Below are 967,618 nucleotides of genomic sequence, written 5' to 3'. Positions count from 1 at the left end.
TGTGTATATGTTGAATCATTGTGTTGTATACTTGAAACCAATATAATATTGTATATCAACTATACATCAATTAAAAAATTTTTTTAATATAAAATAAGGAAAAAAGCCTCAGGAATGTTGAAATCAGGGCATCTACTCTTGTGCCTGGCTTATTGACTCATCATTATGAACTAGATCTATATGTATCAACGTGGATACATCTTTGAAACATTGTTATATAACAATTTTAAAATGTTAAAAAAAAAAAGCAGATGATACACTAAACCAAAAAGAAAAAAAAAGAGCCTACTAAAAACCAAAAACTATTCTAGAAACTAGGCATACAAAAGTAAACAAAACTGAAAAGGTCCCTGCCCTCATAAGGCTTATGTCTGGAGAGAGGAAATGTGTAAAATGAACTAAAAATAAATATATAACAATATACATTTCCATATATAACAATAGTCCCTCATAACTTTATTAGAAACCTTAGGGCTTTCTGGGGCACAGTTGGAAAATGTGCCCTCTCTCCAAGTACACAGGCTATGGAAACATGGGAGTTACCAAAACTCACAAAGCAAGAACCTGCCAAGGGGGCTACTGCAAACAACCCCCTGGTTCTTGTCTATAGATCCTTCTTAACATAGGGGTTTGTCTGTTCACCTAATGTGAGTTTTCACAAGTTAACAATGCTGAGGACTGGAGGATCCCTATTGAGGGTTACCAAACTGCATCAGTGTTTGGCCCCTAAAGGGCCTTGTCAAATGACTCCTAGAATTTTGTCCTATTCTCATTCAGTAGGATGGGAGTGAGACCTGGGTGCTTGTGTATTTATGAATCTCTTTATCAGAGGGTTATTTCTGGTGCAAGCAACAAAAACTAACTCTCACTTACCTATGGCAAAAATAAATATTTTGGAAGATGATGGTGTGGTTCACAGAATCAAAGGAAAGACTGAAAACACAGGTTTTTAAGATAATAAGAACTGGGATGGCTCCAGGGACCTGGTAGTGATGAATGAAGAGTAGTTTCTCCACAGGCACTAGTCAGAATGAATTGGCCCCTATTGTTGTCCACATGTGTGTCACTCAAGATTAAGTTCCAGTGGGAAGGAGTGTAACTAACCTAACTTGGGTCACATTCCTACTCATGGGCTGGGGAACCTGGTGCAGTGAACACAAACAAAATAAAAGCTGCTTGTTGTCTTGCTGCCTTTCCAGGGAAAAAAGAAAAGGAACCCTTGACCTCAGCATCATCATTATATGCCAGGGATCAGCAAACATTTTCTGTAAAAGTCCAACTAATAAGTATTTGAGGCTTTATGGGCCATACAGTCTCCGCCATGACTATTCAATTCTGTGTTTGTGCACAAAAGCAGCATATGGGCAAAGCTATAATCCAATAAAACTTTATTTACAAAAACAGGCAGCAGGCCCATGGCTATAACTTGCCACCCCTATAATACACTATCATATGCCATATATACTATTATGTATGAGGCAATAAACCATCCTGTTCATACTTTTTATGCGATTCTTCCTGTAATTTTGCAACTTCTGGTCACCTAACTTTGATCTTCCAAAGCACTGTTAATATCCTGATTATGCATAAATTGCTCAGAGCAATAGGCTTCAAGATATCACCTTACTCCAATGAGCAAATTCACCCTATTTGTTTAACTGCTGTAACAAAAAAACTGTGAAGTTAATACTATTATTGTAGAGACTAAAAACTAAAGCTTAAAGAGGCTAAACAGACTGTTGAAATTCATACAAATAATAAATTTTGGAGCCAAGGTTCAAATTGGTTTTTCTGGCACCAAAGCTCAGACCTTTAGCCAATACCAGGTAGTTCCACCCTATGCTCTCAAAAGCCAGTATGTTCTTAGCACCTACACCGAAACTGAGTTCTGGCTGCAAAGGCAACATTTATGCTTGATTGGCTATTTCTTTCTTGACTCTGTTCTATGAATGGGAAGTCTGTTTCAGGTCGATTAATATCCTTGAGTCTCAGGACAATCACTCATATGTTATAGGTGTGGGCCATACCCAAAACTCTAAGCATAACACTAGTTAAGCAATTTTAGAATAGTAAACATTCTTTAACAGCTCAATAACTAACACACTATCCTGCGCAACATGGTTTTTCAGTCATTTATCCAGGTCAAACTCTGTATGTGACTACAGGCAGATCTTTCCCCCACTTGGATGTTAATTTTCTCATCAGAAACTAAGGATCTTAGTTTATATATTAATAAGAAGGGTACCACTGAATTCAAAACTCTAATTCTATAACAATATGCCATTGTTTCTCCAAGTTTTACACTATTATGGAGACAATCCCATGTGTTTTTCCATGGTTACAGCGTGAACAGTTCTTCTGTTGCTACAAATGTTAAGCCAGTTGCCCAACTTTGTTGGATTTACAACCTAAATAAATAAGGAAAGAATCATTGTAAAATATGGAGGAGGAATGAATAACTGTGGTTACCATGAGTTCTAAAGAAATGTAAATAAAGCCAAAAGTGATAAAATTTTCAGGGAGTTCACCTGTGAACTTCTGAAAATAGAAAGGAAAAATAAAGGTTGATAAAATAAAGTATGGTATATCTGAGAATACAGCAAAACATCAGTACAGATGGGAACATCAGTGACAATTACCCTTATGCATGTTTTCAGATCAAATGAGAGCCACTGAAAATAGATCAGAAAACACCAAAGCCTGGCAGGGTTGCATGTGAAAGAGCATTTAATTGAAACTCAACCTCAGTGGGGAAAAAAAAAGTCAAAAAGGCTCACTATCATGTTATTTCCCTAATAAGACATAGCTCTGGCACACTGATTGTTCTGAAAATAAGAGGAGCCCAGCCAAAAGAGAGAAATAAGGTTTAGGACAAACATATCAACAAAGAAACAGTTCCAGGCTTTCCTAAGGATTCATCTGTTCAAACCATGCCTGCTTCTGATGAATTTTTTTAGCATTCGTAGTGAAATGAAAAAAGTAAGAACTTTTTCCACAAAGTTGCATTTATTTCATTTGAAGGATGATATTATTTTCTTAGGTTACACTCTTCCTTCATTTGTTGAAAAATTCCTTTCTTTTTGACAAAATGACAAGAATAATGATGGTTTGGCTTTCTTCTTTGTTGTCTTCAATTAACAAGATAAAATTTACATAAAAATTTTTAAAATTATTTTAGTTCATGAAATCCAAAAGCCTATGGGATTTTGTGTAACACTTAGATGTTGTTACTTTGTGGATCCTTACAATAGCATCATTGTTGTGGACCTGTTTGAGTTAGTTTACATTATTTAGAGCTGCCTCCGAATTCTGTAAGGCATGTGTGTCATTCATAGTTTACAAATGAGGATTCTGAAATTCACAGAAGCCCCAGGTCAGTTATTAAAATGTCTCTCTCACATCTCACATCATTTGTCATCATAGGTACACAGATTAAAACGAGTTACCACTACACACCTATTAGAACAGCCAAAATCCAAAACACTGACAATACTAAATGCTGCTGAGAATGTGGAGCCAAAGGAATTCTCATTCACTGTTGGTGAGAGTGCAAAATGGTACAGCCAATTGTGGAGACAGTTTGGTGATTTATCACAAAAGTACACATACTCTTACACTATGATCCAGCAATTATGCTCCCTGGTATTTATCCAAAGGAATGGAAAACTATGTCTATACAAAAACCTGCACATGGTTATCTATAGCAGCTTTCTTCATAACTGGTAAAATCTGGAAGAAATCTAGATACCTTTCAGTAGGTGAGTGGATAAGTAAACTGTGGAACATTCAGATAATGCATTATTATTCAGCACAACAAAGAAATTAGCTACCAAGCCATGAAAAGAAATGGAGGAAATGTAAATTTATTTCACTTAGTGCAAGGCTGTAAAGGCTACATACTGCATGATTCTAACTATATGACATTCTTGAAAAGGCAAAACTATAGAGACAGTAAAAAGATCAGTGGTTACCAGGGTCTGGGGAAAGAAGTGAACGAATAGGCAAAACACAGGATTTTTAGGGCAGTGAAACTTCTCTGTATGATACTATAATGATGTATGTATATCATTATACATTTGTCCAAACCCACAGAGTGTACAACACCAAAAGTGAACCTTAATGTACACTATGGACTTCGGGTGATCATAACATGTCAACGTAGTTTCACCTATAATAAAAAATGCACCACTCTTTTGATAATGGGGGAGGCTAGGCATGTGTGGGAATAGGGGTATAAGGGAAATCTCTGCACCCTCCTCTCCATTCTTCTGTGAATAAATTTTTCTTAAACAATTAATTTCTTTTTAAAGGCTATCCAAACAGGATAATGCAGCATCAGGTAGCTGATCACAAAAGACAGAAATCTCAGTGGTAGACAACTAAAAATTGACAAATCTCATCCTTACCTTTAAAGGAACACAAACAGCAATCAACATATATACAATCATCCTCACCGACAAACTCCATGACTCCAATGTTAACATTTTCCCCAAACAGCAAAGAAGATGTAAGTGATTTTAAGTGCCTATGCCTCTTAATGTGGCTAAATCTATCAGAAAGCTCCATGGCATTTTGGGTATATTCCATTTTGGAAGGGTTGGAGAAACAGTTAGCAGCACTCTGTGCATTTCATTTTAATATGGAAGGGGGACATTTGAGATGTACAATTAAAAAGTGGTTTGGCTGTGATGAACTGATATAATTCACAACTTAAACTCATTTTAGGAAAATAATAGCAGTCACATTTGCCCAGGGGGAGAACAAGATGAACAACAAGCAGGTGTGAGGGGTCAGGGACTGGCTCCTTGATATTACTATAGATTAGGAATTTAAAGGTCAGGGAAAAACATCCACAGACAATCATTTGACATTTTATGAAACAGAATAGAGACTTTGCTTAGTAATATTTTCAAAGGGATTCAAACAAGTAGCTTTGATAACGATAGCCTGTGTGCAGCTACAACCAAATGATAGGTGGATTTTTAAAAGAAAGAACTACTTCACAATGAATTGATTTTGCTATTATTTGCTTGCTTGCTTGTTTTAAAAAAATTTCATAAATTTGTAGCTCCTTCACCCATTTCTCCCATCACCCACCACTTGCCTTTGAGTTATCAGTCTGTTCTCTGTATCTATGAGCTGGGCTTAGTTTTGTTTGTTTTTTTTTTAGATCCACATAGAAGAGAGATCATATGATTTTTGTCTTAGAATAAGCCATGTTGCTGCAAATGGCAGAATTTCATTCTTTTTATGGCTCAGTAATATTCCACTGTGTATATGTACCACATATTCTTTATCCATTTATCTATCGGGAGACACAGGTTATTTCCATATCTTAACTATTATAAATAATGCTGTAATGAACATGCACTTGGTTGAAGTTTTTCTTTCAGTACTTTGCATATACCATGCAACTCCCTTCTGGCCTGTAGAGTTTCTGCTGACATATCAAGTGATAGCCTTACCACATTCAATTGTTAAACTAAGAATGTCAGTTAGATGGAGAAGACAATTAATGGCTCCATAACATCTTACTAAGTTGATAGACAGTGACTGCAATGAAGGGGGTGAGGACTTGATAACATGGGTGACCATTGATAACACTGTGTTGTTTATGTGAAACCATCATAAGATTGTATATTAATGATACCTTAATTTAAAAAAAAAGAATGTGAGCTGGAACCTTGAGTGACATGAAATATATGGAACCAGTAATTCTGAAAGAAATCCCTCCATTCTATCCTTTCACAGGAGAAAACTCAGAATTCTCACAGGTTGAGATTTTAAACTTGAGAAAATTATAAATAACTGGGCTTACTGGGTGGGTCACTCTGGATCCACAAAACTGGTATTTACCCACTGAGTGGTTTTCAAGAAAGCCAATGTCCTTATGAGGCTTATGGCAACATTCTCTAAAAAATTCTTTAGCTTTTCAAATGAAAGAGACAATAAAAAAAGTGGTTTCCATCCATGCTTTTGGGCCACAAAAAAGAGAATAAAGTTAAATTTCATCTCCCAAGAGGTGAATTCCAAGTATGGCTCAATGTTTTGAATTTTTCATACAATCAATAAACAAGTATGGAGGGAACAATAGTTTCAAATATTTTGCCTCTTGGGAAGAAGTTGTTTTCCCATCTGTGGCCCTTTTGCCATTAAGATCAGATCAAGAAGCTCAGGGAAGGAGATAGATATGATGTAAAACCAGATATTTCCAAGAGGAAACTGGGAAGCCCATGCAGAGCTGACATGGTGGTTGAATTTGTTTTTAGAGAACAACTGATCTTCATGTAGTAGCATGGAATACTCTCGTCCAAAGATCTTCACATCCTGGGAGGTGAACATTTTAGGCATATTCAGTCAATGATATTTGATCTTATGAGGCAGGAGTGTAGGTGGGGACAGAAGATGAAATGATAAAGGTAGATTAGGGCCAGATGGTGAAAGTGTGGAAGGCTTTTAAGGAATTATTTGTAGAATTAGTCTATTCTAGCCACCTGCTGACAGCACTACAGAGTGGTAAAAATTCCTGCAATGCTAAAACAGACTTTTGCAGCATATTGATCTCCTGTTTTTAGAGCTTTCAAAAAGCAATCAACCATCAGACAGCTAAATGGTAGTGAGTGACAGTATACATTCTTTAGAAGCTACTGTACATTGCTATTGAATTTTCCCCATCTCAGTTAACATTTTTTTCCCTTCTGAAAAAAGTTACTGACAGAACAATATAAGCAGGGAATAAAATGAAAATGTGCTGGGTTACATTTCACCCCAAAATAATGGGATGAGGTTTTATTAAATGGGGAAAGGAGTGGCAATCTTTGCTTATGTTATCATCAAGCCTCCCTTCAAGGATTCCTTATCTACTGAAATAATATCAAATACATCACCCAACTGATGATACTAATGCATAAATCTCAGGAACACATCTGGAAATGTTTGTGCTATGAAAGAGTAGAATGTTCCGGACTAATATGGTACTTTATAAATTCAATGTGCATATAGCAATAGCAGGTTTAGAGAATGGCAATAAAACAAAAAAAAGAAGGGGAGGAGGATGGTTTATGGAGCTTATAAAGGCATTTATTCCAGCATTTGGGTAATAGGAAATTTGATTATAGCCAACACAATTTTGGTCCATGTTAAAATTGAGATGGAGTTGTGTAATCATTAATAAAATGAACATCAGAGGCAGATAAGCAAGGGTTCCAGTACTGACTTCTTTCCTTGCCAGAAAGTGACTTACCTCTCTGGTTCCAATATTTTCATATGTAAAATGAAAGGATAAAAATAGTACCTAACTGTGGGTTGTTATGAATATTAAGTGAGATATTAAAAAAGTACTTGACACAGAGTAAGAGCTCAAAAAATGATAGCCAGAGTTTTATCTTTCATTCATTGAGCAATTATTGAACATCTGTTGTGTGCTAAGTTCTAGAAATTCGGAGGTAAAAAATACCTGCCTTGAAAAGTTCACTGTCTAACCTAACAAATATTTTCTATAAAAGTGTGCATCATTATGTAGAATATATGCCCTATATAGTGATGCTAATGTTTTTCTCATGCTGTTTCACAGGGCCCAGGGTTTTTCAGCCTTGGCATGGTTGACATTTAGGCTGGATAATTCTTTGTGTTGGGCTGCTATCTTGTTCACTGCAAGATATTTACCCACGTCTTTGGCCTCTGTGTTGAAGATGCCAGCAGCATTCCCCTGTTATGATTACCGACAATGTCCCCAGACACTGCCAAATGTCCCCGGGAGGCAAAATCATTCCTGGTTGAAAACCAATGACAAAACCTGATGGCAAATGTGTTCCCACATGTTCATAAATTGGTAGATGTAAATTGACAGAACTGCAAATAGAAATTATTTCATCACCTAAGTTAGGGTTTTTAATTTATATTTGTTAAAGAGCCTAAATTAGCCAGCACAGTTAAGGTTTTATTTAATCATCAAAACTTGACTCTATATCTCCCCATTTGGTGGTCTGGCCAATTTACCACCACAGTGGCATCTGAGTATTTTGTCTGCTCTGTACTCCAATGGTCAGTTTCCTAATTCAAGCCCCCTCCATCACTTATAGGAGAGGAATTGTACCATTGAGCTGGTCTCAGGGTAAACTTCTCTCTAACTGCTCATCCAACACACAGTAAGAAAACTGATCTGAAAACACAGCTCTAATTGTATACTCTCCTCTTCAAAAACCTACCCTTGCTATAGGCAGTAATTTGTAACAGTTTCATCTGCAGCAACAAAGTGACCAATTTGTTCCCTTTGGCTTAGGCTTTCCCCAGTTTTAGTATTTTAGCACTGAAAAACTGAGGAAAACCTGTTTCCCTGGAAAGCTAGGGTGATGGGTCACCCACAGCAATGCACCCAGTTTATTTCCAGACAGTTATTATGGATATACATAACAGATATGAACTTGAACCTTGGGCTCAGACTCAGGTGGCACAATTTGTTAACTATTTTTATTGTTTTTATAATTTAGCTTAATTTCTGACTATCCCTCCTTGTTCTCAGAGAACATTAAACTTCAGTCTAACCTGTGACCTTCCCCACATTTCTGGAGTTGAGCCACAGTGCTGGGATGCTAAGCAGAGCCCACACCTTGAGGAGTAGGTTCCCTAGTCTTTGGTCATGCCTGGGTCCCAGGAAGTTCCCACTGTCCCTGTCCACCTGGCCCCTCCCAGTACAAAGTCTTGCTGCTGCTGCCAGGTCATGCTTGCCCATCGACAGCCGTTGCTCTGAGGACTTGCTGCGGCCCGGGCAGCCTGGAGGGGAGGAATTCAGGGCCTTCTAAATCTTCCCTTTGGTCCCTTGACTCCCAAATCTGGAGGAATCCCCCATCATATTAGGGTTTATGGAAGGGGAAGTTATAATACCCCCCTTGCTTCTTTAGCACATTTTAGTATACCTGTAAATTTTGTACCTTTTAATTTTTGCCACCTTCTGCACTTGATTCATCCAAAGTTTAGACCAGAGATCATAAACAGGTAATGTTTGGGCTGACTATAGCCTACACACAAGCTTTATGTGTTTAAATTTAAATCTGAGTATTTTGAAACAGAGAAGTGCTCTCCAGTTTACCAGATTCTTCATTTCTTGGTTCTGTTGCACCCAGTTAGTTCACTTACACTGTTGACATTACCTGCCTGACCCTTCTAGGAAATTTAAATTTGCAACCTCTGGCTGGCCCCCAAGATGGAAAACAAAACAGGCAATGAGCACAAGGGAGCCTCTGTTTGAATGGAGGGAAATATGGAGAGGAAAAAGTAACACAGATTTTTATCTCAAAATACTGTCTTAGTTCCACATTTGAAAAGAAAAAGCAGAGATGTTATAGTGGAAGTGTAGACAGGATGTCCAGAGCCCTCACACTCAGCCTCCCAAGTTTAAAACCCACGTATTGGCTGACTGACCTCAGATCTTGACAATGACATTCTAGCCTGCTCACCAGATGACAACCATCTCCTTCTGTGCTTGTGCATCCCTCTCAGGCTCAACCAACTGTGTAATTTGCTCTTCCGTACATGTGCCCTGCTCACTTCGTCCTGAATGATTTAGCTCGTTATGTTTCCTCCATCCCTGAATGTCCTTCCTACTGATTTCTAGTCAGAAGCTTAATTATCCTTCAAGTAGGAGCTCAAACTCTGTTGTCTCATGCTTTTGCAAAAGGTTCTTGTCACCTTTGCAGCTTTGTCCTCCAGCCCTTTGGCCGTAGGAATTCCTCAAGAGTCTCAGACCCTCTCCTTGAATCCCCTTCCATGGCTAATCTCATCCATGATCACAGTTTCATCTATGGCTTTTATGCAGATGGTCCACGTTTGTAAATTTCTAATCCAGCAGAGACCACATATTTTATTTTCTTTTTCCATTTCCTTTTTAGATATCTCAAAGGCATCTCAAGATTGACATGACTTAGCTAATGATTTTTTTCTACTAAACCAGAGTTCCTTCTTCAGCAATGGCCACTGCCGACCAGCCATGCTGTTTGCAACCAGGAACCTAGGAGTCATCTAGTATGTGCCCTTCTCTCTTACACTCCATATGTATACCATCACCAATGTGACTTTTTTTGTAAGAGGTGGATGTCTTGCTCAGACTCATTAAAAATGGTCTTTCTGACTCCTGCATTTGGCATTGTAAATTATTGGCATTTTGATTTCCTTCTTTGGTGTTCTTGGAAAGCATTACTCATCAACTCTAGGACATCGATAGTATAAATATCAGAATCAGTCAGGCTGAGAAGGGAAGTGTTTCAGACGATAATGATTTCCCAAAGTAAACATCGTCATGCCAAGAACTGTCTAAACAGCCCATCCGTTATTTTAGGCGCCCAGCAATCTCTGTTAGTATGAACCCGGCTGTATCAGTCTAGGTTCTTCAGAGAAACAGAGCCAACAGGGTATATATATTTTTATGGTTAATTTATCAAAATTTATATATGTTGTATGAATGTATTTTAAGGAATTGGGTTACATGATTATGGAGGCTGAGAAATCCAAGATCTACAGTGGGCCTGTTGGAGACCCAGGAGAGGTGATGGTATAGTTCCATTCCAAATCCAAGGCCCTGGGAATCATGAGAGTTGACGGTGTAAGTTCCAGTTAGAGTCTGAGTCCAAGTCCAAAGACAGGAGAAGACTGATCTTTCAGTTTGAAGACAGGCAGAGAGAGACAATTCATTTTTACTCAACTTTCGTTAGATTAAGGCCTTCAGTGTATAGGAAGAGACCCATTCCCACTGGGGAGGGCAATATGCTTTACTCAGTCTACATCCAAATGCTAATTTCACCCAGAAACACCCTTACAGACACACCGAGAAATAACACCTACCCAAATTCTGTGTACCTCATGTCCCAGTCGACACATAAAATTAATCATCACACAAGCTAAACTTTGCCATATTCCTTCCTACCTATCCTGGCCTTGCTAATTTATTATCTTTAACCCTCATCCTATACTAAGTCCAGGTCCCCTAAAGGAGCGTTCATCCCTTCTTCCCCTAATCAGAATAAGGTCTGTCTATTCCTAGAGGCAAATGTTGTGTTGTGACCATTACCCTTTCTCCAAAGGAGAAAATAATGTGTTTTTTTTTTAATGCAGTATTTCCAGAAGTTAATTTTATGAAACACCACTCCCATTACATATACTGGGGGAAAAAGGAAAAGATTTCTTGACAATCAAGTGTGATATCCCTGTTATTAGCTTTCCATGCTATATGACATATCACCACAAACTTAACACATTCAAACACCCATTTATTATCTCATAGTTTCTGTGGGTCAGGAGTCCAAGCCTGGCCTAGCTGGATTCTCTGCTCAGATTCTCACAGGGGTGAAACCATGGTGTTAGCTGAACCATGCTCTTTTCTGGAACTCTTCCAAGCTCACGTGATTGTTGCCAGGATTTGGTTCCTTGTGGAGATTGGACTGAGGCCTTCAGCAACTAGGCACAGCAATACATAGGCAACCTCCGTAGGCAATCACACATGTCTCCTTGTTCTGGGCTCTCACCTGATTATGTCAGGCCCACCCAGGATAATCCCCTTTTTAGTAACTCAAAGTCAAGTGATCTGGAACACTTCATAATAGCCATATAATGTAGCCTAATAACAGGAGTGATATCTCATTGGTGTTGCAAATCCCAACGGGATTCAAGAGGGAGAGATTATATAGGAACCAGAGGTGGGAATCTTAGGGGCTATCTTAAAATTCTGCCTGCCACAGTCAGATTCTGTTTGTGAATTAGCATATTATAAGACCTGAAAAATTTTAGAGTAAAGAGATTTTGTTAACTTTGTTCTGCCTATAGCTCTCCAAATTAATTTTGCCTACATGGAAGCCTTATATTCATCATCATTGAAATTAATGTCATCCAAGTTTTCAGATACACTGGAACAGAAAAATCCTGGATTGTGAAGTTAGGCAGTTCAGGATTCAAATCCACTCCCTGCCTCTTCTGAGTGGCTTTGGCTGGGGCAAGTTCCCTGACCTTGCTGAGCCTTGGTAAAATGGCTATGGGATATCAGTACCTGCTTTTCATGGCTGTTATGGCAACAGAGAGTATATAACACCTTGGAAGATGCCTGGTACAGGTCAGAGATCCAACAAAGTACATATTCACATTGGCTTTCTCCTCCTTTTTCATATGAAATTTTATAAGCAAATACAAAAGTGATACTCTTGATATTATAATCATATAAAGCTTTCAGATATTAGACTCAAAACTTTGTAACATCCTTAAGCTAAAAAACCTAAAATTTAAATTTAAAAGGAAGAATATTTACTTAGTCTGTCCATGATAACTAATGTTTTAAACAGTCTTTCACCAATACTATCAGACCACAATAAATCTCGGAATGAGTCATTACTATATATGGATGCAGTTTATATGTATGCAGTTTCTGTGCTTTTCTTAATGACCAAAACAACAAAAATATTAAAAAATTGACATTATTTTTTAAATTGAATAGGTTAAAATTGATTAAGATGTCACAAAAATGTTAACCACAACTCTTTTCATCAAGTGAAGTAATATGGAAAGTCTTCAACCACATAATGTAAAGCATAAACTACTTAATGCCTCTGGAACAAGTACCAAGTATTAGAGACAAAGTATCTGACATTTATGCTAACATGCAGGGCAGTGTCTATAGGTCAAATCTAAATAGAACTGATCATAAAAGTAAAAAATGATAAAACTTGTGGGTAACACTTAAAGAGTATAATTGTGTGACCTTCAGTATTTACCCTTTCTAAGCCTCAGTTTGCATATCTAAAAAATCAGTCTAATTTCACAATCCAGGATTTTTCTGTATCACAGGCATTTTGTAAAGATAAAGTAGATAAAAACTAAGTGTGCTGTGTTACTTATTAAGTGTGAAGTTAATTATTGTACAAGTTTAAGCTTTCATTTGATCTTAACTGTTATGTTAAGTCCTTAGAGAAAGGCTGGTGCTGAACTCTAAAAAACTCAGAAAACTTTAGACTGAAGTTCACATTGGACCTCTTACTAAAAGGAAAAGAAAAACAGTATGTTTGTATGATTTGATGTCATTAGCCATTAACAGAGGGAAGAAAAATGCAGAGAATATATTACTCATAAAATTCTTTCTAAATGGAATCCTTTGCAATGTATCCCAAGAGGCATCTGTAGGTCTTCAGGGACACAAAACCATTTATTGAAACTTCTGTGCAAACTGAAACTCATATTTGGAGTAATGCATTAAGAATCTATAGAACATTTATCCATGCTCTTCACTGAAGGAATTGCAGAGATCACTTTTATTATACAAATGCTCTTTCAGTGATTAAAATTCCTTCTCTCTGGCATATGCATGGAAAATAAATAAAAGAAAGTAAATGAGAAATGTAACCTGCTCTGATAGATAAATTGCATATATTCAAGGACAAGTAAAAGAGAGTGTGTGTGTTATCACATTAAAAAAATCTCGTGGGAACTCCTTGAGTCTCCTTCCTTAATAATGAGAGGCAAAGAATGACAATGTTGACCTATAGTAATTGCATCAGCTCCCCATCAGTGAGGCCAGAATGAACAGTAGACAGAAACATAAATAGGGTATCATTTTGATATTACTTCTGCAAACATAGCTAGGAGCATTAATGCTTATTTAAATGTATGTCATGGTTTCAAAAGAGTCAGAACATATAAAGAAAAAAACCCTTGCAGTTTAACTATTTTTTGCATGGAGCTACAATGTACCCAGATGTTGACATTTCCCTGGGCCATTAAGTGATCTTGTATTAATTGTGCACCACACAACTCCAAGGGGGCTGACCTGAAAGTTTTGACGGTGTATGAAACAGAGTTGGGAGTCACTCAGAGCTGGTGGGGGTGGGGAGCCTGACTCTGACACTTTTTGCACGGACTTGGCTAAGCTTCTTAACTTTTCAAAGACTCATCTGTTCATCAGTCAAATGGGAATAACACCTACTATTTACCTTCATTATGGGGATTGAATGGGTTAATGCATATGATGCACTTCACCCAATAGGCTGTACATGTGCTACAGTGGTTACTGTTACTACTTTTCTAGTTAATGTCTGACTTTGTTTTGGCTTTAACCAACAGCAGTGTCTTAGACAAGGATTTTGTTTCAAAAAGTTTGTTAGGAAAGTGATTCAGAAAGCACAGGCAGAGGAGTTGGGAAGAGAGGTAGAGAAGGCAAAGAAGACAATAACTGGTAAAGTATCAAGCAGGTGATGTTGCAGGTTACTGGGGCTCAATCCCACTGTGGAATTCCAGGAGACAAAGTAGAACCGCTTTAGAATTATCCCACCTAAGGGGCAAGGGAGCTGGAGTATTTATTCACCAACTCTGTTACCAGTTGAGGAGTCCTTCTGGGGGCATTAACTTTCCTGCACTTCTGGCCCATCTTACATGCTGGCAGAGCCTGATGCCAAAGGCAAAGAGGTGACCTCAGGCAGAGAGATTTGAAGAGATTTCAGGAGGTGCCCTTCTAAACATGGAGGTGAGAACTTAGAGGAAATGGGCAGAGTTCCAACAGGATCTTGGGTTATAAAGAATACAGACTTTACCCATTTCACACCTGGTTCTTTGGCTCCCCAGCTCCTCAGCTCTCACTACTTTTCAAAGTGAATTATATTATAATTACTGTACTATACTATAATATAGGTGAGATCTTTCAAACTGTATTCTTAGTCATCTTATTTCTTTAGATTGGCAACCCTCTGGGTTGAGTGAAATTTAGAACTTTGAGCTTGGATGCGCAGATTTCATACAGGGTTATTTGGTAAATGCTCTCAAAGAGTTTATAATTGAAGTGGGAAGATTGGACATGCATAAGAAAAAAATATTAATTTAGAGATTTAATGTACCAAAGTAGGTGCAGTTGTGTTTTCTGATCATTAAGATGAGGTTTTGCCATTGAGAAATATGTTTAAATTCCCAGTGCTTGTATGTGGTATCATTTCCCATTATACTCTGAAACTTCAAGGCATCTGAATAGGGCATCCCTCAGTCCTGACTTCTTAAACCCTTAGCTGCTTAGTCCAATAGTGAAATGGACAAATTATTTGATATGGTAGAGTAAAAATGACCAAAAATTGGACACATGCTAGGAAACATCCTACACTGAATTATTCTGTTTTATTATTTTTAAGAGAAAGTGAGGAAGAAATGTGTTATTTCCCAGTTGTGGCATGAAGAAAGCATCAAAGCTGAGGCTTTTAAGTAAGAGTATAAAATTTGAATACTTCTTCTGAATATGTAAATTTTTCTAATTAGAATGGATAGCAATCAATTAGTGAGTGTCTATATGTGTTCTTAGAAAGGTGGGAAGAATATCTAAAAGAAAAGGCTTTGCTGAAGTAAAAACCTAAGATATAAATTAAGCTCCACTACTTATGAGCTGAGTAATCAGGTAACTTAGCTCCTTTCTGTGAGCCTAAATGCCTCTTTTGTAAAACAGGAATAGGACCTATGTTACAGCACTGTGGAAAGACTATGGCATATAAATGTAATATATATGAAAGTGCTAGAGTTTATCAACAGATGAATGGATTAACAAATTCTGGTGCATCTTTACCATGAGATGCTCTTCAGTAATTAAAAGGAATGAACAACTGATGCACAAAACATTGACTAATCTCAAAATAATTATGCCAGACCAAAAACAAAGAGTACATTCTATAGGATTGCTTTTATATAGTTTATATAAAATTCTAGAGAATACAAATTAATCTATAGTGACAGAAAGCCCGTGAATGATGGCTTGAGGATGGAAGATTGGGGAAGGGTGGGAGTGATAGACTAGAAATGGAAACTCCTGGGGTGATGGAGATGCTTATTATTTTGATGGCTATGATGTTAACATATCAGGAGGGTATACATATGTTAAATTTTATCAAATCTATGCTTTAAATATGTACCATTTACTATATGCCAATGATACCTCAATAAAGCTGTAAACAAAAACAGTGTTAATGACACTGTAGAGTCTCAAAAAATGTAATTTTCTTTCTCTAGATGTGTTTATCTGACCTTGGCTCAGTTTGCCTGGGGTCAGTCCAAATCTGTTGAAGTCACATAGAATTGACATTCATTATTCGGTCTACCCATCACCTCTCTCTTTCATGTAACAGGATCTTTGCTCCTTTAATAAATTGTTCTTCCTAGGCTCAAAAATGTGGTTTTGATTTGGGTTGCCAATTGTAGAAAACCAACACTGGCCACTTGGGAATGGACGTGTGCAGCGGACACCAGTGCTGTGTGCCCAGCCCCCCAGCTGCCTGGGCTCTGCTGCCATGGGCTAGTACCTGCAGCCTTCTGCAGAGGTTTGCCCCGGGGCTATTAGAGCTGCCTCGCCTGCCTCTAGAGAGCCAGAGCTGAAAGTACCTAGGAGACTGTAACCCCTCAGGGCAACCTGTAGGCAGTGACTGGGGCACAGGTGGAAAAGCCCAGCTCTCTTGTTTTGAGAGGGGGACAAACTCTGATGTGCCAATATGCTCCAGAGCTCCCCATGCGATCAGGCAGAGGTGGGCACTTCATCTGAAATCCCAGCGTCTATGGAGCCTTTTCCCTTTTTATTTTGTCTCCCATATTCTCTTACCATTTTCCACCAAGAAGACTTCCTTAATAAAACCACTTGCACTTGAACCCAACCTAAAACAGCATGACAGGTGTCTTTAGCCAGGGATGGAACTGGGAACCCAACTGGCCTCATGAATCTTTTACATGTTTTTAGATCTGGAGCTAGGGGATAAGGGCTCTCTTTCATCTCTAATCAAGAAGATGTAAGGATGTGACACCGAAGCCCCTGTAAAAAAACAAAAACAAAAACAAAAACAAAAAAACCTATTTTGAAAGAAGAAAGTCAAACTGAGAGAAACTCAGACCAGAGATGAAGAGAGAGATTCCTCATGATGTTTGGATCCATGCTGCCAGTTATCTTTAGGAACAGGCGCTCTTCTCCTTCTGGGGTCTTCCTTGTCAGCCAATAAATACCCTGGTTTGATTTCAGTTTCTGTCACTTGTAACAGGAGTCATGGCTAAAATCCCTGGTAAGAAGTGGAACCAGGACTTTCTGCCCTTGCAATTAGCAAGTGAAACTAGGTACATGGACAGGTTAGAACAAATTGGATCAAACAAAATGAATTTCTCTTTTCCAGTTAGGCCACAGAATAGCCAATGTTGAACTTCCAAAATTTTGTCTTTCAGAATTAGAACTCATAGATTTTACTTTTTGTTTCCTGGTTTAGAAATACAACTTGTATTTTGAGTTATAATCAAATACTTTAATAACAATATTTCATTACTCATTGTTTTTAATAATTTGAACTGACTTTCTTTAGCATAGCAAACTCTTCCTTTGCATAGACTGATAATATAAAATCACACAGGGGTAAGTTGGAGGCCAATCTTAGGTTTCTTCCATTAAAAATTATACTTTTCCAAAAAAACAAAACTGTACTTTTCCCTGAGACACAGAACAATAACATAAAAACTCATTTATCAGGGAAAAAATTGATCTTAATGGCACAGACCAACATTCATAATGTAAAAATCACTTTCTGAGAAAGTTCTGCTCACAAATTCTCTGAACCCTTACTAAATCAGATGAATTGCAGGACTGTTAAAGGCTTAGAGAATTTTCAAATTGAAATATGCTATTTCATGCCTTTGTTTTGCCTGGCTTTAAAAATGAATTTATTTTTTCTTTAGACTGCCTTCAGATGGAACACAAACTTGTTGCCGTGTTCCCCACGACTCCTCATTCCCTTGTACTGTCAATAGTTTTTATGAAGCCAAGTTACCAGAAACCTATACGTGTTAAAAAATCTTTTCTGTGAATCTTCTCACCGATCAACTGTTTTTGTAAAACCATTAAAGTGAAACAGTAACTGTTTATGAATAATAGGTTTAAAAGACATAGTTAAAGATCTGGTTACAAGGTGACTGACAAAGAAACTTAACCAAGTTGCTGTGACATATAATATTTTAAGATAATAACCAGAATTATGACTAATAAAATCATACTAGGACATATTCAAATTTTAGGAATTTTGTATAATTTCTAGAAGATTTACATTGATAATGTATTTCTACACAAATACAATTGAAGAAGGTTCCGCATCACTTATTTGACAATGCTTTCTAGGTAATTAACATATCAAGTAATTAGGCCTAATTAATTAAATATTTCTCCTATCTGAGGAAAAAATCCTCTGACATATTCCAGGGGCCATCTGGAAAACCTAAGAGTTAACTAGAAGTGAAAAGGAGTTTATTTAGGATTTGATTTGGGGAAGTTTGTCAAAAGTATTAAATGTTTGAACTCTTCACAATTTCTTAATATCAAAAGCAGACTAATAGTTTAGGAAAACTTTGTCCTTTTAGCAGATAAAAGAGAATTAAGTTCCAGTTTCATGTAAGATCATTATTGATATTAAAGTTTACCTTTGACACCCTTACAACCAGTTCATCTTAATTTTAGTCACCTCGATTACACATTAACAATTTCTTTTTAAATTCAGATTGTCTTAAGTTTTCCCTCTTTAAATAGCCAGCTTTCCTTTAAGACAAAGTTACTTTCTTTTCCCTCAATAAAATCCATTCTTAAAACTTTCTTCTATCAAAAGTACACATCCTACTTTTCATACAGAGATGTTTTCTTACAGAAAATGTCTTGGTGTGACATCAAATGTATTTATTAATAGGCCTCAATATTTTGTTTTCTCTGTAAGAGGAAGCCACTGCTCAATAATTAATGCTTTAGTATCTTATTTTATTTAGAAATGTTTTAGGTAGTTAGTAGACCCCCCATCATACAACCCAGGAAATTTCTAAACCGAGTAAAATAACTGAAGTCCACCCAAACACCCAAAATTTTAAGCTACTAAGTATCTGAAAGAATCATATGCAATTGTTTCTAAAGAGTCTAACTGAAACCTTTTATCCCATTTATCTCTTTTATTTTTTATGACAATTTCATCATACCAAGTTAATTTTTCTAACAAATTTTACAGCAGAAACAACATGAGCTTATTTCACTCTCAGTAAACCCAAGTGTAACCAAAGTATTATACTTAATATTGATAACCCCAAAGACATACTGTGATTTAATCAATACTGACATGTCTTTCAAATCATCAACACCAAGCACATAAGATACGGACTCAACATATACCCCAGGTCATGTGAACCTCAAACTTATTTGGACCATCTCAACAGTTGCCCTCCAGAACCAACGTTTGATTCTCCACACTCTAGAATTTTTTCTTTTTTTAAATCTAAAACCTCCTCCAAAGGTTCTTGGGGACACAGATTCTGCAGGAATGTGTCCAGAAAAGTCAGTGTTCATGGAACCTGAGCCACCCAGATAAAGGCAGATCAGAGATGGCGTCATTCCGGAGGATATGCCGCAAGTGGTCCTCAGCGTGTAGTGCCCTGTGTGTTCTCTCACGGGGAGAAAGGAACACATAGGGCACAATGTGGTTTTTTTTGTTTGTTTAATGCCTAAATAATTTAATACAGAAGCACAAAAGATGAACAGCCAGAACCCTCCCGGGCGGCCCCTGTCCCAGGACCAACAGCCACCTCACCTGCTCCATCTGCCCGGGCGCCCCGTGTGCCAGGAAACCCGGCAGCTCTGGAGCGCGAAGCAAGAACCCAGATGAGGGACATGGACAAAAACCTGGGGCGGTCCTCTTCCACTAGGAAGACACTGATGCCTTTCGAGGGGACAGAGGGGAGCAGGAATTCCAGGGAAGGACGCAACAGGGGCTGCTCCCGCCTCCCAGCGGCCGGAACACCTCCCCGGGGCTGGGCCGAGGGCGCCGACCGAGCTGCTCTCCGCCGGCTGATAAGCCGTCGCGGGGGAGGGCCCGGCCCGGCCCCGGGGGCAGCCTCCTCTCCGGGGTGGGGCGGGGGGCGACCGAGGCCGCTTGCTCGCGGGGCTGCCGCCACGCCGGGTGCAAAGGCGGCGCTTCCGAGAAGGGAAAACAGCCTCCTCCGGTGCAGGAGGCGCCTCGACGGGCCCGAGGAGGGAGACGGACTCGGGGGAGGCCGCGCGCCGCAGGCTCCCCGCAGGTGTCCCGGCCCCGCGGCCCCGGACCGTCGCCCTGCCGCTGCCCCCTCGCCTCCCCAAGGACCCCGCAGGGAGCCTCCACCCGGGACGGAGCCGCGACCTGGCGCCCGGGTCCCCTCGCGGCCCGGGTCCCCCCCGAGCGCCCCTCACGGGCGCCGCTTCTGCTCCTGGGGAAACCGGCCCCCGAGAGACCAGGTCCCTCCCGGGGCCAAGACGCGAACCCAGGAGTTCGGAGCGGTGGGGGCGACAGGCGGTGGCCGCGAATGGAGGAGGGGAGCGGCGCCCGCAGACCGCCTCCTCGGCCCGTGAGGGCTGCGGCGTCGGGGGGACGAGGGAGGTCGGGCCCTGAAAGTCAGGGGAGGTATCTGCATGTGGCCTATAGTATATACACACTGGCAAATTTGCCTCTAGAAGGATGTCCCAGTTCACACTTCCACTAACAAGATAGAAGAATACTCATTTTTCCACACTGTACACACATCGTCATTTTTATTAAAAAAAAAAAAAAAAACACAGAGGGGATAGATGAAAGAAAAAGAGGGGATGCGAACTCAACAGTCCAAGCAGGTTTATTGCTGAACCTGAGAGGGACCCCTCTGTTCTGGCCAGCAGAACAAAGGAAAAGGGTCTCTAGCAGGTCAAGAGGCTTTTTATGGGCAGGTTTTTGGCCCGTTCTTTGAGGGAACGAGGGGTCAGGGGGACAGGTGGGCTTGTGGCTTGCTGACGTGTCCTCTGGAGGGTGCTTGTAGTCTAGCTAAGATGACACCCAGGTCTCTCTGAGATGGGCTTATTCAAACGGCGGTCCTCAGATATGCATTCTATCATAAACAACTTTTATAGGTAATATTTATTATCTTCTACTTTGCATTTTTTTCAGTGCAACCAATAAAGGTACCCCTTCTTTCCATGGTTTATTGGCCACTCCTGCCTCTTCTTTTCTGAACTTTTTATTCACATCATTTGCTAATCATTGTGGTTTTATTTTCATAATAGCTTCTAGATACTTGAAATACTTGAATGTAAAATTTTTACTTTGCTCTACCACTATTCTTTTCCCCTGTGGTATTATGGGCTTCATTCTTGTTGAAACTCCTGCCCTAACTCTCAAGTAAGGTTATTCCTTTATTTTTAAAAAAAACAGAATTAATGAAAATAAATTTACAGAGGTTTGTGGTATGAAGAAATCTCTCTAGGCAGGTTCTTTGAAGTAGCTAAGCTCTCCTTAGCCTCCAAGGCTGGCCATGGTTTTTACAAACAGTATGTGGTGTTCTCTGCATTCTTTCAGCCCAAGGCCATAGGGACCAGCAGACAATCTAGGTGGAGAGACTAGGACTCTTTGCCCAGCTTTCTCTGCAGAGTACTGTGCCCTCTTCAGAAGCTGATCTGCCTTTTTTGACTTGGCTTTCAGTTAATTTTTTTCCATCATAATCACATGTTTGCTTTTTTGGGAGCTCAACAAAGCCTGTTATTAGGGAAGAAGAAATCATTACTTATACCACTTCTATCTACTTCTGCTGTAAAATGTATTTTTTACTTCTTAAAAAAAAACCCCACAAAACACGTGTAGGTTCCCTCTGATTCTCTTCTCTTGTGGGAATACTTGAGTGTCTTCACGTCTCTGCTGAGAAAGTCCAGGGTAGGCTTTTTTATGGCTACATTGCAGGGTCCAGGCTGCAGTGGTGGTTAGAGCATCCATGCTGAGCTAGAAATGATACAGAACAGGGTAAAATTCAGTAATTGGGGTGCTCAGGAAAATGGGCAGGAGCGCAGTATAGATATGTAGTTTGGAAGCTTTTCTCTTTGTCTTTTCTTTTTTTTTAAATGGCAGAACCTTTCTTACCAACATAATCTCAAGTGCCCTTTTCTCCCACAAAGTACTAACATAAGCTAATCTTCCCAGTTTAGAGGGAGAGGCAATATAGTTTTACCTGACCCCACTTTGCCCTTGATTTCCCTTGAGCCCCCTGCAGCTTTGCAGTGCAGTGCCTGCCTCTGGCACTTGTGTCTCTGCCCTGAGGTTTTTATCTAGCCAAGGGGTGTGACTGTCCCACAGGAGAGGCAGGCTGGAAGTATGGGGGGTGCAGGGAGGTATGCACGTGCCCCCAGGAACAGCCCTCAAGAAACCAGGTGAGGGAGTATGGACAAACAGGATCACTTCTTCAGCCCTCAATGGGATTATGAGGGGTGTGTTGTCTCATAGTCTTTCTGAGTGTTCCCTAAGAAAATGAACCTTAATTGCCTACAACCAATTAACACAGCCTTTATTAGTTTCCCACCTTTTCTGACTCACTTTCCCACTCCTTCACCTGCTGCCTAGGATCATCCCTTTAATAAGCTATTGGTACCCAAATTCTTGTGTTTGGAACTCATGGGAGGGTACCCTTAAAGAAATAGTGTGATGGTGCAAAGTTTGTACATCATCTAGACAACCTAGACTCATGCTGGCTAATATGGTAGCCACTAGCCATGTGTGGCTATTCAAAAATTAAACACAGATTAATATTAAATAAAATTAAAACTTGATTTTCTTAGTTTCACTAGCCAGCTTCAAGTGCTCAATAGTCATAAATGGATGATGACTGTGGTACTGGACAGCACAGATATGCCCATTCCATCACTGCAAAACATTGTGTTGGATATTATGGGTCTAGAATCTAACCCAGATTGATTTAGATTGGCCTCCTCTTATTCATTACCTCAAGCAACACCGTCCACTGGAAAACTCAGTTTGCATGTCTGTAAAATAGGGCAGTGGTGAGGATAACACAAGATAGTAAGAAATCTTTGAGGAAGCACATAATTGTTCAATGCGTGTGGGAGTGTGGGGGAGAGAGAGAGGAGAGAGGACAGGGGAATCTCTAAGGCATCTAAGAACCCAGGAACATTGTATAAAAACCACTAGTGTCAGGTTGACAATTGGCAGGTTATTTCCCTTTAGGGGCCTCAACTTCCTTTCTTGTTCGGGGTTACTCACAGATTTATAGACATTAGTGAATCTTTGAATTTTCTTATTAGGGTGATTTTTGTACCAGTTTCATTTCCATTTATCTGTCATTCAGTTCTAGGTGTTATACTGTGAGCAAGATAAGAACATTGAAGAAGACAGTGCCTGTCATTGCAGATTGTAAAATCCTCAAGAAAGAGGCAGACAAGAGTGCAGTAACTGTCTGGTGGTAACCCCTGAGCTGACCCCCAGTCTTTCCTTCAGGGAAGCCCCCTGGAGGGGGTGACTGCAACAGGAGGGATGAGAGAGCCTGAGCCTGGTGAGTAACAGGGAAGGGTGTTCAGGCAGAGGGAAGAGCATGGAGACTTCATTGGGAGCCTAATTCCATACCCCTTGCCCTCGTGTAGGAAATTAATTTTGGAGGGATAGAACAGTAGAAGTTGCATAAGAAATATAAAAGGAAATGAGAGACATGAGGAGAACTGGGCGATTTCTGTCCTTTCCCTCTAGCCTTGTCAGAGTCCCACCTCTGGGTCAGTGCTTACCCAACCATGAGCTACAGACCACCTACAAAAAAGACAAGTGTGTAGGAGAGTTTCTTATAAAAATGCAGATCCCTGAGCCCCAAGACATACTTATTGAATCAGAACTTCTGGAGGATACGGCTCCAAGAGGCATTTTTTAAAAACCTCCTAAAAGGATTCTGTTAAGACCACTGATGTCACGGCTTCCTTCTTAATGATGTAGGATGTTCGAAATGGAATGCTCCTTTAATTTTTAGTTTAGTATTTAAAAGAAGGATGTCTTAATATTGAAAGTGCTAAATTCCATGACTTCTGATTGCAATGGGAATGCTGGTTTTATTTCTGAAGGGTACTTCTTTCCCAAAGTCTGGTGTCATTTTTCTCTTTCAGTCCATGTCCTTCCACTGTCCTTTGTGTAAATATTCCTCATCTGTTTTACCATCTTCTTCATCCATCTGCAAACTCCCTGCCAACAGAATGTCATTGCCCTTGTTTCTATCCTTACATCTTGTTCTCCACATTTAATCTTTTCAGCTGACGTTGCCCCTGACTGCTCATTCTCTAGGTTTATGGTGTTCCTTACTCTTCTTTCTTTTTCGTCTTGACTTTGACTGTTACCATTGCTCTAAACTTGCCTCCCCTGAATTCTCTTCAGGATATAGATAGAATTTCTCTAGAGCCACTGCAGTTTTGTCAGAGGAGATATTTGAATTTTACATTTTTTTTCTTCTGGACACCTTATAATTCAAATAAGCTACTGAGAAATGCCATCACAATCAATAATTTTAATGCATTATCAAAGAGGGGAAAAATAACTTTAGCACAGTGGAAGTTATTTCTGTGCCATTGGAAAATAATACAACTGAAGCATTGGTTCAAATGGCTGTCACAAACAGAAACAGACTATTACCTATGTACACAATGAAAGACCAAAGTTTTCTTCATCTGTAAATTCAAGAAATTCATTGTCCATTAAAAAAAATAATAACCAAACTAAATCCACAAATGCCCTTTGTTTCATCATTGTAATACTGATCTTTTATTTCTGACATGAAGCAGCATGAACTCAAATACATTATTCATGAAAATTAGGGTTGTTTCTTTAAAAATTCTATTCAGTTCAGCTGGTTATAATGAGTTTGTATTTGTCAAGTGGTTTTTATGCTTAAATGAAAAGGTAATGATAAACAACCATTGGAACTGCTAGATGTACTAATTCTGTGCTAGGCTTTATATGACATGCTGCTTTGCAAACCAGGGCCCCTGGAGTAATCAATGTGGATATGAAAATGAGCACATTATTTCACTGCTAACATGTACTGCCAGATGAAAGAGAAGGTGTGGGGCCTACTGTTGTTTTTATTTTTCTTCCTGGAATGATTAACTGAGTAAGAAACAGTGTAGGCAGGGTGTTCTAAATCCAAAGTTTCATCATGGAATTTTAGGACTTCTTCCAATGTATGTGAACTTCATAAGAAAAGGCTACATTGCCAACTCCCAGTTCAAATAAGATGTTGTCATACTTGGCCTTCATTTTACTGATGGGGAAACTGAGGTTCACAGATGTAAATATTAAAGAAACAAACATGAAAAAGGATTTCTTAGTTAAATTAAGACAGCTTGGAGGATAACAGCCACTGGAATCTCAAGCACTTCGCACTGCATCTCATTGGCAAAGGAGGCACTATTATAATGCCCTTTAGACACATAAAATAATTGATGCTGCATAACTTGCCCAAGGTCATGGAACTTTTAAATCAGAGTCAAGGCTTAAACTCCCTCTGTCTGATGTCTATCTCTGTGCTTCAATCTGATACTACCAGTACAAAATACTTTCTATAGTGCTATTGTCTTTGGCCACATAGTTACTGTTCAAGCAATCCATAATTGCAGTTTTGATAAAGAAAAAGCATAGAACAGATGTTTATTCACCCTTAGTCAACACTTCTACCTGTTGCAGCTGACCTAGATCCCTGGTAGAAGATAGGTTTTTGTATCAGTGTGTCAAGGAAGGCTTTCTGAAAGCAGTGTTCAGTTCTTACCTACATCTACAATTTATCAGATTTTCATTCTACATTTAGGAACCTCGTGGAGGAAAGTGGAGTGTCTTGATTTACCAGGAAACTTCTTGAGAGTTTGACACTATGGTTTGGTTTGCTTTTTTAGTTCTCAAGTGAAGGAAGCTCTGGAGAAGATAATTTAAAATGTAGATCCCAGACCCCAGCCTATGTGATTTGATTCACTAGGTCTACAGGAGTCTAGGAATCTGTATTTTTGAAGCTTTAAAAATATAATGTTTCCCTGGTCACTGACCTTTACTCTCTTCCTAGGGGAAACTGCTTTAGACACTTTTGGTACTTTCATGTAGCATTTATATATCTTCATAGTTTTGGAGTGCTACTGAGATAAGTTACAAAGTGTTGTGGCCTTCTAAGCCCCATCTCAGACTGGTTCTGGTGTTTCACATTAGATATTAAATAAATATTTATTAAGAACCTATTAAAAGAAGAAAAATAAGACTTATTAGGGCCCTACTCTGTGCAAGGTTTTTACAAACATCTCATAGAGTACTTACTACCACCCTATGAAGTAGGTATGTACTTACCCAGGTCACAGGTTTGTAAGGGGTAGAGGTGGGCTGTGAATCTAATCCCAGTTGACTGAAAATCCAGTGCTTGTCTCAGTAAACCACAGTGCAGAACTCTGGCAGAATGCCCGATCTCAAAGAGCTTTCTATTTGCAAAAAAGAAAGAGAAAGAAAATAGGGAGAAGTCTTAGGAGCAACTCAGTAAGTGTGACTCATCCTATGTGTTTTTATTGTATATATACCTCCTCTAATCCTGGCCCAGCATGAGGCACTGGATGGAGATCCTGTATCAGTGCCCCTCTGCTCCATCTCTCCTAACCCCATGTCCACAAAGAAGGCAGAATGAGACTGTGGGTAAAGACATTGAGGAATTGCTGACACAGACTTGGGCCCCAAAGTTGAATACCAGCCAGTCTTCCAAGTGAAACAGGAAAACTCATACAATGCTACCTAACCTGGAATGTCTCCAGTTATGTAATAGCAGATAGTGAGTCAAAGACTGTCATATGTACTTGAATGGCAATCAGAAAGTCTCTCCCAACTCCACTTCCAAAAATCTTCCCTAATAGAACATCTCATCAAAGACAGTCTTAAGAAGCCTTTTATAGAATGTATTCTCCTTTCAAACCCCTTCCAGCATCTGTTGAAAGAAAAGTGATAGTAGCTGACTCCCTTACCATACATAGAAATATCTGAACAAACAGCCTTTGATTGAATTCTACAGGTGGTTGGCTTTCTCCTGAGACCATCAAAGCTCCCACCAAATCTAAACATTCAGCCTACAAACATTGAAAAGAGTCTTTGTTTCATCATGGCTACGTAGGAGACCCAGTAAGAGTAATGATGGCTGAAGTAGGCTTTCAGATGCACTCATGTCAAGGGAACAATGTGGAGCAGAGTGGTTAGCCTCCAGCTCTGGGGTCTGATCCCAAGCTGTGTTACTCTGGGAAGTTACATAACCTCTCTGCAGCCTGGGTCTCTCTCTGGCAAAATGAGAAGAGCAGTAGGACCTCCTTGAAGGATTCCTGTGGTCCGTGACCATTCAGAGTCAATGATGCACATTCAGAGGCAGCAGAGCATATGTAATAGGGAAGAGCATAGATTTGCCTCTGAATAAAATGGAACCCATGAGTCCATATGGCTCCAAGTGCAAACAAGAGTAAAGAAAGAAATGTGGGAAAAAATAAAACTCTTCTCAGAGAAGAATGTAAACAAAAAAATGTAGAAAAAGATGGACTTAGACAATTAACCATTTGTGATGGTCATTATAATACCTGATTGAAGCAATAATCAATGGATGTTAAATCTAACAGGTAAAATTGTGATGAGAAGTGGGTTATCAATCTGTGCATCTATATATCTACTAAGGATGGGAAACGGGGTGAAATGTAAGTGATTAATCTGGGTAAAAGATATTTTGGCATTTTGGGGTAATATTCTTGCAACTTTTCTGTCATTGATTTGTCAAAATAAGAAAAAAAAGGAGGGAAGGAGGGAAGGAAGGAAACTAGCAGCTATAGTTCTATTACATTGAATCTTTCCTCATGATCACAGGCTGAAGAATAAGTGGAAAAAAAGAACAACTCTAAAATGGTGTTGAATAGGGTGAAGAGAAAGCATGAATCCATTGTACTGGATCTCATTTCCACTCCTTATCAGATCTCTGACCTCGAACAAATTACTTAACCTCGCTGTGCCTCAGTTTCCTCTTCTGCCAAATTGTGATTTTACACTTGTACCTACTGGAAAGGTTGCTATGAAGACTGAGTTCGTATTTGTAAAGTGCTTGGCAAATATTAGGCATATGTGCTATAGTCATTTTTATCACATGTACTATGCTTAGAGTCAGTAAACTCCTATGTCTGTTCTTCTAACGGTGATTACTGGGCTTAAAATCCTTCAATAGCTTTGCAATGATCTTCAGTTAAGGATAAGAAAAAAAAATCTTCCTAAGTTTTGGAGGGCCTCCCGTTATTCCTCCAACCCTCTGCTCAAACACTGCGTCCCTAGGCAAGGCGTCTGCGACCCCCGGACCAGCCCTGCGGTCTCCGTTCGACGGCGCCGGCTCCGTGGGCCGGTCCCTTGAGCCCTCAGGTAACGGCTAGCGTGCGCTTGTCTGTCTGTCCCCAGGTACAGTTTCAACCCCACGACCGCTTTTCTCTCACTGTTGTAGCCCGGGGCGACATAGTGACAGGCCACCGGGCCTCTGAATGCTAACAGCGACTTGAGGCCGGAGAGGGAGAACAGAGTGCTTCGCCGCCCGGCACCGCTGGGACCGGGCGGCCAGGTGCGCGCGCGCGCGCGCGCGCGGCGGCCGCGGGTCGCGGACCCGGGGGCGCGGCCAGCGTCCCCCTCGGCCGGGCCCCGCCCCGCCCCCGCCTCCCTCCGCCCCCGCCGGCGCTCAGGCCGCTCCCCGGCGCCCGGTTTCCTGTTTAAGATGGCGTCCCCTGTGGCGGCGCGGGCCGGGCAACTTCTGAGAGAGCTGGCGCTCCGGCCCCCGCTCCTGGCCTCCAGGTCCCAGGTGAGCGGGCCCCGGGGCAGGAAGGGCGCTGGCGGGGGCCGCCTGTCCCCGCCCTCCTGGCCCCCTCGTCCTCCGGGCCCCCTCCCGGCCCGGGTGCGCGGCCGCTCCGGAGCCACACCTGTGGAGGCGACGCGCGGAGCTGCGCCCGCGGCGCCCGAGGGAGCCCCGCGCCCCCTCTTGGGTGTGGGGCCGGACCAAGGGCGGACGGCAGCCCGGGCCGCCCCGGCGTGTGAGCCCCCCGGCTCTCAGGAGTCGCTGCCGCCGGTTCCCTCTCGCAGAAGGCGCCTGGCACCGTGCTCGGCGCTGCCTGCAAGTTTGGGAAAAGTTCCTCCGACCGGGTTTTGGAAGCCTGAGGTTTTTAAGTTGTGCTTCTGAAACGTCGCTGTCCCTGAGCGCATTTGTTAGGCCGTATGGTGAGCAAGCCTAGGAAGCCATCCCAGCCTCGCTGGTGTTAGTGACCCGCCTCCCGGAGTGAACTTTGTGCAGGTTGCCTGATTTTGAACACTCCAGGGACGCCTGAGTTGGTGAAATGCTTGGGCCATGGAGAAAAGTGCAAAACCCTCTCTCCCTTCTTTCAGTGAGAAATTAGTCACTAAAACACATCATCAGAGCATTGGCTCTGTCCACTTTTTTCCTTGTTTAGAGAGAATAAAATCCTGTGGGCCAGTGGTGAATGCTGAATAGCTATTGGGATTTTACCTTATGCAGTTGGCAAGAGTGCAGTAGGCAGAAGGCTTTTGGGGAGTTGTGAATTGGTGATGACCCTTGGAGAACTTACTCAGCCCCTCGACTTGCTCTCCAAAGATAATCTCTCTCCCTTTTAAAGAAAGGATGGTGTGGGGGCACAGTCACAGCAGAGCATTGCCCATGTCCATTTTCCCATTTTTAATTGATGAGAGGCAAATTATCACTAATGCAATTTTAATCAGGATATGCATAGTATAGTTTAAAAGGAAATTTAAAAGATAGCTACTAATTTTTTGAGTTACTCTAAGTTTTGGTTAATTATGACATCTGCAAGTTTTTAAAAAATTCTCCCCTGCTTTCATTTCCTGACTTCTCATTTCTCTGTTTTTGTAAATGTAAATTTAAAAGGTGTTAATACTTATTACTGTAATATCCTCAATAGGCACTTGACAGCATGGTGGGATAGCAAAAGGAATGGTGGATTTGCCTAGTTAAAATCACTAATAACTCTTGTAATAGAGTAAAGAGAATACCTCCAGGTGATGAAGTCCTATTCATTATTTAAGTGTTAGAAAAAACAAGAATTGTGGTGCTGTGTGTAGACTTGAATTGATGAGAAACACGGGGCCCAGGGCAGTGAAAACTCAAGCAGAGGAAATAATTGTTGTGCAGGGAAATCCAAGTGTTTAACTAAAGTAGGACAGGGCTTCTTACCTAACCAAGAATTGAAAGCCTGAATATGACACTCTAGAAAATCTGGTTCAGGATAGATACCCTTGGTTTGGCTGGGTAGAAGGATCCTCACTCCATTTGGTAGCTTGGTTTACATACTTGTAGATGATGTGGTTTCCTATAAATGCCAGGCTTAAATGATGAAAATAGTTTTTTTAAATTTGGAAATAGTGCATAGTGTCCAGGTCCAACTCTTTTCATGTAGAAAAAGTGAGCCCTAAAGAAGTTTAAAGACTTGTTCAAGGTTGTAAAGAGAGTTTGTGACAGAGCTGATTATAGAATAAAGGTTTATGTTTAAATCTGCATTACACTAGGCTGTTGCTTGATGAGTGTAGAGCTCTTCGTGAAAATACCTCAGAATGTAAGCCTGCATACCAGTCGTAACTATATAACATCCAGCTAGCACCACTGACCCATTGTGATTTTTTTCTTTATAAACATCTTACAATTGGCAATACAAATAGGTGAGTATTGCTTGGGAATTGTAAAGAATTCTTCTGAAGTTCTGGGATGCTTCTTAGCCTGTGGTCCATCTAATTCACTTTGCTGTGCCTTCCTACTCCCTTGCCCATTGCACACAGTAGTTGTACATGACCCACTTTTTCAACAAAACTTAAGATCCTCACCGAGTATCTCAGAAATCTGTTGCCGCTTTTGGCTCAGACCTATTTTATACCAGGCCTTTTGCAAAACTGTTGGGTGTACAGATATAAAAGACCCAGTTTCTGCTTTGAGAAGTAACTTGAACCATTCTCACCAAGGTACTCATAGGATGACACCTTATCTACTCCCTATCCATTGTTAAATTTAACATTGGCACATATTCCTAACCCTTAATGTCATTGAAATATTTTACTTGCTCTACTTTTGGCTTCGCTGTTTTGACTTTGAATTGATGGTATATTCTTAAAGGGCCCCCTTTATCCCTTTTTTATTTTACATAAATTTAAAATTCAGTATTGTTCTGGGCACTGTTATTTCAGAGTAGTGATTAAGGCAGGTAGAGTCCTTGGTCACAATATCTTAATGGGGGTGGGGAAGGCCTAGATTGTATATACATAAACAATAATGAAGATGATCTCAGCTAGTGACAAATGCTGTGAGGAAATGAAACAGTTGTCAAGAGGCTGGGTATAGATTGGATGATCAAGGAAAACCAATTTGACAAGTTGGTTGTTTCGTTTTGGCTTAGTTTTCCTATTACAATATAACACATGTACTAACAGTGTAGTTAATGTAAGTGAACACCTTGATGAGCTTGCAGACTGAACATGCCCAGGTAACCAGATCCAGATCAAGAAACTAATCATTTAGCAGCAACCTAGAGGGACCCCTGGTGCTCCTTCCTGTCACTACCTCCACCCCTAAAAAGGGTAACTAGTCCCCTTACTTACACCACCATATGTTGGTTTTGTTCCTTTTTGTTCTTTATGTAAATGGAATTACACAATATGCACTTACATACTCAATATTATGTTTATGGGATCCTGGAGGTGACTTTTTGACATTTGAACTCATATCTGAGTAATGAAAAGTAGCCAGCCAGGTGAAACTTTGGGGAAGAGTGTATTAGGCAGAGAGGACAGCTGGTGCAAAGGCCCTGAGGTGGGAATGAGCTCCGTTAAAGTGGGGGAAGGAGGTAGTACAAGTAGTAATCTGATAAGAGGTCTGATAGGAGTTTTAAAGAGCTTAAAGGTGGTTAGGTGACTTGCCCCAAGTTACTCAGCTAGTACAAAACAACGGTCTGAATCCCAGTTCTGGCTGCTGAAAACCAGGTATTTAATTACTGCACTGTATACTCCCTATTATCGATAGAGGCTGGCCTTGAAACTTTAGAGGGAATGTTTTTCAATGAACTCAGCACTCCAGGAAAGACAACCATTGTTAGGTGCCTTTTTCACAGACCCATGGGCCCTGTTGCCATGTCCAAATAGCTGGGAGAACAGTTAGCTGTGGTGCACGGCAGCATGTTACAGCAAGACACAGCATGAGCAGGGTGGGGACAGAAATGAGTCCATTCTGTCGGTCTTACGGGAAATCTTGGCTGAGGGCACTGAGTTTAAAACTTTGATAGTAATTCTAAGCTTGGTATTATTGTCTTTTAGTACATTTCCCTTCTCATAATGGCTGTGGGTGAAGTTCCCTGAGCTCTTCTGTTGTAAGAGAAGCACAGACATTGTTGGAAACGCTGCTTCCCAGGCTCCTGGCTTTAGCATTATTCTGTGGTTCTCTACAAAGCCCAGAGCTTCTATCCAGGAGCTCAGTGAGGAATGTATATTGTTGAAGAAAACTGCTTAAACCCGTGCCCCTGCAGTTCAAAATGGATGGCTCCACCTTCATTTTCTGCTTTTCTGGAAGTGGGTGGAGAAAGATGGATACCTGGCTTTCAGAAGCAAAGGACCAAAGGTCATGTGCAAGTTCTTATCAGCTAAATGAAGCTGTGGAGGCTGCTTTGGAAGTTGTGACGTAACCTATATCTGCCTTCTTGCCTAGAATAATAATTTTTTTTTAAATGAAGTACAACTGCAATTTCTGCTGTTAGAAAAGGAAATCCATCTAAAATAAATTAGGTGCTAAACTATTGACCCTCTGTGTGGGAAAGACCTTTCAGTGATAGCTCGTGTCCCAAATTGGTTTTGTTTTCTGTAAATAAAACATTTCTCTTATAGCTGAGTAATAGAATGCATGGACCCATAGGAGTGAGAATTTGTATCCCAGCCCCATTCTGCCCAGAAAGTCATTGAAATATTGCACATTTTTGGGAGGGAAAAAAATTACATAAATAGCAGATCATTTGTCCTTCAGCTCTCTCTACCTCAGTTTGGAATAGCACCTGATACATCATGTTCTGTTACTTGATGGAAACATTTTGCCTGAAGAAGTTGAGAGATTTGTACACATTTGAGCAAATGGTAAAATCAATACACTAATGAAATTTTGGAAAATAACACCAGAGTTAGTCTGGTGAAGAAGCTGGAGGTGGTGAGGGCATTCCAGGTGGAGTGGGCTCCGTACAAAGGCCGAGGGGAGAGAGATCATGGGGAGATTGTTGGTGACCTTCTTAATTTGGTGTGGAGAAGAGAGAGGCAGGTACATAACAGAAGTTGAGGGCTGATGGTGATCTTTTAGAAAAATGAGAAAGAAAGGATGGGGTGTAGAAAGCCCAGAACTTGGCATGACATAGAACTGTACAACTACAAATCAAGCAAATATTGTTCATTTAGTAGATCTTTTCTGAGCACTTAATTTTTGCCCAATGTTATTTGTTTTAAGCTCCCTGAAGGCAAAGGCTGTCCTGATTTAGTTCTTCATTGTAAACCTAGTATTTAAGAGAGTGCTAGGCATGTAGTTGCACTTAATAAATATGTATTGTATGAATGATGGTATTCTGAAAGAAGGTATATACTCCTATGCTCAGAGGACTTATAGTTTAGGTGCAAAATTGGTAAGTAAACCAGTAGTTCTACTACAGCATTGTAAGGGCTACAGTAGAACTATGTTCTTCACCTTGTAAGATACTGTGCTTCTTTACCCATCAGAGTGCTTGCTGTTCCCCATGTCTAAAACACTGTTCCCTCTGATCTCATGCCTTGTTTTCTCCTTCATTCAGCTGTGTGCTTCAATATTAAGTCCAGACAGGGCTTTCCCAGATTATTTTATCTGGCACCTCTCCCCAGGGATTATTCTCTACCCCTTACCTACTTAATTGTACTTTGTAACACTTTACCTGGTGGTTTAGTGTGCATTTTTTGTTTATTCATTGCCCGTCTTCCTCTTTCTCTTACAAATGTAAGACTATAAACTCTGAGGGCAAAGATTTTTCTTATATACTGTTTCCCCAGCTGGCCTGACTATGTATTCATTAAGTTTCTGTGGTCTAAATAAGTGAGTTGGGTATGCAGACTTGGGAGAGGCAGGTAAGTAACAGGAGAAGTTGAGGTATGATGCAGATAATTTAGGCAAGCAAGGAAGGAAGGGTTTGTAGCAAATCTAGTTGTGAAAGGGCTTTCATAATAGTAGGACTGTTTGTTTTGTATGTGACAGGCCCTGTGCAAAGTGATTGCTGCACATTATTTCTTTAACCCTTACAACATTACTCCAAGGGAGATTGTTCTCTCTTTGTGTTGCTTATGAGTGAACACAGGCATGGAGGGTCTGCATAGTAACTTGCTTAAAGTCACAGTACCAGGGTCACCCGCCTCCTGCTAACAAGCCACTTCTGCTGTTTAAACATCAAACTATATTGTGAAGGGTCCTGTTTGGGCTGAACCATTGAGTTATGCCAATTGTTTACCTTTCCCCGCCTCTTTGCTTCGGAATGACAGGCACCTTTGGTCATTTGGGCTTGAGCTGACTTGTGTGCACCAGTCAGCACTGCACTTGAGGCTCTTATCCAGTGCCCTCCTTTCTTGTCTTCTGAGTCTGGGAAATGGTAATAAGAGAAAAGGGTATGAGTTCTGTGTTCAAATAAAACTAAGTTCAAGCTCTTGGTCTGCCAGGTTCTTGCTCTGCAGATTATTGAACTTGACTAAACCTCAATTTAGTGTTCACTGAAAGGGGGTAATTCTCACAGATGGTTACCAGGATTAAATAAGATGCTGTGTATGATCCTTGGCTGTATGATTAGATGGTGGCCTCACAATGATTATTTCTCTCGCAGTGAATTCAAAGATCAATTTACTCTCATTTTTGAAGGCTTAACAGAACTACAATAGTTTTCCTTTCCCAGATTTCATACATATTTATTGTTTGCTGCTGTCTCAGGATTAGGCATTGGCTTGGTGTTTCGATGTTTTATTTCACTTAATTTTTGCAACAACTATGCAAGACATAGGTGCTTATTCTAAGTTTACATCTGAGAACTTGAGGCTCAGATAGTCTGCCTCCCAGGCCCTGGTTATCTTCATTGTTCCACAGATGGGGAAAAGGTCTGGTGATGTCCAGGGTGGCAGTGGGGAGGGTCTCATGGGGAGCTCAGTTGCACCATGCTTCATGTTGCTCATTCCAGAAACTTTTGCACATCTTGGCATTGACTTAATAGCAATAGTTTCTGAACCTCATTTGTGTCAAAGATTTGAGGTGTGGGGACACTTAAAGAATAGACTATAGTCACAGCATGTACCAAAAGGCAACCAGCACATGCCCTTCACTGACTACTCAGTGTAGAGCATACCCTTAGCGTTTTAGGAATGCTGGAGAAACTGTGAAGTTGCATTGTCTTTGCAGGGTGGACTTTGAGGGGTGGCAGTGGAGGATGGAGCTTCCTCGTAGTCTGATTTCAGACTTTGATCAGTGTGCTGATAATGTGGCCAGCTTTTGCCCCTTTCTAGAAATCATTCCAAAAGAATAGCACTTAGGCAGTAGTCATGAAGGATTAGATTTCTAACATTTCCTTCTAAAGTTTACTTTTATTTTAAAATTGAAGGGAATTGATGTAATATGTGAATTGATATTGGAGAAATGGCAAAGTAGAAGGAATAGGTCTGTGTAAATTTGGGTCCTTTGAGTTGGGATGGGATGGAGGTCTGGCATATCTTTGTCTTGAATGCAGTGAAGAGTTTTCCTAAGTCCCATGCCTACCTTGTCTGACATTGATGGCCTTCTGGGCCCTATTGGAATGATGCAGTCTGGATTAGTTATTTTCTTCTGTGTTCCCAGTCTTACGTGGATCATGCAGTTGCTTCCTAAGGCTTCTTTGGTTGAAAGAAAGACCTACTCGGACTTTTTCAAGGCAAAAAGGGTTTATTGAAGGGAATGTGTACTAAAACTCAAGACTAATCTTCCTTGTTGCTGGCTTCTCTATGCCTTTTCTGTAACTGTACTCATGGTAACACTTCTTTATAACTTTTATCTATACATAACTTTGTTCCTACGTCTGATGCAGACCCCTGACACCTATCCATCGTCCAGCTTCTGTCTCCCAGGATGTTATTTTAGTTCTAATAGTCACAAGGACATCTCAGTGGTCTAGCTCATCCTTTGGCATTCAGGTTTAGGTCACTGGGCAGCTGAAAGATGCATGGGTCTGGATAGGGTGTCTCCCTCTGTTCTGCCACCTGTGGCCTGTGTGGGGAGGCCTTGGAGAGAGGAGCAGCATCGTGGTCCCTTCGAGTAGCAGGGCTCTGGGTATGGTTTGCCGGGGTGACCTGACCCATTTAAAATATGGTTACATTTTCTATGCTTCAGGAACTGCTGCCAAGCTATCTATCTTCTTTTCTCCAAGTTCTCCTGTCTATGGTTGCTTTGTTTCCTTTCTCACATTTCCAGATTTCTGAAGATTCTGTTATTATACACTTTTCTTGTCTGAGCTGGACTAATTTACCAGAGTTTAAGGTGATGGTAGTGGGCCTTGTTTTAATCATTTTCTTGTGTTCACAATGAAAAGTAATTATCAGGCAAGAATTATGAAGTGGGGAAAGAGGATGTCATGGGAAATCAGTTCATCAATGCAAATAGCCAAGTAAGTGCTTCTGAGACAAATGTAGGCAATAGGCTTCATTCAGGTCTGGAACACTTCCTCAGCTTTGCAACAATATTCTGAGTTGAAATAACCCAGTTTCTCTAGGTTCACTTCCACTCTATGCTTCCCGTAGAGGATTTGTGTAGGTCTTTTTGCCACCGCTCTTGGGCAGGGCTTCCTCCAGGCTGCCTGCAGAGGCTGCTTACTCCATCAACCCCTGGTGCAGTCAGCTGGGACCGCAAGGCTGGGTTCATTTCACTCCGACCATGAGCAGGAAGACCGTATATTTTATCCTTAAAACTGCAGCATGTTTGAGGGCCAAAGGGGACTCTTAATAATTATATCAGGATAATAGGCATCAACCAGGACTGGAACCAGACTGTGTGAGTTCAAGTCTTGATTTCAACATAGTAATTTTGTGATCTTGTGAAAATAACATGTTATGATAAGAGTCACATGTTTTCTTTTTCATATTTCAGCATCTTTGAAAGCCTGGTATATTATACACTTGTGTTATAGGTTGATTGGCTGGTTTTTCCCAATAGTTCATAGAAGTGCAAAAGTTGCTAATTCTTAAATTTGATGAAATTACCTGTGCCTCAATTTCCTCATCTGCAAAATGGGAAGTTTCAGTATTTACCTCCCAGACTTATACTGAGGATCAACTGAACTTATTCATGCCTACCATCTTAGCACTGTGTCCTAAATGAATAATACATATTAGTTCATTGGTTTTGGTGTTATTTTCATTAACTATAATCAGAAAGGCTTTATTTCCATAAAGAGCCTTCAGTGTTTTCTCTGCCTTCCTCCTGAGTCCTCTCAACACCATGACTTGCTGCAAGGGTGACAAGCCATGTAAGTGCAAAGTGGGAAATCACAGGAGTCAAGGTGGGCAGGACAGAGAAGGAGAGAGAGAGGCCTCGTACGGCACCTTGTATATGCTCAGGAGTGGAAGAATAAAATGAAGTCTCCTAGGAAAAGGACTTTCTTGTATTCAGTACTAACTGGAAGAAGAGACCAGCATTTTAGCTTTACCAGAAAATATTACAGGTTTCCCCTTATGATAAACATCTCCATATTTTTATAAGGAAACTGTATCTTTTGCTTGATGTCACAGTCTTCTGCTTGTGCTCTCATAGTTGCTGTTGAGATGCTGTGTTACAACAGCTGGACTTACTTGGGTTAACTTACCTTAGAAAACAAGGAAAGGTAAGCCATATTTAATATACACTCTCATTCCATCCTTAGGGCTTTGTAAGTCTTTAATAAATAATGTAAAGAAAGCTGAGAGTTATTAATTATTTTCGATTAAGGGAATGAGCTACTAATGGTGAATGATTCTTTGTTAAGATTCAGAACTTTTTACAAGTGATATATCATTAAAATTGAAAACCAGTAACACAGGGAAAAGAAAAATGAATTTTTCAGTTTTTAACTTTCTCATAATTAGTATGAAGAAATCAATGTACTATTTGACTAATTAGGAAAACTAGATAAATTTTGAGATGGTGAAGTTGTAAACAGAGTATCCTCACTAATTTAAAATGATAAAGAAGGATTGAAAGGCTGGCTGTTGAGTAGGTAGGTTTGAAATGGAGGCTGAAGTCCTGTGACTGCTCCTTCCAGAGTCGGAGCCTAAGGCTGTAGATTCTGACATCCATTCATATGTCTGAGTCTTCCAGCATCATCAAGCAGTTCTCACTGCTGGGTGTTCTATTATTCAACTCAATCCTGAATTCTGACACTGTTTACCTGGGAGATACTGTCAGATTCTTTAGGTTAGGGGCTCAGCCCTACAAGACTGTGCCTTTTTTGGATGCCAGTCTCAAGGCCAGGTTGTCACCTGTGCTTCTGGCCAACTGACTATAGCTTGGAGATTCACATGACTCCCCTCCTTGGGTTCAGTTAATTTGCAAGAGCTGTTCACAGAATTTAGAGAGACATTTTACTAACTAGATTACTAGTTCATTATAGAAGAATATAACTCAGGAATAGCCAGATGTAAGAGAGGACTAGGGCAGGGTACGTGGAAGGGCCGTAGATTGTCCATGCTCATCGAGCTTGCCGCTTTCCCACATTCGTAGCTCCGGGATTTTTATGGAGGACTCACTGCATAGCCATGGTTGATTAAATCAATGGCCCTGTGATTGAACTTTTGATATGAATTTCCAGTCACTCTCCCCTCCCTGGAGGTGGATGGGTGGGACTTGAAAATTCCAACTCTCTAAACTTGGGTAATTCCCCCTGGCAACCAGCCCCCATCTTTGGGTTTCCTAGGGATTTTCCAAAAGTTGCATCATTAACGTAATAAAGACAGCATTATCACTATATTTTAGGACATTCCAAGGATTTTAGGAGTTCTGTACTAGGACCTGGGATGACAATCAAATATATATGTCTTATTATAAATTGCTATATCACAGAGTGCTTTTAGGATTCAAAACCTTTTGCAAGACAACTCTAAAACTCCTAGCAGGACATGTTGTGAGTTAATAGATGCTTTCTTTTTTGTTTGGTGTAGATTTATGGTGAGGCTTTATGAGTGGTATAAAATTGATTTTATAACTATATTTTACATAAAATATAATTTTAATGTGGGGGGGAAACTTACAGAGTTAACCTTTAGATAAAGATGAGAGCAAATTATTAAATTTTCTTTTCCATTAAAGGGCCCCAAGTGAGTATGGCCTTTCATTTCTCTTAAAATTGGCAGTATATCAATAATGGTATATTTGCTGTAATCCATGAATTACAATATTTATTTCTTGAAGTTATTTTGTTCTGTGCTCCAGGATGAATCTGTTTTACTCCAACATACTTCAAAGTCTTTTTTAATAGGTCAGAGAGAATCCTTTTCCTGGAACTTTTAAGTTTTAAATAAGCAACATTATCATAATTTAAGGAAAAATTAATTATGAATGCAAAGCAGTGTCTTTGTAATTACATTTTGGGGTGTTCAGGGAAGTAGCAAAAGAACTTTTTTGATTCAAAGTTTGGACCACCAAATTTCTTTTATGTCTCTCTGAAACCTTGTTTTTACTTCCCAAGTTTCTAAAGGTACTACAGATATGAATGTGTATACTTTGTATTTAAAAATTTTTAATTGTTTACTTTTTTACTGTAGAAGAATATACAGAACATACAGTTTACCATTTTAATCATTTTTAAGTGAACCTTTTTGTGGCATTAAGTGCATTCACATTGTGCAACCATCAGCGCCATGCATTTCCAGAGCTTTCTTATGTTCCCTAACTGAAACCTTGTACCCATTAAACACTAACTTCACATTTTTCCCTCTCTTTATTCTCTGGAAACTACCATTCTGCTTTTTGTCTCTGAATTTGACTACTCTAGGTACCTCACATAAGAGGACTCATTAAATATTTGTCCTTTGTGAATGGTTTATTTCACTTAGCATAATGCCCTTAAGTTTCATCCATGTTGTAGCATGTGTCATAATTTCTCTCTCTTTTAAGACTGGATAATACTCCTTTGTATGTGTATATAACATTTTGTTTATCCTCTCTTTGGTCCTCTCATAGCCAGAAGATGGGTTTCTTCCATCTTCTGGCTGTTGTGAATAATGCTGCTATGAACATGGGGTACAATGAACTTTATTTTATGTTAATGTTCACTTGAGTAGAAATGTTGTCTGGTGTATAATTTGGGTACATTTTCTGTTTTTCCTGTATGGCTAAAATGCTTGTTAAAGAAATACCTTTACTGTTAATATTTCTATTAAATATTAATATTCTTTTATTCTTCCAGTGGTTTTTGTCAAATGCACAGTAGGTGCACCATTCAGCCCAGAAGATGGTGGTTTGGTAGGAAGCTTGGATCTGTGAGACAGTTCCTGCCTTTAGGGAATGTACAGTCTAGTCTAGTGGAGACCAGTATGAAGCGGGCAATTATAGTGAGAGGGGTTTGGTGTTCCAGAGGGCTTCCCAGTGCCCTCTGGAATAGAGCTGTACTGTTTCTCTTGGGCCCGCCTACCCAGTGGCTGTTAGCAGTGTCTGTTTGGATGACTTGAAGTTGGACACATGCAGAAGTAGACACCTGACCTTCATCAAGCACATTCTGTGCCCAAGCCTGATGCTGTTCCCGTGAAATGGATGATCTTGTTGAGTCCTCATGGCAACCCTAGGAGGTAGGCTTTCTTACTGCCAGCACCAAGCCCATTTTAAAGAGGACCAAACTGTGGTTCAGAGACTTTAAACAACTTCCCTCCTCTCACAGCCATTGTCCTGTACAACTCCTTGGCATGGATGCCTCTCACGTTGGCCTCTTTACTTGTGCCTGTTAGGGGTTGAAGAATGTCCCCTCCAAAGTACGTACCTTGAGGGCCTAACCCCGCAGTACCTCAGGATATGACCTTATTTGGAGATTGTGTCTTCACAGAGGTAATCAAATTAAAATGAGGTGATTAGTGTGGGCTGTAATCCAGTATGACTGTTGTCCTTATAAAAAGGGGAAATTTAGACTCAGAGATGCAGGTAAAGAACATGTTCATCGGAACATGAAGAGATCACAATGATGGTTCCACAAGCTGTGGAGTGCCAAAGGTTGCCAGCAAATGACCAGAAGCCAAGAGAGAGGCATGGGACATTCTCCCTCACAGCTCAGAAAGAACCAACCCTGTGGACACCTTGCTTTAGGCTTACAGCTTGCAGAACTGTGAGACGATACATTTCTGTTGTTTAAGCTGACCAGTCTGTGGTACTTTGTTCTGGCAGCCCTAGGAAGTGAATGCTCTGCCTTTTGCCATTGTGTGGATTGCAAGCTGCTTGGCTCATCTTGACCTTTTCCACCTCGACACTGTTGGGAGTCCCTAAGAGTTTCCTAGAGATGTATCTTCTTGCATAGCTGCTTGGAAAGCTAGCTCATAAACTGTGATCATGAGTTGTCTTACTTTATGCTTCAGATACTTGTTTTGTATTCAACCATTGTTTTCCATTACCTTATTCATCAGTGCTGGATTTGAGAAGCTTTGGCCATTTCTGGAAGTGAAATCAATTTAAAGCAAGAAGAGTTGAGAAGAATATTCCAAGGAATAGAGCACAGTATTTGATACCACTTTCCAAATAGGAATTCTAGAAATATTTTGAGAAGTAGAAAGAAACTGGAATAAATACAGAGACTTACTTATTGAGATGTGTCAATTCTGGCATTTTTATTTTGCTTAAATGAAAAAAAAAAAAACAGGAAGCCTCATTATTTTTTGATTTCACCCAATTCTTAACTGTTCTCTTTATTCAGACAGCTCATCCAAGGTTAAACAAAAAAAACTACATTTTAAAACTTGTAATACAGGTCTTTTAAAAAACAGTTACATAACTTAATCTAGCTGATTTGGTAATCAGATGCATAACACCAAACACTGTTTTTCTTCAGTAGTATAATGTTGAAGTTTAAGAATAATCAGCATGCAATCAAAAGCTGAACAATAATGAATATAAAAGTGAAATCAATTCTGAGGGTTATAATGAAAGAAAAAAGGTGTAATAGCAGTAGTTGAAAAAAGAGAGTAATAACAAGAGGGTATAGTTATGCTAATATTCAAGCAGTGGATGCAACTCAGTCAGCAGTGATGTTCCATGAGATTCTGAGAGTTTAGGGAGAATGAGGGAAACAAACATTCTAAGAGTAAAACGTAGATACTTGCATTGATTTACTGCCATAGGTGAAGTTATCGAGGTAAAGTTACTGTGGGTTTTTAGGAATTAATCACATCTTGGTTCTAGATGGTGGCAGATGGTACTGAGAGAAAAGGTTCAGTGTGTCTGTTTTGCCACTGATAACTGTGTAGCTTTAGTTAAGACATTTGACTTCTCTGAAACTCAGTTTCCTCATTAAACTGTTTTAAATTTATCGTACATTCAGTATGTATCACAAATTGTGGGCTAGCTTTGCAAAATGGCTACTGAAGCAATGCTTCCCAGAATGTAGGGTGTATTCCATTGGCACTATACAGGACTCTAGATAATACAGGGGTGCAGCATTAAAAGCACATAGTGAGAAAGTTACTCCTTTTAAAATATCTTTGAATCTTAAAATTTTTGTCAAGGAAAATCGTTCAGTTTAGTGCCAGTATGCTTTTATGATCTTCAGCTCAGGACTTTTTACCTGGACTAGCCAGGATTGAATCCCTTTTATTTTAAAATTATATTGATATTACCTTCTACTTACACAAACAGCATAGGTAGTGATATAAAGTATCTTGTAAAATAAAGTTTTTTTAAGTTAAAACCAGCCACATGAAGAAATTCGTAATAGTATTAGTGTTCTGTGGATATTGCAAAAACTGTGTGTGAGTGATTGTCATTTGGGGAACTTTTGAACCAGAGTAACTCTGAGATTTCTTAGTTTGTGCTCCTTGGTAGCAGATCCTGAGAAAGGATTCATGTGAAAGTCATTTATTTGTGTGATATTCCCAGGAAAGACTGGAAAGAGATTGGGGAAATTCAACCAGTAGGAGAAGGAGGCTGAGAAGGGTGTGTTAGTAAGCTGAGTCTTAAGGAGAATAACTTTGCTTTAATTGCACAGGGAAGTTTTGGAGACAGAATCAAATGTTACAACTCAAGTTTTCCCCATTAGGGCAAGGGAGTTGGCAGGGAAGTTATATTCTCTCACCCTTCTCTTTGGGCTATGAATTTCTGGGTAACTCTGGTTCTTCATGCTCAAGGGCAGGTTGGCACCTGCAGCCCATGACAGAGGGCCACGGGGCTGGCTGTTGAGAGTGGGAGTCCATGGGGGGGCCTGTGTGCAAAAGTAGTGGAGGGATCTGAGGCCATGTGGGTGAGGCTGTGACAACAACTCTTGCAAGTCTCTTCCATATTTCAGAGACATGCAAGCCACTTAACTAGTTTTGCATCTTGGATGTTTAATTTAATTCTTGGGTCTTGATTTCCTTATCACCCAAGATTTGTCTCTGGGGTTTTGTGATGTATTAGTATTATGCACGTAATATTTTTCTTTTAAATCTCACTATTAAAAAAAAATTAAATCCATGTTTAAGCCTCACCTTGATGACATCCATGAAATTATGGGCTTAGCAGGTAATTGGCATATATTTTTCCCCTTACAGACCTTAATAAAAAGACATAGAAGATACTCCTAACACAGAGAAAACACTCATGTTAGAGCTGTTACCTAACTGAAGCATTCTTGCCTTTTCTCTGGAGGCAAGGCCATACTACATTTCCCAGCCTGCCTTGTAGCTGCACATGGTCATGTGACTGAGCTCTAGAACAGTGAAATATGACAAGAAATGCTGTGGGCCAGTCTAGTTTATGAAGAGCTACCAAATATATCCTTTTTGCTCTTTTGCCTTCCTGTTGTCTGAGATGGTAATGACCAAGGTAAATTGGAAGACTTGTAGTCAAAATGGCGAAAGTTCTGTCACCTGGGTCACTGGGCAACCCCTGTGGAGAAGAACTACCTAACATACTTAATCTGTTTGCCCTCTCAGGATTACGACTTTAGCGAGAAGGACACTCTTGTTGTTTGAGCCATTGACACAGAACTCAAAAAATGTTGGTTAATTCACACATATGACCTTAGGCAGTTTACCTCATTTGTGAAATAGGGATAATTAGCATGACTGGAAGGGTAGATGTGAGAGTCAAATAGAGATGAGTAGTATTTGATGGACAGTGAGAGCTCCACACAGACCAGGGGTTATTAAGGTGTTCACTTTGTGGCTTCAAAGAGAAAGGATCTGGGGATTCTGTGTCTTTCCAGCTGGCATTGGAGGGCAGTGTTACTTGGCTGCCATTCTCACCTCAGAGCCCTCTCAAACTTAATTATGTTAACAGGTCTCCTGCTTTCTTGTGATCCCCCATTACACTGTGTGTGGTGAATTGGAGGGCAGAGGGCGGCCAGCATTTTCCTCAGTATAGACGGGCGTGGCACCAAGACTGATTTTAGGGATGCCCAGGTGAACATTTTAAATGCTAATAGTTAAGCATTATGTAATAGAAAAAAATGTAACTAGCATTTTAAACCTGTAATTTCATAAATGTTGCTTAGGGTGAGGCTCAAGTGAGTAAGTAAAACATAATACTTAAAAACCTTAAGTAATTGTACTTTTAGTATGGAACCCTAGCAAAAATTAAGGAAGTAGTTATGTGCATGGCCTGAAGTTTGGGGAGTGCTATAATAGGCAGGGCCCCACATATATCATCTTTAGTTCATTTGTCTTCATTTTAGCAAGTTATATTCTATACATACTATCCTTTGGGAACATCTTTAGGCACCATGGGTTTAAAGAAACAAAACAGACAAATATCTCTGCCACCTTTCTTGGGTGGGGAGGAAAGAGAGACAATGAACAATGAACATGCATGGTGTCACAAATGACAATATCGAGAGAAGCAGGGAGGAGAGAAAGGGAGTGTGGGTAATGGAGTTGCATCTTTAATTAGGGCTGTTGGGGGAGTAGTCATTGATAGCTGACATTTGAGTAAATATATGAAGAAGGTGAGAGAGGGAGCCATGGAGAAGTTTTGGGGGGAAGTGTTTTAGGCATGAGCAGTGACAAATGCAGGGGCCCTGAGATGGGGACATGTGCCTGACATGTTTAAGTAACAAGCAGCCATGTATCTGGGAGGGAATGAGTTGAGGGGAGAGAGGAGCTTGGCGAGATGGGCAGTGCATTATTTTCCTAGAGATGCCATAAATTCCCACCACCTAGGGGGTTTATGAAAGCAGTGCTTTTGTTCTCAAGAGTTCTGGAGTTCAGAAGTCCGGAATCAAGGTCCTGGCCGTGCTGCTCCCTCAGAAGGCACTAGGGAATCCTTCCTCATTTCTTCCAGCTCCTGGGGACTCCAGGTTCCTTGGCTTGTAGCTGAATCGTTCCAGTCTCTGCCTCCATCTTCATAGGGCTTTTTCCTCTTCTATGTGTCTTGTCTTTTTTTCTCTTATAAGGACACTTGTCATTGGAATTAGGGCCCACCTGGATGATCCAGGATTATCTCACCTGCAGGTACTTATTTTAATTACATCTGCCAAGATCCTTTTTCCAATTAAGGTCACAGTCAGAGGCTCTTGGAGGTTGATGTCACAGATGGGGACCACTGATTACAGGCAAACTTGAGAGTGTTGTACAACTTGTAGGAGCTTTGGGGCATTGAAGGATTTTAGTTTTTACTCTGATAAGTGAAGTCATTGAAAGATTTAACCTAGCTTTTAAAGAGATCTAAAGAATAGGTCCTTTTCTGTGAGAAGAATAGCCTGTGTGGAGAGCAGGGGGACCACACTATAATCCAGAGAGATGAAGATGGCTGGGACCAGAGTGTTGGGTAATGATGATAAGAAGTAGTTGGATTCTGAAACATTTTGAAAAGAGACTTAGAGAATTTCCTTTTGTCAGGAATGAGGAGAGAGAAGATTCAAGGATGACTAAATCCTGTGTATTTGGGAAGATGTAATTTACTTATGAATTTTACTCAACACCACATGCTTCCTAGCAGGCTTTATAAAAACAAAAACAAACAAAAAATGTTTTATTTAAAAATAAGTATAGATTCATAGGAAGATGCAAAGAAAGTACAGAGAGATCCCCTAGTAGTTATATAATTTAAAGCATGCTACCAAGTCAGGAATTTGATACTGATGCAAAGTATATGTATAGTCTGTGCCATTTTATCACGTGTAGAATTTTTCTAACTACCATAGTGAACATACACGGTTGCTCTCTCACCACGAAGATCTCCACGGTGCTAACCGTTTACAGTCGTACCACTCCCTGGTCCTACCATCCCTAATCCATTAGTCCCCTGGCACCCACTAGTGCACTAGTCTAATCCTCATCTCTCTGTACTTTCTTTGCACCTTCCTGTGAATCTATATGTATTTTTAAATAAAATGTTTCTTTTTAAAAAAGCCTTCTAGGAAGTTTTTTGGTGTTAAATAAAATTGACTCATTTATCATTCATATTATATAAATGAAATTGGACATTATCTGACCTTCTGAGATGGCTTATTTCACTCAGAAAGCCCTTGCCATCCCTCCAAGTTGAATGTATTGTTTATTCCTTTTTATTACTGAATAGTATTCCATGTTATGAATGGACCATGGTTTGTTTAGTCACTCATTGAGAGGTATTTTGGTTGTTTCCAGTGTTTGTCTGTTATAGATAAAACTGCTGTGAACAGTCATATATAGGTTTTGTGTGGATAAAACTTTTCATTTTTCTGGCTTAAATGCCCAGGAGTACAATTGCTAGGTTGTATTTTGAGTGTGTGGTCAGTTTTTAAAGAAATTGCTGAACTGTTTCAAAGTGGCTGTTTCATTTTTATTCCCACCAGCAATGTGTGATGGATACAGTTCCTCTGCATCTTTGTCAGCATTAGATAATCTCACTATTTAAAAATTTTAGCTGTTCAAATTGATATGTAGTGATATCTCGTTGTGGTCTTAATTTGCATTTCCTTAGTGACTAGTGATGCTGAGTTTCTTTCTATCTGCTTATTTACCATCTGCATATCCTCTTTACTGAAATATCTCTTTATCTCTTGCCCATTTTCTAATTGGATTGCTTTACTTTTAATGTTGTTTTTGGATGTTCTTTGTATATTCTACGTACTAGTCTTTTGTAAGTAATGTGGTTTGCAGATGTTTTCTCCTGGTGTATAGCTTGTCTTTTTTTGTTGTTGTTTTAAATGCTTATTTATATGGCTTTTTATTCTTTTTTTTTTGAGAGGGCATCTCTCATATTTATTGATCAAATGGTTGTTAACAACAATAAAATTCTGTATAGGGGACTCAATGCACAATCATTAATCCACCCCAAGCCTAATTCTCATCAGTCTCCGATCTTCTGAAGCATAACAAACAAGTTCTTACATGGTGAACAAATTCTTACATAGTGAATAAGTTCTTACATGGTGAACAGTACAGGGCAGTCATCACATAAACTTTCGGTTTTGATCACGCATTATGAACTATAAACAATCAGGTCAAATATGAATATTCGTTTGATTTTTATACTTGATTTATATGTGAATCCCACATTTCTCCCTTATTATTATTATTATTATTATTATTTTTAATAAAATGCTGAAGTGGTAGGTAGATACAAGATAAAGGTAGAAAACATAGTTTAGTGCTGTAAGAAAGCAAATGTAGATGATCAGGTGTGTGCCTGTAGACTAAGTGTTAATCCAAGCTAGACAAGGGCAACAAAACATCCATGGATAGCTTGTCTTTTTTATCCTTAAACAGAATTTTTCACAGAGCAAAAGTTTTACATTTTGGTAAAATCCAATTTATCCATCTTTTCCTCTGGTAGATTGTGCTATTGGTGTCATGTCTAAAAAGTCTTCACCAAGCCCTGGATCCATAAGATTTTTCCTATGTGATCTTTTAAAAGTTGTTACAGTTTTACCTTTAAATGTATGATCTATTTTGAGTAATTTTACGTAAGGTGTGAGTATTAGGTTGAAGTTTGTTTTTTTTTTGACTGGATATTTAGGTACTCCAGCTCCACTTGTTGAAAGGGCTATCCTTCCTCCATTGAATTGATTTTGCTTGGAAAACTTTTAATTCTTATGATGAAATTTAGCAATTTTAGAACTGTTAGGTGTCTCTGACATCATCTCTTACAAGATAAAGTAACTGAATTTCTGAGAAGTTAACCATAGGAGGCCAGTTGTGCTGCCTTGGTCAACGTGGGCACTTGAACCCTTGTATTCTTACTCCCATTCCAGGGTGCTTACAGCTTCTAATTCCAGTGAGGGAAATGCATTTGGGACTTCAGATATAATTTGTTTTTGATGTAAACTCAGTAGTTTCTGTCCTTAGGTGGCATCAGTTAGTTTTTAAGCTTTTCTGAATTAATGACCATTTGAGATTCTGAAAAGAGATATTGAAAATTTGACTGAATATTCCCGTGGACCCTGGCTAATAAACCCTAGCCATCTTCTATCCATCTGCATTGAAAGAATAGTACTCTTAAAACTTAGTATTTTGATGGCTTCTCTCTCACTTACCAACTTTACATTACCTTGTATGGCCCCGGAAGATGACTGGTTAGCCAGAGACGGGTAAGATTCCTCAAGGGAGGAACAACCTAAGACAGGCACAGTCGCAGGGGGCCCATCAGGTGAGAAATTGGGGATCAACAGAGGTGAGGCTCAGAACCTCATCCCCCCTGCTTTGAGAGAAATCTTCTGCATCCGTGGATGGTTTATTGCCCTTGTCTAGCTTGGATTAACACATAGTCTACAGGCACACACCTGATCATCTACAATTGCTCTCCTACAACACTAAACTATGTTATCTACCTTTATCTTGCATCTACCTACCACTTCAGCATTTTATTAAAAATAAAAATAATAATAATAATAAAGGGAGAAATGTGGGATCAACATATAAATCAAGTATAAAAATCAAATGAATATTCATATTTGACCTGATTGTTTATAGTTCATAATGTGTGATCAAAACCGAAAGTTTCTGTGATGACTGCCCTTGTACTGTTCACCATGTAAGAATTTATTCACTATGTAAGAATTCGTTCACCATGTAAGAACTTGTTCGTTATGCTTCAGAAGATTGGAGACTGATGAGAGTTAGGCTTGAGATGGATTAATGATTGTACATTGAGCATTGACCCCCCTATACTGAATTTTATTGTTGTTAACAACCATTTGACAAATAAATATGAGAGATGCCCTCTCAAAAAAAAAACAAAAAAAAAACTTGGTATTTTGGTGAAATCAGCTTATATATTTTCTTTTTAGAAGGATCCTTCCTATAGTTTTGAAGTGTAATGCCCTACAGGAACCTAGAGAATGTACCTATCAGTGACAGTCTTGGTAACATCAGTAGCATGTTTATGAAATAAAAATTGCTGAAATGAGCTCGGCTGGTTGATGATAACAGATTTATTTCTTTCAGTTTCCATCATGTGGTTCTCTTAGGAAAAAAAACTGGTAAAAGCTTAAGTTTTCCTTAACTCTTTAAAGATTGTACTTCTACTTCACTGATGGTTTACAGAATCTTAGGACTGTAGGACACTTTGGAAATTATTCAGTCCTAACATAGAAGCCAGGGTCATTTTATATGGGCAATGAAAACTTGTTTATGGTCACCAGTAATAGACATCTGTGTTTTTTTTCTTTCATCCTGGGGTATAGTTATTATACAAAATCAAATTGGTGTCTTAAAGGGCATTGTGTGGACTTACAGAGGTAAACTCTGCTGAACATGTAAGTGCTTAATAAATGGTGGTGATGGTATCAGTAGTACTAGTGCTTTTGTTAGTAATGATAATAATACATTCTGTCTTTGTAGTAAGTTGAACATTTCCTTAATCTATCATTTTACATATGGGTGTGCTGTAAGGTTGGATTATATGGTATATATTCTTAAAATAGCAACCCTAAATAACTTGTGATAAATACCACACAACTTAGCAGTTTGAAAAGTAAGAATCTATTCTGCTGTTATTCTCTCTGTATCATCAGAAGCGTGTCTTAGAGAATAGTCTTGGTACCGAAATGTACATGGACAACCTTCAATTCACATTCCCTTTTCCAACCCACTATAGTCCTCATTCTCTTTGGACTTACTGCATGTAGAGTCACATGCAAACACAAACTCCCATGTTTGCACCACACTGAACTGTGAGGTCCTTTCCAACATTGGACTTGTTGTCCTAATGCTTTTGCACATTTCTGTTTCATCTGCTGGAAATGCCTTTTCTTAGCATCTCTCTCTGTTGTCTGAGATTTAGCCCAAATGCTACTTCTCACAGTGTTTGCTGTGTGTCCCGCTATTATCTGTCTCCCCCTCCAGAGGCTGACTCTTTTTCATCTTTGTATCTCCAGCAGATAGTACATAGAGGCTTTACAGAATGAACATATCCAATTGCTGGTTAACAGAGGCTTATGGTTAAATGAAGGCAAGGAATTTTCTGCTTTTGATGAATAATTAGTAACTTTAAATTACCCAGGAGAAAGTTTTGGTATCTGGGTAGCATCATCAGAACCTGAAAAGTTGAGATAATAATTTTGTTTTTCATTTAGTAAGTAAAGGGCCCATAAATGACTCATGAAGATTAACTGAGAGAATAATTGGATATTGCTTCCAGCCATCCCTCTGCACATGTGAAAACCAAGTATTTTACCCTTTTACCAGAGGAGTTTGTTATTCAGTGTGATTTGGAATAGATTGGGAGAGGTTAGGAGTTGATGGTAATAATATCTGTTCTTAATTTTCAGGGCTGGAGAGTTTTGTGCTGTACCTCTAGTTGGTGCTTCTTTTCTTTTATTTAAAATTATTAACATGCTTTTTAGTTCATTGGAATTTATTGTACTAAAAAGCTATTTTTCAAATAAACATGGGCGTAGTAGGAAAAGCTTTTGGTTTAAATGTGAGGTCAGCTACATAGAGGATAGAATACTTGAACCCTTTTTTTTGTCCTAAATCCTAGCTTTGTATACAGTTTTCAGAGTTTACCTCGTGGCTAGTGATGTTTTCATTTATTTTGTGATTTGAAATGAAGTAGTGAATGACTCCATAAGATAAGGAACTATTTGAGGGGGATAGCAGAGCCAAAATCTGGTCTTTTCTAAAACACTTCATTTGTTTGGGTATGGAAACTATCTCAGGGAAACTCTTTTGATTAAAAAAAAATTCTAATTTTGTCATTGTCTAGGTATTTTATGTCTCTTTGCCCTACAATTCTGGCTTTTTCTATTTCTAGTCTATTCAGATTTTTATTAACCATCTCAAAATATGATGTCCTCTGGCTTGATAGTTAGAAGTAGGCTTTAAACCGAGACTTCGGTTATGCTAGGAATTTGAGAAAAATTTTTAAAAACTTGAATGATCAACTTTTCAAAGATACGAAGTTACTGACATAAAATGATTGATAAAAGCACAATCTTGAAGAAAACGTGTGGGTTTCAGATATTTTAGATGTAGAGTCTAAACGGGTAATAATATGTCATTTCAAATTATATTTCTGAATAAGAAAATTTACCTTGTACTTTTTGTAAAAAACTTTGAAACTACAGAGAAATATTAAAAGGCCACAAAGATCCTCTGCAATGTCCTGCGTCCTAGAGAAAGCCATTGTGAATAATAGCACAGACTTTTTCAGTTTTTTGCAAGCATTTGCATTATGTGTATGTATGCATCTTCTTTAAAAAAATAGGATTACACTAATTAGATAATTTTGTTTGTTATTCCCTCACTTGACATCAAATTAGGAGTACTAACCTATGCATTAAGAAGTTCTGTAGTTATTTCTGATGCCAAAAAATTTGGAGGAAAAGGAGGCTGCACTCACATAGATGTCCTTATTTATTTTGTCATTTGCTTATTAGTGGGTGTTTGTGTAATTACTTATGTTCCACTGTTTTAAAGTTGTGATGAATATTCTTGAATTTAAATTGCTATTTACTAATCACATAAATTCTTGAGCTGTTTTGTCAGATTGCCCTCCAGAAAGGCTGTACAAATTTATACTCCTATCCATGGTGATGAATAACCACAACATTAACTGTGGCTCTTCTTTATTGACAGTTTATTATATATCATATGCCACATCTTATTTAAGCATTTTGTGTGGATTAACTCCTTTTTCCTCACAAAATGATCGTCTCCTTTAAGAGATGAGGAGATCAACATAAAATGTATGAGAATGTGTGTTTTGTAATACCCCAACCAACATCATTTACAATAACTAAAAAAGGTTTTCCTGTATATTTGTGGGGGAATAGCTTCTCATAGTTTAGATTGCATTGCCTTGATACTACAAAGATTATACATTTATTTTTAATCTGGCAAAAAGCAAGCATTTATCTCCCTCTGGTTTAGAAGAAATTTGTTCCTGAAATTCTCCTAAGACAAAATCTAAATTTTGATGAGTCAAAAATTAGTTTCAACAGGAAATTTATGAATGCCTGCCTGAACTCCAAAATTACCACCAGTATATGCTAAATAATACTAAATCCTGCTAAAATGGACCCAGTTTGTTCAGTTATAGTCAGTCATCATCATGTGACATAACAGGACAGTTTCCTTTCATTATTTTCTATTATATCTGTTATCCATGTTCATTCAATTCTTTTTAGCCTTACATGCAGTGCACTTGTTATTCTACTTACCAAGTTTTCATTGATATTCAATGGTTGTGTAGTTGAAAGTGTAATGCAGACCCCTTTCAAGAAAACTATAAAGTGTACAGAAAAATATAAAGAAAAATAAAGCAAATGATACATAGAATAATCAGTATTGTGAATTAGCAAACCATGAGCCCAGATACTTCAAATGTACAAATATAAGGCTGCTTGCCTCACATTTCTTGTTTCCCAGTTTAAGCTGCTCGCAAGGCATAGGTCATCAAAAATAATCCTTGTAAATGTCAATAAAAGCCTTGTAAGTCAAACAAGTTTATTAAATGAAACTCGTTAACTTGAATTCTTGTAACCTGATGAATGTATCTCAGGCTCTTGCTCTATTATAAATAATTGGGATTGGGGAGGGGGATGAAGGTTATTTCATGCCGTGTTGCTCAGTTAAGCATTTTATTTATTACAATTTTTTTATTAAAGTATAGTTGATATACATGATCATATTGGTTTCAAGTATATAATGTAGTGATTCCATAGTTTTATACTATATTAAGTATTCACCCTAAATATCTGTAGTTACTCTCTGTCAACAGAGATGCTACAGAACTATTGACTATATTCTCTACGCTGTACTTTCATCCCCATGACTAATTTATATTATGATTGAGATGTTGTATCTCTTTATCCCCTTCACCTATTTTACCCACCCATTCCCAACTCAGCCGAGACCCCATGTTAACCACCAATCACTTCTGAGCATCTGTGAGTCTGTTCCTGTTTTGTTCATTTTGCTTTGTTTTGTTTTCAGATTCCACATGTTAAGTGAAGTCATGTGGTATTTGTCTTTCTCCACATGGCTTATTTCATTTAGCACAATATACTCTAAGTCCATCCAGGTTGTCGCTAATGGCACAATTTCTTTTTATGGCTGAATAGTATTCTGTTGTATAAATGTAACATATCTTTATCCATTCATCTATTTCTTCATCTTAGGTTGCTTCCATAGCTTGGCTATTGTAAATAATGGAGCAGTAAACATAGGGGTGCACATATTTTTTCAAATCAGAATTTTGTTTTCTTTGGGTAAATTCCCAGAAGTGGAATTAACTGAGTTGTATGGTATTTCTATTTTAGTTTTTTGAGGAACCTCCATACCGTTTTCCACAGTGGCTGCACCAATTTACATTTCTACCAACAGTGTAGAATTGTTCCCTTTTCTCCACATACTCTCCAACACTTGTTATTTCTTGTCCTTTGGATAGTGGCCATTCTGACAGGTATGAGGTGATACCTCATTGTGATTTTGATTTGCATTTCCCTGATGATTAGTGATGTGGAGCATCTTTTCATGTGCCTGTTGGCTACTTGTATGTCTTCTTTGGAAAAATGTCTATTCAGGTCCTCTGCCCATTTTTTAATCAGGTTGTTTGTTTTTTTGGTGTTAAGTCATATGAGTTCTTTTATGTATTTTGGATGTTAAACTGTTAAATCATTTGGGAATATATTCTCCCATACTGTAGGACGCCTTTTTGTTCTGCTGAGAGTGTCCTTTGCTCTATGTGAGATTTTAGTTTGATGTAGTCCCACTTATCTTTGCTTTTGCTTCCTTTGCCCAGGGAGACATGTCCAGAAAAAAATTACTCATGCATGTTAATTAAGTTTCACCAATGGAGGGTTTGCAACAAAGAGGCCATGTGATTAAATTTCAATTTTTAAAAGACCTCTTTGACTATTGGACAAAGAATAGGCTGTAGCCACAAAAGTGGAGGTAGTGAAACCAGAGTTAGGAGGGTATTTGGAGACTCAGGTGGAAAGATCCAAGCTGATTCCTAGACCACCTGCATCAGGATCACTTGGGGGTACTTGTTAAAAATGCAGATTCCTTGGTCCCCTTGGGTATAATCTGTGGTTAAACCCTGGAATCTGCATTCTAACCAAAATCTTCCACATTAATGTTTGAGAACCTCTGATCTAGTGTTCCCTAGGGTTCATTTTAGCTCTCACATAGGGGGGAAAAAAAAACATTTGGGTCTGTTTTATGAATTTTTGAATAAAGGAAAATAAATATTTTAATATCTTTTCATGGGAGCTCATTTTGAGAGTGTGTTTTGAAAATATAGGCACCATGTATTAGATACTTAATAGGTACTAGGCATTGTCCTAATTGCATTTGAGAATTTTTTTTTTTGCTTTAATCTTCTATCACTGGGCAAGCTCAGCATTAATAACCCATAAGGAAATGGAATCCCATAGAATCTGAAGTCATTTTTAGTTACAATGGTTTTGGCTACAAATAAAATACTGACTCAAACTGGCCTAAGTAATAAAGCATTCATTGCCCCATATATCAGAAACTCCAGAAGTAGAGTATGTCCTAGGTTAGGAAACTCAGTGCCTCATGTATGTTACTCAAATTCTAGAATCTTTGCTTTTCTCTGTTAAAGGCTTTGACATTGGTTTTGCCTTTTTGGAGCTGGACGACTTTAGCATTTCTGGGAGAGAGACCAAGTCCAGAGGAAGAGGAGAGATGATCTCTTTATGTTATTCTCCAGGGGGAGGAAGTTCTTCCCATAACCCTCCCAATCAGGTCTCTGCTCACTTGACACTGTGGAAGATCAGGTCATGTACCTACCTACTGCTGAAACAGTCCTTGTCAAAGAGCGGAATTCCATCACTGGCTGAGACTGCTGAATGGTTCATGAAAGATACTGGGAGTCACTTAGCGTCTCCTACAGCTATATTGCTGGTGAGTGGCAGAACTAGGACTTGAACCCTCTGTATGTCAGACTCTAAGTCTACATGATTTTTCCTGTGCCATATGCTTCCCTGAATACCTGTATGCTTGCTCTCAAGGTTTCCAGTTGTACATTCCCTTGCTGATTTCTTGTTGGGATTAGATTGATGGCCAATAATCCCTTTTTGCCTTTTTGGAGCTGGACGACTTTAGCATTTCTGGGAGAGAGACCAAGTCCAGAGGAAGAGGAGAGATGATCTCTTTTTGTTATTCTCTGGGGGGTGGAGAATGTTCAAATGTCCTCATGCTGGCTTTCTTTATGGACCAAACCTGGCTAACCTTGGCAGTAAGGGCACTCCCCCGATCTGTGGAGCTCCAAGGTAAAAGAATTCCATCTGCCTTCACCATTCTGCCGAGTGCTGCTGCACGGCGATTTGAACAGCAGCGTGCTGTCAACAAAGAGGTGAAACATCAAGTGTAACTATGAACTGGAATGTGTTGGTGTATGTCAGCTTGGAAATGGTGCCAGGGGGCAGTTTCTGAGCCTTTGCAGGGGCAGCTGTGCCCAGACGGGACCTTCTAAGCACCAGCTTAAGCACTGTGACTGCATTTTCTTTCTCCCCATGAAGTATATACCCTCATTGTCATTATCTATCATTATCCTTATTTTACAAAAGAGGAAACTGAATCTTAAGGATGTTCAGTAGTTTGCCTTCTGAATTCACCCAACTTGTAAATGATAAAGTCTGGATTTCAATTCAGGGCCATGGGACTTCAAAGCTTACACTTCTATTTCAAGCTTTTTAAAACTGAAATATAGCATAAAATACTGAAAAAAATCCATACTACATATATGATGTAGTTTAATACGTAATTGTAAAGTGAAATCACTCTCCAGGACCAAAATAGAAAGTTCCCAGTACCCCAGAAAAAAATCCCATGCTCACTCTTTTTACTGATGGTTACCATACTGCTAATTTTTGTGGTAGTCATTCAGTTGTGAAACTCACACTCTTAATTACTCTGCCTAATTATCCTTCTCAGCAAGCCCTAATATGGGGTAGGGGAAAACTATACGAGCCAGAAGTTAGATGCATAGAGACTTCCTTTCTATAATTGTTTCACTTTGGGGAAGTTAACATCTCGCTGAAAAAGACTGGCATAAGGCCAAATAAATTCTAAAAACCTTAACTACCATTATCCAGATGAGGAGTTGGTTAACTGTAGTATAAAGATCAGGGGAGATGGCAGCTTTTGCTTGCTTTTTTCTTTTTTAACTTAATACTATGGTTATAGAAACCCGCAACGATTTCAGTGACAGACTTCACTCATTTAAAATAGCAAGTATTTTGTTCATTTATGTAAGTCAGTAAATTGACCTTACACCTTATTGATTAAAATGTCCTAGCTCTTGAAGGACTCACAAGTACAATTTCAGACTGTACTTTCATTTTTAAAAATCTGTTGAGGTCTGTGCATGATAAAGTGGAACCAAGTGGTTATTAATTTTTCATTGAGATCTTCTGAATAAGTTTTTTCTCTTGGTTGGTTTCAAAAGGAGCCATATTCCTGAATCTAATTAGAGGTAGCTTATGTGCTGTGGGCTTATTAAAATTCAAGGCACTTTTTTATTTTAGCCTGTCTGATATCCCTTTTTAATTTCACTTAACTTTGAATTACTCTAAACATCATCCTGGCATATTGAAGGTACTCAGTGTTGTTAGTAATGATGATGTTGACGAATTTGTCCCATCTTATTCTTTTCAAATTCCATAACCATATTCTTGATTCTGGCTTGTGAATATGTGGGACTGCGCCCTCCACTCTTTTCCAGTAGCAGATGTCAGTAATCAATCATGACACCATTCTGGTGAGCCCAAAGCATCTGGGACTTGCTTCATGTAGCATGCCAGTCAGCCAGTCCTAGCTGATCAGCGCTAGTGGACTCTTTACCATCCCTGATCCTGATTTGGTTCTCTTAGGTCTAGAATTGTATATACCTCTTCACAACCTCTTGAGGAAGTTATATTGTCAGCTGGTTGCTTTTTCTGAATTTCTGTCTTGGACTCCCATTTTACCTGTTTGGATGAAGGTCTTTCCCTTTATTGGCCTCTTTGTATTACTTTACTTCCCATGGGTACTCAGTTCTTTAAAGCTGCCTACATACATAATGCTGGCACCCCAGAACACTTGACTTAGTCCATGACCAGTCTGCCCATTCCTTTGGAGTTTGTGCTTGGAACTGACTTCCTGTCTTAAGGTGAGAATTCTCTCTTCATTTAATAATATGAACTCTCAAAGTAGTATCTCTGCCAATGAGTTCATGTTCCCTGGCTGCTTGGAATAGAAAAGAACACCTCTGCTTGAATCCCTCCTGAATATGTGTCAGACAAGTTGCATTTTCAGTATGTGGCCATGCAAGCTCTTAACAGACTGACCTTGCCATAGCTAGTGACTATATACTCTGCACAAAATACAAACACCAGCTACTTGAGGGCTCTGGAGAGTGAAAAAAAGTGGGGAGATCCTGGAGGGGACTCAAAATGGGAAGGGACAGGCATACTGAATTTCCTGTTTTTACTTTTTTTTTTTTCTTGAGAGCAGGCCACAGTGGTGTTTTAAGATTCCAGTTGAAAACCTTAGTCCTTTTGCCCTGAAGAAGCAGAGGACAGAGCTTGGGATTAACCATAACAACAGGATAATGTGTGGTTATCTCAGGAAGGAGAGAGACACAGAGGGTGAGTCCCAGGTTTGGTGTGTAAACTGCCCAAATCAGAAAGTATTTCTTGAAAGAGACACGTAGGAGGAGGCTGACTGCAAGCTGCCCAGCTGAAGTGAAAAGAAACTGAAATAAGATTTGAGCTGCTGCCCAAGAGACAGTTTGCAGTGTAAGTCTGAATATGTGTCACCTGTGAATCACCCTTGTCCTGTGAATTCAGCTATTTTCACTTATGTCTGATACACAAATGTAAATATACTCTTCCCCAGTCTTCAGTTTCCTGAGTTTCACAGGCTTTCACTGTTGTTGGGCTTAGAAGGCAGGCAAGAGGGCTAAAATATTTACAAACAAACTAGTGCAAAGCTTCATCCAAGGCAAAAGTTTGATAAGATACTTTAAGGTGATGGTTCTGCCACAATATCTAGTGTTTTTTTGCGCAATTACTGGTGTGTTACGAAGATTCCCCTCATGCATTCCAATGTTGTGGGTACTGCATTTCCTTCTTGCTTGCTCACAGCATGGTGTTTGAAGCAGTGGTGAATATTGTAAATATCACAGTAATAATAAATGACAGTAGTTAATATTTTCTGAGCTCTCATTACATCACAGGCACTGATCTAAGCACTTTACTTGTGGTAACTCTTTTTATTCTCATAGTAACCCTGTTTTATTATTCCTGTTTTATGGTTGAGGAGATAAAGGCCCAGAGAGGTTGAATACGCAGCTATAAAATGGTAAATCTAGAAGCCAAGAGGAAGAGCAAGATAGGCTAGTATGGTGTATACTCATGTGTACTCTCGGAAGCGTGATTTGAACTGGGAAATAGATCTCGTCTGAATTCCAGTAGATTTCTGAGTGAAGTAGGCGTGAAAAATACAATTTGCTGCTACTGTGTCCTATAAAGTTTACTGTCATGAACTTGGGAGGGAAAAGGTTAAGAAATACTAGTGCAGGCCCAGAAATTGAATCCTAAGTGAGCAGTTAGGTTATCTCAGATGAGTTAGATTCTGTCTAGGCAAATGTGGCTAAAATAATCACTGGAATGTTTGTTTATGCTGAGGAGCAAATTTTTTAGTAGAATGAAAAAGATGGAAATACACTTTCCTCATAAGAGAATTAGTAGTTTCCATTGTTGGATTGGAATTCTTGAAATCTCCTGAAAGTTCTATAGGCTCTTGACTGGAACCTTGATTATGGTAGTGGTCTTAGTCAGAATTGGCAAAGGAAAGAGAAATCCTGACATGGGATCCATGTGGATACAAAATGAAGCTCTTACAGGATTAGGTTTAGCTAAGAGATAAAGGGTATCCAGGATGGGGATGTGATGTTTCATATAGTTCAGACCACATCTATAAATTTGTCCTCTTCTTAACATCATGGTAATAAAATTGATATTTTATTCCTTGTTCGGACATACAACACTAAATGCAGTGATAACCCTTGGGCAAAATATGCAACATATGAGAGAAGTCCAAAAATACTGAAATATTGGAAGGTGCTAGAGATTAACCAAAATTAGGCAGAAACTGGAGAGGAGTTTGTCCTCTAAGGAAAGGAGATTTACTGAATGAGATCCACATTTACACATCTTTACTTCTGAGGGCCCTTCCCAGCCTGCACAATGCATTAAACAACTGTCCACTGAAAAAAATTTTTTTTTCCCTAATTTGCCTAATGAAGTTTAGGCTTTATCATTGCCAGGAAAACTTTTACTAATAGGAAATACTGTTCTTTAATTGACATTTACTACAGCTAGATATTTTCCTGGAATTTTATTATGGGACATTTGTTTAATTTCATGTAGACTTGGGGACTTAAATTATTTTATAGGTTGTAGGACATGAGGGAATCAAATATAGAATGAAGAGTCAGGGTATATTAACCACATGGATTTTGATGTAGAACTTGGTTTTTGAAATGTGCAAAATTCATTTTTGCTTTTTGTTTTTTAAAGGTTTGACCTTTGTGTAAATGACTTTACTATAGAAACTGATTGCAGTGTATTACAATGTTTTTGAATATTGATATAATAAATATTTAATGGACACATTTTGCTAGTAAGTACTTCATGTAGCATGGAATTAGAGAAGTTTTACCTGAATCAGCCTGTGAACAGCCAGAAAAACATAATCATGTCCTTTTGAGTAATTTAAAAACATTTTCTTTTCATTATTAATTTGCTCTTGCTTTTGGTTTCTGGCTTAAGCATATTAATGAAAAAAGGCAGTAACTGTACAGTTGTCCTACACTTGTGGGTTCTAGTGATGAGGATGGTGGGAAAGCAAAATTGTGCAAGTTCAGATTTGTATTTCAATATGAAGGATTATGAAATGTTTTTGTACACACATGTGAAATCTGTGAAAAACCAAATGGGTTTTTTGCTTGAATGTCTTGATGATTGTGGTGGTGTAATAGTTATAATAATGAAAGCATTTATTGAGGGTCTGTTTTGTGTTAGGTACTGTGATACTTGCTTCAAAGGGAGGATCTCTTTGGTGATAAATGATAACCTGACAGTAGTGATTAACGAAGGTCATGGGCTCCACCAGTTTGATGTGAATTCTTGAGGCATTGGAAAAATTTCTTAGTTTCCTTGTCTTTCAGTTTTCCATCTGTAATTCGGTATAATTTTTTTCCTACCTTGCTATTTCCAAAGTAATGCACTGAGATGGAGCTGCCTCCGTGGCCACTTCTCATTAATCACCATGGCCATTATCATGGTGGTGCCAGGGCTCAAAAGCAGGTCTCCCATCTCCAGAACCCTTCATTACAACCACATTAGTGTATGTCTAACCGTGCTGCCTGATGCAAAATAGATGCTCAATACTTGTGCTCTGAGGTGCGTCTTCTTTGTAGAGGTTGTGTTTGAACTGGCTTGTTTGGTTATTTGTAGATAATATATGGCAGAATGGAGAGAGAAACTTCTCAGTTAAGTAATGGGTAGATGGGCTAAAATCTGTATCATTCTGGAAGCATAACTACTGAACTGCTAGTCTAGGGAAGTGCCTGGCCTTGTCTAATATAAGTTATTGTAACAAGAACTATTACGATTTGTTTGTCATGAAAGCAGGTCACTGGCCTCAGTTTTAGATTGAGGGCTGTTTTATCAGTGGTCTTTATGTCTGTTAATTATCATTCAGCAAATACTTACAAAGCATCTTGTACACGTCAGGACTGTCCAGGCATGGGGAATGTGCTGCTGAATGCAACAGGTGTGGGTGTGCCTTTGAGACCATGGTAGTCACTAGGATGCACCAGACATTGACAAATTACACAGACAAGTAATTAAACTTTGACAAATGCTATGAGGTTAAATGATGGACTGTAGTGAGAAAGTTTAACTTGGAAGTGGAGTGCTGATGTGGATTTTGGTGGGAGTCAGCAAACTTTTTCTGTAAAGCACAGTGTAGTAATTATTTTAGGCTTCTAGGCCTTATATTCTTTGTTGCAACCACTCAAATCTGTCACTTCAGTGTGAAAAGCAGCCCTGGACAGTATGTAAATGGATAGGTATGGTAAGTGTCCCAATGGAAAAAGAAAACAACTTTATTTATAAAAATAAGCATGTGGGCAGATAGGTCCAGTTGACTATAGTTTGCTGACCCCTAATTTAGGGAATCAAGAGAGGTTTTCTGGAGAAAATTATTTATTTGAAAAGGTGATTTATGCCCTTGCTACAGAATTCAAAAGATACATAGTATACTTTAGTAAAAATGAAATCTTTCACAGCCTTGTGTCCTTCCTCAAAGGAAAACACTCCTGCCAATTTTGGGTGTAGAGTTGTATTTATTTAGTTTATAGGCCACTCCTACTAAGTTTGTATCAACTTTTAAAATGCCATTTAATCAGTAAATTGAGTTAGGCAAGTTTTTTATGGGAAAGAAGCTGGTGATTGAAGCTGCTGCTTCTGATCTGTTGCCACTCAGTGGTGAGATGAGGCTGGGGACGTCAACTCTTATAGTCTTCCTCAATAAATAGAGCACAGGTTTTTGGTGTTTAATATATATGAGGATTTGTGAAAAATTAGTATGTGTTCCTGAGACATTCTGATAATGAAAATGATACCAGTCTGAGGAGAAGCAGCATCTCTGGAATTGTCATAGAGTGGCTGAGAAGAATGAAATTTACAGTCTGGAGCTTCTTATGCTATGTTCAGTTTTGTAATTTTAGAGAAGGAACTGTTCTTAAGTAAACCAAGTGTGTGTGGCTGTCTGCTGAAAATGTGCTTAAAACCTGGATTTGATAGCCCCTGGGTGAAATTTTCTATCTTTATTGCCTATCATGGAATCACATGCTGATTTAATACATGGGCTGTTTTGCATTTATTTTCTCAGTTGGGAAATAAAATAGCATTGTGAAAATCTTCCCCTCCCTTCCCTCTTGCCCTGTACCTCTAGAAGTAGACCAGCTCTTCATCTTCTTCTCCCATGATCTGGACTGGTGAAAACAGGCATTCAATCTAGCAGAGTACTTCTGATGACAGTCAAAGAAACTCAGCAAAATCCGTGGGTTGTTTTCATTTAATAAAGCAGTGACTTAGCATATCTGCCCTGGGAGGCTACGTGGGTGTTTTCACGTAGCTAGTGAGGTAGAAAGCTCTCTTGTGGGACTCTCAGTGCTGATGTGGGAGGGCACCAGGTTGCAGTTTTCTCCTCTTAACTCCAAGGAGTATATACCCGTCTCTCTTAAACATAGGGAAGATTTCAACAAACTTTTTCTTAAAAGACCAGATAGTACATAAGGCTTTGCAGCCGTGCAATCTCTGTTGTGACTACTCACCTCCGCAGGTAGTGCTAAGGCAGCTACAGACAACACATAAGTGGGTTAGCCTTGCTGTGCCATGATAAAACTTGCTGTTAAAAAGCCTGTGTGTTATATGTGAGCTTAGAAGAGTTGTTTTAGACTTAGCATTCTGGGTGCTAAGGACTGAGTGTGTATGTACCCCTAAAATTCTTAGGTTGAATTGCTCATCCCCAATGTGATGGTATTTAGAAGTAGAGCCTTTCACAGCCAATTAATCCATGAAAGTACAGCAGTCATGAATGGGATTGGTGCCCTTATAAGAGGAGATATGATCCTTCTCTCAACCACATGCGGATACAGAGAAGACAGCTGTCTGTAAGCCAGGAAGAGTCCTCACCATGCTGGCAGCCTGATCTGGGACTTCCCAGCCTCCAGAACTGTGGGAATAAGTTGTTTCAGCTGCCCCATCTGTGGTGTTTGTTATAGCAGCATAAATTGACTAGGACATAGGCATGTAGATTTTACCTTGTACTTCCAACTTTTGTTGATGGCATCCATGTGAAGCACTGTCTGATGAAGACACTGAGGCTTAGGACGTTTTTTGATGGAAAAGAGGCTATTAGTGATAATCTGTTGTAAATTGAGATTGGGAGAGGACTGACACAAGTGCTGAGCATCTTTCATCCTTGCCATTAGGAATGCCTTGAGAACAAAGATTTTTCCATTTATATTTATGTATCACATACTTAGAATACAACATGTAAAAGGTCAAGGAAGGCTTATCAAATGAATGGATATTTAGCTTGATACCCTCCTGCAAAATCCCATTCAAAACATTTATATGGCACAGTAAGTGCTTACTGAATGCTTGTAGCATGAATGTAAATATATTTTTATTCTAATGGTTTTCTGAAGTAAGGAAATGCATTGTAGTCTATGTTTAATGTCCTTGGCCATCAGTATTATATCTTTCTATATAACAGAACCACCAAAATCTACAGTATAACTGCTTTTCTTTAGTTCTAGTCTTAATACATTTGTGACTGAGGCCTTTACATTTCTTACGAATAATGTAAACAGTGTACAGTGTAGTTAAACTAGAATTTGTGTTAACATTACTTTTGAAATATGTAGAATGGATAATTAGGAATGATTTTTCATGTGTGCTTAATGAAATTGGTCTCATTCTTTTATATCAAATAGAGTGTAGTACCTACATTCTTATAGTATTCTGAGTCCTTTTTTTTTACAAGCACAATATACATCTCATGGCTGATCACAAAATTTATCTTTTGTGTTAGGATTGCAGGTTGAGGAGGAAGCAAAAACAGGAAAAGAGACTGCTGTAATCCCCATAAAGTTAATTTTTCTACCACGTGGTGTGTGACATAATAATGAAAAAAAATACGTATTTGATTTTTGTTTCAGGCACAGAACTCCTAAAACCTTTGGAATTTCCTGACTGGCAGGAGTGTATTTTGTTATCATAAAAGTCCCTTTCAACCACACCTGCATTTATGCTAAAGAGATAGCTCCTGGTGGGCTCTCGGATAATTTCAAGGGAGAGGCTGGCCAAGCTTAGAAGGTTGGAACTTTGATTTCCATCCCCACCTCTGGGTAGAGGTGTGGGCCTGGAGACTGAGTTCCCTCCACTAGGGCCAGTCACTTAATGAATCATTCCTATGTAATGAAACCTCTATTAAAGCTCTGGAACAAGGAAATTCGGGGCGCTTCCAGGTTGGTGAACACACCTAATGCTGCTCGGGAGGATGGTGTGTCCCTCGAGCTCTGCACCACACCCCATACTTGGCCCTGTGCATCTTCGATTTGGCTGTTGCTGAGTTGTATCCTATTAGTAAATTGTTAACTGAGAAAGTTAAGAGCTTTTCTTAGTTCTGTGAGTTGTTCTAGCAAATCCTGAGGAGAGAGATTTATAGGAGTTCCTGAATTTGTAGTTGGCCAGGTAGAATTGCAGGTAGCCTGGGAAACCCATTTGCAGCTGGTGTCTGAAGTGGGGGTGGTCTTGTGGGACTGAGCTTTTAATTGTGTGGGGTCTGCACTAACTCAAGGAGTTAGTGACAGAGTTGAATTGAATTGTTGGACATCTAGTTAGTGTAACAGAACTGGAGAATTGGAGTGGAAAAACAGCATGTATTTGGTGTTAGAAAACATGCATAATGTCTATTCTTGCGAATGCTTAATTTGATATGGAGCTCAGCCTCTGTTCATATATGGCAGAAAGGATGTTATTACACCAAAGCCTCAGTGAGCCAGAGTATGCTGAAGGTTTCAGAGGGGAATGTGAAGGCATGGCTTACCCACAACAGCCCACCTTGAGCACTCTCCCAAGGTGTGTCTCTTCTCCTTTGTCCTCTCTGTCTCTCTCAGTCTCCTCCCCTTGCATGGAGAATCTTTTGTTATGTGACACAGTTTAATTTTATCCCCAAACTTGCATATCCACTCATCAAAAAGCTCTATAGTTAACTAGAGTCCCTTCTCTTGGATGGGAGTTTGGTGACCATCTATGACTGCTTAAACATGTCCTCCTGGGCATTGCATCCTCTCACCCCAAATAACATCAAAATATTCCTTCCAGCTGCATATGGGAGTCTTCTTGAGAAGGAATGTAGGGAGGAGATCTACCTTTATCTATCTTATATATTAACCTATGTATTCATTCAGTAAAAAAACTGAATTGTACCTGCTATGTATCTTGCAGTGTTCTAGGCACTGGGAATTCATTCATGGATGAAACAGGTGTTTGCCTGACAGAGGTAACTTTCTAGTTCTATTAAGTATGTACTATTAGTTACAGGTAAGAAAGTATGAAATAGGGAGAAGCATTGACTAAATTTCTCTGTATTCATACTTTCCTTTCCATTCTTTTATCATTTGTGGTCCAGTCAAAAATATAGAAGCTATCCTAGCTATTTTAACATGGATAACTTAAAATAGAGACTTGATTACAGAAATATTGGAGGATTAAAGAAGTACTGGATGAACAAAAGAAAACTCTGACCCAAGCAGAAATTGTAATAGCCGGAAGCAGCTACCATGTCGAATGAAAGGCAGCCATTGCGGCTCTCCAAGAACTTGAAAATGTAGAGAGTTCCTGCAGAGCTGGGACCCCGAGCACTAAGGTAGAGGTACCCCCTGGCTGTTTCTCATGGCTCTGAGGCAGGTGTGGGAATGCTGGCAGAACCTGTAAACTGAAACCAACTGGTCTTGGAAACAATTCCTGCTGCCATGGTACAGAGCCACGGCTGGGGGGCTCTGATGGTAGAACATCAAATGCACCAAAATGAGGAGATACTTTATCCTCCAGCCTTTTATCTCCCAGTGGTGCCCTGTATTTGTGGAAGCTAATGGGAAGCCAGCTGGCAAAGGTGAAAGTAATTTGCTGAGTTTTAGCCCATGGAGCGGTGAGCACCTAGAAAAGAAGTTTTGGAGCTGATTGAAAGGAGCTAGGTAGCGGGCACATTGCTGATGTGGCCCAAGTGTGAGCCCTCATTCTCTTTAAGTTCTGCTGCTCTGAGTCCCAGAGAGGTTGCACAGTACAAAACAATGAGAAGATAAGTGGAAATAACCAAATAAACAAAAATATTGCATATAATGGTGAAACAGCTCTAATTTCCTTCTGTCTGGTGTTAGGATTAGTTATGAACTTGCCTTTTTTGCAATCTGGCATTTCCCAAGAGAGTAACTAGTCCAATGGAATCTAAAGCACATATCAATGAAAGTTGTGTAAAATATAGTCATAAATAGATTTTTTTTAATGATTGTATTTCCAGAACCTTTAATTAAGATGCATAGTAAGAAACTCTAAGTAGAGAAAAAAATTATATATTTCCCAAGTGTTTGAACATGAACCTCCCTCCTCCAACTGTTAGCTCACTAACTTCTTTCCGGATTGTGTTCACTTTACTTTCAAACTATGTGTTCTTGCCTTTTTTTCAATGATCAATTTAAAATTTTCATGCTTTGAGTTAATTTTTTTGATGAATATAATGTCCTATCTCATTTTGTTATGTTATACTTTTTAAAGTACAGTTTTGTGCTGTGTACTCCATGAACTTTTTTCTTCAGGTTTTCGTTCCCTCTTTCATGATGTTGGTGGGGGCTCCATGGTTTAATCATTCTTGGTATTGTGCTTACAGCATCTTACCGTCGGTGACCATGGCAGAGGTGCAGGTGTGTGGTTGGCAGATGGTATTTGCTAGGAACTGGTCTTTTCTCTAGGTACCAGGGTTCTCCTTGGAAACTGTGTCATCTCTCAGGCCCGTGAGCCCCACAGTTACTGTTTTTGTCCAGGAGCATACCTCTGCCACCTGAGATCAGTCATCTTAATGGTTGCTCTGGCCCCTTCTCTGCTCCCTGTGTATCCAGCCTTTAAGTTTAAAATATAATCAGAGCTGCTCCCACTTTTGGTACAGTCCTGGCCTGGGCTCTTGTAGCTATGAGACTCTATTCTACGTCAATCTAGTTCTTATTTGGCTGCCATTCTTCAGGGATTCCTTTCAATTTCTGGTCTACCAGGTACATTCCTTTCTTCTGTATTATTTCTCCCAGTGCTGCTATGAATATTTTGTTTAGACTTCTTGGTCTGATTTTGTGTTCTTTCTTTCTGTATCCCTCCTCTGCTTAGCACTATGCCTAACCCTGTAGAATGGTGATTCTTACTGTTCAAGGGATTGCTTCTGGGAGGGAGCGTGTTCTCAAGGCCACAGGACGTCTCTAGCCATCAGTGTGGCAGTACTTCCTTTGGATGCTTCCTCTGTCCTGGGAAAGTCTGGGGCATTGAACATTGCAGGATCTGTAGAAATCAATTTTGAGATGACTGTTGCCTTCTAGAAACAAATGAGGAAGTCCTCAAGAGAAGACAGCAAAGGCCCGTGGGAGCAGTTATTAGACTCTTTAGCCTCATATAGTCATTTGGATGCTAGCTGGATCTGGCTTAGATGGAAAATAATCAAACACCATATTTACACTGGAGAACTTACTGCCTCTCTAGGATCGTTTCTTGATCCCATACCAGACTGAAAAGGGAATTCACAGAAATCTTTCACTTTCTAACAACTTTGTAAGGTGGTGGTGGTTGATACTCTCATTTAACATAAGAAAACAAGGTTAAAAGGTCACCTGCCAATGAGTGGCAGGGCAAAGATGGCCTACCAAGTTATCACTCTCTTCAGCTTATTTTTCTCTATCATCTCCTGAACCTGTCATAATGACATTAATAAGTAATACATCAAGTTTTGCTCTTTTGTGTCTTCTTTTTCTTTTTATTAGGGTTTCACTGATATACAATTTTATGAAGGTTTCACATGAGCAACATTGTGGTTACTACATTCACCCATATTATCAAGTGCCCCCAACATACCCCATTCCAGTCACTGTCCATCAGTGTAGTAAGGTGTTATAGAGTCACTACTTGTCTTCTCTGTGCAATATTGTCTTCCCTATTCCCCCCCCCCCCATATTATTTATATGTGCTAATCATAATACCCCTTAATCCCCTTCTGTCTCCCTTTTGGCCTGCCCTCCCCACCCCCTTTCTCTCTGGTAACTGCTAGTCCCTTCTTGGAGTTTGTGAGTCTGCTGCTGTTTTGTTCCTTCAGTTTTGCTTTGTTCTTACACTCCACAAATGAGTGAAATCACTGGTACTTGTCTTTTTCCACCTGGCTTATTTCACTGAGCATAATACCCTCTAGCTCTATCCATGTTGTTGCAAATGGTAGGATTTGTTTTCTTCATATGGATGAAAAATATTCCATTGTGTATATGTACCACATCTGTATCTGCTGATTCATTTACTGATAGACATGTTGCTTCCATGTCTTGGCTATTGTAAATAGTACTGCGATAAGCATAGGGTTGCATATGTCTTTTTGAATATGTGATCTTGTTTTCTTCGGGTAAATTCTTACAAGTGGAATTCCTGGGTCAAATGGTATTTCTATTCTTAGTTTTTTAAGGAACCTCCATATTGCTTTCCACAATGGTTGAACTAATTTACATTCTCACCAGCCGTGTAGGAGAGTTCCCTCTCTCTGCATCCTTGCTAGCATTTGTTGTTCCCTGTCTTTTGGATGTTGCCCATCCTAACTGGTATGAAGGTGATACCTCATTGTCATTTTAATTTGCATTTCCCTGATGATTAGTGATGCAGAGAATCTTTTTATGTGCCTGTTGGCCATCTGCATTTCTTCTTTGGAGTAGTGTCTGTTCAGGTCCTCTTCCCATTTTTGAATCATGTTATTTGCTTTTCGGATGTTGAAGCATGTGAGTTCTTTATATATTTTGGATGTTAACCCCTTATTGGATGTGTCATTTATGAACATATTCTCCCATACTGTAGGATGCCTTTTTTTCTACTGATGGTGTCTGTTGCTGTATGGAAGCTTTTTAGTTTGATGTAGTCCCATTTGCTCATTTTTGCTTTTGTTTCCCTTGCCCAAGGAGACGTGTTCATAAAGAAGTTGCTCATGTTTATATTCAAGAGATTTTTGCCTATGTTTTCTTCTAAGAGTTTTATGGTTTCATGACTTGCATTCAGGTCTTTGATCTATTTCAAGTTTACTTTTATGTATGGAGTTAGACAAAAATCCAGTTTCATTCTCTTATGTGTAGCTTTCCAGCTTTGCCAACACCAGTTGTTGAAGAGGCTGTCATTTCCCTATTGTATATCCATGGCTCCTTTATTGTATATTAATTGGCCATATATGTTTGGGTTTATATCTTGACTCTCTATTCTATTCCATTGATTTATGTATAGGTCTGTTCTTGTGCCAGTACCAAATTGTCTTGATTACTGTGGCTTTGTAGTAGAGCTTGAAGTCAGGGAGCATAATTCCCCAACTTTATTCTTCCTTCTCGGGATTGCTTTGGCTATTCAGGGTCTTTAAAACTATTTGTTTTAGTTTGTTGAAGAATGCCATTGGTATATAAATAGGGATTGCATTGAATCTGTAGATTGCTTTATGCAGGGTGCCCATTTTGACAAAAGTATCTTCCTATCCATGAGCATGGGATGTATTTCCATTTATTGGTGCCTTCTTTAATTTCTCTGATGAGTGTCTTGTAGTTTTCAGGGTATAGGTCTTTCACCTCTTTGGTAAGGTTTATTCCTAGGTATTTTATTCTTTTAAATGCAATTGTAAATGGAATTGTTTTCCTGATTTGTCTTTCTGCTAGTTCATCATTAGTATATAGGACTGCAACATATTTCTGCATATTAATTTTGTATCCTGCAACTTTGCTGGATTCAGTTTTTAGTTCTAGTAGTTTTGGAGTGGATTCTTTAGGGTTTTTTACGTACAATATCATGTCATCTGTGAACAGTGACAGTATAACTTTTTCCTTACCAATATGGATGCCTTTTATATCTCTTTCTGGTGTCTGTCATGGCTACGACCTCCAGTACTAAATAAAAGTGGTTAGAGTGAGCATCCTTGTCTTGTTCTTGATCCTAGAGGAAAAGCCTTCAGCTTTTTGCTGTTAAGTATGATGTTGGCTGTGGGTTTGTTGTTTATGGCCTTTATTATGTTGAAGTACTTGCCCTCTATACCCATTTTGTTGAGAGTTTTTATCATGAATGGATGTTGAATTTTGTCAAATGCCTTTTCATCATCTATAGAAATTATCATGTGATTTTTGTCCTTCTTTTTGTTAATGTGGTGGATGATGTTGATGGATTTTTGAATATTGTATCATTCTTGCATCCCTGGAATAAATCCCATTTTATCATGATGGATGGTCTTTTTAATGTATTTTTGAATTCAGTTTGCTAGGATTTTGTTGAGTATTTTTGCTTCTCTGTTCATCAGGGATATTGGTCTGTCATTTTCTTTTTTTGTGGTGTCTTTGCCTGGTTTGGTATTAGAGTGATGCTGGCCTGATAGAATGAGTTTGGAAGTATTCCCTCCTCTTCTACTTTTTGGAAAACTTTAAGGAGGATGAGAATCAGGTCTTCTCTTAATGTCTGATAAAATTCAGCAGTGAAGCCATCTGGTCCAGGAGTTTTGTTCTTGGGTAGTGTTTTGATTATAAATTCAGTTTCATTGTGATCTGTTCAGTTTTTTTGTTTCTTCCTGGGTCAGTTGTAGAAGGTTGTATTTTTCTAGAAAGTTTTCCATTTCTTCTAGGTTATCTAATTTGTTAGCATATAATTTGTCATAGTGTTTTCTCATAACTCTTTGTGTGTCTATGGTGTCCATAGTGATTTTTCCTTTCTGATTCTGATTATGTGTGTAGACTCTCTTTTTTTCTTGGTGAGTCTGGTTAGGGGTTTATCTATTTTTTTTTTCTCTAAGAACCAGCTTTTGGTTTCATTTTTGTCTCATTTTTTTATTTTAACTTTTAGTTTGGACCAGATGGTAAATTGTAGGAATACCATATAACATTTCACTATCAGTTCCTGAAAGAGAAACCACTAAACTTTCCTTGGATTTCTTTGGTTTTATTCAATCTCTCAATTTTAAGAGGGTATACTATGACTAGAATATTTTCTTTGCTGCTTAGATACTAAGTGTCAGATTGTGTATTTTGCAAGGGTCCTTTTGTTTATATGTGCTTTTTGTTTTTTTCTGCCATTACAGAGGAGTTTTCAAATGAATGACAGTAGTTCTTTCAAATGTTTTTGGAGGAAAGTGAATAATATCACATATCCTGCACTGTGGTACAAAGTCTCTTTTTAGGTATTATTTTGAAGTGTTATTTTTATGTTATGTAGTTTTCTGAAACTTTGTCTTGAATTTAACTTTTATAGGTTGTTCATACAGGTATAGGTAGATTGAAGATTTAACCATCTCCCCCTCCCACCAGCTAAAGAAACTCAAACCATTGTCAGAAGAGAAATGACTAATATGAATTGAAAGACTTGACATGTGCTTTTCCTTCACAACTAGGACACTGTATGAGGAATATTGGGAGGACAATGGAATTTAATACCTGAGATTTTAATTTCTTCTATAAATAGGGATCTGACAATGGAAATGTGAAAAATGCAGCCCTCTATACTGTTGACATCTTTCTTAATAGAAAATTCTAATATCTAGTTTTCCATAGTAGTAATATTTTATTCATCAACAGGAATAAGGTCTCTTCCTAAACATAAATAATAGACTTGGAATCTTGTAGACACCAATTATCATTCTGTACAGCATATCTTTAAAATGTCAAAGAGACGATTTCAGGGATTTCCCCAGCAAAGGTCACTCATTTACTACCCTCCGAGTCATTTATTTGGCATTCCAGGGTGACAGGCAATCCTGTGATATTGAGTTAGCTAGTTCTCTCAAAACTGCCTCTATATAAAGAAGCCGTGAGAGGTCTATCAGGAAAATCCCATTAAATTCAAATGTATCTTAAACTATTAAGCTTAGAAGAAAGTATGAGTGAGTTGATTGAAATAAAGTCTGTCCCTTGCATGCTTTCACTCAGTTTATTTGAAGGTACTTGTGGGGTAATTTAAGGAGGGCTAAGAAATCAGGAACTGACAGGGATGGAGGGAGAAATGTGACAGGGCTTTGGAGGTGCTGTATCTTATGTATGGAGTTGACACATTTGACCCATTGTAATAGCTTTGCTTAGTACACATGGAACAAAGCACCTTCAGACCTTACCTGTTTGCATCCTTCCAGCAACCCTGGAAGGTTGAGTGTTCTGTTTTACTAACATCTTTGCTTTACTTGCTCACTGACATAGCTCATTCAAGGTGGAGATCTTGAAAACACCCCTGTAGGTCTCTCATACTGGTGATGTGTTCGTGTAATACAGTAGATGAAAAATATATAGTATTTTCCCTTCTCTATCATAAATAATGTGCTCTCATAGCATGTGTAAATGTCGAATAGGTGGCTGGGATTAGCTGAGCAATTAATGGCCCCAGAACAAGATTGACCTCCTTGCTGTTGCATTTTTGCATCTTTTTGAATTTTTCAAGTGAGCACTTCACATGAAGACTATTCTTGAAACTGCCCATCCCTTGTGCTGCCACAGAGACTCACTTGAGTAGAGGAAAACACACACACACACACACACACACACACACACACACACACACACACACACACACACACACACACACACTTTTATGAGCCCACACAGTGACCAAATTTTTAGGATATAACTTCCAGAGTTATTCACTCATGCCAGAAGTGAGTGAGCTGAAATCCTATTTTTATGAATATGATAAGACCAAGCCACCTGGTTCAAGAGTTAGGCAGTCCATGGGTGAAAACCAGTATCCTCCCCTCCTTCTCTGAGCTCACCTGTTCTACAGAGAAGTAGTTTTGGCATTGGCATGCTGGAAGGGCAGCACCTAAACTCACAATGGCCACTCACTGCTAAGTGTCAGCTCAGCAGCAGGTATAGTGACACCTCAGACCTCAGTTACTCTTGTATAAGATGAGTTGTTGATTCAGCATGATCTCAGGTTTCTTCTGGATCTTATTTTTTTTTTTCTGATTGTGATTATATTTTCTAGCTTGTTGTCTTTCATTTTATTTATAAGTCCATCTTCATGGAATTAAGTAGTTGTTAAATTAATTACATTAAGTATGCAACTTTATTTAGAAAAAATGCAGAATATTGAGGTTAATATCACAGTCATGTTTGTGTCCAGTATGAAGAAGTTTCCGTTGTTGCTATTTTCTCATATTTGTTCGGCTCATTTTTAAGTAAAATACTGGGCATAACTGGTAAAGGTGAAGTGTTTTGGTGCCCTTTCCCAAAGCCCATGCGCCCTCTGATTTTCTAAAACAGTCACATTCTAAAATTGACATGCTATCTTCCAAACTATTTTGACATGTCAACTTAAGCTTAGAAGAAAGTATGAGTGGGGAGGGGAACTTTTTTTCCTCTACTCATCTTAGGTTCATTGTGTTGCAACCTGCAGATTAGACTGAAAAGAAACAGATTAACAAGAGAAAAACAAAGAAGTTCATTAAGAAGTGCAGCGCACATGCACGTGGGAGAACTCAGTGATGAGGGACTCAAAGGGGTGGTTGGAACTTGGGCTTATGTAGCATCTTAAGAAAAGGAACAGTATGTAGTACAGAGAAGTAACAGGACAAAGGAAAAGGACTTTGCTCTTCTAGGGGCAGCAAAAAAAGGTAATTCAGGAGACACTAACTGGAGATAAGGACTAGTTAGTAAGGTTTATTCTGTTGTTTCCGGTAGTGCTAGCTTTGGGCTAAGAGTGTAGATTTGTTTCCCATGATTAAGAATCATCCTGCTTTTCCTCGTGGAGGGAGGAGGGGAGCAGAGTTTGTCTTATGTCTGCTCACCTTTGGGTATTTTCAGCTCAAAATAATCCGTATTCCAGAATGGTATATTTTGGGGGTAATATGCTCTGAACCCTTTGTTCATCTCTTACTATAAAATTGTTTAATATTTTTCTCCTGTTGATGTGTACTGTTTCTGCCCTTCTATCACTTGCTTGTTTTTCCCTGTGTTTTGATTTGGAAATATCTGCATTGATGTATTTTAAGAGCTGGCTCATTCCTTTGAACTATTTTACAGTATTCCATTAGATATGCTACAGCATATTACACCTTAGTTTCTACTTCTTTGTTATTATTCCTAAATGATGTCTCTTTAATCAAAGGAGACCTCATGGTTTCTTCTTGGAGAGAAGCTGCAGATGGGTCCCTGTAGCAGGGAGGGGCCATGGCAGGGCAGTTGGCCTGGCACCTCCTGGGATTAATATTAAATAATGGAAGAAGTTTATAAGATCAAAGACCCAGAGGCTCTCATGTGGTGGAATGGCGTATGGGAGTTTCAATAATTAAGTGTGATGCAAAGGCCAGTTTGGGAAAACAATCCAAGGTTAAGCTTGTTTGTAAAAGAAATGTATTTTTAAGACTAGCAGGTACATGAGATTCACCAGGTTTATATGAACTGTGTAAAGTATGTGTGTGTGTGTGGCATGCACGTGTATATGTATGTGTCTATTTCATACTAGATTTCACCTTGAACCCTACATCTTATCCATGAGTAAGCTTTGTTCTGTCACCAAACAACATCCAGAATCCCTTCATTTCTGTTTCTACCTCCAGCCAAATCCTATTTTTGTAAATAAAGTTTGACTGGAACATAGCCATGCCCATTCTCTTATTTATGATCTGTTCTATGATACAAAGGCAGAGTTAACAGTTGTGACAGACTCTCTGGCCTCAAAGCCTGAAAGATTTACCATTTGGCTGTTTACAGAAAGGTGGCTGGTTCTGGTCTGGCTGAGTGTATGTACCCCTCGTAACTGGTTTCATTCACTAAACAGAAGACAGTGATTTTTCTAAAATGTGAATTTGATCTTACTCCTGCTTAAAACTCTTGAGTGAATAAAATCTAAGCTTGTGGCTTCCAAGCACCGCATGGTCTGTTTCACCATCTCTCACTGCATTACTCCTAGTTCCTGCCTCAGACCCTTGGACCATTTTTGGTAGATTTCTCCTCACAGTTTCTTTATGATCGTTATGATCACAGTTCCTTTTGATCTTCAGGTGTCTGTGCAGATGTCATTTTCTCAGAGGTCACTACTCAGTCTACACTTGGCTTCTGTAATTGATCATGTCTTATTTTATTTCCTTCATAGCACTCCTCACTCTCTAATTACATTCTTCATTTATGTGTTCATATCCTTCTTCCTTGCCTCCTCTTCTAGGATGGAAGTTCTGCGACAGCAAAAAACCTTTTCTGTGCTGTGGACCGGTAATCTTGGATGCCAAGCACAGTACCTTCCACATTACAAATGCCCAGTGGACAATTATTAGACAAATGAATAAAGTACAGGTTCTGCCAATTACTTTGGTAGTTGCTGAATGCAAATAAAGTGTTTGTGCTACCTTAATGTTTTCTTTTTTTATATAAATAAATTTTGTTCACTTCTGTTCACAATATAAAATTAGGGTTATTTTCCTCTGCAGCGTAATTGAGCTGGCACACTACTAGGGGAAGGACAGGCATTTTGAAAGGATGTTGCTCAGTACTTTCAGTGCCTTTTATATATTTGTTTCTGCTTGTGTTAATATGCTAATGTCTATCAAGGTTGCATTTTCTTCCCTCCCTTTCTCTCTCACTGCTGGCAGAGCAGCAGTGTTGAGTTACACAGTGAACTCTCCTTCGGGCATTTGTCCTTACTACAAAGAGTTTTACATTTCTGCTCCTTAAAAAATATGCTGCTTTTCTGCTGCACCTAGGATAAAAAGGATGAGGCAGTATCTTTGAGAATCTTAATTTTTTGACTTAGTGAAACCCATCCAAGAACCTGTCTCTTACTCAGAGCTTCCCATTTTTTCCCTGAACCTCACATTCAGGACAGCTCTATACCTTCCCTAGTGAAACCTATGAACCACCTCCTGCTTCTCCTCGTGCCTCAGGTAATTTCTCTGCTCAGGACTCACTTTTATGAGCTGGAACATGATTCATCACTACTGTCTCCTTGAGGAGCACAGACCCTGGTGTCAGGAACAGCTGGATTTGAAATATGGCTCTGCCTCTCACCAGCTCTGTTGTTCTCAGCAAGCATGTAGCTTCTCTATGCCTTAACTTGCTCATCTGTAAAATGGGCTTCTGCCTCTTTCTTCCTCATAGGGTTGTTATGAGAATTAAATGAGGTAATGTCAAGTATATAGTATAGATTCTGTAACTTCATATCAATCCTACATGTTAGCTAGTATTCAGTTTGTTTTAAAAATAGGAGTTTCTCAAAGGAACCCCACGAAGAATTAATCCTAAAATAGGAACCTGATATGACCCAATTTCTGGATAATCTGAAAGTTCAACTTTCAATTCTTTCTTGGTAAGACAGATTATTTTTCTATGTTTTTTAAACAGATGCTTCCCCCTTACTGTGGAGGCCTTAGACAGAGAGGCATTACTATTAGGTATGCATTGTAAGTGGAGCAAAAATGGCCTTGGGCTCCTACTCTGATTTCTTGTAAAGAGCCCAAATATTTCTTCTCTTGATCAGTAAACTTTAAATTACTTTCTCTTCTAGCCATCTCCTCTAATTAAATTCCACATACACTCAACACTGTTTTTAGGTACCATACCGTCTTTATTGGTGTTCTCAATTTGTCAGCTGCTTTATTTTCCCTTCTTTTAAATGGAAAACTGTATTTTGAGGTCACAAATGGCAGTATAGTTTTGTCTATGGTGGTTCCAAATCCTTTTTATTGACACAGGATTCACAGACTAACCAAAAAAAAAAGTCGGTTGGAATACCAAAGCTCATGGGATTTTTAGGCAGTGACTTGGATTCAAATTTTGACTGTCACTTAACCAGCTGAATGGCCTTTTCTAAGACAAATCCAGAGATTTGTCTGGTCCTTTCTTTTATACGTTACTGTTCTCTCTTTTTCTGTGATTGTTAGGTGATTTAAGTATAGAGATTCTAGTATTAGAGTTTAATAATACCTCCCCAAATGCATTTGGAATAAACAGCAGGACACCCTGGGCACTTATCACTAATGATTGGTAAGTGTCTCCTTGTTATACTTTTTCTCCCTTTTGTATTTCTGCATTAAATAATCATAGCAAACATTTTTTTGAGTACTTATCATTTGCTGGGCACTATTCCAATTGATTTTCATATATTAACTCATTTAATCCTCAAAACAACCTAGGAGGATGGGTCTGGTGGTTTCTTCCATTTTATAAATGAGGAAACTCATTTCCGCTGTCATTTCTCTTCTCCATAGGTAAGTATGGTCCCTCTGTACCCTTGCTAGAGTGTCAGAACCCAGCCACACGGGACTCATTAAATTGTTCATTAATTTTCTTACACTGTACAAACTGGGGATAACCTAAATGGAAAGGGGTCAGGAACATTCTAGTTTTAGACAAAGGGTATGATATATTCCGACTCCAAATGAAATGTAGCAAAGTGTCAAATACCCACAGTCCTGTTTTTTTCTTCCATGTCTGACATATTTTTTCTTTTCCATAGGCTTAGTCTTCTTCTAATCCTGATGTTGCTTTTCTTTATCTGTTTCTTTAGCATGTTTTCTTTCTGATGGATGAATTGATATCCTGGCATCATATTAGGGACTAAACAAAAAAGTAATTTTATTATTATTTTTCTCTTACAAACAGGATTCCACTTAATCTCTTTTACAGGGCAAGAATGAAACGGCTTCTTCATCAGAGCCTGTTTTAAGCAAGCAGTCCTTTGATTTTATGATACTCATATTGAGAAATATTGAGTCATATCTATATCTGTTTTTTTCATTTGCACCAACAGGTTTATTTGAAGCCTAGTATTTCCTAGGTAACATGATTAAGGTAGATTTCTGGAGGCTAACGTACATACAGAATAACAGTGGCAAAAATGAAAATATAACAAATACATACCAACTTTTGGCCTGCCACAGCCCACTGAGCATCTGCCTTCTGTGCCATGCCTGTAATGAGAGTGAAGTACATTTTTCTCTGAGTTTACAGCTAATTCCTTGTTTGTATTCTGCTGTCATCATTGCTGTTGAGAGCTTGAAATGAGGTTTAAGAGCCTCTTCTAATAGGAGGAGTTTATATTAGAGGTGGTGGTTCTTTGTAATAGAGAATGTAAGCTTTTGCTCCCCCTCCTCTATTTCATACTGCGTTTGAAGGACCTGCTACATTTAAATAAGGGTACAAGCTCTTCGTTTTCCAGAAAAGTTAATAGAGATTTGAGGCTATGCAGTTGGGTTAAGGCATAAGTTTTATTACTTCCTTTCAATATTGTTTTTAAGTAGATTGATTAACATTACACAAATAATAATTTTTTAATATAAAAATTAAAAAAATACATAGATTAGGTTAAATCTTCCTTTGATCACCATCTTTCTGGTCTGTGCCCCTCAAATTTCCTGGCATTAAGCTTGGTGAACTTCATCTGGACCTTTTCCTATATGCTTGCTAATACAAGTGTCTATCCTTAAAAGATAAAGAATGCTGCTTTGTGTGGATATGTGTGTCTGAAACATACATGTTATTCTATGTTATATATTGAAAGAAATGTGCTGTTTTCTTTCAGGTTATGTGCCTTGGAGAACAATGTTAGTACATTAATACTTACCCGCTAGACTAGTCAGTGAGTCTATTAGAATTATTCCCAAGGTCACTGGTGAACACGTTAAAGGTTTATTTCTCATTCATATAAATGGGGGTCAGGTGACTCCAAGGCAACAGTCTTATATGCAGTAACACAATAATCCAGGCTGCTTCCTCCCTGCGACTCCATCTTCTCCACATGTGGCTTCCAGGACCTTGTAGCTAGTGTAAAGGGTGCTGGAGCACTGCATGTGTTTGCTTGAAAGTTCTGCTCTACTAGCTACATGAGAACTGAGAATGTAGGGAACACATGGATGCGGGGTGCTTTTGTGTCATCACAGATATTTTAATTGCTTCTTACTTTTTAAATATATTGTGATTTATTTAGCCAGGCTCCTATTTGATGGACATGTAGATCTCCTCTAACTTGACCTTTGATTATGTACAGTCCTACACAGATGATCTCTGCATGTATCCCTAGTACATGAGGGTTTTGCTAGGGCAGACACCCAAGAAGTGGGCTTTCCAGTTCAGAGGGTGTGGGTGTTTTAGTTTTTATAGATGCTGTCAAATTGTTTTTGAAGGTAGTATTTTATTGACGTGGTTGGTGATGAGAATGCTCACTTCAGCATACCTTCCCAATTGTATTATCAAGCCTTTATTTTTTTCTTTCTCATACTCACTGTGCTGCGTTCCTGAGTGAAGCAGAGCTGTGGAAAGTCAGACTGAAGAAAGACAAGGGAGTACAAGGAGCCAGTGGACAGATGGGGCTCACACATTCTCCCTTTGGGAGGAGCCCAGCTCAGTGACATTGCTTTCTGTTCTCCTTTCACTGATTTTTTTTTCTTTTCCTCCAGTGCTGCTGTTCCAGTCGTTTGTATGCCTCAAATTTTAAAACCTTGGGCAAAGGATGATTTCTTGGCTGTGTCATTTTTTTCTATAGCTGTCTAATTTTGAGCTTTGAGTTTTCTTGTGAAATTTTGCTCACTTAGTCATTGTCTTTTCATCTCCTGGTTCTCTCTGTCCTTTCCCTCATTTTTCATTCTTTTTCTTCTGCCTTTGCTCTGTTGTTCCCATAGGCCCTAAAATCTTTATGTGCTGCTTTTCTTTTAAGTTTTATTTTTCCTTTCCCCTCCAAGCTTGGAAATGCTTGCTCTGTCAAAGAAGCATCGAAGGGAGGGGAGCAATGGAAAGGTCAGCTCACAAGTCCGGAAGGAACTAAACCCAGGCTCCCACCCACTGCAGCTGTTTTGAGAAAGTGATGCTGTTCCTTATATGGTCGCTTTGCCAAAATCCACGTGAAAGGAGGAGGGAAGAGTGAGATGAGTCCAGTTTCCATCCTGCCCATGGCTCACTGTAGAATCTCTAGGCATGTTACTTTCTCTCTTTGGGTCTAAAGGATCCTGACTGTACAAAGACGAGGTTGGACCCTGGTAGTCCTTTCCTACCTTAGAACCCCAATTTATGAAACATGTGACTGCCTGTGAAGCTGCTGCAGAATAGGGTCCAAAGTTGCCTTTAGAACTGGCCAATGCCTTTCTGCTTCTTCTCCTATGCCTTAGAAGGGTACCTTCAGGCTCTGTCATTTAATGAGCACCAGGTCATTTAATAGAATTTAACAAGGGAGGGCAGTTAGTTACAAAGGTTTTGAAACCACTGGAAGGCAACAGGGGCTGGGAAGGTAACCCATGGATTGGCGATAGCAGGAATCTTCTTCCAGCCCAGGGAGTGGAAGGAGATGGTGTTATCAGAGTCCAGATCTAGCCACTGGGTGCAGGAATCATGGTGGGGGGATAGTAGGAGCTGGAATTATGGTAGGAAGGGCTGTTCGGAGCTTCAGAGTTGATGTGATCACTGCCGCCTTTGTTGCCTGAATCAGAAAGAGTAAGACTAAAACCTGGTGCCTTTCTCTCACAGTCCAGTCTCTGAACAGTCTGAAATACAGGCAGAAGCTGGCTGGAAAAGACTTGGGGTGTGATCTGAAGGCAAGCAGGCAAGTAACTGGAAGAAGCATTTGAAAAACACTGGGCTACATGATCTTTAAACTCACTTCCTGTACCCACATGGATTCCCTGGGAGATATCTGATTTCTCTTGCAATGAGATAACTAGTTCAGGGTATTTCTTCCTAGGAATTGAAATAAACTACCTCCACCATTCTAGCATCTTAGGATAGCACTTGCTCACATCTCCATCTCCCTCTCTCCCAAAATCTGAATAGTAGTTTTATTTTTCCTTATGTGTGCTGAGCCAACATTTCATGAGAGTCATTCCTGGTAGACATCTGGTCTTCTGAAGACAGAATACAGGAACATGATCTTACTTATCCCATTCTCAATCTTTATCCAAGGGGTCTCTGGGAATGTGGAGTCAGAGTACAAACACACGAAAGCAGTAGGATTATGCAGTCAGTCAATACTGTTGATCAGAGAAGCTTTTCTGTTTGACAACTGCCTGTCATCTTAGGTCAGTGACTTAGCCTTCAGCCTGGGTTTCTAATTTGTAAAATGGTTTTGTTAATCTGGGTGCTATAGTTAGGCTAGGTTCTGCAGCAGTAACAAATAATCCCCAGAATCTCAGGGTCTAAAAATCCACGAAGGTTTATTTGTTATTACAAGTTCATTGAGAGTGACCTGGGAATGTGTCTGTCTTCACTGTGTCCCCGAGCTGATAGATTATCTGCAGTATTGAATATGCCCATTCTCCACGTCAGAGAGAGAACCTGGATGAGTAGCAGGATTGGCAATCAAATGTTGGCCCAGATATATCACATACCATATGTATTCACAGTTTATTGGCCAGAACTAGTTGCATGGCCTCACCTAACCTCAGTTCAGGCAAGGAAGAGATTGGAAGAGGAAGGTCAGGAGTACGTGTTGATTTGCATTAGTGATAACTACAGAAAGAGATAATAATAAGTGACTGTTCATGATTGTTTAGACACCTCTAGATGACATTAGTACTTAGTATAATGCCAAGTATGTGGTGAATGCTCAGTAATAGTAGATGAAACTATAATTATTATTGTTATGATTATTCAGCAGTTGATTACATTTCCAGCATACTTTATATCATCTCTTTGCTTAGCAAGTTTCTCTTCTCCTTCAAAAATAGACCGAAGTTGTTCCTCTCTAGATGTATCACACATTCTTTTTTTTAATTTTTTTTTTTTGAAGGATAGTTGACACACAGTATTACATTAGTTGCAGGTGTACAAGTTGTTACAATATTTTGACTATATTCCTTATGCTATACATTACATCCTGGTTACTTATTTATTTTCCAATTGGAAGTCTGTACTTTTTTTTGTTTGTTTTTTGAGAGGGCATCTCTCATATTCATTGATCAAATGGTTGTTAACAACAATAAAATTCTGTATAGGGGAGTCAGTGCTCAATGCACGATCATTAATCCACCCAAAGCCTAATTTTCGTCAGTCTCCAATCTTCTGAAGCATAACGAACAAGTTCTTACATGGAGAACAAATTCTTACATAGGGAATAAGTTACATGGTGAACAGTACAAGGGCATTCATCACAGAAACTTTCGGTTTTGCTCATGCATTATGAACTATAAACAATCAGTTAAAATATGAATATTCATTTGATTTTTATACTTGATTTATATGTGGATACCACATTTCTCTCTTTATTATTATTATTTTTAATAAAATGCTGAAGAGGTAGGTAGATGCAAGATAAAGGTAGAAAACATAGTTTAGTGTTGTAAGAGAGCAAATGTAGATGATCAGGTGTGTGCCTGTAGACTAAGTGTTAATCCAAGCTAGACAAGGGCAATAAAACATCCACGGATGCAGAAGATTTCTCTCAAAACATGGGGGGTGAGGTTTTAAGCCTCACCTCTGTTGATCCCCAATTTCTGACCTGATGGCCCCCTTGCGACTGTGTCTGTCTTAGGTTGTTCCTCCCTTGAGGAACCTTACCCGTCTCTGGCTAACCAGTCATCTTCCGGGGCCATACAGGGAAATGTAAAGTTGGTAAGTGAGATAGAAGCCTTATTGTTTGAAAAGGTTAGCTTTTTACTTCTTTGCATATTTATGCCCTGTGGCTTCTGTGCCCAGCATTTGTCTTGAGGTATCTTTACGAAAGAATTGTGATACTCGGTAAATTCGATATGAGGCATGAATTCTATTTAGGGGTTGTAATTAGGAAGGAAGAAGAAAAGCTATAGAAGTAGCAGGTGGAAGAAAACATGGGAAGATTGATTATTTCTTTGACATATCTTCTTGTAGAGTAACTTCAGCATGTATAGGTTTTAAACTACTAATTAAATTGTGCACACACATTAACATAATAGGAGTACAGTTACATAATCAAAGCAGACTTATAATTACCAGCCATCTCCAGTGAAACCAGGAAAACCAGTTAGGCACCTTAGGCATTTGTGAAAACTTATCTATGATATGGTGGATATTGTTCAACTGAACTTGAACAGTCTGAGAGAAGTCAGACAAATTAAAACAACCCATTCCTGGGGACTGTTCACATCCCATATGTTCTTTTAACAGTAGATAGTCTGTAGTTGTAAGATTTTGGAGCGCTACAATTTGCACTTCTCCTAATTCTTGGTTGAGATCCAACAGTATAGATCCAGTCAAATTTGTTGTTTTACTGTATGCACAAGCCAGCTTAGATATCTCCTTCTTCATTCCCATGGCAAGTCCAGGAACCAGTGGGATGAGTGCATCTACAGCTGTAGCAGCGCGTGGATCTTTGTTGGGGTTTTTTGATGATCATCTTCTGGTATGAGTCTTCCAGAGAGTGCTGATGTTGGAAGATCTTTTTCATATCGTATCTTAGTTCATTTCCTGAGTAGCCAAATTAGGCTTTGATCCTCTGTATAAACACAAACAGACCCTTTGCGTACACTTTTATATGTCCTTTATACCACTGTGTAGAACTCATTGGAGGTCACCACACAGGAACTGCTTTTTTTTTTTTTTTTAAGAGAAAGGAATATTATCCGAAAAATATACCTCCATAGCTGATCATCTGACACCCTTTAAGTGGTCAAAATTAAGGATATTTAAAGCATGCATTAATTATTGATTTACAGTTTGTTTTATCCTATCAGGGAGTAATCCCCCTTTTCTTTCTTTTTTTTTTTTTTGTCATTAATCTACACTTACATGACAGATATTATGTTTACTAGGCTCTCCCCTATACCAGGTCCCCCCTATAAACCCCTTTACAGTCACTGTCCATCAGCATAGCAAAATGTTGTAGAATCACTACTTGTCTTCTCTGTGTTGTACAGCCCTCCCCTTTCTCCTACCCCTCCATGCATGCTAATCTTAATAACACCCCTACTTCTTCCCCCCCCTTATCCCTCCCTACCCACCCATCCTCCCAAGTCCCTTTCCCTTTGGTACCTGTTAGTCCATTCTTGGGTTCTGTGATTCTGCTGCTGTTTTGTTCCTTCAGTTTTTCCTTTGTTCTTATACTCTTCAGATGAGTGAAATCATTTTGTATTTCTCTTCCTCCACTTGGTTTATTTCACTGAGCATAATACCCTCCAGCTCCATCCATGTTACTGCAAATGGTAGGATTTGCCCTTTTCTTATGGCTGACTAGTATTCCATTGTGTAAATGTACCACATCTTCTTTATCCATTCATCTATTGATGGACATTTAGGTTGCTTCCAATTCTTGGCTATTGTAAATAGTGCTGCGATAAACAGGGGTGCATCTGTCTTTCTCATACTTGATTGCTGCATTCTTAGGGTAAATTCCTAGGAGTGGAATTCCTGGGTCAAATGGTGAGTCTGTTTTGAGCATTTTGAGGAACCTCCATACTGCTTTCCACAATGGTTGAACTAATTTACATTCCCACCAGCAGTGTAGGAGGGTTCCCCTTTCTCCACAGCATTGCCAACATTTGTTGTTGTTTGTCTTTTGGATGGCAGCCATCCTTACTGGTGTGAGGTGATACCTCATTGTAGTTTTAATTTGCATTTCTCTGATAATTAGCGATGTGGAGCATCTTTTTATGTGTCTCTTGGCCATCTGTATTTCTTTTTTGGAGAACTATCTGTTCAGTTCCTCTGCCCATTTTTTAATTGGGTTATTTGTTTTTTGTTTGTTGAGGTGTGTGAGCTCTTTATATATTCTGGACGTCAAGCCTCAATCGGGATTGTCATTTTCAAATATATTTACACATACTGTAGGGTTCCTTTTTGTTCTATTGATGGTGTCTTTTGCTGTACAGAAACTTTTCAGCTTAATATAGTCCCACTTGTTCATTTTTGCTGTTGTTTTCCTTGCCCGGGGAGATATGTTCAAGAAGAGGTCACTCATGTTTATGTCTAAGAGGTTTTTGCCTGTTTTTTTCCAAGAGTTTAATGTTTTCATGACTTACATTCAGGTCTTTGATCCATTTTGAGTTTACCTTTGTATATGGGGTTAGACAATGGTCCAGTTTCATTCTCCTACATGTAGCTGTCTAGTTTTTTTCAGCACCATCTCTTGAAGAGACTGTCATTTTACCATTGTATGTCCATGGTCAATATTAATTGACTATATATGTCTGGGTTAATGTCTGGATTCTCTAGTCTGTTCCATTGGTCTGTGGCTCTGTTCTTGTGCCAGTACCAAATTGTCTTGATTACTATGGCTTTATAGTAGAGCTTAAAGTTGGGCAGTGAGATCCCCCGTACTTTATTCTTCTTTCTCAGGATTGCTTTGGCTCTTCAGGGTCTTTGGTGTTTCCATATGAATTTTTGAATTATTTGTTCCAGTTCATTGAAGAATGTTGCTGGTAGTTTCATCGGGATTACATCAAATCTGTATATTGCTTTGGGCAGGATGGTCATTTTGACAATATTAATTGTTCCTAGCCACGAGCACGTAATGAGTTTCCATCTGATAGTGTCCCCTTTAATTTCTCTTAAGAGTGATTTGTAGTTTTCAGAGTATAAGTCTTTCACTTCTTTGGTTAGGTTTATTCCTAGGTACTTTATTTTTTTTGATGCAATTGTGAATGGAGTTGTTTTCCTGATTTCTCTTTCTGTTGGTTCATTGTTAGTGTATAGGAAAGCCACAGATTTCTGTGTGTTAATTTTGTATCCTGCAACTTTGCTGTATTGCGATGTCAGTTCTAGTAGTTTTGGGGTGGAGTCTTTAGGGTTTTTTATGTACAGTATCATGTCATCTGCAAACAGTGACAGTTTAACTTCTTCTTTACCAATCTGGATTCTTTGTATTTCTTTGTTTTTTCTGATTGCCGTGGCTAGAACCTCCAGTACTATGTTAAATAACAGTGGGCAGAGTGGGCATCCCTGTCTAGTTCCCGATCTCAGAGGAAAAGCTTTCAGCTTCTCGCTGTTCAGTATAATGTTGGCTGTGGGTTTATCATAAATGGCCTTTTATTATGTTGATGTACTTGCCCTCTATTCCCATTTTGTTGAGAGTTTTTAATCATGAATGGATGTTGAACTTTGTCAAATGCTTTTTCAGCATCTATGGAGATGATCATGTGGTTTTTGTCTTTCTTTTTGTTGATGTGGTGGATGATGTTGATGGACTTTCAAATGTTGTACCATCCTTGCATCCCTGGGATGAATCCCACTTGGTCATTGTGTATGATCCTTTTGATGTATTTTTGAACTCAATTTGCTAATATTTTGTTGAGTATTTTTGCATCTATGTTCATCAGGGATATTGGTCTGTAGTTTTCTTTTTTGGTGGAGTCTTTGCCTGGTTTTGGTATTAGGGTGATGTTAGCTTCATAGAATGAGTTTGGGAGTATCCCCTCCTCTTCTATTTTTTGGAAAACTTTAAGGAGAATGGGTATTATGTCTTCCCTGTATGTCTGATAAAATTCCGAGGTGAATCCATCTGGCCCGGGGGTTTTGTTCTTTGGTAGTTTTTTGATTACCGCTTCAATTTTGTTGCTGGTAATTGGTCTGTTTAGATTTTCTATTTCTTTCTGGGTCAGTCTTGGAAGGTTGTATTTTTCTAGGAAGTTGTCCATTTCTCCTAGGTTTCCCAGCTTGTTAGCATATAGGTTTTCATTAGTACTCTCTAATAATTCTTTGTATTTCTGTGGGGTCCGTCATGATTTTTCCTTTCTCGTTTCTGATACTGTTGATTTGTGTTGACTCTCTTTTCCTCTTAATAAGTCTGGCTATTGGCTTATCTATTTTGTTTATTTTCTTGAAGAACCAGCTCTTGGTTTTGTTGATTTTTGCTATTGTTTTATTCTTGTCAATTTTATTTATTTCTTCTCTGATCTTTATTATGTCCCTCCTTATGCTGACCTTAGGCCTCATTTGTTCTTCTTTTTCCAATTTCGATAATTGTGACATTTGACCATTCATTTGGGATTGTTCTTCCTTTTTTAAATATGCCTGGATTGCTATATACTTTCCTCTTAAGACTGCTTTTTCTGTGTCCCACAGTAGTTGGGGCTTTGTGTTGTTGTTGTCGTTTGTTTCCATATATTGCTGGATCTCCATTTTGATTTGGTCATTGATCCATTGATTATTTAGGAGTGTGTTTTAAGCCTCCATGTGTTTGTGAGCCTTTTTGCTTTCTTTGTACAGCTCATTTCTAGTTTTATGCCTTTGTTGTCTGAAATGTTGGTTGGTAGGATTTCCCTCTTTTGGAATTTACTGAGGCTCTTTTTGTGGCCTAGTATGTGGTCTGTTCTGCAGAATGTTCCATGTGCACTTGAGAAGAATGTGTATCATGTTGCTTTTGGATGTAGAGTTCTGTAGATGTCTATTAGGTCCATCTGTTCTAGTGTGTTGTTCAGTGCCTCTGTGTCCTTACTTATTTTCTGTCTGGTGGATCTGTCCTTTGGAGTGAATGGTGTGTTGAAGTCTCCTAGAATGAATGCATTGCATTCTATTTCCTCCTTTAGTTCTGTTAGTATTTGTTTCACATATGCTGGTTCTCCTGTATTGGGTGCATATATATTTAGAATGGTTATATCCTCTTGTTGGTCTGAGCCCTTTATCATTATGTAATGTCCTTCTTTATCTGTTGTTACTTTCTTTATTTTGAAGTCTGTTTTGTCTGATACCAGAATTGCAACACCTGCTTTCTTCTCTCTGTTGTTTGTATGAAATATCTTTTTCCATCCCTTGACTTTTAGTCTGTGTATGTCTTTGGGTTTGAGGTGAGTCTCTTGTAAGCATCATATGGATGGATCTTGCTTTTTTATCCATTCTATTACTCAGTGTCTTTTGATTGGTGCATTCAGTCCATTTACATTTAGGGTGATTATTGAAAGGTATGTACTTATTGCCATTGCAGGCTTTAAGTTTGTGGTTATCAAAAGTTCAGGGTTAGCTTCTTTACTATCTTACTGTCTAACTTAACTCGCTTGTTGAGCTATTATACATGCGATCTGATGATTCTTTATTTCTCTCCTTTCTTATTCCCCCTCCTCCCTTCTTCATATGTTGGGTGTTTTGTTCTGTGCTCTTTTTAGGAGTGCTCCCATGTAGAGCAGTCCCTGTAAGATGCCCTGAAGAGGTGGTTTGTGGGAGGCAAATTCCCTCAACTTTTGCTTGTCTTGGAATTGTTTAATCCCTCCTTCATATTTAAATGATATTCGTGCTGGATACAGCAGTCTTGGTTCGAGGCCCTTCTGTTTCATTGCATTAAGTATATCATGCCATTCTCTTCTGGCCTGTAGGGTTTCTGTTGAGAAGTCTGATGATAGCCTGATGGGTTTTCCTTTGTAGTTAACCTTTGTTTTCTCTCTGGCTGCCTTCAATACTTTGTCCTTGTCTTTGATCTTTGCCATTTTAATTATTATGTGTCTTGGTGTTACCCTCCTTGGATTCCTTGTCATGGGAGTTCTGTGTACCTCTCTTGTCTGAGAGGTCATTTCCTCCCCTAGTTTGGGGAAGTTTTTGGCAATTATTTCTTCAAAGACACTTTCTATCCCTTGTTCTCTCTCTTCTTCTTCTGGTACCCCTATAATGTGGATATTGTTCCATTTCTATTGGTCACTCAGCTTTCTTAGAATTCTTTCATTCCTGGAGATCCTTTTATCTCTCTCTGCATCAGCCTCTCTGCGTTCCTGTTCTGTTGTCTAGTCCATTAATGGTCTCTTGCATCTCGTCCATTCTGTTTTGAAGTCCTTCCAGAGTTTTATTTCTGTATTCTCCTTCCTTAGTTCTTGCATATTTCTCTGCAAGTCCATCAGCATGGTTATGACTTTTGTTTTGAATTCTTTTTCAGGAAGACTGGTTGAATCTATTTCCCCAGGTTCCTTCTCAGGGGAAGATGTAGCAGATGCCGAAGCTGTCTGGGTTAGTGTTGTCTGGATCATATTTTTTTCCCTTTTCATGTTGACAGGTGCTATTGATGGCTGGGAGGGCCAAACTTTTCACTTGCTACTGGCCTTTCTTTACTGGGACAACTGCGACCCCTAGTGGCTTGTCTTGGGTAATTGCGTGTAGACTGGGTCTTTGTGTCTTGCCCGGCTGATATGCAGGAAGCTCCCTTTCTGTGGCTGTGGTCTTCCTTAGGCTGTTTCTCTGCTTTTGCAGCGCTTGGAGGGGTAGTGGACAGGTGGACTGTTTGGTTGTTTACCTCCGTGAGGGGTCTCAGAGCTGTTGCCTAGGGGGTTAGTGTGCCCGGTTTTCCCTGTAATTTCCAGCCACTGGGCTGTGAGCTGTGTTGTTTCTGTCCAGCTGTTAGTTCCCTGTCCCTTTAAGGCTTTCAAAAAGTACTCGCTTTTCTTTGTCACAGGGGCATCAGCTTCTGAACCCGCTCAGAGGTCTTGCTGCCCTGTTTCCCAGTTTCCAGCCCTCCACGCATGCACTGTGTCTGCGCTCTGGTGCAGGTGCCTGGGGCTGGGTGTTTAGCAGTCCTGGGCTTCCTCTCCCTCCCGCTGGGAGCTGGGGTGAGGGGTGCTCGGGTCCCGCCAGGCTGGGGCTTGTATCTTACCCCTTTCACCAGGCGCTGGGCTCTCGCACGTGTGGATGTAGTCTGGCTGTTGTCCTGTGTCTTCTGGTCTCTGTTTTAGGATTAGTTGTATTTGTTGTATTTTCAAAAATATATATGTTTTTGGGAGGAGATTCCCACTGTCCTACTCACGCCGCCATGTTGGCTCCGCCTTCACACATTCTTAATACGTGAAATTGAGTTAATGAAGTTTTAGACCCTCTCAGGGACCCTAGTCTTCCAAATTTAGGTTTGAGAAAGATAGGTGATTATTCTGTAAGGTGACTGCTTTGTGGGTGATAGCATGGGTGTCAGCAGTGGCTTAGAAACTATGTTCACTGTGTTGGTTTTCAATTTAAGAGCAACGAATTTTAAGTAAGCTTTCATTTGAGTCAATGCAGAAACAGTCAATATGTATTATATGTCTATGAAGCTGGTCTCTGGATCAATTGTAATTAGTTTGCAGCAGATTGCATTAACATATCTAAAATTAATACAATGAGTGTTCTGATGAAAAGGAATTGACCACCACCGCACTGTGGGTATTTTTAGTCTGTCTGAGATGCACCTTTTAAAACATTTTTTTTCCTTCTTCTGTTAATGGCTTTATGTTGGTATGTTAACATAGACTTAATCTATTGATCCTTCCCCATTTATCTTTTAAAGGTGGTCCTAGAATATGGCACATATCTAACATTTAATCTTTTCTTTCATTAGGGGGCTTTTACTCAATGCCTAAACTTGAATTTTTCTTTGTACATTGTGTGACATGCTGTTAAAACTATTCAGTCGATGAGTATTTTTATTTTTGGAACTGTGTTTTTCAAATTACTAATGTTTCATCAAGACTTAAAAATCCAGAAGTAAGATTAATAAATCATATATAGTAAGTGATGTGAGCATTGCCTGGCAATTTATTTTTATCCTGGTATTATTTCTTTCTAAAGATGAAGTACAGGAGACTTCAACATTAAAAACATCATTACCAATAATGGTAAAAGTGGAACAGAGAAATATCTTTAGGCTTCGTCATACTGAAATTTGAATTTTTTACTAGTGTGTGTAAATTGCATTGTGTTTATTTTAGATCTGAAGGACTTCTACTTTTCTATTTTTAGGGAAAGTCAATTTCTGGGAATGAAAAATCATCTATATGAGGGAAGAAAAGGACAAAGGAAGGGTTTTTTCCTTTGGCATAACTGGTATTTTTTGAGTATCTTCCATATGCCAAGCACTGTCACTCTTCATAAAGGTAGAAAGAATTTGAAGATGTACTGTTCATGTCTTTCTGCCCTCTGATTATTTTCTTTCAGCACAGATAAAAAGTAATTGATGGTGTATATTGGAAAACCACTTCTACATGATACTTAAGCAAGATTACTTTAATATACCAGTTGCAGTTTTTAGGAAGTTAGTTTAATTAATAGTGACTTTTTCATGTTACTGCAGTCAAATTTGGAGTGTGAAAGAGATAATCTCATTAAATGAATAATGGTTGTATCTAGACTAAGTTAAAACTATGTTAAAGAAATGGGCTAGCTTGTGGCCCATTGATCTCAAATTGTTAAAAAATTTTTCTATAAATACCTTGTAATGGTTAGCTATGTGTATTCAGTTACTTAAATAATGTTATGAGCTTGATTTCGGGTGGCCATGGGGGAGACATATATTATATAATAGAGTCCTTTACATTTTAAATAGTTATAGACTCACAGGGAGCTGCAAAAATGGTACAGCATCTCATGCACCCTTCACCCAACTTCCCCTAATGTTGCCATATTAGTTTTAGTACAATATTAAAACTAGAACATTGACATTTGGTACATTCTTAACTGGACTATAGACCTTATTCAATCCTTACCAGATTTTTAAACCTGCATTCATTTGTGTGTGTGTGTGTGTGTGTGTGTGTGTGTGTGTGTGTGTGTGTGTGTGTAGTTGTCCCTAACATTTTTGATTACCAAAACAATTAAGCATAAAGAATTTATACAGATTTTTTTCTTGTGCCTTTTAAAAATCTGTGCTGCCGTTTGCTACTTAAGAGTACATATAAGAAGGTACACATAGATTGACTTATTTTTCTCCTTATTTATTAGTGTTCTTATCTCTCTCCCCCAATTCCCCCAGACAGTTCAGGTAACCCCCAGGAGATGGCTGAATCTGCAGGAATACCAGAGCAAGAAACTCATGTCTGACAACGGAGTGAAGGTTCAAAGATTCTTTGTGGCAGACACAGCAAATGAAGCTCTGGAAGCGGCTGAGAGACTAAGTGAGCTAATTCCTAACAAGTGAAGTAATCTTGTCCAAATCAGTGAATTCACAGGTATCAGTTTCCCACTAGTCTTTCTTGCAGGTTAAGTTATACTAACAGTGACAGAGTGGAGAACTTGAATTGCTAAGGCAAAAAAGCCCCATTAGGAAAACTTATTTTCTTTTACATGAGATAGCAGCAAAGGGGATGCTACTTTATGGCATTTTTCTGAGTTTTTCAGTCACCCTTTCACCTAGTTCTCTTGCCTGTGATTTAGTGGCTAGAAGAAATATGGTTGAAGGGTGTAGAGTGTCAAACGAGAAGTCCATCCATAGCCGGGTAAGTCAGGAAAGATAGTTGGCACCCCTTCTCAAGCCTCTTAAACATGGGGGAAGTTCCCTCTGAGTGACTGGAGGAGAGCAAGGGGAAGAATGTGCATTTTGAAGGCAAGCTGACTTTGGTTTGTTTTGCCCTCCGAGTACCAGCTTTGTTGCTTTGCACTAGTGCCTTCATCTAAAGCCAGTGGGTTTATCTCCCGAGGCAGTTGTAAGCCTTTGAGGGAGACTGTACATTGATGCCAGGTAGAAAATCTGATTTTCCTAGTTAAACATTGCAATATTAGGAATCACATTCTGCTGTCTGTTTTTCAGTGAGCATTCCTTCTGGTGGCAAAGAGACTTATTGTCAGTCTGGATTAGCACTACCCAATAGAAGTATAATGTGAGCCACAGAAGTATTTTAATATTTTAGAGAAGAAAAAGGAAAAGGGTGAAATTAATTTTAATAATATATTTTCTTTACCCCAATACATATAAAATACTTCAATAGGTAACTAATATAAACAATCATCAGTGGGATGGTTTATATTCTTTTTTTGTCCTAATCTTTACAAATCTGGTTTGTATTTCATACCTCCAGCACTTCTCATTACATACTAGCCACATTTCAAGTGCCTGATAGACACATGTGGCAGGTGGCTATCACACTGGATAGCGCAGATATAGATGCTAGAAAGGTGCATGTGCATTCTTTGCCTGAAACCTGGGAGAGCAATTGTTTCCTACTAGAAATAAAGAATAGCGCACCTGCTAACTGACCTTGCCCAGGCAACTGTAGCAAAGTTTGAAGGTCAAGATAGAGGCAGATTCTATATTTCAGTTTTCTAGTTTTGTGTGATCTTTTAAGAGTAAGCAAGCTCTTTCAGCTAGTAGTTGTTCTTCTTTTAAGTCCTTTTCAGAGTTCTCCCACATACTTACATGCCAGATCCTGTCTATGTTTTGTTAGTTTAAATGCATGATTAGTCTTTCCCTCAACAAGTACTTATTATCAGCCATATGTGTTAGGCACTGCATGGATACAACTGCGGAAGAATCAGTGAACCCTCTTTCTTATAAGAACTGATATCCTACAAGGAAATTAATTTGTAATTTTCAGATGAAAAATGTGGAAATTGAGAATGACTTACAGTTTAAGAAATGGAAATTGGTTTCATTTAAAAAAACTATCAAAATTGGTTTATTTGGTAGGAAAAACAACAATAAACTAGCCTAAACTTGGGTAATGAAAGCAAAAATGTGAAGTTCAGATTGGTCTTTGGTCTTCATTTTCCCCTTGTTTCCTTAAATGTCCTGAAATACTAGTATTCCTGGTCTAAGGGTCCTTCTTAAGGGAATTCTGAAAGTCACCTGATTACTGCCATGCACTGCTTAGGCAAAGCCCAGCAGAGAGGACTTCTCTTTCAGGTTTTCATGGAGATTGAACTTGCTAAACTAATTGACCTCTTAGAAATGGGTTTATTTTATAAGCATTATTTAACCATTACTTTGTGGTTGGAGATTGTATACTGAGCTTGTAAGACAGAAAGAATATTTGCTCTTGAGGAATTGCAAGGTGGCATTTACATGCTGGGATAGGGTGAAGGGAGGAGAAAAGACAAGCAAAAAAAGCAGGTGTAAGTGAAAGAAATTAAAATTATAAAATGAAAGTAAACCTTTAAGAAAACATTTTGGTTCTTGACCAACTTAAAAAATAAAAGGATTGAGAATGATGTGACTGAGTATGTACCTTGGCCTGTGCAGAGCCATAATAGATAATCCTGCAGATGGTATGACCATGGAGGGCCTCTCTCTGATCCTGCTTAGAGCTAAAAGGGAATTCTGAGATCTAACCCATGCACCTCACTGGCTGAATGACTAATCCTATTTCACTCAGTGAGAAGTTGTGGAAGAAGGGACTTCTTTGGACTTCGTTGTTGAATAGACAGTTTGATCAGAGGGGAAATTTATTGAATTAGAAGAAGAGATGGTACCAGATCTAGGTGATTAAAAATGAAATTAATTGATAGTAAATATGAAAGGAAGTATGCAAGTCACTGAGATTCTGGAGAAGTAAAAACAAGAAAAATCTGGCAAAATTTCACAGTGTTCACATACTTGTCACTACAAGATGGACAAGAACCAGGAGCTCAACTGTAGTTCTACCAAACAGATTTGAGGTTAAGGTTAAAGCTGTATCACACTAACATGTTTCTAATTGTCCTAAAAATGGGACCTCCACCTTATAATTATGATACTTGGAAAGGTGAATTGCCTAACATGCAGTACATGCAATAAAAGGTTTTGGTGTGGCCATCATCATAAATTCCCAGGGGCGGGCTCACTGCTGTCACGATTCAAATCTATGGACAAATCTGAGATGTGATGATCAGTATTCTGTCCACCATATGTTAGGAGACTTCATATTTTAATTTGAAAAGTTTATAAATGATTGAAATATATGTACCTACCTTCCAACTTTATTCATATTTGGATGTGTTTTGAAATAAAATGATATTCATAAAACATTTTGAAAATAAATGTTTGTATTAGTCATGCCTATGATTTCCAGTAATCTCTGTGTAGATTACCTCACAAATCTCTTTTTTTTGAGTCTGAACCCACATTCCTAGTTGTTTCTTTGGCCATCCATTTATGCTCGTCTCTGTCTTCTGGCCCAGATAGAACTTGTCATCTTTTGGTTGCTCCCCACCTTCTCTTCCTCTTATCTCCTACTTACCCAGCTGAGATACTGCCACATCCTCTCTGATGCCTCTCATGTCTGTTATATTCAGTCAGTCACTAAATCCTGCCATTTCAATGCAACACTGTTACGTTGCTAAGCAAGGAAACAGGCATGATAAGGTTAAAAGCTTGCTAAGGGTGTACAGCTAATAACTGACAAAGATGGGATTTCTACCCAGCCAGATTAGATTTAATCTCCTGTGAGCATTTTTCCTCTTTGCTAACTTAATGATGATATTTTAGGAAGTTTTTATGTGTGAGTCAGCATTTTTAAGATGGAAAATGCATATTAATAAAATTAGAAGATTGAATTAAAATGAGATGTGGCAGGTTCTAAGGCACAATTTATAGAAATTCTAATCTGCAGATGATTTTTTCCTAATGATTCATTTTGTTGTATCTCTTTGGGCAATGGGAAGTTTTGCTGTATAGCTGTGGAAAGTTTAATTTAAACATTTGTTTGAACTAGATAATGCAAACCTTTGGTTTCTGAAACAGTTCATAGTGATACTATATTGAGTAAGGGCCTCATTTTATTGCCCAGAAATGGACTTATGTCTGACTGAGACAGTAAATTTGATTTGGTGAATTAAATTTTTAGTATGTAGATAATACTCATTTCTGCAGCAGTTTATATGAGCTACCTTTTGCAATCATGCTTTAAGAAAGGGTTTCCCTTGCCTATCATTTTTTCAGGAGGTTTATCAGTTACATACTTTTCTCCTCTGTGGTTTGAATTTAATGCACACAAACAACAGGTAATAACAGAATGCCTACTATGTGCATGACTGGTCTTTGTTGCTTTTCTTTAAAGATGAATGAAGTAAAATGTCTCTCACATAATTCAAAAGCCTATGTTAAAGGAGTAATTGCATATAAGCATAAGTTAAACTTATCTCGGGCCACTCACTACCTTTTAGTTTTGGGAATATACACACCTTATTAATTATTCCATTCATGTTGCTGTGGGACTCAGCATATGGTTAAGCAAGAAGATTGTATTTAAAAAACTCATAGTTTTATATTTTGCCAGGAAAGAAATTGAAATATGAATGAAAGAATTAATCTTTTCTGAGGTAATGACATGCTTCCTAAAATGGAGATAAGGAGCTTTTATTGAATTTGGCTGGCTTTGGATTGCTTTCAGCTACAACATGTTTGCTTTCATCAATATGATAACTTATTCTTTTCATTTTATAAAATCACATTCTAAAGCCTAGTGAATTACTTAAAGCATTAAGAAATTGTATTTTATATAAAAATGGAACTGCTGCCAATTGACTATTGATTGACATGTACTTTTAATCCTTTAAGCAATTAAACATTTCGCAAGCCTCCTTAACGCTTGTGGCTTTGTCATACCATATTATGTGGTTAAGATTTTCCAAAGAGATCCTGTGTCCTTAGATGATGGGCATTATTGTCTTACAATGGCAGGTGAGGATCACATTGAGTTCTTTGGAGAAAATTTTCATTTTACCACTGTATCAGCTGCCCATTATTTTGAATCTGGAGTCAGGAATACAAAGAAGCAAAAGTAATGGCAAATGTGGCCTATCAGGGGTGAAGCAGCATCTGATTTCCAGGTGTAATGGTGGTGTCCTCATGAGATAGATGGTTCATATGGGGTGTTTTGACTGTGTTGGCTGCTCACCCTCTTGGGTTCTTCCCATTTATTAATCCTGATTCATCCAACCTCCTTGGTGAGCCTTCCCATATCTTTTCTGTAATTCACTTCATGCTTATTTCCGCTATAGTTATTTTTCTGTTGCTTGCTGCTAAGAACCCTGACTCATCTAGACAGAGGTGCTTATCATTGGTCCTGGGACATAGTAAATGCGTGGTAATTATTGTAACTCAGAAAATTTTCACTTGCTCATGTATACTTACAAATGCTCCTTACAAAGAACACCTGGATTGACACTATAGACTTTTCCTAACTGTGTTTATAAAGAGGATCCTGTCCAACAATTTGTAGGCTTTAATAACATTTCCCATTGTATATGTTTTTACAGAGATCCCCCATTTTATAAGATATTCTTTTCTCTTCTTCCTGAGTCTGCAAATACAAATGGGCTTTCCTGCCTGTCTCCTTAGAATTTCTCTGTGCTAGAGTATCTTTTCCATAATTGTTTTATGGTGTTCACTGAATAGAAATAGCAGGAGACCTGCAGAAGGAAGGGCAAGATCAAGGCCATTGTGGGCAGGCAGGCTATATAAGTACCCATGTAGCTCGCTCTCAGTTTCCTTAGAAACCAATGAGAAGAACGCTTTGAAAGTCAGTGCCTCAACTTGAATTTTGGCAGTATAATAAAGCAAGGATTGATTCTTCTACTTGCATTTTAACCAATAAACATAATAGTGCCTGCATTTACCCTTTGACCTCTTGCCCTGCACCTGGTATCATACTGAGCATTTGAAAGTGTGCTCTCCTGTAATTCTCATTTAAACCAAAGGGAAAGGCTTTCCTTTAGGGACTGGGTCTGAATATCACCAGATCTCTGGGTGCTCATGACTATGTACCTGCGGTAGCTGACATCATTTCATTTTCTGTATTTTCAGTGTGCCATTAATGAAATTATTTCTTAACTTATTTTTTTTAAAGCTACTTCATTGTGAATGAACAAGAAGTTCTGTTGGAACATAGTCTCGTTTTCCAAGACTTCCCTGTGAATTGTTTCTTCCCAGGGCCTTTGACTTACGCAGTGTACAGTTCAGTAGTTCTGAATATCAGAGGGTACCTTATGGGGTCACAAATGTAGAGAAGCTGTCTGGGGTAAGTGGGCATATAGCTAGCTGCATATTTTCTGTCTGTCTGGATATATTGGCCTTTTAAAATAAGGCTTAAATATAAGCAAATCTTTTTGATTCAGAAAGGAATCGCTCACTATTTTGATTTTGGAAAATACAGAAGATATAAAAAAGTAAAAACCTCCTCTAATCCCATTATCCAGAGGGAACTTGCCTTAGTGTTAACATAGTTCCCTTCATTTTTCTTAGCCATTTATTTACTCATTCAGCAACATTAATTTCTGAGTATATATTTGCATAAATATAATCGAGAGAGAACTTTTTTTAAATTTGAGAAAATACTGTGCATACAGTTTGATATCTTACTTTTAAAATTCCCAAATACTAAATTTTTTTTTTCAAAAATGCTGCTTTAGTATTTGTATGGTAGTTCCTAGATTGACTATGTTATTTTCTATTATGACTTACTTAGATAATATTTTTTCTATTTTGTTTCATTAGGTAATGATAGCTTTTGTGACCCATAAACTGCCTAATTCTCAACAGCTTAATACAATAAAGAGGAATTTCTTAGTCATATCAAAGACCACTGTGGTATTCCTGGTCTGCCTTAAAGTGGAGACTCACAAATCCAGGCTTTCATTATTTCATTCTGCCCTCTTTAACATGTGGCTCCCAAAGATGACCTAGGGATTGTGTTCATTCCAGCTAGCTTAAAGGGGAAAAGAGCGCAGAGGATTGCATGTGGAGATTTTGCAGGGACTACATCACTTTAGCTCCCATTTTATTAGTTAAAATTCACTTGGTGATCACAGTGAACTGCAAGGGAGACTGGGAAATATAGTCTCAATGCACACATAGGAAGAAGAGAAAATGGGTTTGGTGATCATGTAGCAATCTCTGTAGTGTTTAGAAACTGGGGGAAATTTGTCTCCTTGCTTCTTGGTATAGAGTGAATATGGACTATACAGTCAGAACAGAGCTCTCATCCCAGCTTTACTTCGATTACTTAAGCCACAATTTACTTGACTATAAAATTGAGGATAATGATACATACTTCAAGGAATGACTCAGATTAAAAAAAGACAAATACAGCACATGCCTCATACAAATTAGGCACTCACCAATTTACCTTCTTTTCTTCTTTCTTTTTTGGTCTGAACTGAGCAAGTATTTCAAACCAATCCAGAAGGAATACAATAATAGCTATTAAAAATAGCAGCAGCAGATAAAAATTAAAAATGCTTAATGCTTTTGCAATAACACCCGAGTGTTAAACTGTATTTAGTGCACAACGCATCAGATGCTTTAATAATGAATATATTACGCGTATGCTTTTGGTTGATATTTTCCAGGGAGATGCCAGTATGTGAAGTCAAAAATTGCATCATTTTGAAAGAAAATGAAAATCGTTCTTTCTTTACATTGCAACAGAATAAATATAACCTGAGGAATTATGCTTTTAAGATGCTGCACTATTCCCTAAGGTGGTTATTACAGGAATTGGCAACATTTAACAGATGTTCATAAATAGTACTAAGGTTCCATCTGAGTTTTTTAGGTTTTCTGCAAAATCAGGAAATGAATTGAAAAAGTTAAAAAGAAATTACTTGATCTACTTTTAAGATGAAAACCAGATGAGTAAACAAACTACCTAAGTTATGTTTTTTTTTCCCTTTCTTTCATTTGACACAGAATAAGCTAAGGGATTTGTGTATCTCTTATTTCTCTCAAATTAAATGTGGGCCAAGTATTAGAATACTTTTTGTCTTCAGGCTTTTATTTGAATGAATATACCAATCATTTCAGTATGGGGAAAGAAGCAGATGGAATGTGTATAACAGGGGAAAAATATCAGTGCTAAAAGTATTTGATGTGCAAAACTCAAACTGTTCCCAGTCTTCAGGTGCTAGATGTAGCACTGAAAAACTTCATATAAATATAATTTTCTTTATAAATAACCTTCTCATGAGCATCATAAACATGAGAAAATCTAGATTCCTTCATGACTTTCCTCTTGCTCAAAATTCTTACTGCTCTTCCTTGTTTAGCAGATTCAGTTTAATCTCACATGACCAGTTGTGTGTGATGTATTCACGGTCTGTCCTTCACACTTTGAGCTTATTTCCCAGTGTATGGCCATAGCAGATTCCTTCCTGCCTTTGTGCATATTCTTTCCTCTGTAGAGTGCCTTTTCACTCAGTGGATGTCACTCTGGAGTTGGCCTTAAATTTGAATCCTGCATCTGCCACATGTTAGCTGTGTGACCCCAGGCAAGTGACTTAACTTCTAGAATCCTCAGTTTCCCTATCTGTAAAATAGCTTTACTAATAATACTTCCTCAGGGAGCCGTAAGTGTGAAATGAAGTCATGTATGTATTAGGGGTTGCAGATTTGTATATCAGTGTCTCCATAATGGGTAACTGGGATCATTATCATTGTTATTATCACCTATACATCTTGGTCCAGCTTAATTGTCACTAGTCAGTGATACCTTTTGGGAGGCACTGGTGCTGTTTAAGAAGGTAGACCCTGGAGGAGACTGACTTGATTTCAAGTCTAGCTTCACCACCTTATTCTGTTTTAACTTCTCTAGGACTCCATTTTAAGATCTGTAAAATATGGGATGTCAAGTACATGGGTTTGGTAGGAGGAGTGCCCTAGGTTTTCATACAGTGTTTGGCTCATAGGAGACATGGGTAAATACTGTAATTATATATGCATATATATTTAATTGAAGTATAATTAACATATAACATTAATTTCAGATATATATCCTAATGATTCCATATGTGCACATGCTGCAAAATGATCGCCATAGTAAGTCTAATTAACATACATCATCACATATAGCCACAATTTTTTTTTTTTGGTGAGGATAACTTTTAAGTTTTACTCTCTTCCCAATTTTCAAATATAAAATACAGCATGATTAATGATAGTCATCATGCTGTATATTAACATCACCATAACTTAACTATCATAACTGGAAGTTTGTATCTTTTGACCTCCTTCACCCATTTGCCTTCATCCCTACCTCTGGCAACCACCAGTCTGTTATGTTTCAGTAAGTTAATTTTTTAGATTCCATAAAGAAGTGAGATCATACAGTATTTATCTTTGACTTATTTCACTTAACTAATATGAAATATTAAGTGAAATATTTCATTGTATATATGTACCACATCTTCTTTATACATTCTTTCATCAGTGGACGTTTAGGTTATTTCCATGTCTTGACTATTGTGAATAGTGCTGCAGTGAACATGAGGGTGCAGATACCTTTTTGAGTTAGTGTTTTTGATTCCTTTAGATAAATACCCAGAAATTGAAATACTGGATCATATGGTCATTCTATTTATTTTTTAATTGAAGTATCATTGATACACAATCTCATGAAAGTTTCAGATTAACAACATTGTGGTATCAACATGAACACCTATTATCAGGTCCTCACTGCCCCCATTGCAGTCACTGTCTTTCAGCATAGTAAAATGCTATAGAGTCATTACTTGTCTTCTCCATGCTGTACTGCCTTCCCTGTGCCCTACATGTATTGTGAGTGCTAATTATAGTGCCCCTTAATCCCCATCTCCCTCCCATCCTCTCTAATCCCTTCCTTTTAGTAACCATTAGACCCTTCTCCAGCTCTGAGTCTGTTGCTCTTTTGTTTCTTCAGTTTTGCTTTTTTGTTACACTGAGTGGAATCATTTGGTACTTGTCTTTCTCTGCCGGGCTTGTATCACTGAGCATAATACACTCTAGCTCCATCCATGTTGTTGCAAATGGTAGATTTGTTTTCTTTTTATGGCTGAATGATATTCCATTGTGTATATGTACCACATCTTTTATCCATTGATCTACTGATGGACACTTAGATTGCTTCCATATCTTGGCTATTGTAAATAGTGCTGTAATAAACATAGGGGTGTATATGTCTTTTTGAATCAGGGATCTTGTTTTCTTTGGGTAAATTCCTAGGAGTGGAATTCCTGGGTCAAATGGTATTTCTTTTTTAGTTTTTTGAGAACCTCCATATTGCTTTCCACAATGGTTGAACTCATTTACTTCCCTACTAACATTGTAGGAGTTGGTAGGAGGGTTTCCCTTTTTCCGCATCCTCACCAGCATTTGTTGTTCCTTGTCTCTTGGATATTGACTGTCCTAACTGGTGTGAGGTGGTATCTTATGTGGTTTTAATTTGCATTTCCCTAATGATTAGTGATGTGGAGCATCTTTTCACATGCCTGTTGGCCGTCTGAATTTCTTCTTTGGAGAAGTGTCTGTTCACATACTCTGCCCATTTTTTAATTGGGTTGTTTGTTTTTTGGGTGTTGCTACATGTGAGTTCTTTATGTATTTTATATGTTAACCCCTTAACAGATGAGTCATTTACAAATATATTCTACCGTAGGATGCCTTTTTGTTCTGCTGATGGTGTCCTTTGCTGTACAGAAGCTTTTTAGTTTGGTATAGTCCCATTTGTTCATTTTTTATTTTGTTTCCCCTGCCCAAGGAGAAGTGTTCAGGAAAAAGTTGTTGATGTTTATACTCAAGAGATTTTTGCCTATGTTTTCTTCTTAGAGTTTTATGGTTTCATGACTTACAATCAGGTCTTTGATCCATTTCAAGTTTACTTTTGCGTATGGTGTTAGAAAGTAATCCAGTTTCATTCTCTTACATGTAGCTGTCCTGTTTTGCCAACACCAGTTGTTGAAGAGATTGTCATTTATCCATTGTATATGCATGGCTCCTTTATTGTATATTAACTGACCATATATGCTTGGCTTTATATCTGGGCTCTCTATTCTGTTCCATTGATCTATGGGTCTGTTCTTATGCCAGTACCAAATTGTCTTGATTACTATGGCTTTGTAGTAGAGCTTGAGTCAGGGAGCATAATCCCCAGAGCTTTATTCTTCCTTTTCAGGATTGTTTTGGCTATTTGGGGTCTTTTGTGGTTCCATATGAATTTTAGAACTATTTGCTCTAATTCATTGAAAATGCTGTTTGTATTTTGATAGGGATTGCATTGAATCTGTAGATTGCTTTTTGCAGGGTGGCCATTTTGCCAATACCAATTCTTCCTATTCATGAGTACAGGATGTATTTCCATTTATTGGTGTCTTCTTTAATTTCTCTGATGAGTGTTTTGTAGTTTTCAGGGTACAGGTCTTTCACCTCCTTGGTTAGGTTTATTCCTAGGTATTTTATTCTTTTGGATGTACTTGCAAATGGAATTGTTTTCATGAGTTCTCTTTCTGCTCATTTATTGTTAGTATGTAGGCTTGCAACAAATTTCTGTGTATTAATTTTGTATCCTGAAACTTTACTGAATTCAATGATTAGTTCTAGTAGTTTTTTGATGGATTCTTTATGGTTTTTTATGTACAATATCAAGTCATCTTTGAACAGTGACAGTTTAACTTCTTCCCTACCAATATGGATGCCTTTTATTTCTTTCTGGTGTCTGATTGTTGTGGCTAGGACCTCCAGTACTATGTTGAATAAAAGTGGTTAGTGTGAGCATCCTTGTCTTGTTCCTGATCCTAGAGGAATAGCTTTCAGTTTCTTGATGTTAAATATGATGTTGGCTGAGGGTTTGTTGCATTTGGAATGTATTATGTTGAGGTACTTACCCTCTGTACCCATTTTGTTGACAGTTTTTATCATGAATGGGTGTGGAAGTTTGTCAAATGCTCTCTCAACATCTATAGAAATGATCATGTGATTTTTGTCCTTTTTGTTGATGCGGTGTGTGATGTTGACACCTTTTCAAATATTGTACCTTTCTTGCATCCCTTGAATAAATCACACTTAATCATGATGGATGATCTTTTTGATGTATTTTTGAATTTGGTTTGCTAATATTTTGTTGAAGATTTTTACATTTATGTTCATCAGCAGTGTTGTGTAATTATCTGTTTTTGTGGTGTCTGTCTGGTTTTGGTATTAGAGGGATGCTGGCCTCATAGAATGAGTTTGTAAGTATTCCCTCCTCTTCTACTTTTTGGAAAACTATAAGGAATGTGGATATTGGGTATTCTTTAAATGTTTGATAAAATTCATTCATGAAGTCATCTGGGAAGGGATTTTGTAGTAGGTAGTTTTTTGATCACGAGTTGAATTTCATTGCTGGTAGTAGGTCTGTTCAGATTTTTTGTTTCTTCCTGGGTCAGTCTTGGAAGGTTGTATTTTTCTAGAAAGTTGTCCATTTCTTCTAGGTTATCCAATTTGTTAGCATATTTTTTTTTTCATAGTGTTCTCTAAAAATTCTTTGTATGTCTGTCGAGGGATAAATCTATTTTGTTTATTTTCTCGAAAAACGAGCTCCTGGTTTCATTGATTGTATTGCTTTATTCTTCTCAATTTTATTTATTTGTGCTGTGATCTTTATTATCTTTATTATGTCCCTCCTTCTATTTACTTTGGGCCTCATTTTTTCTTATCTTCCTAGTTTCATTAATCATCAGTTTAGACTGTTCATTTGGGATTGTTCTTCTTTCTTGAAGTAAGCCTATATTGCTATAGACTTTCTTATGAGAACTGCCTTTGCTGTATTCCACAGATTTTGGGCTGTTGAGTTGTTGTTTTCATTTGTCTTCATGTATTGCTTGATTTGTGTTTAATTTGGTTATTGATCCACTGATTATTTAGGATTATGTGTTAAACCTCCATGTGTTTGTGGGCTTTTTTGTTTTCTTTGCATAATTTATTCCTATTTTTGTACCTTTGTGGTCTGAGATGCTGGTTGGCACAATTTCAATCTTTTTGAATTGCTGAGGCTGTTTTTGTGGCCTAGTATGTGATTTGTTCTGGAAAACATTCCAGGTACACTGAAGAAGAATGTGTATCCTTATGCTTTGGATGGAGTGTTCTGTAGATGTCTGTTAGGTCCGTCTGTTCTAATGCATTGTTCAATGCCTCTGTCTCCTTTCTTACTTTCTGCCTGGTTGATCTGTCTTTTGGTGTGAACGGTGTGTTTAAGTCTCCAAAAATGAGTGCATTGCATTCTGTTTCCCTCTTTAATTCTGTTCATATTTTTTTGTACATATTTGGGTGCTCCTATTTTGCATACATAGATATTTATAATGGTTATATATCCTCTTGTTGGACTGACCTCTTTATCATTATGTGATGTCCTTCTTTGTCTCTTGTTACTTTCTTTATTTTGAAATCTGTTTTGTCTGATACAAGTACTGCAACTCCTGCGCTTTTCTCCAGATATCTTTTTCCATTCCTTCACTCTTAGTCTGTGTATGTCTTTGTGTTTGAAGTGAGTCTCTTGTTGGCAGCATATAGATTGGTCTTGTTTTTTTATCCATTGTGTAACTCTGTGTCTTTTGATTGGTGCATTCAGTCCATTTACACAAAGGGTGATTATTAATAGATATGTACTTGACTGTCATTGCTGTCTTCTGACTTGTGGTTACCAAAAGTTCAAGGGAAGGCTTTCTTACAATCTAGCAGTCTAACTTAACTTGCTTATTACTCTATTTCAAACACAACTGAGTTTTTTTTCCTCCCTTCTTTTTCTTCCTCCTCCACTCTTTATATATTAGGCGTCATATTTTGTACTCTTTGTAAATCTCTTGACTTTGTGGGTAGTTGATTTAATTTTGCATTTGCTTAGTAAATAATTGGTCTATTTCCTTTACTGTGGTTTCATTTTCTCTTGTGGCAGCTATTTAGCCTTAGGAGCACTTCCATCTATAGTAGTCCCTTTAAAATACCCTGTAGAGATGGTTTGTGGGAGGTAAAGTCCCTCAACTTTTGCTTATCTGGAAATTGTTTAATCCCGGCTTCTAATTCAAATGATAATCTTACTGGGTAGAGTATTCTGTTTGAGGCCCTTCTGTTTTACTGCATTAACTATATCATGCCACTCCCTTCTGGGCTATAATGTTTTTGCTGAGAAGTGTGCTGATACCCTGATGGGGTTTCCTTTATAAGTGATCTTTTTTTTTCTCTCTCTGGCTACTTTCATTACTCTCTCTTTGTGCTTGGTCTTTGCCATTTTAATTATTGTATGTTTTGGTGTTGTCTTCCTAGGTTCTCTTATGTTGGGATATCTCTACACTTTCATGACTTGAGAGACTATTTCCTTCCCCAGATTCTATCCATTTTTCTCCCTCTTCTTCTTATACCCCTATAACACAAATATTGTTCTGTTTTGGTTGGTTGCAAAGCTCTTTTATTATTCTTTCATTATTAGAGATCATTTTTCTCTCTCTGCCTCAATTTTTTTGTATTCTTTTTGTCCAGTTTCTATTTCACTTACTGTCTCCTTTGCTTCATCTACTTTAATCTCATCATTGTATTTTTCATTTCAGATACTGTATTTTTCAAAGTTTCTATCTTTGTTGAAGTCCTCTCTGAGATCTTGAATATTTTTCTGTAGCTCTGTGAGCATTTTTATGACTTTTATTTTAAGATCTTTATCAAGAAGATTGGTAATTTCAGTTTCATTAAGCCCTCTTTCTGGCATTTTTTCTTGAATTTTTTTTTTTTTTGATGAATGTCTTCTGCCTCTTCATTTTTTTTAATGTCTCTTTTGGGATAGTAGATCTGTTTAGGCAGCACCCTCTAGTGCCCAGATGCTCTACTTTCTGGAGCTGCCCATAACCTGCAGCAATGGTGGGGTTCACAGGTGAGTAGAACTGGTACCTGCTGGGAGGAAATAGCCCTTTCCTGCCTTCCTGGCTGCAAGGCCTGCCTACACTGCCAGATCCAGTGGGCTGAGCATGCAGGGAGGAGTCTCTGTGCTGTGCCCCTATAGCTGTTGTAGGCGGGTCCACCCTCAGGCTGGCCTGGTGCAGTGTTGGGGGCAGCTGGTGGGTAGGATTGGTGCTGCTTGGAGGAAGTAGCAGCAGGCTGCATGCTGCAGGGGGGCCTTGGGGCTGTATTACCATCCAGGGGGATGGAGTGTCTGAAGCTACTGAGAATACCCAGCCTGCTGGGCTGAGTGTGCTGGGATGATTTTGTCCATCTTCCCTTTCTCCTGAGCAGCAAACTCTTTGTAATTTTTGCCTCTTTAGGCCCCTCTAACTGTTAGGAAGTCTTTCAAACTGCCCACCTTTCTTTTGTTCCAGGGGTCTGGTTGTGCATACCTGTTCTCCACAAGCGGCTGGAATCTCAGTCTCTCTGAGTATTCCACCTGTCTTTACTTTCCAGACCTACTAATCACCAGAGCACCATGTAATGTCGGTTCGTGATGCTGGAGCAGATCTCCAGGTCTGGGTGTTCAGCAGTCCTTGGCTTCTACTCCCTTCCCACTCTGCTCCTATTCCTCCCACCTGTGGATTGGGGTGGGGGCAGTTCTTGGTCCTGCTGGATTGTGGCTTTGCTACTTTACCCTTTTCTGTGTCGTCTTCTCTTTTCCCCAGATGTAGGTAGTCTGTTCTGCAGTCCTCAGGTCGGTTTTTCAAGATTAGTTGTATTTACTGTATTTTTGTGATTTATGTGATTTTGGAAGGAGGTTTCTGCTTCACCTCTCACACCGCCATCTTTTTCTGACTCCCATGGTCGTTCTAATTTTAATTTTTTGAGGAACCTCATAGTGACTCTACCAATTTGCCTTCGCACCAACAGTGCAGATTTTGCCATTATATTATGGTGGGGTTTGCTATTCTGGTAAGTGATGTGCTTCACATGTCAGTGTGCATGTTGTGTGGGGTGGAGGCTATAATTTAACCTGTGGGATCTTTATTCAGGAAAGAAGCAGGATATTACTTATGTGGTAGTTTTGGCTGGCTTCTCACATAATACTTTTCATATAAGAAATAGATTTTATGTATTCTCATATACTGGGACAGGAGATTTTAAGTTTCGTGGGGCACTTAGAGTTTTACTAACTATCTCTAAATGTAGGTGACCATCCCTATTGGTTTGCCTGGGACAGACTTAGATATATCTGTCATTCCAGAACTATTATCAATAGTAAACTGTTCACTCCCGAAACTGCCTTCATTTAAACAATAAAGTATGTGGTCACCTTATTTGAAGAGTAATTTTAAGGATGACTCCTTGATAGCAGTTGACCTTATAACATGAAGACTGTTTAGTAGGACATAATATTAATATCATTAAGTATTAACCCATTAATTCATGCAGCTTTTAAATGAAGAATGAAAAGGAGACTATAGGGCTTTCCTGATACAATTAAGGATGAATGCAGTGAGTGGGGTATAAAAACAGTTGAATTATCCTTTCCAGGCCCATGGCTGTTTCCCATTCATCTTTGCATTCTTTTTACCTCAAACATGGTATGGTTCTGTAAGTGGTTACAGAATGGAAAAATAAGTAATAGAATAATCACCCCAAGGGAACTTCTATCTTGGTTAACATTTGCCAAGAAGTACTTCTCTGATATACACCTGCAGTGGGTTTCCATTTAATATCCTAGGCCATGTCCAGAAGCTTGGTTTAGGGAGAAGGCCAGACTAAGGGAGCAGCAGCCCCGTGGGCCATGGCAATAAGGTGGGAAGTCGTAAAGGGAGACATCAGCTTGGCAGTTCGCCGGCTGCTGGCTTTGTGGTAGCAATTGGTCCAGGGTTCTCTTCAGGTTGGTTCTCCTGTCCAATGTCACAAACCAGCCTTGGTCAAAATACAGGATGGTCACGTGTTCTGGTATTGACAGGAATGATTCATCTTGACAAAGACAGCTTCACCTTCTGCCAGGTTTTCTTTCAGTTCTAGCAGTATTGTTAATGATGGTCCCCAAAGTAGTAGCTTTTTATTCTATTTATATTAACCAACTGTACTTTCAGTTACAGGAGTTTGGGTGTGTACTCATTTCCTTTGAAAGGTACCAAAGTGTGCTCATTTCAGTACCACTTTTATCAGTATCTCCCCTACTCCTAGAAAAAATTGTGCTCTACAGTATCCAACAGTAGCTTTCCAGCCTTGCCAGAGTGTTGTGTTTGCTATGGTTTGATAAAGTAGGAAAGAAGACTAAAGGAAACCAGTGTAGGGCTCAGCAACACTGGTGATATAAGTAATCCTTTCTGTAAGGGTGGCGTTATTTCCCTTAACAGTTATTGGATACGTGAAATGAATCAGACATTGAGTTTGGTTGGTCATAGGATGACAGATGATTGGTGCTTCCAGGATGTTCACTGCCTAGCTGAGAGACTGATGTGTAAGACCATAGGAATACAGAGTTGTTATTCTGATGACAGATGCATGGGCACACAGAGGGGAAAGGAGCATCTAATTGTGGATGGTGGGTGGTCAGAGAGGGCTTCCTGGAAGAGGTGAAAATTATATCAGCGTTATTACTCATTAAATCCAATACATTTAATAACTAGTCTTCATCCTGACTCTAGGATACAAACTGTGGCCTGCCTGCCTGCCTTCCTTCCTTCCTTCCTCCCTCCCTCCCTCCCTCCCTTTCCTTCCCTCCTTCCCTCCTTCCTCTCTCTCTCTCTCTCTCTCTCTCGTTCTATCTCCCTCTCTCCCTTTCTCCATCTCTCCCTCTCTCCCTTTGAGTCTCATGGAAATGATCTCTCAACATGATTGGTGGAATATTGGCAATTTTCCATAGAAAGCTTTGAAGAGAGAAGTCCTAACTTAGATCATTTTGCTAGTTGTGTGTCAAGGTAGTTAATGGTAGGGAATAGAATTATGCTGCCTGAGAGAAGTGTAGCTGGTCACCTTCCTAGATAGGGTTCTGTGGACAACACCTCAAAGGGTTTTACTACTTTGAGTAAACCTCAGGCCAGTCCTTGCCTTTGTAAGTTAGGAAACTTTGGGTACGCGATCAGAATTCATCAGAGTAAGAAGGTTAGATACTCACTAACCAAACCAGGAGAATAATGTATGAACCACAATTCTGCTGGCACAAAATGAAATGTTTTTCTTATGACTGGGATGTGCCTATCCTGATTGATGTCATGAAAGATACATTTGTTTGACCTTTATACAGTTTTTTTTCTTTTTGCCTTTTCAGGCAAAAGAGCATACTTCAACAGAAATGGAGTCTTTCATTTACTCATGTACTCAGCAAATATTTACTCTGTGTGTGTGTGTGTGTGTGTGTGCTATGTAGTGGAAAATACCATGGCTTATTTTGTCTTGAAAACTCTGTGTGTGTCTAATAAGTGCTCTTAAATGCTTTGCCTTCTTTTTCTAATAGAAACCTTCTAAGATTCTTCTGAGATAAGTCATCATATCTCATTCCTAGTTTATAGAAGAATCCTCTAAGAGGCCCAGGCAAGCTGGATTCTGAGGTTACAGCTTCCATGGCTTTGCTAGTGGGCTTTGCAAATTCCAGACAAGATGGAGCTCTTCTGAATGACAGAAAAGCAAAGTCGAAGTCCTTTACTTCTGAGCACAAAGTGAAGGGCCCAGGGCCTCTAGCATGCAGAGCACACTCACAAGGCAACTTGCCTCCACCCAGGGGCTCTGATCCATCTCAGCACACCTTGCTTTCCAAAGCTTAGTCCCAAATACCTTAGACTTGGCAGGCTCCCACCAAAGCCCTCCCTTTCGGCTTCAGGCCTGCCTCATATCCTAGCTCTTCTTTTCTTGGATTGATTTTATTAGTCAAAATTCTCAAGAGTCCTGTTCTTTCCCTGTTCCCTGCTGTGAATACTACAAGCAGCACCCATAGCTGAACAAGGAACTGGGTCTGTTGTGTGTTTGATGTTACAAAGATATTCTCAATATAGAAACACATCCACTGTCATGATTCAGTACCTTTTAACTTCACAGTGGTTGGGAGATTAAAGGGGTCTTTTTTGAATATTGAAGTCCCTGAAGAAGGCGGATAGCTAAAATTTTCCACTTGACCAATAGCATGGAACTATAACTAATGATAGAGAATGATACTTTCGTTATTTCTGTTTTAACTTCTGTAGCCAAAAGGCTTGCAGTTTCATACCAGGCCAAATAATTCTTTATTTGTTAAGCTTCCTTTGATTTAAATAAAGTGGTTGTAGTTTGGGGTAGGGAGGGCTCTTACAAGATGTTGATATTGAGGTACTGTTTCATTTTGAAAGAATTATTCAACTAAAAGTCTGGTGTCATTCTCTCGGGTTTTTCTAAGCTTACCTCCAGCCATCTTTTTCTTCCCCCATTAAATCCCTTTTGATCTTTTAATTTAAAACTCTATCAATGATTGATAAATATCTATAGCTCTTCTATCTTAACCAATTTTCACTTTCTGTTTTCAAAATAAAAATACTTTACACTTCAAACCAGGATAGTATCAGATTAACAGATTTTCTGGACCATTGGGCACCATTCAACTGATACCTTGTAAAATACTAAGAAAATACTTTGAATATTTAAGCATGATAGAGATACAGAGAATCATATCAAATTAACAGATAAACAAATTAACAAATAATTTACAGATTATGAGAAGTGTGGTGATAAAAAAAATATGCAAGTGATAAAATCATAGAGGACTTAAGATGCTCAAGGAAGTCTCTGAGATGGTGTTTTAAGCTGACATGTAAGGAGTCAGTCCTGAGAAGACCCAGGAGTAAGGTGTTCTAGGTACAGGCGACAGGTGAGACTAAGATCCAAAATTGGAAACAACTTTGTCAATCTGAAAAACAGGAAGAGACCAGTGAGACTGAAGTTTAGAGAAGGGCAGTGGTGTGAGATCTGAAAGCAGGGCTTTGTAGGCCCAGGTAAGTATTTTGGATTGTACTCCAAGTGAAATGGTGAGCTACTGAAAGATTTTGATAAAGTCCATATCACTTAGGCATCTCAACAATGTTAGAGGCCAAACCATTCCCAGAGTCAGTCATTTGTTTTTGCTCAAATGCCTGCATATTGGCTCATCCAGGGGTTTACTGGGTGTGACTGCAAACTGCTTGTTGTGTCCCAGTCTATTGCATGTGTCTCTCATCCTCCTTGGACCAGTGGGCTAGGTGGGGCTTATCTTCACAGGGAAATGGCCTAGATGCAAGAGAGGAAACCTAACCACAAGCATGTTTCAGGCTTCTGCTAACATCGCACTGATTGAACCCAAAAGTCAAAGGACCAGGGCCTCTAGTGGAAGGAACTACAGGGCATATGGCGAAGGGTGTGGGTTCAGGGAGGTGTGAATAAAGGGGGCCATGAGTTATTCCACCACACAATATGACTTGATCTTACCTATTATATAGAAAGTTCGCCATAGATTAGGATGACCAACCTTCCTGGATTGCCCAGGAATGAGGGGGTTTCTGGGATATTAGACTTTTAGTGCTACAACCAAGGACGTCCTAGGCAAACTGGGACAAGTTGTTGGCTATTAGGGATTGTCCTGTGGTGCACGGATTAACAGGTCTTCAGGAAGAAGTAGGCTGCTGTTGTGATCATCCAAGTGGGAGAAGATGGTGGTTTAGATTGGATGGCAGAGAAGTAGATGTCTTTGGGATGTATTTTGGAAGTAGACTCATGGGACTTGCTGATGTATGTGATTTGGCAGATGAAGAAAGAGTTGACCATATTAGACCAACTGATATGCTATTCGCTGAAGTATGATAGACCTGAATAACCTATGGAGTGGAATAGCACATTTAAATAATTACTGTCAGAACATTATAATAAATCAGTACTTGCAAATACTTTCTCTTGTAGCGTCATAATATGGTACTTCTCTTTGAAACCGTATCAGATAACTCAGTGGAATAAATGTGGAGGTTACTGTACATAACTAGTCCTGTAATTTTTTAAAATATTAAGGTACATAAAATGAATAAATTTTAGTGTTCAGCTTGATGAATTTTGACGTATGTGTACATTCATGCACCCATTGCCCAGATCAAGCTCTCGTACATTCTTACTAATTTTTTCCTCTTTCATCTGTAACTTAGTCCTATAGTATTGTAAACAGATTATATCAGAAAAATGATTGCTGCTAACAAAATGAATCTTTCTAATAGCCTGCATTGGCTACCCCAGCTCACCATAACACATAATTTTTATAGGGAGCAAGAAAGCCATGGAAATTGGGAAATGGGTCCAGTTCTCTTCATTTTGACTTGCCAAGGGCTGAGCCCGTCATGATGTATGTCTCACACATATATCATGAGTTTCCTAAATAGTATTTTGGGTGACCATACCTGGCGTGGTGAAAAATAATATTTAAGTAAGATTCAGAAAGTCTGAATTTGAGCTGTGGATTTCATATTCAACCATTTTTTTCCTTTTGCTTTCTTGGGGAGAACTTCATATGATTGTGATTGGATATTGCCCATTCCTTTTCCCAACCTGTGTAGCTTACTATATCGAATGACAAGGAGGACCTGTTGCCCAGACCATTTGGGGAAGCTGGTTGAATTAACACTGAATTAATGCCAGGTTACATGGGGGCAGTGCCACGGAATACTTTTGTGACCCTGAATAACTTGTTATATTATGGGCTCAGTTTCTTCCTATAGGAACTGGGAATTTCTAACAATTTAGGAATGTTGTGAGGATCACAGGAGAGATTCTATATAAAGGTGCTCTGTGAGACATTATCAAAAAGATCTTCCTTCTCTGCCAGGACAATGAGTTTCCAGGCCTGGATTCATATTGGTATCTTCTTTTTCATCTACTGTGCTTTGTACCTTTGTATGTGCTGGTGATAAATGCATATTTGTGGAAATCAGGCAAATAAAGTGTCAGGTTTCTAAATAATTCACCACTTACCACTTTGGGACTCTTGGCTGTCTCTATAAAGCCAGACATCCTGGGCTTTTCTTCTAATTTTCTGACATGAGAGCTTGGGCAAGTTAAAGGATACTTTGATACATATTTACATTATTCATTTTTTTGAATTTTGTAATTTTTCTGTAATGGTTAGTGTACCCCATTTGATGAGCCAATGCATTGTTTAAAAGAGTTTTGGTCATCTAAAATGCAGCATTTTTTGAATCACACTGTACTGAAATCTTATTTCATTTTACTGTGTCTTGTGTTAGCAAGAGTCCATTTTAACTTTTACTGGGCTCTGACCAGTTTACCTCTCTGCTATGTTTAAGTTTTTGACTTACTCTTTATTTGTACTATCTTCTTTATATGTTCTGTTTGTGCTGTTGATTTATTAAATCTCTGAGATCATCTTTCTCTGGGATGGGAGAAAAGGCTTAAGGACAGATAGCCTGGGAAATCTAAAACATCCCCAGGGGTATACTTCATGTTTGCTTCATTCCAGCATCTGATTAGAGATCAATAAATACACAGCTCTAGTGTATTTTATGTGTGTTTTCTGGCAAACAGGTCTGTATTCAATAGGCTAAATAGTAGAAGAGGAATTTTTCAGTTGGCAATCTTCTCTAACTATAATAACTATAAATAATTAGGGGAGTTTTTTTTTTTTAAGTCTTTCTTTCAATGTCTAAGCTCTTGGGTACTGTGGTATCTTTTTTCCTTCTGGAAGGATCTGAAATTTTGTAGGATAGAGAAATAATTTTATGAATATTTAACATCGAAAAAAATGAAACAAAAAGCAAAACTCCACGTAGCTCAAAAGTTTCTCCAAAGCCACAGTAGCTTTGAGATTGGCAGTGGGGTCCTCCCTTGGTGGAATACAGGAAGCATGTGGGAAAGAATATGATACAAATATTTTTGAGGTAAGCTTTTATTGATTTTTATGTATGATCTCATTTGTTCTTCATATACTATGGGATAGTGGCAGGAAAGAAGTTATTTCTCTTTCTCCAGTGAAGAAACAGGCTCAGATTACTCAAGGGACTCAATCACGGACTCACAGTGGCAGATAGGCCCACCCCCAACATTTGTTAGGACTGAGGGCAAGAGTACAAATAGAGTGCAAACATCCCATATGTTCAAAATACAAAGTTATAAATCAAGCTAACAGTATATCAAGTTTACTAAAATATATAAAAAATAGAATGAAATGTCTCCTTGACAACCATACCTTCATAATGACCTGGAAGACCTGGTTTGGATTTCACACTTATGAACTCTGCAGTTCTCTGTAGGAGCATGTAACGGGGATTACCAACTCCTGGCCTGCAGTTCCTCTTTTCACCCCAGCTCCATCCAGTATTGTGAGGTGCCTGTGTGCATTCACGTTCCGATTCATCTGCCTCTCCTACTAATAGCCACCCCTTGGCGAGCCCTTCAGCCTATGCACACAGTGGGCACCATGTTCTTCTCTGGGGAGGGCAGGTCCTGCTAAGAGGCTCACACTAGTGGGCCATTTGGGCAGAAACTTCAAAGGGATAGGCTCTTGGCACATTTCTCCCCTTAGTCTCAAGGATTCCTCATACTGTCTTCTGATTAATCTGTTTATGAGGCCAGTAGTGGAGTATCCAGGATACAAGTTGGATTCAAATGGATTGTTTGGTCACTTCAATTACTAGTCAGTTTAATGAAAAACCAAGTTTGTAACTTCATTTAGTATATTTTTGTTATGTGCAGGTACTTGTGCTGGAGATGTCGCTGTGAATTACACATCTCTTGGGGGGGGGCTTTAAATTCTAGTGGGAGGAGACAGAAACCAAGATGTAAACAATGAACAAAATAATGTCTGATAGTTACCAATATTATGAAGATAATAAAAGAGGGTAGTGGGCTTGTGATCGAAGGGGAGGGGCCAGTAGTCAAGGAAGACTTCTCTGGGGAAGCAATTTTTGTGGTATGGATGCTGAACAACTGCAAAGATGATCTAAGGGAGGAGAGTTCCAAGCCAGTGGAACACAGAGGTAATATCTATGGTGATCATGGAGGCTTGGGTGGGCTTAGTTGTGAGTGGAGGGGCTGGGAGCTCCCTGGACATTGCTGGTCCTGTGAGGGGTTTGGATTTTGCTCCACTAGGAGCCTTTGGGAGATAATAAACAGGGAAGTACTAGTAAAGCTCCCTGATGCAATTCACCACCTTACAGTTAACTCAGAATTTTAATTATTTTGCCAATATTATATGAATCCCCCTGCCATACAAATTCCCCTTCTCTTCAATAGTTGAATGACACAGATACATTTTGTGGACATTTTGAAGACTTAAACATTCGTGCTCCTGGCCAGTAATGTGAAGAAAGTGGCCATATATTTAGCTATCAAGTTTCATGTCCTTTGCTAAAAATACAGAACCAAGAGAGCTCTGAGCATAAATACAGGCATGGTCTTGGTGTTGGTTATTTCATAACTATTCTTAGGTGCCAAATGTCTTCATCTTCACACGATTTATAGTAATGTAAGTAATGTGTTGGAGACTAACAAATCAAAATCTCATTTCAGATGTGTGACATTAATGTTGTGTTGACTTATTGTTTCACATGTTACATTTCTGATAAAATTCCTAAAACACCTTCTTGAATGGAGTGATGAGGAGAAACAATCAGATGTTCAGCTGTGTGCACTTTCTCATTGATAAAAGATTGATAATAAATTCTTAATTGTGGTACATAGCATGTTAGACTACTTCAGTTGAGGAACACTCAGCAATATAAAATCTTTTGATAGCAAATCACTATGAAGTAGCTTGATACTTGTTAAGAGAAAACAAAGACCAATGTTAGTTTTTGCTTATTATGATTTCTTTTTTACTGTTAAGGATGTTTCCTCAATGATAAGCAGATGTGTAACATAGAAGCAGCTGCATGAGATTTTCATTTTTATTCATAATATCGGAAATCTTAGACAAAGTTTATTGTATGTTATGGAAAATGAAATTATCTTTTCCTAGTCTGAACAGCTGTGTAAAACAGAATGATAACATCTCCTGTTTCCAAGTGACCATCTGTTTTTATGGGATTTGACAGGTAATTTATTAATTTTAAGAGGTTTGTTTTAGTGAAATGTTGGCAAATATGCTTGCAGCAGACTTTTAGGTAAATACTAAAAAGCTCTGGAAAATTTTAGAGCCTTCCTAAAGGCCTGGTGGAATCTTGGAGCTTCTTTTTTCCTTGTACGTTTTGAATAGTTAGATAAAAATATTTGCCAGTGAATGATAGAATAGGGGCTGCAGTCACCAGCAGCACATTTGACAGTCATTCATTTTGGTTTTGGCTAACTTTAGGAATAGTAACTGTTCAGTTAAGAAAAGGTTTATTTAATGTTTTTTCTTCCAGTGTCATTTCATGCTGTTTATGTTCTCTTTTTAATATAAAAATCAAACCTTGAAAATTAGCAGCAAATTGCTTTTTAGAACTCTGTCATCCTCCATTCCAACCGTCACCATGCTTTGTTAGGGTCCTCTTGGCATCTTCTCAAATCTTGCAAGACATGTCAGCTCTTTTTCATGTACATCTGTCACTTTTAAGGTGTCATTGAATTACCCAGGCTGAATACAAAACGATAAGAAATGTGAGTTATTACGCTGACTGTAGACATAATGTGGGAATTCTTTATGAGAGACTTTTTACTCATGTCTTAATACTTTATTTATTCCAATATGCTTAGGAAGGCAGCCTGGCCTTATTTTTTCTCCAGGTAGGTCAGACGGCTGGAAACAGTCTTAGCTGTTTTCATTTGGGAAGCTTAAATATTTTTAAGATGACTGATAATGCTGGGTGAATACAGTCGAGCTTCGTTGGTTCTCTCTCTGCCTCTCAGGCACCAAGTGATGCTAAAAGACTTAATCATTTTTTGCTCAGTTCCCCAATCTGCAAAATGAAGTTTATGACATGTTCTTCCTTAGTTCACTGGAATAGCATCAGAAAAATGGATGAATGTGGTGACTGTTCATTGGATGCCATGTACTGAGTGTGGCTTTTCAGAGTTTTGAGATTTGATTAATTAAAGAAACAGTATTAATTATGGTCTGCAGTATGGCCCTCTGTAGTGATGAGGAGGATGAGGTTATTGGTGCTGGGGAAGAACAGTAGCTACAATAATAAATGGGAGGCAGCTTGGAATAGTCACTAAGCCTATAGACCCTGGAGCCAGATTGTCTGGACTCAAATCTCTCTTCTGTCATTTGCTAGTTGTGTGACTTTGGGCAAGTTACTTAAATCTGAACCTAGTAAATGTCAGATTTGGGATTTGAACCTGTGCCTGTCTTGGCTTGTGTTCCTAATCACTGTACTGTGTTGCCTTCAAAACAAAAACAAGAAAAACCTAGAACATGTTCTAGAGCATTTGAAAAGGTTATCTATCAGAACATATAAAAATAGGAGAAGCCAGTGTCATTTCTGTCTTTAAAATGCTCTTAAAACTTTTTTAATATACCTCATTGGGGCAGGGGGGCACGGGGAAGGCAGTATAGAGCAGAGAAGACAAGTAGTGACTCTCTAGCATCTTACGTTGCTGATGGACAGTGACTTTAATGGGGTGAGGTGGGCATCTTGATAATATGGGTGAATGTTGTAACTACAATGTTGCTCATGTGAAACCTTCATCAGATTGTATGTCAATGATACTTCAATAAAAAATACCTCATTGGGTCATGGATATCAAACCAATTGAGGAAGGTCAATTAATTGACTGAGGACTAAGCTTTGATTCTAATCTCTCAAGATCAGTTAATCTCAATATTACTAATAGCTAACTTTTTTTTTCCCATAAAGTACTTTGTTCACAAAAAATTTTGCCACATGCAGTGTAGGTTGTTTAGGGGCCTGATGAGAAACTGTACAACGGCTTTCTCTGAGATTCGCTGGTACTGTTACTGTACTGAACTCTGAAGTTTCCATCTTGTTCATCTGGGTGGGGATAGGAGACTTGGCTGTGGTAAGGAAAGGGCCTCTCCTGAAGGAAATCACTGAGAGTTACAAGTAGGATGCTCTATTCTTGTTGCAAAAATAAAAAAAAAGGCAATGCCTGTTTAAAAGTGGAAATAATGGTTTCTTTTAGAATTACATTGCAATTTATTTCACTGCACAAGTGGATCTGATAAAGTGAGGTTTATTTTTGTTGTTGTTTGGGATCTAAGTTAGTTGATGTTTCATTAATATTGAGGAACATCTATCATGGAAATAATTGAAATAATTAGGGGAGTGAGAGTGGCAGCAGGGAGGAAGCATTTCAGCATGGTGCTGATTTGGGCATCCCTGGAGTAGTCAGCCATTGTGTTGCAGCAGCTTATTGGCATCCAGTGGTGGCTGGAGACAGATGATGGTGTAGCTCCATTCCAAAGAATGTCCTTTGCATGCTCTCAAGTATCAGAATACTCAACTTGTACTGATTTTCCCAGTGTGATCATTTTCACTATACATTCCTTTACACTGCAAGAGAACAAAAGCATGAAATGTCCTCTTTATGTTTCTTCCACGGTCAAGACCTTTTTAAGAGGGCTGGATCCAAGATGGTGACATCCAGGACACATAGTACCGTGGATTGACTTGATGGACCCAGTGTGATCGCATGAGCCCTTAAAAGCAGAAGAGGAAGGTAGAAGAGGAATTCAGAGAGATTTGAAGCATGAGAAGGATTTGATATACTCGTATTGGCTTGAGAAGAGCTGTGTGTCAAAGGAGGTGGGAACCTCAAACCAGCAATGTCAGGAACTGGATTCCGCCAGTGAACAGTGAGCTTGGAAGATGAATCTGACCCCCAAATGAGTATCATAGCCCAGGCCAATACCTTGATTTTAGCCTGGTGAGATCCTAAGCAGAGAACCCAGGCACATTGTGCCAGAGCTCATACTTACAAATGCTTTGAGATAATAAGTGAGTGTTGTTTTAAACCATTACATTTGTTGTAATCTGTTACAACAGCAAAAGAAAATAAATAGAATAAATATGTAGGATGGACTTCCTAGGTTATATGGTAAGTTTCCATTTAAAGAAATTCTGCAGTAGTTTTGAGCAGAGGAGTGATGTGGCATTTTGAAAGGATCCTCTGGCTATGCTGAAACTAGCCTGGAGAGGGGAGGCAGGACAAGTGATGGTGGTATCTCGGACAAGTCATTCTGCCCTAGTTGGAATCAGGACAGAGCTGTGGATGACAGGAGCATCAGGAGCTGGTTGGCATTCTTCTGCAGTTGCCCTGGCAGAAGATGACGGTAGCATCCAAGGGTCCTCAGTGATTGAACAACCCCAGAACGCTCACTTGTCAGTCTCCAGTGAAGTCTGAGTCCTCAGTTGGCTGAGTGGAAATAAAAAGACTCTGTAAGGCATTTTTCTTTTTATCATTGCATGTAAATAAACATCCCCCACTCACCACTCTGCTGGTAGAGGTGATGGAAGTTTGACAGAGGAAAATGAACATCAAATGAATGGACTAAGAGAATTGTCTTGTGGGAAAAACATAATGTGGCATGTAACAAAGGGTGGTTTTGAAGGTGAGGAATGTCATTCCATATAAATACGTGTGTGCTGTGTTGATATGTCTTGAACATTGCAAAATATCTCTTACACTCACTATCAAGTGTTGAGTACAAAACTTTCCAAGGACATATTTCATGTGATTTGATCTGAGTGATAAGCAGAGTTCCTAATTTGGCTGTTGTAAGTTAATGTTTAGTTTTCCAAGCTTTTTGAAGAGAATTGATGACACCCATTCACCATTTCAACATCTTAAATGCATGTCTGACAATTATTCATATTGGGAGAAGTCATCCTTATTTGACTGAATCTCATAAGCTTCTTGAATGCCTTTGGGTCTTTGTGCACACACACTATTCTCTCTTTTTTGGTACCTTAGTGTTCACCTTTACTTCTTAGGCTAATACTCCAAGAAACTTCTCTGACCCTCATGTTCAAGTTAGGTGTCCCTCTGAGATGCTGTCATCTCAGTACTTACTCATCACTGTGCTATTTTGTTTTGTCTGCTTCTCATCTGTCTCCCTAACTTGATGTTGGGCTCTAAAAGTTCAGGACTCAGTGTTCACCCTTAAATCCCTATTGCAAAGAACTTTACACAGGGAAGCACTCAGTAAATACTGGTTGAAATAAAACAAAAGAATCACAATTGTCACTTTATTGCATGCCCTCATCTTTAAACAAAAAACAAAACAAAACAAAACATTTAATCTCTTAGAGAAAGAACAAGTATCGAGGAAAAGTCAGTTGTGATTGACAAATTTTTCAATCCTGACAAACAAATGTAGCAGAAGAGAATACAGTATGTTGACCACAGACATGTGCGTACTACATGTGGTTGCCAAGATCTTTTCAGCTTAAAGAAAACAGCCTTATACTAAGTACTTTTTGCTTGGGCTTAATTAGTTTGGCTCCATCTTTGGAGTTTGCTCCTGAGAAAAGACTGTCTTGGGGAATTCTCAAAAATGTGTTAAGCAGCATTGGTTGCATGACGTATCTCCCTCTGAATCGCTGCACAGGGATATATGTGTGAGAAATGTGTTTTTCAGAAAAGTGACAGGACAGCTAAGTACTTAAAGGATATGGTACTCTTCAGAGAAAGTTAGCATGGTTTACTGTGCAGTGTACCATGGAGGGGAAAAAATCCCTTGATTTCAGGAACACATACTTAACCAAATACATGGGATCTCATTTTCAGAGGGTCTTGCCCAGGTTTCCCCATAAATTCCCACAAACAATTCAATTTTATTTGACATCTATTGGGTTGCACTTGACATTTCCAAGTGCAGTAGATATTTTTTTCTTCCTGACATCTCAGTTGTGAAATTATGATTGACAGTCTATAATGCTCAACTCAGTTGTGTTCAAAATTGACCAATGGTCAGTTTTAGAAGAGGAGCCAGTTCCAAGTTTTGTGACCCCTGGATAACATTGTCACCCAGGAAGGTGAGATAATATTAATAGTTAATCAAGGGAATGTCTCTGCTGATGGTCCTGGGTCTCAGGCCCTATTTCCAGACTCAGAGCTTTGGCTAGCCTATTATATATATATCTCCCCCATAGTGCTCTGAGGAGGCACTCAGCAACTACTGGGTAAGTGAATAAATATAGCCACTTTGATGATGTGCCTTTCATTATCTTTTAATTGACTTATTTAGCACTCGTCCTCACACACACACAAAAAATCACTTGGAATCATCCCACCCAGATATTTCCACTGTTGTCAGTGTGATTCATGGCCTTCCAGACTTATGTGCAAACGTGTAAGTGCATACACAGAGCCACAAAATGTGGCTTATGTTGTACCTACCTATTTTGTGTAAGGCATCTTTATTTGTCAAGGAACAGAGCTCTATACCATAAATATATACAAAGCCATTATTTGCTCCACTTTATCTTATTTAACCAAATATGTTTTCTTAGACATTAGGATGACTGCATTTCTCCTGTATTATAAGTAACCTACCATGAACATCCTTAGTCCATATATCCTTGTTCACTCAAGTGATTAGTGTTATACAAGTAGAATTGCTGGTTGCTGAGTATATGACTTTAAGTCTTTGGAGGCTTAATTGCCCTTGAAAGGTTGTATCACCAATGTATACTCTTAGTCAAGTGACGATTGAGTCACTCTTCCTCAGTGTGAATTTGTGTGCTTGTTTCCCCAAGTCTTCTCCAAAGTTGTATATTGCCATTCATTATTGAGTTTTACGAGGATGCCCACTATCTTTTGGAGACCAGCACTGATTCTGATAGAAACCCAATATAGCAAGCAGTTTCATGTTATAGAGTGTATTATGTTATTATTATATATGAGACTTAGCCATATACTGCATATTGTAATTCTTTGTACCTATGACTCTAGGTTGTAAGCTCTTTGAGGATGTTGATAGCCTGTTGTATATTGTAGCCAGCACACAAAACAGCATATGTAAAGGTGTGCATATCTTTAATGGCTTCTTCTTTAGTGAAAGGAATTTCACAATTTGGTCTTGTTAATGACCATGATCCGGTCCCCCCATTTACCCAATCTATAGACATTTTTCCAAAGTCTGTTCTCAAAAATAAGGAGTTGCTGTTTCCCTGTATGAGTCTGCTTGCTTCCTTGTGCTGTTCTGCTGGACTTTTTTTTAACCCAAATCTCTTTTGTGTATTGATGTCTGCTTTGTCTATGTGCCATTTCTCCTCTTTGTCCAGCATATTTTATAATGTTCTGGAGAACTAGTTTTTTCTAATTTTTTTCATCTTTAAGGGGCCACATAATTTTTTTGCATTAGACATTTATTGGATTTTATTTTAGCAAATGCTGTGTCTGTATAACAGTTGAATACAAAATAAAACATGGATTTAGGAGTGATAATCTCAATTTTTGTTGCATTTCTGCTTCTTTTGGTGCTTCTGACTTGACAAAGTCCTGTTATTAGTTAAAGAATCTGTCTCCTTTGCATGGTGTAGTGAAAATGAAGGGAAATTTAATGAATATAAAACTCTAAAAAAAATCTATAAAGTAATGGAAAAATTAAATATTTTATTATCTTCCAGGGAAAAAACAGGGTCCAACCAAGCTGTGGGCCAAATACAGGAATGCAGACAACCAGAAGGCTGAAAATGTAGATGGTGAGTCAAGTGGGGAGGCCGCAGGTTTAGACAGTGGTTAATGAAGAAGCACTGTAGGGAAATAAAGGACTAAGAATGAGTAGGAAAAGATGGCATAGTGGTCTTATGGTTAGGGAAAGGGCTTAATCTATATTGCGGTGGCCATGGATAATTTACTTATTTCCCTCTTTGAAAATAGTTGGTCTTCTATGCAACAGATGTTTTGGGAGCCCTGACTTAAAGTGTGGCCCGGACTGAGAGCGCGTGGAAGAAGGACAGCTAACTTTTATTGAGGGTCTTCCATGTGCATCTATCATGATCATACTAGATACCTTCTTGAATATCATTTGCGTCCATGCAATCTGATGAGGACACATTTTGGAAAAAAATGCACCGGGGCCTTTATTGGTTTCCTAAGGCTTTCATAACAAATTATCCCAAAATGTGGGCAGCTTAAAACAACCACAATTGATTTTTTTCTCAATTCTGGAGGCCAGGAGTTCAGAGTCAAGGTGTTGACAGGGTTGGTTCTTTCTGAAGGGACTGAGGGAAATTCTGTTCTGTGCTGCTCTCCTAGCTTCTTGTGGCTGCCAGCAGTCCTTGGTGTTCCTTGGATTATAGATACGTCACTTCTGAGGCAATCTGTGCCTCTGTCTTGCTTTCACTTCTGTTCCTTTGTGCCTTAAATCTCTCTCTGCCTTTCTCTTGTAAGAACACATGTCATTGGATTTAGGGCCCACTTGCATAATCCAGGATGGACTCATTTGGAGATCCTTACCTTAGTACAAAGACCCTTTTCCAAAGTAAGGTCAAATTCACAGGTTAACTGGGTGTATCTTTTGGGGAGCCACCGAATGAGTCAACCAGACAGTGACTGCAAATAAATTTTACGGATTTGACATTCAAATCTTGGTCTTTAAATTGTAAAAATAGTGCTCTTTCCTGGTTAGCCTAGGGGGGAAGCTTCTGTTCCAGACGGAGTCACCTCCTGGTGAAAGTAGCTACAGTACTTCCCACTTGCCAGATACTGTGCTGTTCTTACTTTCATTGTTTCATTTAACCCTTGTCCCAGCCCTGTGAAGTGAGATTTCTAAACAGATTTCTACAACACCCATTTTGCAATGAGGAAATTAAGAGCTTAGCCAAGACCAGCACCTAATAATTGAAATTAAAGTTCTGATGACTATCAAGCTTGTGCTCTTAACTAGTGTACTATCCAGAACAAAGACATGGTGATCCTGCTAGAAAAGTCAGGCACCTGGTTCAGGTGTAGGTTTACTGTTTCTGTCTGTGATACGAAAATGAATAAAGTAGAAATGGCAACAGATCCTGATGCATGCTTTCTCTGTGCTCTCATCCTGAGTATGCTGAAACAAATCAACATAATAAGGAGTGTTTACTTGGTGGGCTTTATTCTGTGAAGTTTGATTTTTTAAAAACTCTTAGAAGATACTAGTATAGTAGCATTGAAATTAAATAAGGATTAAATAAAATAGGTTGTGCAAAATTATAAAACATCCAATATATTGCAGTTTGTATATTCTTGTTAGATGATTTGTCATTTCTCTCTTTCTTTTTTTTCTTTATGCTGACTCTTTCATGAACCTGAATTTTTAAAGTCTTATGGTGTTATATTGACTGACACCTGTTACTTAAATATTTGTAATATGTCTGTTTATCTCAGAGTAATAAGTACTGCTTTACTTGCTACTCACTGTCATGTCTTCTCTTATGAACAAGTTTTTTTTTAAGTACTAACTTAATTTTTTTTTAAGTACTAAGAATTTTTCAAGGATGATATTTTTATCTGGTGAACAATTCACATGGATTCCATTTCCCAGTACTGCATGTGTTTGAAACCTTTAAGTGCTGTATCTAGGGGAATTAATATCCAGCTTAGAATAGCATTGTACTCCCAGAACATTTTCCTATCAGGTAGGAAGAGAAGCCAGGCCAAAGAGCCCTATTTGGAGGTATCTTGGTTTGTGATTTAGGTGCCATAAGCTCATTAAAATCTGTTTGGATTTACCTCCCCCCCTCCACCTTGATTTTATACTGCACACAGTGTGAGTGATAAGTGATGAGAAATAAAACCTGTAGTTCTGAAGGGCAGGTTATTAGACTATTATTACTATACGAGTCTCATCCAATTTCAGGTTTATTTGCAGAAAAACAAAGATCTACAAGAAGTTGGCATTAATTAAATTAGGTGTAGAGAACTTATTCTTCACTTAAATTAATGCCACTTGACATTCTAAATTCTCCTACTCTTAATCTCGTAATTGCCTCATTTTGCCATGATTTATAAATTGTGAACTTGAACCCTTTGTCCTACTAGAAACTCAATTGTAAAAAGATTTATTAATGAGGAAATGAAACAACTTTATTTTAAGCTTTATTTTAAAATAAATTCTGATATGGCATATAATATACTGAAATTTCTAATTCTGAGGGGGAAATTAGGATTTCATGATATAAATGTTGGTCTTTGGAAAATATAAAATCCTAGAAATTACTTGGGATGAACCCCAGTTTAGCCAGGTGCTCCAGAACCCCCACACAGTGCTGTAGTCTCCCCTTTGTGTCCCCCACATTGTGGCTCTGGGTGGTCACCCTTCATGTCCTATGAGGCTCAGGATCCTCCCATCAATTTGTGGCAAACTCTGATCTGGGAGGAAGAGGAAACAAGACAAAAAGTCTGCAGGTAAATTCTGTACCTTGTCTTTCCTCCCTGTATTTTCCCCTCTTCTATGTCTCCCGTGAAGACATTCTGTCCTCCATAACCAACCAACCAGCTGAAGCTCTGGCCGCCCTAGCGACGTGCCACTTTGTATGCCTTTCCTTCCTGCCTGCCTTGCTGTCCTGCTCCCCGATCCTGGCTTCTCTGAGACTCCATCCTCAAATACAGAGTACACTTGGCATATGCTTTTGAGAAATATGCTCTTGTTTTTTACAGATAAGCCAATCTAAAACACTTTGAAAACATACATTTTTATCAGTATTTTGTCAAAATATTTACTAGGTAATTTCAGCAGGCACAGCCCTTTGTTATTAATTGGGTTCCATAATTTCTTTACCTCTTGGATATAAAAATAGCTTTTTAAATTACTACATACATATGTATATAAATTTTCCTTTATTTTACTGTATATATATATGTTAAACTTTTATACAAAGTATATATTCAATATGTAAGTATAATATATAAGCATAAATAGAAATATTTCATCTATTAATATATGAAATATATATTAGTATATATTGATTATATTATTGAATTTATACTATTCTTTATGCAATGTGTAGTTAATGAAAAGTGGACTTATGATTTTTGAAGTAATAGGATTTTAATATGGTATTTTATGACCAAATTGAGAGAAAAGCCCACAGAGAAAGGAAGACACCTAATAACCTCCTCACCTTCCCCCATCCTGTCCTCACCAAGCTTTCTTCATTTTGCTCCTGATGTATAATAAGCCTTTCCCTTCCTTCCTCCTATTGTTAAGATTAAGAACTAAAGAGACTACCCTTCATTCTTCTTGGCATTTAGTTCTTTGGGCAAATGGAGACTTGATTCTGTTACTCAGTAAGATAAAACTAAAAGAGAAAGTGCAGGTACAGTATCTAGCATAATGGCTGGCTAAACTATAATGTGGTTGCCCCTCTGGAATAGAGATGCACTTAGCTGCCCTAGTTGTAATACACTTTATGAAACTTTCAAGGGCTTCTGTCCCCTCGCTTCCAATTCCTGCCATTACTTGAAGAGTAAGATCCAGTCAAGACAGAGGCTCTGATATAGTTTCTTTGGCTGTCAGATTTTTGCCCTGAGCATTTAAAAAAAACATTGTTAGGTCTCCACTAGTTGATATGCTACCAGTTTTAAGTCTCTGCTTCATAACAATGACAGGGCTTTTACTTAGCTTTTAGTTGCTATGAAAACTTAGTGTTTAAACTAAATGTTCTTCTCACTTGTCATTTATTATTTTTTTCACTTAGTCTAATTCTTTCAGTAAGTCCAGTTCTTTTTTTCTATCTCATGATTCTACTTAAACTTATTAACCAATACATTATATTCTTAAAGATCACTTTATTTATGACTTCACCATGACTTTGGACATCTCAGGGAAGTACTACTTCTTTGGCTTATTTTATGCTCAGCATGGGGTCTTTTATGATTCTTCTGTAAAGTTCTCCTGTATGAATATGTAATTCCCCTTGCGTTAGCTTATTTTTATTGCAAAGTGAACTTTACTCTTAACTGCCCTAGTTTAACTTAATTCTTTACTTAGGTCATTAAGGTTGGTCAGGTTAACCTGTAGAGTTGTTTACACTCAGGTGGCTGATCCATTTTGAACTTTGTCTTTAAATCACTGTTTTGGTATTGACAGTAAAAGTTCATTTCAACAATTCGGTTATCCATCCTTAGTGAGAATTGGAAGTGTTCAAACTGTGAATGAAATAAGCCTGTAGTGTTTTCTCTTTTCAGTGTACTTGCTTTTCCCTCCAACCTATTTGATCTGAGATATTTATGTTTAGTTGGCAGAGTGGAAGTAACACTGAAGTGAAATTCTCTAAAATCAACAGTTGGGAAAAATGTGGTGCTCAGTAAGTTTCTTTGAGGAAGTTTCTATTTTTTCCTTGAGATGATCTCCATCCTACATACCAGAGCAGTTTTCTCAAGCAGAGGGTGTTTCTTGACATTTTCCTAAACTGTTGCAACTTCTCAAGATTGCTCTGGGAATTTAAATATATTTATCTAAATTCATCTATTTGCTATTTAAAGCAGAGAATGTTTCAACACATTTGTGAATAGGAAATACTTATTAAAACTGTTCAATTCTGAACCAGGAAAATTCCATTAAGTCCACCTTTTTTTCTGCCAATAATTACAGATTACTAGCCCACGTGAAATGTTTTGTGTTTTGCTTTTTCTAAACAATATGACAGCATAATTCGTCTCTTCCTTCAGAGAGAGTCTCTGGGTATGTACAAACAACATTCTGCAAACTCAGTGAAACTGTCAGGCAGATAGAATTTGATCTGTGACTTCTTGAGGAGCCCTATGGTGAGAAGGTCTGTTCTCTGTCACCACTCTGTTGATTGGTGGATAATTATGTTTACATAGAGTCACATCCACACAAATTTTGGTATCAAAATAGCAAGGGAACATATTTCTTCCAGTATATCCAGTCTGTGTAATTATCCAGAAAGCCAGGACAAAAAGGACTTGGATATCTGTGGAGGTGGAGACCCTTTAAGCCCTCTCTGTGGAGGTTCCTGTGTTCTGTGTGAAGAGAGTGTGCTCTGATGGGAAATGCCCGTTACTCTAGCTCCGTTCATCATAGACCTGGAGAACAGATGCCCAGATTCCACTTGGCAGCTCACTTTATGTCATTCATTTTCTTCAGATCTGTTCGGGGTGAAATTAAGTTCTTTTATTCTTAAGGTCAGTGTTAGTGGCATAATTTAGATAGTTTTCCCAGATCAGATGCTCCTTGTGGATATTTTGGCTGCTCTTTTTTATAAATTACTTTTTAAGCAACTCTTTGGAAAAACATCTTACCTATCACAGTTTACCCATTTCAAGTATACAGTGTGATGCCTTTTAGTAACTTTGTTCAGTTGTGCAACCCTCATGATCAATTAATTTTAGAACATTATGCCCCCCAGTAGGACTCCTCATGCCCCCTTATGGTTAATCCTCCCTCATTCCCACTCCCAGCCTTAGGCAACCCCAATCTACTTTCTTTCTCTTAAGTTTTCTCTTTTTGGACATGTCATTATAAATGTGATCATGTGCCATCTGGCCTTTTGTGTCTGGTTTCTTTTTCTTAGCATAATGTTTTTGAGGTTTGTCCTTGACAGCAGTTCTCAGTAGTTGTTTCCTATGTATTGCTCAATAGTGTTTCATTGTATGGATAATGGTACATTTGTTTGTCCATTCACTAATTGATAGACATTTAGATCATTCCCAATTTGAGGTTATTATTGATAATGCTCGTGTAAGTCCTTGGGTGGACATATATTTTCATTTCTCTTGGTAGATAACTGGTATTGAATTCATGAGTCATATGGTAATTCTATGTTTAGCTTTCTGATAAACTATCAAACTCTTTTTCAAATAAGTGCACTATTTTACATCCTATAAGCGATGTAGGAAGTTTTCTGTTTTTAAATATCTATCTGATACTTGTTACTTTCTGTTTCTTACATCATAATTATTCTAGTAAGTATGGAATGTTAGTTTTCTGATTTTAATTTGCATATTCCTACTGACATGATATTGAGCATATTTTCATATATTAGCCATTGATCTAAATTCTTTGGTAAATTGGTCATATCTTGCCCATTTTTTATTGGATTTTATCTTCTTATTGAGTCATAACTGTTATTCATAAATTCTGGAGACAAATTATTTGTTGGATAGTTTTTTGCAAATTATTTTCTCCCAGACTGTTGATGGTTATTTCTTTTTTCTAATGGTCCTGTTGTAAGTGCCAAGGCTTAGAATTGTAATGAGGTCTAACTTATCAGCTTTTTCTTTTTTGGACTGTGTTTTGGGTCATATCTAAGACCATAACTAGGTCTCAAAGATTTTCTCCTCCATTTTCTTCTAAAGGTTTTATAATTTTTAGCTCTTCCACTTAAATTTGTGATCCATTTTGAGTCCACTTTTATATATGTTGTAAGGTGAGTGTCTAAGCTCATCTTTTTGCAATTGTCTCAGCATTAATTTTTGAATAAACTGTATTTTCCCCAATGAGTTGGCTTGACACCATTGCCAAAAATCAGTTGAATGTTAAGTATAAAGATTTGTTTCTGAACTCTCAGTTGTGTTGCATTTATTTATATCTCTCTCCTTATACCATGTGGTAGGCATAAAATAATCCCCCAAAGATATCCATACCCTAATTCCCAGAACCTATGACACGAGGAACTTTGCAGATGTGATTGCTGTATTAATGTTGAAATGGAGAGTATACTGGAACACAGGGTGGGCTCTGTCTAGTCTTCTTACATGTACTTGAAAGGGAAGAACCTTTCCATGCCAGGTCAGAGATATGAGATGAAAGCAGGATGAAATACTTGAGTGTAATAGGACTTGACCCACTGTTACTAGCTTTGAAGATGGAGAAAGGCAGCTGCCAGCCAAGGCGTGTCTCTAGAACCCAGGAACATCTCTCAGCGGACAGTCAACAAGTAAACAGGGATGTCATTAGTTCAACCCCAGGAACTGAGTTCTGTTAATAGCCTAAATGAAGAAGGACACTAATCCTCCCCTAGAGCCTCCAAAAAGGAGCACAGCCCTAGCACCTTGATTATAGCCCAGTGAGACTGATTAAGTAGGGTTTCCATAAAGTAGGATATTTGCTGTGTTCCTGATATTTTATGCAAGTTCAAGCACACATTGGTAGTACTGCTGCTTATAAGCTAAAGAAAGAACTATTTAAATTATTCATTTGTTCATCCTTTCACTTGTTCCTCCATTTGCTCCTGTACTTCTTTATCCATGTGGCCATCTGCCTCTCTGTTCTCCCATCCATTCAAGAGGTATGTATGACCACATGCAGCATGCCCGGTGGCATGATAAGTTTTGGGACATAGGGAAAAGTTACATCTCTTGCTTGAGGAATTCACTTTAACATGGAAGGTCATGGAAGACACAGACACAGAAGGTACAAATTAAACCTTTTCAATTCTCAGGTATAACATGCATAGGTGTATGACCTGAGTGATTTCAAATGTGGGCCAATTTGTAATTTTTTGGGTGATGGTGCTATATGAGGAATTTGCTTGCCCATTGGTTAAGTTTAACAGGTGGTTATGTTCAGCTGACTGCCCAGCAATGTCATCTCTGGGTTGTTTGGTTTATATTCTTTTGTCATTGCCTCTATAGTAACTCTCATGTGTGATATAAACTTTGTGTCTTTGTAGAAAATGAAAACACAGAAAGGCCACCATTTGTGGTGATGACAAAAGCAAAGAGGGGAAAAAAAGGGGATAGGTAGAAAAAACATTTTGCCTAGAAAGAAATTTAATTTGTTGGCAGTTCAGATTTAAGACATCAAGGAATTATCTGTTTGCAGCAAATCAAGAAAAACTGATTTGTGAACCTGGCTTTTACCAGTATTGCAGTCAGTGCAAAACTTGTTTTTTAAAAAACGGTTTTCATTACACAAGGAAGAGTAAGCGGCACAGAGTGAACATTCAGCCATTGCTTGCTTTGGTCCAAATCCTTGGCTAATTCATTTTAATAGATGGTTTATTTATTCCATAAATAATCTTGTGGAGTAAATCCTATTATTAGTTTTGTTTTAGAAGTGAGGAAATTGAGGGCCAAAGGCTTAGAGGTGTGCTCACTGTCAGACAACAGTGACTTTTGTGCATATGGCTTTTGAACACTGGCCTTTGGAATTCAGGGTGCTGTCTCCTCACTATTTCTACAGTTGCTTTCTCAGATCTGGGTGTTCATCCAGCAACTCTCAGGGGTCTAATACAAAGTTTCTTAAATTTGACACTATTGACACTTTGGTTTGGGTAAGTTGTAGTCGTGGGCAGCTGCCCTGTGCATTCTAGGATGTTTAGTAGCATCCTTGGCTAGTGCTTGTTAGATGCCAAGGAACAGTCCTCATTTGAGACCAGCAAACATGTACCCATACCTTGCCAGGTGTCTCACGAGGAACAAAATCACGCTGAGTTTAGAACTACTGTAATTATCAGGCAAATTAGGATTATGTGCCATGGTGCACTAAGAAGGAACTTGCAGTTATATGTTTTAAATAGAAGAAATATTACTGAGATGGTGATAACTGAGATGTGGGGGTTTCTAAAAATCACTTTCAGATACCCTAGTCTGTTAAAAGGACTCAAAACTCATTGAAAGCTGTCATACTCATGGTTATGGTTTATTATAAGGAAAAGATACAGATTAAAATTGGTGAAAGAAAGCGATGTGTAGGGCAGACTTTGGGAGGGCTTCATACATGAAGTTCTTTTGTCCTTTTCCTATGGAGTCAGGACATTAGCTTCCCAGCATTGATGTGTGTCATTACAACTTAAACTTAAATGGAGGAGGAAACTCAAATGCATGTTAATTGAAAGAAGTCAATCTGAAAAGGCTACATGCATACTGTATGATTCCAACTATATGACATTATGGAAAAGGTAAAACAATGGAGACAATAAAATGGTCAGTGGTTACCAGGAGTTAGTGGGTAGGATGGCTGAATAGCTGGAGCACAGAGAATTTTTAGGACAGTGAAACCACTATGTAGGATACTGTAATGATGGATACATGCCATTATGCACTTGCTCGAACCAATAGAATGTATAACACCAAGAGTGAATCTTAATGTAAATTATGGACTTTGGATGATTATGATGGATCAGTGTGGGTTCATAGGTTATAACAGAGATACCCTGTGTGTGGGGGGGATGGTGATAATGGGGGAAGTTGTACATGTGTCAGGGCAAGGGTATATGGAAAATTTCTGTACCTTTTCCTCACTTCTGCTGTGAACCTAAAACTGGTCAAAAATAAAATATAATAAGATTTAAAAAAAGAAATCACTAAAGTTTTCTTTAAGATCGGAATGGAAAGTACTCATTTTCTCACATATTTTCTCTCATTTGTCTTTTAACTCTGTTGCTGTGGAATCTCAGGATTACATAGAATCAAATAATCATGTTCCTTTTTAGTCTTTTGTTTATTTTTCATCTTTACCTTACTTGGCTACTTTAAAATTGATGCTTTTCCTTCAGAATTGCAGCTGGCTGGGTCTCACTATCTGATTGAAAATCACACCTCTCACTTTTTTCTCATTTGAGGAGGGATCATTTTGAATTCTCCATATTCTGTTGCCTTTTGTGGAACATGAATACCCTTTTTCTTCAGCACATTTAATCCCAGCAGTGACTTTTCTTAAACTGAAAAATGTTCAGTGACTCTATTACCACAATTCTTGTACTGTGATGGTCTCCCTCTCAGGCACAACAAAAGTCATGCAAGACCAGTCTCCAGGGTGTCCCTGTCTTACATTTTTATGGAGTTCCATTTGTGCCAGCTAATCTTGAGCGAGCTAATCACCAAACATCTTTACTCTTTGCTGAAGTCACTGAAAGTTTCGTCATCATCATCTTTTCTTTTCTCTTTCTCTCTTCTGTGTTACTTACAATTTAATTAACTTTCCAGAGTGTTAGTTTCTGAAAACATTTTCTCAAGAACAAAGGACAGATTTTCTTTGTATATAAATAAAGAAGATGGTTTATGCTGGGGGAATGAAGATTCTCTTAATAAGACATTGCCCCTCCTCTACCTTGGTTCAACTGGGAAAAAAATCAATTTTAGATATTTCAAGTGCAAAAAAGAGATCAAAAGGAAAAGCTGATAGTCTTAATATAAGACAAGGTGGGATTCTTGACTTGGGCTCTGTTGCTCTGATGGACTTTAAGCAGCCTCTTTCCAAATAGAATCAATTAAAGAGAGACTACAGTTTTCTTCTCTGGGAGTGGGAATAAAGAGCAGCTTGAATAAAAAGGTTGCCAAAATGTTTTCAGATTACAGGCACACTTTGTTTTACTGTGCTCTGCAGATACTGTGTTCTTTAAAAATTGGTTTAGGGCAACCCTACATCAAGCAAGTATATTGGTGCCTTTTTCCCAGCAGCATTTGCTTATTATGGGTCTCTGTATCACATTTTGGTAATTTTTGAAATATTCCAGACTTTTTCACTATTATTATATTTGTTAAGGTGATCTGTGATCAGTGATCTTTGATGTTACTATTGTAATTATTTTGGGGTACCAGAAACCATGGCCATATAAGACACTCAACTTAATCGATAAATGCTATTTGTGTTCTCACTGCTCCACTGACTGACTATTGCCATCTTTCTTCCTCTCCTCAGGCCTCCCTATTCTCAGATACAACCATATTGATATTAGGCCAGTTAATAAACCCTACAATGGCCTTTATATGCTCACGTGAAAGGAAGAGTTGCTTATCTTTCACTTTCAATCAAAAATTAGAAACGATTAAACTTAAATGAGGAAGACATGCTGAACACTGAGCTGTGCCTCTTAAGCCAACTAGTTAGCCAAGTTGTGAATGCAAAGGAAAAGTTCTTAAATTAAAAGTGCTACTCTGAAGAACACATAGATAATAAGAAAGCAAACCAGCCTTATTGCTCATATGGAGAAAGTTTAGTGGTGTGGATAGAAGAATAGGTCAGCCACAATATTCCCTTAAGCCAAAGCCTAATCCAGAGCAAGGACCTAGCTCTCTTCAGTTGTGTAAAGGTAGAGAGAGGTGAGGTAGCTACAGAAGAAAAGTATGAATCTAGCAGAAGTTGGGTCACAAGGTTTAAGGAAAGAAACTATTTTCATAACATGAAAGTGTGAGGTGAAGCAGCAGCGTTGATGTAGAAGCTGTGGCAAGTTACTCAGGAAATGTAGCTAAGATAATTCATAAAGGTGCCTACACTAAACAATAGGTTCTCAGTGTAGATGTAACAGACTTCTATTAAAAGAAGATGTCATCTAGGGTTTTCATAGCTAGAGAGGAGAAGTCAGTGCCTGGCTTCAAACCTTCAAAGAACAGGCTGACTCTTTTGTTAGGGACTAATGCAGCTGGTGACTTTAAGTTGAAGCCAGTGCTTATTTACTAATCCTAGGGCCCTTAAGAATTGTGCTATATCTATTCTGCCTGTGCTGTATAAATGGAACAACAAAACCTGGATTATAGAACATCTGTTTATGACATTCATAACATGGTTTACTGAGTCACTTTAACCCACTACTGAGACTTACTGAAGCAAAAAAAAAAAAAAGATGCCTTTCAGAGTATTACTGGTCATTGACATAAGAGCTCTGATGGAGATGTACAACAAGAGGAATGTTGTTTTTATGCCTAGTAACAGCATCCATTCTGCAGCCCAGGGGTCAAGGAGTTATTTCAGTTTTCAAGTCTTATTGTGAAGAAGCACATTTTGTAAGCCTATAGTTACCATATGTTCCTCTAATGGATCTGGGAAAAGCACACTGAAAATCTTTGGAAAGGATCCATCATTCCAGATACCATTAAGAACATTTGTAATTTATGGGAGGTCAAAATAGCAATATTAATAGAAGTTTGGAAAATTTGATTTCAACCCTCATGGATGACTTTGAAAGATTTAAGACGTCAATGGAGGAAAGTCACTGCAGATATAGTAGAAATAGCAAGAGAACTAGAATTAGAAGTAGAGCCTGAAGACATGACTGAATTTCTGCACACTCATGATAAAACTTTAATGGATGAGGAGCTGATTTCTTGTGGATGAGTAGAGAAAGTGGATTCTTAAAATGAAATTTGCTCCTGGGGAAGGTGCTGTAAAGATTGTTGAATAGGCAACAAAGGATTTCAAATTATTATGTAAACTTAGTTGATAAAGCAATAGCATAGTTTGAGAGAATTGATTCCAGTTTATAAAGAAGTTTTGCTTTGGGTAAAATGCTATCAAACAGCATCACATGCTACAAAGAAATAATTCATGAAAGGAAAAATCCATCTATGTGGCAAACTTCACTGTTGCCTTATTTTAAGAAATTGCCACAGCTATCCCCACCTTCAGCCAACCCTACCCCACCCCACCTTGCTTACCACTCCGATCAGTCAGCGCCAACCAATATCGATGCTAGACCCTCCACCCAGCAAAAAGAGTCATTGAAAGCTCAGATCATGGTTAGTATTTTTTGTAATATTTTAAATTAAGATATATACATTGTATTAAGGCATAGTGCTGCTGCATTGCACACTTTAAAGATTACAGAAGAGTGTAAACATAACTTCTATAAGTACTGGAAAACCAAAAGATTCATTTGCCTGACTTCATTATTGTAATACTTACTTTATTGTGGTTGTCTGGAAATGAATTCAAAATATCTCCAAGATACGCCTATAGTATATTCTTTTAACCTTGAAACTCTGCTGAAGAAGTATAGTTGTGTCATACTAAAATGCATTACCTTACATTTGAAAGTGTTTTGTTAATTTTCCATTGATAATTGTTTCCTCCCTTCCAAAGGAGGTTAAACATACTGTAGTTATGAGGCATTAAAAACATAAAACCGTAGAAGGGGCAGAGCCAAGATGGCGGCATGAGTACGACAGTGGGAATCTCCTCCCAAAAACATATATTTTTGAAAATACAACAAATACAACTATCCCTAAAAGAGACACCAGAAGGTACAGGACAACAGCCAGACCACCTCCACACCCGCGAGAACCCAGCGCCTCGTGAAGGGAGTAAGATACAAGCCCTGGCCCAGTGGGACCCGAGCGCCCCTCACCCCAGCTCCCAGCGGGAGGAGAGTCAGAATGGGGCGGGAGAGGGAGCCCAGGAGTGCTAAATAGCCAGCCCTAGCCATCCGCACCCAGGTGTGGGGTGCTGGATAGTAGGGGAAACAGGACAGTAAGACCTGTGAGCAGGTCCCCGCAGTCCGTGCCCCTGGGACAAAGAAAAGCAAGTGCTTTTTGAAAGTCTTAAAGGGACAGGGACCCCACAGCTGGATGGTAGCATCCCAGGATGCTTAGCCCAGCAGCTGGAAATCCTGGGGAACTCTGGGCACCCTAACCCCCAGGGCAGCAGCTGTGAGACACCTCATGGCGATGAACAGCCCCCCCATCTGTTCCCACTCAGGCATCCTGCCATAGCAGAGCAGCAGCCTGAGGCTGGCCACGCCCACAGCAAGGGAGCTTCCTATCGTGGCCGGGCAAGAAACAGACTCAGTTTATGCGCAATTGCCCAACACAAGCCACTAGGGGTCGCAGTTGTCCCAGTAAAGAAAGGCCAGGAACAAGTGGAAAAGGTCTTGGCTCTCCCAGCTGACAGATGAGTCACTAACATACCACTGCATCTATCAACATGAAAAGGCAAAAAAATTTGATCCAGACCAGGCTAACCCAGACACCTTTGACATCCTCTCCTGAGAAGGAATCTGGGGAGGTAGATCTAACCAATCTTCCTGAAAAATAATTTAAAACAAAAGTCATAACCATGTTGATGGACTTGCAGAGAAATATGCAAGAACTAAGGAGGGAGAATACAGAAATAAAACAATCTCTGGAAGGACTTCAAAGCAGAATGGATGAGATGCAAGAGACCATTAATGGACTAGAAAACAGAGAACAGGAACGCAGAGAAGGTGATGCAGAGAGAGATAAAAGGATCTACAGGAATGAAAGAATATTAAGAGAACTGTGTGACCAACCCAAAAGGAACAATATTTGCATCATAGGAGTACCAGAAGAAGAAGAGAGAGAAAAAGGGATAGAAAGTGTCTTTGAAGAAATAATTGCTGAAAACTTCCCCAAACTAGGGGAGGAAATGTCCTCTCAGACCACAGAAACACACAGAACTCCCATGACAAGGGACCCAAGGAGGGCAACACCAAGACACATAATAATTAAAATGGCAAAGATCAAAGACAAGGACAGAGTATTAATGGCAGCCAGAGAGAAAACAAAGGTCACCTACAAAGGAAAACCCATCAGGCTATCATCAGACTTCTCAACAGAAACCTTACAGGCCAGAAGAGAATGGCATAATATATTTAATGCAATGAAACAGAAGGGCCTTGAACCAAGAATACTGTATCCAGCATGATTATCATTTAAATATGAAGGAGGAATTAAACAATTCCCAGACAAGCAAAAACATAAAACCATAGAACAGAAGAAATCCATAATTACAAAGGTAACCATTAGTCTTTAAAATCCTGGATAATTATTCTTAAATTTCTTAGGAGTTCATTTTATTCTCTATTGAGAGAAACATAATGGCTCATCTTTACTTCTGATATTTGTGTTTTTAATGATACAATTCAATTAGAAAACAGGAAAAGTATATTAGTGGAAGACAGTGGAGGAATTGCTTTGTATAATCTACTATATAGTCTTAAAATATGCTTTTTACTTTTATATATAAACATAGATTATTTTCATAATTTCTGTAAGTAATATGTGGTACTAGTAGAAAAAGTTAAAACCAGAAAGAATTATAAAGAGGTAAGTAAGACTCCTCTATTTAAATTGTCCCCAGAGAAATTTAGTTCATCTCCTTTATTTTTCTCTGTGTTTATATGTATATTAACTATTTTCATATAACCTTATTCCACAAAATTGGCATCATGTTTGTATACATTTGTAGTCTGCTTTTTTACATAAATATGGTAGATGAGAATTTTCTTATGTAGTTAAATACTCACCCCCAAATGTAATTGTAATGATTACATATTAAAGTCCATCACATGATTAATATAGAGTTATTTAACCATTTCTCTGCTGTATGATTTTTAGGGTGATTTCACTAAATTTGCTTTAAATTTACAGCCTGAGAAGCAAAAACTTAACTCTATCAGTTATATATAAGAATATTCTAAATCAGTTTATATTTATACATATACATACATATATATATGCACATATACATATGTATATATAAAGTTACATATAACTATGTAAGTTATGTATGAGAGTACTTGTCATCTTCAGAGAACCTAATGGTTCATACAAAAGGCTCATCAGCTGCCTAAGGCTTGATCATCGTCCTGGTTGTCTTTGAGTACTGTATTTTGTCTTCAGTGGACAGGTGTGTGAGTCTTTCCTCTAGCCTGTGCTCTCTGTCTGTATTTGAGGCAGGGTTGCCACCATAGTAACTGAAATAGTGTGCACCTCAGTAAATCAAAAATAAGAGGAGGAAGGAAGGATTTTGAAATATGGTAGACAGCTGAGATGGACAAGAATTTTCAGCCATTTCCAATTTAAGCAGTGAATACACTTGGTGGAACTATGAGTGACAGCTGGCTCATAGTGTTTCATTTACCCTCTGTGACAGGTACATTCAGCAGACCAGTATTGAGTGGCTGTGGTGTGCCAGGCATCAGGGAGGGTGGTGCAGATACCTATGAATGAGACATCGTTCTTGTACATGAGGTGCTCACAGGATAGGGGGGCTCTTAGATAACTCTAGTACAATGTGATAAACACAGTCATAGAAATACAGATGACTTACTGTGGGGATATGGGAGTTAAGAGAACTTACTTGAGGAATCACGAAGACTTCTCAGGGACAGTGGCATTTCTTACACTGGTGGATTACGGAGGATATTTGTTTGTATGCTAGTGTTAAGTGGTTTGGACCCAGTAGTGACCAGTAAACTGTGTCACATTTTAAAATGCATGGTATGTTTGTATTTTAATAGCTAATACTGGATTACAGAGTTGGGGTAAGACTGAAATAATAAAATAACTGGTTTTACACAGATAGCTCCAAGGCATGCTATAATGCTACTGTGCATCTATAAAAAAAACCTGAAGTACATTCAATAGAGTTGTTATTGCTAGCTTTTCTTAAATCAGGAGTTTTTATAGGGTATACATGACTATATCAAATAGTTTATGAAATTATTTTTGGAATGACATTCTCCCCTCCACTAGATATAAGCCCAGTGAAAGCAAAGATCTAGCTTTTTTTAATTGCTTCTGTATCCCCAGCACCTGGCATAGTGCATGGTGTCTGTCATCAAACACAGTTTGATAATTCATGTGAAAATTTTATGTAAGATAAAGTTTGAATGATTGATAACAGAGTTATCTATTAATTTGATTTTTGAAATGCCGCAGTTTGAGATTCTAATACATGTTTCATTTATTGAAAAAAAATCCAGTGGAAAGAATAGAAGTACTATTATACAAAGCACATTTCACTTTCAGTGACAAGGAAAGGTGTTGCTCTTAAGATTACAAGTAGCAGTATATGCTCATTTTAAAAGAAATTATGACACTTTTCTACTACAGTACCAGGATTTCAAGCCCTAACTATTCTACATAGATCCTAAAACAGATAGTTATCTCCTTATTTCTGTAGACCACTTCATAATTTGTTGAAAACCTAAATCAAATTCAAATATGAAATGAAGATGGAGTGAATACTAGAAGAAAAAAAAAAACACCACAAAACGTCCAGTGCGCCTTACAAAGCAGCTTAATAAAGTGTCTATGTTGGGATTTAACACTTCAGGTACAATGTCCCGAGGGGAAGAATGCTGTCCAGAAAAATGGAAACTGTCTGCCTCCAGTGCAGGCAGCCTGCTCAGTGTACTTAGAGAGCATGTGAGGGTGGTCAGATCGCTATTGCTAGATACACTAATTTTTTCTTGAAGAAAAAATTAAAATAATCCTGAAGTTTTTCTGGCTTTTTCCTTCTACTTTATTTCTTTACACACATTGCTTAATTGACAGAAGAGGACTTCAGGGTCAACTAGTACTCTTCTTTTCTAGCGCCTGCTAATAGTTCAACTGCAGGTCCTTTAACTTCAGTGGACTTTCTTAACAGGTAGTGTATTGTACATTCTGTTTGGTAGCTTGCCATTTTTCACTGAACAGAATCATAGAGATCATTATACAGGTAATTTTTTCATTCTTTTCTCGCAGTTCATAGTATCCCTGTTTATGGATATATTGTATTTACTTAAGCATCTCTTCTTGTCGTCTCTTCCCCATTGTTCTTGGTGAAGACCTGAAAATATTATTTTGAGGTGGCTGAGACCTCGAAACTCAGTGAAATAGGAACAGTAGAGCATTTTACAGATGACAGGTCTTGCTCAAAATGAGAAGGAAAGTAAGAGGCTTGGTTCTCCCTATGATGTCACACTATTCTTCACAATTCACAACAGAATTTCAAAGACTACCCTGAGACAGTGATTTCTAACCCTGACTTTGCAAATAGCCAGGATGCTTGCAGTCAGTTTTTATGGTATTCTGAGACTTTCAGGGAATACTTGTAAAATTAATTTTATATATTGTAAATTATAAATAATAAACTAAAATAAAAGTAAATTAACATATTAAGCATGAATTATATGCATTATTATGTATCAGTTATAATTATATTGAACATGAAGTCAGTACAGTTTAATTTTAATTACAATAAAATATAAATTATGTCATTTTACAGTTCAGGAATTATAGTTTTAATATATAGAAACATATTTTTGGTATGTCTGTGTACATATAAAGCCCACTACTGTTAGCATGAATCAAACTTTCTAGCCTTAGGAAGAATAATATTAATAGCAGTAATGTAGCATTTACTTTGTGCCAGGTATTACATTAGGGCAGTTTACAAAAATCAGCTCATTTTAGTTCTTTAGTAACCTTATGAGATGAAAGATGCTGAGAAAGTCTATGCGATTTGCCATGCTAATATCACACTACTCCCTTATTTCATAAAATTGGAGGATCTAAATTGTAGAGCTTGGGCTCTTGGGTACATTTTCAAGGGCAAGCATGAAGAAAACCACTGTGACTACAGGTTACACAGGGAAGAGTTCACAGGGAAGCTGTGCCCTGCTCATTTGCCCTAGGGGAGGGGTGCGTAAAGTGAGTTGGTGGCTTTAAGTGAGGAGTGGCTCCTCATCCTCTTACTGACCTGTTCCCATTCCCCTATAAAATTGCAAAAGGCAGCAGAAGCAGGGATATAGGAAGAGGGGCCAAAACCTTGGTGGAAAAAAAATGTTGGTCTGTCCCAGGCTTTGGGTCAAATTTTGTGATCTGCAGGCCTTATGGATGACTGAGTACCAAATAAAGGAGCAACCTTCAAAAAGGATAGATTGGGTTTTGGAGACCTCTATAATGTAATGTGATAGCTGACTAGTGTTTTTGCACAAGTGTTTATCATCTGTGTATTTGTTTTAAACTGAGGAAGACAGGAGCACAGAAACCTAGGATACATTTGACAGTCACAGCTATTTAATTTCATCTGAATTTTGAATATGCATCATTGAAAAGTGGAACTGGTTGAGAATTTTTTTCATCTATTTCATGGAGAGAATAGTAATTGAGTAGAAAAAAATGAGAAAATGAAGGGCAAGATTGAATGATGACTGAATGTTCAGGGGGGGATTGTTTATCAAACGTTAGTTTTTCCTTATATTTTCCCTTGCACATGAAGATGTACATAATATTCTAGCTCATTTTGTTTATACAGTTTGTCAGCATAACAGGTAGGATGCTGCAGCTGCTAAGTTTTGTGATGTTTAGTCAGGATTTTTTTATAGTTATTGAGAGCTTTAATATTTGCTTAGCATGAAATGCCAATATAATATTCTATTAATACTGGCAATATTTAGTCAAAAATTAATGCAAGAAAGCAAAAGATGCAAAATAACCCACTTTATTTTCTTGTTGTTCGTCAGTGTCCATAGCATGGGAATAAATAACTGCTCTGTTTAGTGGTTATTAACTCCTTACTACAAAAAGATAACAGGCACAGTGCTTATTTGAGTGAGTTTTGCTCTGTGAGTTTATAGGAATCATTAAAACAAGATGCAAGTAGCCTTTGGGAATAAGACAAACTGAATATAATGCTAAATAACTGAGAGGGTTGTGTTGCTTCTTACAGAAAAAAAATTAGCTATCAAAGAGGAATTTTTTATGTTCTTCTTGAGTATGGCAGGGTCAGAAGCCTAACATTCTAGATGAGCAAAGTATATACCACATTAATATTAATTTTCTGATTTTCTGATTGTTGTGCTGTTTTTGTATTCACTTTTTGAGTGGACGTGAGGCAGGAAAGAGAAAAATGGGGGCTGGTTGAGGGTAAGGGTGGCTTGTCTGTTTAATATTGATAGAAATCACTCCCAATTGTGACATCTCAAGGCTGGACAGAAAGATCGGATTATGGAGGTTTTGCTATTTAGTAACTTGAAGGAAGGGAGAAGTTTGTCTTTCTAGGGTTGTGAAAAGGGGAGACCCTGTGTGATGGTCCAGGTATGTTGGGGTTATGGAAGGAGGCACTAGAAAAATCACCTGAGGTTCCCCACACTCCCAAAGGCTGAGCTTGCCTTGCAGGACATGTTGGCGTGTGGGAACAGGGCTCTTGCCCGCATACCTGGTGCTGCACGCTAATCTCATCTCTGTGAGGGGGATACGGTCATCACAAGGTTGTTTAGGAGGAAATCCAGCCCTGAGAGACTTCTTCCCTAAGGTCACAGAGCTCAGGAGTAGTGGAGTGAAGGCCTGAGCCCAGGTCTTCTCTCTTGTACTGCACCACACTGACTGTTAGTTCTACTGCCATTGTAGCAAATACAGACTGGATGGCCTAACCACACAGTTACTGTCTCCGGGCCCTGGAGGCGAGAAGTGTGAGATTAAGTTGCAGCAGGGTCGGATGCTTCTAAGGCTGTTGGAGAGAATCTCTCCAGTACCTCTCTCAGCTTCTGGGGGCTTGCTGGCAATCTTTGGCCTCCCTTGACTTGTGAACCATCATCTGATCTCTGCCTTCTCTGGACATGGTGTGCTTCTATTTGTGTGTCTGTCTTGAAATTTTCCCTTTTTATAAGCATACCAGTCATGTTGGATCAGGCCCATCATAAAGACTTTGCCTTAGTCATTTGCACCTGCAATGACCCTCTCTCCAAATAAGGTCAGTTTCTGAGTTACTGGGGATTGGGATGTCAACATACGGATTTTGAGAGTACACAATTCAACCCATAACAGTTTTTCTTTTTTGTAGCCATTGTAATTTTTAATGATGAAATTTTTCATATCAACTTCATTAAGTTTTGCCTCTGATACTTTTTTTTTCCTAACAAAGGGACATGTAGATTATTTCCTCACTCCTTAATAGATAGAATCTGAAGAGCCCACTGACCTCTTGCCTCTCCTCACAGTTTCTTCTGCCACTCCTTGCGTATAACAGCTACAGACAGGATTCATCGTAAAATCTGAAACAATGAGATTTAGCCATGTTTTCAGGAAATCAGTTAAGGTATTCTTTACAGTAAATCTACACTGTGATATTACTTGCTCTCACATAAAACTTGTCAAGTTTAGAGTTAAAATGTGAAAGATTGATCAAGAATTCTTATTTTCCAACATACTACTTATCTTAAATAGTCTCAATATGTTTTGCTTTATTTTTTTTAACCTCCCAGCTGATGAATCTGCCAAAATAGGACCCTAGGGAATCGACAAAATCATACCCTATTTAAGTATAAAAGAGCTGTCCCTCGAGCTAACCCACGCGTCTGAATTTCCAGAGGGAGTAGTTCTTCCCCCACCCTCCCTAGCCTAGAGCAGTTACATTTACTGCTTGAGAAACATCACTTGCTTTCAGTGGGGTTGCTTATTTTTCCCCTTCACTTGGGCAGATTGCAGCATTGTTTCAGGCATCACCTTTCGGAAATGGGTCAGTAGAAAAATTCTATTATCAGAAATTATCTGTTTCGAAAGGTAACTATTTCAACACAGCTCACTGGTATGAAATACAAGGCCCAGCACTTTCTCAGAGCTGCTTTAAGAGTGTTGAGGAGACAAATGTGGTAAAAGCCAGGTGGGACCCTCAGTCTTCACCCAACCACTGCCAAGCTAGAAGCTGGGCTATCAGGCCTACTACACATGTGGAAAGTGGGGCATCTTCTTTCTAGAGAGCTACAGATGCTGTTGAAGTTTCAATTTTCTCCATGGCATTTCGACCGTATTCTTTTTGGTTTTTTTTTTCAGTGTCAAAGAATAGAAAATTAGTTTTAATTGTTACTTATGAGGCACCATATGGCTACTCTATAATTCTGGCTTCCCATGGAGCTGCATGTGCATATGGAAAATGAAATTAATTGGAAATCACACCCTGAAATCTATTATTAAGTTAATATAGCTAACAGCTTGTGGGGTGTCCTCATCCTCAGCACGATGTAATTGCACATAACAAGTAACTATAAACTCACAGAGGAGATCAGGAGGGATAAACAGAGGTCAAAGGGACAAGCGTTGGGAAGGAATAACATCAATAATGGATGCCGCAGCAAAAATTTCCATTCCTTGTTGTCCATAAACTCAGGGTGGATTAAAGAAGCTTAATCATATTCAAGTGAATTAATCAGCAGTTGTGAATTTTACAACCAAGGGACTGATTTTTGTGTTGCCAACTAGCATTATAGTGAGCTAAAGTCACTCATGCTAGAATTAGTGACAGTTACTTAAATCAGAAGTTTCCAAACTTGGCTATGTGTCAAAATCTACTGTGGAACTCTTAAAATCACTAAACTCTGACTCTTAATTTCTGAGATTTTGACTCAATACTTCCTGGATTTCTGGATTACTAAAGGGCACTATAGGTGACTATGATACAGCTCTGCCACGGACCATGGGAGCCATTGCTTGAAGTGATTTATCACACACACCTTGGTATATTTAAATGATAAAGTCCACAGCTAGTATACATTTCCCTAATTTGGTCCCCAACTTTACAATAGAATAAAATAAATTAAAATAAAGATATCTGATACCTCACTTACTAAGCCTAGAAATAGTGAGCAATATATATTGTTCTTGAAATTAGTTATATTACATGTTGGTTTCCTTCCTAAGACTGTGGACTCACTGAGGACCCTGGCTGTTTTGTTCATCTTGGTTTTCAAGCTATAGAGTGATAGGGATTCAGTAAAGGTTATGGACTATTTAATTTGAATGTGAAAACAGACAAAAGTATTGATTTTTAAATTAATAACTATTTTCTTCATTATAGGTATTAGACATAATCGCTATTCATTGTGTATTGACATTAAGAGTAGTGTTAGAAATGGCTACACAGTTTGTAATCTTAGTATTTCTTAAAGTGTCCAAGTTTCTATTAGGTCATTGAGGACAGAATCCATGGATTTGAAACTATGAAGGAGATTTGACCCAGTCTTCATTCCTTTTCCCATTGTGATACATCTGCAGATCTGATTTATACTTGTAAGAGCTGTGTCTAGAATTCTAGTTTATAGACTCATTGCTCAGGCCTTTGGATAAGTACCATCCAGGTAGGTCTTTCTGCCAGTGGTGGGGGCTCTTTGTGCAAGGTATCAAGGTGCCCTAAGGCTGTGTCTTGGAAACTTGCTCTCAGTTTTGTTTTACCTTCTACAGTTGTGCTGTCTCGTGCTCCCACATTGACTGGCTATTACATTTGTTCTCCAGTTTGCTTGGGTGTGTTACTCTTATTCTTTTATTCCTGTTCAGTTTCTGCCTCAGGGCAGAATTGTGTCAAGAAGCTCTTAAATGGTGTGCACATACTGTGATGTGGAGAACACTTTGTTGTCTGACCCAAAATGTGTTGGCTGTGGTAACTGACTGGTTTGAACGTAAGGCAGGTTGGGATCTCCTTGATGGACCAGAGGACAAGGAAAGGAAATAATGTTAAGGCAAATAACCAAGGCAGAGAAAAATGGAAAGAAAGATTATGACTGTAGAGCTGAACAGAGCCGAGAAAGATACACAGATGTGGTAGCATGTTTTGTGGCCTGACCTTCAGGGACCACTAGCTGACTCTTCAAATCAAGGCTCCCCTTTTTCCTGAACAATGGAACCCTGGTTTTTAAAAAATATAATACTTCTTTTGAACTAGTTTCAGATTTATGGAGCATACAAACAACTCCCTATCACTTTCACTCAGATTCCTCAACTGCTAACATTTGAGAGCAAGCCACAGACATGATGCCTCGTCACCCTAAATCTGGTGTCTGTTTCCCCAAAACCAAGGAAACTCTCAACATCATCAGCATTCAACTCCCTGAGTTAGAACTGTTGATACACCACTGCCATACAGTTTACAAAGCCATTCACATTTCACCTACCATCCCAGTACTGTGCCTTTTTTTTTCTGTATGAGGATCCAAGTCAGGAACTCATGTTGCACTTAGTTGCCATGTCCATTCAATTTCCCCTACTCAGGAATACTTCTTAGTCTTTCCCTGTCTTTCAAGTCCTTGATTAAAAACATCCAGGCCTTTCCTTCTGTAGAATATCTCTTAGTCTGCATCCATTGAGTGTCTCCTCATGACCAGTTTCAGGTCCTGCATTCTTGGTAAAAATGCCATAACAATGATGTTCACACTTGGTCACATCAGGAAGTATGTAACCTCTCCCACCACTGTTCAAGTTGGTGTCTGCCAGGTTTCTTCTCCTTATGTTTGATATTTTCCCTTACTAATTGATTAGGATTTTGTGGGGAGATATTATGAGATTACACCAATATCATGTTCTTCATATAACTTCCATCCACTACCCTTGTTCTTCATGGATGACTCCTGACTGAATCAGTCAACTCTCTGATGGTTGCCAGTTGGTGATCCTCATTTCTATCATGTGTCCTACATTTAGCAGTTGGTAATCTACTGTAGGAGGAGCTATTCCTTCTGCATTAAGACTTATTTATTTGTTTCAGCCAAGCTCTATGAATTCCTGTTTTTTTCAATGGATTGTCATCCATCTGTAAGTCCTTTTGACATTTAATAATTTCTTTGAGTACTTTCTCATTTTCTTGCACAAAATATCCCCGCATCAACTTGTACGTCCCTTGTTCCAGCCTTCATATCAGCCAGTTCTCTAAGAAGCCCTGATTCTTTTTATTAGAGGTGGTATTTATAAACCAATATCTGAGTATGTGGTTGTGCTTGTTATTGTTGACATGTCATTGCTTTTAGGCCATCTGAGGAGGCACTTGGGTGTGTATATATATACATACACACAAAAACATGTATGTACATGCATACACATGTCAGATACATATGTAAATATATAAAATAAATTTATTCATTCTACTGTACATATATACCTTTATATACTCATATATCAATAATCATTTTTTTGTCTGCACATGTTAACAAAAAAATGTTTATATCAATACCTCCAATTCCAGTTCTAAGTCTCAGAGTTCTTTCTAGTCTCCTACCTTCCATGTTTGGATATACTTCCCCAACAGTGAGTAACCTGACTTTCATTACCCTCTGTGTGGACTTATCTCCTGAATCAATCTAATGTAGCCTATCCATGTGACCATTTTCCCAACTGTGTTGTCTTCCCAGCACCCCCACAACCCCCAACATACTCAATTTTGGGGTGCTGTCAGATGATACATTGCTGTGTGTCTCTGAGATGTCTTTCTCGCTCCTTCAGTGACTGCATTGGGATCCAACAAGCATGCCGCCGGTACCTTGGTGACACTTCCTCCTCCTCCCCTCCCTAGCCTTTGTACTCAGATACGATGGGACTCCTCATTATTTCACTAGATGTGTAGCTGTCCATATGTTGGACCATGAAGTGGCAGTGATGGTGTTGGGGGACTGTGATGTTGTGGAATTGTGACATCAGTTCTTAACAGCTTGCCTCAAGGACTTTATGTGAGAGAAAAGTAAACTTCTATCTTATTGGTCCCTCAGCAGCTAATTCTCACTAATACTAATCTTGCTAGACAAGAAAGAATGAGAATGATTCTGAATTCCATGATGCAGTAAAGAAATGCATAAACGAGGCCAGCACCAAATTTCCAGAGATGCAGTAAGTGCTGAATGTAATCTCCCTAAATCAAGCGACAGAATCTATAGAATTTAGAAGGATTACAATAGAATGTAAAGGATCTCATGGGATGGCATTAAAGCTCCCCAGCAGTAAAAGGCCAACTGAAATGCCTAAAAAGCTGGAAAGAAAAACACCCCAAAGCCAAAAACCATGCGTACATTGAGTGAGGATAATAGCTGAAGTCCTGCAGGGGGTTACTGCCTTCTGTCTGCTGGAATCAGATGAAATTCGGCAGAATTAAGTGATGGTATAACTTGAGTGAAGTTAGATTATATACAGTCCTTGCTTGGGTGTCCCCATTTGTCTTGACAACTATTAAATATCGTTCCATCCTATTAGGAGGACAAGAAAATCACTCCTATCCTGGCTGAGTGGGTGACCTCCAGTTCTTGGGAGTTGTCTCTCATTGGTGACATGGGATTTGAAAAATATTTCCTTAGTTGTTATGTTACTTTTAACCCCAGGAAGGTTAGGATTGGAACTGGGGCTATCGATAGGAACACAGTGTTTTTGTAACATATGTAGACAAGGAAGTAGTTATTGATATGTGTGTGTAGGTAAATGTGTATATGTAGAGCAGAATGCATTTATTTTATGTACTTACATATATATATCTGTGTGTGTACCCATGCATATACATATGTGTTTGTGTGTGTGTGTACACGTGCCCAACTGTCCCTCTTGCAGCTAGTTGTGAACTTGTGATTTGGGTATGGTTAATGGCATCCAGCTGGACCATGAAGTGTAAGTGGTATGTTAAAGGACTGTGATGGTCATGGAATTAGCAAATGGGTGGTGAGAACCCCTATGGTGAATCCTAATCAATTATTAATTATCTGCATTCACTTTTTTTAGTTGACGTGTTTATAATGTTCAAGAAAATTTGGCATACTAAAGTAACAGAATAGATACCAATTCTACTTTATATGTTTAATTGTGTAATTGACATTACTGTTGTAATTTTTACATTGAAAGTTAAGGTTTTTGACAAAGATTATAAATGGTATGGCAATGCTTTTAAAATTCACTGAATGTTTTATTTTAATTTGTAGGGAGTTACTGTTGCAATTTAGTACTTGAAAAGGTTTTGCTGTTCAGGTCAGACAATTGAGGTGCTTAAGAAAGAAAATGGATATATTTGATTTGTAAATTCAGTTTAAAATGTGTAAGAAAAATTAAATTTGTAACTAATACTGATTGCTGAAGAGGAGTTTAACGTGTCCAATTTGAGTTGTTTGAACCTAATCAAAACTTTGAAAGTGAATATTAACATTTTAAACTTAAAAGTAGAATGATAAGAATTGCAAGTTGAACTCAAAGCCTTATGAAAAAAAAGGATTTTTAAAAAATTTGCCACTTTACTGAAGCAACTATTTAAAACCACAAGTGGGCTTTTCTTTGCAGCAGAGGGAACTTAAATCTCTCCAACTCAGTGACACAGTGAATGTTCCCTGGCTCAGTGAGCATAAGCAAATAACTATGGTGGACGCGTCGTAGTACTGGCAGGGGTGGTTGCCAGCACTGATTACTGGTGACACTGCCTGGGCCATGGTGAGGTTGAGAGACTGTCATCCCTCGGCAGATAATCTACTGCTCTGGGCAGCAAGATAGCATCCACATTGCCTCTTGGTTGGGATGGAAGATGTAATAGGAAAAATATGGGCTAGAGGTCACGCCCCTCAACAAGTCACTTGTCCTTTGGACTCCAATATTTGCAACTCTAAACTAGGGACAATAATTTGTAAATTATGGGATTATTGGGAAGATTAGAGTTATAGACATGAGGTGTCCAGAGCATTGCTTGTCACCTAGTAAGGGCTCAAATACCACTGGCATTTGTTAGAGGAAGATGTGAAGGCTGATAGGTTCATTTAGGAACTGTTTGGGGCCAAATCAGAGGATGTACACTTAAAACCTGTAGTAGTTCACATTTATTCGTTGCCTGCTGTGTTGCCCCACATTGTGCAAAGTCTTTACATGGGTTGCATCATTGAATTCTCCCAATAACCTGTGACATATTTACTATTATCCTCTCCATTTTACAGATGAAAACACTGAGGTGTAAGAGGTTAAGTGGCTTTTAAAATTTGACACCACTGAGTAAGGGCTCAACCAGAATTTAAACCCAGAAACTCAAATGCCAGTCAGTGGACTCAAGTCCACACTGTTGCATTCCTATGTGGTAGCCATCCCCATCTGCAGTAATAGTACTGCTGAGAAGGGAGGGCCAGTATTGCCTCTAACTTAACAGAATTCCTCTGACTTTGTGCACCCCATCAGTTTGGACTGTGGTGTTTTTTAACATGCAGTGCTGATAAAAGTGCTGAGTGAGTACACTAATGGAGTGGACTTTGTTTTCTTACAAATGATCAGGCATATTAGTCACAGAAACACTGAATTGTAGACAGTAAAAGGACTTGTCCTTGAAGCTGTTAATCTTTGTGAGCCACCTGATGGGTGTAGCCTTTCAGACGACACAGAACAGGAGGCTTTTGTCCTTACTGCTGTTACTGAGCCATCATCTTGTCTCCATTTTAATTGGCAGCCCATTACCTTAGAAGACATCATCAGGAATTCTGCTCTGATTGGAAACTGGGTGGCTTGCCTTCTCTCAGATCCCTGTCTCCTGACCGTCTCCCTCCTTCACCCTCCCAACTTGAATGGATGAGGGCAATGCGGAGTCATGCTCAGGTGTCCTGGTGGAGCTGCAGCAGGCGGGATCCTGTGCTCTGGAATGTACAACTGTTTGATCTTGGACAAGGGGCTTTTTGTTTGAGTTTCAGGGTCTTGAGCTCTAGGAATAGTATATCCTGCAGAAGGCTGATACTAAGATTAAATGAGTTGAGGTATATTTTGAACAGTTCTTGGGACAAAGTCACTGCTGAGTATTTGATGTTTAAAATACATGACAACCCAAACCACCATAGTGACAATAATAGCAACAGCATTAATGACACTGAAGGACAGATAGCCATGTCTCCTAATGCTCATGCTCAAAATGCCAGCCAACCTCAGCATCTAGCTTTCTTCCCAGCTCATTTTCCCTCCCCTGCAGGCTGCCATGTGCTGGTACAAGCCTCAGCCTGCTAATTAGGTCTGAAGTTGAGCAACTCCAGATGGAATTGAGCAGAGTATCATTTCTCTGCCAGAAGCATGGATTGACCAAGGCCTTTGTGCCAGGTGACAGACATGGGATTAGCAAGAGGAAGACAAGCAAAAAGGAAGGAAACATGCAGGTTTTGGAACTAAACAAACTTTTCCAAATGTGAATAAAACATGGTGTGCAGTTGTGGCAGGGGAATGCTAACTGGGATCCAGAGATACTCGTTTTAGTTATAAAAGTGATAGTTCAACTGGCAAGTGGCAGGGCGGTGCTAAACACCACTGCACTGTCGAGTTTGGGCTTCTCTTGAAGGCATCTGACCTCTTTTGGCTTGATATGAACTCATGTTCTCATCAGCCACAGCCCATTTTATTTATCATTTCTGAATGATTGGAAAAAATACAAGACAAAAGTATTTTATGCATTCTTAACACTTGTAAAAGTCAGTAATAGATTTATTATAAAAAGTATTTTGCCCAATGGGCAGCATATTCATCATTATCATCTGCTATTAACTTGATACTTAGGATGTAAGTATAAACCAATAAAAGTATGGCATAGTACATATGTATAGTATAGGTAAGTTTAAGCCAGGCATTGGGTTAAGTACTTTAAATACATTTTTTTCCTTGTTTAATATGCATAGCAACTCTGAAAGGCTACTTTTATCAGCTTCATTTCTTAGATGAAAAAAATGGAGACTCTATTCTCTGGCCAAGATCATTCCACTGCCTAATAAGGGGCAAAGCCTTAGGTCTAATCCAGAGCTGTTGACCAGCGGTTTATGAATTTAATTTATCCACTGCATTCTGATAGTCTCCAGTGTGTTTTCTTCTTTAGGAGAAACTTAAAAAGAGGTCTGGTAAATTTATGTACGTAGAGGGAGGTATTTTCACAGTTCCACATGGACATTTTAGGATGTTGGTGCTGGAGAGAGCCTCAAGAGGGCACTTTGCCCCTTTATGTCATCCCTAAGAGACAGGTGACTTGATGCCTAGTGACTTGTCCTGAGTCTCCCAGGGTCAAATCTCCATGTTACCCACATGAACCAGACAGAGACAGTTTCAGGAAGCACAGATGTACATGTCCCAAGGCCCAAGGAACGTGGCTGGCTTTGAACTGGCCGCTTAGCTTTGAAATTGAGAAGTAGCAGTGTTTTGTCCCTATCCTCCATGCTGAGTCACTCCCACGAAATTAAGTGAAGGTAAACTGAATGGTTGTGTTCTGTGTACATCTCAGGGACCAATCTAAAGCATAACAAGCACATTTTAAAAATAGCTTTTCTTTTCTGTTCATAGAAATAATACATGTTCTTTGCAGAAAATTTACAGTCAAAAAGAAGAAAAAGTTACCTGTCATCCTATCCTCCCTATTCCAAATAATGAATTAATACTTTAGTGTTTCATTCCCAATTTATCCTTAGTATGTTTGTGTGTATATACGGGTATGTATATTATATATGTGTTATATGATATACATCTATTTAATGGTATATATTTTGGGTTACAGCAAGTTTTTTTCCCCCACTTAGCAATAATACCATTACTCTTCTACCAGGTCAAATAAACATATATTTTTATTTGAATCTAAAAATAGATTTTCTATGATTAAAAATGGCAAATAAAGTAATTATTGTAAAAAGTGCAGGTAATATCAAACCTATAAAGAAGGAAGTAAAAATAATTTGAACCTCCATGCCCTATAGATTACCATACCCTATATTGATCCTTTTATATCATATGTATCATTTCAGACTTTTTAGGCATTTGTATCTGTATTTTCTAAAATAACACAGATACTTTTTGACATTTATCTTCTAAATATTTTCTGGTGATTTTCTTTCAAAAACCCAGCAAGCTTATCAAGTCTGGAGTACCATGATGTTAAGCTTCAGGCAGGTGACAGTGACATTGACAGCACAGAGAAGCTTTGGGTTGAAGATGGTCATTTTCATCATTCCATCACTTAAGCATCAGACCAAGGCTCCAGCATCATCCTTGCTTTTCCAAGGGTTGCAGTTCTCCAGGAGAATTCACTTCTTCTTGTGCAGTAGAATGCCAAACCCAAATGCCAGGACAAGCACAGCACAGGAAACATCTTTGGTGTAACTGTTATGGATAGTTTCTCTGAGCTTGCAAAAACCACCACTGCTGTAGAAATCCATGTTTTAAAATAATTAGTTGTTTCCAGAAAGTTAACTATGCTTACAGCAAAGAAAAAAAATCCCTTTTGCAATCAGTACTTAACACATCATGTACTCTGACCTAGGGATGTTCCAAGCAGGATTCTGACTGGATGGGAAGCTGATTCCTTTCTTAGACATCCTAAATAATCGCTGCTGTGTTGGATGCCTTCTGTACACCAGACTTTGATTTTTGTGCTGACGTATATGAATCTTATATTATATTTTGTTTCAGTGCAAACTCAGTAAGAGACTTAAGATCCCCATTGTCAGTGCTGCTCAATTTAGATATTTTGTTCTAAGGCTACCCTTGTAATATGTTCTCAGAATATTTCTTGATTGGGGTTTGAGTCATACAGATATATGCGCTTGTCAGAACTTGACTGGTACACTTCAGATCTGGGCATTTCACTGTATATAGATCTTATATCTCTCCCAAAAGGAACTATAAACAAGTATCAAACTTTAGTTATTGATATGGTTGCTGAAGAGTATAAGGGTCTGTACCGATATCTGCAACTTTGAAATGCATGAAAAAATAAGTGGGCTGTGATGGATGGAGCAAATTTAGTGAAATGTTAGCAGTTGTAGGGGTGGTGAGAATGTGGTTGTTCACTCATTTTTACGTGGTTGGAAATTGTAATAATGAAATGTTGCATGAAAACCCCCCAAAATGAGACTCTGTGTGAATTGATTAAAGCAGTTTCTAGAATTATCCCTCTGGCTTAAAAATTCTGACTGTGTTTCTTGCCAACAGTGTGACTGAAGATAATTCAACCTCAGTTGGATTATTTGTTAACTGTGGATAATGAATATACTTAGCACAAATCTTATTCCACAGTAAGCTCCCAGCAACCACTGTGATTATGAGTTCACTGTGCAGTGGAAGAGATGATTGTAAATGAGTGATCATATGCTGAGGGCCCACAGCGTGCCTGGTGTTCTCATTTGGTCATCTTCAGGGACGGGGTGATCTCCTTCTGTATCACACTGTGTCCCTTTCAGTAAAACTTCCATGCTAGAGAAGGTGCGAGGGGCGTGATTAGTAAAACTGAGAGTGGCTTCATTAAGGTTGACAGAACTCCTGCTTGGCCCCATTGATCCCCTCTGGTGTGGCATTTCCTTTGAATTAGAAAGGCCTTCAGAGGAGAGGTGACATCTGCTTTGTTAGACTTTGTAGCATTCCTGAGTCAGTGTTAATTTAGTTCCTGGTAAAAGTTGTTCCCTTTCCTTAAGGCGAAGCCCACTTTCTATTTCAGGGCTATCCTGTTCTTAGCGTTATGCACAAGTGTCCTAGGAAATTCTTCTAGGAGAACAAGACGTCCCTCCCTCCCCACAGTTGAACCATGTTTGTGTGTCAGGACAGCCTGTTCTCACCTTACACTGGGAGGCAAAAAGCAAGGGATTGGGAACGTGGAAGAGGCTGCAGTTAGGTGTAAGAAACCAGCACTGGGGGATGAAAAGATAGTGTTTCAGGTAATTCTGTGGATGTGCTGTTTACTTCTGATTGTCTGGTATCATGCTGCTAGAAACTAAGGTGGAAAACAGAGTGAAAAAGCTGTGGTGTCAAAAGAGAGTATGGGCTCTAGAGCAAACACTGAAAGAAGAGTAAAGCTGTTAGTAGGTTGGAGAAATAGCCTTAGATACTAGCTTCCAGACGCCTTAATGAAATTTGAATCCTGAGAGTAAATGTCTTGTAATGATTGGGATTTTAAAGGGTGTTCTCATATTGGAGCACTTGGCTGGCCAAGTGAAGAACAGGATTTTGATTCTCTGCCACACTAATACTGTTGGAAAACTGCTTAGCAGCTGCCAGGATTTTCTTAGTTTTATTAGATATGGATGCTAGTTCTTGAATATTTTCCCATGTTGTCTTGGGTGTTATGATTCCATGTCCAACTCAAAAAAATTTATTACTTTTTTTCCCCAAGAAGTGATTTATATACCAGTTTGTTAATTTCTTAATTTCCTGTTTATAACATTTAGTTTGGCTGTCCCTCTGAATTCTTGCTCAAACCAGACCATTTTAAAAAAGGTGCAGAAAGTTCTGGAAGAGACCCTCCTTGCTTGAATGCTTAAGATAATCAGAAAAGTTGTTCTAAAGTTAATTCAAGAAAGTAAGTCCATGTTTTATGGCTTCTGAGGTCAGATATAATCTGAGTAGGTTGACAACAAGTAGTCTAATTCACAGGGATTTAAGCGTGTGAGTCCTTATTTGGGAGTGGTTCTGAGGAAGGTGTTATGGGCGGTGGAATTTGAAGTCAGTGCCTACTCTCTCTGGCTGTTGAAACTGAAGTTAGTTAACCCAGATATAATTAAACACACACTCAAATAATCTGAAAGGAGTACAGGAGGAAGGGAGGGAGGAAACCAAAGAAAACTAACAAAGAGGTAAAAGGAAAAAATAACTTTCTTAGGCCTTCACAACCCCTGAAAGTCAGCCAAATATAAACTCTTCCCAGTTCACTGAAATTACATGATTTCATCCTCCAGGATGCAATCTAAAGTCTTCCCTGTGTTTAACATTCAAGCAATAGACTTAGATTTCAGACACAATGAATGGATCAGGACAGGCAATAAAAGAGCAAGACATTGCAATTTAAAACTCAATGCAATTTTAAAGTGACATAACAAATTGTGCTGGACCTTAGTAGATGTGTGTATCATGGGAAAGTGGTTCTGAGATTTTTCTTCTCTCTTGGGGGAGGTCATTCCTGGCTTCTACTTAACTCCAGTGTGCCATCAAACACTTTAAAATGGAAAACAAAAACCTCCTGGGTTCCTTTTTATTACAGTATCATCAAACCATTGTTTGGAATTCTGTATCACTGGCATTTGTAATTGCATCAGATTTTAAGTCTGGAATATGTGTTTGTTTGCAGGTTGAAAGGGGGTGAACACATACTTCACTGTTGCTGCTATTAAGCAGCTGTTTAGTTTGAATTTCACTGACCCCCCTGGGAGCTTTCATAGAAGCCCTGTTTGACAGGTAGCTAACCTGATTAGGAATTTTTTAAGATCACCATGAAAACATTATAGACCTTAAAAGCACTTAGGGTAAAGTAAATTTAACAAAGACTATAAATGTTTTTCTCTTTATATGCTGTTCTTGAATATAGGGAAATAAATGTTAATATGTAGAGGTTTTCCTGAAGACCTGTAGTAACAAGTTTGAGTGATTTGCCATGCCAAATAGAGCATGCTTTCCTGGTTTACTTGAAGTGGTGCTATAGTAATTTCTAATTTAAATAGATAACTGAGAAAGGCAAAAAAATACAGATAATAAAGCAAAGTAGCCTTTCTTAGTTGTTCACCCCTCCATGTCTTCACTCCCCAGCCCTGTCTAGCTGGAAAACCTCAGCTGTTTTTTGTGATACCATCAAGTATTCTTATTCTCTTTATTCTATCCTCTCTTCTGCCCAGCTTGACTTGATAATGTTTCCTCCCCTCAGAACTGTTTGTTCTTAACATTTATTATAGGATTAATATTTTACAGTAATTATTTGTTTGTATCTCTTTCCTCCAGTAAATTTTAAGTTTCTGAGAGGCAGTGGCCCTATTTTTAATCTTTGACTTGCTACAGACTAGGTGCTCAGTAGATGTTTTAAAGGGGCATAATGTTTTTCTGCTACTCACAGTTTCCTTGCCTAACACTTTAAAAGGTCATGTTGTATGTAAAATGTTGAGCCATGTTTCCTTAAAATGTCTTCTGGAGGCCTCTGCAAATATAGACATCCCTCATCCTGTATGGTGAAGCTATAAAGGTTGATACCGAAAAGAACATTTAAAGAAGTCAGGACAATCTGTTATGGATAATTGCCTGTACTGACCTTACACTTAAAACTCTTATTTAAAAAAAAATTTTATGAAAACACATGATGATTGCCAAAAAAAAAAGTAAATCTGTGCTGAAAGGATGCGGTGTTCCGCCCATAATACCACTCCCTATCTCCTTAAGATACAATTTAGATTTCATTATGACTAAGTATTCACAAATATATTTACTTTTTAAAATATTCATTGTTAAGGTTCTTTTAGTTTTATAGTGTGTGGGGGCATTTCTCCATGTTCATACATAAAGATATATTTAATCATTATTAATGGGTATATAGTATTGCATTATTTCATTATGTATCTATATAAGATTTATTTTTCACTCCCAAGTGTCTACATGCTGATCAGCATTTTGGTTGTTTTTCGTGTTTTGCTATTATAATTACAAACTAGTGACAATCATTATTTCTGTAGTTGATTTTCATAGAAGTGGGATTGTTCTACTGAAGGGTTATTCTGTGATCATCGGGCAAATGGATCTCCTAATTGTCTTAGAACATGTCAGGTGCTTCTTAACCATCGTGATGCTTTCAGGATCATGGAACAAGTGCCCAGTTCTTTTCTTGATGTGCACTGGGCTTAGAGTGTGTGAGGATTTTGAACACACTCTGTGGCTAGGAAATGAGACATACGTGGGCTTGCTGGAGAAAGGGTCTCTAAATAGCAGATCTCGTTGAGAGGTGATGGGTTCCTGGGAGGTGATCATTAGGAGTGAGGAAAGGAGCTCTGGGCGGCAGGGCAGCAGCTCTGAGGTCACGGAGGCCTCAGGTTTAGGGTGTAGTGGTGCCTGATTGAGCCGGTCTGCTCTGGAGAGCGTGAGTCCTCAGTAGAGAGTCTGCTTCAACGGAAAAAGCTGTCACTAGGGCTCAGCCACTCTGCTTGACAAGCTCCTCTGAAAGGACCCACTGATGAGAAGCTGAAGGATCTTCCTTGATTGTGGAGAGGGAGAAGCCCAGGGGAGCTGGTGGTGGTGTGACCATGTATGGCTGAATGAGGACAGACAGCAGAGCAGATTCCATACAGTCATGTATGAAACGCCTCTCACCAAAAGATAGAGGAATTAACCCAACTGAGAAAAATAGGGAAAAGATAAGATTTCTAATCAAGAAGGAGGGATATCTTGGAATACTAGTAATATTGCTGGGAAAGTGAACGAAACATCTTTAAATATGGGTGCATCCAGGAAGTATGTATTACATATATTTTAAATTTCATAGTCTTACTGGTTGGCTCTGAAAATAAAACCGTGAGCTTATCTTTCCATGACAGCTCTGGACATTGCTACCATCCTACCCGCCTCTCCCCTGACCTTTTTTTCCCCCTGTCCAGCACTGTTTAAGATCAACAAGAGATCCTTTTTGTCTCTCTTAACAGGTAGCTTCCAATTGTCTGCTACTTCAGCAGGGATATTCCCTGACCTAGTGGTTCTCAAGCTACTCCAAAAGAATTTCAGAGCTTTAAATCTAAAGCTGCAATAGTTATGGACCCTGCCTTCAGATGTCTTTATTATCATCTGTGAGAATTTATACTTGATTAAGCTGTGACTGTGTTGTCCAGAACCCCTTTCCCTGTATGATTTCAGGGAAGAGTTGGCCAAATGAGGAATTTGCACAGAATTTGGAATGCAGCCATTATGTCTGATCTGGTGATGGTCAGATGTAGAGATGCTAGCAGGAGGTCAGCTTGTCCCTTGCTCTTTTATGCTCCATATCCAGCTATTTTCCCAACTTCTGACCCTGCTGGTCAACACAGAGCCCGTTCCATCATGAGATGCTTGGCAACAAGTCCTGCATCCTGTCCCAGAGCTACTCGGTGGGATGCTTTCTCTGGTTGGCTTGCTGGTGACTCAAGTGATCCTTCAACCACCATTTTCAAACCTTCCCTTTATCAGCATCCCCTGCAATTGCATGGGCTTCAGTTCCTATAATAAAGCCCTTACTCATTACTCATAGACAGTGGTTCTGTTTGCATAATTGAACCCTGACTGAAGACATCTTCGCTTTGAAAATCAAAAAGAAAATGATTTTTTACAGTTAGATTTCCTTTCTCCTTCTTTCCCTTCAAAGGTACAAGATACTGTAGAAATGCTGTTGATGTTCATAAATGCTTTTCATCTTCCATGACTGTTTTAGGAGCTGTTGAAGTTATATTGAAGTTACAAATGTTAGACAGATATTTTTATTATTAATGTGTGTCATTGATCCATCTTGCAATCTTTATGAAACACAGGAGAGATTTCTTCTGGGAATTTCTTTGTCTGATCAAACTTTTTTCCTGAAAAATTGCCCTTTTTTGTTATTATTGTTCAAATGGCTTAATATGCAGATTTGTTTACTGTCCTGTGGTTACAATTTTATTTTATTAGAAATTCTTTATATATATATAGGTGCTTACATAAGAGCATATATCTCTTTTTGCCATCAACATTAGGAGGTTCTATCCTCAAGATTTTTTACAGAAATAAATATTTTAATCTAATAGGCAAAATCTAAGATTGGTTTGCTTGTCTTAAACTACAGAAAGAGTAAGATATTACAACAAAACTGAGTCTTTCTGGAGGTAATTTTTATCTAGCTTTAAAAATTTTATCACCAATGAAGTGTGTATTAATGGTTTTGAAAGCAATAACATCAGTGACAAGATCAGAAGAGTAGACTAATGTGTCATAGATTTTAATGAGGCCTATAATATAGTGATAAGTATACAGTATTTTTTAAAGTATGGCAATATAAAAAACAATGATTTATCTAACTTTAATTTATAAATTTTTATAGGAACTAAAATTAAAATTCTTCCCTTGAAAACAAAAGCATGTTTTGTGTTAAGGTAATATTATTATCTGTTAATCAATGCACTGATTAAAGTGGCATTACCATGTCTACACTGTATCCAAATGAAGAATTAGTTTAGATAATGTAGAATTAGTTGGCTACCATATCCATTAGGAAATTAAAGATTTAAAACGTGCATAAAAGCCTTATCAGTAAAGGATTTCCTAATATGAAGTAATATCTCTCTGGACATCTTCCAGTTTGTATCACAAGACCCCTGTCCTAGAAAGGCTGGAGTTCCATCTTTTACTTATATTTGAAAACTGCTGTTTTAGGTATAAACAGTTTGAGTCTTTGATGGGTAGCAGTCTGGTGGGAAACCCTGTATCTCTGTTCCTAGTTCAGTCAACATATATGCCCAGCGGTGATATGTTTCTGATGTCTTGTATGTTTGAAATTCTCTGTCCCAGTGTTGGTGAGCCCATGTCAGACATGTTGGAAGTTGAAATAATAGTTTTACTCTCAGAGATGCTATTGGGCCTGCAGACAGTCTTTTCCCCATCAACTAGGTTTAACCTGAGGAACTAGAGCTCACTCATAGGAGTTACTACAGTAAGGATTGCAGATGGGTGGTTCTCCAGTTTTAAGTTTGGGTTCTGTGATCCATAATGAAAAGACAGAACTTAGCTAGTTTCTTTGGGAAATTGGCACTTAGGCCTCTAACTCATCACCCTATTATTGTATGGTCTTTATAAAGGTTAATTTTTCCATAATATGACTTTTCTCTTGTCTCTCCTACCCTCTTCTCCTTGCCTTCCAGTAATAAATAGGTCAATCTGAAATGACTTTTTTAACTTTCTCAATTAAGAATTCTGTCAAACCTCATGAAAGGTGATTGTCATGCTAGAAATGACACCATGCAATTATGCTGAAAGGTGGATATTCCAGTTTTGCTCCAAGTCAGTGAACCACAGAAATCACAGTTGCGCCAAAAAGCCCAATGTTACTGACATGAAATAGGTGGTCATCATAGTTGTCCTCTCACTGTGGTATCAGTGAATATAGTACTGCATTTGCACTTGCTTTTAGGGAAGTATATGTTTGAAGAGAGCACTGTGAAATACAAACTGGCTTAGTAATATAAATACCTGATTCATAACTAAGCTCTTTTAAAAAGATAGCTGAAAAATAGAGGAGGAAAAAGATGGCAGTGTGAGTAGGGTGGCAGAAATCTCCTCCCCAAACCATATATATTTTGAAAATACAGCAAATGTAACAATTCCTAAAAGAGTGACCAGAAGATACAGTACATCAGCCAGGCTACATCTGTGAGAACCCAACATCTCATGGAAAAGTGTAAGATACAAAGCCGTGACCTGGTGGGACCTGGGCACTCCGCCAGCCTAGCTCACCAGTGGGAGGGGAAGAATCAGAGTGGGGAGGTAGTAGAAGCACAGGAATGCTAAATGTCCAGCCCTAGTAATCTGCCCCATGAGCACAAACACACATTACATGCTGCTCTGGATATTAGAGTAGTGGAAAAGCAAAGTCTGAGACTAAGACTGTGAACAGGTTCCCATAGCTGGCTGCCCCAGGACAAAAGAAAAACAGACACTTTAAAAGTCTTAAAGGGACAAGGGTTTAACACGTGGACAAAATCGTCCTGGCACACTCAGCCTAGCAGGGTGGGAACTTTAAGGAACTTCAAAGAACTTCAGGCGCGCTATCCCCCTGGCTGGCAATGCACCTCTGAGGCCCCTCACAGTGATAAGCAGCCTGCCATTCCTTCCTCCCCACCAGCACCTGCAAGCAAACTGGCTGTCCCTGCCATTGCTGCAGACCAGCTGGAGAGCAGCCCCACCTAAAGCAACCACACAGCTTAACACAGAGGCTTTTCCCTATGTGCGGCTAATTGGCCCAGACCCAGAGGCTGCTCCCTGCTTGCAATTGATTGGAACATACAGCAGAGAGAGGCACAGAGACTGGGAGGCACAAAGGAGCTTTACTGTTGCGGTAGAACACATGCCCCTTGCCTGCGACCCCTGCCAGCACCCTAGGCTATCCCAGGGGCCAACCCTCCCATGGCAGCTCAGGGGATTAACCCAGAGGCTGTTCCCTTCATGTGGTTGACTGGCAGAGACAGAAGAGACGAGTGCAGAGTCTGGGAGGCATGAAGGGGCTCTGTCTCATGGCAGAACACATGCTGCTGGCCTTCAACCCCACCAGTGCCCTAGATCATCCTGTGGGCTGCCTTGCCCATGGCAGCTTAGGGCACTAAACCAGAGGCTGCTTCTTGCATGTGGTTGATCTGCACAGACCTAGCAGATAGGCAAGGCAACTGGCAAGCAGGAAGGGACATTGTTATTCCAGCTGACACATGCACCACTTGCCGGGGACTACTCCCATCACCATAAAAAGGCAGGAGAACCTTGTTCAAACTGAAATCCCATAAATACCAGTGCCCTAGGTCATCCTGAATCCCAAATCCAATAAACACCAGAAAGAGGGCTTGGTGAAACCGAAATCACCAATCATCCTGAAAAAGTTTTCAAAATAAAACTCATAAGCATGCTGATGGAGCTATAAAGAAATATTCAAGAGCAAAGGGATGAATTCTGGATGGAGATAACAGAAATGAAACACAATGAAAGGATTAAGAGCAGACTGGATGAAGTGGAAGAGACTGTTAGTGGACTAGAAATCAACAGCAATACAGAGAAGCTGAGGCAGAGAGAGAAAAAATAATCTCTAGAAATGAAAGAATATTAAGAGAACTGTGTGACCAATCCAAACGGAACAATATTTGCATTATAGGGGTACCAGAAGAAGAAGAGAGAGAAAAAGGGATAGAAAGTGTCTTTGAAGAAATAATTGCTGAAAACTTCCCCAATCTGGGAAGGAAATAGTCTCTCATACCGGGGAAGCCCACAGATCTCCCAACACAAGGGACCCAAGGAGGACAACACCAAGACATATAATAATTAAAATGGCAAAGATGGAAGACAAGCACAAAGTATTAAAAGCATCCAGAGACAGAAAAAAAGATCACCTACAAAGGAAAACCCATCAGGCTATCATCAGACTTCTTAGCAGAAACCTTACAGGTGAGAAGGGAATGTCATGATATATTCAATGCAATGAAACAGAAGGGCCTCAACCAAGAATACTGTATCCAGCAAGGTTATCATTTAAATTTGAGAGGGATTAAACAAATACCAGATAAGCAAAAGTTGAGGGAATTTACCTCCCACAAAACATCTCTAAGGGTATTTTAAAGGGACTGCTCTAGATGCACATATGCCTAAGGCTATATACCTGTCACCAGAAAAAATAAAATCACAGCAAAGGAAGTACATGAGCTAAATACTAACTAAATGCAAATTAAAATCAGCTATCTACAAAGTCAGACAAGAGAAACACAAAGAGTACAGAACAAAGCACTTAATATATAAAGAGTGGAGGAAGAAGAAAAAGAAGGGAAAGAAATAAAGAATCATCAGACTGTGTTTATAATAGTGTAACAAATGAGTAAAGTTAAATGGTTAGATACTAAATAAGGTGCCCTTGAACCTCTGGTAACCACAAATCCAAAGACTACAATGGCAATCAGTACATATCTATCGATAATCACCCTAAATGTAAATTGATGCACCAATCAAAAGACACAGAGTTACAGAATGTATAAAAACGCAAGACCCATCTATATGTTGCCTACAAGAGACTCATTTCACACCCAAAGACATACACAGACTAAAAGTCAAGGGATGGAAAAAGATATTTCATGCAAACAATAGGGAGAAAAAAGCAGGTGTTGCACTACTTGTATCAGACAAAATAGACTTCAAAACAAAGGAAGTAACAAGAGACAAAGAAGAACATTACATAATGATAAAGGGGTCAGTCCAACAAGAGGATATAACCATTATAAATATCTATGCACCCAAAACAGGAGCACCTACATATGTGAAACAAATACTAACAGAATTAATAGAGGAAATAGAATGCAATGCATTCATTTTAGGAGACTTCAACACACCACTCACTCCAAAGGACAGATCCACCAGACAGAAAATAAGGAAACAGAGGGACTGAACAACACATTAGAACAGATGGACCTAACAGACATCTATAGAACATTCCACCCAAAAGCACCAAGATACACATTCCTCTCAAGTGCACATGGAACATTTTCCAGAATAGACCACATACCAAGCCACAAATAGAGCCTCAGTAAATTCAAAAACATTCAAATTCTACCAACCAACTTCTCAGATCACAAAGGTATAAAACTAGAAATAAATTGTACAAAGAAAACAAAAAGGCTCATAAATACATGGAGGCTTAACAGCATGCTCCTAAATAATCAATGGATCAATGACCAAATTAAAACAGAGATCAAGCAATATATGGAGACAAATGAAAACAACAGCAGAATGCCCCAACTTCTGTGGGATGCAGCGAAGGCAGTTCTAAGTGAAAGCATATAGCAAACCAGACCTATTTAAAGAAGGAAGAACAATCCCAAATGAATAGTCTAAATTCACAATTATGGAAACTGGAAAAGGATGAACAAATGTGAGGTCCAAAGTCAGTAGAAGGAGGAAAAGAATAAAGATCAGAGAAGAAATGAATAAAATTGAGAAGAATAAAGAACAAAAAAATAATGAAAACAAGAGCTGGTTCTTTGAGAAAATAAACAAAATAGATAAACCCCTAGCCAGACTTATTGAGAAAAAAGAGACTCTACACACATGAACAGAATCAGAAATGAGAAAGGAATAATCACTATGAACACCACAGAGATACAAAACATATGAGAATTCTTTGAAAAATTATATGCTAACAAACTGGGTAACATAGAAGAAATGGACACTTTCTAGAAAAACACAACCTTCCAAGATTCACCAAGGAAGAAACAGAAAATCTAAACAGACCAATTATTAGCAATGGAATTGAATCGGTAATCAAAAACCTACCGAAGAACAAAAGTCCTGGACCAGATGGATTCACCACTGAATTTTATTAGACATTTAGAGAAGACATAATACCCATTATCCTTAAAGTTTTCCAAAAAATAAAGGGGAGGGAATACTTCCAAACTCTTTCTATAAAGCCAATATCACTCTAATGCCAAAACCAGGCAAATATATCACAAAAAAAGAAAACTACAGACCATTATCCCTGATGAACATAGACGTAAAAATACTCAACAAAATATTAGCAAACCAAATTCAAAAATACAGCAAAATGATCATACACCATGGTCAAGTGGGATTCATCTCAGGGATGCAAGGATGGTACAACATTCAAAAATCCATCAACATCATCCACCACATCAACAAAAAGAAGGATAGAAACCACATGATCATTTCCATAGGTGCTGAAAAGCATTTGACAAAATTCAACATCCATTCATGATAAAAAAAAATTGGCATTGAAGGCAAGTACCTCAGCAAAATAAAGGCCGTATATGACAAATGCACAGCCCACATCATGCTTAACAGCAATTAGCTGAAAGCTTTTCCTCTAAGATCAGGAACAAGACGAGGATGCTCACTGTCCTCACTTTTATTCAACATAGTACTGGGGATCCTAGCCACCACAATCAGACAACACAAAGAAATAAAAGGCACCCAGATTGCTAAGGAAGAAATCAAACTGTTTGCAGATGACATAATATTGTACATAAAGAGCCCTAAAGAATCCACGCCAATACTACTAGAGCTAATGTTGGAATTCACCAAAGTTGCAGGATACAAAATTAATGCTCAGAAATCTGTGGCATTCCTATACACTCACAATAAACTAGCAGAAAGAGAAATCAGGAAAACAATTCCATTCACAATTGCATCAAAAAGAATAAAATACCTAGGAATAAACCTAAAGAAGGAAGTGAAAGATGTATACCCTGAAAACTATAAGACACTCTTAGGAGATATTAAAGAGGACACTAATAAATGGAAATTCATCCCATGCTCTTGTGTAGGAAGAATTCATATTGTCAAAATGGCCATCCTGCCTAAGGGAATCTACAGATTCAGTGCAATTCCTATCCAAATACTGACAGCATTCTTCAATGGCCTGGAACAAATAGTTCTAAAATCCATATGGAACCACAAAATACTCCAAATTGCTAAAGCAATCCTGAGAAGGAAGAATAAAAGAAAGGGGATCTCACTTCCCAACTTTAAGCTCTAATACAAAGCCACAGTAATCAAAACAATTTGGTACTGGCAGAAGAACAGACCCATAGACCAGTGGAATAGAATAGAGAGTTCAGTTATTAACCAAGCATATATGGTCAATTAGTATACAATAAGAGCCATGGATATATAATGGGGAAATGAGACAGCCTGTTCAGCTGGTGTTGGCAAAACTGGACAGATAAATGTAAGAGAATGAAACTGGATCATTGTCTAACCCCATACAAAAAAGTAAATTCAAAATGGATCAAAGACCTGAATGTAAGTCATGAAATTGTAAAACTCTTAGAAGAAAATATAGGCAAAACTCTTTTGAATATGAAAATGAGCAACTTCTTCATGAACATATCTCCCCATGCCAGGGAAACAAAAGCAAAAATGAACAAGTGGGACTGTATCAAACTATAAAGCTTCTGTACAACAAATGACACCATCAGTAGAAAAAAAGGCATCATACAGAATGGGAGAATATATTCATAAATTATATATCCTATAAGGGGTTTACATCCAAAATATATAAAGAGCTCACATGCCTCACCAAAGAAAAAGCAAATAATCCAATTAAAAAATGGGCAGAGGATCTGAACAGACACTTCTCCAAAAAAGAAATTCCGATGGCCAACAGGCACATTGAAAACATACTCCACATCGCTAATCATCAGAGAAATGCAAATTAAAACCACAATGAGATATCACCTCACACCGGTGAGGATGTCCACCATCAAAGAGACAAGCAACAACAAATGCTGGTGAGGATGTGGAGAAAGTAGAACCCTCCTACACTGCTGGTGGGAATGTAAATTAGTTCAGGTGGGAATGTAAATTAGTTCAACCATTATGGAAAGCAGTATCAAGGTTCCTCTAAAAACTAAAAATAGAAATACCATTTGACCCAGGAATTCCACTTCTAGGAATTTCCCCTAAGAATGCAGGAGCCAGTTTGAAAAAGACATATGCACCCCTATGTTTATCACAGCACTATTTACAATAGCCAAGAAATGGAAGCAACCTAAGTGTCCTTCAGTAGATGAATGGATAATGAAGATGTGGTACATATACACAATGGAGTATTATTCAGCCATAAGAAGAAAACAAATTCTACCATTTGCAACAACATGGATGGAGCTAGAGGGTATTATGCTCAGTGAAATAAGTCAGGCTGAGAAAGACAAGTATCAAATGATTTCACTCATCTGTAGAGTATAAGAACAAAGAAAAAACTGAAGAAACAAAACAGCAGCAGAGTCACAGAACCCAAGAATGGACTAACAGTTACCAAAGGGAAAGGGACAGGGGAGGGTGGGCAGGAATGGAGGAATAAGAGGTATAAGGGCCATTAAGATTAGTACACATAATGTGGAGGGGGGCACGGGGAAGGGAGTATAGCACAGAGAAGACAGGTAATGACTCTATATATTTATCATCTTACTACGCCGATGGACAGTGACTGTGATGGGGTATGTAGTGGGGCTTAATAATTGGGGAAATCTAGTAACCACAATGTTCCTCATATAATTTTATATTAATGATACAAGAAAAAAGATAGCTGAAAATAACTTACTCTAAAATTACTGAGATTCATATTTAGGTATTTTTTCCATTATGGTTTTGAATTACATCTTTTCAACATTATTTTACAGAAATATGTTTTCAGAATATCATGTCTGAAAAACAAAGTGAACCAGTTTTATGGAGTTTGCCTAGTTAAAAGCATTTCTTACCTTCTCTATTTAGGTTATGCCTTTCTTTTTTTTTATTAAAGTATCATTAATATACAATCTTATGTTGGTTTCAAATGTAAATCTCAATGGTGCAACAGTCCCCGTGATGAGCTTATATTGTGACTGTGAATTGTTGTGTCCTTTTATCTCCCTACCCACCCCCTCACCCTACCCTTGTTCCACCCCCTTCCCCTTCATAACCACTAGTCCCTTTTGTGTCTTTAGAGTCTACTGTTGTTTTGTTTCTTCTGTTTTGCTCTGTTTTTATATTCCACAAATAAGTGAAATCATATGGTATTTGTCTTTCTACACCTGGCTTATTTCACTGGACATAATACACTTTAGATCCATCCATGTTGTTGCAAATTGCAGGATTTCTTTTCTTTTTATGGCTGAATAGTATTCTATTGTGTATATGTACCATATCTTCTTTATCCATTCATCTACTGATGAACACTTAGGTTGCTTCCATATCTTGGCCATGGCAAATAGTGCAGCTATAAACATAGAGGTTAATATGTGTTTTTGAATCAGGGACCTTGTTTTCTTCAGGTAAATTCCTAGGAGTGGAATTCCTGGGCCAAATGGTATTTCTATTTTTAGTTTTTTGAGGAACTTTCATACTGCTTTCCACAGCAGTTGTACCAATTTGCCTTCCCACCAGCAGTGTAGGAGAGTCTTATTTCTCTGCATCCTCACCAGCGTTTGTTGTTTCTTGTCTTTAGGATAGTGGCCATTCTAACTGGTGTGAAGTGGTATCTTACTGTTTTTTTCATTTGCATTTCCCAGATGATTAGTGATGTGGAACATCTTTTAATGTCCATGTTGGCCATTTGTATTTCTTCTTTGGAGAGGTGTCTGTTCAGGTTCTCTGACTATTTTTTTAATTGGGTTATGTGTTTTTTGGATATTGAGGTGTATTCTTTATATATTTTTTATTTTAACCCCTTTTCAGATGAATCATTTACAGATATAGTCTCCCATACTGTAAGGTGCCTTTTTGTTCTACTGATGGTGTCCTTGCTGTACAGAAGCTTTTTAGTTTGATGTAGTCACACTTACGCATTTTTTATTTTGTTTCCCTTTCCCATGGATAAGTTTCCAGGAAAAAATTGCTTATGCTTATATTCAAGAAATTTCTGCCTGTGTTTTTTTCTAAGAGTTTTATAGTTTCATGACTTACTTTCAGATCTGTGATCCATTTCAAGTTTACTTTTGTATATGGAATTAGACAATAATCCAGTTTCATCCTCGTAAATGTAGTTGCCTAATTTTGCGAACACCAATTGTTGAAGAGGCTGTCTTTTCCCCATTGTATATTCATGGCTCTTTTATCATATGTTAATTGACAATATATGCATAGATTTATATCTAGACTATTCTGTTCCATTGATGTATGGGTCTTGTGCCAGTACCAGCTGTTTTGATTACTGTGGCTTTGTTGTAAGAGCTTGAAGTCAGGAAGTGTAATCCCCCAAGCTTTGTTCTTCTTAGGAATACTCTGGCTATTTGGGGTCTTTTGTGGTTCCATATGAATTTTAGAGCTATCTGTTCCAGTTCACTGAAGAATGCTGTTGTTATTTTGATAGTGATTACATTGAATCTGCAAATTGCTTTGGGCAGGATGGCCTTTTTGACAATATTTATTCTTCCTATCCATGAGCATGGGATAGATTTCCATTTTTGATGTCTTCTTTAATTTCTCTCAGAAGTGTCTTGTAGTTTTCAGAGTATAGGTCTTTCACCTCATTAGGTAGGTTTATGCCTAGGTGTTTTATTCTTTTTGATGCTATGGTAAATGGGAGTTGTTTTCTTGTTTTTTCTGTCCTCTAGTTCATTGTTAGTATATAGAAATGAGACACATTTCTGCATATTAGTTTTGTATCCTGCCACTTTGATGAATTCAGTTATTAGTTCTACTAGCTTTTTAGTCAGTTCTTTAGGGTTTTCTATGTAAAATATCATGCCTTCTGCAAATAGTGACAGTTTAAGTCCTTCTTACCAGTTTAGATGCCTTTTGTCTTATTTTGTTGTCTGGTTGCTGTGGCTAGCACCTCCAGTACCATGTTGAATAAAAGTGGGGAGAGTGGGCATCCTTGTCTTGTTTCTAATCCTAGAGGAAAAGTTTTTAGGTTTTTGCTGTTAAGTATGGTGTTGGTTGTGGGTTTGTTGTATGTGGTCTTTATTATGTTCAGGTATGTGCCCTCTGCATCAATTTTTTTGAGAGTTTTTATCATGAATGGACATTGAATTTTGTCAAATGCTCTTTCAGCATTTATTGAGATGATCATGTGATTTTTATCCTTTTTGTATGTGCTTTACTATGTTGATTGATCTGCAAATATTGTATCATCCTTGTATCCCTTGTGTAAATCCCACTAAATTATGCTTTTCTTAATGAATTTAAGTTTTTCTTTTTACATTTTTTTTTTGAGAGGGCATCTCTCATATTTATTGATCAAATGGTTGTTAACAAAAATAAAATTCTGTATAGGGGACTCAATGTACAATCATTAATCAACCACAAGCCTAATTCTCAACCGTCTCCAATCTTCTGAAGCATAACGAACAAGTTCTTACATGGTGAACGAATTCTTACATAGTGAATAAGTTCTTACATGGTGAACAGTACAAGGGCAGTCATATCACAGAAACTTTGGTTTTGATCACGCATCATGAACTATAAACAATCAGGTCAAATATGATTATTTGTTTGATTTTTATACTTGATTTATATGTGAATCCCACATTTCTCCCTTATTATTATTATTATTGTTGTTGTTTTTTAAATAAAATGCTGAAGTGGTAGGTAGATGCAAGATAAAGGTAGATAAAGGTAGAAAACATAATTTAGTGCTGTAAGAGGACAAATGTAGATAATCAGGTGTGTGCCCATAGACTAAGTATTAATCCAAGCTAGACAAGGGCAACAAAACATCCACGGATGCAGAAGATTTCTCTCAAAACAGGGGGTGTGAGGTTCTAAGCCTCACCTCTGTTGATCCCCAATTTCTGACCTGATGGCCCGCCTGCAATTGTGCCTGTCTTAGGTTGTTCCTCCCTTGAGGAATCTTACCCGTCTCTGGCTAACCAGTCATCTTCTGGGGCCATACAGGGAGATGTAAAGTTGGTAAGTGAGAGAGAAACAATATTGTTTGAAAACGTTAGCTTTTTACTTCTTTGCATATTTATGCCCTGTGGCTTCTATGCCTAGCATTTGTCTTGAGGTATCTTTACCACTTGGAAGAATTGTGATACATGGTAAATTCGATATGAGGCACAAATTCTATTTAGGGGTTGTAATTAGGAAGGAAGAAGAAAAGCTATAGAAGTAGCAGATGGAAGAAAACATGGCAAGATTGATAATTTCTTTGACATATCTTCTTGTAGAGTAACTTAAGCATGTATAGGTTTTAAACTACTAATTAAATTGTGTACACACATTAACATAATAGGAATACAGTCACATAACCAAAGCAGATCTATAATTACCAGCCATCTCCAGTGAAGCCAAGAAAAACCAGTTAGGCACCCTAGGCATTTGTGAAAATTTGTCTATGATATGATGGATATTGTCCAACTGTACTTGAACAGTCTGAGAGAAATCAGACAAATTAAAACAACCCATTCCTGGAAACTGTTCACATCCCGTATGTTCTTTTAACAGTAGATAGTCTGTAGTTGTAAGATTTTGGAGCGCTACAACTTGTACTTCTCCTAATTCTTGGTTGAGTTCCAACAATATAGATCCAATCAAATTTGTTGTTTTACTGTATGCACAGGCCAGCTTAGATATCTCCTTCTTCATTCCAATGGCAAGTCCAGGAACTGGTGGGATGAATGCAGCTACAACTGCAACAGCGCCAGGACCTTTGTTGAAGTTTTTTGACGATCATCTTCTGGAATGACTCTTCCAGAGGATGTTGATGTTGGAAGTTCCTCTTCATATCGTATCTTAGTTCATTTTCTGGGTAGCCAAATTAGGCTTTGATCCTCTGTATAAACACAAACAAACCCTTTGCTCACACTTCGACATGACCTTTATACCATTGTGAAGAACTTATTGGAGGTCACCACACAGGAACTGCTGTTTTTTTTTTTTTTCTGTGAGAGAAAGGAATATTATCAGAGAAATGTACTTCTATAGCTGATCATCTGACACCTTTAAATGATCAAAATTAAGGATATGTAAAGCATGCTTGATTTGTTGTTGATTTGTAGTTAGTTTTACAAATCGTTGTAAGTTAGTTTTGTAGTTAGTTTTATCCTATCAGGGAATAATCCTCCTTTTCTTTCTCTCTTTTTTTTTTTGTTATCATTAATCTACAATTACATGAAGAATATTTTGTTTACTAGGCTCTCCTCTATACCAGGTCCCCCCCACAAAGCCCATTACAGTCACTATCCATCAGCATAGCAAAATGTTGTAGAATCACTACTTGTCTTATCTGTCTTGTACAGCCCTCCCCTTACTCCCCCCCATTATGCATGCAAATCATAATACTCCCTCCCCCCCCTTATCCCTCCTTACCCACCCATCCTCCCCAGTCCCTTTCCCTTTCGTACCTGTTAGTCCATTCTTGGGTTCTGTGATTCTGCTGCTGTTTTGTTCCTTCAGTTTTTCCGTTGTTCTTATACTCCACAGAAGAGTGACATCATTTGATATTTCTCTTTCTCCACTTGGCTTATTTCACTGAGCATAATACCCTCTAGCTCCATCCATGTTGTTGCAAATGGTAGGATTTGTTTTCTTCTTATGGCTGAGTAGTATTTCATTGTGTATATGTACCACATCTTCTTTATCCATTCATCTACTGATGGACACTTAGGTTGCTTCCAATTCTTGGCTATTGTAAATAGTGCAGCGATAAAAATAGGGGTGCATCTGTCTTTTTCAAACTGGAGTGCTGCATTCTTGGGGTAAATTCCTAGGAGTGGAATTCCTGGGTCAAATGGTATTTCTATTTTGAGCATTTTGAGGAACCTCCATACTGCTTTCCACAATGGTTGAACCACCAGCAGTGTAGGAGGGTTCCCCTTTTTCCACAACCTTGCCAACATTTGCTGTTGTTTGTCTTTTGGATGGTAACCATCCTTACTGGTATGAGGTGATATCTCATTGTGGTTTTAATTTGCATTTCTCTGATGATTAGCGATGTGGAGCATCTTTTTGTGTGTCTGCTGGCCATCTGAATTTCTTTTTTGGAGAACTGTCTGTTCAATTCCTCTGACCATTTTTTAATTGGGTTATTTGTTGTTTGTTTGTTGAGGTGGATGAGCTCTTTGTATATTTTGGATGTCAAGCCTTTATCACAGCAGTCATTTACAAATATATTCTCCCATACTGTAGGGTAACTTTTTGTTCTATTGATGGTGTCCTTTGCTGTACAGAAGCTTTTCAGCTTAATATAGTCCCACTTGTTCATTTTTGCTGTTGTTTTCCTTGCCCGTGGAGATATGTTCAAGAAGAGGTCACTCATGTTATGTCATATTTTGCCTATGTTTTTTTCTAAGAGTTTTATGGTTTCATGACTTACGTTCAGGTCTTTGATCCATTTTGAATTTACTTTTGTGTATGGGTTAGACAATGGTCCAGTTTCATTCTCCTACATGTAGCTGTCCAGTTTTGCCAGCACCATCTGTTGAAGAGACTGTCATTTCGCCATTGTATGTCCATGGCTTCTTTATCAAATATTAATTGACCATATATGTTTGGGTTAATGTCTGGAGTCTCCAATCTGTTCCACTAATCTGTGGCTCTGTTCTTGTGTTAGTACCAAATTGTCTTGATTACTGTGGCTTTGTTGTAGAGCTTGAAGTTGGTGATTGAGATCCCCCCCACTTTATTCTTCCTTCTCAGGGTTGCTTTGGCTATTCGGGTTCCTTGGTGTTTCCATATGAATTTTTGAACTATTTGTTCCAGTTCGCTGAAGAATGTTGCTGGTAATTTGAGAGGGATTGCATCAAATCTGTATATTGCTTTGGGAAGGATGGCCATTTTGATGATATTAATTCTTTCTAGCCAGAAGCATGGGATGAGTTTCCATTTGTTAGTGACCTCTTTAATTTCTCTTAAGAGTGTCTTATAGTTTTCAGGGTATAGGTCTTTCACTTCCTTGGTTAGGTTTATTCCTAGGTATTTTATTCTTCTTGATGCTATTGTGAATGGAATTGTCTTCCTGATTTCTCTTTCTGTAAGTTTATTGTTAGTATATAGGAAAGCCACAGATTTCTGTGTGTTAATTTTGTATCCTGCAACTTTGCTGAATTCTGATATTAGCTCCAGTAGTTTTGGAGTGGAGTCTTTAGGGTTTTTTATGTACAATATCATGTCATCTGCAAATAGTGACAGTTTAACTTCTTCTTTACCAATCTGGATTCCTTGTATTTCTTGTGTTTGTCTAATTGCCATGGCTAGGACCTCCAGTACTATGTTGATTAACAGCGGGGACAAGGGGCATCCGTGTCTTGTTCCCGATCACAGAGTAAAAGCTTTCAGCTTCTTGATGTTCATTATGATGTTGGGTTAGGGTTTATCATATATGGCCTTTATTATGTTGAGGTAGTTGCCCTCTATACCCATTTTGTTGAGAGTTTTTATCATGAATGGATGTTGAATTATATCGAATGCTTTTTCAGCATCTATGGAGATGATCATGTGGTTTTTGTCTTTCTTTTTGTTGATGTGGTGGATGATGTTGATGGATTTTCGAATGTTGTACCATCCTTGCATCCCTGGGATGAATCCCACTTGGTCATGGTGTACAATCCTTTTGATGTATTTTTGAATGTTGTTTGCTAATATTTTGTTGAGTATTTTTGCATCTATGTTCATCAGGGATATTGGTCTGTAGTTTTCTTTTTTGGTGAGGTCTTTGCCTGGTTTTGGTATTAGGGTGATGTTAGCTTCATAGAATGAGTTTGGGAGTATCCCCTCCTCTTCTATTTTTTGGAAAACTTTAAGGAGAATGGTATTATGTCTTCTCTGTATGTCTGATAAAATTCCGAGGTGAATCCATCTGGCCCGGGGATTTTGTTCTTTGCTAGTTTTTTTATTACCTCTTCGATTTCGTTGCTGGTAATTGGTCTGTTTAGATTTTCTGTTTCTTTCTGGGTCAGTCTTGGAAGGTTCTATTTTTCTAGGAAGTTGTCCATTTCTCCTAGGTTTCCCAGCTTTTTAGCATATATTTTTTCATAGTACTCTCTAATAATTCTTGGTATTTCTGTAGGGTCCGTCATGATTTTTCAGTTCTCGTTTCTGATTCTGTTGATTTGTGTTGACTCTCTTTTCCTCTTAATACATCTGGCTAGAGACTTATCTATTCTGTTTATTTTCTCGAAGAACCAGCACTTGGTTTCATTGATTTTTTCTATTGTTTTATTCTTCTCATTCTCTCAATTTTGTTTATTTTTTCTCTAATCTTTATTATGTCCCTCCTTCTGCTGAGTTTAGGCATCATTTTTTCTTCTTTTTCCAGTTTTGATAATTTTGATGTCAGACTATTCATTTGGCATTGTTCTTCCTCCTTTAAGTATGCCTGGATTGCTATATACTTTCCTCTTAAGACTGCTTTCACTCCGTCCCACAGAAGTTGGGGCTTTGTGTTGTTTTTGTCATTTGTTTCCATGTATTCCTTGATCTCTATTTTAATTTGTTTATTGACCCATTGATTATTTAGGAGCATGTTGTTAAGCCTCTATGTGTTTGTGAGCCTTTTTGTTTTCTGTGTAGAATTTATTCCTATTTTTATACCTTTGTGGTCTGAAAAGTTGTTTGGTAGAATTTCAATCTTTTGGAACTTACTGAGGTTCTTTTTGTGGCCTAGTATGTGGTCTATTCTGGAGAATGTTCCATGCGCACTTGAGAAGAATGTGTATCCTGTTTCTTTAGGATGTAGAGTTCTGTAGATGTCTACTAGGTCCGTCTGTTCTAGTGTGTTGTTCAGTGCCTCCCTGTCCTTACTTCTTTTCTGCCCAGTGGATCTATCCTTTGAGGTGAGTGGCATGTTGACGTCTCCTAAAATGAATGCATTGCATTCTATTTCCTCCTTTAGTTCTCTTAGTATTTGTTTCACATATGCTGGTACTTCTGTATTGGGTGCATATATATTTAGAATGGTTATATCCTCTTGTTGGTCTGAGCCCTTTATCATTATGTAATGTCCTTCTTTATCTGTTGTTACTTTCTTTGTTTTGAAGTCTATTTTGTCTGATACTAGTACAGCAACCCCTGCTTTCTTTTCTCTGTTGTTTGCCTGAAATATGTTTTTCCATCCCTTGACTTAAGTCTGTGCATGTCTTTGGGTTTGAGGTGAGTTTCTTGTAAGCAGCATATAAATGGGTCTTGCTTTTTTATCTGCTCCTGTGTGTCTTTTGATTGGTGCATTCAGTCCATTTACATTTAGGGTGACTATTGAGAGATATGTACTTATTGCCATTGCAGGCTTTAGATTCATGGTTACAAAAGGTTCAAGGTTAGCTTCTTTAGTATCTAACTGCCTTACTTAGCTCACTCTTTGAGCTGTTATATACACTGTGTGGAGATTCTTTTCTTCTCTCCCTTCTTATTACTCCTCCTCCATTCTTTATATATTGGTTGTTTTATTCGGTGCTCTTTCATGTTTCCTTTAACTGCTTTTAGTTGGTAGTTGATTTTATTTTTTGCCTTTACTTAGTAATTGGTTGGTCTGCTTTCTTTGCTGTGATTTTATTTTCTCTGGTGACATCTGTTTAGTCTTAGGAGTGCTCCCATCTAGAACAATCTCTCTAAAATACCCTGTAGAGGTGGTTTGTGGGAAGTAAATTCCCTCAGCTTTTGCTTGTCTGGGAATTGTTTAATCCCTCCTTCATATTTAAATGATAATCGTGCTGGATACAATATCCTTGGTTCAAGGCCCTTCTGTTTCATTGCATTAAATATATCATGCGATTCTCTTCTGGCCTGTAAGGTTTCTGTTGAGAAGTGTGGTGATAGCCTGGTGGATTTTCCTTTATAGGTGACCTTTTTCTTCTAGCTCCCTTTAAAACTCTTTCCTTGTCTTTGTTCTTTGCCATTTTAATTATTATTTGTCTTGGTGTTGTCCTCCTTGGTTCCTTTCTGTTGGGAGTTCTGTGTATTTCTGTGGTCTATTCGATTATTTCCTCCCCTAGTTTGGGGAAGTTTTCAGCAATTATTTCTTCAAAGACACTTTCTATCCCTTTTTCTCTCTCTTCTTCTTCTGGTACCCCTATAATACGGATATTGCCCTTTTGGATTGGTCACACAGTTCTTTAATATTGTTTCGTTCCTGGAGATCCTTTTATCTCTCCCTGTGTCAGCTTCTATGCATTCCTTTTCTCTGGTTTCTGTTCCTTCAATGGCCTCTTGCATCTTATCCATTCTGCTTACAAATCCTTCCAGAGTTTGTTTCATTTCTGTAATCTCCTTCCTGGCATCTGTAATCTTCCTCCAGACTTCATCCCTTAGCTCTTGCATATTTCTCTACATCTCCATCAGCATGTTTATGATTTTTATTTTGAATTCTTTTTCAGGAAGACTGGTTAGTTCTGTCTCCTTCTCTGGTGTTGTCGCTGTGATCTTAGTCTGCTTGTAATTTTGCCTTTTCATGGTGATATAAATAGTTTGCAGAGCTGGCATGAGTAACAGCTGGAAGAACTTCCCTTATTATTGGTTTGTTGCCTTCCTCTCCTGGGAGAACAGCGACCTCTAGTGGCTTGTGCTGGGCAGCTGCGTGCAGAAAGGGCTTCTGATTCTTGCCTGGCTGCCATGGAGTTTATCTTCGCTTTTGCTGTGTGCGTGGCCTCCCTCAGGCCTTAGCTCTTATATGGTGGAGCCGTGTTGGAGGGGGAACGGCTGGAAGGGTATTTATCTCCGTGAGCAGCCTCCGTGCTCCCTGCTGCCCATGGGGTTACAGTGCCCAGAGATCCCCAGATTCCCTGCTGGTGGACTAAGTGTCCCAGTACACTTCTGTCCAGTTTTGGGGTCCCTGTCCCTTTAAGACTTCCAGAAAGCACTCACTTTTCTTTGTCCCGGGTGCAACATCTGCAGGGACCTGCTCATAGGTCTTACTGTGCTGTTTCCCTAGTTTCCAGCCCCTCATGCGTGCACTGTGTCTGCGCTCTGGTGTGGATGGCTGGGGCTTGGTATTTAGCAGTGCTAGTCTCACTCTCCCTCCCCGCTCTGACTCCTCTCCTCCCGCCAGGAGCTGGGGTGAGGGGCTCCCTCAGGTCTCGCCGGGCCGCAGCTTGTATCTTACTCCTTTTGTGAGGCGCTGGGTTCTCTCAAGTGTGGATGTGGTCTGGCTATTGTCCTGTGTCTTCTGGTCTCTCTTTTAGGAAGAGTTTTCTTTGTTATATTTTCAAAAATATATGTGGTTTTGGGAGGAGATTTCAGCTGCTCTACTCACGCCACCATCTTGGCTCCACCTCTTTTTATATTTAATAATGCTTCCAGGAATGTTTATCATTCATCATGGGACTATTGGGGAACTGTAAAATTTGGCATAATACTGTTTTGGTTTAATTAGACTAACACTTATTTTGATAAAGAATTGAGTGGAGAACAGGAGAAATACTTAATTTAATGCAGGTAATGCAATAAAACAAGACCTTCACATGGTTGTTGTTTTTTCTTTGTAAATGGCTTTAAATATTTTTCTCTTAAGTGTTATGATATTTGAGAGTCTTACATATTTATAAGTTTATCAAATATATCTCTTACAGTGTTTTTCTCCTAAACAGGTTCCCATGAGGCTGAGTTAAATCCTCGCTTTGAGCAGTGCTCATTATCAGAAATTTTCAGATAAAGAACAAAATAAAGTGAATATGTTGCATATTTAGGCTCCTGCATATAATAATAATATTTGAGAGCAAGGAATTTGGCGTTATAAACACCTCGGTTATAGCAAGAACAATAGTATGATTGTCAATGTGTAACTGCAGTCTAATTCCATACAGAATCTATTAGAGTAGGTGGGTTTTTCCATTCCATTCCTTTTTTTTAAAATTTTCTTTTTATTAAGATATCATTGATATGCAGTCTTATAAAGGTTTTACGTGAGCAACATTGTGGTTATTACATTGAACCGTATTATCTTGTCCCCCCCCAAACACCTCATTGCAGTCAGTGCCTATCAACCTTGTAAGATGCTATAGAGTCCCTACTTGTCTTCTTTCCTATACTGTCTTCCCAGTGATCCCCTGACACCACGTGTGCTAATCATAATGCCTGTTAATCTCTTCCTTCCTCCCTCCCCACCCACCCTCTCCACTCCCTTCCCTTTGGTAACCGCTATTCGTTCTTGGAGTCTGTGAGTCTGCTGCTGTTTTGTTCTTCAGTTTTGCTTCATTGTTATACTCCACCAGTGGGTGAAATCATTTCCTTCCATTTCTTTTTAGTTTGTTATCCTAAACTATGTTTAAACCATTTTATGTATTCAGATAAAAATGGTAGGTACCATATGTAGGACAGTCTTTTGTAATTCTAATTGGGAATAAGGAGATAATATGTAAAATAAAACAAAGAAACAACCAAAAAAAAAAAACCCAGCAGAAATTTGTGTGCGTTTCTGGAGACATCAGACCTTTAAATAAAATTGAAATGATGACATTAAGTGTGAATCAACTTGGTTATTAATGAAAAGATTAGTTACTGTTCAGTAGGATTTGGCCGCTTAATTTTCAGCACTTTAGGGAAATAACCACTGAATTAAATTACTTTGCAGGGGTTTCATTCAAGATGAGAAAAACTTGCTTTACTTTGGGCTCCTGACATGCTATATTGATTTAGCACTGGAGGTGTAACCAGAGAGATGATTTTAGTGAACTTATTTTTGGCCAGGGATATTAGGTTGCAGAAGATGTACATAGCCTGGATACAGTCTTTCCTTTTTCTTTTTCCATTTGCCCCAATATAGTATAGCCTTATAGTCCCCAAGGTCGTTGCTTGGTCTACCAATTAGGTGGCATGACAGTGTATCTTTGACATGTGGTCAAATAGTGACATATAGAATTGATTGTGCTTCATTGAGGCTGCTGCTCTTTCCCTTGATGTTCATGCCTAAAGCTGATATAATCCAGTCTGTGTAGTGCCAATTAACAATGCTCAATTAAGTATTCTGTCTGGCTTTTAAGTTTTGCTGCTGGAAAATTTGGACAGGAAAGCATCTCTTTCTTCTGGATGACAAGTATGAAAATGAGAATGGCCATGGAATGCTGCTTATCCTTTTTAAAGAATTTGAAGTGATCAGATTTAAAAATTTGAGTAGACAGCATAAAGTTTTCTTTTTTCCCCTTGATGTTTTCAGAAGGGAAGTTGAAAATGTCTTCCAGTATTTCACTTTTTGGGGTTAATTTCTGAAAAGAGTTATACTGATGAAGCTATTATATTTTGATTTATTTTTTAGTATGCCAGGCATGAAGATAAGTGCTTTACCTACCATTTCTCATTTATTCTTCACATCATCCCAACGCTGTAGATTATTACGACCATTTTAATGACAGGCATGCCACTTTCACTTTTCTGAATCCCAGTCTCCTTTCCTCTACAAAGAAAATGATAGGCAGAGTTGGAGATTTTAACTCAGGTCTGTTCAACTCCAAGGTCATGGCTCTTATTGCTGTTCTTATATGCAGTGGCCTAAATGTACACTACATTCATTTGACTTGGTTCCTTTCCTGATGAGTTTCTGATACAAGCAGTCATCATAGCTTGTCTTCTACTCAATTTTCTGGGAGCCTGTTTATTATGAGATATGGCAATCTATATTGACTGGTGTGATGATAGTTCATATCCAGGGCAGAAACAATGGATGGAGGCTATAGATGGCAGCAAAGAAGGAACTATGTTTGCTTCTGAGAGAAGATAAACCTTAGTTTTCTGAGTGTAAGCAAATATGGGAGAAGGGAAGACCAACCGCTATAGACAATACCCCTTAATAATCTCACAGCACCAGCTGGAGTGACTGTCTTACCCAGTGCCTTCATAGTGTCAAAGACTTCTTTAGCTCCACTTTGCTGTCATGAAAATACCCTTTGTGCTTCCTTCTGTTTGAACAGTGCCTGCTTACCTGTGAGCAACAACAGTGGCAGTCATAGCTGAAATAGCCATCACTTAGGGAGTTCTCACGTTGCATGGATGGTGGTAAATGCCACAGTTCTTTTTTTTTTTTTATCATCTCTGCCCAAATGAAAATAATCCTTTTGATTCATTACACTGTAGAAAGGTTGTAAGTAAATTAATTAATCATGGCAATAGTTTTTCATTAAACATGTGAATTTTCAGGATCTTGGGATAAAGCATTCACATGTATTATCTCAATTCTTAAACAATCCTCATCATCATTTACAGTGAATAAACTGAGTCTCAAACATAACAAGTAGCTGCCCAGTATCAGACAGCTGGGTCAGTGATGAAGGCTGGTTTGAAACCTGGTCTTGCAAATTCTAAGCCAAGTATGTCAAACCAGAAACTATTTAGAACCTTATACAAGGTTGACTTGTTCTGATTTTAGACAAAGATGAATCACAAACAGGATGCCAGCTGTGGCATGAAGATGTGTACTATTTGGTTTATTAGACATATTTGATGCGAGAGCTGTCTTTTAAAATTTTTATTTATCTTTTTGGTGTTTGGTGAGGCCAGCCCTGAAGGCCCCATCTCTTTCCCTAGGCTGCTTCACATAGCCAAGCTTTCCTGCCAGGCCCATAAAGATATTTGAGTTTATGACCAGTCTCAAAGGTCAGGAATGGATAGTTTACCATTTCCTTGATGTGTTGAGAAAGAAAGATTCCACAGCCATTTTCCCCTGGGATGTTTTGTTATCCTGCCAATAACTTTAAAATATTGCTTACTTTTAGTTTTAATCCATTCCCTCCCTGCTTGCCCAACCATATCAATATGTAGAACAACTGCTTAGGAAACTGTTGGTTTCCAAGAATACAGTTATTAAGTACTCCCTTTGCATCTCATTTTTAAACCTTTCCCCATGTAATCCATTCTTCCCTTTAACATCTCAAAGGTGTGACAGGTAGTTAGTTTCTCTGATTGGCAGATTGGTGCCTCTGCCACATAGGAGTGTCATTACACAGTAAAATTAATACCTCCACCTGAACTTATTTAGCATCTCTGACACTCAAAAGGGCAAAGGAGCACATGCCTTGCTTTCCCTTGGGATGGTGGAGTATTAGATTAAGCTGGTAGGAAATATTTGGATGTCCTCAATAAACGGTCTTTGTATTTAGGTGCACTGATTTTTTTTTTCTTTATTGCCTTCATTTTCAAAGATGTTTTGAGAGAGCTTTTGCCACTTTTTAAGTCATATGTCAATACCATATTCCTTGTTGCTTAAAAAAATATAAAAAGCAGCTGCCAACTCTACATTTTCTTTTTCAGATGCTAAAGAAATTGTTTTAAAAGCCCAGATCTTAGCTGGAGGAAGAGGAAAAGGTGTCTTCAGTAGTGGTTTGAAAGGAGGCGTTCATTTAACGAAAGAGTAAGTCTGGAGTTTTTGATTCCTTGTCCTTGGGCCATGCCGTTAGAGAAGCTCTTGCACATGGTTGAAAGGAGCACTGAGAAAGAGAGTTGGAATTGGGGAGGAGCAGGACAGCAAACAGAGGAAATAAATTATAGGTAGAGGGCTCTGACAATGCCACAGTTTCCCTTCTGCTGCCATAAAAGAATTTTTCTTTACTAATTGGTGAAAACTTGACACTCTTTCTGTCTTAGAGAATCACTGATTCATCATAAATGTTGGAAATGATATCACTTACAATTAAATGCTGTTTTCATAAGGTTACTTCCTTATCAGGAACTTGCAGTGGCTCTCCATTACCGGTGGCCTCAGTTGTCCCTTGTATCTGATAGTCCAAGCCTTGCTTTATGTAAAGGCACCTGTCTTTTCAGCTTTATCTCCCATGTGTCTCAGCACTGAATAGAGTCTTACCTAAATCTGTTATACATTTCAGTATTGTGACTTCACTATGACTGTAACTTAGTTAGGGGAGAGGATAGCAGAGGTAAACAGGTATCCTTTCTTTCTTTCTTTTTTATTCATCATCCATTCTTTCATATATAGTTTTCTCTCATTCTCTGGTACAGTGCTGGGCCCATAATATAAGATATAAGAGCAGGAAGCCCCATGGACTCTGTGAGGGTAAGGGTGGACCCTGTGCTGTGCGGACATGAAGATAAAATATGAACTCTGCTTAAAATGATGTTCATTATAGACAATAATTTTCTTTTTCTCTCTTTCTTAGCCCTAAAGTTGTGGGACAGCTGGCTAAACAGATGATTGGATATAATCTAGCAACAAAACAAACTCCCAAAGAAGGTGTGAAAGTTAACAAGGTAATATGAATGCTTTTAGTCATTTTCTGTGTGATGTATTAAAAAAAAAAGAAAAAGCCATACTTCAGCTTTGACTGAATCTAATGAAGCACTGCACATTGGTAATGCACTGTTTATTTTTTAAACCTCATAAAATCTGTATGTGGTGTGACTTCGAGGAGAACTAAAAAGGGTTCTGTAATAGTAATAGTGTTTATTATTGTCAGCATTTACTTAAAGTGGGTGGGGGTGAGAGATTGAAACAATAGCTTTCCCTTTAGAGCACACACACATTGTCTTTAAAGCTGAGAAGGGCTTGGTATGCCGGCTCTTACACGCAATGACAGGCAGTTTCTGCTCCCCCATAACCCACCCTCATCCTGTGTATCAGAAATATCTGTGAGGGTTGTTTTTCTAAGTGTCCCTCTACATTACTTTGAGATTACTGCCATTTTAAGCCACTGTTATCAGAAGTTTGTTGTATGAGGGAGGTCTTTTGGGGCAGCCAGATGTGTGCAGGGTGTACACACACAAAATAAAGCTGCAGGTAAAGTGGCCTCAGTCCTGACATTGTGAGTAGCAGAGCTGAGGCCAGAACATAACTCTCTTCCTATCTGTTCACCTTTGCTATATCCCTTCCAGTTTCACCGGAACTGGCTGCTTGATTTGTAAGACCCAGTATGAAATACGAATGCAGGGATTTTGTTCAAATTTCAAGTCAGCTACAGAGAACATTACACTGAGGCACCAAGAGTGAGATACTCTTTAGCATAGGCCCTGTGTGGTCACACACCGAGGCTTGGGAGGCCCAGATGGTTAGAAAGCCCTGCCATTACAGTGAGTGGGGCCCAGCGTTTTGGGGAGGCAGCTGTCTGCTATGTTGATATAGCATCACGGATGATGGTCTCCACCACTATGCCATGCTTGGGAAAACTGAGGCAGTGCATTCTGTTTTTACTTTTTAGGGAAAATTGTGGGGAAAGTTCTTGACATGGCCAAAAAAAAAAACCAAACAAAAAAACCCTCACCAGTTGGTTCTTAGTACACCATCTTTGGCCCCGAAAAGGACACTGAGCTGAAGGGAGATTGGGAATGCTGGCAGGTCATTACCCCTTCACTCTAAGAACACAGAGCCTTTCAAAATGTGAAAGAAGCGAACAGACAAAATGGTTATGGTTATATCCCTTTCCCACTGCCTCTCAAGAAGGTACAAGAACTGTTTTTTAAATTTGTTTTTGTTCAGCCTGGCAGAGTACTTTTATTTCCCTTTTAAATCTGGCTATAAGTCTTTACCTGTCTGTACCTTCTTCAAAATTTGTCCATAGAAGACCTGATCAATGTATTTGTTTGTAGGAATTTGTTTTATATAGACACAGGGGGTTTTATTTTTATATTTTTATTTTTTAATTTTAATTTTGTTTTTTAAAATTTGTGTTAAGGTATCATTGATATGCAGTCTTATGAAGGTTTCACATGAGCACCATTGTGGTTACAATATTTACCCATGTTATCAAGTCCCCCTACATACCCCACTGCAGTCACTGTCCATCAGTGTAGTAAGATGCTCTAGAATCACTACTTGTCTTCTCTGTGCTATGCTGCCTTCCCTGTGCCCCCCTACATTATGTGTGCTAATCATAATGCCCCTTAATCCCCTTCTCCCTCCCTTCCCACCCACCCTCCCTATCCCCTTCCCTTTGGTAACTGTTAGTCCCTTCTTGGAAGGACACAGGATTTTAGATTAGAGTTTGTGATACTTTTTAAAAGCCTATAAAAATACCCAAGCAGATTTACACTATATGGTAATGAATAAAATTAGTTTGTAGATAGGTTCCTGAAAGACTGGTGATAGGTGCATTCTTGTAAATTGAGTCATTGCCAAGAAATTTCTCCAGTGATTTATTTTTAAGTTGTTTTTTTCTGATTGGGAAAGTAGTTAACATATGTGTCAAATTCCAATAGTATAGAAATATAAAAATTAGAAAGTAAAAGTTCCTTGTTTTTTCATCACCCAGAAATAATTGTCGTATGTGTTTCTGTGTAAAATGTATGGTGGCATTCTCCAGTTCCTATTCCCATCAGATCTGAGCACTCTTCTTCGTGATCAAAAAAGGAGGAAAAGAAATACTGAGGCTGGCCTCACAGTGTCTATAATCTTATATATATAGCACATGGGCTAGCTGACAAGGTTGCATAAAAAAAATTAATTAAATGTATATTGCCACATTTCTATAACTAACACATACAACTTTAAGAGCATGCATTTTTTACTTATGAAATCAAAGAGATCAGTCAGAAATCCCTATCTATATAAACTTTAGATTTCTAAGTTTATTTGAGAAGCTATTTAAACACATACATACATTTATATACATCAGACATTTTTTTCTAAATGCGTACAGTGTATCAATGGTGTGTTGCTTGGGATAGTAATGGGTAGGCAACCACAGGGCTACTCATTATGCTGTCCATGGTTCACGGCCAATAAGGGGCACTTAGTGGCACGGCCAGTAAGAGTTAAGTGCAGAAACTGAGTATACTTTTAATCTTCTGTAATCACAGTTCTGTTACAAAGAGTTTGTGCACTGGTGCTATCCACAGCCCTTTATTTGAGTAGCATGATATTAAAAGAAAAAAACAGATTCAGTGGTCAAATAGGGTAAATAAGTTAAAAAGCTTTCCTTCCTGGAGGACTCCACAGAAAGGCCGTGTTGACAATATTGTTTGGTTAATCACAGATAAAGTCACATTTTTGAAATGTATCTAATGGAGCTTCTCATTGCATGACGGTTCATCGAGACCATTCAGATTCTCTAACAATTGATAGAATATTCTGATGTCCTGAGTTATATGGAGGGCATTATAATGTCAAGAAGTTTGGTCTTTATATAAAATTTCCTGAATTATCTTTAGACAATCATAATTTTCCTGGGAATGTTTCCTTAAAGAGTAATACATTATTTCTACCGAGCAAAAGCTGTTTGAGATAGCAGCTGCTCTTCACAAATAGAAACTTGAGGGAATGCAGAGCACATCTGTCAACATTTTAGAAGATTAAGAATAGGATTCTTGAATGACACTTATCCTAAAAAATTATGTTTTGCTTGTCAGAATAACTACTGAAAATCATTAAAAATCATTCACTCAACTATTTCTGTATTAGAAAGTGAACTTGAAAACAGAATGGTTCTATGAAAATCCTAACACTGTGTGCCAAGAAATTTTCTTACATACTCAGGAGTTACCCTTTATGATAAAAGAATCAATATGAAGCCCCTTTTTATGTATTTTATTTTTAACTGATTATAAATTCCATATAGGTTTGAAGAAGAAGTTCAACATGTATTAATTACATTATGGCTTTTTAGATCAGCGTATATTAATCCCATTTCATGTGACTTAAAAATTAATGTTTTTGTGGCATTTAAGTAGCTGAAGTCTAATGCTTTTTAATCTGTAACTTTTTTTGGTAAAACCTATTACTGAATTGCTTGTAAGAAAAGCAGTGTAAGCTTTTATCATTTTCACTTCTAGAGCTGATTATTTAAGAGTGTTATGTTTTTTTTAACATCATTTAAGAAATCTTTTGCCATATTAATTAGGAGTGTAAGTTAGTACAGCCTCTTTCCAGGGCAATTTGATAGTGCTTATCAAAATTTTAAATGTGAAAAGTCTAAAACCTAGCCACTTTACTTCTAGGTACCTTATCTAAGGGATACTAAAACAAATGAGCAAAGATATATGTACAAAAATAATCACTGAATTAGCATTTTAGAAAAATTAAACTCCACATAAATGTCAGTAAGGATATGGTTAAATATTGACATGTAAGTATCATACAGTCACAGTGGACCTTGGAAAGATGTCTAAGTTGTAGCATTAGGATCCAAAACAAGAAAGAAAGGCATTCAAAATATATATAATGTGCCTCTAATATAGGATAATTCCATTACATAATGCTTGCAGATACATTGGAAAAAGATAAAAAATGAGTAGTGGTTTATCCTGGTAGGACTGCTGCATGCAGTTGTTGAGGTTCTGCAGAGCAAAAGGGCACCTGGCTGAGGCAGGGAGTGGAGAATGTAATCCTTGCATTCCACTTCTTACCCAGGTAGGTCCTGGCATGTGTCCTCATTCTCTCAGAGGAAGGGGCAACTTTTTCTGATTATCACAAAGTTTCCATAAGGGCTTATGATCACTCTGACTTCTGTGGCCCATGAGATGTGCATGCGCAAGCTGTTTTCAGTGTCTTGTTTATATACTTTTGGTACTGTTCACATTTTTTTTGAACAAGCAGACACTATGTTTGTAATTTCTAAAAAAGTATAAATTAAAATAAAAATACAGTGATCCAAGAGACAAACGTATACAAACATATGAAGCATTAGACATACTGCAAAAAGAATCCTTCTCTGGCAACCAAACTTGGTTTTCTACCAGTGCAGTCTGAGAAAAATCAATGTAGTAATATATATGTACTGTTAATGTCTCAAATTAAAATACCAGCTGCTTCCCTGGAGTTCTCCTTAATTGTCAGGGTTTCTCAAGGAAGAAAAAAAGATTAAAGTGGGACGGTTCCTTGAAGCAAACCAAATACCTATCACTTGAATAAGTTAACAGGATCAATTAAGGAGGTGAAAATGGGCATTGTGCACAATGAGAGCAGAACTCAAATCTCTGGAACGTAACTGACTGGATTTAAAGTGCCCAGAAATGAAGTTGTTTGATTTGCGTAGCAAATTTGTATAGATTTGTAAGTGGAAATCAGCTCAATGCTGAATTAATTTGACTTTCCTACTAATGTGGTAGGTGATGGTTGCCGAAGCCTTGGATATTTCCAGAGAAACATACTTGGCGATTCTGATGGACCGGTCTTGCAATGGCCCTGTACTGGTGGGCAGCCCTCAAGGGGGTGTTGACATTGAAGAAGTGGCAGCTTCAAATCCAGAACTTATTTTTAAGGTATGTTTGGATCTCTTATTCTGCTGTGTTCATTGATTGTTGTTTTACAAGCTGTTGAAGATTTAATGTTGTGCCTGTGGCTGGTAGCAATACATCTATTGCTGAGATTTAAGGCTTGAAGATGTTGAATCCTTTTTTCTTACTGGGCTTCTAGTTGAAGTTTGAGGGGTACCAAGGTATTGATTATTCAAGCAAGTTCTCTTTCCTTCTCTTCCTTTTTTCTTCCTTCCCGCTTTTTCTCCCTATCTTATTGCTTTCAATTCCACCTGCTCTAAGAATTAACCAGTGGGGGAATGTGACACTTCCATTTCCTCTTAGTTAATTCTATTCCATTTAACAGTATGTATGATCCAGAAATTGTCACCTAGGAGAAAAGATGTGAACTGGAGACTGCCTTCATGTTTCTCAATACTGTTGACGTAAAACAGGATCTTTTTGAAGTCCAGATTCTATTTATTTGCCTCAGTCCTTTAAATCTTGTCCTTTTTATTGATATTAAGATTAGTTTCTAGTCAAAAAAGACCTGAGGTCAAATCCTAACTAGCCAGCAAAGTTCTCGGTGTCTCTAACTTTCATTTTTTGAATCAGTGAAATGAAAATGGGGATAATTTCCACCAATTGTAAAAATTAAATGAGGTAATGTGCATGAAGTGTTTTTCAACCTACCTCAATTATAAGAAGAAACAGCTAAGATCCTTACAACTATAATTCCAGCTTTTGATTCTGGGTTCTTAGTATCAAAAATCCCACACACGAAAATTTCTAGCGGAAACCATTATTTCTTTTAGAAAGTGATTTTGTTTCCCTTCAAAAGGGAAGAATTTTATTTCTTGAATGTGTTCATTTAGGTAAGGTACTAATACTTTACTGATTAGTTTTAAAATATTTTCACTAATGTTACGTATTTCAGTTAACTACTCTGGAAGTTACATGAAGACTTTCCATGCTGGTTTACCAGTAAAACCTTTGTATTTTCAAAACTATCATGCTCAGAGTTTACATGAAACAATGTATATGAACAGCATAAGGATCTTGGAGAGAATGGCACTTTGTGGATCTAATTAGTAATTATCATCATCAATAGAGTGTTTAAATCATAAGGTAATATTTAACCTATCTATGACACACTCTAAACTTAACAGCAGTGTTAGGCAGGAAAACGTTAGCTTGGAAGCCTTCCAAAAGATGTCATAAAAATTAACTGACTAAATATTCATCAATGCCATCTGTATAGTAATTAAAAGTGAAAACTGGCATCCAATTGTGTTGTCAGCATGCCACCCTGAAGAATTACATAGTTTTTGGAAAGGCTGTTTATAGATGGTCTGCTAATTAAAATATACCCTATAGGCAGCTGCAGTAGCCCTGCTCAGAGATTTCTGGAAAGGTGCCACACCTTAATTACTCATTTGCAAATAAATACTAAGCATTTTTTTTTTGAGGTTGTAAATCTTCTCATTTGACTGTCTGAATTTTGCTTATTTGATTCATTTTTCGTAGGAGCAAATTGACATTATTGAAGGGATAAAGGACAGCCAAGCTCAGCGGATGGCAGAAAATCTAGGCTTTGTTGGGCCTTTGAAAAACCAGGTAAATGAGTGATTGGAGGCCTGTGTGTCTGTTTCAGAAAATATCTGGTAACTTGTTTGATTGCCTCTAATGGTTATAATTACCAGGAAACATTATTATCTATTGTTTCATAATTTTTTTTCTTCCAGTTGTTTATGATGGAGAAAACACTTCCCTGGTGTCTCTAAAGAGGATGTTTATGACATATATGTTTATATATACAGTTGACCTTTGAACAACATGGGTTTGAACTGCATGGATCCACTTATGCATCAAATTTTTAAAGTAAATATATTGGAGAAAGTCTGGAGATTATACCAATTTGAAAAAACATTTTCTTTTCTCTAGCTTACGTTGTTATAAGAATACAAAATATAATACTTAGACAAAATACGTATTCATATTACTGGTAAGGCTTCAAGTCAACAGTAGGCTATTCATAGTTTTTGGAAGTTAAAAGTTAGGATTTTCAGCTGCCCACTGGGTAGAGGGTGGTCAGTACTCCTAACCCCTGAGTTGTTCAAGGATCAGCTGTATATCAGTTTGTGTGTATGTGTGCAAGTGTGTCACACACAGACACACATACTTTGATATGAACATTAGTTTCTATTTATTCTTTAGAACGGTAGTTCCAGTCCATGAATTATAAGATGCTGCAGAGTAGTTAGAAGCACAGTCTGTAAAGTTAGGTAGACCTGACTTCTAATCTTGTACTGCCACCCAGCATGTATGTGATTCAACCCATGTGAAAGTCAGTTTCATTATCTGCAAAATGGGAATGATTAAATCCTGAGAGTTACTGTGAGGATTGGTACACAGTTAAGTGAAAGTTCTTGTTCAGTACTCCAGTAAGGTCCATTATTATTGATATTAGTAATGTACATTACTCAACTAATTGCTATTCTTTCATAGCTAATGGGCATTTGAAATGAATATTAATGGCATGATAGTGATACCCCACTGAAAACACTTTAAAGTATGCCCATTTAGTAAATATATCACTTGGCATCAAAGACAGAAAAGTTGTCCTCCATGCTGTTAAGGGAGAGAGTCTGTCTTGAGCATCACAGTCCTGCACTGCCTTCAGTCCAGCCCACAGATCCTGACTGTGTCTGTGTAGACAAGTTTTGTTAGAATTTGTTTGTCCAGGGACACCAAGTTATATGTATACAGTAGAAAGAGGAATATATGGCACAGGAGCTCAGAGAAAATCATGTGTTGGAGTTGTAGACTTGGGAATCTCTGCTTTAAGATGCTTCCTTCAGCTATGAGGATTGGACTGGTGTTCCAGAAACCCGGTGTGGAGTGAGCAGAGGAGGCTCCTGAAAAGCGATAACATTTAAACCATCATCAGTTGGTGATCCTTTGGTAAAAAAAAATGATGTCTTAGAGGTGAGGCCCTTTAGAGTCAATGTGACTTTGAAAGTTACTTAATTTTCATGTGGTTTAGGCATTTGGAAGCACCTTACTCATGGTTGAACAGCTTAAAAAATTATTATCCTGTAAGATTATTAATATCATTCCTGTGATTCATGCCTATTGTTTCTAAATGTGACGTGATAATATTAGACTTAACAAAAAATAAGTACCGCCCTGCCCTGCATATAAAGCACCAAGTACATGTTTCTGATGAAAGTCCATTCCAGCATTAATTTGTTGAAAAGAATAAAGCCACAGTAAAGCTGAATATAACTAAAAATTCACAAGTTTCTCAGGTATGTATTAATCATCATCTATACTATTAATTTCTGGAAACACAGGTACTATGAATTTAACATGTGTCTCTAGTAATGGAAAGATTCGATGGACCAAGTTTTAATAACAAGATCACTACCACCTCTGGGAGTGGTTTGTACCTCTGGCTGTCTTTCAGAGCCATATGTGAATGTTGATGACTTAGTTCCTGGAATACAAGAAAATATCACAAATTTTTAACCTGTTAAAAGATTTTTGAAGATATTTGTAAATCTGACAGGGTTTTATGCATACGGACTCAAGGCTATTTGATTTTAAGCATTTAGTTTTTTTTTTTAATTGCTTTTCAAACAATCTTAAAATAATGTTAATTGGTGGCCAAAGGAAAGAAAGATTTTCTGCACAGTGTGGTCAGGAACTGCGGAAGTAGATGATAGCAACAGACTGGTTGACTGCAAGTTAAAAGTAAGAATGTTTTCTTTGACTTGAATTTAATTTATTTTTTAACTAAATTAAAAAATGCTTTTAAAATAACATTTAGAAAGCAAGGGAGCTGACCTCAACTTTGCCACAGGCCCTGCCATTTACAATTACTACACCTGGTCAGACTGACACATTTTGCCTGCCTAACCTTTATAGTCATTCAGTGTATAGCCTCTGGAATAAAGCAGGTTCTGTCTCCAAGCCAGATGGGCTCTCCTTTTTAGATCTTATAAGCCAGAATTTATAACACATATATCTTACAGATCTTGCAAAATGTTTATAGTCTGTTGTACATTAATAAACATTTATAATAGCAAGTACCCCTGAAGTGCTGCATTGATATATAATTACAATGGCATTAGTGTGCAGATAATTCAGGCTTTGCATTAAGCTCGGTGTATATAGGCCTAAGAAATGTTGAAGAGACCCAGGTGTCCATTGACAAATGAATAGATAAACAAAATGTGGAATATACATATAAAAGAAGGTTGTTGAGCCTTGAAAAATGGGGAGATTCTGATGTGAGCTGCAGCATGGATGAGTCTTGAGGATGTAATGCTAAGTAAAGTAAGCCAGTTTGCAAAGACAGGTACATATGATAACATTTATATGAGGTATCTAGATGAGTCAGACTGGGGAGGTAGTAGTCCACCTGGGGAGGAAAGAATGAGGAGTTGTTTAATGGGTACAGTTTCAGTTTTGCAGGATGAAAAAGATGTGGAGCTTGGTTGCACAACAGTGTAAACATACTTGACACTGCTGAGCTGTTCATTTGAAAATGGTTGAGATTATGAATTTTAGGTTATGTGTATTTAAAAAAAGTCTTAAAGTAGGTGGGATAAAATCATATATATGTGTATAAATGCAGCAGAAGTTATTTCTATTATATAGTTTCTCTTTATTATTAAATTAATCACTAATTCAACCAATATTTGTTAAGTGTTGCCTCTGTGCAGAGGCTGTACAGGTGTAGTAGATGCCATGGAGTCCAGGGTGGGCAGTGTGCCTCTCTTGTACAGATCACATTACAAGCCCATTTGGTGAGCTAGAAAACTAAAAATATAAAGAATATTCAACAGTGAGTTACTTATCAGCTTTGCACTATAACCCTAATAAAATCAACTTGGATTACATAAAAAGTAAACATTCAATAAAGGAAATCTTAAAAGTATTTGAAAAAATAATGGGAGAATTGTTTTAATATTATCAGAGTAGGACCTGCATTTTTAAAGTCTGACACAAAGCCAGAAGCCATTAAATAAAAGAATGTCATTACTATTATCACGTTTCCATGTGGCAGAAATTACAAAAACATGAGCAAAAATAAATGTTAAAGGAGAAGCAAATAAGTGAGATGAAGAGTCAGTTTCCTTGATGTAAAATCACCTCTTGTAAATCAATAAGAAAAGACTATAATCTCAACAGAAAAATAATGGGCATAATTCACAGAAAAGGAAATGTAGTGTCTCTTTAAGCTCATAGAAATTCATTCATAATAAGAATAATTTAAATTAAAACTATATATGATATGCCTATTTTCACTTAGCGCCCTGGCAAAGATCCAGATAGCTGGTGGTTTTGAGTAGAGAAACAGACTCTCTGATAATTGGTTTGTGGGAGCTGAAATTATTAACAACTTCTCCTAAGAATAATTTAAGATAATCTTTTGTTATTTAAAATGCCCATACCCCTTTTTGCCCCACTCTGGGGAATTTATCTGACATGTTTAATTACATGTATGATACACTTACAGAGACCGATAAGGCAGCTTTTTAAGTAATGTCAAACTATTGGAAACCAAATTGCCGTTATTTAAGAGGGAGGTTAAATGAATTTTAATACAAAATCAATTTATTTGTGTTGTTCATGAGGCTCTCTAAAATCTATTAAGAAACAAGGTATAGATCCTTATTTTGTTTTTTAAAAAAGATGAATGAAGAATATGCATACTTGTACATGAATACCTCAGTGAAACACCAGTGGGTAAGGTGGCTGCTGCAGGAGGAGAGATGGGGAGATGAGTGGCTGGGGAGTCCAGTGAACATTCACAGGGAGGCCCTTGTGTACTGTGAGAATTTTCTATCATGTATTATCTAGACAGAATAAAAATTAATATTAAGAAATATTCAGTCTTACTCATTATGTATTTATTTATGTCCACAACAAAAATGTGACAAAGGGAAAGCCATGGCTAGGATATCAGATGGAGGGAGGAATGAGACTGATACTCTACATTCAGCCATGACTGCCAGTCTTGATGTATTGGCTCACTGGTTGTGTTCTCTGTATGTCGGTGTGAGCTTTCCAGGGTGATGTCATGCCTCGTGCATGATGTCTTTCTTTCAAGCATAGTGAGAAAAACAAAATTGGGGCATACCAGTAGCAAAACTTTGGATATTCTTGCTCTTTGTGGTTTATGCCTTTGGGACAAACTATTTTCAGTTTAAACTCTGCTCATCAGTAACTGTACTGTTTAGGATTTTCATCTTACTGTTTTGCAACAATTTCCATTAGGTACTCAGTAGTTGTTGTTTCACAGGTTATCAGTTTGGATTGATAAATGTAATAACTTTTGTTCCAGCATAATAATGATAGCCTAGTCATCATAAACTCAAAATCATGTTTACCTTTTATTTAAGTAGAGCTTGTTTGTGTTAACAATTCTAACTCATACTGTAGCATAGCTTGGCTAATAGGGACATGATAATTTATAAAAAGATTAACAATGTTTTTAGGCTGTACTGAAAATACTTTGTTTTCTTGATAATGGTCTTTTCTTGTGTCTGGAGCAAAGTCGAGCAATGCCTTCTAATGAATAGCAGTGCAAATTAAAATAATTATGCTTTTCTCTTTTTCCCTTCAGAAAACCTAACTGAAAATAAAAGACATTACGTGCTATTTTTAAGGTTTTATTAATCCAGCAAAATAAATGTTCTTTTACTGCTTTGGTGTAATTTCGTTTTTACTTGATTCCATTTAGGCTGCAGATCAAATTAAGAAGCTGTATAATCTCTTCCTGAAAATTGATGCTACCCAGGTGGAAGTGAATCCCTTTGGTGAAACTCCACAAGGACAAGGTAACAAAAAAAAAAAAAAAAGAGAGAGAAAGAGAGAAAACAAATGAATATAATTATTTATGCAAACTATAAATTAAATTGTACAAAAGACTGTAGTAAAAGCTTTGCATTAATTTCTTTCAGTAATTTAATTTTTGCCAGAGTTTAAAATACTCCCATGATGCAGTTGAACAAGTCAGCAGTTGAGTTTGTGGGTAGCTAAATGCCAAGCCTCAGAGGAAGCTAGTTCTCATATTATTAGAAACATCCATTCAACCTCACCGTCTTGTTTTCTCAAGCCCAGCACTGCTGCTCCTGTGGTTAAGATTTGGGTGGGAACCACGCCACTGCGCTTGAGTGTACTGAATGTGCCTGCTTTTATTATGCAGCTGGCACTGCTTAAAGCCTTTCAGTGTCCTTAAATCTGTATAAATTCACCTTGCGTCCCCTCTTGGATTTCCATCATCATGGTGAAGCCCTTAAGGCACCACCATTCAGTTCTGTCACCTTACCTGGTTACCAGTTTCTATTTCAGGTGGGAGAAGGAGGCATTTTTGTGGGGATGGTTTCTCCTATACATCAGGTTCTTGCAGAGTATCATTAACTGTTTTGTGTCAGGCACCCACCGCCATTGCACTGTGTCTTAAATACAGCAGGTATTCAGTAACTTCTTATTAACTCAATAGCAAAAGCTTGTGATATGCATGTGTGTTTGGGGGAGGGCCTGTGATATCAGGTGGATAGGATAGTGACACCAGAACCTTGTCTTTTTCAATATGTTTTACTCCCAGTGTCCTGCACACTTTCTAGCAGGTTGTGGGCAGTCAGTAAGTAGGGATTTGCCATTGGATTGATAAGTGAGGTAATCTGTCACATGTAAATACAACCAAGTGGTAGACCAAGGTGGATGGCACAGTGTTCATGGAGGGGCCTGGCTTCAGATTCTGGATCTGCCTTGTTTAGGTCGGAGACCTGTGGTCAGCTTCAGGGGTTTTTTTTTTTTTTTTGGTCTGTTTTTTATCCAAAAATGTGGTGAAAATGAGAACTATCTTTTAGGGTGGTTGTCAAAATGAGGCGACTGGTGTTTAAGTATCCAGGGTCAGAGAGAAAATAGTTCAGTCCCAGCCATTCATAAATATATTTGCTTTCTCCGGTAGTACAAAAGTAGTCCAGTATAGATTTCATCTTTTTGCCTAATTATTTTTAAGGTTTCTGATTAGGATAGGCAGAGAGCTCATGTTTTGGAAGCCATTGAAAATAATGTATTTCATGGATTACACAAGTGATCACCAGGTAAAAATCTGTGGTAGGTCATTTAAAGGGGAACTATTTTGCCTAGTGGCCTGATTTCTTTTCTTTTTCCCACTTAAACTATTTGGTTGCTTTCATCAGTGATCTGAAAATAGTTTCCAGTTTGGGAGTGTCAGTCAAAATTCATGCTGCATCGAGTGGCTGATAATTAAATCCAAGAAATGCAAGAGAGGAAAGTTCAATATAAATTCTTAAAGGTCGTATACTGCTTTTCAAACTAGTATGCACAAGCAACATGGTTATTTCATATTAAAAAAAAAAAGGAAATACAGACCAAAAAAGTGGGATAGAAGTCAGGCTATAATACTATTTTTATTCAACCCTTTGGGATGTTGTCAATTTAAGATTGTGGTCTGGCAGCAGAGAATAGGGGTATAAGAACCTTTTCCTAGAAAGTGCTTGTAAAACTTCATGAAACCCAAAGTTTTTGATTATGAAGAGGAAGGAAAATTTTTTAGCTTTCTGAAGGAATTGTCATAAAATACAGTCTATGTACACAGTTCATTAAAACATGTCTTACGTGATATTTTTAAGAGCAAAATTAGCTTCAGCAATTAATTTGTTCATTGTACCATAAAAGTTCGGCTATTGAATTATAATCACAGTTAAATGAGTGTGTTGGTTTATAACTCTAATGAGCAGTAGTCAAATTAAACCCAATTAGGAAATGGTGATTAATGACCAAATGGACATACTGATCCTTCATCACGGTCATAGTTCCCTAAAGCAATCCTTTGTTTAGGAGCTGTAAAAACAGTCATTTATTTCTTAGACATATTGGTAATCTTAATATTTATAATCTGAATATTAAAATTTTTTCCATTTATATCAGTAACAGAAGAACATATGACCTTTCACATTAAAAGTTTGATTTAATAATGGCTCTTTTAATTTAGATGTTTTAGGGACTTGGTGCCACACCAAACATTTAAAGTTATTCATTTCAGACCCTCTATTTCTTCAGTCCTCCGTCGTTTCATGAGGAAACTTTTTTAAAGATCCAGGTGATTGGTCATCTGTTTGCAAGAGGTGATACCTGGCTGAATGAAGAGCAGGGTCCTTGCCAGCATCTGCGCTGCTATGTCATCCATGGGAATTTTGACATGGAGAAAGAAGTACAGTCCAAGAACTATTTTTTCTAAAGTGATTAATAATTTGATTCAAGGAAGAATTATTTGGCACTAGTGACTGTAGTGTAGTTTAGTGACAGATTTTAATGGCTGTTAGTGACAGAAACCTACATCAGCCTAATTTTTGTTAAAAAAAAAATCACTGGGTAGGGGAAGGGGTACTTATTTTACTCATATAACAGAGAAGTGTAAGGAGTGGACTGGCTTAAGGCAATACAAGAATCAGTATTCTCCGGTCTTCTAGCCCTGCTTGTCTCCCATTCGCCTTCTTTGTCAGCCAGGCTTACTGGAGAGCAGCAGAAATGTATTCTTGTTCTCATCACTCTCCTCCAGCAAGCACAGTGATCTTTGTAATGATTCTGATTGGCCCTGCTTGGGTCACATGTCCATGCCTAGACCAATCGCTCACAGGGTGTAGGAGAGAGGCAGTTTCTCAGGGGCTGAAGGGACACTGAATCAAAAGATTTCTACTAGAATGAATTAACTTCTATTGAAATGAAAGTAAGCTGTTTATTAGTCAAAGAGAAATGAATGAACTATTTTCCTTGCTTTTCCAGTTGCAGGGCCAAAATTAATTCATTAAACCTGTGGTCACATTAAAAGCAACTTGTTATCATTATTTATTTATCAACCTAGCCATTCACTCAGTCATTCATTGATTTTGCAAGCCACTTTGCAATTTTATGCCCTTTCATTTCTTCCTTCTTGTAGATAGATCTGCCTACACACAGACTCCTTCTTTTGGTATCTTTAGTGTTTCTCAATGGGAATGTTGCTGGTTGAGTTTGTTCGCCTCCATTCTTTTCCCCACCAAAACAAAGAATTGAAAGGCAGACACAATAGCGAAGCAGAGCAAAAATTTTATTTGAACTCACTCCAACAGAGGGAGTGGCCAGAGTCAAGGTAGAACAAAGGCCACGAATTTTTAGGGGAGGGTCTATTTATCACTGCTTAGCTGGATGCACTTCCTTTGATTGACAGGATAAAGTCTTTGATTGACAGCTGTAGTTCTATATCCATTCCTTTTGGTGCACGTGTCTTTTGCCAGAATGCACACAGAAAAGCCCACTGGGGATGGGGAGCAAAAACACAGTTTTATTTTATGAGATTATGAGGTTAGTTGGTTTGGGTTGTTCTTAGTTTTGTTCGATTGTGTCCATGTTAGGACCTGGTTAGGACAGGTTGGCCTTGTCCCAGTAGGCAAGAAGTTATCTTCCTGCAAAGCCTTTGTTGTCTTCACATAGGACCCCCTTCCTGGGTAGTTTGGACAGCTCTTTCCTTGAACTTCATTCCCCGCTGCTCATGTCTGTCTTTCTGCTTAACAGGAAGGGTAGGCATTTTGTCCTTCAGAGAATGTTTGGCAATGTTTAAAGACATTTTTTAAAAATTTAGATATAATTGCCATAAAATAACACATTATATGCAACATAATGGTTTAATGTGCTCACCACCATGAGTCTAGTTAACAGCCATTTTTGTTGTCACAAGGGTGCAGGATAGTACATGATTCTAGTAGGTAGAGGCCAGGTATGTCACTCAACACCCTGGCAGTGTGCAACACAGCCCTCCTTCCCCCACAAAATATGATCTTACCCAACATGTCAGTAGCCCCAAGATGAAGAATTCCTGCTCTAAGGCATCTTTCATCAGTTGTAGCACAAAGCCATTCACTGAGCTAAAGGAATAAAACCCAATTTAAAACAGTGACTGTCTGGCCAAGATTCCATGAGAATTAAGGCTGGGTGATCCAAAGTTAACTGACACATCAAATTCCTTTCTTTCTTCAGATTAATTTCCCTAAATAACCACCCTGTGGCTTCGTGTTAGCAAGTGCCCATGTTGTTGGTGGGTGTTTCTCTCCGTTTCTCTCTTTATACACAAGATTCTATTTTCAAGAACATTTTCAGTTCTCTACCAACCCCCTAAACCCCCTCCGCCTCATATCTATTTTCTCTTTTCACAGCAACTAAAGAAAAGTTCTGAAAAGTATATAACTCTTGGAACATCAATATTTAATGGAAAGTGGGACTAATTTAAAAGTATCAGCATTTTAAGACCATCTTGGCAGGGTGTGTTTCAATAACACATTATGGTTATTTATCACAAGTCAAATGAAGTACATTATTTGAAGACAGATTATTTTTCAAACTAATTATGACAATCCTATTTCCTGCTGCTTTTATGTTTCTTTTATATGTGAGTCTCCCCTCTGAAATGTATTTTTCTTTTGTTTAATCCTGTGGCACATTCTTCTGTTAACACTCTAGAGTCAGGGGCTGCTAACTGCCAGGCATGTTCTTCATCAGGTTGTTGAATTAGCAGCTCACAGAATCTCACACCACTAAACAAAAACACAAAAACACTCTGAATATGAATACTTCAGCTTTCTTTGATATTTGTTCAGAAGGAAAATTCATTTGTATAATCTGTCAAGCATGTAACAATGTGCTTTTGATGGTGAAAATTGTTTTATAAATATTAATAGGTGTGTTTTTTCCACCCACTTTGTACACAGAATGGCCTTTGTTTAAGATGAATTTTCCATAGAATTGAGGTTTCATTAATGTGACATTGAAAACCTTAATATCTGAACTAGGTTCAGCACCTAGAAAAAACATTTTACCATAGTGTTTTGTTTTATTAAATGAAAAACCTAAGGTGTGACCAAGCAAGTTTATTTTATTACCCTGCTGTTGACATAGACATCAGTCCATTTTTAAAGTTCTAAAAGTGTATTTGGAGGGGCAGTCCTGGGGGAAATAAGCATGTAAGAATCAATCAGTATTCAGGCATTAATCTCCTTTTGTGCAGGCTGCAAATTATTGTTTATTTTGTTTGTTTTGTTCTTTTGTTTTCATGCCAGCAGGACACAGTTTTCTAAGTTTCTCCTTCCTATAACAAATATACCTTTTGTTGAAACAGGACACAAATGTGAGGGGAACTGTAACTTAGCAGGGATTGGTGTCATTTTTCTATAATGGGCCATATAGCCTCATTTGCAGCTACTCATCTCTGCTGTTGTCTTGGGACAGTGGCCATAGAAATATATGACTACATTCCAGTATAAACAGGCAGTGAACTTGCCTGAGGCCCATATTTTGCCACCTCATGACTTAGATTCTCATTTGGGGCTGTTTTATACCAATCTTGAGCTACCTTGGCTTTATGCAAAGGTGTGGTGTGATTTGAGGGTCATCACCAAAGGCATGTTTTTCACTCTTATCCTTTAGGCAAAAATCTTTCTTATCAATTTCAAAGCCTGAAATACCAACCATTAAAATCCTTCCTGAGGGAAAGTTCTTAAATATTCTGAAGGTAGCATTTTCTTGGTTACCGTAGGTAACTGTTCTTATGTAAACTCCGGTAGGCATTAGTTTAGATTTATTCCAAATGGAAATCTAGGATTATAAGGGAATAGGACAAACTGCTGGTCACTTTTTAGTGATAGGAATTGAGGAGAACCCTACAGCCTGGGCTGCAGTACAGGAAGCTATATGTGCATTTAGGAGCTGCCATTGGTAATGTAAGAACCAGTGAATGCCAGCTGTTTGTGAGGCTGAGTGCTGTGCATACGGCTCTCCTTCCATCACACCACGCAGTGGGAAATACTCTGGGCTCCATTTTATAGACAGTGACACTGAGCTTGGCAGGGGTCATAGCTACCTGAGTAGGAAGTTCCAGAGTTGTCATTCATTACTCAGGTGTGTTGGATGCCAGAGTTTGTTAAATGGTCAAGTTCAAGGAAAAACTTTCAGGTGATGCAACATTACAAACTGAGATAGTAAGGCAGGAAACCACTTTTAATATTTGGGACTACTTTTAAAATAGTAAGCAGATCTAACAAATATATGTCTGTGAGAGTCCTTGTGCCTCTTTAAATTAAAGTGTTTTTTCCCCTTCACACTGCACTCCTCAAAAAGATTAGGCTTTGAGGACAGCTGTTCAGTTTTGGATCTCCTTTCTTGACTCCTGAATCCCCTTACGAACTTCCTATATATGTGGTGTTTTTAACTGCCCAAAGCACTTGGATATCCATGTATCATTTAGCTTTCCCTACAGAGAGGAGCAAATGCAAAGGGGCCATTGTAGATACTCCTTTTCTCCCACATATGTGATACCTGTGGGCACACCTTTATTCCTACTTGTAGGTACTTGTATCCCACAGTTACCATCTTCGAGCTCTGGTTTAATTCCAAAGTTCTCTCAAAGTGGTGCCTAAACAGAGAACTCATTTCTGTACTTGGTGTACATACCATACTGCAAGAAAAAGCATCTTTTGAAAATCTGGCTTTGCATAGATTTAGCTGGGGCTGCCTTCTGAACTTTGCTTACATATCCATTAATTATGCTCTCTCTCAAGTAGCTTGTAACTGTAGCTTTGTAAGGGGCAAAGAACAGCTTAGACCTTTTTGATTTACTAGTTTATTGATCTTGACCAAGAATTCTTTTATTTGAAATTCTTCACTTAGGAAGTCAATTTGATAGCCTTTGCCTATTCATTTTGAAGGTGTCAGTTGTGGTAGTCTTTCCAGTGAGTAATGGAAGAGCTAAAACTGCTAATAAATTAATTAAAATGTGTTTATAAACCCAGTGGAAAGCCAAGAATAAAGTTGCTTTCCTATTGATTATTATACTGGCCAATAACTGCTGAGAAAATGCCATTGTAGCAAGGAGAGAATATTCGGTAATTCTTTTCGTAATTATAGGATTCCATCATTAAGATTTCACTGTTCTGGAAAGTAATTACTCATTTGCTAGATGTATTCACAGTGTGTGGGTAAAGTGTTTGGACATTTTGTGGTAAGGCTAAGGACTCAGATAGACATTAACTTCCACATAAGATTCTCTCTTGTCAAAGCTACTTTAAGTAATTTGTGGTTTATACTTTTGTTAATGCCAAGAATGGGTGTTAACATGCCAGTTCTGCCCAGATTTGTATCATAGTGTTCGATTATCATGGTAGAGACCCTTGGAAAATAAACCTCTACCTAGGGTCTGTAACTCCAGGATATAATGCAACAATATTTTCTTTTCATGGGAAGCAAATGGGGTGAAGGGACTATGGTCATTGCTTTTGAGTGAAATATGTCCAGGTGATTGTTTCCCTTTCAAGAGTTAGGTACCTATCAGTGATGCTAAAGGAGAACGGGTAATATCCCTAAGTCTTGGTCAAATATTCCAACCAATCATTATCCCAAGTAGAGTAAAAAAAAGTTACAATGGAATGTCATCACAGGTAACTAATTTATACCCAAAGCTATATAAAGGATCAGATCCCAGAACCCTGCATGCTTCCTCTTCTCACTGCAGTTTCCCCCTGACTATGCATATAGAAAATGTATCAAGGAAAGTGGTCTGCAGTGCGCCTGTATCACTGAGTGATTTCCACTGTGTCCAGGCTCCTGGCCACCGAGAAAGTTAGGGATTTCCACTTGTACCAAGAGTAGAGACACTAGTGCTGGCAATGCCTGGCAGCCTTCCATTGTATCTTATTACCAGTCTTGGTCTCTCATGTTTTATGTAACTTTAATTAAAAGAGTCATATACTGCACACATCAGAATGATGGTCTTCATTTCATATTTGAGCAGACCTCAAAATAAGTATACCAGCAGTCTAGGGATTGTTATTTCCACTTTCCACATAAGAAAATTGAGGCCTGGAAAGGAAGTTAAGTTTTTTTTAATCCAGTTTACAGAGTTAGTTAGGCAGATAAGAAACTATTTATTCTGCCTAATGTCCTTTTCACTAAATCTTTCAAAAATATTAGGTTACTGATTAAATAAAAATTTCACTTTGCAATATCAGAAGGACAAAGGTGGAGAGTAGAATTAAGCATTATCCCTTAGTCTCTCTTTGCAAGAAGAGAAAAGTGATGGTCAGTGGTTTAATACTAAAAGTAAGTATGATAAAAATGCTGAAAAATGGTGAATCAAAGTTGTATGTAACTGGGTCAGTCTATAGTTTTTAATGGGTGTCAGCAACTTACATTGTTACTGTATTGAACAGAGACTAATAGATATAAATTACTATACTCCTCAGCAGACTGTAAGTCCCTTGAGAACAGGGACCATGTCATGTTTGTCTCTGATTCTGTAAAGCCATAAAGGTCAAGAAAGCCTAATAGCTTCTCTTGCCTGGATCATAAGGAAAAATGATATCTTACTTTTCTCTCTCCTATGCTGCCAGTCTGGAGAACTTAATTTATAGACCTTTAAGAGATGTTCATGTATGGTCCTTTTTTCCTTTATTTAGTTGTCTGTTTTGATGCCAAGATAAACTTTGATGACAATGCAGAATTCCGACAAAAGGACATATTTGCTATGGATGACAAATCAGAGAATGAGCCCATTGAAAATGAAGCTGCCAGATACGATCTGAAATACATAGGACTGGATGGGAACATTGCCTGCTTTGGTAAGAAAGCAGTTATATCCAAAGAATGATCTGTGGATTTTTGCAGAGTTTAGGAACCCCTGATATCTGAAATATTTCCCAATAATGAGCAAACATTTATGTCTTTTATAGCCTAAAAGTCTTAGAAAACAATTCAGTTTCTTCTTAAAGTTCATTTTTGTCATTGATCATGGTTTAAGGCAGAGTTTCTGAACTCTGGTAGTATTGACATTTTGGGTGGGATAATTCTTTGCAGTGGGGTGCTGTTCTGTACAATATAAGACATTTAACAGTATCCCTGGCCTTTATACCTGCTAGCACCCCCCAGTTGTGACAACCAATAGTTTCCAAATATTGCCAAATATCTTGTGGTATAGGCAAAGTCACCCCAGTGGAGAACTACCACCTTAAAGCATCTCTATTAAATTTTGCTTAGTAAAAATTAGAAGCTTTGCTATCCTAGTCAGTGCTAATGTGCTAGGAAGTATTCTGAAATTTGGGTTTGAGATAAAATAACTTTCTCAAAGGAAGTAGAAAAGATCATATACTTTAATCATTATGCTCGTGTTTTAGTTTCTATGATAACCAAATGGTAAAATGTTTAATCCATTATATCATTTTATTAGTAAAACAATTGATTTTATCATACTCATCTAAATTTATTAAAATGGCTTACTCAGCTGTGATAAGAATGAGTCTATAGAGGCAATATAATTTTTGTTATTGCCCACAGCTTATAGTAACTGAGATTTATACACTTCTGGGTTTCTAGTGGAACCAATTCATTGCACTAGAAACTGAGGTCTTAATGGAATTAAAATAAAAGAGATTTGTAGCTCATTAAACCAACAGTATCATTATATTCAGAACTGAGCAGACTTCATCCAGTTGTTGCTGTGCAATACAATATAAAATGATATCCAATTACAAGTGATACCAAAAGCTCTCGCTTTGTATTGGAGCAATAACTGTAATGTACTAGATCACTCACATCACTCCGATCTTGATAAGCTAATATACTCCCAATATTTGTAGGCACTTAGAAAGGAAGAAGATATAATGTTGTATTTAGAACAAATTAAATATAGATTCTTTGTAGCCTCTGTAGAAATGTGTGTGATTTGACCAAGTTAGCAGCTTTATTAGCCACAATTAACACATTTCAAATTGTTTGAAGATCCTGTATAAACCATTTTTATTGAAGTTGCCCCAGATTTAATTAATTAGTCACAGTTCATAAGTCTGTTGGGGGAATTCAAGGGTCAGAAAAAGTGAAGAGTACTTTACCTTGATACTTTCTTCTGTGTTCAAGGTTTTTTTTTCTAATCTGAAGAAATTAATTTCATATAATTAAGCATAAGCAAAAGAAGTACAATTGATCAATAAAACTTAGCTCTGGAAAATAAGAATTTTGATGTTAAAACTCTTTACTTGGTTGCTTAAGAAAAGCTCCTAAGAGGTTAGCACATTTTGGTTCTAGTTTTAATGACCAGAATGCTAGTGAACATTTCTTCTGTGAGTTTGAAAAGGGGACAAGGTTTAGGAATAAAGTTTTGATGGTATCATTTGTTCCTTTGTTTTCTAAGTTTATCTAGATAGCATATAAACATGCATGGTTGCACTAAGGGTAAAAAAGTGTGAAGCTCTATTGAAGTTGGGACCCCTTGTGGTTCAACACCAGAGGGGTGCCACATTCAAAGGAGCATAATTTCAGCAAGCAAAAAATTAAAAGAATTCCATTCTTTACTGGAATTTTTTAAAGGATATTGAAAATAATGCAATCCTTCGACTCTACTGACTTCTCATAGCTTTTTTCTCTTTCCCAGTTTTCTTGAACTCTGTACTTTGCAGAGCCTAAAACTCTCTCCTCTATTACTGGTCCAAATCAATAGCTTACTTAAACTCTTCCCTTCTGTTTCCTAGATTGATTTAACTTCTTAATAAATCTGTCTGTCTGTTTCCATGTCTTTTTTTGTTTATACTTTGTATGCCTATTTCCTGATTCTTTATTCTAGGAGTGTATGAATTTATCTGGTTGAATGGAATTCCAGGAAGGGGAGAAACTGACCTGGTATGACAGGGTTCTCTTTGGGCAGTATGGGGGAGGGAAAAAGCTTATACATCCTTTCATGTTGCTAAATTTATCCTGACTTGTGTGCCGTTTGCATTGCACAGTGAATGGTGCTGGACTTGCCATGGCTACTTGTGACATCATTTTCCTGAATGGTGGGAAGCCAGCCAACTTCTTGGATCTTGGTGGTGGTGTAAAGGAAGCCCAAGTGTATCAAGCCTTCAAACTGCTCACAGCTGATCCTAAGGTAACCTCTGTCTTTGTAGGAAGATTGCGTTATGTTCTGATTTGTCACCACCAAGAACACCACCTGCCTTTTTCTTGCTGCTAAAAGTTAATAAACCAATACATTCACTTCGCAGCCCCAGATACAAATCCTGCCTTACCTTCCATTGGAAAAAACAATGATTTAACTCATCTTGGGTGAAAGACTTGTAAGTGTCCCCAGAATCTTATTTCAGAGGCTTATTACAAATTTCTGAGAGGTAGGAGGAAATAAAAAAAGGTATACTGTATCAAATAGTGAAACATTGGTTGGCATGAAGTATTAATTGGGAAATTGACACAGAAGCAATTAATCCTGTGCTATATGACTTAGAGAGGACTCAGTCTCAGATTTCTTCCCTAAAGATTCTGAACGTATTATCCTAGGATTGAAGACAGAAGAAAGTTACAGGATTGTAAAATCACATATCACTAGAAAATAATGACCCCTCATTTTTCTGTGTGCTTTTTAATTTTCATCTCTAATGTTTCCAGTTTACCACATATGTTCTAAGTAGCATATGCTGCTTCAATGTGAATCTTTTCTTCTTTAGAATATAGCTCTCACAGCTATGCTAAGTGCATAGTAGGTATTCAGTTAATATTTAATCAAGTAAAATCCCAGTATGCTTTGTTTCAACCATAGATACTCAGTTGTCTGTGATAACAGGTTTAGATAGATATTTATTACATGGAAAAGACTAACATTTTTGAATGTCTGATATATATCATCTAATTCTATTTACATTCTATGAGGTAGTGGGTATGCCACAACCATTTGATTTTAAACTTTGAGCATCATTATCTTGGTACTATTGGAGTATCGAATACATTTGGTTGGTTCCTGACATATCTGAAGATGTGATCTGAACCATCACTAAGAAAATGAATGAACATAATAGGAGATTTTTAAAAAAAATATGGTCTGAACTTAATATGAAAGCTTTTCATTATTAAGTATACCATCAATAGCCTTTTTTTTGGTTTACGTGAATAAAATTTTGTCTTAGTAGTAGTATGCTTGTCTATTTGCATTTTGACTCAGTTGGTAACCTTATGTTTTTGTTAACTCTTTCTTTATTCCAATTCACAAAATAACTGATCAGGTATTGTTGGCTACTTATCTTCTGTTAAGCTCTGTTCAGGAACAGCAAAGTTACTATATTTGAAATCCAAAGTCACAAGCCCTGAAGAGAGAGTTTGTTTGCAGTTGATGTGTCTGTTACATAAGTATCTTGTTTGATTGGTTAAGTAGGATCATTATTGGTGGCTTCTTAATCATTAATTCATTTATCCCTTCTTCCTACTCTTCCCTGAGAGAAGAATAATTTTCTTCCCGGAGATTTTCATGCCAACTGAAATCTTAAATAACATGGATAAGACAGACAGCTCCTTAAACTGCTTGCCCCACAAAGTACCCAGAGGATCGGCAACTGTAATAAAATACTGAACTTTTAGCGTCTACTGATCTTCAGTGCCAAGACTAAGAGAGAGCCATTGAGGGAGTAGACCTGCCAGGACAATCGTTGTATTTTCTTTGGGATATCTTTTCTTAGTGACTGATTCTGAATTTTAGTTTTGTAAAAGTACATGAGGGAAATGAAAAAATCACTTGCAGAATCATTTTTTCTAAAAGATAATCTCTTTACAAATTTTGACTTTAGCCTATGGAATGTTTTCAAATGCTTGGAGTATTTAAACTTTTTTTGAAATTGGCTGTCATCTTGGGTAGATAATGTGGGAGTTATTTTATTTTTTTCATGCTATATCAGGAAAATGAATGCATAGCTCATCTCACTGTATATTTTCCAAATCTTGAAATTTCAAAGCCAGCTAAAAAGCATAGAAATGTAATGGGTATTTCAATCCTGGCATTGTTTCACAGATTTCAGAGAACAGAGGCTAAAAAAATAGTATAGAGGCATTGATTTGATTGTGCAAGAAAATTTGTGGTTCTGGCAGTAATTACTTCAAGTAGAACCCCATCCAGCTACCCAAAAGTAAAGATTCCCAAGAGCCCAAAGCTAATTCTTTCAAATGTATTGATTTTCTTGTTAAATGTAAAGATTAGTCAGTTGAATACACTGAAATTCAAAATTAGAAAAGGCCTGTTGTTGTTAAACTTAAACAACTGATGCTAACAACTACTTGTTTGTCATATGTGTGCACTAATCCTATTGATCAAGTAATAAATGCCATCATTCAAGAAAAATATTGCAAATTGACATATATTTCCATTCATAATGTCAGCCGTAAAGCTGAAACTTATATTTATTTTGCTTGACTGTTAGTCCAAATGCTAACTTTTATTGGAACCTAACACAAGTTCTTTTATAACTAATGTGATCCTTATTTGTTTGTAATATATGAAATGGAGCCCCTGTCTGAACTGCCAAACTGTCTGAAACAAGAGTCTTTTCAAGATTACTCACTAAATATGGAGTATATCATTAAATATTTTTTAATTCTATTAATTTCCAACAGGACTTGAGATGAAAGGTAATAGAGTTTGTTCTGCTGGTGGTAGAATAGATCTGATATTCATCATTCTTAATTTACGGAATTCCAGATACTAATGTTCTTAGAATAATAGGGAATAAAAATGATACAAAATAGGAAGAAGTAAGGGTCTCTGGTGGTCTGTAAAGAATTTGAGCATGTTCAAAGGAAAAACATATGCTATTCTTAGTTTTTTTTTTTTTCCTGAATCATGCTTTGGCTTTTATTTCTAATTCTAAATTTAATATTCCAAAGGTGTGGAAATGAGTACAACAATATCTAGAGTATGTAAAATATCTTGATATATGAGTAAAAGGAAAAAGAGTTGATATGAGTCTCCACAGTAGCCCCAGCTCTGTGGGCCAAAGTTAAGCCAATCTCTTGCCCTCTAGAGGCCTGATTTTGAAAAGCAGTAGTATATGTTTGGCATTTCTGAAGTCACCTCACTTGATTTGACTGTACTTTGTGGTTTATATCCAACTACTTAGAGTCATGTTTACAGAGGCTTTTAAATGTCCAAGAGCAAATGCGACATGAGCAACAAGCATTGGTCAAAGAAGGCAGGGATTCTTAGTGGGACATGATGAAGGTGTTTGTTAAGGCTATGGTGGCAATACTACTAAATTATATAAATGTATCAAGTTAATACATTGTACATCTTAAATTTAGACAATGTTATATGTCAATTATATCTCAGATATAGACTACCTGGGTTCCAGTCCTGTCTTTACCACTCATTGGTCATGGGACATTGGCCACGTTATTTAACTTCTGTGTACCTTGGTTTCCTCTTTTATGAAATGGAGATGACTGCAGTGCTTATTGCCTCATAGGGTTGTTTTATTTATTTTTTTAAGTATTTGGAGTTTAACTTTTTCTTATTTTTTATTGAGATAAAGTTGACATATAACATTGGCTAAGTTTAAGATGTACAATGTGTTAAATTGATGCATTTATATATTTCAGTATGATTGCCACCATAGCATTAACTAACACTTCCATCATGACCCATAATTATTTCTTTTTTGTGATAAGAACATTTAATTGGAGGGTTGGCTTATTACATACATTGAGGTACACATACACATTTCCCATTTAGATTGGTAGTAATTTAATAGGAAAGTATTGTTTTAAACATTTAATAAAATTTTACTATGTTGTAACCTCCATATAGAACAATATACAAATCATAAATATATAGCTGATGAGTCATCACACAGTGAACACAGCCATGTAACCTCTGCCCAGATCAAGAAATAGAACATGACCAGTGTCACGGACTGAAAAGTGTTTGTGTCCCCAACAAAATTCTTATGTTGAAGTCCTAACCCCATGTGATTGTATTAGCAGGTGGGAGTCTTTGGCAATTAATTAGATCATAGGGGTGGGGCCTTGATTAATAGAATTAGTGGCCTTATTAAAGAGACCCCAGAGAGAGAGTTCTTGCTCCATCCACAATGTGAGGACACAGCTAGAAGATGGCCATCTATGTACCAGGAAGTGGGGTCTGATCAAACACTGACTCTGCTGGTGCCTTGATCTCGGGCTCCCAGCCTCCAACATTGTCAGAAATAAATGTTGTTTAAGTCACTTAGTCTATGGTAGTTTGTTGAAGCAGCCTGAAGAGAGTGAGGCAGCCACTCTTCCTGAAGCCCCTTCTGTTCCCATCCCCATACTTCTATCTTGTTTTCTCCTCAAATATCATAACTGCTAATATCATAGATTTGTTCTGCCTGGTTTTGAGCTTACTGCAAATGGAATCATAAAGCTTATACTCACTGTGTTTGCCATCTTTCCCTGAACTTTTATTTGTAAGATTCATCCACATTTTGTATAGCAATGACTTACTCATTCTTACTGTCATGTAGTATTGTATTGTATAACTTTATCAGAATTCTTTTTTGTCCTCTTCTGTCAATAGACATTTGTGTTATTCTCAGTTTAAACTATTTTGAATAATATTGCTGTGAACATTGCTATACATATCCTTAGTAACACATTTTGGGATACATACTTGAAACTAGAATTCCTGGGTCATAGGGTATGCATGTATTCAGTTTGAATTGATACTGCCAAACAGTTCTCCAGATGTAACATTTCATACTCTCATAGATGTGTATGGGAAAGTTCCAGTTCCTCCACACCCAAACCAACATTTGGTACAGTGTGTCTTTCCAATTTTAGTCATTTTGGTAGATGTATGGTAGTATTCATTGTGCTTTAATGTCTTTCCCTCATGACTAATGAGGTTGATCACTTTTTCATGTATTTATTAACTATTTGGATATACTCTTTAAACTTCTCCTTACCTTGTCTGTAAAGTAGACATGAAAATAATACCCCAAAGCATTGTTTTAAGTATCAACTGAGATGGTATATGTGGAAGTGCTTGGAAAACAGTTTTAAAGTGGAAGCTTTAGTATGTATTGTTTTTTTGAGTGTTCTGTTCTATTATCATTTCTAAGGCTTAGATTGAGAATTACTGAAACCATAGGGATTAAATGGTCATCTACAGAAATGGGAAGTGTCTGAAACAGGTCGTTTACACTAGTGTTAAGGCATATGTTGTTTTGAAATTGATGAAATGGTAAGCAGTTCAGTAGCTTGCAGTGTTTCTCTGTTCAGACAACCAAGAAAACACAGTTTAATCAAGGGAGGATTAAATTCATTTTTGAAAGAACCACAGAATATCATTTGCTATAAATTTGAGAAGAGTCAAGGTCTTTGGCTCTATGGTATATGTTTTAAAAGTCTTTAGAATTTGAGGCCAGAGAAGTATAACTCCATGCCGTATTTTCAATATCAGGCTTATGTACATGCCTTATGTTTTAGTATATGTTTTGGGATTAATATGTGCTAAATGTCTCACATATTATTATTATTCATCATACATTTAGAGTACATTTAAATACAGAACACAGTACTACCTTTTTCTCTTATATACCTATATCAGAGGCATGAGGCAAATTTCATTTCATCACTTGCCACATATCTTTGCTAAAATACCTTATCTGCAAGGGAATATTTATTTTTGAGGGTAATTGAACTCTTACTGGGATTTGTTTTCATATTTAATGCCCGATACTTTACACAACATGGGCATTATTTTTGAAATGACTACCCTGCATCCCTATTCTTACAGGCCTGTTTGAAAACAAATTTTACTTTCATCCAGAGTTGAAAAGATTAAAAGTACAGGCAGCCATTCATTACAGTGATTCTCTACCTGATAGTCTAGTCTGAGAAGAATAAAAATGATTTTGTACTTATGAATTTGTAACCTGTCATTTGGCTTCCATTTAGAATAGCCCCTTGTTTATGCTAACACTGCATAAAGAGAATGGAAAACTGTCTGCCCTGGACTCATTCCTCTTCCTTACTTTGCAGTGGTTTTCCTACAATCCTGTGTGTGTAAATACAGATTCTGCGTTTCTTTTCTTGATGTTCATTTGGTCTACATTTCCAAGAATGACTCCCCATGCCCAACTTACACTCATTCTATGTTATCTGCTAATGCTTCCCAGAAAGAACTGGGTCCTGGCAAAGGCAGTTGGTTCTATGTCTTAATGCAAGACCAGTGTGTCTAAATGCTGCCACATCCTCCAAGCATCTCTCATAGAACATTCAAATCTGTTTTTTTGCTCCTTGTTTGACATTCTGTCAGAAATAAATTTAAAAAATAAGGTATTTATTCTTTGCTTCTCAAACTTCAAATTTTAATGTGCCTTAATTTGTTTCATGGTAGAATCTTAAACTTAAAGAATCTGTTAAATTTAAGGAATTTAACAGATTTTATAATATTTTCATAAATTTTGTCATTATTGCCAACATGCTCAATAATTGATTATGAATCCTGTATGGAGAGGCCTTTGTAGACTGTTAAAGAGAAATGGGCCACTAATCACTTGTAATGTCATATAGGTTGGAAATAACATATAATTATTACAAGACTATTAGGGATTCTTTTTCCTCTTTTTGTTACTGCATTGAGAAAAGAAGTGGTTGAATTCAACAATTAGAAAGTAGTGTATTTTCTAATAAGGTGATCAAGTAATAGCCAGGATTGTCTTATATCTCTCAATCTTAAGAATTATGATGGTAGAGTGATTAAGGCATCTGAAAGTTTTACTATTACTATTTTGAGGTATCATTTTAGAATCCAAATAATGCCCATTAGAGGAATCACTAGATGTGGGGAGTGAACTTAGGAAAATTTTGCAGGCGAACAGGGCTAAAACCCTTTGAATTGTGAAGTCTCTGATTCCTCTACCTTCAGTGGTCAGCTGTAGTGTGGTGGGATGAGCCCCAGTGGATTCAGGAGGTTGAAGAAATTGTTAATCCTTTGCTTTTTCCCTCCTCATTGCCACCATCCCCCCTCCAGAGAATTAGGAATAAAGCATGATCATCTCTTTCCTAAATGAGCAACATGCTCATATGGGCTTGCCAAAGAAATTGGCATGACTCATAGTGGTTGCTAAATAGTGTTTTTGTCTTTGTTTCAGTGTATTTTATTAAACAGCATCCCTTTTTCCCTAATTGTTAAATAAAGGAAACATAAGACAAAAGTACAAAAATAAATAAAATTACATATACATTTACATTTTAAGTGAATATATAATATAGTATTTTTGACAAAAGTAGTATCAGTATAATTGACACTATCATATAGTCTACTTTTTTCACTCTTTAGGTACCTTTTTTCCTGTTCTTGTACAGTCCACTATACCATCTTCAGTGGCTGAGTACTGTTCACTTGTATGGATATATAAGTTTACTTATCTAATCTGTTACTTGCTTTTCATAGTGTTTCCAAATTAAGGTAATGCTGCTGTGAACCTCTTTGTACTCTTAGCTTCACATATAGCTCAGATTATTCATTTAAAATGAATTCCTACAAGTATGATGGTAAATATGTATGCAGATTTTAAGGTTTTCACATTTATTGCCAAATTACCTCAGTACTAATAGAAGGAATCAAGGCTATCATCATTGAGAAAAGTGCATATTTTTCCACAACCTGGCCCTCATTACTGATACTCTTTACTAACATGAGAAGTAACATTTTTCATTCTTTTTCTTTTATTGAGCATTTTTTATTACTTCTTTTATGACCTGCTTGTTCATATGTTTTGCCCAGTTTTCCACAAAAAAACTCTTATCACTCTTTTTCACAGATATTTACAATACAGGGATGTATGTGTGTGTGTTGCAAATGAAAGAAATGGTCCCCTTGATATTTGTTCACACTCATTTTTCCCATCTTGTCTCTTATATTTTAATTGGTTTACTTCAGTTTTTGTTATCTGATTATATGTATGTACACCAAAAATATTGTTATGTAGAATGTACCAGGACCACTTACTGAGTATTATATTTCTTGCTGTTATTTATTTAGTTTCTCATGGAACTTTTAGCAAGACTTTTGAAGTTTGTTGCTTCATGAATCAATCTAGTGGGGCACAGTTTCAATTCAAAACATGGCATTGCCCACCCCTCCCTCACAGGGAACCATTCCCCAAATCTGATTTAAAGCAAGGTGAATATTGTGATTTGAAGTGGCATGCTCCTCTGGTTATTAATAAGATGCTTAGTTATTTTTTTAAGTACTGTTTTTTGAAGTATTGAAGGAATTTCCTTGTAAACTAATACACATTTTTTCAACCAATATTTTGATCCTCAATATTTGCTGATTTCATATTTGCAAATTTGCTGTGTGCTGACATTTCTTTGTAACCCCAAAATCAATACTCAGAGTACTTTCACAGTCATTTGTGTAAGTATGCAGAGTGAAAAATTTTAGCTATCAGTCTGTGCTGTTCTGCTGTTTCGTTACCACTTTGTGGTGTGCTGTTCCCAGGTAAGGATAAGGATGAGAGATTTAAATACCATCCCTTCTTGTATCAGTTCTCATACTGTAAACATGTCATTTCCATGATATACTTAGTGCCACATTTTTGTCCTTTCTGGTGTGTGATTTTGCTAGTTAAAATGGCCCCATATTTAGCACTAAACTGCTATTTGGTGTTCCTAAGTGTGAAGTGCCTTACAGAGAAAATGAATATTATATGAGCTTCATTCAAGCATGAGTTATAGTGCTATTGGCCAGAAGTTCAATGTTAACGAGTTAACAATACGTATTAAATAAGATGTTCTTAAACAGAAACACACAGAAAATAAGGTTACATATTGATTAGTTGGCAAAGATGTTGTGACTGAAGGTTTGCAGGAACCTAACCCTGTGTTTGCCCTAGGGGCAATGCTTCAGTATCTGCTAATTCAGTGTTCAGTGCAACTGTATTTATTAAACATAACTATTGTGGTTGTAAGAATTGCCTAAATAGTTTTGAATAATTATGGCAGCTCTTCAAAGATTATAGGTTAGAGCCACTCCATTTTATCTTTTTAAGAAAGTATGGTCAGGAACCCCTAGCATGAGTGTAAAGTAAAACATACTTTCTTTTCATAATTTGCTGTTGTGTTTCCTGAAAGGAAGGATTTTGACTATGAAAATCTAGAGAAAGTGTCAGTAATGGCTTTTTAGACATATTGCCTTTATATCTATGGATTAAGTGATATAAATCTTGAAAAAATTTTAATTTAGTTTTTCACTTTTCAGCTAAGCATGAGTTTTTAGACATTTAGGTCCCTTCACCTCGTGCTTTTGGAAGTTTTCTTTACATTTTAAAAAGTCCATCATTGTTTCACTTTTACAAATTTACACTTCCTACTTAAAGTATGAGATAATTTATTCCTTTAACATGGCCACTATTATAGTTTTGTTAAATTTCCTTCCAGCATTATGTTTATCTTCTTTATAACATTAGAATACCCTGGCTTTTAATGCTTTTTTACTTTTAATCCAATACTACATGATGAACATCTTCCACTGTGTTAGCTGGTCTCCCTGACCATCAGTTTTACTAGCAGTATTAATAATGGGCAGTGTTTTAAGGCAGTTTGTTATTTAGAAATTTGTTTAAAGAAGTTCAGTACTTAAAATCTCTTCAAAAAGTATATGAATTTTTTAAATCAGCTTTGCTAAAGCAGCATATAATATAGTTAGCAAACAAATACAATAGTAACAAATATGAAAAGCTGTGTAGTACAAAACAGCCTTTTATAACAGAAGAAAATCGATGTAATCCAGTACCAGGCTAGATACTTCTTGAGTGTTTTATGCATTTACTACCTGCATAAACTACTAGTTTGTTTTAATTATCTCAAGATTAATGGTGGGTCCTTCATTAGCATTTGAAACAGCCATTCTGAATTGCATACACTCTGAAATACCTATAATTCCAGATGTGACCTAGTGGCCCTTCCTAATTGCTCAGTTCAATATCTTCCTATATTTTTCTTATATATGCAGATGAGGTGAGTTGGAATAAAAAATGAGACTTGCCAGAGGTAGGAAAATAAACTTGCCTTTATTTTTCCCTGCTTTTCCTTGCCAAGATTCTTCATAAGAAGCCATTGATATCTCTGTGTATTTTCTGTCTTTTAAAGGGGCAAGACACTCCAGGCAAACTACTAAAGTAGGTGTCTTTTTAATCTCTGTAACCCTTATCAGATGCTACCTTGGTTATAATTTGTCCCCATCTCTCTTTTCTTTCCTATATGATATTTCCAATATTCAGTCCTCCTTAATCATCTCCTTTATTGATTCATTCCTCTTGTTAAATCTTGTAAAATATTCTTTAGTTTTTTTTTGTCCTTTCCACTTCTTGCTGCTTTTTCATTATACTTCCCATTTGCTCATGTTCTTTAAAAATAGCTAAATATAGTCTTCTTTGAGTTGTTTTCCGATACATGGTTTTGTTTTGTTCAACTATTGCATACTTCATATTTCTGTCCATTCTAATGGTGCATGGAGCATAGTAGGTTCTCAGAAAATGTTTTCTCAAAAAACAAACTCATATTGACAGTCCACGTTTCTTTATTTTCACAAAAGTTATTCAGCTCAACGTTCCCACCCAGGAAGAAAAGCATAGTAAGTGAACAATTTATCCTTCTGAAATAGTTTCCCAAGCTAGTGCTAGTGCCATGTAGCTGGCAAGACTCTAATGGGATGGGGCAGCCTCGTAGGGACCATAGTCTAGAACTAGACTTGTACCCAGTGTTAAATAAGCAGTGGAGGAAGAGTTGTCTGTGTAGAGGGTGGAATGAGGTCCAATACAGCAGCCAGACACAGTAGCTGCAGATAATAGTTGGTTATACATAGAGAACTGTGAGCATGGGTGGGGCTCTTATGTGGAAGCAGCATGTTAGTAGATAATAACAAGGCTACAAACATAAGGAGGCAATTCCTAAATAGTATTTAGGGAATTCTGTAACAGGCAGCTAGTGCCATAGTTCCCAGGCCTTAGTGGAGGTGCCCAAATCATACAGAGCATCCCACAATCAGAAGCTTGGTTCTGGGGAGACTGCAATACCAGGCAGGTAAAAGGCAGGAACTCAGCCGTACGTACAAATCAGTGTGTCAACCCTGAGGTCAACAAGGCTCATCCCACAGCAGGAGTGACTTTACAGGGGGGAGCAGGTCCCCAGCCTGTTGTGTGTCTGCTCCTCAAAGACCCCTTTTTGACATCAGGACTAGTTCTTCAGACCAGGAAATGGCTAAGCTGGATAGAAAGCCATTTGGAAACATCAGCTAAATGAGAATATACTGTGTCTATATATGCCAGGCATTCTTCTAGACCCTGAGGATAAAGCAATGAGTGAAATAGAGTCTTGCTGTCTTTGAGCTGCCATTCTATAGGTGAGAATAGACAGTAAAGCCAGTGAGTAAACAAATATATAATATTAAAAAATACATATATCAGGTAGTGATACTAGCTAAATTGAAAAATAAAATTGAAAGGGTGGCCTGAGAATGCCAGGAGATCGTTATTTTGAATAGGGTTGCCCAAGAAGACCTTGCTGATAAGTTTACCTTGGAAAAAAGTGCCATAATTGTTACATGATTATCCAAACTCAGGTTTGGGGACAATAACATAAATACTGCCAATGAGGGAATCTGTCCAACATCCAGTCCTGTTTAGAGTTGCCCTCTTTCCTTTGTCTTACTACTTCTTTACCAAAATGCTCTGAGCATTGTTCTTGCTTTATTAGGACCTAAAAAGCAGGTTTTGTCCATTTGAATATCTTACACTGTGGCTTTACTCTAATTTGGGTGGCAACTCTCTTGCAGTTAGAGGTCCTTTGTGGACATTGATGGATATTTTATCTGCATATCCAGGACACTCTCCTGGGGATGCCTGTTATCACCTTTGAGGTCTTATGAAATGGAGCACTTGGAACACACATATTAGTTAGCAATCCCAAGGGGCAGCTGGCACAAATCCAAGTTAATTATTTTTCTTCTTGCTTATCTCTGAGTTCTTTCATTAATTGTTATCTGTAAGCATTCTGGACACATCGCTTTTTCTCAATTAGAACTCCAGTAGAATATTTTGAGCAAACATGTAGGAGTCTGCTCTAACACTCAGAGGCCCTAGGATTGTAAACAGTGAACAGAAAATCCACTTAGAGCTTTAACCCTTGACTTTCTAGATTTCACTTGCTCATTAATCCCAAGCAGTGCATTTCTCTGAGTCAGAGACCTAGTGATTTAGAATCTTCACTATGTCACTGTGATCCAAGAATGTTGGTTGGCCTTTGGGTACCAGGTGTGGAGGGAAATAACCCAACTGATACTGTATTTAGATGATTTCTGGTATTTTTTTGTTTCATAACCTGTGATTAGTGGTTGCATTTTGTAAGTGGAGCTTCTTATGCATTAAGCTGAACTATAGATAGTTTAGATGCTGAGAGTGCTGACCAGATTCCCAAGGAGAGATGAGTGAAAGAAGCAAAAAGCACAACATAGTAAAGAAACTTGAAAAGGTAACTTTTGCTGAAGTAAATTCTGTGTTTCAGTTTTTCTGTACAAATACAACCTTAAAAGCACTATGTGTTGCAAGTTGCACCAGGTTATCAAATAGTGAAAAATGTCCTAGTTAGGTCAGAAGACAGGACAGAAGTTAGAACTCCACCATCACGCTGACTTCTTCACCCTAGCACACCTGGCTTGTTACACGCTGAGTTCTTCACCCTAGCACACCTGGCTTGTTACTCCTGCATTCAGCCAGAGGTCAGGGACTATCTCTTGATCACTGCCATGTGTCAAGTTCTTGGCTGATGGAGAAAATGGGAAACCATTCAATATTTGATGCCATTGGTTCCAATGAGGCTATCCTTATCAGTTTCTTTCTGATTACAATCATCCCTTTAAAGCAGAGGAAGACACATGCCTAATTGACAATATAATCTTTTCTGAATCAGTGAAGATCTGGTATAAAGCACCTGCTGTACCTGAGGTCACATCCTAGTTTCCGGGTTCACAGAGAGAGAGTCTTTGGAACCTTAGGACTCAGTATGTGGGCCATGGACTGTCAGCGTTGACATCAACTTGCAGGCTGTTAGAAGTGCAGTCTCAGACCCATTTGTGTTTTTACAGGATCCCAGGTGAGTCCTACACACATTTGAGTTTGAGAAGAACCGGTGTAGAGCAGTGGTAGGCAAACAACAGTTCATGACCAAATCTTGCCCAATGCCTGTTTTTATAAATGACGTTTTACTGGAGCACAGCTTTGCTCATTCTTTTAAAAGAATTGAGGAGTCATGACAGAGACCTGGCACACTGTGGGCTAGAGGAGTAATCCTCAGAGTATGGTGTTTGGCCAGTGCCAGTTTATGTAGAAGCTCCACTCTGTGCCCTGTTTGTCTTAGGGCCACGAGAAGTACAGAAGCAGAATGAGCATCTAGAAACTTTTATTGCACATCGCTACTGCCGTGATATGGAAGCAGAAGATCAATTTTCTAGCAATTCATTTGATTGCATTTTACAACAATATCAGTCAGTGACTGTCAGGGAGTGTTTTTAAAAATTGGTCCTTCACAGCAGATAATGTGAGAAGCACTGTTTTATGAGTATAGATAGATAGATGATATGTGTGTAAAAAATAAGATCGTAAGTGAATTTGTTATACATGGTGCGTCTTGATGCTGAAGTGAACTTTATTGAGGGCTGTGGTAATCCTATTCTCATACTGTCTGTGCTCGTTGTTTCTCTTGTTTCCTTGGTGATCCTTCTCCCATTCCCTGTCATCATGGTGATGCTTCTTTCCCTCTCTCTCTGTCCTCAGTTGGGTTCTCTCTTTCCCCTCTGCCTGCAGAGTATGCTTATACCCGGCCCAGGCCAGCTGCTGTGTCCCTGACACAGCATCTTGCTTTCAGGGGTGGTCTTGTGCCACAGGCCCCTCACTCCCTCTCTGTGGCTTTCGTCCTGGAGCTCATGAGGAAGCCCACCTGCCTCTGGGATCAGGAACTAAAACAATGTGGCCCAGGAGGTTATCTTCCCTCCCACCTGGGGACAGCCTTACTAAGATCCAGGGGCACAGCTGTATGGTGCAGACTCCCATAGGCATAAGGCTTCCTTCCTGTAGCCTAGGTTTCTGCAACCTAGTGCTTCTCAAAGTGGTTAGACCAGCAGGAGTGACATCACTTGGAATGTTTATAGAAATGCACATTCTCTGGCCTCCCTTAGACCTACTGAATCAAAAGCTCCAAGATGGGGCCCAGCAATCTTCATTTTAACAGCCCATTTGGTTGAATCTCATGTCTGCTGAAATGCAAGAATGACTACTGTAACTGTAGCTCCTCCTTACTTCTGTGAGCAACTTCAGCATCCTTCCCAGCTCTGGGCTAATTCATTCTCTTTTTCCCCTTAAGTGAGAATTTATTTCCTGTCCCTAACACCCCAGCAAGTCCTGTTTAATACACCACGTGCACCATTCTTACAAAGCTGAGCGTTTGCCCAGCATAACCTTGTTGTGCCATGTAGTAGCCCTGAGCTCTACTCTATTAACACTTCTTTTGATTTCTTTCCCCATACACTTTACATCCCCATGTGTTTTAAGATTTTTATTCTCTTATTTCTGCAGCAAAATCTCTCCCTGAAACTCAAAAGGACTTTATCAATTCTGAAGTGACTTTTCTATCCAAATGAGAATTACAGGTAATCTTGTAGTTAATGGGTGAAGTTCATCATCTGGGTCTGTAAATGCATGTTGCTGAAGATCAGCTTTCTCACAGATAACTTTTATTTCCTTTCTCTCTAAAGGTAGAGTGCAACAAGTTGTGTAATCATCAAGTGCCTTTCTAAAAACTTTATGAAATTACCTCATCTTGAGCTTGGTCACTGAAGTAGATCTAATTCATTTTTGTCCTGATTAAGTTACTATCAGCTGCTACTTTTCACAGAGATTTTCTTCCTATTATTGTTCTGCCTGCATTTAATGTCTCTTGATACTTTTCTTCCCCTCTTGATTTGTAAGTGTTTTGCTGTGATTTAGTTTCCTGTCTATTCTTGTTACAAAGTACAACCTTCATTTGTTATCTGGGTTCTTTGTGCTATTTGGGGAAAAGGAAAGTGGTCAGATCTTTAAGTATTTGGCAAATGTCATGGAAAAGTGGTTTAAGAGAGATGTTGAATCAACTCTTATGTTTGGTCAAGAAAATTGATTCTTAATAATACGTGGCATAAAGTCTTCACAGAATTTTTCTTTGGTATATATGAAGAATGACAAATCACTATTTTTCTTAAAAATGAAATTAATGTTTATTTTGATCTTTCTGTATAAGCTCTTTATATACTGATTTCTCTGTGGTCAGAGAATCAGCATATTAGACCATCTTTATGTCAACTACCATTGGAGAATTGAGATGTGCGTGTTTCTCTTTTAATTTATATTTTCAATGTCAAGCTGAGACCTCATTGCTGTTTCTTCTATTTCTGAGATTATATCCTATTATTGAGTGTTCGTGTCTCCCCTAGAGGGTGGGCCATACAAAACACAGAATAGGAGCTACTTTTCATTCCTATAGTAGGTGGCTGCAAAGGGGAGTCATATTCCACATGAGGGCGAGGCTCTAAAGAGACCTCATAAGGCAAACAATTTTTATAACTGAAATCAGCTTTGAAAATCCTTAGAATTACCCGATTAACCCATACCTTGTAGTATCTTTAAGCACGGGAGTCCCAGTAGTGTGGTGAGATGTGGATCTAATGAATGTTTGGGAATGAGCGATAGGAGCTGATTCCCTCTCTTCTCTTTCAGGGACTCATGACCTTTGAGTGGAATGGCAGTCAGGTCACCCACTAGAATTTACTCATTAATGTTGGCACTTTCTCATTCAACTTGCTTGTTCTGTCCCCAGGCTTGTGTAGTTGGATTTATGTAAATTAAATTAAAAATGTATTTGGTGTGACTTTGATGTATAAGATGAGACTAAATAAGATGGTATGAAAATATAAAGGTATCAGTGAAAACCAGGGCTTAGAAATTGTTGCACAATAGTCTTATTCATATTAGGTTTTTTTTTTTTTTTTTTTTAATATGCAAGCTCTAGCCAGAAGGGTTATTATGTACCTATCAAGAGTTTACACTTCAGTCGCAGAAAGAGCTCAGTAGATTTCCAACTCTGTTAGTTCCCAGCTGTGTGTCCTTGGGCAAGTTGGTTCACCTCTCTATACCTCACTTATTTAATCTGTAAAGTGCAGTTACCTTGTGGTATTAGGTGAAGTGACCCATGAAATGCTTAACAGTACCTGGCACTTGGCAGTCATTGCATAAAAGTGGTGCAGCCATATTGCAAATGAGTGAAGGAGATGGCATTAGCCTGGCAACTTTTCACTGTAGAGCTCTTGAAGTCTTGTTTAAGTTAGCTAGGTTTATATCATTTTATTCTTGCTATTTTGCTTGCTAATATGAAGTACACAGCAAATACTCATATCATGTCAGGGGTTATCAGCTGTGATTTGGGAGCTCAGAGTAATATGCATGGTGATATTTTGGTCGATTACATATGCCATTTACTTATGTAGCACTAATATGAACGGCGTGACTGATAAGACTCCAGTGCTTCTGTTTTTATTCGTCACTTGGTAGCACACATTCTCCTTTTTCTCCTTTCATCTTTTCAGATCAGGAAAGGAAATAGCAGTTGGAGCTAGACACGTATGCCTTGTTGTCATGAGTGACAACTCAGAGGATGGGGAAGGTGCTGGTTATGGGTAGGTTGTGGGTTGCACCTTTTGGATAGCTAGAAAGAGATGAAGCCTCAATCCACACTCCTGGGCCTCTTCCCCTTTCTGGGACTGGAATGGGGCTTTCCTGAGGAAGAAATCTCTGGAGTAGGAAAGGACCAAATATAAGCCCTATTGGAATTGTGAATGACCTGGATGCTTGTAATGGGGCATTAGAAACAAAAGTAGTAAACATAAATTAAAGGAAGGCTACATTAGTCAGTAAAGTATGTGTCTAAATATGATTTTAAGTGAAGCTTCCTTTAAAAATGATTTTAAAACTATATGCAACAGTATCTTGAATTGGGTGACACTTTCCAAATATGAAAGAAATAATATCATAAGGCGAGTTAAATCTGAGCAAATACAGGAAGATTTGGCATATTCTTCTGGAAGGGGGCCAAACCCTTTATAGTCACCAAGCAAATCAAATCTTATTTCATTTCATCTCTGTCAGATACTTGATATATCCATGGAAATCCATAGAATGAGACCAGCAACATAGCTAATAAGCTTCTTTTTGGCGTGTTATTTTTAAGATATTTCAACACAGCACTGTTCCTCTCTTAAATGTCTAGAAAATGTAAATTCTAGAAAATTTGAATATGTTTAACTTTCCTTGAGTCTGTCATAATTTCTGATGGGCAAAGAAGATGACTGTGACTTTCTACTGTTTTCCATCAGTAGGGATGCCACCAGTAGCCCCCTTAAAGAAGAGCAGAGCCGGCTTGTAAGTCAAGGAGCAATTACCAATATGGACTCTTATTTTATTTACCTAAGGTAAATGGTTTTAATTAAAACCATTTTAATCGCAACTTTATTGCTGTGCTTGGCAAGCCTTGAGGAGTTTAGGACTGGTAGTGTTTGATACTCAGAATTATAGAAAACAGTCTTATGTCTTTTCCTAAATGAAATCTCTTTTTAAAATGAAGTTGGGTCAAAACTCACATGAAACTAAACCCAAAATAAAGTGTGTGATGCTTATTATAATAGACTTTTCACTTTGTAGTCAGTACTCTAAATGATTATCTGGGAGATTGGTGCAGAAGGCATTTCTTTTTTAACAATGTCTAAAACATATCCTTTGATACTCAATTCTTTTCAGAATTATTAAATAATTTCTACATTATTAATTTTTCAAAAAATATCCGGAATTAAGTATCACTGAAATACATTTTATTGCCAAAAAATAATTTCATTTCATAATTCAACACATGGTCATTGTAATGGATTTGAAATACAGAAAAACACACAGAATAAAGTAAAGTCACCCATAATTCTTTACCTCATAAATAACTATTATTAAAAATCGGAGTGTTTCCAGTATTTTCTTTTTCTTTCTGTATAAATACACATACATTTTAAATTAAAATTTGTCCTACTGTTTTTTCCACTTAACGATACACTCAAATCATTTTACCACATGAAATGTTTTTCTGCAACAAGATTTTAAGTGGCCATATCGTGTTCCATAATGTGAATACGCCCTTATATTTTAGTCATTTTCCTATTGTTAAGATATTTAGCTGGCTTCATATTTTTTGCTGCCACATAAAATTATCATCTTTGATATGTTTTGTGGTGTAATTTGTAAATGGAATTGGAAATATGATGTGTTTTTGTCCCCCTTGGAGACCTGGAACTATGTTAATTTTTTTTTTTTTTGACCTTACACCTAAACCTAGAAGAATTCTATTTTTTGCTGTTTTTTCCTAAAATGGCATTCTGGTGACTGTTTATTTAATTGAGTTAGGTTGGCTTCTGTCATTCCCTGAACAAAACATTTTGTTAAATGATCCCAAGTGTTAAATAAAAACTGATTAACAAATAGATTCTTAGACATTAACAGATGTCTTCAGAGGGTGTGTATATAATTAAACTAAATAAATCTTACTGTAATAGTGACAGTTGGGTAAAAACAAATTGTTATTACCAAGGCTATTTCATTATAAGATGACCTAATAAATAGGATATGTGATAAAATGTGAAAGTCACATAAAAATCTAGTATATCATAATAAATATGTGGTTATCAGATTTTGGATCTGGCACTAAATACATGACACTTTGTTGTTACTATAGACTTTGCATCCAGCAAATGGAAACATCTTTTAAAATTCTTTTTTCAGTGTAAAAGTCAGTAGTAAAATATGAATATGTGAATTTTCTAGATTTTAACTTTTCTTTGTGTTGAAGAGAGAAATATTCCTGTGTTAAAGCTGTCTCGAATTAGAGTCCCAGAAGGAACTTATTTGCTATGTTCTCCTTGGACTCATTTTATGGATTTTCATGGATGGGTAAATTAGGTGATTGAGGTGAAACTAGACTTGAATTTTTCAGTAATATATAACATTGAATTATTTCAATCACTTTGTATGTCTTAAACTAAGACCATCAGGTATTTTTTTTTTTTTGTGCTTCTTTTTGGGTAGTAATATGGATGATTTTGTGAAGCATCTATGTGTGTGTGCACGCACGTTTAATAAGCTTTATCAATCACATTGGGACCTCTGGGGGCACAAGTTCCTTAAGTCTACTTTTTCCTCACAACTGCTGTAAGGAAGAGGGAAGCCATAGACCTGATTTGTTTGACATGTTTCATTAAAACATATTTGGTTTGGCCAGCATCCTGGCGGGCAGTCACAGTGTCCATTCAAAAGGTGCTGAGCCCAGGCACGTTGTGGTCCCTGTCAGAGATCTTCTCTGAGGGTAACACAGCAAGATTTTCTCCTAAAACTGGTCCAATCAGCTTTCTTTTTTCTCGTCTTCCTCCTCATCATTTCCCACACTCTCCTCTTTTGTATCCAGCCTCGGGGAAGGCAGGACCAGTATATATCAAACCAGTTGTAGACATTTGTGGAATCAATACCATATGCTTCCTGTCTTTCTTTCTGGCTGCTTTTCTTGTAACTGGAGAAGAGTGAGGCTTTCTGGTTTCAGTGGAGTGACAAGTTAAGAAACCGAAACAGGGAGTTGGAGTTGGAGCATGGAATAGGGAGAGCATACTGATGTTCTAAAGCCTTGAACTTAGCGTGGATGAAGCAGCCCTGAGCATAAATTCTGTCTTAACAAGGTTTTGGAATTCTTACCTCGGCTAATATCAGAGGTCACATTGGCTACCTTACTTTGCTGTACATTATTTCTGTCCTTGGCCTTGTGAGACCACCTCAGGGTCAAAGCTGAGAGATTTCAAATTTCCCTGGGTCCTCTGGCCGAGTGTCATTTGAATACCATGCTAACAACACTGGTACTATGATTTTTAATAACTGCTACTTGAGTAATTCTTTATCTTAGAAAATGCACTAAAGCAATCAAACAAAACAGGTGAAGACCCTCTCAGATCTCAACACTGTTAGCAACAAGTATATTCTCCAAGTTTTTCTTGTTACAGTTCCTAGGGTTTCTGGCCCCAGGCAGCAAAGTTCTGGTCTCCCTTTTGGTGCAGCTTGTCACCCTCCATGGCCCTCCTCGTGACAGAGGAGTAGAGTGTTCCAGATGTGCAGCAGCCATGCTTGGAAAGCAGCTCTTCTCTCTTATATGGTCAGTGTGCAGGGTGGACAGGCAGGGGGCATCTGTCTATCTGGATAGTGGCATTGAAAACACTTGGGCATTTTAGAGAAGAGCAGGTAAATGAAATAAGAAAATGCAGTTACTTACTTGGTAGAAGCAGAAAGCTGAAGCAGAAGCTAAAGATTCAGAAGGTCATTATGTGTACATTTTGACTAACTTGGGCCTAAGAAAATCAAGTGAAATGTGAAAAATTCATTTAAGTTTCTTACTTAAACCATGCCATTACTTTTATTTTCTTTGGCATATTTAATTTAGCCACATTCCACTCCCTGAATTAGGTCTGATTGATGTATGGACTGCATACCTGAACTCATTGTATGCGTTGTAAAATTTGAACTGAGAAAGATAATTCTCTGGTTACCACTCATTTTATTTATTTTATTAAAGCTAAGAATCTTCTAGCCTCATGAGGCTTGAGTAGAGGTTACTTATTACTTCAGAGCCTCCTGCACTTGAATCTCCAAGACCTCGTGTCCAGTCAGATCCCCTGTTGACTTCCTCTGAGATCCTGCTGTGACAGCCACAGTGACTGCAAGTCTCTGTCACTCCTTTTACTCAATTCCCGCTGCTCCTGGGGCAGAGTTCCCACTGGCCACCATGTTACAAGACTGCCTTTGAGCCAGCCCCTGTTAGCTCTCCAGTGCACCTCATGCCTGTTTTTATCCATTTGGGTCAGTTTGGTTACTAATCTTCTCTCCCTTCCTGAAATGCATGAGCGCGTCCCTATCCTGAGAACATTGCCTGGGCTGTTCTTTCTGCCTTAAACTCTTCCCTGCTCTTATATTTCTTTCTTCTATTCATTCTCCTGTCTCAGACTAATTGTAATTATGCAGTCTTTCCACAAACCCCTCAAGACCTGGTTTCTGAAGGCAAGGGTATATTCCTTGTTGTGACTTCTCAAATTGTAGTCTACTTCTTGTTTAATTGTGTAGTCTTATGTGCAATTTTGTATTCAGTCCTATTCCTATTATGCATTGCTTCCTAACAAACCAGCCTCAAGCTTACACTGCGGCTTAATGTGTCAGTGTATCCATCCCTCATGGCCCTGTGGTCTGCTGGGCTCTGCTGTGTGGTCCCTACTTGGAGTCTGTCACAAAGTTACAGTCATTCATGGCTACACATCAAGTTACTCCCTTACATGTCTGGCTCCTTATTCCTCCTTAGCCTGTCTCTTTCTGTCCATGTGGCTTGGCCTTTTCATAGCATGGTGGTCTTAAAATGATTATGCAGAGTGACCAGCTTCCAAGAGATAGGAAATGGAGACTGCCAGGTTGGGACTGGCACTGTGTCACTTTCACCAAATTCTTCTAGAGCAATCACAGGCCCTGCCCAGGTTAAGGAGGAAACCAACCCCATCTCTAAATGTGGGAGTGGCAGAATCATGGCACAGAAGAGCCTGTGTGGTGGGAGATACTACGTGACTGTCTTTGAAAGCTGCATAACCTCCCCTGCTAGGCTGACTTTCATGAAGTCAGAGTCCACATTTTACACTCTTTCAGGACATAGTAGGTGCCAAAAAAATATTTTTGAGGAAATAAGTGAATTATTCCAGGGAAAATGCTTTAACAAATGTAAGATCAGGCCAGGAAACAAATATAAGTGAGCTGGATGTCTGACCTTTTCTTCAGTTAAACTCCATCTTTACCTGGCCCATCACTATGCCTTGTAGAATTTCTTGCCTCAAACTTGCTTTTATTCCACACATTTGCCCCTCATGTAGTGCTCGGCTGAGCAAGTGAGTTGTAGTTACTTCCTCTCCTGTCTGCCTTTCCCAATAAATTTTCTTGAGGACATGAATTATATTCTTCAGGATATTTAATATTTAGCTCAATGTTAGATAATATAGTGTAGTCTTAAGAACCTGGACCATTTACAAGTCAACCTGGGATGAAATTCCAGCTCTGTCCTTCTTAGCAATGGGACCTTGACAAGTGACTTACCTCCTCTAAAACTCATTTTTTTCCTGCCAGCAAAATGGATGTATTAATAGAAACAGTTCCCCAGGGTATTATGACTATTAAGTGACCTAATAAGAAACATCACACTTTTAGCACATATACTCTTGCTATTGTTCACTTCCAGTTACTCTTGGTTATTATGTTATGTTCATAGAGTTGTTCCTCAAAATATATTTGTTGAGAGAATAAAGATTTCATGGTTTTTGAATACTCCTTTTGAAGGACATTCTACTCTATACTTGTTCAAGGTAAAATCACAGTTTAAGTTTCCAAAGACATCCATTTACTAAAACTCTATCTGAAAAACCTGGGCCTTTCCGTTTCATCTTTTCTTCATGTTTGTAGGAAGGCAATGGAGATGCTTTCTCCTCACCTCACCTGCAAAGTTGTTCTTTCTAGAGCTTAACCAGGTGTGATATGCACTTTGACCAAACCCTTTGTACTTGGTAAGAAAATCGTGAGAAACTGAAAAATGTCATGCTTCTCATTTTTTGAGATTAGAAAAATACATTAGAGCTATTATTTGACTTACAAGTTTAAAAGATTCTGGCTAGTATAATAAAACTGAAGTTTCAGAGAGTAATTATATAATTAAGTGTATTTCTATCATTGACCTCAAGAAGAGAAAAAACAAAATTGTAGAGAACATTTCAATTCTACAGATGGTTTTGCAGGCCAGAGATCATTCATTAGTACAGAAGGTCTCTAAATTCATCTCTGAATTTGTATCATTGTGGAAGTTCCCTTTCTTGGTCATTAAAAAAAAAATTAAGTATTCCTACTTTTCAGTATCCTGACTTGTATCTAAAGTTATAACTGACTAGTGTACTATCCTTCCCCCCACCCCAGGGAAAGATAGTTGAGGATTTACATTGAAACGGAAACTTTCTGCTGCTGCCCTTTTGTAAGCAATAAAGCATGTTATATCCTTCTATCTAGATAAAAGGATCTGTCCAGGCAGATAATATTTCATACCTAACCGTCCATAAGTTCCCTGATTGAAATCAGTCCATTCTGTCATTACCATACTTGCTTGCCCTGTGGCTGAGCCATCATTGTTCACCAAAACCTTAGCATTTCTTCCTGGAGATCCCAGTACTTGATCTAAAAGGAAGAAAACAAACAAGATACGGGTTTTACCACATAGAAATCGATAGTGACAAACTTCAGTGCCGTTTCATCTTGCCAGACACCATCTTGATAGCTGCCCTTCTGTGTTAGTAATGGCAGAATGTGAGATTAAGATTCCCTCACAGGAGAGCCATATAAATTGAGAAGTTTATTTTTACTGCCTAAAAGCTACAAAGCCAGTTAGATACGTGGAGGCAGTCAGCCATGATCAAATCAATGTGGTAGAAATCCTTCAGCCTAGCTGGTCAGTTAATGCTCATTTATTAAGTATATATTACAAAAAAAAAATAGATGTAAAAACTGACCAGCACTTGATTTGTGAAAGCAGAGTACCTAAACAAAGATATAATCTAAGAGTTGTGTGTGTTATTAAGAGTGCTAGTTGATGAGAAATAAACTGAGAATTGGTAAGACTGAGTCCTGGTTCTTACTCTGACTATAATTAGTATAATATAGGTCATTGTTTCTCAACTTGAGCATGTCCTAGAACCACCTGGAGCGCTTGGTTAACATGCAGATCTGCTGGGTGCCATTCTGGATCATTTTCTCTAGCAGTAGGTGGTAAGAACACAAACCAGAATGAAGTGAGAGCAAGGATGTTTGTCAGGGTCCCAGATACCACCAGTACAGGATTCATATGCACAGGGATTTTCTTGGGGCAAGTATCTTTGAAAGAACATAAAATAGGGGACCAGGAGAGTCTGGGAGAGCCATCACTCTGAGATGCAGGTGTGACCTTGAGTAAAGGAGAGAGGGAAGGAAAGTTGGGTGGGGAAGTGTCCTACACTGATGGGTAGCATGAGGAAGGTTTGGCAGGGCTTTTAGGGAGTCCTAGAGCCATGGTCAGCTGATAGAGGCGTCCCAGGCCTCCCAGGAATTGGCCTGCTATAGTGTCCCTCCACACCTGACAGTTGGCTGGGAGCAGACTAGGGGCAGGGTGGCCTGGGCACCAAAGCAGCTAGTTGTGTTCCCTGCAGTTGCAAGTCTGAGCTGCACTCTCCTAGCCTCACCAGCAAGGAAGCAGTTCACTTTCGATGGGGTGACCAGGGACAGCCTCTCTGAGAAGGTGACACTTGAACTCAAACCTGAATGAACTAAAGTAATTAACTTGTGCCTATCTGGGGCTAAGTGGAAGGAGCAGGGGGAAGCCATTACAAAGGCTCTAAGGGAGGAAACAGCTCCATGTTTGAGCTGCAGAGCCAGGGAGGAGACCTGAGTGGGAGTGGAGAGACAGGCTCTGCCAGCTCAGGAAGGACTTTAGACCGAAGTAGGAAGTTTGAATTTCATTCTCAATAAAATGGCATGTCCCTGAAAGGCTTTTAGCACCAGAAGGATGAAATCGGAGACAAAGATGGAATACACTGTGGAAAGGGAAGAGGGAACAAGAAAGAAGAGTGGTTAGGACTCTTGTTAGTATTGGTCTGCACAACTCAGCCCTATCTGCTTTTCAGTTACCTCCTCTCTCTCCAAGCCTTTGGGATTCTGAAAATGCAGTAAAAATATGAAATATGGTTTCTTTTCACCCATCCTGTGTTTCAAGCAGTCATTTTGTTAAATCCCTCTTCTTAGTCATCCTGGTGGCTGTCACTCATCACATAACCTGTTCCCCTTCTTGATTTTTCACACCATGCTGTGCACGCAGCTCTGGTGTTAAGACAGCTTGTTTAGATCTTCACCATCACATTCAAACCCAATGAAATACTGACCCACCGATTTAATTTCTCTTTCTACACATTGTCTCACAAATTACATGCAGTACCATTCCCAAGGGCAAAATAGAAGCAGAACCTTGGTTAATAGATTGAGGACTTTTGGAGATGAACCAGTGAGTAAAATTTAGCTGAATTTGATTAATAAGAGTAATTTCTCCTGTTGTGAAAGTTCTTGTGCTGCAACCTCCCTCACCCCGCCCCACTTCCCCTGCTTTGAAACCCAGAGTATAAGAAAGGCAGTAAGGTGAGGTTAGATTTGGAGTTGGGGGTGGTCTGTGCATCTCCTGTACCCCTGGGCAGCCTGAAGCTAGAGGTCTTTGACACTGGCTTTTCCCTGTGCCTTTGGATGGCATTTCCAGCAGTCACAGTGAGTGATGAGTAAATTCTAGCCATGGTGGTTGAGATTTGGAAAAAGACCCCTTGGAATGAAGGATGTCCCCAGTTAGAGAAGTGTTCCTTAGAGGGGTGTGTGCACACACTGGTAAAATTTCAGTCCTGCGAGGACTTCTCACCTTCTTGTGAATTTTTCCTTTCTGCCCACATGTAGGGAGCTGTCCCAGGTCCAGAGAACCCCATGCTTACACTTTAAGTAGAGCACTGATTGTCCTGTCAGAGCGCTGAGGAACTGGGAACTTCCAAGATGGATGCTTGACAGAATAATTAGAAAAGTGTCACTTTCAGTAATCATTCGAGCATTCTCTAAAGGAATGGGCCCAGGCAGAACTCTGCTGTCCAAATCTGGAGGTTAAATGTTCAGGAAGACAAAACGTACCGTGTCACGGGAGAAAATTGCCTCATATGTGCAGGAAGGGATGGCCCTCAAACTTCTAAACAGTGACACCCAGTTGTCTAGGCGTTGGCAGATGCATTTCCCTGGCCTCCTGACGACACTGATGGCTATTTGAATATGTGCTTGAGATTATTTCACTCTCTCAGTTGTTGGCCGTGGAGTGATGTATGCAGACATCTGGCAGAGCCCTGTTCTCCTTGACCTTTTCATAGGATGACCCTTCGTCCTCCTCATTTCAAGGTGGCCCCTGGCCCTGGTTTGACCTCAAGGTTCCCAGCTGGGGTTGTTGCATATAGTCCCAGTCAACTTGATCAGGACAGTGTTTTCAATATTTTTAATATCTCAAGTGTAGTGGGACATAAACATGAACTTACAAGAGAGGACAGGAAAAAGGTGGCTTCATAAACAACATAGACATTAATTGCTTTAAAAAAAGATAAAAGAAATAACGTGTCCTTATTGTACAGGAAAATGTAAGTTGGGAAATTTAAGCATTTATAACAAAATAAATAGAGATAAAAAATTTCTCCTATCTTATATTCCTTGTCATAAATGGTTTCCTTTTTAAAAAATAAATTTTGGAAAGAAAACAATTCTCTCTGTGTGCACATCTGTATGTGTATGTAGCTGTTTTTAACAGTTCTGAGGTACCAAAATTTTGGAGACAGATTTGAGAAATGCCAAATGCCATTGGCCATCATTACCCTGTCTTCCTTTAATCAGCATGGAAACACCAATGTTAACAATGAGGAATTAACATTGATGAAAGTGCTGTGTGTGTGAGGCAACATGTAAAATACTTTCTATGTGTGAAAATACTTCTATTTTAAAAGTCGGAAAAATTTCAGTGGCGTTTAGCCACTTGGTTAAGCAGACAGTTTTAGAGAGGTTGTAAATACATCATCCCCCACTTGTCTATAGATGAACCAATAAAAGGGCAGAAGCCAGAGCAGCATACCCTCACCCTCACCTCATAGGACTTGCTTTTTGTGCATTTTGTCTGAGTTGCTGCTCACAAACTTGAGTTGATCTCCAGACTACATTCTAAGCCCCTGAGTCAAAGATTCAGAAGCTCGTATCATCTGGCCCCAAACAACCTTACCTACCACTGCTGGGACAGGTGCTACCATCTGCACCAGGTAGCCTTGTCCCAAAATGTTCTCCCACCCCTGCTCAACTTTGAGTAGCCCAAGTAATCACTACCTCCTTTGAAATTCTTCCCAGATTGTGTGAACTGGGGAAATCTACTAAATCAGTGGTTCTCAAGTTGAGATCATGTTGCTCCCTAGGGACGTTCGGCAACATCTGGAGACAGTGTTGTCATTTTGGAGCGGCATGTGCTACTGGCATCCGGTGGGTAGAGGACAGAGATGCTGCTAACATGCCGCAGTGCACGGGACAGCCCCATAGGGAGTTATCCAGCCCTAAGTGATAGCAGGGCCGAGACTGAGAAACCTTTTGCTAGACGGGAAGTCTCTTTTCTCATTTATGTCTGTCTTCTCAGTGCCTGATACATAGTATGTGATTAAAAACCTGTTGAGAGGGATACACAAACCCATTCCACCTCAGAACGCCACCTTTCTCTGTACACCCTCTGTTGTAGTTCTACGAAAACCTAATTACGTTTTGTTTTTACCTGCTAGAATACCAGAATCACTTAAACATATAATCTACACATACAATTTCAAGTACATTTATAGACTTGGCAAAAGAAAATGAGAAGTAAGTTGACATTGGTGCATTGTTAATATGCAGAATCCCTTCTTATTTGGGGTGTTAAACTCATGTATGGCATGAGTAATTTGTTAATGGTCATCTTTTCATCTTCTTCATTTTGGTCCTTGGAAGAGAACACAAAAAGGCATTTTCTTAAAAGTCCACCGAAGAAAGGTACAGTCTCTGTTATAGAATTTTCTGTCATGCACTTGTATGGAATGTCTTTCAGCAGGAAAGGTGAGCCTCATGGAGGCTGTGTCAGAAGTACTGGCGGCTTGTGTGGAGTGGACCTGAAACCTGCCTCCTCAGCTCAGATACTTTAGGCAAACTTTTAACCTCTCGCCCTTTCCTTCCTCCTCCCCATCTATAAATCTGGATGAGAAAACCCCTGAGAATGTTCACCAAATGGTTCACATTGGCTATATTTTCTCACTGGTGGTATTTTGGAGGTGTTTTTACTTTCTTCTTTTCTGCATTGGTTGAATTTGCCCTTCTCAGTGGTCATGTATTATTTTTCAATCTAATCAGGATCATTATTAACCTACAGAGTCAGGATGAGAACCCAGATTTTCTGATTCCTTCTCTCTAGACAGCTGGAGAGCTAATAGGTAAAAAAATCACTTTACAGACAAAATCCTACCATTGGTTTGAAATTATATTAAATTATAACTATAGTAAATTAAAGCATTCTAATTGTTTGAACTTTAGTTTCCTCAATTGTAAAATGGGAGTATTAATAGCCTTTTCATGGTAATGATTAATACCAGTGCGATCGGGAGGGATTTGGGTGTGGTACGACAGTTCTATCTCTTCCGAGTGAAGTATAACTTAGAAAAGTAATTTTCTGTCTCAGAAGTCAGTGACTTCTCCATAAAGTGGAGTTAATAAAAACTTGTAAAGTTGATATGAAGATTTGTAGCTCAAGGTAAATAAGCTGATATTCAATAAATGATAAATACTACTACTAATTTCTGATATCCTTGTAATTGTTACTCTCATGTGATTATTGTATAAGCCAAATTATAACTTTTGCATAGAAGTTCTTCAGAATTAAGGTATTGTTATTACCACTTCATTGATTTCAGCTATACTTCTTCAACTGGAAATTATAAGACCTCAATCAGAAAATTTATTCCCAAAACAATTACTGTAAGATAGGACTAATGGGATGCCCGCTATCAATTCTCTTTTTTTCCAATCTATTTTTTTATTAAAGTATAGTTAATACACAATATTATATTGGTTTCAAGTGTACAATATAGTGGTTCAACAGCTGTATATATTACTAAGTCTTCACCGCAACTAGTGTAGTTACTGTCTATGGAACTATTGACTATATTCTCTATGCTGTACTTCCATCCCCATGACTAATTTATATTATGATTGAGATTTTGTGCCTCTTTATTCCCTTCATCCATTTCACCTGCTCATCTCCACCCTTCTCCCATGTTAACCACCAGTCACTTCTTAGTGTCCATGGGTCGACTGCTGTTTTGTTTGTTTTGTTTTTAGATTTTACATTTAAGTGAATCATATGGTATATTTGTCTTTGTCCACCTGGCTTATTTCACAAAGCATAATACTGTCTAGGTCCATCCATGTTGTTGCAAATGGCAGGCTTTCTTTTTTATAGCCAAATAATACTCCATTGTGTATATGTGCCACATCTTCTTTATCTGTTCATCTATTTATGGACACTGGTTGCTTCCATAGCTTGGCTATGGTAAATAGTGTGGAGATAAACATAGGGGTGCATATGTCTTTTCAAATCAGAGATTTTGTTTTTTTTGGGTAAATTCCTGTAAGTGGAATTACTGTGTTGTATGGTATTGCTATTTTTAGTTTTTTTGAGGGACTCCCATATTGCTTTCCATAGTGGCTGCACCAATTTACATTCCCACCAACAGTGTAGGATTGTCCCCTTTTCTCTACCACCTTGCCAACAGCTGTTATTTCTTGTCTTTTGGATAGTGGCCATTTTGACTGATGTGAGGTGGCAACTCATTGTGGTTTTGATTTGTACTTCCGAAATTATTAGTGATTTGGAACATCTTTTCATGTGCCTGTAAACCATTTGTATGTGTTCTTTGGAAAACCGTTTATTCAGGTCCTCTACCCATTTTTAAATCAAGTTACTTGTTTTTTGGTGTTGAGTCATATGAGTTCTTTATATAGTTTGGATGTTAACCCATTTTGGATAAATCATTTGTGAATATATTCTCCCATACTGAAGGTTGCCTTTTTGTTTCATTGATGGTGTCATTTGCTGTACAGAGCTTTTTAGTTTGGTGTAGTCCCATTTTTTCAGTTTTGCTTTTGTTTCCTTTGCCTGAAGAGACGTATCCAGAAAAAAATTACTCATGCTTCTGTGTCTTACATTTAGGTCTTCAATCTATTTCAAGTTTATTTTTTGTATGTGGAGTTGGACAGTAATCCACTTTCATTCTCTTGCAGGTAGCTGTCCAGTTTCCCAATGTTATTTATTGAAGAAGCTGTCTTTTCTAATTGCATATTAATGGCTTCTTTGTCATATATTAATTGGACCATATATGTATAGGTTTATTTCTGGGCTTTCTGTTTTATTCCATTGATCTATATATCTGTTCTTGTGCCAGTACCATTACTGTTTTGATTACTGTCTCTTTGTAGTATAGCTTGAACTCAAGGAGCTTTTTTCTCAAAATTGCTTTGGCTATTTGGGGTCTTTTGTGGTTTTATATGAATTTTGGGATTATTCTAGTTCATTGAAAGGGATTTCATTGAATCTGTAAATTGCTTTGGGCAGGATGGCCATTTTGACAATATTAATTCTTCCTATCCATGAACATAGGATAGATTTCCATTTATTTGTGTTTTCTTTCAATGTCTCTCATCAGTGTCTTATAGTTTCTGAGTATAGGTTCTTCACCTCCTTGGTTAGGCTTATTCCTGGGTATTTTTATTCTTTTTAATGGAAGTATTAATGGATTTGTTTTCCTGATTTTGCTTTCTGTTAGTTCATTGTTAGTATAGAGGAATGCAACAGATTTCTGAATATTGATTTTGTATACTGCAATTTTGCTGAATCCAGTTATTCTAATAGTGTTTTGGTGGCTCTTCAGGGTTTTCTATATCTAGTATCATGTCATCTGAAAATAGTGACAGTTTTACTTCTTCATTATTTGGATGCCTAATTTGAATGCCTTTTATCTCTTTTTCTTATCTGATTACTATGGGTAGGGCTTTCAGTACTACGCTGAATGAAAGTGGTGAGAGTGGACATTGTGTATGTTCCTGATCTTAGAGGAAAAGCTTTCCGCTTTTCACCATTGGGTATTATGTTACATATGGGTTTGTCATATATGGCATTTATTATGTTGAGGTATGTTCCCTCTATGCCCATTGTGTTGAGAGTTTTTATCAAGAGTGGATATTGAATTTTGTCATCTGCTTTTTCAGCATTTATTGAGATGACCATATGGTTTTTATTCTTCCTTTTGTTAATGTGGTGTATCATATTGACTGATTTGTGAGTATCGCACCATCCTTGCATCACTGGAATAAGACCCACTTGGTCATAATAGATGATCCCTTTAACGTATTTTTGTATTTGGTTTGCTAATATTTTGTGGAGGTTTTTTGCATGGGTGTTAATCTGGGATTTTGATCTCTAATTTTTTTTTTTTTTTTGCATTGCCTTTGTTTTTGGTGTTAGAGTGTAGCTGGCCTCATAGAATGAGTTTGGAAGTATTCCCTCCTTTTCTATTTTTTGCAATACTTGATGAAGGATTGGGTATTAACTCTTCTTTAAATGTTTGGTAGAATTCAACTGTGAAGTTATCTGGTATTGGACTTTGCAGTTTTTTTGCTTACCAATTCAATTTCGTTACTGGTGATCAATCTGTTCAGATTTTCTCTTTCTTCCTGGGTTAGTCTTGGAATGTTGTAAGTTTCTAGGAACTTGTCTGTTTCTTCTAGGTTGTCCAATTTGTTGGCATATAATTTTTCATTGAATTTTCTTGTAAATCTTTGTACTTCTATGGTATCGCTTGTAACTTATTTTTCATTTCTGATTTTGTTTATTTCTGTTCTTTCTATTTTTTTCTTGATATGTCTGGTCAGGTGGTTGTTTTATCTAACTTCTTGAAGAACCATTTCTTGGTTTCATTGATATTTTTTTTCTGTTTCTTATTCTCTATTTTATTTATTTCTGCTCTGATCTTTATTATACCTCTCCTTCTACTAACTTTAGGTTTCATTTGTTCTCCTTTTTCTAGTTTCTTTAATTGTGAGTTTAGATTGTTTATTTGGGATTGTTCTTGTTTTTGGAGGTAGACCTGTACTGCTTTGGACTTCCCTCTTAGAATCACTTGTGCAGTGTCCCACATACTTTGAACTGTTGTATTTGTTTTCATTTGTCTCCATGTATTTTTTGGTTTTCTCTTTGATTTGTTCATTGATCCATTAATTATTTAGAAGCATGTTGTTTCACCTCCATGTGTTTGTTTTTTCTGTTTTCTTCATGTAATTTATTTCTAGTTTCATACCATTGTGGTCTGAAAATGTGCTTGACACTATTTCAAAATTTTTTATTTATTGAGGCTGTTTTTGTGTCCTAACGTAATCTATTCTGGAGAATGTTCCATGTGCATTGTAGGAAAATGTGTATCTTGCTGCTTCTGGGTGGAATGTTTTTATATATCTGTTAAGTCCATCTGGTCTAATGTGTCATTCAATGTGTCTTTCCTTACTTATTTTCTGTTTGTATAATCTGTCTATTGATGTAAGTGGAGTGTTAAAGTCGCCTTATATAATTATTTTGCTGTCTATCTCCCTTTAGGTCTGTTAGTATTTGTTCTATAAATTTACATGCTCCTATGTTGGGTGCATAGATATTCACCATTTTTATATCCTCTTGTTGGACTGATCCCCTTTCTCATTATGTAATGTTCTTCTTTATCTCTTGTTACTTTCTTTGTTTTGAAGTTTATTTTCTCTGATATAAGTGTTGCTATTCCTATTTTTTTCTCCCTTTCATTTGCATGGTATCTTTTTCCAGGCTTTCACTTTCAATCTATGCATATCTTTAGGTCTGATATGAGTCTTTTGCAGGCAGCATGTAGATGGGTCTTGTTTCTTTATACATTCTGCCACTCTGTGTCTTTTGATTTGTACATTTAATCCATTACACTTAAGGTAATTATTGATAGGTAGGTACTTATTGGCATTTTATTAATTATTTTCTAGTAGTTTTTGTTTTGTTTTGTTTTCTAGTAGTTTTTGTAGTTTCTCTCTGCTACTTTCTCCCTCTGTTATACTCTTCTCCTGTGATTTGATGGTTTTCTTAACTGTTAATCTTGGATTTAAAAAAATGTATTTTTGTGTATCTGTTTTAGGCTTTAGGCTTGTGGTTATCGTAGGTTCATAGATAGTTTCCTAAATATATAGTAGTCTATATTAAGTGGATGGTTGCTTGATTTTGAGCAAAATCTAAAAGTCAATACCAATTATTTATTTCCTTAGTAGCAGAATATCAACTGAACGCCAATTCTGTGATATTTCTCAATCTCCTTGTCAGCTATGTGGAGTCATGTGACTACTTTCTGGCCAGTGAGATATAAACCAAAGTATGGTGTGGGACTTCGGCAAGGTTGTTTTTAAGAAGGTGAAGCAGGTGTTAAAGTAAAACTTCTCCCTGTTCTTTCATGATGCTTGAAATGCCTTTATAATGGCAGGAGTGCTAGCAGCACTTTTGGACTAAGAAATAACCCTATTATGGTAGACTTGCATGTCAGAGGAGAAAGGTCAAAGCAGTCTGAGTCCTTGACTGGCTTTAGGCAGGGACCCCTTGGCTCTGCCTAGTAAGACCAATATGCTTTTATGTGAGAGACTGGACAGTTCTGTGTGCTCATCCCTGTGTTTCTTTGTTATTGAGTGATCCAGTCTTCATCCTAAGAGCTTTGGCCTACTTTTTCTCACTTACAAAGGCATAATTCAGTATTTTTGTTCTTCCTTGATAAATTTCTCTTCTAGGATAACACAAATATATGAGCTGAATCAAATTTAAATGGACCCTTGAGCAAATGAGCAAACAAAGCTTTCATAGTAAGTGTAAGACAAATGCATGTTTTTCTTTGACATTCATTTTAGGCCTATTCTAAAGATGAAGTTTTAGAGAAAGGAGTGGTTGGCCTCTAAAGTACGTCTGCTGCCTGCCTTTATTAGCATGTGGGCTTGTAGTCCAGCTTTGCATCTTGTGGTTGATGCTCCTTTAGTACCAGTGAGGGTACTTGGAGGTCTGTTGTTCAGTGTAATAGGTTTTTTCTAAAGGTGGTACTAATATTTCCTTAAAGCTGTTGCAGTATATTTTTCTTCAAAAAGATGGTTATAGTGTGAATCTGGTGGGTACTCCATATATATTGACTAGAAAAAGGCCATAGAGAATATGTTTTCATTGTAGAATACAGAGTATGTTAGTGTTTTTTCCCTCTACTTAAATATACTTTGTCAGCAGCCCATGTTAGCTTAAATAGTAGAAAAAGAGGAAAATGTAAAAATGCAGCTAATTCATGTTAACCCCTCTACCCCCTACCACACACACAAACCAGCTGCCCTTTGGGTGGTTCACTGGCCACCAAGATCAGGTGCAGGCTGAATTAAGAGCACTTGGATAATTGACCTACTGTGTAAATAAATTAGAATATATTAGATTTGACTGGCCATATCACAATTTAATTCATAAAGTCCCTTTCTCTTTCTAGGCCACTTCGTTGTGTTGGGTCTCAGAGGTGATTAACCATGTGTTTCTCATGTTGGAAGGCCTTCCTAAACACAAATGAGCAGACAACAAAGGAGAAAGTAGTATTTCCATGTTCTATTTCTTTTTTACTTGAAGGCCTGAAAGGATTTTCTGATAGAGCAAGTGGCTTGAAGATATTCTAAAAGGGCAGCGTACTTAGGATGTTCTAATATGCACTGACTGTCCCTTCCAGCCTTGTGGGATTGTTCCTGGGATTCTGATTGCCTGGACAGTTGGGATGTGATATTCTCAGGGTGCTTTTTGCTTTTCTGTCGTTTGTTTAACGGAAGATGCCTGCAAATGAGAAGGGATGTGATGTAGACCATACCATGTAAACAGCACATCCAGGACCAGAGTGATGGGACTCTCCAGCTGAAAAGGGTCTTGGACACCAGTGAAATGGCTCACTTTGCTTTACAGATGGGGCAACACCAGGCCCGTCCTAGGAAATGTTGTGCTCAGATCCGAAGCTGAGCTGCTGGGTCTTGGGTAATATGTAAATTTGTATGCATGGAAGCCCTAGCTGTGTCTCTGTGCTTACTGAGCATGGCCTTATTCAGATTTGTTAAATCCCTGTATAGAAAGAGAATATTGATAATACCTAATTGTTAGGGCTGTTTTGAGATTGAAAACAGACAGATACCTATACAGTGTTATTTCAGTTATTATTGCTGTGTTGCAAACCCCCCTAAAACTTAGTGGCTGTAAGTAGTACATCTGTCTGGGCTGGGATCAGGTGGACGTTTCTCCTGCTCTCCTCGGTGTTCACCCTATGACGTCACTCATCTGGCAGCCTGCCTGGCAATGATGCTGGGGCCATTGGGCTCTTCCCTCATCCCCTTGTTGTTTGAGGGCCTCTCCCTCTCCACATGGTCCCTTCTTATGGTTCATCAGCAGAGCAACTGAACATACCACATGGCATGTCAAGGCTTCCAAAAGGGTAAAACAGAGACTGCTAGGACTTCTCAAAGCGCAGGCCTAGAACTGGTGCAGCATCTGTTCTGCCACTTTCTGGTAGCTAAAGAAGGTCACAGGCTCAGCCAAAATCCAGAGGGGCTGCAGTAGGGCATTCCTAAATGCTGACAGTGGGGTTCAGCGGGGTTCAGCAACACAGCAGCTAAGGCAAGCACCTACCCTTGTGGCTGGTGCATGGTAAAGGCCGAATGAATGTTAGCGGCTCTCTTGATGGAGTAGAACTAAGGGTTTTTATTGTTTTGTCGTTGTTGTAAGCAGGCATAGATGGAAAACATTTCATATAGAAGTTGTGAGAGACTAAGTAATTTTATTTCTAGATCTCTTAGTTTAAATCTGTAAAGTCACTATCCACAGTTTTCTTAGGGTATCTGATGTAAACTTAGAGGTGGAAACTTTTTTTCAACAGGACGTAGAATAAGTCCCCTAATTCAGTAATTATCCAGTAAATACCCCAATTCTCTAATTCATGTAGGTCTGGTTGGGGCCAGAGATTCTGCATTTCTAATCAGAATAAGGATTATAAGATTGAAATTGTTCAAGTTATAAAGTTAATTTCTGTATATTCTCTCTACTAAAATATTTACAGTTCCTGTGTATATCACTTTTGAGCACTACATTTTTACGAGCAGCAAGAAATTTAAAATCTCCTCTTTTCCTCCACTGCAATGCCGCATCTGTTTCCAGGTGGTCTTCATGCTACTGATCCACACTTTGAGAAGCAAGGCTCTAGTCTACAACTCAAAGTCCCTGGTCTAAACCATTACTGGCATCCCAAAATGGGTATTGTTAGGAGGCACTATTCTTTCATTAAGAGCAAGTTAATAGATTGTTTTATGGAGGATATTTGGGAAATGTTTGGACTTGATAAGCTTTCCCTGTCTAATATTCATACAATGTTTTGTATAACAGCTTAAACATTTTCCTTTTTTGCATAAGCATTTTGTCTTTCTAATTACAAAAATTACACATTGACAATTTAAGAATTTTAAAGAATACATGCAGGTATTAGGAAGTAAGGGAAAGTAACCTGTAGTCATTCATGTCAGCATTAATATTTGGTGTATATCATCTCAGACTTTTCATTTTAATAATTCCCTCCCAAACACTTTTTTCTATCTGGCAAATACGTGGATTTGCTTTTAAATATTCATGATCGAAAAGTCTTCAAGAAGCGAATTTCAAGTTTAGCTGTTTAGTTTGAGAAAGAGATACCATGATCTATTTTAGCTAATATGTTTTAAACTTTGCATTATTTATAGTTTCTCCTTAGAGGCTTGAAATTAAATTTTCTTTCCTTACTGATCTTGATTCTTTTCTGTCTGGCTTACATCAATTTCATCTCCCTGTGTTTCTAATGAAGCCTGAAATTACCATGCTCTTGTTTGAGTTGAGGGTGCTTTTTCCTGTGCCCTCCCACACTATGGACAGCACAGCAACACTATTCCTATTATCGGTGGTGTCTTCCCCTACTACTCTATATTCAGTCCAGTGTTTCAGAAAACCTTTGAATGAGAATTTCTACTGAAACTGAGTAGGTACATTCCCTGTTTAGTAACATTTGAGGAAAATTGATTTCTTCCACAGAGGGACAGACCTGTTTTCCTGTGGTTTCTGTTATTCCCTCTTCAAGATTTGCCTGCCATATACTTTTGACACAGTTGATTGTTGATTGATTGGTAATAAGGACAATGAATCCTATGCTCGGATACTGGGGAGGGGTGACACTATGGCCAGACTGGATACTAGAAGTTCTACACCATACTTTGTTTATATCTCACTAGCCAAATAGCAGTCATAGGAGTCCGAGTTGAAAGTGAAGCTGAAAAATATCGTAGCATTGAGATGTTGAGATTCTGTTACTAAGGAAGACAAGAAGAATTAATACTTTGTATCCCAGTAGGTCTGCCCTACACCAATTAATGCCTCAGCAGTGAATCTTCCCTGATTTAGGTCTTATTATTTCCAGTGGTAGAAGTATAGCTAAAAATAGTAAAAGTGATAGTATTACCTTAAATTTGAAGAGCATTGAACCAAACAGTGCCCTGTACCCCAAATATCCCAGGGCTGGTGAGAGAGATATGGTAAGGACCTGGAATGTTGTGATGTTCCTGTGGGATCTGAAGGCTGGGCAGCAGAACAAAAATGAAAAGGTCCACTCTTTCAGGTGCCTGTATTTAAAACCTTTAGTCCTCTTTTTTTTTTTTCCACTTTCTCTGCAGTGTTCTTTAACAAGATCTCTGTCTCATCAGTATTTTTATCCACCTGTACTTGGAGTAGCACATTAGAGTGTATTTTGACTGTAGTGATTATCTTAACAATGAGAATTTTAAATTGAAATTGTTGAGGTTGGAAACAATTTCTTTATAGTCTCTTCACCAAAGTATTTTACATTTCTAATATATACCACCTAAAAGCATTCCATTTTTTAGGAGCAGACAGAAATTAAAAATCTCCTGTTTTCATATAATCTGAATCAGGAAAATAGACTCCCTTTTTAGTTAGAGGATCTAAATTGACTTAGTTAGGTAAACATGCAAGTTGCTTATGGTGATTTATGCCCCAGATCCCAAGTGTATATCAAGAGAATAATGCCTGACCTGCAGGAGGATGGAACAAATGACCTCTACTTAAAGGAGGAGGAGGATGAGCCAGAGATCTGTACAATGTCTGTTTTACCTTAATCCAAAAAAATCAATTTCACGTTGTCTACTGTATTTGCCAGGTAGTCTTCCATGTGCTAAAAGATAAACAAAATGAGTAAGATATCATCATCACTTTACTGCAAAAGCTCATAATTTAGTATGTTTCTTTTGCTATTTTTATTCCATTCTAAGCCAAATTCTAATAAAATCCTAGGAATGAAAAAAAAATGTTCATCTGCTGAAGCCTAAGAATGTTTTAAGTCAGTGTATATTGATCTTGTTGTCAGTTAGCCCTGTGACACCTGATTTTCTTGGTAGGTTTTGTGTAAGAATATTAGGCAGTGATAGATATGTTTAAGGTGTTTGAACATAAAAATCTGACTATGACAAACTTGGGGGTTTTCCCCAAGTACAGCGTGGCGTTCTGGATGTATCTAGATATAGTTCTAACATTTGCTGTTAGAATTGTGTCTGAACTGGATAGTACCATTTGTAACTATGCACATGTGAACACACAAATTTTCAAGAGGCAGAACCTTCTTAAGACATATGTGGCTGATACGGGTCCTCTCTCAAGGAATAGCGTGAGTTTCCCACAACCTGCAAATAGCTGTGTTGAATTTTTTTTCCCCTACTTTGTAATTTGTAGCCAGGTAACTGAAAAGGCAAACAAACAAACAACAACAACAAAAAACAACCCCATTGTCACACTGAACATTTTCTTCACATTATTCCTCAGGAGAAGAAAATACTCATAACTCAAACCTTATAGCACTTGAAATGCAATGTTGCAGTCCCTGCTGATAAGCTACAAGGCAAAGAGAAACATGCTGAAGATGAAGGGCAGTGCAGAGGAAATAAACGATGGATTTGAGGGCTCTAGTAAGTGTAAGGGACTCAAAGGGAATAGGAAGGTCTACTCTAAACTGTAATGTATGCTTTCATTTGAAAAGGAAGTAATACCAGATGCTTCCTTTAAAACACATTAGAATACACAGCGGTGCAGTGCAACTGATTTGGATGGACTCTTCCACGCATCAACAAGATTTGCAAAATTAAAACCGTATGCATGACTTGTAAACAAAGCTACTAATTGAACTACAATTTTAAAATGCAGACCAGAATAGAATTTCAGCTGCAGAATGCCAACTAAATGTATTTATTAGATATTATCTCTGATACACAGGAGGGTTTTGGGTTGGACTTAGTAGTTTGTGTTTGGTAGACACTCAATAAATACTTGAGTGGAGAGAGGGAAAAGGAAGGGAAGAGGGAGAGAGGGAGGAGGAAGAGCCAACTGGGTGTGTGGAATTAGTAAACTTGTGATAATTAATTTAGATGACTAACTGAAAGTTATCTTTTTTACATGTAAGAAAGGGTTTGTTAAAAAGACTAATAAGAAAAAGTATTTTTAATCTGTTCAGAGAACAAATCATTTCTAACCTGTACAGCAACATGGAGGTGCTCATTTATATAAAACCAATGTACTAATTACAAATCAGTCTTATCTTTGTAAAAGCAGGTCCAAAAATTTAGAAAATATTCCTACAGGCGCAATTCATGATAATATACGGAATATGCTTGGAACGTACAATACTGTAAATAAAATATTAACGTAATTTGTTTGATTATGTTTATTAATAGTTATTTTGTTCACTCCCAAGTTAGTATAAAGGAATAGGGGGATCTCCTACTAGGCAACATAAAGTGGGGGAATAGAATTATGGGGGTTCTTGACCATGATTGTGTTAGAAGCACCTGGGGGAGTTTTGTTTTTTTTCCTTTATGGTGGAGAGGGATCTCCAGGGATTCTTTTTTTATTGCTCTGGAGTAAGATAAGACAAAGTATCTTTACAGACTTTCCAGGTGATTCTAGTGGGTTAAGAATAACTGGACTCGATCAAGAGTCAGTTAATCTGGCTTGTAGAGCAGACACTGTTGTTTTTTCCCTGTGACCTTGAATGGCTCCTTTTTCTCCTCCAGAATCATCATCCTTTCAGTAACAGGGTTGGAATATAGCAGTAGCATTAAGTATTTAGGCATTTTGTGAGCAGGTTGTTGAGCTATTGGTAACTTGAAATTGGCTATGGTGGACTTACTTGCACTATAGAAATTGGTAAACACTACAAATCAGGGCTTACTACTGCCCCCTGCTCCTCTTCCAGAGGGCCAGTTTACCAGTACATCATAAATGATACTACCTTTAAAGTCCTTTCAAACTTAAAAGCTCTATGAATCTATGATCTGTTGGTTAAAAAGTAATCTTATATCATAGACATTCTGAGATTCAGCCATTATTTTAAATTAACAGCATGATACAACATTCTCCAGAAATAAAAAGTAAAAGGAAGCATTCTGAGATTCAGCCATTATTTTAAATTAACAGCATGATACAACAGTCTCCAGAAATAAAAAGTAAAAGGAAGAGAATGAAAATTTTATCTATCAGAATAGTCATTTTAATAGGATATCCTTTTGTTGAGGATAATGTCAAGAAGCTGATGAATTCAAGGATAGCTGAGAGATGAAGTCTGCCAGGGAAGCATAATGTGAAGTCACAATACTTAGCTTAGCAGTGTTGAATGTATTCCCTTGTAAGTTTTTCAGAATCTGCTGGGTTTGTGTTTGATCATTCTTTTCTAATAACAGGATGTTAGAAAAAGTTTCATCTTGATTGCCTGAAGATTTGCTCAAATATAGTTTCATCTTGATTGCCTGAAGATTTCTCAAATTTTGACCTTGCAAGGGTTGATTCATTTAACTCTGATTTATTAAAATATTTGAGCAGTTGTTGATGTCTAAGTTGTGTCTAAATGAATGAGTATGGTTTGGATAAAGGAGATATATAAGAAATGAATTCAAGCAGCAGAAACCACAGATTGAAAAGCATGAAATTGTGGATGGTGAATTAGAAGAAACATACGCGAGCTCAGTGAAGGTGGCTACAGAAATGAGATGGCAAGTAGAATGGTGCAGTTATAGAATTTAGAATCAGACAGATGTGGACCAGTTCACAAAAATCATCTGTGCTACCGTTTGCTTACCTATAAACTGAGAGTAATAGGAAGGCCTTCCTCGTAGAGCTGTTTTGAGGGAATATGAGATAAGCAAGTGAAATTCCTAGGACAGGGCTTTGTGTATAGATAGTGCTCAATAAAAACTGATAGAGATACCGTGAGGCCAAATGGGTGAATTAGGTCCAGGCCATGACTAGCCTATTATGACAACATGCTAATGTCTTTAGGCTCAGTGTTATAAGTTATGGAGATTGCAAATAATTTGTTCAGGCAAACTGTATACTTATGTGTTGGGAACTAGTTAGAAATTAAGAGGAAAGAAAAGAATGGGCTAGATAAGTTAATAAGTCTTTTTGGATGGGTGAAGGAGTTAAGAAATGATTGTGTTGTCATTAAGAACAATGTTTCCAAAATTGTGGATTGGTACCTCTGGTGGTTCTTTAGAGGATTCTCTCTAGGTGATTAAAAATCAGTATTGAGTAACCATGTTTCCTGATAGAGGGATGGAGAGGAGAGACATATATGATCAAGGAAAGGTAGCCAGTGCCAATTGATGGTCTCTAGATAATGGGTACATTGTTGTTCTCTGTTCACTTTTTTTCAAGTGTTCTAAATGCTTGAAAATTTCAAAATAAAATACTGGAAAAAATGACAAAGTTTATTTACTCTATAATTTTATTTTAATTCTTGAAAGTCTTTTGTACTAATATGGCCTGAACACTTCACTTTGGTTCAGAGCCACTACAGGATATAACTAAACTAGAATTAAATTTAAAAGATTGTATTTTTTCCCTATTCCTTTTATTATTATGTTGGGGAGGCGCTCTATCCTCAAGGTTCCTCTTGCTAATCAAAGGATCAAATTGACATGTGGCAGATTAATAGGAGAAAAAACCCAAAGGTTAATTACCTGCATATGGGGAAGCATAGACACAGATTCCAAAGACATTCAGGGACAGTGAAGAGTACGTGTCATCCTGAACCAAGGGGATTGGGTAGGGGTCTAAGACTTACAAAGGAAAAGGGAAGTAATTCACAAGAATATGAAGAGAGTAAATGTTTGGTAAACAAAATACTTGATAGGCCACACAGAAACAATGGGTCACAGAGAGGAATTTTAACAGACTGACCACATCTCTCCCTGTCTGCCTCTGCCCAGTTGACATTATAAAATAGCTGTCTGTGGTGATAGCTGGAGTAGTTCTTCCTTCTGAATTCTTTCTGTGCAATTTGGGGCTGTTTTCAAGTCAAAGAATCTTCCTGAGTCTTTTTTGGGCCTTGATGGTTTTCAGCTCAGAATAATCTGCATGCCAAAGTGGTACATGTTGGGGGAACCTGCCCTTGGTCCCTACAGTTCCCTAAATTTATGTAATCAATACAACTTCTTTATTGTTGTGATACTGTTCCCTTTTCACATAGTATCTTTAAAAATACTGGGTAAATAATAGGTGGTGCGGTGGAGCTGCAGAAAATATTATTGTAGGAGTGGTAGGCACATAACTGCTATAGGAAAAGGCTGGTTATTGAAGAATTTCAAGTGTCTTGACTTATTTTCTAGAAATTAAATTATTCATCCTCTTCCCTCTTTATATGACTACAGAATGCATGTAGTTTTTGGCTTCCTCTGGCCACTGTGAAACTTCCCTAAGTGGTGATAGCTACCTTCCTCCATGTTCAGATTTTCTTCAAAAGCCTATGAAAGCTGAATTCCAAGATAAAGTATCTCACCTGAGGGTTTCACCCCCAGGCAAATTCTCTCTGGATTCTATGAAACCAAATAATGACAACAGAACTTTGAGTATAAAAATGGGCTCATACCAAGCTTTATTCTCACAGCATAGGTGGAGTGTTAAGAATCATGTCTTCACCTGGCAGTCTATAAGTAGCAAGCCCAACTCTGCCTCCATCTCTGGCTCTGCCCTCACCTCCAGCCTCTGCTCTCCTCTCTCCTCTCTTGTTCTCTTCTCTAAGCTCTACTGATAGCACTGGGGGAACTATTTTTATAGTAACACAGGCAATAATGGCCTATCACCAAATGGGTATACAAGCATTTGTCTGCATAGTAGGCTACTACATCGTTGCACACAGTGGTTAGATAAAATCAGGTGAGGATTTTGACCATGGAACTTCCATTTTTCCTACATAAAAGTTATTTGTTTTCTAGTGCTTTAAAGGGTATCTCGCCGCAACCCTCCTTACCCAGAATGACTCAGGAGTCACAGGCCCATGCAAGACATTTTATTATCTGGAAGAGAGAGTGGCTGCCTCAGAGGGAAGGGGGGAGAGCAGGGGGAGAGAGAGAGAGAGCAGGGAGAGCAGGGGGACAGAGAGACAGAGACAGAGAGAGGGCAGCAGGGTGGTGCAGAGCGTTGTGCTTTTTATTGTGGTGGATCCGCTTTTGCCTGTTGCCTTGGGGGAGGGTTGGAATGTTTAGAGATAAGGTGGGGTAAGCCCAGACATAATTCTCACCTGCTTATGTGCTTGGGACCATGGGGCAAATGGAGGATAAATTACTGTTTTCTTATAGTGCTAAAGATGTAGCATTCTACTTGCTTTTGGAAAACATTGATACATTTCTAGAGGGGAAAAAAGTATATGTATGTGTATGTGTAATGTGTGTGTACTTAAATAAGGAGGAGTCACTTAATGGAGTGATTTGCCAACCTGGACCTGGCTAAGGATTGGATTTTAATGTCTGTCCCAGTAACTTTTCCTCTTTTGAATTTTCTTTTCTTAATAGAATTTAGAAAACATTATAAAGTATATCACTTCTACAAAGTAAATATACAATAACATGTTCCTGTAAAAAACAAAAAATAAGAAATATGCCACAAGTTTGACAGTTATTACTTCCATTTTCTATCAGTAGGATTTATGTTCATTACTATCTCAGTAGAATTTAAGGTTTTTTTTTTCACTGCCAGAATCAACAGGAAAAAGACAAGCAGTCAGAATTACTGGAGTTTACCCACTAAAAGAGAAAACTATTTAACACATGGTGCAGAAATGTAGTATTGTCATGTACAGTTTAAACAATTTAAAAGTATATTGTTTCTCAGAACAAATTGTAGTCAGAATTTAGGTGTAAGTCTTCTCAGTCCACCCTGGGATGTGCTTATATGCATGTATACACATATCTTAATTCATTCTTTAAATAAATAGAGCCATCGTATATGTATTCTTTTGTGACTTTTGTTTTTGCCTAATCAGAGTTTCCTTAGAGATCCTTTTGTGTTAATATACATGAAACTGCTACAGTCTTTTTTCTGGCTGCATTCTTTTTCATTCCATAAAATGAGTGGCTGACAATTTATTACAAAGTCCTATCTTGATGGATAGTAGGCTGTTCGTAGTTTTTTCCCCAGTTACCATCATTAATGTGTGTCTTTATGAACTTTTGTGTGTATTTCTGATAAACTGCCGGAAGTAAAATGTCTAAATCAATGTATGAATATTTTAGCTTAAGTTACTTTTTAACAGAAATTGTCTCAAGTTTTCCTTTTAAAGCAAATTATCTAAGTATTCCTCTTCAGTTATCTTGCTCATATTTGTCTGTCTGTACTTTGTGTTATAGTCTGTGTTCCTTTCTCCCCCCACACACATTCCTTCTCACTTTACCACTCCAGACTGTGAGCACGTTCAAGCCAGAGGTTTACTGGGTTTTGTAGCTAACCCCATATGCCACACTGCCTGCCATGTAATCATTGCTCAAGGAATATTGAAAGTATTGTGGGACAAGCCCCACTCCTACACTTACAAAATAATATTTTTTATATTCAAACAGTTGCTTTTCTGTAATCCCTTAATAACATTTTCCATCATTGTTGGGCTCCAACTGGTTGGCAAATTTTATATTTAATTGCAGTCCTTCATGGTCCTTCTATTATTATTACATTTGGGAAATGAGATAGAAATCCTAGAAAGAAGGAAGTAAAATGATTTAAAAAAAATTAACTCATCTTTATAGACCTTGAATTTTTAGCATGTTATCCAGTTCAGAGTGATTCCTTTTAACATATGCATCTTGAGAATACACATTAAATAAAACTAGTGAACCAGAGTACAATGTATTTTCATTAGCTAATTTGCTAGTGATGATTTTTTAAAACTTGTTTGAAAAATGAATGTTAATCTTCAGTTTAACCATTTTCTTCCTCAAATATAGATGAATATTTAAATTTTTTCATCTTACTAAAAAAACACTAACAGAAGTCTGCAATAGATAGATAACATGATTTGAAAAACTCACAATTGAAAACAGTGATTTTCTAATACACATATTAAAATGAACAGTGATTTCATTTTCTAAGTTACATGTAAGAAAAAAAATGTGAAATGCCCTTTTCATAACCAACATGTTTTGACTGTCTGGCATTGTTTTGCCTAAAAAGACCTGCACATGTATACATGCCAGATAGATCTAATTATTATTTATGTATGTGACTCTTTTATAATGAGAAAGAGGTACACATTTTGTATTTGTGTTTTTATTTTGTCTGCATTAGGACTGGGAAATGATTAATTACAGGGCAATATTTCTTGTCAAGTTGTGAATAAATATGTTTAGCATAAGTATAGTTGTTTACAAACAAGAAAATCCATATTGCTTGCCAAGTGGTTGATTAAAAAATGCATTCAATCCATCACATAGTCTCTGTAGGAAAGATCTTTACATTTGTATGGGTTGGCATTTAGTAATTAAATCTCTTTAAACATTTTAATTAGGCTGAAGGCCACCCAAAGCCTTTGCTTGCATCTTGAAAGTGCTTTCAGCTATAATAGGCATAAAGCTGTAGGGCTGTCACTGTCATTACCAAGGAGTCTTAACTCTAGAGCAGTGCTTTTCAAACTCCAGCATCTGTAAAAGTCACTTGGAAACCCTGTTAGCTCAGATTCTTGAGCCCCTGCTTCAGAGATTCGGTTTCCATAGCCTGGATGGGGTCTGTCTAAGGAGCTCCTGGCCTGTACAGGTTGCTGGTTCTGGGATCTTGCTTTGGGAACCACTGTACTAGGATTGTGATTTGAAAATAGGCAACCTGATTGATCTTCTCTAATGGTTTTTAAAACCAAGTCTTTAAAAAGGAGACTTCCATTTGACAGGAATTTAGGTATTTCAGAACAAGATGCGATTGAATAATAAAATAGCATAAAGTGTTTTTACATAAGATTTGGGAGAACGAGCAGTTACTGATTACCCCTCTACTTCTCCTCTTTTCGTCAGGAGCTGGGTGAGGGTGGGAGGGCACATAACATTCTGAAAGTTACTCTGAGTTCCTTTCGCGCCCTCTCCAGCTCCTAACAACAGGTATACATAAGTGGTTAAGAGCTTGAGCTCTACCACATCTAGCTGTACCACCTTGGGCAAATCGCTTTTGTGTTATATATTGTTTTGTTACAAAATGCTCCAAAATTTAGCAGCTTGAAACAGCCTGTACTATCACTTATCGTTTCATGGGTTAGAAATATAGGAGCAGATTAATTAGTTTGTTCTGTCTCAGGGTCTCTCATAAGGCTGCAGTCAGGCTGGCTACAGGGTTGCCCCTTCTGAATATTTGGAGTATATTCTTTCAAACTCACTCACATGGGTATTTGTAGGTGGCTTCAATTCCTTGCCTTGTGGTCCTCCCCATTGGGCTGCTTCTGACATGGCAAAAGAGTACATACAAGACAGAACCCACTTTTGTAAACTAATCCCAGAAATGACGATTATGTTCACTAGGAGGAAGCCATCAAGTCCAGCATGCATTCAAGTAGAAAAGGAAATTCCATCTCCAGAAGGAAATATCAAATTTTGGATGTATTCTTGAAACTGCTTTTCATCCATAAAATGGGCAAGTGACATTTGAGAGGAGCTCAATAATGGTAGCTATTAAGTTTTCAGGGAGGGCAGGGACACTGGACAAGCATCATGATTAAGTTTTCCTGCCTATGATCCAAATGCCAAGATATAAATAGTATAATAAGAAGTGGAGGAACTCCATCTTAAAGCTAAGATTCCGTTTTAAAAACTAGGGAGTTAGGAGGTAAGATTCCTAACATATTTTATGGTAATCAGCGAATAACCTACCCTATCTTAAGGCAGGGCAAGCAGTCCTAAATGGTATGTCCCCACTGCCTGAGGGTAATCACTATCTTGGAGAAGAATAGGATCAAAAAATTCCCTGTGTTGTTTATCTTATAGAATATCTAGAGGACAAACAGTCTATGGATGTTGACATAATATCTCTCACTAGAGAAAGACATCGTGAGACCATATGTCAAAACTATGCTGCGCCCTGCAACCTTGCCTCATTCTTGAAGCTTTAAAAATAGAATCCTAAGCTCTTAAGCATGCCTCCTGTCATGAGTGTGTACTGTCTTATATCAAATAAACTTTCTTCTTGCATAAACCAATTGTTCTTGGTCTCTGAACTGTTTTCCGTGATAAAGACAAGAACATTCCAACCTCCACCTCTGGTGGTAAATGTCTTTGTCACTTTGCTGTTTCATTCACATTTCTAGTACACAGTCCTTTTCTCTCTCCCCGTTTTATTTCAGACCAGTAGAGAAGTGCAAGTTCTCAGAACAGAGACTCATTCCATCCAGTGCCCTTGGTTCCCCAAAATCCTGGGATGGTAAGGGCTAAGTTCCCATGCCATGCAGATTCAAGCAGACACTGGACACCAGGTGACCCTTGCTTTAGGAGTTGGCAAGTGATTTGTGCTACGCCGAGCAGGAGTTCAATGAACCTCCCTCCGTTCCTCGCTCTCTACTGCCTTCTTCCCTGCTAATGTTCACTTCTACTCTTGCTTTGATGAATTCCTTCCTTACCTACACTCCTCTGAAATGGTTGAGAATTCTTTGACAATCAAAGTCAAAAACCCTCCCCTGTCCAGGCTGAGGTCTCGCCTAGTGTGCGGGGAGAGAGCGCCCCAGCCGCAGCTGCCTCACCTGTGACCATTTTGATGGTCACAAACTTTCACCATCATTGTCATTCCTTAAGAACTTCACACTCAACCAAAATATCTGATGTAGTAAATTCTCCCCACCCAAATCTGTATTTTATAAACTGTCACATTTTGTAATACCCCCCTTTTTTAATCAAGGAAATATACCCTGATAATAAAACCAAACTCTATGTAACCAAAGAGGTTATAGATCGATACCATTATGAACGTGGGTGAGAGAATCCTTATTACTGAGTAGGATTCAGCAACTGTTAAAAGAGTAAGTTGTCAAGTAGGATGTATACCTGTAATGTATGAGGATGGCGACCTTAAAAATTATCATACTTTTGGCCCAGTAATCATCTATCTCTGCAATTTTGTCCTAAGAAAAAAATGCCAACATTTTTTATGCAAAAAGATGTTTAGCACAGGAAAGGGTTTATGGCTGGCACCCCTGAAGATGGCCCCTAGTGATTAATCCCCATCTCCTAATGTCACTCTTGTGTAATTGCCTCCCATTGCATGTGGGCTGGAGCTGGTAACTCCCACAAAATAGAAATGGAATATTAGGTTATAAAAGACTGCGGCTTCTGTCTTGGGGGTTGCCATTTGTCTTTTATTTAACACAGGGTAAATATGATTTTAACTGTAACTGACATCAGTCTTCTCCTCACCCAGAAATATACTGGGAGGAAATATACAAAGTAATGACAGTCTGCATGTTAGGACTGTGTATGACTTGTTCTACTTTTCTGTGTTTTCTATTCCTTATCAAGATTATCTGTTGTTTTACAATGAAGAAATGCTTAAAAAGAAAAAGAAATACAAAGATAGGAAAAACCGAAGGAAAAGAACAAACTACATGTAGTTGTTTAAACACATACGGCATTTAAGAAGTGCTTGATTGTTTAGGGGAAAAAAGTTCTGAGTCTGTGCATTTGTAATTAAATTCCTATAAGGAAAATGCATAATTTGATTCAATATTATGTAACATTTAAAATTTATATAGTGACATATATCATTATAGTAATAAAACACTAGATAGTATATTTATAGGAAGATACTCCTGGATTTTTACCTAGCACTTGCAGTTAAGAAGTACCATGTAAATCCATATTATTATTAGTGATGATAATTTAGAAACAATTTAGCATGAGTCCTGTAATAATTTAGGCAACAGACCACTTGCACATCTTTGCTAGGTCTTCCACCCCCCAGATCTGAACTTTAACCAATGAAGATTTTTCAGTTATTGGTCTTATTTGGCAATAGGGTTTTTGGAAATGGTACTCAGTGATGCTTTGCAGTCCAGCCTTCTCCCCATGGATTTACCTTCCCTCTTGCAGTTCATTGTGTAGCATGTTGGTACTTCCATGGTGGCTGATTCCATCATGCTGGGCTCTCCTTTGGGGTCTGCTACAGGTCACTGCAGTATAGGTACGTGTCCAGAGAAGCGTGGTGAGCAGAAACACCCACCAGGTTGGTTGTGATCAGACATACCTTTTCTCCTACAAGAACTGAAATAAGCAAGGTCTTGTTTCCTTTCTTCTTCATTTGTTCTTAGCAGTAGCATCGTACTTAGAAAAACAGGGTTTTTTTTTCCTACTTTTGAGCCCTTTGTTCTTAAAATTTCCTGAAGCGCTTTGTTAAGATTTGAGTACATTGTATGTATTTTGGCAATGCTGAAAAGTAAAGTTAATTCTTTGTATTTTATGTCATTTCTGAATTGGTGAAACAAAATGGAGTAGTGTCCAAAGTACCAAGTTACTAGAATTCCAGGTTTTCAAAAATATATCTATACTAAAACATATAAATCTCTTAGACAGCAAAACAATTTTAGAGGCCATTTTGGGGGGATACCATTTTTCATACACTTTTGTTTAGACAGTATAGAACTTCGCTTGTAAAATCCAATAGGAAGAGAACATTTTATTAAGTGGTTAGTGTAAATTCCATTTGGCTATGTGCATATTTGTTCCTAAGTAAGGTTATGTTAAGGGGGAAAAGTCGTTATTGAGAAGAGCATATAATGCCCTCTTTTTTGTACTAAGTTACTTTAAGAAAAAAAAAAAACCTAATTGCTTTTAGAATCCATTTTCCTTTTAAAAAATCATAAAGAATATTTTCTTTATTCTGACTAGTTTTCTAATTCCTACAGCCTTAGAGCTAACATAATGTGTATTCTTTTTAATCTGTATGATGATGCATGTGCATTCTCCCCACTGAGTCTTAACAGCTGCATCAATTTGAACTGTGTAGTAATTTTGCATTTTCATTTTCTCTGATTTAACTGATGTCTATAAATAAAGGCCGAAACTAATTTTAATAATAAAAAACCATTATCGCTGTGTGGTGCAGATAACGTATTATCATTACTACCATTAACAACTGCTGGTGTTAACAGTACATATTTTCTGCATCATCCCAGAGCAACCTGCCTTTGATGCAAAGGACTTTAACCTTACTCTCTCAGTGCTTTGTTCAAAAGGAAAATAATTATTAAAGATCATGAACACACACTGTTTGGCTCTAAATAAATAATACAAGGCAGCAAACTGCACTCAATGCAAGTGCTCTTGTGAGTTGCTGAGAATTAGAACAGGGTCCTCTAACCTTCATCAGCTGTAGCTACACCACCCAGTGGAGAAGAGAGATTCCTGTGGTTTCTCAAGCCAATACAAAGATACACGAGTAAGAGAAAAGCCATTAGAGGGTTCACCTTGAATCTTTTCTAGTTCACTTAGAAACACAAGTAAGTCATTTGTAGATGTATATGTTTAACTATTATTAGCTACTTGTGATGTGGCATGTGACAACAGATGGGACACATGGAGAATACACATTTGAGAATAGTGTGACATGGGAAATTGGGCTTGGCCTGGCTCTTCCTGGGTATAGCTCTGTTGACTGTTTATCTGGAATAGAAAGAGGAAAGAAAGAAGCCTTTGCCTCCCATCCTGTCACATGACATGTGTGTGTACATATATGTAAAAATTTATTAATAAAAATACATTTTTAAATAAACCATGTGCTTTGTATTAACATTTGGCCACTGTCACTCCTCTCCCTGACCACTATAAAATTTAATTTCTGGTTTTCTCCTCCCAACCCTAGTGTTCAAATATAATTTTGATATCTCTTTGTTTGGTACCCTGTATGCAGTCTTCAGTTGAACTTACGTTAGTTGTACCCCATTGCATGATTCTGTAAGACAGCAGTAATGATCATCATCCTTTTCATGCATGTACGTGTATGTGTACTTTTTTGCTTTTCGAAGAGATTTTTAACTGATTATTTCATTTGATCAATTTCCTTATGTAGCAGTTATTCTCACCTTAATGATTTAGGGATACAAAATCAGCACTCCTGAGTGTCAACCTCTATATTTGTAAACCTCTAGATCTTTGGTGGCAGGAGTGGATTTGCTGTTATTGTTCAGTTAGGCAGACTTACCATAGGTATAGAAAGCTTTTTTCTTTCTTTCTTTTTTTTTTTCCTGAATAGGAATTAAACTATCAAACCAGCGAGTAGACAGCTAAAAAGATGTATTTTATAGAGCTAGACTTAACTGAGCATCTCACTGCAGATTAGTTCCCTTTTCAATAAATCCTGCACCTCACAATCCTGGCTAATATGGCTCTGGTTTAGTTTTCAGACCTTAAACTTAATTTACCCAACCTCTGCATTTATCAATTATTTCCTGGGAACTCTCTGTCCCTCTGGGTATTTGAGCAGTTTGCTTAATCAGCTAATGTGTTCTACTCTCTGCCTTACTCCTTGGTCCTCTTTAAGAAGGATTAGCCTTTCTTCCCCACATGGAGGCTAAAAAGAGAAGGGTTTCTCAATCACTCCATCCCAGGCCACTCTCCTCTCTTCTGTAGTGGGGAAAGATTTTCTCCCTTTGATGCATACCCACTCTGCCTCACCAACTTTTCATTATTGACACTGCATATACTTCCCATCTGAAATTTCTTTAACCTGAATAAACTCTGTCATTTTCAGCCCATTTTAACTGCAAATTAGGTTACAACTGGTAAGTCGAATGAGAAAATAAGCTTCCAGTAACATTCCAATTAAGTATTTTTAAGTTCATTAAATGAGAGGTAGGGAAGTCATATGACATGGTTTCTCTTGGAGGCCAATTTTAGGATTTTTATATGGTTATAAAGTGATCTTTTATGTCAGTAGCTCTAGTAGAAGTGCTATTTTGAACTTTTACTAGAGGAAACAGCTAGCAGCATTTCCCCATCCCAGAAATACTGTGAAAAGGACAGACAGTACACAGACAGATTAACTGTCCTCTAACTTGTAGTAGAACTCAACCTGATAAGGTATCACCTCAATTATATGTCTTACCCATTCAAAAGATACAGTAAGGTAAGAAAACTCAGGAGATGTTAGGCATTACTTAACAATGTAATTCAACTCAATGTCTACCAAGCTATTGTTCCTTTTTAAACTCTGGCTTTGGTGTGGGAGAAGCTTCAAGGTAGAAGGGTTACAAAAATAACTGAGGTTCCATTTCTGCTCTCAGACAAATTTGGAATAGATAAATCATGTTGAGTAGCTGGAACATTCACAGCTGACTACAGAAAGTTTCTTTCACAGCTTTTTGTCCAGTTTACCACTCTATATGGGTCCATCTCTAAAGGTCGGCTTTGGTGATCATAAAATAAGTATCATTACCTGTAGCACTGTCCTCAGCACCCTGCGTTCGGTATGTTCTAAGACCAGTTGCTACCTATAAGGAACTCTCAGCCTTGTAGACATGCAGTCAGTTACTTGCTGTTTGTTTAATAAAACAAATTTAATAAACCAGGCAAAAAAATGCCTATAGAAACCCAGGGTTTCCAGATGATAAAGTAAAGATGCTGTTGTCATCTGCCAAGGGTGGAGTTGAATAGGTAGTTAGCCCCCCAAGTGGTCTCACACTGTTAAGTCTGGCTCCTGCTATAGCACCTTTTGACATCTGAAAAAGGCAGTTGGGACCGAGTGAGTCTGAGCAGACCATCCATCATCCCTTCTTGCTATTCTTATTGGTCACTTGCCCTCAATGTACCACCTAGGGATAGCAAACCTAGTTTCCAAAGCCCAACCAAGCCACCAGTTGCTGACCTTCAATGATTATTATTTGTTTATGTTTCATTTCAGTTTGAAGGTTGAACTCATTTTTCCTACCAACTAGGTAGTTTCAGGAATATAATTAGCTCAAAGAAATAGTACTGGCAGTTACTTCCTTGATAACAATGCCCTTCTGAAACCATGCATTTATGTCCATGAACAATAGAGAAAGTCTAGGTCTTGAGTGGGTGACCTCATTTCTATTGTTAACTCTCCCATCAAGGGCCTCTCCTCCTTGAAGTTATTTTAAAACCCTATCTCACAGCAGTAGATTCAGATTCACATGTGAATTGGGGGCTACTTCTAAAGGAAAATAACTTTTGCCAAAAAAGAGAAGAATCTTGAAAACAAAAAACATATATCTCTGATTTAGATGGATATTACTAATTGTCAAAGAAAAACTATCTTATCTCTCTTATAATAGACAAAACCTTTTTGTGCAATCTTATTATAATAAGGTCAATAAGCAGGAAGAGGTCCCATTGTGAATTACATTCCTAAAGTAATTTTATTACTTCTTATGTGTTTAAAATGGGCAAATGACCCTTGCTCAAGTAGACGTCTTTTGTGATCTTATTTTTATTTGCTTATTAAGATAATTTCCCCCCATGTGTTACCCAGGCCAAATACTACCTTCTTTGACTTGCCCAGTCTAAATTAGATCCTTCTGTGACCTGCCCTTTTTCTTAATAACAGTCATAGTACTTCTATTTATGTATTTATTCTTTTAATGTCTTCCCTCCTCTCTCCCCCAAGCTAGACTATAAACTCCAGGAAGACAAGGATCATGTATATACGAGCACCAAACATTTAGTAAATATTCAATAGCTGTTTTTTGACTATGTGATTTAAGCAATCTGGTAGGCCTGGTCTTTCACTAACTATAGAGGTTTTATTTATTTATTTTTTGCCTTTTGACCTCTTTTGCCCATTTCTCCCACCCTATAACTCCCACCTCTGGCAACCACCAGTATGTTCTCTTTATCTGTGAGCTTAGGTTTTTTGTTTTTTTAGATTCCACATATAACCAAGATCATAGGATACTTGTCTTTCTCTTATCTTATTTATTGTATTCAACATAATGTCCTCAGATTCCACCCATGTTGTTATAAATGATAAGATTTCATTTTTTTGTAGCCAAACAATATTCCATTGTTTATATACACCACAGTTTATTTACCCATTCATCCATCAGTGGACACTTGGGTTGCTACCATATCTTAGCTATTATAAATAGTGGTGAAGTGAATATGGAGGTGCCTATATATTTTTTCAAGTTCTTATTTCCATTTTCTTCAGATAACTTGCCTACTTCAGATAATGTTGAGGGCATTATACTGAATGCAGTAAGTCAGATAGAGAAAGCCAATGCACAGAAATGGAGTTGCTAGATCATATGGTAGTTCTATTTTTAAGTTTTTGAAGAACCTCCATACTGTTTTCCATATTGGCTATGCCAATTTACATCTCCAGCAACTGTGCACGAGGCTTCCCTTTTCTCCACATCATCACTAACACTTGTTATTTCTTGACTTTTTTTATAATACCTATTCTAATAAGTGTGAGATAATATCTGTTTGTGGTTTTGATTTGTATCTCCCTGATGATTAGTGATAGTGAGCGTCTTTTCATGTACCTGTTGACCATTTGTTTATCTTTGGAAAAAATACCTATTCAGATCCTTTTGCCTGTTTTCCAGATTTTTTTTTTTTTTTTTTTTGCTGTTGTATGAGTTTCCCATGTATTTTAGGTATTAATCCCTTATCAGATATGATTTGCAAATATTTTCTCCCATTCAGTAGGTTGTGTTATCATTTTGTTGATGGTTTCCTTTGCTGTGCAGGTTTTTATTTTGATGTGGTCCCACTTGTTTATTTTGCTTTTGGTATCAAATTTAAGAAAACATCACCATGATCTATGTTGAGGACTTTACCTTTTGGTTTTCTTCTAGGAATTTTATGGTTTCATGTCTTAGGTTCAAGTCATTAGTCCATTTTGAGTTAATTTCTGTGTACAGTGTAACATAGTGCTCAAGTTTAATTCTTTTGCATGTGATTGTTTTAATTTGCCCAACACCATTTACTGGAGAGACTCTCCTTTTCCCATTGTATATTCTGGCCTCCCGTGTTATAAATTGATTGACCATATATGCATGGGTGTATTTCCGGGCTGTTTTGTTCCATTGATCTGTGTGTCTATTTTTATGCCAGTACCATACTCTTTTAATTACAGTAGTTTTGTAATGTATAAATCATGATTCCTCCCCACACTACTCACACACTGGAGTATTACTCAGCTGTAAAAAAGAAAGGAATCTTGTCATTTGTGACAGCATAGATGTACCTCCTTGGGGGCATTATGCTGAATGCAGTAAGTCAAATAGAGAAAGACAAATACTGTGTGATTGCTCTTTTTATTAATATATAGAATCTAAAACAAACAAATGGTAAAAACACTCCAAGCTCATAGAGAAAAGATTGGTGGTGGCCATGGTTTGGGGGTAGAAGGTAGGCAACATGGGTGAAGGTAAATCAAAAGGTACAAACTAGTTATGAGATTAAGTAAGTCCTGATGATGTAATGTACTGCATTGTGACTATAGTTAATGATATTGTATTGCATATTTGAAAGTTGCTGAGAGTAGATCTTAAAAGTTCTCATCACAAGAAAAAAATGTTTGCTGTATTTGGTGACAGACATTAACTAGACTTATTGTGGTGATAGTGAATCATCATGTAATACATCTGAGACTAATATAATGTTATATATCAATTATATCTCAATGAAAAAGTCCTAATGTTAAAACATTTAATTTCTTTGACAATGTTTCTCAACAATGTCAAATTTAACTACAAATAATTTTTGTAACAAATAATTTCTAATCCTCCTTTTAATAGCCTTTTTTATTTATCTATTGCAGTTAAGTAAACCATCCCAAACAGCAAAAAAGGGAAGGGAAGAGGAAAGGAGGCAAGGAAGATGGGGAGGGAGGAAGGAGGAAGTGAGGAAGGGAGGGAGGGAGATAGGGAGGGAGGGCAGCTTTGTTAGTAAGAAATCAAGTTTTTATAAATGAGACATTTTAATGCTGAAAAAAGTTTTTTTCCTTAAATATGCTAGATATATCTTTTGCAGTTCTTAATTTCAATTATTGTTTTACTGAACAAATCCTTTTTCTAAAGATAATGTAGATTTCAGGTAATTTTGCACCTACATCTGAATAAATGAAGTTTGAAATGAGGATTTTTAGCTGTTGGTGAAGAGAGATTTTATTATTAGATTGTTTTGAGTAATAATCACAGCAATCTTTCAGGCAACAAGTTCTTCCCTGTATGTGCTGTCAAATTTTTTTGTAATTGTACAAACTAACTTTAATGACCCCAGGTGCTGATATGACACTGGGTTTTGTAAGTTGTGAACTAGTAGTGATGCAACAGTAGTTTTGTTTCCTTGCTTGTTTTTTTCTTTTTTTATTAGCTCAGGAAAAAGTACTATAAAATACTAAAATTTGACATTCCTTTGTTCTGGTCTGACCCCCAGTAGACTCCCTTAACATTTTCTACTACTCTGTAGTGTGAAATCTTTCACATAGCAGTTGTGTCTTACTTATTTTAAGTCAGTCAATTAGTAAATGTGTTTTGTTCTGGATAATAGGAAGGTGCGATCTTCCTGATTTAGATTTCTTTGTACATTAAACTAGTTCTGAGCTTATGGTAACATTTTACAGCTCTCAGTTTGAGACTGAATGTCTTTTATTTTAGGCAGCCAGAAACCTCAGGAGCCCTAGTATCAGGCAATACCATGGTGACCAGTGATGGTTTACTTGTCTTTCCAAGGCTCCTGATAGGAATTCTAGGAATAATTCAGACAACTAAAACATAAGTGTAAGTCAGTCCATGACAGTAACTAAATTTTAGAATATTCTTGGTTCCTAGAATGTTGCTCAGTGCAGGATGGCAGTGCTACTTAAGAATAGGACATTCTTCACCCAGTAATTAGAAAGACAAGTTAAATTCATGAGTCAGTTAAGAAGCTATAAATCATAGTAAACTTATATGGCATTGAATTTAAAACTAACAGAGCATTTAATCAGGTATGAAATGATTATCTGACTAAAAGTGAGGAGAAGGGAGAGGTGATTGTTGGTTGAAGGCCTTGGTTAGGCATGATGAGAAGATTCTTGAAAGCAAAGAAGTGTGGTGGAAGAGAAAGAATAAGGCCTTTCAGGTTGGATGATCAGGCAGGAGAAGAAAGTGAAGAGACTCTTCTGATTGGAAAGAAGTGGGATCGTAAGTAAGATACTCAGCTAGGTAAAAAGGGTCCAAATCATGGAGGCTAAGGAAAGCTGTCGCCATTTCCCTCTCCACTGTTGCACTGATGCAGTGTTCATTTGGGGTAATCCATTGAGCAACAAGAGTAGTGAAAATTGTGGTGGTAGTGGTGGCATTATTATTATTATCTGTTTATAGCCAAAGAAAGGAGGCTTAGAGGAGTCTCATAACTCACATAAGACCACAGAACTACTATGTTATAAAGCCAGAATTTGAACTTTGGCAATTCTGCACCATAGTCTGCATTCTGTAAGACTTGCCTGTATCTACTCTGAGCAATAAATACCTGCAGAGAGTGGCAGTTGAGAGGCATCATTCTAGGAGGGACAGTGATAACTGGAGTAAATCCAAAGGCTGATAATTGGGATGATATAGAATTCTTTAATCCCTGTTAACAGAAAAGATATCAAGAGTATAATCAGATTAATGAGAAAAAGTGATAAATTTGACCTCATATCCCTATTTTTTTCTCCTCTTCTCTAGTACCAGTGAACTGAGTTCCCTCACCATTTTATATTATAGAGATTAAGGAATTATATAGAAATATTTTTAGTGGATTACAAGATTATTGCAGGTGGATGAGACTACATTTACCAGTGACAAAAGATATCCTTAGAGATTGTCTTCAGTGGTCTTTCTCAGTGAGGAATTATTTGCTTTTATATTCCACTAAAGCAATTCTTGAAGATTGAGTATAGAGAAAACAAAATCATGGCATCTGTCAATTTCTGAAGTTGACTGGGACCCAAACACATGAGATCATTTAGAGCCTTTAAGAATTAGAGGAAGTGGAGGACAACATGGTTATGGTATATAGTATGGATTAGTATTTGTGTGGGACCTGCTGTTGGTCAGGATCTAAGCAACAGAAATGCAGTGTTTCCTCTGTTCTGGAAGGTATGCCACTGTTTCAATAACAGTATTTCAGGGATAAAATCTCCAGTAAAGGAAGATATTTGTTCTAGCATGAATCCTGATGTCAGAAATGTTAATATGTCTAAAGGCATTTGTCTTTGAGGGAATTAGGGAGTTTTGCCCTGGTCTTTATAAAATCTTGGGGATGGGGGTTAGAAACCCAAGCAAATATTGTCAAAGGCAGCATGTATTGTGGATATTTGTGCTCTAAGAGGTGATGGAGAGATGAGGAAAACAGAATCAAGGGCCAAGCAAAGAGAGGGCTAAGATGAGTTAGTGGGTGGAAGGAAGGAAGAGGGAATTCTAGTGTCTGGACTAGAGTAATCTTCATCCAATAAGACCCAATCAGCTTTGGCAGCCCAGGCCAAGGAAACCTGCCTTCTTCAGTGTAATGAACTGGTCTCCAAAAGCACTGGTTCCTTCATACCTCTCTTTCTCAGTTCTGAAGGCTTCAGCCTGATGTGACAGATACGCTCATGAACTTATGACTGTTGAGCATTCTCTTTGGTGTAGGTGAAGCTTATTTAGTATAAACTTTATAGATGCTAAGTCAGCTGCCCACCCTTTGATAAGATGTGCACACAGTAAAAATTCATGGTCTTCACCTCCTACATATCATCCCAATAAATGGTGAAGTAGGTATTCAATGGGAGTTTTACCATTTATAAGGAGATATTCTTAGTTGAGCTGTGCCTTTGAAATCTCCTTGCTTTCTCTAGATGAACATCACCAATGGATTATAAATCAGCAAAGGTTGATACGACTTTCTTGTCACCAACTTGCTCTGTCCCCACATTTCAAGCCAGTGCTAGACACATTGTAGGGTCTTAGTGAATATCTGTTGAATGTTCTTTCCTTTAGTGCCCCTGTCTTAATTGCTTTCAAGGCTATTTAGGGTAAAAAAACCAAGTTTTGAAATTTAGTTTCTGAGGGTTAGGTAGAGCTGGCAGATGCTCACTCCCATTTTGCATTTATTTGCCTCATTTGAGTAAATTCCCTACTTTGAAAAAATATACATACATTTAGACTGATTAATGTGCAAATCTTCATTGCTTTAACTCTAAGAACAGGAAATGCTTCTCATTGAAATATTTAGATCCTCAACATAACTCCAAATAGGCTTTTAAAGGCCCATTTTAATTATTTTTCCAGTCCAGTTTATGCCAGAGATGTAATTCAGTTCTCCTGACAGTGTCTCTGTACTCTAATTAAACTCTTTCAAATTTGCAATTCTTTTTCTCAATCTTCATTTATTCATAAAAGCCAAATTTGACCTAGATATGTAGCACCCAATGACAAAACATTGAGTTTCTATTCCTCATTCTTCCAATGAATATTGCTTTATCACCTCTCTGTTTTGTAGCACTAAGAAGTTTATGTAAACGTGTCATAGTGGAATAAAAGCAGCAGCCTCGTATTGGTATTGGTGATGGTCACTGCCTGGGCACATACTGCTTGATTATGCCTTTAGTACATTTGTGCAGGAATATTTCTCTGGGATTTCTGAAACAGATGAAGCATGTGAGGTCAGGAAAGATGAAGAGATGTTTCCAAGGTCCCATACCTAACCTAGGCAGAGTGCAGACCAAGTCTCCTAGCTGACTACTAGTGAAATGCTTTGTGTCTTGCTCCTTTGCTTGTTTGTTTTTCACTGAAGGAGGATTGTTTTAAGAAATATAAAAAGGCCTCCTTTTAGCATATGTCTGGAGTTACGTTGTGCCTAGTAGTGAAGTCTGGGGGCCATGAGGTGGCAAGGCACTGGGTCATGAATGTAGTAAGCAGTGTGCTAGGTTGGGTAAGAGTTTGGACTTGTGGTCAGGCAGATCTGGATTGAAGTTTTAGCTGGACATCAAGCAGCTGTAGGATCTTGGGCAAAAACTGACTTCCATGCCCTTTCGTGTCAACACCTGAACTTGTGGGGATGAAAGATTCCTAGTGCCTATGATGTGCATAATACCTGACACAGGCATGCCCTTACAAAAAGTTAACTATGCTTAGATGTTACATGTTTATGTGTGTTACCATTATTGGCAAACCCATATGTGCCTGAACCTGAAACCAGGCTCACTTCATTGGAACAGGAAAAGGTAATATCCTTGCTTCTTATTAATCTCTTGTTGGAACATACAACAAGCATGTGTGTGTACGTGTGCTGTTTATCTAGTTCTTTGCTTGTTTGGTTTTTACTGTATTGTCCTGCCTAAAGGAGAATTATTTTTAGAAATATAAAATAGGACTTGTTAGCATGTATCTAGGCCATGTTGTTGCACAGGAGACTGAGTGACACTTCTGAGGTTCCCCCTTAAAGAAATTAACAGAAAAAGGTTGGTAGTTTTACTTTGTGGTGTGTGGGCCTCTTTAAGTTAGTAGCAAGAAACGATATTTACAGTTTTTCACCCTATCTTGCACTTGTGCTGAATAAATCCCTCCCACTTGCATTATTTACTCTTTCTGTCACCTCTCCTGCAGCCAGAGATAAAATCAAACAAACGAAAATCTTTAGTTAATTTGCCAGTAGACAGCCTAATTCATTTTGGAAAACATTGTTCTATACTATTTTCTTCTTTACTTACTACTAATTATGGTACATTGCACTGTTATAAAAGAAAATCTCACACAATTTTTATGTTGGTACATTTTAGTAAGGTCAGCCCATTGCCTTGCGTGCTTTCTAGGCAAAGTGCCCTAGTTTTGGCCTTACGTTGGATTGCAGGTCTCCTTGGAATAAATCCAATTCTATTTTCCTTTTTCTAACCCAGGGCATTTTCCCTATTTTTCTTCTGACTTTAGGATGGCAAACGGGTACTTTTTGCCTTGGAAACAAATAGGTCTCTGAGGGTTGCAGCCTTTATCAGTGCCCACAGCTTCTACATGAACTCTAATACATGCTAACTGGCTCTCTTTATGAAACACTCAAACCATCCCTGCCTTCCCAATGTCTTTGCTGTCTTCCGCTACCTTTTCTTAATCATCTTAAAGAAGTACATCCCTCTGGAGTGGCTTGCTTGGTTCAGCAGCTTTTGATTTGTTTTCTCCGATCATGCGTCCTTGTATTCTGCATTTACCCACCTCATCAGTTATCTTTTTGTTTCCTGCTGTTGTTTATTCATACAGTGGCTCTTACTGGTAACAGCTTTTAAATCATTGTAAATTAGTTTTAACACTTATTTGGAGAGGCCTTGTTTTTGACAAGGAACAGGAACCTGCAAATCATACTGTCAAAAATTGGGGACCAAATCAACATATATTTCTCTTCTCATTAACTTTTGGGAGAATATTTCCCCATATGATATTTTAAGAAGCAATCACCTAAGATTTGAGTTTAAATTATTTGTTTCTTTTGGCCTTTTTAGCTATACTGAAGCATATCTAGAAGGAAACTATCCCTTTTTAAAGGAACATAATTTTTGTTAAAGTTATAGTTCATGATCTCAGCCACATTTTTCAGAGCAGACAATTGGATGGTCTGATTCACATGTATTTTGGAGGCCAGGTTCTTACATTGCTTCCTAATGAATAAGCATAAATACATCTTCTCAAAGGCAAATTGAAAAGAATAGAAGATCTTTATCAGAAGAGACCAAGATAATCTCTGACCTAGTGTTATAAATTGGGGTGTGACAGGTATTTTTTCAAGAAATTAAAGACATGATTTAGAGCTATTTTAATTAGTTTCTCCAAACTGGCTATAAATAGAAAACAATAGCTGATTTGAACAGAATGCCAGCTTCCTTTTATGGTGGTACCAGGTCAGTAGGCTCTTAAGCCCTGGGCTGGCACAGTGCCTGGGTTGGCATAGTGAGTGTTCAGTGCTGGAGGATAGCTGACCGAATTATGCTTTTGCAATACATGGAAGCAGGAAACCTGGAAGGTGGAGTGGTGTGAAGCAGTATCCTGCCCCTTGCTTTGATGTATAGATTTTTTTAATGTGTATGAAGGGCACATAGCTACTTAAAAGGATGCAAAATCAGGAAGGTTACTATCACTTAAATATATTTCCCATTGCATTCAGCTGTGTGCCATTATTCCCACTAGATAGTTCTCTTTGGAGCCAGAGCTCCCTGTTCTTTGCTCTTTATTTTACCAGGATGGGTCCAGGCCATTTGTACCGATCCTCTCAGGAACTATTGAAGGTGCAGGAATGGCAGAGGTGGCAGTTAGCCCGGCGGATATGGGCTCCAGACAGAGAGGTCTGAACAGCTTGGGAGGCAGTCCACTAGAAACAGGGCTTGGGGGCTTCACATTTCAGAGTCTGCCTCCATCTCCACCTCCAGGACTCCCTGCCTTCTATGGACAGGAAGGGAGAGGTCTTGTGGTTAGCTTTTGACACTAGATTATATTTAGGCCAGAGAAAGGGAAAGTTGGGAACCCAAGAGAGCCCTTGTCAGTGTGTGTCAGCACTGTCACATGAATAGGAATTCACCTTCCTTTTCATCAAAGCAGTTCAGCTTTGTAGCAGCTAAATAAAGCTTTTCTAGTGAGACAAACCTGTGTTGAAACCCTAGTTCGACCACTAACTAGCTGCTCTTCCTTGCAAGCTACTTTACCAGTCTGAGCCCTAGTTCTCCTATCTCTAAAAATAGTGTTAGCAAATCATACCTTACAGGAGTTTCATAAAGGTTGAATGGCTTATTTGTTAAGTAAACTGTGCCTAGCAATAACAGTTAACAGTTAGTGAGTACTTACTATTTTCTAGGTGTGAGGCTTAATGTTTTTCTTGAATTGTCTCATTTAATTCTGGCATCAACCCTGCAAGGCAGATGCTGTTATTACTTCCATTTTAAAGACGAAGAAACTGGGCCCCAAAAAAGTTACCTAATTCACGTAGCTAGGAACAGATAGAACCATTACTTGTAGATCAGAATGAGAATCACATGTATAGATTTTATAGCTCCTCAAAATAAAAATCATGTGTTATTTACCTTTGTATCTTGCCTCTTCTTTTTGACCTCAAGAACCAGAGCAACATTTTATAGTGTGTTAGATGAGGCCCCTCAATATAAGGATTAAAGAATAATTCGGAAACAGTTATAGCCTTACCCTTGGAATGGGCCACCTTGCAAAGGAGGAAACTCCTTATTTTTGAAAAGGTTGAAGCTGCAGCTAGCTGACCTCTTGGTCCTACTCTAAGATTTCATGGTTCATTAATCTCCTCAGCTTGTCTACACGACATAAGGAACCTTACTCTGCTGTGAGAGAGGGGCAAAGAATACACATCTGTGGGTTCTGTGTTAAATTGTTCAGCCTTCACTCCTATAAAAGATCTCCTATTTGGGATCCAACCAACTATTATTGTCTAAGCTTTACTAAAGAATCACATTTTCATTTCTACTCTATTTTTTTAGTTTAGAGAATTTGGTTCAGTTCCTTGTTGAAAGGTATTGTAAGCATCATGTAGCACCATTATTAAGAAATGTGTTATACAATATGAATGCAGTGTTAGATGAATTTATGTGAATTATTCCATGTTTGAGAAGGTACTTGTTCTGAATAAAGTTATTTAAAGGAAAAAAATTGCAAATGTACAGTTTTTCCTCCCCTTTTCTAAACCCTGGCATTGTCTGGCAGCTAGCAATGATGATTGCCTTGAAAATGAGATTACTATGGCACTTTCTAGGCTATCTCAATCTATAATTATTTCTAATGTCATTGCCAAATGAAACATTTATGGAAAAGCTCAAAATTAAACTAAGTATGTTGAAAATTTATGTTTACATTGGTGAAACATCTAACATTTTATGGTAGTACGCTTTTCTTCCTGGAGACAATTCTCTTTGCCTAGATTTTTCATGACTCATCCTTTCTTAACTCATCTTTCTTATCCTTTGAATCTTCCTCTTCAGAGAATCAAAAAAGCTGTTTTAATCATTTTTTTTCCCTCTAGTTCACAAGAGCTCCACTTTTAAGTGGAAGAAATAATACTTTTCCCGCAGGGATTGATTATAAATTCCTTCTCTGTGCTGAATTACAGTGGCCTCTGGTGGATACCTGTCATGGTCAAGTTTCATATTGATCTTGCCTTAACTCACTATTATAACAGTAGGCCACATATTTTAATAATTTTTGAGAGTCTGTATTAAACAGCACAATCAGAACTGTCAGAGGTTTGAGTAGATTTCATCATTAAATTGATTAAAGTATATGGTTAGTCCCATACTTAACAATGTACTTAACAGATTTATTTCCTGGAATTTTTTAAAGATGGAATTGTGATGTTAATTACACAGAACTTATAGTTTAACACATATTGTACTTCAGGTATATGTAGCAGATCTTTTTAGAAAGCAACCTAAATACTCTTTTCAGAGAATAGGATAGTAATGGAATATCAAGTTCTATTATATCAATAAAATAGGTAGCATGTTCCAAAGCAACATCACATTGTGGAATTTTTCTACATATAGAATTTTTAAAAATCATCTTATTACAAAATATAAATCCATGTTAACTTCCCTAGGACTTGCAGTTTAGTATAACGTAATATGACAAGGGATGGCAGTCTTAATTCTAATATGCAGGCACTAAAGAGTAAAACTATAATCCATGTTTATATAGTGACCTACCATCAATTCAAGTGTTAAATAGATTCTGCTGAAAGAGTTTCATCATATTTTTAATAAAGTTCCTTAAACCCTACTGAGGTCTACTTTTGACTACCAATGAGCCAATAATTAAATCTCTAATTATTTGATAAATGACACCTGGATTTTATTTATACGGTGGTTCAACCTCAGAGTCTCTTATGAGGTGTCATCATAAAGTAAGCCAAGTTGACTGTCATCTGGAGACTTGGTTGAGTGGGACTTGAGCCACTTCCAGGATGGCTCACTCACATGACCATTGGCAGGAGTCTCAGTTCCTTACTAGATAAAACCCTTCATTAGACTGCATGAGAGTCCTTAGGAGATAGCAATGGACTTTCCCCAGAGTGAGTGATGTGAGACATGTGAGACAGAGAGAGAGAGAGAGAGAGAGAGAGAGAGAGTAACAAGAGGCCCCAGGGGCAGAGTCAAGATGGCAGCATGAGTAGGACAGTGGGAATCTCCTCCCAAAAACATATACATTTTTGAAAATACAGCAAATAAAACTAATCCTAAAAGAGAGACCAGAAGTCACAGGAAAACAGCCAGACTACATCCACACCTGCGAGAACCCAGCATCTGGTGAAAGGGGTAAGATATAAGCCCCGTCCTGGCAGGACCCGAGCACCCCCTCACCTCAGCTCCCGGCGGGAGGTGAGGAGTCGGAGCGGGGAGGGAGAGGGAGCCCAGGACTGCTAATCACCCAGCCCCAGCCATCCTCACCAGAGTGCAGAAACAGTGCATGCGTGGAGTGCTGGAAACTAGGGAAACAGGACAGCAAGACCTTTAAGCGGGTCCCGAAGCCGGCGCCCCTGTGACAAAAAAAAAAGCAAGTGCTTTTTGAAAGTCTTAAAGGGACAGGGATGCCACAGCGGAACAGAAGCTTTCTGGGTCACAGTCGAGCAGCTGGAAATTCCAGGGAACCCTGGGCACACTAACCCCCTGGTCAACAGCTCTGAGATTCCTCATGGAAGTAAACAGCCAAACAGCCCCCCGTCCATTACCCCACCGGGACCCCACCATAGCAGAGCAGCAGCCTGAGGCTGGCCACGCCCACAGCAAGGGAGCTTCCTCCATAATGGCTGGGCAAGATACAGAGACCCAGTCTACATGCAATTGCCCAACACAAGCCACTAGGGGTCGCAGTTGTCACAGTAAAGAAAGGACAGGAGCTGGTGGAAAGCCTTGGCCCTCCCAGCTGACAGAAAGTCAATAGCTCACCATTGCACCTATCAACATGAAAAGGCAAAAAAATTTGATCAAGACAAGATTAACCCAGACAGCTTCGACATCAGCTACATCTTCCCCTGAGAAGGAACGTGGGGAGATAGATATAACCAGTCTTCCTGACAAAGAATTCAAAACAAAAGTCATAACCATGCTGATGGATTTGCAGAGAAATATGCAAGAACTAAGGAGGGAGAATACAGAAATAAAACAAGCCCTGGAAGGACTTCAAAACAGAATGGACAAGATACAAGAGACCATTAATTGACTAGAAAACAGACAACACGAACGCAGAGAAGCTGATGCAGAGAGAGAGAGAAAAGGATCTCCAGGAATGAAAGAATTTTAAGAGAACTCAGTGACCAATCGAAATGGAACAATATCTGCATTATAGGGGTACCAGAAGAAGAAGAGAGAGAAAAAGGAATAGAAAGTGTCTTTGAAGAAATAATTGCTGTAAACTTTCCCAAACTAGGGGAGGAAATGGGCTGTCAGACCACAGAGGTCCACAGAACTCCCATGACAAGGGATCCAAGGAGGGCAACACCAAGACACATAATAATTAAAATGGCAAAGATCAAAGACAAGGACAAAGTACTAAAGGCAGCCAGAGAGAAAAAAAAGGTCACCTACAAAGGAAAACCCATCAGAATATCATCAGACTTCTCAACAGAAACCCTACAGGCCAGAAGACAATGGCATGATATACTTAATGCAACGAAACAGAAAGGCCTCGAACCACGAATACCGTATCCAGCACGATTATCATTTAAATATGAAGGAGGGATTAAACAATCCCCAGACAAGCAAAAGTTGAGGGAATTTGCCTCCCACAAACCACCTCTACAGGGCATCTTACAGGGACTCCTCTAGATGGGAGCACTCCTAAAAAGAGCACAGAAAAAAACACTCAACATATGAAGAAGGGAGGAGGAGAAATAAGAACGGAGAGAAATAAAGAATCATCAGACCGTGTTTATAATAGCTCAATAAGCAAGTTAAGTTAGGCAGTAAGATAGAAAAGAAGCTAACCTTGAACCTTTGGTAACCACAAACTTAAAGCCTGCAATGGCAATAAGTATATACCTTTCAATAATCACCCTAAATGTAAATGGACTGAATGCACCAGTCAAAAGACACTGAGTAATAGAATGGATAAAAAAGCAAGACCCATCCATATGCTGCTTAGAAAAGACTCACCTCAAACCCAAAGACATGCACAGACTTAATGTCAAGGGATGGAAAAAGATATTTCATGCAAACAACAGAGAGAAAAAAGCAGGTGTTGCAATACTAGTATCAGACAAAATAGACTTCAAAATAAAGAAAGTAACAAAAGATAAAGAGGGACATTATATAATGATAAAGGGCTCAGTCCAACAAGAGGATACAACCATTATAAATATATATGCACCCAATACAGGAGCACCAACATATGTGAAACAAATACTAACAGAATTAAAGGGGAAATAGAATGCAATGCATTCACTCTGGGAGACTTCAACACACCACTCACACCAAAGGACAGATCCACCAGACAGAAAATAAGTAACGACACGGAGGCACTGAACAACACACTAGAACAGATGGACCTAGTAGACATCTACAGAACTCTACATCCAAAAGCAACAGGATACACATTCTTCTCAAGTGCACATGGAACATTCTCCAGAATAGACCATATACTAGGCCACAAAAAGAGCCTCAGTAAATTCCAAAAGATTGAAATCCTACCAACCAACTTTTCAGACCACAAAGGCATAAAACTAGAAATAAACTGTACAAAGAAAGCAAAAAGGCTCACAAACACATGGAGGCTTAACAACACACTCCTAAATAATCAATGGATCAATGACCAGATCAAAATGGAGATCCAGCAATATATAGAAACAAATGACAACAACAACACAAAGCCCCAACTGCTGTGGGATACAGCAAAAGCTGTCTTAAGAGGAAAGTATATAGCAATCCAGGCATATTTAAAGAAGGAAGAACAATCCCCAATGAATGGTCTAATGTCACAATTATCGAAGTTGGAAAAAGAAGAACAAATGAGGCCAAGGTCAGCAGAAGGAGGGAATAATAAAGATCAGAGAAGAAATAAATAAAATTGAGAAGAATAAAACAATAGCAAAAATCAATGAAACCAAGAGCTGGTTCTTCGAGAAAATAAACAAAATAGATAAGCCTCTAGCCAGACTTATTAAGAGGAAAAGAGAGTCAACACAAATCAAAAGAATCAGAAACGAGAAAGGAAAAATCATGACGGACCCCACAGAAATACCAAGAATTATTAGAGAGTACTATGAAAACCTATATGCTAACAAGCTGGGAAACCTAGGAGAAATGGACAACTTCCTACAAAAATACAACATTCCAAGACTGACCCAGAAAGAAACAGAAAATCTAAACAGACCAATTACCAGCAACGAAATCAAAGTGGTAATCAAAAAACTACCAAAGAACAAAACCCCCAGTCCAGATGGATTTACCTTGGAATTTTATCAGACAAACAGAGAAGACATAATACCCATTCTCCTTAAAGTTTTACAAAAAATAGAAGAGCAGGGAATACTCCCAAACTCATTCTATGAAGCCAACATCACCCTAATACCAAAACTAGGCAAATACGCCACCAAAATAGAAGACTACAGACCAATATCCCTGATGAACGTAGATGCAAAAATACTCAACAAAATATTAGCAAACAAAATTCAAAAATACATCAAAAGGATCGTACACCATGACCAAGTGGAATTCATCCCAGGGATGCAAGGATGGTACAACATTTGAAAATCCATCAACATCATCCAGCACATCAACAGAAAGACAAAAACAACATGATCATCTCCATAGATGCTGAAAAAGCATTTGACAAAGTTCAACATCCATTCATGATAAAAACTCTCAGCAAAATGGGAATAGAGGGCAAGTACCTCAGCATAGTAAAGACCATTTATGATAAACCCACAGCCAACATTATACTGAACAGCGAGAAGCTGAATGCTTTTCCTCTGAGATCGGGAACTAGACAGGGATGCCCACTCTGCCCACTGTTATTTAACAGAGTACTAGAGGTCCTAGCCATGGCAATCAGTCAAAACAAAGAAATACAAGGAATCCAGATTGGTAAAGAAGAAGTTAAACTGTCACTATTTGCAGATGATATGATATTGTACATAAAAAAACCTAAAGACTCCACTCCAAAACTACTAGAACTGATATCGGAATACAGCAAAGTTGCAGGATACAAAATTAACACACAGAAATCTTTAGCTTTCTTATACACTAACAATGAACCAATAGAAAGAGAAATCAGGAAAACAATTCCATTCACAATTGCATCAAAAAGAATAAAATACCTAGGAATAACCTAACCAAGGAAGTGAAAGACCTATACCCTGAAAACTACAAGTCACTCTTAAGAGAAATTAAAGGGGACACTAACAAATGGAAACTCATCCCATGCTCCTGGCTAGGAAGAATTAATATTGTCAAAATGGCCATCCTGCCCAAAGCAATATACAGATTTGATGCAATCCCTCTCAAATTACCAGCAACATTCTTCAATGAACTGGAACAAATAATTCAAAAATTCATATGGAAACACCAAAGACCCTGAATAGCCAAAGCAATCCTGAGAAAGAAGAATAAAGTAGGGGGGATCTCACTCCCCAGCTTCAAGCTTTACTACAAAGCCATAGTAATCAAGACAATTTGGTACTGGCACAAGAACAGAGCCACAGACCAGTGGAACAGACTAGAGACTCCAGACATTAACCCAGACATATATGGTCAATTAATATTTGATAAAGGAGGCATGGACATACAATGGCGAAAAGACAGTCTCCTCAACAGATGGTGATGGCAAAACTGGACAGCTACATGTAGGAGAATGAAACTGGACCATTGTCTAACCTCATATACAAAAGTAAATTCAAAATGGATCAGAGACCTGAATGTAAGTCATGAAACCATTGAACTCCTGGAAAAAAACATAGGCAAAAATCTCTTAGACAGAAACATGAGTGACCTCTTCTTGAACATATCTCCCTGGGCAAGGAAAACAACAGTAAAAATGAACAAGTGGGACTATATGAAGCTGAAAAGCTTCTGTACAGCAAAAGACACCATCCATAGAACAAAAAGGAACCCTACAGTATGGGAGAATATATTTGTAAATGACAGATCTGATAAAGGCTTGATGTCCAAAATAAATAAAGAGCTCACATGCCTCAACAAACAAAAAACAAATAATCCAATTAAAAAATGGGCAGAGGAACTGAACAGACAGTTCTCTAAAAAAGAAATACAGATGGCCAACAGACACATGAAAAGATGCTCCACATCGCTAATTATCAGAGTAATGCAAATTAAAACCACAATGAGATATCACCTCACACCAGTAAGGATGGCTGCGATCCAAAAGACAAACAACAACAAATGTTGGTGAGGCTGTGGAGAAAGGGGAACCCTCCTACACTGCTGGTGGGAATGTAAATTAGTTCAACCATTGTGGAAAAGAATACGGAGGTTCATCAAAATGCTCATAACAGACCTACCATTTGACCCTGGAATTCCACTCCTAGGAATTTACCCTAAGATTGCATCAATCAAGTTTGAGAAAGACAGATGCACCCCTATGTTTATCGCAGCACTATTTACAATAGCCAAGAATTGGAAGCAACCTAAATGTCCATCGATAGATGAATGGATAAAGAAGATGTGCTACATATACACAATGGAATACTTCTCAGCCATAAGAAGAGGGCAAATCCTAACATTTGCAGTAACATGGATGGAGCTGGAGGGTATTATGCTCAGTGAAATAAGCCAAGTGGAGAAAGAGAAATACCAAATGATTTTACTCCACAGGAAAAACTGAAGGAACAAAACAGCAGCAGAATTACAGAACCCAAAAATGGACTAACAGGTACCAAAGGGAAAGGGACTGGGGAGGATGGGTGGGTAGGTTGGGATAAGGGGGGTGGGGGGGAAGAAATAAAGGGGTAGTAAGATTAGCATGCATAGGGGTGGAGGGAGAAAGGGGAGGGTTGTACAACACAGAGAAGACAAGTAGTGAGTCTACAACATTTTGCTATGCTGATGGACAGTGACTGTAAAGTGGTTTATAGGGGGGACCTGGTATAGGGGAGAGCCTAGTAAACATAATATTCTTCATGTAAGTGTAGATTAAAGATAAAAAAAACAAAGAAAGAAAAGGGATTACTCCTTCATAGGATAAAACTAACTGTAAATCAATGATTAATGCATGCTTTAAATATGCTTAATTTCGATCACTTAAAGGGTGTCAGATGATCGGGTATGGCGGTACACTTTTCTGATAATATTCCTTTCTCTTAAAAAAAAAAACAGCAGTTCCTGAGTGGTGACCTCTAATGGGTTCTGCCCAATGGTATGAAGGACATATCAAAGTGTGGACAAAGGGTCTGTTTGTTTATACAGAGAATCAAAGCCTAATTTGGCTACCCAGGAAATGAACTAAGATACGATATGAAGAAGAATTTCCAACATCAGCACTCTCTGGAAGACTTATACCAGAAGATGATCATCAAAAAATCTCCACAAAGATCCGCGTGATGCTGCAGTTGTAGCTGCATCCATCCCACCGGTTCCTGGACTTGCCATGGGAATGAAGAAGGAGATATCTAAGCAGGCCTGTGCTTTCAGTAAAACAACAAATTTGACTGGATCTATACTGTTGGATCTCAACCAAGAATTAGGAGAAGTGCAAGTTGTAGCGCTCCAAAATCTTACAACTACAGACTATCTACTATTAAAAGGACTTATGGGATGTGAACAGTTCCCAGAAATGGGTTGTTTTAATTTGTCTGATTTCTCTCAGACTGTTCAAGTACAGTTGGACAATATCCATTATATCATAGACAAATTTTCACAAATGCCTAGGGTGCCTAACTGGTTTTCTTGGCTTCAGTGGAGATGGCTGGTAATTATAGATCTGCTTTGGTTATGTAACTGTATTCCTATTATGTTAATGTGTGTGCACAATTTAATTTGTAGTTTAAAACCTATACATGCTTAAGTTACTCCACAAGAAGATATGTCAAAGAAATAACCAATCCTCCCATGTTTTCTTACGTCTGCTACCTCTATAGCTTTTCTTCTTCCTTCCTAATTACAACCCTTATATAGAATTCGTGCCTCATATCGAATTTACCGAGTATCATAATCCCTCCACGTGGTAAAGATACCTCAAGACAAATGCTGGGCATAGAAGCCACAGGGCATAAATATGCAAAGAAGTAAAAAGCTAACCTTTTCAAACAATATGGCTTCTCTCTCACCTACCAACTTTACATTTCCCTGTATGGCCCTGGAAGATGACTGGTTAGCCAGAGATGGGTAAGATTCCTCAAGGGAGGAACAACCTAAGACAGGCACAGTCGCAGTGGGGTCATCAGTTGAGAAATTGGGGATCAACGGAGGTGAGGTTTAGAACCTCAGTCCCCCTGTTTTGAGGGAAATCTTCTGCATCCGTGGATGTTTTAATGCCCTTGTCTAGTTTGGATTAACACATAGTCTACAGGCACACACCTGATCACCTACATTTGCTCTCTTACAACACTAAACTATGTTTTCTACCTTTGTCTTGCATGTACCTACCACTTCAGCATTTTATTAAAAATAAAAATAATAATAAGGGAGAAATGTGGGATCCACATATAAATCAAGTATAAAAATCAAACAAATATTCACATTTGACCTGATTGTTTATAGTTCATAATGCGTGATCAAAACCAAAAGTTTCTGTGATGACTGCCCTTGTACTGTTCACCATGTAAAAACTTATTCACTATGTAAGAATTTGTTCACGATCTAAGAACTTGTTCGTTATGCTTCAGAAGATTGGAGACTGACGAGAATTAGGCTTGAGATGGATTAATGATTGTGCATTGAGCATTGACTCCCCTATACAGAATTTTATTGTTTTTAACAACCATTTGATCAATAAATATTAGAGATTTCCTCTCAAAAAAAGAAAAAAAAAAACACAGTGAGATAATCATCTCACACCAGTAATGATGGCTACTATCCAAAGGACAAACAACAACAAATGTTGGCAAGGTTGTGGAGAAAGGGGAACCCTCCTACACTGCTGGTGGGAATGTAAATTAGTTCAACCATTGTGGAAAGCAGTATGGAGGTTCCTCAAAATGCTCAAAATAGAAATACCATTTGACGCAGGAATTCCAGTTATAGGAATTTACCCTAAGAATGCAGCACTCCAGTTTGAAAAAGACAGATGCACCCCTATTAGCAACCTAAATGTCCATCACTAGATGATTGGATAAAGAAGATCTGGTACATATACACAATGGAATATTACTCAGCCGTAAGAAAAACAAGTCCTACCATTCGCAACGACATGGATGGAGGTATAGGGTATTATGCTCAGTGAAGTAAGTCAGGCAGAGAAAGACAAGTACCAAATGATTTCCCTCATATGTGGAGTATAAGAACAAAAGAAAACTGAAGGAACAAAACAGCAGCAGAAGCACAGAACCCAAGAATGGACTAATAGTTACCAAAGGGAAAGGGACTGGGGAGGACTGTTGGGAAGGGAGGGATAAGGGTGGGAAGAAAAGAAACGGGGCATTACGATTAGCATGTATAGTGTTGTGGGGCACGGGGAGGGCTGTGCAACGCCGAGAAGGCAAGTAGTGATTTTACAGCATCTTACTATGTTGAAGGACAGTGACTGAGAACTTGTTGACAAGTAGTGATTTTACAACATTTTACTATTTTGATGGACAGTCACTGTGAACAGAGATGCGGGGGGGACTTGGTGAAGGGGGGAGCCTAGTAAACATAATATCCTTCATGTAATTGCAGGTTAATGATACCAAAATAAAAAAAATTAAAAAAGAAGAGGCCCCAGTTTATTTTGTAACCTGTTCTCAAAATCTGCAAATGCTCACTTCTACCATATTCTCTTCATTTAAAGTGAATGTCTAAGTCTAGCCCACACTCAAGAGCTGGAAATTTCAGCTCTCCACATTGATGGGAGGATATTAAAGAATTTGTGGACAGATTTTAAAACCATTGCAGAAGATAATATTCATGAAAGGATTTTTCCCTTCAGGTTGGATTTATGTGTGTATAAAAGATAATTTTGGCTCTGCCAAGGGTGTGTGCTATGTCACTCCAGTGGGGTGACTGAAGGTGTTGACTGGCCAGAGGGTAGGGCAGGCAGTATGGCATAGTAACTCTGCAGCCAGGCTAGAGTCTGTCACTCTCTAGGTGTGTGACCTTGGGGAAACCTCCTAACATCTGAGTTGTGTGTCATCTGTAAAGTAGGGAAAATGATTGCTTTCCTCATAGGGTCGTAGTGAGATATAAGTCAGGCAGCACATCTAAAATACTTAGAAAAGTGCCTGGCATCTAAAAAAGGTTATCAATAAGTGTCAGCGACTGTTTCTGGCTTTAGCAGTGTTGTTGCTTTCTGGGGATTCATACTCTGCAACTCTTCATTCCTTCTTCTTTGGCCTAAGAAATCCTGCTGCTATCTCATCAACTTGCTTAATTTTTACTCTCTCTCTCTCTCTATTGCTTTTTTCTATATCCCTACATTCACACATAGAAGTTTTCCCCCAGAATATTTCATTATATGCAGAGATTTAAAATACTTCGGGAGAGAGGAAAAATCCAAGAACCGTGGAGAGGGTGGCAGCAGGAAAGGAGCATGCTGGTCTAAAAAGCATTTTTCAGGGCGCCGATATGCCTGGGAGGTGAGGCAGCTACCATTGTAAAGCTCCAAGGACAGATGCAGCTCTCAGATACATTTTCTTTAGTAAGCTGGGTGTTGTTAGATATCCAGATTTCTGACTTGGGTAAGTGCAAATGTCTGGGCACACTAGGCTCACATTCCCATGGGAAAAATTGGATGGATTATGTAGCAACTGCCTCTTTAGAAAAAAGCATGTCTTCTCTAGCATGTTTAACTATTTTCTGTTGTCTTATTCCAGGCTGTCTTTACTCCTTTACTCTCTCCTGCCTGGTCCTCAAGGGTGTTAAATTTGCAACCCCTCTCTCCAATTAACGACTAGTAAGCTGTAGTTTAGCAGTCAATATAGTCTCCCATAACAGGTACCTCCAACTTCAAGGCCCCCATGCATCTATAAAGGCAGCCCTTAACGAACACAGCATGAAACGGAGCAGGAATTCTTCATCTCAGACACACCTGGCCCAATATTATCCTTCCAGCTAGCTGATAAGAACTTGACAGTGTAGCTAGATGGCATGGTGTGAAAGGAAACTACAGATCACACTGTGTGGCAGGAATGGGCATTGTGGAAAGTGTCGATCAGTCTGCGTAAACAAGACACATGAGGAATGACCTTAGCTAGACTTGAACAACTCAGAAGACTCTCCCACACTCCCAAGGTTTCTGGAGTGAAAATTTAGGGTATTCAGAATAATCTTAAAAATAAAAAGAAATAAAAAGGAGATACTTCAAGGTATTTATAAAAATGTGTCTGTCAATCCAAGGAGCTTCTACTTTGGTAGGACCTGAACAGGCATTAAGTAGATTCAAGACTGCTTTTTAGATTTAGCACAAAGGAAAATACACATTCATGAAACAATCCCTTGCTGAGGGGCATGGGTAAGGTGGGTTTCTGCAAAGAAGGGAAATTTTGTCTTTATTTCAGAGAATACAGGACGGTTACAGGTGTAGGGAAGATAAAAGGGAGGTCTAGCCTGTCAAGAAAGCAAGTACTTGTGTGTATCAAGTGGACTTCAATATGTCTTTATGCCCAGCCTTACCATGTGCTGCTCAAGCCTGGAAACTTAGGTAATTGGAAAGCTTCTGTTTCCTTCCCCATGTTTTTTCATGGTTGTTAAGCCATCCTATATATATTCCATTGGAGTTTACTTTATTGTTGACTATTAAACAGTTCAATTATATGGTTTATTTACTTGACAAAACGGATGTGACTTTTGAGATAAATGTAAGGCCAGAACTTGTACTTGGGTCATTGAAATTTCAGGGAAATTAAACTCATTTTTTGTCCAAGGCTGCGTACCTACAATTTTTACTTATTAACCATCTTTTCAGGTTTGTCCCCATGTTACTTGTGTTCCTTCTTTAGACAGGTTGGTAGGCCACATGTAGATTTGGACTGATTGAGCCCATCTTTCATTATACTGAAAATGAGGTTTGCAAGTCACCTTCTAGATGGGCCTTCCTCAGTTTTTGTTCACAGCTAATAAACCAGATGAAGCCACATCAGTGCTGAGAAGCTCGTTTTCACCTAACAGGCTATCATTTGTCATTTATAATGGATAGGACCCAAGATAATAAAACATTTGGCTTTTTTTCCTTTTTCTGTCTTTACCTTGGGTGTAGATCCAGACAGTTAATGAACAATAATTTTAGATTCTTAGGTGTTAGCCATCTCCCAAAAAGAACCAAAGAAAGTCTTTGATTATACTCATTAAATGGCTTGAGCTGAGAGTGTTCAATTTTATTTTTTTTTTACTCTTATTTTATTGTTTAACTCTTAAACCATGGACATGTTGTAGAGAGGAGAAAACTAAACAAAATTAATGTTCAAGTTCTAGAAAATTCTAAGGATCGGATTTTCTCAAATTCAAGCTGGGTTTGTTAAAATAAGATGTTGTTATCTGTGCCACCAGGAAATGATGACTCAGTCAACTCCTGGTAAATGGAGGAGAGTTTATTTCCATAGGAATTGATAACGAGGGTGTGGGTAGGGGATACAGGAACCGTAAGACAAAGTACAGCAACCACAGAAAGCAACCTGGGACCTCTTATATTCCTAAACAAAGGAAGAGGAAAGAGGTTGGTTACTTGACCAGAATCAAGTCTGTAATGAAGGCTTTTGTAAGATGATCAGTGACTTTTTTTATATCATTAAGTTATAATTACTTGAACAACATGATGGTTACGAGACTCCCCCTATTATCAAGCCCCCCCCACATACCCCATTGCAGTCACTGTCTATCAGTGTAGTAAGATGCTATAGAATCATTCCTTGCCTTTTCTGTATATACTGCCTTCCCCATGTCCCCAACCTCCTACATTATGTGTGCTAATTGTAAAGCCCCATTTTCCCCCTTATCCCTCCCTTCCAACCCATCCTCCCCAGTTCCTTTCCCTTTGGTAACTGTTAGTCCATTCTTGGATTCTGTGAGTCTGCTGCTGTTTTGTTTCTTCAGTTTTTTCTTTGTTGTTATTCTCCACAGATGAGTGAAATCATTTGATACTTGTCTTTCTCTGCCTGGCTTATTTCACTGAGCATAATACCCTCTAGCTCCATCCATGTTGTTGCAAATGGTAGGATTTGTTTTCTTCTTATGGCTGAATAATATTCCATTGTGTATATGTACCACATCTTCTTTATCCATGATCAGTGACTTTGTGGAGGGACACAGCCATTCAAAACAACCTTGCTGGGAGAGACCTGAAAGAGTATGAACACCCCAACTTCCCTCTCCTCTGGTCAAGGCTTCCCAATGCCAGGTGGGAAAAGAAGGAACCCATTGCTGTAGCCCATAGAGGCAGCCTTCCTTGGCCAAATGGAGGAAGGTGGAGAGGGGGAAAGATCTGGAGAAGCACACAAATCTACAGCACAAACAGGTCCCAAATGACATCCTTTTGATTGTTGATTGAACATGGGGATAGACTATTCCAGAATCCTTTTGAAGGGAGTCTATCAATTTGCAAACTCTGAGGTCTACAGAAGGTTAATGCAGGTGGGAGAGGGTGTGGCCAACTAGTTATTTAGACATTTTGAGGTGAAAAGAGCTTTGTTACATTTCATTCCTAGCAGGCTGTGGGGAGTGCTTTGCCAATTTTTGATTTGCTCCAGACATGGTATTCTGACATTTGCTGAGCAGCTAGACAAATAGATCGGACATCCACACAACAGATTACAGCAAGGTCAGACATTGATATCAGTAATTTTGGAATATTGTCTACAGCTGAAGATGTTTTGGTGACAGGGACATCTGTTGCTGCTTGTAGATGTAAAGTGAATTCTGTAGATTCCTTCCTTCCTGATCTTTAATAGCACCAGGCACCATCCTGCCTGGGGGCTCTAGAGAAACCCTAATTCAAATGGAGTATGGATTTTTAGAATTACAAATGTTGTCATGGGTAACTTTCTTGGAGTTTGTTGTATTTATTTTCTCAATATATGTGAATTTACATTTTGATGCTAAAGAATACTATTATCTTCCATGACCTATTTGGAGTTTAAGAATCTGGGGTTGGAGGTCATTTTTCTGGGATGAACAGAAAGAAAAGTAGGATTATAGGGCAAAATTGGGAGCTTGTTCTCTCAAAGAAATTTGACAGTAAGATCATTTTCACAAATATACTGGTGAGCTCTGTTATGAGAAGACATGCATACTTGTGTCTTTAAAATAGTTTTACTTACAACAATTTTAATATAAATTTTAGTGTATAATAAATAGCTAAAACATATTAAGATCTTAGCAGAAAGCTTATATTTTTACTTTTCCCAGTCAGGTATTTATTCATTAGGGGTTTTGATTTGAGTCTTTGTCTACCTTTTGTTTTTCCAGAAAACTAAATAATCAAATAGGTTTATTTGAACAGATGTGTGAAGTGTCATAGAATCATTATATGCCACCTTCATCTTACATTAGATTTGTTATTTACAGAAACTGTGGGTTTTGCTATTAACTAAATTTATCTTCATTTCTTTGTGGTGTGAAATGTGAATCCGTGTGGTTCTTAGCTCTTTTTTTTTTTTAATTGATGTCAATCATGAGTAAAGTGGAGAATCACCCATAGAAGCAGGTTTTTATCCTCTTCTGCAGGAACAGTTATCCTGTGGAGACTATTATGTTACAACAATAGATGAATAGACATCCCATTTATAGATTAATAAATGGGTCTTCATCAAGTTGCCAATTTTATGAGTATTCTCTATATTAAGTCTCCAACAAATGATGATGGAGTATACATATTCACATTCATCAAGATGACATGTGTCTGAGATGATTGGACAAAATACTGCTCAGAAAGAATGTGCCAATAAATATTCTTAATCTGCACCAATGTAACTCCCATTAGAAATAATGTATAGACATTGCATTATGAACAATGAGTATCTTATCCTGCCTTGAAAGCAATTACCTGTTAAGCTAAGAAGGCAGTTTTGTTACCAAAATATTTCTTACCCGTCAATTCTAGTAGCTCATTTTTTAAGTGGCAATTGTATTTTTTTGTCTTTATCTTTGTTTTTAGCCTTTTCATGCTTCCTGGTGAAAGGGTAAGACCAAAATCTCCTTGCTTTTTTTTTTTTTTTTTTGCCTTTTAGCTTCAGATGGCTTTGCGGCCAAATTACACATCTTAGTAGTTTTGCAAGGGCTCTCTTAAACACACACCACTCGAAAAGAATCTTGCATTTGCCATTCTAAATGTCCAAGTGGTTTTTGTAATCCTGGCAGTGGTTCTGATTCTTAGTTCAAAAGGATATGGGAAATGTTCCTGTAAAAGATAAAAAAAATATGCCTGCATTGGTCTCTCAGATCTCATGTTCTTCAGTCCTTTTAACTTCTTGTGCCCTGAGCATGCTTACAGTGCCAATCAGTATTTCTGTCTTTAGATTTTTCCTTTTACTGTTTCCTGTTATTAGCTAACTTAACCACAACCCCAGTGTTTGCTTGGAGAAGCTTTTGTATCCCATCTTGTGACTGGCTGAGACATTCATAGTTGGTATCCTTAATTATCAAAGTCTTCCAATTTTGCAGGTATTTATAATTATAATCCCAGTAGTGAAATGATTGGTATCTTTGGAGAGAAGGACTTTAGCTCCCTGTGCCACATAGCATCCAAATCACCAGCTCCTGAACACCTTTCTTGTCAGCTCTCTGGGGATCAAATTTCTAATGCTTTGACTCTTTTGTAGAAAATGAGTAAAATAGGGTGCTATAAGTTAGAACACAGATCATCTGCTAAAACTGTCATCACCTAGAATCCATCCTATTTGACCAGATGATATTTTTTTATGAGGCATTACGTAGTCCTAATGCATCATAGAATAAACTTCAAAAAGCTTTAACTTAAGGAGATAGTGCTCATCTTGTGAAAAAGTAGGCTTTATAATTTACATGGTCCAGCATTCATGGAATTTAAGCCTGTTTAAAAAAACCAGTATTCATAATGGAAGGAGGCTTGGTCCTATCTAGTGCTGGAAGTCACTATTCAAATGTTTTTTTTTGGTTTTGATGTACTCAAATATGCATAATTAATGAGATTGTAGTGATTACGCTGGATGTGAATTGGGTTTCCATACCATATGATATTTTCTTTGTAAAAGCCATTAAAGGAGGCACAGGGTTGACAGACTAGATCTTTCAGTTCTAATGATTAAAACGTGTGTTACGTAACTCCAAAGTTAGAGAGACAAATATGTACTGCTTCATTTAATTCTCCTCCACTGGCATGGTGGGCAGTTGATAACCACAGATCTCTCCCACTGAACCAGGGCCTGACCCGTCATCTCTCTCAGCCCAGCAGCCCAGACAGCCTCTCACACAGAGTGACCTACCTTCCAGGCCATTCCATCACCTGGTATTTAAAATCTGTATTAACAGTGATGTTTTAAGTGGCATAATTCTCCATTAGAATTTGTGTTGAGAATTAGAAATAATAATGTGGCAAAAGGATAAACTTCAGTATGTCAGAAAGGGGAAAGGGGGTTTCTTAGTCTGTAGAGAGGGGACTTGTAGGGACATTTACCTCAGTTCAGGACAGACTCTAGGTTTTGAAGACGAGGACCTATGCTTATGCCATGATCACCACTTCAGAGGCCCATCTAAATAGGGATTTCAAACCACAAGCTCTGGACAACTCTTTTATCAGTAAACAGGAAATACACTGTGTTGTGAAGAACTGAACTCATTGGTCCACAAAACTGTATAGATACCTTACCTCTGATCCATTTTAGTGGAACAGTGCGATTTGAAAGCAAGAAATAGTTGGGCACAGAATATGACTCAGAAGCATGCCCTTGAAGCTTAGAAATAGGAGCTAAGTAGAGCTAGGGCTCTTGACTAATCAAGAAAGTCCCTGGTTTTAGAGAGGCAGCCAGAGGTTGTAAAAAGACGATGGGCTTTGAAGTTATACTGACTTGGTCCAAATCTCAGCTCCATCACTTAGTAGCTCTGTGCCTTTGAACAAGTTATTTAAGCTGTCCGAGTCTCAGTTTTATTACCCAGGGTAAGTCGTAGTACGTGATTCCTAGCACCTACGAATATTGACATTCAATAAATGTTCATCCTCTGTATCATTTTACTTATTGAAGGAAGGAGACGATTGCAGGATGTAAGTAGGGTGCAGAATTCAGGCAGAAGAGAATAGATAAATGAAGGACAAATTAGACATTTCCCTTGGTTCACCTTAAGCTGTTCTCAGAGGTCAAGCTTGATGGAAACTTGGCTCTCTGTGCAAATATTGTTCATCCCAACAGATGTCATTTCCATGCAGTTTTAGAAATGGGTTTATCTTGACTTATTAAAAATACCAAAATGTTGTTTGGTATTAAGGGCAATGTTTAAGATATTTCCTTTTGATTATGAGATTTTTTCAGGCTGGATTGTGAGCTCATCAGAGTATCTTTTCCTTGGAAGAAATTATAAGGGCAAGGTGGGAGTGTTTTCCAAGAAATACTGTTATTCTTGTACCAATGTTGGGGGTACATCATTTGCTTTAGTGGAAGGATCCTGGTGTTTAAATTTGTACAAAAGAAAATCATGTCAAATTTCAAGAACAAGCGAAAGGTGGATAAGCAAGCTAGAGCAGCTCATCCCAATTGAACTGATCTGTCTGCTTATTTGTAAGTTTACAACAAAGCCCAAGATTGAATTCCTCACCTGAATCACTTCTTTATTGACTGAATCCATTTAGAGTCCCCTCTAATTTAGCCGAGTATTTTTATTAAAGCCAGGCATACAAACACCAATTATCCAAGCTGCATCTAATTTCCCTCACCATTTATTTTCCTTCGTTGTCTGCCAATGGATTAGAAGGCATGATTAGAATTCAGCAGGAAAATGAAAACAACAACAAAAAAGAGAAAGGTAGTTCCACAAAAACAGATTCTTAAACAAGAACAAGATTCAGAATTAAAATAACTTGTAATGTTTAAAAAGTCCTTATCTTGCCTAATATAAACATGCTTGCTTGATTTTTATCAACAATGCCCACTGCAGTGCAATTAAGTTAGCATGCTGGATTGTAGTAAACAGAGGCCAAACTCAACAGATGAATTTACTGTGTTTAATGTATATGCTACAGTCTGTTTTAAATGCAGTACAGTACTTAGCCATTTGCAATAACTGTTACAAAATGGCTTGCTTATTGGTGAAGTCTTTCTATTAGCTTCCAGCTAATGTCAGGGAGAGAAAAAGAATAAAGTAAAGGCATTCAAGTAATTTCATGAACTTGTTAAAGGTACACATTTTGTTTGAAAGAAATATATTAGAATTGGCATTTATTTAATCAACCACTCACTACAGCTTAGGTATCTTAATGTTGTCAGTGACAGCAAGAAAATGATACAACAAAGGAAGAGACATTAAAATCTGAAAAGTGCTATTAAAGAAATACCAGATGATGCAGAGAAGGAAGGGTGATGGTTCCAGTGAACTGGGCAGCGAACATGAACCACATCGTATATCTGTGGTTCAGGAGTTGGCAAATGCTGGGTTGTGGGCCAAATCTGCCCCACCGCTTGTTCTTGTAAATAAAGTTTTATTGGAAGAGAGCCATTCTTATTCATTTACTTATTGTCTATGGCTACTTCCATGCTTCAATGGCAGAGTTGAGAAGTTGAGGCACAGAATGGCCCACAAATCATAGAATATTTATTGACTGGCCCTTAACAGAAAAAATTTACCTGGTATGTGTCAGTGGCAACCCTAAGATCACCCATCTGTGTCAGGTGGCCCTGCATGTGGTATCATGAAAATGACCTTGATTTGAACTGTGACTGCTTAACAGCTTTGAGACCATAAACTCTCAGAGTCAGTCTGTCCATAAAATGGAGGTCTTGAAACCTCTTTTACAAAGTTAATGTTAACAATTATGGCTGCAGCATAAATCATAGTTCTCTTCCCAGTTTCCCTGAAGTCTGTGTATGTGGTTCGAAACCAGTCTTCTAAAACTCCTCATCACGTTTATAAGAAGACTGTGTGATTTGTCCCCTGCCAGGGTGGTCTGTCTCATTTCCTACCATTGCACTTCTGAAGCTCCAGGTATCTCATACTCTAGGCTCTGTTCAGTCTCTTAAGTGTAGCCAGTTCTCTTCTTGACCTTTGCACATGGTATTCTCTTGACTTGAGGTGCTTGTTTTTCATTCCTCTTACAGTAATCTACATGGCGTCTTCCTGACTGTCCTTCAGATCCTAGGGTAAATGTCACTACCTCAAGATACCCTCCCTGACCACTCAGTGTTACCTGGTTCCCATCCTGTGATCTCAGAAGACTCAGCATTTCCCTCCCTGAACCATTAGGACAGTTTGCAACTTTAGATGTAGATATAGAACATTTTTTTCGTGTTTTTAGAATCTTATTTGCAGTTTAGCAACTGACCACACACAATGGTTAAAGAAGAACCTGGCACAGAGTAGGCCCTCCAGAATGTATTTTGAATAAATGACTAATTTTTTATTGAGCAATCTGGCACTATTTTTCTTTCATTAAAAGGAGTAAGAATAACATTGAGGACAAATAACTGAATTTTTGATCCTAAGGAAATACTGGTCGCATAATTTGGTTCAACTTGTTTACCTCTTTTAGGTTTTCTCATCTGCAAAATAGGATAAGTAATATCTGCCTCACAGAATCAGCTGTGGTAATGACTGAAAAAATACTACACACAGTACATATTGTAGGCTGTAGTTTTGCTGGCTTTGAGAGACATTCGACATTTCTAGATAAAGCTGCAGCTTCAGTGATGCTCCAATTCAGTGCCCTTTTCTTTTCAGTCAAATGGGGATAATTACATCTGCCTAATATACTACTCATGTGTTAAACATGTTAATACATGTAAAATAATTTGAATACTGCCTACCATCTGCTAAATGCCTAGTAAATGTTAGCTGCTGTTGTTCACAATTATTATTAATATCTTGATTCTTAAAGATTATGGGCACTTTTCTCATGAAATACACATTCAAACAAAATTCTGTAAATAATCGCAAAGAATTCATAATTCCCCTGAAGCTAATAGCCCTATGCTATGTGTATGCTGTGTGCTAACCTTTGCCGTTATCTACCATTGAGTCCAAATCCTATAGGAGAAGTTTGGTCACAGGACTTACCTAAAACTATCCAAAATAAAAAATTGTAGAGTGTGTGCACTTGTCTGACTAGGATTCCCAAATGTTCATCAGATACTCAAAAGGATTATGTTTTGCAAAAAGAGGTTTGGTAGTGATTTTTGTTGGGTTATTTGTTTATCTAGGGTTGAAAGGAGCTTGATAAATACCAAAGGCTGTAGCTTTTCTTCTTTTGAAGTCCATTCTTTACTTTTAATTGTGGATTAAAATCTGCAGCCAAAGTGTATTTTGCAAAGCCAAACACACACAGACATTTGGAGAGCCTACATTTGGACTGCCCAACCACCTGCACAGCTGCTGACAGCTGCTGCAGACCTCACCCTGAGAGTCATTGTCTGGGGCCTATGGGCCTATGCAGTGTATCTAGCACTGTTAACTGCCTCACTAGATGATCTTTACTTTTGTGAAACAATAAATTCCAAATTCTCACCTGAGAATTTAGAAAAGCCTTTATTCATAAAAGCACTTAGGAATGTTCCAGGAGAATTTCTGGGTCCTTAAATGGACCTAGCACTGACTTTTATTTTAACATTCTCTTTGCCAGGGAATAAAAAAAGACTGTAAAACAAAGTTGCTCTTGATATTGCCATGGAACAGCAATTAGTGGTTGTAGTAATGAATGAACACCTAAGGCTCACATGGCAAATTTGACATACTTTATAAATGTTAAATAATAATAATGATGTCACAAGGCTTTCATTTTCAAACTGTCTTAATTTCATTCTCAGTTTGAGATTGCAGATTACAGTAGTTAATTATAGAAATTGACCCAGAGTGAAACCTTAAATCAATTTCCATTAAAGTGCATGACTGCAGCAAATTATTTTATAGTGGGAGAGAATGGCATCATCTCTGGCAGAGTGGGGTCTGCCCTGGTGGTGATTTTCCTCCTAATGCTCCATGGTATACCACGTGGCCCAAACAGTCCTCTTCCCTAAAACAGCCTGTGCACTTGTATGTCCTGTTGCTCTTATAAAACTTCTGCTTTGATAGTAATGGTCAAACTCTCTCTTTTTCTGTAACACACTGCTTGTTCTCTCTCCCTTTTGCATTCTCTCCATTCTCTCTCTCTCTCTCTCTCTCTCTCTCTCTCTCTCTCTCTCTCTCTCTCTCTCTCTCTCTCTCTCTCTCTCTCTCTCGTTCTCTCTCTCTCATGGGCATTCTGTATTTTTCATCTCATGTTTGCTCATGCACTACTCCTCTCTGTCCAGCTCTCTGTTTCCTACCATTCCCCCTCTACCCTCAAGGGAAGGTTACTTTCAACACTTGTATTTACTCAGTTCTAGAAAAGGAAACAATAAGCAGAAAGAGCCAAGTTCCCATCCCTGGCCTCTGGCATTTGCTCCTCTCCACCTCAGCTGCAACATCTCAGGTTACTTCCCCATTCAACCTGTAGGTCCTGAATGAACCAACTTGGGTGACACGTCTGCCTACATCCTGGCTGTTCCCTTCTGCTTGAGTTCCTGCTCTTTCCCTCTTTGTTAACTATAACATCGCCTCTTCCAAAAATCATCTGTGGCCATTGCAGTCTGCATCTCTAGCCCTGCCCTCATCTTCCGTCTGTGAGGTATCTGTAGACCTAGGATTGCAATCGTTAGTTTACTAGTCTGGCTCTTAAAACTAGTCTTTGAATTCCTTGAAGACAACGATAGTATCTTATTTATCTCCATAGCTCAAGCACTTAAGTCTGTGCCCAGCACAAGGGAGATGGTCATTAGGTGTCTACTGAAGTTAATTTAATTCATTCACTCTTGAAACTGTTATTTGTTAGATGATTATGCTGTGTCATGCATGGTGCAAGGTGCGGGTGGAAGGACTGCGGAGTCCTTTTGCTGAGGAGCACTAAGGTGACCCACACAAGGGAGTTGCATCCTGGGGAGGGAGATGCAGAGTGAGAGGTGAATAAACTACACTGGAGAACAACGGTCTATTCCTCAGTACACCCTACAAAGCCAGTTACTCCTCCACTGTGGAAAAGAGGGCTTTTCCTTGGGTTCAGCACCAGTTCAAGTGGTTGGCTTACTTTTAAGTACAAGTTGCTGTATGAAGAATATCTACTTTAAATGTTGGATGCTAATTAAACCCAAGATACTGACATGGGAGACTCATGGACACTGATACCAACCAAGGCAACACCAGATCTATAGCTAACATTTGACACTCACTCCAGGTCATACACTCACTGCCTAACCTTGATCACAGGGTCACAGGCATCTTCCCTTCTTGCTTCCTCTACCCCTGCCTGTTTAAATGACTTCACATATTTTTTTTGTCAAATGTAATACAAATACTCTGTAGAACTATCATGCTGTTTAGATTGGTTAAACAGAATAACTCACTCTATCTTGGTGAGGCAAGAAAATTTCTTGGAGAAGTTGTTAATATCTGAGCTCATCTTAAAGAAGGTTCAGGTTGGAACACCATAGACATGTGCAGGTACTTACGTGTCTTTCACTTGAAAGCCTAGTTCTACACACCCAAGTGAGCCTTGCAGTTTCTGAGTATCTATCTCACTTGGACCCTGTGGAGTCATTATTGCTCTTGAGTGTTTTTTCCTCATTGTTTTGGCAAGTTCCTCTCCACCCCACAGCTATTTGGAAACTACTGCTGTACCAAGCCCCCAGTGCTAACGGCATTAAATAGCTGTCTTTAGAAAGCAAACTTCTGCTTACCAGTTGGACTGCTGTGAATGGTAATGTGAGATTTCTTTTTTGGGAGTAGCCCCAAACTCTAATTGGTTTGTAAAATATTGCTCATTTATTTTATTCTTAAGACATTAACTTTTTATTGAACTTCATTAAATTTGTGTTTCTATTATATTCAAATTAAACATAGCTGTAGCCTACTGAAAGAGGTTTTCTTCTTACTGGCTGTTGAGGTAACCTGTCTACATTTATCATTGCTTGTTGCAGTGTAAATATCCATTAAGTACTTTATAGGCATGTACTAAGCATTTCACACATGGTATCTCATTTAGACCTTTCCACAATCTTATGGACAAGGTACTATTATTTCCATTTTCTAGATGAGGAAACCATGTTCAAGAAACAATGTATGTACCTTGCAAATTCAAGATTCCTAGCAGCTGGCATGAATGAAGAGTCATGAAACAATCTAGAGAGCTGACTTTGAGCCTCACCACTGCTTCATGGTAGTTATGTAACCCTGGGAGACATGTTGTGAATTCTCTAAGTGGCTTTATCAGCTACAGAGGGCCAACTCTCATTGTACTTACTAAATAGGGTTCTGGCACAGATTGTAATAAAACATGAGAGTTCATGTATTGGCACTAGTTTCTAAAACAATTAAGTGCTGAACAAATGTACAGCATTCTTTTCTCATGTTTTGTATAGTTAATTTAGCATATTAAAATAACAGGATTTAAAAATGGCATGTAGTACTTAACATATATGCTTTGCAGTTAATGGAGCACAATTAAATTGTGACTCTGTTAGAGTTTTGAGGCCTCCAGCTTGATGAATAGCCATTTTCTGTGGGTGTTATCAATTTATCTAGATAATGAATTCTCTTCATTATCTCATTCTTCATGTTAATTATACAGGATTTTCTTATACTTATTTATCAAGTCAGGACAAGCACAGTGTTTTTTTGGCCAACATGTCTTTGAATATAGAAGATGTACAAACAGGTTAACATGAAAGGTTTAAATTTACATTCGTGAAAAATTCCAGTCAATGGCATAACTCCTTACATTCTTACTTGTGGTATGAGCTTGTATTCATTCTTTTGGAGATCTTTACTTTTTTTAAATCATTGGTATACAATCTTATGAAGGTTTCACATGAGCAACCTTGTGGTTTCAACATTCACCCATATTATCAAGTCCCCCCCACACTGCAATCACTCAAAAAGGTTCTAATCTGAGATAATTAAATTATCCCTAGCTTTTGAGACTATGCCTTTAGCATATCAAAGAGGTGTTAAGGAAGCATGGAAATGTTTGACAAAAAAATAGTTGGTAAGTTCCTAGTTTTGAAATACTCCATGAGGCACCATGACAGATAAAAAATTTAAGTATAAACCCTGGGGAGAGAAGACATACGTGCATGAAATTTTAAATGACACTACTCATAAAAGGACAGTTCCAGATAATAATATAAGAGAAACCAGAAGACAGAATGTAATAAATGAGTGGTGATTGATTCATTTTGAGAGAAGAAATTGATGGGATAATATGAGTTAATATGGTAATGTTATATATTGATATTTGTTAATTCATTACTAAGTTAGAACTTTCTTAACATCAACTAGTCCTTTTGTTTTATATTTTATGTTCTGTGTTAAAACCAAAAAATAAGGATTCTTATTTCAATCATATTTATTGTTTAGCCAATTATTTTTGAAAGTGTTGGAAATCAGCGTGTTGATGGGCACCTTCCTACTTTTGATTACAGGTTGAAGCCATCCTCGTCAATATTTTTGGTGGAATCGTCAACTGTGCCATCATTGCCAATGGGATCACCAAAGCCTGCCGGGAGCTGGAACTCAAGGTACCGCTGGTGGTCCGGCTGGAAGGTGAGTTATGGTAGATTCCCACAATGCCAGTATATCCTTTCTCCAAGATCAGGGGACCTTCGTTCTCTGCAGTCACAAACTGCCTCAGGTGGCATGAGGAAACACCAGATTTAAATAAGATGAAACAGCACAGCCATACTTCTCTGAGCCTCTCTCAGGCTAATGATGGGTTTTAGCTCTCCAAGAATAGCATGTGTTATGGCTCTCCAAATTTTCCAAACTTATTCCAGAGTGGAGCCTTTTTATTATGAGTCATGTTCTGAGATTAGTATTTTGGGAGAAACATTGAGAAATACAGCTCCAAGAATTACTATTCACCATAAGAGAGCAATGGTTCTCAAACTTTTTGGTCGCAGGACTCATTTACTTGTTAAAATTGAAGACCCCCAAAGGACAAAGATTTATTTGGGGCTCTCTATCTGTGGATATGTGTTAATTAATTTAATTATTAAATTACTAAAATGATAATGATTTGGTAAGAGGTGTAACTACTTGGAACTTCTCAAATAGTCTTTTTTTAAGAATAAAATTATTTTATATTTTATACTGTATTTTTTATATTATATATTTTATATATAAACACGTGCAATAGTAAGAATAGCAGCATTCTTTTACATTTTTGCAAGTCCTTTTAAACTAGCTTAAAATGTTCTTCGGCATTATATCTGTTGCAATATGTTGTTTGGTTTAAGTATATGTAGAAAATCTGGCCTCACAGAGCTTTGTGTTTGGAAAAGGGAGGATTTTTTAATAATCATTTCATATAACTTTGAATATTCTTTAGAACTGTGTTAAAGTATAAAGTTATAGTTTCTTTATTAAAATTAATTTTATGTGGAATCTGAAACTATTCCGTGAACTTTTCATACTCTGTTATATTAAAATCCATTGATCTTTCACATTAAATGGTTTTTACACATTATGATTCATAATATGTTCATAATTGGTAGTATGGAAAATTTGGGGTTATGCAGATCTTCCAAAGGTTGACACATTTCAGCATGTAGTATCAAAAAATCACATTTGTTAATACCACACCATTCTCACTGGCAAAATATGGAAGTATTAGGAGTTGTCAAGGTGGTAGATGCAACTTTTCCAGAATTCTGATTTTCATTTTAAAGTAAAATCAGCCACAAAAGGGTCCATTGTTTTCCTCAAAATGATAGACTCACTTCACTAACCTTTGAGAAAATGTCTTCCAGAGATCTAAGTCTGAATAATCATGGTGTGTCTGTCATTCTTCCAAGAAAAAATTGTGTTCCATGGGAAGGTGGGTGCGTCAGCTTGCTGCTCATACTATTCCACAAATGTGTTTGCCTAGAACAGCCCTCATAGTTCAATATAGAGCAAAAGTACTCTCTGTATACTTTGCATTTGGTCAGAGTATTAAAAAGTCCCATACTCAAAGGTAAAGATTTAATGAAATTAGGTTTTTTTCTGTTCATTCAAAAACATTCTTAGTTGAAGTGGCAACTTTCTGCAAGTGTGTGTTGGTGACAGTTACAGTAGCTACCAGTGCAGTTTGGTGTCCCTGCTTTGACTCCATTGTAACATGCCAGCAGTTCTATACCCACCATTACTTTTGTTCATCAGTGCAAATGTTAACAAAGTATTACTATTATTTTTATTTGTTTATTTTATTATTATTACTATAAAAGCAGTATTTATGTCAAAGACCTCCCCCAGGGTTCTGCAGGCCACACTTTGAAGACCAGTGCAGTAGATAAGCAAAAACAGACACTTCACATGAGAACTGTGCACCAGGCCTCTGCACAGTTGTGAAATCTAGATTATGATGACCATGTTGTCCCCTTGATTAGATTTCTACAACATCATTCTTGGGACAGCTCAGTCTCCCCAAGTTCTGTGTGGGTGCCATAATTCCTTAGAGACTTTCTGCTCTTCAAGATAAGTTTGACCCTGCCATGTCTCCCCATCCTTTGAGATCAGGACTCAAGAACAACTGCAGCCTCTTTTTCTCTGTTTGCTTCTTTCTTTGTGTTTCCTTCTCTCACTCTCTGCTATTCTCCTCTTTTTCTCCCCAAGACTCTGTCTCACAAGCTTAGACCTGCATTATATGGATTTGAAAGAAATAGTGACCACAAAAAAAATGTAAATAGCAGGAGTTCCAGGTGACAAAGTTTCATTTGAACATTAAAACATATGAATGAATTAAATCTTAATAGTGTCAATACAACATAATTGACCTCAATAAACGTAATTTCAATAAAAGGAAAATTATTGGAAAGGCTGCAATGAAAAGTGTTGAAGAAATTAATGGATTCATCAGTGTAAGTATAATTTTGATTAAAATGTTGATATCTGACTGTTTCCAGGGTCAAAGTGACCCAGTAACCCTAAGATTTGAAAAAAGTCAGCTTTTCTTGTTATATTAAAGGGGAGCAGATCTCTGTAAGCATATCCCTTGGAAATAACTAGAAAATGAATGTATACATGCAGACTTATTCTTTCTAGGGATTTTGCTTTTCCTGTACTCTCAACAGAGGCCCATAATTATTAGTTATTAGTAGATTCCTAGAAATGAAAGTTATCCCACTTTTTCCCCCCCGAAGATTAAAAGTAACACGAAAGATGGTGGTGTCAGAGGTGAGACAGAGGCCTCCTCCTAAAACCGCATATAATATGAAAATATAATTAATACAACTAATCTTGAAAGAGCAACAGGAAAGAAGGCTGCACTAGACTGCATACACCTGGAGAAAAGAGCAGACCTTGCAGAACAGGGTTGGGAACTTTCATGACCTTCAGGTGCTCCAGCCCGCTGGCTGGCAATGCAGCTCCAAGGCCCCCCACCATGATATGCAGCCTGCTGTGCCTTCCTCCTGGCCAGCCTGCAACTGGCTGGCAAACTAACAAACCCTGCCATGGCATCAAGCCAACCAGAGGGAAGCCCCCCCTACAGCAGCTACAAATGCAAAGCATAGAGGCTTATACCTGTGTGCTTGGCCCACTGGTTCTGGCAGTGGAGAGAGGCATAGCAGCCAGGAAGCAGGAAACAGCTCTTTCTTCCCCCCAGGCACCAACACCATTCCCCTGCAATCCCCGACATTGCTCCAGTGGCTGAGCAGCTCCAGAAAGTAGAGCCTTAGGGCACTAGAGGGTGCCACATACAAATATGAAATGACAAAGGAACCTAGTTCAAAGCAAAATCCTACAAACACCAGAAAAAGAGTCAAATGAAACCAATCTCATGAATCTTCCTGAAAGAGATGTCAAAATAAAAATCATAAACATGCTCATGGAGGTACAGAAAAATATTCAAGAACTCAGAAATGAATTCCAGTAGGAGATCCAATCATTACGGAACACAGTATCAGAAATGAAACATACTGTGGAAGGTTTTAAAAGATTAGATATGGTGGAGGAGATGATAAATGAAATAGAAATTAGAGAAGAGGAATTCAAAGAAACTGAGGCACAGAGAAAAAAGAGGATCTCTAAGAATGAAATAATATTGAGTGAACTGTATGACTAATCCAAATGGAACAATATTTGTATTATAGGGGTACCAGAAGAAGAAGAGAGAGACAAAGGGATAGAAAGTGTCTTTGAGGAGGTAATTGCTAAAAACTTCCCCAATCAGGAGAAAGAGATAGTCTCTCAGGCCCTGGAGTTGCACAGATCTCCCAACACAAGGGACCCAAGGAAGACAACACCAAGACATACACTAATTAAAATGGCAAAGATCAAGAATAAGGACAGACTGTTAAAAGCAGCCAAAGAGAGAAATAAGATCACATACATAGGAAAGCACATCAGGCTATCATCAGACTTCTAAACAGAAACCTTATAGGCCGCAAGGGAGTGGCATGATGTATTTAATGAAATGAAGCAGAAGGGCCTGGAACCAAGAATACTTTATCCAGCAAGATTATCATTTAAATTTGAAGGAGGGATTAAACAATTTCCAGATAAGCAAAAGCTGAGAGAATTTTCCTCCCACAAACTGTCTCTACAGTGTATATCAGAGGGACTGCTATAGATGGAAGTGTTCCTAAGATTTAATAGCTGTTACCAGAGGTAATAAAACCACAGTAAAGAAAGCACAACAGTTAAATACCAAGCAAATGCAAAATTAAATCAACGACCTGCAAAGTCAGTCAAGGGATAAATAAAGAATACAGAATATGATTCCTAAAATATAAAGAATGGAGGAGGAAGAAAAAGGAGGAAAAAAAAGAACCTTTAGATTGTGTTTGTAATAGCATACTAAGTGAGTTAAGTTAGACTCTTAGATAGTAAGGAAGTTACCCTTGAACCTTTGGTAACCGTGAATCTTAAGTCTTCAATGGCAATAAGTACATACCTTTCAATAATCACCCTAAATGTCTGAATGTACCAATCAAAAGACATAGAGTCACTGAATGGATAAAAAAACAAGACCTGTCTATATGCTGCCTACAAGGGACTCACTTTAAACCCAGAGACATACACAGACTAAAAGTGAAGGGATGGAAAAAGATATTTCATGCCAACAGTAGGGAGAAAAAAGCAGGAGTTACAGTACTTGTATCAGACAAAATAGACTTCAAAACAAAGAAAATCACAAGAGACAAAGAAGGACATTTCGCTATGATAAACGGTCAATCCAATAAGAAGGTATAACCATTATAAATCTCTATTCACCCAACACAGGATCACTTACATATGTGAAACAAATACTAAAGAATTAAAAGGGAAATAGAATGCAATGCATTTATTCTAGGCGACTTCAATACTCCACTCACTCTGAAGGACAGATCAACCAGACAGAAAATAAGGAGACAGAGGCACTGAACAACACATTAGAACAGATGGACTTAACAGACATCTACAGAACTCTGCACCCAAAAGAAGCAGAACGCACATTCTTCTCAAGTGCACACAGAACATTTTCAAGAATAGATCCTATACAAGGCCACAAAAAGAGCCTTGGTAAATTTAAAGATATTGAAATCGTACCAACCAGCTTCTCAGACCACAAAGGTATGAAACCAGAAATAAATTACACAAAGAAAATGAGAAATCCCACAAACACATGGAGGCTTAACAACATGCTGCTAAATATCCAATGGATCAATGACCAAATAAAAACAGAGTTCAAGCAATATATGGAGACAAATGACAACAGTATTTCAACACTGCAAAAATGTGTGGGATACAGCAAAGACCATGCTAAGAGGGAAGTATATTGCATGCAATACAGGCCTACATCAGGAAAGAAGAACAATCCCATATGAAGTTTAAACTCACAATTAAGGAAACTAGAAAAAGATGAACAAATGAGGCCCAAAGTCAGTAGAAGGAGTGACATAATAAAGATTACAGCAGAAATAAATAAAATCGAGAAGAATAAAACAATAGAAAGAATCAAAGAAAGAAAGAGCTGGTTGTTCAAGAAAATAAACAACATAGATAAACCCTTAGCCAGACTTATCAAGAAAAAAAGAGAGTCTACACACATAAACAGAATCAGAAGTGAGAAAGGAAAAATTATGATGGACACCACAGAAATACAAAGAATTATGAGAGAATACTATGAAAAATTATATGGTAAAAACTGGATAATCTAGAAGAAATGGACGATTTTCTACAAAAATACAACCTTCCAAGGCTGACCCAGAGAGAAACAGAAAATCTGAACAGACCAATTACGAGCAACAGAATTAAATTGGTAATCAAAAAACTACCTAAGAACAAAACTCCTGGATCAGATGGCTTCAAACTGCTGAATTTTATCAAACATTTAGCGAAGACTTAATACCCATCCTCCTTAAAGTTTTCCAAAGAAGAGGGATACTTCCAAACTCATTCTGTGAGGCCAGCATCACTCTATTACCAAAACCAGGCAAAGACACCACAAAAAAAGAAAATTATAGACCAATATCCCTGACGAACATAGATGCAAAAATACCCAACAAAATATTAGCAAACTGAATTCAAAAATATATCAAAAAGTCATCCACCATGATCAAGTAGGATTTAATCCAGGGATGCAAGGATGATACAGTATTAGAAAATCCATCAACATCATCCACCACATCAACAAAAAGAAGGACAAAAACCACATGATCATCTCCATAGATGCCAAAAAGCATTTGACAAATTCAACATCCATTGATGATAAAAACTCTCAACAAAATGGGTATAGAGGGCAAGGACCTCAACATAATAAAGGCCATATATGACAGCCCCACAGCCAACATCATACTTAACAGCGAGAAGCTGAAAGCTTTTCCTTTAAGGTCAGGAACAAGACAAGGATGCCCACATTCAACGTAGTACTGGAGGTCCTAGCCACGGCAATCAGACAGCACAAAGAAATAAAATGCATCCAGATTAGCAAGGAAGAAGTTAAACTGTCCCTGTTTGCAGATGACATGATATTGTACATAAAAAACCCTGAAGAATCCACTCCAAAACTGTTAGATCTAGTATCTGAATTCAGCAACATTGCAGGATACAAAATTAATACACAGAAATCTGTGGCATTCCTATACACTAACAATGAACTAGCAGAGAGAGAAATCAGGGTAACAATTCCATTCACAGTTGCATCAAAAAGAATAAAATACCTAGGAATAAACCTAACCAAGTGAAAGACCTATACGCTGAAAACTACAAGACGCTCTTAAGAGAAATTAAAGAAGATAACAATAAATGGAAACTTATCCCATGCTCATGGATAAGAAGAATTAATATTGTCAAAGTGGCCATCCTGCCTAAAGCAATCTTTAGATTCAATGCAATTCCTATCAAAATACCAACAGCATTCTTCAACGAACTAGAGAAAATCATTTTAAAATCCATAAGGAACCACAAAAGACCTCGAATAGCCAAAGCAGTTCTGAGAAGGAAGAATAAAGCTGGGGGCATTACCCTCTCCAACTTCAAGCTCTTCTACAAAGCCACAGTAATCAAGACAATTTTGTACTGGCACAAGAACAGACCCATAGACCAATGGAACTGACTAGAGAGCCCTGATATAAACCCAACCATATATGGTCAATTAATATGCAATAAAGGAGCTGTGGATATACAATGAGGAAATGACAGCCTCTTCAACAGCTGGTGTTGGCAAAACTGGACAGCTACATGCAAGAGAATGAAACTGGATTATTGTTTAACCCCATACACAAAAGTAAACTCAAAATGGATAAAAGACTTCAGTGTAAGTCATGAAACCATAAAATTCTTAGAAGACAACATAGGCAAAAATCTCCTGAATATAACCATGAGAAACTTCTTCCTGAACGCATCTCCTCGAGCAAGGGAAACAAGCAAAAATGAACACATGGGACTACATCAAACTAAAAAGCTTTTGTATGGCAAAGGACTTCATCAACCAAACAAAAAGGCATCCTTCTGTATGGGAGATTATATTTGTAAATGACATATCTGACAAGGGGTTAACATCCAAAATATATAAAGAACTCACATGCCTCAACCCCCAAAAAGCAAATAACCTGATTAAAAATTGGGCAGAGGATATGAAGAGACAGTTCTCCAAAGAAGAAATTCAGAAGGCCAACAGACACATGAAAAGATGCTCCACATCACTAATCATCAGGGAAATGCAAATTAAAACTGCAGTGACATATCACCTCATACCAGTTAGATGGCCAGCATAGAAAAGACTAAGAACAACAAATGCTGGTGAGCATGCGGAGAAAGGGGAACCCTCCTACACTGCTGGTGGGAATGTAAGCTAGTTCAACCATTGTGGAAAGCAATATGGAGGTTCCTCAAAAACTAAAAATAGAAATACCATTTGGCCCTGGAATCCCACTCCTGGGAATTTACCTTAAGAATACAACCTCTCAGATTCAAAAAGACATGCACCCTTATGTTTTTTGCAGCACTGTTTACAATAGCCAAGATATGGAAGCAACCTAAGTGTCCATCAGTAGATGAATGGATAAAGATGTGGTACATATGCACAATGGAATACTGTTCAGCCATAAGAAAGAAAGAAATTCTACCATTTGCAACAACATGGATGGAACTGGAGAATATTATGCTTAGTGAAATAAGCCAGGTGGAAAAAGACAAGTGCCAAATGATTTCCCTCATTTGTGGAGTATAACAACGAAGCAAAACTGAAGGAACAAAACAGCAGCAGACTCACAGACTCCAAGAAGAGACTAGCGGTTACCAAAGGGGAGGGGTTGGGAGGGTGGATGGGGAGGGAGGGAGCAGGGGATTGAGTGGTATTATGTTTAGTACACATGGTGTGGGAGTTCACAGGGAAGACAGTGTATCACAGACAATGTAAATAGTGGATCTGTGGCATCTTACTACACTGATGGACAGTGACTGCAGTGAGGTATGGGTGGGGACTTGATAATATGTGTGAATGTAGTAACCACATTGTTTTTCATGTGAAATATTCATAAGAATGTATATCAATAATACCTTAATAAAAAAAAGATTAAAAGTAACACTTACCTTATTTTCACTCTTTGCTTAGTACTAAGTAAGTATTAAATGATCACTCTCATTTTAACAAAGTTGTATAGTGTATGGATAATATGCATGCTGAACTATGCAAAATATCACACTTAGAGCTTTATGAATTAAGAAGGATATATAGAAATATAAGAAACAATATCAGTTACTAGTTAACTGGTGAAATAAAACAAAGAAAAAAGAAGGCAAGTTAGCAATACAAGATAAGGTATACCGAATGTTAACAAGGACTTGTCCCAAATAGGATCTGCTTCTGTCTTAGTAGTAATAGCCATCAGGGTATCCCACAGAGCCACCTTAATGGCATGTGGAATCTTTGGAAATACTGCCACCTCACAGTGACCACTGTATCATGGGGAGTTGAGGGTGAAGATTCAAGATAAACTCAGAGAAGATACTGTCCCCCAAAGTTATGTAAGCTAAAAATGTCCATGGTGATGTTTTTTACCTCTACTCTCCTTTTACCGTAATGTTCCCTATAATAAGTACCCAGGACCTTTATTAAGAGAGAAAAAGCAGGAGAGCTTTTGACATCTCTGGAGTCCTAGCTGGTGTTATTTTCTTCCTCTTGTGTGACATCAAAGACCCTCCCTAGCATTCATACGTGATTTCTGGGAAACTACTACCCTCACACCAAGGTAAGACCTATCCCCAAATTGTATTGCTCCTGCATAATAAGCAAGGGCAAGACGAAGAATTCTCCTCCAACTCTATTCTTGGCACTAACCATTGACAGCCAAATGCAAACAAAACTGGAGGTGCTATTACCATAAAGGCTCTATAGAAGGAACTAAATAGAAACCAAGCCAGTACTCTCTGTACTAAGGGAATGCAGCCTCTTATAAAGTATGCATCCCTTTAGCTGAGCACTTGTAGCTCTGCTCTCTTTCTTAAATTTACTCAGTAGTGACTATGGTAATTGTAGTACATTTTTGAGATACAAGTTAGCAAAGAAATGTCATAAAAGGAGAAGTGTCAAGCTGAGCATGGAACTTAGTAGGATTTGAATCATTGGAAAGGAAGGAGGAGGGAAGGATCAGAAGCCAGACATCAGATCTGTTCCACACATGGGATCTTAACGGTGTTAGACTGAAGCCCAGGGCTTGGGTAGATCAGAAGGCTGTCCTGGAGAAAGTAATGGCTCTGCAGCAACATGTTACAGCCAAAAACTGAGTGGGAAAATCAGGAGTCTACAATATGAGGCAGAATCTAAAACCCAGGCTTGCCACATAGAGATAAAAGTGGAGTAGAGACAAATGCAGAGATAGAAACAGAGATGAGAGAAAAAAAGGGGACTTCATGTTTCAAGGAGAATGAATGACACATAGTTGACAGGCTTGGGAAAGTCAGCAGTGAGAACTAGAGAGAATGGGGTGCAGGTTACATTAGGGTGTAGTCCTCCTCACTTGAGATGAAGCCGTGATATCAGACGGAATCTGTGTGGTGGTAGAGATGCGAGAACCCGGGATGTGTGTGATAGAAAAATGGATGTCACCCTGATTTGAAGGCCTCCAGCAAAGCACACTCAGGACTTACATTAGAAATGGTTTTCCTGCAGGACAACAGTTGTCCTGCACAACTTAAATAAGAAACCAACTGAAACCAAAAGTCTCTTTTCACAAAAGTCTGGTTCTCAGCACTTCCAATGGGAAAAAGTTGCTAACTGTGGGACCTTGAGGAATTTCTCTTGTAGTCAATCTAAAATTTTCATTTGCTTTCCCCTGTGTTGGAACATAAATTCTTCTCTCCCCATAAATTTCTACGTATTCAGTTATGTTTTACTCAATCTTTAAGCATGATTTGGCTCCTTCTGTTTTTCTCAACAGAGCAGCTCTTCACTGTTTGTAGTAATAGAGAAAGACAAAGTGGTACAAAGAGGCAGGGGCATCTTAGACATTTGTCTTGGTAGTTACCATTTAACTTGATGTAACACTGTACTTTGTTTTCTTTGATGAGTTGCTCAGTTATGTTTATTTGTATTAACATTAAAACTGGCTCACATTTTCAGAATGCACAGTTGTCTAGCTAGTAAAAGTGAGATAGGAAAATGCTATCCATGATCCCAGAATCTATGGTAAAGCCAAGTGACACATACAAACTAAGCACAGTAGAAAAATTTTATGAGTGTGAGGTATAGTAATAAAAATTATTATTAAAATAATATTTATGCATAAGCATATTACATGTATAATAAGCATAAGAACTAACATTGCTATTATTAACTGCTATATTTCAGATACTTTGACATATGGCTATATAAGTCTAAAGAAATGTGAGATTTTTAATGACTGAGATAACAGCCATTTCAAAAGCTTGGTAATATGTTTTCTATAAAGAAGGTGGCCTCTCTTGGTATGTGGCCATTTGGAAGATCTAAGACCCTTGCTGTAAGTCTTCTCTATTTGTGGCCTACATTTTAAACTGTTGCCACACACAGTGTATTACAAATGTCCTGATGAGGAAAGTTTAATCAGTCAAGTCAGGCTTGATTTAGTAGGATTTTGTGGACAAATCTTCATTCTCAGCTGTATAATAAGTACAAGCTGTTTTACCAGTGTATGAGGAAAGGATTACTCTTCTCTTTGAAAATAGTAACTTTATAATTACATGTATTTACTTGTCTTATCAGAATAGAACTCACCAGCTGAGACATGGGATTATTTTTATTTCAAAGACTCCTGGGTAAATCGAACAAGCACATTTTTTAGGGGAGTTCAGTTTTTGTAGACAGTTATTTCTGGCATGAAATAAAGAGCAAATAATTTGAATTGAGTTTTTTTCTTTTTGAAATGTATACATACTTGACACAAAAATTACCTTGACGTTTAATTCAGCCCAACCTATGATATTGTTGAGAAATGTACAGACATTTACTGACTGTTTTGTATATTCACAAAGCCATGTGCAAATGTGTTTTGGCCAAAGCTTTGAATTTCGTATGAGTGGCTTTACAGTTCTGGATCAGATCTGCCAATATCTTCAGGGAACTTTCTCTTTTTAGAACTGATTTGTGTTTGTTACTGTCCCATTTAAATCTTCAGCAAACTTCTGGGTCTCAAGTATACCTGAAGAGAAGTTTGTTTTTCTCTCATGTGCTCATCATGATTCCAAGTTAAGCTCATAAAGAAATAATAATTAGCCTAGATAATTTGTAGATTGGATCCCATTTCTCTTAGCCAAATCTTCCCAATTTGATTTTTCCACCCAGTAACAAAAAGTTTGTTTCAGCAACATAAACGTTTTGCTTCTCTTTTGCCAAATATCCTTAGAAATCATAGAACCCTCAGGTCCTTCTCCTTATCTTTATCAGTCTCTCTAATGTTCCCTAAAATCTCTGTGAAGTTGTTGAGAACATAATGTCTATAAGCCAGAATCTGTATTATGGTCCTTTGATTTCCTTAACTGAAGCACCAGCACCTCTTCCTTCTCCTTGCTCCCTGAAATACTGACAACTTGCAGTCACAATCAGAGGAATGCAAATCAAGTGTCCTTCTTAGGGACACAGTAATAGTGCCTCGTGATGCTCAGGTCCCCTAAATGGGGAAAGAAAACTCCAGCATTAAAGCACTGAAAGACAGCCATAGGGCTTCTGGCTGTGTCGTGCCCTTGGCGGCTATCCATTCTGCAGATCTTCAGTTGTGCTGGGGCGTGAGACCAAGACAGGAGTGCAGTCGCTATTCCTTTCACTCCCATTGTAAAGGCAGTCTTGACAGATTGCCTATGGCTGACCAGATTGACAGAGTTTTCTTTCAGAATGTTTGAGCCTGTGTTTGTTGCTCACACCCAGAGTCAGCGGAGACGAAGGGCCCTCAGGGGAGGTCCTGGCATGAGTGCAGATGTCCAGCAGGGCCAGGGACCAGGCTCTGTGCCTGTTAACATCTGCCAGCCACTTCACACATTTATGATTGTGCCCTGTGCCAAGTATTTTTCCATCCTCTCTACCTTTCTCAATCCCTGTTCTCTTGTCAGGCCAGATGGCCCCATTCCCCCCATGCCCCCCACCACCCCCAGCCTCTCCAAGCACATCTTTCCCTTCTCTCCACTTTCCCATTCAGTTGATGATGTCATGAATAATGTGGCTCCTGGGGCAGGCGTCAGGTCCTCTGTGAGGGGCTCCTTTCTTTCCTTTTCTATGTTTGATTCTCACTATTGTTTCTGTCCCCATCTTCTGGTCCCCATTCTCTGCACACCCTGCTCCTTGTCTTGCTTTCTGCCTCACCAGGGCCTTCTCACCGCTCCTCATCCCCGCCCTCCTCCTCTGTCCTCTGAGCTCTCTCCTGACTGGGACCCGTTTTCATGCCACGTTGACATCTGTTGCTCTGCCATTTCACCACTAGCATTTTCTTTCTGGATTTCCTCCCTAGTGTTTAATTTGTCATCACCAGGTTAAACCAGATGTGACATTGGAGACAATCCTGTCTGTCATTAAGCTTTAAATCCTCCTATTGTCTTAATCTAGGAACTCTTCTGAATGCTTAAACTTTGCCACCCTTAAACATCAGACCAAGTCTCACAGGGCTTAACCTAAAGTATTAGGTGGGCTAGTTAAAGCTCTTTTAGAGGTAATATTTAAGTGTCCAGACAAATTATCTATTTAGCACTTTGCATTTTCACTTTACTCCTAGATGGTACATGTGAGTAAATGAAATTTTTACTGTGCTTGATGTCCACTGCTGTACACATAAAGGAGCCGCCTAATGCGCCTTAGGAAAGTAGTAGTTTTAGTTACGGGCCTAGGGCTCCTCTAGGCAGATGGCCTCAGCATTATGCAGCATTCTTTTTTTTTTTTTTTTTTTGATGTAATGACTTGAGACTCCAGTTGTCTTAATAAAAAGGAGGTCTGTTGTAAGGTTTTAATGGAATTGGCTTCTTAAAAGTCCCCTAGTCTGACTCTTAATGTCCTCTCACTCTTCCTTTGTGCCTCTATACCTTGGCCTGTTGCTAAGGCCAGCCTGGTCCCTCTGTGTCCCCTTGAAGTCCACATCCCACAGGTACTCAGTCTGTCAAGCTGACCTGAGAACCCTGACTCCTGCTGTCTGCAGCCCATCCAACCTGGCCATGTAGTTGGGGTCTTTGAAGGGACTCAGCAGGTTCTTCTTCCCAATCTAGTTTCTGATCCTGGTGAGAAATAAGGTAAAATACTAAGGAGCCTAAAGTAACACCTTCATTGATGATAAAAAAGAAAGTGAAGGATTGTTTTTCATGTGAAACCTTCATAAGAGTGTATATCAATGATACCTTAATTAAAAAAAAGAAGAAGAAAGTGAAGGATGAACCTTATTGTGTACTGACACTGGGCTTCCTTCCTAATTCCTCCAGAATTAGGTAGCTGTACACCCAGGCATGGGCACTGCTGGACCGGGGAGGCCTCAAACCCTGGGGCAGAGCCCTGAGGGGCAGTATGGGCTCCTGGTGAGCAGAGGGAAGGGGCACAGCCAACTTTTTCCTTTCAGACATGCCAGTCAGAGAACTCTCTCCTCTGCCAGTGCAGAGCCAGTGATGCTCAGAGAAGAGAGCAGGAGGGTCATGCTAACAACCGCCTGTCTCACGCAAGTCTCAGGTCATCAGCATGCCCTCGGTGTGGGCTGTCTATAGGTCGGGTGCCCACCCCTTTCTAGGCAGTGGACATCCCTTCAAAAACAATAGCCTAAAGGTGTTTCCCTGAGCAGAAGCTGGGGTTGGGCACCTTTAATAAGAAGGGATTTGGCATATTCATATTCAGGGACTGGCATATTTTGAGTTCTGCTTAGAACATCACAGCACTTGCAGCTACTCCTTGCAGATTTTCTGAGTGACTAGTCAGTACATTTTGCCTCAGTCTCCTTATGTAGCACTTGAAAATTATATTTGATCAGCCACCAAAGAGCGAGAGGGCATATTGCTATCAGGAAAGAGAAACGCAGGTAGATTTGGTTAGTGTTATTTTATAGGTGACAGGTGTGCCTTATTAATGAGCCTCTCCTTAGAGCGCCACCTTGAGGCGGTACAGACGCAGTGCAGGAATGTTTTAGAAGAGGGAGGACAAATAGCTTTCATCTCATGCCACCTTCTATTTATTGTCAGCGCTGCCTGCAGGGCTGTGCCAAGAAAGGTTTTGAAGAGTATGGTTTTCCAGCTCAGTGGAAAAGAGTTCTGTGATCATTATTGTCAATCACAGTTGTGAGAAAGGAGAGTGGGCTGCTTGAACTAAGTATTGGCCATTGTTGATTCAAATAATGCAAGAATAGGTGGAATTCTCTCCCCTAGAAATACAATTGCCTGCCACATCACAAGTAGGAAGTGGGAGCAGCAAGCTGGGGAAGCTCCAAACAAAGCTGGGTTCTTATCATTGGCAGCCACAGAGGCAAAAGTTTGGCTTGTATAGGGCAAAGGTCTAAAGACATTTTCTGTAAAGGGCCAGATTTCAGGCTTTGTGGGCAAGGTGTTCCCTGTCACAATAACTCACCTCTGCCATGGTCGTGCAGAAGGAACATAGACAATGGGGAAGAGTGAGCATGGCTGTGCCAAATAAATCTTTTTTCCAAAGACAGACAGTGGGACATAGTTTGCAGCCTGATATAAAGAAGAGGCCAGCAGCAAGACCTAAGATTCTGGGAACTCCCCACCGAATTTGTGTCTAAATTTCCCTCCATCCTCTGCTGTGCTGCTGTGAAATGTTGTCTAAAAGTCAAGAAAGAAATTAGCAGACAACAGTAAGCTCTCAGAATCTAACTTCTTCTCCAGGAAAAGATAAGCAGTGAGATCCACTCAGTCATTCCCCCATGCGAATATAGAAGCAGGCACAATGACACAGTGATGTTATTTCTTTTGTGAAATTCCAGTCAACCTTCCAAGTGGAAGTCTCACACCACCAAAATTACCTTTGGAAACCCCCCAAATCACACATTAATTAGTGAATAAATATTTGTGAATTGAAAGTCTTGAGATCGACTCAAGGAAAGCAGGAAAAGGAAGTCCACATGCAGATGTTTAGGCATATAGAACATTTGCATAGGGACCTCGCAGGGACAGAATTGTGGAGCGTTCTTGCTTGCCAGGGGGTGCATTCCATTCTAGTTTAATATTAAGACTCCCATGCTTTTGGTTTACATCTGTATGTTTGTGAGTGTGTATATATTTTATTATACATATATTATAATATACATTGCTTTTTTGAGGGTTAACATGAAAACAAAAGTGATCAGCTAGCATCAGCCCTAAATGAGCATGTTTCAGGCTCGGTGGTGCACCTTGCTTGCATGATCATCAGCTTACGCACACCATTCTTTGGGATGCTGTAGAGTGGCTTGGCCACCGGTCTCCTGTCACCAGTGTCACTCACTCTTGCTTTCATCATAGGAGTGACTGTCACACTCACACCCTGGGGTGGTTTCTTCTTATTATGGGAGGAGAAATCATTGAGGAAAATAGATGTGCACAGGATATCTTCTATCATGTTTAGTTTTCATAAGGTGTGTGAAGGACAGGAGACATTTTGATAAGATGCTCACCCAACTGCAGTGACTTTCCCAGGTCACTCAGCTAGTCAGTAACAGACCTAGGTTTAAAATTTCAGTTTCCTTATCTGTAAGATGGGTATAAAAATATGGCAGTCTCATGTTGTAAAGAAGAGATGAGTTTTGAAATGCCCTAGAACAGCCCCTGCTCAATAAATGTGAGTTTTTATCTGCGCCCATCTGTAACTCACCTGAGACCCTATGGGTGATCTGGGCTGCCTGCAGTGTGCCTGCTGGATGTTGGACGCCTGTTGTCTCAAACAAGTAAAGCCTGCTGATGCAGGAGTTGTACCTCTGACTCTCAATAAATTATTCAATTTCTAACAATATAGTAACAGACAAAAGAAATGTGATAAGTTACCTAAATTTTACATGTCACCAATAAAATGGGCCTCCTCCATCAGATTGTCACTTGAAAGGAGAATGATGGAGGAGGACCAAGGGCATGAGGACATTGGACATTTTTAAAGGAATCACTGACGTCTCCTTTCCCAGGTGGTAATAAAAAGATTCAGTAACTCAGGGAAGGGATCAAAATATTTTAGGATTTATGGGCCATACCTCCTCTGCCACAACTATTGAGGCATCTGTAGCGCAAAAGCAGCCATTGACGATCTATAAATGAATCACTTTGGCAGTGTTCCACTAAACTTTATTTATGGGTACTGAAATTTGAATTTCATGTAATTTTCATGTCTCACAAAATAATATTCTTCTGATTCTCCCCCCCTAACCCCACATGTTTAAAAATGTGAAAACTATTCTGGGCTCAAAGGTGGTACAAAAAGAGGCAGTGGGCCAGTTTCCAGCCCTGAAGTAGAACAGCAGACTGAGAGTCAGCTCACTGGTGCTTAGACTGGAGCAATCTGTAGCATCTCTGGCCGCAGTTTCCTCGAGTAAACAAGGGACATATCCTGAAAGACACCAGGGATTCCTTCTGCACCAGAAGGTCAGGCTGCGTGGCTGTCATGTGCTGTACAGTCAGACAAACCTGGGTGCTAGTCCTGGCTCAACCCGTGGCTTCTGGAGGATAATGGGCAAAGTCTTAAGCTTCCCATGCCTCAGTTGCCTCATCTCTGAAATAGCGATAAAAATTATGTTGATACAGGGTTTCTTTGAAAGTAATGTAAACTTGTGAACCCCTTAACTCATAAATCAAACAAACACGTTTGTTACCTAGTTACTCATGACTGCTAACCCTGTATTCTTTAAGAAAAAACACACACACACACACAACTGAATTCCTATTAAAATAATAATTTATAGAAAGACTGCTTTATACACTTCCAGGCTGAAAGTGGTTTTCTTCACATCACAGTGCTGCAAGGCTGGCCTGAGGGGCTCCCCTTCCCGAGTTGGGAGGAGCTGCACCTTTAAACAAAACCACTACCATTGTCTTCTCTCTCCTGTAATGGAAGCAAAATACAGATTTTGATGACTTAACCTGTGTCTCTCTGTATAGCTCTTTCACTCCACCCAGTGGCAGAAGTCAGTGGTAAAAAAATGCAGAAGAGATGGACCATTTTCAAGATTTTAATAATAATTATTACTCTTTTTATAATATCCTCTACCGGTAGAGCAAGATTTCATTTTCAGATCAGTCCCCTTCAATTCTGTGTGCATTTTCATATTTAAGGCATACACTGGGTAGATAACCATTTAGCTGAGCAGCTTCCAACAAGCAGAGATTAAGAAGCGCCTGAAATTTGACCCAGGTGAGTTGATCAGTTATTTGTACAGGTGGTTATTAAAACTGTTGTCTCTCAGCTCCATTAAAAAGCAATGCAGCATCAAATTAATATTAGAACGTGTCAGCAGCACTGTTTGAATGTAGGGAGGAAACCAATGTCCCTTGTAATTGGGTACACAGGCCCAGACACTTTCTTTGGAACTGTTAATTCCCTCTCACTGTTTAAAAGCAGCTGTGATAGTTTCTATTTAGAAATAAAGGCAGGAAGGGGGTACAGAGCAGGTGTCAGGCACTTGGTGAGTCAAGCAGAAACTAACCTCAGATAGTCCAAGAAACCCGCACTCATTTGTCCAACGCTTGCTCTGCCCACCTTTCCTTTCCCAACAACCTCCTTTACATGGTTTTCTTTTTAACTCTCTTCTCTGTGTGCTCCCACTTCCCCTTCCAGCTGCTTTCCCTACGGCAGTGAGGAGGCAGGGCAGTGGGCAGCAGGGCTGGCCCTGGCTTCGCATCCCCCTGGCCTGTCCACTCTGACAGGCCAGGGAGCAAGCAGCAGGTGCAGGGAGAGCGCTGCGGACCAGGTCAGGGTCGGGGCTGCTGCAGAGGGGCTTGGCGACTCACACTTTTCCCTCACTCCGGCTCTTCTGTCTCTTATTTCCACGTATCTGTCCCTCTCTGTGTTATTCCTCATGACCCTCTTTGTGTGTGTCCCTGGCCTCTCTTCCCCTCCCTCTGTCTGTCTCTGTCTCTGAATCTGTGCTGCCACCCACCATCCCCTCCCTGTGGCCCCATTCCTCCCCTCTCCTCTCTGCTTTTTCCTCCTCCTCCCTCTCTCATGCTCTCTCTCTCTTCCTCCTTCCTTCTTCTCCTACCCTTCCCTCTTTCATCTCTTTTGCTTCTTGTCTCTTTTTTCTGTATCTTTCCCATTCTCCCTGTCTCTCTCCTTCTGTGTGTGTGTCTCTCCCTCTGTGTGTGTCTGTGTCTCTCCCTGTCTCTGTCTCTCCCTCTGTGTGTGTCTGTCTCCCTCTGTGTCTTACTATCTGTCTCTTCTGCTTGACTCTCCTGCCTGCCTCCCTGTCTTGCCCTGTGCCGCCAACTCTGTCGCTCCCACTCTGTGCTCCTTCTCTCTGTCCTGCCTCTGTTCCTGAACATCCCCACCCACTCCTGTAACATCTGCACAAGGCCCTCTATATGTGCCTCATTTCTCCTTACACTCATGTGCCTGAGCTTTATATTTCAACACAAGGATCTCTTCCAAAACTGCTGGGTTCTGAGCATGCCTAGTCGGTGCTTAATAATTAAGGCTGTAATTACAGTGCAACAGCAAGCATAATTAAAACTCACTTTAGTAGATCCTGGTATTGTGAAGCAATTAGGAATATTGATGTGGCCCTGCAGGAGCAGCTGGAAGGAGAGAAGGGCCAAGTTTTTCTGGGGAGCTGTTTCCCTCTTATCCTGGTCCTGCTCACTGGCTGTTAACCTTGAGCAAGGCCTCACTTGTGTGGAGATACCTGGGGAGAGGAGTGGCAGCAGATTGGTGTCCTTATCAAGGCCCTGAACTCAGCCATCTGCTGCCTGGCCTTTCTTAGAGAAAGAGGCTACAGAAACCCCTAGATGACCTTGAGGAAGCTCAGGAATAGTCACTATTTTCCCTCGGGTCTTTGGGGGTTTCTGTTTCAACTCTGTGAAAAGGGGTTATTTGCAGGTATTTGGGCAGCAGATGTTGACAAGGTTCCCTTCCACACCTCACCTCCTCACGCACACTTTCTGCGTGAGACCCTCCACCAGGTGTTTGGTCCACCGGCAGGTACTCACCATGTGAGGATGCAGTGCCAAGCCCAGAGATACCCTGGTGTGCAAGCCTGACAAAATGTCAGCCGTCATGAAGTTTTGTGGGTGTGAGAGAAGCATCAGTAAGCAATCAATCCCAACAGTACTATGATTCTGGAAGGCCAAGCTCATTTACGTGTCCCTGCTCTAGTTTAGGGATTGAGTCGTGACAAGGAAGGCGTCTCCAAAGAAGTGCTTCTCCAAGAGATAACCTCATGAATGTGTGGGTGTCAGCCAGGCAGAGAGAAGGCAACGCAGTTCAAAGGCCCAGCTTGTCTGCCGGCCATGGATTTCTAAATCAGTCAATTTTCCCCCTTGGGGAATAGCTGGTGCAAAGTTGAGTGCTGAAAAGGGTGTTAATTAAGGAAGTGATTTAGTTAGGCTACTTGGTTACAAGGAAAAGCAGCCCACTTAAATTATCTCAAAAACATTGAATGTCAAGAGCTTCTTTCATCCATACACATGGGAAGTGAACTCAGGTCAAGTGAATGAACCATTCTCAGAATGGATGGGAGCTCAAGCTGGCCCCCAGGAAGAGGCAGCCTTGGGGGCATCACTCCAGCACGTGGCTGTCGGCTGGACTCCTCTCCTCTGCATATTTGCACTGCCTTTCTCTTACCTGCTTACTGATGGCTGGTCAAGTCTTCTCCATGCTGCTGCTTTATATTTTGTGTCCCCTACCCATTCAGATCTTGTTCATGGGAAAGTCCTGCAAATGTTTAATGTCAAGTAGGAATCACCAGGAAATCAAAATACAGAGTGGGAAAAATAAGGGGTTTTGAGACTGAATCCTGCCAGTCACTAAGACTCGGTGTTTTTGGCCAAAAAAAAAAAAAAAAGATAAAGAAAAATTTATAAATGCCAAACTCAAAAGGCCATTTAGAAACACTAAACTTACAAGTCATCGTAAGGGTCAAATAAAGTAATATGGGAGGATTTTGTAAACCAGAGATGTATTATTATTACTATTATTATTATTGTATCATTATTACATATATTGACAAAACCATAGGACAGAGTTATTCAGGGTTCAGAATGGGTATTTCAAAAATTAGTTCCAGGAAGCATTCAAACCAATGAGAGATCACGTTGAATGTCTGTTACTTCCTAGCTCTTAGTAGCCATGCTAGTGAGACTTTAACCTCTAACTTATTTGTGCCTTCGTCCTCTTCTTCTATAAAAGGAAAAATTACTAATAGTAGCTATCCCTGGTTGCTATCAAGGAACAAACAAACCAGCATACTGAGGACCCAGGAACAATTTGTGACATGTGCTTACAGCTCGCTGCTATTATTGCTGTTATTATTATCACTGCTACTAACAAGGCAGATTCCTATAGCGGTTCAGTCAGGCAGAGTGAGCTTGACAGGCCTGGGGAACAACTGGCTCACAGGAGGCCTCACACTGAGGACAGGTAGAATCAGAAGGTGAGGACCATTCAGGTGGATGAGTCTGCCTTTTTGGGTGATGCATGGGGGTCCTAAAGCTGGGTGTGGACCCTGAAGGGTACCCTGAAAAGAAAGGAAAGAAGGAGAAGAGTATATCTTTTATATCTTCACTTAGATTTCTCTTCTGGCAGATTCGAGGGCAGGTAGGGAGAGAATTCCAGTCCGTGTCTCTGTTGAAGGAGAGAGAAATGTACATATTTAACTTGTATTGACCCTCTGGTCCAAAGACAACTTGATTTTGTGTCAGTCAGGACTTCTCCTTCACACTGTGCCCTTATTCCAAGGAAGATTAATGTTGGAATTCCTTAGCCTGGTATTTAACATTTTCCACAGTCTGATCCACTGTCCTACTTTTCAACCTCTGAGACCTTGGCTGGAAATTTACCAAATGAATCAGAATGCACACTGACAGTTGTATTAATGAAACAAATAAATTTTTACATTTTCATTAGTTAAGTATCAATATATAACACACTTCCCCCATATTTAGCAGCTTAGCACAAGGATGTCACAGTGTCTGAGGTGTGGCTGAGCCGGATCCTCTGGTTCAAGGTCTCTCACAAGGCTGCAAAGTGTTGGCCGGGTCATGACAAGGCTTATCTAAGGCTTATCTAAGGAAGGGTGGTTTCGAAGCACGCACACGTGGTTGTTGGCAGGATGCAATTCCTCCTGGGTTGTCAGACTGAAAGCCTCATTTCCTCATTGGCCTCTGGCTGGTGGCTGCCCTGAGTTCCCTTGCCTCATGGTCTTCTCCACAGAGCAGCCCACAGTATGGTGGTTGGTTTATCAGACTGAACAAATGAGTCAGAAGGAGCAAGACAGAAGTCATGGGCTTTTGTAACTTAGTCTCAGAAGTGACATTCCTTCACTTCTGCTATACTCCTACTCACCAGAGGCAAGTCGCTGGCTCCAGCCCACACTCAAGGGGTTACACAAGGGCGTGACCACCAGGAAGTGGGGATCAATCATTTGAGAAACATTTTAGAAGCTGCCTACCTCACTTAGAAGGTAATACATCAGTTAAGTAAAGGTATCTCCTATAACAACAGATAAATGCTGAACTGTCAAAGACTTAACAGAAGGTTCTTTTTCACTCATAAAGTCTGAGAGGGTGAGTGAGGAGAGTGGTGTGCTCTACAGAATTATTCGAGTATCCATGCTGAAGGAGACATTGTCAGCTTCAAAAAGGGGCTTACCAGAGTTGGCAGCATTCCAGAAGAAGACAGGAGAAACAGAGTGACTATGGAGAGTCACACTGAAGGCTTTTATGGGCATGTGTTTTGCATCAGCTCAATCTCCTTTGGCCAGAACTCAGTCACATGACTCTACCGGGCCTAGGAAACGCGGTTCCTGGCTGGGCAGCTACCTCCCTGCACTGTGCTGTGGAAGAGGAGCACAGGTGTTTGGTGGAGAGCCAGCCAGGTCTGCCGTGGATACTTTGACATCTACAAAATACTCTCACATGGATTAGTTCACTTGCTTCTTACCACAAGCAATGCTGTCAGCATTATTACCCTAGTTTTAGACAGAGAAACAGAGCAGCATATCTTGAGGACATACAGTTACATAATAAGAACAGAGTTTTGTTGTCCCATTTCTTCCACTTACAGGCTGTATGACTATGGAAAGGTGATTTGACTTCTCTGGACCTTAGTTATCTCATCTGTGAAATGGGACAGTAAGCCCTAGGCATAGTTATTATAAAGATGTCATATGCTGCATATAAATCACTGAACATTATGTCTGGCAAATATAATTGCTTAATGAATATTAGTTACAAAGAAGATGATCATAATATTATGTCTGGAGATAAAGAAGATGAAACTCAAAGGAGTTAAATGATTTATGCAAATCTACACGTCTAATACAGGGCAGAGCCAGGATGGGAGGCTGGGGAATTTAGGTAACAACTTCGCTACTTTTTGAGTCAGTTGCTTTCCAAAGAGGCCATTCATCAGATTGCTATGTTAATCAGCAGCAAGCCAGCCCTGAGCCCAAGACACAGTGCCAAGTGTCCCCTTCAATACTGCTTTGCTGGACCCAGGGTCCCAGGAAATCAACGCTCCATCACCTTTTCAGTACAGCTGATCCTTTTCCTCTCAGCCTCTGCCTCTTTGTACAAAACATCCTGACTGTATGTCTCCCTTTTACTTGCACTCTTAGGTCCTACCAGGCCTTTATTTCAAAGTCTGTGTTTATAAATAAGCTCTGTCTTGCCAACTAGGTAAAAGCACAGGAAATGATGTAAGATGAGCTATTTCATTAGACTCCTAAATGTACCACATTTCTCCAAAAGCTTGTTCATTCTGAAATAACAGAAAAGTGGCTTGTATATCTTTGGGTTGGGTGGCCTGGCCAATAAATGCCGCAGCATCACCAGAATGACCAAGAGACGTCATCAGAGGCTGCAAACTCATTTTCATTTCTGCCCCCCTTGTTATCTGGAGTGAGGAAAAGCAGGAATGGACAGGCTGAATACTGTCATCGTCTTCAAAGCAGGGGATTCCTGGCCACAGGCGGGCAGGTGCTCTGAGCTTCAGATCTCAGATTAGGTTTCAAGAGGTCTTTAAGACAAATGACTTCTGGTAATGGCCAAAACCACATTAAATCTATGGATTAGCAGCAGGAATTTCACCTTTTTTAGTAAAAAAGACCCATTAGTTTCCTGCAAGTCTTACCTCTCATTCTCTTTTCTAGCTGGACCACCACCTGACATAGACTTTGTCATATAATCTTTCCCATTAACAAAGTTGATTAAAACCTATATTTGATTCATTTCCTAATGAAACCATGCATCCTCATGTGTTGCTTCCAGTATTCCATACCGTCCTAACCCCCTGATTTACCATTTTCTTGCTCATTTTTTACAGAAAGCTTTTTCTTTAGATTCCATATTCAGACTATTCAATCAAGGGATAAAGTCCACTTGAGATTTTCTTCTTTCAAACTATCTGAATACTTTGTTCAAAGTCTTGGAAGAGGCTCATTTTCATTTTTGTATATGTATGCCGGAGAATATAAAGGCAGCATCTTTATAACACCAGACAGTTGAGGTGAAAACAGGAAAAAAACAATTTGTCATCTGGATATGTCTAAATAGCCAGATCTGGATCATGAAAAGCTGCAACTGAGTTGTAATTAAATTACGTTCTCAAGACATGGGCATCCTGTGATTTCAGGTTGTCCAAAACTTCCCAGGGCATCACCTCCAGTTTCATTTCAGTGACTGTCCGTCATCCCCCCCTTCTAGGAACCAATGTCCACGAGGCCCAGAACATTCTCAGTAACAGCGGACTCCCTATTACTTCAGCGGTTGACCTGGAAGATGCGGCCAAGAAGGCTGTGGCCAGCGTGACTAAGAAGTGATGGCTTTGCCTTGACCCCTTGGAGGAAGAAGTCCATTTTCCCATAAAAAAAGAATGGTTCTCTCATCACTATGAAGGAAATGGTTATCCCATTGGGAAGAAACAGGGAGAGGGGATGAGCAAGAATCCCAATGAAGAATCTTGAATCTGTATATTCTTGAGTAAGATATCTAGGTAGCCAAATAATCTGATTTCACTTATGTCTTCACTATATTAATGTTGTATGTTCTCATACTTTTTTCTCACGATAATCCTGCTCAGTAGGCTTTGTTTTGCCGACTTTGCAGAGCAGTCTGTGTGGCCAAAGAGTGTGCATATATATAGAATTTGAGATCAGGCCATGGTTCATTACAACAGTTTTGGTGGACATTTAGCCCTGTATAAAACTTTTTTTTAAATCCACAGGCTGTGTAAATTCATTTAACAGATTAACTGTCAAAGAGCTGCCTCTCAGTCAATCAAGAAAATAGGTGTCACACACTGTAACAGTCTTAACTAGCTTCTAATTCCAACATTTGTTTGGAAATCCGTGAATGTTCTGAAATGTATTTTACAATGAAAGATGCCTTAATATTGAATATACTGTTTACCTCACACTGAAAATAAAGTCAGAGATCTTGTAATCTTGGAGTCAAAGGTGTTCTCTCTTAATGTTAAAACTGAAGAATGCTGATTCTTAGAGAAATCTCTGTGATTATGTCATTTCGAGGTGAGGAACACTAAAGATCAAATTATGTTGTGAGTGTAAGTCTTAGCCCCCACCCCACCCATCACCTCAGAATCTGCCAGCTGGGAAAATGTAATTGAGAGGATGTGGCTTTTTCTCATAATGTCCATTTTTGTGGTTGGAAAGAATTTGAATTAGATTTTTTAAATCTCGGTAAATTTTTATCTGTACACAAATTTAAATAAAACTCTGTTTGGTAAGCTCTAAGATGCGTGTATTTTTCATTATAGTCAATGTTGTTCCTCAAACAACTTTTTGTTCACTAAGACACTAGCCTGTCTAGGCATATCTACAAAACTGGAAAATGTGGGTTGTCCTAGGATTATTTTGGTTCCATTCAACTTTATCAACAGCCATTTCTGTTAGGTGATCATTCTTTGAAAGAATAAAAACTATATACAAACCAGAAGCCCAGGTAAGTGTTACAGATGTCTAACAAGTTAAAATGTGACTTCAGTCAGCATAATGTTAAAGGAAATACATAGATGTAAACTCCTAACATTTAATGAGGCTAAGTTGCCAGCATTAAGTATTTCCCCTCAATATACAAATGTGAAGCCAACCAAATTTTTTTGTTTGTTATTAATTGACATTGTTCTCATAAATTTCACGTATGAACAAAAGTTCAAAAGTCATTATTTTATTGATTCGCATTTGCCATGAAGAAAGAAACCATTTCATAGATCAGTCTTATGTCCTTTCTTAATTGTTATGCAATGAATGAAAAATATTAACCAAGTCTTTTTAGGTGTGTTTTGGTTTTTGATCACTTAATAACTAGTTAATATGGTAAAAGAAATAATGTATATTTATCATTAGACAAAAAGTCAGCAAATTTGAAATGCTTTGCCTTTTGTAAAGGCCTGTGTTCACATTTCTATATATGTTAATTTTTCTAATCACTCCAGTTTGGAGGAGGTGATAAAGGAATTAAATCATTCATCTGATTATGTTGTAAATAGGTTAATAACAAATAGCCCTTTATTTTCAAATAAGTGGTTGTCAGAATTAAGCCTATTTTTCTTGGAGGCTCCATTTGTCTGAGTTTATGTTATTTACATTATATCCCTAGTGCTGAGTACAGCATAGTTTCCCTAAATATTTGTAAAATTAATTACTGGTGTGTGTGTGTGTGTGTGTGTGTGTGTGTGTGTGTGTGTGTGTGTGTGTGTGTGTGTGTGTGTGTGTGTGTGTGTGTGTGTAGACACCTGGCTATGACTGATAGCACAGGGTAGAATCAGGGGTGGTTGGCGATGGTAATAAGTGGGTCTGAAATACTCCACCTGCAGCACATCTTATATTCTGACTTCCCAGCATGCCCTTTGTCTCAGCTGTACTATATGTATGAAAAGTAATTTCCTTTAAATCTCATTAATGTTCTTTAAAATTGGCCCTATTCTAAGCAAGAATATCCATGGAAGGCAGGGACAATCTAAACATGGGACCTGGTATCCAGGAAGCTGACAGAGAAGTATACACTTTTTATCTGAACTGCTTTGCACATAAGATTTTAATGGACTTGCTAGCCTACTATGTCAGTCTCCTAGAATAAGCCTCAGTATAGAGGAGACTGAAGTCCTGACTCTCCCACTTACCAACATTCACTCTTTGAGTTGACTAACCTGTTATTAATTGTCCGGGCTCTTATCATGACTTGTAGTAAGAGCTGAAGTGGGCAGAACTGTTTTGCTCTTGTGATTAAAAAAGACAGGGGTCCTCGTTGCAGTTTAGGCTATATCCTGAGACTCAAAGCCACTGGACTTGGGCTCTGCATCTCAGACCAGCTTGTCTCTGTGCTGATTTTACTTTCAGGCAGGCTGTTTCCACAAGGTGGCAAAATGGCTGCTGGCCATCCCATTTAAACATTCTCAAGCTTAGCATCTCTGAAAGAGTAGGAGAGAGGGAGGGAATGGGAAAGAGAAACTACAAAGAAGAGAGACAGAAGAGGAAGTAAAAAATAGGAAGGAAGCTTCTCTCTCTTGGTAATTCTAAGAAACTTCCCCAATTGAGATGACTAACTTCCTGGAACCTCTACCTGAGCCAGTCCTTCTGGCCAGGAGTTTACAGAGCTCTCATGAGTAAGACTGGGTTAAATGCCCACTTATTGGCTCGAGGACAAGAGCTGCCTCACCCAAACTACTGGAGCTGAGAGTAAGGAGCATGGGGAGGAGCTCCATGAGCAAAATTGGAAATCTAGTAAGCGGTAGTGTATTCTGATAATTATACTTATCAGCCATAAAGCAATGAGTATGTACAAATTATTCTGTAAGGATGGACACTAAAATTTCATGGTTATATTCAATTAATTTCTTCCCAGTTGTTTGGAATCCATTTTTTACCTATGCATATAGTTTCCACGTTTTTGTATATATGCTAGTTCAGTCATCTAAATATTTAACTTCCATTTATTTTTCTTGAACAGTAATATCTGTGTAAGAAATAATGGCATTGAGACACTTAGTTCAATTTTGGTTTTCTATTTAAGTTGTAATTCAGTTCATGAATTAGTAAAATAATGAAGAAACTTTAAGTGACCCAAGTAGATCTTTAAATCATTTTTAATTAGTTCTTTTACAATTTATATGCTGTGTCCATCCCTCTCAATTTGCTTCCTGAAGGAGAAAAAAATAATCCTAAAGAATTACACTATTTTTTATTCAAGGTCTTAATAAAAATTAGAGGAAAAATTATGCTTTTTCATTTCTCAATTAAATATTTAAAAATCTGGGATCATTTGCAGGATATTTGTTCAAAAAATAAAAATAAATGAAAAAACATAATAGTAGCATTGTGCCTGAGGGGATTGCCCCAAGGCAAGTTCACTCTGGATTTGGTGAGACTGAATAACAACAAGAGGGTTAGGGGTAGAAGGGCTTATACCAAGCTTTATTCTCACAGTGGCAGGTCCAGTGCTAGAATTGTCTGCCTCTGGGGGCGTTTGCAATCTTTCTCCATCTCTGCCTCTGGGCAGAGCTCTTTATGTAGTAACGCCAACAATAATGGCTCAGTGCCAATGGGTGTGTAAGCAGTAGCCTGCACAGTAGGCCAGTTATATCAGCAAGTAGTTTAGGGTCAGGGGAGGATCCTGGCTATAAGAACTTTCATTTTCCCTACTCTCCACCCCTCCAGGATTCTCCCCTCACCATCTATGCACCCTGAATATTCTGCGATGGTCCCTGTATGAGAAAGCCAGAAATTTAAAACAACAAAAATTGTAATAACACAGAGTGCACACAACACACTCCTTCTGGACTCCGATGACTTCCTCAAAGGCTAAAGGCAGGCCACACTGATGGACCAAAGCCCCATTGTCTTATGTTCCACATACAGCAAGTCATCCTCAGGCCTGAGGAGATCAATTGCTGCCAAGTGGTCATTCCAACTGTATTCAAACCAGTCCTGAATCACAGTTCATACTTTCCATGGGAGGCCAGTAGTGGGACTGATAGAGAGCACCATGCACACCTAGCAAGTAGCAATTTTTGCTAAGGTGTGTGCCCAATCCACAAAGACATTAGAAGAGATTAACTTTAAGAGCGATAAGACACATCATTTAATTATACCAACATAGGCAAATCTTGCCCATCAGGTAGGATGTATGCAAGAGAGTGGTACTGTGATAGGACTGTGGCAAGAAGGGGATCCCATCTGGGTCTAGTATACCATAATTTTACCCCTCTCCTGTGGGGGTTACTGAGGGATCTATGTATACTGCTTCTGGAAGTGCATGCACTGGCCTTAAGGATAAAACAGAACTCCTCTTAAGATGCTCCTACCTTCTAGCTGTTGAGGGTGCAATATAGTGATCTCTGGGGGACACTCTTCCATTACTCCAAGGGTACATAGGCAGCCAGCCTCCAGGACTTGTCCCCAAGGTAACAGGAGGGCCAGCCATTGCTGCTCCTTGTGTCAAAAATGTCCAAGGCTGTGTCCACTGAATGGAGTCTCTGGGGTTTACTGCAGTCAGTGATGGCAACAAGATTTTATTCTGGTGGCCGAACCTTGGCTTCAACAATTCTTTCTTGGTTTGTACTTGCAGTTTTATAGGTGAGGCAGCAATGTGTGCTAGCTGTTGTCCCAGGTGCTGTGTCACTTGGTGTAAGTCCCTTTTAGAGCAGACAACACACTCTGCTGACATTCTCAAAGGCTAAAGGCAGGCCACACTGATGGACTAAAGCCCAGTTGTCTTATGTTCCACATACAACAAGCGATGTAAACCATTGGACCATATCAGAGGCAGGCTTTTCCAAATAACACAAATAACACAAAATTTATTTAGCAATATCATCCTACTTGAAAACTTTAGGTCCAGAAATCTTGTCTCATATTTTGACATGCAAAAGAGGCCTATTGCAATTCTTAGGCTCCTTATGCCAAACTTCACAGATCCAAAATTAATCAGATTTTATGTGCCAACTATGGAAAAATACTCTTTTCTTGTTCCTCCCTTGTGTTTGAAGACACAGTGTGTGGAGGCATTTTTTTTTTTTTTTAACTGGGATTGCTTCTAACTCTTTTCCTAGCCAGAAGAGAAAGACATAAAGTTAAGTCATTATGTAGCAGTAACTGTGAGATCTATTCTTGAGATCAAACAGAGCCTGGGACAGACTATAAGATTTGAAGTTTCATATTTGGACTTTGTTTTCAATTATCTTTCAATGTTGAATATTCATGTGCTCCAAATCCTTGTAATTATTCATCCTGAGCAAAAATTTTAAAAAAGGTTTTAAAAACTGTATTAAAAGTGCAAACTGCAAACAAAGATAATCTGGACTTCATTAAAATAAAAAAAAATGTTTTGCAGAAAATTTTTTCAGAAAGTGGAGGTAATCCAAATGCCCATCAACTGATGATAAATAAAATGGGGTATATCTGTATAGTAGAATATTAGTCATCCATAAAAAGGAATGATGTATAGGAGTGCTACAGTATGGGTGAATCTTGAAAGTATTATACTAAATGAAAGAATCCTGTCACAAAGGCCACATATTGTATGATTCCTATTACAGGAAGTGTCAAGAATAAATAAATGTAGAAAGACAACATGTAGATTAGTAGTTGCCAGGTCTGGAGGGGAGAATGAGAAATAAGTGTTAATGGGTATAGGATTTTCTTTGGGGATGATGAAAATGTTCTGAAGTTAGATGGTGGTGATGTGCATAACCCTTTGAATATACTAAATCTAGTGAACTGTACACTTTTAAAGGGTGAATTTTATAGCATATGTATTATGTTTCAATAAAGCTGTTTTATATAGATGATGGAGAGATAGATACTTAGAAGACTTTGCATTTGGAGTTGTGGTGTTAATAAAAGCATAGGCTGGGTTTTATTTCCAGCTTTCCATTTATTTTATCATGTGAATACAGTCAGGTGACCTTACCAGTTGTTGCTCATTTTCTGTATTCATGGAAAGAATGGTAGTAACCTTCCTTTCTGGATTCCAGTGAAAATTTGTTATTTTTGAAAGACATTTGGACCTCTCTTTACAAAGTCATTATTTAGCACCTTCAATACTGTGTCTCAATTTATTGTTCTTTTAATAATAATCCCAAGTCTAACTTAGTTGCTTTAAAAGATTGCCTTTGAAAGATGTCTTTCATGGGATTTTTACACATCGATTAAATAAGAACCCTTTAAATGTCTATTAATTGTTTGGAATGTTACATAATTTGTTTGGAAACATTTACATTGTAACCTTTCAGAATATTGAACGTTCATTTAAAAAATATTTGTAAAATATTTTAATGCAATGAATGCATCAAACCTTATTTCCTCATAATTTCAATTTTTACAAAATCCAATTGAATTAACAGTAGTGCGCCAGGATGGCAAGAATAGGCAAATAGATACTCCTCTTCAATGTGCCAGTTGCTGTATAATCAGCTAAATGTCTTTGGGAGGGGAGTTTCTGGTACATATTAACAGCCTTAAAAATGTTCATAGCTGCACCTCTCCAGGGTTTTGAAATGGCTGTTGGGCTGCAACAGATGAAACAGGGAACAGGAACATGCGGTGATCTGTCTGACTGAAGCAAGGCTAGAAGTTCTGTGCTAGAAGCAGGAGTAATCTGGCCAGAGGGTGTCTGTCCTTACTACCATCAAGGACCTGTGAATGGTGACAGCACATACTCTTGACAAAGTGTATGTCCCAGGACATTTAGAAAAGTCACGAGGAGAGGGTATGGCAGAGGTCAAAATCAAGACTATGGACAGGCCCAGCTCAACAGCTTCCATATACTCCCACCTCCATAGACTCAGGAAAGAAGTTGGAATATCATTTCTCAATTTCTCAAGCCTCAGAGAGGTAGACAACTGATCTCAAATAAAGTGGGCAGGAAATCTAAGAGAATTTGGAAATATGCACTACTTCAGAACAAAGAGAAAGCAGATGGACTAATTTGTGTTAATCATGAGCAAGAAAAAAGAAGGAGCATGGTGTCTGTACTATATAGTAAAGGAGAGAGAGAGAGAGAAGTAGCATACAGGACAGACAAATAATCCCTTGGAAAAACGTATAACTTGAGAAAAAAAAAATTTCCCTGAAAGAGCTTTATGGTATAAAAGAACTGAAGAAGAATATTAATTCAGGTAATAGCTAAAAATATGGTCAGACTGACTTACACACAGAGGAAGAAAAGGGAGCTAAAGAAACCAATTGAAGACCAGAACAATATTCAAGAATAAGTAAGTCACAAGGGTCAGTGAATGCTAAATACACTGCAGTGCACAGGAGATCCCCACCCTTGCCGTGAATAATTTTCCAGACCAAAATGTAAATAGTGTCAAGGATGAGAAAACTGATTTAACTGCAGTTACTAATATGCCTTAGTAAATGCTGGTTGTTGGTGTAATTAAAATGAAGATACCAAAAGAGAAAAAAATGAAGTCACCAAATTAAAAAAAAATTGAGACACTGATAGAAAATGAAGGCTTATATGATTAACAGTGAATTTAAGAGTAGGGAATGAAGAAATCACAACAGTAATAAGAAATGAGAAAATGATAAGAACACAAATAATCCAACGTAAGGATAATTGGTGTCCCTGAAGTAGGGAAACCAACAACCAAAAATTAAAGTTATTTTAGAGATAGAAGAAAATGGAAAATAATGTGACTAAATATTGTGACTAAATATTGAAAAGGAATGTGGTATTTCAGGAAATATCAGTAAGAAAAAGTGATATTTTATAGACAGACATTCTTAACTTCAAGGATAATAAGAGAATACTTCAGGTGTCCTGACTAAATATGCAAATGAGAAATATGATAGAGAAGCATACTGAATATATCTCTCCAGCCACTTCTAGTATCAGAAGAAATGAAACAGAATCTGTATAATTCTTAGAAAAAGAAAATGTTACCCAAGAATATCTTAACCAGCCAAATTGAGCACTTTTTTTCACATATTTTTGTGTGAAAAAGATTGTGAATAACCTCAATATCTAAAAGTAGTGAATTGAGCAAATAAACTATATTTTGTTTAAACAGTGCAATGCTATGCAGCCATTAAGAATGAAGTAGAATCAGGTTTATTTGTGAAAAGGTGTTCATAATATACATTACAGAAGAGCAGTAACAAAAGAATATATGTGATCATTTTAAAAAATTTACCCACGTGTTTATAAATGTACACACACAAAATTGATCATAACAATATAAACTAAGTTTGGTAGAAAAATACGTGATTTAGTTTTCTCTTTTATTTAAGTTAGTGGTTCTCATCTCAGGCAGTTTTTATCCTTCAGGGACATGTGGCAATATCTGGAGACATTTTTGTTTGTTATAACTGGGAGAATGCCAATCACTTCCAATAGCACTGAGGGTGTAGCTGAACATCCTCACACACCAAAAAAAAAAATATTTCAACCCAAAATCACTAGTGCCAAGAGTGAAAGACCCTGATTTAACTGTATTTACTAATTTACTATGGTAAATGTGCATTACTAGTATAATACAAATGAAATTACCAAAAGAAAAATATACATAAATTGAAACTGGAGAAGAGTTTGCTTAGTAAATGAATATATTCAACTTAAAAAGATAAAAATTTACTTTTAAAGTCCTTTGTTGGAGTCTTAGATTAGTTTACAAAGCAAATCTGTAAGAGTGAAATCTTATGTAGGTTATACTATTCCTTTAATATTCTATTTGGGGAGAATAAATATTGTTAAAGAAAATAAAATATGGTCACCACAGATTTGTTTTACAAACAAATTTTTGTTTTTAAACTGATCTTAAATAATATTTACATTTTTAAATATAATACTTAAATAACATTTAAAAGTCTTCTCATTTACTTTACATTGTAGTGTCTCAATAAATGCTAATTTTAGCCTTAGGCCTGGGACTGGAATAAATAGTGATTCTCAAATAGTGTATGTTGCATGGATATGCCCCTCTAATTTTACTCAATACATAGAGATTATTTTTTTCTGCAGTGTAAATTGTGATGTGTTACTGGTATGTTTCATGCTGTTAGGGTCCCTTGAACCCTTGAAGTGTGTGTGGTGTCTGAAATTCTAATATTTGAAGTTATGCCATGTTGTGTTCCAATACTGAATGTCAATCAGTATGTGAATCTATGTTGAGGCATTTAGTGGGGGTAAAATTTGCTGTTTAGGATGAGGTGTAATGTAAGGACAGGCCAGAACCTTAGAGACATGACTGGTTAAAGGGACCATGGCAGAATGTTGCTTCCTGCATGTAAAAAAACATGTCAAAGGCACTCAGCAGTGCTTCCCAAAGTGCAGCCGAGTGCCGGAGAGGACTGAGTGTTGCTCCAGTCATCATCGCGGGTGCCCAAGATGCAGGCATGGCTGGCGAGTTTTGGGTTCAGCTGAGTCTTTTCATCCTTTGAAGCATGATATCTAAAAATCTAGTATTTGAAATGGGCCATGAACAGAAAATCTCTCTTCAGGATTACTGTCCCATCATATGCCATTTTAAAATTAAGTCTGAAAAATGTAACCAATTAAGTTTACTTCAAACAAATGTTTATTTAACATCTGCTCTTCCCCAGCAAATTGGGAGCTGCTGGGAGCAGATTAAATACAGACCCTCTACTCAAGGAGTGGGTAGTCCAGATGTTTAATCCAGATTCTTAGAGTTACTCACTGGAACTTGACAGGACTTGGAAAAGTGATGGAAAATGTAACACTGGAAAAACCTGATAAGAATTTCCCATAGATGATAATCCTACCATGTGTTCATGTAACGTTTTTGTCTGTGTGAGGGATTTTATGTCTTTGGGAGCTGGTGTTATGCATTGAAAAGACTTTTCCAGAGATCTAAACCAGTTTAAAAGTTAATAATTGATTAAGTTACAAATTTTAAAGCCTGCTTCCTAAACTTATAGATCCTATTCTACTTATAACATCATCCAATTTTAAAATCACTTTTAAGGGGACTTCGATTCAATTTTTTATCTGTTTTTTAACTTAGTGAAATTCCTTTAAACATTCAGACTGTCTGTACAAATTTAATATATTCCATTTTCTTTTTGAGCGTTCTCAGTTTTATGACAAGCCATCCTAAGCACTTAAGTAATTATCATAAATCTAATAAGTTAAAAATAGTTATCCTTAAATTATCTTAAATGTGCTGATATAGTTGGTATACTTAGTAAGATTTCAGTTTAAAATCCCAAGGCTTTATCAAGTGCAGAGTCACACATGTTAGGTTGGAAACATGAGGCTGACTCACTAATCTAAACATTTCTTACACATGACAGTTGCATGAAATACCATATTTTGCACAGAACTATTGAACATTTGAGTGCCTTAAACATTTCTGTGCTTAACCCTGAATCTTCCTGTGTAGCTGAAGTTAGAATAGCTAGTCCCTTTGGCCTGGGCACAGGAGGGCAAGACACCCCATTACAGTTTAGTGAAGATGGAGGTCTAAGCTCCCCACCTTTGCTGCCTGGGTAGGGGTGGGCAACAGATTATTTCTGTGCTGTTTGGTTGAAGTAGGAAGTGATGGTCTAAGTGTTTTCTGTCTTGCTAGGCTGCTTTTTGTCCTTTGGCTAGGGTGAGCAGGTTTTTGTTTGGGCTCTTCTGTCTATATGCATTGGCATTTCCAGGTTTCCAGATTCTTCAGTGCCAAGTCTGGAATAAGTGGAGCAAAAACAAAACCAGGAAACCCACCAATTCTTTGTTCCTTGTATCCAAAGGCCCCTAGGAGGTCTTCTTCCTACACCTTTCAGAGTTGTCTTCATGCTTGTTTAATACATAACGTGCAAGATTTTTAAGTTGTGCTTATTGGGAGAAAAATGAGGAAAGTGTGTCTACCCCACCTTCCCAGAAGTGGAAGACCTCCTTGGATTTTTGAACTGAGTTCATGTAAGGAAAGAAAAATGCCATTGTTCTCTATGATCTTTTGGTTACTTTTTTCTATCATTTAAAAAATTAGAGTCATGCTTTTCATTAAAATTTTCAAAATTAAAATTGTGTAAGAATTAAAATACTTCTTAATTTCACTGCTACTGTTCACATTTTGGCATGCTAGCATTCATTTTTCAATGTCAAGATAGTGAGCTGGATGGATTTATTTTACTATTTAGGATTCACTATGTGCAGCTTTGTATCATTCTTTTAAGCAACGTACTATGGGCATTTTTTGCAGCACCATCACCTCTTCTTTATCTTCTGAAAGCAGCAACCCACATAGAGCTGAGACAAAAACCCTGGTAGTAGATGTCAAATATGCTCTCCACCTGGACACTTCCGTTGAGAAATGTATTATCGTATAATGATACAATATTGGGAACATACTTCCAGGAAGAAATAAAACTTTGGTATATATGCCTACATTTTATTTACTCACTCAAAATCTTGTATTTGAAGGAGTTAACATGAATGACCATGGAGGCTCTAACCAAACCTGAAGTTATTAAACATCTGTGAATTCCTAGACCCTTTGAGAAAACTGAGCTCTTATCTTTTTCTTCTATTCAAAGATTTATCCGAATTATATTATTCCAGAGTTCTAATTTGGTTTTCCTTCTTAGATGAGCAAGACACTCAAGTTTAACTCAAATGTCTTTGACTGGGTTGGTTGGAAGTAGAACTTGGAATGAATATTCTTAGGTAATAATTTATTGAGGTCATGTTATCTGGAGAAGCATAGGGGGATGAACGAATGGCATACTGCAAGAGAAAAGAGTAGACAATTATGTGATTTCAGGAGAGGTCTAGCCTAAGGCTAGTCTCACGGGAGCTCAAGAACATAAGTTGTACCACAGAAGTTACCACATGCCAAGGGAGGCAGTCTGGGCTATTCATTACCTGCACTGGTCAGTTATTGGTTATGGGCTCCCCCTGGGAGAGAGGGCTCTCAGATATCTCTGAGTGAGGGACTCCTGTCACTCAAGAGCATTCCTCTGGAGAAGGATACAGACATAGTTAATTGTCGTCACCCATAGAAAGTGGAGGATAGATGCATCTGCCTCAACTTCTTTCTTTATTCAATAAAAATGAACTAGTCACTGTATTAAGTATTGCCCCCTGCATTAGGGCACAAGGGAGAATCTGGTAACATTTGTGTCCTTTAAACACTTGTTCTTTGCAATCTAGTGTAGGAGACAATGTCAATATCACAAAAATCAGAGTATAATTATTAGTAGAGATGTCAGTAAAAAGTGCTCTGATGTAAACATAAACATATGGGAAAGAAATTTGATTTACCCTAGGATAGAAGGAAAGGCTTGTCCGAGGAAGCTGCTTTTAAGCTGAGAACTGATGAATAAATATGCCCAACTAAGGAACTAAGTGTACAAAGTAGGGAGAATAGTAGGTTTCAGGTAGAGGGGGGAATCACATGTACAAGGATCCTGTGCTGGGGTACATGGCACATTCTCCTAATTAGGTATGTCTAATGTTGCTGGAGTACAGAGAGCATGGGAAAACATTGGAGAGTGTATCCAAGTGTATCCAAACAATTGCCAAAAGAATGCTTATAACAAATCATCTCAAAACTCAGTGGCTTAAGAAATAAGCATTTATTTTGCTCCTGAATCTGAGTGATTTAGGCTGGACTCTTGTTGATTTGCATCATTCACATATCTGTGAAGCAGCTGGCTGATAGTTGATCTAGGTTGACTGGCTGAGACATCTGAACAACTTGGCTCTGTTCCGCGTGCCTCAACCTTGTTCTCCTCACAGCCACAGAAGAGCACGAGCAAAAACAAAACCATGCAAGAACTTTTTAGGCATCTGTTCGAATCACAGCTACTAACATTCCATTGGCCAAAGTGAATTTACATAACCAGATTCAAAATCGAGATACCATAAATGTACTCTACTTCTTGATGGGAGTTGCTGAAAATCCCATGGTAGACATGGATAAGGAAAGGGTGCAGATGTGACCCATTAATGTAAACAATCTAGTAACAGAGAAGTGGGCAGGAACCAGACCATTTCGGACCTTGTAGGCTGTACCGCAGTTGCCATAACATACACAACTACCCATTTACAAGTCTGGGGTAGGAATCTGCCTCGTCTGTGTCCTCAGCGCTGCTTTAGAAATGAATCCATCCCATCAGTTGCATCATTTTCCTTTTTCAGGTACAGGCTGAAGTTGTATTTCACATCCACCTGATCCTAAGATGTCTATTAGTGCTGCATTCCAGATTCACAGTTTCTGTTTCCCTTCCTGTACTACTAAACTTGGTTTTTAATGTGCATTTTGCATCCCTGTGAGCATCTCAAATCGATTTATACTCCATGCATTAACTACACTGTCATCTCCTTCTTTGAGATAGTTATGTATCACAGTAGATGGTAGAGAGCTCTATAATAGAATATATAATTACCATTTATTTGTGCAGCCCTAAGAGGTACCAAGAGGTTCTTGAGTGATTTTTTTCTCCCCAGTATCTCAGCAGAAGTCTAAGACTGAACAACTGGACCCAAAACCCTGACTTCTAGTCTCAGCTGTATTGTAGTCATTCTTTTCTATGTTTAGTGTGTAGTTTCTATCTGGAGATAAGCAAATTTACCCATTTCATGCTGTCTTATCCAAATGACAGCAATCTGAAGGGACCATGGAGTTGTTTTCCTAAGAGATGAGGGAGAGATAGAAGGAAAAAAACTGTGATCCTTACAGCATACTCCTCCAGTGAGATAAGAACCAGTAATACATTATGTTCTATCAATGAATGGGAGTAACAGGGAATTACAAGTCCTATAATTTCGTATGTCTAAATATGTTGTAAGAAAAAAATCATTACAAGAATCTGTGACTCCAATTTCAAGTACTTTTATGGAGTACCAAGTTCTATGTACTTAAAGCAAGAAACACAAAACTCAAATGGAAATAAACTGGTCTCCAAAAACATGTTACCCACCAAAATCTGACTAAGTGTGCCATTGGCATCTTATATTAAAAATAAATTTTGCTAGGATACGTTTGCTAAAATTTCTTTCACAAATTAATAAATATGGTCAAAAACATTTTATATGTAAGTTTAACTACTTGGTAAGGTATTAGAAAATTGAAAAACAAGGATGACATCTGTTCAATCCCCAAGACTATGTTAGGATTGTTTGTAGGTATTGATTTAGGCATTGAAGAGCATTAGAAAGAGCACAGTGGGTAATCAGGGACTATGATCAGATTTGCCAAGTCTTAGCTGATTAATTAGATGGAGAATGGGCCATTGATCATCTCTCCTTGGACATCTTGAACATCTTGTGTAGCATTACTTCTAAAACCTGTGCATTGTTTAGCACCTTGATGAGAAGGAGGCAGAGTTCTTAAGGTTCTACAAGCTATCATCCTGTAAAAGCCTCTTGGCATTCCTGGCTCCTAGAGCACATTTGCGATTGGAGAAAGAAGGCTATTCAGGTTATTCCACTCTGTTTGGGGAGAAAAGATGTGTATTTTGCATTGAATCTCTATTTTTAAAATAAATAAGAAACTGCTTACAGAATGCTCTTGTCTGTTAGGATGCTTTTGGCTCCAACTCAGAATATTCTTATAAGAGCTGATGAAACAATAAGGAATGTATTATCTCACATAACAGGAATCTGAAGGTAGGGTTGCTCAGAGGCTCAGCAATATCCTTGTTAGGTTTTGCTTTGGTTTTGTCCTCATGGTCCAATATGGTTGCCATGGCACCAAGCATCACTTCTTCAGAAAACATCCAGAAAAAGAAAGGGGAAGTTCCCTGTCTTGTGCCATATCCTAAGAGTGAAGGGGGGGTAAAAAAAAAGAAACTTTCCTAGAAGAATTCTTGCACAATTTCCCCCTTTACTTGTCCTTTTCACAAGAATTGTCATGTCTATTCCTACCTCAGTCACTAGAAAGGGGATAGAATTACCTTGATTCTCAAATTAATACATTTTTAATATCTGCGTTGTATCTGTCTCCTTTTTGTTAGTTATTGTTTATTTATGCCTTTTCTTATTTTTTAATAGTCTTTTTAGAGATTAGTTATCTATATACCTACAACTAATTTTTGGTTTGTTAATCTTTTCTATTATATTTTTGTTTTCTATTTTAATTATTTCTAATAATGCTTTTTATCCTTCTAATTTTTTTGGCTCATTTTCTCTAAAGTATTTTTCTGGATATCAGTTTAAAAACGTATTTATAGTTAGTCTGTCTTGACATCAAACATGCATTTAAACATCTCCATATTTTTTCTAATCTACATCCTGTTAGTTTGTTATGTTGTCTTTTCATTGGTGTTCTCTCCTATATAATTTATAATTCTCTCACAGTAATTGCTCTTTTGGCTCATGAACTATATAGTACTGAATTTTTCAAGGATCTAAATATGCAGTCTTTTTAGCTGTCTTTTAATTCTTGAATTCTAGTTTAATTTCATTGCTATCAGCAAGTATTGTCTTATATAGTGCAATTTTGAAGTATGTTGATATTCATTATGCCATAATTAGTTACTACAAATGACATATTCTTTATGCCATAGTTAATTACTATAAATGTCACATTTGTGTTTGAGAAGAATGTATTGATACAGAATTCAATATATTGCTATTAAATCAAACACAGTAATTCTGTTTTCAGATCTTTTCTACCCTAATTAAATTTTTGTTAGCTTTGTGTATCCATCTTTAATACAGTTGTATTAAAAATTACAAGTTCAATTTGTTTATATATATATTTTAGATAATCTTGTTAGATGTGTATAAGTTAATGATTAATATATCTTTTGGAGAAGTTATTCCTGTGTTGTTACTGTTAGTATTCTTCTTTATCCACAGTAATCCTCTGGACTTAGGTTCTTTTTTATCTGATGTTTTACTATTGCCACAGATTTGTGGGGAGAGGTTACCATGTTACTGGCATATCTCTTTCATTTCCTTACTTTTAATCTCCTATGTTTTGTTCTAGTTTGCACATTGTAAGAAACATATTACTGTACTTCGATTTTTACCAATCTTGAAAATCTCTATTTTTTAACAAATTTAATTTCTATTTATTACAATCATTGGTTTATTTGTATTTCTTTATAAAATTTAATTTTGTGTCTTCTGTTTGTAATTTAAATTTTTGTTCTGTTTTTTATTTCTCCTTTTCAGTTGATGTATTCCTTCTTTTTTTCCCTATTGAATGTGAGCTGATACTGTAATAGGGTAAGATTTGTGGGAAACTTGGGAGCATTCATAAATACTGCATTTGGGAGGGATGTGAATTGTTGGGGAACAGGAGTCAAAATGTGGTAGGCACAAACCCAGTATGGCCCCTGAGATTCCCATCTTCTAGCGTGCACACCCTGTGTAATCTCCCTTGCGTATGGGCAGGACTGGTGAATATGATGTGACAGTGATTACTCACTCCAGTGATTAAGTTACATAATATGGCAAATATGAAGGAATTTTGAAGAAGTAATTAAAATCTGTAACTTTGTGCTAATCGAGAGGGAGGTTATTATGGTTGGGCCTCATCTAATCAGTTGAGTCCTTCAGATGACTGTCTAGGGATTCTCCTGCTGTTCCTGAGGAAGCATGTAGCCATGGTGTGAACTGACAGTGGAGAGGGCTGACCTGAGAACACCCTTTAGGAGCTGAGACCAGTGCTTAGGCAACAACTAGCAACAATTATAATCCAGGGTTTGAGTCATCCAGCTTCAGGAACATGAATTCTGCCAATAACCTGAGGAAAATTGGAAGTGGATCCTTTCCTTTTGAGCTCCAGATGAGATCACAACTCAGTGATACTGTGATTGCAGACTTGTGAGACCCTGAGCAGAGAGGACGTAACCAACCTGTGTCCAGAATCCTGACCCACAAAAGATCTGAGATACAGAATGTATCTGTTTTAAGCAGCTAAATTTGTGGCTATTTTTTATATAGCAGTAAACATATAACAGACGGCATATATTATACTCTTCGGTTTTAGAGCAACTCTTAAATTTTTCCCACATATCTTTTAGCTATAAATATTTTAAACAAATCTAAAGTTTTTTTTTCTTTTGTCCACCTTATCACAGTTTAATTGATCAAACTGCTGTCACCCCCATCTTGTTTTCATCTAACACAATGTTGTTTAATATACACCCAAAATAGTCAATATTTAAATTATTGATACATTTCATCAGTTTCTTTAGCCATCATTGTTACTTGTCTTCTAAGTCTGTATGTCATAACCTATTACTTTAATGGCTTTTGTTCCTAAGAGTAAATTTTGCCAACCCAAAACTGCACTGTTTTAATTTTTGCCTTTGTTTTCTTGTTTCTTCCTGTCTACCTCCCTCTTTGCCTCCATCTCTCCTCTCTTTCAATTGCTAATATTTTGGCAGCTGTACCTGGAGTCTTTATAATGGCATTTTGAGGCTCCTGCTTCACTGTGATGTAAGGGGTATTGGCTCACTTTCCACTCATGGAGCTCTGTCTTTGTCCCCTTGTGTCATGAAACCTATAGCTTATTAAAAGCTTTATTCCAGATAGTGGTGTACAACTTTTTTCCCCAGCAGCACCATCCTTAGCATCTAGCAGTGAACCTGACTCCAACTGCCTGCCTTTTGTGCATCTTTTGGTCCCTGTTAACACATAGGAGACTAACTCTTGCCAGAAACTGCCCATTTTCAGAAACAGGGTCCAACAAGCATGTAGCTTAATCTCCAATTATTATTTTGTATGTCTGTTCTGTTTTTGGTTCAAAATATGTTTATTTTGTTTTTGAGCTATAGCATATCTTATTGCTTGACTTCCATATTCTACCTGTCATTGTTTGCTTAAAGCAGAGGGAGTACACCAAGTTTAAATCTAAGGCACCATCTAGCTCAGTCATTGCCCTGAACATTTTATATGCATTATCTCATTTATCCTTGCTGCTACACTTTGGAGTAGATAATACCATTTCACCTGCAAAGAAACTGAGGCTCAACCATGTTAAGCATTTTCTCAAGCTCACAAAAATAGTACATTTGAAAAGCCAAAACACAAACCTAATTTTTTCTTTCTGGCTCACAAGATCACAACTTTTGAACATTGACAAGATAGAACTATTGACAATGCGTAAAACATGGAAGTGAATGATTGATGGAGGAACAATGAGATGACCAGCCCGTGGAGAGTGTCTCCCATCTTCAAGGCAGGAAGGTGATATGACAGAGAGATCCTGAAGAAGACAAAAGGTTGGCCAAGAAGCCTAAGTTGCTATTAAATAAGGAAGTAAAGTTTACTACTTAGAGAAAGCAGGGCAGAATGGGTATAAGAAATATAAAGATATAAAACAATCACTGTGAGAGATTTGATAAGGAATCTGGAAAGAGAATTGTTAATCTAACTAGATTTTGTAAATTAAGGGAACTCAAAACTGCAAACGTGAACATTAGGATCCAGGAAAAGTTATTTTTTCTATTTCTTCTCTCTAGTGCCTCAGGCAAGTAGATGGGAGATTTTTTTTTTCATATTAGACACTATTTCTATGGCTCTACTGATCTATGCAAGTGCTTTCAAAGAAAAACTATAGTTACATGTTTTCCTGTACTGCCTAATAAGAACAACAAGAGCCAAGAGTGCCTACATATATTGATTTGACTTGGATAGTGTTAGTTTACAGTTTCCTCCTTATGTAATCATTAATGTTATCCCCTATCACAGTCAAAAGCATCCAGATGTTTATGAATTATATGTTCACCCTAATAATAGCTAATTATTAATGTCTATGTTTCAGATCTGTGCTCAACTTTTGCATACTTATGTTTCATTCTCACATCTAACTCATGAGATAAAGTACATTCCCATTATTAAACTTATTATTTGAGTCATTGAATATTTATTAAGTGCCTGCCATGTAGCAGGCAGTGTTAAATGCTAGAGATAAAATTATGAGGTCGGTAGATAATGTCCTTATCCTTATCCTTATCCTTATGCAGCTTGAACTGAAATTTAGAAAACATTGAGTTACTTAATGAAGATCACACCACTTGCAAAATCCCAGGATTTTAAACCAGTTCAGTCTGACACCAAAACTTAAGTTTTAGCCACTCTTGTAGTTTTAGTGATGATAAGTATTTAAAATTACACATTATTGAATGAGCCAAGTAGCTATATAAATACTAAAAAGATCAACACATGTCATATTTCAGTAGCATATTGAAATATCTCACACAGCAGTATTTTATGGTGAAAATATTTGAAGGCAATTTTGTATTTCAGTATACATTACCATTTGGCCTGATCATCATTCTCTTAAACATTGAAAAGATCAAACAAAAATTATCGCCATTAGGAAGACTGCAGCTGGTATGGTGACTACCTGCTACAGGCATTAGAGATCTTTTTGGGGATTATTGTCAACACTGGGATTTGGGTTTGCTTGTTTTTGCTTCTTTTTTTCAGTAAAAACAGGTACATCTGGTTTTCTATAAGATGGACTATGCAAAGGTAGCCTTTTATGGTTTTTTGGTTGTCATTTGAAAGCTGTGAGGTGGAGTAGAAAATGTATATTGTAAAAGAACATCAACTACATATGAAGTGATTAAGGTCTTTGAATTAAAAGGGTTGTACCTGATAATCCATACTGTTTTATTTACAGAGAATAACTGGTAGTCAATAATATGTCTCTGTATTTACTATTGAGGAAATAGTGAAAAAAGAAATATAAATACTATTAAATCATGGCAACTGATTTTAACTCTTTATAGAGTGCTGTACATATGTAGCAGTTTCAAAATGCTACTTTCCCACACTGCTATTAAGGAATAAAATGCTTACATGAACTTTAAAATGAGAGGTAAGATTTCAAAAACACATTTCTTCCATACACTGATGATACCAGTAAAGACTTTTCCTATGACTTCAGGTGGTTTGCTAAGGTGGCAGATTTTAGTGATTTGTTCATAATCTTGAATGCATACCCATTACTTCAGGGAAACATAGTCACTATTTTTTGTTGTTGAAGATAAAACATTAGGATTTCTTTAAAACAAATTGTAGTACAAAAGCCTTCGTCTTTGCAGATTTAATTCTTTAATGCTTGGTGTTTTTCCTGACCCTCTCTCCCCTTTCACTTATCCATGAAGGAACTCATTGGCCTACAACTGGGCATGCTTAAAAACCTATCCAAAAGCTGCAATAGCAAAAGGAAAAATGCTTTCTAGAGCTGCAGATAAGAGTGGATTAGGATTCCATTCACTGTGATCCTTCAAGTTAAACATCAGTCTTCCAACATTTGTGTAGGATATGTGATATGGTTATTATCTTCAGTATCAGACTGTGAACTGGCATGGTCTTCAATGAGAAATTTTCCCATAAACTGGGTTTATAGTTGACCTGGATATCATTTTATAGAAATAAAGAATCTAAAAAAAAACTGAGGGGTGAGGCCCCTATCCTACAGCTAAAGCTACTTATTAGGCAAATAGCTTTACATGTCTTAACAGCCTATATAAGTTGATATTATTACTGTATTACAAAACCATCTCTCTCATTGATGTTTAATTTTTATTATTAAATAGTATGTGTTGCACTCTTACCTACTTAAATTCACTAAATGTGGTGATGTGCATGCCTGGAAATCCGGTAATCTATGAATGCCATCATTTGAGAAACATTCGTCTAAGTCTTACAGGATAGAATGAGTTTAAGTCTGACCAATGTAAAGCAGACAAAAATAAAAGTGAAGCATAAATCAGTGGGAAACTTAGGGGAACACCTAATATGTCAAGTGATGTAAACTAGTGTTTTAAATAGTCAAGTACCCAAATGGTCATTCAGTGAAGTGATTTTTAAATTTTTTGACCTCCATCCTCAGGAGGAAATATATTTTATCTTATTCATTCAGTACACATATACATCTTTATTCATTGTCTTTGGCTAGGTAACAAACTACTGAAAGTCTCTGTGGCTTCAAAACAAAGGTTTCTTCGTCGATATGTTCCGTGAAGGCTGTGTGTGTGCAGTGGCTCAGCTCCTGGCTGTAGCTCTCTCTTCCAGGCTGCAGAGAGGCTGCAACTCTGCTCCAAAGAGCTTGTCGTTCCAGGAATCAGGCTAAGGAGCAGCCTCAGCCTGAAATGTACTCATGGCAGAGGGAACAAGTAAAAAACCTTGAGCCAAATTACTGATTGTCCTGGAAGCTACTTCTCAGGCTTCGTTCACATGCATCACCTGCTTACATTCCACTGACTCTACTATGTCCTGTGGTGCCCCAAACATCAGTGCAGTGTGGAAGCATTCCCTTCTCACAGGCCCTGCATGTCTGCTGGTAATAGGAAGGATGACTACTTCCTCAACAAGGAGAAGTGGTAGGGTAAGGGAAATAATCATGGGAGATAGTCCAGTCTACTACATGTGTATGTGCATGTGAGTACATATGTAGTTGAACCAAAATCTCACAGAATAATTACCCTTTCTATGTTTGATACATTCTATTTCCTATTGTAGGTATGTGTTTTTTTAATGTAGGTTGCAGTTCACCAAATTGAATATTTGAATCACTAGTGGTTACTACTAGTATTTCAGAAATCTCTGTTCTTGTAGCCTAAGATTCTTGCAGTTTCTAGAGTGTCACAATCAGAGCGAATGGGTCCTTAGTCACTGCTTTTCCTATAATTGAATAAGACAAGCCCATCTTTCTTGATTTTGAATTTAAGGGTGTATTATAGAGAGGGTAGAATACTAAAGTAAGAAGTTGGAGAGTTTAGTCCTGGTTCAGCCACTGACTGGCTGTGTGCCTGATTACCTCTTTCTAAGCCTCATTTGTTCCCATCTGTACAATAGGGATAATGCCCTGTCTAGCCTACCTTCAGTGGCAAATGACACTTACATAGTGCCTGGCACTGTTTGAGCACTTTGCATTTACTAACTCATTTAACCCACACAATGACCTTCAAGACAGGTACTACTAATATCCTCATTTTACAGAAGAAGAAACTGCGCACAGGGGTTAATGATTTTTAAGTGATAGATCCAAGACCATAGCCATTCAGTCTGGCTTTACAACCATTATGCTGATTGGACTCCATCATGGAAAATAACATGTTCAGTGTGTAAAACCACTACCTTTAAATTGTGTTGTTACTCTTGTTTGTTTTCTGGGAAACTAATAGTCTGTGTTTGACTTCTCAAAATGCCCCTGGTGAAAACTGCACCTCCACTAACAGTGAAACTGGCAACGCTTCTGATGAGCAGATGTCTTGATCCCAAGTCAGAGATGCAAAGCCAGACGTAGCTTCCTGGTTAGTTCTGGCGCACCTGTTGGTCTCCTGAGTCTTTCTCCTGGGACAGAGAGAATCAATGAATTAGACTCAGAGAGCGTGGCTGTCCCTTTGCTTAATAACATTAATACTGCACATGGACTCCAAATGTTAGATTATTGCAATTCAACCCCATTGCACTTTGCTATATGAATTTTGTAACAGCATACAAGTAAATGAGGGTTATCTTTTGTTCTGTAGATGTGTATCCCTGATCTTTACTAAGTAACAAGTTTCTGGATTGCTTGTTTACAGAGCCACCCAGTCTTGTTATGGTGAGTTCAATTCTCCAGGAAAAACTAGAAAACACTACATCTGTGTTAAATGTTTCTTCCTTTATTTAAAAAAAGAACCAAGTTTTGTCAAGTCTAAAACAAAACACTTGAGAAAATCCTTGTGATGAGAGAACACAAATACTTGAATATAAGGAAGCTCCCTGTTTGTGAGGAACTATTATTCTAAGAAAGAAAACACCTTTACACCCAGAGAAAATTTCCACCTTATAGATTCCATCAGATATATAAAGGGTCTTTATCCAAAAAAAAAAAAATATTTTTTGAAGCCTACTTAGGACTAAATGGGCCAATAACTGTTTGCTTGCCTAATTTAGGAATACTTTGCAATGATATATAAATTTTGCTTTTTAAAAGAAACAGGTAATGTATTTAGCATTTACCAGGGCCATCAACATTTTATGCCATCCCTTGGCATTGATATGCTATCTAGAAAAATTAAGGCCTAACAAATTCTTAAATCACTTGGTATTTCTTTTTTTAACATTATTTTTTAAGAATCAGTTTGTAGTATAGTTTACATACATTAAAATTCTTCAATTTAAAAAGTATTGATGAGTTTTGACAAGTTTATATACTAACGTAACCAACACTGATGCTAAATCGTGATATAGAGCATTGCCGCCTCCTCAGAAATTCCCCAGGCCATTTTGTAGACAGTCCCCTCTCCTCACTCCTGGTCCCTAGTCATGACTGATAATACTGTCACTATAGTTTTTCCTTTTCTAGAATTTCACATAAATGGAAATATACATTATAAAATATTTTAACAGCTTTATTGACCTATAATTCATACATCGTACAATTCACCCATTTAAGGTATACAGTTGATTGTTTTTTTAGTTTATTCAGAGATATATGCACCAATCACCACAGTCAATTTTAGAAAATTTTGACCACCTCAAAAAGGAGCCCATACCCTTTAAATATCACGCTCCTACTTCCCCAGTCTCCCGGTCCCAAGCGACTGTCATTTTCTTTCTGTCTACCTAGAGTTCCCTGATTTGCATGTTTCATAGGAATGGAATCATATCACATGGAGTCTTTTGTGATTAGCTTTTTTCACTTGGCTTAATATAAGGTCCACCTATGTTACCTGTATCAGTACTTTACTCCTTTAATGGCCAATAACATTCTAATATATATATATATATATATTTATTTATTTAATATATATACATATATATTTACACACACACACACATGCACACACACACATACACACCACAATTTGTCCATTCACCACTTGATGGACATTTGGGTTGTATTTTCCTTTTGGCTATTATGAATATATTACTATGAACATTCGTGTACAAGTTTTTGGTGGACATATGCTTTCATTTCTCCTGGGTAGAGTAGAATTGCTAAATCATATGGTAACTCTATGTTTAATCAGTTGAGAAAATGCTAGACTGTTCCCCAAAGCAACTGAACCATTTTTCATTCCAGCCTATAGTATATGAGGATTCTAATTTCTCCACACTGTTTCCAGCAGCTGTTATTATCTGACTTTTTATTTCTAGGCATCCTAGTGAATAGGTATCTCATTGTGGCTTTAATTTGCATTTGCCTGATGACTAATGATGTTCAACACCTTTTCATGTATATACTGGCCATTTGTTTATCTTCTTTGGAGAAATGTCTATGTAGATCCCTTGCCCGTTTTTAAATTGGGTTATTTCTCTTTTTATTATTGAGTTATAAAAGTTCTTTATGTATACGAGACACAGGTTTCTTATGGTAGATTAGATACAAATTCCTAAATACAAATCAGATACAGGATTTACAAAATTTTTATTCCCTTTATGGGCTCTCTTTTCACTTTCTTGATGGTGTCCTTTGAAACGCATTTTAAATTTTGATGAAGTCAATTTACTTACTGTTTCTATTGTTGCTCATGCTTTTGGTGCCAACCATTTGTCAAATCCAAGGTGATAAAAGTTTATACCTAATTTCTTCTAAGGATTTTATAGTTTTAGCTTGTATACATTCAAGACTTTGATCTGTTTTGAGTAAAGCCTTATATATGGAAGGTTTGAAACAAGGTATATGTTACTATATAAACTCATTCTTTTGGATGAGGTTATACAGTTGTCCCAGCACCCTTTGTTGTAAAGACTATTCTTTATTCATTGAATGGCATTGGCACCTTTGCTGAATATCGGTTGACCAGAGATGTACAGGTTTATTTCTTGACTCAAGTCTATTCCATTGATACATGGGTCTGTCCTTATGCCAGTACCATACTGTCTTATCATTGCTTTGTAGTAAGTACCAAAATCAAGAAGTGTGAGTCTTCCTATTTTGTTATTCTTTTATAAGATTGTTTTAGCTTTTCTGATTCTTGTTCAATTCCATATGAATTGAGAATCAACTTGTTGAGTTCTACCAAAAAGTCACCTGAGATTCTAATGGGGATTGAGTTGAATCAGGAGATCAGTTTGGGAAGTATTGCTGTCTTAACAATGTAATCTTCTCATTTATGAACATGTGTTGCTTTTCAACTCTTTTTATCTTTTAAAATTTCTTAGAATAATTTTTTGTAGTTTTCAGAATAAGCATTTTACACTTCTGTTGTTCATTCCTAAGTACTTTTTTATCTTATAGTAAATGAATTATTTTCTTAATTACATTTTTACTTAGTTCATTGCAAGTTTATAGAAATATAATTGATTTTTGTATTTGAGTTTTTATCCTAAAGCTTGATAAACTCATTTATTAGTTGTAATAAGTTTTTTAATGGTTTGTTAGGATTTTCTACCTACAAGACTGTGTCATCTTCAAATAGAGATAGTTTTACTTCTTCCTTTTTAATCCAGATGCCTTTTATTTCTTTTTCTTGCCTAATCGCCCTTGCAAACCCTTCAGTACAATGCTGAATAGAAGTGAATGAGAGCATACATCTTTATCTTGTCCTTCCTCTGAGGGAGAAGTATTCAGTCTTTCACCATTAAGTATGATGTTAGATGTGAGTTTTTCACAGATGTTCTTATCAGGTTGAGGAAGTGTCCTTCTTTCCTAGTTTGTTGAGTATTTTTCTCGTGAAAGGGTGTTGGATTTTGTCAAATGTCCAAATGGATTTTTTCTACATTCACTGAGATAATCATATAATTTTTAAAAATTGTACTGATATGATCTATTACACAAATTGATTTTCATGTTAACCTAATCTTGTATTCTTGGAATAAATCCCATTTGGTTGTGTATAGTATTCTTTTTATACATTGCTGGATTCAGTTTGCTAGTATTTTGTTAAGGATTTTTATATCCATATTCATAATAGTTATTGGACTGTAGCTTTCTTTTCTTGTGATGCTAATCTGCTTTTGGTGTCAGGATAATATTGGCCTCACAAAATGAATTATGTTCCTTCTTTTTCAGTCTTTTTAAAGAGTTCATGAGGAATTAATATTCTATCAATGTTTGGTAGAATTCAGCAGTGAATTTATCCAGGCCTAAATTTTTTTTTTGAGGGGTAGTCTTTTGTTACTAATTTAGTCTCCTCACTGGTATTAAGTCTATTAAAGCAGTCTATTTTGCCTTGAGTCAGCTTTGGTAGTTTGTATCTTTCTAAGACTTGATCCTCTTCATCTAAATTATCTGATTTGTTGGCATACAACTGTTCATAGCATTCCTTTGTAATCCATTTTATTTCTGTAAGGTCAGAGGTAATATCCCCTTTGATTCTAGTAATTTGTATCATTTTTATTCTCTGTTACTCTAGCTGAAGGTTTGTAAATTTTGTTTATCTTTTCAAAGAACCAGGTTTTGGTTTTATTGGTTTTCTCTATTATTTTTCTATTCTCTTTTACCAATTTCTGCTCTACTATATTAAAGAAATAATAATTTCCTTCTTTCTATTTGCCTTAGATTTAGTTCTCTCTTCTTTTTCAAGTATTTTAAGGTGGTAGTTTGGGTCATTGATTAGAGATCATTCTTCTTTCTTAATATAGTAACTTACAACTATAAATTTTCCTCTAAGCACAGCTTTAGCAGCATCTTACAAGTTTTGGTAAGTTGTGCTTTTATTTTCATTCATCTCAAAGTATTTACTGTTTCCTTTGATTTATTCTTTGATCCATTGGCTCTTTAGGAGTGTGTAGTTTAATATTCATACATTTAGAAGTTTTGATTACTGATTTTTCTTCAGTGTGGTTGGAGAACATACTGTGTATTTCTTCTACCCTTTTAAATTTTTTGAGGTTTATTATATGGCTTGGTATATGGTCTATACTGGAAGTTTCTTTTTTGTTTCTGGATTCTTTCATTTAGCATAATGCTTGTGATTTGCCCATGGTGTTGTGGTTATAGGTAGTTTCACTTTTAATGCTGAATAATACACCAATGTATAGGTATGCCACAATATGTGTTAATCAGTTATCTAGTTGATGGATATTTGGTTTGTATCCAGCTATTATAAATCTGATATAAGCATTTGCAGACTTTATATGGAAATATATTTTTATTTCTCTTGGGAAAATATCCAAAAAGGGATTCCTGGATCATAGGATGATTGCATGTTTCACTTTATGAGATGCTGCCAAACTTTTCCCAAAATGTCTGTCTTTTTCATCTCCACTAGTAAACATATGAGATTTTACTTGCTCAACATCCTTACTAACACTGATCGTTAGTCATTTTTTAACTACTCTAGTGAATGTAGAGATATCTAATTGTGTTCTTAATTTGCATTTCCCAAGTGAATAATTATGTTGATTATTGTGCTTATTTGCCTTAGTGTATAATTTTTAGTTGAGTGTTAAAATCCTTTGCCCATTTTCTAAATTCTGTTTTTCATGATCTTATTAATGCAATGTAAGAGTGTTTTGTGTATCCTAGATAAATTATTTTTAATCAGGTATACTTCTTAGAAATATTTTTCCTAGTGTGTGACTTTCTTTTCATTTTCATAACACTGCCCTCTTTTATTCTGATGCTGTCCATTTATCAAAATTCCTTTTATGGTTTTTGCATTTTGTGTCCTAGGAAATCTTTGCCTAACCCAAAGTTACAAGGATTTTTTTATGTTTTCTTCTAGAAGTTTCTCATTGATTTGTTGTAGCACTTTTGTAGATACCTTAGGATTTTCTAAAAGGACAACCAGGTCATCTGCAAATAGAGTTTACTTTTTGCTTTCCAACCTATATGCTTTTATTCTTTATTTTTTCCCTGTTGTGTTAGCTACATGACATATAATGTTAGGAAAAAATTGTTGAGAGGGACATCCTGAATTGTTCCCAATTTTGGAGGAAATAAAGTATATATGAATATTAGTTGAAGACCAGTTTGTAGATGCTGTTTATCAAGTTGAGGAAAATCCTTTCTTCACTGTTCCTAATTTACTGAGAGTTTGTATCCTGACTGGATATTGAATTTTGTAAAATGTTTTCTCTGCATTTAGTGAGAGGACTGTATGACTTCTTTTTTTCAATCTATTAAAGTGATAAGTTACACTGATTTTTTTAATGTTAAAACAACCTTGCCTGCCTATGATGAATCTCATTTGGCCATGAGACATTACCCTTTTTATAACTTGTTAGATTAAATTCAGTAATATTTTGTTAAGGATTTTTACATCTATGCTCAAGGGATGTCTGGAATTATATCCTTGTAATATCTTCAGTTTTTGTATCAGGGTTATGAGGGCCTTATAAAATGAATTGAAATGTACTTCCTTCTTTTCTATTAACCAGAGCTTTCTTTCTGTTGTAGTATTTTTTTTTTAATGTTTGGTAGATTCACTAGTGAAGACTATAGTTTTCTTTGTGAGAAGATTTGTAACTATAAATTCAAATTGGCAATCTTTTTTTCTGATTTTGAAATAGAAAATAATAAAAGTTTTTATAAACTGAAGAAGAAAAGTAGATGTTTCTTAAAAAAAGCAGCACTTGCTTTGTTTCTAAAGTGAGTTTCAAAGCTGCATTTGAATATCAATATAGGACATTACTTTCTCCTCTATGTCTTTTGTTTGCTGCAAGTATTAAGAGGCTCACTTTTTCTTCTAAGAATGCTATTTTAAATCATTCTTTGTATATGAGTGATTATCCCAACTTTGTGGACTACCTATTACTGAAATGTGAGTTCCAGTTTCCATTTACTTGTAATACAGCTTAATTTTCTATTCAGCTAATCTAGGAAATATGTTCAGTATTGTTAGAACAGAGTGTGGCTGTATGGTTAAAGGCTTTTTTTCAGTTTATATATTGAGTCCTGCTAAATACTTGCATATGTTATCTGGAGGATTGTTATATCAGTCATATTCATTTTGTTTTCTCTGGAACAAGATCTTGGCCTTATCATTATAGCTTTTCTACTTTATAAAGAGAATACCTTTAGTACTGCTATTTTTAAAGAACAAACTGGTAACAGAATGGTGTTTTCAGTATATACAAACACACACACGCATTTATATTTTATTGCTATTTATCTCAAGCAAATACTTGCTTCCTGGAAATTACAATCTTAGCTTCTGTGGCTTAGGGGCATTGGCAGTGCAGTCTCTCTGAACACTGTAAAGCTGAATTCATAGGATGAATTTGTTGGTGGTGCATCCATAAGATGCTTACTTATAAGTGTATCACTGTTAAGACTAGTATATATTCTTCTTATGCTTTATTTTTTTCTAGCTTTAGTGAGATGTAATTGACATACAATATTATGCATGTTTATGGTGTACAAAATGTTGATCTGATACACTTGTATATTGTATTATGTCACCTCACACCTATTAGAATGGTTGTCATCAAAAGACAAGAGATAAGTTTGATAAGGATATGGAGAAAAGGGAACCTTTGTACAGTTAGTGGAAATGTGAATTGGTAAAACCACTGTGGAAAACAGTATGGAGTTCTTTTTAGGCTTTAGAAGCTACAGCTAAAAAAGGAGAAGATGCATGGTATATAATAGTTTTGCGTAACCAGATAATCAGAGGAACTGGAATTAAAGGAATGTTTCTGGCTTGTATGTGTTTACTTCTGTCTATAACTATTTCTAATATGTCTTGATTCCTCATGCCAGACTTCTTTTAGACCTGTATTCATTCCTAACTAATGCCATTTCCCCCTTTCTTCATCAGTCATTCTGTATATATTTTTCCTCCTTTTTAATTCACTCCTCTTATAACAATACCTCTGCAGTAAGAAAATCAGGACAATTTACTATTAACTTTCTCAACTTGATATCTTTGTATAACTTATCCTCATATTCACTTCTTTTATTTTTCCATTCAATGAAAATGATGTTTAATTCCTCTCCATTAGATGTGTTTATTGGTGTGATTAACAGTGAACTCTATATCAATAATTCTAGAAGAGAGTACATGTCTATACTATATTTGTCTAGAAAGAATTAACTCTATCTTTGAAGATCAGATAAAATTAAAAACAGACAAAACCCTCATAAATGTTTTTGATGGTGGCTACTTAATCTGTTTATTTAAGGCTGGTTTATTGAATTATAAATTATATAGAATAAAATGAAATCATTTTTAATATAAATTTCAATGGGTTTTACAAATGCAGTGCTGTAGCTACCACTGTATTGAAGATACAGAATAGATATTCATGAGAAATGCACAGAGTAAAGAAATACCTGTTTTCCAGAACAGAGAAAGAGGACCCACTTCTCTTAAAATCAGGTTCCTAAATGTGTGAGCACTTTGAGGATAAAAATTATAACTTATTTTTTATGTTCACCCTATGCACTGAACCTGAAATATAGTTGATGCTCAGAGATTGCATTTTTAATGAATTAATGAGTATTTAGGCCATTCCCAGATCTCTGGAAAGTTCTTCCCCTTTTTTTCTTTTTTTTTGTGAATTAAACTGTGGAGCTAACTATGCTAAAAATGTTTAAATACTCCCAAAAGTTCCTGAAAAGTCATTGAAATTTTCTCATTCTTGCTATCATATGAAGTGAAGACTTTATAAGCAGTCTGCCAATTCATTCACCGCCTTCTGTAAGGCTCTCAAAAAATATCTCTTTTTATATCAGAACAGAATCTATAGCAATCTCTGTGTTGCCTTTGCATTTGAAGTCTGTCTTAGAAACCAATGTTCCCCTCCTTATAATTCAGGCTCTGAGACATTGGTGTTTCTCACCCAGGCCTGTGAACAATGATATATCCACCCAAGTTAGTAGCATTAAGTTAAATTTATGCAGGTAGGGTTTCAGCGTATTTCCCATTTGCACCTGCATTCTTCTTCTACGGCCTGCATATGAACAACAGCTGTAGTTATGAATGCTTCCCAGAGAACCAGCACTCCAGATGATAGATATGAAACTTACTGTGCTTCTCACAAAACTCTGACAGAACTCCCACCAATCACTGTGACGCACGGCTGAGAAACTGCACTTGGCTGTGTGGCTGGTGCTTCATTACTCTGCAGTGAACTGGCGAGGCTTAAACGTCCTCTGATCGGGTCACTTTTTAAGAGGGTGGGTGGGGTATTGTCAGGTGAACAATTGAGTGACAGAGAGGAGAGGACCCAGTTCACTCAGTGAAATGTAGAAATGACCACATTTTACCTTGAATAGTAACAATAATAATTATCAGCAGTCTTTCTAGAAAGGAAAAAGGGGCAGCGGAAAGCATGTCCTGTATTTTAAAATGCCTTTCAACACTGTCGTCTTTCTGATACCCCACTTTTCTCTTCCTAATGGCATATGATCATCTTACTCATGTCAAATGAATTATTTGAAATAGAAATTTTTTTCATATATCCTTGTTGCTCATGGATAAAATGAAAGTGCCAGTTTGCTAGTCTGTCAAATACCAATTCTCTCTCTCTCTTTTTCTCTCAAACAGGCACACACACTCTCAGTCATTCACCCCCACTGATGATCACTGGTAATATCTACGGAACAGCTTACCTTGGAAAGCATGCTGGAGATTAGTGTGGAGGAGTTTTATTGGGGAGTACATTTGGGGTCAACATTTATGAGGGGCATGGAAGCAGGATTGGACAAAGAAAGGATATTGCAGCCAGAGCAGAACTTGAGCCTAAAGCTGGGATGCCCATCCAGAGCTGGCCTCCGTGGGCCTCTGTGTGCCCTCATCTCATCAGTCAGACACTGTACGCAGGTTCTCACTGATGGAAGGCATGTCCTGGATATCAACCCAGCTGAGACCCACCAGTCACCCCACTCCCAGTCACTGAGGATGAGGAATGGGCACAGGCCTGATGAGGGCGTCTCTGCAACACACTGAAGCATCTGCTGTGAAACAGCATCCGCTGCAGTTCCCATCCTGCATCTCTCCCATGCTCGTCTGTTTTTGATGCATTCTTGACCTCATTATAGGAGAGATGGCAGGCAGAATAATACCTCTTGAATGCTTTTGTTTTTTGGACTTGTCATTCTGATTTTATCATTTCTTTTGTCTCTTTATCTTTATTGATACTAGGATTAAAACTTCTAAAAAGGACCCAGGTGGACTTGTTTCTAACTATTGGTCATAATTGGGGTTGAGGCCAAGGATTCTGGCAGGAAACAAATAGCACACTGAAATGGGGGTACCAAGGAGAGTTTAAGGAAGGGACTCTTTAGAATTGTGTGGGCAAAGTTAAGGGAAACTAATGATGAGTGATGAAACCCTTGTCTGGGCAATAGTAGAAAGCCAGCATTGTCCCTAAGCTTGAAGGGCGAGGACACGGAGAGGTTAGGGAAGCAGGAGAGAGTACAGCCTGACAAGAGCCGTGCCTTCTGGGAGAGGAATGCAGCCACTAATAATCCAGCAGGGAGGGAGCTGGGTAGATAAATGCCCTGTCCTACTCTTCTGCCACCCTCTGATCTGCTGGGTACCACCCATTGCTGAACCCAGCCAGCATGCGGCAGGTGTGGAAGCCTGAGGAGGACGTCCGTGTGGGCCACCCTTCTGGGTATGTAGCAGGGAGACTAGGTCTGGAGCAATAAATCGTAGGTCTCCCTTCATAGCCTTGTGCATTTCCAGTGTCCTTCATGCTTTTAACATCCACGGCAGGTTTCAAAACCTCTTTCTGTAGGGTTACCTCTAGTGAATATCATCCTCAGTTTTTTCCATGCTTGCTTCCTACAAAACCCTTTCCACCCAGAAATCAGAATGCTATTTTTAAAACTCAATTTTTCTGCTACGTTCTGGCAGAGAAAGTCCTCAGTGTCTACCCACATCTCTTAAAAGACAAAGGTCAGTCATTTTAACATGACCCACAGGATTTCTGGTCTGCTCCCGCATACACCTGTCCAGCCTCGTTCTGCGTCAGTGTCCCCTTGTGCATATTGTTCAGGTCCTCTCTTCACCTCCCCTCCTACTGTTTCCTCTTCCCAGAACACCCTGAGCCTGCTGACCTCTCCCGGTCCTTCACAGCTCAGCTCCGGGATCTGCTTCCTCAGGAAACCTCTGATCCTCCTCTACCCGCACAACGCTTCAGGACCCCCTGGCAAATGCTCTCATAGTACCCTCTACATTTTCCTTACAGCATGCTTTTAAATTTGCAGTTTTATAGAACTGCTTACTGTCTGTTTCCAATTAAACTGTATGTTCTAGGAGGTCAGACTCTAGCACAATGTTTTCTGGAACATGGCAGGCAGGTAAATGAAATATTTACGAAGTAGATGTGTGAATGAATGAGTGAATTGGACTGGTGGGAAACTTAAACTAGGTAGGTAGCTCACACCAGCTAAAGCGACAGCTCTTAAGAGTCCCTGCAGATCGTAGCTTCAGTGTTGCCAAGGTAGTCGCCAATATTTTCCGTGTTTTAACTGAAATCAACCATGCCTTTGATCTGATGTAAACTCTCTTAATTTTCAAATGTTAGTCAATCATTAATTCCAGTTTATTTTAAAATACTGTGCTGTCCAAAGAAAATGCTGCATGGGCTGAATTCAACCCCGGGGCTACCCGTTTTAATTCCTGGTATATTCAGCTTTAAAGAAAGTAAAATTTCACATAGACTTCCTTGTTTAGCATGTAGACCCAAGACTCTCCTTTTCATTATGTTGTTATTAGTGTCTGATTTAACTCAAATTGATTTGGAATCAATTAATGGTCCACCTTAGCTTTCACTTAATCATAATAAATAAAGATATTCTAAAGAAATAGTTAGGGAGAGGACCTGATCTGTAGAGGTGTCAAATGCCCCTACTAAAAATATGAATTTGTTAACACTGGCTCATTTGGTCTTTTTAATAATTACTTACAGGAAATGCATTAATTAAAATGAGTAGTGTTTTTTTCTTAATGGCAAATTATTTTTTCATGGACATAAAACTGCTCAAAGGCAAGTTGCACCAGGGAAAAATGTTTTTCTGTTTCTGTGGAATTCATCAGTCATTTCAGTCCCTGTTGCTATTATGCCTGCTCAGTATGCAGTTACCAAAAAGCCAGGCAGAGCAAAGACTGAAGATAATAAATGTAAGGGAAATTGGGGAATGGTTTCACCTCAGAACAAGTAAGGCTACCATGGACACTTTCTGAACTGTATTTAGCATAGTTTCAGAAACATTGCACAGAATGTTTTAAATACCCTCGTGCAAGGGAATAGATCTGAGCTCTCTGCTCAATCCAGGGAGTGCTCTCCTGAGAATGAGAAAGTCCTTATCATTCTGGAGCCCAAGTTTCTGAAGAGAGGTGAAGACCTTGGAACCCTTTTGGCTTCTCCTTTTCAAAAGCTATATATTATTTTCTTCCATTCTGCCATTCCTTAGAATGAGAAAACATATGTAAACTACCCATGTCAAATGTTATCCACAGCAGGTATCTTCCACCCAGGGTTAGGTTTCTTGTTGTTTTTCAGGCTCCTCCTTCTTGAAAGCCTGGGTGGCTTGTCACAGATGATATTTTCCAAGTGGCATACCAAGATCCTATGTATGTGACATATTTTTCCAAAGCTTTTTGCTCATACCCAGATTCTAATCATGCAGTTGCCTAGTGATTAGGTCATCACCAAATTGAAGACATCCTGACTCTACTGATCATGGTAAGGAATCATCTACAAACCTTCATTCCAGGCTCCCAAATATGAAGTTTCACTCTGAAGCTGAAAGTGACACTCTCTTTTCAAACTTGGAAGCAAATTTTGGGGAGGCAAATTATTTTTCCCTTGAAATGGAGTGTGTCATTATGAAGAAGACTTTTATTAAGAGACTTGATTTCATAGTGTACTGGTCGGGTTTCATATACCTAAGAGTTCATGCATCTTTTTTGATTAAGTCTATAACGTAGGACCAGTGCTTTCTAGAAATATTCATGTCCAAACATACATAGAATATATGTGTAAGATACTATAGGCTGCTAATGCCTAGGACCTCTTAACCAGCAGCGCTGTGGTTTGTAAGGATTAATATCTCTGCATACTTTTAATGCATTCAGAGTACAAGTTCTGACAAGGTCTACCTACCACTGTTAAAATTACATTAACAAATCAATTTCACATAGCAAAGAGCAATGATGAAAACATTTTTAATATTTTAATTATTTCCAATAAGCATTTTTTCTATAAGCTTAACAAGCATAACATGCTATATTTAAAGACTATTTCATTATCATCCATGATACTGATGATTTTTCTATGTGAGAAGAAATCTTTTTAAGTAGATACTTATCTTTCTCATTGAGTATAGTAGTCTCAGGGACCCCTTGAAGATGCGAAGTACGATTCCAAGGCATTTGGTGTTTGTCACCTCACGTAGATTTCCTGTGGGTAAGTGGCTAAGTTTTCTCTGTTTAGATAAATGGCTCTGTGACATTTTAGGTAAGGTAAATAGGAGGTGCTATGAGTCAGTACTTTTAAATTTTATTTTAATAGCCAGTAGAGTACTCACTGAAGCTGGATGAGCAAGGTGAAAAGAAAAAAGAATAACCTGCATAAAGCTCTTGCATTGACCCTTTTACCCATGTTTCAGTGTTAGGGAAAGTAAGCCTTAGAATGGTTCGTTTACCACTTTACCTGATTCTTCCACCGCCAGGTGTTAGAGGAACCACACACTCATGGGAAACCATACAACCTTCAGGAACTTCCACTGCTTTTTCAAAATGTGTGTATTTTCAACATAAAAACATACAGTAGTACATACTTTTTCTATCTATGAAGAGACAAATTAGACCATACCGAAAACTAGAATAAGTGAACATAAGAGTGAAGCGCCATCTGTCTTGTCTTCCGTAAAACAATTACTGTATTGAGAAAAATCTAACACTAGAAATGAAATAATTTAAACAGGGTTGATCACTGACAAAGTTCATTTGATATGCTCCAGTGTGGTCTCATATTTACCTAAAATGTTAAAAGTTTCTATATCCTCCTCAGTAAAGTACAAAATTGTCTCAAAACCAGTACTTTTTAGTAGTTAACTGACTTTCTCAATAGCTTGTTTAATACTCTTCCAAAGGATTGCTCCTCTTCTCTGCTCCCTCTACATTGTCAACAGATGGGATTGAAAGGCGTTCCCCTGTCTCTCCATCGCTGGAAATTCCCTTTCCTTTGGCATCAGCTCCTGGGCTGCTGTTTCTCCCCATTGTCCTCCCCATTTTCCAGTCTGGAACACATTGTTTCTTGAAGTATGTTGGCTTTGGTGCACCCTCTAGGAAGACAGAAGTTCTATGTTCTATTTCCTCTCTTTGTAATAATCTATCTTCTTTTCACATTTCCTATTTTCTGTGTGTCCTCCGATTCCGTGGGAAGACACTAACTTTAATATCAATCATGGGACATGTGGTTCCTATACGTTGCTTCCTATACCTTGAAGCTTATGGTAATTGCATATACAATACCATTTCAATACTAACAATGTAACCATGCTGCTTTCAAAGGGGATTCCATACTTCTGTGAGCTCAAGGAAGCTGAAAATAAAAAGAATCTCTCAATTATGCACTGTATTAGGGATTAAAAGTAATAGTGTTAATACTGCAGAATGCGTGTACTCAGTTACTCAACTGAGATATGTGACAAAGTTGGCATAGAAAAGCAGTCGTACACCACCTTCTTCACCTACTTTCTCTGCCTTTTCTCTGTAATGAGGTGAGTATGGGACAGGTGTTATGTGCCAGAAACAATGGCCGAATCTAGAGAGGAGAAACCGGAAGATCAATCTTCAGTAATTTCTGCCTGCTATGTTTAACTTGCCAAGTAAATCCAATAGAGAGTAACCTGAAACCCTAAACCCAGATTACCTCATATTTTGGTTATAGGGACACTAGCTTAATCATCTTCACCAGTGTTTCATTTGCATTAATTTTCATGCAAATTGTGACTTTCTGATTATTTAACTTGGTAATATTGGTCTGACTATTTTATAGGAGTTAAGAATTCATTCTCAAACATTCTCTCAGCATCCCACCTAACCAGTCTGCTCTAATTTGTACCTAGATACTGACAAACAAACCACCTAGGCTGAATATCTTCCGTTGTCCCCTCCAAATCCCCTATATACCTTTTTTTAACCTGACTTTCTATTCTAAGAGGCTGACACAAGCTTCCTTATCCTCTGGTTTCATTTTGAGTTCAACCATTGGAAACCCTAAGAGGATATTGGATGGGAGAAGAAGGAAAAGAAGGGATATTTATTCTTCCTCCGTCTGCAGTTGCTTTGGCCTGCATTTTCTCTTAGCTGCTCTCAAAGTAGACTTGTCTGCATGGCTTACCTGCCAGGTGGTAGAACTGCTCTCTCCATCCTTGCAGGCCTGCGTATGGTGGCAGCTGGGCTGCCATTAACACTTTATTTTTGCAATATCATTTTTGTAAACAGTTTTCTATAAATAATTTTTTGGCCAGTAATTTCTATAAAACAAACCCTCATCTAAATATCATAATTTCAATATGCTCTCTGTTTCCTGCTGGAAGCTTTTCATGCACCAACTCACCAGTCAAAGACTTATGCTAATTATTGGATGTTGTATGTAGCTTACATTTAATATTGTTAAATATTGGATTTTGTAAGAGATTAGCATAGTTTTGCCACTCTAAGAATCATTAACTAACGGGCCAGCTATAAAATACTCAAGACTAAACTTAACTGAGAGGTAAGCAAAAGCTTGAAGGAATTGAAGAGCAAAAAAAGATTTTCAAAAAATTTATAATTGCCTCCTAATTTTGGCAAAAATCACTAAACAAGGGCTGGGTTTGAATTTTCACAGAGGATTAACATTTCATATTAAGAGGGGTCGTATGAAATAACTTTAACCAAGGCCAAAGAGGAATATAGAGCAAAGGAAGTGGGTATTCTAATGAGATAATAGAACAATCGTAAATCCCACTCAAACATATCAACGCATCAACCAGTAGGATCTAATCAATAACACAGACCCTTCTTTCCAACTACAGCAGAATGCCCAGTCTCTTTGAGCGTTCACAGAACATATACCAATATAGACCATGATCTGGGTCCTGTAGCAAACCTCAACAATTTTAAATGAATTGAAATCATATAGAATGTAGTCGCAAGCTAGAAATGAACAACAGAAAGATAACAGGGAAAATTTCCATATACTTGAAAACCGAAGATCACAATTCTAAATAATCCATGGGATTAGAAAAGATGAAAAGAGTCAACTCAAAAATCCAGTCTTTCAGTTTCGGAAACTAGAAAAATAAAAACAAATTACACCCAAAGTGACCAAAAGGGCAAAAACAATAAATATAAGCACAAAAATCAATTAAAAATTGAAAATGTAAAATAACAAATAAAATCAATGAAACAACTGAGCTGTCCTTCAGAAGGTGAATGCATAAACAAAATGTTGCATATCCACATCAGGGGACACCATTCAGCAAGAAAAAGGAATGAACTGTTGATAGATACAACATTTTGAATAGAACCCAAGGACATTAAGATGAGTGATAAATGCACATCTCAATAGGTCACATATTGTATGATTCCATTTATGTAAGATTCTTGAAATGAAAAAATTATGTAAATGGAAAATCGTGTTAGCCAGATGTCAGTGATGGTGGAGGGGTGGCTAAGTATGATTATAAAAAGGTAGCTGAGAGAGTTCTTTGTGGTGGTGGATTCATTGTTCCCTGATTGTGACAGTTGTTATGCAGATCTACACTTGCTATAGAGGGGCATAGAACTATGTATACACATTTCACTCATCACTTTTCTTGTTTTCATACTATAATTACATAAGATGTAGCTACTGGAGACACTGGGTGTAGGGATGTCTCTGTCCTATCTTTGCAACTTCCTATAAATCTATTGTTATTTCAAAATTAATAGTTTTAAATAAAATTTACTAGATGAATTTCTTTTTACCCCTCTAGGGCCATGTTTGTCTATTATTTGTAAATACCCACTTATGAATACTTGATTTGAATACTTTTTCACAAACAAAGGAAGCATCAGAAAACCTGCTTTGAAGTTCTGACCTACCCACATTTTACTTTTGTGACTTTAGGAAAGTGAGTTAACTCCTATGACAGCTCTCAATGGCATTTAAAAGGATTGTATTTGGTGGACTTTGTGTTATCTAATTGTTATGCATGAAGATAAGAAGACCCAGCCTGGTTGTACCCACAGAGTGCTTGGAAGACCTAGTGATACATTGCCATGATGTGCACATAGTAAGTGCTCAGCAACTACTTCCTGGGTTAAATTGGATGGAATCATAGATAATGGTGGCATGTATAAAGAGATGAACAAATTAGGCATTACTATTGCTATGTCTGTAGTGTGTAGTGCATCCAAACAGAACATGTCTTGTGAAGGCAGAGTTGGATGAACAAAGCTGCCTTTGTGGAACATCAAAATGTTGAGTGATTTTTGCATTGGGGAAGATGGTCTGTGTAGCCAAATTGGCTACCTACAAGTAGAATGTCTATAGGGGGTGTTGTGTTGATGCCAACATTCTGCTTACCAGGAAGGTTTACTCATCTCCCTGGACATATCCAGCTCTGAATATTATTATTAATGCCTGACATTTACCTTCTTCACCAGAGATTTCTCAGCAAAAAAGGTTAGTCTTAACCTGGAAGATCATTCCCAGTTCTAGAAGCTGCCCACAAAAATGCCTAGTGCAGGTGGCCTTTTGTAAGGCCAGCCCCCCTTCCTTCGAATTGGGACCAACTCACCCTGTGGTGCAGTTCATGCCTCAGAGCTCTTCTTGGGGTTGGGCTAAAGTGAGGTGCCAGCTCAGACTATGGCCTCACTTAGCTTTTCTTCTGTCCTGTTCTGCCCCTCTCCATGGCTCCCTTTCTCCTGGGAGTGTTCTCAGTCAACCTTGCGCTGTTGAATCCCTGTCTCAGGATCTCCTCAATTCAAATTCCTACAGGAGCTGGTGAGGTGAACTGGAATTCAGAAACAGAGTAGGTATGCATGTAGAGTTACCAGAGGAAATACAGGATGCCCAGTTAAGTTTAAATTTCAGAGAAACAACATTTCTTTTGGTACAAGTGTATCCCATATATTGCATAGGACATATTTGTACTTTAAAAAATTACTTTGTATTTCTGAAATGCAAATTTAATTGGACATCCTTTGTTTTCTTTGCAAAGTCTGAGAGCCCCGTATGGGATAGAACTGTGGTTGAATAGACCCTTATACTTGCTTTGTACAGAGTACACACAAGTGGGCATAAGCAGCCTACATATTCTTTGACAATAAATGCAACACTCAGGGATGCATTAACTCTAGCATCTTCTTGTTACTTAAGTGGCCCAGAAGAGATAGCAAAGCTTCCAAAAGAGAAATTCTGACTCACCCACTCACAAATAAAAAATATATGGACATTTTGGGTAAGCTTTATGATTGCAATATGTGAGAATATGTATTCCTTTTACTTTCCTCCTGTGAAAATTAGCTATAATTGAACTTTTATGGCAGGACAGGAAAAAGAAGACCTATGTTCCCTAAACATGAAAACAAATCAAGGACAGTTCTTTTTCCCCTGGAATTTATCTGCTTGTCTGCATTTTTGCAGCCTCTATCTGTGAAAGTAGAGTTGTAGTAAGTCCATATATTCATTCAACAAATGTTGATGGAGGACTTACTATGTGGATATGACAGTAACCAAGACAGACATTGTCCCCCTGCCTTTATGACATAGACATTTTCATTGGAGAGGGACAAAGAAAAATGTCAACAGACAAAATCATTGCAATTTTTGGTAAGTACAACAAAAGAGATTGCTGAGCAGGAAAGATCTGCTCAGATCTAGCGATGAAGAATGGTCTCTCCAAGGAGAGGCTGTTTTTAGCTGAGATATGAGGAACTGAGGAGGATGAAGAGTGATCCTGGCAGAGAAAATAACAGGCCTAGAAATGGAGAAGAACTCCAGGATGGTCAAAGCGTGTGGATATAGTGTTGTTGGCTCTAGAGAAACAAAATTAGATAGAGAAGCAGAAGCTACATTCCAGAGACTCTGGAGTTTTATGCTCTTGGACTTATTCTAAATGCAAAGGGAAGCCATTGAAGATTTTCAGCTAGATCAACACAATCTGATTATTGTCCCTACTTTGGGAAAAGGGGTTAAAGGAGGCCAGGGATAGAGAGGTAACTTTTTTAAAAAGACTTTTTTAGGAGACTAGTTAACCAGGGATGATAGTCTGAGTCAGAATGGAGCTAGAAAGAATTGACACCTTCATGATAAATGTTGGAAAGGAGAATTGACAGAGGTTGTTGATAGCTTGGAAGTGGGAAGATGACTCCTCTGTTTTGGCTTGAGTATGTGAGTGGTCTGTATGCCTTTTACTGACATAAATCAGACTATTTTGCAGTTCATATCTGCATGACGAATATGCCAGTAATTATTCCTCGTTAGGGCTCCTAGTGATCTTAACTATCCAACATGACACACTTGCTGTTTATCTCATGCTTAGCTATTGTTTATTAAATCAAAAGTCTAGATTTCTGCAGTTACATGATAGATTACATGGATAATGTTAATATCGATTGTTAGTTTTTAAAACAAGGAAAAGACTTCTACTCTTAAAAGCAATTTCTTGCATATATACAGAAGATGTGACACAACTGTTATCATGGAAAAATAAGCACAAGAGCTGATGTAAAGCTTTCTTTTCAAGGGCCCATTGTGTGGTCCATAATTCACCCTGAAAAGCTGGTACTATGACAGCAAGAGCCCTCTCAAATATATTCATAACAATATACAACCACAGAATTCTGTTTATACTGGTCAGTGGAGAACCATCACTGCTGAATCAATGTATCTACCTTCTCAAATGTCTAAATTTAAAAAGAACATATTCCTGCTAAGATTCCTATCAACTCTTGCTGATTATGTTTCATAAAAGCAAATTCTCATATGGTGGGTTTTTAAAAGGACCAATTTTCTGCTTCTCTTGACTATATGAGACATTCAGGAATTAATGAAAAAAGCAATACCTGTCTGGTTTATAAGAATCACAGTCTTATTTCTGCATAAATTCTTACAGGTCAACTTCAGAAACAGTTCAGGGTCAAAATCTCATCTAGTCACCTAGATTGAAAACTAATTTCTCTAAAGTATATCCTATATTGAAGCTTTCATGCAAATAAATAGCAAGGGCCTTATCCTCTCTTCCTTTATTAGTTGGGCATGTCATGAATTTGAACAGAACATTTTGTTCTGTACTCTAATTACATGCATTATCAAGAAAAATCTATTCCTTGCGTATATACCATTAGTAGCAGCTCTGAGAGCATGGTCCTATCACAGGGCTCGTCACGGCAGTTCATCGTAATATTGACAGTTTAATCTTTTTGTTTCATACAAGATTAAAAGTCGCTTGCTATCCATTTCTTCATAGCATGGACAGTGAATCCAATTGGACTCAATCCGTTGCTAAGTACCATCTCTATCATGAAGATGGACTCCACTTTCCCAAATGTACTAGGTAATTATCTACCAATACGGGGAAAATACTTCGTTGATGAGAAAACCCAAGAAAACTGATTTGCTAAAAATAGAATGTTTACTCACAACTAAGTGGGCGAACAAGAGGAATCAGCGATATCCTTTCCCTTCAGACCGACTTACAAACCAGAATTGTCGTTCATTCACCACCTCTTCAGCAGTTTGAAGACATGGTTCTGTTTGGTCATTTGGTTTATTGACTGTTGAAATGTGATCGCTATCTTTGAAATGAAATGACTTTTCAAAGGCTTTTATTGGATCTCAGGATGTGTCAGTAAAAAGAAAGAAAAAATAGATGGAATTTGGACACAAAGAAAAACGTCCTTCACTCAAAAACTGTTTATTAAAATGATAGTACAACACTTCATCTGTGAGATGGCAAGTCACAAATAAGAAATATGGGAACCTGTAGAGCTATTGAAATTTAAATTATGTGGCAGTTTTCCACCAGAAATGCAACAGTAATTTAGAGGTAGGTCCTCCTGGCAGATTTATGTTTCACTAAACAAACAAAAGGACTTTCTTAACTACCATGCAAGGCGCAGGGAAAGATCCTTGTGGACTGGAAAGAATATAGGAGAATTGATGCGGTTTATTCTTTTCATTTAATATATTTACATATTTCACATCATTTTTATATTCATATTGTGGGCCAAATTAATATGAATGAAAGTCAGTACATCCCGTTGGAATATACTGAGACACTACATGTTAGAATAGCTGGCAAGGGGGGCCTTGGAAAGAGGAACTACTTTTCAATTCTATATAGTCCTGTGAAATTTCTAGTTTAATTTCTGAATCATGTCATGGATGTTATTTGATGAGATGATTTTCCCACAGGTGCCCAGGACTGTGCAAGTGAACAACAGGTTTTGTTACTCAATAAAAATGAATAGAGTGAGATTGAATAGAAATGTGAGTTTTGAAGAGTGGTTTTGAATGTTTGGGAAAGTGTTTTTCTTACTTTGGAAGGAGCAGCGGAGAGCTTCCGTGTTGTCTGACAGGGGCTTCCCTCTCACCTAGTCTCCTCTAAGATGGGGGTGGGGGTGTCACTTCCTCATTATTATCAACAGTACAGCGGTTGCTCTGGACAGCATGAGATGCTGGGAAGCTTTTCTTGGCGTCCCCAGCCTCTTCACCCAAAGGTTTAGAGGCAGATGATGCAGTTATAGGGTCAGGCCATGGGACGATTGGTCACCCAGTTGCCCTTGCAAGGTAAATCCTTTAGAATTAATGTTCACAGACAATCTCACTAGCCTTTGTCAGAGGAGGTGGTCAAATCGAGCTGCTGGCTGTCATCACTGTCTTTTGGAATGATTTTTTGGGGGGTTCTCTTTTGTTTCCTGTTTTGTTACCCTAAACCTCCATACGCTTGTAGAGTGTATGCATGGCGAAAGAGTCAAACCCAGAGGGTTTCTTAGAGGTTCTTGAGGATGCACACTTTCTGTCTCCTTAGCTTTTCTCTTCTCCAACAGGGGTGGGGTCACATAATAGAGACATTCTATTACAGATACTTTGGGAAAGGGGATGTATGTTGTGCCAGGTTTTGCTGTTATGTGCAGTGATCTTAAAGCCTAGCCTGTTGCAAGCCTTTGTTTGAATTCCAAAGACTTGCATTGGGATGAAATATGTTAGTTCATCAATGGCCACTTTGATCTCTTCTTTCCTACTATGATGTTGGTTATATCTTGCAATAGGGCAATACTGAATACCAAAATGCTCTGTCATATGGACTCCTCAAATCAAAGGCATAAAGCAAATGCCTTGTGATGGAATAATTATCAGACAGTAAGAATACTTTTCAGGAAAGAGTATTTCTTGACCTTTTCTAAATAGAAAGCACCTTTTCAACCTTAGAGGAGATACATACTTTATTTTATAAAGTGTGAAAATACCTGAGGTCATTAAGCAGAAATCAAACACACAAGTAGAGGGAATATGAGAATAGATTAAGATTCCAATTTGAATTGTCCCTTAAAGGATGCAGAGTGCTTTCTCTATGAGTTATAAAATGTCCATTCAATTTAAGCACGTTAACTACCTGCAGGATAACAGACGAATATTTGTAATGTAGTGACTATGTAAGTTACTATAAATGACATGTAATTACACAAACAGTTGCTACTTTGGGCTTTCTTCACTTAATGAATCCAGCAAATTGTTCTTTATATGGAATCATGTACGTGTTTTATAAAAATATAAATAATGTAAATATCATATATTTTGGATAAACATTTTTATATGTAAATAGATAATATATCTTTTATATATAAATACACATGTGTATTTATATATACACATTCTTAATGAAAGTGTATTGTTAGCTTTTTGTTTCTTTCTGTGGGCGCTATTCTTTTGGTAAATATGGTTAAATGGCAATTTCTAAACTGTGAATAATGTATGTGACCAGTTGCCTTTTTCCATAAACATAATTAAGCTGGAGAGTGAGTCAAAAATATGCTCCAGCTTCTAGTTCATTTTTATAGACATTTGGTATTGATGAACTGAGCAATCAAGTGTCTGTGTAAACTGATGTAACTTTTCATATCATGAGCCTAATTATAGCTCTAGTTAAACACAAGCTAAATTGATAGCAAGTATACTTTTAACCTGAAATTGCCTCCATAGTGCTTATAATTGCAGGGCATTTGGGAGGGATAGGTATTACTGCAAATTTTTCTTCTGTTCAGTAACATCATGGAAGACTAATGGAGCCCCTCCATTAGCTGATTTTCGCCAGTTTATGCTGTTAATCTGATTAGTCTCTAGCCCAGTTTTGTAATCCCTCCTACACAAGCCTAGGAAAGCCTTTAGCCATCATTCAGTTCCCATGGAGGCCTGGGAATGTTTCCATAGCCCAAGCACAAGACAAGGAAACATTTTGTAAATTCAGTGCAAACTAGATCACCATTATCCTACTTCTCATGGAGCTTATTTTCAAGTGTGAGAAATTATTTATAAGCAAATAAGCAACATAAGTACTTTTTTTTTTTACATTGCATTTTTACATTTTTAAAAACTCACACAACTAAATAACTATCATAAGTACCAGGAAGGAAATAAAGAGAATCCTGTAATAGAAGATAGCTGTGGACACCTATGGTGGGCATCAAGTTAGGGCTCCTCAGAGGAGATGACCTTTCAATGCAGATTTGAAGGAAGTTAAGAAGCCAGTATGCAGAGAGCCCTAGAAGAAGAAACAACTAACGCAGAGCTCCTGCAGCAGGAAAGTTTGGCTGTGAGACGTATTCTTAGGAGGCCTGTGCTTCTGCAGCTTTGTGAGTAAGCAGGAGAGCAGGATGAATTGACTCTTTGGATTTGGATGGAGCAGAAGGGGAAAGAGAAATGGAATGGAAGGAGCCCCCTCCCTAAACTGACTTTATCCAGTTTAAGTTGTTAATCTGATTACTCTCTAACCCAGCACTTTATTCCCATTGCCTCCAAGTAAAAGTATGATAAAATAAAAATAAGTTTATTATGCTTCATACTCAAAGACCATCAACCCATCACCATTGATGTAGACTCCATCAGAGAATAAACAGCTTATCATTGAAAACTATCCCCACTTATCTAACTGTCTTCTTTGTCTGAATAATATTCAATTGGATATAATACAGATTTTTTTTATCCATTCATTCATCAATGGACACTTAGGCTGCATCCATATCGTCACTATTATAAGTAATGCTTAAGTGAACATGGTGGTGCAGATATCTTTTTTGAGTTAATGTTTTGTTTCCTTTGGGTAAATACCTAGAAGTGGAATTGCTGAATCATATGGTAATTCTATTTTAAATTTTTTGAAAAACTTCCATATTGGTTCCCATAGTGGCTACATTAATTTATATTCCCACCAACAATGCATAAGTGTTCTCTTTACTTCACATCCTTGCTAACACTTTTATTTCTTGTCTTTTTGAAAATAGCTGTTCTAACAGGTGTAAGGTGATGCCTCATTGTGCTTTTGATGTACATTACCCTGGCAATTAGTGATGTCGGTGTATCTTTTGTATCTTTCAGCCATCTTTATGTCTTCTTTGGGAAGATGCTTATTCCTATCCTTTGCCCACTTTTTAATTGAATTGTTTGCTTTTGTTTTATTTCCTTTTGGTATTGAATTCTGTGAGTATTTCTTTATGTATTTCAGATGTTAGCCCTTTATTAAATACATGATTTACGGATATTTTCTCCATTCCATAATGTAGTTTGCCTTTTCATTCTGTTGATGCTTTCCTTTGCTGTGGGATGGTGTGTTTCCATTTCCACTTGTTTCAGGATTTCTGTTTCTGTTTCTTTTTTAACCAGTTGTCTGTTCAGGAGCATTTTATTTAACTTCCATATGACTGTGAGCTTTTCAGTTTTCTTGTTGCAGTAAATTTCTGGTTTCATACCATGGGAGCTGAAACAGATGCTTGATGCTTGATATTATTCCAATCTTCTTAAACTTATTAAGTCTTATTTTTGTAGCCTAACATATGATTTATCCTGGAGAAAGTGTATTTTTCTGCAGTTGGATGTCATGTTCTATATATGCTTTTAGGCCCATCTGGTCTAATGTTTAGTTTAAGTCCAGTGTTTTTCTACCTGGATGATTTATCCATTCTTGAAAGCTGGGCATTAAAGTATTCTACTATTATTGTGTTGTTATTTATCCCTTCAGAAAAATTAGTATTTACTTTATGTAGTTGCTCCAATGTTGGATGCATACATATTTTTTTTTTTTGTAGATAATTATTTTTTACTGCAGGGTAGTTGACAGACAGTATTACATTAGTTTCAGGTATACAACACAGTGATTCAGCATTTATATACATGATAATTCTAGCTACCAGCTATCACCATACAAAGTTGTTACAATATTTTGACTATATTCCTTATGCTATACATTACATCCCGGTTACTTATTTATTTTACAATTGGAAGTCTGTACTTTTTGTTGTTTGTTTGTTTTTTTGTTTTTGAAAGGGCATCTCTCCTATTTATTGATCAAATGGTTGTTAACAACAATAAAATTCTGTATAGGGGAGTCAATGCTTAATGCACAATCATTAATCCACCCCAAGCCTAAGCCTAATTTTCGTCAGTCTCCAATCTTCTGAAGCATAACGAACAAGTTCTTACATGGAGAAAAAATTCTTACATAGTGAATAAGTTACATGGTGAACAGTACAAGGGCAGTCATCACAGAAACTTTCAGTTTTGATCATGCATTATAAACTATAAACAATCAGGTTAAATATGAATATTCATTTGATTCTTATACTTGATTTATATGTGGATACCACATTCCTCTCTTTATTATTATTATTTTTAATAAAATGCTGAAGTGGTTGGTAGATGCAAGATAAAGGTAGAAAACATAGTTTAGTGTTGTAAGAGAGCAAATGTAGATGATCAGGTGTGTGCCTGTAGACTATGTGTTAATCCAAGCTAGACAAGGGCAATAAAACATCCACGGATGCAGAAGATTTCTCTCAGAAAAGGGGGGGTGAGGTTCTAAGCCTCACCACTGTTGATCCCCAATTTCTCAACTGATGACCCCCCTGGGACTGTGCCTGTCTTAGGTTGTTCCTCCCTTGAGGAATCTTACCCATCTCTGGTGAAGCAGTCATCTTCCGGGGCCATACAGGGAAATGTAAAGTTGGTAAGTGAAAGAGAAGCCTTATTGTTTGAAAAGGTTAGCTTTTTACTTCTTTGCATATTTATGCCCTGTGTCTTCCATGCCCAGCATTTGTCTTGAGGTGTCTTTACCACTTGGAGGAATTATGATACTCGGTAAATTCGATATGAGGCACGAATTCTATTTAAGAGTTGTAATTAGGAAGGAAGAAGAAAAGCTATAGAAGTAGCAGACGGAAGACGAACATGGGAGGATTGATTATTTCTTTGACATATCTTCTTGTAGAGTAACTTAAGCATATATAGGTCTTAAACTACTAATTAAATTGCGCACATACATTAACATAACAGGAGTACAGTTACATAACCAAAGCAGACCTATAATTGCCAGCCATCTCCAGTGAGGCCAAGAAAACCAGTTAGGCACCTTAGGCATTTGTGAAAACTTATCTATGATATGGTGGATATTGTCCAACTGAACTTGAACAGTCTGAGAGAAATCAGACAAATTAAAACAACACATTCCTGGGAACTGTTCACATCCCATATGTTCTTCTAACAGTAGATAGTCTGTAGTTGTAAGATTTTGGAGTGCTACAATTTGCACTTCTCCTAATTCTTGGTTGAGATCCAACAGTATAGATCCAGTCAAATTTGTTGTTTTACTGTATGCACAGGCCAGCTTAGATATCTCCTTCTTCATTCCCATGGCAAGTCCAGGAACCGGTGGGATGAGTGCACCTACACCTGTAGCAGCGACTGGATCTTTGTTGAGGTTTGTTGATGATCATCTTCTGGAATGACTCTTCCAGAGAGTGCTGATGTTGGAAGTTCTTCTTCATATTGTATCTTAGTTCATTTTCTGGGTAGCCAAATTAGGCTTTGATCCTCTGTATAAACACAAACAGACCCTTTGCCTACACTTTTATATGCCCTTCATACCATTGTGTAGAACTCATTAGAGGTCACCACACAGGAACTACTTTTTTTTTTTCTTTTTAAGAGAAAGGAATATTATCAGAAAAATGTACCTCCATAGCCACTCATCTGACACCCTTTAAGTGGTCAAAATTAAGGATATTTAAAGCATGCATTAATCGTTGATTTACAGTTAGTTTTATCTTATTAGGGAGTAATCCCCCTTTCCTTTTTTTTTTTTTGTTATCATTAATCTACACTTACATGACGAATATTATATTTACTAGGCTCTCCCCTATACCAGGTTCCCTCTATAAACCCCTTTACAGTCACTGTCCATCAGCATAGCAAAATGTTGTAGAATCACTACTTGTCTTCTCTGTCTTGTACAGCCCTCCCCTTGCTCCCACCCCCCATTGCATGCTAATCTTAATACCCCCCTTTTTCTTCCCCCCTTTATCCCTCCCTGTCCCATCCTGTCCGGTCCCTTTCCCTTTGGTACCTGTTAGTCCATTCTTGGGTTCTGTGATTCTGCTGCTGTTTTGTTCCCTCAGTTTTTCCTTTGTTTTTATACTCCACAGATGAGTGAAATCATTTGGTATTTCTCTTTCTCCACTTGGCTTATTTCACTGAGCATAATACCCTCCAGCTCCATCCATGTTGCTGCAAATGGTAGGATTTGCCCTCTTCTTATTGCTGACTAGTATTCCATTGTGTATATGTACCACATCTTCTTTATCCATTCATATACCAATGGACATTTAGGTTGCTTCCAATTCTTGGCTATTGTAAATAGTGCTGCGATAAGCATAGCGGTGCATCTGTCTTTCTCAAACTTGATTGCTGCGTTCTTGGGGAAAATCCCTAGGAGCGGAATTCCTGGGTCAAATGGTAAGTCTGTTTTGAGCATTTTGATGAACCTCCATACTGCTTTCCACAATGGTTGAACTAATTTACATTCCCACCAGCAGTGTAGGAGGGTTCTCCTTTCTCCACAGCCTTGCCAACATTTGTTGTTGTTTGTCTTTTGGATGAGCCATCCTTACTGGTGTGAGGTGATACCTCATTGTAGTTTTAATTTGCATTTCTCTGATAATTAGCGATGTGTCTCTTGGCCATCTGTATTTCTTTTTTAGAGAACTGTCTGTTCAGTTCCTCTGCCCATTTTTTAATTGGGTTATTTGTTTTTTGTTTGTTGAGGTGTGTGAGCTCTTCATATATTCTGGACGTCAAGCCTTTATCGGTTCTGTCATTTCAAATATATTCTCCCATACTGTAGGGTTCCTTTTTGTTCTATTGATGGTGTCTTTTGCTGTACAGAAACTTTACTGCTTAATATAGTCCCACTTGTTCATTTTTGCTGTTTTCCTTGCCCGGGGAGATATGTTCAAGAAGAGGTCACTCATGTTTATGTCTAAGAGGTTTTTGCCTCTGTTTTTTTCCAAGAGTTTAATGGTTTCATGACTTAAATTCAGGTCTTTGATCCATTTTGAGTTTACTTTTGTATATGGGGTTAGACAATGGTTCAGTTTCATTCTCCTACATGTAGCTGTCCAGTTTTGCCAGCACCATCTGTTGAAGAGACTGTCATTTCGCCATTGTATGTCCATGGCTCCTTTATCAAATATTAATTGACCATATATGTCTGGGTCAATGTCTGGAGTCTCTAGTCTGTTCCACTGGTCTGTGGCTCTGTTCTTGTGCCAGTACAAAATTGTCTTGATTACTATGGCTTTGTAGTAAAGCTTGAAGTTGGGGAGTGAGATCCCCCCTACTTTATTCTTCTTTCTCAGGATTGTTTTGGCTATTCGGGGTCTTTGGTGTTTCCATATGAATTTTTGAATTATTTGTTCCAGTTCATTGAAGAATGTTGCTGGTAGTTTCATAGTGATTGCATCAAATCTGTATATTGCTTTGGGCAGGATGGCCATTTTGACGATATTAATTCTTCCTAGCCATGAGCATGGGATGAATTTCCATCTGTTAGTGTCCTCTTTAATTTCTCTGAAGAGTGACTTGTAGTTTTCAGAGTATAAGCCTTCCACTTCTTTGGTTAGGTTTATTCCTAGGTATTTTATTTTTTTTGATGCAATTGTGAATGGAGTTGTTTTCCTGATTTCTCTTTCTGTCGGTTCATTTTAGTGTATAGGAAAGCCACAGATTACTGTGTGTTAATTTTGTATCCTGCAACTTTGCTGTATTCCGATATCAGTTCTAGTAGTTTTGGAGTGGAGTCTTTAGGGTTTTTTATGTACAATATCATGTCACCTGCAAATAGTGACAGTTAACTTCTTCTTTACCAATCTGGATTCCTTGTATTTTTTTGTTTTGTCTGATTGCTGTGGCTAGGACCTCCAGTACTATGTTAAATAACAGTGGGGAGAGTCTAGTTCCTGATCTCAGAGGAAAAGCTTTCAGCTTCTTGCTGTTCAATATAATGTTGGTTGTGGGTTTATCATAAATGGCCTTTACTATGTTGAGGTACTTGCCCTCTATTCCCATTTTGCTGAGAGTTTTTATCATGAATGGATGTTGAACTTTGTCAAATGCTTTTTCAGCATCTATGGAGATGATCATGTGGTTTTTGTCTTTCTTTTTGTTGATGTGGTGGATGATGTTGATGGACTTTCGAATGTTGTACCATCCTTCCATCCTTGGGATGAATCCCACTTTGTCATGGTGTACGATCCTTTTGATGTATTTTTGAATTCGGGTTGCTAATATTTTGTTGAGTATTTTTGCATCTATGTTCATCAGGGATATTATTCTGTAGTTTTCTTTTTTGGTGGGGTCTTTGCCTGGTTTTGGTATTAGGGTGATGTTAGCTTCATAAAATGAGTTTGGGAGTATCCCCTCCTCTTCTATTTTTTGGAAAACTTTAAGGAGAATGGGTATTATGTCTTCCCTGTATGTCTGATAAAATTCCGAGGTGAATCCATCTGGCCCGGGGATTTTGTTCTTTTGTAGTTTTTTGATTGCCACTTCAATTTCGTTGCTGGTAATTGGTCTGTTTAGATTTTCTGTTTCTTTCTGGGTCAGTCTTGGGAGGTTGTATTTTTCTAGGAAGTTGTCCATTTCTCCTAGGTTTCCCAGCTTGTTAGCATATAGGTTTTCATAGTACTGTAATAATTCTTTGTATTTCTGTGGGGTCCGTCATGATTTTTCCTTTCTTGTTTCTGATTCTGTTGATGTCTGTTGACTCTCTTTTCCTCTTAATAAGTCTGGCTAGAGGCTTATCTATTTTGTTTATTTTCTCGAAGAACCAGCTCTTGGTTTCATTGATTTTTGCTATTGTTTTATTCTTCTCAATTTTATTTATTTCTTCTCTGATCTTTATTATGTCCCTCCTTCTGCTGACCTTAGGCCTCATTTGTTCTTCTTTTTCCAATTTCGATAATTGTGACATTAGACCATTCATTTGCGATTGTTCTTCCTTTTTTAAATATGCCTGGATTGCTATATACTTTCCTATTTAGACTGCTTTTGCTGTGTCGCACAGTAGTTGGGGCTTTGTGTTGTTGTTGTCATTTGTTTCCATTTATTGCTGGATCTCCATTTTGATTTGGTCATTGATCCATTGATTATTTAGGAGTGTGTTGTTAAGCCTCCATGTGTTTGTGAGCCTTTTTGCTTTCTTTGTACAGTTTATTTCTAGTTTTATGCCTTTGTGGTCTGTAAAGTTGGTTGGTAGGATTTCAATCTTTTGCAATTTACTGAGGCTCTTTTTGTGGCCTAGTATGGGTCTATTCTGGAGAATGTTCCATGTGCCCTTGAGAAGAATGTGTATCCTGTTGCTTTTGGATGTAGAGTTCTGTAGATGTCTTTTAGGTCCATCTGTTCTAGTGTGTTGTTCAGTGCCTCTGTGTCCTTACTTATTTTCTGTCTGGTGGATCTGTCCTTTGGAGTTAGTGGTGTGTTGAAGTCTCCTAGAATGAATGCATTGCATTCTATTTCCTCCTTTAGTTCTGTTAGTATTTGTTTCACATATGGTGGTGCTCCTATGTTGGGTACATATATATTTATAATGGTTATATCCTCTTGTTGGACTGAGCCCTTTATCATTATGTAATGTCCTTCTTCATCTTTTGTTACTTTCTTTATTTTTAAGTCTGTTTTGTCTGATACCAGAATTGCAACACCTGCTTTCTTTTCTCTTTTGTTTGCATGAAATATCTTTTTCCATCCCTTGTTTTCAAGTCTGTGCATGTCTTTGGGTTTGAGGTGAGTCTCTTGTAAGCTGCATATGGATGGATCTTGCTTTTTTATCCATTCTATTACTCAGTGTCTTTTGATTGGTGCATTCAGTCCATTTACATTTAGGGTGATTATTGAAAGGTATGTACTTATTGCCATTGCAGGCTTTAAGTTTGTGGTTACCAAAGGTTCAGGGTTAGCTTATTTACTATCTTACTGTCTAACTTAACTCGCTTGTTGAGCTATTATAAACACAGTCTGATGATTCTTTCTCTCCTTTCTTATTCCTCCTCCTCCCTTCTTCGTATGTTGGGTGTTTTGTTCTGTGCTCTTTTTAGGAGTGCTCCCAACTAGAGCAGTCCCTGTAGGATGCCCTGTAGAGATGGTTTGTGGGAGGCAAATTCCCTCAACTTTTGCTTGTCTGGGAATTGTTTAATCCCTCCTTAATAATTAAATGTAATCGTGCTGGATACAGTAGTCTTGGTTTGAGGCCCTTCTGTTTCATTGCATTAAGTATATCATGCCATTCTCTTCTGGCCTGTAGGGTTTCTGTTGAGAAGTCTGATGATAGCCTGATGGGTTTTCCTTTGTAGTTAACCTTTGTTTTCTCTCTGGCTGCCTTTAATACTTTGTCCTTGTCTTTGATCTTTGCCATTTTCATTATTATGTGTCTTGGTGTTACCCTCCTTGGATACCTTATCATGGGAGTTCTGTGTACCTCTCTTGTCTGAGAGGCCATTTCCTTCCCTAGTTTGGGGAAGTTTTCAGCAATTATTTCTTCAAAGACACTTTCTATCCCTTTTTCTCTCTCTTCTTCTTCTGGTACCCCTATAATGCGGATATTGTTCCATATCGATGGGTCACTCAGCTCTCTTAGAATTCTTTCATTCCTGGAGATCCTTTTATCTCTCTCCGCATCAGCTCCTCTGCATTCCTGTTCTCTGTTTTCTAGTCCATTAATAGTTTCTTGCATCTCATCCATTCTGTTTTGAAGTCCTTCCAGATCTTGTTTTATTTCTGTGTTCTCCTTCCTTAGTTCTTGCATATTTCTCTGTAAGTCCATCAGCATGGTTATGACTTTTGTTTTGAATTCTTTTTCAGGAAGACTGTTTAAATCTATTTCCCCAGGTTCCTTCTCAGGGGAAGATATAGCAGATGCTGAAGCTGTCTGGGTCTGTCTTGTCTGGATCATATTTTTTTGCCTTTTCATGTTGATAGATGCTATTGACTGTCAGCTGGGAGGGCCAAACTTTTCACTTGCTAGTGGCCATTCTTTACTGGGACAACTGCGACCCCTAGTGGCTTTTGTTGGGTAACTGCATGTAGACTGGGTCTTTGTGTCTTGCCCAGCTGGTATGGAGGAAGCGCCCTGGCGGGGTAATGGATGGGGGGGTCTTTTTGTCTGTTTACCTCAGTGAGGGGTCTCAGAGCTGTTGCCCTGGGGGTTAGTGTACCCGGTTTTCCCTGTAATTTCCAGCCACTGGGATGTGACCTATGTTGTTTCCGTCCAGCTGTTACGTCCCTGTCCCTTTAAGACTTTCAAAAAGCACTCACTTTTCTTTGTCACAGGGGCATCAGCTTCGGAACCCGCTCAGAGGTCTTGCTGCCCTGTTTCTCTAGTTTCCAGCCCTCCACGCATGCACTGTGTCAGCGCTCTGGTGCAGGTGGTTGGGGCTGGGTGTTTAGCAGTCCTGGGCTCCCTCTCCCTCCCCGCGCTCTGATACCTCTCCTCCCGCTGGGAGCTGGGGGGAGGTGTGCTCGGTTCCCGACGGGCCGGGGGTTGTATCTTACCCCTTTCACCAGGCGCTGGGCTCTCACACGTGTGGATGTAGTCTGGCTGTTGTCCTGTGTCTTCTGGTCTCTCTTTTAGGATTAGTTGTATTTGTTGTATTTTCAAAAATATATATGTTTTTGGGAGGAGATTCCCACTGTCCTACTCACACTGCCATGTTGGCTCTGCCTGGGTGCATACATATTTTTAATTATTACATCCTTTTGATGAATTAACCCATTTACATAATGATATAATAACCTTCTTTGCCCTTTGTTATAGTTTTTAGCTTAAAGTCTATTTTGTCTTATATAAGTACAGCTATTCCTGCTCTTTTCATTTTCATTTACATGAAATATCTATTTGCATTCCTTCACTTTGATCCTATTTGTGTCTTTAAGGCTGAAATATTCTCTTTCAGTTACATATAGTTTAATATTTTTATTTTATTTATCCATTCAGCTACTTTGTGTCTTTTGATTGGACAATTTTATCCATTTACATTTAAAATAATTTTTGATAAATATGGACTTACTATTGCCATTTTGTTAATTATTTTCTGCTTTCTACTTCCTTTGTTCCTCTCTTACACTCTTCCTTTATGATTTGATAATTCTCTGTAATTATATGCTTTGATTCCTTCCTCTCTATCTTTTGTGTATCTACTGTAAATTTTTGCTTCATGTTTATTACTGCAAGGCTTACATGAAACATAGTTACAATAGTCTATTTTCAGGTAATAAAAATTAACTTTGGATGCACAGAAAAACTACATTTTTACACTCCTCCCAGATACATTTTATCTTTTTGATATCACAATTCTTATATATTTACCTTACCTACCCATTAACAAATTATTATAGTTACAGTTATTTTTATTACTATAGTTACCTTTACCAGTGAGTTTTGTGGGGAAGCCCCACCCAACAACACCTTCATTCATCTTATTTGCATAGGTCACTTGGCCACCTCTAGCTGCTAGGAGTCTGAGAATATAAGTATTTCTAGCTTGGAGCATAACGTTCTTGCCTGCATGAAATTAGGATGTTGTTAGCAAAGATAAGAGAATGCACATTGGATAGTTAATGAAGAATGTCTGCCATACTTTCAAATGCTACTTTTATCATTCAAATGGTTCAATCTCAAAGCAAGTCAGGTGGTTGAAGCCCCTATACATACCTTTGTTCTTTCCTTTTCCTTCTCCATTTTAAGCACAGCTAAAGAGAGAATATTTCAGACAAGTTTTCCATTGCTGCCTTCATCTATTCCCTGCCCTAATTTTCCCTCACAAAACTAGTGTAGCTGTTTAGCAGGAAAGGCTGTCCCAGCACCTCGTAACAGAAGATGGCATTGCCAGCCCATGACTGGGTAGGGTTGTGTTAAGATTTCTGTCTTCCAAAGATGGAAGTGGGTTGTCAGTAAACTGCCATACTCTCATTTCTCTGTGACATCTTGGTGATTTTTAGACATCTTGGAGGGCATATCTCTGTGTAAAATACTAAAGAGCAAAGTCAATTGAATTAAGCCCATCTTTATAAGATACATTATCCACAAAGAGACCAGAGTGACTACTGACACCTCCAATCATATCTTTACCAGGTGTCATGGTGGTTTTATGCATCCCATCCCTTCTGATAGGATAAAAGTCTAACTTCTCAGCATGCCATTTAATGGTCTCTATAATTTGATCTCTTCCTACTTTATCACAAATTAGTCCTTAACCCTGCCCTTTAGCCTCAAGGAGCATGAAATCGCTTGCCCTTCCTTGTACCTGTCATGCTGTTTCCCCCTACACGGCCTTTGTTTTTGCTGTGACCTGAGTCAGGGGTACCCTCCCCCCAACTTCCTCACGTAGCTACGACCTCTTACTCCTTCTTCAAGTCATTGGTTCTCAACTGGAGTGATTCCTCCATCCCTAGCCAGGGGACATTAGGAAACGTCTAGAGATCCTTATGGTTATTAACCGAGAAAAGGGTAGCAGCCCAGGATGTTGCTAAACATCTATAATTCACAGAACAGCATCCACAGCAAAGAATCATCCACCCCAAAATGTCAACAGTGCCGAGGATGGGATATGCGGCTTTAAGTTGTCCCCTCCAGAAGAAAACTTTTTCTGAACTTGGCAAGATTGTACAGATACCACCCTTAATGTTGCTGTAATACTATCAGAACTTCCTAAGAACTTTATACTTTGGTGATTTGGTTTTAGAGTCAGAATCTCTAATTTTCAATTCACGTCCACCACTGTGTATCCTTTGGCAAGTTACTGAGCTTTAGTTTCCTCATCAGCAAAAAAATTGGCATCAAATTCATGGAGTTACAGTGAGGACTGAATAAAATAATGCATGCAAACTATTAGCACAATGCTAGGCACTCAGTATACAGTAGCTGCTATTGTGCTGTTATTGTGTTTATCATTACTTATTACTCTACTTCTAGGATCAGAGGTGGATTTAGCAAGAAGCCAGCGAAGCTTAAACTTCAGGGTCCCTCATTTTGCTTGGGCCCTTCCAGTGACCTGTACCTCTGTATTCAAGACTTCATGATGTTGTCTTTCAGACTCTCCCACTCTGCTTCCTTTCTCCATCATATAAGCTCCTGACTCTACAGAACTTTCACTTATCCCCGTCACAGCCTGGTATAAAGGCTTGATATTTAGGACACACAGTAAATACTCACGGATGTTAATAAGCTACCTAGGACTTTTCCTCTTCAGCAAGTTGAGAGAAATGCACTGATCCATTGTTGCCTGGTTTTTAAGAAATCCTTCAGCCTTCTACTCCCATCGCAACCTCTCTTGCTTGTTGCTGGGATCCCCTGGAAGGCATTTCACCTCTCATTCAGAAATCGGAAGTATCCCTTGCTTTCTGTTCTCTCTTTCTAGTTGAGGATTCACCACTGTTACAAGGACAATGAGGAAAGAAAGTTTGTGCCATCACTGATTATTTACTGAAGGGAGTTTTGATGCAACTGCAGAACCCTGTTTCCATGGGGACTGTCTGGGTCTCTGGAATGTTTGTTAGCCCAAACTTGAAGCTATTAACAGTATTTGCTGTACAGTTATCTGCCTTGCATAACTCCTCCATCCCCAACCTCAGCTGCTTCCAGCTTTCCACCCTATGTTCTCAGTAATAAATACTTGTGTATGTCCGAGCAGTGTCAAGGTTGACATGACAGGAAGGAAAGAACTGAACAGGTCAATAAGGAAAAATCCCATGATGATGGAGTAAATCTGGTGTGAACTGTCATTGACGACTACATGAGGCATTGGAATTCTGACCACAGAGAAGCCCAGTGACAGGTACCTAATAAAAATGGAAAGATAATAGAAAAGGGATCATAAGAATATTAGACTCTTGGGCTAGCAAGACCCAAATGTGAATAAGAAATAATACTACACATATCAAACTCTTCTCACTGTATAAGTGATGTTGCAAGGATGGCTTGTAGCTTTTCTTCTCTTGATCTTGATCTCTCATCATTACCTGATGGCATCCATCCACCAGAGGAGAAATCACACAGGTCTTCCCTGAAAAACCATAGGCAAAATCTCCTTGACTGATTTCCACCAGTGACTGCTATTTTATCGGTGCTTATTCAGATTAGAGTAGAGGCTGGAAAGGGGACAGCCACATTTAATCATTTTGACTTAAGCAAAAGTAGAAGATGAAGGAAAAAAGAATTTCTCACTGTGGGAGAATCTCCTGGATGTTTGTTCCTGAGCCTCAATTTCCATATCTATAAATGAGGTTAATGATATTCACCCATGGGACTGTTGCAGGGTAAAAATGAGGTGAGACAGGGGAGAGATCTGTATGAGCCTTTTCCATGGATCCATTGTTTTCATTAACCAGAGGATGTGCCAGTGGCTTCCACATTGATGGCTCCAGCCCAGACCTCTTTCTTTACTAAGTTCTAGATCCATATATTCTATGATCCTAGATGCCTTGGTTTTATGAACCTAAGGTGCCTTGGGATTCTCCAAGGCACCTTAAATGCAAACATACATATCAAATTGATCATCTTCTCCCCCAATCTGCTCCTTTTCTAACATTTTCCAACTTATGAGTGGCATCACCATTTATCTGAGTAAACCAGAAACCTAAATGACAATTTTCTAATCTTTAGTGATCTCATTCTTCTTAATACAGAATTAAAGCATTCTTAATGTAGTTCCACATTTCCTTATGTCTGTGAAGGCAGGAATGTAAAAGTAGACATTATTTTTGTAGAATACAGGTTCCCTAATAAAGTATTTTGTGTCTGAACTAGTTTAGCTGCTGGAGTTAAATAAGTACTATTCCCTGAATTGCTAACCTGCAGGGATGGGGCCACTGTATAAGCAAAGAGTCCTTTTGAAAAGAGGTGCTGTATGAAAACTAGACATGATTTTGTTTATTTTAGCTTCCTTAAAAATGCAAAGGAAAAAACAGACTTTAGAGGAAGGGAAAAGCAAGAAAGAAAGCAGAGTCAAATGCTATATTCTTGCCCCAAACACACTTTTCACTTACAAAAGAAATAATATGACTTCTAAAAATGTTTCATTGCCTTTGAATTTCTATTCAATGACATCTCTTAAGCAATGCTATGCAGGCTGTTGAAGAATATGAAACTAGCTTGAAAGGATGTTCAGTTAGGTTTGCAACTTGATTTTATTTCTCATGAGTATATTTCAATATCCACAATTGCTACTGATCTCTGATTTTGAATTTCTATTTACATTCAAATGCACTAATTTTTTTTTTCCTTTGAGAGGGCATCTCTTATATTTATTGATCATATGGTTGTTAACAACAATAAAATTCTGTATAGGGAACTCAATGCACAATCATTAATCAACCCCATGCCTAATTCTCAACAGTCTCCAATCTTCTGAAGCATAACAAACAAGTTTTTACATGAACAAGTTCTTACATAGTGAATAAGTTCTTAAATGGTAAACAGTGCAAGGGCAGTCATCACAGAAACTTTCAGTTTTGATCACGCATCATGAACTATAAACAGTTAGGTCAATTATGATTATTCATTTGATTTTTATACTTGATTTATATGTGAATCCCACATTTCTCCATTATTATTATTATTATTATTATTATTATTATTATTATTATTAATAAAATGCTGAAGTGGTAGGTAGATGCAAGATAAAGGTAGAAAACATAGTTTAGTGCTGTAAGAGGGCAAATGTAGATGATCAGGTGTGTGCCTGTAGACTAAGTGTTAATCCAAGCTAGACAAGGGCAACAAAAAATCCATGGATGCAGAAGATTTCTCTCAAAACAGGGGGGATGAGGTTCTTAGCCTCACCTCTGTTGATCCCCAATTTCTCACCTGATGGCCCCCCTGCGACTGTGCCTGTTGCACTAATTTTTTTTTAAGTGGTATATAGGAACACAATTTAAGACTCAGTGGGATATTGGGGATTATCCAGTTCATAACCTTCATTTTCTAAAGAAACTGGGATAGAGTGAAGCTAAGACTTGTCGAAAGTTACCTATAAACTGAACTAGAACCTAGACTTTGTGAATCTCTACCTAGTTCCTACCTTTTGGCTACTGGTATTCATTACCTATTCTATTTTACACTTTTTTTTTTAACAAAAAAATATTCTCTTACTGAAAGTTCAGTAAGAAATTTGTTTTGTTAAATTCCTTTTACATGCTTCATGGTACTCTAATCATAATGAAAATAGAATGAAACTTTCACACAAGACCAAGAGAAATACATGTTGTCTGTTGACCATGGTATTCTCTTCCCATTTTTCCTGAATGCCTCTGCATCCACCACTCTGAATCTGCCCTTGACCTTGATTATTTTACCAATTTTGCTGCAAACTTATCAGTAATGGGTCTTCTGAATTCATTACCAAAATAATCTAAACCTATTATTAAAACATGTATATCCTCACTTGTTTACATCTAAACAGTAAACTTTCATTGAAAGTTGAATTCAATAAAGCAACTATTTTTTAAATCTCTTAGTAACTAGCTTCTTAACTATCTTTTTTTAGGAATTGAATTAATTATTAAAGTAACAGATTATTTGCTTTGAGATTAACTGCCTGGGTTTTAAAGCCAATTTGTATGGGTAGACAGTCTGCTGGTCTCCACATATTAAAATTCAGAGTAGATTTCAGCTTTGTTTAGCTTCTTTGCAGATCCCACATGATATGACACTATCCTCAAATGTAGTGTACTCCCATGAAAAATCCTTAGCATCCACATGTGAGGTGTATTTCTCTGCCTATATCATGGAGCAGCACAAGAGCTCACAAATTAGTGATGCCATCTCCGTCAGGAAGTATCACTGATCAAACAGTGGTAAATGTGATGAGGGCAAATGCATAGTTTTTCAGGTTAAGCACCATTTTTACCTCTCCCCTACCCACCTCACCACACAATCAAAAAGAAAAAAAAAGTACAGCAGACCTATATCAAAGCAAGCCTGGGAACACTAGTGCCAGTTCATACTGATATCTCTGGCTTCTAAGTGTCCTGGAAGCACTTAGCCCCTGACCACTGTGGGTGGCTCAGAAGTAGACATTTGTGCCCATCAGAGCTTCTGAGGGTCAATATTTTTGTTAGAACTGTTGAGAAGGGAGATTCTTTCTTGGTATGTCAAGAATGTAATTTTTCCTTAGTATGCATGCATACAATTTGCTTTTGTCTTGATTTACAATTGGAAACTTACAATTAACTTTAAATAAAATAGCCCATTCTGTGGTCAGACATGGAGCTGATAAAATATGATGTTGATTAAGATGTTCCAGTGCTAACACTCATAATTTCTGGGTATCTCTCCTTATTTTTATTTCCTTAGGGAGATCAAGTCTGTAATTGCTCTGGCTTTTATATTGCAAAGATGCAGACCATCCTAAGCTGCCCATTGAATACACAATTATTTCCCAAAACCCCTCTGCTCTTTATGGTATGAAAGAATAAATAGGCTGATGATTACATCTGTGGATTATTTACTGGCTCCTTATATTTGAATTTCTTTTCCAATGTCTCCCAAACTCTATAGTCAAAACATAGGCCAAAAAATAAATTATGTCAGGTAGAGGGGCGGGTATCATAATTTTATATTTTTGGCATAAACTCTTCCCTTCTTTATTTCTTTGTGTGATTTGGCTGGTGTCACATGGCCCAGTCTTGACCAACCACAGTATTGCACTTGAGCCTACCAGAGACTATAAATGTTATGTTCTAGAACTTTTGTCAGAATAATTAGAATTATTAGAAAGGGAGGGTCTTTTTTCATCCACTGGACTTGAAGTTGGGCAAGTGTCAGCCTGGAACAGCTGGCCCCTGAAGCAAATAAGATTAGCCTGCCCCTAACCCTACGCTCTCACCATATCCATGCTAGCAGACCCAACAGCTTCCAACTACAAGCCATTACATCTTTTCACTGAAAAGCCTTTATCTAGTTATGGCAGCCAGCCCACTCAGCTGGCATGTGTATGGAACAGCCTGCAGTGCCAGAGAACTCATAATTCCAGAGCTGCTTTCCACCAGTGACTGGTGGGAGTTGGTGGATCAAAACTCTAGCTCTTCTCTTCTCTTGACTGACAAATCTCTGATGCATGGACTTGAATTTTCAATGTCAAGCTATTATTTATTACTTACCTTTGGATAGATAAATATGTGTGTGTATGCACATGTATATGCATATATTTATGCATGTATGACTATATGTATATATGTATGGGCATATACATAAATATTCACATGAACACATGTATAATTCATTTTATTTTTATATTGTTCATAATGCTTTTAAATCGTTTATGTTGTTATATATCTGACTTAGGTGGGAACAGTATTTTTTAAGTACCTTTCCTGGTTCGATTATAGAATGCAGTTCTAATTACTTCAGTAAAATCAGTCAATATTTGTACAATTTAAGAGCTAATAGTCAGCCAGTGTTTACCAGTACAACCATATTGTATCTATAGCTGACACTCATTTTATGGGTGTCCATTCTGATTGGTCAGTGTACATGCCCAAATCTCTTAAAGCTGCTCTTAAAACATCATGGATGTCCACTCACACCCACTACCAAAACCATGTGCTCATCGCCCCACAGCTCAGAATCTAGTCCCACATACTCAGAGAACACTCCTGCTGCCTCCCCCAGCCAAAGCCTAAGGTAACCAGAATGGACAAGAGGACACTCATTTCCTGGGCAGGAAATGAAAGATGAATGGGACTCTCACTTCCTTCCACTTACAAGAGACTAGGAGACAGGATGCGTTGTTAGAGATACTTCCACATTCGTTCTCTTATGTTCTCCATCCAAGAGATGCTGGTCTCTGCCTTTGGGTTTTTGCAGGACTGAAGATGAAATCTTCGTGGGATCTCTGCTGCTACTGCCTTGTATAAATAACTGAATTTTTCAGTTTATTTTTGCTCGGGAGGGTCAGGGAACAAAGAGAAAGGAATGGGTGCACAGCAGTGCATCTCTCAGCAGACAAGTCAAGGATGTCCAACTTCAAGAGTCCACAGTGGTATGGAACAGGTCAATACGAGCAGGACCTGGCCCTGTTTTCTATCAAATAAATCTCCAGGTGCCACATTGCATACTAGTTTTCTTTAGCAGGAAGAACAAAGGTTTGGGTACATTAATCTGTATTTATTTCAATTTATGTTTTTCAAATAAGGAAACATCCTTAGTTAGGATTTAAATAAATAGGGAGTATTAGGGAATGGATATTTCTTACCCCTGTTTGAAATTTTGGATCAAAGAACCATACCCCTGACAGACAGGCTCATGAAAAAACAGTAGCTGTTTTCCTGTAGTGAGAACATGGTCCCTGGCCCAAAGGTTTGCCATCTTATGAGGAATCCTAGTGCAACCATATGTGGGAAGGGTTACCTTGCATTTCCCTGATGAACCAGCTGAGGAAACTATTCAGGGTTCCATGGGATGCTGAGGTCAAGGTCTGCTGGCTCAGGTGGTGCAATGCTTTCCCTGGTGTTTGGTGGGAGGGGAACCAGGCTCAGCTTTGCACACTCAGGGATTGAATGCTTTCTGTTTTGTCTGTAGATGTCTCAACCAGGATTCTAATCTGTTTGAGAATTTTTTTATCATATGAGCGATGCCCCAAAGGCTTTAAAAGAGGAAATATATGCACACTCCAACATAAAGATTTATGGGTTTCAGTGCAAAATATTCCACTGGGGAGATTTTAAAAATTAATTTGTATTCAAGGCAGCACAATATGGAGTATTTGAGGCATTTAAGAATTTTAAATATGAGGGAGTGTGCTGAATAGGGAAGCTATTCATCTGCAATAGTGTATCAGGGTTTAGAACAGGTGGGGAAACTGAACTTTTTTTTCTTTAATGGAAAAAAATGCTGCAAAATTGCCTTTTGCTTTACCCACACAGGAGTACTAGGAAACCAAAGCACCAGCCTTCATCTCTGCTAAAGAGCTCTGGATATGTAATATTGCTGTCACTTCCACACATTTGGTAGAAGCCACCATGTGTGTTTGTAAACAACTAAAAGACCCAGCTAATCTTGAGCAATACACAAATGAGCCATCTTTGCGAATGCCAGTCGCCTGCTAATAACTTTCTAAAATTGCTCTCCAACACTAATTGAAACCATAAATCCTCATCACATTCAAAGCCCAACTGCTGTACACCATTAGCTCACTTCAGTTCTTAATCTTCTTCTGGGCCACTTTCTTGCTTTATCCTTTTTCCCCTAGGAGCAACCACATTTATTATTACAGTTCAAATACCTTGAGATATCCCTGTTGGAGAGCTATATAACATCTGCTAAACATGTCAATATGAGGGCATGCTTAATAGGAATACCTGTTCTATTCCCACTGGAACAAGGTCAAAAAATGTCAGGGTAATATAATTTCATTCATTTTATCCAGATGCCTGTAGATAACACAGATCAAAAGAATATTTAAATTCTGTTTTGTTAAGACAGGCTACTTCTATTACATAGTGGAACAGGTAGGAGGTTATGGTTGCCTCTAGACAATTTGCAAGACAAGAAAAATGGCTTTGTGGACCATCTGACAGCTTTATTCTTGTGGCTCTGGCAGAAAAACAGGCAAAAAGGATTGCAGAGGCGGCTTAGTGGAATATAACACAAAAGTTCAGAAAAATATTAACTGGTTGTAAAATGAGTGGGAGGATGTAGTAAAGGAGCTGGCATTTCAGTTATATAAAATCACTTATTACAACATTTTTATAGCCAAATTATGCTCCCTTTCTGTGCTGTATCTTTGGGTCTTTTGCCCAGAAAAGATGGTAAGGAATTCTTCCATGAGGCACAAAATGTTTATGTGGAAGAAGAGAGAAGCAGCAGCTATGAATCATTTTATGGTTGATTCGCACTCCTGATCCCAATGAAGACCCCCTGGCAGTTTGGGTCTGATTTATATTAGGTCCTGTGCTTTGGCAGTTCTCTTCTGGCCTCATTTATTTACCTGCACAACCACTTGTGGGCCTTCTAATGGACACTTGTAATTAATGGAATGCTCTGATACTTGTATCAAGTCCATTTGGAGCCTTCAAATAGCTGTAACAACAATGAATGATGCAAGTTTTCTGTTCCTTGAAGCAGAAAAGACTGACTCAATAAAGTATTTTCTTAGATGATGGCCCACTTGGTGGAATCATCTTAATAAGTTCATCCCTGTTAGCCAACTTGCTCATTGAACCGAGAAGAGAAATTGTACTTTCAACCCTCTTGTAAGGAGTAATAAGAATTTGGACATTCCTTTAAGAGAGTTCTTCTTTAGCATAAAAATTGAAAAACACAGACCATGCACCCCTGCAACAATACACCCTATAGCTGCAAAAAATACTAATATGTATTTGTTCAAATTAAAAAATCAGTAATGAAATAGTTGGGGAAACATTGCATGAAACATTTAAGTAGGTTTTCCTATTGCAGGGCATCCCAGTGCTTCTACTATCCTAAGTTCATATCTTCAGAAGAGGAAGATATGCATTTCTGATATTTATTTTACCACAGGACCCTTTATTTTATGGAAAGTTGCATGTGCTCAGTGTTCCTTAGAAGCCTCCAAGAAACATTGCCTTTCTCTATCCAGAGCTCTACTATACAAGGAAAAATAATGTTTCTTTTAATGTCGGGCAATTCTGAATATCTGCATTTTCAATATTTTTAGAACTCCCCATTCTATAGAATAATGATCAAATGTCTATTTTGTTTTATTTTATTTTAGGCATTCAAATTCCTGGATGATCTAGCCCAAGCCTATTTTCTCCCTTTATGATACATTACTTAGCTTTCCTTGCCCCTCACACTCTATTCTAATTTACTTCTTGCTGCTCCATGTTTACTCTTTGTATTTCTCACCTCCATATCCTTGAACACAGTGCTTCCTTTTTCTAGAAGAAACCTTTCTCATTCCTTCTACTTCTTTGGGACTTAACCATATTTTCCAGAATAATGCCAAATATTGCCTTCCACAAATCCTTCTTCAGTATTACTGTTGGGAATCAGTCTTTCCTACTTTAGTGTTCCTGTTGCATTCAATGGACCTCTGCTCAAGCTTACATCAACCTTCCCTTATTCTGGTTGTTTGCTGATTTTTATGAGTCCTTGCACTCTAATATGAATTATTTGAGGGTAGGGACTGTGTTTTGTTCATCTTTGGGCAGAGAGCCTGTTACACTGTCAGAACAAACAGAATCTAGGTCAAGGCAAATTGAGATAATACCTTGGACTCCTTTTCTATCTGGCTGTCTTCCTTCAGCTTTCCTCAGTGTTTTTGAAATAGCCAGGCCATAGGACGGTGGCAGGTTCCACCTTAGAGATGGTCTAAGGCTACCCTAGCAAGTCTGAGTGTACTGTACTATGCTCCGGTGTTAGCATTGTTTTATAACTCACCTTTGACAGGTGCTCCCGGCTGAGAGATGAGTTTCCATGGACATGTTTAGTTTATCTGCAGAATTGCTCTAGACTTACACCCATACGGCTGAGCCTGCCAGGCTGGGAGAGGAGGTTGATCTTACAAAAGTCTAATGTACCTCTCTTTCTCAGATCTAGCAACCACAAATGCACACTTCCCTGTAGATGATGCTATTTCCAAGTTCTTCCCTCCCTCATAATCTTTGAAGTCCCCTTCCTAGAGTCCTCAGGAAGCTACTCCTCTTAGACTGTCTCGTTGGCATAGCTTCTTCACTGAGTACGACCTTAGCTCCACATCCTACAGTTTGAGAGACATCTTTCACCCTTTTTTTAGTTTTTTGCCCAGCTTCAGCTCTAGGAACCGCAGCCTCAGTCAGAGGTCAGGATACAGTTACTCTGCATAATTCCAGGAAGCAGTATAACACAGATTTAAGAGTAAATACAAGCACTCCAGTTCAGCTGTCTGGGTTCATATCCAGGTTCCAATACTAAGGAGCCATACACTGGGGAAATATAACCTTTGTGACCTCAGTTCACTTAGCTATAAAATAAGGTGATAGTAGTACCTATTGCACATGTGCTTTGTGGGAATTAAATAAAATGTCACATATGAAGCATCTGGCACAATGTTGGCATGTTGTTAAATGCTCAAAAATGGTAGCCTGTGTTACTATTTTAGGATACAGTGAAAGGACCAATTTAAAGCTTAGAGAACCCCTGTGCAATGTGCTTGATCCCTACTATCCTCACATATAAAATGGGTGTGTTCATCATCTATTGCTGCATAACAGTGTCTCAAGCTTAGTGGCTTCAAACAATACACATTTATTATCTCACAGTTTCGATGGGTCAGGAGTCCAGGCATGGCTTAACTGGTTCCTCTGCAATGTTACAGTCAAGGTGTTGGCCATGGCTGGGTTCTCATCTGGAGGCTCCACAGGAGAGAGTTCACTCCCAAGCTGCCTGAGATTTTGGCAGAATTCATCTCCTGTGGAACTTAGGGGTCTCACTTGCTCAAAACCAAAAATGGAGAGAGAGACTCCAGAAAGATTGCAGTATCATGTGATCAACACATCCCATCCCCTTTGCCATATCCCACTGGCCAGAAGAAAGACACAGGTCCTGCACACCATTGAGGGGAAGGGCCCCCTCGGTATGGGGGCCATGTGAGTGCCTGTTCTCTGCAGGGAGGTGATATCAACAGAAACCTTGTCATCGGATTTGTGAGGATGAAACAAATCTGCACATATAAAGTATTTGGAATAGTCTCTGGAACATGGCAAGTGCCCAGTAAGAGCTTTCTGTTTATAATGAGGCCTGTGAGTGGAGGAGGAGGCTGGGTTGGACTGAATGAATGAGCTATGTTCAAGATTCATAACTGGGACGATTCTTCCCTAGCAAGCTGTATGCAGGGCTTATTTCCCCAGTGGCTCTCCGTCAGTGGCTGCTAGTTCTGCTGTGGGTGGTGTTGAATGTCACCTGTAGGTGGATATTACTTGTGTTAGTCATGTGTAACTGATTTAAAGTACACTGTATTTTCAGGCAAGTGTCTGTAATTGCTATTTTTGCTAATTGTGAGAATGACTTGTTTGCCATCTCCCTTCACTCCAGTAAGAAAGTGAGTTGGAATCAAGGAGTGGGCTTGAATGAATTGGCTTCCTCTTGTGTGAGGTACTTACCTATTAGTTTGGTGCAACAATTTGAGTTAAGCAAACTAAACTATAAGCAAAGTTCAATCATAGATCTAGGAATCAGCTCAGAAATACTCTGACCAAGCACCGGCTCCCTGGTACACAGAGTACAAAGAATGAGTTTTCTTATTTGACCTGGCACCTGTTCTCTACCACCTTCCATGCTAGATGCTCAGGAGACAAAGGGGAAGAAACTGAGGCAAAAATCATACTTGTGGAATTTTTAATATATGGCATCAAAAATCTTTGATGTTCCTCCCACAGAGGGCAATGGGGAACTTACGTCTCCTCTTCTTGAATCTGTGCTTTTTGGCTATTGACCAAACAGAATATGGCAGAAATGATGTTTTGCCAGTTTCTAATCTCTGATCTTAAAAAATTTTCAGCATCCACTCTCTGGAGTGCTTACTCTTGAAACCCAGTCACCATACCCACAGAGAGGTCCTGTGCAGATGAAATGACAGCCAGCTTCACCTTTCAGCCATGTGAGGGAGCCACTCTGAAGTGTATCCTCCAGTGCCAGTAAGGCTTCCAGTGCCAGTAAGGCTGACGCCATGAGAAACAGAGCTGAGCTGTCCCCCAGATGATAGATTCATCAGCAAAACTATGGTAGTGGTTGTTTTAAGGCACTAAATGTTGGGGTGGTTTGTTATACAGTAATAAATAATGACAGCAATGCCTTTACAGTCTGGAAGATGAGACAGACAGTAATCAAAGACTAACACTGGCAGCTGTATATCTATATGCTAAGATGACTGCTCTGCAGGATAAGAATATAATTCCACGAGGCCATCAAGCAAGGAGCTTCTATCTTAGATCATGTAGCCAGAGAGGGCTTGCTTGAAGAAGTGATGCTTAAGCGGAGATGGAAGGAAGCTAATGAGGTGTAGGAGGGGCAAGCAACAGCCATGCCAAGGCCTCCTGGTGCACAAGAGCAGGAGTTCTTTGAAGAAGTGAAGGTCAGGGTGGGTTGCGGAGGAGACAGGGCAGGAGTGGAGCACGGATCACAGATAAGGCAGGCCCAGTGTCTGAGGGGGCCTGCCCTCGTGCTGGATGAGCCCTGAGAATAATGAGACTGTGGAGCTCACAGGCATGTGTCGGGCAAGTGGGGGAGAAAGGGGTGAAGCTTGACAGGGGAGTCACTGAGACCTGCCCATCTTACGCATGCAGCCCATAGTGAGCAGCCACACTGTCGGGACAGCTGGGGGATCTTGGTTCCCTGAGGAACTAATTGTTTCCTGGTGGAAGAAAGGCTGAAAGACTTTTTCTTAACAGTTCTGACTCCTTTTCCAGACTGCATTTCTCAGTTGACCCAGTTCAGTAGCAATGTTACAGGAGTTTTTAGTAGATTCACAGGGGCCAGTGTTTCACAGACTGTTTTCTATTTTTTACATCTTTACAGGAAAAAATATTCCTTACAGTTAGGCATACTTGCTGGGATTTTGGCCGGCTTTCTCTCCTCTTGCCTCTGCGTAGATGGGAAAACAGAGAGCAGAGAGCTTTACATACATTCTGTCCATGTGTGTGAGGATAGGTGCTTTTACCCTCCTTTGTCTCCCAGCTCTTTTGTTTGTCTCTTATTTTTCAGGCAGGATCTTCTGTCCTTAACCCTCAGATGCACTCCTTCCTTTCCACATCCACAGCATGTCCACGTCACCTCGCACCTTAGTGTCAGCTTTGTGTAAACAACAGGTATTTTTTGAATGCCTCTTGTGCTCCAGGAGCTAAGTGCTGGGTTTCAGGAATGAAGACTAGCATGACCTGACAGCGCAGTGGTTCTCAGCCCTCGCAGCCTATCAGAATCCCTGGCGGGGTGTGGAGGAATGGAGGTGGGGAGGAATTTTAAAATATAGCAGTTCCTTGCCTATTCTGAAAGATTCTGATTTTATTGGTTTTTCATTATTAGAATGAGAGATTACAAATAAATCAGAAAAGTGAACTAGAATGGTCCATGTGGCAACTGATCAGACTGAGAGAAATCAGTGTGAACTCATGTTTGGCTTAGTCTAGGCACAGATGACTACTTGCAAAAATACTTATAGAATCACCCCCCACACACAGACGCAAACACACACATAAATATGTTTCTGTAAACATTTATATATATATAGGTTAGTACGTTCATCTGTATCTCCTTGCTCTGTGAACTGAAAGGACCTAGAGTCGATGTTATCCCAGTAGCAAGGAGCACACTTAAGGCCCAGATCTTGGTTTCTAATACCAATCTGTAATGAAAGGAACCAGAAATCCTTAGAAAAATGGCTGATTTGGGGAATAAGGAAGGTCATATATAAGATAGGCCTGGAGCATCTTACGGTGCCAGAAAGTGAGGAAGTGCACAAAAATAAAACACACAAAATCCCCACAATGTTGGGGTATGTTAGAGTGACACTCAAAGAACTCCTAGGGACCAAAGCTGAGAAAATCTGAGTAAGAAAAAGAAATATAGCAGTATTGGGTTATAACCTAAAGTATAAAATACATTTCTGTTAGTCTATACTGCATAGTAAGTGACTGAATAGATACATAAACAGGGAGAAGAGAGAAACGAGAGAACTCTCCCATGCAGAAGATTTCTGAATAAGTTATGTGTGTACTTTTCCCTCAAGGAGGTGAAACATAACTCTCCACTCCTTAAATGTGGGCTGTACACAGTGACTCCTTTCCAAAGATTATTTATGATATAGACATGGGGAAAAGAGTAACTTCATAGTGGAGAAACCTGACAGACAGCCAGGTGGTCAAGGGTATCATCAACAATGGTAAGTCTTGTGGACAGTGTGTACCCTTGACATAATAAGATGCAAATGGCACTTTACCACTGTGATCTTCTCCTAAAAAACCATTAACTCCAGACTAATCATGAGAAAAATCCCAGTTGTGGACATTCTACAAAATACCTCACTAATACTCCTTGAACTGGTCATCAAAAACAAGGGCAATCTGAGAAACTGTCACAGTCCAGAGGAGCCTAATAAGACATGGCAGCTAAATGTAATGCAGTACCCAGATGGAATCCTGGGACGGAGCAAGGAATATAGGCAAACAAATAAGGAAATTTGAATAAAGTATGAGATTTAGTTAATGACATGTTACTATTAAACATATCAGTATGAGTTCATTTATTGTGGCAAATGTACCAAAATAATTTAAGATGTTAATAGGGGAAAGTGGGTGTGGAGTGTATGGGAAATCTCTGTGCCATGTGCTTAATTTTTCTAAAAAAACAAACAAATGACTAAAAGCCTTCTAAGATAAAAAAAGTTTACTTAAAAAATAAGTCTTTCATAGTATTTGGTCACCTCCACATTGTTCATCTTTAAAGCAACTAAATAGACTCTATGTTCTTTGAAGAGTCTTTCCTTCAGTATTATTTTAGCAGGCACTACAAGGTTGGCAACTCTTCTTGTTGAATTTATTGGGATGGCCTGACAATGTGTAATTTTTAAGTGTCATGTTTCTTTTATAAAATTGAGAAGGATTTAGAGCAAAAAAGAAGTATATTAAAAGTACTCATGATTACATGAAGTCTAAGAAGATCATCGTTAATGTTTTGGTAGTCTTCTAAGTAGTCCATATTTTCCACTGTAAAGTTGGAATCATGCACAATGTACTATTTTGAAACTATTTTTATTAATGGTCTGTCACAAACTTTTTCCTATTCCATAAATAATCTTCTTAAAGCGTAAAATGAAAATTTTAATAGCTGGACAATGTTTAATTCCAGAGTTTGCTCAAGAACATGAGGAAGGAAGGAAAGAGGCAGGATAAAAGGAAAGAATAGAAGCATTTCTAGACGGTAACAGTGGTTATGGCATTGGACGTCAGGAGTGGTCGACTTGCTGGTATGGTGGGAGTTTGGCAGACAGAGAAAAAGCAGCTCCTCATCGCTCTTCCAAGTCTACCTCTATGCAGCCGAAAGGACCTAGAGAGATAATCTCACTGTCTTTCTTTTTCCACTGCAAATGAGGAGGAAGGATGGATATTGGCCAGCAAGAGGAGTAGCGTCTTCAGTGCTATATTATTTATTTGCCTCATTAGATGGATATTCCAAGGCTCAGAAGTTAGTTGGCAGGCATTTAATAGCTCTGCTGTGTTTTTGTAGAACTCTGGCTTTTTCAGTTCAAAACCACTTTCGTCCATGTGTTTAACAGCAGAGTGTTGTCAGGAAAGAACTAATTGAGAGAACGGTGGTTTCCCCGCCTGCCCTCAACATATATTAAAGCACTGGCGGCGTGTCGGCATTGATGCCATGTTGTAAATCCTTCATGTATTTCTGCCCTTCCCAAATCCCCCACCAAAAATTAATTAAACTCCACAGTGCCTAGGCTAATTCTTTCTCTACAGAACAAACTGCACTTGAGATATACTAAGGAATGTGGCCTAGATTTTTAGTTAGGGCAATGTGTATATTTCTTCCTTAACCAATTGTCTGGAAACAGAAAAAGAAATCAGATAAGCTTTATAAAAACCAGCTGCTGGGTTTTCAGTTCTGTGATATCCATTCCCCTTTTGGACATTTGGAAGCAAAATTGAAGGGAAAACTTTATCTGAGTGGGTTGCTGTGAGTGGAGGCTTATTTTTGGCTGGTATAACAAGGACATTTAGAAAACAATGAGTGTTTACATGAGGAGTGAGGGAGGCAGTCACGAAAGTGTGGGACCAGTGTAGATTTAGGGTTTTGAATAGAATGTGGGTGACTGCTGACATTTGAGAGGTTTTATCTGGGGTGGATTACAGATGTAGGAATTAAATATGTGGGCATTTAATTGGCATTTAATAATGCCAAGTTAACAACTGATTCAATTTGGTGGAAATAAATCCATCAGATGATCAGTCCTTTTGAGAAAGATACCGTAGGATCATGCTAATAAGTATTTCTGGAAGTTAGGGAATATATATGGCCACTGAAAACCAACTTTTCTGAAATATTATAACTTCAAAATTAAGGGTTTTGCTTTAGAGAAAATTTCAGAATCATGTGAGTCTATCTTAAACTCCATCCCTGGAAGGTTTGTAGGAGAAATAATTTGAAGCCCCTCTTAAAACTTATTTTAACTTGGAGAAATTGGATGGCACTAGGATATGTACTAGGCTGAAGGAATCAGAAGCTCTGGGTTCCAATCCACATTCTGTTAGTACCTTGCTATGCAAAGACAAACAAATATAGAATTTTAGGCAATTGCATGTGGTGAGTTCTGGTGATGTGAGATCAGAAAGTTTGGGTCCAAATCCTTCTCTGTCAGCTAGCTACATGACAATAAGCAGGTCAGAGAACCTTCCTGAACTTCAATTTCTTCCTCTATAAAATGAGGATACTGATACTAAATAGAAGCCTTAAAATCTCTACCACATCATCCTAGGAATGAGACAATGAAAGTGTAAGGGCCTGATGAATATAATTAAAACATGAAATGCTGACAAAGACCCCAAGTTGGTGTCGCTTTGTGGTTCTAATTATGATCAAGGAAGCTTTAAGACCTTGAAGTGAGTTGTTTTCCTTGTTCACACAAAGCTAGAATAATCCTGTCCCTAAAATGAAAGGAAAGGCTTTGTCTGTAGGCCTTTCCAGTGCTAGAGGAGGGCATAGAGATGATGGACTGCCAGCTGACCGGTGAGCTGGCCCTGGGCAGTCAGGGGCTCCTCACCGCCTCCCCCGTCCTTACAATGTATATTCTGCTCACCATTCCCACAGTGGGAGCTGTTCAAAGGTAAGGTGTTGTTGAGACCATCTGGACTGAATACATGACCGAACCCAGTTAAGGCCTCTGTGTCAACTTTCAAGGCTTGGCAGGTGGGTGCAGACATCCCCTTGTCTTGCAGCTGTCCCAGACAAAACTCACTGAAGTTCTCTTGCTTTGATTTGCCACTGCCGGTCTGGTGTGGTCTGCCTCTTTCTTCCATCTCTTCTTGCCCTCCACATGAGGGAGCCAGCCTGTGAGCCAGCAGCCCACCAGAGTGCCAAGAAACTGTCCAGAAAGGGAAGGGATTTCCAGGGAAGGAGGCCTGACTGGGCCGTTATTTGTGGTCACATAAAATGGATCTTGAATTGCAAGGTAGTACAATGAATAATGCCAGGGCCAGTATTTCAGTTGTCATAAGGGCGACCAAGGGGGACTCTTTGTCATAACTTTCTCTCCATGAAGAACCATGAGGTCCTTGTCAAGAAGGCAGCATGGACTAGGCCAGACCCCACAGCCTTGACATAAAGGGGAGACCAAGGGTTCTCACTGGCAGGGCTCCCAGGATGTGGGTTCTAGCGACCCTTCCACTTGGGATTGTCATTTAAATCTTTTTAGTTTATACACTCTTGCCTTATATGCCCCACTACTAAAGTGTAAGCTCCTTGAAGATAGGCATGCAACAGCAAGAAAGCATGTAGCAAATGAGGATAAATTGATTTGGAGTTTGAAAAACTGAGTTCATATCTCATTTCCAAAGCTCATTAGCTGGAGGAGATAAAACAGGAAGTTCCTACATCCATGTAAGTCTTATTTTCTGCTTCTGAATAATGGGTCTTATTATAGTCTCTAATGGGATAATTTGGTTTTATTTAAATTTACTCAGTATTGACACTGAGTACTAGGATGTGCATGCTTAGTTCTCTGTATGGATTCAGTGATGAAGCCTCAGAACATAGAAAGGTACAATATAATTATGTCCATCTTGAAGATAGAATCATTTGCCGTTTTACAGAAACATTAGAATGCCTGAGACTCTGTCCTTGTTTGTTCTCTGTTCTTTTCTATTTAGACTTACTGCCTGGGTGATGTCATCTGGCCTTGTGGCACAATCTAGGTGCCAAGGACTTCTAACTTAATATATCAAGTCCAGATTACCGCCCTGAGCTTCAGACCCACATACCCAACACCCAGTCAGTGTGGAACAGGCATCTGAACAAAACGTAAGCCAAACTTCTGATCTCCCCCCAGATGTGCTTCTTTTCCACTTCAGTCTTATTGGTGTTTTACCCTGTCTTTCAGTTGCTAAGGCCACAAAACTTGGAGTTATCCTTAAATCCTCTCTTCAGCTGACTTCCCACATCCAACCCATGAAGAAATCCTTTCAGCTCTACCTCTGAAGACTAAGTCCGAGTGTCTCCCGCTGCCCCCTCGTCCACACCACCACATCTCCCACCTAGAGTTTCCAAGAGCCTCTTCACTGGTCTCCCTCCTTCAGACCGGAGAAGTGCTTTTGGAAGGTCAAGTTAGCTGATGTGTCTGCCCTGCTTTAGGCTCTCTGATGGCTGCCCTTGTCATCAGAGCAAAGTCAAGTCCCCACATGACCTGCAAGGACAGATACGGTCTGCGGCCTCCTCCTGGCCCATCTGGCCTCGTATCCTGTCAGCCTTGCCCTCCTTGATGCTTCCCTAGCCTTCCTGCAGCCTGGTTGCTTCCCAAGCCCACCAGCCCATTTCTTTCTTAGAACCTTTGTGCTGCTCGCTCCCTCCACCTGGGATTCTCTGTCATCACAGGTCCACATGGCTCCTCCCTCCCTTCTGCCAGGCTGGTCTCAGACATCCTCAGTGAGGCCTCTCCTGGCCCCTCTTTGAAGAGCCCTAACCCTAAAACACCCCTCACTCCATCCCTTACAATCCCCTGTCCCCATGTATCTTTTGCCCTAGCATGCATCATTGCCTAAAGGACTACACATTTCCTTCATCATCTGCCCCTCCCTCTAGAATGAGAACGCCGCAATGGCAAACACACCTTTTTTGTTCACAGCTGTGTCCCCTGTGTCTGGGACATTGCATGGCACTTAGGTGCTCACTACATGTTTTTGAAATCTTTGAAAAAAGAAACCAAACACCACAGAGATTAAGAAATTGCACACAAAAGGTCTAAAACAGGCAGTAGTATTGGCAATCTGAAACTTAAGTTCTCTCTGAGATGGGGAAATGTGGGATTCACACCTTTCTGGCTTTGGTCCTTATTTTTAAAAGCCCCTGATGTGCTGTTCTTGCCAAAAAGTGTTTTTTAGATCTGTCTTCAAGGGTGCCCAGTGAGGAAGACCTGCCGGGTGCCTGGCGTATAACTAGCTGGCAGTGCTAACTCCTGGAGTTCCATGGGTAACCCACATTCATAGCCCTTGACATGGCCTGTCAGCTTCCACTGCCTTCGCTTCTAAATTTGTGTGATCTTAGCATAATTAGCCCGGTCTTTGTCATTCCACAACTGCTAAGTATGCAGTGGCTGTGTTGTGTTATGGCTCCTCTTGGAAGCAGATGACATATCATGAAATATTTATTTAAAAAAGAAGTGCAGGCTTTCTTAATTATTACCACTGACTGCTTTACCCTCAAAGTCCAGGAGAGGCAAGGCTGTGTACAGCAGACTGCTTGAATATGATAATTTCCTTTTGATCTTTAATTTTCCTCCTAGGCATTTGAGCACATTTTACGGCTTCTTTGAAAAGCTGCACTCAGCCTCTCTGGCTGCTTGTTTGTTTTCCCCAGTCTGCAGTGCCTTTTGTTCCATCATTTACATTTCTTAGGCAGCTTCAGATGAATAAATATTGCCCCAACTGCTCTAGCTTAAAAGAACTATTATTGCTCGTTAACTTTCTGTGCTAGAATTAGCTGGAAAATATGCACTGGGGTTGTTTCCTGGTTTTGTGTATTAATATTTTTAAAAATCGTTTCTTTCTCTGGGACTCTTGAAGTTTATTCTTGAGAATAGACAGATTTGGGGGACAGATTTTGAATAGACAGAGTAGTAACTTCAGGTCATTGTTGCAGAGGACCTCTTTGTCACTTTATGAGATCGCCCAGTTCTTGGGTGGGCAAGTAGAATTAGAATGTGAAGTGTGCACCAGCTTTTCACAAGCCCCCTGGAGCTTATAAGAGGAAACTGCAGTCATTAAAGCTGCTTGGTCTTGTTCTCATCCTGACCCCAAACCTCCCTCTGTCTTCTTCCTTTTTTCTTGTGAATACTAGACACATATTTAATGAGTTGTCACATGTGAGAAACCCCGGGGTCTCCCACTTCCATAGAATGGGACCAGCAGATAGAAAGGCTGTTGCGTGAGGATCATAAGCTCATTAGCTATGTGACCGCATTCAAAAAGGAACATGACATCTCTCAGGTGCCTTTTGCCCTTTCAACTGTCTTATACCTACCTGCCTTTTTTTTTTTTTTTTGAGAAGCCAAGGAAATTGGAATGGATAGAAACTTTCGCATTAAAATCTCAAAATATTCATTTTCTGTTAGACAATACTAACAAGGGAAGTAGAAGCTAATCTTATAATCCCCATTTCATAAATAGAAAAGTTGAGAAATTGAGAAGCTAAGATCCAGAAGTTCAAGTGGAGTGACACATAAATGCAATAGCAAGATGAGTACTGAGAGTGCACGATCCAACTCAAGATCTAGAACAATCCTAATACCACTGAATTCACCTATAGATAGGCCTAGAGCTAACTACTATCCTAAATTTTGTGTTTATTATTCCTTTGCTTTTTACAAAATAGTATTACTACATTTGCTTACATTTCTAAACAACACATTTCATGTTGGTTGTTTTTAAGCCCTGTAAACTAGTAATATACTGTGGCATTTTTCCCACTAATAGAACATAACCCCATTTTAACCAAACCATGCAGTTCAGAAAGTTCAAGCACATGAGACGCAGGGACAAATTACTTCCAGATTAGTGCAATGACTAGAACAAGCCTGAAAGCTAATTGGCTAGAATTCTGGTGTCTGGATGTTTGGTGCAAATCCATCCTTGTTCTGACTGTTCCTGGTGGTAGTTCCCTGCTTTACTGAATATCAGTGGGGACAGTTCTGCAGTCTGTGTCACCATTTGGAGGAGAGTCACTAAGTGGAGCCACTGGCCTGCCCTGGACTATGACTAGAGTGTTTTTGGGTCACTGAAATTGGAGATGGTTTTTGAGTGGCTGGCTTTAGTTCTGCTGATCAGTGTAGCCCCATTTATACCTTCTCTGTCTCTTGATCAGCCTCAGTAGAGGTTTGTTGACTTTACTAGTCTTTTCAAAGAACTGACTTTCGCTTAATGAATTATCTCTATTTAAACATTGTGTTTTTATTTCACTTAGATTTTTTTTCCTTCTGCTTTCCTTGAATCTTTGTGCTTGTTCCCCCTAATTCCTTTAGTTGCTTAGCTCATTAACTTTCAGCCTATTTTCTTACATAAGCATCTAGAGCTATACATTTTCTTGAAGTACAAATTTTGGCCCATGACTCAAGTCTTGATTTGTAGTTTTATCAGCCAGGACAGCCTAAACATGCTGCAGTAATGAACAGCACCAAATTATCATTGAGTTAAAACAACAAAGCATTTCTAACAAGTCCCAGTTGCTGCAGCTGCTGGTTGGTTGACCACACTTTGAGTAGCCTGTTTTAAATTCATACTTTCCTCCTGACTAAATGGTACCTTAAGCTAGTGATAGCCATGAAATCAGCTATGTACCTTAAGCTATGAAATGTATGCATATCCTCTATCCCTGAAGTTACTTATTTTTATTATCTCTTCAGACACCTTCTGTGGGCTTATTTTGATGGTGTTAATCCTCCTTTCCAGGTAGAGAAATTAATGGGCAGAAAGAAGTTTCTTGCCGAGGCAGTAGCAGGATGCTCAGCTCCCGCGCTCTTATCCAGCTGTCTGGACCGCACCTGAGGACAGTTGAGAGAGCTCCTGCAGAATATCACTGCAGCAAGCCCTCACCACTTTTCTCTGACCTGCCTACCTTGAAAGGTAACTCCAAAATTAAAATTCTGTTGTATAGAATAAATCTCATAATACTTTCCATGTCTGCAGCTTAATTAAATGAGGTTCCTTCCATATAAATCAACATTGGAGCATCTTATAACCCTGTCCCACCACTGGTTGTGTCAGGTGTGGGCACCTGACTCAAGGCAACCCCGTGGAAAAGCTTCGTGCCACAGTGAGGGCTAACTAGATTACTCAGATTCTCGTCCCCACAAGCCCAGGTGTAATGGAGCTCTTGTGCTTCCCCTGACATATGACTCTGCATGTTTAAAATGCTGAAATTTCTATTGTAGTAGAAGAGACTCAAGAGAGCTTGTTTTCCAAACTTAGGCTCATAGGGACATACTGTTTGATTGTTCAAAAGACAGTGGTGTTCCAAGGATGAGAAGTGGGGGTGGGCTGTCTCTTGGCAGGGATGAGTGTTTTTAAATTGCCTGCTGGGTGATAATTAAAAAGCAAGCTTGTGGATCTTACCATTGTTTTCACATTTTTTATAAGCAAGGCATCCCTCCTCTTACCTGCCCTGGGGCGGAGCATGTTCAGCAGGTACCCTTGGTATGCCACTGACTTCCAGAGGCTGAGGGCTGGGCTGTGAGCAAGAGCTGGGCTCCTCTTCCCCGAGATGGTAATGGGAGGAGCGGCCCTTCCCACACAGCACTCAGGAGAAGCAGACCTATGCTAATGGCTCGTGTGCATGTCCAGAGAGTAAGTGCTGTATACTGTGGCCTTGGGAGCTAAAGTCCTCAAGGGAGTGGATGCATGATGTGTGAACAGCTGTGAGTGAACTAGCCAATGGAAATCCTAGCTGCTGCCCCCAGTGGACTGTGAGTACCAGAGGCTCTTTCCCAAGTGTATTGGACTTCCATAGAGTCCAGGATTCTTGACTCATTTCCCCAAAAGGATTAAGATTTTCCACCAATGCAGTGGGGGAAGGTGGTACTAGATTTGATTTAGTTAGAAAAATTAAGGAATGTGATGTTTCCTGTATCTGTGTGTTAAGAATCAAAATCATATCTATTAAGCTGCCTTGCTTATTTCTCTATTTATCTTATAGTAACCCCCATGGCTTGAGGAAATCTGTGTGATCCTTTATTCTTTGCAGATAAAAGGGCCAAACTGACTCAGAAACATGTATCAAAATGAGTCTCCCCCAAACAGCTATTTGCTGTTTCAGGTCAAAGGGAGGAATTACCCAGTTTCACGCAGGATTTAGTATCTCAGAAATGAATTACCATCCCTTCTTTCCTTCTGAAGGTATCCAGCAGGCTCCCATTCTTATGTGTGATGAGACATTCTGGCCAGTGCAGAGTGGAAACCTGATCCAAAGAAAGAACAAGCGGGTCCTCAGGAGAATGGTGGAAAATAAGGAAAACAAAAATAGTTTCTCCACAAATAAGGGCTATCTTGCATTCTTCCTCCTGAGAAAATGACTTGTTTGGAAAATCACACATTTTCCTATAGCCTATCTGGACCCTCTAGACTGCATATTACATTCCCCCTTCAGTGATACTCACATGTCTTGATGGTTGCAAGCCCAGCCTGTGTCCCCCCAAGGAAACATCAATGCTTCTCTGACCTTGAAGTCACTACCAGGCTATTGCTGGGCTCTCAGAGTTCATTAACAGTGGGCTTTCAGAAGCCCCTCTTTGCCCAAATGTGGTGGACGTTTTTTTTTCAACATAGCAGGGAAGTCAAAAATATGTGTGTTATGATTCCTGAATGTTAGAATCCATTTAGGGCTCTAATAAGAAAGATTTCAATTCTCACTCCCATAATCAAATGCTCTTCTTCATCCAGAGAATTAGGATTTGGCCACAGCAACTGTATCAATTCAGGAAGACACTTAGACAAGGCTAAGATATAGTCCATTTTCTGAATTCACTCATCTTCTTGGGGTACCTTTCTCTGGTCCCAGTATACCCTGCTTCCTTAGGACAATAAGAGAATCCACCCCCCCATTCTGGAATTAACCTTTTGAAACTCTTCCTTCCCTGAAAGCTATATTAAAATTAGCCTGGATTGACTTGCTCAGTGCTGGGACACATTTAATATTAGGCATTAATGGCTCCTTAATTTATTGCTGCATAGAACCAACCCAAAATTTAGCAACTTAATTAGCAATGTTGATATATTATTTTTTCCCAGTTTCTGTGCTTCAGTTATTTGGAAAGGGATAAGTAGGTAGTCCCCCCACTTGAGTCTCTTGCGCAGTTTTGTATTGTCCAGAGCTAGCATCATCTGAAGGCTTGACTGGGGCAGAAAAACTTGCTTGCAAGATGACTCATTCACATGCCCAGTTATTTGGTGCTGGCTGTTGGTTGGGCCCTTTATTTCCTCTCTGCAATGTTAGTTGAGAATTCTTACTGCATGACACCTGGCTTCTCCAGTGTGAGTCGTTCTAGAGAAAGGTGGGAGTTGCGATGCCTTTTGTGTTCTAGCTTTGGAAGTCACTGCCACTTTCAGTATATTCCATGGCTGGGGCACTGACAAAAGTCTGCCTGACTTCTGTGGGACAGAGCATCAGCACTACCTCCTGATGAGGCATGTCAAAGTAGGATGAGCGTGAGGGGTGGGATAAATATCATTGCAGCCATTTTTTGGAAAACATAGTCTGCCATAATGCTGATTAAAAACTTAATGAGTGTATCCCAAGGTTGTAATTGTTAGAAACTAGAGTTTCCTAAATTGCTGAGTATATACAGCCTTAACGCCAAAGTCTGAATATGTTATATTAGAAAGGAGGGGTTGTCCTTGCAATGTAATCTAGGACAGCAACCAGAAATGGTATATGAGAGATTCTAACATGAGTCAGGTTCAGCACCTGACTTGAGAGATCTTATGAGGTTGAAGAAAGGTAAAATACTAGCATTTATAATTTGAGAATGTTCTACTCTTCTCTCTTCCCTACATTTGGTTAAAATAAAGGGTTCCAAGATAGTGTTTGCTTAGGGAAGCTCTGACTTCATAGAACAGGTTATTTGGGATTTTAGGATGGGGCTGACAGGGTAGGGTTAGAGTGGAGAATGAAATGAGAAGAAAAAGCATTTAGGCTTACAATAGTGAGCTGATCTGTTTGACCAAAGTGAGTGAGAAGAAAGCACTTTGCCCTGGGATGAAGGAAGAGTCAGGAGTGCAGTTTGACAAGTCCTTATAGGTAACTGTTAGCTGTGAGGATAGGAGAAGAATAAAGATTTCATGTGTTGGACTGTACATTTACTATTCTTTAATATTCTCAATAAAGATGAGCAAAGAAGAGGTTCTCTTTAAATTAATTTTGCCTGCTGAATTGTGCTTTTGAATAGATTCATCCCAAAGACTGAAGCACTTGGGTGTCTGGGTTCAAGAACCCAGAAATTAAATGTGTGGTTGAAATTGTGATCTCTGAAGTTACACAGATCTTGGTATAAATCTTGGCTTATCAAGTACTAGCAAGGGGCTTCGGACAAATGATGTACCTTCTTTGGGCCTCAGTTTTATCCCCACTCAAATGAGGCAACACATACCTAAGTCTTATCCATTAAAATGCCAAGTCTTCTCAAACATTTTAAATTCTAAACTGATGCAGCCCTGCATCATATGACTTCCTATAGTTTGGCATCCAGGCAAAATCAGTGCTTTGAAAAATAGAGTAACTGAAACAGAATAATAAGAGGAGATGCTTAAAGTAGAGGTTCTCCAGCAAATCCAGGGCACAAGACACTTCATTTAAGACAATTAAAGCTTTTTAGCCCTTGCCATGGAAACTGGGTCATCCACCCAATTCCATGGCTTCTATTTGGTGTATCATTTTCATCAAGGAGGAAAATAAGTTGTAAAAGAATCAAGTAGAATTCTTTAAAAAAGAAAAACCTGAACTCTGATGTGTCCTGGTTAGATTTTAACTCTTCTTCAGAGATATTTAAAGTGAGAGAAGGTGGAAACTGTAGCAAAATATCAACTCTCCAAAGCTTAGGGTTTTATTTGGGAGAACAGAGATTTTCTTTCTTTTTTACTTAAGGCCTAGTTAGATGGATTTTTTCCCCCATTGTGCTATAAAAAGGAGGCCTTTTAATATGATTCATATACAATATAAAATTATTTTTAAAGAGTCTCCTTGTTTTCTATCATTTCCCTAACCTGTAGTGTTATACTTGAATCTAGAGTCTTGGGTTGTTGATGGTAGTAATGATAGCAATTGATTATGAAAAGCCCACAATATCTTGAAACCCCCTTTGACCCTCCTATACTTCAGTTATTTCTTCCCTCTCTTATTTACCCTCTGCTTTCTCTAGGCATCATCTCTGCCATTTTTTAAGCTAGTCACAATGCTTAGAATTTTTCATATATTCTCTCATTTAATTTTCGTGACAATTCTCTGAGTCTCATATTATTAACTCCAATTTGGAGGCAGGAAATATAAACCCAGCATGATTAATTAACCTGCCCAAGGTTCCACAGCTTGCAAGATGGCAGAGCTAGGATATTCTGATTCCACATTTATTCCATGTTATTTCTCCTATAACATGCAAAATACTTCATTTATTTTTCAGCTCAGTCACCAGCACTAGTAGTTGACTTTTTTCTTCCAAAATACACCTAGTAACACTTTATAAGAATTATCCAAAGTTGTAGGATACAGAATTAATACACAGAAATATGTTGTGTTATATATATTAACAACAAACTAGCAGAAAGAGAAATCAGGAAAGTGAGTCCATTTATAATTGTAGCAAAAATAATAAAATATCTAGGAATAAAGCTAACCAAAGAGGTGAAAGACCTATACTCTGAAAACTGTAAGACACTCATATGAGAAATTAAAGAAGACAGAAATAAATGGAAATCTATTCTTTCTATCCATAAATGGCCATCCTTCCCAAAGCAATTTACAGACTCAACATAATCCCTATCAAAATACCAATAGTATCTTTTAATGAAGTAGAACAAATACTCCTAAAATTCATATGGAACCACAAAAGATCCTGAATAGCCAATGCAATTCTGAAAAAGAAGAACAAAGCTGGGAGTATTACATTCTCTGACTTCAAGCTATACTACAAAGTTACTGTAATCAAAACAGTATCGTACTGGCACAAGAACAGCCCGTAGATCAATGCAACAGAATAGAGAGACCAGATATAAACTTATGCATTTATGGTCAATTAATATATGATAAAAGAGCCATGAGTATACAATGGGGAAAAGACAGCCTCTTCGGTAACTGGTGTTGGGAAAATGACAGCTACATGCAAGAGAGTGAAACTGGATTACTGTCTAACTCCATATACACAAAAGTAAACTTGAAGTGGATCAAAGACCTGCATGTAAGATATGAAACCATGAGACTCTTAGAAGAAAACATAGGCAAAAATCTCTTGAACATAAGCATGAGCAATTTTTGCCTCGATGCATCTCCTCAGGCAAGTAAAACAAAATAAAAAATGAACAAGTGGGACTACCTCAAATTAAAAACTTCTGTACAGAAAAGGACTTCAACAAGCAGAACAAAAAGGCAACCTACAGTGTGGGAGAACATACTTCTAAGTGATTTATCTGATTGCTGGATTGCCTGGTCAGACTATGTGTAGCTTTGTAAGAAACTACGGAACTATTTTCCAGAGTGGCTGTACTATTTTGCATTTCCACCAGCAATGAATGAGACATCTTCTTGATCCACATGCTTGTCAACATTTGGTATTGTCATTTAAAAAAAAATTTTAGCCATTATAATAGGTATGTAGACATACCTTAACATTGTTTTAATTTGCAATTCCTTAATGGCATACAATGTTAAAAATCTTTACTTTGGGGGTCTTGATAATAGGGAGAATCTAGTATCCACAATGTTGCTCATGTAATTGTATATTAATGATACCAAAATTTAAAAAAGATCTTTACTCATGCTTATTTGCTATCCACATATCTTCTTTGGTGAGGTATTGGATCAGACCATTTGCTCATTTTTAAGTTGAGTTGTCTGTTTTCTTATTGTTAGTGTCTTGGATATATTGTAGATACATGTCATTTATCAGATATGTCTTTTGCAAATATTTACTCTATGGTTTGTCTTTTCTTTATCTTAAGCCTTATTTATTTTTAAGAGATTCTTTCTAAATTATTAAAATTTGGAAATGCCAAGGTTCTACAATTTTACCAAATGTTGCCAATTGAAGCAAATGAAATACCAAACCCTTCAGTGAAGAAAGTAAATAGTTTTATTATTCATATCCACTTATACTGATAATGAGTTTTCAGACATGATACTCTCCACCACTGGCTCGCACTCCATCATCACCATAGCATCCGTAGTATGGCACCATATGTGTAGTCTTGCATGTGAATGAGAAGTTTGACCACTGCTACTAAAAGTATTCACTGGGTTTGTTCCTATCCTCTCTAACCAAATGTGATGTGTTCCCGGTTCTCAATTATTCTGAGGTCTTCTAAGATGAGGCAGGTCTGTGACGCCTTGCTTGTTCATTATGCATTCTCTGTGCTGAACTAGCTGGGGGATCTTTGGGAATTTCTCTTTAGCTTTTTGATTCCTACCCGCCCCCTGTATTAGTGAGCCTCAGCGAGCTGATGTTGTAGCACCAATGCAAAGGTCTCAGAGTTTAAAACCTACATGTCATACTTCATGCTCATCAAGGCTCATCCTCAGTGATGCAGGCTGATGAAGTTGGACCACTGGGAATGTTGCTGGTCACTATGGCAAGGGAAACAGGGATGTGGGGATGGCCCCCTGGGTTCTCAAGTTTTCTGCCCAGAACTGAGAGCTTCATGGGCCATATTAATCATATGGCAATAAAAAACTTTAAGGGGCAAAGAAGTGCAATCTTACTATGTACACCAGATAGCCCTAGTGAGTGCCACAGTACCATGTCTGTGGAATTCTGAGACATTCTGGCTATTACTGACAATGATCATCGAAATGGTGATTACCATGCACACAGAGAGCAGCCTGTGTGTGGTGCTGTGATATAAGGACATAAGCAAACATTAGTTTTTCTCCCTCCCTGTCCCAGGGCAGACAAGCAGGGACAGGATTTGGGATGGGATGCACATATCCCCTCCGCTGCAAATTCCTGGTACCATGAGCCTGTGCTGGGGGGTGGCAGGGGAGGAAAAACCTTTTGAGCTGAGTGGAATGTAAGTGTGAAGACAGGAAAGGCTAAGTGTTAACTTAGATATCTGAGTTTGGTTGAATAACCAAAAATGACTAAGAAGTCATGGAGTTGAAAGGAGAGATAAAAGAGGTTGTCTGTAATGAAAAAAGGTAATATTGACAAAGCATGGTCAGGGGCAAATGAAGAAGAAATAAAACTCTTCCGTGTTTATAGCTCAATAAATGGAGAGTATGATCAAACTGGCTCCATATAATAATAACTCCTACTGGTATAGTGCCTTCTAGTTTTAAAATGCTTTTATCCTTTTCTCCATTGATCCTTTTAGCAGCCTGAGAAGTATAGAGGACAAATGTTATTCTCCTACTTTTTAGATGAGGAAACTAAGATTTCAAGTGATGAACTGACTTGTCCAAAGCTACCTAGCCATTAAGTAGCTAAGCTACTGTTAGTGTTCAGTCTGTCTGATTTCCTTTCTGTTCTCCTGATTAGTATGATTATTACAAGAACAAATTTGGAATTTAGATAAACCAGTAATATAAAGGAAATAGTGGAAAGGAAATTTTGCAAATAGAGATTGGAGTAAACATGAGAGTGTCTGGCCCATAAGCATTCACATCTCCTGGGTATGAATCTATTAAACATTCAGATTTTTAGGATTCACCCCCAGCCTTTTGAATCTGTGTTTCAGAGAGTTGAGGCCCAGTGTCCTACATCTGTAGCAAGCCCTCAGTGGTTCTCGCTCACTCAGGTGGGTAAGAGGCACTGGCACTTCATGTTTCTTCATCACTTCTTTCTTAGATGTTGCTGAGAACCAGACATGGTACTTTGATCATAGTTTAGAAAATATACCTCATTTAATCTTCACAGCTATCCAAAGAGGTGCCATTATCCCCATTTTACAGTTAAGAAAAACTGAGGCACAGACAGTTAAGTAACTTGCTCAAGAGTCGCACAGCTGTTCAGCAGAAGAGCTGGGATTCAAACCCAGGCCTGTTGGACTCATGAGCCTGTAAGGTTCACTTTTAGGCTTCACTGCCTCTGGTCATACTCTGCCTTTCATGTTGCCTAAGTGTCCTCAGCCCTTTGATTCTAGCAAAACATGTTGCTCTTTCAAGTCAGAAAGGGAAAAAAAAAAAAATCAAACATCCAAAATCAGGCAACTTAAGTGAGGTTAGGTAAGCTCATTTTTCAGTCCTACAAAAGTCATCAAAAGATAGCTTTTAAAGGATGTTGTTTACACACTGATCTAGCTCTCAATAATTTATTAATCTATTAATGTCTCTCCTTTTTTTTTCAACTTTATATTCAGAGGAATCAGCCAGGTTTTCTCTTAGGGTGTGTTTTAGTGCGAGGATGTGGAGAAACAGACTGTTAATGTGTTTCCCATTATTGCTCGAGACTGCACCCTGATAACATCAAAAGCTGAGGGAGGGGCTCAGTCAGGAGGAGGACAGGGAGCCCCTCCAGTGCCTTTTCTCAGCTTTCTTCTGAAATGTCCATTCAGCAAAGCAGAAGATCCTCTGAAGATCTTCCTTCCCACCATAGCCCGGCCCAGGATCTTGTCACTCTATGCCTCTGTCAGTGATGTAGCCTTGTGGCTCTAGATGTCCCCTGGAAGCTGTCCTCTCCGTGAGAACCCTCATTGGGTTCTCAATAGAAGGAGTAGGAGATCAGGTGTTAATGAACTCCCTGTGGGAATCTTTTCACATCATCACATTGTACCCTTTGCATAATATATTACTGGGTTTTTTTTACATTTATTATAATTTAAGCATATTATGTTGTATTTGCATATATTGCAATTTAATTATATCACAGTTTTATTTTTCATTATGCCTTAGTAAAGCTGAAACAATGCAGAGGGATCTAGTGGCAGGGGTATTAGAACTGCTGAAGTAGACAAGGAAGGCCAAGGCAGCCCAGAGTTAACAAGTGCAAGCAGGTGTTCTTTGCTCTGGACTTGGAGGGCCTAAGGGAGGAGATGGTGTTATCAGAATCCCAGAGTCAGAGAGCGGAAACCCTGGAGGAAGAGCTGGCCTGGGTGACTCTGTGGCTGGGACTGTCAGCTGGAAGCTGGAATTCTGTCGCAGCAGTACTAACAGTGAGGGGGGCTAAAGTAAGGCTTTCCCTAAAGGAGTGAGGAGCACAGAGCAAAGTGTGTCCAGCAGCAGCCGGGAACGTGCAGGAGTCGCAGCCACTGACAAGGTGCTGCCTGAAGCAGAGAGAGGTGGGGAGAAATATCCTGGACTCTCCTTTCTTCCCATCCTCCAATCTTTCAGCATTGCCTCCTGTTGGGTGCACTTAGCTAGAAAACAGTTCACAAAGGACCTGGGAGTTGTAGTTTGAAGCTTTCCACTCCCGTGGATGCAGAGCAGAAATAAGAAAGTATAGATGGTTCTGAGAGAGACCACGCAGATGATCAGCACAGGCCCTAAAAGAAGTGACATCACCATTAGAGCTTTTAAACAGACGCCACAAAGCCTGGAAACACAGAGGAATACACACAATACATAGTTTACTAACGTTGCATTATATACATATATTCAATGACATTGGACAACATGTGCAATGTTTTGACCCTTATTAGGAGTACATAGTTCAGTGCACTATGAAAATTGCAACAATAATGGTACATTAATGCATTTCCATCAATTCCTACACAGGCATCAGAGAGCTGTTGTCCCCCATGATTTGTGCCTCTGATTTTCATTGCCTACATTTTTAGCATATCCTAAAAGAACTGTGTTCAAGCTGGTTTTAAAAAAAATCTTCTGTGTTTCCATCTGCCTCCTATATATTAACTTATTTAATTAGCAACTGTTAAACGCTAACTTCCATCTCCAGTTTATTCCAGAGAGAAAATCTGAGCTAAGCTGCCTCCAAGTAAACTTCCTCCATTTTCACATGTCCCCTTTCAGTGAGAAGCAACAAAGGGCCTAGTAGTCAGTATGGGTTGAAGAAATAAATTAAGCGTGTGCCACAAGTATATGGCTGTGTGCCATAATTCATTTCGAAGTGGTAGCTTTGCATTATAGAAGTCTAGAATGCTGTCTACCTGGTACTTAAGAAATCAAGAAACGTGAGAAGTACTCCTGGTGGATTGTAATTTGAACAGAAGAGAGGATTTGGAGTTTATTTCTTACTGACCCAGAAAGAAAAGTTCAAAAAGAGAGGAATGTAGTCAGGTTATTGGGTAAAAAGTTAATCTCAGGATCTTCAGAGACCATGTATGATGGACAGAACCTGTGAACTACTTTCTTCTCCACTTTCCTATCTAAGTTATTACTCTTAACACTCAGTTAGTTGTCCAAGCTGTAAATATGAAGCTTCCCCACTCCTTATTGCCTCTCACTTTTCTTGGCTAAATGTCCTATAAATCCTTTTTCCTATGTTTTGTTTCAGACTAAGGGTCTTGCTCATTCCCCTGAACAACTCTATTCCCAATCTACATCTGCTCAAACGTTGTCCACTGTAGTACCTTCCTAACTGGTCTCCCATTTTGATTCATTCATTTAATAAATCTTACAGTCTATATTTCCATGTAGTAGCTGGAGTGATATTTCTAAAATCCTGGCCTAATCATGTAACTCCTTGGTTAAAACCAAAATTGGTCCCTTTTCTTATTAACTAAAGTCCAGTTAAAGACTTCCCATTAAACATAGAAAAAAACTATAGACTCAAACATGGCAAATGAGACCTTTCTTAATCCTGCTCCTTCCGAACTTAACAGATGCTCTCTTGCAATTTCTTTATAATCAAGAGTTTTGTTATTTTAAGGAACAAAACTTCATTCAAAGTAGTTAAGGTATGGATATAAAAATGTCCAGCATCTGTTTTAACTTTCAGTTCTGTTTGTCAGACATTGCTTGTCCTCTGCCTTTGTGGTACATGGTGGGACTGCTCTTCCCCTTGTGTTGAGTGAGTCTGAATGACTAGTTGTGACCAGTGTCTTTTGCATGGTTATGGTGTGGGTCACTTCCAGACTGGAGCACTTAATCGCTAGTGCAAGGCTTTCTGGAGCTCTTGCCCTCTGTCACAGTGTTTGACAGTGTTCATCACTGTGTCTGCTCTGTCGGCTTCCTTCCCAGAGTAAGGATGCCTGGAGTGGAGCTCCACGGTGATAGTATGAATGAGAAATGAACTTTTCATGTTAGAAGCTTCCAAGTTTGGGCAGTAATTATTACTATAGTACAAGGGTTGGCAAAATTTTTCTATGAAAGCTTTGTGGGTCACATAGGTAGTTGATCCTTCTCCCCTTTCCCCCTTCTTTATGATCTTTAAAATTGTAAAAGCAGTTCTTAGTTCAGGATGTCCCTAGGTGGGATTGCCCCAAGGACTGTCGTTTGCCATCCCCTGCTGTAGTGTAACGTGCTGTAATTTGACTGAGACAATATCAAAGACAGGAGACAAAACACTGGTCTCTCATCATTGCCTTTTTCTGTGAGTCTCTTCAATTCCTGCTTATCTCTGAACCAGCTTCATCGGTGTCTTGCCCTGTTCTTGGCCTAATCTAGTCACCACAGATGGCTCAATATGGCTGCCCTTGTCTTGGCTTCTCAGCTTAAGTACCTTCAGTCTATTAGTTCAGATTCTCTGAAGACCATCTCGTTAGTTACTCAACAGCTGTTTATTGGATAAGGGATCCAACTTTGCTTTAATCACAGTAGCTGAGCAGGTTGTGGTATGTATTGTCACCTTCCAGGACAGGTTCACTTAGCAGGGACTGTGAACAGCAAATGTTTATAGATTTTCCTAATAGAGTACTCTAACATTTTGTGCAGACTCTTTCCAATCCCTCTTTAATGTATGTGATACATGTTTCTTCCCTGCTCCTCACCTGGCAATCTTCAATCCATATCTCAAGTCAGCCTAAATATCACCTCCTCTCTGAGGTCTTTCATAACTATTAGCATCATCTCATGCCTGCTGTTCAACCAACTAGACAAAGTTACTTCTCCTTTATAGTCCCACAGTACAGTACCTTGTATAATACTAAATTAATACAATCTGATTATTACCTGTATATCTGCCTTAAAGGGAGGTCAACTTGATGGGAAAGACCCATCACTTACTCACTATCATGATAGCTTTTCTTACTGTGAGGATGCTACCTCCCTAATCCTTGAGGAACATTGTCCCATCATAATTTCTGTTATTCCATATTTAGATTTGTCTTTGGCATCCATATCTGAGGTCCTAACTAATATCAATTATATTAAAATAGAGATTCAGTGAATTTACATTTGCCTTTAGAGATATTTATTTTAATTAGAATTTCCTTTTCAGAGGTGCAGTAACTACAGGAACTACAAAATCTGCAGGTAACCATATATAAAACTTAGCCCCCCCAAAATAAAATTAACCTTCTAGCCTGAAGGCTAACAGGAATTAGCTCCTCTCTTGGCCAACATTCACACAGTGGCTATTTTGTCTCCAGTGCATTGCAACATTACAGACTTTTAGTGAATTGGGATATAGCCTCAGATACCAAACTGCCACCAGCTGGTTTAACTTTAATAAAACATCAAGCTGCTAAACATGTCATACCATTTTGGCTCCAGCATTTAGTGTACTGATTGCTTATAGTTTCTGGAATGCAGGCACACAGTAAATAGAGCAAGATGTGTAAAATATTTATTTTATATTATTCTTTGGCAAAATTTGGATCATATACTGTCACTTTTTAAGCATTTAGAAACTCTTTTTAGCATGTAGTATCATTTAACAGTAAGAGTTACCCTCTTAAAAGGTCATATAAAACTTGAAAATGCCGGAGTTTATGACCTGGGAACCCCTTTTAGGCATTTCAGTCAGAGAATGACAAGTAGCTGTCAGAGAATAATCAATTGTTGCTTGATAGCAATTCATTTTATTCATAGATTAGCACATTCTTTGCTCTCAGATGGGCAGTGAAATGTTCTTTCTGGGTGTTCCCTGATATTCTTTAGGAGGGAAGACTCTCGTAGGGTGGTGAGCAACAGCGTGGATGTTAAGTGGTGAGAAAGAGGAAATGATGTGGAGTGGTCGGTAGGTAGTTGAGGGAAAAGCAGTATGAGTTGCAGGGGAATAAGTAGAGAGAAGGGGAAAAGGCTGGTATTTAAAGGCAAAAGAGGGGGAAAAGATCTCCAAAGAGAGAGGACACAGATTGAGAAAAATAAGTTGTATTTTCCTAGGAGCTGACCACCCATCTGTGTGCTGGACCCTCGATGAGTGGATGCTGGAGTCGGAATACAGCTGATGTGCCACAGTGTTCCCATGGCCAAGCACCCAAAAACAGACACATTCTGCCCTGGGCCAGCCGCCTATTTTCCCCATGAGGTCCTCATGACAGATTCATGATCAGGAACAGGTCCCAGTGATGGGGTGACTAGGTGTTATTGAACCTAAACACCAAAGCAGAGTTTCAGTAAGAGAGCTTGACCAAACTGAAGTTTCCTCTCTCCAGAGAGAGTTAGGCCCAGTGAGCCTCAGATAAAGCAGGTGATAAGGTGATAATGCTGCCTACCTGCCTGACCACTCAAAGGCCTCCGACTCCTCTTTTAAGTGACCTCACATCTTTAATTCAAAATGTTGGGACCCTCATGTCCCAGAATGCTCAGTAACTGGTTCAGTCATCATGAGATAAGAACTGTCTGATGACAATGAATAGTGGGCAGTGGAGCCAGACCAAGCTGGCCTAGATTCTCTTCCAAAGCTACCAACAGGAAGGAATGAGAGCATCTAAGGAGGGACACAGAGATGCCAGGCCTGTAGGAGCAGTTCTAGGCTCTTACCATCCCTTTAGCAAGAAAGAGAAGTGAGGCCATGCCATGCCCACGTATGATGTACCCTTTATCACTTCTGTAAGTTTGCCCATCAGTGTCCTTAAGTTTCAGCAACTCTTCCCTTCTTGGGAGGCAAAGTTTCTTGTTACTGATCCTAGGAAGGAAGGAATCAGGTTAGGGCTAAGAAAGGAAGGAAAGAGTCTTGACTTTTCCTAGCCACCAGTAGTCTTCATTTTATTCTGTTATGTTATATAAATATAGTGTGGACAGAATAGAATAGTGTCTACTGAGTGCAATATTCAGGTCATCCCAGACCTTTGTGAATTTCCATTGAACAAAACTGGTTAATTGTTTATAAATCTCTGGCTCTTGGATCCTCATTATTACCAATATTTCATACTTTTACCAAACTCTTGGCCCTGGTATGACCATTCTTCTTATATGTGACCTCTTTACCTTAATAGTCTTCTTTCTGAATGCTGCCTGCCTGCCTGACCACTCAAAGGCCTCCGACTCCTCTTCTAAGTGACCTCACATCTTTAATTCAAAATTCTGATTCTTGATTTTAAAAGAGAGTAGATATTTAGGCAGTAGAAAAGTTTCCAGTAGACATTTTCAGTAGGAAAGCTTTTAATTTTAAAACAACAACAAAAGAGCTATTTACAGGGGCCAATTTAGCAATGTTCATTTCCATAGTCATTTTCTTTTTATAGGCTGTAAATAAATTTGAAAAATCATGTAACTTCATGGTAATAACATGACCTGGAAATTACAAGGTAATTAAGCTCAAAGCATCTAAGTATAGTACTCCAAGAATAATTTACTTCTAGGTGCCAGGAGTCAAGATTTTTGCTGCTAAGCGCTAATGCAAAATGAATTAGTACTGGAAGTTTCAAGCTGCCGCACTACACAGATTAGGGGGGCTGCCTCTGTAGTTGCTGGATGTAATTAATGACTGCATGGAGTGTAAGCAGTTGTGTCATAAGAATGTTTAGAGATGCCTTGTATTGTGATTTCAAAACAAGTGTAGGTGGAAGGTAAATATAAGCATCTGAGTGGCTTGTATAAAGAACCAGTGCCCTAAAAGTCAGGGTTCAATCAAACCTGGATGTACCCAAGGGTTTGAAAATGGAGATGACAGTCTGCTGTGTAGTGTGAGTTATCTGAGAACACTGGAAGGGCCTGGAAGAGATTTTTCCATGGTAAAAATGGAAAGCTCTCAGATCACAGTTTGGACTGTCCAATCTCAGTGGAAAAGAATTTCAAGCCAAGCATTTCCCCTAAATCACAAGGCTAACAGCCTGCCCCAAAGGCAGCCAGTCAACAGGCCTGTGGTGGTCGTCTTGACATGCACAGTGTTCTCATGGGCTGTCCTTATCTGCTGCACCATATGGCTGGCACTGAAGGGGCCTTTCTTTCTACTGAAAAGAAAGAGATAAAATACTTAAGGTCACCTCCCCATTGTCTGCCTGGGCATCCTGAGAAGACAATAAAGAGATATACCATGTTCTAGCCTGCTAAAGAGCTGCCGTTGTCTGTGGGATTTTGTGGCTGCTTGTTGTGGCTGCAAGTGTACTGGGAATAGAGTCAATGTTGCTGCCTCTTTAGGGCCTCAGGATGTTGGTATCCTCAGTCTTAGGTGGTACCCTAAAATCACTTCTGTTCTCGAGGTTGCCCTCTCCCATGACTCTTCTGCGCTCTGCTCATCTTCGCTGCAGCCTGCCTCTTCAGCCCCGCAAAAAGAGCCATTCTGCGCCTGCTAACCCTGGGGCATCCTTGTGTTTTCCCTGCATCTGCCCACATCTTCCAAGCATCTCCTTCACTAACCCTTCTTTGAATTACCCTAATTTGAATAAGCATCTGCTCCCTGTTGGGATGCTGCTGATATGATTAGTGATGTTTGGGGGGGATATTTTAGTTAAATATTTGTCACTGATATCTATTTTAACAGTTTAGAGCTGGTGGTTGGGAGAATACAAATTCTAATCCTTTGTGATTTTCTTTATTTTTGTTTTTGTAACTTGTGAGCTAGAATGTGGCCCATTTTTATAAATGATCCATGAATGTGTAAACATTCATATTCTTTATGTGGAAGACAGGATTCTACATAGATTCATTATATAAACTTAAAAAAAATCAGCTTCACCAACAGTGTACCTTTGAAAAATCTTGAAGTACCACATTTGAAGTACTCCTCGAACATGAATTTTCTCCCCTAAAAATATGGTAACGCACTATTGAAAAATGTAAGCCAACCCCCCAGAATGCTAAAAAGAGAAACATTGCAAACTCAGATGTGTAGATAAGGAGACAAGTGGACAGGTAGCTGCTGGGCTGTCTGCTAAGAAGCTCAGTCCCCCTAGGTCAGATGCTCAGAACTTTAGGCTTCAGGAACAGTCTCACACATGGCTATATGCCAAAGACTTCTGGAGCGCTCACGTGTAACCAGACCTGCAAGTGTTGAATCCACGAATACCAAGTGACCTGTCTTGTGAATCATTGCCTGTCACTAGACAAGGCGCAGAACAGGACACAGGCACAGTCACAGCCATGCTAGGACAGACCACTGGTGAGAGTGCCCATGTAGAGAGCATAGGGATGATGGCAGCATTGGGTGTGCGGCATGCAACGCACATAAGTGCTAGGGCTGCAGGCAGCCTGTATGTGTGTTAGTAGAAACCATAGAGAGAGGAGAAAGGTGAACAATTCAGATATTTCTACATTTCTTTTTCTCCTGGTCTTTGCTTTTAAATCTGATTTTGTAAGACCTAGTGTCTAATAAGAGACATCAACATACTTAAACTTCTAATGAATGTGCATTAACTTTTAATGCTCACATATTGTATATGTTTTTTAATCATTTTGTTTGCTTGATTTACTAGTGACTAAAGAGATGTGATACAGTTTCTTGTTATGACTGTGTTAGTTTCTGCCTGGAATCTCTTTTCTTCACCAATATAACATATCTGTCATGTATCCCATTTGCTGATCTTGGTTCTCAAGGGGACAGTTATCCTTCAGTTAATTTACCCTAAGTCATTATTGATTGGTAATGAATTAATATGTTGTCTGAATCCATAGGCTGTATCTGGAAAGCTCCTCTACTTAAAAAATGTTCAGTTCTGAAAGAGTCTATTCGTAAGTCAAAAAGACCACTAATGCCTTTTGTGGCCATAGTTAAAGTGCTTCTGCTCTGGTGTGTTTGTTTTCTCATATTAATAGGATCTTGGATCAATGAGCATTCTAATGTTAAGAGTGCATATTAGAGTCTCTGCTGTATTAGTTTAAATTGTAGATCTGCCCCACAATGAGGAAGAGATAGAATGCACTTTGGGGGACATAACAGACATGGAATTCATACCCTCCTTCAAGAAAGAACTCTCCCCTCAGCTGCAAGATTTTCTTAGCTGATAGCATCCAGTTGTTCCTCCTCAGTGCACCCTAGGTTTTGAGCCAAGGTCAAGCTCTTTCTGGGGTAGCCCCAGCCTAATGACAGAGCAGCACAGTGGTATGATGGCTTAACCTTTTCCACTCAGTGGAAGACTCCCCTGTGGGGCAGTCTGTGCCCTGCCAGGTCCTGTTGGGCTGCCAGGTCTATCTAGCATCTAAAAACCCTGCCCCATTCAGCTTCCTCCCTTTTCCTTTCTTTCACAGATGTTACTTTCTAATGACCCTTCTGCACGCCTAACTCCGTCTTAGTATCTGCTTCCCCGAGGACCCAGCAGACACCAGGGTTAATCCAAAATGTCCATTCCAGTCCAGTTCTTTTACTTTTTCTCCATGTTGCTTCTATAATCCGCCTGGAAAGATAAAAATCTTATTTCAGTGTTGAAATCAGGTTTTCTTTCTCCCTGTGAAGTGATGTGCCTGAAGATTCATCAGTAACTTCAGGGAGCCGTTCACAGTGCTCCTACAACTCTTGCTTGGTCTCAAGATATTTTTCCTGGGCAAACTCAATAGTGCTGAGACACAAATGTTCTGCTGCAGATGCTACTGACAAGATACTGCAAGGAAACGATTCACAGATTCCATCCAGGGTGCCAGTCTGCATCCATGTGAGGGGAGGCCATGCAGGGAGAAGCGGATTTTTAGGCAGTTTCAATTCTAAATGGGAGGTGTTTGTTTTCAGAGTTTGGTCTCTATCTATACCTTTACCATTCCTAGAAAATTTTAGCATAGGAGAGAAGGGTTGGTAAACTGTGCTTGGGCATGGAGGGGTCAGAGAATGAAGTAAAGTGAACTCCAGACAAGAGATATGTGGCTTGCTAAAGAAATGAGAATAACAAAAGTTAAATCGGTCCTTTAGTTACTCAACTCATTCAGAAAAGTGACAGCATGTGGCCAAAATGCAGATAAGGTGTTCTCACCATCCATTTAATCTGAACTTCCAAACTTTTGAAATTCTAGGCACAACCCAGGAATAATATCCCAACATAACGAGTAGATAATGTGGATTTATCATGAATATTCAGGGTAGGCACACACTGTGGGATGGGGTTGAGTGATGGTCTAGGGCTAGTGCTGATGGCCTGGTGGACCACATCCAGTGTGATGTATAAAGCCTCACAGAGTTCTAACAAGCAGGTGAGATATTTGTTCACCACAACTTTTCCTTTTGTTCACAACTCAATGAGGCTGACCAGATCCATACATCTTTAAGCTAGTTTCTTTTAGTCTGTGTTAAGCTAGTAACAGCTGCACTGTGATTCCTGCCTGTTTGGGAATAGGAGTGCAGGGGTTGGGAGTAATGATAAATTGGTATGAGGAGTAGAAAAATGAAGAATTTAAAAAACAAGGATTCATCTACCTTGGGGAAGGGGGTCTCTATGAAGGTGATTGTAGACTAAGTGATTTGCAACCAATTCGTGCCCCTTTCTCCCCATATGTCCTGGAGGTAATTCCAATGGCAGGTAGAGAAATGCCTGGGAGGGGTCAGGGGTCACCTTGCTGTCATGAATCTCTTGCAGACTGGTTCCTAGAGCTCCCTCAGCCCTGCCTGGCATCACCTACCATATCTCTTAGCAGCAGTGTGTGTGAAAGCTCCGCTCCTCCCTGAGCACCTTTATTCTCCAAATGTCAGCATCAGAGAACCATTCTGGAGAGCAAAAAAATAAAATAAAAGCTCTTGCAGCTCCTTTAAGACAGAAGCACTTTACACATGCATTTTTAAAAGAGGGTTGCCACACTTCCGTTTTTTACTTTGGGTAACCCATTTACTGTGTTTTGCTGGAGATAAAATGGAGAGCATCTATCGGTGGAGTTAGTGTCTACTTGTTTCCCTACCTCAAAGGATTGTTCTGCGGAATGCCATTGCTACGTGTTTATCACTCCTGACACATCAGCATCCGCCCAAATGGGTTCTGTGGAGCAGTGGTCCTTTGAGATGCTCATGGAGAAACAAGTTTGGTTCAATTTAGTCTTGAGAAGTGCTGCCTACTGTACCTCGTTTTTAGAGATTCGTAGTTCAAGTTAAAGAATCTGAGGAGTTGTTAAGCTTTAGTGTTTCCTAAACTGATTTGATGATGGACTTTTTTCGTATGTATATAAAGTTTATTAATTCCCCAATAGAGAATACTTACAGTAGCCGTGTACTGAGGACATGCAGTTAAGCATTAAGTGCCTGTGCACTTAATGCTTGGGTTTGGGTCCCAGCTATGGCATTTACTATGTGACCTTGGACAAGTTTATTATCAATTGTGAAATCAGGCTCCTCACCTGGAAAATGAGAATAATAATAATACCACATTAGGATTGCTCTGAGGTTCAAATGTGCTCAGGTATTTAAAGTGCTCAGTACAATGCCTGACACATAGTGAGTATTCCATGATGTTTCCTGTTGTCATTGTGACTTTCTGTGTTTATCTTCAGAAAACAATGTTAATGTAATAACCATAAGTAAGAAGTAAATATAATTTCATGGTTGACAAACTATCTTATGTATACACACTCAGTCTCATATATACATACTCAAGATAGGAAATGTTGTTGTTATACCCATTTTACAGATTATGAAAAAAAGGCTAAGAAATTTGAAAACATTTCATGAGTGGGCAGTAAAGGGGAGAGCCAGAATCAAATATGGCTCTTTGACATCACATCCTGTGCCTTTTCTTGAATATATTTGGTTTCCCTATGATTCCAAATGAAAAAATGAAAACTGTCTACTTATAGTAGCTGAGAAGATCTGCCTTTCAAAAGATACATGGCTTAAACCTCAAAGTTAGAAGTTAAAGGCATTGTAGTGGATGAAATTAAACTAAGGCAAATAATACAGAGATGTTCTGAGTTATAAAAGTCCCTACACTAGTATTATAGGATAATGAAGAGCACTTAGACGGGATATAAATCCATTCACCAGGTTACAAACTAAAAATCAGTACATATGATGTGGCCAAGGATTGTTACGGTTTTTTGCATGCATGTGAAAAGTCAAGATGTTGAAATACTGAATTTCTATGACAGTTTGAGAGTTATAGGGAAAATAAAACTGAATATTTGATATTTGGATTTGAGCGGAAAATTATTTCTTTGTCCTTATTTTAGCATAATTGATCTCCTTGCATATTCTGATGTTTGGAAATATTGGGCTGTGGCACTTAAAATTTCCTAGAAAATGCAGTTTGGTGCATTAGTCCTATAGATCTTAGACTTATATGTTACTACCATTCCTGACTTCATCTTTGCTTCTCTCACTAATGTTGGAATAATTAGGTGATCTTTGAAGCAGTTTTTTGGGGATAGTGTCAAGGTTAGTATGTTCAGACTATACAAGATATGTGTTTAAAAAAAAAGGTGGCAATAATAAAAGGAGGGTAGGGGTAGGACCATGATATCACTGACTTACCATTAACTACTTCTATAAACAAAGACAGTCTCATCACAAGTTCAGTTTCTGGTCAAAAGAGTTAACAAAATCAAGTAAAAACATCCATGCAGAGGGGTGGGCAGGAGTAGAGGGGAAAAATATTTCATTCTGCTAAAATCACAGTGGTCCAGTGATATGACACCAGATTGGTCCAGTTGACAAACGAAAAATGACATAAACCTTTCCCTTAGATTGCTATTGCTAGACTTTAGAGCCCTATATTTCCCCCAAAGTTTATCTTTCCTTATGAATTATTTTGCTTCTCTTAATTAGAAAGTGGTATCCATTTCTTCCCACTTTGCTTTGCTTACCAGGGAGCTCAGAGCAAAACTGCCAAATCATAGCATGACTGCCTGTATTTGAGACTCGATGCAGTCCCATCGCCTCTGCAATTATGATTGCTGATATTAATTTCTCTACATACAGATTTTCATATTTGTGTGCTGATACTATGTCCTTTTTTATCTGTAGAAATGAGAGTGAAATGGAGGCAACAAGGAAGGAATACATTTAAGAGAGAGATTTTCAACAATTAAGCATTGAAAAAATTTAAAGATTTCTTCACTAGCATTCAGTTAACTGATTTCTCCCCACCTAGATATTTTACTTAATGATCAGATTAGTACAAAAATTATATTTAAATATAAGCATTGTGAGAAGATTGAAGGATATGTTCAGGTAGGGGACAAAGGGAATGATGGAAATGAGCTGATGGGAAGACTTATCCCAGTTAGTACCTGTGACTTTTATTAAAGGTTCAGAGGAAACAGTTGTCAAAATTAAGCATTTTGCAAAATAGAGAAATCCCATTACTTCCATTTATCTGAGAGCAGCCAAGAAGACAAAAGGAATTGGAAAGTGAATTTTGGGGGGAATTACACAGGTTCACACAGAGGGTACTCTCCTAGTTACAGTTTTCTGAGATATTTTACCTGACTCGTGGTATTTCCATGTCCTTTTAAAAAGTTTTTGTTTTCTGCAGGGCATCAGGAAGGAAATCCCTAGGATGCTGCATGTTTCCCAGGCGAAAGTGAATTCATTTCATTGCAATTTGGAGTAGAAGCTGGCCTTGTTGTTTATCTGGGGGCCCCTCCAGAATCCTCCATTCCAACAACTCCTGGATTTGATGGCGAGGATACTTTTGGCAACAGGAAAAGGTAAAAAGGGGAAATGAGCAACCTAGCTGGTGCTCCCCCTCTCCCCAGCTGACACATTTGCTGCTATGACTGTGGGCATCTCCTAATGCCCGTGGTATTGTGACACAGCTATTTTCTTATTGTTTTGTCTCAGTTTGCAGACTTGCAACTTTCTGACGACCAGTGACTATTTATTTATAAGCCCCTAACAGCTATTAAGTGTATATGTGGAGGCAAGCAAATTGCTGCCAAGTGCATAAAGCAAAGTGATTTGTATCTACAATTTACATTTATTCTCCAGGTATATTTGACATTAATGTTGTGACTGAACTGCCATGATGAAGATTAATTATATAAACATTTTTTGCTGACTTTGTGAGCAGTCAAGCTGATTGTTTTATCTGATTTCCTAAGGTTGGTACCTAACAGCATGATGGGAAGCATTTCTTAGCTGTGCTTGGCACCTTCATAGATTAAGTGCCCCAGACCAGTCTTATCTAATAAGCATTTGGGGAAAGGTTTTTGCTAGCTACCGTGTTCCAGCTTACTTGATTATGAAGGAAGAAGTAGAAGAATGATCAGTTCTTGGAATTTTGCAGACATTTGGACTTGGGTAGAATTCCCCAGAATTAAATAAGAATTGTGCTTTGTAAGTGAGTAAAGATGTGCTCCACACACAAGAAAAGACAATTTGTTCAGTTTTTCCTGCTCAACCTGCTCTAGGCCCCAGACACCTTGAGTTGGAGAAAATTAGGCTCTCAGGGGCTTTGTTTTTCTCCTTTGTGAAATGGAGAGAATTACAGAATCTCCCTTGCTCAGTGTATACTACTCACATTGACATACCTGGATGAAAGGGACATGCTATAGATGCCCTTAGGGGGCCCAACTCAAGTCTTACAAAATCAACAAGGTAGAGGCTGTGTATATCCAGTTAGGGTTTAGAAGATCCTTCTACTGTCCCTTCAGATCACAGAGAAACCCTGAGGGGCTTACATATCCCCAAGAACTCCGACTAGTAAGGCCTCTGGCTGTCAGACTCACTGTCCAGGCCTGCGTGTGCCTTCAGCTCAGAGACTTCTGCAGCAGGCCTGGGGTGGGAGCTCTGTGCCCAGGTTCCAAAAGCCTCAAGGCCTAATGTTTCAGGCCTTTGGCATCCACAGCTATTCCACCAGAAATATGATTCTCGGGAGTGGAGGTAAGCCCCTGGGCTCTCTCAGAAACCCCCATCACTACTGTATGCCAGCCAGACTGCTCCCAGCACAGTCTACCTCCCTGGGCTGCACAGCCAGAGAAAGCCCAGGTGTCGAGGTTGGATAGTAACTGCTGTTTTCATCTCTGTAAAAAAAAAAAAGTAAGGTTTAATGAACTCTTGAAGCAAGAAAGCTCAGATCTGGCAAAAAAAAAAAAAAAAGGCTTTTTATGCTGGGCCTAGAGAAAAACACCTCTTGTTTATCCCAGTCCCATAGGTGAGCTAAAAGAAAGCATGATTTACTATTTCAGAAAATTGTCCTGCCTCGCTTATATTTGAATTCAATTCCCTGATATATGGTTGATGCATTAGTCAGAGTCCAGAATAAGAGCACGAAGATGAGGGTACAGAGTGGGGGAAACCACAGAAACCCTCCAGAAGCCAACAGTTACCAGCAGGAGCAGTTACCACCCACTGGCCTGGGGAAGCAGGGGAAGGAGCATCGATGGGGGCTTGTAGCCAAAGCAGCTCTGGGGAGAGGGATGCCCTGCATCCATTCCACTGAGGAATGCTGCTTGGAGGAACCAGGGGTCTGGCTCTCTTTAATGCCTCTAAAACATTATTATGCTGGAAGCCAGAAAAGGCAAGGGAGCCCACTGATGTGACCCCTACTGGCTAAGCTCAGAACGAGGGGCAGAGAAGGATGCAAATGGATGAAGGGGCCAATGAAAGATACCCTGCACACCTTCTTTCCACTCTGGTCTTTTGTCGTATCAGCTGCCGTCCATTGGGTACTAGTCATGGGCATTCACTAATACTGGGCACTGTTCTAGGCACTGTATATATATGATCTAGTTTAACCCCTGCAACAGAGCTGACCAATTGTTTTAGGTGTGAAAAATGGGAAGCCCAGATTCCAAGTCTTCTTGGTTTCAGAGGTCATTTCATAATCAGGACACTAACTTTACCTAAGGAATTGGCAGACCAAACCGCCATGTTTTAACTTGTGTTTGTCAGTAGGAGATAGAGCTGATCTTCTAGGTGTGCCCTCAGAATGGTTCAGAGACACTTTTTTTCATAAGTTTTCATTAAGGAAACTCAAGTATAGCAGGTAGCGATGCTTTGCTTTCTCTCATTAGCCCTTTATTTGTTAATTTATATATTTATTTATTTCTTAGAAACTTTATTTTCAGAGTGTAACATGCATGCATAAAAGTACTCAAATTCAAGTGCATGGCCTTATGGATTTCCACAAAGTAATTTATTGTGTAACCAGCCCCAGGCCAGAAACAGAACAAGCCCCGGGGCCCCTTACTTGAACTTAGCCCTTCCCCACCATCCTGACTTCAGATCAACACATATTACTCTTTAATCTTTGGTAGGATGCAACAAGGAGATGAACATACTTATTTTATACATAATGCAGATTTGTTAATGATTTATTGCACTAGATCAGGGGACAGCAAATGACAGCCCATACAGTCCACCGCATATTTTTTGTAAATGAAGTTGTGCTTTGAAATTGAAGTTGAATTGGAACATAGCCATGCCCATGATCTGTGGCCACTTTTAAGCTGCAATAGCAGAGTTGAATAGTCCTAAAAGAGACACTGTGGTCTGCAGAGCCAAACAGATTTGCTATATGGCTCTTTTAAGGAAAAATTGACCACTCCCTGTGCTACAGTATGAATGTGCATACAGAAAAGAATGAAAAAAAGAACATTCCAACAAGCCACACCACAAAACCCGAGTTAGCCCCTGGCAGTCCTCGAGCTGACACGCCCTGTGGCGCTGGTGTGTACTCGCAGAACCCTCGGGTTTCATTCCAGTGCGGCTGTTGTCGCGCAATCCCAGACCGCGGCAAGGGTGGAAAGTCATCGCGAGGCGCCTCCTCCACAGACAAACCCAAGCGTTCACCCTGTAAACTCCGCAGGGGCAAAAACGAGATAAAACCTTCCCCAACAATATTAAATGTAAGCCTACCTGGCTCGCTTGAGGCTTGCACCTGCCACCCCAGGCTAGGGCTTCTCTTCGCCTTTGCGAGAATCACACATGGCAGCCAAGTTCCAGGGAAGCATTCACAGCCACAGGCTGCACAGCCACAGGCTGCTCCTAGGAGAGGTCGCTGGGTAAGCAAGAGAGGAAGCAGGTTAGAGGTGCGCAGGCACGGTGACATCCGTAGTACAGGAGATGCGTGACATGATGGGGGAGTGACTGTGCAAAGTGGCTCAGACGTGGTCTTGTGCATCAGCTGTCCTCGAACCGGGGAGAGGCTGGGTGTTTGAAAACTACTTTTGCCAGGCTTGTCACCCATGGTTTCCACAGTAGCTGATCCATCCTGTCCCTGTCCAGGTAAAACAAAACTGTTACATCAAGGGAGGGGGACTCTGGAAAATGTGACGTCACAAAGCGGATGGTCCACAGGGCCCTCCTGTCCCTAACGCGGAGCTCTTTTGAAGACTCTTTTAGGGTCTGACATTTACTGTTAATTTGTACAGCTACTTATTTACCATCAGTCCTCCTACCCCACCGATTTATAAGCATTTTGAGGATGCAGACTGGGTCTTTTTTTTTTTAACCACTCTGGCTGCCATGTGTGATTCTCGCAAAGGCGAAGAGAAGCCCTAGCCTGGGGTGGCAGGTGCAAGCCTCAAGCGAGCCAGGTAGGCTTACATTTAATATTGTTGGGGAAGGTTTTATCTCGTTTTTGCCCCTGCGGAGTTTACAGGGTGAACGCTTGGGTTTGTCTGTGGAGGAGGCGCCTCGCAATGACTTTCCACCCTTGCCGCGGTCTGGGATTGCGCGACAACAGCCGCACTGGAATGAAACCCGAGGGTTCTGCGAGTACACACCAGCGCCACAGGGCGTGTCAGTTCCAGGACTGCCAGGGGCTAACTTGGGTTTTGTGGTGTGGCTTGTTGGAATGTTCTTTTTTTCATTCTTTTCTTTTAAATATTTTATTGAAGAGAAATGCTTCCTCACTGAGGAGGCATTTCAGGCCCCTTGAGCTGGGTTTGTAGCTCTGAGAGGGTCATCTTCACAGCTAGTTTTTGCAACAGCCATCTTCAGACTCACCCTAATCGCAGACAGTAGCCTCAGAGCTTTGCATGTCGTCAGCACGTCTTCAACAGCAGGACATGGCCTCGCCCCTTCCAAGCTGCCAGATAAAAAGAAAAATTTAGAGATAATTTTGTCTCTCCCTGAACAAGAGGTCTCAGAAAGACTATCAACACTGATGGGAAAGGCAGAAGTTACAGAAGTTTACATTTACAGAAATTAGGGTTTCTTTCAGCCAGAATGGCAAAACCTCCTGGCAAATTTCCACACACTTAGCTCAGGCCTAACTTAGACATCAATAACCAATCACAGCTCTCCTTTCTGCTGAGCCTGGCCCAGGCCTCAGACTCATTCTTAGCATTGTATTTCTGGTAGCTACTATCAGGAAATAAAATACAAGCTTAAACAGATTTACCATTCCAGAATTAAGTCATCACTTTTGAGTAGACAACATATTGTGAAATATAAGGGTAACAGTAGCTGATGGGTGCTGAGTATTATGTGCTGGACATTGTTCAAAGAGCCTCATCTTGATCCAGTCATGTACTATGAACCACATGAGTACAGATTTTGTTTGGATTATTGTTGTACCACCAGTGCCTGGGAGAGTCTTTGATACATAGTGAGTGCTTAGTAAATCCTTGTTATTTTAATGAATTCTAAGAACAACTATTATTATTCTCATATTCCAGATACAGAAACTGAGGCCCAGAGAACTTAAGTAACTCACCTGAGTAAGGGCTGGGGCCATGATTTGACATTGATTTAGTATTTTATTCATACTTTTAACCACGCTACTTTACTGCTTCTCGTAGTAGCTGTTTGATATCTCTGTTCTTACTTATTAATATCCAGTAAGTTGGTTATTCAGTCTCATTGTTTCTCTTTATTCTTCTTGCATCTGTGCTTTTTGACATTTGACATTCCATCTTTGAAACAGAAAAAGAAGAAGAAGAGCAGGACTTGGCATCCAAATGCCTGTGGGGTTTGGGGTTTGGACAGAAGACATAAGCAAGGGTGGGCAGGCCAGGTGGGGACCTGGGGCAGTGGAAAATACATGCCCTCTGGGCACCTGCTACTCTGCTCCAGCAATTGCAGCTGTAGGAATCCAAGACAATATTGCCAAATCTTCCCATGTTTCACTAGAATAGGAAATCTGAACTTGCATATGAAAATAACAATCTGAAAAATCCCATATATGAAATGTTGATAAGCAAGGCAGTTTAAAAACAAAAACAAACAAAATATTCCAAGTCAAATAAAATATCTCTGTGAGCTCAAAATAGCCCCTGGATTTGTAGTTCACAGCCTATGGGGGAAAGCCAAGTTTAAACAGAAGTAGAAGTCTTTTTGGATAATTAGTTCTGGAAAAAAAATGGTGGGAGATACTTGTTCAGTTTAGAAAAGGGGTTCCTAGGAAATACAACTGCAGTAATGCTGGAAGCTCCATGCTTTTGTATGGTGCTTCATATTTTTCACTTCACTTCTATATATGCATGTGAATCTCCCTGAAATTATCTTGATGGTTCAATTACTTGGTCAATATTAAATAGTAGGATTCAGAATTCAGACCCTGACCTGCCAGTTCTCAGTCTGGTTTTCTTTTATTGACACAAACCCTGCGGGGAGATGACACGCCCCCAACATTCACAATTCTTACTCTGTGCTTTTTCATCTCATATATAATCAAGAGGAAAAGGATCTGATAAGAGGCGGAGCTTATGAGTGTTCATTTAGGAGAAAAACAGGACTGTCATTTGAGGATACATGTACGATTCCTAAAGCGTGTTATCCTTGGCAGATCAAGGTTGTTGGTTTCCATTTGGCCCTCTCCAAATCATCTCTAATTGCAAATATACAAGCCTAGCGATGGCTGGATAAATAATGTAATTGTGTATATTCCTAAATACTCAGCTAATGACTAGTAGATTTGGGGTTTTGCTCCTCCAAATGTAGCTTACTGCCAGCCAGAGCTGAAATGTGACATGTTTTGCATACTCCACAGAAACCACTTTAAATTAAGCAGATTTGCAAATCATCAGTTGGAGGGAGATTTTTCTGATTGCTGAGTCTGCGTGGGCCTCTTGAATCTTAGTTCTGTGCAGGAGGAGCTCTTGGCATTTGATGCCTCCCTGCCAGGTTGTGTATTTGACAGCTGTTCTGGGGTGTCTTTTCCCAGCCACTGGCCTGGCCACTGTCATAAAGCCAATTAGAGTTGCAGACAATTAATGTTATTTTCCTCAAGTGCTCCTAGAAATGCTTATATCATGTGGCCCTTCATCATGAAATCTGTGACCTTTGGAAATACAAGCAGAGGAAAGCATAAAGCTTGGCTATGCATGTACTATGTTCCATTAAGTTATGATAAATATGAAATAGATGGTAGTTGCTACATGCAGAGATGTCCATGGGGCCCTTTAAGAATCTCAGGATTCTTAGAAATGAAGATAGATGCCCACACAAAAATGTAGATAAACCATTAAAGTGTGAGAAGTATACTGAACAGCAAAGCATTTACAAATGTCCACCAAAGTATTTTTAAACTATTGTGAATTGTAGCATGTTCACATTGGGGTTCCATAATTAATACTTTATACTAGTTTTGCCACATTTTAAGAAGGATATTAGCAAACTGGAAATGAAAAGAGAAATTCTGACATTTTAAGAAGTGTTGGAGAAAATGGACTGTTTGAACTAGAAAGAGAAGATTTTGGGATAAGAACAGGGGGATTATCCTCAAAAGGTACAATGAATTCTCCATGAGAACGCTTGTGTTATTAGTCTAGGGGTTGTCCCTAGGGATTCCCAGGGATTGTCTAAAGCATAGTAAGTGCTGTGTAAAAACTTCTTGAATGAGTTCGAAAAAGTGAATGGGATGAGTTGTGCAAGATATTTGTAAAGAGATGAATGCATGAAAGCAGCTGTTATGTGAAGTGGTTGCTCTATGAGGTATGTCCCCAGTCAGCTCCCTGGCTATCTGCTTAAGTCAGGACTATAAACTGGTGGCCTGAGGACCATCATTTGCATATGGATGGATATTGTTTGTCCATTCTGTATTTTCTTAAAGTTTGGTATTTAAAAAAACCTTTTAATTGAGATAATTGCATGCATTCTCACTCTCTCTGTCTTTGTCTCTCTCTACATTTGAATAGTTGACTGGAGATGAGAAACCGCTTCTCCCATTCCATGTAGCCTGTGCGTCCTCAGATTTCCACATTCTTCCTGTTGTTTCAGAGTCAGCTTCATTTCAATCATCGGTCAGGCCATTCTTGTCACTGAAGGTAGCTGACCTTGCCTCCCTTGGTTGAAGCAGAGGCGGGTGCTAACCACCTGTCATGGGTGTGAAGATGTGTGGGTAAAATTGTAATATGTCTGGAATCTCTCGCCTGGCTTTAGTGCATCTCCATGTCAGTAGGTAATTACCTGGGCTACTGAGGGCTTATCTGAACCTGAGAGGTTGGGGGGCACGTTTCGCTTGCTTCTGCCAGAGCAAGAGAGACATGCCCCAGGACTGCCGGGTGTAAGCAATAAATGAGTTTTAAACTTCCTTTCTCCCTCTGACTGATTTCGGCTTCAGCTAAGTGTTTTGCACCGGGATTTCCTCTCCCTGGAGTTACAAGATGGCTCCTTTGTCCTGAAGGAGAACGGGCCAGACTTTTAAGTCTGAGGTGTCTTGGTTCAGTGATGAATAATCATGCCTTGCTCATCAGATAAAACAGCACTGTTCTAGTTTCGGCCAACTCAAAAGGGCTTCCTCTCCACCCAGCCCGTCCATCAGAAGGACCACTGCTTCAGCCACAGAATTCCCAGGCCTGTGTGGGTCCAGCCTGCACTAAGTGTCCTCAGAATCCCGTCTCATATCTGCCAAGATGATTAGCTAGAGCTGCATCTTCATTCCGCCCTATGCCGCTCCCCTTTCTCACACTGGTTTCCCTGCAGAAGCACACTCAGATATCCCTCCAGGATCAAATCAAGCAGTTGCTATAGGAAGGGGAGGGGAGGGAGGAACCTATGGAAATGAGTTGTGTCACCAGTTAGTGGCATCAGTATCACAAAGACCTGGCACGGAGCAAGTTTACAGGGAGCTGAGAGCAGGGGCTTGTCTGAATTTAAAGGTTGCCATGGTTGTGCTAAATGCTAATAACTTTTCATCACACTGGCTAATGGGTACTGAGTATTTGGCCCAAGTCCTTTTCAGCTATTCCAGGCTGGCTTCCGAGAGAGCTGCAGAGTTTTGGCTCCAGCTGTGCCCCTTCCTCTTTGCTTCCTTCAAAGAACATGAATTATTCTTAGATTCAGTCTTCTAAAATTTAGACAGGGATTCACAGGAGAGTTGGAGAGGCAGTGAGAGTGAAAAACAAACCACCTGCTTAGGATCCAGGGTACAATTGTTGACAACATACCTAATCAGGTCAAATGGGTACTAAAATGCTGCATGTAAGTGCCTCCGTTATCTTACAGATGCTGCATAACCATATTGGAAAAGGCTAAATTGTCATATTACTCATTGGAGAATGGGAGCTAGTGAAGCTTTTAGGGTGATCTAATCTACATTCGCCTAGCAAGTGCTGAATAAATACCAGTGAGGCTGAGAGGCCGTTTGCCTGGAGGTCGGGCGTTTGGTGTGGCTGGGTTGAGAGGTCTGTGTTTCCACCATCTCTCAGGTGCATAAGCTGGTGGCAGGATGGTGTCCTTGGGCCACACATGTTTTGGTCCCAGAGTTATTGTCCAATATGTCAGGCCATCAAGGCAGATGGCAGTAGAGCAATGTTTCTGAACTTTTGAAAAAGACACCATTTGAGAGTCCAGCTGGGAAAATGCCTGAAATTGGAAAATAATGTAATAGAATATTTGATTTGCCACCAAAGACCTTAGCTGGGAAAACTGCCACATTGAAATGAGAGGACAGCTTGGCCGACTTCACTCTTTCAGCTTTACTTAGTAACTGCCTGTCAGTAGGCTGGGTCTTCGACTCCCAGGGGGACCCCAAAGTACCTGTTTTACCTCTCTCTTCTCAAACCACAGACATCCACGAGCACACCCAGGTAAGGTTTGGAGCTCTATCTAGTCAGTTGTAATATTAGCCTAAGAACAAAGGTCAGGGCCATTGGCCACTGGGTGTTTCTTCAGAGGGCCTGTAGGTGGCCATCAGAGTGGATGGCAAGGTAAATACAATGTCATCTCATTTAATTCAATTTCCTTTTTCTCCATGGTGCCAGCTACTGACTTGGCTTATCTGAGGCAAAGTTGTTTTTCTGGGATTCACCAGAGCCTTCTGAACCAGAATACCTCAGTCCTCCAACATTAGTCTCATGGAGCCACTAACTTCAAAGTGGGATTGTCCCTGGTCCATTCACATCCTAGCTGTCAGGGTAAAGTGTCTAGTGTCTGTCATTTTTCTCCCAATATTCTCTGAATTTCTCGGAGAATGTTTCCTTGGCATGCACTCTACCTATGAAAAGCTGCTTATTTTAAACACCTGCAAATCTCTGTTCCCCCCCACCGCTGGCTAAGGGAGCATCCTTGGCATGTCTGAAATGCTGGAGAGTTAATGGCTCCAGAAGCAGCCTTCAGCCAGGAACAGATGGGAACGCAGTGAAAAGTACTCCGGCTTCTTTGCGCCTCACTTGGACCGGTTCTCTCAAGCTTGGTTTGTGGTCTCATGGTCCCCTGGAGGCTGAGTCCGGGTCACACACAGTGGCATCAGGCTTGATAGCACATTGCTCCCTGCGCTTTCTTCCTTTCCTGTCTCACTTACCTACTCTTCTCGTGGTGTTTCCTGCTGCTTCCCAAATAAATCATTCACTCTAGAATCCTCCGCTAATCCTGGGCTTTAAGAGAATCCAAACTAGGAGAGTCAGCATCCATGCAGTAAGGAGGGTGTGCAACTCAGATATGAGACTGTGCACTTGGGGGCCTGCATTTGGCCCTAGGTTTTGCTTTACCAGGAAGCATTGGCTTTCGTGAGGACACCCACAAAAAGCTAAGAAAACTGCAGAAAACAAGATTGATGGACAGAAGAAAAAAGGAAGTCAGCATTTAACATGCAGAGGTGGCCAACATTTTTATGCTTGGTTAAGGTTTATTTCCCACAGTGAAGTGTAACTGCCAAAGAGGACAAGGGGCCATAACTGGTTTTGTTCACCAGTTTGTCCCTACAAGGACACAATAATTCTAAGTAAAACTCTCATCATTGTAGAATACTTAATGTATATGTATACATATATAAACTAGTGTATTTGTGTAGAAAAGCTCCAACCCTTTGGATGACACAGCTCCATTGGTTAATTCCTCCATTAATGAATCGGGTAACTCCTTCTAACTGGCATGGCTCCATTAGCTCCATCAGTTAATGATGCCCTTTTAGTGGTGTGGGGGTGGGGAAGCTGAATGCTTTCATTGCTATCCTGGTGTTTGAACAGGGGACCAGTGGGTCACAGATAGGGGGAAACTGACTCTTCCCAGGGGGCTAATGAAGGGCATCTTTCACCTACATCTTAAATAATAGTAGGAGTTCAATAGTTAGAAAAAGGGGGTGAGGTAGAGGCTGATGACTGTCTATTCATTCCACAAAGTGTAATGTAGTACCAGCAATGTGGCAGGGATTCTGCTCAGCACAGAGCATTAAGAGCAACTCAGACAGGAATCCTGCCTCCTCAGAACTTTGAAGCTCTTTTCGCATTGTATTCTGTGTGGAGTTAGACCAACCATCTTGGAAGTAGACAGCAAAGAAGTAAAGAATCATTACACAAGTAATTGAAGATTATGATAAACACACTATAATAGAAGAGTGATTCACAAACTTCAGTGGGCATCTGCATCACGTGGGGATCTAAGTGCAGATTCTGATTCGAGGGGTCTGGGGTGGGCAGCCTGATGTTCTGCCACTCTAACCAGCATCCAGGCGAAGCTGCTGTGGTCCTTCAGTCCAACTTGGAGTGGCGTGATGATAGACCACTGCTCTCAACTCTGTCAGCACATTGGAGTTATTTGAGAAGTTTAAAAATAACTGATGCCTGATTTCACTCCAGCAATTTTCATTTGACTAAGAGGAGTCTGAACATTGGGATTTTTTTTTTAAAGAGAGTAATTTATATATCATAAAATCCATCTATTTTATTCTACATTTTAAGTGTACAATTAAATGGGGCTTAAAATACATACACTCTTACCACCATCACCACAGTCCAATTTTAGAACACTTCCTATCATCCCAAAATATCCCATGTTCATTTGCAGTCAATCCTTATTCCCACCCCCAGGCCCCTACTTTCTTTCTCTAGATTTCCCTTTTCTGAATGTTTCCTATACATAGTATCATGGTCTTTTATGCCTGGCTTTTTTCACTTAGCATGTTTTAGAGGTTCATCCATGTTGTAGCACATATCATTATTTATTTATTTGTTTGTATTGCTTAATTGGTTCTATTGTATGAATATACTATATGTTGTCTATCCATTCACCAGTTGCCTGACATCAAAATTATCTCTACTTTTTGGTCAGTAGTGTTGCTTTAAATGTTCACGTACAAGTCTTTAAATGGACATATATTTTCATTTCCTTTAGGATATCTAAGAGTGTATTTGGCAGGTCATATTGTAACTGTATGTTTAGTTTTTTAAGAAACTGTCATGGGGCAAAAATCCTCCACCATTCTAGGTTATTTTGATGGTCTATTAATTATATGTACAAAAGAGAATATTAACAAGAGAAAAACAAATTTAATCATGTACATACAGGAGCCCCATAAAAGTATGAGACCTGCAGGAAGTCAGGAAATTGTGGCTTATATGCCATCCTGAGCTAAGGGGAAGGGGTTATGGTTGGGACTTCAAAGGAGAAGGAAGACAGGAAGTATTTGTTTAGTTAACAAATGTTTGCCGTGCCATGAAGACACAGAGAAGAATTTGATCTCTAGGCCCTGCTGAGCCTTGCCCCAAGTCTGCAACACCTAGCCCATATTCTTGGTAGCTCTTCATGAACAAGGCCTCTATGTAAATTATTTTAGGCATTTAAGGTGACGTAAAAAGCTCTTCCTGACTCTTTTGGGCCTCGATTGACTTCAGCTCAAAGTAATCCACATGCCACAGTAGAACATTTTGGAGACACTCATTCTGAGCTCCTTCAAAACTGTTTTTCAAAGTGGCTGCATTATTTTACATTCCCACCAGCAATGTATGAAGATTCTACTTTACCTACATCCCACCAACACTCATGATTGTCCCTGTGATTATAGCCATCTCTGTGAGAGTGAAGTGGTATCACATTGTGGTTTTGATTTGCATTTCTCCAATATGTAATGATGTTGAACATCTCTTCATTTGCTCATTAGCCATTTATATATCTTTTTCATGAAACTTTTATTCCTATGATTTGCTCATTTTTAACTGTGTTCTTTGTCTTCTTATTTAGTTGTAAGAGTTCTTTATATATTCTGGATATAAGTCCTTTATTAGTTATATACTTCTGAAATATTATGTTACAGTCTATGGCTAATCTTTCCATTTTCTTAACAGTATCTCTTGAAATTCAAAAGCTTTCAATTTTCAATTTCTTTTCTTTTAGATTGTGCTTTTGGTGTCATATATAAATAACTCTTTGCCTGACCTAAGATTACAAGATTTTCTTCTAAAAGTTCTATAGTTTTTCTTTTTGCATTTAAGTTTGTGATCCAGTCGAGTTAATTTTTCTATATAATGTGAGGTAAGGGTCATAATTCATCTTTTTGTGTACAATGTGGATATCAAATTATCTCATCACCATTTTATTGAAAAAAAATTCTTTTCCATTGGCTTATCTTTGTCTTAAACTGATCATACATGCAACAGATAATATCTGGACTCTAAATTCTGTTCTTTGTATCCACATTATCTTGGGATTTTTTTGTAATTGGGATTCTTAAAAGGTCCCCAGGTGACTCTAATGGGCAGGAAAGTTTGATAAATTATTATGATAATGAAATTGAGGGATGGAGTAAGGAGATCACTTTTGATAAGGTGGTTGAGGCAGGTCTTTCTGGAGCAGTTATTTCTGGTCTGGCCTGAAAAATGAGAATAAACACCTGCGAGAAGAGTTGAGGAAAGTATATCCATGCATCATGGTCCCGGGTATTTGCCAGGCCAGACTGTTGATATTTTCAGTCTGGCCAAGGAAAGTTAAAGTGGCTATTCTAACTCAGTAGTTCCTGGCCCATGAAGCCCCAAGTTCCTAACTCTACACATTAGGTAGCCTTTCATTCCTCCATTGATTTTCATATTGAGGTGCTATCACCTCTTTGAGTTACTCAAAGGTATAGTACCAGATATGCCACAGGATAAACCAAGCATTCATTCACTCATTCATTCAGTAAATATTCATGGAGTATCTCCTGTATGCAGAACAGTAGACTAAGCACTAAGGATTCAGTGATGAATAAAACAGTCTTTGCATTGTGGAATTGACATGGCATCTCCCTAGAGAATCAGCTACACACACACACACACACACACACACACACACACACACACACACACACACACAGATTTTTAGTTCCAACTAAATGCAGTGGTGCCAGAGAAAGAAATTAGCACATACACTGTGTAACTGTAGGGCTCCTTCATTACTTTTAAAGACCCTGAAATAGACAAAGATAACCTCAAAAGGATAAAGTAAATGGTTTGCTAGTGTTAACATCCATGGTCTGACTACTTCATATGTTGAACATGCTTCTTAACCACTTACTTTCTTTTAGCTCCAAATCCCCCTTTTCCCACTGTGAGATGCTGGTGCTGGACCCTGTAAACATTTTCCTGTGCCGTGCAGCGGCATTGGCATTTGTCAAAAGAGGACACTGGTATGAACCCTCAAGACCCTAGAGAAGGGAAGACACTACCCTTCAGCCTTCCAGTCTCCTGCTGTTTATTAATCAGTGTGGAAGCTGAGTGATCTGTATGGACAGATGCCCAAACCTGACACTGGCAGGCCTCCTCGAGAGACCAGTGCAGGTCTGTGCTCTTTGACAAGTTCCTTGGCCAGAGGTTACCCACATGCTCTGGGAGAGCACACACACTTCAGAGAGGCCTGAACCTGGCCTTGGAGGTAGACCTGGGCCCTTTGTCCCTCCTGCCTACTCTCCCTCAGGCTACACACAGGGGTGGCTCTTTCACTCCTGCTGCCTCTGGACCCCTTAACGTCTTTTTTTTTCTTTTTATTGAGGCATAGTTGATGTACAATATTACATTGGTTTCAGGTGTACAACACAGTGATTAAACAATTACATACATTACTAACTGCTCACCATGGTAAGTGTAATGAGCCAAAGAAAGACAAATGCCATATAATTTCATTTGCATGTGGGATCTAAGAAACAAGCAACATGGAAATGGACTCATAAACACAGAGAACAGACAGGTGGTTGCCTTAGGGGAGGAAAGTGGGAGAAATAGGTGAAGAAGATAAAGAGGTTCAAACTTCTCTTAAATTCTCTTTTACCCATTTTTTGTAATTAACCACCTCCTACTTCACAGTTCTTTATATTAAAATTTCCCTGCTGAATTAGTGAGATTTCTGTCTTCTGACCGCTCCCTGACTGAGATAGCCCAGAATTATGAAAACAGTTCACTTTCATTTGGGTACAAGCAGTGAGATACATTAGATGGCTCCTTCAAAATGGATTTTTTTTAAGAAGGGAAGATTGGTTCACTTTCTGAAAGCTCAGACTCATTTCACAGCCCCGTGTCATACAAGAGCCCATGAGCGATCAACATTTCCCCAGGCTTTGCAACTTAAATGCTCAGCGACAGTGCTGGTTAAAAATTGATGCTGCCAATCCAAAGAGCGGATTTCATTTTTCTCCCAGCTCAGGTTTGCAGCAAGGTTGGGGAAATTGTTGGGAATGATAGAAAAGGACCCAAAACAGCATTGTAGCCTCTGGGATTTGTACGCAGGAAAGTGTTCACTCCGAAGTCGGTAATGTGTGGTGCTTCCTTGACCCTGAGCTGTATCTCAGACCTGGTGTGATGTAGAAGGGATAATCCGGGGGTACCCATCCTTTTAAATGTTTGTATTCTTCCTCTTGACTATTTGTGAAAGAATAAATATTGCACAGTGGTTAAGCACCTAGACAGGAGCCTCCCTGGGTGCCTAGGTCAATCCTGGCTCAGCCACTTTTTGTGTGAAGCCACTTGGCCAAATTACTTAACATGCCTCAGTTTCCTCATCTATAAAATGTCTTCTTTGATCCAGTCAATGGTAGTGAAAGGGCTTGGGGCTGGGGGTGCTGGTTAGCACCCACCTGCTGGCAGTGTGTGCCTTTGGGAAGCTAAGAAGAGGGCTGTGGCCTGGGGATGTTGCAAAAGAGTTGGGAGTTACACAAGTACGGAAGCAAAGAAGGATAGGATTTTTTTTTTTTTTTTTTATTAAAAAAACTTGGGTCCTCTGTATTTGGGCATTGCCTGTTTGAACATTTAAAAAATGTTGTACTTCCTAGAGGGCAAGTTTCTGTATATACTGTGCTTTCAAAAATGCCCCTACTCATTAATACCAAGGCAGTGGGCACTCAACTACTCAATGTCTTTACAGCCATTGGGCTGGAAGAAAACAAAATGGTTTCTAAAGGGCTTTCCCCTGGGGAAAGAAGCAAAAACATGGGATTTATTATTGCCTGTCCCTGGACCTCCAACCACCCCATTTCCAACGTACAGCACCCTTGTAGAGAGTGCAGGCGTGCTGCCCCACTTGGGACAACCTTGGGAGTTAAAGGTTCCGTGTGTATTACTTTTTACGTCAAGCAGAACTGGGTTTGAGTGCCAGCTCTGCCTCTTTCTGCTATCAACTTCTGAAAACCTCGGATTCCTAGAAAATGGAGATATGAATTGATAAACTGCCTGACACACTGGGAGGCAAAAGATGAGTACAATACACGTCAACTATCAATGTAGTTATTTTTTAATTTTTTTTCATGATACTGTGTTGTTATTATTAATCCAGTTTCTATGTACCATTTCTCATTAAGATATAATCAAGGGGCAATTGCAAACACAGATGGGAGTAAACTGACATGGTTATAAAATTATAAGTTTCAGAGTCTTTGAACCTCTGGGTCAGAATCCAATTCCAGCATTTATTGGCTGTGTGTTAACTTCTCAGGGTCTCAGTTTTCTGATCTGTAAAATGGGAGCTGATCATCACAGTAACTACCTCTTATAGTTCAGATTAGATGAGATGTAAAGAGCTCCAGGCAATGCCTGGTGCAAGTTAGTATTCACTCCATAAGGACCACTGTTAATTTTAGTATGATTAGTATTCAGTTTGTGAGAAGTGTTCTTGCTGGAAATCTGCTTTCCAGGCTGCAGGTGAGAGGGTGGTTTATGCAGAAATGCATATAGCTTCTTATGATTCACATGTGATACATCACTAATACTATCTCAGTTGAAAGGATATCCCGATAGAATTATTAATATCCCAGTTATTTGTAGTGAAGCTTAGTGTCAAAAAACATACTTATTCCTCAAGGAGAAAATAAGCCTGCTCTGAATATGTGCCCACTGGGCATATGCCAAATTTGCCACTTTTGTATGAAATATTCCAGATGAACAGATTCATGAATATATATTTCAGCCCAAATTTACTGGTAAGATGTAGTGAATAATAAGAGAATTATTCATTTAGATCTTTTTTTGTGCATTAGGCAAGCCACTACTAAAATACTAGCCTGTCTTTTGAATTGAATTCGTGTTTATTTCCTTGAGTCTGATAGACTGCTGTCCTTTGTTGAAAACCCTTAACTTCATTGCCCTCATCACGTTTGCAGCCCTGACCCTGAGTGCAAAGCCCTGGGCTGTCAGTTCAGTTATGTACAGTTATCGGGCATCAGGCATCCACATGATTCTGATACACCCTCAAGTTGGAGGAGCCCGAGGATAAGGGACATGGAGATAGTCCAGTAAGTTTTGAATTCCAACACTATCCTTCATTAGCTGTGGGAACTTAGTAAATCACCTAATCCCCATGCCCTTGTCCTTCATTAATAAAAACAGAAGTGATAATAGTTCCTCTTCATCAATTCTTGTGCCACTTAAATGAGATAAAAAATATAGAACAGTGTGAAACGTGTCTGGCACACAATAAGCACTCAAAAAGTATCCGTTATAATGATTCTAATAATCTCATTTCACAGATGAGAAAACTGAAGATACAAGGATGAATGGGGTGAGAAGATTGTATTGACTAAGGAATGTTTAAATTAGGGTATGTGATTGCAAAGTCCTTCCAGCATTTGCAAATGAGATCGGGTAGTATTTACTGGGCAGGGTTGAGACTGGGGACATACCCCCAAACAGGATTGACCACATTCATTTTTCAAGTGTTTTACAAGTGGTTTAATTTAGTGAAAAATAGCTGTTGGCTTGGTAACCACTCAGAAGATGAGTCTGGCTGAAAATGTTGCTTCTTATGTAATTATTCTTCCTACCAGCCTGTGCTCAGCAAACTCCTTGTAAGAGCCACAGCTCACCCGGGAGCCTGAGAGCAATAAAGAGGCCAAGTGCTCCGCTCACACAAGCAATATAATTTTTAAAGTTTCCTCTATAACCTTTGAAAAAATCTAAGTGAGACAGGTGAGGGGCCCCAAAGTCAGGCAGACGTAGTAATAAGGAAATCTGTCTCTTAGAGCTGTCTTGAGGATTAAATAAGACAATGTAAGAGTGTTTCTAAGTACAGTGTACAGTGTACACAGTGACTGGCATTTAGTGAGTACTTAATAAATGGCAGCTATCCATAAGGAAAGCAGTTCAGATCAGCTAAAGAAAATGTCCTTGTCTCCCTCTTAGAAAATGGTTATTTCATATCACTTGGTCTGAAAGAATTGTCTCAAAGAGTCAAAATCACCACACATTATGTGTCTCTTTAAAACCAAGGCCCTGTAGGGGGCCAACTCCCGCCTTTTGACAAAGGTCACTGCCGTTAACTCAGGTACTGGCCCCTGTATTAAAACTGCCGGACCATCACCTTGGTGGTGGAATTCCTCAGATTTTAGTGGATTTAGTCAAATAGAACAAACAGCCAAGGGGGCTGTAAGCACTGCAGCAGGTCCCATCATTTTCAGTAACTAGAATGATGTGGCATCTCCTCTGGTGTCATTTCTGTGTCTACCCTGTGCTCAGAGGTTTATCTCAAGACCCTTACAGTAAGCCAGCACTTGTTTTTTTTTTAGGTAGGCTCCTTCAGACCTGCATTCAAGTCCTTTCTGCAACTTATTAGCTTATTCAGCATGACAGCCAACCTCCCAAGCTTTTAATTTTCTTGTCTGAAAAATTAAGATAGTGCTAATGATACCTACACGAGGGTTGTCAGGGATAAGGAAGCAATGCAGTGAGAAATAAGAGGCCTCAGAATGCCTTGCTCCTAGCAAGCGCTTCATAAAGGGCAACTGTTGTTGGTATTTTAATTGGATTGTTAGTTCCGCTAGTGCTACTATAATTTTCATTTTCTTACAGACAAGGAAACTGGGGTGAAATGGGGAAAATAGGACAATGTGTCATTTAGAGTCACTGTAAGGAATAATATAGATGGCACTGTGCTGGGACTTCAGTGAACAGTGACCATAGACACTATTAATAGAGCTTCTCACTGTCACCATGTACTTTTTATGCATTTGACCAGAAAGTGAGGAAGAGGCATGCAAAACTTGATTGATCAGGTAGAACACAACCATCAGGTGGAAAACTACCAGTCAGCATACCCGTTAGGAGTGACGACTGTTGGCAGAACCAGACCGTAAAGTTTTTCAGGGCATGAAGCTATGTCTGCCTTCTAGCTTAGTTTGACAGTAGTTTTAAAGGGGCTGGTATTGTCATGCTGAAAAAAAAAATTATCAAATTGTTCTAAGAAAAGGATATTTGGGACAGGTTAGAGCACTAACAACGCTTCCTCCCAAAAACCCCTATTGTGCAGCTAGTTCTTATCAGTCTTGCCAGGAGTGCCATAAATCACCTTTAAATTGACTATTATGTCATCATCCGGCTTTGGAATGACAAATACCCTGGGGCAACCTCATGGATTCCAAGGAGATAGTTTTCTTGCCCATATCAACTCCAACAAAAGTACTTAGAAGCAGTGCTGAATTTATGCTCTACCTTTTAGACTCTCTTCTCTTTCTTTTATGCAGTAAACAGTCAGGGGAAGCTAGTTCCTGCTTCCTGGCGTAATGGTGGTGGATGAAAATGTGGTTGATTCAGAGATGCTCTCATTGCTTTAGACTCTGTTTAAAACTGCATGCAGGGAGGTAAGAACTTTTCCTGCCAGGAAATACATACTTTTACAGATGTCTCATGGGGACAACCAAGGAGAAAAGAGAATGAAGAGATAAGTAGCTAGTGACCATAAAGTATGATAATGACACATTTCAAGAGGATCCTCCTGTGACATGCAGTCAATCCGTCGTATCCTTCTGAGCAGGTAGGGAGTGAGAAGTTACCCAGGGGTGGTGCTGTGTGCCCTCTATGAAGTACACAGCTTAAACAAACTTGCACCAACCCGAGCATGCAAGTGGAAGCCTTTTAGCCAGAGGAGGCCACGGAGGAGCCCTGCTATAGATCTCTGCGATGGTTTTTAAATGTGTGTTTCTGTGCTTGCATCAGGGGGGAGACTGCAGTGCTGGGCTCTGACTCATTCTTAGTTGTGATCCACTCCCATTCTGACATGGATGGCTATCTTACAGCTTTTTTTCATCAGAGAGCTTTCAAAAAGCTGTACTCCTTGAAATGAAAATTTCTAGGGTCACTGGTTTCTTGTTTTAGGGGCTATGAACAGGGCTGAGCAACGCCCCCAAGCTCCTGAGTGCCGGGGGTGCCCCGAGCCATAGATTCCCAAAGACAAATGGAAGGAGAACGGATGGATGGGAAGCCCCACCTTGTTCCAGGAGAGGACGCTGGTAGACAGAGACAGCAGAAAAGAAGAAGCATTTTGGAGAGCCGTAAAAACCACCCAGAGACACATAAAGTATTAACTTTATGAGCTGCTCAGCTCAGCACAGGACTGTGGCTTTCAGCAATGGATCAACGAGAGCCTAATGAACACGCAGGACTAGGAATCAAGGTCCACATGCCTAGAACCCTGCCACCTGCTGGATATCCAGGATCAGTAGGTGAAATAAAAGGATTGGTTGGTACTGCATTGGAATTATTTGACTCTAAACTTACTATCAGCTAATTGTTAGGTGGCAGTACTACTAATATCAGTCATTTATTGAGAAGTCAGAATGTAGTTTATGTTGTAGGTCTGCATATGCGTTGTCACATTTAATCCTCTTGGCCACTCTGTGAGGTAGGCACTGCGGTATCTCCATTTTGTACATAAGGAAACTCAGGCTCAGAAGAGGCTAAGCAGTTTTTCTCGGGATCATATAGCCAGCAAGTAACACAACTGTGAGTTGAACCCAAACAATCTTTTTGCTAACCCTCTTTACGACTGTGCCATGTTGTCTAGCCCACGTTCCTTAATTTGTCAAAGGGTCCCTGTAACCCTTGCCTCACCCACCCTTACAGGGTTGTTTCTGCTTTCAGGAACAGCAAAAACGATAGAGACTTAGAGTAAGCAGGCGAGTCCTGTCAAAATGAAGGGCATCGTTATCATTATTTGTCAAGTCCAGTCTATAATTGTAGTTAAAGAGGATAGGCTTCAGGGGCAGACATCTAGATATGGATTCAAGTTGTAGTTCTGCCACTTCCCAGCCTTGGGTATGTTCATTAACTTCCCCGAGCCTCAGTTGCCCCATTTGTAAACTGGAGATAGTAATGGTCTGTACTTCACAGGGGGTTTCTGAGGCTTAAGTGAGATAATGCCTTCAAAATTTTAAGCACAATGCCTTAGACATGGCCAGTATTCAGGAAGTCTGTTTAGTATTATTTCCCTGTCCCTGTAAGTTAGTTCTTTCCAAGCCCAAGCAAGGCTCTGGTTTAATAAACCAGTAGCTAGAGGTTCCCATGCCTGTGCCCGAGCCACTGATGAGCCTCTGCCACCCTGGTTCCACCTCTGGAACAGGATAGCCTGCCTAGGAGTTAGTGGTGCATGAGCCTCTTAGACCATCTTGGTGACTGGATGACAGGAGCAACGATTGCTCAGCTTATGACCATCACGAGAGCACAGCCTCGGCTTCACCAGAACCGCCCAGTCGGCTGTCTTCAGAGTCTAAATACCTTGGTAGTTTCAGTCTTTGTTGGACTGTCTTTCTCGTCTAAATAAACCCAGCTCCCCATTTCTTTGCTGAAAGAAAAGTGTTGCCTCCTCTCATGCACCATATTTGAGAGACCGTTGCTAACAGCTGTGCTCCATTAAAAAGCAGGAACACTTTTGATTTTCATTTCGGCCCTTATTCTTTCCCTTTTAGAAGTCTAATTTACTGACGAGAATTATTAGGCTTGGGTGGATTAATGATTGTGCATTGAGCATTGAGTCCCCTATACAGAATTTTATTGTTGTTAACAACCATTTGATCAATAAATACGAGAGATGCCCTCTCAAAAAAAAAAAGTCTAATTTATAATTCAAAAAGGTGTCAAAATGTTAATACTGTGTGACCTAATTAAGGAACATGTATTTCTTCTAGGGGACACTGAAATTCCAGTTTTGTGCTCATTCATTTAATGAAATACTTACTGAGCACCTACTGTATGCCAGATATTTGGTATATTGAATATGAGATAAACACTGGCATCGGAGCACATCTAATCTTATTTAAGAGGCAAATCTTAACAAAATAAATATTTAGCTTGATTTTTTTTTTTATGTAGTTGTTCCTGCTTTGTCTTAACTCCTTCCTCTATTCCAGCTTCCAAATGATTGCCAGAATGAGCTTTTTAGGATCATGATATTCTATTCTGTGTCTTCTTTTTGACTACTAAAAAAAAAGTGCCTAATTTTTTGGTGCGCCCCACACGTCAGGACCCTGCACCATCTGCCTCTTCTATTTCCTAAATCCTCTCCCAATCAGTGTGGTCAGGGTGCAATTCCCCAGCAGGAAAGGATGTATCTGCCATGTTCTCCGTGCCTACCTGGTGGGGGTGATCTTAGGCTCTGTACCCTACAGGTGTTCGGGTATCCTCACTTGTCATCAATATCTGCTGGCTGGTTACTGGCCCATGAATCCCTCAAACTACAAATCCTAGCCCTTAGAGACACTGCCTTTTTGGCACCCTCACTAGAGAGCTCTTCTCTGACTTCATTATAATACTTTATTACATATTTGCTTCCTTATCAGGCTTCCCTACTGCGTCCGGTACTAGATGCACAACAGGGGATGAATGACTGAATGAATAAAATACAAAACTCATCTAAAACCACAAGTTAATGCCCCTGGAACTCTGATACGGATGCTAATGATAAGAAAATATACTCCTTTTCCCTTCCTGTTGTTTCTGAGCTAATATTGAAGTGATTCAGACAAGGTCAGGCAGCAACAGCTGTAGAATCTGGACTTGAGATTCTAAAGTCCGTGAATGAAGCTGCAGAGTTTTTTAGCCTTACTCTCTGGGCTCAATTTCGGAGAGTTAGGGTGTGATACAAAATGGATATCCACTGACCAGAAATGAAGGAAACCATTTATTTGCAAATGTGGGCATTATAGAATATTTAACATATAGACATTTGGCACATAAAGTGACATATTCAAATCTGTATCACTGTGAAGTGTAAAGTCGTAGAAGAGCATGGATCTCAGTGGTAGAAAACCTGACTTCAAATTTTACCCAATCTTCTATGTTTGATGTTCCATAAGTTTTTGTGTGTGTGCCCTTAGCTTCTCCTGCTCTCACGTTTGCAAAATATGAGGAACTGGACCAAATTATTTTGATCTTTTTTTCTTTTCTGCTGGGAAGTGTATTTATAAATTTATTATATTAATGTATACAGAAGTATATGAATGTATGGATTTAATGTGAGGACATATTCTATACCAAGCCTTGTGCCAGTTCCTGGGGAGGGCATAACGATCTGGGCAGACTGATTCATGACACTTACATGGAACTTACACCTTTATCTAATGACATCCTATGATTTAAACCTTTTGGAAAGCTAAATGCAGAACATTAAGAGAATTATAGTTTCTGCTCAGCTACACAAATACTTATTTAATTGCCAACATGTTCCCCAAAAAAGTCTAAATTGGGTAATTTTTTTTAAAGTAAAAAGAACAGAGGACTACAGTTTGACCGTTGGAAGCTACCTTTAAACATTCCTTTGATCAGAATTTTCCCAGAGGGTCTCTGTTACCTTCCTGGAATGGCTTCCTTGGCTTGCACTGCCCTTCAGGTGCAGAGAGCAGGAGAGACTGTCAGGTGCTCAGCTTCAGAGGGCATTTAAATATTAAATTAAAAATTATATTATTAAATATCCCTGTGCCAGCCTGCCCTTCCCCAACTCACTGCATTATCCTTCTCAGGGTTTTAACTTTCTCTTCTCTTGGTTTTGGGGGAAGGTATGTTAAGATGGAGAAATATGTGCCCAAGCAGAGCTTACTGCATGCCTACAAACTCAACAACTTGCCTCTGTTTTTCAGCCACCCTGCATTTCAGTTAGTTTAGGTAGGATGAAATTGTTTTTTTTTTTAATTTTTATTAAGGTATGATTGATATACACTCTTATGAAGGTTTCACATGAAAAAACAATGTGGTTACTACATTTACCCATATCAAGTCCCCAGCCACACCCCAATGCAGTCACTGTCCATCAGTGCAGCAAGATGCCACAGATCCACTATGTGCCTTCTCTGTGCTACACTGTTCTCCCCGTGATCCCCCACACCATGTGTACTAAACATAATACCCCTCAGTCCCCTTCTCCCTCCCTCCTCACCGGTCCTCCCACACCCTTCCCCTTTGGTAAAACCACTAGTTCATTCTTGGAGTCTCTGAGTCTGCTGCCATTTTGTTCCTTCAGTTTTGCTTTGTTCTTATACTCCACAAATGAGGGAAATCATTTGGCATTTGTCTTTCTCCGCCTGGCTTATTTCACTGAGCATAATGTGGAAGGATGAAATTGTTAAGAAACTCTTTTTGTCTTGATGGAGAAGGACAGTTGACTCAAGCATATATTTCCCACCCCAGTCCATATTATCTCTGCAGGATGTTCTAATTTTGCTTTTTTTTGGAAACAAGGACATGTTCTGTGTATTTATCATACAGCCTCTGAATAACCAAACACGCATCTCCAATTTAAGCTACTCTCCATGACCTTATCTATAAACCTTACATTTGTGTTCATACTTTTATAATTACTTTCATTTTTATGTATACATTTGTGCAGCACAGAACTCTGTACTAAGGTAAGAAATTGAACAAGTGTGGTGGTTTAGTGTCACACAAAACATCTGAGGTATAAGTTAGACCATAATGTGACTGTGTGGTTCTTTAGAAGGCTTCAGAAAAAAAGCAGAATTAGTAAATAATAAGGTATTTCTGTGTTGGATGAAACCTCTTGTTTTCCAGTTTTTTAATCCATTTTGATGAGGATTAAGATATAGAAACATGGTCAGAAATTCTCTGGTCAGCTCTAAAAGTAAATGAAAACCTAGAAATTGGAATTAATTTTTCCTGATTCAAAAACAATTCCTTTTGGAAAATAAAAATCCTATACCACAATGTTGTGTATACAAATACAGTTTTTTCCCCACCAGATTCACCCAGATGATAGCTCTGAGACCATTGATGAGGGGGAAAATAAAATAGAAAACATTGTGATTATTGTTTAGTGGGAGCCACTGGTCTCAGCACGCTTCTCTTTCCTTGCCCATGCCATTTCCCCTTCACTGCCCATTACTCTTTCTTGAGAGCAACTGTCCTTGTCTAAATTATTTGGTCAGGTTCTTAACAAACTCCACCTGCTTTTTATTTGTAGATTTCAACTTTAAAAAAATTATAATCACAAACTTTTTATAGTATAGTTTCTTTATCTTGAATGATTTTCAGTTGAAAGTGTTCTAATGCTCTATATAATTAAACTGGGTTGGGTTAAGTATTGTTTTTAAATTCTTGTCCCATTTTATCAGTTCTTTTAGTGTAGATTATCTAAATATTCGAGCTTTCATTTGAAATTCTCATTTTGCTGAGATGCATGCATATGTCTCAAACTTTTTTTTTTCTTCAAAATTTAAAATCTTGAGATGGCACTATCACTTAATAAGTGTAAAACTCAACGACATCACTCTTAGGGTTCTCCAGAGAAACAGAAGCAATAAGAGATATACATACAGAGAGGAATATGGATTTATTATAGGAGTTGTGCTTGTGGAGGCCAAGAAATCCCACGATCTCCCGTGGGAAGCTGGAGAACCGAGAAAGGGGTGTATTTCAGTCTGAGTCTGCAACCCCAAGGTGGTTGATGGTATAACTCTTAGTATGAATCTGAAGTCCTGAAAACCCGGGTCTGTGATGTCTGTGGGTAGAAGATGGACATACCAGCCCAGAAGGAGAGAGGGAATGTGTCCTTCCTTCACCTTTTGTTTTATTCAGGATGATGCCTGCCTAAGCTGGGGAGAACAGATCTCTTCACCCAGTCGCCTGAATCAAATGCTAATCTCTTCCAGAAACACCCTCACAGATACACCCAGAAATGTTTTTACCAGTTATCTGGGCATCTGTTAGCCCAATGAAGTTGAAAAATAAATTTAACCATCACAATCACTATGTATTTAAGGTCATTCATAAATGCATAGTGTAAATACCTTTAGAACCACATTGAGTTAGTTGGCCCATTTATCCACTCAGCTCTCTCCCCAACAAATAATTATTGGGAAAATTATTGAGAAAATAAGATGCAGGCAATATGCTAGACCCCAAGAATTCATCTTTGAAAGTGGTTGTGCCTGCCTTCTAGGATTTTAGAGATGAGACATTATCATAAAAAACCGAAGGTCATGCCTATGCTCATTGTAGCATTACTCACAATAGGCAAAATACGGAAACAACCCAAATGTCTATGGACAGATTAATGGATAAAGAAAGAATACACATAATGGTGGAATATTACACAACCTTAAAAGGGAAATCCTACCATTTGCAACAACATGGACAGACCTGGAGGATGATTTACTAAGTGAAATAAGACCATCTCAGAAAGGCAAATACTGTGTGGGTCCACTTATATAAGGTACCTGAAATAGATCTCAAATATTCTTAACACACACACACACACACACACACACACACACACACACTCACAAAGACACTCAAGGAAACTTTTAGAGGTGATGGATGTGTTTAGTACCTTGACTGTAGTGATAAGCATCCCCACAATGATACTGTCATTGCATAGCACCCAGATATTATGCATATATCTAAACCCATCGAATTGTATACATTAAATATGTACATTTTAAAAAATAAAATGTAGCCCCAAAACACAAAGGTGATATCTTTTAAGGAACAAATGACCCATTGTAGGAGTAAATACTCAGGGATTCATAAGAGGAGACAATTTTTTTGGACTGCAGTCATCTGTGAAGATTTCTTAGGGGGAGAATTTGAGTTGGAATGGAAAGATTTGATAAACAAAGGGCAGAGAAGTCAGCAGTGTGTGTCTGGAAAACAATTAGGAGATGCATTACAGAAATGCTCGAAAAGCAGTGATAGAAAGGGAATTCCAACCTGATGATATGTGTTTAAAAACTGTGGGTCCACCGGAAGATGACTGGTTAGCCAGAGACGGGTAAGATTCCTCAAGGGAGGAATAACCTAAGACAGGCACAGTCGCAGGGGGGCCATCAGGTGAGAAATCGTGGAACAGTGGTGAAGCTTAGAACCTCACCCCCCCCTGTTTTGAGAGAAAGCTTCTGCACCCGTGGATGTTTTATTGCCCTTGTCTAGCTCGGATTAGCACATAGTCTACAGGCACACACCTGATCATCTACAATTGCTCTCTTACAACACTAAACTATGTTTTCTACCTTTATCTTGCATCTACCTACCACTTCAGCATTTTATTAAAAATAATAATAATAATAATAATAAAGGGAGAAATGTGGGATCCACATACAAAGCAAGTATAAAAATCAAACGAATATTCATATTTGACCTGATTGTTTATAGTTCATAATGCGTCATCAAAACCTAAAGTTTCTGTGATGACTGCCCTTGTACTGTTCACCATGTAAGAACTTATTCACTATGTAAGAATTCGTTCACCATGTAAGAACTTGTTCGTTATGCTTCAGAAGATTGGAGACTGACGAGAATTAGGCTTGAGATGGATTAATGATTGTGCACTGAGCATTGACCCCCCCCTATACAGAATTTTATTATTGTTAACAACCATTTGATCAATAAATATGAGAGATACCCTCTCAAAAAAAAAAACAAAAAAAAACCTGTGGGTCCACACTTAAGGTTTTAGAAGATTAAAACCTTAAACTTGTTAAAATTTAAAAAGTAAATGGTTCAACATTTTGGGCTAATTTGGCTAAATAGCCAATATTCAATTAATCAATCTAACATTAAAGATACTGGTACGTGTCAACGCAGACTAAAGAGCTTCTCTACAACTCTGTATATATTTTTCCTCTAGGAGTTTATTTCTTTTAATTAATTGAGACAACAATTTTCATTTATTTTTTCCCTGCACAACTGATAAGTAATGATGTTAAAAATAAACATACAGAAAGAGCTGTCCTCCTCCAAATTACTAGTGTGAATTATCAAATGTTCCTAATTTTAATCAGAAAAACAACTTTAATTTGGTTTCATTAGATCTAAATTAGTATACACGTCCCCTTGTACCTCCTCCCCATTTGGTTTTTTTCCCCTCATTTTCTTCATTTTGGAGGCTGGCAGAACAGATGCACATTTATTCCACAGTAACTAAGTAGACTTGCTTAGGGAATCTATCTATGGAGAGGTAAAAAGTACCCAGATCCATGGATCCCAGGTCAAAAACAAGTTCTTGGTGTCTCCCATCAATGAATTGTCTGGGACTGGCAGACTGTAGCCCCTGGGCCAAATCCAGCCCATTGATTGTTTTGTAAATAAAACACAGCCTGGAGAAACCAGCCATACTCACTGATTTATTAGCACATAGAACTACTTTCATGTTACTATGGAAGAGGTAAGTAGTTGTGACAGAGAATGCATATCAATTATATGGCTCTTTTCAGAAAAAAATATACTTACCCCAGGATTAGATGATAGTATATCATTAGTGTTGTCACTGTTATAAAACATTATTTTTACCTCATATTATATACTTCAAGCTTCCAAAGCACTTACAGAAACATTTCATTTGCAACATTTCCTAAGATACCATATGCAATGATGTTGCTTTGGAAATTGAAAGGCCTCACACAAATGGGGCATATATTGTATAAATTAATATATGAAGGTAGGTTAGATGTTCTCATTTTAAAATGTGGAAGCAGAAACTAAAGGAGATTGCTGCTTCACGTGACTACATGAGCTCATATCATGACCTCTGCCCCAGTGTTCTCACTGTGTTGGGATTCCCAAACTGTGTACCAATGAGTCATTAAAGTGTGTGAGAGAGAACAGGTTCCATGCTCAAAAAGCGTTTTTCTCTTGAAACTTTCTCTAACTGTAAGCATCAATATAGATAGGGTTCTGTAAAATTCTGCAGTGAAGAAGCCCATATAAATTTATTTTCCCCAGTTTCTTATAATATTATTTTAATACAAACATCCCCTCCAAAACACACACACACACACACACACACACACACATTTCTCAGTGTATAAGGAACCAGATCCAGTCTGGGAAACCTTGCTATATACCAATTACCTAAAAAAAATAGTTGACATTAGAGCCCATTTTTCCCTTTATTTTTCAAAGCATGGCTTTTCTGTTGTGCTTTCCAATGCTTTTTTATTTAAATGTGTAATTCTGTCACACAGGCTGTTGTGCACTTTATCTAAAATATATAAGGAATAGATCTTTGAAAAATAGAAAATTGAATAAGCAAAGGAGGAGAGAGAATGCAAGAATCACTGTCCCTTGACAACACCTATTGCCATTTAGTGTGACTACTTTAAAAATGTTCCATGTGAAAATATGCCATTTTACATAAAAATGGGATTTTAGTATGCACACTGCTGGTTAACCTGATTTTTTCATTTAAATATATATTGGGCATCATTTAAAGTCAGTAAATATAGTCCTGTATCTTCTTTTTTAATAGTTGCAATGTGATCCATTATATGAATTTAAATAATCATCATTTTGAAGCAAATCCCTTATGGTCGGATACCTGCGCTGTTTCTGTCTTTATTCAACCAGAATGAATCCCTAAGGGGTGGCATTGTGAGGTAAAAGTATTCATAATCAGTGCCATTAAACATAAATGTCTGTCTTTCATTTTCAGTATCTGCAAGACTCCCATGACCATTCTGCCCTCTGCCCCTGGGCTGAGCGGTCGCCTCCTGCTCCTCTCCTCAGGCAACCCCCCCTTCACAGCGATTTCTGCCCCCTGACCCTTGGTCATCTAGTACTTCCATTTAGTACTTTCCACTTAGTGCTTTTGTCCAAGGATGATTATTATCTGAATCAGTTATTTCATTTGGGATTATTTCATTAGAAATTATTTAGTGCTTTTGTCCAAGGATGATTATTATCCAAATCAGTTATTTCATTTGGGGTTGAAAAATAGTATTTTCCTAATTTTACCACTTAGTCTTTAACTGGTTTTTAAAAATAGAGCAAAATACAAGGAAGGGGACGTTTCCCAGAATCAAAAATTCAATAACATAAACATTTCAAGCCTGACCTCTGAGAGAGTGCCCATGCCTTCATGAAGTGAGTCCCACACAAGTCGAAGTCTCTTTACAAAGAAGCAGTGCCTTCCAGTTCTCCCCATTTGGGTGCCTGGGTTTCTTTCAAAATGTAGTTACCATTAAAGAATGATTTAGCCAAACACAGATGAGTACTCAGCTAAATTTCCACTGAATTAAGTGAACAAATGACAAACACAGAATATAAAATACAAATTCAAGTAAAATAACAAAATAAAAAAAATTATAAGGTTGAAGGTTTGTGTGAGAGGTTTAGACATCCATAGACATCCATACACTGAAGCAGGTTTACTCTTCCGCACTCTGAAGAGAACACCTTGACAGGTAAATCATGTAAGAGTAGGATCATTGATTTACGTGGCTGATTTTCCTCATGTCTAATAATTTGAGAAAAATATCACTGTAATCTTTACAAGGACTGTTAGCACCGAAACTTTTTATCGGAAAGTGCAAATATCCATAATGTTTGAATTCCAAGTACTATGACAGGCTGACTGGGGCGAGGGGGGATGTTCTTTGAATAGGGAGTATGACCTGAACAATTCTAGGCTTCCCAAGTCCAAAAGCCCTTTCTTCTCCTATTAAGTTTGTCCTAGAGTTAATGTGATTTTCAAAAAGAGCATTCTGTTTTCTTATATTTGTTTAAAAAAACATCTGCGGGTGTTTGCACAATGATAATGATAAAACTTGTATCACCCTCATTACTTCATTTAACAAAATCTTTATTGAGGGCCTATGTCTTGCTCCCTTCAATCTAAAATACCATCATTTCCCTTGTAGACCACAGGGATGGTTTCTCTATTTATACCCTTGTAGCTTTCTAACTCATTCTCTCATACATGCTAGGTGATCTTTTTAAATTTCAAAATTATCAAGGTTTGACTACACTTGCTTCATGTATCTGCATCCCTATCCCACACCATGTTATTAATGTATTGTATTAAAATACACTTTGGAGTATCTTAATGCAAATCCCAGATATCATAATTTCACATCTGCATATTTTAGCATGAATTTCTAAAAAGTATGGATTTTTTTAACCTAAGTATTATGCTGTTATCCCTCCTATATAATTAACCACCTAATACTTAGGTGATTAATTCATATTTTCCCACTGGTTTAAGAAATGCTACGGTTGGTTTGTTTGAATCAAGAGATATACAAGGACTCCAAATTACCTTGTGTTAGTATTTCCTAGGCCTCTAGCTGTTGAGTACTCTCTCCTTTTATTTATTTTTCCATACTCTTGACTTGTTGATGAAGCTAATCAGTTGTCGCATAGACTTAGAAACAAGGAGGCTTTTTAGATTTGTCTCTCTTTGCTTTCACATGGTTGTATTTAACTCCTTCCTCTACAGTCTGTCTTGGTAAAAATTAAGTTAATTCTGGAAGTTTGAATAATTTATAATTCAATTTTTTAGCAAAAATGCTTCTTTTAGAGTCTCTGTTTACTTCATACTTGTAACATTTCATTATCAGGGTTGATTGTGGGTTTAGGAAGGGGCCACCTTTTTCTCCCTGCATGGTGAAGGCCCCACACAACATTTCGTCTAGCAGTTCTGTCCATTGATGATTGTTATCTAAGTAAGTTATTTCATTTGGGGGTTGTAAAATAGTGTTTTTATGATTCTCCCACTTCATCTGCATTTAATAATGGGAAGTCTTCTATAAAGAACTTTTTTTCATCAAATAGGGTCTGTTTGGTTACCCTGAAATATAAGCCCATACAAGAAAAGCAAGATAAATGCCTGAATATTTCCCCTTAATTGTTGGTTTTCAGAGTAAGGTGTTGGTCAGCATCATCTTTTTTAAAAAATTAAATTGGGTCATGTCTATCCTTTCCTTGCTTAAAGCCCTTCAAAGATCTCCCTTGTCCCTCAGATCACGGTTAAGATGACTACATGGCCCGCACCCGTCCATCCTGCCTCAGCAGGCACCTCCTCTTTCCCTGCATAGTAGCCACGTGGGTTCCCTGCAGTTCTCCAAACCCCTCAAACTCCTGCTGCCTTCAGGTCGCCACATACGCTGTTCCTTCTGGCTGGACCCTCCCCTCTCTACCCAGAGAATTGCTGCTTCCTTTCAACTACCAGGTCCTGGCTTAAGTGCCACTTTACAGAGAGGTCTTTGCTGGTTGCCCAACTAAAGTAAGTTTCTGCCACCAATGTTGTCTAAACCAGACCCTAATCTTTTTTGCCATAGTATGTATCTACTTAAAATTTTTTTGTTTAAGTTTCTATTTTTTGTCTCCCCATCTAGATGGCAGGCTCCAGGAATAATACTACTTTTGTTTACAGCTCACATTCCAATGCCTGCTATATTGCAGGTCAACAGAAGGCTTAGTAACTTGAGTGGTGAAATGGGCATAGTTTATTGCTCCCTGCCTGGGCCTTCAGGTGAATGGGGGATTCTGACAAACAGGTAATTCCAGTACGTTGTGATGAGTACAGTGATAAGGGAGGCACAGGGTAGTAAGTGGCTGCCCATTGGAGGCATACCGTATGTGGGTTTGGGGTATCAGAGAAGGCTCCCTGGGGATGGTGAAGAACAAGCTGCGCTCTGCAGGGTAAGTAGGAGTTACGTAGGTAAAGACTCCAAGAAATAGTAAGTTCAAAGGTGAGCAAGAGAATGGACAGAACCTCTCCTTTGGTTAGGTGCCAGCATCATTCAGTGGGAAGGAGGAAATCCAGCTCCCTGGGAGATGGTATCACTCAGCAAAGTAAGGATCCTCAGAGGAGAAATGGGGTTGAGGGAAGAATAATGAGTCCAGCTTAGGACATTTCAAATTTGAGGTGACCCTGTGACATCCAAGTCAAGGCAGTTGAACATGTAGATCTGAAAGAGTCATGTGAGCTGAAATCTAGATCAAGGAGAAAGAAGTATGCAGATTGTAATAAAAGCAATGGAAGTGGATAGAGTAAGTCAGAGCAGATTTCAAAGCTTGCAATGCATACCCAGGATCCACATGACAGCCTGTGAAGGGGCAAGGACAGATGTTGTCAACCCCTTTTACAGATGGGAAAGTTGAACTTCTGTAACATCAAAAGATGTTATCCTATAAATCATAGCTTGTAACTGATGCAGCTGTTGCCCTTCGTCTTTTTATTCTTCCAATTTATAACATTCACCTTGATGGATACCAACAAGAAATAGTCTTGGATTTTTCTAGCCAGCATTTTTCATTCTTATGTTCCTTACTCTTTTTATTGTAACAAGAAAAATACAAAACATAAAGTACCATCTAAATCATTTTTTAAGTGTACAGTCTCTTTGAGACCCTGCTTTCAATTCTTTTGGATACATAACCAGAAATGAAATTGCTGGATCCTATGGTAATTGTATTTTTAATTTTTTGAGAAACCTCCATACTGTTTTCCATAGTGGCTGAACCATTTTGCATTCCCACGAACAGCTCACAAGGGTTCTCTTTTCTCCACATCCTCACTGACATTTGTTGTTTCCTGGTTTTTTGATGTAGCCATCCTAATGGGTATCAGGTAGTATCTTCAATGTAGTTATTCTTTATTCTTACCTGCTTACTTTGAGTATTTTTCTTGCACACAGAAATACCATAATATAAATTGTGGACAAAGTGTTAGATCACCCAGTTGGAGAATAATTGACCATTGATTTCATAAGCAATTTGGGTTTGCTGAAAACAGTACCATATAATGCAGAGGAATATTATCTTTGTGAACAACTTTGTAACTGTGGACTATTTTTCTCCTGCAGATTGTCAGTAATAATACTTTCTTATAGGTTTCAGAAAATTAAATATGATTTGTATAAAGCATTCCCCATAGCTTCTGGCCCATGAGGAGTCTCCAGAGAAGAACAGTTATCATTACTGATTGCCTTTCATGGCCTCTATGCATTCCTTTCTTTTACCAGACCAGTAATTCTGTCAAGATCAGGAATGTGGCCAGTTTTGGATGACCTTGCTGTTGGCAAATCCCTACCAGCCCCTAGTGATGACTGCATTATTTTGTCAGACGGATTATTTAATAATGTATGCTAGTATTTTGTTTTCCCTTTCCAAAATGAGACATTTGCACATCTCTAATCTTCAGACACATCTTTCCTGGTTGTTGAAGCCAAAGTACATTAGTCAAATATTTACATCCCTGATACAATCTTCCCAAGACATCCTTAAAACTTTTGGCTAGTTCATTCATAAATAAATAAAACTGTGAGGTCACTTTGGTTTTTTTAAGCTGATCCAGTAACTCCTTACCTCATCAGATGAGATATAACATTGCCGTTTTAGAAATGCTTAAGATCTCAGATTCTAACTGGAGTGAACTCTTTCCTTCTTCATATACAAACAACAGTGAACTTAGCTAAAAAAAAAAATAAAAATCTATGAGAAAGATTTAAGGAGCAATTAATGAGATAATGTCTAGAATACAGTTTGAGCCCCTGGGAAGAAATGTTTTTATATCCACAAAGCATTTTGACCACTATGTTTGCTCATGAGTCATAAATACAGTTGAACTGTTCTGTGAAATCTGTGCCTAGAGGTAGGGGAAAAGGGAGAGTCAGTATTTTGTCGTTATATATCATAGAGATGTTTGTTCATATCTATTTCAATATTTATTTACAGTTACTATTAGACTACAAAACCCTTTTTAAAGGCATTTGACTAATCTCGTGTTAAAGGAAAATAATTTCTGGCTATTGCCTTCATTGCTATCCTTTGAACTCAGAACTTTCCTATTGTTTTAAAATTGGACTGTCATATTTAGGTTGGCTTTAAGTTATTTCAGGAATTCTGAAGAGTTTTTTATTTATACCCTCACCTGTCTCTTTATTGAATTTGTGATTTATTGAAAGAATGCTGGGTTTCTTTATACCATCCATTCTCCTATCTAGGGCACTGTCTCTAAGTTACATATAAATCTAGAAAAACTAAACAATATACTTCCTAAATTCAAAATAACCCTTCCTGGTTGTCCTCACATTTGCCGAAAAACAGAGCAAAGACCATAAAGAATATTACAATAGCACTGGTATAATATAAAAGTTCTAATTCTTTATTCTGTTCATATAAATAGAGAAGATGGAAAGGTTAAACAAGTCATTTAATTGTGAGAACCCATATTCTAGAACAGTGCTTCTCAAATTTTAATGAGGATACCAATCACCTGGTTGGGTTTAGGATGAAGTTATAGTGTAGATTAGAGTTAGGATTTGGGTTTAGGCTGAGGGTTAGCGGTTATGGTTCCTTGTGGGCAAGGGTGAGGGTGAGGGTTAGGGGCTAGACTTATTGTTACTTATGGTTAGGGTGAGCATTAGGTGTTGGGTGAGGATATGGTTATGGCAAGAGTTAGGTTTAGGTTCCAGTGTTAGGGCTTGGGTTCGGCTTGGGTTTTGGTTTCTGTTAGGTATGGGTGAAGGTGACCATGACTGTGAGGGTTTAGGTCAAGGCATCCGGGTTAGGATTAGGTATAGGGTTCGGTGTAGGGTGAGGATAGGGTTATGGTGAGAGTTAGGATTCAATTTCAGTTTGAGGGTTAGGATTATGTTTAGGATTTAGGTTATGGTTAGGTGTGGGGGAAAGTGAGTATGAGGATGTGGGGTTAGGGTGAGGGGCCAGGGCTAGGCTTAGGGTTAGGTTTGGGGTTAGATGTACAGGGAGGATAGGGTTACAGTTAGAGTTATGGTTCGGGTTTAATGTTAGGATTATGTTGAGGTGGGGGTGATGATGAGGGTGAGGGTGAGGGCGTGGGGTACAGTAGGGTTAGGGCTAGGTGTTGGGTTAGGTTTAGGATGAAGTTATCGTGTGGGTTAGAGTTAAGATTTGTGTTTAGGGTGAGGGTTAGTGTGAGAATTAGGGTAACAGTTACAGTTCTGTGTTGATGAGGGTGAAGGTTAGGAGCTAGACTTATGGTTAGGATTAGAGTTAGGGTTAGCGTTCGGTGTAGGGTAAGGATGTGCTTACAGCAAGAGTTAGGTTTAGGGCTCAGTATTAGGGTTTGGGTTGGTTTATATTTTGGGGTAGGTACAGTTAGGTGTGGGTCATGATGACAATGAGGTTGAGGTGTTAGGTCGAGGGGCCAGTGTTATGGTTAGGGTTAGGTTTAGGGTTAGGTGTACAGAGATGATAGGGTTATGGGTAGATTTAGGGTTCGGATTTAAAGTTAGGGTGAGGCTGTGATTGAGATTTAGGGTTATGGTGATGTGTGGGCTATGATGAGGGTGAGGGGTTGGGGGTATGGGTAGGGTTAGGGTTAGGTGTAGGTTAGCTTTAGATGAAGTGAAGGTGTGGGTTAGAGTTAGGATTTGTGTTTAGGGTGAGGTTTAGCATGAGAGTTAGGATAATGATACGGTTCTGTGTGGGTGAGGGTTAGGGGCTAGACTTAGGATTAGGGTTTGGGTTTGGGTTAGGGTTAGGATTAGGTGTAGGGTGTGAGGATAGAGTTACAGCGAGAGTTAGGTTTAGGATTTAGTGTTAGGGGTTCTGTTAGGATTTATGTTCTGGGTTATGGTTAGGTGTGGGTGATGGTAACTGTGAGGGTGAGCTCCTAGGTCATGGTGCCAGGCTTAGGATTAGGGTTAGGGTTAGGTGTATGGTTGAATAGGATTATGATTGGGTTAGGATTAGGATTAGGATTAGGTATACAGTTGAACAGGGTTATGGTTGCGGTATGGGTAGGGTAGGATTAGTGTTTGGTGTTGGGTGAGGATAGGGTTACAGTGAGAGTGTTCGGTTTCAGTTTGAGGGTTAGGTTTATGTTTAGGATATGGGTTATGGTTAGTTGTGGGTGTAGGTGATTATGAGGTTGTGGGATTAGGATTAGGGTTAAGGTTAGGGTTAGGTGTACGGGGAGGATAGTGTCACAGTTATAGTTTGGGAAAATGAAGAATAGAGCCCCAATAAAAGGTACCTGCTTCACAATCACTTTTAAGGCTCATGCTTCTAGGAGAGACCCTACAGCAGGAGAGTTACAGGCCCAGTGCTTTAGGTCACAACTGTGGAGGCACCCCTGGATTTAAAGTGTTTTTCATGGCTGCAAGCCTGCTTGCCTGGGTGGCATTGGAGAATAGAGACAGGAGGAATTGAGAACAAATAACCTGTCTGCAAGCTCCAGCTCGCTCTGCCATGAAGCAGTGGGCCTCTGGCTGTTTCTCTGCCTGTGTTGGACATGCTGAAGCCAGAAACTTCCAAAAGTAGATGAAAGGTAAGACCACCCTGGAACTACCTTGTTCCAATTGACCCCATCACTCAAACTAGGCTCCAGCAAGGGAGCCACTTCTTTGCCTGGCCCCTGCCCTTGGCTGCATCTCTCCTGCATTCTGTCCCTATTGTGGGCGGTAGTTAAAGATAGCTTTCAAATATGACTTCAGGCTTCCGGACGCCCCACAGAGTTTTCGGTTGCTCTGTATTTGGCATGTTATCTCACTCATAATTTGTAAGGAAAGGTACCTTCCTTCCACCTTCAAAATTCCTGGAGCTGGGAAGATTTAAGAAGCTGTCTGTCTGCTGTGCCTCCTACCCGAGGTTAGAGGTGAAGAAGTGGCACTTTGATACATGCTTATTGTGGTTCATTGATCCTATTAACATTGTATCAGGAAAATCAATGCTTCAGTCTTGCAGGAGACATGTAAATAAAGCGATAAAAAACAAACCAAGGCCAATTGTTTCCTGACGGAAGAATGAGAGGTGAATTAAGACAATTTATGGTCAGCAGCAGAGGGATATTTCTGAGCTCACCAGGATTTGGAAGGAATAGAAATAGGGTCTGTTTGGCAACAGTGGTGCCAGCTGCTTAGCCTACTTGGAAGTCATCCACATTCCAGAGTGTGTGTGGTCTGCTAGTTCTAACAGTGCTGCTTGGTCATTGTGCTTTGATCTGATTGGAACCAACATTGTTTACTCAATTTTCCCATCAGTTTTATGAAATGAAGTTTTGCCTCAATTGACTTACTTAGCTGATAAGAGGAGGTGCTGCTAATCATAGTAGGGACAGTATCAAAATACTGTTGGAATCTCCTAGATGCCTACCCATTTATACAGCAATACTTTTCTGTGAGTACCTACTTTGCACCAGGTATTATTCTAGGTCCTGTAGTACTGCATGACCAGGACAGACAATTCCCTGCCTTCTTAGAACATGCCAGTTAGTTTGGGGGATAGAAGGTAGACAAATGTAATATGATGTCAAATAATGATGACTACAATGAAGAATAAAGTAGAGTAAAAGGAGAGCAGGTGAATAGGATACAGTTTATGTGGGGAGGTTGGGGTGAGTCTGAGATGGTGTCTAAGCAGAGCCCTGGATCAAGGGAAGGACTGAGTCACAAAACATTCCCAGTTAATGATCTCATTTGAGAGGACACCAGATATATAGGAAAAAGCCTGAACTTTGGAAGCAGGAATCCTGGGATTCTGAACCCGGCTGAGCTTTTGATTAGCCGTATGAGTTTTGGAAGCTAAGCACTCTCTCTGTGTACTCTGATTTCTCCAGGCAGAAAATGGAAATGTTCTGGCGTCTCTTAGGATGGTTTTGAGGCTTGCGTGGATGGGGGAGGCCCTTGGTGAATGTTAGTTTCCTTCTCCTACAATCCTGGGGATGCTGGGAGATAGACTGGCAGATATTCAACCTTGCTCATGTCTTCAGAAGGGCCACTACGCGTTCATTCAGGTGGTCAGCACGTGTTTGAGCATCTAGTGTGAACTTGGCTCTCCCAGGAGCACTGCAGCGAAGAGGGCAAGCACAGTGTCTGACCCTATGCATCTCTTGAATAGCCCACGTTCTGTGGGAGCTCAGTGTTTTAGACTTGTGCGCACTGCCTGGAGATGACTGTGTGCACAGATCTCAGGTCCTTCCACTGAACAGCAGTGTGAGCCTGGCAAGTAACTGACCTTCTCTAGGCTTCTGTTTCCTCATCTGTAAGATAGGATAATAATAATAATAATGCCTGCCTGCTAAGGTGGTGAGGATAATAAAATGAGTTACTACCTGAAAAATACTTAGAATGGTGTCTCACACATGATAAAACTAGGAGAGAGTTTCACAATTAAAAATAAATAAAATTCCATGTGAACAGTGCTGTTGAGGAGGCATGTTGACCTTCCAGCCACTGCTGGATGCTACCTCTGTCATTTGTCTTCTCAGCAGTTCATTTTATAGATGAGGAAGGGAGACTCAGATAATATTAAACACTTTGCCCCAAAGTAACATGCCCGCTTAGTCGGGGAGCTGGAAGTTTAAACTGAGTTTGGCTCTGGAATCTCCTCCCCCCACCAACTTTTTTTTTTTGATAGTGGTGATTTTATTTATTTATTAAGCATGTTATATTTTATATATTTTTTAATTGAAATGTAGTTGATATATACTACATTCATTTATTTATTGGTAGAATGTAATAATTGAATAAATTATGTACATTAGTAAATGCTCACCACAAAAAGTGTGGTTGCCATCTGTCATCATACAAAGACATTACAATATTATTGACTATATTCTGTGTTCTGTACTTCATTCTCGTGACTAATTTATTTTGCAATTGAGTGTTTGTAGTTCTTTATGCAAGATTGATTCATATTTTAGGCTGAGTAATATTCTAATATATACAATATATACATTTACCTCATCTTTATTCATTCATCTATTGGTGAACACTTGGGTTGCTTCCTTATCTTGCCTGTTGTAAATAATGCAATGATAAACCTATCTTTCCAACTTTATGATCTCATTTTCTTTGGGTAAATTCCCAGAAGTGGAATTACTGGTATTTCTATTTCTATTTTCCTGAGGACACTCCAGACTGCTTTCTGTAGTGGCTGCACCAATTTACATTCCCACCAAGAATGTACAAGTGTTCCCTTTTCTCCACATCCTCACCAACACTTGTTATTTTTTGTCTTTTATATATATATATACATACAGATAGATAGATAGATAGATATAGATATAGATATAGATATAGATATAGATATATATTAGTCACTCTTAACTAGTGTGAGGTGATTATCTCACTGTGGTTTTGATTTTCATTCCCTGATGATTACTGATGTTGAACATCTTGTCATGTGACTGTTGGCTATTTGTATATGTTCTTTGGAAAAGTGTCTATTCAGGTTTCCTGACCATTTTCTAATTGGATAATTTGTTTCTTTGATGTTGAGTTGTATGAGTTCTTGTATATTTTGGGTTTTAGCCCCTTATCAGATATATCATTGGCAAATATATCCTCCCATACTATAGGTTGCCTTTTCATTTTGTTGATGGTTTCCAGTGCTGTGCAGAAGCTTTTTAATTTGATTTAGTCTCACTTGCTTGCTTTTTTCTTGCTTTTGTTTCCCCTGCTTGGAAAGATGTACCCAGAAAAAATAACTAATGCTGATGTTCAAGAGTTTACTGCCTGTGTTTTCTTCTAGGAGTTTTATAGTTTCAGGTCTTATATTTAGATCGATCAGAACCTCCTCTTGACCTGTATTCCCCCAGGAATTGTTACTAAAACTACAAAGAGGAACACAGTAGAAACCTGTCCGGAGAGGGTTTAAAGTAGAAAGGGGAGCTGCTAAGAGGTTCAGCGTGGTGATGTCACCAGTCACACTGAACCCAGATTCAGGATTCTCAATTCCAAGTCCAGAACAACTTTGCTATTCTGTTTTTTTGTATAGTTGGATGCAGTAAAGTTATGTTAAATGATTCCATACACACAAACACAGACAGGTATCAGTTTGAGTGTCCAAAAAACATGGTTTTCTCCATGGAAGGCAGCTATGCTCACCACTATAGCACCAGGGCTGCACGGCATGGTTTTCTCCATGGATTGCTAAGGATAATCTCTAGGACAGATAAACTGATGAGAAATTTATTTTTAAATAAATTTTTGGGGGGAATAATTTTAGATTTATAGAGAAAGTTTTAAAGATACAAGTTGTACATAGGAGGATAGTAGATGTTCCCACATACCTTTCATTCAGTTTCCTCTATAATGCTAACATCTTACCTAACAAAAATAAGATTTGTGCTTATCAAGACAAAAACATTAACATTAATACATTTTTATTAACAACAAACTTGATTTGGATTTCACCAGTTTTTTCACTAAAATTCCAGGATACCAAGTTGTATTTAGGAAATTCTTTCAAATTTAAGAACTATTAACTTGTGCCCCTGTTTACAAGTCTTGCATTCTGCTCATGGGGCAAAAAGATAGTGCATCTCATTTAATGGTTTCTTCTATCTATTCAGAAAGGAGGAGCCAGGGGTCTCTGAGCTTTGACTGACTTGGTCCTTACACAGATTTGTTTCCCAGACTGAAGAAAAAAGGATCAGTCAATCCTATAGGATATTCTCTAAATTTCTTAACAGCAAAAAAAAAAAAAATCATAAATTTAGTGCTAAAGATTCTTCTTTTTAAATTACTGATCTAACATCTCAAAGACAAAGGAATCTATCTAGCTGTAATATGTTAACTGACCCAAAACAGATTTCACTTTTTTTTTTGTAGACCTTTGGAAATTATCTGTGCAAATGTTTGAGAGTGTTTCTCAAAGTGGGAATTATTCTAAGGGGGATGAAATAATACTAGAGAGAGCAAATGAAAGAGGTCTTTATGAGTTACACATACATTTTCTACATAATTTTGTCTGAAATGTTGGTTATATTAAATACATAACATGACCCTGGTGTATTTGCATTCATACAGCAGGTTTTTAGTTTGTTTTTAGGACAGATCTCACTGACCTTGGAAGTAAGAAACATTGCTTACCCATGGGTAACTGGTCTGGGCTTATTTCTCCAGTGTACTAGGCAAGAATGGGTTTGTCTTCTCACCAGCGCGGTGCCATTCCTGTTTAACCTCTTGTGTATTTGTGTCAACAAAATTAATTATGACCACTTTAGAAGAAAAGTAAAGCAGAAAATAACTTTTATTTATGCCTAAGCCTCCAAATGTTTTCCTTGCAGGAAGAAGCTCAGGGGAGAGGTTGCCATTTGATAATTCATACAGTCTTTTCCTGACTCAGTCATTTTTTACCGTGCTCTTAGGACGTCAGGGGCTGCTTCAGTAGGTCGTCACTCACTGTTTATCTGTGCAAGCTAAATTATTCCTTTCCAGTAGGAACTCAGAGAGTCTTGTCTTCACTAGTAAAGATAAAGCATTCTCTCTTATCCTAACTGGAAACAGTTATTTTGAAAAGCAAAGCATAAATGTGCGGAGACCAGTCAAATTGGAAATCACCATCCAAACCAGCGTTGCTTGAGGATTCACTTCCCTGTGGCGACTCCCCATTTGTTACACTTCATAGACTTGAGCCCGACAGAGACCCCTGAGTGGACATTCTGAGGGCTACTACACTTTTGCAGATTTTTTCTCTTGATTATCCATGTAGACCCATGACACCAGCTGAGCTGTGCTTCCTTCTGCCTGCCCTTATCCATGCCTAACAGTCTTTTACCTCTTCAGTTTTTTTATTCCTACGTTCCCACAGCATCTAATGCTTTTCCTTCTGTTTCTGTGTGTAAAGTTCTTTTCATCCTCTATGGGTCAGTCCAGATAGTTTCCTTAATTCCCTCCTTTCACCCATCCCTAAGAAGATGTGTTTATGATATAGACATACATTTTTTCACTGGGAGCAATATTATCCCCAATAATATTGTACTAAAAATTGGTTCCCAGTTGGCAGGGGATAAAAAACCTCACTCTTTTTATGAATTAAATACAAATCTGCATACAGTGCATAAACAGATACTTAGTGTAACTGTCCACTAAAATTTTGTGGGGGGGGCATTTAGGAAAAAATACCTAAAAAGGCTCTTAGAAGGACAATTATGAAATACCATGAGTAACATGGTTATAGACCATTCATTGAGTATTCATTGATTCCAGCACCAGGATTCATCTCTCTAGCGGCTGTGCCATCTTACTGTTCTGAGGTAAATAAAACAAGAAAAACATATAAGATGATATTGGTCACACTGTCTGAATGAAACAGTGCCCCACCCTACCCCATCACCATGGCAGAAAGAAATGTTTTGATGTTATTTAACATCAAAATAATACCATAAGAACATCAAAACGTGGTCCCATTCCTGGGGCTTTGTCTGTCGTTTTGTATTTTCTGACTTGCAAAACCATCAGTAAATTTGTCATTACGTCATTGTGTTTGAATATTCCAAGTTACCAATGTATTCATGGACCTATCAGACCAAATGGAAAGATAAAGAAATTCTGTAACAATTGTGGAGACCAGCCAAAGTCGCCATCAGAAATGATAGAAAACTGCCATGTAGGTGTGAAAGCCACAAGAAGTATAAGAGACCTTGTTTAGCCACCAAGAGCCATTTCTAAGCCTACTATCCCTGTCCTGCCTCCCTGAAGAGCTGGAAAAAATAAGATACTCACTTTCTCAGCTATTCCTTCTGCAAGAGGTGTCCATGTGACTGATCTAACAGAGCTGTCTGGTAGTGGTGGTAAGGATGGAAGTTCTAAGAAGGTTTTTGTTTTATTATTAAAAGAGACAAGTGCCATTATGCTTCTCTCTTTTCTTTTAATTCTGCTTTTGAATGCAAATATAATATTAAGATTATTGAATCATGAGGCACCAAACCCAAGGATAAAAATCCAGCATGCTGTGGATGACAGAATGGGGAGGAAGAGACAGAGTCTCTGGTGACATGGCTGAATAGCTAACCTATGACAGCAGCTTCCCTGCTGCTTCGTGGAATAATACACGTCTGTACTGCTTAGCCACTCTTAGTTGGGTTTTCTGTTTATTACTTGGAGCGAAATGCATTCCTAACTGATACAGATATACAGAGAGACACACAAATAATTTTCTGCCTTTCTCGCTAAATCTAAGTGAATATTAATCCTTCAGGTTATTTCTACAACTTAGCTCATTAATATTCCTTGGCAAGGAACATATCCTTCTTTGTAGTTATTATGTCTTACATTTCAAAGTAGACCTGAAGCTCTGGAAGTGGACAACCAAGGCTTTACAAGGAAGTCTGTGATCATCTCTTCCCTTAATAATGCCTTTGATTATGTCCTGCATACTTGGAATCTCGGTGTCCTCAAAGCCCTGAGATAACCACCCTACCACCCCGCTCCAGCCCACTAGGAGAGAGAAACAAACTTTCCTCCCTCACCACCTGCTTCTCCACATTCTGTGCTCAATTCTCAATTAAACAAAACCTCAGAAGGAAGATTCAACACAGAATGAAGACAAAATTTTGCAATGTTATACAGAGCAGTTTAAGTCCTGCTAATCTCAGTTCCACTCTTGGCCACTCCAGGTAGATTTTGCCTTTGCATAATCCAAATCCCATTGGAGGGCTAACATTTTTCTTCCCTTCTGTAGAAGATAATACTACCACTAATAGAAAAAAAAGCTGATACTTTTGAAAAAGCTTTTTGTCCCTACTTGTGTAAATAAATATTTCAGAGTTATTGAGGTGTAGTGTCTGTTACTATGCTTTAATATATACCAAAATACGTCTTTATTATTAATATCACTTATTTAATGGGTTCATGGGTGAGAAGATTGCAAAGACTTTAGGGTCATCCTGTTTTTTGTACCAAGTTTAGAAACTAAAGAAAATAAAAAGGAAGAAAATACAAATTAATTATGCTTATATTACCTACAGATGATGTTTGGTGAAAATTTTTGTGTGTGCAAATATATATACATATAAAAGAAAACAATATATATATATATATAATACACATATATATATGAAAATGTATAGTGAGATATAATTGAAAAAATATTGCAGTCTCATATCCACTTTTTATTTACTATATGTAATTTATATTTCCCCATTTCATTAAATATTCCTTGATATCTTTTAAAATGTTGGCTAAGATTTCATTATATAGAAACATAATTTATATTTAAAAAGCTCAATTGTTAGACCTTAAATTTTCTTCTATTTTCATCAATATAAATATTTTTATAAGGAATATTTTTGTAGACAAATCTTTGGGCACATTTTAAAGACAATTTAAATAAATTTGCTAAGGTTTCACAGGTTTCAATTAACCAATTAAGGTGTTATTTTATTCTATGTTCAGCCATACCAATAGAATGCTATTCTGTCCAGTTTTGTCACTGTTCGCTGAGGCCATCAATCCGTTTCTGGAATACCAGGATGTCAATATTTCTGTGTTCTTGAGTTTCTGAACTTTCAGAACCCTTTAGGCAAAACCAGTCTTTGCTCAATAAGCTTTAATGATCATTTAGTATTTAACCAACCCAGAGGCCATATTACCAGATAACAAAGGAACTAAGTTTCCAGTGAGATTTCCTGATTTGGCATATATAAATGATAGGAGCTTCATTTTCCAGGCAGTTTGATCATCAAGATTGTCAGAGCACAAATGGATGCATTACTGCATCAATGTTATTTTATGTCTGTTAGGCAATAATGAGTTCTTAATAATTGGCTTATAACTCATTTCATGTTCATCAATTTATTAATGAAAGAGAGAGAATATTGGATTTGGCAGCAAAACAGTTACATGTTAAAAGACCCAGGGAAGAAAAATCTTGATTAAATCAATTGTAAGTAGTGCTACTTCTTACAGAAACTGGGAGCTAGAATCATATTTATATTTTTAGTCCTTCTTCATAATTACAATAGAAATCCATTATCACTATAGAAAAATTGAAAATTCAGAAAAATGCAAAGCAGACTATAAGTTAACCATACTCTCACCTCCCAAAGAGGTAACTAATACAGTGCATTTCCTTCAAGTCATTTTTCTGTGCCTACTTAAGATTAAAACATATGTACTATTTTTTGAATTCATCATTATACTATAACCACTGCCCCATTTCATTAAAAATTCTTTAAAAACACCACTGTAATAGCTGTTTAATATCCAGTGATAAATGTGCCATAATTTAATCAATTTTTCTGTTGAGAAACCTTGAGACATTTTTTAAGATACTATTTCACTACCAAGAATAATTCTGAGATGAATATCCTCAAACTTCTTTGTTGGAAGATCATTCTAATTCCATAGGGTAGAGTTCCTAAAGTGAAACTACTAGATCAGAGAACATGAACCTTTATAAGATTCTTGTAACAAATTGCCAAATTGCCTTCCAGAAAGTAATTCACACTCCCACCATCAGGATAAGAAGGTTACCTGTCTCATCATACCCAAGCCAGCATTGTTTTGGGATTTGTTTGTTTTTTTGACCAATTTATTAAACAAAAGATTTGTTTTAGCATTGCTAGTAAAAATTTTCATAAGTTTATTGATTATTTGTGTTTTTCCTTGAAATGTGAATTCATGTCCTTCTGAAAAGAAAAACATTGGCTGTAGTAGTAGGGGTGGGGGCTACTGAAGAATGCTTGCTTAAGGGTCATTGAAATTAACTTTAATATAAATTATACACACACTCTACTATATGAACAGCTCCAGTTCTATTTATTCCAGATGGATAAGAAAATTAAATATTAAAAAAGAAAACCAAACAGTTCTGAGGGAAATTTTAGAAAATTCTTTTCAATAAATTGTAAAAAGGGGAAGGCCTTAACAATCAAACTCTGAAACTATAAAGAAAAAAGTGAGGACATTTGGCTACAGATTGAAAATTGCATCACAAGAGAAAATACATCCCTGATGGGACAGAACATGGTTGCTGTTACGATTTTTGCAGAATCCAAATGCAAACCCTCTCTTGCTACAGACCTTGAACTTGTTCACCTAGCAACCAGGCTACAATAGCTGTAAGGGCTCCCCAGAACCTCCTGTGCTGTTCCGTGAAGTTCTCATGGGCCTGGTTCTTTTATCTTGATGTTTTGTGTGTATGACTTCCATTTTTAAAATCAACATGTGATCCAACATGGCTACTTCTGCCACAGCCATCTCATCTGCATTCTGGAAGCTGGAAGAAAGGTGGGATGAACAGAAGAGGAAAGTCATCCTCTGCTTGCTTTAAGGAAGATGCCCCATGAAATTCCCCATACATATTATTGGACAGAAGTTATATGCCAGGCCATACTCAGCTATGAGCTCATCTGGAATTGATGGATGCTGTCACTTAGGAAGAACTGGAGAATAAGCAACAGTCTCAGTTACCCTACCTGTGAACAATACACAATGTTTTAGTTAATACTATGCCTTTGTATTTCCTTGTATATATGAGTGAGGTATTTCATGACCCTGAAAATACACTAATATTATAATTAACTTCACCTATAGCTAGCAGAATTATGAGCAATAATCTTTTATCTAATATTTTAGAATTAATAGAAGAAATTTGGGGATATTCTGAACTTTGCCTCTTAGATCATTCCTATTCCTTGCATTCAAGCAGAAGAAAATACTTTGGGCATTTTTCAGTCCAAATTTGCTTCATTACAGCCTAACATGGCAACATGACACGGCACAGCACACATGCAGAATCTTCCCGGTGCCCTGCAGTGGAGCCGTCTATTCCCCTTTACCTCAACAGGGTTCTTTCTGGCAGAGTTGTAAGAATTGAGATATATAACTACAAATCAGCTATTCAGTGACTGTTCTTGAAAAGTTGGTGAATACTTCACAAATTCTCTGTGAATTCTTTTAAGGCCCCTAGAGTAAATTTCTTATGGGGCTCCAGGAACAGCTCTTTCACCCATTTGTTTAGACTGGTTTGATTATTTGTTGGCTTTCCTGATGGTTTAATTTTATCAACATTTCTCATAAGTCATCAAAATCGGCTGTATTAACTGAGCTTTACCAAATAACCCCACAAAAAATCTGTATAATTCTCCCATCATTTGTCACCTTCATGGGCTCAGGAAACAACTCAGACTCTAAAAATGATGGAAAATCACTCTTGCAAATATGTATTTGTTCACTCAGTTCCTTAGACAGTTCTTTCCTGGGAGAATTGGACATTTCATGGCCTTAGGCCTTTTACTTTCGTATGTAGGAGTCTATACCGACCTCCAAATTATCCATTAGGGACAATGTGGCTAAAATTTAAATTGGCAAATATCTTTCTCCCTTTTAATGACTTTTAATAACAGCATAGCTTTCCCTTTTTGACCAAAAAAAATTAAAATCCTGAGTGTGTTTTTGTTTGCTTTTTCTTTCTCCCCAGATTTTCCTGTAATAATATTTGATGAAATTATAGAAATAGAAAATTCTCAAAAAGAAACTGAGGTGTCCTTGTGACTGAATTTTAAGGTTACTGATCTTAGCTTTTTGCAGGTGCTAAGTTGTCTGAAAGACAGCTCAAGCGTTGGATGGGGGAAGGGGGGTGCAGTGTGGTGGTGGGAGAACCTTAATCACAACTTTATGCAAAAAATGTAAGACTTTTATTTTTCAAAGAGGGCTTTGAAACTTTCATATTATAATGCCATGATGGTGGCTGACTTTCATCATTTAGTTCCTCTTTTGGAATTATCAGTCTATTCGCAGTGACTAACATTCTGATATTATTTAGTTCTGCATTTAAATGACACTAATACCAGTATGGAGTCCTAGATAAGATGTCTCCCTTTTACGTGAAGTTCCATTGAGTTATAAATAGCTAATGACTCTCCTAACTCCTCTAGTTTACAGGAGAAATAATTTAATGAAGCCTCAGATTGCTTTGTATAGGTTTGTTAATGTAAATAAGTAATGTGTATTGATTTTTCATGGTGTAAAAATCTTTTTATTCATCTTATGCAAGAAAGTCTGTTAAAAAATTATTAATGACATGATAATTGCTTTAAGATCTATGCCCTAGTTAAAATGGTAAGTTCTTTATTATATCTTTATTTTAATTAGATGTTCAGAAAGACAATAATTTTTACAAGAAACCCATTGTAAAACCAAATTACCTCATTTAGAAATGCTTCAAAGAATCTGTAGTGTGCTATGCAGAGAGGCTGAGAACTTCCTAAGTAAAACTAGAGTGACTCCACTTCCAATCAAAATTAAGGTGCTATACTCACAGAACCCAAGAATGGACTAACAGTTACCAAACGGAAAGGGACTGGGGAGAATGGGTGGGAAGGGAAGGATAAAGGGAAAAAAAAAGAGGGGGCATTACTATTAGAAGACATAATGTGAGCGGGGACACGGGGAGGGCTGTACACACAGAGAGGACAAGTAGTGACTCTATAGCATCTTACTACGCTGATGGACAGTGACTGTAATGGGGTATGTGGAGGGGACTTGGCGATGGGGGAAGTCTAGTAGACAATGCTCCTATGTAATTGTAGATTAATGACACCAAAAAAAAAAATTAAGGTGCTATTCTGCCTGTAATTATTCATCTTAAACAAACTGTTTTGCACTTTTACTGAAGTACAGTTCATCTATTTTGATTTGGGGAGAAAGAAAATAAAATACTCATACTGTGGAGTACTATGCAAAAAAAATGAGTTTTTGCATCTACTTTTAATATTTAATTTCCATTTCTTAAAGGTAAGGATATTTTTACAAGTTTGAAAAGTTCAGTTAAAGATGAGGAAAAGGAAAATGCTTATTGTCATGGAAATTACCTTATAACAACTTGAGTCAATTCGTTTTTGTAGTTGTACTTCGCGCTTTTTCAGTTTGCAAGACAACACTCTTTAATGATCTGTCCTGAATTGTGCATATAGAAAAGCCATAACCAAAATCAATAACTGCCTTCCATTTATCATGTTATTCTTTTCCATCTGCATTTCTGTCTTTAATTGGTATGCATGATTAACTGGGGCAATACTCTGTTGTGGATACTGATCAGTGACTTGAAGGGAGGTGGGTGAGTTAACTTTTGAGTGCCAGTCTTGAGCCAGGCATTGTGTTGAGATCTTTCGCAATTGTGATTTAATCCTCATAACAACCAAGAGTGGGAAAATATGACTTCCATTTCATAGAGAAAGGAACTGAAGGTTGAGAGCTGCAACCATTTTGATCATTTAAACCAGGAGTCAGGAAACTATGACTTACGGGCCATATCCAGCTTCCCAGCAGACTTTATAAATAAAGTTTTATTGGAACATCGATACATCCATTTACTTAGGTGTTGTCTATGACTGCTTTCTCCTTCCAGTGGCAGAATTTAGTAGTATAGTGAGGGAGACTGACCTTCTAAACCTAAAATATTTAGTATCTACCCTTAAGGGAAAGAGTTTGCAGATCTGTGGTCTAAACCAAAAAACCCATAGCTATTCACACAATGGCACCTCCTCCCACTGAGTAATATGTTTTGTTTAAAATTATACACCCCCTTTTTCTAGCTTACTCTTTGACCTTCATCTATTTCTTTTTTCCTTCTTTTATTTGGACAGTTAATATAAAAGTGTTTTTCCTATGAGTGACATTTCATCTCTTTTCCGAATAGGGACATCTGTCTTGCCTATTTATCTCTTAGATTCATTATTTATTTAACTCTAATCATGTTATTTATCACAGTATAGAATTTAGGACCTCAGCTAGTAAGAGGATTTTTATAACAAAGGACTCCTTCATATTGCTCCTCTTGGAACTTTAAAATTCTTCTCTTAAATTTTCCCATGGGACAACGGTGATCTGACTTCCGGGGTAAGAGTCACATTTTATAGTTTAGAAAAGCCAGGAACTATCATGTAATAAAAATCAAATCAGAGAAGTACTATGACCAGTCAGAGATCCTTTTCTTGTGTGTAAAAAAAAATAGAGTAGTGGGATAGGGAGGGGTACTCCTGCCCTAAGACATATTATTCATGTATAAATAATTTTACAAGGATTTACATGGATTACATGGATCATGTAATGGCACGTAGATTGTCTTCCTCACAGACACTGCTTATTATGCAGTAAAAGCTGTCCATCTCCACATTTACCTTTAGCAAGCTCCTTAGATGGACTGACTTATTAAGTCCCCAAATGAGGGTGTCCAGCTCCCTCTATGCTAGTAGGCCCTCAGGGGACTTATGTGAAGAGGGAGGCCAGAGAAGTTTAATTCATCAAAAAATGGTCAAAGTCAGTGAAAATTGGAAACATTCTAAGATGGTCAAAAACAGATTAAAAATAAAATATTCATACTATGGAGTACTTTGCAAAATTAATGATATTATAGAAGAAAATGCAACAGTAAGGGGACATAACAGATTCTTAAATGCACATGTCTAATTTCGTATTTTATTTAAATTTTGTTTAAAGTATGCATTAAATGTATATAGAAAAAAACATTGGAAGATATATAGCATATACTTACAGTGGTTATCTTTGGGTAATGAAGTTATGGCCAACTATTATTTTCTTTGTGCTTTTCTGTATTTTTCCACCAAGTATGTATTAATGTTTAAAATCATGTTTCTTTTTTTGAGATAATAGGCCACAACTAGGCATGTTATGAGTAATCAGAAGAGAAATACAAATGTTCCCTCTCCTAAGTAAACTTGAAGCATTTTGGTAAATGTGTGGTGTTTTCACCCTTGGGTTTGAAGAAAATTATTAGAGGCAAATTGCTGTAACTGAGGTGCGTTAAGAGAAAATGTTCTTTTTCCTCCAGAGTGTCAAGGAAGCATTAGAATAAACATACACTGTTACTAGTCTTCGGTTACTTACTTTGAAGGTCTGTAGGGCTCCCACATCTGTCCCCAGACCGTTCTCCCCTGTCTGCAGTACTCAGCTCAAGCTGTTCCTTCAGTCAGGACAGTCTTCCCGCTCACCCTTGTCTCCTTGGACCAGCTGAAAGGTTGCCTCTTTCCTCACCTCCCACTTTATACTAATCAGCATTCACCTCCTGTAATATTTTTGTGACCATTTTGGGGTTAGACTGTATTTATTTGTTTTCCTCTTTCTTTTTTCTCTCCCACATTGAGGACAAGATCAGATTGAAATCATCATTATATTTACAGCGCTTAGAGAATTTGAATTACCTGTAGTAACCAAACAGCTCTGCTCTACAAAATTTGATTGCCGTTGGCCTTCCAGCTTCATTCTTAGATATGTTCCACCCTCTTACTCTCCTGCCAAAGCTCTTAGAAATGACCCAGATGTATGGCTGCAGCAGAAGGGATGGGGGGCCAAGAATTCCACTAGAGTATATTTCCCTAAACTGTCACATTTTAATAATTTTTTAAAGTAATATCTTAATATTTGTTAAAACTAATATGAAAAGTTGCAGAGAAAAGAACAGAAACTATGCCATTGAAATGCTAGTCTTTGTCCCTGTAACTCAGGGAAGGTTATCAAACGATGGTGCCCTTTGTAGGTGTCACATCCTCCACAAAATGGACCACTGGCCATGCCCCATCCCACCCTCACTCTCACTCCACAGGCCATTTTGGGGGACTTGCCCCATTTACATGGTGGGGCACCATCAAAACATTTTCAACCAGGACCATGTTACCTATTTTCTTCTCTGCTAATCTGATAAGCCTGTACAGCTTCCAATGGGAAGGTTTCATTCAGATATTCTTTGTGGTAATAAAATGTGTAATCTCTCTAGCGAATACTTTTAAATGCATAGCTATAAAATCAAAATTATCTATGATTTCTCAATTCTTCTAAATCCTATTTTTGGTCTGTTTGATATGCTAAAGATTGAACAAAGCGTGTTAGAAGTTCCACTAAGGAATGTTAATGGTAAATGAAGTATTTAATCATGAATAAGGTGAGACCTTTATTCAAGGAAACTAGAGAAAAGAGGGTGAACTGTGCCCTTTGGGAACCTCATCAGTCCTCTAACACATAGTCTGTTCCCAGGTGTTAGGGGGCGAGGTAAAATAAGGAGAGTTGAGGGTGGGACAGGGAAGTAGGTCTTGATGAAGAAAGTCAACACTGATGTGTTTGTGGGATGCCTACTATTCTCAGGATTTTTCAGAGCAAGGCTAGCATCTATTCCTAATGAACAATAACAGGAAAAATAGTCACTTATACACTGCTAATCAGCCAAGCTGATGCCTTGTTAAACTGTCCTGATTTTCTGCTGTCTAATGAGACAGGGTTATATACTGGATTTGTTTTCTATCCTTGACCAGACGCAACCACAAAACATGCCTGGGCCATTCCTGTATACCGAACTGAAGTGAAGCTAGAAGTGAAGCCCGACAAAAAATCAGACAGTCATCTTGAGAGACAAAACACACTCTGTCCCCTTTTCCAAAAGTTCTGTCTTTTTAATTTGCATGAGTGTTTTGGGGGCATGGGCAAGGGTACCCTCTTCTCAGAGAATAAGAGACTGTATTTCCATAATAGGGGGAAAAGGGGGAAGGAGTTATAAGTTTGTGATCTCCCGCAAGCAGTATCCTTCATGAAACATGAAAACTTCATTATCTTCCCTTCCTTTGAAAACACAACCCAGTGTAGTTCTTGTGAATAATTAAATCAGCAATAATATAATAGTAGTAATAATAGCAATCATTAACACTTGTCAAATGTTTGCTACATGCATTGTCATCACTGTTTGAGGTATTTTTACATATATTAACATATTTAAGACTCACTATTCATTAGTACCTTTTACTTGAGGAAATTGAGGAGCAGAGAGATTTGATCAGAGTTAAAGAGGCAGGATTTGAACTCAGGAAGTATGCTGTTGCCCAGTATGTTATCCTGTTTCTTAAGTGACTGTTAAGTGTATTAGCTGCAGGCAAAATTCAAGAGGAAGTTCTTGAGATTCAGCCATGTGTGGGGCACTAGGCTAAAACCTGTGGCATTTTTATTTTTTCCTTGGGAGAAATAATCCCATCCCTCATTTTAAGTCACTTAAAGTTCAGTAGAGAGATTAAGACAACCTACAACACAGAAATAAATTCATGGTGGAAGAACAGCAGAAGTTCAAAGGCAGCAGGGGCTCATAAAATTCAGTGACTTTATTCTCTTTTCTAACAAGTTACATATTCTGTCTATTGTGTTTTCCAGTGGCCAGTATAACAAAACAAGGACTTTATTGTTAATTGTTGTACCACAGAGCTGGGGTTAGTTCATCAGAAGTGTGTAACTCTTAAATCCAAGGTTTGTATTGACTCAGAGGTTTTTGAAACATGCTTGAGTTCTTGCATAGAGTCAGAAAACAGGGTGAATGGGGAAGACAGTGATACCTCAGAAGCTGGACCTTAGTTGCTTACGTTCTTTTTCTTAACAGTGTTTCTCTTTCTCTCTGCCTTGTTCAGAGTCTTCCGTTTCCCAGAGTAAGAGTGTAGGTACTGTCCGATGCACACTCAAGCTCACTTTGTCTTTGCTCTGCAGGGCCTTCAATGTGTCTGACAGTTTCCGAGCTCCAACCCGATGCAAACTGTTCTGAGATAATGCATGTTAAGCACTTATCACGATGACTGGCATAAAGGAAGGACTCAATTGTTATTTGCTATTATTGCCTTTTTTTTTTCCTGTCATTATTCTCATCTGAACTCAGAAGCCATTTCTACCATACCTCTCTGAGTGGAATCATGTGAAAGGGGCAGACAAGTATGTCACAAAAGAGCATAGCACAACACAAATTTGGGAAACTATAGGTCCCTTGGGTTGAGTCCAAATTGTTAAGTTTGATAGGAATGTAGAACAAATTGGTGGGCTAATTGTGGATATAGCCAGTGAAATAATAGCTGGTGTTTGGCTGTATTTTGTGATTGCTTGACATTTGAGTTGCTTGTATCTGGGGAAAAAAAGAATCCCTCTGAGAACAATCTGAGAACTGTGGTTCTTTAACATAATAAACTTGCCTAGAAGTTAAAAAGCAACAGAAAATAGAATCAGATGTGGATTTTGCATTGACTTTGCCTTGTATCTTGTTTTAGACTCATACTTACCCAATAATTTAGTGCGCCTCTCACTAGCAAGGATTCAAATCAATTTAAATATGAACTTGGGTGAAGCATGATTAGATGCATCTGAAAGGGTTAGATGTCTAACATATTCCACAGTTAAATTTAGGTTACTTTTAGATTAGCTGCTGTTTTTGGATTATTTACCGCTCCCCTTTCAGTTATTGAAAAAAAAAATCAAGATTTGACTTACTAAAATTCTGAGTTTGTCATCAAGATGCCCAACCCCTAAAGTACACAAGCAGCATGAATAATTCCAGTGTATACATCAATGTCTGCAGTATTCTGGGATACAGTCTCCGTATGAACTGTGTTCGGATTCTTTTCCCCGGCTCAAGGAGAGCATGTTCTTCAAAATATAGATATGTATAGTTAAACATGACTAGTTGATTATGTGAATGAAATCTCTTTTTCTTTTGTAAACAAGTTGAAAAGCAGGACTTCAAGTTCCTTGAGGCTTTCTTTTCAAGTCCTAGTCTACTTAAAAACAACCAAAGTAATAGTCACTTGTACTTAGAGGAGAACACATTCTAATGTATATTATATATTAACATGCTTGAGTATTTAAATACTTTATTAAAGTATAGCCATCAATCTTGTTGCTTTCAAATATAGCACTTAATCTAAAAGATCGGGTTTTTGAAAGAACAACCCATATTGGTTCGTAAGTAAACTTGTAATTCATGGGCATAAGCAGATTGAGTCTGTCACTGTGCAGATAAGCAGAATCTGTCGCATGAATTGTTGATAGTCATTGTAAGAAACCATCTTTTGAATGGGAAGAGAGTATTTATACCAGAAGACTATCCAAATCCATTGCCATGTTCACAGGTGTAACACACACTTTTGCTTCTGTGCTAACTGTAGTAATACCAGATGTGGAAGAGGAACCGTGGACTTCAGCAGTGACAGCCAGTCCAAAGAGCAGGCAGGGCAGGGCACATCTCAGCAGGTACCCGCATAGGGTGGTCAGGGGCCAGCAGAACAAAGGTCATCTCCATGGAGGCCGACAAGGAGCCAGACAGTGTAGGAACCAGAAATATATTGGATACCCTTCCCTCAGTGTTGGGATGGCACCTTAGTCATGACTGATGGTGAGAATGTGCAGAGGGGAAGGAATAGAAGAATTAGGCTTAAATACCATTAAGCTTAAATACCAAAAAGGTAGTTATCCATATTGACATGAAAGATGATATTTTAAATTGGAAGTGATGAGAAATACTATTTTATTTTGGGAACAATCAGGTGTTTTATATCCTCCTTGTACCTTCCAGTACGTGTACACTTTGACTTTGTCCCATGTGCTTCGTGAGTAAAGACCAGGATATGACAGGAGCAGAGAAGAGGGGCATCCGACCCAGACTGGGGATAGGGAAGGGGGTAGTGAGGTTCAGGAAGGTTTCCCTGAGGAGCAGTTGCTTGAGCATCATCTCAATGCCAAGAACCTGAGCGATGACACCCTAAGCCCCAGAACACAGTCATCTCACTTTTAATTCAGTGTCCTTTACACTGTGCCATCTGTCTTCCTGCCATCTGTAACCAACCTGCTCACCTGTCTGGCACCATCTGAAAGAATGAATAGAAGCTAAGTTGTTCATGTAAGAAAAGAACATCTGACCAATTGTGGTTTCATTTTATTACCTGAGAGCTAAGCAGATTCACATAAATCATCGAGTGTCTGGGAACACCAGACAGGAGGAGAGAGCATGCATCGCCATGTGGAACCATATAAAGCTCTGGATTCAGTGGGAAACGCATTTTGGTGACATTATAAACAAGCCCTTGTGTTACTAGGGAAGTGCAAATAACTGTTCAATAAGCATAGGCTTGTCCATCTCTCAGGAAAAGAATATAATAGAACAACCGCACATGAGTAATGCCAACTTTCTGACAGTCCTAGGAACCTGCTTGGCCCAGCCTACTCAGCCTCATGAAGCAGAAAGCTTTGTTTCCTCATTAGCAGGGGCTTCTGTGGGCCTTTGTCCTTGGCTCAGGGTCAGAGGATTACATAATGCTTCCCGTAAGTGAGCCAGCCGGACAAGAAGCTAGAAGGGCAAGAAGCTTAACAGCAAAACTGTCAGACCTGGAGACGCTCTCCAGACATGCCTCAGGCCTGGGCTCAGGGGCTCTTTGTGGAAGAGACTTTGTCCATCCCAGCGGCGGGGCAAAGAGGGTCCACAGTACTGGGCACAATGATAACAAGTGAGCTATTGCTGCCCAGATTTCTCCACTTACTACATACTGATTGGAGTTAGCTGTTGATTGAAGAGTGACCAAAATTTTGTTTTAGTTCTTGTCATGATGGGCCTAGATAGCCTTGACCAGAACTTAGACATCAGATTGTGTTGGATTGTTGAGGCCATTCCTCCCTGTTTGGGGTCGTTTTCACAGTTTGGCTTCTGGAACAAGGCAGAATAGAGCTCACAGACATTGTCTCCTGGTCCCCAAGCCCCTGCCTCCTCCACCTCACGTACACCCGGGAGTCAGTGAGCAGCCCCTTCCCCACTGTCCCCCTTAGTCAAAGTTAAGTTCTGTTGTATTTTTCCGCTCATTGCCTCGGCATTTAAAAAGACTTTATCTTCTTATTTTCACTTATTTGTAAATTGATCTCTTATTTATTCATTGTCTCTAGATGTGTCTGTTGAGGCCATTGTACTAGGCACTCAGGAAACAAAAGCCACACGGCCCCCTGCCTTCATGGATTCACATTCTAGCCGGGAATGTGGTGAATTTCATCAAGTCATCACACGGACTAGTCAATAAAGAATTCAACAGACTATGTCGTATTTAATAGGACTGTTGAAAAAATTACAGAGATTAGAACACACATCAGGGTGAAGAAGTCTGTCAACAACTGGGGAAAGGTCTAGGGCCAGAAATTCACAGGGGGATTCTAAGAATTGATGTATTTTCTGGTTTGGTTAGGACAAAATTTCAGGTAGAAAAGAAAGGTTGTTTCTACATACTCATTCCAAATCAGGCTGGAAACCGTCCTGAGCCTGTATTTCAGAATTTACCCTTAATCATACAATAATCCATTCTCCTCTCAAGAATGGCACAAGGGGTACCCATGGTAGTTTTTTGCGGTATTACTTACAGATTGCATTAAGTTACAAGTAACAGTGGGTTAAACAAGAGAGATGTTAACATGGCCAGTGGTGAGTCGTCTGGTGGCTGCTGTTAAGTCCATGATGTCATTAGTATACTAGCATTCTTCCTTTTTTCTCCCCTCTGTTTTAAGATATGGTATCCTTTCTCAAAGTTATAGTTGTAGAATGGTTCCTGGAGCTCTGGACAATACATTCCATTTCCAGGTGGGAAATAGGAAAGCAAGGGGAAAGTTTTAATAGTTTAAAAACATATTTTCCAGAAATCCTGCCAGTAACCTCTACTTAAATCTAAGTGACCAAAACTCTTTATGTGGTCAACCCCACTTCTGTTCCCAAAAAAATCTGTTAGCAAAGCTTTAACTGAAGAATGGGTATTGGATAAACTAGCAGGCTTTATCTCTTCCTCACTGGGACCCCAGAACATGTGGAAACCTGTAGGGCAGGAGAAACTGTGTAGGAGTGGGAGTGGGACGTCAAGAGGGAACCAAGGCCTAAGGACTCTCCACAGAGTCCTATGTGCCAGCTTTTTTCTGGGAAGCTTAAAAAGAAAGTTGTGACTAAATTTCAGAAGTTGCTGCTAAGAAGCCTCATAACATATTCCTCCTGAAATGGTTGGAGTTTAAAAAACTTTGCAAGACATTTTATGTGTACAGGTACAACACACCTGGATTTCTGTATTATGCAGATCTCTAAAACCTGCTTCTTCATATAAACATTGAAGCCTGTGTAATTCCTCTCAGAGAATAACCAATGTGATATTTTAAACACAGTGACCCAAGAGCAAATCTGTTGATTGAATTCTGATACTTAATATATTTTGAGAAATTTTAAATAAAAAAATGTTTAGTTTTCAGCTATTAAAGATGTTATTGCACCCACCCTCAGCCAAAAATACTCTTAATTTCTTATTAAAACAAATGTTAGCAGTAGATAAAGCTTACATATGAAAATGCATAACTGAATACAATCCTATCTCATCTCAAAAACAGAACATAGGAGCCGGTTTAATTGATGCAGTCAATTTTAATGAAACTTGTACAAAATTAAATACAATAAAATAAATTAAACATTGGCATTAACAAGGGGGCATCCATCAGACACCCAACAGGAAAAAGCATACTCAGAGCAGGCTATTTCAAGGGGGGCTCATTTTCAAGGGAATTATTTACAAGGGTGGGAGTGGGTGTGGGAGGGCCACAGAGGCAGTGCAGTGGAGGGGGAGCTGTTTGCCTCTCCTAGACTTGAAGAGGACAATGGTAGAGAGAGGTTAGCAGAGCCACTAGGGAGAGAGCTGTGTAGGGCAAGTTGTCTTAAGAGTAGCGATCTTAAGTAGAGCAACACACTCGGCTTCAAAGACACATCTACTAATTTCAAAGTGGGGAAGCCAGGCAACAAATAACCTTGATCTCCTGCTGGGGCTTCCATTGGCCCATCCATCCACCAGGCAGAGTGCCTGAGAGCCCTGTCAGTGCAGGTCATGCAGGACCGAAGGGGGAAGAACAGACCTGGCTGGGTACACGGAAGACGTCCTACACAGCAAGATAGGTCCATTCTCTACCCCTTAGATGCTAAAGGCTCTTCTTCCTGAGGGAATATGTAATGTCATGCTCTGTTTGTCAACTTAATAGATCTCCTGGTATCACCAAGGATATTTCAAAGCTACTCTGCTACCTTCCCAGAAACGACCTACAAAAGCTAATTAGTGGTACACCCTTGTTAACACATGAAGATGTGGCATTATTAGTCTAATTAAAAGGATTTTAACAGTCTCACCTCCCCCCTCTACTGATTCCTACATACTCCAGTCAAAGTAAATTAAACCCATTAATCAAAGTAGTAAAAATGATATAAAGTACAGGATACAGGCAGAACAGAAAAGAGACTAACAGCCCTCATTATGTTTAATTTTGCTCCCCAGCAAAGGATAATAAATTCAAATCGTAACATCACAATAAAACATTTAATTATTCAAGAGCAGGGCAAGAAGCATTATAATTAGCTCCCTATTATGTATCTTCATTTAGGTGGTAATAGATGCCCTCTTGTAGTCTAGCCAGTCTTAAGCTGAAGCTTTAAAGTGAGATCTCTACCACTCTGTCAATTTGGAAAAGGCCCCACCATGCAGAGCTTGCCTTAAAATGTGGGCTGATAGTGACTTAAGGTTTGGTGTTCATTCATTCTTGATTCAACAATCTCAGTTGAGTGTCAGCTATATGTTAGGCAGGATTCTGAGCCTTGTGGTTCTACCAGTGAGTAAGCAGAATAAGGGCTGCCCCGCATGAAACTTAAAGGGGACTGGAACAAAATCTGTGTTGCTTAGCCTTGACGTGCTCCATGATCCATCCCCAGCCTGCTTCTCTCATCCATGCCCCATTCCTCCTTGCCTACTGTTCTCCTGCTACCAGGCCTTTTGCTTTTTCTCAAACATGCCAACCTCATTCCTACTTCATGTGCTATGCCTTCACTTCCTCCTCCGTGTGTCTAGAATTCTGTTCCCCCAGATCTTTATGTGACTGGCTCCTTCTCATCATTAAGTTCTCTGATTAAGTGACTCTGGTATTGACCGCATTTGTCTAAAACTCCCAAAAATCCACTCTACTTTTTAAATATTCTTCATAACACTAATCACTATCCAAAATTAGCGTTCTTGTTTATACAGTTATTGTTTGTCCCTTCAATTAGCCTCAGCAGACTATAAATCTTATAGGAGAAAGGGCTTGTCTTCCTCTTCACAGTGTTTCCAGGGTGTATATAGCCTGGCACGTAGTAGGTTCTCAATAAATACTTGTTGTCTGTGGCTGATTATATTTCCCAAAGGTAGCAACAATAATATCTCCCATCCCATGTGTTTTTACAAGACTGAGTCATATCTCCATCAAGAGATGTAGACTAATTTCCTCTTCTACCCAGGTAGGTGGGATTTTGACTGGTTTTCAAACAATAGGATATGGTGGAAGTGATACTGTATAACTTCAAAGGCTAGGCCGTACAACATGATATGTCTTGCCTTAGGAATACAAATTAATCCACATAGAAATGTCCCAAAACTACATGAAGAGAATGAGCTGCCCATCCATCCTCCAGCTGATCAAGCCCCATCCTCCCCCAGCTCTAGCCACTGTCTGATTTGAAACCACATGAGAGATTCCACACCAGAACCATACAGTAGAGCCTTTCTAAAATTCCTGACTCAGAGAAACTAGGAGAGATGAAAAAAAGACAGGACTATTGTTATTTTAAACCATCAAGTTTTGGTGATGTTTTATACTATAGTAGATAACCTGGACAGTGAATGGCTGCCTGAATGAATGAATGAATGGACAAACAAATAAATGAAGTACAGCCTATTACTTCCAGTCTGATTCAGAATGGAGAGAAGAACATGTTATCAAGATGGGAGACCATGTTTTGGAGATCTGTGTCTAAGTAGAAATCAAATATTTCAGCAAAACTCCAGTATCCCATGACCTCAATATAACACAAATTTATTTATGCTGTGGATCAAATAATATTCCCTCCAGAGTAGTATGACACCACTATGTGAGTAATTGGAAACTACATGGGGCATTTGCTATCATAAGTTAACATTTTCACAGTGATATTACTAATTATTTGTGGCATTCTCTCTGGCTGTGCCATCACAGTCCTTTCCAGATAACCATCAACAATTGATTAGAGTTGGCACTCAAGACTTTTGCTATACCAGCCTTCAAGAAACCCCAACATCCCAAAGGAACATGGCAGGTTGTCTTTGTTTCTCTCCTCCCACCACCCCTCTGCTGGGATTTCTGCAGGGACACCAGAATGAGGGAAACAAGGAGAATTTTGAAAGTTGAAAACATTTAGGCTTGTCTGTCAACAGTTCTAAAATTCTATGAACATCTGTTTCCATCCCTGATGAGGAAGGCAACATTTGCTTTAAAGGCTATTGGCACTTCTCACTGGTTGATAAGCGAACATGGAAATCTCTATTGATAAGAATTAGGCCAGAATAGTTAGGATTCTTAGGATGGTGCCAGCATTTTCCAAACGTCTGTCAGTTGGTTTTTATTGGGAAACAGTGGGTCTTCGTTTTCCAAGAATTGCTTTCACTTATAATTGCTTGTGTCTTTGTATCTCTCATCTACATACATATGTCTGTTCTTATCCATAAAACATGACATAATGTCATTATTAACTTACACTTAAACTGAGGAAATACAAATTCTTTTAGCCAAAGGCATTTATCATCTCCAATACTTCCTTTATGAAGCAATCTATCCTAGTTTCCAGTATAGTTAACAGTCACTCTTTCAGAACTGTAATTTTGGTTGGCATCTCTTAGCGCCTTCCACTATTTCATGTGATGTAATTAATTTTGCAATTACTTTAACTCCTCCAATTATACTGAAACTTCTTGAGGACAGAAACTATTTTTGACTCATCTTTGCTTTCTCTGCAAAGTCAGGTAAAAACACTCTCCTTATAGGCAATTTGTGAATCCAATATATCAGTGTCTTGCTTTGCCACTCAAATGTCTTCCAGTTCGCACCCACATAATCCTTTGACAGAAGTCCCATTGAAATCTGAACAAGAAAGCACATTAGAGGACCATTCTGATTGGTGAGCTATGGTTCTTAGCTGGGGATATAACTGAGTCTTTCACTCCCATAGGTGGTTTTTGGAAATGAAGGAGAGGCATATTTTGTCATAGTATTGGGATGACTTACAATTGACGTTTACTGCCCAGGGTTCATGGATGTTAACACTGAAATCTGAGGAACAGTCCTATGTAACAAGAAAGTATCCTGATAACATGTCAATGTCTCCAGAGAGAATACTATTAGACTATTTACTTAGCTATATTAATAATAGCCTTTGTTATTTTTCACTTATTTTGCTCCAGACTTTAGCTTAAAGGCTTACCTACTCATGATTCTTCAAGTTTAATGTGCATTTGAATCACTTAGAGAATGGACTGCAGCACATATTACTGGGCCCCACCCTTAGAGTTTCTGATTCAGTAGGTCCAGGATAAAACTGAAAAATTACATTTTTTGTAACTTCCCAGGTGATGCTGGTGTGCTAGTCCAGAGGTAACACTTTGAAAACCACACCCATACACTGATTTCATAGTCTTATTGTCCTCTGAATTACATTCTGCATTATCCATATTTGTCAGATGAAGAAAACAAATTAGGTGAAGTCTACCACTTGTCCAGAACTACAGAATTAAGATTTGAACCCAGATGTCATGATATCACTTCATATATAGTAAGCCACGAAATTCATTTGTTTGGACAACTTTCAGAGAGGTTGAAGTGAAGGCTCTGGTGCCAGGCTACTTGGGTTCACTATTTCTTAGGTGTATGATCTTGAGAAAATTACTTAAACTCTCTGAGCCTCGGTTTTCTTGATTGAAAACAATGATGATAATGGTCTTCTCTCGTAGGGGTGTCATGCAGGTAAAATGAGATAATGAATGAGGAGCTTAGGATGTTCTGGTATGAACAGTAGCCAGATAGTAAACCTATAAAAATATAGATAAGTAATTCCAACCACTAAAAGTGCTGTGAAGAAACAGAACAGATTGACTTGGAGACAAGGACTGGGGATGTTGAGATCTAAGAGGATTCTTCCAAAGGGATGAACTTTGAGCTGAGATGTGAATGACAAGAAGGAGCTGGTCTTTAAAACTGGGGAATGAGTGTTTCAGGCAGAGGCAAGAATTGATGAAAACACACAAGGGAAGGAATATGTTTTCCTTGTTCTAGAAACTGAAAGAAATCCAGAGATGTTGGAAGGGAGTGAATGCAGGGAGTTGAGGGTGGCAGCAGGCGAGATTAGTAGAGTAGAAGATGATGGCATCAAAGAAGTGAGTAGCACTTGATTACCACTGTCGATCTTAAAAATGAAACAGCCAGTTATTTTACCAGCAAAATGGGTTTATTCAGGAGTAGCAGAGAAATTGCTATTTGGAGCATGCAAGCTATGGCCAACTATAGGCAAGTCCAGAGATCGAAGTAGGGGAATGCTATGTTATGGGAGGGGCTGCTTTGAACAAAAGTCCACTGAAGGATAATGAGACTCCATGGTGGTGAACTCATTGGCTGAGCTGCAACATTTTCTTATTGGTGGAGTTGGTTGCTGAGCAAGAAGAAACTCATCCTTCTCCTGCTGGAGTAGTAAAGTAGGCTTCTTCCTGTTGGGAATGCAAGGTACCTCTCCTCCTGTTGGGGTCTGCAACTGACAATGAGTGGTAGGGTGTGAGAGCTCCCCTTTCTGGCCTCCCAACTCCATTTTAAATGAGAGTTCTGTTATTCAGTTTCATACCACCAACCTTGTAGAGCATGACAGTTACGCATTTTATTCCAAGAGCAGTGGCAAGCTATTGGAGTGTTTCAAGCAGAAGAGTGACTTGATTGAATTTGTTTTTCCTAAAAATCAGTTTAGCTGGTGTCTCAGGAGTGGATTGTGATGAGCAAGAATGTCGCATACAAACCACTTATGCAGCCGCAGTGTAGACCAAGTGGCCTGGACAAAGGAGGCGACCAGAGAATGAAGTGAAGTGGACGGCTTCAGAGTATGTGGGTCTTACTGACAGATAACATATATAGAGGAGCAGGGCATTGGGTCAGCAACAGGGTGGATGACAGTGCAATCTGCTAAGGCAGAAACCTGTTTGGAGTTTAAAATAAAACGTTCTGTTTTGGTATGCAAGATGGCTTACAACAGACCACAAGGAAACTTTGGGGGGTTATGGATAGATTCATTATCTTAATTGTGATGCTGGATTCACATATATATACCCAAACACAGGCTAAAATTTATCACCTTACATACTTTAAATATGCACAGTGAGTCAGTTATACCTCAATAAACCTATATTTTAGAAAGCTATGAACAAGATCATGATAGTCCAACCCAAAATATGCCACTTTGGCATAATAATTACTTTGTCATAAATCCCCTACCCAGGAACAACTCTAATAATGTTTTCTGGGAGATGAGAAGTCAGCACAGATAGGCATTGTCACAAGCTACCACTATCAGATCTCCCATCTAGTCTCCTAAAGGCCTATTTACCTTCCCCGAAAGAAGTCATTTTTGTTGACAAAAGGGCCTTTGCTCCCCTTTCTTCTAGGATGTGATTTCATTTCTACTCCTGGGAGTGCGCCTCTGCCCCTCCCTTTCTCCTGGTAAGAGGATATAAAGGCTCTCAAATTTCACTGCTCCTTTGTATATTCACTTTTTTCTGTGATTCCTCCTGTGCAGGTAAAATTAAAAGTTAATAAATTTGTATGCCTTTTCTCCTATTTAGTCTGTCTGTTGTCAGTTTAATTCACAAGTCCTCAGTCACTGAACATAAAAGGGAAGGAAAAAATTTTCTCCCCTGCAACTGTAAAGAAAAACCGAAAAGTGAATTACTGATTCACCAAACAGAGGTCAGCTATAGGAGTCCAGAACGTGGTGAAACATAACTCATGTGATTTTTCTTGACAATTCCAGAAACTCAGAGATGAACTTTACAACTGTTCGGTACCAGGGCTCAGCTTGACTGAAGGAGCACAGAATTAGAATCTAGATTTCTGGTTCTGGGCAGATGCTATCTATGAAACTATAAACATGCCACTGAAACCATCTAAATATGTTTTCCATTGGTAAAATGAGGAAAGTTATATTTGATTGTTGGGCAGGTAAGATAAGTGTTGAAGTGTTTGGAAAAGTTAAAATCGTTCCACAAACCTCAGTTGCTCCAAGTATGACTCAATAGAAGAATGCTTCAAAGATGCGGTGATGTGGGGAAAGTCCTTGGTCAAAACTGAGACCAAAAGGAAGAGGCACAAGCAAAACTAACAACCTGGAAAGAACAGGGAACTTGACTTCGCACAGATTTGGTGTCCAGAATTCAAGGCTTTCCGCCCGTTAATCTTCAGGAAGACAGAACTTAGAGATTCTTCCTGGACTGAAATGTGTCTGGAATCATGCTCTATAAAGCATACGTGATCTTGCATCTTTTCAAACATCACTGATTATTATGAGAACACTGGGATGATAATGTTAATCAATATTATCATTTGTATTGGTAATTTCTCTCTCTGCAAAGCCTTCTCTGGATGATTTTTCATGTTGTGGTGTGTTTAAAAATAAATTAATAAGATAATACTGAGCTGGGGAGTTACACACAAGCAGCCAGTCACTTAAGACGCATTAATCACTGGTTTAAATCCCAGGGTCTCCAGCCACCCAAAGTAATGCCCATGATCTTGACTTGAGTTATGAATGAGCTAACAAATCAGCCATTCCAGGCCTTGCATGAGAGAGCCAGTGGATCCTCAAATGATGTGACTGCTCTTCCATTTCAAATACATACATTTAAGCTTACAAATTCCCCAAAATGTAAACAATTGGTTCTAAACCAGAATTATATTATACAGAGAGAATCCAGTTTGAAGAAAGAGAAAGGGTAGATTCACCACTACTTATTAAATAGTATTGGATGTGTAAAAAAATAATAAGAGATCACATCATGTTCACATATAACTTAGCAAATTATACCACCACCTCATATGACCTAAGAGTGGTTAGTTCCAGTGCTGCAGAGAAAACTGGGTTTGTTGACTTCTTAAGAGATTGTTCTGGAGACAAAAATATCACCTACAGTGAATGGGTGATTTAAAGAAATTTCGAGTGGTTTTGACTGTACACAATTTTCAACTTACTACAACCATCAGCAACTCTAAGAGTGATAGTGCTATAAATTGCTCATCTAATTGGTTCAAGCTCACATATAAAGCCTAGAATATAGTGAGTGCTCAGCAAATGAGAGCTGTAGCTCTTGGTAGTAGCAGCCAAAGTAGCCATAGGATCAGCAGTAGTAATTACAGTAGCAGATGCTACAGCTAAAGAAACGTCTCTTTGATCAATTATTAGGGACTTTCTGAGACAAAACAGAGCTCATTGTCTTGGCGCTTTAAGATTTCTGGGCACCCGAATTAAGGAATTGTCCTGAATAATTAAGAAGTTTTAGAACTTGATGTTTATTCCTTTATGAGATTATTTCTGTGGGGCTGATAAATGATCATTTACAGAGAGATAGTTCTTCATTCTAGCTATAATCTCATTACACTGACATTCTACTTTGTGATTTTTCAAGTGGAGCCATTCATTTATCCTGCAGATTGCTTAATTATTAATTTTTCTAGTACACTTAAAGAAATAATGGAAATCCTAGATTACAGGAGATTTGTAGTTGCTATCAAGTGTTGGGCTGAAATACAGCTGGAGTTCTGCTGCCTAATTTAATATTAACATCCAGAGCAATTTGGGTTACCTTTTAGGTGTTAAAGATGAAAAGATCCTCCTTTATCTTCTGCCTAGGTGTATATTGAAGGAAATTTATAAATGTATGGGCTTATTGGTAATTTTGATGCTTTTCTAAAATCTAAGTTTGCCTGAATTTCACTCAATCAAAACCATTTCTTTCATGAAACTACCCAGATGAAAGTTGGTAGATTTGAATAGGTCCATTCATGGTACAGGAAGTATGCTGTACCATTTGTGTTTAAAAATGCATTCCTATTTAAGATCCCAGTCCATTGGTATTCCAATAAAAGTGTCTGAAACCAAGGGGTGTTGGAAAGCAGAGAAGCAGGGTGAAGGGAACAATGAAGTATGTCACAGAATAAGTTAGTTATCTCAAGCAGTAGAATGTGTTCAAAATCTGGACCCCCAAAACAAGCTGGTGCCCAAGGTTTTTCCTCTCTTTTCCTTTATCACATCCTCCTCTTTCTCCTATTGTTTCTTGATACAAGAATTTGCAGAAGTGCTTTCATTCCCCTCCAGAATTGGCACATACTAAAACTGCTGCTTGTTTCTGGGGCTTCCTGTTACCGTCCCTCCTCCCACAATTTGAAAGAAAGGGTATGAGATAGTGGTATTTATGAGACCCTCTGTATCGCAGACCTTTTGGAGCCAGAACTTACGCTCAGGCCCCGTGATGTACGTTGTCACCATAAAGGAATAATTTTCAAATCCAAGCTGCAGGGGTCAAAGGATGGTCTTGGAGGTATTTGTTCTAACATTTCAGTTAGCAATTTATTTATCCAAAGGACCCAGAATAATAGATTCATTGACTTTGATTTTGAGGGTAGAATATGTCATATATATAGGAAAATATGAAATATACACATACTTTTTAAAAGTAGTAATAAAGGAGACACATGTATATCCACCACCACGCTTATAAAATAGTGTTGTGTGCTCCACTCCTGCCATGTCCCTCTCCTGCAGGTAGCCTGCCGCTCTCCTCTAACTTTTGTGGTATTTGTTGCCTTGCTTTTCTTTATAGTTTTTCCACCTAAGCATACATCACTAAACAGTACGGTTAAGCTTGCCTCCTTTCTGAAGCTCACACAAATGGGATTTGAAGTATACTATATAGTCTTTTGTGTGTGAATTCTCTTACTGTTGTGTTCTTCAACATCCATGCAGTGCATGGCTGTACTTGGTATAGTATTCTATCATGTGAATATATCATAATAGTTTCATTCATTCTACTGTGGAGAAGCATTCTGGTTTTCCCAGGTTTTTGTGGGGTTTTTTTGCTTTTACAAATAATATTTGGGGGAATATTCTTGCATGTGTCTTCTGTTGCATGTGGGAGAGCTTTCCTAGGCCATAATACGGAGAATGGCGATTCTGGGCTGTGCATTTCTTCTCTTGCTGATTCTCAGCTGTTTGTACTGCTAAAGGAATTTTGAAAAAAATAAGTAAAGGGGTGACTCTTACATAAATATAGAATCAATGCATGTCACAGATTTTATTTAACTCATTAATCAGTGAAGGCAGCTCTAAATGCTATAGCCAGTTCAGAGGAGAATCCAAAGAACAGAAACCACATATATAAACATCAGGAATGTGGAAAAGAATTTACAAATAGATGCAAAATTGGTCAACGCACATTGGGTAATAACCAAAGGCTTCCACTGAACACAATTTGCATTTCTATGAAGAATCATTTGTATTGCTATCGGTTTTCTACAATTTACAGAGCTGTGAAATTGCTCAAAGACGATCAAACACTGCAGTGACCTGGAAGGCACACTGGACAGGACACAGAGTAATCTTTTGGTCCTTATCAAAGTGTTTCACAGTTTTTCCCACTATACTTCTGTCTACACTCCCTCAGCTGTATATGCTAATTCTGCTTTCCCATTGCTGTACATTCTTGTCACATTTGGTAGTGTCAGACCTTTTAATTTTTGTCAGTTTGGTGGGTGTGTAATGGTATCTCATTATTGCTCTAGTTTGCATTTCCCTGAATATTTATATACTTAAGCACCTTTTCATATGTTTGCTGGCCATGTGCACAACCTCTTTTCTGAAGTGCTTATTCAAGCTTTAGCCCACTTTTCCATTAGCTAAACTGACCGCAGGAACTTATGAGGTCATCTAGTGCAGAATGTCCCCATCTTCTGTCATTCTTGTACCACCTCTATAATATGGGTCTTCTCTGTATATCTGCTGTTATGTGACATTTTTCTTTAAAATGACTCATTTCATTTTTTACATACATTGATTTTAAAATCAAAAGCGTATGAATATTGTAAATGGAAAACCAGTATCAGTTTGGCATGAATAGAAGACAACAGTTAAATGAACACAATAAAAGCAAAATCACATGGTTAAATTTAACTAGGTTGCTTGGCCCCCAGTATGGAGCCTGAGCCTCATTTTCTCTCCTCTTTCTCTTTCTCTTCCAAACCCCCACCCCAATGAAAAAGGAAGTAAGAAGTAATAGACTAATCTAAAAGAAATACCAGCACCAAATAGACTTTTTTCTGTTTTAATATGAAGGCTCCAAAGAGACTGACACAGGGATAACTGTCTCAGGGTGTAACTCAGCAGGATTTAATGCCAGACCCAGATCCAGGGGCCCCTCAACCTTTGTGGTGGCCTTTCAGAGGAAGGCTTCTGCTCACCTCGAGAAATAATGTTTTCATTCAGCCTCCTTCTTTTAGAGGTAAACCAGAGAAGTTTAGTGTGTGGGGCACAATAATGGTTCCCCCTAAAGATGTCCCCACTCTCATCCCTGGAACCTGTGAATAGGTCACCTTATAAAACAAAAAGGGACTCTGCAGATGTGATGAAGGTGGGGCCTTGAGATGGAGCAGTCATCCTGTCCTACCTGAGTGGGCCTGGTCCCATCGGTTGAGCGCTTAAAAAAGAAACAATTTGGCACAGCACCCCTGCTGTGGAGGATCCTGTGACTTTCGGTTCTCAGCCAAGGCCAGGTAACAGAAGATGCTACTGCTGGCAACCATAACGTAAGGTCATTTTCTCTGACTAGAGTCAGAGAGATGCAACCAAAGAAGGGGTAGGAGAACTTAGAAGCTTGAGAGGGATTCAGTCCATTGCAGGGAACTGATAGAGAATGTAGGTGGCCTCTGGAAGCCGAGAATAACCCCCGGCTGACAGCCGCCGAGGAAACCTCAATTCTGGAACTGCATGCACCTAATTATAATCATGGAAACAACAAATGAGCCTGGAAGCACATATTTTCTCAGAAATTCCAAAAACACATGCAGGCTAGCTGGCATCTTGATTTCAGCCTTATTGAGCCTAGAGCAACCAGTCAAACTTACTGGACATACGGCCTACACTACTCTGAGGGAATAAATTTGTGTTGTTTTAAGCAGCTAAGTTTGTGATGATTTGTTCCAGCAGCTACAGAAAACTAATACAGTGATGTTCAAAATCACACAGCTATTTAGAGTCAGAGCCAAAATTAAAGCCCATGTCCTTGGTCTTCCAGCCCAGGGCTCTTTATACTATGTTGTATAATTATGTCAATGTAAAAGATTATATTGGCATGTAATCAGATATATAGGGATGACTGTAAGCTGTCTTTCTCATTCAGCTTTTTCAGTCATGTGTGTCAGTGTCCTTATGTACTTCATGGCCGTATATTTTCAAGAGAATCAGAGGTACTGAAAATTTTTAATTATCTCACAGGGCAATGATATTTGAACCACGTTTTAAATTCAACACTTTGTACACTGGAATATTTTGTGCAAAGTATATAATATTCTGAAAGGTAGAGGGAACAACATGTGAGTCACATTGCTGTGGAAGAGAGCTCACTCTGTGGAAGGTTAAAAAATGAAAGAGAAGAAAGAAAAACAAACCTGGGACAACAAAGTTCAGCACTCTGATTGCTTAATGCAATCAATTTACAGTTCACACCACTTTTGTACAGAAGGCATCGGATAAAGGATCAGCTAAGCTGCTGTCTATTGAATAAGGTGTCCTACTGAGGAGGAAATTAAATGTCTCCTGTCAAACACCTCCTGGGTTGGCTCTGATTTATCTAATAAATACAAAACTTTCTTTCTCTGAATAATAGTTTTGAAGGCCATAAGCTCTTGGTGAGAAAGATGGTGATAGAGAGTTATTCCTCCGCCAAGATTGGTTTTTCCTCCTCATTATGTGCAAATAACTCCATTGATGTCCAGTGCCACTGAAGTTGAGGCAAAAAAAAGGTTTTTCTTTTCTTTTCTTTTCTTTTCTTTTTTGGTGTCTCTGCTAATTCTTTGACAAGGATGCACAGGTTTGTGTAACTTTAAGTTCTTGGCCGAAGCAGGATAACAGAAAATGGTACTGCTGGTTACCATAACTTATGGTCATTTCTTGGTGAACCTCTGGCCTGGGAAACTGGGCAAAATGCAAGAGTTCTGCTCCATTTCAGAATGCAAACTCTAATGGTCTTTTTGACGATCTTGAAACTCCATGGGTTGTCCCCCTGCCTTTTTTTTGGCTACTCCATCATCAAGAGATCACAAAAATCAGCTTTGCAAACTCAGTGTGGAACATACAATTGGAATATGAGCTTCTGCTATGAGCATTTTTGCCTCCTTATAGAAAACAACTTTTTAAACTCCTCATTATCAACATTATTTTCTTTATTGGCAGGGCATCATTTTACAGTCCAAACTTATGGGGAAAAAATAACATTCTATCAAGAACATTTTTATTATCAACTTTAGCTCCAGTCCTTCTGTCAAGAGGGATATTCATATGTTTTATCTAAAATAGTTAAGTTATAAATAAAATGCATTTTAGGGGCAATTGTTTCTCTCAATGAACACTAAAAAACAGCCAGGGAGTATCCAGGTAATTAAGTCCATTCCCCGTCAGAGGAAATCTTACATTACCAACCTCTGTCAGGTTCTTTGCTATACATAAAGATGTCCTAATCAATATGGATCAGAGGCTTGCAGAATTGGAGCAGAGGGAAAAATTGAACCATCTCTGTTCCCACTGTGAAATTTTCTGCCGCAGTTCAACAGTGAAAGGAGATCACCCTCAGGCTTCCCCACATCAAATCAACCAATTACATGAGTCACCTTGTTAACTGAGCACCTGCTGGGCTGGGACACTGATGGGAGAGAGTCATGAACCTGAGTCCTGGGTGATGCAGGATCCCTTCTGGGTCTTAGTTTCCTCTTCTGTGAAATGGAAGAGTTTCTTGAACTAGGTAACAGTTAATGGACTGTATACTCCCATCTACAATGATAATCTATAGTTCTTTACTGTGGACTTTGTGTATGCATTAATCTTTTTTATTTCACTATTCCAAAAAATGATGTGTACTTATTATTTAAAAATACCTACAAATTACAGAGAAGTAAATAAAAAATAATTAAGTGCCTATAATGTACACATTTAGAAGTCTATTAATATTCAGTGATATCTTTTCAAACTTTTTATTCTTTTTATATGGAAATAATTGTGTGTACATATATACACAGATTTTTAACATTGATTTTTTTTCATGTAATAAATCACAAGTATTTCTGCATGTTAGATAGTGTAGATCTATGTAATTTTAACACCTGGAAAGAACTCTATTATGTCACATACTATGACATGTTTAGCCAGTTCTGTATTGGTGGACATTTAGGTATTTCTAATTTTTTACTGTTAAAAAAGATGCTGTGAGTGAACATCATGTACATACATCTTTAACCAAGTAAGCAGATATTTCTGTGGGATAGAGACTTATAAGTAGAACTAAAAGATCAGAGCATCGCCATGTTTTTAGGCATTATACCATATTTCTATTGTGTGGACTGCTGATAAAATGGTAGGGGCATGAAAAATTTCATTTCTTTCCCTCATGTGACTTAGAAACTGTGGGAAATAGATTCAAAGCATGTTTGTACTGGACATTGCCAGTAAGGGTTTGCCAGATATACTTAAAATATGCAGTTTGGCAATATCACTCACTATTCTATTTTGTGAAGGCAGGCAATAGCTCCTAAGTCTCCTAAATACTTGAATTCTAGTTGGTGTGAACAAGTCATTTATTCAAATAATCCCTAAAAACCCTTGAATTAGACAAGGCAGTTTTGATAAATTCACGGCACGGCACAGTTTAGTTTTTCTTTTATCTCTCTCTTTTTTCTTTTCTTTTCCTTTCTTTCCCTTTCCTTTATCTAATTTCTTTTATCTAACTTACTTCATTTTTCCCTTTCTTATTAAATAAAATACCAGTGATAAGTACTTCGAAGCAAACAGAACAGAATTGGGAAAGAGATCATCAGAGAAATGCAAATTAAAACCACAATGAGTTATCACCTCACACCAGTAAGGATGGCCACCATCCAAAAGACAAACAACAACAAATGTTGGTGAGGTTGTGGAGAAAGGGGAACCCTCCTACACTGCTGGTGGGAATGTAAATTAGTTCAACCATTGTGGAAAGCAGTATGGAGGTTCCTCAAAAAAACTCAAAATAGAAATACCGTTTGACCCAGGAATTCCACTCCTAGGAATTTATCCTAAGAATGCAGCAGCCCAGTTTGAAAAAGACAGATGCACCCCTATGTTTATCGCAGCACTATTTACAAAAGCCAAAAAATGGAAGCAACCTAAGTGTCCATCAGTAGATGAATGGATAAAGAAGATGTGGTACATATACACAATGAAATATTATTCAGCCATAAGAAGAAAACAAATCCTACCATTTGCAACACAAACAACATGGAGGGAGCTAGAGGGTATTATGCTCAGTGAAATAAGCCAGGCAGAGAAAGACAAGTACCAAAAGATTTCACTCATCTGTGGAGTATAAGAACAAAGAAAAACTGAAGGAACAAAACAGCAGCAGAATCACAGAACCCAAGAATGGACTAACAGTTACCAAAGGGAAAGGAATTGGGGAGGATGGGTGGGAAGGGAGGGATAAGGGGAAAAAAAGGGGGGGTCATTACTATGAACAGGCATAATGTAGGGGGGCACGGGGAGGGCTGTACAACACAGAGGAGACAAGTAGTGATTCTATAGCATCTTACTACACTGATGGACAATGACTGTAATGGGGTATGTGGGGGTGACTTGGTGATGGGGAGAGTCTAGTAAACATAATGTTCCTCATGTAATTACAGATTAATGATAAAAAAAATTATTTAAAAAAATTAAAAGAAAGAAGAATTTGGGAAGAGAGAGTCAAGCAATTTTGTTAGTGTGGTTAGGAAAGGCCTCCTAGAGGAGGTGACATAAAATATCTGAATAAAGAGAAAAAGCAAGCCATGTGTGAGTATCTTAAGGGAAGAGTGCTCCAAGCAGTGAGAGTAGCAAATGCAAAAACCCCAAAATAGAAACATTTTTGATATTTTTATGAAACGGCAGGAAAGCCAGTATGTCTGAAGTCGATAAGCAAGGGAAATAGTGGTTGGGTGAGAACTAAATTTGGATGTGCAAAGTAAAGACGTCAGTTAAATAGTTACATATAAGCATTTCAATCTAGAGTAAGCTTGGAAATGAGATGTTGCATCTGTGAGTTGCAGATATGTAGATGTGCCACACTCAAAATTGTTGTATGGTAGCTGGAAAATGGGCCAGCAGTGCCTACATATACATACTGTTAGATATGCAAGTATGAGGAATTGGGGTTTATTTCTGTCCAGGTCCTCTGAGAGATGGAGGTCAAGATGCAATTTAAGCATACAAGAGATTTATGGGGAAATGCCCACGAAGGATGAAGGAGGAAGTGAGCAGGAGGCCATGAGGGAGCCCTCGGGCTGCAGTGCATGTCTGCCACTGTGAAAGGCCAAAGGGAGGGAAGGGGTGCTGGAGGAAGGGTCTTCAGATGCAGCACTGATCTGGGAAGGTTGCTCAGACTGTTGATGTGTCCACATGCAGAGCTCATCCATCAAAGAGTTCCACATGAGGCAGAAATGGCCCAAGTCTTGAACCCCACCTGTTGTAGACACTGTGTATAGCTCTGGGAAAACAGGATGTATGCATGGATGTCATGATAAATCTGAGGGTGTAGCAGTTAGAGGCTGTCAGCCAACTATACTCTTCTCAGCTCTTCTTGAAGAGAAAGGAGATCAGAAAGGTGTACTCCATGGCCACCACAGTGTTCAAAAAGTACTTTGTCACTGTGCACAATCTTTTGACCTGGACATCTGACAAGCACAGTGTTCTATTTACTCCCACGCTGAAAATGAATGCAGATCTACATTTGATTTGGGGACTTTCTAATTGAATGTTGTGGAGTAATGAGATTGAATAAGCTTGGTATCGTTCATATCATCTCACTTAACAGTAGAAGGAGGGAGAAGGGAGGGAAGAAAGAAGGAAGCTGAGAAATTTCAGACAAGTCTTTTGGTGGCTTTTCTGCAAAAAGATGAAATTGATATGGCTGGACCAGCCAGAGAATAGGCAAAGAAACCAAGATTCCAGAGACAGAGCAAGAATTCATAGATTCTAAAAGACATGGTGAAAGGAAGAGCAATACTCATCTCTCTGCACAGTCCTCCACTCATTTCACACAGATAACAGCCAGCTTGGGAGCGGAAGTCACTTCTCTCCGAGTTCCGCCTTCACTGTGGTTCCAATAGCTCCTGGGGTTATTGACCTGTAGTTCTATAACCGAAGCTTGGCCCCAGTGCTGAGCACAGTTGATCGGAAAGTGACTTATTATTTCAAGAAGATGGGGACCAAATTTGCAAGTATCATTAAGCAGAATGATTGACTTCAACTGGGTAAAATCAAAAAGATCCTAACAACTAGTTACTACCCAGTACTGGCCAGATATTTTATAGCCTAACTTTATCACACCTGGTTATGTCAGCATTGATTTTTCTTTTCTATCAGTGATCTCAGTCTAGGTTTATCTCAGACAATGGTGCTCAGCAGTCATCTCCAGGACAGAGGAGAAAGGGAGGCGGAACCATAATAAGCACATGAGTGTAAGCATCAGACGGCCTCCTGGATTTGAATTTTAACTTCACTCCTTACTAACTGTGTAACTTTAGGCAAGTGATTACATCTCTCTACACCTTGGTTTCCTTGTCTGCAAAATGCAGGCAATACAGTTTGTCCCTTATTTATTGTTGAAAAACTTAAAAGATAATGCATATAAAGTACTTTAGCATAGAAACTGGCCCCTAGTATTTTGTAAAAGTTACCTGAATTATATACTTTCAATTGAAAACATTTACCCCCACAATCAGTCCACTTTACATCTCTCTGCTCAGCTTTCCAGTTTGCTCTGCTTCAACAACACAACAGAAAAATTTAACCAAAAAAAGGAACTCAGGAAAACTGATTTTTATCTTGACACCATTCCCATCTCCTTAGCTTGTAGGGAGTAGTCCTGAAAACTTCCACATTGGCAGTTAGTGAGGAGGAAAGCGATGATCCCAAAAGATTGTGAACTTGTCTTCTGGGAGATTTTTGGAGGGCTTTGCTGATGTTGCATAGATCTTACATTCTAGTTCTTCTGACCCTTGTTAATGCAAGTGCTACCATGGACAGTTCTAACTTGCCCATGAGCGTGAGCTAGACAGTTCCTTCCATTTCTCTGGAGAACAAAAATCAGGCATGCATTTCCATTTTATCTTTGTCTTAGTGGCTTAACCTATATTATACCTAGTAGGTTCATTAGCATAAGCCAACTTCATTTAGCATAGGATTGACATTCATGGAAATGAGGAGCTAAGTGATTCCTTATCTAAAACCACACAAATAGGGGATGATTCCATGGTATTGTTATCTCCTCCCACTTCTTAAGATTCATTCTCTACATAGCTCTGCCCAAGCTTAGCCTGACTCAATCTGACCTGACACCCATCCACTGCAATAAGACTTGCATTTTGACACCCACTGGGTGTTTTAGCACGCAGCCCTTATTTCCTTTCTCCTTTAAAAGAATATCAAGTGATTCCTTGTGACTGAAAGATAAGCAATAGGAAAGGTAATTGATGGCAGAGACAGAGACTCCACTGTGGAGTAAGCAAAGATCTGCCCATCTACAATGGAGAAGACAGCAGGGTGGTGTGCAAGTTCTTATTGGACAGAAACAAACAGAAGATGGTACCTTAGCTCCTACACTGACCAAGAGGATACTGAATCACTGGTTTGGGGAACAGCACTGAACCACGGGTATCTGCAACCTCTTGAATCTTCCCTCTTACTCTAAGGGTGGCTCCATCACTGCACATCAAAACTTGCCTACTTAAAGACTCTCAGCCTTAGTATTCCTTGGAGAGCAGAACATTTCTGTTTATAATAACAATTAAGCCAGCACCTATTTTGTAAAGCCTCTTGATTTCTATATATCCAGTGAAGGAGACGTACATGAGTCAGCATCCAGGAACTCTTTTACAGGAGTAAGAAAGTGTGACAAAGAAAGGCAGAGTGTCATCCTGATTAGCAGGTGTGTGCCTGCTGCTGAGCAGTTGCTCAGCCTTGTGAATGCACTCTGCCCTGGTCAGACGCTCAGCTTCTCCGGGAGACAGCCATCCAGTCCCTGGGAAGGGACCATCAATCATGATCCACGGGTCAGAATTTCCAGCAAGGCTAGAGCAACATTTTGATTAATGCCTACATGATGACCTGGACGATGCCAACAGCTGAAAGTAGTGGTGAGAATGAAGTAAGGAATAAATAATTGTTTTTTAATAACCTTGGTCATTGTCCTTCTCATGGTGCTTATCATGAGTTCTAATTTTTTTTCCACACCATTAAAACCCAGTCTAGATATGTTATTATGAATGAGTTCCTACATCCTAAAAACCATAAAGAGAGAATTCTGGTTTAAACCCCTGATTTATAGTGTGCTTGCATTTATGGACTTTTTTTTTTCTTTTTCCTGAAGATGCAAACAATACTGGTTTTATTTGACCAAAAGAGCTATTAGCAGCATAGAAAGCAAGAAAGTTAATTTTAATGAGATATCAGCAGGCTTCCTCAAATACTCAAAAAATCCTTATCTAAATAGACCCAGAATCCCAGTGGAAAACATAAGGTCTGTTAACAAGCTTTGGTGAGAATGTTTACCAACCTAGAAGAAATGCGAGGGCTATCAAATTCTTCTTCAAATGTAGTAATTCAAGTAGTGATTCTCTTAGGTGGTGGTGCAAATTTCTTTTATATATGAAAGTATAAATAGCAATGAGTCTTTATCTAAAAATTATTCTATGAATCTTAATCTACAAATTCTGATGTGTAAGAATCATCAATTTTCTTTATTAAAGAAAAGAACTTTACTCCCTGACATGATGTGCTGAGAACAGTACTTCACTTCTATGGTATTTGTTCCAAAGACCTATAATCCCAATGTAATGATCAGAAAAACATCAGAAAAACCCCACTGGGGGACTTTCTACAAACTACCTGGACAGTACTTCTCAAGACTGTCAAGGTCATGAAAAAACAAGGGGAACCTGAGAAAGATCCATGGATCATAGGAGGCTAGGAAACATGAGAACAAATGCAGTGTGGTACACTGAATTGAGTTCTGGAAGAGAAAGAGGACATTACTGGAAAAACTGGCAAAATCCAAATAAAGTTTGGAGTTTAGTTAATTGTAACATACCAATGTTCATTTCTTAGTTTGAACTAATGTTCCATGGTAATGTAAGGTGGTAGCAATAGGGAAATGGGATGAGGTATATGTGGGAACTCTCTATAGTATCTTTACAATTTTTCTTTAAATCTAAAAGTATTCCAAGATTAAAAGCTAAAAACCAAAAAACCAGTAGTAATAAACTTTACATTCAAACATTAAGTCCTCATTGTACTGAACTGGCTGTAAATTCAGTCCCAGTCATTTTTAGCATTTCCTATACCCTCAAGGCATTGAGTGTTTTGTTTTGTTTTGTTTTGATTTTTTGTCCACACCAGTTATTACTGATGTCATCTTTGTGTATCCCCACAAAGTCACTTAAATTCAAACAACTATGTTGTTGTAGTTGGGGAGCACAGACAAGAATGGGAATCTCAGAGCTAGGGTTCAGTTTTCTTAAGTATATCTGATGATTTGTGAATTGACCCTTAATTAATTAAGGCTGTGGGTCTATCTCTAAGAAACTGTCATAGAACAAGACCTGGGTCCCCACTGCTCATAGGGCCTCCTGACTTCCTTCCACTTTGCAATCTAGGGCTACAAACAAACAAAAACCTTTCTTTTTTTCTGCTCTCTTCAAAGACAACTACCTTTCCCTCCCTTTCCCTACAAATACCTAACATCCTATTTTCCATGAGCTCAACTTATTTCTTAACTGGCCCTGCAAAATTCCTCAGCACAAGAAATACAAAGACTCTGGATACTTGCTTGGAATGGGTAGGAGAAAATCTACAGCAAAAATAAGCAAATTAAAATATAAATAAATATACTGCCGTTTACATAATTGTAAACTGCTTTGCTATAGTAACTTATCTTAAGGAAGGACACATAGCTGGGATTTTCTCAACACCTCTCCCCTCAACCCTCATCTTACAGCAAAAGAAAATGATACCTGTACATGTAGTTACCTCTTTCCTTGGGTAAGACTTCTTTGAGTCTGCAGTTGTTAGCTTTGTCCTGCTTCAAGAGGAGTGAAAAGCCCTTTGTTTTGCTCTCATCTCGCTCCTTTCCATGGCAAGAGACTCAGTGAGATGGCTCAGGGCCTAGGGAAGCCTCCATGCCAGGCTGGGAGCGAGCCCAGGAGGCATGGCAAGCAGAGCAGGAGAATACTAATGGTGAGAGGAGGACGAGGCAGAGAAAGGTCGAGAATAGAAAATAAGAAGGAGGGGGTTACTTTGAAAAGGGATTCGAGACCCCATTTGGTGTGGGGAAGACAGCAACAGAGCAGGTCCCTGAGGCTTTGCGAGGTCAGTGAAAGATACGTGAACTGAACTCACTGGCGGTATTTGCCGAAACGAAGTTCTTTAGACTTTACAACATCCAGTGCATTTGGCAAGGCTAATTGAAGAGTAAATCAATGTCTGTAACTTTTTACCTATAAAAATGGAACTGCTCATGTTAAGTTAGAAGTTTTTGGCTGAGGGTGAGTGGGGGGACAATATGGCAAATGCTCTCTTCCAAGGGCTGTTGTTGTCACTTCTTCTAAGTCACATGTTGCCAATTGTGACTTCAAGAAGAATTATATTTCCCTCACTTATGATCCTAACATTTGTGGGATCTGGAGCAAAATAATAAATGGAAACCCAAATGTAATAGTTCTGAATGGTTAAAAGTTATCAATGAGTCTAACAAACTATTAAATAAAATATAATTTATTCACCTACATGCACAAATAAATTTTCCTTATGCAAAATTTTAAGAATACTGTAAAAGTATCTTTTTGATATGCCCGAGTGCTAGATATCAAAGGCAACTGAATTTAATGGAGTTCTGGGTGGTCATTTATTAAGATGGCGATGTTTGCATGAATAATAAAATAAAGACATAATTCTTAAGTGATTTTATATTTATTACAAAGTCATTTTCCTGACCTTCATTTCAAAAAATTATTAGTTACATTTTTATTGTAATTTTCACTAATTTTATATTCTGTTGACAGTAATAATCTGAAGGATCAAAAAATGAAATAATTCAATCTGCTTATATTTTTTAAGTATTTCACCTGAAATTCAAATTAAATGTAAAAGATGAAACTTAAAATAATTTTCAAATGCATTCAAAAAGTTATTTTTCTTAATTATCCAGAAGTGTTTGTTAAAACTGAGTTGAAATGTTAATTATAACTTTTAACTAAAAATTATCTTAAAAACTGAAATCTTATAATGTTTTATTTCAATTAAGTTTCTTGTCTACACTTACAAAAATAATATTCTTTGCAATGCTAGGCTCAAGTTTCTACCCAGTTCCTAATAAAAAGCACCAGTGACACAGTTCATGCATCATAAATGTAGAATAGACCAACATACATACACATTTAGGAATATAAGGATAATTTAATACTGCAAAATATTCCTTACTTGCCACATGCAATTGCTGTGAATACACTGCTAATTTGTATATATCTCCAGAACTACACATTGGGAAGCCAAGAGTGTCCAGAAAATGGACCTTCAATCCTAAAGGAAAATGCTACTTCTTTATGCAATAATCTGCTGCATTCTCACAATCTAAGAGAAGTATTTGTGTGGGTTCATTTGCCTTACCTTTTAGCTAAGTTCTACTCAGAACATCTCCAGATTCCACAACAACCCTCACATATTCACAACATTTGGAAGCAGTCACTTTTTGTTTCAAGTACGTCAGAGGTGTGAAGTAGCCTCTTCCTGAACCTGAACACGGTCAGCCCAAGAGTGGATGACTGAGGTTATCATGCCACTGGTGCAGAGGCACCTGAGTGACAGAAGATAAGGGGTTTATAGGCTATGTAGAACCAAAATATATGCTAATAACAGTACAAAAGACAAGAGGGAGGAATGGATGTTTTCTGCTATAAAGTATGAAGCAATATGACATTATTTGAAGGTAACTCTGATAAGTGTGTATTGTGAATTGTAGAACGACCACTAAAAAAAAATAAAAAGGAAGAGCCAGTAAACCATTAGAGAAGATGAAATGAAATAGTAAATAATAGTCAATTCAAAGGAAGTCAGGAAATAATAAAAAAGGAAATGAGAACAGATCAGACAAATAGAAAATAAACCATAAAATAGTATATTTGAATCCAAATATATTGATAATCACATTAAGTGTAAAATGATCTAACCATTCCAATTAAAATTCAGAGATTGTTAAATTGGATAAAATATGAAACTCAGCTACAAGCTGCTTAAAAGGAAATCACTTTAAATATATATTTACATACCAGTCACAATTTAAAGTATAGCAAAAGATATACCATGCAAACACTGATCAAAAATAGTAAGAAAGAGCATGGGTTAAGATTTTGGTGTATCTTAGCTCTGGTTCCTACTCAGTAGTGAACTTAGGCAAGACTTCTCTGAACTTTGTTTCCTTCCATTTGTTTTAAATGAGGATGTGATACCTAACTCATGGGTTGTAGTAAAATTTAAATGAGTAAATATAATGTTTGTGGCTTAGTTCCTAGTATATATTAAGTGCCTAATGAGCATTAGTAGTTGTTGAATTGTTATTATTGTTCCAAGGTTCACCGTGGAAACCTCTGGATGAAACCTTCTGAAATAGCTTGCCAGCTAGTAATTTTTTTTTTTCCAAGCAGTTTCCAATTCAGTCTGGGCTGTGGGATTCCACCAACATGCAGAGGACATTTTACATTGGTGGCTGAAAAACAAAATTCAGTGTGTAGTGGAGTCTGTGTAGGAATCAGGGTTGCTGTGGTGCTCTTGGAAAAGATCAGTTGGCCTTCTCTTTAAGTGGAGCTGGGGCTGTCTGCCATCCCTGAGCTGCCTGGAGGCTGGTTTCACACGGCCCCAAAGAGAAGGGATGTGCCCGCTTGGCAGGGAGATGGCTGGATGAGTGAAGAAAGGCAGGGGAGACACCTGGAAGCTACAGGGTGCACTTGCTGTCAGCGGGGGAATGAGAGGGAGCATCCGTTCTCCCATTTCTGTTGTGACATCACATAAGGATAATGCAACACAGATGCTCGGGATAAATAATTCAGGGAAAAACAAGAGACATAAAACCCGGGCACTGTGAACAGCGGCCAAGATATCTGCGGAAGCAGTGCCTGTGCACCCTTGTTCTGACAGTCTGCAGTTGAACTTTATATCCAGATGTGACTCCTTAATAGGAAAGGGAAACATAATAATTCCATGGAGCTGGAAGCCATGCGACAGGTTCCACCGACACTGCTGCCTCAAGCACCGTGTCCAAGCACTTTGCCTTTTTCTTTTTCTCTGCATAACAAATGCCCTCTCTCCTGGTTTCCTCTGTACAGCCTTCACCCAGCAAGTCCTTAGTATTTGATATCTTGACACTTATCCTTAGACACTTGAATGTCAAATCCTTATTTTTTAAAATAATAACACTCAATAGTCAGGACTATTTATTGACTAATTGGTGCATAGCACCATACTAAGTTCATGGTCTTTTTATTGCATTTAATCTTTATAGACATCCTTGGAAGATTCCAGTATTATTCCCCAATTGGAACAGGAGAACTGAGAGAGGTTAAGTAACTTGCCCGATGCTGTACAGACAGCAAGTGGTAGAGTAAGAATTAAAATCTGGCCAGGCTGAATCCAGAGCTTGTTCTCCTAATCACGGTTCCACTGCTCCAAACGCTAAGCAGTAGTTAGGAAAATTCTTTCTGTGCAGGATGATCATCCAGTGTCTGCCTGCTTGCGTAACTGAGTCACAGAACTTGCATTTAGAGGTACTAACAGCATGGGCATCAGTGGCAGAGCTTCCCAGTTTCTATCCCACCTCATGCAGTTCCCTGCTGGTTTCCCACGAGCAAGTCTCTCAACCTCTGTGAGTCTCATCAGAATAACAGGGCCATCAAAGTGCCCACCTCATGGATCCCGGTGGAGATTAAATAAAGTGATCCATGCAAAGGGCATAGACCAGTGCATGGAACATACTAAATGCCCACAAGCAGTAGTAGTGAAAAGCTGATGTTGGCCCAGGCTTTGGGAACTGGTATCTCATGGAGAATGGCAACAGCCAGAGCACAGCTCCTATCTCTCCCTCCACATATGGGAATCAGCTATGCAGGTACCCCAGAGAAGGCTAAATTTAAAAATATATGAATAGGTTAAAAAAGGCACTATCTTGAGCAATAATCAGCAATTATGATATTTCAAAGAAAACTGTTTCTGGTTTTGTTTGTTTGTTTCTGGAGGGGATTAGCTAGAAGTTACCAAGTTGATGTAGTCAGGTCTCCATAGAATGGCAGATGCGATTCTGTGATCAGATGGCCTCTGCGATAAATATGACCCCCTCTCTTCTCGGCAAAATCAGGCTTACCAGGACTGAAGTTGACTGTGGCAGCGGGCCAGTGGGACCTTGCCCAGTGGGACCTTCTGGAAAGATGTCTCAGAACTGAGATGCCGTTAGGTTTGGAGAGTGAGGTGACACACTGGCCTTTGCAGTGTCCCCTGTCTTGCCTGACTGACAAGCCTGAGCTGTGTTATTGGTGGAACACTACAAGACAATGGACTTCCTCACCATATATGAGGGAAATGTGTGTTTACAAGCTGCAGTTTATCATGAAGTCAAATCCAAATGCTACCTTTTTATTATTAAAATTACAAAGTGGATAGAAAAGGACATAAATCAATCAAATTTCACAACCTAAACCACTAGTTAAGGAAATAATACCATCTTAATGTTTTCTAACATCTCTGCTGCATATTGAGACCAATACTCATCTCAGAAACACTTGTTTTTATTAATTAGCTGATGATACCACAAACAGATCAATCTTATTTGACAAAAGCCTCAACACTATACATTTTATAAATGATGACACCTAATGTAACTTAAACAAATTTTAATATTTCATTTTCTGTCCTTTCATGATACAACACCCTTTTTTGAAGAAAGGCTTGTGCTTTATACTTACTCAGGAGAGTTCCTTGAGTTATAGATCAGAGGACTACTTTACAAGCCAGGCTCTGTCTCACAGAGGCCCTTCCATAACTCTACAATTCTTTTTTAGACAAAGTCCAAATTTAGTATGATTCATATTCTTCTAAAGTCAGGAAAGTAAAGGTGTGAGTGGATTCGTATGTGTTCCCTAGTACTTGGCCATTTTTCCTGTAATTTTATATCAGATTGTTTATTTTTTTAGACTCTCAGTTATTTTGTGAGTGTTTCGCTCTCCCACCCCTCAATTATGCTTGTATTTCCACAATAAAAGTACCAGCAAGAGTGTTGTTTTCATAGTAAGTACTTTGTAGGTACTTCTTGAGTACATAAGTATCCTTATCTACCCAAGCATACACTTTAACACATACAGACACACACACAACCTTGAAAAGTACAGACACAAAGAAATGGCAGGCAAAATTTTTATCATCATTATGATGGTTACGTATTACACAAAACATTCTATACCCACCTTAATTGCAAAGCAGTATAAATTTTCTTAAAATTTAAAAAATAATAACAAACACTTAGCTAGGCACCATAAGTACTTTGTTTTCTTCATTGAATTTTATTCTTAAAACAACCCAAAATACCCATCTCCATTTTACAGAAGAGGAAACTGAGGCTTGGTGAGACTAAGTAAGCCTCCTGAGTTACTCATCTGATAAAATGGGAGAGAAATGATGCACATCCCTATCTGCCTCTCGCCAAGGTCCGTTTTGTTAGTCACTTCATTCACCTGTCTTTCTTAGAGATGATCTGACCTACTCATGGCCTGCCTACTGGTTCAGAGCCGCTTTTTAGTAATGGGGCTGGGATGAAAACTCCCTGTCCCCTGATTCTGAGTCCAGTGCTTTTTTCTTGGCCTTGAAAGTTGCTTGTTTTTCTCCCTACAGTGCGCAGTTCTTTTTGCAGTAGCAAGGGCTTTAAATATCATTTCTGGTTTTTCCTTTACCTGGAAAATCAGCAGCATGCAATGGTCATAAGGGCACAATGCTGGCTTTGGTGAACATTCTGAGTTGATAAGGGCTGTGAGACAAGGCAATGTTTCTGCAAGCATTTTGAAGCCACAGGAAATTCCCAAGGGACACAGGCTGATGGAGCACCAGTTGAAAGTTTTGTCGTAAAATCCCCTGAGATCCCCCAAGATGTCTCAGAGCACGCTTAGGAGCCCTGGCCTGCTCTTGAATGTGGTGTTTCTCATGTCCTAGACCAGATGCTGTTCATTTTGGAGTTGACATCTGGTGTTGTCAGGGTATTTAACAGTTGCTGATTGGTAATGCAAACAGAATATACTGGTCACTTCCCCCCAAGCTCCTTAAAGGAGAAAGAAAAGGAGGAAAAGAAAGAAGAAAAATGTTTACCTGTAATAGTATTTCGATTTGTCATCTGTTTTGTTTCTCTCCCTATTAAACTGATCAGAGTGCAGCTGAATTGTTTGCACAGTTATCTGCTTGATGTCTGTCTCCATCGCCAGGATGCAAACCCCGTGAGGACAGGGACCTTGTCTGTCTTCCCTCCTGCATTCCCAGCACCTGATTTACCAATGAATAGTAATAAACAATTTTACATAAGAAGACAAGGACTGAGGGTAGCAACAACAAAAAAATGCAGCATCACAGATAGATTTACTGAAGCCACAAAATGTCCCATTGTAATAAACTTTCTTTCTTTCTTTCTTTCTTTCTTTCTTTCTTTCTTTCTTTCTTTCTTTCTTTCTTTCTTTCTTTCTTTCTTTCTTTCTTTCTTTCTTTCTTTCTTTCTTCCTTTCTTTCTTTCTTTCTTTTTGTAATAAGCTTTTGATTACAATTATTGCTGACTTCAGGGTTGCAGTTCACATGTTTGTATTTGAAAGTGTGCTTCACACACCGAAGAATGGAAACCACTAGTGTGGAATTTGAAAAGTGAATTCTTTTTGCATTAGAAGGAAAGAGAGGATGAAACAAATGAATTGTAGAGGAACAGACTGGAGGAAAGCTAATCTGGAAGGTGTGTCTTCTGTGACAAATTAGGAAGGACTGAATACTTACTTATCCCCCCAGCAGAGTGCTGCTTAGGTTCTTACACCAAAGCCCATGTACTAATCATGTGGGAATAGACATGTTTCTGGGTGACTTGATAACTCCTGTCTGCTGAGAAGTGGACAGAAGCACACGTTAATCCCGCCTAGCAGCGTGCACACAAGAAGGCTGATGGTTGCAGGCGGGTTTTGGCAAGTCCCTGGGAAAATTAGCCTTGTTCAGATTCTCACGTAAACTCTTGGTCACTGAAGTCAATTGAATTTTCATCAGTGCCAGAAACAGATTCGAGAGTCATGTGCAAGAGAGTGCAGAATTAGATACTGCCGGTCCCTCATTGACAGAATGAGTTCTGTTTTTCTGGGAATAGAAAAATGATCAATGGTTCACTTTCTTTCTTTCTTAGTACCATCACTAAGTGCATGGTTGTGAGAAAAATATCATACCTCTTTTCTGAAAAACAATAGCAATGAAAAAGTATTTTAAAGGAAGACACAACAGTGACCTCTCGCCCTAAAAGGTTTTATGAGTTTCCTTTTCTGGATTAGGCTATATATAGGTCTTTATTCACATATGAGAAAACAGAGTTTGATGTTTTTTTTCATGACTTTTTATTCAGAGCACTATTTTTCACTGGAAAATTGAGAAAGTGCTGTCTCAAAGACCTGGAAAATTTTTTCTCCAATTTTTCCTCATTTTGGTAGAAAATATGAAGGAAAGCTAAGAATTATGTTTTTGACCTTTTTTTTCTCTCAGTTAATGGGATCATTTTTTAGCCCAAGTCATAGTGGCAGAAGAATTCTACACTTTGACTCCACAATGCTGAGGCATTATAGTATGACATGAATGTGACATTTAATGTTTCACACATTGCATATTAATGGAAGGGGGAGTAGAAAGAGATGTCCTGAGGGCAAAGCAAGACTTCTGTTTTTCTTCTAATGTTCATTGCGTTCATGTTCTCATCTCAGAGGGGATTATACTGCCCAAATAGCTGCAGACAGACATCCCAACCACAGCTCTGAGAAAGAGTTTAAATAACATTTTCTACAGAATTCTCATACTTACAGTTAATATTTTGGGTCATTTCAAGAAAAATTTAATCGTGAAGTCTCTCCACTTTTTTCTTGTGTGTTGCCATAACAACTAGATCAGATTATGTTCATCAGTAACTCAGGAGAATCACATGAATTGCTCTACCAGTGAGTAAATCACTTCTAACCTCATCTTCCAATAAAAACTGTTAGCTCTACACTTATTTCTTGTTCCATTTCATCCTTAGCTGAATTTGGTGTTTAAGAGTTTTGTTTTGGTCTTTTGGAGGTGGTAATATTTGAGTCAATAATCAGACACATAACTAGTTACTTCTTAGAAAGCATTAGGGAGGTAGTGAGCAGGAGATTGATAGGTAATAAATCAGCTAGAAATTGATAAATCTGATAGAAATAAAATTTGTGACCCTGACATTATCCACAGCCTGGTCCCATTTAACAGAACTGATTATCCTTGTTCAAGGATATAAATTTACCCTTTTTCAGATATTTAAGTCTTTGGGCTTGCACTGAAACTGTATATTAACAGTGCATAAAGAAAAGAGGTTGACTAGTTGAAATAAAAGATCTCCATTTTAGATTTTTTTCCCCCTAAGAATACTTAGTTTCATTCATCTGAAGGGAGTCAGTATCCACTGTGTTTATTAAAATGGTCATATCAGTTACTAAGGTTAATGTCTGAAATCCTAGTTATATCTTCTAAAAAAAATTATTCTCAGAGAGTGGCTTAGCCATCAAAGTACCTGCCCATTTTACCTCTCATGTACTGTCACTACATCAGTGGTTATCTCTCCCAAGATTATCATATAAAGAAATAGAAAACCTACTCACAGCTTAAATGCCTTAGAGAATGCAACTTCTTGAAGATTTGAGCTCCTCTTATGAAAAAGTCATGTTTAGAAGGCTCCTATTCTATCCTAAGAGGAGATAATGCTTCTTTTCCTTTCCTTTTTCTCTATTCCTATCAGATCCTAGGTACATTAGTTTCTTCACACCTTCACAAGTTAACATGATGAGTTATTTTAAGTATGACAATAACAGAGACACAGACAACTCAACACTGATTACCTTCTTTTCTCTGGGGGGAACGTGACTGTCAAGGAGGAGTAAGATGTTTTATTTTTCCTCTCCAGTAAAGAGAGGGCCTTTTGGGTTTTTTGGAGAATTAAGTTATCCTCTCTTGGTGTTTGTCTCTCACTCACTCACACACACATAGACACTAACACACATGCACACAGACCTTATTCAACACAAACTCACTCATTCAGACATGAAGGGTATTGTTTCGTGTTTGAGACCCTGTAGAAGAGTAGGCTGGATTATTCTAAAGCCCGAGTGGATGGATAGCAGCACTGAAAATTGAAGGGGAGGTGACAGGATTGAGTACCCTCAACCGCAATAGGGTTCCACACAGAAGAAACATGTAATGGTTTCCACAGTGCCCAGGAGGTGGTAGGGACATCAAGTCCCACATACAACAGCTGCAAAACTTTCTGTGCCACAGTGCAGCATAGAGGGAGTTGAGTTGCTCACCTTTGAATCATTATGAAGGTCCATACAGTGAGCATTAAGTGACCACCAGTGTGGACCAAGGCCAGAGGTCTTTCTCCTAGTTTTCCTGACTGCATCAGCCTTCTGAGACAGGGAAAGGAACAGGGACACTTAAATAATAATTAGGGTTCAGAACCAAACTTAATTTATTAAGATGTGTTTATACTTGCACCAAGTGTAATGTAAATTTGTACCAATTAGATAAATAACTGCTAGAAGAGTGTAGGAATGCACTGGCCCCTGTGCTAGCATTTGTCTTTGGGGCCTCTGGAAGCAGAGCCTGAGACAGGGATTCCAGTGCAGTGGTCAGAAGTGAATCCAGAAAACCCCAGTAGATGAATGAAGAGTGACACAAGAAACAGAGGGCAGCCAATGAAATGTGCATTATCAGACCAGTTATCCCTGTGAGTTATGAGAACTTAATCCTGCTGGAGTGCTGAGGGTCTTTAGGCTCAGAATTATCCTGACAGGAGGAAGGGAGCTTGGGTACTTATATACCAAATGACAACGGGCATTGCTGATGACCGCTCCCAAGGGATGTTGCATCTCTCCTGTAGAGCGGGGCAGAGGAGGCCCTGGCCACCAGAGGCCACCTTCAGGCCATTGTAATTTAAGAATGTGCTATGGTCAAACTGTGCAGCAAGGAATAGGTGGGAGCCCAGTGGGTTCTGCTGCAAACTCCTATGCAATCTGGGCTCGTTTTAGGGACAGCAAGCCAACAGCTCCCCATTTATACTCGTGCCTGTAGTCTGATTTTTCTGAGTTGGCGTCTCTTCGAGAGGGCAGTGAAGTTTTCACATGTGCTTTAGTAACATACAGCCTTAGAGTCGGAAGGGCCAGTAATGATCCAGGCCATGGCTCTGGTTTTACTAATGAAGTAACTGAAACCTAGAGAAGATAAGTGATGCGTTCACCCTGGGGAGAGGCACAGCCTGCATGGGCAGCCAGGGGCGCTGATTTCCAGTCCAACATTGTTTTGACCAAATTATATGGCCTTCCACTGACTATTTTCTGTGGCTATTGACCAAACATAGAAATCAAGCATATAGTACTGGAACTGAGGCAGTGCTCTATTAAGACTGCTGCCATCACAGGGCCATTAGAATGCAGCCTTATCCCCCACGCTGCCTCTTTCTCAATATGCTTTACCATATTACAGTGTGAATTAGCTGTCCCCCTCTCCCAGGCCTTACATTTCCCTGGCTCTGCTGTGTCTCTGCAGATTGCGTCTGCTCTGCTTGGAAAAGAGTTCCACGTTGTACTCCCACCAGGTATTTCTTTACCAGATAGGCTCATGTTTACCCTTTCTTATCCAAGAAAATGTCACTTTCTTTGTGAAACCCTCCCTCACATCACGTCACAAAGTTACTGCTTTGCTGCTGCTCCACAACACTTGGCCCTCCTATTTCTAATGGCTCTTACACTACAGTGTAGATGGCTCTTTATCTTTTTGCTTCCCTCCTCCCCCACCCTCTGGACCACATTATAAATTGTGTTAAAAGCAACAACCTTACATCATTCAGCATAGGCCAGGTTTATGCTAAGGTGGTAAATGGCACTAAATCTAAATGACTCAGGGGGAAAAATACAGTTGATTTCTTTTTCACATTTATGTCCATCAAGGTTCAGGTAGAGTCTATCCTGGACATTGTCATTATTCTCATTCAGGGACCCAGGCTGGCAGAGCAGACACTATCTGAAGCATAATTATGCATTGTGTCGGGAGAGATAAGGAAAGAATAACAAAGCACACACAAGCTTTTGAACCTTCTACAAGGCAACAGTGCATGTCATTTGACTGGCTAGAATAATCTTTATCTTGTACCAGAATATTTGTGAACTGTCTGATGACTTTCTTTGTATTTATCTTGCGTGGCTCATAAGAGATCCTTAATAAATGCTTGATGAATAAATGAATAGTTTATATACATTAAGATGTGTAAGGTGTTATATACATTACTTCAAAGTCACATAGAGGGAAGGTGATGGAATCAAGTCTAAATCCAAGGCTGTGAGATTCCAAAGCCCTTGTTTTTAACAATTTTTGTTATACTCCTCCCAGATCTTCCCTTCCTGATCTTTGCATAGCCTAGATAAGGCTAGTTCTAAAAATGCTCTACAAAGACATTTATTACTGTCATCAATAGGTAAATATGCAATCAAACAACATTAGTACAGAGGCCAGAAGGGGCAGTTTCAAGCTGGCACTGTACAAAATTCTCTTCTAGTTGTTACTTTGCACTGTTACTAGCTTTTTGACACGTTGGTTACTCAGCACCAAACCTGAGGCATCCACTGCATACTTGCACACATCCTTAAAGAGGTCCAGATTAATTTTGTGAGGCAAATATGGGTTCTTGGCCCCCTGGGTGCTCACCCTGAGGCTATGGAAACTGATGTGGTCTGCCAATGGACAATCAGCTTCAGCTCGTGAACATTCCCATGACCACTCTGCCCCCTTGTGGAAGGGATGTCGGCCGCTGTCCCTGGTTCTGAAATAGCGGTCTGCTGTGAGTCACAGCTGTTTCTCATTCTCCTGTGACCTGAGGAAGGACCCTGGTCTGAGCTACACCAGTGTCCAGAGTGGACCCTTGTTTCTTTTCTCTGCATTAATAAACACTGGAGCTGATATCATGGAATCTTTATGGTTCTGTCTGTTTTCTTCAACTTGTTATTTTTATCAAGGAAGTTGGGAACATAACTTTAACATAAACTTTTTTCTCTATTCTTTCTGATCCTAAGGTTGAGGCCTTGTGTTTGTGGATTGTTGTAACTGTCTCAGTAAAAATTATAGAATAATTATACTAACCATAGCAGAGTAACCAGACAGTAGTAGTTAAAAACAAGCTTTGGTATCAGTCTGACCATGTTTGAATCTGAGCTCTACCATTTACAAGCTGAGCAAGTGTGAGGAGCTTACCTAACTTCTCTGAGTTTTACAATGGAAACACAGCAGTATCTAACTCAGAGAGTCATGGAAAATCTTAAATGAAACGATTCTTGTAAAATGTTCAATGCGGACCTTGGCTCCTAGTAAGTACATAACAATTATTAGATGCTACTGTCATTTTGAGGCAGCTGGTTATTATTTTTGTTAGTCTTATTGTAATTTTTGCCAGTCATGAAATAGATTTTGACCCAGCATTGTGTTAAAAGTTGGCTTCCTATAATTGAGATTTTGAGGAAGAATCCATGGAAGTGCTAACTCTCCAATTTCCCATTCTTTACCATATTACTAAATAAGGTATGCATAACACAGAATACATGGATCATATTGCCTCAGCTGTTTCCCCAGAAATGCCAACTTCATTTATGCTCTCATTTGCTATAGAAGGTTAGTAAAAACTATTCTTCCAGGAGTCTGCACCTCCTATAAAATTGAGGATATTCTTCACTGTTAACCTATGAACCTTTCTCCCTTCTTTTGTCCAAAAGTAAAAATGAATGTTATGTCACTGAGTGTGGTTTTCTCTTTGTCATAGCTGCTAGAAAATGTATAGACAACTCAGCTTCTAACAGTAGGAATGAATTCAGCTCCAATGCCTGCTTTTGCTTGCTCCCCCTGCCCCTTTTTATGAACTTTGTTCTATTTTTATCATTAATTGATTTATTTTGTTTGTCTTTCCATGCAGAGCCTATTAAAAATTAATTTATCTTTAATTTATAATTCTTACAGATAGTCTGTTTTGCACTAAATTTTGTGAGCCACTATAAATATTTTAATGTGGAAGAGATACACATTCTAGACATATAAATAAACCATAATTCCAATTAACTTAACCTATTCCATATAACAAGTGTATTTGAAGAGTTATCATTGGAAAATAAGCAGCTAATCTTTATATTGCCATGAATGAAATAAACCAGAACTAGAAAATTAGGTTAGCATGGCTCACTAAGTGTTGTCTCTTATGTAGCAGGGACCCCTAAGACAAGCATTCTGGTGGGATTAAGAACTTGGGCTCTGACTCAGAATGTCCACATCTTTTTCTGATTAGCTGTGTGATTTGAGCAAGTTGTGTCATTTTTCTGGTCTTTTTTCCTTGTCAGTGAGAAATAGAGGTGATGATGCTTAAATAAGATATAAATTAAAGGGGCCCGACACAGAGTAAGCACTCAATAAATGTTAGCTGCACCAATGCCTATAATAACACAATAGTAAGAACTGCCATTGTTATTACTGTTAATGCCAGTATCCTTCCCTGACCACCGTGCTTAAAATCGCAAGACAAGCAAATAAAACAAAACAGCACTTTCTATTTCCCTTACCAGTTTTATTTTTCTCCATGGCATTTACCACCATCATGCATACTATATGTTTGCTCATTTGTTTTAGTTTCTATATTCCCTACCAGAATGTAGGCAGGAAGTCTTTTTATTGTTTCTTTGTCTGTGTTGTTTTATTCCATATGCTTAGCACCTAGTACAGTGCCTGGCATGTAATTCTTAATATATTATTTGATGAATGAATGAATACATGGTTCATCATAGGTAACAACTTGCAACAGTACTTGATGGGAGATGGTTTTTTTTTTTGTCCAGATTCCAAAGCCTGCTATGAAATGAGAATGGAGATAATTTATCATTGAGTCAATATAAACATATTTATTTGTTTCAATTGCAAATACCACACAGTGAGTTTTGAAGATAAGTTTTTAAGATTCTCCTCTTAAAAATTGGTGAAAACTGTAGCTACTGTGACTTAGAGAAGTTCTTGCCGTCCGACCACACTCTTTGTTATTAGAGATAGTTGAGCCTACATGCTTCAGTTATTGGAGTGGGTGTCTGTGTAGCAAAACCCCAGCTGATAATAACGTTCACTCTTAGCACATTTTGTTTTATCGTCTAATTCCTGCTGATCGTCTCTTGCACGCTTCTTGTTGCTTTGCCTACAAATAGCCACTCTGTATATCAGAGATGTTAACCATTCTCTTCATCCTTCAAAAAGCTCAGACCATATGACTACAGAACCCTTACTGACCACATTGTCCAGGTGGGTACCTGCTTTTGGCTCCTAGCTCCACCATTTACTGTCTGGGTGGCCTTCATCAAAGTTTTTATATTTATTAGTCTGTTTATTTATCTGTAAAATGGGACTGAGAAGCAACCCTGACTCATGAGGCTGATGTGAGCATGACATGTAATCAATCATGTAATATGCCAAGCACACAGTAAATGTTCAGTAAATATAACCTATTCTTCAATATCGCTAATTTGATACAGCATCATTTTTAGAGATGTTGGGAGTTTTAGCTTGACTATTACATAATAGTGACAAAATTGTATCTTTGGTGCCTCCTTTGATGATATTCTTTTTCTTTCCACTGAACTTATTTCCCCACCACCAACTTCCCCTGGAAAACTAAATGGGAAAATATGTCTTGTACTTATGCATGCATTTATTTGTAAAATGGGGGTGGGTTGTTTATAAGACAAAGTTTGGATTGTGAGATGAGGTTTTCAAATTTTTCCTCAGCTTTTTGCTCAAGAATGAATATTATGTAACTCAGTATGGTTTTCTCTGTGTCCTAATTGTGTCCAGCCTTTGGGAAAACCTCTTTATATAGGAGAGATGAACTCATTCCAATGTATCCTTCAAGTGCTATCTGCAACACATATGAGATATTTCAAAGAGTAGGACCTGAGAAACTGGAATGGTGACATATACATGCCTGCTTTCCACAAAACTGCACATTTTAAATTCATTTGATTGAGATTCTCCAGGCATATATGAAAAGTTCTGGAGGCACTGCTTATACAAGCAAGGTTTGGAATTTATACCCTTATTCTTGATTTTGGTCTCATGAGAAATGTATCTGAAGACAATGGGTACAAACGAAGGGAAAGAAGTGGTAGGTTTTGAATATGGAGAAATATAAATCATTTTTTGAAAACTTCTTTAAAAATGATTGATCAACTTTTGAGACCCAGAGAAGCTGTTGCGTTTACTGTAGCTCTCACTGCCCTGCATTTCCCCCCAGGTCCCACTGACCAGAAGCGTATTCTCCCATAAATCAGCCAGATAATTACAGCTAAAGATTGCACTTTAAAAATAAACAGACTGAATCTAAAAGGTGATTATTTATCAAGCACTGATAAATTACTCGTAACAAAGCAGTGGCATCCAAGAATTTTATACTTGGTGGCAATACCAACCAGGAAATCTTAAGTGTGTCAGAAAGAAAAGATACATTAATAAAGTCAGCTTCTGATTACCAAAGGTCAGGCTTTGGATTAGAGAAAGCACTTTGTGTTTTGTTTTATTTGGGAGTGGGGGGTGCTGTTTTATATTTCTTCTATGTAATCACCTAGATAAGAGCAAGATTGAACTCTAGTGGTGAAAAGCCCAAACTACAAGCTATTTAAAAATCTCTTTACATTTGAAATAATAGTTCTGGAATACTGAACCTAAATAAAGAGGTTCGGGAGGCTGCAAGCCCGAGCGACAGCAGCAGACTTGATCCTAAAAGAAGAGTCTGTTTGAAAGTACGCAGGTTTCCTCCCATATGGTGTGACTGTTACGGCTACATCAAGGCAGCACAGTGTTCTAGGGCAAATGCCAAGAGACAGTATTTTAGGATTTCTCAAAAGCAAGCCCTGAATATATATGAATCAACAAGGATAGCATTCATGAAGTAACGTACTGAAAATAAATTTTATGAAGAATTCCTTAAGTCAACCTTGACTACAACCATGTTAATAAGGAAGAGGCCCAGCATACATTTTTATTCAGTCCACAAACACGAATTAAGCCCTTTCTGTGGGTGAGCCACTGTTGGGGGACATAAAGTATTGAGCAAGTGTGCTTTCCTGGGTGGTAGATAACAGAGGTATAGAGGACTCACACCCCCAGGTTTGCCAGACTGAAAATCCGCCGGAGACTGCTGAGAAGGCACCCACCCAACCCTTGGAATCGTGTGCTGCCATGTGGACATGCTTGCCCCGGTCTTCGCACAGTATCACCCTGTCTGTGGATACCTTGCTCTGACTAAGAATCTACTTAGATTTCATCAAGGAAGTATATCTATGTTTATAAAGCATTATCATTCAGAGCTAAGGGTGTCATTTGCTCTTGTTGATTGGATGGTTATTTGTTGTCCTTTAAAATTTTTGTGGGCTGATCAACTCAGGTTTACTGCAGAGGTTGCAATATGACAGGATTTCCCAAAACATACTTGGCAGAAAATGCTGCCAGATGTGTTTGAGTGAACCAGTCTAAAAAAGTGTATGGGGTAGGGGGAGTGTATTTTTTTTTGTAAGCAAATATCAGGGCAGGGGTGGATCCAGCTTCAAGGATCACTGGTTTTAGAGAATTAAATGCCTTGTGGTTATTATTTCTTCCTATTATTCCAAATTATACAGTCTTTCCTCCCTTTTTTCCTCTTATCTCTCATCTAAGTCTCTCTGTGAATGTTGGCTTCTCCCTTGCCATAGACATGCTTTCTCCATGCAGCAAAAAGTGTCCAATGGGTCCCTTAAAAGTTGGAGCCTTAGATGCATGGCCTGAGAGACAAAGGAAGTCTGTCTCCCAGCCTTTAATACTTGGGGATATCCTCTGACTGGTTGTGACTAATAGAGCTATCAATAGACTTAATATGATAATAGAGCCATTCTGATTTTTATTTCACATTTTATCCTCTATTTAAAAAATGTTTAGTGGGTGCCCTGGCATGCAAGGGCAGCAGTGAATAAAACAGATAATAAGTGGGCTCTTGCAGAATTATGTTCTAATAAGGACACTACCAAAAAAACAGATGTGTAGTGTAAGTGATGATAAATGCTTCAAAGAAAAATAAAGCAGAATAAAGGAGGAGCTTGATTGGATTGGCTGGTCATAGGAGGCCAGGCGTGCCTGAAATGCGGGAGCCAGCCACTTGGACATTGGTAGGCAGAGCATCCCAGACCAGTACATGCACAAGCTCTGGGCTGGAAACCCACCCAACATGCTAGTGGGGGAGCAAGAAAGCCAAGGATCAAGGCAGTTAGGAAACCTGTCTGTTGCCCTGTAGTGGGCAAAGGGTGAAAGAATTGAGCAAAGAGTCTGAGCTGCTAAGCTGTGCTGGAAAAACCAAGCCAGCTGCTAAAGGAAGCATTTATCAAGGTGGATTATAGGGTAGAAGCAGTTAAGAGACTGTGATGGTTCAGGTAATGTGGACATAAGCTAGGGCCATGGCACTGGAAATAGAAGGGAAGAAATCACAGCCTCATGCTGTTGGGTTGGTATATTCAACATAAGCTTGTAGGGAGAGGAAAGATTTGGAAAGACGAATGAAAAGTTAACATCCTACAGCCCAATGGGAAAGATGCTTCAATTAAAGATCAGGAAGTCAAGAAGATGAGGGCAAGAAGAGCTCAGTGATCAGTGGGTTACAAGGGTTCAAGCACGCAAGGAGTGGAAGATAAGCCCCCAAGGGTTAGTTAGACACAGATCCCAGCCAGGGGTGTTTGCATTTGATGCAGAGGCTACTGGGAACCACTGACTTGGAGAATGATGGGATCAATGCAGATATTTGAAGTACATGGATGTCTTCTCTTTTCCTCAGCCCTTTGCTGTTATGTGCGCCACTCCCTCAGGACCCTAATGTAAGCTAGGGAGGGGGCTGTCATACTTATTTGGACAAAGGCACTAATCATTAATAATGCCTGGATTCCAGTAGCATTGGAAGGGAATTAATGACTTTTCAAGTCCCTCGGCTGAACAAGATAGGGCAACACCCGGAAGCAATATGGCGCAGTGGTTTACAATGTGAACCTGGCTCTGTCATGTCCTAGCTGTACTGCTATTGCAAGGCTCTCTGTACGTTAGGTGTTGCATTTATAAAATGGAATCGATAATGGTACTTAAATAAGGATTTTTATAAGAATTAAATATAATAATCCATGCAGAATGCTTACAGCATTCTGGTGTTCTACAAAAACAAGGTACTGTCTTCAGTCAACTTTTCAACCATCTATCATGACAGACCATCAAATAAGAAGGAAGAAAGGCAAAATTGATTCTTACAATAAAGAACAGAAAAAGAAGGAAAAAACAGTAGACTTGGGATTAGAGAAAATTGTAGAGAGAAAGGGGAAATTAAGGAGTTTTATGTTTTAGAGCTGCCCAGTATGGCAGCCACTGGAGACATGGATACTTAAATTTTTTTTTTTGAGAGGGCATCTCTCATATTTATTGATCAAATGGTTCTTAACAACAATAAAATTCTGTATAGGGGAGTCAATGCTCCATGCACAATCATTAATCCACCCCCAGCCTAATTCTCATCAGTCTCCAATCTTCTGAAGCACAACGAACAAGTTCTTACATGGTGAACAAACTCTTACATAGTGAATAAGTTCTTACATGGTGAACAGTACAGGACAGTCATCACAAAAACTTTCGGTTTTGATCACTCATTATGAACTATAAACAATCAGGTCAAATATGAATATTCATTTGATTTTTATACTTGATTTATATGTGAATCCCACATTTCTCCCTTTATTATTATTATTTTTTTAAATAAAATGCTGAAGTGGTAGGTAGATGCAAGATAAAGGTAGAAAACATAGTTTAGTGTTGTAAGAGAGCAAATGTAGATGATCAGGTGTGTGCCTGTAGACTATGTGTTAATCCAAGCTAGACAAGGGCAATAAAACATCTACGGATGCAGAAGATTTCTCTCAAAACAGGGGGGGTGAGGTTCTAAGCCTCACCTCTGTTGATCCCCAATTTCTCACCTGATGGCCCCCCTGCGACTGTGCCTGTCTTAGGTTGTTCCTCCCTTGAGGAATCTTACCCGTCTCTGGCTAACCAGTCATCTTCTGGGGCCATATGGGGAAATGTAAAGTTGGTAAGTGAGAGAGAAACCATATTGTTTCAAAAGGTTAGCTTTTTACTTCTTTGCAGATTTATGCCCTGTGGCTTCTATGCCCAGCATTTGTCTTGAGGTATCTTTACCACTTGGAGGAATTATGATACTCAGTGAATTCGATATGAGGCACCAATTCTATTTAAGGGTTGTAATTAGGAAAGAAGAAGAAAAGCTATAGAGGTAGCAGACGGAAGAAAACATGGGGAGATTGATTATTTCTTTGACATATCTTCTTGTAGAGTAACTTAAGCATGTATAGGTTTTAAACTACTAATAAAATTGCACACACACATTAAAATAATAGGAATATAGTTACATAACCAAAGCAGATCTATAATTACCAGCCATCTCCAGTGAAGCCAAGAAAACCAGTTAGGCACCCTAGGCATTTGTGAAAATTTGTCTGTGATATAATGGATATTGTCCAACTGTACTTGAACAGTCTGAGAGAAATCAGACAAACTAAAACAACCCATTCCTGGGAACTGTTCACATCCCATATGTTCTTTTAACAGTAGATAGTCTGTAGTTGTAAGATTTTAGAGCGCTACAACTTGCACTTCTCCTAATTCTTCATTGAGTTCCAACAGTATAGATCCAGTCAAATTTGTTGTTTTACTGTATGCACAGGCCAGCTTAGATACCTCCTTCTTCATTCCAATGGCAAGTCCAGGAACCGGTGGGATGAATGCAGCTACAACTGCAGCATCACCTGGATCTTTGTTGAGGTTTTTTGATGATCATCTTCTGGTATGACCCTTCCAGAGAGTGCTGATGTTGGAAGTTCTTATTCATATTGTATCTTAGTTCATTTTCTGTGTAGCCAAATTAGGCTTTGATCCTCTGTATAAACACAAACAGACCCTTTGCCCACACTTTGATATGTCCTTTATACCATTGTGTAGAACTCATTGGAGGTCACCACACAGGAACTGCTTTTTTTTTTAAGAGAAAGGAATATTATCAGAAAAGAGTACATCCATAGCTGATCATCTGACACCCTTTAAGTGATCAAAATTAAGGATATTTAAAGCATGCATTAATCATTGATTTACAGTTAGTTTTATCCTATCAGGGAGTAATCCCCCTTCTCTTTCTTTCTTTTTTTTTGTTATATTTAATCTACAGTTACATGAAGAATATTATATTTATTGGCTCTCCCCTATACCAGGTCCCCCCTATAAACCCCTTTACAGTCACTGTCCATCAGCATAGCAAAATGTTGTAGAATCACTACTTGTCTTCTCTGTCTTGTACAGCCTTCCCCTTTCTCCTCCCCATGCATCCTAATCTTAATACCCCTCTTCTTCTCCCCCCCACCCCTTATCCCTCCCTACCCACCCATCCTCCCCAGTCCCTTTCCCTTTGGTACCTGTTAGTCCATTCTTGGGTTCTGTGATTCCGCTGCTGTTTTATTCCTTCAGTTTTTCCTTTGTTCTTATATTCTACAGATGAGTGAAATCATTTGGTATTTCTCTTTCTCTGCTTGGCTTATTTCACTGAGCATAATACCCTCCAGCTCTATCCATGTTGCTGCAAATGGTAGGATTTGCCCTCTTCTTATGGCTGAGTAGTATTTCATTGTGTGTATGTACCACATCTTCTTTATCCATTCATCTACTGATGGACATTTAGGTTGCTTCCAATTCGTGGATATTGTAAATAGTACTGCGATAAACATAGGGGCGCTTTTGTCTTTCTCAAACTTAATTGCTGCGTTCTTAGGGTAAATTCCTAGGAGTGAAATTCCTGGGTCAAATGGTAAGTCTGTTTTGAGCATTTTGATGAACCTCCATACTGCTTTCCACAATGGTTGAACTAATTTACATTCCCACCAGCAGTGTAGGAGGGTTCCCTTTTCTCCACAGCCTCGCCAACATTTGTTGTTGTTTGTCTTTTGGATGGCAGCCATCCTTACTGGTGTGAGGTGATACCTCATTGTAGTTTTAATTTGCATTTCTCTGATAATTAGTGATCTGGAGCATCTTTTCATGTGTCTGTTGGCCATCTGTATTTCTTTTTTGGAGAACCGTCTGTTCAGTTCCTCTGCCCATTTTTTAATTGGGTTATTTGTTTTTTGTTTGTTGAGGCATGTGAGCTCTTTATATATTCTGGACGTCAAGCCTTTATCGGATGTGTCATTTTCAAATATATTCTCCCATACTGTAGGGTTCCTTTTTGTTCTATTGATGGTGTCTTTTGCTGTACAGAAGCTTTTCAGCTTAATATAGTCCCACTTGTTCATTTTTGCTGTTGTTTTCCTTGCCTGGGGAGATATGTTCAAGAAGAGGTCACTCATGTTTATGTCTAAGAGGTTTTTGCCTGTTTTTTCCCAAGAGTTTAATGGTTTCATGACTTAAATTCAGGTCTTTGATCCATTTTGAGTTTACTTTTGTATATGGGGTTAGACAGTGGTTCAGTTTCATTCTCCTACATGTAGCTGTCCAGTTTTGCCAGCACCATTTGTTGAAGAGACTGTCATTTCGTCATTGTATGTCCATGGCTCCTTTATCAAATACTAATTGACCATATATGTTTGGGTCAATGTCTGGAGTCTCTAGTCTGTTCCATTGGTCTGTGGCTCTGTTCTTGTGCCAGTACCAAATTGTCTTGATTACTATGGCTTTATAGTAGAGCTTGAAGTTGGGGAGTGAGATCCCCCCTACTTTATTCTTCTTTCTCAGGATTGCTTTGGCTATTTGGGGTCTTTGGTGTTTCCATATGAAGTTTTGAATTATTTGTTCCAGTTCATTGAAGAATGTTGCTGGTAATTTGATAGGGATTGCATCAAATCTGTATATTGCTTTGGGTAGGATGGCCATTTTGATGATATTGATTATTCCTAGCCACGAGCATGGGATGAGTTTCCATTTGTTAGTGTCCCCTTTAATTACTCTGAAGAGTGACTTGTAGTTTTCAGAGTATAGGTCATTCACTTCTTTGGTTAGATTTATTCCTAGGTATTTTATTCTTTTTGATGCAATTGTGAATGGAATTGTTTTCCTGATTTCTCTTTCTATTGGTTCATTGTTAGTGTATAGGAAAGCTACAGATTTCTGTGTGTTAATTTTGTATCCTGCAACTTTGCTGTATTCCGATATCAGTTCTAGTAGTTTTGGGGTGGAGTCTTTAGGGTTTTTATGTACAATATCATGTCATCTGCAAATTGTGACAGTGTAACTTCTTCTTTACCAATCTGGATTCCTTGTATTTCTTTGTTTTGTCTGATTGCCGTGGCTAGGACCTCCAGTACTATGTTAAATAACAGTGGCGAGAGTGGGCATCCCTGTCTAGTTCCCAATCTCAGAGGAAAAGCTTTCAGCTTCTCGCTGTTCAGTATAATGTTGGCTGTGGGTTTGTGATATATGGCCTTTATTATGTTGAGGTACTTGCCCTCTATGCCCATTTTTCTGAGAGTTTTCATCATGAATGGATGTTGAATTTTGTCAAATGCTTTTTCAGCATCTATGGAGATGATCATGTGGTTTTTGTGTTTCTTTTTGTTGATGTGGTGGATGATGTTGATGGATTTTCGAATGTTGTACCATCCTTGCATCCCTGGGATGAATCCCACTTGGTCATGGTGTATGATCCTTTTGATATACTTTTGAATTCGGTTTGCTAATATTTTATTAAGTATCTTTGCATCTACATTCATCAGGGATATTGGTCTGTCATTTTCTTTTTTGGTGGGGTATTTGCCTGGTGTTGGTATTAGGGTGATGTTGGCTTCATAGAATGAGATTGGGAGTATTCCCTCCTCTTCTATTTTTTGGAAAACTTTAAGGAGAATGGGTATTATGTCTTCTCTGTGTGTATGATAAAATTCCGAGGTAAATCCGTCCGGCCCGGGTGCTTTTTCTTGGGTAGTTTTTTGATTACCGTTTCAATTTCTTTGCTCATAATTGGTTTGTTTAACTTTTGTGTTTCTTCCTTGGTCAGTCTTGGGAGGTTGTATTTTTCTAGGAAGTTGTCCATTTCTTCTAGGTTTTCCAGCTTGTTGGCATATAGGTTTTCATAGTAGTCTTTAATAATTCTTTGTATTTCTGTGGAGTCTGTCGTGATTTTTCCGTTCTCATTTCTGATTCTGTTGATTTGTGTTGATTCTCTTTTTCTCTTAATAAGTTTGGCTAGAGGCTTATCTATTTTGTTTATTTTCTCAAAGAACCAGCTCTTGGTTTCATTGATTTTTGCTAATGTTTTATTCTTCTCAATTTTATTTCTTCTCTGATCTTTATTATGTCCCTCCTTCTGCTGACTTTAGGCCTCATTTGTTCTTATTTTTCCAATCTTGATAATTGTGGTGTTAGACTATTCATTTGGGATTGTTCTTCCTTCTTCAAGTGTGCCTGGATTGCTATATACTTTCCTCTTAGGACTGCTTTTGCTGCTTCCCACAGAAGTTGGGGCTTTGTGTTGTTGTTGTCATTTGTTTGTATATATTCCTTGATCTCTATTTTGATTTGTTCATTGATCCATTGATCATTTAGGAGCATGTTGTTAAGCGTCTGTGTGTTTGTGAGCCTTTTTGTTTTCTTTGTGGAATTTACTTCTACTTTTATACCTTTGTGGTCTGAGAAATTGGTTGGTAGAATTTCAATATTTTGGATTTTGCTGAGGCCCTTTTCTGGGCTAGTATGTGGTCTATTCTGGAGAATGTTCCATGTGCACTTGAGAAGAATGTATATCCTGTTGCTTTTGGATGTAGAGTTCTATAGATGTCTATTAGGTCCATCTGCTCTACTGTGTTGTTCAGTGCTTCTGTGTCCTTACTTATTTTCTGCCTGGTGGATCTATCCTTTGGGGTGAATGGTGTGTTGACGTCTCCTAAAATGAATGCATTGCAGTCTATTTCCCCCTTTAGTTCTGTTAGTATTTGTTTCACATATACTGGTGATCCTGTGTTGGGTGCATATATATTTAGAATGGTTCTATCCTCTTGTTGGACTGAGCCCTTTATCATTATGTAGTGTCCTTCTTTATCTCTTGTTCCTTTCTTTGTTTTGAAGCCTATTTTGTCTGATATTAGTACTGCAACCCCTGCTTTCTTCTCGCTGTTGTTTGCCTGAAATATGTTTTTCCATCCCTTGACTTTTAGTCTGTGCTTGTCTTTGGGTTTGAGGTGAGTTTCTTGTAAGCAGCATATAGATGGGTCTTGCTTTTTTGTCCATTCCATTACTGTGTGTCTTTTGATTGGTGCATTCAGTCCATTTACATTTAGGGTGGCTATTGAAAGATATGTACTTATTGCCATTTCAAGCTTTAAATTCGTGGTTGCCAAGGGTTCAAGGTTAGCCTCGTTAGTATCTTACCACCTACCTTAGCTCACTTATTGAGCTGTTATATACACTGTCTGGAGATTCTTTTCTTCTCTCCCTTCTTATTCCTCCTCTTCCATTCTTCATATGCTGTGTGTTTTGTTCTGTGCTCTTTTTAGGGGTGCTCCCATCTAGAGCAGTCCCTGTAAGATGCCCTGTAGAGGTGGTTTATGGGAAGCAAATTCCCTCAGCTTTTGCTTGTCTGGGAATTGTTTAATCCCGCCATCATATTTAAATGATAGTCGTGCTGGATACAGTATCCTTGGTTCAAGGCCCTTCTGTTTCATTGCATTAAATACATCATGCCATTCTCTTCTGGCCTGTAGGGTTTCTGTTGAGAAGTTTGATGTTTGCCTGATGGGTTTTCCTTTATAGGTGACCTTTTTCTCTCTAGCTGCCTTTAAAACTCTTTCCTTGTCCTTGATCTTTGCCATTTTAATTATTATGTGTCTTGGTGTTGTCCTCCTTGGATCCTTTCTGTTGGGGGCTCTGTGTATTTCTGTGGTCTGTTCAATTATTTCCTCTCCCAGTTTGGGGAAGTTTTCAGCAATTATTTCTTCCAAGATACTTTCCATCCCTTTTCCTCTCTCTTCTTCTTCTGGTACCCCTATAATGCGGATATTGTTCCTTTTGGATTGGTCACACAGTTCTCTTAATATTGTTTCATTCCTGGAGATCCTTTTATATCTCTCTATGTCAGCTTCTATGCGTTCCTGTTCTCTGGTTTCAGTTCCATCAATGGCCTCTTGTTTCTTATCCATTCTGCTTATAAATCCTTCCAGAGTTTGTTTCACTTCTCTGATCTCCTTCCTGACATCTGTGATCTCCCTCCAGACTTCATCCCATTTCTCTTGCGTATTTCTCTGCATCTCTGTCAGCATGTTTATGATTTTTATTTTGAATTCTTTGTCAGGAAGACTGGTTAGGTCTGTCTCCTTCTCTGGTGTCTCTGTGATCTTGGTTTGCCTGTAATTTTGTCTTTTCATGGTGATAGGAATAGTTTGCAGAGGTGGGACTAGTGACAGCTGGAAGAACTTCCCTTCTTGTTGGTTTGTGGCCTTCCTCTCCTGGGAGAAGAGTGACCTCTAGTGGTTTGTGCTGGATAGCTGCACGCAGACAGGGCTTCTGCTTCCAGCCCAGCTGCTATGGAGTTTATCTCCGCTGTTGGTGTGGGCATGGCCTGGCTTGGGCTGCTGCTCCAAAGTGGTGGAGTTGCATTGGAGGGGCAGCAGCCGGGAGGCTATTTATCTGCGTAAGGGGCCTCCGAGCTCCCTGCAGCCCAGGGGATTAGAGTGCTCAGAGATCCCCGGATTCCCTATCTCTGGACTAAGTATCCCGCCCTGCCCCTTTAAGACTTCCAAAAAGCACCCGCCAAAACAAAACAACGACCACACACACAAAAAAAGAAATGCCCACTCGTTTTTCTTATTCTCTGACGCCAGCCTCGGGCACTTGCTCACCGGTCTTGCTGCCCTGTTACCCTCGTATTGGGGTCCCTATCCCTTTAAGACTTCCAAAAAGTGCTCGCCAAAACAAAAAAACAACAACAACGGAAAGAAATGGCTCCTTGCTTTTCTTTTGTTTTCCGGCGCTGGCCTCCGATACCTGCTCGCTGGTTTTGCTGCCCTGTTTCCCTAGTATTGGGCTCCCTGTCCCTTTAAGACTTCCAAAAAGTACTCACCACAACAAAACAACAACAACAACAAAAAAAAATAGATGGCCGCTCACTTTTCTTTTGTTGTCTGGCGCCAGCCTCCGGTACCCGCTCACTGTTCTTGCTGCCCTGTTTCCCTAGTATCCTGTGTCTGTGCTCTGGTGCAGATGGCTGGGGCTGGGTCTTCAGCAGTCCTGGGCTCCTTCTCCCTCCCGCTCAGACCTCTCTTCTCCCGCCAGGAGCTGGGGGAAGGGGTGCTCAGGACCCGCAGGACTGGGGTTTGTATCTTACCCCCTTTGTGAGGTGGTGGGTTCTTGCAGGTGTTGATGTGGTCTGGATGTTGTCCTGTGTCCTCTGGTCTTTATTCTAGGAAGAGTTGTTTTTGTTATATTTTCATAGATATATGTGGTTTTGGGAGGAGATTTCCGCTGCTCTACTCACGCTGCCATCTTCTGACTTCTATCTCGATAATTAAATTTTAATTAACTCACATCCAATTAAATTAAGACTTCAGTTCCTCAATCACACTAGTCATGTTTTAGTGTTCAATGACCACTTGGCTAGTGGCTACCATATTGGACAGCCCAGCTTTAAAGCATCAAATTCCAACCCCTGCCTAATTCTATCAAACCTTGAGTCTAGTGATTTAATAGCTCTTCATATTCATTGAATAATATCCCATTATATAGAGGCATTACAGTTTGCTCATCATTCACCTGTTGATGGACATCTTGGTTGCATTCAGTTTGTGGTGACTGTAAAGCAGCTATAAACGTTCACATGCTGGGTTTTGTGTGGACATTGCTTTCATATTAGTTCAGTAAATACCTAGAAGCAATATTGTCAGAACCTGAAGTAAGCCCATTTTAGCTTTGTAACAGACTGCAAAGCTCTTCCAAAATTACTATACCACTTTGCATTCACCCTAGCAATGAATCACTATTCCTATTGCTCTGCATCTTTGCCCATAATTCATATTGTCCATTTTCCTGGATTTTAGTCATTCTAATAATTATAGAGTAGAATCTCATTGTTTGAAATTGTAGTTTCCTGATGACAAATTATGTTTAACATATTCTTATATGCTTATTTGCTATCTTTATTAAATTATTTATTTTGGATGAAGTGTCAGTTCAGACCTTCTGCCCATTTTTCATTGGGTTGCTTATTTTCTTATTATTGAGTTTTAACATATGTATCTCATATAGTGTACGTATTGTATCTAAAAACTAATCACCGAACCCAAAGTCATGTGAGTTTTCTCCTGTGTTTTCTTCTAAAAGATTTTTGTTTTATCTTTTGCATTTAGATCTGCAATGCATTTTGAGATAGCTTTGGGGAAATGTTAAGAGCTATGTCAAGGTTTGTATTCTTAATATAGAGACATCTAGTTGTTCCCACACCAATTGTTGAAAAAACTGCCTTCTCTATTGAATTGCCTTCACACCTTTGTTAAAGATTAATTGGCAATATTTGTGTAGGTCTTTTTCTGTTCCATTGATCTATGTGTCTGTCCTTTTGCCTGTAGCGTGTTGTCTTGATTTCTCTAACTTTATAGTAAGTTTTGAAATCAGGTATTGTGAATCCTCCAACTTTGTTCTTCTTCAGTATTGTTTTGTCTATTCTAGGTCTTTTTCTCTTCCATATAAACTTTAGAGTCACTTTGTCAATATCTACTAAATTTCTTGCTGGAATTTGTATTAGAATTGTGTTGAATTTATAAATCAATTCAGGAAGTTGCCATCTTAACAGTATTGAGTGTTCCAATCCAAAAACATGGAACATGTATTTATTTATAACTTTTTAAATTTCTTTCTTAAGAATGTTATAGTATTTTGCATATAGATCCTGTAAATATATTGTTAAACTTATATGTAACTATTACCTTTTCTTTTTTTTTTTTGGTGGGGGGGCAACTGTGACTTTTTTTTAGCATCAAATTCCAATTGTTCAGTGCAGGTGTATAAGACAGTGATTGACTTTGTGTCTTGACCTTTTACTCTGCAGCCTTGCTATACTTGCTTATTAATTTCATTAACATTTTTTTATTCTTTCAGATTTTTTACCTATGTGTTCACATCATCTGCAAATAAAGACAATGTTATTTCCTACTTTCCATCTGTATACGTTTTATTTCTTTTCTGCTCTTGTGGACATCCAGTATAATACTAGGACAGGAGTGATGAAAAAGGACATGCTTGTCTTGTTCCCAGTCTTAGAGGGAAAGTGTCCACTCCCTCATCATTCAGTAGGACTGATGTTAGCTCTAGCCTTTGGTGGTGTTATTGATTAAGTTGAGCAAGTTCCCTCCTATTCCTAGTTTGTGGAGAGTTATTTTATAAAGACTTGGTAGTCAGTTTTGTCAGTTGCTTTTTTGGCATCAACTGAGATGATCACATGATTTTTCTTCTTTAATCTTTTGCTATGGCAGGTAAGATCGATTTTCAAATGTTTAACCAACTTTGCCTCCCTATAAATCCAACCTGATCATTATGTGTAATTTCTGTGCACCTGTATTTACATAGGTATTCATAAATATATATTTGGTTGATAATATTAAGGATTTTTGAATCTGTGTTCATGGGAGATACTGATCTGTAGTTTTTCTTTCTTGGTTAACATCTATCCTGTTTTGGTATTAGGGCAATGCTGGAGTCAGAAATTTTCAGAAGTGTTCCCTCTGCTGCTATTTTCTGGGAAAGTGTGGATAATTGATATAATTCCTGTCTTAAATGTTTGGTTGAATTCATCAGGGCCCAGGGTTTTTTTGTTTTTTGTTTTTAGGAGGCTATTAATTATTGGCTCTAGCTTTTAATAGATATAGGGCTATTCTGGTTATCTCTTCATGTACATTTTGGTAGTGTGCATCTTTCAAAAAACTGGTCTGTTTTATCTAAGTCAACAAATTTATGGGCATAAACCTATTCATAGCATACATTTATTATCTTTTAAAAGTCCAGAGAGTCAATATGATGAAACTTTTTTCATCTCTGTTGTAATTGTGTCCTTTCTCCTTTTTTTTTTCTTGGTTAGCCTGGCTAGAGGTTTATCAATTTTATTAATTTTTTTTCAAATAATTAGCTTTGATTTCATGTATTTTCTTTATTGTTTTGTGTTTTCACTTTCATTGATTTTTGCTCCAATTTTTATTATTTCTTTTCTTCTGCTTGCTTTATATTTAAACTGCATTCCATTCTCTAGTTAAATACAGCAGAACTCAAGTTATAGATGTTATGTTCTTCTTTTCTACTACATGCATATATATGCATTTGATGCTATAAATTTCCTCTAAGAACTACTTTCACTGTATCCCACATGTTTTGATAAGTTGTATTTTATTTTCATTTAGTTCAGAATATTTTTAAAATTTCTCTTGAGACTTCTTTGACCCATGATTGATTTAAAAGTGTATTGTTTTATTTTCAGATATTTGGGGCATTTTTCAGATATCTTCCTGTTACTGATTTCTAGTTTAATTTCATTGCTGTCCAAAGACATATTTTACATAAATTCTAATTCTTTAAAATTCTGTTTTAAGTTTGTGAAGGTGTGTTTTATGCTCAGGATGTGGTTTATCTTGGTGACTCTCCCATGTGACCTTGAAAGGGATGTGCATTCCTCTGTTGTTGGATGGATTATTCTGAAAATATCAATTAAATCAAGTAGATTGATGATGCTGTTCAGATCATCTACATCCTCATGAATTTATGCCTGCTAAGTCTATCACTTACTGACAGAGATGCTGAAGTCTCCTAGTGTAGTGGTGGATAGTCTCTTTTTCTTCACAGTTACTTAGTTTTGCCTCTTGTTTTCATGCTGTCTTCACAGATGTGTATACATTTAAGATCGCCATGTCTTCTTGGAGAATTGTTTCTATTGTAATTATGTAGCACTCCTCTTTATCTCTGCTAATCATTCTTATTTTCAAGTCTGCCTTGTCTGAAATTATTAGGTACTCCAGCTTTCTTTTGATTAGTATTAGTTAGGTACATCTTTCTCCATCCCTTTCTTTTCTTTTAACCAGAGTTTTTCTACATGAAATGAGTTTCTTATAGGCAACAGGTAGTAAAAATTGTGTTTATGTCCACTGCGAAAAATCTCTGTTTTGAATTGGTGTTTATAGACCATTCACTAACGTAATTGTTGATATGGTTAGATTAATATCTGCCATGTGTCTCACTATTTTCTATTCATTGCATTTCTTCATTATTTCCATCCATGCTCTCTTTCTGGTTTTAACTGTTCATTTTATGTAATTCCATTTTATCTCCTCTCTTGGATTACTGTACTTCTTTTTAAAAGTTTTACCCGTTGTCTTAAATCTACAACGTATAGTTTAAATTAATGCAAGTCCACTTTCAAATAACACTATACCATTTCACATGTAGTGCAGGTACATAATAGCAGAATATTTGTCAATCCATCTCTCCCATCTCTCATGGTATTGCTGTCATTAATTTCATTTGTCCATGTGCTGTAACCACCTAATACATTGTTGCTATCACCTTGAACACACAGTTAGTTATCTTTTAGAACAATTTAGAAACATAAGAAAAATTAAATTTTATTAGCTCCATGTAAACCTCCTCCAATTTCCAATTTCCAGTTTCTTCTACTCTTTCTTTATGCAGTTCCAAGTTTCTGACCTATATGATATAATTTTCCTTCTGCCTGAAAAATCTGCTGATCAGTTCCCTCAGTTTTTGTTTTTCTGATAAAGTATTTCTCCTTTGCTTTTGAAAGATAATGGCACTGGATATAGAATTCTAGATTAGTGATTTTTAACTTCAAGACTGTATTAGTCTGCTCAAAGTGCCATCACAAAATACCATAAACTGTGTGGCTTATATAACAAACATTTAGTTCCTAACAATTCTGAATAGAAGTATAAGATCAAGGCTCTGACTGATTCAGTTTCCAGTGAGGATTCTCTTTGTGGTTTTCAGACAGCCTTTCCTTGGGATGTGCACGTGGAGAGATGGGAGTGGGAGGAGAAGCGGAGAAAGAGGCAGGAAGAGGAGAGTGCCGTCTCTTAGAGGACACTGAATCTACCAGATCGCAGCTCACCCTTACGACAAAATTAACCATGATTACTTCCTTAGAGGCCCCATTCAGTCCAGCAACACATTCAGTCTATAACAAGAATTTTAAGTATTTCACTACATTCTCTTGTTTATATGGTTTCTGATGAGAAGTCTGCTGTAACTCTTTATCCTCATTCCTCTAGCCAAGTTTGTTTGTTTTTTCTTCCTCTGGCTTCTTTCAGGACTTTTTCTTTAACTTTTGGCCATGTAGAATGCTTAGTTATGGGTTTTGTGGCAGGGGGTTGTCTATTTGCTTGTCTTTTATCTTTGTATTGCTTCGTGTCCTGTGAGCTTTCAGGATCAATGATTTTGTATCTGCAATTAATTTTCAGAAGTTCTCAGCTGTTATTACTTCACCCATTTCTTTCTCCATTGTCTCTTTTCCTTCTTGTATTACAAATACACATGTGCTAAACCTTTTGCAATTGTCCCATGCTTTTTTGGAGTTATGTTTTCTTTCCACAATCTCTCTCTATCTGCATTTATGTTTGGGAAATTCCTCTTGACCTATCTTCACTGTCATTGAATCTTTCTTCACCACTTGGATAGCATGCTTCATTTCTTGTTAGTGTTTTTATTTCTAGCCCCCCTTTTTGGTTATTTCTTAGAATTTCCATCTCTCTTCTTATTATTACCCATATGCTCTTGCATGTTGTCTGCTTTCCACTAGAAGCTTTAACATATTAATAATAGGTATTTTGCATTCCTGTTTGACAATTCCAACATCTGTGTCATATTTGAGTGTTGTTCTGGATCTTCCATTGTATCTTCAGACTTAGTTTTCTGGTTTGTTTTTTATTTGTTTTTTGTTTTTTGTTTTTTGTTTTTATTGAAGGGTAGTTGACACACAGTATTACATTAGTTTCAGGTGTACAACACAGTGATTCAGCATTTATATACGTGATAATTCTAGCTACCAGCTATCACCATACAAAGCTGTTACAATATTTTGACTATATTCCTTATGCTATATATTTGTTTTGCTTTTAGGAATGCCTTGTAGCTATTTCTTGAAAGCTGGACATTATACTAAGTGATAAGAATTGATGTAAATAGGCTTTTAGTATGAAGATTTATGCTAATCTGGCCAAGAATTAGGTTGCTTAAAGTTTGCTGTACCAATAGAAGCCAAAGTCTTGATATTCCTTTAATGTCCTTGTTTTAGTCTCCCTTCTTGACTTTGGGCTTCCCTAAGTACTCCTACTCAAACAGATTTTGTATCTTAAAACTCTTTCAACTGTAGTCCATTGTAAATACCAGAGCTCTTTCAGTGTGGTGATATGGTGTGGGGGATGGGGAGAATCCTACAACCTTCCGGTTAAATCTCGGTGTTTGCGTGTGCCTCTGACTTGGGCTGTGGCACTCACAAGTGTTTCTCATATGATATGTAGCTCTTTACTCTGCCTCCTACTCTCTTCACTGACTGAATTGTTTCTAATCTCTTTCCTTGAAGGCTGACCTCTGATGACTGTATGTTTCCCCTTTGGTGAGAGAGGGAGGCTAGATGGGGCTCAAAGAAATGCCCTTATCACAACTGGGGTGAGACTCTGGTAAACTCTTTTCCCCTGGACAGGAGACCTTTGTTATATAGAAGGTTCTGAGCATATTTCACAGGGATCATTCCTCCTTCACTCCTTCCAGAGTTCAGAAGGATATCTTTCTTAGGTCTTCACTGTAATAATCTTATAGATTTCTAGATGTAAAAGCCACAAAAGTATTGGGGCCTCCCCCAAACTGTGGCCCCAGGAGTTTTTTACTCTCACACTGGTCCACACTCAGCTTCCAGCGATTCATCAAACTTTTCATTTAAGTGTCCTGACCAGCTTACAGCTCCAGTAGCTTCTGCTTCAGATAAGCAGATCTTGGCTGTGTCCCCTTGGATGGCCCTTTGCCTTGTAACTTCGGTACTTCAATGGGTCCGACAAAAGTCACTGATTTTTGTTAGTCCATATTTTTCATGTTATAATGAGAGTTTTGTCTCCCAGGTTCCTTTCATGTCTAAGCTGAATCCAGCAGTGAGGCTACAGATGTGAATGAAATCCCTGTCACTCTTACAGAGCTGTGGCGAGTCTCACAGCACAGAAGAGATAGCCCCTGATTTTTATCTCTCCTGTGGCCTCTGTCCAGTTTGAAGTAAGTCCCTGGGGGCTGAGACAAAGAACTGTTCCATGCATCCTTTTGGGTTCCTGTTAGTGGTAAGCTGTTTGGGAAAAGGACCCTGTTACCTTTCCTTTCCACTGTGGAGATTGTAACCCTGAGGTTACACAATAGTTGTTTACCTGAGTTCCCAGCAAATGGCTTCTGGGGCTCCTTTTTTGCTCTCTATACTTCCCTACACAGGAGATTGAGTGAATAGAGGTTTATATGATGTTCTGAGACTCTCCTGTTGTTTAAGAAGGTACTTAGCCCTCAGCACTACTCTTTTTTCCTCCAAAGGGATTCTGGAGAACCCTTGGCCTTGACTCTGACAGTGATGAACACCTAATTCAGAACTTTTCTGGATTGTCCTTGTGCTCAGCGGCTATTTCTATGGAACAGAAATATATTTTGAAGCCTGCGTCTCTTTAGCTTTTCTTCACATATATTCAAAAGTTACAATATCATTACCACAGAATGTAGAATCACATGTAGTAACCTCATCTATAAAAATGGTCTCCATGGAATACAGGCATGTGGGGCTTGATGTGTGTATTAGCTAAGGAGGGGCATTTGTTACTTGCAAAAAGCCACAGGGATCTCATAACAGGGCACAGACATGAAACCCAGACTCTCCATGCTCTGTATGAAATGAAAAGAAAGCCACAAGAGAAAAATAGAATCCATCACTTATGTTGCACTCTAAGTCATCTAGGTGGTTTATGATCATTCATTACTTATTCTTCACAGCAAACTCATGGGAAAAAGTACTGGGTTCATTCAGAGGTAGGAATGCAAACCTCAGCTCGGGCATTGTAGCCTTTCTACATCTTTCCTGTCCCACTCCACAAGAATCCCTGGATAGATGTAATCCCTCAGATGATGGGTGAGCTCAGATTCAAAGAGGATAGGAATTTTCTGATCACGGGTTGCATCTGGTTGCAGGAATTCTCCTTCAAAGAAATAAAGAAACACATCTCACTATGGCTGTTGGAATTGAGGATTTTTTGTATAAGCCTCCAACAGTTACATTTCTGGCTTTGGGCACGGACGTTTCTTTTTAGAGCCAGATTGCTCCATGGTTGTTTACAGTTGTTCTCTTTGTGGACTCAATTAAAAAAAAAAATTGTCAAGGTGCAGAAGAGTTAAGAGTCGGACAATCACTTGGCTGATGAGAATGTTGAAGGACATCAGGATCATTCACCTCCAGTTTCTGCCTATGCTTTTTTAGCAAATAGCTTCAACTCTCCATTTTACTCTTCCTGGTAAAACACCGACCAAACGTCCCTGAACAGGAGCCTCATGCTGTGTGATTGTGATGCAGCATGCGCTCTGTTGTGAAGGCTGGCCTCAGGGGTAGCCTTTCTGGGGAACTATGCTGCCTGCTTCTGTATTAGGTCAGATCTGAAGCACCAGTAAGTAACAGCTTCTTGGAAGCCAGCCAGTGGCAGAGCAAACTCTGTGAACTCTGGATTGAATCAAGGGCCTGTGAGTAGTTTGGAATTTTTTAGGAGAGCAGAGGCCTGCCCATCCCAGGAACTGCTCTCCTCCCCATTTGGAGTATGTTCTGACTCAAGAGCAAACTAAGGCCTCTTAACTGAGGGCCTTTGAAATTTAGTCTTAACTCCTCAGCCAGTCAATTCATACCCCCTGAGCAGGACACACAGCCCTAGAAGAGAGGGCCATGGCTTTTGGGCACAATATAGTTGTTCATTCAAAGCACCAAGTCACTAGTTTTGCCAAGTATATCTTAACAATGTGGTGGAATAAGTTATTTATTGTTCCTAAATCACCATTTCCTGATCTTTTAATTGAGTAATAATAGTCTCTTGCAGAGAGTTGTAAGATTTAAATGACACAAGGAAGCAGGGTTTTTCCTGGTACATGATTAGTGCCCAATAAATGTTTAAGGCTGTCCTGTAGCTTCATCACCATTGCCACCCTTCTAGTTGTCATCTTCTTGGGTGAATTACCTTGTGAAAATATCTAATGCCTTACGCTAGTTTGGATGTACCTAGTTAGTTAGTTCAGATCCAGGACAAAATTGAGAATACATTTTGATCACCTTTCCTTCCTCCGTTACTGGAGGTCTGTCTCTCTCAGAAAGGAGAACAACCCTCAGTTTCCTATGTCTTATTGTAAATTAAGTCAAAATCCTCCCAGGCATATTTGCATTTGGAAATAAAAAGCTGGTTTTAGAGAGGCTGTGTGGCCACCTCTCTCCCTATCTCCCTCCTCTCTACCCCCAGCCCCTCTCTCTCTCTCTCTCCCACACTTCACATTTCTCTCTGATATGCATGCACATGCACACAACACATACACACATACTTGTCTAGGAGACAAGTTTAAAGTTAAAATTGTACTGTAGTGCCATGGTTTTATTAATTTCTATATCCTTGAAGTAGGTTTAAGTAAAACAACATTCTTTCCAAAAACGTTCTTTATCAACCTTAAGTCCATTAAAAAAAAAAATCCTCCCAGTAAGAGAAATGTTGGAACTAGTGTTGGCAAAACTGGGCAGCTACATGTAAGAGAATGAAACTGGATTACTGTCTTACCCCATATACAAAAGTAAACTCAAAATGGATCAAATACCTGAATGTGAGTCATGAAACCATAAAATTCTTAGAAGAAAACATAGGCAAAAATCTCTTGAATGTAAACATGAGCAACTTTTTCCTGAACACATCTCCTTGGGCAAGGGAAACAGAAGTAAAAAATGAACAAATGAGATTACATCAAAATAAAAGCTTCTGTACAGCAAAGGACACCATCAGCAAAACAAAAAGGCATCCTACAGTATGAGAGAATATATTATTAAATGACATATCCAATAAGGGGTTAACATTCAAAACATATAAAGAACTCACATGACTCAACACAAAAAAGCACATTACCCAATTAAAAAATGAGCAGAGAATCTGAACAGACACTTCTCCAAAGAATAAATTCAGATGGCCAGCAAGCACATGAAAAGATGCTCCACATCATTGATTATCAGGGAAATGCAAATTAAAAACCACAATGAGATACCACCTCACACCAGTTAGGATGGCCAACATCAAAAAACAAGGAGCAACAAATGCTGGTGAGGATGCAGAGAAAGGGGAACCCTCCTACACTGCTGGTGGGAATGTAAAGTAGTTCAACCATTGTGGAAAGCAGTATGGAGGTTCCTCAAAAATCTCAAACTAGAAATACCATTTGACCCAGGAATTCTACTCCTAGGAATTTACCAAAATAAAACAAGTCACAGATTAAAAAAGACACAGGCACCCCTATGTTTATCACAGCACTATTTACAATAGCCAAGAAATGGAAACAACCTAAGTGTCCATCAGTAGATGAATGGATAAAGAAGATGTGGTACATATACACAATGGAATATTATTCAGCCATAAGAAGAAAACAAATCCTACCATTTGCAACAACATGGATGGAGCTAGAGGGTATTATGCTCAGTGAAATAAGCCATGCGGAGAAAGATAAGTACCAAATGATTTCACTCATTTGTAGAGTATAACAAACAAAGCAAAGCTGAAGGAACAAAACAGCAGCAGACTCACAGACTCCAAGAAGGGACTAGCAGTTACCAAAGGGACGGGGTTGGGAAAGATGGGCGGGGTGGGAGGGAAAAGGGGATTAAAGGGCATTATGATTAATACACATGATGTAGGGGGGTCACGGGGAAGGCAGTATAGCAAGGGGAGACAAGTAGTGACTCTATAGCATCTGACTGCGCTGATGGACAGTGACTGTAATGGGGTGTGGGGTGGACTTGATAATATGGGTGAATGTGATAACCACAATGTTGCTCATGTGAAACCTTCATAAGATTATGTATCAATGATACCTTAATAAAAAATAAAATAAAAAAAAGAAAAGTGTTGGTTACAGACAATATATTAAACATAAGGATAGCCTTGGAATTCAGCTCTTTCGTGGAAACTGATCTCTTCTTGCCCCCATGTCCCCCTTTGATCTTGTCAACCTTGAAAATAAAATAGCCAGTTAGTTGACCAGCAAAGTGAGTTTATTCAGGAATAGCAGAGGAATTGCAGTTTGGGACATGTGAAATGTGGTGAACCACAGGCAAGTCTGGAGAACAAAGGAGAGGAGTGTTCTTTTATAGAGGAAACCAGGAAGTTGCGAGTGGCTGTTTGGAAAGACAGAGCATTACAGGAGAGTGAGGGTTTGATGTTACAGCAGCTTTTCATTGGCAGTGGTTCTCACTGGCAGGACTGTTGCTGGGCAAGTAGAAAATCTTCCTTCCTCCTGCTGGTGTGTGTCAAGTAACCTCCTTCCTCAAGGGGGAGTGTAAAGTAAACTTGGACCAGTGGTACATGTGAGATCCCCACCTCCAGGACTTCCCAACTTCATTTTTCCTTTATTCATTTTCTCAGCCTTATATAAAGTCTTTAATGTTATGGCCACTCCAAGGCAATTATCATGCCAACCTGATTTGAAAAAGCAAAAGTTATGGAAGTAAACTTATCTCACAGTTGCATTAACCTTGGATGACAAAACAGGGAGTACACCACAAGTTGCATGTGTTCTATGAAAACATTGAAAATGTTGTTCCGTTGATTTGAAAGGAAAAGAATGCTTTGGAAGTTGTTCTATATTGGACATTCTTTGTCTAAGTTCATAGCAGAATGGTGCTAAATGCTTCCTACAAATTAGGGAGAATTTCTGCTTTGATTCTGAGATACATATATCTTCACAAAGCCATGTGCTGAATAAACTTGGACCTCTCTGCTGGAGGGAGTCAGCTGTTGTTGTCAAAATTTAGAATATATTTCTTGACACCTTTCAGTGTAAGAGTATTCAAGTTTTTAGTTTAAGTATTTTCTGACACAACTTCCTCTATAAATATATGGGTTAATATATTGACATCATCCATCCTGAATTGCACATTAGTTCATTCAAGTCATATATTCCTCCATGAAGTTGAGATCCTCACTGCAAGACATTGAGAGGTCTCTTGAGCTGTTGTCCCAATCCGTTGTTCTCTTGAACACTGAGGACTACTGCCTTGGCTTCTTGTTGTCAATGGGATCCAGTTCTAGCTTGTTGATGAACATAATACCCCCGCTCAGATACTTGGGGCAAAGTCTCCTTTGAATTCTGAAAAAGATGACAGATTCAAACTCTTTTCCTTAAAACTCAAAGAGAGAATCTATTAGATTAATCAAAAAAGGATGTGATACAATATGGCGCAAAGCAGGGCATGACTCTTCTGTTCTATTGGTTGGTTCTTCACTGTCCCTTGACTACATTCATCCACAGGATGCCCCAGGATTTAAGGTGTCTGTTTCTGAAATGTGGTTGAGGCAACGATCTGTTATTTAGGTTGCCTTCAGCTTTTATTGTTTGTCTACACAAGGGAGTTTTGAAGTCATTTGTTTTGTAGAATCCTGAACATTAGAACCAGTCCATTATTTGTTACTGTTATTGGTGGAATCACAGGTGGGAAAAAGTGACATACATGTGGAGAAAGTGGGTGTTGCCATCTATTCCCTTCCCATTTGGCATGCTAAAACATGAGCCCGAATGCCTGATTGCAGATGTGCTGAGGAGGTGGCAGTTTTTCAAGTTTTGTTCCTTAACACAGCCCCAAGTAGCCTTATCCAGTTGCCCCATATGCTATATTAAAAAAGACAATTTTGGATGTACCCCACAATGCAAAAAAGGTTAGGAAGGATTGTTCTCCTACAATGGTTCTCACCATTTAGCATTAAAATAACTTGGAGGGATTGATAAAACACAGATTTCTGCTACTAAGTTTCAGATTCAGTAATTCTGGGGCCTAAGAATTTGCATGTCTAGTAAGTGTCCAAGACATGCTATTGCTGCTGGTCTAGGCAACACACTTTGAGAACTACTGCTCTAGATATTCTTAGAGACAAACAAAACATCTAGTGGAATGAAAGAAGCAGACCAGAGGGTCAAAGAGTCTCAATCATATCTTGCCTTATTTTGGATGCTGGCTGGATATTAAATAAGAGATTACTCTTAAATGATTTCTTCAAATCTTCACCTCTTTGAATTTTGCATGGTCTGTGTTCTTTCCAATTCCTATATTTCCCTGTCAATTTTTTCCCATCCCCTAGTATGGAAATTTGTTTTCCATCGTTAAGGACACAGCCTAGGATTCAATTCCATATTACACCATTCATCATTTTTCAAAAATTAATCAGTTTAAACTTAAACCTTCTGAAATCTTAGGTAGGCTGACAGCCATCCCAGTGTGCCTAGCACTACATCAGTTTCTCAGGACATGGGACATTCACGGCTCCAATCGAGGAAGTCCCAAGCCAAGCCAGCGTGAATTGATCACCTTACTTAGGAGTCTGGCCAGATTTTGGTCACTTCTAAACATAATAAGCATGTTCCTTTGTCATCTAAATCACTTAAGTCATACCCATACCAAGAATGTACAATACTCTCTTTATTCTCAAAGTAAAATAAAATAAATGAATGTAAAATCATTTTTTCTAATTTACTTACCTTTATATTGTCTTCATTAACAAACAAACAAAAGAAAACAAATCCTTACTATCCTCTGCCCTTACCAGATCATTGGAACCATTTGAAAAAGAAAAGTTTTTATGATATAAACTTCCTATGTATCTGGTGAGAAGAAGAAGATCTATAATTTTATACAGCTTTCTAAAAGACACATTTGAAACACTAAATTAACCCTGACCTATAGCCAAAATTGGCTCTTAAAACTCATGTATTTGGAAGTAAACAAAACCATTTATTTCTGAAGGCTTTCCATCTCATCTGTCTTCTGGGAGATTAATTTCATGAACTTTATAAAATAGTATGATTTTCCAGCAGCAGGAAAAGTGTAACAAATTAATTATAGATGTATGTTAAATTACTTTCATTACCATCCACCGTTTAGGGATAGGCTCACGTGAGTGGAATGACTGAGAGTCTTTCGATCCATCCCCATGGCAATAGCTGCTTTCATTCTGCTTGTAATGCTGCTCTCAGATAATGGACGAAGCCAAGCTCTGATTTGGAGGGCTGTTTGTGTTTGCAGATTCCTGAGGAAGGAATATGGCTGGTCCAGCGGGAGGTATTCAAGTGTAGATGCAGATGTAACTGTCATTCTCATGGCTCCACTAGCCTGGGGTTTCAGAAGTCAATGTAAATACTAAGACTTTTGCCAACCTCAAGCAACCCCTCTATTTTCAGGGCATTTTAAAGCCTCAGTTTCTGGAAGGCCTTAGAATCCTTCCCATGTATTCACAAGCTGCCCTCCAGCCCCACAGTCAAGCCCTCCGGGTCACTGTCACTAGTTGGCACTGGTCTGGGCCTCAGGGCTTTTTATTACTTCCTAACCAAAGAAACTTCAGCTCTTTACATGAAGCTAAGGCTGGAACTTATGGGAGATATGGAGTCTTCCCCTAGTCGGGTAGCTGTGTCCCTTTTGTGTGAGACCTCAAGGCTCCAACTTAATATACCTAAGCCTCAGTTTTGAGACACTGAGTGACGATGGCCAGACCATATCTAAAAACAGAACTCCCATCCACAGTCTGCAGCAACTGGTCCAGGAAGTCAGACCACAATTTCTGTAGCAATCAGCCCCAAACAGTCAGTACTTAATAGCTGATGGCCTCTCTAAGATTTGCCCCTGCTTCCAACTTAGAGCCAAAAGAGACCGCCAAATATGCTCCCCAAACCTATCCCACACGATGCCCTGCTTCTAGTCCGCCCTTCTCCAGCTTCCAGCAGCCTCCCGTCGGGCACACCTGAAGCCTTTCCTGCTCCACTATAAAGCTTTCCACTTCTCTGCCTGCCTTTCAGTCTCTGCCAAATGCAAATAATATTGGTTGACTCCCTTGCATAGCAAGCTCTGAATAGTCTTTGCTTTTTTCTCTTTTGGGTGGGTCTTTGTTTCTAGATTTTTCTTCTATGAAAGTCTTCTCTTCTATAAAAGTGGGTTTGTAAACAAACAAACCAAAAAGAAATGAAAAAGAGCAAGAAGGGAAACGGGTCTGGGTCTCATTTAGAAGAGCAGTTGGAACATTGCGAGAGCCAAACAGGTTACGGGAGGCAGGCACATCTAGGCCCCAACCCCTCCTGACTCACCTGTTTTCTAAATCGTCAGCCCATGTCAGCTTCGGAGAGCTTCCCAGCTGAAACAAGATCTTAGAACCGTAAGTTTCAAAAGTTTGATAAGTTTCAAAAAGGGAAAATCATGGCTCTCATGTACATATGAATACATACCAAATTATCTTTTCAATCCATTTATTAATAAGAGATCCATTGATATATTAAAGCCAGTCCAAAGAACATTTTAAAAATCAGATGTTAATCTGGGTTAGATGGAAATGGAATAATGTCCAGGAGAACCATTATTGTCACCTTTGGGGTGATAGGTTGGTCCTCCAGACAGAAATTATTGGCATTGCTCAGGACAATGTCTGCAAAATAACCTCTGTCCCTCCAGAGTTGTAACATAGCCCAGTGTAGAAAATCAGGCCCAGCACACCACTGAAGGAACATCTAGTAATCCGCTCATGTATTTCTAAGTTCCAGTTATGTTTTCTGACAAAATCCAAGTCCAAACGAGAAAAACTGAGGCGTGGGGAGGCTCTACAGTGGGCTCAGAGTCAAGGGCTCCTTAGTGCTAATACAGATCTGAGTCAGAACTAGTAACTCTGGGCCCTAAAGTCAGTGTAAAATAATAGTCAAAGGCTTCCTTCTTCTCCGTCCCCACATCTGGCTCTACACAGAGGATAGTTGATGCCTCTGTGCCCTGCAGACCGTTCCTACCACAGAGCATCTTCTGCTTCTCTCTGTCTATTGGCAGGTGTAACCCATTCATAAGGATGGCTGGAAATTCCTGGAAGTTAATGTCCCTAGGATGACCCTCCAGCAATGATAGAGCAATATCAAAGGAGAAATATGATTCATAACCAGCTTCCTTGTTCTTAAGTGGGTCCCTCAGAGGCATGTTTCACAGAGTCTTTCTGAGGGTCTCATGTGAGCATGAGCCCTGGTTACCCTCAGAAGTAACACCTGCTTCCCTGGTGTTCCCCTCTTCCCTGTCATACTCCCCCGTCCCTCACCATGCCTCCTGGAATCATTTCCCAAATAAGTTACTTGCATCCAAATCTTTGGCTCAGGGTTTGCTTAGGTAGGGAACCAAACCGAGACAGAGCCTGATTTTAGAGATAATTCAGCATCCTACCTCTACTAATCAGACCATCTATTACCTATAATGGCTTCAATGAAATGCAAACATAATAATCAGATAGGAAAGTGACAGATGTTGCAGAAAATATAACTTTCCAGGAATGATTCTTTTTAATAAATAATTTGTCATCAAATTGCATAGCCTCCCTTATGAGGGTTTTTGGAGGGTGTGTGCACACATGCATGTTTGTCCCCAGCTCCTTTAATCCTCCATAAATATTCAGAATAGTCAGATTCCAAGATGGGAGAAGTTTAATTAACCTTTGATATTTATATATTTCATTCACTTTTTAAAAGCAAATACTTTAAAATTTAATATGACAGATAGCAATATCAAATTTTCAAAGGCAGTATAAAATATCTTGTGAATACCTAATATATCAGGATTCAGAATTAGTCACAAAGAACCCCAAAATCATTAAGGAAAGGAATAGAAAGGAGATTATTTAATTACTGAAATAAAACAATTACACTGTCAAAAGTACATATTTAAATAAAGTATTGTTAACAGTAAGTAATACCTGATTAGTACCAGCTAAGAATCAGTGAGTCACCCAATCTTCTCTTGTGAGAATTGGTCCTCTCATGTTTACAAGTATATTTTATTTTCATTCAGGGGCTTCATATATGATGTGTAATATGAGATCCTTCTCCCAACATAATTATTGTCCTATGATCAAAATGAAACAAATTAAGAAGTAAATGTTCATTTGTATGTATGTATATGTATGCATGTGTGTGTTTCTCCTAATTACAGAATATACCCCCTTCAGAAAGTACATAAAAATAAAACCAGTGACTCCATGAATAAGCTCTTCAGAAGTAATTATTGTTAACATTTCAGCATATATAACCCACTTTATTATATTTTTAATAAAACACATTTATAAATGCATGTATATGGTAATAGAACTTCATCAAAATGTATTAACTTGTTGATATTCTGAGCTTTTTACTTATACTATGAATGTTTTCCATGTCATAAAATATTTATTGAAAACAATCTATATTGACTCTTAGTATCTCTTTGTATTTATGTCCCAATATTTATTTAATCTTCCCCATCATTGGGTATTTGTGGTGTTTGCAGCTATTTGCCATTATAAATAATGCTGCACTTAACATTTTTATTTATTGTCTTTTTAATCTCTAGATTGGTTTTTTATGATCAATTACTGTAAGTGGAATTTTTTGAGACATAATTATATTACTAAATTGTTCATTTATATAACATATATTGTCAGCAATGTATACTCGACTTAATCACATCCATAACTTCATGTATTAACATCTTTTAACTTTAATATGTTTGATAAAATACTTTGATACATTGGAAATAAGTCTGTCAACTCTAAGTTCAGGTACATTTGCTTATTAGTGAATATTTGTTTATGCCACTTGCTCCTTTTTCTTTATAGTTTTAAGAGTTTTATATGTTTCCATAATATGAACACTTTCTCTTCATTTAACAAATATTTATTGAGCACCTACTTTATGCTAAGCTTTAGACTAGTCACAGGAGACACAATATTGAGCAAAATAGAAATAGTTTCTTCTTTTTTCACAGAGCTTACCATTTGCCTGTCTTCTTTTCTCACAACAGTTTGTGAGAGACAGGCAGTTGAACAAGTGAACTTATAGGAGGGGTACAGGGTACCATGGAAATTTAAAGAGTCAACACTGTGCAGAAGAGTTAATATAGCAGACCTGAGATTGTTTGCTTAAAAGAACTGCTTACAACACTTGCCATTGGATTTCATGAGAGTTACAACCATTCTGATAAGAATGGCTCATTGTGTCTAAAACTACTCATACACATAAAATAGTTTATGCTGAACATCTACTTTTCTTGTGGGAGTCTGGAATCTTGCTACATGCTAGTCAGAGGCTTCCTACATGAGCAGCCCCCAGCAAATGCCCTAGGCACTTGGTCTCTAATAGCTTTCCTGGTATATATTTCCTATGTGTTATTCACAACTTGTTGGTAAGAGAATTAAGCCCATTCTGTGAGACTCCACTAAGAGAAGACCCTTGGAAGACCCCTGTGTCTGGTTTCCTCTAGACTTCACCTCATGTACTTTTTCCCTTTGTTCATTTTGATTTCTATCTTTTTGCTGTAGTAAATCTTAGCTCTGAGTATGACAAATCATAGAACCTTGGGGGTAGTCCTGGGGACCATGGGCACAGCTTCCTAACACTGTCTTTTAATGTCTTTTGGGGAAGGGGGAAGTGTGTGAGGACAGATGAGGAATTAGAAGCATCAGTTAGAGTGGAAAATTAGCCCTAGGCCAAAAACTGCTCTGGTCCTTCCCAACAAAGCTTAAAAGCAAGACCTGAAAGGATCACAGTGTTTCAAAGCAACCTAACCATGTCTCAAAACAAAGTTGAATAATAATTTTACACAGTAAAAAAAAAAACATCCATCACCCAATGAGCTTAAATTTATAATGTCTGGCATTCAACCAAAAATTACCAAGCTTGCAAAAAAGCAGGAGAATGCAACCCATAACAAAGACAAAAATCAATCAAAACTTATTCATAAATAACACAAATAATAGACTAATTAGACAAGGACATTTAAACAGTTACTTTATTTACAGTCCATATATTCGAGAAGCTAGGTAAAATATTGAATACATTAAGTAGGGACTTATTTATAAAGACCTAAATCAAACTTCTAAAGATGAAAACTACAATGGTCTGAGATGAGAAATGCCCTGGGAAGGAAAAAATTACAGATTAGACATTGCAGAAGGAAAGGTTAGTGAACTTGAAGATGTAACAATAAAAAATATCCTTTGTCAGTTGTTTTCAGAGAGATAAACAGCTAAAAACATTGAAAGGGGTATCAGTGAGCTGATCAGGGAAACTTCAGGCAGCCAAATATGTCTGTAAATAGAGTCCCAAAAAGGAGAAGATAAAACTTTAGAAAAATTTTTTAAAGGTGCAAAGTGCCAGAAAAGAGAAGTATGGTGGAAATAACTATGTATGAGGCAAACTTTGGCCAGTGAGAGATCAGAGATGAGCAGGAGCCATTAAAATTTCCTTCTTCATTCCATGTTCTATTGGACTATTCTGAAAAACCTGTATTCTCTTCAGCCTTTCAAGACATGGCTCACTTGGGTGAGTGACTGGCTGTGTCTCTTTTCCAATAGCTGAGTGATGCATCACCTCGTATTTTCTTTCCATCCTTCCCTGACTCACATCCCGTTTCCCTCGTTCTCACTGCCCTGGGATCACACTTCTTGTAAAGCATTCAGTGTTATTAGCATTTAAGTGTTGCCTCCAGTTTTGGTCTTAAAGTCCCACAAAGACAGTGAGATACAACACAGGAAAGGATCACATAGGATAAGATGCCAGTGAGATGGAAATTGAAGTCTTGAGAAGAGTGGAAAATATTTAATGAAAGTACCATGGAACGTGGGCATGACCTAAGAATAAAAACAAGATTGTTGGAGAAAATGCACAAGCTCTTGGAGGTCAGTGACCACAAACATACATTTGCCTCAGTTTGCACAGTTGTGCCCAGCATTTCTCAGTGAGCGGATATGCAGACAGTGGACGCCAGCACTTATCAAACTGTGGTTGGTGTTTTGGTCAGTCAAGTATAAGAGAGGGCCAAAAGGTCACGGGAGTTAAGGATATTTGCAAGATAGTGACTGAGAGAGACACATTGTAAGCTGGACAATGAATAAGGAAAAAAATTAGAGGCTGGAGAGGAGCCAGAAGAATTGTAGGTGTCAGTGTGAGACCTACAGAGAGCTGAATGCTTGGGAAGAATGGAAAGAATTGGAAGAAAAGGAGGTCGTGATCTGAGAAAATGTCAGATTTGCAGTGTCAGAAGTAGAAAAATGTCACTGACAAGTGTAGAGAGTGGTGATAAATGGGGGGACTGAAGTGATGTAGAGACAATACCTCCTTAAGTCGTAGGAGATGTGAAACAATACTAGTAAAGCAAAAACTAGAATGTACTCTTGAGAACACTGTATTGATCTTACCTCATATATTCCTTAACAAGGCTGCTAATTTTTTGGACTCAATATTGACTGCTTTTCTTCACTAATTTTCCTTTGCTATATCATATATGCTTGCTTTTGAGTCAGAAGAGCAAAGCCTTTGAAGTAGAGGTGAAGTATGTGGAAGGAGAGACAGGAGAAGGAACGCTAGTTGGCGGGGCTGGGAGGGGCAGGCCAAACTGAGTCCGTTGAACGAGTCCCTCACTGTCGGGAGGTCCGACTGCCCTCATATGTAAAATGCAAATAATACTGCTTATCTCATTAAGTTGTTTTGAAGATTAAGCCAATCAAATGAAATTAAGTCTGTAATGCTTGACATGTGGGAAGACCAAACTCATGTGGGTTGAAACCCAAGTTCTGTTAATATCGGCTTATGTTAATGTAAGATCTTAATGATAGATTGTAAATGGTATTACTGAGGTACAAAAAGAATAATTTTTAAAAATAAAATAATCACACAACTTTACTTTCTGGGGGACTGTCATAAGACAAATTTAGCTATTAAAAATTTCTTCGACTGTTTCATTTTGTAACCCCTTCCAGTAAATGACATCAAAAGTTCATACTTTTCTGAGTCTGCTCCCTGTAGGTAATTAATTTCTGGAGATTTTCTGCTTGGAGATTCCGGGACACCTGTTAAAAAAAAAAAAAACTAGCATGTAAATTGTTTTAAATTTTAAAGTCATAGGTTCAAGCTTCTGTTTACATGAAACAGAGAATAAACGGCCTATGTACCCAAGACTGAGCACTGCCACTCAGAATGACCAGGCATGGTGGAGAGGCCTGAGCAATAGAAGTGACTTACATTCCAACTCTCTGTCTGTCCCTTATCTACCTGCTTGAGAGATCTTGAATGGGACACTGGGAGGCTGAGCCTCAAATTCTCCACCTCAAAATATAACCCACTTTTTGGTACCTACCTCCAACGTTTTATAAGTGCCCAAGCGAAATAGTACATGTGCAATTTGAATTTTTGTAAGTACTCCACAAAAAAAGAGGCATCACTCACCAGGGGCAACCTGGCCAGCTGGCTTGTGTTTTCCAGTTACATTTGGGCTTTCAGCTGTTGCTTGGCAGGAGCGACCTCCCGTCCTTTTAGAGAAAAAAATGTCACTCCCTAAAACATTTTAGTTTACCAGATGGTTTTCTTTACAATGTAAAGACCATTGTTTGCTGTTAACTGGAGTCACTGTTCTTCCCAAAGTAAAGAAAAATAGAGCTTCTTTCATAGGGTAGGAATCTTAGTTATTATGAAATGCGCATCTAACCTAGCACAATTAATTGCATACTGAAGACCCAGGGATTTACTTGAAAACGAGCCAAGTGCATTTAAAATGCTTATTACCCAGCCATGGGCATTCTGGGTTACATGCATATTAATCGGCAGGAACTGCTGGGAATCCAGATGTGCAGGTGTTTTTCTTACATAAATGTGCATGTAAAAGTGATTTGCATATTCAATTTCTCATGGCAGCTCATTGGATCAGCCTGTAGTTGGGTGTTTTCGTGAAAATCTCAACTGAGAATTTTCATTTATTTAGGTCCATAGGGGAAAAAAAAAACAGAAGCAGAAAGCAGCCTTAAAATTATAAAGAAATTCTTGGTTTCTTTCAAAGACACTGTGGGCCATGCTAATTATACAGAAGGTTTTGTGTCACAGAGGATAATATAATGAATCATGATGATACAAATATAAATTAAGTAAAAGCTAAACAGATGAGTAAGTTTCATAAACTGTGGCTAAAATATGAGTATGAAACTAAACAAAAACTGGTGGCAAGTGATTTTTGGCTTTGACAGATGTTTTTGCTGAATATAATGGACCAAGAAATTAGATACAGGATTCTCACTGAAGACCATTTGCAGTGTACCATAAAATGCACATCACACTCAAAAGCTGTAGAATTTAATACGGCATTTGTGTGTGTGTGTGTGTGTGTGTGTGTGTGTGTGTGTGTGTGTGTGTGTCTAATGGCCAATAAGGTCATTGCTTTCTTTCTCAAAAAAGTGAAAAAACAACTAATTTGTGGGGAAAAGTCAGACCCTTGTCAATCAAGGCATCTGTTCCACAGTGTGATATTCTTGATAAATCCTAGTGTTTTGGCTGTGAAGCGATGCATTTAAGTATTGGAGATAGAAATATCCTATCAGCTTAGGCTCTTGAGATATCACATGAAATTAAATAAATAAACCCTACAGCCTTTTTACATAGCATTTTATCTCATTCTTCAGCCAGAAATTCACATATAATCAAGAAGAAGCTGGGCCCCATGAGTGCATATTGTCTGACCTAGGTGCAGGAAAGGAATCTGTGGTTGTCAGGAACCAGGGATGGGAGGGAAGAATTGAATACTGAGGGGCACAGGGACCTTTCGGGAGTGATGGGGAGGCTCTGTGTCATGATGTCAGTGGCCATTATATGATGGTGTGTAAGTTATACCTACAGCAGGTTGGTAGGCTCCAGACCTCCAGGTTCTAACCCAGCCTTAGGATCAAAAGTCCTTCGGGTAATGTACACCCTGTGAGCATAGACCCTACCTCTTGTCTACTTTCTCTTACTCTTGACCAGTTGCAATTTTGACATTGGTGAGTGAGTTATATTCAATAAACATAACTTTAAAACATCACATAAGCACTTTTGCCATGGATAACCAGAATGATTTCATGTAGAAAACAGTCTTGAACTCATTGTCATCTCTTCCCCCATGGACTGTGCATTCACTCAACCGCAATTTAATCATATCCACGATTGTTACTGTCGCCGTCAGTGCTGAATGGAGATCAGCAGGTGCATTGTTGATTGTCAGTCCTTCCCCACGAGTGCACTGTGCAGCTTGCACTGGTTTGTTTCCAGAGCAGTGCCCTTCCTGGTTCTTACACTGCTGCTGTTCCATCAGCACTGATCACAGGGTAGATTTACAGTCTATATCTGGCAAGCAAAATAAGCATTGGCTAAATGACAGATCTGCTCTTATATGGCTCAGATGACAGGTGAAAATTGGACTAAAAAGTCACTGAGCACTCCTCTGTCACAGACGCACTAGGTGCGTGTACACAAAGGAGACCTTGGCATAAGCACACATGCAATTGCTCTCCCACATTGCAAATTACTGGGATTGGACTATTGTCCAACACTGTTAAAAAAGAAGCTGCCAAGGGTTTTTTCTCCTTTCCACCCAGATACTATATATCATTAATGTTGTAGTGACAAGATCATCAGATTCAGTGTGGCATTTACTCTTTGGGGCAATGAGGAAAGCAGTGAACACAAAGGCGTGTCCTCCAAGTTTCTTAACAGACAAGACTAAGAGAAAATATTTAGATTATCTTTTTTGTTCATATTCGTACTCCTGTGAGCAAAATTTTATCTTTGAAGATTCATTTGTCCTTACATAATCAGGTTCAAATCCTCCATTCACCCCAAAGTGCTTTTCATCATGTCCATGGGGTTACTCTGAAATAGCATTTATGTGGTTATTGCATCAGTACCTTTCTGCACCAATGAACCACTTAGGAGTCATCAAACCGTTTTTATAAATTGCAATTGTAGTATAATTATGACAAACAAAATTGGGAAATTAACAAATGTAAATGGTGAGAAGTAAATGATGTGAAACATATTAGAGAAATTATGTGTACCCTGTTAACTATAAGTTAGCTGACATGAACCCATCAGCCTTCTTCAGCGCAGACTTCATAGCACATGTGCAATGGCATTCAATCACAGTCCTGTAATATTCATATACTTCAAAATCACCAAATGTATTTAAAGCAAACTGCATTTTTGCCTATTATTTTATTATTGTGCTATCTTTTTCTGAAATTTTTCCCCTGAAATAACTAAATTGCCAATAGGGCCCTCAATAAACCACCTGAACCCCTACAAGCCACATGTTGAGAAATTTTACTCCAAGGAATTTATGTATTTTCCTTTTTGTAGCTAAGGAAACCAGATCCAGTCAATTAGCCAAGTTCCTTTCCCAAAGTCATGCAGTTAATTAATTGCAGCTGGCAAGAGATCCAGCCTCTCCTCATCCCTTGCTCTGGCAGTGCCCTCCCACTGCACCACATGCCCACAGCCCCTTGATTGATTACTGGCTGTCTGAATAGGATGGTCCTTCTCAAATGTTAGTGTCAGCACCATCTGGAAGGCTTTTTAATACACAGATTACTGGGCCCTACACTGGAGTCTCTGATTCAGTAGTTCTGGGGCAGGGCTAAGGAATGGCACCTCTAACAAGTTCCCAAATGACATCCGATGCTGGTAAAGGGACCACACTATGAGAACCATTGTCTTACTCCTCTCTGATAGTGGTCTTTTCTGATATTCCTCTAAAAGAGTGTATCCCCAATTTTAACATGCATGCAAATCATTCAGGGATCTCATTAAAATACTGATACTGCATTCCTAATGAATTCCTAGATAATTCGGGTGTTGCTGGTCTTTGGACTGATCTTTGAGGAAGATAAACACCAGGGGGAATAAGTAGAAACCTGCAAATTGGACCAGAAAAATAAAAAGTTCCTCAAATGTTGTATGACTTCCAAGAGAATATGCTTGTATGCACACATGAAGCTATGCCCACCGATTTCAGGAGGCAGGGCATGCCATTCACTCAGTTCACCACCACCTCCCTGGGGCTCTGCGGTTCTCTAGCTTGGTCTCTGTCTTACTCTTTTCCCTTCCCTTTGAGGAGGACGGCAGTTTTCAGTGTCTCCAGTGGGGAGAAACCCACATGCTTGTGTGAAGGGACAGTGTGTAGGAGGTGCTATGCTGCTTGTATTTCCACTTGGTACTAAGCTGCCTGTGTTGTGACCAAGAATTAAACCTGCTTCGTTATACTTCCTTTTAAGCTTAGAGATCCATAGCAAAATAAGCAAGCAAAGCAAGTGGTTAGGCTTCCTACCTCCAGGTTCTAACCCAGCCTTGGGATCAAAAGCCCTTCGTATAATGTATACCCTGTGATCAATAGTACAGACTCTACCTCTTTTCTTCTTTTCTTCTTTACCAATTGCAATTCTGACATTGGTTTAGAAGCACCTGTAGTTTTCCACCCTAGAATGCTGAGACTTCTGCCTTTTTCAGGTTAAATTTAAGTGAATGGTTTATACCTTGTCATCTTCCCTCTCGTTCATTTTTAAATTTTTTCAGGAATAGTGTGTTACTCATCAAGCAATATTTTGTGTCCTTTAATCAGCAACATGTGTGTTACTTATTATATGTCCTTCTTACAGAAATACTCACTTCATGTCATGCCTTGTATTAGGCACTAGGGATTCACTGGGCTTTGTAGAGATTTATATTGGTCCAGGGAGTGTGCAGACAGAGAGAGAAGGTCCAGGCTTGTAAGCTAACAGTATCAACCCATCGCCCAGTGTGCTGTCTTGTGGAAAGTACAGAGACAGCCAAATACAGCCTGTTAGGCAAGGCTTTACGTGGCATCCAAAATGCTCTCAGGGCAGCAGGGAGCCATTGAAGGGTTTTAACCAATGTGCACAACCCAGTTATATTTGTATTTTATAGAGATCACTTTGGCTGCTGTTGGGAAAGACTGGAGAAAGAGAGACAGGGGAGTCCGGAGAAAAGAAATCCAGATGAGAGAAAATGGCAGCTTGAACTAGTGTGGAAATAGAGAGACACGTTCAAGCCAGAGTCAGAAGACTGAGCCAAGGAGACTCGAGAAGTAATTGGGTTGTGGTGGTGAGGGAAAAGGAGCAGGTATAATGCTCTGGGACACGAAGAGGTTCCATTTGTTAGATGCGGGATAGCCATGCAGGAGGGAGTTGATTCATTTTACAGATGAGATTAAAGTTCCAAAAGGTTTACCATGTGCCCAAAGTCCAAAGAATTAAAGAGCAAATGGTAGAACCCAGGTCCTCCTGACAGTAGATCTTCATCAGTGTGTGTGAATTTTGTTATCAGATGTCGGCTTCCTCTGGCTCGAAGGGCAGGCTGTCTGAATTTGAGTCCAAGTTTCACCATATGCTGGTGGTGTTACCGCAAGAAAAGTATTTGATCCTTTCAACCTCCTCTGTCTCATGTATAAACATGTATATGTATGTATAACTATGAAAATAGTTCCAACTGCCTATGTTTGTTTAGCACAATTCTGGCACATATAAGCCCCTGGTAAAGATGAGCTACTGTCATTGCTTTATTATTTAGCAGCTGCTTTCCTCTGGTATGGCCAGGATGGGCATATTTGGTGCAGGTTTGAGGACATAAGGACCCAACTCCTAAACAACACAGAGAGGCGCAAGCAATGTGGCAAGCTCCCTTGGCTGTCAGTCTGTTTGCCACTTTCTCAGGGGGCTCACCTAGCCCTCTTTATCTCCCCAATCTCTATAAAATGAATCCTCAGTGACCCAATACTTGGATATCTTCTCTTTTCCATCTACACCCTTTCACTTTGTCCATATTCATGACTTCAGATGCCACCTATATTCTGAAGATGCTCCATTTCCCTCTCCAGTCCTCTGACTTAATAGCCTCATATTTTCAATTGACTTATGTCATCTCTGCATGGATGTCCAGGAGTCTAAAACTGAGCCCCTGACTCTGCCCCAAAGCACACTCGTCCTGTAGCCTTCCTCTTTTCAGTTAATGCAAATTCCTTTCTTGTATTTGCTTAGACTGGAAACAAGGGTGTTACACCTGTCTTCTTTTCCTTGCACCCCAGCTAGTCTGTAGCAAATCCTGTCATCTATGGCTTCAAAATATATCCAGGCATACCTCCCATCACCTCTACTGCTTCCCCTTTAGCTGAGCCAGCTTAATCCATCAGCTGGATTAGGGCAATAGCCTCCTAATTCCTCTCTCTGCTTCTCTTCTTTTCAGCTGCCGAATATGTTCAACAAGGCAGCCATAGTGATCCTTTAAAACCTAAGTCAGAGCATGTCATTCTCTGTGTTAAACCTTCCTCCAGAGGTGTCCCATGGTCTACACACCCTACATGATCTGAATCCTTGTTACCTTTTACTGAAATGCTTTCACTCATTGCTGGTAACATAACTTACCAGGGCCTTTGTACTCGCGGGGCCCTCTGGCAGGAAGGCCCTTTGCCCAGACAGCCACACAGCCCGCTGCCTCACTTCCGGCACACTTGCCCTGGTCATCTCCTGGGGGAGCCTTTCCTGGGCTCTGTCTAAAATTTATGCCATGCCCAGTGTTTCTAATCCCATTTCTCTGTTGTATTTTTAGCTTTTATCATGGTTTTACTGAACACATGCACACACATGTGCACACAGGCATTTGTTTTTATTTATTTTCCCTACCGGAAGTAAGTGACAGGAGGCTAGGGACTTTATGTGTTTTGTCCACTGCTGTGCCCTCATTGCCTAGAACAGTACCTTACATATAGTAGTCCCTCAATAAATACTTTTTGAATGATTGAATCCATTGACATTTTCCTCTCTTTCTGAGTTCGCTACCCATTTTGTATTAGATGTCCATTTGACTGATTCTGCACCTCCACACATCTCATTTTACAGCTTCAGGAAAACAGGAGATCTCCCATCAGCATGTCATTGACTCACTTTCCTGTGATGGGTACACCTGTGCATCGGACTTTGCATCGGACTTTATGCCAATCCCAGTGTTGGCCATCCACTTTCTTTTTCTTTTGTTGTTCCTCTACTCCTTTCTCGGACTCCTTTCCAGTCAAACTTAACTTTGGATGAAGGGTTCTTCAAGCTGTCTCCACCACTTGCTCAAGAAAACTATAAAAATGTATGCTTTGTACATACAGAAACAGTTACTACCTTTACTTGAAAATCAAGTTCCTTAAATGATAGACCTCACTGTATTTATTGAAATCAGTTAATGCTGATGTTTAAAGACATAATACCATTATAACAACTCTTAACTGCCTTTGATATAACAAAAGGAAAAGCCAAATACAAAAAATTAATAAATTAAACTTTTCTTAAAAATTGATCATATAATGTAAAGTTTGAAAAGCAGAGAAGATAACCTTTATAATACAGCTAACTAGAACCTTTAGTATTTCTGGCCACAAATGTACTTAATATTTAGCTGCCAATCTAAAATTAACAAAATTGTTTCTAGACAGTTTATATTCTAAAGAACAACTTTATTTGTTGTCAGAAAACTTGTGTTCACATTGCAGAGGATAAATCAGATGATATTTGTGGAATTAGACACAGGGTTTTTTTTCGCATAGTTTTATTAATATAAATTAGATAGACAGAACATGTGATAAGAAAGTACCCACATATTTCATTTGGTAAATATTTCTAACCAGCTAATCAAGTTTGTATTTGAAAAAAGATACCAGACTATATTATTAAATTACATTATATATGATAATACATATTTTATTATATACTGGATATATTATAACTTAGAATGAAAAGTGTCCATTTAAAATTGACCACACAGAAGGATGGAAACCTTAAAATAGAATCAAAATTCGCAAAGATTCAGGGATTTCCTACTAGCTGAAAGTGACGAGCACTTAAAATATTTTGTAGTGAGCATTTTTAGAACACCAGGCTTCTTTGTTGGGAGTCTATCCAGCTGGAATAATATGGTTTCAATTCTAAGACAACTCTGATATGTCAGGACTACCTGCTGGCTCACATACATAGAGATTCAGTGAATTGTTATTAGCTCCATATAAACTCCATGTAATTTCAGTATTAACTTCAACACAGGTTTTTGAGCATATGATGTTTGTATCATATTTATCAGTTCAATATAGTTCTAATAATGCCACATTTGTAATGCAATAGTTTTATACTTAAAAATAGAAAGCTGTGAAATTATTAATAATCAGCAGTGACTTTTTCATATCATTGCATCTCTAGTACTTGTAAAATACCATTTTCATGTAAATATCAATACTTTGAATGCTAACACATTTTTAGGAATCATTAATAATAAAGTCATATTTAATATGAAATAAATGAATACAGGAAGGCAATATTTTAGAGCATTCTGAAGATTTTTCTGCATTTACAGTGTTCAAAAACTAATTTCAATTTTGTGTTAACATCATTATATGCTTAAAATGAAGTAATTAAGATACCTTTATGTTTCTTTTAGATAATAGCTTGGTTTTATCAACTTTCCCAACTATTCACATTTATGCTTTTGATTTATGCATTTGTCTTCTTTATTTTTTCATCATTTATTTCTCTTTGTCCCTCTTTCTTTCTTAATTGTTCTCTTATAGGCCATCATAAAACAGAAGAAAATTCCAGAATATAACTCAACTACTGTATGGTATATATAATTATACATACTAATTATGCTAGGACACATAGCTGAAGATTGACAATAATTTATAAACAGTCTCATAAAAATTACACGATAAAATTTAAGTAGAAGATAGAAAATGTTATTTCAAGAGAAACCGGGAAGTTTCTACATATCCTTTTTTCAAGGACTTCTTTTTGTTCTTCACATATTGTGATTTCATGTTCTCTCCATTGGAATATCATTATCATGTCATATGAAAAAGATATGGGAAATGAATGTTTTCTTAGAGTGGATTATATTTGAACATGTGCACTTAGAATTGCAAAATTCATTGGTAGAATATACTACTCTACAAATTAACATTTAATTTTTAAGAGATGTGAACAGCTTTAAAGAACTAAGATACAGTTTTGAAGTATACTGGAAATATGCATCTTACATATTCTTCTGCAAGAAAACCTTATTCCTCAGCAATTCACATATTTTTTAATTCTTCTAGACTGAAAATAGAGCCATAATAGCTTTTCAGTCAACACAGTTGAAAAATCAAAATTTTAGAAATATGATAAAAAAATGTGCTTACGTGAAATAGTGTGCCATCCTTTCCTTAGCTAATTTAGTTAGGCACTGACTTTGAAAGTTCTAATTTCATGGCCACCTCCTTTATCAATCACCCCAGGTTATTTCAGGAGGTCAGATGGAGGAGAGACCACATTCTAAGACTGGATGACCTAAGCAACCATCTCCCTTCTCAAATAGGGGCTTCAAATTCTGTATGCATATCAGATAGTCATCTAAAGTTAATTTGGTTTTCCAACCAAAGACCGTTTTTTAAAAAAAAAAATGTTTTTGTATACCCATTTTTTAAATTCAAGTGTAATTATAATTTTATATAATGAAAGATGGTAACTAGACATCATGGAGTTCATTTTATAATGTGAATATCAAATCACTATGACATACACCTGCAACCAATAGGATATTGTATGTCAGCTAGACCTTCTTTTAAAAAATCCTCATTATAATAGTGAATCTACCTGATAAAAATCAGCCTTTTATCATATGGGCAGCTAAGACTACCCTTCATAAGCTGATGGCTGAGTTTCCATACATACAGCATGGCCAGACCAAAAGCTTAGCATACAGAGAATTGCCCTGGAGATCGGGAGGTGTGGTGAACACAGCCTAACCTCAAATATCAAACTACCTGGATTCAAATCCTAGTTCTAACACTTTCTAACAACCTGGCCACGGGCAAGTTACTTAAGTTCTTTCTGCCTTAGTCTCTACATGTTTAAAATGAGGATAATAATAGTAGTTAGATAGTAGTATAATGGTGCTTACGTACATGTACATTGAGTGAGTTAATTCATGTAAAGCAAAATGGAATACTTAATACATGTTAGACATTATTATTATTATTATGGAGATTATTCAACTTTGATTCTCAATCTAAAACTGCCTTATTTCATTGTTAAACCATCCAAGATATTTTAGACCATGAGAATCTGACTTGGAAGTCTTTTGAACTACCACAGATATATGCAAATCTTTCCATTTACCAAAAGAGAGAATTCAAATGTGTCTACTTGACAGAACAACTTTGGGAAGCAGTGTTTTTCATCTATTAGAAAAAGAACTAAGTCCTATGGGTTTTCCATTCTACCATGTAGCCCCAAATATTCCTGCTTTCTTTGCTGAACATATGTAGGCACTGTGTCCTTGAGGGGAAACCCTGAACTCCATCCATACTATCACCTATGAGGCTTTGCCTGATAGGGACTCTGCCTGTTTCCCAGCTTTATCACATGCCACTGATCCTTCTCACTCTCTCTACCTCCAACTTCTAACTAGGCACCATTGGCCTTTTTTTGGTTCACGGACGACTCCAGGTTCTTCCCAGAGGCAGGACTTTTGTTCATGCTCTTCTCCTGCCTAACTGACATGCTTTTCTTTGGTCACGCAGTCTTCTCATCCTTTAGGACCCAATAGCAGTGAGGTCTTCTCTGGCTGCAGAGATCTTCTCACTCTTATCCTTTTTTTTTTTTTTTTGACCTCTCAGTCTCTTTTGGTTCCTTTACATCATTATCTCAAGTTTCATTCACTTAACTTCTGCCAACTTTAAGGAGGATGTAGTGGAGAGAATAGCTGGGTCTTCTCCCATGTTTCATGAGGGTATGTTTGTTTATTCAGTTATATTGCAAGTGTCTAGTATATTCTTAGCACTGAATGCATGTTCATTGAAAGGCTGAATGACTGAATAAATATCCTGATACAAGTTATTAAAGTGCTTCTAAATGGGGAATTTTTTCTGACCTGCTTAATAGATAAATAATAATTTAAATTTGTATGTTAATGATTTATGTACTTACATTTTATTGTTTTTCCTGAGAATTTACTTACTCAATTAACTTGCTTTGTACACTTTTTTAAATAAGAGTAAAGAAAAACTTTGGTTCATTCTTGTGAGAATGACATTCTAAATCACAATGATCTGAATTTAGTCTTTCTATAGAAGCAATGTACACAATTATATCACCTCTCTTTGTTCCTAGCTTATAAATAGGAAGTATCTTATGTAATGATGTCTAGTCTAATATAAAGCATTTACAATCTCCAAACTTTATAGCAAGACTGGCTATCTTAAATCATGGGGAAATACTATGATAATCTCCTATCAATTAAAACATTGCCAAGTTATTATTACATTTAATAGAATCAAGTCCCTTATGTCCAGCCTGATCTTTAAAAACATTTGTTTCATCATGTTATATAAGTGAATGTCAGACCTCAAGTAGAAATTTTAATCTCTTGCTATATTAAGAAACAGATGTATTAACTATTAAATGTTTTAGGAATAAGAAAAAAACAAAAGCAATCACTTTGTCCTCATCCTGACTTAGGTGGTCTCCCAATGATTTCTACTTTTGAAAAGTAACATAATGCAACATTATGTTATTATTTTTTTAAATAACATAAAAAGTAACAAATGCTTTTCGAAGGAAAACTGTATCCACTTGCAAGTGAGAGAGATGTAATGTTTCAACTTTTTGGATCTTAACAGTTGCGTCCTTGGTACTGTCTGGTGAGCTGACTTAGCATTCCTCCTCTTATATCCTGACAAAACTTCTTTCACTTACTCTTCATTTGTAGCTACATTTAAGAAAAGAAACATGCGGAGAAATTGAATATCAAGTAGTGATAACAAAACATTCCCAATAGTCCTTGTATATCAGGCAGTTCTCTCCAGGACTGGAAGAGTTTCACATGGTAGTGAATCAGTCATGCCAAAGCATGTCATTAACACAACACAGGAACTTCTGGAACAGTGGAATTAGGACCTCCAAATATCCACTCTTCAAAAAAAAAAAAAAACAACCCAGAATACTGACAAAAAAAAGCATGAAAATCTACCTTTTCAGAACTCAGGGTTTGCAACAGAACCCAAGACTTGCAACAATCCTTTAGTTATTATTTATTTATGCAAGAAAAATGTTGAATCTGAGTAAGAACTGCAAGCTTTGTGGCTTGTATCTCTCCCTATTCCCATCTCTGTGTCCCCAGCACTACTGTAGCCTTGAAGAACAGGAGTGTCACAACCACACAGCTATGCAAATCAGCAGCCTAGCAGCCCCTGGGGGAGGCAGAACAGGTTTGGAGCCCTACAAAAAGCACCATACCAGAGAATTGTCACTATTTGACTTGTTTGAAATCTCCCTGAAGAAAATCTGTTAAATAGGGTTTGTCTGACTATTTGACCTGATTCAAACAGAATCAGGTTTCTGTGAAAATAGCCCCATCACCAGGGCATTAGACAAGGGGAAAAAAAGTTTAACTTCCCTCTTGCCTGAGGTAGTGATATCAGTTTAGACTAGCAAGAGCCTGATAAAAACACTTAAAGGGAGACGTGGGAATTAGATGTCCACAGAGGGTTTTGAAACCCTCTATGCGGCTCTTTGCAGGCAGGAAGCAAAGGTTAAGGCAGAGTTTTACACTGCCAGCTGGAGCATGGAAGGTGTACCCCAACATCCACAAATTGCTTTGTGGCAAAGGCAGGAAGACTGACTAGTTCAAAGAAACCTGCATCCAGTCATTACCTAAGTAATAAACTAAGCAAACACAGACTGAGAATAGAGGCTTCACATAATTTGGCCAGGAAAGCCACAGAATGAGCCGACAGCAGGAACAATATAATGAAAACAAACAACAAACACAAACCTAAAGTGAAAAGAAAATCTGATCTCTGGAGATTTCACTTTATAGCATGCAGTAAGCTTCTGTTAGTTGAAATTCAGACATGATATATTAGATAAAAGGAATCAAGGTAAATAAGCCTTTAGTGTGTGGCTTTCTGTCAATCTATGAGTTAGCCTGTGTCTGCTGCAGCAGTGGGTGCCAGGGGCTAAAATTTACTCTGAAGACTTCTTGTTTCTGGTTTGGCATCTAAGGAGCTTGGAAGTCACCACTCCTTCCTGACAGCTAGTAAAAAGCTGAACAATTCGTAAAAAGCTGGAAATCAGCCATTCTTAGATCCATCAAAGAACTGATTTCCCAGGGCAAACCACCATCCCCACATGCAAAGACGGGTGGGTAGATAAAAGGAGTCACAACTTACTGCAGCAGGATCCCATGAGCTGAGAACTCCAGGAGCAAGACCTTTCACAAGAACCAGCGCCAGGACTGGAAAACCTGAGCTGCAATTGATGAATTACTGGAAGCTCAGTGTGGACAAGTCTGACAGCTGAAAGCTCCAGGGGGATTTCTTATTCTTAATTTATCTAACAAGTAGGTTTGTCCAACATAATAATAGCAACCATGAATTCAGTAGTTACGGCTTATGTATAAGTGAGACGAATGACCACAATGACTCAAGGCACAGGAAGGAGAAATTAGAGGTACTTTATTATTACAAGACCCTTGGTCTATGCATGAAGTGGCATAGTGCTTTGAAAGCGGATTTGGATTAGCTGTAATTGTGTATTTAACTCTAGGACGACTACTAAAAACACTGAAAAGGGAAGTATAATTGATATGCTGAGAAAGAGAAAAATAGAATCATACAAAATGCTTCATTAAAACTACCAAAGACAGAAAAAGAGTGGAAAACAAAAGAACAAGGAACAAGAGCAACACATAGCAAACAGAAATAAATATGGTATATATTAACCCAAGTTTATCAATAATCACTGTGCCAAGGATCTGTGCCAAATATACCAATTGCAAGATACTGCCGAGTGGATCAAAAAACAAAACAACTATATATGTCTACAAAAAAAATCCACTTTACGTGTAGAGACACATATAGATTAAAAGTAAAGGGATGGAGAATAATATGCCATGCTAATTCCAATCAAAGGAAAGTGGAAGTAGCTATATTAATGTCAGACACAGCAGACTTCAGAGGAAGGAAAGGTTATCAGGGGTAAGTAGGGACATTATATAATGGTAAAGTGGGTGATTCTCCAAGAAGACATTACAATCCTTACTGGGTATATGTCTAGCAGTAGTCAAATTTTTAGGTTAAAAACTGATCAGACTGTAAGGAGAAATAGGCAAATCCACTTGTTAGTTGGAGAATTCAACACCACTCTAACAGATCCAGCAGGCAGAAAAATCACTGAGGACATAGTTGAATTCAACAGCACCATCAATCAACTGGATGTAATGGACATCTATAGACTTCTTTGTCTAACTATAGCAGATTACACATTCTTCTCAAGCTCACATAGAAAATTCACCAAGACAATACCACATTCTTGGCCATAAAATATACCTTAAAAATTTTTAAGTGTAGAAATCATGCTACATATGCTCTCAGACCCATTACAATGTCTAAAATAAAAAGGATAAGCTATAACAGGTGTTATCAAGAATGTGGAGAGATTGAAACACTTATATATTGCTGCTGGTATTGTAAAATAGTACAATCACTTTGAAAAACAGTTTGACAGTTCTAAAAATGGTAAACATAGTTACCCTATGACCTAGTAATTGAACTCTTCAGTTTGTGTCCAAGATAAATGAAAACATACTTCCACACAAAAACTTGTACACGAATATTCATACCAGCATTATTCGTAATAGCCACAAAGGGTAAACAAGGCAAATACCCTCTACCTGATGAACAAATAAACAAAATGTGACATATCCAAACAAAATCTCATGTGTCTATACAACAGACTATTACTTGGCAATACAAAGGAATGACATACTGATACAGGTTGCAAAATGCATGAGCTTTGAAAATAATATGCTAAGTGAAAGAAAAAGTCATGAAAGGTGACATATTGTAGGATTCCATTTATATGTAATGTCTAGAATAGGCAAATCTATAAAAACAGAAAGTAGTTTAGTGATTACAGAAGACTGAGGGAAGGGGGAGAAAGTAGAGACTGCTAATGGGTATGGGTTTTTCTGCAGAGATGGCAGATGAAAATGTCCTGGAAGAAGATTTGTGGTTGCACAACTCTGGAAATACACTAAAAGTCAGTGAATTATGCACTTCAAATACTGAATTTTTTGGCACATGAATTATAATAAAGCCATTGTAACAAAAACACAATATACTATTGAATGAGTATGGATTCTAGAAAATTCATGCTAATTTACATGACCTTAGTATACAGTATTTACCACACTGGTATCATAAAGAATTAAAGGCAGAACGCTTCCTAGATTTTGCCAGTATTCAAGTTCAAAATCTGGAAGCCGTATCTACCAGAGCACAGTGCTGTGAGAAGCTGGCACGGTTTGTTCCAGGGGCCTAAGCTATCAGAAATAGCTCTGGAATCGTGTTCCCCTAAATTTCACATGCTGAAGTCCAAACTCCCAGCACCTCAGACTGTGACTTTATCTGGAAATGGGGTCTTTAAGGAGGTAGTTAAGTTAAATGAAGTCACTAGGGTGGGCCGTAATCCAGTACGACTGTGTCCTTCCGAGAAGATAGGATGCAGACACACTCAGAGGAAGGACCGTGTGAAGACCCAAGGAGAGCGGGACCATTTGAAGCCAAGGAGAAGGGCTCGGAAGACACCATCCAAGCAGCATCTTGATCTTGGGCTTCTAGCCTCCGGAGTTGAGAGAAAATTAATTTCTGTTGTTTAAGTAACCCAGTCTGTGGTGTTTGTTAAGGCAGCCCTAGCAAACTAATTCAGAAGGGAAAGGCATGATGTCTTTGCATTTCTATGCAAGGAAGGTAGCAAAGTTTTACGCTTTAAAGGTAAAGTCTAGGAAATTACCAATACTAAAGGAGGTGTGTGGCTTTTCAGTTGATAGTTTGGTTTCATCTGCTCCGTTGCCCACACTGTCCTTGCTTCCTGTGCCTTTGGACTGAAGGGCTGTAGGGAATCTCTGCTAACCCAACAGTCAGAGAGAATGGTACCTAAGATGCTAAACTTCCCCCCCAGCAGTAGCTGTAGCATCGCCTAGTTAAAGGGGATCAGAAAGGCCACTGTAACCAGACTGCCTGCCATTGCAATGCCATTAACTGATGACCTTCTTTAAGTTTTCTAAAATAATTCTCAGTCAAGTCAATTCTTGGAATTGTTCATACCCTGTGCATTCAACTATTTTCCCTTACAGAGAAGGGAGTTAGCGTATGGGCGGTCCCCACATACTCCAGCCACACAGCTCCTCTTCCAGGGCGTGGAGCCAAATCAGAGAGCACGGTGGGGCTGATGTGCTGGGTGGGCAGGGGCCCAGATCATGCAGGGCTTTATGGGGCACGTCAAGGTTTGGGGCCTTAATCTTAAAAATTAAGATCAACAGTATAAATTACCAACCGTGCTAACAACTTACACATTTTTTTCAAAACTCTTTCCAAATTTCAATCTTATTTATACTCACAATGACCTTACATATGGCCAAAGCAGGAAAAGGTATATTTTACATTCCTGAGACCCATATCAGAATTTGAGTTTGAGATAAAGTAAAATTTCCTTACTTTAAGCTAATGCCAAAAAGATGTGATTCATGAAAACTACTAAAAGAAAATTTCTCTTTACTTTTAAGAATGTATAAATAGAGATTGTCTGTGAGTTTGGGGGAGGGAGTGTCTCCAGGTTTTAATGAGTAATCAAAAACGAGTTTGTAATCTGTCTGTTATATTTTACGTAAGTGAATGATTTTTAACTGCCAGGAAATGCTTGATTCTTTCAAAAATGTTGTGAGATGGCCCTCCCCCCAAAATGGATATTTTACATTATTAAGTCAGTGATTCAGGAATGTTGACACTTACATTTAGTTGACCCTTCGGTATCGTTCCTGGGCTGTCAATAATACTAATTAAAACATCGAGATACAATATTTGTTCATACGTCTCCCCTCCTGAGGGTATGTTTGTATTTTAGGGTGCAAATGTAAAACCCTCTTCACAGATGCTAATGCGACCTGCTTTAAAATAAAAATGCTCTTCCCATGCTTTGCTCCTTATGTTATTGCGAAAAAAAAAAGAAGAAAACAAAAGGACAGCATCCTTGCTCATCTACCACAAGATCCCCCGTGAGAAGGAAAAACCATTCCCCACCCCCAACCCGCCCCTGCACTGCTGGCCCCCACTCCCTCCTTTCTTCTTGGGGTCTCCGCTTCCATGCCACAGACAGGACAGGAGCACAGAGCAGTCGGTTTCCTCGGGGAACCTCTGACCAGTGGGGTTAAGTGAGGAGTCTAGAAATGATGCTGGGAAGCTGGACTCGTTACCGAGGCTGAAGATACCTGGGCCTCAAATCTAGACCTTGAAGTGGAAAGAAATCCTAATGGAAATATCACTTTGCTGTCAGCTATAAATCCTTTCCTTCTCCCTCCTTTTGTCTGTATCACTGCAGCCTTTAAAAAGTCTTGGGCTCCCAGTGGGACTTTTTAAGCAATGTGTTTATGTATGGAAGGAAGAGAGAGGTTAGAAGATTCAGAATCCAATTAACTTTGCCCCTGAGGATTGCTGGATAACTCGGAACAAGTCACTCTGCTCCAGAAAACACATATGAATACTTGAGAGTAATGAAGATAATAAACGGTGACAGTGAACTAGAAGCCAGGTACTATAATTTTTCCTTTCCTGTGTCCTATTTACAGTAGAAAACATTGTGGACAGTACTTCATCCTGTGGGGTGGTGCCATACATGATCTGTACAACCAAATATGATAATTCTGTTTAGAGACAGAGAATTATGCGGGTGAGATTCATACAAAGTGCAAGAATACTTAACTTTTATAACTCTTAGGACTATCAAGGGAAGACATTAGAAGTTATATACTAAATACCTAACTAATATCTAAAACTCCTCCAATCCAGTTATGTATCCTGTGATTTTAGAGCTCGATACTGAAATTGTAAGCTCCAGTGCACAGATGTGGTCACCTACAATAAGTACTGGCCTGCAACCAAGTATATACACAATAACACTGGCAAGGGGACCTAATACAAAGAAATTTAATTAAGATATTATAACATAATTGTGCTCCATAACTAAAGTGGCTTTAAAAGTAATTTGTGGAGACTTAAACTTCTGGAAAGATAGAGCTGACATAGTTGTTCCTATTCCTTCTGCTAGGCACATCTAAAACCTTGAATATTATGTGTCATACAGACATTAGAAGAGTTTGAAATGAAAGGGGGAGAGAAAAGGCAGACAGGCTAGAGACCTCTAACCTAAGGAATGCTCAATGACTTCAGGGGAAAATAACTCACAAAGGACTGAGCAAATCTCAACAGAAACAAGAAAAGCCAATCCACATATGCCAACACCAAGACGACGCATATGTTAGAATGATCAGATAGGGTCTGGAAGCAGCCATCATAAAAATGATTCTGAGCAGCTCCTAATACACTTGAAATAGTTGAAATTACAGAATGCCTCAGCAAAGAAATAGAAAGTGCTAGCAAATGAAATATAAACCTTAACACTGTATGCAAAAATTAACTCAAAATTGATCATGGACCAAAGTGTAAAATGCAAAACCATAGAAGCTTTTTAACATAGGAGACAATCTTCAGGACTTAATAGGGATAGGCAAAGATTTCTTAGATGTGACACCAAAAGCATGATAAAGAAACACAACCATTGAGTTGGACTCCCTCAAAAGTAAGTTTAAACGTTTGCTCTGTGAAACACCCTGGTAAGAAGATTAAAAGATAAGCTACAAACTTGAAATATATCTGACAAAGATCTCGTATCTAATATATATTAATAACTCTCATAACTCAACAATAAAACAAAGTAAAACATAACCCTGTTAGAGACCAGGTAAAGGACATGTGAATCCTTTTGTACTATCTTTTGCTCCTTTCTGTGAATTTATAATTATTTTTTAAGGCAAAAAAATTGTGGCACAAGGTGGGAAGGGGTCAACTGATATCTTTCCAAAAGAGACAGTTAAATTAATTGTGGCTTTGTTTAGGAAAATCAAGGTGTAGGTATTATAGAGAGCAGGGTTTTCTAGTTCTTATTTTTCATACAGTTTTTGCATTTGTTGATACATTCACAGTGTATCATGCACACAAAAGTATATATAAACCATATGTTTACAGATCAAGAAGTTGAACATGAGCACCACCATAGAAGGCCCCAGTACGTGACTGTCATTACAGACCCTGCGTCCCCAGAGATAACCACTCTCCTCACATTGGTGATAATCGTTCCCCTCCTTTAAAAGTTTCCTTTCTATGTATGTATCTCTAAACAGCCAGTTTGTATAGCCTTGTGTGTTTTGCGCTTTATATACATGAAAGCATACTGCTTGGATTCTCCTGTGTGTCACTTTTTTTGCTACTATTGCCTTTGGGGTGTATCACTGATGACTGTGGCTGTAGTTAGTTTCCTTTCAATGCTAAATAGTATTCTTTGTATGACATGCTCACAGGTGAACATTCTGGTTTACTACTGATGAATATTAGACCAAACCCCTTTTTTCTCTTCTTCTTGGGAGCAATCTGAGCCGAGGGAATGTGTTCTCCGTTGTTTTCAGCCAGGTCCAGTTGGAACTGAGATGAGGTCAGTACCTCTGTGGAATGCTGGGCTGCCATGTCAGGAACGTGACTAGGCTGCAGCGTGTCTGCCCCATTCTGTGCTATCGGTCTTATCAGTGGTAATGGCGATATATTTGGCCTGCATTTGCCTCACTCTTTTTAACTAATCAAATTGTTTCATTTAGGTAGGGAAAAACAGATCATATGTTGGCTCCCTCTTTTGAATGTTCCCTCATTCACATCCTAATTACAAAATTTATTCTCTTTTTCTTGATTTTTCTAATGTGTTGACCTCTCCTTCTTTTTGAACTCTCCTTGCACGGATCCAAGACACCACATGTCGTGGTTCCCCTCTTCTCGTTTAGCTTTCTCTCTGTAAGTTCTTTTATATAACAAACCTTGAGTGTTTGCCATGAGGTGGGCATTGTGCTGGAGACCCACTTGTTTAATCTTCTAGATCAATTTTAGAATCATTTTGTCAAGTGAAAAAAAATGTGGTATTGATGTATGGATTTGGGATAATGACTATCCTTGCAATATTTACATCTCTTGTTTGGAAAACCTGTGATGTCTGCTTTCTTTTGGTGTGTGTCAGCTGATTTTTTTAATCAGTAGGGTATTTTTCCCATGTATTTTCTTAATATTGCCATTTAGGTTTATCCCAAGTAATGCTTTGGTGCTTACTGTTAATGGGATACACAGATATAGAGACATCTGTGCATGTGAGTTTTATGTGTGTGTTTGTGTGTGCAGTATGTCTTTTTCTTTTTAAATTGTATTTTCTGAGTAATGTGTTGAAAAGCTACTAGGATATATATATTATATATGTGCGTTCATATGTGTATGTGTATATACATATATGTAAAATATACATATTTTATATGTAATATAATATGTATGTCTTTTATAGAGAGACTGGGTATATAACCTTGGATATATATCTCTACTCTCTATTATACTCTTTTAATTATAATAGACTTTAAATTGATTCTATTGGATTATTTAATAAAAATATATCATTTGCAAATAAAAATGATCATTTGTTTTATTTTATTCCACTTTTTTCTGTTTTTTATCTTTTTTCAGATTATCAGAGACAATATTAAATGTGGAATTCTGGTTCCATTTCTAATTTAACATGTATATTTCTAGCATTTCATCCTTATGCATGATATTGGATATTGATTTGGGATAGAAATCTGTTGATTTATTAAGAAAAGCTTGAGTAATAGTCTTAAAGAGATATTTAAATAGGTAATGAGCATTAAATTCATCAAAGTGCCATTAAAACTTATTGAAACTGGTTCATGGTTTTCCCTATTTGCTCTGTTAATAACATACTGGTATCTTAATGAATTATTTTAATATATTGGCTAATTCTATTAGTTATTTTTTAAATGAACCTCATACCATAAGTAATACAGGTCTCTAGAATACATTTTAATACTGTCTTTGACACATGTAGATATCAGGATTTGTTAATCTTGGAAAATGACCAAGGTCACTTTCTATATATTTTCTGTGGTCCAGAATATTTCATAATGCACAAGAATTATCCATTGCTTTAATCTTAAAGCATTCCTGCTTAACATAATTTGGGTCAAGAGCCTTTAATAACTTCCTTAATTTATCCCTTGGTTATCTTTTATTTGGGTTTCCTTTTTCTTCTTGAGTCAAGATTTTATGTTTTTTTCAGAGAAATTACTTCTTTCATTATGTTTTCATACATATTATACCCATGTGCATAGTATTCTTTTCATTTTTACTTCTCTGTTATCTCTGTAGTTATACCTTTTTTCTTTCTAATTTTACTCATTAGGTTTTCTTATGTCCTTAGAAATTTGGCCACTTTAAAATTTTTTTAAAGACCCAGTTTTAAAATCACCAATTTCTACATTCTCATTATTCCCTTCAGTTGCTTGCCTCAGGTTTAAAGTACTTGTTCTCAATTAATTCTTAAAGTAAATGCACAAAAGACAATCTTTGTCTAAAGAACACATTGACAACATTCCATATGTCCATATGTAATGTTCAGTTTTCATTATTTTTAAACTTGTTTATTTAATTTTTAAAATACCTTATTTTATCAATAGCTATTTGGGGAGACAATTTAAACATTTTTAAGTACTATGAGTTTTTGGCTTTGAACTCCCATTGTTAATTTAAGATGTGTAACTACCATTTTACTATTTCGTTTTGAAATAATTAAAATAAGCAGAAAACTACGGAAAGTAATACGGTATATATTCAGATGTCCATAACCCATAATTGATAGATGTTAACTCTTGTCATGCTTGTTTTAGCAATTATCTTAAAGAAATAAAGTCTTTCATATAAAGTTTGAAACCCACTTTTACATCCTCCACACCTTCTCCTCTCCATGTTTTTCTCTCCAGAGACATCCTCATTCCTGAGGATGGCTTGTATCTTTTCTGTTCATATATGTATATAATTGCCTTTAGGTTTTTTAATTTAAATATTTTTAAATATTTTTTTTACATAAACAGTATAATAAAAAACACTGTGAATCTTGCTTTTCACCCAGCATTATATTTTGATACATAGAGGGCACATTTATTCATTTTAGTAGCCATGTAGGATTCTATCATTTTTTATGTCCATTCTCCTAGTTGTTCCAGCTGCTGTAATGAACATCTTTACGTTTCCTTATGCATGTGTGTATGTACAAGAGTTCAGGTGCACACCTGAAGGTGGATGTGGTTATTATTACCAAATTACTTTCCTAAGAGGTTTACCAGTTTGCACTCCTGCAAGAAGTTGATGAACATTCCTCTCACCACATGCTTGCTGACAGTATTAATTATTAGAGCATGATATGTTGTCATAGTTTTAATTTGCATTTCCTGAATTCCTAGTGAGATTGGGCATCTTCTAACCATTTACTGGATTTTCTCATTTATGAATTACCCATCCATTTTTTTATTGAGTCATCTTCTCATTGATTTGTAGCCATTATTTATAGGTTCTGGATAGGAGTGGTTTTCCTGTCTAAGTCTTGCAAATACCTTTTCCACATCATCATCTTTTAACTTAGTTTATAATGAGATTTTTTATATACAAGTTTCTATTCTCATGTCAAATTTATCAACCTTTTATAATTTGGTCCTTTTTGTTTCTGTAACATAAAAAAATTATCCTAAAAATATTTTAGGCATTTTGCCTTTCACATTTAGCCCTTTGATCCATTTTTTTTTTTGTATGCTGTTGTGAAGCAAAATGAGGGAGAAAGAATGGATAAAATCATAGGCCTCCATATTACCTGTCCAACGTGAGATAAATGAGAATCGGCCTGTACTTACCTTTGGAAAGAACAGCTGATGAACAGGCTAAGTCATGCCTTCAAAATGTTATCAACAGCATCACTTGCTCCAGCTTATTTAAGAGCTTCTAATGTATATAAAAAAATTTTTTTTCTGGAGGCTGGAATATATGGCAAAATATGTCATTTTTCCTACATGATGGCTAAGATGAGCACCAGCAAATGCAAAGAAATAAATCAACTCCTTCAAGGCTGCCACTTGCCTCAGTCAAGAGGGTGCTGCACCCGAACAAGGAGGACTGGGCAGCAAAGAGGGAGTGGGAAACAGAGACATTGGTTATCTCTTGAGTCTCACAATCATAGTCTGACTACTGTTTAACGTCAGTTTAATGTAGCTTTATTATTTTGTAAGCATTGTAAATTTCCAGATTGAAGGACACATTCAAATGTATATGTGCAAAAGCATTCCAAAACCAAAAATAAATAATTATCTTAGAGTTAGGGGTTCATAGACCCTCTTCCAATCCCTTGCTAGGTCAGCACTAAACAACGATCAGCCTCCTAGCAGAGCCTTTTTATTGTGCTTTGGTAGAAGTATGCTAACACGACTTTTCCCCATATCTGAGGTTGTGGATGATTTCTTTAATGGACATTTCATATGCTGTTCTTATCCAGCTAAAATATATCTGAGCAAGAAGACTAAACTTGACTGACAATCTAGCTGTTCAGAGAATGCTTCAGGTGCACTCAACTCTGTAATGCAGTGGTACCACTGCCGTGCAGCCCCGAAGAAGTCCCCTGAACTACCCTCCGGAAGGTCTCTTTGCCTTCCCACTGCACTGCCCACTGTGCCAGACAGGAGCACACGCCAGCAGGAGCTTTGCTTGGCCGCTAAAATGCAGATGCAAGAAGAATACATTATATGTATGGTCAACAATAACATGTCATGCGCTTCAACATTTGTGAAAACAATATGAAGACATCATGTCAGAGCACCACATTCTAAAGAAATTAATTTAACAGTTATTTTATTAGGCAAGCTTGGGATAGATATTGATTTATGAGAAGTATATGAAGCCTATCCTCTGAAGAGCTCCAGCATGCCCTAATGCAACTCCGAGCATTGCTTTGATAACCATCTCTTGGGAAAATTAGATGAAAGCTTGCCCTAGGAGTGATTAAGAGATTTGAGATCTATACACCCACATGAAAGCTCAGGATTTTAGGCTTGTACTAATTGTTTCCAACCCTAGGTCCCCAAACTCTGTCTCCACTATTGAGGTATCTTAAAAGATATTGCAAAATGTGCTTCAGGAGTCCCACAGTTGTTTAATTCACACATTACTTCCTACTTCCTAATGTCTGATCCAGATTCTATAAAAGTTAACATTTGAAAACTGAGTTCCACTGTTGTTTAAAACTTTGGAAAAATACTGTGTTCAATGTTTACATTTATTTGAACTGTAACAGACACACAAACCCACTTGTCGAAAAGATTTGAATGCCATATTTTAACGCACTGGAGAGCATTAATGTCTGATCTTGGGCTCTTTGATGAAATCATTTAGGTACAAATTTGAAAATAATGTTTGCTTTGACATCTTTTTGTATGTAATTGAACTTCTTATAAATGCAACATTGATCTTAAAAACTTATGTGACTTTGCATGCATGTCTTTATCAATTATTCAAGACTGCATATCTATCACATTAGATTATACATTCTGTAATAATTTTTACAGTAGGTGTAACATATATTGGGGTTTTCTGGTGCCAGTAGTTCCATGCTTCCACCTACAGACAGTATTAGCAGTGAAACCAAATCTTGAACATATATGCAAAACAAAATCCATTTTAATGTTTTAAAACTTTAAGTGACCATTTGATAGAAATATGCATTGAGGTATACAAAGGATTTTTAAAAATAACTACACCTAACATCACATTATGTTAGAAAATAAATTTTAAAATATTTTCTACAAAATACAAAAATCTTTTTGCCAATGTCTCTGAAGTTTGCACACTTCTGTACTTCAATTATGTGAGCAATAGTTAGATGATGTTAATGAATAAAATGCAGGAAAACATCCAGCATCCAGAATCCATTTGATTGCCCCTGAAGATGCAAAATGAGTAGGTTTGAAGAGTGCTATTTGCTCCTATTAAATGAAGAATATTTTCTCCTTATTTTGCAGACAAAACAAAGTACAAAAGTGTATTGAATGTTGAAGCTGATAAAAGACTCAGCTGTCATAACTGCTTGGATAATAACCCTTGCTTTCCAATTATCAGTTTGTCAAAACAGCCTAATTATTTTCTCTGGCTTTATAAAAACATAAAAATTGTTATAAATGGGAGTATATAAGGCAGGTTGAAACCACTACAGTTCTATTTTTAATTTGTTTTACGTATCCAGATTCTGTAAAAGATAACATTTGAAAACTGAATTCCACACTGTTGTTTAAAACTTTGGAAAAATACTGTGTTCAAATAACACAAAAATTAAAAATGCTGGCTTTTAAGTTACACAAGTAAGTGTTAAATATACTTCAACAGTCATCTCTAAGTTTTGCTTGCTTTTGTCATTTTTTAGGCACTGAATACCCAAGACCTAATTCTTGTTTTGAAAATTGCATCTTCCGGAACAGCCAATTTCAGCATTGTCCTCCAGACAACAGATACAAAAAAAAAAAAGGTATTTTTACAGTCTGTAGTATTTACCAAGGTTCTTTTGTAGGCTTGCATGTTTGCACTGCCCCTCAGTGGCTTCTCAGTTTCTCCTGGTCCTCTGCCAGTTTGAATAAGGTCTGAACATCTAGCTTAAGTCAGCTGATTCAGTCAGTCGCAGGACTTAGCTGCATTTTCTATTCAGGCTTTATCTGAAGTAGAATTCTCTATTAAACAAGTACAAAGAACAAAGAAATGCTCTCCTTAAACAAGATGCATACTTTAGAGAAAAACTTAGTGGGGAACCAGGTAAGATTGGGTATCGTTCTAACTCGTTTTTAGAGAAAAACTTAGGGGAGGTACCAGGTAAGATAGGGTATTGTTCTCACTCGTCTGGTCAGCTCTATTGTTCATGGTTTGATTTGACTTTGAATTTCCTTTCAAAGTTTGAGTGTCCCTTGCAATCTGATTTTTTCAGTTTTTCTAGGGCTTCTTTAAGGAATCAAAATCTTATCCACCATGCCCAATTATCAAAACCATTGTAGCCTTTGTTCTTCTCAGACCATGTAGACCATAATCTCATCTCCGCTTCAGCCATCTTCTTTCCACTTAAAATTTACAAAGGAAAAAGAGAAAAACTTCATTTGCTTTCTCAAGTTACTGCCTGATTTCTGTGCTTCTTTATAGGCTTCTCATCCAATAGAAAAGGAGAGATTAAAACATCGACAAGCATGACAGTAATTCTAGCTTGCTTGAGGGGCATCCAAGGATCCTTTTTTAACTGGAATGGAATTTCTTTAATTCCAAGCTTGCCTGCTGCCCTCTGTATGCACATACATGGTCTTCACAGAGTCACAGCTTGCCTTATTTGAAAGGATCTAGGCCTCTTTTCCCAGAATTTTACATTTTAAACAAAAAACACACTTAAAGACAATACAAAAAAATGGTTTTAAATAGAGCAAACTATAATGAAAATGTCTCTTTAAACAAAAAAATACCTTTCATATATATAACAGCTAAAATGACCTTTCTCTTCCCCTCTAATTTCCTGTATCTCTCCCTTAATTCTGTATTCATTTCATGCTACCTAATTGACACAGAGACTGGAATCTGTAATCAGGCTGTAACTATAGACCCTGGGAATTTGCCTCTTTTAATCAAATCAGTAATGTAAAGGATACAGACATCAGTGTTCTTTATGCTTCTGACTAGATCACAGCTGATACCTTGACTCTGACTAGCTGTTAACTTCCACCTCTTATAGAGCACACGAAACCCCAACCTACGCAGCATCAAGGGACATTCAGATTGTTATTATGGAATTTGGTTCAAGTGAACAAATTCCAGAAATCCCAGATAGAACTGGGATAAAGGGGGCACTTGGGTTCTTTATCAGGTGAGAAAAATGATGGGTGTATAGACAAATAGGAGACAGAAAACACGCTTGGTTAATGGGGATGGCATTGGTAGAGATAGAAACCTTTACGTAAGCATGTGTTATCTCCTCCACAGACTGGGGTGTGTGTGTGTGTGTGTGTGTGTGTGTGTGTGTGTCTTTAGGAAGGTGTGGGTGTTCTGGGGGCAGTTCCGTCTTCAGTTAATTGGGCCATGAAAGAGGTTAAAGGGACTTGAAAGCTCGGTACTTGACTGAGAAGAAAAGAACAGTAATGAACTCAAAAAGACATCAGTTCACTGTTTCTTCCCATTTACAAGACACTGAGACTACAATCAATCACTATTTTTAGAGAAAATAATGATGAACTGAATGGGGATGAGCAAAAAGCCCATGATTTACAGAACTGTTCATCACAGAGGTTAATATAACCAGAGCAACATATTGTCTTCATTATGAATCATAAGAAAATTGCTCATTTCCGTTGACTTTCTTTTGGCTGTGATGCATTACTTATATTTTGCAAGATGACACAAATGGTGTCTTGATGAGCATTTCTGAAAAGAAGTTCTCACTGATTAAAAAATTCAAAGCTTTCTCTGGATGATTCTAAATCATGCCATATTTCCTTTGCCAAATTTTTATAAATCTGGCCTTTAGATATTTTGGGGAACATCAGTATCATGTGAGAAATCACTATGTCTTTGTAGGATCTGTGAAGCCCCGAAATTAGATGCTATATTTGGGGAGATAAGTGTTTATTCCTAAAAAAAAAAGTCAGAGAAGTGTCATCAGATGTTCAAAAGGGTCTGGAAAAAAATTTTTTTTAATTAAGAAACCCTGTTTTGGGGCTTTAAATGATACCACTTTGCTCTAGGTATACAAGTTTTTTTAACTCCCTTATTCAATGGCCCAGTGTATGTTCTGTTGATTTCCATCAGTGCTTCAGATTCAGGAGAGGGGATGCTCACACTTGATTCTGTGTAGCAGGTGAGAGTCCAATAAAATAAATATATCTATCAAAAAAATTATATTGTGACTGGCAATAACCAAAAAATTAAGGCAACTTTTCTTTTTGCTTTTAAACTTTTAGCAAACTTTCCACAATGATGTTCCTTTGACTATTGTAAGACTAGAGGATGTAATTCATAGTAATCACAATTTTCTGATCCTGTGAGTGAAAGTCACTATAAATAAATACCTAATTTCAGCCATAATAATAGAAGCGACTGTCAGAGTGACAAAAAAAATACTTAAATCCTTTTGTGGTGTCACCTGACTCTCAGAATAAATCCCAAATTCCTTCCAATAGCTTTGTAACCTAACCACAAGTCTACAGATTTGCCAGTAACAGGGTATCTTGGCCTAGGCACTATGACACTGGGACTCTGTGGCAGGAGACTGTCCTGTGCATGGGTTGATGGTTAGTAGCAGTCCTCAGGCCTCTACCCATTAGATGCCAGTAGCCACCCACCCCCACCCACAAACACACATTTATATTAACCAGAGGTGTCTCTAGACATCGACACATGTCCACTGGGGGCCACAATCACCCCTGGTTGAGACCCACCAACAGTCTTTTAACACCCTCAAGCTTGACTCTCCTACCATAATGAGCTTGAATTTCATATAAGTTCATGTAATGAACTTTCAATTTCAGAATGCATACTGTTCTTTCTCCTCTGTATTTTTGCCCCTTCTATGCCCTTTATGTGTGCAACATTCTCCTTCCTCATTTATGCTTGGCAAACTCTATCTTATCTTCTTTATAGCTTGATCTAGAAGTCTGGGAGAGGTAGGCACAACTTCCACCCCCATGTCCTCTTTCAAGCATGACCCTGCTATATAGAATAGTTGAACATTTGCTTAGCTGTATCATCTATTAAATCAAAAATTGCAAGAGGTCGAGGATCATTATTGAGCTCTTCACTCATGTGTCTCCATTGCCTGGTGCACAATAAAGAGTCATTGAATGAAGTAACATTTGAGCCCAAACAAATTTTAGTCAGCACAACTACAATGATACTTTTTAGAAGTACATTCTCTAGTCCAGTTATTAAGCATGAAGATTTCATAAAATAACCTTAACCTTGGAGAAAACCAGGTATGATGTGTGTCAAACACAACTCACTGTTTCAGCTTAATTCTTTCCATGCTTTTGACCTTTATAAATCTCCTTAGCTCAATTTATTATATATTTAAAACCTATGTTTTATCAATTTGGCAGATTTTTGTTTTGCTATCTATTAGCCTGGTAAAGGTCACATCATTACATGAAGTCTAGTGGCAGAAAAAACACAATAATTTGCCAATGGGAAACACATGAAAAGTGATTTCATTTTTTATGTCGTCCTACAAGTTTTACCTTGGGGTTGATTTTAAATGTTATTATTCAAAGTTGACAATTATGTCTGAAATGAATTCTAGAAAGTACACAGAAGAGAAAAATTATTTAGAATTTAGACTCTAAAACCATGGTTATTTTACACAATTAAATAGTAGAAAGGTGCTTATAAAATATCTTGGCTGGTGAGGAATTTAGAAAGCTACTAAATAAAAGATGCTTAAGTAGGTGCACACACCCTGTGCTGTGTGTTTCACTTTGTCTCTAGTGAAACATTTTTTTCTAGTGATAAAAGAAAATAATTTCTAATGATATTTATATGCCTGACAGATGATTATCCAATGTGTATCAAAGCAGATACAAACTAGTCAATTCTTTATAATGTTGAAAATTGGATACAAACTACAATCCATTGTTGGTAGTATTGGATGGGACACAAGAAGATGTTTATAGCAATTACCTAGGCACTGTTTCTCATTTCAAGGACTTCTCTGTAACACAAAGCAAGGTAACCTGTCAAAATGATTTACCAAGTGTCCACTTGATACACACACTAGAGGAGATTACAGATAACTGAAACACAGCACTTGCCTGGAGGCACTACCAGTCTGGTAAGGGAGAAAAGACATGTACACAAAGGACTGTAATTTATCAACAACAACAAAAAATCCCCATGTGGTAAAGGTAAACAGAATGCTACATGAATTTCAAGAGAGATATTGTGTGTGTGTGTGTGTGTGTGTGTGTGTGTGTGTGTGTGTGTGTGTCTATGTTGTCTCAGAAAGGAGGACATTCTAAGTAAATTAAATAATACATCTAAAGCAGCATTTATTTAAGACATTTTGCTAACAGTGAGCAGTGCATGTATTTGGAGGTAAGGACTAAAAGATTTGATGCCACAGTGAAGAATGTGTCTTCCCCTTGGTTGACAGGAGGCATAATTCAACAAATTTTGTCTGTACCCCACTAGTATTGAGTGAAATAGCTATCTCTGAATAATTGGTGGTGGTGGAGTGGGTGTATGAGGGAAAGGAGGAAGGAAGGAAGAAGAAAGAGTGGGAAAGAGGGAAAGATTCACTAATAAGGAGCCTCTAGAGATATTTAGATCGGAATCCTATAACTTTAGTTATATTCAATAAATCATCTGACAATAGGCATTGAATAGACTCTGAGGAAAGAGGAATGTGATGCGATAACAGCTAAAACTACCTAGATAAGAGAAAATAATGCCCTGACTCTGGATAACCATTGGGATGAAAAAGAAGAAATTGATGACAGAGATATTTTATATGGAGGATTTCAGTGACTGATAAATTACTGAATGAGGTGCAAGCAACTCTGAGGCTCCATGGCTGGACAACTCAGCAGTTAGAGAAGCTATTTGTGGGAATGAAGGAGAGAGAATGGAGAGTTCACTTTTTGAGAGGTTGAGCTGTCATGTGCTCACAGGAGGATATTGCAGAAATATCCAGGTTTGGAGTTCAGGAGAGGGGCCCAGGCTAAGTTTACACCTTTCTGAGCCTCTTATAAGGAAAAGCTAGAGAAGCCTTTGGAGTAGATGAGAAGGATGACTGGAGGGGAAAGGAGGCACTACTGAGACAGGACATTGGTTAAACCTGTATTTAGAATATCAAAGTGATAAAGAGAAAACCTAGGTCATGCTCTGTAAGAAAATTCAAGGCATGACGTTTAAAAGAGAATATAGGAAGGATGTAACTCCCTACTCCTTAGGTACAGGCTGGTCATTGTGACTTGATTCCATAGTGTATAGGATGGACAGTGGGAAAAGAGGAACCTTCCAGTGGACCTGTTGGACACGACCTCAGCCGGGTGATCAAGGTCAACATCAGCAGCCATAATTCAAGTCAACAGAATACACCCTTAACATGATCTGATGAAAACAGCACTCTGCCTTGTGGTCTTCTTCAAAACTTCTAATCCCAGTCTGATCATGAGGAAACCACCACAGAAACTCAATCTGAGGGATGTTCTACAAAATATGTGACCTACAGTACTCTTCCAAACTACAGGTCATCAAAATAAATGAAGTGGGGAGAGAGGGAGAAGGGTGTGGAAGCAGTGAGAAGGATGATGGAGAGGAAGGTCGGGTGGCCCTAAAGGAGCTCAGACTCCTGAGAAGCTCAAGAGCACTTAGGTGGAGGAAGGAGCCAAGGGGAAGAGGGGGGCTGGCAGGGAAAGTGAGCATGGTGGTGTGCATTGGTTTCTTCTGCTAGAACAAATCACAACCGGCTTTGTCGCTAAAAACAACGTGAATTTATTATCTTCCAGTTCTGGAGGTCAGAAGTCTGAAATCAGTTTTAATGGGTTAAAATCAAGATGCCAGTTGCCCTACATTCCTTCTGGAAGCTCTAGGTAAAAATCGATTTCCTTGGCATTTCCAGCTTCTAGATAGAGGCTCTTAATTCCTTGGCGTGTGGCTCCCTCCTCCACCATCACATCCAGCAGAGCAGCTTCTTCTCTCTCGTCTGGCTTCCAACCTCTCTTTCACTCTGCGTCTCTTGCCCCCCTTTTATGTAAGGACCCATGTGATAACCTCAGACTCATCTCGATGATTCAGGATCATTTCCTCATCTCAAGATTCTTAATCTAGTCAAATATGCAAAGTTCCTTTTCTCATTTAAGGTAAACTATAGCTTCTGGGGATTAAGATGTAGACAGCTTTCAGGGACCATTATTGAATCTACCACAGGGTACCAGCTGGGCCTTGAAGGAGGTATAGGAGATGAGATAAGAAGCAAAGATGGAAGAGTCTGTTCTAACCAAGAAAGATCTGAAAGAATGAAGCAACGGACAGACCAGAAGATCGCAAGGATTAACAACATACATGTTGAAATCTCTAAATATGGGGACTCCAGAAATCTTGAAGGGTCCCCTGAAGTCTTTGGCCGAGTACTAATTTATATGTGTGTAGGGTGAAGCCCAAGAGGGTGGATAAACAATTACCGGGAACTGTTAGATGAATATTTCCTGGGGCTCATACAAAGCTGAGAATTTGAATTCCCTTCATGAATAGTGGACAAAATTCACTGAATACTCAGAGCAATCAGCAGAGATACCAGTATGGCTGGCTACACATAGGAAATGAGAGTAAAATAAAACCCCAATATCACACAACTATCAGAGTGGCTAAAATTAAAATTTATGATAACACCAAATGCTGGTAAGCATGCAAAGAAACTGGATCTCTCAAACCATTGCAAGTACCCTGTGGAGAGGCTTACCTGGCAAGGAACTGAGTGGGCCTCCAACCAATAGCCAGTGGGGAAATGAAAACCCTCAGCCCATGGGAAACTGAGCCACATCCTCCTCCTCCAATTAGCCTTCAGGTGACACTGCAGCACTGGCAACCCTGGACTGTACCTTTGTGAGAAAGCCTGAAACAGGGGCACCCAGCTAAGCCACACACAGATTTCTGACCCACAGAAACTGTGAGATGATAAATGTTTATTGTTTTAAATGGCTAGGTTTGGGGTAGTTTGTTACATGTGGTAGATAAGTCCTACTGGCAGTAGGTAAGCTCCTGTCACTCCTCCAGCACATACAGGCAGTATTTTAATTACTTATACCATCACCTCCCCCTGGAGATTATTGATTCCCTTGGGCAAGAATTACTATGTTTCAGTGCCTTGCACATGACTGGCATATTATTCAAAAGGTACCAATCATAGAACTGAAATGAAATGAATTGTATTATCAAATAACTGTGGCTATATACTTGATTTAAAGTGTCATTTAAAATGACACTTCACTCTGTGTCATCTTCAGAAAAAATCTTAATCGTCTTACAAGTTTATTTCTTTATCTGTAATAAGAATAATGAAAGTACCTACCTCATAGGGCTGGTGTAAACCTTGGCTGAATTAATGTTTTAAGGCCTTAGAATAATACCTGGTGCACAGTTAGTGTTCAGTCAGTGTTACATATCATTTCTCATATATTTCTGGGATCAACAGAGTGAAGAAACTCAGAATGTGTGATTTGTAAGTGGTGTCAAATTAATAGGGATTGCAATGCTTTAAACAGCTGTAATACATTTTAAAAGACTAATGCTCTTCCACAAACATTTTTAAACACCCACCTGTGTAACCAGGTACTGCACTAGGGGTTGGGAGTAGAGACATGAGTAGGTCAGTGTCACTGCCCACAGAAATCTTTATCATTGTCCTTAAAAGAGGTCACAGAGGTGGACATATAACTGAGCCAGTGATGTGCTGGAGCATTCATAGGGTGCTTGGTGGGAGCATAAGAGGTGGCACTAACTCACAGTGGGGGTGGTGTGGGGAAGCGGAAGCCTGTTTGTTTCTTCAAAGTCACCAGTTAACATGGTGATAAAAATATAACCACAAAACATTTATTACCTTCTCTACTTAGAGGTATACATAAGAATGCATGCTTAAGAAGTTCAAAATACTTTTTTCTTTTTTTAGCAAAAGATAAATGTATTATTTTCTTACAATGGGTGCCTGAAAGGACTTATTTAAAGTTCTGTAGCCTTCTGGATTTGAGAATTGTTGTATAAATTTAAAGACTGATGAAATTTGAGGGAAAAATAAAATGGATAAAAGGATAAAAGTGAGTTAAATTCTACATGATATTCATTTATAAAAAATAGATTGATATGTGAAGAAAGTAACATATCTTAAAGAGTTCACATTTTCTTCACTAAAATTGAAGAAAAATAAAAATGAGAAATTGCTATGAAAAATCAGTTTATTCACTTAAGAGTAGAGAAGTATAATTTTATAAAACGTATAAATTGGTACCCATGGATAAATATATATATATATATCAAAGCTTTATTTAATGTTATAAAAATGAACTGGCAATAAAAAAGTAAGTTAGGAAAAATAATTTGCAACTTAAACAAATATCCCTAAATAAGAGCTAATACACAGTGCTTAGTATATGCCAGGAACTTCTTAAATGTTTTACATATATTAACTTATTAATCCTCTAACAGCTCTGTGAGGTAGGCGCTACTATTATCCCCATGTTACAGACGAGGAAACTGAGACCCTGAAAAGCCAAGTAACTCACCGAAGATAACACAAGCCAGTGAATAATAGAGCTCAGCTCAGATTCAGGAGTTTTAGTGTTCATTTTGCTTAGTTTTCTATAATAAATCTTACAAATAAACAAACAAACCTATGTAGAATCAAAAAACTAGTTAGAGGTATATAAAATGGGGCAGTAAAAGCACTTCTGTATTCCAGGCTCTCTAAGTAAACATTACTACAAGTTAAGTATATAGATACATATACAGACATGCATACACACAGTACTTGTGTAAAAATGGGGATACACTTGTACAATGAATGTAGATTTTTTTAATAATATAAATAATCATTAGCAATAATACAACTGGAATTCTTACAGATGTTTTTACATGTGCTGAATTTCCTTGAAACAGATTCTACAGAGTGGAATTCTTGGATCCAAGTTTATGTCCTTTAGGAAATACTGATAGATGATGATAAATTATCCTCGCGAGCAAAAAGGGTGAATTAATTTATAAATTACCACCTTGAATGTAACGTCAAAATCAGATCATCATTTAAAATCATTAGTTTGAATAAGTCTTTTGTTTGTATGTTCCAGACTTTTGATTCCTTTATTAACAATCACCTACAATCTCTGCCCAACCCACTGAAGTGTATAATTAGTTCTACTCTGTTCAATTTGGTTCTTTTAAATTCCTAAGTAAATGAACCAGTTATTCATAGATAAATAATCATGTTCCCATTTTGCTCACAAAATCTATCTTGCTGCTTTGTCTAATTTTACGATGGTTAGCAGCACCAGGGCAGGGAGGAATAACAGCTCCCGATCTTCTGATTTTAGTCAGCACGCCTCTACACTTCCTCCAACACATGCGTTGGTTGGGGTTTCTGCTAAGATGTTTTTTTTTATTAAAGTATCATTGATGTACAATCTTATTAAGGTTTCACATGAACAACATCATGGTTTCAACATTCACCCATATTATCAAGTCCTTACCACTCCCGTTGCAGTCACTGTCCATCAGCCTAGTAAGATGCTATAGAGTCATCACTCGTTTTCTCCGTGCTGTACTGCCTTCCCCGTGACCAGCCTATGTTGTGAGTGCTAATTATAATGCCCCTTAATCCCCTTTTCCTTCCCTTCCCACCCATCTTCCCCAGTCCCTTTCCTTTTGGTAACTGCTAGTCCCTTCTTGGAGTCTGTCAGTCTGCTACTGTTTTGTTCCTTCAGTTTTTTCTTTATTCTTATACTCCACAGATGAGAGAAATCATTTGGTACTTGTTTTTCTCTGCCTGGCTTATTTCACTAAACATAATACCCTCTAGCTCCATCCATGTTGTTGCAAACGGTAGAATTTGTTTTCTTCTTATGGCTGAATAATGTTCCATTGTGTATATGTACCACATCTTCTTTATCCATTCTTCTACTGATGGACACTTAGGTTACTTCCATAACTTTGCTGTTGTAAATAGTGTTGTGAGAAACATAGGGGTGCATATTCTGGTAAGGTATATTTTATCAAGCAAAACAAATTTATTTCTATTTGTAACTCACTGAGTATTTTTTTTCCTCACTTTAGATGTTGAGTTTTACATCTAGCTTTTCTCCTGTGTGATTTTCAAGTCATTCCCCATGTCTGTGGATCCGCTTTCAGCAGTCTTTTCTACTTTATGTTGCTTCTAATACTGCTCTCTGCAATGATTTGGTCAGTTCCCATTTCTTTAGTATGTTCCCCAGGCACATTTTTCATCTTCTTTCTTGTCTTCTTATCACTTATTTGACCTTTTTAAATGTTTTCTTCAACTAATATGAGAAATAGATTTGCATGTGTCTGAAATTGTCTGTTTACAGAAGTACATCTTCTGTAATGTTTTCATTACTTCCAAGTCACTTTCTATGTTTTTCTCCCCACTCCTCTTTTGATTATGTCAGTGCAAAGACCCCAAGGTTACCCTTTCTGCATGTCACTTTTCCTTGAATATGCACAGTTAATCCTGGCCAGCAGGTTGATTCACGAGCAGAGTAGGGATGATTTGGAGGATCAGGTACCTGCCAGTAGCTTTAATTTGAATGTGTTATTTTAAAATATTTTCTCATCATATCATCTGTGTATGTCTACTGCGCTGGAGGCAACACCATTCCTCAGTTTGGACATAGCAGGAGGTCAGAGAGCACAAGAACAGAGAAAATGGGATAGGGAATCTAGGGACATCTGGCCTATGACCTCAGCCATGGGAACACTAGATGCGAGAAAGCAAGGTCCTCGATATATTGGGAGACATTATTTTCAATCTAGAATTCTGTACTCAGGAAACTTGTCAATCAAATGTCCATGTAAAATGAGGGCACCTGCTGATAAATAGTGATCTGATCAAATTTACTTCCAACTGTTCATAGAAAACTACTAGTGAATGTGCCCATGTAAAAGTAAGCAGAAGTCAAGAAAGAGGAAAGAGGAAATAACACACTGAAGTAGGGAAAAGTTCTAAAATGACAATGTATAGTAGACTTTGGGGGCATAAATGTAGAGACCTCTGGAAAATGGTTGAGGTGTCCAGGAAAGAAGAGAGAGAGAGAGGGGAAACATTATCTTAATGGCATTTAGAAAAAAAAAGTAAGAATGTACTTAAATTGGCATCATATTTTTTTTATTTTACCATTCAACAATTTTTCCCTTGCCACTGAGGATTAACTACATCCTACAGATGGTTAGAATTTTTTAGGGAGACTGCACAGTCTAAGAATAGAACACTACTTCGCTTACAGCATTCAAAATAGGGTCTCCCAGCAAAACACTGGTCTGGCAAGCCCAGGTTCTGCCGTGAGGGAAGTCCTTCCGTCCTATACCAAGGGCCAGGTTTACTCAGCCAGGACAGAGGTTTCTGTAAGACCACAGCCTAGGAGAGGAGAGAGAGTGGTGGGAAGGGTACAGGAAAGAAGAGGACCGTGTCATGTTGCTCTGTCAGAAGATGTGAGAGAAGTGACGGCATCGAGAGCACAGCTCACCCTCACCTCTGTTTAGGGCTCTGGGCAAGGTCATCTCTCCGCTGGGCTGCCCCTCACCAACAGGGACATGGCCATGCTGATTTCACAGGACAGCCTGGCCATGCAGAGATAAAACCGGGGGTATTTATCTGGGAAACTGAGGGCTCTTGAAAGGGAATCATTCAGCTTATTAGCTCAAACTTAGCTCTAAGTGAAAGGAACATTTTATTAAATTCCTCCCACTCCCCAGTGAGTGTGCGTCCAGAATGATGGCCTGATAGGCTGTATTCCAAAGATTGAAATTATTAATCCCCACATATCTGAGTGGCAGTAACTTTTGCAACCTGCTTCATGCTGCACACAGATCCTTTAGTTTCCAAGATAGGTGCCCACATGTTAAAAGCATTAATGTGTTCCCTTCCCTTTCTCCCATCTCTGTTTATTTATTTTTTCTTTACCTTCCTCCAGTATTTCCAACATGATAAAATACATTGAATTAGAGCAGCTGTGCTATTGCTTGAATGAAAAAGAAATCTAAATTCTCCAAAAAGTTTTGGCATGTGTTTAGGAAAAGTGTATGAAATCTCGACACCGATAAGTATTCCAGGCCCAGTCCTCTTCTTAGTCAAGATGCAGTATTTCCACTCAAGTGCTCATTCTCCAAAAAGACAACAAAACTCTTCCTAAAACCTGGTAAAACAGAGTTGAAGTGTAGCACAATAAGCAATGACCTCATTATGTATGTTGTACATGTGTAGGAAAGCACCAGATATTTCCATCTGTCCATCTTTATCTGCAGCAAATTGATTTCACAACTCTTCCAGATATTAAACGCCAAGACCCATATAAAAATGTTTGCCAGTCACTGCTAAGCCTAAAAGCGTATCTTTCCAAAGAGTGGGGAAATGTGGAGTCAGAAAGCTCCATAGAGGAAAAAATAAGCCCTTGGGAAATAGAAGAGGGACATTCATACCTTCCTTCATCAACTAAGTGAGGGATGCCCATTGCCAGGCATGCGGGCTCTGTGCTCAGTGTGCACTCGGGGTGAAATGCACGCCTTGCCCTCCGAGCTTTAAATCCAAGCAGGGGCAGAGGAAAGCAGCACGCCGAGTGGAGGTGCAGAGGCGTGAGAGGACAGTCAGGCAGCAGTCATTCAAAAACAGTCAGCTTCCTCTGAGCCATATTGTTTAGGGAATGAGGTGTTCTGCTTCATTGAATCATTTGCTTATAATGTATGAATAAACTATTTTGCAGAGTCAGAATTTAAAACCTACACTTCACAGTGAACTGCTGAACAGAAGTTTTAACCAAGTTCTCAGGCATCATTTCAGGACTCACACTTGACAGTTCAGCCTCTTTCCCTTTTCACTTCTATGTTCCTGGTTTTCTCAGGGCGTCTCTCTGCTTGGCTCCGTGGAAAGGCTCGCTTCCCTTTTCTGTGCCTCAGTGGGGCCTCCAGGGCTTGGCTTCTACCCGTGCCCTCCCTACATTCCCTCCATAAGGCTCACACCTCTGGGCTTCCTCTGATCAGTATTTGGGTGACTGCCAACCCACATCTCCGCTGACCCTCGCTCGCTCTCCTGTCTCCACGCCCACCCTGGCTGTGCCTCTGCACAGAGCTCTCTATGTAGTTTCCCACTGTCACTTGAAACTCGCTCTTCCAAAGGTGAGCTCACTCGCTTTATGTCCCACGCTGGCTTCCTTTCCAACTATCTGCAGTCTTAGCACCTCCACGTTCTGGTTTTGAATATAACCATCGGGCCATCCACCTGGGCTCCCAGTCACTGGGAGTGGGAACGTAACATGTCCACTTTTATTTGCAGCTACATCGGATCCTGTAAGTTTAACAATTCCCTTTTAGTTTCTTAGTTTCTTCAATAGTAAACACAGAGAGAGTGACAGAGGGCTGCGGGACCAGAAGGAGGATCCAAAAAGATAACATAGACAAAAGCATTTGGAAAAGTTACAAAGTATCATGCAAGAATATGATGTTAGCCAGTGGCTCATAAACATTAAAATATTTTTCATATGGGAGATTATTGTCACATACAAGTATGATCAATAGGATACATGGGCTTAAAATACAGAGTCTGTCATGCTGAATGGCAAATCAAATGTGTACCCACTAAAGTGTGGATAGTATTCTGTTTTTGAAACAGTGAAATGTAGGTTTAAGAGAAAATCATAACCATCTCTTAGAAGCCGTCAAAAAAGACATACATATCTAGTCTAGATACACAGATTTTGTTATATATTCACATTTATGTATGACTATAAAAATCTGTATCCCCATGCCAAATCGCCTCCTCTCTTTGTCCTGCCCCAGCTATAGTTCTACTGTGGTTTTATAAACTGTGGACTACAGCTGTCCCTAAATCTCCAGGCACATACTGTACAAGTCAGGGCTGAAATCCAGGAAACCATGAATGAAATCCATGGATCCGTGAATGACGGGTACCAGTGATGAGCACCATCTTGCTGGCCTCTCTGGCTACACAAACTATGTGAAAGGACAGTGGTCCTCCCCAGCCTCACGTATCCATGCTTAATTAGCTCATCCCTTCTGCCTGGGACCCCTGCCATCACCACAGCCACCACATACTTCAGAAAACACAGGATATTCGAGTACTTATCACAGACCACATGTTTTGGGTTAGGGGTGGGAACCAGATTTGACTTTCCATTGAATGTCATCCAGCCTGTGGGGCACCCTAGCAAGAAGCTGCAAAAACCGTTCACATTTGCATTCTCTTGCAGCAATGTGGGAGGCCACACAACACTTTGTGTCTATTTGGGTCAGTATTTTTTCTCTTTTTCTCTGTACTCCTTTTTCTAGGAGTTTGTTTTTTATCAGTTCAGACTCCTTGTGCATAGGTTTTTGTGTGTCCTTTGCTGTAGTTTTCATTACTTTTGGGGGGAACAGAGTACTGCAGAACTCTCAACTCAGAATAATCTAGAAACAGGATAGGTTGTGACTCTTTCCCTATTTTTATTGAAAGGCATTGAGTACTCTGCTTTTTTTTAACTCTCTGTCTCCAGGACCTACATGTCTCGGAGTCCCTGCCTCCAGGCTTCCCGGGCAGAGCATCTGTGCCTTCCATCCACTCACACCTTCGGCCAGCACCTTAATTCACAGCAATTTGGTTCCCATCCCTGGCATTCTGCTGAAATGGCTCCATCATTGCCGATCTTTAAACTGCCAGGTTCAAGGGGCTCTTTTTAGCCTAAACTTCCGTTTTCCTCTGTGGATCTCATCCCTGGAAGTCCTTCCCACAGTACAGCTCCCCCATGGGTCCATTTGTCCTCTGGTAACTTCTTTCTCTTGCCTTTTTTCTGCCCCTTAAGCTGAACTTCCCAGATTTTGTGCTTGGCTACTTTTTCTTCTCCTTTCACACTGTATGTTTGAGCTGACGCATCCATTCATTCACATGCAACTGAAGTTGGCTGGCACCACTGATACCAGACTCCTGTTCCATGGCTAAGTTCAGTCTGACTCTTGAGCTTTAAGCCAGTTTTCAGAGAGCATCTATGGTTTTCTCACCATCTCAGATGCTCACCAATTACAATGAAATTCTTTTCTGTGTTGTATGTGTTCCTCTTGGTGTATAATAATCTCTTAAACTTTGACCATCTGATTTATGGAAAGGTCTCAGATATCCTAATTTAAGTGTTGGTGTAAGGTGTTTTGATTTTTTTTTTTTTTAATCTTTAAAGGATCTTTGGACTCATTTGTTTAAAAACCTGGACTATGTGATCTGAATGCCATGAGATCCTTATCTCTAAATGGCAACAGAGGACAAGGTAAACTCTAAGGACAGACCATTTTCAGTTCTTACAAACAAATAACAACAGCAAAACCTTATTGTAACAGACGGAGGCTATAAGCCTTGCATAAATTGTTTTATCTACTATTTTTTAAATTTCAACTCTTCAGAAAAGCAGAGTGCAAAAAATGAAAGTGAGAACTGTGCGACTGCAAAACTGTGAAAATTGTTTTCACACAGGGATTACGGGCTCAGTCTCATTCGTAAGAGTGCAAGTGGCTATGCTTTGCTTTAGCAACTGTGTCCTATTAGCTATTAAGAAAATACTGTTCTACTAAGACTATGTCTTAAGTATATGTAAAAGACAGTAACACTATTAATAATACAAACAACCATGAACATTTACAGTGCTCACTGTGAGCCAGGCACTGTGGTAAGAATCCTTCCTGCTTATGGGATCAGCACAAAAAGTCTGTGGATTATATTATTAGCCCTATTTTGTATATGAAAAATTGAAGCTCTGAGGAGCTAATCATACATATCAAACAGTTGTGCATAAATTTGTGGAAGAGGAAAGGAAGAAAAGGGTCACCTAATCCCATTTATTTCTAAGAAACTAACCAATAAAAAATGTTCTGTATATACAGGACGAGGATAATTTTAAATGATTACATTGTACTGTTCAACTTAGTTTTCGTGGCATAATAAAAATAAAAAATGATTGACAATTTTAATTAAACTATAACATATAATTTTAATTTAGTCCTAGAAAGCTGGATTATTAGATATTCAAGATTCATCATTGACTGAACTGTATGTTAAATAATTCCATGACCTTATAAGTTACAAGCAATAGATACCTAAATATGATTGAGTATGAACATGTTTTATAAAATTAGGCTTTTTTTACTTACTTTTTATTGTGAAGTATACGTATAAAATAGGGCATCAGATATTTACATGTGAATTAAAGTAACTCATTCACTGAGTCAATGAATATATATTAGAAGAGTATTACAGGGACTTCCAGATTGAGCACTGAAATGTAAAGAGGTTGAAAGTTGTCCCTCTCAAATTTACAACAAGATAAAGCTGTCAAAGTGAGAATCAGTGACTTTTCTTAGACCCATCCGAGAAAATGTTTGCAGGACAGTCCCCTGAAATCTGAAGTACAGGTGAATTCAGACAGTTACAGTCAAGATTCTTCTTACCTAGCCCAAAAGTCTTAAGAGCCATACACTGGTGAGAACACTTACAGGGTAATTTTGATGAATTACTGGAGGCTGAGTGTGGACTAGCATGAGAAGTATAAGCTGTTTTGACATGATAAAAATATGCTGTACTATAGTGAGATACAATTTAACAGAATGTGTGGAATGCTGGAAAAGGAGTGCTTAGAGGGAAATTTATACCATTAAATGCATTATATTAGGGGAAAAAATCTAACATCAGTAACCTAGCTTCTACCTTAAATAGTTAGAAAAATAGCAATTAAAGCTTAAAGCAAGCAGAAGAAAAGAAAAAACAAAAATCAGAGTAGAAATCAATGAAACTGAAAACACAAAACAATAAAGAAAACTCATTAAAACCAAAATCCAGTTCTCTGAAACAACCAATAAAATTGATTAAGTCTGTAGCTGGGTTAACCAAGAAAAGAGGAAGACACAACTTACCAACATCAGAAATAAAAAAAAGGATTAATCACTACCAATTCCATGGACATCAGAAGAACAAAGGAATACTATAAACAACTCTATGCCCACAGATGATCATGCAGGCAAAATGGACCAATTCCCTGAAAGACACAAAATTTACACAAGGAAAAATATATAACCTGAGTTACCTACCCAGTATCTATTAAAGAAATTAATTCATAATTGATAACTTTCCAAAAATAAAACAAGTCCAGATGGTTTTACCTGTAAATTCTACCATACCCTTGAGGTAAAAATTATATGCCAATTTTCCAGTATCTCTTCCAGAAAATAGAACTGGGGAAAACTTGCTGACTCTTTCTAAAACACCAGCATTACCCTAATACCAAGCCCAGATAAAGACATGATAAGAAAGGAAAATGAGCAACCTATATTTCTCTTTAGCATGGATGCAAAAACCCTCAACAAAATATTGGCAAATCAAATCCAACAATATATAGAAAGAATTATACAGCATGACCACGCAGGATTTGTTCCAGGTGTGTGAGATGAGTTCCACATTTGAAAATCAGTCAGTGTCACCCATCATATCCCAGGCTAAAGAAGAAAAAATATATCATCAACAAATTATTGAAAGTGTATGAAACAATCTCAGAAGAGAGGTGGGAGGAAAAGGTGCTGACCTGGATAAGTGTGGAAGTGAAAATGAGTGAAGTCTATGTATAAAGGCAAAAGCACTGCACGTAAGCACTGTACTCTCATTGATAAAGCTGCTTCCTGTGCGAATATGGGTCAACAGTTTTGATACCACTATTTCTATATACTAAAATTAAATAAATTAGGTGAATGGATGGTGTGTGGTGGGAGCCAGGTTTCTCACTGTTGGAATGGGAGAGGAGGCTAAAATTCTGCACGCAGCAATGGATTAGGGCAGGAGACGTTACATGAACTAAAATTTAGTTTTATATTGATATAGCTGGTTACATATAAAAATACTTTTAGATAAGTGTATGTAAAGGGGTTAGAGTACATGCATATACTTCCTTATTCAGCCAGGTGAGAGGGTCTAGAAACAATGACACCCCACTAGCAGCAAGCATACCTAGTACCCAGATCCCCAATGAAACAAACTGGAGATCCTTGGAAAAATGGCTGATTCTAGGGCTGGCGACAGAACATACAAGATGAGCCTGGAGCATCTTATACAGTCAGAAAATAGGAAACTGCTTAAAAACATGTTTAAAAAATAAACAAAACAAAAACTCTCATATTAATGGGAGTATGTTAAAGGGTCCCTGGAGCCGACCGAAGGGCTCCCAGTGGCCCTCGTTGTAAGAACTGGAGCTGCAAAATGAAGTAGTATATTGGATTATAACCCAAAGAACAGAATAAATAGTCCTGAGTTGATACTGATATACATCAACAGTTACATAAGTAAATTAGGAAGAAGAGACAGATTTGTGCAGAAGAATCCCAAGCAATTCATGTGGATACTCCTCCCTCCCCCGCCACAAGGTGGTGGACCGTAAGTCTGCACTCTTTGAGTGTTGGGGGGTCACACTGAAGTGACTTCCTTCCAAAGGGTACAGTATGGAGAAGGGGGGTTGTGTGGAATAACTTTATAGTGGAGAAGCCAAATAAACAATATCTCAGCCAGCTGACCGAAATTCACATCAGCAGTAATAAGCCATATTGAGAGTATATACCATTGATATGATATGATACAATGGTCATTTCCTCTGTGGTCTTTCTCCCAAAAATACATAACCTCAGTCTAATCATGAGAAAAACATCAGAAAATCCCAGTTGAGGGGCATTGTACTAAACATCTGACCAGTCCTCCTCAAACCTGTCAAAGTCATCAAAAATAAGGAAAGTCTGAGAACCTGGTACAGCCCAGAGGAGCCTAAGGAGACGTGTCATGGATGGGATCCTGGAACATAAATAGACATTACATAACACTAAGGATTTCTTAATGAAGCATAGAACTTAGTTAATAATAGCCAATCAGTATTGGCTCATTAATAGAAGATGTTAATAATAGGGGAAAACAGGGTGTAGGATATATTGGACCTTCTGTACTGTTTTTATAACTTTTCTATAAATTAAAACTATTTTGAAATTAAAATCTTGTATTTTAAAAGGAGCTTGTTATAGGTCAGGCACGTTTTCCGGCATAGTGCATAATAAACAGATGTGGTCCCTGCCTTCATGGAACTTACTGTTTAGTGGATATAAAAAATAAAAACTGTAGTCAGAAGAACCACTTTGATGGTGAGATCAAGCATTACTTTAGGCTAGATTTATCGGGGAAGTTCTCTTTGAAACCCAAAAGATGAAAAGGCAGTGGCCATACAAAGAACAGAGGTGAAGGGAGTAAGTTTCCAGGTACAGGAGACAGCATGAGCTAAGTTCATAGTATAGGACCATTGAGGAATAGAAAAAAAAACGGCCATTGGCTGAGGTTGGATTCTTGCGGAAACCAAACCTGAGCAAGGATTTGAGTGCGAGTATACAGATTTGAGCACCAGTAGTTCATTGTGGGGAGGAGGGGTGTCCCAAGAATGTAAATCAGGGAAGGTGTGGGTGTCGTGCGGGATAATGGGCAAGTAGGACTTATGCACACTGGGGAATGCCAGGAGACAGTTATGAACATGCCTCACTTATCCCACCTGAATGAAGATGATATCTCTGTCAACCAGCTCCCATCAGGAACTGGCTGAAGGCTGCTCCTCAGGCGTATTAACTCCTGGCATTTCCAGCCTGCTTTACAGTGGCTCAGGCAGGATCCAGCAGCTGGCAAGAATTGCAAGTAGTTGCAGTTATGCATGGGAATAGTGAGTGCCAAAGTGTATAGGAAGAGAACCCACAAGGGCTGAAAGAGTGGATAAGGCTGGAGAAGTAAGCAAGGGGCCATGTATGTAGTGCTTGGAAAGGAACTGCTACATCCTGCATTTGACCAAAACATAATACCATTTGCTTTAAGATCGAACTGTGTCTTGTACTGGGAATGGATAACTGAGACATGGGCCTAAGAGGAAGTAGTAGAAATGGAGAGGCGTCATCAGATGCAAATCACATGGTGCAGCTAGAGCATTCAGGACTTGTCTGATGGACTGAGTGGATGCAGGGAATGATGGGAAGGGAGAACTCAAGGATGAGTTTGAGATGTCCCCACCAACCCAACAAGAGCTGTCGAGTAGGCAGTGGGATACAAATCGGGAGCCAAGAGTAGAAATATGGTTTGAGAATATAAATGTAGAAGTCATCTATGTGCAAATGGAATTTAATACCATAGGAATAGGTGAGATCAGAATAGGAGGCGAGGTGAGAAGAGTAAAGAGAAGAGGACCCAGGGAGAGAAGAAGCCAGGAAAGGAGGGTAAGTAAGGAGAGGCTGATAAGAAAGGAAATTTCAACACATGATGTGCCAGAAGCCCCCTAAGGAAAGGGCCTCAGAAAGGAGATAGCAGTCCCCTGTACTGAACACTTCTGGGAATCACGTGGGATGAGGATAGCAAAGGGAAGGATGCCTTTACGGCATAAATGTTGTCGGAGACCTTGATGAAAGCAGTTTTGGTTATGAGGAGAATGTACTGACTGGAGTGAGTTCAATAGTGAAGGCAAGTGAGGAAATACAAACAACCCATTAGAAAAGTTTGGCTTTCAAGGAGGCCAGGAGAAGGGGCGGTCACTGTAGGGGTCTGGACCAAAGGCAATGTGGTGGTGGTGGTTTGCTAAGTGGGAGAAAAAGTGTGTGTTTTTTTTATACTAGTAGGATGATCTGAGAAGCGGGAATGTCCGGTGATTCAGGAGAGCAAATGGTCAAGGAACCAAGGCCCTAGAAGGAAGAGTGGGCGGGAGCCGAGCATCATCAACCACGGGTAGAAACAGCCCGCCTCCTTCTTTGCAAGAGGAAAGAGCAGAGAAAATGGCAGGCAGACGGTGGGGAGGTGAGGGAGCGCTGGAGTCATGTCCTCTGTCCTCTCAGCACATCATGAAGACTGTTAAAGGGCTCAGAACCAAGAGGGATAAAGACATGGCAGTTAGAGAAAAGGTAAAATTGCTGCACACGTTGAGAACCCATTGGAGGTATGTCATTTAAAGTGTGTCAGTTTGACCATGGGCTTTTCCAGCAATATTTCTCTGAGCACCGAGGCCAGGCACAGAGAAGGCTTTTAGCTGAGATCATTCGGTGTTGGAGTTTGTCAGGCAAGTATGGTAGTAGAGGAGGTGTAAAATGACATTATTTTGAATGGATCATGGAATTTAAGTTGGGTAAGTTCAGAAAAGGTCCCAGTAGGGGCTGATGGATAATAGGAAAAGCAGTGGGGTCAATGGATTGGCATTGCAGTGAGAGCCAAAAACCTAATCACTAATAGGGTTGTCGAGCAAATGAGATTGAATAATAATTGGTAGCTAGGGGGAAGTTTATTAGATATTTTGTATCATTTAAATGTTTTAAAATATGTGTTTGAAAAATGGAAGTAAATATTGTGTCTATGGCTACCCAAGTCACACTGGCCTGTGCCCCCTTCAGCAGTCATAAAATACGTTGCACGTTCATAGATTAACATTTTTTCTGTTACAGATCAGTTTGAATGTCCAAATGTTTACTTTGTGACTGGGAAGTCTGCACTTTTCCCTTTTCTGGCATGGCAGCCATATTGGTTCACCTGCTCAAACCTGCAGAGTAGCTTCCTTCTGTGTGTACACACAGTAAGCTGGGCTACAGCATGTTACCATAAAAGGAACATCAGCGGACTTATGAGCCAGATGCCCAACTTCCTAGGTTCTGGAGTCTGCTACCAGAGAGACAGATGTAGCCAGAGGGAAGTGTGGAGAAGGAGAATTAAGGGACGCATCAACTCAATACTTACCCAAACACATAGGAGTTAATGGTACCTTTTCATGTGTACTCTTGAAAACCACTTCAACTGTGGCTACCAAAATGCCAAGTCAGGAAGCCCTAGTACATCCTAGAAACATAAAATGAAAGGAAAATGCTTTGCTCTCCCAGTCAAATTGATTATATAAAAGTCAGAATTTCACTTCCAAAAAAACTAGGTGTTGTTTACAGCATTCTTCTGAAGAGTTACAGATCCTAGATGACTTTTTAATTTATTTGCGAATGATTTTTCAATAAAAAACACAGGTACACAACTAACATCTTAAAATGGCCACTCAGTTTGAGTTTACTTAAGAACCAAAAGAGTTACTCTAACTCACTTTTTCTCCTTTTCTATTTTTCTTCAACTTACTGGAGGGACAGGACTCTTAACAGTGGAATATCAGCCTAAGGATATGATGACGAAGGTGTGCACACGGGGAAGAGAAGGTCTTTCCCTACCTTATCTACTGCTTCGGTGAAAGCAATCAGTTTCAAATTACAGTAGATATTTTAAATAATAATGTGGGGGAAAAGGTAGGACTAGTGAAAAGCAACCATTAAATACAAAAAACAGAGCATTTACCTTTCTATCGGTTTTGTCTGGAGCTCATGCAGCACGTAGGAACCTGGCTGAAGTGAAAACGGAAATTTTTGTTCTCAGCTCAGCTCAGTCCCTCATTACTTCAGTGACCCTCAGCAATTTAAATGGTCTTTGTGTTTTCTTCTCCGATAAAAGGAGAGGATAATCCTGGTCCCACATTTCTCAGGCTACTCTGAGACTCTACCGAAAATTTCTTTCTTTTTAGAAACATTTGTTGAGTGTCTAATATGTGCATGGTACTTGTCTGGGGTGCATAATGACTAAAATAAATCCCTTGCCTTTGTGGAGCTTATTTTTCAATGTGAGAAGATATTTGAAAACTAAAGCAGTAAAAGACAGGTGGTCTAGTGGACGTGGAGTTGGAAGGGGGATGTTCTATTTTACATAAGGGGGTCACGGAAGTCCTCTCTGGAATTTGAATAGAAACTTGAATAAGGTAAGTGAGTTGTCTGGGCTTCCTTGGCAGATGACACAGCAAGGGTAAAGGTCCAGATGTCAGAGGGGGTTGGCGTGTTTGAGGAGCAGCAGTCGGTGCGACTGGAATCAAGTGAGCTGGTGGAGTGGCAATGAGGTCCGAGAGGTGGGGTTGCGAGGCACAGATCGTGTAAGAAAGGAGTCTGGCTCTCACAGGAGAGGAGATGGGAAGCCATTGGAAGGATTAGAGCAGAAGAGGGATGCAATCTGACTTATGTTTTAACAGGATCACTTTGGCTACTCTGTGGAGAACACAATAGATTCCAAGGGGGCAAAGGAGACAAGACAGACCAGTTCAGTGGCAATGCTGCATGGAAGCAGGCAGGTTATAGGCTAGTTCAGACCAGGGTGATAGTGGTGTAAGTGGTCTGTGGTTAGCATTTAGGTACATTTTGAAGGAAGAGGCAACAGCCTTTCCTAATGGTTTGGTTTGGAAGTAAGAGAGAGAGGAGTAGAATAACAAGAGTCTGGGCTAGAACAGATGAAACAAATGAGTTACTGGTGTGAGTAAGCTTGCCTCAGAGTTTAAAGAGCATTATATAAGGTGATATTAACTAGTTCATTTTGTATCAGAGGCCAGGTACTTGATACATTTTTCTTCCATTCTACCATGATATAAGGTATTCATAATTTTTGCTAAATTTTCTGCAAAAGTTATAAGTCAGAGGTCACTGACAACAATGGAAGTTTTCAATCAGAAAAGGTTTTATTACAAGAAACAATGCCATCAGGTAAAAATGCAAAAAATTGTGCAATTATGGCAAAATGTTTAAAAATATCTACACATTTGCCCCCAAAGGACTACAGTACTTACTACATACCTGAGCACTGAACATTGAATGCCATTTTTAACTGCTTCACACAGGGAATCCAATTCCTTGCAGATCACATCCACTTTTTCTCATGCACCAGTGAAACCAGCTCGATGCTTAAGCATCAACTTTGTACAGTAACAGAGAATAAAGATGGAAAATAAAGAACACAATTTCTACTTTCCTATAACATTGCTAGACCAAGTCCAGTCTTCAATTGTAAAAAATATATAGGAAAGTGCTACATACATTCTTCAAGGGCAAAAACAATGTTACAGGGGGACTGGCATATGTTAACCTAAATTTGAATTCTGTAGTACCCATTGTGCCTTTTACTTATATTCTCATCACACTATGCAAAAGTACCTTAAATATTTAAACATATACCCACACATATTACTAATCTTAGTTTTCTAGGACTTCTTCTGAAATCATTTTAAAAGTAGCAAAATATCCCAGTTATATAATTTTAACAAATAGTTCTTCATACAAAATTCAATATATATTCTATTCCTACAGCAAATTCTAAACCTTGGCTTTGACACACTGTGCTCAGATTATACCCTCAGTATAAATTGTTATAACAAAAGACTCAACTGTTGTGCAGATCAACAAACTAAATCTGCTGCAGTATTAACCACAGTATGTTACACTCCTGTATATCAGACAGCACATGTAAATTGCTGTCTTAATGCTTTATGTCATATTTTCAAGTAGCACATTTATCTAAATAAATACAGAAGATTGTCAAAAAGTGGCAGGACATCTTAGTCAACTAAGCTTTCAAAAATAAATTCCATGAACATGTCTTGCAAGTTACTTGTTTTTTCCTGTGTTCTACAATAAAACACTGAAAAGATGCTTCAAAGAACACAGAAATAGCCCCAAAAATCACGAAGACAAAGAAAAACTGGAGATCAAAAATAGATTATTGGTTGACAAAGTTCATAAACAGATTATAGACACACTTTCAAGGCCAATAACCAGAAACCACACATCTAACTTGCCAAGACTGGATTTTAAAATGTTAATTCTATAAATGCTGTCCATTTTAAATTCTGCTTCAGATAACATTCCCTACTTGTAGAGGTCTAGGACAAGCAGTTTGGAAAGTTTCTGAAAAACGAGGTATGTGATGCAAAGAGGCAATGTTTTAAATTCGTTTCACAGTATCACATTACAATTTGTGCAAGAGTTTTTAATACAAACCATGCCAGTTTGTTTTCTTCAAGAGAATCAAAATGTTCTAGTTGAGGACAGACTCTGGGCTACACTTATATCCTTTATCAATTACTCTAGGCAGAGGACAAAATAAGTTACTGATCCAAGTATCTACCTCAGGTATGACAAACGAGTTGGGTTGTCATTTATGTTAATATTCCTAACTGAATCTGAAAAATGACTTAGTACCTTTAATGCTATGGTTCTATCACTCACTCTTTTCATTCTCAATCAGTTTCACCTAGAACAAGGTTTTCAATGTAAAAATATTCATTACTGTTAAGTGCAAAGAAAAAAAACTGAAGTTTTAATTCTCATATGTAACATAAAGCCATTAAGTTAGACCACTGAAGGAGTTTTATGTTTCTGGAAAATGGAAGTTTACAAGTAAGTGTAAAACTTCACATTATGCTCTGTGCGGAAGACAAATAAATTACCTTTCATTGTACCAATAATGAATGGACAGGTGGAGGATGGGAGAGGTGGTCAGACAACAGAATGACCTGTTAGTGCAAAATGAGTATAATGTTCTCAACTTTTCTGAGCCCACTTTAACCAATTACTGGCCATATGTTGCTATCACAGAAATAGAGAATATTATGAAATCACAAGAGTTTAACAGGTAAAGTACTATGGCCACAAAACTAACATCCCAGTTTGATAGGTAAGCATAGGCTCAGACATTTCAAATCTACCTAGCTATACACATGAATTAACTTACACTAGCACCAGCCACCTGGGAAACTGAACCCTTTTCAGGGTTTTGAAAAATGACAGTGTTAGTTTAGCACTTGAAAACTTATCAACAGAAAACTGCTACTTCTTAAATATACATGGGAAACAAGAAACAGACTAAAAGCTCTTTGAGACGGATTTGCTTTTCCTCCAATGTGTCTCATAACAGAACACACTTACATCTCAGTACACTTGAAAACAGTACACAAATATATACATATATATGTGTGTGTGTACATATATATATTTACATATTAAGAAAGAGGATCTAAGTTAGTGCTTCTCTGTGTTAGAGAGGTCACAGCTAAAATCCTAGTGATATTGCCTCAGATTTTTACCCGTATTTAAAATAAAGTCACATCAAACTAGTTTGGATATCTCTAACCAGTTAATACCCTAACTGCTCTTGTAGGAGTGCATAGTTGTTGATTCATCTGGTAGCTCAGTGACTATCACAAAATTCTAGAATGAAAATGATCACTTTTACACCAGGGAAAAAAAAAGGCTGATAATTGCACTTTGTTACCCTTTGCTTAATGAAATGAAAACATCACAAGGATGAAATGAAAGCCCACCCACCATTATCTTTAAGAGCACCCACTTCCATGAACAAACTCTCTCAGCTCTCTTAAATACTGACAGCACTTCTTGAATCATTGAAAGACCAAGTTTCCTCAAGCATGAGATGCCAGTGAGCTCAACTAAGGCCTGCTACTCATCAGAGGACTTTCTGAAGACACTGAGGATAAAGTTTAGCAACAGCACACTCAAAATGCCGGCCAAGGTCCCAGAGTCGATCAGGTGTCTCATAAACTTTCATCCACTGGTCAGCGATGTCATCATACTGGTAAAGGGAATTTTTTCTGCTGGTTCTGAAGACATGTTCTTCAACAGTCACTTGAGTAGCTCGAACAAATAAATGGAGTTTATTCTGGAAAAGTACCAGTTTCAGGTACGGGTTTATGGACTCATCACATGGAAAGTCCTTCTTACGAGTCCATTTATTGAGTTCAATATCATAGGCTTCTACAGTAAACATACGTTGATGATTTCCACAGGTTCCAGCTATGTAGTAGATAGAGTCCTTGTATACAGCTGCTAAGCCCTGGATTCTAGGCACAGTCATCGGGGTTAAAAAACCCCAGTAGTCTTTTTGAGGCTCATAGAAGAGGAAAAATTCTCCTAAAAAAGAAAAAAAAAAGATACGTAAATTTATATGTCTTTTGGTTGTCTGTTAAAGACTAAAGAGCATAATTTTTCAAATGTTTCACTTTCTAAAACATCTCACTTATAATCTCCAGAGATACATTCAACAGTATAAAATAGCTTAAAACTTCTTCATTCCATGGTACAACATAACACATAATAGTACAGGGGATTGTTGAATTGGAGTATTTGTAATGGGGAGTTGATGAGTTACTTTGGCTTGTTGGCACAATAATAGTTAAAAGCTCGGTTCCATTTATTCTATCCTATTACATATTTCAGAAAATTTATTTTAAGCCAACTCTAAAAAGGCCTTATTACTAATGATTAGCAAGTAAGATCAAAATACATATATAGCTTCATCATGAATAAGCCACTATAAATTCATGTGCTAGTTAGTTAGAAGATAATCCATGGAATTGTTCAGACTTGGTTTCTGGACCACTGGTGTGTTTACTTTAGTGTTGATGTATAACAAATGTTCAAGAGGAGAAAATATAGCTTTAATATGACAGAAAATATACACATGGTTTATGGAGTTGTCTTTGAGTCAGTTTCAATTCTATTTTGTAATAAAAGGGTGTGTTGAGTCAGACTGCCAAAATAAAATGTCTGAAAGAATTAAACTAGTGGAGATTTGCAAGACTTTGCCTAATGAAAATATTTGTATAAAACCCTTGATATAAAAATCTGAACCCTTTAGGAACAGATTAAATGATACTTCAATGGCCACAGATAGGCAATATAAGCTTCCAACTATTCATGTCAAGTTTATTTATATAAAGAGGCTTGTTTAGATTAGAAATACCTACTTCTAAACTGAGCCTCCCTTTGAAAACTGTTTCAAACTAGGTTTACTCTTATCTACAAATTAAACTGCCTGCTTAATAATAGTGACACTGTAATTTCAATTTTTCTTAAAATAGCTTGTTATTGGACTATTATCTTTTGCTTGTACATCATGTACCCTTATTAACTACCCTGTAAAAGGATTCTTAATGAAGAAGATAGAAATTAAAACTTTCTAACATACACTACCCCTAAAAATTTCTCATAGACAGGGAAGATGACACATAAAAGTTGTTTTTTAAAATCAAATGTCCTCTTTAATAACTTTAAATCAATGATGGGAATTAAGAAAACCCTCAGAGCCTCAGCTTCTACTGATGTAAAATAAAACCCTGGATTAAACAATGTTCACTCCAACCCTGAAATTCTATTAATTCATTGTTACTTTGCTTTAGTACTTATGTTAATATACAACTTCACCTTCCAGTTGGGAGTCTTAAAATTAATTCTGTCTCCATCAGCTAACAGGGTAATCAGTAAGACCAAAGTACGTGCAGAGAGACCTTCATCACACTGGATGACATAACCCACCCAACCATACTCAAATCATACATCCATTTCTTATATTCCCTTTTTTTGGCAAGATCAACAAACACAAATCATGCCTCTGCTTCTATTACTCCTAGAAAATAAACTTTATATTGAAGTTTAGACAAATAAGCTCAGGCATTCGTAGGAAATTATAAGTCAAATTAGAACAAAGAATATAATTTTTAAAAATGGGATGAGCTAAAAATTCATATCTATCTACACAGAAGTTGCTCCTTTTCCTTGTTTTATTAAGGTAATAGTGTGAGGAAAACATTTATATATAAGCAATTAAGAAAAAGAAGATGAATATGGATGTTATTGGTATTATCAACACTGCATTCAGTGTTGGAGCAAGTGAAGTGTGCCAAGAGACAAGCACAGGAAAGCATTATCACAAATCAGAACCTTGGGTCAAATGTCTTATCAGAGTCACTCTTCTATTCTACTGCACCATCTTTGCCAGAATACTAGTCTGCAATAGGCTAAACAGTTTTTTTTCAAAGCTAAGCACATTAGACAGTTCCTCATATCTTATAATGGGAAAAATAAGAAAAAAGGTGACATTTCAAAATTTTTCCCTGGAAAAAAAAAATTGAAAACAATATATTATGTTAGACAACAAAAAGTACAGTGAAAGTAAATCTGAAGACTGTAATTTCTAACTCTTTGTAATTGAGTTTCATAACCTTTGCAATCATAAAGCTTATATAAAATTCTCTGGCAACAGGAGAGTATAACTTTAGTTGATGCTTTGTTCTTTTTTCTCTTTTAAACTAAACCAGTAAGTTTTGTAAGAAAAGTAGTTGTACATCTCTTTTTTCAATATTACTGAACAGCAAAAAGTCACATATCAAACCTGCTTCCTTGTTAAAGTCTTAAAAACAGCTGCGAAACAGTTTTTCCTAAATGCTGAACTGTTACTTATTAAAGAATGTTCTCAAAAATACTTATTCCATATGTCAAAAAACAATATGAACATAAAAAAGTAAGAGCCATTTTAGTAACTTAAAAATATCTGCCTTTTTTGATTCAGAAGTTTACTTACAAGTCCTTTAAAGAACAGACTATTCCAACAGATAGTTTATGATAAGAAAGCCAGAGGTATTCCTCAATTAACAGGAACAAACACCTGTTTTAGAATAAGTAAACAAACCAGTTTGACCTGTTTTCATTGCAAGAAGAATAAGTCACATAGGCACCTACCCTGTAAGACATATATCTTCTCCTTGTACTCCACTGCATTATGAAACTCCATTGCAACAGGCATGGCACAAACTGTTGTCCAGCAATTCTCTCTGCTGTCATAGCACTCCACAGATTTCAGTGAGTTTCTCCCATCACCTTCATAAACACGACCACCAATTGCATACATCTTACCGCAGCAATATACCAGTTTGCAGCCAATTCTGGCTCGAAGCAAGGATGGTTTGAATAGCCACCTGTTGGTGGAATGGTCATACATCCAGAAATCATTTTCTGCCTTATGGTCGATGGACACCTCACTGCTGCTTGGCCTGTACCCTCCTGCGATATAAATGTCATTATCTGGGGATACAAGAATCCCAACTTCTCGTAGGTCATTTGGTGGTTTGCATAATTTAAACACTCTTCCTGTGACTATATCTAGACAAGGCACTGTTTGCTTCTTTCCTGAGTGTTTGTGGGCAGCATCAAAACATATGATCATTTCAGATGCAGTCATCCCAAGTCTCTGAGTACAGCCATTGGTATTGGATGGTCCCTTTTCTACATAGCTTTTGGCTATAGCCTGTGCAAACTGAGGTGGAATTTTCTCTATGAAGGTATCTTCCATCAGAGGAAAACGTATGCATTTGGCAAAAATTTCTGGAAGGTGCACTTCTCTTTCATTCTGTTCATGTTCAAACCACCTTACAATGCTTTCATAGACGTGCTCTTCTCGGTCTACATTTAAATCATCACTGTCTAGGATACTTATCAGTTGGTCTTTTGTCAGCTGGAGAAACTCTTGCTCTTTGGTGACACACAGAAACTTTTTACGAATGTATTCTTTTGATCGATCTCCGAGTTCCTGATGGCCATAATGATCAGCAAAGATGAAGACCCCGATCGAATTCTGCGGGTCCAAATGACTGATCATATACTTAGCACATTGGTCCTGGATGGAAGGAATCTGAAAGATGCTAGCTGCCGTGAACAAGGCTTGAACATTGGCCTCTGTCAGAACAACTCTGGAGGTGTAGGCATAGTTCAACACTAAATCCATTGATTCAGCTTCAACACCGACTATTCGAACTTCTTTTTGAGTACTTTCTGTAAGGCCGCTAGTGAACATGGATCTAGAAAGGAAAAGGTAGTTAATATTATATGTGCACTACAAGTAAAAATTGTTGTGGCAAATTTTTAGAAGTGTAACATTACCACAAAGATAACCTTTTGAAACTGAAAAATATTTCCTCATGTGTTTCCTGATATTTTGCATCAGGATAAAAGTTGATCAGCTGGCAGAAGGACTTAGTCTGGCTAATCTTAAAACCTCTATTCTTAGGACCAGTCCACTTTGTGCCAACTCTGAGAAAAGAAGAATATACCACAAAAAGGTGGCTTAGAATATTCTAGCCCCTATCCAGGCTGCAGGTCAGTTGCCTTAGGGACCTGAGATCTTTAATCAGAAAGCTGAAGAATACCAATAGGGTTTCAGTGTGATACATTAGCACATAAAGACTGTCTAAAAACTTTTCATATCCCAGTGGAAATTAACAAGGCAACTTGTCCCCAAATATATCTTCATAAATTCCATCTTAGAAAAACAAGACATCCTACAGAAGTTCATATTCTCTACCTACTCATTTTTAAAACTATTATCTTGTGAATGTTTACTTAATCATTGTAAGAAATACAAAGAACATCAATCACTTCAATATCTTTGGACATTTTGAAAACTTTTGCTTAAAGAAATATAATTTCCCCCAAGTTACCATATTTTTCCTATTTATATCTGTATATAAGATTATGACAGGGTTATTATAATGCTTACTTCTAGAGTTTAAGAATTAATCAATTCTTTGGATGTAATTTATTTTAATATTCCAAACTTTTGCTTATGAAACCAAGCTTTTTTTTTTAATTTAAAATATCTGTGCATCTATATGACTTTCTTGGCCAAACACTAAGTAGCCAAAAGCCTGGTTCTTTATTGTCATTTACAAACATCATATTCCTTTCTTTCCCTCCTTGAAGGCTTCTTTCTAAGCTGCTCTTAAAATTAATATAAGAACCAAATTAAAAGTTCTTTTAAAAACCTTGTGAGAAAAAGCTGTGTACCCCAAGATGTTTAATCAATGTCAATTGAAGTGACTTAATTTTTGTGATAGAGTTGATTAATCAGATCCAGACCCCTCCTATTTTATTTTTAAGTGCTATATTATGAAAAATATATTTGAATGGAAAGATTTCCACTTTTAAAGCCTCCGCCAAATACATGAAATTAATTTTAAAATACAAATGAGAAACTTTGTAGGTATACATGGGCACAGGTCCCACCTTGCTGCCTGAGTTAACCATCTCTGAGTCTGAGGTTTACTTCTGCAATGTAAATTTTTAAGTTTAACATATGCAAGGGTTTTTTGATAACTGAAAACTAGATGCTCCAATATATAAGCTGCTTTTTGACTCAGGTGCTGAAAATCTCAGTTATATAGCTACCAATTAAAAAGAAGAATAAAGCCCTTCGTTAAGCAGATTAACTCCCAAAGGGGAACATTAGCTCATGTCCCTTTATCAGGGGAACTACTGCTGATGAGTAAGCTGGTCTCACACATGGGAGACATGAGACACTCAATCTCTCCTGTCCTAATAGGTTCTTTATGTAAACTCTATATAAAGTGGGAGCACTTCCTCACACAAAATCCTGAGCAGCAGTAAGTTTCTAATAATTATATGAGTTTTAATTCTAACAAGCCACTGAGACTGTGAAACAGCCACACCAGATATCAAGCTATTCTAATTCTTCCACCAGTGATGCAAGACTTAGAAACTCTTAAGTACGTCTTTCTAGATGTCACATAAGGAGCAGTACTGGTGCCAAGAAACTTCTGTACAAAAACCTCCACCGTGAGATCAAGAACCTAATCCTTAAGCTTTCCAGCCAAATAGCTTTATTTGAATTCACATAACTTATGCTTGGGAAGTGTTCCAAGCATTTCCTTAACTGCTTGGAAATTAAGAAAATCTGTTGTTGCGTACTTCAAGTAATTTGTCTAAGTCTTCAAAACTAACTTTAGTTAACTAAAGTACGACATTTAAGTGATATAAGCCAGAATATTACATTTCAGTAAGATGCAGACCTTTTCACTTGAAGTTTCAATGTGTGTGATTTTGTTTTTACTATTCAAATCTAATATACAATAAAAACTTCCAAAAGGCAACTTTAAAGAGGGCCCCTCTTGTTCCTTGAAAGTCATATAGTGAGTAAGCAGCCTGGCTCTGAAATCAAATGCAGCCTCTGCCACTTACTAGTTAGATGGATGACTCAGGCAGGTCAGTTAACCTCCCTAGGCCTCAGTTTTTTGCACATGTAAACTGGGAAAAACAACCAAGCAGAAAGAATTGTAAAGATTATATAAAGCAACATAAGTAAAGTAAGCTTAGCCCAGTGTAAGCAGTAATTGTAACATATATGTAAATACATTAGAGGTCTAATCATAGCTAATGCACAGTGTGGCTAAGTGAGTCTCATAAGCAATTTCCATTACCACACCAAACTTCATACCTTCTGTGTATATGAGTCTCTCTTTTTTTTTCTTTCCAGCTTATTACCTCGTGATGGTTAATATGTAATAGTCCAATGACCTACTTTAGGCAAGTCTAAATGGTTACATCACAAGCCACAGACTGAAGTAACTATATTTAACCCAGTATTCTGAGAAAGAGGAACCAGGAACTACTCTCTGGAATAGGCCCTATAAAGGTAAGCATCTTCGGAAGGAAAAAGCACATTGACAGTGTGGCTGTGAAAATTATTTCATTGTCATTCATGCAACATTTTTTTTTAATATAAAGGCTTTAAAAAGTGTGTACTTGAAACAAAATAAGTTAGACTCAAGGAGGAAATTCCCTCTATCATCCTCTTTTCTTAGAGGATGAATTTCTTTTGGGAATTTTCCTTTTTAAACTGTTTAAAGATACACAACGATGAATATGAACGAAAAAAACTGAGCTTAAAAATACTTGTGGAAATTTTGCAAATAAATCATCAGTAGTCTGGAGTCTAAAGCACATAGGAACTATCTTGCATTCATTTTTATTTCCCTGCTTTTAACCTCATGGCATGAAAACAAACTATTAAATGGTAATTTATTTTCAAAAGAATAGAAAATAAAAATAACTTATTTTAAAAGAAATGTTTTAAACTCCAAAAGAGTTACATGCACCAAGGAAGTAGGTATCATAGGTAAGTCTTTGGAACACATTCTAGATCAGTACTGTCCAATGAAACTTTCAGTGATAGAAATGCTCTATATCTGGGTTGTACAGTGTGGCAGCCACTACTTACATGTAGCTATTGAGCAATTTAAATGTGGTAGATATGCCTTAGGAACTGAATTTTCTATTTTACTTAGTTTTAAATAACTGAAATTTAGCCATATGTGGCTGGTGGCTGCCATATTGGGTAGCACAATAGAGATTTTCAGGTCATTTACCTGAAACAAACAAAATTACGTTCACTAACTTTAAAACCAACCACCTGAATTCTACAAGAATCCCTCAAGTCAAAAACAAGGGCTTAATAAAATAGGGCCTGTTTTCTTGCATCTCAGTATAATAATCAAGTGGGCAATACTGAGGGAGAAAGGGAACCCGGTGAGGACATCCATCTACCATCATCGTACCTGAAGTAAGGGCTGATTGCAGCAAGAACGTTTCTATGACAGGAAAATGTTTTCCCGTGATCCACTTCCACTACAATGTCTGTCAACTGTCCTTCATCGTACATTGTTTTGAGTTGCTTAAGAATACTGCAAGCGTGGAAGGGGTCCATGGCATCGTTGGCTGTGTCTGAAGATGGAATCCCATTCGGTGTTGGGGAAGACTTACTTAAATCTAGGAGAAAAATCGTACAACCACAAGAAGTTTGGAGCCAGTTAACGGCGTCACGGGTTTTTCTGTTCGTTTGCTTGACTTCCCAGCCGCCCGGTACATATACATATGGACAGACACGGGAACTGGGGCCGCGGGGTAGGACCTGGGGAAGAGCGAGCTGCGATGCAAGTCCCAACACCAGCCGGCCCCTCCGGGAGCCCGGTCGGCGCAGCCCGGTGCCCGCCGAGGGACGTGCTCGCAGAGCGGGCGAGGTGCCTGCGCCGGGCGCGGAGGGCAGGGGCCTACAGACGACGCCCGACCGGTGGCGGCCGCCGGTGCCCCCTCAACCGCCTTGAGAGCGGGTGCCGGCGCCCCCGTGCCAGTCCGGCCGGACCGCCCACCGCCTCCGTGCCGTCCATCCTTCCTCGCCTCATCCCCCCCAACCTCCATCCTTCTCTGCCTCCCTGTGGCCAGTTCTTCGGCGCGCGGCCCGAGCCTGGTCTCCCGCCCAGCTCCCCCGCCAACACACCTCCCTGCCCGCCGCACGACCCACCTGCCGACGCGGCCATTTCTCGACGGGGCCCCGGCTCCAGCTATTTAGAGAGAAAATGTCATTTCGCTTCTCTCGCTCCCGGGTTCCGGCTCTTCAAGGCTCCCCCTAGCCAATGGGGCGGCCTGAGCACCCGGCCCCGCCCTCGGCCGCCGAGCTCCTGCCGTCGATTGGTCCCCGTGTGCGCACGGGGTCCCCGGGAAATGTAGTTTTACCGCCCCGGCTCCCGCGTGGTGCGAGTCGGCGGAGGCCCGAGCCCAGCTCCCACTGGCCGGCTCCGGCGGAGGTGGAGCGCAGGGCGCGCGCCGGCCTGTGTCTGTGCTGCGCGCAGTGCCCGCCGGAAGAGGTAGTCTTCTGGCTGAGTAGAGCTGTCACTCTGGGGCTGGAGCGGGGATAGCTCTTCAAGTGCAGATCTCCCCATTTTAGGCCTCTCTCCTGGTCCCCGGCTCTTTTTTTTTTTTTTTAAAGCTGCGTATCGTTGCCTGACCCGCTGCCATTGACTAGCTTCCGGCATGAAAAGGGGCTTTGCGTGAGGGCTGCGAAACCAGAAAAATTTGGAAATGAACAAGAGGGCTGATGTTCAAAAATGCAAAGGAAATCTGACACCCAACCCTGAAGAAAAATATCGGGAGGTCCAAAACCAAGCCATCTCTGATGAGTCACCTGCGGCACCCATCTCCCTGGCCGTGCGCTCCGGTTTCCACAGTCTTGTTACAGCGACTGCTCAGGATCATTACCTCCCACTCAGGTCTCTTCTCCAACACCCAGAGAGCACCTGTTCCACTTTTTAAGAGCATGTGAACATTATAGAGATTCAAGATGCTTTCCTTTTTTGCTCCTGGGAAATGGAGGGGTCAGGATTCAAAGTAGTTTGTGATTTCCTTTGAATAAATACTGGGGACTGGGGAGTGTCCTGAGCCTGAGCCAGCGACCATTACTGAAGTCTTGGCTCTTTACTTCCCAAACAGGAAATCTTAGTAAGACTCTGTACTCCTTGAGCACTTAACTCGTTCACCAGTAACATGTCAATAGTAATTTCTATTCTATCTGCCTCATAGGGTGCAAGTCTTTTGAAAGAAAGCACACATTTTACTGCTGACTTGTTGTGACTTACTTGCCCTCTGTTTCTAACATCTAATTGGGTGCCTGGCACCTTATAGATACTTAATATTTTTAAAATAAATGTAAGACACAAATGAGCTGAGGTTGAATGCTGTTTCTAGATCTTTGACATATAAGGAAGTAATATTAGTGGATGGGAAGGAATTTTTACTAAAGATACACAGAGCCATGTGCACAGCTTCTAACACTGAAAAGATCCAACAGTTGAACTTCTTGATGAAGGATGTTGGAATTTAAGTTGTGATTGAGAAAGAGAATGATGAAAAACAATCCTATTCTGTTTCCTAGGTCTGCTGAAAAATGTAGAGCTCAAGTACTGTAATTGCATGCAAGTTAACAAAAACTGATGTTTCTTCCTGGCTGGGATATGTGGTTGTCGATAGGCACTGTCTGAAACCTATAAACCTTGTTTGCACAGTTCTGGATGGATAAAATTGATTTAACTTTTGTTACTCAGAACTTAAGATTTCCACTTTTTGAGCTAATGCTGTTGCTTTCTAACTTATGAAAACAGCAGGGGTTTCAGTTACAGTACTGATAGTATTAAGAAAAAAAAGGCATCAATCTTAGGGTTGCCCGATTTAGCAAATAAAAATATAGGAGAAGCAATATTTGGGACATACTTAAAGTAAAATATCATTTATTGTCTGAAGTTCAGATTTAATTGAGTGTTCTCAGTATTTTATCTGGCATCAATGTTAACCCTGTTAAAATGGAGGTTGTCTTATTTGTGTTTTGTTTTTGAACAGCCACCTAGCTAAGCCTTAAGAAATTTAGGCAATTTTCTCTTTCATTTATTGCTTGCCTAATTAGCAAATAGACTTGGAAATATTGTTTAATTGCTTAAGAGAAGATTTTCTGATTCTTTGACACACTAAAATTTCTGACTTTGGGGGTAGGCAGAATACAGAAAACAAAGGACAGTCTAAATATAAATAGGAAAAAAGGTGAACATTTATAAATACAAGGTTGCCATTTATATCACACTGTAAGCAGACTCCATTGTACTAGGCAGATGGCATAGTTGCATAGTAAAGTTACATAGTAAAGATTTCATCATCATTAGAAATGCATTTAAAAAAACAGTAAGGAGGATATAAAAATTGAGACAACAGGGCACTATTCATTCTCAATAATCTTTAAGAATACAAAGGAGTTTTTGTTTCAGGGTTAAAACCAAATAGCCAAAGGATAGAGCTTTCTTCTCTAATAGTTGTAATTTGCAATAGTAGGAACCCACTGCCATTCTAGAAAGGCATAAGCAAAAGTAACTGGTTTTCTTCTCAATATATTAAGTACCGTATTGTCCTATGAAGCAATTTTCTCAACATTTACAGTTTAAGGTAAAATTTAGTAAGAATGAAAATAGAAAAAAAGCCAATCAGAGAATTTGAAGGAGCTATATTTAGTTCCAATTAGACATTTAAAGCTTTATTGTATTAATATTTACTACCAAGGGACCAAAAGCATAAAAAATTGATATAATTATGGTTATTCAAGAGTATAAAAGTCTTTACATTTATATTCTATCAAAAATGAAAGACTATGAAAGCAGCAAATTTGGAAATTGAGAAAATGCACGGTTCCCTTGCTTTGTTTTGTTTTTCTGCTTCCCCTTCGGAGAATGACTCTGGCCCTACCAGCTGTGCCCAGGCTACCGTTGATAATAATACCACACAACAGAGGAATGATGGAACTGTGATGAAGAAGGTGTAAACGAAAAATAGAACATCCCTTCTGCAAATTGCTTCCGCTCTTTGCCACTTCCCCTGCTCAGTGCTGGTTGAGGAATGGAGTACCAGAACTGACCAAGGCTGTATAAAGTGAAAGTAAAAAGAGAATACCTCTGACTTTTACCATTTAGCAAATGACATCCTTATACATTTTTCCTTCTCAGGGTACACTAAAATGTGACATTTTTCCTTGTTAAACACTGTTGTGTTCATTGGATTAATGCCTGAAACGAAGCAACAAAAGTGACTATTTGAATGTCAATTTAATATATCACATGCTGAAAGAATAAGCTTCTCTCATTTCTAGAACCTCTTATATTGCATATGATTTAGTTTCTTTTAAATACAAAACTCAAGTTGATATTAACATCTACTGATTGGGCATTACAGGCATTTGTTGTATTTTAATTTTTATTCCTTTTGAGGTGAGGTGAGGATTCAACATGGTAATAACTAGAAAACTGCATTTTGTGAATCAGTGAATTTGATCATACTGGGGAATATTAAAAGCACATTAATTTGACTGTAAAACTAGCAGCAGGGATCTTTGATTCCTCAAAAACATTTACTATCACCCCCTACCATGCATTCTGGGCAGGTGTTGTATAAAGCAATGTTCCTGAGACCAAAAAGAATAGTTACAGATGAGATGGATAGAGACAGAGACTGAATGTTTGTGTCCGTTCAAAAGTCATGTTGAAACCTGATCCCCATGTGCTGGTATTTGGAAGCCAATTAGCTCATGAGGGTGGAGCCCTCATGAACAGGATTAGTGCCCTTGTAAGAGACCACAGAGAGCTTCCACCGTGTAAGGACAGAGTGAGAGCCATCTGTGAACCAGGAATCCGGGCCTCACCATAAAACCAAACCTTCCAGTGCCTTGAACTTGGATCTCCCAGCCTCCAGAACTATGAGAAATAAATTTCTGTTGTTTATAAGCCACCCAATCCATGATATGCTATTATGTTTTAGAAATTACCAGCTGTGCCCAACCTGAGTAGACTGAATAGACTAGCATATATACTACGGTGTCACCCCTGAACAACTCAAGGGGTAAGGGTGCTGGCCCAACTGTGCAGTTGAAAATCTGAATATAACTTTGACTCCTCAAAAACTTAACTGCTAATAGCCTACTGTTGATTTTATGGTAATAAATAATAAAACAGACTAGTATATACATGTATGTTATGCATTCATGACTACATAACCTTTTCCTTAATTTTGGTATTTCTAGGCTATGTGGTTCATCTGCAAGTTTTTTCAACTTGCCATAAATTTCAGAAAAAAATTCCAAATATTTATTGGAAAAAATCCACATATGAGTGGACCCACACAGTTCAAATTCATGTTGTTCAAGAGTCAGCTATATACACATGTTGTAAGGTGGGTATCTATATAGTATATAATTAATTAATATATGTGGTGGGTGGGTGTGGGTATGATTTTTTACCTCAAAGATCTTATGATTTATCCATGGAGATAAAACATTTTCACATGCAAACCAACTAAAAAATTAGGGCTGAGGGACAGCCCCTACTTCCCACAAAAAAGTAGTTCAGAAAATTAATGTTAAGGATTTCAGAAGAGATAAGAGATTGAATTCAGCTGTCATGGGATTTAAACTGGACACCAAAGGATATATCATAGAGATATTCACAAAAACAATTGAGTATGTTCTTATTTGCTTTATCTTGGCTTGACCTAGAAGGTAAAGCATTAACTCATTCATACTCTAATATTGGTAGAGCTTCATTCAGGAATTGAGCAAAGAAAAAAGAGTTCATGACTATGTGTTACCTATATTATTTCCCTTAATTTCATGTTTTAATTAAATTTTAGAAGACTAGCATTACAAATGAAGAGACTAAAGCCTGCAGAATTTAAATAACTTGCCCATAGTCAGATAGGAATCTTTGGCTCCAGAGCCAACTCTCTTTGGATATGGTATATATAAAGATCCTTGGGAATGAGGTGGAGTATTGAAAACGAGATGTCTTAGGATGTTTTCTCCATTAAACATGTCTAGTTCTGTGTCAAACACACAGCAGTCCATATCTGCTGGTAGTTGTCATGAATGGAAGTACTATTGGTATAGGTCTGAGAAATTTATATGCCTTAAGAAGTGAAAAAAAGGAAGAGCTAGAAAGGCAAATGGTTTCACTGTTTAAGTAATTTTTCTTTGTCAGACTAAATTGATGGTTTTAGAGGTATAATAATTTCTCATTTTTTATCTTTCCACTAAGTAATTAAATGAAATAGTTAAAAATATATATATGATTAATCATTAATATTTATTAAGTTGACTATGCTTCACTATTGTACTGCAAGATTGAATTATTCTTCAAGACTGCAGACCCTGAATAGAATTACTCTACTGGACCCTTCAGTTATTGAATAATATTCAAATTTAGAATGATTGCAACAGCCAAAGCTACTGTCAAAACGTGAGATATCAGCTTCCTTCCCTGTTTGAGGATTACCTTATAACCCAAAGGGAACTAATGGAACTGAACAATGACTGTTGATTATTTCTAACCTTGATCACGATCTGAATTTGTTTTAAGCTCATGGTATCATGGAATCTCTAAAAAGCCTAAAGGTGGAGAATATGTGGGCAGTAGTCTTCAGTATGTAGTCACAGAAACTGAAATTCGTTAGGATAGGCATCAGGAAAAAGAAAGGAGTACATTGAACACAGCAGAAAGAATGTGGAGGATGAGGAGTTAACTGTACATTGATCCCCCAAAGAAGCAAATATTTTTAAAGCAAACCTATTGGTTTGCTACTATAATTTAAAGGATATTTCATTTTTATCTCTGGTTATTCTACCACAGGGTTCCTTCATCTCAGCACTGTGGACATTTGCAGCCAGATAACTGTCAGCGGGGCAGGAGTGTGGCAATGCTGTCCTGTGTATCATCACAGTCCTTAGTGGCATCCCCAGCCTGCACTCACTAGGTGCCAGGAGTACCTCCGCAAGACGTGACAACCAAAAGTGTCCCCGGAGATTATCCAATGTCCCTTAGGGAGAAAACCATGCCCAGTTGAGAACCACTGTTCTAGAACATTCTTCTGCCTGTTTTGCTCCTCTGTGCTGTGGGTTCTCCCACTTTCTTAACAGGTGTATTCCAGTTTACATCAATATTACTGTGTTATAATTTAAAACTGTCTTGTTTATTTTCCTTTTAAATCGCCATTGCCCAGAGTTGACTTAATCATTCATTGTGTTCATAACACAGCATTACCTTTGCTCCATAATCCCAGCGTTCGGTGTTATGTGTGTACTACTCCTTTCCTCCCCCATCTACTAACCTCCTCTTACACTTCATACACAGCTGTCATGATGGGTTTGATGCAGATCCTTGTGTAATTGTTCTTGTAAGACATATATGGATGTTTTACATGCCCTGGTGCTTTTTCTACTGGTATTATGCCATTCACTTCATTCTGCTTCTCACTTTTTTTGCTCAGCACTATTTTTAAGGTCTTTGTGTACATCTGGTCAGATCTTCTACCTCTTAACATTCCCAGCAAATAGTTTACTGTTGAACAGGTGCTGAATAAATGTTCACATAATTAAGTACATAAACGAATAGATCAAATGGCAAATGGGTATAGTAGACGAATAGTGAATGCCCAGAGATGTTCATGTCCCAATCCCAGAACCTATAGACATGTTAGTTTATATAGCAAAAGAGATCTTGCAGATATGATTAAATTAATGATTTTTAGATAGGGTGATTATTTCAGATTATCCAGGTGGGCCTAATGTAATTACATGGGTCCTTATAAGAAGAAAATACAGTGTCAAAGTCAGAAAAAGGATAGGTGATGACGGAAGCAGAGGGTGAGTGATGTGCCGTGACAATGGAGTGAGGGGCAAGAAGCAAGGAAGGCGGGTGGCCTCCAGAAGTTAGGAGAGGCGAGGTGACGAATTCTCCCCTAGAGCTCGCACAGGGAAGGCAGTGCTGCCAACACGTTGGGTTAAGGGTTTCTGATCTCCAGGACTCTAAGATCATCTGTATTGTTTTAAGCCACTAAACTTGTGGTAATTTGTTAACAGCATCAAAAGGAAAGTAATACGGTGGATGAGTTAATACGCGAATGAGTTTGTCAACCTTTCCAGCAGTTGAACATTTCTCTCCTCTCTCCTCCTTGTCTCTGCATCAAGTGCCTAATAATAATTAAAATGGAGAGAACTGCAAAATACAAAGGGACTCAGGTGAGTAATACTTTTAAGGGAAGACTTGTAAAGGGAAAACTGTGAGCTAAACAATCATCTGCAGTCTATCAAGTCAGCTTGTCTGCAGTGTGGGCTTACCGGTCTTCTTGGGAGGGGAGAGATTCAGAGTGGGAGGGACCAGCTCAGGGACTTGACTGCCTAGGGTGTATGGTTCCTTGGGGGCCATCTTTGGAGATTAGCTACTTTACTGGGTTTAAATTTTAAAGATGAGCAGATTAACATGATAGAGACTTCAAGCTTCATAATTGTGGTAGAGTGGTAGAGTGGTTTCTCTGGGTCTGGAACCAAAATTACAACACTTCACACATCGGATGGAATACAAAGTCAAAGACGTAAGACACAGATGTCTTACATGGAGCCCCCTTGCTTGCCCAGTTCAACCCCTAAGAAAGAAATGCATTCATGGAGATGCTTCAGGTTTTATCTAGCCTTGCATAATTCCAAATATATAGCTATTTTTTCCAACCATTTCTCAAGTCCTCCTGGTCAGAGAACACACAGTCACACTTGTGTCTATGTTTGCACACACAGGGAGCTGGTTTCCTGGAGAAGGAGAGAATTACTCTTTAGGAGGTAGAATGTCTTAGTTGTCCAGAGGCTTAGGTTCTGACACAGACTACCCAGTTCAAATTCTTCTTGAGCCACTTCCTAGCCACGACCTAGAATAAGCAGATAACTTTTCCATGCCTTTTGTTTCTTCAGCTCAAAAATTGGGCTAATATGAGCATTTACCACAGAGAACTGTTACAGGGAAGAAAGGAGATAATTTTGTAGATTTATGCAAAGTGCTTAGTTTAGTGACTGGCACAGAGAAAGCACCTCATGAATATTAGTTAGTAGTAGTACTAGTATTAGTAAACTCTGATGTTAAAGTGAAAACTAAGTTTAATTTTCCAGATAATTACTGCAGTTTTTTATTCTTCGTGGCAGAATAACCATTTCGGAGCTTAAAGACAGTTAAACCTGAGCAGGAACCGGAGATGCAGTTATTTTTCCAGCTCAGTATTGTGGCAGAGGCACCGGTGATCGGTAGCCCTTGTGGCATCAGTGATCTCTCGCCTTGCTGGGGTTAAGAGAGACAAACCGTTGCCTTCACAGGTGCTCTGAATCCAAACGTTTGTGACATTAAAACCAGCATCCATGTGTGAGCACAGACTAAAATGTGCTGTGTCACCAGCAAGCCCATACTTGCAGTCTCTTAAATCACCCAAATCATATTTCTTCACTCCTGCTTATGTGCAACCCAAGAAGCAGGGGTCTCTGCTCACTGTGATATTGTGATCCCCCAGACCCCAGAATGATAGAGCAGCCACCATCACAGATGTTCCCGGTCCCGGTGCCAGAGAGCGGGCAAGCGTGTAGTAGACAGTGCACTGACTCTTCAAGTGTCCACCAGGAGGGACATGCATCGCTTCCAGTCGTATTTCATTGGCCAGAAAAAGAAAAGTTATCTGGCCACTCCTAAGTGCAAATAGGATGGGAAGTCCAATTCTACCATTCTCAGAAGGGGGAAAGCCAGGAATATATGGGAATCAGCATCAATGAAAAACGTACCATGAAAGGCAATGCTGGACACTTTTAGAGATGCAGGAATAAACAAAACCTAGTACGCTTCTCAGGATCCTGGCAGTTGGGAAGGTAATCTGGGGCAGGTGCATGCATGACTTTAAAACAAACCAGCCGTTGTTATGATTTTACATGGGAAAAATAAACCAAAAACCAAAGTCATCTGTCGCAGGCATTCTCCACCAGGAGAAAATTTTCCCCCAGGGGATATTTCTAGTTGTCACATTTTAGCTACTGGCAATACCTAGTGAGGCCAGGGAGGCTGCTAAATACCCTACAAGTCACAGGACAGCTCCGCACAGAAAAGAATTATCTGGTCCCCAACGTCAATAGTGGTGAGGTAGAGAAACTGGATTATTATAATCTATACACTTTCTCACACACACTCCTAAATCCACTGAAAAGAAATTTGAAGTATCTGCAATTGAGACTTTATATACAGATGTATAAATGCTCATGACAGGGAGCCCAAGGGTGCTCTACCACTGCACATTTCATGTTCAGGTGTCTGGTACTTGATTCAGAATACGGTGCATCCAGCTTGAGATCCACCTGAGAGAATCAACTGTATTTTCAATTGTTTTTCAAGAAGACTTGGGAAATCCAATTTTAAACATTGCTTTTCAAAACAGACAGTTCCACAAATTTATCTGCCAGTTTGATGAAGCAAAGTTTAGTCCCAATGGAAAATAAAAAGGTGGCATGACATAATTAGATGCTGACTATGGATAATAAGCTTTATATGAGGGCTTCAGTGAGCCCTTCTTGACAAGAGCACCTCTGTCTCAGAATAATCTACTGTGACCATAACCGGAGCAGACAGGAAATGATTGGATGGTAAGCGACCAAGGAAAGGGTTGTGTTAAAGCCTAGAGGTACTAAATGAGTTTGTGAGACAGGTTTGTCAGACACAGATGAATGCAGAAGCGAGAGGCATGTGGAAGGAATTCTTTATCCTGAAAGGTGGGAAGCTAATAAGTAAACTACACTGAAGGAATTTGACCTTCCAGCATCAACTTGTGTTTGAATTTGGGTTTAAAGTTAGTTCCTGTGTGGTAAGTTTTGTTTCCTAGCCTGAGCATCAAGCCTGGGGCTTGCAGAATGACTGGCTCCAGAGGAACAATGTGATGCCTGGAAAGAATATTTGTGGGTCCTTAATCTATGAATCAAAAGGCAAACTCTGCCCCCGCAGTTTGTTAATCCAGGTGGCTGAGAGGGAGCCAATATAATCACTTACAAGAATGCACCCAGTTTGGGCTCATTTTAAGAAAGCCTCAACTATGTTTGGAATGTACCAGATCAATAAACTGCTAATTTTTACATCTGTTAGCCCACTGATTCCTCAGTGGGTTGAAGCTTGTAGTACAAATACAGTCCAAGCAGTTTCTTAATTAGACAGGCTTCAACAGGTCAAAGGAGCATGCTTAGGCCCAGTTTGGAATTCTTTTATTTACTTAGTCCCTGCTGTCATGGGGAAATGCAATTGCTATGCAAATTCTTCAAAAAAAAATGGATCTCTCTCACACCTGACCTTGGTAAATACCAACCATTTCTTCCTTTCATATTCTGGGCTCTGTTTATTAAGTAAATATCTTGTTCTAAGAGAATACAGGCTCCAGTCTTTAGGAGGGATGGATCATGAGACTTGCAACTAATTTTCAAATGGTTTTGCGCAAGTAATACATATAAAACTCTGCACACACATAAGAATAAAGCAAAAGTGGCCAAAAATTAACCTTTTGGCAAACTGAAGTAAAGAGTTGAGAGGAATTCACTGTACCACTCTTACAGGTATAAACTTTTTCAAATGAAAAAGTTAAACAAAAACATTGTATGTCATTACTTACACATTATTTTACGTTTTTTTTCTCACTGCATCTTCACAGGGCAGGGAGAAAGAGAGCAAGTTCTCTGGGTCTCTTTTTATAAAGGCACCAATTCTATTATGAGGGTCCCCCCCATCATGCCCTCATCTAAACCTAATTACCTCTCAAAGGCCTAATCTCCAGATACCATCACATTGTGGGGGGTGGGAGAGAGTGGTAAAAGAGACAACACGTCTAAAATGGAGTCACTTGGTGCTAAGCCTGTATCACCAAACTAAAAGGTTCTTCTCCTTACCAAAGAAAAGGATGGCATACTCAGGATGGTGAAAACAAAGGTATGACTTAGTCTGAGTTGACTTTGATTCATCAGCCCTGGGCTCTCAGCTGCTGACTAAGCTGCTAACTACCCACAGACTGCACTGAGAGAAAAAATGCTTAACTAGTACTCAGGGCTTATGGGACGTTATTGTAGTTGACTATGCCTCAGAGAGCTCCTTGTTGACTTAGCTATGGACTGAACTACATCCCCACAAAATTCATGTACTGAAGCACTGTAAAATATTATTATTTTATTATTTAACCCCTGTAAAATAATAAAAATTAACCAAGTAGATTTTAAAGATCTGATTGGTTTAATTGATGATTCAAGAATCAGGCAGCATACCATCTAGCAAATAGAAAGGAGCTCCAAACAGCTACAGAAAAGGGAAGGTTTTTTAATGAATGGCAGAGACAGGGAGGGACAAGGAAGTCATAAATGATAAAAAGGATTATTTAGGGCAAGGTCACCTTCCTTCAGAGGACAAAAGGGATTACTTCACTAACGCTGCTCAGGAAAACCCAGACTGACCGGTTAAGATGACATTCCTGGAGAAGGTTGGAACTGCAAATAGTTTAGTTTGGTGATACAGGCTTAGCACCAAGTGACTCCATTTTAGACGTGTTGTCTCTTTTTTACCACTCTCTCCCGCCCCCTACAATGTGATGGTATCTGGAGATTAGGCCTTTGAGAGGTAATTAGGTTTAGATGAGGGCATGATGGGGGGGACCCTCATAATAGAATTGGTGCCTTTATAAAAAGAGACCCAGAGAACTTGCTCTCTTTCTCCCTGCCCTGTGAAGACGCAGTGAGAAAAAAAACGTAAAATTGTAGGATCTGAAAAATCAAAAGTTAGCATAAGTACAGCCATCTTAAAGGCTTAAATACCACCCCCTAACCTAGAAAGAGGAAAATTATTAGAACCTTGAAAAACAAGTTAGTCAGCCAGTGTTAAATGTAGTGACCTTTAATTAGCTGACCTCAAATCATTTAATCATACACACCAAGCTTATCTTGCTAGAACCACCCTAAACATTCCGAAGGTAATCTTATCTAACCAGACCCCAGGATGTGGCCCCAGCCAAAGATTTATGTGTCTATGAAAAAACACTGTATTGTGATTGTGGAAAATGTTGCCCCCTTTGAAAATGCTATAAAACCTTCTGGCTTTGTGTGCTCAGGGTCCTTGTTGAGACCCGCTGCGTTGGGCTAACTTGGACCCCAGCTAGCTGGTTCCTGAATAAATTCCTCTTGCTTATTGCATCAAGAGACGCCTTTCATGAGTGATTTGGGGCGGTGTCCTCCTCTGGGAGAATCCAACATTTGGGGGCTCGTCCGTGATCGTGCGCTCACCCCGCTTCACTCCCGAAGTCACTCTTGGAGGAAGAGGTAAGATTAGTGGCGCCTTGAGTTGTCTGTGTTCTGTCTTCTGTTTTTCAGCGAGACCAGTTGGAATTCTGAAAGGGGGTACCCACTGTCTGGCAGTCGTCCCGATCCCGTAAAGGGGTCGAGACCACGGTTGGTAGATGTACTTGGAGCACCGCAGGCTGCAACCCTGGGGGACGCCTCGGGGAGATTGGAGGGCCAGGGACGCCTGGTGGCCTCTCACCTGTTTTTCCGGCAAGGTGAATCTGATGAGATAGGGTTGATTTTAGGGCGCCAAGAGTATCAACCCACCGATTCTTTTCGGTTTTTAGTCAAAAATCTGAAGAAAACAAAAAGCGGCCGCTGTGTGTCTAATCTGTGTGTGTCTCTGTTTTTTGTGTCTTTTACTTGCCTAATAATTGTTATACTGACAATGGGACAGATTCAGACAACCCCCTAAGTGTGTAAATGAATATATCTTTCTACCTCCCCATGGTATTAATGAAATTGATTTAAAGACAAGCGCTTGTGAAAATTGAGTATTCTAAAACTTCCAGAAAACCTGATAAAAAAGTGTTAAGCATTAATGCTAATTTGAGTTTGCCTAAGGCGGGCATGTCTTGGTAGTTGGTCGGCTGCCTGAGTTTACCTAGAGTCATTTGAGTCATGTTATCTGCTAAGTCTTTTAAGAATAGAATGCTTAGAGGCTTGGCTTTGTCTAGTGTTCAGTGGGGGTCTTGTGAGTAGTCTAGCGTAGTTGTTGCAGGTGGGTGAGCTGGATAAGTGTGGCAAGTGAACACCTTTTTAATTGTGTGTTGCAGTGTGTATGCCTACCTGCAGCCTGAGAATCTTTGTAGTAACTTAAAGCCTTAGAGTTTTGTTAAGTTGAGAAGATGTGCTCTGTGTTTGCTGGGAGATTGTGCTGTGAAGCTCATGGTTGCAGAAATTGTAGAATGTGTTCGTAAGTTTGTCAGTCTAGGGAATGTTGGTTTGACAGTTTGCAGTGTCCTGCTTCTCAGTGTTCACTGGAGGTTAAAGTTTCTAATAGTTTTGAGTTCTGGTTAGAACTGATGGAGAGGGCATTTCTCTATGCTGGAGGATGTATGTTTTAATGAGAGAAAGTGTAAAGAACGGAAATTCGTTTTGTTGAAAGTAAAAGAGAGTGATTGTTCTGAAGTGCAGCTATTTGTTTAAAGAGAGAGAACACTGAATGTAAAAAGAAAGTTGTAGAAGGCTTGTGGAAGAGTTAGTATAGTCATGCTATGTGAAATTGAAGCGAGTAAGTCTTGGTATCGAGTGCACAGCAAAATTAGAATCTCGTTTCCAGTTAAACAGTTTTCTTTAACTGTTAGTCTGCTCTTAATGTTGAAAGATCAAAGCAGTTTCTCATGCTTAAAGTCTCAGTGAGTTGCCATGAAATCGCAATATTAAAAAGACTAAAAGCTAAAGTTTGTTAACAACTGTATAACCTTTATTTGCCTTTGAAATATTTTGTTATTGAAAATGATGGCATGGCCTGAGAAATTGAATTATTTATTCCATATATTTTTATAAGTGGAAAAATCTCTAACCAACAAATGATTAAAGTTGTTACTGATTATTTGTTTTCTTAATTTATCCTAAGCAGAATGGTAACAAAGCTTTCTTCAGCTGATTAAATGCACTTAGTTAACAAACCAAAATTTATTCTTAAAAATTAAACTGTGTAGAATCTAGACAAGATTATGTTTCTCCCAGAAAAACAGGTTTCACTGTAAAGGTTTAGATGGACGAACGTGTGACCACTTTTGAGAAAAATTGTAATAGATTTTTTTGAGAACCACCAGGTCTTCTTGTTTAATTTATATGCTGTGGATATGTTTGTATGTTTTAAAAAACATGGGGGACTCTCCATATTTTTTAATGCAAATGATCTTAGAGCTTTTAATAGAATTTGCATAGCAGCTTATATCTACTATTAAAGAGTAAAACATTCTTGAAGCTTTCAGGGAAGACCTGTAGACTTAAGCACTTTCTCTGCTTTTTTGTATCTGGTCTTAGACACTTATGCTGAGTTATGTTCTTATTATTTTCACTGTTTGTAAGCTATTGATTGTAAGCCAAAGGTCATCATTTCTCAGTCCCTAAATGAAGAAGTAAAATGCCTGATCTCTTTCATCTCAAAGCATATTTCTGGTCATATCTGAATATCTGTGTGAAGGAAAGAGACATTTAAATTTGAGATTCTGCTTAAACTTTTAAGTTGAATTTGACTATAGCCATACTCATTCTTTGTATGTATCTCTAACAGGTCTTTTGTATGCTTGGTGATATTATACTCTGCCTTGAGTTTAGACAGTTCTTTCAGCTAAATGTGAATTCTTATTGTAGCTTTTTTTCCCTTCCTGAAGATGAAAGCAGAAGAATCTACCATCTGCTACCATTCTCTCAAGAATGCTTGGTAACCTAGAATTATTTTGACTTTCTATATATTGTCTTTTAAACTGACAGCAGCAGTCTCCCCTGCTGCCCCACCTTCTTAAGGTATCTCGTTTACTGTGCTGGGTATATAGATAATAAATGTGTAATGATAGACAGTTCTAATAGAATTAAATGCAAAAAAGTGCTTTTACCTCTAGTTAACTCTGACATGTTCCAGAGGGCCCCTGGAACATGTCAGAGGATTTTTTTCTCATTGGAGAAAGTATTTGACTGGTTTGGCTTGTTTATCTGATATATATATATATATATATATATATATATATATATATATATATATATATATATATATATATATATTTACCAGAAAAGCACTGTCAAAGAGAATGATGCTAAATTTTGTTAGTGAATGTTTTGTATTACAGAAATATCAGAATTTCCTTATGTCAACTGTCTTACAGTAAGCTCTCATCAGATCTTTAACCATTGTCATTTGTAAGTCTTTTGTCATTTATAGTCAGTTTTATTATTCATAAACTAGTAAAGAACTAGATTTGAGCAGAACAGGTATTAGTTACATAAGTTTACATAAACTAAAGAAAATGATTTTGTGTCTTTTTGTTTCAAATGTTGCTGATAAAGTGTTTTAACCTTGTTCTCTTAAACTGACAACAGTTTAGTAAATGACTCAGAATTGAAACATCCTTCTCTCTACCTGATCCCTCCAGAGTTTAAAAACTTTCAGTGACTGTTTTTGTATTCCATGGCAGTATGTTTATTTGCACGAGTTCAATAAGAATCTGCTTTCCTTGTGAGAAGACTACTTAAGAACACTGGTTATACTACCAGGGCTTTGACTGGAATGTCATACCTGAGAGACATGTGTATGGACTCAGATGTGAACAACTTTAAAGAACTAAGATTGACTTTATAAAGCCAACAAAGCCCTTAGAAGAACTGGCCTGGTACCTTGCTTACAGAGTTCCCAGCAACCTTACCAGGTGAGTAAAGAAGGTCACTTCCTGGCAGGTGCAGAGACCTCGAGAAGAGAGAAATTCATCCAAATCTACAGGTACTGCAGGCAAAGCCTGATGGCAAGTCTGGCTTGGCTGTCTGGCCTCAAGAGGCCTTTAAAAGTTCAATCTGAAATTCCTTGCAAAAAGTTCCAGCAAAGCATATTTAAAAGAGCCTGTGTAATCAATTGCTCTTCTTGCTGCACCTGTGCAAATAATCAAGCCAGCTGTTAATTATTTTCTTAACCTAGTTACTTCTAGTAAAAATGAGAGTGATTTTAGAGAGAAGTATTGTTTCAATAATGCAGCCTCCTTCCAGAATAAAAAATCCAACTCCAGATGTTGCTACATAACCTAATAACACAATTTGTTTTATCTTGCCTAGAAGCCACAAAACTGCAAATAGTAATAGAAATGAAACCCAGAATAGAAGCGCCAGCCTTCTGAGGCACTCTCAACTGACCAGTGATGGAGACCTAGCTGCACCCTTTACTGCGCCCCCTTCTCAGCACGAAGCAGCCAGAGCGGTCATCGCCCCTTTTCCCTAGCAACAGCTAGAGTCTCTATCTGTAGAAGAAAGAATGAGACCATACCCATAGCCTTCCCCGGTAAAAACAGGTATTTAATCCCTCCTCCCGAGGGATGGTGGGCTTGTAATACTGGACTAACCCCATGTGTCTCCACTTCCGCCTTCAACTCCTCCCGTGACTTCTGCATCATGGTCCAACTAGTACCTAGACTGATGTACCGTGATGATTCATCATTCATAACAGAATTTGAGTCCAACCAGAGGTTTAGAAGAGAGCCAGTCTCGCTAACCCTGGCCGAGTTGCTGCGAGTAGGAGTTGCAGCTGGAGTAGGAACAGGGACAGCCGCTATTGTCCAAGGGAACCAACATTATGAAGGACTAAGGACAGCTATTGATGAAGACTTAAAGACCATAGAGCAATCCATTACAAAACTTGAAGAATCTCTGACTTCCCTCTCTGAAGTAGTCTTGCAGAATAGACGAGGGCTGGACCTGCTGTTCCTAAAAGAAGAAGGACTGTGTGCAGCTTTAAAAGAAGAATGCTGCTTTTATGCAGACCATTCCGGAATAGTAAGAGATTCAATGTCAAAGCTTAGGGAAAGGCTAGACCAGAGAAAGAGAGAACGAGAAGCCGGCCAAGGGCTATTTGAATCTTGGTTCACTAGATCCCCGTGGTTTACAACCCTGATATCCACTCTGGCTGGGCCCTTACTCATCCTTGTGTTGCTCCTCACTTTAGGACCCTGCATATTAAATCGGCTGATAACTTTTGTTAGAGAAAGAGTGAGTGCTGTTCATGTACTGATGTTGAGGCAACAATATCATTCACTCACCCAACAAGGAGACACAAACATTCCATGATTGGAATGCCCCTAAAGAGAAGTGGGGAAATGTAGGATCTGAAAAATCAAAAGTTAGCATAAGTACAGCCATCTTAAAGGCTTAAATACCACCCCCTAACCTAGAAAGAGGAAAATTATTAGAACCTTGAAAAACAAGTTAGTCAGCCAGTGTTAAATGTAGTGACCTTTAATTAGCTGACCTCAAATCAGTTAATCATACACACCAAGCTTATCTTGCTAGAACCACCCTAAACATTCCGAAGGTAATCTTATCTAACCAGACCCCAGGATGTGGCCCCAGCCAAAGATTTATGTGTCTATGAAAAAACACTGTATTGTGATTGTGGAAAATGTTGCCCCCTTTGAAAATGCTATAAAACCTGGCTTTGTGTGCTCAGGGTCCTTGTTGAGACCCGCTGCGTTGGGCTAACTTGGACCCCAGCTAGCTGGTTCCTGAATAAATTCCTCTTGCTTATTGCATCAAGAGACGCCTTTTGTGAGTGATTTGGGGCGCGGTCCTCCTCTGGGAGAATCCAACAAAATAATGTGTAAGTAATGACATAAAATGAATGCATTTTCATTCAAAATATAAAATATATTGCTACTGTGAATTAATGTTCTATGGACTTCAGTAATAAAAGTAAGTTAAAACTAAAACTATCACATTAATTGGGGGAGTGGGGCTCTTGCATCAAATATCACAGATAAACATATGCATGTAAATTAACTAGTACAGAAAGGTGAGAGAATTTTTTGAATCTTCTGGCATGTTACTGAGAAAACTGGTGATGAGCAAAATTACAATATAAATACAATTAAAGTCAAACCACAGTATATTTTAACATACTTAATTTAGAAAAACAACACAATTTGCTACCTAGAAAGAATAACATAATATGCCAAATATAGAAAACTCGGTATCTTCATGTTATTCTAAGAATTGCCAAGGCTATGACTATTTTTTGTTCTGGAATAAAAAAAGAGTATTAAAGGAAATAGCAGTAAATATCTCTCAAAAATGACTGAGGAAAACCTAAATGATTTCTTAATAAATTACTGTAAGATTCTCAATTTATTATTGAAGTGTTTTTCATGTTGTTTTATATCACACTGAATAGTGCAACTTACCAATATGTCTAACAACCCAATTTCAGCCTTCCTTACATCTCTGAAGCTGCCACTGAGGTTGGCCCTACTGCTACCTAGTGAAGAATGGTCTGAAATGAATGGGTAGATTAAGGAATGCAGTAAGACAGAAAACCTTTGTTACATTTTCATTTGACACACGCACTAATCAGTTGGATTCATTGGATTAAAGCATGGATTAAAGCAGGGAGATTAAACACTAAATTGAAATATTCTCTCCTATTTGGTGTAGTTTGTTACCACATAATCCCCATGGTTTGCCCTATAGAAATATATAGATTAATTGTATGTTTAAATATGTACATACACATGTGTGTGTGTATAATATATATAAAGGCTTTAATAGAGTCATTCTTACATGCATTTTAAATAAATTTGATATGTCCTTTACCATATTTTTGGGTACATACCAATTAAGGATTATTTTATCTTTCTAAAAAATTCAACCTTTTTCATTACAAAGTGACATTCCTTATTTTACCTTTCATCTTAAAGTCAATTTTGTCTGATATTAATATAGCCACACTGTTTTTTTAATTTGATGTTTATGTGATCTTTTTCCTCCTTTTCCTTTCAGCGTACTGAATCCCTGCATTTAAGTTGGCACACATTTTTAATATAAATTGCATACATTTTTAAATCAAGTGCAAAAACTTTAATTACAATAGTTCTGGATTTAAGGTAGTTTCTGTGTATTTAACTTAAATATAACATCACTATATGTGCATTCTATTTTCCCACCTTATATGTTCTATTCTTCCTCTTACTGATAAAGTGCTTTTTTCATTCCATTTTCTTTTCTCTATTTAGAAGTTATAAGCACTATTCCTTTTCTTTTACTGATAATCTTAGCTGTTAAACACATCTAAGAAGCAATGTTGACTTTAAAAAGTCTACTGTTAATGTTTACTTTTTCCCTTTTCCCAGAAAATGTTAAGGTCCCTAAAAACATTTCATTCCCAGATAAATTTCCTTATTGATATATATAGCATGATTGCAGGAATTTTATTTGACATTATTTAAAATGCACATCATCATTATTGCTTTATACAGTCCATGTTCTTTTATGTTTACACATACTTACCATACTCTTTGCTTCTTCTTTCCTTTCATACAACTCTGTTTTCCCATTCTGGATAGTTTTCCTTACATCTAAGACAGGAAGAAAGCTCTCACCAGAAACCAACCATATTAGTACCTTGGTCTTGACTTTAAGGTTAAATGTATAGACTGTTTTCTGAATAATTGGAAACTGGGTATGAATGGAAAAGGTATGGGCCTTTTAAGGCATAATCCCAAGCTCTTCTAGGCACAATGTCAGTGGTAGGTGCACCTCTGATTTAGAAGTTGGCTATTCTGTTCCCCTAGTTTTCTCTCTCGCCTTAAGCTCTGTGACAGTTCTGACCCAAATTTTTACCATTTCTTTGCATCTTCCATCAGTTGTGATTCTCGTGTTCAGAGATTTCCATTGAAATGGTTCCAGGCCTTTTGACAGTCCCCTCATCCATCTGTGATTCGTGCTTTGTGGTGATAGGGGTAATAAGTGTACAGAATTTGGGATCAGAGAGGGGACTTTTAGTCATGATTCAGCTTCTTGCTGGCCTACAGGTTGCAGGAAAATCACTGAAAGTTTGAGCTTCCACTATTTTATCTGTAAAACAGGGGTTTAAAAAGTGCTTGACTCGCAAAGTTCTAGTGCAGGTAATGTGTGTGAAAACAACTTGTAAAATTGTGAAGCATGTGCACATGCCAGGAGGTGTTATTAATTCTTCATCCACTCTCAACCACTCTCTGGCACATCATAAAGTCTTCTTTGCTTTGAAGAATAAACATGCAGGAAAGAAAATGCCAATTTACTCAATAATTAGGTGTATGGTTGAGGAATAGATGAGGGTCCCTTTTCTACTGATTCAAACATCCCCATGCTTTTGCTTGTCTTACTCACATGTGTGCCCAAGGCTTGAGTGCAGAGAAGACACCCTCAGTCTCCTTACTGAAAGGTAAACCCTGGCTTCTGAACACCCTAGTTGATTAAGGGCCTCTTTCTAAGCCATATTATATTTGGACAGTGTAATTTAATGTTACAGACATGTTCAAATCCATAAAATTCCATATCTTTATGTCTCAGCTTCAGAACCTGTTCAACCTCATTAGAAGGAATGACACTGAAAATGTTTTTATCCAAAAAGCTTTCTTTTTCCTGCTTTTATTAGATAAGTGTCACAGATCAAAAACAGGACTACGAAAAGTCAACGATGCAGTTTAGTTAGAGTTTCTAATGCAGATTGCTAGGAAATAACTTTCTGGTCCGGCAGAATTCTACTGAGTCTCCATAGGCTGGGCTGAAAAGGTGGGCCCTTGCCTGGAACATCTCTCTGCGTTTGCACTGTCGCACTCTGTTGGTCTCCTGGCTGTAACGATCCCAGGAAATCTCCATTGCTTCTCCCTCACCTAATTTAATTAAACATATAACTTTATCCCCGCCCACCAAGGAATTTGGCAATATATGCTTGAAGAGCCATGCAGTGTCCATTCTCTTTGATTCAGTAATTCTACTTTGGGACTTTTTTTCTAAGGAAACAATCCAAAACATGGAAAAGGCTATGTGAACCCAAAATACTCATTCCTATTTGAGTTATAATATCAAACAACTGGAAAAATCATTCAGATCCACGTGTGAATTCAGTGGTGATGTATGGATGCAGTGTAACCTTGCACAGCCAATGAATGAAAATGAGGTCACAGATGATTTTTCAAAAAATATTTTTCTCTTTTGATGATGAGCATACAGTTTTTTATGATACATTTTTTAAAAAAGATTTACCTCTCAAACCTGCTCTTGTCCACATTTCTCTAACGTGTGCCTTAGACCTATTCCCAAATTGTCGAGTTAATTAGATAATGAGGAGGAACTTCAGAACTATCAGGAATGATTAATGAAAGTATCTGACACGTCCTAGAAATAAAAGGAAGCTTCACAAAGATATTAAAGAAAAACGATATGAAGGTAAGTGGGATGTGTTAACATTATTTTATGAACTCTAACTGAGGAATGCATGTTCTGTTTTACTTTTAGCTTTGTAGAAGCAAATCTCTCTGAGCAAATGAATGCCCTGGTAGGAATGGCTGACCAGCAAATGGTGTGAGCTGGTGATTTACTTAAGTCTGTAAAGTATAAAAGGTGGAGGGCTGCTGTGGTGGGAAGAGCCTTTCCCGGGAGTTCTGAGACCTGGGCCCTTGCTCTGACCTGGCAGCCTCCGTCATATGCCTCCATCCTTCTGAACATTCTTCTTCAATGGGGACTACACTACCTCTAATGTCCTTCCTGCTCAGAAATGCATTCATTCATTCATTCATTCATTGAACAGGTTTGTATTGAGCATCCACTCTATTCCAGACACTGCCTTAGGCACTTGTGGAGGTAAAAACAAAACAGAATAAAATAAAACAAAAGCAGAATAAGACATAGTTCCTGATCCCCAAATAAGTATTTGAACCCTGTTTTAAGGAGGGAGGGTAGTAACAGGGCAACAGTAGAAAGCCTTTGTTTTGTATCTACCTTCACAAATAGGTATATGAAATAGGTTTTTAAAAAATAACCAGTCCTCTTACTAAGACAACCCAAAGAAACATTATCATTCTATCCATTAGTGCTGATACTGTGTTCAGTAAATTTAGTCCCTGCCTAAGAGAACTTATATTCTGGCGATTCAAGTGAGATCATGAATATTAACAAGTTGCTTGGTATGATAACCTAGTTGGAAGAGAAACACTCTCTATCTTGAATTTAGAACCTTTATTATCTTGACTCTATTCCTTTTTATTATCATTCACATGTTCATTCCCCAAATGGACAGAGTGTAATTCTAACATTCTCAATTTACCTTTTCATAAAAGGGAGAGCAGAATGTTAAGTCTAGCTGAGACTTCCCACTAGGTGCCCATAGTCAAATCTTTATTTGATGTTGACATAAAACTAGACCGAGACACCCACTAGTCAAACACCATCATGTAAATTTTGCCAGTGATGGACTCAGTGCTTTAAGTCAGTGTGTGACTTTTAGAATTCTAACAGTTTCCTGTACTTCATTTATTACTGAGTCCTTCTGTAGTCCTACATCTTCTCTTAATAAAAACAGCTAACACATGCCAGGCATTTGCTGTGTGCCAGGAACTTTGCAAAGTACCTTATATACATTATATGATTTTTAATCTTCACCAGAATGCTATGAGACAGGCACCCTTAAATAGATGACAAATTAAGAATTAGCCAAAGGTGGCGTAATAGTAGTGCTAGGGAATATACATACAATGCATGTTGATTTTGAAAATATGTAACTTGAAAATATAAGCTTTCACTTCATGCACAACACCTGAACTCAGAACCGTCACTGCTGTAGGGGAAGTTCAATGGCCCAGATACCCGCTTCCGGACTTATTCACCTACTTTCAGGTTGTGAAATGGACTGACAGTCCTTAGGTCAGTGCCTCTCCAGGACTGCGTCATCTAAGAGCTGCCCTACTCAAGACTATACCTTCTTCTGCCCAAAGACTGGTCAAAACAGATATGGAAGCCCCAACATTGGACATCTTGAAAGAGTCACCTCTGCTTCAGAGCATTTGTGGGTTGACTGGAGCCTTTGTTACGACTGCATCTTTCCCTTCTCCAAAATCCCAACACCATTCCTTAATAAACCTCTTGAACGCTTACCCCCACCCAGAAGACTCCCATTCCCAGGAACCCAACCTGGGCCACCCCAACCCAGGAACCCAAAATCTGTCAAGAATCATATAATTTCAAAGCTTGGTCAGTCAAGTGATTACAAACTGAGTGAATGAATAAAGGAATGAATTAATGAACTGGCTACAAGGAAGCCCCTCTTTAGCCAGTAAATAGAAACATACTCCATCCTTTGCCTGGGTCAGTCTTAGAGCATCTGAGGGCTTCAGGAACATATTCCTTGTATAAAATGTGTCAGTGCTAAGTGCCTTACATGCATTATGTCCTTTTATTCTTGTAACAGCCCGATAAGGTAGATACTATTTGATTCCCATTTTGAACATAAACAACTGAGGGTCAGAAGGGTTAATATCTTGTCAAAGGTAAGTGAGATGCAGAGCCGGGATTTGAGCCCATGTCTTTTTGACCCTAGAAGCCCTGCTTTAAAGCCATCATGCTATATTAACTCATTGGCTAATATATCTTGGTTTCCTTAGCAGTCCCCTACATATAGAAATTAATAACTGTTTTTAACTTGATTTGATTTGACAGTACTTAAACCTTTCAAGGGGGGTAGTTAAGCATTTGAAAATGACCTTAAGCTAACTTCACTTTCCTTGCTAACTCTACCCTGTTGCTCTGCCTTATAGGCCTCCTAATAAGGTGGGGAACTTCAATTCCCTGCTTGTATCTCAGGAAACAGCACCTAGTACTATGAAGCTACATTTTATGGTTGAATAAATGAATGAATAAGAAAAATTTCTTCTACTTTAACGGAGAAGGAAGACTAGTACCTTACATTTTACAGAAGATTATTTTATGTGTCCATTTGTCAATCAATATTTTAATAGATTGACTTGATGTGTCTGTCACCAGAAGAATAATTACTAGGCCCTCAGAAAACTGATGTTCAATTTTGAACTGAGATGAATAGTATATGTCAATTAATGTGGTATTGTATAGAATCATAGGTTTTCATCAGTTTAATTCAAGACATATTGAATTTATGTATAAGATAACACAAAGACAAAATGGTGAAGACCAATCTTGACATCAAGGAGATTATACTGTAAAATTAGGAGGACACACACACATAAATCTTGAACAAAGATAATGTGAGAAATGATAGAAAACAGATAAATAGACCTTTGTTTTCTGGACTACACTCCTCTAAGTATAGGGTGATCAGCTCCTCCTGGTTTTCCCAGGACTTACCCAGTTTGGACACTGAAAGTCCTGTTTCCCTGGAGCATCCTTCAGTCCCCAACAAACCAGGACAGGTGGCCACACTAACTGCACATTTTAGTGCTTGATAAGGCCAACCTGAGCCCCTCCTGATTCCTCCAAATTTTCCCTCCTTTCTTACTTCCTAGGTTTTCTTCTTGCCTCATCTTTCCCCAGCCGTGTATTCAGATCCTACCCAAAATTCATGGATCACATTCCGTGTCCCCAACAGTAAGGTTTGATGATCAGACTACCTATTTAATATCATTAGTACTAATAATAGCTAACCTTTATTGAAACTTCTGTAGTATTTTCAGTGTATTTCTATATATAATCTTCATTTCACCCTCTATCAGGTAGGTTCTACAGTTTTCCCTATTTTATAAAAGAATAAACTAAGGCTCGGAGAGAATACTATAACTTATCAAATTCATCTGGCTAACAAATGGTAAAGCTTAGATTTAACCCCAGATCTGTACAATGTAAAACTCCATGCTTCTCATCATGACAATACATACTGACTCTCTTCCTAGATTCTTCCTAGGGAAAATTAGCACCATCTTTTAAATAAATGCTTCTTTGGCTACTTAGCACTCTGCATTGCACTAAGACCATGCACGTTGCACACCAGCCTGACTTGTTTCTGCGCCCCCTAGTAGAAGCTCCTTGATACCAGGAGCTACGTTTAATTCATTCTTAATCCTCTAAGGATGAAAAAGACATAAGAATGTATGTTACATGAGAGAATTTATATTAATGCTGTTACTACTAAAAGGAGCTCACATCTGGTGAATTCTTACTCTGCACCAGATAGTATGGCACCTCATTCTCATAAATAACCTATTGTCATAAAAAAAAGTCCTATTACTGCCCTTGATTTGCAGGTGGGAAAACTGAGGTTCGGAAATCTCTCCCCAGGTTACATAGCTGGTAAATGGCAGAGGCAGATTTCAGACTCATGTTAGTATGATTCCATAGCAAGAGCTGTGGACGTTATGCTCTAAATACAGGAGAGAGGGGAGAAAGTCTACGTGTGCCTGCAAAAACACCAAGCCAGCTGGCTTGGAGGAAGCATAGAGGGCCTAAGGAGAGCGGTAATAACGATGATAATGGCAGCTGTTCATTGTTTGATAAACGCTTCCCATTCCCCATCTCATTTGATGGTACTATATTGACAAGGCGCCATGTGGCCCATCTCATTTACTCTGCACAACAGCCCTTTAAATAGGTACTGTTATCCTCATTTTCGAAACAAAATGAGGCTTAGATGTGTTGGGTGGCTACTGAAGCTTGATTCCTAGAAGAACCTCTTCCAGGCTTGCGAGCGCAGTCAGTGACAACCGCAGGAACCACACGCGGACGTGCACCTGGCGCACTTGGCGCACGTGGACCTGCCAATCAAGCGTTTCAGCTGAACCGCCTTCAGCCGCCACAGGCAGAAAATAGGCACCACCTCAGCACTTCCTCCTGGGATTCTGCCCCTATAAGTAACTCAGTTTTTGTTTATTTAATTTTGTTTTGTTGTGGGGAGGGGGGTGTCCCCAGCCGCCCCCACTGTGCTTCTCTTACTCTGAGGCTGGCTCGTGACAATCTGCTGGACTGAAGAACAGGGCTGTGCAGCTTGGTCCCTTCCGTGTGGACTTGATCCCACCAGCCACACGCGCTATGATGAAAGCTTCCCAAGAGCGGCGTTAGCGCACAGCAGCCCCGCCTTAATGAAGAGGCTGCGGTTGGAACTCAGGTCAGCCTAAAGGTTTCTCTTTGGCACCGGAGAGAAGGCGAAGGTGAGAGCAGCTCAGGCCGCAGCTCCTGCCGCAGCCGGCTGAGCGCTTGGAGGCCTCGCCGACTCGCCTCTGCCACCTGGCGCTGCTCGGGAGGAAAGGTCAGTCTCTTTGATGTTACCAGGTTCCGCCTTTGGCGAGGTGTATTCTTGGTGTTCTGGTAAAGGTCAGTCATTTCTGGGTGTTTTTCACTTCTTTTGAAATCTGGCAACGTGTTGCCAGTTTTGGAAAATGAGCTCTGATATTCCAGTGCATCAAGAAGTAAATCGAGCTGGATTTCGGATATATTTGTATGAATACAAATTTATCAGGTCAATTTGGATTTGAGTCGGCCCGTTGACAACACAATGCGGGCTCTTTCAGAATCTCACCTGTGGTCCCTGCTGTCTGGCGCTCAGAAGTTGGGCCTTTCATGCAGTAAGTATTAGGTTGGACAAAAGCAAAGTTGGAAAGCTCCAGGGCAGTTTTTGAACTGTGGCTTTCAGCCTTAGAGCCCCAAGTTTCGTGAACATTTTGAGGGAAAATGTAATGCTCTGTACTTTGGAATTTCCTTGCGGCAAATAATGAGAATATAGCCATTGTCCCTGTGTACAGATACGGAAAACTCCTAATTTCCCAAACCTTCCTGGAGTCTCCTTGAGCTTCTGATTATCGCGTCTATTTGTCATTCAAGTCTCTGGAGGTTTGTTTCCTTGACCTGTCAGATTTGCAAAGGAAAGGGTTTATCTCTATATAATTGTGGTGATTGCTGTTATATATTTATATTTATTTAGAAGCATGCTTTAAAAAGGCACAAATGTCTTGCAATCTAAAGAGCAGAAGCACCTTATAAATCCTTGTCTTTTGAATCCATTTTTTCAGAGTTATTTTACGGTAGTACAATTAACTTACTATGATAACTATTTTAAGTACAAGCTTAAAGAAAGAAGTTATCTTTAGAACTTGCAACTCACTTTCCTGTGTTGACGGTGAAATCCTTGAGATACGGGAGTGCTTTCTCTGACGACCCCGTGCAGCACGATCTGGATCATGCAGATTAAAACAGAAAATCCTAACCGGCTGTGGATCTTAGTGTATTGACAAATGTCACTTTTTACAAGTGCAAACAATCTTACTGAACAACTTCTATTGAAACAGGTGGTTGTCTATAGTTTGAAGGGTGGGGAAGAAAAACTTCCCAAATTATTGAAATTTGGTATTGAAGAAAATTTTTAAATGACACACAAATGTCTCCAGAAAATTTCATGTAAAAATGATAGCCTGTATGGGTTCCCACAGGGCTACAGCCCTTGCAGTTTCAAGAAGTCAGGCCGGTCACGCTAATTACTATGTCTGACTACGGCTGGCAGTGAAATCCAATCTTCTCTGTCAGGGGGAATCTCATTCGGTAATTTCTTTTCCTATAGATACATTGTTATTTTATAGCATGTATGTACTGCATTTATGAAAATAAATTTTAACTTCTAAGAGCATTGAAGGAATTAAACTGTTTTACAAAACCATTCAATGCATTTGTGTTAAACAACAAAAATACGTATGAATTCATTTGGAGGGTTTTTTTTTCCCATAGAGTGATTTCATCTGTTTGTCCTATGGAATTACAGTGCATTGACTCACTTCAGAACAGCCCTAAAGAAAGTCCCAGAATAAATAACGATGATGACAACAGTAAGAGAGGTTTATTGGATGTATGGCAATATGCAACAAAATCTGTGTGTATCATTTCATTTAATCCGCATTCAATCCCAAGAGGTGGTATCGTTATTCTCTACTTGACATATGCAGATTGAGTCTTCTTTGCCTTAAGCACTTGGAGGTGGTCATGAATCTCCAAGTGCTGGAGCTGGATTCAGACCCGGAGCTTTCTGGCCCCGGATGCTGAGCTGTTTGTCCCTCTCTTATTTGGCTTGCCTTTTTCACTTATGGTTAGTAACTCAGTTCATCAGAGCAGATGATAACGAAGCCAATCACTGGTTGGATGGATCCTCAACTACTCCTTTTTTTCTGTTTTCATAATTTCACAAAAAAAGTAAGTTCTATTCTTTGCTTGACATAATTAAGATGCAGCAGCATTGGTTCCGTATTTCATCACATGATACTCAGCTGCCTGGATTAGATGGGGCCGCACACCCCAGTTCATGGAGGGCTGCACTGTCTCTGTCCCTCACCTTCCTTGGTCCCTGATGGCATTTGCTTTGTGACCCCTGCTTTAGTCTAAGGCTTGCAGGAAAGCAAGTTGACATAGCAACCAAGATTTATGTATTCAAAGTTTCTAAGGTGTGAAAATTTGGTATAATTAGGTGTTCATGCAATCCGTTTGTTTAATTGTTCTTTAAAATAGTTAAAAAGATAAAAAATAAGATTTAAAAAAATGTTCCTGCCTTACCAGAAGCACATGTGTGAATGCTAACATTTAGATTCAAAACTATCCCGAGGTAAACAGTAAAATTCTCCCACCCTTCAGTAAAGCATTTTGAATTTTTAATTGTTTAGTTTGCACTCAATACACTGAAAGAACAGGTAAACACAACAACGTATACACATGTGGACTCTCCCAAACCCTTTGTCTCTCTTACACACTCATACACACACCCTCACCCTCAGAGCCACCCCTACATCTGGACCCAAACTGGGCTCCAGCCCAGTCTCTGAAACTGACTTGAAATAGAACCTAATGGGCTGTTTCTTGTTTTATATAGTAAGGAAATTGGTCTAATTTATTTCTTTAAAGTTCCCGTCCTACAGCAAGGCACTATTATTATGAAGTTAGGACATCTGTTTCCTTTCTGTACATCTCAAGAAGAAAAACAGCAGCTTTCTTTTCCTTACTGGAATTTTAGGTTATAAGCAAAATGCTAAACCTCCTTCCAAGGAAAGTCATATTAAAATGAACTGTAATAAATTCAAATACTCAGAGTTATGTCTATGGGATTTTAAGAAAAACACCCTCAGTACCTTAATGTAAGAATGAATATGGTTGTCATTCTTCCTAATGTCACCTGCAAGATTAAGTCTTCTACTTAATGCCTTAAAAATACAGTTAAAAGAAAACCCTAGAGAAAATTTAATATGCATGAACCTTCCAATGAAGATCAATATTTTATTTTATGTGACAACCCTGGTAAGCAAAAAAAAAAATGTTATTCTTATAAACTATTAATACTTGCCTTAATCACATTAGCTTTGTTCAAATTTATGTTGATTGCATGGACCTAAATAATTTCATTCCTTAAACTTGGTTTTCTTATACCTAGGAGGACATAGTGCAGAGTGTATGTACTTCTTTATTCTTTGCTTTCTGTGAGCTTTGTTGTTTTGAATATAAAGTCTAGTTTTCCCTGAGGCATTGAAAATAATTCTTTCTTTTTTACTGATTTCAATTGTAAGGAAATTGGGTGAGCCCTGATGATAGCCCAGAAACTTAATAAAAAAATTCAATATACACTTATTCTCAATATAGACAACTTCTTCATTAACTAAGGAAATTATTTTAGCTTTGAAGTGAATTTTTTATTAAATAACTTCTTAAATTTAATAAAAGGAAAAGGATTTTTTATTGTCAAATTTTTGTCACCAACATTATGTGAATGGAAATTAAGGGAGAAGGGAACGTAAATAAGGGAAGAAAAGGGAAGAATACCCATTAGTTACCAGGCCTTTCCCAGACATTATCCCAGTTAGTCCTAAGAAGAATTCCCCATAGTGGGTGAAACAATCCTGGTTTTTGCTAAAAATAAGGAGACGAAATGTGGTTGCACACTCACCGCAAGGCAGAATCTATGTTCAGGTTTGCCTGGCTCCAAAGCTGGAGAGTTTTCTCTCTCACCCTCCTACGTGGAAGAAATGTATCATGCAAATATCACTTCCTTGCTGTCTTCTCCATTAGACTCGAAGCTCCACGAGAGCAAAGACCAAATTGGCTTTGTGTGCTGCTTATTCTCTGTCCTAAAACACAGAGTACACACAAAATACCAGTTGAATGAATAAACCGGTAAAACGATGACCAAGAAACAAACAGTCCCAAAAACTTAACTTCACTTTCTGTATCTCAAAACTCTTATTTACAGGCTACTAACCTTTCTTTACTAAAGGGGATGTAGAAATTTGGTGGTGAAGTTTAAGATTGGCTGTAGCTCCAGGAGGAAGGGCCTCCCCACCCGGGGCAAGTTCTTTTAGAAAGGCAAGGGCAAAAGTTGGGGGTAAAGATGATCCCGGAGTTCTTGTTCACGAAGCCGAAGAATGAGCTTCACAAACACTCAAGGTAAGAGAGCAAGGAGCAGGCTTTTTATTTAGAAATAAAGTGAAAGGACAGAGCTCCTGGCTCACACCAGGAGGGGACAAGAGCATCTGTAGTGGTGCTTTCTCTAGGGGGTTTTATAGGCAGATGAAGATTTTTCAAGAACATGAAAAAAAGCTTAGGGGTGTGGACTTATTAAGTGGCCCTAGGATATTCAGAATTAACTTGATGTAAGTAACCTCCTGCTCTGTTGATTTCTCGCTGAGATACCAGCATCTTGGTCTGGGGGCATATGAAACAAGGCCACCTGCTCAGCCTGACCCCAAGGTGGGCTGAGGCATTGTTTGCTGAACAGTAAGTTAAATGCAATCTTATCTAAGGTGGAATCCTTCTTGCCTTTTACTGTGTAATGGCTGGGCCTGCAGCTAAGTTAGTTTGCCCAGTTTGCAACATCACTTCATCAGATCTGAAGGAGGAAAGACAGCACATAGGCCTGGGCCTTTTAGCATGCTAACGTGAATCTTACATATGATTATAAAGGAGCATAATAAAAACATGTGCTACTCTTCTTTATCTGGGGTATGTTAACTGATCTCACTGAAGAATGACTCTAGAGCTGAAGATTTAACACAGGGTTTTAGTAGGGGGGTTTTCTTGCATGCAGTTTACATCGCTCTGACTGCAAATATCCTGCCTTGCTTTTTCCGGAGATCCTCACCCTACTCTGACTACACCCACGGTCCCTGTCTCAGAGGGTTACCACATTTATTCTCATGGCGGTCACAGACAGCTTGGTGCATGCGGCCGGCTCAGGTGCATTCCCCAACCTGGCTACAGGTTCTGCTCCCCAGCACGAGCTTAATCCTTTAGGCAGTATTCCCTGCCCTCCAAGCTCCCTGCTCCCATACTTGGGCTTAATTCTCCATGAGCACCAGAGCTCCAGGACTCTCTCCACTCTCCTGAGCCTCCTACTACTTCCCGCCCCCAGCACTAGGAGGAACTCTGTGGGCGGGTCCCTGGTGACTGGTGGACACCTGACCGATTACATATCAGGAACTCAGGCAGAGGAGAGAATGAGTGTTTCCTCTCTACCCCTCCCCTGGGCAGGTACTCCCATGACTGAACAGCAGATGGGTCACCAGTAAACATCCCGTAAATGCGAAGATATGTTCTTATTATATACACAATGGATGCTATTAAGGCCAGGAGGGAATTCTGGTCAGAAAGTTCCATTTTCCGCACATTGATTTTAGTGAATGTCTTGGAAGGAATATGTGACTAGCCTTTACAATAATTATCTTCCTTTTATATCCTGGATTTTAAAGCTGAAATAGCAAAGAATGTTACAGCATCTCTTATTTAAAAGGTTCACAAATAAAGCCTGTTGAACTACAGTCTATTCCAATTGGATCTCACCAAATTAACTCCTAATAAAGTAATTTGCAACTGAATTATTTCCACAAATGGAGCATTAACTACATGGTAATACTTTTGTTGTCCTTACCCCTAAAACCAAGTGTCTTGTGTAGTCTTACTGAACAAAATCAGTAACTTGAGAAGGTTACTTACCATCCTGAATATGCTATTTTATAATCATTGCACATATGCTAATGCCCTAGAGTCAGAAGCTATTCTCTTTATACAAAGGTTCTTGAACTCCTTTGGATAAAACATTTTTCACATCCTCTTTCATATATTCTTAGTTCATTCATTTTATGGTAATTAGGTCAGGGACTCAGTTTCTTGGTAAAAATATGCCTATTTTATACTTGATAACTTTTAAGAAGATTCTTCAAGTCAATTGATTAAATACATGCAAAATTAAAATGGTCCTCCTGACTTTGTTTTAACGAAGTACAAAATAGCTAAGGTGATTATTTGTAAAGTTCTTTAATAAATAGATCTTGTGGTCATTAAGATTCTCCTTTTCTAACTTCTGGATCACTGTTCATAAACCTCTGAAATTGACAAATCTGGTTTTTCTGGGAATTGTTGGCTTCTTTTTCATGATTAATGCAATCATTGAAAAGAGTGCTGAATTTTGAATATTACATCCTTGTAATAATTACCATTTTAGTTTCTTATTTGACATTAATTACCTTCCCAGTTATGTAGTGTTTCATACAAATGTACACAGAGAAAACTGCAAGAATTTTGGTAAAGCCATGGCTTACATGTTGAGGAGAGAAAGTGGGTTTTTTACTCCACCCCTTGAAAGAAATCACTTTATTCCACATCTCCTAAGTGAGATCTTAGTAATACTATATATTTTGTATTTCTAATACACAGTTCTTAAAATATTTCATTTCATTTTCTCTTTTAATCCCAGATTAGAAGATTGAAAAAAAAATTTTGGATACAAAAGTGTTGTTTTCTGTTAATTTTATTACTCTTGATTACCATAAAGATAATATATAACCAATATAATCCATTTTTTAAATTCCTACTTGGACTTTAGAGTCTTAGAGAAGTCACCTTTGATCTTAAATAGTTAATCTTTCTTTTAGTTTTCTGTTTTTATAGGTCTACCATCTTTATCTTTTTTCTCATATAAAAAATTCAGCATTGCTGCTAAGCCCTTTTACCTTAATTCAGGTAATTCTAAGTTCTGGATCAATTTTGGAAAATTGAGGTTAAATCTCAGAAGCATATGGCATGATGCACATTTTGTCACTATTTTTAATGGTATTTTTATTGAATGTTACTTTTCAAAGACATTTTAGCAAATCTTTTATTCCCAGTATTATCTATACATAGCACTTCCCATTATTTGGCATGATTAGAAAGAAAATTTCCTACCAGGCAAAGCATATATTTTTCCATTCCATGTATATCCGTATATGATAATGAGACAGTCTAATTCTAAGAAATGATTTTTTTTTCTTCCTTTCTTCCTGATACTGATTGAACATCTTATGCTCAGCAGGCCCCGTGAAGGAGCTGAGGATCAAAGGTGAATAATACACCTTTATTCATGGTTCTCAAAATTCCCTGTAGTTAGTAATTACAGACTGATACAAATGCAGGTAACAAGAGTGGCAGGTAATAAAAACTGTGATGAGGTGTTGGGTCCAAGGGAGAGGAGGGTCTAACCTTGTTTACTGTAGCCATGGAAGAGTTAAGGATAGATGAAAATCCAGGCTTTGTTTAAGGAAGCAGAGGGTTCTAAGAGCTGGAGAACGTGGAAAAGAACATTCCATCTGGGAGAGCATCTCTGTGGTAACTCTGAACTTAGGAGGTCACACCATGTCAGAAAGACTAGGCCCACTCAGCAACTTCTCCACCATTTATTGGGTCTCAGTCTTTGGGGAAGCCCCTTAACATGCTTGGGCCTCAGTCTCCATGTCTGCTATGTGGAATAAATGAGATGTATAGCAAACTGCAGGCACAGTCAGTGACACATCACAGGTGCTCATTAATTTGAGTTTCTTCTGTTACTTGGGTGTTCAGGGATGATCAGTAGCTCTGTGAAGTTGTAATATAGACAGATTATTGATGAGGAAGGACAGTGAGTGGCCAAAGGCGAAGCAAGCAGGAAATAAAGGCAGGGGGCAGGATTGTGAATATTCTTCTATTTCATATTTCTCTTTTATTTCAAAGTCAATAAATGTAATGAAGTAGCACAAGTGATTTGATCAGATCTGTGGTTAGAATTGGCTTTCTTGAGGAATTTAGAAGATGGAATGGAAGAAAATACTGCATGTTCTTCCATCCAGCTGGAACCCTTCTTGGTTGTCTTCACCAGAGATGCTGAGAAATGGATTCCAGCCCCTGGGACGGGGAGAGAGGCTGCCAGGTCTGAGGGGGGCTGTGCCGGAGGCACGTGCATCCCCAGAGGTGCAGGACCTGGGAGGAGGAGCTGCGTGGTCTCTGCGGCCGTGGGAGTCTTCCCAAAAGTCCTGTTGGCTGAGCAAGACACAGTATAGTCCCTCTAAAAGGACTATACTGCTCTGGGGAAGGAGCAACTGCCTTAGTAATGTCCAGTGGCAGAAATTCAAGGTTTGCTCCATTCTCTGGGAATTTGCACGCCCATAGTCATTCACGAGAACTACTCCCATCTTCAACAGGTAAAGCTAGAGTCACATGTCCTTGTAAGGCTTTTTTAAAGCATGGCTTTATGTTTTTGTACTCTAAGTAACATGATATGATGTTCATATGTTCTAACAGATTGAAAGAATAAAGAGACGACTTTATTCCTTTCCCTGCTCATACTGTCCACTGCCTGTCCATTGATAGTCAAGCTCCCTGAAAAGAACATTCCACATTCCCATCTATATTAGCGAGGGTCCCAGGAGGAAACAGGTGGTGCACTGGAATTGGGGTAATTCAAGGAGGATTTAATTCAGGAACTATTTATAGGTCTGTGGGCGGTGGAATGAAGCCAAAAGCAACAGTGCAGCCACCTGATGCCAATACCACCTGAAGAATCATGAGAAACTTGAGTCCGTCTATTTTCGAGTTGCGAAATATTTTACTTAAAAATTCCTGCAGGTTGCTATTTCTCTGATACTAGACATGAAGGATCAACTTTAGATGTGTATTTAAAAACTTAAAAAAAATTAACATACCTCCTTTTTCCTACGTTGAGGACTTTGGTGATTTAGTTTAATTTGTTGACTGGATGTTTTACTGCAATGGGAGTTTTTCCTTGTGAGGATATTCCTTGTGTTTTAGTCCTACATTATTGTTGTTCCTCTGTATTTAGTTAAGTAAGACAAGCATATGATGAGCAGTGATTTAAAATAACAGTGATTAATGCACTGCAAATGTAACCTCTCAGCTTGAGATTTAAGAAGATTTAGTGGGAAATAATGGCATGTTGATTAAATACTTCAGGTTGCCCAGGAGTACAGCCCAGTGCTTCTGGTTTTGCTTTTGCCTTTTCCTTGTTATTTCCATGTTTTTTTTTTACTTCAAATTTTATCTAGGAAATTTATGAACCCCTTTAAGCCCCCAGTCTGTCCATGGTATCCACTATACCCCAGTGGCCTTTTCTTTCAGTTCCTATAAGGTAGTTTTTCCTTTGGAGACACTTTAACCTTGTTTTAATTTTTTTATCCTCTTCCCTGGGTGGCTTCATTGTTAAGATCCTTTTTTCAGTTTTATCTTTATGGATCTTCATCTTCTCTATTGATCTTGTCCTTCCTTACATGTGATATATTTGGGGATGTTAAAGATAATTACACGTTGAGAACAAAGTCATGGAATTACCCCGGTTAAGCAAATAGGAGAAGAGCAGAAAGTTCAACATTATTTCAACTCCAGGGTCCCGCTTGTTTCAGTGAGTCAGCTGCACATCGTGCAGCTTAAAGGCCCCACGAAAGGAGTGGTAACGAATCAGAGGGGTACCAGGTAGACCTGTGGTGACAGACACAGAGACAGCGCCCCCTCCTGTGTTTGGGGTTTGCTCCTGTGGTATTTACCTCTGGGGAGCCCTCTCTAGGACTCAGGGGCACTCAGACTGGCTTTGCCAAGAACTTGGTCCTGCTTTCCCTCTCGAGCTTGGTTCATCGATTATAAAGAAGTGTTCAGGCAGAATCTAATATTTGCACAAAATGATCTTGTTATACCCTTTTAACCATGTATTATATGGCATGAAACTATTGCACCATTAAGATAGAATACAGTGCTTTTAAGTAGCTTGCATTTTACATTCCTGTTCACTTGAACTACTTGATTTTAAGTCTAAATAAACTTTTACAAACTGGAAATGTGAATAGACAGATATCCAAAAGTATTTCCACATGGATATACATTGCAGCATTATTTACAAAAAGAAAAGATTAGAAACAGCCTAAATGTCATCTGTAAAAGACTGATAGCCATTCCAAATTCAAACAGGAAAATGTTATGCAAGTATTAAAATAATGTTTTGTGCTATACAAATATCTCCCAGATATATTTAATTAGAAAAGAAAAAGTGGACTAGTTAATGTAGTATAATCCCATTTTTGTGCAAAAAGGGAACATCTGTGCATGTATATATTTGTGTGTAAATGGAGCTACATACAAATGGAGCTGGGGTGGTAATGAAGTCTTCCTTTATTTCCTTGATTACAACTATAATGTTAATTTTTAAATTATTTAAAAAGAACCTGATGACTCTTTCTTTTCCCTTCCTTTCCATTTCCTTCTGTTCCCTAACAATTCAGTCTGCAAGCAATTTAGGTAGGGCAGGGCCAGGTGGGCCTTGCAGGCCTTGTATGGAGGAATGACCTGGTATGGGGTGGCAGGGACCAGGTGGGGTGAAGAAGCCATCCAGGTGGGTGTAGGCAGGCCTGGGGAGCTGGATCCCAAGTAGTGTGAAGATGACATCCCTGGAGTTGGGAGGCCTGGTGCAGGGTATGAAGCCCAAGTGGGGCGAGGAGGGATCCTAGCCAGCTGCCTGTTGTGAGACCCCGTGCTCAAAAGGGGATGGCTCCCATGGGGAGCAGAAGCTAGACAGGACAGGGAGGGTGTCCATGCATGGGGTGTCTGAGCCCAGGCTGGGTGGAAAGAGCTTCATGCAAGAGGGTGATTCAACAGGGAAGGTAAGAGCCCAAGTGGGTTGGGGTGGGCAAAACATAGGGGAGGATGAGGTAGTGTTGAGAAATTGGTTACACAGAGCAAGATAGAGCAAATGAGTATTATAGGGGCCTGGCTTCCCTCTCTCTGAGAAGGAAAATACAGATATGGAAAGAGGGAAGACTCGAATGAAGCCGTGGTTTTGGAGTAAAATCAAATGTACTGTTATGAATGCATATATTTCAGTATATAGATAGATATAAAATCAACATATATAGATACATAGATCCATCTATATAGATAGGTAAAAACATATGTGTGTGTGTATATATATAGAGAGGCAGAGATATACATGTGTATATATTGTATGTATACACACTTATATCTATACATATATTGATTTATATATGTTTTATAGGCATGTGTACATGTTCCCTAGCTTTGCCCACTGAAAAGTCTTATAAGCAAAACTCCAATGGCAGTAAGCTCACCTAGCACCCGTATTTTGGCTTCTAAATATCATTCTTCACTAAAAGGAATCAGGGCTTCTTGCAGAAATGACCAATTCCTAGGCTGGGGCAGGCAAAGTAGAAGATGAATCTGGAAGAATTTGTTGTGCTAGAAAGCAAGGAAGTGTTCAGAGAATGAGGGGGGCATGTCAGACCAAAGGTGCTCCCACTGCCCAAATCTCAAAGTGAATGTCAAAACAAAAGGATACGGACAGGTTATAAACCATTGAATAAAACAGGAAACCCACTATCATATTAAAAGTGAATTAGTAAATTGAAAGTTTAATGAAGAATCAGACATTCACATGGTTTCAAAGTACCTCCTCCAAATACTTACATTTTACAAAGGGAAAAAGACCAACTTTATCATCGAGAGATCTGGGAGAGGCCACCTTATTTGTGACCAACAGAAATATCATCAGTAAGGGAACAAATAAATCATGTGACATCTGATTGGATGCAGTGAAAACAACCTAACATCCCTCCTGCCAAAGACTTATAACCTGAGTCTAGACATGAGAGAACACATCAGGTAAACACAAACTGAGGGAGGGTCAACAAAATAACTGCTCTGTAATCTTTAAAACTGTTGAACTGCTGCAGACTGAAAGAAACTGAAGAGACATTACTAGCTGCAATGTTTCATTCTTAACTGGGTCTTTCTGCTATAATGGACTTTGTTGGAGTAACTGGAAGAACTTGAAAAGGGTTTGAGGATTAGATGGTAGTAATATATCAATACTGATTTCCCAATTTTGTATATGTATTATGATTACATTCTTAGAAGGATGTCCTTGTTTGTGGGAAATACACTCTGGGGCTAAGGGTGTCAGACCAGCAGTTTATTCTCAAATGATTCAAGAAAAAATAAATCCCTTATACTGTACTTGTAACTCTTGTAAGTTTTGATAGTTTCAAAATAAAAATCAAAAACAGAAATGTGCCATGTCATATTGGTTAAAAATGTATTTCTTAGACAAATGCTATGTACACAATTTGTATGTGGAACCTAAAAAAAGATGCAGTTATAGAAATAGAGACTAGAATGGTCGTTTCGGGGAGGAACTTGGGGATGGACAGAAAGGGGTAATATCTGCCAAAGGTACAAACTTCCAATTATAAGATGAAAAAGTTCTGGGGATCTAATGTACATCATTGGGATTGTAGTTATTAATACTACAAAATATATATGAAGGTCACTCAGAGAGATCTTAAGGGTTCTCACTGCAAAAAAATGAAAAAAATTGTTTAGTTATGTGGCATGCTGGAGGGGTAGCTAATGCTACAGTGATGACCATTTTGCAGTATGTAAGTGTATCAAATCAACACATTTTTCCTTAAACTTCCCCAGTGGTATATGTCATATCTCAATAAAGCTGGGAAAAAAGTATTTCTTATTTCTATAAGCTTTGGAGTTTTTCACTGAATTGAACTTGGTGTAAGTCTTCATAAGTAAAAACACAGACAAAAAGAAATGTTTCTCCTAATTAAGCGTCCTTTGGTATTTTAATTATAGTAATGATTGATGTCTGAGGAAAATGCTAAATTTTGACTTCACATACAAAAATAGCCAAAGAATGTCATTTGGTATTAAAACAAGACTATAATACACTTAGTCATTTTAGAAAAATGATCCTCATGTATAGTTTACCTTTATGCAGAGTACTGAATTTGTTTATAGAGGAAGTTCTTATATAACTGTATTACTTAGGATCAAACACCTCTACAGGTATGTGATTTGTATTTTTATAAAATTTTAAAATAGCTTCTTTTCTGACTGCATTTCCCAAGGTGTCTGTTTAATCTTTTCCCACTCTACCTTACCATTCTTCTCTATGTATGAGCCAATCCCCAGTCAAATTACATAGAATTCAGATGAATGATGACAGAGTTGTTCCTGTTACCCGTGAGAACAAGTATGCTTGTATTGAATTTAAGTGCATTATTGAATTGCTTGAGGATAAAAATGAATAGGACACAATCTCTGTCCTGAGTGTGCCCAGTCTTTGCTGACAATGTCAGCTAGAGGTCTGTCTTGATTAGGGAGCAAAGTAAACAAAAATATCTTCTATTATCCAGAGCCAAACGAAGGCCACCGCATGGAAACGGAACAGCGATACACCGAAGTGCAGAATCTTCCTGGCTTGCCTCCGAACAATTTCAAATTAATCTTCACATTTTGGTAGACCTCTTGTCACTGCCATTTTTTTATGTAACTCAAGGCAGAGTTTGTAGAAACCCTCTTTATATATAATAAGCTGATTACTTACAACCAGCACATCATTTACTAGCATTATCATTTTAGCTAGTAACTTCACATGTATCTGAGTGAATTGGGAGGTAAATCTGAAGAAAAATTAATCACCGTGTTGATCTCACCGATGTCTTAAAATCTTATCAGATAACACTCTTACATTTTTGCATTTTAGAAATTTGACTAGTTCCTCAACATAAAATGTTCTCTAGAACAAAAGAGGGCAGTAGAATTAGCTCCACTTTAAGATCAGTGCAGAGCTGACCTTGCCTGATATGCAACACTACAGCTCTTTAACCCGAGGATCTGGACCCCAAACATGGACCAAGACAGGAAAGCCACCTGTGCATTGCAGTGCTGGTGTGACAGCCTGATACTGGTTTCAGCCGCAGGTCAATACAGAGCCCAGATTCACTAGGGGCTCTTTGGGCTCATTAAAATTATCTGCAGCATCAAGGAGGAGGAGGCTTGTTTTAAAATAAAACACACAGAAGAATGCAAACCAGAATGAGAATTGGTACTTGAATTTTTAAATATACATTTCCTATTTTGTTAAATGGAAAGCAAAATTCTACTACAAGTGTGTGAGATGGTACGTGTTTATTTACATACAGAAATAGAAAATGGTTCATGTATACACATCCATCTAAAGGATGCATGGAATCACTTTGCTATTCCCCATTTTTTTCAAGTTTTTTTTTTCACAGCTTCACACCCTAAATAGATTTTTAGGACTTGAAATAGCCATTTTAGGTTCTTATTTTAGATATGATCACAACAGCTATCATCACACATTATATACCTGAACATCTTGGGTATTTTTAGTATGAAAACTTTATTTTTTTATTAACTTTATTCATCTTTGCTTCTACTAGAAGGAAAAGGAATATGGTAACGCAGGAATGCCAGTTTTTCCTGTGGCAATCTTTAAAATGATTATTTCTTGTCAGCAGTTGCAATTGGAGATTCTGGCAAACACACTTGCGTGGACTCTCCCTTCAGTGATGATGAGCTGAATTCTGTGTAAATGTAATCAGTAGTCGGTGGTGGTGAGGAAACCTCGTAGATTGAATGACTTTTGTGCTTCCTTGATTAGCGTACTTTATGAAACCATTACCATATGCACTACCATTGCACGCTTGGGAACAGCTCGGGTTCAAGTTCGGTCTTTCTAAAGAAATGACCCTCTTGCTAGGGAACAAGTATGTGTGTGCTCCTGTGCCAAGAAACTCTAGCACTGCATTTTGATACAGATGTATTTATCCATTTAACATTCAATAATTATTGAGTGTTTACTCTGTTTCAAGCATCACTGTAGGGATGTATGTGCCAACACAGCGGTAATTTAGAAAGACGAGGTCCCCTGATCTCATGGAGTATTTATCCTAATGGGAAGAGAAAGACAGCTGTGAAAATGAATGCTGTTGTTATTTTCTATGGTGACGGAAGAGGGGCGGGACAGGGGCTTCTTTTGCTGGGGTGATCAGGGAAGGTGTTTAACTGACGTCTGAAACCCTGTTGATCAAAAGGAGGCAGGTGATGAGAATAAGAAGGCAAGCTATGCAGGCAGATGAAAAAGCAGACGCAGGGTCCGGGGCAGGGAACGAGCAGGGATGTTCATACATGTGACGACGCGTAGTTCTGGAGCAGAGGGGAGTAGGGGCCTGGACAACAGAATGGCTGCAGGGACAGAACCCCTCGGGCCACTGGGGTTAAAAGGGTTGCCAGATTTAGCAAATAAAAATATTGGAAACTGCTAAACTTGAATTTCAGATAAACAAAGGAAACAATTTTAGTGTTAGTATGTGCATTGCAATGTTTGGTATTTTATATTTTATCTGGTAACCCTATCCTCATTCTTACTGTTCAGACTAGAGCACTTTTGAGTGCAGGGGTTCATTGATGACAGCTAATTGAGACAGTCAAGACTGGGTCTGACTCTGGCAGGGCTGTGTGGTCATGTTATTTATATAGTTTGGATTTTTTCTTCAAATTTCTGTAGGAGGACATTAGAGAATTTTAATTGGTGACATATCTCATTTAATCTGCTGTAGCTTTTATGTGCAGAGTAGATCCTATGTGGAATCAAGTGTAACCAACATTGTTTAGTTGGAGACTGAAGCCTACTGATGGGTGGCAGTGGGACACAGGTAACACAGAACCCTTCCTTTGTCACTGATTAACGTTTGCTTTGTTGGCATTAGTGTATAAATATTATGGACCAAAAAAAGCCAGTGTCCTTATTTTTAGAGGCCTCCCTCCATACCATAGAAAATATATTTAAATTTTCTCTACACACATCTCTAAATAAATCAATGTAAAACTAAAGTTGATCTTCAGTTGACTCAGCATAATTTTATTAGACTCTTAAATACTAATTTCTGTCTTGAAGTTTTCTGTGTATATTTTACTAGTCTTTTTTCCTAACATTTTTAGAGAGTCTTCAAGTATCTGTGGGACTGGAGCATAGAGCCCCTATAGTACCAGGGCTGGAATTCCAGTGAGGCTGGCCATTTCCTCATCCTGCACTCTTAAACACTATTTTACCAAAATGTGTCTTTGCATTATTGAGTAGATGTATCTTACTGGATGGTTTTCAGGTTTCTGTCTCCTTTCTTAGCATTGCATTAGAAATATTGCCTTATATTTGTCAGTCCTGTCGTCTGGGGTTTTCAGAGCGTGGGCCTGTATGTACCAGCACCACCTGAGAACTGCTTAGACAGGCAGATTCTCAGCTCCCATGATAGACCTACTGAATCCACAACTCTTGGGCCAGAGCCCAGCAATGTGTGATCCCGATTCATGCTCAGGTATGAGACTGCTTTATATTTCCCTTTGAATAAGCTATATGACCTCATGCCGTGTCAACATACCGTAGTTATCTAAATACATCTGTTGTTATTTGCAGTTTTTACATTACATGCAATGTTGGCAACAAGCTTGTTTATATATATGGCTTTCCTCCACTTCTCAATTATTCATCAGAATGGAATTATTGGGGCAAAGATCAGGCCCATTTTTATGTCACATTTTTTACGAAATTCCTTTCCAAAAACTTGTGTTTATACTGCCACTCCCAAAATTTGGGTGACCAAGTTTTCTTGTAATTCAACCAACTTGAAGTATTATCTTTTAAATTGGATCATTTAATAATCTCATAACTTTAAAGTGGTAGCTTATTTCAATTTGTCTATTTATTACTCATAAAGGGGAATACCTTTATGAAAATATCAATTTGCTTAGAATTAATATTTTCACTGGGAATTACATGTTTGTGCCCTTTATTCATTTATCAGTTAGTTACTTTGTAGTTCTTAAAAACAGAATGTGTGCTTTACACATATATGTGTACGTTTATGTATCTGTACACACTACTTCTGTTTTCCTTTTTAGTGTTTTAACTTGTGTGAATTTGACAAAGTCAACAAGATTCTTTTAATAATAATATAGTGCATTTCACTTGAAGGTGCATCTGTGGTTTCAAAATTTAGGGAATAGGCTCTGCTATATCTTAAAAAGTAGGCCTTATCCCTATGAAATAGTCAGGCTAGGCTAGGGTTAGCTGTGATAACAAAATGAACCAGAATCTCAGCAGCATTCATACAATGAAAATTTATTTCCTGTTCATATTACATGTTCAATATAAATCAACAAAGCAGTTCTGCTCCTCATAACATTCAGAGACCCAGGCCCACTGGAACTCGACCACCTTATAGCTATACCATTATAGCACAAGGCCTCTGCAGAAGAGTGAGAGGGTGTGGAGGTAGCAGGAAAAGCCCTTATGTGCCTTGGCCCTGAAATGGCCCATCATCTCTGCTTTTAGACAGGCCTCATGACCAGCATTAGTCACCTTGCTCCAACCAACTACAAGCAAGAACGTAAAATACAGGCAACTCAAATATTTGGTTGGCAGCAAGCGTCTGTGTCTCCATTGCTTTCTTAGGGTGATAGATAATCTATGATAATGTTAGGATATATATTCTGGGCATTCATTCATTTCTTCATTATATCAGGAAGGGTTCAAACAGTGAGAAAGAAACATCTCTGTATTTAAAGTGTGATGAATTTAAGGTAGGAATTAGGGACTTACACGCTTGTTAGAAGCTCTGGGGAAGTAGAAATTGGGGATAGTATATGGAGATCTCAGTCGAAAGCTTTCCTAGAGCTTATTCAGAGCCTGTTGTGATTCTCAAGTCTATGGGAAACTCTTGCCAACTCCCTCTGAAGTAATAAAGTCCATTTGTTTTCATGATCTCATCAGGAAGCTTTTGCAAAACATCTCTGACCACGTATACGGCTACTACTGCCTCAAGAGAATAAAGTATTTTCCCATTCACCTTCCAGATCTCATACATGCATTTCTTGAAGGCCAACTCTAATCCACAACTCTATGACAGTGGGGATTCAGGGATGTGGCCCTTGACATCTCCTCTGCAAAACACAAGAGATCTTAGAAGGTTTGAATTGAGGCCAAGCTGACAGGACACAAAGTGGCTCACTCATTCATTTTCAGGTGCCAAGTAGAAGAGCCCCACCATACTGAAGGTAATGTGTCTCTCTGTCTCTGTCTCTGTCTTTGAGTGAGGCCATAAACTTCATCTTTGCTAGTATTAACATGAATGATAAAGTACCTTGCAGCACAAGCTTGAAATAAGTTGTAGTCTTCTCTCAGTTGCTTTTCATAAAATATACAAACCACAAGGTCACAAGGAAAACAGTGACATCGTTAAGTCCTTACCACAGCTCTCAAACTGCTAAAAGCCTTCGTTTCAGGACAAGACAACACAGGTGAAGCAACTAGTGTTTGGCATGACGTTATATATAACTGTCATGAAGCGTAATGCGTAAAGGCACAGTTAGAGAAATAAAACATGTGGGTGAAGAGCTACCATATTTAGAACTCAAAATAATAGAAGAGAACAGCCGCATTTTGTTATCCTTTAAACAGTAAAATGCAGTATCTCTTGTTTGCCTGCAGTTCATACGGGGAAACCAAAACCACTCTTTATATTTCAGGTATAAAAGATTTGAGAAATGAGTTCGGGGCAAAAATTTAGAAGCTTCAGGCCTGAAGGTCAGGGATGCCACTACCAAAAGCCAGGAGAGCCGACATACTGTCTTAGCCAAAAGCTCTGAAGCAGATAGGAGCCCATTGTTAATGAGGTCAAATAGCTGTTAATGAGGTAAACTAGTTGACAAGGCAGTAAACTGGCTACTAATGACATAAAATGCCAGCACTGAGCTGTCGTGGAAAACCTGCTGCCACAGAACCGTGGCACACTCCTAATGCTGAACTAGTACTTGGAGCCCCTCTCCAGCCCCATCTTCTTAGATTTTTTTTAAAATGTGGTATTCAGAAGGGAATGTCTCTAAGGCAGCCTCTTGGATTGGCCTGTAACTGGCCCTGCATTTGGACCTAACTTACCTAAGAGCTGAGCCATGGCTATAATGTTCTCTGTGTGGCAGCTCAAGGTCAGCAATGGCTTCCTGGCAGCCTGTGTTGAGAAGGATTCTGAGCTGCATCTGAGCTCAGCACGGAAGAGTGCTTGGTGTGATGTATAATGGTTCCTCTAGGATAGACGGGGCTCTGGGTGCCATCCACATATTTGCCCCTTGTGATTTCCCGCTTTAACCTTCCTACCTTCCAAGTACCATGACTTTCTTGCTAGGCTCTATGTGATGCATTAATTTAACATTTTTGTTCCCATGTGTTTGATAGGCTGCACATTAATATGCCTCCTGTGACTGTAAAGCAGAGAATATAATATGATTTTTAAGACAAATAATAGATTGCTTTGTTTCTCGGATCTTTGAAATCTTTTCTTGGTTTGCCACATGGAAAATTCTAAAGACCCCAATAGGGACCCCAGGGATCTTATCAAGATGGCTGAGTAAAGGTCTTGCCCCCTCTGAGACTCAGTATGATGAAAGTGAAGCCAGCTTCAAACAAACAATATTATTAAATGTGAGTCTCAGATCTCTTCCCTCCCTATGCTGACATTTATTATCTGTACAATCACAGCAAGGTACAATACCAAAGCCGTTGATTAGAGTTACTCAGTAAATAACATTTGATGAAAAGAAAATTAGGTGGTAAAGAGACCCTTGAGAAATTAGAAAATAGCGTTCTAGGCTTTCAACCTATTTATCATTTACGAAGACATTGAATAATATAGCAGCAGGCCTAAGAACCAGCAGAAACCTGCTTCCCAGTCCTGGAAATGCTACATCAAATAGCGGAACAGTCCAGCTTGAGGAATTGTTCAAACTTGAGTCCAAATAAGCTTTGATAAAGGAAGAAAAAAGGGAAAGCTAATCTCCAAGTTTAGCAGAAAGGCTTAAAGGTGCCATTACAAACAACATGAATTATTCAGCTAGGGAGATGGTGACTTGCCTTCTATACACACAAGGCTCAAATGTCTGCTCTGAGACCCAGTGCAAATAAAGTGATTTATATCAGTTGAACAATGTGTGCAAGGAAAAAAAGATGAGCCTATCTTTTTTAGAGCCCTGGCTTTGTTTTCTGTAACAATAGGTAGTGACCTTTGAGCCCCCAATATGCTTACGATTGTGTTAGGATAGGACAGAAGAGGACTCTGCAACAGACTTGTTAGAACAAATAAATTCTAGAAATACCACCCCTAAGTCACTTCTGCACACAACCTCAGCTACCCAAATTGAGCAGAACAGTAAAATCATACCTCAGTGAGCCTTTGAGTACAAGGCAGGATTGGTGAAAAATATCTCTCACTAGATCTTGATATTTTTTTTTCATGAGTGCTAGTAACGAGTAACAGCCATCCTGTTGCTATTCTGCTATAAAACCTCATCCATTCCAGAAAGATTTCCCTCTATTTATCCCCTTTCTTAAGTTCTCATAGCACTTTGTATATCCTATTTACTGTTCCTGAGAGACAGTGGTTAGTAAACAGAGCATGAGCTTTGGAAACAACCTCAACTCCAGTTGGACAAATTACCTATCTTCTCTGAATCTCAGTTGCTATCTCTGTGAAGGCTTTATGTGAGGGTTCATGGGAAACAGCAGTTGCTCAATAAAGACAGTATTTTATTATTAATTATACTAAGCAGTCTTAAGAACAGGGGTCCTGACTTCATGTACATCCCACACAGGATACCTCCGGTTATGTGACAGGCACCTCGGAGACGATATGTTTTGGATGAGTGGTCTGTGTGGCTCAGATGTCATTCCAGATAGAGAGCTGTTCTTTTCATCATGTTTCCTTGTAGCTTTAGGCACTTTTAAAGGCCTCTCTTTGCAGCATATTTCAGAGTTTGTTTACATGTCATTTTGATTCCCACAAGGAGCTTCTTGAGGCCTTACTCTTTTGTATCCATCATACCTGACACAGTAGAAGTAAACAGAACTGGTTAGCTGAGCGAAAAAAGGGAGAATGAGTAATAAGTGACAGGGTGGATGGTTAGATGGGAAGCCCAAAAGCTTAAGTTCAAGTACTAAAGAGAGCATTTATTTTTGTAGTAGTTTGTTGTCTGTGCTCACTACACCTTTATACTTATCCTACTATCTTATTTATTTGTCAGATATTTACAGAATTCAGTGTGCTCAGTAACATGCTGGGGGATACAAAGAAAAATCAGAGACAGAGAGAAACAGAGAAAGAGATTGATCAAGGACATAAAGTTTCCCAGGGAAGGCAAAACATGGGATATGGTAGAATAGATTATAAATTCAAATGGTGACATTCCTAAGAAATCTCTGCGAGTTCTCAGGGCATCTCACTTCACGTCGGGCTCCTTGCTCTCGCTCATGATTCTCCGTGATTTCTCCCTAGAACGCCTCTTCCTGTCCGCAGTCTGTTCCAGCCAGTTTGGCTAACTCTCCTCCCTGAGAAGCATGGCCTCTTGGCCTCTTTGATTCTCTGCCTGGAAACTGTCTTCCACCCTCACCTCTACCTAACAAAGTCTTCAACATATCCTTTAAAGGCCAGCCCCAAAGCCACTTCTCCCTTGGAGCCCTCCCTGAATCCCCCAAGCCAAAACAATCTTTCTCTCCTTTAAGTGTTTTGCAGGACTGTCTACCTTTTGTTGATAGTGGAAACGAAAATAGAAAAGATACCTAAGTTTTGTAAACTGAGATGAGTAGGATACAAAAAGTATGGGAGGCGGACTGGGCTCAGGGCACTGTGGTGGCTTTGCCAAGATGTCTGGCCAGCACTGGGGATCCCTGTCTGGGACTTAGGAAGGCTGTATCCGTGGTGAGGATTTGGGGCTCGTGCAGGGAGGTGGGAATGAACATTTGAAATGAATGGGGGTGACCAGAAAGAGAATAAGCAGGAGACTGAGTGAAGAGACTTGAGGAGCACCTGTGTTTTAAGACAAAAGAAGGAGAGCAACTCTTGAAGGAGACTAAAGAGGTGGACGAGAAAACTGCAGCATGTGGAGAAACCAAAGGAGGGATTCCAAGAGAAGTTTAAAAAAAAAAAGGGAAAAGAGTAAAGGAAAGAAAGATCACTCCACCATTTACCTTCTGGGCAATCATCTGGTGTCCCTAAGGCTTAGGATATGTGCAAATTCATTGTCAAAAGACAGTCATTGTTGCAACACAAAATTAAGGCTATGGTGAAGAAAGAGCAAGTGTGGACTGGAATGACCTCTCAAAGGCTGATCAGTCCAGACTTTTATATGCACATATTAATGTTTCTTGGAGGAAACATTTTGGAGTTTCTTAGAGGAAGTCATCAATTCTACGTGGGAAAAAATTAACACGAGGATATGAGATTCCTTTATTAGTTCTTTATCTGTGCTAAGAGTCTAGTGAGCACACGTGAACATGTTCCAGTGACGAGGACTTTACTAGTTAATATGGATAATAGGTACAAGATACAGTTAAAGTAAGTCAGCCACTATAAATAACTCTTCAAAGTTGAAATGTTGGAAGACCAAAAAGAGGAAAAACTTAAATAGAGGGGGAAAAACCCTGTTCCCAGGGTAAAATATCTGATTGACAAGTGTTTCATTGGAATTATGTGAGTCAGCTGAGTGAGTCATCCATTCATAGGGCTTCTGAAAGTCTTCCCAATAAATGTCCTAGTTTGAACATTTAATTGTTTACTCTTACAACTTTGCTGTGACATGATTGCCTGTAGAAGCATAAGATTGTCAGTGAAGGACAAAAATGATGGGCTTTAATCCTCAGATCCCTAGTGTGTTCTCAAATGAGAAAGGGCGGCCTCTTCCTTCACTAACTAGTGAAGCCTACGGAGTAACGGCAGAGACAGAGATTCTAAAGTCCCAGGGCGCCTAGAGCAGGATAGGCAGTGGGGGTCGGGGGGGACATGGAGATTCCTATGACACTGCCTGTGAAGAAGAGGCATCTAGATGTTGAAAATAGTCGTGATACACACAAAAACTTGCTCAGCATCACTAATCCTTAGGGAAATGCAGATCAAACCCACAATGAGATACCAGCTCACACCCATTAGGATGGCTATTATAAAAAAAATCGGAGAGTCACAAGTGTTGGTGAGAGTGTAGAGGAATTGGAACCCTTGTACACTTGGTGACGGTGTAAAGCGGTACAGCCTCTATGGAGAACAATGTGGCGGTCCCTCAGAAGATTACAGATAGAAGCACCATACGATCCAGAATTCCACTTCTGCCCACTGGCAGAAGAATGGATGAAAAGTTGTGGTATATGCATATAGTGGAATACTATTCAGCCTTAGAAAGGAAGGAAATTCTGACACATGGATAAACCTTGAAGTCATTATGTTAAGTGAAGTAAGCAGGTTACAAAAGGAAATATTGTGATTCCACTTACATGAGTCATCTAGAGTTGTCACATTTGCAAAGACAAAGTGGAGTGGTCATTTCTAGGAGCTGGGGAGAAGGGGGAAGTGGGTATAGAGCTACAGTTTTGCGAGACTAAAGAGTTCTGGAGATGAGTTGCACGACAATGTGACTGGCTTAGTAATAATATTATTAAACTAAAAAATAGGCAGAGGATCTGAATAGACACTTCTCCAAAGAAGAAATTCAGATGTCCAGCAGGCACATGAAAAGATGCTCCACGTCGCTAATCATCAGAGAAATGCAAGTTAAAACCACAATGAGATATCACCTCACACCACCTAGGATGACCACCATCCAAAAGACAAACAACAGCAAATGTTGGTGAGGATGTGGAGAAAGGGGAACCCTCCTACACTGCTGGTGGGAATGTAAATTAGTTCAACCATTGTGGAAAGCAGTATGGAGGTTCCTCAAAAAAACTCAAAATAGAAATACCATTTGACCCAGGAGCTCCACTCCTAGGAATTTACCCTAAGAATGCAGGAGCCCAGTTTGAAAAAGACATGTGCACCCCTATGTTTATCACAGCACTACTTACAATAGCCAAGATATGGAGGCAACCTAAGTGTTCATCAGTAGATGAATGGATAAAGAAGATGTGGTACATATACACAATGAAATATTATTCAGCCACAAGAAGAAAACAAATCCTACCATTTGCAACAACATGGATGGAGCTAGAGGGTATTATGCTCAGTGAGATAAGCCAGGCAGAGAAAGACAAGTACCAAATGATTTCCCTCATCAGTAGAGGATAAGAACAAAGCAAAAACTGAGGGAACAAAACAGCAGCAGAATCACAGAACCCAAGAATGGACCAACAGGTACCAAAGGGAAAGGGACTGGGGAGGATGGGTGGAAAGGGAGGGATAAGGGGAAAAAGAGGCATTACTATTAGCACACATAATGTATTGGGGGGTGAGGGGGAATGGGGAAGGTAGTATAGAACAGAGAAGACATTTGGTGATTCTATAGCATCCTACTATGCTGAGGGACAGTGACTGTAATGGGGTATGTGGTGGGGACTTAATAATGAGGGGAATTTAGTAGCCACAGTGTTGCTCATGTTATTGTATATTAATCATATCAAAAGAAAAAAAATTTCTCTAATAGTTAAAAATAAATAAATAATACTATTAAAATGTACACCTAACATGGTTAAGATGGCAAATTTTCTGTTGTGTCTATTTTACTACAATTTTTAAAAAATTAAATGATGATAGTAAGTGTATCCATTCATTTGTCAAACATCTGTGTCCCTCTAAGCACCAGGCACTGGTCTGCTGTTGGGGAACATAGTAACTCAACACACAAAAAGCTTACCCTCATAGAGTTGACAGTCTAGTGAAGGAAGGGAAACAAAATAAATAAAATATGCTATCTTAGATGGAGAAAAATTAAGCAGAAATGAGGGGGATAGAAAGTATCTGAGTTGCCAGAATTTTGAGTAGATTAGGAAGACCTCACCTCAAAGGTTGCACCTGAGCAGAGGCCTGATGGCGAAGGCGTGAGCCGTGGAGTAAGTGGGAGGAAGAGCTGCCCACAGGGACGGAACAGCCACTGCAGGGATGGGAGCCTGCCTGTGGTGGGCGAGGAGCCTCTGGGAGACTACATGGCTGACCTGAGCGAGGCTGGAGGTGAGCAGGGGGTGGTGGGGGCCACGAGGACGCCAGCCGAGTAGGCCTGCACCGCCGAAGAGAGATGTCTGTGGCTGGGATTAAGGCGGTGACACTGGAGAGGGCAAGACAGGGTCATTTCAGAGCAAAGCCAGTAGGGTTTGTTGACGGGTTAAGTGGAAGGGTGTGCAGAAAAGGGAGGAGTCCGGAGTGATTCTGACTCAGTGGTTCTCAACCAGGGGTGAACTTGCCCCCCTGGCCCCACCAGGGGACGCATGTAATGTCTGGAGCCAGTTTTGGTTGTCACAGTTGGGGAGGGGTGTGGCTTGCTATGGGCATCTCGTGGGTAGAGGTTAGGGGTGCTGCTGAAGATACCCAAGGCTCAGCACAGTCCCCGCAACAAGGAGTTGTCTGGTTTAGAATGTTAATAATGCCGAGGTTGAAAAATCCTTCTCTAAGGTGTTTGGCCTAAATATTTAGGATAATCAACAAAGGAAGCCAGGCCAAGGTGGTTTATGTGAGGTAAGGCTCAAGACTTCCAATGTGGAAAACAAACAAGAATAATCATAACAACAGCCAACTTTTATCAATATGCACATGACCTCATTGACTATCAGCAACGTGTGGGACGTTTCCATCTGATCCTCACAGCCCTGCTGTGAAGGATGTTTTGACATCCCCCAGGATATAGATGTGAACACGGATGGTTTAACCACTTGTAGTACACAGAGGAACTTGATTAAACCAAGATTTCTTGGACTCTGAAGCTCCAGGCCTTAACAGTGTGCCACACAGGCTTCCTAAATTCACCATGTTCCCAAGTGAAGCCGAACAACACAGACAGTGCAGGCAGAGGATACATGTTCATGTATGTCTGTATACATGTCTCTGCATGTGTATCTTTTTAATATTATTTTATATCTTTATATATAATATATATCTACATATATGCATACATACATGTACATATATATATATATTTTTTTGGTAACATATTTTTCAAAGTCTAGCAACATGGAAAAAATTGGCTTTTCTCCTTGGGGAGCTGCTGGTGGAGAGACTTCAGACCTCCTTTCAGTGTTTGCATTTTTCTGGCCTCCTGGCTACCTCCTGACTCAGGAAAGCCGCAGTGTAATCTTTAGAGTTGCAAGAGAAATGATTAAGAACAAACAGAAGTTGATTTTCCAGGAACTCAGACAGACGGACTTGTGTGTGTGTGGTCATCCAGTGACTTCGAGGTGGCTGCTGGGAATGGATTGGGAGAGAAGGAAAGGCCACAAGACTGGGTGTTAGACAGACAGAAAGGCCGGACAATTGTGCCCAGTGTGCAACCAGCCTCCAGGCTGGAAAACAAAGGTGAGGGGACCCCTTCCACACACAGTGACAAAAAGCAGCATTTCTGTCCCTCTGAATGTCCACTTCTTCCCAGGACTTTTGAACCATGGTTAGAAAGAAATGAAAGGAAATGGCAGGCTAGAAGGGGACTTCGTGTGCTCCCCTTTTCTGCCTGTACACTGTGTTTCCAGACTGTCTCTTAATTATTTCACTCCAGTTTTGTTTTTCCATACATGTTTTGAATTATAGGAAAAATCTGCAGACAGGGCTGGCTTTTAGATGATGAGTTATATTCTCAGGATCATCCTAGATCAGTGACGGATTTGCTTTTTGTCCTCCCCGCCAGTATTTGGAATGTAGGAGTGTCTGAATAAATCAGGGACTAAATATAATAAGCCCACCTAAACTCCATGTACTTTAAACTTAGCTCAGATCTCCCCTTCTCCATGACGCCTTTGAGGACCTCTCCATCCACACGGGTCTCTCTCCTCCTGAGTCCCATCATACCCTACTGCTGCTCACTCATTCAGAAAAACAAAAATTCCTGGGCACTAAACACGTGCCTGTTCCTGTTGGAGTTGCTGAGGATACAGCAGTGACATAACAGCAAACATCCTGGTCCCCAGAGCTGTTGATCTAGTCTGTCATTGTTACTGATTAAACAGGCCCTCAAATGCTGGTTAACTTTTTGTGTGTATCATTTGTCTCTGCAAGTAGATTGCAAACATTTTTAAAGGAGACATAAATATATATATATTTTTAAATGTTTTTTTTGGTGTGCTGTGCTTTGAATGCTGCATCGTCAGAGCAGTAGATGCCCATTGAATGTTTGATTCAGAATTCAGGAACAGAAGCAGCTCAAATCCTGCCAGTATTAAACTCAAAGGAAATCGGTGGTGGTGGTGCCCTGTTGGTATGGGTGGTGATGATTTCTATTGGAGTTAGCAACTCACGGGCAGATTCATGAAATACTCAGCATCTTCTCCACCTTCAGAAAACACCGTGCCTAGAGGAGAAGTACAAGATGAGACCAGTATCACTAGTTAATGGAAAACCTAAATTTCTTGCTTCTTTTTCATGTTTTTCATCTCTTGTGAGCTCTGTAAGCTGGTTCTATATCTGAAGAGGGGAAATTTACCAAGTTGGTTGTGATATTACTCAAGTCAAATGAAGCGACGGATGGTGACAGTACAAGGGCATGTGATTATCATGGGCAGGTACATGTGGCTTTGCGCAAAGTGAAGCCAATGTTTCCATGGTGATTTGCGTGGCTCTTGCCTGGAGAACTGTTGGTCTAAAAGTTATTGTTTTAGGGGGGAAAAAGATCAATTGGAAAGCCCATATTTCAGTTGGACCTAGCTGACATTTATCTATTAGATGTCGTTTGGGAGGTTTCTATGGGAGAGCCACCCCTGTCACCCAAAATGAATTCCCCATCTGTTTGCTGATGTTTTAGACAGTGCATTTTTTTTACCCTAATTAAACAAAGCTTAAAAATTCAACTATGAAAAGCCATATATTTACTCCAAAGGAAAAATAAATTCATAACCAAAATCTTTAAAGCCTTCATCATACCTGAGCCTAGGCCATCCTAGATAAATCCATGTTATATAATCTAGTCCCATTTGTATAAAGAAGAAAATATCTTACACAAATGCCAAATTCATCTCTTGTATCAGAGTTTTCTACTGTTTAGTTATTTGATACTTATTTTATGCCAAAAAATACAATAAATATATATCAAATAATGGAAATTGTAAGGTTATATTTTTAGTCCTAAATAGTATATTTAGTGTAAAGTTTGGCAGGTGACCATATAAAGTGACATGTACAATTTTCCCTCTTATTAGTTGCCTTCTGCAGTTTTGCTTCAGGTATTACCAGTGATCGCCTCTCTTTTCCCAATTATTGGCCCTCTCAGAACATATTCAAATATAATTTAGGTGTGAAATTTTTCTTGAATGCTGACCTAGTATACCACGGAGGAACCCCAAAATAAGATGACCAGAATTTTCTGAGAGAGACTAATACAGTACTGGAATCCCAAATAGCCATAAAAACTAAATTATTGGGACTGTCATTATAAAAATAATTGTATTCACAACTAATCTGAAATTACAAGCAAGGTGCCTTCCCTCTGTGTCTGTGTATTGATATGCTAATCCACGTTCAGATCAAATTATTTTGAATAGGTACATACGTAAGATTTTTTTCAGAAGTTGTCTCCTTCTTGTCTCTGTTCTTGCAATAGTTTGTCCATACTTTGCCTTATGCACTTCACATATTGTACTCTGGTTATTTGTTAAATAAATGTGTTACTTTATTCAGTCTCCTCAACCAGATACTGAACTCTGCCAGGCCAGAGCCTGTCTTCCTCCTTTGAGCTCATTTTTTGCATGCATGGTATCTAGCACCACACCTGGTACAAGGAGGATTCACTGCATTTTTATCCAAAACATACTTCAAATGTCCTGAGTTCATACCCACCAGTAAGAGTACAAACTATAATTCAGTTCTTTCTCACTACAAGGACAGATTCAGAATGTAAAGATCATTTTCCCAGTTCTTAAATCAGGATTAGGTTTTTGAATAAGAGCTGGTTGGTTTATGTGTGTTGCATAGAATTACTGTAGGCAAAAATAGAATTTTCTCCTGACATTATCTTCATATATTCAAAATGGAATGCCTGTCCTGCTACATGCATTTTATGTTTTCCTTGTAGGTTTTTTTTTCTCATCTCTTTTCTTAGAATCTCATATGTATAATAATAGAAACCTTTTCTTATTCTCCTTTGTAGGGCTGCTTAAGCTTCACTGCCTTTAGGAGTGCATTTATATTCAGAGACTCTAATGGTAAATAATTCCAACAGGAAGGCGCTCTTTAATCCTATTTTATATCTAAAACGCATGCTCAACACTATCTTCTACAAGCTCTTGAGAATCCAATTTCCTAAGGTTATATTCCTGAGACTGAGTGGAAATTTTCAAAACACAGAGTTCAAAGTTAAGCATCCAATTCAAACAAAACCCAAGCAATCTAACCTGAGACTGATTTGTATGGCCATAAACAGCAGCAAAATCTTCCAGTGGCTATTGGTACAATAACTATAATTATGGCTTAGAGTCATGTCTCTCTCCTCTGGCCCTAAGCATTTGGGAGCTACTTTTCCTAAAACAGAATTTTTAGAGACTATAACATTCACAATAAAAGCACCGAGGACATGATAGCAGATGTCCATGTAAGTACTATGTATCAAAACAGTGGGACACAATTTGAGCAATAAATTCAATAGGAATCAAAATTCCGTTACTGAGACACAGCAAACTAGCATCTAGGTGGAATCCTCCTGAGGTTGGCTAACAGAGGAAGCTTCTTGTCACTAGCTGCTAACTTTCATGACCAACATGCCAAGGTCAAATAAGCTCCTCTAAACCATTTTTTGTCCGTGAAATACAGAGATGAAGAAATAATTGTGTTTTTTTGATAAATGTAATGAAGGTAAAAAAAAAAAAGGTAATTAAATTGGGCAGGGAAAACACCCTTAAACTGTTGGTTTACTGAAATTTCTAGCTTGGAGTGAATTGTAGAATTACTAACTGACCAATACACTTTGCAATTCCTTACAAGCACTCTCACTATCTATTTGATTTTAAAAATACTTCTTGGAAAACAGGATGTTTTCTCTTATGTTTTTAGGAAGCATATCTGCATGACTGTCTAGCATAACTGAAAGATCTACAGGCCTTTTATCTTACTCCTGGGGGTTATTAATCATTTGTCCCATATATCTGGTTTTTTATTGAAAATTCTCAACCTGTCATGATGCTTATTTCTGGGTCATATGGAAAGTTAGAGTTAGGACTGTTTGCCCTTTGGAGTAATCATTACAGATAAATACAGGAATGATATGCCCCCAAGAAGCCAGCTTTCATTCCTAGAAGTTCCAGGATGAGGTGTAGACCAAAAAAAATGTGAATCCACCAATATCAACTTATTCTGGTCCAATAGCCCCTTAGCCAACCTTTAAACTATAAATAAAATGGAAAGAAGGAAATAAAAACCCAGACAAAATAAATATTTAATAAGGAAGTTGGGTAACATAAAATAAATGAAAATAACACTTTTATTTTTTAGATGAGGTTGCTATACTTTAACTTCCAAATATGCAAATTCTATTTCTTCAGAGGTTTGAATCATCTATATCGTTAGAGATGGAAGAAAAGATGCCATTGCCGTAAGTCCTATCGTAAACGTAATAGGACTCATTAGCTGTCTCCCTTTGAAAAGGGCTTGACTTTTAATGTGCACAGCCCACAGTCCTGACTGGCCTTTGCTCAAATGCCTCCGTGTAAAGGACTCTGCTGCCCTCTACTGTCATAAAAGCAGAGGACGAAGAGGAAAACAAGTTCGGCCCCTCTGTACAGGAGAGGATGGGAGTCCTCCTCGCTGGAAGGCCAGACAAACCAGCATCGCCTCCAAGGGAAACTTTAAGCTAGAAGCCAGTCCTTCAGTCCAGCTGAAATACACCCTTCATATATGGATGGAGCTAAGGCATGTTTAAAACATCAAGGCCAAGAAATGCAGCAGTACATCTAGGTAGACAAACTTTTTTGGTTAGACATTATCTAACAAGTTGATTACGAAAAAAAACATACAAAACTCCATTCCACCATCCATCTAAAACTGAAGTATCATGACTGGGAAAGGTGGCTGAGGGCAGGTTTTCAAGGTTGGTGCTGTCCAGCAGAATGTGAGCCTAGAATGTGAGCCAGGTATGCAATTGTGACTTTTCCAGTAGCCACTTCTTTGGTGATCACCCGAAGATTTCAGTAGGATTCAGTGGAGAAGGAATGAGCAGCTCAAAGGGACTCACAAATGAACCTTGAGTCAGCAAGCTGGGTTTCTTTGGGGTTTTGTTTTACTTTGGTTGACAAGGTTGGTGTATGTGGGGATTTAGTCACGCACAGTTATGGAGTGTCTAGATGGGAATACGTTGTGCATAGAGTTCAGTAGGGTCGCTTACAGACTGTTGAGGGGAGAGGGCCAGGGAAATGTGAATGAGCAGGAGACCTACTGCGTGTACACACACTCCCCGGCCCCAGCTTCAGCCCACCCACTGCTATCGGAGGACGTGCGTGCACGGCTGTGCCCTGTGACTAGGAGCCCGACAGCTGGAGCCTGACTCTTGTTCTGCTGCTTAAGAGCCAGTGGCCTGGCGTGGGTTACTCAAGTTTGTGTGCCGCGGTTTTTCTCAGTTGCAGTGCAAGGCTTACATGAGTTAATATCAAGTGCTTAGAACAGTGCTTTGTATATAATAAATGTTTGGTCATGACAGCTATCCATGTGGGATATCCCTTGGTTATCAGTGTAAAATCCTCTCGGCCCTGCCTCTTAACCCAGCAACTGCTTGGTGACAGCTGCGTGCAGGCTCTGACAGGCTTTAGCAGGCACTGACGCACAGCCCGCACTAGGCCCGGAGCCCGGCACCTTCTGCTTTCAGCCCTGGAGCTTCTCAGAAGCCACGCTGTGGGGTACTCTTGGGAGCCTGGTGGCGCTCACAGTTTCTCGTCCCAGAGACGCAAAGGAGTTCATCCGTTGGGCCATCTTTGACCTGGGACAAAGGGAGCTGAAAGATGAAGGTTTCCCTTTGTGCCCCGAGCTTCCTTTTTACTTCTGACCCTGACCTTCTTTTCTCTGGCAACTCCAAGCTCACTCCTTTTCTTGGTTCCTTCCCAGTGGTCTGCTAACCTCTGCAAACTTTGCATCATACAGAGACCTTCCCCCTCAAGCTACTACCCAGTCTCTTAAGAGAGGAGTCGGCTTTTGCTACCTCCATTTGCTCAAGTCTCTCATTCTTCCAGCCACTGCGGTACGACGTCCATCTCCACGGCTCCAAAGCTGTTCTCACAGCTGACCTGTTAAGTGACAATTACAGTCTCCTCAGAAGAAGTAAAGTAGAAGTGTTAAGCTGTGGCTGGGTGATTTATTATATAAACGGGAATCCATTCTGCAGGGAGTTTTGTGAATAATAAGCATAAATATGATACTATTCATTAACTGTAATGAGCACTTACAGTATTCCAGGAATGCTGCCAAGTACTTCATATGTCTTCTCATTTAATACTTAAAACAAGCTCACGAGGTAGGAATTACTATCATTCCCATTTTGTAGTTGAGAAAGTAGATTCAGAGAGGTTAATTCATCTGAAAATACACAGTTGACATGTGCAAAGCCAGGACTTAAATCCAGGCCTGTGTTCCTAGATGCTGACTGAACTCTTACTTCACTGAGACCATCTTTAGCTCCAACCCATGTGTTGCCCTAGCCCTAAGGCTGCCTGGACTCCTCAGCACTGAGAGGCATAGATCTTCTTTCATTAGTTTAGAAAATAGGAGCTAAAAAGAATGTCATTGCATAGCAACAGAAAGTAAATTAGAGGTTGCTTAGGGCGGGGGTTAGGGAGGAATGGCAAGTGACTGCTAATGGGAACAGGCTTTTATTTAGGGTTTTGAAAATGTTTCTGAAATAGATGATGGTGATTTTTTGCACAATGCTGTGAATTTGCTAAAAACCATTGAAGTCTGCGCTTTAAATTGGTAAATTGTATCATATGTGGATTATAGATCAATGAAGCTGTGATTGAAAGGAACAGAACCCATTAGACATATTTAGTTTACTTATCTAACCAAATACCACACAGTGTAGGAAATAAGGCCCCCATTATTTATCAAATTCACAAGCAGCAATTATTCATAAAGTGGTGTTCGGTTTTCACTTGCATGCACTTGGGGGGGTGGGGGCAGGGTTTGGAGTTCCCCAGGGTGCTCCCTTTCAGATCACTGCTGATGAGGGGGGCCACTGAGACCCATTAGCTGGGAAGCCTGCAGGCACCTCTGGGTGCAGCCAGACTCCTCTGTTCCTTTAAAAGAGAAGGGAAGAAAGATAATCACCACACTGACAAAAGCAGTGCTGGACCGTTTGGGTGCCTGCCGCTGACGGTCATGGCCTTGTGAGGGGCCCTGTCCAGACGTCTCAGGCAGTTTCAGTGACCGCACTGACTCCTGATACACGCCCATCGTCCGAACTCCCGAACAGAAAAAAAGAGAAAGAGAAGTGAAGAATGAGAGTAATTTGCTTGCACCACCAGAGGGCTGTTCATTCCCTTCCAGATGTGGACTGTAGTCAAGCCACAGCAGAGCGGGGACACTGTGGAGCTTTGCAAAAGTTGGGCTCATGATGAGCCTCTGCTCACCTGTGGGAGGGGCACCAGCCAGAGAAATATGACTAGCACGGCAAGACCGTTAACCGTGGGCTTCTGCTGCTCATTGAGTACTTCAGGGTCTTGATTAAATTCTCCCTAAACACAGGAGCAGAGGGGAAGTGTCTACTCTACTCCGCCCGTGACCTTTTAATTTATGGTTGCTCTGGTGGGGGGTCCTCCCCATCCTAAACAACCCTTATCCTTCTTCACCACTGAATTAAAACTGATGCATAGAGCATCATGAAAGGGCTGTCTTACTCTTGTGTGAAGGGACTTTTTCCTCAGCCACCCTGTACTCCCCAGCGACCATGGGAGAGAATCCCAGAATTGTAGGATTTTTCACTACTTTGACTCCTAAGTATGGAGGAAAGCCTTGTAAATCTGCATGATAGAGGGAAGATTGGGGGAGGGAAAGCTGGATACTGTGGGGGGAAGAGGAGTGAGGGCATGCAGGGAGGGACAGGGTGCGGCCAGTCTGTAAGAGAGAAAGGGAGCTTGTATAGTACCACAGGGCCCCACCTGTATTCCTGAGCTTTGAAAGGTCCAAGGGAGATATGAGCCCTCAGCACTTACCTGGGTCCTGGGCCTGTCATGTCTTGGCTGATACACTGTCCTGAGACTGACCACGTGGGTCCTGAGTTCTCCCTCGACGTGCCCACTAAGAGGACCCAGTAGATCTTTTTTTAAAAGCAGCTTGTTTTTACATTTAGACAGTAAGTAGAGGGTTTGGGAATCCTGGGAACAAAGTATAAGAGACATTGCACTTTACCTGAAGGGAAAGCACGCTTTCTTGTTGGTGCACAAGAAATTGCTTTTCTAAATACAATTGGAAGGACTAGTAACAATTTGCATTATAAAGCACTAACTAAATTGATAATAGTTTTAGAACGGAAGTTGGGTAAGTAGATGACTATATTTTGTAGAGCAGTTTCAGATTACTCATTACATGGACATTCTAAAAGTCTGTTCCATCTTCTATTAAGAAGCTAGAGGAAAGCGCTCTTGGGGAGAAAGGAGACCTAAGCACAAATCCTTTACCCACTTCTTAGCTGTGGGACTCTAGGTGGTTCACTTAACCTCTCTAATATTTTTTTTTAATGGATAATGAAGAAAAATACTTCACCTGCCTTTTCCATAATATTATTCTAATTTATTTTTATATGTACCTGCTATATGTATTTATTATACATAAAGGGGACAGGAAGAAATAATGGAATCTAATGGGTGCTCCTGAGTAGGGAACTTCCTCCTCATTTTATACAGAGATGGACAAGTTAGCTCAGAAATTCACCTAACTACGCGAGGTCACATGCCTAAGACTCGGCCTAGAGGTCCGTCTCCTTTCAAAGTGTTCTTTTTCCAGGGGTCATTGTTCCCTTTATGAAACAGTGAAGTAGCCTATGTGCTACCGTGTTATTTGGTCCACCAAATTCTCACTTGACAATTTCTTCTTCGTCTGACTGAAGTTTTGTGTTACAATCAGGAAGGAGCATTGTCTGTTGAAACATAATTGTCACAGCATAGCTTTCACAATATAAATTCTTCAGTAGCTATGCTTTAACATCTTACTGAAGTTTTCAAGGTTTTATGCCATTTACAACCAGCTGAGACCCCCCCCTGGTGGGAGTTCCGGCGGGCGTCCTGCCCATCTTGTAGCGACTCACCATTAACCTTCCCTCCAGTGACTGAAGATACGCTCAATGCGCAAGCGCTTTTGTTTAAACTCAGCTTGGATTTGCAGTGTGTTACCTGACTACAAATAATAGCATATTTGTACAGCCTGAGAAAGCTGTGATTCTATTTTTTCTACTTTTATAAATTTGAAATTCTGTAATTATTTGCCTTTTTCTTCTCAAAAAAAAAAAAAAAAGAAAGTATTTACAGAGGAAAAAGAAGTCCTTATTTGGCCCTAGATAACAGGTTGCCCTCTTTGGGCATATCTTTACACAAGTTCTACAAGTTAAGCATGACGTAAAACTGCTGATAAGAAAGGTTGGTGGTGATTCTGCCCATTGCTCGGCCTCATCTACCCGCAACTCAGCCTCAGTTAACAAGTCGGCAAAGTTCACATTCCTTCCACAGCTAATTTAAGTATCTCATTAAAAAGTGAAAACATATTCAAATTGAAACACCCGTAAGATTTAAAAGAAGGAAAAGGGGCAGGGGCGGGGGGAGATTGGAACAGTGTAAAGAGGAACACGGCGAAATGCATCAGTAATTTCTCTGGCAGGTAAAACTTCCTCAAACTGGCCTGACATCCAAAGATGAAACAGAAATTTTTCTATCAAACAGGAATAGGAAGGAGGGCTGACCTTTGATCAAATGTTCATTTGTAGTTTTGACAAGGAAATTTGCATGAAAAAAAGAAGTGTTGTGGACACTCACTACATGCAAAGTCAGAGCCCACAATGTGAAGGAAGCCAGAGGTCAAACTTCCTGACCAGCCTGTCAGATAAAAGGTGGCTTCTGTCCGCTGTGCACATGGCAAGTTTTTCAAGCTGCACAGGGTTTTTAAGGAGGACAAAGGAATTATTTTTGCTCGTCTATTCAGGCCCGAGTTTGGGCTAGTCATTTTTCATATTAGGGATGGGGATGGAGAAAGGCAAAAATTGTGACATAAACAATGTCAACCATCTAATTTGCCGTGGGTAGTTCTACAGGAGAATTGGTTATTAACCTAGGACTCTCTTTTCAGTCCCCCCGCCCTTAAAATGCTATCAGAAGGCCAGTAGCTGTCTTTGAAGTGTTAACCTAAAAAACAATTAGTCTATTATGTAACGATGACCATGACCATAAGGACATTTATATGTGAAGATCACTATGGTGCAGAAATAGGGCTTTTTTTATTTCCTATACAAAATACTTCTCTGATACTTGGTACTAAACCAGTTGGTAAAGAAATTTTTAGCTTGAAGTCCAACTAAAGTGCTGACTCAAAAATAGTTAAAATGATAACAGTGCCATTCCTCCCTGACCTCTCACCCTACGTGTTTTTCCATCCAATCAGAGTGTTTCAAAGACTGTGTTACAAGCACATGGTAGGCTTGTGCCTATATATATATATATATTATATATTCCATATATTTGTGGAATGGAATAATATGGTTCACAATATTGACAGTTACTTGGAAAAGGCAAACCAATAATAGAGGTCCACACTGAATGAGATCCATTGTTAAGCTGGGGAGGCACTATAGAATTATGGTGAGTGCATGGGCTTTAGAATCTCAAATCCCAGATACACCTTGCAGACTTGGTCACATTGGGTTAATTAGTAATTCTCCCTAAAAGTAAGTTTCTCTTTAAAATGGATGTAATGGCATCTGCCACACATAGAAAGATTTCAGTAAATAACAGCTTCCTATTAATTATTCCACTGAAGTTCTCCACAAACTCCTATCTTTAGCACTCCCATTTCCTGGGGCATGCCTTTAAATATTTGCATTTGTTTCTACGTAGTCCATCCATGTTAACAACACCAGGGAGCCTTCTTTCAGTTGCCATGGCTTAGTGGTCCCTGTTCCTGGTGGTATGTCCCCCAGCACTCACCTTAGCTGGTGCAGATGGCATGTGCCTCATAGACAGTTTTATTTCTGATAAGGTGACTTCTCCCTGTGTAGAAGCTCAGATCCTGGTGCCAGGTGCCCATGAGAGGGGACTTGAGTGGATTATCTCTAAGTCAATACCATCTTTTCTAAAAATAAGAAGCTGAAGTAAATACCCAGTTCCTGATTGTTTATTTCTACTATAAACTTCACTATGCAAAAACACTTTTCCTCTAATATCCTCTCTAAAAGACATAAGACACTTTAAAAGGATCTTTCAACATGTGATAACTGGTTTCTTCAAATAGGCTTAGGCTTTTTTTCTTCTTATTCTCTTCTGTGTCTACTTAATCTAAGAAGGAAGAAGGCAGGGAAATGAAATCTGAAATGAGAGTTAGCGATCTAGGCCCATAGCTGTCCATTCATGAAATATTTATTTTGTTACTTATCTTTGGAATCTTGTTAGCTTAGTATTTTGAAAGTTAACAATCCATAAGTAAGGAGTCCAGATGAGCTGATCTTACAAAACCAACATCTGGCCTGGAGGAATAGGGAAGATGCTTGGATGTGCTTCCTTGATCTTAACCAAGAGGGTGAAAAGTCTTGACAACTAGTCTGCTTCCAACAATTCCAAAATTCTATTGATAAGCTCATATTACAACACTGAACACTTTGCAAAATAAGACCTCTTACAATTTTCATCAACATCTTTAAAATCATTGTTTCACTGAAGACTATTTACAGAGCCAGCAATGGTCAGCTCTGGTGACTGTTGCTCACTGTAGCCAAACTGAAGCAGTCTTAGAAACACCCATTTCTGCAATGACTCATTATTCTGAACTCATACATTGAATATTATATCCTGGAAAATAGTTCTGAATCAGTGACTCTGAACAAAGTATAAATACTAAAACGTCTCTAGTGTGAAATAAATAGGAGGAAAGCAAGTTAAGCTCTGTACCATCAATACATTTGGCCTGACATATTTGCTACATGTTTTCTTACAAACATCTTCAAGATATAATTCACATACCAAAAACTTAATACTCCTAAAGTGTGCAATTAAGTTGTTGTTTTTTAGTATGTTCACAGTGTCGTGCGACTGTTATTTCTATCTAATCTCAGGACATTGCATAATCTCAAGAAGCTTGTTTTCAAGATTATTTTAGCTACTCTGAGTCCCTTGTATTTTCATGTGAATTTTAGAACCACCTTGTCTGTTTCTGCAAAGGTGGCAGCTGAGATTTTGATAGAGTTTAGATTGAATTTGTAGTTCAATTTGGAGAGTACTGACACCTTAACAATATTAAATCTTCTGATCCATAAACATGGGATGGCTTTCCATTTATTTAGGTCTTCTTTCTTTCAAAAATGTTTTATTATTTTCAGTGCTAAGTTTTACATTTCTTTTAAGTTTATTCCTAAGTATTTTGTTCTTTTTAATACTGTTGTAAATGTGATTTTTTAAAAATTTTATTTAGAATTGTTCATTACTAGTATAGAGAAATAAAATTTCTTTTTTAATTTATCTTGCAGTCTGTACCCTTTCTGAATTCACTTATTAGATCTAATACTTTTTTGTGGATTCCTTAGGATTTTCTATATACAAATTCATGTAACCTGCAAATAGAGATGCTTTTCCTTTTTCCTTTCTGATTTGAATGCCTTTTATTTCTTTTTCTTGCCTAATTGCCCTGGCTAAAACTTCCACTACAATGTTAAATAAAGGTGTCAAGAGCAAGTATTCTTGTCTTGTTCCTGATCTTAGGGGGAAAACTTTCTGTCTTTTACAGAGGTATGATGTTATTTTTTTTTTGGAACAGCTTGTGAAATATTAGTGATAATTCTTAAACATTCCTCAGATGTTACCAGTGAAGCCATTTGAAGCTGGGCTCTTCTTATGAGATTTTTTTTTAAACTAATTAGCTCTGTACTTGTTAAGCATTCATTCAGATTTTTGATTTCTTGCTTCCATTTTAGCAGTTTGTGTCTTCTTAGGATTTTTTCCATTTCACTTAAATTATTTGTCGGTGCACAATTGTTTGTAGTATTCCTTTATAATTACTTTTATGTCTTTAAGCGTAGTGATGTTCCTCTTTTAATCCTTATGTAGTAATTTGAGTCTTCTCTCTTTTTTCTTGGGTAGTCTGCCTGAAGTTTTGTCATTTTTTGTCTGTCTTTTTGAAGAGCTAACTTGTGGCTTTGGTGATTTCTCTATTGTTTTACTGTTCTTTATTTCATAAATTTCCAGTGTAATATTTATTAATTGCTTTCATTTGCTTATTTTGGATTTAGTTAATTTTTTTCTAGTTTTTTATAAAAGGTTCAAGGTTAAGTGATTGATTTGGTACTTTTCTTCTGTGTTAACAAGGTGTTTATAGCTATATATTTCTAAGCATTCTAGCTGCATCTCAGAAATTTTGGTATGTTGGCATATTTTTTTTCATACTTCTCAGGGTATTTTTTAACTTCTCTTTGATTTCGTCTTTGACCCATTGACTATTTAAGAATATGTTGCTTAATTTCCACATATTTATCAATTTCCATAATGTCCCTCTGTTACTGATTTCTGATTTTACTGCATTGTGGTTAGAAAACATGCTTTTAATTCTTTTTATTAACTTTATTTTAGATCTAACATATGGCTAATCTTAGAAAATGTTTCATGTGCTTTCCTGAAGAATGTATGTTGTACTGCTTTTGGATGAAATTTTCTGTAGGTGTCTGTCAGTTCTAGTTAGGTTTATAGTATTGTTCAAGTCTCCCTTTTCCTTATGTCTTATGCCTAGTTGTTTTATCCATTATTGAAAGTGAAGTATCGATGTCTGCAACAATTATTTAGGGATAGTATATTATGCTCTTCATTTCTGTCATATTTTATTTCATGTATAGCTCTGTTGTGAGATGTGTATGTGTGTTTATAATTGTTATATATTATGGATTGATCATTTTATTATTAGAAAATGTCCTTTGTCTCTAGTAACATTTTTTGCTGTAAAATATTTTTTTCTGATATTAATGATTGGTATTTTATCTAATACTCAGGCCACAACAGTGTTCTTTTGAGTACTGTTTGCTTGGTATATCTTTTTCATTGTTTTGCTTTCAACCTCTACATGTCTTTGAATTAAAGTGTGTTTCCTATAAACAGCATACAATTGGATCATAATTTTTTTATTCATTCTTCCAATTTCAGCCATTGGATTGAAGTGTTTAATCCATTTTTATTTAATATAATTGGATCTTTCATTTTGCTATTTATTCTCCATATGCCTTAGGTCCTTTTATACCCCTCTGTTCCTCCAATATTGACTTATTTTGTGTTGGAAATTTTCTAGCATAAATTTTAATTGCCTTGTTTCTTTTATTATATGTTTTGATTAATTTTCTCAGTGATTGCCCTGATAATTATTATTAATCTCTTAATTTATAAAAATCTAGTTAGGATTACTACCAATTTAATTTCAATAGCATATAAAATTTTCCGCTTAAATAGCTCCATTTCCTCCTTGGTCCTTTGTGCTATTATTGTAATAGAAATTGCATCTTCAAATGTTATAAGCCAATCAACACAGTTTTATAATTATTGCTTTATGCAGTTGTCTTTCAATCAGGAGAAGAAAAGCGTTGCACATGAAAAACTCATCCATGGCTGTAATTTATATTCACTTATGTAGGTACCTTTCCTGATGTTTTCTATTTCTTCCCATAGTTTCAAGTTCTTGTCTGCTATCCTTTCATTTCAGTCTGAAGTGTTTCTTTCAGTATTTTTTATCAGTCAAATCTGCTAGCAAGGGATTCTGACATTTAAAAAAATCTGGTAATTTCTTAATTGATTCTTGTTTTTGAAGGATAATTTTGTTAGATGTAAAATTCTTGGTTGACAGTCTTTCTCAGCATTTTGAATATGCTATCCACTGCCTACTGGCTTCCATGGTTTCTGATGAGAAATCAGCTGTAAATATCGAAGATTCATTATGTATGATGAGTCACTCTATTTTATTACTTTCAAGAATATTTCTTTGTCATTGCCTTATGACATTTAATGTTTTTGGCTTTTTGTCATTTGCTTTTCACAGATTCTGATGTGCAAGCATGGATCTCTTTGGGTTTATCTTAGTGAGAATTCAGTGAGCTTCTAGGATGTATAGACTAATATTCTTCATCAAATTAAGGATGTTTTCAGCCATTATTTCCTCAACTATTCTTTTTACCCATTTCTTTCTTCTCTTTCAGGGGTTCCCATTATGCATGTGTTGGTTCACATGCAGTATGCTACAGGGCTCTTAGACTCTGTTAATTTTTCTTCATTCTTTTTCACTTCTCTTCATTGACTAGATCAGTTGACCTATCATCATGTTTGTTAACTCTTCTGCCAACTCATATCTGCTCTTGAACCCCTCTGGTAAATTTTTCATTTGTTATTGTACTTTCCAACTCCAAAATTTCTTTTTGCTTCTTTTTTATGATTTTTATCTTCTTATTCATGGTCTCCAATTGGTAGGCACTTAACACATACATTCTTTTAGTCCTTTAGATAGTGAATTCTTTAGTTCTTTGGATTGGCTTATTTAAAGTTTTTGTCTGATCTGATATACCTCATCAAGGACAGTTTCTAGTGACTGTTTCTTTCCCTGTATATGGGCCATTCTTTTCTCTTTCTTTATATGCCTCATTTTTTTTTTTGAAAACTAGACATTTTAAATAATATAATGTAGCAATTCTTATAATCAGATTCTTCCTGTTCAGCATTTTTTGTTATTGCTGTTCATTTTTGTTCTTGCTACTGTTTCTGTTTATTAAGTCATTTTTCTGAACTAATTCTGTAAAGTTTGTAGTCTATGTCATACGTGGCCACTGAAATCTGTTTTGTTGGTTAGATAGAAATTTCCTTAAGTTCTTTGAACAAATGAATCTCTCAGCCTTTGCTGGGGGCCTTTGAGTTTGTTGGGGCTTGCCTTCAGTGCTCTAGCAGGCAGGTTACAACCCTGCTTTAGCCTTCATTTCCTGCTTATGAAGAAGCTGAAGGTCAACTAGAGGTGAGAGTAGGGTCCCTTCAGTTCTTTTCTGTATACAGCCTTACACATTTATGTGGCCTTCTAGATATACTGGAATTTTTTCAAAACCCCCTATGGACATCTCATTTCTGTGCTTTAATTTTTAATTTTTTTTGGTTAGTCTTTTGTTTATACCAGCTGCTATCCTCACTTCAGACAGTTGTGATGTAACAGTTACCACTGATTGTTTTCAACAAATGCCCCAGAGAAAAGGCTGTTTGCATTGAGCGAGCTCTCAGGTCAAATAAATATGAGCCCTGCAAGTGGGGATTCCCAGGGTGCTACCAGACAGGTCAAATGTGGAAAATTCTCTAGGAATGAGGCTCTTGAGGAGCTCTAAAAGCTCCTCAGCTATCCCCAACAGTGACTGCTAGGTTACTGATTTTCACAGCTAGCCTAGTTGTGACACTGTTGGTTTTCAAGACTACCATAGAACTGGGGCAATAGGGGTGGGTTAGGGTAAAATAAAATGCTCTTATTGAGTACCCACCATTCTCCTCAGATAAATGCTCCTTGGATTGTTGCAAGTCTTTGGTTAACTTCCAGAGTTCTGAAAAAGTTGATTTTGACGTTTTTAACCAGGGTTCTCTCTGCTTTTATGGATTAGCATATTTTCAGAGGCCTGTATTCTCCATCATTCTGGAAATTTTTCATATAATTTATTTTTAAGTGGAGAATCCAAGCAACTACATTTCATTTGTAACTTCATAGTGTAATTGTGCAGGCGCTCCTATCTCACATATTCACACCAGCTGACCCAATAAATGAATTCACAGGCCTAATGAAGGAAGTAATTCACAGGAAACCAGGCTTCTTTCTCTGACAGAATAGGACCACTTCTTGGATTAGTAAAGGACTTAGCTATGAGTAGAAAGCTTAGTGACTTCTAATGATTTTACAGCAGAGAGAAGTTGCTAAATGTTCCTTAATGGCTGACCTGCCTGCCTTTAAGGGAAAAAGTGTTCTTCAGCAAGTCTAGCTCCTGACAGCAGGATCGTTAGCACCAAGTGTTCAGTCATCAGCATATGATTAGTTTCAGTACCTTCCTTTAATAAAATAAAATATCTTGAAAAAAGGTTATGAAAGGGAATTCAGAGGAAGAATATATTTTGTCTTAATCTAATGTATAAAGAAAGGGACTCTGAGGAACTATTAATTTGTATAGTTTGGGGACATTTCTAAAGAAAGTAAAATGAAAATACAAACACTGAGAAGCCTGTATACTGATCACCTTTAAAATTTGTCTGATAATTAACATTTGAGAGATTTAGATGTTTCTCTAAGTGAGAAATACATTTTATGCATTCATAAGGAACCACAAGTTTCTTAAAGAACAGCCAGCATTTTTTTTGTCCTTTGTTTTTTTTTTTTAAGTGGATCAGGAAGTAAATGACCTGAATGACTTTGAGGGAAAGGGAGAGCAAGAAACAAAGCGGTAGCATTCACAGAACAACAACAACAAAAAAGTAAAACAGATGTACTGAATTGTGTGGCAGATCTGAATAGCCAAAAAGGGTTATAAATCAGTGTTCACAGATCACTGTCACTGAAGAATTCCATTGATTGTAGAAATATGAATGTAATCTGAAATGGAAACCTGAATATGTTTCTAAGTTGGAAGACTTTGTAACCAGCTTCTAAAAGAGGAAAGCACTTAAAAGTAGAACACCATCTAGACCTTATATTTTAAGGGAAAGTAGCAAGCAAGGAAGAGATTTGATTCAGTCAGCGTTATTCCAGAGCTGAAGTAAAGTGGGCCACTGTAAGGGGTGAGGGATGCTCTCAGAGATATGTGATACCCAAAACCTGAGGACTATGTGGCTGTGATACCTAGGTACCCTTTTCTGACTTCTGATCCAGGATCTATTACAGTATTCTAATTATAGAATTCACTGTTAATGGTTGAAGAAATACAGCTGTTTGAGTCATATGGAATAAAAGCTTCAGTATTTAAGTATAATGCCATTTATCAAAAAGCATAGTGTGTTTCTTAATACCTTCAAACTAAAACATGACTGCTGAGAAACAGATAAATTTTTACAATCCCAGATGGCTTCTTCCACCTCATTTCTCTCAGAGGAACCTGCTGTCTTAGCCTTAAATGAATTATTTTTCACTGTATTCTTGGTGTTTATTGGTACATTGTCTTTTTGTGATTTCCACTCCTTGTTTTATGCCTTTACTCATTTTCAGTATGTTCGATTAACTGTGTCTATCATACGGTAGCTGTAGAAGCCCTTATGGTTCTAATCTTTTGGTTTTGTTTTTGATTGCTGATTCTTGCTTATGTTTCTGATTCTTTCTCTTATGTTTGTTATGTATGATTGTATATTTAATTTTAAATAGGGCTTGTTTGGTGTATGCCTGTTTAAATTCCGTGTGGTCTGGCTACTTGAAGTGTCTTTCAAGGTGGGTTTTATGGCACCTTCTCAGGCAGTCCTTGGGTACCACTGGGCCATGCCAGTTTGTTACTTTCTCAGTTGGGGGATTCCTGTTCTACCTGAGTTGTATGCAGTTTGACTATAAATCCACAAGGGGTGCAAACTCAAGATTTTTATTTATCCCAGAAAATTTTAATATACTTATTTTTTTACACTCAGCCAAGACACAGAAGTTAGTTCCCTTATCGCTTCCCTGGGCTGGTGGGTAAAGATGATTTGTCCTGCTGTCCTGTTGTCATATCCTCTGAAGGCCCACCTCCATGCAGGGTCTTGGTTCTCTCCCCCCAGCTCATCAGGCCCTGGAACTCAGGATCCGATCTGCTTCAAGAGCCAGACAGGCCCAGCCCCAGCCCAGGGGTCTCTCGGGCTGACGAAGGGTAGGTCGACTTGCCTGGTGCTTTGACTCTCTAAAATCTGTCTGGTTTTCTACTGTGTTCCTTGGGGATTTGCCTTTCTGACAATCTCAGCCGTGCACCAACAGATTGTCAGTGAGTTCTGACTCCTGTACCGAAATACCATAGACTGGGGGGGCTAAACAGCAAACACTGTTTTCTCCTGGTTCTGGAGGCTGGAAGTCCGAGGTCAAGGTATCCCCAGATCTGGAGTCCGGTGAGTCCCCCGCCATCTCCTCACTGTGTCCTCACATCGTGGAGAGAGAGACAGAACTTGGCCTCTTCCTCTCCCCATAAGGACATTAGCCCCAGCGTGGGGACCCTCCCCTGTGACCTCATCTACATTTAATCATCTTCCAAAGGTCCCACTTGTAAATACCACCACCGGGGCATTAGGACTTCAACATACAGATTTTGATGGGACGCAAACATTTGATCTATAGTAAAAATTATATTTTACCAACTCTTTGTAGACATACTGACCGAGTGCACCTTTTTGCAAGAACAATAAACTCCATGAACTCCTACTTTCTTCTCATGCCAGCAGGCAGCATGTTTGTAGGGGAGTCTCTGTAGGACTTACTGGGGATCCCCAGAGCATTCACATCCTTTGTGCAAGACTGAGAGGGACCCTGATCTTCCTCCTCCTTAGGTGGTTCTTTCTTATTTTAAAATCACAATTCTAGAAGCTCAGTGAGGTTACAGAATACAAGATCAAAATATAAAAAATTAATTGGATTTCTGTTCACTAGCAATGAACAATCCAATAAAGAAGTTAAGAAAATAGTTACACTTACAAGAGTATCAAAAAGAATAAAATACATTTATCACAAGGAGTACAAAATGTGTACACCAAAGCTATAAGAAATCATTCTAAGCAATTAAGATCTAAAGAAATGAAAAGAAATTCCAGGTTCATAGATGAAAAGACTTCACTGTTGATGTGGTAACACTTCCCCAAACTGATGTGTAGCTGCCTATCAGAATCTTAGCTGCCATTTTTGCAGAAATTGCAAACCTCATCCTAAAATTCATCCAAAATGCAAGGACCAAAGTAGCTAAAACAATCTTAAAAAAGAATATCAAAGTTGGAGAGCTCGCATTTCTCAATTTCAAACTTCTGATAAAGCTACAGTACTGAAAACAATGTGCCACTTTACTAAGATAGATATATGGATCAGTGGAATGGAATTAAAAGTCCAGAAATGAACACTTTCATTTATGGCCAATTGGTTTTTGACAAGAGTGCTAAGAAAATTCCATAGACAAATGATGATCTTTTTCAGCAAATTGTGCTGGGACAATTGGATATCCACATACAAAACTATGAATTTGGGTCCCTTCTTCACATAATATATATGAATTAAATCAAAATGTATGATATACCTAAATTTAAGAGCTTAAACTGTGAAATGTTTGGAAGAAAACAAAGGACTTGGGTCAGGCAATGGTTTTTTAGATATAACTTGAAAAATACAAGTAACCAGAAAAGACAGAGTAATTAAACTTCATCAAAATTAGAATATTTGAGCTTAAAGGACACTATCAAGAAAGTGAAAATATAATCCATCCAATGTAAAAAATATTTGCAAATCATATATTTCATAAAGAACTTGAATCAGAATATAAAAAGAGGTCTTGCGACTTAGTAATAAAACTATGAATAACCCAATGAAGAACACTTGCCCTAAAATGGGTAAAGGATTTGAATATATATTTCTCCAAAGAAGGCATACAACAAGACAACAAGCACATTGAAAATTGCTCAACATCATTAATCATTAGGGAAATGCAAGTCGAAACCACAATGAGATAACATGTCATACTCACTAGAATGTCTAAAATTAAAAAGATACACAATAATAGCATGTGTTGGCAAGGATGTGGAGAAATTGGAACCCTCCCACATCACTGGCAGAATTGTAAAGCGGCCCCAGCACTTTGGCAAAGAATTTGGCAGTTTATCAAAAAGTTAACATAAAATTTCTTTATTACCCAGCAATTCCATTCCTCGATATGCACCTGTGATAAATGAAAACAATCATCTGTAGCTGAATGTTCACAAAAGCATTACTCATAAGAGCCAAAAAGCAGAAACAACCCAAATATTCACCAACTGCTAAAGGGATAAGTAAAATGTAGTGTATGCATACAATGTAATATTTTTCAACCCTGAAAGGAATAAAGTATTCATACATGCTACAACATGGGTGATCCTTGAAAACCTGTGCTAAGTCAAAGAAACTGAACAGGGAAAGCCATACTGTGTGAATCCATTCGTATAGAATCTCCAGAACAGGCAAATCCATATAGACTTCAAGTAAATGAGTAGCTGCCATGGGCTAGGGGGAGAGCAAAATGGGGACTCACCGCTCCAGGGGACCACATTTCTTTTAGGGTGCAAGAAAACGTATTAGATATTGGTGATGAGGGCACAACTATGCGAATATGCTAAAAAACACCAAACTGTACATATTAAAGGAATGAATTGTAGGGTATGTGAATTATATCTCCACAAAGCTCTCTTTTAAAAAATTGCACTCACAAGACTACATTCAGAAAAATAAATATGAAAATAAAATCAACCAACAGCTTCATAATTTATAAACTCTCTCCTGGGAACAACTTACTGTATTTCTTGTTGGCATTTTATTATGTATTATATTTTATTATTTATAATTGCATACACATTTAAGTTTCCATTCTGATTGTTTTTCCACTTCCACTTCACATTAAACCTAAGTGGGTTTTTTTTTTTTTATGTTGTTTCCTGGTCTTGATAACTACCATCCACAATAACCACTTAACTTCCCCAAGTAGCTGTACTACATTTTGCTTAACAGTTTCTTTATTTGCCATTTGACTTGTTTCCATTTCTTCACTATTGTAAATAGGCAGCAATAAATATCTTTGTGTATATGGTTTTTCTCAGTGGACAGACTGTTTCCTTCGAGTAGTTTTTAAAAAACGAAGTGTTAATGCTGCATCAGAGGCTGTGAATATTTCTCAGTGACTGCTAAATACTGCCACATTCTCTTCTGAAAGAGTTTCTCTGTCATTCTATTAAGCATTATGTAGCCAATTAACTCACCATCGCCACCAACAAAATGCCCAGACAGTTTTCTGCAGACCCGCAAATGTGCAAATTCACCCCAGGCCCTGGAGAGACTGGCCATGTGCCACTAAGAGGGTGAGAACAAGCATGAAATTGGTTATGAACAGGTGCACTGCACAATTGATTATCCAAGCTTTGGCCTCCTCAGTGATTAATCATAGGCTCTTTGTAAGAGTTCTGTTGCAGAGAAGCCCACCACTTAGCAGAAGCAAGAAGGCACATCATACCAGGAATTAGGAAAGGATGGAGGATAAGGATGAGCACAAGCAGAAAGAACAGGTCAGAATGTCATTTCAGAGTAAGTCGGTTTGGGCCTGGGGACTTCGTATCATTGCAAAACCCTGAACTCCTTCCTGTCTGAGCATTTAAATAGTCAGAGTACAAGCCTGTTCTTTTAAGGGACATTGTAATTGCTGAGGGAACCAGGTTCTTTGTGCTAGGTCCCTGTAGACTTTGGAAGTCACCTTTGGGAAATGCCTACCCCATTTCTACAAGCTGTTTTAGAGGTTTGGTTATTGACCTAAGTGGTCCACCTGGCCATGTTTAGCATATGGTGGTCACAGTCTTCTCTGAGGCTAAAGGAAGCCATTTTCTTACTTCTCTCAATGCAGAACTGAGTCTAAGACACAATTCTAGGTGGTCTACTGAAAACAAATGGTGGTGTCAAAGTGAACAGCTGGCACCTTTTGCAACATGAGCTCACAGGGAGAGAGGCTTAAGGCAAATCACCAACTGGCATAGCATTCTAATTTTTAACAGATGTATTAATCATAGTTTTTCATTTCCATGGACTCACACCCTTGCTCTACGCTTGCATACATAATTTATGTGCTTAGTCCGTAGTTCACATTGGTAAATCTCCACGGAGGATCCAGTTATTATTGATGGACTGATCTCCAAGGCAGTTATATTCTTGTGTGTCTTTCTGACTCAGACTGAGTCCCTTTCCACCATAAATATGAAGGCATTTCGCCTGTGTCACTGCTTCCTTTTTCTTAGTTTGAAAGGTTTGTGGCCCGTATTTTTCTTACCATCACAGCTTTTGGGGAAAGTTCTTATAGTTTATCCATTAATTCCCTTTGATTATAGGGCATCTTGTCTATCATTCTGCATGTTTTCAGAATCCATGTTAAATCTGTATCTTCAAATATATTCATTTCACATTTTTCTACAACAGCCCTGTTCCATAGCTCCTTTCTTTCATTTACTTCAGACTTTTTCATATCTATCTGCTAACACAGAATCATTTTCAAATTCTAAAATTATAATAGTAATTGCTATGGTAATATTTTTCATGACATCTTATGTTTCATTCATTGATTCAACATGTTTTTTATTGAGTGCTGTCCCTGCACTTTGTGGAGCACGGGGGAGCCAGCAGTGAACAAATAGAAATTGTATCCCTACTTTCAGGGAACAGACTAGTGGAGGTGCCAAGTAAGCAAACAAGAACAAGATAAAAAAAAGCAATATTGTAGCTGCCATAAATACTCTGATGGAGAGGTTTCTCGTGGTGGTAGGTGTACAGGAGGAGGGTATAAGCTGATCAGGGAAGTGGCACTCTCTGTCCCACTGAGATGGGACGTGAAGGATAAATAGGGCTGCCCACACGAATGCGGGAGGGGTGGTAAGGTGTTCCTGGCAGAGGAAACAGTATCTGTAAACTTTATCATGGGAGCAAAAAGTTTTCAAGACTCTGAACAAAAGCCAGTGTGGCTGAAGTACACGGAGAAGGGGAGGAGTGTGTAGGAGAGGAGGTTGGTGAAGAACGCAGTGGCCATATTAATATCTGTCTCCATCCTAGGAGCAGTTGCATTCATTTTGATTATCACTGTTTCAGAGCGGCAAATGTTGATAATACATAACCATTAGAATCATTATCTCAGCTATCGATTTTGCAATACCCAACAGCAAGTTTGTATTAAAAAACCCATATGGTCTAAAGTAGTTACTGATGTTTAATCTTGCTGCTTACATATGATCTTTCTTGCATTTGATACTGAAAATATTTTAAAGTACCCATAGAAAATATCACTCAACTAAAGACTTCCAGGTTCTTTAGACTATCTGGAATTTATTTATTTTTAATGGGTACATACCATTTTTTTTAATGTCCAATAATATATTCTGATTGTATATTTTCTCCACCTAATCTTCCAGCTAGTGGTGCTTAGCATAGTGCTCCATGCTTGGTTAATGTACAATAAATGCTTGCAGAATGGTAAGTGAGAAAGAGTGAGTTGGAGGTGGCCGGTGTCTGCTATGTGAAGAACTCATTAAGGCAGCTATCCTCTGATATTCACCCACAAATTCATTTCCCATACAACAAAAGAAAAAGGGAGTAGAGCTATGAACACTGTTTCAAATTGAAATATATTTCCCTCTATGAATCATCACTACTTCTTCAGTTTGACTTCTGCCTTCTCAAGTGACTCCTCTCTGTTCCCACTCGCTGTATTGCTGTTATCTGGGTTGGGCACTGGCTGATAGACCCAGAGTAGACAGTCGCCTCTTCTGTTTTGAAGCTATCTCCTGCCATAGGACTGTGACAGTGTGGAACATAAAACAGCATTGCAATAGATCCTACACACTCCTGTGTTGGAGACAATTGTTTCCCCAGAGTGGTGGGAGGTTTTATAGTAACTTTTGGCTAAAACCTGAGATGCTAGTTAAGATCATATCAGTTCTGTAAACCTTTACAGAATGGCCTCTATGCACAATATACTATCCTATGTGAGCTGAGGGATACAAAAATGAATATGCTCCAACTCCAGGCCTTTTGAGGAACTCAAAATCCCCTGTGCAAATAAAATTCTAATTCAAAGCAAGTGGATATTTACTGTAGAAATCGGACACGTGGAGAGCTTTGGGAATGCATGTGGAAGAACTCTGTTTGTAGATAAGGTTAATAGTTGGTGTCTTACTTAGTCTGGAACCATGTATATTTTGACAATGCCTGTTGAGTGCCAAGTCTGTGCTAGGTGCTGGAAATAGGAAGATGAGATATTTTTTGCCCATAAGGAGTTCACAGTCTAGTGATGAAGACATACAGATTAGTGTCAGAAAATGTGGGAACCACAACATCAAAGGTGCGTGTATAATACTAAAGTGACGCAAAAGGAGAAGCCTAGAGCCCAGAGGGGGCTGAGACTGTTTCTCAGTAGCGTTGGTAGGATCTGGGTCCTGCGGCTGAGCCAGCATGGGACGGGTTGACAAGGACAATTGAGAGCAGTGGGAAGAGAGCAGGCAGAGACACAAAGGAATAAAGCTTGTCTTGTTTGGGGAGGGACTGTTCATTCTGGATTCCAGAAGTATTCTGCGTAAAGCAGGCAGCAGGCAGAGATGTCAGACAAGTTGCTTAGAAGAAGATTCTAAGGTGACTTAAGGAATTTGGATATTACAGGGCAACTATAGGTCACTGAAAACTTCAGCCAGTGACGTGATCCATTCTATGTGTTAGATGAAGCATAGAAACAAGGGGTCTAGAGGTGGGAGGCCACGACGGGAAGCAAATGCCCTGCCCACTGGGAGGTGAGCACAGGGCTCCACTAGCACCATCAGTGTTGCTGTCCACCCGTTTCACTGTCCCATGAAGGCATAAGAGGAAAAGGTATTGCACTGTTTATCTTTTTTCTAAACTGACTGTCAAAATATATACTTAAAATCGGCATTTGTTAGATTCCCCTGATGTTTTCTTAGTGTAGTCAAACTAGACTGAGTTCATTTTCTAAGGAAGACATGCTCAAATACATCTGATCATGAGCACATAAAAGTTTTTCAGTTCTCATCTGCAAAATGAAGATAATAATAAACTTTACTCATAGGTCTGGTGTGACAATTAAGATGTCTGAACAGCATCTGACACTCTGTGGCCCTTAAAAGACACACAATACATGTGAGCTATCATTATTGGTTCAGTGGGTAGTCAATGAGCATCTAGTCTAAGCCATCAGAAATTAAGCCAGGCAATAAAGGCATGAAGAGAACAAAGACCCTGACCTCCTTAGTCGCACAGTCTTTTGGGAGAAAAAAAAATATAAAGAAGTGATTACAAGAATGAGACAAATGCTAATAAAGGGTATGAGAAAGGTGTTAAAAGTAATAGAAAAGGATCTTTTACCTCAGAATAGAGGGACAAGGGACAGGAGTTTTGGGGGAAAGAATCCTTTGAGCCTAATTACACAGAATAAATGGAAAAAACGTCCCAAGCATCTGCCTAGAGCCTACCCAACCCAGATGGGTTCTCTGAGCAAGCAGCATCGAATCAGCTGCACCTGGGAACTTCTCAGAAATGCAGAATCTCAGGGCCTACACCAAACCTGCAGAATCTGCATTTTAGCAAAATCCCCAGGCGATTTGTGTCTATATTAAAGCTTGAGAAGCAATACAAAGATGTGCTGGTAGCAGTGAAAATTAACATGAGTATACAGAATATGTTTATTCACTGGATCCAAATGACTCATGTTTAAAAACCAAAGCATAGCAGGTGAGAAATTGGTATTTTCCCATTCTGTAATTTCTTGAACCAATTACATTTCAAATGTACCTGTATATCCAATTAACCAATAAATTAAATAAGTTGCAAGGGAAATTAGAAAGTACTTTGAGATGAATGAAAAAAGTACAAGTGTATGAAATAAAGCTAAAGGAGTTCTTAGATGGAAATATAATTTATAGCTATAAATGCCTATATTAGATAAGAAAGGTCTAAAGTCAGTAACCTAATTTTCCATCTTAAGCCACTGGAAAAAGTAGGGCCAAGTAAACCTAGAGTGAACAAAAAAAAAGGAATAATGGAAATTAAAGCAGAAATTAATGAAATGAAGAATAAAAAAATAATACCCAAAATCCATGAAACTGAAAGTTGGTTCTTTGAAAGGTCAACAAAATTTGACAGACTTTCAGCTAGACTGACCAGGACACAAAAAAAAGAAAACACAAATTATTAAAAATCAGGAATGTTCAGCAAAGTGCAGGGAAGCGTAGTAGGCACACAGTAAAAAAATTTTTTAAATAAATGATGAAAAAAAGTTGAGCTATCTTAAAATAGCATAATGATCACCATTATAATATTAAAGTTTGAAAATTATTCTGGGTTAGAAGTAGGATATGAGAAAGTTTGACATGAATGAAAAAAAATTTGTGGAACAGGATTGCTGGAAAAGAATTTTCATTCAGTGATGCAGATCCTTGGTCATGGATCAGAAGACATAATATTTTTAAGATGGCAGTACTCTCCAAATTTATCTTCAGATTCAAAAAAATTTCTGCCAAAATAACAGCTGAATTTTTTTACAGAAATTGACAAAGTCATCCTAAGATTCATATGAAAGTGAAAGTGATGTAGACTAGTCAAAACAATCTTCAAAAAGAACAAAACTTTAGAAGACATACCTTCTGATTTCACAACTCACTACAAAGTTAGTTTTGTATCACTGGCCTGAGGATAGACATAGACCAATAGAAGAGAATTGAGAACCCAGAAATGAATCCCTATAGTGATTATTGAAAATTGGTTTTATTGATAAGGGTGCCAAGATAATGAACAGGAAAAAATAGTGTTTTCAATAAAGGGTACTGGTACAAATGGATATCCACATGCAAAAGAATGAAGTTGGACCCCTTACAGCATAAATAAAAATGAACTCAAAGTATACCATAGACTGAAATATAAGAGTGAAATTTATAAAACTGCTAGAAGAAAACAAAGAAGTAAATCTTCATGATCTTGATCAGATAATGGTTTCTTTGATATGACATCAAAAGCACAATTGACCAAAAAAATAAATAAATAAATGGTGCTTAAAATTTAAAACTTCTGTGCTTCAAAGGGTGCCATTAAAAAAGTGAAACAATAATCCAGAGAATGAGAGAATATATTTACAAATTTTATATATATATATATATACATACATACATATATATGATCATATATGATCAGGTACTTGTTCAGAATATATAAAGAACTCATGCAATTCAACAATAAAGACAACCCAATCAAAAAAATGGATGAAGGATTTGAACAGATGTTTTTCTAAAAAAGACACAAATGGCCAAAAATCCTATGAAAAGATACTCAACATCATTAACTATTAAGGAAATACAAACCAAAATCACAATATGAAATGAAGTTATACTTCATCCCTACTATGATGGATAAAATTAAAAATGTAAATAATAACCAGTGTTGGTGAAGATGTGGAGAAATTTGAGCCCTCATGCTTTGCTGGTGGGAATATCAAAAGGTATAGCTGTGTGGAAAAACAATTTGGCAGTTCCTCAAAATGTTATACATGAATTACCATATAACTAAACAGTTCCACTCCTAGATATATACCCAAAAGAATTAAAATATACATCCATACAAATAATGATACATGAATTTTCATAGCAGTGTTACTCATAATAGCCAAGAAATGGAAACAATTCAAATGTTGATGACCTAATGAATGGATAAACAAATGTGGTCTATCCATACAATAAAATATTATTTAACAATATAAAGGAACAAAGTACTGATACTTCATGATTAATATCACATGGCCTATATCATGGATGAACCTTAAAAACACTGTAAAGAACCTTTTAAAGAATGATATAAAGAAGCCAGTAGCAAAAGACCATGTACTGCATGATTCCATTTATATGAATGTCTAGAATAGACAAATCTGTGGAGAAAAAACGTAGATTAATGGTTTCCTAGGACTTGGAGAGACTGGAGGAAATGAAGAATGAGTCTGAATGGCTTTGGAGTTTCTTTTGGGTGGTAAACATGTTCTAAGATTGATCATGCTGATGATTACATAACTCTGAGTATATGAAACACCATTGAGTTATATGCTTTAAAGGAGCAAATTATGATATGTGAATTATGTTTCAAAGAAGCTATTTAAAAAGATGCATCTATATGAAATGGGTTCTTAATTTGATGTCTGTTAACTTCTAGTCTAGAGCTGACTGTCCTGTATAGTAGCCAGTAGCTACATACCAGTCTTTACATTTAAATTAATTAAATTAAAAATTCCACCAATCACAGGACTAGGAAATGATGTCATTAAATTGCAAAAGGGGTGAACTCTAAGAACAAGCAGAAATAGGTCAAGAGTATCTTTAGGAAACTGGTGGTTTGGGGGGCTTTTGGAGGTCAGAAGAGTATAAGATGAGAAAATGCTATGAAAAGATAAAACTTTTAGGACTCAAACTTTATTTTGAATGAAATACCGCATCCACATGTAGCTGTTGGCTGCCATATTGAACAGTGCAAATATAGAACATTTCATCACAGCAAGTTCTCTTTGATCTGAACCATTGTAAAGCTTTCAGTAGATCTATGAACACCTGAAAGTGAACATAAAACTTTGAGTATATTTGCATCTTTTTCTGGGAAGAGGCTCATGGCTTTCAGAAGATTTTCAAAGAGGTTAAGTACCAGTGTGAATACAGCATTTTCTAAAACCACTCAACTGAACTATTAAAATACCAAAGTAATGTTCTTCTAGTCCTGTAGTGAACTGAAATATCACTTTATTTGAGAACTGATTTTACTACCTTTTGGAGAATCTGGAGGACTGATTTTTGTTAGCTCTGCACTGCTTTTACCTGAGAAACCAAAGATTTTATAAAAATCTCTTTAAATTATTATTTCTCTTAATTAAATCAGAACATACGAATGCTTATGACCCAAAGCAGAAAAGATTATGACATAGCCAATTATTAAGAGACTCAAAAGGACATTGACCCGCAAAGGAAAGGGAAGCTAATGTCACCCTGAATTTGAATTGATACCAAAGTGGGCATATTGATGAATGAAAATGATGAGAACAGGCCACAGCGGCAGCCTCAACATGGGAAAACCTGCAGGATCTCCGTGACAGCATTCAAGAGGTTTAAGTGCCTTAACGCAGCTACTCTTTGAAGTGCCCTGCCTCAGAATGAAGGTAAATTCCAGGGGGAGTCCTTCTGAGAAAGGTCATCACAAATCATGCATTATGTGGAGATGCAAAGACTTTGTATCTCACACCGTTTGGTGTCATTTGGCGTACTATTGCTATCACCAGCTTGGCTGAAAAAATTGAAATCTGCCACCACAGCTGTCCCTACCACTATTTGTTTCTAAAATATCAACACCTGGCATCCCACAGTTGCTCTCTCAAAACAAGGAATTATTGCTTTGACTAAAAGGATGAAGTGTGCCAACAGCAAGCACGTGTGGCCATGGCTGACAAATGGCTCATGTCAAAAACTCTCTGGAAATAAATGTGTGACCCGTCCCAAGGAGGCTGCACAGATGGATCCTCTGAACAATGCAATCTTCAGTCAAAGCCAGTGGTGACTGCTGTCCAAAAAGGTCTTTGCTTAGGTCACACTACCTCTGGATTTTACCTTTCAATGGCAAGGAGCCAGCATTATTAATGGTGACCTCCCTTCCCCCCTGAACCATACCATGGGGAAGACCCCAGACTATGATCTGGTCAAATGTGAAATCATGAGGTATGCTTGTGGCTCATGGAGAAGACATCAGGTGTCATATATACATCTACAGTAGCATCAGTAATTCCTAACAATGCCATTTAAAATGGATAAATGCTTTTCACTAAATATTTCAGTTTTCAAAACCCACAGCCTCCTTTCTTTTTCCTTCTAATTCACCTTGAATTTGTTAATATGGCAGAGCAGTTAAAATAATGAACCTCAAGAGGCTTCGATGGGAACCCTAGCTCTGCTATTCCCTAGCTGTGTGACCTTGGATTACATACACTGAACTCTGAGCCTCATTTTGTTATCAGGAAAATGCAATAGTAATCACATCTGTTTTAAAGGGCATTAAGGGTCAAATTTTGTGATTTGAGTGTAATTCATAACAGGGTCTGGTTCAGTGTCAGAGCTCAAGAGTTTATAGCTATTGTAAAGCCCCAAAATTGTGCTAATGGATTTCTATATATCACCACATTTAATCTTAGTCTTAATCTTGATGCCAACTGATAACATCAGAAGAAAACAATGATTGGGGAAAGAGTGTGTTCTGGAATTATTTTTGAAAGAAGAGCTACATTGATAGAGGAATAAATGTCTTAGTATTTCTTAGGTTTTGTAAGTCTGTGTATCTAAGTTTTCATGATACTTGGAAGAAGTAACCTTTTCCCACAAGTTAAATTCTCTCATCCTGTCTAGTGAATTAGCAGATAGAATTAATCTGAATACTTTGATATTTAGCCTTTCACCATATGAACTGACCATTTTGCTCAGCTCAAGGCCACTAATCACAGGACTAGAAAATGATGTCATTAAATTGCAAAAGGGGTGAACTCTAAGAACAAGCAGAAATAGGTCAAGAGTATCTTTAGGAAACTGGTGGTTTGGGGGACTTTTGGAGGTCAGAAGAGTATAAGATGAGAAAATGCTATGAAAAGATAAATACTTTTAGGACTCAAACTTTATTTTGAATGAGAGATGTATTTTTTTCTTTGTTGTTCTTTAGTGATAGATATGAACCAGAAACTACAAAGTTTGAGTAGCTGCCAACAAAATAATCCAGTAGGCTTCAGGATGGATTTTGCTTCCACACAGAATTCCTTTAGCTCCAAATCAATCTAAAACTCATTATTAATAGCTAAGAAATAACATAACATTCATTACTGACTTCCTTGAGGATGGTCCCTAACTAGATTTCATCTAAATGACAGAAGTCAGCTAATCCTGACTTCTGAAGCTCAGCTCTGAAACAGTAGGATGTATAGCGGCACACAGAAGGTACTGGGTCCTCCATAATATGCATACCATAGCATTTCTGTTTCAAGGAGTCAGTTTGGAACTCAACTCTGTCTTAACAATCCACACAACAAAAATGCCTTCTTCAAGCAAAAAGAGCCTACATTCGTGAGGTGTCTCTAGTCAGTTCCTCAAGGTATCTACCCAATTACTAAAGCACATCTTAGACTTCAGAACCTTAGAAACTGATTTATGAATAGAATACTCACAGATTCTCTCCTTCTTAATTTTAGTTATAGAATAAGCTCAGAGAGGGGAAGTAACTTGCCCAAGGACACACAGTTTTTTTGTGGCTGAGCTAGGTCCACCAGTTAGGCTTTCTGATTCTTGGTTAAGTGCTTGGTTCATTTGTGAAATGACTGGATAGAGAGTTTAGGGGACATTTCTAATGTGCTCTCTTTCTTAAATAAAATGTGGCTGCATTGACTTTCATCAGGAGGCTTATTTGAATCCTACCTAATCCCTCTCCTTTGTGACCAACAAACTGCTTCTGTAAATTGCCTCAAGATACATGTAGTACAATATTTAATTGGTCTATAAAATAACTGAATATAACCTTAGTGTCCCAATTATGATTGTATGATTACAAGCAGCAGAAACTGGCCGGCTTAGGCCCAAAGGGAATTTGCTCAGGCATATAGGAAACCACACAGAATCTAAGAAATAATGAAGAACAAGACTGAGAGGAGCACAGCCCAGGGAAGCCCCAGAATCTGGAGATCCAGAGAGCAGAATGAAATCAGTAACTCAAAGCACTTAACGTCAACACCCACTGCCCACCATCATCATTGTCAATGCTAGGAGGAATTAGAAGCAGAAGTGTTCCTCCCCTGTTCATCGCAGTGTTATTTACAGTGGTCAGCATGTGGGCATAGACTGTCTATCAACAGGCGAAGGGAAAAAGATGTGAGAGAGATATATAAAAGCTTACATACGTATTGATTTATACATCGGGACCCACAGAATAGAAGCCATCCCAGTGGCCCAGCCCATGTCACAAATCCAGCCCAACGTCAGGCTGCACTTACGTAGGAAGTGCCTCACTGTCAGGGAAACCTAACATGACAAACCAGTCATAACCCTCCAGCGTAGCTGCAGCTCGTTACTAGAAAACAGGACCTGCGAGCCTTGTAAAGAACCCCCCCCCCCACCTACTAGTCATTATACCTGGTCTCCACACTGCCTCTTCTCACGCTCTGTAAAACTCACTCTTGCCCAAAATTCTCAGGAAGAGTCTCTATTACTTGTGAGGCACTGTCCTCCCTATCTGTGGATTGTTATCCCTAGAATAAAAGACTCAAACTAATTATTGAAGTGTCTCAGTATTGTCATTTGACCATATACAATGGAATATTACTCAGCCACAAGAAAGAAAAACCCTGCTCTTTACAACAACGTGGGTGGGCTTTGAGTACATTATGCTAGGTGAATAAGTCAGACAGAAAAAAGACAAATACCTTATGATCTCACATGTGCAGTCTAAAAATCCAGACTCTTAGAAACGGAGAATAGAATGGTGGTTGCCAGGTCTGTGGGCGGGTTGGGAGGGGTAAGTGGGGCAATGGGGAGACGTTGGTTAAAGAATACAAATGTCCAGTTAAAAGATGAAGAAGTTCTGGGGATCTAATGCACAGCATTGTGATTCTAGATAACAATACTGTATTATATACTTGAAAATTACTAAGAAAGTAAATTTTAAATAGTCTCACTGCAAACAAAGAAATGATAATTATGTGAGGTCATAGAGGTGTCAGCTAAGCCCTAAAGTGGTAATCATATTGCACTATATATATGTGCATTAAATCAACGTATGGTTGCATACCTTAAACTTACACAATGTTAGATGTCAATCATATCTCAATAAAACTAGGGGGTGAGGGTGGGGAATCATGTGCTGGAGCTAGAATACCCAAGGTTGATTAAGTTAGGCCACTAACCAGTTATGTCACGTTAGGCAAATTTAAACTCTGTATGCCTTAGATTCCTCATCTGTCAAAATGAGGTTAAATAATCATCTGTTTTATATTGTCGAAAGGAAGAATAAACAATATATGAAGAATGCTAAAAAGCACGCAGTGGATGGTTACTTAATTGTTACCACCACCATTACCACCCTCATCACAGGTCCTTTCAAGACAGCATTGACATTTTGCTGACCATAGATTGCTTTTTCTGCTTTTGTGGCCCTTTTTGGGGATGGTGGCAAAAGACGGACTGTAACAATTAAGACCATGTTTAGTAAGCTAACTGCATTCAGAACTTGGCTTAAAGTTTGCTTTTCCCCATGTGTGTCTTAAGTGCTTCCTCAAATCTGCCTTTGCAATCTTTACTTCCTTTAAAAATACAAAATTTACAAGCAGAGTCAGCCAAACTCAAGCAGAATCTGCACTTATTTCTTTCTAAGGTTTAAATCTGCATTTACAATGGCTACACATTTAATCAGCGAATTGTCTTCTGATTATTCACTACCCATTAATCCATTTGCCCCTTTAAAAGGTGACAAATGGTTGTTTCCTTTTAAGTTTCAAAGAGGCCAGTTTAATCTGGGCCTTCTGTTGCTTTGTTAGGGAAATTGAATGCCCAGAATTGTTTCTCAGCTTTCCCTTGTTGCTCAGAGGTCGTGGGAAAGTAAATGTGAGAGCTCTAATGTGATTCACCATTGCCTGATGAAATACTGTGACATGCAGGCACGGCCTTCTGACTGATGGCGCTCACATTCTCTGTGTCTCTATGAAATGATCCGCTGGCAAGTAAACACAGCAGTAACTCTGACCAGGAATGGTACTCCATGGTCCCACCTGGGGTTACAACTGTTTGCACCTGGTATAACATAAGTGACAGAGTTGATTGGGCTTTTCAACCCCATTTTTACATCTGCCACTGGGAAGCACCTTCTCGAGACCTTCCTCCTTCTTTCCTTGAGTCTTTACTTTCTATGCATTAGCAGTCAAGGCTAAAATAACTGCAGAAATTAGGCCTTGTAATCAGTGTCAGAGAAGAGCCTATTCTAAGGTGAGGTGTACAGAATGTCCCTGAGAGTGTTGTCCGTGTCCTGTAGATTTTTATTCCTGGGGCAGGTTTTTCACAATGAATTTCATTACACAGTAAATGCTATTGTTCTCACAAGATTGGTGTCTCACGGACTTAAGTTTCTTCATTAGTGGTCTGTGTGGTGACTTTTGTTTCATCCATTTTCTAGTTTAGGAGGGTGATCCTTCTGTGAAACTTTCACCATAGACACAGAAAGATACCCAGAAAATGGGTTCAGTTGTAACCACTTGGAGAAATGCCTTCATACCTGTAAGTCCGGGGAAAGGAAATCCTGGGGCAAAATACCTCTAAAAACCAAAACCAGTGAAAGGGAGAAATAAAATTTAAAATCTGTTTATTCCTTACAAACTGCAGTCAGGGGGGGTTCTCTCCTTCCTGTTCCAACAGAAGCAAAACCTGCCCTCCCCCTCACCTCTTGGGTACAGATAAGCCCTCTGTAGCCCAGGTAATTACCCATTGATATGGAGATGAACTTCTCTCCACCCCTGAGGAATGATGCAAATGCACTAAAGCCATATTTCTCTCCACCCTTGAGCACCTGTTGATATGCAGATGTACTAAAGCCTGGCAAGATATTCTGGAAATATTACAATTTTACCTACAATACCTCCAGAGAAAAGCCCTCTTCTCTTCTAGTTATGTGTTTCATCATTCATTTGATGGGGAGGAAAAATAATTTTCCCTCTATGCATCTAAGTACTTGCTGAGAACCCCACCACCACCCTGCCCCGTAATAAGAAATTAACAGGGGAAAAACAAACAAAAGTTTAATAACATGCACACCACCTCTATTTCCTGGGAGATACCCAGGAAAACTGAGTGAGTCCTGGTAATAGTCCAAGCCACCACCTTAAATAGCATCTCCAGCTAAAGACAAAAGAAAGCTGTCAGTAGGGAGGGAAGCCAGTTACGGGAGATTACTAGGCAAAACGCAGTACACAAAAGAAAGTTTGTTATGCAGATCTAAGCCAGTTGCCTTCTCCACTGATAACAGTTCTAGAGATCTAGTCACCCTCCTCTCCCTGGTGCAGCCAGAAGACACACTTACAAATGGAGAGTTCCTTATAAATGTCAGGGTCTCATACAAAAGAGAACTTTGACGTGCTTTTCAGAGCTTCTCCTTTGTCTGCTGTTTCTTAAAAGTAATCAGCCTAAAATAATCCATATGCCAGCAAGGCTTATTTTCTGGTGACATATTATGCTCTCCTTCATATACCTTCCTTCCTTCATTCATTCAGCATTTCTTTTTGTTTCTACATGTTCTCTCTGTCCTGAGCCCCCCAGAAATAAAATCAAAGTCCTGTCCCTACCTTCCGTTTGCCCAGAGACAGTTGGTGAGAAGAGAAAGTAAGCGAGTAATTACAACATGACAATGTTAAAGCCTTTCTGTTCTAAGTGTGGTCCCTGGGAACTTGTGAGAAATACAGAATTTCAGGCCCACCCTGGAGCTACTGCGTGATAGCCAGCATTTTTGCAAGATCTCCAGGTGATCGCATGCACATACCACACTGTTAGAGATATGTGCACGTGCCATGTAAAGCTGGGGTACAGAGGGCACATGAGGTGCAAGGCAGCAGAGCCTTCTGAACTCTGTGAGCCCCGGGCTTTCCTGTTCACACACCCTAAGCAGCTTTGCCGGTCAATTAGTATTGCGTCCCTGAGACACCCAGCTTGCAGTCACATTGTGCCAAGAGCATGGGGGCGAACTAGGTAGACAAACTAGGCGGACTGTAGGCTACAACTCAAGGGAGTGTGAATCTTATCACCCCTATAGGTTCAACACCGGGGAGCGAAGGCAAAGCATAAGTGTTTTGCTCTCCTGTTCACTTATAGTCTTTGCAGAGGGACAGGGAAAATGTAGGTCAATGATCAAAGGCCTCTGAGTGGCCAGTGCAGCAAGGTTGATCTGACCATGGGTATTTCTATGATGTGTTTTCAGTTTTTGCTCTTTTTCTTCTAACACTTTGAGAATCTGATGAAAGCTATGTACCTGTTTCCCAAAGACTCACAAAAGGAAGAGACATGAATTTACACAGCATTTGAAAGACTCACAGATCCCCTCAATCCCACTCCATGACCCCCTAAAGTTCACATTCCCCAGCTAAGGACCTCTGATTCACAGAACTGCTAAATAAAATTGTAATTACATTTCTGATAACATTGAAAGGTTTTGCTCCATGCCAGGAATTATACTGAGCAATTTATATGTATTATATTGCTTAGTCTTTGCAATAGTACTACTGGGAGGCCTTTATCATCACTGTTTCACAGCTGCTGACCTGTCCATCTCCAGCATCAGTGCCCTTAGCCACCATGCATGCAATTTCCCCAGAACAAAATGCTACCTTCAAAAATAAGGGAGCACATGTATTTAATGCCACTAAATTGTTTGCTTAAACATGGTTAAAATGGTAAATTTTATGTTGTGCACAGTTTACCACAGTAAAAACAGGGCAGCAACCAAGAATGCACCTCACACAGAGTAGGATGTTTGGAAGTGTTCAATGTTTCCAAGTCCCTCGAGAATCTTTGATTCACTATTATTTATTTATTTATTTTTCTACAAAAAATGTAATGAAATAGCCAAACCAAAATTTAGGCAACTCTGCCCCTTGTTCACCACAATTGGAAAGCTAACTGCACACTCTCAAACCACAGATCCTTCAAGAGTCCTTAAAGGCTGTTCTCAAGATAGAGATAGACTTTCAATTTGACTTTACCTTGTAATATGCCATAGACTTGATATATTTATGCAAGCTCTGCAGGGAATAGAACTTTTAAAGAAATATCATTGCTTCTTATTCTATCCTCAAGTACCAATATGAAAATTCCTGTTATATAGCAACCTTTAAGTATCTTATTCCCAGTGCTGAGGGCACCTGGAGTAATGGTTTAACAACACATATTCTGACTGGTTCAAATCTTGCATCTGCTTCTTACTAGTTCTGTGATCCAGGGCAAGGCTTAACCTTTCTATAGCTTTGTTTCCTCATCTGTAAAATGGAGATACTAGCAAGATAAACCTCCTAGGGTGGCTGTGAGTATTAAATGAGGTGATACAAGTCAACTCTCTTGCGGAATGCCTGGACTGTGCAACGTGAGTGCTTAATAAATGCTAGCGCTGATGATGAAATTGATGAGAATATTCACACGCTATTCAGAGTCCAAGGATTATCCCGAATCATTTGGTATAGCATCTGATACCATGCTGCCTTTGACAATCCAACCCCATGATTGTGGCCTCTATAGTATCTTCATTATTGGCAGAAGAAGCCCCATTTCAATACTTGGATATAGGAACGAAGTACACAAAGGTGGACGTATTTAAGGTGCATAATTTCATGAGTTTTGACATGTGTACACCCATGAAATTAAGATAATGAACATATTCATGACCCCCAGAAGTTTCCTTGTACCCCTTTGTCATTTCCTCCACCTGCTCCCCATCAACAGAACTCCCTGGGCAACCACTGACCATCTTTCCAACAGAATAATCTTGAGGCATTTTGAAGCATCCTGGGGTTTTCTATTTGACTGAACATATCATTTGCTTTCCTCTTAAATTTAATTACATATTTAGATTCTCTAAAAGTAGGAGGACTTTTTGATGCATAGGTGTTCAGTAACTGCATAATTGCCTTTCAACATAAATAAATTAAACGTGCCAACCTCTCCTCACTTGGAAATCCTATGAGTTATCTCATCAAACTTGGTAAATTTTGCCACCATTGTGTTGCCTGCTCTGTTGACCACAGTTCTCTACTTAATGAATTTTTATTACTTCAGTGTTACATCACAATATTACCATTTTGGAAGACATTTTAGGAACCCATAAGTGTCCAGTTTCAGGCAAAATTCAAATGATCAACCTAACTGAGGTGTGTCTTCTGGAAACAGATCGGTTCACTAAATACTGTACGGATGATAACTATGTCATAATTTATTCCTCTTCTTTGAAAGCTGCTTTTAATTTCAATTGTAAGAAACATCTCATTGCCAAAACATTAAATATAGGAGGAAAGATTTGCATCCTAGAACCCAGGAAATGCGGCAACCATAACTATCATTTGGTATTATTACTTAGCTTTTGAATTGTTTAATTATTTTTTTTCCCCTGCTGAAGAAGAGCTACACATTTATATTTCTCTGTTCTCCCTCCAAGGCCTAACATAGTGCTCAAATATGTACGGACCACAGAAGTATATAATGTCACAGTAAGAAAAGAAGTCAAATTTCTTTAGTCAGTTCCTCTCTTACTTCTCATGAAGAGAGGAACTCAAAAGATAAATATCTTGCCCAGGGTCATGTAGTCTTTTCAGAGTCAGGATTGGAATGTAGACCCCTGATTCTCTGTCTAGTGTTCATTTTAGTTAAGTGCATCATTGCCAGAATGAGGGCTGGGAATGGACATTTTTAAATCTCCTCCAGTAACTATTATAGGCACTAAAGTTTGACTTGCTGCACATGAAATTCTCAGAATTTCCATTCTTGATCTTTCCAGTTTCAAAAATCCAAGATACTGCAGCAGGCATGTGAATATAATCACTTATAATTTTGCCAAGCCACTTAGCGGGATAACACTGTAGGCCACCAAAGTCGTTTCTGTGCATGCATCAATTTCCTGATACCTGAAGCTTTCTGATCACCCTATATCTACATTTAAACTCTGCTTCCTTCCTTTCTTCATTCATTTGTTATTAATTCATTTAGTCATTATTAAACTCCACCTTTTACCAGGCAGTGTTCTGTAATTTAGACACTGCTATGAGTATTCAGTACTGAATAGGAATGGCCACGTTCCTGGCTTCTGGTGTGAAGTAGACAAACAGTAAACATACAAATAGTAAGACGGACAAACATGCTACAGTTGCAAACTTCAATAAAGACTGTGAAGGAAAATAATGGGAAGTTGCCTTTGTCCTGAAACCTAAAGGGTGACCAGAAATCATAGGTAAAGAGTAACTCCTTTCTGACCATATAATTTCAGTATTTAATTTGGATACAACCCCAATGTAATATGAATATTTAAACTTACCTCATACTCCTGGTTCTAAAAACTGCAATTCATCTAGTGCTTTTAGTCCATATATTACATTTCTGATGCCTAAAAGACTCTGAAGAAGACATTTACAGATACCTTGAGGAGCAGTGGGATTCCTTTGAAGGGAATTGCTCATGAGCTGAAATCCTGACTGTTTTCCTCTGTGCCCCCAGCCCTGCCTTAGCACTAGCCCAGTCACTGTAAGCCTGTCCACCATTCATCCTTGCAGATTGTATTAGTTTTGTTCTCAAGTAAATACTTGCAAAGATGTATTTAAATTACTTGTCTTATAGGATATTATGGTCATAAAATAATGCACTTTGGTCTTTCCAATTTGAGATAAAACATGTTCTTAAATGCACCAAAGGCATACGAATATCAGAGGTAAAATGATTTTTGACTGTGTGGGTGGTCAGCACCCTTGACCTCTGCATTGTTCAATGGCCAAATGAAAGAAAAAGGCCCTAATTTCATTGATCTTTTCTACTGTCTTTTTAATATCTTTCATTATTCCTACTCTGATTTTTATTTTCTTCTATTAACTTTGTGCCTAATTTATTCTCCTGTATCAGTTCTTTGCACTATGCAGTTAGGTTGTTTATAGATCTTTCTCTTTTCTTAATGTGAATGTCCCTCTTAAAGTTGCCTTTGCTGCATCCCATAAGTTTTGGTATATTGCATTTCCACTTTCATTTGTTTCAAGATACATTTTTATTTCACTTTAAATGTTTTCTTTGACTCATTTGTTATTCAGGCACATGCTTTCATCTACAAATATTTATTAATTTTTCAGTTTCCATTTTGTAATTGATATCTAATTTTAAACTGGTGTGATCAGAAAGTATGCTTGATTTGATTCCATTCTTCCTAAATTTATTAAGACTTGTTTGGTGACCTACTATATAGTCTGTCCTGGAGAATATTCCATGTATGCTTGAAAATAATATGTATTCTGCTGCTTTTGGATGGAATGTTCTACAATGTCTGGTAGGTCCATCTGATCTTATATGTAGTTTAAGTCCAGTGTTTCTTTATTGATTTTCTGTCTGGATGATCTATCTCTTGTTGAAAGTATCTTTGGTTCATTTTTATAGTTTCCTTTTTTTCTGCTTGATTCCCTTTACTTTTACCTATTATAAACATTTTCTTGTTAAACCTGTCTGTTAAATCGTGAGTCATATTGATCTCCACAGATTGTTTTTTCTCGAGTGTATCATGATTTCTCATTTTCTTTCAAATGTAATCTTTATAGTATTATAAACATTGTGAATTATATCCAGAGAGACTCTGCATTCTGTTATAGTCCCCTGGAAAGTATTGATTTTTTTTTTTTATAAAGCAGTGTTTAACTTGACTGAACTCAATCTGTAAAGTCTGTATCCTTTGTGGTGGGTTTCAGCTGAAATCCTAAAGAACTATTTTTGTAGTCATACTTGGGCTTCTTGGTGTCTGCTCCACATATGCATAGTTCAAGAACCAGCCAGATATTTGCGCAGAATTGATATACGGAAATTGGCAATCTCCCTTTATAAATTTCTCCTTTTAAAATTTCCTCCATCATTTTCCAGAACCTGTAGTTGCTTGAACTTTGTGCTTTGGTTCTTCAAGCCGATAAGACCGTAGGTGTGTTCTCTCTGAGCCACCCAGAGACGCATGGCTTGAACTTGCTATCAGGCAGAAAGCTACAAGGAAATCAGGAAATTTGCCCACTAACGTTCCTTTCTTCCAAGTGGTGATTGTCCTCTAGTATGTACCTTCTTTTTGTCACTCTCCAGTGCCTCCAGATACTTGCTTTTTATATTTATATTTATGTCAGAAGGCTGGTCTGTTAGGAGATACTTAAGCAGTACTAGAATCAGAATTCATATTTTTACTCTTGACATCTTTCAAAATTTATATTCTCTTATGTCATGAGGTTAATCTTTCTTTGAGTCCTGTCTCTGAAAATTGTAAATTGTGTGGCCTTGGGCGAGTGGTCCTAGGAAAAGGAAGTTTCCTCATCTGAAAAAAAAAAATGGATTTTAGCACTTTGTTTACTGTTACTAAATGTTAACTGTATATATATATATGTTTGTATTTACGTAGCATAATTGAACTGATGAATTTGGTATTGTGGTGTAGTGGCAATCAGAGTTCAGATTCTGCCATACACTGGAAGTTTGACTGTTGTCTCCTTGGCAGAGATATAATATTATATCATGATACCATATATATTATGATGATACATTATTACAGTGTAATATAACATACTGTATAATATAACTAGAATAAAAAAGGAAAATGAATTGTTCCCCTTTGTAAGTGATTTCATTTAATCAGTCACTGGGGACCAAAAGGAAGAGATTTGTACCCTCTTTGATGTCTCTCTCACTGGTGCAGGGCCAAGCAGTGGATAAAGAAGTTCTCTGTTTGGTGTGGGTTGTGGAGCCCAAAGTAATCTTGAGAAGCAGGAGAAGACTCTGACCTTGGAAGTTTAAGGGTGATACATTGGCCCTTCCTAGAAGAGAGTGCTATTGAGGTTACTACAGAAAACAGAATACTAGGGTTACCCTATATGTTTTCTCATATCCTGGCTTATATTTTAATCAAATACTGAAATGCCAGATAAAATTGCTGCACTTTGGCACCAGTATAATTTCACTTAGAACACATTATATACATTATCTCTTTTAAAAAGAAGCAAAGGGAACAAAGGAAGAACCAGTATCTGTTAGTTCTTGTGAGCTTAATAATCTTTGGAAAATAGGTTTCATTCTGCCAAAACACTCAATAAAACCTAACTTCTATTAGAAATAATTTCTGATATTAACTTATGCAATGAGAATTGGCTGCAGTATCTATTCAATAATCACAAATGTTACATTTTTATTACTACCGGTCATTTCATAAATCATTAATAATCATAGCCTACACTTTAATTATATTTTCCAAAGTAACTTCTTAAGTTAACATTTTGCTACAACCTTGAAAGGGGGATAGGACAGGGATTATTGGGAAAATAAACTGGTCCATAAGAAGACAAAGTTGTTTTTCTTTCCTCTCACCCATAGAGAGGACTCAGTAGCTGAGCCAGGTGTAGTTCACTGTCTCCTGCAGTTCACATAGACTCAAACACAGTGTCTTATCTCCCCGACAGATCATTGTCATCTACATTATTTGTTGCTATTTTAAAAATAAATCTTATGGGATAGCATTCACTTTTTCTTATGACAATAGAAATAAATGTTTTGTAGAAAATACACAAGAACACAAACATAAAACAGCCTTCCTATTATCCAAGGCAACTTGTTATAACTGTTTCTTTTCTTTGCATAAGTACTGGGCATATCAGTGTTATTTTACCAAAAAGGAATATTAGGTAGTATGACCTTTCTCTACTTAATGTATTGAGAATACTTTTTCATGTCATCAAGTTTTAAAACATGACTCTTAATAGCCCTTCAATATGCCATCATGCATATGAACTAAAATTAATGAATGTAATCTCTTGTGCTTTTAGTCTTTCTCTACATTTTAGGCTGTCATTGGTAAGGCAGTACTGAACATCCTCAGGGCACATCTCTAATAATTTCCTTAGAATAATTTTATAACCATAGGAGTACCATATCAAAGAGTGGTCTATACAACTTTAAATACTATCTTATATGGATGATTTTATTAATAAGGATCTGAAGAGTTCACTAGCTGTAAGCTTCAGGATTTTTTGAGCTTTCATAAAATCCATTCCCTGGATTGGTATCTTTCTGGTTATATGATTCACATGTCAGAAGGAAGCACTTAAGTGACATCCACAAAAGTATTTTTATACCTTACAAATATGTATTAAAGTGATTAAATTGTACCTAGATGTATTCTGAAAGTTTCATAATATATTCTGAGATAATTAGTGACAAACCTGTATCAAAACCAGACTTGAAATTTACTTATCTAGTACCTAAATAGCACTAGAGGATTTCGGCTTATGACTTTGCTAAAATATTTCTAAAATTGTTTTACTTTATATTGCTTATTCCCCAAAACTATCACATTTTGATAAACTGTCCAAAAGAGGTAAACATTAAACCCTCTGCTCAATTATATAAATCTAGTGCCAGTTCTCATAGCTTAGTTAGTCACTTCTGTTATAATTTGGATAGTTTAATAAGAGTGCCAAAGGCTTAATGTGGCTGAGTAATTTCACAGGGTAGATGATAACCATTAAAATATTATGTTGTTTATTTCACTTGAAATAAAAATGAGTGATTAACTGAGAACTGAGAGATGGAAATGACATTGAAATGACCCATTCTTCCCTTAGCAACAACAGGTTCTGCTTTCTGCATGCTGACTGTGTATTTGTGTGACTTTGAGTTGAGCATAGCAGAAATGTTGTGGAAGTAGTTCAAGCAAAAGCAAAGGATGGTCATGAAGGATTGAGATGGTGACCTAAACACTGAGCTGAAAGTCCTGGGACTCTTCCCCATCTCCCATTGCTGTGTCTGCTTTGTATTTGAGGGCTGTACTATGGCTCTTTGTACTTCTACTACAAAGCAGAAAATGGCCACCAACCTGACAAACTAGGTTTACATTGCTGTCACTCAAAACACTGGACAAACTGAGACTGGGATTGCTTAATCCTTATTTTAAATTCCCAAGATGCCATTTACAATTGCATCAACAATAACAACAAAAAACTAGGAACGAGTGTAATAAAAGATTTATAAACATGTCTTCTGAAAACACTATTGAAAGGAATTAAAGAAGATGTAAATAAATGGAAAGATATCCCATCTTCCTCCAAGTCTTCATATATCTGAAGACTTAACATTTGGTGCCAATAGTCCCCAAGTCCCCAGTCTATAAATTCGGCACAATCCCTCCAAAATCCCAGTGCCATCTTTGTAGAAATCGACAAGTTCATCCTTAAATTCATATGGAAACACAACTGACCCGGTATAGCCAAAACAATCTTGAAATAGAGAACAAAGTTAGAGGACTATACTTCCTGATTTTAAAACTTACTACAAAACATAAGGTAGACATGTAGGTCAATAGAATCGAATTGAGAATCCAGAAATAAACCATTATGTATATGGTCATTTGACTTTTTATAAAGGTGCCAAGATAATTTGATGGGAAAAAAGCAGTCTTTGCACCAAATGGTAGTGGGACACACCCACATACAACAGAATGAATCTGGATACCCCCTACCTTACACCAAACACAAAAATTAACTCAAATGGACCATAGACCTAAATGTAAGAGCTTAAGCTGTGAAGCTCTTAGAAGAAAACACGTGAGTGTATGAGTATTTCTTTGTGACCTTGAGTTAGGCAGTGTTTTCTTCATGAGGCACAAAAAACAGAAGACAAATGGAAAAACAGAAAAAGATAAATTGGACTAAAACAAAACTTACATTTTTCTGCTGAAAGGAAGTGAAAGACAACCTAATGACAGAGTGAAAATATTTGCAAATTATACATACGTATATATATATATATGTGTGTGTGTGTGTGTTCTTATATCAAGAATATGTAAATAACTCTTACAGCTTAATAATTTAAAAAACCCAGTCAATGGGCAAAGCTCTTAAGTAGGTATTTATCCAAAGAAGATATACAAATGGCTAATAAGCATGTGAAAAGATGCTCAACATCATTAATTATTAGGGAAATGCAAATCAATACCACAATAAGAAACTACTTCGCACCTACTAGGATGGCTAGACTTAAAAAAAGAAGTGGGCAGAAACAAGTATTGGTTAGTGTATGGAAGAATTAGAATCCTCATTCGCTGCTGATGGGAATGTAAAATGGCTCAGCCACTTTGGAAAACCATTTCATAATTCCTCAAAACATATGACCCACCAGTTTAACTTTTAAGGTATATACCCAAGACAAGTAAAAACATTTGTTTACATGAAAACTTTTACACAAGTGTTCAGAAGCAAGCAACATCATTCACAATAGCCCCAAAGTGGAAACAATACAAATGGCCATCAGTGAATGAATGGGTAAAAAAGGAAAGGTGTGTCTGTATAATGGGATATTATTCAGCCATAAAATATAATGAAATACTGATCCATGCTGTATTACGGATGAATCTCAAAACATCATGTAAGTGAAGGAAAGCTGCCACAAAAGATCCCATATTGCATGACCACATTATTATGAAATGTCCAGAGCAGGCAGACCTATAGGGAGAAGAAGCAGAATCCTGATTGCCTAGGCCTGGGGGTGGGGGAAGAAGAGAAAGAAAGGGAGAGGCTGCTAATGGGTATTCTGGATGATAAAAATGTTCTAAAATTGATTATGGCAATGGTCATGCCTTCTGAGAACATACTAAAAAACACTGACTGGAAAAAACATTCCCCAAAGAAGGATTCTGAATGCCACAGTTTGGGCTAGATAACTAGCCCCGGACCCATGAACTATGGCCAGAGGAGAGAGGTCAGGTTTTGTGAAATGTCTGCCTCTGTAAGTATGTGGATGGAAGGATGAGGAAGGAAAGGAGCAGTTTTCCAGAAAAGGAGCTGCTTGGATGGATAGGAAACAACAGATAGTTCCTAACTAAGTTCCCTCAAACAGAATCTGTGATGGATACAGATAGCGTCTATTTAGATAACCTCTGTTTGATTTGGTCCATTTGGAAGGTAGCTAGAACTTGCTTCTTTAAAGCATTATTGGATGTAATAGGTAACACTCTGACTTATTGACAAGTTTGACTCAATGTTATTTTTCTTTTGTCTCTAAAGAGACATCTTAACCACAGCTGTTAGTAAAGAGGTAACTTAAGTTTGCTGTGTTTGCCTGTCCTCTGCAAACACAAATACTCCCATGTGAAATGCCACCTGGAGACAGTGGCCATGGCCCATAAACTTAATTACTAACCTTTAATTCATAGCTGGCAAAATCAGTTCTTGAAGCGTCTGAGCTAATCAGGCTTCTCTGACAATGCTAATCAATTGTTCAGCAGCCTACCTTTGGCTTAATTACTCTTGCACTACATTACATTTTCAAAATGTCAAGAATCCTCTTCTGGAAAAGCAATAAATCATTCCTACATGGTGTTAGCAGAGAGCCTGTTATTCCCTCGCACTTGACCTTGGCTGCCTGAAGTTGAAATTGATCATTTACTGCACAGGTACAACATTACAGAGAAAGGAGATTCAGTAAGCATCATAGCACACAAAAAATAGGGAGGCTTTTCAGCACAGCCTTTCTTCACTTGATGTGAACCAGGTCTGTCAGATATCGTTGTTAAGGGTTTGCATGTCCCCAATAGCATTTTCTGAAACCAATGAGCTCTGTGGCTTCTAATATTTCCAAATTTCTGTAATCTAAGCAGCATAAAGTCACTGTCTCACAAGAAAGCCAATTAATCTCTTGCTATAGTTTCAAATCCAAAAGTGACTGCTGCTTTTCCTAATATTTTTCTCCAAATTAAAAATAATCATCCACAAATGCCTCTCAGAAAATGAGCAGAAAGGAGTAAAACAGAAGAAAGCTCAATGTTGAGATCAAGTGGCAGGTTTAGAATTGGACCTGGATTCGAATTCTCGTTGCACCACTCACTGTGTGTGTGAGGCTGGGCAAGTAACTTTACCTCAGTAAGCTTCCTTTTCCCCTTTGTGCTCTGGGCATAATCACGGGGCAATGCTGTTAGAGCAGTGGTTTTCAGCCAGGGGCAATTCTACCCCTAAGGAGGCATTTAGCAATATATGGAGACATTTTTTATCATCACAACTGGAGGAGGGGATACATCAAGTAGGTAGAGACCAGGGGTGATGCTAAACCTGTTAGAATATACAGGACAGCCCTTATTACAAGAATTGCCAGCCCAACCATGTAGGTACCGAGAAATTGCTTTAGATCAATAGGGAATTAGCGCAGCTCATAGGGAATACTCAGTGAATCATTTTGGTTTGTTTGATTTAAGAAAACCACTATAATCACACATACAAATTTCCTGTTTTCTTTCCTTAGCCAACTGCTACATAATCATTAGATGAAACCCATATTCTACCTTTGACTAGTATTAGGAATATTTTCTTACTAAACCTAACAGGATTTTTTTCTGTCTACCACTATTTAGTTTCTTTGGAGACCTCAAAATAGTGGTTGCTTCTCAATTTTAAAATCGTCTACCACGAATGGACATATAAATTGGCTTTTAAAAATCTCAGTCTCTCAAGGATAAATTTTCTTCAACTCATAGAATCTTGGAGGTAAATCACAGGATGATAAAAATCTTAGATGCCACTGAATCTAATTGACACATAAAGCAGAACTCAGTTGACTTCATAATAATGATTCTGTTATTATAATAGATCAATGGCTCTGTTCATTGACTTTCTAGCTTAGTGGTTCTCATGTAGATTGGAAACTAGAGAAGCCAGCATTCCACGGGGCCCCCTGTTCAGTAGGCCTTACCTTGCCACTGCTAGTAAATTTAGCCAGGGCACCTGCCGTCCAGGTCCCCATTCACCGCACCTCGCCTCCTCTGCTTTGCCCTGCAGAGGCCTGTTCTGCACTCCACCATCTCCAGGCTCCTTGCTGGCTGGCCTCTGCCTACATTAGCCCTTGATAAGCATGGACAAGAGAGAAAATAGGAGAAAGGGAGATGCCAGCATGCCCCTTTCTTTCTCTTTGCTTCAGAAATCACCTCCACCCTGGTCCTCTCTACCTGGTCCAACTCTGGGTTGGTTCCTGGATTTGGGTAACAAGGGCCCCTTCACCTGGTCCCTCAGCCCATGGGGTGGTAGTTGTTCCCCTTTTATCAGTCCCTGGGTTGTCTCACCATCCCATTTCAGTCCTCCCAACATCTTTTTTATAAACTATTTTTTTGCCCACATCTTTTTTATAAATGAATTTTTCCATGTTAGGTGCCCTTCATTGTGCTTGATTTATTTAAGAATATTCAATTCTGCTATGAAAATAAAGACACACGTAAAAAGAATAGATAAAATCATGTACAGAAACAAGTATCCTATGTATTAGCAATAGAAAGTATAAGTAGAACGTGTGTGTGCTGAACGTGGATGTGAAGGGGTAGAAGGACCAAGTAAACCTTAAATATCCATGAAGCACCAAATAATCACACTAATGCTACATGAACGTGAAGCTCTGGAGGCTGTCAATATCCCTGAGGTCTTCCATTGGCCTCCCATCAGTGACACCATTTTGTCCCCTTACCTTCTCTACCTAAGACACTGCTAGGTTAACTGGTGCGCCTAATCTGTGGCTAGCTGTACTTGGCCCTGCAAGTGATTGAGAGAGTGTTTGTCGGCTCTGGCACCTTCCACCTGCTGGACCCCCTGCTTGCACCCCATCCTGGGTCCTCATGACCAGTGGGGAAGGCAGAAGCACATCCCACATGGATTCTTCTATCCCTCTTGCACCCACTCCTAAGGGTGTTACCCCTTGCTTCTTGGTATGTGTTATAAACTAATTCAAATGGGTGATCCCAGCACTTTAACTGGTCCATGAGCCCCTCTTTCCAAGGGCTTGTGGGAGAGCTCAGCTCTTAGTGTATTTGGAAGTCACCATTCCATCATGACAGTTTCCCACATGTCATTTTGAATCAGTCTTTGGTCCACTGAGGAGACCTTGACATGTTTCTAGGGACTGCATACTGTACCTCAGGAATCATCTCGCATTTGAATAAGAGATATTTTCCATCGGTTCCGAAAAGTGAAGTGTCAGCACGCCTGAACTTGACTTGTGCTTTGTTTATCTTCTCTGGTTAAGCCTTATCTAGTAGGACTTTAAACAACATCATCACAAAGTTCAAACTTAAAAATACAAACAGGCCGGAAACTTGAGACTATTTGCCAAAAGAACATATGCACCACAGTAGGCTGGTAGTAGTCTTTACAGACTGGTGTGAGTCCTGGTTGGAAGCACAAGGTAAACATCCCCGCTGCGCTACCAGAGAGGTTAGTCAATGAGGTCACCAACACACTCAACGCACCCAGTTCCATACTGGGCACCTTGTATAATAATCTCCCTTAATCCTTAAAAAGTCCCAAATGTAGGTATTATCATTTCTATTTTACAGATGAGGCTTTAGAGGATCATAATAGTGGCCACAGTGGTTGAGGGCACAGACTGTGGAAGCAGGTGTCTGGGTTCAGTTCCCAGCTCTGCCACCTTCCAAGTAGATGACCTCAGACACCTCACTTGATCTCTTGGCTTCTTCATTTGCAAAATGGGACTAATCACAGCTCCTGCTTCAAAGAAGTGGCATGGGGATGCAATGAGTTAATCTTCCTAGACAGCCTACAACAGCTCCTAAGCTAGAGTAAGAGCTGCAGAAGTATTGGTTAAATTTTTAAAACCCAGTCTGCTTGATCCTAAGTCCACTATGCCCTGCTTCAGCTAATTCTAGGTATTTTAGACTTGCTTCTCAAACTGTGGTCTATGAATGTCTTAAGTAGGTTTCCTGCATTCAGAGCTTGGGATGGGGTTTTATTCGCAGCGCAAGGCAGTGCTCTCTGAAGACACCTTGAAGGGAGAACAGGGCCCAGGGCGTGGGGTAAGGGTGTGGCTTCAGGGGAAGGCTGGCTTCAGCCTGATTCTGCTCTGCAGGGAGCTGTGAGGCAGAAATTCCTCCCTGATTTTGTCCTACCTTGGGGCAACGGAGCTAGGCTTTTGTTCTCCATACCAGTGAGTCACTGGGTACCAACTGCAGAGAATGGGGATAGGCAAACATAAATTGCCCTACAGTTATCCTGCAGAGACTTCACCAAAAATCAAGTAACCACTGGGGAATGAGTACGTCATTGATAAAAGGCATCCCCGGGGCCTGCATGAGTCACCGTCAGCTAGACTGGCCCACTGCTGAGGAGCATTGGCATCATCTCCGAGCTCCTTGGAAGGGCTGTTGCAGGACCCATCCCAGGCCTTCTGGAGCAGAATCTGCATTTAACCAAGACCCCTGGGTGTTTGCACATTAACTATTCTAAAGAACTCTAGAGTGTGTGTGTGCATATGAATGAGAATCTTCAATATCACAACCAACTCAAAAAGCACTTCTATCAAGAAAGTTTAAATTCCTGTTGTTCTAGCATTATAATATTTGGTAAACCACCACTACAGTGTTCCCTTCAACAAAATGGGCAAAGAGGCAACAAATATTTTGTCTCGAAAACTAAAAAGCAGATGACAAGTTTTCTCAACTTTGCAGAGGTTTCTAGCATTGGAAAGTCTCCCAGGGCCCACAGGACCATGTGAGTAAGACATGCCAGGTCAACAAAACACATGCTCCCCGGGGCCTGACTCTGGAGCAGACATTGATGCGCTTCACAAATATTTGTATCCATTTTATGGGAGGCACAGCTGCCCCCCTGACAGGGGGCCATCTGAGAGCTGCAAAATGCCCTGGAAAGAGAGATCCAATTTAGAGTCGTGATCTCTGCGATTTAACAGACAAAGCAGGTGGCCAGTATTTTGGATCATAATGTTTGTGAGGCCTGACTTGGGAATTTAGAATGGCTGTTCTACAAGAGATGAATTCCTAAGCCATCGGTATTTCTTGCCAGGCCTTCGTACGAATTTAGTGGGAAGAGCATTTGTCTTATTCTTACCTTGTAATCACTCAGAATACCTCCATACTTCTTACGGTAATATTTCTTTACTTGGCTTCTTGAAAACTAGGTATGCGTGTATGGAAGAGGTTATAAGTGCTCATCCATCTCCATTTCCCATCTCCTTCCTGGGTACATGGTGGGATTATATTTCTCAGACCCCTTTGGTTTAGATGGGGTTATATGACTAATACTAGCCAATGAAATGTGAGAGGAGGCAGTGCATACAACTTCCAAGCTGAAGCATTTAACAATTGGTATGATAATCCTAAAGCCACCTGTTGATATGGTCATGGTTCAAGGTGAAGAGTTTGGCTTTCTAGTTCTTTGGATAGAAGGAGCCCCCACTTACCTATAGTTGACCTCACATGAATTTTATTTGCTGAACCACTAAGATTTCAGAGTTGGTCTTCTGTAGAATCTCGCAGTTACTTACTCTGATTACTATAGCAAAAATAATCAATACCATGGAAGTGTTTTGGCTAAAATATTAGATAGTCTAAGAGTAATAGATTTAGAGTCTGAAGACCCAGATTCAGGTGTCGGCTCCAACACTAAGTGTGTGGCATTAGGAAAATTATTAGTTTAGTCATCTCTGATCTTAAGTAAAATTAGATTGAACTACATAATCTCTAAAATCTCTGCTTCCCAGCTCCGGTATTCTGAAATTGTTTGAAGCCCCATATCGTGTCTATTAGTCTGAAGCTACTCCCTTCCCCATACCCTTACTTAATTATTGTAAATGTTGAAATCACATAAATGCCAGTACATATGCTATGCAAATCCTACAAAGATATTCTTTATAAAGACCCATGGAATCAGTTCATGCCTAAAAAAAATACAGTATTTTTTAATCAAGTAGGATCTGTGAGAACATCAGCCATATTTACAGGGTCATGCTTTGTATTTGCCGGATTTATTCACCTGCCTTATTCACAACCAAATCTTTCAAAGATGCCATCCTTGTCCTGTCAAAGGATTTTTGCTCAAAAAAATCAGTCGTATGAAACTGAATTGTTTTTGCTAGCACTGAAAAGATGAGTTTCCATCTGCATTTAACCACAGTCCAATGTGCAACTGGAATAGTGGAGACCAAGGGAGATTTCAGCTGAGGAGTTAGTCTCTCTGGAATCTTAGGAGTTACACTGACCCTTTCGGAGTGCAGGTTGCCACTTAGTAAACTGCTTGTGTGTAGATTTATTTAGAGGCTTCCAAGTTTCTCCAAACGCTCCATTTGTTTCCCAGGCACAGTGCTGTTGCTGTGACATCCAGCCCCCTTGCCCCACACAGGCATTCTCTGCCTGCCCTTCTCCTGCCTTTGACATATCAGATTTTATGCTACAAAGCGTGGACTGCAATAGATCGTAGTACTTTCCACCCTCCTTTGAAAAAAAAAAAAGACACAAACTCTCCACGTTTGAAGTGAAACCCCAGCTTATTACAGGTTTTTAAAGCGCTGAGCTGTGGATATTGATCTGAGGGAAAATATCAGGGGGCTGGGATGGAGGAAGGGAGAAAATTGGGGTGAGAAAAGGCACGCAAGGAATGGGCTCATTGATTATCTCAGAGAGCGCATTGTTCGTGAAATGAATGCATCCTCCCAAGTTGGGCCATTTTTTTCAGAGCTGTTTGGAAAGCAGGATGCGTTTTCTTTCTCACTGCCTGTCCGTCTAGCGGTTGGCCTCTCTGGGCCTGTTCCAGCGGCTGCTCCTGGGTTGATGGTGCCTGGCTGCCGTCTCTGTCCAGCGCCACTCCGGGGGAGGGAAATTCTCGAGCCGCAGCCTTCCCGGCCGCGCAGCTCAGATGCACATCGGGAGCGCCGGCGAGCAAGGCGCTGACGCCCTCCGGGCAATGCAGCCGCAACTGCTCGCCCGCTGCACGGCACACCGAAAATAGATGTCTCTTACTTATTTATTTTTTCGCAGTGGGTGGAAGCATGTGAAGACAGCCTTCAAGGAGGAGACGGCACAAAACACTGGTTGCCGGGGGAGGGGGGGTGGTTTGCCCGTATTTGGTCGTTTTGTTTCTGGGTTTCAAAATTGGATTGGAAACCCAGGTGCCTCTCCGTTGTTCCTTCTCCAGTGTAGATAAATAATAACAGCTACTGTCATAAAATTGAGGATTTTTTTTCCTCCTAAGTCATACTGAAAGGAATAGTGCTCAAATTTTAGTTGTTCAGCAGTAGTTGATTCTCCTCCACTCTCTGAGTTCTTTTAGAAAGAATTGCAAATTCTGTGGAAATCTTTAGAACTGAAGTTTCTTTCACCTTATTTTTATTCTTTGGCTTCACGTGCACATTTGTCCTGGTTTCCTCTTTTCCCGTAGTCGACCGCCTCCAAGTTCCTTTTCTATCTCTGCTGCTTTCTACCGCTGTTTGGCCCCTGCGATGAGTTTGCTGGGTCTGTTCTCTCTCTGCGGATGGCTCAGTTTCTCTTTTCTTTGAGATAAATTGTTTTGATCTGCCATCCTGTGCTGTATAACCCTATTTCCTAACTTTTTTTTTCTTTTCCTTTTCCTTCCCTATTTCTCTCAGCGTACACATCAATTCTACTTGTTTTTACCCTGCTGGCAGTTGTCAAGAATTCCAGCAGAGGGTTAAAAAACAAAAATACATGTTTGGCTTACTTGTTTACCAGGAAATTAAAATACATGTTTCTTACCTTGTTCCCATGCTTTAGTGACATCATGGAAGGTAAATGTTATCCCATGAACCCATATGCACCATGATCTTACTCCTGGCAAACTACTGCAAATTTCACCGGTGGGAGATTTAAAAAAAAGAAAAAGAAAAATGTTTGATAATTTTCCCCTATAAAGGGGGAATCTCCTCTCCCTTGAACCTGGTCAGAGTGTGTCTCTGCTCTGACCAGTAGAATTTGGGGCACACAAAGTAAAGCCATCTAGGACCTCCAGATCAGCCTGTCAGCCAGTAACACCAGGTGACCTCAGTGAACACCGTAGAGAGCCATCCAGTCAAACCAACCCCAAATTCCTGATCCATAAATTCTGCATTATAACAGAATGGTTGTTGTTTCGAGACACTATGTTTTGGAGTGATTTGTGAAATGGCAGTTAATAACTGGAACATCCTTAATCCTGCCACGCTTTACCACAGGCTGGTGAGCCTAGTTAGACCCCCAGACAAAACCCAGTTCCTCCCCGGGGCCAGCTTAGAGCCTGAGAAGCAGCTGGCCATACTTTTTTCTAGTCACTTGAGCAAAAGGATAATTGTCCTGCTTAGCCTGAAGCTACTCTACATAATTTGAACCTCAATCCATAAATTAAGTATAAGAAATTAAAAGTTCTTTAATTTTCCCCCAAAACTTCTGCTTTAGGCTTTAATCCTTCCCTTTTCCTGGAATCAGGAAACAACGTCCTGTGGGCTGCCTGTTTTTGTATGTCCTGCAAGCACAGAATCTTTTTTTTTTTTTTTAATTTTAAAGAGTTACTTTAAACAAGAAAGAAGATTATGTAGCAGAGTCTAAATGTGGCTTGCAAAGTCTAATATATTTGGTACCTGACCCTTTACAGAAAAAGTTTGCCAACCCATGGTACAGGCAAGGTGGTGGGTAACATACTACCCTCAGATGTCACCTTTTTATACTTGTAACCTCTGAGATATTTACCCTCCTACTTAGATCACAGCCGTCAGCCAAATACAATTTATCCCTTGTCCGATCTAGAAGTTTCCTTCATGTCTTGCAGTTTTGCTACTGTTACTGCCCACCAAGGACAAGCACTCTGCTCTTCCTGCTTCCCATATGGGGAGCCCTTTGGATGCTGTCTAAAGCCCTCTGGCCCTTCAGTCCTTCTCAAAGCCACAGATGGTATTTACAGAAACGCCATGCCGCTACATCAAACACCTTCCACTTACACACCACATGTCTTCTCTGGGATATGCTGCCATCACAATATCCTGGCTAGGAGAGGGAACATGGGTTATGCCTCCCCCAGTCCTCTCCACGAGTCCTGTTTTCCCTCCCCAGGACTCACTTGTGGACAAGAAAGGGAAGAGGTCCAGGATTTGTTTCTTAATAGAGCTTTTACCAAATGGCAGGCAGTGTGCTAGGCATTTCAGATGCATTTTGAACAAAAGCAAAGATTCCTTCTGCTGTTCTAAAAGGCAAGTGGGTGACAGAATATTTTTTTAAAAGTTAATAGATTTATAAGTATAATAAATATATTCTTTAACTACAAAATAAATATATAGATAAAAGGGAGGGAGGCAGACAATAAACAATAGAAAAAATGAGTAAGTACCTTAGCTGTGTGCTAAAAGCATATAGTAAAGTATATACCAAAAGTGCAATCAAAAAAGCACAAATAGGTATAAGAGCAATAGGCTGGGGTTGTAGAATCCCAGGGTGGGGCTTACTGAGGATATGATATTTGCATAAAAACCTAAAAGAGGTGAGTGAATGGGCCATGTGATATCTGGGAGAAGAGTATTCCAGTGCCCTGAAGACTGTCGTATGCCTGATATATTCTGGCAACAAGAGGGAGGCCAGTGCAGATAGAAAGGAGTGCTAGTGTAAATCGGAAAGGGAACAGAGTGTGTAGAGCCTTGTAATCTTTGTTAAGGTGTTTTTGACTTTGTGAGTACTATGGGGAGCCCTTGCAGTTTCAAGTAGAGGAGTCGACCTCATCTAGCACAGGTTACAGCAGGAGTCACTGCTCTGCTGAAAGCGGATTGGGCCGGGGGGCGGGGCGATTAGAAGCGGGTGTAACTGTCGGGAAGCTTCCTTCAAGGTTTCTCTTTCTTCTCAGCTCAAAAATTATTTCATAGATTGGAGGTTTGAAAGTCTTGGTCTTAAATGATCATGGAGTCTCCCCAATCTGTAGACTAGGCCCTGCATTGTCACTCTTTTCTTCAAGACCGAGGCTTTTAAATCTCATAACCTTGGAAAAATCACCTTTTTCTCTGCCTTCCAAAGAACATATCCTCTCCCTGCATCAGTGAGCCCAGTATCCTCTCTGCAGCTTGATTGATGAAAGAAGGCCAAGGACAAAAAAAGGAGGAAAGACAAGGGAAAACCATCAGTCATTTCAGAGATGTTATCATCTCACTCTTGCTTTGCTATGTCACACATAGAGATGACTGTTCCAGGTCATACGTGTGAGGGAACATACATTATGAAACGGTCTCACGTTGACGAAGCCACCTATCTTTGGCAGTCCTCACTTGGCGTAAGGATACTACAGGGTGACTTCAGCCTGTTCAGGCAGGAGAGAACCTACCAGTACCCAGTGAGTAGGGGTGTGTTGGATGAGTGGATCCAGAGTTAGCAGTAAGTGTAGGTCAAACAGTCTCTCCTTGATTTCTACCTTTTTTTACATCCCAAAGTCCTATTCTCTCTTCTCTATCCTTCTAAAGGCTGATTTTGAACTTTTTTAAGTGCTCTGTGAGCTAAAAATCTGCTGAGCTCTGGAAGTCATCTGCCCAAGGTGACATGGGCACTAACTGGCAGAGGCAGGCTTCAGGGAAGGCCTCTCCGACTCAGTGTGTGTACTTTCAAGCACTAGGAGTACTGTCTCCCACTACAGTCAGCGGTTTGACTGTGATGTGCCTGGGTGTGGCTGCCCCTTTTTTTTTTTTTTTGTCTTTCTTGGAACTCACTGACTTCATGAATTTGTATCTATGTCTTCCACCAAATTTAGGAAATATCGAGCCGTTATTTCTTCACATGTTCTTGCTTTATTCTCTCCTCTCTTTCTGGAACTCCAATTATACAGATGTTATCCCGTTGGCTGTTGTCCCACAGATCCCTGAGAATCTGCTTGTTGTTTGAATACCGTCTGTTGATATAGCTTCACATTAGCTAACTTTTCTAGCATCTGGAATCTGTTGATAATATCATTTAATGAATTTTCTATTTTAGATACTATATTTATAAATTCTAGAATTTCCACTGGATCTTTTTAAAGGGTTTTTTTTTTGCTTTGATTTCTTATCTTTTTATCATAAAGAACATATTTTCCTTGTGTCCTTGACTATAGTTATAAAAGATGTTTTAAAGTCCTTGTTTGCTATTTCTAGTACCTGGTTCATCTCAAGTTTGGTCTTAGTTGGTACTCTTGAATATGGGTCACATTTTCCTGTTTCTTTGTATTACAAGAACATTTGGATTGTGTTCTGGATTTTGAGAATGATATATTAGAGCATCTGGATTCTATTATGTTCCTTTGAAAACTATTGAGTATTTGTGTAAGCAGGAAGTTAACTTTGCAGAACTCAAACTACAAATTTTTCTCCCCTGCATGAGCAGCACCTGAAATCTTTGCATTTCTTTCAGCCTTACCTGGACTGCTTGGAGTCCTCCCCATGCATCTGTGACTTGAGGATCAGCCACAAACTGGGAAAGGATTTATACACAAAATCTGGGACACTCTCATTTCTTTTTCCTTTCTATGATATCCCCCCTCGCTTTCATGCTGCTGTACTTACTTGGAATTCCAACATGTGGTTTTCAATGCAGTGTTCTGCAGGGCTTTCTCTCTGGGCTTGAGTTGACCCACATAGCAGGGTAGAGACTGCCTTTAGGTCAAAAGCCATAAAAAAATGGGAAACTCACCAGCTACCTTTCCCTTTTTTTCTAAGTATAACTCCCCTCCAGTATCTTCTTTCCCCCTGGTGTTTTCCTACACCTTTAGGTAGTAGTTTTCTTTGGTTTGCCCTGAGTTTATAGTTGTTCTCTCCCCAAGTGTTACTCAAATAAGAGCTATTCAAACTGTACCAAAAGTGGAACTTTTCCATTCTTTTTATAAGTCTTCAGTTACTCATCTTTCTTCCTTTTGTTCGAGAGCCTATTGGGGGGCTATGTTTTGTTCATCTCCACTTTTGAGACCATGAGCTTTGCTTCCCAGTGTGTAACCCCTGGATCAGTAACACTGGCCTCACCTGGGAGCTTGTTAGAGCTGTAGAATCTCCAGAATCTGGCTCTACAGAACCGTAATCTGCACAATAACAATATCTCATGTGATTCGTATATACGTTAAATTTGATAAATGCTGGCATAGAGCACACCGAGGGCCACACCATGGGCATTTGGTAAAAGCTAATTCCAAGAGTAAATACGGTCTTCAGTTCAACATTTACTAATAAGTGGGGTATATGTGCATTGAGAAATTATTTTTCTCTTAGATTTTGATGTCACCCTCTAGTTTTTATATATTTTTCTCCTAAGAAAACCTTTCTTAAATGGGTGGGAGATTTGGTTGGCAAATATGAGTCTGAACAGTAAAGCAGAGATATTTTAAAGTTTCATCAAAAAAAAAAAAAAAGGAAAAAATGACCAATGTCAGTCACTACATTTCTAGAACCTGCATCATGTGTGGTTGCAATTGCAATGAAAATTTTTATGAATCAAATCTCCTGTCTACTTTTTACAAAAGCATTCTCCCCAGCCTCTAGACTTGAGATTAGAATCTCCCTAAAAAAAAAAAAAAAATCCTGCCCCAATCCCACATATAAATTCATCCAGATGAAAGCATTCTTCTTCTTTGGCAAGCAAAACTGATGATAACTACAGGCCTTGGTGAAGCAAGGCCTGTCGTTAAAATATTTCTGATAAAAGTTTGTATAGTTTAGAAAACTACAAAATAATTTTCAAATAGAGAACACCAAAAAGGCTTGACCCAAACCAAATGAATGCATCCCCTTTACGTTTAAAAATAATTCTACCTGACCAAACTCTATTATTCTTCAGCTAATGGTAATGCTTGATGTAATTTTGCATGTGTTACATCTTTAAAGGAAAATCATAATTTAGAAGCATGTAAGACAATGCTAGTGAAAAAAGATCTGCCAAATAGTAAAAAGATACAAATAAAGTGGGAAAAAAGAGAATCATTAAGAATTTATAACACAGAGAAGGAAAAAAAAATGTTTCTGTGCCTGGAGCATGATGATTATTTTGCCCACAGACATGAAAATAATATCAAAATTCTTACCCATAATGAAATTAATTAGTCTAATACCCTCTCTCCAACTGATCAGTAATTCCTATATAGCCACAAAGTAGGCAGAAGCCTAAGTGTTTATCTTCTTTAATTTTTCTGTGCTGGGCACATGTTATTAAGTAGGTGCTTGTTTGTGAAAATGACACTTGTAAATAAGAATGGATCAACACATTTAATAATAAACCCTCTTTAAGAAGAAAAATCTTTTTCATTTGAACGTCTACATAAATTCTCTTCTTCATAAATAGATGGAGCAGCCATCAACAGTTAAAATCAGCTAATAATTTGCAACTATGAATTCTCAGTCAAATCAAGGATAAGAAACAGCAATGTAGTTACCACAGAAATGAAATAATTGTCAACATTAAAATGGATATTTCCCAGTTTTTAACGGAAGTAGCCATTATACCCAAGAATGTAAGTTATCTAATTGTACTAATTTGGCGTAAGCTTCTGCCAGATCCCAGTGAACCAGGAGCGCTGCATGCCTTCCTCTGGGTTTCCTGTGGGCTCACTACTAATGGAGATGTGGATCCGTTTCTGCAGATTCTGCATCATTGAATGATCATTGGAAGCCTGAGTTCTAGGACCAGCGAGACCTTGGTTTAAATCCTGGCCCTACCGTATATTAGTGATGTGGACTTCAACAATTCAATGAACTTTTAAGCCTTCATTTCTTCCTCTTTACAGTGAGGAGGAGTTCTAGTCTCCCTTATCTCACAGGACTCCAAAGAATTAATTGACACAATTCATGGAATGTTATTGTAATGCTTGACAGATAATGAGTGCTCTACAGATGGTTTCTCCTCCTCCCCTCTCTGCTCTTGCCAGCATAGGATTTTCACGGTGTAAAATCTGTCAGGTGGGTGGTAAGCGGTGCCAGCCATGACCCTGGAATGGTGAATATCCAGAGCAGTGCTGTCCAACAGACTCCATTTGGTGATGGAAATGTGTGAATTGGCTCTGCCCAATGTGGTAGGCCTTAACCACATGTGGCTGAGGGGCACTTGACGTGTGCTTCCTGCAACTGAGGAGCTTAATTTAAAACCTTAATGTTAATTAATGTAAATATAAATTTAGACACGTGGTTAGTGGTGCATATCTAGAATAAGGATCGCCAGCTCAAAGGCATCCAGGAAGCAGAGAGTTGACAAAGGAGTGAAGTGAGTTGAGTCACTGGAAGGGTGTCATGGGAGGCGTAGAAACTACGGATACGTGCCTTGTCTGAAGAGGTCAGCCAGCACTAGCGTCAGCCGATATTGCTGGTACGTGTCTGTCTAGCTTTTCTTATGTTTCCAGGGAAGCTGGAAATGCAACTTTCATGCAAAGTCTTCCTATTCTTTAAAATATCAACTCATTTAAAAAATTGCGGAGCACCACAGGCAAAAGAAAACATATTTACAAGCAGATGTAAGCCATGGCACATCAGTATACAACCTCTAGGTTAGAGCCCAACCCTACAATCATGGAAAAGACTCCAAATTAATACTGTCTGTAGGAAGAGCAGGGAGCATCACCTTGTTGCATGTCAGGTCAGATTTGCAGGAACCCCACCACGAATGAATGGGACCCCCATTAATGGCAGTTTCATTGTCTACAGAAAACCTTCAGCAGCTTCTAGGTCCCACATTCTACATGGTTTATATGATGAAATAAGCTAGTCTTAGAAGGAATAATCTTGTAAAGACATTACTGTTTCCTGGGCCAGTTTATCCCCAACGCTTGTTGTTCACTGGTGTAAGCATCTCCCCACAAAGGAAGTGACAGGGATGGAAACCAGGTCAGTCTTCCGTGACAGAAGTCCTGAGGATTCTGGCAAGCCCCAGCTGAAGGAAAATTTTTAAAGACTCTGTCCTGCTTGAACACGATGCTCTCTGAAATCTGGTAACTCAGTGAAGCCACCAGTTTTCCCCCAGGGCATCCATTCATTCACTCCCTTATTGAACAAATATTTGTTAAGCAACTCAGGTGTGAATCACCAGTGCCACCTCCTTGCCCACCCCTTGGGTGTGGAACGATAGGCAGTCAGCCTTCAGCCTTGTCTTCATAACAAGGAAATTGTCTTCACGTAGGATTATACAAAGACAATATAGCACCTGGGTTGAGAGCATTGATCTTTGGCTTCAGACAGGCCTGTGACTTAGATTGTCCCCTTATTATCTGCATGGCCTAAAGCAAGTGACACTTTAATTCTTATACTTTATCTCCAAAATGGACAAGTAAAAATAGCATCCTCGTAAGTTGGTGAGAGGATTAAATGAGAAGAGCATGTAAAGTGTTTAACATAACCATAGCAAGCTCTCAATTTTTTTAAAAAGGACATTTACAGAAAATGGACCAAGTTCTGCTCCATACAGTGGTATATCAAGGGGAGGGTACAGAGGTGGAGAGGTATCTGCCTCACCCAGGAGGAGTATTATATCACTGAATTCGGGTGCAGGCTGGTAATTAAAAGCAGACTGACATTTAGTCAGTTTTATTACTGTTTCAAAATTCTGTACAAACGTTGCACTCCATTATTATCTGCTCCCGGGGAAACTGCTTTCCCTGCTTCCACCCCTTGATACATCACTGGCTTCATATTTTCCCCTTCTGTAGTCTTGCTTTCTGCATATCCTTAATATTGTTTTTAGCTGGTCTCAGAATCATAGGTCCATTGTGTATATACTGATGATGTGAAAATAGACTCTATGCAAACATATTGAGCACTTACAGTGTACCAACTTGTATCAGTTTTCCCCAGATTTTTCCCAGTCTGATCCCTGAAATCCCATGTCCCCTCAGTCCAGTGCAACAGAGCCAGCTGGTTACCCTAGACATGCCAGGATAAGGCAGGAAAGGCAAGAAGCCAGGGTTCTAATACCAAGAATTTGAGTATCATTTGCTGTAACATCAGTGGAGAAAGAACGAGCCACTAAATGCATGCGCACACAGATGCATACACACATACGCTGACACACAGACACACACACATTTCAAAGCTTGGGTAGCACAGGCCTTGCCCAGATCCCTGTCTTTAGCATCACACAAAATCTGCCTCCACCCTCTGATCACCTCCATATGCCCAGACTCATTGAACTGAACCTGCAAATGCAAAGTTGGCAACCATCTCTTCATGCCCTTTCTCGTCTCCTGTGTCTTGATGCGCCTGCTAAGGGAATGTTCAATATACTCTAAAGGAAGCCACACAGGCGTGCAGCTTGAACCAAACTGATCATTGCATAATTGATAATAGGCCTTTGTATTCACATTCTATTTAGATTATTGTATGAAGCAGGTGACAGGTGTTCAGAGCACATTACCCAAGCTGCCTGTTGCCAAGAACATCCTGAGACCAGCTGGGGCAAGGAGCCCAGAGGAAATCCCCATAGTAATTTAATAGTTCACAGGGCTTTGGGTTTGCAAGGATTACAATTCAGAATTGAAGTGATATTGACCACCCACTTAAGAAGGGCCTTTGTGTTTTTCCATTGATATTTCTACACTTATTATTTCGTTCCCAAAGAAATTGCTGTGGGGTGACCAATGTGAATATTTTTTTTTTTTTGCAAACGGGTGTATGTTCCCACTTAACACAAGAAACAATTAAATAGAAAACATCTAGTTAGGGAAAAGCCGACTTCAAAACACCCAGTATTGAGAATGCCAGTTTTGGGGGTTACTAATTCTCCTTTCAAAGATTTGTACTAGAGCCAGATGTTTAAGGGAAGTCTTAGAATGCAACTTTCAGGATCCAAAGTAGGTCCTGAAACAAGGCAGAACATCTCCCTGGATTTCTCAGGACTCAAAGTCGAGGTTCACAGCTAAGTTTTTGAAAGGTAATACAGTCACTGCTTCGCTCTGTGTTCGAAAATTCACTTCCAATTGGCCCAACATTTTGAGTATTTCCCCCCTAATTTCTCAGGCATTTGATTTTTAGCACTCATTTGGGTCCTAATTCACTCATGAGCTCATTCAACACACATTTATTAAGTGTGCTTACTATATACAAACACACCATGTGAGACATGATTCATTCGATATCCATCCCACAGATATTTCTGGAGTGTCTACTATGAAACAAGTAGGTAACAAAGGTAATGGAGATGGTCTGTACATGGAGCTTATATTCCAGGGGCAGACAGATCCATCTGGTGACACCTCCTTTGGAGAAAAGTAGCGTTGAGTAAGGCAGGGATGAGGAGTTCTGGAGTAAGGGAGCAAAAGACACGATTTGAGCAAAAACATGAAAAAAGTGAGTGAACTGAGCCAAGTGGACATTTGGAGGAAAAATGTTCCTGGCAGGGGCATAGGCTATGCAGAGGCCCTGGGGCAGAGAATTCCTAGGACTCTTAATGCCGTTGTAAGGACATCAGCTTTGCTCTGAGTGAAAGAGGAAGCCTTTATAGATAGTTTTTAAAAAGTCAGGTTTTAACAGTTTTGCCCATACTGCTATCTGAGACATAGCAAAGATCAAAAATGGACACAGGTAGACTTGTTAGAAGGCTGTTGGAATTATCCAAGGAAGAAAAGGCAATACACAGAGGGGAAGACATGATTGTAACCCTCCTCAAGCACATAACTACTGGGAAAACAGATTTTTACAGTATTTTCTTTAAAATAAGGCAAAGTGGAATAATAAAAAGCAAGTTAAGGAAAGGGTAGTTAATTTCCAACCATCACGGAAGTCATCTTGGAGGAGGTGGCTAGAAGTCTAACCACCTTCATAACACCTTACATTCCCTGCCCTCATATCAGCTGTAACTTCATTTTTCTCTCATGCAGACAGAGTTCAGTACATTGGATACTGTTTTAAAGAAGGTTCTAAGTGCTGAAAGATGTATTTTGATGTTCAAAATATGGCAATTCATTACACCGACTAAAATACCATTTGAAATGCAGGGTTTGGAGTGGAAGAAACAAGTACCAATTAGATTTGATTGGCAAAATATCGCTAATGGCCGCAGCTGGGCAAAGGCACATAGAGATTGAGTGTCCCATCTCTCTACTCCTGTAAATGTTTGAAATTTTCTCCACTATAGGCATAACAGCCTTATTAGATCATTCTCAGAAAAAACTGCCATCTGTGATACTAAATATTTGGTGTATTTTAGAAATTGTATCTTTGAAACTTTCCTGTTGGGAACTAATCTTTGAATAGAACAGATGATAAAAGTAAACATTTTAGGAAATAACTATTTTAAATATAGGAATCTCATGGTGCAGATTTTTCTTTTCATCTTGATTTAACTTAGTCATATCCCAGTGCTTGTTTTACACTTAGCTCCATAATATTCTCTTTCAGTCTGATAATGTCTGTTCACAGAGGTCATTGGAAATAACTGGCACTATTTGATTAAGTTCAAGAGTAAGGCAAAGCTTCATCACCCATGGTCAGTATGTGGTAGGTGTGTAGCAAATATTTGTAGAACTGATCTCTGAAGCAATTTGTACCTAAATCTGCTCACAACTAGAATTAATCTAATTCTAAAAAGAGCAGAACACTAGAGGTCAGTGTTCACATTGAGAAAAAAGGGAAACATATGACACGTGACTGAAAGACCAACAGTCTTCTAAATAGCCTTTTAAATAGTGAGAAAAGTATATTGGAATAGCCTTCACATATTTTACATATTAAATATGTATTAAAGAAGTATTAAAGTCATCTAGATATGCAGTATGCAAGTGTTTGTGTTTACATTTTCATAGAGTATATGGCAAAGATTATGTCATAATATTTTTCAGCACTTAATCTAATATGATATCTTTTAGGAAACTTGAACCTAAATTTGGAGAGAGGAAATTGAAATCCAAATTTAAATAGGTTAACAAAACCTTTGCAAACTTACACCCCCAAATCCAGAGCAGTTTAAATGCATTGGCAGGGACTGGCTTCCTTTCCTGCTTCCTAGTAACCAGTTTTCCTTTCCAAGTAAAGACTGTGGTGGATCCAAGATCCTAGATGCCTTAGCTTCCAGGTAACCAGCCCTTTACCAGTTGTTGGCCCACTACCAGCTTTTTTCTGTCTCCAGACACCCCATTCGATTTTGTATTGTGATGATTTTCTTCTCTTTATATAATATCTACTAAGCACCCCGAAGTCTAGGACATTAGCATGTGTTTCTCTGTTGAAATTATGCCCATTTTCTTCTTCTCTACAACAAGGACTTTCATTATTAGCTCTGCTAAGGCATGTTAAAGTCACCCAAAATAATTCCTCATTCTTTTCTAAAACTATTTCTCCAATAATTTCCCTTGAAGAAAAATAATAATTCTGTGTATTCCATATTACAGATCAGAAAGATAAGCAAAGAGCATTTTAAACATTGATAAATGCTAATTAGCACAAGAGAAAACAACATAACTTGTTACTATAGGCCCTGGGTATCAATTGCTTATAATTTATACTTAGAATATGAGGCAAACATGCTCTGCAAAAGTCCATTAAAACAGGTAAGGAGGCAAGTGGCAGACCAGAATGCACCTAACAAATTTCTCAATGTGTATAATACCTAGATTATACGAAGATCTTTCAAAATACAGGAAAAAAGTAAACAAGCCAATTAACAAATGGGCAAAGACATGAACAGACATTTCACTGAAGAGGCTATAAGGAGAAGACACAAAAAGAGATCAGCCATTAGAGATGTGCAAATTAAAATCACAGTGAGATATCACTTCAGACCTGTCAGAATGAACAAAATAAAAAATAGTGATGACACGCAGTCCCGGGGAGCATGAGGAGAAATTGTATGACTCACCCACAGCTGGTGGGAATATACCAGTCACTGGTAAAACAATTTGGCAGTTTCCTGTATAACTGACATGTGGCTCCGAAATTGAATTGTTGGGCATTTATCCCAGAGCAACGAAAACCTGCTACAGGTGCGCCTCCTTTTATTGTACTTTAGTGAACTTTGCAGATTCTGCATTGTTTTTGCAAATTGAAGGTTTATGGCAATGCTACATCAAGCCGTCTGTCAGGACCATTTTTCTAACACCATTTGTTCACTTTGTGTCTCTGTGTCACATTTTGGTAGTTCTTGTAATACTGAAAACTTTTTCGTTATTATTATAGTTGTGATCTGTGATCAGTGACTATGATTCACTGAATGCTCAGATGATGGTCAGCAGATTTTAGCAGAAAGTATTTTTTATATAAAGTATGTACTTTGCTTTTTTACATGTAATGCTGCTGTAAACTCAAGAGACTATTGTATAGTGTGAATAAAACTTTATATGTACTGGGAAACCAAAATATTCATTCAACTCTCTTTATTGCAATAATTGCTTTATTGTGGTTGTCTGGAACCAAACCCACAATATCTCCCCGATATGTATGTCTGTAATATAGGCTGAATGTTTGTAAATCCCCAGGCTGTATATGTTGAAACTCTACTCCCTAATGTGATGGTATTAGGATTCAGGGTTTTGGGGAGCTTATTAGGATTAAATGAGGTCACGAAGACTCTGCTTCCATGAATGGGATTAGTACTTGCCCCTGTCTGCTCTCCACCATGTGAAATCACAGCAAGCTTATGACAGTCTGCAACCTGGAAGAGAGCCCTCTCTATAATCTGACTATGCTGACACCTTGACCTCTGACCTACAGCCTCCAAAACTGAGATAAATTTCCATTGTTTATAAGCTACCCTTTCTATGGCACTTTGTTTTAGCACCTTGAACTAGCTTCACACAAAAACCTGTACATGAAAATTCATGGACGCTTTATTCATAACAGCCCCGAATTGGAAACAACCCCAATGCCCTTCAACAGGTGGATGGTGAAACAACCTGTGGTCCATCCATACCAGGGATTACTAGTCAGCAACAAAAAGGAACAAATTAGAAAGAGATGCAAAAGCTTGGCTGAACTCCAGGAGTTACGCTAAGTGAGAAAGAAAAATCACTTTCCAGTTGATAATGCACTCATGCTTCCACTTATGCAAGATTTCTGAAATGAAAAAACTTTAAGAACTGTACATATTTTTGATTGCCAGGGTACATATTTGTGAAACTGAGGGAGTAAGGTAAATGTAGTTATAAAAGGGTAACCTGACAGACCCTTGTGAGGATGGAAATGTTCACTCTCTTGGGTGTGATGGTGGAGATACAAAGCTACACAGGTGATACAATTGTATGAAACTAAATACACACTCAGAGACATAAATGAGTCTGTGCAAACCTGGAGCAATCTGAACCCCGACTGGTGGATTGCATCTATGTCAATGTCCTGGTTGTGATAATACACCAGAGCTCTGTGAAGTGTTAATGTTGGAAGAAACTGGATAAACTGTACCCAAAATTGGTATTATTGCATTATTTATTTCAGCCAAATATGAACCTTCAATTATCTCAAAATTAAATTTCAGTTAAAAGAACATATAAAACAATGCCTACAGATTTCAAACAATGGAAGTAGACAGTCCATGGAAATTATACACACACACACACACACACACACACACACACACACACACACACACACACACACACATATATATATAGATATCGTTAATGTGCAATTACTTGAACAACATTATAGTTACTAGACTCTCCCTATTATCAAGTCCCCCCCACATACCCCATTACAGTCACAGTCCATCAGCATAGTAAGATACTATAGAGTCATTACTTGTCTTCTCTGTATATACTGCCTTTCCCGTGTCCCCTCCATGCTACATTATGTGTGCTAATTGTAATGCTCCGTTTTCCCCCTTATCCCTCCCTTCCCACCCATCCTCACCAGTCCCTTTCCCTTTGGTAATGGTTAGTCCATTCTTGGGTTCTGTGAGTCTGCTGCTGTTTTGTTCCTTCAGTTTATTCTTTGTTCTTATACTCCACAGATGAATGAAATCATTTGATACTTGTCTTTCTCCGCCTGGCTTATTTCACTGAGCATAATACCCTCTAGCTCCATCCATGTTGTTGCAAATGGTAGGATTTGTTTTCTTCTTATGGCTGAATAATATTCCATTGTGTATATGGACCACATCTTCTTTATCCATTTATCTACTGATGGACACTTAGATTGCTTCCATTTCTTGGCTATTGTAAATAGTACTGTGATAAACACAGGGGTACATATGTCTTCTTCAAACTGGGCTCCTGCATTCTTAGGATAAATTCCTAGGAGTGGAATTCCTGGGTCAAATGGTATTTCTATTTTGAGTTTTTTGAGGAACCTTCATACGGCTTTCCACAATGGTTGAACTAATTTACATTCCCACCAGCAGTGTAGGAGGGTTCCCCTTTCTCCACATCCTTGCCAGCATTTGTTGTTGTTTGTCTTTTGGATGGTGGTCATCCTAAGTGGTGTGAGGTGATATCTCATTGTGGTTTTAATTTGCATTTGTCTGATGATGAATGATGTGTAGCATCTTTTCATGTGTCTGTTAGCCATCTGAATTTCTTTTTTGGAGAAGTGTCTGTTCAGTTCCCCTGCCCATTTTTTAGTTGACTTTTTTGCATTTTGTTTGTTGAGGTGCATGAGCTCTTTATATATTTTGGATGTCAACCCCTTATCAGATATCTCTTTGCTGTACAAATGCTTTTTAGTTTGATATAGTCCCACTTGTTCCTTTTTCCTTTTGTTTCCCTTGCCCAGGGAGATATGTTCATGAAGAAGTTGCTCATGTTTATATCCAAGAGATTTTTGCCTATATTTTTTTCTAAGACTTTTACGGTTTCATGACTTACATTTGGGTCTTTGATCCATTTTGAGTTTACTTTTGTGTGTATGGGGTTAGTCAACAATCCAGTTTCATTCTCTTACATCTAGCTATGCAGTTTTGCCAACACCAGCTGTTGAAGAAGCTGTCATTTCCCCATTGTATATCCATGGCTCGTTTATCATATATTAATTGACCATATATGCTTGGGTTTATATCTGGGTTCTCTATTCTGTTCCACTGGTCTATGGGTCTGTTATTGTGCCAGTACCAAACTGTCTTGATTACTGTGACTTTGTAGTAGAGCTTGAAATCAGGGAGCATAATCCCCCCTGCTTTATTCTTCCTTCTTGGGATTGTTTTGGCTATTTGGGGTCTTTTGTCATTCCATATGAATTTTAGAGCTGTTGGCTCTAGTTCATTGAAGAATGCTGTAGGTATTTTGATAGGGATTGCATTGAATCTGTAGATTGCTTTAGGCAGGATCGCCATTTTGACAATATTCTTCCTACTCAAGAGCATGGGATAAATTTCCATTTATTAGTGTCCTCTTTAATTTCTCTTAAGAGTGCCTTGTAGTTCTCAGAGTATAGGTCTTTCACTTCCTTGGTTAGGTTTATTCCTAGGCATTTTATTCTTTTTGATGCAATTGTGAATGGAATTGTTTTCCTGATTTCCCTTTCTGCTCGTTCATCATTAGTGTATAGGAAAGCAACAGATTTCTGTGCATTAATTTTGTATCCTGCAACTTTGCTGGGATAATTTGCTGAATTCAGATATTAGATCTAGTAGTTTTGGAGTTGATTCTTTAGGGTTTTTTATGTACAATATCATGTCATCTGCAAACAGGTACAGTTTGACTTCTTCCTTACCAATCTGGATACCTTTTATTTCTTTGTGTTGTCTGATTGCCTCCAGAGCTATGTTGAATAAAAGTGGGGAGAGTGGGCATCCTTGTCTTGTTCCCGATCTTAAAGGAAAAGCTTTCAGCTTCTCGCTGTTAAGTATAATATTGTCTATGGGTTTGTCATATGTGGCCTTTATTATGTTGAGGCACTTGCCCTCTATATCCATTTTGTTGAGAGTTTTTATCATGAATGGATGTTGAATTTTGTCGAATGCTTTTTCAGCATCTATGGAGATGATCATGTGGTTTTTGTCCTTTTTGTTGATGTGGTGGATGATGTTGATGGATTTTCTAGTGTTGTACCATCCTTGCATCCCTGGGATGAATCCCATTTGATCATGATGGATGATCTTTTTGATGTATTTTTGAATTTGGTTTGCTAATATTTTGTTGAGTATTTTTGCATCTCTGTTCATCAGGGATATTGGTGTGTAATTTTCTTTTTTTGTGATGTCTTTGTCTGGTTTTGGTATTAGAGTGATGTTGGCCTCATAGAATGAGTTTGGAAGTATTCCCTCCTCTTCTATTTTTTTGGAAAACTTTAAGGAGGATGGGTATTTATGAAACACTAAATGTTTGATAAAATTTAGTAGTGAAACATCTGGTCCAGGAGTTTTATTCTTAGGTAGTTTTTTGATTACCAGTTAAATTTCTTTGCTGGTAATTCGTCTATTCATATTCCCTGTTTTTCCTGGGTCAGCTTTGGAAGGTTGTATTTTTCTAGAAAGTTGTCCATTTCTTCTAGGTTATCCAGTTTGTTTCCATATAATTCTTCATAGTAATCTCCCATAATTCTTTGTATTTCTGTGTTGTCTGTAGTGATTTTACCTTTCTCATTTCTGATTCTGTTTATGTGTGTAGACTCTCTTTTTTTCTTGGCATGTCTGGCTAAGGGTTTATCTATTTTGTGTATTTTCTTGAAGAACCAGCTCCTGCTTTCATTGATTCTTTCTATTGTCTTATTCTTCTCAATTTTATTTATTTCTACTCTAATCTTTATTATGTCCCTCCTTCTACTGACTTTGGGCCTCATTTGGTCTTCCTTTTCTAGTTTCATTAGTTGTGAGTTTAGACTGTTCATTTGGGATTGTTCTTCTTTCCTGAGGTAGGCCTGTATTGCAGTATATGTCCCTCTTAGCACAGATTTTGCGGTGTTGCATTATTGTTGTCATTTGCCTCCATGTATTGCTTGATCTCTGTTTTTATTTGGCCATTGATCCATTGATTATTTAGGAGCATGTTATTAAGACTCCATGTGTTTGTGGGCTTTTTCATTTTCTTTGTATAATTTATTTCTAGTTTCATACCTTTGTGATGTGAGAAGCTGGTTGGTACAATGTCAATCTTTTTGAATTTACTAAGGTTCTTTTTGTGGCCTAGTATATGATCTATTCTTGAAAATGTTTCATGTGCACTTGAGAAGAATGGGTATCCTGTTGCTTTTGGATGGAGTGTTCTGTAGATGTCCATTAGGTCCATCTGTTCTCATATGTTGTTTAGCGCCTCTGTCTCCTTACTTATTTTCTGTCTGGTTGATCTGTCATTTGGAGTGAGTGGTGTGTTGAAGTCTCCTAAAATGATGCATTGCATTCTATTTCCCCCTTTAATTCTGTTAGCATTTGTTTCACATATGTAGGTGCTCCTGTGTTGGGTGCATAGATATTTATAATAGTTATATCCTCTTGTTGGACTGACCCTTTTATCATTATGTAATGTCCTTGTTTGTCTCTTGTTACTTTCTTTGTTTTGAAGCCTATTTTGTCTGATACAAGTACTGCAACTCCTGCTTTTTTCTCAATATTAGTTGCATGAAATATCTTTTTCCATCCCTTTACTTTCAGTCTGTGTATGTCTTTGGGTTTGAAGTGAGTCTCTTGTAGGCAGCATATAGATGGGTCTTGTTTTCTTATCCATTCAGTGACTCTATGTCTTTTGATTGGTGCATTCAGACCATTTACATTTAGGGTGATTATCGATAGGTATGTACTTATTGCCGTTGCAGGCTTTAGATTTGTGATTACCAAAGGTTCAAGGGTAATTCCCTTACTATCTAACAGGCTAATTTAACTCACTTTGTATGCTATGACAAACACAACCTAATCTAGCTGGCAGCAGCGAGTTAAAGGCCCAGTCCATGGAAATTTAAATATGTCTTCAGACTCTTAACCACTTTTTTTCTTTTTCTGCTTATTCAGACTTAAACTTTCTATGACGGTATCTGCAAAGTGGTGTTTCCATGTCATGAGACTATGGGTGGCTGAAGAGTGGATTAAATCTTAGGAGAGAACAGTTTCCTAAGGCAAAAGGAGGGGAAAAAAAGAAAAATATTTCCAAAGTACATTGGTTATTTGAATAATTGCCACAAAAATTACAGTATTGGAGAAAGAACATGACAATTCTAGAAAGGCACAAATCTTTCTTCATTTATCATGCTTTCAAAATATTTTGCCTGCCTTTGTGTATGTGACATGACAGAGTCCCTGAATTCAGCATGTGGGAAACATTCACATTAACATCTTTCTTTCCACCTTCTGCATAATAAGCTTTTCAATTCTCCTGCTATCACCTTTCTTCTCACATTATTATCAGGCACAGAGAAAAGCAAAGATGACTGACTGACTAATTGGGTAGAAAGGAGCTGCTTTTCTAATGTTGCTTAAATTAAGGAAACCTTGGATTTTACTCTGGGTGGTGAATAATCTCAGAGTTCATACAAGCAGGTTTTTTTTGGTTAATGGTATGATGTCTTCATACAAGGCAGCACTGGGCATCCTTTTTCCAGGAGGATGGGGACTGTTCTTCCTTGTCATTGTGCTGTTGATACTGGGAATGCCCCAGCGACTTGCCAACTTTCTTATGGCTGCTGGCCGAGTCAGGAGCTAATCCCAGAACCTTTTATTAGGATGACATTTAAAAACCTGTGTTCCTAGTGTTCTCACTGCATTTCATCAAAGGTGAAGATAAAAACCTATCTAATCTGTCGGAAAGACCAATCTAATATCCCCTATTAGCTGTGTTTATGGTGGAAAATGTTTTATAACATTATATATCATAAAACTCAACACAGGCAGCAGATGTAGAATGTTCCTGAAATTGCAAATATTGACCAATCTCTTTTCCTCCCCTAGCAGAAGAACTTGGCACATTTTCAAAATTATATTGGCCACTTTAAGTTTGCATGTAGTTGATGGCATCATATTGTTTCTTAATCCCCAACCTAGTTTCTCTCAAAATAGTGCCCATGCGACTGAACTACCAGGAGCTTATTCAAGTTGCAGGTTCCCAGGCCTCACTCCAGACCCACTGAGTCCAATCTCTGGGGCTGGGGCTTAGGAAATGACATCTTTAACCAGCCCTCCAAGTGGTTTTGGAATTGCTGCAGTCCTATCAAGTCCTTAATTATAATAATAATAGTTTATAGAAGTTTAATTTATATAATAGCAATAGTTTATCATAAAACTATATTTATGGTTTTGAATCCATTGATTTTTACTGTATTTATACTCCTTTATAAAGATTATTTTTCACTATTTCAAGTCTCCACAAGGATTATGTCTTACTGTTAATTCTTTTCTAGGGTAATATACTCTACCATATAGACTATATAAACAAGATTGATGAATACATAGATATAGGGATAAGTAGCTGCAGATATAGGTGGATAGAGAGAGGTCTTTATTTCTAGTTAACCTTAGAAACATCCCCCATAATACAAATGCTAAATATTTTTTTTAAAGATAAAAACAAAACCAAGTTAAGTTTTTTTTGTGACACCACCCCTACCCCCCACCCCCCACTGGCTCATTAAGCTTAATAAGAACATGCATTTTATTTATTTATTTTTCTTTTGGTATCATTAATCTACAATTACATGAGTGACATGATGGTTACTAGACTCCCCCCATCACCAAGTCCCCCACACATACCCCATTACAGTCACTGTCCATCAGTGTAGTAAGATGCTGTAGAATCACTACTTGTCTTCTCTGTGTTGCTCAGCCCTCCCAAGGCTCCCCACCCCCTACATTATGTGTGCTAATCATAATGCCCCATTTTCCCCCTTATCCCTCCCTTCCCACCCATCCTCCCCAGTCCCTTTCCCTTTGGTAACTGTGAGTCCATTCTTGGGTTCTGCGAGTCTGCTGCTGTTTGGTTCCTTCAGTTTTTTTCTTTGTTCTTATACTTTAAAGATGAATGAAATCATTTGATACTTGTCTTTCTCTGCCTGGCTTATTTCACTGAGCATAATACCCTCTAGCTCCATCCATGTTGTTGCAAATGGTAGGATTTGTTTTCTTCTTATGGCTGAATAATATTCCATTGTGTATATGGACCACATCTTCTTTATCCATTCATCTACTGATGGACACTTAGATTGCTTCCATTTCTTGGCTATTGTAAATAGTGCTGCGATAAACACAGGGGTACATATGTCTTCTTCAAACTGGGCTCCTGCATTCTTAGGGTAAATTCCTAGGAGTGGAATTCCTGGGTCAAATGTTATTTCTATTTTGAGTTTTTGAGGAACCTCCATACTGCTTTCCACAATGGTTGAACTAATTTACATTCCCACCAGCAGTGTAGGAAGGTTCACCTTTCTTCACAACCTCACCAACATTTGTTGTTGTTTGTCTTTTGGATGGTGGCCATCCTTACTGGTGTGAGGTGATATCTCATTGTGGTTTTAATTTGCATTTCTCTGATGATTAGCAATGTGGAGCATCTTTTTGTGTGTCTGTTGGCCATCTGAACTTCTTCTTTGGAGAAGTGTCTGTTCAGATCTTCTGCCCATTTTTTAATTGTATTATTTGCGTTTAGTTTGTTGAGGTGCATGAGCTCTTTATTTATTTTGGATGTCAATCCTTTATCGGATATGTCATTTATGAACATATTCTCCCATACTGTAGGATGTCTTTTTGTTTTACTGATGATGTCCTTGCTGTACAGAAGCTTTTCAGCTTGATATAGTCCCACTTGCTTATTTTTGCTGTTGTTTTCCTTGCCCGGGGAGATATGTTCATGAAGAAGTTGCTCATGTTTATATCCAAGAGATTTTTGCCTATATTTTTTTCTAAGAGTTTTATGGCTTCATGACTTACATTCAGGTCTTTGATCCATTTCAAATTTACTTTTGTGTATGGGGTTAGACAATGATCCAGTTTCATTGTCTTACATGTAGCTGTCCAGTTTTGCCAATACCAGCTGTTGAAGAGACTGTCACTTCCCCACTGTATATCTGTGGCTCCTTTATCATATATTAATTGACCATATTTGCTTGGGTTTATATCTGGGCTCTCTATTCTGTTCCTCTGGTTTGTGGGTCTGTTCTTGTGCCAGCACGAAATTGTCTTGATTACCGTAGCTTTATATTAGAGCTTGAAGTTGGGAGTGAGATTCCCCCTGCTTTATTCTTCCTTCTCAGGATTGCTTTGGCTATTCGGGGTCTTTTGTGGTTTAGTATGAATTTTAGAACTATTTAAGAACATGCATTTTTGAAATACAATGGGTTAAGAGAATGGTGGTGGTGATTAATTTTATTTGCTTAATTTTGGTTTTGCTTTACTTAAGATATCTTCTTAAATGGGTTTTAAAAATATTCAAGTGCTAAAGAAAATAACTTTCTTCAAATTAAAATGCAAGTCTCAGTAAAATAAGAAAGAGGCAAACATCACCCCTAATTTTGTTCTAAATGATCATTAGAGCCTGATGACAATGTAGGCCCAAACCAGTGTTTTTCAAAGCATTTTCCAGGAGCACTGGCCCAATGTGATGTGCCTCTAGGGAAAGTTCCATTTTTCCAAATGTGTTTGCAAATTGCTCCAGGCTCTTTCTCCTGTCCTCCACCACAGTGCTTCAAAAAATACATGTTCACATTAAAGATTTTGAGGAGTCCTGTGAGAAAGAAACTTGGTTGACTTTGATCCGAAAAGTGTTTGTCAGGCTTATTTGTCTCCAAGCCCTCCCGTCCCTTTACTTTAGGTGACTTGTATCTCTTCTTGAGCATTTCTCAGAGTAGGCACACATTGAGTGGCAATAAGCAACCCTCAATGTATCTGTCAAATCAGTGCTATGAGGTTAAATTTAATTTCTGTACCTGTTCACTAGATATGTTTACCCTTTACCTTCATCTTTAAAGCCAGGCCATTGGTCATGGGTGGCAGGGAGCTTAAGGATGCCCACATTCCCACTGCCAGAAAGCCGGCTCAGAGCCCCTACCTGATGGTCAGCGCAGCCTTCCTAAGCAAACAAGGTGTCAGCGCAGTGTTCCCGCAGTGACCCCTATGCTCCCTCTAAGGATCCCCAACAAAGGTGACTTCCCCATCTCCTTTCCCAGAAGATGCTCTCTCCTCTGTCTCATTAAATCAGAGATTTCTGCCTAGGGTGCTTCTGTTATATGTGTGGTAGCCTACGGCAATGGTTTCCAAGGCCTCATATTTCCCATTCAGAATGACTCTGTTGTGAAATACTGCACAGTGGTAGTTTTTCAACATTTCAGTGTAAAATAATATTCCTTCTTAAATGATTGAGCTGCTCAGAGGTCCAACAGCAAGACCTCGCCCCGGCCGCATGCCACTGGGTTTCCAGTTTTTTTTCAGCACGTCTTACATGCCACCATCCCTGGTGCCTAGAGCAGTAACGCAGTGCATAATGGCCCATGGTGAACACTTGATAAATACTTGCTGGAAGAGTAGATTAGTCAGAAGGCTCAAGAATGACCACATTTCAAGACTCGTGAGCGCAGAGCATCTTAGTGGTCAACCCATCAGAATCATACCTATTTCCCTTTCTCACCCTCCCTTTCTAGGACTGGCAGGCGTCCTGAAACTCGTGGTCATATTCCGAACTCTCATTATTGTTTCTCTAGCGCAGGGGATATGTCAAGATTTTCTCCAAAGACTCACAGACTATTGGGTGTGGCACCCAGCTGAGGCCTACGGCCAAATGAGTAACATGGGTTCTTGGTCAATACATCATTAGAGGAAAACCTTTAATAAGGGATTTATCAGAAAAAGCGAACAAAGACAAAATACAATCTGGAATGGAGAAATGACCACAGAACTGCCAAGACTTCCTGAGTCTCTATGCAGCCAAGTTCACTGTTGAGCCCAGACCAGGCACGTTTGCATTGTTGGGGTCCAAATATATAGTGGGATCTGTCTGGCGAACTCAGGACAGAGCCTCAAACATTTTTTTTTATTAAAGTATATACAGTAAAAAGCACAAATCTTAGTGGAAACTTGATGAATTTTGGTATGCATATATACTCATGTAACTATTACCTAGATCAAGATAATGAACATTCTCACTTATTTTTTACCCTTTCACCCATTTCCGCCCCCACCACCCACCTATGGCAACCACCAGTCTGTTGTCTATGAGTTCTACTTCTGTTTTGATTATTTGTTCATTTGTCTTGTTTTTTTAGATTCCATGTATTAGTAAAAACATGGTATTTGATTTGTCTTTTTCTACCTGACTTATGTCACTTAGCATACTACCCTGTAGGTCCATCCATGCTGTCAAAAATGGCAAGATTTCATTCTTTTTTATGGCTCAGTAATATTCCATTTTATGTATGTACATCTTTATCCATTTATCAGTGGACATTTAGGTTGTTTGTATATCTTGGCTGTTGTAAATAATGCTTGCTGCAGTAAACATACGGATGCATGTATCTTTTTAAATTAGTGATTTGTTTTCTTCAGGTAAATTTTCAGAAGTAGAATTGCTGGGTCATATGGCATTTCTATTTTTAGCTTTTTGAGTAACCTCCATACTGTTTTCCACAGTGGCTGCACCACTTTACATTTCTGCCAACAGAGCCCAAGGGTTCCCTGTTCTCCACATCCTAGCCAGCACTTGTTATTTCTTGTCTTGTAGCCCATCAGACTGGTGTGAGGTGATACTTCACTTTCACATTTTCTTTGAATGTGAGTTTTTTAGCTTCATCCAAAAGACTCATCTGAAGAAGGAAAGTAGCATAAACAAACTGAATAGTAAACCCAGTCATCAGAACAATAAAAAGACTGCAGACAGGGCATGCTGACCCTTCCTCCAGTGACATTCTTGGAGGAGCCCTCTGAGGGCACGTCCAGGTCTGAGGGAGGGGCTGTGAATAAATGCTGGAAGTGCCATTTCCCTAAATTTGTGGTCACATGAGTAGTTGATATTCCCTGCTTGGGATCTCCCTAATGCTAATGGAGCATTACAAATGAAAAGAAGTTGTTCTCTCCTTCCCCAGGCTCTTGCCCAGCTTGCATGCATGGAGGACTCAGTGTGATTCTCCTCAGAGAACTTCGTGGCAGAACAGGGTACAAGCCTAGTTCCCTAGGAGCACACTAGGCCCTTTGCAGGGACTGGAGGCAGGGCAGCAAGACCATGCCAAGAACTAGCTAGCTGCTCAGGAGAGCACAGACTCTTGCCTGAAGCTGTTCAGGTCCTATGGTGGTGAAAGTGCTCCCTCAGATACTTCTGGGGGAGACTTTGGGGAAGACTGGAGGCCTGTGTGTACACAGGGGAAGGCCAGAGGCTGAGCCATTTGTTTTGCAAAATATAATGTTGGCTAGAGATGGCAAGACCTCTGTAGCAAGTAAAGTTGGGCCTTCAGGACCTGCTCCTCTGGGGCATCTTGGGTGTGCCCACATAGGCTGGGAAACTAGCATTTTAGAGAAAATATTCTGAAAGAGGGGAACCAGGGTCTCCGATTATAAAATCAAAGAATGTTTGAAGTAAGATGATCTTTGAAGGTGATTTCATTCAACTCTGTTCTTTTCTAGAGGAAGAAACTGGTGCTAGTAGTGAAGGGTGGGAATTCAGTTAGGGGAGGAACAATTGTGTTTTTCTGGAAAAGTCCATTTCATTTCCAAAGGATCGTGCCTTAGGCAGGATGCAGTTTCAAGCTGAGCTCTGAGGTCTGAGGACTCCATTGTGGAGGATAGAATAGCCAGAGCTAAAAGCCCACCTGAGAAAAAAGGCTAATCGCTCTGGGGGGCTGTCAAAGCCCAGAGTCATTGATCTGCAGAACAGGGCGCCTGCTCCAATAACAGCAGGCAGCACCCGGTCTCCAGCCCCAAGGCCTGAATTCTGTCAGAAATGCTGCTTGGGCCTCCGGTGCCAACCAGCTGGCCCCAAGGGGCACCCTAGAAAGCCCAGCCTCTGCTTAGTCTCTAAGCTGCCCTCCCTGGGAGCCTTGTGGACACCCGGGTTATGTCAGCGCACGAACGTCCTTCTTTCCTTTCCCAGGTGGGTTGTACCATGGGAGTGAGTGGGAACAAAAACCTACCTTTGGCAGCTCTGCACAGGGATTTAAAAAGGAAAGTCAGGCACCAGCCAGGCACACTGCAGATCAAAGGCGCAGCTCCCTCCCGATCTCAGGGGAACCGTTTTGACCTTTTCTGGGACGAGTTCTCCAGTAGACCCAGAGAGAAATGGAGGGCAGGATCCTCTTAGGCATTTCTTCCCTTAATTTCTCATGGCTTTATTGCAATTCTCTCTAGAAATACCAAATGATTAGAATTTGAGGAATAGACCGCCTAAGGTTCAAAGGAGAGGAACCCCAGAGAAATGCTGAGCTGGGGTCTAGACCTCACAGATGCACCCCCTCGTCTGTGACTTCTCCACCTGTCTGAACCAGATCCCGGTCCATCACTCATGTTCTTCCTGCAGCCCCCAGTTTAGAAGAGAAACACTTGCTCTTTGGCTCATTTGTCCACTCAGAATCCAGTTCAGGAGTCTGCGCTGCGTTAAACAGCGGGCTGTGGCCATGGCAGGGCACAGGCCCCTGTCCTCAACGAGCCTGCAGTACCCAGAGATCCTGATTACACTTCAGGGGGAGGAGGGCTGGAACCAGTTTCGGAATGGGTAGCAGAGGAACGCACAGGAAGGGTATCCTAGAGGAAGCAGTGTTTCACCTAAGATCCTAAGAATATGTCAGGCGCTTGTCAACATGAGGGTCCAAGCCCAGTATAGGGAGAGGGTGGAATTACTGATAGAGAAAACACTTTTTAGGTAAAAGCTCAGAGGTGAGAGAGGATGTAATTCATGCAGAAATCTTAAAGATTAAGATGACTTAGATTAATGGAAAGAAAAAAAAACCCCACAGAAATGGCAGTCCTGGGACCTGGAGCAGGTCAGGTCCTTCTGGGCCTAGTTTTCTATCTGCACTGCAAGGGGTTCGTCTGGGTGACAGTGGAAAGCAGAGGGTGGCAAAGCCCCGCCCCAAGGACACACGCAGGAAGGGCGAGGACAGTCGCCATGGTCTCAGTCATTGGAGCTTCTCCATGTTCCTGCGGCCCCGTGGGAGGAAGGCCCCAGGGAGGCAGTGGAAACTTTCCTGGGCCTCGGAGCCACCAGTGTCGCCAGGGAGTCCGGTTATCAGAGGGAGACATTTGTATAGTCCTCATTCTTTGATAGTCTGTGTCTGAAACATTTTGTGAAACCTGGAGAAGGGCAAATACTTAGATGTGATTGCATGGCGCACTGAAAGAACTTTCAGTGTTTAATGAATGGAAAACAAATATTGATCAGAATCTGTCAAAATTGCAGTGGGTAGAATAAGAAACAATGTTTACCAAGGTTCTTAAATTTCTCCTAAACATAGTAGGTGCTTATTAATGATTTGGCTTGATTTAAAGAATCGTGCATGCATGCATGCATGTATGTGTGTGTGTGTGTGTGTGTGTGTGTGTGTGTGTGTAGCCTGATTTTACATGTTTGTTACATGGTACCTGTTACTACTTGATTTCTAAAAAAATGAGAAAAGAAACCTAATTACAGTCTGGGTTCCCAATATGTTGGTGTAAACTCACAGGACACTCTCCTGCTTGTAAATGATTGTCTTCTGATCTGAAACAGTAATTGGGGCAATGGTCAAACTAATGTCAGTCAAGGTAAATCCCTATCAACACATCAAAACATGTTGTAATCAAGGTTACAGACCAAACACATGCTTTATCTTTCGTCTACTAAGGTATTGGTGCTGCTTAGAACAAGCATTTAAGTCAAACAACTCAGTTTAAGGTCACACAGAAGGAGTGCTTAGAGGAATTGGTTCATAAATGGGATATTTGACGATTGAATCAATTTTCAAAGGAAGCTGCTTCTGTGATTAAATAAACACGAGATAGGTGCTCTTTGCTTCTCTATGACCCACCATCTTTTAAACGACTCACAAAAACCATTTAAAATACATTGGTGTTAAGATTGCATTAAAAGAAACAAGTTAAGTTTGGGGAGGTTATAGATCAGTTTCATGAAAGCACATGTTAGGCTGTTAAGCTCGCATGCCACCCAACACCACTATGTCGCGAATGACCAGACGTGCAGGCAAATAGCATCTTCAAAATAAGGCCACCTACTTCATTGCAAGAGTTCATTTGAAAGAATGAAAAAGAGAGCAGGCTTTTCTTATTCACTTTTACTGTCAGCTATGAGACATAAAAGTTGCAGACATCTTGAAGGAGTAAGTTAGAATTCTGATGCTGTAAGTCTTTTAAAACCCCCATTGTCTCTGAGGAGAAGGACAATGTGGGCTTTGTCCCACCAAGGCATTTTTCACCAATCGCCATTCCCTGGAAGGCCCCCATTCCTCACAAGGGCTGTTGTCTTTTTCCTGCCACAACATCAGTGTGACATATCTCACACTTAAGACGGCGGCCTACTCAGTCCCCATTCATGCAGTCCTCTGGAAATTAATGTCTGCTCCTCAGCACCCCCTCGGGGAAAAAAAAAAAGAAAGAAAAAAAGCTCTGGCTTTCACAAAGGAGTTATTGGAAATGGAACTTCTGAAAAACCCTTACTATGCAATGTGAACCCAGACAGTAGCATTTTGTAACACTTCTGTTTGATGTGCACTGATAGGAATTAATCATTTTATTTAACAAAATTGCTCTTTGTTATGTAAACTTTGTAAAGCTGGCCTCTTATGACCTCTTGCATCAGTGACTCATCTGTTCAAAACTGTCATCTTTCTGTGGCAGGAGTGACCCTATGGCAACTTCTGGAACCAGATCACCACTTGACCTTAGGGTCTGTACCACCGCTGGGTTGCATGCCAAACCAAGCGAAGACAGAAATACCCTAAAATAATGCACACATGCAAGTCCCAGTCCCCAGGAATTCAGCAGGATGAGTATTTGTTTTCTCATTTCTCCTTTCCATTTGCTGGCATCTTAGATAGCCAACCTCTATCAGAGATGACCACAACCCTACAAATGCACCATTTCCAGATTAATATGCTTCTGTTCACTTTAGCTATCTGGCTCTTGTGTATGTATGAGTTTAGTCCATTGGAGAAGGAAGTTTGGCCTGGAACTGTGTGCTTTTAGATTGGATATTTAAGAAACAAATTAAGAAGGCTCCTGCCACCATCCCTGTCTCTCTAATCCCCTAAAAGAGGAATGCCTCGCCCCGCAGTTTCCCAAGCATCTCTGACATGGCTTGAGCCGCTCTTCCAGCCTCAGCCAGAATATCTACATTCTATACAATCACCCCACTGACACCACCACCAGGCTCAATCTTACTAGAGCCTGTTCTTTAGTCTCTTTAGTGCCCATGATAATCCATGATGTCACCATCACAAAGACCCACCAAGACTCCCTGAACTAGAGTTAGATTTTGTCTGCTTCAGTATGGGTAGATTTTGTTATCAAAAATCTAAGCTGTCAGCCTCCTAGAGCTGGTTGTGAAGTAGTCAGTTCCTATGGTTCCCACAAGTTATGTACCTAGTAAACAAATTGTTAGCCCCATACTGTTTAGTTAGAGATCTTCCGAGAGTGACCAAGGCAATAGCAGCATATCAGAAAAACATATGAAGAAAGAAAGCAGGCTTTCAGATTAAAAAAAAAGATCTGAAGTCAAATCCCACCTCTGTCACTTACAAACCACCTGTGTAACATGGGGCAGGTTATTATATGTCCCAGGGCTTATTTCCTCACCTGTAAGAATGATGTGAAATGAATTAAATGCCCTGATACATATGAAAGGAGAACTTCAGTGCATGGCACATAGTGGGTATGTGACAACTGGCAGCTGCTAAAATTACCATTGTTGTATTACTGCTGTTACTCCTTTTTATTATTGAAATGAAGTCTATTTTCCACATAGTGTTTACATGTAGGAAATCATGTCAAGATATAGATCATTGTTCTTTTTAAACTCTAGGTTTGTTATTGGTTTTTTTTTCCTACTTTGTCCCAGGTTTTAAGGTAAATACATCTATAAATCTGCTTTGGAATGCCCATTGCCAGCAATAAGAACACATGTGACAATTTAATCAGTTGGTTTTTTAAAAGAAAAGGTTAACATAGTGGAAAATTACAAGAGCAAAGCATTAGCCCCTAATACTCCTTTCTTTGGGGTGATAGAAAAAGACCTTGCTGATTTCACACAAACTTTATCTGCCATCCGAGTGGAACAAGATTAAAGTTCTGACTAGTACATTTAGCATGACTGATAATACCATGAATGCAAAAAAAAAAAAAAAACGGGTGGCAGTGTGACGTTTGTCAAGCACACGGCTCCCTTGTAACCTTACCTGGGTCTTCAGTGTTTCCCACCCTTATCAGAAGCTGATAGGAAATAGAGTGCACTTGTTCACCAGCTGCAGGGGTATACCGTGGCTCTTCAGATAAAGGGACATGTCATTTGAAGGCAGGCACAGTCATTTGAAAATGTATCCGCCAGGCTATCTGGCAAACCCATCAAATGTTCACTAGTAAACAGATAACCTGAACAGGTGGGCTCCCACAGACAAGGAGCGATTGAGGCTCCCTTGCCAGGGAGAGAAAAAAGAGCTTGCCTGATTCAGAGTAGGATGCTGGGCCCGCTGGCCACTGAACAGCCTTCCCAGGAAAGAATGCGGCAGCTTGTGCATTGGTTATGGAAAGCATGCTCGTGTGGGCAGAGGGCCCTTGCCCCATCTCCCTGCCAGGACATCTGAGACCAGCTAAACCAGCAAAGCCCTTTCCCAGGCTTCCCCTGAGGAGAGCTCCTACTTGTGTGAAGGAAATTTTCAGCACAGATGGTAGTGAGATTTCCTAACTCCACTGACCACAATAATGTGTAAACAGATGTTTTTGAGAAAAAAAAGGCTCAAAATTGGGTTTATTTTCATTGATTTTTATAACATTTATTAGTTCCTTTTACTACAGGGAAATAGAAAACACACAGTCTAAAATCTTCCTACTCAAGATTTCACCTTGGTATCATTTTTGAAACTTTTATTCCGGCTGCACACACATGCAGGAAAGTATACAGATGAGAAATACACAGTTTGATGAATATTCACAGCCTGAACGCATCCTTGTTATGGCTACCAGCTCCCAGGTCAAGAAAGACACATCACCAACTTCCCAGAAGTCTCCTCGGCCCCATCTAGGACACTCACTAGCCATTTCCAAGGGCAAGCTGGATCTGGACTTCTCACACCATAGATGAGCTCTGCCTTCACATTATTTTTTTCCTTAATGAACAAGAATAAGTAGGTGTATGATCCGAAAAATGTTAACATGTGGAAATATAAACTGGGAATCAGAATCCTCCCTCCCTCCCCTCTGTTCCCTAAACAAAGCTTGTGATGATTGTTTTGTTTTTTATTCCTTTCAGAAAGACATGTATAGCATTTACCAAAATTATTTCTTCTTTTCTTCTTCCTCTTCTTCTTTTAAATTTACAGACAACGAATCATGCATACATATTGTTATTTTCCTTGCTTGTCTTTTTTGTACCATTTTTCCCTGAAAAGATGTTCGTAGGGATTTCATATTACTGTGTTAAAAGTACTTTAGTATTAGAGGGACTGGAGAGGAGGTTGAGAAGGGACATTTTATAATCCGTTACCAGACAAATTGTGCTCTTGATTAGCTGCAGGACAGTGGGGTTGGGGGGTGCAGTTTTTTCTTTCTATAAAAGGTTAAATAAGCTCTCCAGTGGTCATTCCTGCCTCTTCTCCATATTTCTGCTCCTTCTTTAGCAGAGCTCAAAAAAGAAAGCCTCCCCGCCGCCAGCCCCTGAGAAGAGCCCTCTTGTGCTTACACCCAAGGAGACTCAGCCCCTGCTGGGGGTGGTCATGCAACAACTTGCAGAAAAACCCTTTCTTGAACTAACTACAGCATTTGTTGGCCTCATATTTCATTATTACTCAGTATTTTCTTTGCGGTCAAGTTGAAAAATGAAAGCCTTTTTTTACCAAAACAAAATACCTAGAGCTCACCTAAGTTTCCTTCAGTGAGCTGGCTCAACTTCGTTTTTCTTTGGCAGGGGAAATTGTCATCTTGGGAGACATTTTCCAATATTGCAGACTTTTAAGCCTTCAACTTTATGTCTGTTGAAATATATTTTTTTCCAGTAGGTGGCACTAACGCGTTTAGCTAGAGTTAATACCTCCCCAGCCGGGAGAAGTCGTATGGTTCAGAGCAGCTGGTACTTAACACTTATCAACAAGTTTCTCTTACACTCTTAGAGGTTGTCTTGACTTCTCAGCACCTCAAACAGGGTTGCAGGATACCCTAGCTAGCATTGCAGAAACTGGCCCCAGCCTTATGATGAGGAAAAAAAGATTACAGAAGGAGAATAGGTCACAATGTCCTTTGTCCTTTAGTTCATTTAAGGTAATACTATCTGAAGCTTAAAATCTAGAATGGAAATTTTCCTTTTATATACAACTAAACACTGAAGAAGCAGCAAAAGTTTAACTGGCCTGCAAGTCACCTGCTTGAAATGCTGGCTTGACATCTATGTCCAGAGAAAGCCATGCACTCTGCTCCTATTTCCGGTTTTCCATTTGTGAGACAGAGCTGATAGTGGCTTCTCCCAAGGAATCACTGTGTTTGATGATGTCCCAACAGGAGAGGTTGTTCTCTGCTCGAGGTCAATTCATATTATGCCCGCAAGACTTCGATTTTCACCATTTCTCAGCCACATTGTAAATTGAAAATTAGAGCTACTTACTGTATATTTTGTGTAACACAAGAGTTTAGGAAAATACAAGATGATACTATCTTTGGGGGCTTGGATTGTATTGAATATAATCTCCTTTCCTTCCTTTTTTTGACTGTATTACCACAGAAGAGTCATCAAAACTCTCTTTGCTTATGAATCCATCTATAAAATGGAATTAAATTTAACTTCTGCTCTTTTATTATTCAAGGGTAAACAAAAAACCTGAAATTTTAAAAGCATCAGGCTTGAGTTATATATACAATTTATTTTTCATTCTGATTTTTATGCTTGAAATACTTCATAATTAAATAACTAATTTTTAATCAGCACCACTGTGTTTGGAAGGAAAGGCAATATATAAATTCAAGATGACTTTATAAAATTTGTACTCTTCATACAAGTGATACCAAATAATTCTAGAAAAATTGGATAATTATGAAAAGTGGAAGGTTGGAGGGAAGAGATCACCAACTATAGGGGCGATATCCACTGCTGTTGTAAGTCTTAACATTTTTGAGGGTTGTGATTAGCATTTATCATATATCATGCACAAATTAAAAAAAAAAAGGACGGCTTTAGATTGTTGAAGCTAAGGGACAAGCCCAGCTCTTACAAATCCACTGAAATTGTCAAGAATGTTGCACTGGGCAGAAGTTTCAGCTAGATAAACTTCTAAGGTCCTTTCCAAAACTAAGTTTCTGTGATGTTCTGTGTTCATTTAGCAAGCATTTATAGAATACCTGCTACATGAAGACGCTCTGTGGGGTGCTGGGATATACAGTGGTGAGCAAAAGCAGCAGAAAGACAGACCTTAAACAATGGGTCAGATAATTCATGATGGTTATAAATGTAGTAGGAACTGTGAGGTTGTTGTGGGGACAGGCAGGGTATCTGACTTCAATTAGGAAACCAGGAAGCTGAGCTTTGAACACTGAAGTAGCTTTGAACTAGACAAATGGAGGAAAGGAGAATGAAGAGAAGGAAACTGTGCAAAGGTCCTGTGGCAGGCAAGAGCTCCAGGTCATCTGAGAAGAGAGCACAGTGCGTGGATGACAAGGGTACAGCTATCGCAGACGAGATTAGAGAGTTGTCAGGGGCCTCTGGATTATGAGTCGTCTCCTCAGACTAATCATTTAGCTTTTATACTTTCACTGAGTTGTAGAGCAGGGTGTGCCTGCTGTTCAGATTGGGCTTCTGTGCTGAGCCTGAATTAGATGGGGACAATAGTGGATAGTGTGGAGATATGTCCACTCAAATCATTCAAGCGAGAAATGATGATGGTGGCAGTGGGTGTAGAGAAAGATACTTAAAAATCAATAGGTTTTGATGCCATTAAACATGGGTAGAGGGGGACAGCAGTAGAAAGGATGAATACCAGGCCAAACGTATTAAATCAGGTTGTTGATGTATGTATTAAGTTTCAGGGACCATGACATTCTTGTCAACAAACATTCCCAATGCACCTATGAAACCATGTTTTGAAAAAATTTAGACCAGGTATCAGCAAACTACAGCCATCGCCAAATCTAGGCTGCCACCTATTACTGTCAATAAAGTTTTATTGGAACACAGCAATGTGCGTTCATTCACAGATTGTCTGTGGCTGCTTTCATCCAGCAATGAGAGTTAAGCATTTGTAACAGAAACAGTATGAGCCACAAAGCTGCAAGTATTTGCTCTCTGGCCCTTGACAGAAAGTTTGTCGTGATCTTACCTTTCTCTCTAATTTTCTTCATTACCTTGAGAAAACTACTTAACCTCTCTCACCCAGTTTTCCCTTATGTAAGGAAGCTATGCTACCCATGTGGAAAAGTGAGAAATATCAGTGAGGCCTCTGGATTATGTCAAGTATGGAGCTGACATAAGGTATCAAGCTATGTCATGAGACTGTGCCATTTTGATTCCAATATTTTGCCTTGCCGTCCATCTGCTTTTCCAACCTGATTTCCTTACAACCTGTAAAAGCATTTTCTGCTCCAGCCAAACTGAACCCTTTCTCAAGTCTATGCCCTCATTTATGCTGTTTCCTTTTCTTCTGACTCTCTTTCCTTACATTTCCTGAGATCCTGCCTCATCCATGGTTTTTCACAAGTGTCATCTTCTTAATGAAATCTTTCCTGATTGACTTAGCCAGATGTCCGAATGCACTTCATGCTAGGTCTGTCCCTCACTGAAAGGCATTGCCTCAGTCTGTCCTGATGTGTCTTGTTAGGACTTATGAGCTGGAAGGGAAGATGGGCAAGCAACTCGCTCATGTCTGCAGGCCTGGAGTGCTTGGCACAAAGCCTTGCCCTAACAGAGGCTCAATAACTAGTCATTGCCTTAAACTAAATATAAACCTAATAATGATTTCAAATTGTAGGTTATAGTCCTAAAACTAACTCTCCATAGGAAGAGTACTATCTGGAAGGTGAGGCTTCCCAGCAACCTCACACAACATCAGCTGAGGAAGATCTGCCTGTGAATGCAAAGGTCACACCTGGTGACCTGCCGGTTGATTCCAGCATGCAGACCTGTTCTGTTTGGCCTGAACTATAATGATATTGAGTTAGAGACATCTTAACATAAGAAAATATCACCCAAAACTCTGAATTTCTGGTTTCTTTTATCAGAAACCTGCATTCCCACATGGCAACAATCTACAATATTTACTAGAAACTGGTCTCTGGAAGGAGCAGATGGTCTCAAGCTTGCTATAGTCCCCACCACTCCCTGTTGCCATCTGATGTTGTGGCTCTAATACTTTGGCCATCTATCATTGTGCTTGCTTCACTTACATCTGTTTGCCATCAAAACTAGAGTCAACAGTAAATAAAATACTTCTTTTATCCATGTTTTTAATAAAAGTGTAAAATTGAAAATAGCCCGAGAAGTAGAGTTGCACATGATTAAGCTCATGGACTTGAGAGTCAGAATGTCTGGGTTCAAACTCTGGTGCCCCTCCTACTTAGGGTTGTCAGATAAAATACAGGAAACCCAACGGTATCTATATTTAAGATAGACACTGAATGATTTTTAGTCTAAGTATGTCCCATGTATTTTTACTTACTAAATTTACCAACCCTACTTGCTGTGTGACCTTGGGCAAGTTACTTAGCTTTTGTGTCCCTCAGTTTCCTCTGTAAACTGGGTATAATAAAGGGATATTGTGATTAAAAAGTAAATATGAACCATTATCATTGTAGTCTATTTTTTAATTTTTAATATGGAAATATAATTGACTTAATGTATAAGTTTAAGGTGTACAACGTGTTGGTTGAATACATTTATATTGCAATATGATTACCCCTGTAGCATTATAACCACCACCTGTATCACATCACACGATGATCATTATTTTGTATCTGGTAAAAAACAATTGAGATCTAGTCTCTTAACAACTTTAAAGTGTATAATACAGTACTATTGACTATAATCATTATGCTGTGCATTATATCTCCAGGATAGCTACCAGGTACAAGTTTGTACCCTTAAGCATCTTCCCAGCTCCCCAACCCTCACACCCCTAGTAACTGCAATTTTACTGTCTGTTTTGGAGAGTTTGGTAGTTTTGATCCCACATGTAAGTGATCAAACAGTATTTGTCTTTCTCTGTCTGACTTATCTTGCTTAGCATAATGCCCTCAAGTCCCATCCATGTTGTTACAAATAACAGGACTTCCTTCTTTCTCATGGCCAAATAGTATTTCATTGTGTGTGTATATTTGTGTGCTTGTATATATATATGCATGTATATATACACACATGTGCCTGTGTGTGTATGCATCACATTCTGTGTCCATTCACCTGTTGACAGGTTGTTTCCTTCTCTTGGCTAATGTGAATAATGATGCAGTGAGCATGGAGGTGCAGATATCTCTTCAATGCCCATAGGTACAGGAAGGAGTAAGGCCTGTCCAATTTGTAGCCCATAAGCCAGATCTCATCTTTCATTTTGGATTTGGAGCTGTGTAAACCCTAATGTCTCCCCACATTTGAAGAATAATTCTCAGAATATAGACAAATGTCTGCACAGGCCCCATCAGTGGAGTGACTCCAGATGATTTTCTGGAATGGGATTTCACCAAAAGCACTTCAGGCTCCAGCTTTGCATTGGGAAGACATCACATCGATTGATACAGCCAAGCAATGGGGCTCTGTGGCTGGTCTTGGGGCCAGAGTTCAGTGCCAGCTGCCCAGTTGCCAAGGTGAATGAGGCTGTGTTGCTGTAATCTCATCTCGCACGGGGTTTCTGAGCTGTCCACAGGGAGCGAGGGGGGAGAGGTGAGCAGGGGGGGAGTAACCTGTGATGAGTGATGAGGTTTCATTAGTTATGCCCAACTTGTATAGTTCATAAATCAGAGAATATTTCCTGATTTGCAAATCTGGATTTGCAGCTTTGGTGATTATTTTTAGGCAAGTTCTGAGAGGTTGCAAGTAGGGACTTGAAAACACAATCAAAACCCCAGAGCAGATAAGCCATCTCGTGTGTGCTCAAGGAAAGAGAAGTGAATTTAATCTTTCTACTCTTTGCAAGAGGGGGAAGATGCTGTTGGCAGGTCCATAAAATATGTATGATGGCCAGAGTGGCACAGACTCAAAGTCAGGAAGCGAATCATTTACTCTGTGTCATCCTTCTGCCTGCGTCGTCTTCTAAAGTTTCACAAGCATCAGTCCTAGTGCCATACTGATCTCTGAAAAGAAAAAAAAATCTTCAAAAGATCACAGATTTGTTTTATGACTTATCATGATCAACATTGGGAGGTGTTTGTCAGACATTTAGCAAAATCAGGGAGACTTATTTAGGTGCCCAAACTCTTCGGCAGGTGGGGTGGGGGTTGGGGGGACTGTGATGATCCTTTTCATGTATCCTTCACTTTAACTCTTTCTAAAATCTAGAAAACTCTGATAGTTCCATGATAAAAATAAGACATCCCAGTTATACCCTCTTAACAACCTCAAGTGAAAATGAAGCAGATTCTTACAATTTCTTTTTATTTTCAATTACACTAGAGATTTAAGAAACTTTAAAACCATACTCAGTGAGGTTAACACTGAATAATACATGTTTAAGAAAGACTTCCCTTACATTTTCAACTTTTTTCTTCTTTCAGTCTAAACGTAGTTATATCTCATTAAAGTGAGATTCTGTGATGAGCATGTCAATTTCAGAAGATCTTACTTAGTCTCTGCCCATTTTCTAATACTAGCTATCAGTCTTCCCAGTGATTCTGTGATGTTATCAACATCTTTGCATTCCTTTATTGCTTAAATCAGGTATTTTTTGTCTGTTGCTTGCCACCAGAATTTCTGCTTGGTACATTATCTGCTCTGCCCAGTATTGGCATTGCTTATGTCTGTGTGTGACCTGTGTTGAGTACCAACAATACTGTAACATCTTTAAGGATGGGTTAGTTTAACATCTGGCATGTGGCTGATGTTCAGCATAGAACCTCACTTCCTAGGAAAGTTGAAAGTGTAGGTTCTAGAGTCACACCACCTTGATTAAAATTCCAGCTTTCCCCCTACTGGTTGTATGACCTAAGTCTTGGTTTCCTCAGGTAAACTTTAGAGCATCTACCTGTTTTAATGGTCTAAGTATTTCATAAGTATTAGCTATTGTTAGTGTAACAATACTAAATTTATTATTTCATGTTAGGTTCATATTATATATATATAATATATTTATATCATTACATTTTTATATATGTTATACAAAGTATATATGTTATATGTGTCATTATGATATAGTTACTGTTGTAAGGACTCAAATGTTTAATTAAATTTAGTTGTTTCTCAAGCAGTAAGCTCAGTTCCAGTTGACACTATTAGGTTTTTTGTTTCGAAGGACAGTTTTCCTACCTTGTTTTTTAAAAAAAAATCTATGCTAAAACGTTTCCCTCTGGGGGAAGTAATAATTTTTAAATATGAAGTTCTTGAAATGCCAGTGTGGAGTTTTTCATAATATGTTAGATTTTTCAACCTCTACCCAAGCATTCTTCACCTAATAGAAATGTTAATTGAAATTTTTGCCTAATGTCATGGTGTTTTTCATAAAGAATCTGTGCATTTCATCTGCCTGGATCTAATGCTTCCCCAGACCAGGTGCATTTTCTGAGGCATTGTAAGAGCTGTAAAATTATCTTTTTATGCAGATTCCTTTTACTTATCTTAGTATGGGACCAGCCACTGAGATTGTTCTACTCTTTCTGCACTTCTGAAGGAGTCTGTTTTCCTTCTACAAACCCCATAGTGAGTTTGAGTCCTGAATCTGACTTCTCTAACCAACAGTACTACATTTTCACTGCACTTCTTTCTCCTTGGCATTGCACAGGATTCTTTAAACTTTACTCCCCATTTTCTTGGTGCTGATGTCAGAAATTTTGCTGAGAAGTTTGCATCTCTAGATTGAAGTGATAACACCTCAGTTACCATGTTGTCAAAATCACAAGTAGGGATTGATTTTAATTTTTTTAGAAACTCTGATCCCCAAAAGAATCTTGTTCTGTGACTGCTGTGGTTAAAGTAGAATCAATTCATCTTTTCAACAGTTATTAATTAGGGACTTAAAATGGGTAGGATTTGCTCAGAATGTTGGCCTGGTTCAGAGAGGAACCTGACATGTCCACCCACATTATAGCAGCAATCTCAGAGGATGAAATTCTCTCCAGAAGACCAATGTTCATCTTTATCTCAAACTCCCTGCACCAGGCCTTATTTGGGGTAGCCATGCAGTAAGAGTCTTACAGACCTCCAAGGACTGAAGAGTAACAGGAAAGGATAGAGGATGGGAGAAGAAAGTCAGAAGGAGAAGAGGTTGGTGAAGCATTATCTGCTGCCTCAGTACCCTGGGAGTCTTCTCAGCCAATTTCACAATTAAGGAAACGAGCTCAGAGAAGTCTGGTACCATTTCTGTGGTCACACAGCCAGAATGTAGTAGCCCGTTTGGTGGCCTGCGATACCTACGCTCTTCCCCCTTGTCTACCACACTGCCCCACAGACGAGGAGTAGAGGGTAATGGGAAACTAACCTGGGCAACATGCTACTCTGACCAGAGGAAAGGCCCCTTACTGCTATTGTTCCAGAATCTGAGACAATAAGTAAAATCAAAGCAAGTGACATTGAATGATTTGAACTCCTATTATTATTACCTAATTAGAGACTTTTTGGTACAGTCTGTGAACTTTCTAAGTCTGTCTATCTATCTACCCAGTCAATGTACATTTTAGTGTCTGCCATACAGAAATGCTTGCACATTGATATAAATAAGCATGTTCATTAATTGTGGAATTTTGTTTAATGCACAGAAATTGGAGACACCAATGTTTGTTAATAATGGAGTAACTAAAATAAATGCTGATAAATATATACTAATACACGCTATAAGGGAGATCTACATATGTAGACCTGAAAAATCTTCAAAGCACATTAAGTGAAAAAAAATCAAGAAGCAGAAATATGCATATAGAGTGATGACCTATATGTAAAAAATTAATTGAAAATTCTATATTTCAGAAAATGAAGTCATGAGTTACAAAGAAAATAATACTCCCAAATATGGGAGAGTGAGAGAGCACATGTTGTTTCATGTGGGAGGTAATATTTGAATTAGAACTTGAAGCATGGTAAAATTTAGAGAGGTAAGGATTTTTACCAAAGGCCACCTACCTGGGAGAGGGTTGAGCCAAGCTATGTACCCAGTTCCATCTGAATCCAGGCGTGGTGCTTTATAATAAGATTCCTCTTACAATCCAAATTCTAAACAGTGAATATAAGATAAGGTATAATCCACATATATAGGTGGAAGATATGCATAGGCTTTTATTACGTATTTATCATGTATTAGGTGTTCTACTAGAGATTGTATGGAATATCTAGGCAAATTAGATTTCCTGAACCTAATGGCTTGAAGTCTAGTAAGAGAAAGAAGATATATTTATAAATCTTTTTAAAATATGAAAGTAAACCACACCCTAAAAATTATAAGGAAACTCAGAAGAAGGATTAATAGGCCAAGAGGAGAGAATGGTACTTCCAGCTGGGGGGCTAGAAGATGTAGCTGGTAAAATGCTTTAAGATACAAGAAACAGACAACTGAATTAGAAGTGGCTTAAACCGTAAGGCTTAATTTCTTAGCAAGAACTCTGAAGCTGGCTGTTCCTACGCTGACTAGGTATCCCAGCAATGTCATCAAGGATGTAGATTCTCCCTGACCTCCTCAGTAACCCTTTGCCTTTGCACTTGCCACATCATTGTGCAGAAAGGTGGCCACAGCTCCAAGCACCTGAGCCACACACAAGGGCAGGAAGCAGGAGGTAGCCAGGGCAGCAAAGAAAAGAGGGGGGCTTTTAATGAGGAACCGTCTCTTTGCATCCCTGAACAAATCTAACCAGAGGCATTCTCCAGAAATTTCTTCTTGTAGTTCATTGGCCAGAACTGGCTCATAAGCCCCCCACCCCATGCCCAAGGGATGCTGTGAGAGTGTGACCCTGACTTCTGCACTCTCTGTCTTGCAACCCTGGCCAGGAAAGAGGAGCTTTGTGATCCTGAGGAGCATCTAAGACTGCCTGCCACAGCAGGTTTCGTGGAGGAAGCAATACTTGGGTTGGCTCGAAAACAGTGATGAAAAGAACATTTATTGGGTTGTCTATCCAATATCACTTTTCTAAGAATTATCCCAGCCCAGCTCCAAGTGGGAGTTGCCAAGATCATACACGATGTCTCGGCCTTCTGGGAATGCACTGTAATAGATATTGGTGGACACTGCCAAATTGGTCCTTGTTAGGTTAGTCCTCTCTGGGGGCACTGCTAACCTTCCTCCTTTTATTGAGCTGATTGTGCAAGTATTCTACTCCTGCTTTGCTGTCTGTCTGATGGTCATTAATTCTCTGCACTCAGTTTCTGGCATCAGTCAAGAGCCCGATTATTTTATCAGAAAGAACTTAACAGAAAGTGTCATTAACCATGTATAAGAAAATAGAAAAGGCAAAAAAAAACAGACACTTAGGTATCACAGAGGTAATAATGGCAGGAAACCTGCTAACACCCCAAGTGCTGGGGGAGCAAAGCGTTCAGGCTAGTAAAACTCAATAGAAACCCTTAAAAGAAGTGGGGTTCCTTCGGTCGACAGGGGATGCAGGGAAGCTGGGAAGCTTGAGGGAGGAGCCCCGCCTCAATGGAGCTGAGTCCTGTGGGGAGGAAGTACCTGCTGGTGATGGAATCTCCGTGAGAGGTTGATGTCCCTGGGTCTGCTAATGGAAGAAAAATAAATGCAACCTGGAAACAACTCCTGCTACTGAAACCAATGGACTCGGCCAAGTTTAAAACCCATCGCTGGAGAGGTGCAGACTGCAGCCAAGAGCAAAACCAGCTGGAGCAAATCCCCTCTCCCTCCTCCACCCGTCCAGCTCCCTCTAGCATCCCCTGTTGGTGAGCCCACTAGAAAGCTGCCAGAGAAACAGGAGGGGAGCTTGCAGAGTTGGAGGCCTTGCATCGTGTGGCAAAGTGTAGATGATTGGACGCTAAAGTAGCTTAGTATCCAGCACATCCCTTTTTTATTGTTATTATTTTAGTGCATCCTCACTAACTGTAGGTAATAATAAGACCTACCTCATACCGTTATTTTGAAGTTTAAATGAGGTAAATCGTAAGTGATTAGTAGAGTGTCTCTAGCCTAATAAGCACTCTGGAAGTATTAGTGGATGTTATTACTATTTACTCAACAAGGCTTTGTTGTATACTTATTATATGCCAAGCACAGATCTAAGTCCTGAAAATACAGTGATGACTCAGATAGACAAGGTCCTTACCCTGTGGCCTTCGTACTCTAGTGAGTGGTGGCCTATAATAACCAAGATCATTTCAGAAAGTGGTAAGTGGCGTGGAGTTAACAAATAGTCCTGCAGTTCAGATTTATAGGGAAGAAGTTACCTAAGATTCAGGGTTAGCAGCTAAGAAAATGAAAAGGCAAGCCACAGGCAGGGAAAAAGCATTTACAAAACACTAATCAGATAAAGAACATGTGTCTAGAATAGAGAAAAAATTCTTAAAGCTCAATTATAAGAAAACAAGTGACCCATCTTAAATTTTTTTTCCAAAAAGATTTGAATACACAGTACATCAAAGAAGATAATCAGATGTCAAGCACATGAAAATATGTTCAGGATAAAAAGATGACCATTGTTATTAGGGGAATGAAAATTAAAACCACAGTGAGATTCTACTGCTCAGGTATTAATATGCCTTTATTAAAAAACTGAACATACTGCTATTGCGGACAGAGAACAACTGGAGCTCTTATAGATGCTGATGGGAATGTAAAATAGCACAGCCACATTGGAAAATACTTTGGCAGTTTCTTATGAAGTTAAATATACACTAACCTATGACCCAGCAATCCCACTCCTAGGTATTTCCTCTAGAGAAATAAAAAAGTAGACTCACACAAAATCCTGTATGCAAATAAACACTTCTTATATTCATTTGCTTTGTTCATAGCATTGGAAATAACCTGAATTTTCTTCAGCTGGTGACTAGAAAAGCAAACTGTGGTATATCCATACAATGGAATATTACTCAGCAAGACATGCAATGACCCAGATGAATCTCAAATGCGTTATGCTAAATGAATGAAGCCAGATTCAAAAGGCTGTATTCTGTGTCAGTCCATTCTGATGACATTCCAGAAAAGGCAAAAGTAGAGGGACAGACACGAGATTAGTGTTTTCCAGGAGCTGAGAATGGGGACAATGGGTGAGTACAAAGGAACATGAGGTAATTTTGTGAGGGCGAGGAAACTGTTCTCTAGCTTGCTTGATTGTGTTGATGGTTACATGACTTTATGTGTTTGTCAAAACTCATAGAATTGTAACGTCATCAGAGGGATAATGGATGATCTATGTTTTACTAAAATCATTCTGATTACTATGGAGAACAGATTATAAAGAGGCAAAAACACAACCTTTGCACTGTTCCAGGAAGGAGAAGATGGTGGCATAGGTGAGGTAGCAGTGGAGACTGAGAAGCATAGATGGATTTGAGAGACATACTTTGGAGTTAGAGATCTGAGGACTTGTTGATGGATTATGTAGGAGAAGCAGGAGAAAAGGGGAAAGAGAAAATGTAGGATGCTTCTGGGATTTTGGCCTCAGCAACTGGGTAAATGCTCTTCTATTTAACCTAGGGAAAACGTGCATGGTGCTTACAGTAAGTCATTCATTTCTAAGCACTTTACACACATTATGTCATTTAATATTAATTCATTTAATCCTTACTATTAATTAAGCACTTGAGAATTACAGGGAAAGTTGTCCCCATTTTACAGATGACACAAAATAGGCATTAAAAGGTTAAACAATATGTCCAAGGTCATTCAGGTAAGAAGTTACAGAACCGGACTTCTAACTTCTAAGCAGCCTGACTTGAAACCATGCTCTGAATCACCATGTTCTCCTGTCTCTTATGATATCGAGCATATGGTAGATGTGGTAGAATTGTTGCATCGGTGAGTGAATGATTGAATGAAAGTGATCGGTCTACAAATGTGCATTCCACACATGTGTTATGTTTACTTTTATATAGGCTGGCCACTCTGTCCTTAAGCATGCCAGATAGACATTATTTGTATGCTTTTCTCCATTCTCCACACAAATTTTAATTTTCCCTCCATTCCTCTGGACATCTTCTCATATGTTGATGTTAGAAGGCTTTTAAAAAAAATTTTCTGGGAGGTATTTTTAAGACTTAAACTGTTATTAGTGGATTGGGAAATGCTCTTTCAAAATGCCCCCAAGCAAACGTGTGAACTCCAGGGAGGTCACAGTATCAAATTCACATTGACTCTATCATCAACTGAACTCGTCATCCAGCTACCCTCTAACCTTGAGGGCACAGAGGGCAGGTGTACTGTCTCATGCTGAGGGACACAGCACCTCCAGGGGAAGGTCGTCTCGCATTGTGGGTAAGGCTGCTGCCTTGGTAGTCAGAAAGATACAGGTTCAAGTAATGGCTTTGCTCTGTGGCCTTAAGCAAGTAACTTAACTTCTCTGTGCTTAGCTTCCTCATCTGTAAAATGGGGATAGTACACAGTGGCTCTTTCATAGGATGACTGTGAGGGCTGAAAAGATAATGCTTTTCATGGAGAATATAGTCAATGATTCTGTAACATCTTTCTACATTGATAGATAGTAGCAGCACTAAAGGGGGTGAGGATTTAATAATATGGGTAACTGGTCAACCACAGCTGTGTTGTACACTTGAAACCAATATAAGATGCTATATCAAAGATACTTCAATTTAAAAAAAAGATAATGCTTTTACCAGTATCTGGCTGAATAAAATGCCAAATGAAAGTTGGCATCCATTATTTTTATATCTAATTCTCACTTTGGAGAAGGCTAGTCATAGCAGGCCCTCTGGAAGTATCCACCGCTACGTGACACATTCCTGCCTGGTATTTGCCCTGGTTTTCACAGTCCTGCTGCAAACATGCAGAAGGAGTAGAGAGATTGCTCTCGGTACCATCTCCTCTCTCTCTCTCTCCCTGGGCTTCAGAAACCCTGCCATGGAATCCTTCCCATCTCTCAAGATAAATGGACAAGTGTCCATTCGGAGGTATTTAATGATATTCAGTCTGCTGTGGCCACCCCAGCAGATTCCATTTGGGCTTCAGAGGAAGACCAAGAATGTGTAAGCTGACTGCTACTTCTAGCATCAGATAAGTCCCCATGGTTCACCAAATCTGTAAGTGATTTGAATGTGACTAACTGGAGAATATTCAGATCAGATATTAAATGCCAAGCTAGGACAGGAGGTGGGCTGTATAGGGTTGCTGACTGAGAGATGCTGGCATCTTGGTGTGGAACCCACGAAAGAAAACAGTTCCCCAAGGAGCCGTGTCTCGTATCTGCTGGCACCATTAGCAGGTCAAACATTCTTCTTTATGGTAACATAATTGAGGAAAATAATCTCAAAGAGGATGTTACATACAGCAAAAATAGTTATTTAGGAAATAGGCGAACCCACTCTAAGAAAATCCTCTATACCAAAACAGCAGTACATTAAAAAAGGTAAAAATAGGGAATGTTATTCACTTGACAAAATGATTTTTATTTTTAACTTCAAAGCAAACATTTTTTCTTGGCATTTATTAATATATGAGGCACTGAAAGACATTTAAAACTGCGATCTGATTCACATGAAATTTTCCCCTTTACATCCTGCCTTTTACACAAACCAGCTCAGTCACTTTGCCTGTCTGAACATAGTGTGCTGGTTTGCAAGACAAGGCACTTAGGATGAATACCTTAAGAGTCTCCTTCAAGAGCAAAATACTATGTTTGTGGGACTGGGCAGTAGTTTGACATACTGATTCTTTCTCCCTAAATGTACATTTTTCCTTGACTCCCTTATTTAAGCAGACCACAGGTTCTGGGCTGTGGAGCCCCAAACAATTTTTGTGGAAAGGCAGAAAGCAGAGAGAGACTTTCTTTTTTGGGGGCAGATGCAGAGGGTAGGGTTGGAGTGGGCTTGGAGAGGCAGGCAGTGAGGGTGTTATGGGGCAGCAGGGACAAGCACCAGCCTTCAGAATCTCAGAGGAAAATAGCTCAACGGAGCATCCTAGGCAGCACAGCAAGTGAGCCCTATTTCCCAAGCTTGGGGCTGAAGCGCTGCAAGCTCTGGAACCAGCCTCTCTGGATTGTAACAGTAGTTATCCCTGAGGCCGCCTCTGCAGCCCAATAGCCGGAAAGTACCCCTGCCGTAACATCCCTTGGTACAGAGGCTGGCCCTCAGAATCAAGACTGAGGAATCCCCAAAATGATTAAAATTAAGATTCCCACCAGCAGGAGGCTATGACAGGATAGGGGCCCAAAATCAAAATTAAATTGGCTTTAGCTATATAAATAAATGTGATACTTCAGGAGCACCAAATAAATGGACTGAGTCCATGTTCCCTATATGTCTGTACCACAATATTTGCAATCCTTCATTCTTTCTAAATCTTCTCCATTACATTTGCCCCCATTTTGTTCAGTCCTTTCCCCCGATCCCCTCTTTTCAAGACTACATCATGCCTGAAAGAATGTTGAAATGATTGCCTTCAGGGCCTTTTTGTCTGAGAACTAACTGAAGGATGTACAAAAACTCGGAGACCTCTACAGATACTGCTGTCTAGGAGAAATTTGGCAACCTCTGCTCCTTGTTACATTCCAGGTGTGCTAGCAGAGCTGTTAAGACTCCATTCACTATGGAAACCTTTGTGACTGTCTGGCTGTGTGACCTTGGACATGTCAGTTTATGTCTCTGAGCCCCCATTTTTAGAACTAAATGGGGGAGAATGAGGAAGCTGTATGAATCTTATCCAGAGCTCCCATGAATGGCTAGGCAGACTGCACCTGCCCAAGGGGGCAAGTAAGCACAGCCCTACCATCCATGCACAGCCCTGTGCCCTGCACCCTGCACCCTGGGACATCCTGCGTCTGCCTCTTCCTCACTCAAAGACGCAAGAACTACCCCCAGCCCTCATTATAGCTGCATAGCTAACTGGATATTCTGTGATTCCAGTTTGCTGATAAGCCTTTTCCTCTAAATGATTTCGCTTCTATCAGTCTTTATGAAAAAAAAATATGTTGCTAGGTATATTCCTTTCTCCTCTCAAAAGCATTTTTAAATATACATGCGCACATGTATTTAATTGTAAGGGCTTGGGCACGTTGGGCACAACCTACCAGCGCACCAACATACCTGCAAAATAACGTGGTTTGTCGTTTTGACCTTAATTGATCGGTATTATAAATGAACAGAGAAGTTTGTTTGTAAGTATGAAAAATAATCCTTGTTCAGGCATCTAGTGAGCAGGGCTCAAGAAGTGAGATAGCAGGGGCATTTGGGGTCCAGCTGACATTGCTCCGGGAGAATGCCAGGCCCTCCCAGTTCTGTTTCCGGAAAACATGCTGTCTCCCACTGTGGGGCTCCTTGTGTGGGGGAGAGATGCTGGGCTGCCTCCTTTCAAACGTCCTCTTCCCTCGCTTGGGGCATAATCGCCTCGGAAGTTGGAGCAACGCGGCCCAGCGGAGGTTTCTTAGAAGTCCTGCATTCCCCCGTGACCTCACTGTGGCCAAGCCCTCCGTGGGGCAGGCAGGCACCCAGCACCTCCTGGGGAGATCATGGTCTATCCCCTGCCTGGCCGGAAGGCAGACGCCCGGCTTCAGGGAGGTCTTTGTTGTCAGATCCCGTAGGCGCTCTGGTTTAACATTTCAGTGCCAACGGACCCCTGTGCGGAGCAGCACCTCTGCTCGCCCCAGTCCGCGGCGCGACGCGGGAGCAGCCGGGTGTCTGGGACCCAGGTGGCCAGGAGTGCGTTGCGGAGGGCGCGCAGGATTCGGGGGCGACTGGGCGAAGGGGCCCTTCCCGGGACCCGGTGCGGGCAGGCGGGTGCGCAGCGTCCCCGAGGCCCCCACGCGCCCTCCTCTGTCCACGCTCCCAGCTGTAGCAGCGCGCGCCGCAAGGAATTTCTGTTTTCTGGCCACAAGTGCACAAAGCAGCTGAATTAGAGTTCTGATTGCAATTTAATTTCTCCACACTCAAAGCTGTTTTCTTTCCAAATATGTCAGGGCCCAGGAAACGTTCAAAGAACAGGGAAAAACATTCCATATTCAGAAAGGTTAAAGAGGGAGGGCCATCACACAGTGAAAGCTACCACTAATCCTGTGTTTCACAATTATAAATAATTGTAAATAAATACAAGTAAGTACAAGATACCATATACAATATAATGTATCAAAAACCTTCATACAGCATGAAATATGTATTCTTACAGATAATATATGGTAATAATCTTATGCAGTTACAATAATGTGTTGTTATATATAAAACAATATTCAAAAGGTTAAAATGATTTTGAAATTGGAGGACTGTTCCAAAATCAGAAAGTTTTAAGAGAAGGAAGAGACAGGGTGAAAATAAATTTTATAATCATTCATCTGATATTTTACATTTAGCATAAAGTTAGATATAATATTCTATATAACATTTTTATATGACATAAACATAACTATATATTAATTATTCTTATTGATTATTATTATTGAAGATAATACTGATTGCTTACCAGGCACTGTGCTAAACACTACAGATGTTTCATTACTTTTCACAGTAACTCTATGATGAGTTGTATTCCCCTTTCTTTAAATTACAGTTTTATTGAGATATAATTCATAAACCATATAATTCATCCATTTAAACTATGTAACTCAGTGGTTTTTAGTATGTTCATACTTTGCAACTATAACCACAAGCAATGTCAGAACATCTTCATCACCCCAAAAAGGCAACTGCCATTAGTGGTCACTGTACCCCGCCTCCTGCCAGTTTTGGCAAACACTGGTCTCCTTTTTGTCTGTATATATTTGCCTATTCTTAACATATAAATGGAATCGTATCATATATGGCCTTTTGTGACTAGCTTGTTTCAAGGGTCATCCATGTTGGAGCCTATATCAGTACTTCATTCCTGTTTATGACTAAATACTATTCCACATTCTGTTTATTCATTCATCAGTTGCTAGAAATTTGGGCTGTTTCTCCTTTGGGGCTATTATGAATAATGTTGTTCTGGGTATTCCTGTGCAAGTTTTTGTGTGGATGTATGAGTTCACTTCTCCCGAAGGTTCCCTGTTTTACCCCATTTTGTAGATGAAGAAACAGGTAAAGAAATGTCAAGTAACTTCCCTGAGGTCACACAGCAAGTAAATGGTCTGAGACTCAAACTCAGTTATGTCTGATGCTCTTAACTCCTCCCTCTGCTGCCCTGCAGTCTATGAAAGGTTAATATATAGAGGATAGGGACTCACGTCCCTCAGGGCTTCGGAAGAGACACTGAAAAGAAACACAGCAGAATTTCTGTGCAAGTTTCTGTGAACTTTCTCCCTGTGAGGCTGGTTAGTTACGGCTGGGAGTGATTGCCAAGGGAGGGTGAAGTTCCCCTTTTGAGATGAAGGATCCCCTGTGGGGATCTTTAAGACATAGCAGGGATGGCTGCCTTACTCCTGGGAATAGGCATTGGCTCAAGGCTGCCCTCAATTCTGCATCTGGTGTCCAAATGGTGTGAGGGGGTAGGTTGCAGTTCAAACCTCCCTCACCCCTTCTCAGCCCTGACCGCACCCCAGCTGCCCCAGCCTGTTTTCCCACTCCCCCCTGCCCCGCCCCTCCCCTGGAGCAGAACTTCCCAGATCTCCTTGTGCATCCCAGGCCTTGGCCTGCCCCTTCCTCTGGCTCCTCCTTGGGTGTCTGCAGGGGGAGCTGGCCAGAGCCAGCTGAACTAGGGCTGGCGTTGGGTGGGGCGAAAGGTAATGGAGTTCAGGGAGGGAGGGAGAGGGGAGGGCCAGAGGGGCCATTTCATAACACCCAGGGCAGGGCACAGCAGGACGGGGCGGGGCGCTGGGAAGGCCCACAGACTCGCCAGGGGCGGTGCTGCTAAGAGGAACACATGGCTGCAAACGAGACATCTCCGCCTGTGTGGCTCGTGGAACCAGTGTCGTGGGATGTATTTCTATAGGAGATGGGTTTTCTTCTTAAACAATCCTGCCGAAAGACAGATCCTGAATCCTGAGATTGTCTTTGTACCAGTCACAGAAAAAGCAAAACCCACAGGCTCCTTTTGGAGGACTTTAGTTATGAAGTGTAGTGGAAACAGTTTCAGCTTTCGAGTCAAAGGCAGCCTGTCCCTCACTTGCCATATGACCCTGAACAACTTTCTTAACTTTTTGGAACCTCAGGCATCTTTGTATATAAAATGGAAAGAGTAATAGCAATAGCCGCCTAGCAGTTACTACTGGGAGTGAAGGGACCGTGCAGCGTTGCTCGGTGTGTATTCTTAGCCACCACGCTTCTGCAGGTTATTGTAATGTGGGAGCAGGAAGTCCACTGGGTGACCATTTGGGGGAAGAGTGAGTTAAACAAAGCTAAACAGTTTTCATTCTTGTATTTCTCGGAACATTTGACATACTGACCTGCATTAAGAATATCTAAGAAGGACCCCATTTCTTTGTATTTTGCATATTTACTTAACCGTGAAAAATCTTGGATATAACATTTCAGGTAGAGGTTGCAAACTAGCAGTCCGTGGGCCTAATCCGGTCAACAGATGTAGTTTTTCGACCACGACAGCGTTGCCTTTAAAAGTTTCTTTTATTCAAGTATAGTGAGATTTCACATTTAAAAAATTAACTTCTCAGCTTCTCTTGAAAAGCCTAAAGATTGGGCCAAGCTGGGTGCGCACTTCCACATGCCAACGCTCGGTCAGGAAGCGGGTGGTCAGAGCTCCGTGGCAGTCGCACCATTTAGGTAGGGGACTGTGCCTTCACTCAGTCACAGCCCCCCAAGCCTCTCCAGTTTGCAACCCCTGAGAGTCTAGCACTTCTCAACTGCTGAGATAAGAAATAGAAAATGGTGAGTTTTGTGCATATGCCCCTTCCCTAAAAAATTATTGAGCATCTACTTATCATATTTTCATAAATTACTGAATGACATAATATGCATATTATAAAGCATATTTATCAAAAGTAAGCTAACAGGATGAGATGAAAAAGGAGTGTAACTCAGAAATGCTACTCTTTGTCCTTCCCTCTCTGGAGGCTAGGGCTGCCACATCACACACAGAGCGGGCACCAAGTCAGGGCTCATTAGTGGTCATTCTTACATGTAATTGTTGGTGGACAGAATGTGAAGATGTCCAAAATCCTCGCTAAAGAAAAGCTGAGCATGGGACCACCATCGCTGGGGCCAGCACTGAGCTAAATTGTCTTAGGTATCTGAGCTCATCTCTCCTTACAAGGAGATTGTGAATTAAGTGCTATTTTGCTGTGACTTTTCCCTGGACGGTTACTTTTTCTATCTTTTAACCATGCCCAATAGCATAAATAACAGTCTTTGGAACCGAGGCCGTGCCTGAAATACTAAAATAAATGCCAATCTCAACAAAGAGAGAAATCAATGCACGTCTTTTTTTTTTTTTTCTTTTTTTCTTCAAATATTGGTGAAGCACTTCTGTAGCCAGAAAGAAGCGGGACAAAAATTTTACAACTTAAAGGGACTCTTCAAGTCTCAAAGGAGCCACACTTCATTATAGTCCCCAAGGGGGTAGTACAATAGTAAATAGTAACTGCTTGTGAAGTTGTCTGAGATTTTTGGATGAAAGGCCAGGCAGAAACTTTTTTAAAAGTGTGATTTATTATGCTGATTTGGAGTTAAATGTCTCAACCTCATCCCCTCACAAATTTGCAAAGTAGCAAAAAGCAGTGTGCCTGATAATATTTGGTTTTCTTCTTAAACTCTAAAGGGGCCAGGGGGGCAATCACAACTGGATAGGGAAAACATCACATCCCCGGCCCCCACCAGACATTTTAAGGGCAGTTCAGGGGCCCCTTGAAGGCCTAAGGAATCCAGATTTCCTGTGATCCTGCTGCCCCTGCCAGCCAGTGCTGGGACTGGACCGCAGGGATCTGGGTGGTTGAAGAAGCAGCCACTCCCCTGCTCGCTTAGGACAGAGCCAGTGGGTAGGGCCGCCTCATGGTCAAGACTCTGGGCTCTCGAGTCACCACTGGGTTCCAGTTTCCACCCCACCACCTAGTATCTGGGTGACCAGAGCAAGTGACTCAGCCTCTCAGCCTCAGTTTTCTCCACTGTAAAATGAGAACAGCGGTAGCGCTGGCAGAATTAAGAGGAGATCATGTATGTGAAGTGCGTGGTACCGTAGTTAGGCACAGTATCCAGTACGTGTTGCTCATTGTCTTGCAAAGCAAGGAGCTATTTCTCTTGCTTTTCTGTTCTCAAGATAGAAATTTCGTTGTCCTCCTTGAACTCTTTGAATCCCCTACTTTTCAGCTGCTCTCACCCTGGTCTCTGTCACTTAAGCCAAGGATTGGGAACGTTTTTCTGATAAAAGGCCAGACAGAAAATGTGTTTGCCTTTGTAGGCTAGAGAGTCTCTGTCACAACTGCTCAGCTCTGTCTCTGTAGCTAGAAAGCAGCCTTAGATGAAACTTGAGTAAATTGGTGTACCTGCGCTCCCATGAAACTTCCCTTGCAAAAGAGGCAGCAGCGGGTTTCGGCCCACGGGCCAGAGTTTGCTGCCCCCTAATTTAGGCTCTGGGTCTCCACAAAATGTATAGAAAGCAGGCAAGAGGCCACTTGGGGGAACCAAGTATTTAGCACATACATGTTCTTCAGGAGTCAGGGCAAAGAGCCCAGGATTTAAGGGATGTGGGAGACATCGAGCCCCCACAAAACCTCACCTAGACCCTCTTTGCAGATCAGGACAGTCTCACAGTGGGAGGGAAAGGCACTGTTAGGGCGGAGAGAGGGGAGTGGGACCAGTCTTTGGGGTCCTCGCTGCCTCTGATGGCGCTAGCTTGCCCTCAAAGCCCCCAGCAGCTGGAGGAGAAGGCTGCAAACGTCTGCACCGGCGGCTCTGACATGGTTGTGTAACCATTCCCTCGAAGTGCTTTGGGTTGTGCCGTATGGAGAAGGTGCCAAACATTCCCAGAAGCTTGCTGGAATCTTCAAGAAAGGGACATTTGAGAAAAATACTTCCTAGTATTTTTGCAAGTCCCTCTCGACCCACCATGCTCATGTAATCCCCCCAACATCCCCTGCACCAGGGAAGTGTCTCCTCAAGTCTTCAGCTCCTCCTCATGGAGATCATTCACTCCTGTTCCGTCCCCATCTTTCTCTGGGAAGAGAAAAATCTTTTTCTTTTCCCCCATCGCGCTCTTGAGTAGGGAAAGAAATACTTTCACAGAATAAGCTGGGCAGCTCCTCCTTTGAAATTGCACCACCTTCCCTGTTCTTTGCGTCTCCGTCCAGCCTGCATCCGAGACCAGGAAAACAGGAGGCCCTGAGTGCCTGCGGTGCGGCCGTCACTGAAGTGGGGTCTCCGTGTCGCTGGGAAAGGGTGACCAAAATTAAATGAGGCTCCTCAGGACAGGCCTACCCCCTTCTATCCCTGATCCCTTCTGCTTTCTTCCAACCAGTGACTCAGCATCAGACATTTCTCAGGTTTGGGGTGTCTCCTGATACTCCAAAATGTATCTCCATGGTGGGAGGCTGGACATAGGTTGTTGGTAGTTTGATTACCTATATGTAAGGGAGTTTCGTTTTGTTCTGTTTTTCTCCTTTTACTCTTGGAAGGGTCCGTGCAGTTCCTATCTGATGATGGAACTGGGACTCCACCTGGAGTAGAGATGTTTATTTTCCAACTGCCCTAATTGGGGTAGGTGTTTGAGGAGAAGATCATGGGGCCTCCTTGGAGGATGGATTCTGGTGTATAAGATGTGGGCTTAAGTAATAATCAAGCTGAGATGCCCGGAAGATCACTCGCCCATCCTTTCTCTACCTAGACTGCAGCTCTGGTTCTGCAAATGAAAATGATAACAATAGAGACAATTTCCCTTAATCCAGAGGTTCTTAGACTTGAGTGTGCATGAGAATCATCCAGAATGCATTTGAGCAAGGAAGGACGGAGAAGGTGGGAAGGAAGGAAGAAAGAGAGGGAGGGAAGGAAGGGAATAAATCACCTGGGCCCACCTCGGATTCAGCAGGACTGCAGCAGGGCCTAGAAAGCTCTACCTTTAACAAGTACAGTGCCCACCCTCTCCCCAACCTAGGTCACTTTAATGCAGATGAGTTAGAAACCACAGCTGGAGACCGACTTAATGAACCTGAGGAGAAGGACTGTCATGGACAGAGACATGATTCCTAGCCCTCAGGTAAATATTAATGACCTGCTGTCAGAATCACTCTCCCACAATCAACCTCTAAAAAATTATTCAAGGAAACCAGCACAGAAGAAATACAAAGATTCAAGGAAACTTGAACCTGGTGGGATTTTTCTCTTCTTTTCTCTTTTTGGAGGCAGGTATCTTTTTCCCATCTTTCAGATGCACTGAACCTCACAGTTTACAAAGCATTTCACATACATTGTCTCCTTTATTTTTCAGAATTTGTTGATCTGAAGTCCATGGACTCCCAGAAATACATGGGGAGCTTTCAGGGCCACTATGAACTTGAAAGCAAACATTTTTTTCCCCCATTAAACTCTAACTAAAATACAGCACTTTCTTCAATTATGAATGCCAGCCGCAAACCACTGTCCAAAGAGTACCTGCAACTCTATCACCAAGTGAAATCACAGATATTCTCATGTCACATCACTACTGTTGCCGATACTGGGACATATCATCTAGGCTCCTCAATAGTTTGAAATCACTGCAGTCTTCAGACCCACTGCTAAATCTTATTTAATGTATTAATACAAATGCATTTATTTCTGTATCAGTTGATTTTACTACTTTGATAATTGTATATCAATATGATTGGATTTGTTTGCAATTCTGTACATTTTATGCATTTAAAAACACAATTCTGAGAAGAAGTCCATAGATTTCCTGGACTGCCAAAGGGCCTGTAGCAAAAAAAGCTAAAAGGTTAAGAATCCCTGATCATCACAATGACTCCTTGAAGATGGCGGGGTAGTTGTTATTACCCTTTCCTTGGATGATGAGACTTATTGAAGTCAAGTGACATATCCAAGGTGGCGAAGCTAGTGGGTATCAGCGCCTGAAGTCATCCTGGGGGCTTGGGGTTCCTTACGACCACAGTGGCCAATGTGGGAAGGAACTGTGGCTGCCTGTCTTTGCCGTAGCCCGTGCATGAGTTGGAGCAGTGAGGAGGGAAAAAAAACCACTGAGAAATTCTTGCATCTGGGGAAGGTTTTGTAGTAATCACCGGAACAGCCAGAGGATGAGCAGCAGCGAAGAGCGGGGCCTGTCAGGCTGGGGTTCGGTGATTCATTGCCGCGGGGAACACAGCCAAGAGCAGAGCAGCCACACCAGGCCTCCATCTATTTGTCCGTGCCCTGGGGTCAGAGATGGAGCAAATGGAATCTTTTATGAAAGAGGAAAGGGTGGAATGTAGCCATCGGGGGAGTTCTGCAAGGAATTCACAGGTGTTTTCTTGCGCACTTCCTCCTCCCTCAGGACCTCTGGGAGTGCTTTTTGCACCAGAGAGGCAGCTGGGGTGCAATGTAGCTCTGCTCGGCAGTCCTGCACACCGCCCTCCCCCAGGCCTTTGTTTGCACTGGGCTAAAGTGGTTTCTTTTGAAATCACAGAAGCTGTGTTCAAGTCACAGGGAGCTGGGGCGCTGGGAGACTCAGTGGGTTCCTCAGCACATGTCACCCCCTGAACCCGGAGTGGCTTTGTGTCTTTGAGGGGATCAGTCACCAGGGTCCTTGCACCCTTGGCCATGAAGCTGACCTCTTCACTGTTCTGTAAGTCGCCACATCTTAGTGATTCTGCAGATTTAGATTCCAGAGAAACTCATCCATCTCTTCTATGTCTTGAGGCAAGAAAGCTCCAGAGGTTGTTTCAGCCTGTTTCTTCCCAGGGACATGCTGCTGAGAGTGAGCTGGTAACTGATACTCCACAAGCATTATTGATGTAGTAGAAGCCTAGCTGCTGTGTATTGGGAGATCATTGTTTCTCTAACATTTATTTAAATTATGAAATGTTAAAAGATTGGGAAAGTAGGTTTTTTTTTTTAAGAAAATAAGAATCAGTTTTAGCTCACCACCCAGGAGAACCAGTGTTAATATTTAGGTGCCTTTTCCTGTGGATAGAGAAGTAGACAAACGGGCACCTTCTCCATGTCTGCAATGTCTAGGAAACATGCAGATACAATCACTACGTCCATAAAAACATAGTCTCATTAGGAGGATATTTTGAACACAGTGTCCTACTGTGTTGTCTTTTGAGACATTAAGTCAGATTCAGAAGGTGAGGGTTCTTCTTTCTGTTTTCCTTCCTTTCTCTGCCTCTCTCCTCCTGGGCTGTCAGCTTCATCCTCTGCCCTGTAAGCTTCTGCTCTCATACACTCAGTAAGCGGCAGAGCATGAATTCCAACTAGACCGTCTAACTCGGAAGCCCTTTTCTGTAGCAGCTGTAGTTTCCCTGCAGTCAGCCATTTTTCTGCAGACTTTCAAGGGACCTGGACCAGGCTAAGTGTTTCAGATTCTCTAAAAAAAAAAAGGAAAATCTATGCAACTAACAACTCCCACTTCCTTTTGCCAGTATTAACTCTCTCCCTGGGTGTAACTTGTCATCATACTGCAAAAACTTGTCCCTTTCAAGGAGAGAAAGAGAAGATGGAAATTCAACACATAGGCAACCCTAGTCTGAATTTTAAAAGGTTCAATACTGCTATACTGGCTGAGGGTCCCAACAAGAACAGATGGCACATGCTCATAAGATAATTTGAGGTTTTATTTGCAGAGGTCTAGTTACAGTAGTGTGGGTACAGGGAACCACTGGAAATAGTGCATAAAAGGGGAACAAACCGGAGTGAGGTCTCCACTACTATAGCCTAAAGGGGAGGGAGAAATTACTGGACCTGAAATAAGAGAGAACATCACATAGAACAGGCGCCTTGAGAGAAGCTGTGACCTCTATCAAGACATAGTTAAGAAATTTTCAAAAGGGACTAGAAGAATTAATATCTTGGTCTCACTTTCTTCCATTTTACCTGCTGAAACTTTCTGTTGGCTACACCTAACTGGAAGCAGAGGTCTAAGAGGCTATTGAACTGGTTCATAAAGGTCATTTCCTAGGGCAGGCAGCAGAGCAGAGGGGTATGGATCTAGAGGACAAAAGAGAGATATCTCTGCCACTGCCACCCCATGCATATACACATTTTAAAAGCCAGAAAATGCTTGCTTGTAGGAGGTGCTAAATATTATTATTAATGCCTAAGAAATACAAATTCAACTTTAAACCAAATGCAGACTTCAGAAAATATGTGCACGAGCCTACAGTTTATCCCTCACCTTCTTGGCTCAAATGTAATTGAATATTCTGGGTGTGTAACAATGTATCCATCCCCATTTATCTCCATGTGGCTGTTCTTCACATAATAGCAGATACACCATAAGCTGAGCAGTGTGCCTCAATAAATGATCCTTTCAAAACATAAGTCCAATAATTTCTCCCCTCTGTTAACTACCCCCTTTCCCATGGCTCGGAGTAAAAGCTAGTCTTTACCACGGACTGCAAGAGTCTAGATAATAGTCCCTGGCTGCTCTCTGCACTTACCGTTACTGTTCTTCCCTACGCCCATCTGATTTTAGCCAGATTGGTTTAATACATCAACCATAATCTATCCCAGGGCCTTTGCACTTGTTTCTACTGCTCTTTCCCAAATATAAACAAAACTCATGCTCTCACTTTTATGGGTATATGTTCGAATGTCACCTTTACGGAAGTTCATTAGACAGTTTAATGTAAAATAGTAACTATAGCAAAATGTGTTTTCCAAAATGGCCAGACCAGTATTTCCAGTCCCACATGATCTTCCAGAAAGTTGGCATTGCCCATCAACAGGTGGAATCTCTTTTCTCCCTCCTTGGGTGGGACCTGTGATTGCCTCAGGAAATAGAATACAGCAGAAATAATTCTGTGCATTTCCAAAACTAGGTCCTAAAAGGTCATACAGCTTCCTTCTGATGCTCTCTCTTTCTTGAGATTTTGCCCTTGGAACTCAGCCACCATCTTGTAAAAAAAAATCAAAGGCCACATAGATGTTTCATTTAACAGCCCTGAGGTCTTAGCCAATAGCCAGTGTCAGTCACCAGATATGCGAGTGAGTGAGCCATCAGGCAACTCCAGCACATAGCCTTTAAGCTCCCCCAGCTGATGCCAAGTAGGTGGGTAGAAGCTGTCCTGCCAAGACCTACCCACACTGCAGATTCATGAGCAAGATAAGTGATTGTTTATGCCACTATTTTTTTGAAGTAATCTGTTACACAGCCATAGCATTAGAATCATTAGGATATATTTTTGGTGCCAGAAGTGCAATGTGGTGGTAACAAAAACCTAAAACATGTGGTAATTCCTTTGAGACAAGGTCGGGGGCAGAAACTAGAAAAACCTTAAGGATAGTGTTAGTAAGAGCCTAAAGGGACTTGAGGAGACCATTAAAGGATGTCTGATAACCCTTGAAGCTGTCAGTGAAAGCTTAAAGGAAGGGAGGGAAAATGTTTTTGGAAGCCTGAGGAAGGGAAATCCTTAGTATGTAGTGGGATGAAGCTTAGCAACACTGCTCCTGTAATAATGTGAAAGACTGAAGATGCACTTGATGGAATGTTGCAGCAAATACTGAAAATGTCTTCTGGCTTCTTCCATTATCTATGATAAAATGAGAAAGGAGAGAGATGAACTTTCAGAAAAAAGAATTATTGACATTTCAAGTAAAAATCAGATGAAAAATAAAGAGTCCAGGACTTGAGTCCAAAAATAAAATTATTTCTAATTCCCAGTCTCTCCGATATTCTCAAAATAAGAGAGAGCTTCAGAGCAAATATTAAACCCAGGGTGCGATCATAAAAGCCTTTGTCAAAAACCTCAGGAATAGGTAAGGTAGTGCCTCAAGAACTGTTTTGCTCAGAGAAAAGGCCCTCCAGGGATCTGGAGAGAGTGCTTCACAGAGACTCTCTCTTAAGAGATCTCTTAAGGATCTAATAAAGAGTACTGCCTATCAGCAGTTTTGCAGCAAGCCCAAGGTAGAGGAAGGCTTAATTTGACAAGATTTGTGGCCGTGACTTTTCTCTAATGGAGTGTGTGTGTGCAATGTATTGATTCATAAGAAACCCACAAGTTTTTTAAAATAATTTCTACAGCTCACATAGCAAGGAAGATGTTGTCAACATTTTACATGCAGAAAACAGACTGAGAAAACCATTTGGCTGCAAAGTGGGCCACTTTCTATAAGAAAGGGAAGATTTAGAGGGCAGGACTAAGAGCCATGGTTAACCATTTCCATGATTAAGCATCAACACATTTTTCAAAATTGTTATGGGTTCCTCGGTGCTTCCCATTTTCCACCTTTTCAAAGCGAGAGATTTATAGCAGTTAATCTAAACCTGGCCTGCCACTGTATGTTTTATACACACACACACACACACACATATGTATGTGTGTATGTATCAGCCAAATTTTTTACTGAGTTCACAAGTCTAAAGATGAATGGAAATTTTCTCTAGAAGCTCTACTTGAAGAAACAAATACAAAGGGCCTTAGTTGCATGCGAGTATGATCTTAAACTGTAAACCTGAAATTCAGGCCATAATGGGATTAGACTTTGCAGACCTGGGGGGGGGTGGGGGAAGAGCATAAACTGTTTTGCATATGAGAGGGATTTTAGATACTATAGCCAGAGAGGAGACTGTGGCGAAGTGTATTTTACTAACTGGCCACAGCATTATTTCTGGTCCTATATTCTCTCCCATAACCTTGCTACTTCCCATCAAGAAGTGGAGTCTGTTTAATCTTTCCTTTGGGCAGAACCTCAGAAATGTAACATCCATATAAAAGCAATTATATGTTGTTGGAACACTGAAAAAATAATAAATGGGGATATGTGTATGGCTAGGAAGGCTCAATGTCATAAAAAATATTAATCTGTAAGTTCTAAAATATCTAATTACCATTTAACTTAAGATAAGACTTTTCATGAAACAGGCCAGGCTGGTCCTAAAATTTATATAGAAGAGGAAACAGCTATAAAAAGCCAAAGCAATTATGAATAAGAATAAAGTAGGATGTGAAGGGAAATATTTGCCCTGGTGTACATCAACATTATAAAGCTATAGCACTTGGAATATTATGGAGTTGGTACACAGATGGATAGACCAAAAAAACAGACTAGAGAATCAAGAGATGTCCTCATGCACATAAATACTTTATTTATGATAAACGTGGCCATACAGAGCAGTAGGGAAATGACTGTCTCTTCAATAAATGGTGATGGGATATTTGGATATGCAAAAGGAAAAACACTCAATCAGAGCTCCCCTCTATTCGAAGTCCAGGTGGATTTTAGACCTAATTGTGTAGGTAAAACTATGAACTCCCAGCATAAATGAAGGAGGATGTTTGAATGACCTCAGGGTAGGGACGGATTTCCTAAGTAATATACAAAAAGCACCAAGTATAAAGGAAAAGATTGATAAAATCAGCTACATTAAAATCCAGATTTTCCATTCATCAGAGAATGTGAAATACAAGGTGCAAAGAAACTCACTGGAAGAAAGTATTTGTGATGCATATAAACCCACAAAAGATCAGCATCTAAGATATATAAATAACCCCTGCCAACCACTAGCAATTAGGAAAATACAAATTAAAACCAGAATGAAATACTTTGAAAGACAGCCTGGTAAAAAATTATAGTCTGTCCACATCAAATGTGGGTGAGAATGTGGAGGAAAGAAAAGCTTCGTACATGTTGATGGGATTATAAATTAATCTTTACAGATTAATTTGGCAGTCTCTAATTAAGTTGAAGCCACACATCATATATAACCCAGCATTTCCACTTCTAGGCATATATCTTATAAGGTACTCCTTTCTATATGCACAAAAATCCATGTCCAGGAATACTTTATAAAGGCTTTGCTTGTTACATGAATACGTTGGAAACAACCTAAAAGTTTATCAGCTGGAAAAATGGAAAAACAAATTGTGGTCTATTTGACAACAGAATGTTTTACAGAAGTTAAAATGAGTAAGCTAAGTGACACATATAGCTGTGGCTAAATCTCAAAAATATGATATCAAGTTATAAAATAATGCAAACAGAATGACCCAATTATAGAAAATTTAAAAACATGCAAAACAATACTATAGTTTATAATACTGCATATGTAGTAAAATATATAAACATCCTTGGGAATAATAAAAACAAAATCCATCAGGGAAAGGAGAGGAATCAGAATAGAGAGAGGTATTCAGGAGTTTCAAGCATTTTTTTGATGTTTTATTTCTTTGAAAGGAAAAAGGGGGCTATGTCACATTGTTAAGATTTCATAAAGTTATGCTGTGGGGAATGGGCTCTTGATAATATTCTTTATCCTTCACTGTTAACACACAGGTGTTTTTTTTTTAAGCTTAATGGGAATCACAAGCCTCAGTGAGTTCCTATGTTTTATTACCTTATTTGTGGATTTAGTAATACATTTACTGCACAGCTTCTGCAGAGAATGTTCTAAAGGTATGCATGGAATTCTGTTCATCTTGTTCTCTGAAGTGAGGTCCACACATCATCAGCAAATCTCTTCAGTTTTAAGTAAAATGAGCCATCAGATTATTCTTCTTTTCCTGACTGAGTTGTTTCTTTTAAATTTATCATGAGAAAATCCACTCCCAACCTGTCCAGTCTACAAAAGAAAGATAAGATGTAATCAGTTTATCCCCCAAGTTGAAGGTCAGAAAGAAAAACTCAGCATATCCACTGTGGTTATGAAGGCCATATTAAACATCAAATTTCAATTTTTCAGAATGAAAATGGGGATTGGGTCATCTAAGAGGATGATCACCGTGTGAGTTAGGACTCTAGAAACTCTTGCTTATTGAAGTTTCTACAAAGTCATTCCATCGCCACGCCTGCTTGTACATCTGTATTCACTTCCTTGTTCTAAGAGAAAGTGATACACGAGGTTAGTCTTGATTTTCCAGAGATGATAGCTAGTGAAGGGTTTTGTTTAGTCTTCTTTATTTGCTTGTTTACCTACTCATTTTTAGGTGGAAAATCAAAAATGTACTTTATGGTTGTATTCCCTGAAAGCAGATCCTAAGAAAAAGATTTAGGTGAAAGTTTATTTGGGCAGGAAATCCCAGGCAGCACAGTGAAGGAGTGGAAGAATGGGACAGAGAAAAGAAGAAAGGTAATCAAGGGTATGTTCATGAACAGGCTACTCTTCTGGGTAACTGGAGTTCAGTTTTGCTGGGAAGTCTGTTGTACTATGTACAACAGCCCTTGAAATTGGCCTTATAAACCATAAGGAAGCAGGGGTATTTATCCACCAACTCCTGATTTGGGGTTGTTCTTGTGGAAATTAACTTCATACACGTAGGCATATTCCTCCTGCAAGCCGGCAAGGCAGCCTCCTGTGGGTCACAGACAGCCCTCAGGCTGAGCTCAGAAGCCAGCTTCATGCAAGGGGACTGTACAAAAATTTTGACATGGGACAAATACCGTGTGGTGCTGGGTTGTGGCATTAAATCACAGTGAATCATTTGGTCAGTGAGGGGATTCTACCCCTTTTCCTTTGGTATCAACCGTCTTTCGTTTCCCCTAATACTGACCTGATAGAATAGTTGAAGAAATTCGAATGGGATAATACTTGTCAAGCAACTAGCACTCTGCCTAGAAGGAATAAAAAAATCAGTAAATGTTAGTTCTCTCCCCTTGATGTTTGTAAGAAAATATATATTTTTAATGGATCTTAGGAAAGCTATCAATCCATTATCAGAGCACTGCTAATCATATATCAATCAGATTTAATATAATTTTCCTTAGAAATGTCTCTTTCCCATCCTTGTGTCCTATCATAAGAAACGGGGGTTCTGTAATAACTAGGTTCTTTTGATCTGTTTGGAACTGCTCAGCCCATCTCTTCGGGATTTTTGGGAAAATCAAAGGAGAAAGCAGGTATAGACATGCATTAGGAAGTTTTGCACATGGATGGAGTGGCGATGAGATTATCTATGGTAGTTGTATAATTGATCCGTGTATCTTGGTTGCATTCACTGAAATGAACCAGAATGCTAAAAACTGCCTCTTTTCTATGGCTTTTTCCTTTAATGCGGGAAACGTTCCCAAGTTTCTTGTTTATGTAGTACAGCAACAGGGGCCCTGGGAGCCTTTCCTGGGTGTCACGGGTTTTCAGTAAAGAAATATTGATCATCTGTTGAGACTCATATAGGAGAAGGTAGTTTGATTTGGTGTTCTTCTGACAGTGAAAATGCCAATCATAAATACAATGTCATGTTTTTTTCAGTGGGGGAAGGCAACATGGAAATCCCCCAAGTATGAGAAGTTACTGGGTTTCTTTCTTGTTGTTAGGGCATTTTGTTAATTTTCTTTTTTTTTAACATATTGAAAGTTTGGCATTAGTGCTCAAAAGCCCTTACCTGTCGGCAGGATCTTCAGTAATGTTGTCTCCAGTCACGTCCAAAGGATGCAATTCCTTTCGTTCATCTGCCACCCATAGGAAATAAAGGGAAGGGCAAGGAGGTGGATACCAAAGTAAGATTTAATTAAAACATCTTGGGTCGTAGGTTATTCTTGAAATTAATCAAGTCCTGCCAACTTCTAGGTTTCTAAGCAAAAGAAATGAACAATTACAAAGAACAAAAGAGAAAGTCTCCACCTTCTGGGAGCTTACACTCTAGTTTGGGATTTTAACGTCTTTTTGGGCCATGGACCCCATGGCTGTTTAATAGTTTATGGATCCTTTCTCAAAATAGTGTTTTGAAATGCATAAAATAAAATACATGGAATTCAAAGGAAACAAATTATGTTGAAATTCAGTAACTTGCAACACTGTGCTTGACCCACATAACTACATCATCAACTGTGTTTAAACTCACCTGGTTTTCATTCCTAGACTGAATGTGTATCCTTGCTACAAAAGACCATGTAGCCTTATAGAGAACTAAAAATTCCCATTTAATCTGGTAAAAAACAAACAAACAAAAAATGGAGTAACTTCTAAGGATCTTGCTGGATTTCTTCAATGATGCATTAATCAGGAAGCATCCACTCTAGCAGTTAAAAAAAACCTCCGAGGAGCTGTACAAAGTGAAAGACTTACTATAGACAGAAGGCAGTGAGACCAAGGAAGTTATACCAGACAAAAAGATGGGTGGGTTCTTGCAAGGGTACTTCCTTTAGGGAACGGCAGGGGTCTATTGAGCAGATTACCTACCTAGTGCTATCAGGCAATTCTTGATTGAGACTGGTTGAAGGTTCCTTTTCTGGGAAAACAAAACTGCACATCAAGTTCCAGTTTGGTGGCACGGGGCTTAGCAAAAACAACTCTGTTTTGTTTTGTTTTGTGTGTCTGCTGCTTTATTTTTACTAGGACTATCCAGTCTTACAAAGCTTTAACAAACAATAGAAACAGCTCATCCCTTCTATGTATTGATTAACACTGTAAGCAGCATATACTAGGAAACAATGAGATGTCTGGGTCACCAACATGAGAAACCTTGGTTTCACCATTTGATGACTGAATGACAACCAGGCAGAGAGCTGCCCTGTGATTGGCCAGCTATGTCTTATGAGTATCTCTAGACAGGAAAGCTTCAGTCACATGCCATCTAGCTGCAAGCCTAATGATGAGCATAATCTCAAGTGATGAACGTAAATGATATTTCAAGACATTGTCAACAACTGAAATGTCTTTGGAAACACATCTGTGATTTCTTGTTGATAACATGTCACAGGCACGGCTAAACCACGGGATTCAATGCCTATGCTAATAATGGAAGGAAATACTAAATTCAGTTAGAGGGTAATAAAAATAAGGATATGATTATTTTCCTATCCAAGGACCTCCTAGACTGTCGGGTTGACCCTACATAGAACCCCTTGTGGAAAGGCATGTAGCAAATAAATAATATGAAAAGTATTAAGTGGTATAAAGGGAAAGAACACACCGTGAGGGAGCTGGAGCCGAGCACGGGGTAGGGAAAGAGCTCCTGTTCTGTATCAGTAATGCCGCTCCCATTTGAACAGTGATCTGCAGGAGGTCAGAAAGTGAGCGCTGTGACTCTCTGCAGAACGAACATTCTAGGCAGAGAAAGCACCGAGTATGGTCTCACCCCTTTGGGCTTTGTATACTGCATCAGGCCGGTCTCACTCAGGGAAGCAGAACCATTGTATTTTGGAATAAGGGCTTTTCTGTGGGATTTAGATTTTATACAATTGTGGGAGGACTTGGGGAAGTAACAGCCTGGAAGTGGGGATTGGTTTAGAGAAGAGTCACTAACCAGTCCTGCGGAAGGCGAGTAAACAAGAGCTTGCAAGGGGAATCTAGGAGCTAGGCACGTCCAGCTGCTGGGATGAGACTGTGAGGATGAGCTGGCAGAGTCTATGGAAAACTGTAGCCTGTGCACAGCCTCCACCTATGGGTGTCCACACACAAGCATTTGGAGATGGGACTGGGCAGCTGTGGGCCCAGTATCAAGGAAGAACTAGACATGGAGCAGAGGAGAGGGAGAAACACCTAGAAGCTGCTGGACACATCCGGGTCCTTCACTGTATTTGCAAAGACCTTGAAAGAATAATGGCATGGTTGCACTTCTGCGTTCCAAATCGTGCACAAATTCTTCTTTGGCCAGTCTGAATCAGAGCCTTTCAAGGAAGAGGATTCTGGAAGAAATGGTACCAACTTAACCAACTTGACAAAGTACAGATTACTGTATATAGTCAGTGTAAGGGCTTTGACTTTTAATGGCAAGGTGGAAACCCATTGGATGATTTTGAGCAGAGAAATGAATGATCTGATTTATAAGAATCTCTAGCCTCCAGTATTTGGCATCTCACTAAGAACAATATTTACTATGTGATTTTGCAACTGGTCACTATTCTCTTGACAAATGCAGATGGTTTTTCTTCTTGTTTTATTTCTTTAAATCAAGATAGCCCCAATCTGAACTAAGCAACTGTGGGCACACAAAATCTCTGGAGTTCTGAATTTTCCCACCACTGGATGAGCAGAGAGGTCACTTTAAGTTAAAAAACCTATAAGCTTGAAGCAGCTACTATGGAAAACATTATAGAGGTCCTCAAAAAAATTAAAAATAGAGCTACCATATGATCCAGCCCACTCCACTTCTCAGTATATATTCAGAGGAAACAAAATCATTGTCAAAGAGATGCTTGCACCCCCATATTCAGTGCAGTGTTATTTGCAATAGTCAAGATGTGGAAACAAACCAAGTGTCCATCAGTGGATAAATGGATAAAAATGTATGTGTATACACGCACACACACATATACACAGACACCCACATACATATACACATGCAATGAAGCACTCTTCAGCCATAAAAAAGAGGAAATACTACCATTTGTGACAGCACGGATGGACCTTGAGGACATTAAGCTGAATGAAAGAAATCAGAAAGAGAAAGGGAAATACTGTATGATCTCACTCATATGTGGCATTTAAAACATTAATTAATAAAATAAAATAAAACTATTTAGTACCTTCTGTGTACCCAGGCCTCAGGCACTATTCTAGGCATGTGGCCTTCATCTTGAACAAAGCAGGCAAAAATGGCTGCCCTATGGAGCTCACATTTTAGTAGGGGAAGACAATAAGATAATAATTAAGTTACACAGTATTTCTAAGTGCTTTGGAAAAAATAAGTAAAACAGAATAGGGCAATTATGAGTCCAGAGGAGAATTAGGGAAACAAATTGCAGGATTAAACAGGGTAGGCAGGGAGCACCTCCTTGAGAAAGTGAGATGTTAGCAGAGCCTTGGAGGAGAAAAGGAAAGAGGCAGGTGGGTGGCCGTCTGAGGGCAGAGCGAATATAAGGCCAACACGTGCCTGGCATGTTGAAGAAACAGCAAGGAGGGAAAGTGATAGGAGACAAGGTCAGGAGGCACCGTGGGACCGCGAGACGTGAGTCTGGAAGCCCCTGTAAGGGCTCTTGCTTTTACCCTGAATGAAATAAGGAGCCATTAGGGAAGTGGGAGCAGAGAAATAGCAGTGCATCAAATTGTTAGCATGTTTTAGGAATTTTTACCCTGGGAATTCACTTTCCTGTATTGTATTTTGAAACTAAAATGCAGAGGTAGGCTGATTTCATCATCGCTTCCAAAACCAGATAAAAAGACTTGAGTCTCTCCTAAAGGAGTGATAAGAATAGGAAAGAAGGATAGGACCGTGAGCCAAGCCCACAGTATGTCTGAATTGCTACAGGTGCTCAGGAAATGGAGACTGGACTTGCCTGAGGGCATTCTTCACAATCTCGGGAAGGATTTCAGATGGGTTGAAGCAGCCCTGCTCCAGGATCTCCTGGGGTTTGCAATTAGCCCAGACTTGGTGATTGTGAGCCCAGAAATGCCAGCTGGGACTTCCCAGACTGCCCTTGATGTTGGTTAGTGATAAGAGGCCTCCCTGTTCTGTTCCTTTGAGCAATAGGAAAACCCCCATCTCTAGGTGCTCTGATCTGCTGGCCAGAAGAATTGTCCTTATCATATTGGAACAGCTCGGGTGGAAAATGGTACCAGTTCTTGAGAATAATACCTGGACTGGGTAGCTCTTATCCAAGAGCCGGCCCTTGATACACCATCAAACCTGTACTGTTTGAGTCCAGCTATTAAATAACGAGTTACTTCTCAAACTGATCACAACTTGAGATTCTTATGATGGAACCAACCCAGAAGATACCCTGAAGAAAGAAAATTAACCATGCCAGAAAGCGCTTCCAGCCCTCAAACTACACCATTCTCAATTCGGGGCTAGACAAATCCAACACGAACTTCTTATATGCAAGGGAGGAAAACTTGCCATTGAAAGCAGGTTAAAAAAAAAAAGAGAGAATGAAAGTACCATTTCGGAAGGAGGTTGGGGAGGGATTGTGCAATACTTGGAATACACTTTGAGACTGAGTCCCTCTCTTATATGCAGAAAACTGTACGCAGTCCATTCCCTGAGGCACAGTGATGAAATCCCCTGTGGAGTAAACACCGAGGAATAAGCATCAAGACCCAACAAGACTGACTCCCCTGGAATCGGAAGAGGACTGGCAGGCTCACAGCAAAACCATAATGCTGGTCACAAAATCTTCCCTAAGGCTGCCAGTTTCCAAAAGCGTAGCCAGAGAAAATCGGCATGTTGAAAGACAGCTACGAGAGACTCACACAATGAGACTTTTTTTTTTTGGAGGTATTGCACATTCTGCAGCTCACCTACAAGAGGTGCCACAGATGGTGAGAAAAAAAGGTCTTCTACAGGGAGAGCAAGAAATCAAAGGGTTGCCAATCCCAGAGTAATTTCAAACACCACTATCTTTCCAGTTTTTAAGAGAAGCATTGAATTAGGTCCCTGTTAGCTAAAGATTTACAAACCCAGGCCAGATGCCAAGAGTCTCACCTCCCTCCAGCCAGCTCCAGGAAGCTGCTGTACAAATTTTTGGGAAAGGAACCGAAAGAGCTGGAACCACCTGGTTTCAGGTTTTTCTCAAGGGCATCGAGTTTGTTTGACCTGGTTCTTTAAGGGCTGTAAAATAATAACTGGCACTTACTAACCCAGCCTTATTGCTGGATGATAAATTACCTGTTTTGTCCCTCCCTGGGTAAGGAAAGCTCCATTTTCCTCATTAATTCCTGAAATGAGAATTGCCTCCTCACTCATTTACTCTAGAAACTGGTAGATGTCTCTGTCTGAATGAATAAACTGTTCTGCTGGCAAAACTTTTCCAGGGAAGTCCCCAGACCACAGTGAGGAGGTGAGGGCCCAGGCTCTCGAAGCCGAGGGGCACCAAACCTAGGGCCCTAAGTGTCCAGGATTCCCCCACAGGTGACTTCCTTCCTTCAGGTTGGTGGGCCAGCATGGGCCAGAGGAAGTCAGCACCAGCAGAGACACTGCCCAACACCCAAGGAATCATCTGGAGCCCAGAAACCTTGACCATTTCTCTCTCCTTGACTTGGTTGTCATTTTTTGGAATCCCCCTAAAACTTTGGTTGAGCTGGAGAACTGAGTGCATTTCCAGAAGAAACTTGCAGATGGGAAGTCTATGAACAGAAGTTGCTGACAGAATCAACCCACAAGCACAAAACACAAATGCCCAAGAGAAAACAGATGCCAGACAGAACCTGAGTGTACCTCCATGCTTACCTGCCATCTGTCTCTGTTGGACAGATGAACACGGCTCCACTTAGAGGAGGAGCGGCTTTCTAGTCATGATAAGGGGGTTGCAGTACCCCCTCAATGCAGTTTCAATAGATCTCACTTGTCCAGGGAGCGACCTTGACCGTCGGTAACGTGATGTAAGACAGGGGCACAACCTCTGGCCTTGTTCTGTGAACTCCCAGCTTTGTCCGTCATATATTTTTGGTGATTTGGATTTTTTTGCATTTGACCAAAAAATAAGAGCTCATATAGCCTACTGTTGTCAGGCTGCCTTTTCCAGAGACAAATGGCATCCTGTTCATTTCATTAAAAACTTTGTCTTTAAAACCCAGCCATTGAGAGAGAGCAAGAGGGGGACGAGGAGGAGAAGCGATCATCCCGAGCACGTGTTAATCACAAATAAAGATCATTTATTCTGTCAACGCGTGATCCATAGGATTTCATAAATCTTCTAATCCACTCTTCTCATTTTATGTGTAAGGACATTAAGGGCCAAAGAGGGGAAACAACTTGTCCAAGGTTACATGTGTTTGAGTATAAACATAATGTTAAAATGTATTCCCAGGCACTGATATGCTTACTATTATTTAACTCTCTGCTCATTCTTCCCTTGGGTGTTGACTCGCATCCCAAAATTTGTGTGTAAAAGAAGGCCTGGCATGTCACAGTCAAAAAGGAAGGGAAACTCAATTGGACCCGCCACCTCTCTGCCATGGCCTAAGCAAGCTGTTGCAGGAAGCCCGACTGGTAAACACCACCCCCCTCGGGCAACCAGATAGTCCTGGGGTCACAGATGCAGGGCTCTCTTAGCTTGGAAAGAAAACCCTAGAATCAGTCATCCCACTGTCTTACTGAGACATTATTTTTACCTGCAAGGACTCTTTGCTTTTGCAGAAACCAGACCTTTAAATGAAAAAGTCATTTCCCAGAATATGCAATGAACGGTGTTCCAGTTTCACGTAAAGAGTAGGTGTTCAGTCAACTGACTGTGCGGTTCTCATTTGGTGTATGTATGATTGGTTTTTGGGGACATTCAGAAGTTCAGTAACATGAAAACACTCTTCACATGTGGCGGACATACCACTGTTGTTATAGCACTGTGTCAGTGTTGAGCGCAGCTGCACAAATCTCCCCTTATGTGTACTGAATTAGTATCTTAACATTTTACTTGTGGAGAACTCTTCAACTTTTTATTTACCTGTTTCTTTCTATAAGATAGAACCTTGATCATGTATATTTGGGCTCCTGGTTTAAAATGAATTTTAAATTCTATTGCTTATACATAACATTGAAGAGAATAGTTCATCTGTGTCAGGTTCTCAACCATGGCACTGCTGACATTCGGGGCTGGCTACTTCTTATGGGGCTGTTCTGTGGATTGTACGATGTTTAGCAGCATCCCTGGCCTATGCCCACTATGTGCCAGTAGTACCTCCCTTTCCCAGTTGGGACAACTAAAAATGTCCTCATGCATTCCAGCGTCTTCTGGGAAGGAGGGCAAAGTCACCCCTGGTTGAGTACCACTGATGAAACTTGTTTCAGAAAGAGACCCCACTCGAAGGTAGGCTCCATAAGGTTTGTCTGTTTCTCATTGTATTATGCACATAATAGGTATTTTGGGAGAAAAAAAATTGTTGGTTGAATGAAAGACATGCAATGTTAAAGAGAAAGCCTTGGCTACAGAATATTTGTCAAGATACAGAATATTCAAATATCAATCAGCCATTCGCTAGCTAGGCCATTTGTCTAAGTTACCTTATCTCTTTCAATTGTAGGATCATAATATGTATTGCAGGAAACAGTCTTTACCTTGACTCCACTATCTTGTGAATTTCAAACAGTCATTTGTGCAAAGATGTTGGAAGCTGTGAAATGACCTTCAGGTCTGAAAGATAGTGGATGATAAATGTCTTGAAATAGATGAACTCTGGAGTGAGATCTAGATCAGTCTTAAATAATAGTTCTTGCTTAACCTATCACCAGGAGATCTGTTTGGCCTCGAGGAAATGACAGAGGGCTGAAATGGAACTGAGTTGAACAGCTGAGTCCTAGGGTGTATCAAGCTGAGTAGTAGGACAGAGCCTGCTTGTGGTTTCTTTACACAAGGATTGTTCTATACCAACCCAGGTACTAAAGGAAAACGGTGTGTTCCTAAAAGAGAAGGTTCAGTGGCAGTTAGGAATTAAAACCCATAGAAGCCTTTACACTGAAAGACTATGATTTCCCCATTCTTTATATCTTATACACAAAAGTGAAGAATTATATATGTGTGTGTACATACGTATAAAACACAGAACTTGTCTGTATTCTCTGCCTTAAGCAGCCAGTTTTGCTGGAGGTCTTAAGGGCATGACTGGTCAACCTGTTGGAGAGTCTAGTAAAACTTCGTAGATAGTGCAGAGAGAACTGCCAAGTGTCAGGTTCTTTGTGTAAGGAGAGATAGACAGGTCACACTTAATAGTGGTGGGAAGATCTCAGTGGTGTGTGCAAGAGCCTCTGTCTGAGGTGCATTTTATAAACCATCGGTGATCTCTGAGCTATCTGGAGTCATACCAATGAGCAAAAGGGTGAGGGGTCTGTGGCGCCATGTCACAAGGGTCCCAGGAACGAGATGGCTGCCTGAGGATTCTTGCCCCCGTGTGTCATGGATACTGGATTTGGTCGTGTGCGATGGGGGAAGCCCTTGGCTTTTGTGTGCCTCAGCGTCCTAACTTGGGAAAGGGAATAATATGCATGACCCTGTCTAACTTAGAGAGCTGTTGTGGGGGGCAGGGGGCAAATGCAGTAAGGAATTTAACAATTGATTGTGTTTTTTTTGTTTGTTTTGTCATATGTTAATTGGTTGCTGTATTAGAGTTCTCCAGAGAAATGAAACCAATAGGATGTATGTGTGTGTGTTGTATGTGCATATTTATTCAATCCTCACATACTCTAATTTTTCTTTAGTATTTTACTTTTTTAGTTTTCTGTTTAGACATGTAATGCATGCTTATTGTAAAACTTCAAACATGAAGAAGTGAATGTCCCACCAATTCCTATCCCTAGGGATGACTACCGTGAAGGGCCTGATTCCATTATCTACAGATCTATTTCTATGCCTATATTACTGTAAACATGAAGAGCATGAACCATCATCCTATTGCAGGTTAGCCACTGTAGGATCCCGCATGGGACTGCCCAGGAGTGGTGATGAAGGTTTTCAGTGGTGTCTACAAACCAGTCCTAGGTAGCAGCCCAGTCAAGGCCCCATGTCATGAGAGCCTGCTGGTTGACCCCTGGCCCAGTGCTTCCCCACATCTTCCCCTGTGCTTGCAGCCAAGACCTGTCAGGCTTTCCAAATGAAACATGACAGCATCATCTAGATCCATTGCTTTCCAAGTTGAACTTCTAATATTCCACGATTTCTCTCTCTTCCTGGTCATCTTTCTCTCTTTCTTTTCTTATATGGCACTTCTTCCCCCTCTGGATTTTGTCAAGATTTGTCTTCAGCCAAATTTCAAAGTGTATCTACTACTGCTGTGATGGTCCTTTTGTGCGGGTCAGCTAGAACAGCCCGCCCCAGGTGTGAGTAACCAGGCCAGAAGGAAAGGAAATGAAAGGTGAGCATTGCAGTGGCATTTTATCTTCCTTTGTCTCAGTGGAGTATTTCTCAAACTGTGGACATTCAACTACCACCTTCACTATTTTAGCCTTATTTTCGTAACAATGGTACTATTATTTACTTAATTTTTTAAATCAATTAATTGTTTTAACTCAAAGTTATCTTAAAACATCTATCATTAGCATAACTAGAAGGCCAGTATCACTTCCTAAAAGCAGAATGTAACCAAAGGTAACCATAAAATAAATACATAGTGTATTCATAAAATGTATTTTCCCAATTTGGGAAATCTTGCTTGAATTGTCTAGCTAAAGATTCCACAGTGCTAGATTATGAATAAGATCTCTGGATTCTAGAGATATCCATAAGAAAAACAATCTCTGTCAAAAATACCGGCTTTGCAAAATTCCTTGATCTAAATTTGGTGCATCAGAAAAATCGACCTAAAATACTGAGAATGATTCACATGCTCTAGATGTAGGTATGTCCATAGTTAGAATCACAGAGCCTTAGAAGTGGGAGCAGAACTTAATCTAGCCCTGGTCATGGAACCTGAGGGCCTAGGGAGAACTCAGAGTGTTTCCCTCTTAGGTAGATGGCAGTAGAACTAAGTCAGTTCTCTTTACCTCTACCCTCTAATTTTCCTATAAACTACTAGATATGTAGGTAAGCTGACCTCGTGTTTTACATATCCACTGTTGTGTATCAAAGTACCTCAGAATTTAGTGACTTAAAACAGCACCGATTTCATTTCCTCGTAATTCTGTGCCTGAGGAGCGTGGGCAGTGCTTGGCAGGATGAAGCTGCTGTTCCACACAGCATCAGCCAGGGTCACTTATTCAGCTAGAAACTGGTTTGGGCTAGAAGGTCCAAGAAGGCTTTGTTTACATTTCTGGCACCTCGCTGCTTCTCCTCATGGCCTTTCTGTCTGCCTCTTGCTTAGCTTGGGCTTCCTCACAGTATGGAAGCCTCAGCATAATCAAGCTTCTTACAAGGCATCTTGCCACCATGAATGAGAGGGAATATTCCAAGACAAGCAAAAGTGGAGACTGCAGATCTAAGACATACTTCATTCTTGTTGATCAGAAGTAGACCCAGAGGCAGCCAACGTTCAAGGTCAAGGGAAATCCATCCTACTCTTCAAAGGAAGGAGTAGCAAATAATCTGTAACCTTCTTTCATCTACCACACTTGGGTTCAAACCCAAGCTCAACCCCTTGCTGGCTACGTTGCCTTAGACAAATTGTTTAATCTCAGTTCTCTTACTAGCAATAATTCACATAATAATATTTACCCCATTAGATTCCTGTGAAGATGAAATACGCTAAGCATATGAAGTGTATAGCACCGTGCCAGGAAGATAGTAAGTGCTCAATAAATTTTAGCTGTTTCCTTCCCTATCTACCACAGGCTGATTTTCCTTCAGTGTTACGATGTTCAGTAACCTCAACATTAAGAACCGTCACCCTGGGATGGAATATTGAAGCATAATAGAAACGCTATCTGCCAAAATGCTATGCAAAAGGGAAATGTCCTCAGATATCAGTCTTCCAGCCATCCCAGACTAAACCCGTGTTCAAGCCAAAACAGAGGCTATGAATTGAAAGGTTTATCTTCAAAAGCTGACCTTTCAACATTCCAAAGGCCTATGGAAGAAACCAGAACCCTGGAGCCAGGCCATGGCTGTTCTGACTCTGATCTCCAAATGATAATTTCATTGATTGTTATGTTTATTCCAGTTCCTAAATCTGCTTTGTGTCTTAAACAGAATGAATACAGAAGATAGTCCCTCTGTTTGCATGCAAATGCCAATAATTTTATTAAGCTGGGCTATTTATTAATAGAAAAATACTGGAAATTTTTGCTCGGTAAAGAAATGTGTCCTATACCCTAGGACGGTAGTTCTCAAATGGGGTGGTTTTGCCCCACCCACCCAAAGGGACATTTGGCACAAGTGGGAACACTTCTGGTTATCATGTTGGCAAAGGGGGTCGGTATATGGACACCCAGCAGGTAAAGGCCATGGGTGTTGCTAAACATCAAACAGTGCCCGGTACAGCTCCCACCACAGAGAATATAATGGCCTAAAATGTCAGTTATGCTGAGGTTTTGAGATACCTGGTCTGGAACATCACTGCAATGCAATTTGCTGTAGGAACAGATACTAAATTTATATGGGTACAGGCTAACTTGGAATCCTCTGTAGCCATCGACTGACTGAAGAATCAAATGGACTTAATTATTTTGCCTGTCAGGTCAAATCCATTGTAGGGACTCAGCAGCATGTTGGCAGGGAGTGTGAGGTCTACTGTGGGGAGTGGTTGCATCTCCCCCAGCACATACTCCAAACGTGTTCTCTTCTCAGCAGTTTTAAGGTGCTTTGTGAGCTGATGATGAAAAGATGTAGGAGGAAACAGTGTGAAAATAAATCCAGGCAACAGGTTGAGAAGGTAACAAAGGATGGAATTTTTTTTTTTTAAGTATGTGCAACCCCTAAGGAGCCCCATTTTACTCCCAAGCGTGCACCTTTCCCTTCCCACAACCTAAGTTTACTTTTGTTGGCACCCAAACAAAAGTGCCAGAATATAAGTTCCTTATTTATCTACGACCTCCTACAGCACCTACACAGGCCTGGCAGGAAATGGCTGCTTATTGGTCATTGAGTGAATGAATAAACAAACGAACAAATGAACCAGTCGTTTAGTCCGGCAGGCAAGCAAGCCTTGTGTTAATTTTTGTCACAATAAACCAGCCCTTCAGTTTTTTTTTTTAAGGTGCCTAGAACAAAGGTGTAGAACTAAGATTAGAAATTTTGAAAAAGACTAGTATGTTTTGAAAAACATCTTCAAGTTAAAACTGGGGGAAAAAAAGCCTTTTTCCAAAGCGAGTGAGGGCAGGCCTTACAGCCATGATACTCAGCGCCCTCCTGATAACCTGCAACAGGACGGATGGATTTCACGGACATCGTGGTCAATGAGAGACAGCAGACATGAAGAAGAAATGTTGTATCGTTCCTCTTGCAAAGCCGGTTTCTTGACCTGCCCTTAGTGGTGTGCGGGGCCAGGCAACTGCTCGCTGTGGGGACCATGCTCTGCCTTCCGGGATGTTTGCCAGCGTCCCAGGGCCCACTAGATGCCAGTGCACTGGAGAACGGGTAGTATCAGGGAGAGGGCACAACGGGTCATTTCTGGGGTGCTGGTAATTTTTTTTTTTATCTTGAAGCTGGTTAATATTGTGTTTTCACTTTGTTAAAAGTTCATCAGACCACTTGAATTCTGTACCCTTCTGTATATATACATTTTGCCTGGGGAAGCATGAACAAGGCTATAAGAATAGAGAAAATAAATCTCAACAGACGGCAGGACAAAGGACTTGAGAGGGTGGAAGCATCTGTAGTATATAGTTCTGCACTTGCCAGCAGAATAGATTTATTTCTCAACATTCCTTGCTATTTCTAAAGTTTGAGTAAGTTGTTTCAAAATGTAATTTGGACAAGAAATTTCCCAGCTCATCTTTAGAGGCAGAAGGCTGGTAGAAAAATAAAAGTGTACGACCTACAGACTTCTGGGGCCCAGTGCATCCTCCGGGCAGCCCCTAACCTTGGCGCACAGCCGCTGAGGTGGAGTTTCACACACATGTACAGATTACATTGTTGAGATTATCATGAAAGGGTTCCGTTTGTCAAACATCCCTTCCTTGCTACGATCTGTCACGTTCTTGGGCTGCTATTGTCCCCACTTGTTCTCACAGTGAGTCATTGGTGTGACTAAAATAAAATCCCTCTTTGAAATGTCACTCCTGATACACTGGGTCCCTTTAAACTTGTCAGGGCCCAGCAATCCTATTGAAGTGACCTCTGAGGGCCTTGTCCGATCCTTTCCTTGGGTAGGACTTTTGCTTTATCTGATATTGCTTTAAATAAATAGACCAATGGCTAGAGCTTGGAAATATTTGCTTGGAAATATTTTTTGCTCTTTAGGGATTATCTTTTTAATGTGGTGATTTCAATTTAACCTATCTGACATTGGAGCCGTTCTCTCTGAACATCTCTGCTGAGGGCAAAGCAAAGACCTGAGAGATGGTGCTTGAATGGTTTGGAATATACTCAGGACACTATGTTTCTGGAATTCTCTAAGGAGAAATTCTCTCCACTGTCCCACCCTTTATTTTATCCATCAGCAAACTAGGCTGTAACTCGGTGCCTGACTTACCATATCACTAAGTCAAGGACTTAGGCACAAATGTACAGACCAATTGTTCTTTTGAAGGTTCAGATTTCTAGTGAGATCATGAAAAGCCACAGTATGAGCTGTTCTTGCAGGGGAAGTAACTAGACCGTGTGTCCTCTGGGCAGCTTATATTTGATTTTCCCAGGTCTTAGCTGTGTTTATGGAAAGGACCATCCATGTGTCCGCAGTGTCCTTGCTTGCGCTGGACCTCCAAGAGGTGACACAAAGTTCATTGATCACTTTTCTCGTGAGGCGCAAAGTTGCCTTCCTTCTTTGAAGACATATAAGATCCAAATTTATGGAGAAATTGGTGGAAAGAATCATGCCCCAGATTTTCCCATCTGAAAGTGAAAACATGAAATTTCCCGACTTAACACAAAATTGTGGCCTATTTAACATTGGAAAGATGATGGAAATATGTCCCCAAACAACTTCTTGTTTTGAAGCCAAAGCTGTATTGAACTAGTGAAGTGGCAGTTAAGTATTTTATCTGCTAGCCTGGGTTCACAAATTACTACCAGAGGGCCAAATCCAGCCACACTCCTTCACTTATGCATTTATTGCCTGTGGCTGTTTTTACTGTTGAGGAATTGTGACAGAGACCACAGGCCACAAAGCCAATATTTACTAAATGCCCTTTACAGGAAACAAAAATTGCCAACCCTGGGCTGTAACTAGAAAGTTCCATTTTATCTGCAAATTTTATTAATTTTTAACTGTCAGAATTACGATTTTTTTATTTGTAGTAAAACCCTGGAGAGTTACATCTGCTTATAAGGTTCTCATGGGATACACTTGTGGCATCTGGAATTTTTGTCCCTCTCCCCACTTCCAGCACCTCTTTCTCTATCCCTCCTTCTCCCACCCTCCCTCGTACTCACCTTCTTGGTCCTCTCCCTTCTCTCTCTTCCCAGCTATCCGACTCCTTCCTACTCACCTCTGTATCCCTGGCAAAAAAGATTTTTGGTAAGACAGAATCAAAACAAAGATGTGGCAACATCAGAATACACATCAGTGTCTCTGTAAAAGATGATCCTTATTGCTCATGAATATATTTGTCTTAAAAGATGGTTCAGGCTAAAGTCTCTAAAGGACACAGATCAGAGCCTCTGAGGGCACCAAGAATCTGCCATTATCATAAACCTATCATAGTTTGAGATCACCCCAGAAGTGAGACTAAGTCCCCAAACTCTTCTGTCCATGGACCATTTTCTATCCCACCCTCTCCCCCTGTGATGCTGGCAGGGTTTCTGTTTGGAGATCAAGACAACATACTCTTCCCATCAACTGTCTTGTACGTGCTCTGCCAGGATCACCAGATTCTCAAGGCATATAGGTCTTTCACAGGGCCTGGAGCACCTTTAAGGGGTTAGAACAAACGGCTGTCCAGAGTGGACTAGTAAGCTTAGACGTACTTTCTGCTGGCCTAGGCAAAGGATGGGAAGTTCAAGCACATGGCTATCCTACAGAAATTTTTTTTTCTGGATTGGAACCATGTGTTTACAGGCCTGAATACCTGGAGGCAAATAAGATGATGATTATGGCTAGGCAAATGTCATTAAAATCCTTCAAACCACCCACCCAGTTTTATGAGGAAATGCTCACTGCAAACAAGCTATTTCCTTGAGACCTATCACATAATTGATAGCTGTCTGAACAGTTTGTAAAGAAGTGGCCTCTACGCTGATACCAAATTCCTCTTCTGGAATCTATCTGTGATATTAATCTCGTCCAGTGCTCCCCAGTGAACCAGAGTCCTAGATTTTAGCAATCCACCAGGAACAGTAAACAGAATTTCTCTTCTTGCACTCCTATTGACAACTATTTGAACATACTTTTCTCTGGGGACTTACCAAAATTGTGTTATAATCACATGTTTATATTGTGATTATATAATCACAGTATATAATCTGTCACCAGCCTGTCACCAGCAAGATTGGGAGTTCCTTGAGGACAGTCATCTCTTTAACTTTGTAAGTCACTTCACTTCATGCCATGTCTGATTCATAGCCTGCTTCACGTGATGCATCATTAATGTTTGTGAACCCAAGAAAAGAAGGGTTGCCCTTTTTTGGGGACCTGGGATAGGTCTCATGACTATGCGGTGCACAACTGCCAGCTAACTTGGAGCATTTTCTTGCATCCAGGAAGTAGAGACAAGACCATTGTGTTGCCTGAGGGGCGGTGGGGTGGGTGGGTGGTAGGGTGCAGCACACACAGCTGCTCAGAGTTTTGCTTGTGTGGCAATGGTTTGGGGCCAAACTATAGCACTTTTTGCAGACTCAGCCCCATAAACGGACATTTTCTGGACCAAAGCTCTGCTCAGATCCTTCCCGCCGCTCTGACTGCGTTTGTCCCGATCACGTCACTCTGTGGGTTGACGAAAATGCAAGACCTTGGGGAAGATGAAAGGACATCTTTAGTCAAGATGGCTCACATGTTAGCCTCACAACTGCCACGAGGGGTACGTGGGGAGCATGTTTGGTGTTTGTCAGACTCTTCCTTTCCCACTGGGAGTGCACAAGCTCACATCAAGTTACGCTGGTATAGCGGCAGTGATCTTTAAAGCAAATTTTATTTTCAAACGAACACGTGGGAGAAAGCGTTCTTTTCCTCTGGGAGCCTGGCCCCTTTTCCCCAGTCTAGTGGCAGCGTGACTGAGCCGCACTCCATCCCATCTGTTCTGCAGCTGCCGAGTTAAAGAAGGAAGCCGGGACGCTTTCTCACGTTGGAGCCGCACCAGGCCTGAGTCGCTTATACGTCGCTATTGGCACTCATTTCTGTAAGCATTCAGCCTGTTTTCAAGTAAGCCCCCGAGATTTCTTTTTTCAAAGAAAAACATTCTCTACATTCCCATCTTCACTTGGGCATAAAGATGGGAGCATTCCCTTTGTCTCTAGGCCAGTGTTTTTGTTCAGTCTAGCAGATGTCTACCGAGCACCAACCTCATGGCCAGACACTGCCCTATGGGTGGTAGGAAGGCTGATGCTGAATACGGCCCAGTCCTTGCCTTCGAGGACCTGGGACCCATCAGAGGGCACACAGCAGTAAGCAACTCATTCCAGTACAGCCCAAGTGCCTATACCATACAAGTGCCCAAATGCTGTAGAAATAGAATAACTAATTCTCTTTGGGGGTGACAGAGAAAGCTAAACTCAAGTTGGAGCTTTAGGGGATAAGTACCAGTTTGCTAAACAAAGACAATAATAATAAAAAAAATTGTGTATATATATATATGTGTGTGTGTGTGCATGTGTGTGTATATAATTATATAATTTATAATGTGTATCTAGATCCAATACCATTTTCAAGCACATATGTGGCAGGCATTCTGTTGAAGGATTTACATATGTCATCACATTTATGTCTCACAGTACTCATTACAATAATAGCAAATATATTTTTAATGCTTGCTAAGCACTTAATATGTGGACATAATAAGAAATGGGGTGGACTTTGGACTTTTTTCACAATTCTGTGGATCATACTGTGAGAATCATCAGGAGGAAAATATTTTTCTAGTGGTTCTAAACTTTTACTATGTCTAAACCAGGCTTAATATACGAAAGAGAAAGAGGGAGAGAGGGAAAGAAGGAAGGAAGGGAGGGAGGGAGGGAGGGAGAAGAGAAGGAAGGAAAGCGGAAGAGGAAAAAGGATTTTTTTCTTCTCCCCTGTCCTTGGTCAAGATCTATAACTACACAGGATCCTATGGGGAAGAGTCTGCTAGCCCGAGCCATGTTTACGCTTGGCGAAAGCCAGCCCTCTTTGGCTCCCATGTGGAACACAGCTCTGGGACCAGCATTGTTCTACAGCTGATCTCCAAGACAGTCTGTGACTTGGCTCTGGACTTAGTCGTCCTTGGCATACTGGGCACCTTCACCATGAAGTCTAAGAAGTCTGTGTTTGTATTTGCACTGACACAAATTGGGCGGTTGATTGGAATGATGAAAAAATGAGGACAATTTTTCACATGGTGACAGTTCCTTATTTCCTGTGTGAAAACTATTCATCGTATTCTCATAGTTTTCCCTTTTCTTCCTCCAACTCCAGATGTGAAAACGGAGTTAATAAGACTGCCTTCATGCCACAGAAACACGGCAATTCCATATGAGAAAATAGTTATTCAACTGGTATTTGATATCATATGTCTGTCGCTTGATTTGTCCCAATTGGGAAGCTACCAAGTTAAAGTATCTCAATGTCCAGTGACCAACCCAAGCTCAAATCCTGCCAACAGGCCACCCTTCAGAGATAGGTACCTCCATGGAACCTTTTAAAAGACCTTTAAAATTCAATTAACTGCTCCCATGACATGAGATCCACTGGACACTCCTCTGCAAACCGAGGGAGGTTTGGTCCTAGCGTCGCCAACCAGTCTCTGGAGAAGCTGCAACCTGTGGAATGGAAAGCTTCTAACTCACTTTCAAAAGCCTGTGAAACGAAGTCAGAAATTCCTATAATGTCAATAGCCATAAAAATATGCCTTGCGCAAAGCATCCTGGGTCCAAATAATTACTAAACAGAGACCAAGTCAATCTCTAGAGTAAATCAAAATGTTATGCTGGCTTGAGTGATTAAGAAATGCCAGTGCACGAATATGCCCTTCTGCTCTTCTCCAGCAGAGAATCTTCCCGTGTCTCTACATGGTGGGGTGTAGGGACAGATTTTCAAAAGACAAAGCAAATATTTCCAAAACTCACTTTATTTGCTTTTCAGTTATCTTCTATTTCTTGGCTTTGGTTTCTTTGCCCCATTTTGGTTTGCAGGACCATCCTTTATTTGCGCCAATTCCTCTCAGTTTTAAGGGATTATTACGTATATCATTTTAAATCTCAGATTAATGAAACAATCCCAAAAATGTCAAGGATGCTCGGGTGCCCACAAGGCACAGTTTTGCTGAATCCTTGGACACACCCACCCCAATGACACATACAGTTCTGTGGTTCCCTGGAAAGTAAAGTGTATCATTGAGAGAGAAGGACGGTAGCTTAGGGATCTAATCTTCTAAATATTAATTGAGGTTCTTAAATGTGAGCTCTCATTGCCGTCTCCAGACTCCCCTGGAATGAAATTACATTGAACATGATGCATTTTTCAGGTTCACCTTCCACTTAAAAGAACAGGAAGAAAATTGTTTAGGTAATGCAGATGTCTATTATTATACACATCAAGAATAATAAAAGCATGTCTTAAAAAAAAAAAAGGATGTAGAAAACAGCTCCCAGAGAAGTAATTTTTCAATTTCCTTGATTTGTTTAGTGGGAAATTGCTCTCCAATTTATTATAATTTGAAAAGACAATGAATTCTTCATTTGGAATTAATATAAAAATGACTGAAAGGCATCTTGCTTGTCTCAGAATTTACAACCTGTTTGGATAAAGCATTTTGAGTCATGGATCACTGTTAAAACCCAAGACTTAGTGCAGGCTGGTAATGCTTTCCATATGGTTTTCCCTGAATGATAATTATGGCTCATTCTGAACTACAAATTATGTACACTAAAAATGTTAATTTAATTTAGGGTTACTAACTAGATTTTTTTCCTCCTGAAAGCAGGTGTAATAGGGATTATATTGTCTGAATATTGTCAGTAATGCTCAGCATGATGAATTGGTATAACCAGATTATTCCTGAATTTGGCTTTATTTTGCAGATTCTGCTTGCAAATGTTCAGCCTGGTATGCATTCCCCATGATTTATCCTGAATGGATAAAACGCTAATGAGGAAAATCAAAACAAATGCCTCTTGGTGGGCTGTCCAATAAGATTCTTTGAAATAATCTATTTAGGAGAGAAGATTGTAGTATAAAACTGCAGTCTCCGTGTGACTTCTTGAAATTTCATGATCGATCAGCATGAAGTCAGAAACATTTAATAAGCATTGAGATTGAAATAAACTGCAACCTCTGACTGAAAAGTACTTACTTATAACCTTTCAGTAAGTTTCTGTAATGAAATATGGCAATGAATTAGCCAGGATGGCCTGGGAAAAAAAGGTGCTTAATAAGAAAAACTGCTCGTCTAGAAGCCAAATGCTTCTCATGTGTATTTTAATGTGACTTCTCTTCTTCCTTCTCCTCTTCCCCCAAAAGTTGCCTTTTCATGGAGCCATCACTGCTTACAGTAGAGGCAGCAGTTTGGAAGAACTTCAGTTATTAAAATTAGCAAGATGTCAAGAGCCTTAGAAATCGTTAGAGGCCAGAGGCTCTCAAAAATCAGTGTTCAAAAGCAAAGCAGGGTGTGCAGTGGTTAGAGGCTGGGGTTCTGCAGCCAGACCTCTTGGGTTGGAACCTGGCTGTCCAAATTTACCACTCCTGAAAACTTGAAGAAGTCACTTAGTGGGAGCCACAGTTTCTGCATCTGTCAAGCGGGTGTAATAATAATAATAGTAATAATAATAATAATAACAACAACACATACATCATAGGTACATATTATGACAAAAAACAAGCTTGTCATTGAATCTGATACCTAGAAATAATCTGTAAATATTTACCACCTTATTGTAGGAAAAAACTTAGGGTGAGTTTTTAAAATGTAGACCTCTGGGTCCCCACCTTGAGAAATTCCAATTCATTAAATGTTAACTGGGGCCCAAATAGCTGCATTTTGATAAACATCCAAAGTGGTGCTGGACCACACATCAAGAAACACTCATTCGCTCCAAGCCCCTTGTTTGGAGGATGAGAAAAATGAGTCCCAGATGGTGAAATGCCTTTGTCAAGCTCACACAGCTAACTAGGATCCGCCTGATAGAGATCTCAGGCCTCTCATCTTCCATTCCAACATGCTCTCCACCGTAGCCACCTCCATTCAGTGAGCCTTTCACATGAGGTTCTTCACCAGAAGTGCACATCAGAAACACCCAGCCCGACTTTTCAAATACTCATGCCCAATGCCTGGCCCGGACCTGCAGAATCGCATAACCAGGGTCGGATCTCAGACCTGAACCCAAAGGTCCCCCCCTGCCTGTTCTGTAGTACCGGGTAGTAACCTCTGATCGCTGCTCATGCTCATTCCAGGCTGGAGCCCAGAACACATAATCTAACTCATATTTGAGACATTTCTCTTTCTTGACCACAGCGCTGGGTCAGAGAACTGTAAGAGAGACACAAATTATTAAATGCAAACATATTTTCAGCTTGCTTCCCTTTTCCTCCCTCTATGGGAAACTCTGGTATCGGCCACTGTCCAGGCAAAGCATTTTGCTGCTCCTCCTCCATTTTCTAAGGCCTGTGGTATATACGGATTGGGATATCCCAGGGGCTCGCAACTGAGGCTGGGAGAATTCGGCAATGTCTAAAGACATTTTTGGATGTCACAGTTTGTGGGGGGGCAGTGCTACTGGCATTTAGTGGGCAGAGGCCAAGGATGCTGTGAAACATCCTGCAATCACAAGGATGGCCCCACAATGAAGAACTCTACGTCCCCAACTGTTGTTAGGGCTAAGGTGAAGAAGCCATAATGGAATCAAGGAGAAGGGCTCAGAGTGGGGCTTTGTTCCAGAGAGGGCTGAGAGCTCCTCTGCGGGGAGAACAATCTCCTGTGGAAAAGGAAAGAGGAAAGAGAAGAACAAGGCTGAGCATTTGCGAGTGTCAAAGGGAGTCTGGGGAGAAATGGAGAATGGTGGTTGGGGAGAAAGATTGTGGGGCATCTTGAAGGTGTGACGAAGCGAGCAACTGAGAGGATGTAGTGCTTTGGGTTAGGAACGGAATGTTCTGTAATGCTCCCCAAGTGATGCCAGTTATGCTACCAGTGACTTTAATCTTTCGGTATCTTTAAATGTCACACTGCTCTAAGACTGGGCCTGTGGAGTACTGGCTTGTATTATGGTTACAGAATAGTCCTGAGAAGTAGACCCCCTTCCTAAAGATGAAAGTGTCTTAAAGTGTCAAAATAATTTTGCTTTTTCCTTATTTAAGCCTTCGGCCAACGTCATATATGTATATCACATACAGCCCATGTGTTTTTCAGTGAGGAGAAGGAGCAGAGAGGTGGGAAAGCCAATTCAAAGACCCAGAAAGTTCTAGTACAGTTTCTGGCTTTGCTTTGCCCTTATTTGGTCAGTAACTGACCACACTGACCAAGCACCATTAAGTGTCCTTTTGACCCCAGAAAACCACATACCCGTATAATTTGTAGGTAGAACCCTTGGGCTGGTAGAGACAGAACTCTCTGGAAATAGCAACTGTGGAAATGAATATTGTGTTGTAAATAATACAATAATGGCCCCAAGTAAATCATGCCTGCCTGTCCATGCATCTCTGCAATGTGAGATTGCCACCCCTCTCAATAAGAGGTGGGCAGGGAAGGGGGTCTGTGCTCCACCCCCGACAATCTGCGCTGGCCTGGGGGCTTGTTTTGGCCAGTAGAATGTGGCAGAGGTGATACTGTACAGGTTCTGAAACCTGGGCCGTAAGTGGCCTTCCAGCTTCATTTCTCCCCTTCTTAGAACCCCGAGAGCCCCGAGACCTCCATGCTGGGAAGAAGCGCCTCACCTAGAGGGGGATGGGAGGGCAGCAGTGGAGAACTGAGGCCCCTGCCCATCAACACTGGCACCCGATGCCAGACCTGTGAATTTGGGCCTTCCAGCCCCATTCAGGCTGCCAGATAATGGCAGCTACGTGGTGATCCCAGGCAAGACCAGCAGAAGAACCACCTAGACGGCTAACCCACCAAATGGGGAGAAATAACAAATCATTGATATTTGGGGGTAGTTTACTTCTCAGAAATAGGTACCTGAAAATTTCTCCGAAGTGTCTGGGATCAAATTGCTTTAGGCAAGGGTGGCTTATGCCAGAGGCGAGGTATTGTGTCCCCTCACCATGTTCCTGCTTCTCCTGGGCTCCCAGGAGCTCAATGTGGGTCCCAGGCTGGGCCTAAGCCAAATGGCCAAGTCAGTAAAGTGTGTATGGCTCCCTCTACTTTCTTGTTAAGTGTTCTTCTTTCCTCTTCTAGGAGCTTCTGTCCTCCCACTGACACCCCCAAGATGCCAGAGCCACCCCAGGTGTGGCTTGTCACCACCAGCCTTCTACCAGCTAGGGTCCCGTACGCTAAGAGGGTCTCCTCCTCTTTCCTGCCCACGAAAACTCCCCTTAAACACTCTGCTCTCACCCCACTGCCACGGGGAAAATGGTGGATCACTAAGGCCTGATGAAATGTTTTCACAGTGCTTATTAATGATGGTATGAGAATCCCATGTACCTCCTCAGCTTCACACTGACCAGGTAAGGGGGACACCTGAGGAAAAACAATCAGAGGGATGAAGTGACTTTCCCAAGGTCATGGAGCTAATGCAAATAGAGCTTCAATCTTTCAGACCCTAAAGATAACACTTCTCCAGTATTTAACAACCCCTGATCTACAGGCATGGCTTTGGATATTTCATTTCAAAACTGTGTTGGGAAAAGGAAAGAGATGGAAAATGTTTAGTCATTCAGTGAGAGGCCCATTAGGTGCTCATGGTCCATAAAGCACTGTCCAAGCCATTGTCGGAGCTACACATAAGAGCCATTGAATATTTGTGAGCAAGTGGGTATACGATACTTTTTAACCCAAAAGATCACTCTCCCAATAGCCTTGGAGAACAAATTAGAATATAGAGTGAGCAGCGAGGGGGCTACTTCAGTGCACCAGGTAAGTGTAGGAAGACCTGAACGAAGGCAGGTTAGAAAGTTGAGAAGTTGCTTAGAGATGACATTCACAGAATTATACTCTATGTTGAGAGATGGGATTTAAAATCCTCCTCCCTCTGATGGCATGTAACAATAAAAACCTTCACTGTGCATTAGAATAGTGGAGCCAGGCTCTGGAATCAGACAGAACTGGGTTTGGATTCAGTCTATCCTTTATTGATGTCCATGTAAATTTGTGCCAAGTACTGTGCCTTCTAAATCTCAATATCCTCATATGTAAAGTGGAGATAATAACAACACCAATCTCAGAGGAGTGTGTAAGTATTGACTATGACCATGCACACAAAGCACTAAGCATTGTACCTGAAATATCATAAACAGCCAGTAAGAGGGGTTTCATTCTAGTTGTTTTTAAACTGCAAGCTTTTACTCCATGTCGTCTTCCTTTTGCCTCTGTTTGTGTGGTGACATGTGCTATGTTTGAATGACTGGTCAAGCATTACAGGATCTTTCAGAAAACTGTCTAAGTATCATCACGGATGTTTACCTGTTAGTTTGACTATTTTAAAATATCTCATTGAAAATATCTCATGCAGGTAGTACCCAGAACTACTCCAGGGTCTGTATGAGATGTATTGTGATTTAAGGAATTCAATTAGCTGAGAAAGTTGGGACACCTCAGGTTCTGGAAATTGGCCTCAAGGAATTTGCCTGTTTAATGGGGAAGGTAGCAAGCATATTCCCTCAACTGCAAACCCCTCTGAAATATCAAAGTTTTCCCTAGTGTTTGAATTGAGTCATATGTGGAGAAAAACACACTGCATTCCTTTGCCATAAGACAAATGCCATATGTTAAGTTTATTTTTAAATGGCAGCTTAGAACAGGGAAACCATGTTCCAGGCAGAGAAAATGTTGATGCCGTGGTGTCGGCGAGGCAGGTTATGGTTTAATTCAGACCTGCAGATGAAAGAACGAAAAATGAACCCACATCCACAGCCTGACATCTGTGCAAATGGTGCACAGGGACAGAGGCCTTTCTACCTTCCTTAATGTTCTAAGGATAAAGTAAACACTGCAGGGCTTGACGTCTTTCCTAAGCCTAACAAAGTTGGCACAGCTGGTGCCCAGATGCACGGCCTGGTGGGTGGAAGGTCCTAGAGGCTGAGGAAACAGGAAAAACAAGAAAGCAAGAAGATAACTTGGAGTTTAGAAACTTAGGAGAAATAGTGGAAAAGTCCTGCTTTTGCCCCAGGATTGTTCTCAGGCACAGTTGAAAAGTGAATGAAGCTGAAGTTCGGGGCATCCCTTCACCCATCCCCAGTCTGGCCACCCTGTCTGCCGACTCCCCATTCCACATCCCATCTTCTTGTTCTCAGTGTCCAGTCTCTCTTGATAAGATAATCAAGGGCAATTTGGAAGTATCTTTTAAACCTTGAACTGCATGTACATTACCCCTCAGCTCTTCCCCTTCTCATAGTGGTATATCCTGTCTACAACTAGGCAAGGAGACGTGCTCATATGTTGGTTGTAGGAAGCAGTTGGAAGCATCTTAAATGTCTAGCAGTAGATGAAATAAGGCATAGTGCTTTTATATTGGTTCTGAGATTTCTCCTTTGAGAAATGGGATCAATATTGCTGCTTTTTCCATGGAGTTCCATGAGGATTCAGTAAGAATAGTTCTTAGCAAATAGTCAGTACTCCATGAATCATAGGTATTATTATTATCATTGCTACATGGAATATTATGTAGCTGTTGAAAAGAGTGGCCTGTGTTTTCTTGTAACAATTGATATTAAGGGGGGAGAAATGCAGAACAACAAGAATTGTATACCATTTATATCTTTATTTTTATATTCATAATAGCACCAATTACCTACCTTTGCCCAGTTTTCAGTTCTTATTTTGATGAGCCTCTCAGACATTCTGTGGACTTGGAAAACAAAAATTTGCAAAAACAGCATGTATAGATCTTTGAAAAGCTCACAAAACAATGTTATACATTTTCTTTGAATATACATGTGTATAAAAATAGAACGCTGTCAGAAAAAGCACAGATCAAACCCCTAAAGAAGCGAAGTGGGTAAAGTTTGGGAGTTTCTTTGATCTCAAAAACTTGAGGTGGTATGAGTTGAGATTGGAGGAAAGACCATGGAGTCTTCTCTAATGTTTTCATTTTGTGTATAAAAAATGTCCATGTGATACTTGTGCCATTAAAAAATACTTCAGAGTAGAAAGAGTAGCCCATGCCCAGGTGCTCACTTTTAACCGGGTCACATGCATTTTTCTTGAGCAGGTAGAACCTGAATCTTACAACCTTGGGATTGAAACACCCTCAGAGACCTTCTAGAATAGCTGCCTCGTCTCCAGCTGAGGGGAACAAGGGTTTAGGATGGGAGGTGGCTACTCAAGGCCACACAGATGTGGGTAGGAGAGAGGGAGGCAGGAAGCTCCTAGTGTTGGTGTAAGGATGAGTAGTTGGAAAGAAACTAAGCAAGTTGCACATCAACTAAAGTTAAGGGGCCATCAACTAAAGTTGAGAGATCAGAAGAAGGGGCAATAAGCTAGAAGGATTTTAAGATGTTTTGTAGCAGACATTCACAAAGATAAAAATTCAGCATGCTCATTGCTCGGGCTTTCACCTTCTCAGTGTTTGCTGGGAAGCTCCTGGGTTTGCCCACTCATGATTTAGGGCCTCTGGTTGTGTTAATGCATGGAATAGCCAAAGGGAAATGGAAAGGTAGCCAGAAAATCTAGAAATCTTTATGTTAGAGGAGACTACGACCTTCATGAAAGAAATAACAGATGTCGAACCTTGAGGACCTGGATTGGAGCCAGGCTGAAGGGAGTTTGGAACGAGTCTGGAGCTGGGGGAGCACAGCAAGAGTTGGTTACGCTCTGGAGACAATGGACAGAGGGGGAAAGAGAACTCGATAAAGTGTCATGGGTGGGAATGCCATGTCCTTTGCACAACATTTCAAGACACTTCAATATAGATTTAGATTGCTCTGTAGTATCTTCTGAATGTCAGACTTGGTGTTGTGTTGAATGGACAGTAGCCCAAGATCTTAAGGTTTGCACTAAAAATTGCCACTGCTGATGGGGAGAAATAGACAACACTCTGAAATGTTAAGTCAGTATTAGGAGCAGGACCTGGAGCCCTCTCACCAAATTGCATCCCCCAGCCATCTTTATTCTCTCATCCCTTTGTTTCTCAGACAAAGGTAAAAGGGAGGTGGTGACACATAAAGACTACAGCTGAAGTCACTTCCTTTCCCAGTGTGCCAAAAAAAAAAAAAAGGATTTTACAACAGCGCCAATTGCCAACCAAGAACACACTCGCCTGACTTTCATGTCTCAATCTCAAATGAGCCTCTAAGACTTTCAGTGGAATTAGATAATGAAAACGTGCAGAAACAGCATATATGTCAAATCATCATGACTTGAAGGATAAAGCACACACATGTGCACGTGCACACACAGACGCACACTCTCAAAGGAGAGGGAGCAAAAAGGCACATGCCCTGGGTTTGTGGAGACAGAGTACCCGATGGAGGTTCAGGGACTTACTGTATTTGGTGCCCTCTTGGAAGTTGAAGGTTTATCTGCTTTGTATAAGCATCGACCGTAGAATCTTGGTTTATCTGCTCTTGTACCTCAGCCCAAGGAATGGGTTCCACATGCTGCATTTTTCTAGACAGATCAGAATATGCATTAACATTCGTTTGCCAAAGATTACCTGGGTGGCACCTTCTCAAAAGAATAGAAATGACTTGCCTGAATCCCGCACACGTTGAGCTAAGAATAAACAACCGTGTTGAAATCATCTACATGACCTGGAATGCTAAAAGCCTTTGGTTTGCTTGCCATAGCATAAAAATATGAGAAATATTTAATCTTTAAAAATACACAATGGTATCATAATTTTACTGCAAGTTCAAAGAAAGCACAGAGTAACTCATATATTTAAAATGTAATGTCATTGTATATTTTCAAAATGCAAACAGCAGAGGGTTTGATGAATAGCTAAAGAGCACCAGACCATATCTTATCCTTATAAAAGTGTCTCCCATAAATGTTAACTGTATCTCTCAGAACATTCTTAATATGCTCCATAGCTGATGCAGACAACAGCCCTACAGACATGAATATGCCTACCTGGTGTGTGGTCTGTGTTGATTCAAAGTGAAGGTTATATAAACTTTAGGTGCCCAACTTCTGCTTTTGAACAAGGAAGCAAATCTAAAGGTTTATAACTTGCCAGATATCTTATATACATAAGGTTATTTTTAAAAAAACCTATATTTTTATATAATATTCCTATTTTTTAAAATAATTGAACCAGACTAATTACAGTATATCTTTATCTGTTTTAATCTGTTTGGTGTTCAGTAGTGTATTTTAAACTATATTAGCTCTCTGTCATTAAATTGATGTATGTTCTTTTAAAGAATTTGTACAGTGTGTGTTTAATTCAGCTCCAAGTAACAAAGACATAAATATATGGGGACTTATTCTCTGTCATAGAGTCTGGAAGCTAGCGGTAGAACGATACTACCTAACGGAAATTTCAGTATGATGGAAATGTTCTTTTGTCTGTGCTGTCCAGTTCAGTTGCCACTAGCCGCCACAGGTTTGCTATTGAAATCTAAAAATGTAGCCAATGGGGTTCAAGAATTGAGTATTTTATTTTATGTACTTTTAATTACAGTATCCACTCATGAATCATGACCCCCATGGTAGACAGCAGAGCAGTGGTGGGTTGGTTTGGAGAAGACTCACACTCTTCCACCGCCGTGTTCTGTCTATGGCTTCCACCCTCAAGATGTCCTCACGGTCCAGCATGGCTGCTGGAGCCACACCATGAATCCGCATTTCAGACAGTAGAACGGAACACGGGCAGAAGGGCTAGTCCCTTCCCTCTTAATGAGCTTCCCCAGCTGTCCTGCACAACACTTCTCACTTCCAGCTTGCCCAGAACTTAGTCACATGGTTGCACCGAGTCACAAGGGGTCTGGGAAATGTTCTGTTTTGTTTTTTGACTGCAGGAGGGATTTGAGGGCAGGGAGTTGGCAGTCCCTGTCAGAAAAACATATGAAGTCCACCATTCCCATCCATTCCCCCATCACCAACCCAGACTCATTCCTAGTCTGGAAGACAACCGCCATCAGTGACATTGTATATAATCATCTGTCAAATCAGTTGTATAAGAACACAGATTTTTTTTTTAACATTTTTCACTTTTTATATACTCTCCTGCAAACTGCATTTTTATGACACATCTTGGATGACTTTCATTGATAGAATCCTAGATCTATACCATTTTGCTTCATGCAATATACAATAATTCTATGAGGGCAGGAGTTGTGCCTGCTGTGTTCATCTTTGTGCCCTGCATATAGTAGACACTGAAAAAATTCAGCAGCCTAGTGTCTCATGTTTATGGATATAACATAATTTATTTAACCCATTATTTCCTCCTGCCCCCCCCTCAAAAGAACAAACACCCTCTCTCAAGTAAAGAAATCTTTGCTTGGTTCTCTGAGAACTTTGGATAATTAACTTAAGTAACTATGATCAATTCAATTTCTTGATTTTCTTCCCAATCAACTGCAAAAATTGACTGCCTCCTCACTCTATTGTGATTTTATTCAGTTGTCATAACAACTCAAAAATATGTGTCCATGTGTCTTTTGCTCCAGCTGCAAAAGCATGCAAGGACTCAGAGTACCAGCTAAAAGAAAAGTCAAACTAGTTAACAGTTTTCTTAGGAAGGGAAAGAAATCACTTCTTTGTGTTTCCATATGTTTTGTCAGTATGGATACACTCTACAGCTGGAGGAAAAAGGTTACAGATGTGGATTAGAAGAGGAGTGCCATGACTGGGCATTGTGGAAGGCTCCGTCCCAGCTGTGTCCATCCCTGGGGGACTTTGTGTGGAAAGTGTAGCTAAAGAAACAGAGACACCATTTGACAAACAGGAAGAAAGTAACATCTTTGGAATCAGACAAACCTAGGTTTGACTCCTGGCTCAGCCCCTTCCTAACTGTGACTCCAAGTAAATTTTGAAATATCCCTGAGGCTTGATTTCCTTATCAGTAAAAGAGCAATCCGTGTCCCTAACATTATTGTGTGCATTAAATGAGATATATATTGACTGGCATATGGCAGCACTCACACAGTCAGAGCTGCGTGGGTAGTAAATGTTCTTGTGTTTCCAGAATAATGGAATGGGTGCTAAAAGCCAGTGAGTCCATGTCACGAGGCAGGCCTTTATAAAAGTGGGTTTGCCCATTAATATTGACTACTTGATATTGTTAGGATCCAAAACTGAGTACATTTTCATTTCTGTACAAAGGCATCTTTTCTGAAACATAGTCCAGACCTATTTGGGTGACTCCCTTGCTGATGGATTTGGCCACTTTTGGGATCTGGAGGATGCAGAGACCAGTATAATAAGCAGGATGGTAGCAGCCCACTAGAGCAGAAGCTCCATGTCCCAGACTCCAACTCAGAAATATTTGTAAACCAAGCTTTACACTGAGCATCTGTATCAGAAATACTTAGGGCTGCTAGTGAATAATGCAAATTCTTGGAGCCTAACTAAATCGGCAGTCACAGTCTATTTGGGGAAGGTCCACAGTCCTCTAGTATAACAAGTTTTTGAGAACAGGTGATTTCTATGCACAGGAAAACTTGAAAACTATTGTCCAAGAGGGACTTAAATTGAATAACTGAATACTTTTTAGAACCTACCTTGTTTAGGTAACACAGTTGACCAATGCTATACTACAAAGATGCCTCTCCTCAACATGTAACCAACCCAGGGTGATGAGCACAGGTTAGGGGATAGTAGGAGGTCTAGAGAAAGAGCAGGGAGAAGAAATGATTAACTCTGTCAGGCATTGTTAGAGGAGGCTTTAGAAAAGAGTTGATCTAGGATGGGCTTTGAAGGATGAATAGGAGTTCACTGAGTTGCCAAGATGACACAAGACACATTCAAGAGCAGTGCCTCTCCGGCTTTACTGCATCTATGAATCACTTGAGGATCCTGTTAAAAGACAAGTTCTGCTTCAAAGACACTGGGATGATGCTCTCAGTTGATGCTGGTGGTTCATGGATCACACTTTAAGTAGCAAAGCTCTACAGGTAAAAATGGCATTGGCTATAATGTGTCAGACAAAGTTTCTGTTCTATTTACGGTGAGGCAAGAATTATACATTACATTGATGTTTACTGACTCTTATTTTATGGAGAACCAGCTTACACCTTCCTTTTGCTCAGAAAAATAATTAACCATCATCAAATAAATACATCCCTTAAGTATCCCACCCTGGACCCTACTATGTGCAGTTGCCCAAGAAGCAAGCCAGTCCAAAACCCAGCACCAGCAATTCTAAGCGTTTGGTAAACTGGTCAGTAAATTTTAGTGGTTATTGTTTTTAGCATTTTCCTATATCTTTTACCCTTCATTCTTTCATCTTAGCCACAGGTCTATTTTTTTTATGTTACTCCATCCCCAAAACTAAGGAACAGCAACATATCCTTTCTCCCATAGGAAGTCTCTGTGTTAATTAGGTCTCCTCTGTGATAAACCTTAGTGAGGCTGCCAGAGCTTGACTCTTCCCTTATTATCTTCTAAGAAATTCTTCCCTGTAATTACAGGTCTGAGCTTATCCTGCCAACTAGAGGCAGAGTGTGGGACAGTAGTCATGAGTGCACACTTGGGAGGTAGACAATCTTAAATTAAAATCCTAGCTCTGGTGCCAACTGTGTGATCTTACACAAATTACTTAACCTCTCTGAGCCTTAGTATCTTCACATGTAAAATGGAGATGATGAGGGTACCTATCATAATATTTATAAAAGGATTAAATAAGCAACCCTAAGTAAAAGGCACTGTCCTTGGCTCATGGTAGTCATTCAAAAAAAGGCACCTATAAAATCATCATACTTACCTACCCTCCTAAAATAACCTCCATGCCACCTGCCCTTCAGCTCATTCCCTGTGCTGCCCAAGATGCCTGGTTCACATGCCTGAGCACCCTGCACCCACACCCCATCACCATTGCTTCACCCTGTGGTTTTACCTGAAGCCACCTCCTGCTTGTGTATTTCTTCTAAAGGGCGTGATCTTGTTTGCCCAGAAAAACAAATACGCCCACAGAAACCACATGTTTGCTATCTCGCCATGTTTCACTATAAGCCTGAGGACACTCATAGCCAGCCCAGGGAAAGGCGGCCCTGGGAGAAAGAGTACTTGGACACACTTGCCAAGTGAAGGTGTGGCCACAACTCACGTACACCCAGGGGTATAACTGAGATCTTTTTGTAGGGGCTCGGCTCTCTTAACTGCTGATCATGTCTGATCTACCCCAGATGTTCTCAGTGACACACTACCGTTCTCAATCCGAGAGTGCATCTGTGTTCGGCTCTAACGGCACTCCTTGCAACCTTTTGAAAGACTGGCCGCTAATTTCAGGATGGCCTGTGGACACTTGAGTTGGGTCCTGAAGCACTTACATAATTAGCCAGTTTATTGGGAAATCAGTGAACTCCTTGAACACGTGTCTCTCCTGAGTCACCCTCTGAAGATTCAGGGGTGCACACATGCAGGGAGGCAGGGGGTCCGTTGGTGGGCTGTGCCATCCTTTGTCCCGGAGTGGACTCGGCAGGGCGCTGAGGGCTGATGAGGAGGGGAGGGGTCACTGACCTCCAACTACCCTTCTTGCTCATACTGACCTAGGGAGCTGAACTTCATTTCCTAGGCTGGTGCTCAAACTTTCAAAGATTCATCGATTCATTCAGAAAGCATTTCCTGGATGCCTGCTATGCATGTGAGCCAGACCCACTAGAGAGAAGCTGATCCCGAGGCAGCCCCCCCCAACCATTGCCCTGTGGCGAAGGTCCAGGGGCACCTCTGACTGTAACAGGGAGGACTGGGCACTCTCCACAAAGCCACATGCGCACAGCAAAGGCGCACCTTCTCCTTTAGTTACTCATTTATTTGGGATGGTTTGGGGTAAAGGTCCTCCTCTGAAGTTTGAAGCCACCTTTGGCCCTGCTACTGATGTGAAACAAAACAAACGTGAATCCCCCGTGTGGGAGAGTTGCAGTCTGGCGGTGGCAGCAACAGACTAGGTGGGGAAACACACTAACAATGTGACGCGGCGGGCGAGGAGCGCCGTGGAGAGGCAGTGTGGTTCAGAGGAGGACGACCAGGCGAGGGGACAGCTGAGGAGAACTTTTAAAATGAGGAGTCTGGTGTCGAGCAAAGCAACAGGCATGCTGAGGTGGCACAGCACATGGGTACGGAGGTCGGAGCCAGAGGGTAATGAGACGGGCCTGGGAAACCAAGGATGAGCAGCCCTGGGTCAGGAGCACACGGAGCCACAACCTGCGGGCTCCACGCTGGCGGTTTGTGTGCCATACCAAGTGCCATGGAAAGCCGCCGAAAGGTTTAGGAAGCAGGACCAGCACCACCCCTTTATTTATTTACTTACTGATTGGTCAAATGGAATCTCATTGGGAAGGCCAATATTTAAAACGATTAAAGCAGACCTTCTCTGAGTGATGGAAGGATGGGGACCCGGAGCCTGCCGCCGGAGTCCTCTCTCCCTGCGCTGCTTCCGAGGCACCTCCCTGGAGCCTTAGTTCTGCAGGACACAGTTAACTCCCCATTCTAGACCCAGGGCAGCCATGGCCCAGTGATACCCAAGACTGGGAAAGACCGAGTTCAACTAGGAATGGGTGAAAATGCCGGCATCAGAGCCTGGGGCCCAGCTGCTCTGGAGAAAATGGATTTGAAATGATGTAGGACAGGGCTGTTAGGTGGTTTCTGGTAGCATTATTCCACATCCTCGGCCAGGGCGAGAGGAGATGGGTGATTGGAGTTAGGCGGAATGGGTGTGACCAACGCCCTAAAAAGGTTTCCTATGGGTCCAGGTTGGTGAAGAAAGAAGAAAATAACTCGGGGGAGGATTGGAGGAATAAAGTAGGTCAAAGCCATCAAGCCGAGCAGGAGGTCAAAGTGAGGATCAGCTGGGCAAGAGCATGGGCGAAGTAGGAGAGAGAATCGGGGGTTAGTGGATGGAGATGTTCCGGGTGACAAGACCCATAATGCGGCAAGTGAGGTTCAAGGCCGCTGAACACAGGAGGAGCAGGGGCTGGGGGGTCCTCGGACCTTGGAGCCGCAGGGCTGCTGAAGTCAGGCAGGTGTGCATAGAAAGGATGGAGAAGAAAGCTGTAGGCTGGGTGTGGGTGAGAGCCCGTGAGTACAGGATGGAGTCAGAACAGGAAGAGGGCGACACGCCCAGTTATGTGGTCTTAAAGGGAAAAGGGCTTTTGTTTCATTTTAATTTAATCAAGTAATATAAATATAATGAATACCTTTGTGTCTGCCATTCAGCTTAAGAAATAAAGCTCTATACCAACACTCTTGCAGCCGCCTATGCAAATTCTCATGGACTCTTCCGCCTTCCTACCAGCACCAAAACACGATGCTGTGGTCCTAGCCACGGTGCTCATCATTGCCAAGCATGGCTTCATGTTTTTAGTGCATATACATGTATTTTAGTGCATATACATTAAATGTTATATAATTGATATGTATTTTTCTACAATTTACTTTTATTAACTCAGCATTAAATGTGAGATTCTTTCAAGTTGAGATATATAAATATGTATGTGTCTACACACACACACACACACACACACACTCCAGTTCATTTGCATACAGCTGCTGCACAGTTTTTCACTCTATGAATATATAATTTACGTATTCTCCTTTTTGGTGAACATTGGGTTTCCAGTTTTTATCATTTCAGGCATCCCTCCAGTGAATGTTGTTGCACATATCTTCTTGTGCATCTGCTCGGAGTTGCTCTGGACTCAGCGAGCAATGAAACAGTTGGGTCATAGGGGGAGGGCTCCTTTAACTTGACTAGATAATGCCAAATTGCTCTCCAATGTGGTCGTAAACATTTGTAGTCAATCCAGGAATCTAAGTGTCCATTACCCTGTATTATATTCTCTACTTGATATTGTCCAACTTCTTAATTGGGTACAGAATGGTGTTGCCTAAAGTTTTGGCATGTATGCCCCTAATTAGTCACGTGCTTGAGCATCCTCTCATTTTGGTGGGTCAATACTCATTTCCTGGCATGTGGATGACCTCAGTGTATCTTGTTCCCATTTTCTTTAAATTGGAATCTTTTTTTATTGATATATATACATATATGATTTCACTGTATATATTCTAGATGCCAATTCTGGGGGCATATGCACTTATATTTTTTTCATTTTGCTTTTGCTCTCTTTTGTCAAACTGAAGTTCTTGATTTTAATATAGACAAATTTATCAAGCTTTACTGTTCTATATGGAAGAAATCCTCAAAGAAAAAGTTCTAGGATGAACATGATGTGGAAGCACCCAAGATAAGAGAGGGGAAATCTGACACTTATTTTGTGTCCTGGGTTATATAGAAAGTCAGGAAAAGTAAGCAGCCTTTACTTGAGAAGGAGAATCCTGTTAAGGCACGAGAAGTTTCTAGGGAATGGACCGTGGTGCGTAGTGATAATTCATGTCAAACAGGATTTTAAGGAGTTAAATAGAAGGGGGTTGGTGGCGGACAGGCAGGACCAGGAAACTGAAAATGAAGGGAAGGCATAAACCAGGTGGAGTGGAAAAGAGAAAGAAATGGTTGAAACAGACTTCCCTTCTTAGCTGTGGACCGTGACTCCCAGGAATTAGGGAGGAAGAGTTGAAAAGGGACTCACATGGACCCCTCCAGCCTCAAGACACTTCTCAAACTTTACTATGCCCTTGAATCACCTGAGGACCTTGTTTCAAGTCACATCCTAGTTCAGTGGGAATGGGGCCCAAGATACTGCATTCCTAGCAAGCTCCCAGGTGAAGCCGATGCTGCTGGCCCATGGAGCAGCAAGATAACTCAGCATCCTTCCGCACCCATGCATCTTAGTATGTGCAGAGTTGTCCTACAACAGACAGACAGACATGACATTCCAAGAATCAGGTTGAACAGTGACTTCCGCTAGTCCAAGCACCTGGACTAGCCGCATTAGTGTTCTTACCCCCAGGAGAGGGAACCATGCATGGCACCAAAAAAAAGAGAAAGTGCTGAGAACAAAAAATAATTTTCCAGAGTTTATTTTTCCCAGAAATGTAATTATTAAGAGCCACAAGCTTGTTTCTAAATAATGCACAAGTTATAAAATAGGTTGTATCTAAGGATATAATACGCAGTGACTTTTCAACACAAGGCTTTAAGGAAATGAAGGAAAGTGAACTCCTTCTTGAGAGTTTGGTATTTACTAGTTCTACAGCCTGGCAGCAAAGCCACTTCACTTCCTTGGATCTCAGTTTCTTCATCCATAAAATGAGGGAAATGATGTTAATACTGTCTAAAGATACAGTCCGTGATTTTTCCTTTAGCTTTGCTATTTTTAGCTTGTTTCAGTGGAAATTTCTGTAGAGGAACTATGACTGTGAGCTTCCATGTGCTCGGCAAATGCTTGGGCCCTTTGCTCTGACAATCTGGGAAACCAGAACAAAAAGGAACCATCTCTGGAAAGAGCAGAGGAAACGTGCTGGCTCCAGCCTGCCCGCTGTAGATGTGTCGGTTTGTGAACACGCTGTCTCGGGCCATTGTAGTTTATCTTGATAAACCCTGGAACCACTGCAAGGTCTCCTAGAACCCTGCTGAAGCTCAGACATAGTTTTAAGGTGACTTTGTTTGCCTCCATGAAATTCATTAATTATTACTCTGAATGGACCTCAATCAACAGAATGATCTTCTCGCTACGCTGACTGAAGAGGCACCTTTCCATGTGCAGGATATTTACTGCTTTTCGCATAAATTCTTTCCTCCTGGATTTTTCCCATGTTGAGTTTTCCTCCATTTTCTTTCTTTTTTAATAGTCTTTGGTGGTGTTTATCACATTAGTAGAAAGTGAAGATCAAAAGGCTTGAAAATTGTCTTAAATTCAGTACTAGATTTTATTAACAGCAAACCTTGGCATTTGGGGTATCTGAATTTCTTCCTCTTTGTTGTTGACTCTTATGCAAAAAGGGAAACCCCAACAAGCTTTTGAAAGACTCTAACCCTCATAGCATGGAGTTCATCGTCCTGCAGAGTCCTTGAAGGGTTTCAGAAGTTTGAGATGAGAACAGGACTCTGAATGGCCTGAAAAACAGTCTACTTTCAGGAGGAGGATACTTGGATTCAACTGGGAGACAAAGGCTGAGTTTTGGGCAATGAGGGAAGCCGCCAAGATTTCAGAACTGGCCTTTGCCAAGTGGGAGAATAGAAAGGGGAAAACTCCCTCAGCAATGGCCACCAGTGCCAAAATGCTGACCTGCCATTGCAGCTCAAGGAGATACCCAGCTGGAAATATTTAAAAGGATTTTGATACCCAGTGGAAAATTCCAGAAGGGGTTCTAGGGTTAGAGGTCACGTATGTAGCCTTGAAGGCTGCATATGAGGGAGTTGTTCTTCCATCAGCCCTTGACAGGTGAGCTGCAGAGAGCACATCTGACTCCTGGGGAGCTGACGGAATGTCAGGGTTCCACGCCCAGCTTAGTTCAGCCGTCAGTCACGTCAGGGCCTTATACAAACAGTCACGAGTCTCCAGGCCCCTCCTTTCCATTCAGCCTTCTTAGAAGTTAAACAAAGTCACTGACCATCACAAAGAAAATATTCAAAGTATTGTATGGGAAGAAAAAGGGGTGCAGAGTGGGACTGTTTACTTTGCTGTGTTTGGATTATAAACAAACATTCACACCTGTGCTGGGCCCCCTGGCTGATGGGAGAACCCAGCCAACTATTTGAAACAAACACATTTTCATACTTTTCATAACTCCAAGTTGTTGTAGCCCATATTGCCAAGACTGGAAATTAAAATACAAAGAAGAAAGCAAACAGTATTCTGAGGGGTGATGGACCACAGGAGAATAATGCTAAAATGGGAACTTCACAACCCATCTGTGCCATATTGCCTTTCCCTATTCAGCAAACAGAGGTGGAATATCTTTCAAGCCTTTCAAGAGCTGGTGGTGCTATTAGATGGCTCCAACATGCACAATGAGAAAGTAATGAATGCATTTCACCACAGTATTCATGTCAAATGTTAAACCTGGAACAAAAATCAAAGTCGGGAGAACTAACAGGATCATTTTAGTAAAAGAGTGGAGTCGGGTTAGCATCACTGAGAGCAATTCTTGTTTTTAACTATGGTCAGCCCAGTGGCATTGTGACTCCATAGCACCCAAATACTGATGAGGTTTCCAACACTCCGACGGTGGCCAATCGCACAGACAGCTCCTATCAACAGATGGACGAGCCCTTCACTGCCTCATACCATGCAGTTATGTACATCTTCCTCGAGGATCTTGAAAGCTAATCACCTGGCTGTTTCTGGAGCCACTGAGGTGCTGTGTCCTTGCTCAGTTCCCTCACAGATCTGTGTGGAATTATTTGTTGCATTCTGATTTCCTGGAATTCAAGGTTGGCTTAGATTCTGAGTTCGTTTGCTCAAAGGTGCCAAGGAGTAGCCAGATACTACAGTGGGCACCGCCCATAAGGTTGCTCAGGGATGATGGAGCCCCTCGGGTGGTCCTTGTGTTCCCATGGCTAACTTGCCTCCAGATGCCCTGGGCGGGTCCAGAAACAACTGTAATCATTGGAGAATGTTGGCGAAAATATATGGAGAGCCATTTTCTTAGATGAAGCCTAAAGGATTTGTGTTAAACTTGCAGACTAGAAATGAGGGCCCTGGGTGTTCCTTCCCTCTATAGACACTGAGTGAAGTTACCAGCCACAAAGCCATTTTGTGGTTAGTCCTAAAGGGTATTTTAAGTGAATTTTGCTTGAAATGGCACAAACATCCATGCAGTGGGGACTGTACGCTGGTGGAGGGATGAAGGTAGACTCAGAAATGAATGAAGCAAGGATCCTGGCTTTAAGGAGGTCTTCTTCATCAGGGAGTTGAACCACACACACAAAGATGGGGGGTTTTTTTTCTTTTTTTTTTTTTGAGAGGGCATCTCTCATATTTATTGATCAAATGGTTGTTAACAACAATAAAATTCTGTATAGGAGGGTCAATTATCGATGCACAATCATTAATCCATCTCAAGCCTAGTTCTCGTCAGTCTCCAATCTTCTGAAGCATAACGAACAAGTTCTTACATGGTGAACGGATTCTTACATAGTGAATAAGTTCTTACATGGTGAACAGTACAAGGGCAGTCATCACAGAAACTTTCGGTTCTGATCATGCATTATGAACTATAAACAATCAGGTCAAATATGAATATTCGTTTGATTTTTATACTTGATTTACATGTGGATCCCACATTTCTCCCTTTATTATTATTATTATTTGTATTTTTAATAAACTGCTGAAGTGGTAGGTAGATGCAAGATAAAGGTAGAAAACATAGTTTAGTGCTGTAAGAGAGCAAATGTAGATGATCAGGTGTGTGCCTGTAGACTATGTGCTAATCCGAGCTAGACAAGGGCAGTAAAACATCCATGGATGCAGAAGCTTTCTCTCAACACAGGGGTGGGGGTGAGGTTCTAAGCTTCACCACTGTTGTTCCCCAATTTCTCACCTGATGGCCCCTCTGCGACTGTGCCTGTCTTAGGTTGTTCCTCCCTTGAGGAATCTTACCCGTCTCTGGCTAACCAGTCATCTTCCGGGGCCATACAGGGAAATGTAAAGTTGGTAAGTGAGAGAGAAGCCTTATTGTTTGAAAAGGTTAGCTTTTTACTTCTTTGCAGATTTATGCCCTGTGGCTTCTATGCCCAGCACTTGTCTCAAGGTATCTTTACCACCTGGAGGAATTATGATGCTCAGTAAATTCGATATGAGGCACGAATTCTATTTAAGGGTTGTAATTAGGAAGGAAGAAGAAAAGCTATAGAGGTAGCATATGGAAGAAAACATGGGAGGATTGATTATTTCTTTGACATATCTTCTTGTAGAGTACCTTAAGTATGTATAGGTTTTAAACTACTAACTAACTTGCGCACACGTATTAACATAATAGGAATACGGTGACATAAACAAAGCAAATCTATAATTACCAGCCATCTCCAGTGAAGCCAAGAAAACCATTTAGGCACCCTAGGCATTTGTGAAAATTAGTCTATGATATGATGGGTATTGTCCAACTGTACTTGAACAGTCTGAGAGAAATCAGACAAATTAAAGCAACCCATTTCTGGGATCTGTTCACATCCCGTATGTTCTTTTAACCATAGATAGTCTATAGTCGTAGGATTTTGGAGCACTACAACTTGCACCCCTCCCAACTCCTGATTGAGTTCCAACAGTACAGATCCGGTCAAATTCGTTGTCTCACTGTATGCACATGCCAGCCTAGACATCTCCCTCCTCATTCCAATGGCAAGTCCAGGAAATGGTGGGGTGGATGCAGCCACAACCGCAGCATCGCCCGGATCCCTGTGGAGGCTTTTTGATGATCATCCCCCGGCACGAGTCCTCCAGAGAGTGCTGATGCTGGAAGCTCCTCCTCATATCGTATCTTAGTTCATTTTCTGGGTAGCCAACCTAGGCCTTGATCTTTTGCATAGAAACAAACAGACCCTTTGCCCACACTTTGACATGCCCTCTATACCACTGTGTAGAACTCATTGGAGGTCAGCACACAGGAACTGCTTTTTCTTATTCTTTTATTTTTATTAAGAGAAAGGAATATTATCAGAAAAGAGTACCTCCATAGCTGATCATCTGACACCCTGTAAGTGATCAACATTAAGGATATTTAAAGCATGCGTTAATCTTTGATTTACCAATTGTTTTATCCTATCAAGGAGTAATCCCCCTTTTCTTTCTTTCTTTTTTTTTTTTTTAATCTTTACACTTACATGAAGAATACTATGTTTGCTATGCTCTCCCCTATATCAGGTCCCCCCTAAAAACCACCTTACTAAGGTCACTGTCCATCAGCATAGCAAAATGTAGAAACACCACTTGTCCTCTCTGTGTTGTAGAGCCCTCCCTCCCCTTTCTCCCTCCCCACCCATGCATGCTAATCTTAATACCCCCCTTCTTCTTCCTCCCCCCTTATCCCCCCCTGCCCACCCATCCTCCCCAGTTCCTTTCCCTTTGGTACCTGTTAGTCCATTTTTGTGTTGTGATTCCGCTGCTGTTTTGTTCCTTCAGTTTTTCCTTTGTTCTTATACTCCTCAGTTGAGTGAAATCATTTGGTATTTCTCTTTCTCCGCTTGGCTTATTTCACTGAGCATAATACTCTCCAGCTCCATCCATGTTGCTGCAAATGGTAGGATTTGCCCTCTTCTTATGGCTGAGTAGTATTCCATTGTGTATATGTACCACATCTTCTTTATCCATTCATCTACCAATGGACATTTAGGTTGCTTCCAATTCTTGGCTATTGTAAATAGTGCTGCGATAAACATAGGGGTGCATCTGTCTTTCTCAATCTTGATTGCTGCGTTCTTAGGGTAAATTCCTAGGAGTGGAATTCCTGGGTCAAATGGTAAGTCTGTTTTGATGAACCTCCATACTGCTTTCCACAATGGTTGAACTAATTTACATTCCCACCAGCAGTGTAGGAGGGTTCCCCTTTCTCCACAGCCTCTCCAACATTTGTTGTTGTTTGTCTTTTGGATGGCAGCTATCCTCACTGGTGTGAAGTGATACCTCATTGTAGTTTTAATTTGCATTTCTCTGATAACTAGCGATGTGGAGCATCTTTTCATGTGTCTGTTGGCCATAAAGATGGTTTTTAACATGAGAAAGAGCTATGGATGTTTCAAAGAGGGTGATGCCTTTTCTTTGAGGTTAATGAGGAAGGGAGTTAATTCAGAAGATATGTTAATCTGAGGCAGGGTTTCTCAACCTCAGCACTGTTGACATTTTGGACCTGTTCATTCTTTGCTGGGGAGGCTGCCCTCTGCATGGTAAGACGTTGGGTGGCATCTGTGGCCTCTACTCATTGGATCTCTGCAGCATGCGCACACACACGCACACACAAAGCCCTTTGTAACAATCCAAAATGTCTCCAGACATTGCCAAATGTCCCCTGAGGGTGAAAAATATCACCCCTAGTTGAGAAGCACTGGTCAAGGCAGCATTGTTTCTCAAAGTCAGACCAAGGGCAAATTGCATCAGAATTACCTACGTGTATGTTAAAAATAGCTTCCAGGTCTTGCTCCAAGGCCCCTTGAATCAGTGACTCCCCAGAGATAAGGCCCAGGAATCTGCCTTTTGGCAATTTGCCCACTAATTCTTCTTCTGATATAGCTACAAAGACAACTGCAGGCATAAATCCCACCTGCTTGGTAGAGTTGCCTCTCTGCTCAGAGAACAAAAGAGCGTGACTAATATTTAAGGGCAGTTCTTGGAAACATGAAATATGTATTTCTACAGATGCAATTCTGTGCCGATTTCCCTACATTGAATTTTGCCCCGTGTCAAGGTAGGTAAGAGAGAGGCTCCAGACCACTGCCTCTCCATCTTGACTGCGTATTAGGATCAGCTGGAGGACTTAAAAAATTATAGATGCATGAAGTTCACCACCCAGAGAATCTACTTGGTTTGGACTGGGATGTGGCTTGGGTATCAGGATTTTTGAAATCTCACTGGGTGATGCTAATGTATTTCCAAGGTTGAGAACCACTGTCCTAAACCAGAGATTCTCAGACTTGAATGATGAGCATTTTACTAATTGATGCAACAGTTAGTCAAGTAGGTCCCTGCTCTAGGGAACTGTGTATGTTTATCATAAAACCTGGTCACAGGCTTGCAGAAGATAGAAAGAGATTCCTGAAAGAAAATAGAGATGGCCAACAAGCCTGGAATATGTGATGCTTTGAGCCTAAAGATATTTTATTTCATATTTTCGTCTTTGGGGCTAAGCTAAAGAAAGCAGGTCATGAAACTCCCAAAAGACAGCCACTCTTATTAGGGATCATTCCTCTTAAAGAGACTGGTGTTAAATGTGAGAGTCAGGAGCCCAAAGTAGTTCCTTCCAGAGACAAAAAAAAGGAAGGTGCCAAATGCACCAAGAGCAGGTTGAATTGCTGGCACCCTGAGTGTTGACCTCACCCTGCCTGTGTAGACTTTGGCTCCCCTGTTCTCCGACTCGACAAGTCCTTTGGGTGCTCCCCAGAATGCAAGCTCACTTTCCCTCTGCAAATATATTCCACTCAGGCCGGTCACATCTGCAATAATAAACTCTGAGATTCTATGTCCCGAATCACCTGGCTTCTCTATTTCCCTCCCACCGTGTGGCAGCCACACTCGCTGTGATCTCTTGAGAGACATCTGTGAACAGACCAGACCATCGCTGTGCCCAAGAGAGCGATGCTCAGTGGACCTGCGAGCAGCAATTGAATCCTGAGCCCCTGGAGAAATTACCTGAGCTCCCTGTCCTTGTTTTGGGGGATTGAATTATGCCCCATCATTCATAGTGAGGTGGATCTTCCTTTCATTAATGTTTCATCTTAAATATGTTCCCATCAGAGGAGCCTTTCTGGACTATCCAGTTGCTTTCTGATCCTTTCTTGACTACCCAGCAGCACTGGCTCTCTTGTTTGTATATAAATTTGCTGGTTTTCTCCCTTTAGCAGCATGGAAATTTTAAGAAAGCTCTGGGTATCTTCACTGCTCTATCTTTAGCACCTAGAATAAGACCTGGCACCTAGTAGGCTCTCTCAATAAATATTGATTGCCTCCTATTGCCAAGGACCTTATCTAGTACCAGGCACTCAGCAGGTGCTCAACAAACTGTAGTGTTATTATTATTTCTAATTAAATTTCTCTAAGAAGACACAAGATTTGATTCAGAAAGTCTCACGTAGAAGGTGATGGAGACTTACTTCATGGGGAGGCGCCATGAGCGGTGAGACTGGTTATTGATTAGGGGTCAGGGAGGCAACAGGGTAAAACTTTTTTACTAATGTCTCTAATATTTCAAGCATCAAATTTAATGCTATCTGTTCTGTTTTCCCTAGTACTAGTAAAACACGATTACTTATGATTTAAAATGAATTCTGTCATCAACACAAATGAGAGTGATAGAGTGCCCGCTTGATTTTTCTCTCTCTTCATCTGAATATTTTTTCCTGTTTTCCCTCACCGATCTTAGGTCACTGAAAATTGGCTCATGTTACTTGCTTCTAGAAGCCCAAATCTAACCCCATGGATTTTACTTCTAACTCATCTCAGTGTAAAGAGCAGTATATCTGAGTCTAGGCCACTGGCAAGAATTTTTTGAGGTTGGTGTTCAAAATTAAAGCATAAGCAGGAGCCACACAGAGTTGGTAGATTTGAGAAGCAGCAGTTTGGTATTAGGTATTTTTTGTTTCTTACATATATTTTTAATAACTGTGTTATAATTAAAGAGGATAAAGTAGACAATACTGGAAGGCTTTTGTTGAAGGCTCTTAGACTAATGTGGTGTACGGACCTTGGGCTCTCAGGCAGACTCATAACCCTCAGAATCTGACAGGGACTAGTACTTATACAAGCCCAACAGGCCTTAGTATTTCCTTGGAATATGAAGGTCAGAGCAAACAAGTAATGTATAAAAAGCCGGAAAGTCTGTGTCCTCTTTATTTATCACAAATGAGAAAACCCATGAGACCATTATCAGAGTATGTGGTCTGCGTGTCTGCTTTGCAGCCGTCTCACTGTGTGTCTGCAGAGGAAGGCTGAGTGAACTGGATTCTAGGGTAGACCACTGGTTTCTAGAACTCACACTTATTTACAGCCGGAGCCAGAAACTTCTAAGGAATAGAAATGTGATTCTCTTTGCATCTTCTGTGACTCAGGCCTCCCCGTGCCGTGCTCCGGGCTTTTTCAGCAGAGAGACATGGACGACAACAAAACAAAAAGCAACAGCAACAATTATATTAGCATTAAATACTATTTATTGAGCACATAGTATGCGCAGGCCCTGAGCTACAAGCATTATATATGCGGTTTCATAGTCAAAGCTTCTTCCTTTTTCTCTAACTGAAGTCTTACACCTAGAGTGATTCAAGGTCCTCTGCTTAGAAGTATATTTTTTGTACAGTATTCACACAGTGTGTATTAACTGTATGAAACTCATAATCTCTGCCGGGATGTATGGGCTGAAAGATACACAGATACAAAAAAAATATTGTAAGAGGCAAAAGGCACACATTCAGAAAGGTTTACTACAGCATTTTTTATATGAGGCAAAAAAATTCCTTAGTGATTATCAAGACCAGTTGGGTAAATTATGGACATTCACATTGGCAATACCCTGCAGTATTGAAAATTATGTGAATTAATACTAATTTACATAAAAATATGCTGAGTGAACTACAAATATGCACACACACACACACACACACACAAGCCTACTTATGGGAACGTGTACACATGCAGGTATGGTCAGAGAAATAAATGCCTTGACGGATCATCACTAAATCATCTCCCATTGGAGACAGAAGGGTGGTGGGTGATTTTTTTTTTTAACCTTCTTATTTATACTTTTCTACAGTTTTGACAAGTTTTTCCAATGAGCATATGGATGTGTATGATTTTTTAAAAAGACTTTACTTTTTAGAGCGGTTTTAAATTCACAGAAAAATTGAGCAAACCGTTCCCATATAACTCCTCCTCTCTTACACACACACACACACACACACACACACACACACACACACACACCTGTACCTTCCCCCACTATTGACATCCCGCACCAGTGTAATAGATTCGTAATATTGATGAACCTACACTGACACATGATTTTTACCCAAAGTTCATTGTCTACAATAAGTTCAGTCTTGGTGGACACTAAAGAAATAGAAAGGGATGTCCAGGAGACATTCTGTGGGTATATATGATGTTTTTAAAGCAAGAAAAGTATTTTATAGGTTTTAAAGAATGGATTAATGGCATATTCTGAGTAAGTAAGGGAAATAGAATGTTTATAATGCTCTCTTATCTCTGCTTACCCCATCTCTTTGGGATTCCTAAACGAGGATGAATCATTAGAAGGGAGAGTGTGGATTTAACTCATTAGAGCAACATCTCATTTACACATCTCCCTGCCTTGGGGTTACTTAGCAAACTGCAATAAGCCAGCTCTTCCCTACCTTTCCTTTAGACTGTATCCAGTTGGATCGAAAGAAGCTGACCTTGGAATTGTGATTTTGGAAGCCAGGAAGATCAGAAAGAACACTAAAGAAGTAGAGAGGGATGTCCAGTAGGCACTTTCTAGGACAAAACTTCAAACTGCGGGGACAGACTTCTTGGCCTATGCCATGCATGGTGATCTAGACCCCAGAAATACCTTGGGTCATATTTCAATGGTACCCCCAGCCTTTTCCATCCCCATGGTGGGAAATGGGGAGAATGGTTTCAATATGAAAGCCCTAAACTTAAGAGCAAGATGCATGTCATGCTGTTCTTATATCCGAAGCTCTTACTTAAAGCCTGTCCTTCAGTCAGCACTCCGTAAGTGTGGGAATGAATGAGAGAAGGAAGGAGAAGGGGAAAAACAAGGGTGCCAAAGGACAGGAGGGCCTTTCTATCAGGCAGCAATTATCCACTGACGATTTGGTGAGATCCATTACATTTTAACAAACTCACCATGACTTAATAGAATATTTGTGTTCTTAACGCAGACTCTGACCACCCCCTCCCCTTGCCACCCAGATTTGGCTTCTCCCTTTACCATGGCTCCCCAGTGAAAATCAAATCTAATGTATCATTTCCTCCATATTCCAGCACGACCCCGCAAATGCTCATCACCTCCGTTTTCGTTTAATTGCACACCGGTTAGGATGATGTAAAGCAACTTCCATATGCAGTAGGGTTCTCTAAACTTCTGACTATGGGATATCAGTGATTCTGTGGGTATGGATCATGGAGGGCTCTGCAGTCCTCCCTCCCCTGCTTTTGTCAGGAAGAACAGCAGAGTGCAGACAGCATGGGTTCAAAGGCTGCCTCCCTGGGTAAGTTCCTGGGGCTCTGTCAGATCACTCCTTTGTAGAAGAGTGAAAAGAACCCCGTTGGCTTGTGAGGATGACATTAAATATAAATCTGGAAATTTCCATTTGAATTATTTCTGGCAAGGCTTTATCTCCAAAGTAATGAAGGAGGATCCCATTTTTCAGCTTCTTACGGTAAAAGGAGAGAGAATGGCCAAAAGCTTCAGCCCTTCTTTGAAAATATTTATTTTGAATTTTTAAAAATCAGGGCTGGGTTCTAAGAAAGGCCCAGGAGGTCTGGATGCTTAGTTCTGATGAAGTCACTGAGAGACACCTGGCTGCGAATTTTTACACAGGGAGGTAACTTTCAAAACAAAAAGGTGTACCACCTGCTGATCTCTTTATTGAGAAACCAAGAATTACATAACTCAACATCATAAACAATCCACACGCAAAAGGAGAAGGCATAGAGGGGGCAAGTTTAAGCAAGTTTATGGGCATTTTGAGGCCTGTAACCGCAGAACAAGCATAGGTGAAGAAATCTTCAGTTATAAGGCTGCCGTGTGCCAAGTCAAGCCTCAAGACAAACAGGAGGTGATAGGATTGTTTTCTACTGCTCTGGCATGACAGAACAAAAGGTCAGTGCAGTAGGCAGCCTAGAGCAAAAAATGCTTTGATGGTCCGATAATCTAGTTTATGGTAAATCATCGCAGATCGTTAACTTGGTGGCCATATTGCAGAAAGAGTTACAGCCTATAATGCGTATTGGGGGTTGATGATGTAATGATACGATCTGTTGGCTGTGTTTCATTGGTAGGGAAAGCAGGTGTATAAACATCATCATACAAAGCGAAACGTGAGGAGTGTTTTCTTTTAAAGGATCTCATTTGGCATCAGAGCAATGAGGGAATCAGTGGACGCCTCTGTACGGGCCAGAGAATAAATGTTTTTGGCTATGCAGGCCGTATACAGCCTCTCTTGAAGCTTCTCACCTCTGCTGTTACAGTGTGAACACACCATGGACAATTCTGAAAGAAATGAGGACAACTGCCTTTCTATAAAACTTCTTTATAAAAACGAATTGTGGACCATACTTGGTCCACAGGCTGTGGCTTTCTGACCCCTGCTTTAAGGCAATATACCGTATTTTGCTCACTCCAGACCCCAAACTACTTATATCACCAGATGACATCATATTCTTCAAGTTCAGGAAAAATCTAGTTTGGCTTTTCAAGAGAACAGATTGTGTTGTGTATTTCAAATGTGTGACTTAGTGCAGGAAATATTCCTACCATAAAAATATGACAGTAAGATTATATCTTCCCCTCTTATATATATATAATTTTTTTCCTTGAGTGACTTTCAGGGCATTGTTGTAAACTGCCTAGTTCAACTTGTATCTCTAGTTTTAATCTCATCTTTCAACAGATCCTCTAAGCACCAATAAACCTTCATCCTTGCACAGTAGGCAGGCTCATTTTTAAAACACATACTGGATAAGCCAAAACAAGTGTGATTTAGACTGTATGCTGCCGAGTGTGCAGTCAGTGCACCCTGGCGAGGGCCTCACTGCCCATGTGCCCAGTGCGTGTAGGATGGATGACACACTGAGCAGGTGGAGGGAGGGAAAAAGGGGGAGGGAGAGAGGGCAGGCAGTAACATGGAAGGGGAGAAGCAGAGGAGGCATGAAGGGGGGAGAGGCACCCCGCATCGTTGAGTCTGTGATTTAATGTGTTCGCTAGATCAGTATTTCTAGTTCTGTGCAGAGTTGTAGTCTGGATACATGTCTTGTTTGAAAAGATTCAACAGGAAGGAGAGAATTTCATTTACTCATTCATTTACTCAGTACCTTTATTAAGGAGTGTCGGTGTGTCATGGTACAGTGACGAACAATCCGGACACAGTTCTTGCCTCAGGGAGCTCACACTGTATTGGTGAGGCGGCCAGTAAAGCACGGTCAGTATAGAATAAGGTGCCTCGCGATCGGCTTCCAGGCTCCCTGTACAGCCATCAGCCCTTGCCATCTCCTTGCCCTCAGTGATTCTTTGCTAATAAACAAGCAAAGTCCATGAGCCAGTTCTTCTCTTCCTCAGCTTCCTCCTGCAGGAGCTCTGCAAGACGTCCACAGGGTAAAGTTGGGACCATAGAGCAATAAGAACTGGGATATATTCCCAGACATTGCAAATCGCTGCCTTGCTCTGGGATGAGGTCTGCTCTTTGGGTGCCATGCCATGATCAGGCCGGGGAAGGAGGCGCTTCTTTTGTGTAGTCTGCACTTCTCCACGCTGGGGACTGGCAGGCAGGGAACTGTAAGATGTCGGTGGCAGCTCCAGTAACTAAAGCCAGAGCCCTTACTTGACAACTGCAAGCTTGAGCCATCTTGGGACCCTCTCAGTAACACCACCACAAGCACGGTTGGTGTCCGTGGCAATGACAGTCTGGGAAGATCTGCTCTTTCTCTCTCTCAAAGCCCCACACTACACACCTAGAGCCTAGGCTCCCGAGGGGATAAACAGAAAAGGGGATTAACAGCCAACACGGAGAGAAACAGTCAAGGATGTTTGCTGCTTCAGGAGCCAGCCCCTGCTTGTCCAAACAAAGCTGGGCTGCTGCAGAGTCTCCAAGGAGAACTAAGCAGTGCCAGGGGGCAGGCAGGAGGGCACACAAAGAGCAGACCTTGTCCCAGCCCTTACCCCGGGGCGGGGCCGGGAGTAAATGGAGCTGAGGAATCTGTCAGGGGTGCATTTGCAGCAGCAGTATCCGTTAGCCATCTGATACATGGTCACGGTGGGGAAGAAGCCCACGCAGCCACATTCCCTCTGGAGAAGGTGCAGTACAGGGAAGCAAGCATGAGCCAGGCCATTTCTTGCTAATAATCCTATCTTATTCCTATTCAGAGCTCTGTGCTTTCCAAACATTCTCAACTTTTTTTAAAAGTTACCATTTGTTAAGGGTTTACTATGTGCAGGAGATGTGGTAAGCAGCTTATTATTTAATCTACTCGGCCACTCTGTAAGAGATACTTGATCTTCAATCCATTTTTCAGATGAGGAGACTGATGCTCAGGGGGTGTAAGTAAACTTGAGGAGGTCACAGACATAGCAGAGGATGGAGGTGGCATTTTAGCCAAGTCATCTGATTTCATCACATGACACTAGTCTTTATTTCTGATGTCTGATTTATTCCTCACCACAATCCTATAAGATAAACAGATTGTGACTTATTTTCCTGGTTCTGTCGTCAAGAAATGTGGTCTCTAGTACACAGTCACTAGCTGTACATAGTTACTTAAATTTAAAGAAATTAAAATTAAATCAAATTCAAAAATCAGTTCTTTAGCTGTGCTAGCTAACTTATAAGCACTCAGTAGTCACCTGTGACAGCACAAATCATGAACCTTTCCATCCCTGCAGAAAATTTTAATGAACAACACTGGGCTAGAACTCTGAGGGTCAAGTCAGCCGTTTCTGAGCTCTCTGCCAGACACACTCGATGCCTTTTACAGCGATGAAAAAGGCACCGTCATTTCCTTAAGCAGGTTACAAATCGTGGAAGCTGTGATGGATTAAATGACTTGCTGTTGGCACTAAAAGGCCAGAACCCTGCCCTCTGTCTCTTCTATCACACTGACACGCAGGCCTCTCAGCACAGAGATGACAATATGGTGACTCCAGTGTCCCAACATTGGGTCTTTCGAGATGCGCTCTTGCAGCAGGCTTGTGATAAACTGGGCTGTTCCAGAGAATTTTGTGTAAGAGACACAAGTAAATAGGAGGAGAGAGTCTGTGCTGGGAAGAGCAACCTCAGCAAGGGCCGGAGAGATGGCTGCTGGAGAAGGGCATGCTTGCATACCCAGCAAACCCCAGAGGCCATAAACTTGCCCCCTTCTTTGTGATCCTGTCTCTGATCAGGGCAGATCCTCTTGAAAAATAAATCAGAAGCATCCAGTCCTCTGAAAACACATTCACAGAACGAATTGCTGCCCTTACAGAAATGGTCGTACAGAGAGCAGCCTTGAAGGACATAGATCCTTAGTTCAGATTCCAGCTGCACGTCTTCCTCTGCACCTTTCAGGAAGTTACTCAACTTCTCTAAGCTTCAAGTTTTCCGCCCATAAAATGAAAGCAATAATAGTCTCTGTATCGTATATTTCTTGCCAGAATTAGGTGTGGGATTTAGAGAATTATGCACCACCCATATATGCCAGGGACAGAGGACACAGTCTCTCCTGGTAGCTTTTCGTCACTGAAAACCATTTACTCCTGTGTATCAACAGGTTTAATTTTTCTAGACCTGTAAATATTAAATTGGTTTTATTTATGTTTCTGTTTGATATAGATCACGGTGGCACTGAATTTGTTGGAAACATAGTGAATGTGTTTGATGATTTTATTCGTAACAGTTTATTTCTGTAGTTGGGTGTTAACATTTTGACTAAAGAGAGGGTAAGAGGCAGCATAGCAAATCATGGTAGGTTGACTCAGGGAGACTGAGCCATGAGAGCTAATTCCTTTGCTGATGAAACATTTATTGAGCACTCCGCCATGTGTCAGGCGACTGTGAGTAAGATAGAGCCCCAGCCTAGAGTTCAAATTCTAGTAAGAGAGAAAAGGCAAGAACACATATACAGAAGTAATGCAGGTGCCACCAGGGAGATGTAGAAGTCCTGTGAGGACCTCAAAGGAAAGCCAAGCCATATTTAGTTATTTAGATACAAAACGTTTTCATGGAAGAGGTAAATTTCAGACTGGCCTAAGACAGAGAACTAAATGTTTGTCTAAAAGGGGTAGAGAACACTGCAGGAGGACAAAACAATAGGAGAAAAGGTCCGGCCACTCGTTGCACCAGGAGTGAGATGCCGGGCAAACACGAGGACGATGGGACTTCTGCCCATTGCCCGCTACCCACCTCCTGCGGCCCCTGCTTGAAAACCACTGTCCAGAGGATGGAGGTCAAGCTCCACCATAGCGGGGGTCGGAGTCACTCTGTGTCCCAGTCCCACTTAATGCCCCAGCTTCACCCTCTGACACCCTCTGCCTGGGACTCTACACTTTGCCAAGCTGAGACTCTGCATCCCCAGTGCATTTGTGCCTCTGCTTCACTCTTCCTTCTGCCCACGACACCCTTCCTTGTGGCTCTCCACCTCCTCAGGATAGCTCTGTGATTCAGAGCACAGATTCCAGTGCCCCTACCTTACCACTTGGTGTACAACTCGGCCAGTTACTTAAACTCTATATGCTAGGCCCTCATCAAATTATATATACACATGGATCCACCTGTATTACACCACACAGATGATTATTATTACCTCCATTGTGTAAATGAGGAAACTGAGGCTATAAGGGGTTTGCATGCATAACAATTCCTTGTTCAGGACTAAGTTCAGGTGCTATCTCCCCGACTGAGCCTTATCCTTCTCAAGACAGGTGCCCTCCTCCAGGCTTCCCATCGCACCCTGAGTATAACTCCAGCTTGGTAGTTACCATACTGTTTGAAATTACCTAGTTTTGTGTCTGCCTTGTTCAAAATCAGCTCTTTGAGGGCAGGGACCATGTCTCGGTCGTCTGTACCAGCCCACCACGCAGCAGAGTCTTAGTTGATACATGCTGGTCGAGCTTAACCAAGTTTGCAGTGCCAGCTGACTATCCAGGGAAGCTGCACACAATTGTCAAATAAAGAAGGAAAAGAGAGATGCTAAGAATAGGACCTTAAACAGAAGTAGGAAGAAGAGGTAGTAAAAATATCTTCCTTAAGATGAAATTTAATATTTTCCTTAATAAAACTAAAACAGTGGCTCTAAACCGTTAATGTGAAAAATTTATTTGAAATAGCTATGAATAGTCCCATCTAGTACACGGAATCAGGTGGAGAATCATCTGTAAGTGTGATTCTTCCCATGCTGTTTTCTGCAGGGAAGATCACATACATGTACAGCCTCAGGCAACGTGAGCAGAATGACCAGTGCCCTGGTGTGTGTTCCTCAAGGACTCCTATCTCCACCCTCTTCAGGAGCCATGAGTCCGTCTGATCACTGTAGGCAGGCAGGCAGGTCTGCAGGACCAGGGAAATGGTGACATTTCATCACAACAATAAACTAATGGAGGAATTTTATGAAAGTAATAAGCTTTTATTATAATTTTTTGCAGAGTTGCCCTTATGAGAAATATATCAAAACACAGAGACTTCAGACTGTTGTGAGCCTTAAAAAATATGTATTCGGGTTGTTGCAAATGGTGGCTTATGACCCCAAAGGCCCATTCCAATCATAATCATAAGTAATAAGGAATTACAGTAATTTATCTGTAGTGATCTAATCCCTGACCAGGCCTGCGTCTTACATACACCTTGTATTTTGTTGTGTATTCTAGTCTGTGTGAAGAAAATCAGTTCCTCCAATGAGTCCTGCCAGGTGTCTCTAAAAAATAGTTCCCATCTGAACAGCAGGTCTTGTCAATATTCTGCTAATGAATGAAACCTGTTTTTTTTTAAGTTTATACAGACTTGACTTTGTCTGGGGACTCCTTCGGTTTTCCTGTCTCCAGTGATACCATTTTAAACATTTGCTTTCTCCAAATGGCTTATGCGTTCTGTATAACTCTACTTGCAATACGTCTTGGCGTGTTGCTGGGGAAATATTAAATCACTCCACACGTGTATGTGTTTGCCTCTCCAGGTGAATTTTGGAATTTCCTTGAGAGCTGGGATTGTGTCTCTTTGTCCCCCTCTCTGTCACACCCTCCTTTCCCTGGGAGACCTCAGCAGTGTTCACTAAGCAGGGCCTTAATCATTCTTGACTGATTTATTTCCTAATTAAAAAATAGAAACTACAATTCACTGACCTGTGTGAGCCCTGCACAGAATGAAGTGCTTTAGATGGGGTCTTCAATCCTTCCATAGCCCCCTGAGTATTAGCCCTACCCTCCAGCGGTGGAAACTGAGGCAGCTTTCCCAGAGTCACAGCTGATGAGTGGCTGATCAGAGGGAGTCAGACCTGGGCTATGTGACTGGAGCCCGTGACTACCTGTAATCACACTCATCGTCCATCCTTCTAACTAGCAACTTCTTGGGAGTCACTGTTTTGCAGATTGAAAAAGGAAAGTATGTTCTTTGCTAGTGAGCCTGACATCTCTGGCAAGAGACACTGGATGCAATGCTTGTAACAAAGTCGGCTGAATTCCTTCCCTGGTGTTCATTTCTGGAAGGGTCTTGCTTCCCTCCCTTTAGAACAGTGCTCAGGCCTCCCTGTCATACCCAGGCTAGTTGGTTGGTCTATGCAGCTGTTTCTTAACCAGTCCATTCTCTGTACCTACTGCTCAGTGTGTGGTCCTTGGGCCAGGAGCATCACCTGGGATATTAGAAATGCAGAATCACAGGTTCTCTCAGACTCAGTGAGTCAGCATCCACATTTCAACAATATCCCTGGGTGATCTGGGTGCACATGGAAGTTTGAGCACTGCCCTGCTTGTCAGCTGGTTCATAAAGTGGATGCCTTCTTTTTGCTGGACTATTGGGAAGACGGGTCAGCAGACACTGATTCAAGTGAATCAGAGCGACGTCACCACATCGATCCAGGGGTAGTTTTGATTATCTCCCATGAACACATAATCAGGGCCCCCAGGTATCCCATCTCCTGACTCAGTCAACTATTTCCAGTTAGTTGAAAAGTCTCAAAATATAGAGTCATGCATTAGGATTAAAATACAAAACGTTGTCTAAGGATAGTTTTAAAATTCAGTGTACTTTCTAGAGCATTTCCCTAATACCCATCTTGATGACATCTGAAATTTGGCTGCTAAATTCCTGTGACATTTTAATCTAGCCTAATGTCAAAACATAATAACTTTGTTAAAGGAGAGGTGAGTTTAGGATTACAGTGGCTTTTCAGATCTGCATTAGGAAATGTTTATACCACCAGTCTCCAGCATGCGCCAAATTATGTTGTTGCAACAGGCAGTAGAGTAGAATAGTCTCGTTATTTCTCTTTCGAACTTATTTAGAGCCATACAGCCCTCAAGCTTTGAACTTGCACTGGTTTGAAGGCAATGTTATTTTGTAAACTAGGACTAGTGATTATTCTACAAGGACTTAATGTGCTTTGCGTCACAATTTAGACCCTGCTTCTTTTCAAAGAATACGTTTAAATTGATTGTATTTCTCCACGCTTATATTCAAGTATCTGTGGAGGAGGACAGCAAGTACACAACAAGACAGACATGAATAATGGCTCTCAGGGAAAGTGTACTCTGACTGGAGGGACAAGACCATACACAGGAAAAAATAGGTAAGACTATAAATTAATCTGTAAAAGTTATCCAGGAGGAAGTGTATTCAGGGACACAGGAGAGTATGGCCATGGTCTGGGCAGGTCTCATAGCAGAGGAGAGACTTGAAGATTTGATAAGCAAGGAGTAAGATGGGGTAATTTCAGAAGGAAAATCATCGAGTAAAAGGATAAGGACTAATGAGCACATGACCTTGTTCACTACATCCTTGCCCAGAGCTAACACATACTGACTAATACAGCCAGGGCTGCTGTGTGCTCTTCTGCCAAAACAGTGGATTAGAAGATGGGTTTAGTTAACACATTTTCTAGAACTTGGGTAGTAATTTATAATTACATAATTATATGTAATTCTAAATAGTATATATAATTGATACATAGTATATAAAATACACAATTATGTATACACTTGTGAAAAATATACAATTAATGGTCATGCTGTATAGTTAATATGTTAGTCATATATTTAATAGTATCCATAATGCATTGATTAATATTAATGTGTAATTGCACAATATAGTTATATAGATGTATACTTACATAGTTACGTGCATCATAATTTGTAATGAGCGTTTGTTAGGCCTCTTCACGTGCACGGCTGAGCGCTTCACATTCAGTACCAACAGGCTATTATGGGAGTATTTTGATCCCCATTTTATTGATAAGGAAACAGTTTAGGAACTTAAAGTCACATAGTAAATAGCAATGCTTATTCATGAACCCAAAATTTGAGTGCAAAACCCACATTTTTAACACTGTGCCATGCTATCAGATACTCTACATACCGCAGAACTCTGACATTGTGTATTCAAGCACAATACAACATGAGGATGTTAGGACAGGAAAAATGAGTCCCTTTAAGTACTTTCCAACCTGTATAAGAAGGTAGCTGTACGGAGCTGAAACCATTGGGGTGAGATCATGTGCCATAATCTCTTTCTCAACTTCTGAAAATATAGAAAACGGCTTGGGGAAAATATAGAAAACTGATCATTTTGAGGGATCACCTGTGCTAGGCCAAAGTAATGTGCCAGTTAGACTATCTATATGGCTGTGGGGCTGTATAGTGTCCAAACATCCCTTCCTAAGAAGTGGCTAAACGTGCAAGACTCCAGTGGAGAAAGATCTGGGTCATTTGGGAAACAGCATCCACTGAGTTTTTGACAGGAATTCTTGAGTGTGTGTGTGACTACCTTTCACTCCCTGGTTTTGGGAGCTCGTGGGAAACAGATTATCAGAAAGGATTAAGGAAATGGATAAAAAGTCCCACTCTTGAGCCAAGGTTTGAGAATTGGCCCTGCCACAATGTTCACAAGATGTGGTTATTCACGTAAAGGCTCAGCCAGTGGCTGCACAGTGGGCCCCAGCCCGCAGTATCAGCATGCATAGGAACTTGTTAGAAATGCAGATTCTCAGGCCTCACTCCAAACTGGTTGAAGAGGCATCTGTAGGGGCAGGAATCTGTGGTTTCACAAGCTTTCTGGGTTTCAGAAACACTGCTGGGCCTCACCTTCCTCATCTATAAGAAGGAGATAATAATATGGTAATAATATCTTCTTCACAGTATCGTTGTGAAGATTAGGTGAGGTAATGCATATAAAGTACAGGATGCAATGTCTAAAATAAGAATGCTTGATAATTATTACCTTCCATGACTTTATTTTATTTTTTTCATTTTTGGTTAAGAAAAGATAAGAAGCCAAAGCCCTGAGCAGCTAACCCTGTCTGCCTTAGGTTGCAGCAGAAATCGGTTCTTACAGTTAGTGATGAAGACTTGTCTGGTGTCCATCTTATGTTACTAAGAAAACCTGAAGTGTATAAACAGGTTTCTGTTGTGGTCTTTCTTGGGCTTCTGTTTGAAAACCAAGGAGGTCTGTGGCTGAGTGTTTTACGGCCAGTGCAGAGACTCCATGGAACAACTTTGATGGATGTGTGTGTCAGATTGCAAAACCCCGACCGGAGCAGTTAAACTGGATGGTTTAGAAAACCACCTCCAGGTTTCACATTTGGGAACACAAACACTTGTGAAGTGAAGTGCTTCTTCCCAGGGAGACGTGGCACAGCTTCAGCTCCCTGTGAAGTGCCCATGTATATATCAGAGGCTGAGCAGAGTCTGCGGAGGCCCAGCTTCATTGTGGCCAGTTCCAAGCCATCTGAATCCATTTTAACTTCTCTGCAGCTTTTGTTTAGCATTTATTTATGTTAGTTTGGACATCTTCCTTGCTTATGGACTTCTGGCTTCTCACTTGCTCTTTCTCTCTCAGATAAAGGCCAGCAAACTTTTCTGTAAAGAGCCAGCTAGTAAATATTCCCGGCTTTGTGGGCCACAGGGTCTCTGTCGCAACTGTTCAACTCTGCCATTGTAACTGAAAAACAGCCATAGATACTGCAGAACCAAATGAGTGTGGCTGTGTCCCAATAAAACTTTATATATACAAAAACAGTGGCAGGCCAGATTTGGCCCACAAGCTATAGTCTGCTGACCTCTGACTTAGAATCTCAAAACATGTAATTTAAAAAAGATACGGATGACCAGGCAGAATAATTCAGTGTCCAAGGGTACAGTTCTGGTTCAGAAGGAGCTCCTGGCCTGCGCTGAGCCATGCCTTGGGTCATAGAAGATAAAACAGCACTAACTGTCCCTCCAGCCCAGCTGGACCGAGGCCCATTCTGAAACTGTTTGGCCCCCACCTCATGGGAAAACAGCTTCTCTCGGCTTAAAAGCTTTTAATGGAGGCAAATTCATTAAAAGTAGCAAAAGAAATGTCCACATCCGGACCAGAGAAGTCGTCCTCTAAGCGATGAAAGAGAAATGAAGATGTCGCTCAGATTCCAATGAAGTGGGAGGCCAAGGCCCAGATGTAAATCGTAGGAGTAGCATGAGAGCCAGTGTCTTACTCTCCTGGAGTAGCTCGGGGCACAAAACTCCTGGTGTTTACAAGAAGTAACCCAGAAAGTGTGAATGAAATAAATTATTCTGTATCCATGTCCTAGGAATTCTGAAGACATTATCCATGTCTTCCCTTTCTGAAGTAAGGACAGGAAGCCCTACATGACACTGCAGTGGAAGAAGCCAGGTGACAGACACCGTGATCTAAGCTGTTCTTTCATTTGAAGGGCATGTGTGCTGCCAGGCGTGGTTTGAGACTCAGCCTTATGAGACGTACTCATTCCAAAGCTGGAATTTGCTTGGTTCCAAGGTTGCCCTTTGTTACAGATGTCATTGATGGCTTGTCCACCAGCCATTCCAATTCTGGCTTGTTCCTTGAGCCCCTAATTTTATTGGGGTGCAACATGTAACAAGGATCAATCTTGCTTGGGTTTAATTCATTCATGGTCATTCCATTATCCACACTAGTGACTGGATGATGGGTGGGCATGTAACCCAGGGCCACCTAAGGAAAAACAAAGAAAAATGTGCAAGATGGTTTCTGGAAAAGGTGTTTTCACCCTTAAAAGAGGCATGAGGAAAATGTGTTCCACTGTGGGCATTGTAGATCTAGAGCTTGGAGCTCGGGTGGCAACCCCAGGAGAAGCTAAGGTGTGGCTCACACAGCAGAAGAGACCCAGAACTGCTGTATTGGAGACTTGCTCTTCTGAGAGAATAAGTGTTCCTTGTTATGTCAACTAATTTGAATTTTATGTCTCTCACCACCAAAAGATTCCCAAGTGACATGCATTCCTATTTGTTCTCTGCCAGGCCAGTTAAGTCTCTCTGCTCCTACCAGCTGTCAAGTTCTCTGCTTTCACTATCCCCATCTCATCTGACCACCTAGTAGAGACTGAAAATTGTGCTTTATTTTTGCATAACAGGGAGCCCTTGGGGTTGAGGTCTTACTGTTAGGATTTTTACCAGGCAGCTCCTAGTCGGTAAAGAGTTGTAGAAGCAGCTACTTACAGACCGAAGTGATTTCAATTTGTTGTCTTGTTATTAGAAGTAATGATAATAACTTTATGCTTCTTTTTCATTCATTCAGTACAATTGTCTTTCCCTAACAAAGACTGTAGGCTTGTGGATATGTCAAATAAACAATTCCATCCGGTGTAGTCATGGACTGTAAGGGAACTTACAGGCTGTGAAAGTGCAGTGGAAGGCTCTGTTGGTGGCTTACCCAACAGTCATGCCCTTCAAATTTCGTCCATGCTTACAGGGCCATTCCCCCAGCACAGTGGCCAGCATTTATGGGGGGAGGGGGAAGGCTCTGCAAGCATGGAAGAAATGGCATGTACATATGGGTCCCTTCTGGTAAGGAAGGCAAAAGGGATAGCCTTCAAAGCAGTAAAGCTAGGGCATGTACATATGGGCCCCTTCTGGCCAGGAAGGTAAAAAGGATAACCTTCAAAGGAATTCTGGGAAGGGCTTTCCTAGAAGAGCTAGCTCATCACAGAGAGGTGTCTTCTTCCCTTACTGCTCTAGGTTGCTTGGTGAAAGGGCATGATTTAAAGCTATCTTGTGACCATGAAGCAAAGTCAAGAGAATTGCAGAAGACTCCAAGACTTGACATTATTATATTTTAGAACTAATTCCATATCTGTATATCTCCAAATTTCTCATTATGTGATAATACCGTTATATGTCAGCATTTGTTACTCATAAGCAATAGCCCAATAGCATGCTGAGTGGTACAGAGGCTACCTAACCTGGACGAGGGGAATTAAGAAGACTGCTTGGAGGAAGCGACCAATGAGCTGAAGCATGAAACACTACACACTGTATAATAGAAGGAGGGCTGACTAAGGAAGGTCCAAAGACGTGGAGGAGAGATATGACACGTTTAAGAACTCAAAATAGGTGACTATGGCTGCAACATAGGATATTGTTTATGGAGTGACAAGAGAGAGAGCAAAAAAAGCGTTGGTCGGGGTGAAGGTGGATCATATACAACCTTGTAAGTCATGAAGAAATTTTGCCCTTTATCTTAGAAACATTAGGAACACTCTCAAAGTGAACATTCTCATACTCAACGTGAAAGTTAATCACTCCTTCTATATACACAGACCACATTTGCTAATGGTTTGCTGTCACGCGGTCCTAATAGGGGTTGTAGTTTGCTATTCAAGTATCCATTCTCTCCAGTAGACTGAAAGATACTAGAGATCAGGGACTGTGTCGTGTGTAATTAAATCAACCCCTTCCATCAAATCTTCCTTAAGGTTTGTTGAATCAAATTGCCTATCCCATTACAGTTTACAGAACCTAAGCCTATTTTAAAGTATTTTCTCTTCTTTGATCCTTTCAATACCCACCTGAAGTCCAGAGAGAGCAGCAGAGGGTCCTCACAGTTAGTTGGGGCAGAACCACAAAAGCCGGAACCAGGTTGTGTCGCTCTCGGTCCAAACATGCTGTGCTTTTCACTGTATGTCATTCAGTTGTGCCCCACAGCAAGTGCTTCACTATAAATTTGTACATTTATTCATTTTTAGAGAGGTCCCAGTTTAATGAAACGAAAATTTCCATGTAATCATTGCCAGAAGCTATGTAGTGGTAGAATCATCCAGTCACAATCTTTTCTTGGGGAGAACTCAGAGTGGCCCTTTGGAGTTAGTAGATACAAGGCAAGTAAGCCCTCTTCATTGTAATTTGAGAAAGGCCAGCATTCCTCATGTCTCCTGGTCTGCAAAGGTCATAGAATACTTTAAGGTGGAGAACAAATTAGTGTAGGAACTGTATCAGTTAGTGTAACTAACTACCTGCCATAACAGATAAATCTGAACAGCTCTGACTCCATAAAATAATTTTATTTCTCACTCACGTAAAGATTCATTTTTAGGGGAACCATATCAGAGACACACACCCCTTCTCTCTTTTGTGCCTATCCTCCCCTGTGGCCCCTGCCAGATCCTCAGAATCTATTAGACAGACGGGAAGAAAAGCAGGAGCTTTTCATGGACCTCACTTCTGCCCACATTGGGCAGGGCTGTCATATGGCTGTAGTTACCCACATGTGAGAATATGGCATGTAGTCCCCCTGTGTGCCCAGAAAGATAGCTAAATGAGTCCAGTAGACAAGTGATCATCGCTGACTTAGGGACCAAGGGGATTGTAAGAGAAAAATGGCGATACCCTTTAACTTCTGAGGTTCTACCTAATACAGCATTTCTGTTGAACTAACTAGGATAGATCAGAGGAGACTGGGTGTCCAGAGAAGAATTCACCAGAAGAGACAGGACAGATTTGCCCACCAATTCACCTCAAAGCCAGGATTAGGTTTTTCATGGGGTAATAATATTAGTTCTAAACATGATACACGCCTGAAGTTGGAAATCCCTCCTTATCCAAATGAATGAGTGCCCATATATTAAAAGAGTTGCATACCAAGAGCTGTGTGTATATTATTGGAAGTCTACACCCCAATAAATACCGTAATGTGACTCAGTCATTGATTCGCTCATTTACTCAGCAAAGCTTACTGAGCACCTACCACATGCCCAGCCCATTTTAGGTGCCAGGATACAGCTGTCCCTGCCCTCAGGGAGCTTCCTTTCCAGAGAAAGTGAAAGAAGACACATAGTAAATGATTTCAGATAATCATAAATGCTTGGAGAAAATAGTTCAGTTGCAAGTTTAAGGGATAGAAAGTAACTATGGAAGAAGGGGCTGGTGAACTTCTAGAATGGATAGAACAGGATGTGATGAATGTAACAAAAGGAAAGCAAGGCTTCAGTTCCCCACTTCTGAGACACAACAGGACCGATCCACAGCCAGCAATACGCTGTGTCTTAGTAACCAAAAAATGTTTATCAGTGACCCAAAGCTACTCCATGTTTCAGGTCTAGAAACATGGAATCATCTTTACCTTCGTGCTTCCAAGAGCCATATTATGTGGTTACAATGATAAAAACAGTAATACAATATATGAGCTTCATGTGCAGACTGACGATATTTTCAAGGATTTCACTGTAGAGGACAATTAACAAGAATGACCCCCTATGCCAGTGAACACCAGGTTTTCCCAGGAGGGAGAACCCCTTAGAAACCCTGATGAGGGATGGGGTGTCGGCATCATACAGTTTGATGGGTAAGAGGAATGTGACCTCACAAGCGAAGGAAGACACATCGATTCTACCTTCATTCCACACCTGTTTCTTAAACAGTTTCTGTGTGTCAAATACTGGGATAAGACCTGGAGATAAAGTGAACAAATGTAACAAAGCCCCTGACTTGATAGATTTCAACCTAGCAGAAAACTGAGAGAGCTTGACAGAAAAATCAAAGCTATCCAGGTACAAGATTCTGTGCTCCAACTACGCATAAAGCACGTTGTCCAGTTTCATAAACCGGGGTGCAGGTGAGATGCCTCCTGTGCAGCTTCACGTGCCTCTACATGAACACAGGAGTGCATTTTTCTTCCCGGCTGTGCTCTGGGAAGGGACATTGACTTTCTGTTCCTGTTAACAGTTCTGCAGGTGCTTCCCTTATGAGGGAATTCAGCCTCGTTCCGCTTCATGGTCAGGCAGCTGTAGGGGTCCCACCGGGCGGTCTCCTTGCCTTATCCCAGGGTTCAGCCCCAACATGTGTGTTCTGATCCTGACCCTCCCAGGTCACCCTGCAGCTGCCAGAAACCACCCGTTCCCGCTGTGTGTCATTCCTCCAAAGTTAGCCTCGTCATTACCCAGAGGCTGCCAAGGCCACGTCTGAACCCTGTGCCAAAACAACTAGTCCAAAAGGAACATTCGGTCAATCTGGTTTGTCAGAAAGCCAAAAAATAAGACAGCTGCTTGATTGAATTCATGTAAGAGTCGGTCGGTTTTCTTTTTAGCTGAGTTTGGTCTTGTTAGTTCCTATCTACATGCAGGTCTCGTCTCCTAGGGCTACAAGAGTTCACATAGTCAACAGCCACCACAACAAAAGGAGGTCATTTTTCCCCCAGGAGAGTCACCTTATCTCCATAACTACCCTAGAAAACACTTGAGAGCAAGAATTATGTCACCTCTGCTGTTGCACAGAGTAGGTGTTTATTTGTGTCAGTCAGGGTCTTGTCCGAAAGGAGGTGGCCTGCTCAAGCAATCGGCCGAGGAGAGCATCACAGAGGGCCGGCTTGCAAAGGTGCAGGTGGGTGTAGAGAAGTGGCAGCAGGTAGGGCACCCCTCAGGGTGGTTACAGGAGAACTGTCACAGGGCCTGAAAGGACATGAGGAGGAAGTGGAACAGAGACAGACAGACAGCTCCCTTTGCCCAACGAATACATCCAGGGTGGCTCAGATTCGTAGCAGGAGAGCTGGGTGAATAGAACCCAACCTCTCTCTCCTCCCTCCGCTGTCACCTTCCTGGGTCCCCATGAGACCAGAAGCCTGTGGATGTAAATTATATGTACGTCAACCTCCAGGAACACAGGAGAATCTAGAAGGTATAAAGTAGAGCCTCAGAGGCACAGACAAAATTTATCCAGCCCAGTAGTGTGTTAACTAATTTTCAGGACTTCAATTCCACACCCTCCCTGAATCAGCATCTTACTTTTTAAAGTAAGCAGTCATGTGGATTCATGGACTCTTGAGCTTGGGGGAAATTTGAAATCACCAACTCCTCTGGGCTGCATAAGTCTCTCAAGGATCTTCAGTAAGTGGCGGTGCAGTTTCCTCTTGAATGCCTCTGTTGACAAGGAGATCACTGCATGGCAGGGCATTTGAGGGCACTTCTCATTAGAAGCTTCCATATCCCGCTCCCTTTAAGTTTTTGTCCTCTGAGGTCACCACAACAAGTCCAAATCCCCAACTCCCTTTCAGAGGAACGGATGCTTGAGCCTTACAAGTCTCCGTTTTGTGCACGGATGACCACCTTCTTAAGAGAAATGGGGTGGGGCAAGAGACCACAAAGCTTGAGCTGATCTCCCAGGCAAAGGCAGAGAAGAACTCAAGCTGTGGGGAGAGAGGGGAAATTGCTTCTTTCTTTGCACCACCACAAGCGCTAAAATTCAGAGCATCCTAAAAATGAAGACGTGACTGTGAAATCCCCAAGAACCAGAGCTGGGACCCTTCAAACAGCTTTAATTACATTTCAGAGCCACATGCTCCCCTTGGCAGGACAGAAGAAACCAAGAGCAATCCCCAATAGCAGCCAGTGTCATTAATGAAAACCTAGCAGCTAAAAATACCCTTTGCCTGCTCGGAGGACCACACTGATGCCAGTTAGTCACATTGCATCTTTAAAAAAAAAAAAAATAGCCTGCAGAATGCATTCCCCATGGCAAGGGTTGGGTCGCTCGGAGGAATCGGTGTAAAACTGAGACAGTAGTTTATTTGTTAGGCTGGTAACACAGGAGAAATGGAGGAGGGATTTGTTTTCTGTAGCAGTAGGCAGATCAAGCCAGCTGGCGGTGTGCCTGAAATGAATAACCAGGGAACAAGTAGATCTGCCTGAAACTCGCTGAGAAAGTTTAGAGTCGGTAGGGCAGGCAAGGGGGCTCTGAGTGGAAGCTAAAATGGGCAAGCGGAGAGGACACAGGTGTTCGAGCTCTCTTACTGGTAAACCCACCGTACAGACGCAAGTGTGGATGAGTCCCCCCATTTTTATCGCCAGCCAGTTTCTAACTGTCACCACATCAACATTCCATTTAGAATCCTGAATTTTGTCCTATTTCCTTTTCACCAGTTTTAAGAGTTGAAATTAAATTTGCTTGGTTCCATTTCCTATACTTCTAATTAGCAGCTGCAAACCTAGAAATACCAAGTCAGGAATACAAAGAAATAGTCCCAGCTGCCCCTCCGCTGCTAACTGCATCAATGCCAGTGCCACAACAGCCCTGAGAGAGAAGCATTTTTATTGGCCCAGTTTTTTGTTTTTTTGTTTTTGTCATATAAGTATTTTTATATTTACATGAACATTCAGTAAAGTACACTTTTTTTCCTCTACAGTTAGTTCTATGTAACCACCACCATGAAGATTACAGTCACCTCAAAACTTTCCCTGGTGCTAAATCTTTGTAGATAGCCTTCCCCTTACCCAGCTCTAACCCCTAGAAACTACAACCACTGGTTCCGTCCCTGTAGTCCTGCTGCTTCTAAAATGTCATATAAATGAAATCATATAATATATAGCCTTTTGAGTCTGCATTAGCCACATTTTACGAGTAAGTCAAAGCAGACTCAGAGAAGTTCAGTAACTCACCCAGGGTCACACAGCTAGAAAAGCAGAGCCTCAGTAATTTAAGTGCCAGGCTGCTGATCCCAAGTCTTCTTTTTCTCTAGTGCTGAGCTGGAATGCTACCTGCCTCAGTTTCCTCATTTCCCCTGTCCCAAGTTATGGGGGAGGTGGCACAATGAAATCATGGACGTGGAAGGACTGTGGAAAGTGCCAAGCCCTTTGTGCGTGGCAACACTGCTTCTTGTTTCTAACAGTCTTTGTCCCGTGTCAAGCATTTGCGGGCGGGCACTGGGCTCTCCTGAACTTGGTGGCATACCTCTGAACTTGACCATAATCAATCTGCTTATACACACGTGTGCACGCACACTCCCTCTGCTAAGACAAGAAGCGTCTCGGGGTTAAAGGACCTGTCTTGACTGGAGGAGAGAATTGCTGTTCTCCACAAGCACAGATCTGTTTAATGGGATTTGGGCTGGGCGGGGTGTTTTGGTCATCTGAAGGGATTTTTCTATTCTCAGGACATGAAAGTAACTGCTATGAAATAAAATTTGACTTGACTCTTATGTCACAAGAAGTAAACATCATCTGTGGGCCTGATGGCTTGGAAGCCTCTCTCTAAACTGCGTCTGCCAAAGGCTTTGAAATGTTTGCTTTCAGGCTGGATTCAACCATCAGAATATTTAGAGAAGCACATGCTACAGCGCCACAAAGCAAATCCCTCTCTTGGTAAAGACAGACCTGCAAAGCTGTGGCCTTCTAACACCACAAAACATGGGTTTGCTTCCTTCCTCCACCCCTGCTCCCAGTAAATGTTACCAAAAGCGAAGGTCTGCTTTTCTGTGTTACTGCTGCGGGTGGTGCAGTTTTAGAAAAAGGCCCAGCAAAGGCCGAGGAGGTACCTTGGACCTCCTGCTTTGCTGCAGAGCTGTCCAGTGGACAGATAATGCAAGCCATATAGGCAATTTTTAATTCTGTGGTAGACACATTTTCAGAAGTAAAAAGAAACAATTGCATTTCATTTTAATAATGTATTTTAAACCAGTATATCCAAAATACGTAATCAGTATATAATGTGCAATCACTTCCGATCTTTTTTCATATTAGGTTTTCAAAATCCAGCATGTGTTCACCCTCACAGCACATCTCACCTCAGACCGGGCACATTTCAAGCGCTACATGACGTGTGATTAGCAATCACTGTATTAGAAAGTACAGCTCCAGAGACCAAGGTGAATTCAAATCCCCCCTCTTAACAGTGTGATTTGGGGCAAGTTAGTTAAAGTCTCTGCACCTTGGTTTGCTCATCCAAGAAGATGGCAGTGATGTCTACCCACAGAGTAGGTGTGAGGATTCAGTGAGATAATCCAAGTACAGTGCCTGCCGTGGGGCATCGTTATTATCGCTTTTACTGCTATCGTTTTTACTGTTGCCGTGACTTTTGAGAAGTCAAACCTCACTAGCCTGTTTTTGGATTTCTCATGGAAATAGTAATGGAAACTGAAATCAGCTTCACCACCTCCAAGGTGGAGGAAAATTAGGAAAAAGGCAACCAATGGAATGAATCATATTTTTAACAGCCCTTCCGAGTTTTAAAAATTCTTACCTCCTCCGGGTTATTTCTTTGATGGTCACAATTAACCTGTAAGGCAGAAACTTTTTCATCCTCTTTGTGGATGAGGAGAGTGAGGCTCAGAAAAGTTAGGTAAGGTGCTCAAAGTCACCCAACCAGAGCAGGAAAGCCAGGACCCAGCCAAAGGCTTTTGTCTCTAAAGTAACGCTGTCTGCACCTTCAGAGCCTCACTCAGGCCTGCGTCTGAATGCTGGTTCTGCTGCCTGCTGTATATGCTGGACAAGTTGTCTGACTTTTCTGAGCTTGCTTTTCTCTGTAGAATGGTAATATCTGCTGCACAGGGGGGTTGGGAAGGTTCAATGAGATGAGTCTGCAGACTTGAGTAACAGGGTGCTTCCCAAATAGCGCACACTCTGGTGGTGACCGAAATCAGAACCACGGTCTTCTCAGGTTGGGTGTTCAGCTGACTGGATTTTGGTTTAAGCTTTGAATGGAAACCATGAGTGGCCAGTAGTTGCAAAGCTACACTCATTTAGACCAGGAAGATTACTGGGGGTGAGCACTGGCATCATGCTCTTTAGGCACGTTGATTGACTCCACGCATCCATCTGGCTTCACATGCTTTTCTTTTGCTGCGAAGCATTCCTCCTCCCTCAAGATCCTGTAAAGAGGCCTCATCTTGAAGCCATTACTACCATTCGGCTCCCAGACAGTGTGCTCAGCTCTTCAGGGAAGGCATAATAGGAAAAAAGTTGCTTCACATCAAGAGAAGTGTGGCTCAGGGGCTTGGAAGGACCCACATGGCTCCTTCTCGTGGGATAGGTGAGGAAAATTTAATGCAGGTACAGAGGTGCTTGTGAAAGTGTGGGCTAAGGGGAAACAGCAAGGGCAGGTGCAGAGCCTGTGCTTAGCTACCGGGGTGGGGTGGCGTGGGGGGGCTGCATTGGCTCAAGCTTGAAGGGGCAAGGAGACAGGACCAGAGCATCCAGGCCCAGGAGGGGCACCTGAACTACTTGACGGCCGCCTGATGGGAGGGGTGGCGTTCCTAGAGGACACAACCAAGCCATAGAGGCCGGAACAATGGAGCCACAAGGAAGGAAGATGCAAAATAAACATCATGACCTCCCTCGCAGGTCTCCTGACAGTGCCCTGATGGGCTGCGCTCAACAGTCAGAGGGCAAGGGGCCCTGTTGATGAGGTCTGTGAAGATCAGCCTCCCGGGAGCCTGAGTCCAGAGGGACAAATGGAAAACACCAAGCACAAAAAGTATCATTTGGTTTGGGTCTTGGAACCTTTCCTAAATGGCCGGCTCTCCAGCGCCTAAACTTGGGAAGTGTTTTGGAAGAGAACATGACCAGCCAGTTACCCTCCAAGTTCTACGTCCATGAACTTTAACTCACTCACAGAGTCCTCTTCCTTTCCAAAAATGTTTCTTTCTAAAGGACATTTTTCCAGCCTGCATGTTGTAGCAGCTCTGTCAAGCATGTTTAGTGAATGATGTCAGACACCAGTGCAAGAGAACCAAGATTTACTAAGCCAGTCAACCTTCAGTCTGTGCCCTGTAGGATTCTATCATCTAGTAGGAGAGGGGAAAACTAAGCCTGGAGTTCACCAGCCACTTTAGGTGTAAACATAAAAGTTACAAAGATACGCTATTTGGGAAAACTGGGTTGGACTTTTCATTAGAATGTTGGGAAATGGTTCACACTCGTCTGATGGAAGTGATTGACACCAAGAGAAAGCACTTGATATGATGAAAACTAATGGAGGTGGGCCTGGTATTTCATAGTGAGCAAGAAGAAAGACTGTTCAGACCAACCGAACTGTTGCCCAAAACGTCTTAGTCCCTGGACCTGATTTTATTAAGGCTCAATCTGATTTATTTCAACCCCTTAAGGTAAGGAAGAGGTTAAATTTTAAAAAAACCAGTCCTATAGCTGCAGACCTAAGTACCTATATAGCTGCATCTGTGGCCATAAGATTTCTGATGATAACTTCTCTGTAAATCTCTGTGTATGTTTAGTTGATGTGCCTATTTTCTCCTTCCTTGGACACATTTAGGATTATGCTATAATTATTATTTCCTCTCAGTCCTTAATTTAGAGACTACCTATAATCTAAAAGAGTAGATCCTTCTCAGAGACATACATTAAAATCAATCATACATTTTCTTTTTTTTTCATAATTTTAAAATAAAAACAAGGCTTCCCCTGGAAATATGATTAAGCAAATATGAGGTAGATGGACCTGGGAATCCTTAGATTTTATTTTTAATCTCCTCTAATGATTCTGATCCGTATCACCTGTGAATGTGAATCAGAATATTCTAATGGAAAGAAAAACTAGGAATGGATTTTCTACAAAATGAATACAAACATCCTCATTTTTAACATAGCATCTTTGTAAGTGTATTCTATTTTATTTAAACAGAAGAAAAAAAATTAATTACATATCTATGGGGAATCCATAGACATAAATTCTCATAAGCGTTTTCCTATACCACAAAATATTCTTTTTTAGTGTGGTTAAATATACATAATATAAAATTTACCATCCTAACCATTTCACGTATACAGTTCAGTGGCACTAAGTACATTCACAATGTCATGTAACCATTTCCATTACCTATTTCCAGAACTTTTTCTTCATACCAAACAAAAACTATATCCATTTCTTCAATATCCCTAGGTCCTGGTGAAAACTAATACTTTTAAAACATCACTTCATACTGACTACAAAATATTTTTATATAGGTGTGCTACTATTTACTGAATCATTATTATAACTTTGGACAATTATGTTGTTTCTAGGTTTCTTTTCCTAAGGCTGCAGCAAACATCTATCTGGTGTGTATATGTGTGTGTGTGTGTGTGTGTGTGTGTGTGTGTTTCTGTTTGGTTCTTCTTTATGTCTTCTATTTGTATGCTGAGATGGTCTGTTTTTTAATTTGTGTCAAGTGTCTTTGCAACTGCTTGTTGGAGCATTTGTGTAATAGCTGGTGTAAAGTCTTTATCACATAATTCCATATGTTATATTCACATTTAATTCATATATACATATATATGTACTATATAATTATATAATATATGTAATTCAGATGACTATATGATGTTCTGATATTCCTGAATGATAGGACAAACAGAATACCTGAGTCATACAAGAAGCATGTGTGTTCCTAAGAAGTGATGAACCTTTTCTTTACACGAAATCTAAAGAGGAATGTTTTATTTAAACAATGTTGAATTAAATGGACAATGTCTTCCAAAGTAGAGTCAGAAAAGATAACAAAGCAAACTTTAGATTACTTTTTCTTTTCTCAGCTTTGGATAAAAACCAAAGTCTGTTTTTAATCACTGTCTCAAGCACATTTCAACAAAGAGCTAAAGTAATATCATCCAGGTATGTGATTTTTAAAAGATGCCTAGAGAATCTAAGACCTTAAGTCACAAGTTTTTAATTAATGGTACCTGTGTCAAGATGAAAAGACTGATAAAGCTATAATTATTCTTTTCTTTAAAAAAAATGGGAAATTGCACCACCTTGCTTTTGACTGGTGATTCTCAAAGTACGTGTAAGACTTTTTATGATAGGTATTAAATGAATTTTAAAAATGCATGTTTTAAGGTTCTTATTCCAGATAAGATGGAATAGGCACACTTCACCTTGTATCTCACAATCGTATTGAACACAATTATACAATCTTGACAGAATGCATAGAGCAGTTACTTGAGGACTCTGAAAAGTAATTAATAACAGGTGGGTTGTGGAGAAAGACTAGAATTTGAAGTACCACCAAAATGGTTGAAGTTGATCATTTTTTCCCTTCTAGCATGCCCTGGTTTACACTGCAGTGTAAACAGTGCAGCCTGAACACCCAGAGAGAGCCCCCAAGTGCAGACTGTGCTCCAGAAGGAACCTTCCAGTCCTTGAGGAGGGGAAAGGGAGCTCCTAGTACTTGGAGACAGTGTGGAATCCCCTTTTTTGCCCTTTTTCCCCCCCTTCTCTTGGTCCTCTCCCACTGGGTCTCCCAAGCATTCCCGTGCTGGCAGTGGTTGAGCCCACAACTAGAGCTCGCAGAGCCAAAACTCAGAGGGAAGAGCATCTTCCTGTCTCAGAGGTAGAGTGTGATCCCGAGAGAGTGGAGCAACCTCTCCATTGCATTTGATTTTTCTCTTTCCTCTTGCCACTTGGGTCCAGATGTGGTTGCAGTCACAAGTATGTGCGACAGAAAGAGTAATCAATGCCCCAGCTATCAGGCCAGAGGATCAAAAAAAGGAACTCAAGGGAACTGAAAAGTGCCAGGGAGATTGCAGAGGAGAAACTTGAGGAAGCACCTCCGTAAAGTTGTTTACAAATACATGGGCTCACCCTAAACGATGGATTCAGCAGTCTGATTCTAATCAGCAAACCAAAGACTGTGAGAATTGAACTAACAGCTAGACCATGGCCAAGGTCCCATACTCATCACCGAGTGACACACATGTGGGACAGATCCTAATAGCAGTGCAAGGACTTTGAAAATTGACATGACATGGGAAACTATGCCCATAGGTTGGAATTTGTGGTCCAAGCCTAAATCAAAATATCAACAACTTCCGTCAGATTCAACAAGACACAAATATATAAAATTCAAAATGTTTAGCATGTAATTCAAATTACAGGACATACACAGAATGAGGAAAACGTCAAACTGCATGGAAAAGGCCATCAGCAGGTATCAACAAGACAATGGCACAGGTACTGGAATTATACTTGAAGGTCAGTAGGAATTATCTAACTTGAACAATAGAGAGAAAAAAAAATCTTCACGGGCATGTGAACCACCAACAAAAGATGTAACATTCATGTCACCAGAGTCCCAGGAGAAGAGGAAAGGAAGGAATCAAGTGCTGAATAAATATTTGAGGAAACAATGGCTACACGGTTCCCAATTTTAGCAAAAGACATTTATTTATCTGTGGACTCAAGAAGCATGGCAAGCCTCAAACTGGATAAATCCAAAGAAATTCTTGACCAAACACGTGCGAGTTACAGCATTAAGGACAATAAAAAAAATTGTCTTGGAAGCAGCTGGAGAAAATGCATTACCTGAAGGGAAACAATGAATCAGGGGACAGCAGATTTCTCATCAGAATGCCAGAGATGCCAGAAGATAGTGACATGACATTGTAAAGTGTTGAAAAGTAAACAACTGTTAACTCACAATTTGGTTTCAGGTGAAAAAATCCTCCAAGAATGAAGATAAAGTAAAGATATTCTCAGTGAAGGAAAACGAAAAGAATCCGTTGCTGGCAGACCTGCTTTGAAAGAGTTGCCAAGGGAACTTCTTCACGTGAAGGGAAAGGACACCAAAAGGAAAAATCGGAACTTCAGGAATGAAGGAAAAGCAACAAAAATGGAAATATCTGGGCAAATATAAAGAACTCTCTGTTGGGTTCTTTAAAATGTATTTGATGACTGAAAGCAAAATTTATACTATTTGTACATGTATCCACATTTTTAATGTATGCAAATATGATATATAAAACAACTGTAACATAAGGGGAAAAATGTAATGAGACCTACATGGATGTAAGGTTTCTGCATTCCTACTTCTGAATAGGTTGTGTTTTGTTAAATATGTATATAATTGTTAGGGCAATCATTTAAAATCTGTATAAGGAGATATAGTGAAAATCGATATATATATGAAAATGGTATTACCTTAGTGCAGGGGTCAGCAAATTATTGGCCAAATCCAGCTCACAACCTGTTTTGTATCACCTGTTAGCTAAGAATGACTTTAACTTAAAAAAAAAGAAAATTCTCAAAAAAATAGAATATGCAACAGAGAGAAAAGTATATCTGACTGTATATGTAGCCCACAAAGCTTAAAATGTTTATCTAGCCCTTTACAGAAAATTTTTTCTAACACCTACCCTAGAAAAATTAAAACTTCTATTCAGACAGTAATAAAAATCTGAATGTTCAAAGAAGTTCTGTTCATAATACTCTCTGCTGTAGATAGTTTAAAGTGTTCATAGAAGATAATCACCAATACCTTGAAACAACCTAACTGTCCTTTAACATCAAATGGGTAAACAAACTCTGGCATATACAGATAATGGAATAATAGTCTGTATTTTTTTTAAAAAGGAATGAACTTTGATACATAATAGCATGGATGAATCTCAAAAACTTTGTGACAGGGGAAGGGGAGGTGCTATACTGTCAGAGAAAGTCAGCTAAAACAGAAAGTTTAAATAAGATCCAGAGTCTCATAATATAATACCCAGTTATCCAGGTTTAATCCTAAACCACTCATACCAAGAACCAGAAAAATCCCCCAAAATGGAAAAAGATAATATATCTGAAAACCAAGATGGCAGTGATGTTAACATTATCTGATAAAAAGGTTAAAGCAGCCATCATAAAACTGCTTCAGTGAGCAATGATGAACAAAATTTAAGGTAAATAAAAAATAGTACATCTCAGCAAATATATAGAAGATATAAAAAAGAACTAAACAAAAATTTCAGAACTGAAAAATACAATAATTAAAAGTTTATAACCAAGTGAATGGGCTCAATAGCAGCATCCAGTGGACAGAAAAAAGAATCAATGAACTGAAAGAATAATGAATATTACTCAATCTGAGCAACAGAGACAAAATGGACTGAAAAAGTGTGAACAGAACCTCAGGAACATGTGGTTTTATAACACCCATCAAAGTCCTAGAAGGAGTGGAGAGAAAGGGCAGGGGCTGAAAAGTACTTGAAGAATTCACTGGTAGGCAGAAGGTTCCCAAACTGGCAAATAAACCTACAGATTCAAGAACCTAAGAAAATGCCAAGCAAGATAAGCCCTCCAAAATTCACAAGACACAGCGTGGTCAAACATCTGAAAACAATACCTAAAGAAATGATTGTATCAGCAAAAAAGAAAGAACCCCTAAGGGGGAAAACCAGTTTGAATAACCATGTATCATCAGAAACCAGAGAGGCAGGAAGGATGTAGAACAATTATTTTTCAAGTACTGAAAGAAAAAAACTGTCAATCCAGAATCCTATATCCAGTACAGGGGACAATAAAACATTTCTCTTAGGAAAACAAGGATGATTCGTGACTAAAAGAATGGCTAAGGAAAGTTCTCTAAACAGAAAAAAAAAATGACAAACTCAGAATATCAGAAAGAAGACTATAAGCAAAAATATGGATAAATACAACAGACTTTCCTTCTCCTTTTGAGTCCCCTCAGTTATGTTTGATGATGGAAGCAAAATATTATAATACTATCTGCTATAGTTTAAAGTGTATGGAGAGGATCTATTTTAAGACACATATTATAAGTAGGAAAGATTAATACGACATAAAGGGAGATGAGATTTCTACACTTCACTTGCACTGGTGTAATGATGACACCAATAGATTGAGAAGTTATATGTGTATTATAATGCAGTACCTAGAGCAATAGTTCAAATGGCTATGAAGATCAAAATGAAATTATTTTAAACAATGTTAGAGTAACCTATAAAAGCCAAGAAAATGGAAACAGAGAAGTGAAAAACAGAAAAGCAGAAAACAAAAAATTTAAATGGCAGACTGAAGCCCTAATATATAAATAATTATGTTAAATGTAAATGATTTATATATACCATTTAAACGACTAAGATTGCCAAAGAAAAAACAAACAAAAAAACAAACATGGCCCTTATAATTTAAGGCATTATAATAGTTATATTTATATTATAATAAATAGGCAGATTTCTAGTATTTATTATATAGTATGTCATTCCATTCTTTATAAACTATATATTATAATATTTATAATTATAATTGGCAGATGAAAAGTAAAAGAATGGAAAACTATATGATTAAAATATTAGCCAAAAAAAGCAGGAGTGGCTATATTAGTTTCAGATAGTGTAAACTTCAGAGCAAAGAAAATTACGAGAGAGAGAGAGAGAACATTATATAATGATACAAGGGTCAAACCGCCTTAGGAGACAGAGTAATCCTAAATACTGACTTACTATGTTGTACAACTGAAACTAGTACAATATTGTATATCCATTATTCTTCAGTTTGAAAAATATTATATAGCTACAGTAATGAAGATTGTGTGATATTAGCAAAAGGATAGACACAGAGATTAATGGAACCAAATACAGAACCCGAAACAGATCCATACAAATATGCCCAGCTGATTTTGACAAAGGTATAAAAACAATCCAATGGAGGAAAAAAATAACCTGTGCAAAAATGGTGCTGAAGAAAATGACATCCATAGACAAAAGGTAAACCTTACCCTGAACCTCATACGTCATATGAAAACAAACAAAATGGATCAAAGAAGTAAATGTAAAATGTATAACTATAAAACAATATGAAAAATATAGAAAATCTTTTTCAGGGCTAGACAGAGTCTTAGACTTGACATCAAAACATCCATGGAAAGACAAAAATGATAAATGGATTTCATCGAAGTTAAAAACTTTTGCTTGGCAGAATACCCTGTAAGAGGATGAAGGTAAGCAACAGAGAAAAAGTATTTTCAAAACACATAGCCAACAAATAGATACGAGTATCTAGACTCTCAAAGAATTCTCAAACTCAACAGTAAAAAAAGAAAAAAATAGAAAAGCCAATTAGAAAATGGACAAATGTTGTAAAAAGATTTGTCCCTGAAGAGGAATGCCTGACAGCAAATCAACACATGGAAAGGTGTTTCACATCATTAGCCATTACAGAAATGCAAATGAAACCGCAATAAGGTATCACTACACACCTATCAGAATAGCTAAAATGAAAAATAGACCAACAGACTCATGAAGAGATGCTTAATATCACTAATCATCGGGGAAATGCATATCAGTACCACCATGAGCTGTCACCCCACACTAGTCAGAAGGGCCACTATCCAGAAGACAGAAATAGCAAGTGTTGGTGAGAATGTGAAGGAAAGGGAACCCTCGTGTACTGTTGGTGGGAATGTAAAATGGCCCAGCCATTGCGGAAAACAATATGAAGTTTTCTGAAAAAACTAAAAATAGAAATACCATATGACCTAGCAATTCCACTTCTGAGAATCTACCCAAAGAGAACAGTATCACTAATTCAAAAAGACATATGCACCCCTATGTTTATTGCAGCACTATTTGCAATAGCCAAGATATGGAAGCAACCTAAGTGTCCATCAGTAGATGAATGGATAAAGAAGATGTGGCATATAAACACAATGGAATATTACTCAGCCATAAAAAAACTCAAAATAAAAAGTTAATTAAAAAAATTTTTTTTTCTTTAGGGACTCTTGGGTGAATGATTTGTAATTTCATGGACTTTATTTTAATGTATGACAAGGGCTACCTCTTAGTAACCTACTGATTGAGTTTTTCAGAGTTCTTCAAAGTTGATATTCATTAATTAGAACTTGAAGATTACTCGGACTTTTAATTCTGAATTCTGCTAAGAAAGCTGTTTGCTGGGTATGGTTTCCCAGAGCTGTGAAGCTCTCTCTGTGCCTGTGGTGCCACCTGATCACTGAAATCCTGAGCAGTGGGGTCAGAATACATGGCGCTATGCTCTCTTGCTTGACTCTAATGTTTTATTTCTCCCAGTGTTTTTTTTTAATCTAAAATTACTCTTGGTTTACCTTCACAATAATTAATTGAACTTGTTGGAGTTATTTGCTTGACATAACAATGTGTAGAAATTCGTGTATGTATGAGCAGTATGTCTAGTCTATAACTTTACAATAACTGGCCTGCACGTACTGATTGCACTGTGGCTCAAAATGAGTCATCTTTACCTGTATTGCTAAAGACACTATATACACAATTCCAAAAGAATTTTCTTAGACACTGACCCATCACATTATCATTGAATTACGTCTCTATTGGAAAGTGGGAAGAGTTTGGGTGGATGGTCTGGGAGGTCTTTTGCTCCATGAACCTCCCATGGCAAAAGCATCGTGAAGGCCTTGGCATTCAGCTCCCCTGTTTAACTACAATTCTCCTAGCTGGGTTTAAAAACAAGAAGTCCACATTGGGGTTTTCCAGCAAATGCAGATATTGTGTGATTGAGTGAAACAAGACCCAGATACACTGCACACCAAGTGCATAAATGGCCGTGGTGACTGTCGTTACAAATGCTAATGATTTTGCCTTGCATTAATGTCCAGGTGGTGGTTCTTCCTATTTTAGTCCAAGGATGCACTGCTAAAAATACGTTTTCATTTCCTACAGAACAAAGTGAGCTTTGTACGCTTGCTGGTGCCATTTGTGGCAGAGAAGGACTTTCTCAGATTGCTTTGGAATGATGAAGAGTGTGTCTCTCATCCAAGAACTGAAATGCTACCTTCAGGTGAGTGTGGAGTCCAGATCCTCAAAGGAGGGATTTAGGAAAGCATTTGAGAGGATCAAGTTTAAATCAAACAATCCCTGAAGAAGAAATTCCATTCAAATTTTTTCTTTAAAACAGGAAATTAAATAGAGTCATTATAAGGCAAACTCAAGAGAACGGTCGCACCATCCCTCCCTGCTGTTAGTTGTATGAATTTCATTTTGAATCATCTGAGTTGAAAACTCAGTTTAAATTTGATCCTGGTACTGGTAGGTCCTTTAAAGTACAATGATTAGAATTCTAGGCAAACTACGTCATTTTAGAAACATATACCTGAAGTACAACTCCTTGCATACTTATCAAGACTTGAGGCTCCTTGTGGATTAGTATAAATATTCCATCAAGTTCATGGGCCTATTTCCGAAACTCTTGCAGCAGAACGGGGGACCAGATTGCAGAACATGCGTTCTTTCAAGACATTGGTAGAGCTCACATGCTTTATTACAATTACTTGAGGCAAGCCAGAAAGCTGAACTGATGAAGCTGGCATCAGTTGGCACACTTTCCAGATGTTTTCATTTAAAAGTTTCATCAAGTGACTATCAGCAGATTAGCCAATGCTACATAAAGGCAGCAAGATCGAAACCCCACCCAGTAAATGACTCTTAATTGCTTCCAACAAAGCCTTCTTTCCACAGCTGAATTGCCATTGTTCCTTATGAGCACAAGAAGAAAGATTTCATACATACCCTCTTACATTCTTACCAGTGCAGAATGTTGGTGCAAACTCTGTTCGAAACATTGAACGCTCAATGCTTAAAATCTAATTTTATTGGGATTTTTTTTCTGTGAGCAAAAATGTGGGAGGCAGGGGAAAACTCGTAAATTCAGTCAAACTCAGTTAAAGGAGAGCAGACGGAGGAAGCTATAGGAGATGCATTTGGGGGTGACTAGGCCAGACTCTGTACAGCCTACGGCCCAATGGCAAGTCTTTGGCTTTTGACTGAATGAGAAAGGAAGCAATCAGAGGCTTTCCAGCAGAGTAGTGACAAAATATAGAGCTAGGCGTAGAGTCAATATCCCCTGGGACCCCAGAACTCCAAGTGGAAACTGGGAGCTTTTGGGAAGATGAGCCAGGAGAAATGCCGGAAGGCAGCCAACATTGTGCACAGCACACTCGATTTTCCCACAGTGAATGATAGAAAGAAAATAAAACAAAGTATGCTTTTGAAACCAGGATTTCTCACACATGGGTAACATACACACACACACACCACACACACACAGAGGGAAAGAGAAATTTTACATCCCAAATACCTTTGTAGCCATGAAAAAGTGAACAAAGAGCAGAGACAAAAGAATTGAAGTGCTTTGATCAAAACTAATTATTATTTTTTTTTAATTGGGGTCACTTTGAGGAGTTCAGGCTTCTCAGGGGTGCATCTTCTTGGATCCATCTGTCCAATGTTTCAGGAAGCACTCTGTTTTGGCAGTTAACTGTGTCTACAATTCTTACATAAAATATGTTAAACATCTGTCCCTGATCAACTTAAATATCACTGCCTTTATTGTGTCTAATGCTGGCCCATCAAAATATAACTTACAAGAGAGGATTTCCCCCCCGCCCCCCAGCCTGTCATAGGACTGCTTCTTTGCAGCATAATCATTCTCTTAGGACTAAAAGGGAAAATTTCTAAATATGGCAGTTATTCTGTTTCTTCGTAGGTAGATGTCATTAATTTGGGGACCACATGGAATGGATTTGACCCAATCCCTATGTAAATATACGTCCACCCTCATTGGCAGCTTGGAGCTCAGAGGTATTTCTTTCTGTCAGCTAGGGCAATGCTGAACCTGTCTTCCATAAAAGAGTGAAATTCCATCAGTACCAATGTGCTAACCAATGTGCAGTTTATCCCCGCCATGATTGTGACGCTCCCAAAGCAGGCCCGTAGGCAAGGTCCTCACTGTATGTGACACCATGAATAATGCCCATTGTTGAGACTACTGTGTGCCAGGTGCTGAGCTGAGCTCTTCACATACAGCAGTGCAGCTTTTGAGAAAAGATTGTGTTTCCCATCTTACTGACTGAGGGTAAAAAAGATCAATGACAACAGCAATGATCATGAATGATACTAAGAGCTGGGCTAAGTCAGTTATGTATATGAGCAGTACCATCCACCACACCGTTATTTCCACTGGGAAGCCAAGCTTCAAAGAGGTTAAGGTCACGTAACTGGATTGATGAAGCCAGGACTCAAACCACAGTCTTCTGACAGACAGATCTGTGCTCTCTCTGTTACACCAAGCTGCCTCTATTTTTCAGGAGTGTGGTCTACATGGTAGAAATCAGTTCTAAATCAAGTTTTCACTGAATTGGCCGGTGGATTTTGAGTACCTTGTTTTCTTGAATTGACCAAATCAGTAAATTTGGTATCTTAAGGTCACAGGTTTTTTAAGTTGTAACTTAAACCATATCTATATCCTTTTCCTCAAATGCTATGCTGCCTTTGATTTCTTCCTTTGGTTAAAAAGCTTAAATAATTTTTAAATGGATTTTGAAAGTGTTTCTTAATATTAAAGCCTATCTCAGGAAACGACTTGGCTGTGGGAGGATGGGTGGTGCACTAACATGGATTGAACAAAGACAGCCCCTGCGTGCCAGAGCCAATATTTTCTTACTTAAGTGACAAGGTTCAAAGCAACAGAATATTGGCGCAAGCGTGGGTTAAGCCATTTTTCTTACACTGAAGTTCAGGGACGGTCCTGCATCAGATCACCTAGGCTGGTGCTTGGAAAAGCTACAGAGTGCTGGGCTGGGCTGGACTGAATCCAGAGATTTGGGGCTAAGAGCCAGCCATCTGCATTTCGGTTCACCTTGTGCTCCACATGCACGGTGCAGGTTGGAACTGTCGCTTTACAGATACGATTTTTCTTCCTCCTCCTCTTCTTTAGAACAGGCACCCAGAATCAAGGCAGATCTCTACACGTAAGCAATCAGACAACAGGAAATCTCTTATCGCCAGTCAAGGAAAGTTGAGAGCAGAGAGAATAGGGAATTTCAGTAAGGAAAAGCCATGTCTCTCTCATGCTTTAATTCCAGGAAACTTCATTTATGCAAGAAATCCAAGCCTATAAATTCAACCCTAGATGCAGGGATTTTCTCCTGATCCCAGTCCCACCTGCTTAGCTACAGGATAGACAGGCTGCAGTAGAGGAGCAAGCCTGGGCCTTCTTTCCCCCTGCCTGATACTGTTAATACAATTTCACAACTCTATAAATTGTAGGTGACATTTGTATATCCTGTTTCTGATTTGAACCAAGCTCCACAATGAAATGGTGGGGATAGAAGGGAACATAACAATACTAATGGCCCAGTAATTGAGGACTTACGATGGGCTCTCTTTGGGCAAACACTTTACATGTAGTGTCTCATTTTATCCTCACAACTCCAGAGGCTGGTCCTCTTTTATCCCCATTACATAGATGAGGACATAGGCCCAGAGAGGTCAAGTAATTTTCCCAGAGTGTTCAGACAATGGGACAGAAGCACAGTACTCTGATTTCTCTGCTCTGCAGCCCATGAGGTTTGGCCTCAGTTAGTTATAGGATCCCACATGGTACTAGGCAACCAGTTAATTCAGTTAGACACATACATGTAGAAAACAACAAAAAAGGGAGTACGTTTTTATCCATATGCCACTGATATTTGAATATGGCCATGACTAGATCTAAGTTGAAACTGACAAGCAGTAAGTGTCTGAAGAACAAACAGATCACAGTCTGCTAAAGACTGATCACATTTCAGGTATTCTACACCTTTTTTCTGGGATTGGGACAGACCCAGCATTGCCACAGCCAGCTCTGGGTGCGAGTTGTGAAAGGCAGCTGACTGTTGGGCAATCACCATGTGCCAAGCCCTGAGTGGGAATTTCCCACACATTTCCCCATTTAACCTTCAAAACAATCCCAGTGCAATGGTAACTACTGTGATCCCATTCTCCAGATGAGGCAAATGAAGTGAAGATTGGATCCAGGCCTCAAAGTGAGGTCTGTGTGACCCCAGCGCCTGAGCTACCCTGCTGCGCTAGTCAGAGGTCTCCAGATAAGCGGAACCAGTAGGATATATAGTCTTATTCATAAGACATAAGTCATATATATATATATATATATATATATATGTGAGGAGAATTATTCTATGAATTGGCAAGCAAGTGTGGAGACTTAGAAGTCCCATACCTGCTGTCCTTAAGCTGGGGAACCAGGAAAGCTAGTAGTATAATTAGTCTGTGTTCAAGGGAAAATGCTGGTGAACCAGGAAAACCAGTGATGGAAGTCCCTGTCTGGGTCCCAATGTCCAAGCACCAATGTCCAAGGGCAGAATGTGGAAACACCAACTCACGTACAATGAGAGCAGATTCACTCTCTTCTGCTTCCTTTTTGTTGCAATCAGACCATGGAGGGATTTGATGGTGATCACCCACATCGGTGAGGGTGATCTTGTCTGTTCCATCTGCAGACTCAAATGCTTCCTGAGACACAGTCACATATTTATCCAGAAATAATGTTTTACCAGCTCTCTGGGCTCCCCCGCAGATCTGGCAAGATGATGCATGAAAGTGGCATACATATGTGTGTGTGTGTATATAAATATAAATAATGTTTATGTACATACACATACAGTAGAATATTACTCAGCCTTAAAAAAGAATGAAATCTTGTCATTATCAATAACACGGGTGGACCCAGAGGGTATTATGCCAAGTGAACTAAGTTGGATAGAGATAGACAAACACCATATGGTTTCACTTATATGTGGAATCTAAAAAATAAAACAAATGAATAAAAACCAACCAATCAACCAGAAATAGACTCCTAAACACTGGGAGTTGTGATAGGGGAGGATGGGCGAAAAAGGTATAGGGGATAAAGAACAAAAAACTTTCAATTATAAAATAAATAAGTCACAGGGATGAAATGTACAGTATAGGAAATACAGTCAAGATAATATAGTATCTTTTTATGGTGATAGATGGTAACTAGATTTAATGTGGTGAGCATTTCATCACTTATGTAACTGTTGAGTCACTATGTTATACACCTGAAAACAATATAATATCATATATTGACTGTATTTCAATTTAAAAAAATTGGACTTGCCTTTTCTTCATGAACTGGATGGTGTAGAGCTCACTGGGAAGAAGGAGAAGACCGGAATTCCAGGTCTAACTTTCCCACTTCCACACTTGGCAACTCAATGTCAGGCCCTTGTCCCCTGTCTGAGCTTCAATCACTCCCACTTATAAAATGCAGATACTGCCCTAATTATCTTAAAAACCACCAATCAGTCTTTCAAAAAGCTGGAACTTAACATAATAGAAACCAATTCTACATTTTTTTTTTAAGAAACACAATTTTGTAGGCATTCTACTGTTATCGTGGCGCCATATGAAAAGTTTTGAGGAAGAAAATTGTAATAGGTTTACACAAATGCATTAGGTGGTGACTTCAGATTTTATCTTACAACTAGAATAAAATTCCCATGTTCCACCAAGAAATCTCCTTGCTTCTGGAGTGAGAACTGCCTCGTTAAAATAATATTTATAATTTCATCCCTTCTACCACTAAAATTTGGCCAGTGTATGACCATGTCTCTCAGTAAAAAATGAATGGAGGGAGTAGTTTCTATAATTTGCTTAACATGTTCCATTTATCTATTGCTTTTTTAATACAAACAATAGTCTGGCTGGTAAGGACACCTAGAATATACAGGAAGCATTGTAAGAGGTTTAAAATATGCTGAGAAACAAGGGATACTAGTGATAATAAAGTATATCATCAAATAAAACAGGTAATTAGTACGATAATGGAAATATAAACAGGATCTAATTAGCTCAACTTTCCATTACTGTCTCTTAGTACAGAATAAACATTTGGTATATTGCTATCACACCCATGTGGAAGAAACTGTGTTTCTCGGTTACTTTTGGCCCAACTCATTGGGCAGTAGTCAAGATGTCCAAAACCGTTGAGGGCAGTCCCAGTGCTGACGTTTTCGTATTTGTACCATTACCAGTGAGCCAAAGACAGTGTTAAGTATGAATTGGAAGTCGTGTGTGTCATCAAATCAAGGTTCTTCTAAGAACTACCTTCATCTGATGTCTGTGTTTCAATAGTTTCTGTAGTCCCTTAGAACCCACTGTTCACCCCATCCCTTCCATTTCTCTAGGATGGAGAGGAGGCTCAGGTCCTCATCAGCTGCTGTCTGGCTTCCATGCCTGTCAGTCTGCCAGATCTGCTCACAACAGTTTCCAGTGATCACTATGTTGCCAAAGCCATTAAGTAAAAAGTACCTTTTTGCTCTGTTTACCACCGCATCTTTAAAAACACACCCTGTTCTGTGATGCCCTCATCTCCTGCTTTTCCTCTTACCCTGGTGGTTCTGTGGTGCCTTAACTCCAACTCCTGCCACTTGTCTCCTGGGTTATTTCAACATCTTCCTGATTTTTCCCCTTGCTCCTGATTTGACATCCCTCTCCAATCCATTCTGTGCTAATATTTCCAAATCACACAGTTGAATCCATTGTTCTTTGTTCTGTGACCTCCAAGCTTCTTTTACAAAGGCATCTTGACTACGAGACAAATAGGGTGGTTTGTAACTCCTTGGCGCAAAGGACTGCAGGGGCCAAGGTGACAGATGTGACAGCCGCTGTCAGAAACAGGCTTCTTGTAGGGAAGTGTACGAGGCCAGCCTGAGGGGAGGGGGACTCTCTCAGGATCTTCCAGGAACAGGAGTTTTGCCACCTGAAACACAGCTGCCAGAATGTGTTCTGATCATTCGTAAGTAATTTTCTTGTCAGGTTTCGTTCTCCTTAAGGTTAGTATGTGGACAAACATAAGTAGGCAGAATCAGTACCCACCTGACTCAAGAGTGCCAGGAAAGTCACTAGCCTGGATCTTCATGTCCTCCCCAACTTCCCATAGTGCCTGTTTCATTAGGATTAGAATAAGCTGCTAATGATGTAAAACACAAGGAAAGATCAACTTAGATGGAAGTTTAAGTCTGTCTTACATAAACAAAATCCAAAGATAAACTTCCTAGCTGTGGTGGGCATCTTACTACCCTGAGCATCAGCCATGGGCTTCTTTCAGCTTCCTGCTCCATTACCGTCCATTTCTTCCTTTGAGTCCATGCGTAATCACTCCATATATTTTCATTTCTGTTTGCCCGGAATATCTTTATCCACCCCTTCAGTTTTGATCTGAGTGCGTCTTTGGTTCTGAAGTGAGTCTCTTATAGGCAGCATATAGGTGAGTTTTGCTTTTATGTCCAATCAGTCACCCTATGTCTTTTGACTAGAGCATTGTTCCCCTTTGCATTTAGGGTAAGTATTGACACGTATGTACTTATTGCCATTTTGTTCAGTGTTTTCTGATTGTTTTGTCATTCTTCTCTAATCTTTCTTCTTCTCTTGCTCTTTCCTTGTCCATGGTGACTTTCTTTAGTGTTACGATTGGATTCCTTTCTTTTTTTGTGTGTATCTGATCTGCTGTATGTTTTTGGTTGTGGTTACCATGGAGTTCATATATGATGTCTTACGTATATAGCAATCTGTGTTACTAAGTTGATGGTCACTTAAGTTTGAACACATTCTAACAGCCTACATTTTTTACTTTTATTTTTTTATTAAAGCATCATTGATATACAATCTTATGAAGGTTTCACATGAGCAACATTGTAGTTATTACATTCCCCCATATTATCAAGTCTCCCCCCACACCCCATTGCAGTCACTGTCCTTCAGTGTAGTAAGATGGCACAGAGTCATTACTTGTCTTCTCTGGGCTATACTGCCTTCCCTGTGACCCCCTGCATCATGTGTGCTAATCATAAAACCCCTTAATCCCCTTCTCCCTCCCTCCCCAGTCATCCTCCCCCACCCCTCCCCTTTGGTAACCGCTAGTCCCTTCTTGGAGTCTGTGACTCTGCTGCTGTTTTGTTCCTTCAGTTTTGCTAACAGCCTACATTTTTTACTTTCCCTCATCCATGTTTCATGTATATGTCTTCTTTTACATCTTTTTATTGAGTGATTCCCTTAACTGATTTCTAGAAGTAATTAATTTTACTACTTTTGTCTTTTAGCCTTCATACTAGCTTTTAAGCGACTGATCTACTGTTTTTGCTATGTAGTCACTTTTACTAGTGAAATTATTTTTCTTTTCCTAATTTTTTTGCTTCTCGTTATGGCCTTTTATTTTTCTTTTCAGGTCCCTGTTATACTTCTTACAAGGCTGGTAGTGAACTCCTTTAGCTTTGTTTATCTGGGAAACTCTTTAATTCTCCTTCAATTCCAGATGATAACATTGCTGGGTAGAGTATTCTTTATTGTGGTTGTTTTTCCCTTTCAGCACTCTGAATATATGTCATGTTGCCCCCTTCTTGCCCGTAGAGTTTCTGCTGAAAAATCAGCTGATAGTTTTATGGGGTTTCTCCTAAAGGGTAACTTGTTGCTTTTCTCTTGCTGCTTTCAAGATTCTCTCTTTGTTTTTTATCTTTGACATTTTAATTATTATGTGTCCTCATGTGGACTTCCTTGAGTTCATATTGTTTGGGGTTCTCTGTGTGTCCTGGTACTGGATGTCTGTGTCCTTCCCCAAGTTAAGAAAGTTTTCAGCTATTATTTCTTGAAGTGAGCTTTCCACACCTTTCTCTCTTCTCCTTCTGGGCCCCCTATAATGTGAATGTTAGGATGTTTGAGGTTGTTCTCAAGGCCCCTCAACCTATCCTATTTTCTTACTCCTTTATTTTTCCTGACGGTCTGCTTGAGTGCTTTCCACACTTTGTCTTCCAGATTGCTGATCTGTTCTTCTGCATCCTCTAATCTGCTATTACTTCCCTTTAGTGCATTTTTTCATTTCAGTTGTACTCTTCATCTCTGATTGGTTCTTTTTTATATTTTGTTTCTTTGTTGAAGTCCTCACTGACTTCATCCACTCTTCTCTCCAGTGTGGTGAGCATATTTATCGCCATTACTTTGAACTCTGTACCTTTTGGACTGCTTAACTATTTTTCAATACTTTCTCTGAAATTTTGTCTTTTTATTGTTGTTGAAAGCATATGCCTCTTTCTCCTCATTTTATTTGGCTTTCTGTGTTTGTTTCTATCAGATAGTTGAACAGGTTACCTCTCCCAGTCTTGAGGGGATGGCCTTGTGTAGGAACATCCACCAGGTAGACAGCATGCACCTGGTAGTTTTGGCTGCCTGTCTGGAGACCTGGTGGGTGTAGGCGGGGGTATCCTGGTATTGGGCTCCCAAAGCATGGGCCAGGGGTCTCCCAGGTGGGTGCCAGTCAGGGGATGCTGGTGGGGCAGCCACTGTCAAAGTGATGTAGTCCAGGGGGCTATCCGGTCAGCTTATGGCTGGGGCCTCTCTGGCAGGGTGACTAGGGGCACAGGGACATGGTCTGAGGGTCTCCCAGGAGGCCACCAACTGATTCCATACTGGTAGGGTGGCAAAAGAGCACAGGGACATGGTCTGGAGGCCTCCCAGCTGGACACCAGTCAGGGCCACACCAACAGGGAGGCTTGGAATGGCAGAGGCACAGGCAGGGTGAAACCACATGGGAATCATGCTGCCCCACCTTGGTGAGACTGACGGATCACTGCAGGTGTGTTTCGGTGCAGCCTGCTCCACTATCATCAATGTACTACCTCCGCCTCATAATCCAGACTGACTGCTTGAGCCCATCCTTCAAGTCTGTGTTCTAGCTAATAGGAATGAACATAAAAAGTCACACCCCCTTCCACTAAGGACATTTCCTGGAAGTTGCACACATCACTCTCTTTCCATACTGTTGGCCAAAACTCAGTATTATGGTTATCTTAGGTGCAAGGGAGACTGGGAGATGTTATTTTTCTTTTGGGCAATCATGGTCTCAGCTAAAGAATGTGTATCCCACTATTAAGGAATAAGGGTCAAATCCACCTATAAAAATGTTACTAACCTTTGCTGCAGCACCTGAAAATCCTTGGTTGGAGATGAAGATCTTCCGTTCTGAAAGATTTTCAGTGATAGACCCAACTCTCTCCAATAGCTGCCATCATGATTCCTCAGCAGGCTTTGGTTTATCAGTTCCCTTCCAAGGTGATGTCAAGATCCAGGGGGTGTCAGGACAGTAGTGAAGGTTACCACCAACGCACAGAGGGGTTTGAAAACCAGGGGGAATAAGACATCAAATGCCCACAATCCACTTAATAATTTCAGCAGGGAAGGCAATAAACCAGAAAAGTCAGGACCAACCCTGGACTGCTGTGAGGTCTGGGAGTCAGTTTTCCTCCTTTCTAAATGGGAATAATTGAGTTATTATGGAACTGAAATAATGAGCATGTTTTAAAGCCCCAAGTACCCCATCCTGGTGGGAAATAGATATTAAGGAATGTTGTCATGATTAGCTATAAATATTGGGTTGAACAAAAGCCACCAGAAAGAAATGAGGTTAATAACAGAGATCTGATGATCTCTGTCAGCCCAGTTGGTGACAATTTGCTTGGTGTTGGCTTCATGAGGTCAGGAGCAGGACTTCTGTTCTCCACTGGATCCTTGGTGCCTAGCACAGTACCTGGCACATACTAGGCACTCAGGGAGCATTCCTTGAATTAAGTGAGTGAATGACTGACCCAAAGAAATCAGATAAATTGTGCAGACAATGGTTAAGGACATCACAGTAGGATCGCATGAAAGTTCTAAATCAAATTAAGTGGAAACTAGTGTAATGAACAGAAGATCTCTGGGGCAAGGAAGAGTTCATTAGCACATCCGATGCTGGCAAATATTTAGCAAAACAGCGATTCTTTGTTACATAACCTTGGGGGCTTGTCCTTTTTTATTTTTGAATTTGAGGTTTTTAAGTTCTTGCTTGATACTTTCATAAATTAAGATAAGACTACAATGTAAACTGGAATTGATTTAATCAGTCAAACAAATGCAGGCAGCAAAAACTGTTACATGGACTCTTATGAAATGACGCATGGAGAATTCAAAGCCCCATGAACTACTGGCCACTTCTCTCATCCAGATTGTTTTTTGCTTGAATTTAAAAAAATCTAAATGTTTGTAAAATTCTTAAGAAAATATGGTGACCACATGAATGAAGGCAGTAACAGCTTTCTTTTCATAGGCTGTGGCAGTCTGTTAATAAGATATGTACGGTGTCAGGACCATCATTCCAGATTAGCCACAGGACATTTAACATCCACCTGGACATTGCATCATGTAACCACTGGAATGTGTAAATACTTCTCACCAGCATTACCAATAGGCCATACTGGAACAAAGCCTCCTCCCTCTCTTTCTCTCTCTCTCTTTTTCTATATATATATTGTTCTGTTTTGTTTGTTTTTCACTTTATAAAAAAGTTCTATATTTGTCACCAGATACACTTTTTTCTCTCCTGTACATACACCTTGTCCCACCTTTACATTAGCTTGCTGTGCCTTAGTAATCAGTAGAACAAAGTGTAAATCTCCATCCATGACTCAGTTAAGAAAGGAACATAGCTTTGAAATGCAGTGCGCACAGCGTGCTTACAGCATGCAGAGCAACCCCGTTTCAGGCACTCAGTAGCTACACGTGGCTAGTGGCAACCATACTGGGCAGCACAAGCCTATGCCATGTGTCCTCTTTCTAGTCCTTCATTGTCTAGTTTTTGAAATGCAAAACTCCCAGAAGAGCTGTCTGTTTATCTGCTTGTCTGTCCGTCCATCTATGCCCCTAGGCAGTGAACCCAGAATGTACAATTTCCTAAATGGGGAGCACGGTTACGGGATAAAAAGAAATCCTGGAAGAGAGATGGGAGAAAAATGATGAATAATTCACAGATGTTATCCTGCCATTGTTTGTTGATAAATTACTTATGATGTATTCATGATAAATTTACCACTTATCATGCATTATATTTTACTATATTTTATTACACTAATATAAAATATGGTATATTGTTATAATCAGTTGATAATATTGTTAATTATAAATACTGCCCTATTTATTGAGTGCACTTTATAAAGCTTATTTCTAGGACTTCCAACAACCCTACACAAAAGTCGGATTCAGATTTATCCACTGAAGACACAAGCACATAGAGTTAAGTGCCTTGTGCATACATGGTCAGGGATGACAGAGCCATGGTCGAAATGCAAATCTTCCCAAAGTCCTTTGCTTCTTTCACTGAGCCATACTAATTTCTTTCTCTTCTTGCTGCAACTAGTCTTGTTTGTTTAACCCCCCCCTCACCCCTCCACTCTGCACCCCGAGTACAGCGACTTTAGCAAAGCACATAGGAAAGACTGTCAGCTGCCCCTTCGTGACCGTGGTTGAATCAGCTCTCAGTCAACCCACGGGGACACCAGTATAGCCGCCAGAACAGCTGGTGGAATGGCAGGTTCAGCCAGTGATTGCCCTGGCCTTTGCAAGAACTCAGAGTAGGGCCATCGCTGCTTCCCATGTCAAGAGAACCTTCATTTCTGATAAATGATGGTGGCTGGGACTGGAAAACTCATGCCCAGCTTGGAGCGGTGAGCCATGGGTTCACTCCCTCAAACTGCCTGCCTGCAGGTTCCTGGGCACAGTGGGATGTCAGTACTGGTTTCTCGGCCGTCACTCAGGGTGCAGTGGAGACCTGACTGGGAGTTTCAATCCTAGCGTAATCTTGCCTATAATAATTTTCATTCTTTATCTGAAGACAAGCTATTTGTTCCTATTCTGCTCTGTGCTACACTGATCTGATTTTCTTGTTTCGTTTTTGAGAGAGGGCAGTCCACAAAGCTTCAAAGGACTGCTTGAATTGCCTGCTTCAGTTCTGTTTAACTCTTGGGTTGGTTTTCAGCATTTGGACTTGATTTTCTCCTTCTTATTAATGACCATGGGTTGGATCACTTTTCATTTACCTACTGCTGTGTAAGTAATTGTTTCCACCTCTCTCCTATTCATCTTTAGCAACATGAGGCAAGAGATCTTGTCTTACAAACTTTGTTTTCTCTTGTTCAGTCCAATCCCTCACCATGTATTTATCAAGTACCTACAGTATCTGAGGAACAGGTCCATCAAAAAAGATAAAAAGAAGCACACGATTTGGTCCTTACCCGAAGGAGCTTAAAGCAGTGTTTCTAACAAGGGGATGCTAATCAGTTTTATAGGAAAAGGATATTCTTGGGCAAATACATTTGAAAAATGCTGTTAAATTAACCCCACCTCCACCCCTCAATATTGCAGGGCTTCTCAGAGCCTTTAATATGCTAATGTACACCACTGTCTCCAAAAAGGAGAATAAGATGTGTAGTGTTACCTGAAATGCCTTGACTCTAGAACTGTTTTATATAGTGTAATCTCGTAGGACAAGTGTTTTGTGAAACATCTGTAGGGAATGGTGGCTTAGAGACTAGTAGAGAGGAGAGAGACATGGAAAAGTAATTGAAATAATGTCGGCTAAAAGTTACCGAGTTCTTACTCTGTGCCAGGCTCTGTGTGGATGCTGAGAAAAGGAGTCTGTCCTGGGGGCGGGGGGGTAGAGAAGACCAAGGGGTGTTTAGGCTGACAATGGAAAGATTGGGTGTAGACTTAGGCAAAGGTCTTTAGGAATATTTGTAGACAAAATGAGTAAAAAAATGTAGCTGCATTCAACTTGATATATACTGTTATAAGTTTTAATAGTTTTGTTTGTATGTTAAGGATCCAATTTGTAAATAACTTAACATGGAATTGTAGCACAGTGGAGAGTGGCCTCCAAGATGTCCTGGTCCTAATACCTGGAACCTATGAATATGCTCTCTATGTGGCAAACAGGACTTTGTGGGTGTGCATAAGTTAAGGATTCTGAGATAGGGAGATTGTCCTGGAACATCCACGTGAGCCCAGTATAACCACAAGGGTCCTTGTAAGAGGGGACAGGAGACCAAAAAGACAAAAGACAATGTGATCACAAAAGTAGGGAAAGATTTGAAAAGGCTACATTGCTGGCTTTGAAGCTGGAGGGAAGGAGTCCACCAGCCCGGGCATGTAGGCAGTCTCAGAGTTGGGAAGTGCAAGGAAACCTTCTCCTCTGGGGCCTCCAGGGGGCACACAGTACTGGGGACCTAGTTTAGACTTGTGACCTCTGGCACATTAAGATAGTAAATTTCTATTGTTTTTTTGTTTTTATTTTGGTACCATTAATCTACAATTACATAAGCAACATTATGGTTACTAGACTCCCCCCATCATCAAGCCCCCCCACATACCCTATTACAGTCACTGTCCATCAGCATAGTAAGATGCTGTAGAATCACTACTTGTCTTCTCTGTGTTGTACAGCAAGTTTCTATTGTTTTAAGCCTCTATTGTTTTAAGTTTGTGGGGGATGGGTTGGTGGTTGTTACAGCAGTTGTGTAGCAATAGGAAATTAACGCAGGAATAGAGTTTTTGTTTGTTTTTAAAATATGCTCTTAAAAATTATTGATGACTCCAAATAGCTTCTGTTTATGTGAATTAGAGCTGCTGCTATTTGCTGTATTAAATATTCAAACTGAGAATGTGTTGTGATTATTGATGTATTTAAAATAGCAATAAGCTCATTACATGTTAAAAATGCATATATTTATTAAAAACAGATTAAAAAAACAAAAAACGAGAGAGAAGAATAGTAATATCCTACATTTTTGCGAAGTTTTTAAATGACTGTCATGTACTTAGGACTCCCCCTTTACTGCCTTTTTCTCCTCCAAATTAGACCATATGTCATGCTTCTCAGCCCACCTATCATATTTTATCTGGGTATCTGCTTTTAAACTATTAACAAATTGTCGAACCATTAAGTTTGAAGGCAATTAAAAATCCTTCCCCAGTCATTGCACCTATGGAAAAACTGTGGCCCAGAGATGGAAAGTCACTGTATGTAATCACATGCCACAGCTAGTTACTAGCCCAGCCGGAATAAGAATCAACTCTCCTGACTGTTGAATTCTGATTCTATGATACCATGTTACATTAGATCCCATAATTCATACTATGCTTTTTAAATATAATTGAAAAATAGCAATCATCCTTACATAGCATTTCCACTTTAACAGCTGCCCATCCCATCCCTTTCTGGTCTCCAAAAGGGGCAACGAGTGGATGAAATTGGGAAGGTTTTGAGATCAACTAATGAGGGATATACATCATTGATCCCTTGCAGAAATGATGACCAAGTCCACCATGACAGTACCATCAGTACCCAGTACCAAGTGGGTCCTTAACAAATATTTATGGAATGTGTAAGTAAATGAATTGCTCCATCCCCTCATTCCATCTCTGCATGGTTTTTAAAAGTCCTTCCTAAAGGAATATGGATGATTTTGCACCTTGACAGATGGAAGCCAGCTCTGACTTTCTCACAAGCAAAAAGAACCTTTGAGATTCCAGGCCATAAACAGCTTCATGTTTTGCCTGTTGTTTCCCTTTCAAATTCCTGCTTACGACCAAGGTCTCCACCCTCTCTGACAGAAAAGAGGGAGGGATTTTTTAAAAAAAAAAAAGAAGAATAAAAAGAAGATGACATGCCTTTGTAACAACTCAGACATTATCTGTAGCTTCCTCTCGACCCAGCCCTTCCCTTCGGATTATAGGAACTGGACCATTTTTGAGTTTTTCTTATCAAGGGGAAAATAAGAAAAGAATTGCCTTTTCAAAGGTTCTCAGAAGTCATCAGATTGCATCTCTGGAAGGGAGAAAAATGTTCAGACATTCAGGGAGTCAGGCCCAAGGAAGGCCTCCTCCTAGTTTAAGGCACACCTGCTCCCTAAGAAGGTTCTGGCTTCTGTGCCTGGGGACAGAGGGTTTATCCAGCCTGGCAATGCAGCTGTTTGCTTTAGGAAAATCGCTTAGACTGTAAATACTCCAAAGTATTATGCCTGGTGTACAAAAATCTTGATTCCAGAGCAAATAATAAATCTGACCCTGAAGCGGGGAGTTGAACAGGCCACATGTTCAGAAACATTCGGAGTTTTCTTTAATGAAAGCAGATTGCCTTGCCCTGTGGACTTAGGGGATCCTATTTTCTTCTTTCATTTCAAACCCACAGGCTCTCAGAAGAATTGAAAGCAAGCAGGTTACACCAGGTGCTTTGAGGACAATGAAAAACTGCCGCCGGACCTAGAAGCATTAGTCATTTGGGGAATTTTTTTCCTCTTTTTCAATGAGGCCTGGTGGAATTAGATGCTCAGAGCAGTTATTACAATTTAGCTGGACCAGGTGGGTTCTCAGGCAATGTCTCTCATGGACCAAGTTCAGGGGGTGTTGTCAAAAATCTGGTTTGTTTCATGAAAAAGGAGATAGCCAAGCAGATACCAGAGTCCCCACCCACCCCTAAACAAAAATGAGTAAAATAGTTGAATTATAATAAAATCTGTTTTCCAAGCTTTTCCACACTCGACACAGTCTTCACCAGAGATGTAGATTAAAATAGGACCTCTTTGTCCCAAGAAATACTCCAAACCAAAATTAGTACTAAAAATCAGTCAACCCTAAACCAAGGACCCAACAAATTACTCAAACATTTACTATTCTGACAGTTCCGTTCTTTATAGCCACCTCCCTTTGTTACTTTAATTTCTTCCCCATCAAAAAGGAATGGTTGAAATTTATGGCTAGGAGAAATAACTGATTGCTGCTGGCAAGTTAACTGAAGGGACCGATTGTTCCATACGGCAAGACTCAGAAGATTTGGGAGCCATTCACGAGGAAAAGACTGATGTGCGAAAGGGCAGAGCCATGTTCCCTCCATTGTGTGACAGAGAGTTTCATGTTTGGTTCCAAATTCCTAAAGGCAGCCTGGTGTGCGACAGGCTGGGCCATAGGGAGAGCATGTGAAAGCTGAAAGCATACATTTCACACACAAGATCAGGGGCAGCTTCTGAGAGACAAAGTCTCCCTGTTCACTTCTGTTAACGTGCCTGAGAACCTCTGGCAATTACCAAGAAGCAAAATGGCTGTTTTGCTCTTTTCACATGTAACCTGAATGGCCTTCGTCAAACTCTAAGAATGAGGTCGTGGAAACCGCTGGGACACCCCTACACAGGCGCACACAGTGTAGTGTTCCTAGGGACCCCAGGGAGGCTCACATGGGGGTTAGCGAACTTGAAGTGGGTAATGCTGCCACCCACCACTGCTGTGTGCTACCCAATGTTCTCTGCCACCTCCTATCAGACAACAGGATGTCAGCCACCCTTGTCCCACTGTTTGACTGGACACTGTCATTAATGCATAAAGACTCCCATGAGCCCAAGACAGAGCTGGGTTTTACCCAGAAGCAGAATGCTCTGCCCCACGTTTTGTGTGTGATTGTAAGCAATGCTCTGCATGCCCTGTTTCCAGAGCCCCACTTGAAAACAGCTGCACCTTTGTCATGTAACCCTCCACAGGGCATGGATGCATCCGTGGTCCTTGGGAACAGACCTCGCCTCCTTCTATCCCCAGGTGCCTACTCCCAACACTTTCTTCTTACCGAATCATTTTTCTATTAGCTTATCAAGTCATGCAAATTCACCAAGATCCTGACCTGTAAGTCAACGAAAACCAGCCAGACTCTAAACCCTCCTGAAGATAACATGTTACACACTGTCGGTCCAAGGGAAACCTTAACCCAAAGGTTCTACTTTGTGTGGGTGGCCCTGTCTCTGACATACTTCTTCATTACTGTACCAGCCATTTGATGTATTTACTGCATTTGCTACTAAGCATGAGAAAGTCATAGAGGGGCCCCCACGATGATCCAGTCCAGCTAACTGCACACAGGAGAAACCTCAAAACGTACATCCTTGGCATGTTCGTAAATGACAATAGCAATTCTAATCGCTAACAGGCATCAATTGCTTTAAAATTTATGAAGCATTTTACATACATTATTTCATTTAAATAATGAACTGAACCCAACCACTGGGGCCCCTAGTTGTTAAAAAGCAATGAAATGGAACTTTCTGTTTCTAAGTAGGGAAGCTTAAAAAAAAAAGTCTTGTTAAAAATAGCTCCAAAGGCAATTTGAACATCAAAGAGCTTTTTATGAAACAGCATTTTGATGAGTTAAGTGTAAATGAATCAGAAACATATGGATTAAATTGTATTTAAAATAAACAAGGGTTTAAAAATTAAGAGGCAAAGTAGTTTGAAAACACATCTGACTTAATCCAAAGTGTCTGAGCAGAGAAAAGAGCCTAGAGCTTTCTAAACCAGGGAGGAGAAACATGTTGTTCTTATTACCTGGAATTCTTTTCCTAGGTTCTAGATGGAATCAAATTCTGCAAACCTGCACTCCTACACAAGTGGGGACCTAGAAATTATCTTGAAATATCTCTTTAAGTTACAAAATTACTGTCTCAATACCAACTGACTCAAATCATTAATTAAGCTATCCACAGATCGATAATGTCACTGAGCTGTTTTTCTAATGTGATTTAACTCTTCTGCAGGACAGCTCTTACAGGGTGCTCAGTTCTCAAAGAAGTTCTTGAGGTTGATTTCTCTCTCTCTTTTTATTTTTAACATCCAAATATTTTTCTTCGAGACATCTCACATTATTTTTTTTTCTTTCTAAGATCAATAGGCAGTCCACAGACTATGAAGTTTTTCTTTTCCATTTTATTTTCATCAAAAATCTCAGTTGTTGACAGAGCCAGATGTTTTCAGGTAAGTAACTTCCAAAATCTACCCGATTGGGGAGCAGTAGTTGTTTTCCAGTATATAAGACTCCTTGGTTCTAGCCAGTGACCAAAGGTGACAAAGTTTTGGTTTGCACGAAATGATTTCCTCTTGTCATGAGAAACTTTTGCCTGTGGATAGTCCTTTATTTGTCTTTAGTGAACATTACAACTTGGCATATTTTGCAAATGTTTCTTATGTTAAAAGATCTTTTTTATTTCCTCCAGCACCAGACTCTATTGTAAACTTCAGGCTTTACAAAGATTCTTTTTCCCTCCCCTGGTGGTAAAATCCCCAAAGCAATTGCTCCTTTTACCCAGCCCCAGCAGGTACTAAATAAGTACTACTTGGTAGAGTCAGATTCTTAACAGATTTCTAGGAAAAGTGTTCAGTGACAGGGGTGTCTTCAGTAAAATTAGACTGCGACAGTAAGCTTCACGGTGCCAGTTATTCTTTGCCCATCCGTGTCATTCCATTTTTCGCTGGGTTCCAGACACCAGAGCTGCCTGAGGCAAATTGTCAAATTGTCAAAATTTGTCTCCGGCACTCTTCCAGCTTTTCATATTCCTTCTACAACTTTTGTGCCCCACACAGACCTGGTGGTCTTATTGGGTTGAGTGGAGAACACTGTGCTTGAACTCACCCACACCTGAGTTCAAGACCCTCATGTGCTATTTCCTGGTAGATTGGGCAAGAATTTGCCATACAACATGGCACTGCTTTATTTTCCAAGTCACTTTTTTCCATGTTGTGTGTGAGTTTTCTGGGCTTAAAGCAAGATGTGCGGTCACATAACTACCTCGGATACTCTCTGCTTGGGGTGCTGTACATTCGAATCTCACATGTGCTGCGCCCAGGTGTGGCCTTCTTGTCTTAGGACCTGACCTTCATCTGTGCAGATGTGCTGAGTTCTCCTCCCCGCCTCAGCCTTTGCCCACATGCTTCCTCTGCCTGGCATTTGCTTCTCCTCACTGGCTCTAATTCCTGCTGTTGAAAATCTTTCCACCCTGCAAATTCACCTTTCCCAGGGTCTCTTGCAGGAAGTGCCTGGTCAGAAGTGATGCCTCCCCGCCTGTCGATTCCCATGCCCCTCCCCACGTGGGGTCCTGGATACCCATATTTGGTCTACATCAGGCTCATCTCCTCCTCTCAGTCTCTTCTGTTCAACATGGGAGCCACTAGCCACTTAATTTTAAGTGCAGCCTCTTAATTTTAAGTGATTAAAATTACATAAAATTTAAAATTGAGTTCCTTGGTTGCGATGGTCACATTTCAGGTGCTCAGTTGCCACATGTGGCTGGTGAGATCACATTTGACAAGACAGGTAGAGGTCATTTCCGTCATAGCAGAAAGTTCTACTGGACAAAACCGCTCTGGATGCAGCAAGACTTAGGGACACAGCTTTACGCTTTGTCTCCTTGGCACACACTCCTGCACCAACTACTACTCATTGTAGTGCCTGCTCATGAGGCACATCTGCATCTGCCCACTCCCTCTCTTCCATGGCCCCGATTCAGTACCTTTTACAGAGCAATGATCGTAACATCTTATCATTTTAAATGCCTTGTACCACATTAAGCTCTTTATGTAGTAGGTATTACAAGCTTCCTTTTACAAATGAGAAAGAGTTAGGTGAGCTGGTCTGATCTGCGTCGGCTTACTGCAGGAAGTAGATGAAGCAGGGTTTGAACCCTGGCCTTTCTGACCCCAGCACCCCGTGATGGATCACCCACAACTGTGTTCTGAATGAAGCAGGGTTCCTCCAGCTCAGCACCACTGACACTCCTGACCGTTTGGGGCCGATGTTTCTATGTTGCGAGGACTGTTCTGTGCGTCGTAAGATGCTTAGCTGCCTCCCCGGCCTCTCTCTACCTGCTGAATGCCAGCGGGACGACGCACACACCCCCATTCGTGACAACCACAGATGTCTGCAGACATGGCCAGATGAACGCTGGCGAGCAGCCTCACCCCCTAGCCGACACCCACTGCTCCAGATGGGCATTTGAAGCTGTTCAGATGGATGAAGAGATGCCTCTCAAAATACTGGCTTCTTAACTTTTAGCAAGCGGTAAGCAAGTTGACACCTATTCTTCAGAGAAAATAAAAAATAATTCTTTTAATCCCCTGTGTAATCCACCAGGCCAACTCCCCATCTGGGAAATGTTCTATGGCTGCTTCCTTTCATGTTGAGCACAGATAGAGCCTCGGGTCGCTGACAAGCCCAGATGTTCCACATCTCTTCATGACTCACGTGAACACCCACAGGCCCCACTCCCCACGGCCGGCCGGCTTCTCCCTGAGACCACCTGGTTCAGACAAGCAGTCTCAGCAAACAGCACCTCTGTGGGAGTGGGCTGGGGTGGGGAAGGGAGAAGACAGCTTGTCTCTGGCCGACCAGTACCGCCGCAGAGGCGGACTCAGAGAAGGGAAGGCGAGGCTGTTCTGAGCTGTGTGAATGCACCCAGGGCTTCACCAACGGCTCCAGAGCCAGAACAAGCCACCTGGGAATGATAAGTGCAGTCTTTGTAACAATCAAGGATGAATAAGACAAATAAGATGATCTTTTAAAAAGCCCTGGGATCTCCCTGAGGCGGCGCCTTTCGCATTGTAGATTGAGCCATGTCAGCCCCCGACTTTCCCTGCTTTTCCTTTGTTTGTCCTGTAAACATGATGACTTCAAACACCCCCTAAGAAAAATGTTTCTTTTTCAAAGTGTAGATCTAAGGCAGCACTTTCCCACTAGCCCTATGAGAAATGGTACGGATAAAAAGTAGGTCACCCACGTTCCAAGAAATACTGTTTCCCCTCTCTGGGGTTCCCATTGCACATTAGCACCCAGAGGCTCCAAGAAGTCCCGCAAACAAAGAAATGTAGATGGCAAGCAAAATAAACCTTCTCTAGCTAAGTCAGGCAAAAGGTCATCATACCTACCCTACAAGCCCTCTAGGAAAAAGGAAGATAGAAGAGAAAGCAGGAATGAAAATATTTTTAAAGGTTCAGAGTATACATTCAAGCACCTGGTAGACTCCAGAAGGCTGCTTTTTGCAAGGAAACAGGAAAGCTCTGAATTATGGAACCATTGGGTTTAAAACAGACTTTACAAGCTCAAAATCTTAAAAATGGAAGATTTTTCCCCCAATGAGGATATAAAGCTTTATTCCTAAAAAATCTGTTTAAAGAGTTTTATTTTAGGTTCAGAATTTCAGATGTTCTCCATTTCTGTTTCTTATGCATCCAACTGCTGACTCTAATTAAGGACGTTATAGACACGGCTCTCAACAAGAAATAAAATCCAGAGAATGAGTAGTTATAATTTATAAATACTGATCATCGTTAGGCTGAAGCGGTAACTGGCAGAACCTATCCTGGAACCGTTTCCCCCTCTTCCCTCCTTCCTCCCATAGCTGTCCTATCAAGGCGGCCAGGAGAGGCACCCAGGCGGGCGCCGGACTCAGGGAAGCTGCCTGCCTTGCCCAGGCCACAGGGCTAGGATGTGGCAGAGCTGTCTGCCCTGCTCTAGCTGAAATTCTTTGCGATCACCATGCCACCTCTCAAAATAATGGCAGTAACTGCAGCAATGACAATGAAGCTGCTTTGTGACAGGTGTCCTTATAGGTGCTTTTTCAGAAACAGGATTGCCATAGACCAAATATTTGTGTCCCCCCTAAAATCTGTACGTTGAAACCTAATCCCCAATGTGATGGTGTTAGGAAGTGAGGCCTTCAAGAGATGATTAGCTCATGAGAATGGAGCCCTCGTGAATGGCATTAGCGTCCTTCAAAAAGAGACCCCACAGAGAGCCCTCGCCCCTTATGCCACGTGAGGACATAGCAGAGGTGGCCATCCGGGCACAGGAAACAGGCCCTCACCAGACTCCAGATCCACTGGCTCCTTGATTTCGGACTTCCTGGTTTCCAGAGGTTCTTTCCAGGAGATACATAAATTTCCCTCGTTTGCAAGGGACCCAGTCTGTGGCCCTCTGTTACAGCAGCTTGAACAGACTAACACAAGAGTTTTGTCCTAAGATTCACTGTCACCCAAGGGGTTAGGGAGTAGAATTCAAGAGTCCTACAACTTGGATGAGAAATATACACACATATCTGTCCCTTGATTTTCTGCAAACTCTAACTGGAATTTAACATCTTCTTCAATTAGGAATGTTGGCAACAGACCACACAGTAGATGGGCAGTGCCTGTGACTTTATAACCTGCAGAAATTGACTTTTTTTTGGCACATTCCAGTTGTTGTAGATGTCATGATATATTAATTCAAGTCATCAGAGCTTCCAAATTATGGTAGCTATTACATCTCTTAATAGCTTTTGTTATTTCATAAGTAAAGAAGCAAGCATATATACATATATGCCATATGTATCTACACACATACATATATATGTTTAAATAGTTTGATGACTATATTTTGATACATTTGATTTCCTTGGGAGTCCTGTGTATTTTATTTTATGCATCTAAAAATATTTTTCCTGGAAAAGTATCGATAGGCTTCACCCAACTGCCTGGAATTCAAGGCATAGAAAAGATTAAGAGTACCCAGTGAACACTGTCAGTACCCATTTTCACAGACTGGGAGATGATGCTTCACCTTGCAGCCAGGTGTGCGCAGTTCAACCGGTAGGGCTTCTCCTGCAGTCCTGCCTGCTCTGGCCCTTGCCTGCCTGTGCTAGCCCGTCTCCGTCCGTTCGCTCCACTCTTTCCCACGCACACTGGTCTCCTCTCCACCTCACAGCCTGTGAGCTGAGTGTCTCCCCTTGCTGGAATGCTCTTCCTCCCATCGCTTCTCTCTCATCCTGCGATCTCTCCATTCACCTCCCCGCCTCACAGAGGGCTTCTGTGATTATCTGATCAAAGTAATCTGTTTTTCTTTGTATATGTTACATATTCATCCTTTCTCAGCTCTGGGTATTGCAAATATCTTCTCCCTGTTTTTGGCTGTTCTTTTCACCTACTTTATAGAATCATGCAGTAAATGAAATTCTTCATTTTAAATGCAGGAAGTTGATCAATCTTTCCCTTCATAGTTTCCACTTTCTCTTTGTTACTTAAGACCTCATTCACTACCTCCAAGGCCATGGAGGTATACTTCTCTATTTCTTCCTAAGTCTTTTAAAGTTTTGCATTTCACATTTAAGCCTGTGATGCATCTAGAATTAACTTTGGTGAAAGTAATGAAGTAGGGAATCAATTTCTCTTTTTTTTCCCATATGGATAACTAGGTTCCCTACCATCAATTATTGAATTGGGAGAATTATTTCTCCCACTGATCCCACGTGGACCTTTTGATTCTGTTATCTGTTAGCCAATCCCTGGGCCAGACCTGCACTGTCCTATAAAATACAGTCTTAATATATGCTATGAAAGTACCCTTCACTAGCTTTTTTCTTTAAGAGTGTCTTGCTAATTTTTGATTTTATATGAACTTTTGAACCTTGTCAAGTTCAACTAAAAAGTAAATATTTTGAGATTTGTGTTGGAATTATTTTATATCTCCACACTGACTGGGGAAGAATTGACCTCTTTAAACAACTGAGTCTTTCTACTTATAAGTGGAGATTAACTGTGCATTTATTTGGGTCAGTCAGTGCTTTTATTTGGGCCAGTTAAATGCTTTCAATTTATAATTTTTCTCTATCAGATATTATCCATATTTCATTGCATTTCTATCTAAAATAGATAGATAACCTTGCTATTATAAACAGAAACGTCTATTTCTATTTGTGCTAATGCAGGGAAATGTCATTAATTGTCTATAGATACATTCCACTAATTTCCTAAATTCTAATATTATAACCAGTTACTTGCAGATTATTTTATGTCTGCTTTCTGTATAGGTTATGTATTATCTGCAGATAATGAGAGTTCAGTTTCTTTCTTTCTAATATTCATACATGTATTTACTTTTCTTGTGTTCTTATGTAAGATAGAACTTCCAAACCAATGTTGAATAAAATAATTGTCTTTCTTCTCTTGATTCTGTTCGAAAATGTGTTTAGCATTTCAACATTGAGTCTGATATTTGGTTGAGGATTTATGTAGATTCTGTTGGATTTCGTTTTGTTTTAACTAAAAAAGTTCTCTTTTAATCTTAATATTTACCAAAATATTTACCACAAATCAGTTGAATTTTATTTAATGCCTTTTCTTCATCTAATGGCATTAAGATATTTCCTATATTTTGTTAAATGTAGTGAATCAATAGATTTTTCAAGGTTGAGCCAACCTTGCTTTCCTGAAATAAAGATTTCTTGGTTATGGCACATTCTTTTTTCTTATTGATTGGCATATTTCATTTCCTTACATTTTGCTTAGAATTTTCCACTTATGATCCTCAGTGCTTTGGGTGATTATTTTTCTTCTCTCATACTGTTTTTGTCTAGTTTTGGTGTCTGGGTTTTACTAGCACCTCATAAAAATGAGTTGTGGCATAGTCTCTCTTTTTCTATTTTTGAAGAGATCCTGTGTGATTGGATTTGTCTGTTCCTTGAATGTTTCCTAGAAGTTGCCAATAAAAGCATCTGGGCTTAGTGTTTTCTTAGTGAGAATTTTGAACTGCTGAATCCACATCTACTGAGCTTCGGATGAGAGAGATTACAGGCATGACCACAGTCCTTCATTCTTCTCTATTATCTATTCCCTCTCAGTAAGGAGAGAGCATCTTATTTCCTCCCCTTTTGAACCTAGGCTAGCCTTGTGAATTTCTTAGCCAACAGAATACAGCTTTTCCACTGCACCATCCTCAACCATGGGCCTTTCTCACTGTGTCTCACTCTCTCAGATCCACATGAATAAGGTGAGCCTACCTGTTGGTGGATGAGGCCCTGTGGAGGGCAGCCCTGTTGTCTCAGCTGGGGCCACACCTACCAGCCTTACAGTCAGCTGTCCTTGAAACATGTGTGAGGGGGAGTCCAGCCCCAGTCAGCAGGGACACCCACCTACCCAACCAAAGAAATATGATTAAGCCTACCCAAGAAAAGAATAATCCAGCTGCCTCTCGGACTGCTGAATAATAATAAATATTGATCGTTTTAAGTCATGGAGTGGTAGGGGGTTTGTTATGCATCAATAGATAACAAGTACACAGGACGTAATATTTTCTGTATCCCAAATATGCTTGGTTTTTCTACAAATGTATCCGTTTCACCTGATTTTTTTTAAATTTATTGACGTAAAGTAATTCATACTAGTCTCCTATTTTCATTTTTTTGGATGCATCTATCATTATTTCCCCTTTTAACTGCTTTGTTCAGGTTTTCTTTTTACTTGATCAGTCCTGTCAGAGGTTGGTCAATTATATCACATCATAAACCAGACAGTGTCTGTCTGTAATAACCATCTCTAATATGCATTTGTGTTATCATCATTAACATAATGCATTTTCATTATTATCATCTGCCTTTTCATATTATATCCCTCATTCTACTTTCCTTGGCTTTTTTCTAGTTTTTATTCATTTTTGGTGTTTTTTAGATTGTATCTCAGTTATTGTCAACCTTTCCTGTTTTTCAATATGATCATTTAAGGACACAAGTTTCCCTTGAAGAACATTAGTTGCATCCTGAGAGTTTCACAATATAGTGATTTCATTATCACTCTGTTTGCCCATAATTTCTTTGACATACGAGCCGTTGAGAAATGTGTTTTTAATATCTAAATGAATAACAGGTAATTGCACTTTTGTTATTAACAGCTAACTTTATTTTTTATAGGCAGAAATGCTGCAGCCAACTCTACTGACTCACAAGGCATGATTGTTAAAGATTCAGGAATTTTGCAAACTCACTGTTCATGAATTGATATTTGAAATTTGGAAACATTACACATTAGGGCCTTTCCTTTTCCACCGGAGGTAGTTTATTAGTGTGCCATTGTCTGTATGATACCAACTGCTTGAAATCTGTTGATACTTGCTCTATGCCTCAGTATATAGCCAAATTCTTTATACGTTGTGCGCATGCACCCCCAAAAAACAGGTTTATTCCAGTTATTAGGAATAGTGTTCTGTCTGTGTCCACTAGGTTATTCTTGCTTATTTTGTTGCTTAAATCTTATATAATTTTATTTTTTACTTCCTTCACCTATTATTACATATTTTTATTTCATCTATCTTTATCAATTACTGATATAGGTGTTTTTACTCACTGTAGTGGAACTTGTTGAATTTTTCTTGTGGTCCTGAAACTCTTGCTTTAAGTATTTTGAAGTTATATCATCGGAAATGTAAGTTTAGAATTTTTCTGTCTTTCTGATGAATTGATATTTTTGTCAAACCACAGTTACCTTCTAATCTGTAGAAGCATTGTTTCTAGAATACAGGCAAGGTACCCATATTTCTTTAGTTTAATCCCCATTGTGCTTTGTCCATCTTTTTATTTTCGGTCTTTATCAGTGGGGTTTTTTTTTAATGTTACCTAATAATCTTTGATTCCTTATTGAAATGTTTATTTTCATTTATTTGATTCTGACTACTGATATTTGTGGATTTATTTCTACTGTTTTATTTTAAGCTTTCTATTGACTGCATTCTATTTCAGACTGGGCAAGACTTATCCTAATTCTCCTTTTCCTCCTGACTGGTTTGGGAATTTTAAATGTAGTCTTATTTCTCCTTATATTCATGATGACTTTCCTAATGTGTGTAGTGATTTTGATTGTGAATGATACTTCTAGATAGTCTTTAAGACCTAGGTTAAATCTGGTTATGTTTCTGCATGAAAGATTTGAGATTTTCCTTCTGCCAGCCACATTAGAACCACCGAACATTAGATGTTTGGTTTGAGGTTGTCTGTTTGTAGATAGCATAGATTCCACCCCCAGACCTGCAGTCATCTTTACCACAGGTTTATTTTTATGATAAGAAATTCTCAAGGGTTCTGGTGTCTTTTTCCTTTACCCAAATCCAAGGTTGAAGCAGAAACAGACCCCAGTGTCTCCCTCATGGACAAGGTTTGCTTTCTTAGGATTTTTTTTTTCTGCCTTTGTTTTTAATTCACTCACTAAATCTTTTACTCTTTTGTGTCTGGCTTTATGTAGAAGTCCAACCTCTACCCAGTCTTCTGCTCCACCTCTTGTCAGCTACACATGGTTGGTTAAAACCCAGGATTTAGGCTGTCAGAGAGAAAATTTAGCCCAGGGCAAATGCCAACTGCACAGTTACCTCTCCCCTGATGATTCTTGCTTTCTGGTCATTTCTGTCCTTCACAGAATTTCCTTGCTTTCCTGCCTAGTCAGCCATACATTATAGTTTCCGTGTCTTTTATATTTTCTTAACCATTTTAGTTGTGCTTTAAGTGGGGTTTCTGCAAAACTCTAGTCCACCACATAATTCATAAAAAAACAAATCCCTCTCTGCTCTTGCCTTTCTCAGCCCCTTATTTATTTCCTCCATAACACACAACTTGTTTGTTTACGGCTTTGTTTCTGTTTTTCTCATGAGATTATGTCATTCATGAGGATGGCGACCCCCTTCTCTTCATTACGATTATAAGCTTCATTACAATTAGAACCCAGCTAGCATAACTAGGCTATCGATAGATTTTTATCAAGTTTGTATGTAAGTGAGTAAATGACATTTTCAGGTTCAGCAAGCTGGGAAACTAGGACATAGTGATAAAGAGAAGGCAGGTCCTTGGAGAAGGGTTTTCACTGCACACCTTATAGTTGAGGGCAGGAAGCCTTCACACAGCTGATGTATTGAGTGGAAACTAGGGAGAAATCGGGCAGCTTCAGGGCTGCCCACTGGAAAGGACCTGGAGTCCTTCTCTAGGGGTGTCAGGCCACCTCTGGCTTCACAAGGGAGTAAGGAAAAAGTTTTACAGGCTAAGGTTGTCTGAAAACGTTCACTGTCTTTATGCATTCTACATACTGTGAGTTTGATGACCATGTTGTAAACTGATTTCAGCTCATTTTGTCTTAATATACATTTTTTTAAAGGGTTAGTGCACTAATTTAGGTTAACTGAGGGCCAGACCGCCTTTGGGAAATCATGTGCAGTGTAAGAACAAAATGCTAGCAATAGTGTTTACCCTTTGACCACCATATTCCTAGTTTCTGCTCCAACAGGTTTTACTTATCTAAGATCAGAGCAGATTACCAATGGACATTATAGTCCTGGCTTTATGGTGAAATGTGGACACGTAAATCAGAGGCCTCAGTGGATTCTGTCACCTTTGAAAACTGATTCATTTTTTACAGGCTTTGTTTTCCTCTCATGGGAAAGCTGGTAACATTTCAGAGGCTGAAATCTTTCCCTAAGCTAAAGTAACCTATTGAAAGTAAATATAAGCCAAGTCTAGGCTAGAAGAACAGAGATTTAAAAAAAAAACAAAAAAAAACAGACAGCCAACCAAAAACTTCCTCGAATCTGGAAACATTTCTGGACACACTATTGCAGTAAGGAAAATAAATCATAATTGGGTTTCACTGAGTCACAGTGTACCCTAAATTGACTAATTGCACTACCTTAGAGAAATCTAAGTCTCATAAATACACCAACTAATGTATCTGCTTTAGATGCTGTGCCGTCATTAATCAGTTATAGTGCACCTCCACTGGGCCTCAGAATCTTTCTCAACACTGAACAACAGAAGCCTAAATTCAATTTCCAGTTCTCATTGAATAAAACCACCGCCACCATTTCTCATTTTGCTGGCCAAGCAAATACTAAAGTTGTCTCCTTAGTGTAGGTTCTAGATTTTACGTTGGTTAAACCCCTTCACAGTTCAGGGTTGATTTCAAAAGTTGGGTGATGCTTTTATTCTCTGTTTCTTTTTCACATAAATAATCAATTTTTTAATTTATTCTGCCTCTATCTACCATAATTTCTTTCCTTCTCCCTCTGTAATAGTTCAAAACAAAAATAATGTCATTTACAAATTAAGGAAATTCCTGAAAGCAGAGAAACATGCCATCAGAGAGGTGAAATTGCCTTATTTCCCATAAAATGAGCTCAGGGGCTGTGGTCCCTCCTGAACATCCCAGAGGAGATGCGCTCTCTGCAGCAGCGGGGAAAGCTGTGATGACAATCAGCAAGTGATTTTTCACAGTGAAGAGATTTTCCATCAGATTTCCCTTGACCTTGAAGATTCTGTTAGCAATGAATAATTAATGGCACTTATTACAGTAATGTCCCATTTAACTGACATTATCAGGGAATTAGATGCCCAAAATGAGTGAATTGGCCAGATACTAAGACTTGCTCCCCTTATGCATTAAAAAATCTTTAGTATAACCATTTCTGGCGTGTATTGTACTAAAATAGGTAGCAACATTTTGTGACTTACTGACATTCACTAAAGCATAAACATTTATTCAATAAATGCTTATTGAAACCTAACATATGCCAGGCATGGACAATATAACAATGAATGAAATAGTGTCCTTGTCCTTATTATAAAACCTGTGATGGGTGGAGAAAAGAGATAAACAAGGAATCATGCAGAAGGGCTAGAACAAGAGAAGTGTAGACTGTTGCAAACAGCACTGGACTGGATGGCAAAACAGTTGAATTCAGAGTTGGCTCAGTTCTCTGGAACTCTTGCCGATCCTCTGAATGGCCTCTGATTGCTGCGTCTTCAGTTCTTGTGGTTGATCTTGGTAATTTATCTGGTTTAAATTTAACTATAGTTTCTTGCTGTTTGCTAAAGTGTGTGGTGTTGCTCCTCTTACTTTTTTGTTGTTGCAAAATAATGTACATAAAGTGATTAAATGAAGGATGGCCAATACATGGTATATTAGTTAGCTGTTGCTGCATAACAAATTGCCCCAAAGCTTACTAGCTTAAAAGAACGCACGTTTATTATCATACAATTTATTTGAGTCAGGAAATGCTATGCTTAGCGGGATCCGCTACCACAGGGTCTCTGACATGGCTTCACGGGCACTCGAGGTGTCAGTCAGGACTGCGGACTCTTCTAAAGGCAGGACTTCATTCCTCGAGCTGGACAAAGAGCCTCTGTTTTTTGCTGGCTGTTGTCTGGAGACCACCCTCAGTTCTTTGTTATAGGAATGTCTACAACAAAGCAGCTTGCTTCATGAAAGCCATTGAGACATGCACACAACAGAGAAAGAGCATAAGAGCATCTGACAGCAAGACGGAAGTCACAGTCTTCTGTAACCTACTCACAGAAGGGATGTTCTGTCACCTTTGCTGTATTCTGTTAGTTCCAAGTAAGTCACTAGGTCCCACACACACTTGAGTGCGAGAATACCAGGAGGATCACTGGGAGCTACCATAGAGGGTGCTTATGCCACTGACCAAGCATATTACCATCATTGTTCCCAAGGCCATAGCAAAAACTCACTCATGTCTCTTCATGATCTCTCCCACTGAGCCCAGAAAGGGCTTCAAAATCCTACCTAGCAGAGGACTCCAAGAGGCCTAGCCTACTACTACTCAGTTGGTGAGGTAAAACCAATTTGCCTTCTCTTATTTTAAACAGTAACCATTCCAAGTAACTGCTATGGGGAAAACATTTAGGTCAAGAATCTGGGCAGAGATGGGGCTGTACTACAGGATGGCCCAGTGATAGCCTCCACTTGTCAAGTCAACAGGAAGGCAACAAAAACCTATAGCAGAGATCAGCTGACAGAGGCTTGAAGGCAAATATTTCATGGAAAGGACCATGAATTGAGAAATGCATATCACAGCATGCAAAAGTCCCTGTGAGATCAGATCTTAATATGGCTGGACCCATACAAGAACAACACAACCCTCACCGGGGCAGAGATTATTCCCTTGGCTATACTGAACAAGTTATCATCATTTTTTTCAATGAAAAATACCAAAGATAGGCATCAGATGCCATGGTCTATCTTTATGCTTCTATCTTATGCCTGTCCCAGATTTGGGGGTTTCTCACTCTGTCGTAGTGCTTCTCAACTTTTCTTCACCCACTCTCTCTTCATATAAAAGTAAAAATTCCTTGACCTGTGTGTAAAGGAGCTAGTCTGTGCCCTCTTCTTTGAGAACCACTCACATTTCTCTGCAGATTTTATTCCTGTTACACAATGAGGACCTTCTCATGTTTAACAAACCCTTTTGTGTTTGTCCACACTGGCTTTAGACTCCTAAAGGCTTCATCCCTGTCCACAGAACTTACTGAAAAAAAAATTGTGATCTTCAAACTGGAACCTCACAGCCCCCCAGAAGAATGATTTTACTGTTTTACTTTTTGGTTTCAGGCTGCCAGAAAAGCTTTAATAATAGTACAATGAGTTCTATATTCTCTCCCCCCAAATTGCTCACCTTTCCCTAATCACTCTCTTCATATGCATACTTACATGTGTTTTTCTGAACCATTTAAAAGCAACTTGCAGAGATGACGCACCATTTCCCCTTGATATTCCAGGGCACATTTCCCGACACCCAGCGCCCTCACACCTACATTGCCATAATACAGTCAGGAAACAAGAGGTTTCCTTTGCTTATCCTATAATGTCCTTTATAGGTCCGATCCAATACTGATTACATGTTGCATGTAGCTGTCACATCCCTTTAGCTTCCTCCCATCTGGAATAGTCCCTCAGTAGTCCTCACCTTTTGTGACTGGACGGTTTTGAAGAATGCATCCCTCCATTTGGGTTTGTCTAAATGTTTCCCCAAGATCAGATTCAGGTTACGCTTTTTCAGTAGAAATATCAAAGAAATCAGGTTGTGTTTTTTTCTCAGGGCATCCTCCCAGTAGGTACCTGATGTTTATCCACAAATAGTGTCTGCCAGTTTCTCCATTGTAAAGTTAATTTATAAGTCATTGGTCCTGGATAATTAACAAGTAACTAATTCGTGTGTAGTGGGGAGGCCCGTTGAGACCCTGGAACTGTCCTGTTCCTCAGCCGGTTTTTCCCATACCAGTTCTCACCTCTGTGGACCACTCTTGTCTGAATCTGTTATGACTCTGATAGTGACCGCAAAGATTTTTAAGGGTGACTTCGGCATGAATGTTATTAAAGGAATAATTTCCAGACTGTCAGCCTCTCTCTGGATGCTTCTAAAACTGCCCTGAGCACATGCCTGTGGCATGCTGATTCTCCTCCCAGGGCTCCAGCCTGCATAACACCTGGGGATACGGTCCTCAGGACCCCCCAGACACAAAGTGAAGGATGCCCTGAGGTTGTGCCACAGGCCCCAGCTGTCCCCCCTCCCCTTTCCCTTTCACGAATGCCTTTCCCCCTTTTACAGAAGAAAGGCCCACCTCTCACCCCAGCCTAAATCTCACTGTGGTGCAGTCCTCCAGGGCAAAAAAAACCAGGGCTCCAAACAAAGGAGTGATTCAAAATCGAGCTCTTAGTGTTGAGAAAGTGGATGATGCTCTGATTGGGTTACAAATCCTTTTCAATTCTGCGCTTTCAACAAAACTGAAGCAGGATCTGATGGAGTTGTCAGTTGGTAGATCATTAAAAATAATTTTTGATGATAGATCACTAGATGATTTTTGGCAAATTAAAGAATTGAGTGATATTGCTTTAACAAAACTTGCCACTTCTACCTACTTATGTGAACATGTTTTTCAGTTCTTACAGTTACGATTAAAGGTGGGCAAAAGGGAATAAAACTGATGCTGAACCCTATCTCGTTTGGACACTAAGAAATGTTTAGGAGTGAATAGGAGGGAAAAGTCCCATCCATTTCATTTAAGATATATAGTTCCAATAAAAATTTCATAATTATTGTCTACACTGTATAATGTTTGTTTTGAGCAATGAAGTACAAATAGAAATAAAGTGTAATGGTAACACAGAAGAAGTTGTTGAACATATAGAGCATCAAATTCACAGAATGTATTGAAGATTTTAAAGTCTAGCTTTTTACAGAATCTCAATCCAGCTAAATGTGAGAGAGTGATCAATAAAAAGCCTTTCGAGCACTAAAATGAACTGTGGTAAATTCTGTATAGGAAATAGAATAGAAACAGGAAAGGAACAACAATGTGTCAAAAGACATGGGTCAATCTGAAAGAATGAATAAAACTGTTCTTATTTTATAGCATCAACCTTTAAAACGTGCTGGAAATTACACAACTCTTTGACCTTATGATGAAATACGTCAGCCCTCAATTCTAAAATGGGAAAGATAAGTAGTTTTTCAAAAACACATTAGCAACAATAGTTGAAGAGCATTGCTAATAACAAAGACGCTTTCCTGCTGCGTGCAGTACCCGCACTAGCCGCTGGGGCCTTCCCTCCTACGTTCTAGGGCGTACCTTTTGCTTCCCATACAGGGTCTGTCTCCCCCTTGTTTTGTGAGCCTCACTCAGCATCCCCAGCGCTGCTTCACTCCCAGTGCAAAGACCAGTGTTGCACATTTGCAGGAAAGGCATCCAGATCATCTTCATTTATTCTCAAATTAAAGATGTTCCTCTGAGTACTGTACTCCTTATACTTAGATTTCTTGAACACCTGGCCCCTCTCTGGTATGGTCGCGACCTCATGTTCAAAGAGGGAAAACGTGCCCTTGTGACAGGTGCCCTCTTGCCGTGATTCTGCCGAAATGCGGCCCATCCACTCAGCCTATGCGCACTGCTTTCAGGCACAGGACGCTGTGGCTGTGGGGAAGGCACAGCAGAGTCAGCAAAAAGAGGACAGTCAGTAGTGATCCCTAAATTGCAGGGTCCTTGTTAAAATGCCGACTCTTTGTCCTTGACCACCAGTAATCTCATCTGGTGGGTGTGGGTAGAACCCAAGGGTCCAAACACAGTCCCCGCCAGGTGACTTCGTTGAGTTTTGTCCTTGTACCCCACCTTGAGGATCACAGAGCATGCCCTTTGGTCCCGATTCAGGCTTCTCAAATCCATTTTGTTTCTGCCAGGTACTCAATATCCCAAAGAGGTAACATGGCCCAGTGAATCAACTGAGGGTAAGTGGGCTGTTCATGTTCAGCATTTCATTTCTGGAGTTTATTCCTGCCTGGTTATTTATATCAAATGACTCTATATATTGTACTTTCAATTCAAAGTATAGTCAAGCACATAGATATCAACAATTGTTTAAGTTTAATTGAATTTTAAAATATTTAAGCTCCAAAATAAGTACATATGTTGGGAATATGAATTTATAGAAAAAGAGCTACAAATGATAAACATATTTTAATTGATTGTATGATAGCAGTGTGATAATATTGGTGGAAGTCCATGATGGCATGCAGAGAAATAAATATGAATGAGATCAGGGCCGTGGGTGGGTATCATTCCCATGCAAGTAACTTGGCCATGCCTGTAACAATTTTTTTTAATTATGCAGTGCTTTAGCCAATGATGCCTCTTCTATAAATCTAGTTAAAGAAAATGCAAAGTTATCAAATTTGTTTACTGTAGAATTGTATATTAGTTCATCGTAGGATGGTAGTAGCAATAAACAGGAATCTGCTGATACAGGGGATGGGGGACAAAATCACAGGAATCGTATCCAGTGCTTTAAAATGTTGTAAAAACACATGTACTGTTAAGAAATAATGTTAAGGGAAAACACTAAATGATCCCCAAATGTGTTAAAGAAGAGAGAGGGAGGCAGGAAGGGAATGAATCTAAAGCACATATAAGCAAGAAAAAAAAATGCAAAGCCATGATGGTGGGAGTAAGGGTGATTTCATTTTCTTATTTACCTTTTCTTTGGCCTTTTAATTCTTTGCAATACAAATTTATACTCTGAAACAGTATTGTTTTAAAAACCATATTAAGTAAGTATCACAACCTCTGAACTGCTGGTTTTGAGAAAACAAATTTCACAGTATACTGGCAGCATGCGCTGGTCCGTTCCCCTGCTCCCCAGTCTGTGAAGGACAACTGACCTGCAGTTAGACCTGCAGGCTGATTTATGCCCCTCTCTCTCTCTCTCTCTCTCTCTCTCTCTCTCTCTCTCTCTCTCTCTCTCTTTCTCACAGGCACACACACACAATGAGAGAAGGATATTCTAGCGTATCCCTTGAGGACTACTTCCTTTCCTTTGTCCTGAATAATTTAAATGGTGCTAAAGGAAGCTAATCTCTTCCATGAGCTGATATTAAAGGGTCAAGAGAACCATGTAATGAGTTACTTTCATTTATCAGTTTTATCATGATTAAATGTCCTCTCTTACATTATTCATTCATTCAACAAGTAGTTGCCAGTGCTTGTTAGACACTAACGTAGTCACTGTTGGAGACAAAGATGTATGCATTCATTCATCTCTTTGGTCAGTCAGTAAATAGTGTTGCCTACAGTTCTTACCCAGTGTGTGACAGATGCTGATCAAGATGCTGCACATGCAGTGGGAAACTAGACAGCTATGGTGTCTGCCCTCAAGGAGCTCATGATCAAGTAGGAGAAAGAGACCATCCAGCTAATAAAAATACTTGCAGTTTGCAGTAGGCACCATGCAGGAATGCTTGGTGGTGCAGCGGACTAGCAATGGTGTGTACCTGGATCTAGGCCGTCAGGGAACTCCTCTCCAGGCAGGGGATTTGACATGTCACTAAGGGGATGAGCAGAAACCAGCCAGGAGAGAACAGAGTTCCAGGTGGAAAGGGACAACCTGAGACAGGAAAGGATGTGTGGGCTCCGGATATTGGAGATACTCGTACTTGGCAGGCTCTGAGGAAAGGTGGGCAGCCTGTTTTTCCAGAGTAGTGAGTTTAGCTGGATGCAAAGCAGAGTTTGTGTCCAAAGTCACTTCTTAATGAGCAGAATAGTCAATAGATACAGTTACGATATAAGTTAGAGGTCAACAGGCTTTTTTCTATTAAGGGCCAGATAATAAGTATGTTTGGTTTTGCAGGCCTTTAACATCTCCGCTGGGGCTACTCAGCTGTGCCGTTATAAAAGGAAAACAGCCAGAGGCAATCACTAAAAGCCTGGGCAACCTACACTTACAGAAACAGGCAATGGGCCAGAGTTGGCCCCCAGGACATAGCTTGCCAACCCCTGGGTCCGTATTTTCCTTGACATAAAGGAAAAAGTAACAAAAATTGTCAAGAATGCTATAGGAAATCAGAGAGGGAGGAGCTAACTTTCTGGGGAGAGATCTGAGCTGGATCTTGAAAAATAAGGAGACTTCAGAACTGAGATAATGGGGGGAAAGGAAATTCAGGCGGAGGGAGCAGCCCAGGGGCAGGACCAGCCGAGCCCACAGGGCAGACACATTTAGTTCAGTCCTTCTGGGGAACAGTGAGGAAGTGTAGCCTTTATATTCCTCAGATATTTTGAGGGCCTGTGAAATAGCAGGCACCGTGCTAAATGGTGGGGATAAGGATTGGGGGGCTGGGCCTGGGAGGGTAAATAAAGGACAATCCCTGATCTTCTAGCATCTCAGAGGCTAAAGGGGTTGACAAATGTGTCCATATGTAGAAAATTACAAAAGTAAAAAAGGACTTAGAGTGTAAATTCTCTCTTCCAACCTCTATCCCTCAGGCCTACCTAATACCCCTCTCCAGAGACAGCCAATATCACTGGTTTCTTGTGGATCCTTCCAGAGATGGCCTCTGCAGATCCAAATACATGAGTGTGTTTTAGCTTCTGTGTAGCTGAAGCATTAGTGTGAGATGTCAGGGAGGGAAGCCACATCATCACAAGCCTTGATTGCCGAGCTGGGGGACACAGATTTAATCTGGTCGGTAGCAGGACTCCCAACAAAAAAGTGTGCTAATTCGTGTTCTAGGAAAATGGTTCTAGCAGCTGGTAGAAGATAAATGTGCAAGTGATGCTTGGGTGCCTAATGGAAAAAATTGAGCTTCTTTCCTTTAGCCAGTGGGAGCCAGGAAAGGGATTTAAATAGGGGAGGGGCAATATCAGGTGTGTGGTTAGGCAGACTGATCAGTTGGCAGTGTGCTTGTGCTGTCCTTAAATACAGCAGTGTTAGCTAAAGAGAAATGAGAGAAAACCAAATAAGGGGCGATCTAACTAATTACCAAAACTCGCCAGAAATGTAGGCCTTCCATCTATTTTTTAACTTTAGGGAAAGAAATCTGGCTTAGTTACCTATGGCTGCATAACAAACCACACCAAACTTAGTGGATTAAAACAACCTGCATTTACTGTCTCATAGTTTGCATGCGTCAGGAACCTGGGCATGCCTTAGTTAGGTCACTGCTTCCGGGTTGCTCACAAACTAGAACCAAGATAGCGGTCAGGACTGGAGTGGCATCTGAAGGTTTGAGGAGGGATCTACTGCCACCCCCCCTATCCGTGGTGACGGGCAGGATTCAGGTCATTGAGGGTTGCTGAGACTTAGTTCTTTGACATGCGTATCTCTCCCAGTGGCAGCTTGGTTGCATGAGCCTGAACCAGCTGAGAAGGCAGTAGAGAGAATCTACCAGCAAGACAGGCGTTAGACGTGCTTGTAACCTAATCCCAGACGCGATATCCCATCACCTTTGCCATTTCTGTTAGAAATCCGTCTCTGGGTCTAGCCCCTGCTCAAGGACAGGGGATTGCTCATGGTGTAAATACAAAGAGCTGGGATCACTGGGGGCCAACTCGGAGGCCACCTACCAGGGAGCTTGACAAAGCTTGTTCCTGTGAGTCTGGAAAGCTCAGACAAGGACTGGAGGGATAAAGCCAGTATTGTTTTCGCCCATGATCTAGTCCGGAAATCATCCTGCCCTCCCCTGGTCTGATGATTACCATTCTCAGTACCATCCCTGCCGTACAGCTGTCTTGTTTGTCCTCTTCTCCTGGTGAAAAAATGCCGCCCTTCTTGGAGTCAGAGCATCTGGGAATATGTATATGCGGCCTGCGTTGGGCTGAGTGTCTCTCTGCCGGAGTCAGTGTTGTGAGAGGTTTCCTCGCTGCTGCTGCTCTTTATGACATGAGCTGACTAAAGGAAACACCTTTCAAAGGGAAGATAAATTCTTAACTCACCTCTTACTTTTTCAACCAGAGGAGACTAGTTGCTTTGGTGAGGGCTTGCTTCCAGTCCTGGTAGGACTTTACAACGTAGTGCTAGCAAGGGGCCTCACGGCAGGCAACTCAGGGAACGGCGGGAGGGCGTGGAGCTCAGACAGCGTGTGCATCCTGGGCCCCAGTCACCGGGGCGAGGACCTGGCCCCCCTCGTCTTGCTCGAGTCCACTCCCTGGGCAAGGCTAGTACTGTCCTCCCCGTTTGGCCCAGGAGGGACCTGAGACCTAGAGGGGGTCTGACCAGCAGCTCGCCCACACTCACAGCGAGGGGGTGCAGTGCCAGGACTGAAACACCGTCAGCCTTGTTCCCGGCACTCTTAAATCGGGGAACCAGCAATCATTTATTTTTGTGAGCAGTAGTGCTTTCTCCTGAATTATAGGGAGGCCTCATCAGCTAAGGATAATTTGGGAAGGGGTAGAGGGCACAGGCATCACCTGGAATAAACCAACTTAAAATGGACATCAGAGTGCCAGTGTAAATACTGAAGAAAAAAACAAAATCATGAGAGCTCTTATGTTTTTAAAAATATTAAAAATAAAGAGGAGATTTTTTTTTTTAACTTAGATCAGGAGTCAGCAAAGTTTTCTCTGTAAAGAGCCAAAGAATAAATATTTTTGGCTCTTTGGGCAATGAGACCTCGGCCCCAAGTACCAAATCCTCAAGAGCCATGTAAAAGCAGCCACGGGCAATACATATATGCACGGGCTTAGCTGTGTTCCAGCAGAGGTTTCTCTTGAACTCTCACTCGCCAACCCTGCATCTGGGTCATAACTGTAACACATTAATTCATAGGAACAATAAGAATTGTATGGTTTTATAAAAAATAAAACTTAGTTCTAACAACACGTGTACTAACACAGTATCATTGGCTCCAGTTTGACATTGTTGGTTTTATCCAGAAGAGTCAACTGTGCAGAAACATCTGAGTTCTTCATCACTTTTTTGGGGGTCTCTCCCAATCCTTTGAGAGCCCAATCATCATCTTTTGAAACCATTATAAATCATCCTTCTGGATTTTTCTCTACTTGGGGTGTGAATTTATCTAACTGCGCTAGATCCCTGTTTCCCTGCGACTTGGATAGTTCTAACATCTTTTCATCAACTTTGTGAAATTCTGTGCCATTTGTAAGATTTGCTGTTGGCTTTCAAGTTGATTTTCATAGTGTTTGTGTGTTTGCTGAGTGGGCATCCAATGGACAGCCAGGGAAGGGGACCAACTGAGTCTGTGACCCAGGGAGCGCCCCGAGGTGCTGGGGACAATCCATCTTATCTAGGCTGTCAGGGAAGGTTGCAGGACCAGTGACTCAGGAGGGTAAGAATCCAGAACTTACTGAGAAGGCCTAGTGCCAGGGGAGGTTGTGTTACCTCTCCGTCGGGTCCACAGCCTACTTGAAGCAGCTTGAGATAGAACAAAGGGGAAAAACACTCAACCTGTTGCTTCCAGCTCGTTGGAACACTTATCTCCGACACGCATTAAAAACATATGGAAGGTCAAAGCTCCATGTGTTCTCTCGGTAGGGGAGCAGAAAATTGGAAAAGCAAATATGCATACCTCCCAGTCCCAACTGCTGGACTCTTATTGCCAATTGACGTAATTTCCTGTGTTTATTTCAAAATAGTCAGGAGGGCAGGAGACATTGTGAACACCATAACTAAGGCCATTTAAACTAGCAGCTGTTGGCACATTCCCCTCTTTCTTGATTTAAAAAAAAAAATGTTTTTCCAGCAGAATTTGAGGGGAAAACATCTTTTGGGATAGGAATGAATAGTCTCTTCTGAAGAGAAATCAGTTGAGAGTCAACAAGCTATCCACAAAAAAGATTCCCATGTGTTTATTCAGCAAAAATGCTTTGTGTGCCTACTATGTGCTGACAGGGAGCCTGGTGCTGGCGATATGACAAGTACAAGAGGGAACATGGCTTCAAGGAGATTTGAGGACAGACATTGAACAGGACATTGAAAACATGGCCTTTAATAAGTGCATATGCGTGCAAATGAAGATTGTTAAAATGTTGACATATTTCTCTACTGATAGGTGAATAGTGTAAGTTTTTTTCTGTCACGCAGAGATGGGCAGGGACTGAACAGGAGCTGGAGTGGCATTGCAACACCCACCTGCTGCCCCAGGACAGCCTTTATCTCTGGGGATAGGGAGCAGATAGCAAGACAAGGGATTTCAGAGGTATCCCCACTGTCAGCGCCTGAGGCAGGGGTTCTCCGGACACATGAGAAGCTGAGGCACCCACACATACGCTCCATACAAATGTGCAGGTCACTCTCCCAGCTGCAACAAAGCGCTCCAGGTCCCTCATTACTATTGATTTAATGGGGAAGTTGATGGAGAGTGTCAAGACAGTTCCTTATGTCAAATCATGACCCAGAAGGGACACATTGAGCTAGTGGCATCCACATCAAAGAAAATGCCACACTATTTTTTAATCATTTTTTAATAGGAATATAGTTTATAGACAACATTAGATTGGTTTCAGATGTATGACTTAGTGATTCATCAACCATGTACCTTACTAAATGCTCACCATGACTAGTGCAATTACCATCTGCCACCGTACACGATACCACAAACATTATGTGCTACATTGCTTATGCTGTGTCTCCATCTCTGCAACTGAACTAACTAGTTTATAATTTGAAGTTTGCACCTCTTTATCCCCCTCACCCATTTCCCTATTCTCCCCCACTCCCATGGCAATGAGCTGTCCATTCTCTGTGTTTATGAGCCTATTTCTCTTTTGTTTGTTTTGTTTTCAGATTCCAGTATCAGTGAAACCATATGGTATTTGTCTTTCTCTGTCTGACTTATTTCATTCTGACTTAGCGTAATAACTTCTAGCTCCCACGCTCTAGGTGGTCACAAATGGCAAGATTCCATTCTTTTTTATGGCTAAGTAATGTTCCATTGTATATATGTACCACATCTTCTTTATCCATTCATCTACTGATGGACACTTCAGTTGTTTTTATACCTGAACTATTGTAAATAATGCTGCAATAAACATAGTGGTGCATACTTCTTTTTGAATTAATGTTTTCATTTTCTTCAGGTAAATTCCCAGAAATAGAATTGCTGGCTCATATGGTACTTCAGTTTTTAGTTATTTGAGAAATAACCTCCATGTTACTTTCCATAGTAGCTGCACCAATTTGCAATCCCATCAGCAGTGTACAAGGGTTCCCTTTTCTTTACATCCTCACCAGCACCTGTTACTTCTTGTCTTGTTAATACAAGCCGTCCTGACTGGTATGAGGTTCTATCTCATTATAGTTTAGATTTGAATTTCCCTGATGATTAGCGATGTTGAGCATCTTTTCATATGTCTGTTGGCCATCTGAGTGTCTTCCTCAGAAAAATGACTAATCAGGTCTTCTGCCCATTTTTTAATTGGATTATTTGTTTTTTTTGGTATGAGTTCTTTGTATGTTTTGGATATTTGCCCCCCTCAAGTATATGATTTTCAAATATAGTCTCCCATTCAGTAGGTTGCCTTTTCATTTTGTTGTTGGTTTCCTATGCTGTGCAGAAGCTGTTTAGTTCGTGGTAGCCCTGCTTGTTTATTTTTGCTTTTGTTTCCACACCAACTATTTTTTAAATTCAGGTTGCACAATGCATGACTTTAAAATACAGATTATACACTATATGATTCTATTGATACTGCATTCTCAAAATGACCAAAGTATAGAGATGGAAAACAAATTAGTGTTTGAATGGCCTGGGGACAGACTAGAAACAGCAAGGAGATGGATTGAGTCTTCCTATAAAAGAGCACACCTAATTTTTGTCCTGATGTTGCAGTCCTGTATCTTGACTGTGGGAGTGGTTACACAGATCTGCATATGTGATACAAATGCTCCCCAAGATACACACCCAAATGTAAAGTGCATGCAAGGTCTGGATATTTACATAGTCAGGTAGAAGGTTACCACTGGAGGAAACTAGGTGAAGTGTGCACAGAGCCCCTCTGTATTATTTTTGTAACTTCCCGTGAATCTGTAATTATTTCAAAATAAATAGTTTAAAGAAACTAATTTGGAAATTATTAGAATGATTTGATGAACAATTTAAATTTACTCTGCAGTATATCACTGAGTAAGCAGATGTGTTCAACATAACAGCTTAATTTATGTAGAGAAATAAAGGAAGCCATGGACTGAATTGTGTCCCCTCAACATTCACCTGTTGGAGCCCTAACCCACAATGGGAGGGGAGTTAGAGATGGGGCCTGTGGGAGGCAATTAGGGTTACATGAGGTCGTGAGGGTAGAGCCCCCTTGATGGGATTAGTGACTGCTAAGAAGATGCCAGAGAGTTTGCTCCTTTTTCTCAGCCACGTGAGAACCCAGTGAGAAGGCAGACAACTTCAAGCCCGGAAGAGGGCCCTCACCAGAACCCTACCATAGTGGCCCTCTGACCTCTCAGATTTCTACCCTCCAGAACTGTGAGAAAATTAATCTCTTGTTACTTACACCATCCAGTGTGCTATTCAGTTATGTCAGCCCCACTTGACTAAGACAAAGGTTCATTTGTTCATCCATTTGTTCATTCATTCGTAGTACCCAGCCACGATGACATGTTTTGGTTCTCACCCTTCGTCCTTGGGCCATGAAACACGGGGGCCCAGGAAGGTCACAGGAACCACAGAGAGCTTCCTGGGGCAAGAGCAGGATGGAGGGAGAGGTGAACAGGCACTGGCCAGGTGAGACGACAAGGAAGAGTGTGCCTGGCAGGCTGCCTCAAGGTCCAGGAGGGGGACAGGGCACATGGAACCAGGAGGAAATCCAGCGTGGATGGCGCAGAGGGCAGAGGGAGAGGAAAGGAGGCTGAGGAGCTGGGCGCAGACCTGACGGCACAGGGCCTTTGGGGGGCAGTGACCACATGCCTGGATTTGCCTGTGACATCCTCTGCATATCATCACCGCAGTTTTCACTGCACTCACTTCCGCTTTCAGAAATGTCCTTCTTTCGATGATCATTTAAGGAGTCCCGCTCCACTGGAGCCATGGCGAGGGTGGTACTTCGTCCTGGAGGTCCAGGGCAGTCCTTTGCAGAATCTTTAGCTAGAGTGTTAGGTTCTCTTTTTTTTTTAAGAAAGACCTCAGTAGCTTCAAGGATTAGAACCTCCGAAAGAGAAAATAAAATGACCTGAAGCCATTTGTTTATTCTCCACAAAAGGTAGGGGAAATGGAGGAGGGGAGAGGACTGCCAAGGGCTTCTAAACCCAGCAGAATCCTTGTGCTGAACTCCAAGCCCTCATCCCAAGTCGCAGTTGGGATGACGCCACCTGCCCTGTGCCCCACCACCACCTCCCAACCCGGATCTCCTAACCCTCCTTCCTTCCCAGCCCTCCCACCTCCCATTCCCACCCGCAGATAAACATCCGGCTGACAGAGGACAGCCATGGAAGGGGGACTGGCAGCAAACAAGGTCTGCGGGGCAGGCCTCTTAGGGCCTTCGGATGCCTTGCTCTGTATGCAGAAGTCCTTACTGCGCAGTTGGGGCAGCTCCGCCTACCCCTGCCCCTGAATATCCCTCTGCAAGTTGGCAAGAAGCCTGTGTGACCTTTGGGGTGAATGCACCAATACTCTAAATTATCCTCTTAAGCCCAGATGTCCTGTAATGCTAAAAAATCAGATTTTCTCCCAGTTTCTCCTGTGCATTCAAACACTTAAGAGCCTGCTCTTCCCCCTCAATAAGGTCTTTACTCTCTGTGTTTGAGGACTTTGTAAAGATGAGTGAAATTTGTGTAAGAGAGCCTTCATTCTGTCCTTTACCTCCTCACCTCCATCCACATCCCTGTTGTCTTTTTTACTTGCTAACCACAAAAAGTGTTACCTATTGGTGCTTTTTTTTTTTTTACTTCCCTCCAAATTCCTCTAAGAACAGCCACACACACTGTTCTCAAGAATTTGTTACTGTGCAGTTTTCATTGTTAGACCAAGCACTATTCAGAAGGAAACATTGCTAATTCTCATCTTTTAATTTTAAAACTATATCTTTTTTTTTTTTTTTTAGTGTTTGTGTGTGTGTGTAAAGCCAAAGTGGTCCCTGTCCCTTTAAGTCAGATCATCCCAAATGTGGATTGGAGTTTGCATTGGCATGGTCTCGAAAAGAGAATTATTTCCTGGCCTTGCCAGGGAAAGACAACTTCCTGGGTATTCGTTTGAGAAGGCAATTTTGACGCAGACTGACATTTCTCAGATGCCCATCTTGGGAATATTCGATGTGAAACCCCCAATTTCTGGCAGCTGGAGGCTCAGCCCAACTGCCAGGCCCTGGGCAGAGATAAAAGAACGTTGATGAGCAGCAGGCAGATGGGATCACAAGAAGCCTTTTCTCCGAGCCCAGCAAGATGAGCAGGAGAAGGGGTCAGGGAGGCAGGGGGCCAGCACTTCACAGCGAGCGCATCCACAGAAAAGGGGCTTTTTCTGCTTTTCATTGGGAGAGCCCGTTTCCCCTGTTTTCCAGCCCACTTTGAGCACCATTCATTGAGAGGCGCCTTTCTTCTCAAGTCTTTTATCCCAGGATGCTGAAAGCATCGTCCTCCTCTGGGAGGGTCCTCCCACACTCCAGCTCTGCGGCCTCAGCAGCTCACAGCTTGCAGAGTTCGGTCGCTGCCTACTCAAACTCGGCCTTTTCAAGTTTGAAGGCAGTTTTGCATTGTTTTTCCGTCTTCTTCCTCCATTCCTAAAACCAGCAGTTTAAAAGCTTGAAAAGATCATCTCAAAAAGCGGGGTCAAATAAACAAACGGCTTTCTCTCTGCTCTCTCTGTCTTCTGTCGCTCCCAGCTGGAGGATGTGGTAGTAGCGCTGCGATAGGGAAAACCTGTCAACTTACTCAGGCTTTGTTTGCCCTTTCAGAGCTTCCAAATAATCTGAGAATCGTACTCACTTTTTTTTTTTTTAATACTGAAAATTGAAAGGAATGCCACCAAACACTTTACTTTGCCGGCGACGTTTCAGAATTTCGGAGAGCTGAGATAGGGACTTATTTATATTTGGGCCTGACAGACAAGCCCAGGGTGAATAATGGCAACCTAGAGTAGGGCTCAGACGCCTTCCCTGCAGCCAGCTGCCTAGAGCCAAAACCCAGTTCTCCGGCCTTCTGTGTGACCTCAGGCCACTTACCTAACCTCCCTGTGCGTCAGTTTTCTCTCTCAGTAAACCTGGGCTAAGAACAGCACACCGTTCATAGGATTGCTATGAGGATTAACTGAGGTCTGGCTTGTTAGGTGTTCAGGAAATTGTGACTTATTGTGCTATGTATTATATAACTATGCATTTACCATATATTCATATATGCATATATTTTAACTTACATATTTCCTCCCAGGCAAAAACTGATTACCCTTCAGTTTTCTAAGGAACAGAAAGCTGGGGAGGTCCCTGCATCCCAGGCCAGTTCCCTTCTTTGCTTTAGTGTTTGCTCCTACCCCAGACAGTATGGCTCACAGGACAGAATTCCAGGGCAGTGGGCTTTGGGGACTGGTCACTTAAATAAATATGAGCCTCTGGATTATCATTATTTTTTCTTTCAAAGAAATTTCCAGAGAAAGAAGCAGGATATCTTGACTAGAAAAAAAGTCCCAAAGCCCCTGTGCACCCTTCTGCCATCGCCCTGAAGAATGGTTGAGTGGGAGATCCCAGGTGTCTTTGCCTCTGGAATCCTCCCCCTTCAGGATCCCAGAGTCATTCAAGGTCAGGCGGGCCCCCCGTGAAGCTCCTGACCCTCTGCACCCAAATCCAAACACTTGGCCTGAGAGAGAATGGGTTTCCCAAAGCCCTGCCCGTGGGTTTTCCAGTGTCCCAATTTTATGCTTGTTGTTACGACTTATAAAAGCTTGCTGGGTTTGTTTTGAAGACAAGAGAAAAAATAACATTACGCTATTTTAAACGCCTGCAAATATTTCAAATATGACCCGAGACAGTAAAAATGCCGTATTTCCCAAACCACAAACCCCACTCCTTGTTAAAATCCAATTGCCATCTGAGTGTGGGATGAAAAGTCAGGATGCCAAATCCTGAGCATCACACATTTTATCTTTCTTTGGAGCAATACTGTTTTTCTCCACCACTTTCATGTCTGTGTTTCACAGACTAAGTTCTTAATCCTGCTGAAAAGCCGTACTCCAACGGTACAGCTTCTAGACCCTATCAGAGCTTGGTTTGAAGGAACAGGGCTTAGCAGAGAATGAAAAGGCAATGCAAATCATGTCTGATACCTCTTTTTTGAAATGTTAGAAATGGAAAAGCACATATAAGTGTAAAAGTGGTTCCCACTTTTTTCTTACTGTTTCTCTATTGTGCTCAGAGCACAAGGACTGTTTCTGGTCATTTTAAGGTATGCTGTGCCAGGCACGGTGTCTGACACTGAGCAGTCCACAGACATTTGTTGAGTGACCTACTTAAAGAATGACGCCTAACAGGGAAACACAATAGGCATAACAAACTTTATTTTTACTATATTTAAGTGAGTGGACTGTTTTATGTTAACTGTATAGTTTAAAACTTAAACACAATATTTGTGCCTACATAAATAGTTGGAAAAGGTAAAATGTCATAACACTGGGTGTTTGTTATTAAAGTTGGAGCTTGCCTTTGGATTATGACAACTTGATTTAAAACAAAGAATGGATTGTTCCTTATTCCCCTTACTCTAAATTTCAGTGTTCTACAATGTCAAACCTTTCTTCAGGATATAAACAGATGGTGGAAAAGGGTAGGTGCCTTGTGGAGCCATTGCATCTGAGCATGGACATTTCTGGGTGATTAAAGAGAGGGCAGAGAAAAGCTGACCCCAGAACAGAGTGACTGATGGCAAACCTGTTCAACCTACAGTGTCCCAGAGAAAAACCAGCCACTTCTCTCAAAGTTCCACCAGTGGAAGACTTGAACTTGACGAGGTAGGCAGTTACAGGGAACAGAGAGGTGACTTTCTTTGCCATGCCTTATTTTTTGTAAGGTACAGTCGACAGATACCATTAGATGAGTTTCAGGTGTACAGTATAATGATTTGATATTTACATATTGTGAAATGATCACCACAGTAAGTCCAGTTAGCATCCATTCCCATAACTAGTTATATTTTCTTTTCCTTCAGATGAGAACTTTTAAGATCCTACTCTTCCCAACTCCCAAATATGCAATGAAATATTAGTAACGATAGTCACCATGCTGTACATTACATCTCTGTGACTCATTATTTTATGATTGGAAGTTTGTACCTTTTACTTTTTAATTAAAAGTGCAAAGATATGTGCAATATGAGATGTTAGCTTTCTCTCTGAGCCTCAGCATCCCACCAGCAAACACAAACACACACACACACACACACACACACACATGACCTGTCTACTGTCCAGCCTGTGGGGCAGTAAGGTCTGGTGTGATGCAGGTTGTGCTGCACTTCAGGGGGCTTGGGATCCACGGAAGGGCCCCACTGTGCTCGTGTAGAGTCACATTCTCCCTTACCTTGGGCCACTAGTTCACAAGCTGCTTCTGTGCTCACTGCCTATAGCCCGGTATGTCTGTGGTGTGCTATCCCCACAAAATTAAGAAAATTCTGTAGAGCAAAACCAAACAAGCAACAAACAATCCAGAAATTCCAAGGGAATAGATTTTCCGAAGAGTCAGACCACGTTTAGAACCCAGCCCCACCGCGTGCTGCCTGCATGGACGTAGGCAGGTTGCTTGCCCTTTTGAGCCTCCTTCTCTTCCCTCATATGTAAAAATAGAATTAATAAGAGGTCCTTCCCCATGGAGCTGTTGTGAGGCCTGAATGAGATCATGCATGAGCCAGCAAATTGCATGGCTCACAGGTACTGTTCAGCGAAGGTTTAAAACAAATAAATAAATGACACATATTAAACTAAAATTCAGGGTCTGCCCCAGGACCACAGCAGTGCGATTTTCTGCAGAAGAAGTGTTTCCCAGGGAGGCACTCAGCCTGTTTCCACGCAGGAGGAGGGGTTGGTGATGGTCTGTCAACAACCAGACCTCAAGGAAAAAGCCCTCAGTGCCACCTGTCTGGGCTCCCTCTACCAGCTCAGCCCGTTCCCAGTTAACACCTTGCTAGGCTGTACATCTGGGGTGTGACTTTCTCCTCCAGCAGCCCATCTTTAACCCTGTCCTGGACCTCTCCGTTGTGGGTAAGGCTAACTTTGTTATTGTAGGGACAGAACTAAGGAAAGGGCCAGATGCATGGACTGTTGAGCCCTCGGTGTATGTTTCTTCACCGTTTCTTTGACATGGACCTCTTGACAGTCAGCTGGAGCCTGAGGATCCCTTTTCAGAATAAGGGCTTGAAGTGCATAAAACAAAATACATTGGATTATAAAAGAAAAAAAAAACCAAGATACAGTGTTTAAATTTACGATAATAGAATAGTATGTGAGCCTCCTAAGTGACTCGTCAAATAACATAATCCTGCAGTCAGTCTAACATCCACCCTGATTTTGAAGAAGTGCTGAGAGAAAATGCTATTTCAATATATGCCCCAAATCTGTAATAGAGTCTGAAAATACCTGTACCGTCTACTGATGACAGAGTGGCAGGTACGCCATGCAGGCGTGATTTGTTGTCTACGCCATAGCAGAAGGAAATGTTAAATTTCAATTAATGCTGTTTGAGAATTAACACACATGTTTTTGCATCCAAGTTCATCCAGGTTAGGAACCCCTGGCCGAGTTCTTCCTCTTTTCCCAGCCTCTCCTTCAAGCCCTGGAACCAGAGCCGACTTGCCCAGTAGACCCAAAAGCCACCATGTCTAGGGCCTGTGAGACTTTTTTAAGGTTTCCTAAAAGTGTTTTGATTTTAATTTCTTTTAAAACCGGTGGAAGAAAAGGAATGGAATAATAATGGATGGATAATAATGAATCGAGCCTGGATTATATTAATCTTTATACAAATGCAGTCTTAAATGTAATTTTTAATGTTTTTTTTTTTTTAACGAGGAAGGGGCCCATACAGGCCAGAGTGCCCAGGGCCCGGAAATCATCATACAGCCCCTCCTGGAACCCCTGGTGCTTCCTCAGGGCACGCTGGCCTAGAACCTCCAAGTATAAAGAAGTAATGCCAGGAGACAAGCCATACCCTCAGTCTGGCAACCCCCTCTGTCCACCTGCTAGTGGCTGGCTGGCAAGCTGCTCTTCCCCTGCAGGAGCCATGCGAGTCGATCTCCAGGAAGGCTCATCTTTTTTCCACTTCCAAGCGGGGTCATCAGCATGTCCCAGTTTGGGACTTTCCCAGTTAGCACTAACAGTGCCACGTCTCAGGACACCCCTCAGTCCCGCACAAAGTGGCTCTGTTTGTCACCCTACACCCAGCACCAGCAGAAATGGGTAGAAATGAGACAGTCCTGTCTTTAGACAGAGGAAAATGTAAACCCACAGAGCAGTCAGGGGCCCTGCGCTTCACCCCCGGGGCCCTCATGCACAAAGTGACCTTTCCCCATCTTAAAATAATTTGACTGCTCAAATACAGAAAATAATAAAAATTGAAAGGCGTATAATCCCAACAACAACATAAGTTTTGCTGATATACTTTTCCTTGATTGAAATCTAAGCATGTACTCGTTAAAAAAAAAAAAAAAAATTCCATGTGATACAGAAAGACATAAATACAGAAAAAGAAAAAAATCTCTCCCACCCCCAACCTCAACCCCAGGTCCTCTTTGTGGAAGTAGCCAACATTAACACTCTCTCATAGACTCTTTCCCCAAAAAGATTCCGAGTCAGTCTCACATTGAGTTTATCTAATTCCAAAGTCTACGACTCAACCCATTTACCAACCAGCTCCACCGTGCCCTGCTCGGCTGACTGTGGAGAACCTCTCCTTAACTCCATTTCTGCATCTGTAAGACAGGAATAATGAGTAGACTTACCCAGGGAGAGATGGCCCGTGAAAGACAAGGGAAAGTACTTGGCATATTCTGAATGCTCCGTAAGCATTGTTAGTGATCATAGCAGTAATAGTAGTAGAGTAGTTGTCACTCTCACGCTTTCCTCTGTCTATTTCGCTTTCTCTTCCATCAGGTTCCTAGAGGCCCAGGAAAGTGGAAAGGTCCAGAACAGGACAGTGTTTAACCTGTCTAGCAGGTGGATGTGAGTGGAGAGTCAGAGGGACTTACCTTTACCCTTTTCCACTGAGAACAGTGAACCTGCCATCTCTCAGGATGTCCCTGGAGAGGCTCAGTATCCAGAAGCATGTGGTTTCTTCTGGACGTGTGCTGTCCAGTACAGTAGGCACTAGCCATATGTGGCTATTCAAACCTAAATTTGATTTCATTTAAATTTCAGTTCCTTAGTCCCACTAGACACAAGTCAAGTGCTCCGTGACTACATTTGACTACCATCGGCACAAACACAGAATATTTCCAACACTGCAGAAAGTCCAGCTAGACAGTGCTGTTCCACAGCCGTCCCCTGTCCCAGAACTTAGAGGTAGACACTGCTCTGGGTGGCCAAGGGAAGCCCTGTCCCCTTCTGCTGCATTGTTTCAACTCTGGATATAAGGCCTCCTACCCCAAGTCTAGGAATGAGCTTTGTGAATGGAGTAAATATGCGGTGAGCCTACTTGAGTCCTTCTGAAGCACACACAGACACCATACATTCCGGCTCTCCATCTCCTTGTACACTCTACCAATCACTTCTAGTCAGCACAGAGCCCACCTGCAGCCCCCAGGCCCAAAAGTGTCAGGCACGTCCCCAAGCACCTGTGTGACCACTTAGAACCTTTGCATTCAGATTCCTTTACACATCCCCTGGTTTTCCATGTGGAACCTCTCCTCTGCCCCCTCTTCCCTTAGGGGCTCTGGTTTGAACTAAGAGCTCCATCCCCAGGGTCTGGTGCACAGGCCAGCTATCTGGGGAAGGGTCTTCATTTTCCCCTCAGGTCTTCTCACTGGAAGTTCATTGCTAAGCTCCTGCTTTCTTTGCTTCCTGCCTTCCCTGTCTTCCTGAACTCAGTCTTTATGGTATATCAGTGCTGGACATCATGAATTTAAAAATATAAAGGCTTGGTCTCTGCACTTAAAAGGTTTCCAGTCTAGGTGGAAAAGCAAAAAAAAAAAAAAAGAAAGAATGATGATGATAACAGCTTGCATTTATTGAGAGATTTCTATGTGCCAGACTATGTTAGACAGTTTGTAAATACTTATTTACAGACATGTATTTACTTATTCAGTCTTCACAATAACCCCATCAGGCAGGGTCTGTTATTGTCCCCATTGTACAGAAGGGGAAACTGAGGCACCAAGAGGGTAAATATGTTGCCTAAAGTCATGAAGCTAATACCTGGCAGAGCCATAATTTGGACAAAGACACCCTGGCTGGAAACATGTGCTTTAAGCATTTTATTCTACTGCACATAGGCTAGTAACTCCCGTCTGTGACTGACTTTGCCCCTATAGGAACATTTGGCAATGTCTGAAAGTATTTATGGTTGTCACAATTTGGGAATAGAAAGATGCTTCTGGCATGTAGTACGTAGAAGCCAAAGATGCTGTGAAACTCGCCCATGGCACAGGACAGCCTTCACCATAGAGACTGCCCAGCCCCAAGGACCAGTAGCCATGGTTGAGGAACGCAGACAGAGACTGATCATTGACTATAAAGGATTTGATGAAAGTCTGTATGTATTCATCCTTCCACAAAGAATTCAGAAGCTGGTATTACCATTATTGTTATTATTTTCATTGGTTTCATTATTTTAAGCAAGAGAGTAATAACATTTTCAAGCATTCCTCTCAAACCCATGTAAATCTGATCCCCCAAATCTAAGAACCCAAATGTTATTACTTAAATGCAAGCTTTCGAGGGGGGAAGGAGGGTTGTCAGCAGCTGGTCACTCTCCACTCCCACCCACCGGCCTCCACTGGGAGGCCACCGCCAAGCCCAGTTCTCAGGTTTCCACACACATACCCCTGGCCCTGCCATTGCTGGGTCTCTCGAGGGCCCTTCTCTGCACCACCATAGAAAGTAATTGTCCCCTCTGGACTCATGCCAATTAAATTCTCCCATGGCTTCTTGTTAGCCGAAGAGCGTGGGGAGGCAGCTGCCTGGTTGGCATCCATTTCCTGTCCACCTCATCCGGGCTCCCTGCACCCCCAGCCCCGTCAGCCCAGCACGCCTGGCCCCACCAGCAGGCTGACCACCCCGTTTATAAGGAAAAGGCAAAGAGAGGGTTTCTGGAGAGGCCTGTCTGGAGGCTCTGCCCCCTGGCACTAAGAAACATCTCCTGTGCAGGGAGTTCTGTTTAGCTGTTGGCTCTGTGCCAGGAAATGGCATGTGGTGACTGTGCCCACCTGTCAGTTTGAGGAAGAAGATGGATTGTACAGCCCAGCATTGCTGAAAGCCTCTTTCATGGAACACTTCTGGGGAACCCTGGAAGATCGTAAGGGTGAACATGCCTGTGGGCTGTGAGCTTGGGGAGCCCAGAGCGAACGAGAGCTGGATGGACCCCTTTACCGCACAGCAGGACTTCTCAGCTCTGAGTATGTTCGTTGGCATTTTGAATGTCTGAAAGAGGAGCATGACGTGCAGTGTTTTCTCTAGTGATTTGACCAGATGTCTTGGTTTGAAATTCCCCCAAAGGCAGAGACAAAGGCTCAGATTCAAATACAACTTACTTGGGAGTTGATTCAGTGATCAAAAATGAAAGAGTGGGGAGAATGAGACAGAGGAAGCACAAAAGCCTGTAAGAGTGTGCTAATGAGCCAGTTCCAAATGTGAGTAACTGGAACTCAATATTGCTGCAAAACCTCTGAGGAACCATAAAAAAAATGTGCCTCAAATTTGTCCTGTTAAAGATCGAAGCTTCCCTAGGGTGAAGGTTGCCCCTGGGAAATTCTGTGCCCCCCACATCCCAGACTGCGCCCACTTGCTGGCAGAGCAGCCCTGCACAGCTCTGCGGAAAGCTTGGAGGCAGTGTGGCAAAGAAACGCTGAGAAAACACTTGACATGAAACTCTGCCAATGTGCGTGGAAGTTTCCACACAGCTACAGTGAAATAAGGTGGGCCAAGGGGATGTGGTATGGCTCGCAAGTCCGCTCACCACAAAAGGCTTTATTTGTCCCCTAGAACATCTCACATGGATAGTTCTCCTTTGAACACAAAGGAGGAAGCGTTACTCTAACCTGACCTCCTTAAATTACAGATAGGGGGGCAGAGATTCAGAGGGAGCGTGATTTGCCCAAGGGGTGTAACGGTCTTCCAGGAGAGGTTTACTGTGTTTCTGATTCCTCATCCGTATAACAGGACATGTTGTAGCACCTCCGTCCACAGTAGACTCATGCGTCACATGTGTAGATCCATGCCTGTTGCACAGTGATGGCTCAATATAATTTTACTTGTCACTATTTGCCCAAAAGTGAGAGTAATTGTGCCTTTATGAAGTGCCACCATAGTGCCGTGCTCCCTGCAGGTTTGTGGAAAGACACAGTCCTGCCGTTTAAGACACTTACACTCTTCAAATAGACAAAGTCGTGATTCATTCCCAGGTAGATCTGAATGCCTGCACTGTAGTGGGTGGTGCAGGTATTGTGGTGAATAAAGTATAAGGAGTCCCTTCCTTCATGGAACTTACAGGCTGGTAGAGAAGAGATCAGTAAAGCAGACAATCCAATAACTAATCGATTACTTCAGATGTGTTGGTTGTTTTGAAAGAAAATGATCTCTGCTCTAAGTCTGCCTTCTGGACCCTTGGTAGCAAGTCTCTTTGCTCCACCTGCATACATAAATATCAGCTCAGCTACACCCACAGGGGCTGCTAGGGTGGCACATGCAGAGCTAACAAAAGAAGAGCCTGGGGCCATGTCTCCCTAATACCCACAAGCCCAAGTCACTTTGCAAAGAAAAAGGATGAAGCTGTTACTTGACATCATTGCCAACTCTCATCCCCCAACATATACTCAAAAGAGAAGCACTTTACTTTGTCCCCTTTGCTGGACAATATCAGCAGGAAAAATAACAGAAACCCCTGAGAAAAAATGTTTACTCTGGAGTAAGAAGATTTAACATTATCATTCTAATTGCTACCATTTGTCAAACATCCACTCAAGTGCCCCTTCGGACGGGCAGTATCTGCCAGGCTATGTTCTAGACACGGGGCACGGCTCTGAACAAAACAGATAAAAATCCTTACCCTTTTGGGACTCACTGTCCAGTTGGGGGAGAGAGAGAGAGAGTGCATATAGCAATTAAGTTAACGAATGGTGTGTTAGTGTATCGGGTAGCTTTTGCTGCGTAACAGACCACCCCAACTCTTTGTGGCTTAGAAATATAAGCATGTCTCCGGCTCCTCATTCTGCGATCAGCTAGTCACGCTGGGTGGTTCTTTTAGTGTCCAGTATTCTCATTCACAGATGTGGTGGGCAGCTGGCCAGGTTGTTCATGCAGGGTCAGCTGGAGCAAACTAGGCCATTCATTCCCTGTATCTCTCATATCCCTCCAACTGGCCAGCCCAGGTTCTTCATGGCTAGACAGACTTGCAAAGGTGAACAGCCCAGTTTTACAAGAGAAAAAGTGAATATACACATAACCTTTTCGAGTCTTTGCTTACATGAGGAGTGCAATAATATCCCATTGATCAAAGAAAGACAGGCTGGAGCCCAGACTCAGAATGGTAGGTGCCTACAAAGTTACAGAGCAAAAGATGCAGATTCAGGGAGCCCAAGTGTTGCAGCAGTGGCATGAATCACTTTGCCGTGGATAGAGCATAAGCGCTGTGAAAATGATGCAGGCTTAGTGAGATGGAGAGTGCCTAGACCTTTCAGATCGGAGGGTCAGGGTGGTCCTCCCTGGGAAGATGCCATTTGAGACAGATCTGCTTCTTCATGCACTCCTCTGTACTAGTATCATTTCTAGTTCTTACAGCAAAATCACACATTATAAATAATTATTCCCATTTACAGCCGAACAGAGTGGTTAAGTAGCCCTAAGATCTCGTAACCCGTAAGTGGTTATACTATCGGATAGGAGTCTTTCTGTTACAACCCTTGGAGAGTGGGGACTGAATGGCTTACAAAAGTGAAAAGGTCATCAACAGAAAGACACATTGATAGCAGAAGCATGGCTTTTGGATAGACCTGCAGTCAGGCCTCCGACTCTGTCTCTAGGCCCTCGGTTCCCTCTGTCTGTTCTTCCGTGAGCTTCCTCTCTACTGGCTTCGTTGCCAGCTAGCCTGCTCGGGGTGGCAGGATGGCCACCAGAGGCTGCTTCCGACATCCTGTCCAGAAAGAAACAGTGAGCCTTCTTTTCCAGCAGTTTCCACCGAAGTTCAGAGAGTCTCTTCAGTTGGGTGAGTTCTGATCCTAAGCATCCCCTGAGCATTCACAGTGGCCAGCAGGATGTGATGTGAAACCTGCCTTAATGCCCCCCGAGGAGTGTGTGCCCACCCAGGAGGCAGTCTGTCTCACTGATAACTAGGCAACACAACAGGTGTTTCACAAGTGTAAACTAAATGAGCGAATAAAGAAGCAGACCTCAGTGAGATCTTAGTAACTTGATATGCACGAGTAGTCTAGTCTACACAAGCCTACCTTCTTACCGAATAATGTCTAAACCCCCTCACTCTTTTCTAATAAATGGCAGTAACTTTTATAATGCTTTCCCCCATCTCCAATGCACACCACCACCTTTATGGATATCAAGCAACTTTTACAAAAATTGTCGATGTACTCTGCAATGCACGAAGGTGGTTGATGGAGCACTTTTGGCCAAGAGAGGGCAATCATTTTATCTGGAGTCACACAGCAGCCCAGTTCTGGAGTCAGAAAGCAGATAAGGCTGGTTTCCAAAGGCTGCCAAGCTATCACAAAAACTCAGTTTGTTCCTCTCTGGAGGAAAACACATGCAAACCGCTGAAGAGCTTTCAGAAGAATCAAGGATGGTATTCTCCAAAAGAGGTGCCAGTGTGAAAATTTCTACACTATTGTCCTAAACAAAGGCCTCTTGTAAGGTAATATGCATTCTCTGCTTTTTTGAATCTCGTCACTGATAGTTTTACAGAACATATCCTTTGAAATATTGCTTTGCATTGCATTCCAAAATGTATAATAAAAACCAAGATCATAGTAAGACCCAAAGGGGTATATGTTATTCGGATTAATTCAATTCGGCAAACATGCATTGACCTTCCATATTGTGCGTGGAGCTGTGCTATTCAGGTGATGCAAACCCCTAATGCTCAGGTTGGTCCAGGAGAGCCAGACACATGGGGTATGTAACCCCCAGCAGCACCAGTATAGAGGATATTTATTGACCTCTACAAACTAGGCACTGTTCTAAGCACTTGACACCCATTATCTCAGGTAATCCCAGGTGTTATCTCCATGTTTCAGATTAGGAAACTGAGACACAGAGAAGTCAAGTAACTTGTTCAGAGCCACTCAGCTAGGAAGCGCAGAGCAGTGAATCAGTCCCAGACAGTCTGGCTCCTGAACCTGTCCCCTCCCTCCCACCTACACAGCCCTGTTTCCTTCTAATTCATGCAGGTCCTGAAGATGCAACAGGACATTACCCGAGTGTTCTCTGCCTATTCTATTCTAACTGCTATTTCTTGAGTGCCTCCTCTGGGCCAGGTGACATCACACTAGCATAGTTACATATGTTGGCCCAGTTCATCTGCAAAGTAACTCAATGAACTAAGTATTATTACCCCCATTTTTCAGTACAAGAAACTGAGGTTCAGACTGGTTAAATAATGAATGAAAGACTAAAAATTGGTGATTAGAAGAAGGAAAATCTCTTTCCACTCCCCCTGAAAGATATTGAAGTTCCCATTTATTGTGCACTTATTATTTGCCAGCCTTTGCGCTAAATACTTTATATAAATGATCTCCACTACTCTTCCTGCAAAAAGTGAGCCATAGTATTTTACCAGCTTGCCCAGTGGTCACACATCTGGGAAGCGTCAGGCCTAAATTCAATCCCATGTCCGGCTGACCCCAAGACCCCTACTCTTAGTCACTAAGAGAGCAAAACTTTTCCATATAAGAAGAGATGAGGTCATGTCCCTCAAGTGAGGAGGGGATAAGCAAACTTGGTACATCCATACAATGGAATACTACTCAGCAATTGAAAGGAATAAATTAATATACATGATGAATCTTAAATGCTTATGCTCAGTAAAAGAAGCTAGATGCACAAGGCTTGCTAATATAGGGTCAGAAATAAGATCAGTGGTTGCCAGACCCAGGGGCAGAGAGGGGTTAACTACTAAGTACCCTGGAGAATTGGTTGGGTGTGGGGGCAGGGCAGAAACCACCCCATATCATGATTGTGCTAGTTATATGACTGTAGGCATTTGTCAAAACCAGCAGAATTCTACACTGAGAGAGATGAATTCTCTGTGTATAATTTATACCTTAGTTCTTAAAAAGGAAAAAAAAAAAAAGAATGGAGATGAGGGTAGAAGATCATTTGGAGGGACCCAATTCTTCAGAGAACCCTGACTTCCTTCCTAGAAAGTGCGTCAGATGAAAATGTGTCAATATATTCAGCAACTGTTTACTGAGTACATACTCTGTGCCAAATACTGTATTAGGCATAGAGAATCCTACAGTGAACAAATGGAGGAGTTCTTGAACTTCACAGCTTATGTTCTAGTTTAAGTTTTTAAAAAATTTAAATTAAATAAGATAATTTTAGCTAGTGGTAAAATATATATATAAAAATAAATAAAACTGGGTGGTGAGAGAGAGTGAATGTACTCTAGATCAGAGAACGCCCCCTCAGTCGTCAGGAGGGGGCAAGGCATGGAATGACCGTACCCAAATTATCAATGGACAATAGTGAATTCAAGGGCTTTTTACCTCAGCACACAGTCCTAGACAATAGCACATCCGGTCATGCCTGTGTAAGTTATCTGCAGAAACATTTGACCCCTGCAAGCTTTTCTACATGCGGCCTGACGTACAGGTCACCTTTCTCCATTCACTCAGGGAATGCTCATTCATTTTAACTGTAAATTCCAGGCAACATACTTAGAAAGAGAAATATGCTGGGGCAAGACATCACATTATTCATTCTCAGGACTTAGAGAAATGCTTTTTGGATTATTCACACGGCTGCTCCTGTCAATTCTAAATGGATTTATCATCTTTTCTTTTTCACGATGTTAAAAAACTACAATTCCTTTCCAACCTACACTGTTTGCTTTGCTTTATATTTCATGAACCAAACATTCTTCCCTTCCCTGGACTCTTTCTGCTTTATGCCCAGGAAAAGCACATGACTTTAAATGCTTTGGGGTTGGGGGGCCTGCTTCTGTATCTCAGCCCTTATGTCCTGAGAACATGATGCCAGAAGTCACCTTTCACATTTGCAAGGTGTGTTCCTTGTTTGACCAAACCACATACTTTCTCTGTGTGTCCTGTGCTCACCTGGAGAATGTTTCAAGTTCAAAGTGTTGACACTAGTCAAGGTATTGTAAGAGTGGAGAATGGGAACATTTTGGCATCTTTACAAATATGCCATGCCGTTTCCAGCACCTTCATTCCAACCCCATTCCTCTCCCACGCAGCTTCCCCAGACTTAACCTGGTGTGGGCTGGCTCTATAACCATCTTTGCTGTAGACCAAAGAACCTGGTAATTGGTTCTGAGACCATTCCAGGAGTAAGTTTATTATGGTTATTATACTCAAACTCTTAGAAAGGTTGCAAAATCCGATGCAGATCATTCCTGAATTTCCTGAGCACAGAAAACACCTTCTTTGTCTCCTTAGATTGTTTACTTAGGGCTTCCACTGGGCTCTCACCTTTCTGGAAGGGATGACTTCCAGACAGTTGGCATTTGCTGCTTTAATTTGTCAACGAGCATATCTTTTCCTTCTTTAATTCTCTATGCATGTCAAGAATCTTCTCTGGAAGCTCAAAAAGAAGTTGAGAATTTTTGGAAGCCTCTGGTAGAAAAGGTGATAGAGTTCCTGCCTGCCAAAGGCTGGCCGGCCCTGGCAGGTTGAGGCAGTGTGAAAACCATGTCCCTAGTGAGAATTGGTTGTCCTGTCTCACTTCTCTTACAAGCTTGGCTCTCCTGTCAGTGTTACAAGCAGAGAGCAAAGATTTGGAGTTTTCACTGGAAACAGTTGTGGGTCTGCTGTTGGCCATGTGATCTTAGTTAAATTCAGTGGCACAGAGTGATTCTGAAGCAGTAAGGGCCAAATTGGTTCTGAAGAAGTCACCAGGGACATGTGTAAAGGTTAAGCCCCCAAGATGTTCATGATGATGGTTTTACGATAGCAAATAAAAAAGAGAGAGAGGGGAGGAGAGAAAAGAAAAGGGGGTAAGGGACAATATAAATGTCTAGCCGTACATTACTAGTTGAGTGAATTACGGTACAGCCATTTGATGTTAATGACATGCAGTCATGAAACAATGATGCTCTACAAAAATGGTGCATAGAATTATTCTTCGTCTCCTGTAGGCACCAGCCCACTAGAAGGAAACACATATTAGATATGAGTAAATAAATATTCAGAAATTACTTTTAGCTTGCAAAAGCAACTGATAAAAAAAATGCATGTACAATGTGAATTTATTTTTATTTTAAACACACATGTAGTGTATCTACAGGGTGGGGTTTCTCAATCTTGGCACACTTGACATTGGGGGCCGGGTAGTTTTCATTATGGGGGCTGTCCTGCCCACTGTCAGCTATTCAGTGGCATCCCTGACCTATTTGTGGAAGCAGCAATCCCCTCCAGTCGTGACGACAAAAATGTGTCCAGACACAGACATATGTCCCCTGGGACACAAAACTGCTCCCGGCTGAGAACCCCTGGTCTAGTACCTAAGAACTGCATGCAAGAACTCTGACAAAGAGGAAGGACTTTGCAAGACTCTTTTCAGGCAGATCCGGTCTGGTCTGTGGGGTCAGGAAGGCCTTCTTGTGGAAGTTATGTAGGCGTTGAGGTCTGAAGGATAAGCAGGGGGCACCCAAACAAAGGGCAGGGGAGCCCAGGAGAGAGCCTGCACGGATCAGAGACCACGGCTAGAGCGCTGGGGATCATTTTGGCTGCATTTGGAAAGACTTGGCAGCTCAGAATCCCAACCTGTCGCTTTGGTTCTCCTCCTAAGAAGAATATAGAGAGCTTTGACTTCTTCGCCATGAATAAAGTTTAAAATGCTAAGAGGTTCAGCAGAGTGGATTTAGAGCCAAAGAGCCCTGTATTTTAATCCTGAGTCCTCCGGTAACTAGTTGCATAACTGAACCTCTCTGAGCCTCAGTTTCCCCATCTGTGAAATGGGTAGAATAATTTCAACCTCGCAGGGTTTCCATGAAGATCAATTCTGTTAAGTATAGTGCCCAACATGGGCTAAGTGTTACAACAAACCAGGGCTGCTGCTGACTCCTAACTTTTTAAGTGCCATGCATCATGTTTAGAACTTGATACACATCATTTCATTTCATTTTCATATTATTTTAACCTGGCTTACACATGAGAAAACTGAAACTTGCAGAGTTTAGGTGATCTGTTCACAGTCACACAGCTAGTCAGCTAGTTAGTGAGAGAAAGGACGTTTGAGGAAATAATGCATTCTCTTGATCACCATCCCACACTGCCCTCTGGCTATGATTCTAACTGGTATCTTATGAAGGTGCCATTGCTGGGTAACAAATCACCCCAAACTTACCAGCTTAAAATAACACAACTGTGTTCTCTCGGTGTGTGTAGGTGGGCATAGTGTGGCTAGAGTCGGGTCAGGGTCGTACTGGGTTGAAGTCAGGACGTCAGGTGGGACCTGGCTTCACATTTGGAGCTATAGGTCGTCTTCTGAGCAGACTGATGACTGAATTCTTTTCCTTGAAGTTGTAAGACTGAGGGCCCCGTTTTTCTACTAGCTGTCAGCCAGCAACCGCTCTCAGCTGCTCCAGGCCATCCACAGTTCTTTCCCACACGGCTTCTGTAGGCATTTCACCAACATGGGCATTTACTTTCTTCTAGGTGAGCAGAAACATATCTCTTTCGCTTCTGTCTCTGCCACTTTCTGTTTTTTAAAGGACTCATGTGACCGTGTCCGGTCTACCTGGATCCATAACCTCTCATAAGGTCCACCAGTTTGGGACCTTAATTACCTCTGCAAAATGCTTTCACAACAGTGCCTACAATAGGGTTTGACTGAGTGACTAGGAGAGGGCTATATATACCAGGGGACTCCTGGGGGTCATCTCAGAGTTCTGCCCACCACATTTTATCCCAGTTTTTAAAAATTGGCTAGTGAGGCTCTCAAAGAGTGACCTGTCCATGCTGTGTTTCCAGGTCTAACAGGATTCCTTGAGATGCCATCTCCCTTGACAGGCCTCCCTCCCCGCTGAGCTCAGCGCCCCGCGCAGGCATTTCGGGGTTTGCCCCCGGGCTGCTGGTGGATGACGCTTTCTGCTCACTTCATTATTATCTCCATCAGCACTGCAAATTTCCCTCCATTCTTTCCTCCTCCATTCTGTTAGGAGAGCCAGGTAACTCCCACTGAGAAGAGGGCAAGTGTGTGCTTTTGGAGAAAAGAGAGAGAGACCACTGCCAAATGCAACTAGGACTGCTTCCAATTCAGCTGACCAGTGCCATTTTGTGGAATCCAAGACTTTTTTCTGATTTCTCGGCCATGGCTTATACTCCCCCGCCCGTTCTCCTCCCTACTATGTTCTCTGGTTTCCCCTGAAAATTCCTGTGTTCTTACGAGCATGCCAAGAAAATTGCACTCAAACCATCTGGACAAGTAATCCCAGCATGAAAATTATCTTGGTACTTGGACTTCCCAAACTGAAGGCGTTTGAGGTTGAGTCATTCACAAAGACCCACCCTAGAATGGCCTCATTCTTCCTAAGGAAGGGAAGTGACACCTTAATAGAAGGGCAGAGTCCAAATTAGAAAATTTCACCTTGCCATAGATTTCTTCACATCTGGTTTCTTCACATCTGGTCTCTGCAAAAAAAAAAAAAAAAAAACTACTGATTTTTTCAAAAGTAACAAGCAGAGAATGAAAGGCAGGATGTGGAAAATTCGCTATACCAGGCCTATTCGCTTAAAGGCTTACAGGTAAAGGTCTTTCAGATATAATTAGTCAAATGAAGTAATTTTTTTTTTCCAGTCAGACTACTTGGCAGATATCTGTTCATTTGGTTCTTGATAAGCTCAAGAATTTTGGTAGCCGTGCATTTAAGAGAACCAGGAGTATATAAAGCGATCACGTACTTCTAGTATGAGTTAGTCGAACATCTTGATAGAAAACGGAAGCCAATACAAATTTTAAGTGAGTGTGTCTTCTGTGGTTATATTTAGTGGGATTAAAGATCAAAGAAATACTAGTTGTGTTCTTGAGAGGAAAATATGACAAGCAATACATGGTCCTCTGATGAGACTGAGGCTTGAAGCTCTAAAGACATGGGATCTTAGCCAAGTCCAAAATGTGGACCTGAACTCATACAAGCCAGCCCTCTCCACAGGTCCCATTGAGAGGAAAGGGTGCAGGCCTGTGAGAGCCCAGTGTTGATACGCCGGCGTGTGCATATACCAGTGCTCATCAGTCATTGGTTGAAGGCTGCTCAGTGGGCATTAGCTCTCTAGGGTACCCTCAGGAACAGCCAGAGAAAGCTCTCCGGGGAAGAAATGTAGGTCCTGGCGCTTAGAAGTCAAGCCAGTGTGTCCTATGGTGGAAAGGACGAGGTTATGTAAGCATCTGATATACTGGAAGTCTTACTGAAATGCTTCATTCCTCCTGGGAGGAGGTGTAACAAGTTCTGCTCCATGATCTCTTAAAACTTCTGAAAAACACTTGCTAACACCAAGAGAAAAGGCATGCATTGTGGCATACAAAGGACATTCAGAAAAAAATTTCTGACGTTAAGTAACTGGATAAAGATCAATATCCAGAATGTCTGGTCCCAGCTGGTTTATCCTTATCTCCTACCTCAGCCCTCTCTGTTTCTGATTCTCTATCCTGGCTTTTCAGGGGCTTGAACGATGTGCTCCCTCCCACTGCAGAACCTCTGTACAAACTGTGCGTCTTGCCCAGAATGCCCTCCGCAGTCCATCCCACCCCACCCAGACCGGGTTAGGTCACCAACGGAAATGCACCTTCCAGTCGAGAAACTCCAAGGGGACAAAGACCACCTCTGGCTTTTGTCGCTCACTCTGTCCACAGAGCCTGGCACAACGCCTGACACACAGAGACTAGTGAATACTGGCCAAACCAATGGATGTTAAGAAAATAAATTCCAAGTGTCAGCCATGCAAAGGGAATCAGTTGTGGATATTTGAGCTGGTTCAGACAGAAATCCTTGTTCTTGGTTGTTGTTTTTTTTTCCTTTGAATAGGTGATCCATTCACCTATACAAAGTCTGAAAGTATAAAATGATTTGATTTACCTTATGGTTTGAAATATGTGCTTTCATCCCTACCTCCCCTCCTCTGAGAGAACTGTTTCTAGGATATTATCTCTATGGTAATCCATTTCGAGGGTCTCCCTATATATGCACATACACATTCCTTTTTTTCTACAATTGGTATCAGACTGTGCGTAGTGGTGCTTTTTTCATGTAGCTGAAAGATAAAACTGGAGGTAAGTCCATATGATGTAAAAAAGCTTCCTCATTTTTTTCTCCAACACCCTATGAACATTTCAAAGTAAAGCAAAGTTGATGCAATTTTACTGTGAATGCCTATGAACACTCACCAGCTAGGTTTTACCATTCATGTTTTATTGGGCTCGCTTTCTCAGCCATCTATCCATCTGCCCTCCTTCAAGCCGTCTGTCAAACCAGATTCTTTTCTGGTTCTTTTGAAAGAAAATTGGAAACACCAATACACTTTCACCTAACTACTTGAGCAAGTGTATCATTTGCTAGAATTCAGTATTAGTTTAGTTTTTTTTTCTTTTATGTAAAATATACATATAATAAAATGCACAAATCTTAAGTAAATATCCTGAGTTTTGACAAAGGCATAACTCTTAGGTATACATCAGGGAGTACTGACAAATGAATACATTTGCATAACCCAAATGCCTATCGGGAATGTTAATATTATCCCAGAAACTTTCCTCGTGTCTTTTACCAGTCAATTCCTACTCTTATATCCTCAGATACAACTAATGTTCTTTTTTCCCTATAAAATAGCTTTTCCTGTTCTAGAATTTCCTATAAATGAGATCATACAGTACTCAGTCTTTTGTTTGTGAGACCCATCCGTGGCATTGCACGTATCAGGAATTTGTTCCTTTTTATTGCTGAATATTCCTACAGTATGGAACACATTCCGCAATATTTCCACTGCACCCTACCCTCCTCATTCTTCTCAATAACTATATGCTATGCCTTTAATGATGAAAATTTAGGTAGTTGCTACCTTCTGCTATCACAGAGAGATTAACCTGTCTGCAGAGCATTTCACATGGATTATAAATATAGGCAGAACTCTAAGAATTGAAACTGAGTCTCAGCCCTTGCGTTTTCAGTCTGAGAATTTAAAACCTCGGTGCATCACATTCAAGACAGACATGCATCAGCCGCCATGGCAGGTGATTTGCAAGGCATGTTATGCACGTGAGCACTGTGAATGACTGGTTCAGTCATTTCCCAGTCTGCAAGGAAGGACAATAAGCTCAGATATTTGCTTCCCACCCCCCAGCACCTATGTTAGATTGCACAGCTGAGAGACTGGTCACAAAGCACAAATTTCCACAAGTATCTGTAGGTATTAAACCTCTCTCAAGTGGATATCATTTTGTGCACATTCCTCTAGTTTCCCACTAACGCTTTTGTTTCTGTTAGGCTTTATGCCTGAAGCTTTCCTGCAGACTGGCTGCTGCTCTCGGTCTCAGCTATAATCCTTTGTTCAAGAACTCACATCCTAGGAAGGCTCTGGGTTTCATTAGATAAGCTTACCCTCCACCCCGTTTTCACACCCATTATCCCAGGCCCTGGAACGAAGTGATGGGTTTTCCTTACTTTCCCCCCCCCCCCTTTCTCTTTTATTTCCCACTGATAAATGGCAAAAGCAGCTGTGGGGTTTGCTTTGAAGGTTCTGACGGACGAGCATGATGAATCGGTGATGGATTAGGGCAAATGAATCACATAACACGGAAAGAGGGTGAGGGTGAGAGCGCGAAGCAGGCTCCCAGCTTTACCGTCTTTCAAAGTGGCCTTAAAAGCCAGCACTTCTTTTAATCTGGTTCCAGTTTCTGCGATGACTCTGCATATGTTTAAAAGAAGGAGAGCGAGAGAAGTCTGGTGGATATAAACAGGGGATTCCATTCTTCAGTCCGACTCTAAGGTCGCATTGTCATGCAGGGGGAGTTTAAATAGCTAGGAAACCACTTCAAGGCCCCAGAAACAACCGGGCAGCTCCAGGAAGAGGAGCAGTTGGCAAACCAAGTGACAGAATTTAAAACTGTAAATCTTTGACATGAGGATTGACTAGCAAAATACAGCTGTTGCCGCTAGTAGCCTTATCCTTGTTTGGAAGGAAAATGTATTCTTGAGCTGATTATCATAAACTGTTGGGTTACTGTGAAATGGCAAGCATTAGCAGGTTGGAATCTGGTCCCTTTCTGAACCCAAGAAAAATAAGAACGCTTATTTCATTCCTGTAGTGTTTTCTGGTCTTAGAGGACAAAGAAAATAAGCTGCTTTTCTGGGGGCAGTTCTGCAGTTTGGGATTGGGACCCAGAAATTCCAAGTCCTCCTTTGAAATTCAAGAGATACTTCACAGAGAAGAAAGGTCTTGGTGGATGGATGGTTCCTTTGTGTTTGAACAAGAGGGGCCCTCTTCTTCCGTAGATGGAAAGCCATTCAAAGGAAATCACTAAAGGATATCCCCTTTTGCACAGCTGAGACTCTGGGGAAACATGCAAAACGAAGTGTAGAATTGATGCAATTACCCAAACAACAAGGTCGAGGATAGAAAGGAGAAAATCTAGGCCTATTTGGCTAATTGCTGGGCTCCCACAGTTCACCCCAACTCCCTTAGGCATTGCCGTCAATGATTACTCACTGCTTTCCAATTGCCTAATTTTAAGACAAGCAGAGGAAATAGTAAAAGGATACGAAGACAGTTGAATGACAGGTAGGGGAATCTAGGTTTGACTCATCAAACACTTTTTGACCACAAGCGCTCTAAGGTAACCAGTGTGGGTTCCAAGGCTACAGATGCTCACCCGGCATTGCTGCGTAGTAACCACCCTCGCCGACAGTGTGATTGAGCACTTGCTATGTGACGACCGTTTTGCTAAATCCTTTCTGTGGATTATCTGATTTCGTCTTCACCTCATCCCTGTGGAGACAGTGGAGTTCCTTTCTCTTGGAGAGCTTTAAGAGTAGAGGGGGTATTTTTTGAAACAAGTGTGGCTGCGCTGCTCAAGGAGGGTCTAAAAGCCTAAGTAGTGGTTAGCAAAGACATTTTGTATCGTCTGCCTTTTCTCGCTGTACTTCCTGTGGTGGCTTCCCTGAAACTGTGGGTCTAATGGGAGCTCTGAGGGGGTCCACGTCGACTGTTGTTCATGTCCTCGGTTCATTTCCACACCTCTTGCAGCCAAATCCTGGACTGATTCTTGGTCATGATGAGCAGAATAATAAAAGCAGAAAAACAGGGAAATATTGTGTACATTTTAATCATGCAAATTTTATAAATCTATTTACAACACTGGCATAGCTCCAAATCTGTTTGGGAAAGTCACATTAAACATAAATGAAGGTTAAATGATTAAACAAATTGCCCCCAATGTCCTGATTTTAGAATTTAACTCTGGACACTAATAAAACTAACTCAGAAACCTAAAAAATGCCTGTGGTTTGTTTATAAGACATCTCACTGCAGTGAGAAGGCTATGATGGAGTATTTCTCATTCAACAAGTATTTATTGAGAAACTGCCATGTACCAGGTTACCTATCTGCTAGATTCCAAAGCATTAATAAATAAGGTGCACATTTCCCCTTTTATGCTTATATGCTGACACTAAGCTTATAATTACTCAGATAAACATATTGTTAACCACTGTAGTAAGTGCTACAGAGGAAACAGATCTGAGAGAATGAGGGAGTGCCCCAGAGGATATCATTTTGATGAGCTGCCCCAGAGAGGCATCTCTGACAACATAGCATACCAGTTGGGCTGTGAATTGAGAGGTAGCTAATTCAAAACCAATGGCAAGTGTATTTCCATTTACAGTTCCAGGAAGAGGGATTAGCATTGGCCAAAGCTCTGAGTTTGGGAACTGGCAGGTGAGTCCAGAGAACTGCAAGAAGGCTGGTGTGGCTGTTGCTAGCAGGACAGGGAATGAGAAGGTGGGTGGTGAGGTGCAGGGCTTCAAGGGCATGACCAAGTACCAGGCACCAGATTGCCAGGGAGGGAGTACCTCCAGCAGGCCCTAGTAAATATTGAAAGCTTTATAAGAACAATGAATGGGATGGGATGCTATTTGATAGTTTTCGGCAGGGAAGTGAAGTGATGAGATCTCCATTTTAAAAAGATCACTCCATTTGGGAAGTGGAAACTGAATTAAGGGGAGCAAACTTGGACTTGGGGAGACCAGCTAGGAGGCTACTGCAGTAGCCTCATGGCTTGGAAAAAAGTGGAGGGTGGCTTGAATGATGGCAGTGGTTAGAGAAATATGATTAGTTTGAAAGACTTGAGAAATGAATAGTATTCTACTTTCCCTGTATCCTGAACAGAGACCAGAGGCACATCTGTGGAGGAAAAGGAAGTTAACAGCTTTGGGGCTGTCCATTTAGTCAACTCAATAATTTGCACCTCTATGATACTGGTTTTTTTTGGTTTTTGGTTGTTTTGTTTGTTTTTTATGAGGAAAGAGTTTCCTAAATTATCTGATTAGCTGTTCTCATCAGCATTATTGATTGGCAGGCACTAGCCACCTAGATGTTGACACTAGCACTAAGAAGACATAATCTGACTCAAAGATTAGCACATTACTCCTTCAACTGAATTGCTGAAAAGACCCTGTAAGTGCCCTACATAAGAAGACAGAGGCTCTGTGAGCTTGTTATCTACCATGTGGAAAAAAGTACTTACTAGAATTGCCTGTAGGCTCTGTTATCCCTCACAGTTAACCCTACCAGGATATAATTTTCCTCTTCCTGAAGTGCGATCATCCCCTTTATCAACCTGAGGCCACTCCTTCATTCCCAAGTCATGAAATCTGTCTTCTGAACATGATGGCTCATGATGAATTCAGTCCCGGTCAGTCCCCGTGCCCAGTAACGTTTTGTTGGCTGGTCTGTATTAATTCTTTGATCTCCATATCTAGTTACACATGTTGAACTGGGCTCTTATGAACTTGACTCATCCTCAGCAGGCCGGAACAACAAACTGCTTTATGAAATGTTTCTCTTTGCTCAAACCCTTAGCTGGATACAATGTACAAGCGACTGTGTCAGTTGAGATGGCAAGGGTTCATCATTTTGGAGGTCAACGTTTCATATTCTGTTTCCAATAACACACGCCGGGAATGAGCCAAGACTAGGGTGCCTGTATTTATGAATGGCTCATTACAAAACCCCTGTAGTCATAGTAACAGTGTGGTAAACCCCTTACAACAATCAGGGGGACTTTCTTCATCTGAATGCATTGTATTGCTTAGGACTTGTTAGAAATTTAATGTTTTAAAATAGTTTTAGTGTTTTTTAATGTTAACGCTTTGATTCAATACAGAAAGACAAACATTTGCTGGTTTCAGCGATGTCTCTCTGAAGTTATCCCAGCTATACCTGTGCATGCACTGAAATGGGTAACAATAAGGACTCTCATCTGGATGAAATGCCAAGAGCTGAGATAAGAACCTGAATCAAATTCCAAGTCCCTTTGCCTCACTGCCTCTCCTCATTTTGGTGGTGGTCTCCCTCATCCATTTCTTTCTTTCCTTTTTTCTTGAGGGAAAGTACACATAACATAAAGTTTATCATTTTAGCCATTTTAAGTATACAATCCAGTGGTGTTAAGTATATTCACAATATGTGCACTTATCACCACTCTCCAAATTTCCAGAACTTTTTCATCATACCATAGAGAAACTTGCGTCATGAAACAATCATTTCCCGTTATCCTCTCCCTCTTCCTGCCAAGCTACTGGTGATCTCCCTTCTATTTTCTGTGTCTATGAATTTGCCTTTTCTTGGTGCCTCGTATGAGTGGAGCTATACAATGTTTGTCTTTTTGTATCTGTCTTATTTCACTAAGCATATGTTTTCAAGGGTCAGAATCGCCTTTTCCTTTTTGCAGCTGAATAATATTCTATTGAATGGACATACCACTTTTAGTTTATCTCTTCAGCCATTGGTGGGCATTTGTTTCCAGCATTTTGCTCTTGTGAATAATGCAACTTTTCAATGCTGGTGTACAAGGTGTTCAAGTTGCAGCATTCAGTTCTTTTGGGCATATACCTAGGAGTGGATTGCTGAATCATATGGCAATTCTATGCTTAATTTTTTGAGGAACTGCCTAAGTGTTTTCCACAGTGGCTATACTATTTTACATTCCTACCAGCAATACACCAGGGTTCCAGTTTCTCCACATCCTCACCAATGCTTATTACTAGCCATTCTAACGGGCCCGTCCATTTCTTTTTAAGTGGTTCTGTGTCTATATGCCTATTTCATAGAATCAATTAATTGCTCTATTTAATGACTGAACGAGTTGCACAGATAGATGCAAATTTTCATTCAGGCAAAAAGTGAAAAAAAAAACAAAAAACAAAATTATCACACAGATTCAAAGGAAGGAGGTAGTGAAGACCCATGAGAAAGCTTGGATTCTAGCTCCATACTGTCTGAGTGTGAACCCAGCTCTGGTTCAGCCAGTTGGGCCTGTGTGACCTGGGGTGAGCTGCATGACTCCTTTGTATCCATTTCTTCCCTTATGCAATGAGGATAACAAGGATACCCACATCCCAAGGTGGTTGTGAGGATTAAATAAGTGAATACATGCAAAGCTCTTAGAGCAATGCTCTGTCAATGTCAGTTTAAAAGGCACTAAGCCAGTACATTTCTGGGAACCCTATGCACAAAGACTTTTGAAACTCATCTATACCCCAGGCAATTAAGTCAAAATCTGGGTGGAGGGCAGCATCTGCATTTTTAATGAGCACCCAGTACCCAAATGATCCCTATAAGCAGTATTGTTTGGCAACCCCTGCTCTAACCCATAGACAACTGCTCCCACCTTCTGACCTTCAAGCAGGCCAAGTCCCAGGAGCAGATCCCACTTAGGTCTAAAGTTGCAAAACTAGAACTGTAGTTTTAAATTATTAGAACTAACAGCCTATCAAAATGATAAGACTCTCCCATGAAGGGAATGTATTTTAAAATTCATCACCCTGTTAATTTGGATGTAGCACTTTCTTCTTTCCAGAGCAAAAAGATAAATTTTGTTCCCCCAGTTAAAATGACAAAGGCTTTTTATGTTTGTAGCCAATTCAGGCACAAGCCATTGAAGACCTATAAAAAGTTGCACTGAATTTACATAAAACAATGATTTTAACACTCCAGAAAATGCCAAAGTATCATGTGAAAGTCACCGGGCCATTTCCAAGCATTAGAGAGAGAGAGACAAAACATGGGAATGGAAGACACAACTTCATCTTGGCCTAAGCAAGCCACAGAAATGTTCCATTTCCCAAAAGCATTCAAAATAATGCAGGCATAGATGCTCCTGTGGAACACTGTTCACATTTCCCATTGCAAAAGTTGTTTCAGCAACCTGGTGTTTTCAGAAGGCTGAAGAGTTTAAGAATATACAGACCTCGCACGTGCAGGCCACACTTTTACAACCAGGCCAGTCTCATCAAGTTCCCGCTGGGAAAGCCATCAGAGTTTCCACTCCATGGCAAAAGGAAGTAAAACTGGAAGCACTGTGTGAGGATTTTCCTCAAGAAAAGCTGGTGTTACTAAACAGCGCGTAGGAGGAAAGAAATAGGAGAAGTTCAAACACAGAGCCGCAGAGTCATTTTGAAAGGAGCATCTCTCAGAATAATTGCAAACTGTGGAACCATTTTGTGCTGGAAACAATGACCAGCGACATCCTAAGTCAGCAGCGGCTTACTGAGACTTCTTAAGGGTCCTGTAATTTTGTAGGGGGGTGGCTGTCCTGAGATAGAGTCTGATGGGGAAATTGTGGTTTACCTGCCAGAGCTTTGAAAGAACTGAGTTTTCCAAACTGTCAACACCTAAACACTCTCCACTGGCACAATGGCATCACCAGGACTTGGATTATGCTCCCAGAATATGAAAAATAGCAACCACCGCCTTTGAGGGCTTTCCAGCAGCCATACGCTAACTAAATTCTTCCTATGGGTTACTTGCATGAATCCCCACCCAACGCTATGAAATAGACCCATTTTACAAATTAGGACAACTTCAGGCTCATTCATTTGTTCATTCCATAAATACTGGGTACTTCCTACCCCAGGAACTTGGGAAAACAGTGGTTAAAAAATGAGGCAGGAAACCAATTGCTACATGAAAGCAGCCAGTCTGAAAGGCTGCATGCTGTATGATCCCGACTACATGGCACTGTGCGCAAGGTAAACCGATGGAGACAGTAAAAAACCAAAAAAACAATGGTTGCCAGGTGTTCAAAGGAGAAAGGGATGACTAGGTCAAGCACAGGCAATTTTCAGGGCAGTGACACTATGCTGTATGATACTGAAATGGTAGACACATGTCCTTAAACATTTGACAAGACCCATAGACTATACAACACCAAGAGTAAGTCCTAATAAACGGTGGACTTTGGTTAATAGTGTTCATCATGGGTTGTAACAACCGTACCATGCTACTGAAAATGTTAATAAGGGGAATTTAGGGAAGGGGTTTGATGGAGTCTATGGGAACTCTCTGTACTTTCTACTCAATTTTTTATAAGCCAAAAGCTGCCAAAAAAATAGACTTTTTTTTTTAATTGGAAAGGGAGGACTTACGAAACCAGAGGGTGAGACACATACAAAACCAGAAAACAAAAACAAGAACTGATGTTCCATGCAGTGAAAAGAAATAAGCCAGGAAATGGCCAGGCCTGCATGGATGGGGTGGTAGGGAAGGCCTCTCTGAGGAGGTGATGTTGAAGCAGAAACCTGAAGGAACTGCCGTGCAAACCAGGAGAAGAGCTTTGCACATAGAGGGAACAGCATATGCAAAGGCCCTGAGACAGCTGGGAAATCTAGGCATACCCAGATCACACAGCTGGCAAATAGTGGATCAGGATTTGATTCTCCTGATGCCAGTGCATTCCCCTCGCCTCTCATTTAAGCAGTCACTGTCCTGAATATGGAACCTCTCTGTTTTCCAAGTTCTCCCTGTATTCCTTGCTCCTATGGTGTGGTTGGATAGTATAAACATTACTTAAAATGGGAATAAATTCTTCCATCACCGATGGTAACGTGTCCTGCCTCACTCTCAGTCAGCAGAGAAAATTCTAGAGCTTTGCTTTCCCAGCTACTTTACAATTCAGAAGGTGGTGGTGGTGGTGGTGGTGGTGGTGGTGGTGTGTGTGTGTGTGTTTGTGTGTGTGGTGTGTTACATTTTGTCATTTGGAAAAAAGTCATCTATTCTTCATTTTCCAAAAACACCCAACACATACTGTTCAGCTCTTACTGGGCACTTCTCTTTGCATTAGGAGAGAGGTTCCTGTGGTCTTTATAAATATTTATGATACAGGGCTGACCATGTTACATATACTGTGCTTTGCTATTATTAGTCATGGCTTAAGGTCTCCCCATGCACAGAGCGCAGACTGTGGAATGCCATCCCAGCCAGGGCGGCAAAGACAGCCACTGCGATTGTTCTGTGAGTCCCTGTGGCTCTGCTCAGCGAATTCGCATGCACCCAGATCAAAACACAGGTACTTCCTTTCTTGAAGAAGAAAAAAATCCAATCTGTTTCAGTCCATATGAAAAAGCGTTTCAGAACTGAAAACATGGCATGTAAAGAAGAAAGAGGTAAGTGTGTTATTTTAAATGGGGAAACCAGCTGCTTGGATCAGATAGAAACCAGATGGGAGAGAAAGAATCAGAGGAGTAAAGCTGAAACGCATTCAGGAAAAAGACATCAGAGGCAAAACGTGCTCACAAGTCAGAGGAACGGTACCTCCCAGACTTCTCTTCCTGTGGTGCTGGACCATATGGCTTGCAGGGACCGTCCTTCTGCAGAAACATGGGAGGCAAACCGAAGCAGGCACCCCGAGTCAGCCAAGGAGCTGATCCAAGAAGCAGTCCGCTCACGCCCCACGTGGCTGGGTGCCTCCATTAGGGAGGTGCAGGACGTGGCGTGCTCTCAGAGGGGACAGAGAGAAGACGAGGAAGTATCTGTGTGTCCCCGTCCGGCCCCAGTGCTGGGGAGTCAGGGAGAGTCAGGCCTTTTAAGCTGGTGTTTATAGGCGGCCCCCTTGGTCACAGCCCACCTGCCTTTTAACATGATCCTCCAGGGAGCACCCGCTGGTGAACTCAGAGGTGATGTTCAAATCCCAGCTCTGGCAGCTGTCTTGCCCAGCAGACGTGAGGTAGAAAGTTCTGGTGAATGTTTCCTCCGTGCTGTGTTGTGGCTTCCTCACACTGGTGGAGCATATTATTTGAGTTGCCACATGCTGACCACGGGCTTCCTGTTGCGCCACACACTGACCTCAGAGGAGAATGGTTCAGGGTCGTGAGGCTTGCTGTGGTGCCAGAGAAGGCCGCCTGGCACGGCGTCCATGCACACAGAGCTGGAGACCAGCCTGCCTCTGACTGCTGAGTGAGGTACATGCCCAGACAGCAATTCAAATAATCACTTCATGTGGCCAAGTATAGTTATCGTACCTACTTAGCATTATCTATGAGCTAATGAAGTGTGAACACACCAGGTTAAGAACAGTCAGCAAAGAGGACAGCTAGCGCCTCACTATGCCACGAAAGGATGAAGCTCATGTCCAGGCCTTTCAGCCTCAGTCCTTAAAGAGCAAGGGTTTAGCAGGTAAAAAGAATCATATAAAGAGTAATATAGGCTGCTTTCATAAAAGTCTATTACCTTAGGCCGATTGCTTAACAACCCTAAGCCTCAATTTTCACATCCATAAAATGATGATCATAATAATACATATCTCACAGAGTGGTTGAGAAAAATCAAGTGGGATAATTTACATTTAAAGCTTATAGTATAACCATGATCTTCACAGATTAACAGGAGAACCTCAACTTGAACTAGTTTAAACAGAAAAAAATAAAAGATACTTACTGGCTCCCACAAACTGAAAAGTTGTGGAGTGCATCTGGCTTCAGGCATAGCTGGATCCAGTTACTCAGATTATTTCTTCCAGATGCTTGCTTGCTCTTGTGTTCTCCTAGTCTCCTCTCTCTCCGCCTGTTTCTCCCTCCCTTCCTCCTCTTCCTTGCTTCCTCTCCTTGCTCACTCCTGTTTTGGGCTCTGCTTTCTCCTGTGGTGGCTTCATATTTAGTCTCTTTCAAATGCCGTGAGAAAGATGGCCTCTAGCAGTTGAAGGGAGAGTTCATGCCTCCCCCTTCATGGAGGGACTCTGGTTGGATCTGGAACTTACCCCTTGCTTGTACTGATATCTACAAAACAGACTGGGAGAACTGTGATGGGCCAGGCCTGGTCATGCGCCCTCCCCTGTGTGCACAGCGGTGGGGAGGTGAGCAACTTGAGGCTCTTGTTCAGGTGGTCCTACCAAAATCGGCTGGGGTGGATAAAGGACAACTTTCCGTAGACACAACCTGCGTTCACAAAAATGGTCAAGATCTGCATAAGAAAGTCCACTTAATTACTATTGGTCTCTCAGCTCTTTTTGTATCAAAATGCACTCACCCTGGATCTCATTCCCTTTCACTCAGATGTCACTTAAAAAAAAAAAAGTGAATGTCAAGTGACCTCCAGCCACATGGTATGGAAGAGCTGCTACTAGAAGCCAGAGGTCTGCGTTCTGATCCAAGTTTTGCCACTAACTGGCTTGGTGACTTTGGTCGGATTAATTCAGTCTCCCTGTGGTTAAATTTCCCCAGCCAGAATCTCTCCAAGTTCCCTTCCAACTCAAAGGCCCATGCTTCTGTGATGTCAGCCTTGTCGCACTGAGGTGCATTCACATTTTAGCAGAAGCTTCCTGAAACGGCAGTGCCTTCATGCAACGAATGAACCGCCGCTATTGGAAATGTAATGAAGTCATTTGGAAAGGAGAAAGTGAGGCTTCCTCTCCAAGAGAGAGAGACCATATTCACACAACTTTTATTACAGTGTATTGTTATAATTGTCCTATTTCATTATCAGTTGATGCTAATATCTTACTGTGCCTAATTTATGAATGAAGCTTTATCGTAGGTATGCATGTATCGGAAATAACATAGTATATATGTGTTTCAGTGCTATCCAGGGTTTCAGGCATCCATTGGGGGTCTTGGAAGACACACCCTTTGGATAACAGGGGACTACTGTATTTGGAATTTGCTGTTTAGTCAGAAGCATGGCTTGGTTGACCTGTGTCAACACAACGGCGGGAAGCAAGGTGGAATGGCACACTCTAGCCCTCCTTCCTCTGACTAGATTTCTGCCTTTCCACCTCTCCTGCCAGGGCCTCCCGCTCAGATCTGTCCTGGGTACTTCACAAACTCCAGCCTCCAAAGTGTCCCTACCCTCCAAGTCTCTATCAAGACTTCCCTGTCTTATTTCTCATCTCTTCCAAGCCCTACAGCCTGCTAAGTGGCAGACATTACATTCAATAAACTGATCGCCTCTGACTTACTGATAAATGCAGAAAAGTTACCCTCCCAAACAGCATATGTCTGCTTCTCGAGAGCCTTGTGAAGATGGTGCCCTGACCCAGAGAGGGGGTCCAGTGGGGAAACATCAGGGCTGGTGACAGGTCAGGAGGGAGTTGGTTTAGAAGCTGGACTTTGTGACCTCACTTTCAGATAGGCAATGTGTATTTATTATTTTATATATCTCTTCTTCCAAACAGTCTCGGAGGCCACTTACAACCATAAAGAAACATGTATGAAACAATACAAATTAAACTTAGAGAAGGAAAGACATACTGGTCAAGCCCCTAGGCTAATATACTTATATTAGCCTAATAGAAAAAGTCATCCTTAATGTCTCAATAGCCAAGGCTAAAGTAAAACATGGTGGGCTAAATCACTTTAAACCACCAGTTCAAGGCAAAACACCAGATCCTAGTTATACTTATTGGAGGAAGTCACATGAGGGACCTTAAAAACAGTATAAAGAACAATGGCAGAGACTACGTGTGGCATGGATGTAGCATCAACTTTGGGTCTTTGGGGAAAGATGGTGTCACAGGGTCACAGATGACGTTCCATACACACACACACACACACACACAGAAGTATAACTGTCTTTACAGTACGAGGGAAAGTGCAGATTATCAGTTATCACTGGCAACCGAAATTGTTAAATTCAGTCTGCCACCTTATTTGGTGAGTAGAGATCTGAATTATCACCAAGTCCTCTAATTTCTAAATGCTCCCCAGCCAGCGCACAACTCTTGTGCCACTGCCCCCAGCCTGGTGACGGATCACCACCACCACAGCCTAATTCTCCTCTTGACCTCCAACCCCTCCAGTCCGTTCTGTGCACAGAGCGGCTAGGCATGATTCTTCCAAAATGCGGATCCAGTCGTGTTCCTCCGGGGCCTTCGCATTACCGCCAGGACATGAAGGTCTTAGCCTGGCCTCGCAGTCCCTTCGGGACCTGGCCTCCTGTCCACCTGCCAGGCTCGCCCCCTTTCCTTTCCTGTTCTACTCCTCCACCTCCGTCTCATCTGAAATATTTCTCAGCTCTTCCAAACGCCCCACCATCTTTGCCCATCTATTCCTTCTCACCCTGCGGATCCCAGCGTAGCCATCATGTCCTTCCTCAGCCTCTCCAGGCAGCCCTGTCTCTCTCTGTCTCCCATCTTATCCCTTCCCCAACCATCTGACCTACCTACCTGCTCCGCTGGCCATGAAAGTCCATGGCTAGAGTTCAGCCTCCAGAGCCATCCCTGCCGCTCCACTTCCCAGGCATGTGATCCTGAAGAACTCATTTCATTCCGATGTGCCTCAGTTTCCCCATCACTAAAGTAGGACTCATAATAGTGCCTGCTTCGTAAAGATGTGGTGAGGATTAAATGAGAAAATTCACTAAAAGCACTCACACTGTGTCAAGCACGTAGTAAGTATGGATAACAATTACTGTCATGAATGGTATAGTTGACCTTTGAACAATGCAGGGATTATGGACACTGACACCCCCACCCTGCAATCAAAGATCCAAATATAAATTTGACTTCCCCAAAATTTAACTAATAGTGCACTGTTCACCAGAAGCCTTACTGATAACATAACCAGTCAATTAACATAACAATTAACTTTGTATGTTATATGTATTATATCCTGTATCCTCACCGTCAGGTAAGCTAAAGAAAAGAAAATGTTTTTTTTTTTCAAATTGGTGCAAATCTCCAAACACATTTCCAATATATTTCTTGAAAAAAGTCTTCCTATAAGTGGACCTGCTCAGTTCCAGGCCACGTTGTTAAAGGGACAAGTGTCTGACTGGATGAGGACAGAATTATCTGTCTCAAACACTGTTTTATTCCCATACCCAGCCCAAAGTCTGGCACAGAATTGGAGGCCAGTAAACATTTGTCAGATGAATGAATAAATGAATGAACAAGTGAATGTCGAATTATCCAGTGTTACCCCGTACCCAGCTCAGTCTTCACTCCCTTTGGGTCTGCAAAGACCAGAAGAGCCCATTGTGCCAGCCCCTCCCCCCGTTGGCTCTGCTGGGGTGTTTTTTTTTCCATTTACTCTGTGAGGAGAAGGATTCCATTTTACAAAGAAAGGAGGAGGGGGGCCTGGCTCCAAAGGCCTGTTTGTTCTCATTATTAATTTTCCTCTCCTCTTCCAAGTAGAGTTTGAATGATTTTGAATGTGCACCCATCTGGAACGGCACCCCCATTCTCTCATTTCATGCCTGGCCGCAATTAAAGGCAAAAGCAAAATTTTTTAAATACAACTTTATTATAGAGCACAAGAATTGTTGATTCAGGGACTGGCCTGCAGTCTCACAACATGACCCAAAAAAAAAAAAGAAAGAAGGAAAGAAAATAAAAGAAAATACCAAGCTGCCAGCATGTGGGTTGGGTCTTGCCGTCAGAGATGCAGAAACTCCAGAATCAGGAACTCGGTTCCCTTTGCACACAGATTTCTAACACAGTCACAAGAATTGGAAAATTGCCCAAATGCTCAAAAAGGAATTAAGGTTCTACTAGAACACAGCCCACCCCCACTTATAAAGAAGTACTCAGGCGATAAAGGCAAAATAACTGAATGGGGTGGGGCTTGGCTGTTTGCAGTGTCAGATCAGAGAGCTGTGGAATTTCAGAGCAGGAAGGAAGCTTAGAGGTCATCTCAAGGCCATTTCGCAGATGAGATAACTGAGACCCAGAGAGGAAAGGAATTTATGCAGGTTCACACAGTGGGCATACATCTTGAAGGATATCCATCTTGATTTGCTCATTTGTGCAAGTAATATTTACTGAGAGTCTGTTTGGGGCAAAGCATTGTGCTAAGTAAGCACTGGGCGTTCATGAATAAGTCAAACTGGCATGTTCTTTGCCCTTCTAGAGCTTACATTCTACTGGGAAGACAGACAGTCGACAAATAAACCAACCTATGGGTGTGTGATAATGGCCAGAATTACACAGAGTGGTAGAGAGCTACTTATCTGGGGCAGTCAGGCAAGGTGACTCTGAAGAGAGGGCATTACAACTGTTACATGTTCTTGGCAGGTGTAGACCTTAATCATGATATAATGTCCTTCTTTGTCTCTTGCTCCAGTCTTTGTTTTAAAGCCTATTTTGGCTGATGTAAGTACTGCTACTCCAGGTTTGTTTGTGTGTTTGTTTTCATTTGTTTGCCTGGAATATCTTTATCCACCCCTTCAGTTTTGATCTGCGTGTGTCTTTGGTTCTGAAGTGAGTCTCTTACAGGCAGCATATTGTTGATTGTTGATTCGGCTGCATCATCTGCCCCGTGCTCCTCCCAACAGCCATGCCACTGGCCTTGGGCAGAAAAAGGAGGGGCTGGCCCTCCAGCCTCCAGTCCACTCCCCCCTGAGAGCTGGGAGACCCAGACCCACCACCACACTCAGCCCTGCGCACATCGTTCATGAAGTAGTTTTCATTCTTCAAGGTGACAAGAGTTTGACCAGATTCAATAACCAGTCCCAGTAGTCAGCCTCCAGATCAGGAGAAAACCACGCCGCGCAGGCCATGGCTCTGGTGTGCGAGGACTGGAGAGGAAGTTCCAGCACAGGCAGTGGTTAAGAGCGCCGACTCTTGGGGAGAGACAGGCTTAGCCATTAAGGATCTGAGCCCGTTGCCTAACTTCTCTGAGCTGCAGTTGCCTCCTCTGTGAAATGGGTGCCTCATAGCGGAGTTGGAAGGACTAGATGAGACCCTGCTCATCAAGTGTTTAGCACCCACCCAGCCCTCACTCTGAGCTTTGGACTAGCATTAGCTCCTTGGGCATGAGCGCCAACGGGCATTCTCGTTCCCTTTACCCAGCAAGGCTCTGATTCCACAGCCCCACTGCATCACCCTGCCTTTGTAGTGACCCGCCAGGGACCCACCTGGTTGAGAAGCCAATGCTTTGAGGCCCCAAGACCGTTTGGCACAAGACCCTGTAGGTTGCCTGCCATCCCCTCCCTGCGACCTCTCTGAACCCAACAGCAGAAGACAAGCTCAGCAGAAATAATAAGATGAATAACTGTTTTGTTTAAACACCAATGAGGTGATTTCTGATTTTTACTTAATATTGTATGTAAATTATTAATTCAGAAACAAAAGTATAAATATGGTCATAGTATAAGCCCTAATGCTCACACAGTCTGTGCATCTTGCCAACAGCCCCCACGGGCCACACTCCAGGAGCCACAGGCTTACCTGGCTTATGGCCTCAGTTGCACTGAAATTCCAACAAGCCAATGTTCTAAGGTAGGGAAATAGGATGTTCCTCTGGTCTACCATCCAACCACCCTCTCCTGGAAAAGAGTCCTTGATCCTGTTACTCAACACTGAATGACAACAATGATTGTAATAGTAGCAATAATAATATCTATGGACCACTTCTTTTTTTTTTAATGGAAGTATAGCTGACATATAGTTTCACATTGGTTGCAGGTGTACAGCATAGTAATGCTAGTTACATACATTACTAAATGCTCACCATTATAATTACCATGTGGCATCATACAAAGATATTACAATATTATTGACTATATTCTCCATGCTGTGCTTTCAACCCCATGATTATTTTATAATTGAAAGTTTGTACCTCTTTATCCCCTTCATTTTGCCCATTTCCCCACCCCTCTGGCACCCACGAATCTGTTCTGCATGTTTATTCATCTGTTTCTGTCTGTCTGTCCATCTCTTGTTTTTTTGATTCCGTGTCCAAGCAAAGTAAATACATTTGTCTTTGCCTGACTTATTTCACTTAGTGCAACGCTGTGGAGCGCTTCTTACGTGCTAAGCCCTCACTGTTCACTAGGGCAGCCGCAGGCCGCATGTGACAGTTTCAGCCCCTGAAATGTAACTAATCGAAATTCAAATGTGCTGGAAGTACAAATACATCACTGGATTTCAAAGATAGAATATGAAAAAAAAAATCTTGTTAAATATTCCACTAATAATTCTATGTGGTTTGTATCTTGAAATGATATTATATTAGATATATTGGGCTGGATAAAATGTATTATTAAAATTAGTTTCACCTGGTTTTGCTTTTTTAACTGTGGCTGCTAGACACCTTTAAATTATTTATATGGTTCTCATTATCTCTCTGGTGAGCAGCATCCGGGTGCAAAGAACGATATGAGCATTAGCTCCTTCTGGCTTCACAGTAGCCTTTTCAGGTAAAGATCATCATTACCCCATTTTATAGATGAGAATACTGCAATTTAGTAGTTCTGACTTTACTCCCCCAGGGCTTGTAGATGGTTGGAGTGTTTTGTGGATATGTACTTCCTTGATTTTTTTTTTCTCTAAATTCTATTTATTCTCCAGCCTTAGAATTTTGTCTGCTTTGTCTTTCTGGAAGCCCTTGAGGGCGTTTAGCACCTTCACAGTTCCCTCCTTTGCCCCCTTCTCTCTCTCTGTCTCTCTGTCTCTCTGTCTCTCTTCCAAAGCCTGACCATAACACTCCTCGCCTGCTCCCAGCAGTGAGGTGCTTCAATCCCATTTGCCTGTCTTACATTCTAGCTGTTCCCCATCGGCTGGCTCCTTCTTTGCAGAGGACTGTGTTCTCAACATGGTGCTTTTCAAACTCTGGGTTATAACACCGTCATTAATGGGATGTGAAATCAGTTTAGAGAGCCGTAACTAAAACCTTTCAAAGAATGAAAGAGAAGAAAATAGAATAGGGAAAAAACAAATCAGAGCACAGGACACAGGCAACGGGCGTTTCTTAGTGCTTTTGCACCGTGTCCTGGGTCGCGGTGTCATTTACATTTCTGACTCCACAACACCAGGAAAGTGTGAGAAATGCTGTGCTCATGGGGAAGAGCAAGGGTTTTAGAGCTCGGCTGCGTGAGTCTGAGACCCGTCTATGCTAGAAATGCATATTGAAGTCGTTTCCTGATTTGGTTTCTCTGGCATTGTAAGAAGCAAGCCAGTGCTAACTATGTTCAAACGTTATGTAAGGAAAGCTGAACTGTGAATCTTCACTCAGGAGTGGGTATTAAGATTGTGGAATGGCTATAAGACTATTGGTAGGGGGAGAAATTGGTCTGACTAAATGGATCTTTTATAGCCCTCAGATCTATCCTTACCTTGAAAGTTTTGAAGTAGAAGTGGGAAGATCATTTTGTTGCATTCCTCCATTCTTATTTTTAAAAGAACAAGTCCCAAACACTACAAATGGTTTGTACTCAACTTTCACATTTGAATGAAAAATTGTTGAACGTGGAAAAAAAAGAAAAAATGTGTGCCCTTCTCCAAGCTTCATTTTTTTTCATCTGTAAGGTGAGGATTAAACTCATGGCTCACAGAGTTGTTGAAAGGATGAATGGGGGCATGCACAGACCATAGGTAGCACGTGGTCTTGCACAAAGCTACCAGATTCCTATTATTTCTATTTCCCCCAAAATAAGGCATTGTTAGGACGCTCTTGCTCAAAGTCTTTCATACTGCTGTATTAATTAAGCATCAGCATCTGATCCTAGAACTCAGGCCCGCCTCAGTCTGACCCTAAACACCCCGCAGCCCTTGCCCATCTCACCTTTCCCGCATCACGCCTGTCCCTTCCTCCCTCTACTAAGCCTAAGTCGTCCTCCTGTCAGCACTCCACCTGGGTGCGTTCTACCAGCCCTCCATGTTAAACCACTCACTCCTCAGCTCTTGGACAGAGGCATCAATGCTCCCTTCCCCGACTTCTTAATGAACTTCCAGGTCTCAAATGTTGTCTTAGCTTTAGGAGCCAGCCGAGGTACCGAGGAGAGTGCAGAGAAAGAAAGGTGGAAAAGGAGATCCTATAAGCAGTAGTTGTCAGTGGTTCAGAATCACCTGGATGCCTTGGGAAAACACAGGTTGCTGGCCCATCACCTCCAGAGTTCATGACATTCAGTAGGTCTTGGGGGGAGAGGAGTGAGAATTTGCATTTTTACAAGTTCCTTGGTAACACCGATGCTTCTCGTCAGGCAACTGCACTGGGAGAACCACTGATGAGGTGCATAAAAACCTGGGCTCTGTTAGATGAACGCAGGCCGTCTGTCGTAGGCACAGGGCAGTGATTCCACAAGGCGCAAACTGCTCTACAAACTCAGCACTCACATCTGGTCTAATGGTTTGTTTTTAAGTGAATCTCTGCTGTAATAGTAGGACAGTCTCTATCATTCTTTTGGGCTATCACCCCACATGCACAACTGACCAAACCCCAGAATCTTGCTGAGCCTGGAAGGCTTAACTTGCACAGTTCAGAGAAAGCACTCATTGGCTCTTACCACTGCCATCACTACTCATGAACACACGAGGGCGCTGTTGAAGACGGGGCCCCGCACCACCACTTGGGGCTGGCGGTAATTACCGAGTTCTCCTAACTAGACCAGGCGCCTGCTGAAGCCCATGGAAACCTCATTCGGGGCTTGAATGTTACAGCTTTTTCCCATTTACACTCTCGCACGCAGCCCACAATGTGCCAAGATGACTACGTCCCAGGCTGTTCAGTTCATCAAACTGTGTGCCAAAACCAGCCCACCTCTGTGCATTCTCAGCCTTTTGGATTGTGCTTAATCACTGCTATGAATCTCCCCAAGATAACTATTTTAGAGACTCCTACACCACTGGGAGGGGCCATCCTAAATAGCCCAGATCCCCCTAGAAGAGATTGGGAGCCATTTACTCCTAACTGGTCAATTCTCCCCGGGCACCAACTTTACATAACAAAGGGTGAGGCGGCTTTTGGTAAACCACATAAAAGAACAAAAAGGTATTCTTTATTCCCTTTTCTAAGACAATGGAAGCCTATTTATACTTTCATTTGCACACTAAGGAGGGGGCTTTTCAAAGGTCTTTTCCTGACCAGTTTGATCTGCTCCTGAGACTGAACCTGAGCCACGACCCCGTTTTCTTTTTGCTTTGCCCACTGCTAAGGCACCTCTGCTTCAGGCCTGCAGCAGGCAGTCTGCACAGAGGTACACTGGGAGGGTTTAACAATTTAGTGAATTGCAACCCTAATTTTTTTTTTTTTTACTGAGTTAAAACATAGCAACAGAGTGTTTTGGATATATTAAAGAAAGAATTGATACCTGGAACTGATGTTTCACTTACATATAAAAATACGTCTATACTGGATCAAGTTTAAATGAATTTGTGTGGGTCACAGTCAAAAGGTTTGAGCCCACAGCTCTCTGCAAAAAAGGTTTTCTTCTTACTAAAACACTTTTCCCTCTTTTTTGGCATTTTCCTCTGTGTTCTTTAGGCCAACCTCTCGGAAACCTATTCTGGCATCCTCTTCCCTTTTAAGAGTCTGGCCTTCAGTCTTCGGGAAAATCCTGGGTGTGTCTGAGTACTTTTGCCTCATTGTTTTTTGCAGAGATCTGAGTCCTCCAGGGCCCCTCCCCCTTCACCCATTCACTCGCTACAGACCCTGAGCTCCTTGAAGGCAAAGACTCTTGTTCCCATTGAATCTGCAGCTTTTCCGCACACTTAGCACAGTAAATATTTGCTGACTGTCTCTTGCTTCCTTTGCCACCTTCAGACACCACCTTACGCCACTGTTGATAGAAACTGTTCCCCCACCCTGTATTTGGAGACTTTGTGCACATTTTTCTAGCTCATCTCTTGCCCTTACTAGAATTTAACCCTCTTGAGGGCCCAGAACATCTCTTGTTCCTGTATCTTGAGTCCTCGAAGAAAACTGGATGTAAACGCAGTGTGAGGTTAATCCCAGTAGGCTGATGGAAGATTGTGGGCAGCAGACAAGAGATGAAGCGTGTCTGACTTTCTCGCTTTAATTATGTCTCAGCTAGTTTCAAAAAGTAAGGGTGCTCAAAAGGATGCATTAAATAAGGCAAGATAATATAAATTAGAATCCCACGAGAACTCTGAAGAACTTTAGTGGAAGGATAGTATGTGCATAAAGATTCAGCCTCAAGAGTGTTTATCAAAATGTTTCTTTTTATAAAAAAGGACAGTCTAGAAGCAGCCAAAAATTCAAAGATCCTAGAATGGTTGAATACATTACAGGACATCTACAAGACTAAAGATGTGCCTATGTAATAACTGGCAGTGAGGGGGAAGGACTTCATTCTGTAAAATGTATGTGTACACTGTGTGAGGAATGGAGGGGAGAGGAAGAAAATCCACCAAAACGTCAATGTGTTTCTCCCTGGGTATAACTGTGAGACACAAAATTTTATTTTGTGTTTGTTTTTCTTTGTTTTCTACACTTTCTAAAAAAGGAATTTAATCTATACTCCTTTGGTAAAAGGACAGAGTGGGGAAGTTTTTGTTGGTGGTGGTGTTTTTTGTGTTTTTGAGTAGGTAAAACCAAAAGAAACAGTTGAGAGTAGGGAGCTAAGAATGAGGCTTATACAAAAATGAAGACCTTGAAGACTCAAACAGGCAGGTCACAGATTTGGCTCTGAGCTTTCCAGCAGCTCACACAAAAGAGGAAACAGGATCTGCTATGCTGTGAGCTATCACCTTGTCTGGGAATAGTTCTCCTTTCCTGATTTCATAGGTATCATCAGTTCCATTCTGGGATCCCTCTCGGACAGTCTGCCCCATAATGCGTAACTCCCTCAACAGAGTCGAGCCTCCAGATGCGTTTCCTAGAGCTGGCCTGCAATAGAGAGATCTGAATTAGACTACTGCGTTCCCTGCCCTTATTCTAAGACTGGCCTCAGGCAAGGTGTTTATTAATTCTTCCCTAAGTACCTCTACTTACTAAGTGAATTAATTCATATGTAAATAACTGGTGGTTATTAATAACTGCAGGGAGCAATTATGGTTGCTGACCCATCCTAGCTTCTGGCTGGCATCTCTGAATTGGTTCCGTCTCCCAACCTGCCAGGAGCACCTTTCTGAGGAGTGGTCTCCTCACCTTTGCACTGCAGCAGGGCCAAGAGGTCACTTGGTGACTCACCTACACTCCCACCTCACCTCGTCCGGGTGTGCAAAGGCAAGAGCTTGTTGAAAAGTTATCTACTGTCTGAAGCCCAAAGCACTCCAGTAACACTCAACTAGTGACCTTTTTCTTTACAGCCAGGGGTTCTTGGAAAGAATACATTAAAAAAAAAAAAAAACAGAAAACAAATCCTATCATTTGCAACAACATGGATGGAGCTAGAGGGTATTATGCTCAGTGAGATAAGCCAGGCGGAGAAAGACAAGTACCAAATGATTTCACTCACCTGTGGAGTATAAGAACAAAGGAAAACTGAAGGAACAAAACAGCAGCAGAATCACAGAACCCAAGAATGGACTAACAGTTACCAAAGGGAAAGAGACTGGGGAGGGTGGGTGGGAAGGGAGGGATAAGGGGGAAAATGGGGCATTACAGTTAGTACACATAATGTGGGGGGGGGGGACATGGAAAAGGCAGTATATGCAGAGAAGACAAGTAATGATTCCATAGCATCTTACTATGCTGATGGACAGTGACTGTAATGGGGTCCGTAGGGGGGACTTGATAATGGGGGGAGTCTAGTAACCATAATGTTGTTCAAGTAATTGTACATTAATGATATCAAAATAAAAAAATGAAAAAAAAAACAGAATAAGGCTACAGAAGGAGACTTAGACTCCACAGAAGTTCCCCAGCCTGGGACCACCAGGCCTTTTCCATTGGAGGCATTTGGGCCCAAGTCTTTGACTTCTTATGACAGCCACCACTGAGTACGCTGGGCACTGTGTTAGGTGCTGGAGTGCAAAAGTGAATGTAGGCAGGTAAGGGAGCTTCCAGTTAGGGAGGCAGCAGGACCAGCAGGTCATGCCAATATCATAGGTTAGAGAAGTACAAGCAACTAGGGAACAAAGAGATCCTTTTCCAACTGTGGGCATCAGGGAAGGCTTCATGGAGGAGGAGGTGGTGTCTGAACTGGGACTTGAAGCAACCATATGGCTCTGCAGACTGACCGAAAGGTAAAGGGCATTGCAGGGGAGCAAAGGCAGGCTGCATTCTGGGCAATGCCCATCATCTTAGTGCCACCGCACACAGACAAGGCAGGAGAAGTGAGTCGAGGCCCGGTTGCAGAGGGCCATGGGTCCTTGAGGCCTGTTTGTGTACATGAATGCTAGGACCAGGCAAGTGATACGAATCAATGCATTGGCCCAGGGGCAACAGAGAAGGTAGGGACTGTGGCAGATAGGAGCATACTTGAGTCACCTCACAGGCCAGTCAGTACTCTGGCCAGTTGTTCCCAGGGGAGAATACAAGACTGATGGTGCCAGATCCTCCCATGGTGCACAAGAAGCCATGATCCACGTCCCTATATACTACTGTCTTTATTTGTGAATGTTGGTGACTAATTCAGATTTGAAACAGTGGAAAACCAACAAGGCGGATGGGCCCCAACCCATGTCAGTGACCATGGTTCACCCAGAAGGCAGAATTTGGCCTGTACCCCCACTGTGTCACCACCTCCACCTCAGGACATCAGGACTGTTGACAGCTCTGAGCTAGAGGGGAGCATGTAGACTTGCTCTCTGGTTTCACCACATGTGCCGTTGTATGAAATGTTGGTCACAAAGGGGCAAGACGGGAGGCCTGAGACATGTTAGCTAAGGTCTCTAATTCTAAGAATGGGTGACTAATGAAACGCCCTGTAGGCAATTCTTACTTATCACCCAGTGGTTTTCACTATCAATATGCAGCATGAGACCCATCTGGCAGAACCTAGCAACCCTGTGTGAAGGCCAAGAATCGGGCATGGGTAGAGGGAGAACACAGGCCTCGGCTGGTCTGTGATCTGCTGTTCTGAAATATGTGCAGGACTGCCAGGTGTGGTGCAGGAGGGGAAGGACTGTGTCTTACTCATCTCGCAGCCTCAGCCTTCCCCTACAGCGGAATCTTACAGAATCAATGAGCACTGTCATGAACTGAGTAATTTATTAATGATTTGGTGGTGGCCAGGGCCTGAGCTGCATGCCTGGCTTGGTCAGTCATTAACCGGGTGACTCTGATCAAGACTTCTGGTTTCAGAACCTTAGTTTCCTACTCTGTAAACTGGGCATTACAATGCCTCCTGTGTCTGCCATGAAGGTTGGAAATCAGAACGCTTGTAAGAAGAGCTTTATAATCTCTGAGGGGGAGGGGGACAGGGTCTGGGATGACTACTATTACTTTGCCTGAATATTTTTAAGAACTATATTTGTAAGCTTATGGAAAAAACAAGAGAGAAAACGTACAGCATCTCAAACCTTTCACAGAGGAAGGCCTTCCAAACCTTGCCAGGTTCCCACCTCTTTGTAAGAGCGATAGAGCCCAGTCTCAAGGTTTCCACATCTGCCAACGGCAACTGTACAGCAAAGATATCTTCCCACACAAACCGTTCCACCTGCTCTTGTGCTCAACGTGTGTGCTGTGAGCTATGTGTTCCTGTCACATGGAGCCACTTTGAGGCAGACCTCCACATGCACAGCGTGGTAGAGTCTTTGCACATGTTGTTCCCTCTACCTGGAATACTCCCTTCCTAGCTTTTTGGCCTCCATTTACATCAGCTCCTTGGTATTGTTACCGAAAGGGTTTTGAAGTCACTGTCACTTCAAAGATCTCAGTGACCCCCGAGGTTTCAGAGTTTGACTGGCTGAGCTATTACTTAGCGACTGTGTCTTACTTACGCGTTTCTTCTCTCTCTCTCAAACTTAAATATTCACTCTAAGTACTAACAGTTCCATTGAATAATTGAGGTGAGCTCCCTTCTGAGCTCCAGAAGTCCTTTAGAGAGCAATCACCTGGTAAGAATTTACTGCTAATTTTAGTACTATTTTGAAACAACTCACTCAGCAGTGATTTTTCCCAGTTCTTTCCTTTTTACTTTTTCTTTCTGTAGTATTTTAAAGGAAATCCCTGATGACACGTCCTTCACCCTTTAATACTGCTGTTTGAGTTTCTAAAACATGAGGACATTTTTCTATAAACCTTCAATATCATTATCATCGCTAATAAATTAACAATAATTACATAATACCATTTACCAGCCAATCACAATTCAAATGTCCCCAGTTGTCCGAAAGTGTCTTTTTGCAGTTGGTTTATCCACATCTTACACTTACTTGTTAGGTCCTGTCTATCTCATAATCTAGGACAGTTCCCCCTTCCCTTTTTCTTTTCATGCCCTGAATTTATTGCAAAAAAAAAACAAGCACACACCAGCAGTCCTACCTTCTGGATTTATCTGATTGATTCCAAAGTCTGAAGCTGTAGAACCTGTGTCCTGTCTTCCCCTGGGTTGCCTCTGGGAACTTGATCAGCCTTCACCTTTTTTGGCACTTATACGTATATTTGGGTTGTGTGTCTCACATACTGCATCTCATTAGGAGTTATTGTGGGTCTGGTTGACCCGAGAAAGGTTTGTGCTTTTTAATCATGACGTGGATTATCTCATTTAATCCTCACAATGACTCAGAGAGGTGTGGTTCAAAATTTGTACCATTTTACAGTTGAGAAAACGGAGGCACCAAACAGTTACATGCTTTGTCTAAGTATAGACAGCTAGCAAGTAGCTTTCTGAATTAGAAGCCTTAGATGTACCTTAAAAGTGGACAAGACGATGATATCTATTTGCCAGTCTCTAAGGAGCCTATTATCTTGGGCAGTTGATCCATCTTTGCCTTTATCTCCTTTATCGTCCACAACCTCACTTGCAACCATTCCCACGCTGAAGAGCCCATCTGCTCCCAACCCCAGGGCTTTAGAGGCCTGGTGGAAAGATCCTCCATTTCTCTGTAGTAAATGAAAAGATCCCTTCATTTCTCTGCAGTAAAAAGAGCACAGGTATTTTGTACTACCAAACAAGATATGTATGCATGAGTCAGTCCTCATTATTCATGTGTTCTGTATTTGTTATTTCACCTGCTCCCTAAATTGTATTTGTAACTACAAATTCAATACTTTTGCAATCATTTCCAGATATGCAGAATACTGAAAATGTTAAGTTACCATTATGCACATTCCCAGCAGAGGTCAAGGAAGGCAACATTCTGCCTTCTTGTTTCAACGTTCATACTCTGTAAACAAGTGGCCTTTTCACAGTCTGTTTAGCACCACGTTTTTTGCATTTTTGTGCTTGGTGGTGGTGATTTTGCTGTTTACAATGGCCCCCAAGCATAATGCTAAAGTGCTATCTGATATTTTTTAGCCTAAGAAGGCTGTGATGGGCCTTACAGACAAAATATGTGTGTTAGATAAGCTTCGTTCAGGCATGAGTTATGGTGTTGTTGGCCATGAGTTCCGTTTAATGAATCAACAATATGTATTAAATAAGTTATCTTTAAACAGCAAAACACATAAAACAAGCCGCTTAACAAATTGTTATGGCCCAAAGCTTGCAGGAACGTAACCCTGTATCTCCCCTAGGGGTAATGATTCGCTCACTCTTCACTAATTCAGTGTTTGCTGCAACTTTGTAGGCAAAACTACTGCACATAACTGAGAATCGACTGTATATGCATGCACGCTCCCTTTAGGGGTATTTTCTTTTTAGTGCTATGAAATCTGATTAACTTTGTTTTCCAATTAAATATTTTGAATCAGATTTTTTTTCTAAATTGCAATGAGGGTGAAAATGCACTGAGCACATGATGAACAGCAGGAGCAAAAAACTGTACCGATCAGATTTTGTTTTCTCTGTTCCAATCAATTCAGGATAAACTTCCACTGAAGCATATCCTGATAGCGCTGACTCTTCTGAGCGGAGCTGGCTTGGGGGAATAGGTTCAAATCTGCTCCCAATTTAATGTTACTCAGTGCTGAAGTATTTATAACTTTGTTTTCCTGAATCATTATAAGCATCTGAATAAAAGAAAATTTTCAATTCCTGAAGTTTTATGCCTCCAGGGTTTGGGTAGGATTAAACTCACAGAATTTTCTTTTTATAATTAAGTTTTCAGCTTTCATTAGAGTCTACAGCCCTTAATAGAAGTAATTTCATATTGACTCTGGATTTCTCCTAGAATAATGAGAGTGGGATTCCCAACTGAGAATTCTCAGTATTCTTTCATACTTATTGCTAGAGAATAGTGAAAAAAAAAAATTTTTTTTTAGAAAACCATTAAGAAGTATCTACCTTCCCTAAGATACACAGTGTAGACTTTTAAATTAGTGTTTTCATAAGTGAGAGCCTTTAAAATAACACTCATCCCAGTGTTTCCGTATTTAGAGCCATTGTTCATAGTGTTTTTGCTATTTAAATTTTTCCTTATTAAACATGTTTACAAAAACATAGAAAATGACTTGGATGAAAACCATCATCTGAAGAACAGTTCTTTAAAACTCAGAGAAGTCACACCTGTAACCTTTTAAATCCAAGCACTATTTTCTAGCTGGAAGTTCTGAATCCCACCTTCCACGTAAGACTGATGGAAATTTTAAAAATAGCATAAAACTGAAATGACCTCAGACAGTCAACTTGACAGAATTCACCAATGGTTTTCAAACAAACAATTCAAGCAGTTGGGGATGGTTTTTGTTCGGGTGGGGCGGGGGGGTGTAATCATAAAATAGACTCATATTATTTTTGACATTGACTTGATACAACCATAATCTTCATTTTTGAAATCTTTAAACAGTAAAGGGTGATAGCTCAAGCTTTCTGAGTCCGGAGCTTGGCCCTTTCTCTTACTGTCTGTGGCAATTTGGACAAGTCCCTCCACTTCTCTGGCTCTTCCTCTGTGACACGGAGTCATGACACCTACTGTACAGCATTCATCTGTGTCCTGCAATTCATCCAAGCCACAGAACATAGCAAAGGCTCATTATGAGTTGGCTGTTGTTCTGAAAACTTGCACCCTCCAATAATCATATTTACAAAGGGATAACTGTTCTCACATTAAGAATAAAATGGCCAATTACACATTATCCAGTATCTGTTTTAAAATATCCATGGTGTAATTGAGGAACAAATATAGGATTTTCCACTTCAAGTCCTGGTTTATAGACTATCACTGAACAAATACAGGTTTGTCTTTTTAAAAAAGGAAGGTGGGAGGAACAAAACAGCAGCAGACTCACAGAACCCAAGAATGGACTAACAGTTACCAAAGGGACAGGGACTGGGGAGGACGGGTGGGAAGGGAGGAAGAAGGGGATTAATGGGCATTATGATTAGCACACGTAACGCAGTGGGGGTGCTCGGGGAAGGCAGTATAGCATAGAGAAGACAACTAGTGACTCTACAGCATCTTACTATGCTGATGGACCATGACTGCAATGGGGTGTATGTGGGGACTTGATAATGGGGAGTCTAGTAACCACAGTGTTGCTCATGTGATTGTATATTAATGATACCAAAATAAAAAATAAATAAAATAAAATAAATAAAAAAGGGAGGTGGGACAAGAAGAAAAGAAAGGCATGTCGCTAAAGAAAGGCAACTGGTGTAGATTTCGTAAAGAAAAGGAGGACTGGCTCCCAGTAGTTTCCCTGTGACCGCCAAAGCTGTGGATTCGGTATCCCTGAGACCCCCGTGCTATGACCCGATTCTTCCTGATACGGCCCATGAATGCTTTCCTGGATGTGAGAAGGTAGAAAACCTCCTTCTCAGTTCTCCCCCTAGACCTCCAATAAGAGCATTTTTTTGAACAACCAAAAAGCAACATGGGAATGATCACCAGCCCCACAGCCATTGTGCCTTCTCCTTTAAACGGAACTCTTTTCAGAAGCCACATGTGCAGCCTCAGGGATGACCCAGGTATGACTGTGCCATTTCTCTTTGCCCACCATTGGTTTAGGGCAATGGTTCTCAACCTAGGTGATTTTACATACACACTGTAGGACACTGGAAATTTCAGGAGACATTTTTGGGTTGTCATAACTTGACATAGTTCCTGGCACCTCGTGCGTAGAGGTCAAGGATGCTGCTAAGCATCCTGCAACCCAGGACAGACCCTCACAATCGAGAATTATCTGGCCCAAAATGTCATCAGCCTGAAGTTGAGAAACACTGGTCTAGGAGTTGACATGTGACACAGTTCTAGACAATGAAATGTGACAAGGAGGTGGGGGACTGCTATGAAATAATTTTTCTCCTTAAAAAAAGGTAATGTTTTTTGCCCCCATCTTCTTTTTGGAATGCTGGGATTTTAAGATGTGATGTGTGGAACTGCCGCAACTATCTTGGGCCCACAAGAGAAGATATCACCAAGATGCTGAGGATCTTTTAACCACTACACCAGCCTACAATCACTTGACTCCAGACTTCTTGTTACATAAGAAAATTAATTGCCTTTACTTTCTTTTTTTTTTAGTGTCTATTTATTGAGGTAAAATTTGGTATATAATATCATATAAGTTTCAGGTATACAACGTTACAATTTAGCATCTATACACTACAAAGCAATCACCACCACAGGTCTAGTTATCAACCATCACTATGCAGTTGACCCCCTTAATGCATTTTGCCCACCTCACAACCTCTTTCCCCTCTGATAACCATCAATCTGTTCTCTACATCTGAATTTGTTTTTGTATTGTTATGTTTGTTTGTTTTGTTCTTTTAGATCTTACATATGAATGAGATCATATGGCATTTGTCTTTCTCTGTCTGACTTATTTCACCTAGCATAATGCCCTCAAAGTTCATCCATGTTGTTGCAAATGGCAAGGTGTCATTCCTTTTTATGGCTGAATAGTATCCCTTTGTGTATGTGTGTGTATATATTTTTCTCTCACTTCTTTATCCATTCCTCCATCAGTGGACACTTAAGATTATTTCCATATCTTGGCTATTGTAAATAATGCTTCAGTGAATGTAAGGGTGCATATATCTGTTTGAATTAGTGTTTTTATATTCTTTGAATAAATACCAGAAGTGGGATAGCTGAAACATATGATTTATTAATAGAATTAAGATCTATTCTTAATTTTTTGAGGACTCTCTGTACTGTTTTCCATAGTGGCTGCACCAATTTCATTCCCACCAATAATGTACAAGGGTTCCCTTTTCTCCATGTCCTCTCCAATGTGTTATTTCTTGTCTTTTTAAATAATAGTCATTCTAATAGGTATGAGGTGACATCCATTGTGGATTTTTCTCTCATTGTGGTTTTGATTTGCATTTGATTTACACTTTGATGATTTACATTTCCTAACAGTGATGTTGAGCATATTTTCATGTGCCTGTTGGCCATCTACATATCTTCTTTAGAAAAATATCTATTCAGATCTTCTGCTTATTTTTTAATCAGGTTTTTTTTAATTGTTGAGTTTTATGGAGTGTTTATATATTTTGGATATTAATCCCATGTCAGATATATCATTTGCAAATATCTTCTCCCATTTATTGGGTTGCCTTTTCATTTTGGTGATGGTTTATTTTACTGTGTAGAAACTTTTTAGTTCGATATAATCCCATTTGCTTATTTTCGCTTTTATTTCCCTTGCCTTTGGCAGGGAATCCACAAACACATGGGTAAGACCAATGCCAAGGAGACAGACGACTATGTTTACTTCTAGAAGTTTTATGGTTTTAGGTCTTATGTTCAATCTTTAATCCATTTTGAGTTCATTTTTGTGTAACATGTAAGATAGTGGTCTTTTTTTTTTTTGGCAAGTGGCTGTCCAATTTTCCTGGCACAATTTATTGAAGACACTGTCCTTTCTCCATTGCATGTTCTTGGCTCCTTTGTTGTAAATTAATTGTTCATGCATGTGTGGGTTTATTTCTGGGCTCTCTCACTTCTGTTCCATTATTCTGCATGTTTATTTTCATGTCACAGTGTTTTGATCACTATAGCTTTGTAGTGTAGTGTGAAACCACAGAGCATGAAACCTCCAGCGCTGCTCTTCTTCCTTCAGATCGCTTTGGATATTTAGGGTCTTTTGTTGATCCATAAAATTTTTAGAATTACTTGTTCTAGCTTTGTGAAAAATGCCATTGGAGCTTTGATAGGAATTGCGTTGAATCTATAGATAGCTTTGGGTGTTTAGCTCTTTTAACAATATTAATTCTTCCAATCCATGAACATCTTTCCATTTATTTAGGTCATCTTCAGTTTATTTCATCAGTGTCTTGTCGTTCTCAGAGTATAGGTCTTTCACCTCCTTGGCTAAATTTATTCCCAGATATTTTATTATTTTGGATGCAGTCATAAATGAGATTGCTTTATTAATTTCTGTTAGTTCATTATTAGTGTATAAGAATGTCAAAGATTTCTGCTTCCTGCAATTTTACTGAATTCATGTATTCTAATAGTTTTTGGTGGAGACCTGTGGATTTTCTATATATAATATCATGTCAAATGCATATAGTGAAAGTTTTACATCTTCCTTTCTGATTTGGATATCTTCTATTTCTTTTTCTTACCTTATTGCTTTAGCTAGGACTTCCAATACTGTATTGAATAAAAGTGTTGAGAAAGGGCATCCTTGTATTGTTTTTTTATCCTAGAGGAAAAGCTTTCAGTTTTTCAGCATTGAGTCTGATGTTAGCTTTTGGTTTGTCATATATGGCCTTTATTATATTAAGATACATTCCCTCTATACCCACTTTGTTCAGTTTTTTATCATAAATGGATTTTGAATTTTGTCAAATACTTTTTCTGCGTCTATTGAGATGATCATATGATTTTTATCTTGCATTTTCGTTAATGTGGCAAATCATGTTGACTGATTTGTGGATTTTGAACCATCCTTGCATCCCTGGAATAATCACATTTGGTTGTGTGTATGATCCTTTTAATGTATTATTGAATTCAGTTTGCCAATATTTTGTTGAGGACTTTTGCATCTATATTCATCAGGGATATTTGGCCTGTAATTTTCACTTCATTTGTTCTTTTTCTAATTCCTTTAGATGTGAAGTTAGATTGTTTTTTAGAGATTTTTCTTGTTTCTTCAGGTAGGACTACATTGCTATGAACTTCCTTCTTAGAACCAATTTTGCTGTATCCAAAACATTTTGGTATGTCATATTTCTGTTTCATTTGTCTCTATTTATATTTCTTCTTTGATTTCATTGATGACCCCCTGGCTTTTCATTAGCATGTTGTTTAATCACTATTTTTGTGACTTTTTTCCCAATTTTTTTCTGGTAAATGACTTCTCATTTCATACCGTTGTGGTCATAGAAAGATGCTTGATATGATTTCAGTCTTCTTGGATTTACTGAGACATATTTTGTGGCCTAACATGTGATCTCTCCTGGATAAGGTTCCATGTACACTTGAGAAGATTGTGTATTCTCTTGCCTTTGGAAGTAATGGTCGATATAAATCCAGTAAGTCCATCTGGTCTAATGTGTCACTTAAGACTGATGTATCCTTACTGATTTTCTGCCTGGATGTTCTAATAAGCAACATAAGTGGGCTGTTAAAGTTCCCTACTATTACTGTTTACTGTCAGTTTGTCCCTTTACATCTGTTAATATTTCCTTTATATATTTTGGTGCTTTTATGTTGGGTGCATATATATTTATAAACGTTGTATCTTATTGCTAGGTTGACCCCTTTTTCATTATGTAATGCCTTTCTTTGTCATTTCTTAGAGTCTTTGTTTTAAAGGCTATTTTGTCTGATATGACTATAGCTACACCAACTTTCTTTCCATTTTCATTTGCATGGCATATCTTTCTCCATCCCTTCACATTCAATCTATGTGTGTCTTGGAGTGAGTCTCCATGGGCAGCATGTAGATGGGTCTTGCTTTTCATCCATTCATCCCATCTGTCTTTTGGTTGGAAGATTTAATCCATTTATATGTAAAGTAATTATTGTTAGGTATGTACTTGCCATTTTTTAGTTGTTTAAAACTACTATTATTGATATTTTTGTTACTTATAGTCAAAAGCATCGTAACATCTACTGCATATAATTTACCATAATAGGTTCACATTAGGTTAACTAGAAAATAGCAAAATTTTCTGATATTCAGATATTGCTCATTGATCTGGGCTCAGTCACTAAGTGTCCTACTTTCTTGCATAAAGTTCCTCATAGCAAGTGAACTTCAATTCATGGCTCTTGAGAATGATGCATGACTATTTAGAGTTCATCCTGAAGACTGAAAATTGTGAAGCTATCCTGTCCTGGTTTAAATTCAAGTGCTGCCACCCAGAATATATGTGACTTTGGTAAATTTACTTCTCTGCTTCTTCATCTGTAAAATGCAGATAATAGTGGTATCCTGAGAGGTTAAGAGACTATCACATGAAAAATACTCCTAGAATAGTGTCTAGCATATATCAAGCACTATGTTCATACCATTGTTATTATTGTTATTGTTTTTTTTAAATGTTCCGTCTCAGAATGCTAAAAGTCTAACTGACAGCTTTCATATCTGAACTTTATCTGATCATGTGATCATCCTTCAAAGTTGAAACTGACAGCTGAGAGGGCATTTTGTATGAGCTGGATTAGTGATATTCTATCCAGTCTTAACCAGATTTCACCATTGTATACAGGCACAGGCAGGTGGCTTGGTCAGACTCTTCCAAGGATAATAAGTATGAAGCTAGTGGACCCACTGCAGTTGTATCACTGGCTGGCAGAGGAACTAATTCCAGGAAACATACATCCTTGTCTTCCAGTCTTGACGACTCGCTCTGTTAGGTGTAGACTCAAATGGTTGATCTAGCATTTTGCAGAGTTCTGTTTCACATTCATTCCTAATTCAGTCAAACCAGGATAGATAGTGTTATATTCTCAGTTTCCACACAATCCCCAGATACAGCAGCCTTCCTTAAAGCCTGCTTTCTTCCTATCTGACCTTAAAGCCCTGTCTGTTGTCCGAACATCTCCATAATGGGGCTTTGGTGTAGAGCATGCTGGGATTTGAACTGGGCTCTGTGACTGAGTTGCCGTGTGATTTCAGGAAAGTTAGTTCACCTCACTACATTTCTTCATCCTTAAAATGAGACTGATGAGACCACCTTTTACTGTGTGCATAACAGTGAAAAGTCTCTAGCAGGGTTCTTGGCACAGGATAGTTGCTCGATAAATGGTTGCTGGTGGTAGTAATTCTGTTTGGTTCTCTCCAATTCCTGCTCACTTATTTAATAATAAAATCAGTATTCTTGCATATTTGAGAGCTTGGTGCAAATTGCTTGCAGTGAACTATGCTACACCTCAGCCAAATGTTATGTTCCTTTTCATAAATACCTGAGTCATACTTTAACCCCAAAAAAAGCATAGAAAAAGCAGTATGACCCAGGAGGAGTCAGCCAAGAGTCCGTGTGAATTGTGTGTTCAGAGTGGCGCTCCTATGGCCCTAGAGCATGAATCTTAAACTCTGCAGATCTGTTCTTTTTTGTAGACTCCCAGCCCCACAGTTTGACAACCACTTTAATTGGTTGCCAGGTCTCCCTAGGCAAAAGTAGTCCTGTGTGCACTGAGGTTTCCTGTCTTGTGTAAATATTCCAGAGCTTGGCACCAACATGTCTATTTTCAGCCTTCCTGGAAGAAACCAGCACCTTTCTCCATCTTCTCCCTCTCTGCCCCGGGGCAACTGGTTACATACTTACCCCGGCCTTGAGACAAAAACGCCAGCAAGGGACATAAGCCTAGAATTATTCCTTTTGTCCCTGGAGCTCTCCTTCCAGTGATTCTCCCAGTAAGTGGTCCCTGTGGCCCTGGGGAAGCTGTAGGATGACTTGGGCTGGTACCTAGATAATCTTTTTCAATGTGGAGTTCTTTTTAAACTAAACTTTAATTTTTTAAGTGAAAAAATAATCACGGTAATATAATTTTTTTAAATGATGAGTTAAGTTGAAATCCAAACAATGCATGTAATTTTCAGAACCATGCTTGGTAGTTTATGTTGACGGAGTGTTTGGTACATTCCAGGCAGAGCTCTCCGGCCTTTGCAGGCATCCCGTGCGCCACCCTCCGTCGGTAGCCAATGTTCTTGCTCTCACTTCACAGATGAGAAAAGTGAGACTCAAGAAGTTAAGTAACTTAGTCCATTACTGTGTTGGAGCTGCCTTAACCTCTATGCTTTTCTGCTCCATTGATACGTGCACTTTAAGTTGTTAATGACTGAAATAAGATTCCAAATCCACAGTCAGAGACTAGGTAGATCTGGGCTTGGCCCAGGATCCTGTGCATTTACCCCAGCAGGTACTGGTGCAGCTCTTGGGAGACCATCTCACAGATCTACACAGCTGGATGATCTCTACAACCTCTTCCAGCTGCAAAAGGTAGCAACCGGTATCATTTACTGAGCACAATGTGTGCTAGACACCAACCTAGGCATTTCTATTTGTAATTTTATACAATCCTCTCTCCCAACAGTGTTGTCTTCTTCATTGCAGAGATGGGGAAACCGAGGCTGACTCTTGCCCAGAATCCTGGCTCTTATGTGGCTGAGTCAGGATTCCAATCCAATCTGTTCTTCTGTAAAGCCTATGCTGTTAATTTCTATGATATAATCCTTTGCAAATGTGGAAAATACTTTCTGTTCTTCCTACCTCTTAAGGTAGCTATGAAGGTCAAATATAGTAATGTGTATTAACAGTTTGCAGTATGTACGGTGCCATATTTAATTGTTCCATGAATATTTAGTCTGATCATGTGACTCCCCTACCTAAAACCTAACTAACAATGTCTCCTATCTCACTGAATTAAAGCCAAAATCCTCCCAGGGAGTGACCTTCACACGCCACCAAATGTCAGATCTCACTTTTTACTTCCCTCCTCTCACATTCCTTACCAACCCCTCCAGCCTGCCTGGCATCTTCACACACACAAGGCACATTCCTGCCTCAGGGACTTTGCACTTCCTGCTCCTTCTGCCTAGAAAGCTTTTCCCTCACATATGCACACAGCTTAGTCCCTCATCATTTATGAGTTTCTGATCACATTTTCAGTAAGGCCTTCCTCAATTCCCCAGGTAAAACTGCAACCTTACTCACCTCTCCAGCCCACTATTTTTTCTCTGATTTTTTTTTCCCGAAGTATTTATCACTATGGAACATATTACACATTTAACTAACTGGTTAGTCTCCCTCCACATAGAATATAAACTCCTTGAGCAGGTGAGGGTCTTCTGTCTTGTTTCAATACTTAGAATGGTACCTGGTGTAGAGTAAGTACTCAATAAATAAATGTTGAATGAATGAATGACTTTACTGAACATGTGTATATGCCAGGCATAGTGCCAGGTGCTGGGGACTCAGATGGAACTCATAGGTACAACCTTGACCTCCCTATAAAGCTTTTCAAAGGGCTCATTCCTGGTTTGCCTTTGGCATTCAGTTTATTCCTGGATTCTTAAATGCAAGAGCACAAAATGGAAATAAATGTTAATTGAATTAAATCTTTCAGCTTCCCCTTTCTCACACCGACAGAAACAAGGCTTGGAAGGGCACCTCGCAAAACGGCTGCAGTGCCGATCCTTCCCCGCCTCTACCTCGGTCATGAATCAACCCTTTTTCCTTCCAGGAAAATCCAGATTCTTTTGGCCTCCACCCAGCTCTCCTTCCCCTAGGGAAACCAGGATTCCGCTGAAATTCAGCAGTGGTGAACACTTGACTTTTTCCCCCCGGGGATATGGCGCCTTAGTCACCCCATAAACATTTTATTTTATTTAGACATATTTTATAAGCTGGCACATTATCAGAGCTGCCTCTCAAGTGCCACTGTCTGAATGTACCAAGAACGCCCCTGAATTTTATGTCACTCTTCGCTTGGAGGAAAGCGTAGGAATATACAAGAGAAACTAGGACAGGCAGGTGGTGGACGGGTTAGCCAAGAGTGAGCGGAAAAGCCCCTTGGTGGAGGAAATAAGCGCGGGGTCAAGTGCTTCGTTTTTCTCAAAGTGGAGAAATGCGCTTCCTGGAAATGAGCCTCGTTGTTAGCGCCTGGGGACTTTTCCTCTACCCCTCCCCGCTTCAAGACGGGATTCTGTCAGTCTGGGGGAGGGCCCTGGAATTAGCATTTTAACTTTTCATTGCAATATTAATGTCCAGAAAAGTAAGTGTCCAGCCTAATGAATTTTTACACACGCATACATACAACCAGCAATACCCGCAGCCCCCCAGAAGTGCCTCTTGTTCCCCTTTGTCGCTACCTCCCTGCAACAGTTACTATTTTCCTGATTTATAACCTCTAGATAAGGTTTTGCCATTTTCTGTATGTGCATAAGTGGAAACATACTATATACTCCTTGGTGTCTGGCTTCTTTTGCTCAACATTATATTTGTGGCGTTCATCCATATTATTGCATATAGTTGCAGTTTATGCATTATCATTTTGCCTTACAGGTTTTTATTGTGAGGGTATTTTTTTTAACTCATTTTGAGACTGATGATGACAGCTGTATGCAGCTTTTATGACTCATGCTGCTATCAACATTCTAATACATGTCTTTTGATGAATTTGTGTACACATTTCTGCTGGGTATAAGCCTCCAGGTGGAATTGGTAGGAAAATTAGTATCTTTGATAAGCAGCTCAGGAGGTGCTGATTCATGTTGAAATTTAAGAACCATAAAAATAGACAAACAAGCAAGAACCATTTATTAAGATGATTAATCAGGTTTGAATTTCATTTTAATACAGAAGATAAGAACATGAGAGTCTTACTGAGAAAACAAATAAGCAAACAAGAAAATAGACCCACAAAGTACATATTGAACAAAACACTGTAGAGAAAATAACTCAGGGATCCAATCCAGATGTCTGTTCTGGTGTGGAACAACCTACACATATATGCAGCAGAGTTGAAATTGGCTTCCTATAGAAAAACTCTGGATTTTGTCTGGCATACACAGTCTTTCAAAAATCAAGAAATGTGATAAGAAAGTCTGCATTTCTGATTTTTCTTCAAGAACTAAACTCCAGCGGCACTGGATCTTTATTCCTAAGGGCAGCAATTGCCTGGAGCTGAGCAACAACCAGCCCCTTTTGATGGGACATGCATGTGGTCTCTGGGTGTAACAGTCCCCACCATTCCCAATTGCCTCACTCTGGTGTCTTTCCCTCATTTACATTAGCTGCCTAGACAAGGAGGCAGAAGCACTCAGTTGGGGACGAGGTGGGAATGGATAGCAGAGAGGCCTGGGGGTGTAGTGAGAAATGAGGCTCCTGAGAGTGCTAGCTTTGTTCCTTTGGGCAGCGGTCCTCCCCTTGCTGAGTCTCTGGGTCCCATCAAAGTTCCGTAGCTCAGTAGGTTTGGAGAGAACTAAGGGAAATTCTACGTTCACTTAGTCGAGGTTTATTCATCCTCATTACTGTGAATAGCACAGTCCTGGCGCTGGCAACCACTCAGAAATGCTAACTCTTGTGCTCTTAGCATCATAATAACATCCTGATGTTGAGGGTCAGTAAGCTGGAGGGGAGCCCCAGGGGAGGCCTGAGGGACGGGGCTCCCGGGGGATCCGACCCAGCAGCCTGCAGGATCTCCATCCTTGCGCCCTGCCCCACGCCCCCTGCAACCCAGCCCTGCCCGAACCTCCCTCCTCTTCAACCACAGCGGTGGGGTTTGTTCTACCGTAATACGTTCCTCAGCTTTTCTCTTTAATTTGTTCTTAAAGTTCACTGCCAAGAAGCATTATCCATTTGGCAAAAAACAGTACAACAAAACCTTCCCTTAGATGCACCCGCTTTAGGTCTGGGATTGTAGTTGGCACAACACACTCTGATGCTCAGGAACGGAGACAGCGTGGTGGAGGGGATAGCGTGCGCTGTAGGATCTGGCATGTGTCCGATTCCACGGACACCGTACTGCGCAGGCTTGGACAAGCTAGTCAACCTCTTCCGCTTTCAAATGTCATCATCCGCAAAATGGGAAAAACAGTACTGACCGTGCATAGTGATTGTGATGGTTCAAGATAAATGTATAAAGTGGCTGGTGCTTTGTCATAATTGTTTCAGTGCGAGATCTTTATCAGGAAAGCCTCTGAATTAACTTACAATTAATTTTGGGGGGCTGGCCAGGGCACAGAGCCCAATATTGTGAGCATATCACGGGCTCTGTAACTCCCATTGTGCTTAAAGTACTCTGAGTAGGTTTGCCACTGTAGCCAAAAGTACCCTCATAATGAGTCTGTTACAATCATGTAAAAAAAAAAGAACCTAAAATCATAAGAGTTACCAGGGATCCTCATACAGGGACATCCCACAGTCAGAAAGTCCTTACTTCACACCACTGACTCTTCCCAGTCAGCCCTCCAAACACAGGGCTGAGCGCTCAGGGCTGACTTTTGAAAGAATGGGTTCGGATGCTCCCTAGGTCTTCTTCCAACTGAAGTTTATGGGGTTTGAAAGCTACTGGTTGCATTCTGAGTTTCAGCTTGCTGGAATTGCTATCAGTGCTCAGATAGACAGCTGCCAGGTATAACACCTCAGCTGGCATAAAACCTAAGGAGAGTGTGCAGAAAATGCTGTTGAGGCTGGCAGGACAGGCAGCCACGGCTGTGCCTCTCAAGGGTTCTGCCCGCCAGGCCCTGGTCTCAGGAGCAGGGAGAGAGGCTGCCCAGTACTTTGAATGATCTTGTCTTAAGACTTCTCTTCAGAGCAGAGTTATCCACCAGAAAGGGCTGGCGACAGAGTTCAAGGCCACGTAGAGGGGTCCATCTGTCAAGGTGCATTAGGCTACCAGCAAAAGAAAAAAGAATTAAGAGAACATTTTAAAATGAAATTACTTCACCAACAGGAAGGCAGGCAGGAGCCCTATGGGGGTTTCAGAGCTGTTTGCAAGACTCAGCAATGACACTGAGGGCCTAGGTGTTTTCAGGTCTCATCTCTGCCATCATCTTTGTATTAATGACAAAGCCACCAAAGCTCCACTTGTCACTTCTTTTGTTGAGAATGTCCAAAGACCAGAAGGAAGGGTGGTGTCTGCCATGTGTTATTTATATCAGGGATAGCAATCATTTTCTCTGAGGCTTCCCCTTGAGCTCACTGGACAAAGTTTCACCACCTAGCAAAGAAAATGAAATCACTAAGATTTGTTTAGGTCAAGATTTCTCAACCGCAGCACTATTAACATTTTGGACAAGATAAATCTTTGTTGTGAAGGTTGTCTTACACATTATACAGAACTTAGACGAATCCCTAGACTCCACCCACTGCATGCCAGAAGCTCCTCCCTTGTCGTGATAATCAAAGATGTTTTCAGAAGTTGCCAAATGTTCCCTACAGGGCAAAGTGGCCCCTGTTGAAAAACGACTAATTTACACTTATCAGCAGTCAGTCCTCCCTGGTGATGGAGAAGATCACCTTCCCAAAACACATAGCAAAGATAATTCCTGACACCATCAGGGTCCTGTTAGCAAGAAATAAAGCAGAAGGCCTGAGAGGAGCAGAGACACTGACTCTTGGGTTTGATGCTGGCAAGGGATTGGTAAAAGAGCCGGAGGTACCCACTATGCAAGTGAGAAGATTTAAGAGAAGAGATTGGCAGCTGATTCCAATGTTGGCAACACTGGCTTCTAGAAGGTAGAAAGGAGGGAATAAACATTGACAAGGATAACTGGTTGCCAGTCCTGTGCTGGGCTCTGCATGGGTTTTGCTTTTGATGCTTAGAGTCCGAGAGGGTTATAACTAGGGTCAGAGGGGTGGGACCTACAGGAGACAGATCAACTTTTTTTGTTCCCTGGACCCCTTTGGCAGTCCAGCCAAGCCTAATGGATTGGTTTTCAGGATACTGTTGTCAGCTGCATCAAACAGAATATTCATACGTGTCCTTGTTTCAGGGGACTAAGAGGAAGCCAGTGAGTTCCTTCTCGCTGAGGACACAGAAAGGAGGAATGGTTGGAGGAATACGTGAGGGATTTCTGCTCCACATGTGTGTTGAACCTGTCAAGCCCCCTCCAATTGATTTAATATGAATTTTTCTGATTCTAAAACTGTCGCACAATGATTGAGAAAAAGAAATGAGAGGATATAGAAAAGTATAAAGAAGAAAATTAAGACTGTTCCTATTCCCACCACCCAGAAATGATCATGGTTGACATTCTGTTGGTCCTTCCAGGCTTGTGTGTTTATGTACACATGCACAGAGACATACCGAGAGATAGACTTTTCTTTACCTAAATGGGACATTGCATAATTATTAAAATCTGCTTCTTTTCATTTGGCATTTTAGGAACATTTTCTGTGTTAAATAATAATACTCCAGACCACGGACAGCAAACTATGGCCCACCAGCCAATCAAGGCCCTCTGCCTGTTTTATTAAATAAAGTTTTATTGATACACAACCACACCCGTGTGTTTACATATTGTCTATGCCCACTTTCCTACTACACTGGGGGAGTTGAGAAGTTCTGCGACCCACAAACCTAAACCCTGTTTAGATCATGGGTTTTAAACCTGGGGCTTTATAAATTTGGGTGAGGAAAAAGATTACATCTATATTTTCCCAATTCTAACTGAAACTTAACATTTCTTCCAATTATTGGGATAGCAACAAATCGTAGTATGTTAGCAGTGCCTGGGAATTTGCCCCAAGCTCGTCACAGAATCTTGATGCGTTCATGTTTAGCACTGCTTTAACACTGTAACTATCAGACCAACTACTAGGTCTTTTTATTTTTTTACCTTTAAAAAGAAGAATTCCATTTATTAATGTATTGCACTTTTTGAAATCTTCTGATCACTTTATTTCCATATAATCAGTTTCCTGTGCATTCTGTTTTATACAGTTCAAACTATTATTCTGAGAAGGGATCCATTAGTTTTCCCCAGATGTGAAAGGGAAGGAGTCCATCCATGGAAAAAGAAAAGTTAAGAATTCCTCCTCTAGGTAGTTCTTAATGGCTATATATTATTCCATTGTTACTGCTATTTAATCAACATGTAGGTTATTTCAAAGTTTTGCCTCCTTTAAAAAAACATAATCCCACGATGCCCATAAATCCTTATGTCCTAGTTGAGTTGTTTACTTGGAATAAATTCCTTAAAGTAAATTGTGGGATCAATACTGATGCACTTTTGTGCAAGTTCCCTGGTACCTGTTGCCAGATGTTTAATAGCAACACCGGTGATGGTGCTAGTGGTGGCAATAATGAAGTGAACATCATTAGACTTAAATCTAGGCAGGTTGACTTCACGATTTTCAGTTCTCATTAGACACTCAGAAAACCCGCCGCAAAGGGAAGCAGATCCATGGAGGACAAGAAGAAGCCTGCGCTGACAAGCCCAGGCTGCAGGGACGTCTTGGGGAAGGCAGCAAGGAGGAGGGACAGTGTGGCAAGAGCTGAGGGAGCAAAGCCAGGAGTGGAGGAGGTGGGGTCAGAGGAGTTATTTGATTGTTTTCTATTCTCTCCAATAACCATGCATTTCTTTAAAATTCTCAGACATATTAATAGAGCCAAGGGCATCTGTGTTTCCCTTGCTGTTTTTCATTTGCAATTTCATTTATGGTGTTTTACCTCTTTTTCTGGGTGAAAGATACTTCTTCACTTTTTTAAGCCCATTGAATTATGTAGCCATTGTATGGTTAGTCTTTTTCAAATCTGCTAATTTTTGCTCTAATGTTTATTTCTTCTATTTTCTTTTTAATTTTTATTTAAGTATCATTAATATACAATATTATGTTGGTTTCAGAAGTACATCACAGGACTTCAGCAGTCCCTGTGATCAACTTATGTTGTGATTGCAAATTATTGTGCTCTTTTATCCCCTTCCCCTTCCCTCCGCCCCCATACCAACCCCTCCGCTTTAGTAATCACTAGTCACTTCTCAGTGTCTGTGAGAATACTGCTGTTTTGTTCCTTCTGTTTTCCTTTGTTTTTATATTCCAAAAATAAGTGAAATCATATGGTATTTGTCTTTCTCCACCTGGCTTATTTCACTAAGCATAATACCCTCCAGCTCCATCCATGTTGTTACAAATGGGAGGATTTGTTTTCTTTTTATGGCTAAATAATATTGCATTGTGTGTATGTACCACATCTTCATCCATTCATCTGTTGATGGACACTTAGATTGTTTCCATATCTTGTCTATTGTAAACTGTGTGGTGATAAACATTGGGGTGAACATAACTTTTAGAATCACAGATTTGTTTTCTTCAGGTAAATTCCTAGGAGTAGAATTCCTGGGTCAAATGGTATTTCTATTTTGAGTTTTTTGAGGAACCTCCATACTGCTTTCCAGCATTTGTTGTTTCTTGTCTTTTGAATAGTGGCTATTCTAACTGGTATGAGGTGATAGCTCATTGTGGTTTCAATTTGCATTTCCCTGATGATTAGCGATGTGGAGCATCTTTTCATGTGCTTGCAAGCCATTTGTATTTCTTCTTTGGAGAAGTGTGTGTTCAGGTCTCCCACCCATTTTTTGATTGAGTTATTTGATTTTTTGGGTACTGAGGCATATGAGTTCTTTATGTATTTTGGATGTTAACCCCTTTTCAGATGAGCTGTTGTTGAATATATTCTCTCATACTGTACAGTGCCTTTTTGTTTTGCTGATGGTGTCCTTTGCTGTATAGAAGCTTTTTCGTTTGATGTCTTCTATTCTCAATGTGTATGTTTTGTTATTTTGATAAGTTTTTGTGTTGAACACCTACCTCAGTTATTTTTATTCTTCCTTATTTCATAATGAAAACATTTAAGCCAACAATTTTGCTCAGAGAGTGAGTTTGGTGGCTATCTGAAGATACTCTTTTGTCATTAGTTCTAAGTTATCAGTATGTATAATTTTTATTTCTCCTTTATCTCAGTTTTTTTTCAGGAAAGTGTTCTTACTTATTTCTAATATTTCTTCTTGTTCTTTTGTTGTTCATTTCTAATTTTATTACACTATCTTCAGGGTACTTGACCTATGTATTTTCAGTAGGAAGCTATTTTCTCAATGTGCTAATGCATAGTCAGCTTTTATAAACACTAATGGATGCTGAAGAGAAATATATAGTTTCTATTTACAAACATACATACTGAATTTTATTAAATTTATCATTCAGATTCTCTCATCTATCTATTAATATTTTTTAACTAACAGATTTGTAACAGTATATGAAGGGTGCTTTCAAACTGCCCATGGCAATTGCCTTCTACCCATTTCTCCTTTTTCCTGGATCTGTAATAAATGATGCACCTAGGTCATTGACTGTTCTATCTTTGCTGGGCTAACTTTTCTCTGTATAAAATGACCTCTTTGGTCCTGTTAACACTTTTTGTCTCAGATTCTAAATTTTCAGAAAGTAACTTTTCCATCTCTGCATTCTTTTTGTTTCCATTTGCCGGGAAATCTTACTCATCCCTTAATTTCTGACCATTTCTCTTTGATTCCTTTTGGGTGTGTATTTTGTTTTTGCTCTTTCAATTTTTGTCAATTGTGAAGGAAAATTCATTTACTTCCTTTTAAGAAAGCAGGCTGCACTGCTTCCTGAGAACTGTGAGATGTTTTCCTAATACTGTACCACTTGACTTACAATTGATGAAACTTCCTCTGATGTTCTGCTTTTGATTATGTATCAGGGATGGATTCCATCTTTCTCTTCGTCTTCCTAAGAATTTGAGTGGAAGCTGGCAGACACTATGTCAGGTCCTGTAGGCAAATGTCATTTTACATTAGAGTCTGTATGGTCAAATAGGCACGCCTCTGAGATAATAACTTTGCAACTTCATAACTTAACCCAGGAATCAAGTCACCGCCTGGAGTGAACTCCAGTCATATGCTCACTTTCGTGTCACTCACTCAAGATTCAATTTTCCCCCAAGTAAGCCTGATCCAGAACTAAAACTAATTCAGTTCAGCTTAACAGGTTTTTATTGGCCTGCCAAGCACGAGGCTAGTTTCCATTTGTTATTCACTTAACAAAAGGGTATTGAGGCCTTACTTGTGCTGTATTGAGGCACTGTTCTGGGCCCTGGGGATAAAGAGGAGAACAAGATAGAATGTTTGTATCTTCATGGGAAGTATGTTTTAGTAGGAAAAAAAAAAGAAAAAGTATATATATAAGTAGTCTAGGTAGCGATGTGTGCCATATAGAAAAATAGAGCTAGACAGCGGCAGGGAGATGAGGTATGTTTTAGCAGAAGTGGTCAGGGAAGTGATGATCGGGGAGCAGAGACTCGAAAAACTCAAGGAGGAGGAGCTGGAGGAGAGCCTAGAACAAAATGATCCAGGTGGAGAAAGCAGCATTAGTGCCACGGCCGTCGCATGTGAAACTGCTGCCAGGAATGAACAGTTTGTCCCTTTTGGGCTGCTCAGTCAAAGTTCAGAGCCCTGGGCAGAAGTAGCTGATTGGCTGCCTCTGGTTCCCATGTTCCTACCTTGGCACCCAGAGGGAAGGAAGAGGGGCAATCTGTCACCTCTTTCTGGCTTCTGTCATAGGAGATGGAGCACACGCCACTGGCAGTTTCCCCCAAATTAGAACAGGAGTTACCTACTGAACACATAACAGTGTCTATTACATTTCACTTTGTTAGCTGCCCAAACATGCCTTTTCATGCTTACATTTTTAAAAATGTGTATTTCCAGGTAACACTATGCAACCGTGTCCCATTGAGTCACAACCATATTTGCCCACTTCCCAGAGGAAGGCAACACGTTTTGCTCTCAAGTTCCTGCATCCAACTCAAGGCCCAGGGTTTCTGCATGCTAACCATTCCTCTCATTCTTTTGGATCCCATTTCAATATAAGGAAACCTCTGGACTCAATTGCAATAACCACCATAGCACATCCCATGTAAAAATGGTACAGGAAAGAAAGACAAAAAAAATAGGAGGGAAATTAACAAATACAAGAATATATAAATATGTATATATTTGATTTTAAAAGGATATGGCAATCAAAAATATTTAAATATTTAAAACTGGATTTTATTCTAAAATGTTAAAAATTATCTGTTAAATTTGAAAGGCAAAATACAAATGGAAATTTAAATTTGAAAGGCAAAATACAAATGAAAATGAACAAATACCAAATTTTTAAATCAAATTTATTTAGAGAAACCTGAATTTTAATTTACTTAGCCATAGTTTTGGGTATGACTGTTGCTTGTGATAAATAACAGAAAAGTTCAACAGAAGAGAAAGATCTAAGTTTAGCTATTTCATGTATTAAAGGGCCTTAAATATTTTTATTAAAAAAATTTTTTTACGTTAAAAGAAACATGTGAATTATACCACCAAAATGGGATTCTAATACACAAGGAAATTAGAATAAGAAAAGAAAATCTTTTACAAGACCAAAACTCTTTTCCAAAGTACTTGAGCCATCCTACCAGTAATATATCAGTTTTTCCACATTCTTGTCAGCACTTGTTACTGTCTTTTTTATTACAGTCGCCCTAGTGAGTGTGAAGTGGTATCTCATTGTGGTTTTCATTTGCATTTACCTAATGCCTAACAATATTCACATATTTTCTTGTGCGTATTGCTCATCAGGATATCTTCTTTGGTGAAATATGTGTTTAAATCGTTTCGTCACTTTTTAATTGGGTTATTACTGAGTTGTAAAGATACAAGTTTTTTATAAAACAGATGATTTGCAAATATTTTCTTTCAGCTTATGGCCCATCTGCTTACTTTCTTAACTTTGCCATTTGAAATGTATGAAGTTCTAATGATGAAGTCCATTCATCAGTTTTTGTAATAGATCGTGCTTGTGCACAACTTTGCACCATTGGCTATGTTCTGTAGCACAAGGAGAATGCTCCTTTGTGAAAGCAAAGGTCAGACTTCCCAAACTTCGCATGCTCAGTCCCACTGAACTTGAAATAAGACAATGGAAAATGAGAGACAGTGATATTTAAGAGCCCACCAGTAGAGCCAGACAGTGTTTGAGTCTCTGCTCTGCCACTTAGTACCAATGAGACTTTAGGAAAGTTCTTCCTTTTTCTAAACCACAGATGATCCTTTTGTAAGATGGTTACAGTTAGTTAGGCTAGGCTTGCCCTGCATATAATAGGCCCTCCACAAAAGTCAGTCATCACTGTGGCTGAAATGATTATCGCTATCATGAAGATTTAACTAAGACCAGCAAGGAAGAACCCCAAAGTGTCAACTCTCCAAAACTTCATTTGAATCTAGGTTTTCAAAACAGTTGCAAAATCAGAGCCATTTTTCCAGTATGATTTAATAGAAAAAGTAAGACTCGTTCCTCACTTGGCTGCCCAACTTATCTGTCCCCATATCTTTGAAAAGCAGTACTACCTTGTTACTCAGTGTGGTCCCTGGACTGGCAGCATTGATATCACCTGGAAGCTTGTGAAAATGCACAATCTCAGGCTCCACCCACATCTGCTGAACTGGAACCTGCCTTTTAACAAGATGTCCAGGTGATCTGTGTATACATTACATACAGTCTGAGTAGCACTGGAATCTTCCCAGTCTGGGCAAAGAGTGGACAGGACATCCCAGCCTGGTCCTTGCAGCCTTCAAGTCCACCCCCTATGTGACTGCTAGCCAGTCCTCCCTTCGTCTAGCAGATGCTCCCCACAGACACGTGATTGGGCTGTGTGTCCGAGGCTTTCTGTACCTGACTATGGGGAGGCAGGGAGAGTCCTGTCTTATCTCAGAGGCAGGATTACAGTTAATGGGTGTTCTGTCATAGGGGGTTGCTGTACCCTTTCAAGGAAAAAGATAACAATTAGCGTAGACAAGATATAGACAGATAAGTAGAAGACATAGGGCTGGCTTTCCCCTCCCTGGGAGCCAATTAATAGGCTGATGAAACCAGCTATCAAAGCTATCAGTTAAACTTTTAAAGAGTCAACACCTGCTTAAACTGTTTCAACATGAAGTATGACCCTTCAGATGGGTCTTTGTGCATTCCGACTCTTTCCAAAGTCACAAGCTCTTCGTGAGAAAAGCCCATTTTTTCAGTATGAATTAATAGAAAAGATAAGACTTTCCTCACTTGGCTGCCCAACTCATCTGTCCCCATATCTTTGAAAAGCAGTACCTCCAACTGGAAGAGACCCCTCTCTCTTTTTTTTTTGTTTCTTTGTTGCTTTGTTTGGTTTTTTGTTTTAGAAGCCCCAGGGAAAACTGGGGGAGAAATCACACCAGAAAATTACACATCCAGGATTCTGTTTTGCCGAAATCAGAACTAGGATTGGCCCAGGATAGTTTCAGATCAAGGTGGGGAGGAGGAGAAGGGAAGAGAGAGTTAAATGGCAAGTTCCGCAAGCAGAAAATCAGGGTGTCCCAAAGGGGTTCTTTTTCTTAATCCCCCTTCCCCATATAAACCAGTATTTAAAGCAGAGCAGGGAGAACTACAGTAACTCTAGCAATGCATGGAAATGCTTTGGAGGATTCCCCATCTAAACTGAATCTTGTAGAACAATTATGAGTTAGAAAGAGAGGAAAAGTGGTTGAGGACAATTTTTAACAATTGAGCCATAATTCACTACCACGAAAGTAACTCTTGCAAACTGCGCATTTTAGTGTTTTGTAGTATATTTACAAAGTTGTGCATCCCTAACTACTATCTAACTCCACTACATTCATCACCCCGCAAAAATCTGGGATTTTTTTCACTCCCGATTCCTCCTACCCCCACTTACCGGCAGCTAATCTACTTTCTGTAACAGGGAAATTTTTAAGACTGAGAAAGGGCCAGTATACAGGGTGATGAAGTAGAAGTTCTTCAAGACTAGTCAGGATAGACCAAAGGTATCGTTTCACCATGCTTTAAAATGTACTGGGACTTCGTTTTTATTCAGGTATGGCGAGGCCAGCTGATCGGGAGATGACTGCCATTGAAGTAACAGTTTGTTATTCACAGTTCCCAGACAAGGAGGCATTCCACCCCACCCACAGAGGGCTGTGGTGGGTGGGTGGGGCACCAGGGTGGTTCAGGACGTGGAGAGTCAGGGGAAGGCCTGGGCCACAGCCTTCGTTGTAGTTTTCTTGGGAAAGAATGGGCGAGTCAGGGTAGGAAAGCTGATCAGGTTTGAATGACTTCAGAGGGCTCTGTGCCATGGGGATGGTCCTTAGTTGTCTGGTACCAGGCCTTGGGATGATTGAAGGTAGGACGACAGTGTCTGGGACTGCAGGAGACTGATAAAAGGAGGTGAATGGGGCGTTTGAGTCCAGATTGATTCGTTGGCATATCAAAGGTGTGCTCTCAGACAAGCTATTTGCTATCTCTAGCTAACCCAGGGAGGGGCTGACCCTCCCTGGCTCTGCAGGGCCCCAAATGACAAGGCATCATTAAATGTAGAATATAACATGATTAGTACACACCAGTCAAAGTCATCAGCTGGGATGCGCACCTTAGGAAATCAGACGGGTGTCTAATATAAAATGTTACCTGCTTTTGCTTCTTCATCTGAACTTAAATAATTGTAGCCTTGTTTTAAGAAATAACATCCATGAGATTGTGGGTCAGATATGCTTAGTATATTTTCCAAGTAAATATTAAAGTAAATACATAACAAAACTCCCTAAACCCTATCACATAGCACCAGATATTTTTGTGTGCCAGAAGGGAAGCACTGATCT

The 967,618-nt window shown here is 39.5% G+C and overlaps 2 protein-coding genes, 2 long non-coding RNA genes and 1 other non-coding gene across 14 annotated transcripts; 2 read left to right on the top strand and 3 right to left on the bottom strand.

Annotated features, from left to right (window-relative positions):
* Nucleotides 1-20,609: 20,609 nt before the first annotated feature.
* Nucleotides 20,610-28,429, bottom strand: LOC140848137 (uncharacterized). The gene is made up of 3 exons (XR_012128683.1): nt 28,292-28,429; nt 26,145-26,272; nt 20,610-21,773 (listed from the first exon to the last, which is right to left on the bottom strand). It is a non-coding gene; the product is annotated as an uncharacterized lncRNA (long non-coding RNA).
* Nucleotides 28,430-28,520: 91 nt separating this feature from the next.
* Nucleotides 28,521-606,936, top strand: SUCLG2 (succinate-CoA ligase GDP-forming subunit beta). 5 transcript variants are annotated; one of them, XM_073230874.1, is made up of 14 exons: nt 28,521-28,647; nt 91,892-92,033; nt 123,019-123,093; nt 182,657-182,756; nt 183,520-183,610; nt 188,399-188,551; nt 190,052-190,141; nt 195,279-195,375; nt 204,049-204,210; nt 206,365-206,507; nt 295,333-295,453; nt 398,912-399,085; nt 573,548-573,649; nt 606,893-606,936. In XM_073230874.1, the coding sequence occupies exons 1-14, from the start codon at nt 28,564-28,566 to the stop codon at nt 606,919-606,921; spliced, it is 1,563 nt and encodes a 520-aa protein (XP_073086975.1). In that variant the 5' UTR covers nt 28,521-28,563; the 3' UTR covers nt 606,922-606,936. The 5 variants fall into 5 exon arrangements, with proteins under 5 accessions (XP_073086975.1, XP_073086976.1, XP_073086977.1 ...); XM_073230875.1 differs by lacking the exon at nt 123,019-123,093; XM_073230876.1 differs by lacking the exons at nt 573,548-573,649; nt 606,893-606,936 and adding an exon at nt 420,818-420,981.
* On the top strand, nt 185,647-185,778 carry LOC118972573 (small nucleolar RNA SNORA61). The gene has a single exon (XR_005061606.1). It is a non-coding gene; the product is annotated as a small nucleolar RNA SNORA61 (small nucleolar RNA).
* KBTBD8 (kelch repeat and BTB domain containing 8) lies at nt 597,433-608,821 on the bottom strand. 2 transcript variants are annotated; one of them, XM_073230872.1, is made up of 4 exons: nt 608,717-608,821; nt 607,974-608,184; nt 603,307-604,421; nt 597,433-600,699 (listed from the first exon to the last, which is right to left on the bottom strand). In XM_073230872.1, the coding sequence occupies exons 1-4, from the start codon at nt 608,730-608,732 to the stop codon at nt 600,236-600,238; spliced, it is 1,806 nt and encodes a 601-aa protein (XP_073086973.1). In that variant the 5' UTR covers nt 608,733-608,821; the 3' UTR covers nt 597,433-600,235. The 2 variants fall into 2 exon arrangements, with proteins under 2 accessions (XP_073086973.1, XP_073086974.1); XM_073230873.1 differs by lacking the exon at nt 607,974-608,184 and having other exon boundaries at nt 608,717-608,806.
* A 285,608-nt stretch (nt 608,822-894,429) lies between these two features.
* Nucleotides 894,430-928,311, bottom strand: LOC140848318 (uncharacterized). Of its 5 annotated transcripts, XR_012128955.1 has the most exons (4): nt 927,660-928,311; nt 915,205-916,490; nt 901,921-904,424; nt 894,430-899,383 (listed from the first exon to the last, which is right to left on the bottom strand). It is a non-coding gene; the product is annotated as an uncharacterized lncRNA (long non-coding RNA). The 5 variants fall into 5 exon arrangements; XR_012128954.1 differs by lacking the exon at nt 894,430-899,383 and having other exon boundaries at nt 899,462-904,424; nt 927,660-928,309; XR_012128957.1 differs by lacking the exons at nt 894,430-899,383; nt 901,921-904,424 and adding an exon at nt 904,432-914,004 and having other exon boundaries at nt 927,660-928,309.
* Nucleotides 928,312-967,618: the final 39,307 nt, after the last annotated feature.

This window comes from Manis javanica, chromosome 3 (assembly GCF_040802235.1).
Source record: "Manis javanica isolate MJ-LG chromosome 3, MJ_LKY, whole genome shotgun sequence".
Taxonomy (NCBI): Eukaryota; Metazoa; Chordata; class Mammalia; order Pholidota; family Manidae; genus Manis; species Manis javanica.
Note: the sequence above shows the minus strand (reverse complement) of the source record. Positions and strands in the feature narration are given on the sequence as shown.

Excerpts from the sequence above, each read along its gene's own strand:
- SUCLG2 (XM_073230874.1), top strand. The coding sequence starts at position 28,564 with ATGGCGTCCCCTGTGGCGGCGCGGGCCGGGCAACTTCTGAGAGAGCTG. Across the intron at positions 190,142-195,278 it reads TTGGGCCTTTGAAAAACCAG|GCTGCAGATCAAATTAAGAA; the intron begins GTAAATGAGTGA and ends GATTCCATTTAG. Across the intron at positions 195,376-204,048 it reads TGAAACTCCACAAGGACAAG|TTGTCTGTTTTGATGCCAAG; the intron begins GTAACAAAAAAA and ends TCCTTTATTTAG.
- KBTBD8 (XM_073230872.1), bottom strand. Across the intron at positions 604,422-607,973 it reads GCAATCAGCCCTTACTTCAG|ATCCATGTTCACTAGCGGCC; the intron begins GTACGATGATGG and ends TTTCCTTTCTAG. Across the intron at positions 600,700-603,306 it reads GAAGATATATGTCTTACAGG|GAGAATTTTTCCTCTTCTAT; the intron begins GTAGGTGCCTAT and ends TTTCTTTTTTAG.